This window comes from Camarhynchus parvulus, chromosome 1 (genome assembly GCF_901933205.1).
Source record: "Camarhynchus parvulus chromosome 1, STF_HiC, whole genome shotgun sequence".
NCBI lineage: Eukaryota > Metazoa > Chordata > Aves > Passeriformes > Thraupidae > Camarhynchus > Camarhynchus parvulus.
The window spans coordinates 108,514,106-109,667,538 of NC_044571.1; the positions used below are offsets into that span (position 1 = coordinate 108,514,106).

Below are 1,153,433 nucleotides of genomic sequence, written 5' to 3' on the forward strand. Positions count from 1 at the left end.
AATTTTTGCTAAACAGGAAGGGAAGGCAAGACTTTAGGCTTCACCTGGTGGTAGACAGAACCTACCATCACAACTCAGGAGAGACATGCAATTTATAGTTGATACAGCAGTTTGGGAGCCTCAAGCTTGGTGAAATATGGACTGGTGCTGATGGCTTGGGCAGGAAGATAAACAGCCACCGAGCAGCAAGGGTTAACTATAAAAAGCTGATTTGCAAATAAGAGAGCAATGTCCCGTGAACTTTGGAGCCATAGAAAAACAAAAAGTAACAAAAAGGAACAAGAAGAGACTTCCAGTCAGAACAAACACTGCTTAGAGAAGGATTATTTGGGAAGAACCCAAATAAGACCTAACATTAATCACACAGCAATAGCAAATTATAGCATGATGCTGAAGCCATAAAGGTCTAAACTTCAATTTATAGGAGTATAAATGAGGAAGTATACAGCAGCACTATCTGAGTTTAGAGTCCAGCCTATGCCAAGGATATGCTCCCCAACACACTCTAGCTGGCATGGAATCATTGAGTATCTGAAGCTGGAAGGGACACAGGGATCACAAAGCCCAACTCCCTACTTCCTCTCAGGGCTAACCAGAAAACCATTTAGCTAAATGAGTTGTCCAAACACTTCCTGAGCTCAGGCAGGTTTGGTACCATAATCACTTTCCAAGGGTGCCTGTTGCAATGACCAACCACCCTTGAGGAACCTTTTCCTGATGTCCCATCTGAACATCCCCTGAAGCAACTTCATTTCCTCGTGTCCTATCACTGGTTGAGGAGGATAATGTATTCTCCCTTCAGCTTCCCCTTTTGTTCCCTCTCTCTGTCTGGGATGCCAGATTTATTTTACAGGCTATTAATAGCATTTGGAATTAGTTGCTCTCCAGACCTCTCCAGGGTGGCTTGCAATTTAAAGCAAAACCAACAGTGAATGAGTGTGGTATTTTCCGAGTCCCCTGTCATAGGGAGGAATGATGAATCTGACTCCATGTTCTTAGAAGGCTAATTTATTATTTTATTATATTGTATTATGTTAAAGAATACTATACTAAAACTATACTAGAGAAGAGAGAGAAGGATACAGACAGAAGGCTGAAATGAAAACTCGTGACTCTCTACAGAGCCCTGACACAGCTGGACAGTGATTGGTCATTAAGTAAAAATTCACGTGAAACCAATGAAACAATCACCTGTTGGTAAACAAACCACATTCCAAAGCAGCAAAACACCGGAGAACCAAATGAGATCATATTGTTTTCCTTTTTCTCTGAGGCTTCTCAGCTTCCCAGGAGAAGAATTCTGGGCAAGGGGATTTTTCCAGAAAATACGTCAGTGACAAACGAAGCCACAGCAGAACTCACACCCCGCTCACCTTCTCCTTTCCCCACACTCTGATGTGCCCCCATATCACATCCAGACACAGATTCTCAGAGCACATCACCAGTGCCAACCAGGTGTCAACCGATATTTTTGTGCCCCATTAAAGATGAGCCCAATCTCCCCTCAAATTCAAGAGAGTAATTAATCATAGAAAAATATCCTACAGAAAACAAAGTTATTTTCTCCCCCATCTCCATGAACGCTGAGAGAAATACAAGTTATGTTTCAGCAATTAATGTTATTTCATGCAAAAATAACATTTAAATATAAAAGAGAAATACAGACACAGGAGCCAAGACGGCCCCACAGCTGCAGGACCTTGACAACATCTCCAGATGCACCTTCTGCTGCCTGCCAGCAGTGAAGCTGGAAAAGGAGCCAGCAGAGGTGACACCAAGGAGTTAGCAGCAGCCCCGCCTGATGCTGTGAGAACAAGCATTGCAGAGTTTGGCATCTGGTCCCTACTTTTGCCAAGTATGCCCTGTTTGTTTCCACAGCTGTTAAATGTGTTTGCTAAAAAAAAAATAAAAAAAAAAAAGGGGGAAAAGCAAAAAGAGCGAGCGACTGGAGATAAGCAAGTGACTGTGGGAGGAAGGATGAAGCCAACATGCAATTTATTCCCAGATAACAATTTGCTTTAGAAAATGTATTTCTAGTTATTAGGACAAGTCTGAGATATTCTTAGATGAAATTCATGCATAAATTCATATGGCATATTTGTGTTTACATCTTCAAAACACTGTAGGCAATTATCAGAGGGTTAACAAATGCATTTGCTGTAAACAACTTTTTCCCACTTTCTATATATATTTTAAATTACCTTGTAATAATCTGCTCCATCCAGCAGAGAAAATTATTTTAGGCAGACTGAAATCTGCACTCATTGTTCCACCCCACCTGAAGGTAAAAGGATACAAAGTTAAACATTATTGTTAAGTGAGGTAACTTGTTACAAGCATAAATGTATTTTATAAAACAAAGCAGCCATTAAGAACAGTAAAAGCACAATTCTCATGAATAAACTAAAAAGAACCTTATTTTGAAGTAGCACCTCCCTTGTAACTTTAGCTCAAAACAAAGTAAAATTTCAGAAAATAAGGAATTGCATTTAAGTGAATGAAGAGACACTAAATATTTAGACTTCAAGAAGAACAAGTAAGGTCAGTGCATCACTTCAGGATGCAAAAAACATCATATTCAATTTCTGGCTAAATCTTATCAATTTCTTTGCTTCTGGCAGTGTTTTGGTCTTCACAGGGGAATAATTTCTGGGTTTATTAGCATAACTGACCCTGTTTTACACCTGTGAAAGCAAACCTTGTTAATATGGCTAAACAGAATGCATATTCAGTTAAAACATTGCCTCTAGATACATGGGAAATACTTATTTACTGAAATTCAGTTACCCTCTCCTAGGCAAATATAGAGACATCTTGAAAATATAGTTATAAGCTAAAACCATGTGTCTCATGCTATGATACTAATTTAGAACTTAAACAAAATCAGTTTCAAAGAGGTTTTTTTAATAAAAGAGTCTGTGGTAACCTGAAACCTAATAAATCTAAGTTTAAAAATCACATTGAGTATTTAATCTCTGCTGGAATGCACTATACAGTTTTATCCATTCTATATTTTCCATAACTAATTTTATTTAATTTTTTCTTTCTTTCTTGCAACAGTAAAGAAATTTTTGCAAATTTAATTTCACTGAGTTTTGCTAGCTGGAATAAAATAATTACTCTTGTTATCTCACATTATTTTCCAATTTTAAACACGGGAACAACGTGCTATAATATTCAATTTTTCTCTCTTTGTAAACCAGTGGTGTGGCACACCTAGTGATAACGGTTTCACTGAGAAAGATCTGGCAAGGTGTCTGTACACTACCTTATCTGTGGGCCTCCCTAGATCTCAGTATGGCTAGGGAAAGCAGATTGTGTGGTGCAGCTCAGCTTCTATGCAAGAAAAAATGATGATCAGTTTCCAGTGCTGAAGGAGAATTCCTTCAAGACACTGGTTAAGATTGCCCATCATCCCCCTCAGTTTTAAGCTAGAAGGGATCTTCCCATCAAGCACAGGCCTACTATGATGGCAGCATAAATTAAAGTCGATGCCATTATAATTTGTAATTAGTTTGTTCTACAGACGTGTTCTGACACAAACTCTAACCCGTGTTCACACTCATTACTGGCAAGGAGGTAAGGCCAGCTTCCCATGGTCAGGAATAGGCACTGATGTGCAAGACTCACACTGCTCAGATGAATATTTTGTGACCAGTACATTATAAGGATGCTTTGCAATATTGCAGAGCATTCTAGGTTAAATGGATGATTAAAATACTGAAGACAGCAGAAATTCTGCCATGGATGTATCCATGGGTCTTTGTTCTTTCCATGTAACTGTGATTTGAAATAATTACCATGATAGTTCTTGCCGTTCGATGGGGGATAAGAGAGTCTCAGGAGAGATTGTGTGTGTCTGAAATCACTTCAATAAAATGGTTATTCAGAATTAGCTTGAAGTTGTCTTACCTCAAATGCACGCTGGAAAACTAGTTAATACAAGAATTTATAGTCAGGGAAGGAATCCTCCTTCAGTATTGGAAACTGATCATTTTTTTTTTCTTGCTTGTTTGTTTTTTTACAAATTGAAGACCATGTTTTGAGTGCTGTTGATCCAGCAGAAAGCAAGGGGGTATAGTGTTCATTCTGTTCTAAAGAATAAGTCCTAGAAATGTCAAAGTCCTCTCTAAAGCCTGGTATTTCTTAAGTCTCTAAATAAATATGTTTTATTGCTACTTTGACACCTGTTTGCCCCCTTTACACAACTCTGTCCATGAGTAGCAGTACTTGATTTATAGACATTCCACAGAGGGTCAGTGTCTATGGCTCAGAGCCAGATTGGAGGCACTTTTTGCATTTCCATAAAGTTTTTCACATAATCTGTGCACAGCAATATCTCAGTGCTTAAGTGATGGCAATGAGTTCTTCTTTCCTGAACATGTGCAGCTCATCAGCTATGTAACCTGGCTCTTACATCTGTGGAGGAGTTGATATTACAGACCCTCAGCTTTCCTGGAACCCAGGCTGCTGGAAGAAGAGTGCTAGCAGGGTTTGCCACAGGAGATGATATGGTGTTGTCATGTTATTGCAAAAGTCCCATACCTTCTCAGTGATTTCTCATGGGCAACTCCTCACAGCACTGACTCCTTCTTCAGAGCACAGCCAACAAACTCCAACTCTCTCCTCACCCAGCTAAGCCACTCTTTTGTAGCACTCTTCTTCTTATTGGACACATCTGTCATCTATTAAGAGCAGGCCTGTTCCTAATCTTTGGTCATTAGTACAGCTGCAACTCCTCAGGTGTGAGACTGCCTTCTGCACTATCTTTATTTCCTTACATTCTATTCCTCCACAATATGGTGCCTATTTTCAGTATGAAGGTTCAAGAAGTTTCTCAGAAGTGGGAGAAAAACAAATTTTTCTTGTTGTTTTTGATGAGGAGTTGCAGACTTGGGCCATCTGAAGCCCAGTAAGGAGTCTGCAACTGAAGAATACTGAATTGAATTGATGGAACTAAGGCAGGGTGGTTGGATGGGGAATGGTGAGAGAGGAAGAAGCTTTGATTTCTCTGTCTCCAGACAAAAAAGAAATGTGGCATTCAGACCATGATGCTGTTGCTGCTAAAGTTCATGCCACACCCAGCTAAACACTGCCTTGGCTGCATTTCTGGAGTCTGACACAGTAAAAAACCCACATGAATGGAACTGTGACTGACTTGCCTAATCAGCTGCTTGGCTCCTCTGACCAGTACTGGGCAAAAACTGTAAAGATTGAGGAAGATTAGGCACCCCTCCTTTAAGTCCAGTAACCCAGGTTTGATACTGTTTAAAGTTAGGCAGTGTAGACAATCTGATTTATCTTTAAATCTTCCAAAACTAAATTCAGACTGAGTTTGTTTGAAAAAAGAGCAAAGAAGGAGTTAGTGAACTCTTACTGTCATGTCCCCAGCTATTGCCTCTCATTTTTCTGCCTGTTGAAATAAGTTTAAAGTACATCTTGCATTTGTCTTCCCTTTAGCTGATGTTAAAAGAGACATCAAGTGTCATCAGATGTTCTGTATTGGACAGGTTTTTGGTCAATGGGGAATGAAGCATCAACAACATCAGTAAAAGTACATTCAGGGAAATAAGACACACTCTGATGGGAAATCTTCCAAGGGAGAGCCCTGCCACCATTTGATATGCAGTTGGGGCTACTTAGATTATAAATCTGGGCATCTAATTTTAAGGAAAGGGTAGAACTGTCTCTTTTGAAACATTCTTATCTGCCACAGATAACATTAATTGAGGTTATTATTTCCATTCCAACACAGATTATAGGACAAGAGAACTTAAATGGAAATAGAAAAATAAATTCGGCATATATATATCAGGAAGCACCTTTTAATGCAGAGAATAATAAATACTTAGAATAGCCTGCAGGCAAAATTGTGCAGGCAAAAAGCACCAGTGTCATTCAAGAAACAATTAAATACGATCCTTGGGGAAACAGTCTACTACAAAGAATATGTCTTGATGGACAAAATTACCTTTTTTCATTCTCCCAAATTCTCTCATGGGGTTATAATTCTACTGAAGAACATTTCACCATTTTGGCCTCAAGCAATGTCAATTCTTCCTTGAATTATCCTGTTCATCAGTTCACTGATGAGGGGGATCCTTTTTTATACCAGAACAAATACTAAACTATCACCAGCCCTGTGTCATGACATTATTTGAATACATAGTCAAAACTCATTTTCAATCCTATGGCTCTACCTAGTCTGGTACCCAGACTAACTAACAGAAAGTTTTACAGGCATCTGAAAAATAAAAACAAAAACCTTCTCAGGATTTTAAAATTAACTGGAAGAAATATGGTCATTCTCCACTCCTGGCACACAGCATGCACTTTTTAAATAAAACACATACAAGAAAACAAGGTAAATCCCCCTGAGAAACCTAAGCAGATTCATGAAGGTCCTTGTGACTCTCCAGTTGTCACTAAAGTCAATCTTCTAGTATTTTAAGTTATTGCTTTTATTTTTTTTCAGATGTTTGCTTTGTTTTAATTTAATATAGGTAAAAATTAAGATAAAATTAAGCATTCAAAAAGATTTTTTTATAAGGTGTAATCCACTTGAGATATTTTAAGCAAACACTGGCAAAATAGTGAGTACTGCTACAAATAAGGAAAAGCATAGTTTATCTGTACCAACATAGCAAGGTAAGTAGAAACACTACACTTGGATAAAAGGAACCTTGGTAATTTAGGCAATTGGGGAAAACCTGGTTTTACCTGTAAAGCGGTGCATTTTTCTTTTTTTTACTTTTAGAACACTTGAGTCATACTCACAAGTCACAGGAACTCTGGATTAATCTGTTGTTTTCTCCATCCGTTGTTTCAGGAGGTACTTCTGAGCCTGCTTGCACTCTGCATTGCACTGTCAATTCCCGATGAAATTAAGAAGCACACGGCATTTCACAGGACTGGTTACACATACCTAGAGAAATAACAAAAGAAAAGCTGCATCTGGAGATCCATCCCTGAAGATTATCTCTGTAGTTCTCTCCAAATGTCACAAATTGAAGCTCAAGGGGAACTGCATGGCAGGAGTGCAACCTTAAAAAGCTGCAAACCTGTTAGAGAAGTGAGTGTTCACTAAACCATATAAATTCAAGCTAGAGTATATTGCAAAAATATTTTAGACTATCTACAAAAAAAACAGTTTTGAGATTTTAGAGTTTTGTTAAATGGTATGGACTATCAAGCATAAACATTCATTTAGTCTAGGTTAAGAAATCTATTCATATTGCTATGTTATAAAAGATAATTTCTGAAAACCAAAAATATTAATAAAAATTATGAGCAATTTAAAATGTAAGAAAATTAATTACTTTAAATTTTCCACATTCTGTTAAATTTGATTAAAAGGTCTAATACACTCATGCTGTTCATCAATAAGGTATTTTTTTAAGTGTTCAAGCTTTAAATATGTGGAGAACTTTAGTATTTTATAACTGATGAACTAAATTGAAGTTTAATAACATGGAAACATCAAATCATTACTTTCATTGTGACACTGCTTCATATTACTAGAACATTGAAAAATTCAGATTCTGTCACACAGACTATTTATTTTCAAAATATAGCATGTAAGTAATATCAGAAAAGCAGCATAGATTTTCAGTGAAATCCTTTCTAAGACAATTTTTCTGCATACAGAAATGTAACATTAATATTAGTTGCTAGGAGTGTGGGTGTTCTGAAAACAAAAAAATATCCCTTGGCATATTATGGTTTCCACCTGCTAAATCTTCATGTGTCTACTACTGTAGCTTCATTTCTCTTGCTATTAGAATCTGCATCACAGACTTTTCTGGAATAAAATGATCCTACTACTTTGAGATTCACACTGGATCCTATCACAAGTTATTTGTGCTGCACTGCTTGTTCTCTAGATTTTATTCATGTTGCCATCATTTTTCAAGAACTTTCCACAGATGGACATTTATCCATGTTGTTAAATTACTCAAGCAATCTATTAATTTACAGAATCCCTGAAATGGACGAGTATTGGCACAATTTATTACTTTAGAGTCCCTCCATAGCAGAACATTTACCTAATGGTGTAGTTTTTTGTGTCACTAGTCACCACTTACACAAGGTCAGCCCCACAAACCAAGATTTGCAGTCAGATTCCTGAAAAACACAGTTGTCAATTTTAGCACTTGAATAATTAATCTGTAGTTATTTGCATAATATTGAGATACTTACTCATGCCATTACACAATCAACTGCTCTCTTCAGAGCTTTTTGTTTTGTCCCCCTAAACCTTACCTTCTGGAGATCATTTCTACTATTCTTTGTTATTTGTATCTTGAGTTTGCATAACCCTGCCCTTTCTAAAAGGCTAAATGGAAAGGCTGAAGAAAGCTTTCTGAAAAGGCAACCATTTTAATTTTTTTTCCCTATACTTGAGGCATCTGAAAAATACCATTCTTTTATATTCCTAAAAAAAAAAAAATTATATGTTACAGCTAGTCAAAAATGCTGAAGATACATTTCAAAGGACACATTTCAAAGGATATTTCAACCTTAACTGAATTTCTGCTACACCTTTACATCTACAAAAACTGGCTTTAAATGTTATATAAAGTAATAGAAGGTTTTCTCAATGTAATGTTGTAGCTGTCACTACTGTACACTCAGAGGGGCATGGCCTAAGGTATTTTCTCAAGAGAAAGATAATAGTTAAGAGGTTTTATAAATTAACCCTGTTTCTGCTTCTATGAATCTTGTTGACTTAACTAAACAAGAAGCCACTGGCCATTTCCATAGTGAAATTTCTAGGTACACAGTGAATATTTCCAACACTAATTTAAAAGTCAAAAACCCACTTACTTCAGTGGATTTTCACCAAAATTAGCACGTGCTTATAAAAGGTAATCTCTAGTGAGAAACAAAGGGGATGAAATCAATACTACTATTCTATGGGCAAGCCCCTTTGCTCACAAAGTATTTCTAATTCATTAAGAATTTTCATTGGTTGGTTGGGTTTTGTGAGTTACCAATTTTGTGAAAAGAGAGAATTTTGTTTTGCAAGGGCTGATATCTTCAAAACAAGAATGAGACAGTGTTGTAAATTGGAGTGGTCTTCCTTTTCAATTATATTGAATAGCACATAAAAAAGCCTTTTTCTGCGCAGACTCATGAACACGGAAGCAAAAAAGACATTTTGTACCTGTATTGTGATACATGGCAAGATTTTCAGAGTGCCAAGGATATAACAGCTGTCCACAAAGAGGAGATTGACCTCAGTGAACCTCTGGAACTTGAAAACCAACTGAATCTTGGGTTCAGGCTGAAATTTGGAAGACCTTGCAGTTAGTCTAAGTAAAGAAGGAGAATGTCTAAATAAACAGTTATAATTCATATCTGAAATTTTTCCCCTATCTTACATAAACAAATATATTTTTATGTATAAATCCATATTATCTCTTTGTATTCTGTCAAAGGTTCTACCCAGCTGAGAACAGATGAGGATTCTCCCTTGAAAGATTGACAAAGCCTTGGAAGTACAGCCATCCTGTGGGCTGGGTGGCCATAGGAAATGTCCCTTCAGGCATTGAGGTCCTCTGCTGGACTTTCTTAACTGTTTTCTCAAATGTATTCCAAAGCAACATATTTTAATTCCGTATCCTCATTACTACACCACAGAATTGCACCTGCTTGCTGCACTCGGGCATCAGACAGCCCTGAAATGGGAGTATGGCCTACAAAAAAGGCCTTCACCCAAAAGTTTCTATACCCCATCATGTTACTCTACAAGTTAGCCCCCAAAATATCAATGGATCATTTATTTCACAGAATTTTTATAACAATTCAGGAAAGCCAAACCGCTGATGTGCTTTACAGGCACTTTAATATATTCTATGTTAATCAACATTACAAGGATGAGCATCATGAACTTGGAGCTGCAAGGAGGATTTTGCACGATCATTGCAACAAATCCAAAACCATAACTCACATAAAAAAAAGGAAAAAACTTACTACATTTCTTTACTCTTGAGCAACTATGAATTATAGCCTTCATTAAAAAATGGGTGGTACTAATTTTTTTTCAAACATTAAATAATTTCTAACTCTATCCTCTGCTTTAGGTATGAAATTTTCTGATAATCTTGAAAGAAAAAAATTATTACATTTTGTTTTCTGTCAATGCCAAGAAGTCACAGGCTAATATTTTCATTTGGAAAAGCTGATTAACAGAGTTAAATTGTATTCGCACAGCTGCCTATTTGAAAAAGGCTTAAGAAATGCAACACTGGAGCAAGGGTTTTAGATAAAATTTTTACAATCAATGAAATTTATAATTTTCCACTGGTAAATCTTCCTTACATATTAACAGCATCACTTTCACTGCACTCTGTATAATAGCTAAAAAAAATCACTTTTTTTCTTTAATTTTTTCAGAGTTTCAGATGCAATGTCTCATTTCTCCTAAATTGCTTTTATAATCCTAACCATGAATGCACATGCTCATCTTGCAGCCCAAATTTGGCAAGTCCCATTGTTCTTTCAAAATAAGAAGACTCTTTTGATGTTCATATATGCTGCCCAGCATCTGAGGAATAAAATGCAATACAAATGCACCATACTTGAGTAATAGCAAAAGAAGAACATTAATAAAGTGCAAGTGTAGATTCTCTAACATCACTGCTCACCAACAATATTTTTTCATATAAATATATTTTCAATAGGAAAAAAAATAATAGAATGGTGAAACCAATATGGAAGTTTGGATTATCATAATAAATTAAACAACGTAAAGAAATAAGTCCATTTTTTTCCACATAACATCTATATGCATTTTTCAAGGAAATAATATGAAAACAAATGAGTCAAAACAGTAAAATTCATACGTGTTAAGGTTTTTCCAGACACATAAATAGATGCCAAACAACTTGAAATTTGACTGATGTAAACGAGCATTTAGTCAGAATTTTGATAATGCAGAGGGCCTTCAAAAGCTGAGTAACTTACATCTTATATTTTGATAAAGTCAAATGAGAAGATGGAAATAGGGCGGTAACATTCAAGTAAGCAAAATAAAATTATTTTGTAAAATGTATTTAAATGATGGATGACTCCCAAGTGTTTGCAGAAACCTTTGTCATTGGTTCACAATTACAAATTCATTAGGTCTTGCCAGGCCTGGATAGCATTTTGTAAATAAGAAGCAGCATGTGAAAAATTCAAGTGAGTGCAAGGGCTTAATAGAATAATCACAGCTTGAAGAAGTGCCCCACAACATAACAATACATAAATATGTATGTGTCAAGGACTAAATCATGCTCACTGTACTTACACTAGCAGCTCCATTAACTTGGGTTATTCTGAAATCAACCAATCTACTCAGAGCAATAAAACAAACAGCACCCTAATAGCTTTGATGGCCATTCCATCACCTCTATTTCCACTGGTAATGTGTTACATAAGCATAACCCATAAAATGCATGAGACCACATGAATAATTTCAACTGAAGGAATCTTTTTCCTCAATAGTAGGTTTTTTCTATTCTTACATTAATTTCCATTCAGCTCAGTGATGGAAGGCTTAAGTCAATGTTAGTTTAATGTCTAGTTAAGATAAGGAAATATTTTTATAAAAACTGTTTCCATTTAAGATTCAGACTTCTGTCATTTATGTCAATGGATCCAGAATTATACTCTATGGGTTACATAGAAATCCATCATTTGCGCTTAGTCTTTTGTCAACTCCTGCTAATTTATTAATGATAATTTATTATTTATTCTCATATTCAAAGAAAAAAATCAAGACAAAAGCATGCATAGCCCCAGATATAATGAAGAATAGGCTTTTAACACAACCAAGCATCAAAACATATTTTTGCCTGAACTGAGAAATCATCAGCATCTTACCATCACTGGCACAACACAACTCTCTACAAGTAACCAAGTAGCAAATGAATTTATTCCTTAAAAAAATGGAAAATGCAATCAGCACACCCACCAGTGTTTTCAAACACTGATCTGAAATACCTTGGAATGGCCTCCAATTACTTGAATAATTTTGGAAATCCCTGCTTGACTTGGAGCACAAAAAGCAAACATTTATGCAGCTGATACTGCTGCATTTAAGGAAAAGGCAGCACTTGCTCTTTTAATCCACCCACATTGTATTTGCTTTTGCCATCCAGCAGCATCTATGGTGGGCACCAAGAGCCTTGGGACAGCTGGCTTAACCCAGATGTTGGTTATTAAGCGTGAACTATAAAGAAGTTCAGCAATGAACTTACATTCAGTGTAGATGTATCTGCCAGATGTTGCTGTTGTATTTGACCCATCCAACTGTGCTGACTCCTCAGGTTCTCATCATCTCCTCCTTCCTCAAAAAATTAAGTAAATATTTTTTTGACTTTTTACCCTACTAATAACACGTATTTAAATAGTCAGGAACATTTTGTTTCAACGTTATTCCTATTTCTTTAGGATCAAAGCCTTGACTTTCTCCCTCCCCTCTTAATTCATCACCTATACACAAATACCTAATTGTACCACACCATTATGTTACCATATATTTTAAAGTTTTCCTTACAAGACAGATGAAAAAGAAGTGACTACGCATTGTTCAAGTCCTTTAGTCCTTCCATCAACTCAATGAGACCTGTAAATTTCAAATCTCTATGCAGTTCAAGCTGGACAATCCCTCTGGGGATTCCCCTCTGGGGAAGCAGGACATGACCTTCTCATTTGAATTATGCAGACTTGCTATTCTGATCTCAACCCACCTGCCAAAAATATTAAAGGGCAAATAAAACGTCCAGAAAACACGGTGAGTGAGAGAGATACATTGTCAGAGAAAGCTATTATTATCTTGTAATACCATGGCAAATGTCTTATTACAGGAACAGTTGGCAAAAAAAATTTCAATATTTCATACTAGAAAAAGAAATACAACTAGATAAAAATAAATGTGAATGGAATTTTGAAAACCTAAATTATGTTGTTACAATTGATACAGATGCTACCATACCTTAATGTTTTTTCAGAAGCAACTCACATGCTCATTTTCATCTATCTTCACATCTTTTCAGCCCTTTTAATTTACTGCCTCTTGCATAAATGCCCTTTTTATTCCTCTATATGCTGCTTTGAACTCGACTTTTTCATTAAACAAGGCTTAGCTTTATACAAGTTTTCCTATATCCAAGCAGCAGCTAGACACCTCAGAATGCCTGAAAATGTAATTGACCCTAATCATTACATGACAATAATCACTTTAATGAGACCTAGTCTTGTCAAACTGCTGGCAGAGTGTCAACTCTTTAGTTCCCAAACAAGCAATTCTGAATCAGGACTTGGGTTGTACAGGTTTTTTGATCACCATGTTTTTTTCAGGAGGTGATCAGTTAGATCTCCACTCTGTGCTGGCAGTTCGTGTGGAAGGCAGTGCCAGCCACTGCTCTGAGCTCAGCTGACACTAATTCCTGCAGAAGGCAAGAATCCCAGTCTTTCAGACCTAACAGGAGACAGGCAGATAGTCTGCAGTCAAAGGCCACAGAAACACAGCACTGACGCTTTTGCAGCTGAGCATTGCACAGCTCTCATGCCAGTGATCGGCACTGCCACATATTTTCCTCCCAGCCTCAGCAAAGTCACCTGTTCTCCTCGTGAATCTGTGCCACAATGGCCCAGAGGGGAGGGCAGCGCACTCCCTTGCCTGTCATTTGTCTCACTTTTAAAATTAGCTCCAGCCTTTCAGGAGGAGCCCACGGAGGTGGCTTTGTCAAACAAGCAGAGCCCCGCTGGGGCCTGAGACCTTCCCCACCGGCGGCGAGGCCGCGGCTGCGCGATCAACACCCACCCGCTTGTGCTCTCCAAGTGATGCAGCCGTGTACGTGTCAAACATAAAGGGAATCCTGAGCCTGGGAATGAAAACGTGTCCTCAATAAACCAGAGAAAAAGGTTCATTAAATCTATTAATTTATGCTGGAATTTGAAAGACTTTGCTGCCTGTCTCGGTATTATTGCTACTTCGAAGCAAACTCATGATTAAACAATGGTTAACATTTAACTTAAAACCTTGCTGTTTTGAAATATTTGAGTTCTGACTTGAGATTTCTAATTCAGACTCAAACCAGGAAATTAAATATTTTAGCAATTAATAAAGTCTTTCCAAACTTCAGGTAGAATATTTTATCCCTTAATTTATTCTCAGTATTTGAAGTGTGGGACAGGGAAGCCAAAACACCACCTGTGGTTCTATTTTATTCCTAACACATCCTTCACTTATCATTTTAAATACTGCATCAAAAGGAGCCTGTTAAGGTGATCATGTTCATTGTCAATTCAGAAAAAAAATATAGTATTATCTCCTGATGATGTGATTCACATTTATAATAAAACTAAACCCTACTTTCTATTTAATTCTTTCCTCACAAAATCCTAATAATAATGCCTGGAAGATAACTATAGAAGGGAAATCGTATCTGATCTCTACACCCTCAGTTTTATCCTTAATATGCTGTTTTAATTTAAAATAGCATTGTTTATAGTTGAAGGAACATTAGGAAGAAGTTGAGTGTTTAATATTCCAAATATGAAAGGAAAGAAATAATCAACATTGTCTGAAGTCCTGGAACATACATGCATGTTATGTGATGTTACAGGCATTAATCAGATGATCACTTTATTCTCTGAATATGAAAAAGCTTGAGAGTTAAAAGATAAACCTTCATGTTCTTCATGTGGCAAAGAGTTTAACTTATGCATAAGATAAATACAAAGAACCTACTGTGGCTTCATACCTTTTAGTTTTTTAACATGTAGACAGTTACATTTTTTAAAAAATGAAGAACCCTAGGTAAATTTTTAAATACTGTTTTTTTTTTAATGAATGCATTAGTCACAACAGATAACAACTGAGAATTTTATCTACCCTTACCTTTCAAGACCTGTCCTGACAGGTTTGATGAGCAGAACAGCCTAACACCAAGTCACTGTAGTACCTCTTCTGTAATCAATTAAATCCTTAGGACAGACTGAGGAATGTCTCAATGGCCATGCCTCAGCCTTACTAGAGAATGACAAGGATTTGTTAGGAAGGTAGCTAGACTATCCTTAACTCTGATTCAAGAGAATATCTTTTATTCCACAGTTAGAAAGTTATAAAACAGTTTTTCCACCTTCTGAAGAGTTTTTTGAGGTTCTCACATGTCTGGGTTTTTACATTCTTCCTCACAATGTGACAGCAGATGATACTGTGCTTCTAACACAAAACAACTCTGTTACACATTTCAAGTTTCCTGACACATCAGGGTCTGATCATACAAGATGCTGAGTGTAGTTGGTCCAACACTGTGTTACACTGGAAGCTATTTGAAAAGTGTGAGAAAGGAAATTTTTTTAAGTTCATAGTTTCAATGTTATAAACAACGACAATGTGTACATAACAGAGGAGTCCAATGCACCCTTTTGAATTTTTTCTTTCATTCTTTTCATCAACAGAATAGTAAATGTCCTGATGAAGGAAAATATAAGTGTAAAGTCTCGTGACCCTAAGTATTAAATTAAGATACAGCCTTTCCTCTTTGTGTTTATGTACCTCTAGGACTATTTGGAGGAGCCACAGTTGGTTCAGCTGTGAGGGGAGTGAAACTTCTTTTCTGATATGGCCATTACATCTACACCTGAGTCTGCTTTAAAATTGACAATCTTCCCATAAACATTCAGTTCCACTCTTCAGGCTGGCTCTGTATCATTTCTTGTGACTGAACACAGGAAGACAGTAAAGGAAAAAAAAGGAAAAAGCACACTTGACCCAGGTGCTTGCTTTCCATGCTGCCTTTGTGTGACATAAATCAACAATTTGGTATGTCGGTGGCATTTGGCTGCTGTAGCTGAGCAATTACCTTCAGATATTGGTGTCTCCACCTCAGCTGTACTCTGGGGTAAGGGCATGAATTCCACCTGAAATATCCCCATAACCCATTCGGTTCCGCTGTAAAAGCAGTCAGTAAAGGGGCACCTCAGACAGTTGCCATTCTGTAACACTGGACACATCTGGAACTTCACTGGCACAAAAGCCAGGTCAAGTTATTCTAACAACTCCCTGGCCATCTCAGAATCCTTTGTTTCTTGGCTCTGACTGACTGTGAAGCAGAAGCCAATTGCATCCTCTAAGCTGCATGCGTTAATGAAACTCTTAAAGAAGAGCCTCAATAGTGGATTGTTACCATATTGAACCTAATAGTAGAACCTAAAGTGCTTTTTTCCATAAGACTCTATGGAACTAGTGCAATAATCCAACAATTAAGGTTAAATTATGAATTTTAAAAATATATATATTCTATAAATATCAAGTTGTTTATTATGTTTTAATCCACTATTCTTCCATTTTACCACTGATTTTATTATGCTAAAGGAGGGGGATAGGGAAATCACAGCTTTACAGCGCAGAAAGAAAAGATGAAACTTTAAAATAAATAAAAACCGCATCTCAGAAGATTTTTGATACTCTTTAGGAGAGTTCCAGTTGCAGGATTTATATTTGAACTACTTCTTTCTATATATATTGGTTTTGGCTACAATAATAAAGCGAGAGAAAACAGGAGATATCTGGGTTTAAGTAACTTAAGCATTGTGGTAAACAGACACAAAAATTGAATGGAGAAGAAAGAACTAAAATTTTTTTTCTGGCTGGCAAGTTGAGAATATCTTTCATTCATTTGGTGGCTTTACTATTTTGGGGTTTTTTTTTTTTTACTGTTTGGATGAAAAGAAATATCTTCAGTAATCCTAACATATGCTCTTTGTGCCCTGAGACAGAGACCATCTGATAAAATACACTTGAAAGGCCTCAGCATTTGCAATGACATGGTTACACTCAGCAGCTTTCTTTACAGTGCTGATAATGTTATACACAGAAAAGAGGATCTGTGCACAATGCAGTGACTTGCCTACTCTTACAGAGCCTCAGCTTTGCTTTTGCTGTCCCACACTGTCTGTTGAATAGCAATGAGGCTGATAATGAACACTGCAAAATGACAGCTTCTGGAAGTTTAGAGTTCCCTTCAAGAGCAGCAGCACTTCAAGACAGGATTTCTTTTCATCTGACAAAGAAATTTGTTTTCAAATATGTCTCACTTAGGCATCCGGGGAATCCAGTGGACAACATGACAGACTGCTTCAATTTCTGAATTCTTACCCACAAAGCCCCACTCCTCCCTTTCTAGTGGTGAAAGAAAAGAGGCTGCACTGTTCTGCTGCCGATGTGCTCAGAGCACAGGCACCAGGAGCGAGGAGGAGTCCCTTCACATCTCATTTACAAACTCAGTCTCAAAATGTTTCAGAACCATATATTGCACATTCTCTTTCAGTATTGAGTGAATTAAAAGACAGCACTTACTGTAGAAAGGGTTAGACAATAGAAAGAGAATGATTGGTTTATCTTCTAAAGGATTCATACATGATAAAAGGATCATTCAGAATTCACCAGGGGATGGGAGCCTTGTGACACAGAATTCTCCACTCAAGGCAAGCAAGAGTGTAGTTTGCAAAATCTCTGGTATTTTCAAGCTAATGGGAAAGCAGAGAGGGTGAGAATTTTTTTATGTTTGTGTCTACAGAATATAAATAGAGAAAAATCAATCTTTCTCTTCCTATTTATCTAGCTGTTTACAGAGTCCTCAGAAACAGTTTGAGAGCTACAAAATCATGAATGGATTTTATCCTTGAGGTCTTCAATCAGCACAGGTAGTATTCCCCTTTCACTGAGTCATAAACAGAATAGTTTTTCAAGTCAGGAATTAACCTATATTTGAGAGTCCTTATCCAGTAAGACTTTTTCATCCTTGTCTAGTTCACAGACTATTAATCTGTACTGGTGTAGTAAAGTAGCACAGATTTATCCCAATACATCATCCACCTATGGCCATTTTACAAAAGCAGTGGGTTGCTTTTAGGGCAGTATCATTTTATGTAGAGATGTTTTAAGTTAATTTAATGCTCTCTGAATCATGTTACCTACTATGCAGAGCACAGAAAGAGCATGAAACATGTAAGTAGCAGTCACAGAGCATTTTGAATACTGCTCAAAAGGCAGGTATTTGAGAGAATGAGAAGCACAGAAAAACACAAATAGGTAAAAAACATATTTCTTAGACATGTTACTTTCTCCAAGAGACAAAGATTTCATTAGAATGTGAAAGAGAACAGCTTTTCATGCTTGAAATTGTGATGCTTGTTAGGAACTTTTGTTGTTTCTTCAAGGTTTTTAATAGCTAAGTTTATTAATGTCCAGTCTGGTAATCTGAGATTGCTTCTCCTGCAATTTTCATATTGATTTTCCCTATCAAAATGAAATTATATTTTTAATGGCTTCTAACTCCTTGCACTATCTGGCAAAAATAATGACACATTAATTAAATCTTTATGTTAATGGCCTTAGAAGTAGTTCCCACCTCAATAAATCAGAACCTTCCAAATCTGCACAGTTTATTCCACTTGCAATCAATGTTAATTTCCTTTTGCTTCAGCAACTTCATTTACTTTTCTACTGAAAGTCCAATTATTTCTGATTACAATTTCAACATATTAAAATTAATGTGATATACTATCTATACTGTAATTCGTTGTAATTTAAGTTTTCTTACATTATGGTGTTTTGAATTTATTTTGAAGCTAATCTCATAGGATAAATACTAATGTTAATACAACAAATTTTACATTCTGATTTTCACATAATTCCTCTGCAATTTAGCCATGATTTCTATCTGGGCCGCTAGCACCATGAAGTTTATGTTTGATCATATGACATGTGACAAAAGAAAATTAGAAATGCAAAGCGATGGCTCCTTCTGCACTTAGAGAAGCATGTCTGTCAGAGCCTGTGGACTCATGCAAAATTAACATAGTCACATGATCCCCATTACATGAATTGTATCTCTGATTTGTCAGATTCCTTACAAAACACAGGCTGTTCAAATGTTTCATCACTTTTCTCTCTTTCTTTATATTCCTGCTCTAATAACAGTTCCTCTGGTAGTCTTTCATGATGTCTTGTCCTTTGTTTTAACATCACTCTGAAGCAATGAGTAAGGAATTCCTAGTATTTCCTCTTAAAACAGATTATATAATGAGGACAATTTTTTGAAGATTGTTTAACAAATGAACCTATTAGAACTGCTGTGGAAAGGAACTAGTATGAAGATTTTTTGAAGCCTATTAGGATTTTCCTCTGGCTTTGTATGCGTTTACCATGATTCTGCATTAATTTTAATCTTTTACTGTAAATTATCTAACTGCAGATTTCCAGTCTTGCAACTGATTGCTTTATTTACGCCTTATTTCCTCCTTTGCATATTGTCTTTGTTACCTTTGTGACTTCTTTTATGGGTAGAATCCATTTTTGGCCTTGTCTGTCAAAGCACTGCAATCTTCCTCCTCTAATTAGCAAATTAGACATTAGTATATGCATCAGGATAAGTGGCTGAAAAAATGATGAGTGATTTGAAGCACTCCTATAGTTAAATGATTAAGAGCTTTATACAATACCATAAATCATTGGAGTCTTCTTTGACTAAATCTGACCATTCCTTTAAATCATTGGAGGGACTATTTGAGGCATATTGACACTTCATTAGGCAGAGTTGAGTTCCTGGTTGTGTTGTGTAGCACTTCCTTAGATCAATCACTTGGGCTAATTCACCTACATTATGTTAATATGGCCATGAAAGTGAAAGGCAGAGCTTGTTTTGGCTACTTTCTAAATGCAAAAAGAAAAAATATTGTGTTTAGAGTCTTCTTGCCCTAGCTCTGACAGTGTTGAAGGAAAGCCTGCTACACTTTGATTCTTTCCTCTACACTTTTAAGAAACAGACAGTTCTCTAAAGAATCCTGGTTCTAATGAGATTAATATTTCTGCTCTGATTTCAGTAGCTCCAAAATTTCTGAAATTTACATTTCTGGATAAAATCCACCAATCACTTAAGCAAAAGTTACTTTAAGCACAAGTTGATTTTTGCAAAATAGATCAATTCACCATCCAGAAACAGATGCTGGAGGTATTAAATGTGGTTGCTACATAACAGTTCTAAGAGCTGGTCTACAGCACAGGCTGACCGAGGACTAAATGTTCACTGTTTCTCCAGTGAGAAGAGTCAGAAGAGGAAGAGCTAAAAGTCAAAAAAAAGCTAGTGAAAGCCACATTAAAACCCAAAGATCAGCAAGCAAATATTGGATTAGGATGTTGCTGGGTTTTTTCCACTGTTTGAAATGTTCCAGAGCTGCAAAACCCTTTTTCCTCCCCCAATGGATATTGGACACTTGGCTACTCAAGTTTGTAGGGGTTCAAGGAATGATGAACATGTTGGAAGAAAAAGCCACCAAGATTTGTTAAATACACAGAAGTAAATATGGCTTTGACTGTCTAGTTTGTACATATTTTTTCAGCTAAAACATGACTTTCTTAGTAGCAGTACCATACTCAATATAACAAGCAGCAGATTTAAAACAAAATGACAAAAAGAAAGCAATATTATAGATATATGGATGTTTACTTGGTGGTCTTAGAATGGGTCATAGGAATAACCAAGTCATTCAGACAAATTTTATATAAGTTGCACTCTCCAGTGAGGCACTTGAGGGCTAAGGCTTAGAATAATGGCTCTCTAAATGATAGTTTGCTGTTCATAATCATCTTAAATCATGCCTCTCTCCTTCTCCCTTGCTTCAAGTCCAGGGTATAGAGGTATTTATCTTTATGAAAAATGCAGAACAAAGCTGGTACACAAACTCTGTAAATTATACTTGTGCTCCTATGGACATTAAACCCAGCATCCCTCTGCCCTAAAGGAAGAAAAAGCATAAGGCAGGTAGCTATTCTCCTCTTTTTATGTGTATCTTCTCTCACATCTAAAATAAAGGGAATTTGTTATCACTTCATTAGAACTCAGAGATTTTGCTTATTTCTTATTTAAAAATAGCAATCCAATGGATGAAAAATATTTTGTTCAGGTGTTGGGTTTTTCCTCACAGAATTCAGTCTCACAATGGATAGACAGCTATTGAGGACAAGTTACAGTCAATCGTTCTTCCTGGAGCTTGAAGTATAATGCAGAATAGAACATGGAAAAATAAACCCCAAAAATATAAAACAAAACCTGCAAAAAACAAACAAACAAAACCACCAACAAAATCTACCTGAATTGTGAGGTTCCAATGATTCCAATTGCACACAAAGACTGCTGTGCACAGCCTCAGGACATCCAGTAGCCTGGATTTCAGCAGTACGTATTCAGTTAAAAAAAAAAGGAAAAACAAGGCAAACAAAATTATTCAAGCGAATTTGCTGGTTATTTGAGTAGAGGCTTAGCAAAGGCTGGCATTGTTAGCTTGATGGTTAAAATTATGCAGCTGAGGCAAATATGTCAAAATCTGGCTTCAGCAAAATCAACTGTTTCTGGCAAAACCTCCATTACAGTCAATGCAGTTAATAGCCATGTAAAAATGGGATTTTTCAAAAGGAAATCCTACATAGTTATCTACAGAAGTTAGGTTAACAATTGTTACTTAGCACAAGTACTGATATTTTCCAAACAGAGAAATAAAACACTCACTTTCTTCTGAGTACACTTACATAATGAACTTTCAATAGCTAATTTTAACTCTTGCCTGTGAGCAAAATATATAGTGCCAGAATATATTCCAAACCACATGCAAATTAGGAGTTTTAGAGACCTGCATTCAGCTCTGGGGCATCCAATATAGGGCTGTGGACCTTCTGGAGAGAGTCCAGAGGAGAGCCACAGACAAAATCAGGGTTTTGGAGCATCTCTCCCACAGACACAGGCTGGGGCTGCTCAGCCTCGAGAAGGCACCAGGCCAATCTTCCAGTACCTAAAGGGGGCTGAAAGACAAATCATTTCCAGCCCAGCCTCCCCTTCCCAAAACTTTCAGCAGGCAGGTGGAGAACATAAAGACAGACCTGCTTCTCTCTTCCTTCTCCGAGGTCATTTACAGAGCAACAATGTGGACAAATCTCTGCATCCAACCTGCAGTGGGCTGCAACAGCGCCTTTTCTCTGTAAGCTGAGTTGTAGCATGGTCTGATAGAGAAGGCAATTAAAAATTATTTCAATTCATCCCTAATCTGGTCTGACTGGATGTCCAGGGCATCCAAGTGACAATAGGAGCAACCATCCTCAACCTGATTTTAACATCCTCCTTGAGCCTTATTCATTGGAATATTTAAATGCTATCCTATGGATACATCATTCTTGAGGGAAGTAACAACAGCAATATATTTTCTTCTTTTTACAGAGCATTCTCAGCACCTCACAGGCAGCATTAAATCCATTAAAGATTAGCCATACTGCAGATTAAGCCTGACACGATAAAAATCACATAAATAATAAATGCTGAAGTAGCATGCTATGCCAAAGCCTATTTCATCAAACACGACAATGAAAACCTCTTACTATTTTTGTTTTGATATTCCTGATATTGTAAGGGGACAATAAACTGCATCTTCCACACTTTGAAGCCTCAGGGGCAAAGTATTACAGATAAAATACCTTTGTCACTTGTCAGTATCTTGCTTTTCAGGAAAGCAGACCCACTGCCACACTGGTCTGGAAAAGCTTTGCTGGATTTCATCATTAGTAAATTTTCCTGTGAGTTTTAAGGGGATTTTTAATTAGGTTCTTATATGTTGATACAGACTATATTTCATTCTTTTTTCTCATAACTGTTAATTTATTACATTACTTAAAATATTTTTATGCTTCTTTTAGTTATTTCAGGATTATTGTATCTCCATTTCCACAGCAATTAAACGTGGGAAGTGATAAATGAGAATTTCCTTAATTTTTCAGCATGTTTCTCTTGGGGAGGGGAAGTCCTCACAGTGTCATATTAATTTTTCTTATTTTTAAGTTAGTCCCTATTGTTTCATTAAGTGCATTACCTATATCTCTGCTGCCTATTTGTGCAAAAAATGTTTGATGTATATATTGTATGTTAAAAAAAAATCAGACTGTTAGTTTATTGTATTTTTCTATCAGAGATACTCCCAAGTTAACTATTTATACTTCTCTCACAACCTTTTTTTTTCTTCACATATCTAGTTGAATGATAAAGTTTACAACAATTTTTTTTTCCTTCTGAACAGTGATAACTCATAAGGAGTTAAGACAGGGATTTCAGATAGAAATGACAGAGAAATGATTTGCGATTGAAGACACAGGGAGTTGGAAGGCTCAAGGCTGGGAGGAGTGGCTGATACCCCAGAGGGCTGTGCAGCCCCTCAGAAGGGCTGTGACAGGTTGGAGTCACAGGCAGAGAGGAACTTTCTGAAACTCAAAGGAAAATGCAGGGTGCTGGTGGACACCAAGCTGAGGACAAAGAAGGACCAAAGGTATCCTGGGATGAATCACGAAGAGCATTGCCAACAGGACAAGGGAGATGGTCCTGCCCCTCTGCTCAGCCCTGGCGTGGTGTGGCCACATCTGGAGTGCTGTGTCCAGTTTTGGGTTTCTCAGTCAAAGAGAGACATGGAGCTCCTGGAGCAGATCCAGCGGAGGGCAACAAAGTTGATTGAGGGGCTGGAGGACCACTCATGGGATGAGAGGCTGAGGAGCTGGGCTGTTCAGCCTGAAGAAGAGACACCTGAGAGGGAACCTCATCGATGTCTTCCAATGTCTGACTGGAGGTTGTCAAGAGGATGCAGCCAGGCTCTGCTTAGCGGTACCCAGCAACAGGGCAAGAGGAGAAAGCCCAGAAATTTCACAATGAGCATGAGGCAGAACTTCTTTCCTGTTCATTGACTAAATGCTGGACAGGTTGGTCAGACAAGGTAAGCAGCCTCCCTCGCAGAGATTTTCCAGAACCACCTGGACACAATCCTGTGCCCTGTGCTCTGGGATGGCCCTGCCTGAGCAGGGAGGTTGGGTCAGATGATCCACTAAAGTCCCTTCCAACCTGACCCATTCTGTGATTCTCTGGCTTGACTTTAGTTCTGGCTTTACATTTTAAATGTTCATTTACTGTTAGGTTACCTTAGATCCCTTTTCTTCTTTTCTTTCCCACTTTCTTCATGTCTTCTCTACTTATAATGTATTTTCTGCTTTTGGTATTTAGAGAATATATATCCCAAAGCAAAGACCCCTATATCAGTAATAAATACTAGCACTACTAACAAACATTAATTGGATTCTGCAAAAATACTCTAATGTAGGAACTCTCAGTCAATTTCTTCTCCTCCCTTCCCTTCATCTCTCATCAATTTCTCTGCACAAAGATTTTAAAACACTTTTTTCTTGGTGTTCAAGAAAGGAGTTTTAACTGAAAACTATCCTCTTGTGTGTGAATTATGGGACCATAAAATGGAATCAGGAGAGGGGAGCAGACAAGTGGATCAATAAAACCACACTGACTGCACCTCCCAGTAACACTTCCTGAAAATCAGTCACTCAGTCCATAGATACTTTTCTTATCTTTCAGTGTAAGACTGAAACAAGACTCAAAGTCCTATATAGGTCTCTCCAAGTCATTAAAAGTCCAGTTGTATCTTGTGCAATATAACAGAGGTGCAGCCCAGCTTTGTATGTATCAATGAATATCTAGTGATGCTCTGTATGTTCTGTTCATCTTAGCAATAATTTAAAGTTGACGCTTAATAGAGGTGGCAACTTTATAGAAACAATCCACTGTGACACTATTTACATTTATAAGCAGTTAGTGGGCAGGGATGTTTTAATTACTTTTCCTCAAACAGTTCCCCTGCCAGATGACAGAAATTGTAAGCTGTATGGTCACAGTTACATTATTAGCAAATATTTGCCAGGACAAAGTAAGTAGATTTTCTTCCAAAAGCAAAGACTGTGAAGCCCAAGAGAAGACCATCTTGGAACTTATTGCACCTTGGTCCAAGATACTTGCAAGTAAATCAGAGAAACATGAAGTACAGAGATTAAAATAAAAAAAAATATAATAAGGAATATCTAGGATTAACAAATATATTACCTATTCCTTAGAAAGTCAGTGATTAGGATACTTTCTCCGTGACTGACAAAAATTTAAAAAAACATACTAAGTATAATATACATTTAAATATATTAAAGAATTTTCAAAAACATAATTAATATAATTGTGACAGGGTTGCGGTATACTTACTAAGATTTCATATTTCCTGAATGCCAGTACATTAAAATATCCTTCTTGCATCTATGCTTCTACAGGAAAGTGAGTGTTCTCCAGTAAAATTAGTGTTTAGTTGTACATGCAATTTGATGGATCACAAGATGTTTCCACTGTCTCCATCTTCTTTTCTTTTTTGTGGAAAAAAATCCAGCCATATGCAGATTTGATGTTTTCTTTTTAAAATACCATATATGTGTTTAAAGCATTGTGGCACACTAAATATTCTGAATGCAGGACCTGTGAGGAAGTCAACTGTTATTCTTTACAAAGCTTGCATGCAGATCTCACCCTGTAGAGGCTTAGTGTACTTAAGACTCAAAGAAATACAAATACTAATTTCAAACCAGAAATTTATCAGGATTTTCAAAGCCAATGATAAATTTCCTGCAGGCTGTGTTTAAAGGAATGTTAATCCCCTTGCAAGAAAGAGAGAAATATGTAAAGGTACAAAAAAAAAATTGTCATAGTCCTCACATGCTAGAAACAGTCACCACCAAGTTCTAGAACCCACTGTGCTGTTTTTAAGGCTAAAGAAATAACATTTTTCTTCAAACATTCTAATTGTCTTTAGCAATTGATGATTCCACTATAAAATCTCAGCAAGGTATATTATAAAAGACTATCTGACAGACATAGTTAAGTTACACTTTACAAGGTATTTGTAAGGAGCACAACTAGATAACACTGGCCATAGGAAATAAAGTTCATGATCCTCTTATCATCATTAGAAGCCCTGAACAAATTGCCACAGAAACTCAGAAATATTTCAGCACAGAAGTACCAGTGGAAGAGCACACATGGGGAAGAAGCAAAAGGAGAAATGTAGAGGGGGGAACAATAGGTTCATTTTAAAAAGCTCCCAAAAAATGTTAGAAGGGGCAGGAGTCACTGGGAAAAAGGTTATAAAAATTCATTCAGCTTTGAGGCTTGCTGTTTAACTTAGCCTTCTTAATTTAAATCATCTACCAAAATCTACTATGCCATGCTGCTACCAACAATAAATTTCATTTTAATTATGTTGGAGATTCATTTATATGTAAATGTTCACCATCAGATGCATAAACCAAATGAAAGAGACTCATTGAACATCTGCCTCAGAAATTTAACAGAGTCAGGTCTGTTTAACGAGTAGCATTGTCCAACTACCTGTTCTTACCATCAGATATCATTTAATTTTATTTTTTTCCCCAATAAAAGTAAAAACATAAGGGGGAACTATACCACCTTCTCCTTTTTACAATTACTACATACAACTTGTAAAGACAATAATAAAACATAAAAGATTCCCCAGCTGAAAAAAAGAGCTGAGGGCAAAACATGGTAAATAAATTGTTGTATTATTGATTTGGAACTAGAAACACAACACTGAGTCTTATATCAAGGGAGTGATTCATGCACTAAACACAAGCATCAGGTGCTGTTTTAAATGCCCAAGTGGATACAAGACAGTACAACACAGAGCCTGATTTCCTGCTCTTCTGCAGCAGCAGGTGGAGGTGTGGGATATCCTTGGGCATCTAAACAGTCACTAGATTTGCAATTTTAAGCACCATTGTAATTTCTGAAGCGACTTGCCTGTAAAAAAGCTGCTGCATCACATTAGTGGCAGCAGGTTCATTTTCAATGACATTATCTCCATTCAGAGCTGCATGGAAGAGACTGCTTTGGTCTTGATTTGCTTTAATTTTAGCTTTTTAACTTCAGGGCAGTATAGTTTTATTCCCATTTTCACACCCTGCATGCACCAATACAATATGGCTGTAGAAATACCATACTGAAATTAGGGAGATAGAACACTCAAACATAACAGCTTCAATTACCACCACTAACAAATGCTGAAAATCCCAACCTTTCTATGAGTGCCAAAAAATATACCCCCCACTGTATGAAAAATATTAACTTGGTCATTTATTTGAATTGCCTTTTTGTATTTGGGGGTTTAGTGTGATTTTTTTCCCCCCCAAAAATCTACAACACCTGCTGCAGCAGGGATAGCATCACTCAAAAGGAATGGTATTGTCCAACTGCTATGAAACCATTCCCTTCAGCAACACTACATGACAGGAACACACCTGCAACAGGTCAGAGAACACCAGGGGATGCAAGGGGGCAAAACTCTCATGGGAGAGGGGAACACATTCCTTGGCACCTGGCACATGCAGCTCTGGATGGCAGCTGTGCCTGGCACGTGGAAATGAGGAGAGAGACAAAAGCTGTTGCACATAAAGTTGTCGTTTCTCCTCCCAGGCTACTTCTGCCACATGTTGGTTTTCACAGCATTTCTATTGCCTCCCAACAACTGCACACCCAGCATCTATTCTACTGTGTATAAAACCAGATCACTATCTTTAGTTTATGCTACAAAGTTTGAATTTTCAGGAAGATCCCCCTGGAGCCAATGCTGATCTGTGTAGTTTCTTACTGATTATGCGAGTGAGCAAGTGGAAGTGCCTTCCCAGAGAAGTCGTCTTTCTCCTCCATTTTTATAGCATGGAAAAAAAAGTTACTGCAATTGCATTGCTTTCCTCCTCCTTTCCTGTATATCAGCAGAGGTGTGGTTTTTTTTGTTTAATTCTTGAACCACACAACTCCTGAAAAAGATTATAGTATGTTAAAAGGTAAGATGCAGCTAATAAAGTGTAGAAAAAGCAAGAGAGATCGTTGCAAGAACACTCAAAATTAATTCAGTTAATAGAGCTTGGTAAGGATGGATGGAATTCAGTTGTGGAATGAAAGAAACAAAAATTTTGGCCAGGAAACTAAACACACACCTTTAATGATAAAGTGGTGCTTATCACAATCCAGGGACAGCATTACATGCCAAAACAGATTTACACAGCTTCCATATACTTTTATTTTTTTCATTTGCCTATAAAGCTCGGTAGTTTAAGGGCCAACCTAAAGCTGTTTTTGAAAGTTCTTTGCACAGCAACGTTTGAGAATCAAACTTGTGTTGACAGCCAAACTGTGGTTGCAAGATTATTCAGCTTTACCTTACAGCTGATTTTGTTCTTAAAATACATGTCCCACATAACTTGTTGAAGCTTAGCTTACTCTAAAAAAAAAAAAAAAAAAAAAAAAAATAAATTAAACACATGCTGGTATATTTTTTTACAAATTATTTGTTTACTTTTTATTTATAAATACATTCTTTTTTTCTATTAAATAAAAAAATCCTCTTATTTTAAGACTGCCTATGAGAAGAAGAAAAATAAAATCGTGTCTGTGAAATTCATAATGTGCTAAAATATGGTGCCAGAGTTTCTTGCAGTTGCAGTTTCAGACTCCCAAGCATCTTGAAATTCAAAGTTCAAAGCATTTCAAATGAAAACCAGATTATTAGAGTCTTATGGCTGCGCCCCACTTACAGTTCAACTTTGAACGTGGAAGTAGAGAAGAGAGAAATGTGAGCTATCTGTACAACAGTGAATTTTAGTTATTGTTGATGTTGACCTCACAAACTCCTATGCACCTACATGCATAAAATACACCATAGCAGGCAGTGATTGCTCCTGAGATGTCCTTACCTCTGTCTGTCCCCTTGTCCTAAGCACCTGGGCCATGTCTGCCTTCCCTCCAGCCTCCTGAGAAAGTATCTCAGATACCAGTGGTGCGTGCATAACAAGATTAGATGAGATAGTGAGGGTTCAGTCATACCTCCCTCTCTCAAAGAACTACCATTCTTTTCAGAATTGAATCATACCTGAGCTTTGGACTTGGGTAGAGAGATAAAATGCGATCAGGGCTCAGACACAGAGGTTTTGATATTAAAGAGCTCAGATACAGGCTTTGGAGAAAGCTTCCATTTAAAGGGGAAAAAAGGAGGAGAGATGTGTAGTTGATATGTGGTTATTAACAAATTATTAATAAATACCTGCATGCTGGTAAAAAAACATTATCAATTTATACACAGATTTCTGCAGTGTGGCTTACAGCAAGTGGGCACCAAATCTTCATACTACACAGCCTCTCCCAGGCATTCAAAATCCAAGAAATTGTAGCACAAACATATATATACACACACACACATATACACACTTTATAGATGAGCAGGTGTATAGAAGTCCTGTCTACCTGGTAAAGTAAGGAGATTGAATAAAAGAAAATACTTCTACTGTTTCCCCAAAGAAGTATACCTATCATTTCTGTTCACCTAGATTGGTTTTATTTTGACCTCAGAAAATGCACAACTTCCTAGAATGAGTGGATTTGAGTGTCTTGTGCAGGTTGCTACAGATATCACATATGTCCAGGCAGATAAAATAGGCCCTTTAATGAAAGGCTGTGGCACTCCTTGCAAGCCATCAGTGTTAAAGTGGCTGGGACTGTGTGCTTTTTTCTTGTAGTTAGAAATTCTTTTTAACTTCCACGTCTATTTATTCTGAATGTGCTTCATATTTGCAAATCACTCCCTGACTCTTGAAGGGGAAAGAACAGTTTATAATCTTACCTCTAAAAAGTCCCAGTAATCCTTTTAAAGCAATTCATACAATGCTGCTACTCCATAAAATAGAGCATATTTAAGAAATATAATTGTCTTACTGAAATCCTTCTCTTGAGGCCATAAAGTGCATGCCAGTATCAAAACCTTGTCAAGGTAAGGGAGGGCAGAACCTGTCCGGTGTTGAGGGGAACAGTTTGAGAATCAGCCCTTGAGCTTTGACATCTTATTTTCCATCCCTATGTCCTTGAGGAAGGGGACTGACAACAGCCAAGTGTGTGTCTGGCAGCTGGGCATAGCCAACTTGCTTCAGTGGCTTTTTAAAATGAGCAGGCAATGGAAAAAAAACCTTTTAGAGCTAAATACAAAGGGACAGTCATATCCTGGAGTGAACTGAGGACCCCAAACTGAGCATGTGTCCCATTAAGGGACTGCCAGCTGCTTGGCATGAAGATGGCAAGAAGAAAAAGGATGGGGAAACGATACCTTAAGTTTTAGCTTTCCTATTTTTCAGATTCTGTGCTGCATTAGTGTGTAGTTCAGAGATTCATATTAAGTGTTGGTAAGCTCTCCTCACAGAGCAGCTAGACAAAACAATTCCTTCTCTAGCTGGGGACCAAGGACAATCACCCAAATTTCAGGCCCAGGAGCATAAATAAGGTGGACTAAAGAGAGAAAAACCAAGGATGGAATTTCATAATCTGATGCTGTAACTGGAGTATTAACTCCTATGCTAATAGACCAGAACTTATAAAAGTGAGAGACCTCGTGACCTGTTGTCCATTTTGTGACCATTTTGAGTTTAACTTGGATGTAGCCCGGGCTGGGCTCTTGTGCTGCCCAAGGTGTATCCACTGAGGCCTTCTAATAAATACGTACTTGATTCTTTATCTCTGTCCAGCTCCTGTTCTAGGTCAGCCTTCACAAGGCATCAGAGAAGTCAGTACCTTCTAGCAAGTAAATGGGGTTAGATTTTAGTTGTACACAGAAGTCAGTGAGGAAGACAAAGTTGGAAAAAATTATTATATTTAACATTTAGAGATTCTGCTCCCAGTGAAACATGCTTCCTCTGACAAACTGTGTTACAAACAAGATTGATTTTGTGGTCTGGGTGTAGATTTTTTGGCTTGTGATGGCTGGCTCCTCAAACATGAAGAAAGTGAATGAATGCAACCCTAGGAGAATACTCTAGAGTCTTTTCCAACTATAAAGAAAGTTCTGAAAAAAATCTTAATTAAATTCTTCTTAAGCTTGGGGGCATGTTCATATAGTTATTTATTTAGGCTTGATACCAGATAGCTATTTGCAAATGCTTAATGCCATAATTCTAAAGACAGTCCACCTCATGGAGAAGTGCTACAAGGGGAGCTGTAATATTTTAGTTGCAACATTAGTTGTAATGATATTTACAGTTATTAGAACCTAAAATGTTCTACACCAGCTTCAAAGGGAAATATCCAACGCCTAACAAAAGGAGTGGTTTCTATACAGCAGTGCTCATTGTATCTGCTTTCTGCTTGCTCCTTTTCCCTTCCATTCTCCAGCTCCACACCTCTCAAAAGTTACCCTTAATTTTTCTCCTTTATTTACTGGTCTGCTTTGTCACATTAATTTCTCTAGATGTTACTCTAACCCATCTATCTAGGTGCACACACAATCCACACACCCTCCCCTTTCTGTTTCTGTCCATTCTGCAAAACCTCTTGGGATGTTCCTTCTAGAAGTCCAAAGATGAGGCATTAAGGAATTCAACTCAGTATCCATGATCACAAAAAAAAAGTAAAAAAATTGGAACAGCTTGCAGATATTTTAGTGAATGTGTGTAAAAGCCAGGAATAACATCAAGAAATCTTCACTGAAAATGGTTTAAGAGAACTCCTGCCAAATTTCATCTGCTGAAAATAAATTCCTAACTGCAAAATTTTTACATCGTCTATTTCTGACTGCATATAGTCTCATGCTTTATTTACCAAATTAATGTTTATAGCACAAGGCAAGAGTATTCTCAACTTACATGACTGTAATTTGGCTATCTTCAATGAAATTAGAAGTGTTCACATGAGAGTATAAAAAATGCCTGAATTTTAAAACTATGTGAGTATACAATTCCTTTCATTTTTTAATTGCTTACCCACATAGAATTATGAGTGGAAGAAAATAAGGCAAGTGGTTTTTTTCTTCCTATCATCTCAAGTTCTTTCAAATCTTTCTGCTGATGGTAGATTTTGACAGACAACATCAAGCTGCCTGAGTCATGTCACATTATTACTAAGGGGTAATTTTCTCATTTCAAAAATGTTAAATTTTAAGGGTCATTTGTACCACAAAACCCTGTTGAGGTTATTTGCTAGAGAAAAAGCCAACATCCTAAAAATGTTATTTCTTTCATTTCATACAAATTCCACAGAGGTGAGACAACATCCATTTTCCTACAGTAAATAGCCTGAGATATAAATAATATTTATGTGCATAAAGAGGGGTCTATAAAGCTCATATTTACCAAAGAACAGTTTGAGGTATAGACAAAAATAGGAACTGGTTTTTTTTGTAATTAGCATATATGAAAAGGGAATAAAATGACAGATATGTAGCCCGATTAAGAGCTTTGTTAGGTTTAAAGCTTCAACACCAAGCCTTTTGTTTATGAAATTGTACAACTGAGACTGCCTACAATATACAGTTTATATTTTTACTGAAAAACTGAAGCACAAGAACAAATCAAATCAAGGCAATGACAGCTCCATGTGCCTCTTCCAGGCAGTACATGCATTCTACAGGCATAAGAATGTCCTTTGCAAATATGTGATGCAGACACCTTTCATCCCAAAGTGTTTCAGTAGCTATGATTTATGAGTGTAAAGGAAATATTTCTGGAGTGGATGATAGAAGAAAAAGGGGACTAAAAGTAAAGTGGTACACAACAGCAAGTGGAGGAGAAAATTGAATCAGAAAGCAGGACATTTTCTTATCAAGCTAAACATGCTGGTGAGCAGCTGGGAGAATAGGATTAACACAGCATAGGATGTAAACAAAATGTAGAAATTAGAAAGGGGAATAAAATTTATCTTTGTGCTCTTCTTTTTGTAGAAATTGCCTGTCTGGTAAGATTTTCCAGTTCCGAAGTTCCCAAAACATAAAATAGTTCAGGAGAGCAACAGTGTCTCAATGGTGCAAAAATTGGATTTACTTTAACAAAAGTACATGAGTTACTACTACTATTATATGAGGATTCTCCAGTCTACAGCTCATACAAACCTTGCAAATGCCTTGTGAGCGTTTCAAGACTGCTTCCTTCCCTGGGCTGGGTTATTTGGCAACTACCTAGACTGTCCTTTGGTCACGTTCAGCAGTGATACACATTGCTGTATTTAGGAAGAGGAAAGCAGAGGTGATTGGGACACATACCCCTGGCAGTACTGGGATCCTTCTGAGCACTTCAGGTTGGGTGGTACACATCCTCTAACTCTTGGCAGGGTGGGATCTCATTCTAGAGCTCACAGAATAAAGTCCTACACAGCAGAGCCTGTCCTGACAACTCCTCCATAAGAAATACCCTTCCTACAGGTAAGTGTACCAGGTTTATTGCAGAAAATCAGCCATACACAGTGTTAGCTCCTGGGATTTTCCCATGGGACTGGCACTCTCAAACTCAACTCACATGTAGAAAACTAAATTTGCAGGTATTTGGAGCTTCTTAGCTCCAAATATAAATATGCAGCTTCTTAGCAAGCTACTCTGGCTAGCTTCTACTAAGCCAGTTTGCTTGCTAAGAAATAGACAGATTACTTGTTTTCTGCTTCTGCTTTGACTTTGTCATCATGTCCTCATTATCATATTCAATTAATTAGCATATAAAGGCAATATTCCAGCATGCACGCCTCCCTCAGAAAGACTTCTGAGTTCCACTAAATAAGGTAGACTTGCAATAGATTAAGGGGATTAAAAAAGGAAGATTTAGGGGCTTGTATGCATACAAAAAGACACATCTCTTAGGAGAGGGGTATTGTAGTAAAATTATACTAGTTTTCTATAAGGAAAAAGAAAGGAGGAAAAGAAGACAAAAACATTGAGATAAAACTGGGGAAAGCTGCATACCTGCTGAAAAGTGGAGCCATTTTTGCTTCACTTTGACCTCATTATAAATAAAAAGATTAGGGGAATAGAAAATGAGCATGTATTAAAGCTGTATATTCCTTTTCCCTATCTCAAGGAAACAAACAAATGTTTTTGTCACAATTTTGGGGGATAGTAGGGGATTAACTGCTGTATTACTTTGAATCAAAAGTGTCAAATCTATTCATGAAGGGGAAAAGAGACAGTAAAAACAAGAAACACTGCATTAGTTCTAAAAATAAGCCAAATTAGATGGGTTGTACCTATAACTTCTCTAGTTTGGCTAGAAGGGTCCTTTTGAGAAAAACAGCCTGATCATCTCCATTTTCTGTGTTTTGGTTTTCTCTCTGAAATTGTTTCAAAGCACATGATTTGGGAACCTTCCATATTAAAAATAAAGGTGGAAGATGCACTCTGGAGGCATCTCTAGCACACTTAATTCAGTCCATGAAGTCTTAATAGGGCTAATAAATAATAAAAACACACAAAAAACCCCAATAAAATTAAAACCAAACAAGCAAGCAAATATGTGAATGTAAGAGTGGCTGGTGTGGATGTTGAGTCCCCAGCATAACTGAGAAAACTGTTTCTAAAGATCATGTCCTTTTTATGTACAGTACTTGACAGTGTATTTAGAATGGAACAGAATATTTTTAGTTGGAAGATACCCCTAATCATCTAGTCCAAGTGCCTGACAACTTCAGGGTGACCAGAAGTTAAAGTATGCTTTTAAGGGCATTGTACAAATGCCTTAAGCACTGTCAGACAAAGAAACAAAATTCTGCTCATGATGCACAACATGAAGGGAAGTGCAAAGGCATAAATCTTCTTTTAGACAGGGATATAAACCCAACAGACTTTACAGGGTGGTTGTTTAGTACTTCCTCTTGCCAGCCTCCGAGTTCAAAAGTCTCCAGTTTCTGTGGTTTAAGTTTTGCCATGATAACTTTCAGTGGTGTTTTGCACAGTAGGTGTCTAAATTGCTTTTCTCTTGGTTGGTGTCCTCATTCTGGTAGTAAAGGGGATGGTTTTGGTTTTCATCAGTAAATAGTTTCACCCCTTTTCCTTACATATTTTTCAAATTAAGTGAAATATATATGATGCCACACTTTCACATTAAGCACTTCCAAATCTCATTAGCTGCAGCATAATAAATGTAATCCTGCTACTGGTACTATTTGCTTTCAGGGAGGTAAAAAATTATATGTTTCTAATGCAGACAAATTGCTTTCGGATACAACATATGACCCAGCATACTCAGGGACACAGAATAATCACTAAAAAGCTATTTGCTCTGCTTTTCCCTACAATCTTTTACCAGAATATCAATGTTGTACTGGAAGTAATATAAATACAGCACAACACATTGATCTCATTGGGGTTGCTGCTGCAAAGAGGTTATACACATATTTCCTAAGGCCTCTTCTAAAATGCTTTTTCTCACTCTTCCCCTGTCAGAAGACCTTGTTTCAACATTGTTACCAGAATTATCTCTGCATTAAGCTTGGTCTGCTATTACAAATACATTTCCAATTCCTCACTTGGGAAAGTACTCAAAACTTCAGTGGCTCACATAAAAAAGGAGTTCAAGTGTTCAGAAAGAGGAAAAATATTGTATGTACTAATATAAGGCATTAGGACAACTACAGATATTTCTCTTAACAGCACATTCTCTGAACTGAAGCACTAAATTCCACTTGTACATAAACCCATTTATTATGTGCTCCACTCAGTTGCAGGTGCATTTATTGCATGAATATTAATGGCAATATTGATTTTACTCTTGGACAGATCCATCACTAAGGAAAGTTCTTGTCACTAATATCCAATAACTCTGAGGAGCTCTGGTCCTATCTGAGCTACCAGATGCCAAAGTAATGCACACACCCAAACACAGAGTTGTCACGTACCTCTATGATAGCTCAAAGGTATCTTCCAAAAATGACCAGTTGGTAATTGAGTTTGGAAAACAGCAACTGTCAACAGAAAACAGTCACCAAGAGACACTAATTTTTCAGTTAAAATCTGTGGGTTTATCTGATTTGATGATGAACTTTGCCGTTCTTTTTACCACAGATATGTATGTAGTTGATTTTCATAAAAAATGTTGAGTGTGGAATCAGAATTTATAGATTTTATAGATCTGTTTATAGATTTTAAATTGGAAACTGATCACCTTCACTGGGATGAATAAACAAATTAATCACGACCCTGCATTGTGCACTTCTAGCTAGGCCACCTGTGCATGCTGTATTTGCCTGATTCAAGCCATGCCAAACACCAGGTGAGCTGATCACATGAGATCTGTCAGCCACTTTCATTGTTATTATTTGGAGCTAACATGAAGAGATGTTTATCTCAGAGGTGTCTCCTCCTTTGCAACTTATTTCTTGCAATCCCGTTCTGCTCATTTTAAGTATCATACTTCCTACACCATCTTCTTACTAACTCTGCCATTTATTTTCACCAGAAGATGACAGTTTTGTTAGGACTGACTTTCAAGAACTGACATTTCTAGAAGAGCAAGGATATTTGATGCATTGCTTAAACAGGAAAAAAAAATCAAAATCCATGTTAGGCATTTGTTTATCTACCCCTTGTTTGAATAGACAATGCTGCATTTCCAACATTTACCACAATAAGGCCCTTTTTTCTTCTGGGAAGAAAAATAAAATTATGGTCTTCTAAATTAACTCATATTCTTGAAAATAATTCAGTTGTCATCCTTGAAGGTTTGCAGAAAACAATTCTTCCTTATATACTTAAATTGGCTTATCAGCAGTAACACGAGCTGTACACTGCTAAATGCTTACTGCTGGTAAGTAGTAAATCAAGTTTACATTTTACAACTGACACAAATGTTCAGTTTTTCTGAAATAAAACTTACAGCTATACTTTCATTGACAAGCATACAAGGTTTTCACTTCATCTTCACCACGTCAAACTTGAAGTTATTCTACATAACTTCATATGTCAAGGTAGCACAAGGGGGGGACCAAAATGGATTTTTCCACAGGCACTAATTGTCTTACTAATGCAAAGCAATATAGTGCTTCACTGTAGTGAATTGTTGCCCTGAAACCCACTTTTATGCATTAGGTTCAAAGTTTCTTTTAACTTTAGAGATCAGAGACCAAAAAAAAAAAAACTAACTTGCTATTGTCACTTTTTAAATCAAAACTGAGAATTTTTAATATGTTGTGATGTTAACAATCAATGTAGTATTATTGCATTTGTAGTAGCAGAAAGTATGGTTCAGTATATGAGAGGATCTAGAAGACAATTTATGAACATTGTAAGGCAGAAATCCTGCTCTTAGATTTGTGCTGCAATCTGTCAAGAACTTTCCATACCTCAAAAGTAAGTAAATAAATATCTTCCAAACAGCTTTAGACACACTAGTTTAATAAACTCAACAAAGGAGAACACAGTCATTGAAATGAGTGGAATGCAACAAAATAAATTCAAAATAGTTTGTAGACTAATTTCCATGCCTCTAAGTACTTGGATATTGTTCCTACCCAAAATAAAATGTTCTGATTAAAAACTCTAAATATTCAAAGGAAATATGAAAAGGCATTATGAAAACAAACTGGAAATATATAGATATATAAACAATTTTTTTTTCCAGAGATAAAATTCAAAAGACCAAATCAATTTGGCCCTCACTCCAATAAAACAACTGTTCATGAACACTGAATAAAACAGATTATACAGCTCTACTACCTGTCAAGGCACAACAAGTGTTAATGAGAATTGTGAAACCAAAATGTAAAGTAACTGAAATACAGAATTAAGTCCTAACAGGTTTTCACTTCTCTGTAGTTCAGTTCAAAGCAACTCTGAACTGGCATTAGACATGAAAATAAAGTTACTCTGAACCCTATAAAAAACCTGATCAAATATCAGTAACACACACATTAAAAAAGTAAAACAAGAACCTTTCAAATATCTGTTTTGGCAAACTATTAAAAATTAATTCAGCTGAAGAATAACCTGTTGAATGTTAGTGCCTGAACATGGCAAATAAAATAGATGCCTTAGTCAAAGGTTATATGTTTCATAGCAACAATGTACTACTTTCTGTTATGAGAAATTTAAATCTTTGGAGGTGAATCTTTCTCTAGTAAACTTAAGAAACCCCCAACACATTAATAAAAAAACCAACACCCCACCTTACCTACTCTCCACCACTGTAGCCTCAGTTCTCATTTTGAATTCACATTATTTTCACCTACAGAAGAACTTATTTGCCTTCCTGAAATGCATTAAGAACCACAAACAAAGCCGTGAAATTGGATTCAAAGGGGTCACACTTTGCATGTACAAGAAAGTCGTCCTTTAACTAATTCTCAGCATAAGTTGATTTTTCTATACAGGGCATGTTGCTCCTCTAGACAAGCAAATTATCAAAAAATTATCAGCAGATATAAAAGGCCACTGAGTAATATATCACTGATTTTAGGAAAAAAAACCCAAAAACATCATCATAAACTGAAATGGTCATGCAAGCTCTATCCTCATTTCTCTATTTGTTAGCTACCCCAAACTTTGTAATTTAGTAAGCCAAGTCTTAACCTCTGATAAAACACAGTGCTTCTGTTGTGACAACTTAAGAAAGAAATTAATTTTTTAATAATCTAAGTAAAAATGTAGAAAATCACTTAAAGTGGTGAGAATTGACAAATCCAGAAGGGATTGTGCAAATCACTTTTAAGAAAGTGCAGTCGGGTTAAAAACAATGCTAGCTTTTTATTTTTAATAAACTATTAAGCTGTCCTTCACTGCCTTCTCAGATTTGAATGCACCTTTGCAAATAAAAGAATTCTTACCTAAAGAAAAATGTGAATTACATTTGGTCTTCATATTAATTGCACAGATTAAAGATCAGAAGTACAGCAAGTTGGCATTGTTATGTTTGTGATGGCTTGTAGAGCTTTTATTTTCTCAAGGAAATGGCTTTTCTGCTTTTAGTGTCGTTATCAATTAAAATTTTGTCTGAGGCAAAAACTAAATCAAATTCTGTCTCCAGCCTAACTAGCTAGAAAACAAAACTATTTGCACACTGCTGCCAAATCTCATGGTTTTATAAAAGCTGCAAGAGTAAATGGTGGTTTTCCTCCAAGATGAGGGTCAGAGAATAATGTGAGTTCCCACTTTCCCTAATGTGCCAAAGAAAAAACCATCAGAGCAAAACATGAGGGTTTGAAAAGCCAAATGATTTTCCAGTGCTTGATGGTCAGCAATGTTCATGTGAAGCTTTATGAAACAGGTAGCTCTGGAAATTATTCTTTTTAGGAAAATATAGTATTATGTAGCAGCTAAACAAATTCCCTGTGTAGATGAACCATTTACCAGTTTTTCCTCACCTTGTATTATTATAAACCACTGCTAAAACTGGATGATTTAATATAAGATTTATGCTAAACCCTCCAAAAGTATTCCTTGGCCTTAGATGTCAAGCATCATCACGCTCATTTTCCTTGTTTCTCTTTGCAAATATAAGTTTAAGTTGCATCTGTAATGCAAACTTAACCTAAGTAATCGGAACTGAGTTAATCTGCCTCATTGTCTGTCTAACACCTCCTCCTCCTCAGTCTGTGTTCCTGATTTTATGGCTCAGTTTTATCTCATTTATGCATGTCCTTGAATGGCACTTCCTCAGCCCAGAATCCTCGTGTGCAAACACAACAATGTTTACTGCACTTGACCTACCAGGCATTCTTTAACTGATAAAATGATCATTCAGATCTGTCTTGAGAAGAAGCAGTTTTTCTTAATCATATGACAAGAGATTTCAAAGGCCTGTGATTAAGAGAGAAAAAATCAATGGAATCTGTATTCTCAGCACACCTTGATTTCTTGGAAAAAAAAATCTCCTGGTGTTATCTCTACTTAAATAATTACTTCTATCTATACTTATTATAAATATTTGTGTTTATATTTATGAAGTAATCTAGAGTACAGGAATTCACTACTCCGTACTTCCTTCTCAAAGACATTTCATCCACTCCTGTAGCTAAAGTCCATGTTAGAGGTTTCTCATTTTCACATCTTTAAGTTGTTCCATAATGCCACCACGTATTTCAGATATTTGTGCTCATTTAAAGCAGTGAGAGAGGTGTTCATTGCTACTTCAAAGGAATCTTTATAAACTCAGTTCTATTGCAGTGAATCACAAAACTACAGTTTGAGCGGTTTGGAGGTTTGCTAAGAATATTTCTTCCTGTTCTAACTGGAAACAAGAGGAAGAAATCTTTTGGCTTTTTTTTTTTTGTCCAGTCCTCCCAAGGCCTGTACTCAAAGCAGTTGGCTATTTCTAGCTTTGCACTGACACTGAATGTACAGTACTGAATATGTAATATATAGGCTTAGACTATCCTTCCCCAGGAAGTCCCTGCTTGTATCTTGCACAGTGTGTCATATGCTTTGCTTAGGTTTCATTTCATCCCTCTTACATGTTAATTTTCATTTTTTTTTCTGTTTACTAAACTTGATGGAATTTGTTTTCCTGATTCCAGAGAGAGGTTTTGAGATGTCAGCTTTTTTAGCAGTGTCACAGTTGCTAGGTACTTCCAGCACATCAAAAATTGCACTTTAGAAGTTTAAGTATGTATATATACTTTTAATGTATCTGTAATGGTTCATATTAGGTGTCAGAAATTACCAGGTACTTTACTTTAACACCTTTGCAACTGAGTGCAAGAAATATCAAATCATAAAGGGGTGGGTCTACAGGAATTAAACTTTTTCCACCTCTCAGGTCCATCAGAAGAATATACCCAAATTATCAATCATTTTGTGGTGTAGTTTTGAAGAAAACTAAATAAGGCATCCTAATCATTGAGTTATATCATCTTGTTTCTATTCAGTTGCTTATTTGCTTTCAGTGGAATTCAACAGCATTTAGGGTATCAGTATTAGCTACTCAACCCAGCCTCACAAAAAACTACCAAACTGATAATCACATGGCAGTCAGCACCATGAAGAGGTTTGTGAAAGGCACAAATTTTTTTTTAAGTGCTACCATAATAAGAATAATTTAAACACAAAAATAAACACTGCTCATGCCACAGACCCTGTCTCAAAATGATAATATTCAAGTCAGAACTAAGTTAGAAACCTAAAGTTTCCTTAAGAAAAAATAATCACACTTCAGCAGTCTCTTCATTGACTCTCAGTATTCACATTTTAGACAAGAAATACCATTTCTTAACTTAGGTCATTCTCAAAACCAATGAACAAAATATGCATGAACAACAGTGAAAAATAAAAGAACAAAATATTCTATGCCACCCACATCTCTTCCCTTTCCACTTCACATGGAAATAATATATTTATTAGAGAACTTTAGGAAGCACCATAGTTTATAATTTGATTTTCAGATCCTTTAAAGACTTTTGAAATGTCTAGTTCTAAATCACGTGGATATTATTCTGTTAGCTGATATGAATGCAAGTGGAAAATGTAATATTTTTTGCTGGCTGGTTTCATCATATTCTGCTGTATAGAAACTGTGGGAGTGTGTCATTTCCAGACATGTTTACAGTGTCTTGAAGACATGAAGATAATCTTAAATATCATAGATAAATGTTTATTGAGTGAACCAGGAGAATTTTAATTCTTCAGTAGTAACTTAGTGGTAAGTTATTAATTATTTCTTAGGTTAGAGGTCTTGATGAAAGGATTTGGTTTTCTTGGATTGAAAGTATGACTGCATTCAGTCTATTTCTTTGAAATATCCAATTTTCACTGATCCCAGAAAAAAAGTATTTTTCTAGCCATTGCTCCTTCTCCAGATGCCTTCCAATTTCTCTTTCCTCTGTACTTGAGCAGCTTTTTTATTTGCACGAGTACCTGTGCACACATTAATTCCTGAACTCCCAATTTTACTCCTCTGTTCCTACCCTCTCATTTTATCTAGCCCATTTGACAGAGTGGAAAATTTCATTCTCCAACTTTTTATCTTCCTTGAACACCTTCCTGGGTGTTCTTTAACATGATTAAATTTCTTCTCCTTCCCTCTAAGTGTTCTCAACCTCTTTTTTTTCAACATATGATCTCATTCACTTTGAAAACTGTGTCAACATCAGAAGTCCTACCCACAAATGCTCTTTTCATTGGTAATCAGCCTTCTAATAATGCTTTTCTTTCTGTCCTCAGTTGCTAAACTTACTAACAGCAACAAGTCTAATACAATAAATCAACATGTTCTTTTCTTCTTACAAAGCTTTGATAAATCCAGATGAGTTACCTTCTTTCATACTTTTAAGTTACCAACTATATATCTTCACATATATTGTCCATATTTCAGTGCAAAATTCATGTGTTTGCTCTGCAGAGGTAGTTTTATCTCTAGTTTTGACATTTTTATACCCTTGTATTCTCCTGGTTTGCAGTGTCAAAAAGTTGCAAGTAATCAATAAACATTGCTGTTTCTTGTATCAGGCTTTGCTCAGAGCCAGGAGATTCACGCTTCAGCTTCTGCTCTTTGTCTAAATGTCTGTGGGTGGGAGTGGAAGAAGACAGAGAAAGCTATGTGTTTTCAGATATAATGTACTGTATAGCACCAGATAACCCTCATTTATGCCTAACAAGAGCCTAATCAACATACATCACTGAAATTAGTTCTTATTCTTTGCATGCTAAATATGCAACGCATTTAAGGGAAAACCAAAGTCATGTAACAAGTGCACGTGAAATTACACCAATTCAGCCTACAGTAGACGCTTTAAATTGAGTATATAGCAACAGCCACTGATTTGAGATCCAGTCAGGATGTTAGGAATGGCAGAAAGAGGCACTAAACAGGGAAGTTTCTGATTCCTTATTACTCTTTCCTGATGTCTTCCTTTGCTACTCTATCCCCTTTTCAGACCTACTGAATGCTGAACAAATATAAGCTGTATTTTTATATGTGCTCACTTTTATGATCAGCTTCAGCCATCATTTATGTAAGGGCTGAATTTGACTTGGAGGTTTTCAAGGGAATTTCAACCTATTCTATGAAGTAACTGGACAAAATTATCATTATTTGAATTATCAAAATTATCATTATTTGAACTCCAGGATTCAATGATGTTATTATTACTAGTCCAACTGGTTCCAACTACTTTTGCTACAAATTCCTAATTTTTACATATAGCCTACTTGAAGGCCTTTAATTTCTTTAAAAATATGGTGGCATTACAGAATTATGGTCAACTATTTATTCTGATATGCTTAGAGTACTCTCTGAGAAGACATTCTGGAACAGATATTTATCATTACAGTGATGACAGTTTCATTATGTATTTAATACTTTAGGTTATGTACAACCTTTTTTGGTAGAACTTCCATATAATTAGCCAACAATCACAAAGTTATTAGTGTTTCCATGGCTGTCCCATGGAATTCTAGAGGCACAACAGGCACATTTTCCAGTTCAAAGGAACATTACATGAGGATATTTTGTTGCTGAAACTCTTTAGTCAATTTGCATTCCTTTTTCTATATTAACTCTTGGGGTGGTTTGGAATCTTTGAACTCACATTTTTGCCAGTATTAGAAAGACAAGTGTATTTTCCACTGCCAAAAAACTGCACTGTAACTTATTTTTGTTCACTGTTTAAGACTTCCATAATTTTTTCTTCCTAACTAAATAGGAACAGCCACCCAAACCAAAGCCTCCTGAGTTAGAATTCAGAAGACTGTACCTGAATGTTTCACTCTGTCCTTTATCTATGACATCAACCAAAACTCCACCAAAAACTGTGAGCAACCTGCAGAATCACAGAAAATAATGTTTGCAGAGATGGGCTGCACAACACAGACAAGTCAGAATACATGTACTGGTTAACCTGACTGCTGTAGCACAGACACAGCCCACCAATTTTATTTGAAAACAAACAAAAAATTCAGGCTAATTTTTAAATTATAGATATTAGGAATTCTCTACGTGGGAATATCAGGCACTTCAGCTGAAGACAAGAGCATGACAATGAGAAAAATAAAAGAATCATAACCACAATATTTTGAAATATTTTCAGTGATATTTTCTAGCAAAACCAAAGTTGCCACAATGCTCAGAAGCCCTTGACTCTTGTCCTTCATTTCAGACACTCCCTGTCAAAGTGAGATTGCACTGCACTTTGGTGGAAGCCACTTGAGAAGGCAGAGTCAAACTAGAGCAAAAACATCTGAACAATGTGTGTCATATCCTTTTCATTTCAGATGTTTATCTAATGGAAGTCCTGACAGCTGGATTTATCCAATTTATAGAGAGTATTTTAATTTATATCAAGATAGCACACAAGAAAGGTATGAGGGGAGAAACAGATTTTTCTTCAAAGTAACCGAACAACTAGAAACTGAAATTTCATGGGAAATCAATGCAATTTCAAGTCTTTTGTGAACTTCCACAGGAAGGCTGAGAAACTTCCTTCTCAAATTGTGTCTGCTATGTTCAATCTATCTAGATTCCTGCAAAATAGGCCTAAAGTTTGGATCACTGTAGTGGGTATAAGTTTTGTATAAAATGCCTACAGAGAACATTACTGGTAAAAGAAATCATCATTTTACAGACAGCATAACACTTTAAAAAACCTCTTGAAATTATTCCTTCCCCATTCTCTAAATATGAGACATATGAATTCACCTATTTTTTCAAGCTTTTATCTGGAAGACATATTACCTCACACTGCATGATAAAATCACTTTATTCTATTATTTTAGAAATCTTATAAAGTTCTTTGAAGCGAGCAAGAAAGAAAAAAAAAGCCTTAGGGTCATGGAACATGTACTGCATGAGTGTAAGTGTGATAGATGTACAACATCTGCTATGTCTGCTTGTCTCACATCATCTGTGTGACCCAGTTCCTTCTCTCTCATCTCATTTTGAGACATGAACATTGGACCTTACATCTCATCAGTGCTGAACATGGCATCATCTAAACCAAGGAGAGAAATACATTTCCTCGATATGACAGAAAATATCACTTTGGATGTTCTTGTCTCAGTGTAATAAATCCCCCCCAACAAGATGAATAAAGCATAATTTCTTAACTTCTTTGATGAAGGCCAACAAAACTTCCACCTTGTTACTAGATTTTCAATAATACAAATAAAATAACGCTCCATCTCAACTTTTAAACTAATCACTCTAGCCTTCCTTCCCAAGTGGAGAAGAAGGGAGGAAATGGAAGAATGGTACCTAGAGTGAATGAGTTTTATAAAATAAAGGAATATTTCTGAGGCTACCAAGCTACTACAGTGTCATAAATTGCTTGAATTTTGTTCATAACTTTTACAAACTTAACTAAACACATCCACTCTACACTATCTACGGCCTTCATCACTAGAAATGTGTTGGTAGTACTGCCTACAAAACAAACCCCACTGTATGAGTCTGGACACAAAGCCCTGCTGAACAAAATGCCAGCCAACTGAACCTATCCCACCTCCAAGATGTTTTCTGTCATAAATTTAGCATTTGAAAATACCCTTCATAACAGCAATCCTGCTGCGGAAAGCAATTTGGTTGGTGTTTGGCGATTGTAAACTATAAAGAAATTCTGACAGTTTATATTCTGACTTTGACATACTCTGAAAAATCTTTCACTTTAAAAGCATTTTTTTCAATACGATGTCTAAGGAAACATTTAAAAAAATAAAGAAAAAGTTAAACATTTCATAGCCTCTAATTTTTTCCAAGAATTGGATTCAATTGAGCCTTAACAATTTTATAAGACACAATAGGGGAAAAATACTTTCTTGTGTTACTTTATGGGAAAGAAAAAACTTCAATACCTCTTTTTCTGCTATGGGGACAACTTTTATAATCCACTTGTTATTGGAGAACAGCAGAAGGCTTTTTAAAGAGCAGCCTTTTTTTGGTTTTTATTTTGTTCTGATAGCTAAAAAAAACAAATTAAAAAGTTATTCTTGCCTGGCTCTGTAGATTATATAACAGTTTTATATAAAGTAGCTTTTAATATTAGCAAGTCCCACGTATTAGCTTTTAGTGCTTTTAAATGAGAGATTAGATATTGGTCTTTTTTACTGTCATTCCAGCAGCATGGGTGATTCTTGTACATCTCTGAATTGTGTCAACAGAATTAAGAGAGAGAAGCTGCTATACAGAGTGTGCTCTACTATAAAAAAATATAATGATGTTGAAAAGCTTGCTGCTTTATAAAAATGCTGCAAGAATTTCTGCAGCATATTTTCCATCTTGTTGCTTTTCAATGAGATGCTTATATTTTATCAGACAAAATGTTAAAGCCTTTGTACATATTTGTGCATCCATTCAGTTTTGTCTGATGTATTTATATATAAATTTATTAATAAAAAAATTGGAAAATAGATGGATTTATTTTCAATTGCTCGAATCTATATTATTTGCCAAAGGTCTAACAGTTATTCTCAGGTATACTCATGATTGAATAGTTCAATAGAATTAGAACTGCATTCTTTTGAGTGCAGACCTGTGCGCAGAACAAATCACAATACAGAAAAAAAAAAGTCCATGGAAAAATCATATTCTCTTGTGACAAAAAGTGGATAAGCATAGTAGATATCACTCTTTGATATGTTTGTCTCAAGATCTTGCCTGTACATCAGATTTTATGGTATTGGGCCTTCAGACTGCTGGAATGTGGCAAAGTTATCTCTTAAGTACCTGAAGCTGTTGACAACTGTAGCTAAATCTTTCCTTCCTTTTATTTCACATACATGAAGTCCTCAGGCTTTATCAGTTTCTCTATGACTAATGAAATATTCAAAACTGTGACAGGCTACAGGAAGCTCCACAGAACCACTTACAAGCCTATGACAACAGAAACACTTGTGTTCTCATCTTCATTTCCTAGCCTCACTTAACACAGGGAAGATTTTAGCAGGGACATTTCTTGAGGAGGTCGCCTTCCCTAGAAAGGAGGAGAAGAAAGAAGAGAAGGAGATGAAACCCTACCTGGCACAACTAGAGGCAGGTAGGGTTTAATGGCTTTGAACAGACCAGCACTGAAGAGGATTCCTGAGACATGGCTTTGATTCTCCCTGATGAATCTCTGAGTCCCTTTGCAGGGCCCCCCTAAGGGGCAGCCAGCATGGTGGCACTCCCTGTTAAATCATCCTTGAGGACACAGTGACAGTGCAGCTCATTTTCCACAGAATCACAAGGTTGGAAGAGATCTTTAAGATCACTGAGTCCAACCCATGTCCCAACACCTCAACTAAGCCATGGCACCAAGTGCCACATCCAGTCTTTTTTAAACACATCCAGGGATGGTGACTCCACCACCTCCCTGGGCACACCATTCCAGTACTTCATCACTCTTTCCATAGAAAACTTCTCCCTAACATCTGATCTAAATTTCCCTTGGTGCAGCTTGAGACTGTGCCCTCTGGTTCTGTCAGTTGCTGCTTGGAGAAAGAGACCAACCTCACATGACTACAGCCACCTTTCAGGGAGTTGTAGAGAGTGATAAGGTCACCTCTGAGCCTTCTTTTCTCCAGGCTAAACAACCCCAGCTCTCTCAGCCTCACAGGGCTTGTGTTCCAAGCCTTTCCCCAGCCTTGTTGCTCTCTTTTTTCACCAAAAGACCCAGTGGTGAAACCCAGTCTCCACTACACCATGCATGCTCAACTCTCTCTTCCTACCAGTGCCCCAATTATTAACTTAGAGGGGTTTTGTTTGTTTGATTATTTGGGTTTTTTACCTTGTTTTTTACCTTGTTTTTAACAACAGTAATTAGAGAACAAGATCTCAATCCTCTCCCCTCCCAGGTGAGTATAGGAAAACCCCATATCTGTCATTCCCCTGCATCTGCCATGGTATTAGTTTCAAGTCATGCAGAGCTCTTTTATTAGACTCTACTTCACCAGCTATGAGCAATGCTGCCTGCATTGATCCTGTTTCCTACACAAAAGTCACAGAGCTAAGATCAAGGTCTGATCTGTGTCACAGAAATTCATATCAACATGCACTCACAAGGTGTTCAGAGACCCTGAACGACAAGAAGTCTGGAAAAGCACATGCCTCAACACTGTGCCATAAAGCTGAACTGATTAATTTCTCTCTTGCCCTACTGCCTGTGTTTCACAAAGCCTTTTTGATGATCCAGGGTTTGCAGTAAAGAGAAGACCTCAATGATAGTTCTCACATCCAATTTTCACCTTTGCTGCAAAAAGGCACTCTCTGGATGGAGCGAGCTGATCCTGAGTCATCCATGGATGGTTTCAGCTGCCAGACATGTTGTTCCAGGAGGGCATCCCATAATCCTCACCTCCTAGTAACAGCTATCCTAGTAGCAGCTTTCCTTTCAGATAGCCATGATGATTTAAAAATCAAGTGGTTTCCCTCTATTATAAGCTGTTTGTACTGGTTCCAGGAACAGGCTTTCTCACTTTCTGAGACTGTTCAAAAGCTGTACTACTTTTAGGAAGTTTATACAATAGTCACTGAATCATTCTGAGAGTAGCAGTCTTCCAGAATTCTTTATTAACTGTACTCTTCCTGGAGCTGGACATATGCCCATTCCTTTGTAAGGAAATCGAGTTGTTTCTGTCACAGCAGGCAGCTCTCAGCAAGCTTTAGATGCTCTTCCCCACCCTCACTATATGCTAGACGATTTAACACGTTTCTCTCACGGTGACTGTACACAAGGATAATAAATGACTAGCCATTCCAAATCCTGCCGTGCCTCTGGCATTTTCCCCTTGATGATCTCAAGAGCACTATTAGCACCAAATATACACCTGTGGCTAAAAGATAAAATAGCAAAGTACCTTCTTCTCTTGGAAGAATGCCTGGCAGCACAAGACTCATTAATCTCCCAACTATTTTGTTTGGGTGCTCCCAACCACACATTTAAGAACTACTCTACACTTCACCTGATGCACAAAGCAGCACTCAGTGTACACTGGTTCTCTGTAAAACTGCCCCCCTCCCTTTCTAAATCTTCTGAAGCTGGAAGAGCTGCATCATAAAACTTTCACTTAATCTTAATTGAGCTCCAACCAAGGTATGACAGAAGCACTATTTCCATGAGATCACCAAGACCAACTTTTTCCAAGTCCCATTAGAGACAAGTGCCAAGTTGTAAATTTCTTGGTATAGGCAGGCAGTCCCAAAGCATCCCCGACCCCCCTCAGTACTGACAAAGTACCAGGTATCAACTTTGCTATTTTCTTGTTACAGGGAATGCTTTTGCAGTTCCTGCATGCTGGGCAACATCTGCTGAAGCTGCTACTGACTCTCTCCTGTGCCACAATGATCTGCTTCCTATGGAAAAGTTAATGCCAAACAGGTAAAAGAGGGACAGATCAAAAAGGTGAAAATGGGCAAAATTTGTGCAATAGGTTCAAGTTGAAGAAAAGTTCAACAAAACACCAAAGAACAAGCAAGCAGATGAGCACCTCTGTTATCAGTCTCACCAATGCTGTTTATGTCTCTGCCAACTTGCTCAACTAATCCATTCTGCAGGTTGACACCAAACACAAACAGAAGCAGCTGCAAAACAGGCATAAAAATTCTGGAATTCAAGTCTCTAGATGATGATTCAGTACAATGGCACAGCCTTGATTCTTCCCCTTGTCTGTTTATCGTGGCAAGGCTAGCAAGAAAGCATTCCAAGCAGACAAACTTGGAGGGCAGAGTTAAATAAAATTTAATAAACTGAGCTAGTTAGAAAAATACAGAAGGGTAAAGGTGAAATACACCAATTTCTGTCAGCGATTAGAATCAATCAGAAAAAACTGCTATATTTGGAAAGCAGTTGAAAAAATCTAAGGTAATTCAGTTGGGTGAGGACTCTTCTGTTTCATCCTGCTGTTTAGGGCTGCAAATTCCCTCACAGAACTTGCCAGTGCTCTTCATAGTTTGCTTTCACAATTCCAATATGCTTTTATAGTTCCGGGCTAAAAAATAGTGCCAGAACTGCAACCATTCAACTAGTTTACCTCTCAGTGACCCAGGGGAAGGGTGAATGCTAGGATAAGGATATAAATACAAATATGGTAAAATAAGCTGTAGTTTATAGAACTGCATCTCCCACGCGGCATACTGCACACAACCTGCATGTATCCTTAACCCAAAAATCATATCTCCCAATTTATTAAATTTCAATCAAATGTAAATTTTCTTCTTTTTTGTCTATGTCAAGGAGATTAAACCTCTCTTTTGCCATATATTTATCCTTCAGCTGGCTGTAGTCTACTTGTTCTGCTCAGTTTAGATCAGCTCACAATGGCAACATTGCCATACACAACAATTCCACCAGCCTCAGTGCAGCTGCCAGCGCGGCACTGCCTCCCATGACTCTGCTCTGCCCCTGGTCATACACAGTTTCCTCCCCTTGATAAGCAGCTTCAGCACCACTGTTCATCTTTGAAAGAATCAAATTCCAGATCTTTATTCCCTGGCCCAGGAGTCTATCTTTACTCTTTCACTCCAACATTTCTCCTCATGAGACCAATTACACATAGGGTTTTGACTCTAGCCAGTTCAGTTACTTTATATTCTGATTAATATTTAGTCAATTTGAAGGCTAATCCTTTGGGTACCACTCTATAAAGAAGCCATGCTACAGACAGAGGTGGAATGATGAAAATGCAGACTTGTAGATTTGAACCAAGAGTGAAGTCACATGCAGTTAAAGAGCTTCTTTGGTTAAAAAACACCACCACACAAATAGGCTTTCTACTCTCAGTTCCTGTATCAAATAAAAATTAGGCACCATTTTCATCATTAGCATGCAAAACTTCACTTACTAGCAGAAGTAAAATGGACTATAACAACTAATTCACAGAGGTCTTTCAAACTACAGTAATTTTTCCCAATTTCATTCACTTTCATATGGCTAATAACTGCAAAATATGCTACTGTAAAGCGTGTGTTGAATTTGGGTCTCCCCATGTACATTTTCCTCAGCACACCTGATGACCTTGATGCTGATTATTGTTGCATTCCTCTGCCAAAGACAAGGATTTAAAAATACTGTATGTATTTGTGATTATTAATTCCATGTCTTCAACATTCTTCTCAAGTCTACTTAGTGATTTATTCCCCCTTGATTAACTTGAAAACTATTATTAGCTAGCTATACTAGCTACCTATCTTATTATGTGCTAGGAAGGTTTTGCACTGAAGAAAACAGGCACTCGGTTGTCCTTGATGAACTCCTGTTTATCATTCTCAGATTTGTAATAATTCCTGCCAGACCAGCCCTCCTTTGTTCCCTGTTTTAGGTTTTTATACAAAGCGCTCTCATCAGTTGTGTTTCATTTGGGGATAAATTATTCATCAAACTATCAAACCATTACTATTTCGTAACAATTTACATTATCCTCACACTTAAATTTAGCTAAAGTTTAAAGTTTTGGGAGTGGTTTTCTTTCTCTTTTTTTTTTTTTTTGTGTCCATCCCCCTTGACATACATATCTGTCTTTCCAACCCTTGTGTTTTCAGCTCTGTGAACACCCTGTGCCAAGCAGGTCAAACATTCCCATCAGAGCAAGCTCCTGAACAGCTAAACACAAAAGCTTCTTGATGATCCACTTCTTCTTTCATACTAAATATAACCTTACACCCTTGTTTTACAAACCAATTCCTTTTGGACATACATCTGACTTAGTCACTAACATTTTAGCTTAGAAAAAGTCCTGGTTCCACATGTACACTTTCATATTGAATTCTACTGAAGTGAAAAATATTTGTTACAGCTCCATAGTCCTTATGGGGGAAGCCCAAACAAAACACTCTTCTCTTTAAACTCAAATAACTACTTAAATTAAAAAAAGAAAAAGCCTGCACATAAATACAAACCCACATAAAAAAACAACATTTCTGTGGAGTCCTTTTCATCTCTCTGGAAGTGTCTAGCTACTAGCTAGGTAGCTGACTGTCTTACTCGTGGTACAAATTTAACAAGGAAGTAATCCCACTCTAAAACTCAGAGATCTCTCAGCTCTATCAGTGATGCTTCTTCACAATGGTACCTCAGAACCACCACACTAGCAGTCACAGAAATGCACTTCATGAGTTGTTCTTCACAGCTTCTAGTCATACATTTCTTGATTTATCTAACAGAGAATGTAAGAGTGGCCTCCTTTAAGGATCTAGTAAATTATGCTTAGCCTTTCTGTAGATAATTTGCTTAGATTCAAATGTCCTTTTAAAGAAATCAAACAGACCCCTCATTTATCCATGAATTGAAATTCAGCATGTACTTTTTGGCAGATAGGCACAGAAAAAAACAAACGGAGATTAAAAACAAAAAACAAAAAAAAAAAAAACAAAACAAAAAAAAAAAAAACAAAAAAAAAAACAAAAAAAAAAAAAAAAAAAAAAAAAAAAAAAAAAGAAGAAAACTTGATTTTGTATTTCTCCAGGAGCCAGTTCTGCCAGGTCTTTTGTGGATTTCCTCACAGTTGTTTTGCTGAGATACTATTGTCCACAACAATTGACAGTAGTCAAAATAATTCTCATCCATAATAGGCTTAATATCTGAGCCAAAACCTGACTCCTCCAAGTGGTAGTTAATATCACTGAGCATCAGAATAATTCAGGATGCAACTTGCTGGGGCTGTACTTCTGATGAGCACAGGTGATTATTTCTGTGTGTGCTCACACAGACCCATGCTCACAAACCCAGTGCTAGACACAGAAATCCTTCTTTCCCTTTCCAGCCCACAACACTTTTCTTGTTCTACTCTCTGCCTCAATTTTTAAAATTTTATTTTGTCCAAGATGAGAGACAGAGGGTCCATCTCAAATGGGCACAAAGCAACTTGCCCTTACTTGGCTCTCTCTATACATAATTTTCAAGCTGGCAATCATGTGACTTGTTAGCACACTGACACAGAGGCACTGCCATGAACAGCATCTGCTGTTAGATATTTGAAAATGGGCATTTCACTCTGCAACAGAGCTCACTGTGTTCTTGCAAGTACAATGAAAAAGGTGGCACTTTATCTTTCTTGAAAGAAGTGTGAATGTATGCACGGGAGAACAGCACACAAATATACATTGGATTTACAATTCTTTTTGGACGTACAGGACAAAAAAAATCCCAACAACAAAAAACCCATGTTTTAATTTTCCTTGAATCCTTACTGTGCTCCATTTGCTGTTCTTCCTTGCAACAGTGATGCATAAAAACCTCTATTCCTTTGCTATCAAGAGTTGCCAAATCATCACAAGAATACACTACAGTATGTAGCTGTCCTTACAGAACAAAACGAGTACCAAACACCTAAAATTCATACATCCAGAACAATTTTTAAAAGGTTTTCTTAGGTTCAAGGGATAGCTCAAAAGAATCCATAGGACCAGTAAAGTGAAATTCAAAAGGAAAAAGTAAGGGTTCTTTTTTAATTAACTTTTCATCCTTCTCACACACACAAAAAAAACCCCAAAATTAAAGTATTATTGCACTTAAAGTGAATTCAAATTGGCCACACCACTTAAACCAAAATATAAACTCATTCTATCCCAAAACATTTCTTTTTTAAGGTTTTTTGTCAGGGGACAGGGAGGGGAATGTTTATTTTTTTGGTTTTTTTTTTTGTTTTCTTTTTATTTTTTTAACAGTCTTTGGCTTTGCTCTCAGTGCAAAGCTTGGGCTGTTAAAGTAAAATAAAATCAATTCTCTGTATACATCAATAAATAGTTTCAAACACACATAGATGTCTTCCTTCTGCAAGTCAAGGAATGCACAATTTTCCTATCAATGCAATAAAAATACAGTTAGTGGTTAAAACCAGAAATATTTTACTTTTTTTAAACAGTGTCAACAATTTTCTCTTTTTTTTTTAACACTGTAGCTTTCAAGTGTAAGAAAAAATGATACAAACCCTCTCATGTATATCACATTTCAGTACAACTTCAAACCCGTCTCTCTTCTAATCCCCTATATAATATGTAAATTACTGAACAGTATAGTTTTGCCAGTGTTATTCTACTGTGAAATGCTAATTAATTCACAAGATTGAAAAAAATATTGGTTTTCTTTTAACAAGATAATTGATAACAATTCATTTACAGCTGTGGACTTACAATTGTCCTGAGGATGCTTAGGAGATGTTTAAAAAAATCAGAAAACATACTGCAAGAGAGAAACAAATACAAACAAGCTTGAAGAATAATAAAAAATAAAAAAAGAGAACAGAAGAAGGATGAGAAGATTATTGGCTTTGACTGAAAGAACTTTGTTTATCATCACCTATATTTTATCTACTAGTCCGTCCAGGGGTTTGATTCCCAGAGGTATGTCTGTCTCTCTCAGCATCATGCTACAAGGCAGTAGATAATACAAAGTGGAACTGTAGTTAAAATTCTTATTACGTGCTGGTTTCCCTACTGTTGCCTCTAAGGCAAAAAGAGACCAGTGAGCTCTTTTGTATTGAAGCTTTCAAATGCAATTTCAGCCTAATGCTTTGCATTAATATGTGGCATCTCTGAGTGCTCTGCTCTACTGCTGAAGGAAAGAATGACTCAGGTAACTGTGAGAGGCACATCTGTGATTAAATATGGCAGTGGTATTTACGCTGCAAAGCCACTGGCAAAACAGCTTAAAAATTAATGAGAAGAAAGTTCCGCCACAAAAATGGTGGAGCCAATTTATGTAGACAGATTGACGTGCCCCAAAGAGAGAGAAAAAGGAATTAGTCTACCATCCACACTTCTGCAGATATTGCTAAGTTGTCCTTAATAAATAGAGTTGTACATAGACATTCATCTCTACCATGAACATACAGCTTATTCAGCCGTGTTATGCTCCATAACTTTGAGATGATGAGATCTACCAAACAGATATTGAGCTGTTTTAGACCTGCATGTCTTCCAGCAACTGATTAGACTATTTGTGAGAACAAACTTATAAATTAGTCTCCAGAATAGAAAACGTTTTATTTTCTTTTTCTTCCCTATAAATTTAAAATTTTTAGTTTAGTCTTTAGGACTTCCTAAATTTAGTCTTACTGAATGTGATGGCTCTACAAAAGCTATCCCACTATATAAATGCAGACACAGAAATAGTTGTTGCTTCTACAAATGCTGTATATTAAGAGAGACAGTGCTAAGACAGCAATAAGAATGATATAAAGAAAATGGCATCTCTTTATCGTAAAAGCCAAGCTAATGCAGTTTAAAAGTTATAAAATGGGAATTGAAAGACACTCAGTTTAATACTTTTTTTGTCAAATTTTTTTTAAGTGTTACCAATCCTCTTCCAATAACAACACCTACACAAAACACCACAGCTGTTTCCAGAACAGTCTTTTCTTACTGTTACCAGCTTCCCTTTCGTGAATCACACTACAGAAATTTAGAAGACTTTTAGTACAAAACATCAGAAAAATATTTTTGAGTTATGCAACTTGAATTTTAAAAAGAACTGCACTCTAGAGTTTGAATTTTAGTATCAAAGAACCATGATGAAATAAAAGTAACCTGATGGCTAAGAAGGATTTCATATATAAAACTACTCAATCACTTTGGGCCTCATTTCTTCCCATCCTATGGAAGAAATCCAAATGAAAGGAGTATTAAATATTGATCCAAGTTAAGATAAAAGCCATATCCCCATTCAAAATTTTACCAGTGAGGTTTGGGTTTATCTTTATAATCCTGTATTCTATCTTACTCTTCAAAATCTGTTAAGGACAAACCTATTTTTTGCATGTATAAATTATCCAAGCTCAGACTGAATGACTCTAAACTTAGCAGTTACATTTTGGTTCACAGAGAGTAGATTTACCTCTGTCACTCTTTGTTGCAATCTCTGTGTCCCTCTGCAATGACCCTCCACACAGATCTCTTCTGTGCAAATTAAGTTACCACTTCTTCTCCTCCCCATCCCATCCCATCCCACCCCTACCATGTGGAAGAACACACAGATGTGGAGAAGCAGTGTGTGTTTGTCAGGAGGAAAAGGCAAGGACTCACATTAACTGGACAAGATGCCTGTTAGAATTGTCACAAACTCTCTATACTATTCAGAGAGCAGTAAAAATAGGCAAGTGGGCAATTAGCATAATATGCCGCCCTCCTGTACTGTAGGGCACAGGATTGTCACTTTACACCTCATTGTTTAGCCTGGTCAGCTAAAAGCCTTCCTAATTTTCCCATTTTTTTCTTGAACAAAACCAAAATAGGGTTATGAACCACTAATTATCTTGGTTTAAAAACTGCTGAAACTGGAATAACCCCTCTGCCTCTGAGCAACCCTGTTTGCTCCTGATCTTACCTGAGAAAAAGATGAAAAGAAGGGAGAGGTGTATTATTATTTATTTGGTTGTGTTTATTTTTTTTTTAATTATGGTCACCTTTGTTACAGATCTCAAGAAGAGGGTCTGTGAGCTCAGGGCCACATTGAGCAGATGTCAGCAGATAAGTAGGCTCAAGTGGTTAGGCAGACAGGGCACATCTGTGGGGAACAGGACACTTGCATTCCTGCCTCTGGTCTTGCAGAGACGCTTCAGGAAAGATAAAAGACCAGGGTAAATAAATATGGTTTTATACTGAATCAGTTCTATTCTCAAAGCACATACTAAAGTGCCGAATCAGCAGCAGCAAAGAAAATGCATAGTTTATTAGGAAATATGTGATATGCTAATAACTTGGAAAAGTAGCTGGGGAGATGGGAAACAGCCTCTTCAGGCTCCTCTAAGATGTGTATGTCAGGTCTATTCCACATAAATGGGCAGGGAACACAGAAATAGCTCTTTTTGGTTTGTTTTAATAAAATGACCTTTCTCAGCTCAATTTTTACCTCGTGAGATTAGTTTATAATCTTCAAGCAGAATTCCCATAAACTTGCACAAATATGAATTCAAAATCTGGTCCTCTTTGAGGCAACAGAGTCACCTTTCCTGTTAAAGCAAGCTGGATTGCTTTTTCACTCAAATGCCATCTAAGGATGCTATAATTTTAAAAGAAATATTCATTCAGTCTCTGACTGAATAAAAAAAATTAGAATAAAATAAAGTATTTCAGATGTAAGGGACCTACAATGAGCACCTGGTTTAAGTCAGGGGACCAGAAGTTAAAGCACATTTTTAAGGGCATTGTCCAAATTCTCCTTAACACTGACAGGGATGGGGCCACCATCCACCACCTCTCCAGGAAGTCTGTTCCGAAGTCTGTTCCAAAATCTGACCACCCTTCGTGGTGAAGTGTTTAAAAAAGCTAGGGAACACACTGAGCATATTAAAACAGAACGGCCAAATAATTAAACACGAAAAGTAAATAATTAAATCTTGATGCTACAGTGTAGACTTGTATCTTCATTTACTTGTTCTGTTTTTTTCCTGATCTATGCATACATGGTCGAAAATGCCTGCAGATCTGCTGGTAGATTGCTTTCCAATGAAAATTATTGAGCCTCTGTATCATATGAAATAAGATTTTTGGCACCTACTGAATTTTTAATTAATTTTTACTTCTAGCTTCAGGAAGGAGCTGTCTTGCACAGTAACTCATAGATAGAGAGGAAGACATTTAAACTCACTTCTCAAAAAACATCAATATTTCACTCATGCTTACAAGACTCTAGGAATTCTGCAAACTAAAGCATTATATTTGTTGGTTTAAAAACTGCTTTCAGCTGCTTCTAGTACAGCAATTCTTCTGGATTTGGTAGGTATGAGGTGTCACTAAGATGAAGCACTACACCTATTCATGTCAATGTGCACATCATATTATCCTCTATAACCATTCCAAGGATTCATGCCAAGAATGACATATAAAAATACGAAACTCACTATGAACTGCAGTTACAGACACCCTGATTGCCAACACACTGCTCAGAATTGGAATGATTCCCTATACTAGGGCATTGCTTTGTTATTATCATCATTATTTTTATTCCAGCAAATTCACAGCCCTTAATGATTTGAGCTTGCAGCACAAACTTGCCTCGAGTATTTTGTAGCCAGGATGGGGAAAACTGGACAAACATCACTGTATTCATTATTTTCAATGTATTTTAAGGCAAGGACATTAGAATCTCACTGAGGGGTGAGAAGGAACAAATAGGGCTGACTATGCAATCCAAGCCTTTTCCTGCAAGGGATTCTTTAATAGCAGTGGCCAGAGATGCATTTGAGATTATTTGTTACATGGCTCGCATTGCAGCTCACCTTAGCAGGAGAAAGAAAATGGCACAAACCCAGGGCAGAGGTGAAGGAGTGTGATTTAATTTCCTAAGTATTTTCTGATTAGAGTCATAAGACTAAATGGGAACTAGAAAAATCCTTCAACCCCTTCCCCTATAGTAAGGCAACTTGAGCTACCTTTGTCCTATCCAACCTGGTTTTATGTAAATCTCATTTAAAAACATCTCATAGCAAAGACACTGCAATTTGCCAGGAAACCTGTGCTGAGTTCCAGTCCCCTTTCCATGACTTATCTATTTTTTCCCATAGTATTCAATGCTGAATCTTTATTGTAATTTAAACCTAGACTTCTTAGGCTCTGTAACATAAGCATAGGAAAAAAAATAACCAAACCTATTAACAGCAAGAGTTATGAGAGTTATGAAGTAATCTTGCTATAATCAGTGAAGGTAAAGACTCAACCACAATATTCTGACCAGTTTTGGCTCCCACTGTGCGGTAAATTAGCATTGCTCAGAAGTTTTCCCTAAGAATTATCAGAGGTCCTATCACACCTACATAAGCTACCACCTTCCTTCTCAAGGCAAGGCTGCAGTTGCTGGAAATTATACAAAGTTTAATTTTATTGATGTAATTTTAGTTAATTTTGTTCACTTTTGCCCCAGGGGAAGGGAACTGAGGTTCCTATTCAGGGGAACTGCTCCACTAGGGGAGGCCTAATGAGATTAACATGCCAGCAGACTGGGAGTAGCACAGAAGATACACAAATGACCATAACAGCCATGAAGGAACACCAACCCCAAGCATCACACCCCTGGCATGGTCAGAGACACCTGGTCTGGGGAAAGAGAGATAAGAATAAAGACCTAATTATCATTGGAGGCCAAGTAATCCACAACCAGTAGGAACTCACATATTAAGAACTGTGCAACTTGGGACCAATGAACATTGAACCAATGAATTTCTATGGGTTTTGACTGTATAAAATATGTGAAAAAATGAGTAAAATTGATGTGGGATGAAATGATTTGCACTGCACAACCCAGTGTGGATGAAATAATTTCTGTTGCACATCCTGGCCAGAAGAAAATGATGCCTTGATTCTCAAACACTAAAATTGTTGTTGGAGAGATTTTTTCCCCCCACACTTTTGGTGACACAGCCAAGATCTTTAATCACTGTTAGAATTAATGTCAGCAAAGGGTCTCTCTAACAGAGTTGCCATAATGAGTTGCTGCAACCTTCAACTTTTGCAGAACCATCAGTCTGAAGTATTCCCGCTTTAGAGTAGCGAACCACCACACAAACTGAGGTTACGCTACGTTAAAGGTAATTATCAATCTCAAAATTTAGAAGGGGACTATCCCAGAAACTAACTAACTTACTGGCTTTTATGAGGAAATTATATTTTATTTAAAAATCAAAAACAAACTAACAAACAAAAATCCAACGACAAAACAAACAAACAAACAAAAAAACTTGACGAGCAGAGAAATTTGGTGTGAAATATAAAGGGAGTGTACAGAAAACTTGCTGCTCCTGGCTGCTTCCTAGCTTTGCATAACTGCATGAGATCTGGGTGCTCCATAAAAAGGAGCATCACACAGCCAACCACCCTAACTCTTCCCAGATCTAAAATATTAGGGTGGCTGTTCACCTTGTCACACAGCCAGACACCCTTGAAAGAGTGCCATATTCACCAAGGGGCTAAGACAACATGAAAAACTAGTCTAGGGCTCCTTAAATTTAATTTTAAAGTTACAATGACAGGGTGAGCTTATGAACTCAGAGCAGATTCAAACACCATCCCCCGGGGCTTTAAATAGTAAAAATGATACCCTTAATTGTATTCTGGAGCATTTGTGTGTTGCAGAAAGATGACTGATATTTGAGCTTATGAAAGATGGAAAAATACTTGACAATTCTTGCCCATTTTAAGGTGTTAGTCTCAGAGTCATTAGCCATGAGGCACTCTGCATTCAAATCACAAGGACAACAAAAAAGCCTTGATCTTAGGTAGAGAAAAGGAGGCTGTCTGCAGCTTGACCTGCTCTTTTCCACTTTTAATAGTGGGCCAAGCCTCATGCTGGCAGCCCATCAGACACTGACATCGGCTCATTGCTTTTCTTCAGCAAGAGGGAAAATAAAAAAACCCAAGAAGTTTGGAGCTTTTATTCCATACACACTAACAAGTGTTAGCAATTGCATAGGACAGGTTTTACCCTCTCTGATAGTCCTTGGAGCACAAGTGATGCTGCAGAAGCCAGGAGGGCTGCTTGGGGAGCAAGGCTGCGCTTCCATGTATCTTGTCATTCCAGATTATTTCACACCCCATGTCATACACGAGAGTCAGGAGCAAACTTAATGAACACGGGGCCCAACAACCAGGATTAGCAGCAGGAAGTTATAGAACATTAGATTAATGAGCTAAAGCTACCAGGCCCAGAACAGGAACAGTTGGTAAGACTCCAAGATTCACAGCCAGAGTCCTACAGAGCCAGTTGCCAGAAATAAATTCTTATTGTACCAACACAAAAGGAATAGAAAAGAAGTAGTTCATTTTCAAAGCACCCAACTGGAGGACTGGAAAAAAAAAAAAAACAACAACAAAAAATCCCAAACCAAAACAACAAAATAACAACCAAACCAAAGAGGAAAAAAGAAAAAGTAGGAATGACAACCTCCTGCTCAGAAGAGACAGTAAATAAGACACTAATGCACAAGTAAGAAGAATTTTACAGGCTTTTTTTTAAAAAAAAGAAAACACTGCAGATTCCAACTGAGGGAAACCCACAAAGGCAGAAAATAAAATTGATAGAGGTTCCCAATATTTTTCTTTTATTCTAACAAAACCCTTTCTCCTGCTTAAAGTTGCTGATGTAGATGCCTTGTGAAAGTGACACTCTGGCATTGCCTCAAACAGAGCCTGGGTAAGATCTGGATTCAAAGAAGTAAACAGCCATTTTAGTGCATTTGTCTCCTGTTGCTTGCAAAAATCTAAACAGCTCTCTTGACAGTTTCACTGTTAAACATTGATTCCAATAAGAGATTATCATTGAGGAAGGGGAGAATAGGTTTTTGCTTATCAGTTTGTTTCTGCAGGACAGTAGTTTTAAAGGGGGGCATATGGGTTAAAAAAAAAATCAAATTAAAAACCATGTCAGATTTTCTGTGGACATGGATAATTTTGTAATCCAAGGTTTATTAAAACAACAGAAAAATGTCTTGCACAAGGTAAAATCCACCCCAAGCCATGAGTCCCAGTTTCAATTTCTTCTCAATTCATCAAAAACTTAAAAAGCTCCAGGGCAACAGCACCAAACATATCCAGAAAAATGTAGCTTCAAAATTCCAGAATGGATACAAACAATATCAGCATAAGCAAGAAAAAGCAGCTGGATTATCATTCTTTGCAAAGAACTCTCAGATTTCCAGCTCTAATTTATGCATGATTTTTTGGGGTTCTTTGCACAAACTTACGAAGCAATGATCATTCTTGTTTATCTATAATAAGTCTTTCTGCATTGTCCTATGCACAACTGTAAGAGATGGCCACAGCACAAGACATTTCTCTGTGTCTATATATTTTTAACTGAAAATAAACAGAAGAGCCAGATTGTTAAAACTAAGGTCCTAGAAGCCAAACCTATAAAGATGATTAATTATCTGAATCATCTAATTCTATCTAATCTACCTAATTCTTCTATCTAAATCTATTGACATCTTCAGAAATATAAGGAAGTGCACACACATGGACCTATCCTCTCCTGTAGAACTTAATGCAACAGAGAATTCCTACAAGGAATCTACTCATAGATTAAAATGTGGAAGACAAGAGCATCTCATTACGCTCTTCTTATCATGGATACTCTTGACTGCTCTCCTTTTTCTGTGGGATGCCGGAGGGAACACTCTGTTTCTCAGTACCTTACTGGTGTATATCTCCTGCCCGCCGCACACACAAGTCATGAGAGAGGAAAGAGAAGCAAGTAAGATTAAAAAGAAAAAGTAGGAAAACATTTCTTTGCTGGGCAAAAGATTATCTTTAAAATTGCTCGCCTTCCAGATGCTCCCCAACCACAGCAATTGGCAGATGGCAATGACTGCAGATGGATGGGCACAGCTGAGACACAGATACAGCTGCAATAGCTGGCTCGGCAGTGTTTGCTTTTCCTTCTGCCAGCCACAGTCACAGCACTTCTAGAGAGTGGGCGGCAAAAGAAGGAGAGGATTTCCCAAATTCGTGGCAGAGGAAAAAGCCTTCTGTTAACATCACTGTCTTAATCTTTATTATCCTGAGTGCATGATATTAGAAGACGCTTTTCTTATTCATTAACGAGAAAAGATATACTTTGCCATCTATTAATTAATGCCTAAGATTAATTTAGAGAAGATTTATTAGATGTAGATCTGGTGTTAATTTACCCTCTTTCTTACAGTTTGCCACACAGTTCTTATGAAGCCACAAAATGTTACACATTTTATCCTATTTCTGCATAAACTCCTTTATTAAGAGCAAATAGCAAGATGTGAAACAAAGTCTACTAAGGTCAACTTTACCTTCATGGTAAGTTACACCATGGTAAACAATAACAAAGAGACCAAAACTGCAAACCATATCAATGGTTGTGCAAATCTCTTTGCCCAAGCCATAAAACACGCTGCAGCAATTTTTTTTTTTTCTTTCAGATTTCTAATTTCTAGTTGCTCTTGTGTCAGTTTTAACTTTATAATCAGTTTTACTGAATTCTCTGCATCAAGATATTTTGTCTAGGGAAGACCTCAGCTTGGCAGGGTAACAATTCTCCAGTAAGAGAGATGTTAATACCCATTTGTACCTGGAGTACTAATGCACTGAAAATAATTTTAAAGGCAAACAATAATTAAGATCCATACATTTTAATAGCACAAAAAACCAGCCCAGCACATTATCTCCTATTTTGAAAGAGCATTCTGAGTAACAACCATAGGAGAGTGCACTTAGAAACTGATCATTTAAGAGCAAGATTTCCTATTTCCATTCTTAGTTTGCACAGATAAACTTCAAGCCTTAAGTATGTGCTGATAGACATGTGACTCCTTCTCCACCTGCCTTCCTAATTATGGTGGCTGCAAGCATAAGTAATAAAAGTGTTAATGTGCATTCATTCTGTTACAGCCACCTCTCCTACAAAAAAGTGCAGCTGATAGAGCCTGTTAATGTCCAGACTACTTCTAGAGCTCAATTTTCTTCATCTTTTCCCTTCCCCCTTCAATAACATCCAACTGCTGGAGTCTCAGTCTGTCATAACTGAGAGCATTTTCCCCTCCCTCTTTAATAAAATCTCATTTAGACAGAAACATTCTGTTGGTGGACATGACTACTAATGCCACATTTAAAAGAGCAGGATACCTCCTTTCAGAAAAGGGATGGCAAGGGGTTTTTTTGTGCCAGCCTAAGTGCAGAGAGGCAATTCTCATTAAATTGGGGTGATTTATTGTAATGGGGAAAAGCTACATGATAGAGAGGACTGCATATGTCCATCTGTAAATCGCAATTCTAACCTGTTTGTTTTATATACCAGAAGCATAGGGAGCAATTTCACAGGAAGAACAAAACAACATTAATACAATCCTGAAAGAATAAGCTCTTCCTGCTTGAAAATAAAGACATGTTTCTAAGGCTGTGATAATCCCCAAGATGTTTTTAAGAATCATATCCAAAATATAATGCTCAGGGAAGATGCTATAGCGCACAATTACCATTTTTAGCACACTACATAAAGAGTGAGGGAATGGGAGGAGTGGAAACCGATGATATCCTTAGTTATAATTTAGCGGCGCACACACATAGTTAGTGGTGTTTTAAACATACAGAGAATGTCTCTAACAAGTTTGAATGAACAAGTCTATAAACTGTTAAATTGGTTTGGTTAATAAATGAAATTACTAAACAAGCTTGCCAGACAGATTTGTCAGTGATTGATGCACCTCTGAGAGCATATAAAAGATTTGTCTCTTGGGAGGTTCTTATATAAAAAGCTTTTATTGGTATCCTGTAAATCCATCCATGGTGCTATCTCCATCCCTTTGAGTGTGGAGTCAGATTTGCGACAAGATTTTGTTCAGGCAGTTCATAGGAGATTCTATTGATGCTCAGTTTTTGACTGCTTATTTGCATATTTTTATATAAGAGGGAAAAATTAGTCAGAACTTTAAAATCCAGACATAATTAAGCAGACAACAAAATCAATTCTAGTACAGATAAACCATTTCTATTAAGTCAACATATCCACTATCCTTGCATTATACATGGCCTTATCAAGTCAGATGAAATATTCTTGTGATTTTATTGAGTTTTCATAAAACTGGTTAACGACATATTTGAGGACCTACACCAATATATTTAACAAGTCAAAATTCATGCATAAATAAGAGCCATAAGCCTGCACAACAAAACACTTAAATTCCTCAGGCTGAATCTATCACTTCCCTGTCCCTCCAGTGGGCCTGTTGATTCCTTCCTTTTCAAGGTGATCCTTAAAAAAACAACACTGTTTTTATGACACTTTTAACTCCTTTCCCCACAAAAGTCTCAAGTCAGAATGAATCATAAATCAGCTCTTGGAAATTGCTTGTTCATGATGTCTCTGTTAAGCCTCTTAATTAGATGGGGACAAACTTAAACCAATGTGTGGGCCAAATTCAGACTAGGAGAAACAAGATCATTTCTGTCTGTTGGAAACATACATTTTGATATTGTCCTCTACAGAGAGTCAAGCAGCATACTATTGCCAGCCTCATCTCCAGGCTGTTTTCCTATCTTTGTGCAACTGGACACCCATTCTGACATTTAAGAGCCCTTTTCATGGAGACAATCCTTCTGACATCCAACCTAAACCTCCCCAGGCACAACCTAAGGCATTTCCTTTAATCCTATCTCTGGCTGCCTGGGAGGAGAGGCTGACACCCACCCAGCTAAAACCTCCTTTTGGGTCATTGTAGAGAGCAATAAGGTTTCTATTGACCTCCCCTTTTCTCCAGTCTCAACACCCCCAGCTGTTCCCTTGCTGGACTTGTGCTCTAGACCCTTCCCCAACTCTGTTGTCTTCCTCTGGCCTCCCATAATTTTAAAAAAGTATTTAAAGGGAGTTTTTTTATGTCAATATGTTAACCAAGAACGGGAGAGTTAAGAAAACCCAAACAAACAACCCTCAACAAACACAGTAGTAATTTCTGTCAAGCAAGAAAATGGTTTTTTTTAAATGCATATATTTGATACTCATGTTTCTATCCAAAACTCAAGTTTCTATTACGGCACAGGTGAGCAGTTGGAATTATACAGGTTTCATCTCCTATTTCCATACTTCTTTTTTCAAACTAAACAATCACACTGTCCTGGACTTGAACCTAATCTCTTTGTCTCTTCATATTCTTGAACCTTTGTGCAAACAATGGTCGTGTGTTTCTACAACTCAATTCTGCAGTGCTTTTGCAAGTGAGAAACTCAGCTTGTTGGAGAAATAGTAGTGAGTCCCTGAGCTCATGTGCACACAGACAGACTCTGTGGATGTTTACAAAGAGTTAGGTTCCCAAACAAATGCATTCTTTTTTTTTCCATTGAAAAGCAAGTTTCTTCACCTTTTCATATTTACATTCTCAGCACACATTTACCCCAAAAGCTTAGACACAAACTCTCAAACTTCAATGCCAAACATGTTGATGCCACTCTGGACAGAGGCCTTAGAGTATTCCATGGGTAAGGAATGCCTAATTTACATCTCTATTCAGGATCTGTAGCACAATCTCCAGTGAAACTATGAAGGTGGTACTTTTAACAAGCTCCATATGATCGGGGAACTGAAGTGACTACATAGATCCTTTTCACCAAGAAAAAGCTAAGGGATATTCCATACCATATGATGGCGAAGGCCATGTTTAAAATAATGCACCCATTAAAATCACGTACACTGCCCTGAGATTGTTCACAGATTTTTTGGTTTTTTTACTTTTAGAGGAGTTTGGCTGTAATGAAATTTCCTGCTTTACAAGATGTTTGGAAAATCTGCTTGTTATACCATCATGAAACATCAACAACAAAATTTTGTGGTAATTGTAAAGATAATTTACCTATTTTGAGAGTGTGTGTGAGTGTTTGTATACCCAAACTCTTGTTTGGAAAGGTTTATGCTTGAAGATTTAGAGCAGTAAAGCTATGGTTAAAATTATATATGATGGCAAAAACTACTCCTGCTCCTAGCTACTTTATTTTGTGCACCTACTGTAGGAAAAAAAATATCCTTTCTTCTCTATTTTCTTTTTTCTTCAGCATAGGATTATAAGACAAGCAGGCTTGCAGAAGCATCTCTCAATCCTCTTCCCTTACTCTGCCTACATTAACATCATCCCAGCCCCAAAACATGCCCTGTTTCAGATGTGACAGATAGTTATTAAAGCAAGGAAGGTGCTGCAACACAACACACTACAGAGGAGTCAGAGGATTTAAGCCAACAGCTATTGAAGAGAGATTTTATTTCTCCCCGTCTGTTTTTGGCAGGATTCTTTTAAGCCTTGCAACAAAAATCATGTGCTGCATGGCACCTGACGTCCTAGATCTTTTCAACAACTGATTTATTTCCTAAGTGTAAAACATCTTGCTCAGTTAGGATGACATAATGACTCCTAGGACCTCCTTAAGTTTTTAAGCTCCAGAGTTGAAAGCACATTGAAGGAGGAGTCAGGTATACCAGGGTTAAGTATGAAGCCTAAGGCTTATCAAATATCTGACAAACCTTAAAGGCAAAGCAGTAGCATCCAATCTTGGACAGCAATAGTACAGAAAAACTTTATAGAAGGAACAAAGGAGATGGCACCTAATGTTTTGCTTCAAGATTGGAAGACGAGCCTGTTTCAGTTTTGAGGCAGAAATACTCATTGCTCCCTTAGGCAAGAAAATATTCATCTGGAGTTCCTAAGTGAATTTTGCACTTGAGTTATATTTTCTATTACCTCAACAAAAAAAAAAAAAGGACTAAAAAATAGTGAGTGCCCAGCAGTCCAACAAAAATTATTTTCTAGAATGTCATCATTAATATAAAAATTACTATGTGTGTAAATAGTGATCTGAACCAACCTGGAATTTAACTGTTGATAGAAGCCATTGGTAGAAAGCTATTTTTTCAGGCTTAGGGTGTGAATTAAGGATTTATTTATTATTATTTTTAAATTCAGCTCTCTCAATCTGAGAATTAGCTGACATTGTAAGCACAAATCCAGAAAGATCAAATATGGCATAGAGAAACAGAACAGGGCCTTAAAATCAAACCTTGTCTCAAATACTAATTTTTTAAAAGCAGAGAGCAAATGTACCTTTCCAAAAAGTATTTCTGGCTGTACCACATTCACAGAAAAGTAGATTTTATGCTTCAAGAAAGAAAGCAGATAATTACAATCCTGTTGTTGCTTTCTAACACAGTTTCAAATGTAAAACATGCTAAGTTTGTGTAATTTAACAATCATAAATTTCAGAAGGAAATTTCATATTTTAAAGATTAATACAATTAAGACAAAAACCTGTTACAAGATCCTGGATGCTGTTAGAGAGGAATGCTTTTTCATAGACATCTCATTAAAAGAAAACAAACTTGAAATAATAGTATTCCATAAGTACACTGCTGATAATTTTGCAACCATCTTGTTAAGGATTAATCTTACCATCTAGGCATCTTTAAGAAAATAAGTTAATCTCCATTGCTAAATGATTTCCAGAATAAGAAAAAAAAATTTATAAAATAGGTAGGTTACAGCAGGTTGAGTAGTCCAGTTTCACTATTAACTAGTGCATCTTTACAGGTGAAAGCAACAGTTTTCTTACTAGTTGTAATATGTAAATACATTTATTTCCATGGCCTTTTCTCCACTTATCCCACTTGCAGGTTTCAAACTGAGCTAACATAAAAGAGGAGAGAACAATAGATAACTGAAATCATCTGGAGATGCCAGAGAAATTACTCATTTAGGTAAACAAAAAAATCTAACCAAAGTTTGTTCCGAATAGCACTTTGCCACCGACTTTAGGGTCGTGAGAAATAAGTAATTTATCTCTATTTTTCAGATGAGGAAAATTTAGTTGATGCAGCTGACAAATTACACGTATCTATAAACAGGAACAGAACCCAAAACACTTGGTTTCCACTCTCACACGCTAACCACCTGACCATGTTTCTACGGCCTTGAAAAAAATTACTGCCTCAGCAGCCATTGCCCAGCCAATTTTGTTTAAATCGCTGCTGCTCTGTCGGTGATCTAATCAGGACAGCAGTCAGGCCTGCTCTGCCCACAGCTCCCGCGGCGCTCGTCTCGCCGCCAGCTGCAGCATAATGCACCTCCACAATGCATGGCTGGATCAAAAATAAAGGTAAGCTATTTGTTTGAAATGTTCACCTTATCGATTTGGTGCTCATAGGCTTGCAGAGGAGGCCTCTTAAGGGCTGGTTGGAGATCCAAGGTAGGCAAGGCCTACAAACACTGCCACTGATTACCACGAGTGTGGGCCTCACATTTCCTTAGGACGAGAAAGCCAGAAAGAAAAACTAAAAAGGTTCTCTTTTCTGACCATCCACAAAGTGAAACGATGATGCTTAATCCAGGAGTCCTGATGTTATATAAAAATAATTTGACTGCATGACAGTGAGAAGAAAACCTGCATTCTTAAGCATCTGGAGTACAAAATTTCTCTGACAGTTCTACATCAAGTAACTACTTTCAAAATATGCACACAAAAATTAATACATGAAACCAACACCCACATACCATGATTAAAAGCTGCATCCTAAGAAATACAGTTTTTCACAAAAAAAACCCAAAAAAAAAAAACCCCAAAAAACAAATGAAGATTTACAGTGTGCCCATCTGTTGAGGCAATGGGGATAAGTCTAGCTGGCCTGCCTCAATGCTCTCTTCTCAAAGACCATTTCTACTGACAAGTGCCCCTATACTTCTCCTTAAAGATTACAAAACTCTTGACTGCAGTCAAAGATTTGGTGAGCACAAGTACTGCAACAATAAATAGAAACCACCTAAAAGTACTGTTTAATGAGCACAACATCCTTCAGTGTTTGTACACACAGGAACATGCACACACACACAGAGCTGACATAATATTTGTCCCTAGATGCTCGGGCAACTGCAGAGTTAATTACACATCACAAAATGCCCATTATGTTGATTAGATACATGAAAAGGACTTTTAGCCATTAAGTAAATAACCTTACTAAAGATTCCTGGAGCTAAACACAAAGTGGTGATTTCCTACAAATCTATATGCCTTTTTAATATCTATCAATAGACCTTCACTGAGTTAAAAGCTATAGATTATATCCACCAAGGTGTTTATGTTTTTGACCTCTTGGGGACTACAGGGTAGCAGCCTTTTACTTTCTGGTGACTTCTCTGGTGAATGTTTTAAGGGCTTGTGTGCCTGGGAAGGATATTGAAGGGTTTAAATTTACAGCATAGCATTAGGTAACAAAGCTATGACCAGTCAAAATCATACTAAATAACAAGAGTGTCCACATGGAAAATTAGCATGGAATTAGCAGTGTGTCATAAATTTACAGATATACTTATGTGTACTCTACACTGAAACCCTTGCCGCCTTATAAAAAAACTCTTCACCCTTTCTTGGTGAGAACAGTCCTAATTTTCTAGGGAAAGGAACAAGTGCACACAGAAAAAAGAAGCTTTAGGGAGGGAAATCAGAGGAAAGTATATGTACGAAATGGAGGAAGGGTTATAAACCAGCCTCCAGCCTGTTCAGATTAATTGGAGTTGGTTTAGGAGGCAGTGAAAACTGCCATCTCTTTTTCATGGTTAATTCTATCAAAAGCATAGAGAGATTTCCAATCCTTATCAAGCATTGAATTTCAGCATAATATGAAATCAATATTCTCAGAAACAAAAATATGTTTTTGATCAATAAAATGTTATTGACTTAACAACGGAAAACTTTTTTTAAATTCACATTTTTATGTTATTTTAATACATCAGAACAATGAAATTAAAATCTGAAAGTTACTTTGATAATATAAAAGTGTTTTTCAAAAGGAAAAAATCAATATAATGGGCCTTCCCCCCCCCCCCCCTACAATCTTTTAATTTCAATGAAAGCAATATCCATCAACACCCAGCTTGAGACTTACAGTGTAGTGGACTAAAAGCCTGACAGACACCTGACAGAAATTTGGCTGCATGAACACCATCACAAGAGAGTCTGCTGGATGGGCAGCATCACACAGGCTTCAAATCCCTCACTCCACCAGCCCAGCAGCAATAAAAGGGAAAATAGATCACTGGATCAACATCAGAGTAACACAAAGTTATTTACCTGAAACTGCAAGTGGGGAAGGGGACAGGGCATGATGTCCCCTTCCCCACTTGCAATTTCATGACCATAATAATTTGATTCATGGGTTTGTCTGCAAATCGTGCACCTCACTGTCTGTACCCACCCACCCTGGTGTGCTTGCATGGCAATTCTCAACACCTTATGCTTTGCCCAAAGAAAAAAAGGAGCAGTAGTAATAATAATGAATGCTGAGTCACAAGAGGAAAGGGTGCAGTGTATTTCTGTTAGGAGAAAAGGTACTTACTAAAGTGGGAAAATGGGTTTAATTTTGCATTTAAAAAAAAAGTAAATCAAAAAAAAGATAAAAAGTTCTGTGAAATTTCAAAAAGGCAGCAGAGCTCTGAAAGAGGCTCAAGTCAGAGTTTTAGCTTTGAAAATAGCTGATATTGCTAGCATTAATAACTGGCAGGAGAGTTATATTTGAAAGAATGATTTGTCCTTTCTGGGAAGAAAAAGAAAATCAGCAACTCAGTAGAAACATTGATGTTCTATTTTGAATTTGATGCAATATAGCAAATATTTCTATGATTACTTAGACATTAATAAATGTATCTCATTTTATAGGCTCAATTTATGAACCGTGCATTTAAGTATACACCATGTCCAGAAGAAAATGAGACATTATTACTCACACTGAGTATCCTTCTGGGGAAATACATGTTAGTAACTCTGTCAGAATTTACTGTAAGCTATCAAGACAAAAAGGCATTCAAATCAGTGGTAGTTTCAATCTGTGCACAGTGGACCTAAAACTAAGCTAATGCCTTGCACAATTAAGGGTAAGTGGCTTGAATTTAAAAGGCAGATACTTTTTCTAACTTTGTCTCAATTTTGTTTTGTAATAAAATTATAATTCTAATTATTTCATGAAATATATTTGCTGTAAACATAACTAGAAAATAAGTTGTTCTCGGGCAAATAAAATTTGCAATAAAACTTGTTTTGCACCATCTTTTTTTGCACCAACTTTTTCTGTACCTTATGAAAATGTAATCCTTACTGAAAACAACCCTACCTAAACAAAGTGAAAGACTTCCAGTGGCTTGTGTGTGATGTGACAGTGCAAAAACAAACTGGAGGGTCCTTACCATTAAATCACCTAAGTTTCTGAAGATTTTGGAATCACATCAACAAGTAAATTGCCAGGTCCTCTCCTGAGCCCAAGGCACATCAAATCCATGCAAGCAGATAGGTAAATCTTGGTGTATTAATGACATTAGATTTTTGGTTTAGTCCTTTCTCAAGGTAAGGAAAAAAACCTAATTTTCCAATCAGCTTGATGCTTGTCTTGGTGCTATTAAAAACCCATGCTCTCTCACATTTAGTCAGCTAAAGTTCTAATACCTAGCTAAATTTTGCTCAGTGTGAACTGTGATTAACTGATTTCTACATGAAGCGTTTTAGTTTCCTGATCATCACCAACTCAAGCAAAAAAAAAAAAGCTTCAAAATATACAGTTAAATTCTGGATGTTTTTTCCTGAAGTGCACACTATTATAATTAAGATATAATTTATCAACTAAAAATAGAACTGCATTTTAGATTTCTCCATCTCCCTTTTGTTTGCCCAAGATGCTTAAATGACAGCCACGTATGCTTGCACATAATCACAGAGAGAGGTTTCCAAGTCCTTTCAGGTGGGCATTTTAAATTCCTCCAGCTGTGATGCACAGCTCATCAGAGCTCTGGGGCAGGGAGGTAGGTGGAGGCTATGACACAGCTTAACCAGACCAAGCAAACCATATCTATAATCTAACAGAAATAAAGAAACAAACCAGCGGCACCAGTCTTATGGTGAGATACGTGGTGTTCTGCTAGCAAGCACAAGTGAAAGGCAGATTTTCAACTCTGTAAGAGTGACAGAAGTGCAACCCACGTGCAAAAAACCATAAATATTAGAGGTGAAAGTTCCTGCTTCTGCCAGCACCAAGTGCCATTTCCTCAATCTGAAGAGAGATGGCAGGAAAGACAAAAGCAGTAAGCTCAGGACAGCCTAGTGCCTCTGCTTCTTGGGGAGCTTTCCAGGCAGGGTTGGACAGACACACCACACTGCAGTGTCCAAGGGGTGCTTTTATCAGCCTCTGGGCAGCTTAGATGGGTAACTGCAAGGAGCTCTGAGTCATCCTTGAAAGCATAATTGTGGTGGAATTACAACATCATTATCTCTGAGAATTCAGAAGCCAGCCTGGTCCATTCACAGTGGCAATGGAGCAGAGAAAGGGCAGCTCAAACATCCACCAGAATGCTGCCATTAGCACGTGGGTGCAAAGTAAACACCAGGAAAAATGCACAGCGTGTTTTGCAAGAGAGGACATCCTCTAAAATTAGTTCTCTAGCATGAAGTGCTTATCGGGAGCTGATTTCATAGCCCGGCTTGAATTGCTTGTAACAAATGTTGTAACAGTGTTCTGAAATATTAAACATGTACTCACTTGAAGAACAAGATTATTCATGAACTTAAATGCCTGTTCCTACATTAACTTGAGTTATTCCGTGGATAATTGACTGAAATTATTTACAATAAAAATAACAGCCAAGGCACTAAACTGTGTCCTGGAATAAGCATTTATGAAATGGAAACACCAGCCATATTAGGTATAGGCTAACATTTAATTATCAGCTAGGTTAAATAAAATTTTTTAGAAGTCCCAACACAGAATTAACAAACAGAAGTATAAGAAGGCTATACTAAAATAAAATAAAAAATGATAAAAAATGTCTCATCATTATTTTGAAGATCTTATTTTTTAGCTCCTATTTAAACTAATTATTTGTACAGAGCCTAACTCTTTCTTCCAGGATTTTTGTCTGGGGAAAAAAAACCAAACCAACCAAATTAAAAAAAAAAAAAACAAAAAACAAACCAAAACAAACAAACAAAAAACCAAAAAAAAACCAAAAACCAGCATTGTGACAGGCATAGAGTCTATGAATTTGCAAATATTAAATTTGAATAGAATTATCTGCATCTACATTTTCCCCCCTAAAACTAAAATTTATTTTATAAACTATAATCAAAAAATAATTTAAAGAGAGGGTTCTCATTTTGTCTCTGTTTGGGTAAAATATTGATAAGAAATATTATTGGTCAAAATTTCCATTATTACTTTCAGGAAATTTTTTGTTCCGTTATCAAAAAAAACCAACATGTACTAAAAATGCAATTTTCACCTAATCTATGATCAAGTTACTAAAATTGATACCAAAAACAATCTAGCCAAAACAAATATCTCTTTTGCAACTTTCTTAAACTACAGATCTAACATTAATACCATTTTAGGGAAAAAAGAAAATAATAAAAGTATATATATATATATATATGTCACTGGTATCTCTGAAATAGTACACTGAAATCTAAGATTGTTTTATCGTTATTTTCTGAAAAAGAAAGAAACCATGCATGCATGAAGTTATTTTCCCTCCTGAGTCTCATTTTGATGGATATGTCCATCCACTGGCTTTGCCTCAACCTCACCTTGCTGACTTTTGAGCAGAACCTCTTTTTTTGGAGGTCGTTCAAATTGGAGCCACTTCAAGTTGGCTTAAGTGATAAGAAAGAGAAATTAGAACATGATTTCATTGATCAGGATGAAGTCTTGGAATTTGTTTGTTGTGATTTAAAATCATGCTTAGTATCATTATGTCACTTTTTAATAACCAAGAGCACTACCTGCTAAAAACACAGAACAAGGAAATCTGTACCTATTTAAGAGAGAACTGAAAAATTTCTCTTCACAACTACACTGTGCAAAGAAGTGACAAATAATGGACTAAGTCACCTTTAAGACGACATATAGAACTAAATTCTTCATAAAATATCTGCCTAACACTTAAAATATGCAAGTGAATTAGATTTTTGAGTCATCACAGTAGCCCATATGACATGTTTAGTTCTTATAATGTGCTTATTTTATGCTTTAATTGTTGCTCATAGCAGATATTTAAGATCTTGTTTAAGGTCTTTTTTTTTTTGGCAGGCAGCATTTCAATTTAATCTTGCTCTATGTTTACAAAATACAAGTTTTCTGAGTGAAGGCAATATATAAATGTAATGAAAATACATGGAAAACACATTATGAAAATATCAATGAAAACACTTAGTTAAAATAGTTTGTTAGCTAAATAGCTCTGAAGTGTTAGTCTGGAAACTAATATGATACTCAACTCAAGTTTGCACTTAATTTCAGTATCTATGTCCTGGCATATCGATTTCAGTTCCAACAGATAGCAAAAGGCTCTAAAATTGTTTAAGTAATGATTTTCTGTTAAAAGCTTATTCTCATTAAAGGACTTCTTCTGAGATAAAAATGCATCACTATCCAATATTCCAAGGACAAATCCTTCCCTAACTATCAAGTAAATATAAAAAGGGGGAGAGAGATGAATGAAATATCTGCCACATCTGTTGTAGAAAATCACAGGTTCTAATTGGTCAAAGCAGCACCTGTCTAGCTCAGTCTACTACACGAATGTCCTTAGAAAAGTCTGCAAAGAATTGCAATACAATGCCTAAATCACCACAAATATGTACATGTGCCGCTTCTGGACAGTGTTGCAAGCTATTCAAGAAAATAGGTATTGGAAGAGAAGTCAATAGATCAGCTCTGGTGCGTTAGGAATTAGGTCTGACCAGTGAATCAAATAATCTGAAAGCACAATATCCAACAAAGGCTCAGATATCCTTCCTTGGAAATAGATTCCTTATTGAATACACCTGGCTAACCACAAGTAAGTCTTCCATTATCTAGTAACTGATACCCAGGTGTTTAACTGCTAAATTCTCTTCTTAATAGTTCAAAGTATTCTATTCCTCAGGACTACTATGTTAAAAAGACAAAGTTTACTGCCCTTTTTTCCTATACATCTCTTCAAGAACAGCATACTTAGCTCAGCATCTTTGTTATCCCTGTCTGAATTGAGCCATTTGATAGGTTGAAGCTAGAAAGTGCTATTTCTTTGGAAAGATCCTTCTTTCAAAAAAAAAAAGCCAAAAAACCAACCAAACAAAAAACCCCAACAGTTCCCTCTCTCATCTATTTATTTTATTCTTTTCAGAAGAATTTTGTTTTTCAATAGAGCTTTACAGCCCCCCTGCCGGTCTGGCTGATTCAGCCAGACATTTGCATCACTAGGTGATCCCTTCAGATCCTGATAGTTGTTTATCTAAAACAAAGGCCACCCTCTGACCTCCTTGCTGTTGGGATACTCAACTTCTTAACCTTATTCCCTGAGTTTAGGGGGCACATTACCCTGTCCCCCTGTAACTATTAGTGAGTTACAATCCACACTTAGGGATTTAGATGGTCACAAGTACAAGGCAGCTCTTAAAATATCAGTGGTCACTCTGCCATCTGTGTCTTTTTTATTTATTTTTTCTTTTCCAAGAAAAGGCAGGAGACTTGACACAAAAAAAAAAAAATTGGGCAAAAAACAGGGTTTCCATGGGTGGCAGCAGCTGCTCCAGAGCAGAAAATCATTAATATGAGGACTTGATTGGATCTCACTACTAATCCATGATTCTGAGGACAGTGTACACAAGTCCTTAGCAGAGTTACTGAGGGAACTGAAATAAATGTACTGCTACCAGATGGGTTTAGAGAAAAAAAGGAAAAAAATGCCTGTTGGTCAATATTGCCACAAAGTTATTCCTAACTGAAGAAAGCCCAACAAAAGAGCCCTCCCTAAGACCCTGGTTCAAGCTGTACAAGTCACCATCTGATGTGAGGTGTTCATGAACTCCAGTTCTTCAGGATTTTTTGTCAGGGTTCTTATGCCAGGGTAAACCTCTGCTGCCAAATTAATTTGGTTTCTGAATTAATATTTTGCTACTGCTTGGATGTCTAAGGAGTCTCTGAGGAGGAAGGAGAGCCTTTTCACCAGTTCACAAGCACTTTGTGATTTTCCTGACAGTGCTAAACTTAGAGAAGCAGCAGCCAATAATCATTTTCCCAAGTAAACAAGCAAAGGAATAACAGGTTTTGATCTCTAAGAGGGAGAAAGGAAGAAATACAAACCCCTTGCAACACTAATCTTTGATTATCCTTAGCTGATAACTGGTGTAGACTTTTCACAAGCTTCTTTTATATAGGGAAGTCAGGATTTTTGGCTGGTTTTGTTTTGATGGGTTTTTTGTTTGTTTTTTTTTTTTTTTAATTAGACTTTCTTCTGAAGCAGAAATTAGCAGCAACTGTAATCTAATAAATCTTCCTCTCCTCCAGGTAGCAAGTCCTACCACATACATCCTTCTTAGTCACTCTCTTATGTATTCTGTACAATGAAAGATTTCCTGAAGCTATATTTAAAAGGCCTTCTAGAAGCAGGTGACCAGAAAGTCTCCTAAAACTACTATCTTTAGCAGCAAATCATGGGTAGAAGTTTGGCAGCTGTCAGAGGGAATTGATTGATTTCATGAGCATGTCATTTCACCAATAAGTTAGCAATAGAAATTAAAGCCACAGGGTTATTGGGCCGTTTTGGTTGGAGGGTTTTTGCTCATGTGTTCTTTGTCCCCTCCCCACCCCATTTCATTTTTAAATGATTTTAAAATTTTATTTAGCCCTTATTTTTGGGGATTAAGTTATTATGCCTTCCAAAAGTCATCATAACACTGAATTTTTAGATTTTTAAAATTCATTTTCTACTTGTAATAAGCTTGGAAGTGTTTTAGCATAATTTTCTTGAATATTAAGATTGGATCACTTTCTAAATTCAGCACAGCTGATGAAATGAAGACTGAAAAAAATTCCATTTTCACATGCTACGGAAATGACATTTACTGATCTTAGCAGAAAAAAAGCACAAGTCACTTTAAATCCTGTCAGATTTTCTATCTGTTCTATCCCAGATCTGTAGGATCTCAGCAGGACTACCTCTCAAATTAAAAGAGACTGATGCTGTCACTTCTGCAACACCTGCAATGGAACTTAACAAGAAAGCCAACTCTGTTATTCTTCACATGTGCTTTTCCCCTCATTGCACTGCAGTGAAAAAGGAATAATCACCATCACATCTTTTAGAAACAGTCCCCTCTACAGAAGGGAGATGTAGAGTGTGGGTCACAAGAGCACATTCCCAGAGCAAGTTGGAACGAAACCCAAATTCTTGAGTTTTATCATCTTCCTGTCACAAATATTTTGTCAGTAGGTTTCAGAGGTTTATCTTTCACCCCTATTACAGCAGCTAGTCCTCGCAAAGGACTGAGTACTACTATCATCAGTCAGTTGGAACATACTGTAGGTGACAGAAATAAATATGATTGGTTTCCACAGTTACAAAATTGCTGTTGACTTGTATCGGTAGCAATACGGTTCCACATAATAGAATTTCTAGGAGGGATTAGTTTGCTTTCCTAAGCAATGAAATAACACATATTTGAGTGTACAAAGAAAGTCTTGCACTTGGAGCTCAAAGCTATTTTTTCTCCTATATGTGCACTTGTCTGTCAAGATAGATATTTTTTGCCTTTTTTTAGCCACAGTTAAGAAACTGGGAAAAACTAAAGACAACTTATAGAAAGTTTCAATACTGTGCAAGATTAGTAACATATTTTTCTATACTCCTACCTGTTAAAAATTCTGCTACAATAGTTACTACTGGCCAACTCCATGTATTCAACAATATTAAGTCATGATGAAATTTTACAAATAAAAATTTATTTCTAGACTGCAGTCTTATTTGCCATACAGCTCAGCTTGCCAACAGGTTAACATGAAATGATAAAATATCACCAGATTCCTTAGCTGTCTCCCAAAATAAAGACGACAGACACTACCAAAGCACCATAAAGTAACCATCCATGCTACAGACAGATGTCAGCAACCAAGAGCTGATAATCAGCCCTGTGATTTCCATGTGCAAATGAAAATTAGGATTCACTCAGAGGAGCAACAGCTCCTCTTCTATTTCTTTCACATTTGGAAGCCAGAATGGTGAAATGAAGTACTTAAAATAAAACTACAAAGATGCAGAAGATCTGCCCAAGTCCAACAAATCAGTCTGACTTGCATAAATCAGAGAACTTCATAGGCACAATAAGCAGTGCAACCATGACAACACTGACAAATTTCCATATGCTCTACCATCATAAGGTATCCAATCATTTGGCCCTTTTCTCACAGAAACGTTTATATGGAAGTCAGTTAGACTAAATTCAACTTATTTAATCATTTATATTTAACAATACTTGAAGTTAAGTAGACAGAAATAGCTGTGTTGTACCTCTCACAAATGAAATGGTTAGACATTATGACCAGTTCTTGGGGGAAAAAAAAAAACAACCAACAAACCTCACCAAATACCTGATGCCATATGCCATACTTCTTCTGCCAGGAGGAAAAAAAAAATTCAGTTGGTCATCAAAACAACATACACAGCACTTAAGTAGTAGGATTTTTAACCCTCAACTTTTATGATCCAGTTCTATCCTTTTCTCTTTGTCTTTCCATTATATTTGACCAAGTTTTCAGTGTATTTTTTTTCTCTTTAGAGCAAGTGAACAAGCAAAGACAGCCAGAGAGCCTGCCCTTTGAAATGGACAATGCTGTATGCCTAATTTGGATTAGTCATGCATCCATTCCAAAATAAAAGCAATGGTTTTTTTTTTTTTTCGTTATGCTTTGGCTCTTCAGCAAGTTCCATATTCATTAGCACAAGCTGGCAGACAGGAATTTAGGCTGGTGTGGGATTTATTCAGGAAACAGACGCCGTATGAGCATGAGGGAACATTTCTTTCTTATAAGTGTTGTGCACACCTTCTCATGTGGATTTGTGAGACATTTTATTTCCATAAACAGCTGTCTTCTTGCCTCATTTCTGCAGCAACAAATAGTACCATGCAAGAATGCTGCCATAAGAGATCCTGTTCTTATTCTTCAAAGTACTCCCTCCACTTCTCTTTGCAGTTGGCTCTTCAAACTTAAAAGAAACCAGAAAAACAAAGGAAACAAACAAACCCCCAAAACCAAACCAAAACAACAAAGAAAACAAACAAACATACTCAAAAAAACCCCCCAAGCATTACGTTATTTTTCAGTTCTATTATAATTTGTATTGCAAGAATGAGGTATTGGGATGTAATTCCAGTAGACATTTTGAAGTCAAACATCATATTTTTAAGTTTTGGCCATGCCAAAGATCGCTAGAACTGTAATTGGGAAACTAGAAGAACTTTCTAACAATCATCAGGGAAAGAGTCTATCAGTTAAACAGGAGAATCCTGAAAGATCACAATACTACAGAACACTTAAAGAATTCAAAGAACTATAAAAATAGGAAGTAAAGTTTAGTATTCCATCTCTGTAAAGAATATTTAATAGGAAAGTAAAACAGATAAATGGTAGTATATATCAGAGAGTAGAACAAAACAGAAAATATTTTAGGCCAACAAAAGGAAACAATAGTGGATTTACTCTGTTTCACTAAAATATTTTGCTTAATTTACCTCCCCAAATTTAATTTGCCTCCCCCAAATTCACTTTCATCTCCAGAACTAAGGTAAATAATCTTCATGGGAAGTATTGATATAAAACTCACTTCTATAGAGCACAGATCAAATATTCCTGGGAAAAAATCCTCATTCTTGTAGTGAGTCTCTCAGTCTTTGATGGGAAACAGCCAATGGCATCTAACACTTCAGCTGACATGAACCACAGAATCCCAGAGTGGCTTCTGTTCAAAGGGACATTAAAAGTCATCTAGTTCCAATGTCCCTGGGCAGATTTTAAATATTTTTTGCACCATTCACTGCTGAGAACCCCTAAAAAAATAAAATAGTCTGTTTTAAATAAGCTGACTAAAAATTCATTAAGGACAGAAGAAAGAAGAGCTTATTAATGCATTGATGAACCAATCAGCAAAGCACATATAGTATCTCAGAATACTAAAGGTGCCTTAAATTGGGATCAAGTTGGAAGGAATTTTAAAAATATAGACTTATTTTCCCACTTATCAAGTAAATGTCAAATATTTTTCACATGTATGCAAAAAAAAAGTCTTTTATCTTTCCTTAATATTTTCTTATGATAGTTAATACTTTTTTCTATTTTGGATGCTAAAAAGATTGCAAGAGCACGTAAGTTACTAAGGTACATAAACTCCAATGAACTATTGAAGTGTTTAAACTGATTCTTTCCTTTTACAAACAAGAGAAACAATATTTAACAATCTCATCAGAATCTTCCCTGAATGCAGGATAATCACAAATAACTTCCTTAGGCAGAGGCAAAATCTCAGAAAATATATAAAAGCAGGTTTGGGCGCTAACATTCTGATGGAAAAAAAAACTTGCAAAACAGCCTCCAAAATAAGCATTTATGTCAAGTTTCTAAAGCAGATTTGTCAAAGTCCTCCACTTAAAAAAAAAAAAAGCCAAACAAAAAACTACCATAACTTTCTATGAATTGTCTTGTATTCCTGATTCTGTGTTCACTCTTACATTCTGTTGTCATTGGCTGGAACTAATAATGACATTTTAGGTATGATCTGTATTCAGGACAAGTTTCACAGGACAGTTGAAGGTGGCAAAGGAGCTATAGCAGAATTATTCCCTCTTGAGGCAAGGAGCTTGGACTTAGCCAGTTACCCTGGAGTTTCCAGACTGATACTACACAAAGCTGAGCTATTTGATTTGCTTTCAGCCAAAAAGTTCTACCCCACATCATTTGTTAATGTTATTTCTTTGCCCCCTAACCATCTCTTAAGACTTGTTCAATTTCAGAGGAACACCATTTGTGAATTATGCAACCTTAAAAGTTTCTCTGCCTCAATTCAAATTCACATTTCCTCTCTTGCTGCCAGTCCAACTTGCTGTGAACATCTCAAACAGCAGGTAGTTACTGCATTCATTTTAGCTGTGTTGGAAACCATCACATCATAGGCATGGCCAAGAAACCCAGGCAAGCCTGTCACAGCCTGAAAGTCTCTTTCAGAAGTGTTCTGGCATTAAAGACATGGCTGAGGGGAAGCCAGTTGAAAGTGCCATCCAAACAAGGTAATAAACAGATAATAACACACATTCTGTAGCAAAGGGGAGTTGCCAGGAAGCCTGCTGAAATCTCAGAGTTTCAGATCAGTCTTTCCTGACAGACCTCCTTGAGTCTTGCAAAAGTACGAAAAAAATCCACAGAAGGAATTATTTTCTCCAAGTATCAATAGTGTAACATTCATACAAGATCTTTGGAAGTAAGCCAGTACCTTTGATTCCATTAGATCATCTTTTTTATCCTCCCCTCTCTTCCGAAGATAAAGGAAGAAGCTCAAAGAAACAGGACTTACAGATGACAACCTTCATGCCTCACCAAGAAAATCTCTTATGCTTTATTTCACTGGCATTCAGATTTCTCTGCCACCTGCCATACACTCTAATGACATTTTCAACAGAGATGGATGAATGATCTTTCATATTCTGAACAAAATGGGCACAAATGCTCTAAAAGTTACTCCCTGTCAAACTTTCTCTGATCTTCATAGAATCAGGTGTTGGAATTGCACTGTCTACTGTTCCAATATTTCTTACTGGTACCAGCAATTTTTTCTCTATTTAGATTACTGTTGAAGAACAGAGATCTGATTATGACTAACTTCCAGAAGTAAAGACCTAATGTCACTTAATTATGACACTCTTTCCATCATCTCCTGCATTGTGAATCTTAACACTGATGTTAAATTATGACATGTGGTTTCAGCTTCCACAAGTTTTGCATTCTTCCCCCTTATTATTTCTTTCCTCTCTCATTCAACATTTGTACATTGCACTTGGGAGATAGATTTGATCTGGCTTCTCCTTTCACATTAGTATTTTTACTCATTACTGTATCTGAATTGTTTGATAAACATATCAGTGGCACAGAGGTAATTGTAAATCAAGTCACTTCTTTGATCCTCACATTTGCTACGGCTTTTCTAAGTGCAGTACCCTAATTCTAATTGAAACTGCTGATAAATGTGAGCCTCTTGTGCCAACAGCTATCCTCTTATTAGCTTTTCTTTCAACATTCTATATTTGCAATGCTCAGCAAAGCTGAACTGCAGCAATAAAGCCTCAGCTGTTTCCCTTTGTTCCCAAGAGCTATGAAATCCACTCCAGATTTCTTGTACCTTCATCTATATATGTAACTGCGTACATACAGGTCTGCATATAAAATATTTTGTCTATGATTATTAGAACTCAGTTTCATTTAAATCTTTTGGGCTTTTTTCCTACGCAGTGAGGGAGAAGGAATACATTTCAACCTTTCATTTCCTGAAGTTCCTCTGTATAACTTCAACACAAATGGACAGTTAAGAACCACTCCCAGTTTTCACAACATTCAAACAACATAAAAAGAACCTAAAGGGATATCTTGGTGTAGTTCCTTTGGGTGAATTACGTGCAATTTCAAGATTTGGAAGTAATTACTTTAGCACCGAGGCTATAAAGAAAGAATATTCTCATTTCCATATTAGAAAGGGTAGCCCAAACAATTTGAGGGATCTGTCTGTATGTATATAGGCACACACAGGAAAAAAAATATAAACATAGGATGGCAGCTCTGCTCTATCAATTTAGTGGACTATTTTTTTCCTGTTCTGAGTGACTCCATCTGGCAACGCATGAGAGAATTCCTTTATTCAAGGAGTTTCTCTTTTCTCAGTATTTTTTTTGTCCTTGGAGGGCTGCAGCACAGAGAGCAGCACCACACAATAAAGTTGTGAATTGTTCTAGTAAAAAGGAGCTTTCAGAGCTAAATGGCTATTTTGTTAACATTTTAGACCAACACATTGACCTTGCAATATAAAAAGACTAAAACAGACAAATATTTTAAAGCATTTTGTTTTATGCGTTTCAGCACAGAAATAACCACCCTTCATAAAGCCCACATCTGAATGAGAGAGTCAGTATTCCCACAGTGCTTTCAAATTTGCTAGAATGTTACATTTCATACTGCTTAGTTTTTAATGCCTCATTCTACTCCCAAGTCCAATGACAGAAGTCACTTGGAACTATGTAATGATTTTATTACAGGCACCTCTGTTCTTGCATTTCTCATCATTCCTCTTATTTGCTGGTTACAGTCCATTGTTACGCACTGTTTCAAATTAAATTGTAAGCAATTTGGGGAAGTAGCACAGTGGATATTCACAGAGTACATTAGCATAAGGAAACTAAACCCTCTATGTTTCCCCTGTTGTCAGTGAAAAGGTAAAAATGGTTTCAATTCCCTTCCCACTCTGGAAGTAACACCAAACTTCTCCAGAGCTGTGGCTTCTCCTTTCACTGGCAACAGGAGAAGCTGGTGGAAACTAATTCTCTCAGAGTGAGGTTACTAAAACACAAATATGAAAATAAATACAAGAATAGCTCTAAGGGTCAGTTCTTTTGCAGGCACTTGTCTTTTCAAACCAAAACAGTAGCAAACATGCATGACAAAAGAGTGTAAATAAAACATGCAAATATAAACCAGTAATTTTGGTATTACTGCAGCATTTTATCATGCTTAGTGATGGAAAAGAGCAGTACTGAAATGCTCCTGAAACTAGAAAAAAAGAAAAAAGTTCCAAACTGTTGGCAATATTTTCTGATGCAGATATAAGACAGAGGGAGTGGAATAAATACTCTAAGGAGTGATAGACAAAGGCGATCTGGAAAAATAAAGAAAAGTAGGTGTTCTAAAAAAACTATTACCTGTTTTTACTATGTAATTTATACAGTCATATGAAGAAGGTAGTTTTATACTCTTTATGAGTGAAACAAATGAGCACAAAGACTAATGCTCATGTAACACTAGAATAGCGCTCTTTATTTTCCAGTCCCCAGTGTACACACAGAGAAATCTTTCCCAACCCAAAGAAAATGTCTTTAAAGCCTGAAGGACATATAAAATGACATCATCACCATGTGACTGAACCTAACAATTTCCTAGGAAAACCCTCCAATTTATGCAATTTCTTCTGTATCTGTTTTTTTTTCTGATTATGAGAAATTAGAAAACGTCTGACAAGTTCTCTCAAGTGAACTTGAAGGCTCCTGAGCCTTCAAGCACTGTACATACACCCAGCATCAACATATCAGTGATACCACTATCATGGTTTAAATTACAGACTGCAAAAAGATATCTGCAAAGCAGAGCCTCAGTCCCTAAAAAGTTTCTTCCTTTATACAGGCTCAATTTCCTAACTGATAGAAAAGAAGAGACAATGGTTAAGGACAGTGAACAAAGTTCATTATGGTGTTTTTTTGGTTTTTTTTTCCAAACAGCAGCATCACAGAAGGATCAATGCTGTAGCAAGGTAACTGATGTGGAACCAAGAATAAAATAAAGAAAACCCCACCCACCCAACTAAAAAAAAAAAAAAAAAAAAAAGAGGCAAAGAAATAAAAAAGTCAGCTTAAAGGGAATTCACAGACCAGAAGAAACCTCATGACAAACTGCCTGAGGAGGAAGTGGAGATACTTAAAGAGATGCTGATGTTTTCAGAGACAGAAGCAGGAAGAAGAAAAGATTGAAAGCTGTGAATCTGAATCCCTGAAGGGAACATTAAGTTAAAGAAGTCCATTCAAGCACATTAAGGCAGAGCTTATTTGTACATTCTGCAGCTGAAGCAAATATTCAGAACCAAGGAAGATTACTACTATTTAAAATGTTATAAAGACAATCTCATATAGACTTGTCAAGTAAGACAAGAAAAGACAAGACCAAGAAAATGAGGATTTTACTGTTCAAGATTTCAAGCTAATGCGCTAATCACACCAACTCCCCCTTCAATTCCTTCCTCTTCAGTAGAGCAACTGGCTAAGTGATAGAATGAGGTAAGTTTCCCAAACGGTCACACTTTTACCTGAAGGAACATTTCATTTACTGTATGCTTTATGTTAAGTACAAGTAGTTTTATGTTAAAAAGATCCTCTAGGGCTTCTGTGATGAAAGACTCTGAGATTACCTGCTGCTTCTCTCCCTCGCCCCCAAGCACTTATCTAAGAATTCTCTGAGACATACAGGTACACGAACTCCTGCCATACAGTGCACAGGAGAAGCAAAAAGGCAGAGAAAAAAAGAAAGAAAAACTCCACCACATCCAAGTAGCATTATCAAGCCTGCTCCATAGAAGTGCACTATGAAATTGTAAATTCATTCCCATCTCTATTGTTTACCCTAGAATCAAGTAAGTAGATAAGGCCCGTGTGCACCATACTAAAAAGTAGGACACGCTGTTGGCAAGGGTCAAAGATGGGGGCCCAGGTGGTACATTTCTCAATCCTGTTGTTGAGCAAAAGCAGTCATTCAGTGCTCCAGGTAAATAGCAGACTGATAATCAAGAATGAGGGGCAGATGAAACCTTCCTGAGGCAGCTGGGAAAAGTCTCATTGTCACAGGAGCTGTGTCTCATGAGCCTCTGGTACCTGCTGGTCAATACAGTGGGTCAGAGAAAATCCAGATGCTCAAGATACCAAAAGGAATGAGGAGAATCAACAGTATTGCAGTCCTGGAATGCAAAGAAAATATTTCTGCCTCTGCAATGACCTGCTTGGAAGGATCCCATGGGAAAATGCCTGCCAGGGCAAAGGGACCCAGCTGGCTAAAGCTCAAGGGCAGCCTTATCAGAGCATGAGAAAGTTCATCCCACTTTGCAGAAATCCAGCAAGGCCAGCACAGATAAAAAGGAGAGCTCCTGGCTGAGTTCAGGCACAAAACAAAAGGACATAGAATCCAAAAGCAGGGATGGCTGCTTGGGAGAAATAGAGACACTGGCTGCATAGGTGGGAATAGGATCAGCAATGCACAGCTGGAGTACAAGCTAGCAAAGGGAAGATGGGCAGGAAGAAGGGTTTCTGCATGTACACTGCCAGCAAAGGGAAGCCTGAGGAGAGCGATGGCCCTGCTCAGCAAGGCAGTAATCCCAGTAACAAGCAGCAATAGCACAGAATTCAGTGCCTTTTCTACAGCAGTTTTGACAAGTCTCAACTACAAGACAAGTACTAATATATGAACCAATTCCTTCTGGAGTCCTTCATAGTGGAAATATTTTCATACATTAGCTGTCATTTACCACATGCCATCACATAGCATAGAGCCTGGTCACCCACACCTAAAAACTAACCTTTCCTCATTATATTTTAATATAAAATTTGTTTGCAAAATCATGGCCACTGACATAGCACATAGCTTCTGGTCACACCAAAGCATGCCCAGGGTTGTTTTCCATATTCAAAAACTTCCACATTTGTTAAAAGCCTTTTACAGTTCTAATTAGGTGGTCTGTATCTGCCAACCTATTGCTCAAGAGACACATGTAAATTTAGTAATATGAATAATTTTCTAAGCTGGTCTCCCACCACATAACCAGCAGAGGAGCCGTGCTTGGACTGGCAATTCACCAGTGCAGTGGCCTGACCAAGTCACCCAGAAAGATCAGACAAGACTGAAAACAAAGGCATCCAGGGATCAGTTTCATTCCCTCTTTTGATCACGTGGTGATAACAGCTGGAGGGCCACTGCCACCTTTGCTCAACAAGGGCAAGTCAGTCCCAAACCTGTCAGGAGCCATTTGAATAACTGAGTATTGAAATTTTGGAATTCTATTCAATGCTGTTCCTTTACCATTTCTATACTGATTATTTAGTATCACTGTAATAATATGTTAATATATATAACAAATATAATATATATTTATATACATATATTTGTTTTTTTAGAAAGCATGTTTAAACCCAAAAGGTCCAAATCCTTCTGATTTTAATACATACTTGCTTATTTTGTGTTCCAAATCTCAGTCTTAGCATCCAAAAAACACACAGGCAGCATTGGGTATGACAGGAAGCACTGACAATGACTAGCAAGATTTTCCAAGTTCATCCTGTGTTCAGTGTCCCAGCTCCCAACATTTGTTTTCAGAACTAATACAGCAGATAACTATACAGATAGCAGAGAGAAGTCATGCCAACAGAGCCAGATATACAAATCAAAATTTTGTACCAACACACTTTCTTCTGACCCAAAGGCTTTGTGGACATGGGGAGAAAGACAAAGGTTTTAACTTTTTGCTGATTCAGAAATTCAAACTAGCCAAATATATTCTCTCTCACTCATCTGTAGATATAAGTAGCTTTTTTGGATTTGGTTGGGGTTTTTTATTGGTGCATTGTGATACTAATTCAAGTCTAGAAGAATGCTATGGAAAAAAATAGTACCGTGAAAGTGTCTCACAATTGCTGCCCTTCTTTTATGAGAATAAAGCATTTTATCACAGAGAACACTTAAAATGACAGAAGTTGAACTTGAAATGGAGGAAAAATTACACATTGGCCTTTTGAACATGGATAGATTTCAACTCTACAATTTCCTTTAAGTGTTCTCATTCACACTTATGACTGATCCTTGGAGTATCAGTTCTCTTCTATAACTGGATGTCTCTGACCCATAGGAAGAGCACAAAGTCATACTTCCTGAAAATTACTGGCACTGATAATATTTTCACTGTGAATATAACCTTTAATGCGTGAGAAAGGTGGTGTGTGTTACCAAATGTAAAAAAATTGAAACAACCATTTCCCAAGGAAAGCAGAAGAAATATTCACCATCAAAATAATAGTAATCCCTAGAATATTAACAAAAGAAATTCATAGCCACAAGACCTAAAACATCCTGCAGCTCAGTTTTTTCCTTTTTCCTGTAGAGAGAGATCTCTATCACAGACTGAGGTCTCCACAACATCTGACAGGTGAATTAAACAAATGTTTATTATTTCCCTTTCAGAAATGTTTGTCACTAATAAGAATTAAGTTAATACTATGTACATTTAAAAGGTTTTTGAGTCCAAAAGTATCCTTGAATCAATTTTGCACAAATGTTATACCACTGATCATGGGTATACAGCACAGTCTTACATGTGCAAGAAGTCCAGCATCAGATGTAGTCTGACACATCTACTTGAAGTAACAGTGATTTTCTGATTTCAGCGAATTTAAAACCTAGGACCTTTTTATTGCTGAGTACCTGACTGCAGACTGCAGTATGACTCCCCATTTTTCATCTCACCAACCCACCAAGTGTTCTCTGTTTCATTGTTTCAGCATCTCCTCTTAAGAAAGGATTTTTTTTTAACTTCCCTCAGCTGACATCAGCAAGTAAACTATAAACAGGAGGGCTGTAATTATTAGGTACCTGCTTCTGGCACCTACTTTCTACTCATAGACAGCCCTCTGCTTAGCACAATCATGTCATTTACTAAGAAAAGCTTGGTGAAGAACAGGTTTTGGAATCAGCTCTTTATTTGGTTTCTATTTGACATGAAGTAGGTGACGTTTAAGATTCAGGCACTCAAGAGATGAAGTAATATCCAGCTAAGCTCTGTAAATCCCATACTTTTACATTGATAAACCCTAATATCTTCCTAGTCAAAGAAAAGAAAATTTAAATAACTAAATAAATGATAGTATGTCTCTTTTGTGGTTTTAAAATGGTAGGGGATAAAATGAGAGCAATAATATCCACTTAACTTTACAAATGAAATAACTATATAGCATTAAGTGTCATTATTTTAATTAACTAGCAGAGTGATTAATCTTCCTCTAGATACCAGGTCCTGTGAGACAGATATTCCCTCCTAAACAAATATGATGCTATCACTGTGGACATACAAAACACTAGGTCTGGCAAGAAACAATAATGGATTGTTTTGTAATTAATTAATATATACCCTTAGATTTGATGTGTAAGAGCCAGAACTACTCAGTTGTTCCTCAAGCATCTCTCACAGGACCATCCTTTTGTACCATCCAAGTATGTCTTGTGGTAAGCATTAATTTATATTGGCAGGAAATGCTGGAAGAGAGCCATGTGTCAGTTTTTCAAATGCAGGCTTGCACCTCTGATATTATAGCAGCAGGTAGAAAAAAAGAGCAACTTGGGTGTTGGAATCAAGGGATATTTCTGGAGTCTTTGTCTCCTCATTCTAACAGACACCCAATGGCAACAATCATGACTGCTTAGGGATCTCATCAACATTTAAACTAAATTCCCTTATAATTTAAGTTATAACTATTTCACATTAAGTTATATATTTCCTGATCATGGAATATAATTCCATGTTAATTTTTTTCTTATGAAAGAAGGAATAAATCCATACAGGAAATACTCAAGAGCTGCTATTAAATCCAGGGAGAAACATGAATTACCTTGTTTAGCAGAATTCTAAATTTTTATTCTACAGATTGGCCTAAAGGCAACAATAAGTGTTATGTCTTGTTATGGGAGTATATTCTTTTGTTAGTGTATGTGTGTTCAGAACTTAGGAGACAATTACTTTAGAAAAACCTGGCATTCCACTGTTAGGTATAGTTGCCAAATTCCTATTTAATCACCTTTGAATAGTAAGTTTTTTTCTCTTGGCTTTCTTATTTATGTCTTCTAAGGGTTTGCCTAGCTTAGAAAACACTACATTTTCACTCAACAACCAAAAAGCCCAGAGAGTCCCACATTAGGACCCTAGCAGTGCCACAAAAATGAAAGATTTACTTAAGCAACTAACAATCATTCCTTCTTTGGGACCCACAAATACAGAATTCATGAGAAGGAAACAAAATTAAAAACATGAATTAGATCAACTGAGATGGAAGCATCACAGGGGTAGATTTAAGGCAGCGATATGCAAGATATTATATTGATGAGGGACCTTGTTCAAGAGGTCCCTAAATACAGATCAACTCCAATTCAGTTTGCCAGTAATTCCCCTAATTTAATTAGGGACCAATAAGAATTTTAAGTTCATGAAGATTTAATTGAGTGAAGCTTTTGAATAATGCTGGGCTTTTCATTTATACATAATGAATGTGAAATATAATTAACCCATTTTAGCTGTTCATAATTTTCCCCATTCCTAGCCAATTTTTATTTAAGCTAAGAAATTGTGCTATGTGTTAATACACAGATATGTACTTTTATAAAATAGCTAGTAACATTGTCTTTTTGACAGTTGTGCTGCCAGCCTCTAGCAGGGATAAATATGTGTTTTGTGACTTGGGACTTACTACCCAGTCAGGCAATGGCACAGATTCAGATTCTCAGGCAGAATGAACCTTGCAGTCTGAAAGTTATTAGCTTATATATAAGGTATGGCCACTTCCACCACCTTACAGAAGGAAAAATAATACATAGCAGAAGGTGTGCAAAAGAAAATGCATTGCTGTCCCTTTCAGCAAGAAAGAAAAAGCATCAATAAATCCAAAGATAACAGATCAAGATTAGCATTTTAAAATTACTTGCAATTCCTGATTATAATAACACATTCCCCTCTTTTCCTTCTCTTCCTTGTCCACACCTATAGAAGCAAAAGCAGTGGAGGTCTTTGGAAATTTAGGCTAATAGTAATTCCAGCGTTAGCCTCAAGATTCAGAGCTGTAGGACTAGAATTAATAACTATCAATCTCAAATAGGAACAATTCTTTTTCAAAAGACTGCCATCTTCATACAGGGAATACTTACATTGTGTCCTAGATAATAGTTTAACATTTCAAAAATGGGACTTTGAAATGAAATAAGGTTTTAGAGCACACTGAGGATGATTTAGCAGTACTCTGAGGAACAAACATTATATGTGTGACCATTTAAGTGCGAGATAATGAAATTAGAAATGGAAAATTCAAACATGAATGATAAGATATCCATTAAAAATATCTACTTCTAGATCCTGACTCAATACAGGGAATGTGTTTCAACTTGAGACTTAAATTAGCTTATATCATTGTGGCAGAACCCCCCTACAGGCAGCTTATGTAATCAAGTATGGAAAAGTGGGAAAAAGGTGTTTAATAGTCCAATTCCCAAATTTGGAAAGGAAATTTCCAAATTCCCATACAGTATCATGGAAAATCTTCAGATCATACCCAGAGCAGTGAAGGATAAAACAAAGTTTTCTAGACTGATCATTATCCTGCCTTTATTAATTGCTTAATGCGAGCAAACTTTTTCAGAATGCTACAGCTACAAAGGGTGAGAAGAACTCAATCTAAAAAAGGTTGAAAAGGGGAAAATGAAAGAAAAAGCCAGATGTATGAATCCAAAACTACAGAAAACATCACCAAGTCAGCTCAGATAAAGCATCACATTAGTTCGTATGATACATTACCATTGAAAAATAAGTGAAGTTTCACAGTAGGGTAAGGGTGTGACCAGGCAGCTCTGCTTGGGATGACAGAGAAAAACTCCTTTCTGCCCTTTCCAAAGGCCACCACTGTGCTGTGAAAAGGAAGCCCAGGGTGCCTGTTCATTCTCCAAGGGAGCTGTCTTGTTCCAGTAATAATAAACATTAGGTTCAAACTAGAAGAAGTTGCTGGCCCAAATGCTAAAGAATTAATGGAAACTTGCAAGTGGAACCTCAGAAATGTGCTGCTACTTTATCTCAGGGCTACATTGTTCTAAACACATCAAACATATCAACATGACATTTTATCTCGTGACAAAATTGACCAGACTTCTCCAGTTCTGCGGGTACTTTTAAAAAGCTACTCCATCTCTGCAGTCATCTTTAAAGCTGAGGTGGAAAAAGTTTCCTTCCTCATTCTGTATTCATCCTTTCTTTGTGCAACACCACTGGCCGTGGTATTAGACATTGTTGGGAAGGATTAAAAAGCAGAACTCTGACCAAGAGGAGGAATCTAAATGGCTTTAGTGACCTTGCAGCTGGGAATAACCATGGATAAACCTGTGGGAACAGCAGGACAGTAACTTCTAGCATGGACTGAGTGCAAGAGTGCCTGTGTCTCTGCTGATGTGCCTCTGACCAGGTGCTGCCTCAGGGATGCCCCTGCTAGCAAGGTAATAGAAACAAATTGACTGTTTGTGTTCTTGCTGTGGGGTTGTGGGTGTTCTGGGTGCCTGTGTTGACTCAGAGACACTAGCAGAGAAACAGGCTAAAATCTTGTCCTGATCTGGGTAATGAGGTTAAAAAGCTCAACACTGCATGACTCAAAGACCGAAAGAAAAACCAAACCTGCAAACCAAACTGCCTGACTTAAACCAAAAGAAAACCAAACCCCAACACACAAAAACTATGGAAGCCCAGCTGGTTTGTCACAGTGTTCATTAATATTCAGTTTATCTAATGAAGTGTATCAGCTAAAACAGGTCTACAGAGAAAAGACTGGAGTATCCTAAGGCAGGGCAGGAATTTCTTATTCATGCTGTGATATGGGTCAGACCCATTAACCAGTTTGGTGACAACTTTAGCAATTTGCAAGTGACACACAGAAGGGCCTTGTATGCCAACCCACTTCTTATTAGTTTAGCTAAGAGTTGACCACTAACCATTCAACAATGTATCAAAATAAAATTTGCAAGCAACAGGCAATTTTTTTTCCCCATTTTACATATGAGTACACTTGTTTTTTTTTCCAGCTAGGGTACTCAGATTGAAGTCTAGTTTCTGGGGAGGGCATAATGTCTGCGGTATGTTTCTGAAGAGGCTTTTGAATTTTGTCTGCATTTCCTCCTATCAACACAGGTGTGCTGAACACCCTCTTTGAAATCCACTCCTCATATTGTCTTCTTCAGCAAACAGTTGGTAATAAGAGATGCCACATGTCCCTTTCATACTACATCTGAAAGTGTTACTAGGAGTACTGAACAAACAGAGAGGAACAAACATTGATGGAAGGCTTTTCTCTCTGTTTAACCAGACTTACAACATCTTGTCCCTTGCTTCATGAAAACAAATTCAGTCTACCCACCACAGAGTATTCTTTTCTTGAGAAAGGTGAACACTTTTTCCAGTGTGATAATAGTATGCAACACCAAAACAAATTGTTTCTTTCATCTTAAACTGTTCAATTACTTGATTAATTACATTAACAGCTTTGGTGGATGAATTTCCAGCCAATTACTATCTTACTACACTCAGAATATATCTGATCAAATTCCAATTCTGTTTCACAGTGTTCTGCAAAACAAAACTGAATTTATTAAGCTTTCATCATTCCAGAACTTTCCTGCAGGGGCAGGAACACGCTCAGCTTTGCTGAAGGGTTTTCCCACACCCAGATGCTGTCACCCCCAGCACAGAGACACTATGGATTTTGTACAGGGTGTCCTGGAGAACAGTGGGCCTGAAGCAGCCCAGGGGTACGTGATGTACTGCAGGCTGTCAAGGGAGCCCATTCACTGGGAGCAGAGCACCAGGCAGCTGCTACTTTTTTGTCTGCAGGCTTCAGAGCAAATACTGCAAAGCACACAGAAAAGCCAGGCTAGGGACACAGTGCTACTTCAGGACAGCCACTTGTTACACTACAGGGTCGTTCCCCTTTTTCCTTTTAAAAGAGAGGGTGAAGAAAAAAAAAAAGAAAAAAAATAATTAAGAAAGATATTTCCATGACTTCAGGTGCTCTGAAATGCAAGCATAGCAAATTTGTCATGGTCTAAAAACAGAAATGCCTTTTCAAAGTGATGAGGTGAGTCTACAGGGGATAAAGTCACATGAAACTCTGAAGAGCTTTAAAAGATATAGCTATTTACAAAATAGACTCTGCTTAATAACTGGAATAAAATGTGAGAATTCAAATGAATATCAGGAATGCAAACACAAATCTATGAAACTATAATCTGAATATGTTTACCAAAAATCAAGTAGGAGGCTAATCAATCATGAGGGTTTTTGAATTGTTTTTTTCTGGGGGCTTTTTTGTTGGTTCTTTTTGTTGTGTTGTGTTTTTTTTTTTTTTACTTTTTTAAACACTATTAACAGAATGAGTCAAATTTGAAGTTTCAAAGTTAGTAGAAAAAGTGGGCAGATTATTTAAGTCACATGATATAACCTCATGACAAAAATTAATTTAGTCCTGACATCTAGAGCAAACCACTGTTTCAAGAAATAAGGAAAAAATTCAAAGTAGAAACAAGAAATTGAGAACATTCAGCCATACTAGTGGCAAGAGGAGGAGCAGGAATAAAAATATTTTAAGTTTGGCAATAAATAGTACAGAAATGAGCATGAACCAAAAAGACATACATTGCACAGATCAAGCAAAAAAAGTCAAAGCAGGACAATAAGGTATCATGACATTAAAGCAAAATATGTCAGACAGCATGTTGTTTCTTAAATAACCACCTTTTGCTCATCATTGTTATTCTTTTAAATAAACATTAAAACCTGTTGTCATCTTATTTCAAAAGTCCCATACCTTCTTGGAGATCTCTCACAGGCAGCTCCTCACAGCACTGACTCCTTCACAGCACAGCCAACAAACTCCAACTCTCCTCACCCAGCTAAGCCACTCTCTTGTAGCACTCATCTTGTTATTGGACACAGCTGTGGCCTGTTAAGGGCAGGGCTTTTCCTCATCTTTGGTGATTAGTACAGCTGCAACTCCTCAGGTGTGAGATTACCCTCTGCACTATTCTCTTACATTCTATCCCCCCACAAAAACCCATCTCCTCTTCCTTCTTTCTAACTGTTGTTAGTGTTAAGTTACAATGGAATAATTTTTATTTTTTAGATAATGATATATTTTTTTCCCCACTTACACTTGTCTCAGATTTTAAAGGCCTTTAAAATATCTGTTTAGCCATCTAATCCTCTGGTCTGTTTAGCCACCTCCTGAGAAACAGCCTGCTAAGGCATCATATAGTATACCAATATTTAGGAACTTGCCATAACATCATATAGTCAGAAGTTTTTCTTGACTTGCAATTCTCTTGCTCTCTGTGCTGTGGTTATGTCACTGCCCACAGACATTCCCTTCTAACAGATGTATCTGATGGGAATGCAAAAGCAAAGGGAAAAAAAATCCCGTTTAAAATGTACTGTGCCTCTCTGATTATAATTAGATTTGCACATGTAGAAATCTAAATATGATGCATATGTCTCTGCATCTCTACTCCCACATTTGTGCCCATGATAGTAGGCAACCTTCACAGAATGTGTGTGATGAGAATGTGTAGCATCTGTCAGATGCTCCAGAGTTTCTCTAAATGAATATTCCTAAGAGCAGGCCCAAAAAGAAGCTCTGCAGTATTTTCAGGATGCTTGCCTGATGTACCTAGATCTTCTCAGCTAAACATGGTTTGGTTTTCAGTTTTCTGTTGACTGAACAGTAGGAAAACTGTTCAGGGAGGAGGGGCCATTCTTCAGAACAAAGCAGAGAGGAGTTTGAAGCTCTCAGTGACAGATCAGATAGAACAATGACAAGTTCATTACATCAATCCCTTCAATTTCTGTTAGAAAGGTGGAAAGAAGATCATAGTCAGGCATTTCTTTCACCATGCACCCGTTGTGCTGCTCTTTTATTTCTTCCTCGCATTTCAGATTACAAATCAGGCTGCAAGCACAGATTTTGAAGCCAAAGAAGCACAAGCACACTTACAAAAAAAAAAAAAGGATTAGTACAAGGACTTATCTAAGTATTCCTGTAACATTCCTCAACTTTATCCTCAAAGTAGGCTATTCTTGAAGTCAACAATTTTTCCATGTAAACATCCCCCGTTAACGAACACCTGAATGATGTTCTTACAGCCAGAATTAGCTTTACATGCACAGATGTGCTTCCTACATATTTATACCCAAATTGAAGACAGGATCAAATACTTGAGGAAGGTATTACTTCTTTTCTCTTTTTTTTTTTTTTAATCCTAAGGCTTAGTCACACCTTGCTATGGCAAGGAACTTGTATGGAAGAGTTCACCTGGGTTTACTTGTGTGAAAGGGGCCAGCAGCCCAACTGCAAGCTAAAAGAACACCTGACATTCCAGTCCTGAAAAGGCTCCACACTGGCATCCCAGTGTAACCATCGCATGAATTCCACTATGGACCTGAAAACAGTGCACAACCATTCCTTCAAATTGAACCAAACAGTAATATTCTGGAATTCACAGGCAGTAAGATTAAAAAAAAAACCAAAAAACAAACACTTCAGAGGTTTAAAGTGAAAATTATGTTGCACTAACAGTGGCATTTAAACTGTCAGGGGGAAAGAGACCAAAATAATATCTGTTTATATTAAATATGTTGGTGTTAAGCTTTCTCCTTGATGTTTTTTCCTTTTTTAATGTGCATTTCATAAACTAACTGTGCAAATTCACACAATGTAAAAAGAATTAGATTTTGTGGCTGCTGTTATTCAAGAGAGCAGCATCCTTGCAAATACAGGTAAGTCCTGACATTAATACTGTATTTTCCTGAGAGTAACACACCAAGTAGACAGTGGTTTGCATAAGAAAATCCTGTCACTTTTAGCTGAGGCACAGCAGAAGAGAAAATTTTTTGAAGGTTACATATTAGAATAATGGTCTGGAAATTTTGATAACATTTTTCACTTTAATAGGATAATAGAGGTCTTAAGGGAATGCAAAATTCAATTAACATACACACTGGAATACAATTCTGGTGGGAAGAGCTGCAGGCCCAAATAAATGTAGCCTCTCTATCCTCCACTTAATACTATATCAGTCACCATGGCTAAAATGCTTCCTTTTTCTCCTTTGAGCTGCATTAATTGACTGATCCAATATGAGTAATGACACAAGAAAACCTTCCCCCCGCTTCCTCACATCTCTGACAAAGTTCATTTATCACTTAATCGTTGTGACATTTGGACCTCTGCTGGTACAAAGTCTCTTTAGTGGGTTATAGACATAATTTTTGTTGTCATTTTGATTTCAACAGATCTAATAGTCTCTAGATGTCTTACTGATTTTACATACAAACAAGCACAAAAAAAGTATACTCTTTTGGCTCCTTCTAGCAGCTTTCTGAGTTTAAAGCTGACAAAACCACTGGAAAACTTCAAGGTCACACGATAAGTTACAACAGGATAGCATGAGCTAAACTTGATTAGGTGATAGGATAAGATAGGTTTGTGATGTTATTGCTTGTTGGAAACAATTCAGTCAAATATTATTTAATTCAGATACTGTATTGCTACATTGCAGAGAGGTTTTGTATGAATTGGTTTGTTGCTCCCCATTATATTTTTGGCTGTTGAAAAGAGGCTTATTTTTCTTCTTTGGTCTTCAGGCAACTGAACACTGCACTGAAAGTGCTGGCTCTTTTTTTTCTGATTAATGAACATTAACTACATTAACTACTTCCTGAATAGGGAAGTGGGAGAGAGAAGGGCAAGTCACAAGATAACGAGGATGCTGTAACCCAAAAACGAACATTGGATAAGGGAGTGCATTCTTCTAGCCAGAGTGGGAAAATTAGTAGTTTCCACCAGCATCAGAAATGCTTGAGGATGCTAAATAGCAGATTACTGAAGTACAAGCAGAACACAGGGACAAATACAAGTCCTTCTTTGGTAGATTAAGAGCTCCTTTGAGCATCTAATTGTACTTCAGGCAACAGGGATACGCTGTTTATAGAAAAGGGTGGGAGGGAAGGGACACAGACCAGTTCATTCAATCAGGCCAGAACACAGAACTCAAAAGGCTTCTTGCCTGACACATAGATTGTTTTAGCCATAGAAGCTGGCCCTGCCTTTTAAAAGGACTTGATTTCATTAAAACACACTTCAATTTTTGAGGAACTTCCCTCTGGTTTTTTACTACCTCAGTTACCAAAGAAGATGAGGGAAGAGTTGTATCTGAAACAATTCAAGGAAAATGGGGACAAATTTGAAGTCACATACAGAACCCATCCCATCTGACAAGCCAGACTTGACCAATACACAGGGGTTTTCCACATCACCACAGGACTATTTATAGTGCAGCAACCACTGAAAGCTTTACCTATGGACCAGGTCATCACTATTTAATACATTGGACAACATCCCACAAGGAATTCCTGCTGCAAAGTGCTTTCCATCTTTTTATAAAAGATGCAAAAGGCAAACACTAAGCTATGGAATTAAGTATACCTAAGTAAGGTATTAAAAACTATTTGTAATTGAAACAGATGATCCTCTCCTCAAACCACAAAACTCCCCACAGTGAGAAGCACATTTTAGCCTAATAGAGCCATCAATATATAACAAAGCATCCCACCTCCACTTCAGCATTCAGCACAAAATCCCCAAGAACCACATTCACCTCCACCTGCTGGCTTGAGGGCAGAGTTCTATTTCACCTGCTAGTGTTCAAAAAGGACCAAAATTAATAAACTGCTCAATGGAGAATGCTTTTTATGACCAAAAAGGAACAATTCAGTACAGGGGGGATGGGGAGGAATGGTGGTGCAAAATTGGTTTATGCAATACCTTTAGAACAATAGATCTCCTTGCTAGTTTGTACGTAAAAGATGATCCCACTCAAAAGAGTTATTAAAGACTTGCAGTTTGGTTGGCAAGAGGAGACAAAAAACCCACCTTTGCAAGTGCCTCCTTAAATTCAAAAATATGCTGTCAATACTGGCAAAGCATTTTCACTCTGTCTGTGTGTGGGTAGCAGCATGTGTGCACTATAACTTACTCAAAATTTCAGCGAAGAAACATTTTAGGGTTTCAGACCATGTCAGTTGTACTACCAGCAGCCCCAGCTCCATTAATTAAAGCATCAAAACCAAATGCCAGACTAAATTTTTTCTCTCTTTTAATAATAAAATAAAATAAATAAAATATATTTAAATTATTATGAATGCAAAAATGTTTAGATGATGAATCTATTTGGAGTCAGGTGAGTAGATTCAGTAAGACCTTAAATCAAGGGAACATACAAATTACTTCCTGCTACTCTTAATTTATCTGTTCAGTCTCTCACCTTTCCCTACTACACCCTCTACTCTCATAGGCCTTAAAAACAGATCCCACCAGTCACATAAAAGTTCTTCCACTTCAAACATTTCTCCCAATTCCTGGAAAGTAGTGGTGCAAAAATAAAAGAAAAAAATCTGTCTTGCTCCATTATGTTTCACTAATTCTCATAGTTAGTGTTATTGTTATGAAGGATGCTCATTTTGCATATTTACTTTGTGGTGCTGTACTGGGGCTATCATAAATCTTAGTTTGTATCTTCCTTCACCCAAGTGAATGTTTAAGTTCTCTTTAATGGTTTATTTGGTACCTGAGCTCATATAATATTTCATTAGAATGATGGATGAGAGGCATTTTGACAATCCTCTTCAAAATGTGGTAAAGTTGTAAGGGGACTGTCAGGTGAGGAAGGGGAAAAAAAAACCTCACCATCATCCTTGCAGTAGTCTCAGATGTTTCAGACTTCTACTTGGAAACACATAACACATTTTATAAACCACTACTGCTGCTTCTTACTGTAAGTTTTTAGGATCTGTACTAAACAATTACTTCACAAAAAACCCACCACTAATGTTTTCATGTTATGATAGCCTTTGAGCTTTCTACTATCAGACAAAGCCTTTTAGATTATTGTCTTGACTTTTTCAAGACAGGTATCTTGGTTCCTAAGGCCTGTTTTAAACCTGATTTATTTTTTTTACTCATAGTAAGTTTCCAGCAAGAGCTTTGTACTGACTTTGGAGCTCTGAAGAACATATCAAAAAGTTATTTTTTGGGTCAAAAATTTTCAGTAGAGAGCTTTACACCTAATCATAACAATTTCTTAGGTCTAGATCTTTTCTTCCTTTGAATTACCTCTATAACTATCCCATAAGCAAAATAATGCAGGCTGCTTAGTCACTGCTGCCATATCACACTTTTCTGATATTCCCATTTATCCCAGCATGGAGCTTGATTAACTTACTGCTCCCTGAGTTCCAAAAGAAAGTAAAGATGTAGAAAGTCAACCCAAAACAGCCATAAGCTTGCATAATTTATGCAAATAAAACAGACATGCACTCATCTAAAGGCAGAAGAGAGATGAAAAACTAAAAAGTATCTCACTGGTATCAATACTTCAGAAATGGAAGTTATTTACCTTTTACTGTAAATACATTACAAAAATATTCCCTACTTTAATACAGCCCCCAGTCTTTCAAAAATCAGGAGGTGAAGCAGATGTGACAAAAAATAATTGTTTAGTTTGGTCCATTATTAAACTGAAATTTACTTAAGGAGCAAGATTAAGTTTTCTAAAACACTCATTCCCTAATAGAAATGAAGTTTTAGGTAAGAGCACTTGGTACAGCTGAAATCATCACAGATATGCAGGCAACCAAGGTCTCTGTCTCAAACTGGTATAGAAATTGTGCAAAATTTTTGTCCTAAGTAATGCAACCCAAAGTTAATGTCTCATTTGACTACTCTTCTTTCGTAATGATACAACTGAAGAAATGTTATTTCTGTAGTCTGTTACTATTTATGGTTCCATGAAGAGGAACACAGTCACATTAAAACAGGGGAAGATAAACTGATAAACTTGAGATGAGTTTTCTTCTGGGGTATTTTATTGTGCAGCTTTGAAAACTGGACCACGATTTCTAGATAATATTTCAGGAAAAATGTCATTTCATAGTAAACAGCATTGGTAGATAGCATTTTAGGATTTCCATCCTTGCAATCAACTTTCTATAGTTTTGAAGCCATGTATTAGGACTTGAGAGTGGATTCTCCAGTCAGTTACAGGAGAGTTTAATTTCACATCACTACCTAAGCTGAAAGCAGCTCAGCATTGCCCAACGACAACCAAGTGCATTTCTGATCCTTCATTCCCAATTCTAAAAATATGTTGGATATTAAAAGTGTGTGTGTAGTGTTGAGTGCACCTAAAGGGAAGCAAGAAACAAATATAGAAGTAATAAACTAAACTTGCTTAATCTGCTGAGCACCAGCAGGTTCATATCATAAGCTTAAAGATATCAGAAATTTGCTTTTAAGCTTATGATATATAGTGGTATAATCCCCTCCCTTTTTTTTCCTTCCTTTATTAAAAGTTTTGACAATTTAGTTTTGATCCTCACAAAGAATTTTACACTAAAATTTGCGAAGAAGCAAGCCTGTTTCAAACACTTTAAAAAGGAAACACTTTCACTTAACTTTTCTATGTAGCTTAACATAAAAATCACAAAAGCAGACAAAAATATGACAGAACTCATGAAGATTTTATCTGCTCATGGAAATCAAGCTTCCTCCATCAGTACTGACAATTTTTCAGTTACAATAGATAATAGGTAGAAGTAGCCCGTCCATTTACAAAATGAAACAAGAACCTATTAATTGCAGTTTTTCAATTTAACATCCACTCTTCTGAATACTTCTGTAACTATAACACATCTTTGTTTCTTAAGTGACCTGAGGTAACAGTCAAACTGCAAGACAGAACATTTAATCTGCTGGCCAAGTTTCCAATTCTGTTGAATACATCAAGGAATCAAAGACAAAGTCCAAGAAGTCAAAATGTTTAACCATCAGCACGTATTGTGGTCAAAACTGTCTCAGCTTGGAAATTTTTATATTATTTAATTTGCCCATCCCATCTCCCTGAAGCCTCTCCATGCAGGATGCTTGGCACAAACACCCCAAGCAAAACATGGTCATGTCCCTTTACTTAAGGCTGAGGAGAGAGGGAGGGAAAAAAAATCTTTCGCTGTCTAAAAAAGAAAAGTAGTTCTAACTTTTGTGAGCTGAATGAAGCATTGGGAGAGAGTATGAGCAATAGCTTTTTGACTGCAGCCACAGTATAAATATTTTATAACTGAAAGGAAAAGTCTGCTTGGTATTTTGTTAGTTTATCCTACAGTTCCTAACAGTTGAAATATCTCAAGTCTTGCTAGTTCCAAACCTTGCTTATTTTCTTATTGTTATATCACACCCAGCAAATACAGTGTGTATGATAGTATTTCCTTTTGTAAATTGCTCTGTACTAGGAAGCCTGCAAGATATCTCTGCACACATTGAGACAATTTTTAGGAGCCATTATCCATAGCTATTTCACTGCAGACATACCAGTAGATAATCTCTTTTTCTGACATAGTTCAAACAGTTCTAGTGATTTCAGTATTTAAAGGAAAAGCTATATTTTTTTTGTGAGATAGTACAATATGTAAAAATATTCACATATTCCTATGGATTTATATCAGTTTGGTCAAAATTTATCTATGCAGGTAGACAGAAGTAAAAAGTTAAAATAAATATTAATGTTGCTTGTTCTTAAGAGAAATAGCATACAAGAAATAGGCTAATGTTATCACAGATAACATTATCAGGTGAAGGTATTAAATTTATCAATTTCAAGACACCAGTTCATCTGTTTGGGTAACTCCAAGCACTCAAAGAAGAGTCCAAATCCTATTTCTCAATAACAAGAAAAAAAAAAATCAGAGTAGCATACTCGGTATGGAGTTTGAAAAACAAGGTTTTTGATCTACGGTCATTAAGACCTCCAATACCATTTAGCACCCCATGACTTAAGTTAAATTGCAATCTGTAAAGAGAATTATTATCCCACTGTTCCTGCCATGGGTCCTTAATGGCCACTTCACAGACGTCAAGATTCATTCAAGATAAGAGAAAAACTTGATAAATACTACTCTCAGTTCAGCTGCAGTCTCATCTCTTCCATCTCCAGCTTTTATTTTCTAATGTGGCTGTAGACAATTTTGACCTCATCAATACCTTAAACCTTCACTTCCCAGGCTGGCCCCTCACAATCTGCAAAAGTCTGACTGAACAACAGAGACCAGTGAGGGCAATCGCAGCCCCATGTGAAAACACGCTGCCTTTAGAATGAGGAAAAGGTCAGATACAGCCCTAGGACCCCAAGAGTGACATTACAGCATAACAGAACAAATTTCTGCCTTGTCAAGAGTTGCTCTGGAGCTTTCACAGCAAAAGACACGGCAGATTTGAGGGCCTGTGGAGCCACCTGTGAATGTGACAGATGAAGCCCCGTCCTGGCACCACCTCCTGAACCTGCTGCAGCCGAGGAGCTGCAAGACAGCAAACAGAGTGTGCTGCCAGCAGAGAGGCAGAGCTGCTGGGAACAGGGATTTGGGAAAATAGATGAGCTGTACCAAGGCGTGGGAGAGCCCTATACCCAGCAGGGGCACTCTAGAAATCACAGGAGGATTTAAGTCCTTTGACTGCATGAGAGGGAAGATCAGGAATAAAATCAGGGTCAAGGCTTTCCCTTCAGCCCTGCTTCAGCCTCTGGATCTAGCTGAAACTCATAGGGCAGAACCAACAAGCCCAAAACGCCCCTGGGACACTGATGCCATGGGTAAGGCAGCAGGGGTTATTGTATGGGGCAAGTGAGGCAGGTAACCTAGAGCAGAAGAGACCTATATCTTTTATCTGCTCATAAAATGGCATTCAATCAATCCCATTCAGTGATTATTTTTTCTTCTCCAAGGCTACTATTGCCCCTGCATCCATGTGATTAGACAAGTCATTTATAGGCAATCTTATAGCCAAGGTGTACAATTTGCTTTCAGCTGTTAAACTACAATAAATATGACTAAGTATTTGAATTTGATGTTTCTTTGTGCTTTCTGAAATTAAGACACACTTCTTATTTGAAAATATATTTGCTTCCTTCCAATATTTGTTGATAGTTTTTACTTTTCATGGACTGCTCAGTCTACTTCTAGAGAAATATCACATTGGAGCAGGTGCTAGATTCGCCAGCTAATAATAGGATCCTCATTTTGTTTTCCAGCAAACTTCTGAGAGCAAAAGAGGAACAAGCCTGCTGGTCAGCAACACTATCTCATTTGGACACTATTCCTAGTGACAATTACAGATTTTGAGCACAGCTTCACCAGGTAGGAAAGAAACACCTTTTCCCCTTATGAAATAATCATGCCTATATGGTGGCCAAAGTAAAAAAGGAAGGCCTTTAGTAAAGTTAAGTTTTTAGACTTGGAACATCATAAAAGGAAGGTATGGAAAGCTTCAATTCAGAGGGTTATTAAAAGATCTAAGAAATCCTGCTGGCTCAACTTCTATAGCACTATTAATAAAGATGCTTTTGTAGGTAAAATAAAGAAAAAAAAGATTAAAAGGTGCAGTGGGTGAGGGGATGATTTTAGATTGTATGAAATCTAAGAGGTGAAACTTATTCTCTTAATTCTGTCATATTAAAGGACATTTTGCTAATATTAGTTGTGATGACATAAAATCTGATTTTCTCATTGGCAGAAAGTGACTTCCGGTACATATTTAATTTTGTTCTTAAAGATGGATTTGCCTTACACTGTCAAATGCACAGTTAAATATAAAATGTGAAAACTCTTTCCCCAGTTTCCCAATTTCTTTACCAGGTGTGTATAAATTTGGTTTGCTAATGTTTTAAGCATACACAAGATAAATCCTGAGCTGTAATTTTCAAATTAATCTAAATGTCAAGGCTCTCTGCTTGTTAGGCAGTGAATGGAGTATTTTTAGTGTTGTTATATGCCCAATCTAAACTCTTCAGATGAGTACCTACTTTTTTTTTTTTTTTTAAATATTAGATAGGTGAGTGATCAGAGCCCCATTTTAGTCTTATAGGATCTTTGTCATCTGCCTTTGCCTGAAAGGCATCAGATGTCCCATGTTCTTTGAGCAGACAATTCTGGCTTCTCTGTCCATTTTCTTGCTCTCCTACCACAGAGATTTATTGGGGTTTTTATTTTATTTTTTAAACATGAAGACTAAATCACCCTCAGCTTACAAAAACACACTTCAGTTATGAGTTTTATTGTGCACTACTGCAAAGGAACTAGAGAGAGAATGGAAAGCAATATGTTACATTTCTGCAGAGACTTTTCCCTGCCCCATTTTTTAGAACTTGCAAGAAATCTTCTGCAACAGAAAGGATAAGCGACATAAATAAGCCAGTGCTGAGTAACAGAGAAAACATGACTCAGGGACAAGTTTCCACAAAACAATAAAATCAGCAAAAAAAAGTAGCTACAGAGTGAAACACCAAAGCCAAAAGTTTTGCACATTTAACCACAAGCCTCAATTTACTGCAGTCATCTCACATTTTCCTGCAAGCAATCCAATTCACCTAAAATTGACCTTTTACTGCAAAAAATGATGGTTTCATTAACTCTGGCTGAGTTGATAAGTGCCTCACTTAGGGCCCATAGCTTGTTGTAGCTCCTGGCCCACTCTCTCTGCTCTCAGTGGCTCCATTGTGTGAATTTGAAGGACCAGGGCACACCAGCTCCTGCCTCAAGGACTCTACCAGCACATGCTAGAAGGCTGCCACCATCTTAGGGACAGAGAATAAAACCACCGAGCAAAGGAACACCCTCCAAACCATGCTAGTGCTGCCAAAGTTAAACTTGCAAATGGAAAAATAAAATTAATTATCAATAGGCCATTTACTGATATAATTAGGCCAAGGATATCAATGTGAAAATTAGGAAAGCACTGTGACACAAGTAATATCTATTTGTCTTGATTTTGGAAGCTGTTTTCAGCATCCAACATAACAAAAATCTGACTTGCTCTGTTATTGAGTTGACACCTGTTTTGCTGATTTGGGCTGAGGCTGAGTTAGTTTTCTTCAGGGTGTCTGCCGTGGGGCTGTGTTTTGGGTTTGTGCTGAACATAGGTTTGATAATATAGAGATGTTTGTGTTACTTCTGAGCAGGGCTTGCACAGAGCCAAGGCCTTTCCTGTTTTTCACACTGCCACCTTGGGAGGGGGCCTGGGGGTGCTTGGGAAGAGAACAGCCAGGACAGGTGTCCCCAACTGACCAAAGGGATATTCCAGACCACGTGACATCATGCTCAGTGTATAAAGTGGGGGGAACAGGGAGAGGTTTGAGAGATGGCATTTGCCTTCCAAAGTAACCATTACATGTGATAGGACCCTGCTCTCCTGGGGATGCCCATGGGAAACAAAGAATTCATTCCTTGCTTTGCTTGCGTGCATGACTTTTGCTTTCCCTATTAAACTACATCAAAACAACAGTTTTCCAGTTTTTAGCCTTTCAATTTTGTCCCTGTTCCCATTGGTGTGGGAGTGAGAGAGCAGCTGCCTGGGGTTAAACCACACCACCTGTCCAGGCTCTTGGTTTATCCCTAGATTTCCCCCTTTACTACCTGCAGTAAATCTGAGTAAGACATAAGGGAATGCAGGACAGACTGCCATCATCTTGTAGAGAATAATCTGTTTTATAGCAATAGAGTTAAAAAAACCCAAGCCCTGAAATAATCCTTTTTTTTTTCCTCTTGGAAATGAGGTAAAGTGTTGAGCTTCATCAGAGCAGATAAAAATAGGAAAGAATAAATAAGAATTATTTTTAATCAGATGGGTTGTTAATACTTATTTTAGAGCACTAAAATTAAGCTAAGAACTCTACAAAATAACTATAAGTGTATTGCAAAAAGAAAAAAATACTCTCTCATTCAGTTCTAGAGACTTTAGCTTAATAAAATTTTCATGTGTTCTGGTCTTCTTGGACTCACTGACTAAGTACTCACATAAATAAAATTCTAGAGGGTTAGATTTTAGAGGGAGAATCATTATTCCAGTCAAGAATCCGAGACTAGAATATCCTATGCTACAAAGCAAAGGATAATTTTTATAAATTTAAATAGCAGCAACTAGGAATTACAACTGTGTAATCATAAGAGGAGATGGGAGTGCTTTATCCAAATGATCTTTTTCTTGCAAAATCCCATTGAATCTATCATGCACCTTTGTACTGTCATATCTAACGTAAGTAGAAAGTGACTATCGAACTAGGCATGATTTTTATAAATTGCATGTACAAGAGAAGCTCTTACAAGCCTTTTTAAGTCAGTAGTGCAGCAGTTCTGGCCATGGAGGATCTTCTAAAGCAGAATTACCATCTTCATGGGTTAGTGAAGCAACAGAAGGATGATTTTTGCATGCTATTTTTACAGTGTATATGCAAAGGAAGTAAGTGGGAGGAAAACACAAATGGACTTAAGCATATTGGTTTGCCAAAGGAAAAAAAAACAGACCAAATATGAAACAAGATTCCATTTTTAGAGTAACTAAAATGAAAATGCAGGTTAGATGAAGATTTCTCTGACACTAAACCTGTGGAAAATAAAGAAGAACAAGCATTCTTTCTCTGGCATCTCCCATAATTTTTCTGCTGTTTCCCCTTCAAGCACCATGTCAGAGCTTTGGGCAAGTCTTCAGTCATTACAGAAAACTGTCGTATCCAAGGCCAGAACAAATGAAGTTTCCACATTAGCAATTCAGGGCAAGTACTTTGAAGAAGCAGCTGGTGGAGAATGGGGGAGCAGGGAGCAGTAGGGCAGGGAAATTTAGGCAGGACCTCTTTGGCCATTGAGGTGCACGAGTCTTGCAGGCCTACTCTCCAAATTATGAGATCCCTCTTGTTTTACCTGTTAACTGCAGAGAAATAACACAGCCACATTCACACATCCAGGTCAGGAATCAAAGAATCATTCATGTTGGAGAAGACCTGTAAGGTCATTGAGAACAACCATTAACCTAACAGCGCCATGCCCACCACTGAACTGTGTCTCTGAGCACAACATTTACAACTCTCTGAAGTTCTTGTATGACTATCACCAAGGAGATCCAACTCTGGCAGCTGCTAGTGCTCCAGGATTCAGCCTCACTCATGCAGTTCTCAGCCTGGCAAGGAGTTGTCCTCCACTACCTGCTACTGCCAAATTAAAGGCCATGGAAGGCAGATTCCATCAACTCCCAGTGTCCTGGCCAGTTCTGATATTCTTTAGCAGACTTGGTTAGGAAATTTTTCTTTCCATTAAATAATATGTATTAATTTTGAATGTCAATTCCTTTTTTTTTTTTCCAATAAATAATACAGCCATACAGATTCACACCAAACAGAAATAGTATGGCCCTCCTTTATGTTTCAAGATCTGTGGAAGCCCCACTTCAAATTAGTCATTCCCAAACCCAGCAATCTGAAGTGGCTTCCACATTTGTCCTCTGCTGTATATTTAATGGTTTATTCCTCTGTTATTCGGCAGAATTATTCTGAAAGAACTAAGATTAATCAGCATGTTATGAATATTGATTTTCAAAGAATACTACCTCATGATTCTACAATAAGCCTAAAAGATTTATTCCTAGCTTTTTCATGAGCAACCATCCTTAACTTAGCTCTAAACAGAAGTTTCATACACTTGAAATATTGTTAGAACTTTGATGTTCTCACCTGCCAGCTGCTTAATAGCCTGAGCCCCTCTGAAACCACAGCTCCGTCATTAAGTGCTAAATAAGTGTTTGATGTGTTTGGTTTGGTGTTTCCCTCCACTCCCTCTGCCCATGCTCTGACATTTGTCCTTTTCTTAATCCACAGAGTAAAAGCAAGTCTATTAAACTGCAACTAAGAACATATAGGGGGGAAAAATCTCACATACAGATTACAGAACAGGCCCTGAAAACAGGAATAAAGATGTTTTTCTTCTGACACCTGTGAATTTTTTGGATTATATAAAAGTCACTACTAAATATTTTTGGGGGAGATGTATTTTTGTGCATGCTTTTTATAAACATCTCCTTTTTAATTAACCTAATGTTTTAAAAGATGTCCTGCAGATATAGGTAGGCAAAGTGATACATCACTGTCATTTTATCAGCTAGATTCTTCAATCAAACTCCCATTCTGTTGCTTGTTGTAAAAGGGGCATGTGTGGCTGTGTTCTGGCTGGATTTTAATGACCAGAGTAAGAGCAAAAAGTAAATAAATATGCACAATATAAATGTAAGGAGAAACATCCATAAAAAAACCTAAGCTTACTTCCACTATGCTGAACTGCAAAATATGAGTCATCTGGTTAGTCTTGAATAGAAAATGCAGTGTAGGACTAAGACTAACTGCAAATGTCAGAACACCACAGATGAAAACATTTTGATAGACCAATAAACACATTTAGGACCTTATGCTGTAGTTAATTTTAGAAATTTTTCCTCAGTCAGAAACAGCACTTGGTTTACAAATATTTAGGAGGTCAACTATGAAGTGCCCTTTGGAAAATTCTGTGTAGAACATTTTAATAATAAACTAAACATTTGTCCTAATCTTATTCTGAATAAACACACAAAGACAACATAATCCTTCAGAATTAACCTTCAAATCAAATATAAATACTCAGTAAAAAAAGGAGTAGCTCTTTCTCAGTTCATTTTCCTTGCCTTAGGGTATTATTTAGCAGGTTTTTTAAAATTTAGTTTAGACTCAAAGGCACATCCTATTCCAAGCTCTTCTCCATAAAAAACATACCGGGAGTAGCCCCCATTCTTCAGCATAAAAACAGAAGAAGCAGAGATGCATGCCCTAAAAACCCTAGGTGCCAAAAGTTGTTCCTACTATACCACCACAGATGTCTCCATGCCTGACTTTAGTCATCACAATGAATATTTCTGAATGGAAATAATCATGTTTAGAGGGAACAAGTTTTGAAGCCACTTAATTGGGAGGAAAAAATTATTAAAGTGGCATGGATTAGGTAGAGTTTTTTTCAGAGTAGGTCAGGAACAAGGTTTCTTAAGAAAGCACAGAACAAAAGCCAAGCATCAAATTGTGGTACCACAAAGTTCTTCTAAAATAATTACGAATGTCACCTTTCTTTCCAAATATCGATAGAATAAATTCAGATAAGCCGGAAAATTTCTTCTTTTCTCAACTTCTCATTTCATTTTCTAATTTCCTTGTATTAATACAGCCATGGAGATCCACCTTTCCAAGAATCAAATAGGGGCTCAACCAAAATGCCATGTCTCCTCCCAGTGCTGCTGAAGCTGGGGGGTGTGTGCGCCTTATCTCATTACCTGGGCAGATGGAGAGGCTTATTGCAGTTCTTGGAAGCCTGATTACATAGGTGGCATGCAGGGAAAGCTAATCAGAGGATCCTTTCTGCTAACTGAATCCTGGCTCATGGTTGACAATAGAGTGAGATCAGCAGCACAGAGATGGGACTTCCAGGAGCTTGTTCTACTAATAATGACCATCTGTGGCTTGTGCAGAAGGACTGTACTAAAAATACTCAAGAGATTAACTGAAAGAGAGGAAATATTAGCTGTGAACTCCCTGGCTTTTCTCAATAAGTGTCAAAACCTCAAAGCTATTGAAACATTGTTTTTTGCATTTAATATTTACGATGCTGTGATAGTAGCAATGAGATAATTATAGCACTTCTGCTACCAAGGCCATGATTCACCAAAGCCAAGCATCAAGTCATTATTTCTGTCATCCCACTAGAAGGGGTGAGGAGGGCTAAAGGGAAAAGGAGAGTAATGTAGGCTTTTACTTTGAGATACTGTTTACAGAAGCAGAATATTTGTTTCCAGCACAAAGCATTTTGCATCTTGTGCAAGTGAATTACTGTGGAGTTTTTGTTCTCTCCATCCTATTAGGTTTTTTTTCTCCCTATATCTTGTTAATGACCGACTCAAAAGACAAATGCAACAAGAAAGAAGGCACATGAAGGGCTCAGTCAAGATGTCGATTTGTGAAGTGCCCCAATTTTTCAACCTGGAATACTGCAGGTTCTGTGAAATTATTTAGCTATTTCATGATGATAATCCACAGTATAGTTTATCATGTGGTGTCCCACATGACACTGCTTTGGGAATTTTTATAGGGCATCTGTGCTAGCTATGTAGTTATAGGGGAAGCCATTTTCCAAACATCCTCCATGCCTTTCAGAGATATAGCAATTTAGACTAACCTGAAAACCCCTTAAGGAAAAAAAATTCTAAGGTGGTCTGGGATCTCTTATAAAGTACTTTTGCTCAAGATTAATCAAGCAGCGTACCAGCAGCATCATAAATTAAACAGATCCATTCTGTCCATCACAAGTGTCTGAAAAATTAGTCTAAATTTAGCAACAATCTGGAAAAACCAGTTTTTCAGAAAGCATTGTCTCAAGTCAACTGGAAGTAAAATCTTCCCTTTAATATTGTCTGAATGCTGGCCCAGAAAACAGATAGGAAACTTTACTACTTGGTAGTCCAAGGTAATCAAGTCTCTCTCCTCTTTTCAATTGTTCTGCTGCAAAATATAATGTAGTTATAGGCTGTAAGATACATGAAGAAATTTTTTTAGTGGCATTACTTGCTGGTAAAGCTCCAAAGCAATCACCATTCTGGTTTTGGGCACTGTGATTCAAGGAAAATGCAAAACAGCTGGGATCGGAGGGGGAAAGGATTTTAAGAGGACTAACAAGCATGAGCAAGGTTGAAAACAAATTATATCATTTGGTCTAACAAAGTCTAAAGGAAGATGTGTGTAACAACTTTTTTATCTTCTACACTTTAAATTATTAATTAGTGGAGAATAAACATTTCTTCACATCTGATGAAGATAAGGAAAGCAGCAGTGGGTTTAATAAGAGCAAGAGACTTTCAGGTGAAGTGCATAGCACTACAGATGGCTAAGTACTGGAAGAGAGTGCCTAGGGAGGCAGCCGAATTTCCATTATTATATTTAGAACAAACTAGATAAATATGCATCAGGAATAACACAGGAAGACCCTATTCTACCTTGGGGCTGAAAGTGAAAAATGACCTCTTGAAAATTTCTTCCAAGTTTATTTTACAGGATTTCTGCTAGAGATTCTTTGCTATCTGGCCTTCTCAGACCGCAGGAAGCTCCCTGCTTGAATGCACGACAGGTTTTTGCCGTTATCCAGATGAGAAACTAGCAATTGACTCAGGTCCTGCCATGCTGAGATGCCAGAAGTTTGCGGGCAAGTCAGCACTATTAGTGGAAAAATCCTTTGAGAGCTCTGTGGTGGTACAAGATTTAAAAGCTTGAATTTATGGACAGCATTGTCCAACTGTAGATGTGGAATTGCTTTGTTTACAGCACTTGAACGTGCTTTTTGTGAAAGCACATAAGGCCCATTTCAGGTCACTAATCCTCATTTATACAGCAATTTAATTCAAATCAACTTTATATTAGTAATACATATTCCATGTACTCAGCTGGATGGGATTTTGTTAATATTGAGTTTGTTTGTAATCATATAGAGAGAAGTAATTGCATCACATAGGAAGGTAGCATTGTGCCACACTGGATCACAAACAGAACTTAATTAGGGCTTGCATAACATTCCTTACTACTTTTATTATCTTCTCCTAGGTATTCTGCACAGAAAATCTAGAATTATTTCAAAACAGTTTTCTCAGGAGCAAATTTGAAGAAGCAATATAAACCTTCCTTAAGCAATCAGAAGATCACAAATCCCATTGTTCAAGTACAAACTTCATCTCCTCACTTTATAATTAAGTACATAAATCAGTATTAATACATTTTAAAAAGTAATAACCTAAAATATTACTGAAGAGACACTTTTCATGTTTTCCAGCTGTGAAGAGAATGGCCAAATTACACAATTCCAAATACTTGTGCTCCTTAATGCATTGCTTGAAAAAGCAGTAATAGATAGTAGCTAATCAGGCTGGGAAACACAAACAATTTTTTAAAATCCTGGCCATGATTTTGAATTCTATTGGATGCATTATTGAAAAGACTCAAAGGGGATTAATCCATCCACATATACTCCAAATTCCTGAAAAAAAATCTTGAAGGAAATTGTACTAGTATTTTCATAAAAAAGGGCTAACACTGAAAAGGAGCCTCACCTCAAGGAAGCCAAACACATGAAAGCTTTGAGTGCTTTAACCTCTGGTTAAAGGAATGTCTGTCTGGAGCTTTAATCTCTAGCAGGAAAACAGGCTAAGAAGCAGCTCCCAGTATATTGAAAGTTGTTAATTAAGTCCAAGACAAAAGGTACCAAAATTAGAACAAGTTACAAGAAGGTCTACTCAAAGATGTGCAGAGTATCTACAGATACAGACCAACAAGGATATCTTAAGATATGAACTTTTGTGACTCATAAAGGTAGTTACATTAGCTAAAAGAAATTGTTACTCGGTGGGATAATTCAGCTTGGATAGAACATTACAGTGTTGTGGCAAACAGTGCTTCCAATACTCCAAAATATCTCACAGCAATCAAACCTGGGCATTTCTACATGGTACAATTTTATGCCAACGAAATGTGTCTTAAATGAACACGAGTCATGTAGCCTAGCAACAGGAAACAAGAGAGGATACTTCTCTTTAGCATGGAAGTTGTAGGAGGACTAATTACACAAAAAAAACCAGCCAACACGACCAACCTACAGAGGACAAAAGAATAGGACAGACAAAAGAAAAAAACTGGGAGCACATTGCCTGTGAAAAAGTCAGAAGTTTAACTGTACTTAGAAGACTGGAATGAGAATTGGAACAGCCTTTCAGTAAGAATGGAAGGGAGCAGACAAAAATATGACTACATGTCAGCTCACACCTTCACTTGGCTAGGCCAAGCAGTAATGGTTCCCCAAATTATATTATTATGCTTCTTTTTTCTTGACTATTCTTTGAATTCTTAGAGGCAGTTTTGAACTGCCCTCCACCTACTTCATACAAACCATACAAAACATAGGCTGAAAGCCCTGCAGGGTAATTGAAATTGGAGTGGCCACACTCCCTAAGTGCTCAGCCTGTGTAAAACTTCCATCATTTTAGTGTCAGAAAAATAAAGCAGATTGGCTTAAACAAATTACTTTTGATTCCAGTCTTACTCCTACCTCCCCTTCACTTTGAGAACCAATGATTTAACTCCTCCATCACAGAAAGATATGGTGATAAGGATGAGGAAAGAAAGTTTTGACAAATATCATCACTCCAGATAGAGAGAACACTGTCACCATGATATTTTCTGAGAAATCCCTTCGCCAGTATTTTTCTCCTGAGAAGCCTCAGAAAAGAAATGTAAACAAGAATTATCTGACTGCTGGAATGTGGTCTGGAGGTTGCTTACCAAGAGGTGCATCTTTGATTGGTTCCATGTGAATTGTTTTAATTTAAAGACCAATCACAGTCCATCTGTGTTGGATTCTCTGGTCAGTCATGGGTGTTTATTATCATTCTTGTCTAGCCTTCTGATGTCTCCTTTCTCTTTTTAGTATAGCTTTAGTATAGCACTTTTAATATAATATCATGAAATAATAAATCAGCCTTCTGAGAACTTGGAGTCAAATTCTCATCTCTCACCTCATCCTGAGACCCACAACACCACAAGAGAACACCACATTAAACTAAGAAGAAAAATAAGAGTCTGCCTTCAATTAACATCCTCAGCTTCTGAAACACTGGTTTACACTAAGCAATGTGAATAGATTCTAACTAAAAGGCCTGACGTTACCAATGGCTTATATCCATACTGTTTTCCCCAATTACTGGAAAATTTTTAGTTGAGTTCATAAGAAACACTACAAACCAGACACCTCTTAAAAATGGTTAGTTTGTCATCAACTTAGAACATGTTAACTTTTCTTTCAGTGAAGCTTATAACTTGTCATTTTAAGATTCAACCATGATATTTTTGTTATAAAAGTATGATTCCATAGATTTGTGTAACCAAAGCAAACAAAAACAACTACAAGAAAACACACAAAACAACAAGAAAAGCCACACAAAACAGTAAGTACTGAACTTTATAGTGGTAAAAAAAATTTGTCTGCCATAGTGGTGAGTGCATTTTCAGGGCTTTTACTAATTTTAATGGAAGTTCATGGTATTTCCTACACTGCAGAATACAACCAAACTGAATGTCACTGCTGAATTTTCTCATCTTTATTTTCACTATGTTAACTCATAAATGTTTATGACAATTTCTGCTTGAAAAGAGCCCACAAATAATTAAAGAAGAAATAACTTGCTATTAAAATGGGTTCCTTTCTCAGAGAGTTTTCCCTTCATCTCCTCCATGTTAAAGCTGGCACATCACAAAGTGACAGGTGAATTTCATGAGGATTGATTCATGCCAGTCTCTGAAGAGTAATTAAGTTCAATAAAAGCCTGTCAATATCATTTGGTATCAATTGTCACTTTATATCATGTATAAAAGGTACAGATGCACATAGAGATGGACAAAAACTGCAAGGACAGAAAGTGCAATTCAGCTAGGACAGGGAAGTGGTAAATATTAAACACTTACTAGGAATGAAGGCACTGCCTCACCTCAAAAACTGGTGTGACCACCCCAAAAGGCCAGTCCTCAGTCAGAAGTCAAAAGCACAAATACTCCCAAAATGAAAGGTTAAAACTCATTACTTTTCTCTCTTCAAAGGACATCCATTCCACGCTCACCCACCTGCAGATCCAGACCTCATAGAGCTTCTTAAGGAATTGGAAGAGGATAAAATAAAACACCTGAAAGGAATAATTGTCCTCTTTTCCCTCAAGTGAGTGTATGGTTTTATGCTTAACATAGGCACCTACACAATGAGAGCCATAAACTCAAATTCACACTCCAAGCTTTAAGCTAGTTATCTCATCTCCTGGTTGAAGTGTTTCACATAAGAAACGTGCACATAAAAAGAACCCACAGCAACAATCCTTTAAAAACTGTTTTGAAAGCAAGAGGAGCATCTTATTCTGCCAGCAAGCCAGAGATTCTATGCAGTTAGAAAGGACATAAACACTTACATCAAGATGAAGCAGTGCTGCAAGCCTCTGGTAGCAGAACTCCATGTGCTTTAATCCCAGCAAAAGCACCAAGTAAAAGGAGATAAAACCCAACCTCCAGCCTTTGCTCTATGGCACTTGCCCATTAACCAATCCCAGCGAGATGGAGTGAGAGACTCTTCTGGAGAAGGCTGCCTGTGAAAGGGCTCCACCCTTCTCCTGAGTTTTAATTCACTCTCTGATTAATACAGCTGTACCAGAAGCTGAGGACTACATGGCCTAGTGGGGAGCAGCTGCCCTTTCAAGGTTAAACGAGTTAAAATTAATTGAACATAAGAAAATCAAACTGCAAGCAGGAAGGTTCATGCAGGGATGTTAAGAAAAGAGGACATGCTAAGTTTAAAAAAAAACAAAAAGGCTTTACATGTAGAAATGTAGTAGGGCCTCTAGGATACACAGAACTGCACATTTAATAAAATAGTAGGTGCTCAAGGATGATATTAGTGGGGGGTTGTTACATTTGAAGTTTCAGAGCAGGAACAGTGGGTGCTGATAAAGAATAGCTGATAGCTAGGAGACTTTGGGATGCAGCAGGCAATCTAAGAGAAAAAATGAGAGTAGATTTCAGCTTTTGGAGAAAGGAATGATGTCTCTGTGAAATAAAGTGGAAGTTGGGTTTTTTCCTGGGCTGTTAGATGGCTCAGTCATACTAACTCTCATGACAGACAGAAGCTAAATGCTCTTAAAATCCTGATGTTAAGTGCCTAACTCCCTTATGTCCTTTTTTTTTCTTTCCTATCACAGAACAGATCTTCTGGCCAAATTGTGATTGGGCCCAGATGAACAATCTGAATTAGAATTACTTTATTATGTCTGATATTCATCTCATAATGAACCATTACTCACCATTTTATATTCCCATATTCCTATCAATGATCTAGAAAAGAAAGGTTTATCTACATCCTGTCCATTTCCTTTAGGATGTAGTTCTCAAGCTTTCATTAGCAGATCATTGGAGGCACAGAGTGTAGTTGTTTTCTTAAGGAAATCATTGTTCTGTACATAGTGAGGTTTTTTAGGAGTCATACTTCATAATGACTTTTAGAAGTTTTTAGGTGATTTCATGAGCAATTAATCTAAAATCCCTGTACAGTTTCTTTTTTCCTGTGCTTGGAATAGCAGCTCCACATCTGCTGCTGGTAACTTTAGAGTGATTATTCAGCTTTGACCACAACTTAGAAAACAGTTGAAGATAAAATAACAGAGGCCAAAGTGAAATGAAAAAGTGTGGTTTGGTCTGTGACACTTTCAGCCAATAGGAGAGACTTAATATTAGTAAATGTAAAATGTAGTGGACAGGAAAAATGGAAGAATATGTATAGGAAGAGGTGAGCATAATGATTAAAACATGGCAAGGAGACATTATCTTTTCTTTTTTTTTTTCTTTTTTTTTTCTTTTAATGGCAGGAAGGGTTTAAATCCAATACAGTTTTTTAAAACTTGTTGATTCTTTCAAAGATTCTTCTACCTGTTATAAAACCTGCAGGTAGGAATATCTACATGAAATCTTGATGTCTTCATTAAGGCATTATCTTTTCTAAGAACATTCTGAATTATCATGATCATCATTAGCATGTTTTATAGCATGTTCATTTTTTTCCCTCTTTTGAAATGTTAATCAAATATTAAATTTACTGTAAATCAATCAAAAACATTTTCTTAATTTTAACTTTAATCACAAAGTGTTGTAGTGTGTAATAAATGAAATACAAAAATATTGAGTCGTTGTCGGTCCTTTTAATAATAATAATGTGAAAAACCTTGACGTTTATAGCACTACTAATTTGAGCATAACCTGCAGTTACTTTAAAATTTTTTGCTCATATATTTTATAAAAAATATAACTTTTTTAAAATTTATTTCTACCTCACCAACTTAATAATATATCTGAAAACTTAAGAACTTGTATATTAGAAAGTTTTTCCTAACCACAAAAAATATATTAAAAGACTACTGAATTAAAATGAGCATGCTAGTTCATGAACAGTTTTCCTTAAGGAAGAAACAGATTTAAAATTCAACTTTAAACAAAATTAATTTTAGTTACTCTTCTGGCTGCATTGTTTGAAAAATTTGGTAAAATATTGTAATCTTTTTCGTAAACTTCAAAAAAAACTTCTACATAAATCAGGCATGAATTTCCTGATATCCAAGTAAACACTCCTCAAAATCCAATGTTGTCGTGCATATAAACATTTAGCTGGAGTATGCATAAAGATTCAAATCCAACTTCAATAATATTGTCACAGTTTTGGAAAGTGAAGGCGTGCTTTATATTAATTTCATGACAACAACATTTATGGCCTCAGAAGGAGAGAGCAGATTCTGAGTGACAGGAAATTTTAACTTTCTTTGAAAGTGTGGTGAGCTGATCTTGTCTGGCTGGCAGATGCCCACCCAGCCACTCTCTTACTCCCATTCCTCAACAGCACAGGAGGAGAAAATGTGGAAAAGCTCATAGGTGAAGATGTAAACAGGGAGATTGCTTATGAGTTATCACCATAAGCAAAAAAGACTTCATTGGGAGGAAATTAATTTAATGTATCACTTATGGGATTACAAGTGAAGTAGCAGAAAGAAACTCAAAACCACATCACCTTACTGTTCTCATTTCCTTCTTCCTTGGCTCAGCTTCATTCCTTTGTGGAATCTTCTGTCTCCTCCTCCTCTCCCTGAGTGGTGCAGGGAGATGGGACAAGGGGAGCTGTGGTTAGTTCATAACAATTTGACTCTACAGCTCCTTTTTCCTCATACAGTCCCCATGCTCCAGCATGGGCTCCCTCCCACTGGAACCAGACCTTCACAAACTGCTCCAAGGTGAGTCCTTGCCACAGGCTGCAGCTCTTCAAGAGCTGCTTCAGCATGGATCCTCTCCAAGGGGTAAATGGATCCTCTCCAAGGGGTGAAGTCCATCAGGCAGAGACACCTTCAGAATGCTTCCTCCACAGGCTGCACTTTCTGCCAGAAAACCAGCTCCTGTGGGGGCTCCTATTCTGCCAGGAGCTTGCTGGTCCTCCATGGGCTCCACTGGTTACAGGGAATAACTGCTCTGTCATCAGGTTCTCAAAGGCTGCGTGGACATCTGCAGCACCTCCTGGCCCTGCTCATTCTCTCATCACAGAGCTCAGAGAGCTGTTTGTCACACCTCCCTCTCAGTTCTCACTGATGGGCAGCACCTTGTCCCTCCTCACCATTTGCCCTTTCTGCTTCACTTTGCCCCACTGTTGTGGCTGCAGGACTCAGCTGTGCCCTGGGGTGGCTCAGGAGCCCTGTGTGTCTGGGGCACAGAGAGCATTTCACTCTGCAGTGCTTGAACACACAGCACTCTGAGCCTTAACTTTCAGGATTTTAATAGAGTAGTTGAATGTCATCAAATTAGACAGTTTCCTGGTCATATGAAAAATTATAAAACAATTTTGCCACTCTATTTTTATCATATTGGTTTCTGTCCATGCTCATTTCAGCATAAAAGTACTTCCTTTGTGCTACACTTTGGCTCCAAATTACCATCCAGCTTCAGCTAAGGAATTGGAAATCAATTCCTAAAATATTATATTGATGACAAATAAATGATAGACAATTCACAAGCAAGCTGAAAACTTTTGGAGAGAAAATCAACATAAATATTTGTGTACATAGCAATGGGAAATAAGCTACATTCTAGGCTTCCTGAATTATATGCAGATTCTTGTTTCAGACCACAGAATTATTTGTACAGAGAATATTTATTTTATTCCTACTATGTGGATCAAGTTGTATAAAAATGTGTGATAACCTTGATTCAGATACCTGATAAGTAGTTAGCACAAAGTATAGATCTAAGAAAATCCTATGTGAATGTTTGTTATCTCTTATGGCTTGGATCTGCTAATATGCTGAAATACAGAGTGTGTTGGAAGACAGTAAGCAAACAAAGAATTGTTTGTTGAACATGCTGATAGCATGATGAATAGATTAGTTATTAATACTAAAAAGCATCATGCATAGGATATGCACAAAGCTCCCAAAAGGTAGAGGCGGAAGGAAAATAATTTTCCTGTTGTGTCTGTATTAAATTTTTCTATTCTTTGGATATTATTTTTTTTCATAGCGTAAGAAAGACAATGGGAAATAACTCTATTGATGATCTGCTGAAAATACCAGAGTAAATGCTACCCCTAGGTTTTGCTTATTCCCAGATATCCAGGCTGCAGAGGACAAGTTAATGTACACAATAATATAATTGACTGGATCTTGAGAACTGAGAACTTTATCTAGAGACAGAATTGCAGCTCCCCAAAGTTTCTATTTGAGGGTCCAAACTATGAAAGTACTGAGTGCTTGGTAAATTAAAATCTGGGAAAGGAATTATGTATCAAAAATTATGTACCTGAAAAAATTCATACCTAGAATTAATTTTTTCTTACCTGAAAAATAGATTTTGAAATAACAGAATGAGAAAAAAAAACCAAACTGTTTCCTTTTGTAAAAACTAATCGAGGCAAAAAATCTTAGTCATAAATATGAAGTTTGACCTGCTCTGTACAAGCCCTTTTTTTTTCTCAGAAATGAAAAAACACTTAGAATGAAAGGTTTCCACAGCCAATTGGCTAATTCAAGTGATCTGAAGAGCTCCTATAATGCAGTTTGCATTTCTTCATACTTCAGTGTCTCATCATTTGTCAGCGAACACAATGAGGAGAGAGCAAAAGGCAGCCAAGGCAGCAGACGTGACAATGCGCTCTGGCAGAGGAACGGAGGGGTACAATTAGGTGGGATCCAGAGGCTGTTAGTAGAGGCAGCAAGGCAAATTAGTAGTGTGAAAAGGTGATCTATTATTCCTTAGTGAACAGTGCTGCAATTATTTTCTCTCTCTGTATGGCAGGTCTTCTCCCCCGCCCCTCCTGGCTTTTTAATTTTGCCATGGCATTAACTGAGTGAAAGCTCTGTCAGGGATGCACCTAATATGGCTGGTGAACTTCTGTCTTATATTTCACAGACAGAAATTATTTGTGGAGACTTGGAGGTGTTTAGAATCAGTGGGTCTTGTTAGCAGAGCAGTAGGAGGTGCTGCCCCACCAGGTCACTGCAGTCAGAAAGATTCTGTAGGTCACACAAAGTTTGCGTGTATTTCTCTTTTCCTATGCAGACAAAGCTTGTGGGCAGAAAAAACGTGAAAAATCTTTTTGGTCCATTAGCCCTACAATTTAGAAATAGGGTGGAAATGAAAGGAGTACTCATCAGTAGGTCATCCTTTTATTTTGCCATAAAGTGCAGTACTTTGTGACTTTTCCTGTGACAATGAAAATCACTTAGGAAATGCATGTTTCTAAAACATCTGCATGTTGCAATAAAAATAGCAATACACATTAGGGGGTAGTAGGGAAAAAAAGAAAGATGGGAAGTAAATTTTTAACTATCTTTAGATGGAAAATGCAAGTCACTGCAAGATGGCAAAATTAATGGGTTCCACTTAACTTGAGATAGCTGAGTGAACCTGCTACCTGACAGCCATTAGGGAGTCTGGGCTGGAAATTCTTAGCTGGAGAAAACCATCTGGTAAGCACCATAGAAACAAAACTGAATGCCTTGGAGCACGTAGGCAATAGCAAGCAAGAGGCAAAACTAGAGTTTGGGAAAGAGATAGCATTTCAAGCTGAGTTATTCAGACTGAGTGATTCATTTCCACACACACTTCAGCCCTGTAGAAACACCAGCACAGCCTTTCCTCAGGAATTTCTGGATAAAGAAAAAGTAAAGGAGGATGCATCCCGTGTTCTGTAATCATACTGAGAAATGCAGTTCCCTGTGAATAACCTAGGGAATAAGACACTCAGTGGGAATCAGAGCAGTGGACCTGAAACTGAATGCATTTCTTAAACCTATCAGAAGGAATATCAAAATATCAGATATGTTTATCAAACATTTCTAATCAGAAAAGTATCTTACTTTGAGAGAATTTCTATAATCTTCAGTGGGTTTCCCATGATATGATGATGAAAACAATAAAAATATGGTTTATTTGGATTTATTTTTTCACTGATATATTGAAGGGATGGGGTAAGATCCCATTATCAAGCTGCACACCCATATGTGTATTATCTGTGTTCAGTATCTGTATTTCTTAAGGGATTGTCACATGTAGAGCTTGAGGATTATAAGCATAAATCCCCAAAAACTGGAGAAAAGAAAAAAGAGAACAATTTCTTATGATTAGATTATTTGTTTTATTTGTTTTGGGGATTTTGGTTGGCTTATTTTTTTTTTCTGCGATAAGACTTTTCCAGGAAATTGAGGTAATACTCTCAAAATCATGATGGACTAAAACTGACAAAGTCTTTCTGAAAGGATTTAGACATAAAATAAATAGTTCTGTATCTGTTATTAGGTTTCTAAATTTAAAAATTTGCCCAACCAATAATCAGTTATATAATGCTTTAAACATTCTTTTGTGACATCATACAAATCAAATGTTGAGTAAAATATGTTTGTTTGTTTGGTTGGTTTTTTAATGCATGGATAAACTCTCTTTCATAACTGCCAAACACTGCAAAAAGAGTTTTACTCAAAATCTTTTTTGGACAAAAGATACCATATACATGGCAATCATGATTTACTGTTGTTCCAATTTACATTTTAACAGTCTAATGGTCCAAATAATTAACTAATATTTTTAAAAACCCTCTAAAACCCTCTTTGGTAATAAAATTGGCATGCAAAACTTCCTCATATTTACCCTTTTTTTTTTTTTTTTTTTTGTGCTAAACCTGTTTTTCTTTGGAAAAGCTTCAGTCTTGCTCAATGATGTTGGGAAAGGCAGGGCCACAGAACAGTCCGTCAGCAGCATCCAGAGCTCCTTGCCAGCAGGAATACCGTGTCCATACTGTCAGTTTCTCCAAAAGGGAAGGGAAATACATATCAGACCTACTTATTTCAAGACAGAAAGCATGGAATCACTTAGGCCTTTAAAAAAGAATAATTGAGTAAACCAATTTTCTAATACTTGTTCAGCCAAAATATATTTACGGGGTTATGTTTAGGATGTCACAGTAAAGTGAAGACACACTGGGGCAAGAGGCAGACTTCCCTTTTGATCCACCCCATGCTCATAAAAACTGGCTTTCCAGCACACCATGATTTGCAAATTTTTTTGAATGCTGTTTACTCCATCTTCCAGATCAGGCCAGAATGCATTGAATAAATTGAATTTTAATGCATATGGTTTGAGTATCCATTTACACTTCACCCCACATTAAAGTTCACTTTATTCATTGTCTTTCATTCAGATTTTCCTCCATGTAATAGCAATCACATCCAAGTGAATGTGGATTTTTTTTTGTGAGATTTTCAAAGGCATGATCATACTTTACTAAAATGCAAATAGATCTGCTTCATATCCTTCATCCACTAATTTTGTAAGTCTATCAAAAAAGCAATCAAATTTGAGTGGCATGACACGTTTTTTTTTCTTTTTGTTTATACTCCTACTGATTTTAAAAAATTAATGGTTTTCAATATAGTACAAAGATAATTCAACATAATGAAATGAGTACCCTATAATTGTGAAATACAGAATAAATACAAAATGTAAGAATTGGAACTTCATTTTAAAGTTGTGGTTGGCATTGAAATATTTCATTATAATCTATATATTTCAGGAAAGCAAATTAAATAATGCCATGTGTAAAGATATTACCAAATAACAAAGAAGCAATGAGCTGGTGGATGCATTTTATTCTCATGGTAGGTTTCATCTCCCTCTCTAAGCCTGTGGGTCTAAATTCTTTTGAACAAAAATTATTCTGGCACTGCCATATGACACATAGAGGCGTTCAAGGCCAGACTGGCTGGGGCTCTGAGAAACCTGGTTTAGTGCAAGGTGCAAAGGTGTCCCTGCCCGTGGCAGAAAGGTTGGAATTAGCTGATATATAAGAACTCAGATGCACGGAATATTCTGAGTTGGACTCATCTGACCCAAACCCTTCCATGATTCTATGACAAATGAAAGCATTGTCCAGGCAAAATGAAGATGATTTATCAATTTTTTAAGGTTTTTTAATATATATTTAGTTACCCTTGGCTGCTTGGCATCACAATGATTTTAAATTCAGGAGCGACCATAAAGCAGGCCACAGACTTTTTCAAAAGATCTTTCTGAGAATTAATGATTCTTCTCTCCATGTAGTCATGACACAAAGTTCAGTAACTTGCAGGTAAACTAAAGTGTGTCTTTTCAATGCATATGTGATTTTAATTGTAAACCAACGGATTAATTGCTCCCTTAGTAAGTTGCCTCAGTGGAATATAACCCTTATTTTATACAGCTGAATATTATCCCAAATTTGATTGTTTTCAAACTTCAGTTTTTCAACTATGTGTCTGTGGTTTTAGTCTGTTAGCTTATGTAGCTTCCACTGGTCAAGATCTTATTCCATGGTGGATATCTTCAATGCACAATCAAATCCTCCCTTAACCTTCTCTGCACAAAGCAGAAACTACTGAAGTCTTTCAGTATGAGGTAAATATTCCTTACCTACGGTTCTTTTGAGCATTTTCCTATAACTGGCAGTGTTTTTAACTTTATAATCTAATCACCTGCCATAGATATTCCTGACCAGGTACTGAAGTCTGGGGAGGAGGTGAAAACAATTCTAGGAATAGGTAATATCATTGTGTGAAGCTGTGACTGCATGAGCTGCTTCAGAGGGCTCCTAGTTGCTGTTACATACCCTGCAGCATCCAAAACATGAATGAGAATGCTCTCAGGGTATTTCTTGTCCTTGTGAGAACTCATGTGAGACCTCATAGGGGACCCCAAGCTGCAAAAAGATCTTTGGGTTTCTCTTTTGATTGACTGAAAAGACTAGTTGGAAGGCAGAACTGTGTAGGAGATGAAATGGAAAAAAAAAAAGTATTAGTAATTCGCAGTTGTCATCCGTAGCAATGAGATGAGCTGACAGTGCCAGGGCTGCAGCTGATCTCTCCTTTCATTGATGAGGAGTAACAGAGCTGCTTAAATGCCAGGCATAAGCAAAGCATCAGTGCTGCCTCAGTATCTTCTGCCTCAACTCTGCAGGCTCAGTTCAGTATCTCTCTATTGGTTACATTTCACGACTGTCAAAAAACAGGAAATGAGTGACATAACTGTTGCATATTCTGACCATTCTGTAGTAATTCAATGTGTGGAATAATAATTCTCTTCATAACTCTCATATAATAATAATTATCTAAATAACTTTTCATAATGGCGTTTAACTGCAATTTTCTACTTTGGATTGAATTTTGAGGTCTGTTGTGGTAAAGGTCCTTAGTGGATCAGGCTGTGAGGAAGGTGGAGACAGAGCTGTTATTGCTCCTAGCTTGCAAAGGACATCCTATGAAAGATTGAATACTGCAGTTTGATTTTTATTTATTTATTTTCTTTACAAGGAAAGCCACTTACCTGAATGTTGAATAGTACATGTAATATTTACTAAGAATGTACCAGAAGAAAGAAATCAGCCTGGAAAAAAACAGAGAAGCTTAGCTGCAAAATCCAATGTGAGTTAGTTAATGACCTCAGGAGTCTCAAGTAAATCCTTTTTATTTGAAAATATCTAAATAAGGCTTCTACATATACATCTTGGTTTAGATTTGGTTTTGTTTTTTAACAGATTGTAGAATAGGACAAGTTCTAAATTGAGATAAAGCACTCCTTTTCTGGATTTTGGTTAGAAAATCTGTTCCAGCATGCATGGAGGACAACTATTCAATTGCTGCAGCTAACCATAAAGTCAAGCATTAATCTAAGAATTCTTCTGAGTCAAAACAAGTAGCTGGATTCATGTAATGCTGGAAGTTGGACAATTACATGACCTTGGGACCCCATTCAACCTAAATTATTATTATTATTAAATAAGATATACTGCAGACATTAAATAAGACATTTAACACTAGCTAGTCTGGGAAAGTGTACTCATAGATGTAGACCCTGAATAATACACAGTTACTTGCTTTACATTTTGAAAAACTGAAAATTCAAATTACAATACAGAGAGTGATTTTAATTTCAAAATAAATTTTGTATTTGGGACCCCAAATTTAGAAATAGAAATGTATAGAAAACTGGATTTACTCAAATATTATATGTGAGGGATTATGTTTTCTTTTCCTATGCAAAATAAATTCAGAAAGCTCTGTAATCTCCTATCAGACCACCGTGACAAAGAAAAAAGCCTTCAAGAAAACAGTGATGACATTTACATTTACTTGCCCTATACATTCTTCATATGAGATTCAGTGTCTTCCTTCTTCCTTTAAACCAAATCAAAGTAAAATGAAAGCTGAAGTCTCAAAATCTCACTGATTTTTCACCAAATTAAAGAAGATGGTAGGGAGTAATCTCTTAATTGTTATAAGTCTCTTAATTGACCAATTGAGCAAGGGTGTTCCCTTGTTTAGAAGTATTCATCAGCCAAGAACCTTCAAGGAACAAAGACTTTGTGCAACATCAGCCTGGCTCTGCTCCGATAGATAGGATGTCCATGATTATCTAATCCAATGAGTCATCAAAATATGAAACTAAACTTCTAAACTAAACTTTCACCCTAAACTTCTTAAAGGATTTTGGATTTTGTTAATTGACAGCAGGTAACTGCAAAAGTTTAGATGAGTGGATCTTCCTTAGGATAACAGAACATTAATAAAGATGTAATGCAGTTCATTAGACAGCTAAGGTTGTTTCTTTGTGTTGACATGATAATTGAAAACACAACAGTGTTCACTGGGCTACCAAAAATTCTCTCTGTTCTGCTGCTGAGCCTCCTACCCTCTCTAACAGGGGGTTTTCTGTTCAGTTTGGACAGGAGAGTCTGCTCTAATGGTTTACAGTGTAGACCAATCCACAGGGTTCAGTGTCTGCACCAAAAGAAACCAACTTTCTTACAAAAGCAATATGAAATCCCTTTTCTTCAGAGCAGAAAGAGAGTGAAGAAAAACAAAAGGAAAACACACACTATTTTTCACAAGCTTGTCTCTCTCTTTATAGTATTTTTTGTGGTAAGATAGCATTTTAGTCCATTTATCCCAATGTTTTCAAATAGTCACCATCAAGGAATCCTAGCTGTACTGTATTTTAATTTTGAAAAAGAAATAATTTATAATTTTTAAGAACATGAAGTAACAGAGGATTAAATATAAATACCAAGTAGAAAACATAGAAAGGAATATTGAAATACTAACTCACTTTAAGTATTTTTCATCCCCGCTTTTAGCTGAAATCTTGAATTTAGCTTGAATTCTAAAGAATTTAGTCTTTAAGATTAATGATAAGTGGCCATTTGCAATCTATAAATAGAGTATTTCCTGAATACAAAAGTGACAGGAGCCAAAGAGAGAATCTGAATTTGTATGGAAACCCCAGTGGCAAGTGGAATTCAGTTCCCTACGTATACAGTTAGGTTAAAAAAAAAATAAATTAAATTACATCACATTATTCTATACTACAAAGCAATAATGAAGAACATGAAACTCAGATAGTCTTGTATATACCTGAAGAGTTATAAATATGTTCAAATTTAGCTCTCAGCTGGATATTAATTAGCAATTCTGGTTTTTTCTTTGTAGGGACAGCAGTGTTTCTATACACCCTACCTTCAAGCAAATACTTGTTCAAGCTGCACTGTATATTTCTCATCAAAGAAACAAGTTTATTTTCAAAGTATTGACACACTATATTTTGAGACCTTTGAAAATCCTTGCTATACTGAAGGTTGCTGAGCACAAACACAGAACCCTTGAAAATCCAGCTGTAATTTTGGGTACTGAACCTTTGAAAAATCAATCAATGTTCCTTTCTAAAAATATAGGTCTAAATAATCTATACACTTAATAAAAAACAACCAACCAAAAAAACAAAAACAGACACCAAAACCCACAGGAGAACAACCACCCTGCATATTAAATATGCATTCATTAGTTACTTCAAATGTGAAAAGCAGCAGTGACTCCTTTCTCATATTAAAACTGGGAAATTTTATACTGGGAGAAGGACAGGTGGTAAAATATAATGGAGTAAAATAAATGCTAAAGCTATTCTAGTCACTAATTAACCTTGTCTCACTTGATAACAAGCTCAAGAACATTTCCTGCTTTCCTGTACAAATACATATCAGAATTACACTGCAGAGAGTTTGAATGGGTTTGGGCTAATTTTTCAAATTCATTATGTTCCAGACTTAAAGGGCTTTTCTTGCAAAATAGAAAGAAATAATGTCAAATTAAGGGTTATATTTCCTTCCTAACAGGAATGCCATGTGCCTTGGCTAGTCCAAGATGTACCACATGAATGCCATGGTTTGAACATTTCCTTCAGTATATATTTCTGCCTAGCAAACATGCAAAATAAAAACCCCTTTTCCAAAGCTGCTATTAAACTGCTCTGCTTCAAACACATCACAAAGAGATGATGATAAGACATGTCTTAGTATTCCTGCCCATCTCCCCCTAAATTTAAATATATATGACAGTACAGAATTGACATGTGTTGAACTAAAAATTACCTTACTACAATTAAAATTTAGCTGTCATGTATACCCCAAAGAAGCTGCAGGATCTGAGGCATTGAACAAACTTATACAAAACCTTGCTTCAAATTCTATTCTTAAACTTCTCAGGAGCAAGTTATAATTTGCCAAAATTATTTTTAATTAAAGAAATTTACAAATTAATTCCTGTAATTATTACTCGCTCTGCAAATTGTTTAGAAGCTTTAATTATGAACATTTAATATTTAAAATTCAAGCTGAATTGTGATTAAAAGTAGTCCTATTTCTGCTTCTCTGCTGGATGAAAATAGCACTTGGAATGAATGATCTCAGAGTATTAAAAATACACGTTTAACAGTTAAAAACGGTGAAACTGCCTAATATTTACCTTAAGTTCTGTTTCTTCTTGTTTAACATCTTACAGCTAAGAAATACTGCTGACAGATGGCAAAAGCTTAGAAACTTGGAAAAAACTGAAAAGAGTTGCATAAGTAGTGCAGGTGAAGATGAGAGATTTAAAGACTGAAAATCAAATACGTGGAGGGGTGTGCGTGCGCAAGTTTGCCTGCTTTACATATTTGTGTTTCTTCAAATCTTTACATAAAACACATAACTGCAGAAGGAAATTTGGTCAGGTATTAGCTCTGTACTCTTAAAGCTATTTTTATTTTTACTGTTAAATAAGTGCTTTCATGCCCCAAGCACTTTCATATTTTCATAATTTTAATTTTGTTTGACACAGATGTGTCTCAGGTTAGTGGCACATGGATTAGCTGTTTCTCTCTAACCAGTTCCTGTGATGGAGTTTGTGCAGTGAGAAAGTACCTACTCAATAATACCTCTTGAAAATGTATATAAATATCTCCTGAAAAAGATAAATAAATAAATAAATATATATATATATATATATATATATGTAAATACTGCATTGAAAAGTTTATGATTTGTTGGCACACCTTCCTACTCAACAACTTTTCAACTTTTCTAAAGTTCACCAAGGGAGCACAATCAGGCTTTTCTCTCAAAAAAAACCCCAAAACAACAAAACCCAGACTACAGACTACTGAAGCCAGTAATATTCTATAGCAAAATTAAATTCATTTATTTCCCTCCGTGTGTATGAATCGAGACAGTGCAGTTCACTAAGGAATGTCCAATTACACAGGCACCTTTACCCTCTTTGAGTGCCTATTCTAGAAAAAGACTGGGAGACAGGCAGAAAAAGGAAAACTTAATACTGTCTCATTCATGATAGTCTTCTATACTTCATTTCCCAACTAATTAACCTTTTGCTGCAGAAAAGTTCTGTATTAAGAAGCACAGTATAACAATCAAACAACTCATCATTATTGAAAGACTGATTCTAATTTAAAATATTTCCACTCTTCAGAAAAAACACTAAATTCCATAAAAATCTTCTAATTCTCTCATCCCCTATAAAATCATACAGGTCTGCAGAATCTAAACTTAGATTTTTTTTTCATTTTTTCTGTTTCCAGTTGTTAACATCAAAAATGTTTGTCTCTCAGCAATACAGAGAAACAGCATTTTTCATATGACAAATTGCAAATAATATATGTAGGGTGTTTCTTATGTTCAGACTTGTCACATGTTTAACTATGCATGACCTGCACTTAAAAGAAATAGTACTCAAAATGTACAGAAAGCACATGTACACACATGGGGTCTCGCTTTCCATAGGCACCCACATACCTTGTTTATATATGAATGCACATATGGGTGTGTGTATATATATTTTTATATATATATATAATTTTTTTTACAAATATGCATCCCTTCTTCGTGCATGAGAGCAAACAATGCATGTGAAATGTGATGTGCAGTGTTTTTTATTGACTGAGCAAAGTGAAGGAGGTGAAGTTCCTCATCTCTCTCAGCCACAGACTGCCCAGAAGTCTTTGTTCATGGCCTTCATCTCTGCCTTAGTAGAACACCAGGACATTTGACTCCAAATATATTCTAATTTAAAGAGCACATAAGACAAGACACTCTCAGAATTTGCCCCTCCTCAACATACTTCAAAAGCAGCCACTCATAAAAGAGAAATATCTCCTCGGTGAGATGCTTTAGTGCTGCTTTAATTTACCTGGCAATCTATTTTGATGACTTCCTTAGTGACAGATATTCAAAAATTCCTCAATATGAATATACTTAATTTAAAATCAGTGAGCTAAAAACCTATAAAATGCATAATTTTAATAGTTTGAAAATCATAGTCACTATTATACAGGAAGTTGCTATAACCAGACATGATTATTAAATGGATAACACGTTATGGTTGAAAGATTCCAACAGCCCCATTATGCTGAAAACATTTCTGGAAATAGATCTTTTTTTTTTTTCCCCTACATTTCTTCATTTTTAGAAATGATATTTCTTTTCCACATTTCAAATGTTACCTCTAACAGACAAGTGTATTTATGTGCAAATTTCAAAATGATTGAAATTGCCACTTCACAGCCAGAGAACCCTATTAGTGGCAAGTACTTCTTGTTCCCAATATATTTTTTTTTTTTTTGCTATTCTCCCAAAGCCAAGCTCCTGGGTGCATCCCACTGCCCATTTTCCTGCTGTGAAGGGCACAACGTGTGCACCACCAGTTTGTATACATGGGAAGTCAAATTAGAGTAGCTGACACTGTTATTATGCAATACATTTATCATCATCTGTAGATACTTCCTCAACTCCTGCTAAAGTCACAACAAGGACTTTCCTGGCTCTGAGAGCTGCATCAGGTCTGCAGTTGCCTCCAGGCTGTAAAGACATGCACAGTTTTATAAGGAGGGACAGCTTTAAACACATTTTTCTCTAGAAAATCCCTTTCCTTATGCAAGGGCTTGGACCTGTGATGAGACATTATGAGGCAGAAAAGCTTGGAGATCAGAGCAGGCACACGAAAGATGCAGCAGAATCATGACTGTCAGACACAGAGTGAAGCTGGATTGACCATTCTATCCATGACAGATATGCCAGAAAATGAAAAAGGAAAAAAAAAAAAAAGGGAAAAAAGGCAGGAATTCTCTAGTCCTTGTGCTGTACCAGGGTACAGTGACATTGATACTGTTAAAATTCACCATGTTCCTCCTCTTAAGCCATCTAAGAGGTCACATATTTAGTAGAAACTCCTTGATAATTCATTTTGTTCCATGCCACTGCCAAGGAATCTGCTGTAAATTCTACTTTGTGGTGATCCTGTCTTTTTTTTTTTTTTTACTTTATGAGCTACATTCAGCATCCTGTTCAGCATCCTGGAAGGTATGAACCCTATAGTTTGAAGACAGGGTACATATATATTCCATCTTGCAAGTAGTGTAGCTCCCTGAATATCTAATGAAACCAGGAGGGACTTAAGCATCCTTCAGGATATAGCTCTGTCATTTCTTACCGAAAAAAATGAGATATAAAATGACTGTAAGGAAATAATTTATGCTATTCCTCTAGAAATCTCTGTAAGGGTACTGAGGGAATATACTGACCACAGAATCTGAGTTGGCTACACTGAAACTCCATAAATGAAAGATTTTGCACCAGTACAGTCAATTGCCAGGTATTATTATAAAGATTTTTTTTTAAATAACTGATGCTTGTTATTTTTTTAATAACTCATGCTTAATGAATATCAATGAGGAGAACATGTTTCTTCTTTTATTAGAGGCCTCTGAGATCTAGTTTGGAAAGACTTCAAAAGGGCAAGTTTTACTTTAAAAAATATTAAAAAAGGAGAGATTAGCTTCAAAATTATTGTGTTCTACCTTCCTTTAGTTGATTCTTTTCTTCAGACTTGTTTGAAGTTTGACATGAGAGCCCCAGTGGAAACACAGCCATGGATTAAGCACCAGTTTGACCTATGAGCTACTGCACAAAATCTTCTCTTATCTTGAAATACATATGTAAGGCCTAAAATTCTGATAATAAGGGGAAAAATAAATATAGTGGGTGTCATGAAAAAAGCAAATTCATTAATGAACAACTAAAATTATAATGTGAAGTGCATGAGTACATATAGACTAATGTTTCTCTTGGCAGGAAGGATTTGCCCAAATAAATTTGGTCAAATGTAGCTGACTTTCTTGTTGCCCTTAGGAAGAAACATCCTCAAGAATGTCAAAGGATTCCACATTAACTTTCAAAGTACAGTGGTCTTGCAAATATTATATTCAGCATTAATTTCAAACTGAACTTGTCTTTTGTTAGAATTTTTTGTATGCTTGTCAAGACAGTTTGGAAAGCATATCCAAAATGGTATTTCTGAAAATATTAAACTAAAACAGAAAAGTTGGCTTCTTTCAACCTACAATAAAATTGGTTTCATGTCTTACATAAGTTTGAAGCAGTGTTCACGCAGTACCTAGCTGTTCATTAATAAATTACTTAGAAATTTCTGAATAACTTTTTTGAGGGGATTTTTATACCAGTTCCCCTTGAACTAAAAAATAAAAGAATAATAATTAAAAAACCCAAAATGCAAAAAAAAAACCCCAAAAAAAAAAAAAAAAAAACAAAAAAAAAACCCCAAACAACAAAAAAACCCCCAAACCAAAGAAATGAAAGCAAAAGTCAACCAAAAAATGACACTCACATAATCAATTAATTCTATTCAAACTACATAAAATTATTAGTTTTGTTATGGGTTAGGTCCAAGTGTGACCTAAAATGTACATTTCTGGATAATGTATTTGTCTTCTGCCTTTCTTAAAGGATGGAGTGCATCTCTTCTAGCAGGTGAATTTTCTTATTATAAAATGCAATGTGAACTTGTGGTTCCTCAAGATTGCTCAGAGGAAACACAAGATCTGATTCAGCTTTCTGTCACATTTAGGTAAGCATTGAAAAGAATTCAAAAATCATAAACAGAAAAGCCATTTTCCTTCTTGTGTTCTTTTCTCCCTGAATTGATGTTTTACATCATCTGCTGGGAGACAAATGACTTAAGTGAACTGATAATGAGAGAAAGAACCAATTACTTCCATGAACTGGACTGAACCTTTAGCCATCACTAGAGAAATGCACTTTAGCTATTCCTTAACGATGTCCAAAAGAACACTGTCATAGCACTGCTAAAACAAGTACACCCAGGTAGTAAAATATCTTTCTAATTAAGGTAGAATTGAAGAAAAACAATAAAAACAGAAGAGATGTAGAAAAAGAAACTGTGGGAAGGTCAGGAGTGGGTGCTTCAAAGTCAGTTTTCCACAGAAGTGCTAAATAACATTAACACAGAAGAGAAGAGGCAGGCAAATGGAAAGGAGAAATCAAAAATAGATTCAATTTTTAAACAACATTTAGAAAATAGGTGTTTTTCTTCCCTACAGCTTCTGGGATTGTTTGCCTCTTCCAAATTCTATGGTAACTTAGAGCTCTGTATAAGTATTAATGTTTAGGAAGATTATAGCTCTCTCTCAGAGACTTGGTTATATAATTATATAAACTACAAATATGCAGTGCTCCTTGTACTGTGTATTTGTGGAATTAAAATATCAGCCTGTGTTCAGTTCAGGCTTTGGAGACAAAATTCACCCTGTGCTGTATCTGTATTGGAAGACACCTCATGGAACAAGTCAGATTTGGCAGTGCCTTACAAATGCCTGGATCTCTGTCCCCTGATGCATTTCCCCTTGGTGCATTTCCTTGGGAATCCCGTGCCAGAGACAGCAAGAGCAAGGAGTGTGGGGACACAGAGAAAAAGGTGCAAAGAACAGCCCCTGGAAAAGCCTGCAGGCCCAAAACTCAGCAACCTAACTAACTCCTCTATCATGCCCTTGGGCCTTTGATAGATGATTAATAGTAGTGGAAAATTCTAAATAAATCTGACTTTATAAGACTTCATGAAAGTTACATACTTTGAAAATGTTCACAATTTGCAGAAGGTCAGATCCTTCTAATTATATCTTGTCTCCAAATGTTCCTCAAATCTTCTGTCAAAATGCTTGCAATTTTTTTTTCCTTGCTTGTTTATCTGTTTAGAATAGGTAATCATCTAGAAAGCATTTTTCATGTTGTGAATTTCAGACAACATCCTCCCAAGAAATTGCTTTGAGTCATAGAAAGGTCATCTATGGGAGTACAGAAATATAAATTAGTACGGAAATTACCGGACTTTATATTTACTGTAATATTGACTTTTAACATATACTTTAAGCTTGAAAGAATTTTGTGCATAGAGACAAACTAAAATCAAATGTTCTGAGAGTTACTTTTAAACTTCAACATGCGTCTTACTGATCAGGACTCCAAATTAATTAATTGTAGATACAGTAATAGTTGTCCACAGGTCTAAGTGCAAATCCAACCCGTATTTTACTACCTCAGTTTTGAAGGTCAATATAGGTCTTATTTCATTGAAAAGATGAGTAAAAATGAATTAAATAATTGGAAATGTATTTAACTTTCAAGTCTAGCATCCAATTTGCAATGACTTCATCAAAAAATTTAGAAGCCAAAATAAAAATAAAAGGAACTTGATAGGATTATATTGCATTCAGATCTGACCCAATGTATGTGATTATCCTGTAGCTACCGCCTTTTCCAAACTGATGGGATATTTTGACACTTTCCTTTACAAATAGGTAGCTTGAATTATAAGGTCCTATGCCCAACAGTTCTGAATTAAATCTGGTTTTAAAATGGTTTAGTAAACTTCCACTCCAACAGAGCCATGGAGAGATTGAATTGTATACCTATATACTCAATTAGACTTTCCATCCATTAGGAATATGAAGAACATGTGTGTCAGATAACTGCAAATTCTCTAGCAAAGCCAGCAAATAATCTAGGACAAAGTCATGTCAGCTATTAATGAGAGAAACAGTCCTGTCAGGGCTCTTTTGCCTCCAGGGAAACAGAATGCTAACTTATTACCTATTCTTCTTCCGAATGGTTATCAAGTTTAAATTTCTCTTACCTCAATGAAATCACATTGAGTTCATTATAATCTAATTTCCTGATCCAGAACCACTTAACTTATTCTTAAATTAATGCTGGTACCATGCATATACTTAATCGTGTCTACATTTTTCTTTTATGGGAAAACCAAAGGATGATCTGGCATTGTAAGCTGCATATCAAATGCAAATCCTCCATGTGACATTGCTTTCTCTCTACTACATTTTTTTGAACAACAGGATTTTCATACCTACTTAAGTAGAATTTTGTTATTGCTGAAGCACAGGGGTTCGTGCTTTCCTCCACAGGCATTATGCTATGTATATCTCCCAACAGTTTTTTCACAGAGTTCTCCAGGCTGCACAAAATCTCAACACCTAAATCTTTGATGAATGCATCACTAAATAGATTGAAAAGGAAATGATATGCTGATGTGGATTGCAAAGTCATATGGAATTCCTCAGAGAGGATTTTTCCTACATGGCAAACCTTAGTAAAAATACTGCAAGATATTAAATTTTCAGGAATGATTTTTCAAATATGAGTGTTATGAAAACAGTTTCCTTTTTTGTAGCTTTTCCAGATATGCTTTTACCTCAGCAACCAACATCCCACCTTCAATCACTGCTGTGAAATTTTTGCCTCTATTTTTCTCTTGAATGTATAGCTGAAAAAAGGGTTGGATTCTGACCTGGTTTAAGATGGACATTTTTAGAGCAACCCCACTAAAATCAATGGAGCTTTTCATCATGTGTCTGGAAGTCAATCTGCTTCTTTCAAACCCTTCCTTAGGGGCTGATGGGAATGTCCTTATTTCTGGTGAGGTTTTATTTATTTTTTAAATGCATATCACTTTGCTATGCCTGGTGTAATGAAAGACATCTGAATCAGATTATATAATTTGATATAATTTTTAAAAATACTGTTTTCTATGGAGTAGCAAGGATGTGTCGCTGCCTTAAAAATCATGGTAAAGTGCTTCATGCAAAATTTCATTTTGCTGCTCTGTCCTACATTGTTTTCTTTAAGGGTGAGTGGGGTTTAAAGGTGACTCCTCATGGTATTCAGACACTGCTGTGTAGATACAACTTGTGACAGGTTCCCTGGTTTTGACTTTGTCACATACAGAGCTGCAGGAGCTGCCAAAATCTTCCCAAGATTCCCAGAGCTCTGTGTAGGATATCTCTCATATATACCATCCTGTGGGTGTTTACTGAGCATGACATAGCTTCAAACCATCAGTGCCTTTTATCCCCTACGCAGTCTGAAGGCGTTTGACAATGCCTTCCTCTTGCAAATGTGAGAAAAGAGAGACTTCTCTGTGCTCTCCAAGTCTTTAGCCACAGATTAATCACCCCAGTACAGAAACAGCTACAATATCCTCATAAGTATATTTCACTTTATCTAACAATAAAGCAAAAAAAAAAATCAGCTATTCATATTAATCCAAGGAGTTTCTACAAAAGGCAGTTGGTATCAAGATCTGAGTCCGGTCTCATACTCATTTTAACCCAAAGTAGTCAGAATGTTTGTTTTAAATGACTTTTCCAAAACTAAATCCAAGGCCAGCTAATAACTTTGCCTTTGCTATGTTATAAATTAATACTTGCCTATCAGGTTAAGCAAGATTAGAACTCCATAACTTTATGTTATCTCCCTCTCTTTATCTTTTGGGATAAGTGGCGAGTTGTGAACCACATCGTGGGGTGAGAACCTCCTTAGCACAATTTGCATACTCCTGCTCCCACACCAAGAGCTTTTATTCAGTCACAGACTTCCTGAAATCTTTTGCACCAGCTTAAAATTTATAATAATTTGCACACTTTTTATCTTTGAACAGATCTCTATACATATATGTGTGTGTGTGTGTATGCCTGGAAAGTGTTATATGATGTTCCAGCCCACAGAACATCTTTCTTACAAAAAAGTTACATCCTGCTTGAAAGCTTCCTTGGAAATGCTGAGATTCATTGTATTATAAAAATGCACAGTTTTGTTAGGATGCAAGGATTTCTGGCTGCATATTAATTTTGCTGTAAAAGTGCACTGAGATGATAAGCTTCCAGCAACTCAGTCCAACTCAATTATCTGCATCCTTCCAGGTGGAGACATCAGGACTTTGTGCCATTTTTGTCATTTCACTATTTTACAGCTCAAACTTCTACATGGAGCCAGAGCAATCTAAAATTTTAAATGTCTATTAAACTTCCCACCCCTCTGGCAACCAATATGGCAGCCGCTCTACTGCATCAAGAAAAAGATTGCCCTCTTGCAGATGAACTTTTAGAAAATGGACTAATCCTTTTATATCATGACTTACTTTAGACATGAGCCAGAATAACTTAAGTTTTGATCTCAGCACTTTTGGCCCAAGTCATGCAGCCCCATATCACTCCCACCTTTACTGAAAGACTTAACACAAATGAAGATGGAGCTTCTTCCTCTGAAAAACACCTTTCTGCTTTTGCTGTATTTCCCTCAAGGTGGCCTCCAGGAGGCAAAAATAACCTGAGGAGCAGACACTCCTGCTCAAAATCAAATAAGTGGGGAATGAGACAGCACATTTTGTGAAGACAACTGTCTTCAAGTCTTTCCTCTGATGTTGATGATACCAGAGCTCTGTGCCTTGGGATATGCTAACAGAAGCTGACATATGAAAGAGCAGAATCAATAAACCCTAATGGCCCAAATTTCAGTTGCACTCGCTACTAATTAAAAAAAAAAATTCTTCAGAATGGTAAGGTTTTAACCACTGCATTAAAACAGCCAGAAAAAGTTATCTTACCATATACATAATGACATATTTACAGGATTTTACAAAGACAAATGCTAACAAAGTTTGTGCATTGATTATGTTTTGTAATTTAAAATATCCTGATATTACCTTAAGAGACAGAGCTTAAACTTCAGAAGAGCAGTGACTCAGGTGATCCAGCTCACATTTTGTGCAGCTTGAGTACAAACTATGCCTTAGACATCTTGTGTTATGACAAATGCAATATACACTTTCTTCCTTGAGGCTGCCTTAAAAGAAAATTAGAGGGGGATATTTTTAGAAGTTTATTTCCCAGAAAGATCAGATTGTAATCTCTACTCCACTCTTCCTTTTCTTTACATATACTGTTCTCTAAAAGTAAGTGGTTCTTTAAGAACCACACATTTTTTTAGTGTCAAATATAACTATTAACAGATGTACTGAAAGAAAAATACACTGGTTGCATACGAATAGTTTAAAAAATTCTGAAAGATCCAGAAACTTTTACATTCAAGTCCCAAAATTGCCCCTACTTCCAAAGATATAAAACCTAAGATTTCTTTCCAAGTACACTCTCCAGTTTGTCAACTAAGTAATAATTTTTATTTCTGGTAAATGTAATTGGAGAATTAAGACTGACATTCAGAATCCACAATCAGTTGTCTGAGGCATTGACATAGGAAAGGTTTTCATCTGATTTTCACTTCTTTTTATTAATATTTTCTTGAATTTATTGTTGGTTTTAAATATTATAGAAGCCTCTAATGGGAGAAATGCACTAGTGCTATTTCTAGAAATTGGCTAAGGTCATGAGAAAAAAAAAATCAGTTCTCATCTATGATAAGTACCAGGTTTTATTTAAATATAATTGTAACTTATGGAGTAATATCTAAGCAAGGTAATTAATTGATCAAAGATGTTTTCCTGGAAAGGCAAAATAATCAATACACTTCAGCACCAACGTGTTGCATTTACTACAGTACATTACAAATTAATTCATCTGCATCCCATTTGTCCCAAACTTCAGCAATGCATAAACATGAGGCCAAGCTTACAATGTGTCTATAATAAACAAACCTAATTTAGGAGGATAAATTCAAACCTGACTTTCAGCTGTTCATCCTGTCAAAATTCCTAGCCTCAACTAGCATTTATGTCCTAATGCTCATTTTATTGCATTTATTCCTTTGACAAATAGTGAGGTTTCAGTGATAGCAGCAGCCCAGGAAGCCACTCCCTGCAGCTGTTCTTGTCACACAGGCTCACAGCATTTACACACTGGTGCCTTTAGGCAAGTGCCTGAGTGCACTTATCAGCATTTCCTAAGGCACTTATGATTTTAAGACAAAGTAGGAACTTGAAGAATCGCTGTAAAGGGTGCTTCAAAGAGGTACAGGAAGCTCGATTGTCACTTTAGGAAATTATGATATCTTTAGAATACACAGTAAGAAATTCTTCAAGGCTAGCAAAAGTCCTTAAAAACCTGGCTATACTGCATTAATACTAATCAATTAGTTCTTTACAAGCACAGTACAAAACCCAGCTCAGCTCTGGCAGGTGGCAAGGTGGTAGGAAAAGAGTTTTGCTGAAGGGCCCTTCTGACATACAGGGTCAGGCAGAAAAAACTTCTGGGAAAGGTAGCAGAGGAAACTTGGGCACCTTAGGCAAGATAGAAAGCAGATAAACTGTCAGAGATAAGTGTTGGAAAACTAGAATGTGCACAGGGGAACAGCAGGAGGGCAAAAAACTCTCAGTGGTGGAAAGTCTGAATAATGTAGTAGATTTGGCAGCTAACTTTCAGAAATTTAGAAGTAGTACTGACTCAAGGGAGAAGAACACAAATTGTGGTTTTAATTGTTAGAAAAGAAAATAATCATTATCTTGGAAAGATGTTTTGTGGGGTGGTCAGATACAGACCAAAAACTACAGCCAATGTCTCCCATGCAGGGTAGGACCAACAAGGTGACCCACTTAGTAGATGGCAGAAAGGCTGTGGATGTCACCTCTCAGGACTTTAGTAAAGCCTATGACACCATTTTCCACAGCATCCTCTGGAGAATTTGGCTTTTTGTGACTTGGATAAGTGCACTGCTCCCTGTCCAAAACACTGTCTGGATAGCCAGGGCACAGTTGTGGAAAATGAAGTTTCATCCAGCTGGCTGCTGGACATAAGTGTTGCTCCCAGGGCTCATTTTAGGGGTCAGTCTTGTTCCATATCTTTATCAATCAGTTTGTAGATAACACCAAGTAGGGTGGTAAGGCTCTTCAGAGGGATTTGGACAGTCTGGATTGATGGATCAAGGTCAACTACATGAGGTTCAACAAGGTGAAAGGGCAGGTCCTGCACCTGAGTGACAACATCTCTATGCAGTGCTCCAGACTGCCTGGAAAGCTGCCCAGTGGAAAAAGCCTGGGTATGCTGGTGGACAGCAGCTGAACAAGAGCCAGAGGGTGCCCAGGTGGCCAAGAATGACAGTGGCACCTGGCCTGCATCAGCAGGTTTATTTTTTTAATTGTTTGTCCTCACCAATATTAGGGACTAGTGTTTTGTTGCTTTTCCTCCTTTAAGCAAAGGGAGTTAGGTAAGAACTGTGGGGTTGATTTCATCAACAGGCCTGCAGAGATTATTTTATTATTTTGTTCTGTTTAAAGGTTTGAGGTAGTAAAGCATAATGACCACAAAAACACTCTGTGACCTTAATGTATGTCATCTGCCTAATGCCCCCAAGAAAAAGTAATCATATGCTATATATTTAAACCTGCTTCTCCAATGAGGTTGCTGTTTTGTCATTCTAAATTTTGAAAAATCACAGGAGGTATGTTCACAAAGCCCATTAACAAATAAGATTTGTGCTCACACTTCCTGCCCACTGTTTTGAAAATTGATCCCTGAGGGCCTAATTAGCCATTATGGGTTTTTCCTACTGGAAAAGGAGAAGGAACTTTTATGCTTAAAATAACTTAGCAACCAAAATCTTCCAGAAGATGTAATCTCTCTTAGTCAGTATCTCACCTCCAAATTAAGGGGATCCCACAGGGCTCCATCCCAGCATCCAGTGAAAGAACCACACAGAACTACTCCACTGGATATCAGCATTTGTCATCTGCATAAAAAAAGCAGGAAAATTGTCATGTCTTCATCCTGACAGATGCTAAGTTCTCTTAACTTACATAGAAATTAGAGATGTAAAAGAAGAAGCTGTATCCCTCAAAAGAATGAGCTGGAAGTGTAGATGATTGCGTGGAACACTGGGATACAAGAAGATGCCAAAGCAGAAAATGAGTGCAGAAAAGTGTGCTATGATTATAAGGACTCGGATGCTCCACTTTAAGACCTCCATGAACACAGCAATGGGAATCCTAATTATTTTCTTCTCTCAAGCATGCTACTAATTTGTCCACAGCATTTAGCAATCAAGTGGCATTTAGCAAACAAGTGCTCAGCTCTACACAAAACAAGCCATGTCCCTCACTGAAATGTTTATGTGTGGGGAGATTCTTGTTGGAAAATTACTCAATACGCTTGGGACAGTGTTTTTCCTGATCTTCAATATCCTTTTACTCCCACTGGCTTGCACTTTTTCTTTGCCCTATTGAACCATGACCTGGACAACCGCTTTCCACAAATGGCAAAATGCTTGCCCTTCACAGATACCATCAATTTTGCAGGCAGAATCCTCCAATTTGGAATTGCTCTATCTTCATAAAAGTAAATTTTACCACACCGTCTTGGAATCCAATTATCTGTTTGACAAATGTTGGACTTTGAGATGTTTACTACCCACTCAGATGAAAAATAAAATTAAAAGTATCTTATTTAAAAATTGAGAGAAAGATTAGTTCAGTGCTTCATTCTGATATTTACTTTTCAGAAAACAAATAAACAGTAGAATTTTATTGTGATACAGATTTCACAGATATTAGTAGAGCATTTTAAAAGTATTGCAGAATGAAAATAATTATAAACAAGTTGTTCTTCAAGGAAAAAAAATTCCATTTTGAAAAAGTTCAGATTTATTGTTTTGGCCTTCGGGATATTAAAAAAATATATAAATAAAAACTCTACCAAAATGTGTATATCTCTTAGAAATTTTTTACTTTCAACAAATCATCATTTTCCATAAGGACTGTTTTGGGGAACATTTTAATGAACAAAATTGGATTAAACACATCTAGTGTGATATTAAGAAATATGAACATCTACCTTTCTCTGAAGATGAGTATTCCTAGAGGATGGATTCAAGAAAAAACTTCATAAAGCAGTGTAGCCTTTTCTATTTTCAAGGCTAAACATTTATCTTGACCAAGAAGTCTACCAGCAGAATTTTAGAGAAAGAGACAAATGAAAATAATCTTTTTGAGTGGCCTAATTAGGAAGTCAACAGTAGCTGAAATGGTGGATGAATTACATGTTTTATAGAATGGTTCTAGTCAAACAGAAGACTTGCCAAATACAGATCCTTAGTGACATCTAAAGATACTAAATGATTAATTACTGTTAATAGCAATGGAAATTTTCAAAGAATATTTTTTTTTTAATTTCCATAATCACACAGAAACAATTCTAAGAGTAGCACTGAAGTAGCATAACTACAAAATGCAAATGAGCTATGTGTGATCACCCAAATATGACTATCTTGCTCTCTGCATTCCACCACAATTTACTTTTTTGATTAAATCACATTAAAATAAAGAACAGCCATTCTGAGTGCAAGTATTCTTGAGTAAGGTTAAAAGATTATGGCAAACAGAACCAAAGCACAATCCATTACCAATTTATTTCTATTGTTGACTCATCCATAATAGACATAAATCTGATACTTTGCAATAATGGTTGCAAAAGGCACCCTGTGTTAATTTGTTAAACATGTTGGAAAAAAATAACAGTGATAAAGACATTTTTCTCTTGGTTTCCTGATAATTAATGTTTCTTCTACATATCACCCAAGCTAAATTTATATCTTGGTATTTCCACCAATTTCAAGAGAGTTCAGGCATGTAGAACTTCAGTATTTTTCTTTTTTTTTTTTTAATAAGGAACTTGTTCTAATGCCAATGCTGTGTGATATTATTGCTATGAGAAAAAGCAAAGCAGAGGGAGAGATAACCCCACCACAGTGTGGAATCACATGTCTTATAAGCACTAGAGGAGGAAAGGGCAGTCTGGTTTTCCTAATAGAAATGCATATCACATAAAATACACAGAACAGCATTTTACTAGAGCTTACATAGTTTTCCATTTAATTTCAGATTAACTTCACATTTTATAGTTTATAACTAGCAAGGGTTTTAAATAACTCGCACTTATTTTGTGTTTTGCAATTATAATAAGGTTGGGTAATTATACAGAGAGCATTTTTGCCATCTATTTCTAATTTGAAACTTTCCCAAAAGCTTGGAATCCAAATAAAGTATTTGCAATTCTAAAAGAAGAGGAAATAGCTATTTATAAACAGGCAAAACGATCAAAATCTCTTATCAACCTGCTATCATTTTAAGAAAGGACCATGCTGGCATAAAACAGTAAAAAACTCAGTATATGTCAACAGTATTAAACAAAACAAAAAAAACCTGCAAAACCAAAAAGAGTATTCAATTATGTTAAATATATATAAAATTATGAGTGGCAGCAAAAGTAGTTAAAGGGTTGGCAACTTGAATCTCTTTTCTCTACTCCTTCCCTCATTCCTAAAGTAAATGGAATAATTATTTGACCAAAAATATTCAAAGAATGGAGAAGGGATATCAGTTATTCTAAAGACTTTATATGTGTGATGGTACAAACAATACATGGGCAGCTACCAAAGGACAGGCAGAGTTAGTTTACTTTGGCATAGAGTTCTTAGTTTGAAAATTGGAAAGTGCAAGTCAGATAAATTATATTCTTTTATTAAAGCCTCAGCTCTTACACTAAAATGCTTGAATAGCTAGGAGACCTAATTTGAAAAAGTGTTATAAAATTAATCACATATGACTGCTGGATTTTTGGATGTAGATTTTTTTTAATTTTAACCATTTATAGGAGGAGTTGTCTTTAAGACTTCAATAGTTTTTTTCTGATATGGCCAAACAGTATTTTCATAGATTTATAGTATTTAAAAATACTATATAATTACCTAAAGCTTTGGATAGTTGCCTCATCTTTTTGCTGTAGCAATCTGGATAATTGAGTAATGAACCTGCCCTGTAACGATTAAACAAAATGTGTTTAGGATGGAAAATTAATTATGAAGGTAATTTCTAAAATAAAAAAAAAAATTAAAATCCAGCTGTTTGCAATACATCGCAGTAGTGCCAAGCTTCTGGCTGTGAGACATCCAACAGGCTGTAACTTAGGTAAGAAAACTGCTGTCCATTCTGTTCTCTAATTTTTCCCACCATTTGACTTGCCTTTGGGAAATTCTTATGGCTAGAGCACAAAGCACAAATGTGCACAGCATGTTTTTTGGCTCATGGGATTTAGGAAATGGATATTCACCTTTCTGATGTAACTCAGACTCAGGAGAAAAATAAACCTCTAAAGAGAGCAGAAACAGTTTCTGGCTATGGCAAAACAGTATGAAAAATTTAACTGGAAAGACATCTGTTCTTGTGAGCTGTTGATCTAGGATAAGGCAGTGTTGTTTTTGTTTGGGGGTGGTGGGTTTTTTGGTACGTTTGTCTGAGCACATCACAAGTTTAGCCCAGATTGTGCAAAGAACTTGGGCACTGTGAAGAAAGGTTACTCAGTTATGAATGTACCCTTACTTAACATGTTATGGTTGTAAGGTTAATTGTTACAAATTATATGGAACCCAGAACCTGACATCTAGAGGGAATTTGTTTTATTTCTAGCAAATCTAGGAGCAATTCTTACCTGTATTCATATTATGTATTTTATGTATTTACAAGGGTGTACATCATCTCCAAGGACTCAGAAACCAACTCAGAAACTTGTTAAACAGTAAGAATAATTGGATAATTGTTTCCCTTATAATTTTGAAATAAACCACTTGACACAAAAAAAAAAAAAAAAAAAAAAAAAAAAAAAAGCTGTTAACACATTGACCTGCTCAGCATCCTCCCAAAAGTCAGGATGCTACAGGAAGATCACACTGTTCTCCTCTTACCCTTTTAGTGATGCAAGGAGTGTGCTGAGCGCTGCACTCCAGAGCTGCCATCCACAGTGAGACAAGGTCTTTAATATGTGACATCTGGCCTCCTGCCTCTTTTCCTATGCTCCCTGAATAGCAGATGGACCTCAGTGCCACAAGTGTGACCAAGTCACTAGATCAAGCAACACCCCCTTAGAAATTATGCAGTGGTTAGCACATGCCCTCCAAAACTGAAGCTGAAGAAGCCTCCCGCAGAGCAGAGGGGAATATTATTTGTAGTTCTAGACCTGAGCATTAATCACAACAAGGTCAGACACATGAACAAACCTTATACATTTAAATTATTCAAAGCTATTAATCTGAGCTTGTAACACTACATTTTCACCATGGCTATCCATGCTTTTCCTCTCATAGTTTGTCACACTTGTAGACTTGTTTTATCTTTGAATACCAGTCCTTGCTAGCAGTAATAGGTTTTCCCTACATGAATCTACAACATGTCCCATGAGGAATTTCTAATGCTGACTGGGCAGGTGGGTCACTACCTATAAATCTGGTTTGCATAGTACAAAAGGTTGAAGGAAATGAAAATAAAAGCAACAACCATTCTCAGTAAAGGTCATTTGAAAACTCATACAAGGAATTCAAAGTAAAAGTTAAAAAAAATAAAATCAGGTTTTGATAGAAAATTTTTCTCACAAAATATTTGCTCAACTCAGGTGAAAGCAGAAGATTTTTTTTCCACACCAAATTTCCATTAAAATAGCAATCACTGAACTTAAAACAAGCTCAGATGGAATTGTTTGAGTAGCTGCAGCCAACCTTCTTTGCATTTCACCATGTACAAACAAAGTACATACCTCATGCACTTCAGCATGGTACAGAAAGGGAGAATCAAACAATCTGGAAATATAGAATCTCACCAACATGACCATCTATCAATTTTGTACATATTATTTGAATATGATGAATAAAAAATGCATTAATATGTCACAAGAATTAGTTCTCAGTCTGTAGGAAAAAAGGTCATTTTTGATGCTGAAGGACTGAGTGATTGAGGGGATTAGCGAGCACTAAAAGCAACAAAAACCAGTTCATTTGACTATTCTGGACATTAGATAAGGTTAATAAATGGTCTTAGCATAGTTCTCAAAGTGCAAGAACCCACACCATAAAACTGTTAACATTGATACTTTTATGGGTAGTCTCAGCTGAAAGGTCACACAAGGGGAACACTTCCAGCTCTGAAGCATCACAGAGGCCTGAAGCTTATACACATTCTGCCTTTCCTGCATCCTGCCAGACCTAGAGGTTTTATTCTCAAGGACTGTTCATTTGGAACTTGCTGTGAGCACTAAAACTTAAAAATATTTGCTAGCCTCTTCTACCTATAAATCCAAAAATAGAAACTTGGAAGGAAAAAGTCATTAAAATTTACCACTGCCTTCTACTTTTAAGGGAAAGTATTACCAACAGAGAGTGGGAGGAGGATGAGTAATCTTGGCATCTATTCTATATTTCAGCTCTCTATATCCTTTATTGTTTGCCTAGCTGTTGCATAAATTCAGGAATTTACTATTTTCAAAAGTATATATCAACATGATATATATAGCACAGTACATACCAACTACTGAATTGTGTGAGCAACAAAAAACAAAAGGCCAGGTTCTTTTCTGGTGCCCTGAACACAACCTGGCGTGCTCTCACAACTCTGAATCCCACCTCACATCAGACCTCGAGTCACAGAATCATCAGTTATTCTAAATATTTCTCCTAAAATAGGGAGCCTAGGAGCAGTGCCTGTAGGAACTGAATACAGATTTCAGCATCCCCTCTCCCCTCCCATCCTTGTGGGAGGCTACAGCCTGCACACACACGTGTGTTCTCTCCATGTGGGCAGCAGTCCCACCCATGGAGCAGCCTCTCTTCACACACCCACCCTCCCTCTCACTTTATCCTCTCTCTTGACATCCTGGAGAAGAGGTGCAGGAGGAGAGGACAGGCGCAGTTCGGTCTGGCTGCTGTGCTGGGCCCTGGCAGGGAAAAGAACTGGCAGTATAAAGAATGTTCTTCTGTTTGGAGTGGAAGATGCAAGGCTGAGTGGGAGATGCTAGGCTGAGTGGAAGATGCTAGGCTGAGTGGGAGACAAGGCTACCACCGAGCTGAGCATGTCCTGCTTAGCCCAGCTCGGGCTTCCCACCAGCAGTGGCAGCAGCAGCAAACAAACCCCACCTGTGCCTGTGCAGCCACTCTTTATACACACATTTCACTCTGTTTCATGCATTCATGCTTCCCTCTGGGCCTAGTGAGCATTCTATCAACCTGTGCACTCACACAAGTCCTCTAGGAGGAGGACAGGATTTCATTTGGTCCTTCCTATCTGCCATGGGTTAACCCCAGCCATCAGCTAAGCCTCACATGGCCACTTGTTCAAACAACCCCCTCAGCTTGCCAGCAGGGAGGAGAACTGAAGGAAAAGAAGCAAACCTTTTGCATTGAGATAAGAACTGTTTGAAAACTGAAACGCAATAAGTTATGAAAAAAATAATAGTAATGAAAGGGAACGAGAAATAACACTTGAGAGAGAAGCAATGCTTAATAAAACCTCTTCACAACCCAATGACTGATGCTACTCCCATGGGCAGTAATGACCCCTTCCAGCCAACTCCATCCAGTTTGTATACTGGACATGATATTTTATGGAATATTCCTTTGGCCAGTTCAGGCCAGCTGTCCTGGCCATGCTCCCTCACATGTTCTTATGCCCCTCCTCACAGGCAGAGCATGAGACACTGAACAGTCCTTGACTGAAGGCAAACACTGTTCAGCACCAAAACATCCGTGGGTTTCCAACATTGTTCTGATATTAAATCCAAAACTCAGCACTGCACCAGCTACCCCGGAGAAAATTACCTCTATCCCACCAAAACCAGGATAGTACCACTGAAACAGATTGTTCTGCCATCTTCCCTAGACAAGGACAGTACCTGGTGATGGTACTTAAAGAAATGCTTATGAAAAAAAAACCAGATTAGACACCAGGAGTATTGAGGAAAAAGCTTCTGAGAGCAGAACACAAACAAGATACTAATTCTCAAACCCTGTTGTTAAGGTTCTCTTGCACAAAGTAGACATCAATCTGAAATGTGATAAACAGTAGTGTGACATGGATATTGAAAGATGCTTTCTTGCAAAAAGGGAGCAGGTGGTAATTCATAGTACATGAGGCTGTTTATTAGCTCTGAATTGTCATATGAATTGTTCATAAATGACCTTCAGATGCCACCATTCACAAATTCAGAGGGCTATGTTTGGAAAAGTGAGTAATCTTAGAAAGATAATTAACATGTTCTGTATGTTATCTACTGATTATTATTTTCAAAACTTCAGAGGTATTAAAATGCTAATTAATCTTAGGACAGTTTTAAATGTAAACAAGCATTTCTCAGTCCATTTCTGACCTCTTAAAAAAAAAAAGTAGAATTGATGAACTGAAATCAGTGTTTATGCCAAGCAAGCAATTCACTCTCCCTCTGTCCAATTTATTGACAACTTTCAGTTTACTATTTCTACTTTATATGATGCCAGTTTAGTTCCAGTGCATGACACCTCCATGAAATATTTCTTCTATAGCCTAGAAATAGAGACGGGACACGGATTGCTGTTTAAATGGCAGTGACACATTGACAGCACTCAACACTCCAGCCTTACCAAACACCAGCTTGATTAGAGATACCGAAATCCAGGTACCGTATTTTTGGTCATATCATTTGACATTATCTTCCTGCAACCCCTAAAATATATTCCTTTAAGAAACAGTGAGTAAGGATGCAGACAGAATAAGAGTTCTTCAATTCTAGAAGAAGCAATAAACAACAGAATGACAGAAATTTGCTAGAGCTTAAATACCCCCAGTTTCCTTGATCCATATAATGAAGACTTTTTTCCCTGTAGCCTTCAACAGAGTCATGGAGTAATCTATACAGTTTTCATAAACCTATCAAGTTTTAACCACTGAAAAATAAGGTTTTGACTTTAGGATTGGGTTGGATTTTTTTGGTTTTCCTTTGGTGCTGTTGGATTTTTTTTCCCTTTTTTGAAGTTGGGAAGTACATACAATGGTTTTGTAATAAAAGGCCTACAGTTTAATACATATCAGCATCAATTTTCACCAGGGACATGAATATATTTGCATGTGAAACTGTTTCCTATAGATTGATTACAGCTTCATACAGCTTTGTTTTCAGATAATAGTCATAACTGTTATAACTATAAGGACAGGAATTATTTTATTAAAATAAATTCACTCTTCTGTAAATGCCAGTGTCACACCAGCAAGGTCTGCATAAAATACAAAACTGCTGACAAGAATGGTTAAGCAACCAAAATATATCAATGCTCAGTCTCAACATAATTGTCTAAATGTCAGCTGAACCTTAGAGGACTACCTTTCCAAATCTTAAAACTAAATATGATTAATAGAAAAAAGCTAAATATCAATCTCTAGACACAGAATAATGTTTCAAAAGGCTGGGTTTAGAGATAATTAACTAAGGATCCATTTGAGAAAGGTTATAAGTCTCAAGTAGCACAGTCAACATTTTGAATGTTATTAATCCTAAGATTTTGAGCTATTTAAACATTTAGATCTCATTTAAATACCCTCTCTTATATGTGATTTGCCATATTAGCAAGGTCATTTGACAACAATTTTGCACAATTGATGTAAATTATATTACAGACGAAACTCTACTATCAACTATGTGATTAAAACCAAAAATGAATAGGAAGAAAGATCCAAATGCAGTAAAAGCCAAAGCTTGAAAATATCAAGATATCTCTGAAACATGTAACAGTGTCTTAGGGTCCAAAAAAGTAATAACTGATGAGTGAATATGATTTGTGGTTGCATCTGTCAATACATATGCATGGACACAAATGCATATGTACATACCCATAAAACAATGTCAAAAGTAATATCAGCTTATGCTGCAAATTATTTGAAGACCACACGTGAGCCATTGAAATTTAGTCCTCCTGCTTATGGTACTCTTTAGACATAAGATCACAAGCATGAAAAGTTAATGGATCCCCTAACTCCTCGTGCAATGCACAGCTTGGATGGAAATCATTTATGAAAAGCTTCTCCATTTTTTATTCCTCTTCATTTTTTATGTGTAGTTCCAGCTATTATTAGTGGCACACTCTTAAAACACTGTTCTAAAAACAGAAACTTAATTCACACGTTTCTACTACGTGACGGCTTCCCAAATACCAATTTATTTCCCCAACCTCTCACCCCTCTAAAATGATGGGGATGTATTCATTATTATATACATTTTAAAGAGGGTTTCTGCATCTCAGGGAGTTTAAGGTCAAAAGCATCAAGTGATTTTGCATGTGAAGTTTGAGAGGTGCTTAGAAACTGATTTTTCAGCATCCCTAATGCTAGATAGCACTTTTTATGTTTATGGATTTATTGACTACAGTTTTAGTTCTGATTTATAAACACTTGTCCCAGGCCAGGCAGGACCTGGAGGTTGTTCTATACCAGTTCATGCCATTGCCAGGGGTGTGAGGAAGGGAGTCTTTCCAGAGGAAGGTCTCTCTTGCTGTTGGAGAGGATGCAGTCGGGTCATGGGCTCCATGGTGAACACTTTGGCATGTGAATAATTTTGTACACCTTTGTTACTAGGGTTGCTGTTCATGGGGTTTTTTTTCTTATCTCACTGCTGTTCCCAGTAAACTGTTCTCATCTCAGTCCAGGAGGGGTGAATGGTTCATGGTTTTAGTGGGAATACTTAATTGGGAGAATACTGTTCCTGAAATATGACATTTTGCACAGAAGACACCAGGGAAATGAAGAATCTTGTTGACAAGTGAGAAAATTCAGGTCAAAGTTATTTGATAGCACAAAATAACATTCCATGTCATAGATAGGAATAAGCTCCAGTTTTTTCAAAAAGATCCAGCTGCTTTCATTGTCAGACCTTCCTTCACTTCACTGCAATCACTTGCCTCATTCAAAATTCCCCAGTAACAGCTCAACACAGGTCCCAGGATGTGCAATGGCCTTCTCACCCTGATTAACCCATAGAACAGCTCTGCCCTGAGCACTGGCTGGGATGGGATCCTGAGGAAAACAAGCTGGATGTGATCATTGACTTTTGTCATCACGCCTAGGTAAGAGAAATAAGTCAAGAATTTGCTTCTCCAAAACAACTCACCTGGCCTGCTGCCTTGCCCTTTCCACTTGACATACACAGACTTCCTGCTCTCCCAACAAACCCTGCAGTCCCTCCCCTCCTGCAACTTAAACCTGAAAAAACTGGCAACTACCAGGCCACTCAGATCACCCGAGAAGTTGTGTAAAATAAAGTAGTTTTAAAGGGATTACACATCTTATATGCTATGTCTGGCAATAATAAACAGCATTCAAAGAGAAGAAAAATGTGTGGGAGTGAAACAAATGTAGGGGAGCTTTACTTGTAGTTTGGGGAATATCAAGAGAAATGGTTGAGGCTATCACATAGTTATAGTAAGGGCACTAGAGAAAAAATTGGAGGGCAATGAAATTAAAATGAGGGAATTGAAAATGGAGACTAGTAGCCTATATCAGAGAATTTACTCTGAAAATTTTCTTACCCCTCACACTTTAAAATCAAACTAAAGTGCTGATAGACAACATAAAAAAGATCCCATACAGTTGCAGTTCCCCAAAAGACAGACAAACCTCATTAATGCATCATAGCAAATGTAACAGGAAATGTGTTGTTTGAATTGCAGCTCTTGCCATGGTGTGACCTGAGAGTAAATGGTGAGGAATGGTGGTCAAATAAAAAATAAATTAAATTGCAATACAATGTAGTGGGCATGTTCTTTAGAAGAAAAAAACCCACAACCCTTCTGTGATCTCCTCTCTTTGCAAATCACAGCAAAACCAGTGTGGAGTAATTGAACCATGAAACTTTCCCTTGATTAATCAACCAGAGAAAGCTTTCTCACTTAAACACACACTGTATTCCTACAACTGCTTAGTCAGAGCTTCTAATCAGACAATGAGCTTAATTCAAACAAACTGTAGAGTCCTCTTTTTTTTTTTTAATTGGATTGAAGTGAGCTAGTGGAAGTAATCCTCTAGGACAGAATCATAAGGTTCTTCTTTCTAAGTTCAGTCACTTTTCAGAGATATAGGTCAAGTCTCTCCAATTCTTTTTTTCCTTTGGTTGCATGCCACACAAGCATAAGGAACTATCAAGGTGAGATAGGAAGGTTGACATTCACCCAAATACAAAGCCAAGCTGCTTTTCAAGTAAATCATCAAAACATGATCTGTAATCCCCCTTCTGTCACCTGCAAAAGCGTGAACCCCAGGCATTCCAAGACATTAAATGCACTAAAATGCACCACTTCATCTGATAAAATATCACAGACAGAAATTCAGGCTTCTGTCTTAGTTCTACCTGTATATAATCCAGGAGGCAAGAAAACTAAGATATAAAAATTAGAGAAGTGTCAAAGGAAAGTGGGTAAGGAAGAAAAAAAGATGATTCATTCCAATACCAATGAATATTTTTAATGATCCTAGAAGCTAGATCTTATCAAAGCATGAGCCTTCATGGAATATGATCCAGTATTGCTCTCACTGTGCTTTCACTTGAGTCTATGAAGTTAAAACTATTGCTTCATTTATGGGCAGTGGTGGATGATTTCCTGCAGAGTGTAGTCTTGGAACAAGAGGTGAAAAGAATAAATCACTTTAGAAGACTTCAGCTCTTATCACTACAGCTGAGTGTCTGAAATCATTTAGGTGATATTAATAAGGATATTCTGGCTTTTGCCTACAAAACTGTGCAGATTTCATTGGGTTTGACCAGGCAATGTTAAATATAGATGGTATGATATATCACCAAGGAGTAACCATTACGAAACAAAGCTTTTGAACCTTCATGTAACTGGATCCTTTTGTTCTCTCTTTGTAGTACAATGTTTCCCAAAGTCACATCATGCTGATTTTTTCCTAAATACAAAAATTCCCAAGTATTCATTCCCTGACCAAGAGAATATCCAGGCTGGAACACTCCACTCGGTATCACTGAAGCAGAAATTTTCAGGTCAGTTATTCCTCATTCCTTAACTTAGCAAAGGAACTACAAAGGAAAAAGGTATCCTACCTGTAGCTACTTAGGGATCTCCACACATGTTCCAAATCTTAGCTCCCTCTCTGCTGATGGAGAGAAAGGTGCTTGAAGTGCCAGTGGACAGGTTGATATCGATTATATTTTTTTCCTTTCCAAAAATCTGAAGAACTCCTTTTCTTTAGGGACACACCCTTAATTTTGTTCAACATGTAGCAGAATAGATTAAGAGGGAGGGAACTATCTGGCTACCATTTAAAGCAAGATTTAAAAAAAAGACTGAGAAATTCTCACTCTCACCACTCTATCACAGGTTCAGTCTCTGGGCACCTTGCCAGTGTGCAGGACCACACTTAGATGTGACATAGCCTTGTGTTTCAAACAGATTAGTAGCCAGAATCAAAGCATCTGGTGTTGGCTGTGCAGAACCACTCTTCATAATTAGTTTAATATTTTATACCAGGACATATTTCATGTGTCTTAGCCTACTAATCCACTATTATACTCTGTGATGCTACTGATCTGTGTTCCTCATTCATCCATTCACTGTGACTGAAGGACATCAGTTTTATTGTTTAGTGTCCACAGCCTTTGCCTGATGGAGATGGAGGAATGTAGACTGACCATGTGACATAATAAATCCATAGGGATTAGGGATGATGTATATCACTTTCATGCTTGTGAGAGCACTGACACTGTGATATTACTCACTGATAATGATCCAGCATCTGCACCTCATTTCTGTGGAATATTTCTCTACATCAGCTTTTTCCACTAACTAGAACAACTGTTTGGGGGTTGTGTTTCCAGTATTCTCCTGTTATTTTCAAAGTTACACACAGTTTGGGGACTGCTTCAGCCAGCAGCCTCAGCATATTGACCAATATTTCTTTGGCTTCATGTTTGCTATATCACAGCTTTCATTTTACACTTGATGTGCCATGAATCTCCCTCTGCATATGTGACCATGTGGGCTTTGATGATAGCACTTTGCCAATTACTGCTCACAGCTGCAGATCTTTCCCAATGGCATTCCCTTGATGCACAGAATCTTAGGCTCTTTTTTCAGGGCATGCCTCACACCAGTTGTGTTGCAAACATGTTATAGGAAGAACTAACTGGCACATCCCAACTTTGGCTAATATTTCTATAAGATTTTGCATCACTCTTTTTTATTTAATACAATGGGCATACATGTCCTAAGGGTCAAGAAGAGGTATGAGAAGGGTATTACAGATAATTCCTATCTAAGTGATTTACTGGAATTGCCAATGCTGCCTTTACAGTAAAGCATCATTGATAGGGGCACAAGAGCTTTTAAGAATTATCCAGCCTGCTATTTTTATAGTCATCTGCCAGGCTTTTCCAAAGCCCTAAGATGAAGCATAGGGGGGAATGTGAGGAGCTGGTCTTCAGTGATTTCTGTCAAAGAATTCATACTATTTGAGAAGCCTGAGGCCAGATCTTCTGTGATTGTGAAGTGGTAGCACCCCTCAGCCTGTTCCCAGATTGACTCTTCTCCCAATCTTTACTGTAAAGACAGTTCCTTGTTTTAAGTCAGGAGATCTTGACTCCCTGATTCCAAGCAGATTTATATTAACTGTTTTCAGCCTTTGCTTTAGAGTGTAGCCAGAGATTTAACACATGGGACATGATAAAGCTTCCTGGCCTTTCAGCCAACCTGGGTACAAGGCAGGCAAAGCTATGGCATGGTTTTAGCTCCTTCCAATAGTCAGATATCCTCATATATTTACATCTGCAAATTTCAGGTGTTCTCCTGCCAGAGGAGCACTGATTGTCTCAGAGCAGGTTGTAGATCTATGTATGGAAGAGCTCTCTGAATAGGCATGGTGAAAGAGCACAGATGAAATGCATGTGAAAGGTCTGAATTTTAATGAGGGAGCACTAAGAGTGCAGGCTGTGATGCAATACATAAATTCACAAAGAAGAAAAGAACATATTGTTAGAGAAAATATCTATATGCAAAAATAAAATTGACAAGAAGTTTTATTCTGTCAGTTACAGAGCACCATAGGCAGGTTATGTTATGGGAGGAAATGGTTCACTAATGCAGTTAATGTAGTATTATCTCAGATGTACCTAAATTGCTTTCATTATTCTACACAACACAGTCTGAATGCTCCTATTTTGTCCTGTCCTTGTTTGCTGGGCTGTTTTTAACTTGCAGCTGGAGAGACCAAGAACTAGAAATGAAATTCTCAAACACTTGTAGATGTCATATAAGCAGGTGTAAGCATTTCCTCCTGCTAAAAATTGGTATTTTTACATTAGCTGGATTTGAAGAATTATTTAGACAGGTATTTGCAGTCCATTCAAGGTAGCTAGTGGTTGTCCTTGTTCAGCATCTGAGTATTTCTAAGACATATTTATTTTATAATATAAAGGAAAGCAATGAGTCTCTATGAACCCTTATTTAAGTACATTGTACAGGCTTAAACATTTTATGCCACCTGCAGTGGAATAAAAATCTTCTGTCCTGTTTTATTTCAACTCTGGTGCCTCGTTTTTTTTATTTTCAGAGTAATTTTGTTTCAGCTGAAGCTATTGTATTCCAAACAACAGCAGGAGGTGGTACAAAAGCTCTAACAGACATTAGACAGCTCAGAAACCAGGTAGGAGCATCAGTGCTTCAGCTTCTCAATACTGAATGGCCAAGGAATCTGTTCCAATGGCATAATGCAAATCCTATCTGCTTCTAAGCTATTTTAACCTCTAATAATAAATCTGCTCTGGGTCTGAAGCAATAGAGGGACACACTGAAAATACAATCATTTCAGAATTGAAATAGCTTATGATGTAGAACTGAGTCTTTACAAACGTTCATGGCCAATATTTTGCAAAAGCAAGCAACCCTTTATCACTCTTACCTTTGCAGAATCCAGCTCCTGAGACGCACAAAAGGGTTGTGTAAGCAAGCCCCCAGCTGAGAGGGGAGCTGGTGGTGGGAGAAGTGCTCCTCCCTTTCCCTGTCTGCCCAGCTGCTTCACAGGCAGCTCTGGGAGCAGAGAAGCAAGACTGAAAATGGCTCCAGGTGTGTGGTGGTGAAATTCTCTTCAAAGACATGAACAGGAAAAGAAGCAGCAGGAACCACAGAAACCCCCATGGCTGATTTTTCCTAGTAGTCTTTAAATTTCTTTTAGCATCTAACCCCAACAAAGCAACTCTGATTTGTTGCATCTGAGGTTGTCTCTTGCTACAGCATGACTTGCATTGTTTTGCACTGGTTTGGTCACTTACTTATCAGTGTAAATCTGTTTCCCCACTCATTAAGTAGGGTTCCTTCACCTGTTTTGCAGAGGAAATGGTGATTGAGTTGAAAAGGGGGAAAAAAAAACCAATGAAAACCAACAAACTCAGAGCCACTACTGTATATTTATTTAGAAACAGAAACAAATGTTGCCCAATTCCAGTACACTTGTAGTTTACCAAGAACGTTGTAGCCTCAGTTCAGTTGTTTGTGTTACTCATCTTTGTGCACTCATTAAAGTGAAATATGGTAAATGGCTGCCATGGCAGCCCAAAATGACAGCTGATGTGTGAGGAAGGGTAATAGACCCTTTTACCCTTTATGCCTCAATCCCTCATATGTGCATTTAGGGGGGATAGAGTGGTTAATTGTCTCCTAGATACTAAATAACCCATCATATGATTCCTTATCATCCCATCCAGAGGATGTTGTTAATTTTTAAATCTTTACACATGAAGAATCCTTAGTTCTCCCTTTGTCTTTGAGATAATAATATTTGCCCCTAAAGCCCCATGGTTTCATTTCTCACTTTGGTCTTCATCTCACAGGACCTTCTTTTCTTTTCTTTTCTTTTTTCTTTTCTTTTTTCTTTTCTTTTTTTTCTTTTCTTTTTCTTTTCTTTTCTTTTCTTTTCTTTTCTTTTCTTTTCTTTTCTTTTCTTTTCTTTTCTTTTCTTTTCTTTTCTTTTCTTTTCTTTCCTTTTCTTTCCTTTTCTTTCCTTTTCTTTCCTTTTCTTTCCTTTTCCTTTTCTTTTCCTTTTCTTTTCTTTCCTTTCCTTTTCCTTTTCCTTTCCTTTTCACTCTTTCATTTAGAAATAGTTATTGGCCCATAAATTATCAGAATCCTAAACCAATCTAAGGATTTGGAAGATGCCAATAAAGTAAATTAGTCATCATTTAAGTCCTATAAAAAAGATTTCTTTGCTCTTTTATAAAAAATTCTGCTCTGTGAAATTAATTTCTATTGTATACTTACATACAAGCAGTGTAGTAACAATGTACAATTACATTGTTATGTATAATTTTTGTAGTAACAGAGATTTGTACACTCTAGCACAACTCTGCCTGAAATGTTTTAACCTATATACAGGTCATAGTAAAGCCCTGTTTTTTAGTCACTATAACAATTTAAACTTGTAAATAATGTTACTTTCACAGTGGAGCCTACAAGAAGTATTCAAGAAAGGAATCAGTTTACTTTTGGATTCTTACGCCCATTTAATTGGAAAATCCCCAAGCCCCTATTACAGGAGAAAGTAAATTATTCACAGAATTGGAGGACAAAAATCTTGTAACTGAAAAAAGTTATTTGAACCTACCACCCCAAATGAAATTATTGCCATGTCCCAGTCCTGAGAGCTGGTAGTCATGTGCCTAATGACAGATTTGCATCAGTTTGCTGGTCTGGATTTGACCCACAGAGTAATTCAATAGTCCTCCACTTTTTGTTACAGAAAATTTATGAGTGTAGGATGAAGGGGTATTAGATATCGGCATTTATTCCTCTGGTGGTTTGGGATCTATTTTAAAAGACCCTGACTGCTGGCATTATTAGTGAATTAATTGCTTCTACTCAGTCTCTTCATAGACAATTATGTAGGATTGCCTCTCAGAAGTCTGTAATGAAAGCAGTGCCGAAACCCCAGCACTGCAAAAAACATTTTACTGGTTTTGAGCCAAATGATAGAGCATTTTACATGTGAAGGAGGAGCTTTGTGAAGCTTACTTTTAAATTTAGAAAATTGTATATTGCATCTATAAAGAAATATGTTGGAGCTAAACAACAAAGCAATTCAAAACTCAGATTTTGTTTATTTCAAGTGTTGCATGCACACACATGCATATATATTTTACAGATTTTGAGATACTATCTATATTTATGAATATTCTGTACATTTATTGGAAATAATACTATAGTTTTTCTCCAGTTACAAAAATAATATGAATAATTCTGAATTGAACCATCTTTGAATTACTAATCAAAACTCATAGAGATTATTTCTAGTAGGAAGATACCTACAATGAACATAGCCCAATAATATCTACTCTTCCTAATGTGGCAGTTCACTTCATTAATGTGCCAAAACTAGATGAATCATAGGTGTATAATTATGCTATTAAAGACAACTAGAAGTGGATAGATCATATATGCCTCAAAGACTCCATCTTTTAAAACAAGGAGGGGAAAAAAACCCAATACAGTAAGATCAGAGAATGTTAGATATAGAATAATCTGTATGTTATGAATATCTGAATGTTAGATACAGAATAATGTGCAAACATCCACAGCTGAAGGAAACTGAACAAAGGTAAGTACTTTTCATTATTCAATCATAGACACTGGAACCTTCATAATCCTAGGTATGGTGCTAATAAAATAATAAAAAACAGTTTTTTAAATGTGTCCAAAAATTTTTTTTTTTGAAGTTGGAAGTGGGAGTAAAAGAAAGCACAAAAGAAAGAAACACAGAGGAAAGAAAAGGCAACAAAATTTGATATCCACAGTCGCAGCTGGATAGAAGATTGAAATGATCAAAGGCAGCTTCTAAATGAGAAATTATAAAACTACAGACTTGATTCATAAATATAGTCTGTGAAATCAAAATAATTTAGCAGTATAGTTTAGTTTCAGTTTGAAATTTATTTATGAAAACTCCTGAATCAGGGTCTCACTAAGAATAATAAATAGGAATAGAAAGAAATCATGATTAGTCAAATAAGTATTCTTAAAAGGAAGCAAAGATGTACTGAAATAACACAGTAAGTAGATTGTGGAAGAAATAAAGGAGAATTTAAAAAACATGGTATGTACAAGTTCAGCAAAAAGGCCTTATGCTATACTTGGAATTATCCACCAGCAAAATGTTTGGCTATACTGCTCCCCTGATGCTGAAAAATTACATGGAAAAAAAATAGTTTAAAATAAGAGAAAAATCAATACCAGATAGTAGAGGAACAATAATAAATTGCAAATAGGACTGTCTCTTATGTTAAGAAACCTCTGTAGAGCTGTGAAGGAATAAAGAAGCTTTAGTTCTAATAAGGATAAAGCTTTTTAAGAAAAAGCTGATGACTGAGAAAATGCAGGGAAGATGCTTCTCTCCCCAGCTTCTCTGAAAACCCATTCAAACAGAATAAAACCTGATAAAGTGTTATATTTCATAAGGGATGTTTACACACCAGAAAAGGGGACATAGCTTACATCTCACATATGACAGATCCTGGAGAACTCGTACGTGCATTTCCTGTTTATCTTCGAGATGCGGCAGCTTGGATGGGAACAACAGCATCCGGAAACTTTGCTGCCTCCAGCAGAACTTGGCATAAATATGAACGGCTTCAAAGGCCTCAGATGACAAATAAATTCCTCAGGCAAGTGAACAATAGGCACCAGGATTATCCACTTAAAATTTTGGGGCACCTCTATGGTTGTCATGGTCTGACCCCAGCTGGCAGCTCAGCCCCACCTGGCCGCTCTCTCACTCTCCCCTGGTGGGATGCAGAGAGAATCAGGAGGGTGAAAGTGAGAGGTCTTGTGGGTGGATTTTAAGAGTAAAGCAAAAGTCAGGCATGTAAACAAAGTAAAAAGGGAAATTCATTCACCACTTCCATGGGCAGGCAGGTGTTCAGCCATCCCTAGTGAGCTGGGCTCTAATACATATCATAGTGACTTAGGAAAACGAATACCATCACTGCAAACATCCCATCCTTCCTCCTTCCTTGTGCGCTAAGCATGATGGCATATGGGACATCCCTTGGGACAGATCAGGTCAGCTGTCCTGGCTGGGTCTCTTCCCAGTTCCTTGCCTTCACTGCTGGAGTGGTGTGAGAAACAGAAAAGGCCTTGGCTCTGTGCAGCCCCTGCTGAGCAATAAGGAAATATTATCAATACAAATACAAAAGGAATCCTTATCAATACAAATCCAAATCACAGCCCCATGCTGGCTACCATGAAGAAACTAAGCTCTATCCCACCCCCAAACCAATACAATTGTACATTGCCAATGGAAGTATTGCTTCAAGTTAATTTCTTTATATTCTCTGTTGAAATCTTGACAAAAAAATTCTGACCCATTTGTAAATGGCAGTGTATAGATGACATAGGTAATTCAGGAGAATCTAAGTGGAATTTTAAATATCATATAAATTTATTGTTTAAAACAACTTATTTGGGCCACTCCTGGTAAGAACATTCATGACTAAGAAGAGATACACATAACTGAATATCTCATTTAGTTATTCTGGTAGAGAAGTGGCCATCTGAAAGTTTATTAACAGGGGTAACAAACACCTTTCAACTACTCAAAGAGCCACATGCATGGCTAATGATTAATAATCATATAGTATAAAATAGAGAAATACATAATAGAGCTAGATACTAGTCAGTTTTTCCACCACATTAATAAAAACAGTTCATATTTTGCACAGTATTCTTGGGTGAATTTTGGGTGTGAGTGAGGTTAAAAGAAATCAACAAACATTAGATGAGATAATGCAAATGGCTAGAGCAGAATAATTTAATAATATGTCTTTGCCAAATAGCTCAAATTATCTCATTCCCTTTCTCAGAAAGGCTTCTGGTAAGAATCTGCAGATTTTAAAAAGGAACAAAATAGGAACTCTGAAAATCCATACAATTTCAAAAGTGATAGAGAACTTTTCTGAAGTTTTCCTTTTTAATCATCCTGTTATATATTACAGAAGACACATTTTTCCTCTATTTTGTAGGATACAGATTAAAAATTTGCAGGGGAGAGCTTTGTGCAACGAGCACTCCTCTTGCTTCCATGCACCCTGCATTTAAGGTTGCCCTTTTGCCTGGCTGAAAAACCACTCCTGAAAACTGATCATCTCAACACCAGCTCCAGTCTTCAGCATAAAACCCTGGGCAGCTGCAGAGACCCCTACTAGTCTGGGGAGAGTGGGAAGAATCACAATTTTATTATTTAATAAATATTAGTGTTAATAATATTAATGTTAACATTATTATATATGGTATTTAAGAAATGTATAGCCACCTACCAAACAATTGGATGATTAAATATATACGTGAAGCCTGAAAGGAATATGTTTTTAAAAAGGGCAACAGGAAACAGGAGTGACCATGTAACACTGCCAGCAGCGTCAAGCCTATGTGATTAGAAGGTCAATATGTCTGTAGCAGCAAAGAAGTATATATTGTGAGAAATTACAGAAGGTATGTTGTCATGTCAATCCCCTTCATGCAGTGAAAGGTCAGTGATCCACTGTGGAAGAAAGATGACAATTTCTGTGTAAGACTGACTGACAGCACAGGTGCTGTAGGACATCGTGTCTGGTGTCAAAAGACCAGCGGACAATAAAGCAGTTTTAGCTTTATTTTAGATTTTAGAGCCAAGAGCAAAGTCAAGTCATGTCCGACTTTCATGAAAAATGGCGCCTGAAACATTTTGTTACATATTTATAACCCGTAATAACCCCTGTAATTAACCGTGTCAATAACCCTTTCAGAAGAAATGGACAGGGTTGCTTTCTGTAGACAGTTTAGTCCTGCAGCTTTCAGTCTAGCTTTTGACAGGCAAGAAGAAAATCTGTGGCTGTCAGAGTTTACATTGGCCAGCTGGGAGGAAAAGGAATAAATGTGAGCAACACATTTGTAGTATTGTAGTATTTGAACTATTGTTAATGGACCACCCCCTGTCCTGCTTTACCTCACTTTCTATGGGTTTGGGGTGGAGGGATTTGATTTCACCTGTAAATTTCTGAAGAGTTTGCTCTCCCAAAAACAAAGGTCCTTAGATATATAAATGTCTTTAGATATATAAATCACATGACAAATACCTCCACTGATGCAAAATTAAAGTTTAAGGAGAAGCAAACCCTTACTTTCCAGCCGTCCCCGGCGCTTGGATAAAATGTAGCTCAGAATTCTCTTTTTACCTGTGAGTCAGTCTCACAAACACAGTGCCTCGTTACTGCCCTTGAGGAATGTTTTAGAGCTCCATCAGGGTTATTCAAACAATGCATAAGAGTTCTTAAGCAGAACTCAATTACTGTTCAAGTGGAAGAATAGGTAATTGGACAACACTCATCAGTTTTGGAATAAATGATATTAGGTGCTGGATCTGAAAAGCAAACCTTTGGGTTATAATAGAAAAGGGAGATTAATTTAATGAAAGACAAAAATTTCCAGTTCTCCTAGGTTAGAAATAATGAAACAAAAACTTTTCACTGTATTTCAGATGGTAGTAAAAAAGAAGGTGCATGTACACTTGGCATTTTAAATTATCTAAACTACTTTCAAATGAGAAAAGGAACCATGGTTAGAAGTTTCTCAAATTATTCTTGTATCAAAAAGGTTTCATCCCTATATAAGCTTTATCAAACCATGGCTCAGAAGAAGTTTTATGAGTGCAGATGGGAAACTGAAATCTATTCACTAATTTTATTCTACTTTAAAATAATTTCTAAATAGAAGCATGGATACAAACATACATGAATGGCGGCGTGTATATATATTTTCTCAAATGTACTTTTAGTAGTAACTTTTTCTTAACTCTCATTACAATGTCTCAAAGAAATGTGGACAATTGATTTTTTAATGAAACAATAAAAAATAGAGATTCCTAAACTGTTTGAAAAAGGAAGAGACAAAGTTATAAGAGAAATTTAGTCTATATTTCCATATTTAATCTATGGTTAACACATAGTTATTAAAATAGAAGGGATATATTGCATGATTACTGCTTCTTTTAAATATACTAAAGCTGAAATGTTAATCAAACTCCCCAAAATATGGAATCTGAAGTAGCCTCAGTTCACATCTTGAAATACACTAATAAAATATTTCAAAGAAAGCTGAGATTAATGAAAAGTAGTGGTGATATGCATAATGTCACAGCTAATTTTTGGTGAAAATAAGATTCTGAATAAAGACAAAATTCAGTTTGCAGCTACATAATCAAGTATATTTGGCCCTGCACTTTTAGTTCTGAAAGAATGCAGCTTCTGAGGCAACTAATTTACTTTTTATGAATTCACAGTCCTAACAGAGCTGTGTTGCCAAGACTAGATACTGTGCACATATATATATAATATATAATCAGACTTTATAGATAAATGTTTGATATAGATGGGTGATACATTTTCAGATTTAAATAATGACACTGATAATTAAAAAACAATATAAAAGGTATGGGTAATTGACATACATTTCACAACAATCAACTTAGAAGCACAAAATGGATCTGGTCAAATGTTTTCGAAAATAAAAAACTGAAAAAAACCCCCAATAAATTTAAAGGATCTTAGATTCAAAATAGTGCAGGCTCCCTTTTGCTGTTGCAGATGTTGTTACATTTTAGATGGTATAGTAAAATATTCATTCCACTATACCATCCAAAATGAGGATGGTATAGCGCAACAAATATCTCACTGAGGGCTGGATGTGACCTTGGAGCCTAATGACTTGTGCAGTTACCCAGGACGAGGAAAAGTGGGGTTTCAGTTCCTGCACTAATGAATGTTCGTGTTCTATATTCAACAATAATTGTACAAAATGCATAAATATTCATAGGGTTGAGACTCTCTCTCCTTGCAGATGAGTGTTCTCATGCTCAGGTGAAAGCCATGCTCGATTTTCTTGTCAGTGTGTGATTTGACCTCATGGTTTCTCTGGTGATGAGGTGGGAGAGGTCAGTGCTTTGGCAACTCTTCAGTTCACTGCTCATTTAAATTGGACTTTGTCAAAAGAGAAAATGCACACAGATTTACATGTACCCTCTTCCTTAATATGTCTTTAGCTATTCCATCCTAACAGGATATTGTAGTTCCAATACCCTATTGATCCTACAGTACTTTGGGCATTTAAAGGTATGGATCAAACTTTAAGAGAGATCCAAATAAAGAAAAAGAAGGCACATCAGAGGAAATATATTCCTGTGAGTGAGATGAAGACCAAATCAGAGTGTTCACACACACCAAGTATATGTTGCGTTTCATCTATTTTCCACAGTACACAGTTCCTTTTGAAAATTGCAAGGAAAAAAATCTGGTTTTACTGGAAGCAAAACTGAAGTAAGAATTCCTAACTTTTTGTTAAGTTTATAAACCATTTTCCCCTATACAAGTACTGAGAAAGCAAGTTACAACTTTGCTTTTACTGTCTTCAGAATAGAAGTTTCTGAATAGCAAGTTAACTTTAGCAGCAGGGTCAGTAACATTGCCATATTGATCAATAATGGTGTCTCGCTTCTTTTTACTCTCTTTTTTATTACCATTCAGCAGTGTCACTCCCCATCCATTACATTTTTCACAAGAATTGTTTGCTGACTCTAGCAAGACACACATTTGTTCACAATTCATCAGTACAATCCCTTGGAGATGTTGCAAAGGCTGTGAGAAACAGGATACACCCCCTTCGTGCTATCTCCATTTGAGCCTATTTTCTAACTTCCCTTTCTAAGGATCCTCTACCAGAGTTGCTCTCTTAACTGATATCAACTTCCCCTGCTTCTTGTATTTGGTTTAATCTGTCCCCAGCCTCTGTTGCCAGCTATAAAGTGTTACGCGGTTATTTGAGAATAGCGAGTTTAAAAGAGGGATGGAGAAGGTTAATTACAACAGCATAATTAATATAGTTCCTACTGAAGTAAATGGCAGTTTTGTCATTTTATGTAACACAAGCAGGATTACACTAATTATAATTTCATAATCTCCCATTAGAGAAGCACAACAGCAACTCCATTAAAACATATTGCTTAACATTACATTCCCTGATGACAGGATCCATAAAATAGGACTTTAGATGCTCAAAACATGAGATATGTAACATGATGCTATGCCAGGCAATAGCCATGCTCTTTTGGAGCTATTTTAATTGTTCCCATTATGTAAAATTCATACTTTTTCCTATTTTAATCTCAAAAAAAAATCACGCCATATCTCAACTCTTTTCTCAAATATACTGAGTGGAATGTTCAGCTTAATTTTTTCTTTTCAGTGTAGGAATTTCAGCCTAATAAAAGAAGAAAGAGCTCAGCATTAATTTGGCACAGGAATATTTGCAACTGTGGGGAAAAACAGACTACTGAAAAGTACAGTCTTCTAACCCATTACCAATTGTTCTAATTTTTTTTTAAACCCCTATTCCACCCCCCTATTTTACATAAATAAAGAAAGAAATTAATGCATTATTATGGCATTTGGAAAACAATCCTACTTCCAGGACTAGATTTTGCATTATTCATGTACAAGGAGGCCTGTGATGCCCTTCCAAAGCACTGCACAGCTGGGATTTCTAGATCTTTTAGGAGCTACATTTTCACTGAAGTTAACAACGCTAACTCAGCACAAAACTTGATGACAGATTCCAAACACCTGTGGGAAGTAGGTCAGAATTAGAACTCACAAGGATTAAAAAAAACAAACACCAACCAGCAAACAAACCCTCCTCTCTCTGTAAACCTCATTTAATTATGTCAGCTACCAAAGTGGTGCCAGAAGTAGAACAGTCCTTGTAATGCTTTTTAAATCCAAAAGATATCGTGGAGAGATTTTCAGGAGATGGATCAGAAACAGTAGTTTCCCTTCAATGAAAATTTGCCAAGATCTACAGTTTTGGAAGGAAACACACCTTTTTGTGGTATATAACCATATAAAGATTTCTCCTATTCTGCTAGTTCTTCACATTAATTCATTAATATGGATATTTTTACACAGATTTTATTCCCTCTTTAGCTATGGCATCAATAATATTTTTTATATTTTCCCTGCTAACTTGGATTTAGCGCTTTTCTTTCTTTTCAGAATCATAAGGTTTTACAAACATAACAGGTAATTCAAAAATAAAAATTGTCAGGAGTTTTTGTAAGTAGCCACTGTTTAAATATTTATTTTATGCTTACATTCAACCCACTAGACTTCTGTGCCTGGTTTTTACCCTCAATTTTCTGTAAAGTTGAGGAGAGGTAGATATTCACAGAACAAAAAAGCCCATATAGAGCGAACCTATATTCACTATATGCTTATAATTACATTTTGCCTCACAAATCCAGAGGATTCAATGGCTTAAAGGTACATAGTCTAAGTGCATCTTCAAGCAAATGATGATGCAGCAATGTTGAGAGTTATTTTTGGGAATCTTATTTCAATGATGTGTCTTATAAAGTAAAATGCTAAACAGAACTGAGTTACAAAATAATTAAATGAAAACGTTAACATCATATTGATATTTACATTAGTTCATCACCTTACTATTGTAAAATATAGCTTTTTCCTTGATCAAGAGGCAATTTCAACTCTGTGTATGCAGTTTCTAAGGGGTTTTATTTTATTTTAATTTAGTGAAGAAAGCTGAAAAGTACTAACAGTGTTCATAATGGAACCATATGCTAAACTAAAAAAGAAATAAACTGTATGATTGCATCACTATGCCTTAGATTCACCAAATGTTTCAAATTCACTTTTTTAATGTGCAGGATGTTAAACTCATACCCTGTACATCAGTACTGAAATGTTTAAATACATTATTTTCATATTTACACCTTAGCACAAAGCAATAGGAGAAATTTTGCAGTGCATTACCCACATATGCAAGCAAACCACAGCATGGAATCAAAGTTGGGAGGTTTTCTGTGTTTGCTTTGCAAAATGAGTTCAGTTGGAGAATACAGGACTCTGATGAAACTTTAATGATGAAAGGGACACTTGGAAATTGAAAAGCTGTAATTTCTCTCTGTAATTGTGTGAATCCTACTATAAGTACTCCTGGAAAGTTGCAGCTCTTTAGGAACCCTATAACACTCCAGGAACATAAAACCATGGGACCTCTTCCTCTGCATCGCCAAAATATGCAATTCTCTGTAATTAAAAACCAGCAAATCTGTTTATTGTTAATGGCACAAAAGGAAGTAAAAAGCCTGCAAGAGCATGGGCAAGAACTAAAAAGCCTGCAAGAGCTTTCATGTTGGTGCCTGGCAGAAGGAGATTGCCAATGATAGAAGTTACCTGTCCTTCAGAATCACAAAGCGAGATAGGTTTCAGTGAAAGCTGAACATTTAGATAACGGGGAAAGCTGGCAAGGCAGCCCTGGGGGACTGCTGTTCTTCGAACCTATCCATCCATCCATCCATCCATCCATCCATCCATCCATCCTTTAAATTCCCTCCCTAAGCAAGTTACTTAGCAATAATCTCATAAATTCTGCCAGACTACAGTAAAAATAAATTCATGTCTTACTACAGCTCCCCAACAAGCAAAGGAAATACTTCTCTGAGACTGTGCCTTACAAGAAATTCCATGTTTAGAGTCTGGCATGCACAGAAAACTTATTAATGAAGATTCCTTTAATTAAATTATCTCAAAGTACCATGGGAGATTAAGAGAAAGAGTTTGAAAAGCAAATAACATCATAGCTTGATCACGTATTTAAGACCAAGACCAAGTTTCATTTCTTGTGTTGAGTTATGGAAAAAAGGTCTTGGACTTGGGTCCTTGACATCTCTGGTAACATTCATGTCATGGTGACCTTAGTCTTCCTCTTTTGCTGACTTACCACAATTAGCTTCCTAAAGTGAAATCTCAATTAGTTGGGTTTTTTTTTTTTTTTTTTAATTGCAAATATATGCTACCCAACCTTATCAGTTAGTTCAGTGGAATTTCAGAGAGGCTAAACTTAAACTGACAAATAGAGCTGTGGAAAACATAAAATCATAGTAATCTATCCCTAAAATGTTATCCATTACAGCTCTCCCCATGACAGTCCTGAGAGTATTGCCTTCAGGATGTTTTCTGCCTGGCCAAATATAATTCATTTGTGTGTTGTTATTGAAGATATATTATGAGCATCTGGTGGTATTTACATGTCTAATTTTCTAACATATTAATTTCATTTAAAAATAAAAAGTCTACCATAACCAGAAAAGTTCCTTTTAAATACTTCCTGTTCTCTCTCATCTTTCCCCATGACTCTCAGCATGCTTTTGTAGTGGGCTTTAGATCTAAAACATGTAAGTCTTGAAAGACAAATTTATGTGCATTCATAATACTAAGCAGTGCATAATTAGATTTAAAGGATGCAACTGATAAAACGTGTCTACTTTCTGTGTTGTTGTTGATATTTATAGCTGGCACATGGAATTTAATATGGATCATTACTTTCTCTGGATTTTATACATTAGCTATGGTTATGACATTACTCCAGTACTTGTTGATGTAAAATATTTTTGAGTTGTACATATTAGAAAAATTCTTTTAATCACATTTGTCTTACCTTAATGGAAGAAGACAAAGTTTTGCATTACCATAGCAATGCATTAACTTCTGTGCTGTACTTATCTGTCTTTCAATGTAATTCTAATATCAGGCACAACACATCATTTCTATTGAGCCAACCATGTCCAGTATGGAAACATCTGCAAACCATTCATGGATTTTAACCACCAGCCCATTTGTGTGTATTGCTTCATAAAATTTCATGCCACCATTTATTTAAAAACAAGCCCTCAAGGTGAATTAAAATATTATTTCATTTAAAAAAGAATTCAAACTCAACCTCCCCTACACTGACACTGTTTGCATTATTTGTAAGCACTTGAATTTTAAATAGTATTTAATCTAGCCAAGCTAAACCAATATGCTACATTTTTAAGATCTCATCTTTGATAAATATTATCATTTTTACTGTAATCCTTCAGAGATTTGTGCCCATCTCTTAAAATTTTAACTTTAAAATATATTGCCAAAGTAATTTGAAATAGTAACATTGATTAATAAAAGATAGCAAACATGATTTTAAGATAGACGTATTCACAAAGATGTAACAAGATTGCTATACTCATAAAAATATAACCTCTCCCAAAAAACTTATAACATCTTAGAATTTAATTATATCCTTCAAAGTTTTTCTGTAGTACACTCTCTAACCAATTGTTGGAGATGCAAATAAATGTTTTTAAACTTTGAGTAATCGAGGATTCTTCTTTCTCTAAGACTCACTTAGAAGAGGGACTGTATCTTTTCCATAATCCCACCAAATTTTATATTAGTCTTTCAATATGGTGAGAAATTTGATTTCTTCTTTGTTATAACTAGACATTTTTTATGGTATGAAAAGCTTTGAGAGAACAGGGTGCAGAAATCTTCCTACCTCACATAGTCCTCAAAGTTGCATATAAAATAAGAAAAGAAAAAAAAAAAAAAAAAGGGAGAGAGAGAATAAAAGCCCTCAACTCCTTCAGGCTTAATGATATATATGTGCTACACTAAAGACTTTTCTTTAGCATGTTTTCTTTTCAGTATGCAGCACTGAATAATACTTTCCACTATTTAAAAGACTAAGCAGTGTGAAAACTGTTGAAAGAAGAAAATATACAAAGCTAACTAAGCTGATAAGGCTGCGATGGCTGAAAGTATCAATAGAGAGGAAAAATTCCCATCTTAGCAGCATGTCTCATAAACACCATGCATTTTTTCCCAGATGGGTTCACTCCTTTTAACTAGAAAATAGTACATGCACTCATCTTCCTCCTAGTCAGGCTTGTTCATGACAGAAATACTCAAGTTGCTTGGCATGCACTTGTCCTGAAACTGATATAAATATAAATAATTTTTAAAAAGTTTAAAAATTTTATTTGCTGAAATAAAATCAGTGTAAACATCATTGATGACTCAAATAAATTGTTGTGAATAGTGTTCCTTAAATCAAAACAAAGAAGTTTGAGGGCTGTTAATATTAGATGTTAACAACTCTTCCAAGCTGTGAACGTATAGTAGTGACAGAAATTAAAAAGCAGATGTCCTCCCACGTTGAAATTCCCCCCAACTTACTTCAAGATTACATGGTTGATGAAAGTACAGCAAGTTCTAATTTCTAGGGGGAATAATGACTTGTAGTTGCAATTATTTAAGGAATAATGTACCCCAACTGCACTTAATAAGGCTATAATTCCATCAAAGCCCTCCAGGCATGTCATAAACCATGAGAGTGAAACTCAAGTGCTTTCCTCACGTCACCAGAAGGCTGAGATGGAAATACAGTTTGAATTTATATTCATTTTGAAGGAGACTTATTTAATATTGCACATTGATCATGATAAATGCCTTTGGAACTGCCAAAAACTATTAGGGGTGTTCATGGTCTTTTGAAGGCACCAGAAGTCAACTATGCCACTGCCTAGTGGTTCTCAGCAATTCCTTTCTTTTAAAGCTGTGGTTTGGCCAGCACAAATTGTTTAACCATGCTAAAATTAACATCAATTTTGTCATATATTTTTAATACTGTTCTTCTTCATATTGAATGAAAGTGGGAAATATTTCTTCTGTCTGTGTGCATAGCTCTTTATTTAGAGAATTTCATTGCAAATTAAGGGGCAAATTAATTGGAATCATTCGGCTAACTTAACCACAGAGCATCATGGAATGAATATACTTTTATTAAACAGATTTTTCACTTAAATGCCAATAATATGACTATATCCTATGTGAGCTAACTGAATAGGAAGGAACTTTAGTAACAGGAGAAATATTTTTTTGCTGCAAGACTGCAGGTAATCTGTTTTTAAATGAAGGATTGTATGGAACAGCTCAGAGAGCCCACAGATGAAAAGTTGTGGCATAGGGGAAAAAAAACAGAAGGGGAAATCTGGCTCAAAAAATGTGAGGCTCAAAGTTTCTAGAGGTAAAAAAATGTTCAGGGTAATCCTTCAAATTTCTATTACTCATTTTTGGACTTCACAATGCTGTTTGCCTCCACAGCCTCCTAGGACAGGAATCCCAATGTCATTGCTTAAAGGACAGCTACTCAAAAATGTGGTTTATTGTGATCTCCTGCTGAATATCTTTATTTGCTTAAGCCTAAGGACTTAGCGTCTTTGGGGTGCCCTTTGGTGTGGTCTCTGGACTCGAGATTTTCCTCTCCTAAAGTCTCCACAGCTCCAATGTGGATATTTGCCAGCCGCCTGTGGATTTCTTAGATATCACAGGGGAGATAATACAGCAGAAGATGCCTTTATTTAGATAATGGCATTAAGCCAAAACGTTTACATGTGTCAGAGAACCTGCCATAAAATGTATTTCCCCGGAGATGACAGTGTGTCAATTTCTGAAATTCCTAGTGCTGAGTAGCTGATTTGATTTACACTTCTGAACAGAAAACACGTCAGGGTAATCTCAGCTCCTCTTTACAACAATATATTCCAAGTAGAGGATTTATTTGTAATTTGTTAAGATCAGATACAGATAGAAATAATTCACATACAAATCCTATTGAAAGTCTTTTGGCCAATTTCTAAGATGATGGTAGAGCAAATTGATCTTTAAAGCCAAAACCATGACAGCATAGTAATCAGTTACATGGCACTTTTGAGCAAGATAAATATACATTCTACACCCCAAGCTAAAAAAGTATCATTAAAATGTAACAAAAAAAAATGCAGTGTTGTTTACTTCAAGTAGAGCAATCCCATTTGGCTTTTGGAAGGAGATTTTCTCAAACTCAAGGCCCAGTTCTAAAGGTTGCCTTTGGAAAACCACAGTATGAAGACCCTCTGATCCTTGCATGGATCACTAAAAGTCAAACTAGATGCCAAGTTTTCACAGGGTATGTGAAGAAATGTCCCTTGGCATTTGATGTTTTGAGTGCTGAGGACTCAACATAGGGTGTTAGAAAAAATAAAAAGAAGAAAAATCCAATCAGGATACTGGCTGAGAAATTCTCAGAGTCAAAAATATTTTGGAGGCTGAGAAAAAGTTCTTAAGTTTAATGCTATAGGGGTGTCTTGTTCTTACAGACTTCCCTTGGCATTTGGTCTTGGACAAAGTGATATGAGCTCTTTGTCTGCAATAACCCAAGAGAAGTGCTGCTACTGTCCCTTTCCCCACATCAAATGTTAAATCCTGGCTTTGATTCCTGGGATGGGTTGAAAGTTTTGCAGTTTCCACATGGAACATTTGTGAATAATGCCAAATTGCTCGTATCTTCCATCCTTCTGTGGAATCTAGCACAGCTCAGCATTCCCAGTGCTCCCTTGCAACTACTTCATCAGCAACCTTCTCTGCCTGGCTTCCTTGAAAAAATTCTTCAAATTCATGAAAAATTCAAAATCTTCAAAATCAGACAATAACAGTCAAAAATTACAGCCTTCTGAATATTTTCCTTCCTATTAACAGCAAAGTTCTTTCTTTCTTTGAGAGAAAAACCGCTTGAGCTTTCCCAGGTTGCCATGCTTAATTAGGAGTTCCAACGCTGGAGTAGTTTTTAATTGCTCCGATCCATTTCTCAGGATGAATAAATAAATAATAGTATCTTTGTACTCCTCATACTGTATGGTCTTAAGCTGTGCTCCAAGAAAAGTTGTCCTCAGGACTTATCCACTTCCTTCTGTACTGCAGTTTTATTGATGTGGAGTAACAAAAATACATTTTTATGGCCATCTCTAGATGTGCTTTCTCAAAAATTAGGACACGAGGCACAGAATTCTGGATAGACAGGTACCACCACAAACAACCAATTAAAAATTTATCTAGGGAAAAGAAGTGTTCTACTACAGAGTCAGCTTGCATGTTCATTGCTTTTGTGATCAGTCAGAGAAAAATAGAAATGTTTTCAGAAACATGGAAAAGCATATAAAATTTTAAAAATTTTTTATCCAACCAGATATAAGGAGAATATTTTTCTTCCTCCCTCTAAGGACAATTAAACGTCGGAGCAGCTGCCCTGAGATGCTGCAGGCAGCTTCTCTGGAGGTTTTCAAAATCTGTCTGAATCAAACTCTGAGCCTCATAAACTGACCAAAAGGCTGCTCAGGCATAAGCACAAAGTTGGACAAGAGACTTCCTGAGGTTCCTTTATCCTATGAAAGTATGTCTGTATGTCTTAGGTTGCTGTAAATTAATATGTAAATAAATAAATAAATGGAGCAAAAGCTTTTTCAAAAGTTTTTGAATTTTTTACCCAGTTGTCTTCAGATACAATCTTTTTTCTTTGTTAACAATGCAACAGGGGGTGGCTTTGGCAAATCATTACAACTCTGAACTTTATTTACCTAGAGCTTGCTTTGTCAGAAATTGTCTTCTATTAGCTTTTCTGCTGTATATCAAAATTGGAAATAAAGAAGTTGCCTAAGGGGAAATTGCAGGGTTTTTTTTAACAATTTTCAAAATGTTTTCCATTTTTGAAATTTTATTCCTGAAAAAAATATGAAATAAAAGATAAAGAAAAAATGATAAATTGTATCATCAGTATATTTTTAGTATTATCTTAGTCAGCTGTTAACTACAAATGTTTATTATGTTAGACTAAAAAGGTGCTAACTTACAACAAACAGCAAAATAATTGGATAATTTTGTACAGATCCACGGATTAATCTTCTAACATTTTCTAATTTTGGGTGTTGAATTATTTGTTTGCAAAGCTTGATATATTTTGAATAATTATTCTCAAATGGAAGCAATCAACTATAATAAGAGTTTTGTAAAATTTTAACCTTAATATTTCTCAAATCCTTTCATGCATTCCATAAGAACATTGACAAAGTTAAACACATGGAATGCAGAATATTTTCAGATAAATAAGAGGATTTCTGTAGGTGTAGCTGAGACTTATAGGTCAAAGTGAAGGTATTTTAATTTGGTGATGATTCTTTTTCCCTCCACGTGAATCCAGCTATAAAAAATGCACTGTGGGAGGTATTCTGAAGAGGTAATTTGTGTGTAAATATATAAATATAGACATGTAATAGACATACAGATCTGTGTACACCTATATAAATATAGCTGCACACAGTGGGCCAATAACAACAAAGGATGATGTGGTGACATTCTGTGTGATAAAAAAAATCATTAAATTCATGATGGAACTATGGACATGTTAAATCTTTGGTACAGAGGATTCACAAGAAAAGGAAACAGTTGTGTGAGAAGATATCTTTGTTATGCCTCTTTCTAATAAAAGTTTTCAAGATTTCTAGTTAATTGATCTCTGGAGAATACAGAGTAAATAGTTTCATACTTCCCATGTATTTCAACTTATTCTAACTGAGCACAAATTGAGAGAAAACACTTTTCCTCTCTCACACTGTTACTTGTCTCAAAGGGCCACCACCAGAGATAAAGGACCTTTGGATCCCTCCAGCAGCTCACACTTCTCAGGGCATCATCAGAACCTGTTTGTACAGATATAGACATGTCTCAATTAACTGATGAACTCAATCTGCAACAGACACTGCTGGCATCTCCTGTACTCTGTGTAGCTCACTAACACTACATAAAATTCCTATTAAAGGACACACATTTGGAGCTCACACTGGAGTTCCTGCCTGCCCAGGGCAGCAAGCACTGGCCATGTGCCCCCGTTGCTGTCACCAAAACATTCCCAGTCCCAGCAGGGTGGGATGATCAGCAGCACAGCACTGCAGCAAGCAGTGAAAGCAAAAATCCACCCCTAACGAGCACCAGACTCTCAGAGTCAGGCAAAGGAGCCCCATGGCAAGCACAGGAGCTGTCCTTTAATAGCTGAACAGCAAAAACAGCCATGGGTTCTATCCAGAACATTCCAATCAGATCTGTCATTGCCTTGAACCCTTTATCACACATTGTGTGCCCAAAAGGGCTCTGGTGGTTTAAGCCCAGCCAGCAGCTCAGCCTCACCCCACCAGCAGGGTGGGGAGAGAATCAGAAGGGAAAGAGCTGGAAAACTCCCAGGTTGGGATAAAGACAATTTAATAGGGAAAGCAAAAGTTCTGCACACAAGCAAAGCAAAGAATTCACTCCCCACTTCCCATGGGCAGGCAGGTGTTCAGTCATCCCAAGGAGAGCAGGGTTCCTTCATGTCCAGTGGTGACTTAGAGTCACAAATCACTCTGAAGACCTCATATCTGAGGTCTTCCTGCTCTTTCTTCTTTCCACCAGCTTTTACATGCTGAGCATGGTGCTGCAATATCCCCTGATATCCCCTGATGTCACTGTGTTCTCTCCCATCTCCTGGTGCCCCTCTTCAAGCCCACTTGCTGATGAGGTGGGAAGCAGGAAAAGGCCTTGGAAATGTGCAATTGCTGCTCAGCAGTAATGAAAACATCCCTGAATTACCAACATTTTTCCAGCACAGATCCAAAATACAGCCAGTTATCAGCTACTGTGAAGAAAATTAGCTCTACCCCACCCAAAACCAGCACAATATCTCATGTAAGTGTTTAATCCGTCTCTAAAAATATTAGTAGAAGAACTATAATCCCAAGTGAGTGAACAAAACTGTCATTAACATGCACAAGGATGGAGTTGATGAATGGCTTAAGGAGATCTACTGTTTAATTTAGAAATATAAATGCAACTACAGTTTAGTAAACTCTTCCTACATATTAGTAGATTTCCTTTTTGGAAGGGTTAGGTATTTGAGATGCCAATGATTCAAAAGGAGCTGGAAGACCTCAGATATATATTTCCTAGCAAAACATAGATAACTGAAATGCTGCTTTTTAAAAAAAAAAAAAACCCTGCCTTTACTCTTGGAACAGACCCGTTTTTCATTAAGTGCTTTTTAGAATATCCAGGAACTTCTTTTCCCTGGAATCTGAGTGTAATGAAGCCTGAGGTGTCCAAAGAGGTGTTGGTAAAAAACATAAACTACAATTAATTTTTCAGGTGTAGCTCTCTCAACTGTCATGTTCTGTTCACTTTATCTGTGTATGAATTACAATTTCCATTAGTTTTTCTCTTTTAAAACTCTTTTAATAAATTAAAAAAGCTTTTTTTTTTAACAGGAATGAATTTTCTGAGGTTTTTTTTATAGTTTGAAATAGTGTCACAGATTCAGGGATAAAAATATAAACTGCTTAACATAAGACAGTGCCTTATAACATAATAGGTACATACTTCAACTCTTGCAACTACCTCTTTTTTTTTTTCCCTTGCCATAGCTTTTTCCTCTCATTCCCCCATAGCAATTTCAATTCAGAGTATAACCCTCATATAACTTCCCTCTAGATCTGAATCCAATGGCTGGACAGATCCATTAGTACAGAAAGCAAATTTCCACACCTTTCAGATTAAGTTTTGAAAAGGCTTCTTATTGACAGCATCATTAGATATTAGGAAAAAAAATTATGTAAGGATTTCTTCAGTAACACTCCTTGAAAAAAATCTTACTAAAATTTATTTCCTTGCTTGCTCCATCTAATCAATATTTCTGATAATCAGAGTCTGATTCAGGATGTTGAGCCCATTTCTTTGTTGCCCTGTACATCCTCGGCTTTTGGGATACCAAAACAGCTGGTATGTCTGTGACACATACAAAAGTGAAAGAACAGAATATATCTTTTCCTCTACTCCATCCAGCCCTCCATTAATTATATATCACTCCAGTTATTTGGATTTTTGGGACTTTCCCCTACTATGTGGGAAACACAGTACTTACAAATGTGGGCCCATGCTAGGCAGGTGACAGATGATCCCTCTGCTTCTGTCCAAACTGAGAAAATGCACAATTCCTATTCACAGAAAAATAAAAATACAAAATAAAATAGCACAAAAAGTTGATGATTTTTCACAAACCCTCCCAACCTTCCAGTTTTCAGTAAAACTGATGTCCTTGTCAGATTCATTGTTAAGAGCACTGGATATTTGCTCAGCTGTAGAAATCTGGAGCAAAAGATTGTAGGTTCAATGAAATGGCATTTTCCAATTAAACTCTGTTTTGCTGGAAGTTCCCCAAGCTCTACCAAACACCATGGTTATACATCCTATGTAAACTACAGATTTGCATCATTTTTGCATGACAGATTTCTGAATACATAAGGCTTGGGGGAACAGAGCTTTGCAAGGTGAACATTGCAAAATGCCCAGTGATTTTTCCTTTCTCCCACAGGCTTTCCTGCAGGCATGCATAATAGGAACATTAGTTATTAAATTGGCACTGGGTCTTTCTCTATTTCTCTATCATTTTCAAACAGGTTAATTAAAGCTCATTTATATGCTAGTTAAATAGAAGGGAACTTGAGTCAGAGGAAACATCAGCACACATTTTATCATAAATCCTTCTGAACTTATAAATGACCTTCTATCACTTTCAATACCTGCCTCTTGAAAGGTACAAATACTTGCATCTTTGTTTTTTTCAAAACCAAAGCAAAAAAAAAAAGGAAATATTTTTATTTTTGTTTTATGTGGGACTTCCTTTTTCCAGAATTCTGTGTAGTAACTGTCCATAAACTCAAAGGAAGAAATTATTTTGCACAATTACCATTCATGAAGTATGAGGAAGAAAAATAAAACACTCTCCTGAGATTAAAAACAAAATAACTGCACCAGCACTGGGCCCTTCAATGTACTTTTAGCCTAGGTGAGATGCAGGTGAACAAAGCAAGGATTTCATCCTCAGCCTCTCAGTTCCTTTGGAGATAGATGCTGACACAATTGCAAGTGCAATTTCTGTGTACAGATCTATCAGAGATGGAAAGCCCCAGGTACTGCTGGTATGCAAAAAAAAAAAACTAATTAGCCACAAGTACACAAAACTTGGTTGTATTTGTTTGTGCTGCTCAAGGCTCAAAACCAGAATGTTGGGGCTCAGTTATATCAAGGAACATTTCTGTTTCCTTTGTGTGTGCTGTTTACCAACAGCAAAACAAGACAAAACCACGTGGCTCAATCTTCTCTCACAGTTTCAAGCTTTTAGGTATGTTTTAATGTGAGTATGTACATAACTATTTGGAAGCATCAGGAGCAAGGGGTATTAACTTTCCAGGTAGGGTGCTTGCAAACACTCCTACAGTCATAAAACTCTTTCATTCTACAGATTTGGTTTTATATATTTTCTTAGATTTCTCTTTTCCTTTTAATCTGCTAAGCTCCATGAAACTCTGTCACTGAAAAATCATAAAAATGGTGTGTCTGTGAAGCTAATAACCAGAATTGGCTTTTGCTATCATATCCCCAAAGACTGTCATAGAATATTCTAGAATAAAACAACTTGGATCATATGTAACCATTGATTTTTAGTCATAGCTCCTCACTGATTTCAGTGGGGAGTTCTTATTAGGCATCCTTGGCATGAAATGGCCACTTGGATTAGATTTTTTAGAAAAAAAATACACAGTTGGCAAAAATAATCAAAACAGACATCAAGAAATTTGCCCCATGTTGTGAGCAATCACAATAACAAAGTTATCTATCCTGCACCACAGAATAATTGCAGCATAAAAGAAAACTAAACTTTTTCTTTCATTTTCTCTTTCTTTTTTATTTATTTAATAAACATCAATCCTCAGGAGCTAAAAGCAGACAGATTAAACCATATGATTTGGGATTCGTTTCTGTAGAATTAATAAAAGAAATCTTCAGAGCCTGGAGTTTCTCACTGTGGGAGCCATCTTGTGGAGGGAAATTATTTTCCCTGTGATAGCTTAAAAGCAGATTTGCTTTCCTTTAATTGGAAAAATATAGATGGGATGTAAAAGGCACACAGTCCTAAGTATATCTTCCTTTCACAGTTTTAAAAGAAGAAAAAATAGACAGATGACTCAGGATAATGTTTTTGGTTCTTTTTATACCCATTATTGGATGTTCATTCCCTAAAGGTTTCTGCATGATCCCAGATATACTAGAGGGAAAATTTTAAATTCCAAGGTAAAAAAAAAAAAGCTTTTTTTTTTCAGAAAAACACATGATGTTCACTCTTTAGAATTTGGATATGAATATTTCTTATGCCATATAACAAAAAAAATCTCATGAAATGCAGTTAATGACTTTTGTAACTTTCCTATTTTCTGAAGAGTTTATTATACCTAAGGGACATTTTTACTCATGTGAAAAGCTATTAGCTGTCCCCATTTCCTGGATAGCAAGGAAGATTAAAACTGGGCAATATAAGAAATTTGTGGAAGAAGCTGGAGTCAACCTGGAGAAGTTTTCCTACTTCTCATGCCATGAGTTGAAACACTGAGCTGTGCTGTTTCCCATTAGCAATTACAATGTTTATTTACAATTCCTCAATCTGCTATTCCCTCAACAACATAACTCAACAATTTATGAGCAACACACCTGACCTGGCTGGCAGTTCTGGCTGCAGGACTTTACAAGCTCCTTTTCTCTCACAGCAGGGCTTGGAGGTGCTGCTTTTCCCAGCCAGTCAAGCATCACTGATGGGGAAATCACATCAGTCCTGGTTGCCTTTGCTCCAGTAACAGTGTGGATTTGATCTGAACATCTTTTCTCTTGATCCTTCCCTTTTTCTGGTGTTTTGTGTTTTCAGCTTTTCCAGCCGCAGTTTCCAAGGGTCATGTTGGGATCTGAGGGTGTCATTCAGTCTGGTGAGCCGGAATCCACTCCTGCAGAAAAGGCAGCCCCGTTGTTTCATTTCCATGCTGCCAGGTTCATTTCTTTAGTGATCTGACCATTGTTCTCCTTCATTTCTGCCTCTGCAAGCTGACCTGGAGCCTCACTGCTGCTGCCTGAGGAGAGGGAGAGGCCCCTGCTGATCTTGGAAGGAATTGGGTAAGGATGGCCACTCTGTTAGGAAAACAGGTTTCTCTTCCTGACAGATTATTATTTAGTCCTCCCTTTTATCCCAGGTGCATTTATCCCATCTTTCTCACCTTGCAGAGAAGGTTTTTCAGAGGAATTTTTGCAAAGAATCTTGAGGAATCGCTCTTCAGGCTATTCTGCCTGAAGAATTCTGTCCCTGAATTGTCTTTCTAGAACACTCAAAAAGTTTTATATTCCCTTTCATCCCAAGATTTTGTTCAGTGTTTTCCATAGACTTAAAAATTTTAAATGTAAAAATCAACTGATTTCCCATGGGGCCATACCTAATCCCATTAGGTAGCACAGAGGAATATTCCAGACCATCTCATTCTTGAAAATTAGCGGCAAAAAAGAAAAAATATTGGAAAGTTTTGTAAAAGTATAAAGTAATATAAAAGATGAGTTCAGTAATGTTCCAGAGAATTAAGTTTTGGATTTTTCCTAAGTTTTTCGCAAGTGTTTTGTGCTTGGTTCAACATTTATTTTCTTTTTTTATATTATATCATCAAAGCAAGTCAATTTCACAATATCTTCTTTACTCCTTTGGTCTGTCACTGACTTTGATATTCTCATTGTAGGGTCAGCTCTAAGAACTCAGAGCTTTCCCCAAAGACAAAGTTTTATCATTTCTTCTAGGTTTGCGGACCCAGAAAAATTCTAAACCTGCAAGTAATATGAACAAAGCAGACATTTAGTCCACAAAAAAATAAAAAAGTACAGATCCCAAGACAGAAATGCAGTCAAGGACAGAGGCATTGCTAAGGAACAAGGAGAAAGGAATTGCTGAGAAAAAAAAAAAAAGTCCAAAACAGTCAAGGCCTGCAGATAAAGCAGGAAGTGAAGTAAAAGAAGAGATATTTTTGGAAAGATTTCATCCTTGCACCTCCCACCCATGCTTTTCTTTAACGCTACAAAATAGAATGTGGTAACAAAATACACATGGATCTTTCATAAAAAATATCTGTGACCAAGCAGAAAAGTCTTTCAATAAGGTTTATGTTCTTGAGATATAGATAAAGTGTTAAAAACCTCTTCCCAAACCCTGTAATTTCTGCTTCAGTGATAAAAGTGTCACTGATGTTTTCAGTTTTCCTGTTAACATACTCACTTTGAGGCAGCTTTCTGTCCACTTGAGTTCTTTCCAAGTACCTTGGATTTTGTTTGAACAGGCAACAGAACTCAGGCATTTCTTACAGATTTAGTTACGTAGTATATGATATTCATCATGTTAAACAGGCTACTCACTCCACTTAAAGAATGTTGTTGATTTTTCAGTGTTTGTGCATCCATAGTAGATCTGACTTAAAACTCATTTAAATTAAGGACATCTATTGAATCCATGGGCTTCAGGGCATAAACCAGTCAGCCTTTCACTGACTCACTGAAATGCTGTAGTCAGATGTATGATTCATGTTTCATTCCAATGCCTTGGACTTGAATGTGGTGATTCAAGGAGCTGGTAATCACAAGGCCAGTATTTTATAAGCTATGAATGTTATAAGAATGCAGATATATCAGCTCAGTACTGTTCTTTCTGAAAAGGATGATTTTTTCTTTTTAAAAGCGCAATACAGATTCAAAAAGAAATGAAAGGAAAAATTTCAGAAGGACAGATAAAAGCTGTATTAGAAATGCTGCTCAAAACTGGAATTTGCAAGGGTTCGCTCCCACAACAATTGATATTAGGAAAACAAGAAAGGTAGATAAGGTGCTTGCCTGCAAAACCAGATAACTAAGGAAGTGTCAAAGGGATTTAAATAGAGAAGAAATCTATAGAGCACATTTTTTATTACATTGGTGTTTATTGACATTACCACTAGGATTTACTAGTTAGATTTGTATAAAGTGGCAGTAGATTTGATAAATGTGGATGTAGATTATTTTGAAAAAGGTATACTAGTGGGATATGTAGGGGGAAAAAACCCACAAACCACTAAGATAATAATCCCAATTGTATAAAATCTGTCATTAATTTCAATAAATAAATGGGTAGTTTACCTAGTTACGGCTATATAAGGACAAATATCAATGAAGGAACAAGCATCTACTTGCCTTTTACTGATTTGTCACACTCTCCCTCCAGTTTAGTAGAAAAAGTACATTGATATTTTTTCCTATTTATTGTTCTTAATATTCCTTATGTATTCATTAACTAAATTACTAAATTTAGCAACTAATGCAATCCCTAATTTAAAAAAAATAAATTCCTACTTTTAAATAAAGGTAATATATTTTAGAAAATGGTTACATGTTTTCTGCCTGAATCTGTGTTTATCAGTAGTTACTTAAACTGCATCCTTCAAGAATTTTATGTTGTTAAACCAAACCCTAGTGCTGAAAACATTAGTGGCGTTGCACAATACATGTGATAAGCATTTCCCTAAGAATTATTACAGGACACAAGAAGGTCCTTCCTCTTTTACCTGGCTTTCAGGAATTTTGCTAGGGCCCTGCTCACTTTGTAGAGGGAAAAGAGAGTGGAGTTACAGCAACAGATAAGGAGGCCTTCAAGTTTATAGAGCAGATTTCATTCCTTCCTTGCTAGACAACTAATGTGAGGAATGATTGCCATCTGTGAAACCTCTAATCTGCCCCACCAGATAAATAAAAAGGGGAGCAATCAAAATTTTAGGATACCCTTCACACCGTATCACCCATGACCAAATTACCTGTTTTCATGAGATTAAACCACACTTTAGGATATTTCTGAAAGGATGTGACAGAAACACACTGTACAGCCAGGGTATGAAGCACTGGTATTTTAGACTTATATAAAGTAAAGCTTTAAACAGACATTTTTTCCCTGTCAGGGGAAGGAAATGATGAACTACGAAATCTGTCTCTGCAATGTGTCAGAAGGTGATCCCAAGGGAGAGAAGCATTAGTAGAAAAAGGAGCTCTGCCTTAGTTTCTTAGATATAGACAAGTAGCATTGCTAGAGGACAATTTCATACTCCTGTGAAGAAACCTGAGTCAAAAACTCATGTCACAAATAGCAGCAGAGTTTCTGTGAATTGCTCAAGTTGCAGCAAAGGGAACAACATTTGGGTGCATCCTCTTTCCGCTGGAAATAAAAAGGACTCTTGGATTCTACCTTCCTTGGAAATCTTGCATACAAACTTTTAAATCCCAGCCTGAGCTTTCTGTGTGTGACAGAATCATTTCCAGATAGTCCATGTTTCAAGGCCACTAGGTGATCACTTGGCTTTTTCTGTCACTGTCATGCAGTCATTGACAATCATTCTTTCTCCTCATTTTTAAGCAGGTAATAGCACAGAAGGCCAAATCCACACCCAGTGATAGGTGTGTGCCACAGAAAGCCCCTTGCTCCTAATCAGCCAGACTGGCACTGCTGGAAATGTGCCCTCAAGTTCCAACTGTGCCCAAAATTCCTTCCAGAAAAGGAGCTGCTGATCAGGAGAGCAAAGGGCTGGAGCATTCCTAGATCTCACTTCAGGAAGGAGTCAGGATGTAGTTAAGGCATGAGGTTGGACCTGAAGGCTCAGAAACACAGAAGTGGACAGCTAAGATATAGTCTGACAGTCTGCAGGGTAGTGAACTGAGCATTGTAAATGCCTTAATCCCTAAAAATAGGATGTATTAATCCATGTATTAATAGACCGTAAATGCCCTTTCTGTCAATTCTCCATGCTCAGTCCAACTAAAAATTACAATTCTTTAAAAATATATTGGAGAGTCTGTGAAATCAATTATTGCTGTTAATGAAGTAGGAGCTAAAGATTTCAATTGTCTTATTTTGCTATGCACTGTCCTGCAAAAATATGTAGTTTGAATAAGATAAACTGAATATTTGTGTGTGTGTGTATATATATGCTCACACACAAAAATATGTATCAAAGGTAGCTATTTCTTCTTTTTTTTTTTTGATGAGGAAATGTAAGACAGAGTTGTCACCTAGCCAGAGCGTACATAAAAAAATCACAATATTAACCTTCTCAGTTCCAAGAATCCAATGTCACCCTGTTGATTCTCCCTAAAATATGCAGGAGCACATTACTGTCCCATATGAATCTCTGTTTGTTCCTCACAGGAGCTCACTGCCACACACTGTCCCTTCCGCACCCAGTCAGCACGCAGGTCATTCTGTGCTGGTTTGGTTTTTGAACTTTGAAGTAAGATGGAGATTTTCTATGCAGTAAAAGTAACTAAAGACTAAAATGGCTGAAATGGTTTTCTGCGTAGTTACCTGGCAGTTTTTTCTTTTAGCAGGCCAGGCAAAGAGTATGAAGGTTAAAGAAGAGGACAGAAAGAATATGAACAGGAAAACTAATAATTTTATGAGTTTTAGAGGACTTGGGCTGTAGTGATAGTGTTCACTGAGATATGCAGTACCTGCCAAAAGTCATAGTCAGTGGTTAGGAGTAGATAATATTTAACATTTCTATAGTGTTACACAGCTTCAAAGAACTATGCAAACATATACTAATTAATCCTCAGGATTTTAAGATCTCTATTTAGATAGGTAGATTCCTCTCAGAAAGTTCTGTGCAACACAGATGATTACATCTACTTACAAAATAGGACAAACAACAGCAATAATATCACTGGCTTTGTGATTCAGTTAAGCACTGTTATCCCTCTTTTTTCTGATGGAAAAGCTGAGGTTTAGCTATCAGGAAATTTCTGTGAGGCATGCCAATGAGAGAGCTGAAATTAAATTTTTGGAATGGCCTATTTTTTGACTCTTATATTCTGCCTGCTAAGTAAATGTAAGGGACAATATAGTTTAGTGATGTGAGGCAGATAAATAAATTTAAATTAAAAAGTTTAGAGTTATGATATTTCTTTTCTCATTAAATTTCCATCCCAATAGTGCACTTCAGTGATATTTTTTTTGAAACTTACATCAAAAGTAATGTTGGGGTATGGGAAAAGATATAGGCAAAATTTTCATCATAATATGATCAGATTCTGACCACTACCAAAGAATAGACCTTTTTAGAAGTTCCATATCAATCTGTTTGATGACTCTGAAAATTTATTTCTTTATTGTCCATTGTTTCAGATTTTCAAACACAGCTAACACATACCTGTTCAATAAAGTCTGATGTGATGCAGAAATGTCCACCAGAGTCTGCAGAGATCCTGTAATAACACTGATCCCACTTAGGAGCTAACTCAGAGGCCTGATGATAATTAAAAATGTCAACATCATTAAATATTTCGTTTCTCAAATATGAAAGAAGAGGTTGAGTCTCATATTTGCATAATTTACATAACAGCCATCTAATTTTGGTGATTGAATTGGTGACACCTGGGATTGCTAAGCCTTTGGGTTTTTTCTTTCTAACGGTCTACAAAGTGTCATACCCAGAGAACTTCTCAAATCCTATCAGTGTACTGAAGCTCCACTATGGATATTGAAATCCAAAAAAATCTGAGAAATAAAATTTATTGGGGGTTGTTCACATCATTTGCTTTAAGTGTGATGGCAGCTGATACGGATGGAGCACAGAGAGCTTTTCTCACTTTATTGTTCTCACTTGACTCCTGCTAGGAAGATAAATGGCAATGTTGTCAGTCAAAAATATTTTAATATTAAATTTTCTCTCTCAAGTGGGACCAAATGATATTACAGCTTTGCATCAATTATCTTATTACTAGCTTTTAGGAACAGTAAATCGTGTTTTCCAAAATGAACTCAGTTCCACAGAACCAACCATTAATATTGCAACCTGCTAACTTCCTGTCTTACTTTAATTCATCTCTAATTTACAGGAAAACATCCCATTGGTAAACCAAAAATAACCAAGGAGTACACCCAAGAACACCCTTCATGATATAGGTAACTAACTTAAATTCCATTTTGAACCTTTGCCACATAATTTAAAATGCTAAATCTTTCAAGGTTTACATTATAAATGTTTTTTTGGTGTTATCAGCTGGAGTTTTGGGGAGGGAGGCGGTTGCCTTTTATTTTTACATTAATATTATAATATATAGACTGAGAATTTTGATATTAAGTACTAAATTATTTTGTTACAGTTGCTGTAAAGAATTTAAAACCACTATGGCCTAGGATAATAACTCATGGGAAATTCAGCTGTCACGGGACAAGAGAGGAGGTCTTCTCATGAATTAATAAATAGCTTAAATAGTAGGATTAAGTGATCAGCTTCAACAAAAGTAGAGGTTTAACAGCAGAGTCCCTCAGGGAGCTCTGCTGGGATATCTACTGCTCAACATAAATGATCTAGGAAAAAAAAAGGGAATAATGAGGTGACTAAGTGTTCTGGTGATATATTTTTTTTTAATAATAGTAATGAAAACCGACTACTAGGAGTTGCAGTGGTTTTCAAGGTATCAATCAACTATGGGACAAGGAGCAAATGAACATCACTGTGGACAGGAGTAAGATAATGTACATGAAAGGGAGGAAATGTCTTTATAATAAATACAGAGCGATGGTCACTAGCCAAGTTGCTATCATTCTGAAGAGATATTTAATTGTCATTGCCCATAATTCTAGAAAAACATTAATAGCCTGGGAAAACATTAATAGCCTGACACTCAGTGACAGACAAAGGCTAAGAAGAATAAGAAAAAAAGCAGCTAAAGGAAAGAACAGAGAGTAAAAGAGACCACCATTATGGCATCATGTGCAGTCATATTGTGAATTACAGATTCATTTCAGTCTCCTCAGCTAAAAGCCAGGACAAAAAGGTAGGACTGAAAAATCTCCAAAAGTATGGATTGCTCTCAGTACTAAATAAACCCTGACATACTAGTTTGGCAAAGTTAACCTTTAGATATTTAAAGTCATGAACAAAGAATGATTATTTCCATTTTTTCATGTCAAAATTAAGAAGCCCAAAGTTAGTAGACAGAAGCATTAATACCAAAATACATGCTTTTTCAGTATAATTGTGGAGTTTGTTGCCATTTTTTGCAATGCTTTGGATCTGAAATGGTCTTAAAATGGAAAGGGAAATGGAAAAGGGGTCCTGGCAGGCTACTCTTACAATGCTAAATTACAGCCTCCAGCTCAAATGCAGGGTGAGGAAAGACATAAGAAATATTTGGAGAGGTCCCTCTCTGTTCTTTCTCGTGTATCAGAAGCAAAAAGGTTGGCTAGATGAAAGTCTCAGACAAAGTGATTATTTTGGGTGGTTTCTTTCTAATTACAGCATGTCTGTTTTTCATCTGTGAAATGGGGCTAAAAATACATACTACTCTTACTTTGGAAGCATATTGAGATTTGAGATTTTCTGTAATGTCCTTAAAGGTGTCTAAGGTACAGAAGTGGGGGGTTTTGTTTGATTGCAAAAATACTCTGACATTTGTGTGCGATTAAATGATTTTAAACGTCTTCTAAATAGCTTGGAGACAGCTTCATCTAGTTATAGTGACTTCTAAGGAGAACTGACTTTGAGTAGAAATTGTATTGGCATGCTCATTCTGCACTCCATCATTTGTGCTTATTGAGGTGAGGGCTGTTAATGTTCTCTTAGGGCCAGCCTCTGCCTGCATATGCAGAAATCTATAAAATCACAATTAGACTGCATTTTGGTATAAATAAATGGCAATTATTCTGCTATTCCCAGGACACTTTAACTCAAGCATTTTTCAGATTCCTGTTTCCCCTGTCCTTAGCACAGAGGTGGTGGATCCTAAAGACATTCTTGTCACAGTCATATTTTCTGAAAAATCCCCTTGCCCAGGATTCTTCTCCTGGAAAGCTGAGAAGCCTCAGAGAAAAAGGAAAACAATATTATCTCATTTGCTTCTCCTGTCTTTTGCTGCTTTGGAATGTGTTTGGACATTGTTTACCAACAGGTGGGTGTTTCATTAGTTTCATGTGAATTGTTTTGACTTTATGACCAATCATGGTCCAGCTGTGTTGAGGCTCTGGAAGGAGTTACGAGTTTTCATTATCATTCTTTGTAGCTTTCTGTCTGTATCCTTTCTCTATTCTTTAGTATAGTTTATTATAATATTCTTTAATATAATATCATAAAATAATAAATTAGCCATCTAAGAACGTAGAGTCAGATTCATCATTTCCTTCCTGCCACAGGGCCCCCTGAAAATACCACACACTCTCTCAGCTGCAGCATTTTCCATGATCTCTTTTTGCAGAAATTGCTCAAATATCTGCCTGGTGAGTTCTTTTCTAACTTGCCTGCTAATGAAGGAGGTGGAGAAAGAAGCCATCATGTCTGTTACTTGGCATGCAAGCATCATTTTCAAGGGAGTGGTGCCTTGACCTGTAAAAATAAAATGTCCATATTCCCTGTAAAAGGTGATTGCTGCAGCCTTGTTCAGAGGTATTCATCTCTGCTAAAAACTTCCGGAATTTCCTCTCTAGGCAGCTGGAAGGCTATAGAACGAAGAGGTTTTCTAATACATCATAATTACACAAACACCTGTGCTGAGCAACCTTCTACTGAGTTACCCAAATTTTTTTTCAGCTGTTCACCAATGCTCAACATGCCTCATCTACAATTTGGTGGTCTAATGGCTGACCATAGGATGCAGTGAAGTACAGATGGGAATTCCAGATCCAAGACATTTAGAGAAAAGTGCCCAGACATACCTGTTCACATTATTGATTTTGATATGGTTTTACAACACGCTTTGTAACATAAAGCTACTTAATTGCAATGTAAGGGCAAAACTAGAACTAGACATAATGTCATTTATAGGTGTTCTCTTCAGATTATGTAAAAAAACTTAAAAGATTATTTGTTTGACTCAATATATGAGTGCCACCCTGCACAGTACTGTGTGCAAAATGTCTTTTTAAAGATGTTATTTACTTTTCCAGATTGTTCAGGTGGCTTTTAGTCATATAAATTTTAGGTTTTCCAAATCTCAAAGCTATTCTTCACCAAAGGTATTCCTAGTATCACATTCTTTTGTGAAGTCATCTTTAAAAAGGTAGGTATTCAACACTGGATTTGAAACTTCATCAAAGTGATTTTTGAGAATGTATTTAATGATCTATTCTGTCTTCAGTCACCAGCTAGAATTCATTTTAGATGGCAATAACTCTTTCCCTATGTCTGAACTTCTCTCTAAAACTTGCTAAGAACATCTTAACAAATTAGTATATTCTTAGTTTTTCTCACATCAACATTATCTGGTATCATCAACATAGACTAATCAAACATTTTTAACATTATTAACACAGGACACTTCCGTCTCTTCACATCAACTTACAGCATATTTTTTTTACTGTGGTTCAAATTGTTTGAAAATCTTAGCCTACTAATGAGTTTAAACTTAGAGATTATTTAAAGAACAGGATCTTTCAATTCAGCATTAATGTAATTTTCTTTTAGGAGCAACACTAGTACTGGAAATCAGAATGTTCAAAATTCCTACAACATTGAAGCAACTAAAAATCTGTGTGTATTGACATAAAGTTTCTGACCTGAAGCTGGTGTAGAATTGGAGATTACTTTGAATCATGCAAGAATTCGTGTGAGAACGTAGATAAGAGAAATTGTAGGAATAAAAGAAAACAGACCATCCTGCCCAAATTTCTCTCTACAGCAGTGTATTCCTCCAGAATAAAAGGCCAAAACCAGAGCAATAATATTCCAGAGTACTCTTACAACCTCCTACACCCCAAAGGATTTCCAATGCTAAGGTGGTCCCTTTGTACTTAGCATGCTTCCTTTGATTTTTTTCACTCATATTTGTCCGAATTCTTTTTGAATCCATGAAAACATTTAGCATTACCTTTTAGAAAATGATGTGTAATCACAAACACTAGAGGTTTGGCTCAATTTTTTCTGTCTTGGTTTTTAATCTGTTTAGTAAATAATCTGCCTACTACGAATCATAGGGATAGAGAATATCATTACAAAAACCCAAGCTGTTAAACCATGAGGCTGACAAGGGATTAATTCCTAAAAATTGCCTAAGGCTTGCAGAGGATTTTACCAGTTTGGAATTAAAGACTGATGGAGTGGTTGCAGCTCAGCCATGATGTGTTTGGTCCCAGAATGTGACTTGTGCCAAACAAGCTGCAGTCAGAGAAGGGTGACACTAAGCTAAAGCAGAAGAGGTTTCCTTCTTGAAAATTTTTTCTAGAGCTTCAGATCTCACAGAATGTCAACCTTCCTATTCAAGTAAAAAAAAAAAGCAAAATGTTTCTATGTTGTACTCACTGTACTTAACAAAGACAGGTTTTTTCAGACATGTGGAAGAAACTGAAAACACTCTTCATCCTACTTGTTCTCACAATTCCATTTAGTTTTGGGATCCTGCATTCAGTTTTACTGTTCTCTGCATTTACTTTTCATTGAGGTACTCAGTGACTGTTTTAGATGACTATATAGACACAAATCTTCTAGAATAGCTTTCATAATTCTCAAAAACATGTTCTGAAAACACACATCCTATTCAGACATCAGTCTGGAATAAATAATATCAGCCACAGCACTATCCAACAATAAGACAAATAATACTCAAAATTGGACTTTGGGGGTTTGTTTTGTTGGGGTTTCTTTAAAATACAAGTCTGCAACCAAAAGTGTTATGATTTCAAATGCATAATTGCAAAGCACAAAATCACCATGTATGAGAAATATCATAGCACTGACCTAAGAGTTATGTTATTTAAATTTAAATATCTGTTACCAAATTTCTTTCTTTTTTTTTTATGTGGGTTTTTTACTTGATTCTCATATTATCTTCTTAGCATCACTGGAAAATACATTTTATTCCTGGTAGAATTCTAGTCCAGATACTTGATTTCCAGTTTGACATTACTCTGTAGTAAGATAGCTACACCTGTGAACTTCCACTTGAGTTATATATATTTTTCCTTTAAATTATAAACCTCTTTGAGCACAGTTCTCCTTTGAGATTTTCTCTTCCTCTCAGCTTGCTACTATTTGACTCTTAAATCTAGTAAGTTTGAAGAATCTGCATACGGTGCAAAAAGACTTAATGATTAATATTTAATTCAGAATCATTTGCAGCATTCAGAAACAGAAATATTCTTCAATTTTATCTCTCAAAGTGAGATATTTTCAATACCATTAATTCATTTTCTTACTTTAACCTACACATGAATTATCTTATGTCAGTACCAGCATTATATGTACACATAATATACTAAAGAAATTATATTTCCTTATGACAGTAAAACTTTTGAGTCCTGGGTGATGGAAGGGTATTATTTTTTTTAAATTTTAAACAGTGATATAACTAATAAACCAAAAAAGATCTGTTAAACTTTAACACTTCATTCCATCAGCTAGGTTTGACTGGAAGGCAGTTATTGAAATAGACATCTCCTTTCATTAAGAGCATCCAAAAGTTAATTCATGTGTAACCCGTAATTAGGCTATAAAATATGCTTGTGCTCACAGCAGAGTAAGACTTTCTGAGTAAGAATCCTTCATTTTGTCACTGATAGCTGTCTAGGTTTTAGGGACCAGCACTTTGTGCTGCTTACTGGTGGGAAAAAATAAAATTACTCGGAGAAATCCAGAATTAACTCATGTTTATGACGCTCTAAAATTTTCAAATGGAAGGAGCAGTGAAAAAATGAAGTTGTTATAGATATAAGAATACTGGTGGACATTGTTCCTTTTTAATTTTAAATAATAGGTCTTTCTAATCTGACTGAAGGGAAGTGATGATGCTTTTAGCAGCAGATGGGAAAAGACAGACAATAGTATTTCAGAGCAGCACAGCTTGTTCCACAGCACTGGGGGCAAATAGTTCTACATCTAAAAGCTCTTCAGCCCTTTAGGGGCAACCTGCCAGATCTCCAAGAAAAAGAGATTGCCTAGGAAGAAATATACTGGGGTGTGGGGGAAGCAGACACAGGTCAAATAATCCAAGATGAGGAGGAAATCTGGGTGACTTAACTCTTCTGTAGTGAGAATATCCCAAAGATATCCCGCCAGCTAACTACTCTCTGGTAATTTATAAATTTTATCAAAAAACCCATATCTGACCCCCTTGAAAAACAGCACAAATATTAAAAACAATACAAAAGTCACGACAGGGTTACAAAACTGAAGAAGCCAGTGAAAAAACTGTAGCATAAGTTTTCTGCCCATAAAAATATGCTTTGATCATAATTATCTTCTCAATCATCAACATGGGCTTATATTTAGCAACAATTTTATAAAATATAATCATGCTTTAAAATCTCAAATTTCATACCCAACAGACCTTGACTAGCAAAAATTAAAGTTCTGGAGGGAATGAATAGTATGCACCTAACTTGGAATCTATCACAACTTGACAGACATTTCTGTGAGACAGATATATTAAACACAAAGATTCATTTCTCAGGAGAACATAGACATGAAATTAAATAATTTGATCTCATTAAAAGGAATGTGCCACAATAAAAATATGTAGCCACATCACATTTGAAAAGGTAACAAAATCCTCCTTACAGGCTCTGCTCTAAAAGTACAAGAAATTTAGTAACTTCAGTTTTTTATAACTAGCCTTGCTGAATCATTGTTAAACCATTGCTTACTCTCATTAAAGGGTTGAAACATATTCTGACTACAACACACTTTCTCCACCATGTCATTTGAGGTGATAACACATTAATTCATGCTATTTCTGTAAGCAATACTTAGGCTAGGAGAATTAAAGCTAAGAGAAGTCATCCTCTCATAAGGAGACTGAGGAGATTGAAGAACAGGAACAGATCACATGCAAGGCTGTCTAGAAAACAACAGGAGAGCTGTTTCTTTTAAATAAAATTTAGCAAACAAACTTCATTTAATAATTTTGCCTAAGTCATATTTTCTACAGAGGATCCTTGTATTTAAAACAGTAGAATCAAACAGTACAATTAACAGCCTGTTACACATAAGCTGCCTTTTCAGTGGCCTTTGATTGACCAACACATTTGATGTATAGATTATCCTGAGTTGGAAGGCACCCATCAGGATCATCGATTCCAAGCCCTGCCCCTGCACAGGACACCCCAGGAATCACACCATGTTCCTGAGAGCATTGTCCAAACATTTCTTGAACTCTGTGAGTCTTGGTGCTGTGACCACTGCCCTGGGGAGCCTGTCCAGTGCCCAACCTCCCTCTGGGGGAAGAACCTTTTTCCCCAATATCCAACCTAAATCTGCCCTGACACAGCCTCATGCCACTGCTTATGTAACCAGGATGCAGAACAATTAATTTTAGAGGGGCTGTATAATTATGAAACAGCTACACATTTTTTCCTCTTTAACTGTTATACAAATGTATAAAGTATCTGAGAAAAGAATTTGGGAAAAATTCAATCTCCACAACAATGATATTAAGAGCTCCTGTATTTCTAAAGTGTAGGTTATAAACATTAGGTTTATAATTCCTTTATTAATCATTAATTGCTGTTAAATTAGTAGCCAATTAATAAACAACTCCTTTTTATAATTATTATTAATAAGTAAAGTATCAAATATTGATAATGCTGTGGGTTTGCTTCTTTCCCACACCTTGGCAAGACCATCACAGTAAAATAATTGCTTGCAAAGGACCAATTACAAGTTCTAATTCAGATGCAGTAATTTTGAGGAAACATCAAATAGCATATGTTTGCATTTCCTGAATTCAAATTTGTAAAACAGTTCAACATTTGGAGGTTTTTAAAAATTATTCTGAAATACCTAATTAATATGCCCTGGGTTTCACTCATGGAGTTCAAAAGATAATTGCCTTTCTAGAAGTGAGAAAAGTGTGGGATGGCATAGGAAGGATATACAAAACACCTCCCATAGCTTGGGAGGAGAAACAACCAAATATAACCCTTCTAGTTCAGAATTTTGTACTTCAGAGCACATTGCCTCTTCCAGTGGAGTACCATTTCCTATTCAAATGAAGATTTGTAGTATGGGATCTGCATCATATCTTACTGAACTGGGATTCTGGTTCAAATCAAAAGAGAAAATGTTGTACTGAAAGGAGCTAAAAACGCAAATTTCAGTTTTGAGGGTTTTTTTGCAGTTGCTGTTTGAGTGTTTAAAAGTCTAAAAATTCATTAGAAACAAATAAATGTTTTAATAACTCAGATGGTTCTGCCTTTAGTAACAGCAAAGGGAAAGCTTTGCAAACTAGAATTTATGATGAATAAGTTTGTAGCCAATGACATTTAAATCTCTTGTGAGTGAATGATATCTCTAGCAGTTAAAAAAGGGCAGATTTTGGAGAAAGACTGCTAGTAATAAGTAAAACTTAATGACAGAAGTTATGGATGTGGCTCCTATCCCTGTGTTTAGGAATCAGTCAAAATAAATTGAATTTAAAATTCTTTACTTAATGATCTGCAAAGCACAGTTTGGTACACTCTATTTCTATGAACAAGAAGGTGAAAATTAGAAACTGAATTTTTTGAAGCAACTGGACTTCTCTTTCCTCTAACTGTAAGCACAATAAACAGCCGTTATAGCCCTTCATTAACACATTAATATGATTTATTATTTCTATGTATCACTGCACAAAAATATAGCTTGTTTTATATTGTTTTGTTAGTGCAATGTTTATTCCCTGTATCTTGAGTTACAAAATATAAATGTATTTTAGTAGTACATTGTATTTTATCTATGCAGTAGAGGCATTTTATTGAAAATATATATAAAATTTATTTCTTTTGTTGTTTATGGCTTTAGAAATTGTTGATATAAAACTTGGAACCTGAATTTTAGGTGCACATGCTAGCCCTTCCATTACTTTCCTTTCTAGTTAAACATTTTCACTTGTTCATTGTACTACAGGAGACAGATGAAATGAGACATTGCCAAGGTAAAAAGAATGGAGGAAAATTAAAATTAATTAAGCAACAATTCATTGTCTGTTAAAGTAGCCACAGATGGGAATATTTTATTTCAAAGCAAAGCTTAAATTTATTTGCAAAGAGTTTCGGTCATTTAATAGCAGGAAATTAACAAAGAGGGAACCTTGGTGCACCTCTGAAGACTTCAGCTGTTCTTTCTGTGTTTGTAGTCTCATTTGAAAATTGTCTTGCTGAAGTTCATAAGGAGTCACAGGATGAAAAATGTAAACTCTCAAGTGTGTCAGACTAAGTAGTGCTGTAATGACAGATTGCATTTTCAAACTAAGTTTGTTTCCTTATCCTTACAAGTTAAACCTACTAGAGGCATCTAATTTCATAGAAGTACAAAAAAAAATTCAGTTGGACAATTAGATCCATACAGCATAGTATTTACTTCTACTGAAATATATGGACAGCCTGCATTTAGCTTCTCATATAATTTTGCTGATTCAGGAATTAGACATTGCACAATTTATCAGCCATGATTAAGATTTTCATAGCTGCTGAGGAGATTTAGCCACATTTGTTTCTCTTCCATTGAGATGTAAGTATGAAGTCCCTTAAACAGCATTAAAAGCATATTAAAAGATTTATCAATACATAATTTATACATATGCAATAGTCCAAACAAGAAAATACAAACAGATGAAAATATCACACTCATTTGCACTTTCATGCATAAGTGTATGTATTATTGTACAAACACAGTCTTCTTCTATATAACTGTATTTCTTTTATGGTATAAAAGTTACGTACTACCTACTATAACGTAATTAGAAATTCCTGAATAGCTGGGTTATTTTTCAATTAAATCTCCTAATGATATGCACAAAGCAAGCAGAAATGTTTATTGTGCTATTGAAGGGAGATTCAGGGAGCTGATTCTCCCCCTCTACTCAGGCCTAGTGAGGTCACACCTCAAATATTGTGTCCAGTTCTGGTCTCCACAGTTCTAGAAAGACAAGGAGCTACAGGAGCGGGTGCAGCAGATGCTACAAAATGATTAAAGGACTGGAGCACCTCCCTGACTAAGAGAGACTGTGGGAGCTGGGCCTATTCAGTGTGAAGAGAAGAGAAGCCTGAGAGGGGATCTCATCAAACCACATAAATATCTCAAAGGCAGGGGCTAAGATGATGGTACCAGATTTCAGTGATGCCCAGTGACAGGACAGGGGTCAAAAGCCATAAAACAGAACTCAAAAAGTTTCACATAACGTGAGGAAGAATTTCTTTCTATTGAGAGCTGCAGAGCACTGGAAATGCTGTCCAGGGAGGTCGTTGGGTCTGCCTCTCTGAGACATTCAAACCCACCTGGCCATGTTCCTGTGTCACCTGCTCAAGGTGACCCTGCCTGGGCAGCAGGGTTGGGTTGCATGACCTCTCCAGAGGTCCCTTCCAACCCCAACTATTCTGTGATTCAGCTCCTGAGTGTTGAAGAGAGACAAAGATGGACTCTATCGGGAAGGCACGAACCAGAATATGCAAAATGAGCAGAGCTTTACTGCCAGGTGTGAATGAAGCTGTGAGGCCTCAGGTAGCACTAGATCACAATTGAACTTTTGGAGTACTGACGTGTGAATTACTCTGAACAGACCATCATCAGAACAAAGTGGAACTTGACTCTCCTGTGGATAAGCAGCATTTGTAGCAAAATCAATAAGAGCACAGCAAGTTTCATTTTACATGAGGTGCTTTTGCAGTGCTATCAGCAGCTGTTCAAGCACCGTGGTTTCCAGAAGGGCCACTTACAGGAAGGACAGCCAGCTATGCTGCTGTGAACAGAGAGAGACTTTCCAACTTCCCAACTTAAAAGCAATTTGTCTAATGAATTATTCTGAATGGGAAACAATGAAATTACACCAAATGAAGAGAATAAACAGAAAATTAATGTGACTTGCAATCTGCTGCTGCAAAACAAAGAATATGACTGATAAAATATCATTTTGCATGTAAATGGCATGCAATCTAGCTAGATACAAAAAACATATTGTGTAATGTAATGTGTTTAAATGTATAATGTTCAAATTTGTTACAGATTGGTTTAATTATGTTTTACTTGTTCTTCATATATTTTCACAGTTTAAAAAACTAATCTTATTCCTTACCAGGATAAAGTCAAGACGTTTTCACAAAGAAGATTTGCAGAAAATCCCATCCTCAAATTTAGCATATCACCAAAACTTTATGTACTGAAACAATTATGTTCATTTTTCCTAACTTTAACAATCAATATAAAACGTACAGTTTAAACTACTTGGCCAGAATTCAGGTTTTCAGCAGAAAGACTGTTTGCACAATTCTCCCCACCCTTCAGAACTGAATACCTTTCTCCTCTGATTAAAAATGAAACTCAAATTAAGCCATTTTAGTTCTTACATAAGTTGTGCTTCTTAAGATGCCGTATTTATATTTTTCCTCATCACCAATTTCAGAGACATCCCTCAATTTTTAATTATTGTTAACCTGGCTTTATATGTCATTAAAAATAATATATATGAAAAAAAATGTTTCTGGACCTCTCAGATAAGCTAGGGAATCAATGATTCTCCCTGTAAGTATGGACTGTGCGAGTAGATCCTCATTTTTATACATATCTTCAATTGTCACTCTCCATGTTTCCATTAATGAGCCAAGACTCGTCATGTTAGCCAGAAAATTGAGTTTTCATGCACTGCTTTGAAATCTTTGAAAATACAATCATAGACTGATATTATGTACAGGTCTGGAGAATTAAATCTTCCCGTTTCTTGAGACCATCCCTGCATTCCAGTTTAGTTTTAGTTTCCAGGTATTACTGCTTATCTCATAATTATAACATTTTCTGGATGCATGAACCACTATAGAAATCCCTTTCCTTAGTATTGTTTCAAACATTTTTCTTCTTCCTAAATTAATTGACGATGAAATGACCATGGGTGTGCAAAGCCATGTTTCAAGAAAACAATAAAAGAGAAGCTACAATAATAATCCTACAACAAATTTCCAATCAATAAACCACTTTTCTTCCAAGTAAGCATTAGCACTAAACTGGCACAGCCTTTACAGTTTTTTATTGTAGCTATAACCCTTTTAACTAAGGCTTATTATTTGTTCTTAGTTGACCATTTCTTCCTCTATGTCAGTAGAAACAACTTTTTAGTGTGACCAGAAAATATCTCATATACAAGAAACACTGAATAAGAGAAGCTTTAGACACAGCACTGTTCCATTTAAAAATATTCAGCTTTTCAGCTTCACAGATTCACTGGTATAATTGTCATAATTGGAAAAAATAACCTCAAAAACTGACAGGTTTGAGGCATTGGCCACCTCTTTCTCTCCTGGGAGCCTTTTCCAGTGTTAGACCATTTTCTCTCTTAAGAAATGTTTCCTTTTGTCCAGTCTGAGCCTCCCTTAAACAACTTTGAGGCTCAGCACCTAAGGCTTCTAATGCAGAACACATCAGGAGACACTGAAATTGAAAGTTTTCTTTGCATGGTTGATTGACTATCAGTAGGGTTTGGGAAGGGGAGGTGGTGACAATTTTTGTGGGGGGAGGTTATTATTTGCTTTTAAAAAGGTGGCCATTGACAAAATTGTAGGGCAGATTTACTTGGCCTGGAATAAATGTGAAAGGAGAGCAGTTCTGTGAACAAGAATTTTAGCTAGCACATATTATTTGCCTTTGAACATGTGCTCAGTTAAATAAAAAGTAGAAGGTGGATGATAATGTGTCCTTGGAATTACTGAATAACCGTATTACTGGCCTGTACTACATTAAAATAAAAAAGGCAAACAAAAAACAAGGAACATGTCAGCCTTTTTCATAACAGTGATCTTTTTTTCCTCTGTGGGCCAATTTCTCTATCTTCTCTCTCTGTCCTTCCCCAAAAGGGATAATATGAAAGCAATCATGATACCATAATTTTATTCCAAGTATGCTTTTTTTTTTAGCACTTCTATGTGATTAGCCTAAGGGGTGTTTCCACACATGCCATGAAAGGCAAATCCTACAAGGACAGTAACAAAAACACTGCTAATTTTGAGGATTTCATTTCCTTCATCCTAAAAGACAAATCTCCACCCCAAATACCAGTCACGTATCCACACCCCATTCCGCAAAGCCCCACAAAACTAATTTGAAAAATCCACTAAAAATGTTATGCTAAAACAATGCAGTTCCATGCTATATCATTTACATCCCCCACTCAATTATAAGTAATAGAAATGAAATGAAAAGGCAATGGAGATCTTAAGCTAATGTTAGACCTGGATATTTTTCCACAAAAAATACAAATGGACACATATTTTACTATCCCATGCTAGGGCAGATGTGATTTCCCATAAGTAACACTGCTTGTCAGGTTTTCTTAATTGAAAAGATAAATTTATCTTTCCTCTACTGAGTTACTATTAAAAAAAAACCCAAAAAACAACCACCCAACAAACAGCTATTCATGTTAATCTGAGTCTATGTTATCATTTATTTACGAAAGAATTCATAATCTTATCATTCTCTAGCTGGATTTTATTACTTGTTTCCAAGATATCTTGTTGAGATAAGAAGAGGGAAATAGTTATGAGAAAACTAAGCAGCAATAGCAATGTCTTCCACAACTACCAATTTCTCAAAAAAAACCCCATGTAAATCTCAAAAGGTGTCCACAATTTACTGTCAAAATCATCAAAATACATTCTGATTTCAAGCAGATTTTGGTTTGGTTTTTAATTTTAGGCAAAACATTTCTCTTTGAAGATCTGAGCTCGTTTTCAAAGAAATCAAAGTTGGTGTACACAACAGGCTCTGATTCTCTGAATTCAGGATCATTCAAAAGAATGGGCACTGAATATAGAAATATTATTTTGCTGTACTTCAGCCCAAAAATTCTATAACAGCATGATCACATCTATTTTCTGTGACTGAAACTGCTTCCAATAAGATTCATACTTAAATACTCCTGCACTACTCCAGGGAAAGGAGATGGGGATGTTAAAGATGTGCCTGGAATTCAGGATGCTCACCTTCTTGGAAGTAAAGAATTTATCGTTTATTATTATTATTTATTTAATATTCCATTAAATGAAGGGAAGAAAGCCTGAGAGCATAGTTAATCACATATTATGCAGCAAGATAAATTTGATATAGAGATGAACAGCTTGCTAAGGCCACTTTCCTGTTCATTATCCAATGCATTATGGCTTTATGGTTTCATCATGAGTAAGGGAGTCACTTATTTCTAGTTCTGGAGCAACACACTGAGTGATATTCCCTGGCTAAAGCAGGGAATAAATGCCCAAGATACTTTGGGTATATAAAGCTATGAGAGCTTTCCAGGAGTAAATCATGGTTTAAATGATCTATGGCTCATTTTATCCTTTGTATTAAGGTTAGCAGAGGTAAGTTCAAAGATTAGAATTTCAACAAACAGAGAGCTGGAGTCCATCAGTCAACAACTAAACATAATATGGGTAAAAATTCCCTGTATATTCAAAATTCCCCACAGCTGAAAGTATAACTTTCATTATACAATTTAAAAAATTTTAATAGTGAGGCTCAAAAGATATAATCTTTCACCCCAGTATTTTTTTGCCGCAAAAAAATTTACCAAAATAAGAGAAACTTCATGATATTTAAAATTATTGAAAGAACTTCTTTATCAGTATTAAACATTGGAAAACTTTGAAATATTTATTTTTTGAATGCTTGCCATGGAGCAGAAAGTGGAACAAATATTTTAGAAGCAACAAGCCTGTAGGAATTTACATGAGCTCCTGGACTGTATAATCATATTGATAAATATACAAGTCATAACAAGTTCTAGCAAAGTGAAACCTGAGGCAATCTCCTTAGAGGGAAAAAAAAAACCAAAACAACAAAACAACCCAGAGACAGAATTAATTTAACACACAGCGAAAAAAAAACCATTTTATATAAATAACGGATATGGGTTTTTTAGTTAATATGAATGCAGAAGTGTTGGGTTTAGATGTACTATTCTTAAAAAACGTTTATAAGAACTTTCAGTCCCAACAAGGACATGATCCATTCACAGCAACTGCAACCCTATTCTTCTGTACTCACTTTAGCTGCTGTAAAGAACTGACTGCACAGCAACAGACTAAGCATAAACTCTCCATTAATTCCACACCTCAAAGCTGGAAGCAGTTTCATACCTCCTTCTCCCTCTTCTTTCCTCTGAGTGGAAAGGCAAACTACAGTAAGCACAATGATAAATTATTTTCTGTTGGGCTCTCTGCACTAAATCTTTTAAAATGCTAGAGTACTGAAGCTCTTTGCTGTCTCTTGTCATGCACACCAAATTAGCAAATTTCCTTTATTTAAAGCTGTTATCATAGCCATACTCTGACCTTGGAAATTAAATGAATAAAATACTCATTAAAAATGAGCTTCTTACGTGGGTCATTCATCTTTACTGTAATATTGCCACAATATTGGAGCTGAGAAAGTTGCCTGACTTCTTCTTACCAGTCCTGTTAGTGCTAAACCTCTTGTAAACAACTATAAAACTTAATATTATTAAATAAATAATATAATTAATGTAGATTTAACATCAATATTGCAGTTCCATTAGGAAGCACTCAAAAAATATCCCTTTCTAGAAAAACTAGCACACAAAAAGCCTAAAACATGAAAACCTCTTAAATCAGAAAGCTATCAAACTGGTGAAGGATAGCTCCTATAAAAAATTCCCATCTAAATCCACGCTGACATATTTAAAATTGAATGCCACAAATTCACCTAAAAAAGTTCATGCGTTATTCATTAGCCTAAGTATCAACAAGTGATAATTTTAGAAAAAAAATTAGGAGCCTCAGTAGAACTTCTGTCAGTATCTGAGCTTTCTGCCATCCTAGAGATAGAGGGGAAAAGAAATTGGAAGACATTCTGTCTAACCATGAAGCAGTTTGATCTAATATAGAAGTGCTTGGGTACAACTGAAGAACAATTCCATTCATCCTGCTAATAGAAACAGACTAGATTTTCATCTATATCTGTGGTAAGGACATGAAATAGATGAAAAAATCTTAGAGAAGGTCACAGTCATGAACACAGAGTAAAGCAAAACTGCTGTCTTCTGAGGGCTGAGGCTTTCTGTAATAATGAAGAACTGGCAGCTGGACTGGTGCTATGAGAGACAAAAGGTTTTTTGGGGATGCAAATAAAAGTGGGGAACAAAGGCATGAAAGCAAAAGTTGGCTGAATACTGATTCAAAAGAAACTGATCACTTTCATTGTTACCTCAAGACTCTCCACCTGCAACACATCCAGTATGTACTGAAGCAATAATGTTTACCACAGGAGCCATTAATTCACAAACTCTCTTAAAAAGAAAGAACCCAATATTCAGCTGTTCAGGTGCACTGGAAACTATTTATCCCTTCCTCATATGAAATAAGATGCATGTCTAGAGTTGTCTACATAATTATTTTAAGTGTTTTTAGAAAACTCCAACTGTAATTTTGTAGTGGCTGAGTCCTGTTGGAAAAATGTGCAGTATCCCACTGGTCAATAAAAAAAAATTAGTTACAGAACAGAATCTAAACTCACAGGAAAGATAGAGAGTGAGCTGTGAATGTTATCAATATAAATCAATATATATGCCAATAGATGCTACACTGAGAGGAGAAAAAAGTAAAGGAAGTTTATTTATTTATGGGCAAGGACAAAGGGAAATAATACAGACTTGGTTTATAGAAAAGACAAAAGTGAATTATTTTGTTGAAAGCAAGCTGAAGAGGTTTTATTCACAATAAGTAAGCAACAAGAAGGAAGAGGTGATAAAGAGGATATGGAAGTCCTTGATGAGAAAGAAAAAAAGAAGTGAAAAGAAAGAAACAGCATGGTCTCTTCTCTCATTTCTTGAGGACATTTTGTACTATCAGTTTACATCTTCTGCTGCCTATTTTTCCTTCCCATACAAAGCCCTGAATTAAAGAAGAATGATATTTCAACACTTAAATTATTCATAATCAAGGTGAAGAGAGGATAAGTACAATAGACATGGCTGATATTTTGTTTGAGAGAAGATAAAAAGAACTTAGAACAAACAGCCCTAATTCAGTGAATCTGGTAGGCACATATTTATTAAATTCTTTCAGAATCCAAGAATCCTCTTCCATATTTATTTTTAATTGCTGCATATTTTGTGTATGCTTGTACATACTTCAGGAAGTTCAGAATGAAGTTTGAATTCCTAAAGGATGTAGACACCTAAAAAATCCTCTGATGGGCTTGACACTACTAGATGTACAAGGATGTCTATAAAAATTATAGAAATGATAGAAATCTTAAAAGCACAGATATGAAGAAATAAAGGGAGGTACATTTGGCCTGTACCACATGGATAAAAATTCTAATTTTGTTTCTTTTTATAATGTATAACTAACCAATAATCAAATAATGATGTTATAATACCATCTCCAATCCATTACTTTACTTGAGCCTTTAGAACCTTTGACATCTGCTAGAGCAATGTTACACAATTTGATGTATATTCAACACCTGAAAATATATATTATTTGCAAGACCACAAAGCAAGGGAAGGGGAAAAAAAGTACAAGGAAAAGACAAAATAAGTCATTTAAAAAAAATGGCCACATTAAGTATTTGGACTATTATACTTTAGGAGAAAATCCATATCCACACACTGGATTCCAAAAATCAGTATTTGCAACCAGGTCTAAAATATTACATAACAAATGCTCTTAAAAATGACAACAAAATCCTACAAATGGCACAGAAGACTGATGACATGCCAAAATTGCCAATAGACTCCCCACTTTAAATAATGCATAGAATATGCTGCCTTGCACAAGCTGTATGATTACTGTTAGGGTATGACAACTTCATTACTTTTTAACAATATTTTATCCTTACTATTTTGTTTCACTTTGAAGAAATCTGATCTGCAGTAGCAAAGTATACTTCCCACAGAGGTTGAGCTGGTGACAATGGACTTTTCAACATCCAGGTAGAACAGGGAGAGCCTATAAACTGATGCAGCCCATCTACAAGGGGGGATGGCTACTCACATGCATGTCAAAAAGGAGTAATCAGGAGTACAAGCATCAGCTGCTGTCAGGAAACCATCAATCCTCAGCCAGACTTTATTAAACATGCCAGGTCTAAACTTTGACTAGTGGAAGAGTTCTGACCAGAAAAAAAGGACATTCACTATTAACTTGTTTTTCAATAAGTAAAGGACTTGTAGAGCTCAGTAACACATGAAGGTTTATTAAAATTAGGACTGGGACATGGCAGACAGATTGAATTTCATGTACAGAACACATGTCTTATTCTTACCATTGTATAACATCTCCAAAACTGGACACTAAGGGCATGAGTACCACGCATAAATAATGGTGATTTTTTTCCCCTTCCCATTTATAAATATGTAAACACTTCTGCCTCAAAAAACCCTGAATAGTCAGTAATAAGTAGACAAACAGAATCAAAAATTATTAAGGAGATGTCTATAGTACAAACCATATCTAAAATGCTCTATTAAATAATGAACTCAGAAATAAACCCAAAAATAATATTATTTGACAAATTATCAGTCCAAGACAACCTTGAGTGTGTTTGGCATAGACTTGGATAAAACTTTCCTTATTGCTTTGGGACAATATTTACACCTAGGAGTTCCTTGTCCAGAGTTGATTCAAACAAATCTCCAGGACATTTTAATAACTATCAATCAGCTATTCTGGGACATTTGTAATCAGGGGATTTTTCTGTATTTAAAAAAGTTGGGATAAATCCATCAAATGTGCTAAAATAAAATGCATAACTTTGGTGTGTTAAATCCCAGTGTGGAAGTGCTAACTAGAAAATAACTTAGTTCATGATGCATGCATTTGTTCACTTGTCTCAACTTTCACACATTTCAGATTCTGCTCCTTACTGAAGAGGTAAAATAAAAGTAATTTATATTACTATAAACAGATTTTTAAGGCAGAACAGTCTAAAACTTTCCCTTAATGAAGAAAAGAAATAATAGTATGTAGTTTTCAACTTATCACATACCTGTGATATGCATTCCAGGATTTCAATAAATACAGGAACTGTGAAAGAGAAATCACCATATTTATAAATTCATTTGATATTACCACCAGAATAAGTCTTGAAAATGTTACTTTATCTTTTTTTTAAAAAAATACATTTCTGAACCTTTTTTCCCTTTAAGACAACAAAATATAGTTTGGGAGAGAGGGGAGAATAAAGAAAACCCAAAAGGGTTTGGGGAAGGGGGACATGTAATTTAAGGAAAAATATTGAAAGCATAAGCCTTGACATTGTTTCACTCTCTGGAAACCAGTAGTTTTGCACTGAATCAGAAGATGTACATAATTAAATATCCCAGGTAAGGATAAATAGCTCTAGACAGGTTTTGCCAATACAGGCTTTTCTAAATTGATTGTGCTATACTTTAAAGTGAAATTTCTCCATATCTTTACAGAAGTTCACCCATTTCTGAACACTTTAGTAGATAAACTTAGATGAAAAAATAGAAAGATAAAAGCCTATCTTTCACACAAAAGAAAAAAATTAGAGGAGTTGGGGAGGGAATTCACCTTCATTCTTCACACTGCATGAATGATGCTGATACGTTATACAGTTGACAAAATAAAGGAAAGGGGGAAGAAAAGAGAGAGAAAAGAAGAAGCAGAATAAATTCTAAGGCAGCTCTAATGTTTAAAAGCCATAAATCAGTTAGAGATCCATTGATTCCGTGCAGAACCCATTGTGTGCCCCTCCACATCTGCTGCACTGATTTAAGAGTTAGATAACAACAGCTCGATGTTTCACCCCACCAGTGCAGAGGGTTAAGCTGTAAAAATTATTAGTTTCCTTGAAGTCATTTAGGTTTGTCATGTTTAAATCCTACTGGCAAAGCCATCTACTGTTCTTCCATGTAACACTTGTAACAGAAAACAGAGAAGGTGCCTAACTCCAATTGTAAAGGGAAATGAGTCACTAATTCCTTTGAGTTTGTCCGCAGTATTAACATGCTGAATAAACTTGTATTAAGTAATCAAACAAAACTCTTAAATTATGTGAGCATAGGCTACATCTTCTATTTCAAGCATTGGTACTTCCTCAGCTTGTCTTTAGCCAAAGCCAATGAAGACAAGAGCAACGAAGCAAAGTTTGATGAGTTGCAAGTCTTGCTATATGCAGGGGTTTCTTTATTTTTAAGTATTTTTAAAGATCTAATTCTAAAAATCACTCTACTCAAAAGGTCTCACCTCTTCCATGGTTTGCTGTGGGCCCCAGGTACATGAGAGTGAGACAAACACCGCTGGGCCTCAGGTAAGACACCCCACCTCTTCAGAGGGAGCTTCACTAAAAGTCAACAAAAAATCATGAGGAGTCTGTGCCAAGCCCCACCTTTTCAAAATTACTATTTTTTCAAGTTCTTTATGGAATTATGAATGAAAAATACTTTATGGAATTATGAATGAAAAATCAAGACTGAAAATTAGAAATCCAAGTTTTGCTGAAATACATTAAGCAGGACAGTCAGACTTCCAAAAAAGACATACAGCTCTGTGCTATTGAGCCTCTGATTTGATAACATTGTACATGACTAACATACCCAACTGTGAGAAATTGCACAGTGTTCATTTGTAGCCAAAGGTCCTCACTTTTCTATTAATGTTGTGGGCATATGCAGGACCTGCAGTAACATTAACACAGAAGGATTTATTTCCTTCTTGCAAACAGGACTGACTTCAATAGATTTTCAAAACTCAAACTGTAGACAAGTATCTTCTATAATAAATAATATCTATTGTCTGAGATCTACAATTAACCAGATTTACAAGACTTGCTACAACATGTGAACTTTTACAAGCAAAAATATTTTGATAAACTGAATGCTTAAATGTAAATTATTTTGTTCAAAACACACAGTCTGTTCCCCTGCTTAGTTTCAGAGTTGCACTAAAGAAACAATAACCTTGGACACAAAATATGAGCATCAGAGATGGCCTTCATTTGTCTGTTATCCTTTCCTGACATTACAAATAAAAACAACACATTTACATTTCTTTGTCTTGCCACCCTTTTGAAGAGTAAGTGTACACTCAGGCAAAAATTAAACGCAGAAAAAATCCATTGGATTCACTGCTGAAAGAATTCAAACTGAAAAGATTAGACACTTTGCTTAGGGAGGGTTCTCCCTTTGCATCTTTAAACTGGCCTAACTTTAGGCTTTCTAGAGCACTGTTGATAGGGTTACCTGAAAAGGATACCTTGAAGAAAAAACTGCCATAACATGCATGTGAAGAATTTCTTTTTGAAAAATACTAAATACCATAGATATGGGCAGTTTGTGGTTCAGTTCTCATGCTTCAAGGTCCATTTTATTTATTGGAAGAAATATTTTGTGAATATTTGAGTTTTAGAAGAGGAAGGTGAAGAAAACATTCTTTTTCTGCAACAAGAGTTCTCCCGATTTCTCCCCAGGAGATATTTCGTGAAGCACATCCAGCGCTGTTACACAGGTGCCAAGTTTGATCAAGCATTTGACACAACTTAAGCAAATGGTGTTATGGGTTTACAGAGAGCTGAACTGGTTTGTCTCCTTTGAAGGAACAAGGGTGTGTCTCAGTTGATAGCAAGATATCTCTAGGCATTGCAAAAATAAACACATAAAAATATGCTGGTACTCACACTAGTGTTATTTACTATTCAACTACAGTGGAGAACTGAAATACCCACACAGAAGGTACTCCAAAAATGCAAATGAGTAAGTGCATCTGCATTTATATATTTATATAAATAATGAATAGATGGATATATTTCAAAGACAATACATTTAACTGTTTATCAAAACATTTTCACTTCCCACACACAAACACGTGTTCTACAAGGCTTTTGGTCCTTTTTTTGTAATTGTTGTTGGTCCTTTGGCCATCAAACAACAATTCCCCATTGCCTCCAAACACAAAGACAGATTAATTGTACTAATCAATGCTACAAAATGGGCATAGGCTAAACCAAAAAATACCTTTACTTTTAAGTTCTTTTTCCCACATAGATGTATCCTCTGGGTATTCCAGGGCAAGTGCTAAATGCTTCACAGGCTTGATAGCCAGCCAGTCCCTTTTCTATTGTACTGAAGTATAAAGAAATTCACACTGCTGGGAGGAAAATTCCTGTAGAGTCACTACATTTTTTCCCTTTTGAACCTTTTTTCCTAAGTGTTTTATGCATGTAGTATTCGTAAATGATGTTGGTCTGATAGAAGAGATCAATTTTATTTATGGAAACAACGTTTCAATCATGGCAACACTCTCTCTCCTCATCTGTTATTACACATCAGTCCAGGTGGCCTGAGGAATTAGTTTTATCTCCAAAATCTCTTCAGTTGTTTCACCTGATGTTGCCATCCCTGGTGCTGTACAGTGCCCCTTCTGCTGTTGAAAAACTTATGCACTGACACTGTCTAGAACTAAGCCTACTTTATCTTCAAGTATGAACAATAAATGTTGAAAAGGCATCTGACTATGGCACTTGGATACATGGGATACAAGATCTGAAAGGTCTTTTCCAACTTTAATGATTGTGTGATTCTAAAAAACTTTTTATTTCTAATAGTTGTTACTATTTTGTGGTCAATCATACCTGAAACCACCACAGTACTGACAACCTTATAGAGACTCTACATATGCTCATTAGTTAAAGACCACACAGTTCCAAAAAACAATCTTTCCATGGAATTTTGGCCAGCAGATAAACTAAAAAGTGTCTATAAGACTCTTGGCATTGCAGTATTTCACCAGTTCATCTGCCATTAATTTTACCAAACTCAACCATATCGATTGAAACTGATTTTGTCAGTGACAGCTTCAGACTGTGGTTTTTTAGAAAACATAACTCAAACCAGTTTGGCAGTTCCACAAAAGAAAAAACCAAGTCCTGCTGCATGTGTTAAATAATTCACTGTCTGCTCATATTCCCCATAAACTCAGTGGGAAGTGTTTCCATGCTGGAGAAATAGACTTTACAGTTTAGAGCACTAGAACGGAAGACTGTGGTTTGCACTTCATCCATCCACTTAAATATTTTACCAGAACATGAGAGTTTCTGAAGCATCTTTCCCTATCACCCACGTACTGTGCCTCGTGTCACTCTGTGGAGAGGCCTGGGAGTAAACAAACTGGATTCCTTACAGACAAAAATAAATTTGAAGATGTGTTCCAGGAATTCATCAGACATGCTCCAAATGCTAATAGTCCCTCAGTCTACAATCCTGACTATAGCTGGTTTGAAGTTCAACTCCTGAAATATATATGGAATTGTCATTAAGTGCAGCTCCCCAAAAAATCTGCCATCCTGCTCTGTGTGACTCAAAATCAAGTATTTGCTTTTAGCACTCAGAGAGTTTTTTCTAAGTCATGAGTTGATTTTTTTCAACATGGGCTGGCTAAGAACACAATCTGAAGGTACCAGGAGATAGTAGGAGACTTGCAGAGAGGAAAATAAATATCATAATGGGTCTTCTTCACCTTAGAGCTTCAGCAAGCTAAAATACATAACTTCCCAGAGAAAGGAGGGAGGTACCCTTTTTCCTGTTCCCCATGATGTGACAATGATGCTCAAAATGTAAGAAAGAAACATTCTAACTTTAGTCAGGCCCCATCACAGAAAAAATAAAAAGGAGAAACCATTCTTTGCATTCTGCAAGAAGTTTGCTGTCTCTCCCAAAAGCTGCTCATTGCTGAAAACAGCAGAATGCAACCAGCCATGAGGCAAGGAAACAGTTACTACAGCCCCCAAATTGTAAAGCTTTGTTTGCATTTTTATTTGAACAGACTGTTTTATCCAAATTCCTATATACATAATGACAGCTGCATAGGCACCATGGACTAAAACAGAGAATAAACAAAAAATAAAATTTAGCCAAGATTGTCCAGCCAGCTCTGTAAGTGAACTGAGAATTTTGCAGAGGGAAGGGGATCCTGAAAGAAGATTTGCACTGAAAAACTGTATCCAAAATTCATATGAACCAGAGAAAAACAAATTTTAATTATGTAGGCAATCTCAGTTTTGGCTTACATTATTTCACAAGAATTTCAAATGGGCACTTCCTTTAATGGATCTGTCCTGACTAAGGAAAACCCCTTGATCACTTCGCTCTGCATGGTCATTTTTCCTTTACTTGATGAACCAATAAAGAATAACTTTCTTTGACTGAGATTTTGTTACACCTTCTTTGAAGTGTGTTTAAAATATTGCTAGATATTTCATAATAATGCTTTTTAACTTGCTCGGGTACAGATCTTTACGATATTTAACATTTCTGAGCACAGAGCCTCTACTGAGATCAGCCGAACCTGTTATCCCCCACTTAACTTCAGTGAAGTCTTTTTCTCTAATTTTGCACCACACTAAAAACCACTGATTTCCATAAATGCTCAGCGTAGATTTGCAATGTCAGCAAGCAGTCTGCTTTCTTCATTTTTTTCCTTTTAACACTTGAGTGAAGGATAGTGTGTATTTACACATTTCTAATTTGTGGTAGATTTCCTACTCCTGTCTCTCATATCATCTTGCTCCTTGAGAAAGGGTGAATAAACAAGTAAATTAAAACCCTTCAGTAGGGTAAAATACAACCATGCCAGGAATCATTTGCATTTTCACATCTGTCAGAAAAGTTGACAGGACTTTTAACACATTTGTTCATTATGAATAGAAAAAACTATTTTATCACCCAAAAATAAGAAAAGAAGGGGGAAAAAACCCCATATAAGCTGTTTTTTTGACAGGTTTTGACAACTATGAAGAGATAAAAACCTAAAAAGTGAAAAGAGTATTTAGCAACAAAACTAATCATATCATTTTGAGAAAACTTCACATGAAATTTTCAATTTAGAAAAAAGTGAAAGGTTATTACTTAAACAGGAAAGCAAAAGGTAACAAGAAAAGCCGAATGTAATTTGCAACCCTTTCCACAAAAAATTACAGAAATCATCATCAAAACAAACCTACTGAAGTACTACAGATAAAAACAGATCTACCTCTGATTGGAAGGAAAATATCTTCTGTTTTATCAAGTTCATGTTCTGAGGCATTATCATCTAAATTAATTATAACAGTTCTGAACACCAACCGGTTTAAAGTCATGAAGCATTCAAGTTCTTCACATTTCCAAGGTCTCTGCTTTTTCATGTCACTGCCTACCCAAAAGAACAGGTACCACTTGTCACCTCTGAGCTTCTCCTAAATTGAAACATTTCATTCACTGAAACAATCACACATAGGTGTGAAAAATTAACATCAGGACAAAGGGAACCTCACACTCCACAGACAAAAATACCATGTGACAGCTTCCTTCCTATCCCACTGCTTTTTTTATTCCTCTTGTTACGTCTCTGAAATACTGTCATAGACTTGTTTTTACATGATACATCTGAGACCAAAGTTATTTATATGAAGTTAAAGCACACATTTATATGCACTTATATATTTTATATGCATTATATAGGAATATAAAATTCAGATGATGTATATTATGCATAAATATATCAAGTATATAATAAAGAGAAACCTGTTGCTTTGTGAAAAAAACAGGCGCACAGGCCTTTGCAACATCTTAAACATTCAAGAGATTTTCTCATAGCAGAGTTTTTGTAGCTCTTTTCTTCTAATTTTATCCATGAGGGAAGATTTATATGGTCACATTGTGTTTCTTAAAAGATCAATTAATATATTTACTAAAAAGAATGCTCAAAGCGTGTAGTTGCACATTTTACTCTTTTCCCAGTTTAAAATAAAAAGAAGAATTTTAAAATATGAAGAAATTTCAAGCAGTTATTCTAAACTCACCTTTGTTATGTTACTCAAACTATTTTTATCACATTGTGGAAAAGAGAAAATTAGCAACCTTAGCATCCCTAAACTGTTATTCAGAGCTGGAACTGTAAAATATATCATTGCTTTGATTACTCTTTATTATATGCTTTGGTTTGGAGTTTGTTTGGTTTTTTCGGACCTGAAACAGATCTATAGTTATGCACACTGCAAGAAAACCGAAAACAAAGTTCGTGTAAAAAGTTACTCCTTCCTTTCTTCTGCTCCTACTTTCCCCTTTTAAGAATGTTCCTAGGAAAGATGTTGATTTTCCTTTTACCTTTGGTATCTGGGTTGCTTGGGCTGTACTTGTAGAACTAGTGCTATGACCTCAACATGTCTTACAATTGAAAGACTTCCATAATAACCTCAAACACCTGTTTTAAACCACCTCTGAAGAAAATATCAATATAATTGATTCTTTGATCAATGATACCAATTAAATCCCAAACACAAAAGGCATAAGGGAAATAATTTCTTCACAGGGAGATGTTAAGTTCCTGAAGGTGTTATTCCTGCTGCTGAGGCTATTGGGGCGCAGAGGCAAGGAAATGAGAAATAGCTGCTCCTGTAGGCAATGCAGCATGAGTAACTGCTTCTTTATTGCTGCTTCACTTGCAGGATATATCCCAAAACATCATTCTCTGAACAGCTGTTTTCACCCTGGGTTTTGATCTATTTAACAATAAAGTATTGTCTAAGATATTAGACGTTGTCATTTTGACTATGTTCCTGTTGCACCTAGTTCCAGTTGGCCTAATTCTATTTACATTTGGTAATCAGGCAGGCTTATTCTTCCCTCTGTAATCTTTTCTTTGAGAAACTTAATGAATTGCAGCTCTTTCAAATCTTTTCAAGAGACTTTGACATTTCTTTTGCAACATTTGACCCTAAAGTAGTGAATACTTTTCGTCTCTTCTGACAAAAACAGACTTCTGCATGTTGAAAGATGGGTATAACAAACTGATGTTTGGTTGTTTGATTTAATCCCATTTTTCTAATAAGCAACAAAAAAGGGGAAGACGGCCTTTTCACTCAGCCTAAATAGTCAAAAAGCAACAATATGTCAAAGCTACAGTGGAAAAGAATTGAGAAGGTAGGTGACACCTAATTAAAGCCAAATCCAACCACAACACAGGTCTGTAACAAAACCTTTCATCAGTAAAATGAAGCTGAGTGAACACATTTAAATGGTGCTCACAGCGGTGGCCGCAAACACATGGGGAGCTTTTCATAGCTAGAAAGGAAAAGGAGACTACTGGGGAGGTTATCAGACAGTGTCCCAGATGGGGGAGCATGAGAAATGCTAGGAAAGTGTCTGTCCAGAGGCTCAGCAGGGAAGAGATGGCAAATAGTATCACTTACCAGCTAGGCACCAAAAGTCATTTCTCAGAACTGGAAAACAAGTTTTATAGAAGGAGAACAAAGAGTCTTAAGGAGTCTTGAAAGTAGAATCAAAACACAGTATCTGACAGGTTAAAAAGGGAGACGTAGTGGAAGAGATGTAAGAGTTCTCACAACTAATCCAATCAAAATGACAAAGTAGGAAAGGGATCTTGCTGTGGAAGTCAGGATGAATATGACTGAGGCAAAAGCACCCTTTAGGAAGTCAAAAAGAACACAATTGCTAAGGTCATTTACATTCCTTTAGTGGATGCTTCTGTTACTGTGCAAACAGTAGTTGTTAGATGCATTGAAAATTCATTTCTGTGAGTGAAGCTAAGCTGAGGGTTTGAAGCCAATGGTGGAAAAATAAAAATCCTGATTTTCAGCGCTTGGCTGTGCTCCTCTTTCAGAACAGCCCCAGCTGATGCCTGTCACTGCACACGCCTCCACACGCTCGTGCTTTCATACCAGCACACCCAACTCTCAGAGCTGATGCTCTGCAAAGTTCTCTTTTGTTACTCAGATCTCTTCCCACTCCCCAGCTTTCTGCCTCTTTGGGTGGCACGGACAAACGCGTCGCTCTCTCAGCAATTGGGATCACGCAGCTGTCGCTTCCATTGGCTGCTATTTTTCACTTCTGCTCTAAAAAAGGTATTAGGCTTTTTTTTTTTCCTGCTGGGTAGTTTGGTTAATGTTTATGCATGAGTTTGTACATAGTCACATATGCTGAGCTAAAAAAGTTAACTCAGCGCTTGTCACTCCCTAATTGAAGCTTAGCAAGTATTACTAGAATTGGAATATCTGAAAACAGAACACATCTGAAATAAACATGCATGTATAAAAAAGGACAATAAATGGATGCAGGAGGGCAATTGCTCTGCTGTTCCTTTAACGTACTTAATTTTTTTTTTTTCCCCTGTGACACAAATGATGAAAACTTCTAACACTTTTTCTTAAATCTTGAGGTGATGGAGTGATGTACTTCCCACTCTTCAATAACCAAGAACTAAAAAACATTTACTGGCCAGGTGGAAAATATTTCTTCAGTCCATTTCCTGACTCACTGTGAACAACATCAATGGTTAACCTTCCTAAAAATGCTAGCACCAAATTTACCAAAAAAACCAAAATGTCGCCTTAAAGATACCAACCCAAAATGGTGGATTAGAAGAAAGTTTTCACAACCACATTACACAACTTATGAAAACTACCTGATGTGTATGAAGTTGAGATTCAGTTCCACTTTTGAATTAGAATGAAGAAATTGTCTCTTTTTTGCCAAATCTAGTACCAGTGCATACTAATTACTCTTTGGAATTAGTTCAGATCAATGCTATTTACTTACTAAGGTGTACAGGCCACAGAAAAATAATTCAAGTAGCTTTGCTCTAGAAACCTCTTAGCCTGGGCAGTGCAATGTCCACCTGAACTTTCAAAGACTGAGTCATTATCCCAAACTTGCTTGGTTCTGCAATACTTCTGGCTCTGCTTCTCTATCGTTATGAGCAGAAATTCCACCTTGAATGTGAGAAACTGCCACTACTCCCATTTCATCTGTATGAATATTTTCCCCCCAAAAGCAGCTTTACATTCATTAAACATTTCCCATAAAAATAAAAAAAAATGTTGTGAAGAAAAAAAAATCATAGAACACAGTAGAACACTTACAGAAGAGCTGAGAATATACAAAGTATGGTTGATCTATCTTTTGAAACAAAGGTTATATTTGTTCGATTAGCTTTGCATAAAATCCACAAAGCTTTTGATGCATGGAACCAAATTATGTGTTTCATATGCTAGAGGAATCAGTAGACCTCTTTGGAGCAGCTAATTTGCAGCTGCTATCTCTGTTACCAAGGTCACTAACTCCTGCCTGTACCCAAAGAGACATCATGATCAATGCTCCATAGGGCTTCAATTTTATATTTGCCCAAGAAGTAAACAAAAAAAAAAACTAAACAAAACAAAACAGACAAAAAATACAACAACAAAAACACACACACACAAAAAAAAAAGAGTGCCTTTGGCTCTGTTGTGCTCTAGAGCTCCAGCAGGATGTGCTTTCCTGCTGTCCTCACCCACAATGGGTGAGCCAACAGTTCTCAGAGCCTGCCCTAAAAATCACTCCCTGCTCCAAGAATAACACTTGATCTTGCCATCCCAGTGCTCCTTACCCAGTTCTTTCTCTCCTCTCCTCAGTCATTTATATCTGAATCTTTAAATCATTTTTTGGAAATGAAGACATTTCAAGGAAAGGCTCTGAAACTGTTGTCCCATAGGCAAGACTTCTCTTAACCTGGCCATTAACACAAGCTATAATAAGAGATTTAACTGAGCAAACATTCAAGAAAGAGTGGAAAAACATCCAGAGATCCCACTGGTATTAAGGATGAAAGGAAAAGGTTGGGAAAAAAGTATCACATACTGTTCTGGCCATGTTTTACAGCAAACATGACAGCTGCCATGCTGCTTCGTGAGAGCTGTGCCCTTGTCGTGGTATGTTCTACATGCTCTGGCTGCACCTCCAGGATTCCATCCCTCAGGGGAAGCTCATGCAGGAAATGCAATATTGCTGAGCCTCGTGATGTTTGAGTGTGAGACAGCAGTCTGTCTCAGCTGAGCATTTGATTCCCCAGGCTCAGATATTTCTGAGATGCTGCCTTTACATGACATGCAGAGAGATGAGAGCATGGGCTTGTTCTGCCGGGCAGATTAAAGCCCAAAACACTCAACTTCCACTTCAGATACATCAAACCAGGTGGGGGCTTTGATAAGTTAACTGCAGCAACAACGATCATGCATTTAATGCAAGTAAGACCTGTGCCACAGGGAGTAAATGACAGATTGCCTGGGAGGCAAAGAGAGACCTGGAGCAGTGTAGGGTATGTTTGATTAAAGAACTGCACTGTGCTGATTCCTTCAGGGCAATATGGAAGAGGTTGAGGACAGCAAAAACAAGTCAGGGGACTGGAGTCTCCAGGATTACACCCTCTGGGACAACAAGGGGGAATGGGGAAAGGTATAAGAGAAACTTACATTTTTCTTGTTTCCATTTCTTCTCTTTTGCTTTCTGTTGCATGGAAGTGTAGCTGTGCAGTGCCACCTTTGTATCGTGGCTGTCATCATACACCAATATTTCATGAAGGAGAAATGTGCTTTTTGAAATTCCAGGGAGTTCAGTAGTCTGTGTTTCAATGATAAAACACACAGCAAACTATTTTCAGTCTTTTCACCCAACATATACCTGTCCTGCAAAAAGAAACCCCAGACTGCTTGTGGATTTCGTGAATTTGAAACAAAATTTGAGCTCTTCCTCACTACTTTTTTTTTCAACTTATTTTTCAAAATATAAATCTTCCAGCAAAAATCAACTTTTATATCAGATACTCAGAGTTCAACAATCCACATGAAAAGTCAGGAACTGAGATTTGACTATCAGACTAAAAAACTGTGTGACTGAACGAGAGAACATCTCATAGGCAAAACTTTGTTTTTGATCTCGAGGGCTAGCTATAGCATGAATTTATAATTAGGACACACTAGGAAACTTTAGAAATCTTTTTCTGTGGTCAAGTATTAAAAAAAAAAAAAATTAAGAATCTATCCCCTTGACAGCAGCCAACTCATCACAGTTATGTTGGTGGTAGCATTTCTCCTGCATTGGTCATTGTCACAGACATGCACACAACTGCTTCTCTTCTTTGAAATGAGAAATGGAAATCATTCCCCACCTGTTCCATCTCCAGCTCCCTTGGCCAGCTGCAGAGGCACACTGATGGTTTAGCAGCTCCCACACCAGGAATCTGTCCCACATTTTTTACTGCTGGATGGGTGTTCTGAGGAACAGGCATTAGAAACATGCAATATCATCACAGTCTGAGGTGTTTGGGTGAACGTACATTTTTGGTGTAACATTTGAGTAGGAACAGTTACAGCCTAGGAAATAAAACTCTAGGAAATAACCCTCTCTATGCACTAAGCACAAAAATTATTTCACACAAGAATGCCTGCTGCAGAAACTGCTAAAGCTGGCCTGAGCGATGGTACTTAAAATACTTGGGTTTTTCTTAAGCTGAAGCCACACAGGCCAAGAAAGTATGAAATAACAATTCATCCTCCTTTTCTATGTCTCCCATTGCTAACATATCAGTTCAACAACTTTCTTCACTATGCATAAGTGAAATGTCTCTCCACACATTTTGGCATCATCATATTCTATTTCATTGCAGGGCAGATTTGTGCTGTGCCACAATAAAATCAATAAATGCAACAATAAAATAATGCATCACCACCTGTGTGTTCAAAACCATTTTATAGTAGATTTACTGCCTAGAACCTGGGTTGAGGAATTTTGCTGAAATATCCAAACATAATTTAGGTGTATTATTATTACACATGACAATTACAGGCATATATTATACATCAATTACATACATATATATTACACATGAATTATAAATTATATAGGTAGATATATACACTTCAGTCTTTACTATTTACATAAAATAGAAAGGTTTTTTTCATATTTTCAAGATTCAAGAAATTACTCTATTGAGGATGCAAGTTTTGTCTGTATGCTCAACAAACAGACCTTATCCATGAGGAAAAACTTATATACATGACCAAGCAGGCAAAACATTTTAAATTAATTTTAATCTCAATAGACTTTTGATCAATATATTAGCTAAAATTACCTATATATTTTTTCTTAGATATACCCTCTGAAGAATACCAGAAATTACTTTACTATTAGAACCCTAATATAACTTTAACATAAAGTTATTACCAATTTGTTTGTGATTTTGCCAGGTGTTAAGTGACTGCAGTCAATTTTCTATCTGAGATGGCTACTCAGGATGAAATAATCTTATCTTTTGAGGGGGCTATTTGGTTAACAGGAGTCATTGAGCTAATTACAGTAATTTTGGGGCATTCTTTCTTTCATCTTGGATGATTTTCTTATTTTAAAGAAAAATAAACTCCTTTTGGGCATTAAACTGTATTTGCTCTGATATAAATGCATTTATAAAGGAAATAAAAGACATTTTATAGTCTGTATGGTGCTATAACAATATTTTGTGTGTTGTGTTTTGAAATATGCATAAAAGTGAAGATCACACTAATTTTTATGAATATTTTACATGGAATCTTTAAATGAATATAGTAAATGGTATGAATAATAACATGCAATCCTAAAAGCCTTTTATGAAAGGACAAAGAGATGCACCACTTAGATTATCTTTTGCAAAACTAATAATGTTTTTTCTCATCATATTTATTCAGTGGTTCTATTTTAAGTAAAATAAGTTGTTCAAATTCAAGCAGATTTTACCACGGATAATTCAGAAATTTAAAATTCGGGGAATATGCTAACAAAAGCTATAAACATAACTGTAAAAGCAGAGTGCTTTCACCCTACATTTCAACTAAAAAAATCTTAAAACAATTATATGAATCATTATATTTCAGAGAATGCCTTACATTAAGGCATTGAAAGCATTCAATTATTTAACAGTAAATGATTATTTTATCTTTGGAAGATATTTAGGTTACTGCAAACACATGTTCTTTCTTAATGGTGAAAAAATGCAAATACTTAAATATTCAAAGCATAAACTTCTCAAGTGCTACACTTAGAAACATTTTGTATGTAAATTCAGATAACTGGTAATAACATCTTAATATTGGTGCTATGCAAGCAATAAAATATTTTATATTCCAGTATGTAGGACAGTGGCTGCATTACAACTGGTTATGAGTTTAAAAGCCATTTGAGTATAAAGCATTTATCTTAATTTTGAAGTTAATTAGGTATTTAGAAATGTGTAAGTAGCTTAGTGGAAAAGCAAAAAGAACAGAAGACAATGATCTAAAAATTATTAAGGAAAAGAAGGGCTTCCTGAATGACTCTATGCCGTTTGTAACTTGTTTTATAAGTTCAAAAAGTCTATTTTAGAACAGGTAAACTTTTCAAATTAATAAAATTTTCTTGAGTTCTGACAAATACTGGAGGGTTTCCTTATTCAATGTGCCTACCAAGGATATGAAACAAACTTTAAATATTAGAGGTGTTCCTGCAGTTTCAGCCCCCAAAAGAAAAATAATACTGATGGTTTGCCTATTCATGAGCTGATCCTTCTAATACCACACCCCATAATGTCATTTTATTGCATTTTCCATTTCCTTTTTTTCTAATAGCTTTCTCCTTCCAAACCACATCTGAAGCAATTTCTTATTGACCCTTGAAATTATGCATTAAATACATTATTCTGCTTTTATTTATTTCATGTTGGTTGGTCTTAAATGGTCATTTTTGTTGAGTTTGGTGAGGGGAGGGGAGCATTACTGGGTTTTCTAGACTAAAGCACTGGCATTTTACACAAAAATCAATATTCTTCCCACCTAATAACCCTAACACTGTACACAATAAGAGAGTCTCAAGGGCTCTAATGGCAATAAGCCCCAAATCTGATCCAAAACTTTATTAAGAATAATACCAAAGTTATGCAACTGCAAATTACAAATACAGCTGAAAAGCACCACTTGCATAAGTTGTCACATGAGGTCAATATTTGCAAAATTAAAATGCCTCTAATGATTCAGCAATAGCTATGAAGAAATAAGTTTCAGATTTCCCTTCTCACCAGTAACAAAATTACCTGGACTAGAGCACCCACCAGTGAAAAAAAATTACTAAAACGTAGCTAAAGAAAAGGAATGTCTTTTGTTCTTATAATACAATGAATTCAATAGAAAATCTAAATTCTGTTGTGATTAGAAATTTAGGACGATAATTGTGTCTTACATAACAGTGTCAAATGACAAATCTTCGAGTTAGGTTATGCTTTCAAGGAGGCATTAATTTCGGTAAACAGAGAGAAACATTTGAACTTAATTGCATTTCAAGGCTATTTTCTACTCTGTAATTGTTTGTTGCAAGAATACACCTTTAATGACTTCTTTTAATTAACTGGTCTAAATTCTTTATTTGGTTACATGGACTTGATAAGACAGCTCACTAGTCCACTATACATTTTCTAGGCTATTCTTTATAAATTAAAGAGAATTCTCCAACCATTAAACAAAGCTCTTTACCCCGTGAAGAACTTGCACTAAATTGTCTGAGGCATAAGAAGACAGGATACATTGATTTCAGAGAAAAATTTTCTTTAAATTTAATTTACTTACAAAGGAGATACTCGACTCAATGTATTCTTGCCTCTAAAGATGATATATCCATGTTGATAAAGAAACACGCAGTCAGGTGAAGAAAACAGCATTTACTCCTTGTGATCCCTGCTGCTCTCCTTTTTTCTGCTTTTATTGGGAGTCATTACTGCTATTTTGCTTGCCTTCAATTAGATTGTTCTGTAAGACAGCAAACATTAATCTAATGTGAATAAAATACTGAGACCCATCCTCTGTGTGACTCAAGGACACTATTGTTGAGCTTTGCCCTGTGTATTTCCTGACATTTTAGGACCATGCATATTAGTAGTGTCAGAGCAAATCCTTGGGCAAAAAGTTTGCCTGTAATGGATTTGACCATGCATCCATAGCCTCTTTGCAACTTACTGTTCAGTGCTCTTATTTTTTTTTTCCTGCTGCAGCACCAAACATAAATAGGCCAATATTTTGTTCAGTTCTCAAAGAGGAGTCTTTCAAACAGGTTCAGGGAATTTAATATTGCTTGCAGGAGGCAGAATAAGTGTTGGAAAAGAGCAACTCTAGACATCATTCAAGGAAGAGTTCAACAAACTCTTTCTAAATTGAAGCAGAGTCAGATCTGCACCCTTAGAAATGGGGTTATTTTGTGCTCTTCTGCCATAGTTCACCCAGGAGGGTCTCACAGGAGGCATTTTTTCACAGGGATGTTATTTTTTGGTAGCAAAATCTTTTCACCATACCTTCACTAACTTTTTCCTGATGGGAATATGCAAAAATCTCTTGTTCTCAACAAAGTGGGTGTTTTGGTGGTGAAATAGGTTAATATTTTTGAGTACAGTTTACTTTCAATACCACAGTCAAGTGTATAGCTGGGATTTTATTTCACTTATTATATCATGTCTCAGTATAGCTACTGCTGAACAAGGCTCAAGGACTTGGTCTTTTGAAAAGAATAAGGTCTTCAGCTGCTTCATTAGTGTAAAAGAACAAGGTTTGCTGACTCTAAAGTGGTAGAATTAACTTTCTAAAGGTCATTTGCACTGGGTCTGGGTCACCCCCTTCCTGTGGCTCTTAATATTTCTCCTATCTGTTTCAATACCCAACTTTTCTTCACCTTAAATTTCTAGAGGTCAGACTGTACTCATTGTACTGCGAAGTATATATTATAAAAAGAAAAATCCCCAAAAACTACAGAAGAAACATCCCAAAACCCTTACCCAACCAAACAAAAAAACACCCCACATATGTACAACTCAGCTTCCAATGCTTGCATGCCACTCTGCAGAAAAATATCAGGAATTACTGATAAGGATACTAAAAATTTATTGAAAAATAAGTTTAATTTCCTGTCTTTCAAAGGTCACTACATTTAGTGCTTATTCCATGCAAAATCTCCTGTGCAAAACCAAATTAACTCCAAAATTCAAAACGCCTGCTATTAATTGATGCTTGTGTTTGCCACATGTAATTGTAACTCTTCTCTAGGATTCATATGCTAGAGAAAAAAAATGAAAATGAGAACTTTTTCAAATCAAGAATTTTCCTCATAGTTTTTTCCTTAGTACTTACATGTATTTGGTGTGAGGAGCTAGCCCTTAAAAAGTAACAGAATTCATTTTTCACATTTTTAATGTCATCTCCATGCTTGAAATGCCATTTGCCAAAATGTTAGCCTGAAGTAGGAAAAAAAGCAAAAGAGAGAACACAGACATTTATTATAACTACTGTGGGACAAGATAAAATTATGTGACAACCAGTAGTGATGACCATACCTTAAAACTCTGTCCTACTGCATTGTAACTCAGCACCAACATGAGAAATGTACTAAATATAAAAACCAGAATGGCTTTCAAAACATATTTCATTCTTTGAATATTAAAATTAAGTTTACTTCATTTTAATACTCTAGGTCATTTTAGTACTGCATATTACTTTAAAGCTCTGACAGGTATTAAAAAGAAGCAAGTAAAAATTGCAAGCAAGAGATGGCAAAACATTTTTACAAAGCACTGTTTAAAAATTCGAAAGTTCAAAAGCAAAACAAAATTGGTACTGAAAACGGCTAAGAGTAAACGCACTTAAGGTAAATTAAAAAATAAGACCTAAGATAAATAAATAGAATCAGATTAGTTTTGTAATAAAGACCCAAAAACAAAACAAGCAGTAAATAGATTATGTTGGAAAAAGGTAAAGAGGGAAATAAATAATCTCTAGGAAACATTTTTGAGGAAAAAAAAGCTGTTAGAAAATATAACAAACAATGGGGGAAAAAAATCAGCATTACTTTTCAAGTAACATATGTTGAGCTGCCTTTTTTAATAGAAAGCACATTGAATTAATAACACAATTTAGAGAAAAAAAAAACATCTTTTTACAGTCATTCATGCTTTTATGCCCATGTTCTTATCTTAATCATCCCTGTGAAGAAATCTTTCACCCTCTGCTTGCAAAGAAGTGTTCCCAGATTTCTAATAATCTATCCCAAAGCCATCTTTACTTTTGAAGTAGAGCAAATGGAAACTACACAACATCATGTCTACACGCAAAGAGTGCATGATAGAATTATAACACAGTTATTTTCTATGCTATTTTTAAAAATAGTCTGATGTTTTCATATATTTGTTTTATGTGGTAGCATCACCATACACCAAGGAGACATTTTACTGAAGTAAACGCAATTATTTGCTTATCTGTTTACTGTTTGAGGTTTTTCCCACTCAGTGTCCCTAAGCTATTTTTCTAATATCAAAAACTCGTATGAATAGATTAAATTGCTCCTTTGCTCGGGTATTTTCATGCTTGTATCAAAATCCAATTGACAATTATTTTTATTAAACATTTCAGTTATGTTTGTGATTCTTCTAACAGTACACAAAATTTCTTCTAATTTTTCTTACCTAAAAATTTTATCACATTTTCTAGTCCTTATATTGTAACTCTTGTAAAATATATTAAATGACATCAAATTTTAAGTATTGGGCAATTTTCTGTCATTGTGCCATATTAAAAAAAAACAACCCTCCACCCCAAAGAAACAATCCACTTGTTTTGTTACTCCAATTTTTTGCAATACTTTGTATATTCAGTTTCTTTGGTCTTAAAATATCAGCTAGCTCTTATTTTAAAAATATGGGCCCAATTTCACACCTGCACAATTTATCACCTATTAATGCCACAGTGATATATTCACACTAAAGAACATTAAAAAGAGCCTTTGAAGGATAAAAGTTCAGTTTCCATGATGGATTTTTGTGGAGGATTTTTCCAGAGTCTTTCATTCATGAGGATTACTATTAATACCTTGGAATATACCAATTAACTTTTTTGTTGATATAATCACAATATTTGGTATGTTGAGGGTACCTCTTCACTTTTAGATAGAAACATTGATTCATTCCTGTAAAATTGCCCTGGATCAAATTAAACCAACTTTCCTTTTCCTACTAAGTAATTCTATACTTTGATTAGGGCTAAAGAGCCTGAAGTTACCCAAGCACCAAGCATGGCAATTAATTAGAAATATTGATTATATAGCAAATTGCTTTAGATCCCAGGGAAGACTTTTATTCTGATACAAAAATTTGAGAAGTCTTTTGAAGAAGTTGGTTGGAACATCATGCCTTGCCTAGCCACAACTTAGCTGTGTGAGCTTTGTGCCGTGTGTAACATACACACACTTTGGGAGAACCAGGAGTTCCCATGATATGGAATAAGAGCTTTACAGTCTCCATTGCTGTTTACATGAGGCAAGTATTATCCTCTTAAGGTTTGGTCTAACTGTTCCAAAAACACTTTACTCCCTTGGATCCAGTCAGAGGGGTAATTCCTGGCCCAGACCAAGGACACTTGGCTTGCCAATTTCACAAACAGCTCCCAGTTCAAGAATGTGTCATCCAAAAATCTACAGAAAGATATTCTGGAAAATAAAAAAAATTTAAAAATCAAACATACAAAATATTTCCTCTTGGTTTGCTGTCTTGACAGCAGGCTCTGTTCTCACAGCACTGGAAGGGGCACAATCGGCCAGGGGTGAGGAGTGAGGAGCAGAATCCCTCCTTCCAGCAGCTGTTAGCCACCATTTCAGCTGGTGAAATCAAACAGCACCATAAATTAATTCCAATAAGGAATCATTTTGCCTTTCAGATTGATTTTCTATGGCTTCCATCTGGAAAATCTTTTCTTTTATGCAAAACAGGTGTTAAATGCTACCAAATGTAATTGTACTTGTACTGTTGCACTCACTATGAAATGGAATAAGCACCTATACAGGGTGCAAGGAAGTGGAGATGTAAATTCATTTAAATTAAATGCATGTGAACAGAATGTATCCTGCATTCATGTCTGCAGCCCATCTTTCCAAAACAACACCAAAATCTTTCAAGAGTGCCAAAGTTTGGTGGTTTTTTTTTTAATTCACACAAAACACTTTTAAAATAAAGCTCTCCTTTAGATTTGTGAGCAGTTCTTAAATATTTACTGCAATATACTCTCATATTTAGGAGCCCAGGCTTTTTCTGGGCTCAGTCAGATTATCTGACTCTTGATAGTCACTGCAGTACTGCCTTGCTACACTTATTGTGGATGACAACCATGCAAGGATTGTTTAGACTGAAGCCACTGCACTGGACAAGTCCATTGCTTGGATTTGCTGCCTTGGAAGAAAAAGGGACATAGGCTGCTTTCTTGCTGAAATTAAAAACTATTGCACTAACTTTTTCATTAGCATTGTGACCTCATTCGTTGCAGAATTTGTTTTGCCTCATATTTCCTCTAAGAGTTCATATTCCATATCAGAGAAATGAAATAAATATGAACCAAAAAAAAAAAAAAAGGAATTGAAGAATTAAATGTTAGCAAGGAATAGCTCAATGTTTGTGTTAAAAATACTTAGGCTTAAAAGATATTGTTAAGTTCTCTGTTGATATTTTCTGGTAGAATGGTTGTTTTCCTCTAAAACTGAATTTTTCTCCATTCACTGAACTGACAACTGACTGCTGCAGCTTATATAAGTGGGCAAGTCCAACATTTATAGCCAAAGAACTTCAGGTTCTTACTTTGACACCAGAATTTAGTTAGGACACACTATTGAGCCTCTAATTCTCTAATACACTTTCCAAGTCATTTCTTTGAATAGGCTATGTTCCTGTTTGGTTTATTTTCTTTACTTGATTTAGGTGTATTTGTAAACTCACATAGCACAAATATGTCCTGCAATACAACATGAAAAGGAAATAGTGAAATACATACTAACAAATTTTCTATTCTAACTTATACCACAAACTCTGTATCTAAGTGTTATCTTCCATTCCAAACAATTAATGTACAGACACTGTGGCTTACTGATATTGCTAAAATAAAAATATTTTAAGAGAAAATAAGCAAAAAAAATCAAAAAACCAACCCTTAGCAAAACAAACAAGACCTTACAGACATTGTTTAGCGCAAGATTGCGATTAGCAAATATAGCTGAAGAACACAATTTTGATTATCTGTAATTTAAAAATTACAATATTATGTGGAGGTTGTGAAATTCAAATTTTTATACATTGTTATCTCAGCTCTGATTGTAATTTAACATCCAAAATAGATAAAAATTGGATTGGTCTGTAATAAAAAGTGATAATTCCATACTATGTTCACTTCAGAGCCTGTTCTGCAATGTAAATCTTGTTTGATGCAGTTACCATCATAAAGATGATGGATAGAATGATGAAGGGAGACTGGTGGACTTAAAAACAGAAAGCATGGAAATTCCAGGAATTATACATATGAATTGAATGTAAGTAATGAGAGGAAACTGCTTCATACAAGCACAAAGTTTGAGCTACTAGAGAAGTTTGATTCTTCTCTGTGGAAGTATTAAATTCTCTTCCAGACCTTCTCTGCCACCACTTTAAGAGGGAGAAGCTGTTCTTGCTGTGGTGTTCCCCTGTGCACAGCCACAACCACCAATTCCATGCAGATTGTTAGATCTACCAGGCAGAGATGTAGCATACAAAGAATTTCCTCCAAGGACACATTTAAGCCCTTGTTTTCAGAAGCTCCCCAAGCAACACAGCATTATTTTCAGTATATTGTCAAACACTGATAGCAAGTTTGACTTTCACGTTCCATGTAGCACAAAGGATGCTTCTCCAAAGAGACTTTCCTCCCTGGTAGTGGAGCTGTTATCTGTCACAACAAGGCTGAAATACAAGTCTGGATACGACACTTTTCTTCTCCAGCATTGCACAAAACGCACTCAAGGTTCATACATACCCATCTGTGGCTGATTCCAGACCAGATGCCCTGATTCTTCTTGGATAGAGAGCTATGGTTTTCCCCACTTGTAATTGCATGGAAGTTCATTACACAGAGAAAGTGGAAACAGCAGCAGGGATTAGACCTAATCTTAGTACAACCACTGAAATGTAAAATGCATTTCTACTTCTGTAACATTGTCTAAAGACACAGACACATCTGAGATTAGATCTAAACTACAAAAAAAGAACAGGCAAAGAGATGGAGCTAATCCTCAGTTATCTTTTTATAATAACTGCTAGGAGAAATGATTTTCTGGAACATCCATACGAGCTATGTGTGAAAGAACATTATACATTTCTAAAATCTCATGGACTATACCATTTTATGGCAGATACATTGTACCTAACAGCACTTATTATGGACTGTGAATTAGTTTGTATGGTGAAGCTAGTCAAGAAAGTGTACGAATTTTAATACATGAAAGAAATACAGTTTACAGTCTAGGAAGCTATAGTTTGCAAAGCAAGAAACAAAACTTTAAAATTCAAAAAATTTGCAGCAGAAAAGCGGTTGGCAAAAATTATAATCTAATACTGTCTTTAAATGCATAAACAGTTGAATGATGAGCTGGCTTAATCCAGCAATTTTATCTTCCTTAATAGCGGTGGTGAAGGTGACAATGGAAGATGACATCCAGTTGCACCTGCATAGATTTTTAAATGGACATTTAAAACATTGAGTGTGTATATCACTAATGAATAGTGAAAAAATTGCCTTGCATACACTACAAAACTTTATGCTTTTTGTGAAATAATACATTGATGACAATTTTGAAAAACTTGTGAGAGTTAATAAATATTTACTGAGGAAAAATGATGCCTAACCATAAGATTTTTAAGAAGATGTGGTTATTAGGGTTAGGCACATATAACAGATGTTGAAATAGTTATCCATCAGAACAAGCTGCTCTGCAGTATTATGGATTTCCCCTGTTGTGATGAATTCCCATCAAGTTTAGAAGTGATTCTAGAAAACCTGGGTTTGCTGTGTACAAATTATTGAACCTAATAATGTGTTAATTACATGAAAGCAGATGTCTTTTTCCTACAGTCACACTAATCCTGCAGTAAATCTATATATCCCTCATTTTTTATGAGTTCAAAACAAAGAACAAAATTATCAAAGAACACTGTATGAGGGAATATTTTCATTGACATGAGACAGCAGTGCCATCTGGTTAATTAATATTATTAAAGTTATTTCTTTGGCTAATTGCTTTCCCTATAAAGTATACAATAAGACACAGTAAGTGGAACCGCTAAGTTACATTTACAGTTTAAATATATCTTCATTTGATTTGGACAAACTATTGCAAATAAAAGATATTAAAACTCCAGAGCTACTATCTCTCTAGCTCTGAAATCATATTTTACAGCAGCTTGCTCAACCAGGTCTAATTCAGCTCCATGTAGCTGTTTCAGGCAGACTACATGTACTTCTCAGAGGCCAAAAGAATCCCTGATGTTGTTAAAATTGCCATTTTCTAAATCAATATTTATCATTCTCCATTCTTCCACTTTAATAAAGAATTAGAGATTGCAACTATTGCTTCTTTTAATAAAGGGGATATGACAAGTAACTAAAAAAGAATATTTCAGTCCTCTATTAAAAGCATGATTGCTTCAATCTCCTCTTACATCATGCATCATAATTCTGCTAAAACCCCACATGATTTACATGGCGTTCCTATCATTAAACTTGCTGTTGACTTCATTCCTAATTCTGTATCTTCTGCCAGTCACCACAACTTAAATTCATCAGCTGGATGATGGCTTGGGTTTTTTTGGTTTGTTTTTCTTTTTTTTTTTTTTTTTTTTTTAAATGGGAGCAGGATAGGAAGATTTAATGACACATGGAGTTTTATTCTCTCAGGTGCTGGGCCAGGTACCAAGCCTGGATTCTGAAAGCTCATAAGCCCATGCTTGAATACACTCCTATGCAGAACATTAAGCAAATGTTTTAAGAGTTACTGCAGCTGGGAATGTTTTCATGTGTCAGTGCCCAAGATATTTATTTTACAGGGAAGGGTCTTATCTACAAGGAAAAAAATCTTAGACGTGTCATATTAAGTCAAAAATACAGTATGTCTGGAAAGAAACCTCCCAGTGCTCTGCAAGCAACAACTTAAAGGTGAAGAACTCCTAAAAAGTAAAGAGTATCAAATCAGATGTTTTTACTGATGCTATCAGAAAGGTCCTGTGTTACCAAATAATTTATTTTGCACATGTATAAGTAGGTTTTATTTAATTTGAATTATATAGCTAGAGTTCAAACTGAACTCTTCTAATTAAATGACTAGCAAAACACATTACTACAGCCCCTCTCTCTTAGGCTGGTTCTTCTGCCCAAAGTCAAAGTATATTTCAAGAAGGTTAATTAAGGCTAAATTCAGGCACTCCCCTGATTCTTGGGGCATAAGTTGCTAATCAACTTATTTTGTTTTCAAATAAAAAATACTACTTTTCAGTGCTCACAGTTCCTGGGAGCAGGCTTTTAAGGATACCCCACACTAGGGTGAAGCAAAGGAGTTGGTTTTCAGATGTGGAAATTTTACCAAGTAAAGCCCAAAATTACTACAGTTATGTAAGTGTAGACTCAGTACTTTATTCTGCAATCAGCAGAATAAACACCTATCACTTTTTTCCGATAAATATTAAATGAGTACTAAAACAGGCTGAATTTCAATTTTACTGTGTTATTCTTTTAGGCACTGGACTTTAAAAGTACAGTTGATAGAGCAAGAAAAAATATAATTTTAGAATTATGTCTGTCCAAAGATTTTTAAAACTCAATAATACCTCTTAGGTAGGCTAAACAATTTATTATGTGTTTACAATCCAATAAAGCTACTTGAAAACTGTATTCTTTAATATTTATCAAGATTAGCATAATTGGAACTCTGAGCCTTTCCTGAGTTTTTGGGAAAGATATACAAGCTTTAAGGGTTTTTTAAAAAGTTATATAAAAGTCTAGAGTTCATCTACATTGCATATATTCATCTCTAATCCATATGATTGTGTTAATATTAGCTAGAGACACTTGTTTTTTAATTTCTTAATTAATTAATATCTCCTAACATCTTTATCTTAGTTATCATACAACGCTTGTTTTCCATTTTAGATGCCAAGTTTGGTCTTCTCTAATCTCCAGAAGCAGTAATTCAAAATTATTCAGGTTTTTAGTAGCACCTCTGCTCTTTTGATTGGTCTCATGGGAGGATTTATGCTTTGCTCTTCCTTCAACCTGCAGTTCTACTGAGGAAAAAAAAAATCTCTTGTATGACTGGATAAACACTCAATTCAGAAGAAATTGGACATGCATGCTCTAATTCCCCTGTCCAGGACTGTGTTCTTTTACAAACTGTCTGATTTCAGTGCTTTCTGACTTGATAAATGCACAAGTGCCCTCATGGTCAAAGATATTTGCCTGATCTGGCATAATATGGGGCTGATATAGTGTCCATATCCAAAGTTCATGATGGATTATCTGTCATCATTTATTTCCCAAGGCCCAGAGTTAGAATCAGGCTTTTTATGTGGTGCTAAGTCTTAAAAAAAATCCTGTTACCTTACTTGAGAAAATGAATAATAATTTTGATAACATATAAGAACTGAAAGGCCCATTCCAGTTTTCAGTGTGTGAACTCATTGGATGCATGGGTGTAAATTTGTGCAGCAGTTATATTAGAAATGTCTGCGTAGGAACCCTGTTATTATTTAACACCCACATCACTTGTAAACTAATAACAGGATTTGTGTTGTCTTCTGTACACTGTTCAGAAAATTTACCCTACATCCTCCACTTTACCCTTTAAAATTTAATCAAGCATCTGTCATTTCATAGCCTTCTCCAAACCCTCTGTGTTGCTGCAAAGAGTCCAGATTATTCCATGATTATTAGGAGGAGCAGGTTGCATCTCAGTTTAGTTTGCCTCAATATGAATAATCCCTCTTGTAATATCTGAAAATGCAATAAATGCACCATGTGTGTATATGTTTAAGGGAGCAGGTGAAAAAGAAAGAGATTAAAAAAAACCTAAAAACCTTTTTGCTATAATTCCTTCTGCTTTTTTTTTTTCCTGTGTATACTAAGAGCATCATCAGAACCTGGATTAATTTTTTCTCCCTAGTGGCCAAGTCTGGATATGCTTGATCATATGACTAAATATTTCCCAGCAGAGTGATCTGAAGCTATTTTCCTGCATAATCTAGAGGATTTTCATACTTCCCTTCCAAAATGCTCTCCACTTTTTCACACGTCAAGCGTGCCTGAGTTGGCATGGCTGCACAGCCTCCCATTCCTACTATACTGGATATAGCCATAAGTCCTCTCCATGCCTATTTCCAGTGTTCTCAAAACCAAAGTCATGGAAGAAAGGGCTTCCACTTCTCCACACACTGTGGAGAGGATGTGGGAAAATTATCTGCTGAAAGCCATGATGATAATTTAGAAGTCAATGAGACTTAAGTAGAAGCAGCTGTACTACTGGGGTGGGTGACAGGATCCAGAGAGATGAGCAGACACCTGCTACCCACCTCGCAAGATATTGTTAGACTTAATTAGTCAGCGTTGAAAAGCACTTTAAAATCTACTGAAAAAAGGGCAAGTATTATTAATTTTTATTGTAATTACCATAATTATCTCTATTATTGTTATGCAAAATGCGCTGTGTGAGAAGGCACAAGATTACAACAAGTGCTTTTCATAGAAGATACAAAATATTGGTTTCAAAATTCTCTAAATTATAACTATGTCTACACTGTCAATTTGGCTAATGTCTCATTTTAGTCTTTGGTCCCACTTCTCTGACACTCTCATCCATGAGAGTTTGCTCCTGGGCTGGTGTTTGAAGCAAATCTTGTTGCCAGCCACATCAACTCAAAGCTCAGAAGTCCCTAAAGATGAGATCATTAATGACAACTGCCAGCCAGAGGTCTGGAGCAGCCTGGCATGCACAACCAGAGCAGGACCTTGGGGACCATCACAAAAACGGTTTTGTGGCAAATTCTCAGCTGTCCTTATGTCTGACTGAGGCCAGAGAGCAAGGAGGGAAGGGGCAGGGGGCATTGACTGAGTTTGGGGGTCAGAGTATGACAGGGAGGAGGGTGAAACAAGCAGGGCACAGGTGACACAAGGACACAGTTTCTATACGTCCTATCACCTGACTCTGCCTCCAGACAGCAGGTCTGCATGACAGAAAGCTGCATCACAGCTCTGGCCAGGAACAGAGAGTGAGACTGATAAACCACAGCCATGCACATGTATGAACACCAAGAACAGACAGAAGTCTACAAACAGTGCAGAAACACAAGCAGCCAGGCATCCCCTCTGCACAGGTCAGAGAACAAGCGCAACTTCCACAGTGACACTCAGCTACTCAGATAAAAAAAAACAAATAAAAGGTATACACTGAGTTTTGAAGAGAAGGACTACACTGCCTGAGACTGTGCTCAGTGTTTTACAGAGCACCATCCTGCTAGAGAAACATTCACAACCCTAAGATCTGCCTCACACGACCTTCCCTCTCTCCTTATTTTCCCCTGGTGATACATCCTCCACTCCAGGCTAAGATATCACATTCTGACATCTCTGTCTCCCTGCCTCATAAACAACCCATTGAGGTGCAGGTACACCTCTGTGGCTACCCCACTCTGTGGGTTTTTCCTCTCAGAGCTTAGAATGGTTGGTACAAAGTCACAGAAGATCTCTGATTTGCCCAAATGCAGGGGAAATTGTATCTTGAGGCACCCAAGCATCAAATACCAGGGCAGCCAGTTATTCCACTCGTGACCTTCCATGGCAGCCTCTGACTTCCTGTTTCATATAAAGGGAGGGTGAGGTATTTGAGCTCTTCATAGGGATGCCACATGGGAATGTAAATCCAATAGATATACACAGTTCTCCAAAGCCCTGAAAGGCACCTGGAAAAAATGCTGATGGATTCTACTCATGGATCAGGCAGTCTGGTGGAGCTTTCCAGACCTCTACTCTGATCATACGTGGTCATCAGCCAGTAGAAGATGTGGTTGACAAGCACCAGAGGTTCAGCAGTGAGCTTTTGACCAGCTGTCATTAAGGACTAAGAGAAGGATGCACTCCACCTTGATTGTGATGCTGATCCTGACACAGAGTCTTAAATGCGATCCTCTGCACATAAAAGATGCACACACAACTTAATTCTCCCTAGGGCTATGTCCCAGTGTCTGTAAGCAGGATTCCCTCCCATTTTGGAAGGGAAGGAAGCAGCACACCGAGTGATGTGCTCAAGATGATGCCCTGACCACTTGAGCAACAACAGCAGCAAATAAAACAGTAGAGAGGCAGCACAGAGTGACATTCAGGACTCTGAATGAAACGGGTTTGGGAAGGGTACTGATTTCTCTTCTAGACCCTGACAAGGCAGAGTGGGAGGAGGAAGAGCATTTCCAGCACTGTGTGCCTGTTATCCCACACAGGGGAGCCCCTGGTGAGCTGCAAAGGGCTGGGGAGCAGCTGCTGAGCCAGCCAGGATTAGGGAGAGGAGGCAGTGCCTGCCTGTCAGAGGATTTGTCCTGAGCAGTCTGAACACAAGCTGCTTCATATCTATCACTACAGCAAGGGAAATCTCTCTTGTATAAATTCCATCCCTATGGCCTAAATCCCCCTTAAATATCACTGTTTTTCTCCTTATCCAATGCCTCTGTTCGCTCAGATTTTAATGTTATTTGATAAAGTTATCAAATAATCAAACATTTCCAACTGGCTAGCATATCATAACTTCATGACTTATGCATCAAATTTTCTAGCAATTACAAATTAGAGAGTTTCAGAAAAAAATTCTATCATTTTTCTAAAAATGAACCAAAAATACCTTTCTGCAGAGGTCTGTATTTTTTACTGGGCTAGTTAATGAACAGCAACAGTGTATATGCAGAATATATATATATTTATTGTGGGAGGATCTACCACAGATCAATCAATGAAAATGTTAAGTATCCACTAAATAGAATGATTGTTAAAACCTACCTGTCATTTTCTCCCCAAGCTGAATGAGAACAGATGAATCGATGAAGCTCTCCAAATCATCTTTTTAAATGTACCTATTGGCTTTCATTACATGAAAAATTCCCAAATCTCACCTTATACACCCCATTACAGTTTAACTACTATTCAAAATTAAGTTAAACCAAATATCAATCAATTTTCTTTAGGTTATTCTTCCAAACAAGTAGCCAGTCAGGTTTACCAGCAGGGTAGTCCTTGCCAGCTAAGGCTAATCGTTACTAGCAGGCTTCCCACACTTCACTCCCTTAGGAACTGTGATCATCAAAATGTCAGTGTCCAGGATCCCACAGTGGGATTGCCTCCTGCCTGATCAAGTCTTGGTTTTTTGCTCCTGTCTAAAGACTGAGCTAGAATTATGAAAATTTACTTATAAGTCAAAGAGTGACCAAATATTCTGGCCTGAAATACACAGATTCAAAATTCACTGTTGGAATAAGCAGAGAGAGAACATCATAGAAACACACCACCATCATCATCCTACAAAGTCATGCAGGGTTTTAGGTCTGCCTGTGACAGCACACTGCAAAGCACACTGGGCTCCAGGTATGAGCTTTCACTTGGACAGGTTGGGGCATGAAAAGCAGCACAAACCAGTCTAACTGCTACTTTCTAATTAAAAATTGAAAAAGTCCTTTAGCATCTGTACAGCTGAAACAAGGAAATACACCTTCTTTAACAGAACAGCCAGGGAATCTGATCTGCCTGGTCCTTATGTGATGCTAAAGGAATCTTTTCCATATTCCACACCTAAACAGAGTTACCAAGCAAAGACATCTGTGGCTGAACTTGGTCAGATTAAATGTCCACTTAGTCTATGATATTCTCTCTGAAAATGACTAGCAGTGATGATTTAACCAGAGAAGATTATTTAAACAGAGAATAAAACCAAGATAGAGTGATAGTTCTGATATTGGCAGCCTTGCACCCCAACTACCTGAGGCAAGGATTTTTCTGAGCTAGAAGAATATCTTTACCATGCGTTTGAATTTTCAAAAAGTATTTTATTCCGTTAGTTAATTTCATCATTTTTAAAGTGCACTTTGACATATATTATATTCTGGGGCAAATGTTCTGGGATTAATTCTTACATTAGGCAAAAAGACATTATCTCAATTCTGTTTTAATAAAATTATAGAAACTGCAAATTGTCTTTGCTCAACAGTAGGATTCAGGTATGAATGTCAAAGCAGAGAGTGTAACATACACTGGAATAGTTAAAAATTAACTATCAGAACGTGTCAGGACCTTTCAGTCACAAACACATACCAAAAAACTACTTCTAGTGTCTCTTTAGGTTATGATTCTCATAGAGCAGTCTACACTTCTGTAAATCCCTTCCTGTGATAAATAATTTGGAAACACAGAACTAAGGGGTTTTGGCCTTAAAACAATAAAGCATATTTAAGATTTCCTTTTATTTTGACGTACTTATCCAAACAATCGATCTGATTTTGCAAACAGCTATTTTGACTCTGAGGCTACAATAATCACATATTAATTTAGTACATTCTATATAATAATATTAGTGGGATGTGTCATATAATATATATTATAACCAAACTGAACTTTGATAATACATTAAAATAACCTTATCAGGTTGCCAGTTAAGAGGTTTTGAAAAAAAATCCAAATCCATCACATGTGCAACTGTCCTCCTTATTTGAAGTACTTTCTGACAAGACAAAGTTAGTATAGATGTACTTTCTGTAGAACTTTGCCATAATTTAAAAAAAAGTACAAGACTGTCATAAATTGATTATAGAAATTTTTCCTATTCCCCCCAGACCAGTTCTGCAAAGTGAAACTGCAAGGCTCTTCATCATGAAATGAGGTTTTAAGGGGATGGGATGTCACACGTGTTGGTGAATGAAGGCAGGAAAAGTCAGTGATGCTCTGAACTCTTCCTCCTACATTTCCCATATCAGAGTCCTGCCAGCCAGGGCAAGGGACAACCCTCACCCAAAATCTTTTCTTGTTGAGTTATGCAGCTGCTTTTCCTCCTGGGTGCAAATCTGTGGAAACCAAAACCCCCTGACTGTTGCTGCTGCAGATACTCCTGCTTTGCCAGTCCTGTTTTCAGCAGAAGGAAAAGAGAAGAGTGAAGCAGCATCTCTGAGGAATTGCTCCACCACACATCTGGAGAGAACAATAAAGAGAAGCAAGACACTTTCATCTGTACTTTAGCTATTTATATCAATGCCTGACATGTATCTTAGAGCTTGATAATACCCATGTAATATTTAAGGGATTTATTAATACTTTTCCTTATTGCAAACTTCAGTCTATCCTAGAGTACTTTATTAGAGTTTGATTTTTACCCGACTTCCTTTGTGCGCTCTCACAGATGCAACAAAGACTGCTTATAACAAAATTCTGGAAATACAGATAGGAAAACTTGATGTTACTAAGACCTTTCTACTTAAACATATGCTTTTAAACCCATGTTTTACTATTGCACAACTGTGTAGTTTAATTTTTGACTTGGACTTGGTAGAAATATTTATTTTGCCTTTTTAGGTACTGATCTCATAATCTAAAACTTAAAAAAAAAGAAAAAATATATTATGCATTTTTTCTTATGGAATCCTGAGAGAAAAGGGAACTTTCTAATTGAAATTAAACTGCCAGCGCTTCAAATTAATCATTCCAGCTGCCTATACTAAGTTAGAAATGGTAGTCTGCAATCCTTCAAGGCAACAAAGGCAATCCCCATTCCAAACACTGAACAGATTACTAAAAATCAAACCAAATCAAAGCTGGCTACTCATCAGAGCTGATGCTCATGAAGCATTAGCTGTTCCTGCTCTTGTAAAGTTCACAGACACGTTGTCATGTCTATGAACATCCTTCAGATCCAAGGCTTTGGGTTTCATCTCACCATACTTTGAAGAAATTCAGATTTTTCAAAGCTTGCCACTTTTATGGTTATATGACCTAGTTATGTTCAAGTGACTAAAAACATGCTGCTCATGAAGAATTTAGAAGCCTCTGTTGAAAGAATTGCGGGAACTCTTGGCTTTGCCCCTAATTTTATTTGCTACAGGGGACCACAAATCCCAACTACAGCTATATTTGCATACACAGCTCTCTGCCTTGGAAGGGTGCTAAAAACTGTGACTATAACAACAGCTGACATCCTTGGAGGTTGATTTAGATTTTGGGTTCTGTTGGTGAGTTAAATCAGGCCATCTGAAAAGAAATTTTCTAGCGCTTATATCAGCTTTTGACATACTTCACATTAACACTTGTACACCAATCTCAAAAAAAAAAATTAAAAAAACCAAATTTTGGTCACTTCCAAGAATAGGCCATAGAGACACTGTTTTAGGAGAGCTTTTTTTGCCACAACTTTTTGACAGTTTCAAAATGAGCACCAATATGAGCATAGGCATGGCACTGTTTTATTATTGCTATTATGGTTTTTTTTACTCTAAACACATTCCAAAACATAGTTCCCTTTCTAGGACTCCACTTCTTGCACTGCTGATTCAAGTCACAGAGTTATTGTTAGGTTTTTTGTGTTTGGGTGTAGGGTTTTGTGGGTTTGGGGTTTTTTCCAAGAATTCAAAACTGTCCCTTTTCATTTGGTGTCTAATCCACTTCTCCCTCCAGAAATAGAAGGTAATATTTGTTGCAATACGGGCCTTGTTGATAGAAAAAGAAAAGCAAAGTAAATCATGCAAAGAAATCAACTTCGCTCTTTCTTAAACTGATTTTGCAGTTGAATGGCTTCAAATGTAGTGTAAACAAAGCTCCATGACAAATCTATCATGTGCTGTAATGCTTTATACAAGCCAATGTACAGCAAACCTAAGTTATGTGGGAAAAGTAGTAACTATGTTTTTCTGGAGAAATGACAGGTACAGATGTTAAAATTAAAAAATTTATAAGAGAGGACTCTTTTCCTATTGCTTTGTGTTCACTGATAAACACTAAAAAGGAAAAATATCTGATATTGGTACTTAAACAGAACATGACCAAGTCCTTGTGCAGAAGACTCCAAACTTTTAGCCTGTCCTTCATGAATCTGCATAATAACAAAAGATGTACATTTTGTGATGCTGTTTCAATAAAAAAGTCTTAATATTCCAACTACAAGTCAAGAAAATACTATTTGAAAGAGCAAAATTGAAATAAATTTTAAAAAATAAATAAATGAGATAGCATAGTATGAAAAAGATAAAATTAACTTAATAGGTATTTCCCTATTAAAATTTACAGTTAGACCCCAAGATCCTTCAAACCTTATTTAATTTGCATTTCATTCATTGCCCATCTGCTGTATTTCCAATTTCTTCTTTGCCATCTGGTTTTCTAATGCTGTATCTACCACATAAATTTTTCTGCATGTGAGGCCTCTAAATTGCAGCTGATTGATTAAAACATATTACAAAATAAATATGTTTAGGCTTCCTCTAAGAGCTAGCTCACTACTTAAAATTAATTACACACCCTAAATCACCCTTGGTAGCTGATAAGGTGAATAATGACTATAGAGTTGACTCCTATAAAGAATGGAAGAAAAGAAGAAGCTACAGCAAAAGACATAAGCAGAGAAATCAAAGGAGAGGTCCCGGAAAGGTTATGAAAAGAAAAGATAAATCCCAAAGCAGTCCAGCAGAATGGAGATATTGATGAGAATACATGACTGGGAGGAAATTTGACAGTCCCAGAATGTGTCCTGCAGTGTGATAAGAGAAGCAGTAGCAGCTGGTGCATGTTAAACAGCACTTTACTCTGCAACTGGTCCCACTAATTTTAATAGGATAGATTTCTATTCACTGATGTCTCATAATCTGTCCTTTGTGATGAATCCAATAATTTTGCCTCTTCATACACCCCAGGACTCTTAGACTGTTCTAGCTGTCTCAGCTGCTGTGATTTTTGTCTAACTGTTGCATCCTTTCCCCAACAGACTCTCCAACTCGTTCAATCCAGCAGCTGCTACAAACACTTCTATTCTTGGCACAGCAACCCAACAGTTTCAAGAGGTTTACTCAAAGAGTAGGTGGGTCAGAATCTGTATTTCTGTAAAATGTGATACACATCTGATCTTACACAATGGTTGGGGTGGGACACAAAAGACTCCTCTGTTTCGTAAGGGTCCTGAAAACATTCTAATTTTGGCTGTTATATTTTCATTTCCATGAAGGTACTCATCCAAAGATGGGTAAGTCATTGCAAAGTGGCATAAATACATTATTTGCCTGACTGGGCATGTAAATAAGCAATGGGATCGTGAACAGACTGTCAGCTTGCTTTCTAGGAGTGTTAAATGAAAATACAGCCCTGAACTGAGAGAAACACAGTACCACACCAGCAGTTACCATTGTACAGGTGCTTAGGAAGGAAATAAAGGAGCATTATAAACGTTAAAGAGCCTAGAGATTACATAAAAAAAAACTTTTAAGAGAGACATTTAGAAAAAGCGCTTAATGTAAACATCAGCAAAGGGGTTTTTTTTCCAGAATTAGGCCAGTTGCCCTAGAAGGACATATTCAGATCTCTGATTTCTACCCCTATCACTTGAAAAGTACTAAAACAAAACCCCAAACCGCCTCCTGTTCCTCATTGCAACACTTCACTAACAAATTCCATTTAGCTGTTTCAAAAATGAAGTTAAAACTGCTCATTTCAAACAATTTGCACTCCTAAAGAACATCTTCCTGACAAGAAATGCTAATTACAAAGTGACTCCATTCAGCTACCTTTTCTCATGTTACTTAGCACTTTGTCAACAATGCCTGCTGGAAGTTTTTTCATGGAGAGTATCAAGACTGTTTTTTAGAGCTTTTATTTCCACCTGATTTCTTCCATGATAAAAATACATATAGCATACAGCAATGCAGCAGTCTGCACAAAATATTAAACAAGATTTTCTTTCACTAAATCTCAAAATAATTTCTATTTTCTTACTTGCAGATCCTAAGCAAGAAAAGGAGATAACACCCTAAATTGCTCCAGAAAAACAGCAATCATCATATGACACCTACTGTACTCATCATAAAGTATTTTTTTCTACAGCAATCACCTCATGCAAGGATGCTGACATCACAGGGGATGCTCATTTACACTGGAACAGCACTCTAAGGCAGATACACTAAAAGCACAGTAATTCTGATTTGGAATGGGAAAATTAGCCAAAAAAGGGAGGAAATGTTTCTGCTCAGTGACAGCATAAATTTGCATCATGATGCAACAGAGCTCAGTGTTTCAAACTATCCAGCTGAGACATGCACTGGAGATCTTCCCATTTTAGAGGATGGAAAAGAAAGGGGCAAATTGAAATACCTCAGTGATGTCAGGCTGCATCCTTCAGATGGAGTTACATCTGATATTAGGAGACCTTTCCAAAAACTTTAATCATGCTGAGGTGTGTTTTCATTAACATACACACAACAGCTGAAAGTTCCTTTTAATTGTCTCTTGAAATTCAAGTATTCAGTCACAAAGTAATTTATTATGCAGATTAAATTAAAATACTTTCAGCAAAATAACATGTAAAAGTTACCCGACTACTCCATAGTCCGTGGGTTACAAACCAGCCGCATTTTATTATTTTTATTTGCAAAGAAACACCTTGCTTGCACAGCTACTATTTATACACTCTTACTAAGTGCCTCTTTCAAGCTAAAAGCATATTTATGAGCCAAATTTTAAAACAAAATTGCAATGTTAGGTACACAACACTTGGGCTGAGGAGAGACTGATTCTTTTTGATGTCAATAGATTTCAGTTTAATGACTTGGCATTTGCCAAACATTCAAATATATTCAGGAGTGGTAGAAAGCAAGAAACCTTAAAATTCAGAGAAAAACCAAGTTGCAAAAAAGATGTATAATTCTATAGGAATTTCATGCCTCGGACACTTGATGTAATAAATATACTTCTGGATTGCACTCTTGATTAAATAAATTAAGTATCCCAAACTTTCTTGTACATATATGAAAATGATAGGCTTTCCCCTGATGCATTTGTTTCCTTACTCAGAATCATTTGCCCAGAACAGAAGACCTCTCAGTACATGTCCATCCTCATCTAAAAATCACACACAAATTAACTTTCACATTCATGTTCCAGGTTAGTTTGTCCTGATCAATTGTCAGAAACAAATAGAAAGAGGTGCAAGTACAAAAACTAGAATATAATATATGTTTCTACAGACTTCTACTGCCACTCCCAGAACGACATTCTTCAAAAACGTCACTCTCTTGTCCAATTTCTATAACAAAATAGGCTGATACAGTCTGTAAAACTGAACTTCACACTGGCTCACAGCTTATGATAAACAGCTCCCAGGACTGTAATTAATTCTCAGATCAATCTGATCAGTGCACCTGCTGGACTGCAGACCCTTGTCTTGTACAAGCTGCAACTGGAAGAAGAAAATACTGGATGGGGGAATAAAATGCCTCCCATTCAAAGATATGGACGTGTCATCCAGAACAATTTGCTACTAACCCATCTCTACTGATATCTTGACACAGATCTGCTACAATTTCTACAGGCCAATGATATGTGAGCTGATTTTTAAATAATAAACCATATTAAAATACATTCAGGTAATAAATCACATGTTTACATAGAAAACATTTGATGAAAAACACTAAATACTAGCACCAAAATTTTATTTTCCCATTTTTTGGAAATATCTGGATCAAAGAAAATTCACGCTAGGACTAAACTCTTGATTTTGAAAGCCAAAATGGATTTGACAGTAAGGGCAAATGACACCTGGCACTTGTTTACTCTTGAAATCTCTTTAACAAGATGCAATCTCTGCTGGCTTTAACTTCTTCACTATTAGAAACTCCTGCCCTGCCACAGGGACTGCAACGTGTCCACGGTTTGTGGGGACCTAAGATCTCCAAGCTGTTTCCCTTCTCGTTATATTCATGGCTTTTTCGCCCCATATTTTCAATGTCTGTCCCCTCATTATAAAAAAATGTCTTCTGTCGTAAAATCTGGGTGATCTTCAGAATGGCCAGATTACTTCAGGGGGATAGAAATTTCACTCCTAGCTATCACCAAAATTCAGAAAACCATTTTCTGAATCCCTTGCACTGCCTATAACTTCACTGTTATTGATTATCTGGAATCCTCATAGCAAAGGTAATTTAACAAGGACACAGAGAGCAGAACTGCATCTTCATTGCCTAGACTAGAAAATAACTGAATTTTCCTGGTTATCACAATTGGATAACGCTGACAGAGGCTGCCTTAAACTGGCTTTGTTATCAAAACATAAAGAAACAGGGAGAATGATAGCATGAAAACAGAGGAGAAAAATCAAAACATGCTAAACTCAATGTAAACAGACAGCGCAGCTCAGACCAACTCCCTGGCTAGAGGTGCTGAGGGACAGATGTCTGAATTTGGCTGATCAGAATGAAGGAAATTGGCACAAAGAGCAAAATGTCTGCAAAGTATAACAGCTCTAGAAGCAGAATTCTGTGCATTAAAGGCATCCATTGGAGGGTATCAAGGCAGTCTCTCCTTCTGTTATTGCTCCACCTTATAATCCCAGCTGATGTAACACAAAGTGCTACTATTAAAAATTAACTAATTTATTCTGAACATATTCCTTCCTTCATCTTTGTTTTTAACTTTGCTATTAAAAGCTTTAACATACTTTTTTCACTTGACATTAAGCTTCCCTTTCTCCCCTCCAGGGCTATGGCAGCTCCCCGTGTGATGCACAGATATGTTCAAGTCAGTGCACGTTTTGAAACTGCAAATCACAGAATGCAATGCTCTTAGCACATGCTTTCCTTGACACTTTGCTCTTGCACATGAACCAGAAAGTTCCCAGGGGCTATTTTTGCTATTGAATACCAAAAAGGTTACTGCTATGAGGGAAAAAAAACCCCCACAGCACAAAAACCCCCAAATTATTAAGTTGCAGACTACATAAAACACAACACAGTGTCACATGTCACAGAATGATGATCACAACTTGTGTGGGAAAACTGTCAAAGCAATTTACTGAAAATTTCAGTACAGTTGACACTAAATTTCAAACTTCAAGCAATTTATTTAGCTATTTAAAAGATACATTAAAATGGAAATCATTCAGTAGCAACAAAGACAAAACTCTAGTTTTCTCTCAATAATGACTTTCCTTGGGTGGTTTTATCTAACTTATAGATTTTTATCTTTTTAAAAAATATAGAGAAATAAAAATTAAAACCCCCTCAAATACCTCCAAAATCTAGCATCTAAAAATCATATATACCTGTGCTCTTCCACATAAAAAGATGTTCAAATTCACTTGTTACTATAATTGAGTTACACCATGCTTCATAAAATTTTGCAATCACTTCAATAACTTTTTCATTTTATTTTAGAAGCATTGAAACAGAATCTCTATTGTACAAAAATTTGGGTTTCACATTTATGCAGGGGATCCAATACAAAGACAGAAATTAGAAAATTAGCATATTAGCAAATTAGCTACTTTGCAGAGTGATTGCGTAAAGCACTAGAGGATCAAGTTCCATTCAACAATTCATTTTCAATCTGGTGACAAATCATGATATACAATTCCTTTAATATCACATTTTGATTTCAATCTACCTACATACACAGAGAAATGCTCTTGCTAGAAATATGTAGGATCAAGGTTGAGATGTGCATATTGGTATAAGAATAATTTGATACATATGTTTATTAGAGGCAAAAATGCATACGTTCGCAGTAGTGATGGCAAACAATGTTCTTTTGTGAAAATTCTTGCCATCTGGAAGGGTGCTAAATGAACTCTCTGTTAGGTTATTGTTCTGTTGATAGCCAGAGCACTTATTTTCTACCTTTGGCATTTATTGTTCTTTGCAAATTGCTTTCCTCAGCCACTATAACAATGCAATTTAACACTACTTAATATATACTCTGAATTGTGAATGGAAAACACTGACAAAAAAGTTAATAAATTAATCATCACAAATTCCCCAAAGTCATTAGGATGGAATTTAGTCTCCTATATCAAGGGTTCAGTCGTCTGCTAGAAATACAGGAAGTAAAATTTAGCACAAACAACTTGAAATGTTTATATTTTGCTTAATAATCATCTTCAGGACAGATGACACACTGTTAATATGGTAAGTGGGCCATTGTATTGATTACAAAATAAAGCACAGAAAATTATATACTCTTACATAGATTTCGTACAGATAACCTGTATTTACATTCACTGTGAAATGTTTTCCATGGAAAAGAAGCAACTATTAGGGAAAAAGAATCCTATTAAGGTAAAATTAAGTTAGATTTAAAAAAAGTTATGATAGACGGCACAGACACTCAAGGTTTTCACATGGCCACACTTCAGACCTGAATGTGAGCTTTGACCCAGCACAGCTTGGTAGAACACTAGACCAAATTTGGAATCTCAAACCAAAGAAAAACCAGATATAAAGTCTTAATATATAAATATATTTAATATATGAAGTTTTATTCTTTATCTTCTGTACAGAGTGGACAAACTATGCTGCTTTACCATTTTCCCTCATGGGTAAGCATGATTATTTAGCTGTTTGTGGAATGATAGAACTTCAACAGCAGCACCTTACCCAAGTGCTTAATTTTAAGCACACCATTGATCTAATTGGAACCAAATGAACATCAGCACATTTCAGCTTAAATGTTTTAATAAATCCTTTGTAACTGAGCAGAGAGTTTCTGCAAGTGGACTACCAGGAAAGAAACAATATGAATTCACATCCATTCATCTTTGCAAGAGCTGGATTTAGTTTTCTACCCTTCCTGTTAACATTTTCCATTCAATTATGCAATGATTTGTGATGCCTCAAATCTTAGGGTAATAAATCAGATTTTCAGTTTGATTACACTAAGTAGCTTCAAATATAATAAATTATTTCACAATTAACACAGTTAATGAAACTTGGGGTGTATTTCACCTAAATTTATCTGTCCACGCTTAGGCATTCTCATCTCAGGGATTCACAATAACATCATACTCATGATATAACCAGTTCACACACAATTCTTTGTTTTATCAGGTCATATTAAAAACACATATACCATTTACAGTTACAGCTTCTGCACATTTATCATTTAGAATAGATTATGTTCTCCTTCAATAACAAGTAGTCATTTTCTAATCCTGTTTCCTACTATGAAGTTAAAAAGCTGTAAAATACAACTGGACCAATAAAACCAACAATACAGTACTACTGTATGGCAAAGAGTAGCACATACAATATCAGCAGTAAAAATATCTATCATTCTACTATGTCATACTATTATATCAATATATAAATACATGATGTCCTACTTATCCCGTTAAAAAAGACAAAAATTGTTGATGTTCTAAAAAATATTTCTAGACTGCTAAAATTTATAAAGTTGTACAATTAAAAATGGGGTTTTATAGAATTATTTTATGTCGTTTTTAATTATATTCTGAAATGGTACAGCACTTTGAGAGGAAGGATAATCTGCTATGCAGCTACAGTAATTTTATATCTGTCACTAGATATAAGACAAACTATTCAAATCTGTCCGGAAAAAAATGCCTTTTGGCAAAATTCTAACTCTGCTCTATTCCTATTCATGCTGTGAAGTACATGAGGAAATAAGGCAGGAAATGAAAAAACAAACGACACAACTTTGTATTTTGGAGTTCTTGGTCACTGCCATATCTGTACAATTTGCATCTTGAATTTATCAGAAATCTACACTCAAAATACTTTTAATAAAGATGAAGCCAAAAAACCAATCATCTACTTCCCTGAAATAAATTCTGAAATATTTTGGGGGGGATTATTAAAATTGTTCTTAAAACTGTCTTGATTTAAACTACTCATTAGCATGAGCTTGAAGAGCTAAAAAATGGGTCTATAATTTTTTGAGCCTGTAATTTTTTAACAAAAAATGTCTTTGGGGCTACAGAGCTTTCCTCTAAAAAATCAACATGCCCAAATCTTATTACTATTAGAAATATATTGCTCATATAAGCAAATATTAACTCTACTGTATATTTTCTGCCCCAAGGTAATAAACTGAGTAACCAATACTACTTGGGGTACTCAATTTTTCTCCCTTCTTTAAAGCATGTAAACCAGTTTACAGTCTTCTGTGTTTCCAAGTTGAGTATTGAACATTCAGCCTGGCCATGCAAAAATGGAGCATATTGTAGCCCATGAGCAAATCAATCTGGCTGTTCCAACATGAAAGGAAATCAGCAAGGACCAAGAAACAAGGCTAAGAAATACGCACAGCCTGCATATTCAGAAGAATGGAGGATGTGGTTCCAAGTCACTGTCATAAATTACCTGTTCAGAAATTGTAATTATTTCGGTCATCCCAAGATGAACAGACATTGTTATCATCCTACTGTTAGTTACCTGATTTTCTATAAACTTTGTCTATTTTGGACCAGGAATTCCAACCTGAAGCGAAACACTAATTTTTATTTTCTTATTGAATTTCTTAAGTGTTTTGATGTTTTGAATTTGCATGTGAGAATTTGCAAGTGAGAATGAATATTTTCTGTTAAAGCTGTAGCATAAATCTATTGCAGGACAACTTCACTAACTCAAAACTGAAACCAAATTTTAAGTTAATTTAGCTTGGACACCAGCTATGATCTGAGCAACTGGAAACCAAATTCTGCCTAGATTCCCAGTAGATCAGCACCAATGCAAGTCTCAACTTCTCTATGTTAATTCAAGGTAGTTGAACATCTATTCAAACATGAGTTAGCAGAAATGACCATTGCATTAGGCACATGGGATTTACACATTTGAGTTGCAAAAAAAAATCTTTGTATTTTAAAGCAAAGACTGTCAAAGTCCTGTTAAAAATGAACTTTTTGGCCATAAAAATCAGTGACAAAAGTTTTATTTAAATTAGGTAACTAAAAAATTGGGAGTTACTTCCCTGTCTCTGACTGTGGCTGATACCACGGGCTCCAGATAGCTGATAAGACAATTTGTTCGTGCAGTTGTTTTCATTCAATTGTTTAAACTTCAGTGCCAATGGGATTTATTTCCCCAGTGGTTATAATCACTTTTTCATGCCAGAGGTATGAAAAAATCCAGTCACTCCTTCCAGTTAGGATTTTCTTACATCTGTTAGGAGTGAATTGCATTACCTGTCCAACCGCCTATTCATCTAACCTGGTTATTACTTCAGAATGTTTTCAGGCTTCATTATACTTGACTACTCTCAACAATTTAGTGTCAACTCTAAATTTTTTTCTTATCTGAAGTCCTTTCTTCAATTTTCACATGTCATATAATTATCTAGAAAAAATTTGACACAGGAAATATCCTAACAACTCTTAGCCTTTAGATGAACTAAAGATGTGATTTACACTCACATTTTCTGGTATCTGCTGTCCATTTCTCATTTTTAGTCATCACCATTAACTAACTTTCACTATTTGACAGCCTCCCCCAAATTAACCCTTGAAAAGATTTAGCTCTGAAACAATTAAATTATTTGATTTTTTAAAGACAAATGGATGGTCATTCTGAAAGAGTTGTAAAGAGTATACCTGTATCTAAATACAAATACAAGCCATATTTGTTATGTTTTAAAAATGATAGCTTTACCTCTCCTTCCTTGGAGAGCTATCTCCTGCTCACCATTCACGTATATGAACAAGTATACACATGTACACACATACAAAAAAAATCAGCTTTGCATACTTCAGATCAAGCTCACACAGTATCTTTGCGCTTGTGAGATGAACCAAGCAAGTCCCATCCCATCCCAAATTTTTAAGATGAACCAAAATCATACTATCCAACTGGAACTCCTGACCATCTCCAATTTTATGTAATATTTTTCTTATCCATTTTGATACGGACTCAAACATGCCTGTCCAACAACAAACAAGGCAGATTTAATTGCTATAGTCATATAGTGGACTGAAAGATGAATTATTGATCAGGGAACGCTTTGGTGGGTACTGAACTTCTGAAGACAGTTATTTAATCACCTTGTGAGACAGATTGGTGGTTTTTTTTACTTTTTTCTATTCAGTCTCAATTTTCTTGACTTTCACTTCATCCAGTGTACCATAAGCATGCCAAAATTTTGTTATATCTGAATATTTCCTACTTAAGTTCCCCTGTAATGGAACTACAATTCCTGCCCAACCCTTTGATAGACATTATTTGTAATATTTGTATTCTGAAGGAATTTATCTTTTGAAACTTGTCATTTAACCATGTTATATATTTATTCTTTCTCAAGTTTTATTCAAATATGTATACTTTTGCTGATGATAGACTTAACCTTCCCAAATCTAAGGATTTCTAGCTTTATATGTAGCTTTGAAACTTGTTTATTAAGGGTTAGACTTAACCTGTTATTTACTATTTTTTCCTCTTCTTGAACACCCATTGTTGTATTTCTAGGTTGTTTTTTTACATATACATTTATAAACTTAATTCTATTGTGGCCATCTCAGCTGCTACAAGTGTTGTTTGAACTTTCACGAGCATTTCTTGATAACGTTATAAAAATTAAGGAGTTGTTTTCTTCTATAACTTGGTAAGAAAACAATGAACAATTTCCTTTTACTCTGAGCTGAGTTTTCTATGAATGATAAGTAAGTGACATTTGAAGCCTTTTTAATTTTTTTCAAGTCCCCTATTGATATTATCCTGTATTTTCTTGAGCAAAATTCAAATTTTTCTTCTGTGCTCTGGAAGCTACTTGACAGGCAGTACACAGATGGAAATAATCAAAAATTTGACATGCAAGGATTTAAGTCATGCAAGCTTCAGATTGCAGTGGAAAAAGCAAAAATTGGAACACCTAATTTGGTTTATACTGCTGGCACAATGGCCAAAGCAATGAAATTATTTCTTTGTTCACAATTACCTTAAGTCCAGAAAAATGATAAAAAATGGGTGTTTTTATAAATGTTATAATATGGTTAAATACGATTTGTTATCAGTATGTGAAGAGCCTTGTAGGCCCTCCTACACTCAGAACTTGAGAAGAATAAGCAGTTTCACACATACTAAGCTCTGAGAGATGTCTGAGCTCACCCAATGTAATACACACACAAACACCCCCACATTTCCACTGCAGGATATGTCACACAAGTATCTATAGGTGCCACAGAAGTCTGTTCTCATTACAAAAAGTTCTTTGGATTACTTTACTACAGCTGCACTAAGGGAGCACTTCAGAGAAAATTTGAAAATAGCAGAGGTCACAGTACATTAACAAAGATAAGCCCCATGAGGTTATTATCTTTTTTTTTTAACTGCAGCCTAACAGGACATACACGAAGCTTAGATCCCATTTCATAATGAAATAACAAGGTTGTGTTATAGCTGCTCAGAGGGAACACTTGAAATGTGACCAAACTGCTAATTCTGCTATAACTGTCCAAAGTGCCTAAAGGGCCATTTATTAAAAATAAAAAATAAATTGCTTCTGCCACTGAATAAATCCCCAAACATACAAGGTCTGAGGGCAGCATTTTGAAGGAGAAATATTTAAGTGTTAGAAGCAAATTTTACCTAATAAAAGACATTAGCTTTTCATTTGTTTATAACAGAGCTACATGTGCCCATCTCAAATTATGATATTATGCAGTTGAAGTCAAAAATGAGTATCAGAGAAGATAAAGTCCACAGTACATCAAAACACAGTACATAGACACACTCCATAGACACACTCCATTTGGAAATCACTTCATCTATTACAGCTAGTGATAATCCCAATTGCCAAAGGAGAAAAGATGCTTTCTATTGAAAAATTTCATTCTCCGAGTTCCACATTGTAGCTAAAGCGTGAGATAATAAGAATGATTACTTGGAAATTTAAACAATCAATTCAAGTTGGTTCATGTTTTAAAATTGTTGGAAAACTACAAAACCTTCTAGTGATCATTCCACTGCTGCTATCTGATATGGTTTCTTACATTGTAAAAATAAGAAGTCCTAGTTCATGCAGGACAAGTGTAGGCCAGACTATGGTTTGACTCCAAGTTAATGCAAATTTAAAGTACTTTCATGTAACCAATTAAACATGCACAATATTTGTGCTAAAAATTACAGAAGTTTATAAATGAATCCCTGTCTTTCTCTGTAGCTGCACTGACATTTATCAAAATAAGTATTAAAGACAACCTGGTGATAAACATCTTACAAGTGTCTATAAAGAAAGCAGTAAATAAAAAGAACATTTTAAACATGGAACAGTATCATCACTATTCTCATGAAATATACACAGATGTGTTCAGCCCTTCCTCTTATTTTCAGTGTCATAAATACTATGCAGTGGTATTTTATTATGTTATAGTAGCACTTCTGCTTTTGACAAAAGAGATTAGGTGTTGTGAATACACATGGAAAGACAGCATCCATTCCAAAATAACCTCATATATTAAAACCCAAGGTTGGAAAACTTATTATCCACTGATTCTCAAGTCCCAGTTCAGTCCTCCAGCAAAAATGTTTGCCTTTTTCCTCTTAGACTGACTCTTAATTATAAAGTTGTTACAGATAAACTCACAAAAAAATAGTCACAATTATGCTCCCTTCAAAACAAAAGGAAATGTGATTAATATGAGTACCACAGAGAAGAGGACAACACAGGCTAAAGCCTGTTTTGCTGTAGCAGTCCTAGGGTCTGTACTCTGCATGCTGAAAAGTTCTTAAACTCAAAGAAAGGAAGAAATACCATTCTATTTCTCAAAGATTTCTATAAGCCACATTTTGCCCTCTCTAAGTTCCTTCCCTTTTACTGCTTCTTCCTACAGAAAAACATCATGCTGGATTTGTGACACAATTTTCATGACTGCAATGCCACACACAGGATTATGACTTAACCAAAGGATCAGGCAGAAAATAAGCTGTGAGGGGAGGCTGTGAGCTTTTCTGCTGGATTAAAGCACAAATCTCCAGCAGTAGTGCAAAGAACATCGACACTGCTAACTAAGAATGTTGCTTTTACTATGAACATTCTCACCCAGACTTCCTCCACTATGACAGCTCACTTGATTACCATCCACCCAGGCAAAATTAAAAATGCCACAGACAGCCTGACTATACCTATGGGGTTCTTTTCCCTTGCTACATTTTTTTTGACCCATCTGACAAAGGATAGTTCCTGCTCTACATGACAGAGAGACTCCTTCACCTCCCAGTTCTCACTTTACCTTGGTATCAATGTACAGCTGGGACCTTCAAGCGCCTCCCATCCTTGTACTTCACTACAGATTAATATCTGGACTTCAGCATTTGATAACTAGTAAAGAAACTGCAGCAAATTACCTGGCTGCCTATGTAATTTGTCAAAAAGTAACAGTCACAGAGATTTAAATATTTACTTCTGTCTTTAAGGCAAAAAAAAAAAATCTTAAGTCTTCATTTGGAAGTGAAAGCAAGCTGTGCTCACAGATAAGAATGTTCTATGTTATGAATACCTGTGCAAGTGGTTAGAGAGACTTTACACACCTATTAGTCTCCTTCACAGGATTTAGAACAGAGGAGCTGTGGGTCCAGAGAGACTTTCCCAGGCTGTTACAAGAATAGATGCTGACATTGAAAACTGGTGCTGTACAAACCACAGCATTTAGGTTTAGCATGAGTCCCCAGAACCTGCTTTGTCAGTGTCTCAAGCAGAAAGGACTGCACAGTTCCACTTCTGCTGGTATAATCTTCATGTGCAAATGGCTGCTTATCACACTATGAAATAGTCTGCATACTGAGAATTTAAAAGGAGGTGTCCCATAACAAGCTGAGGTTTTTTTGCCATATAGGATTACAAGTGCATTGGGATAGAGGAGGCTGAGCTGGGTCATAAAAAGGAGAAAAGAACCTACACAGAAAAACATGGATAAAATGCAATGCTAGATTTCATAATATATGTATTATGTATCCTGAAGGCTCCACGGTGATCCAATCCCAAAACACTTCTGCAGTGTCAAATCAACAGCTGGAGGGCATTTTTTGGGGGTACTTTCATTAGATTTAAGAGGGAAAACCCAAGGTAGATGCTTTGTAAACTTTTAAGACTTTCAAACCACTCAAAGAAGATAATATCAATATGGAACCAAACTGTCTGCTTTTCACTAAACTACTATGGGAAACTTATTTAAGAAAGTCACCATCACTAGGCAGAGCAACAGTACTATAAATTAACAACCCTATTGTTAAATTCACATATAGAAGAAATTGCAATCCTGAGATAGTAGAGTCAGTTGGAAGTCATCAAACACTGTGAAATGCTGCAAAGGAAAAGAGGTTTTTTTTTCTACCCCTTACCTAGTACCAAGGAAAGTAAGGTCTCCTCAAAGAGATATTCATAGATTAACGCTGTGAAACGAGTCTTATTTGCAAGGAGGTAAACTACTGTTAAAGCTCCCAGCATCATTCTAAAAACCTCAGACAAAAAAAAAAAAAAACAAAAAACAAAAAAAAACCCCTCACAGTCAATTCTAAAGGAACACAAGCAGAAATACCAAACTCATTTTAAGTATCATGCAGTGCATGGGTGAGTAGGAAGGAAAAATGGAGAAAGATTAAATTATTACCCCTTAAAAATTATAGTGAGAAAGATGCACAAATTGACCTCCTCTAAAAAGATGCATTGCTTCTAAAAGGGGACAGATATTAAAACAACAATCCTGAGCTTACGCACCTCAGAATTCCAATATTTTAAGAATCTACTAAACTGCAATAACAACAACAAGACATAAGGATTGAAAATAGTCCTGTGAATAGGAATTCATGCTTTATAAGAGTTTTTAGTTTTGGTTTCAAGGATTTTACTTACTCCCAAATGAAGAGTCCACAGCAGCTTTCATCCAGAAAGAATCTGCAGGTTATCCTTGTAAACACTTAGCCACAAGGGGTTCTAAAAGTCCAGCTACAGTAGCTCAAAACAGCAGCTAATTTGCTCCAAGCATGACCTTTTCCATCTTTTTGTACACAGATATAACAAAAATGCACAGCCTAAAGGCTTTCACTGCATCTTGCCCTTCCCAAAGGTTCTGGCTGCCCCAGCACAGAACAAAATGGGGAACAAAAAGGCAGGAGAGAAAGCAAACGATCATTAACAAAGACCACACCCCCTCCCTGAGGCCTGCTTTTAAACTGAGGCTCTCAAGATTGGCTTCAGCTGTACATAATACACTACACCTGTGTTGCAGACTTACCACACCCCAGCATTTCCCCGTCCGTCCATCCATCATCTGACTCTGCCCCTGCCCCAAAGAGTGGCTTGTCATTGGATCTGTTTTATCATTCTAACCTTGCCCACACCCTGGAAAATTTAAAACACCATAAAAATATAAAATAAGAATCTGGCAAAGATTTTAGATTCATCCCTTACAATGTCCCAAAAATCAATCCCTGCGGATACGTATCTGCTTCAGTCAGCAGCTGGACTGACAGGAAACCATTTTTCCACTTTCTTTGGCACAAAAAGAGTGCCACTGTCATAAAACTGATAAACCAGGATTTCTTTTGTTTTATTTTATAGTGAACCAAAATTGCAGACCTAATAAAAGACACAGGGATGTGCTTGGCAGGGTGATAGTGAGTCAGTGCACCATTCTCCTACCTCCAGAAACATGAGGGAATGGCACAAGCTTAAGCTGCAAGTTAAATGAGGACAGTGAATTCATCCTTGTCTACTCTAACTCACATGATGCATTTCTCCTTGTACAGCTATTTAAACTCCTGTACCTCCATTGACTTCAGTAGATTTCCTCCAGAATCACAGTAGAGAAAGGCATATCTGGGCTGTAGGATTGAATGGAAATGTCAACAAAGGCAGTCACTGTAGCCAGTATATAATGAAAGAGTTCCCAAGGACAGTGTTCAAAAATGGGCTGCAATGGTTCATTTCATTGTGGTGTAAACTAGAGGGCATTCAGCTTGCATTAGGGTTGAATTTGTCTGTCAGATTTAGAAAATTATTCAAAGAAAGATGACGTGCAATTGCTGAAAGACATTGCTTGTAACCCCTGAGAACCTGAGTGATGCTGATCACACAACAATTTATCTGAAAGAAGAATTTGATCTGTAACTTCACAGATAATAAGAAAAGCATCACCAGTAGCTATTATATATTGCATTTGTTCCCATTAATTTGATGAAACAATTCATTATAGCACATCAAATAAAAAACATATCCAAAAGCCCATATTTTAAAGCTTAACTACTTTTAAATAGACTTCCAATTTAATTCATGAGAAGAAATTGTAGGCAGATTTGACGTGCTAGTAAAAGGTAATTCCATACAGACAGCCTTTTGGTGCTAATATGCCGTTTAGAACACATGCTCTATAAGCTTCAGTGAGACTGGGTTTTGAAACAGAGCACAGGCATTTTGTTTTTCTTCCAATTAACCTTTTATGTAGGTATTTGGTTGCAAAGCTCAGTATGTTAGAAGAATTTTGTGTCTAGAACAGGATAAAATAAAACGGCAGCAATGTATATTTATATATTTAGAAATCAGTTTGGGTGAATCCTACATCATATCAGTTGAGAAAAAGATTGTATTGCTTTTGGGGCTAATAAGATCAATTCCAGGCAATCATTTTTCACTGTAGAATGAGTTGTTTTTCCATGCTGAGTCCTTGGACAAAGTAGGTGAAATACTGACATAATCAATAGTCTATTCCCTACAAAAAATAGTTCAAAGGCTAGTTTATGTGAATAAAATTATCCTATTTTCTCAAAATCCTTCCTCGCATCAAGTAGTATGGCTGCAGAAAGGGATTCCAGCTGATTTTTAACATAAAAAAAAAATAATTTATGAGGGCTCAGCAGACCAATCAGAAGCAGAGAAACTCCTGAAACTAAATTGATTAAAGTCAATAATCTCAGATAATTTAGGGTAACTAAGCCCTAACTTCTTAGCAATAATTCTTGAAGAGGTCTTCACTCCTAAAAGACCAAGTAACATCTGTCATCGCCGATACAATGTGAAGGAAGGAAACCTGTTTATTTTTGTTGGTTTTATTGTGGGTTTATGGGGTATTTTTTGTTTGTTGTTTGTTTTCTGATGGCAAAGTAAATCATAAAAAAAATCATAAAAAATAAATCTCTGGTCAATTTTTTTTAGAATATATGCGCTCAACTTTTTTGTCAGTACTTATATTTTTTTTTATTTTGCTGTAGGTTTTTTAAATCACTTTTTTTGCTATAATTTTTAATTAGACATGTTGTAGAGAAACTTTTGATTCTGAAGTAAATAGGTGCTTGCTTTTATTCCCCTGTGTGTATCTGGACTTAACTGCTTTGTGAATGTACATGGGCTGATATTCCAAGCTAAACAGGTCAATATTTAGTCTAAGTTTAAATCTATATGCTCCTTTTAATGAAAATGTTCGCCATATTAATTACTAAAGCATAACATGATTTGTCCAATGACATTTTTTATTGATTTCCTTAAAAAAAGGTGATAAAGAATCATCCAAAGAATGTTTCAAAGCTATTTAAAATATAATACAGTTATTTAAGAAGAAAAGGAAAGAGGGAAATTTCTACCTATGGAAGATTTTGTTTTGATTTTTTTTTATTTCCCTCCAAAATAAATTTGTCACGTTTTCAGTTCAACAGAAACATAACATTAGACACATAAGTTCGTTTTTAGACATAGAAATTATACAAATTTTCACTGCACATAGTGATGATTGTCAGTAACAAATGGCAATTATGTCTACAGCTGAAATTATTTTCATGATCATGGGATGGATACTGTATTTGGGAGTTTAATTTTGTGCACAGGTATGGTTACTCCTTCTGTATTCTTATATTTTTCTAAATAAATAGCAAGACAACCCAGACAGAGCTGCTCAGGGGGAGAATATTTCAGAGACCAAATGGTTGAGCAGGCTCACATCAAGATGCTTGTGCTAACAGGGCCTTGAATGGGACATGAAGAGCTTCCTAGGAATGAAAGGGAATTGGGAACTCTTTGTTGGATCTTGAAAATCATGGATTTCCTGAAAGCAAGGATTCATTGGGCAGGGGAAAATTGTACATAACCCATTATTACTCTACTTTTCCCTAATAGACAAACATTCTCTATTCAAAAAGGCTAAATAGTCAACTTAATTTTCTAGTAAAAATTCTTGAAGTATTTCACAAGCCTTTGATCACTGGTAATTCATTTTCCAAGGGACTGGAGACACAACTAGCCATACATTTCTCAAAGCTTTGACCAACTCAGGCATTACAGGAGTTGCAAAATCACATTAGAGAAAGAAAATCATTAACATTTTAGTAGCTCTTTCCAAACTAATTTCAAGGCCCCAGACAAATTCCAAGGTCCCAGGATAGTTTCAAACCTAAAATAGGTTTTCTTAGTGTGTGATGTTAGGGTGTAGCCTGCAAGTAATCCCCAGCCAGCTGCTCCTCCATTCCTCCCTGGTGGGATGGGGGAGAATCAGAAGAGTTAAAATGAGAAAACTTGTGTGTTGTGATAAAGACAGACCAACTGGGAGAGCAAAATCCAGGCATGCAAGTAAAGGAAAGCAAGGAATTCATTCACCACGTCCCGCGGGCGGGCAGGTGTTCAGCCATCCCCATCACTGGGAAGACAAATGCCATCAACTCTGAGCCTCTCCCCTGCTTTCCTCTTGTTTCCCCAGCTGTATACCCTGAACACAATTCCATTATGGCCTGGGACATCCCTTGGGTCAGTTGGGGTCACCTGTCCCTTCTGTGTCCCCTCCCACCTCCCTGTGCCCCCTCAGCCCGCTCGCTGGTGTGGCAGAGTGAGAGGCAGAAAGGGCCTTGGCACTGTGTAAGTGCTCCTCAGCAGAAACAAAAACATCCCTGAATTATCCATGCTGTTTCCATTAAAAATCCAAAGCAAAACCCCACACTAGCCACTGTGAAGAAAATGAACTCTATCCCAGCAAAACCAGGGCAGATGATAAGTACTAGAACTAACATGCAGTTAAAAAAAAATAATCCACCAAAACTCAAACAAACAAAAAAAGACCAAACAGAGTTAACACTACTTTTCATATCCAAGCTACAAAAGCTGTGTCACTTCACTTTCAAAAACAAAATTACACAAGACAGCTTGAGCCAATCTAACACCTTGTCACTGCTCCGTACTGCATGCTGTCTCTGTTTACCTTGCTTTAGCTGCAACATATATCAGGCCTCTCCATGAGGCAATTTCAGATGGTTTTCTGCTGGGGTAGTGCAATCAGTCTTTTGAGCAATGATCTTGGGTAGAGCCTAAAAAGGAGCAGAATGACACCGTGTGAGGGAGGGAGGAAGAGCTGCTGCTGCAGCCACAGAAGAGGAAACCTCCCCATCTGGCAGTGGTCAGTTGTGGGACCAACTTGGGATCTCACAGGAGTCCAGCTGGAGAGGAATCAGGTTATTTGGGAACTTTAGTGCTCAGTTCTGGGAGCTTTAGTGCTTAGGATTTACAAGCTTGAGAGAGACCTAAATAGGTATCATGATGCTGATATAAATAGTGATGTCATGATACAGATATAATGGACGTATTGTTCATTCTGATGACTAAATTATGTAGGATTTATCATTTTACTGGTTGATCCTAGCATACAGAAAGACCATCAAATGCCAGGTTTCACTGCCAAAATTTCTAGACTGCTGTTGGTTAGGAGTAATACGGCACTGCTGATCTCAGAAGTGTAAAAAGTTTTTTGTTATGAGAGCATAGTAGAATTTGTGCTGCCTCTTCCATTGGCAGCTTTCAGAGGGCAAGGGCCTCCTCTGTTTTGTAACCATCAGACTGTCTCAGGTGTACAAACAGTAGGTTGAACTTGCAATGCCACAATGTACAACCTCTGCTATCTTCCCACAGTCCTATACAACCACCCAGCAGTGGAGAAATCATGGGAAGAATTAAATTAAAAATGTGCTAGTAGAAAGAAAAAAATATTGAAGAAAGGAGTATCTATCTGTATATATTTATGTCTAGATATGTCCTTAATTGCTGAATTACCAACATTATTTTTTAAGATTATCTAGATTTTTTGTAAGTGAAAACAAAAATAATTTAAAAGATATTATGTAAATGCTGTATTTATTGTTAGCAAAATCACAGTTTTATTAAAGTTCTATTGGTACAGGGAAGGTGAAGTCACTAAATTCATATGACATTATTTAAAAGCTCTTAAAAGATACATGATGAATTTCAGAGGAGGTTAGCTTCAGAATTTTAAAATGTTCTTATAGCATAGAAAAGCTGCAACAAGCAAAGATCGAAGATTATACTGAAATGGATTTCACTGAAGAGGTTAAATCACAGGTTCCCATATTAATTTATTTACCTCATATCAGCACAGCTGAGGGTATACCTCTTTAGATTATGTCAGATCATGCATATCTCAAGAGCAAAGCCTCTCTCATAGACCAGAGGACTGATCTTTTCAAAAATGCAAAATAAAGTAATGCAAGTATGTCTGGGCATAGAGTGGGATAAAGAAGGCAGTAACTGATGATGGAAAAAGTAATTGTAACTATGCATTTTTTTCACTTTCTCGATGGCTCCCTATTAAGATATTTGCATACTGAAAAGAAAGTAATGGAAATAAAGACACTGAAATACAGTCAGATTCTTTAATGCGTCCTTGTTTTCTGAATCTCATTTTTACTGGGATACATACCCAACATTCTAGAAAGAAAAAAACAGCAGCCCAAATACTTGATTTATAGGAAAAAAAAATCTAATTTTCTCTGTGCATAATGGTCTTGGTCCCATATAAATCCAAATAATGTCCCCTGGAGTATAGTGCAGAAATATTTCAGAAGGAAGGTCACCTTTCATATGCGACTTTTGGAGATATACATAAAAAAAGACATGAAGAAATCTCGACATCCACCGCTTAATCAACCATTTTGCTTCACAGGAACAGTCATACCTGAAAATCACCATGGCTATTTCAGTCACCAGGTGGATGTGGCAGTTACCAAAGGCAGAGTCAGCCCTTTTTCCCTCCGTGGGACTCCACAACATGCAGCACAGTTTCCTGGCATAAAACTCCAGAACATTGTGACACAGACGTATTTGTAAAAATGAAGTAAACCCCACTTCCCAGCTGGGAAAAACAATTTCAACATTTTCAGAATTCTACAAAGGCTTTTTTTCTCATTTAAAGCTGTAAATAACTAAGTACACATCCATCTTGGCAAGTGGAGGCTTTTGCATTTTTTTAACAACACCCGCAAAATGAAAGAGAAGAATGACAAACTAAAGTATGTGTGGGCTGATCACATGTTAGTGGAATGGTTTTACATCCACTATATGATTTTTTTAAAATGAATTCATTTTGATTTAAAGTGATAAACATTTCTTTCAAAGAAAACTCTGACAGAAAATATCATTTAGATTTCCATGTTCTAAAGTTATTTTACTCTGAACTACTTCTCTGCAAAGTTACTGCAAACAGCATTTTACAGTAACCTAAACTAAAATATTTATTATATGCAACTGATAGTTTGTGACCTATTTCTATATAGGTCTTCACTTTGTTCACCTATCACCTTAAGGTATATCAAGAATTTTTTCCTTTTATCTTTTACTGAACATGCCCTAAACCAAAAGGCACTTATATAAATCAGAATGATCAAGAAATGTGTTTGAAGTTCAACATTTTTAGCATCTCTGACATAGTTTGTCCATATTAATATTAAAATGAAACAATCTTCATGAACTACAATTCAATTCATGGAATAATTTAACTCCATAAATATTTTAGCAAACACATTATGAGGTCCCATATATAGCTTATGTACTTATGTGATCAAAATAATTCTAATGCTCTGGGAAGATCTGTGTCCTCCTGAATTGAATGATTGATCCTACTTAATTATATATTTTATGTTATGGAATTATAATCACCTTATTCCATCCCTTAAAACAAGGTAAGAATTCACTGCCAATATGCAATTCCTTTGCTGTGTCAGTAACCTAAATCTGAAACATAAATTGTTCCAGATGTTTAGCCCACAAAGTTGCTCTAAATCTAGAGCATGGAGTATTAAATATTCAGATGGAAAATTTCTGATGCACTAGACTGGGAGTTGAGAGATTCAGGTTCTGCCTGTTTCTATGTCACTTCAGATGCTTTCCTGAATATTTTTTTTTATGTTGCTTGCCTGACATGAACTCTAAACATGTATGATGAGTCATGCTAGCTTATCAGGAAGGAACACCTAATGTGATTTATTATTGTTTATTCCAAAATGGGCTCCATATTCGGGTGTTACAAGCATCTCAGATATGAAAAAAAAAAAAAATACCCAAACATTCCAAAAAAAGATCCTGCAAATCTAAATCAAAATGCAATATCAAAATCAGATATCACATTTTATATTCCATTGTCATATTTGCCTTTCTTCCATAAGTCAGCATGTAATCAATAATTAAAGAGATACATAAAACAATATTTTCTTGTAAGTGAGGCATTAGCCCATTACCCTCTTCTTAACTTAATTTTATTTACCAACACTTGGCAGAGCTCATTCTTTCTTTCACTAACTTCAGTCTCCTGAAAGTGTTTCCTTCATTTAATGATCTATGAACAAACAGAAACTGTGATAATTGCCAGGATGTTCCAAGGAAAGAGCATGAATTCCACAACAAAATATCAGGGTAAGAGCTCCTAAGTGTCTGTCCTGCTTAATGTCCTTGGAAATAAAAAGGAAACATTACAAACCAGAAAGTGTTGATATGGGATTTGTTGGGTTTTGCACAATGCTTTTGGTTTTATTTGCATTCCACATCCTTTCCTAAAGCTATCCTCAACTGTATAACACTTACAAGTGCCACAATCTAGTTCCAGCCAGCCTGCAGAGTCACAGGAACATAGAATGGTTTGGGTTGGAAAGAACCTTAGAGATCATCCACTCCCAACCCCTCTGCCGTGGGCAGGGACAACTCTCACTACCCCAGGTTGCTCAGAGCCCCATCCAACCTGTCCTTGAACACTTCCAGGGATGGAGCAGCCACAGCTTCTCTGGACAACCTGTTCCAGTGCCTCACTGCCCTCGCTACAAATACATTTTTCCTAATATTTAATCTAAACTTTCTGTTTAAAACCATTCACTCCTTCCCCTACCACTGCAGGATCCAATAAAAAGTCCCTCTCCAGCTCCCTTTTAAGCCCACTTCAGATACTGGAATGCTGCCATAAGGTCTCCTCTGAGCCTTCTCTTCCCCAGGACGAGCAGCCCTAAATGTCCCAGCCTTTCCTCACAGCAGGGATTCTCGAGCCCTCTGATCATCTCTGTGGCTTCCTCTGGCCTCACTCCAACAGGCCCACATCCTTCCTGTGCCAGGGATCTCAGAGTTGGATGCAGTATTGCAGACAGGCTAGTCAAGAGAGCAGAGTAGAGAGACAAAGAACTGCTGGTCGCACTTCTTTCAGTGCCAGAAAAAAAAGTCTCTTCAGAACTGGAAAACTTTCAGAAGTGACAGCCATCAGAAATGGATCATCTTCAGATGAAGCCTCAAGGACAGAAGGGAGGGACTGTTGCAGTTCTACCATTCCTTCAATCACCGTGGAAGATTCTCCTCGCCTAATTTATAGTCATTCCAAACCGCCCTTGACTTATTACCTTTGTGGGGCTTTTCTCAGGGGCTGCCTGAGAAAGGTCAGTTCCTGCATCTGACAACCAGCTGTTCAGCAGCAGAGAGCAAATGAGATGGGCTTAGCTGGCTCTTGAATGAGTTATCCTGGAAGTAAACTAGAAGGGAAGAAAAATGGCTGTAATTGGTGTGCATAAACCACTTCTGCCCATCCATCCTGAGTGGTGGAAAAGGAGGGAGGAAAACTGTCCCTCCTGCAAGGTTCAATTGTTCTCCGACCTCCTTTGCCCAGCTGAGGAGCATCTCAGTGCCGCACTGCAGATGGCAAGGGGAATGTTAAGCTGCCCACTTCTCCTCCCCATGCTGGATAGTTCACTTGAGCCTAGACCACCTCAGTGTACCTCAGCAAGGCTGTGTCTTACACCCATTGCTGTAGCCTCCCTCAGAATGGATTTAACAAAAAATGCTGCAGACACTGCTGCACTCTCACCTTGGAAGTATTCATCCTGGATCTGTGGTATTGAGAGGCTTTCCATAAGTTCTAACAGTTGTTTTCTTTATGTGCAGCAGCTGATGGCTCACCTAATCAACTCCCTGTCAAACACAGCTCTGTGAATGGGATCTTCCTTCAAAAGTCACCAGGAACAATCTCTCTTACTTGGCTTTAAAGTTTCTCTGACAGTGAAAGCTTTTCTCTGCATAGTGTCTGCAGTGCTTGTTACGCAAACAGAAAGTCACTGATTGATAAGACTTGACTTATTAATTGTGCAAAGGGACCAATTATAATAGATTATTAGGATGAACCTTCGTCCCTGAAGATGTTGAGACTAGAATCACAGGAAGTCAAATATTATGACAACTATTCTTTTGGGTTTGGGTAGGAGCTTGAAAGTTATTGAAATAAAATATCAATGGCTAGACATGCATATAATGTAATTAAATGTATTAAAATAATGCAGAAGTTCCCAAAATATGACTCATACTTCCGAGCTACCAACAAAAGAAAAGAACTGCTGCTGCTGGAAGGAGCAGTTGGCAAAAAGAGTCGGTATACAAAAGCAACCCAAATAAATAGATAATCTTCTCAAACAAGAAAGCATGCAGCTGGATTCTTCTATTACTTTATGACTAAGTAGCATAATAGGGATGAGGAATGTGATACAGAATTCTTTGCCTTATACTTCAAAATCTTAGGAAGGATTTCAAATACTGAAGAGATGTTGCTGAGATGAAAGAAGCCCGTGTTCTGCATTGTCATAATGTATCAAATAAAAAAGTTATAGGTTATTACATGTCATAATTAAAGTCAAACCAATCGAACAGCTCATCTGACACCTTGTAATTGGATAAAATATCACTAATATAAACTGATTTCTCTACATGAAAATTTTAAGTGCATAGATCACAAACCAGTGTGGTTCCAGAAGGCATGTTCAGCCTGTAACACCATGACCACCTAATGTCAAACAAAATACAAAATATTACTCACAGTACAGTGCTGTTTTGATGCAGAGTGTGCATCCATGCTTTTTTTTAATTAATGAAATAATTTTATTACATAGGCCTTGCCAATGCTTCTGTTTCAATGGCTCAATATGCATTTTTCTTCTTTTGTGACTACATTGCTTCTATTTAGGTGACACTTCATGGATACACAAGTCCAAAAAGAAAAAATTTTTATGCAGAGAACTCTGTGATGAACAACTAAAAGTATATTATCTCTATGGTAAAATAGAAAATGCAAGCTAGAAAGATGGAAATATAGTCAGAATGTGGCATAAATTTATTGGACCTTGCCATGTAATTCCTGTCAACAACTTGAACATACATTCCAATGGTATAAATGGTCCAGTAGCAGCATCTGGTTTTAACTGTTTACTCAATAAACACATAAATGAATTTCTGAATAGGAAATTATGAATTTTTTCCTCTTGTCTTTTCTCATATGCAAATAGTTCTGAGAAACAGGCTGCATTCTGAAAATAAAATTTATTTAGTACCTTGTAAAAATTCTCTATAAAATGCAAAGGAAGAGTCTGATTAATCTTAAGAGGATTTATGAATATGTTCTTAAGTATTTTGCTTTCTCATTGCTAACTGTAAGCTTTAGTGACCATAAACCATTCATCTAAAAGAAAAGCCTTAAGGTTGCATATCCCCAATTTTACTCTGACTGACAATTTTATCAAAATTGAATTTGAAGATTTCTGAAGGTACTGCATGGACAAATATAGCATAAACTTTTATTCGAAAATTATAATGGACATAGTATAATCTTATCTCATTCATCTTGATGTTCTTGTACATTTTTTCTGTTCCCATGTATGTGACAATTACCTTTTGCTATTGCTGTTGCTGTGAGTAAGACAACAGAGGTCACTGCTGCTGGTGTAAGTTGGGAGTTGGCCTTCTTGAGGAGACACTATCATCTGTCCTTTTCAGAAAAAAGGAAATGCTGACATTTTGTAAACAAAATCAACTGGCTGAGCTGACAGCCCCTACAGTGCTCTGTATTCAAAGATGCTTAAAAGCCATTATCTGATGAACATTTGTGAAAAAATGAATATTACGATATGTAGCGTTGTTTTACCGTTTTACTGAGGATATTTGCATATGGCAGAGACGGGGAGGTTTGTACACAATGTGAAGCTGACATGTTGGCATCACTGAAAAGATAGGGACTAGTCACTTTTGAAAGGTCATTCTTCAAAGGAAATTATTTTTCTCTGCTATCTCGCACAAAATTGTTTAGTTTTCAAACTTTCCAAAGGCATTCAGATTTCAGTATAATCACAATAGTGCATTCCATTAACTATGAAAAAGATTAAGAATGACCTTTCATCGGGCAAAAGACACAGCAAAACTGGCAGCTTTATGTATTTATTTTCAATTAGATATAAAAATGCAGCAATGTTCCAATTTTCAGCTACATTCTTGCACAAAGGCAGGCATTTCAGACTACGCAGGTACTAAGAAAGTGTGAACATGGAACGAAAAATAAATGTATATGAAAAAGTGAGAAATTTTTAAAGAAAGAAATGAAAATTTGTTGTGCCAGCAGTGAGAAGATATGGTGTATTTAAACAAACAAAGCAAAGAAAGTAAACATCTATTTATGATCATTGCCTACAGAACTTGCCCTTTTTCATCAAGGTGTTTCCTTGTTTATGCCTTTTTTAGGTACGTATAGTATTCAAGTAAGAAAAGCCAAGCCTGACCCACAAATACCCTTTATTCATGCTCCATCAGAACACAGGCTTGATTAGCCCTGGTATCTTCACAAAGTTTATCAGCTTGTCATAAAATACAGATTTGGTGAGGTGTGGGCTGAGAGTTCCCATCTTGGCACCTTGATCTGGATGACCTCTTCTTCCCCCCAGGGTTTCTTTGCTGTTGATGCTTGTCTGGGAGAGGATAAAAACAGAGTGGGGAAATGGAGGAAATGGTGCACACCCAACTCTTGTCACACAGGTCACAGCTTCCAATTTCAGGGTGTATCTGCAGGGCAATAGCTCCTTGCAGTCTGCTCCAAAACTTCTCAGACAGCACTGGATACTCAGACAATTAGCTGTTGTGGCATGACATTCCTCTTTGGTAATATTGAAAACTTCATTGATCCTTGCTCTATAATCAGCTATAACTGCAGCAAGGACGTACTAAAGGGTTTGATTATGAAATCCTTCTGGATCCCACCAGATTCATCTCATCCATTATGCAGATTTCTCTTCCTTATTAAAGAGTTCAGCTATAGGCAGGGTAGGGAGATTCCTTGAGTAAAATATTTGGGGTTAGTTTGCAGCTCCAAGCTTTTCTGGAAAAGACTCTACAGCCATTCAAAGAAGAGAGTATTGTTGTTAAATAAATCTCAGTAAAACAGTGGTCAAATTGAATCTGGAGGCACAAAAGGGTCACGTACCATGACCTGCATGGCAGGAATGACCCTAAATCTACTGAACTTGTTTGATGAACACCCCCCTGAAGACCATCAATGTCCTCTGCAAGGGGCTCTGCTCATTGTTTTTGGGTTCATGCAAAGAGTGATGAGCACATTGTGTGACAGGGGAGCCAATGCCAGACAGGTAGGACTTGTTCACCGCTTTCTGGGTTAATCTTGCAACAGGCTGAGATTTTCCTTGTTGTAGAATCATCCATCTGAAGTCGTCAGTCTTTATGAAATTCTAAAAAATCAACTGTGATATATTGTGACTATTTTGCATTATTACTATCATAATACCAGTTTGGGCAGAAATATAGGATTACAGCTGATTCAAAAAGCAGGAAAAATTCATCTCTGCTGGAGGGATTTGTTTTATAAGAACTTCCTTTCTTTTCTGACAGATATCCAACAGAGAAGAAATCAAGTACTTTTTAAGGATCTCTGTCAAAATTAAACTGATAAAAGCAACACTGAATTAGAACATTTCCTGGGTGACCTTTATTTTTTCTTTTGTCAAATCTGCCTATTTGTAGAGCACTGAAAAGCTGCTCTGACACTGTGCTGGTGTTAGTATTGTTAGACACATGCAAAATACGTGATTTTCTTTGTAAGAACATCCTAACTCCAAGGACTGGAATTCAAGCTGTTTAAACAACACAAAATTCTGAAAGATGGTCAATGGAGTGTTATACCCAATGTCAATATCCTCATTAAGTTAACATCTAGCACTAACACAAATGAATTGTGATTTATCAGAAAAAACCACATATATCCAACTCCTATATCAGACTTTGGAAAGTTTGGTTTTCGCATGTAACCGTAGTAGACAATTTCAGAACTCATATTCTAAGAGTTTCTACATCAGCAAATGTAGTCAGGAGGAAAGAATAGCTCAAAAAGAACACAAACATAAAAATAAAAAATTCCCAGTGTCACTATCCCAGCAGTAGCCAGACACCTCCCATATAAAAGGAACAGCTAAAACTGACGCTGGCTTTCAGTCTGGCTTTTCACAATTTAAACGTAAGAGCTTTACTTCAAGGAAGCTTTTGTTAGGGACATTTTTTTTTAATTTAGTTAATTTATTTGGTGCAGAAAGGGGGGAAATTGCTTGAAATTTTCAGGTTGAAGTGAGTGACAGTGCTAGCAGTAGCAAGGCCTCATAGAAGGTTTTGTGTTTGCTCTGAAAACAAGTCAGAGTGGATTCATGTAGGGTCCTGGCAAAACGTGTTCCCTGGCAACTTCTCTTTGACTACAAAATAAATAAAGAAAAGAAAGTGTGCTGAAAGCCTTTATACGTTTAACTTTCAAATCAGTTTTGAGCTAAATTTATTTTGTTATATTAGTCTGCTTTCTACTTCTGCATATGTCAGCATTAGGAGTACTACTTAGGAAAAACAAAACAGTGTATTTAGCCATTTTAGAAGCTCTGTAGAAAACTTTTTTTTTTGTTAAAAGTACAGGTAATAATGAATGGACTCTGATTTCCCCTAGAGACAAATTCCTTGCCTCGTGCCAGACCTTTTGCTGTAGCAGTTTGATATTTCCTCCAGTGGCACAAAGCTGGCAGGGCTGGATGGCTCCCTGCCCTGGACTGTGCACTTTGGGGCACAGTAACCAGGACAGCACAAAGCTCTGCTCTGCCAAGGCAGCCTTGGTGGGGTGGGAAACATATCCACTGGGGGTCTCCGTGGGCTGGGAGTGTCAATAATAGCATTAATAATAACAACAATAATAATAATAATAATAATAACAATAATAATAATAATAATAATAGCTGTATTCTGTATTCTATATGAAAATGCAGTGGAAACTAAGGTAGGACACCCAGCTTCTTGCACGCCCACCAGCTCTTCCCAAACAAGAAATTCTCTCATGGTACAGTTCACAGAGTTCAAACATTTTTATGCTTATTTGTAAAAGTGTAGCATAAAATGCTCTTGCAGCACTGTCTAATCTTTTGTGTATGTGTTAAGGTACAAAAACTTCTGCCCAGACATTAATCAGTTCTCCCTTCTTTCTGTCTTCCTCTCTTTCTATGTCATTCTTTGAACTGGGATTTGATGATTCTTTAGGAATCCAAGTCCCTGATCAGGATTTATGGAAATGTGGCCTATTCCTATCATAACACCAAAATTTTTATTTTTGTGGACTTGAAATACACTTTTTCAGTATTACTAATAGTAGAACTGCTAGTTAATTCCATATTATGCTCCATCAGAATTATTCTGATAATATTACACTTTCTACCTACGTAAATTTTTTCATTTATATTTATGCAATATTACCATTTCTACTTATATACAATTTCCAAACATTCTGAAATCTTTTCCTCTTCTAATCATGGCTTCTTTTCTATTAAAACAGGATTGAAGTGCCAAATTTCCCTCAAAATGCCTATTCTATTGGTCTTTTATTCAGAGATCAAATAGTTATGTTCTACACATGCACACACACACACACACAAGGGATTTAATTACTCACTGCCTTGCACCTACTTTACATTTTTGTGCAAAATAAGTGATACATATGAATGAGTAGAATTGGCATATACTGATTTTCATACAAATAAATGCACACACACACACACACACACACACACACATAAACAAAAAAGGAGAATCAAAAAGACAATACTTACAAAAAATGCAGGAAAATATTACCAAGGACACAGCCACCTTATCTAGACTGATATGAAAGGACTCCTCAGAATTAGCCAACAAACACATTTATAACAGTAATCCTAGTCTAGACAAGGTCTTATAATTTAAAAGAAGATTTTCAGAAACATCTAAGAGCTATTAGTCCTCTTAAGTCTCAAGATGGGATCCCAGGGCAGCAGTTTCAGGTAAGAGCAAAACATGACAAAACAGTTTAAAGAGGTCAGTTTAGAACAGACAAAGTGAATATTTGTAGCTTCATGAGCTAACCTCAGAACCACAAAAAACCCCCACCCATACCCAAGCCAATACCTGAAAGATTTAAATATCATTAGGAAATTGGCTTTTTAGAAAGCCCTTGATATGTGTAAAACTTGTACCTGTATTGAAGACATTTGAAAACAAAACCCCCCAAAATTCTTATAGGAGATTTAGTTTCCTAAAATAGATTAAAGCAAAAAATGCACCTGTACAAATCAAGTTAAGACTAAAGAAATTATGGAAGACATTTTTTTTTTCCTATAAGTAAGTTGCCAGTGCCTGACAGCTTTCCTATTGATTTTTATTTGGAAACTGCTTAGTTCCCCTCTAGCAGTCACAGGTAGAGAGATTTTATTCTCAGGATGTTTCCTAGATGTTTTTTGCTTCTACACTATTTTTTAAAAAGGAAAATATATCAAGGAAAGCAATTCCTATAGGCTGACGTCCACAGTTAAAAGAAAATCTACATTCTTGCTAAAGTAAATGACACCATCAGAGACTTCTGTTTCTGGCAAGACCAGGAGAGATAAAAATTACTTTATTTAAAAAGAGACTACTCACATTAGATGGACATAGAAGATGATTCAATCTCCCCTCTACAAATGCATCCCCAGACACGCTTGATTTAAATCTTAGAGAGCATGAAAGAGTTACTGGAAGCTTTATTAACCACGAGGTTTTCTTCAACACCTGAGCTAAAATGCTTCAGTGAAAAGAACTGATGAGTTTCTGAAAATCTGGTAATTTTAATACTGACTGAGACTAACAAGTGCTGTGGTTAAGGATGGGTACAAACAATGTGCAGAAGGAAGGAACCAAGACAGAGTGTGGTCAGGGTTTGCATCTCATCTTTTTGCTGCTCTCATGAAAAATGAGCATACTAGAGCATTTTTTTCTGTCAGAAGTTTCTTGCTGCCACCTTGCTTTATAAAAGTACATTTATTTAGTCAGGCAGCTGACCTCAGGAGAAGGAGAAAAGACTTGTATAAATCCAAGTGTGAGGCAAATATTCTTTCTCTTATATTCCATAAAATATTCTCAACAAAATATTAAGCGGATGAACTTCCTCTCAAATTATATTTTGGATAACACACTAATTTCATTGTGGTGCCCTTCACATTCCATCAGTTTATGCTATGTTGAATAGTAAAACATTAGGCACAGGTCATTTATTTCAACAATAATCATCTGTGTAACAGCTGAAGAGAATGTTACTTCTCTAACAATAGGGACAGGATAACGCATGCCACTTCCCTTTCATTTGGCTACTGAATTGTTGCTCTGCACTAAAAGGATTAAGCATTTCATAATAATTGCAATATCAAGATAAATGTGGCTCAGGCAAAGCACATTAGGGCCGTTTCAAGGTACACTTTCTCCTTTAATCCTTATACAGAGGCTCAGATGCTCAGCTCTTGTAACACATACAAAACTGGGAAAGTTTTTGGTACACTTAACAGAAAATATAAATGTAAAATTTGCATTCCTTCATGTTAATTCTGGACATGCAAGCAGCCTAAAAATAATTTTTGAAAAAAAGTTTTTGCTATAATAATTTTTGATAAAAATAAATAATAATTTTTGATAAAAATATTTTATCCATTTGTGTAATTTTGATATAGTACCTGATTTTATAGAACTGTAGTATTTATTGCAAATTTTTGATCAGTCCTCAGTTCCTAGAGATAAGCACTATCAAAGTCAGAGGCTTATATATTCCAAAACTTTTGGATCTTGGGTAGCCTGTTTCACAAAACTCTTTCCAGTGGCTATTTTTTCACAAAACAACAGGCCTTTGAATTTTAATTAAGTTTTTATTTGAGCTAAAATTACTCCTGCATCTGAGATTTTCAGTAGGTCAAGATAATGATTATATCATTGATAGGTTATTGCATTTCCTTTCCAACACATTTTTACCTTAAAAAATCCAAACTTTCTCATGTTGGCCCAAGAGCTACATGTTGCACTTTTGAAAAAACTTACTTTGGTGGTTTTGTGACAGAAAACCCCACTTTTTTCTTGCAATCACATCATGCACATAGAAAACCAAAAGTGAGGAACCTGTTGAATCAGAATTTTTACATTTGGATTGCAGAGGTTTGATTCAAATTTTCTTTAATCCAGTATATGCTTTGAATGAAAGTATAAACCCCAAAGGTAGTTAAAATTGTCAAATTTTACATTAATGAGAGAATGCTAGCAAGATGACAACCTTGTAAAAATCACAATTGTTGTAATTCTGAACTATTTTTTAAAATTATTTATTCAAAATTCTAGATTAAAACTTTAAAAATCTACGACATAGGAAATACAACATATGGGAGTGCTGGTCTTTTTTTTACCTGTTAACTATTTCATTCTGTGCACTCCTTAATATTGGTTTTTGTTGTTTTGTGGAGGTTTTTTGTTGGTTTTTTTTTTTTTTTTTTGTGAAGAGGGAGAATTCTTCAGGACCTGCAGAATTTCATTGATACAAAATTACAAATTTGGTATGACTTTGGAACTATGACATGGAACTATCCAATAGAGACCAACACTTTTGTTAGCTGGAGAATCTGAATGTTCAATATTTTTGCCAGGTCTTTGAAAAATATAGTTCTCTAAGACCAAAAATCCCTCTTCCAGTAAATTTTTAAGGCAACAGGACCGAATATTTTCACTTAAAAGATTTGCCAGTTGCTTCAAACACAGCCATGAGCTTTTTGTTTTCAATACCTCTGCAATACCAAAACCTTCCACAGTCAGTGCTGCATAACTTATTTCCATGCATGTGAGTTCTAAATAAAAGAAATGTTGATAGCAAACATGCTGAGTCACCAATAGGAATTTTAGGGGGTTTTGAGGAGGTTGTGGTGTGGAGAACTCAAGAGTCAGAGGACAAAGACAGCACCTGATGACAAGACCATGGTGACGAGCCCAACACCAGCAGTGGACCCAGGAAGGACTTGCCTTCAAGAGAACCCATGGACACTGGAGAGTTTGCTACAGTGCAGAAAACAGCAATGAAGGACTAAAATGAAGTCCAGGACTCACAAGAAGACACAGTGGGTAGAAGGAGAGGAGTGTATGAGCCTATTTTACTCTGATCTGGTCAATTTTACATTTGAAATCTTACTAATTTTTATAGGAACAGCTGACTTTAAAAAGCTCCTGATTTTAAAAACTCTTTTGTCTTCCTTGGGGATCCAGGACATCTAGTTCTGTTCATCTCAAAAGAGGGACAAGTTTCTCATCTCACCAGACTGCATGTTTGACAATTTTTGGAGTTTTATTTCTATAATATTTTAGCCTTACTTTCCACTTTGTCAAGGAGACTCTCTCCTTCATAATATAAACCCAGGAAGCAAAATACCATTAAGCTGTTTGCCAAAACTTTCAGAAAACTGTTTTAATGGTGCAAGATGGCACAGAGATATTCTTCTGTTAATTATAAACTGTAAATTCTTTGGGGAGGTGGGAAAGAAAGATACTAATATTAAACTATATCCATCTATGAAACTTATATATATATATGCTGAATTTGGGCTAGACCTTTATTTGGTGTGGTCAGCATAATTCTCCTGACTTCCCCCCAATCCATCCAGCATGTACAAGTTGATTAGCTTGTTCATTAGTTTTCTTTTCCATGATTACCTCTGCCAAAGACAGACTCCAACCACAGCCTCCAAGCACTCCGTGCTGGGTTATTCCCTGTTCTCCAAGACTGGCTCTATGAACCCCTAAGCTCATATATCCATCAGTTTTGATGAGAAGTCACACAGGCATAGGGGTCCTTGTGCCCAAATGTCTTTCAGGAGCTGGAAGAGACTGTATGTTTATTCTTTTCAAAGTCGATACTTACCAAACTCTACAGATTGAGACTATTTTGTTTTTCAGAGCAGCCCTTGTCACATTCATCAGAGTAACTGACTACTTCTTCACTCTTTCATTCATCTTTTTCTGTTTTCCAGACTTTTCATTCCATTGTAGCAGTTGCAGTGGATCAGAGCCATATGGCTCTGACTTTTAACTGCTGCAGCAAGCTGCTCTACCACCTGGCAAAGGAGTGATACAAACTCTGCTCCTTATTTCCAGAAATTCCGTGTCTCCTTTCACAGTGACTAGGCTTTTCACAAAGCAGCAAAAGGAAAGAATTAATGTGAACCCACTTAACAGAAAACATACAAATTTTTATATTGGTATTTATTGAAAATATGTGTCTTTGAAGACTGCATGCAGTACAGGAATTAATTTCTTTTTAACGTCTTAACAGTGCAAAAGTCAAGGATAAATATAATGATGACCAGAATGTGCTTTGTAGATATTTCAAGCAATCTTGCATCCAAAAGCAGATGTGGCATTTGATCTTCAAATACCACATATTTCAGAAGATCAATGGCAATGTCTTAAAAATAAAAAAGAAAGCCATCTTCATTTTTTTATTTTTATTTCTAAGACAGTGCAATAGAACCAATGTTTATTCCTTCACCTTAGCCACGTTTCCATATAACATGCAAAGGTTAGACCATGTGGTCTATCTCAAAATATTCAGTAATGTTTACACATTTTTCTTTTTAATACTTCTAAGTGAAATCCGTGTGTCATTAACATTTGTACTGTAACTGAGGAGCAGCTTGAAGATCCACATGAAAGAAGAAGTCCACCAAAAAACACCACAAGAGCACTTAAAAAAAAAAAGGAATTAAATATAGGCTCAGTGTCTTTACTTGAGGGTGCACTTTGCTGCACATGGAGCAATGGAAAGCTTCACAAACAGCTTAAAATATATAAAGTTTCTCTGCGTGTGTTATGATGCCAAAGCTTCACATCCATCAACACCAGCATTTTGTAGAATTGCATTTTCACCCTTGGAAAATCTGGCTGATCCTTGTTTATATATTATGCAGATTCCTTGGGGCCTATTTTGTTTGCAATTCATTGGTCATAACCTAAAGTAACTGAGTAACAATCTTACTGATTGAAATGCATGCCACATGAAGAGGAACTATTTGTTTGTTCTCAAAGATTCAGCAAAACTGTCACTTCTTGTGAGTAAGAGATTACTTGGTGAGGACATCTTCAAGGAGTCGAAGGTGAGGGTGGAAGAGTTCAGTTAAGATAATTCCTCACATTAGACCATAAATCACTGACTGCATATGTTTTATAACAAGCCATTTGGGGAAAGAAAAAAAAATAAAAGAAGATGAAACATGGAAAGACAGAAAAAGCACTATGGAACAGAAGGAGTGTGAGGATAAATAAGGAAGGCAGGAAGGAAAGACTACAGTTTCAAGAAATGGAGAGTCCTGGCTTGCCTGTCAGAAAGGGAACTGTTTATGTTCTAGAGTCTTGGTGAAGGAACAGAATATGGACTCTGCTACAAACAGTTTCATATAACACAAAAATGACATTACAGTGACTTCTAACCATTGCAGTGACTTCTAACCTCTCCAAGAAACTGGAGGTCCCCAAAAACAAAACCTCTTAAGACTGGAGGAGGGCAAGTTAAACTTCTAAGAAAAATATGAGCCCCAATGATTGTGATTAACAACCCATCTTTCATTACTGCTTTGTCATGCGCTACTAAAGGCTCTTTTAAATTTCAGCTCACTGATTGCTGCCAAGTTATAGCATGTTTTACAGGGAATTTTGACTTGAGTGAAGCCCAACAAACTGAGAAATGTAGAACCCTCTCTAAGGTACAGGGGAGTTGCATTACATGCTGCTGCACAGTGAATTTCACCAGCTCCTCATGATGTGTTGTTAAAGGACACAAAAAGAACTCAGGGGCCTTTTATCCTCTGGAACCCAAGCTGAAATCCAGTATCTTTGTGACACCAAATAGAAATAATTCAGCAGCACTTAGGAAGCGGATACTTTTATCTACTGTTCTGACACCTTCTGGTCGTAAGTAGCCTTGACTTTCAGTCCTTGTTGATTTGAAGGGGTTAGATACTGTCCATTTCTACTGTGACAGAGGATGAGCTTTTTAGAACTTGGTTTTAGTCTTCAGCACTGCAAAATGCCCATTTTAATGATGTCCCAATGGAATGGACTAGGCAATTAAAAGGTTTTTTCTTCTGAAAATCCCGCTATTAAATGATTAACATGTGGCATTCACATGGAACAGTGTTATAGATTACCCTGTCCAGTACCTGTCATTGACTTCACATGCACAACAAGTTGTTGTAGTGTATCATTCTTGACTCTGATGCTTTTATTGTTAAGGAAGATGACTCACAAGACAAAGATTTCCCTCTTTTGCACCACTTCCAAATTTTTCCTTCATCCCATCCTACTCCCCTTTACAGAAGCATCAGATTGATCCAGCGTCCAAATGCAACACAAAAAAGATGAAGAGATCTCAGGAGCTAAGACTGAATACCTGACTCATTTACACTTGCTCATTAGCTATTTAATTGGCAATTTAATAACTGTTTAGCTAATTTCAGTATTTGTGATTTCTGTTGTGAACCAAATCATTGTCATGGTTACCATGCAGTTGATACACTACACACAAACCTCAAATTTTACAGATTTTTACCACATCTGGGAAAGAATATCAACAATAATGGCTTGGTGTTTCAATCCAAAATGCAGAAAATCCCCCAGTACAGAAATGTATCTGAGGTGAATTATCTTCTAGAATCTGGAAACTACCCCACTTGCCATATTCAGTAAGCAAATTACACATAGCACATTCTTTTTCAAAGCATGAAATAGGTTCCTCCAAATGTGTAGGCCACAGAGATATTTGAAAATAATGGGGAAAAAATGCAGTATGCCTAAATGACAGAAGAGGCTATTTGCAAATTAAAAGGCAAGAATAAAATACTTTTGGGAAGCAAATGAAAGTTCTGCCGTAACTGGGCAAAAAGTGGGCAATGATAAACTAAGTTTTTCTTGTAAAGGCTTGACACTATTATCAAAAGGAGGAAAAAGATGCAGTAATATAATTTAAGGATGCATGATGATGACTGAACTCTAATTATGGTGTGCTGCTTTTTTTTCCTTCTTTTTTTCCCTATTTTAGGCAAAGAGAAATGCACATTGCAAAGTGCAAAGAATATACATTTAGAGAATAGAAGTTAGAAAATGCATGTCTGAACTTGCTGAGGCAGCCAAAATATTAGGTGCTCATGCACCTCTCTGTTAGCCTAAGAGTTTGGTTTGGATTTTATGAACAGATTAGTGTAAGTATTTTAAAGGAGACATACATTATTTACTTCATTCAACTACAGCTTTAAATTGTAGAAGATGAAAGCCAAATGATTTTTTAACATCTCAATGTCACCATAGCACTGATTTATGGTAGCAAACTGACAGATGAAAAATATACACACTTGCCTGAGTCAGTGAAATAAGGATACGATAAATATTAAAAACTATAGCAACTTCACATAGGCATGGGTTTATGGGTCCTTGATCAGAAGGGAGGAGAAGAAGTAAAATCACCCATTTGATTATTAATATGATGTTTCTATAACAATACACATTTTGAAATATAAAAGGAATAAAACCTTCACCTTCAGAGATGGCTTCAAAGTGAACGTTATTCTTGTGTGTCCAACAAAAAGCAGATGCAATATAATTTAAAACATAAGCTCGTGGTCTTGCATTATTATCATAATCAGCTGCCTTAAGAGACTGTGAGGGGTTTTAATCATCCAACATGAAACAAATTGGCTCCTTTCTTTTCTTGCTGATCAGTGCTTTTCCTTCCACTGTCAGTACCTCAGGTGTTTTAATTTCTACTTCCTGTTGATTAGATTACTGCACAAGCCAAAAAAACCCCAAAAAACTATCCCTTTCTGAGAGGCTTTCTGCTGGTTTATGAGTTCCATGTTCATACTTCGATGTAAGGAAAAGCTTGACTGTCAGTTTCTGACAGAGGTATCCCACTCTTTTTTTCTGATATCATTGTTGAGCTGCAAATGCAGTTAAAGTTTTTTTTTTACCCTCCTTTTTCAGACAGCAAAAATTTACTTCAGTACAGCCAGTGACTTGTTCTTTTTTCTGAATTTTTCGGCATTTCTTCATACTATATTGTTTCTATGCTATGGTTCAGTTTTGTGGCCTGTGTTCTCATAGCAGTGGAGCTCTGAACTGGAACTCTGGGAAGGTTCCCAGATGGAAGATATGCCTGTCTTCTCAGATAACTTCTACGTCCTTCATTCATGTCCACAAAGATCCCAACACTATTTCATTGGATGGTCATATCCTCAATCTTCTTTTTTTTCCCCTTAAATTTTCTCATTGTTTTCAACTCTGTTCTTTCCAGGGTCCTTGCTAAGTTACCTCTGAAAAATCCTGAAGTAGACTTTTACAAAAGAATCCATTGGGCAGCTTTGTCAATAATGCACTTCTTTCTCCAGACAGTCTTTCTTTGAATCTACTGATTACTCAGGAATTAAAAGTTCCAAAACATCTTATCTTCCTTTTTGAGAAAACAACTACTGGCTTGTCACACTCAACCTGAGACACACCTTTGAAATAACATCCAGCTTATCTCACGTGGCTCTGCTTTTGAAAAGAGTAGAAGACAGACCTGAGGACCACATGGAGACTGATCTCATCTTTATTTTAGGGTGCATAAAGAAAACTTAGTCTGTTGTATGGTCTGGAATATATTTTTCTGAATACCATGGAATTCTGCACTAAAATTTCTACATGGAGATGCAAGAAATTCTATCAACAATTATTTAAAAAATATTTTAAAACCAAGACCATGTTAAAATTCTCATAGAAAATTTTTATATTGAATATATGTCATCTATCAATAAAAGTACCTTCTGAATGTAGGATGAGGCAAAGTTTTTTGGTGAAAATGGTTTTGTGTGTGCATATTTAGTATTTCAGCACAACTGCATTCTCTCTTACCACAGGTTAGTGGTATGACAGCTTGAAGAATGTCAAACACACGTAGAGAAGAGGCAATTTGCCAACTTTACAAAAGTGAAAGCTTGTTTTGGCAAAGGTCCACACAAATGGGCATGAATTTACCAGTTTTGTTAAAAAAAAGTCACCTAATGAATCAGGTCTGAGCAGATTAATGGTTCTTCTTCCCTTTTTGATAAAAGTCCAAGCTGCCACCAGTGCCAGGCTGGCTCTCACCTAAGCAATCTGCCACCTAGGGCTAGGAAGGAGATGTTCAGTGAGAGGGTAAGGAAGATCCTGCTTTGGAGTCATAAAATTATGTTTTCCTCACAACCAAAAGACTTATCAAAAAGTGAAATACACAGTAGAATGACTGCAATGTGCATTGAAAGAGAGCTGACGGACAGCATACAACAATTCCTGCAGTAACCTATCGCAGATTATATGTGAATGTAACCAGCTCTTCCTCAGATTGCTCATCCTTCATTAAAACAGCTGCTCAATAATTTGATATGTATTACAATTTGAATATTACCCCATCAAGCTTACTTATCTAACTGCTCTGATCTGCACAACGCAAAAGCTGAACTATTGTTTGAACAAGAACAGATCTGGTTTTGAAAAAAATCCTACATTGGCACCTTTCCTTGTTTTTTAACTTCTCTTCATTGCAAGAGGACTTACATAAATCATGGAGTCATGTGATCAACTAATGGACCATATCAAGGATACATTTTAAATACAATCAGCTAAAATACAATCATGTAATAATACAATCTTGCTCTGTCCTGTCTGTCAAGGCTTTTCCTTTCAGAATGCAAACACTCATATATGTTGGAACTCCTGCTTATCTTTCATAATTTAATTTGATTGGAAATTTTCCTAATCATTTTTATTATCCACAGAAAAGTAATGTTTCTTCTCCACCCACTTCTCACCCTAAGTATGAACAGTATGACAGATAGATAGACCAGGATTTAGTCTACATCTAGAATAAAATACAGCAGACACAAGTTATTGCTGCTAAAAGTGTGTTGACTACACTAAACCTCCTCAATGCTTAAAGTAATGAGTAGACATCTCTTCCAGTCTAGAGGGATATCTTTGCAAGCTGATCCGTCTGCAAAACCTCATGGACCATGCTCAGCTTCCAAAACAGATACCTAAGACACTGACAACACACACACAAATCCTAATCCAAATTTGCCTCTTAACAATAATCATGTTAAGGAGCACTTTCTGTAAATAACCCAGTTAGACGCACAGCTACTCCAGTCAATACTACCTGACAGAACAGTCCTTTTAAGACACATGGGGAAGTAATCATTTGAGCCAAACAAATTAAAGGGAATTAGACATCTTAGAAATCGGTGGGAATTAGTGTTCGTACCATTACAGTTTCAGGGGTTTTTTTCCTTCAAGTGTTCTACACTCAGTGGAAAAAGGGGATTTATTTGTCAGCCTATAGCATCAAGGTTCCTCAGTCTGTGAATATCTAACAGGAGATTGATTGCAGCTGGATGTACAGCCTCATTACAGAGGGATGTTTAAAGAGAGACGTGATGAAAAAAGTCACTAAGAACAAACAGTAAAGCCGAGGAAAGAAGGATGTTAACAAGATAACCCACAGAATGTAATTATATGGGCACAAAAATTAAAGGATCACAAATACAGAAATTAGTTTCATGTGTTGACACTCTTTTAAACACCAGTCAAATTAATCCCTAATTTCCAACTAATTGTGGAGCTTGTTGACACCAGGTGACTCTGTGTAAGCATAGGTGCTTTTGCCTGGCCAAACAGAAGTTAATACCCTGAGGCTGAGACTCTTGCATGCACAGGAAGGCTTTTAAAATCATATTAAAGAAATTATGCAGAAAACCTGAGTAAAAAAAAAAGGTAGAAATAAAAAGCAACCAGCATTTTCAATACATTAAGCACACTAAATCTCAGTGGATGATGACCAGAAAAGCTAAAGAAGAGGACTTTAAAACATCACTCAGAATTTGAATGCCTTGCGTGTTCTGCATCTTTACCACCGTTTAAAGACTGAAAAGTACCAAGGACACCATACAGGTATTTTCCCTGCTTATCAGTGTTAATTATTTAGGTCTGATACCCTTTATCTTAACATTATATTCTTGAAGTAACACTTTGAATTCATAAGAGCTCTCTGGCACAAGGTCTCTCTCAATAGGAGAATGTCAAAAACCAGCCCCTACTTAATCAACATTGAATTACTAAAGCTTTATTCTGTATTGAAAAACTACCATTTCTGCAATCAGGAGAATTAAGAAGGAAGGAAGGAAGGGACACTAGATGTCTTAGAAAAAACTAGTATTTGTCATGACCAATTTTTCAAAACAGATAATAAATGCAAGTTTTGGCAAAACTGGATGTCATTAAGCTTGCATAAACCAAGGATTTATGAACTAGATGGGCCAGTGTAAAAGTTTGTAGTTATGCAGATAAAATGTGGATCACAGCTAAACAAATCTTACAGTGTAGGAGTATTTGTTAATTTGTGATGTTTGGTCTTTCTTGTGAATACAGGAATTTCTTAGTGTTTTTTTAAGTAAGGTGTTTGAAATAATTTGCATGTCATGGCTGCCTGCATTATCCAGGAACCTGAACTTGAAAATACAAAAGATTCCCTTCTGCCATAAACTCCTCAGTAAAATATTGTAGCATCCATGCCTTTACTGTGTCTATTATGATTGCTTGTTTTAAACAAGATCAATATAGCCGTAACCATTTGGAGCACTGCAGGAGACCAAGTTTTACTGAGTGTCCTTTATTTACACATTCTGAGAAGCTAATGATAGTCAAACTTCATATTAAAAACACCTCACAATCCCCACTGAAAGGTAGAAGGGTTCAGAACACACATATGGGCGTGTCAACAACTATAAACATATGGAAAACAGTTTCTTCTCAAAGATGAATCAAATAATAGCTCTTAGAAAAATGCATGTTTTCACTCTCTAGATATTAAACAATTCTGAGCTATTGTCTCATACAGCAATGCCTTTCATGTGGTCAGCTGTGTGCTGTAAAGAATTGTTGGGAGTTCACACTGAGGCAATTACCCAGGATTACCCACAAATCCATCAGTGAACTATTGGAGCTCCCAAAACAGACTCTCCCATCCTCTTAGATTAACTGCACCAGGTGCGTTTGGCTAAATTATGGATGTTTCCTAATATTTGGTCTTCTATCCAAGTGACTCAGATTTTCCTGGCTTTACACTAAGTCTTATCCCACAGTTCTTTATTATCTCTGACCATGATCAGCAGGACTGTGCCACATCACCTGGATCACTGATTAAAATATCACACAGCAAACAAGCTCTGATGTCTGTGAACTCCAGTTGATAGGATTCTGTACATCCTCCTCAACAGCTCCATCATGATATCTGTCAAGTATTTAATCCATCTAATCAATTCCCTATGTATATATATATGTAAACTTATCGACTTTCATGTCATGTCAAGTAGTATCAAATTGAATGTCGGAAAAATCAAATACTGGTTTAACACATTTTCTTTTATGAATCAGATCTCATCTTAGTGGAAAACTTCAAACCATTCTGTCTAACATTGGTTATAATTTGGCCACTCTTTGTTTTGTTTATAGACCTCAAAATTATGTTTTCATGATTTTACTTTGCCAGGACAATCTTTCTTGGCTGTCTACATTCTCTGTAAGTACTATTACAAGAGAAAATAATTTTCCAATTTCTGAAAATTAGTTTGAGATACAATTGATTCAGATTATTTCACAGGTGATTCTTTAAGTGAAATTTATGTAAGCCAATTTATTTGGGACTTTTAATTTTTTATCTTGAAATTTAAGCAGTTATTAGGAAAACTTTTTAGTTGACTCCAGAAACAAACAAAAGAGAAAATAACAATGAAGTTTTATGCTACCATCTCTGCTCCCCATCAACCACATATGAACTACAAGTATCTAATTTCAAGATGAAAAGAGAAGCTGGTCTCCAATTTAGGTCCATAATTCAATTGCTGCAATATAAGTTTATTAGAAATTTGTATAAAAATTGTGCATTTATTCCTTTTCCCAGGTGCATTTATTCCTTTTCCCAGGAGGAAGTAGTAGCATTCCCAGCTCCTTTCATAGTGGCAATATTTAGAATACATTCAAGATATGGAAGACACTGTGAGATAACAGATAACACCCCTCAGCACCATAAAAGAGCTTTATAAATTTTTATTCCATGTCTTTTGAGCTAATAAATCTTTCCTATTCTTCTGCTAACCAAAATAACATAGCAGGCGAGAATAGAAATTGTCCTCTTCCTCTCTCCCATACAGACATGAAACAAAATATAAACTGGCGATTAGATCACTGCCTAGAAAGAAAAAAATTGGAATTTGGACACTACATCTTCTAGAGAAACTAAGTTTTTACACACTTGTGATGCCTATTCTGACTAGGTGAGACGTCTTGCAGGATTCAAAGGGACAAACATCTATATCAGGAGCAGATTTAACTACTATCTAGCTCAGCACTAAAAAGACTGAATCAGTTCTAGGTCTGAAATGAAACTCTGCCTAATCCCATTGTATGTAAAAAAGTAGATTAGGTATCTGTCTATCTTATCTCCACATTTTTAATCTGTACCTTCACATTAGGCTTTAGCTTTACTTGCTTTGAAATCAGTACTAAAATCCTTAGACTGTACTATTAACCTGCTAAAATTCAACTAGGCCAATAGAAGACATAGCAATTTACACCTACTTTACTAAAAATGTTCTTTTGTATAAGTATGAAGAGGTTTTAGATGCATACTTTGCCTTGAAATCTGAAATCAGAAGAAATGCATTGGTTATGAAGCCTCAAGAATAAGGATCACATTTATCTCAGATATAAATTCACATTTATATTTGGCTTTATATGTTCTGTCTCAACAGTTTTTTAAAGAACCTCTTCACTGTCTTCCATGTTCCCAAAGAAAAGCATCATTTTGTGAGCAGGGGGTAGATTGCTTCCACACGGAAGAACTAGTGAAGCCTCTCGAAATCGCTGATTCACAAATTGTAGTGATTGAAAGTTAATCTCAATTATAGTACTGAGGTGTATTGTTGCACAGTGTGATAATGGTATTTGCTGCCTTAAGTGGATTTTGATTCAAACACCAGCTCCAAATAAAGAAAAGAGAAAAAAAAGAAAAAATAAAAAAAAAAAGAACCAGACATTTACTATATGCTCATTGTAAACCTAGTAGACAGGGGTTTTTTTTATATTTACAGAAGGTACAAGGACACCTGAACAGAGAGCAGAAATTTGTTTAATTTTTCAAGGTATTTTCTTAAACAGCAACTTCAAATATTTTTAAGAAGGATGTGTTGCCATACTAACTTGAAACTAGTTCGTAGTAATATAAAAGCTATGTCTTATTTAATTATTGGAAGAAACAGAAAATAATCTACTGATAGCTTGACAGTTGTTTACACGAGTCAAATAGAGGAAATAAAAATAAAAGCAAGACTATGCCCTAAGCTAAATGTAGTTTCTAACTCCAACAGGAAAAGTTTAAAAAAGGAGAAACCCCAGGAGCAGTTCAGTAGTGCTTCCTTAATAATAAGTATTAAAATAAACAAATAAGTGTTGAAAAGGCACAAGCTGGAAATAATGCAGTACTATAAAGTTTACTACAATAGGAAATGTAGGAAATATTGCTGCACTCCAGATACAGTACCTAATTCACAAATCCCCCAGAGTAAATGGTCAAATAACCTACTATAAAGAACAAGCATTCACCTATTTTTGGTTCTTTTTCTCAGAGATATTCTTTCACAGTCACTGTCAGAGAAATAACATAGTTCTTGACAGATCTTTGGTTAAAATAATTATTTTACTGGAATATTTTAAGCTGAGCATGAATCAAGTGTAACTTTGCTTTTTGACATTCATTAGAGCACATTGTATTATTCATCTTAAGCACTGCCAGCAGAGTCTCCTCCTGTCTTCCAAAGCATCCCTGCCTTTCCACCTTCTGAGTGAATTTTTCCTCCTCATAAACAGATATTTGGTACTTTTGAACTTGGTCTCAGACAGTGACAAGATAACTTGCTTAGACCCACAGTATCTCTCTGCAACACTACTGCCACCATCAATGCTCTCATACTTTAGCAGGCTTTAAAAGAGGAACACATTGTAAGTGAATTAGTGGAAATTGCGAAAGATGGATTTGTCTTCAGGTGAGCAGCCAGTGTACTAAGCACACTCTGAATTTCTCTGCAAATATGACTTAAGCAAGAGAATGGAAAAAGAATTTTCAACCAGATTAATTCTGCTGGATACTGAAGTAGCTCCCAGCAATCCATCAAATGAGGCTTCGTTTCACCACATGAGGATCCATCCCCACGAATACAAATTTAAGGCACTTTAAATGTTACAACAAGGAGAATAAATTTGCAGAGGAAAGAAGGGCAAATCATGGTCCGGAGAGAGAAGTGAGCCAGGTGTTTGAATTCCTGCAAAGGAGGCCTAATTATCCAGAGCAAGGAGCTTGTCTTAAATGTCAGCGTTCATAAACCTGGAAAGTCTGTGACTGAGGAACTCTTTAGAAGCTCTGCAGCTGAAATGCATCCAGAAAAAATGTGTCTGGAGAACTAGATGTCATTTTAAACAGAATTATATAGCTGGGTGGGGGGGAGAGAAATGCTGTTTGTAGGAAGTTAAATGCTAGAAAATCTAATGTGTTTTTTGGTCTGTTTTGATTTGTTCATTTTAATACCATTATTCTATTTTTAAGGAATAGCAAACAAAATAATAAGTCACTGAACTCCATTGTTCTTAACAGAGAAGGATATAAAATTGGTATTCCTCCCTGAACTGTAGCTGATTATCACTGCCAGGCTGAAATCTGCATTATTGTTATAAGTAGATATATGCTACCTTACCACCTTCACAGAAATTGCAGGTAAAGAAATCCTATTTTACAAATTATTTAAATAAAGAAACATAAGGTCTAATACAGATTGTGTAACAAATATCAGAATTAAGTACACTGATGCAGCCTTCACTTGCCCTGCTTTGCAAAGCCAAGACATTGCTGGGAAGTGAGTCACATTCGCAGTTAGAGTCAATGCAGGCAAGGTCAAAGATCCAAAATTTTTATGCAGAAAGGCAGTGGGATTGCTTGCAGAAGTCCTGACATATCAGAATCCTGCTCCTTTTCCTGCCTTTGCCATGGATAACTTCATCACATTTTGACTTTATCAGTAAAATAGGGCAGCATTAGGCTGGATCTTCCCAATTCCTTAATTGTAGTTATAAAATTAGCACAGGGCCATTTCTTAACCAAGATGATTTTGGACAACAGCTAGAAGGAAAAAATGCACTTTTTTAGCTGTGCACAGACTACATAGGAAATCTAGTGCAGTTTGGCAGCATTTTCTCTGAATCTGGCCTGTACCAAAGCCTTTGCTACTGCAGCAGCTTTAGTGAGGATATAATACTCAAAAAGGTCTTATCAGGCCCCAATGATGCTCTACTGAGCACAGGTTAATTCTGATTTTCAGAGGTTTATACCCCAGCCAAATCAAAAGGAATCTTCTCAGAGATAAAAGAAGTATCTTCCACCCAATGACTATTCTGCCAAATTTTGAGTACCTACTGCAAAGCCAAAGAACCACACTTCAAAGAAATTATTTACAAAAATCTTAAGCTAGTGGGCAAAGTAGAATTGTAAACTATAATGACACAAGGTGGGAATAAATTTTTGCATCAGTTAAAGATTCACTGAAAATGGAAAATTTCAAGGTGCAAAACCGTCTGCAATTTTATGCTCATCTTCTCCAAAAAAAAAAAAAAGGGTGGGGGAAAAATTAAACTCCAGTAATATTTTAGTGTTTCATTTTCTATTTTGATTCATAGCTTTCCATTTTCATTTTTGGAATATTTAAAGTATGGTCTATGTTTAACATCAAACTTTACAAGGAGGTGGAAGAACATTAAATAATACCAACATGAAATTAAGTAGTTGATTCTTAGATGTATTTAAAATCAGTTCTTAAAAAAACCCACAAAATTTTAATTTCTAAAAAGAAAAAATTCTTCAATTCATCCTCTACTGTTTCTTTCCTTATTTATTCAGGATATCAAGGAAGCTCACAATCTACGTTCTTGACACCTGTATGAGTGCCTTGGTACATAATTTGCAAAATATCTTCTCTCAAAACTGCCAAGAAGTTGAGATCTTTTCCCTGTTCTTAAACACTTTGTTTACCTTATGCTGGCTCTGGTCCTTGCCAGACTGCTGCACTACTCCTTTCACTTCATTAAAATGGCATAATACAAACAATTGGGGGTGAAGAAGGGTGGTGAAAAAAAAGTGATTTCCTACTCATTTAGTATGTAAAAGAAACCATCACAACTGCTGAGCATGTAAGCTTAGGATTTTTTACATTTGTTCTGAACGAAATAAATTATAAGTTAAATTATATACAGTCACTTGTAGACAAGTAAATTTCTAGAACAAAAAATGAAATTCCAGGTAAAAACAGCATTGTTTTCAAAAAAATATTTCCCAGAAAAACATGATGCAAGTAGTTATTTTTACACTTTTCCAGGAAATGCTTTCATACTTACTCAAAACATGCAAATTACACATTGTGCTAAATGACAGCTCCTAAGAACTTTTTATATTTCTCACATTCCTGCTACAAATCTTCCCAAACTGAAGCGTGGCAAGTCTTTTTTACTTCACTAGGTCTTAATTTCAGACACTTTGTTTGCAGTGATGAGTCTGAAGGATTTGAATCTGACATGAGTATCTGGCAATGGGGGCAAACAATCATATGTTCATCAGCCTGAACCAACAGTAGCAGGCACTCTGTTGTGAATTTACCACTTTCTGCAGTCTCAAAAGAAAGATCTCTGTGCTGAAGCTGAGATTATGCACTGTAAGAACCACTAGGGATGATGAATGCCCAAGTGAGCACTTGCTGCTGGCCTTGGACTGTGAAGCTGCAAGAAACACTGATATGAACAAAGCTAATGCAATTTCTGCTACTTTAGGAGCATTCAGCTGTCTGCTGATGTGAGCAGGGAGTTGATGGACACAACAATCTCTGGCTACTTGCTCCCAAGAGGCAAATAAACTTTACTTGCAGTTCTTTATTGTCCTAAATTTTTAATCTGAGAATAGTGGTATAGTCCAAGAATCCCCTGGAGGATAATGATTGAAAGTGAAAAAAGTACAGCAAGTTTATTAATTGCTCAGCCGAGCTGGGATGGTTTTTGTTCTAACTGTTTTCTTACATACAGAGTTTCCAACGAGTAGAAACGTGACAGATGTTTACAGGAGCTGAACAACACCTCTTGCAATAGTTTAAAATTAAAGAATTCATCATGAAGTTGTTCCCACCTGAAGTACAGCAGCATTCTCTGTGTCTTTACTTATGGCTCATCATCCTGGCAGCTGGAGGTTCAAGGTTCAGAGGATTAGCCCCCTGTCAAAGTCTTAGGGGAGTGTGCTCCTTTCAGCAGCAGCAGAGACTCTGAGAAAGGCCAAAGCCTAATTGCATTTAGGACCTCAGCATCGTTATCCTCTTTCTGAGGAAAGAATATCTGTGTCAGGCTCCCACAGGTGAGTCCCACAGACAATGCGGTCACACAAGCAATAGTCCCGCAGACAGCAGCCACCAGGCTGCAGCACAAAACCCATGCTGCAAAAGGAGCACAAACCATTCAGGCTGTCCCTCCCTGAAGGCAGCCTTGAAGAGCCAAGTTTTCACAGTTCTAGCACCAGCAGAGCCTGGCTTATCCCTTTTACAGTCTCCCAGCAGTCTTCATTTGTTATAGGAATGGATCATGAAAGCAATTTGAATGCAGAAATATATTAACCTCCATGTGATTGAAAACTGTACATACATCATTAGAAACATTTTTGAAAATGTCAGTTCTTTCTCGGTTACTGTTTTGTATGTACATGGGTGTGCTGCTGGTGTCTATCAGATGTGAGTGAGAAACTGATAAATGAATTATTTTGGTTTTACTGTTTTCCCCTATAGATAGTCTGTCTTGGACTGTGTTAAGTTCTAGCTATTGAACAGACTTGTGGAGGTTATTTTTTCACATGGTTTAAATATTGTTCACAAATTATAGGTATGAGCCATGGACCAATATAGCCAAAAGATGACGATGCCTTTTTGATGAAAGAGGAGATTAATTAGTGCTTGATGACTGCTCATGTAGCTATATCAAAGTCCAGTTATTTTTAGGATTTCAGAAGAGGATTTTTTGTCCTTTAGTTTGGAGATTTTTATTCAACCAAACTATGAACACTGAGCTCTTGTGTTCCTCTTGCTACTTTTACCATTTTTCATTTGTTTGTTTATTTTCCCCTTATTTCTTTATTTCTTAATTATATGGGTGATGCTGAAGCTGGAAGGACAGACAACAAACATAATGACACATTAAATTGTGAAGTGACCAAAACAGAGAGGAGAAAGACCATCTGCAAGCAAGGAAAAATTTGGCCTTAATAAATGTAAAACATACTGAGAGAAAATAAATAGCAGAGATACTGAATGAAATAATATGAACAAGCTGCAGGAACAAGTGGATTTTTGTTTAATTCTGTTTTAGTAATGCTTTTTCATGTCACCAAACACTGCAAATCACAGGTAAAAGTAATTGGTGTTCATATAAAGTTTTGTTCTTTACTTTCTGTGGGAACAAAACACAGAAATATCAGAAGAGTTCAAAGATTTTAGTACTGGTGAGATCTGGAAATTCATTCTTAATCCTGCAATATTATTTGTAGAAAACCAAAGTGCACAGTTAGGCCACTTTTATCAACGTGTTATTTTTTTAGATATAAATAGCTTTCAGAAATATACTGCATTTGTACAAGAATTCAGAAGTTACACATAAAAGGAGGTTAGGCATTTCCAGCATTCTTCCATCTGTACATCCCAGGTCAGCAGGAAGAGCGTTCAGCCACCAAGTTCATCAATTTTGTGCCTATTATACATCCTTGACAAATTTTCTGCTATTTCTGTGGTGTTGTGATAAAATGAATTCCGCTATGCAATATATTTATCTCAAATTTATTTACAGCATAGAGGCTGGCAAACAGCTTTCTGATGATAGCAACATTTTATTCAATATAGCCTTGTGAAAAAGGTTAACAGCTTCCAGGAAACTCACTGACATTACTCTAGCAGATCTTGCTTCCCAGGGGTTTATGAGTGAGTTTAGTAGATTTAAACTAGTACTTTTTCCTGGCCTTTCCAATATGTACCTTATCACACAGATGCCTTTCTTAGATGTCCTCACTTACATGCCCTGAGTCATTTAGGCTCTGCATTGTAGTCCCTGGAAGTAAAAACCCTAAGTAGCCTGATGGGTGGTTTCTCCTAATGCCACTTTACACCCTTCTAATAACAACAGAGCCATAAAAATGATGTAAATATAAATTACTGCTGTTTTAATGCCTCTCTGTATTACCAGAGTGATGTGAAGTGCCCTTCTTACAAATGAGAATGAGGCCTTGGGAGCCTGAATTGATGCAACTCTCATGCTGATGGGTGAGATGGGAACAAAGCAAGCAGGTTTAAATCTCTGTTTTGCTCAGGGCTGGTTTAATGGGCACCTTCTTGTACTTTCCTTTGGCTCCTTGGGCAGTACCTCAGATGCCCTCATGCTCAGGCAGCTCCCAAAGAGGATGGATGAGGAGCATGATTCTCGGGGCCTTTCTGGGTCGCTGCGGCCCCTAGATTGTTATAAGTCTCTTTTCCCAGCCTGGGCACTTGAAGAATGAGTCAGTGCTCTTCATTTCTCGGTCTCAAGGTTGTTTATTTCATCTTATCTATAAAAAATTTTCTCCTGCCCTGCCAAAGTCCGTCCGGCAGGGCAGTTCCAGGCACTCTGCCTGCCCCCGGGGCAGTGTTATGTCTTTATACTAAAAACTACATATACAATGTTTACAATTACTTTCCAATACCCATCACCTATGTTAGACAGTGAGCTTCTACTCTAGACCATCACAGCAGAAGATGGAGGCCAAGAAGAAGGAGAAAGGCAGGATACACCCAGTTGCCTCCATCTTGCCTCCTGAACCCCCATACCAAAAACCCAAAAATCTACTTTTCCATCCCATGATAACTCCACTATTATTCTACCTAAACTGTTGTGGCTTGCTGATCTTCATATAAGGTTGGTAATTTGCCCCATGGGTCATAATCAAACCCACAGGTGTTCTGGGCTCTGTGCCAGGGCTTCTGAGCCTCCTTGCAGGGGTCCTGGCCGTCCTGGACAGCAGAGGGATGTGCTGGGTTCCCACATATGATGAGAGCTTCACCTCTTGAACACAGCTGTGATCCCAGCCTAGGCACCTCCTCCCCTGCCACAGGTCCCAAGAGTAAAGCTGGCGATGAGGAAGTGCAAATATTTTGGTGCAGTACCCAGTGTTTGCCTCTCCAGAGGCTATGGGATGAGGAGGAAGTGCAGGACCCCGAGGGATAAATCACTGTTCCCTTCCTCAGAACCTATTCTGTTATTATTTCCATTGAGAGAAATTGATTTTTTGCACTGCTAAGAGCAACACTTTGAGTATGTGTGTTACAATGCTCGTTTTGCCAACATTCATCCTTTGTGTTTGCTTCCTGTTCAAACATTTCAAAGACAGACAATATCTTTGGTCAAAAGTGCTCTTTAACAATATCAAAGGATGGCTGAGTGACTATCGAGCTGTAAATAGAAAAATGCAGCTATTTTAACTAATTACAGATTTTATTTCATGCAAACTTCCCATTCCAAATACAAGTTGCTATTAAATGCTTATTAAAGCCAACCACAGACTCACAGGTGAACAGCAAATGTTGACATTTCTTCAGTAGTGAAACTTTTTTTTTTCCAAACCTCACAAATTTCAATAATGCTTGTAAGCATTGGTGAAATATCAACATGTATTTTGATTATCAAATCCACTTGTGCAGTGTAAAAATACATAATTTATTATATATTAGTATTAGCCATCATTATAATCCCTTAAGAGATAAAAGCTCTGGTAAATTAAGTCTGGCAAAGTAACGAACAGATAACATCACTTTCTCTGTTCAAACAGAATAAAGAATGCTATCACATCAGTCTAATGCTAGAGAAATGTTGTTTCCTCTGAAATTGCCTGTCATAATCATTCTTTGAAACTCTTTTTTTTTTTTTTTTTATCATAGCAATGCCCTGTGGTGTCACCACAATCTGCCTGGCATGCAGAGAGCAGCTCAGGAATCAGGGAACTTCTGTGCTTTTACCACATTCCACAGCTTTTACACAGCAACTTCAATATTGCAAATTAAACATGGACTGTTTAACCACTGTAGCTGAAAAATTTGGTTTCATACCATCTAATGTTATCTTACCACTCTTCTTTTAAGCAGTCACAAATCAGGAGACAACTATTCCAGCACATTATTTGGGTAAAGAAGAGCTCCTATCTAAAAACTCTTGGTCTCAGTTCAATAATTTTAAAACATTGTTTCCACAAATCAAATTTTATCTTTTATTTTAAAAAAAATGTAGTACTTTTAGTGGACAGTACTGAAAGTCAATTCATTTTTTTTAAAGCATTTTCCAGGGGGCTGCAACTGCAATTCTGTCACTGTATCATGCAAAATATGCTGGAGTTAAATGGAGTCACTGTTCCTAAGGTTAGGTGAGTGTTTAATTAAATCTAGACATGAGGTACAATGTTGCAGTTTGCAATGCTGAGCCCCATAGACATGCTAGGAATGCAGTGCTCATCTCACTTGGCTATTTAGGCAAAATTCTAATGTAGCTACATTTACCCATATTAACAGTGGTATCCTAAGAAAATCAGATTCATGGTAGGGGAGCAGCAGGTATTTTCTGTTCTCAATAAAAAATTAGAGCAGACTTGGGTCAGTTTCATTTTTCCATATTGTATTCAATGTCTGAAAAACTTGTAAAATATGCTTGTCTTTGTATCTTTGCAAAGACCAGAAAAGAAAGGCCACATTTCTCTTTTGTGACTGTTGGCTCCTCACTCTGATCTATAGAATAATGTGATGAACCTTTGGACTGCTATAAGAGGTATTTTTATACTAAAAAGTAAAATTCTATATAAATCAAACGTATTCTGAGATTCTAAATTGCCTGTATCTCTAAAATGCCTTGAGCATGAAATGTTTCACCTTCAATTTTGGAGATAGTATGTAAAATATTTAGGATGTAAAATGAAGACTAATTCTGGTTGCTAACTGCGGCACTTAAACAATTTACTACCTGATGTCAGTTTTTAATTGGTCTCTAGATATGTCAGCCTGTATAATGATATGGTAAAAACAGGAAAGTGTCAAACATGGGCAGCTCATCTGGAGATGTTTCAGGTCTAAGGCCTGGACAACGCAAACTTGTGCATTAGTAATTTATGAATCTTTGAAACTGCTTTGGAGTCAAGGCCAACTGGAAGGGAGCAGCCACTGCAGCACATTTTGAAGACTCTGAGCCTCCACAGCAGCCTGGACGCCTCCAAAGCATAATTTGAGAACATCTCCTGGTCCAGGCTGATGCCTGGGCTGTGCCTGGGGATCACTCAGGAGGGTGCTACATGGACAAAACCTTGTAAGGGACAGGTTACAAATAGCATTGGCAGCTGAGATTCCCATGGTCAAGAAGGTTAAGAAAGTTCTCTGGCATTTTTTTAATTGCTCATCTAATAACATAAAATTTTGCCAACAGCTTTACTCAAAGCCTTTAAGAGAACAAAGGAGGTACCTTTTATATGACCATGTCTGAATCAATTGTTTAATAAAATTGCTATTTAACTTCTCTTTCATAAAATATGTAAATTATATTCCTTGGTTCTTTCATTTTAAGATACATTTTCCAGTTCTATAATCACTGTCTTAGCTTCTTTATGAAATTTTCTCAGGCTACAGACTTTTTTTTTTAACTGGAATCAATGAGAAGTAAAAAAATTATTCTTGACTAATTACTTCAGTGCCAAAGACAAACAAACAAACAAACAAAACCCCAAACAAACAAACAAGCAAACAGAAAAAAGCAAAGGAAGCCAAGATGGCATTCATACAACTTGATATCTCTTTCAGACTTTTTCTAAGCAATGACATTTCAATTGGAGCTTGAGTTGAGTTCAACTCATTATTTATCAAAAATGCAAGTTTTTTGCAGTTTCCAGCCTCCAGATATGGTTACATTTTTTTACTCTTAAAGATACAGTTTTATATTTTGACATACAAAAAAATGTATTTCTCCTTTGCAGCCATTTTACTAACAATGACACATTTGTCATTTTTACTGCATGCTAGTCCTCTGACCCTTGTCCCATCCAGAGATGATATCAAGAATGATATTTTATTCTAATTAGTTGTTCAAACTTTAAATTGTATAAAGAAATGAACACATCCTTTTGGGTCTTCAGCAGAAATAAGATTGGAAAAATTCAAAAAAATATAAAAACCCAGGGATATAACTTAACTTTTCTGGGTATGACATGACCTTGGATACAGCTGTTTATTTCTTCAACAGAAACTATTTGTTGAAGATAGAAAAGTTATATGTATTGAAATATATGTAGAAAAATGTTTACATACAAAAACTATATGTAAAGCCTCTCCATTTTCAATTTCTACAACTTGAAGCAATAGCATTGACATCAGCTGGAAAGCTCACCAAAAAAGTGTGTGTTATATTTTACACAGTTAGTAAAGGAAAAAGTTCAATCTTGTATTCAACCTGATTTCCATATGCAGAATAAATTGAGGACATTCTTCAGATTAGTTTCAAACAGGAAAAAAACCATAAAATCTTTACTGAAATCTGATATTTATTTTAATAGTGTGTTGCTACGAAAATTACCTGCTGGCATTATTTTTATGAGATAATATGGAAAATAAATTCTAGTCAGGTTGGGGTTTTTTTTTTTGTGCAAATTGCAAAGCTAAACCAAGAAAACCACAGATTTTGAACGTGTAAATAAGGGCTATAATTTCACCACACCAACTGCTCCATAGGGGGAAGGGCAGCCAGGGGACAATCGGGACAGGAGTGGGAGCACCCACAACCAGCCTAGAGCTCAGTGTGGGTCAGACAATGAGGATGAGGAAGAGGAGAGGGCAAGGCAGTTGAGTGGGACAGGGGCAGAGTTGGGCACAAGGGGAGGGGGGCACATCTCTCACACAACACAGAGCCAAGGCTGAGGAGACACGTGCCAGCACTGACCTTGAGCAGGCAGCAGAGGAGCAGACGTGACTTTGACTCGGGCAGCAGAGCCTTCGGGGTGTGTTCTGGATCTCCATAGGCAGCACAGACAAGACAACCCTATTTTAAGAGGGAAAAAGGCTGTGGGGATGCAAGCTGTGTCATGTCCCTCGCCCTCTGGTGCAGCAATTGGTCATGTGGTGCTTACTGGCACAGACAGAGCCTCCAGTAGTTGTTTGCTGAAAAACACAGCAGAACAAGTTTTTGTACAAAATGCACAACCTGCCAATTAAAATAAGGTCTGCCCAGGTCCTTGCTACAATTTCAGTATGCAGAGCACCCATCTGATCCATTGAGCAGATTTAATTCTAGCACACAGTCAGGAGAAAAGCCTGCAAAAAGATGAGGTAATCATTCCATGGATTTCTTGCAGCTTGTTATTTGTGGGATTTTTTTTTAAAGAAATGCCTCCCAAATTGCCTTGCTATCCAGATGGACACGACTGCACTGCTCGTTTCACATACACTTGGCAGCTTACCTAAGGTGAAAATAGATATCTCAAAATATCTCACACACCTCAAGAGATGGATGTGTTGACAAAGAGAAGATGCTGAAAGGTACAATACCTTTTCATAACTCCACAATCTGTGATTTGTCTGTTTTTGTCTCTGGTTTTGATCTTCATTGTCACGTACCATCCATATTGAGCAAGAAGATCAGCAAAGAGCAAGTGGTGCGTGGCTTTCATCAGCACATATCTGCAATTTGTGAGTGTTAGCATTTCAGGACTCATCTCTCCTCCAGGTTAATCTGATTAGACTGTGTGTCAAAGCTTCCTGTAAGTCAGCTTGCTGCTAATAGAGTCCAGCCAAGGAAGAGATCATTCTGCTCCTCTTTCAGCTGGAGTTCCAGTGCGTCATCACTGACATCATATCAGTTTTCTTCTCCTCTGGATAAAATTCAATAATGTGCGTAAATAATCACATAAAACTTGCCAGTTTCTGAAGCAGAGTTTCAGTTTTAGACAAAACTTGGAATAGTTTTGAGCACACAATTTTTGAACATTTTCATGTTTTATGTTTTTTCTGCTATACAGCTGCTCTGATTGGTTTTGGGTAGATCAAGTGACCTGTGCAGCAGTCAGCTGAATCACCGCAGAGATTTAAAAGTCTCTCCCATGGGTGATGAGCAGGCACAACACAGACCTTCCTAATCCCTCTTTGTCCTGGCTGGCTGCTGGAACATGGTGCTGGGTCACAGCTCATATGAGAGATGAGGAGGCAGATAACTCTGCCATCAGCACAATCTGCTCCTTATCTGCTCAGAAGGCAGAAGGCCCTGTTCCCCATATGCCCACTGAAGCCTACCAGAATGAGAAACCCCTCAGATATGAAGACATCCAGCTCTTGTTATACAGACTTTCTCTTTTCCCTTCCAAGACTCACATACTGCATGAATTGCATTCAAATTTAAGAGGCACCCCACAAAAAACTAAGATCATATGCATTCAATGATGATTTATATGGTGAAGTTTTGCTTCCAGTAATTAATTTCATTCCATTTCAGAAAGCCAGACACAGGAAGATTATGTTCTTTAGAAGTGATTACCTCCACAACAATTGCATGTCTATTCAACAAGTTAATTTTCCATCGGCACAGTAATGTTTATTGCTCTAGAAGCTTGCTGTTTGCCAGGGAGGTACAGAGATTCAGCTGGCTTTGGACTAACCAATACTACTTAGGCATTCTAAGTCATGCCAGTTACTTCCTTTGTTCACCTTTTCAGCACCTTATATTTGGTTTAATCACATCTTTATGTACATAGTGCACTATTCTCTTACTCCAAGTATGGTACTATATCTTCTTTATTTTAATTAAACTTACAATTGCTTTTAACTCTTAACATTATACATTAAATCCTTAAAGTACCTAGAAGAGCAGTAACATTTTGTAAAATTATTTCATTTCATGAAAAAAAAAGAATGACACTGTGTGATAGATATGGAAAAATGATGAAATCACTTTGAAATGTAGGATAGAACAGAATTCTAGAAACTATTGTTAATTTTTGGTGATTAATTACTAAATTTATACCAAATTATAAAGCAAGAAGTAATTACTTTTCTACATTAACTATTCTATATATGTGTGTGTCATTTTTCCCAGTGTGGTGCTGATCTCATTCTCATCCAGATCAATAGTAATTTTTCAACTTAGTTCAATGGGTGCTAGATAGGCTTTTCTGGGAAAAGTGCTTTCCACAAATGTCTTTGAAAACAAAGACAATTTCCATGTAAAAAGATATCTACATGATTATCCATTAAAGTAACAATGCAATTCTTATATTACAGGTCACAGTTCTAAGGGCTTACACCCAAAGTAACTGCATTCTCTTGAGACATATCCTCTGCTTTTTGCAGTGCCATTTTCTAACATTTCCCTGGCCTAAATGTACAAAAAATTTAGCACCAGGAGTCGCAGTCCTAGAAGTGTAGTGAACACATTTCAGGGTTTTAATGGTGAAGTACCATTTTGCTTCTCAGTGGAGAAGCCACTTCAGTACAATCCATTATTAATTTAAAAATTAATTCAGATCAAGACATCTTCTCTGAAGGACTCTTAGTTGCTAAGCCATAAATTGGGGGCTTGTTACATCTGTTAAAAATATCACTTCACTTTCATAGTTTCATCTTTCATTAAGAATATTTTTAGACTTTAAGAAAGGGAACCTATCTCTTAGTATCAGTCATCTCTTAGCATGTCTAGCGTCGGAGCCCGGCACGCCGCAGAGGTTGCGCACCACAGCCGGCCGGGCCAGCCGCGGGGCCGCTCGGCCCTCGCCCCAGGCACGGAGCGGTCGGGGCGATCGGCTGGCCAGGGAAACCTCTCCCACGGCGGGGTGAGGGAAGGCAGCTCCCCGGGAGGCGGGCTACGGCAGCGAGCTGAGCGAGAGCGGCAAGGACGAGACGAGATAAGCAGCAGTTCTTCGCAGCAGGAAGGATTTATCGGGACAGGCCAAAACAACAACAGCTTGCGGCTGCGAGGAGCCGCCGAAGCGGGTGTGGACTACACTGGATTTTAAGGGAGTCCAGAGGGGAGGAGAAACCCACCCCCTGGCCAGTAACAAAACAGAACTTAGTGACAGACACAACTGAACAACAAATGGGGAGTGAGTTGGGGAGGGACAGCAACCCCTGCTCCAATCACCCTCAGTCTAGAGTGGAAGATTCCAGGGACTGGGAGTGGCAGAGGGTGATGGACAGCGAGGTTGCCGTGGGAACATAGGCGGGGTTAACCAAGAAACTGTAGCAACTGAGGAGGGGACTAAGGATTGACACAATAACGGATACAAAAGGGCGGGAGTTTCCAGGGCAACTGGGGGATTGGCAGCTAACTGCTGAGGGGGAAGGTGGGGAGGGAGCCTAAGACAGAACCACTCTTAACATAACATGGGGGAAACTGGAACCTAGCAACTGAATACAGAAGCCACATTAAAATATAACTTAAGCCTTAATTCTTACAAACGCAAGCGCAAAGCGTCTGCGCCGCAACAGTCTAGTACATGGATTTGTAAAGCAGCATTTATCATAGATTTGAGTTAGAAGGGACCTTAAAATCACCCAGTTCCAAACTCCCTGCCCTGTCAGGGACATCTTCCGCCAGACCAGGTTATTCAGAGCCCCATTCAAGCTGGCCTTCAAAATTTCCAGAGATGGAGCACCCAGAACTTCTCTGGGCAACCCCAGCTCTTTAAGCCTGTCAAGTTCTTCCATCTATCTTTATGCCATGCTAATATCCAATCATAGACCCACATGCTGACTTGATAGTGGCCTTGAATACAAGACTTTGGTAAAGTCACTGCCTTAAAATAAAGGTGTAAGATTCAAGAGACTGACAGATCCTTCACAATGTTCATATAAAAATATTTGTAGTTGGATTTAACTATAATATAATCCCAGCCTCTGATGCTTAAACCTCAGGAAGTTTTTCATCCATTACCAAGTGGGTGATCTGGTTTTGTTTCTTATGAGTTAAAATTTAAAACACTCCAGTATCTCTCTCAGATGAAAAGGGAGGGTGATAAAATGACTTTGGCAGGTACCTGGTGTACAGGTAAGGTCAACCCACCTCATTCCTTTAAAACTGGAAGGTTATTTGGGACAGTCTGTCCAAACTCCTCTTGATCCCAAACACATCCCTGAGCCCACCCTACTGTGAACCGCAAGTCTGAGCAAAGTTATTCTTGGATCACTGTGCCACTTTTTATCCAAAAAGAGGGAGAAATAGTTTCCATTAGGTGTCTGAAATGATATTTTCAACTCAATTCAGTAACACTGAAGCTTCAATTCAATTTTCTCATTAGCACCCTGACTCAGAGGGGTAGGTTCAGTTGTTAGATCAGGGAACTGTGAAACCAAGGATTATAGCTTTGTTTATGGATTAAGTACTCCTGTACTTAGTGTGACATGAAAAAGGCCTTTGTGGAGTTAATGATTCATCCAGTGATTTCTGAATCACAGAATACCACTGATAAGCACCTAAGAAACGACAGTTTCAGAGGATGAGGGAGTATTCATAGTGTAATAAAAAGCAGAGTAAAGTGCAGTTTTGGGGTTGTATGGTGATATTTCTGTTGATACTGCCTCTTCAGTGCCGAAACCCAGCTCCATAATCTATAGCTCCTTGAAGAAGCATTTTTTTATTTGGCATTTCAGTTTTGCATTCAATTAACAGGCCGTTTTACCCTGGAAGCCAGACAAAGCCAAGGCATTGTCTCTGGAACCTGCAGGTTTTGATGTGATATATTTGATCCGACCTCCATTCCCCAAGCAGCATTATCCTTCTGAAAACAAAAGAATCCAAAAATCACGTACATGACAGAGAGACATTTTCCTCTTATAATAAAGTGCACATCTTAAAGCTTGCTGAGATGCTATTTGGCATTGTGAAAAAAAACCCCAACACTGCAGCACAGTAGGCATCTCAAAGAGAAAAGGGACATTGAAGGGAAGAGAAAACTGTCTACAAAATCAATGAGACAAAAAGATAAACACTCCAGCGAAGCACTGAATGTTCAGTGTGTCTTATACAATTCTTTTAATATAAAAACAGAAACTGACATTTGATTTAACTGAGGAATTAGATAATTCTGACTTCAAAGGAGGAGAAGAAGATTGAACTGACAGATGAAATCAGCTACAAAAGGGTGTTCTTTACCCATCATCAGTGGAAAAGGAACTGGGGATTGAAATCCCTTCCCAGAAATCACTGCTGGCCAGAAAAACCCAGTTTATTAGGAACATTCTGATTTTGAAAGTGCCCTAGTGTAATGCTTAATCTCATTAAAAATATTATTTTATTCTTTTTTTTTTTTTTTCCTAAATTAGGACTGACACCCCCAGAGCTGTATGTTCTTGTCTAGTTCTAATGCAATCTCCCTGTTCATTTCTCTAATTTTCCAAAAAGCATTCAGCACCTAGCAGGTGTCTACCAAAAGCTTTCTTTACCTGTCTCTGAAAAATGAGGAGTCTTGAAATTCATGAAAGTAACTCAGTGAGCTGTTACATTGTCAGAATAATTATAAGAAAGTCGGCATAAGAATCAAATTTCTTCTACGCATGGCAGAAGGAAGGAAAACTTAAATTCCCTGAGACATTTGATTTGCTGCAGCTGTAATGATTCTTAGCTAGGCAAAAAAAAAAGTACAGGATTTTTCTCTTTGGCATCTACTTAGAAAACAATAATGCTACTTCAATTTATTTTTTTAATATTATTGAATTTCCAAGTCCTATATGAGCAGAAACAGGCAGGGGGAGAGACAGATAAAAACTTTTTATTTATTCTCACTTGTGGGTTTATTGATTTTACTTTTATCTAAACACATGTACTTTCTTTTGATGAAAAAAAGAATAACTTCCACATAATCTTGGGAACTGATGCAGTGATTCAAAAAGAGCTTTTTTTAACACATGCAAGAAATAATTATACCTTAATTTTTCAGGAATGATGGCTGGTTGGCTTCTATTTTCTATTTTCATAGCAAGCACAGAATATGTTTTTCTCCACATTTTTGCTGACATCTCCTTTGTATGCATCACATCCATGCATCTTTTTGATTTGTCATCTTTCTCCTCCTTGTCAGAGGTGAATAAAGGACCTGACCATTAACTTAACCTTAATATTAAATATTTGTGCCAAGAATATCTGCTCTGATTTCTGAGCACTGGAGTGACTAGTCCAAATCCAGGTCTTTTGAAAAGCAGTGCTGATCCTTCCCAGGCTGCAGAGTGTCAGGGCTGTTTTCCTGCCTGACATTAAACAGCAGTTATGTTTTCTTCTACTTCTATTAAAAATTAATGAGATCAGAAGGACATAAAAAGCTTTGTTGTTCTAAATTGCTTCTAAAATATTTCCAGAACAGGGCTATGTGAGAAAGCCTTTTAGCAGCAGAAATATTGCCATTTGAGAATCTAGAACCCACTTTCCAGAGGTGGTAATGACATTTCCCAGAAGAGAGAAAATGTTTGAGGAAATTTTCCTAATTAGATGACAGATAATATGCCCAAATTGTTGGGAGATAATTTGTGTGGGAAAGGGAATGAGAGAGGACTGAACAATCCAGAGTAGGTTCAGAGTAACACAGACAGATAAAGCATTTTCTCCAAAGGCTCTCAGAAGTTAGAATTTGAGATCTTGTATAATCTATGGGATGCAAGAAGCTGCCCACAGCTCTTTCTTGATGGAAAACAGTTGGGGAGGATTTAATATCTCTATCCTATCTTATAAAGAAAGGATTACTTATTGGGCTGAATTTTGGGCACTAGAGAAGAATGGAGTGCTTAATTTTACATATTAGAAACAGATTTATTGGTTATACTTATAATTATTTTAAGCTGCTTTTATGAAAAATATATAGCAAAGAGGATAGATGTTAGACTGGAGATGCATATGTCTGTAATAAAAATCCTACATATGACAATAATTCAGGTTTCTTTAACCCTTAATTTCACACTAAATAGATGAGAGCATTTCTTTGTCTTGCACTGAGTAGTTTTACCAACAGCAGCAATACAAACGGTGCAGAATTTTCTTTGTGTTAACCTACTGTCAAACCGAAACAACTCTGGTCCATCACCAGCTCTAATTCATGCAGTGAAATTAATATACAATATTTACTCACAGCAGTTCTGAATTTTCCTTATTAATTTTAAATAGAAAATCAAAAGTGAAGACAGATTCTTCATGATGTAAAGTAAACTGACCACAGTAATTAAGAAAACTGACATCTTATGCCTCATGTACAAGTCACAGAGGATCACAGAGAGAAATCCTCCTTAAAATAAAACTGACAGAAGATGCTGTAAGAGAATGTAATAAAAGTCTAGGAAACAATGAAAGTGCACTGTGCATCCTTCCCAACAGGAAGAAGCTGGTTCCTGCAGATCTTCAATTATATCTCAAAACATAGTTCTTCAAGAAGAAGCACACTTTGAAAGATCCACAGAGGATGTTTCTGGGAGAAAGGATATCTAAGATCAAAGTTTTGTCTTCATAAGTGAGTCTAAGGACACAGATAAGAATCTACAGGCAGAAAACACAATTAGAAACAAACCTGAAGGTAAAGCAAGCCGCTACATTTTGTTACAGGTGGTAATTCAGCCATTCATGACAAAGGAACTAGGATGCCTTTCAAACACTTAGAGATGAAAACCAAATATCATGTTTTGCTGCACTGTTTCTAGTCATCCTGAAAGTCTGATGGGGTTGGAAAAATCTAAACCATCTGGATCCATGTTGAAGGAAAAAACCTCCTAGTTAAAAAAAAAACAAAACAAACAGACAGACAGACATAAAGATGGATAGATAGATAGATAGATAGATAGATAGATGAATAGCTCTTTGAATTACCAATAATTGGATGTTTATTTTGATGATAATGAAAGACCAGGTTACATACAAAGGATATTACTCCCGTATTTACTTTCAACATTTTACTACCAGAACAGGCAGCATTAACTAATACAGAAGCAGTGTTTGGCTCCAGCAACACTGACCACTACTGAGATTTCCAGACAATAAATAAGAACATGGTTTCTGCTCAGAAGATAAAAAGTGCAACTCTTTTTTTGCCTGGCTGATGATTTCTATTTTGCCTTCACACAAACATGAGCATTTTCATGATGTGTAGTTTTATTTTTTCTCTGTATGGCATGAGCTTAGAATTCAGAAGTAAAGAAATAATAATTTTAAAGGGAATACAATCACAGAATAGTTCGGGTTGGAAGGGTCCTGTAGAGATCATCCAGCCCAACTCCCCTGCCAAGGAAGGGTCACCTCAATCAGGTGACACAGGAACGTGTCCGTGTGCATTTGGAATATTTCCAGAGAGGGAGAATCCAGGACCTCCCTGGGCAGCTGTTCCAGTGCTCTGCCACCATCATGGAAAATTCTTCCTCTTGCTGAGATGCTGCTTCTTGTGTTTTATTTTGTGGTCGTTGCTGCTCCTTCTGTCACTGAGCACCACCAAGAAGAGTCTGGCACCAACCTCTTGGCACCCACCTTGGAGATATTTATGTGCATTGATGAGATCCTCCTCAGGCTTCTCCAGAGGAAACAAGCCCAGCTTCCACAGTCTCTCCTCATTAAATGTCATCCAGACACGGAAAAGTTTATTAATTTCTGTTAATTAATTGCAAAATATTATATTAGGGAAACAGCTGTAATTTTTTTCAAATTTGAATTCTCACAGAAGAGCCTATTTTTATCAAAACTCAACCTTTTTCATGGGAGAAAGCAACCTCTTTTTTTTCCTGTGTTCCAAAATGACAGTTCAAAATTGTTTCCATATTGATACATCAAAATGAAATTAAAAAAAATCATCATATTTCAAAGTGTATGATTTTGTTTCTTGTGGGGGGAAAAATATCTTGAAATTTTAAATTTGCATCCTGAAGGGAACAATGAAAAGGCAGCTACATGGAAGGAAATCATTGGACCAAGATTTCCAGGGGAATTTGAAGGAGCTATGCAAGTGGCTCCAAATGAAGTTAGGATTCAGGAGCCCTGGGGCTGGCAACTTCCAAAGAGATTGGGTCTATAAGAGATTCAGGAAACTTGAAGTTCCTTTCTTAAACAGCATTAATTCAAATACAGGAATACTTCAAGTATTGAAATACTTCAATATTCAAATACTTCAAGTTAATTTCATAGAGCTCTATCAAGGAAAGCTATTTTCAGACAGATTAATTTGGGCACATAATAGCACCAGAAACACTGTTGGTAAATCAATGATAATAGTAATTATGCTGCCTTGACTCTTGTCACAGTTCACTACCTTTTGTACAACTGCAATATGTCGGTCTCCTCACTAAAACAACTTTCACTGTTCTGTGCCTTGCTGACCAGAATTGTACTGAATATAGGATGAAAACAGTGTCCATGTGGAAGTAAAGAAGTGGCTGTGGAAAAACTCCAAATTGTGTCATTACTAAACAAATGGCATTATCACAGGGAGTAAAAATACAACAATAGCTTTTGTTTCTCAGGATTAAGCTATGTGCAAGTTTGTTACTATGCTGATATTGTGTATCTACAGGATTTAAAACAAATGCAGCCTTGCAGGATTGCCAGTGAAAATCACTTGTTCCATGCTCTCACTGCAGGATGCAAAACATTATCTACTCAGCTACATAAATATATCTTACACACCCAACCAGATCCCAACGTGGGTACAAAATGATCTTCCCTGTTTTGCTTCTAAGTTTCTTTGTTTCATTTTCAGTATTAAGAGTCCAATTTGAAGTATACATACTGTTCTTAACAACAGCAAATGTCTGCAGCAGCAGGCACAATTATAGAAATGTATTAAGAGAAGGGTGTTTCAGAGCCAAATTCACTGCTTCTTAAAAATGTCTGGTTGCTGGATCAAGGTTTTATTTAATGTATCTCTCCTTGGTATTGAATTTGGGGACAGAGTAACCTATGAAAATAATGATAAAATATACTTTACCCATTAATGATGTAAAAATTAACTAACCAGAAAGGAATTTCCTTCCTCCGAGACACTTTGATTTTCTATGAGCTTTCAGAGGAAATGTCTGGAAACAAAAAGGATAACTTCAGTTACAGTGGGCTACTGAATGCTGGTATTGGTATTCCATGCACATGGACACGTCCCTGTGTCACCTACTTGAGGAATACCATTGGTACTGGAATTTCCTTTCTGGTTGCTAATTTATTCTGAAATAAGAGCTGGCACTTCCAGGACAGCTGAAGCCATGGGATGTTCTGTGCTATTCCACAGACCTGATGTAAATAACCATAACAGCACACGTCAGATGCACCATGGTTGCACAAGGACTGGTGCAACCTTCTGCATCACACTCAGCTGCCCACATTCTCCCAAAACTAGGAACATTTGGTCTCAAGCATCTGAAAAATGGCATATGTCTACACAACAGGTTATGGCAGAGTGAAAAGTACCCAAAGATACAAATGGGCTGTTCCAAAGCCATCAGCAGCCAGGCTGCAGCGTTCAGTAGCTCACTGTAACTGAAGTTATCCTTTTTGTTTCCAGACATTTCCTCTGAAAGCTCATAGAAAATCAAAGTGTCTCAGAGACATTTGCTTCAAAACAAACTATCTCCTCACACAAAGATCAATATAGCATAAAGGAAGGAGTGAAATCTTGTTTATAGGTACCAAGGATTGCATACGTATTTCTGTCTTTGCTGTATTTAAGGCACTCTTGCCAAGTTCTGAAAATCAGTTTCCTTCATTACTGGTTTGGGACTGAGGACTAATCATTGCAGGTTTTGTGCTCTAGCTGGCAGAATCCTCTCTAGGCATCATGGGTCTGGTGATTTTATTGTTCTACTTCATACCTATTTCACCAAAATGTGAAAGTTTTTGAAAATAATTCAAAAAATATTCTGTGTGATAGTTGGAGTATTGTTTTATTTGTATTTACTTTTGTTGCAGTTTGAAAGGCCAAATAACATTTGAGGTTTTCCATATTCACAAATGCAACATATTTGGCCTGGATAACAAGGAGCACAAAAGAAGGAAACACTGATTATGGCATAGCAGATGAAAATGCCTTGACCTGCCTTCAGCTAGAATAGTAAATGGTTGAATAGCCCAAGGCTCTGTTAAACAAATGACCAGCAAAACTTGTCAGCACAAGTAGGTGACTTTTCTTTTCAAATAATTAAGTATAGCAAAATAACAATCAGTGGACAGGTATGCAACATTGTTTTCTTGATATCTTCAAAAGACCCAGTGAAAAAAGATTGAAGAGAAGGAAGAAGAAACAATGTATACTCTTCAGAAACATTCAATAGCAAAACAAAAATTTTGGGAAAAGAATGAGAGTGAAAAGTGATTTTTTGTCCAAATGTCAGTCATGTGTTAAGAAAAAATATAATAACTGTGCAAACTTCAGTCTATTTTTAACTTCAAGTCTGTGAAGGGGGGGAGAAGATCACACTGTGAGATAGAACTGTTTGCTAGGAAAAAAGTTAACAATCAATCTGCAATAATAGTTTTCATGGGCTACAACTGAGAAACTGCTACGCCATTTGCAGCATGTTTTCAAAAAAAAAATCTCATTATGTCCTTCAGACAGAAAGAAGTATTGAACTTAAAACCCAAGAGCGAACTCTTGGAGCATATAAAAAAAGTGCAGAAAGGGGAGTAGCATAAAAAGTGTTGGTTGGATGAACAGATACACATCTTTCCTTTTGGTCCTTCATGTGTATCCTTCTATGTCAAGTACATACTTTCAGACCAAATGGGATTTCAGTCTTCAGTCTTTCTATCCAGTACATAGTTCACCAGCTGCTGGTTTTTGTTTTTAGGGAGAGAAAACAAATGAGCAGACACAGAGCAGAATTACGATTTTTTATTCACTGAGGGTAGGGGTCAGCTTAAGATAAGTAATTTTGCATGAGTAAGATCTTGTATTGCTCTGTGCATCTTAATCCTCCAAAACTGTGAAACACAGGAAGGAATATGCAATCTTGTTTCTTTCATGTTGAATTACCTGTCTGGGTGGGGAAAAGCCACTTATTACAGTTCTTTGTGTGGAACCCATGAAATGTTTTTAAAAGAACCAATTAATACTTACTGAGGGCAACATATAATTTGTATCATAATACTAATAATAGAGAAAGAAAAGAAAGAAACTAGAAATTAAAAATAAAATAATTATTTTAAGTGGACATTATTCCATTCAAAGTCTATGATGGTATTTCTACACTCTGTTCACATGTTATTAAAGAAAGTGTTTAAAACACCTAGTAAAAAAAAAAGTTAAACTTCTTTTATTACCCCACCAGCTTTTATAGTGACTTTTTTTCTTGCCACCTATTTTTCACTGTTTATGACCCTCAAGAGTGATACCTCAAGGTCAAAGTAGTGCAAACTCATGCTCACTTCACCCACCAGTTTTGCTCTTCCAAGCAGTTCAAAGTAAGCTCCAATTCTATTTCCAATTTGTCTCTTTGTGGGAAGGATGTTGAGTGTCATTTTTTTCCTCAGTACTGTGATGTGAAATAGATATGTGCTGTCATGCTTCTGAGAGATTTGAGGAAAGGAAGAAACTGATTTTTAAACCAGACTTGTGCATTTATTACCCATCAACATGAAAGTCACAGGGAAAAAAATGGGAAATTACAAGCTATTGCTGTCCTTCAAAAATACTGAAAATTCAGCACACTCATCACAAGAATTTTGTGGTTTCCACCCAGTTATTTGGCATTTTATGAATTTTTGACTTTTTTTATAATAGCTAATACCTATTTGGGGCAGATACTGTTTTGCTTATTTTTGTGAAAAGGCAGTTGTTTGGTTTGAGCTTTTTAAGAACTTTTCTCAGGGCACTGTTCATTCATTGGGTGTTAAAATGTTGGAACTATCAGTAGCCATATGCATAAGGGTGATGGGTACTTTCCCTTTTGCTTTTAACTCCCCTTCTTTATCCAGTACGTGTTCTTTTTAGGCATTTTTGCTCTTAAATGACCTCTGCCTGTCTTTCTCCAGGAGACAGCACAAACAGGATTTCCCAATAAATGGAAAATCATGTGACTATGGCCCAACAATTCATTCAGCCCAACAGGTAGGAAAATCATCATTCCCCAGGGTAATAAAAAGTTGTCTTTTGTCTTCTGTGTCACATAATGAAATGACTTCAAAAAAATCAGTGTCAGGAAGGAATCTCATGGGATGCTCATGAATACTGATCTTGATGTTCATTTTTTTTTTACTGATTCCTTTTAACAGCACAGCCTTATGCTCCTTTAAATGTTTTGGACAGAATTTACTCTAAATCATGGCACCTAAAAAGCTAGAAAAGGGACTTTAGGGTATTGGTAGGCAGCAAGCTCAGCATGAGCCAGCAGCATGCCCTGGCAGCCAAAAAGGCCTCCAGCACCCTAAGCAGCATTAACAGGAGCACAGCCAGCAGAGCACTGCCTGAAAAAAACCCCAAGCATTTATTACTATATCAGGGAAAGAGGAGGGTTGGCAATAGCACGAGTACGTTCCACCAGCAATTTGCTTTCTCAAAAAGCCTCCTGGTTGTAAATGCTGTCATGTAAAACTCACCCCATGGATCATGTCCTTCCTGGTGCTCTGCTTTGCAGTTTCACCTGGTGCAACCTCTGCAGCTGTTGATGACATTTTAGTTCAAGAGTTAAATAACAAGTCACATCTGCATGGCCTTTCTCACTCATGTTCTTTACCAACTGAGCAACAAAAGGCATTATGATACAAAAGGCAGTCATTTCTTCTGTTAGCATACACAGGCAACAAGGAAGTTGAGAGTATTGGATCTTACTGATTTTTTTATTTAGCTAGATCAGCTTGGATACAATGGGAAGAGAAGTTTGAATAGGTAGAAGGAATTGCAATTCGTATGTCTGTTTTTCAAAAATACTGTAACGTATTTCTCATAAATAGAGTATTACATAAAAATAGTACGAACTGATAAAAGACAGAAAAGCTTCATCCTAAGATAAGAGATTCAGACAGAACTGTCATCTTCCTCTGGTTTCCAGCCCTGGCTTTTCCAGATAGGATGCATGACTGAGACACAAAAGGGGCCCAGAAGTATCCACACAGGTCAATGGCAAGCTCAAAAGCCATAGCCTAATGTCTTAAAGAGATGCTAAGACACACCAGTAAGAGTTTCTACCTAAAAAATATTTTATAGTTCATATTTATATAGCTTTTAGCTTAAATTCAAGCAAAAACTCCAAGGACTGAACTGGGACAAGTCTTCAACCCTTAATGGGAGCCATTTCTGGTCATCTGGCTAATTATGATGATAGTACAAAAAGCCCCTGCCTTTTTAATCAAGTGTAAAACTCACAGCACTTTGCAGACATAATTTTCTGGAAAGAAATAGAAGCACAGTCAGCAGTGATTGCCATTCAAATTAAAGGTGAAATATGGCAGGAAATATTCAGGCCATTAGGAAACATCCTGATAGCAAAGATATCTGAAAATTGTTGCAAATCTAGGCATGGCATTAAACATATATTTGTGATAAACACAGTGAAACAATTCCAGTTTTCAAGTTTAGAAGCTCCAGTATAATTTCTTTTTATCTTTTCTGCATTGTCAGATTACAAAGCTCATCTTCTCAAACTATTACTTTGCAGTCTGGTTTTGGAGTTAAATCACAATCTAGTCACAGTGACAATCTCACCACAAAATTTTTTTAAAGACCATTTTAGCAAAGGATCTTAAGTAAATGTTTAGCATGAAAAAACATTAGAAACCATCATTCTTTCCAAGAAGCTGTATATTGTAAAATGGTTTTAAGGAATATATTCTTGCAGACTGACTTCTGCCTCCCAAAGACATGCACATATGGAATGATGTCTTATATAAATACCAGATTTGTGTGCACAGATGCAGCCATGTGAGTGTCTGCAAGCTCAGATCAGTCTCCAGTTTTCAAAAAGTCAGCATTGGAATTTGAGCACCTGATTGAACCTTTCCTATTTCTGCCATGCAGGGTTTCACTTCAGAAGTGTTTTTTTCTAGGCCATTGTTCCCTGAACACGTGAAGTGGTGACATAAGGGCCTCTCTGCTCGGGTACATTTCTTTCTTGGGAATAATTTCATGGATGCAATGTCTACTTTTGCCCACTTGAATCACTGGTACTGAGAAAGCGTGGGATGAAATATTGTTCCTGAAACAGGTGTCAGCACCCCAGAGCACCTTGAAAGACTCTGAAAAGACAACCCACAAGCTATAGTTTTATCCCAGTACACAAGGACAACTTCCAGTTCACACCATCATGTATCCTAGTGCTTCTTGACCTCTTCCTTGTCACCTCAGCTCTTCAGATTGATATGATTCTATGGATAGAGAGCTGGCTTGTCTATTCCCTTATAGGTGGAAGAATGATTCCATGACTTACATCTGCCTGACAGGGCTGGTGATGAGGTAGTGCCTGCACAGTCAAGTAAAGAAGTTTGTTATTCTCTTATCTCCTACATCCCTTTGTGCAGATGATCAAGATAAATCCATTTTATTTAGCTTTCTAGAAAATAAGTTAGGCCAGAAATACCATACTTTTGTCTATTATTTTCCACATTTTCCCCATTTTCCTTCACCCTTGCAGTTCTGCTACTTCTCAGTTTCCTAAATCCTAAACACCACACCATAAAACAAACGGAGCTACAAATGCTCATTCACAGATGATCAACTTTTGTATTTCTAAGCTAAAAACAAGTGCCACCACTAAATTAGAAAAGAAAGTTGTACTATAACAGTTTCAGGCAAGTATATTAAGAAATTAAAGAAAATTCTGTGGACAAGGATTGAACCTTGCAGCTGGATGAGCAGGATAAATGATAACAAGGTTTAGTGAAAGCAAGACTAAACAACAGCCTTCACCAAGGAAAAAAATATTCTGAATGTTGTGTATCAGCAATGCACAAAGTCACAGAACAGATTATCCAGGAGTTTAACGACAATGAAATTAGCTTTAGAATCTCCAGAGCTTTACAAACAACATTATAATAAAAACAAACAAACAAAAAAACAGATAAGGTATTTCTGCCTGCATATAAACAAGCAATGTTATACTACTCCTTTCTTAATGTAGAAGTTATGATTTACTTGTAAAATAAAGATAGAATCCATATTCATGGAAGTGGAAACACTTCTGTGCATATTATGAGAGAGAATTTGTTTATTTAAATGGTGTAAAAGAACCCAATCAAAGCTTATGCATGTAAAACATAAATGTACATTGATAACTACTCCATATACCACATGCACCCAAAACATCTGAGCCAAACAGAATAGTCTTTGCTGCTCAACCCATCCATCTTTGTGGGAAGATATTTTTTAGTACTAGATCCTGTTGATTCTCACTTTAATGGCATTTCAGGTAAGCTAACTCAAAATGAAACAACAACATCATCAACCAGGACAGTCTTTTAATGCCTGTTTCGTGGCCCATGTTAAATCTTTGTTGGTCTAAAAATATATATAAGAGACAAAACTTGTGACCAACTTCCATTTCCATTGAGGAAGCCAAAGACTGTCGGGCAGTTCATCTTTGCTCAGACAGTACTTTGCCTTCAAAAGCAAAGTACAGACTGATTAAAACTTATACAAAACCCCCCTTAATTCTTGAGATATAGGTAATTACTCCAGAGCAGAGCTGAGACTCACCAGTAGAACAGTGTACAAAAAAAAACCCCAAAATGTCATTGCTTGAGTTCAGTGAACTAATTAAATAGAGAATTATGCTTTCCACAACTATTAGTCCAGTGCCTTTCAATAGAACATTCAGCTCAGGTCTGGTAGAGAGAAATAGCTACCTTCATCAAATATGGTACTTAATTTCAGAAAAAAAGTGATTCAAATATGTAGAAAAAATTAACTGTCTATTTGTATGATTATTACCACAGGCCTTCAATGACAATAAACCAAGATTATTGGCAGAAGCTTAACTCTAGCTTTGAATTATTTTTTTAATAGTAATCAGACAATTTCCAATTTTTTCATCCTTTAATTTGAAATCTGATTTCTTAGCTGTGAGGTGGCATTTAAAATTTTGCCTTTCACCTAGCTCACGAGTGTTCATAGGTTTAAAGCGTTTCAAAATAAAAGAATGATTGTCACTGGAAAATGAGTTTTTTTTGCATAGTCATTGTCCTTTTTATTTGCTAGACAATCTCATTGTGATATGATCGCATCTTCTCTTCAAACTTTCCAGGGACACGAGATCATGTTTGTAAATGCTTTCCATTTCAGTGTCGTAAAGCCAAGTCAAAGATGCAGGGATAAAGAATATGTGGAAGCATAATAACACTCTCAAGGCACTAAACAACAGCAGGATAAGAGATCTTAGAATATTAACTGTTTTTCTTCAACCCAGCAGGAATATTTTTTAAAGGAGCCATGTTCTAAAAACATAGATCTTGAGAGCTTTTCTGGCTGAATTTCTAGCCTTTTGTTTTTTCACACCAACGACTCTCACAAAAAGAATATTTTTGAGGACACAGAAGAGAATTGAGGACTAAAAACTGAGCAATTTGTTTGACCCTGCAGAAATCTTGCTTTACTTTTACAGAAAACCTGCTTTGTAGGAGATTTTTACTTACCTTATTACATACAGGTAAAGAGGCATCCTTGTTCTGTTTCATTTATATCTGAAAATATCATTCCTAAGTTTCTAGCAAAATACCCTCTCTGCATCAATGTCGTAGTTGACATTACTTGTGGTTCCCCAGTTATTTGCCAAAAATAAAAATTTGGAAATTATTACAAGAAGGTTGTAGCTGAAGATGTGTCCACAGAAGTCTGAAAAAACTGAAAAAGCAGAAAGCGAAGCAAATCAAAATTAAGTAGAGTAAGCAGGTTGCAGTCACAGTGAGTCCTTCAGTTCTAGACTGAAAAATATGTATTAATATTAACATGGATATTGATGGAGACTTAGAGGCAATTTCATTTTGTTTGCATAAAAATGGAGATTAGAACAAATCAAATAAAGGGAAGGGAAGATAGTCACAAAGGTAGGTTTACAGTTACTGGTGATTTCCTCCCATAGGTTAAAGAAATCATTAGATGTGAAAATATTGTGGATAAAAGGACAGAGTTCAAGTGTAATGGAAAAGAAAATTCATCTCCCAAGAACTTTAGAACACAAGTTCTGAAAAGTAGTGCTGCTTAAATGTTTCACCACTAGTTTTCATTCCCAGTACTACAAAATTATATCTAGAAATGTCCTTTATAAGTTTAAGTCACATAATGCTATTAATAAACTCACTGTACTTTCTTTTATATACTTTAAAAAGCAATGGAAAGAAACAGCTTGCTAATGGAGAAAATAAATTCATTATATTTTTATGATTTTTTCACACACACGCACACAAATAAAAACCCCTGTTATTCCTTTAAAAGTACTTGGTTTTAGAAAGAAAAAAGTCATGAATTTAAATCTGACAGGCAAGAAATCATACAGAGCTTTCAGAATCTAAAATGTTACCCAGTCTGGGGGTGTATAGAGATCACCACCTCCCCCTTTGAGGTGGTCCATGTCACAAAGCCTGGATAGAGTCCAAACTCTCACAGAAAGCCCCCGAGGAGCATTCATCCTGTTTAAGAAAAGTTATGTGCAGAATGGGATGTTCTCCAAAAAAGAGGCTCCATTTGGGATAAAAACGAAGTGGTTTTTTTTTATAACACAAGAGGGTGTAGGTCGCACCACTTTGAGCAGTCAATAGATGCTGCAAATTTTGATTTTTCACCTGTAAGAGCCAACACATGATTATGTTTTCCATTATTTCACAGCAATTTAATTTTTCCAGACTACTTGCCACTTGCTCAGATGATAAATTATTGTTGCAGTTCCTTGTTTATGCACCTCTTGTTGGTATCTCTGGGTGCCTCTGGCTTCTAGATTCCCGCGGTTGTCACTCACAGAGTTTCCAGATGTACTTCTCAAGGAAGTTTCTGATTCACAGAGCTAACTCCAGGCCCCAACTTCCAAGATGAGAGGCCTCGCTCTCTCACTGTTTTTCAGGAGATCTTTTCCCCCATAATTTTACCTATTTAACCAGGCTACTTTACTCCTGCTCACATCAACATGTTCTAGAGGGCTTAAGGGTCATCTTTGGAGAATTTTCTGCTGTCATCATTATTTCTGTAGCCCTAGCAAGGTCTGATCACCTAAGACAATCCAGAAAGTCTAAGAGGACAGGAGGGAAAACTGAAAATATTTTCAATTCAAGGTGCACAGATTATGTAAAAGAAAGTCCTTCCCATATTGATCAAGCCATGATTAGAGACTTATAAGTTTTTCTTTTCTTTTCAGTAAAGACTTCAACCCTCAGCATTTAATACTGAATTTTCATAAATTTGGAAATCCCACTGAACCAGAGCCTGGCCTATCAGAAAATAATCTGTGTCAGCAAGTTGAAGAATGAAACTTTTTTCTTTCTATAATCATCTCAGCCTTAACAGACGCATGTTTGACAATTTGCAGACAGAATAAAAGACTGAGGAAACAGAGAAGCAATTGGTCTAACCATGCAGTCATTTACCCAAGCAAGCTATTTCCATTTAAATCAAAAAGCTTTGCTTACCTGAGCAAGTATTTCCCACCTACATAACAACTTGCAAAAATGGAACCCAAGTCATCCCAGTAAAGTATTATTTCTGAGCAAAGGGAAAACAGATGAATAATCTTTCAATGAGATAAGCAAAATTTTAACCAAATTTTATATTTGACAGTATATTAAATGTATCACAGAGCAATCCTCATGAGGAATCAACATTTGAAATAATCTCTAGGCAACAGAGCACTTTCTCCCTGCTGTAGTTATTGTAATGTCTGGTTTTTGAGTTGCAGTTTGTTTGTTTAGACAATTTAATTAGAGAGCTGAGTTTGAAACAAACTTTTCTCCATTGTGAATTCTGTCTAGGATATGATTCTATCCAGTTTTCTTGCCTGGAAAAATCTACTTAGGAACATAGCTGGAATAAACATGTATATATACCTTTTCAAGTTTTTCTGAACATATGGATGTTCACCTACTCAAGAGTCACTAATGCTACATGAAAATCATTTGTGTTCAAACAGTGAAGCAAGGTGGAATGTTATTGTGAATCTTGGCAAAAATGGTGCTTCTTTTTTAGTAGCATTCCCACAATAAAAGCTAATTAAGAGCTAGCTTGAGACAAAAGGCACTAATATTGAAAACAGGGAACCTTAGGAGTTTCAGGCATAGGAACATTATTATATACTAGCATCAAGGCATGAAAGTATCTTCTTTTCACTGTCTTATTTTCAGGAGCTTCAGGAAACCTGAGGGCTGCTTCTGGCAACTCACCTGGATGCCCTTTTTCCCTTTTATCAGTTTCATTGTGTTTTACAGAATGTACAACAGCCTGTGGTGGCATAAGATCGCCCACAGAGCCTAAATCTGAGTCTAGCAGTGCACAGAATACACATATGCAAGGCAGCAATCTCAGGAGGGACAGAAAATAACTTCTTCAGAATTAGAAGCAGAAAGGCAGATTGTGACATTGGCCTGCACTGGAGGGGGTATGAAATGGTATTTTCTTGTGGGAAAACACTCAGAGTCTCCTGATTTCCATAGGAGTTCCCAGTTCTTTTTAGATGGTGTGCTTATACCATCATGCCCTGGTATTTTAGTCAGCTCTTCCGTATATATCAAACCAACCATAACATCAAAGGCAAACAAGAACAAAGAACAGCCTGAAGTGGTGTCACACACACAGGTGGCAACAAATCCCTTTTTGCCTTCTTCATTCCTGTGGGTATTCATCAGGGCCAGGAACAATCTGTTGTTTCTCAGGTTCAGCTACACAGGTTTTTTTATAAAAAAACCCAAACCTCACCTATTTAGAAATAAACCACAGCAAACTAAGTCACCATGAACTTTTTACATCTGTTCAATACACAATAATGAAGTGCAGGCTCATGGAATTCCCTTATTTTGCCAAGTCATTAGTTACATTGGCAAAGATGGTTTCAGGGAAGGACAGTGGTTTTGGACTGAAAATGATGTTTACTGTCTCGTTCTGTTACAGTGTTTTATTATTGCCAATGTAAGATCCTAAGCCTCAGATTTCTGGTGTCAGAAATATACATGGACAAGTGGGATGGAGGAGTGCCTGTTGTTCCTTGGGAAAAGTAGGAACTTGCTTCTACTTCAGAATGAAATTGTTGAGAGGAAAATTAGGTAGATATATAACAGCATGGAACTTCATGTTAGCAAATTCAGGACGTTTAAAAGTAAAGCTGGCAAAAGGTTGGTACCTTAAACAGCTGTGCCTTGCTGGTGAAAGTTCTTGACTTCACTAATGGTGCTTCCCACTCAATCAATTCAGTCATTTTGAGGTAAAAAAGTCATGCATTTTCACTCAGAACACCAAAAAGACACACACACACACAAATTTTGATAAACAACAAACAGGTGAGAAAGTATGTACAAAACAAAGCACAGAATAAGGAAACCATGTAGTTATTGGTAGCTGCTACCATCTTATTTAGAAAAATAGAGGGGGAATCCATAGAAAGACAGCTCTGAAAGGCAGAGGAGCCAAAAATTTGGCAGGTCTTTAAAGACAACCTCCTCCGAGTACAGGAATAGTCCACTCAAACTAGTAACATAAACAGTAGGCTTTATGAGTCGTCATTTGATCCGTAAATTAGTTCTAACAGAATGGATCATAATTACCTTTGTATTATTTAAATAAACAATCTAATCAAGGGAATGACAGAAATATAGAAAATAAAATCTCTAAAGCTAAAGAAAGTACAACTACTCCCATTCTACAAGGGAAGAAATGTGGACTTTGGATAATGTTACACCCTGCTTCTTTTCTCCAGAAGATTCCACAAAGAAACAGAGTTAAACTCCTCTAGCAGTAACTCTCCAGCTTTTTTCCCCAAAGTTGGCTGTCACTACTGTGTTGTCCACCACTCCCATGCCCACACCAGAGCCTCTCCACTCTTCCTGTGCTGTTCCTGTGACCATGGGTGCTCTCCCAGCTGATTGTCCTGGCCCAGTATCCCAGATCTTTGACCATCACCTCACAGTGTTACACAACATGCTTGCAAGTGAAATCTGTCTCCTCATCCCAGAACTCCTCCTGCACCCACCACTGTCTTTGTAAGAATTTGCATCAAACAAGTTAATTGCACCTTCAAACTAACTAAAATTGACTGTGTGCTCTTTCCAATCTAAATATGATGAAATATCTCTGATTCCCTATACAATCTCCTACACATGTTGCCTTTTTTAAAAAATACCTTCCAAAATATTTGGGGTTTTTGGGTTTTGATTAATTAACTTTTTGGGTATCTGGTTTAACACTGACAGCTGAGACAAATTTATTTTAGCACTGGACCCAAGAAAGTCCACGAGTTGTAAAAGACCTGCTGATAATATATCCTTTAATGGATTTTGTCACTTACATTATTTTGCTACAGGATCCTACAAAAGCAGACTTGAATGGGCACAAGATAAAAACTTCTTAGATGATGGCTATTACAGTATCATTAATAAAACAACATATTCTTATTTTTGAGTACCAGGAAGAGCACTTTGCTCCCCCAATATCTTCTATATGTAATACATGTTTAGATTAAATATGTTTTATATTTCTGTAGTTTCAGAATTAAAACATGTCCTCCATCTAAGGAGATTCACTCTAAAGGAATTTATCAATCAAAACAAAAAGCCACACAAGTCAGCCACAGCAGAACTGATACACTGTTTGGATCTGTTGTCTTTAGATAACAGTAACTTACATGGATTAACATTCAGAGTTTGATTTTAATAAAAACGAATCTTGGAAGAAATGTTTGAGCTATTTAAACTATTGAACTATTTTTTGAATTATTTAAAACAAATCCCTATCACAGAACTCAAGAGAAACTGAAGCACAGAAATTTTGTAAGATGGTTTACACTGGGGGGAGGAAAGAAGGGGATAAGAAGTTAAAGACAGAAGAATAAGGTCTCGTAACTCACAGACCTCTTCCTCCAAAACTCATATGTTTGATTCATTCAGTTCCCTCTCATCCAGGGAGAAGATAATGTTCCATACCATGCAAGCCCTATGATCCCAATACTAACATCCATTGTCCTAACCAAGCTATCGGGGCAGGTGATGACAGCAGGAGCAGGAAGGGAATAGCACTGTACATAAATCACACAAGACTAGCAGAGAAAAACAAATTATTGAGGGATTTGTTGCAAATCCTGTGCACTGACTTCTCTCCCAGTAAGCAAAGGATGAAAGCTGGGATCTTGGAACTGGTTCTGATATTAAGGGAAAGGGCAAGAGTTGAGTTACAAGGCAAGAAACAAGGGGCTGCAGAAGTTCTATCAATGGAGGAACAAGCCCCAAGGAGTAGCAAAAAACAAACAAAAAATAGCTACACAAAGAAATTGAACTGTTCTATGTATAGCATGATAGCTAGAGAGTTTAACAAAGTGTTGGAAGAATAAATGTTTTTCCCTAAAGCAGAAATGTCAGTGTATCCTCACTAGACCTAGCTGTGTGCCAAGAGCTTCAGCAGTTCCAAGAAAGTGCACGACAGTATACAGTCTATCATGTTAAATATAAGAAGGGATTTTCAATCACTAAGGTCCAATATTATAATCTGAAGGTCAAAAGACTATAAAAAAAAGGAACATGCACTATTGCAGGTAAGAGGTCTGGAAAGGAAACTCAGGGAGTGCAGAGAAAGGAACAGCACTGCATTGATTGTCATGAATTTTCAGTATGAAAATACCAGTGAACACCAGCAAATTTATCTTGAGAAGTTCTCTGTGACAAAAGTACTCTGCAAGGCAGCAAATAGATGGAAGGTGTGTTTGTTGTGAAAAAAAATTTACAGCCTAAATGGTAACACTGTATTGTGTCAAAAGCAAGCATTGTGCAAGTTGTATGAGTCAACAGGAAAGACCACAGATAATTAATTTACTCTGGATATTAATAAAAGACTAAATATTCATGTATGCAAATTATTAATATTTAAAAACATGTTATTACCTGCTTAATTATCATAGATTAATCAATGATAATTAACAAGTGATTAATCAATGGATCTCTATAGAATTGAAAGAAAACAAGTTCCTACCTGAAAACAAGAAGGTAGCTAAGCAAACTTCCCAGAAACAACTGCATGTACAGAGATGGTGTTTGGCAAGAAATATAATTAAGCCCCAATCCACAGATAAGTGTGATGACTGACATCCTTCCAGAGATCTGTGGAGTGGAGCGGGCATGGCAGAGGCACTGCCAGAGCACCAGGCAGGGCTGAGATTGCACAGAATTTTATCAATAATTCTGAGAGCAGCGCAGTGGAGACCCTTATGCCAACCAAAGCTCAGTGCATTTAAACGTGAAACTCAAACTACGTGACCCAAATGGATGTCAAGTGTGCTCAGCGGTACAGTACAGTGGTGACTGCAATTCATTTCTCAAAGAAAGCACAAAGTGTTCAATTTCCTGACAAATTCCTATTAAAAAAAGGTATTCAGGTTATGCCATAATATCTGCTGAAGCAGTAAAATGGCTTCAGATGTTCAAAATAGGTGCAGGTGCACAATTGAACAGCCTTCCTTTGAGGTGATACAGATGGTGCTTGGCAAAAACTCTGGCATGGTAGCCAGGGGTCAGGCAAGGCCAGCTGAGAGCACACAGCAGCCCCAGGATGCAGGGGACACGTGCATAATGCAAACACCAGCAGGCAGGGAAAGCACTGGGTGTTGGAAAGGGGCAGCAGCTGACCAAAATTGCAACAGCTCTTGGGGAAGCACACAGTCCTTAGAGAGCTACACCAGAGAAACTTGCAGCTGTGATGAAGGCACAGAGGACCTTGGAGCCAGTGCCAAATCGACAGCAGCCAGCTTTCACTGCACCCCCTCCTTCTGACCAACAGGAACAAAAAATATTCCCTATGTAAAATACAATTCAGGAGAAGAAACCTGAGTGGGTCAAAATCAATCTTCTCAGTGATGGCCACAGCAAACAAAATGCAGAAATCGTATTTTTACACATCCAAGTGTCTTAATAATAATAAACTATTGTATGAATACAGCAGCCACCACTAAGGGCTGCTATGATAAGACATTCAAATTTCTATTCACTGTATAAGGTGAGCAGGTGATGCACTGGCAAATGAAGCTGGATTAGAGATGCAGCTAACCTGCAGCACATCATTTGGCAGCTGCTGGTTCTTCTAAATGCCCTTTGCATCTCATCTGCAGAAAAGGGTGATTTTCTTCTTGCTTTTCCAGAAGGAAGCACATGAGATGCTTAAAGGACTGCACAGAGTGAAAAGTCATAACTGACAAAATTCCCAAGTATAAATTCACAAGTCAGCAATACAACAAAAAAAATTCACAGTACTGCCTCAAAGTATTGTATTTGCTGCATACAGCTGAGTCTGCACTCATGAAAAAGCAAGAGGGAATCACACACGCTTCAAAAACGTTTTAGGAAAGAGAGATCAGACACGAAGCAAGATGAAGGGGAAAATAATCAGCAGATTTCCCAACACATCTGTAATTTTTCAAATATTTTGGGAGAGACTAAAAATGCCCAGTGACAAGAATTTGTCATGTAAAACTTGACATTGGCCATAGCATCAATACACAATTAATGGAAATGCCTAGAACTTGAGTTTTTGTGTATCCTGTGGTCCATCGAACATCATTCTCTGTCCAGGTGTGTGCTCCTTACTTTTTGTTACTGCTTTCTATATGCTGTATAAGAAGCAAGGGCTGAAGGCAGAAATAACACTTTCACCTGTGCACTGCTGTAACAGTGGCTTCAAAATACCTGGTATACTTTGGGGTAAAAGGAAATCCCAGAACAAATTAGCTTTGTTAGGCTCCTCCTGCAGAAAAGGCTATTGCAACTCTGTTTTTCAAATGTATAGAAGCTTAAAGCATTTCAAAAGTCGGGAAATCTACAGAAATTTGGATTCTGCTGTTGCATGATTACTTTTCAGAATCTTTATTTCTACTATACTTTAAATTTAACCCCTATGCGTCCTAGATTAAAGAAAATAGATTAATATGTCAGCCCTAAAGAAGATTTTCAAGCTTGTAAAATCCCATTAAACTAAACAATCTTTTCCAATGTATATCACAGTATTAGTAACTACAAAAAGAAACATTAGTTGCTGTGCCATAGATTTAAAATAATTTCAGAGGCTATAGAGATTAGCATAATCTTTCTGAGCAAATCCATCACTGAAGGTAGCCTTAAAAACATATGGTTGTGAATAAAAACTGGGAAAATAGTGGTTTTTCAGTCAAAACAAAGATTTTGAGGAGGATTTGGTTTCTTCCAAAGGAAAGGCATGGATTCATAATCAGCATTTTCTGGGAAGATGGAAAGTTAACAAGGAATAATTTTTATTTACAGCAAAGACATGCATAGGACATCAGGAGAAATATTTTCTAACAAGAAATGTTGAAACACAAAAACAAGTCCATAGCTTGGAAAAAAAACCCCACAGAGATGGGTTAGATAATTTTTTGTCATTAAATAGACTAAGATAATCTCTTGAAGCAATTTTGAATCCTATGTTACTGTAATTCCCAGAAGAAATTCTGGGTTTGCTATGTTTCCTTTCATTTAATAATTAATCTTTTAATAAGACATTTCTTTTAATATATTTGGGGATTTTTTTTTACTGCTACTGATTAATGTTTCCCCTTTTTTGCTATATATTTTTGCTATATATTAATTTTCATTAAGATGAAGATTAAATTAGAGTTAAAAATACATATTTTTTGACTTTTCATGGTTTTTTTACCATCAAATTACTAATAAGTAATTCTACCTCTTGGTTTGTCACATTTCTTTCTGAAAAGGCCTCATATTTCTGAAAAAAGTTAGGTAGTTGATCCACTCCTTATGACCTTTTACATCCAAGGGCATTATTTATTACTACCTAAATATCTTACCCATAAATCCATAATTATTCTCATTAGCACACACCTCTGCTTTTAGTTTCAATTTTTGATGGTTTAAATTATCATTTGTTTACTGGGGAAGAGAGAAAAAAATGATTTAATTGTCAGCCAAATCTTAATGTACTGCTGCACCTTTGTTAACTTTGTAATAATCTGTGTACAGATTATATCTACTCATGTTTGAGTGCCTCTCAATTTCAGTATTGCAGTCACTCACTCTGAGTGTAAATTCATTTTAATGTATTTATTTTAGTGATATAAATGTATAACTAGTCATAGAGCCTTACCACTGCTGATTTTTGTTGTTGATATGTAGAGAGTACTTTGCAGAGAGCTGGCATAGAAGAGAAACTTACCAAGGCAATTTTGTCTTCTTTATTTTCTTTTTATATGTAAAACTGGTAGAGACAGAGCAATCTCACTTGCAGTAAAATTCTGGATAGGAAGACATAGCCACAAAATAAAAACTTTTTTGGAGTACTATAAGTAAGACCTTGCCTCCAGAGGAAAACAGAGAGCAAACACATCCTTGTGCAGAGAAGGATGACACCAAAACAACCAATTCAGCAAGAACAGCTGTTATCCAGAGTGAACAGCAGAGTCAACACTCAGTCTGAATCCAAAGGAAGCAAAACGTTAAAAGAAACAAAAGTGCTTGCAGAGCCAAGGATATTTTTCAAGACTGTGAAAGAAAAGAAATGGATTAATAGTAGGTTTACTACAAATCATACTTAATACTTTATTCTTCCCTATATAGAACATTTTCTGGAATATGATGATGAAGCAATTGAGTGAAGGATTATGTTATCTGTATAATATGTAGGAAGTCAAATTTAATGTTCTATGAACATGTAAGATTATTACCAATAGAATACATAACACGCTTAGGGCAGGTACAACCAGTACTGGGGCATGAACAGCTTCTGTGCTTGTCACAGGGGCTGGAGTAGCCACAAGTAATTGCCAAACCCTAAACAACATCTGAACCACATTCAAAAACATGCTGGTTCAACGGTCCAATGATATTCAAATTTTACAAATTCTCAAGCACTATTGCAATTAGCCTGGAGAAGAAGGGGGACATAAAAGGAAACATTTCATGTAATACTTAAAATTATGATAACTCCAAACAATGTGTTACAGAAAGGCAAATCCTTCAAGATTTAAGCCTAATGAAATCAAAGGTACATAGGTTTAAAACCACTATTCACATTCAGTCAGCCATACTATTAACTTAGTTGGATGTTTCTCATGTTGAATAGATTCTGCTCATAAATGTCACCACGGGGATATTTGTTCACCAGAACGCGTGTGAGCAATTTCAAACCTTTGAGCAAAGGTCTCCTATTGTGCCACTTCTGCTGCATTCAGGATGTCAGTGGGTTTTGGGATTGCAGCTAAAACCCTGGGTGGAGGTGAAGATTCATTTACCACTTTTTAATAACTCCGAAAGAAAGGAAGAAAAGACTGACAGAAAGAACGAGCAACTAGCTTTCTGCATCCAGCAGAAAGTTATTCCTTAAAGCAGTGGACACATCTCAGCAAAATATACCAAAGTCCCTCACCTCTAGCACTTTTCATTTTGAAGGCAAATGACCCAGATATCCCACCATAAATAGGAATTGCCATTCAATTAATAATAGGCATAAAGCGGCATAAGACTGTATAACAGTTACCACAATGCTTGATTTGTCTGATTTATTCTTGCTGTTTTCTAGTCAGTGTGGAATGATGAATGCTTTCTTTTCATTATTGTCTGCTTGAAGTTATGCTTCTAATTTTCTCTCTTGACAAAAGGTGAGAATTCATGTTTAGCACAATTGAATTATCAAAAAAAAAATCAAACACGATTTTTAACTATAGATCAATGTACTATTCTTCTTTATTCCTACCTTCTTTCCCCCTGTGAATCCCTGCCAGCCCTTCTCCCACAATGACAGCACCTTCTTTGCATGAGCAAAACACAATAGAACGAGTTACAGTCTTTTTTTTATTTAGGGGCATTTCTAGTTACAGAAATACTTAAAACAGCTGTGTTAGACTTAGGGGTTAATCTGCTGTGAAGTTTACATATTAAAAAATCTAACATGAAAGAAAAGGGTGATGTTTAGTCTTTTGGTCTGTCTTTTCTGGTTATTTCACTGGATTATAAATTCTCTCAGAAAGATGATATTTTTTATTCAAGTGACTTGGTAATTTGAAAATTTTCTAGTCTTACAAATAATTTTGCTTCCTGCCTATGTGTGACTTCACAGGGCAGGCTTCATGCAAATTTGGTCAGTGCAAAATTAGTTTCTAAATTCTTCAAGTCAGCCTAACTAATGATTTTAGTCTCGATCTTTTGCTGAGCTTCACGCAATGAATTCTCGGCATATACCAAGCCCCAGCAGTATTAGCACTGGCTTTGGGGCTGTACTTGTTCTTCAAATCATGGTGCACTGTTGCCAATTAAATTCACTGGACTGAAATCAAGATGGCACTTTGGGAAGTTGGTATGGTTTTCTGTGCTTCAGAAACCAAGTGAGACATTCTGAGGAGGCAAAACAAATGAATAGGATGCAGTGTGAGCAGCAGCAGTATTCATGATCTCCTCCTTCAGTTTTTCTCTCAGTGTTTCTATAGCGTGTCCAAACTCCCACATAATCCTTCTTTGACTTCAACTTTTCTGCCAATGCTCCCAGACCATGACATCTTTTATTTTATCAGTTCAGTCTCCAATTTTTGAAACAAAATATAATACTGGAAACACAGCTTTGGTTTTAAAGGAAACAAAGGGAAACGATCCCTGCCTTCCTAAGACAACCTCAGTTACCCCTTGAAAAGAAAGCAGAGTTGGGATTTGTCTGCATAATGCCAGGGAGGCTTTGGTTCTGCTGAAAGCTGCTTACAGGACAGGTAACATTCTGTGACTGTGCCTCTCTGTGTGGCTGCCAGCTTTGTGGGAGAGGTTGCCAGGGCTGGCTTGCAACAAAGTTGGAGGAAAGAATCACATAGATGTGAAAAGTTTAGGAGACATTCCCACTACAATTTCTTGAAAGGGAATCCTTTAGGCTTTTCCTTGATATTCTGCTACAGTTTAGAAGTTTTGAGCCCTTCTCTTAAAACCCGCACAGAAAGGCTGGAAGTCCCCCCATACATTTCCTGAGGTGCCCCTATGCAAATACACTCATAACTCCATGTAACCAATTATACTGTCTGCCTCAAACATATACACTTAATTAAAAAGTAGGCAATGTGTATTTATTACTAACTAAAAAATGCGTAGCAAGAATTCATTGCATCTTTTTAATCTCCATATCCATCCCAGCTGTTTTCCAATTACTCATGTCCACCATAATCTTTCTTAAGGCGCATTTGCTCTGTGCTACGCACAGTATTACAGCATGAGTTACTCTTCCTTTCTGCTTGCAGGACAGAGAGATAGCTACTGCCTTTTAAACTTTTACCCACTGTTTCTAGTTCCCTTTTTGAAACTGTAACAGAAGCTAAAGGTTCCACCTTTGGGATGATTTAAACATCTGTAACTATTGTCACTGCAATAACACATGTGACTGCCCCTGCTATTCCCTAATTGTTGTCCAGGACTATCATCTCTCCACCAGAGAGTGACCCCAAAACACATGCTGCTGACAAGAGGCCCTAATTTAAGCACTGATGTATTCAATTACATGCCTTGGAGGAGGGACAAATACAAACAGCATTATGATCTCTAGAAAGATGGATCTTAAAAAATTTATTCCTATTCTTTCAGTGAAAGAAGTCTGTCTCAGGATATAATGGCCAGGTGCATGGTTAAGAAAACAGAAGCAGTTATACAAATGGATTACAGCCACCTTGTGAGCATCTGTGATGTCCCAGCCTTAAGGGGAATGGAACACACAAGATTCATAGATGCTCAGGGTTGAAAGGGAAAGCAGAAGCCAGAGGGTACCTAATAACTCACAAAGTTTTGTTAGCAAATTACACACTTGGAAATTGCTAGGTTAGTCCCTGACATGCTACATAAGGGATTTGGATAAAGGGGTAGAGCACAAGGAAGAGAGTAAGTAAGAAAGGAGTTCAGGGGGTTTTGGTGGTCTTGTTACCCCCCTACAGTGCGTGCCTACTCCTTGATCTGATGCCTGAGGTTTTAGCTTTTATATTTTTCAGATTCTGTACTGCTTCACTGTGTAGTTCTGAACTTCTTATTAAGGGATGGTAAGCTCTCTTCATAGAGTAGCTAGAGAAAAAAATTCCTTCTCTATCAGGGGACCAAGGACAACCAATCCAGGTCTCAGGCCCAAGCATGTAAACAACATGGACTGAAGAGAGATAAACAAGAAAGGACTTCATAACCTAAAGCTGTAATTGGACAATTATATCCAATATACAAATGAACCAAAACTTATAAAAGTGTGAGACCCCGTGACCAGTCATCCATTTCTGTGATCATTTTGGGTGCAGCCCTGGCTGGGCTCTTGTGCTGCCCAAGGTGGATCCATTGTGGCCTTTTAATAAATCCCTACTTTAACTCTGTCCAGCCTCTGTTCTAGGTCAGCCTTTACAAAGCATCAGATCTCATTCCTGTGCCTGTACTGTGTTGTGCTTATCTGTAGGAACAAGAACAGGGTGTTTGTGCCACAAAAGTACTGCCCTTCCTCCCAGTGGCTCCTTTCTCCAGCCACATCCTGCTCTTTCTCACAGTGTGCTATTACCAACAATCCTTGGCTGTTGGTGCCAACAATTCCCATTTGGCTTCACAGCCATCCAGCTATTGCTGCTTGAGACACGCACAAAAGTCTTCTGGGCTTCTACAACATCTTAACAAGACACATTGGTATTGAACACCAAAGAGAGTGACAATGCTACCACAAGAATTGTCAGTCTTGATTTTTCATATGATGTATCTTGCAGGCAGGTAATGTGTTTATATACACACTCCCACACAGTGAGCACACCAGGCGTGTAATGCAATCCTGGAATTTAACAGAGGTTATATGCCAGCTTTTTAGCAATGCACAGTATCACTATGAAAGCCATCTGTTAAAACTGTGCTAAGATTATAGGCAGTTCAACTGCTAAATGTTATGCGTCCGTCTTTTTTAGTCCCCTTCTGCTCACCAAGACTCACTGGAGCATGGGCAGGTGCTGCAACTCCCTGGAATAGAAGGTACTGCAATCAGACTAGTCTCCTATCAGGGGAACACTATCACTCTATCAGTTCTGCTAAGAACTTCCCTCAAGTCTCTGAAAAATTGAGAAAGGTGCTACCTGCAGATTTCTTGTCCCTCCAGCAATGGCCAGCTCAGAGTTTGAGAACTTACATAGCATTACTCATTCCAAATATACGCTTGCTCTTGAGGTATGAAGAAAGGGCTTAGCCAGCAAAGAAGTACTGGTTAAAGACTGTTGTTGTTATATTGCAACAGTTCTATTGTCCTTACACTGCAAAGGTTCCATATTGCTAGGGTTTCATACCTTCTTGATGTTTCTTGTAGGCAGCTCCTCTAGGCACTGACTCTTCCTTCTCCTCGCAGCAGCCAACTGACGCCAGTTCCCCTCAACCAACCAATCCACTCTTTATAACACTCTTCTTATTGGCTACAGCTGTGGTGTGTTAAAATCAGGCCTGTTCCCAATCTCTAATAATTGGCTCAGCTGCAACTCCTTAATGGGATAAGATTGCTTGCTATACTACCTTTATTAACCTATATTCTATTCCCCTACAAAAGACAAATCTGAACTGTTGGATATCAATTCTGCTCATCTCATCAACATTTTATTCATATGGGAGCTCTCTAGAAAGACTGATGCAATCTCCTTCAAGGAACTGGGTGACCATCTGCTAATTAATCAAGGTAGCTCAACAGAACCAAATCAAGTTGAAAAGAAAGCAGCACTTCAAGAGGAAGGCAGTGCAACTCAAAACCAGCACATTGTGAGTTTTCTTCTGTGTATTTCAAAGGCAAACTCTAAAAACTAGAGAATAAAAGTTATGCAGAACAGTGAGCTTTAAGACTAAACTGCGATATCTCTAAAAACCAAAGGCACCTATGGAAATTGTTGCACCCTTCTTATCTAAGAAGCTTTAAGAGTTTTTACTTGTTCCCCAAATAAATTACACTCGCAAGAAGTCATCACCCTTAAATGTTCAATCCATCCAATTCTTAATCTTAAATCCATGCTTCTGTTTGAATTCCTCTATAAGGCATGTGAAACATTCTTAAAAAACTGAAACCTTGTCCTCTTTCAAGATATCAGCCAACCAAACTATAAGGCCTGACACAGAATCCATAGTTTGTAGGTAAGATATCAAATGTTTCATCACCAGGGCAGTTATAAAATATAAAGCCCCACTTTTTGAGTGTCATAATTAAAGTAAGCACTTTTAACACTACTTGCAAGTTGTTTTTTTCCAAAATCTCAGCATTCATGACATCCAGAGCTGAAGACTAATGCAAGTCTGCACAAAAGGCATTGAAAGCTTAGTTTTTAATACAGATTTTAAAAAAATTGCTTGAATCCATCTTCCTTTTCACTACAGAAAGAAAACAAGAATAATGTGAAATAAAAACATGGCTTCTTGAGCTAATTTCAGGTTGCTCTAGCTACCTCTTCAGGCACTGCAAACACCAGCTTTGCTTCAAATATAGTCTGCAGACTACTTTTTTCAACTAGATCTCCAAACTGTTTGAAGACACTTCCACTAGAAACAGACCAAAAAAGGGAGGTTATATCTACATTCTATTTGAGTCCTGCAGTAAAGAGACACGGACAAATGTGAGTCACTAAAACAAAAGAGCATTTTCCATCAAGGTCACAGGATTTTCACACAGACCTTGCCAGTTGCAACAAATCTAATCCCTCAAATTTTAACACATAGTCTCAATTTCACTGTTGTACATTCCATTGAAGTGAGTAATGCTTTTAAAGTGGGAAGTAGATGCATAAATATTTACAGGATTGTTGACTAACTCTGCAGAGGAATACTTGTTAGATAAGGAGAGAAGGAAACAAGCACCCTTGCAGTCACATCTAGGCACACAAAGTGGTGACATTTTCTAGTAAACTCCTGAGAAACATATAGTGACACATCCAAGTTTTATAGAATCCCTAAAAAGCCACCAGACCTGTTTTCTGACAACACAAATAATAGGCTTAATATTTGCCTGAAAAGGACAGGTATGGAATCTGAAAATAAGCACTAGAATTGAACAAATTGCATATGTAGAGGGATTGGCAGGGTCAGTCTGTCCACTAAACTCTGTGGAAGATACAGCAGAGGACACAGATTTCCTGACTTTGTGCAAAGACATTTCTTTAAGATGAGCCAGATGAATTCCAACTGTTTCAATGAGAAATTAAACTCTTACATATCCTATAATTTTTAGGATAAGAAAGTAGCTCAGGAATCCTGAACAACTTTAAAGATTAATGTTTGTGATGTCTATACATGTACCTCTCAAGGGCACATTTTTTGCATGGTTCATTATTAATGGAAATTGCATGCCTTACTCCCTGTACACCATGCAGAAAATGTACTTCTTTACAACTATCCTGATACAAAAAGTAGGAAAATATTTATTTTCCTGTTTTAAAATTATATTCAAAGTACCTCTGATAAGAAGCTAATAAATAGCAAAACAGCTGGAGAGAAAAATAAGCAAGAGCGGAAAGAGGTTCTAGCAACAATTTATTCTTAACACAATAAGATGATTTCCAATATCTTAATGTAAATAAAAGCATTCTTTAAGGTTGTGTCTTCCTATACCTGCACAAGACAGTATATTTTCTTTGTTTCTCCCTTAGTAGTTATAGAAGGTTATATAATGCATATCATGTTCTTAAAATTACCCTTACAGAAGGAAAAAAAAAATGCAATCTTTTTTAAATGTTACTGAAACATGAGAGCCTTTATAGACAAAGAAAGGTGTAGAACCTCAGTAGTTTATTAAGTCTCAGTGTGAAGGAGTCCCCTATATTTAAAAATATTGACTCTTGGATTGGACAGGTTCCCCTTCAAAATACTGGTAAGTGATTTAAATGTTCAGTTTCTCAATAGCACTGCTGAAGTCCAAACCAAACCTTCTCACTGCCTTACATATGAAAAAAAAAGTGAAAAAAAATTCCATAGGGTCATGAAATATCTCAAGTTAGAAGAGACCTGTAAGGATCATGACTTCCAACTCTTTGTTCCTTACAGGACCCCCTAAAAGTAAATCATAAACTCATAAATCATAAAAAGAGTGTCATCCAGATGGTTTTTGAACTCTGACAGCTTAGTACTGTGATGGCTTCCCTGTGGGGCCTGTAGTAAAATAAATGTGAGGTAGGTGCCACGAGGTAAAAGAATGTGTCATTTAACTGACAGAAACTGCAATATCACAGAACATCTATCACAACATTAAGCAGAACATCAAACATATGGCCTGGGAAAAGAGGTGGTTTTTTGAAATTAATAAAATATTGTTTACAATAAGAAATACACACAAATATACCATGAAAAAAAAAAAAACAGATAAATGACAGTAAAAGAAAGAAAAAAAAAATCCCCAAAAAATAATACTGCAGCAGAAACAAAGACTAAGAAAGTGGGATACTCCAGGACTAACTGGAAGCAAACCATGGTCATGATTTGCTTATGGAGGATGGGGTGGGGGGAATGATGTGGCAAATTCCTTGTTGTTTCAAAGCAGTCAGAAGAGGCAAAGCTAGAACAGATTCCTAACAATTACTGCAAACCTGCTGCCAGACATTGAGCATCACTGCCCAGAGGGTGATTCTTAAAGCTGCTAAGGATGATTCTGTTAGATGCTAATTAAGGAACCTCAGTGTCATCTTAACACTCTCCTATGAAGTTTCCAGCTCTGATAAGACCAGGCTAAAACCAAATGTTTTAGCAAAATCAGGGAGGAAAAGGGAAAAGGAAAATAACTTAAAGCTCTCATTAGGGCTTTGTCTAACAAAATCAAGTAGAATGCAGTAAAATATATGGAAGTCATTGATCTGTTCTAAAACAGAACAAATCAGTAACCATGCCTTATAATAAGCCAAGATTCTGGATGGCCTCTGGATGTTAGGTTGTGTTACATAAACTACTCAATCTTGAAAAATCCAAACAAATCCTAGGCTGGCTTTGTTTTCTTCCTCTCTGGACATCCAAACACTGGAATTATTTGCTTTCCCTGTTTAAGTGACCTCTGGTTATGCAATGCAAATGAGAAAGTTTGGTCATAAATTCCTCTAATTTGGAACTCAGCACTACAAACCATCTTTATTTCCACAGAAGACAAAAATTGATTCAAATTGCCTATTTTGACTAAACCCATATAGTCACTTTTCATCAGCTTTTTTTTTTTAACAGAATTAAAATTCTGTTTGTGACAACTTCTAAGAAAGTACTAAGCAGGATGAAATTAAACAGCAGCTGTAATACACATGCAAAATTCAATCTGCAAAAAGTTGAAGAATCTGATCTTTCCATTTCAATTTCTATCCCACAAAAGTAAGCACAGTGGTTGAATGATGAAGTAATCTAGTTTGATATGGAAAAGGTAAACATTTCTCCCTGTTTCTCTTGAGTGTTCCATAGTTGGGAAAGTAGGAAAAAAATGCTGAGAGTTTATTATTTTATCTAATTTTTCTCTCTTCTACCGTTTGTCAGAACCCTGATTGAAATATGGTCTCTTGGTTACATGAATTTATTTTTTGGAACTAGAAGTTTTGGTTGACTGAGAGACACTGCAAATAGTTATGCCAGATTCTCTGCATAACCAGTCCCAGTGGTTATCTAGGGCCTCCATTCAAACTAACACAGGCTACATACTGGATTTCTGGCTGTAAAGAAGTTTAACACATCAATATTTAAACAGTCCACAGCCAGCCCAGACCTGTAGCATTTTGCTTCTCTGACTGAATTTCCCATGTACATCCCCACCAACATTAGGACTTAAACGTATTTTAAATCCACACCCCAGTCCTGACCTTGGCCTTTAACTGGAGCAAAGGAAAACTCCTCAGAGGTGCAAGATGGAAAAGTAGCAGCAGCTGCAGCACCCTCCTTTTCCTGGCTCCAGTTTCCCACTCCCCCACTAAGTTCCAGTACCAGCCTGGTTGGTACAAAGGGCTTGAACTCCACCTAAGTGGGATGAAGATGAAGACTCCAAACATGCACCCACAGCACAGAAATCAGCATTCCTTCTTTGTCCTGACACTTAAGTCCTGGAAGCTCTGCTCTTCTGCAAAATCTTTGTCTCAGCATCAGCCCTGGCCTCATCCTGAGTTCAGGGACACCTCTCAGTGCAGGTCCCAGCACTAACCCATGTCCCCAAGTGCCACATCCACACAGTTGTTAAACCCCTTTCTGATCACTATTCTGTGAGTGAAAAAAATGTCCTGAATTATGTACTACATCCATGGATGCATCACAGATAACGCAGAAGAAATTTCTCTGCAGTAGCATAATTTCAAAACTGTACTTGAATATTTTGTATAGCCCTTGTCCTTTTCACTAGAACTGAGAAATTGTGAAGGAAACCACTGGGGTGCAGAGAATCAAAACTATTTTTCACTCAAATAGGTAAGAATATTTTCATCTTACTTAGGAAAAAACCTAAAAATCAAGAAAATATAGTATCAGCTAGTGTAGTAGCAAACCAGATGAATTTTCTTTTAATAATCCTCTTTCTGACATGTACCACTGCATGACAGTGGCTCTAATTTTTAGGCAATGCTTCCTAATGAGGATCCCCTTTGTACTTCTGGGGCTCCTAAGTAAGAAACACTGCATACCTGGTTTAGAAATGTATAATTTGCCCCAGCTTATTATTCTTAGCTTTGGAAATTAATATCAGTACCAAAAGCAACAGGAACGTTTATCACTGAACACTAACAAGATAAGTTTCCTGACACGGAATTTTTAGACTATTGTGCATCATTTGTAGGGCTGGAATTTCAACACAACACATTCCTTCCACATGCTGAGATCCTCAGATGGAGAGCAGGGAAATTCTCAAGAAACATAAAAGAGCAACTTTGTAGCACAAAAGTAATTAAATACTCAGAACCAGATGGAAGAGAAGCTGGTAAATCGAAATGACAGCTTGATCATGGACAAATGTACACCAAAAGAAGAGAGCTTAGCAATTTCAGAGAAATTTCTGATTGTTTAAGCGTGAACCTCAATGAAATCGTGTGGAAGGTGGATGATACATCTGTGCATCGCTGACTATGTACTGCTAAGCCTTTTTCAAGTGGGACAGATAGCAAATGTCAGCTGTATTATACAACAGCCACATTCAGGACATGCTTTAACAACACTCTTCCATAACAAAAGGTCACAAAGACATCACTTCAAAAGGGAGGCCCTTCTTAAAGCATTGTAAAGAAAAATCTACTCTGTCAGTACAATAGACAAACAATTGAGTTGCACAGTCCAGTGTGAAATAATGATGCCTTATGCACCTAAGAATGCAAATGTTAAGCATTTAAATCCAGAAGTACATTACCATAGCAATTATTTCCTTCACAAAAAAAAAATTATATATATATATATTCCAGAACCAACTTATAGAGACTGGGAGTATTACCAGGGAAGTACATAACAACTCAATTGCTCAGTTGTGGACTGTATATTGTATCCTATCCAGTAAATATTTCTCACTCTTATTTGTTACTGAATTCAAATATCTCAAACATAATTTTATTATTTTAATGTAAGGAAAGTTCATCAGTTTTTAACTTCTCAGTATAAATCACATACTACACTGAGGTCAATATATTTCAAGAGAATGAGTTTACTTCATATTACTGTATGAGCACTTTCATGTCAAAATTCATGCTTTCAGAAATCTGAAAAGTTGAAAGAAAAAGAGTTATATGTACATTGCAAGGCTAGATTTTCTTCAAGACAAATCTGTATTTTCCACAACAAAAGGAAAAAGCATTCCACATCTTGACTTATTAAAATTATTCTAAAAATTGCAATCCAAGATGTTTTTCTATTGCTGGTTTAATGAGGTTTGTTTGGATTTGATAGAAAATATTTATGGACATGTCAGCTGGTCCACTAAGTGGACACAAGTGTGTGGAGATACCTTGAATATCTGAGAAAGAGAAATTAATTCAGAAGCAGAGAGAGAATGTGTGCACTAACAAGTATTTTGTAAATTCCTCAGTGGAGTGGCAGTCAAACCCTGCTGTGAGGACTGTCACAATTGCTGCAGCAATGAGAGAAAGAGAGATGAGAGACACAGACGGAGAGACAATTGCCACCTGAGCTACAGATCCTGTTGGATACTGTTTTCAGGAAATAAATGAGATTCCAATCCAGACGATCACAAAATTCCCAGTGTAACTGAAAGGGGGCTTTTCTCCATTCCTTGGTAAACTGAAGAAAAAGTATTTTGCTCAAACTGCTCAGTGCCACAATATCAAAACTTCTACCCCACAACAATCAGCCAGGGTCATCCCATTCCCTGTGGGAAGAAGCCAAGGTGAAAACCAGCATCAAGTAATGTGTGTTTTTCTTATAAATATTCAGTACTTTCACTTCAGCCTTAAATTCTTCCTCTAGTGAGCTATTATGGCCACACTTCTATTATTTGTTTGCTCTAAGTGATATTTGTTAAAATTCTGTATATTAGTCTTAATACTCCTTGCCAGCTTGCAGGATTTTAATCAGATTTCCTAAACATTCTGCTTCTGGTCAAGTGAGTGATAGATTTCTCCAAAGAGGGTCCCAAGCAGATCTTAGTCACAACTTGGTCATGCAAAAAAAAAAAAAAAAACAAAACCAACTTTCCAGTTCATTATGACCCAAGCAGCACAGTGAGAAGAGGGAAAAAGCTTAGGCTAATTTCGTGAGGTGAACTAACAAACTGTTTTCCTACTGAGTCTGACACGAATTTGAGCTGCTACACGGAAAAATCCAGGATCGGATAGTTCTTGATTTTCCTATGGTGAAAATAAGGAGGCTTTTAGCTCATCTGCAAATTACCATGGTCTGTGAAAAATAAGAAACCAAGGAAAAACATGTTTTGAAAAGAAATTAATTTAATACAAGTAACCTTCTGAAGGAAAAGTTCAACTCACAATGAAGAAAGAAAATTTCCTACTAGGTCCCACAAAAATCTTTGCAAATCTAATGCTTTTTTTGTTCCCCCCTGAATTTCAAAAAAGCACCAAAACCCCATTATGCTTTCAATAATGAAATTTATACAATTCAATTCATTTGAAGAAATCCCTGTAAGTAAGGATAGGGTTATGCCACCAAGCAAGAAAACACAATAAGAATGGCTCTGCAGAACAAAACCATTCATTTTGAAAATAAGCACAGGGGTTCAGGGGGGTTCCTTAGACTAACTGTAGTCTGGTTTTGTGTATTAAAAAACCCATGAGGTGGTGAAGTGTGTAGACTGTGTTCTCAAGCTTGCATTGTGATTTAGTTTCATAAAGAAGAAATCCAGCTTTTATAATTCCAAGACCACTCTCTGAAGCTGCACAGAGCACAGTAACTGTGGATGATCTGGAGGTTCACACAGGATCAAAAATAAAACAAACCAAGGTAAGCACACCCTAATGTTTCTAGATGGTCAGAATTTAGGAAAAGGTCTGCATAGTTTTAAGTACGTGAATGGTCTCAATAGTCTTAGAAGAGTTTGGCTAAGTTTATATCTATATGCTTTGTTAAAATACAGATTCAATTGCTTAAATTGGTTTTTACTTTGCAAGCCCATGTAGAATTTTAACCAAAATTATATCTTTTGAAATTCAGAAACATCCTGCCCTTTCTTAATATTTATGTAGAACATTCGTTTACCCAGCTATTTTATTTCCCTTACAGTTCAAAAGTACTTTCAGGACAGAGGTTTTAATAAAAACAAGCATAGCAACATCCTCCTAATCTTCTCCCAAAATTGTTAATGGCACAAAACCTCAAAATATTTCAACTTCAAGACACTCAGGGAATAAGGGAGATAAGTTTATTTTACTTCTCATTTTTTCATCATCTATAGTCTCATGTGGTCTAGGACAGTCATCAGGGAGTATAGCCACATAATTCATCGTGTACAATTAGTTTCAAAATGGTAACATTCTGCTGGTGAATGTCTGTAAGTGCAGCATTCAAGTCTCCAGCTTTGCTACACCAAAAATAAAAGTGTTACTTTATACTACTGATCCATATAGCCAGACAAAGAGACCGTGGCAACACTACAAAATGAAAATAAAGACTGAGAGTGAGCCATTTCATGGTCACATTTGGAAGTGCAAATTATGGTCTTTGAAGACAAACAAAACACTTTTTTTGGCACAATTCAAAGTGTCAGACACTTGATTTCCATATGCTATGACACAATAAAAATTGTAATTCTTCAGCCTTACTCATGACTGTAACCAACAGTGAGTGACTAACGATAACACATTAACATCACAGCTTCAACTAAACTGACTTTATATGATAATTTATGTAGTTCAGATAAATGTGTTGGCTAAATGTAAATAAATTGTTTCATGGAATTAGTCAAAGACCTAATGCTCACTGGAAGTTGTGAAGTTTCATCTGGGTCTCTTTTCAGAATACCGTCAAAAGGATTGTCAGAAGACCTTACATATTTTTATCAAATTAGACTGTCTAACTTCTCAAAGAGGTGGTGGAGTCCAACAGTCACAGGCTAGAGAGGTTAAAGAGATTCCTTAAACAGTGTGAACTGCAAAACCTCATGCAGAAAACATATCCCTATAATCCCTGGAGAAAATCAGGCCAAAATATACTAGTGAGCATAGCTCATATGGTCAAACCCCTGGAAACTCCTTTGCCTTTCTAATTTTGTTACTGTTCCCAATATAAAAGAATAGTGAATGATGTACTTAAACTATCCAAAACTGCTGGATGTGATAACCTACATAAAAACTTAGATGAAAAGTTTGCTTTTGTAAATATTTGGCTGGGAAGGCCAGGAAACTCATGAACATGCTTAAGCTAGGAGAGAAAGCTAGACCTAGCAGCTACAGGAAAATATAGACAATTTAGCAGCTGTCCCAGATTGTCCTGGTGCTTTCACTTACAGAATCCTTAGAGTCATCTTGAAACAGCAGAGATTTTGGTCTTGTTCTGTTCCTGTATTTTGTTAACATCCTCAGAGTATGCTTGCAAACAGGAGTCACAAGAGGAATGTCTCACATCAGCCCAGATTCTGATGAGTCATTTAGTAAATTTCAGTCCCATTCACAATCCATCATCACTTGTGGAAATGTATGTGAAACCAGAATGAAAAACAAAGAGAATCCCTACTCCATCAGTTTAATCTTCGTGAAATATCTAAAATTAAAAAAAAAAAAATTTAAAAAAATTTAAGAGTGTGTTTCATAATGTTATAGTGATAATTAGTTTTGATGGGATGAAGCATTTTCATATATCAAGCTATACTTGGAGTACAAATACTGGAAAAGTATCCAGTCTTACCTTCTATTTTCCACATATAAAAGATGACTTAACAGAACATAAGAACTGAACATAAAGTTTCTTATTTTTCTTCTTCAACTTACCTTTTATATAGTAAACAGTTATTGTATACTGTTAAAGTGAAATATTGAAATTATTTAATTAACCTTTTTTTGACCTCTGTAAAATGCAAAAGCTATAAATATGGAGCAAATCAAATTGAGTTCTGCTGTAGGCAAGAAATCAGCCTCCAGTGGATTGCCTGCTGCTCAGATAGCATTTGCTAATTTCAGAAAAACTGAGGGTACACACGCAGTACAGTTGTGTTTAGTGATTTTCTATAGTTTGGTGTCATAAAAATTATTCTGATCTTAAAAAAGGAGACATAGCTTAATCCAATTAATTCAGGCAGAGTTAAATCTCTGTTGTAAGTGAAAAGTTTCAGACAACTAAAATCCAGAAGAAGAATTTTTTAAATGACATTTTGTATGTGTGCCTACTTACCACTATTTCCATACACAGCCTCTAGCAAGGGATAATTTTCAGCTCATTCTAATCTTATCATCTGTCACTGGAAAAATCACTGACAATAGGCTACAACACAGTTCTGATATTAATAAAAAAACCTCAGGACCCATAATTTAGAGCCATAAGAACGAAAAATCTTATTTTACATGTCATCATTTTAAAGTAAGTACCATTTTCTAACACCTGAATTATTAATGGCAACTGAATGCACTTGCCAAAAACCAATTTTGTGATTATTAGAGAATTTAAATTTGCTTTAACAAGTACAAGCACCTTGAACACCTTTTTATGGTTTCTTCTGCTCCTCTGTCATAAATATGTTCCCTTATAACTCTTGTATCTCACTGCTTTAGAATCTTGAATTTTGGATGTTAATCCATTAAACCTTCTGTATTATAGTTTTTTATGGCTGCAATACACTTTTTAAAAATTCTTAATTCTGTTTTCCACCTAGGAGCAAACTCCGATTCCATTGTCCTGTATCACAATGGCAAGTGATATAATAAATCACTTTACTGCATTGTTATGTTTTCAAAGCATTAAAAACTATGCTGTGTTCACTTCTTAATATGCCATGTTCATTAAACAACATATCAGCAGGCCTAGAATCACATTTCATAAAAAACAATCTAGAAAACTTATAAATGTTTGTATTCCATATATTTCTGTGATTCACATGCATTTCAATGTGATCTTGAATAACAACAGTCTGTTAAAAAAATAAAAATACAAAATAAAGGTTTATTTACATGCAAAATAATGTAGCAATTACAGCAACAAACACCTCTCACCTGCTCTGAGACAACAGTTCAACAGACTGACAAGTTGTTGTATTTTGCATAATTCCTTCTGGTTTACTTCTTTCCCAATATATTTCCACTATTTTTCTTCCAAAGATGGGTGAAGTCAGTTCCATAGTTTGAGCCAGTAACAAGCTGCAATGTAAGTCATTATTTATCTTAGTAGTCATAATGTCTGTGTCCATTTGTGATTTATTGGATTAATACAAGAGATTCACACTCTTCTGGGTAAAAAAAATCCTGGAACTTTCACTGACTTCATTCACGATGATTATTCTTCTGAGATATAACAGATTTAAAGTGCTAGGCAAATATTTCAGAAGAGCAACTACATCAAAGCCAGTAAGCTAATAAAAAAAAAGTAAATAACTGAATCCTAATAAATGACCAATAGGTATACAAAGCCATATTAACATCGCTAAAATTGAAAAATCAAAGGCTTAAGAAATGCCAGGATTCAGAATTGCCTACGCAACTTTAATTTGTCCTTGTTCTGCAGATACATTATAATGAAGTATTTAATTAAGATTAATGTCAAAGGTAACCACTAATTCCAAGTGGCCAATTTTCATTACACAGCTCTGCATGTTCTTAGTCCAGTTCACACCGGCTTTAGGATGTCTGCAGTACTTCACATTTCTGCAGATAAGGCTCTTTGGTATGGAGTTAGGAGCTGAGAAAATGAGCATTAATATGAATTTATTAACACTGTAAAAACATTTGGTCTGAGTGACTTACCTAACATCAGAGGGGAACTCTGAGGCATAGTGAAACATAATCCAATTCTCAGAGGCCTCATTTAGTTACTCAGAGACTGTCTTTTCCTCTTTTCTCAGACCTCTGCCATATTGAATACATATTTTCTGGTTTGTCTTCAGTTAATGAATTAGAGATTCTATCTATCAGTGTCTTCCCCCTCCCCAAACCCATGAATCACCCCCAGAGCCTCTTCTTGGGCTGACTGAGCCCAAGGCTTTGTGTTATATGGAGGAGGGGTAGAACAGGACCACAGATGGACAAGGCATGGAAGAAAACAGAAGGAAGAGCTGCCAGGCAGTTTTAGTTCATCATATAAAAATGCAAAAGCAACATAAAGTTTGTATAACTAACAAGTTCATTTCTTTCATTATGACCATCTCCTAACTGTAAAATCCTTACAGTAAATGTATGTATTTCCCTAAAATTTATGGAAGTGAATGAAGGAGAAAAAATGTTCTCACATTGATATCCATACAGATCACCAGAGGGCATAGAGCCTTTAAATCCACCTGACACCTTTTCATTTCAACTCATCAGTTAGGGAGTGGTACAGAAAATTATTGTTTTGTAGAGGAGACAGTAACTTCATAAATACTTGATCATGAATCTCAGATATTTACTAAGAGCTGATGCATTGTGAAAGTTAGATACAATGAGTTTTGGGCCCTGCAAAACAATCAGGATACCAACATTTCTGCCTTTTATTTAAAGCCTGAAATTTTGTTATTCTCTTTGTTTGTCCCATCTATCGGTAGCTACTTTTATTATTCCCCTTTCCATTCCTCTGGCTTCTCATCTCATGCTTTCTAAGTTGTACTATTTAAATCTTGATTTTATTTTCTTTCTGTGCTTTGCGTCTTCTTTTTTCTGCTCTCACCTTTTTTACTGTTGCACTTTATTTTCTGGTTTTTCATCACCACATAGTTGCCTTTGTTACTTGTTTTCTGGTCTTGACTCATGCTCCCCATCCCACAGCTCCTCAGTCAATTTTCTGGACTCAGGGATTCTAAGTTCCTCTTTGAAGCTTTATTCTGCCTTCAGATTTATCTTATCCTTCTTATTTCCTAGATAATCTGGTCTTAAATTCCTCACCTGGATGGCACAAACTCCTTCCATTCTGGGGTCTCAACATGTTCTCATCACCTTGGATGTCCTTACTAACAATTTATCTTCCCTCAGATTTCAACCTCAGCCTTATGCCAGCCTTTTTCATACATTCAACCTATAATTTAAAGTCCTAATTTTACCCTGACCTTCCATCACACTTGTACTTTTCTAGAGCTAGTCTCCCAAAATAATTTGTCTGAATATACTTTACCTTCCTCCCTTGTGGATTTTTCCTCTGTTCTTTTTTTTTTTTTTTTTTGGTACCACATGACATCCTTTTGATTCTGCCCAGCGTCGGCAGATCAAAAGATGACACAAATCTCTGAAACCAAAGACCTGAATTTATTTCCAACTCCTTAGGAACTGTGGTGTCTCAGACTACATCTGCTGGGAATTAACAAGAGCAGGGCTGCTTCTTAAGGAAAGGTGAGCCAGGAACACAGGGATGCTCAGCCCACGAGGACAGAGGCCTCAGCACCCAGTCTCACAGTGCTGGAGCAAAGATAGACCCAGAGGTTTCAGCAGAGCCCAGCCAGGCTGTGAGGCAACATCAGAGTACAGGAGCAGGTCAGAGATCACACTGAGAAGACCAAGGTTAGGATCAGTGCTCACAGCACCAAGCAATTGATTGAAATCTGGCTCAAAGCCTTCCATAACCAAATAGGAGTAGGACAAAGCTAGAGACATGCACTGTCCTAACACAGCTCAGCTCAAACAGAGCTCCTGAGCCCATGGGTGTGGGTGCAGACCCCAGGTGAACAGGATCATTAGGGGTTATTAAAGCCCTCAGAATCCTGACTGAACATCAGAGCAAAAACTGGAGCACACAGTTTCTCATATTCCCTGGTTTCTTTGGCGTGCAAGCCAGTAAAGCAGGTCTTCAATAAGGGTGATTGTGGCATCAGAGCTGGTTAGACACGGGTCAAACAGAGTCTGCTCTTTCTGCTCCTAACTTGTGGTACCTAACACCATCCATCTGACAGAATTACAGTCTCATTCCCATTGCTGGAAAGAGCACTGGTAATCCAGTCTAGCTGTATTTCATTGCTAGATCATCTAATTCTTAGGAGACTGTTGAGCAGAGACAGAATACATAGAAATAATAAAGGCTATAATCTTTAAAGTCAGTTGTGTGCATTTTTTTATTTCCCTGAGGCTTATGCCGTGGGCCAATTTTCATAGAGACAGCAAAAGAAATGCTCTTTTCAGAAAGGTCCTCTGAATTCTTAGAGCCTTGTTTTAAAAAACATAGATGTGCTTGAACAAATATTTTAGGAGTCTTTAGTATGGGCAAACTGATGTATTTGTTCAGTTCTATGAGTCTTACTCTGGATCGGTTAAAATACTTTGACTTGTATTTGAAAACATTTTCAATTTAGGATGCACTAGTATGAAAATCTTCGTCTCAAAAAACCCAAATGTTGGATCTAAATATCTAGAGCCTCCTTTATACTATCAGAACATGTAAGAAAATCATGGTACTGGTGTCACTAATTGGAGCTGTTCTTCAGAAAATAAAAGGGATGACATGATGTTCTACAGAAGGAACAACTCCCTTCTTACTGAGTTTTTGAATACTTTTTTGTCACTTCAGCTGAGTGCAAGAGAGGTTTTCTGCAACACATCACATAATCTGCATAAGTAATAAAAGGCAAAGCAATTAAAAATTACAAAATATTAGAAATAAAAAAATAATTAGATAATTGGATAAATACATATTCCAAAGATGTTAACTGGGATGTATTCTAAACTGTATGCAAATCTGTTCAAGCACATTTAAAACACAATTAGTGTCTACTTAATTCCATGTATTAAAATGTTTTTGTGGCCAACTGTAACATGCATTACACAGAATCATTAGATATTCTGCATTGGAAGGGCCCTACAAGGATCATAGAATCAGAAAATCAGAGATTATCCTGAGTTGGAAGGATGCCTTCAGGGTCATTGAGTCCAGCTCCTGACCCTGCACAGGACACCCCAAGAGTCACACCATGTGCCTCAGAGACTTGCCCAAATGTTTCTTGAGCTCTGGCAGGCTTGATGCTGTAACCACTGCCCTGGGGTTCCAGTGCCCAACCACCCTCTGCATTCCCCAATATGGCTGGAATATTTTTAAAATCATAAGGAAATAACGTTACAAAAGCTGTAAAAGTTGTATAACTTCCCAGTCCTGTCATTTTGGGTAGGGAAGTAACATTTCTTCAAGTAGTTGCTTCTTGGCTGAGGGTGAGAAGGCATAGGAAAGCACACACTTCTGCTAATTATCAAACACTCTAGGAAGAGGGAGACCTAACTAGAATATATGGAGAATCATGTTAACAGCACCATTTTTTCTGTGTCTTCATTCCACAAATTATATGGATGAGAGGTCAGGTAATGAATAAGATAATTCTGCTTCCACTCATCATTGGTAATTCTCTTCTGCAATTATATTCACCAACTCGAAATGTAGATTAGGTATTTTTCAATGAGAATGATACCAGTGAGGTTTGACCTTGGTTTACTTTGCATTGGCATTGCATTGACGGGGTTGTTTTATAGACTTTTTTCTACTCCAAAAGTCTGTGAAATATCTCACATTTATAATTGCTTTATAAATGGGACTTCATCCCACACATATTTTATATGTAGTATTCACAGCATGCAATTCCTTTTACTTGCTTCATCTTACTAACTAACACAGAACAAAATTTCACTGAATTCATAATATTGCTCTGGAACTGATACATTCTGTATATTTACACACCAATATGTTTTATGGAAATGAACACATTTCTTCTCTGGAGCATATTTTCAAACTTCAATTGCTCTTTACTGAAGCCAATTTTTTTTTCCAAACAAAAAAAAAATGTGCAATGCGTTTCATGTCTATATATTTTTATTCACGCCAATATATTTTCACAGTTGGATAGATTTAAGTAAATTAGTAGTTACAGTATTTGTTCAAACCATTGCATTTTTGCTGGCATCTGGTAAGTAAATGTTATCTGGGCTTTTTTTTTTATTTTAGTAATCAGCTTCCACCAAACCCAAACCATTAAAAACAACAGTGACTTACCTCAACCACTCAAAATTTCTCACCCCAAAGAGCAACAAAAACAAACAAAACCTCAACTCTTCTGCTATAGCTGCTGAAACACAAGGTAAAAGGCAGTGCAAAAGGGAAATGCACAGACTCCAGGGATGAACACTGGTGCTCTGATTTCCACATAGGCCAGGAATGGTGCACTGGGCAGGGAAATGCACGTCCCGTGATCCCTCCTGGATCTAGGGACCCTCCACATGAGGGAAGCTCATGGTGGGCCAAATAGAAGCATTGAGCACTTGTTAAGACAAATGCAGGAGGCTGCTATACAGCCAGAAATTTCTTCAAGGCTAGGGGGCAGCTGCAGTGGGGTTTTCTCACAAGATTTTTTTCTACTGACACGTGTAAATAAATCTCACTTTCCAAACTGCTGTTTTAAATGTGAACATAAGTGATTAGCAGTTTTGCAACTCAGGATAGAATCTGTCTCTAACTTCTGTCACTAGCAGCTTGACTTCTCCTTATTTCCTGTGGAGTTTTTTTAGTTGGTTTTGGTACTCTGCAACCATATTGTGACTACTTCTTTGCTACCCTCTAGATTATACAAAAATTAATTTAAAATTTCTATTATAGGACATAGCACAGAACAATTGTTTCTAGAGCGATGTTTCCCAGCTTGTAACACTGGAAGTTTCTCTCTCCATAAATTATCTATACATCTTCCATCATTTGATGAATTCAATAAAACCATAATATTTTGTCTAATATATGTTTTCCTTGGGTTTCCCCTCCCTAATCACTGATGCTATCAAGGATCATCATTAAAAAATATGATTATCCCTTCCGATTTTGTTTGTCCTTCAGGGCAAACTCTAGAGGTACTCTAGAAGAGGTGGAGTTCAGCTGTTGTCTTGGGGTGAATTTATGATAAGTTGTGGAACTTGCTATTTACCACTTAGTGAGAGGAAATACCTGAGGACTCCTTCTGAATCATGTTTGGGGATTAAGCTATTTTGCTTTGTTTAGCATCAGGAATATTTGTACATGCCAACTTGGTGAATAACAGGATAATGCAGAAGAACATTTTTCTGTTTGTGATAGAATGTTTGCCTTCTGCATATGATCTTCAGGGTTATCTCTTACTGGTATTATAGGGTATTACACTTTACATTGTCCTGAAGTGTCTTTCCTGAAGAGTGTGTCTTGCCCTTTTGGTCTGGAAGCAGTGGAGCTTCTGGCCATGCTGCTCCACAGGCCAATTGCAAAGTTGGTTTAGATATCAGCTGCCACTGGATGTCACAAGATGTGCTTCTATGCCTTCAGAAACCATCAAATTAACACATCTGAGTTAATCAGGAGAAGCATGGCATCATATCTGGCAGCTATAATGATGTTAATCACACTTTTTTTCAGATATATAGTCAGTAAAAAAAACCCAGGGACTTTTGTTGGGATTTTTTTTTCTCTATCAACACATTGCTAGCTCATTTCAGACCCACCTGAGCCAGAAAAGAACAGCAAGAACCAGTATTTCTGGTTGTGCTCCTGACATGGGGGTGACATGATGTCCCTGTCACTGAATCCTGGTAAGAAAAGGTCAGCTGGTGTTTCTAAACACTCAGATCAGCTTTTCCAAGTGTACTAATATGGCAAAGACTTGTAAACCCCACAATGTGCAGACAGGCACTTCATTCCTAACCTGCCAGAGGACCCCTTTCTACAGCTTTTAATCACTAAGCTGGGAAGATCCTTGTATCTTTCCTATAATGTTTCCTGGAACAAGACTACAACCAAAAGTATGTCTTGTAAAAAGTGCAGAGCTATCAGCTGTCATAATTAATGCAAAAGCACTTCAGGATGGATTACAGTCCTGCCTTAATGAAGGATTTGTGGGAATTGTTTTTTTAATTTCCTCCATCGCCAATCAACAAAAACCAAAACACACCAACATTTGCTGACATTTATAGAGCTGCCTTAAAAATGATGACTTGATCCTTTCTATAAATCTTCTAAAATATTTTGATAATCATTCCCCATTCATTACTGCTGCACCTGCACTGAACCCTAAGAGAACTGTTGTAAAACCTTTGCCTGTTGTGTCTTTTTTCACTAAGAATAAAAAAAAAAAAAAAAAAAAATAAAGCAAATATCTACTCATGCATTAGAAGCAGACTACAAATGCTTCCCTGTCCTAGGAGACATTCTAGGGCTGCATCCTCTATAGTGTTAACATAACCCTCCAAAGGCATGGAGATGGATGTGATGGTCCTTTGCTACCAAACCCTACGAATGCTAGAACTTTAAAAGGTGATTCTTTAATTTGATTCTGTATTTTATGTGAGCATCTTTTTGGAGATTGGGGGAACTCGGTATAAATCCTGATGCAGTCTCAACTGCTGCCAGGCATAATCATCACTTGCTAATGAACCAAGTGGAGGATATGACTGCAGAATGCATAACTTCCCTGATCCCACTCCTGTGCGAGCCCTTCAAGGTGAAGTTGACAACTGACTGCACTTCCTTGACGATCTGAGACCGTGCCCCCTTCAGAGAAATGAGCTTTTAAAGAGCTTCCCTCTCCTGTAGGGAAGCCTATTTCACCACTTATCTCCGCAAAGCTCTTTGCTGTCAAAGCCTGGGACATCAAGGTGGGAATTCAGAGAGTTACTGTGGGAAACATGCTGCATGGTGTTGGAGAGAAAACCTCACCAGGAAAAGGATGGAACCAGACCTGGAGAAATGCCTGCTCATTATTTGGGGGCAGGGGAATCCTGCTTTCTGTGGGATAAGGCAACACAATTCCTCCACGGGGTGTTTACAGACAGATCCAGCAACTTCAAACGCAGGCATTCTGATTTCACTTGTGCAAAACGCTGTGCTAAACACCAGCTACACAAAGGTGAGGTGGCTGCCTGCCTTCTTGCATTTCTCATGGCGTTCAGTGCTTTATCTTTTGGAACATCAGCAATTCCGGAACACCAGCTGAATGCCACCAACCCTCCCCAGAAACCCTCCACAGAAAAAACTTTCCGCACGCCACACAGAGTCCACCCAAAGTCCAGAGAGCTTTATTGCCATTGCTCGGGGTTGGATCTCATCGCCGCCGCGGTGAGGGCACCTGCACGGGATTCGTCGCCACGAGCCGGCGCTTCTTCCATCCGCTGTTTTCGGGGAGGAAGAGCCGAGGGAGGAGAAGGGGTTTTAGGCAGGGGCCGGCGGAAGGGGCCGCGTCCCTCACAGAGCCCCGGCCCGGGTCCGCGTCCCGCCCGGCGCGGCCGCCGCTTCAGCACCGGCCATGGACAGCGCCCACTCCCGCCCCGCCCCCGCCGCTCTCACCTCCCATTGGCTGCGGGGCCGCCGCGCGGCCGCCGCTCCCCGCGATTGGTCCGGGTCGGCTGTCACTCAGCGGAGCGCGAGGCGGGCCCGGCCCCGGGGCCCGCCCCTTTGCTTTGTAACGCGGCTTCTCATTGGCTGCCCGGCCTGTCCCGGGCTGCGGCCATTGGGCAGCGCCGCGCCTCAGTCACGCGCCCGCGCGAGGGGCCGGGCCGGGGATGAGAGGAGGGGCCCGGCCGGCGGGGGCGGAGCTGAAGGGACCGCGGGGGCGTGGCCGCGGCGCAGGGAGGGCCGGGGTGTGGCGGGAGGGCGGGGCCGAGGGCGGGGCCAGGCGCAGAAAGGGGCGGGGCGAGCGGAGGTTGCCCTTGTGTCTCGCGCCGGGAAGCGGCTGGAGCGGAGCGGGAGCGGAGCCGGAGCCCCTGCGCATCCCCCCCGCCTCCGCCGCCCCGCGGCGGCACGGCACGGGACAGCCTGCCACAGGCCAGCGGAGAGGCGGACGGACGGACGGACACGCCGGCAGGGGCAAGGGGAGCCAGCGGGGGCACCTGGCACCGCTCCGCGGTGGGAACCTGAACCTGCCCAGCAGCGCCGGAGCCAGCGGAGAGAGCCGCTCTTTCCTCCTCCTCCTCCTCCTCCTCCCTCCCTCCCCAATCCACCCCCGCGACCCTGGTCCTCCTCCTCCTCCTCCTCCTCCTCACCCCACTGGATACAGCGAGGGAGACACTGCGGCGGAGGCGGCGGCGGCGGCGGCTCCTGCGGGGGGAAGGAAGCGCCCGGAGAGCGGAGCGGCGGGAGGCTGCGGATCTGCGTGCCTGGCGCCCACCCAGCCCGAGGGGAGCCCCCAGGATGCGGCTGAAGCCCGGCGCGCTCCTGCGCTTCTACAGCCTCTGCGGGATCCTCGTACAAGGTACCGCCTCCTCCCCACCCCTGCCCCACGCGTGGGGAGGGAGGGACGCCGGGGGGGCCCCGCTGCGGCCCGGGGCATCCCAGATTTCCCCCCCGCCCCACTCCTGACCCGCTCCCTCCCTCGCCCCTCTCCCGGCTTCCCCCTCGCCGAGCGCCCCCAGCCTCCCGCTCGGGTAGCGCTATCCAGCGCTGAAGCGCCGCACGGCTGTTAACCCTTCCTGCCCTTCCCTCAGCAGCCTCTTCCCGCCCTCCTTCGCCCTCCGCGCTTCTTCCTCCACCTACCCCGACCCCCGCAGCCGCCCCCCGACTGGCCGTCACCTCTTCGCTCGCCCGCCGCGAACGTGCCCCCGAAAGTGCGAGTGCAGCCGCAGCAGCGGCGTGTGCGCTGCCACAGCATCCCGGGGAAACGTGCGGGCTCCAGCCGTGCCCCCCCGGCGGGGGGCGGCGGGATGGGGGGGTGCCCGACCCTCGCTGCGCCGCCGCCGGGAGTGCGTGTCTGTGTGCGAGGCATCGAATGTGCGCGCAGGGTAATCGGATGAGCGCGGATCCCTTCGCCATCCTGCTCCCCGGCGGCTCATCCTGCAGCTAGTTCGCAGACTGGATGTATTCCCCTCTCCCTGCTGCCCGCCGCCGCTCCCCCTCGTTCCCGTTATCCGGCCAAGTGCCATGGAGCGGCCGCCGCGCAGGGAAGCCCCGCGACGCGCTGCGAGGTGACCGCCCGCCGCGGCTGCCTGCGGGGGAGCCTCCCCCAGCCCCCCCATCCCTCTCCCGCTCCAGCGGGAGCCGAGCCCGCTGCGCTGCGCTGCCGCCGGGAGTTTGCCCCCTCGCTCCCGGGATGGCGGGCGGGGAGCGGCCCCGCGGCCCGGCGGGTGCGGAGGGGGCCGGGGAGCCACCCCGCTGCAACTCGCTGGCGGAGCCCGCTCCTCCGGGAGGATGCGGGGCATCTCCCAGCCCTTCCCTCCGTGTTTCGGTGTGGCAAGGAGAAGCCAAGAGTCGATTAAACTAAGTGGCCTTGTAGGGTTTTTTTCCCCCCTTCTATTCTTTTTTTATTTCTCTCCCCGCTCGCCTCCGTCATGCCATTTCACGTCAAGTTTAATATATTTCGCGTTTCACATGGCTGCGTCATGTGTCGGGCGATCTCTCCGGAGGGAGCCGCGGCTGGCAGCCCGGAGCGGGGGCACCGGCAGCCGCCCGGGCTCCCGAATCGCGGGAGCCTCCCCCGCTGCCATCCCCATCGTCCCGACCCCCCCGAGTGCCCCCGCTCCACCTCGCGGGGAAGTTCCCGGCCGAGGAGGCGAGAAGGAATGGGAGGGGAAGGGAGTGATCTGGGCAGCCGCGGAGGACGGGTCCGTCGGGCGGATTATTTGTATTCTTTCCCGATGTTTATGGGTTGCCCGGTACGTCACCGCACAAGGAGCTGCTGTGTTGGTGCTATACAGGATTATTTATGGGGGCATGTGCGGCGCGCTGCACCTGGGGGCTGGCTCCTCTCTGCCTTTTACATTTCCCTGTGAATTGTCAATTCATTGCCCTGCAACGGAGCTGGGGGTGGGAAGCCTCTGGACTGACTTTCTGTCACCAATAAAATCGGGGTTGCTGCTGGAGGAGGAGGATTTGATCTCTCCTAAGATGCAATCAGCCGCATTCAGCGCGGCGCAGCTTTAAGAGTAAACCAGTGATTAAAAACAGTGATGTCTTTCACTGCAGTTTAGAGAGCGTGCCAGGCAGAATGTAACTCTGTGAACTGCATCAGGTAAAAAACGTGTTGCAAAGAAATGGGGTGTAGTGCAAAATCTGACTGTGACTGTGTGAAAATAACCAGATTGGGCCTGTCTTTGCAGATGGGGAAAAGTGATGCCTAACACATTACCCAGCTTGCCCTCTGTGTGTGTAAAACATCTCCCCTCTCTTCGGTTTCTCACACAATTATTTTTTCAGCTCCTGATTAAAACTTCAGTCAGAAATACTTAGGCTCTCTGTGTACCACTCTTCAGCAGAGTGTTCTTTCAAGGGGATATAAAGAACCTGTAACACTCAGGCAGAAGTGAGAGGAAGTAGTTTCTCCAACCCTTGTTTCCTGAGGTAAAGGAGAATGGAGGAGATGAATAAATATATTCCATAAGGCTGTCCTCAGTGGCAGCTGTATCCAACAGAATATCAAATTCCTGCAGTTCACCTTAAAGTGCAACTCTGTAAATGTTGTTTTGTTAGTTTCTGCCATTTATTTTGACAGAAGTAGCAGACGCAGTTACCATTAAGACACATTTCTTGTTGATAGCTTAATAGCTGCATTTAAAAGTAGTTTTTCTTTTGGCTTGACTTACTTGCCCAAACTGTATTGTGAAGTGGCTCAATGGATATATTAGATTCCTCCAATATTCTGTTTGTGGACCATGGGACATGCAGGTTATTCTGTCAGCTCTGATGGGACTAACATCATTTTCCTGAGGATCTGAAACGCTTCTGAACTGTAATTATTGGTTTCTGGTGGCGAAACTGAAGTTAATTAAAACAAGGTGACAATGAGTCAAGCTGACATGTGTCCTGTATGGAAGTTTTCCTTTCTGGCAAGATCTGTGGAGAGACTTGCTCAAGGCATCTGTCCTGAGTATTGATGAAGCATCAGCTGAGGGAAGAGGACATAGAATGATGCTTCTCAGCTTGTGCATGGAATAGCATTAGCAGCAAGCAGTCCTTTCAAAGAGGAGGCAAACAAGAAGTAAAAGAGCCCAGTGTCAGCTGCTTGCTGTGAAAGGCGAGCCACAGAGGTGGGAGAGGGAGTAAGAACATGTGGAGCTGGGAAGCGGTTTGTCAGCTGAGTCCGGGGATGGTGTTTGTCTGCTCTGCCCGCTCCAGCGTTTGCTGTGAAAAGAGTGGGGATCTCTGGCTGCTGCTGTTCTTCACTTGAGCGCTGTAATGAGCCTGGAGTGCTTAAATGATGTCCCAGGAGGTTAACCTGTTATTTATGTTTACAGACAGCCTTACTTTTTTCTTTTTTTTTCTTTCTGTTCTGATTGTCTTTTGACTTCGAGAATGTAGTCTTAACAAAATTGAACAGTTGTAGGAGGGGCATGTTTTTAGAATAACTCAAATGCTTCATCTGAGCTGTTTTTATGCAACCTGACGGGTGAGCTCGTTATTGTCAAGAGTGGCCACGTGAGAAACTGCTACAATAAAAATAGTTCTGCTGGATTCATAGGATACAGACACAGGTTAGGATTATCCTGGAATTGTAGCTGCTGTAGCCCCCTGCTGTGTGATAATGCAAATGGCATCTAATGCCTTAATGTGCTCGGCTCTGGGTAGTGCCATGTGTGGGAGCAAATGATCCACGTCCAAGATTTTGCCAGCACTGGGCAAATCTTCTCAGTGCGGTTGCTTCAGACACTTCAAAGGCTTGCAACCTGTCTACTAATGAAAATAATGTAGGGACTCTTTAATTTGTCAGAAACTGTGGCCACTGATGCAACAAATCAGCCAAGACAGGTAATTGCTTGCGGGTGAGACTCTTTTCATTAGCCCGGATCTGTTACAAGTAGAATAAAAAAAAAGTGCAAACAAACCTGGACAAACATGGATATGACTGCTTAGGAGATCGTCTAAGCTGATTTAAGATGAAGTTGTTACACATTGCTCAATATCTTGTGTGTTTAGACTTTGTTTTGAATTTTCAGTTGGATTTCTGTTAGCAGAACCTTGGCAACCCAAGGCTGCCTGCACAGGGGTTGTCTTGACAGCTAAGCGTTCATATGCTAATACAGTGTACAGCAAGTCAAATGCATGGAGTTTTAATTCTGTTGGTACTGTGAGGGCATACAAAATTGCATAATAAAATGCTGTAGTTTTAGTACAGTCTCTATGTGGAATATTTTAGACTCTACTTGAAATTTTTCACTCTACTTGATGGTGTCTGTCTTTATATGACTTCCATCAATCTAACCAGGGCTTGGTAGGCTTATTAGCTGCTTAGTTCTCAGGTTGGTTCATATTTTATGAATTATTTTGCTTGATTTCTTCATGGCTTTTTATTGTTAGTCATTTTATAGCAGTTCAGGTTTAAAACATGAAGTAACTAAACAATCCAGATTGCCATTGATGATGGCCCACAACTTCCCTGCGGAGTACATTAATAGGGATTACTCACTGAAATATTTATCACTCTTGCACTCAAAGTATTTATCAAGTTTCTACCATGAAATCAACAGTAAACAGTTTTGAAGTTTGTCACCAAAGAAGTAACTCCATGGAAGTGCTCATCAACAGAAGCACCTCTGTTGAAGCAAATACATTTTTCTCCTCCACTTTCCTGTTAGTTTTTTTCTTCTTTTTTAAAAATCTTATTTCAGAAATGTAGAACCGTGAATCTGCCTCTGCTTTTAAATTTACTTGTCAGTTGCAATTCCATGACAATGTGCTGCAAATGTCTCTAAGTTATAGTTTATTATTACAGAAGCCTTAGTTCTCATAATTAGCTTTCTCATCCCTCTGGCCTGATCCTACTATTGACAAAATGTGTTGAATGAGATTACCCTTATTCTTTCCACCAAAGAATTATTCTCTTAATAGGAGTTATTCTTTTAATATTGCTATATAAATTTAAGCTTGCATTTTGATGTGGTTTTGGTTTTTTTTTCCCCCTTTTTTTCTCCTGTGCATTAAAAATGTTGATTAAGTAACTGGTAACAGCAGCTATGTATGGTATGGATGTGGACATCAGGTGCTTGCCAAAAAGAACAGCAGTATAACCAACCAGAATGTGGTTGACTGAACTAGAACAGTGACTCCCTCTCCATCTAACACTTAAAAGTGTAGAAATAGGAGATGTTGTTGTTGTCCTCTTAATGCCTTCTCCAAGAGAAAGAGTTGCTTCAATTTTGTTTTAATTGAGTTGAGCAGCAGGCAGAAACTCCCAAAAGTTAGGGCCTCTCAAAATAATGCAGGGTCTTCTGTAAAGAGATTGCCACTGACATGCTTTTTAAAATACACATCCTAAAACAAATGCAGAATGGTAAAACTATTAGACACAGTTTAGTGTGTGCATCCTCTGGGATTGCATCGATATTAAGTATGATCTTAATGAGCATATCCCTTCTTCCCAAGGAGTTTTTGAGGTGTGTTTGACAGGAAGAAAGGCAAATATCAAATTCCAGTGGCAAGGAATAAATTGTAAAATAATGATTTCTCTCAGGAATTTGCCCTTGAGCAATTATCCTTCTACGCAATGAAAACATTTTGGAAAGAACTGAGTATTTTCAAAAATGAATGTGGGTGTCTTTGCAAGGGTCCTTAATTTTGTGTTTTTTGTTGTTTTTTTTTTTTCTTTCTGAACTTATTTCAGGATCTTTTTCCTTCATTTTATAAATGAAAATTAAAGACAAAGCCCAAATGTTTGCGGTTTCTCTTATGTTAATGCATACTAAGCTCAGGATGGGTGCTTTAAATATCAATGCATAAGCCACTATCATAATAGCATTCTAAGGGGGTTGAAAGAAGGAGAGAACATTCATTTCTAAAACACTGGGGGCTCTGTAGCTGTTCTTCTGGTGCTCTCCTTCAATGCTGGAGTTTGGTGCGTAGGACTTGTTAGCATGTGGAACTCAGAACAGCTACAGAGGGGTTAGTGAACAGTGTAGGTGGTTTGTCTACCTGTTTTCCGATCTCCTTTCCCTTTAATCTGTAAATGTGAGGAAAAAAATCATACTTGCATTCTTTGCTGTCTTTTTATTTGCAAAACGGAGACCTTGGGCTCTTTGTTAAGTCTGATTTAGGAATGCTTTTGCTGTCTTGACAAGTTGAGGATTTTTGAGGGAAAGACAATTTCCTCCCAACAGTGAGTTGTGTTTACTGGTTTCTAGTTTAATCAAATGGCTCTTGGACAGTGTGAGTTCTTTTATAACTTTAGCATTCAAAGTAGCAGGAAATCAATTTTAATATAGTTTTACATTACTATAAATTCATGCATTCATCTTTTTTTTCCTGTTTTTTAATACTCAATTTAGATTTATCCTTTTTTCCTTAAATAGCTGATAGAGATTATTAACTGTCCATAGGCAGCTGCTCTACAGTCTCAGAAAAATAACTATAGGGTATGTTTTTCAACTCAAACCCCTAAAGTTCTTTCAGAGCTGAACATTTTGCTGTATAAATTTTGTTCATGTGGAAATACATTCCTGAACTACTCTACAGTTTTTCCTTTGCTTTTTTTGAATGGTTTTGTCAAGGTTTAGGTTTTTTGTAAAGCAGTGTGTGTCATCACATATCCAGCATGGAGGTTGTTTAAATAGCTTTGATATTCCCTCTATCATCATCTTTGTGTAAACAGTTTGTTGGGAAGGATAGTGCAGGAGAGATTGTTTGATTAATACTGCGGTATATAAGAACTTTAAAATATCACCAGGATATTTTTATCTCTAATATAAAAAACAATGGTTCTAATCATGGTAATTCAATTACTAACCCTTAGGTGAAGGAACCAGAGTCTGCTGTTACATGCAAAAAAATATCTGTGACCACTTGTGAAGATACAGTTACACCTTTATCATCAAAATATGATGCACTGCATTGTTGCTGCTGCTTCTGGCAGAAGCTGAACAGGCAGTGCAGCTGTACAGACCCATTGGAGTCTTAAAACTCTTATTTTTTCCCCAAGTTCAGCACTGGAGATTCAAGAACTGCCACTGACTGACAGCTCTGAAGAGAGTAAGACCAAATTACTTCACAGCAGCAGTTGTAGTAGGCACGGGCACTGTGTTTTTTTCTGTCTGCTCAGATATTTATCCCAAACTGACCTACATCTGCTGGATTAACAGTGTAACTTGACCTGCTTTTATTCCTGCTATGCTGTAAGGCAGGAAGGCTGTTCTGGTTAGTCCCTAACCAGGGGAAAAGCTGTACTAGTTGAAGCAGAAGCAATCAAATTTATTTTAATTAAAAGATTGTAAAAAGTATGTCCTAGCATCAAGTTCATTTCATATTTATCCTTTCTAAAGTTTTTTTTTTCTTCCCTGAGTATTACTATTTTTTTTATGTGAAGTTAAATCTTGACATGCTAGTTGGTGCTTTATTGTGGTACACTGGAGAACAGTGAAGAATTCTCCATTGATTTGCACAATTTATACAGAGAAAGTAAGACTTAATGTGATAAATGAAAACACTTATTTTCACTCTTGAATTTCTTTCAACTGAATGAGATTTTTTATGTCTTCAAGTACACAAAAACATTGAACTGCAGCCATTTGCAAATTGGAGAATAAATGCAGTGACTAGAAATATTACTCACTAAACTGATTACTAATCAAGGATTAACAAAGTATCCCAAAACTGTGACAAGTCATCAAATGGTATAATATGTTGAAATATTCCATTTATATGAATTCTTTTGTTAGCAACTGAGATAATAGTAGTGAGAATGAAAGAACTTCTTGTCTTTGGAGGAAACCTTAAACTAACATGCCACTTCTTAAATGACATGTGAAGCATCTTCTTGGCATTGCAGTTTTCTCTTAACTTTACCGTTTTTAAACTTGTCCATTGCAGGTTTCTAATAATGTTACTGATGTCTTCAGGCTTGTATCATGTAGCTTTGTAACACTATGAAAAATAGGTGAGATTTGGACTGATAAGGAGGAAGATAGAAGTGCCATCTTGTTCAGTGATGATTGTGGTTAATGACAAATTACATTTGTGCAGTCAAAAGGGAATCCCTTCCATTTTAATTTAAAACCAATTGTAGCAAAAGTGGCAACACCTAACACTGAGAAGCTTTTCAGAACTTAAATATCAAGTCAGATGATTGACAGGACATTGTATATTAAAAGAGTGCCTCTCATCTTTTGGTATAAAACCAAATTAGCAGTGAATTAGCTTTAAAGACTGTGTTTTCTCTAAAGGCTGGAGTCCTCAGCCTGACATGTCTTAGGGCAAATCTTGACTGCTGCTTATATAAACACAGTCAAGATGGTGTGGTTTCAAACACAGGCAGGATATAAGTAATTTAAGTGTGGGTTAAAATGACTATTTGCCCATCTTCTGCAGAACTATTTGCCATTCTTCTTATTATTTGGATTTTTTGCCAAGTATGTGGCATATCTTTCCTCAGTAAATGTAAGGTTTTTGGTCTACCAACTTCTGGTTAATGCTTCTTTTTGGTGTGTAAATTGCAAAATTGGTTCTTAGAGTGAATAAATCTCATTAACTCCTTAAATAATAGTCAAAAGCTCACATAATTTCAGTACTTTCCCCATAAAATAAGCCTGAGTTTTAGAATTGGACCAGAATAAAATTAAAATGTTTTCAGCTTCCTAAACCATCTTTGTTTTGCAAATTATAAATCATTACTGCTTTGCTGCATTCTGAATGGTGAATTTGGGAGCCACTGGGAAAGCGTATAATCAATAGAAATATATGGGCCATTTGTTTTTATTTATGAAAGATAAAAAAACTCACTGGCTTGTAGACTTATTTATGGGACTTTCACATGCTTAGCACATAAGATTAATGTAATTTCAAATAGCTTGGAATATAACATTGCTTTAAGTGACTAGACTTTTATATATTTTGTGGAAGCAATATCTGGGCACAGGAGGAGGAGAGGAGTCCTTGAAAACAATGGGATTGTTGAATTTCCCAAGCTGTCTTTGGATTTTGAGAAAAAGAGATACAGCAGATTTTGTACAAATCTGCTTTTGTCTGTTAGAAGTGATACTTCTGTTCTACAAAAGAACAATTTCTTCCTGATATGATGCAAAATGGAATAACAGGAAATCTGGATAAAGAAGGCAGTTGAACATGTGCTATGAAGGATATTCTTCATTTACTGTGATATCTGTTCCACAGGATTTGGAAGTGCAGATGCACTTAATGTTCATTAGACTATGTCTGTTGCAAACTTAAATATATCAGAAACCCCAACAGGAAAACAGAATCTAGCAGTCTATCATTTCAAGTAAACAAATTAAAAGTTTTTGTTTAGAATTAATATCATAGGCTCTTTTTTTTTTCCTTTTAATTGGTTGAACTTTTTATAGAAAGTAAATACCTTCAGAAATAAATTTCAAAATATGTGAGTAGCTGGTCACAGATAAATGCAGATTAATCTCCCTCTAGGCCTTGTCTGTGCAGGATGACTGCCAATAAAAAAAAAAAACCAAACCTTTATTTTCCTTCTGCTTGCTGCTTCAAGGCTTATGGTGGGGAAACAGCAGTAGCCCTGCTCTGTATGCATGAGGGATTTGCTTTCTTAAGATTGTGAGGATAAAGGCCTCAAATTTGGATCCTGTCTAATCTGTTTACATTGATGTGTCAATTCTGCAAGGAGTGAGCTGTGCCAGGACAGCGCCTGCGTGTTCTTCATGGATGATACGTGGATGGATGGATGGATGGATGGATGGAGGACAGGACATGTGGACAGCTCATTTCTCTAGGAATAAAATATCCCTTTCTGGAGTTAACACAGACACCTTTGTTGTGGAGGACCAAGATATCTGTGAAGATCAGGCTGGAATAAACCCTGTATGATTGCAGGTTTGCAGGATGCATGGGACTTTTCACCTGTCTCCTGCTGTGACTTTCCACCTCTTCCCCTCTGCAAGAAATGGAATGAAACAAGTCAAGATTTTAGGGGAAGTGCATTCTGCAGAAGCTGTGAGAGGACAACCTTCTTCCTACTTTTAGGAGAAAATACCTGAGATGGATGTGACAGCAGGATTAGAATTATTTTCCCTTTTTTTTTTTTTGGGGGGGAGGGGAGTTTGGTTTGGTTTTGTTTTATTTTTAATTATTGGTGTTTTCTACCCACTACTTCTCTGCCTTTCTCAAATGTGTGCTGACAGAGGTGAGGAGGAGAGCCAGTTGGAGTCAGTCCCTGGCAGTGGAGCCTGCCTCCTGCCAGGGACACTGGTTTCAAATGCTTTTTATAGGGATGGTCATAAAGCTCCAGTCTCTTTTGTCCATTCACCTGATTTTTTTTTTTGTGTCAGCAAAACGTGGAGGACTTCCTACAGGCATAAGTAGGACAGGGTAAATATGAGAGCTGAAAATACTTCATAAGTCACCACAGGAAAACCAGGAATTGAGATGAATTTCTGCAGATTGGTACAAATGTACTGCATGAGAGCATTTCAGTGTAGCCCCATTTAATTTTCCTCATTCTGAGTTAAGAGAAATCAATTGCTTGATTTGAGCATCTCATTCAAATGCAGCTAAAGCACTTGGTAGGTGCAGTTAACTCCCATTTTCTCTCTAATGTTACAAGACAAGCCATTTCACTGTAGAATGCAGTAGGACCCAGAATACTCAAAGTATCAATGTCACTTGTGCTCTGTTTGAATTAAGAGGCTTACAGAAAAGATTCAGTGAAATGTATATTACCATGAGAAATTGGAGTTGACTTATGATTATCAATGTCAATACAGAAGATGTCTTCAGAAATACACTTCCACTGCTGTTATGTCCTTCTGATCTGAGTGAGAACTTAGGAAATCAAGCATGTCTAGAAAAATGGAATTACTGCTCTGCATGTGTAGCAATGTGCTTATCAAATTTAAACATTGGCAGCCACGCTACTACAACTTGGGTAAGATGTTTGAATAGTAGGAGTAGGCAGTTTCTTAGGTGCTGCTCTTGCCTCCTGGTAAACTTCTGGATTGTCCCAATACACACTACTCCTTCTCTACAAGGGAGTTTTTCATATGAAAACTTTCAGTTCAGCTAACACCTGAAATATCTACCCCATTTCTGAAAGGCTTCTGTTGCTTGCAGAATAGAAAAGTAACTATGAAACAACTGGCAAAAAGTTTTTTAAGCACAGTACTGAGGCTCTGGGGCTTGTCTGTATTGTGAATATATTTTTTGTATGTGGAACACTATCAAGTGTCAGGCTATTGTACAGGGGAATCAATACAAATACAGTGTTTTGGCTAAATTAGGGAATAGTCCCAAGAGTAGAATTAAGAAAAGATGAGCAATCCATCCAGTGTTTCTGGTGCTTCAGAACAAGATTTGTATTATTGCAAATCTCTGCCATCCTTGCATGTGCAAGTTGGTTTTGATTTTATTTTTTTTTCACAGTATACCCTTGTAAAGCATCTACATCAGATGCTTTAATAACTCCTGACAAACTTGTTAGTATTGTTTCCTGTGGCAGTGTGACAGATTTTATTGCAGAATACACACGCATATGTGAATTTAGATTACAAAAATAAATCAATGGATGATGATATTTGAAAACTTTTAAACAGAGAACTAGGTGGTGCTGTTCTTTCATCTTTGTTGCTTAGCTGAATTCTTAAGTATGGACTGAGAACACCAGGCTACTACTATTCATGAATTTAGCTGTCTTAAATGTTAGAAGAAGTTATTTTTTCAGATTTCATTGAGAATGCTACTTTAACAGCTAATATTTTCTCAGTGTAACACTATTTACTTTATGGAAAAGAACTTTTGCATTGAACAAATGGTGTAGTTTTATTCAGCATGATGATATACTTCCTTTTATTTTCACTTTGAATGACTTTGGAGTTAATTCAAATAACTTTTTAGACTCTATGCTTGGTGTTATATTTAGGGTTATTTGTTCTAATCAGTTTAACTTGTTTAGTTGTGTGAACCTTTTTAATCCTTTTCCACTGTTGGTTTCTTAAACACTTTGGGACTAATTTGCTAACAGCACAATGAGATCATCAATAATTGCTGGAAAAAATTTGTTGTAATTCTGTAGTAGCAGTATATAAACCGCAATTAATTAAACAAGAAAACCAATTTATTAAGTTTTATTCCATTTACAAAAAATATAAATTTTTAATCACTGTCTTGTCTCAATGCCATTAATGCTGCAATAGGAAATAGTGAAGCTAGATTATAATGAACTGCCTAGGAGCGAGATAGATTTGTTTTATTAGTGTTCAGTGTTGCAGCAGAATAATAAATGTCTAATTAGACTCCAACTCCAGTATGTAGCACTTCTGTAGAGAGTGCCTCTCATTGACCACTGCTTAAGCTAAAACGTTGAAAGAACAGATGGAAGATAAAGAAATAAGGGGAAAATGTACTTCTGCACTGAAAAAGAAATGAAAATGTGCTCTGCCTAGGTCAGAGTTATAAATGTGTTTGCTCTAAGTGTGTAATTACTTACTCAAAAAATAAGCTGCAGCTGTTAATGGAGGAGTGTGAAAACACTTTTTCATGGAATTTGTTTCCCCTATTCCTTCTGAAGTGCTGCAATACAGAGTGGAATCTGAAACAGAAAGTTGGGTTTGTACTGTATGCTTAATAATGAACAATCAAAAAATGCTTTTACTTGACACAAATCAGGGATTTAGTCAAATATCTAAATAGTACCCATACAATTGAAAATTCCTATCTACCAATGTTAAAAGCAGCAATTCATTTTATGTTGATTTTTGTGAGATTTTAGTGTCACCAAAATAGTTATTCCAATGTTTGAAAAGCAATGGAAGATATTTTGATTTATTTCTAAAAACAGGAAAGAAACCCAAAACAACTCCAATTCACAGAGAATTTTAAAAATTCCGTTTTTATTCCTGACAAGCAAATATTCTTAGCTCTGAAGCTTGAGTCACATTTTATTGTGCTCTGTGTGGTAATGGACTCTGTACAGTGTTTTTTGTTTTAGTTTTTACCATTAAAAGCTGCTAATAAAAACTCACTGCCAGAGTTACTTCAGTGCTTAGCACTTTTGTATTGCAGAATTGCATCTCAGAGATAGTGGTTCAATTTGCATGGGTTAGCAGACTAGTTACTTTTAAAAGGGGTGTGTTAATAGATTTAGTGTTCCTAACTGTAATTGGGTACAAGTGTGCAGAAGATTTCTGAATGTGTATTATAAATTTGAAATTATCAAACCAGCTACCTTCAGAAGTTTCCACTTTCTCCCACAGCCCATAGTGTGGCCTGCAGATTAGCCCATACTCACAATTATTGCAAGTACTTAATTTTTACATAATTTTCCTCTTTTTCTCAGGAAGTGTTGGACCCCTGAATCAAGTCCTTTTATGTGCAAGTGTTCTCTTTAAGAAATATTTGACTGGAAAGAGAGAGAACTTATTATAAGTGGTTAATTATTTTCAAGTGTTGTGATTCAAAACCACTAAAATTTATCATTTATGTACTGTGTTGGAGGTGGGTTGTCAATAAATAAATGGAGGACCACTTATTTATCTTTCTGTACCAGCCCACTCCTTTGAAAGCAGTTAAGCATGAGCCTGTGGAGGAGTGAGGTGGTAGAACCCGAGCTGCTGTTGTTTCACTGATTTTTCTAAGTTACAGATGCTATTTAATAATCTGATTTAAGTCAGGTGCTCTGAAAAAGTCCTGTGATTTCTACAACATTCTGCAACACTCCAAAATAACTTTTAGAAAACGGATGCTGCTTGATCCTTAGATGTGAGAAAGAGAGAGGGGGATATTATTATTTCAAAATATGATAAAAATGATCTTTATTTCTTTTGTTCTGCTTAGTTCCTGGGAAGCAGTGATTCCAAAAGCATGAAAGGTGTCCTTGCCCGTGGCAGGGAGGTTGGAAATAGGTGATCTCTCAAGTCCCTTCCAACCCAGGCCATTCTCTGTTTCTCTGGTGCTGTGATCACTAAAGCTCAGATTTGCTTTCTTAGTACATTAAAATAATACCAAGTTCTTTTTTTGTTTTCCCCCCCTAGTGAGTGTTACCAGTATGGGGAGAGATCTGAACAAGGTACTGAGTTTTAGGCTACCTCTGTTTGAAATAATTTAGATTGGCCCAGTAGGTTTTTTTCCCTTGGCTTAGATTGCAATGAATAATTTATACATGAGGTGCAAGATGACACTGTGTATAAGGTTACTTTTCTAATCCAGGAAAATGCCACAATGTAAGGGAGCCATAAAATACTTTGCATTCCTATTTGTGAGAAAATTATATTTTTTTCCCAACGTTCTTTGATTTAGTTTTTGTATTCCACTTTCAGGTTTTCTTCTCTTTTAATCTGTGACTTTATCTATTCTTTCTCCATTGTCTGAGCTTTTACTTTTTTGTTCTGCTTTGTTCTTATGTCAGTTGCCATAAGTCCTGATATTTTGAATTTATTAAATCAGCTGGAGAATAATTCTGAATAAACATGCAATTGATGTCTGTTTTGGGCCAAAAGCATGAGGAACCCATTGTCAGCTGTCACCAGAGTGGGGTTTTTTTAATTTAGTTGGTCCTTTTTAACTTTTGTTTGGATTTGAGTAAGGATAATGTGGTAACACTAAACATAAATGTCTGATTTAGTCAAAAAGACAGCTACACCCAACTTAACTTGCATGGTGTCTATGGAAAGGTTGTAAGAAGGGGGCAATAGAGAACTACCTCGTTTTTCATAACAATATCTCAGATTTTGCTGCTTCTGCACCACTTTTGAGTTCTTAGATACTTTCTTTTGATATTTACAAGTACTTCCTCTTTGTTTTCATCGTGTTTCAGTTGCCACAGAGTAACTGTTTTATTTCAAATGTAGTCAAAGCAAGATGCTCTAGTGTGACTTCAGTGTAGGGTGTGACTCTGGTTTGTTTCTTCAGCACACCTCAAGACAGCTCGCACTTCAGAGCTCAGATGAAAACTAAACAGATGTGTAAATAGAGAGAATTTAACCTGAAGTCTTTCTTCCAAGTATGGAATTTAAAGGAAATAATTAATATTTACAGTAAACAGTGCTTACTCCTCTTCTGCCTTGATAGGGGGATCTCAGAACCTTTGAATTTAACTTCAAGTTAACTCAAAATGAATTGAGCTCTAAGGCTGCTCATGCTCATGATAGTGATTACAATTTTTTTTGAGAGTTGTTTCATAGTATTTGTCATGATTAATTCATCTTGAAAACCTCTATCTGTGCATAACATTGCAAACATAGCAGAATTACATGGAAATTATGAGATAGGCAAAGAATTGTTTATGTACATGAGTTTATATCCATACTGAAAATAATTGATAATGAAGATAGGGCAATTATTGCATGATATTTGATGAACCTAATTCAGTTATGTATTTGACTCTATGCAAATATTCCAAGTACCCAGAAAAGGTTTTTTTAGGGTTTTTCTTTTTTTGCCAGCCACCCTTCTGTCTCCTTACTTCCCTGAGGAATTTGAAGTGTGCATGAAACTTTACCAGCAACACTTAAAAATACAAATAAAATTCTGAAGTCCAGCTCTTCTCCATGAAACAAGTTGTTTCAGCTGAAGCAAAGATGACTGTGTTTTTCATCTCTGTGGGACTGTATTATTTGGGATTCTGTTCATTTTCATTGTGAAACACATAAGTAATAGGTATCAGTTCTCAGATAATATCAAGGTGATTTTCTTACTGTAATTTGTGTGTTTTCTATGATTTTTTGCAGTTGGAGTTGTAGATATGCCCGTGTGTCTGCTCTCTGAAAATTCAAAGGTGCAGTTGCAGCATATGAAAAGTCATTCAGTCCCACAAGTGTGTTGGCATTTTTCTCAACTTGCTGAGTGCATAAGCTGTAAATTTTAAGTAATTGCCACGTAGAAACCTCATGCATATAACAGGACCATTTTATCTATGCCTATTTGTCAGCAGCTGCATCCCAGAATGGATTTGTTAAATAAGTACCACTGTTCTGCAGTCTGCACTTCTATGTGCTTTTATGTTGTCTGATGATCTCAGCAAAGCAAAAACTCTTCCCTCACCCTACCAAATAGTCTTCTGAGATGGTGGAAGTACTAAAATTTGCTCAGAAAAGTGATATAATGTTTTTAGCCACCTAAAGTGTTGGCCCAATTTTTGGCTATTGGTTCATTAAATCTTTTGTCTTGTTGCTGGCTCTGCTGGCAAGTGTCTTTCAACATCTTCATTTTTGGGCTTTCTCATCACAAAATACCATGACAAAGTATCAAGTAGAGTTGAGCTCATCCTTCTGCACTAACCCTTTGAGTTGAGCCTGTCTTACTCCATAAGAAGTGCGTCTTCTGAGCAGTTGCAGTTTCACCAGCTTATAGCAAGGGTAAGGGGCTGAAAGAGGAGTTCTCCAAAGAAGTCCTTGAGCTGGAAACATCATGGGGCTGTAGCTGGGCTAATTAGCCTTGTGTAATTCATCTTCAACTGGCGTTCCTTACTTTTCTCTTTGCAAACACAACCATTTAGCTTTTTTTAAATGCACGTCCCATTCTTCTCAGTGAGAATTTTCAGTATCATCTCGTCCTAGCACTGTACTAAACCAGATCTACTCATTAGTGTTGGTGTAGACCGCTAAAAATGCATCTTGAAATCCAGACTTTTGTGTGAGATATAGTCCACTTAAAAATGCAACACCCACTGTGGTCAGTGGAAATTGATGGGCAGAAGTTTGGAAAAAAGTCAGGTTGCATTTTCTATTATTTAAGAAAAAATACATGGTATAGAGTTTGCATTTATTTAATATGTTTTAACTATAGTTTTAACTATATTTTTATGTAAACATTTAAACTAAATTTAACTCTGTATAAACATATATATATATATATTTCATCACTTGATTTGCACTGCATTCAAAGCTAATAAATTAAATGTCCATGCCTGAGTTGGCTTCTGGCAAGAAAGTTGCCCAAAACTAAAGACAAATTAAGTGCAATAACTGAAATGTTCTGGAAGTGAAATGTGAAAACATCCCCCCAAAATGTGTGGTTTTGCTCTCTGTAAATAGAAGCCACATCAAAAATGTGTACTATTTTTTTTTTTTTTAAGTGTTGATGTCAGTGCAGCTGAGTTATGGAAGACCTGGTACTGGCTTGTTCAGCAGAGTCAGAATTATGCTGTTCCAGGTCATTGTGGGTCATCTGGTTAATGCTGGATGTGAAAGGCTCTGCTACATTCCAGCCTTTGTCCTACTTTCCTGAAACAGATGCTCTTCGCTGAGGAGACACAATTAATTTCTATGAAATGGGTGGGTATCTGTTTGCCATTCCTTAACTGCAACCATTTCTGTTAGTTTTGGTTAAATCCTTTGCTGTTTGTAGTTGCAGGAGTTCATATTTTGAGGTTGTCAATTTCTTAGACTCCAAGAGGAGCTGAACAAATGGAAATACAAACACCTAATATAAATACTTTCAGTGCTTTTAAGCTTTTTGCTTATTTTGCAAGCAGTTGAGCTTATTAACGCTGAAAAAAGTAATCTGAAACGGTAACAAGTATAAGTGTTAATGCAACCTCCTCTTTCACAAAAAGAACCTGAAATTTGCAACACCAGGCCACTTGAAAGACCTCTAGTTTCGCACTGAATGTGGTTTAATGAACATTTTCTTTCTTTCTTTGAGTGTTTTTTGTTCAGCAGTAATTCTCCTGTAGAAGATTAAGCTACTTACTAGCAAGAATAAAAGGTGATACATCTAAAAAACATGATAGCATGAATTTCATTGTGCATGTGAAGTGCATCCACTAAATTTTCAGTGGCAGATGTGCTGCTTTTATTGTTGGCTTCCATGGGCTGCAGTGAGGGGAGCTGCCAAACCTGATCTTCTGTGGGCAGCACCTTGCTGATCCTGGAGTTTCAAGGCTAATCTCAATCACCTACAGGGCTGAGTGCGCACATTTAGGTGGGGGCAGCATCCAGGCAGGGTTTGCTAGGCTGGGAGACGCCAGTGTTGTCATGTGGAAGAGGCTTCAGAGGGAATCCAGGCTTGGATTGGTTTTTTCTCTCCTGGGCAGCACAAAGCTGGATTGACACGGCAGCTTTTGGTGGGATGTTATGGTGAGCAAGGAAATGGGGAAATGCAGAGAGTTCTGAAATGCTGGAGGGAAAGGACAGGGTTGGGACTGATGTACAATAATAATATGGTAGAATGGAGAGGAACAGGACATGTGATTTGAGGCATGAAGGGTGGACTGCCTGCTGTAAAAAATAGGGAAATAGCATCATTTCAGATGTGTACAAAGATCCCTGCCATGTGTAACAGGTTCAGCCTCACTGCACAGTTTAGTCCTAATCAAATTGCAACTTAAAATATGTTCTAAGTTCTTAATTAGAGTTAAGAAATTGCATGTCTTGAACATCCTTTAGCTTCACATATTTTCTGTAATAAAAGAATTAAATACTTTTCAGGGTGAAACATTAAATATCAGTGTAATGGCATTAAATACCAATGATTATAAATAGATTTTTCTTTTAAAACTATGGTGCAAATTTATATTATCTCTTTTATCCACCTATTTTTTTTTCTCTGTGGAATCTCTTTAATAATGATATTTTTGTTCCTGTGGTTGGCTCTTCCTGTACCTGATTTCAGAAGAACAGCTTGAGTGACTTCCTCAATTCAGTTTTTATATAGTGACAAGTATCTCATGCTTCTAATCCAAATGCTGTGTGCTTGACTAGCCTCAATCCAGAGGGTGAATATCCTGCTATGAACAGAGACTATTCTAATAGTTTTCAGAATATATATCAGCACTATTCTGCTATTCTAAGCTTCCACATGCTATAGTCCCTTTTATGAACCAAGAATTCATTTATAAATAAGATTAGGAATTTATTGTTACTAATCCTTCCTTAGTTTTAATGTCCACTGCTGCTGGATTACTCTGCTTGTCATTTACAGGAACTATAATATTTGGAACACGCATTTTTCACTATTTGTTTGTTTGTTTACTTTTTTGGGTTTTTTTTCTTTGCTCCCAAGTCTTTAACCAGAAACTTAAAACAGGGAACTCTCTATATCATGCAGAAGGAATGACTAGCTACCATTTCTCATTTCAGGCTGCTGTATCGGCCCAATATTTTAAATTATGAATTTTTTTTTTTAGATGTTAAATTGTGCTTTTTTCTCTACACTGATAGTTCTACCAAGTATATCATCAGTCAATTCAATTAGCACAGTCCTACCTATTTGGTAATTATTGCTTATAGGAATGTTAAATGAATTTTATCCAAAGATCAAGCTTAGGTTCTCCAGAAGTAAGTAGAAGCTGGAAGAGTTTGATTTCCATTTAATATATGAAATATTTGTTGTCTTAGGAAGATCTGGGAATATTTGATTCCTACCTTCTATTTGTGTTAAAAAATGATAGGTTTTTTTTTTTCTTTATGTGTCCAACATTGTTATTATCACACTAAAAATATTTGTCTTCTGATACACAACTTGAAATTTACTTTACTTTTAAATCAACATTTCTTTGATGTTGCATTAAGAAAATATACGGATGGAAATATTTTTCCTTCTTCAATCTTCCTTACATATTTGTTGCAAGACCTTACTTGTTAACTGTTCTTTTCATCCTCCTTGTAAGCATTAATTCATGCCTTGCTTCATTTTTATGATTACATTTTTTGTAATGTATTCAACAGGTTTAGGTGAAAATTGATCAAAGACATCTCTTGATGTAGCTGTCTATTCATTAAAGTCAGAAACTTCTCAATAGGTTTTTGGGTTTCTGCCCATGGATTATGATTGTCTTTCCAGACAAGCCCTTGTGAAAGTGCTGACTCTGAGTATTAGCTGCATTTAATTGTATATGCTTCAAGTATGCATTTTGTCTTTCTGAAATGAAAAGTTTGGGTATTTTTTTTGTTCTAGTTCATCAGAAATGTTTTTCTAGTTGTGCAGTCCAAGGTTATGTATTCTGGCCTCTGATTTAGCTACTTGACAAAGCAATGTGTGAGATAAAATGAAGTCTAGTTGATGCTTTGTGGTAAAAAAAACCAACCAAAAAACCAACAAACAAATCCCATCTCAATCAGATTTCTGTATTCCCAATAATAGTACTCAATGTTTTTGAAGGTGTATTTGGAGAATTGAAAAGGTATTAATTTCTATTAATAGACAGACCAAACCCACCAAGCAGTCAAAAGAGATTGAATTTGAAAAGGAAGCTTTTCTAGAGGATTTGCAAAGTTCTTCTGTGGGTTGAAGTCACAAAAGAGAGAAAACAGTTTGCATTTTACTTTTACTCTTCAATTAACTATAAGCATGTAAAAACACACATAAACATGTACAAACTTCTGCCTTTGAATAACATTTTTAAATGTGGCTTTTGCAGACCTGCAAAATCATGGCTTTGGAATATCATGTAGAGTTATTTCACAGTAGAATAAAGAAATCACTGCTTAATATAATTTTATTCTTTTTACAAAACCACAGCTCTTAACCTGAAACATTATTTTGGCATTTCATTCATTCAGCAAGCCTTCAGTGATTCTTAGTACATATAGTTTTGAAATTGATTTTTGACCATCTGTAGTTGTTTTGTGTTAAAAAAGTTGAGTTGTAAATTTATAAAAGCTTCTTATGACAGAAATTGCATGAATCTGGTACATACATGTGTGTGTGTGGTTAGGAATATGTGGTATGTTGAATTACACTTTTTTCATTTTCACTCTTCTTGAAAAGGAAAATATGTCTTTGAATCTCTTTACTCATGGCAGTTTCATGTAATGTGACTGAGGCTGAAGTTTTTTGGTTTACACTTCTTCCCCTAAAAGTTATTGACAGTTCATTAAGAGTAACTTTTAGAAAGCAGGTAATGGACTCAAATAATTTAAATAACTCTGAAGTGCTTGTGTATCTTCTGTAGCATACAGCTATGAAGTGTGCATGCATATGTAAACTCTCAGAATATTTTGCAGGCATGTTATTGAACATTTAGTTTAATAGGTATTCAGGAGCAGTCTTCTGTTTTTGCTTTGCTTAGTCATACTCCTAAAGTGCTTCCTCTGCAGAGCCTATTACAGCAAATCTTTTGAAGTGTTTCATCAGAAGCTGCAGGTGCCTAAACACAAGTGAGACACCCGAATAGCTGCCTTATGAGATCTGCTCATCATGTGGTATTCACACAGATTCATGTTTGTTTACAAGTCAATTTAAAATTCAGTTCTTGCAGTAAGCACCAAGACAATGGTTAAAGATTTATTTCCATCATAGTTACTGAAGAAAGAAAAACCAATAGGATCAGCTAACTGATCTATTTCCACTACACTCGTTTCAAAGATTCACTTTACTGTTGCAGCAGATGAGGAAGCCATAGCTAAAAAAGGCTCAAAGTTGTCATTATTTGCTGTGTTTACCACAAAGGGCACATGCTAAAACCTTTCTAAATCCAGGTGCACATTTAAGAAGTCATTTAACTTATTTAAATTATTAAACTGAGGATGACAGATTAAAAGACTGATTCGTTGTTTATTTTCACAGCGTCAGTTGCCAGAAAAATTGCCATCCTCCTACATTGTTTCTAAACAATTTTTCCTTGGGAGAGTGACCAAATTTTTCATCATTTCTGACTTTGCCAGGATGCATTTGTTCTGTGACTTAAAGCTGTTAGATATGCTCTAAATACTCTGAAAATTTCAGATCGCTTGGATGGCACTGTTAGTCAGCATCTTCAGCTGCCCTGGCTCCCAGAAGCTGCTTCAGGGTGGAGCACACAACCATGCTCAGCTCTTGGCTTTGGCCCTGTGCCTCGGTGGGGCTTTTCCTGCTGGCATCCTTTGTGTGCCTGGCAGCTCTGAGAAACAGAGTTATCCAGAGGGAGCAGGTTGCTCCATCTCTGTCCCTTGGATCCCCCATCTCTGTCCCTTGGATCCTCCACTTGCCCATGTGCAGCTGGAGCAGGGGGAAAGAGGGGTGGCACAGTTGCTTTTGAGGGGTTGGGAAGGGTGGGAGAGGAGATGTAGGGAGGAGGAAACACGATGGTGCCTGCAGCAGAGGAAAATGAAAGAGGATATGGCAGTGGGATGGGATGAGAGCAAGAGGAAGAGAAGCAGGGTGTGGTGAGGAGACAAGGCTGTGTGGAATTTAAGGAGGAGGAAGCAATGGCCATGGGCCTCTTTAGAGAAAAGCAGAACAAATCTCTCAGGCACTGTGCTTAGAGCTGTGTTAGAACCCTGCTCCATTTGTGTGTTCTTACACTGTTGTTGTCATCAGCATTAAAGTCGTTCAAGCAAGAACACACACAAAGATGATGATGTTTCCTTTGTCTCTTCTGATGATGTAGCAACATCACCAGATAAACCCATCCTTGCTGGAAGTTTAATCCCTGCCTTTGGAGTTCAGGACACAGCCAGCTGCTATTGTCCTGTGAGTGTGTGTCTTTGCACTTGGAGAGGGTTCTGTGACACTGATGCCTTTGCTCCACATTTAGGACATCTTAAATGGTCTATTTTCCTGGGTAGAACAGTTTTACAGCTGCCAACATTTTCAAGCTTGACAGCATCATAGAGTTTGTTTCACTTGTGAATTAACTTCTAAAGTGTATCCTAAGTAGAAATGCTAAAACTTTGTATGCTTCTATGCCCATCCTTTTTTTTTTAATTGTATTGCATGGACTGTTCCACACATTGCAAAAAAATCAATGCAAATGAGAAGTACAGTTGAATTGAGACTTTGGCAGTGTGCCAAATATGATTGAGTTAAAGTATTAAACATGTTTCAAATTTGGATATTGTATTGATTTGAAAGAATATAATACATGAAATAAACCAAAGTTATTGTTTCATTAATGTATGTATAGAGATAGATTAATTGTATAAATATGTATTTATATAAGATTCTGAGACCTTATGCCATTTTAAACTGTGCAGTAAACACAGTCATCCTGCAAAAATCACGAAGAATTTCTGTCTAGCTCTTTTTTCATCTTCACGTCTGGCTTTTGCATGAGCTAAGAATACTCTTTAGTTATCCATCCTTGGAGCCTGTCTGAAATTGTCAATTTTAAAAGTTAAAAAACGCCAAAACATCCGAAGCCCAAAGCTAACACTTCCCTCTCCTTCTTTTTTTGCATGTCTTAGATCAGTGAGGTGAAAGTGAAAAATACCACAGCAGAAGACAGAGCAACCTCCCAGCTCTGATTTTTCCCTCATTTATCAGTGTGATATTTGGGAGGGGACAGAGGGAAGCTTAATGTATCCTTCTGTGAATGCAGCTTCCCCCCGGCTTATGAGAACTATTTTGCCAATTTTATTTCTTCTTTTAGCTGCCTCCAAGTTTATGGCCCATCTGTTGGACATAAACAAGCCAACAAGTTGTCTTGGGTTGCAAGAACTGCCTGATTCAATGGCAATTTGAAACAGAGCCCACTGTTGGACAGGGAGGATGTTGTGTGCAAGGATTGGATGTGTGCAGCATTGCAGAGGCTTTTGTAATACAACAGGTATTGGGGAGTAGCAAATTTGAGTGACTTGTGGCTGGAAAAAAGGAGGAGTGACAGATTCTGTTCTTTCTTGCCATGGTCTGTTGTCAGAATCTCTAAATCAGCCATATGCAGGCATCCATCTTGAAGGTCCTGCATAGAAATAATTGAAATATTTTATTCAGTTGCAGGGCGTCAGGATTCAGCAGCTTCATAAGTTTTATGAAGTCAAAAGTTTTTTGCCATCACTCCCTGATGTAAGGAATTGTATGGATTATGTGGAATTTAGCTGCAGCTCCAAGGCCCTGTCCTTCCCCATGGTGGCCTTGCAGACAGGAGTTTTGATGCTGAAAGTGTTGATGCTCCTTCTGCTGCATCTGTTGTCAGCTCCATGTGCCAGCACGTTATTGGGCTGTAATGCAAGGCCTGGAGAGCTTTATTTATGAAATTTGCCCAATTTTAATATCAGTGCTTACTTGGTTTGAAAACTCTCAAATTGTCTTTTGAGAATGGTGGTTTTTTTGCACAGTAAAACTGCTATGGCAGAGTAGTTTTATGTAAGAATATACTCCACATTTGTAAGGATAAATGTATTCAGTAAATTGACAATGAACACTCTTAGCTTTGATAATAAAGCTGAGTTGTTTGTTGCTGGGCCCCAGTGGTTGTCGACGATCTTTTTGGACATTAAGATTTTGTGTTTTGGGGTTTTCTTAAGCTTTCAAGGTTTTCTGAGTCACCTTAAAAGGTGCTTCAACCTGCTATCAGTTGGTCAAATAAAATACAAAATCCAGATAAGTAAATTTAAGGTAGTGCACATCTGGAACTTGCATGCCTGGGACTGAGAGGTGAGTATTTACATAACCTAAGAAATCAGAGGTGCCTAAAGAAACATGTCAAAGACTTACTCTTGCATGATAGAATATCCACTGATTCCTCATCATTGTGGCTGAATTTGTAAATCTTGATTTGATGAAAAGTGGGCAAGAACTATTTGCTTATTCATGTAAAGGCAAGCTGATGACAGTACAGTCCAGAAAAATCATTGCTTTAGGCTGATGTGCTCATTTTATCTACAAGTTTGAGGCAAATTCTGTATTTCAAAAGTTCCCTTGCTTTCATTGGGTTTTATTTGTTTGTTTTAGTTGTTTATTTTCACTCTTCTGAGGAATTTCTTCCCATCAGGTGTAGTATTTAAGCAGATAAAAACTAACTAACAGGGACGTGTTGTGGAGTCTTGAGTTTTCTGTGCAAACCAGTTTCTTTGACCCATTTGCCAAGTAGTTAGGTCTCTTCTTTTAGAGTTTTCAGAGTTTTGTTTATTTGTTTGGGTGTTTTTGTTTGCTTTTGTGGTTTGTTGGTTTTTTGTGGTTTTAACACTTGGCTTTTCCTATTCTGTTCTATCACAGTAGCACTGAGAAAATTTTTAAACTACAACTTGCTAAAACAGAAGATCGTGTTGATGGTGTAAATGCAGAAGGGCTCTCTGATCTATACTTGCTACTGTCAAATTGGTGTCTGTAATTGTGTATCCATTCACCTTTCCAGCTTTTGTTATGGAGTTGACTGTGTAGCATTTTGAGCTGCTTTCTTCCATTTACTTCTGTTTTCAATATTCCATTTAATTACTTGTTTTAGACTAATACATGGTTTTGTTCTTACATCCAGAAAGTATAGTTTTACTTTAATTGTTATATCTGATTTCACATTAGTGTGCTGTATCCTAGCAACTTAATTCTGTGGTAGTTTTTCTTACTTTGTTGTTATTATTTCTGCAGTTTGACCACCTTTTCTTTTCATTCTGTTGCAGTGAGAATCTAAATATAGTTTTGTCTAATCTGCCATTCATTTCTTCCATAAAATGGAGAATATCCAGCTATGAGAAATGGAGTCTAGATTAGTCAAGTCTACTGAAAACTGATGCAATGTGGATCTTCTTGCTGTGTTAATGGATTTCTATTCTTTATTGTTTATTCAGATGAGGTAAATGTAGCTTTTTTGCCCTGAAATCTCTTGACCCCGAAAAACTGTTTTTTTTAATCTTTGGTGCATACACAGTTACGTTCTGCAGAATTGGCATTCACACTGGGGAGGTTCTCCTGACAAGTGTGTGTTTATATCTCCAAGGCTGTTAGTTTGGGAGACTAATGGAAAGAACTCTCATTTCTGCATATGCCTGGTGTGGTAGCAAATAAGGTTCTGCTTATTGGGTATCTATACAGGTTTCTGTGTTAGACTATATTTTGGGTTTGTTTTTGGTTTTTTTTTCTCTTTTAGATTTTGCATGTTTGTAGTGATTGGGCATGTCTATTGTTGAAGCGACATATATGTTATAATTTATTTGGCATCACTTTTCTTCTGGGTAGTCCCTTTATCAGAGTACATTTTGGGAAGAAATTTGTTTACATTTTGCAGTAGAAAGCAAACATCATCGTGGATGTAAGATTAACAGCAAGCTTGGAGAAAATAGGATTGGAGTGCTGTGCAGCTGGAATTATTTGAAAGTGTATTGGGCTGAGGAATTAAAGGACAGATGTTCTTCCATGTAAACTAATATGGATGTATTAAATATGAGAGTAGTGTGGACATGTTTATAGAAATAAAAAGTACACTATATATGTATTTTTTATACTGAGAAGAATTTTGAACCTTTTCTGACATTACAAAGTTAAACATCAAAATAAATAAAAATTTGTTAAAAATAAATAAATTTGTTAAACCTATGCAAAATATTTTGTTACCACTCACTGATGTGGGGCTCATCTTCACAACTGTACCTTGATTTATGGAATTTCACTCTTTGGCTGTAAGGAATTTGTAAGTGACAAAGGGGACAAAGCTATTTCTGGGAGAATGCATATGCTGCTTGATAATTTTCGATAAATAAAATTCAAAATGTCTTTGGGGAAAAGAGTGCCTTTTTAGAAAAAGCACTGCTGTAAATACCTGTTACCTCAGTGTACTTGTCCTAGAGGCTGTAAAGTCAGAGACCCAAGAAGACTGGAGTTGTTGGGAATCCTTATGGTCAGAAGTAGGTGTAAAGAAAATCCCAGCTGCACCTTCTGATTGCTGTGGGCATTGGGAATCCTTGGGGAAAGCAGTAAAGCATTGTAAATTTTATGTCACAAATCTGCTGTGGAAGGGATAAGGCACTGCTTCAGCTTGAACTCTGCAATTCTGCTCCACAAACACAGACATGACTATAGTTTGCCTTCCCTATATCCCCACTTTCCTGAGATTCTGAATTTTTATCTTTGTGTATAATATTTACTCAGTAATTCATCTTTTCAGTTTTTGGATTTAATGCTTGTTCCAGTTAATGAGCAAAGTAAATTTTTTTTAGTCTCCCCAGTGGAAGACTCCTCCCCAGTCCCTTCTCCTTATGCTTTCAGTACTAAGAGTATTAAGAAAATGTGTAGTTATTATTAGAATTCCCAGGAAGAGAAAGAAAAGTTGATCTGCATGTTAGATTAAGGATAGAAAACAGTCAAATAAAAAAATAATAGTAATCAGGATATTTAACACTTCCTAAATTGTGGCTTTTACTAATGAAATTTAATGTGATGTATCAACATATTTTTCCAGGCACAAATGAAGAAAAATAGCGATCCAGTTTGTTTTAATCAATTTTTATTAATTCAGCCCTGAAGCTCTCCATGATTTCAGCATGGAACACAAACATGCAGAGCAGCGGACAGAGGGGAAATCTGTCTCATTAATCTCTTTTGGACAGAGCATGGTGGAGAGTCATTTAGGATGCAGACAGGTTTTATGGATAACATGCTGTCTGTGTTTCCACCCAGGCCAGAAAGGCTTCTGTGTCCTGGTCCAAAAAGGTGCCAAGCTGTGAGTACAGAGAGTGCAGTCAGGGAAGGGGTGAACAAAGTTTCCCGTCTTCATCTTGGGAGGTGGGGGGAAAAGGCCAAGGTCTCAGCATTTTTCTTCTATGAAAGGAGTTATTGACATTAAACTATGTAACTGTGTCTTATCAGAGGCCTTCAGTGCTAGTTACAGGCATCTTTATTTCTAATTCATGAGAAATATTGGTAAAACTGTAAATAGCTGATTTTAAAAGGTTTTTTTTGTTTAAGTTTTGTGTTTTCCAAATTGAGATTGAATATTTTCTCATGTTTGCTTTTAGGATTAAAAAATCCAGCAAAATTTGAAGAGAAAAATTCTGGGAAATACCTTTAAAAAGACAGAAAATCAAAGCCCACACAGCCCCCCAAAGCTGGAGGAGATAGCAGTCGGTGTTTTAATGAATAGCAGATTTTAATGTGCAGCAGATGGGAAGAACTTGATGTGCTGAGTAGTTTGAGGCTTTTTAAGGCAGTTTCCTCAGAGTTATGTACAAACTAAAATTCTCCTAGTTCTTCAGCCAGGAGCTGGAAACCTTCATATACCAGGCTCCAGCTCTGAGCTTTCATGTGCTCTTGAGCAGAGGCACTCTCAGATTTCTGTGCTCCCAAGTGCATTTAGGCTCCCTGTTCCAGGGAAAAAGGGACACAGCAACTTGGGCACACAAAGGCTCTTCCCTGCCAGTTCTCACGAGCTGATAAATAATTGCTGATGTGATGCCACCCTGCCCAGGAACTGCCAGCAGGGGAAGGCAACCTCCCCAGCTCGTGTGCCCTGAAGTTTCTGATTTCATAAAAGGTTAATCAGCTTTGAGACATTTTGATAGTATTTAGCATTTTCCAGAAATCCATTAGAAAATAAGCAGCTCTGTTTAGAATTGGTATTGAAATGCAGCATATTACAGCTGTGCAAAATGAGGTACTAGCCTGTCTCTCCAATGTGGAATACAATTTATATATTACATTTTATAAGTTGTTTTCTGAAAGAAACTAATATATCATTTAGCTACAGAAAGCCTGTGTTCTGTAGCAGACCATAAAACTCTTCCTGTTCTTACAGGGAAACACAAATTGAAGCTTTGTGTATTACTGCCCATACACTCTGTATTCCTAATCTCTACCCCCAAAAAATAGCTTTGCTTCATTGAAAATTAATTTTTTAGCAACTTCAGTGGCCATTCAGTTTTTCTACTGATCCATAGTTTAGAATCTGAAAGAGATAATCTTTCCAAGAGAACAGGTTAGGAGGGGGAAAATCCCAGCTGACAGCTCCCTTTTAGTTTGGTTTTATAGATAATAAACTGGTTCTTAAGTATCTGCTTGTTTGTTTCCCTCCTCTGATATAACTGAGTTAATTTTTGTTTTAATGAGGGAGAAAAGAACCATGAGTACAATAACAGTTCCTAGTTTGATAGAGGGCAACTGAGTTATAAGAGTAAACCACTGAGGATTTATATGGAAATTTGCAAGGAATTTGCTTTTTTTTTTGCTATGTCTTCTGTGTTACTACTTGCATTTTGGCTTTGAAGACTGAGAGTTTGCTGTCATAATCAGCCTTTTTTTTGTAATGTGTCTGAGTGCTAAGTCACCATTTTAAACCCTATTTACTGCTACTCTTCTAAAAAGTTAATGTAAAGGAGGATTACAGCCATCATCTTTTGATGTTTCACTACATAATATTATAGAAATTGGCTGTCTGGGTTCCCTAAGTGTCTTTCCTGCCAGATGAAAGTCATCAGGAAATTTTAAATATACTTTTTGGTTTAGTCTGCTGCCACCTCTTTCTGGGCAGGAAACTCAAGCCCGGACTGGCAGAACAACACTGGTGTAGGAAGGAAATATCTGAGGGATGACCTGTAGTTACTTGTCCAGGAGTCTAGATAGGGAGGAAAATCAGAGTCTAGATATGGAGGAAAATCAGAGTGCACTAAATGAGCTTCTGAGCCATCTCCTGTTGTACAAGAGAAGGGACCACCACTTTCATATCTCATCATCTCTTTGATGGCAAATCAGAGAGCAGACTCCCCCCTCAGTCATCTGGGGCTCCTGGCAGGTGTCACCTGCCTCAGATAAGTGCTTTAAGCAGAGGGCTTGGAGAATGCTGCTCCACGAGTTCCCTCTCTAGAGCAGCAGGTTATAAAGTGTTAGCTACTCAATGTTACAATTCTGATAAGAGTGTGAAGTGAAATAACTTACTTCACTTGCTAAAAGAGCTTAATATTCCCTTGGTGAGACAGGATGGATTCAAACTCTTCTGTCTGAGTAGTGACTCTCTTCTTTACCATTTTTTGATTATTTCAACCACTGCACTTCTGGGATTCCATACTTCCCACTTAAATGGTAGTGGATCAGCAATACCCTGTTCCCTTTGGCTTTTTGTGATGGTTATTTGAAATACAAAAATGTTCCTCAGTTTTTCAATTCCATTTCTAGTGATGGCAAATTCTAGACCTGCAGTGTTAGATTCTCAAGATAGATGCTTAAACCTCTGAGACCTGTGGAATGAAATGAAGTGTTTACTGTCATCCAGGTTGTATATTTTCCTCTAAATTGCATCCTCTGCTCTTAAATTGCTCTTTTTTTCTGAATGTTCTATGCAAATTGGACCCTTCCTGTTGACTTGGATCCCACACTTGAATAATTGCAGTGTAAATGCTGAGTAACATTTCTCTGAAGTACCATACTTACCTGACTCTATTAAAGACTTAAAGATGGCTTTTGCAAGATTGAAGTTTTTAACTATTTTCTTTTGTTTGAAATTGAGAAGTTCTTCATAATGTCGTCATAGTCTTCTCAAAATCATGCATTTTTCAGATTTTTTTTTTCCTGAAAAAGCTAATACCTGCCTAATGAAGTGGTGTGATTACTCATCACTGCTAGGGAAAAGAATTATCTCAGTTCAATGCAAACCCCAGGTAATATTTGTACAAAGAAAGAAGCAACAAGAGAAATGGGGAGTTATGATAATGGCAGTTCTGAAAGGCATTTGAAAATTCAGTCTACAGCTGTGATGTATTGGGAAAAACAAATTAATTTTCCATAGAGATTGCTGTAAGGGTATAGGTCTTTTCTTCTGACCACCAAAGTGAATGTGCCAGGCTTATGTTGCAGCATGATTAACTCACTGTAATATAAATTTGCTTTTAGAGGAATTTTTAAATAGGTGCTGGCAGCCTAAAAATTACAAACCAGTTTTAAGTGAGATTTCTGTGAACTTTTTCGTGGTTCAATACCTTCATTCTCTACAGGTAAGATATCCACCATGGTTTGTGCACAATGGAAGGACATTGAGCTGAAATTGCCTAAATGAGAGAGAAAGAAGAGCTCCTATGATTTTTCTTTGAGAGGAAGAAATTCCTATCCTTTGGAATTATTCTTCCTTTCCTTATGAGGCTCCTGATTACCATAAACCCTTTCTCTAGCCAAGGCGTTTAAAGGAAGCACTCAGCGGACTTCTGAACCAAACTCAGAGGGCTTATTTCAAGGATATTTTCATTATTGTTCTCCTTCTTATGTTTTCAGCAATGAATATTTGTCAGGATGTTTCAGTTGAAATAATTTACCTGACTGTTAACTCGAGTCTTTTTTAGGTGTCCGTGTTGGTGTCTTGCACTAACTTACTGATGTGGCTTCAGAATTATATGTATTTTGTAGTTCCATTTGATCTAGATGTATTCAGAACCCTCATAAACAATATCTTGGTATCCCAGTTGGCTGATTAAAAATAAATATGAATGAAAATTCTGTCACTCTTCTCATATCCTTAATTCATACAACATTCTAAAACCATTCACTTGCTAAATATTTTTTTAATTAGTTGGAACTTGCAAATTGTGTGTTAAGTTTATGCAATAAAGTCTTTTATATTAGAAATGCTCTATAATTACGTTTTTTCAGTCGTGAAAAATGAATTAGTGCTGCATTTTATGTGATGACAAATTTTCCTGTTTGTTCTAATTTTACTGAATAGCATGCTGTAACTTCTTGGCACAGCCTAGAATAACTCTATTTAGCCGTGAAAGTAGGAACTGTGCTTAGTACCAGAAAAGGCCAATATTGTGTGTAAACAATTAACTTACATGAAAGCAAAGCAGAAAGGGATGGCACGGGGAATTGACTATCAGACACCAGTACACCAGTTTGTCCAGGCAACTGGGATCAATGAAAGTGCCTGAAATGGAGCTTCAGCAGGACTGAGGGGCAAGTGGTGCAGATATTTTCTCTTCTGGGAATATCACTTTATCCCTGTCTAACTTTGTTTTGATCGTGGAGAAGTAGGAGATGGAAGACATCAGGGCTTTTTTTCTTCATTGCTGAAAAATCTGATTAGAGACATAGCCAAGCTTATGTTTTATTTTGTCCTATGGGAAAGTGTTGTTTTTGTTTTGTCCGTTCCAAATGAAAACGAAAAATACCCGGGAGACAAATTCTCAGAAGAAAACACATTTTGGTTCTGTCAAAACACTTTGTTTTGATAAGTGTGCTCTCCTGTTGTATTGTTTTTAACCTTTATTAAAGATTGGTAATCAGGTTGCCTGCTATTTGATGTAGTCTCTGTAGCCATTGTTCTTCCTGACGCTTCCTTGGTTCTTGTGAAGTGTCAGATGGAGCCAACCAACCATGTTCTTGTTGAACCCCAGAGAACTGGGAAACGTGTCAAACAAATAAACAAACCCACCAGTCTGGGTCCACCCAATCGCCTCCATTTCATGCAGCTTTCTGAACTAGATCCAGCTAACGAGTGAAAAGAAGGATTTTAGACAGGAGAGAGAGAGATAATGATGACTATTAATCTGATTCCTGAATTAGATTGCTCTTCTGGTGCTGCCTTCTAATGCTCAGGTTAATATCTAGTTATTTGCTTTTCTTTCTGCCATGTGTGTGCTTTTTGCCATTGAGACACCCTGCTTATTTGTAATACATATATAAAGTTCAGAATGCTTTTTTAATGTTATAACTAATATAATAAATGCATTGTTCAAATAGGACAGAATATTCCATGCCTGTGTATATTATTTGTGATGCCAGATGAATCTCTTGAGTCACTTAACTCAGAGTTTTTACTTGTCAACTGGAAGGCTTCCTCAGCTTTTAAATCTGAATGCTGTGTCAGACGTTCAAAAGCTTTCCAAAAGTCAATGTACATTGCATTCACTGTGCTTCCCTTATCTGCATAGACAGTCACTTTGTCACAGGGGGAAATTAGGTTGGTCGAGCATGATTTGCTTTTTGGAAATCCATGTTGACTGCTCCTGATTGACCTTTTTAAACATGTTTTGAAATGAATTGTGAGGATTTACAATCTGTGGCTTATGCCTTTCTTGTTATCTCAGGTGGTTGCCTGATTTCCTTTTAAAACACAACAAACCCAAACCCCATAATGAATGATTTTGGCTTTGTTTAAAAGCCTTTGAAAATCTTTATAAATTCCTTAGATGGAACATCATTAACCTTGTGCTGTTGTTCCTCACAGAACTGCATTATTTTTCCAGGCTTTTCTTCCAAATCCCACGTTGACTCTTCCAATATAAATCACATTTATCCACACATTTTACTAACTCTGCTCTCTTTGTGTTCCGTGCTGTTTTGCCAAATGTAGCGATCAGGAGCATGGACCTACAGTTCCCTTAATAAACCATGGAATAATTTAAAGATTTTTATTTAATAATCATTTTTTTAACAACTGTCATTTCCGCTTTATAGATAGGAAGGTAATTTTAAATGTGATTTTATTGTGCAAGCTGCGATGTATGCACAGCAAGCAATACACTGTGCTAGATGGGTGGTTCCCTACCAACTTCAGCATTTGTGGGAGTATTTTTGCTGGGTTTTGAAAAATTTTTAACTGAAAAATATAGTTTGGACTGCCTTGAGGATCCATTATCACTTCCTGGTGCTGATCAAGACATTCATTTGATCCTGGCTAAATATGATTCTTAAAAAGTCGTTTCCATCCTAATTTAGGAGCTTCAGGCTGTTCCAGCAAGCTTAAGGTAAAATATGTGATGTAGTTATCTAATATTAGTGACCAGTGGAGGACAAAACATTCTTTGGACAGGAAAGTTTATGATGTATTTACTTTTCACAGACCAGAAGAGATTGTCAGCACATCAGACAGCTCAAGCACTACAGAAGCAGAAATCTTCACAGCACAAAATTTGTCACAACATAATACAGCAGAAGCAGTTTTGTAAATAAACTAACTAAAACAGCTGTCTCCATTATTCTAATGTGACCTCTCTACTAATATATACAATTTAAACTGAGTCTAAATGAATTGGGTAAGTAGCCAAATGATGCAAGCAATTTGAAATTCTCTAAGTGTTGCAAAAGCAGTCTCACTGCAATTAGGTGCCTGCCTTGCCCAAAGTAAGACACTTTTTTCCTCTTTAAATACTTTTTTTTTCCTTAAAACAGGATGCATATTCTAACTGAGTTTATTGGGTAGTCACTTGGCAATTTGTGCTCCTCCAGCCGATGTGCATTCCTAACCAGAATCTGTTGGTGGCTTTTCCATATGGAATGTAAGACAGGTTGTGCCCAAAAGAAAGCAAAAGAAAGGTGAACATCTTTGGTGAAACTTCTCTGGAATATTATCCTAATCTCCAATAAATTATGATTAAGATAGTACCTGTGTTGCAGGTGATATTTCCTCTTTAATTAGGTGTTTGGTTCATGTTCAGTCATCTTATCTTCAATAGCTGACTTTTATCAGCAAGCTTGATTGCTTTCCTATTCATCTCTTCTATGAGACAATTTAATAATGGACCATCCAGTTACTATCTTAGAGCACTTAATTGAATATCTCCAATTTCAGTAGCAATCCTTGCAGAGCTCCACCAGTAACTTCTCCTTGCTGTGCACTGTGACCATGGGCTACTGCACTGTTCCCTAGCCAGGTATTTCCTCCTGCTGGATTTTACACCTGGTGGCAGCTTTGTTCCTTTAAGCACCTGGGCAAGGGGCATTTTTGATAGCCTTTTTGTATAAATACACCCCTGTCCACAGCTTTTTAACACCTTGGCAAGACCCCAATAGTTTTCTGAAGTATCAGTCCCCTTTACAAAACTGCCTTTAAATTAAATTATATCTTCTACCTCAATTTTAATAACAGTTTCTATTAATCTACTCAAAAAATAGATATAAGGGTTTGTCTGCCTCTATACTATCTGCAGAAATGTGCTCTTTTGAGCTTCCTTTCAGCTGCTTTATTTTATTTTTTTTTAATCAAGTGCTCTTGCTCCTTGACAATTAGCCCAACAGGAATATTGTTGATAAAAGATTAAGAAAAATATGTAAAACACTCTTTTGGTGCTAATCCTCATAGTTCATCTGCTTAATGCTTGTTGTGGTGTTTAAATGGCATTTTGTTTCACTATTAATTAAACCCTGCTGGACAGAAAGGTCCCTGTTTAAATAAATTTTGTCAAACCCACTTTAGTTAGTGGTGAGTAGAATAAGCTAAAAAAAATTAAAAGTCTGTCGGGCCCCAAGGGCACTGGCAGCCCTTGATTTCCCTGGGCAGCATCACCTGGCACTGGAGCCTCACCCTGTGCCCCTGAGCCATGGAGCTCCATTTAAGCTCAGCCCAGGCAGCTGATCCTGCTCTGAGTCCGATTCCAGCCTTGCTCCTGAGCACCAGTGGGATTTCTCTGCTTGGTTTTGGCTCATTCCTTCCCCTGCTGCTCCCTGGGGTGTGTTGGTGGCACCTGTGACCAACACTTTGTGTCCCTGTGTGCTGTGTTCAGGCACTTCAGGGCTTTTCTCTTCCCCTTTTGTGCTGGGGTCATCCACAGCTCCTTGCTTGGTGAGTAGCCCAGCTCTTGCTGCTTTCTGCCAGTGACTTCGGTGAGTTTTATAGAATCAAAGTTACTTAAGTGCCATTAATTTTTTTAAAATTATTATCAAGGAGGATTAACTTAAAAAACAATGATATAGTGCATGTTGCAAAAAAGCAGCTGTGGCAGAGTGTTCTGTGTCCTGTGACTTGATTAGTTTCTTTTCCCCAGCTTCCCACCCACAAGCTCTGGGTACTGAAGCTTAGCATACTTTTAATTTTTCTTCTGCAAGTCTTTTATGTCCATTTTGGGTTTGCTTTGGCATTGTTACAATTTATTTTTTTCAGAAATTTAACTGAAAGTGTATCATAAGTGCATCATTTTCAAGGATCTCTATCAAGAGCTTCTAGTTTTGGGCTCTTATTTTTCTTCCTTTTGTTGTCTGTATTTGCAGCTTCTTTAGATAAATGAAAATGTTCTTGTGATATTCTCACACATACAGGCAGTTATGTTCTAAGTTGTTCAGATAACAAGCTATTGGACAACAGGAAACAACCTCAAATTGCACTAAGAGGGGGTTTAGATTGAATATAACGAAAGTTTTCCACTGAAAACATGGTCAGACACGGGAACAGACTGCCCGAGGAAATGAAGGGCTCCTTGTCCCTGGAATTGTGCAGAAAATTGTTGATTCTATGCTTAGGGACATGGTTCATGGATGTGCTTGGCAGTGTTAGGTCAATGGCCAGGCTGGATGATCCTGGAGCTCTTTTCCAACCTCAGTATTTATATGATTATGTTTTCTTTTAATTTTTGGTGTAATTATTATTTTTTTTAATATCTTTTCATCGCACCTCTGAAGGGTTAGTGGTTACACAGAAGGCTCTAGGCATCACCTGATGCGGGAAAAGCAGGAATGTTCTATCCATGGAGTCCTGTTAGCTGAGAAGTGAGAGCAAGAGCTTCAACCCCGTCCCTAACTGAGAACAGGTGAGCAGGGTGCTGATCCAGTCTGCAGGATACCTCCAGGCCTCTTCTGATACTGCAGTGCAAGGACTGTTTTCCTCTTCATAAACACACCTTAGAAAGGCTTTCAGTTACTTAAAACTTAGCACTGGTGTTTTTGACTAGTATCTCTTAACATATTTTTTTTCTTAGGCAACACTGCATAAACTGAGTTCCTGTGTTCTGTACGTGATACTGAGTTGTGTAGTTAATTACCTGCTGTATATTGTGGGCAGAGATGAAATGGACTTTCCCTGCTCTGAAAACCAGCTGTAAGCAGTGGATTTTGAAACTGATGTATCCTGTGTTTCAGCGTGAATTACTGCTTTTGGTCTGACATTGTCCATCTGCTCAGTGGGCAGAGCTAATGCTGTCAGAGGGAATAAGCTCATATCTGCCTACAAAAATCCATTCTAGGCTGGACTGTTTGAATTGTGTTGTAAAAGTTGACAATGCATAGTGAGTCAATATTTTATAGTAGTTAAAAAAAAAGCTTGGGTTCTGTCATGATTGGTGCATGCTCAGAAGATGCTGGAAAGAGTGTACAACTCCAAAAATAAAAAAGTTGCTGCTGATTAAAACATGCAGGTGAGCAGCTTGGATGCACAGACATCTCTGTAATGGATAAATGCAGAATTAGAAGCAGTAGAAGGTAATTGAAAGATGATGTTCATTTTTACCTTTTCCCTCTAGTTCTTAGTTTTTAGCTTGGCAAAAGTTTTGCCTGAGTTCTCTGAGACTTAACTAAGTCTGCTTCAATTCGGGAGCAATCTGCTGCTTCATCTTGGTACCAAGCTTCTCCCCTGGCTGCCTGTGCTGCTGCTCTCTGTGCTGAGTGAGAGCTGTGCCTGTGCTAGCAGGATTCCACAGCTGCTCCAGCTGGGTGTGAGCGCTGCCTGTTGGGTTCTGCTTGCAGCAGCTCCCTGCAGGGGGAGGTTTCACAGGCAGCAGCAAAAGTTTCACTCTCTGAGAAATTTTTGCTGTGAATAATGCAGAATAGTCCTAGCTGAATGTGCAAGCTGAAGTTGGTGCAGTTGCAGGCTAAAAATAGATTTAATCTTGTATTGTGAACTGAACGGTCTCCTTATGTTGCTCTCAAAAGTAATGAATCAGTCCAGGTTACTATAACCCTATAGTGGTGCTAGTTTTGAGGTAAGTTTTGTGTTTTAGGCTTGTTGTTGATATTTTTCAAAAGAACAAATTTTGTAGGTGTGTCACACAACTACCTCAAGAATGGACTGCAAAAAAGTTCACTGTTTAAAAAAATTCAGTTTGCCTGAAATCATGGAGTAAATCAATCTGAGAATAAATATAAAGTTAAAATGAGTGTATTAAAGCAAGTATACAATTAAAGAAATACAATAATAAAACCCTTTAACTTTAAGTGAGGTCTGTTTCTACTTGTAGGAACTCCTGTCACAGGAGCAGTTCCGCTTTTGAGCGCTTAGACACCTATTGCAATTCACATTGCTTTCTAACTGTGGCCCTGTCAAACTTGAAGAGGGATTACTTGAAATGGATTACTTAGAATAGCAGGGTACTTTTCATTTGTTTTCCTTCCACATGTAGTTCCCAGAGCTTCTCTTTGCATTGCAACCTCTGCTGCTCAGAATTAATCTGTGCCAATTATTAAGGATTCAGTTGCCAGCAGGAACTGAAGTTAAACTGGTGTTGCTCCCAGTCATTCACCAGACTAGGCTTTGACATTCTGATAAAAGGCAACTGGAAGATTTAGGGAAATTCAGTTGAAAATGTGACTTCCTGCACTAAGATGTGAAGAACTCTTTTAATTTATTTTGGCACCACCTCCTTTTTACTATCACCTACATTCTTCTCCATCTCCTTACAGCTGTAGAGAAATCCCTTCTCAAGCAAGCTCACTTTTTTTTATTCAGTAGGGCTAGGGATTTTGAAAATATTGTATTATATTGCAAAATACTTTCTCTCTACAAGCTCTTTAGATTTTAGTGCTTATTTGAGCTAATGAGTGAAGTATTTTCAGTCAGTACTCAGTGATGCTATATTTGTTTACATAATTTTTTATGCATGAACTATTTAATATGACATTTTTTTTGTTTCTCTGAGTTTATTAAACTTCCCTCTTGAATGGGTGGGCATTTCAGTAGATGTGCAGTAGAACCTTGTACAACTCATGCTTTGTTTCAGTAGTGAGAGCCACAGCTCCTACTTATCTCAGACTGTCCAATGTGCTAATACTGTACCTATAGAACTGTGGAGGGACAGAATGTAAGAAAATAAAGATAGTGCAGAAGGCAGTCTCACCCCTGAGGAGTTGCAGCTGTTCTAATCACCAAAAATGAGGAGCAGGCCAGCCCTTAACAGGCCACAGCTGTGTCCAATAACAAGATGAGTGCTACAAAAGAGTGGCTTAGCTGGGTGAGGAGAGAGTTGGAGTTTGTTGGCTGTGCTGTGAAGAAGGAGTCAGTGCTGTGAGGAGCTGCCCATGAAAAATCACCAAGAAGGTATGGAACTCTTGCAATAAGATGACATGTAATTTTGGCATGCATGTTTCTTGGAGGCTCGTTTAGATGCATGTTTGGATTTGGTGCATGGCTCAGGGCTTTAAATATAAAAGGTTAGAATCTGGCAGCCTTTGCTTCAAAAACAAATTGTGAAGTGATTTCATGTTTATTAGCTGTTGTTTCTTGGCTGTCACTGTTGTGGTATGAAATACTGTCTTTGAAGATGATTTGTTTTATTTGAATGGTGTGACAGTGTTCACAGGGGTCCAAGGATGGGGGAAGAGATGAGGATTTGACTCCATGTTTCAGAAGACTTGATTTATTATTTTATGATATATATTATATTAAAACTCTATTAAAAGCATAGAACAAAGGATTTCATCAGAAGGCTGGCTAAGAACAGAAAAAGAAGGAATGATAATAAAAGCTTTTGTCTCGGACAGAGTCTGAGCCAGCTGACTGTGATTGGCCATTAATTAGAAACATCCAATCAAAGATCTACCTGTTGCATTCCACACCAGCAGATAATCAATGTTTACATTTTGTTCCTGAGGCCTCTCAGCTTCTCAGGAGGAAAAAATCCTAGGGAAAGGATTTTTCATAGAAGATGTCTGTGACAGGATGGTTCTTCCCTTTCTCTTGAATAGTTGTTTGGAGGTCTTTAAACCTATCATAGATGGTTGTTTCAGTGGTTTCTTTGATTTAAAGATGCTTGGTTTAGATCTGTGTGTACAAGCAGGATGACCAAATTTTCTGAGCATCAAATTCTGGGTAAGAAAATTTCTTACTTTCTATATATGCTTCAAGTTTTAAATGTGGAAAAAAATGTTTCTTGTTGTCTTGCATTAATTAGAAGAGCAAATGCCATCTGGATAAATGCAGAGTTAAAATAGAACACGAAAACTTGCAAAAATGTTATCTATAAAGCTGCCTTTTTTTCATTACAATCACAGACACAAGCTTTTTACCAAGTACAGTGTTTTTTTTTTTTTTTTTAAGAAGCATTTTTGGTTGGTGGTCCAACAGCAAGGCCAGAAAGTGTTTCTGTGATGGCACAGGTTCTGAGAACTTGCAGATTAAAGCTAATCATTCTGCTAGGTTATTTTGTGTCTGGATCTCTTCCACAGTCCAGAAGCCAGCAGTCAGAATGTAGGTGGCACAGCAGCAGGAATGAACAAAATGGAATTACAGGGAGAGATGGAATTCCTTCTTTCAGTTCCTTACGGTGTCTAAGTTGATGTGGAGTTACAAAGTAAAGGAGACAGAAGAGCTCATCTGACCTGCCAAGTCAACACTTTTGAAATATGGGAATGCCTTACATTTCACCTTATAAATTTAATTCTTTCTGCCTTTGAAGATTTATGAAGAAATACTTAAATTTTCCTTTGGTAAGGGCGGCTGGCAGCTTTGAATTTCAAATATCAGCTGAAGGTGTATTTCAACACCTAATACTTGCAGTTAAATTAGGTTTTCATTTGCTCAGGCATAAGTACAGACTTGGACATGTTCTCCTCTGATTACTGGTTGGCATTTTTTATTAGTTTGTTTTATTATTTCTACTTCTTTATTTAAACAATGCATCTGCATTTGAATTGTAAATACTCTGGAAGACATCCAGTTGAAGCAGATGTTTCTACTGTAATCTGTTTAGTTACAAAAAAAACTAGTTTAATTGATTTTTAAATTTGGGAATTCTGAAGTTTAAATTGGCCTGGTCATAGTTATTTGCAAATACTTTGATTCAAAGAAAAAAAAACCAACCAAAAAAACAACCCACTTAAAATTGGGAAATATAAAAAGAGACAATTTGTTAACTCTTGTTCATTTTCACTACTTTAATGAGAGGATGTCACTCCCTTCAGTTAGTCAGCAATTTCAGTTTATTTAATACTTGTAAATAAGAAATTACTCTATTTAGTCACACTAAAAATGTCCTGCTCCTCGGGTATTGCAAGTTGATGGATAGATGACATTCAATTGAGAAAATATTTTATACATACAATTTCTAATATGCTAGCGCAGGACAGGATTTTGCACTTGGGAGGTTCCTTTGGAGATTTCTAACTCATCCCCCTGCTTTCAAAGCAGCATCAGCTGTAAGGTCTTACCAGGTTACTCAGCTCTTGCTCCAGTAGGAGCTTGAAAGCCTCCAAGGACTGAGATGGCACAGCCTTTCTGAGCTGCCTGCCTGCCATCATCAGGAGGGAGATTATCACTGTAGCCAGTTTGGACCTCCTTTATTTCACCTTATTCCCATGGTCTCTTTCGTTCTAGCAGGCAGCATTGCTTGCTTTGGGCTCTGGTGTGGGATCCTCCCTGGGCTGCAGGGGCACAGCTGCTTCACCTTGGTCACACCAGGGGCTTCAGGGAAATCTCAGCTCTGCCACCTAGGAGCACCTCCTGCCCCTCCTTCCCTTGGTGTCTGCAGAGTTGTTCCTCATTGTCACTCCTCTCTCCCACTGCTGGTGTGTGCAGTGGAGTTTTTCCTCCTCCTCCTAATGTGCAGATTTTCCCTCTCCTTCTCAAATCTTTTGCCTCAGAGTTGCTGCCATTCCTGACTGGCTCAGCCTGGACCCCAGTGCATCCACCTTGGACTCACTAGAGCCTGGCATTGACTCTGTCGCACATGGGGGAAGAAGTTCTGGCAGCTCCTCACACCTGTAGCACCCCTGGCTACCAAAACCTTGCCATGCAAACCCAACACAGGCAGGTGTTTGCTTAGCTCTGGCCAGCTGTTTCCCTAAAGGGGGTAGCTTGATAAAACTGCTGAAGTCATTTGTGTGGGTAGCATTGCTGGGTCTCAATGTACATCAGGAAAGGTGGTGTGTTGTTTTTTTTCTAAGGATATTTGGTCGTTTCTGGGAGTCTCTACCAGAGTTCTGTGAGGATAAAAATAAGAAAAAAAAGAAACTTCTGTGACTGTAATAATGGAATAAAATCTTGAAATACAAAATAGGATGGGGGCTGGAAATTACACAAAAAAAGCCATCAAAAACCAGTTTTGTGCAAAAGATTATCACAGCCTCTGGACAGGAGCTGTGTCTCCTGTGAGAGTATCTGGTGCACACTGCTTATTAGAACACAGTTGTTGTCTTGGGGCTCCAGACAGGAATACTTGAAGCTGCACCATCCTCATAGAGGATGATCACAAGCAGGCTTACTGCTTCCACAGCTGCTGCTTGGAAGATCAAGTGGTGTTATGGAGGAGGATTAATGAGGATGTAGTTTTGCTCTGGTTCTCCATTCCTTTTGCCTGGTAAGACAGCTTCATAATAGGGCATCTGACTGTGTAGAAGCACTGTGACCTCATGTTTACATCATGGCCATGGCTCTCTGTGTTTGTCAGCATTTTGGAAAATATTTACTATTTATAAAATATTATGAAAAGTGATTTATATAAGCTTTTCCAAGAATTTATACTGCCCATTCAAAAAAAAAAAAAAGAAGAACTCATGACAAATGATTGTCTGGATTTCACACAGAATTGTTGAGATTTATTTATCTTGTATATTACCTCTTCTGAAAAGCAAAACTCTGACCTAAAATACAAGCAGTCAAATAGATGATGATTCTATTTCACACTGCTTCATTTTCAAACTCAATATAAAAATTTATACCAGGTTCTCTTTATAAGAAGTTTAGCGTGTGTGGATTTTTTTTTCTTCATAGTATTCTACCACTTTACACTTTTTTTACAATCACTTTTTTTCCCACTCTTCCATATATGCAAAATTGCGTTGCTTAATTAACCTGAAATCAGTAAGGGAAAACAAGTGTGTTCATTGAAGTTTAAGGTATTTTTTTAGTTTCCCTGCCTTTTCAGTGGAATTGGATGTATTATTGGATAATTATCTTTCAGTATTATTGGATGGCGTGGGAACAAAGTATATTTCAGTCCCAGAGATGGGTTTTGCCTAAGTTGTTTGATATGGGACAACAGAAGAGAGGTAATTTGCTTTCTTTGACATAAATCCAAGAAAACCTCTTTGTCACTTTTCTCAGCGACTTCCCCCTGGACAGTCTTTCAACCTTTTTGTACTGGATGCATGGTTCTGGGGTTTGATTTTCATTTTTTAAATTTGCTTCTGGCAGTTTTTAAAGTGTTGTTTTATTTTTCAACATGCTAAAATTGCTGAGAAATAGCTTTTTAAGGAATAACAGGAAGTAAGAAGGGCAAAAGACAACTGGGGAAGGAGAGTCATTTGCAGCACTTGTCCAGATCTGGAAGTGGCTGTGTTTCCCTAAAAGCCCTACCTCTGCTTTTGCTGCCAGCATCTGTGGATTTATGGCACTTGGATCTGTCAGCCTTCTTTATCAGGGCTTCAGATCCCTGCCAGCAGAAAGGAAAAGGCTGTGTGGAGTTAAACCCTCTGCTAGTGCGGTATTTAGTTCAGATGAGCCTGTGCGTGTCAGAGCTGCCCTGGAATCCTTTTGCCTGCTTGTGACCCTGCGTGCTTTGGGGAGCTGCCACTGCCAGGCTGGGTGCCCAGTCCCAACCTCTCCACAGGGCTGGGGACAGCCTGGCCTGTCTGCCACTTGGGAATAGCACAGCAGTTTGCACCTCAGACTTACTGGTGACATTGACACTGAAAATTTGTTCCTATCCGTGGAACAAGCTGCCAACAGTGAACTTGTGTGGAAGCCTGGGGAGAAATGAAAAGCAGGAAAAGAGAAACAATCAGCACAGCACTTTCAATATCACTTCATTCTAATTGGGATGAGTTTTACATTTTATAGAAATGCTGAAAAAGTCAAGATGGAGCTGGTGACATCAGATGTAGGGGGCTGAGCCACAGTGCAAGGACACCTGCTGTGTGGCCAGGGTTGCCCTGTGCTGGCCACAGCTGGTCCCAGCTGACCCCCCCCCCAACTAGAGCACAGCTGAGCTGTATATGTATTAATAAAATAAATATATTTTATTAATGTAAATCCTCAGACATAGTGGTCATGCCTCAGGGACAGCTGGATTAAGGGAGGGCAGCACTGCCTGGTGGTGAAGGGGAAAAAAGTGAGGAACAGCTTTGAGAGCCACAAACACAGGGACAGGGAGAGCAAGAGATTCAGGAATTCCTCTGTAACTCCCAGTGAAAGTGTTGGTGGGGGCAAACATTCCCTGGCAGCTTTGGATGGGACCAGAGCAGAGCAAATCCCCCCCACTGCATCCATGGAGGGTCCCTACAGGAATATTTTTATGCCTGCAGCTGTTGAAGGTTGCATGCAAGATATTTTCCATTACCATCTGTATGGCTGATTACCTTGTCAAGTGAGCAGTTTGCCTTATCTCTCTCTTTGAGTGACCACATTCACACCTCCCTCGGGAGGGGACCTCCGCTGATAACAGACTATTGAATATCAGTGCATGACTGATAAGAACTACAACATCCCATTGGGAGATGCTCCGCCCAGAGGGAGGAGCCAAGCACTGCTACCCAGATATACTCTCAGATTCTGAAACTCCAGTGGCTTTTCTCCACGGGATTCCCCAGAGGAACGGCAGCTGCCTCTTCCTCCACTGGATCTCCAGAGGAAAGAATACATCCTTCTCTACAGATCCTCCTTGCTTCAACAGAACAACACCTGATAATTCAGAGGACTGCAGCCACATTTTCAATCGGACTACCACCAACACCGTGACCAACCCAGGGTGTCAGGTTGGGTTCTGACTCTGTCAGTGTTGTTCTAGTGGACTGCATTGTTTGTTTTATTCTTTTTATTCTTTTTTTTTTCTCCCTATTAAAGAACTGTTATTTCCTGCTCCCATATCTTTGCCTGAGAGCCCCTTAATTTCCTTAATTTAAAATTATAGCAATTCGGAGGGGTGGGGAGGGTTTACATTCTCCATTTCAGGGGAGGCTCCTGCCTTCCTTAGCAGACTCCTGTCTTTCCAAACCAAGACAGCAGACATTGGGAGGATCCCATGCTGGATCAAGGGGAAAGTGTGAAGAGGAAGAAGCAGCAAAGAGGAGCTGGGGACAGACCTTAAAATGCTGTCCGAGGAGATAGAGGAGTGAGGAATGAGGGGGCAGAAGTGAGCAATGAGGAGGGGAAGGTGTTTAGTTTTGGCCTTTTTTTCTCACTGTGTAGCTGTAGTTTATTTGGTAATAAATTAATTTCCCTAGGAACAGTCTATTTTTTGTGATACTAATTTGTAAACGATCTCTCTGTCTTTATCTCAACCCATGGGCTTTTCCATTTTATCTTCTTCACTGCTGAGAAGGGGGAATGAGAGCAGCTGGGTGGGTGCCTGGCAGCTGGCCAAGGTCACCTCATCAGGAAGTTAAAATCCATATGTGCTCTTGAGGGTATTTAGCACAAGGGTTTAATTTCAATTGCTTTCCTATTAAAGCATTTTCATAATTGGTGTGTTCTAATGTAGCATATCTGTGAGATCAGTGAAATGTAAGTGGTGTTTTATTTAAAATTTTGAAGAAGCTCTTGAACAATACCTCCTTTTCCAGCTAAGGCATGGAAAAGGCCATTCAATTCTAGGGCGGCATGCCAGTAAAAAGTTTGTTCAATAGAAGCAACTCATGGGTTTTCATAGCTGATTCCAACCAGATAAATTAATATTTGGCAAATGGAGAGAACTTGATGTGGTAAATAGCTTCTGGAGAGGTTTGAAATAAATATTGTAATAAAAAATATGTTGAGGATTGTCCTAGAGTGTCTCCATTTACAGAGAACAGATGGCCTGGAGATTATTAATGGCATACAAAGCTTTTTACCTCTTGGTCCTGGGTTTGAACTGCCATGAGGCTGGACACGATTGAAAGTTGTGGCCATCTGTCTAATGGCCTACATGAAATGAGTTCCTTGTCCAAATTCAGTTGCTAAAGAGCATCACCTTCATCATCACACAGATATCACAAAAAATATCCATTTTTGTCTTTGATCAGTTTTCCTTTTGAAAAGGAAATAGCTTTCAAAAATAGCTGAATCTCCTATGGTTTGCAAATTTATTTTTGCCATAATTGAAATTTGCTCTGTTTTTTCACAGAGATGTGACTGAACACATTAATTAAAAATATCCTAGTTTTAAGGAAATATATCAATGTGCTGGTTTATTATGTTGAAAGAGGCATTTTATTTCTGTTGGCAGCTGCCAAGAGTCTTAATCTGACTCTGATCCCACAGTTATGCCACTGCAGTACCTTTGCTGTGCTCTGTCTCCACACAGATGTAATGTTCCAAAGATTTCAAGGCCAATTTTATTAATTTTCAACTTAACTTTCTGGCTCTCTAAAACTCAGAATGATATTAGCAAACTCTGCACTTGGTTCACCTTGCAAAGCAAATGTTGCTGTTTTTCTTTTGAACACTTGATTGATGTCAAATAAATAAAAGCTTTTTTTCTAAGCAGATGTTTGTAAGAAAGCCTGATATAAAAATCTGAGCCTTTTGATTCTTTAGCTTTTAGATCACAGGCTTAATTTGCAGACAGGAAAAATTCATAAATGGGGAAAAAAATTCTGCCTTGAGAAGAAAAGAAGCAAAAAAAAACCTTTGCACCCCTAACTGTTGTCTTTGATGTGCTTACTGTATGCACTGTTGAGAAGAATTTTTATACAGAGCTGGAAAATTTACTAAGATATTTGACATTTGTATTTCATTACAAATAGCTTTTGGAAAGGCTTGAAATGCTGACTGCTTTCTTTTAGAGGATTATAAGAACAAAACAGGTCATGCTGAGGATTCCTATGTTCTGTCTGGAATGCTAATGTTCATGTGAAAGAAATCTATGGACTTCACTACTCATTTTCATCAGTGCTTATATGTTTTTCCTGTTTTTAGTGACCTGCTTCTTGGTAGGTTACCACATAGTGAAGGAAAGAGAAGTTATAAGGGGATAGGGAGATGAGTATAAATCCACCTTATCATAGCCAGATGCTTTTATTTCACTGCAAATAATTGTGAGCACTTGTTTCACTTGTTAAATTAATGAGCGAAAAACACAACTGAACTCAATAGATGTAATCCCAAGTTATTTGTTCTTTTACAGGTTGGTCCGAACTAACTTGTGCTTTTTCATTCCCATTAAGACTATTTTGTGAAAATATGTGTAGCATATTGATTTTGGCTCAATAAGTTGATGCATGCACTGGCTATGCATAGATGGAAGGAATTCCGTGCCTTAAAGCGTGACTGTCCTAAAAGCATGTCTTGGTTTGGAAAGAGAGGAGTCTGCTAAGGGAGGCAGGAGCCTCCCCTGAAATGGAGAATGTAAACCCTCCCCACCCCTCCGAATTGCAATAATTTTAAATTAAAGGGGCTCTCAGGCAGTTCTTTAATAGGGAGAAAAAAGAAGATAATAAAATAAACAAAGAATAAAAATAAAACAAACAATGCAGTCCACTAGAACAACACTGACAGAGTCAGAACCCAACCTGACACCCTGGGTTGGTCAGGGTGTTGGTGGCAGTCCGATTGAAAATGTGGCAGCAGTCCTCTGAAGTATCAGGTGTGGTTCTGTTGGAGCGAGGAGGATCTGTAGAGAAGGATGTATTCTTTCCTCTGGAGATCCAGTGGAGGAAGAGGCAGCTGCTGTTCCTCTGGGGAATCCCGTGGAGAAAAGCCACTGGAGTTTCAGAATCTGAGAGTATATCAGGGTAGCAGTGCTTGGCTCCTCCCTCTGGGCGGAGCATCTCACAATGGGATGTTATAGTTCTTATCAGTCATGCACCGATATTCAATAGTCTGTTATCAGCGGAGGTCCCCTCCCGAGGAAGGTGTGAATGTGGTCACTCAAAGAGAGAGATAAGGCAAACTGCTCACTTGACAAGGTAATCAGCCATACAGATGGTAATGGAAAACATCTTGCATGCAACCTTCAACCAAGCGATCATAAGCGCGATTGTCGTAAAACTACCGTAAAGCGCGACTGTCGTAAAACTGTCGTAAAGGTGCTGCAAAGCGCGACTATCCTAAACTGCCGTAAAAGGTGCCATAAAGCGGCGACAATAAATGTGCGAAAGCTGGCGCATAAAAGCGGTCGTAAAGCGGCCATAAAATACTGCCGTAAATGGTGCCGAAAAGCGCGACTGTCGCAAAAACTGTCGTAAAGGGGGCCGGGGAGCGCGACTGTAAAAGGTACCGTAAAAGCGCGACTGTTGTAAAAGGTGCCGTAAAGCGCGACTGTCACGAAACTGTCGTAAAAGGTGCCGTGAAGCGCGACTGTCGTAAAAGTCATCGTGAAGCACCGCTGTGGTAAAACTGTCGTAAAGCGCGACTGCCATAAAACGGAAAAATCAAATATCTCTTTTAAGCCCATACAGTAGTATTTTCTTTGTTTGCTCCTCCTGACTAGAGCGGTGAAGGCAGAGTTTCCCTGTGATCATGTGCAGGATTTCTTTAACCTGGCACTGACAACGCTGTGTGTCAGTGAGAACCAGCTGTTTGAGTTTGCGGGAAGAAAATATGTGTCATTATCTGGGAATGTTTTATGAGGCTTCTGAAGCAACATTCAGCAGTGCCAGGCAGCGTGCTCCGTGCTGTCTGCAGCGTTGGTGCTGTTCTGCAGCTGCTGAAAGTGTCACCCCTCAAACACACTGCAGCTTCATCTGCTGCTGGGGTTGAAATACCACAGTTTCCTTTCTGCAGGTAGAATATTGGCCATTAATATGCAAGCAGATACCCAGTTATTATTTGTCCTACTGTGTTTGGTTCGGGCTGACTGTCAGTGCTGGGATTGGGAACAAGCTCCATGGTGTGAAAGGTCTCTCTGATTTGTGAACAGCTCTGACATGCACACTGACTTCGTAAGCCTTCTTCGGTCATTAGGCTGTGTTAAATCTATTGCTTTTTTGGTAATTTTGAGGGTGTTTAAAAATGAATTTTACTACAGCATTTGAAATAATAGAGCTAATATCTTTGAAGGTACTTGATGTGTTGCTCTTTTTTTGCTGTGACTTGTAAAAGTATGCTGATAAAATTAATATAAACTAGGAACAATAAAAGCTTCTCAGGTAGTTGAAAAATACAATTGGGTTTTGCCCGAGTCTAAAAGCTACTGAATTAGAAGTAATGCAAGTTAATATTTTACAATTCCATGTGAGCTGTGTGTACAGAATTATCAGCTTCTGTAAAAATGACTAACTAGGTGATGCAGAAAATACAGGTTAGCTTATTAGAAACTACTAGTGGGGAAAAAAGAATCTGATGCAAAGCAAAAATACTTAGTCTTGGTCTTAAAAGCACATGTAAAAGGTTTCTATGTATTCTGCCTCATTTCCAGTCTTTAGCTGCACTAGATGCATGTGGGCTTTTTTTCTGGTTTTTTACATTGTTCTGTGGTTTCACTGATGTTAAAACTTGTTTCCTTCATGCTAGCAACAGATTTACTGGATAACAGAACAACCATTGTAATTCTGTAAGCATAGCACTAACTTTGTCCCTGTTAGAGGACTTCAGGCAAAGATAATTTTTCGTTTTAAGTTTTTCAAATAAGTTAAAAAAATATTACTGTATTGGCTTAAAACAGATATTTGATTTTTTTTTTCTTGATCAAGGATAAGAGCTGTAGCTACTCAGGATGTTTATTGCTCCTCTGTCAGCTCTTGTCTTGGACAGAAATACCTACCTGGGAGGGTTTTCAGGGATATTGAGAGGGTTTGGAATATTTTTCGCTTAAATGTGCAGCAAGATTTGGCTTTTGCTTCCTGAAGAAAAGGTTGTTAATATATTTTACTTGGGAAAGAAGCTGGTATGGCACTGGTAGTCATTACAACTCAACCTACTCTTCTACACAGGAATCCTAGTAACATTCCCCTGTCTGATTAATTTTGTCCTGAAAGAGTTGTTTTGTAGCAGAAGTTTGTCATGGTTTATTACCACACTTTCACAGATGTTTGGGAGGGCATTTTGTATATTTTGGGTTGATCCTGGATAATCACTGTGGCATCTGTCTCGGTGATTAAGCTTGCCAGACCATCCTGCTAAAGTGTATTTGTACTATCTTGCTTTGCTGAGGAGATGTACTTGTTGGGATATTCCAAGGTCTTTGAAATTTGAGATCAAATAGATTGATAAATAATTTTGGAGCTGAGGCTCTGCTGGGTATTCTGCAGCCCTTACTGAATTAATGGGAACTTTTTAAATTTTGAATTCCATGGAAGCAGGTAGGCTGCTATTTGAGAAGGAAGTGTGCTCTTTGGGAAGCACTCCCAAATGTGTCTGATATTTTATTTTGAGTAGTGTGGAGCATCATCTGCTGTAAGAATGCATTCAGGCTATGGGCTTTCACAATTCATGATGCTGTTTATGGTCCCCAGGTAGATCCTTCAAGATTTTTTTTTTAAGCAAAATTAAATAACATCATTTCATTTTCTTTTCATGACGTTGATTCCTGTTAGAGTGAAATGTAACCCTCCGTTAAGAGATGTTTGATGTTAATCTGCACTCTTGATCACAGTGTTTACAGCATTCCCAAACTATTTATAGTGAGCAGATCTGTTTATCACATTCTAAAGTGATTTTCTTTCCCTTGTCAGAGAGGTTCTTGACGTTTTATTGGAATGATCAGTAAGTGAAGCAGTGAGATAGTGAGGAACATTAAGTTCTCTCCTACCAAATATGTGTTAAGGCGTTACCTCATGTATATAAAAGGTTGTTAAAAAATTTGGCTTACCATGGTGAGGTTGGCCCCATTTATATTCTTACAGTTTTTGAATCATCTTTTGGCTTCAGATGAAGCAGAATGTTAAATTTAACTGTGAATATCTTCTGAAATGTGGTAAAATTCAAGTGATAAAAGGCACTATTTTGTGCCTTTTTTGTGGTTACATCCTTTTTAAGCAGAATGTTGTCTAATTTTGGGATATTTTTAAGCAAAAGTCTAAGAGATACCACCACACAAGAGCATGAATGATGAGATGATTTCTTACTTCATTGACCTGAGGTGGTGTTTTTTCTTTTTAATTTTTGTACTTTGTGACACTGCTTTCTTCTGAATTAGCTCAGAAACTTGGTTATGTTCATAGAATGCAGGTCTGACTCAGCTGCTGAATGTTGTCTGGTAATCTGATTTGATGTCTTTAGTTGCTCTCATAGTACTTAGTTAAATGAATATTTTTTCTAATATTTTTTTGAATCCCAAAATAGATTTACAACTCAAGGAGAAAAAAAGAACTTATATCATTGCAGCTTTCTAGTTTAGAGAATTCATGAGTGGGGATCTTATATAGTTCATAGACCTGTAAAAATAAAATTTAAAAATATAAATAATATAATAGACTACATTATTACATATTAATATTTAAATATATTTATATTTTAATATAATCCATTTAAAATAATATTTCTATATAATCTATATGTTATGGCTATTCATATATTTATATATACTATATTTATATTGTATATAAATATATTATTTAATATTTATATATTCTATAACATTGTACTATTATATTACATTTTTATATGATATATAATATAGATATACATATAGACATTTAATATAAATTTATATATTTATATAATTATATGTTTATACATAATGTGTATCTATAGTATAATCTGTTATTTATATAATAATATAATCTTGTCCTGTTTGTCTAAATTTCATGTCATGAGATGGCATTGTGACAGAAGGTGCACCTGTCTCTCTAGGCTGGCTCTACATAACTACAGCATTTCTAACTCCAGTCCTCTATGGTGAAAACCTTTCCATGTTTGTCTATCCTGTTTCAAGCCTTGCAATGGGCAGCAGACATCCTTAACTATCACCTTTGTGTGGCTGACATGTTTACCTACAGTGTTTTCCCCTGGAAGATCAATTCCAAATGAATTTCAAAAGGAGCTAAATCGTGTTGAAATTGGAAAGGATTTATTTGCCCTATTTCTATTGTGCTGTCTCTTGTTGTGGACAAAAAGAAATTCATCATGTGTAGATAGAGCCAAGAATTTACTGTTAGTCCTGATAATGTTTTTAACAGTCTAATAATCCAAACTACCTAATTAATACAGGAAAATCTCAAAAAAAAATGCTATCTTCATCTGTGTCCATGTAACCAGTAGCCTACACATATCAGAAAAGCAGCAGTAGATTTGGTTTTGGTGTGGTAAATGAATCTTCCTCTTGCAGCTCTTTTAATGAGGTTTATTTTGCAATTTGTATGCTGCACTCATGGGCTGGGGCAGAGAGGATTGCATCATTCTGGGTTCTGTTGAAAATTTACGAACATAAGAAATGATGGTTTGTGCAGCTGCATGTAGCAGCAGCCTGAGAGCTGCAGCTCAGTGTAGCAGACATCTATATTGGAGGGAAGAGGAGAGAATGATGGAAATAAGACATTCAGGCACAAAGTGGGTAGCTGCTCAGGTTCAGTCAGTCTGCACCCACAAAACATATTTGAATGAATTTCAGTGTGTGACTAAATAAACAGGTGTTATTTCATGGGACCACACCTTGTTTGGATGCTGTTAGGTCAGTTTAAAGTAGACTGTTTCAGTTCATATTTAGGTAAAAAGTAAAAATTGTGTATCTTTTTTTTTTTTTTTATAAAACTCTTAAACTTAACCAGGTTAAGTATGATGAAGAAATCCTATTCTCTCAATGGTAGAGACATCAATATAAAAAAGGACAAAGTGTTTCTACTTTTTCTTTAAACAAAAGAATTATATCCAAAATATAATTGAAACCTGTACCAATGTATATTTCTGTTTCTTCCTTGAAAGGGTGTTGGCACAATAGGTTTAAATTATTTGGGGTGTTGTGCCCTAAGCTTGTAGTTATGTGAAATTAATCAAACTTTGTCTAATGAATCCCTTGACAGCTGTGGAAGGTACTTTTTTCAAGAAAGAATTAATAGAAGAGTGGGATCTGAATCCTGTACTTCCATTATTTAGGAGAATGATTTACTAAACTTGTGGCAGGCCTTTCAAAAGCTTCATGCCTCCTGTCTGTTGTGACCCAGGTGGATCTGAATTTCTCTGCAGCTCAGTATAAAGGAACTTTTGATAAGTAATAGATCTTGCTAGTTCTTGACTATGTTTTTGCACTAATATAAAAAAGTAAGAGGAATATTTGTTTGATTTTGATTTGGGCCTTTTTTTTATTCTTTCAAGTATTTGGCGTTTTTTCTTCCTATGGTGTTTTTTTGACTTTCTAAATCTGCATTTTATAGTATGACCATTCCCCAAAACCACTAATACTCACATGTATTTATGTACCATAGTTGTGTTTTCACTTAATGGTTAAAAAAAAGAAGAAGTTCCATTCTAACACTGCACAAAGAAGTATTAGTAAGGAAAGAAAAACAGGAAATAGGCAGATTCATTTATGTAGTTTTTAGAAATCATTTTCAAAGGGAATAAAATGGTCTGAAACAGAGGGATCAAATGGCAGGAGCAGTGGTGTGAGTTAGGGAAGAAAATTAAGAGTTAAAATGTGTTGAATTATGTGTGTTTCAGATGTTCAGGTGCACAGGTTGCAGCTTCAATTTCTGAAGTAAAGATAAATTATGCAAACTGAAGTTATAGGGATCAGCAGAGGAAATGCTAGGATTTTTGAGCTATAAAGAGTTCTCAAAATAAGGATTGTCTATGAACTTTGCTGTAAGGGAAACACTGTTAAGGGTGGTATTATGCTGATTTGGACTTTATTTTTATGAAGAAGTGAGAAATACTTGCTGAGATCTAGACTTGTGAAAGAATGTGTAATGTCCAATATCTACCCAGACAGTGGCATCTCACTCTGAACCTTAAAACTTCACAGGATCAGTGAGTGTGGATACTGAGCTTGTAAAGGAGAGCTGGCGGCAAAGAGTATTTAATATATAATTATTAGCTTCTTGAAGCTCAGGGACACTGGTTTTGTTGGCTGTTAGCCTGCAGCCATAGTTAAGGTGACAAGAAGCACCCAGGATAGTTGAGAAGTGCAGAGAAACTTTGTTTACTCATCAGGTAATGCTCTGTAATCTGCACAACTGTGCTGCACTGAACATCAGAGCAGTGCTGCTGGCACCAGTCTGTCAGGCAAGCACAGGGAACACTGACAGGGCTGGTACTTGGAGGCAGCTGGTGACTTGCTGCTTCATCTGAAATTGAAGTGAGTCACACCAAGGAAAGTGTTGAGCATGTAGTTCTGTGAAACAGCCTCTGATGAGGGGCTGCAGCATGCTGGAGAGCAGCTTCAGCATTGTGTTACTGAACTAAAAATGACAAAACCCACGAATCAGTCCAATTGTGTAGTGTTGGATTTCAAAGGAAAGGTTGGTTTCTTAAAATCCACGTAGAAGATTTTAGACCATTTACTATTTAAATAATGGTTACAGACTTAGTTGGCAAGGATGCTCACTTGAGAACAGAAGACTCTCAGTTTCTCTCTGTTCTGTCTGATCAGACTTGTTACTAATAATTGTAGATGGCAAATTTCAGTCTGGATAGTTCAGTGAATAATGCTTCAGATGCCTCCCTGATGGGTTATTTGTTTTATTGACTAAAAAAATGAATGTTGACTGAGTCTGGTTAGCAAAAAATTTGAAGATCCTTTACATATAACAAACAATGTGATTGTTGCACAGCAAAAGTGATGGTGTGCTTAAGGCTTAAAGCCGAAGTTGGAGTAATGAACTTGTTTGTCTCAGTTGGAAAAAGTCTGAAAGAAGTCATACTCTTCCTTTTTTGTGTTCATGATTTGATCATAACAAAAATATCATGGCTGAGATACTGGGTGGGGGCTCTTCATAAATTAACCACACTGCTTGATATTAGATCTTGAATTACATCAAGAAATTCTAAGCAGAAAGAAAGGAATGCTCATTTGATGTAATTAGTGACTGCTAGGGAATGCTCATTGAAAAAAGTTACTGTAGCACTGCACCTACAGAAAATGTCTGGAACAATTGCCAAGATTGCAGATGTTTTGCTGTGAAAGAAATAAGCCTAATGAGAGACTGTCTCAGCTGACTGAAACAAAGGAAACTTCCCAGCAGGTAGCAATTGAGGCAAATAACAGGGTTAACATGTGAGAGAAAATGTAGAGAGGTTTGCTGGGTGAAATGAGGCAGTGCAGTCTATTTCTGATTTCTCAGTTTTCAAATACTAAGGTGTGATATAAAAATATTGGGTTTTGCTTATCCACTAGGAGAAGTACTACTTGTATGGATACAGTGAAGCATTAAGTACTGGAAGTAGTTTCTAAATTTAAAGAATATGGAATTCTTAGGTATCCCTTTTTTTCTGAATTGATATGGTCACAATACCATCTAAATTAGGAATATGTTACAGAGTTGTCAAAAAATGCTATTTTTCATTTCTCCCACTTTTTTGGGGTGTCCATAAGCTTTTTCTTCTCTTATATTGAGCTAATAGTAAGAAACTTTAACAGAGGGTGTCTTTAGTTCCAACTGTGTTGCCAGGTTACACAAAAATACGGGAAAAAAAGGAAGCAGCAATGCAAGGATTCAATTCAACCTGCAATTTTCCTTCAGCAACTCATCCCAGAGTTTTATCAAGAACTTTATCAAGCCAGCACAGTCCTTCCACATCTACCTAGAGAAGAAAAATTCAGATGACCTAATTTTATTTGGAAGATGGGAAAGTAGGACTTGTTAAATATGATTTTGACCGAAAGAGATATTACATTGTCATAGGAATGTTCTACATTCTGTTTTTTCCAGAGAACTTATAGAACAGGACAGAAGTAGTCAGGATGACATAAGTCTTCAAGGCAAACTTAAATGTTCAAGGAAGAAATGTTGCTGGGCTTTCCTTTCAATCAACAATGTGTTTTGGAATAATTCTATACTCACTTCAAAAAAAGAGCCTCTAAAACAGAAGGCAAGCAAACTGACAAACTCTGTTTTCATATGGTTCAAGAAGAGTTATAGGGTTTTTCAGATAGATCAGAAAAAGCTTTTTGGTCAGAAGATTGTGTGGGGTGTTTTTTGGATTAGGACAAATTGTTCTGTTTGTTGACGAGGGCTAAGAAAGCACAAGGTGCACAAGGCTGCTTTTGCTTGGTGATTTGTAAATACTAGCAAACTACAGAAGCTGAAAATTGTTTATGTTTTTGATTTTTTACCTCGTGTAGGGCAGTTTGTGGTTGAAGTGGCGCATCAGTCTGCATTTCACTTGAGACAGGAGCTGATGCTGATTTACAGCTTAAATTTTTCATCCTGCTTTGTGCTCCTAACCACCAAAGTACAGAAAACTTTAACTCAGATACAGAAGAACATGTCTGGATGGAATCAGGTTTAAAGACCATATATCATTCTCCTGTTTCCAGCAGTGAACACAGTAGCCCAAGTATTTATGACACTGCCCGTAGTATTCCTATCTTAATTTTATAAATTTCTAGAGCTAGATGTGGGGGTTTACATAATTGGCTACCCTCATGTGATTGCTATTCCATGAACTTCCATGCCTAGCCCCTAGTGTAATATTGAGCTTTCACTTATCTTTTTTGCAGGGACTACAGTGGGTTTATCTGCCATTGCAAGCAAACTGCTTCCTTTTGTTTTAAATTACAAATTCATTTTGATAAGTACTGGCTAACATATTACAGTGTACAGTGATACTTAACTGCTCCCTGTGCCACGGGTGGCTATGGAGAGTTGTAGTGATGGCTTTTAAATGAATTAGCTGCTGCTGCCTGATTTTGTCTTTGCTGTTGCTCATGGAGTTTTTTCCCAATATTTTTCCCCCCTGTATCCTTGTAGATGAGGTGATCAGAACTTAACACAGTAGCTAAGATGCTGACAAATTTGGTTTAGACTATAATCCAATGATAACCTCTGTTTTCTTTGTTTTTTCTAATAATTGCTAGCATTTAATTTCTTGGGAGGAAAAGAAAACAAAACAAAAATATTGGCTTGATTTTTTTTTTAATGGCATTATCTAGCATAACACAAGAGCCTCGTTCCTGAATGGAAATAATCAATTTAAACTCCAAATGTGCAAACATGAAGTTTAGGATTTTTGCCATGTTTTTAATGACTGGTACTGAAATTCATGTACTGTTTCACTGGAAGTCACAAGGTCTCATAAAGAGAATTTGCAAATCTTCGTTTGCCGGTTGTACTTACTGTTCAAAGTAATAGCAGCAATTTTTCCCCCCTTTTGTAGATCATTTGTGTCTATTTTAGTTTACTACTGTCTATCAACTTTACTTTTGGTTGAAGTGAAAATAACCCCTAGGATTAGAATTGCCAATATGATAATTTCCAAACTATTTATCACATGGGTGTCTGCCTGTGTTGTCAGATAAAACATATTCCCTTTTGTTTGTTAAAGTCCCTGAGGTTGTTTTTTCTGGTTGTTCCTGCTCAATTTCAAGGTTTCTCTTTGTCCTTTATAGTAAGCCAGCTCCATTTCCTGGTTGTTTGCACTTATAAACTTTTTCCCTCACTGTTCTTCAGGTGTGTGAGCAGCTCTCCATCAACATAAGCCAGCTGCTTCACAGCACTACTCTCAGTTGCAGATAAGTAAAATCCTTTTCTAGTGACTCCAGGAAAAAACAGCCTTTGACTAGTTTCAAGTCATTACATCTTTATTCAGCTTCTGTGAAATTGCACTGAAACCTCTGCCTGATATTCTGTTTGCTTCTCCTCAGGCACAGTCTCTTTTTTGGTTTTTTTAGTTGGTTTTTTATTTTTTTATTTTATTTTTTCTTGGAGATGTGTTAAATCAGTAGACATCATAGTAGGAGCCTGGTCTGTGTTTTATGAACTCTACTGCCACAGGTAAATGAAGTTATAAAGAAAGCAGCAGTTGCCACTGAATGTAGGGGAAGACCTGTAATCATGTGCATTAATACAGATGCTTAGTGTAGTTATGGGAACTGAGATTCTAATTTTATCTCTGTTGTGCCATTAGGCTTTCAGGTAAAGTTTAAAAAAAAAAAACAGCTAAGTATTTATCTTTTCTTTTTCTAATTTGTTTCCTAAGAGATGGTCATGTGAATTATGAGCAGTAAGCATGGAAGGAGCTGAGTTTTTATTTTCCTGCATTCTCTTGGTTTTGGGGGTTGACTTTTTACTTGATCTGAATGCCTAAATGTTCTTAAGATCCCTGAAAGATGCTACATTTATTTGTAAAGAAATTCAGCCATCTATGAGCTGTATGTTGAAGAGAGGAAGCTGTGGGACTGCACTGAGGCTGCATTGATGTTTGAAGTTAGGGTTAGGTGATGGGGTGCTCTGATTTGGGTGAGGAAATGGGCCTGTTGTGCTCAGCTGAAATGGGAAGTAGGGAACACAATACAGAAGGAAGTAAGCCACTAGGAATTGAACCAACATTATTATTTGGGAGTGATAATCTTCATTAGGAGAGGCAGATGCAAAAGGTCTTGAACTGCTTGAAGAATCTGGATGCAAATCCAGAATTCCTGAGTGTCAGACTTGGCCAGGTGTTGGCAAGTAGCCATGAAATCCACTAACAGCAAGCACGTGCTCCATTTCTCTCTTGCTGGTTCACACAGCTGCTGCAGGTTATCATCTTTTGTCAGTCAGGACTGTCAGCATTCATGTGACTCCTTCAGTTTTAATTTGCCCCCCATTCTCCCTGTGAGTATGTATTATAATTGTCTTTAATTACATGTTCACACACTGGCTTTCATTGGATTCTTACTCAGTTTAATGGGTGGTATTTGGAGAAGGAGAGCTGTACAGTTAATGAAGCTGTTGTCTCTAGGGTTTCTGCTGTACCTTGGTGTGGAAATAAAGTCATGTAGTGAATGAAACAGATGAGTCAGGGAGAAGAAAAATAATGGTCTTCCAATGTAAATCTTTCCAGATCACTTTTCTCATGGCTTCCTATTCTGAAGCTTATTTAGCTTCCTATTCTGTTTAAAACAGTTTTTCATATGTCTCCAAAGCTTTGCTCATAAAAGTGACTTTAATATCTTGTCACTTCCATGGAAGGTGTCTTGGAGTGGCTTTCCTGACACACCAGCACAGGAAGAAGGACTTCAGTTACTTCACTGGATATCTGAAGGAAGAAAATTCTTTGAACTCACAGCTACAGATGGTGCTGTGTTGTGGCAGGGATCACAATCTTAAACTTGTGGGATGCTGATGAAGCCATATCCTACTTCAAGAGGGAAGGGGGCTTCAGAGATTTATAAATCAGAACTGTGACTACTGTTTTTCTTTTTTCCTCCTATTAGTTTTGAAGGAAACTTGAGAGTGTACCCCATCCTGTTCTAGGCTGGGTTGTCCTTGAGCTGTTTTTTCATACAAATCCAGTGGAAGGAAATGAGAAAACACCTGTTCACTACCCAGTTTATTCAATAGTAGAGGGTATTTGATGCTTTTGTACTCCTTGTGAAATAAGGATGTCTACAAGAGAGTGACATGAAAGCTAAATGGTGGATAGAATGGCTCTTCTTGTCAGTAAGAGCAGATGTAGGTATGAGTTGCATTTGCATGATAAAAACAGTAGTATTTATGTACTAAAACCAGATTTCTTGATAGCCCTTTGGCATTTTGTACCAGTTGTGCTTTTGTGCCAAAATTTTAGGTTTAGAAGTGCTCAGGGCTGCCCAGCACAATTCCTTGGCTCTAATTCTAGAACCCAAACACTGGCAGTCTGGAGCCTGGGTTCTCCAGCATGGATCCCATCACTCAGGGGCTTTCTGGCTGGAGGACACTTGTTACCCTGGCATGAAGTCATGCCATGGTAAATGGAAACAGAATACCCTTCCTCACCATCCATGTCTGATCCTGGCTGAATTGAATCGAGCTGTGACTGGGCTGACATCCCAGCATGAGAAGGAAGGCAAAATAAGAGTGGACTGTAAATGTTGCATATTGTGAAATTGCATTTAAACTAGTCAGAGTGGGATTTTTTTCTCACTTTTTGTAAATTATATTTTAAACAGTGTGTGGAAAAGTACCTGGTAACTAACCAAGCAGTTGTTAAATTTCCCTGAAATGACCTTTACAAAGGCCTTTTATCTGGAAAATTTTTAGAAATGCAGGCACATTTGTACCAATGCATGTTGAGTGTTCATAATTTAAAAAAAAAGTTAATTCCAGGAAGAGGTTTGCTATGAACACAGAAAATAGGTTCTCTGCAGTGTTTGTATGTGGGGGATTGTTGGTGGTTGTGAGGTTACAGAAATTTTAATGGGCCACTGTAAACATCTTCTCCAATATTAACTGTGATGTTTTATTTTCCCAATCTTTGAAGAAAATTATATCAACATAAACCTTTACTTAATGGGAAATTTTGGTAAAAATAATAAATAAATGAAATGTTTTTAGAGTGCTGAGATATATTGAAGATGAATAAACACAAGTGCTTAATTCAGAGAGACACAGTTATTTTTCAATAAATGATTTATAGGAATGCATTTAAGGATGAGGAGAATTCTAAGGTTCATCCACTTTATGGTCTGAATTTTCAAGGTTTTCTTATGCAATAGTCTTCTATTTTTAACAATTAATGTGTTATATATAACACACGTAGGTGTAAGCCTTTTAAGGACTTTTTCTCTAAATTTGAGCTTAAAAAGTAAAATTTTGATGATGGTAGTTGGGCTTAATGATATGCCATTATCGTAAAGGCAACATTAACAGAATGTATACTTTTCAATGGTACCATATCATTCTTTTTGATATCATTTAGAGAAGAAGTAAATAACCCTCTGCTTGAAGGTGAAAAACTGTGTAAGTTTTGCTTGCAAATTTTCTTTTACATTATTTCCTTTATATAAAATTATCAACTATTTTTAACAAAGTTGGAACAATAGCACAATAGAAAGATAGACAATAGCACATGGAGAAAAAAAGCAATAAAACAGAATGCACATTTAAAAATATTTACACTGACTCCAACTGCTCAATTATTAGGGGGCTTAGAGTTCTTGAGGATGACCTTTAGTTAAGTTGTTAACCAGTTCTGTGCACTTTTCTTCTAATTAAATGAAGAGCATTTACAACTTGATATTTCAAAGTGTGAAAAAATCAAAGCTAACCTTTCACCTTGTTTTAGGCTTATTTTTTATCGTTAATGATTTTTGCTTTTCTCAAATTGTCTTCTGAATCACTGGCCTTGTTTCCAAGTGATAATACCATTGTGTATTGACAAACTGGTTCCAACAGAGTTGGTGTTAATCTGCTCTTTGTTAAAAGTTTGAGGAAAATGAACGGAATAAAGGAAGGGGCTGTGGTATTTTGTGAAATGGAGCTTATTTTAAGGAAGGAGCTTTACTTTTGCCAGGATTTCCCTCTTTTCCCCCCACAAACAGGAGTATGTTTGCACATCCTGTCAAATACATGCACAGCAATCATGGCTGTGCTCAGGCTTTGTGCTTTTGCTGAAAATTTGTCTGTATAAGAGAATTCTCAAGGATAGCTTGTAGTTTAGCTCTTTTTAGCACAGTTAGTCCATTTCAGTTCAAGTAACTGGATGCTCTGGCCATGATAACCATGCTGTGTACCTGCAGGTCCCCTGTGAAGTTGGTGGCATGGGGCATCAGCTCCTGTGCCTGCACGAGCACTTCCATCTGGAGTTTTCAAACACCTTCATCCTCATTAGCACAACACTCTCTGATGCAGTTCCTGGGGAGATGGAGAGGTATATGTGTAATTTTCCTCAGTATTTCAGGAGTATTTTCCATGTATACTAGGCTCAGTATTTTAATTTTTCTGCAAGGCTCTCCCAGAGAAAAAGTGCTTTGCATTTTGTAGCTGTCAATGGATGCCTCGTCTGAAGGTGTGCTGATTTTCCAAACCCTAGATATTTATGGGGACAAAGCAAGTTAATTCTTTAACTCAGAATCCTGTGGTGGCCTTTTTGGGTCTGCCATGTCTTTTTCAGTCTGAAGGGTCATAGTTACTTATTCTACAGAGGTAATTTGGTACCTTTTTAATCTGAAGTATATTTCCAGCTCAGCTGCTGGAAGAACAAACTCTCAGTTAAGAGGCATCTTTGGCTGGTTCAGATTTTGAGTACAAGTAGGGGAAAATGAGATTTAAGGCTTACCAATGCCTTTTAGCTCCAGCTGAAATCAACAGTCATAAAAATGTATTTGTCATTTATTTTTCTTTCACCCATCCTATTCAGGATATCACTGTGGATTCTGATCTAAGCCTTATCCACTGTGAACCAGATCCTAATGTGGCCAGACTTTAGAGTCTGATTTGATCACAGTAACAAATTGGAAACAAGACTCTTATTTTTTTATCTGGAACTTAGTTTAACCTTGTTTCTTTACCACCTGTGAAAGACTGAATTTGCCACTCAGAACATTTGATTTCCTTGGCTAAAGGTTTCTGATATCAACAGAGGTCATTTAAAACCCCTCACAGGAACGAATGAAGGGTTTTAAATAATAACCCATTTAATAACCAGTGAAGTCTATAACAATCACTATTTTTCCTGAAAAAATTACTACTGTGCTTAAATGCATTATAGCATTTTGATTTGTGATGTTTTAGGAAAAATAAGAGCACAAAATATGAGACTGAAGTGCTTTGTGATTCTGAAAAGAAGGTAAACATAGACACTATACTGCTTCTCCTTTTTGAGTAGCAAGTAAACAGAAAGGGAGGTCAAGGTGGTGGAGACATACAACATTTTGCACTTTAAATATCAGATTAGCTGCAAACTAAGATTGGTTTTTCCTTTTCCTATAGTTGTAAGATGAAATTTAAGAAAAGATTTCTGGAATTATTCTTAATCTCTGCTCCACCATTGTTGTCATGCTTTCCATTTCATAGTTTGAATTAGGACCAACAATTCATACAAGTAAACTATTTCCAATTTCGACTTTTGCAAGGCCTCTGAGCTGTTATAAAATCAGACAAATGTTGAAATTTAACAGAAAAAAAAGAGGTTTTAAGTTCCCATGCAAACTTCAGCTTTCTGGCTCTCCTGTATTGTGTTAACGTTTTACTATACAGGTACTTGAGAGAGGTAAAAGTGCTCAGCCTCATATCTGTGTAGCATGTGTTGAACTATGAGGTTGTATCTCTTCTCAGCCACCTCTTCTTCTAAACATCAGTGTAAAGATTGATTCTGGGAAGATTCATGTGCAAAACAAAATTTATATAATATTAGGAATCAACTTTGAGGCAGGCTGGTAATTTTCAGTAATCAATCTGCTTTTAAAAATGAAACCGTAACATTTCTTCTATTAAAATTCTTTGGATTTGTTACATTTTTGTCATGACTGTTATGCTCTGAAATAATTTCAGTGTTCAAAATTATTTTAGTGAATCTGCAATTGAGCAAGTCAAATTTATCTCGTGTCCTGCAAACCAATTATAGTAAATTACAGTCATTCAGAACCTAAAAACTGTAATAACTCTGACAGAATTATGAGCAAACTAATGGGTCATTTATTATCAGATAAGTTTGCTTTCATTGAAAATGAATATATACTTGGCTATTTTTCCTTCTAACTCAAGAATGGCTGTTAAACCAAAAAAAAAAACTTGAAAGAAAGCCTGCTATATTGCTGTAGTTCTGCCTCATACTGTGCTAACAAAGATCTATTAGATTGGAATGATATTTCACCACTAACAGAACTGACCAAATTAATTTTTATTTCAATGGAGCACTTGTTAACACTTTATAGTTTTCTGTCAGCCTGGATAATAATACCCAGGGGGAAAAAAATAGGATCCAGTTTTACTGTTGCTGAAAAGAGTATTTGTATTAAAGAGTCTTCCTGCCATTTAAAGTTGTCTTGCTCACCAGAGAGGAGAGGATGTTTTTGTTTAGTAACTTTGGAGGGTATACCTGTGGAGTGAACTATCAACATCAAAGCAGTCCTCATGGAGATACCAGGGGCTTATGCCCCTAAAATGTGGCAAAATAAACTATCATTGTGTTTGTGGATAAATTTGAAAATGCATGTATTAATATCAGGTATGAATGACGCATTATTTTTTATGCAGCAACACATAGTAACACACGCAAATCTGGATATGCATTCTCTAACATTGGTTTGGTTTCTGTACAAAAAGATAAAAGACAAATAATTTAGGTTCTGAGCAATGTCAGTGTTTTTATCCATGTTGCTTTTTGGGTTCTGGACTTTCCTAGGTGCATTCTGGTCAGTTACTTGTGCTAAAATTCAAATGTCTTTCTTAAATTTGTCACGCCTTGAGATAAATTTCAGAGAAACCTGATGCTTCTTTGATCAATATATCTGATCTAATTTGAAATTTAAGTTTGAGCTTTGTGTTTAATTGTGTGCCTGGCAGGGCAAGAACATCAATTGTCTGTAGCTAGAGGCAGTTTTGAGAAATGGTTTAATAGGGTAATGGATTGATGTGATCAACCAGCCTCATCTATAAAAGCTCAGGGAGATGGAAGAGGCTTTTTTTAGTAAAGGATAGGTAACAGAAGGGTTCAAAAAGATCAGCCATCATGATTAATATCAGTAAGTGCCAGGAGAATGTAAGCCTCAGACTGCCAAGGAAATGGTTTGCTGAAGGCTGTTCCTTCTGCTGAACTTAATCCAAGGGGACTTCAGGCAGGATGACAGAATTTGAAGTTGTTAATAATTTTTTTAATTCAATTCATGAGACAGCAGGAAAGTAAACAAAGGGTAGAGGGAGACATGGGGATGTAAGTAATCAAAATACCTTTTTTTTTCTTCCAAATTATTGGAAGGAAAAAAAATACTTGGAAGCACCAAAATACTGGGTATGGAATAATACCCAAACAGTGCTTGAAACTAAGGTGTCTCACTATCACCTCATTTCTGTCAAAGGGCAGATACAGAGGAAATGCAAAGCCTGGTTATTATTAATTGTGGCACTGAGACATCCAGCTTGGGAATGTGGTGTGGTGCTGGACGTGGCAGTGCCTTTTCCAATGTAATAATTCTGTGTATTGTTGATAAAAACGCTGAGACGCTGTCAGTTTGCCAAGATGAGGGAAAGAAAAACACCTCCTAGGAAAAGTAAATTTTGAGAGATGTGAGGTCTGTGGGGAAGAGTTCTATGGTGAAATGGTTTTATTTATCAGCTGGGCTCTCTTTGGGTAACTGAGGTTTCATCTGACCTCAGTTGACTTAGGCAGAGTGATTCCTCTGGTACACGTGTATTTGCAGTTTAGTTTTGCTTGAAGTGCTCTTTCTACTTCGTGGGGTTTTTTTTTTTTTTTCTGTTCTTTGTTTATGTTTTGGGTTTGGGTTTTGTGTTGTTGTTTTGGGTTTTTTTTCTTTCTTGTTTTAGGCTTTTTTTTTCTTTTTCTATTCTGTTGCTCTTCAATAATAGGGCTCTCAAACAGCTATAATGTGTGTAAATGAATATATATTTGATGTGCTCTGATTTGCAATTAATAAATTTTTTCTTCCTCTTACTTTTTATGTGGCAAAGTAACCTATATCAGTGTCACATTGTGGTAAAGCTTTTTATACAAGTCTGCACTTTTTTTTTTTATCACATTGGTGTTTTTGTTAACATCATTAGCTGTTAATGATGTTTGTGGGGGAAAAAAACAGGGAAATTAGAGTTTAGCTGGTACTAATATTTAATTATTTTTCATAAAGTCATGATAAAAAAAAGTTACAGACCACTTTCATAAGCAATTTTATTTTTCAAAGACAAAATGAAATGGACAAAGTTTCAAAATTGATAAATTCAATCTCCAAATAATTATGAAACACAAAACTTATCTGTGGTTAAATTCTTTCTTGCTGATAATTGGGTATTTGCAGTGGTTTGCTGATTACACTTGAAATTAATTTGACTGTAACATTTAGACAACTCTATTTTCTGCAATGATGATGAAGCACTACCTTAGTCATCATGTAGTCATTCCAGTAATTATTGTTATGTAATATTCTGTATCTTATACACAAAACTAATAATTTAGCTGATAATGAAGGAACAAGGGGTTTTTCTTTTTCTTTTTACTCTTTGGAGTTTTGAAACATTCTTCAAGTGTTTACTTAATTCAATGATTAAAATACCTTAAAGCAGCATTTCTGCTTAAAGCATTCATAGTATCAATGTTATACATGTGTTTTTGTGCTTTAGGTAATTTCATTGCTAAATTCATTCAGAGTCCTTTATTTAATGTTTTCGGGACACTGGGTGAAGCATCCTACAAAATGTAATTATTTTCCCACTCTTTTATTATTATTTATTTATTTGCTTCTGTCTATATACATAAATAGCTAGATCACCATTAAGTTGACCTTCTTCCCTCTGATGAAAAAAGCTGAGATAATATTCCAAACCAGATATAAGAATGTGGCTGTCTAAATCTGAAGTCCATGGACCAAACACTGGTGGTCAATGCCATCCCTGTCTGTGTTTGAGGCATTTGGAAAATGCCCTAAATAATGTGTTTTAATGTTTGGTCACCCTAAACTGGTCAGGCCGTTGGATTGGGAGGTCCAGCTGAAAAACTTTTTCATTCCAATTAACACTGTTATTATCCAACACCTAGGCTGAGAACAACATTGTTATGAGCCATGAGTTACCTTTAAAAACAGAAGGGGATGCACAAACATGCTGACATGCCTCAAAACGCCTCAGGCTTGCTTAGTTTTCTTTCTTACCTTATTCACAGTATATTTATCAGCAGTAATGTCATTGTATTTGACTTAAAATGACAAAAAATGCCCTTATTGAACTGGTTTGCTTTTTTTTTAATCAGAACTGCTTGCAGAGTGTTAATATAGCTTATGGTCACTTTCTCCTCAAGCTGTCTTTTTGGAATCGAAACATCCTTAATTGCAGGTTTTCTGCCTGACAAAAGGCTTACTTAAAAATGGAAGAGAAAATGGAAGACTCTCACTGAGAGCAGATAGCAAATACAGATTTTGTTTTCTGTGCTTTTAGTTTAAAATAGAAAGTGGACAAGTCTAAGATGCCTACAGACAAAACTTATTTTAGGGCAGAAGTGCAGAATTTAAGCCCACACTAGATCAATACATACCATCAGAATCTCTATTAAGTCCCACTACAATCTACAAGTGGATTTTTTTTTCTTTTATTAGGCTTTTCTGTTTGACTGTAAGCTGTTTTACTTTTTTATACATGGCTGTTATTCAGCAAATCCTCTCTGATACCATGGACCCAATTACATTTTCCTAGTTCTCTTGTTTCTTTTTCAGAAGAATTTTTCCTTCATATTTTAGAAGTAAAGTAGCATTAAATTTCAGTTACTATTTTGATTATAAAATCGGTTTATTTAGTCAAAGAATTTCTATTTTAAATTTTACCTTGCTGGTTTTGCTGTTACTGAGAACTGTATGCAGCCTATCAGTAATTAATTATTTCTTGTCTCACATTGAAATAAGTATTACTCTTTTTATGTGATTCAATAATGAGTTAAGCATTTTGCAGTCAAAGACAAAAAGGAAAAGCTTTTCAGCAATGGTTCTGTTGAGTCATTTTTTGGTAGTAATTTGCTGAAGTTTGGCATGATTTCTGTATTTCAAGTTCCTGGCATCATTCTTACCCTTCTAGGTGTGTGCCATTGACTGGATAATTTTTTCCAATAAACTTTGGTGTGTGGATAAATCTTTCTCTTTATGTAAAATATTTTCAGTTTATTATATGGTGTTAAGAGCTTCAAACTACCTTTCTTTGGTCAGATCTGCTATGAAGCAGAAACACTGATGTACCTCAAATGGATACTTCAATGGAAGTTTAAGGCAATTATGCAAGACATTAAGCTCTAGATTACACCAAAATGCTGATCATAACATTGTAGTAAGACTATATTCTGATTGCCACAATAAAAACAGCTTCTGTTAGTCAACCACAAAATATTTTTAGAGAAAAGAAAGATGCACATTTAAGCAAAGCCAGAGTCCCAGGAGAGATTATGTGCATATAGAAAGAAGATCTAATCTGTTTCCTTGAGAACAGTAGATATGGTGTTTTGCAATAAACAGAAACACTAACATTTTAGTGCTTTTCATAGTTGATATACACTAGTTAAAAAAAAAACGGTAGAAAAGGAACATGATGGCTGTGCTTTTACTTTTTGTATGTTAATCTTGTTTAATTTTAAGAATGGAGGTATCATTCTGTAAACATGGAAAATACTGTATTCACTGTTTGGGTTCTTTTCTCCTCATCTAAACAGTTTTTGTTTGGTTTTGGGTTTTTTTTTGGGTTTTTTTTTTTTTAAGCAAGTCACCTACCCAAGTAGCTTTTGAGTTCTCTAGAAGATGGCAAAAGATTCAAGGACTCATGGCAAAGCACACAAGTGGTGAGAAAGAGTGGCTGCTGCTAACTGGCTCTATGAAACAGCTTTACTGGAAGATATTTCTATGAAAAAGCTGATGCCTCCTCCTGTGAACATTTGGTTACCTGGATAAATGCCTGTTCTTTGCACTTAAGGCTGCAAAACCTGCAAATATATTTAATTACCCATTGACAGCCTCTAATGGCTATGCTAATATGATTCGTGAGAATTTGAAATTTTTAGTGGGTTTTTAATGTATTTTTGGCAGGGTTTTTGGGCTGGTGACTCACATGCTGTGACTGCATTACTTTTCTTTGGTTTGGATTCCTTGAGAGGTCTCTGGCATACACAAATTCAGTGCTGTTTGATTTTTCAGGTCCCCTTTCCACGTGTGTTTTTCACAGCTAACAGTGTGATGTGACCTTTGGATTCCTGCACGTGCTGTTGCTGACACTGTTTGGGTTTCTCCTAGGCTGATCTTGAATCGCAAGGATTCTGCATAGGTAGCAATTCTCTCTGGAGTATGAAGTGTGTATTATTAGCCAACAAAGCATGTTTGTCTGCAAAGTCCTGACACTTTTGCACAGTCAGCTGTTTTATTTTTTCCTTTGACCTGTCTCTCCACTGTGCCTTAAAAGAGGAGGTTAGAACACAAAACTGCTGGGTAGCACTGCCTTTGTGAAACTTGCTTTGTAAGTTTTTTTTTGCACTGTTTAGTTGCATTTTGTATTGGCTTGCTTTTAGATCAGCTTGGAGGGATCTAGACCATTGTTTGTAGCCCGCAAACCATTCCCATGGAGCACAAGTCCTGTGTGTCAGCATGATATTGGTCTGTATTTACTGCCCCATGGAGGCAGGTGGTTACCTGGGGCATTGCCTTTGTCATGGCATTTTCAGGTCAGAATTGCCTTGTGTGAGCCTGGGTGTGATTATGTGATAACCAGATGCAGAACGAGTCCAGTCAAGGGGCCCATTTGAAAGAAAGTTCTGATTCCAAAGCAACTGAGACATTTTGCTAATTTAGTGAGGGCTGCTCGTGTATTTTTATCTGGTATATGTGTTACAGGAGATTCTGAGCTCAGGCCTCTTGTTTCCTTTAATGCAAATATTTACTCTAACTTCTGTCCTCTGTCCTGAATTTCTGGTTGGCTTTCCATGGGAATTAAAGTCTTACAGGGAAAACAGGCTGAAAATAAGGGTGTGTTAGTTTGGCACAGTCTTCCTCCTCCTAAATTACTGGTTTTTACTCCAAATCACCTCTTAGCATGTTATCTTACATACACTCATGTCTCTTCTTCAGAGATCTATTTCTTATGTCCATATTTCCATTGACCTGTCTTTAAGAGCAGTTGTGAGGCTTGTTGTAACAAAGGCAGAGCAAGTACAGACCCTGTAGGCTGTGTTTTGGTGAGGTTGTCAGCTGCTGTTGTGCTTCAGAACAGATGTTGCTTCAGCAGGAAGCTCTTCTGAAAGAAATGCCTTTAAAAATGGAAGTAAAATGAAGTGCTCGGAGTAAAAAAAAAAAACCAAAAAACACTAAGCTCAATGCAGTTATGATGAGATTGCCTGAGAGCGCTGGGAGGAAGCCAGGCATAAAAATTAAATGCCTATCTGCTTTTTGTCTTGGAGAAATATCTTAAAAGCTGGTGTGCTAGAAATGACCAGAAAAATGGTCCAGAATGCACCATTGCTACAAAAAATGGTCCTTGCTACCTTCTTCCTAGGAAAGAGCTGCTTTTCTGAAGCTCTGTTAAATTTTATCTTCTGTCATGCCTCAGCTGAAGTTCTAAATTGTCAAGTACGTGACTTCCTTGGTTCTCAGCCTCCCACAAATGTTCCCTGCCTTGTGCAGAACAGTGACTTCTTCAGGGAAACAGGATTTTCTAGGTTACTCCTTGTACAGACCTCAAGCTGATATTATTTAGTTACATATAAATATAACCAGACAAAGAACTTACAGTACTTCAGGAGCATCTCTCAAGCTGGTTTTTATAAGCATTGCTTTAGTTTTGTGGATTCAAAAAAAAATAAATTGTTACCCTTGTGTACAAAAAAATCTTGTTGAATGGCTTTACACTCTATGTTCAGGTGAACAGATTTTAAATTTCTTCTTGGTCTACAGCAAATGTAAAGAATTTTCAGATTCTTGCTACTATAACTATCTGTTTCATAAAGAATGAATCTGAATTCTTATGTAGTCCTGTGCTTCTGTATGTGGTAACTTTTGCAATGAATTCTGCAGACAATATACAGCAAAATGGACATTGTAGTCAAGGAATTTCTACATCCAAACTGAAAATAACTCAGTTTTTCTGCCCAGCACATATGCTGGGTATGGGTACTACCAGAGAATTTCAGGTTCCTGATTCTTAGTTGGGCTTTCATTGACCATGATGTGAGAGTTGGAATTGCCAGTGAGAGAAGTGTGGGGAATGTACCCAGATTACTTTAAAAAACTTGTACAAAAAATGTTCCACACATTAGACTGAAATCCAAGGTAATTGTTATCACAAAGGCTTTGCTTCAACAGAAACTACAAAAAAAAAGTAAATAAACAAAAAACCCAAAAAAAAACAAACCTGAGTGAACTAGTAGGTGGGTTTTTTTTTGAGTTTTTATTTTGTCTTGGTTTGGGAGTGTCATTTTGTTAGTATTTTTTTAAATGTGAAGGGTTTTTATTTTGTGGGTTTTTTTTTATTTTTTCTTTTTTTTTCCTTTGTAAAGACACACTTCAAGTTCAGTTCTTGCTTCTCTAATGAGCTGTAGTTCATGAGAAGGAAATTAGTGCAAGGGTAACACCCCAGTCTTGAAGAGGTGGGAGAGTGACCCAGTCTAAATAAAAAAACCCTTTTTATTGTTGAATATACTCTAAAAATTTGTTATAACACCCTGCTTAAACATACTTGTATTAACCTGAGAAGCATCAGATGTGGTCTGCTGTGAGATGTAGGGAGTATTTAAAGGTTATTATCTTTAAAAAAGGGAGGAGAGGGAAGGAAGTAGCAGAGAATCTGGGGGGTGTTTTCATGGGCTCAGTGTATGTGGTACTACACCAGCACAATGTGATTTGTGATGATCTAATTAAGTCTGAAGATCACTCCTAGGTAGATGAGGAGGAAAGTGCACAAGGCTCTAGTGAAGACCAGCTCTAAACAGAGATTAGGGCTGGTAAATGGAAATTCTGTCTCCAGTTCAGAAGCTTTTGTGCATATTGGGTTTTATAATCCCATGAGAATTTGTAATAAAAATTAGCTGGGAGAAGACATCATCAGTTGCTTCTGTTGGTAATGGTTGGCCATAATAACTACCTGAGTAAATGTATGCAAATTGCTTCATTCAGGGACTACATAGTATTGGAAATGCCCACAAATGTGAACATGTGCAAGGATATTCCTCCCTCACTTTGGTGACTGATGAAGAATTTTTTTTATTACTGTGTGAAACGTGTGAAAGTGGCTGCTAAGATATATCCAGTGCTCAGCATGAATCCTGAATTTCTCAATTACACTGCAAAGTTTTCTGTGCTAAACATATTTTGAGGTTCTTACTCCATAAATTAGGGTACTAGAACACTGAAAACAGTCTAATTTCATTTTCTATTCCCTGAAAATACGCAGAAGTCCAATGTATTTAATAAGTTTTTAATTGTTTTTGTTTTAATTTTTAACAAGATATGCAAGGTAAATGATCTTTCTATAGTGGACTCAAACAACACTTTAGGTATTGAAGGGATTCCTATGTGTTGTGTAGACAACTTTGATTCAAGAAGTAGAAAAGCAGCTTAAAAATTTTTGAGTAAGAAAATCTGAAGCTCATTCTAAAGAAAGCAAGTGTAAGGAAATCTCAATTTAGTATATTTTTGTAGTTTGCTTGGTTTTTGATGATAGTGTGTTGTGGGTGTTTTGCTGTTGTTGGCTTTTTTGGGGGGGGAAGGCGTTGAGATTTTCACTTGATGTTTTCTGTTGGTTTCTTATTTGAGTTTTTTTTAATTTTTGTTTGAATTTTAATACATTTTTTTTCCAATTCTGTGTGGTCTGTAAGCCCTAGATTGTCTCTTCTGGCCAAACTAGACATTACAATGAGCATGGAGAAATAAAGAAATAGAGACACCGTCCTGTCTCTTTATCCTGCTGAAAAGTGAGCCTAGCAGTTTTAAGGCATTTCCCAGCAGAGTTAGACTGTCCTTGCTCCTATCCCTTCCCAGCCTTTATTTTTGTTTTTTCAGCTTTCAAAATTTAGTACATTCTGATGCTTTATATTTCTGTTTCAATAATGAAGTAATCGAGTGAATTCTTTAAGATGAGTATTGTAGATGTGGACTAAAATAAGCAGTTTTTGAGAAGTATTACACTGTTAAAATTACAAATACTAGTATAATGCTTGTAATTTTTAAGTATTATCAGTCACACGTTTTTACTTGAAAATACTTAGTCTTTCAGTATTTAAGTTTTTAGAAGCTTCGAAAGACCCCAGAAGCACTGTAGTAAATGTGTGAATAAACATGTGAAGGGGTTTGAAATCATGCTTAATTAAATTCTGTGACTTTTATATTCATGGAGAGGATTTGTCAACGTTAATTAGTTCACTTGCAAGACAGTCATATTGGCAAATTATTTCTTTCTTTTTATAGGATCAGATGTTTAAGAATAGATGGGGAGACCTAAGACTGCAGCAGTAGTTCAGCAGACCTGGTGTCAAGTCCTGGTTCTGTGCCTTTGCTGTGGGACCATAGCCCTGTGTATTTTCCATGCTGTGCATTGTTTTGATAATGAACTAATGATTGGAAAACTTTCATTTATTTTTTACAAGTAAGAAGAAAACAGAGGTTAGTTCTGATATGCTGAAAAACATGAGCAGCACAGTTTCCTCATTCAGCACACACTTTATGGAACATTTGTACCAAATTCGTGGCATCAGATTGAGAATCCATGGGTATAAGTTTAGAATAAAATAGCAGTAAACTGTTTCTTATCTTGTAGTTGTAAATCATTCATAGGCTGCTGGAGGGAAAAGAACGTGCCTCCTAATTTTTTTTTTTTTCCCCATCCCATGATGTTTTAAAAGTGGAGAAGAGTTCTAGGGGAAAGAAGCAACAGGTTGCTTCTTCCTTCATTTAAGGCTTAGCTCATTTTTCCTTCAGATTAATTTGATACCCATTAACATGTGTGTGTTAGTACAGATGGTGATTTAATTTGCCTTCCTGCCTTTCACTGAGCCAGCCTGAGGTGTTCAGGTCAGAAGAAGCAGACCTAGGCTTGCCTTGAGCTGCTCTGAGTGCATGGCTCCAGTCTGACAACCTAAACCAACATTTTCCAAGTCAGCTCTTGTTCATTGCTGCTTTGCAGGAATTTGCAGTGATAGCTCTTGGATTTGGGGCAACAAACTGAGGGTTTGTTGTGGTTTTTTTTTTAAACTGAGGATAGGTCAATCCCCTTCCTTTCTCGTCATCTTTATTACTTTTTGTCTGGAAAGCAATGCTCTCAAATTGATCTCTTCCCTCCCCCCCATAAACTCAATATTAAATAAACAGCACAAGCACATGTAAAAGGAATGTTGTGTTGCAGCTGTTTCTTCTTACTCATTGATGTAGTTATTTCAGACCAGAGAAAATCAGATTAGTTAAGCAATACTATGCTTTCATTATCAGATCTGTTTTAATTTTGAATATGATGGTCATTTATCAACATCCCTTTTTTCAATAATAAAACCACGTTTCATGTTTTTCAGGCTTGCTTAGAGTCTTAAACTGTTTATAAACAATTATCAAAATAGTCACAAATTTTGAGACAAGGGGGAGGTTAAGTGACTTGACCAAAGTGTCAGGCTAAGGAGCAGCAAACTCCTCTCTTGGACACTATATGCCCTTTCTTAATTTAATGCATATAAATTCAAATTTATTACTAGAGATGAGCTCAAAATACCAGGAAAGAAAGCCCCCCATACATTAAATGGAAGATGTGTACATTTTTGTGCTGTCAGTCCTTTAAAAGGGGGGATGAAAAGAGGCAATGCATGCTGAGATCAGACAGAGATGGTGTTTTTAAGCACAGGTGAAAAGGTGCAAAGTTTTTTCTCTAAGTGTGAGGGGTAGGCTTGCTTTTCAGAGCTCAAACCTGCAAGGCACAGTGACTTGTGGAGCCAGGGCTGTTGAGTGCCACCACTCAGAGCTGTTCAGGCTTGGGAAGGCCTTTTCTTGCCTGGCACCCCAGGGTAGATCTAGCTGTTAACTAGTTAAATATGAAGTATCAGGTTTTCTGTCCAGGCAGAAAAAGAAAGTGGCTGGTAGCAGGTTACATAGCATCAGCAAAAGCCAGTTAAAAGGAATTTTGACTTTTAGATAGGTTAAAAGTAGGGTGGGAAAAGAGAAGGAACCAGAATGAGCAAGAGAAAAATGGATGGGCTGCCATGTGGCCACTGGGCTCTCAGACTGAGAGGTGCATGATGGAGCCTTGCTCTGCTCTGTGATTGGGCTGTCATAAAGGTATAATTGGCCAAGTACTTTTTTTTTTGTTGTTGTTCCTTCCATCATTTTGGCCTGCATTGACATTCTCTATGTGAAACCATTCCCTTTCACCTGCAGGAGTCCGGAGTGGACAGATCTGGTGGTCCTTTCTTGACTTCAAATTATAAAAATACCTTATATCAAATGGAAATGTACATAAAACAAATTAAGGGCCCTCAGTGAGACTGAAGAGTGCACTGCTGATTAAAGTATTAAATGTGGATGTTTTGGCTAGGAAGCCACCTGAAATGAGGTCTGTTGTGGCTTTAGTGCTGCCATCTTCATGATTCTGAACTCAGAAGGGTTGCACAAACATTCTCAAAATAATCATAGCACCTCAAAATAATTGTCAGTCAAAAAGACCTAAAAACATTGTGCTGTTAGTGTGTTTGGGGAGGCTCAACCCCTTTCCTTGTTTCCTTCCAGCATGTGACAGAGCTGCTGCTCCCGTGCAAAGGGATTTTTTGCTCCTTGAGCCCACGTCCACTCCTTCACTTACCTTGAGCAGAGCTGTTGTGTTGTGTAGCTGTGATAACTGAACCATGGTTGCTTCCCAAGAACAGAGGGAAACCTGGAATATATGTTATTTAGGCTTTAGTTGTTGTGTGTATGTTTGTTTGGCACCCTTTAATGTAAATCGGTGTTTTTCCTGCTCTCCAAAGGAAGAGCAGGAGAAGTGCTTGTTGCTGCCTGGAATTCTACCTGTAAATGATGTATTTACACATGGAATTATACCTGTAAAATTATGTGTTTACACATGGAAGTGTCAACTTTCATGCTATGGCTTTAATATACTCTGGTTTATGTTGTAGTGTTTTATTTGTTAGTACTTTTGGGCTGTGTTTTGTTTGTTCTGTTTAGGTTGTTTCTTTCAGGGGTTGCTTGTTTCAGTTGTTGTTTTCCCTTTGTTTTTGTTTTTTTTTTAGGTCAAGTACAGGTGATGTTTCATTCTCTTGGGTCCTTTACCATGAAGTCTTTCAGCTATAGCCAAAATGATTTTACGTAACTTTCATAAGATGGCAAAATCGTTGTCTTGCACACTTAACTAAGGATGGGGAAACAAAAGGTTATGATGGGGCACTTCAGCTGCAGGGATCTCAGAAGAGTGTTGCCACAGATACAAAAGCAGTTTGTAAAATGTGGATGCTCTTGAGAGGCTCAGAGAATCTAGAGAACACAGTCAAAAATGGCATTTAGATGATAGGAATGAATGACTGGGAGCAGATTTAAGAAGGCAGAGAAGGAACTCACTATTTTCTCCTCGGTTGTTTCTGGCAAAATAACTTGGAAAATAATATCTGTTCCATAGGAAATCCTGGTTTTTTAGTTGTCACTCAAATTCAGAGCAAAAATTTTGTTTACCATGGAAATAACACACCAATAATTTAGTTTTGGGTGTATTGAAGTCTTTTGGACTAACTGATGTTGAATCCTTCCTATTTAATTTTGAAAAAATCAAATCATTATAGACTGAAATACATGAAAATTCAAACAGAAAACCAGAACAGTAAAGTTTTAGCAAAACTAAGAAATACTAGTCAAGTGTTTTGAAACTTAGATAGAAAATGTTTTCAAGCTGTACTCGAACGAAACCAATTTTGATAAAAATACTTTTTTGATGAAAAAGTGTATAACTTTTTCTTACTGTTTTTAAGTCCTGTAGGCTGTATCACACAGAGATGAAAATGAGGTAGTTGAAACTGTTATCAGACACTTGTAGCTAGAAAGGTGGGAAGCTGAGATGGCATCCTGCTTCTGCCACATTTCCGTGTTGCTGCTGAGCATCATTTAAAAAGGAACAACAATTCTTATATGGCTCACAAGAGACATCAGCTCCATCTTTTAAAGGACCTGACTTGCAATGTTGAACTGAAATTTTCTTGTCACAGCAAGAGTTTCAATGGATGACAGTCAGGCTGCTTGCAGAGAATTCCACAGAGTTAGAGTTTGTGTTTATGTTTGTCTAAAACAACTCGAGGTGAGCGAGTGCTTTTTTTGCTTAAGCAGCTTTTAAGGGAATTATTTAAGGAGATCTCCTGCAAAGCTGACTGGAGAATTGACACAGAAACAATCAGTTCTATGTTTGTGTACTTTTGCATGGAGTTGTACTGTCAACAAAAGCAGTAAAACAGACTTTCCAAATTTGTATAATCCCTGAGGAATGTGCAGAAATTGTGCAGTGATGGTGACGCACGTAATGATATAGGTGTATATGCAAATAGGAGGAGCAAGTTTTGTATCCTTGCTGTAGAAATAGCAAAAAAAAGACAAAAAAAAAATCCAGGTAAGACCAAGGATTCCTACCTCTTGTTTCAAAACAAGGTTGTTCGTAGTAGAACATATCTTTAGGCAACAGTGAAGAAAAATGCTTAGAACTTTTCATACCAGGTCAAACTTCAATTTGTAGAGTGGAGCTTCAGAATATACCTTGGGGTTTTGTCTATGTGTTTCTTTTTTTACGACACAATTTTGAGTAACTGTCATTATATCTTGTAGCATAAAGATAAGACAACTACTCATATATATTCTTTGTATGTCACTTCAGCCTATGTAACAGCAATCAGCTACAAATGCAAAGAAATGAAAGTGCCCACAAGTACTGACTTCCTTGTAACTTTGCTGTAGGTATTGTATAAGCAAACATATAACTTCAGATAATGTTGATAAACTAGTGCTGATTGTCTTTTAGTCTTACTTAAGGGAAAAAATAGGCTGGTTGAGCCTTGTTTCCCTAAAATGTCAATTGTTTTGAGTAATTACCAAGCCTTTATGAAGTACTAAACCCTATCAAAGAAAGCCTCAAATCCCAAAAGTTGAAATATATTTCAAACGTTGGAATGTACCATGAATTAACACAGAGTCTTTAATGTGATTCAATTCTATATCAGCTTTTTGATATGTTGGTTTCTGGGGGGTGGGGGGTTCATGGTAATTTGGTGTTTTCTGTGTTTGGGTTTCTAGAGTTTATACTATGGGTGAGGACAGTAGTATTAAGGTGATGAATGATATTTATATTCTTCTCTAATTTCTCCTAACTTTAATAAATGAAAATGTTTACCTAGAAAAAGGCAAGCTGCCAATCCTTACCACAACACAGTGATGCTGTATTTGTAGCTTTTTATCAATCTCAAAAGATAGGTAAAGGTCAAAAATATTGTTTTGCCCTGGGAGATATCTTTATTTGTTATGTCATAAGCAACATTACAGTCCTGTTCTTTCAATAAACTGTCTTTGATTTCAGTAGAGATTATACTCATTTCAGGAAGAAAATGCATCATTGAAAATAAATTTATGTAAGTACATATAAAAGAAGTGATGCTCTACTGTGTTTTCTCAATAATTTACCAATTTTCCCACTCTGAAGCAGAATTTTACAAAATCCTTCCTGGAGCATTACTTTAAAACATTTACACTCAGTGTTTTTTTCATTTATAGAGTCTTGTTCATTCATGGACAATCTCTTAAGATATAATTGCTATCAAATACTAAAAAAATGTTTTTGATCAGTTGATGAGTAGGGATTACATTTATTTCTGAGTTTAGTTAGATTGAATCAGGCAACTTAGGAAGCTTTTAATAGACAGCAATTATTTTAAAGTTAGGGTCTGTGGTTGTAGGTTCCCTGAAGAAGAGAGTGCATTAATCTCAGTCTCTTCGATTGCTTTATTTTTCTGTTCAGAAAGTCAATTTTTGAGAGCATGCTTTTCTGAAACATTCAGCTAATTCTGCAGAGATGTTTTACTGATAATCCAAGTCCTTTTCCTAGCTGACTTTTTTTTTTCTTTTTCTATGTGAAAACCTTGATTCTGAGCTGAGGTTTAACCTTCCAGCATGGGAGATGTTAAGTGATTCAGCCACAGTCTGACTTTTATTTTCTCAAGAGAAGTAAAACCCTTAGGTAAATAACAGGAATAGTAATAATATATTGGAAAGCCTACTAATACTTTTGGATTTTTCTGAACCTTAATATTTTGAATAGCCTGGCCTTCAAATGGTTTTCATACTCTGTCCAGTCATTATCAAATTCAAGAGTGTTTATTCTGTGTATATAATTTTGTATAGAAATACATACAATTTTTCAGTGTGATTGTCAGACTTCTTAAGTAAATTGGACCTTTAATTGAAATTCTTATTCACTGCCAATGCTGATCTTCCTAAGAGATGTGTAGGTAGAGGAGAAAAAGTTTGTACTGGATCTTTTGCTACCCTAGGATAAGCTGTATCAAAAGGACAGTTTTAGATGTATTTTGCAAGTAAATCCTTTTAATTTATTAGCTTTTACTTATTTTGCATGTTCCACAGCTACACTTACATTACCACAACTATGTGTAGAAAGCACTAATATACTGTGTGGTTTGGTTTTCATCCTTTAAATTGTTTGTTTACTGAGTCCCAGTGCAAAATTGAGCAGGGGCATTGAATTGTAGCCAGGGTGTGACACATTTGTGGCCTTGTTGGTGATGCTGCTGAGGACATTGCACTGCCTGAGATGGCAGACATTTGTTGTGATTCTGTTCAGGTGACCCATCAGGGATGGAGGTGGTTGGGCTGTGAGAAAACAGGAGTAAACATACTGTTTCTGCTTTACCTAAGTTGCAGTATTATATATATTTATTATTATTATTACTACATTATTATGTCTGAAAGTGGCAAATATATCATAGCTAGATCCTCATCATTGGGGAAAGCACACTCTCATCCTGGAAAATGTGGTTTTTGCAGAATCTTTGGAAGGAAGATGGTGCTTTTACAGTGATTTCTTTTTTCCTTTTGCTACATTAGCAACTGGGCTTTCTGTTAACTACAGAAGCCTATAGATATTTTTCTCCTGCTTTACTAGAATGTACTTGTCTGCTGGGAGGTGGAGGTTAACTTGATTTCTGACTTGAATTGAAAATCAATTCAACTACCCCTTAGTCATAATGCTATAAACTACATTTGAGAAGCTGATCTAGTGTTGAATTATATCTGAGTTTGTGCTGGGAATTGAGTCCTAGCTTCCTGAAATGGAGGTTTTCATACAATGACAGGCTTTTTTCCCCCCTTTTTTTTTTTAAAAGCATCTGCCTTTATGCGAAGTAACTTTAAATTATATTTTGCCAGAAGATGGAGGGGGTAGAATTTCCTGACTGTGCTTACTTGCAGTTTTTGGGGTTTTAGTTGATTTTTGGTTTTCGTTTTGTGGATTGTGCTTGCATGGATACAGATTATTGTAATTATTTTTTTTTAATCCATATGTGTGTGAGACTTTTCTGAGGGTCTTATCATTAAATGCTTGTGGTCAGATTGCAGCTCATAAAGACAAATTCAGTAAACAAGCAGAAATACTAAATGGAAGAATAATACTGGATGTCCATAATACAGACATTTTTAATTTTCTGGGGGAGTTCTTGTTTTGATCAGGCTTTGTTAAGATGAATTTGTCAGAGACTAGTTTTCCTGATGAGATTTCTGTTACTTGTAAAACAAATCTAAAAAGATCCATTAGTTCTGTTGGTTTTTGTTCTTTCTTTACTCTTATCTGCCCGTGACTCTGGAAGTTAAGTTTATGCAACTCAGCCATTTGAGTCCTTTCCTTTTCATGCCTTGCTTGGTTTCTTTGGTCACCTTGTCAACTGGCATAAATTTGAGAGAAAATAAATACTCCTCTTAGTTTTAGTAGACATCATAGTTGTTGGCTGTATTTGTTGCTGGCTAATGACATCCCTGATTCTCCATGATTCAGCACATCTGTATTTTTGAGTTAACTGTGGCAGGCATGTGCTGCAGTTCAGGATGTGAATAGGAGTGGTGGAACAGACGAGGATGGTGTGGAAGCTGGTGGGAATGAAGAAGAAGTTGTTGGTTTTTTGAGTGGACGTACATGGTTCAAATCCAGAGGAGGCTGAATTGCTTCAGTTTGATTGCTCAGCTTGATGTTTTGTGCTTTACACTTGGGTGGAAGGGCGGAGTACCTCTGGAGAAGTTACAAAGTCTTTGTGACAGTGGGCATCTTATGGTTGGGGTGCTCTTCAGAGTGTCTCATTTTTAATAAATATGTGGCAGTGAGAGGCACAGAGCACAAGCATGAATAGCATGGGGAGCTTTAAAGAGAACAGTGTATTCAGTTTGCTCTCTAATTACATCATGTTTGTATTAATATAAATCAGTCAAATTTATAGAAGTGGCAGTCTTTATTGACGTCATGGCAGCCTTCAAGGATATGTTCTCAATTTTATGCTTAAGTGTATTCATAGTCAGCTGTGATATAGAATATGAATTTCACTTGATTTTTTTTTTTTTTACCTGGGGAGAAGAGAACAAAAATCTCAAGCATTGATGAAGTTTGCAGCCAAGTGTCTGACCTGTTTTTTTTTTTTCCTGATTTCTTCAAACTGTGATCTGGAAGCTTCAAAGTTACCTCATAGATCATGGTGAGCTCATGCTATTAAAAAAACACCACACAGCAGTATTGTCATTACATTGTTGTGCTGTTGAATGAATCTGTTTTGCTCTAATATTGTAGCTGTGACAGGCAGGAATTTATTTTTGTTAGGTCTCATTACCACAAACTCAAGTGGGTACACATTCTGTGTCTGAAGGCACCAGAAGTTATGCATGCATAAACTACTGGTATAGCATTTCTTTCCCAAAAGTCCCTCAAAAATCTACTGAACTGACCAAAGTGAAAGACCAAGAGATTTTTTTTTTTTTTTTAACTTTCTAATGGCTTTTATGTCTATATTAAGTTTTTACTGAATCTCTTTTGTGGTCGATTCTCTTCTATTTGTTGTGAATTTAATAGCAAGAGGTAAAAAAAAAAAATAGCTAGCCCAGATATGTTAAGATGATTTGCTTTGATCTAGTAAAGTCACTCTGATTTAATATGTTGTAAATGAGGACAATTGGCCTCTATGACTAGGAAAAAGCCAAGTGATCTCTTTTGGTTTCCCATCTGTTAAGGGGTGATTGCTGCCTTTTATCACCTGCAGGACAGGAATACTTAAAATATGTCCTAAAACACATGCTTGTCAAGTATTCTATGGACTTTTGTGATTCAAGCACCATAAAAATGAAACTTAGTTATAGTAGTTATAAGAATGAGAAGTAAATAGATTTTTAATGTCTGTAGCATATGATTAATTTAGAGCAGTGAGTAGTTTCAGTTTTTTAAATGGATTACAATACTCACTTGGCATAAACTGTGTATTATTCACCACTTCCGTAGACAAAATTTTGTGCAGCTACATGAAATACCACTATTAAAGGCAATTATTTCATCTTGGCATTTCATGAGTTTGTTCTTATTAGTGAAAATCATAGCCACATCTCACTATGTTTCTCAGGGTAAGAAAAACCTTGATGAAGTAGTTTCAGGTTTTTTTTTTTTTTTTGGTAGGTTAGTCAGGACTTTTTGGTCACTGTTTATGTTGTCTTTGAGTTGCTTCAATGCAACTGGGAAGTTCTTTGGGCCTAAACAATTTTTGTGTACACAGTTTTTACAGTTTTGATTGGGAAACCCTTTCCTTTCATGAAATAAGAATAAAAAAAAGACAGCTGATATGTTACTGTATATTCTTGCCTGATAAAAAGCAATTGTATTGGCAGACAGCCAGTGCAATGACTTTCTTCTTTATTACCTGTTTTGGCTCAGTAATGTTGATTCTATCCCCATGGAATTTACTTGATTGTCTTTTTAGGACATACAATAAACACAGAAAGCCATTTGCTATAGAGCTTTACAAGGGAACACTTGTGGTAGTGGTATATAATACAACTTCAAATACTGTTTACTGCATAAAGCACAAGATTTATTCTTTTAAATCTCATAGTAAGTCGAAAATGGAAGTGATTACAAAACTGCATCTTTATCATACATCAGAAAGTGACAAGTTCTAAAAAAGACCAAATTTTAGGATTTTATTGTGCAGGATGTGTTCTGAAATTTTAATAATTTGTATGCAATGTCTTGGTTTGAGCCTTCTTGGTAGAACTGAAATAACTGGCAGTATTAGGATTTTCTCAAGTTTACATGCTTTTAGAGGAGTTATATTAAATATTTCTTTTACTTTTGGTAATGAAAAAATTCATCTTATCTTTTTTTTTTTTTAAGAATGGTAGTTTCCTTTCTCCCAAACTGTAGAGCCTACTAGGAATTAGAAGGAAGAAAGCAGTCTAGCCAAAGTAACCTTCTCTTCTTTCATATGGTTCATATGAATTCTGATTCTTTTGTCCCAATTATCAGTGACAATCAATGACAACAGGAGTCAAGTTAGATTACTCTTTGGAAAGTGGTGGGGGGTTTTGTTGATTTTCATTGGATTTTTTTCTTATAAGAAAATGTAGGGCATATTTTTTTTAGGAATATTTAAAAAAAATCATGCAAAATCCTCTTGAGCACAATGCAAAGTTGTGTCCTCTTAATTTCAAGAAAGAGATGGTGAAATTAGAGAAAATGGGGAGAAGCTGGTAATATTATCGAGGGTGTGGGGTAGCTGTCAGTGAAGAGAGGAGCCTCAACATTTTAGTCTGAAGTGAGTGAGGTATAGGACTGAAGTTTTAGTGGTTTTTTTTTTTTAAATCGTTTAAGTGGTAAGGCAAATGCAGAACTGATTGGGAAATAATGTCAGTACTGGGGACATGTGATGAAATGAGCGGAGATGTGTAAAACAGATAGGAAAAAAAAGGTATTTGTATTTATACTGTTTTTTTTTTTTCCCTTCTGGAAATTGCTGCCACAGGATGTTTGTGTGAAATGGTGCCAGTGTGTTCAAGAAATCATCAGATGGATTTGTGGGCAATTGGCACAGAGGGATACCAAGAGGCCCAGGCAGGGGGATATACCTGTAGTACACCACAGAATCATCAGGTTTGGAAAAGACCTCAGAGATCTAGTCCAGCTTGTGACAGCACCATGCACATTAAGCCATGTTGTGAAGTGCTGTGGTTACTTGGTTTTTGAACACTTCCAGGTGAGGAGTTGAGTATAAAAGACAGGAACCCTGGGTAGAGGTTAAGTTGGTGTGCTTTTGCTGCTGACAGAACTGGGTTAGCTAAGCTATTGGCTTGATCCAAGAGAGGATTTCATAGGTAACAATGAATTCATAGCAGAACTTCGAGAATGAACTCCAATTCTTTTGTCTTTAATGATTTACAGAAAGCTTTTCAGCATCAGGCTCCATGTTCTGTCATTTTGAATACTAAGACATCTCAGGCCTTACAGGAAAATTTGGGACAGAAGTCTCTGAAACAAACCAAACCTGCTATTGATTCAGTAGGAGGCTTTCTAAACTTCTTTCTTAACAATCCTACTTGATAAGATTGAGGGGCACCAATCTGGGATTTTACGGTAGGCACGGTTGAAGTTCAAGTGTTGGGAAGTGAAATTACTTCTCCCTCTTTCCTTCTCCTATTTTGAGACTTTTATTTGTGAAAATCTTGGAAAAACCTTGGAACCCTGCGAGCTTTTACTTACAGGTGCAGTAAACTAACCAGTGGGGGAAGACTGCTTTTCATAACCCCAAACTGCAGTATTCTTGCAGTTAATGACACTTCCTCCTTTTGGGTGGCTTGTTTTCATAGAGGTGTTGTGGTTTCACCCCAGGCAGCCACTTGCTCACTCCCCCACCAGTGGGGTCAGGGAGGGAATCTGAAGGGTAAAAGCTGGAAAACTCATGGGTTGAGGTAAAGGCAGTTTAATGGGGAGAGACACAGCTCCACACACCAGCAGAACAAAACAAAGAATTGATTCCCCACTTCCCATGGTTGTGCAGGCATCCAGCCACCTCCAGGGGAGCAGGGCTCTATCTCCCACATAAAGGAGACTTGGGCAGACAAATGGCATCCCTCCAAATGTCCCCCACTTCCTCCTCCTTTCCCCAGCTTATGCACTGAGCATGATGTCACAAGGTCTGGAATATCCCTTTGGGTCACCTGTCCTGGCTCTGTCTCCTCCCAGGCATTCCCAGCCTCTCTGCCAGTGTGGCAGTTCGAAAATCAGAAAAGGTCTTGGCCCTGTGCAAGCCCTGCACAGCAACAGCAAAACCCATCTCTGTATTATCTACCCTGTTCAGCCCAAAAGCAAAACACAGCCCCATACCAGCCCCTGGGAAGAAGTCTAACTCTACCCCAGCCAAAATCAGTGCGTGAGAGCACACCTTTTTATGGGTATTATGAGGGCAACAGCCCCTTTTTGTGTTCCCTTCCCTGTCAGATTAATTTTGGATCTATTAAAGCAGACCTGTTAGCTCCTCCATCAAAGTGGAGCCCAGGAGCTGCAGAACAGGATAGAAAGAGTTCTTGCTGGGATGGATTAGCAGTAGGCTGTTTATTGATTGATGCTTCCATGTGGTACCTTATTTAAGTTAAACTGCATCCTTACTATTGTCTGCCAGTGTGGTGTTCAAGGCAATGACTAAATCGAACCACTTGCGGATATGTGGTTTGAATTTATTAGCAGTATTTTACCTGAATATAAGAGGATTCCTGACTCAAATAGCCTTTGTTTGAGAAGCTGTGTAACTGTTCTGTTTGTAGAGCAGTACATCCTATTTGACTTTATTTCCTTTCTGTGTCTTTTGAAAACCTTTTCAGGTGTTCAGTAGGAGCACAGCCAAATCCACACCAGACAGGAACAGTAGTTGAGTGCACTTATACTTGTTGTTGTGTGCAGAACATCAAATATAATGGGAGTATAACAATATACTGTTGTATACAGTGATTTCTTTTTTTTTTTTAAACCAGCCTCTTTAATAATAACTTTTAATGTTGTGGTTTTCATAACTTATAGTTTGCTGCACTATTCTTTTTGAAAGTCTAATACTTGGTTCCCTATAATTTCAAGAATTTGGAATTGCATGCTGTGTGGTAGGCTTTTTGGTTTGGTTTTGTTTTTTTTTTTTTTTAACAAAGCCCTCTCATGTGAACAAGTCATTAAAATTATGGATGTAGGTGTGATGTATTAGTGTTGTCCCTATTTGATTTAGTGGCTTTTTCATATTCCATGTGCCCTAATGATAAAGAAAAAAAAGATTATTTTTGGAAGAGGGTTTAATAATGCCAGATGTAGCCTCCATTCTTCTGTTAGAGCCATGAGCCACTGGGGAGCAGAATTGACATCAGAACTGTGGCAGGTGGCTGCTTGCATGGAGGTTACTGCAGAAGTGGAGCCATAATGTTTATTCAGTCTTCACTTTTTCTTGTATTACATGGGTTTATTATTTGAGTCAAAAGTGTTTTTTCAATGCTCTGTGTCAGGCACTGTCAAAATCTGTTGTACATTTGTGTAACACTTTGCTCACTTAAAAGCAGCTTGCTTTGGGGATTAGATTTTTTTAATCATTCTAGAGCACTACCACTGCACACTAGTGTAAACATTGAATTTCCATCTCTCTTTGTTTAATTTTTTTGATTGATTTTGAATGACTTTTCCTTGCTACTTTTTAATTAATGCGTTCTTTATGTTTCAGATTATATTTCTCCTCATTTTGAGATTCTTAATTTTCTAGGAGTTGGCCTCATATCAGAGGCATTCAAAACTGTTTCTAATTCTCTTTCTTGAGATTTACCAGAGGAACCCTTAGTTCTGAAGGGAACTCACAAATATGAAGCTGTTTATTTCAGCCTGGATTTTAAGGCTTGGTTTCATGCAAAATAGAAAAGTAAGATTGCTTATATCTATTCCTCCTTTAAATATCCTCCAATATTTAACTCAAATAAAAGACCAAGATGTGTTTGTGTCACTGAGCAGGGGGTAATTTAGGCAGTTTGGGTGGGAGGTAACCTGTATGTGCCAGAGATACCAAAATGGGACTCTGCCTGTGGCCTTGGAAAGGGGTTTTTCTGTCTCTTCCAGAGGCAAAAACTTTCAAACTGTGTGTGAATTGTTAACTTCAAGGGAGTGGTCAATTACAGGCAGAACTGCTTTGATATTTTAACTGGAGGTTTTTTCTCTGAATGCCACAGCTCTGGAGATGAAGGGGAAAAATGTTTCATTGTGTGATAAACTAAATTCTATTAGTGTTGAGACCTTGGGTATGTAGTAAAGCCTTAAGGCAGAATCGTGAAAAGAATGGACATGACTCAGAACTCAAAAGAAAAATGGCTTGGTTTGGCAATTTATCATTTTTAATCTAATAATGAAGTTAAACTACTGGGAAAACGGCAAAACTATCACACTGTGGCAATCTTAAAATATTATATTACAAATGTAGAAACAACTCACACTTGCTCAATGGGATTTTTTTTGAGTCATGCAACCTTTAAGCCTGATTTTAGAGGTGTCTCCAAGATGGACCCACTGCTGGCCAAGGTTCAGTCCATCAGCAAGGGTGGCAGCATCTCTAGGATAACATATTTAAGAAAGGAGAGGTATAAAAATCATGTTAAAGGAAGCTTGATAATAAGATACTATAGTAATCAAGGTCTCTAAATTAGCTACTGTTATTTCTTGAGGAAAACAAAAGCACTCTTATGGAGACATTATAAATAGTTGTCCAAAATCATCAATGTTAGCTCCTCTTACTGAATTTCAGAAGGGAAATGGAATCAAGAACAAGGTAGGAAAGATCAGTATGTCATTGGAAATTCATGAGCAACACTATCTTGGAAAGTCATAAATTAAAAATAGGGAAGTTGTGCACAGCAGGATAACGAAGATGTTAATTTTGGAAAGGTTTCCATTTCAGGTGAGATTAAACATGCTGGTGTGCACTATGACCTGGAAGAGAGGCACCTGAGAAGGGTGTAACAGTAGCGTGCAACTATGAAGTACATGGAAAAGAGAAACAAAGAAATTTAAATCACAAAATAATAGCTATGATAGAAATAAAATCTCAGGCAACTGGCTTAAATTTACAAGTGGCTATTCACAAATTCAGCAATTATTGTGAACTTCACAGATTCAGAATACTACTGTTGCCCAAACACAAACTCAGAAAGCTGTTATAGAAATTAACACAGACATTGCTTAATGAGTATTCATACCAATTACATGTGTGTAACTGAACAGCAAGTTGTTTTATGTGGGGATAATGCAGAGCCCTCTGTCACAAAAGAACACTCCGTTTTAGCTTATTTCTTCTTTGGGCACCTGTCAAGGCATGATTGAGAATGTGGAGATTGGTTTTCAGTCTGTTCCTTGTAGAAGAAATTATGCTGCTTAAGAAGAATAAGTGTTGCTCTGAATTCCCACTTCACCCATACTTTGACCACTTAGTATAGATTGGTAGCTATTCAAAAGCAAAGTCTGCCCATTATTATACATTCACAGCTTTTGTAGGACTGTGGTGCTTGAATTTTCTGTGCAGGAAAGCCAAGAAAGCTCAAGAAAAGTTATTAAACTCCCAAGGCAAAATAGTATATGAACAGCATCACTCAGTTGTAACCTGGTGAGCAGGACTGTCAGTCTTCAAAGTATTGCTTAATGAGCCTTAAAGTCAGTTGTTTTTCTTGTACTAGATAAATCTTCAGTCGGTTTTAAAGTTCTAAAACATGCTGCAGAAAAAAGAAAAATTGACAATTTCATTTAGTAAGCAGAGAAAACAATCATTTGCACTAAGTTTGCCTCAAAAAATTGTGTGCTGGGTGAAGAAAGGTGTTTGGTTTCTGCACTTGTTTAGTTGACTGATGTACAGTTGGAGGTTTATATAACATAGCATAAGATTAACTGCTCTATCAATCATAGTTTTCGTATTTGTTTCTGCATCTTTCTCTTCATGCATTCAGCTCTACAAAATATTTTCTCAATTGAAAGGTCGTCATGTTATCTGTGAACCAGCTTTACTTCCGCAAGTGCTAATAAAAAAAAAAAAAAACAGAGAGCCCTTCAGTGTAAACACAGCTATCAGCAGCATCAAACTCCCTTCCTGAGTGGGAATTTCAAGTATTGGAAGAGCATGGGAGTCTGTAATCACTAATTTTTTCAATTTTATTTATTTTAAAAATTATTTATTTATTTTTATATAGCTTTTACATTTCCTGAGAAGCCTCTTCCTCAATATAGAAGAATATCTTTGCTTTGTTCCTTTTGTTTTTAATTTTGGTGATATGAGCATGTTTATAAAACCTAAAATATGAAAATCTGAATAATATTTGCCCTTCTAAGTGATCAGAAACAGCCTAATAGAATACAGGAGCATTTTAAGGCTGGGAGTAAGGTGTTAAGAATAAGTAGGTGGGCTGGTGGGCTGCTTTTTGAAATGTTTTAGCATCTGCTTTGTTAGCTCGGGTTACTATGATGATGGTAAGAAAATAGAAGTATGACTTTTTGAATTCCTGCAGTTCTGAGAGAAACTCTTCACGTAAAGAAAAGACCAAAACTTGTTTTCATTGCAAGTACTTTAAAAATGTATTTACTTTGTTGTAGAAGGGCACTTATGCAACTCAGTAGGATTCACAAGAGTAAAATAAAACTTGTAGCCATGTTCTTAAAATGGAAGGAGGAATAAATTAAAGGATTAGAATATTTAACTGATTTTAAAGCTCTTCAAAGTGGTAAATTATCTTCTCACTTTCAGTGGGCTTAAGATTTCACCTTCAGCCCTTATTATAGTGGCTATGTTCTAACAAATCAAACCTGTATGGGTGTTGATGAAGTTTATTTGGCATTTTCAACATAATGAAAATCGTAGTGATTGCATACCTACTACTGGTAGCAGATGTGATGTGCTATGCTATAGACAAATTTGTTGTTGTTGTTCTTTTTGGTCTCTAAAGTTGAAAACTGGAAAAAGGGAGAAAATTTAATAGGCTTATCAGAATGAAGGAATTATGTGACTGCATTTTGGTACACATACAAATTCTCACTTATTGCTAATTAGACTTTGTAGGTGTTTTTAATATCCCTGCATTTCTGGAGACAGTTTTGTAGTTGATAATTGGAATGTATAATGTGTTCCCATTTGAAAAAAAATACAAAATTAATTCAGTTGAATTATATAAACTAGCAGCTGGAATATATGTTTTCAAATTTCTTAGATAAATTTTTAATGCGTTGTAATTTGCAAAAGGTGTTCTGTAAAGGTTTTTTCCAGATGATACAAACAAAAATTATTCTTCCAAATTTAAATATTTAGCTTTGCAGAAGTTGCATTGTGGATAGAGGCAGAGGATTAAAACATTAGAGGCTAAGATCTGTCAGATTTGGTTAATCAACAGACTCATTTATTGAACCATGAAAACAGGTTTATTTTCCATGACAGAATCGCTCATTAAAATTAACTTTGTAAATAAATAGCTGTGTCACACAGAAAACTGTAAAATGTTTGTTCACTATGTAGTGTTTTGTTCATAATTGTAGCATTCAGTCAAATATCATGTTACAATATAATTCCAAAAGAAGCACGGCTCCAAAATGTCTTGTATCCAATGAACATTCTCACTTGTTTGCAAAAAGGCTGTAAAATGAGTTACCTTCCATTATATATGCATTCACACTTACTTACATATGATTTTCAAGAAAATACAATGCAAAGTGTTTGGCAATATAGTAAATTCATACAAAATTTTCAATCACTATATTTCGAAATAATATCAATAATATATTTTTATAATTTTAATAATTTTAATAATGATTTATATTTTTATTTATAAATTTTTATAATTTTATAATAGCATATATTTTTATGCCCAAGATTAATAGGTATATGGAAATACCATTGGAAGAGAATATATTTAATTTGGCAGGAAACAAGCTTATAATTAAAAATCATGTCCCCTAGTTGGCCAAGGGTAATTAAGACAATCCAGATAATACCAACTTCTTAAAAAATAAACAAAAACAAACAAAACAAACCACCCAAACAAGCAAACCAAAGCAAAGAAAAAATAAAAAAGGGGAAGGGCAACAAAACCCAAAGCCTTGCAAAAACCAGAAACCAACCTCCAGAAAATACCTTATTCTGTGCTGCTCAGTATCTCTTTGAGTGTTAATCAAGTGGGCCTCAACAAAATGCTTTGGTAAAACCTGTTTAATTTTATAAAACGGAACTTGTTTAATTTTGTAAAAAGGAATGAAAAATAAGTTATTCTGATTTTTTTGTTGTTGTTGGCCGAGGTTGGGTTTTTTTGTTGTGTGGTTTTTTGTTTTTTTTTTTAATTGTCTTCTCAGACTTTGCCATCACTGATCATTCCAGGGCATTCTGGAAACACTTGTTCATAACTCATTTTCATTAAGAAGATTGTTTTGTAACTTTGGGAGAGAAATGGAAGAAATGGAGAAATGGGGCTACCAGGAGCTGCTTTTGTTACCCAAGCACTTCACCCCTTGTCTCATGGGTGTTTCTGGTATCATCTCTGGAGTTCAGCTGTCATTGTGCAGTGTCCCAGGTCACTTTGGGAAGCTGATTCAAAATGCATTTTACTTTGTTCAGTTGGACAAACTGAAGAGGTGAAGAGCCCTGAGATCTGGGAGTTCTGGGTGCTTCTTTTTTTGATTTGCAGAGAGTTGTGTGGAAGTTGGAGAGATGCATGGGAGAGGGTTAGAAGAGTGAGGAGGGGAGGGGAGGGAGGTGAGGAAGGCACTTTGAGTGATAGGTGCCTGGGTGGGAGGTTATTCTTCAGGGCTTGCCTTTCTTGTGTGCTCACCAGACTTGTGTGTGTCTTCTGTGTACATCCACCAGGACCATGTTTCCAATATTTGTGGAGCCAGGGGGGCTTAAATTATTCTCATTTACTTTTATTCGTTGCTTCACTGTGTTGGAATTTCAGCTGCCAAACTGTGATCTTGAATCAAATCAAGACTTCTCCAGGAGTTATGAGGAAAAAAGTTTTTCATAATGTAAAACTATATTTGTATTGTTTTGTTTTTTTTTTTCTCATAGAAGGTGGCAAAGTACCCCATTTCTCGAAAGTAAGCACTGTGGAAATTGTGACATTCATTCATCATTATTAATGTCAACATTATAGACAGGAACCATGAAGCCGATATTAAAATAACTTCAATAATTCTTTTTGTGAAAAACTGCTGGGTTTTTCCCAATCTCAGAAATTAAATAGCTTTTAACTTGTAAAAAGTATAAGAAAACTAGCTCTTAAAGATAAATACTAGATAATAGATTATATTTATACAGTCTATATGGATTTGCTTTACCACTATTGATAACGTTCTGTTAATTGAACATTGAAGTGAGATGGAGAGTGTCCGTTGTAATTCCATGTTGCTCAACTGTCAGGCACCACAGTAAAGATCTGATCACCTCCTGTTTGATTCCTTGGAGTTGGGTGTTTTAATTTTAGAACATTACATGCATGTAATAAAGATTATATTAAAAAGAAATTTGAAGGAATGGAAGGTGTCACTAATTGTCTGAGAAGATAAGAGGTTACCAAGTCCCACGACAAAAGAAATTTGGGGTGAATTTTCCTTTACATAAAAGTTCTGGTGAAACAAGGGTCATCCAAATCAACAACTTGGTACCTCTTTAGTAGTTCAAGTAAAACTACAAAAACAAAATGAGTTATTTGTTAAAATATTGATCAGTAAAAATATTTCACTATCGCAATGTGCCCAGTTTTGGTGGCAATGAATAATCAATTGTGTTAGCAACATATATGTGAGAAATTGGTACATGTTCTGTGCTTTTATAATGGTAAAACTATGGATGACATTGTGTACCCAACTGCAAAATACTGTTCTGCCCAACCTGTTAATGGATTTTTCTTCTCTAAGATTTTGAATCCTAGCAACTAAACCAGTAGCTTGTTATAGAAGGAAGTGTGATTCTTTTTCAGTACCACAAATATGGAAGCAGTAGCAAGAAGAAGGTTAAACGAGATGATTTTAAATATCTAGAAAACCCCATAACCCATCAACAACAAAAAGTAACCAATCAAAAAAAAAAAGCCTACCCAAACAAACAAAACCCAAGCAAACCACAAAACAAAACAAAAATAATCCCATACAAGTAAAACTGACTATTTAAAAGTATTTCAGGTCAGTTACAAATAGAAATTTTACATGATTAATTAGTAGTCCAAACACAAAAGATTATATTTTTAATCTTTTCAGACTTATTAAAGAATTATTAATGTCTTTCTTTTAAGATAACAGTATTTGTGTAATTTAGCAGAAAAACAACAAAAAATTTATAAAACTCCAATTCAGCTTTTTTTTCCTCAACTGTCCTACAAAATCAGTAGCATTTTGTGATTTCAAGTGATATGTATTGTTTGACTTAGTTTAGAATATTTCAGACAGTATTTTGCCTGTTAAAATTTCTAATTGTAGATTGTTTTACTTCTGTGCTCTTGGAAGCATTGCTGTGTACTTATGGCTTGCAGTTCCCCTGTAGGAACTGAAGGTTTACCATTTTGGTAGCACTTTTTCCCCTCCCTGTGTAAAACATAAATACGTAGTACTTGGAATAATTCATCATGGAATAGTTTTGGGTTTTTTTTCCTTAAGTCTCAAGACTCCAAAATAATATTAATTTAGTTTTAGGCATGATGAGCCTTTGAATTATCTCTGTCATATCAGTATGTTAATGCAGTTAAACTTCTAATTTGAAGGCAAACAAATGTGTTTACTGAAGCTTATTCTCACCTGTTGTAGTTCTAACCAGAAATACATGACATGCTTGCATGCTAAATGACATAAAGACTCTGTGATAATGATATTCATGCAGTTTAACTCCTGAGCATGATGAGTGCTTTGCCTGAAAGGCACAGGTGCAAAGAAGGTGTGTAACATCAGCTTTGCTCTGTTGCAGTTGCTGTGCACTGTCTTTAACACAGTAAAAACAAAAAAAAAAGTAATCTGTGAAGCTGTTGACAGGGCTAGAAATCTATATCTAGAGTACTTTGAAGGAAGAAAAAAGCTCAGCTTACCTTTTCGGGTTGAGAAAAATTACTTTCAAACTTGGAACTGTAGAGGGAATTTTTTAGGGACTTGGTATTTCTACAGTTCCTGTCAAGAATTAAGAAGAGCGTCGAAGTTCAGATATGTAAAAGTGTAACTCTTGACACAAAAAAGCCTATGAAGGAGTAGAACATTTTCCACTCAAATTCAGACTTAAAGGAATGCAGTTAAGAAAACGGCAGCAGAAATACGTGTAAAAATATTTCTGCATATTTTGATTCCATGCTTTTAATTTTCTTCAAATACCATTGAATTAAGAAAAAGTGTATATGCTTTAATTTCTACACTTATTTTGTACATAAAATGTTGACTTCTTTTGGCAGAGATTTCATTATTCATAAAATTAAGATATAATATTACCTTTGAGTCATAGAGTATCTTAATAACTTAAAAAAGCAAAATTGAGACTAAAATATATTTTTAAAACCATGGGGTTTTTTTAGTTAACTTGAAGTGGTTTGACAATTAAAGAGCAATGGATTTCTGTTGGTCCACTTGAATTAATTTGTTGGTGTTCAGTGATTCCGACCCATTGAGTCTTAAACTTCCCCTATGGCCTTTCGTTCTAAGACTTCTCCATTCAAATAGTGGAAGGAAAAAAGAATTGGAAAGGCAGTGATTAATTTATTGCTTTACTTCATAGTTGAACTGTTGGGGATTATAGAAAGCTGGCATCAATGCTTGTTTGCCTGGAACTGTGCATGTTTACTAATTCAGTTGATTCTTTACATTTTTTGTGTGCATCTATCTATTGTCAGGGAATTTTCAATTCAGATTTTCAAATTTGTCAGAATTTTCCAGGAATTTGGCACAGAGCTAACAGTGTTTAGATGATTGTCCTGTAACTGCCACAGGAACAAAATGCATTTTATTACTGGCTCTCAGGTCTCTTGAGGGTCTTAAATGATGAGATCTTCCCTGCCTAATTGTGGGGTCATGTAATTGTTTCATGCCTAGATGGGACCCTGAACCAATTTCTGAAATGGTGGTTCTGATGTCCTGGTTTAACTGCTCATGCTGAAGTTTTTCTTCTGTCTTTATCAAGGTGTTGTTTGATTGATCAGTGATGTAAAAGTATAGTGATATAGATGAAGGAAACCTGTAAGGCACTATTTACCAGAACTAATAAGGATACTGGAGCTCTTTCCTTAGAATTCTCAGTTACAGGAGCTGTGAATGCCAAGGTTTTCCCAATATTGACTTGCTTCTTGGAGCACCACAGAGATAATTTGCTGGCCAGCTGTGGGCAGTTGGTTCCTTTTTTGTTCCTTTTCCAGAGTGCGTTCTTTGACTCCAGGTTTGTCCTTTGCTTGGTCCTTAGTGTGATCTCTCAGGTGTGGGCTTAGATATCCTTGTCTATAGCCCTTACTTAGTCAGTAGGTGGAAAAAATGAAACCTACTTTTATCAGTCAATATTTTTCTCCTTGTTGCCTAGCTCTACATAAAGGGCATGTATAAGTCCAGAAATTTTAGAAGCTTTCTATTGATACTGATTGAGAGCATAAGATCTGTTCCAATGTATTTAAAATTCCCATTGTTTTAGAAACTCACCCCAAAAACCTAGATTCACTTTTCCCCTTTTGTGGTTTTTTTTTTTTTTTAATGGTTTTTGCGTGTAGGAAAATATTTGATAAAATGTGAAGTCATGGTCATGTTTTAGATCAGACTAAGTTTCCAGCATGAATTGACCCTATAGCTTTTTGTCCTGTTGTGTTTCACCCAAAATAATAATTAAAAAAAAAAAACACCAAAAAAAAAAACTAAAACAAAAAGAAACCCTCAAGAAAGTCCCCAAGACTCAGACCCACTTGAATGTTTTTTCGCTGACAGCTTGGAACTCTTGAAATATCATTAAAAAAATTATTAAACAGGATGAAATTCTGAAGGCGATCTATCAGCTCATTCAGTAACAATAAGTAGAAGGAAAAGCTAATGAACATTTTCACTAGTAGTTCACTAGGCTCTGTGTTGAATAATAGACATATCATTTAAACATCTGCATGCTCAACAGTAGCTTCAGAATGAGATCAGCTGTGCTGTTCTTACACGTGCAGGGTGGCGTAACTTGCCTGCTGTGAGTTCAGCCACTTGATTATACTTCAAGCCTGAGAAATATGTCCAGAGTAATTGTTTTAAATTCATCTTACATTTTTTTGACTGTATTTTGCCATTTAGTGAGGCAACCATCCTGCCAAGCAGCCTTTCCACATGGATGTTTTAGTGGCTCCTTTCAGCACTTTGATGTGAAAATGCCCAGATCTTAAGCTTAGAAAATGTGCTTACTCTTTTGTTACTTTTTTGATATCTTTCACAATGAGTTTTTTTCTGTTGCAAAACGAAGCCTGCAGAACTGACTTCAGCCCTTTTTTCTTGGTTTGGCATGGCAGAAACTTGAAGGTTATGTCAAGTTGCATTTTATCTGTGATAAATAAGCTCTTAGAAGTTTTCTGTTTGGATTTAGTACAGGGGACTTTCCAACTGGACACGTGGCTCATGCCGTGTGGTTTTTGGACAGCATTTGTTGGACTTGTCATGAAGACAAAGCTTTGAGTTCTTCCCCTGTGTGTGTGCTACTGGAAAAAAAGAAAAAAATTGATCTGAAAGCCTAAAGGCTGCCATCCCCAACCCTACAAAAATTTCTTCTGCCCAAAGGAAGTTCGAGAGGAATAAACAAACCATGAGTAAAGGCCAGAAGCAGTGTAGCAGGTTCATAGATTTAATCTAAGGTCTCCAAGTCTCTTGTGTGGCTCTTGAAACTTATCTATTATTATTATGAAACTACTTTTTCCGACAATGACTTTTAAGAGTTTATTTAAAAATCTGGAGACTGTATGTTACACACACACACTATGTGTTACATGGATCCAGATCAAGTGAGTTGTTCCATTTTTGAAGGCCATGTGCTGTGGCAGAAATGAAATAAACCAATCAGCTGGGCTGCTTTTTTGTCAGAGGCAGATGTGGGACCGGGAATAAACCAGATGTTTGGTCCAAATAGTCACTGCAATTGCAGTGGAAAAAAAAGGTAGAGTTTTTATAGTAATTATATGATAGTGCAGTAAGTATGCTGGTAGTGTCAAACAAGGTTAAAATAATTATAACTGTGGAAGAAAATACTAAATTTTAGATTTCTATTACATTTAGATGGAAGTGAAGTAAAGGAAAAAAGATGTGCCGCTTGTAAATGGTGAGTTTGAGCTGTGACAGGCAGTGGGGGGACAGAACCTCCTTCTTGAGTAGAAGATTTTGCAATTCTCTTTCTTTAGTAACTTTGGTTTATTTTTCCGGGAATTCACTTGTTTGGGCTTTTTGGATGGAGATTTTTATTTCCACCTGTGCTCTTCTTGTGGAATGTCAATTCCTTGAGATTGAACATAGAGACTTGTAAACATACCAAGAAGAGCCAATTAATTGCCAATTAAATCTGTTAGGACAACTCATATATTGCAACAAATTTGTTTTGGAAAATTCATAGGATATGCAAGAGTTATTCCCAAGTCACCATGTACAATCTGTGGTGGTTCTCCTTTTGTGGAAGATTGATTTTTATTTATCTTTACATTTCACCCATTAAGATCTTGGCTCAAAAGATATTAGGAGTAACCTGGCCAGAGATTGGAACCCAGTTTGGCAATAAGGAGAGTGGAGGAGTAGGGAGAAGGAGGGGTTGTTAGACATATTTCAAGAATTTGGACAATAGAAAGGTGCAGAAATGTTTTAATTTGGAGAATAAGGAGCAAAAGGTTAAGTTATAGGCATAGCTGTCTCTTTCACCTACAGGAAACTACCTTTTTTACTAACTGGCTCACCAAAATGTACACAAAGTAGAAAATTAATTCCGTTTTCTGAATTAAGTTTTTTGTTTGTTTGTTTGTTTTGTGTTTTTGTTTTTTTTATTTCATCTTGTTTTAAAGTTAGGTTGGACCCATTTAGTCATGTCTTTTCAAGAATTTATACATAACTGAAATGTTCCTGTGTGAAACCATTTGAAAGAAGGGAGCTCAAAATTTAAGTTTTTCCCACAATTGGGAAAAAAAAAATCAAAATATTTATCTGTCAAAGCTATTTCTCTGAATAAAACATGTATATAATTTGGGGTTTTTTAATAGCTGTTGTGGTCTTGCATGGAAATGTTTGAAAGGGTGTGAACTTTATAAAAAGGGAACCAAACACAAACAGAAGAGCAGCCAGCATATTTGGGCCTGCTGTGCTGTGGGAATGGTCAACAAGGAAATTGGGGCTGATCTATGTAAAAAGGCATCAAACCAACAGCAGTGAAACTCAGGGCTGGCAGCAGGATGACATGAGCAAACAGGAGCAGTGTGATGTCTGTGAAGATTTCACTGGATTAATAATAAATAGCTATACATAAATAATTAGTTTTTGACAGTTTCAATGACAAGTCATCCAAGGGAAAAAAAAATCTGCATATTTGAGTTGAAAAATGACAAGTTGGAGATGACAGAGGGAAAGAGATGGTTGGGAACAGATAGGCAGCTTGTCTAAATATGTGTAATGCTAAATACAGGTGATTATTTTATTTGAAATTAAAAATAACCTTTTGATTCAGTTATTTTTAAATTGTTAGGCCTTCTCAGCTGCAAATTTTGCCAGGTGCTAGAAGTTCTGACACCAAGCACATAACTTATTACTTAAAAGTGATATTCCTAGGCATCAGTGAATATCTTTCTACTAATGAAATGCTGTTAAATGTGGTGAAAAATAAATTTCCCTTTTCCCCCCATGTAATTAAGAGAATTTGTGGAACTCTGTGATTCAGAAGCAACAGCAAGGTTTTTAAAATATTGCCTTTTTCAAATTAATACATCCATCAATTGGGTAACTTGTATGTGCTATGGATTTTTTTTTTTGTGGATCTCTAGAGCTGAATGAAGAAATACCCTTTTTTAGCTTGCCAACAACGCTTAAAAATATCTCAGCATCACAGAATATCCAGAGTTGGAAGGGACACCCAAGGATCATCGAGTCCAATTCCTGGCCCTGCACAGCACCATCCCCAAATTCAAGGGATTCTGGAACTCTGTCAGGCTTGGTGCTGTGCCCACTTTCCTGGGGAGCCTAGGAATCTCACGTAAATTTGTAAATATGACTTTGTTTCCCATTGTTTTATCCATTGTTTTATCTCAGCAATCTCACTTATCTTACTGAAGCTTAAAGCACTGTGAAAAACAATAGGCAAAAATAGGAATCTATACTTAGAGTTGACACATCACTCCTAAAAAAATATCTAAGTACGTAGAGAACACTCTAAATATGTAAAACCCCCTTTGTTATTCCCTCTTTGGCCTGTTACCAGTGGCATGAATGGATCATTGTTGGAAAGTTAAGTCAAAAGCCTCAGGAATCTGACAAGAGATGCACTTGTGCAGGTCCGGTGTCTGTGCTGTCATGGAGCCAGAAAAAGGCAGATGTTGGAGCAGTGGTGGTGGCTGCAGGTGAATCTTCTCCTCATTGTATTACTTTATAATGCCCATCTTTGAGCCCAATGTGAGTCTGAGAAAAAATGAGGAAGGCTTTATTGCTGTCTGGAAGATTATCATACCACCTCTTGTTGCAGGAGGTGATGGTAAGAATCCTCTTCCAAATTTATTTTTAAACTCAATTTCTTCTTTTTTTTTTTATGTTGGTATTGAAAAGATTAGAGGCTTGTAATGTCTATAATGAAATAAAGAATACTTTATAAATGCTTAATTACTTACAAATTTGTAAAAAAAGTACCTTTTAGGTAATGATGGGTGAATATGTTATCACAGCATGATGCAATATTCCAGCATCTCATCTTAACATACTGCCCTCAGTTTTGATTGGCAGCAAGTAAAAAAGGTCTAATATATTATCTGCAAGCTATTTTTCTGTTGTAATTTTTTATTAATGACTAGACACAGCTCAGCTCAGGTAAGCTTGTTTAGTTATCATATGTGTCAGGCCTCCAGTTAGCTGGGGATTACTTCAGGAGGTTTGTTGTTTTACTTAGAAACGTGTCAAAAAATAAACCTGTGAAAATGATACATCAAGAGCCACCTCCCATAAACTTCAATGTGTTTTATTTTTGTGTCTTGATTTGAAATGTTGTATGGTAAATGCTAAACTTAGGAAGGAAACCTGGGCTCCCTTTTAATCTTTGACTTTAAATGCTGTCAACTTTCAGAGAGCAAAACCTATTGAATCTCTGTGTGTGTTTTGGTGTGATGCTGATCTCACAGTGGTTGTCACTAGACTAAAGGTTTTATTCAGTGATACAGAGATCTTTCAAGTATCAGATGTGGTGTGTTTTAAAGAATTCCTCTGTAGCTGATGTGTGTGTTCATCTGGCTGTGTCTGAATATACATGAGCTCTTTTGTATTTTTATATTGTAGAGTGTGTTTCCAAATAGATTTTTACAAAAATGTGAGAGCTTTGATCAATACTTTAATTTCATCATATATTTGATCTTTTGATAATTGCAATTGCTTTCTAGTATACTCATATCCATATTGTGTAATAGATGAAAGAAGGACATTGTGTTTGGAAAAGACAGCACAAAAATAGCCTTGTATCTCTGAAGATTACTATGCAAAATATAAGGAGCTAATTATTCACAAAATTGTATTTCTAAATAGTTCTGATTTGCTTTTAAGCAATTCTTGGAAGGAGTTTTAATGCTTAGAAAGTGAGTTAATGTAGCTCAGATGCAAAACTTCCAACTTGGAATGGGTTTTAACTAGAGTGAAGTTAGAGCTTTTTATTTTAGATGTGTGTTGATTTGTCCTACCATCTTGTAAAACCTAGATGAGCTTTCCACAGAATGAATTAGCTAAGTAATGAATTTACATTTTTTGGTTCTGTCATTAACCACCGGCTTCTTGTACTATAAGCAGATCACCAAAATGCAGCTCACTTGTCATGGCCCACAGCGTGCCAGGCTTTCAGTTCCTGTCGTGCACCTCAGCCCTCCTTGAGGGGGTTTCCTGCTGCTCAGGGCAGTGGTCTGTCATTCCTACTGGTGCTGTATTCCATGGGTTCTGAGTATCCCATAAAACATGCCAGCAGTTCTGCTGCGGATCTTTACCAGGTTTCTTGCACGAGTAAAAGAAGCTACATCTGTCATGGCAAATATCTGTTGTTTACTCCAAATTCTGTGTTTAGTGTTTGATAGAAAACAGTTAATGAAAAAATCCCATCCTTGCTACTTGTTGCCATAAAAATTAGTATTACAAGCAGATGAAATCAATAGTTAAATTATGCCTGACCCAAGATGACATGCCAAGAGATATTATCCATTTTGGAAGAGCATTGGTGTGTGGAAGTTGTGTGAAGAATGTCACTGCTCAGCCTTTTGTGAAGGATATATGTTATCTAGGACAACTAAAATGATGTTCATTTGTCTTTAAATCATTAAAGTTTTCATTAAGCTTAATTGCACTGGAAGTTTGAAGAGTCTGTACAAAGATAATTAGAAAAGAAATGTACCTCTTAACAATTTTTCGCAGTCTTATAAAGAACTTACTTCAATTAGTTAAATGATTTCTTAAATATCTAATTGACTAGAAAGTTTTTGGGAATTAACCTCTGTCATTAATATGCAACTGTCACATCATTTTTCATATATAGACAGCTGAATTCTGGCTTTAGGTGTGCACCTCAACCTAAATTCTAGATTTTTCTACAATTGAAGGCCACATAACATACATAAGTATTTTCTATTTAGATTTCCACAGAGGTTGCATCATCTGTTGAGTAGGTAACTTTTCTGTCTTTTACGCTGAGGAGATATTTACAGAAGGTACCCAAGTGCTTTAATGACTTCTTTAACTGCCTCTATACTTTATGTAAACTTTAAGTTTACAGATTGGTACCTGTAAAAAAAAAAAAAAAAAAAACTGAAAAAAACCCAACAAAACTGTCTGGTTTTGACCTAAATTACAGCAGAGAGGGAATGCTGTCTGCCTTGCTCTGACATGCTCTGGTTTTGCTCATAATGTGAATCCATGTCTTATATGACCTGGATTTTGAGCAAGACAGTGTAGCTAGAACATGTATAGGAGAAAAAAAATACCTAAAATCCTATACTTTAAGATTGTGGTTTTTTTGGTTTTTTTTCAAGATCAAAACTTGAAGTGTTGCTCTTAAATACTGCATACATTTACTTTTAGATAAAAGTAGTCATGTAAAACTTAAAGGAACTATGTCATTAGAATTAAATATACGTTTCTTTGCTGTTTCTTTTAAATGCTCAACGGTTACTAATAGTGAGTGACCTTTAAAAAATAATTTCCTTTTAAGGAAATAGATGTATTTAGCTTAAGTATCCTTTCATTTGAAAGCTAATTTTAGTTCTCTGGGAGTGGAATTTATCATTATGGAATTAAGATTAACTGTATATGTGTCTCTTCCTTCAGTGAAATTAGACAAGTAGTATTTACTTGCATACAGGAGCACATAGAGAACTGCTAAATAGTTCAAAAAAACCCCAAAACTTTTCAGAGCAGTAATGTAATGCACTTCTCCTCTCTGAAAAGTAGCACAGCCACAATTTTGTGCTATCAAATTTTTTTAATCATTTGCCTGTTTTCCTACTTGCCGAAGAAGAAAAGAAATAAAATTAGTGGTTTGTGTCATATTGTGTCCCCTTTCCTCCCCCATCACACTAAGCCACACAATGAATTGCAATTTTGATTAAGACTGAAGTTGAGCCAGCTCTCTGGAATTTTTTCTTTATGATAAGTGCTTTTGGAATTACAAGGCTTTTCTATAGTATTCCAACTAAAAATTGTGTGGACAGTTAAAATTTTAATGTATGATTATCCCATACTGCAGCAATGCAATTGCTGTGCATGCACACCAGTGGCATGGTAAATTTTCTTGATGATCTTTAAATTTTCTAAATATTTCTCTCTGGCTACACTTAAGTTCAGATTTCGTATATAGCCCCACATACATTGGAAAGTTAAAAGTGAGTACAGAATTTAAAAAAAAAAATAAATTCGAGGTGTAGTTCAATTTTTAAATTGAAGTATGATTTGATTTAGTCAGGAGCAATCATGAAACAGCAATTGTTTTGGCTATCAATATTGTACAAGACAGTCTCAAGGTCACTTTAAGCATGTAAACCATTTTATTCACTATTTTTGACTAATGACTACAATTTGCTGTCACATTAACAGTCTGACACTGGGAAATCACGAAAGCATAACGTTGGAAAATGCAGTTGCTTAGAAAATTTTTCACTGCAGCACTGATGTAATTTGAAGGACTTTATGAAAGAAGTTAGAGGGGTTTTCATCTCTAAATTAAATTACTGTATAGCAGTTGATTTCAAGAGTGATTTTTATTTAAAACAATAAGATAGTATCTCCTCTTAATAATATTGTATCAACAAAAGAAATGTAGCATATATTAGAACCTCACAAACCCTTTCTTTGCTCATGAGTGACTTTTCCTTTGCCCTTATGGAAACTGGATGTAGAGCACATTTCATGGTTTGGTTTCATAATAGAAATTTGATGTATAATATTGAACCGTGTGGTAATGGTGAATAAATATTTTAAATGCTATTTTCATTATTTTTCAATTGCTTGTTTAGGAAAAAGCTTTGTCTGACTAATGCTTTTACAACTGCCATGAGTTTTTCATGCTCTGAAGTTAGATAAGCATTATCCTTGCAAACTTAGATAACAAACATTGCTACTTTGGAATATAAACTGGGGGAATCCACAATTATGCAGGAGCTGACAGCATTTGAAGGACTTTTTACACATAGTATTAAACAAGTTTTAAGGAGTAAATAGATGGTTTATTGTAGGGAGAATTGCAAGGGGGCACAGTATGTAATCTTATCCCCCAATGAGTTGCAGCTGGGGCCAATTAAGAACAAGTGGCATACACACCTGCAACCAATTAAGAACAAGTGGCATAAAAGGGTGGAGTCAGAGTAAGAATCAGAAGACTGCAGGAACCAGAAGAAGATTGCAGGAGAAGGCTGCTGCGAGGACCAGGAGAGTCCCAGGAGAGTCCCAGGAGAAGATGGTGAGTTCCTCTGGAGGGGATGAATAATCCCAGAAGAGGGTGGACCCCAGGAGAGGGTTGGAGAATCCCTGAAGAGGATGGACTCTGAAGACCCCAGGAGAGGGTTGGAGAATCCTAAGAGGATGGACTCTGAAGCCTGTAGACATGCCAGGGCTCTTTAGCAATTTAGCAGCAATATCCTTCATTGGATCACTGCTGGTTTGGCTGCAGATGATTCTGGCTGTGTGCTTCAGAAAAAGCCTCTGGAGGTGTTGGACACTGTAATATATAAGTATGGTTGTGATGTTTACTGTGGAGTAGAAGTATTGCTGTAAAATGTATAGGGCAACTGTGACCTACTGGGATGGAGTGGGGGAAGTGGTGTTGGTGTAGCTGAGAGTGGCAGGTGGAAGCCACAAGGAGGTCTGGACCTGATCTTCTCCAATCAAAACACCTGGAAGTAGGTGAGCCACCAGCTAGTAATAATGGGACATTTGAAGTCTTTGTTTATGGGACGTTTGAGGTCTCTGTTTTGTGTTATGACCGCCTCGACAAGAAGAGATAGATGCTGTAGTAATGTAACTGTTATAATGTATAAGTTGTAATGTATTGCTGTAATATAGAAGTATTGTTGCATTGTGTATACTGTTATAATGTATTACTGTAATGTGTAAGTATTGTTGTAAATGTGTTTAATACAACGGTTTATGGCTGCCAGTTTGGTTACCTGCTACATTCAGAAGTTCCACAGCCGTCGTCGGCAGCAATTAATCCTCTCTGTGTGAGCAGGGACAAGTTTTGTGCTCAACTGGATTGTTACCTGTTAAAATGAGATACTCAGGACTTTATTCCCTGCATTTTAAAAATTTGCTTAATAATTGCTTGAAGTTGTGCCAGGCGAGTTTTAGGTTGGATATTTGGCAAAATTCCTTCACTGCAACAGTGGTGAAGCGTTGGAGTAGGCTGCTGAGGGAGGTGGTGGAGTCACCATCCTGTGAAGTGTTCCAAAAATGAGTGGATGCGGCAATTCATGCTATGGTTTAGTGGCCATGGTGGTATTCAGTTGAAGGCTGGACTTGATGATTTTGGAGCTTTTTTTGCAACCATAATGTTTCCATGATTCTCTCTTGGACTTTTAGCCATGCATTTTTTCTGCAGTCTTTTATTGAACAGTGGAATGGTGTGGACCTGGTCTCACTCTAGACCTAACTTATGTACTTAGGTCTTAGATCTTGAGATGCATCATTATGAACCTCATTAAAGATTATCTATTGCCCTGCAGGAGTACTTAATATTTCTGTCATGAAACAAGCTATGTAATTTTTTCATCTGTTTACTACACTATTCCACTCAGAAATTATGCTCTAGAAAAACATAAAATAGAAAGAAAACTGCTTTTCCTAAACCTTGGGTGTGTAAGAGCCTACAGTGGCATCTGAGAGCTGCTGTGATATAAGATTTTGTTAGGTTATGCACAGTAAGACAGTCTAACCTTCTATTCATAATATTGGCAAGTTTTTTTGCTGAAGAATTTCTGCAAGAGAACTGTGTGTGTACAAGGAAGGATGGCAGGGATAGAACAGGACCAGTTTTAAGAGTCCTCTCCACACCACTGGAAATTCTTATGGATTATGCAAAGCACCAAGTAATCCTACTTGGTCTGGATGGCTTTGCATCTCACTTTGCCTTCAGCAGTCTGGGTGCTAAAGTGAGGTTTGTGAGATGCACTGAAATGTGGAAGTGTGTCACTAGTGTCCCCTGAGTGGGAAGCTGGGATGCTTTGGGGCTTTGTGAGTGATGTTTCTGAAGAGCGACGTTTTAGGTTTTCTATGGTTATGACTACACATTCTACTAATGTGATGTAGTTATGTTTTTCAGATATGCTCAGTTTCTAGCAACTTCCAATTTATTGCATCCTTTGAAGTTTAATTCATTGGCAAATCTCCCAAATTTGAAGGCACAGCCTTTCCTGAAGCTAATGTAATTTTGTGTAACGTACTATAGGAAGATATTAATGTTCTTGGTAAAGGTTTTGCTGTTTATTTTTTTCTATCTATTGTAAACATGTGAGATCCTAGACCTTTTTTAGCACATGTAGCTTATGTGTATGCACTGATGAAGAAAACTTTTATTCTGATATTCATAATTGCTTTCCATTCATGCTACTCATTAATAAATGCTGAATTCATTAAGTCCCTGGAAGAACATTTCATAGTTAAAACTCATTTGGCATTACCTAGAGCACAGTGTGTTCTGCTAAAGAGAGAATACACTAAAATATGTAAATGTGCCAGTTCAGAAAAGTTGTCTTAATTTTATCAGGCAAAACTTCAGATCTTCCACCAGCTTCACTGAAAACCTTGAAAGCGAATATTGTAGTCACGAAAATTAATTACCTTTGTAACTGTGTTCTGTTAAAATGTTGCTTTAGGCAGTGTGTTCTGAACTCAAAATCTTTATCCATTTTGTTTTTCAAAGTTTTTGGCACTCCTCTTGTTGTATCAGAACAGAACCATGCCAGTGCTCCAGCTGAATGAGCTGATTGGATTTTACACAAATGTGAATTCTACCAAATTGTTGTTTTGTGATCCACTTTGCTGTGAAACATTTCCATCGCCATCCTGTAAGCTTGAATTCAAAGAGATTTTAATTCAAAAATCTCATGAACATGGAACTGATGTACTTTCCAGATTAAGTCTGTCAATGTTCTTCCTTCCACCAAGTGTGCTTATCCTTTTCTCTTCTTTTTCCTAGGTGAGTAACTGAAGGTTAACACAATTCCTGCTTGCCAACAATGCTCATTGCTTTTTTGTAGTATGTGGTGGGTAAGTAAGAAAGATACCATTTATTATTTTGTTGGTTCTTGTTTTTAATAAGCACACAAGCAAAAATGAATAATTTATAATAACTCCTGCAATGGCATTTTAATCCTTGTTGGTGTGTGCCACAACTGGCTGCTACATTAACATTCCATAAAAATGTGCAGAAGATTTGAAAATATATTTTATGTGGGGAAGCTTGGCTTGGATACTCAGTTTCATGGAGTTGTCTGACTATGGTGTCCTGTTGTTTAAAATATGTGAGTAGGGCAGGCTTGCAAACTTCTAGAATTGTAGGAGTAAAAATGGTTTGTGTAGGAACAAGTGTTCCATGAAAGATTCACAGTCATAGAAACTAATTCAGAAAATTATTTCACAGATTTAGATAACTATTTTGGGCTTGTGGCTGCAAAACTTATGAATAAATGTGTTGTATTTTGAATTTAATTAATGTTTAGCATTATGCTTTGGAGTTATATGTCCTCTGCAAAAGTTATTAGGAAAAAAAAAATTTTTTGTAGGTTTATACTCAGCTTATATATTTCTTCATTGGGATTTGCATAATTTATATTTGTTATAATTGGTTTGTTTTTTTTTTCTGGAAGACTTTTAACCAAAGTGGCTTGCCTATGCTAGATTTACTTCTTATCAACAACTGAGTGTATGATGGGAAAAACTGGCAGTGAAGACTTTTGCTGTAATCCCAGCCCTACTGGATTGCATTGTACAACATTACCAGCAGCTCCAGGGCCAGCAGTTTTCATTGGAAATGTCTGTTATACCAGTCAGAAATTACAATTAATAGAAACATAGCTGTAGAAAAAATACACTTAAACATTGCAAATTGATTAAAAAAAAGTTCTGAATTCACATTGGTGAAAATACTTCTGACTTCAAATCATGTTTATTTAGATGCTTTGTTTGTGAGACTTGAATTTTTTCATGCTCATTTAGTGGTTCTATTTTGTCTGAAAGTGTTATCAATGTGGATGCTTAAATTGTCCAATGCCCAGTTGGTTTAAATGATGGAAGAAGGAAGGAAGTGTTTAAAATAAGCCTCAGACAAGGTTCCAGATTCTCTAGGAAGCCTGACATGTGTTCCAAACTGAGTAGAGTTTATTCAGTCATACCTGTGCAATGATATTCAGAAAACATAAAAAGAGCATGCTTCTAGGAAATGAGACTTTTGAGGGGGGGTTAAACCTGGGAAACTTCAAGTTTATTTAAAGAATGCTGAGTAGCCCCATGTGATGCATGTAACGTGTATAGAGGAATGCATGAGTAGAGCAAAGAGCACAGAAATGCTCAACAATGGGATAAAATCAGGATCCCAGATAGCCATTTGGTTATGGCTTTCTTATTTGGGCTCTATCATTTTTTGTCACAGCCATGACTTACTCAACTGTTAAACTTTTTCTTTAAATGTTTAAAAACAACTTTTACAAAAGGTGGAAGAAAAGTTATAGAGATATTTTGTCTGGTTTTATATTCTTAGGTAGCAGGTTAGCTTTTCAAGAACTATTAAAACTACCTCAAAGTTCAGAGGAATTGCAGAACCAATAAGTGGTGTTTTCCTCTAATTTGAAGACTTTGTTTTTGTAAAACTTATGCTATCAAATCTTAAACTGATTGATTGCTTCAATTGAAATACAGAGAAGCCAGTGACAAGCTCAAGGAACCGAATGTAAATCTTGATTTTGAGGGTCAGTAATGTCAGTAATTCGTCCCATAGGAAAGTATTCAGTAGTTTTCATTATTATTTTATTTTTTTTCTTTCAGTGATTCTTTAACTAATATTGCAATGTATGGAATATTGATGGAACCAAAATTGACAGTATTGATAGAATATGGATTGAACCAAAGATGACAGTAATTTATAGACTTTAAAGGTGTTTTTGCATAATTTCCATCTGCCTGGGTATCTCAAGCTACCAAAGGAAGTAACTGAAGTGTGATTTATTGTCTGCTCTGTTATCAGTTCTATTGTTGGGAGCTAGTCACAGTTGCATGGATCTCATGAACAGACTTAAGGGAAGTTCATGAAAGGAAATATGAAGGCCATTGATTTATGTTCTAGGTTGGATTCTATTTAGATGCATAGCTTTGAATATAGTAGTCCTGGAATAAGAAAATTAATAAGGAACAAAAATCTTCCTTATTCTATGTGTAATTGCTAACATAAAAGCAGGACTTTAAAAAGCCAGGAATTTTTATGTCAGCGTTAATTAGCTACTGGAGAAGCCTCTGATAGTATAAGAATAGATCCAAATATTGGTGACTTGCACTTCTTGCATGTAGAGTAGATTGTATTGATCTTATATGCTGTATCAAAATAATGTGAATTGCATTTAATGAAGTTGAAAAGCTAACCGAAATACAGTGAAACTTTAACATAGATATGGTAATAAACAGTATTAAGAACAAATCAGTTGCAAAATACCAGTGCCATTTTCATTTTAAGTAACTGCTAAATGTGAATGGATACTGGGTGTAATCCAAATGCAGAATTTTATAAATAAGCTGAGTTGCATTTTAAAATAATAGCTACCTTTAAAAGTTTCTCTAGGAATATCTTCTGACACCTTGATTAATTACATCAGCTTTGCTTACATACTAAAATTGGTCTTTTTATGTTTCTATGAGTGTTCTGTTACTAATTACAGCAGTAATGGCTTTTGTAAGTATTGGAGACGCTTTATTGTACTATTTAAAAAAGAAAATACAGTTTTAACACCCATTTTTGTAGTCAGGTTGCTATTTCTCTCTACATAAAGCTTGATGTGAACCCTTCATTGGCTTGTAGTTGACACTGCTTAGATCTTTGGTTCTATAAATCAGAGCATATCCATCCTTCCACCCTACTGTTCCTATTCTCCCTCCTCCCCTAGACATTGAGGTTTGGCTTGTGGTATTAATTGAACCATAACATTTCTGAAAATGAGAATAACTGATGACAACAGGAGCATCTTGCTAAATCTTTTGGCGAGCAGATTTAAAATTCAGCTGATGGAGAAGCAGCCATAGCACTTGCTATCAAAACCCAGAGGCATTGTGTTCCTGCTGACTCCCCTGCAGCTACAAAATCAAGGTGCAGCCAGACTGCGCAATTCCTCAAGTACCTCAACCATTTGAGCTGTCAGGACTGTGTCTAACAAATAAGGTGTGTTTCAAATATACCTTGATAAAGGATTTTCCCATCTGCAGGTAACTTTAATACTTCATTATTTGCCCCAGTTTGAGATGAAATTTAAATTTAATAGGCTTTTGAATACTATGACTGCGCCTTGTTTTATTCTGATTGAAGGGAAATGTAACTGCAGAAATAATGTTTTGATAACCTGTTACTTGTTCTTTTCCACTTGGAGCTAGTTTTTTGTTGATTTTTTGTTTGTTTGTGGATGGTTTTTTGTGTCTTGGTTGGTTGGAGTTGTTTTTCTCCCCACCCTTCCAAACAAATGTGCATTGTGCATTTAAAACAAAGACTCCCCCTCCACCCCCCCCCCTTTTGTTCCTAGGGCAAACAACTTCTTTATAATGCCTGCATTGTACTTCAAAGTGAAATTATAGAATAGGAAGTCTAACACTTCAGATTTGATAGGGTTTTTTAATGTATGCAAGTGCTACTTGTGGAGCAATTCTGAGATCTCAGCAATTACAAACCAAATTATTTATTCAATAGTATCTGCAAGTCCTTTGAAACAAAAATCAGTTTGAAGCTTTTCTCTTTTATATACTCTGTAAAAGACAGTTTTGACATAAGTTTTGTTTGGGTAACCCTAAATAAAGGTTGTTCTTTGGTTGCGTTCTTTAAGTGTTTTTTGCTAGTACATACATATACAGAAGAGGGGTTTTGTAGAGTGCTTAAAATTAGATTTGGTTCCTTTAAATTGCTGCTTTGTGCATTTAACGTAGTTTTCTTTGATTTTTTTTTGTTTGTTTATTCTCTCGATGAGTTTTGTGTATACACCAGATAGAACATGGTAGCACTTGTGACTCACTGTGTGGACTAACACACCTCAGCTTGCAGGTGGTTTTGTGGCTTTCTGTTGAAAGGTGACAAATCAGCCTTTAACAGTGGCAAGTTTTAGCTGCATGGAGATGTGCTGTTTGTGTAGTATTTCTTATTTTTGTGAAGCTGACTCTGTTTGGGGTTTCATGTGCATGATGTAAATGACTGAAGGCTGTCACACTAGCCTGGGAAACATGGAATAGAGCAGCTACATGCAGCTCTAAATATTTTTCCCATATCAGGGCTGCCATGAAACAACAACATGAATTAAGCAGGGTAATTACTAATAGAAACTTCACCAGGATTTGTCATGACTGCAGCATTTTTCTGTGCCCTGAATGGGAGGTGTTGCTGTGGGGCATGATGTACTTTGTCTATGATCTGCAGCTTAATTGAACATCTTGTTATGTTTTTGTTTGATTACTTACAGTGCAGAAAACATGCTCTGTGACTTCTAATATAAATAAAATATATTGTCCTTCCTTCAGCTTGCAAAATGCAGCGTAGGGCAGGAGATAAAAGAAGCTAGGGATGGGAGTATAAGTGAGGTGGTATTCATTGGGGGCTGGAAGTGTGTATTGGTAGAAGAACTCTTGATTTGATGTTAAAGAAATGAATAAGTGAACATCATTGAGGTTTTTTTGGTTTCAGAAGTTACACATCTTCCAAAAGACAGATGTTAATCTGGTCCCTGTGTTAGCTCAAGAAAGGCATCAGAGCAATTAAGCTGCCACAGAATATCTTGAAGTTGCTGCTTGTTCTTGCAGATGACTAGTCCAGTTTGTGCTATTTATCAGGATAGAATGAAAGCTACTGATGAACAAAATTGCCAGAGGGTCTCTCTGGCTACCTGCATGCTCTTTTCCTTGGTGCTCATACTTTTTTTTTTTTTTTTTTTCTAGTGGAGACAGATGCAAAGCCAAACTGTCTGATTGACAGGACTGTGATTGTTAGGTGTCTGTTCAGTGATGGTGAGTGAGCTTTTTGCTCACATTCCTCACTCCAGGCCCTTTCTATTCTGTTTTAGCTTTCATCTAGTAAAACCCATCTTATGCCTTCTCAGTTGCCTCCCATCCCTTAGTTTCTATGCGTTATTTACTCAGCTTTGATTGTTTGCTTGTTTTTGAGGGATTTTTTTTTTAAAGGAAGAAAGCATAAATTAATCTCTTCTGCAAGGAATGAGAAAAGACTTAGTTTATTTCTGCCCAGAAATTTCAGTCTCCTCTCTTTTTGTATAGCTACAATCATGTGAGACCACATAGGAAGATGGGTCAGATAAACAGTTTAGCAGTTTCCTTATTTGCATTGTGTGTGGAAACTTCGAGACAAATATAATTTTTTAGAAAGTGCCAGGTGCTTCAACAGGAATGAAAGAGGTTTTTCAGAGAATAGCCAGCAGTTCCAGGCAACCTGGAATCCAGGCAATATGTGGATATCTGAGATTTTAATGCCCTCCAATGTCCATCAGAATAGGAGCCAAAACATGATTTTTCCAAAATTCAAGATCATGAGCAACATGGTGTTAATGCTGGTGTGAAGTAGCTTTGTCTGTGCTTTTGGACAGAAACTGACCAAATCTAGTTTTAATTAGAGAAATATTTTTCAAACTGCTACATTTTCCAAATAATAACAGCATTAAAAATTATTAGACTTCAATAAATAGTAATTTTTAATGAAAAATTCATGGTTGATTCAATTCTCATATTCCAACAACAGTAGTGAAATTCTGCATGGAGTTTAGCTTCCTATCCTACTATGCTATAGATACAGTATCTGGAGTATTCTATATCTCTTGGCTTTTTAACATTAGAACACTTGTTAAATATTTTTAATCTAAAAATATTTTAGACTTTTCCATACCATTTTCAGCTGCTTACATTTTGCAGGCTTGCAACCATGAGTTAAGAGTCAAAAACTATAAGCAACTTAATTTTGTGTCATCCAGGTCCCTGATTTCTTACACATGATTTTTTTCTAAAAGGCAGCTTGATATTGTCTTGTTCTAAATACTTAAATATATCTAGTAAGCATGACTGTTGAACCATAGTCAGTGAGATGAGCTTTAATTTATTGGCCAATTAATGGCATATTTATCTAAGTTACTGTTTAGGTTTACAGAACTTCCAGGGAAAGAGAATAATGATAATCACTATCCAGTATTCAAAAGCAAGAGAACTATGCTTTTTACTCATGTGTAAGAGACTTGTTTAAGGTCAATTTCTTTTTTTTTTTTCCTTTCTCAGCTACAGGCATGCATGGGTTTGTTGGTGCTTTTTGGCTTTTTTTTTTTTTTTTGTACTGCTGTGTTTCATGTCAGGTGGTTTTATTGACTCTTTTTGTCCCTGCTAAATTACCTGTATGAATGGCATCGTTTCACTTACTGCTATTTTAGGGAAGTAATAACAGGTTTCTGATATGATTGTGGTCTCTTGAATATAGTCCATTAAACAGAATGAAAACCAGGGCCCTTTTTGATAATATTATGTATGGTTTATTAATAAAATGTCACCCCCTCATTGTGAATATACTCAGGAAAATTGTCTTGAGCTCAGTCTGGTTGAATAAAAACATTGACATAGCTTCAGATGCATTTACTGAACTGGATTCAGCCTAATGAACTCCTGAAGGTTTGTGGGACAGAGGCAAAAACCCCAAGTGTCTCCATGTAGATCCAGTTTGTAATTAATTTCTATTATTATACTTCATATACTTATTGTTCTTACTGGTTGGAGGAGGTTCTTTTTGCAGTCAATTATTATTACTCGTCCTCATAAGGTAAATTATTCTAGATATTTCCTGGCTCTTCATTTAGACATTGACTATTTCATTTTTTTCTTTGAAATGATTGCACTTGATGCAGTGTTATAAATTGATATATTGCAATTATATTTTCTTGTGACATGTAGCTTCTTAATCCAGTGTCTATATTCTATTTTCTCTGTACAAATTCTGACACATACTTCCTTGGCTTTCTGAGTTCCTTCTTTTATGCTTTGTAACAATGCTCTTTCTGCTATTTTTTCATCATTGCTCCCTAGCAAATTTTCATTTTCCTTTCTCCTCTTCCATACATGGTGGCTTTATTTTTCTAGACTGCTTTGTAGTTTCAGCAGACAGTGAGAAAAAGTAATTGAGACTTTGATCCTGCATTAAGCAATTCTCTCATTATTTGAGGGGAAAAGTGACTCAGTACAGAATAAAGGTGCATAATATTACATTTATTTCATGGATTAAGTAGTACTGAAATGTTAACTATGTTAACAGTAAAGATCACTTTTAAATTCTTAATTATTAACTTGCTTAGTCCAATGTCAACTCCTATGATACCTCTATTTTTAAAAATTATTTCAGCTGCCACAATAATATTGGGACAGTTGGCAAATCAAGTGTATCTTGAAATGTTTCTCATCACATTTTTGAGGCAGAGGTGATAATTTTCTGGGTTTGATTGTTCTATGATGTAAGACAAGTCTTGCTTCTGAAGGTTTTCTGGGTGGAAAAAGTTAGTCACTATGAGCTTAAAACTTTTTTTCTGATCAATGATTGTTTCCTTGAAAGTAGAATAAGGCAAATTTGTAAAAATTATGACAAGAAGATTATGTTTTTGTTTATGCAGTCATCTATTGGCAGATTTGCTTAGGTGGCCAAAGCTTGGTTTTTACTACTCACTAGAAGGCAAGGCACACAGTTGCCAAGCTCAACCCATTTTAGGGTTCAGACTAATTATTTCTCTAGAAGTTAAATGTATTTCTTTAAAATGTCTGCCACCTTACTGGTGATTAGCACCTTTGCAGCTGAATTAACAGGATGTCTGAATTTTTGTTCCTCAAATCACAGTACAGCTCCCAGCAAGTCCAAATAACTTTGTGCTGAAGCGGCCAGACTCTGTAATGAGCATCTGGTGCAGCAAGTTTTCAATCATCCCAGCTCACTGTGCCAAAATTCATCTTTCTATGCCCTTAGTCATCGATTTTGCTGGGCTTTTTGCTCACTGACTCATGGCAGTGTTGCAATAGAAAGTCCTGACTGGCTAAATCAAAACCCTTTTCACAAAGGTAGTCATGGAATGAAAAGATGAAGAAAAAAAAAAAAAAAAGGAGAAAAGATAAATGAAGGGGAATCTGAGAGAGGGCAGAAATGCTGGTGTTAAACTCTGGATCAGTTTCAGAAAGGAGCAGAAATCAATAGGAGCTTCAAGTACTTTGAAAACCTCTGCATCCCCCTCTGGTTTGTTTGATCTGGACTAGCACACAAGTGCCAAAGACAGAACAGCTCTTCCTCAAATCCCAAAAGATGACTGAGTGGCAAGAAGGGTCCTCTTTCTTCCTCATTTTAGCTATATTTTCATCAGTGCCAGCCTGGAGTAATTTTTCTTCTGTTTACATCTGGGACAAAATGCCAGATTCAGAGTATGCAAAACCCATCCTACTCTTTCTTCTCTTGACTCACTACTTAGGTCACATTTTTTTTCACACTTGGATGATGGATTGTTGCTAGTATTTTTGCTAGTATGCTGTTTTTGTTGCAACCACTTTTCTGTTAATTCAAACTGAATGGTTTTTCAATAGGAAAAATTCAATCTATCATTATTTTATTCTGACTGCTAATTGAGACTTTTGAGAAGTGCAAAAATCAATAGCACAGATTAAAATCAGCCATGCCAGTTCCCTGTAAAGTGACTTTCTCTACCATCTTTGACATGATCGTGCATTCACCTCACATGGCATCCCAGAGATAAATTATACCTTCCTCTTGCCTTCCTTTTCTTTTAAATGAAGATTTACTCCACAAATAAAGTCAAAGAAGGATGATGCTTTCCATTGCCATAGTGAACTCTTTAAGCAGATTATTCTCTTATGCTCTGAGAATCTGTTTTGGATTAGGTATTCAGTTAAATAGTCTCTAATGCATCATACAATCAGTAATATCAGGTGGCTTTCTGTTTTTAGCTGGGTGGGGTTTTTTTGTTAGTTTTGTTTGGTTTTTAATTGTTTTTTTTCTAATAATAATTCAGTGTTTGAAATACCATGACCATGCTTTATATAATCAAGACCTGACTAAATCTTAAATTTTGTATAAATGCCTACTATAAATTTGCATGTTCCTATGCTCCTGTGTTCTGTTCTGATTGCACTGTCTCCTCTCACTTGAAAAATCTCAATTTTCTGGGACATTCTTACTTAGGAATTCCACTGGACTTGGAAATGTGAGAGAAACTAATATTCTTAAATCGGGCAATTACCAAATTTAGCCTATTGCTGATAGAAAAATCTTAAGGTGTGGATTTTTTGCTTTTGTTTTTACTTATGAAACCATGTCTGTGGTGCACATGTATGCATAATGAATTATAGAAAGTTTGGGTTTTTTTTACAGGGGGCTCTTTAGTCTCTTCTTTTTCTTTCCTAATTTGGTGTACTAAACTTAGACTAAAACACTACTAATGTTCTTTGAGTTTGGTTTTGTTTGATTTTTAGTAAATGAAAGAGGAGGAAGTTGAATGGTTTTGCCAATGCTGTGTTGAAAAGATTTTTAAAAAAATCATCTTTTTGTGGCTGCAATATTGGAAAAAAAAAGCACAGTTGCAATTCCACTCTATTGCTTGAAAGAATTGCTGTCTACTGCATGGATGGACTTCTCAGTTACTTAAAAAGCTGAGAAAACAATTACCAAGTGGCTTCGTCCTTTAAGCACTTCTATGCACTACATCCAGGGAGATTGTTCAGCACACAGTGAGCGCTGCAGTTCCTTGCAGGTGTCTTCATTTAACATCCAGCACAAAAAACAAACAAAAAAACCCCAAAACAAACAAACAAAAAACCCCCAAACCAACCAACCAAACAAAAACAAACCCCAAAAAACATCAAGCAGTTTGGCACATCCATTCAGAATCAAACTTTTTCAATACAAATATATGTCTGAGACCTCTTAGTGACTTCAGGATACATTCAGTTTTAGATGAGTTGGTGCTGTTATGGTCTAAAGGTTGCATTCTTTGCTGTGTCTGTGAGAGGACTCGTGTGTTGATGGCTACACACTGAACCAGTTTTTCAATCATCTGAAAGAAACTTGCTTCAAAGGCAGGTGATTTATAGATTCTAAATATCAGGGGAGTCCTTAAGTATCATGGTCAATACACCTCAGTGGCCTATGGTTCAGTTTGTGAAAATAAAGGGGATGTTAGGACAGCCTGAGGTCTGCTGACTCTGTCTCCTGAATAGGCTTTGTTGTAGTATTTGGGAGATAAAAATTGTGTGGAAAAGTGCCTCAAAAAATGTCTGAGATGGAGTGAATTTTTGGACTCATCCAAGAATTGATCTGGCCCCAAGAGTTGCTTGTCCTCCCGAGGTGGGAAAACAGCCAAATTATGTTTTTCTTGCTTAGTCACTTATTAAAGAACAGCAGAGCTTGGATATGTGGGGAAAATGATTTTTAACTGAGAAATTGCTCAAGAAGTATTTACCTCTTATGGCTACTGAATGTAGTTTTAAGCTCCTATGATGTGCTATATTATAAATAATTGTTCATAAGGAAGAGAGTATAAGAGTATGACTTTTTCAGTGCTCAAGTGGCTGAGAGCCCTCTTCTTAAAGAATAACAATGTTTTATTGAGCAATGAAAATTATTTCTGTATGCAGAGAGTAGGCAGGACTTGATCTGCTCTTTTTATCCTTCTTGGAGACCCAGCTGTTCATGGTGGTCTTTTTGTTAGCAGTCCTCATTTCCATTAAGGAAAGAAAAGGAAAACTTCCCATCTCCCTGTGCCCATACTTGAGAATGCTTTTATAAGGAATAGAAAATGTGGCTGGGGGGTATTTACCTGTGGGATTTAAGGGTTGTTCCAGAGTGGATTGACAGGGAGCAATAACTGGAGCTGTAGAGGGAGGTAGATTGAAGGCTCTTGCTCAGCTAAGGTGTTTCTGCAGCTATTCCAGGTGCAGGAGTTTTGTTCAGAAAAGTCCCCGGAATACTTGCAATTCCTGAGTCATCGAACACTGGCCTCACTCTGGTAATCCGTCGGGAAATCTAATTGCTAGCAGCTTCTTAGAGGTCAATATTATAGATTGCTTTTTACAGAAAGATCAAGGAAAAGATCAAGCTGTACTTCTTGTTTGAAGATGGGAGGGAGGAAGGACAGGTAGGAAAGGGCAGGGAGCTCAATAGGAAAATGTGATCTGTGCGCTGGGGCACTGAAGCAGCTTTTCATTGTAACCTTGTATTTGATTATGGTGCTTCAGAAGCAAAGCCCAAGGGTGAAAACAGGAGGGAATGATTAAGCACCTGCTCTGTTAAACAAATAATTTCCCATGGAGAAAGAGTTTAATGGTGAAACTTTTTTGTTTTATTATTCAAACAATTTTAGTTTTCTGCATCCAAACTGTATTTTCAAGCTCAGTTACTATAATTTTTAATTAAAAACAATTTAGATCTCATTAGTTTTTGAGGAAGGGACTCTACCATCTAAGTTCTGTTTGATGTGGCAAATATAGGACGTACATAGATTTATTGAACACTTTGAAAATTATAATAGCAAAAATGAATTTAATTTGCTTCTTGTTATAAAATTATGAGGAATACCTTGTTCCATAATTCGGATGTGGATTTGTGTCTTATTTTCCTGTGTTTTTTTTCCTCTTCTGAGTTTTTTCAGTTCATTTATTGTGGGAGTGCTTTAAGTAACCATATGGGTTGTGCACACAGTATTGAGCAGTAGTGGCAAGCAAATAAAGTGAGTATGCAGCATAGATAAATAAGGCCACAGGAGGGTGTTTTTTAAAGTTACACTGTTAATGACTGCCTTCTCCTTGTCTGAGGCTGTATTAAAGGTAAACCAAGTAGCAAGCTGAAGCTATGAAAGTGGCTGCTTTGTAGAATCTGTTGGCTGATTAAGTATTTCAAGAATAAAATGTTAGTAGGTAAATACTTCAATTTATATAACCAAAATGCCAAAATCATCTTCTGCTCAATGGAACAAAAGAGCAGTTGTGATACCAAGAGCACAGACTCTTTTTGAGTTCTGCAGTATGATCAGGTTGGATTTTAGTAGGATATGTCTGAAGAATGCTAGAAAAACTGAGTTTTAAATTCTGTTTTCTGTCTGAAAAAGAGTACTTGTAGAATGGCTTGATAAAACCTAGAGGAAGAGGTTCATGCTTCATTTGGGTTTGTGTTTTTAGCTTTTATGGTGAGATAACAGAACTTGATATAGGTTTAGTTCACATTTAAAGGGACAATTTAATATAAAGAGGCCTGTTTTATTGTCCATATAAGAAAGCACTGGGAAACACAGCAATAGCTCTGTAGTATCAGAATTCTGAAAGTATCCTTTGTTGTCATTAATAATTTTGATTGTCACTGTGGTTTTGAGATAACTGCAGTACTAATCCTGGGTTTAAATTGCCCCTCTTTGGCAATATTTGGCCTTTTATGCCTGATTCCTTTTCTTTTTGCCTATAATCCAGCCTGGAGTAATTTCTGCAGCAGCTACTCCTTTGCAGTGAGGGGCTGGAGACAGACCCACTGCTCTGGCATCGCTGCCTGCCTGGTTTTTCCCCAGAGCTGTGTCCCTCTACAGCTATGGTGTGTTTGGGACTGAACTCCTGAAGTGGGAAGGAAACAAGAAAGGGTTAGGAGGGTGGGATGTGATGAATAAGGGGATGTGGTGTGGGAGAGGTCAGCAGTATGAAACATTTTCAGTTTTGCTATTCAGTACAATGTTTGGTCAAGACCTCACCTTCGTCTTTTTTATGCAGCTCAGTGAAATTACAGTCATACCATGCTCCTCCTGAAATTCTTCAGAATTTTTCTTAATATTGAGGTGTGCCATTCAAGTTTGTGAGTTACAGTGAATTAAAGAATGTAAAGAAGTATAATTTTTCAGTGTGTACCTACTTTGATTTGGGAAACTTAAGTCCTCAAGGATCTCATAACGAGCAAACAAGTAAAAGGTGATAGGTTTAAAAGGGTTCACAGGACATGTCACCAGACAATACCACAGTTCATCAATGCTCTACAATCAACTTTATTAAAGCCTGAAAATCAGAAATGTAATGGGACAGTAAGGAGAAAAAGTACAAAAGACCATAATTGGTATCTTGGGTCCCTGCAGAACCAGGACCCCATTAGCTACATTAGAGCTCATTTTAGCAGGGACCAAACAAATTTGCAGAGGTGTCTGTTCTGCCGGATCCACAAGGGGATGAAAGCAGGAGATCCCAGTTTATGTACAGTTGTAATTTCAAGGGCTTCCCTGGACGTTTGCTATGCTTTGCTTTCACAGTTAGCAGTGTGCTGTCTTGCCATCCCAGGCTTGATAAAATCTTTCCTTGAGTGAACGTTTTTCTATTTGCCATTTTGTTCCAATTATCTTTGAACAGTGCATCTTAAATACTGCTTCTCTGTAAGACAAATATTTTTCAGGTACAGTGATCTGTCAAAAAACGTTAGGCTATCATAGTGTAAATTTTATCACAGGTGTCTTACATCCTGGCTTAACTAGTTTAGCATTTATTGTGCTGTAATGATTTCCATTTTCTGCTTGTTCAAATAAGCTTTTTTATTTCATGCACCTAAGTTTTGACTGACACTGGATATTTACTCTGATATGGATTTTGATAAAGTATAGCGCAATTAGAAGGAAGATGACGCTTATGAGAGAAGACAAGTAGTTTTCACTAGACAATATCATTTATCATGCTTTTATTAGAAAAAGATAGAAAAGCTGTGTACAGTTCTGGACTGAGGGCAGTGGAGTGTAGAACCATGTGCCCCTGTCAAATTGATAGAGTAAAGATGTTGAGGGAGATAATGGAAACTTTCTATTCAGTGAGGAGTGGAATAAAGAAGCCATTTCTAGTCATACTGCAGCAATGATTGCCTTCGTGCTTTAGGCTTAGATCAGAACTTGTACATAATAAAGAGAAAGTTGAACAAATATGGAGATCCAGTTTGGAAGATGTAGTTAGGTGAAGCTGATCCTTTGGTGTAGAGACATCAGGAAAATGTTTAACGTGGAACTTTAATGCAGGTGGTAACTACAGTGGTGATAACATAAAGGAATAAGCTGCAGGTAGTAGCACTGATAAAATGGAAACCACTTAGTGTTTAGTGTGTAGTGGAATAAATGGTCTAGTGCAAAACATATGGCTTCATATTTCTGCTTTGACCTTATTGCAAGGCAACAAAGCCACAAAAGAAGCCTACACTTCAGCTGTAGCAGTTCATAGTGGTTCTGTATTTGGGTATGTCAGGATTCACTTCAGTTTTCTTCACACCTGGCTGTACCAGTCAGGCCTTTGCATATTCTACAGCTGCTTGTACCTTGCCTCTGCAATCACTGTGGCAGCGATTGGTATATTAAATTAATCACTTAGCAATTTTATTATGCAACCTTCTGAAGCTTTAGTGTACTATAATCTTCAAGCAGTGTCATTATGGTTACCTGCTGGGGCATTTTATGTTCAGTTTTTATGACGCCTTGGTATTCATTATTTGTAGTTTAGGGTTGTCCAGGAGCCTGGATTTTGCAAGGCTTTGTACAAGAACATAGGAGCACTAAGACTTGGAGTCAGAACATCTGAAAGCAAATGACAGAGAAAAAAGCAGTCAGAACATCTGTTACTGTAACATGTTCAAGAATTTGCTGTTCCTGCATCACACTTACATTATTTGCAAAATATTAAGTTGCTGTTAATTGGCACTGGTTTTATTAGCCTGGGGTCAGAAATGTTCATTACAATAGAAGTGGTGATTGCTGTAGCTGAGAATAACTTCGAATTTCTGTGAGTCACACAGTGCAGATTTCATCAGTTTGGGATGCATTCTTCTACAGAAAAAAAATCCATGTGTGAGTTGGTGTGTAAATGGAACAGAAAACCACCTTAGTATTATGAAAAATATTTCCTTTTTTCACTAAAGGGTGAATCTTTGAAACAAGATTAGAAGACACAATTGCAGGTAGTGGTAAGAGAGTTTTTCACCAAAACCTGTTTCTGAATGGAGGAGGCTGTAAACTATAAAAGACAAAAATAAAACACGAAATTCTCATCAGCAAGTGTTAATAATCTAAGGGTGAAATACAATTTGAATTATTCAAGTTTTGTAATTCTTCTGAACTATTGGGTTTTTTAGTGGAAACAGATCAGCTGTTTTTTATCACCTTTTTTTTCCTTTTCTGTCATTGCCCTCCTCTTACACATGAAAATATTTTTAAAAAACTGTAGGAGATAGCAAAATCATCCATAATCCAATTTGTTGCTATGTTCACCAATGGATCTTTTTTTATGTTGTTTATTTCAATCTGACATTGGAGAAAGTAAGGGAGAGAGGTGGATTGTCAGAGGAGTTTCATCAATGTCTTCTTTAGCCTGCCATTAATTGAGAAAACACGTCCTTTGGGTAAATCATATTTTGACAGCACACTTTACACGGTTGTTACCCATCAAAAGTTGCAATTTCAAGTGTCTATTTCCCTATTTTTAGGACCAGCTATTTTTATTCCTTCCTTCAAGTCAGAATCGGGCCCTGTCTCACTTGTGTGCTGGGTTGTTTCTGCATTATTCTCAATATTTGCTCTTCAACTTTGCAACAGTTTTCATGCTTTCGTGTTTCAGCTTGTAGGGTTTGTTCCCTAAATTTTAACTGAAAAATATAATGTTTCTAATAAGATTCAGGCTACTGCAAACAAGCAGTATTTACAATGTAGCTTGAACATGAAAATATCAGAAGGAAGAAATTTTTTATTAAAATCTCTCATTTTAACAGAGCTGGCTGTATTATGGTAAAAAACCTGTTTCCTAACATGGTTTTCACTGTCTTATGTATTCCCATTAATTAATATTGTGTCATATGGTAGAGTATCTATGTATGTTCATGGAATGAAAGAAATTAGTAGCCTAAATCTAATTAGTTCCTGTATCTAAAATCTTCTTGAGAAGAAATTATTTTAAGTGTTAAATAAGCACTGAGAATCAGTAGCTTTTTAAGCATTTTTATGAATCATGGCAATGGGACAAAATATTTGTTGAAGACGTGACAGAAATACTAAACAAGTGGAAATATAGTAATGGGATCCAGTATATTAGCCAGGAATGTCCACTATTTTTGCTTTATAAAATTATTTTTTCTTCAATACCTTCGTGTATTTCAGCCCTGTTGTGTCTTGTTTACCTGTTGCTTTAGTAGCGTGTCCCTTCTACACTAAAGGTTACTCTGCAGGAGATTCATGTTAACCTTTATATAAGCCTAATTAGTGAAAAAAAGTATTAATCTCCCACTAAAACAAGCAAAATATATTAAGGAAGAATAGTTAATATTTCAGCTGTTTTCATTGAATAGCTTCCTTGGAGTGTTTCATAATGTTTTTATCAGTGATGACAGTTGGTATTGTTGGAGTACTAACATATGTTGAAGAGTAAAGTGTAATAGAAAAAACGATGTTTTATGAGTTACTTGACCTGATTTTGATGTCCTTGAGATACAAAAAATCAACTTCCTGAAATTTTTCAGTGTGCAACAAGGGAGGACTTTCAATGTGCAACTGGGGGGACTTGTTATTTTTATTAGCCATTCAATAACTAATTCACTTGCTAACAGTAAGAAAAAGAGCCAGAAACAGGAAAACTGAGAGAGAAATGGGGGTGGAAGAAGTAACACAGTTTTGTTCTTGTAGTGATATTAGCTTCTTCATCAATTTAATGACTTCTATTGGCAGTCATAATGTGTTGTGATAGTCTGAGTATAGTGTGTCTGTTACTTGTAATGACCATTACACCTGTCACAACCTTAAAGCTGAATTGGTAAATGAAATAAAATATCCTTTACATAGGTGTGAAGGAAAAGTATATAGGTACGTGGAAAATGGGAAAAGGAAGACAGACTTAGTGAATTCTGTTTTGTTTAGTTTTGCCCAGAGGAGGGGAGTACTGAGTTGTTAACAATAGATTCTGTAAGAGTTTTAACAACTTAATACTAACAGTGTTTCTCACTGCTAAAACATCTCCCTTTGATTTGAGGGAAGGCCACTGTGACAATCATTTCGTTCTCTGAGATCTCTGAACTTTATCTGTTTTGACGAAATTGGGTGAAAAATGCGTCTGCTGACCTCCACTAACTAAGGTGTCATTTGGCTTTTTCTTTTTGATTGTTTGTCTTATTTTGATGGGTTTTATAAACTACCAATTGTATTTTATTGGACTCTCATCTTCCATTTACCCTGTCTTCTTTTATTATTGGACTTTTACCAGTCTGCCATGATCATTATCGGATTAAATTATTTTTAGCCTGAATGTTTCACTCTTGCTAAGGAAGCTGGGGAGATGGCATGGGGAAGAACATTTTTAGCAGGATGAAGAGATGTGTCTGTGTCCTGATGTGTTGGGCTCTCCTGGGGCAGTAGATGAAAAGGAAGCTGTTTATGTGAGCTTAGTAATTTCCTGGCAAATAATGAGAAGTTAGCTCTCTGATGTTCAGCAGAGCACATTGTCAAGTCCTGAGCTTCTTGTGACTTGTCACAAATGCTCCTTGCCACCAATCTTGGTGTGAGTTGAACTTCCCTTTCTGGGGGAACATGTCAGCATATTCCACCTTATTGTTGTTTGGAAGTTAGGCTAGCAGAATACTTCATAAGACTTGAACTGTTCCTTTATTAGCTTGCATAAAGACTGATTACCTAAAATTTGCTGTTGCTATTCTGTATTTTTGGGCCTTGTATTGGCAAACGTGACTGAGATAGAGCCCTTTTTAAATAACTGGGAAAATGCTGGTAGCAGTGTGCAATTGTGAGAGACACCTGACTTGAGGTTTTACTGTCTCAATTCCACCAGCATCTGAATTTGTTAACCTGCCAGAACACAAGTTCATTCTCTCCCTTCCCTCCTCCCTGTTTTCTCCTACCCAGTACATGTAAATGCTCTTTTCATGTGTTGTTGAGGAACAAGTGGCTTGAGAATATTCTTTGTTGCAGGCAAATTGCTTTGTGTTTCTTCTTGTTTAATGTAGTACAGACATGTATTTAATGGCAGTTTTTTTTAATGGATTTGGGGAGCAACACAAACTTCTGAAGAAGGGAAAGGGCTGACTCCTTTCAATGTGAGGAATTGATAGTCTGGATTTGAGGAGCGGGGGGGAGGGTGGCTTTCCATATCTGTGCTGTCAATCTGATCAGGTTTTCAGTAGGTAATGAGTAACAGTTGTTAGCAGCTGATGGCTGTGTGGTGACCTGGGTGAAAGCAATTGCAGTTGTGTTTGATTTCAGAGTCTACAGGTGCCTACACTGCAGAATAAACCAACAGAACTGACAGTAATTGGCGTTGGTTTCAGCAGGCTCTGCAAGAGGTCAAGGACAATCCAGCGTTCCAGGACATTGCTGGGGCAGTGTGGAGCTGTTGTCTGAGAGAATTTCTGTGATTTTCCCAAGCTCTAGCTCCGCTGAGGATCAAGAGAGTTTTGGTGTCCAGGAATGACGGGTGTCAGTTCCACAGTCTTCAGAAGGACTGTATTTCCTTTTAAAAACACAAACAGTGGAAGGGAGGAGGGCAAAATAATAACCTCATTATGAAAGTATCGATGCCTTCATATAAATACCCTATTGGAAGTGTATCTTTCACTATCCAATAAATGAAATTGGAAATTAGCTTCTAATAGTGGTTTTGATTTCCATCTTAATTAAGAACAATGAGATGTAATAGCTGGGTTTGTGAAAATGTGTGTATGTAAGTGTGCAAACACACGTGGGTTTTATGCACAGCAATTAAACTCAGCCTATTGTGTGTAATTGGTGATTTACTACAGAAAGTGGCACAATTAATAACAATTAAATGCCAATAAATGCTTAATTGCACCTTATGCTCTGTATAATTGCTCAGTAGTTTCCTTTTGTATTTACTGAAGATTCAGCTATCAAGAAAACTTCTCAAGTCCCTCATGGACCTGTGTGTTTCGTGGGTGTAAAGTGATTTTGGGGATTTTCTTTTTTTTGGGTTGGAGGACTCTGAGTATTAGTTCTGAAAGATGATTTCTTGGTTATTTTGGTTAGAGAATGGATTAGGGGTTTTAGCCTCGCACTTGTTGTCTTGTTCAGTGATAGTTGTAGAAGTGGTAGCAGAATTTGCCATTTTCATATTTAAATGTAGCTATGTTGGACTTGTGGCAAGGACAGCTGGAAGAAACTTATCTGGTGTCTAATGGATCATTCTGCCTTCAAATATTTTTTATTCTTTGGAGAGAAAGCTGGACAGTGGACAGAGAAGTGAGGAATTTGCTCCTCTGCAGTGTAAACCAAAGAGTTTGAAAGAATGGTTGTATCAGGGTGCTGCTGACCCAACCCCTTGCAAGATGATAAAGCTTGGGATCTTTTCAGCTGAGAAAATCTTCCTCTTTTCCAGGTGTTTGGATTAGGGTTGATCCTAATGGTTACAGCCCTCCCCCTCTGTGCAAGACAGTTATGGGTGCATTCCTTGCTCCAAGAATTTTACCTGATAAAATTCATGTGACATTTTAGTAGAATTAGCAAAACAGATATATTAATTCATTCATTATGCATTTATATTTTTATTTTTAGTGCTGAGTACCACAAATATTTAATCAGCTAGCTGTAAGTACTCTTTAAATCAAAACTTGTGCCAACTCTTAGAAATCAAAACATACTTTCAGAAAGGAAATAAAAGAACACCATTGGAAATAGAAGTTATATCTGTCACAATGATTATCTTTTTTGGCTTACCTTTCCTCCACAATTTTAGAATCCCAGAGGTTACTGCTAAATTGGCAGGGCTTTTTTAAAATCCTTTTATGTTTAAGAATAAAATCCATCTGTCTTTCTACTGTCATGAGTTATCTTTGGTGCATTTTTTCATCATGTAAATTGAAGATTTTAGCTTGAACATTTAGCATATAATTATGTGTTTATAAATAATAGTATTAATGCATAATGCCAAAAGATTAAGCTTTTACTGATCCAGGATTTAACTCTGAGGAGAATTTGGTGTTTGAGTCCTTCAGGTGCCTTACATAAATATTAATGTAGCCATGTATTAATTTGAAAGCAGTAACTTCAATTTTCTTCCTTCTCCCGGATATTTTCTGTCTTTGTCCTTCCTTCTTTTCCCTTTGCACTTTTTAACTAGAACACAGAAACATTGGTAGGCTTTTGTAATGAAATGGTGTCATTAGAAGGGATTTTATTAATTTCTAGTCCCATGGCATAGGAAACAGATATTTGTGCTAGGTTGCAATTGAAGCAATAATGCAATTTTGGCACACTCTGGATGCTTACTCGACTTCCCAGACCTGGCATGAATTTTATTTGTTGTTAGTTTAGACAACTTAGGATGAAAACACAGTGCATCCTGGTACTTCTCACTGTTAAAGTATTCACTGAAGAAGTACAAATAGCTGTAGGCTGTCAATGTTATTAAACTATTGATGCATCTAATTCAAGTGATTCACATCAATTTTATCGCTCCCTTTGTGTTTCAGTGCTGAGCAACATCTTATTTTTGTTACTATGCAGTTACATAGAACCAATAAGTGCCTTCTAGAAGTATATTAATGCTGTGGTTTTGGAAGATATTTTAAGAATTTGCTCTATCCTATTATAAACAAAACAAAGAAAGTGCATGAAAAAGTATTTTGGTGTTATATAATACCTGTAAGAGATCTATTTTAAGATATTTAAGCTTGACCCTGGGGGATGAGTAGGAAAGGAGAAATATATTAATGAATGAGGACAGAGATATTTCTAGAAATATAAAGCAGTGCTTTCAAGGCAGAATAAGTAAGGAAAAATGAAATATTTGGGAAATGCATTAAAAAAATAATTGAAAGAAAACTACTTTGGATACATGTCCATTCTGGTTTGTGTGCAGAATCAAGGTGATAAAGAATCTCCATTTCAGGGCTCAAGAGGAGGTTTGGGGAGCTCGGATGGACTGCAGGGTTTGGATGGTGGAATAGAATTCCATTGAATGGCAATTCATTCCAAAAATAGCGTTTTAAGAAGGGAGTAAGTAAGACTTGCTTAAATTGTTTTACTTAAAATGATGCATTCAGAAGTCTGTTCTAAGCCTGAATAGCTCACCCAACAAGAGAAGCTAAGGCATGCTAATCTTTTATAGGCGCTATTGGAGAGGGAAGTGCTATGCTCATCCTTTGATTTCTACAGTTAAATAAGCAGGCTCTCATTCATGTGTGGATTAAAAAGGAATAGTTTTTCATGTAGGTTCAGAGCAAGGCTGCTGCATGAGTGACTTTGTGGTGAGATGCATTTAACTGCATATTACTGATATAAAAAGTGAGTTTAAAGGTAGCACCAACTTATTGCAGCCCTTTTCTGATTGAACTGTGTTTGCAGAAATTTCAGTCACAAGAGAAACAAACTGTTCTGATTATGAAGTGGCATATTATAAACATATCATGGATCAGTAACAAGTAAGGCACAATATAATTTGTAAATATGTGCTCTGTCATCACATGTAAGTGTTAAAAGAGAGCATCTCTTTGCCTAATATTTGCCTTCTTTATTTTTATCTTGAAAGTTTAAAAAAATGTTTTCATGTTGAGTAACCTCTTTGTTCTGATAACAGGTGTTTTACTTTTTTTAGTTTTCTATGTTTCTTTGTTAGCTCACTTCTGAGTCTTTGCAGATTTTTTTCTTTGCTGATTTATTTTCTGTTTCTGACCAGCTGATTTGATACATAGCTTGTATTTCTGCATATTTCACTTGGGTTGGAGGAAACCCAGGTGAAACTCATTTAACTGCTTGCATGCAAAGGCATTTTGATTCCTGTTATATTCCTTGAATCAGTTGTATGTTTTTCTCTGTTTGAATTTGATGCTACGTTTTACTATAATATTTACAGATGGCCTGAGAAATCTTTGATCAGTATCAATTTTGTTCCCTTGTGGACTGGATTCTACCTTCTCTGAATGTACCACAAAATCAATCATTAAATTAAGAAGTCTTTTTAGTTTTCAGTTTATGATGAGGGAAAGCTGTCTTTGTCACAATCGAGACAGACCTGATGACATTGAAAACTTGATTATGGGGGATGTTTTTCCCCTTCTGTTCATAAGGAAACCTGTTGTTGTGGAAAAAGTAGAATCTAATTTTAAGACTAGCACCTTTTTAAGTTAAACATATTTTTAAATGGGTCTCTCCTAGAAATTAAACATTCAGAGTTACATCTGTAGATGAAGAGATTTTGATTCAGTTGAAGTAGTCCAGCCTTTGTTGTTGAGTCATCCTCTCTTTTGTGGTTTCTGGAGGGAGGTAAGCCTTGTTCAGCTGGTGCTAAAGCAGCCTAGTAGATTTTTGAAGCCATTTAGGGTTTTAGTAGCTGGATATTTTTCCTGTGCTATGCTTTAGAAATTGGCTGCTAGATATTTTTGTTTTACACAAGTGGCTTGATTTACATGGGTCTAAGTGGAATGGGGCTAGAGAGAAGAGTCAATACTGCCTTTTCTCTGTTAGGCAGCATCCTTAGAGGAAAAGCCAGACTTCTGGATTCCATTGACTTTGTGTCTGAGGTTTTCCTTTTAATTTTATTAACCTATATGCTTGATTTTTACTTTGGATGAAATATCACGTGAGAAACTTATATGATTATTTCTCGTCTTTTTTTCACGGTGTGTGAAATTTCAAAATTTACAGCAAGAAAATAAATCTAAACTACAGGGGTTTTTAGGTTTCTTCATGCAGTATTTGAAGGAAAACTTAACATCTTGTGCTGTTTGTGCATCTGAGCGTACACATGTGCAAATATATATATATAAATATACATTTTGTGTCCTACTGCCTAAATAGCTGTAAGGCTATGTAAGTATTTTTGGTAACCTAAAGTAAAACATGTCTTTAGAACATATAAAGGTGATTCCTTATATATTTTATTTATGCTCTTGACTGTAATAGTTTATGTGTAAGACCCTCGATCATCTTCAATGGTATAAGATATATTAAAGGTTTAGGACTTAACTCTCCTCAAGCAGTGCCAGTTAAACATGAAATGTACTGTAGATATTGCTAATTAGTCATTATTATTCTCAGATGTTACTGTCTTTTAAGTATAGCAATGCTTTGAAAAATTGTGGTTTCCCCGCTACAGTCATCCATCACTTTTTATGTATCATCTTCTTTCATTGCAGTTTATTGCAACATGTTTACTGGGGTGTCTTAGTTTTGATTGCTATCATGCCCTACTTGTGAGATGATAGATTTTATTGCACTGAAGATTTTTAGATTGGATGTTATAAAATATTAGCTTCAATTGAAATATTTCTTCTTTTAATTTCCATTTTAATGTGAGTGCTTGATGCTCTGAAGGCTAGAAACAGCTGTTAGTAGGAAAGGACATTGCGCTTGGGTTTATTTCAAGACACAGCCCTCTAACTTCCTGACATGACTGCAGTCACTCCTGCTGTGTGTGGCTTTGCACCAGATAACTTCTGAATGTCCCTTTCAGTTTACTCTATCATTTTTCCCATGGTCAGGGAGTTGCCAAAATCCTTAGGGAATTTAAGCTTGTAGACAGTCCTGTCAATATGAGTAAGAGGAAAAGCTGGCACAGGAATTCTTCATCTAGTCCAGGTCAGTGCTCAAGTGCTCTCAGTTCTAGATGTTTTCCAAATTCTATGGAATAATAATGTTTAATGCAGGAAATGTTTACACATGAGAAGTTCAGCCTTTTTATTTCTTTCATTCTTCTATATATTTGTCATGCTGATCCAAATTTTGGGGGGATTGTTGTTTCACTCCTGTGATTTCTGTTTCATTGTCATTTCATTGCTGTGGTTGTGGATGGGATTCTGAGGAAAAGTTTAAAAACATGAGGTAATGCTTTTTAGCATGCAACAGTTTTCCTCCCTGCTAATAATTTTTGAAGTTTGAAACACACGTTTCCTGCTCAAAATTTTAATTTATGGCACTTAATCTCTTATAGGTTTTTTTTTTTTAACTTGTTATCTGTATTTTATTTACAGAGTTGTTTGTACACCTGCTGTAATATGCTAGGCTAACTGATTGAGGTTATTTGAAATCTAATATTTCCTTAATGGCTTATTTTAAATAAAAACTGTTGAAAGACATGATGGGCACTGCAATTTATGTTTTTTGACAAATAATAATTATTATGATAATCTTGGAGGTCATTGTGTGTGAGGTACAATGCTATATAAATGTCTACTATTTTTTTTTATTACTGAGTAATTTACAATTCCCTTGTCAGTCAGTGACCCATGTATGAACATCTTTGTAGACCAGTCAAAGCAGATCTTTTCTTTCACAGGGAAAAAAAAATCCAGTTCTCATTGCTTTACAATATTCTCTGACAAAAGGCATTATCATGAAATAGTTGATTGTGCTGGAGAATTACAAATGTTGCAGCACCATCAAGGTCATCTAACCTTCAGCAATGTGGGTTACCCAACGATAAGAGTGCTTTGTTCAGAAATATTGCTCTTGCAAAATGGTTTAATAGCAGCACAAAGAGGATGTTCAGAATTTGAAAAAGCTGTGTTTTGAGAGAAATGCTGCCCAGAAGCAAAACCCGTCCTGACAGTGGTAATGGTTTAGTGGGACACTGTGGGTGACCAAAATGCTAATGACTACAAGTTAAGTATCCTATGGCAAGTCCATGCAGCTTGCAGTCTGATCTTTGCCTTTTGAAACAACTTGGATTTATGAAGAATCAAGCTGTATACCAAGGTGTTCCAGGGGCAGAACACATGCCTAAGCTTTCTAAATCTCAAATCCAGTGTGCCAATGATTCTAACAATAGTCTGATGACATTCAAGAGGTCAGAATAACTTTGTTTAATTGGCAGGATTTCTGTCATTCCTGAGTAGATAATTTACTCTAAGTACATTGTAATAGCAATTCAAGCTGTGGTAGATTCATCTCTCTGTCTGTGGCAACAGAGAGAGAACAATGATTGATTTTAGTTGTGTCATTAGAATGTACTGATAAAAAGAAAATGTTATAACCAGGACAAACTTGGTGTGCAAAAGCATGTGTCGCAGGAAACCAGAGGAGAGGTGATCCAATTCATTTGTTTCTCTGTTCAAGAGACAATTTTTCTGCATTCCATATACTTACAGTGGCAAATTAATTCAGATTGGAAAGATAATTTTTCTGTGTAACTAATACTGCTACTGCAATGAGCATCTCTAGCGGGGTCCTGATTAATGTAAAAATACATTAACATCCAGAAACTTATGCTGATAGATGGTGCTTTCATTCCATACTTTCTGCAGCAGGTGCTTCAGCAGTTTTGAGATCAAGTATTTATACATAATATTTTTAGTGTCTTTATTTATGCCCTTAGGACTCCTGTGCATTGATCTTGTATCCAGCAATTAATCATTTTCATTGAGCAACTTCCAAAGCTGAGTTCTGAATTTTTTTCAAAATATGTGTTTTCACCTTTAAGGATCTGAAACCAGCTTATTATCAGCGCATAATCTGAAGAATCGTTCTGAACAGAAATTATATCACTCTTCAATCCTCATATAAGACAATATGTCAGTTTTCTGATGTTCCTTCGCTCATTCAGGTTGGGATGTGGTGGGTTGTCTCTTGGCCAGTGCTGTAGAGGCCTTGCTGATTTAGTTGCTGTCTTGGTAGGTGTGGAGAAGATGACACAAGGGCTGAGTAGAACTTCTTTAACTTGATGTGCCAAATGCTCCATTCATTGTTGTGCTCACATGAAAACTTGAGGTAGCAGGTCTCTTTGGGAATGGGATATTTTTTTGTTGTTGTTGTTTTGGTTATTTATAGCATTGGGAAGCTTTGTCTTATTTTGCAGAAAAAAAAAAGAATAAACAGATCAAACCAAGATGCCAAGAAAAATGACTAGACTGTGAAGCTAAAGTGTAAACCCCACATGTTTTAGCTCTTTCTCAGGTATAAGTTTCTTAGTTTTGTTTATAAAGGCAATTTAAGGAGTTGTCTCTTTTTGTAAGCAGTGCTGGAACCATCTTTAAAAAAAAAATTATTACCAGTATGCAGGTTGAATTTCTGTTACGAGAGATTTGATAAAATAGTGGGTTTATATGGCAAAAAGTAGTCTCAAGCTTGAGGCCTCTGAGATGATTTCTGATGGAAATAATGTTTGTGATACACAGCCAGGTAGCAATGTTGAGTGGGTGGTCACACACAGCCTCAGGATTACAGCAGTTATTGTTAGCAGGGTCTGAAACCACTAATTTCTCTGTTTGTGGTACTATCCATTCCCATTGTATAAGCCTTCATTCCTCCTGATCTTCTACCCTGTAGGCTGTGGTTTGAAATTATAAATTCTATAAGTAAAATATTTTAATTAGCAAAATCTTGAAAACCGTGATCAGCAGTAAAGGTTATGAGTATTTGGTTCATTGAATTTCTAGTAATATTTTGAAAAAGTGCTGCTTATTGAAATAGTGTGGCACATCTACTCATATCAAACCATTCCTAGAGGTTTGACAGATGCTTATTTGAACAATTCAAATTTTGTGCTGGAAGGGGATTACACAACCAATACTGAAAACTGAAGAACAGAAGGGTCAAAAGACTCTGGTGTGGTTAAGGACAGACCAAAGAATCACAGAATGGTTGGGCTTGGAAGGGACCTTAAAGGTCATCTTGTTTTGAGTCACCTGCCATGACCAAGGACATCTTCCACTGGACCAGATTGCTCCAAGCCCCATCCAACCTGGCCTTGAACATTCCCAAATCATAACTTCTCTGGGCAACTTCTCCAGAGCACAGTTAAGAATTCCCTCCTAATATCTAATGCAAACCTACTCTCTTTCAGTTTAAAGCCCTTTCTCCTTGTCTTGTCAATACATGTATTGTAAAAATTCCCTCCCTAAACTCTCTTGTAGGTCCTTTGAGATAATGGAAGTTTCTTGGAGGCATCCCTGGAACAACTTTTCTCCAGGCTGAGCAGCCCCAACTCCCTCATCTTGTCTTCAGAGGAGAGCAGCTCCAGCTCTCTGATTAATTTAGGCCGTGTTTGAATACTGGGCTGGTTTTATGCCTAAGAGAAGTGGTGTTTTTTATTCTTCACAAGAACTGTTCACTAGTTGATGATATTTTGAGGTAACCACTAATACTGTGCTGCCATCTTTACTATGGCATTTTAAATGTCAGTCATTTCAATAAGTTTTAGCTTCTAACTGCTCTGAACAAGTTTTCATTCTATCTATTTGGCACTGCCAAGGGTAGATGCACAGAAATAAAAGTTATGTTATCATAGGAGTTTTGTTTTTTTTTTTAATAAGTATAACAGGAGTGAATACCAATTCAGAGACTAATCTCCATCAGTGTGGGAATGTCCAAGGGTCACTGCCATGTGCTGATAGCTGCAACCAGTGGTACATTGGTTACATATAATCAGATGTCAGATGATAACTTGAGCTTGCAATGAATTGCTGGAGTTTAGAAGTCCTTTCACTGACTGGAGCTGTGTAGTATTTGAAGGGTAAATTGGCATCTTTTTGTTTCTTGCCATCTTTAATTTACTTTTTAAATACTGTTTTCCTTCATAGATTGTTCTTGCGTAGTTAGAGAACTACTTAATTGAATTCACTTATTTCTCAAATTTTAATTGCAATAGAAAACAGAATTTTTTGGTAATTATTTATAAAAAAACAGTCTTGATATTACTTGAGGTTTATTTATTTTCACTTGCTACATTCAATTTTGCTCTTCTGCCTGTTCATCCTCCTCTAAATAATCTTTAGTGAAGCTTTACCAAAATGATTAACTTCATCTAGCTTCTTGAATATATGTTCATCTTTACTTTCACTTTGTTGAATTTTGGTCTTTTTCAGTTTGAGTTGAGAGCTCAGGTTTGAAGTTAAGGGTAGGTGTGGTCTGTTCTGTTGTCTCAGGACTGATATAGGGATTTCTTTTAAACCTAATTGTGGGGAGTCTCCCTCTCATTGCCATTTACCCAGGTAGGGTGAGATGCATTTCTGTCAGGTCTCTGTTTAGTAAACAGGTGAATGACTTTTGGTTAGATGACCAAAGCCAGTCCTGCATCCTTCCCCTTTGAAAGGAGACTGTAGGAGATTGTGGCCTTCAGTTTCCCTGTCAGAACTGCCTGCAAAGCTGATCCTTGTGTATTGCTCTGCTCGCCAGGCCACACTTGTCATTGAATGCTAGAATTTCTGGTCTGTTTTCCAATATTAGGTCACTTTTTGGTGTTGGAACTGTCTGTCACAGGATCCTTCTAGAAAAAATGTCCATTCCCCAGCTGGATAGCAGCTGGCTCATGGGTAGGGCACAAAGAGTTACAGTGGCTGGGGTGACATCAGACTGGTGATCTGCCACCAGTGGGGTTCCACAGGACTCCATCCTCAGCCCTGTGCTCTTCAAAATCTTCGTAAACAACTTGAACACAGGACTTAAAGGTGTTGTAAGAAGCTTTGCTGACAATACTAAACGGGGAGGAGCTGCTGACTCCCTGGAGGACAGGATTGCCCTGCAGAGAGACAGATCACATGGATGGGCAGTCACCAGCCTGATGAAGTTTAACAAGGGCAGGTGCTGGTTTCTGCACCTGAGATGGGACAACCCTGGATGTGTGAATACCCTGGGGAATGAGAGGCTGGAAAGCAGTGCAAAGGACCTGGGGGTCCTGGGGAGTCAGCAGTGCCCTGGCAGCCAGGAGGGACAACCCTGTCTCAGGACCAGTATTATTTCCTACTTTGATTTTTCTACAAAACCTTTATTTACTCTTGGAAAGTCTTACTCTGAATTGCTGTTCCGTCATTTTTCTTTACAGTCATTATGGATATGTTTCTTTAAACATCTTGACCCTATAAGTTGAATCTTCATATTTGTTTTAACTTTGATCTTTATTCTTATTTGATTATCCCAAATATCATGAATCCTTTTAAAGACATTTCCTACTTTTTTTTTCTGATGAGCTAAAATTGCTAGAAGATGAATCTCTGGAGACTGTTCTCTTTCTTTGACTGATTATATATTATTTTCTTTATTGTTATTCTTGGCAGTGCTTGACACCAGTTACTGCAAACACTGAGGGAGCTAAGCTTGTCTTTTAAGAGGTGACCCAATATAACATATGTCTTCATATGTAGTGATCCACTGCAGTGGAATTTCATCCTCTAATAGTCTATGATTACACAGCACTTCCCAGAGTGTTTTGCACTTTTTATCTGGAGAGTTCAGTGAGAATACAGCCATGCTCATTGCCCTCTTGCTAGAAAGGCTTTCAAGTGAAGATGGCTTTTCACAACAACCAACAGAATGCAATGCAATGTTCCTTTTGCCCTCAGTATCACTGAACCTTTGGCAAAGAATCAATACTTGTGAGAAGAGCTGCTAAACACGCTTTATCTTCTGCCAGAAGAGGAAGGGAAAGGGTAGGAAGTTGTCCAGATTGATTGAAGCTCCTTAGGAATGATGCCCACATCCATAAGACTGGGGAGTCTCCCACCAGCCAGAAGGTGGTCAAAGTCTGTGCCAAGCCATCCAGATGACCACATGGGTCCACCTTTACCAATGCCAAGTCAGTGTGAGTTTTGTGGAGCTAATCCTGTGTTTATTCTGCAGTTCTTAAGGGATAGCAGCCTTTGCTGAGTCAGACTCAAGCCTTTGTGAGCTCTGTCAGTCAGTTTCATATCAACACCTGTGGCCTCTGCCTTCCTGTATTCTGACTCCTCAATCTACCACCCCAGACTAAAGCTGTCCTTTATGGGGAAAAACACCTCTGAATACACTTACTTAAACCGTGTTTCTTTTCTCCAAACACTTTGGGACTAGAAATAAATGCCTTTTCAGTAGCTGAAATCTGTTGCTATTGTACAACAAAGCTTAAAACCTCTATTGTGACTTTGCTTTTCCCCTTGTCTTTCTCTGTAAGTTGGAGTAAACCAGGCGAGTTTGCTGTGCTACATTTACTGATAGGCCACCATCCTTCCTTGTGGAGGACTAAAAGCTCCCACTGCAAATCTGTCACTTGGCCATTCTCTTGTTGTGTTTTACTAAGCTTGTGGAAAAAGTTACTAAAATACAAAACACAATGTAGCTCCTAGCCTTGAGATTAATTCTTTTCCTAAAAGGTGTTTTAGAGCAAGAAAATCCTTTTGAAATAAACTACTGGCAGTTTGCTTTTCTTATTGGAGCTTATTCTTCCCTTTTGCAGAGACAGGGAAATGTTTAAAAATGTTTGTAGACTGCCACCAGAAGCAGTGTTAAAAATGTTTCTCAGAAGTTCAAAAGAACCTTAAAGTACTGTCATTCAATAATATAAAGCAAGGAGTCACTTTTAGTACAGACAGCTTTTCCAGAAGTGGTAGTGTATCTGTTGTTCATGTTCTCTGTTTTGTTAATGTGAGAACTATCAGCTTGTCTTAAATTCTTCCTTTTCTTTAATGTGAGTGAGAGAAGAGTGACCAAAGGTGACTCATACATTCATATTCATGTGTACCTTACCTAGACTGCAGTAATTCATCCCAGAAAGAGATTTTTTTTTAGAATGTTTTCTCAGTAATTGATAGTATTTTTAGAAACTGAAAACCACAAAAATACTAAATTTAGAAATATAGAATGCAGTTTCAAATTAAATTTTAATGTTAATCAAAGTAACTTTCATGTTGGCAATATACTTAATTTCTGTGAATGTGGAAAAACGTGCAAGATCCATTCAAGTTTTTTTTTTTTACATTACAAACACTAAAATGGTAATCTCTCTAAGCCAAGACTAGTGTCTCAAATAAAATTAATGTTATATGGATCTAATAACTTTCATCCAAAGCAAATTATCACTTGTCTAGAGAGGGGGACAAGAAAATGGGACAAAAGAAAACCTGAGATGCAGGCGAAAATAGCATTTAGACCCATTTTAGCTGATTAAGAGACTATGAGAACCTGTTTCCTGAGTTAAATTTGCTATCAGTGAAATCAAACCCCCCTGCACATGAACTAGAGGTGCACCTCCAAAACTGTCAGATCACATATGACAGGTGCTTCCAGATACTTGGTTCTCAGGGACTCGGGGCAAGTATTAATTCCAACTTTGCAGGACAGAAGTCAGCGTAGATAATCGTTAATATAAAAGGCAATAAGTAATGAAAACTTATTCAGAAATTCTTAAGACTAGGACAGAAAAGAAGCCTTTTTCTTTCTCCTGTGCAAGTTTCACTCCAGACAGGTTTTGTTCCTGTGGTCTAGAAAAATGAATGTCTCTCATGTCTTCTTTCTCTCTTCTGTCTCATAGTTTTGCTCACTTAACAAAAAACAAATCTGAATTTGCCAGTCTTTTTGCCGTGTTTTTGTTGCTTCAGCTTTGGATTCACTAAGTATTTTGCTCATCCCCAAAATGTCTGTAGTTTGCATGAGGGTCAAGTTTCTCCTTTTTAGTGCCTTGATAAATGAAGCCTAAGAGAGGAGTGATTCACTATAAGAAAGGGCCTTTGGATTCTGGCAGAAATTTCATCTTGAATTGCATTTGGATTTTGCTGCTGCTCCCAAGTAGTAATGTGGGAGCACCTAGAAAATGTTTGTATAGTCTAGTCCAGTTAATAACCTTGCTTCTTCAGCCAGTTTGGGTCCATTTGTTCTAGAAAAGGTTTCAGCCTGAAAACAGAAGGTTGGGAGATGCCCATCCAGATAAATCCTTGTTTGTGGTAAGCAAAATTCTCACAAATTATTCCTACACCGAGCATCTCTCATTGCTACTAGAAACAAAGTTGTGTTTTGCAGGTGTTGGAAGTAATTTTGTGTGGAGCAAGGCTAACTGCAGTGAAGTTCATCCATAATTTAAAATTTCCTGTATTACTTCAGTCATAAAATCAGAATCAAAAAAGAAGCAGCCTTTGGGTTAGGATTAGTGAGCATGAAAAGGAATAGAAATGAATCAGCAAATAATATTGGGATAACAGTAAAGCTTTCTTTTTTTACTGAAGTTGTAAATAATGCTGTAACTTTTTACATTAATTTGAAATATAGCTGGATTCTGTATTATTTAGATGCAGAATTTTAATTCGCCTATCTCTAAAGCAGCAATATGTAAAAGCTTAGTTATCTGTATTATAATTTAATATCATGGACAGTTTTTAAGGAATAAAATATAATTGAGACAGGTTCTCTTATGCAGCATGTATCAATTGATTAGAATATGTTTTGTGTATGGAAGCTTTTTGTGCACCACAAAAAGACTAGTTTATCTCTTTTTTTTTTCCTCATCCTGTAAGTGACTTATACTGAAAAAAATATTGTTGAGTGTTTCAGGGTTGTTTTTTCTTAATTTTTTTTAAGAAAATGGTTAAAATTTTCCCATACTGTATGAAACATTAAAACTAGAAGAAAATACCTGTCTAAGGAAAAAAGTGTGTTTTTTTCCCATCATATTTTAATTATTGAATTTTGTAGTCAATATACTGTAACATGATGAAGTCCTTAGAATATAAAGGCATAACAGCAAAGTGGTGGAACGTGCATTATGTTGATGTTCATATGCCTTCATGTAATAGACACATAATTTTCATTCTATTTCTCCATGCATCTCAATTCAGAGTTCCACATATTTTATATCAGGATAAATTGCTCAAAGTAGTGATTTACAGCCTTTACTAGCTATGATTTATTTCCCACAAATTTCATTTCGGTGGAACGATGTACTGTAATGTGGCATTTAGCATCATCTAAAATATCTACTTTCTTTGGGTAAGAGAAATAACATTTTCTGTATATGAACTTCCATTTTTTTTTCAGTAGCCTAAGTGTTAAAGCTTGAAAGGATTTAGAAAGCTGCAGTGAATGTGTTAAGACTGTTAATGAAGCCTCTGAATCTAAGGACAAAATTAGCTCTCACACCCACACTGCACAAAGTACAGCGACTGTCTGATGGAATTGCATCATGACTTTCACCTGGGGACATGGGCATTATGTTCACTTGAAATGATGAAATTGGGAAGACAGATGTCCCCAGCGGACACTTTAAGGAGTTTGTACCTACATTAAATTGCTCGACAAAAATCCCTGAAATTTGAACATGAAACCTATGCAAAAATGCTTATTAAGTGTGAGCAGTGGGTAATGCATTCCCTCGTGCAATATCTGCTTTTAAGTGTGTACAGGAATATACTTTTGATGAAGAATAACCTGAGAAAGAGAGAACAAAAGGAACTTTTGACAGCAAGGACTTTGAACTGCTTTATTTTGTTGGAGGGAAAGATAAATGTGCATATGAGACTCTCGTTCTCTAGAGCTTGATTCTGAGGAATCTAAAAGGAGCAGGTTTTCATTTCTTTCATTTCAATGAGTGGGAAAGATGTCTGTGGCTGTAGTCATGGAGAAGGAGCATCTCCAAGATCTAGAATATCCTGTTCTTCTCACCTCTCAGCCCACGCAAGTTCCTTCTTTCAGGTGTGGCACAGCCATCAGGCCCAGGAGATCAGTGAAAAACAAGACCAGGAGAACAGCCATTCCCTTGAGAGCACATTGTTGGTCCTATGCTGCTGATTTAATCTATTTCTTCTTGATTTTATATAAGTTGTTTGTGCAAGATTGTGACTGAGTAGCAGTTGGCATGATCCTGCACTGTAGGCTTGGAATAGGATGTGAGAAAGCACTGCAGGAGGAAGTAGGGAGAGCAGGGAGGAAGGAATAGGATCAGATTCCTACAGAGAGCATTGAAATCAAAATATTCTGGATAGAGGTCAGTGATGGAAATAAATACTGCCAGCTACATGCACTGCCTGTGGATGTAGCTGGCAGTATGAAAGCACAAAGTGAAATTGCTAATTCCAAGAGGAAAAAAATTACAATTGCAATATGTTTGTACCTGACATTTATTGCAGTAGGTGAAATGGTCTCTCTTCATCCACTTTACCCAGAAATATAGGAAGTAATCTGCAGGTCAGATGTTTGCCAGCAGCACAGTGGTGCTTGTTGTCCAGAAGAAGCTCACAGATAAGCAGAAATTATAAACTCATTTTTTCCCTTCTTTTAACAGAAAACTTTGTTGAATGGGAGTCTTAAGTAGGCAGTAATTAAAAACCTTAGTATAGATTAAAAAAAAAGGGATATTTATAGGCACTTAATAAAATTAAACAAGTAAGCTTGAAATCTTCAGCCTTCAAGATTGCATAATTTCTTCATAACAGGGTAGTGAGTGTGCTGATGACAAGAAGGAAGCACTTCATAAAGAAAGGTTTATGTATTTCTTCATGAAGTGTGTTGACTCCAATAGCACAGAACTCAAAATTTCTATATCATGCCTTCTCATGTATCTCTAACTTCCATAGCACTGAAAAACCCACTGGCTGCTTCCTTCTTGAAAAGGAAAACATGTTGCTTTTAATGAGAGTAGTTGCATTTCATGCCCATAATTTTTTTATGTGTATCAAGATAATATAACACCTCTGCTTTATTAAAGTGAATATTATTAAAACTACATAGCCCATCATGGTAAGACTGGAGTTTAATTTCTGATTCTTGTGGTTCTTCTTAGAATCTTGAGTAGAATTAAAGTGTGTTAGGAGCTACTGAATGATATTTGCAGTCATCAAAATTCAGAGTGATTTTGTATAATGTAGTAATACGAGGACATCAAAGTTTAGAAATTTGTTTTGGAAAAATTTTAGAAATAAGGAGTTTAGGATGTGAGAATAGTAAAACTCAGATGTTTTAGAAGAAGTTGATAAATTATGACTGTTATCATTGCTTTTTAGATGTAGTATTTTATAAACATGACAATAGGGTGAAGTCAACTAAAAATCTTCAGAGATTCATTTTACAAATTTGGGTTAAGGCATGTGCACACAAAATCCTAGACAAGTTATCAAGTATAGGAAATCACTCACCTGGGATACTGAAATCAGTTTTGTGTAGGACTCTTTGACAAGTCAAATTGAGGAAAAGCATTTATGATTGGAAAATTAGTAAGTTAGAATCCCGTAAAATAATTCATAATTTACAGGTAAAAAAGCAAGAAATTGAATAAATTAAAAATGCCTGTTAACTGCATGTACAGTCACACAGGAAGGTGCATGTGTTCCTGCTCTTGACATGTATTATGACTTTTGATATTTACCTTTACAATTTCTGTTGTGAAGGCTGTATCTCATTTATGTTGAAAATGGATTAGTTTGGTCTTAACTCCATTTCTATAGAGCTACAGTATCCTACAACTTATTCTGAAATCCTGTCAATGGTCATACAGATGAATTTCCTGGCTAAACCTACTTTTGCTTTCTCTGTGGAGCCTGAGGCAATAGTCGTTAGCACTTTTTAGTCATCAGATCAGTACTTGGCAAGGCAGTGTCTACTACAGCACTGCCTATCACTTCTGAAATATGAGAAGCTATAAAGGAAATGTAACATACCAAGAAAAAAAAGCAGATGTAGTACTAAAAATTGTGTACAGATTCCAAAGGATATGATAGAACAAATACATAGCAGATAGATGCCAATTAAGTTGGTGAATAAAGCTTACTCTTTTAGTTGATTCAAAAACCTACAACACTTGGGGGAGGCGAATGCAGAAGAAATCAGTGCAGTAATTTTGGATTTTTACAAAAGCTTGGCTGTTGCTTTGCTAAGCCTGACTTGCAAAATTAATTCAAATTGGCTTGGATAAGAACACTGTCATGTGGATTAAAAGCTGGCTGAAACACTACAAACAAAGGGTGTCTTGAGGGTACCACAGGGATCACTGCTAGAACCAGTCATTTTTAATGTCTTTATTAATGATCTGGGAGAGAGTGTTTAACAACATGCTAATAGAATTAACGTGTAATACTAAACTACGAGGAGAGGGAAATACTTGAAAGTTTAGAAAAAAGAAAAATATGCCAGGTCCACAGAGAGGTTAGGAGCACTGCACAAGTACCACAGTGAGCTTCAGCTTCAAGGAAATGCAGTCCAATTAGATCTCAGGAGGAGAATTTGGAAGATGGATAACACACTTAAAGAAACTTGGAAGCAGTTAGGTAGGGGGAAAAACAAAAGGCTGAAAGGAAGAGTGATAATCAACAGCAAAATGAACCATGTAAGAGGGTGGCAAAGGAGGGTGATGGCAGCTGGAGCAGCCCAGGAGACCCTGGGGCTGTGGGTTGGGCTCTCAGCAGCTACTTTGGAATTTCTAAATTTATTAGAGCAGGCAACTGGTAAATGCTGCAGTGGGGAATAGCCATAAAATGACAGATTAGTTGGTTATGTCTTTTCTTCTTACTTTCTTTGGATCTGCTATGATGCTCTGAAGTGCACATTGCTTAAATATTACACTGTGAAATATGAGCATTTGAGCTAGTCCTGAATAGTGATGGAGCTAAATTATTACTCCTAAAGTACCAATGGTAGGTATTTGGCAGAATCTTTAAGTAATAAATCAAATCACAAATAAATAATGGAAAATACAAGAGTATTGAATACTCCTGGGAGTGAAAGCAATTTTGTGCACATAAAGCAATAACTGAACAGTCTTCAGATCTCAAGAATTTGATATTTCTGTAAGTGAAATATAAACACATCTTATATCAGAATAAATAATGACTGAGTCATGGTTACATGACATACTTAGTACTGAATTCTTGAAGAAATAGATTGATTTTCTATATATGTTATTCAGATCATCTCAGCAACTAATGAACTGCTTTTGGAAATCTTCACTTGCAGTTTACCAATTTACAAGTCTTTAAAATTGTATTGTGAAAATATCTCCCCCCATTTCAACTGTGTTAGTGTGGACAGACAGCTTTTGTTCTATTTTACTAGATATTTCTAAGATTGGTATTTAGAATTGGGAAAAATAACTTAGTGTTTGTGAGGCTTAACTATCATATAAAAGCATATAAATTATTATATCTGCATTGATCATTTAACTAATAATGTCTTCATTTGGGACTTTTTTTTAAATTTAAATGAAATTCTACTTTGTTTCCAGCTGGAATTGTTTGCATACACACTGACAATGTGCTTTGCTTGATGGGAGCAGGTGCTTCTTGCTGGTTGTTTTCTTAGTTATGTTTAAGGAATGCTTTCCAGACTGCTTGTTTCCTCTCACAGAACTCCACAAAAGTTTGAGCATTCTGGATTCTCCTGATTTGTAACCTTTTTTAATCAGAGAGCTAACCCATCTATGTTAGGAATCAATTGCATAAATGTTTTAGAAATACTTGTGTTCTTATTTCTGTTTGAAAGAATCTAAGTTGTTTAGTTGCAGTAACAAGAATAATCTGTATAATTCTAGCAGTGTTCAGTGTGGTTTTCCAGCTTCCAACAGCTGATGGGGAGGCAAGATTTGTTGTGGAAACGTGTGAGACACAGACAGCAGATCTTCTTTGCCAGCTGTTTCTTCTTACATATTTGCTTCCAGTTGGCCCACAGTTTTTGTTCTGGACATTGCCAAACAGTCCATGTTGTTGGAAAAGTGTTTGCATTGATTTTGAAGCTGTTCATTCAGGAAGAATGTTTGAAGCAGCAGTGATAGGCTGGGCAACCTTTACTGCCTTAATTGTTAGTGGAACTAAAGGTGAAATATATTGGAAAATTGATCTGTCTGAACAGTAACCGTTTTTTTTTTAATTTTAAAGCAGTTTAGTAGCATGGTTGTGCATGAGATATGGCCTCAAAGAGAGATTATCTCCTGTAGCTCTGTTACTTAATGGAGGAGAAGCTGGAAGAGTCTTTGTCACCTCTGATGGGATCTCTATATGTAGGCTCCATTGAGGCTTTTTGGGGTGCAGCGATGTAATTCTAAGGATTTTTAACACATGCATTACTGTGAAGTAGCGAACAGAACCTAGAGAGGAAAATGCTAGGAAAAAAACCATTAGTGCCAACTAATTTATCAGCTCTTTGTATAATAGCAGAAGTTTCCATCTTGCATAAAACCCTGAGAATGAAGTCGGCGCCGCTCGGAGTGGCGTTGGTTGTGGTTCCAGTAATCTGTTTAGTATTCTGCTGAACCCCGGGGCTGTCTGAGTGCCCTCTATCAATAACAAAGGCTCAGTTGTTTTATTTGCTTAGCAGTTTGCGCCAGCTTTAGTCAGCACATTGAAATCTACATTTTGAGTGCTTTTCTGAAACATTTGTGAAATAGATTTTTGCCTTCTGTTGATGATTAAGGTAACATGGTACAGTTCCAGACTGCAAGAAAATGCAATGAGTTTTATTTGTGATTAAATAGATGCAAATCTGCATATATACTTTTTCATCATATTTTTTTAACTTCAAACTGTGAGGCTACTTGGTCTATGGGCATATTTATTCCACCGTAGTACCAGTATAAGCAAATAAAAAGCTGGGCATGAAATTAGATTTTGATCAGAAAATGGAGTTCTGGTTATGTATTTTTTATGTGTGCAGTAGTATTATAGATTTACAATATTTGAGGGGACAAATATAATATGCATGCTAATTTCCAAAGACTGAAGTATATCTTTGTCACACCTGTAAGAATAAACAAATTGAGTTCATGAAGTGAAGTTTGTAAACAACTCAAACTTGCAAGGTCACTTTGCAAGTCTTTTAGAAGTTTTTAATCTTTTAAAGGTTTTAAAATATTAGCTATCTAATCCTTTCAAAAGCTCAGTGAGGAAAGCAATGAGTACAGTCACGCCCTTGAGCTCCAGACAGAGTGAGGTTCCACCACAGCACCCAGGAACTTGCCTAACTGGATTTAAGCACTGAGTTGGTCTAGGCTTACTTTGGCATGGTGTGATTTTGAGATTGCCTGGTTTTGCAGCTTGCCTGACTCTGGATTTAAGCCTGTGCCCTGATTCTGAGTTGGTCTAGGCCCACTTTGGTTTTGAGGAGAGCCAGCACTCCTCACAGATAGCAAAGACCATGGAGCATCCTCCAGAGCCCCACAAGCCCGTCCTGCCCTGAAGCCTCATCCTGGCTTAAAGTTACCCAGGGCAGATCAGAGACAGCCAGTGAAATGAAGTGTCATTATTCCTGTTCCAGTGGAGGGGTTTTTTATCCGAGTGTTTAAGCAAGGACGCAATCATTAGAACGTTCTGCTTGTTAACAGCAGTGATTGCTCTTTCTTGAAGACTGTGTATTGCTTATACTTATTGACACAATCTAGAAGTACGACCTGGTATTAACGAAAAGGCACTTGGCACAATCAATTAACACAGATGTTTGTTTGATTTATTATTTGTTGCTCTTTGTTGTTCCATCAGTTCTTTGCTGAACGTGGTTGATTAGCCTGTTCTCCTTTGTTTCCATTTACAGTAGTAAAATCTTCTGAAGAGTTTGTTTAAACCTTTTACTTTGACACATAAAGCTAATAAAACTCAGATGATGCACTGTGCAAGATCTCTTCAGAAAACTCTGTTGTACTTCAGAGTTGAAGAAGGCAGGTTCCACCATCTGATTTTGCATTTAATTCACAAAGGAGTGTGCCAGACATTGGTAGTTGTCTGGAGAACTGGTGATAAAAACAGGATGATATTGCAACTGATGTGCCAGATAAAATAAAACATAGGAAGACCAAGACTGGCGTCTCTAGAAGGGAATACAGATTACTTAGTTTATCACTGGAAAAGACACCATGTGTTTTCTCTTTCCCCTGCAAAGAGGTAGGAACATTGTATTTGTGGGTTGGATATTTATAGTTTTACATATGTAAAATGCTTCCCTCCCCCTTTTATTTTTTTAACATGAGGTAACATCAAGCCTCAAAAAGGGAAGAGAAAAAAATTGACAATTGCTTTGGCTGAAATTGGTAATAGAGCGCTGCTTTGGTCATTTCTGTAATGTGAAGAATTGTACTGTGGGCACACAGGTGCTGGAATGGTTTTGGATTTAGGGAATTTTTATGACTTATCTATTGTGTGCTAGGCGTGTTGTTGCTTTTAACAAATTTTCATAGGTTTTGCTGTTTGATAGCATTTGCTAGTAATTTCCTGCGGTTGAAAGAACTGTGTAGCATAAAAACCACTTCATATTGTATCCTTTAATTGACTATAATCAACAATTTACCATACATTGTTTGAAAGGGACTATGCAATCTCCGCTAGGAATATTGCTTATAGGATGAAGCTCCTGCACAAATTGCTTTCTCAAAATTGTAATCAGTTTTAAATATCTACAACAAATTTTATGAAATTATGTGATGTGCTCACTGTGTTATAAGAGCACCTTATTTAAATGAGTGGCATATTTGAATGTTGATAGCACCTCGTGGGGAATTTTATTACAGAGTAGTTGAGAACTTGGAGGTTAAGTGGTATTTCAAAATAACAATTAAGACACTGTCAAAAAACGATGGCTACATTTGAAAAACGGTCTGAGTTACCCACATGGATAACTTGTGGACAGCCCTGTTTTCCATAGGCTGCTCAGGCTATGGTTTATATGGGAAGGTTTGGAAATATTTTTTTTAGTCTCTAGCCTGTGTTTGCCACCTCCTGGATGCTGCTGGACCAAGGGACACCAGGCCTGTGCCCTTGTCTGTCCAGGTTCCCTCTGGAGGTGAGAGCTGTGCTGTGCCAGAGGTGGCTGCTCCCAGGGGTGAGCAAATAGCAGAACAAAACATCTTAAATACTCCTAGGCTTGAAATAATGAAATGCAACAGGATTTAAGTTGGTGGAGAACCAGGGCAAGTCCAGCATTTTGTGCTTCATTCACTTTACAGGAGTGTTGTATTCTTTTCATGAGGGTGGGTAGTTATAAAACAAAAGGTAAGATTTTCAAACTTAAAGAGGGTGGGTTTATGTTAGATATTAAGTAGAAATTCTTCACTGTGAAGATGGCGAGGCACTGGAATAGGTTGCCCAGAGAAGTTGTGCATGCCCCATCCCTGAAGGTGTCCAGACCAGGTTGGATGGGGCTCTGAGCATCCTGGTCTAATGGAAGGTGTCCCTGCTCATGACAGGGGAGTTTGGAACAAGATGATCTTGATCTTCCAGCCCAAACCGTTCTATGATTCTGTGATTTGTGTCCTTTTTGGATGATGGCTGCTTTCTAGCCCTTGGTGGTCAGTACCAACATAATTTTATAACCAGTGCACTGTAAGTAAGAAGAGGAAGTAATTTCTTTTCCTTCAAATCTTTGTTTCATTGGTTCCATTGGTCCTATCATGCCACAGCAGGCAGTTCCATAAATTTGTCTGTTCCTCTCATGTGTGTTTTGGAATAAGATAAATAGTACTCTAAACCCTAGATGAGAAATTACTCATTGCTCCTTGCCACCTCCAGCAGCCTTTGGTAGAAGTATCATGTTGCCTTCTCCATCCACTGTACAGCTCCTTGCTGCTGCATTCAATAACAAGGGATTCACCGGTGACTTTTTCCTTCTGTCGTGTTCAGCAGCAGAACAATTAATGCTGACTTTTAAATCGTTACCGTTTTGCATTTTCATTAGCACCTGCTCTGACGAACAGGATCAGTTCACACCTCGGAGTGGCTGTGTCAGCCTGTCTGCAGCCCTCGGCAGGTACCACTGCAAACCCAACCTTGTGATTGTTGCTGTCTCTGGCATACAGACTGGACAATTTGGGGTTGGTGCAGTGGGGTTGGGAAGGAAGCTAAACTAGAAAGGATAATTAAGAAGGGCTTTTCTGCAGCTGCGTAATTGCTTTGTACAGCAGGTCGTGGCTGTGCTGCAGTAATAAATAGTAATGTTGTCCGTGCCTTTTAAAATTTTATCTTTGCTTTTGCATGCAAGGAAATAACAAATAAGATGTACTCCAATTTGCAGGTAATCCAGCTCATTTAATTATAATTTGCATGCATCACATTTTAGTTGAATTTATCGCCGTTACCAAAATCACCTCCTAGAAGGCAAAATCTGACTAATTCTGACTAATCTTGGCCATGGCACAAACAATGCTTTTATTGACAATTGGTTTTGTTGCCATGTCTTACTTCTTAATTTTTTAAAAAAATATTTATTCAAGATTTTTTGTATTTATTTCTGCAGCTTATAGAAACAATCACTGTTTCACAATAAACCTTGTTTTCTTAGAACCATTGTTTTTATGATATTTGGGACTAGTTCACTAACAGAATGTCAAAAGCAAAAACCCATACAGTTCCATGCCACCCATGGCAGCATTCCTTTAGCTATAAAAAATTCACTATAATTTGAATTATTTAAAAACACATTTTAGGGTAGTCTTGCTATCACGTGTATCACTTCTGTGATATTTTTCTTTTCTAAAAGTGAAATTGTTCCTTTTATTTTAATAGAGTTTTAACTATTTAACAAATGCTTTTTCTTATTACCGAGCATTTGATTCAAAGCTTTTGCTTTTGTCTCAAAGTTAATAAAGTTCCGAAATGACTGAATTTAAATGTGAAATGAAATTTCTTAATACATGACTATTCAGTTTTCACTGAAGAACTATACACTGGAAAAGTAAAATATGCTAAATTATCATCTGTAATTTAAAGCCAAATCTATCTCTAAGTGTTGTCTTGTGGCATTTAATCATTGGAGCTAATGTCTGTGCATTTCCCTTGGCAAACTGTATCAGAAGAACCAACAGGGACTTCTGTCCAAGCATGCAGGAAGTGTTTCTGCTGAGAGGGGCAAAAATAGGGCTGTGTTGGGGGTTTTGTGGTTTCTTGTTTTGTTTTGTTTTTTGTGTTGTTGTTTTTTTTTTCCTATGTACATGTCATCACTCTTTTATGTCCCATTATTAATTTCAAGTACCTGCTTAAAATCTTTCTGTTGTTGGGTTAGCATGAGCTTTCCCCATAGCAAGGGAGCCTCAAACCTTTTTTGGAGTGAAGCAGAGACTATGTATATGTGTTAGGTCAAAAATAAAAAAAAATAAAAACCCTCAAAATTGAAATGCAAGCCTTTCCAAATGGATAAATGACTGCCTTGGGGAAAATGCAATTTTGTTTGCCTAAGTACTCAGCATTGTGTAGTAACAAATAATGATAATTTCTGCAGTTTGATAGCATGGGTAGGCTTATCACTGTCTTGTCTTTCTCTTATACCTGTGCTAAGTCTTATCTCTCAAATTAAATTAGACAATAACCCAAGTTACTTTTTTGAACTATACGGAAGTTCTCACCTTTTTTCTTGTCTCCTTAGCATTCAATGTTCAAATGTGTTAAGCTTGCATGTTTTCACTAGGCAAGTGAAAAGCAAATTTAATATGAAAACATGAGATTTTGTGTCTATTCTTTAAGTACTTAATGGATTTAGCAGCTCTGCTTCAAACTGAGTGCCCATTTTCCAGTAACTTCTGTATCAACTTTCTTTCCCCTTCAAAGGGCAGACACGAACTTTCCTTCCTCCCTTGGCAGAGACTGAAGTGTAGGTGCTGAGGTTCCGCTGTTTTATTTGTTGTTGCTTTTTGAGGTTTCTTTCCAGCAGTTTTAATGAAACTATAATCTGTTTGAGGTGTCCTGCCCTGCTGTGGTCTCCACGTTTTCCCAAAAGTTGGCAGATGTCCCTCTTGCCAAAGAAATGCTCATTTATGAGCTTGATGGTTAACTTGTTTGCTTTCTAAAATAATTGCAAACAATTATTTTGGAAAAAGCCTCATCTTTTATTAAGAACTGCCTTTTCTGTGAATGAGGGTCAAATCAAATTGCTACTCTGCAGGTAAAATCATCAGTTCATCTACGGCTTAAACTTTGCCCAGCTGTAATGCCAGGAACACAGAACTGTGAAATGAAACAACATTATTTTTGTCCTTCTGTTCGTAAAACTTTCTGTTCCTATATCTACTCACTACACAATTTCAGATGCTGAATATAAGGGACTATCTTCTTTCACAATAAGAAATAAACAATTAATTTTCTTGCAGTTTGTATAGTGACTCTGTCACTGAGTAATTGAATCTGAATTATTCATTTACCAACTAGTGGCATGAAGTATGTTAGAAGTTTTCCAAGTATATATAAAATATATTTTTCCAAGCTGCATTGTATTAATTTGTGGTGAAGGTAACAAATTCAATTTGCCTCACTGAGAAAACAAACCAGAAAGTTAATTCCATTTTCAGTTAGCACGTGAAATCAGCGGAATAATAAAACATAGGAAGGAGAAGCAAATCTAAAAAACTTGATTCACAACTAGAGAAAATACCTGAGGGAGCACAACTTGGGGGTCATGCAGCTAGAGAAAGTAAATATCCAATAAAATGTGTGGTATTATGGGGGGAAATGAAAAAATGAGGGGATTTTGGAGAAGGCATGTGATGCCTGTGGTGCTGGGGCTGCAGTTTTGGGGCACGGGGAGCAGTGACAGCAGCCCAGCCCACCCATGTGGCTGCTGGGCCACTTGTGGTGGCCAAGGGGTGCTGAAGCAACACTTGAGAGGGTTGTGATTAACCCAAGTCAAGGACTGAAGCGTGAGAAAGAAATTGTCTTGTCTAGAGGAAATGCCGGAAATGCTGATTTGGAGACAAAGGTGTAGATAAATGGTATTTAAAAAATCAGGTATGGACTCCATTGTTGTTGGCCAGAAACCCTCTTTTTCTCCTTAATAAGACTTTATAGAGGTTTTTAATGACTCATCTCTTTCATAGAGGGGAAAAAACCAGCTTTGTTCATCCTAGGAATTTTGTTGTGTTACTTAGTTTCTTGGACAAAGTGAAAGAAAGGGATAGTTAATGATGTGCCAGAGTGAAATGGGCTTGCTGAACTAACAGAATTCATACTGTAACATACACTGAACATGGGAAAAAGGGAATCTCAGTCAAAACCCCTGAAAACCTGACAAAGAATCAATGCATGTGCAAAGTACTTTGAGGACTAAATGGATCTGGATAGAGGGATCCATTCTTTCGACTAAAGAACGGGACAGATTGCTCCAGCTCCTGCTGTTGGGGATCTGCAGACAAATTTTGGAAGGTCTGTAAGGCCAGCTCCAAGAACAAATGATAATTTATATCCAAATTGTTTCTCCTTCAGATTCCTCTCTTTAAAAATGCTGGGAAAATAGGTTAATTTAAGCTCTGCTAGGATCTTTTTTGCGATGATTAAAGAAGAAAAATTCCCAGAGTAAAGAACCTGTGGTCAAAATTTATAGCTTTACTTAAAGTTTTAGACTTATATCTAAGGAAATGTTTATTTTTGATAAGTGGACAGCAGTCTACCCATTTAATGAGCGGAAAGTTGGAAACATTCTAAAATGGAGAAAATAACTGCTTTTATCATCAATGAAATCTAAAATGTAAATCGTTGCAAGAATTTCTTTATTTCTCTACCTCTTTTTTGTGTGTGAACCTGAAACTTTACAAATGTTGCCATTTTCCTTTCCTTGTAGCCAGGCAGATATTTAACAGAAGTAAGAAATTAAGCAAACCAAACTCATTCAATACCAGATTGAATGCTTTTGTGCCTGTCTCCTCTGCAGCAGCTGAAGTAAAACAAACGAAGTGTTTCTGGTCGCACTCAGTTTGTCAAGCATAACAAACTTGTATTTCAAGTAAAATAAAGCTGGCACCAGAACAGTGTAAGCCAGGATGGTGCTTGTCTTGAGCTCCATGACATTAATTCTAGTCCAGAAGCATTGTCAGTTCACAGGTCCTTAAAAATAACCTCTTTGCCTGTGTCTTCGACTAGATAAAACTGCACCTGCTTATTCGTTTCAGCACAGAAAAGTGAACAAAAGCTCAGCCAGAATTTGTTTTGGTGGCTAGCTGCAAAGCACTTCAACTGTGTTCTGCCTTCCCTCCACCATGAGCACTGCTAGGAGATGAGGCATCTTGATTGCAAAACTCCTGAGAGGGTATCAGAGATCAGGTAGATCATCACCTCAAATTCAAGGGAATTAGAATTTAAGAGGTTATAATTTTTTTTTAACTGCACAGACCGTTTATTTGTTTTGTCAGTGGCTGTATGAAGTGTACCAGGTATCTAAACCATCCTAGAAATTGAATGTGATTGACTTGGCTTTAATCTACCCCAGTGGTTAAAGTAGAAGTTCAGTTCTGTGCCTTGCCAGGTGGTGACTGATGGGACGTGCAGGCTTGTCTAAGTACAAGCAATCTGCCCAAAATACCCAAGGCAAAGTAATTGGCATTTCCCTCTGTCTGCTCAGTCTTGTGGCTGCTGGGCCCAAAGATCCATCAGCAGGAAGGCAATTATGTGAATGCCTGGAATCCTTTCTGCCCAAAGTGGTTTTAATCAGCATGCAAATAATGTAAATAAATGCAAACATGAACCACTCAAGAAAAGAAGCCTCACCTCACTTTTTTTTTCTCTTTATTTATTGTTATGCCTGTATTTATGCCATTATGTATCCATATCATATCATTCCTTTATTCTTTTTGATTTTGAAGGCTTTAAATTTGGCAAGACAAGTTTGTGCACAAATTGCAAAACCAGTATGACCTGAACTAATTTTCAATGAGCTGGGCTTGCTTTCTTACTCAGCTGTAAGAAATCTACTCAAAATTTTTTTTTTAGTGTGTTGTGCTAAATGTAAACCTTTGATCAGGCAGTACATGAATAAGGAATGTTGTTTTTCTGCATTAAGTGGAAATGAGGCCTACAGCAGCATGCTGTTAGGATCATAAGTACTAAATAAAATATGAACTAGTTAAACTTTGCAACCTTCCAAGGACAGGCATAATTTCATATATTGAAATAAATCTTATATAATAAGTCAAGAGATTTTCTTTAGATCATGTCATGTTACAGCTTCAAATACAAGATTTGAATTGAAGTTTAAAAGTGCTACAGTCTTAGAATACAGATTTTTTTTTTTAAATCTACTTCCTCTCTACTAACTTTTTTTTTTAAATCACAATATTTTTTAAACTTTGTTTTTTTGCTCTTTAAAAAAAATGCTTTGCAGTTCTGCTTGTATTTCCTTCTTGGTGACCTAAAGGCCTAAAAAAAAAGAAAAAGAGTTGATTCTTTATTCAGTATTATTTGTCTTTTACATTATTTTTTCTTTTATTTCCTATGGCTTGCTGCTCCAGCAACTTGGAGCAGCGATGTGCCTTGAAGATGTGATGACCAAAAAGTAAATGATCAATCTAGCAATATTTTTTCATATTCTTGAAATAATTCTTGAAACTATTATGATTTTCAGCCTGCCTTGCGTATTGGGGAACCGTTCAGAACCTTCTCTTTGAATTTATCACCTTTGCATTTTTTATATTTTCTTAATAGTCCTCTGCTGTTGGTTTTCTTCCTCCTGTTTGATGGTCTTTATGTTTCAGTTTTACTATTTCACAATATATCAGCTATATTGCGTGCATCTGAATTTTGGTCACAAATGCTGAGATTTTTAAACAGTGACAAGAATAGAGCAACTATTCTGTACAGCACCCCACTCTCCCTTCACATATGACCACAGGCAGCAGCTGTTTTGCTTTAATTTTATTTTATTTTTGATTTTATTTTTATTTATTATTATTTTTTTATTTTTCATTTTTTCATTTTATTTTTATATTTTATTATTTTAAATTTTTGTTAAAATTTCATTTTATTTTTAATTTTTTATTTTTTATTTTGTATCTTTTATTTTATTTTAATTTTCCTTGGTATGGTTAGCTGGATACATTCCTTCTGTGTCTATATAGGCTTACATAAAATGAGGTGTCACAGAAATCCCTCAAGACAAATCCTCCTCTGTTTCTTTGGCTTCCTAGGTAGCTGGAAATATTCTGGTCCACTTTTGCTGCCTTGTTTCTCTGATGTGGTCTTATTGTATCTTGTTTCGTTGGTTTTTCACCTAAAGCATTTTAGGTGTAGTTTGTAGTTTTTTACGAGCATTCTAAGTATGTTCATTCATTAAATGCTTTATTAGAAATACTTCATTCTTAGTACAAAACTTTCAAACTAACAAGTAGGAACTGCTGCAGGTGTTCTGGCTCAAAACTGGGGATAATTATCTGTAACTTTGTGTCCTATTTTTATTCTGTGCACCATTTAGATAAATTATTGCCCATTATGCGTGTGCTATTTTAAAAGATCAGTAAATATGTGTAATATTTTCTTGTGCTGCATTATCAATGGCAGTTCATAGAAACCATTTCTCATTTCATATTGGAGATTTTAAAGTTTCAGCCTGCCATGAAGACACAGCCCATAATACTGTAACTCATATTAAGTTTAGTGTTTATCTAATGACAGAGATGTTAAAAGGTTTCCATTTGCAAAGAAGCTTTGCTTGCTTAATCTAATAATCCCACCTTAATAAAATACAAACCCACTTGAGACGGGGCTTCATCACTTAAAGGAAAATAAGATAGCTTAGCTATTGATTAATTTTCCTGTGCAGTTGTCAATAATGCCAAAACATGAGTACAAATTAGCTTGTCATCTTTAGGTGTAACTGCCATTTATTATGTTCTCTGAAACTGCTATCACAGCCATTTTATTTTATTTCAACATTATTACAGTCATTATACTCTGGGAGCTTTTCTGTGTGTGGAGAAAAACCACATGTGGTTGCAAAGATGGTGACAGTGACAGGGCTGCCTGACCATTCTGCCCAGGACCTCTCCTGCTGCTGCTCCTCTGTGGAGTTTGATACTGTGGTGGCAGAACAGCATGGGACAGGTGATGAGGAGACTGAAACCTCTACAGATGGTCATTAAAACCTAAAATACTGCCTTTATTCATAATTTTGATCTTTTTCAAACTAGCACAAACCAAATTAAACTAGTTTAAACTGATTTGAATGGTTGGGTCTGGTCAAAACTGGATTGAGTCATTCAGAACTGGTTGGATATAGATCTGGTCCAAACCTGTAGAACTGGTTGGATCAGATCAAAACCATTTTGAACGAGTTAGAACTGTTTTGTACCAGTTGAAACTTGTCTGAAGTAGTCAGAAATGGTCAGAACTGATTTCAACCAGATTTCAGAGCCAGTTTGTTCTGGGCTGAACTGGTTTGATCCTGTTTAAAAACAGTCTGAACCTTTTTGAACTTGTTGACTGGTCAGAACTGGTTGGATCTGGTTCAAACTGTTCAGTTTTTTCATTACTGATTCCATCAGGGAAGAGATGTAGTTCTTGGTCGCTGTTTCTCTTAAGGAAGGTGCTCTGGAGAGCAGCCATCAGCTTTTTCTTCTAATTCATTAATTTGTAGGGTCAAAAATATAAAGATGCAAATTAGGCTTCTGGGCAAGTTTATCTCATCTCAAGCCGTAACTTTGCATCTTAACTATAATCTTTAAGGGCAGGGTACATGTCAAGCACCCTGTGTTAGTGTGGCCTAAAGAAACACACTGTAAATGCAAAACCACCACTTGCTCTTAATCTCATTAAAGTCTTAAGTCTACTCTTGGTATAATATTAATTCTTATAAACCAAATTATGCAGCTGTTGGAAGTCATTCCCAATAATGGGACAATCAGAACTGATAGAAACAGACCTTCTATATGTTGTCCTTTCTCTAGCCTTAACCTTACCTTTCATAAAAAGTCTTGGCGTTAAGATTGATGGTGATAATTTAGTAGAAAAGCAGTATGGCGTTATGGGGAGTGGTCAGCACCTCACTTTCTACACCAGAAATCACTGATATTGATCATTCTCTTGTTTGGGAAGAGTGGGATGTTTACTTAGAGTGTTTCTTTCTCCATGGTTGGAAGCTGCTTTGGTTCATTTATATTGTTTGGCAAACAGTTTATTAATTTGATCTTTATTAACTTGTAAAACCATTCTTTTTTTTGCTTCAGCTCACAAACCCATGCTCCCTTAGTGACTATAATTGACCATTTCTGATTTGTGTTTGGAGCCCTGGCAGCTTTGCCATCATCCTGTGCTCTCTCTCTTTCATGGCCTTTGCTGTCACCTGGTGTTTGTACTTTTGGGAATCTGTTCTTAAATCTCCTGGTTTTCTTTGAGGTGTGGTTTTCTGATAGCCTGAATAAGGTGTCATTTTTACAGACTGATCACATGTACATCTTTTTTTCTAACACCATGAGAGAGACCAATGTATTTATGCTTCAACATATGTTACACATGAGGTAAAAGTCAATGCCCATGAAGAGCTGGGATTCTTGTGGTAACGCTGTCCCTGTCTTCTTTCGTCCCCTCTCTACCCTTTTTCTCCTTTTTCTATCCCCTTTTAATAGGAACACTTACCCCCCCTTTATTTTTTTTTCTAAATTGTTCTCAGATGTAATAAGTTTGCACTTTAGTTTCATCTGAAAAATCTTGTCAAAAAGAATCCTCCCCAACTCCTGCTTTTATAGCAGAATAGGACACACCAGTAACAACCCACTTGACAATGATGATCTGTTAGAAGACACTCATCCACAAAATAACGTAAAGCTTCGAAAATATTTTTGCCAGCATTGCTCAAGCCATGCCGTTGTTTAAGGGAATGCACTTGATCCACACCTTTAATCTCTCAAATGTCTTCACTGGTGTTTAGCATGGCAGAGAAAGTGCAAGGACAGAGAGCACAGACTATGGGAAAGGCTCCTGACAGTCACAGGGAACTGTCATCAAGAGGAAAGCAGGGGTGGAAGATTTTGTGCTAAGTTTGAAGCTCTGAGATGACTTTGAGATGTATTGATTTATAGGAAAACTATGAACAGTGAGAAGTGAACTAGAACAGTAAGAAAGCCATGTGAAAATTTTATTTTTTTTTAGTTGCAAGGTGATAATTTTGTGCATCTATATGTGTTTTGTTGTTTTTCTAGGTTCATATATTCCTTTATGCTACTAGGTAAAGCTGTACTGGGTTTTATAGGTATTGTGTTGTCTTTCACACTAATCTAAAATCAATGTGGAACAGAAATTCTTGGGTATTATTGGAAATAAGGTCAGCGCTGGTCTTGGAGGCCTCAAACAGTTTTACTTTTGGACTGCTTTCCTGTCAAATATTAATAGGCAGATGTCACAGCCAGGAAATATGCCAAGAGGCTCAGGATTGAACAGGGGGACAGCTTAATATAGTAATCTTGTACACTGTGAGATAGCTTTGGAGTTGGAGGCGTTGTAGCTTCAGACCTTTTATCCTCAGACAAAATTATGGGTGTACAACCTGAACTAAGCAGCCTTGCTGGCAGCAGGGCTTGCTGGCTCCTCAGAGCATTGGGAGATGGCATCAGCTCTGGCCTGACCATTCCTGCAGAACTTGTGTGGGCGTTGAACTTGAATTGGCACGAAGACACCCACTCAGTGCCTGCAATCCACAGGAGCTTCAGCAGCTCTGTGCATAAGACATTGCACAGGAACAGCTCATCCGTCTGCTCTTTGTGTTAGAAGTTATGAGGAGAAAAGGGAGCAAACCAAGGTCTTGTGTGGTTCTGCTCAGTACTTCCAGCTTGTTCAGGTTCAGGCAAGCATGGCTGCAGCAGTGCAGTTGAGCTGTGTCTTCAACCAGCTCTACATAAGCTCTATTTGTGATCAAGGAGCCTTTAAACACGTTTGGGGTATTTGGTTTTGCTGGGGAATATGTTTGGTGCTGGTAACTTGATTTGTAAACTGCAGATTGAGGTGCAGCTCGAGCTCTGGGTGTGGGAGCCCAAGACAAAAGGCCTTGATGACAGAGGGCATGAAGATGGGTGTCCCAGCCAGGTGGATGGACACTGGGAGATGTAGAGCAGGAGAGGGAAACTTGGGAAGAAGAGTGAGACCATGAAAAGCTTGGACTGTGAGGGGATAAAAGCCTGGGGGTTCCTTTGGAATCTCTCCTCAGAGGAACCAGCTCAGGCTGTTTCTGTATTACTGCAGCTTTATGGAATGAGATATCTGATACTCTGCTTTGGGAAACCTGGGATCAAGCTGGTGAGGAAACCTGTCCTGACTGTGTGAGTGGGGAGACCAGTGGGAACCCACCAGGTCACTGGGGCCGCCACTGTGAAGGAGCTTTGGTCCCAGCAGCAAAAATCTGTGACATCGGGAGTGTGGCTGTCAGGGAGTCCTGTGAACGGTAATAATGGCCATACTGGTTACACTGGTTAACAGTTTTGTTGTTTGGGTTTTTTGTTTGGTTTATTTGTTTTGTTTTCTTTTTTTTTCAAAAGCAGAAGGATTTTTAGCATTTCTGAATGTCTATGTAGCCTGAAAGTTTTTTTTTTGTGAAATCTGCTCCTACATCAAAATTTGGACTTATGTGTGTGAAGTGACTCACTTTGTGACTGTCCCTGTGCGACGGAATCTCTTCTCCCCACTCGCTGCTTTGAACCACAGTAACACCAGTAATTATGGGTCACAATGTGAAGACCTGACATTATAACTATCTTTGCATATAGAGTGATTATAACTGAGTCACAAGTAATATTGAGAGTGTACTTGAATATTTTTCTGAGAACATGACAAAAAATGTCTGAAGGATATGTAAGGAACCTTTTGTTTTTATACTTTGGTAAATTCTTCCATATTTGTTTTAATTTTTTTTCTTTTTTTTCTTTTTCAGAAATTTTGATTAGCTGATATTAAATGGGACTCAGTATTATTTTTTTTGCTCACTCAGTATCTTTCAGGCAAAGGTTTTAAAGGGCATCACGCATTTGTGGCAGAACCCATGACTGAAACTCAAATTTCCTGGCACATTTAGCATCTAATTAGTGGCCTTGGTTTCAAATGGATGCATGTGGATAGGATAATACACATGTATTAAACTCTGTAGAGCAAAACAGATCGGAGCTGGGTATTTACATTTGTACTTGCAGGAACAGGTTCTAAATTAGCTTTTATTTTCTCAAATATTGTACAACAGCCACTGAGAACAGGAGAAGCAATTGAATATGATTAACCTGTCATTGTGTTAATTATATACGGTGCAAGGTTGGGATGGCAGCAACAACTCATCAGTTTTGTTTCCAACACAAGTCCTTCTGGCAAGTGAAGATTTAGTAAGTTTTAATTCCATCACACATGCTGAGGTTAAGCTCAGTTGGAAGAACTTTATCCCTGAAATTTTTCGTCAAAGCTTAATCACTCGATTAACTTCCTGAAACTAGAGGATTGACCTTAAATCGTCATCCTTAATAAGAACTTTGCAGTAGATAAGATTCAGTAGAAAACACTTCTCTATCTCCAGAAAGGCTTTTCTTTACATTTTTAATGAAACTGGAATGATGCAGTTACCCTTCCATTATCAAATCAACCTTCACTGAAATTCAAACTTCATGACTGGTACCACTGAAATTGAAGTCCACTTATTATTTGACTTTTCAGACTTCTTACTGCTTCTCAGTGTGAAAATACAATTACTTGTTTACCAGTTGATGCTGCCTACCTCAGTTCAGTTAAAGGGGTACAGCATCCATGCTAGTCTTAGTCACCAGTTTCTTGTTGAGACTGAAACATTGCTGTGAAGGTTTTTGTGGTGCCCTACAATATTCATCATGACGAAGCATTGGGATGCTTTTTGTGGAAAACAAATAATCAAAGCTATCACCCACCTTCAAAAAAATGTGTCAGAATAGATATTTGCATGTATTTTGTATTGTTATTTCCTCAACTGACTGATTCTCTGGGGTCAGATGAGGCTTTATTCAACTGGTGCTTTTTCAGATTTGATGGCATGCTTGGGGCTGCTCCTTCAGATTGAGATTTGCAGAGTAGAACGTCGGAGTTCATTTGACAGTTGGGTAAATGATTACTTTGTTTACAAAAACAGCAGAAGGGTAGCTTGGCTTGAGTTACCAGTCAGGCAGTTTTGTGGTATTATCTAGATTTCCCCTCTCCATTATCCTTGTTGGTTTTGGTTTGGTTTTTGTTCAGAATATTCTTGCTATTTTACCTGAAGTTAAAACTTATTGTTAAAAGTACTTTGCAGTTGGTTTCAAGTTCATTTATGTTCTCTTCTTTCCCCTCTCTGTAAAACATTTACTGCATCTTTGAGGTTTGATGATCTGTTGCTTCTAAAATGCAGAAAGGGAGAGCAAGAGCTCTCTCCTTCATTTACTTATCCTTCTTTGGAGTTACTCTGGCAGTTTTTTCATGTCATCATTTACAATGTGGTGTAACATTTGGAGTGATCAGAATTCCCTCACTGTTAGGTACTTGGATTCCACTTAATTACAGTGAGATTTGTGTTCCTAAATCACATAGTACAGATTGCCATATTCCCAGGCGTTAACCCAAAGCAGTCAGCATACCTGAAGAAGCATCTACTGGGCAAGAAATTGGACTTTTTCCAGCCAATTACCAAATGCTAATTAGAAGATGAAGTAGGTCAAATGAGAATGAGTAACTTCTTGTGCTCCTCTTTGCTCAAGTTCTTTGAGTGGATTCGCAGGCAAGGCTTGAGAGGTATCACAGCTTCCACAGGCAGATGTTTTATGTGCCCTGGCTCATTTCACTACAGCTCTTCTCACCATGTGCTTCCTGTCACCAGGGCTCATCTAATTTTTTGTGGGACTGATAATTCCTCCCAGGGTCCCTTGATTCTCACGTCTTTCTTGTGTGGTACTGGTAATTCCATAGGTCATTCCTAAGTGCCTCCCAAAAGTCGAGCCAGACTGGAACTGATATGGGAAACCAAATTCAGAGCTGGTAGAAAATAACACCTAAACTTACATGGTAGTAGATGAGACAAGGAATGCGCTTGTATGGTTTGTGGGCTGTGTACAGTTTTAGGAAAATCTTCTTGATCCATCCAGTGAATTATATTCAACAGTGCAATTTGATGTGTATAATACTGAGGTTGCTATAGAATTTATGGTATTAAAAAGTTTTGATGTTTACAGGTGGTCTAGTTGTACAAAAAACTTTGAATATCACTCATCTGTTTTTATGGAGTGAAGGAGTGCAGAAGGTGTTGGAGCTCTGTAAACAACTGAAGCTTTCAAGATGTTGTCTAAAAAGTAACATAAAAAAATAGAGTATGTTTTTAAGCTTTAGTTTAGATTTCAGTTTCTGAGTTTTATTTTCAATAGTACCAAGGTTGTTTTCTGCTAATTGCTACCTATGCAATGCCAATTTAACAAATGACACAATTTCTACAGAGTTCTCCCACTTTTATTTATGATAGCTCTTTATACTCCTCAGGAAGGCCAAGACTTATTCCTCCCAGAAGGAACACAAAAATGTAGTTTGTGGTTTTTTTCCCTTCTGCTGTTCTTAAGTCTTGATCTTGTGAATTCTTTTGGGGGGTTGTGGTTTTATTTGGGTTTTGTTTTTTTTTTTACATTTTAAGTCTAGCAGCTCTAACTAATAGAATTTAAACTTGATCAACTTTATAACAATATTCAAAAGGAAAGGTCTTGAAGGGAAAATGAAACAGACATGAACACGTTAAATTTCAAAAATGAGATAATTTGACTTTAATGTTTTTTGGAGAGAAAGAATGACATCTGCTAGGTGCCTGGAGTTGGGAAGAAATCTCCCCTTGAGACTTTCTTATATCTTCTGAAACACCTTATTATGTCAATGTCACAGATGGAGCATCTTATTAGGCTTCTTATACTGTATTTTTTATATTTTATCTGTGAAGTGCAACTCTAAAGGAATCATGGCAGGAGAAAAAAAAGCTCATCTTGAAATACAATGAGCTCATCACTGAGTAAGCCTTTAATAAGATTAGAAATATGCATAAATATCTTCCTGAATAAAGTCCGTGGTATGTAGAATAATGTAAAAATCCTATTGAAATCCTTCCTGCATGAATGAGAGATCACTTTTTTATTCAGTACTTGGCATTTTTTTTCTTGGCTTGGCGCTGTTGAAATATCTCTATTTTTTAATTTGAACACTTTTTAAATGGTAGTATTTTGGAACATTTTGTTGTGTTAAAGTAGGCGGGGAAATTAGTCTTCCTACGAGTTCTGTCACAACAAAATTATGGGTTTTTGTAATCTGGAAGTCTAAAAGCAAGGACTGAAGCTTTCTGCTTTTATGATGAAAGGCAAATGAGTTGTTATTCTAATTATAAATTTAAAATATCAATAGAAGTACTCACTAAGTAGCAATAAACATCTCTCTTTAAATTTCCTGTTCTATCGATTGTATCTCATATGATAACCCATTAACTGATTGCTGTTGATCAGCAAAATGAAGTGAGATTATATTTATTGCTTTTCAGTGGTGACTCTCATAATAGATTATTATGGTAAACGTGAAAGGCAGAAAAGAGTAATTGCTACTTCATTTATGTTAATTATTCATTATTTTTAATATCAAACTCTTAAAATGTATATATGGAATAAACTAAATCACCAGTTCATTGTTGTGCAATTAAAACACAACAATTGTTTGCTTGTTTTAGGCTTTGAAAACAAGTGAATTTTTTTTTTTTTTGTAATTTTGCCTCCTACAGTTCTGCAGCTCTCACATTACAGGATAGTTCAACTTATTCCTATGTCAGGAAACAAATGCTAAGAATGATAATGCAGCTTCTGTGCATATGTGTAGTGGTTGACCTTGGTGACACTTTAGTTTTGCATTGACAATCCCGGCTTAGAAGGTCAGCCTGCTAATTTCCAGCACAGACAGAGCATAAACTTACTCTGAGTTTTCTGAGCTACTTTATTAGCAGGCTGATTTGTGGAAGAGGCTCTGTTGCCTTGATGGATCTATTTTTCTGTTTTGCTCAGTCTATTTTATGTGCTATCACTGTCGTTGCAGTCTGCAGAGATCCTTTATATTACCCTCACCTCTGTCACCTGAATGTCACCAGTCCCATTGCCAGAGTAGCCTGTTCTCCAGGCACTGAACTAATGCAAATGCAAAATAATAAAATATTTGCTTGGCTCTTTGTGCTTGGGTCAAGTTCAAATGTCCTGCGACTGACAACAGGAAAATACATGACTAGGCCATAGTGAATTTAACTTGTGATTTCAGTGTTGTGCACTTATTCATGTCTGATGTATCAAAAATCATTTTGTGTACTGCAAATTACCATATTAATAAGATCTTTTAGAACAGAAACCAGGGGCTAGGTCTTCATTGTCATCTGAACTGGTTCTGAAGCTTTTCACAGTGAGCACTAAAACTGTTATTTATGTCTTTATCTTCCATTGGAACTAGATGATCTTTAATGTTCCCTTGAGTTGTGTGTAAAATTGAAGCATAATTCCTATATTTCACAGTGTAACTGGTGTGCCTGTACCTTTCTGACAAACAGAACAAACAAATAAAACCATCACTTATGTTGAATTAGCACTTACCCCAGTGGCAGCCAAAGGTAAGTGTAGTTTTATGTCAGCTCTAGGAAATCCCTCTCTGTGTGAACAGCAGTACACCATGGGCTGTAATGGGAATTTTACAAATCCCTCCCTGCAGGGGTTTACATTGTCAGTAGTCTCCTGCATATAATATTGAAAGTAATTGAAAGTCAGGGTTTTTTCCTCCAAATTATACAATAATATTGTTTTACGTGTCTTGTGAAAGTATGTGTTTTCATGGTTTGTGTATATCTACTTTCAGCAAATCAGAAAGTGGTGGTAATTTTTTTTTTTTGATGCTAAGTATGGTTTGTTACTTCTTAAACACTGTTTTCCATAGCCTACATGGCATTCTAGCTTAGTCAGAAACAGGTGTAGCACTGAAACCAAAGCTGGCTGGACTGAAAATTGAAAAGAACGGACTATCACACAGTTAATTTTCAGTGATGTGTCAGTCAGGGTCTTTTACCATGTATTTATTTCTGGCAGATATAGATATTTCAAGGCTACTGATGGAATAATTGTATTTCTTAAATAGCCTGAATTACATATACTCACAGATGATAAAAGTGTCTTGAAAACTTGGTAAACCAAAATTAGAATTAAAATGGTAAGAAATTATTGTAGAGGTTGGAAACCTTGACATATTTGTGGTGATCACAAAGATTGAGGTCTTGGGTTGGTCTATCAAGGCAAAATCATCTTGCAAATTGAATAGCATGTTCTGGAAATCAAATCACTGATGGACCACATGGCCCTTGTGGTTTGTCATCAGTGATTTCTGTAACAGGTTTTTTGTGCTGCTGAAACCTCAGGATGTTGTGAAATTTGCTCAGCCTCCAAGGAGGAAGTGCATCTCCCTGGAACAATCTATCCACATGCCTCTGAGGACAAAAGATTGAGAGCCAAGCACTGGGAAGTCATCCCCAGCAAGCTGTGGTGGTCTGCAAGCATGCAGGTTTGAGGGAAACATTTTAGAGCCATCCTGAAGGAACACGAGCTGGGAAGATGCTCCACAGCTCTGGGCAAACCCTCTGGTGCCAGATTTGGCTTTGAAATTTGCTTTCCCAACAGCAGAGTTAGGAGAGGTGATGTTGACATGGTGCCTTTTTAGTGTGAACCACCTCAAGGGCACCTGAAAGGGGTTTGGGAGAAAAGAGTTGCAAAAGACCCAAGCAAAAATTTAAAGTTTTGATCTTGGCATTTTACTATAAGAATTGCTAAAAAAAAAAAAAAAAAGGCCAGATCTTGGATTTCCTCCTGGCTTGTTAATAAAGGGTAGAGATGACAATAAAAGAAGCAAACTTCTCAGATGTTTGAGTAGTTTACCCCATCCTTTCTGGGTTACTCAGCTCCTTGGAATTCCATCAGGAATCTCATCCAGTGAGACAGATTGTTACTGTTCTGCTGGATAACCCACTGTGAGCCTCTCACAAGCTTTAATTGTATGATATACAAGCTGAAGGCTGGTAGATGGAAATAAGGAAGGTAAGGTTGATTTTGCAGTTGACTGCTAAAGCAGTCACTGTCATAATATACCCATTTTTCAGTATCTCCTCTTAAAAGTCTTAAGAAATTGGAAAGGTGACAGAACAGAATTACAGGAGGTTTTAGGAATGGAATTCATTCAAGTGCAGTCCAAGAAAACTCCATACTCACAGTTTGTCAAGGGAGGGGACAAAACATCCCTTTTATAACAATTGTTCTGTGTATTCTGTGGTGCTGTATGTGTAGACTGCAGTTGTCTCCCTTGGCTTTAAGGTTTTCTGAATTTTATTTAACTCAAAAAGACCTTGTGGCAGAAAGGAGAGTTTGTATAAAACTCTATGGGAGTCTTTCTTGACTTTTAAGGTGGGCTTCTCCTTGCGTGTAGAAATTGCCTGTTGAAGCCTGAGGAGAGGTGCTTAAAAGTAGTAATGAAATAACTTTGGAATAAGAAACATGCTAACAGAGGGCTGGAAGCTGCAAGGTTTGCTCTGTCATTCCTCATCTGCTTTCCTGGTCTTCTGCAGAACTGTATTGTTTACCCTTAATAGCGACATTTCAATTTTTGCACATAAATGGTCATATTTTCTTTGGCAGTTTATGAGTTGATATTACTTTTTTTAATTTGCTGACTTTGCATATAGGATTCTTTTTAATTTAACACTCAAGGCAAAGAAAATATAACTGTTTTTTTTAACCCTTAAGAGTTCAGTTTTATTGGATTTTAGATTCAAGTTTGTGATTTGTGTAAGGGAGGCCTTTTGAAAAGTCTTCAGTCAAAATGGACATTTTATATGCTACACATTTCTATAATACTTCTCCAGAAGGACTTGTTTTTAGATTGCATTAGTCTCCTTTAAAAATAGGAAATCTCAGAACCATGGAGTCATGTGGGGTGACAAAGACCTTTAAGATTGAGTCCAACCACTAACCCATCATTGCCATGTCCACCAATAAACCACATCCAGAAGGGCCACGTTTGTACATCTTTTAAATACCTTCAGGATTTGTATTTAGGATCTCAGGACTCACCCCCCCTCTCTTGGCAGCCTGTTCCAATTCTTGACAACCTTTCTGGTGAAGAAATCTTTCCTAATGCCTGATCTAAGTTTCCTCTGGTACAGCTTGAGACCATTTAGTCTTGTTTGTTACCAAAGCCCCACCCCATGATGGAAATAGGTGTGTTGAGCAATGAAGCAGTACAATAATTTCATACTGGGGAAAAAAGTAGAAATTTGAACTCAGCTGCATATGACTTACCAAAGAAATATATCTGTTTTAAAATGTATCATAAGAATAATTGAATTTCTGGGCATTAATTAGTTAAATTCACCATAGAACAAAAAAAAAAAGTTTTTAGCTCAGATAGAGGCTTATAAGATTTAAAAGATGAGTTAGCATGTCTTGTGCACTTAACCTCAAGATTGGTACTCTAGTAAAGGAAACACACTATTTTTCCTCCAAAGTAAAAATAAAGAAGAAGTTGTGGCAGGTTTTTAACAGCATTTTATAATCTTAGAAATAAGAGGATTGTGGTACATTTTCTACAAAATCTGTATTTCCTCACAAGAAAGTTTTTAATTCACCAGAGCATATTTTATATAAACTCCTTTAACATAGGGATTACTTTAAGCTCAACATAAAATGAAAATGCCATTCATATTTTTCAAATACTGGCATATTACACATTTTATTTTTAAAATGGTATTAAATGCATGCTATAGGCAGAAGCAAGTTCTAAAATGCTGAAATACGCAATCACAGGAAAAAAAAACACACAAGTTCTTTTATTGTCCAAATCTTTCTTCCTCAATGCCAGGAGCAGCCAAATTATATTGGTAGGAGACCTTTCCATATTTTTCCCTCACAGTTGGCTGTTTTAGGGCCAGACTAATGTGGTGGCATGCCAGGCAGTCAGCAAGAAAACAGCGGATAGCATAAAAAACCCTTGAAAATACCCACGCTGTTGGGATGTGCAGCACAGCCCAGCATGAAAGCTGTCATATGGGCCCAGCTTATTAGTGCTGGCTCCGTTCCATGCCAGCAGGACCCAGGCTGGCTCCTGCTGGCTCATCCCCCTCTTCCCTCTGTGTTTTGGATCCACAAAGAGCTTATTAGCTCAGGTGCGTCGCCTTGCAGGGCCAGGTTTTGCCTGGGATTAAGTGGAAGCTAATAGGAACCCGGAGCTCCCCGGAGTCAGCTGAAGCCTTGCCAGGAGCAGCTGTGCTGCTGACCTGGCCCGGGCATCTGCTCAGGGCTCTGCTAAAGCCTCCTCCTGCTCCAGGGCTGCCTCTGTGTGCTGCCAGCTCTGGTAGCTCAGCATCTGCGGTGCGCTCTGTCCGCGGTCCAGAGGAGCTGTCCGTGGTCCAGAGGAGCCGTGCGCGGGGATTTCTGGGCTGAGGGTGTTTTAAAACACCTTCAAACACCACTAAACCATCTCTGACTCTTTGGTGCTTTCTTCTTTCTCCTGCTGGCAGTTTGTAGCTTGGCTGGGAGGGCAGTGAAGGCTGGGCTGGGATCAAGGAGGCTCTGGTCAGTGCCCAATTACCAGCTAGTTCATAATTACTCCAATCCTGTCTCTAGCTGGGAGTGCTTGATGTTGCTTAGTCATGTTTGAGGCATTTTGGTGGCTAAAATTCATGTCTGATCTGGGTATTGCCATGAGCTGTCTGCTCCAAACCATTTTGAAATCAATAAAGTAAAGGTGTTTTCACCTGCAGTCTACTAAACCACGCACAGTGCGAGGATTAATGTGCCCACGTACCCTTCTGATATTGTAATAGTTTATTACCTCAGTAAATGTGTGATTCAGAAATTAAGCTTATCTCAGTTAAATGAATCATCTGTCACGCCACTTTGGGAAACTGATCACCTCTTAACTTTGGATGTTAATAGAGAGAAGAGCAAATAATGGTGATACATTGATATTGTTGAGTTAGGGACGGAATGAAAGGCTTTAGTTTTTATAAGGTGGATTAGAAGGCTGAAGGTTATTTTAATGAAAGTGGTTGGTTTTTTATAATGTGACTTGTTAAGGGGAGACTTGATTGGTCACAAAAACTTTTTGCACTATTGGTGAACTAAGAATAGTACAGTCTGGAAAACTATATCTATAAATAACAGTTACAGAAAGAGATAATAATTGTTTCATTATTTTATCTAAGTTTCTAACAGCTTACCAGGAAAATCCTGGGACCGTTATGTCTCTGTTTAGAGGATATGTGATTACCACGTTACATTACTTCAGTAATGCAAAGATGACGAAGGTGGGTGTCTTCTGCCTCTTCAGTGATTAAAAACCTTCCTGTCATGAAATTATATATTATTGTTAGCATAAAAGAATAATATATTATTATAGACCCCTAATAATAATTATTAAAATCAAGATAAGTTAGAGGAGAATAAAAAAGCTTATGATTATTTTAAAAATTAATTTTGTTTTTCTTTTAAAGCACTATTAAAAATAGCTGGAACTTACTAGTTAGGAAGTATGAATAATCATTTTTACTCTCCCCAGCTTCTCTTCCAGATACCATTTTCCTCTTGCCTTTAGGGAACATTAGCTTTAAGAGTGATTTGCTCCTTTTTCTCTGCTTTCTGTGCTTTTGAGAGTACCATGAGACATTAAACACAGGGCTGATCACAGCAGTTAATGTTTATATTGGTGGTTTCTGTTGTCCTGCCAAGTCTTGCTGAATCCACAGGTGGCCTGAAAGTCTGGACAGTTTTCATTTTTTTCCAAATTCAGTATTTTATACTAATGAATTCATAAAATTATGTAATTAGATATATTTTGTGCATTGTTTTCAGCATCCTGCTAATTATTTGTTTCCTCAAATGATAATTAAATTTTCAAAATCATGTCTAAAAATAAACATGCCAAAAACTTATATTGAGGGGAACCAAGTCATTATTTTCCTTTGATATAGAGATTTGCTGTATACAAAGTGTTTTCTGTTTCTGATCATAACCATGGGATTCTTACAAGGGGAATCATCTATTTCAGATAAGATGGTAAAAAACTCTCTCTTGTTTTTAAAATTGAATTTTATTATTCTAGACACCAGTACAACTCTCATTAGCAGATTTTCAAATTTGCCCATTTTTGTTTTGTGGACTCCTGCATGTTCTAGTTGTCATTATCAGTAATTTTGGAAAAAAAAATTCTTTGAAAAGGAGGGAGGAAGAAGCAATTTTAAAGTGTGACTCCTAATAACATTTCTGTGGGTTTTTTCCTTCTTTTTTGAATATCTTCTGATGTTATACACTTAATATAATCTAAATGCCCATTGCTGCTTCATTCTTTTCTCTTCCTTCCACCTTTCATTATCTAGTTTACTTTTGTGAACATAAATTTCCCTCTCTGCAAAAGCAGTCATGTCAAAACGCTTCCTACTAGCCACTGATCTATGGTGGGATTCTATTACAATCCAAGGGATTGCTCTTTTAAGAATCTCATTAAAGTCTGAACAAACAATATGAAATGAAAAATCCTTCCCCAAGGCACAGAGGCTGTAGACAGTACTGCATTGCAAAGCGAGATAGGTGAGGTGATATTAGACAGGCGATAATGAAAATATCACAAAGATTTCATGGCTAAAAATGTGTAACAATTATGGTCAAGGAAGTGCCCCACTTTCTGATTTTAAAACTTAAATGTAATTCAGAGATGAGAGAGCAGAAACACACAAAATCTTTCCTGATAAGGCATTGGTCAGAGAGAATGTTTCTCATGGATTTTTTGTACCTCTACTCAAACTTTTAAAGTGATCTTTACTTTAAATATCCCCACCAAAAAGATACCGAAAGTTGGGTTTATTTTTTTTTAAAGAAAAATAGTTCAAACAAAAAATGTTATTATACTAGCATTTTTAAGTTCACATTCTATAAATATTAATAACTAATACACTAGTACTAATTCTTCTGAGACATGGACATAGTATGGAAGATCTTGCTATTCATTAATCTGTGAGTAACTTCTGCTAGCTTTTAAAAATTTGTATTTAAACACATAAAGACTGGTCTATAACTGAGACTTTAATAAAATTTTATCTGCACTCAGGGTTTAACTCAATTTGTCTTTCTGAATAGCTTTTCTTATGATAGCTGAGCAGTTTGTTACAGTAGTTGTCTCCTGAGAAGGAAAGAAGAGCTTGAAAGCTCTTATTCCTGAAAGGGTGATGGGAATAGAGGGATGCTCCAGAGACAGGAGATGGAAAAAAAAGTGTTTTCTACATTAGACTCTTTGAAAAATCATTGTGTTCTCTTGGTACTGAGAGTTTTAGCTGTGGGGCTCATGGCAATTCCTGGACTCTCCTGGGTGGCCGGAGTCCGGCACTGTTCACAGCAGACCTGTGAGTTGTGTGTTTTCCTTCTGTTTGCAGTTTTGGGTGGAAGGCTGAGTGGTTGTTTTCTTTTTTTTTCTTTTTTTTTTTGTTTTGTTTTTTTGTTTGTTTGGGGTTTTTTTGGTTTTTTTTTTTTGGATACAGACCTCATTACAAGTGTTCATTGCCTCTATCATCTCTATGTACAATCTGCTCTTGTTTCTGTAGCTGTATATTTGCCATGAAGACCCCAAGGGAAGATAATCTAATGCAATGGTCCCTAAATTAAAGCTTGAAAAAAGGGGTAATTAATGTTAAAATCCTTAGCTTTTGAAGAGAGATACATACAACTTGCTCTTGTGTGCTTTGGACGGTTAGGGCTTTTATTTTGGGGTAGGGTGCTGTTTGTCTCCATATCCCACTAGTGTATAATTTCTGGATTTACTCTTAAGGCATTAACAAAGTGTTTCTCAACAGAATAGTGTTTATCAACATTTTCCTCTTTCATTCATTGAAAGAGGAAAATTCAGCTGTTTGAGATTTCGACGCTGTCAATTACGATGAATAGTTATTGGCTGGTGGGAAGCTTGTGAGCAAATAATTACAAGAGATGCTCCCTGTTGAACCACCACATAAAATCCATCAGATTTCACGTGATGTGGATTAGGCTGATAGGTGCAAATGATGCAACTCAATTTTTCTCCACTAAGGGCTCTTGTACTTTTAAAATTTTGTTTGCTTTTGCAGGTGGGGAAGAATTTAATTTTTTTAAAAAGTCATTTAAGTCATTATGAACTGAGCTGAGAAAATTATATGGATTCAAAGTTCCTACATAACACCTGGTTGGAGGCTGGACTGCCCATGTGTAGCTGGGAAATGCAATTTGATCCCACCTCCTGTAAACTAGAGCAAGGGCTGCAGAATAATCAAGATGTGGTAATTGCCTCTTTGCAATTAATTACTTAGCCCATAGCACAAGGCAGGCAATCCAGGGAAGGCAATTCCAAGCCAGGGGCCATAGGTGAGCCAAACCAGGCAGTGACTTGCTCAGAATCCCAAAGTGATTTATTTTTATCTGCTGTTCACAAAGAAAAGGTGCAAGTAGAGTTTTGAATCTGCCCTGTGAAGATACAAGTTTTCATACCAGACATCAGTTTAAAGATTCTATGTTTCCACAACCAAATATATTAAAATGATTTTATATCTTTAAAAGAAAAAAAAATAGAAATATTGACAATATTAAAGACATGCTGGTCAGAAAAGTCATTGAAAGTGCAAAATTGTAAATTTTTTCTATGCCCTGAAACATTTTTTTCTATTTAGATAAAAATTACTGGCCATATGCAATTTGGACATAAGCATGTCAACAATCATTATCAATCCCATAGAAACGAGAGGATATGGTGGCATTAAAAGCTTTTGAACAAAGATTATTTCTTAGTGTTCATTGTTGTAGCTATAAATGGAAGTAAAAACGAACTTATGTGCATTCATGTTGTGGAATAAATGAAGTAAATATTAAAAACTAGATTTTTAAAAAGCAGAGGATTAAAAATCAAGTGACAGTGAATGGTTACATCCGGCACTAATGCGTTAAATGTAATTTATTTTTTTGTTTGCAGTTGCAAGTGAAAACCCAGACACTACCAGTCACTCTTCTATGTGACTGCTCCCATACACATCTCACACCACGTTTGAACACAACATACAGGAAAAGGACATGTATAATTATATGGTCAGGATAAGGAGAAGTCTTAGGCCAGACTGGAGCATCTGTACTTTTAGTTCTTTTTTTTTAATCAGTGTTTAGAGCTTTGGGGACAATAAGGGGAACAGAAACACAGGCAGAGACTTGTAGCACACGTCTTGGCTTCTAAGGGCTGCTGTATTTTCCACAGATATCTTGGATTTTGCTTTAGTGAAGACAAAGTCAGCTGTGTAATCCATGCATGAAGCTGAGCTTTAATTTCCATGTGGTTCATTCTCTGCTTGCACTGGCAGGAGTGGTGTGAATAGTAAGGATGGCCTTGATTCAGGGTATATTCACCCAAATTGTGGGACTGTTAATTCTTAATGGCCTAATAATAAAGTTTGAATAGTTTCTGACTAATAGAAACAGTTCTGTATTTTCTAGTTGTTACTGACTAGTTACTCTGAGGTTTTTGGTGGGGTTTTTTTGTTTTGTTTTGTTTTAAGGGTGTTTGTTCATACCTGACCTGTTACAATGCCAGGTCAAACTGTGGTGTCTTTAGATGAAGATTTTTTTTCGTATGTCTGATTAGGAATACATGAATAAAGGCAAATACAGAATTCCCCTTGTTCTATTTTGTAATAAATCTGTTTCAGGAACATTGTTCTGAACTCTATGGGCCGTATAATACTGGATTATTTGCATGGTATACAAAATATCTGGATTTTTCTTAACAAGACAGAAATCCTGTAGGCTGGATCAACATGTCGCCTTTGATTTAAAGGGGTGATTTTCTAAAAAAGAGAACTTACAAAATGATCCATCTGTGTAGGCATATTTTGTGTCTAATAATGCAGTACAGTATCGATATATCTGACTTTTAGTGAGCATGAGCTGTGCTTTGTGTTTAGGCCAATCTATAAATGCACTTTTTTTTCTGTCTAAGCTGCCCTGTTTCCTGTGGGAAGTTGAGTTGTATAAATGCAATGCAGTGGATCCACCAGCAAGCCATACTGAAGCAGTTTGTGGCTTCTGGTTTGGAGCATTTTTTTTAATCTTTGTTATTTTATTGGATAAACTGATGCAATTTGGCTGAGCTGTAGAGACACCTGGAACTAAAACATACCAAACACTGGATAACGGAGAAATTAAGTTGTTCATAAATTTGAGTGAGATTTGTTATGTTTCATTATGTTTCCAGGGATTTTTCTGTGATTTTGGGAGCCTCAGCTGATTTTAGTTTTAGACAAGCTGAAACTGGAGCCTTGTTATAGAGGAATCTGCCACACTGATTAAATTTAATTTCACTGATGGCACTCTGACACTGTCCTAGGATGTTGAACCACCCAGCACTTTTTCCTCCCTGTGTTGAGTACATTAAAAGGTAACCAAACACATTTTCTCAACGTGTGATAGCAGTAACATGTCTCCATTTACTGTAGGTATTACATTTTAAAAGTATTTTTTATGGATCAGACTATTTTCTTCCCCCACCTACCCCAAGTTCTATTGTGAAGTGAATTTGGATATAACATGAGTACATCATTTGTGTGCTGTTTTTTTTTTTTAATTAAAACTTTAGTCAGTTAGATCTCATTAGGCATCTTACATGTCACTAATTTATAAAGAAAATACCACATGTATTACAATGTAATTCTGGTTAATGCATAGCAGCTAAAATTATTAATGATTTTTTTTTCTGATAGTAATTTCTTTTCAAACCTCTTTCTCTGTGGAAATTTACAGCAGCTGAAATAGCAGCGCACTGTGTGAAGTACAATATTTATCAGAAATTACTTGAGGATGTGCCACAGCAATGACAAACATCTGTGATAAAGCTCCACCATCTCTGTTTCTGCTTCAGCAAAGCAGGCAAACATCTGTACACTGATTTTGGTGCATTTATTTAGATGTGTATGAGTGCTTTGCACATGGCTAAATAGGAATGCATTTAGGAAAAACAGATGAAACTTGGACTGCAGTTTGGTGGAAAATAGGTTGATGGAGAAGTATGCAGATGAGGAAGAAAATTACTCTATTCCAGAGTGTTACTATCATAGTTCACTCTGTGAGGTGCAAATTCAGTTCAGATTGAAGCTAACAGATACATAGATATAAAAAGAAATAGAGATAAACCTAGCTCTTGCAGGCTGCCTTACATTGCTAACAAGTAAAATACAGAATATCCTGTCCTTTTTACATAACCCCTTCATTATTTCAAAAGTTATTTCAAAATTTTTCACTGTTGCTTTGACCAGGCTCTGTTCTGTACATCCTGGTGGAGGTGTTGGTAACATCATCACTGAATCCAGCAGTCCAAGTGACATCTCCTGCCTCCTGTTTGGAGATAAAATATTGTTCCAGCCGCTCACTTGGAACCAGGAGATTGCTTCTGCAAAAACAGGCTATCAGCATTTATTAGCATGGCATTCTTCACAAGCCTAAGACAAATGAAACATTTAAAAGGAGTGGAATGTGTCGGGTTGTTGGTTCCCGTTTCTCCTGAGAGGGAGAAGATGCTTTTCTCTTTAACTCATACATAAATATATATGTGCTTCCATGTATGTGCAGACCAGGTAAAACTTAATGTTTAAAAATCAAGGTTTCCCTGTTGGTGGGTTTTGCTAACTCAGAATTGTTAGATTGTTACATTTGGACACTTTGAGCTTGACCGTGGTTTTGAAATTAACGGTGCATAACTTTTGGAAAGGAAGCCAAGGGAGTTTATTGCCTTAATTGCAGTGTAATGTTCATATTAAATATATTTATATTTTAAAATTCCAATTTTAAGGAGATTTTAATAGCAGCTGAAGCTGATGAGGCAAAGCAATGCAAAAAGGCTGTTCCAGATGGCATTCATCCAGAGGGACACATTTGTGTATTGACAATGGTGGAAATATATGAAAAGAGAAATAAACAGTGAGTGTGAGACTAGTGAAGAGAATCCAAGTGAGAATAGTCCAGGACTCAATCTGTTGTTGCAGGGAAAGGAGTAACAGTATTCTTTACATGCTGCAATCAGATCCCAGGGAAAGATACTGAAAATAGTATTTCAGTCAAGCAGTAGGGGAGTGGAGCAGTGAGTCAGCAGGACAGTCTGAAATTCCAGAGCGGAAGAATAAAGTTTTGCAAAACCGGGAGAAAAGAGAGAGGATGAACTTAGAGTGACGCTCAGTCCTGAGTGATGATAGATATATAAAGATCATTTTTATGGATTAAAATCCAAAAAGACTACATTGTGTGGGGCTTTAGTTACTCTCATGGGTAATTTGGTGAACCAGGGATCTACTCTGACATGATGGTGATTCTTCTTTCTGTCGGAGGCTGTTTTTCTTCAAGGGAACCTCTCTGTGAAGCAAAATGTTTACATTTGACTAACTGCTGCAGTTCAAAAATTAATTGAAAGGAATATAAAAAAATATATTTAGTGCTTAAAGTCTTTCCCATTCCTTTTTGATGTTGTTTAAAGTGACACCACCAGCTCTAGGAAATACTTTATAACTAACTCAGGCAAAGGTTAGAGCTAAATATTGTGTCAAGGAAAGCAGGCTTTTTAGTTAAAAGCAAATGCCAGCTGCTGCCTTTGATTTTAGAGGAGAGCTTTTCTTGCTAAATGCCTCATTATAGCGTTGTGTATCTGCTCCCCTTCCATGCAACGTTTGTTCAGGCTCCCTATTCTGAAGTTCCTTTAGAATTTATTATTCAGTTTTTAGTCCAGTGCCATTTGGATGCTTTGCTTTAGGTTTTAATTTCTTCCTCATGTGCTTATTTTCCTCTGTGCTGTAGAGAGCCCTCAGTGTCATGCCACAGGCACAGTGCACCAAGGGAGGCCTTTTTTAACCTCCCCAGTGACTAGCCAAGCAAAGGCTCCCTGGGAAGACTCCTGGGAGCATGGGGAGTTTCATAAATTGCAGATTAATTAAGAATTACCGTGTTTGGGAAAATAGATGTGCTGCTTTGTACTTCTATAGCTTCCATCTGCTGTCTCCTATGCACCAGGGCAGCATCTTCACACTGACTCTGCTGCCCAGAATATTGCCCTCTGCTTGGCTGACCAATTCTCCTTTGCAATTCAGGTAACAGGAGAACCTGGGGTTTTTGTAGTCACCTTCTGCAAGTAGTAGAGGTTTTCATTCTGCAGTGGAAAGTAGGTTGACTTTGTTAAGTTGAAAATTTAAAAGAATAAATGCAGTGAATTAAAGTCTGCTGTTTGTAACTTGGAACTTAAAAAATACTGGAGCTTCTTTTTTACTCTTCCCTAAAGAGTTATGTCCATTATGAAGTTAAAGCAAGTCTGTTTTATAATGAAAATAGTTATGAGATGGTAGAGACATGGTTCAGTGGCTGTATCGTTCCATCTTATCAACTTTCTTCAAGTGCTATCCATCCATCAGCTGCTGATTCATTTCTCCCTTATTAAAATGACACATAATGCAAGAAAGACACGGATACATTAAAAAAAAAAGAAAATGAAAAATTTGCTGTGAGAGTGGGTTTTTTTTCAACCAGAAAATGTGGGCTTTGTGTTATCCTAGTTTATTGTGTATAATGGTGTATATTATATAGTATTCCTGAATTTTTTAGCATGTTTCCTTAGTGAGAGAAATATGAAATGCAGCAAGATTTAGTTGCCAGAGTTTTTGCAGAGAATGGGCTGTTTGAGAAACCATTCTGAGCTTAATCCATGGAGCTTTTGAAGGGGAAATTCTTCAAGTGCACAAAGGGAAGGGAAGGAGCTCAACTGTCCTGCCACCAAAGGGTTGAATGGAGGGAGGGTTGCAGGTACTGCCCCAAGTCCCACATGGGCAGGGGAATTGTTTCAGTTCCCCTTGGGAATCCCAGGGCTACTGGTGGAGCAGACATGGGAAGGAAAAAGGAGAGTAAGAAACAGTATCCATTATTAGTGGAGAAAAAAACCCAAAGAAAAAAAAATTGTTGATATTTGCTTAAACATAGCTGTTTCTTAGAGGAGGATGTCTTCGGTGTCATGGCACGTTGGATATGGTTTTCAGTTTACACTGATGTAAGCTGCAGGGTCTAAATTATCATTGCTTCACTGTACAACAAAGGTGGAGCTGCCCTCTGAAAAGAACCTACTAATGCAAGCTTGTAATTTCAATTTTTCACACATTTTTCATTCTGTGTTTCACTAAAAATCTAATCTACCCAATCATTGCTTTAGGCTAATAGCCTGTAATACATTATAGTTCAAAAATGTCAAACTTAATAAAAAAAAGAAAAGAGAGGGATCATAAATGTTCACTGAAACCACTTCTTTGAGTACTTTTTTCCAGAAGATCTAGGTTTTGTAGAATATGTACTAATCAAATCTGAAATAAAAAGGCAAAGCTGTGCAGCCATGAGACTCTCCCATGGCTAAGGTGTGTATTAAAGCTATAAATCTATAAAATCTATTTTTGAGAAATCATTGACAGAAAACCTAGTAGAAGGTTTTATGCTGTGCACGTCAGATATATTTTGCTGTATCCTTGTTGAGACTTCTACTTGACCTTTTTCAAATGAAAACCTGAATTTTTTCGCCATCTGTTTGGGCAAGGTGGTTGAATTCTTTGCTTTTAAAACACTTCTAAATTTCCAACAGAAATTTTGAAGGAGATGAGTAGATTCTACAGTATTCATGCTATTTAATTGCAACAAATAGTTTAATTACCTGACTCAGCCGAGTATGACAAACGCCTGGAATCTCTGAGGTGCTATGATGGTCCATGTGAGATGAAACACCTGCATGTCAATAGTTGGGTCCATTTGCATAACTCCCTTAAACAGGGAGGCCATGGAAAATCAGCAGCAGCGATTTAACAAGTCTTTGTGTTCATTGCTGTCCTTCCATCTCTCCCATTAATATTTGTTTTGTTTTTCTCCTTCATGCTACAGCAGTAATGCTGATGATGCAACCCCAGACAGTCATTTCTGTGTAATAGCTTTGGGCATGAAATGCTTGATTTGCACTCCTGAGCAGCTACCACAGGCTCTGCTCCCCAGGTCTGGATGGATGAGGCATCAAGGAAATGAGGAATTTTCATGAACTTAAGGGTGGGGGATGTAATGAACAGAGTGAAAAAGGAATAGAGTGAAGGAGTAATGCCACCACAGTGCAACTGAAAACAGGAGTAAGAAAATTTTTTCTTAAGCTAAAAGATTTATTTGATTCAACTCTTGGAGAAAAATAAGCCAAACAACAAAAAAATAATATTCTTAGTCTACCATATCTAAACTCTTAAAAAAACAAAACAAATCACAGACTGTACAAATAAATAATTTTTTATCTTCTGGGCAAGGACTGTCTGGACTCATGGCAGCTTTCTCCTTAGTTATTTAGGTAGTAAACGCAGAACAGATTATAATACGTCAATATATTAAATATTCTACTTTTGAAAACTCTCAGAAAGGTCAAGAATTATAGCATTGACAGTTCTGTTTTTTCTTTGATTTAGAATTTCACAACTTCCTCCCCTTGCCCCCTTCTGCATATGTGTTCAAAAGATTTTAAAACTTTCCTTTAAATCCTCTGTAATGGTCTTAGCTAATACAATAAATGTCAAGTATCTTTGGAAAAGTTCTGAAGAACTTGTGTCAAAAAATGAATTTGAGGCTGAGCAATTTGCATCTTTTTTTTTTCTGTCAATGTAATTGAAACTTCAACGGAAAAAAAGATCCATAAATAAAAATTAAATTTGCTGTTGCAATACATAAAATCATTTGACCTTGGTGAAGATTAGTCCATGTGCAGAGGGAGGAGCACCTGTCATTTTGCTGGTGGGTCAGAAATGAGGCATGATAACTAAGAGTGTGCTAGTAAAATATATTATTGCTTTTATGCCATGCAAAATGTGCAGAATCCCTAAAATGCCCAAATCAGCATTCAGCAGAATTTAGTTAGATTTGTCCAGGTTTTTTTTTTTGTTGGTTTTTGGTTTTTGTTTTTTTTTTTTTTTTTTTGTTTTTGGTTTTTTTTTTTGGTGTGGTTTTTTTGTTTGTTTTTTGGTTTTTTTGGGGTTTTTTTGCCGCAAAGTTAAGAATGGTATTTTGAAGAATAGTTATAAGTGAAAATGGTCAGTATATAAATTCAAGCATTGGGAGTAACACAGTGTACAGCCATCAATAGTGCCAGTATTCTCCACTGATGGCACTTCCAAATACACTTTGTTTTTATTTAACAAGGCCTGAAAATTACTCTATTTTCACTTTACTTGGAAGAAATATCCAGACATTGGTCTTGAGCTTGGTTTTATGAGCTGCTCTCCAACCCCCATCCCCATCATTAGTTTATCACTAATTGGGAGAGTTGTGAAAAACTCAGTGATGAGGTTATTCTTAACCATCTGCCCAAAATGTCTCTTCCTTGGAAGTTCACACGTGCATGCACCAAGATAAACACCACAGGGTCACTATCCTTCTTTAACAAGCTACTTAGGCACAACTGAATGAACAGGATTTATTCGTGCTTGAAGTTAGATGCAAACTCAGCTGGTATCTTTATGAATTTAATTCAGTACTACTGGATTTCCACAGTGAGAAGTTTTTGTTTGCTTTAAAATAGAGCTGGCTGCATTTTCTATAATTTTAAAAATGTTTTTATTTGATTAAAAGGCACACTTTTGAGTAGGAGTTTTTTTGGGGGGACTGTTATTCCAAGGGTGTTGCTTCATCATGTGAAGGTATCCCACCTTCTTAACTAACAGGCATTCGTCTGTCAAATAACTAAGTTTATAGACAGTAACCTACCAAATAAATGGCCTGATTTTGGGTTTTAATTTCCCAAAAAATTTCCCTTAAGCCTTTGCTAAAAAGGAAGGAGGTTGGTTGAATAATTGCTGCATCTTTCAATATATTAAACTGCTAGCAGCATTACTCAGATACTGCTTTAGAGCATTACTTAGGGTAGTATCAAAATGTTATGTTCATTAAGAAGTGCCTAATAAATTCCTTAGACTTCAGGGAAAGCCACGGTGACTCAGCATGTGTGGCAGACTGGCTTTAAAACATGCCTATGGTTGTGTATTTATGTGGAGGACATGAGAAGCCTAAACCATGCCAAATCCATGAATCATCAGATGATGGTATTTTAACCTATTTTCTACTAGTTAGGCCATGAGCATTTCTAGATGAAATGCATCTTTTAAGTGAAATCAATATGCCAGAGTCTATTATAGAATGCCATAGGAAAAAAAAAGGGATTTGTTACTGGTTAAGTTATTTATTTTTGTTTGAGAAATTATAGTCTAAAATGAAGAGCCTCTTTCCAATACAGTTCTTTGTAGCAGGAATGAGAAAAAAAAAATGAAAGAATTAGGAGGCTCATGTTTTGACTGAAGCAAAACCTTCGCATTTTTCTTAAAAAAAAAAACCAAAAAACTTGTGCAAATAAAAAGGAATTTGATCCTAAATCAAAATTCAAATAATATACTTTGAATCCTTATCTTTTAGAACATAAATTTGGGAAAATTTCAAAAAGAGGTTTTATTTTAATGAGATATTTGTCTTTTTTCTCATGTTGATATGGAAGGTTAAAAGCAAAGAGTAACTTTTTGTTCATTAAGGATAATGTAATTCTCATCAGAGCTATCTTAGTCTCAGGAGGCAAATATAGTTATCACTGAATTCTTGAAGAGTGTTGATGCTCTTTAATTTGTTCATAGTCCTTTCTAGTTCTTCATGGAATTTCTTTCAGGTATAATCAATGTATATATGATGACACCATACACAAATCTGTTGCAATGTAGAAAAAAACTGAAAATATAAATAACTAATTTTTTAAATTTTCCGTAGCTGTGAACAGTTGTAGCAGAACAATTAAACTATGATAACAGTAGTGTATCAAAATAATCAATCAAACGTTGATCAGCACAAATATGTTTGTATGTATATTGTCAGTGTTTCAATTGAAATATGAAAATTCATGTGTATTTATATGTATATATCTCCTTACACTAGGAGAGCATTTTTGTGCTACAATAATTTTGTTCTGGGGAAAAACATCTGAAATTAAGTTGGCAGGTGTGGAAGTATTCAAAACCTGAGCTAAGTAAATAATTTTCCTTCTCAACTAAAAAAAAAGTAAACAAAAACCAACCATACCAAAAAAAAAAACCAAGAAAAGAAAAGTCAAAACAGTTGGTGTAATGATTGTGTAATGTACAAATTAATTGCCTTTTAAATATGGACTCAAATGCAGCTTGAGAATGTCGTCAGTCATTTTTCTGAAATCAGAAAGGCATAGATGCCTTTGCAAAGGCATAGATGTTTCCTACTTCTGCTGAAAAATATTTTTGAGTGCATTTCTTACAGAACGGTGAGATTTTTTCTTAGATCTGAATTAAATTTTGGGATGAAGAGGAAGGAAGTTGATTTACTGTCTAAAGTACAAGATGCAGAATGTAAGCTCAATTTTTTTTTTTAAATTTTAGCTTACATTATATGGTTGGACTTCATGGTGGTGCCAACAAGATGCCTTTTTTATAGCTATTTGGAAGTCACTTTACAATACTAAAATCTTGGTACACAACCACATAATTTCAAGAACAAAGGCTCATAAGTGCCATGGCATGTTCTTTTCACTATGTGGGATGCATAAAATGTCAAATTATAAAATTATATGTATTATAAAGTATATGTTACTAAGTAAAAATTATAAATATACCCTTTTGATGTATAAGTACCATGATGTGGGTGTGTTCTGGAGGATAGGAGTGATGAATTTTGTATTTGGTGCAGTGGTGATCACTGAGTGGGAGACTTGAGGTGAGGATAAGATGCTGCAATGCCTTGGTGTGTTTTGGGGTGCTGGAGATTTTGGTTGAGGTGTCCTCACCGTTGGATCAATTGAGTTATTCTCCTGCAAAAGTGCTGGCAGAATATGAGTTTAAAGACAGGCTGAGATGTGTTACATGAAATTGCAAGAAATTTTACCACTAATTAAATAAATTAAATCAATCCAGTGGTTTTGAAATTCTGTTCTTCTATTGATTTCAGGGACGTTGGTGAGATACTATGTTAAAAAAAAACCTGGGAATAAAACCCCAATATATTCAGGTGCTTTTCTCTTATAAGGATAAAATATTTTGTAGTTGCTTTTCTCTTATAAGGATAAAATATTTTGTAACTTGAGAGATTAAGACAAAAATTTCTTTATTTCTCTCAGGTCTTCACTTTTATCATCTAAAAGAGAAATCATTATTAATTTATTATGACTGTGAAGAGACATTAAATTAACCAAGAATTTCTCTCTTCCATTACAATAATTTTATTTCTTTCAACTGTGTTTAAACCTGAAATTTAATTTTTGAATAATAAATAAACACAGTTTTTTAAAGATTTGTATTTTTTTGTTTGATGCAATGTATTTCAAGCCATTTTGAAAGGCTTGGGGTTTTTTAATTTTTATTTTTCAGACAGTGCTTTCAAAAATTCATGTTACATGCCCAAATGCACGTAAGAAATGGATGAGAAATATTTTTACTTTTTAATGAGAATGGGCTGTGAAATATTTATAGTTAAAGTTTTTATATTAGACACAATGTGGGGTTTTTGGGGTTTTTTTGTTTTTTTTTTTTTTACTCTTATCAAGTATGTAATGCGCTAAATTTTTGGTGTCAGGAATTATAAAAGAGCAGACGTCATTAGATTGACAAAAATGGCAAACTACAGGCTTTGGGAAATCTTCAGTTCTGGGGAGTAGGATCTTTTTTACAAAGAAGTGGAACTTGTTCTGGGAAGAATGATCCGATTGTTTCTCCTCTCCTGGACTTTCCCTGTTTGATAGTTTGGGTTACCTTAAGAAATTAGAGTCTGTATTACAACATTAGAATTAGGGAAATAAATGATAGTATAACAACATTAGAAAGCCAGTTGATTGGGGGGTGTTTGGGGTGGGGGAATTTAGATTAAGTGAAGAAACTCAGGATTTTTGCCACATTCTCAATTTTCTTCAGTCAGCGTCCCAAGTCTGTGTGTCATTGCCTCTCAGGTGTTACTGTTTATTTATATATTGTTTTATAAATGTAAGGGCTGCTTAAAAGTTGCCTGAGAAAAAAAAGAGATGAGGCTTAAGCTGACACACAGAAAGCATAAGTAGACTATAGGATAAATAAACATTTTATGTGCTCTAACATTATATATGTATAAATGAAGTCTGTGTTTCTGTAACATATCTATGAACCTGAATAGTTAGAACAGTGTTGAATCATTTAGAAACTGAATTTTTTGCTTCTTATCAGCACATACATAACAATATGAATTCTCATTCTCTCTGAGACATGGTCTGCATTGGTCATTCTTTTTTGAGATTTAGCTGAGATAGAAAGAGTATTGCTAAGATAGGCAAAAATGAAAGGTGATAGAAAAATATGTGGAATTTCAGGGTTATAGAACAGTGTCTCTAAACTCCAGGAAGAGTAAAGTTGAAGAAGAAATATAAATCCTAATCAGGTTTCATCTCAACATTTCCTGTCTATGGTAGAAGTACTGTGAAGCATTTCAAAATAATGTTTTAGTCTTGTGGCTGCCCTCCAGTCTCCTAAAAATGAATCATGAACATTTGTGGCTCTTGCTAAAATTAAAGTATTGGTGCTGTTTTGTTCAACAAAGAAATAGTTTGGGCATTTTCTTCTGGTTGTAGATAGTTTAGAAATAGCATGTTCAGGCTCCATTCTTCCTGTACCTCAAGTTTGCTTATAAAAAAGAGTACAGAGCAATTTTAAACTATGAACTTGTAAAATCTGTTGGATGTTTTTTTTTTCACTCTGTCTTCTCTACGTCCTGTTTTCTTTCTCGCGTGTTTGTTCTTTTCTTCCCGCACATCCTACAGGTCAAGTTACATTAGAGTGTCTGCTAGGAAACATCAGAAGCAAACCCTGAATGCTTGTTGAGTCAGATTAAAGACTGTTTCTGTGGGGCTGCAGTAGCCTCAGGTCAGCTCCTCCTGATGAGATTTATAGGATGGTTCTCCTGAGCTCGCTGCGTGCTCTCATTAAACCCGCTGTGCTTGACACGGTGTCATGGACAGAATCAAAATGTGGGTGTGAGAGAGCCACCACAGCTGTTTTTTTGTCTGAGACTCACCATTCAGCTGACCCTGGGCTTCACTCCTGCACTCATGAGGTGTCTGGGCAGCACTGACACAGCACTGGACAGGCTGTGGCCATTGGGTGGATTTGGCAAGGAGTTGCTTGCTCTGGCTCCTTGATAGAGCAGCTTTATCTTGTTTTAGCTGACAACTTTCTCTGTGCTTGCATAATCAGAATAATTAGCTGGGTGCCTGCTTCAGAGTTTCAAGACTTGGAGTTTAGCTATTCTAAGTTTTGAGAGCTGGCAGAGGGACAAAATACCATCAGAAAGTGGTGTGGCCACTGCTGTGAGCGCCACATCAGTCGTCATCATCGTCTTTATTGGGTAGCGTGTGGTTTCCAGGTTTTTTGAAAACCCTTTCATGTGAGGTACTAAAGTCAGCGCCCTATGAATTGCATTAAGAGAGAATTCTAACAGAAGGGTATGTGATTGTATATCCAATACAATAACTAGTGTTATCTGTAAGAGAACTCATGAGAAATCTTGTCTTCTATGTACATTTTTTTAATGTAAAGGTTCTTTCTAAAATGAGTTCTCATAGTTTTATAAATCAGAGATAGCCACTTTGTAGAATTAGCAGGGTATACAGAGAGAATTTTTACATCAAGAGGGAAGAAAAGTCTTCTTTTAGTAACTATCTATCTATTAAAAAATTCAGTACTTGAACCATTCTAGTTTCAAACTACACCCCCTCAATTTATGCCCCATACCCCAATAAATAATTTTCTGTAGGGGTTTGCTGGTTATGGTTTTTCTTTTTTTGAGTTGGGGGTGTGTTTGTGTTTTCTGTGGGGGAAGATTTTTAAACTTAAAAAATGTCTTAGGTAAGTTTTGCATAGGAAGGAAATTTTAATTGTATGAAATCTGGGGTACACAGTAACCTGCAAGTCTTGACAGAATTGAATCAGCTGTCTGGCTGACATTTGTGGTGAGGATTAACATTTCTGTTTGCCATGAAATAATTGTGTTACTTGCAGGAAAGGAATTTTACTGTCTGCATCTCAAAATGCAACACAGCACGTATTGTAGCGCTAAGCTATGCGTATTTTTCACTCTGAAATTTAACATGGAAAGCATTTGTAATAGTTAAGCATCAAAACATTTATGGACGCTGCACATTCAGCTCTTGTCTTTTCTCAGTAGGCCAGCACCAATGGACAATCCCATAGGTATCTGTCAGAATGAAACTTTCAGGGACATGAGTCATTATCAGACAAGAATATTTATCGCCTTTGGATAGTTTGCAGTTGTTTGGATCTGCAGTCTTAGTTCTTTATTCAATATCATACATATATTATTTAGCATATACCAAACAATCAGCTTTCTGCATTAATTCTTTGCTCTCCCCAGCTTCTCATTTTCTCTGAAAACAAAGCATTGCAGGAAAATCTTTGAGATAAAACAAAATAACTATCTGGGAGAAGTGATGCCAAGTAAGGCCAAAAGTGTCTTCAGGCTAACTGTATTGATTAGCATTTTTAGAGTTTGATAGATAATAGTTTAACTTTTTTTTTTTTAGCACAAATCCTCTGATTTAACATGACAGCCACATTATTAATTAACAGAAATTGGAATGAGCAACTTCAACTAACTGCAAGATGCATAATTTATTAATTTATCTACAGTATAAATAGGTCTGGGCGTATGCCAAAGGAATTAATAATCATAGGAATAATATCACAGAACATTCATATCAAGGAGACATGGTAATACTTTATTACAAAGTTTGAATTAATGTGAAAAATTAACATCCTTATTGTATGGTATGTTTATTATAATTTAGAGAGAAACTGATAGTGTTACAGACCTGGAGTCAGGAGACTGCAGCTCTGGAAAATGCACACAAATTTAAAAGTTGCCTTTCACTTTGCAATTGTGGAATATGTGTAGTGGAAGGAAGCCTACCATGTTCTTTGGTTGGATGCCTGATGATTAAAAAAGGAAAAAAACCTCCAAACCAAACCAAACCCAAACCTGCTATGAATTGCCTGTATGCCTGTATTTATAACTTATTGAGCTCTTACAGATCTCACAATTTTGTGAGTATTAGGGAGGAAAGTTAATATTTTGCCACACATGCTTAGCTGATAATTATGCTAATAATTTTTGTTATTTAATGGGGAGGGGAGCTTAGCATATTTTGTTGTGTTTTTCCTTCTCTGATGTTTGAATCTGTGACACTTGAATATTCTAATGAGTTCTGGTTATTAATTTCTACTGTCCAGATTTAAATAACTCATTTTTGAAGTACTTTGCCCATTTAATTATTACTTCTCCAAGCAGACTATATGTACAAACAGTACATATTGAAGGCAGACATCACCTGGGCTTTTACTCTGTGTTTTGTTACATTAAATCATTAGTTTGCTCTCCTTTGATGGCATGCAACACCTTTTCACATTCTGATTTTGACTGCTCTTTTCTGTCTAGGCTCTCTCATATGGCCACATCAGAAGCCAGACAATAGATTTGAGACCATATATTAAATTCATGTTTTGTCAGCATCAAAAGTAATGGCAAATAATGGCTGCCAAAAATAATGGCAAATAATGGCTGCCATAACACTCCTAGGAGTGCTATGAACTATCTGTGGTCAGAACCAAGTCAGTATATGATGATATATTGAAAATCTACTTCTCAAAATCTTGTGCATTTTACGTTCCTAGCTGTTATCTAATGGATGGGTGAGGTTTCTTTGTAAGACTGCACTTCAAAGTTTTTATATTGAGATTCTAAGAAATTCTCATTGCAAGGCATCTATGCAATCTTATTCTTTGTGAAAGACTGGAGAAATCCACCCTTATTAGATAGATTTTCAAATGCCTTTTCTTCTCCAGAGCATGACTTTTACCTCTTCTCCTGTTATGCTGTGATTTTATTGTGCTTTTTTATAAATTTTAGTTTGTCTTCATAGATGAATTATTTTTGCTTCAGACATGTTTAGTGCTGTATTTTAACTGCACTGTTTCTTTAGTATTAATTAAATCCTTGCATGGAGTGTAATTGCAGCAATTTTGTGTGAAGTTTGTGGATTTCAAAGAGTAGGAAAGAAAATAGCTTTTCTTACTTGGCTATCTCTTAAATTCCCTCAGACTGACAATATTAGAATTCATGTAGAGCACCAAAGTCCTACAATTTTAAAGAAAAAAATTAAAAAATATTTTAATTCTTAATAAAGAATCAGGTGTGGTTCTTTGGTTCAAAGGTCTGGTGCTGAAGCTGATAGAAATAGAGAGGTAGAGGCATTTAGAAGGCAGCTGAGTCAGGACAGCACACAGGGTGATGCTCATCTGCATGACTCACTCACACCTAATTATTAAATCATCAACAGCTTTGCAATTAAAAAGACTTCTAATAGACCGTTTGCTTAGTTAATCCTCGTTCTAGTAAAGAGCAATGCTAAAGACTGTGCAGTCCTTCTAACCTTCCTCTTCTGGTCGATTTGTTTGGCTTATTCCTTCTGATCATCTCAGAATCATATAACACCAGTTTGGAAGGGGCTTGGAGCATCATCTTCACAGAATTCACAGAATTGCTGGGTTGGAAGAGACCTCCAAGACTGAGTCCAACCCATGCCCCAACACCTCAACTAAGGCATGGCACGGATTGCCACATCCAGTCTTTTTTTAAACGCATCCAGGGATGGTGACTCCACCACCTCCCTCACCTGCTGCAGTGTTTTTTGGCAAAAGCACAGCCTAGACACTTTGGGCCAGCCTCTGTGCAGGTGGATTTCAAGGCTTTGGCGTTGGGGAATCCAGCATTTGCCTGGGGAGATTTTTGCAGTAGCTGATTGGGCTGGTTTTGGATAATTGGCCTCTTGTGCCCAGCAAGAATCTCTCCAGAAGTAATTAGCACCCATTATCCTTCATCTTCTCCATGGGACTCCCTGTAGAATGGAATTTCCTTCTTGTTTTTAGGCACTATTTGAGCATGGTGCCAAGGCCTCCTCTAAGCCTTCTTGTCTCAAGGCTGCTCAAACCCAGTTCTCTCACTCCCTCACATGCCAGGCTTCCCAGTCCTTTGCTCATCTTTGAGATTATGCTTTTATCTTTGTGGTAATGTTATTTTATTGTGATCAGGAAGAGGATTTTATTTTTGCTATAGAACAATGGTTTTGACTGAACCTTCAGCAAAATGGTATAAGTGTTTTGCATGGGTTTATGTTGTGTTGCAGTTACTCATTTTGTTCTGATGAGTATTTTGAAGCTTTGAATATCAGGTTTATAAGTGAACCTTGAAATTGTTTATAATTTCCAAGGGAAAATGGAAATGTTTAGGGTACTACTTCACTCTTCTTTTAAGATCAAAATATTTGGTCCCATACTTAAGAAGATATGCTTTTGAGGTGGAATTTCAAACTAAATGCCAAAGGTCAATATAAGTGCCAATTGGGATAGGGAGCAAAACATTCTCAAAGCGCTTATAAAATACAGTATATTGTATATAAGGGAATGCACTTTCAAGGAAAAACAAACCACCAAGAAACATACTGAGTGATTGTCTTCATCACTTTTTAACGGAGATATTCAATCATGAAATGTGTTTTTGAAATTTCTATACTATGTAAGATAGAATTTTCTATTAACACTTGTAGAAATAAATATTATTTTGGGATTTCCCTCTGGTTGGTTTTTTGGTTTTTTCAGTTGTAAAGAACTTGAAATTGCAACCTGAAGTTTACCTCTCCTTCAGCATGTTCTGTGCTACTTTTAGACAGGTAATCACAGAAACAATTAGGATGTTGTCCTGAGGCTCCTGTAGTGCAGGTGCAACTGTGTGATTGCTGCTTTGTAATTACTGTATAATTTTAACCACGCATATGCATCAGGTAAATTGTACAGTGTGCTTCAAATAAGTGAAAGCCCCTTTTCAAGCTCAAGTAAGTACTTAATAATTTAGGTTGTTCTGTTATTAAGTCTCAGATCTACTCCTTGGTATTTTTTTTTCGTTTGTGAAACTCAGAGCTGATGGAGAATTTGTCATGCAATTGGTTAAATTGTTGCAGAAAGCTGTTGAATAACAGTGCTGATTAAAACACTGAAATTAAAATTCCTTGAAATATGCAAAAAAGGTTTAAATTATTACAGAGGCAATGCCAACTTTAGTATTTTTGTTTTTGAAGTCTTTGAAGTCTGACTTTGCAGAACAGATTGTGAATCCCTGGCCCATTACACACCTGCAGAGATTTTGGTGTTTTATTTCTCTTGGGTGAAACAGCAGAAGCCCAAACCATGTTAATCACTGTCAGAACCAGTTGTATAAAATGCCAAAATGCAACGAACCAGGAACCTCATAATAAATATGACAATGCAGTTTAAAGTGTTGTTTTGTTAGGCTTGCAATTTGTTGTAATTTATCACCTATGATAGTACTTGAAGGGGAAAATATCTGGGACTTTCAAGTGATCCTTTCACTTGGAAGAAATGTTTCTGTATCTGTATGCTGTTTTAAAGGTGAAGGAAGGAAAAAGGAAGTGCAGCTATGAGATACGTAACACATGGATTTTAAATACATAAACCTAAAATTCACTACAATTACCTCTCTATTTGATAAGATAGATAAGTTGCATCTTGTTTACAGAAAGATCTAGATATCCTGTTATCCTTTTAAACAATCAGCAGCTTTGCCATATGAGAATATTGGATTTTATATGACAAAAATGACACTACTCAAAGCTGAAGAGAGGAAAGGTGCTCAGCTACACAAACAGAATCTATTCTCTTTTGTAGTTTCAGTATCTGTACTCCTCTGTTAAGTGAATTAGTTTATCAAAAGTTACTTCTCAATGTAATTTCTGAGTAACTTCATGAAATAATGTTCAGAAGATTTTCTGGAAAAGAAATTGCTCCATTTCCGCTGCCTTGATAGGAAGTGACAGTGTTCTAGAACAGAACAGGATTGTTTTCTTATTCCACTACCATACATAAAAGTACACTTGTTATCCTGTGGCCTGGTGAATTCCTGGGTTACCCAGGGTTTTACCCAGGGTTTACTCAGGGGTGTTATCCAGTGGTGACAGATTGCTCTAAAACAGATTTAATTGAGAATATAGATGCATTATGGCTGATTCTAACAATTTAGATTCAGATTCTGATCTCTTACATGCGCCAGTTTATGCAGATGTTTAACTTAAAGTACAAAAATAAGCAGGTTTACTTCACTTGAACTATATCTAAATAGGTAAAACTTTGCCAGATTAAATTTCTAACATACTTTTTCCCCATGCCTTTGCCATTGTCTGTTGGCTACACATTCCAAAGGTACCTTGTAGGCAGCTGTTGAAGGTTCTTGCTTCGTTCCTGCAGGAGTTTTTCACTGCTTCTGGCACAGTCCTAGTGGAACTGCTGACCACAGAAGTATTGCCTCTGTCTGTGCCTCTGTTTGTTGTTCCTGCTGCTGTGACAGCTTCTTCCATCATGTAGCTGTGTTTTGCTCCTTCTGAATCCCTCTGATGCCTCTTGGCATCATTGTAGCCCCTGAATCAGGTCATTGGCAGTTTAAGCACTAGGGTATGGCATAATTTCAGAGGTACTTGTAGCTCCTGCTCTCAAATAAGTGATCAATTGCATGTTTTTTAAAGTAATTTTCAGTAGGGAATCCTGACACAATAAGAATAGGCTAAACATGTCTAGGGGAAGAGTACGCATGATTGCCCTGGGAGGGAATCATAAGAAGAAAAATTACCCAAAACATACCCCTGAAATATATTATCAAGTTGGATAATTTTTCTGTGCTTTTTGTTTTGGTTTGGTTTTGCTTGAGAGAGTTTTCCCAATAAATGATAGATCAACTGACCTGTTTCTCTGCAAGGCAAACAAAAAGATTTTTTTAATTGTTTGAATTAATTGTTACTTGTTGTAATGCTGATTTCCATAGACTATATCCCAAAGAGAGCTTTGAAATGGATATAAATGATTTATTGCATCCTGAGTTGACTAGGAAGGATATGTCCCTTGGAAGAGTGGTGAAATAAGTTCCCATATCTATCATGCCTCCCAGTGGATCTGTGTTAGTCATGCAGTAGAATCCATCACTCTTCAAAACCTCAGGCAAGTCCTTCACATGGAGCCATAATATTATTTATGATACTTAACTGAGTTTCTTGCTGGAACTCACCTGAAATCACTGATACTTGATGACAATATGGATAAGAATTTGCACCGTGAGCATCCTTGCCAAGTCCAAATTCAGAATTTTAGGTCAAAAAATAATGTAGATTGGAAGTTGGCCTCACTTAACTACATTTGAGATCTTCAACTTCTTCAAATATATCTTTATATTACAATAATCCATTTGGGTTGCTATCCAAGAGCTCTGGCTTTTAATGCAAGAGATTGACAAGATATTTGCCACACTCCATTCTTAAAAAAAAAATTCCCCTCATGCGAGCCTAATGTTCCTGGGCTTGTTTCCCAAACGTTTCTTCAGTTTTGAGTGTTGTTAACTTCAAAATTTGCTTCTCCCACAAGACTAATTGGAACAGTGCTGAATTTCCCTAGGTCAGTCCCTAGAAGAAGCAGTCTCTCTTCACTAAGGAATGGCCCAAGAAATTCCCCTGAGGAAGCCACTGCTGTGATCTGACTCTGTCTGAGGCACATGGCTTTATCCAGTTGTCCCTTTTAGTGTCACCCATCATTATGACTTTTAATAGTTTCCTTCTTTGAGAAATAAGTGCTTTCTAAGCCAATAACTTTTTACCAGAATTATCTGAATATGCTCTGAACATGCAAAGTTATGATTTTAGGGAGCTTTCATATTCACAAAAATTTCTTCTCAGTTTTCCTACTAGGGTGAGACCTATCCTTCTTAATTCGTGATCAGACTAGTGAAAGTAAATTGTGTTTCTGTTGTTTTGCTGAAAATCTTCTCTCCTAACAGAATAATGGGGTAGAGCATTCACTTATTACCTGAACATCTGTTCTGGAATGGCAGGTTCTTTGTGATTTCTCCTGAAAGCCAGAGAAGATTTTGCTGTGAAGTAGATCTCTGCTGAATGGATCTGAGTTGTAACAAGGTCTCAAGACAGTGACTTTAATCTGGTTCCCTGTTTGCCTCGTGTTATCTACTTTTATCTCCCATTTTGTCAGAGGTGTGATTTTTTTCCCTTTTTTCTGTTACATCTGCTGCACCTGTGTGATAAGGTCTCTTATGTTTGTTTATCTTTTGATGAATGAGTTCTAAAAGTCTTTTGCTTGAAAGTCAAACAACAGTCTTGTTTGAAAGTGTCTTGTCTGAAATACCATTTTGGGATCCTGCTGTTCTCTTTGAATTTGGCTTTAAATGAACTCAGGGAAGGGTTGAGTATCTATGCCAATGGCTGACTGGCTTTTTACTTGCTTTTTCTGAACCTTTCACTGTTAAAATCCCTCCCTTCAGGGGGGTGAAAAAAGAGCTCTGCGTGATATGCTTATGAAGTATGCGTGCTGTCTAGGATTTACATGTTTAGAAAATATACCTGTATGACAGAAAGCATGAGCCTGTTAGGCTCTATAACCAGGAAAATCAAAAGGGAAATGGCCATAGGATAATGGACTTATCTAACTTGGGCTCCTCCTCAGGAATCTCCCTCTTTCCAGAGGGTTCCCTTCTCAGCATGGGCTATAAAAGTGAAGCTGAATTGCAACTCTACAGCAGAAATGTACTTTTAAACCAGCACGCCACTGGTGTGAGGAGCTCCTTGGTGCAGGAATTTGTAGATGCTGAAAAGTTTGTGTAAGTGAAAAATGCAGCCATTGAGTTAGAGATGAGAAAAGACTCTCAGAGCCATTAGATTGAAAGATACAGACACCAGTACAGCATATCCTTGAGTGACACCTTTCTGCAGGATACCTGAAAATTCTGGGAAAGCTTTAAAATTTAAGTTCTTATTCAAACAAAAGGCATTGCTTTCATTCGCAGGTGTGCCTCCCTGTGTACCTCTAGAAATCTGCAATGATGGTGGGAGTCCTCATGCTGAATTTTCAATGATAAGTTTTAAACATGGGACCAATTCATACCACTATAAAGTCTGGCTTGTGTTCCCTACTTTCCAATAATAAATCAGTAATAAATAATTCAAAAATGTAATTATTTACAGTACAGTATGTAAAAATGGATTTAATTTAATTTATTCCGAGTGAATTAATATATATGAAAGAATCATCCAACTGCAGATCAATTTGAATGTATCCCTAAATGTATTTGCATCCTAATTCTGACTTTCTAATACGATATTAAAGTGATTACTAAAATATAATTTTTCATTTTAACCTCATGTACTGAATACTGTTAATGTTCAGGTTTCTCACCTGCACTCCAGTCAGGGTTTATAAATCTGCTGTTGAGCTGTGACAGGACTATTGTGCCCTTCACAGGCCACTAGCTCCTGATAATCTCATTTTATCTCCAGTGCTTGTGTACAAGAAGGATCACATAACTGAGGTGCTATTGAGTGATGCCATGGTTGCTGAGCAGGAGGTGTTTGGGGCCAGGCTGGTGCTCCACCAAAAGGCTTCACATCCATGGTCTTTCTGGTGAACTTCACAGCCTCTTTGGAGTCACCCTGTGCACCTTTCCTACAGTAGTAGTGGTGGAGTCTGACATCAGTCTGACATTATTTTTCTCCTTTCTTAAATGAAATTTTAATGTCAGTTAGTAGCAGTAATAGATTGATTGTTGTTGATGCTCAGTGCAACTAACAGTGAGCAGCAGAGAAGCCTGGACTAAAATAATTTAATGTCAATTAGTATTTCAGTATGCTGTATTTGTTTATGACTTGAGAACATCTTAAATCCTAAACCTTGGTACAGAGAGGGCTGCTGAGTGAAGGGAAGGTGAGAACAGCTTGTCAAAGTATAAGCAAGGGCTTAAGGCAACTAAAGGTGAAAAATACAGTTTACTTGGGTGGAAAACTGAATTTAGATTAGTTATATCATTATTCAAGAGAGTGGAGTTTTGATGGACTCAGTTCTTTTTGTTCCTGCTAATCCTTTGTCAAGAATTTGTGTGACAAAAGTATTGTTGGTATAGATGAGGTGTAAGACCTGAGCACTTGTCCACACAGACACTGAAACACTGGTGGCAGGTCAAGTCTATCTAATGCTGTGGTTTTAAAGGAGTATTTGACAGTTTAGGGGAGGGATAATTTGATCTAGTTCTTGAGAGGGAAAAAAAAAAAATGAAGGCCGTTACTATGGCTCTGGAATCAGAAAGAAACAAGAGATGTATCCTGATATGCCCTCAATCTAGAGGGAAAAAAAACCAACCAAAAAAAAAAAAAAACCACAGAAACAAAACAACAACTAAGGGGAGGAAAACAAAAGAAAAATAAAAAGTAGTAGGGGTAAATGCAGACCAAAACCAAATTTTACCCATCAATTTCTGGGTAAAACAAAAAGCTGAATGACATATGTAGGTTATAAAATCGATGATGTAAATATCTGTCAACCTCTAATTAAAAACAGACCAAACAAAAATCCCTATTCTCTAAATATTAGATGTTGAGTATATAATATATTAAACCTCTCAATCAGGGAATTTTTTTTAATGCATTTTCTCCCTTATGCTCCCTCGACACTATAATAATGAACAAGTTATTTAGTTAATGAAGAAAGCATCTTGTATTTAAAGATCTACATATTAATGTGACCTTCCTTTGTTCATGGCTGTTAATATTTATTGCCTTTTCTCATTGAGATTTTATTTGGTGTTCTGTGACAAACAAGAGTATGATTAGTGAAGCTGTAAAGTTCTCATGGTGGCTGCCTGTGTTCCCAAGATAGCAGCATTAGTGTCTGCAGAAGCAGTTAATGCTGTTTATCATTAGTGACAGAGGCTGGGAAGGACCTTCTGTAGCTTTTATCTTTCACCTTGCCAACAGAAGTTGATGAGCTCTGTGATTTAAATGCATAGGTGATATTGTAATATTTATATTCATTTCACACAGACAGGAGCACAGGTAAACTGATCTTGTTGATGGAGATTAATTAAAACCATGTTACTGTACAACTGGACAGGCTATGAATTGATGTACTTGGGGAAAAAATAGCCATCAGCACTTCATTTACTTTTCTTTTTGATTAGGCTAATGTTTTCAGTGTTTGTAGAAAAGACAGGTTAGGATTTTTTACCTATTCTTCCACTGGTTTTGGGTTTAGAATCTTGACCTCTACATCTCACGTCCACAATTTAGAATAAAATAATTTTAGCAACTTATTGCAATGGACTCTATGTTGGAAAATAGATAAAATGTCACATAAAATTATGTGCCTTATGGACCTTCATATTCAGAGCTCCTTTTGTATGTACATGTCTGGGTACCTTGCATTTCTTCTGTTTCCAACTCCATGCAGGGTGTTTCAGTGTTCAGCTTGCCCAATATTTAACTGTGCATTTCTGGGAAATAGATGATAAACACTGCTGTTGTGCCTAAGTCTTGTCATACAATTCTTACTCAGAAAAAGTTGACATTTTCTGAGCCTTATATTTTACTCCTGAAATTCCATTTCAAAGTAAAGTAAGTTGTCTCTCTACATTTTGTAGGATCTCCTTTTCAAAGGAGAACTTGTAATTAAAAAAAAAATAAACCAAAAAAACCCAAAACCACCTTGGATAACAAAAATAGTTGCATTATTTTTATACATGTTAATGTAGACTTTAAAACAGTCCTCTAGCTGTTTCAGAAATGCTTATCTGGAGAGGAAAATTCAGGAGGTAGTCTTTCAGGACTGCTGCCCAAAGGAGGTACAGACTGATTATTTTGCTGTGATCCTTACTTGTATGTTGGGAAGAATAGGATATTTTATTGGTTCCATAGGAATGCAAGAAGATAAAAGGTGATATGTAGGTGGTGAAAGGTGACACTATCCACAGGAAATGTTCTGAGCTGAGCTCCTTACCAAAAGCTAAGCATAAACCTGTATGAAATACGTGGGCCTTTCCTGTCAGCTTAGAGAATAAAGTACCAGGGTATGAGACCCCTTTTGTACAAAGAACCTGTTTTTGGTGATAGTTATCCTTCTTTTTCTGGGTGCAACTGCTTCAAGCATTGATGATTTACAGGTATTTATAGTTTGGTGATTATAATAATACAGAGTATGTCTTGTGCTCTTTTTCCTAATTATTTTAAACAGATTACAGATGAATTATTTAGCCACATAAATAATGTATAGTTGCCTATAAAATTTTTGTGTCTAGCTGGCTGTAGCTGCTTTGATAGTCAAGGTGAAAAGGAATTAAAGTGATGCATGGGGTGGAGGATTTAGTGATATATCAAGCAGCAGCTACTTAAAAATGAAAATTAATAGTAATGTTTCTTGCCAGTTTACATTATTACAATCTTTCTGAATTCGTGTGAAGGACAAACTTTAAGGTCCAAATACTAGATATTTTTGTAGCAGCTTAGTTTCACAAGGCAAAGTGTAACAAAACAGTATTGAAAAAGAGAGGTATGGGGTGAAGTACACACCAAAATATAATTGCTTATGTACTCTATTATTACAGGTACTTTACATTCATTTCTTCTTGCTTCAAAGTGCTTCTTCTTGCTTCAATATTTTAAGAGTTAATGTTTTATTTGCCTGTTCTGTGATGGCTTTCACAGGGTAGAAATCAGGCTGAGTGATCTCCTAGTGCATCCAATGCCAACTGCAGAAGCAAGGCAGACTTTCCAGCTTGACATCCATAAATTAGAGTCTGATCTTTACTTAGACAATGTAATTCTTATGTTTGGGGGGGTGGGAATTTTTTTACTTTCCTCCTTTTGCTGTTAAACATCCTTGATTCTACACAGTCTTCCAACTTTTACATTTGTAAGGGTAGCTTAGGCAAAAAGCAAAAGTATGTTTACAGAAGCTCATTTCCACCAAGAATGCCAATTCCTGCACTCCTGTTGCAGTCAGTGGTGAAGTGGAAGCTTCTCTATTGAATTACTTACAATATTTGAGTTATGCCATCACCTGGATATTGTCTGTTTTGGTTTTTTTTTTCCCTTTGGGGAAGACAGCTCAGTTAACCTGTCACTGTATTCAAAACTCATAGCCAAGGAGAGAATGATGCTTACATGTCCTAAATATGTTGATAAAACATTTTAAGGCTGATAAAATATATGTAAAACAAAGAGTGCATTTACATGAATAGTAATCTATCCCTAGAAAGGCAATCAGAAATATTAAAAACTTTTTATTCTAAGCTTGGAAATTTACCTGTAGGATTACTGCCAGATGACCCTTCTGTTAAGGGAAAAAGTGATACCAGCCTTACCTAAATGGACAGATTATATTGCAAAGAAGGTCTTAAAGTATTTGCAGATGGAAATCTTTGCTTTAATCTATCTTTAATGCAGCAGGAGGAGAATATCAAGGGAAAGCCTATTTTAATGATCATGTCACTAATATGAAATTGTCTAAATTTTATATACAAGGAAACCCAATGTTACTAAGAGAAGCTTTTACAATGAGCACCTTTGCTCAGTCAGCTTTCCTGTAGAAAATTCCAGTTTGATTTTCGTTTTGGTTCTTTTGATTTCTGAGATTTTTTTCAATGTTCCTTTTTTTTTTTTTTGCTAAGCCATCAGTATTCCGTTTAATCTCTTTCCAGTGTTATTTCATGCTGTCTAATAAGCCAAGGATGAAAGATTGAGGTTAAGAAAGTTCTGTGCTGCTCTGCAGTTTGGTTTTTCACGCTGAATCTTCTTCTAGACAGAAGGTGAGGGGAAAAATCTCAGTCACAGTTACCTTTTTTTTGAGTGTCCCCACTTGTGGACTCATAGGGTCATGAATCCAGTACCTACAGCAAAAGTAATTTCTTTCCAAGTGCTAGAAGACCTTTGATCACCTCAGCCACTTCCTTCAGCTTGCATGAAAAGGCCGGTTTTGATATAGGATGTTCTGTTCTTTGTTTGATATAAGGAGGACTGAGGATTCCTAATGGCTAGGAATTAAAAGACCATTATGATAATTTGTTGAGCTTTGACTGGAAAGTGAATTATTGGCATTTGCAAGTTTAGAAAATGGTTGAGTTGACTGAGGATAAATAAATGTAATAAATTTGCTTTATAACTCATATAACTAATAATAGCTGTAATATAACATACCCATCTGGAAAAAAATATAGCACAGTCTTATTGCATTTTCTCACAAATATTTTTCATTAAGCTCAAGATAAAAGTGTGCACCCATATGCCACAATAAATTTAGCTGCCAAAGATTTCAGGTATTTTACCATCCAGAGCAGAGGCAAATGAAAAAGGGCATTATTCTCTGGTCTCAATTTCTTTTCCCTATTCTAACATGGAAACATTTGATTCTATCTCTGCCAATGAACTGGATTAATAAGGATAATTATTTTATAAAACATTTTTTAATTTGTGTCTTTCACCTCCCTATTCCACACAAATAAATCTTTGTCCTTTCCTTGTTCCAACATAGGCAATCACCTAAGTTGCTAAACTTTGCTCAGTCATATGACTGAAGGGTTTATGGAAAAAAGTTACTAATTTGGTTTTCATGTAGAACTCTTTAATCGCTTTATATTCTATTGTTGTGACATGGATTTAAGGTCTTTAATTATATAAGCTTTTTTTTTAATAAATTACCTCTGCTCTAATCTAATTTAGAAGACTTTATGTGGTTGGTGGGGGATTTGTAGATAACAATTAGTCTAGGTAATGCCAAATTTAATGGTAAGAGAAATGGAATTCTTTAAGGTCAGTGCTAATGCTATATTAGTTATGCCTGAAATTGATACATAAGGGGAAAACACTGAATTAAATGAAATTTTAATGTCAGTTACCACCAGTAATAGATTGATTGTTGTTGATGCTCAGTGCAAGTAACAGTGAGCGGCTGAAATAATTGAACATCAATTAGTATTTCAGCGTGCTGTATTTGTTTATGACTTGGGAACATCTTAAACCCTAAACCAAATATAAGCAAATTTTAATTCAGCAAGGACAAGGGAGCGAGTTGATGCTTAAGCTTCTCAGCTTCTACATTTTTTAAACTATTTTTAATACAATCAAGATTATAAATAATTGTTCAAAAACAAATTTCTGCATCATATGAGAAAAGTCAGTGCTCTGAAGGTGATACTTAGGTTTTTATTTAAGTACCAGCCTACTCCTTCTCCACAGTGAAACCAAGTTGTAGCTTATGCTGCTTTGTTTGAAATTATCTAATTTCTTCATCTGGCAATCACTTTGGCAGTCCATTGTAGGAAGAATTTAATCTTATTTACTTCTGTTTGTTTTGTGAACACCTCTGTCACTTTTCCTTTTTCCAACAAGCTCCAAAGCCCTGCTGGAATCCATACTGTCTTTTTTTTTTTTTTTTAATATAGATATATGGTGCTTTTAGTGTACTTTCTACATCTCTACTTTGTATGAGGTGTTATGTATAACAGCCTGCTGCTCCTTAGCTGGTTTAAAGAAGGTTCTGTGGAAGCTTCCACCCTCTAACCTGGAAGGGCTTGTGCTCACTTCCCTGGTGTGTTTGCTCAGGTCACTGCCCTCCTGTGGATGAGATGGCAAAGCTCTTCTGTCCCAAGAAGCTGCTATTGATGTAAATGATTTCCTAGCTAAAATACAAAAAAAATGCTGGTAAATAGAGGAGCATTTGTGGGCTGGAATCTAAGGAAGTTTCTTGTTAGTCAAGTCAGTTTTATCAGGATTTTTTTTTTTTACTCATGTTTTCATAGGAGCTGACTATAGTACTTATTTAAGGAATTGGAGAGGAAGGAGGAAAAGAATTTTCGAGTATCAGATAGTAATAGTTTTTTTAAAATTTTTTTTTTACTTAAATGGGAGGAAGATGATGTCTCAGTGAAAAAAATGTACTGTACATGTGAATTTCAAAAATTGCCAAATTGTTGCTGTTTATTGTAGGATATGTTCTCTTTAAGAAGAAGCTTTTTTCCATGTTGAACCAGTGTCTTAGATTTTTTTCTGCTAAATCTCCCCAGGATACTCTTGGAACAACGATGAACTTTATTTTTCCGTTAAGTACTTTAAACAATTTCCTTTGTGCGCAGGATTAGCAGAATGCCAATTAGAAAGAGTTCTTCAGAGGAAATCTTTGCTTTTTCCCTCTGCATGTTTTTGAACCTGTCATTGCCCAAACGCAGCTGCTTTTTGATGTAAGTACCTTTTGTTTAAAATGATTGTATAAAACTGCCAGTCAGCAACATTATGATCAAAGAATCAACCTGAGCTCTGGGTTTTATTGCTGTCATCTCTTTGAATGGCAGATATGAGTAGCTTCAACCAGTTGTGGATGCTGATTTTTCGTTTGAGAAATGTTTGAGAAATAGAGGAGGCTTTGTATTAGCACACATTAAATTAAGTAATTCAAGGTATAGTTATATTTGATTTGGTTATATCATGTGTTTGACTTTGTCATGTTAAGAAGCAAACATTTTTCGGAGCCATATGAACCTCTTGAGGAAAAGAGACTGCAGAATTGGATGTAAGATGAAGACTTATAAATGACTGTAATCCTCTGGTTTGCATGGAGTATAACTCCTTTTAGGCATATGAGATTATTTTGGGAATACCTATAATTGATTTATAACCAAAGCTGACTCATTGGTTTGTATTTTGGAAGTGAAATAAATTTGTAGTAACACATGATTCTTCAGAAACTGATACCAAGACATTATTTGATGTTTTATCTAACTAATGATTTTAATGCAGGATTATAGAACAATATCAGTTGGATGAGGGAGACCTCAGGAAGTTTCCAGTTAAATATCTGGCTCAAGCAGGGTTGATTATGGGGTCAGACCAGGCTGCTCAGGGGTTCCTTCAGTCTGGACTTGAAAATCTCAGGCTGTACAACCTCTTTGGGTAGCCTGCTTCACTGTCTGACTGTCCTCATAAGTGATTTTTTTTTCTCACTGCTAGATGGAATTCCTCAATTAAATTGATGCCTGGGGGGAGGAAAGACCCAAAAAACCTAAATTCAGATATCACTTAATCTCATATTGAAAGTCTTTCTATTTAATGTAGAAGTGAAGAATGCAGGAATCGGTTCTAAGGATAAGTGGAGTTTGTTTGGGACTTTTATTTTTTCTGCTTGTGGTGTTTTTAATTGATTTGTTTGTTTGTGGCTTGGGGTTTTTTTTTGTGGGTTTTTTTTTATTTGTTTGTTTGTTTTTTTGTTTTGCTGGTTGTGTTTATATGGAAAGGCAATATTGTACTGTGCTCTTCTAATGTTTGGTGAGACTGTATAGAGTACAAACCCATGGATGTAGATTTCTGTTTGCTCAAAGGAATGACATTTTGTTTCCTCCAGTTTCTTGATGACCAAAAAAACCCTCTAAAACCATTTAAGAACATCTTTCAGTATATTTCATTTTGTATTGGTACAGCTAAGGGTTGTACTGGTTCATTGGAGTTCATGGGCTGGTCCTTCCATGTTAGAAAGCTTTGGTGTATGTGGCAGAAATGATTATTTTAAAGACAGTAAACATTTCAGAGGTCTCAGTACATTTCAGGATTCCTAGTGGAAATTAAATGGTAGATAGAGTTAAATGAGATTAAGCTGTCAAAAAAAAAATTACAAACTCATGAATGAAACTGCTCTTTATTTGCTAAATGATGGGGGAAGATTTTATCATGATCATATTATACACAGTTTATTTGATTTTTTCAATTCTTTGTGGCAATTTTATTGGTTTTCCTATATTTTATTGTTTGTGAACACTTTAATTGTTATTTAATATTCAAAGCAGAAGGCATCTCATATAATTAGAATTTGGGTTTTTGCTCTAGGGTGTGAGGAGGTTGAAACAAAGCCAAACTTCCTTTTTTTTCTCTCCTAATAATAGGGTCATGATATATCTTGGGTGAAGCCAACAGCTATAATTCTCTGACATTAGTTCATTCATTTGAAGCCTAAACACTGTCCTAGTTTTTCATGATGATCTATTAGCTGTCTATACTGAATTTGAGTTCAGTGTGTATTTTTTCGCAATTAGATTCAGATCATTTGATCTTGAATAATATTTATGGATCTATGGTACCTATTGCTGTCTGTTTTCTGGAATGCATGTCTAAAGACTAACCAAAGCGATTAAAAACACAAGAAAAATAAGTACTGGCAGCCCCTCTGAATTGGAATATAATACACAATAATATAAATTATATATATATAATAATTTATATACAATATAATATATACATATATATAATAATACATATTATGTAATAATATTATGTTATACACAATGATATAATATATGATATATTATAATATATACTATAATAATATATATTATGTATATAATATAGTGATATTATCATGCAATAATAATATATTATTTATAATAATAATTATATATATATAATATACAATAATATACATTGTTGAAGGGAGCCTCATATTTAAAAATGTTCTCTTCAGGAGAGAAAGATGTCACAACTTCGAAGTAAACGCAGGTTCATATATTGCCAATCAAAAATGCTACTCAACATTCCCCCTCACCTCCCAAATGTGGAGAATCCTACATACACCTGTTATGGTAAAATCCCTTGCCAAATGTAGAGGATGCTTAGGAAATACCAGAGGAAAACAGTCAAACTGACATCTTTTGCAAGCTCAGATTCCTGGGATGCTGCAGTTTAGGATCCTCCTGAAGTAGAGAACATTTTCCTGCACCTTAGTCTTGGAGAGATTTTTATGCCATGACCTGAAGTCAATTCTCTCATGGAATCTGTGGCTGTTGTTTGTCATCCAGAGCTGTGTGAGTGACAATGACTTGCAGAGTTTGGCTCCACATTGTGTAGAAAAAGGACTCACTCCCACCCTCCATTACTTGTTGATTTCTTATAATGGTTTCCAGTTTTGCATTGTGAGCAATAGTGAGTTGCTTATTTACTCATTCAGTAATAAAGATGATATACTCTGCCATATTCAGCATTAAAAATGTTAAAAAAAAATAAAAGAAGCTATGTTAAACATACCAGGCTTTGAAGTGAAAAGACCTTCATCTTATGAAGGCTAAGTGTAAAGGAAGTATGCTTGATTATTTTTGAAAAAGCAATTTATCTGGTTCATTATTGTTATGCATTGTTTTTAGATAGTGGTGATCTCAGCAAAAAGTGTGATTAACTCAAAGCTGACAGCCATTATTTATATGAAAATCTACTTGTATTCAAGAGTGGCATCATCTCTCATTGTTCCTGGGATAAGTGCTGCTTCAGCAACACTCAGCAAATGACAATTTCCACAATTTTGCAAAGTACCAAACGCCCATTGCAGTGGTTGGGCTTTTGTTTCTGCTTGCTCTAACTGTTGAATTAAATGAGATTACATTTGGAACAGGATGAGATCTTGTACCCCATCAGTTGCAGAGCTCCAGGTGACAGGTGGTAATTTCTGAAGCAATAGGAAGTTGTGTGCCTTTGATCTCACAACCTTTGCTTTGTTGACTGCTGCAGTCCTTGTTGGAGTCCTCCCAATTTCAGATGTCTATAAATCACCCATTTCTCACAGTAAAATCACAGTCTGCCTTTCCCTGGCCAGCTTTCCCTGGACTGTAAGTCCTTATGTAGTATGCAAAAAATATTCAGAAAGTCCAATTTTGGGTCAGGACTGATTCTTTCTGAAGGATTGCATTAACTCAAAATCTCTTTCAAAGTCTAAACCATGTATTAGTAAGACAAATTATTTTGGAGAAAATGTATCTTGAAAAAGCGAGGAAAACCAAGGAATCCTAAATCAGTCTGTACAGACACCAACACCTAAACAGTGACCTCTTTTGCATAAAGAAACTGGAGAAATTGAAATACAAGGCTATAGGGGTAGCTGGATATCTAACATAACTAGAACTTAGAGACGCTTCTCAAGATGTCTTAACTTTTTACGACCTTCTCTTCAATGTTTTCCCAGGTCAGCTCTTCTTTCTCAAAATTGACAAAAATGCCCTTGAAATGTAATTCTCCTTCCTCACAAGGATTTGTGTACTTGAAGGTTTCTCCATCCTTACGCTTTCAATCTAGCACAACTTATTGGTTTAATATATAGCTAAGGAAAATGATGATGTCTTTCAAATCTGTGCCTGTCAGTTGTTTTCTTGAAAGAGGTGGCAGTGTCTTCCTGAGCAGATTGCATTCATTTTAAGAACTATAGGCATATGGTGAGCATCCCAACTGTTTTAGCATAACATATTTAAACCAAAAGTGTTGGTGCCTCATCATAGTCACATAGTTAGCTCACAGACTACATTCATAAAATTGTTATATTTCAGTATTCATAATGCTGCTACAATTTCCGTATCCATTATCTTCCTATATAATACAGTTTACAAGAATCCTGTTTTTAATATCGGTGGAGAGGCTTTTAACATTTCTGATAAAAGTATAAAGGTAAAACGGAAGTCTAGAGATTTATCTTCATGGAACTATGCAAAACAGTCAAAAGAACTCAACAAAACTAAGAGGAATACAGATTATTTTTCTTTTCAATGAGAAGGAAATTTTTAGACATTTAAAAATGCCATTTTGGAGAGGAAGACAGTAAAAACATCAAGCTATACTTGTTTTTATAAACTGTTTTTGCTTATATTTCTTAGGGGGGTGTTTCTGATTTGAACTGAGACTGCTGAAGCTTTCATTGCAGTATCACCTGGCCTGTGGCTGCTTCTCTGGAAGGGTTGGAAGGGTGAGAGCTCCCTACAGTCCTTTTATCATGGGCAACAGAGGGCAAATCCCAGGCTGGAGTGGGCAAGGCAAAGGGTGCTTGATGCCTGCAGCTCAGGCTCTAGTACTGCTTCAGGCTGTTTGTCAGCAATTCATCTCAAGAACATTACCTGTAAAGTCTTTTTTTAAATTATTTTTCATGTTGATGGTTACAACACAGAACAGTCCCTCCCATCCTAACTCACTGCAGGTAAACAGAGAATATTTCAGCAAGTTACTCAGTTGCAACAAATGTACACAGCAGATGTCGTGTGAATTTTCACAGAACAAAAAGAGGTTGTCATGTTTATACAATCATAGTATCTTGTAAATGACCTGTAGATGGATGGGTTCAATTTTAGAAGTGTGTATAAATTTTAAATATCCCATTTCTTCTTTATAGAATAATGCAATGATTCTGTTCTACACTAATTACCAGTGTATTTATCCAGTGGTTTCTATGTTAAACTACAGTGTATCAACCATTAGGATTAAAAAAAAAAAGGAAAGGCTTTAGGCTTTTGTAATTTTTTTTGTGGTGAAGAGTACACAGACTTTGGTATAGTCAAAATTCTGGGCTATAATATTTGAGGCTCCTTTAGGACAGGGGTCACCTCTGACTGATTGGGTGATTTAAAGGAGTCAGGAGCAGGGATTCAACACATAAAACAAATTGCAGTATTCTAGTGCTGGGGCAGAGAAGAAAACTTTGAGAATCTCAAGATTTGCTGTGGAAATCTAAAGAACCAAGAGGAAGATTTGTTTCACAACAGCTGCTTAGCACAGAAGATGATTTCTTAAGGCATGTCTCATCATGTAAAGCACGACCATTGAGTACATTTTTGGGCCCTTTAAAAATAAGAACAGTTATTGCTAGGTGTGCATCCAGAATTGGATCACAACAATGTTGAACCTGAAAAGCAGGCAGATTATTTCATGATTTCGTGTTTCTGTGCCTCTTTGAAAAGCAAAGCAGCGCACAAATCTAAAGTGAATTGAATCTGACGTTGCTATCCATCCTTCTTTTTCTCCTTAAGTCTAGTTCATGGCAACTATTGATGTTCAGAAAGACCCTGCAGATTTATGAGTTCAGACATTTGTGAAACCACTGCAGAGTGCTTTCTCTTTAACTCACCTGGAACCTTCCTACAGTAATGCAAAGGTTATTTGAAACTTAGAACATGAGGATTGAATCAAAGTTCTGAGTCAGGCTGTGGTTGCTTTCCTTCCTGCTTCATCACTGGGCCATCACCACTTCATTGGTGGCTGTGAGCAGAAGTTACCAGCATCCTTCTGGAGTTAGAGCAGTGCTGTTGAGCAAGGTCCTCTGAAATGCACGGTCTCCACTGGTCTCTCAGGAGGTTTTGTTTGCAGTACTGACTGCATTCAGATTCTATTCCTTTAACTTTTTCCAAAGGCATGAGACCAAATCACTGAACTTTACTTCATTAGTGAGGGGGGCCATTGAGCTGAATGGAAGATGTGAGGCAAAAATTGTTCCCAAAGGATTTCTAAAGGGGAGAGGATTTAGAAAAATAGCATTAAAGTATAAGTTCACACCCCAGTGCTCTCAACTGACTGCAATGCTGTGAATTAACAACATTCAATTAAGATTATCATAGACATTTGGTTACATTATTTCAAAGTTCTCTTCCTTAGATCCCCATCAGTGGCATTTTATAACACAGAGAAGCTTAAATGAAGTTTAGGATCAAAGTTTCTGTAAGTATATAAAGCTAGATCCTACAGGATTCCTTGAAGGCATACAGCTCTTCCTATCTGCAGTCCTGCTGCTCCCTCTGTGGCTCCATGTGACTGTAGCATGTCCCGCATTCAGAACACAAGATAATGTCTTCTATATACCAAAGGAGATATGATAATTAGCATGATTTATGTCACAATTTAATTTGACCCCCTCAGCTGGTGGGTGTGAACCCTTATTCCAGTACAAGAGGGAATTTTTAAAGTGAGACAGGATTATTAACCCCCTTATTATTGCTGTGCTAAGTGAGCCACCATCCCCTGTCACCACAGCTCCTTTTCCCATTTCTCCTTTTCCTTTTCTCCAGTCCCAAGGAACTCATCACCTTCAGCTTCCTCCTCTTTTGTGCGGGAAAATAAAAAATCCTAAATCAAGCAATCTACAACCAAAACAAAATCAACCCAAAACAATCCATGTGGACTCTGAGTCGGAAAGGGGGAATAGAAAGGACAGTAAAGAATAAGGATTAAAAAGGATTCTGCTATTGAGTAAACAGGGGAACAAAGTTGAACAAAGTTCAGAGCAGACCCCTGGGCTAAAATGAGGCCCCACTTGGCTCATTTATGAGTTTTTAACAGTTTATGTCTGAAGTCCCAACAGCACTTAAACCTTACCAAGAGTGGGGGGGATCAGCCAAGGATCCATTGACGTCAAAGGAAGGTAATGCCTCATTTATGGAATTTGATTATTTCTGCAAAGCATTTCCCATGCTGCTGTTCACAACTTCCATTTAGCTGATGAAAATTCCTTCTGACATGCCAGCTTTAAGAAAAATAGCTTTAAAATTCTGTTCAGGAGTGGTAATCTCGTCTGGTCTTTCTGGGAAGTCTGGTCCTAGCAGCTCATTTGAAGAGACCCTGAGACGCAGATGGTGCTTTGAAACTGAGAGCAGGAGAACTTTCAGATGCGCTGTTTAGTGTGGTAGGAATTCATTTCATTATGTCAGAAAAATAAAACTTTGAAAATACATTGCAGAAGGCATACTTACGGATTCACAAATTGATGAATTATTGATTATGCCTATCAATGCAGAAAACAAATTAAAGATAAGGGGGAAATATTTGGAAAGCGTGTTCATTCCAAATGCATTATAATCATGGTGTAAATACTTAGAGAGAAGCTCAAATATTTTTAAAAGGCAAGACAGTCACACTGCTTCAGATCCATCTTTCTGGCAGTTGTTAAGACAGCTGCTATACATGAAAATGCATTTTGAAACGGTGCGTGGATATTTGACAGGAGAAAAGGCTTAATGTTAAAACACAGAATACAAGACTATGGGAGTATAAAATTAATTAAAAGTGAGAAGGAGGTGGTTCTTTCTAAACAGGCATGCATGAGAACAAAATGTGTTTGCAGCTTTCGGTCCCCAAAGAGTTTGGTTATGGCAAGAGGCAGGCTGTGAACATTTGAGAAGTGCGCTCTGAAAGGGATTCCAGTATTCACTGCACTGTGATGAGGCCCACTCGGGAATAAAATCATTACAGAGGGAAACTTACACCAGTCCAAAGAAAAATGTTAGCCTATTCTCATCTATTATTTGAAATAAACTCCTGAAGTTCCATCATGAGCACTTTTTTTTTAAAACAAAATATTTTAAGTGAAATATCTTTAATATAACTGACAGAGCTTCATTTTAGTGCTGTATGTTAAATAGAAATGTCATTTAAAATAATATATTTGGAACAAATCCTCCTTTTTGCAGACAAAATGTGCTTTTAAACATGTCCATTTGTCTTACAAAGTCTTTCTAAGCAATGTCAACTAAACTGATTTGAAATATTGTCAAAAAAGAAAATACCTTATTTTAGTCTGTATTTAATTCTATTTACACGGAAGCTGCTAGAGCATATGATGGTTTCAAGAGTGCAAATTTTATAACACATCTGCAAATTATTATGCATAAAATCCATCTCTTAAGTAATTAGCAGTCTCAACATGTCTCCTGAAGTATAAATGAATTATTAAATCTTGGCTCTGATGAGGAATGATTGAAAAGAGATCATTATTTCTTTAGCCATTATGAATGAGGATCAGGAAAAGGAGAAGCTAATTCTACATCAATAAATAAATAAAAGGAAAAGTGTAGATCAGTTTGGTTTTGTTGATTTCCAGCTGTGCTCCCGAAAAGAACCATCCTATATCTGTCCCTTTGACAAGTCTGCCCAAGGAAAGGAAGAGTTCCACACAGAAATAAAATTACAAAATTCTGAGTTAATAGCCTAGCACTCATTTTTACATATTTTCTCTTATACAATTAACTTTTTATAAAGTTCACGTGATCTTTTCAGTACAAAGAGCAATAATTTGACTGCTGCTACTTTTTTTTTGGCCATTTCAGAGGGCAAAATATGTCAAACCTCATAGCTTTGAATTTTGTCTTTATGGTTGCACTGTGCAAGGCTGTTCTGCACATGTCCTACTTGTTTGGTCAGGGCAGTGTATTTTTCTCAATGAAATGCTGAGCTCTGGCATAAAATGATAATTTTATTAAATACATGAAATGAAGGGCTGGACTGTGGCAGGGAAACAAAGTCAGAGCAAATTGTGACTTTACACTTTGGGCTGGTGTCTGACCAGAGGTGGTTGTTGGGGCCCAGCTCACCTCAAAATGCACACTGGCTTTGAAGTAACATCACTTGATGTCCTTGCCTGTACCATAGCTCTGATCTAAAATCTCTTTGTCACTATGTATTTGGTGAAACAATCAATCTGAATCCCTTGAGGGATGATCTGTGAGAAGAAACAGTGTTCCACCACCAGTAAAGGGAGTTGTAAATGGGTTTCAAATGGATGTTGTTCTAGGGCAAAGAGAAGAATTCACCCTGTAAAAAGTATTCATGCTGAAAAATGCATTGCAGGAGAGAAAGCTCTGTTAGGAGGCATAGTTTCAGCATTGTTATTATTTCAGAGAAAGACTATATATTTTAAGGTAATGACTGTTGGTATAAGAGGCACTGCATATTTTAGTACATTATCCTTGTTCTTACTAAACTTGATACTTCATCTTGATTTGGTCATTTATTGTTGCCCTCTTTACTCTGCATCCTTATGTTGTTTATCAGCATTGCGTTTAGGTATGATTGGCTTTAAGGGGAAGCACTGGAGAAAAACTCAGTTCATCTAAAGTAATTCTCTAATTCATTATCAATCTTACAAAATTCAAAGCCTTGCATTTTTAACTTCTTTGTTACATGTAAACTATATGTGGACTGTTTTCATTTTGCATTGATTGTGGATCAGCTGAGGATGATAGGAAATCATCTCGCTTGAACTAGAGACTTGTAGAGAATTTCTCTCTATTTAATTTGGAGAAACGTAAAGTTTAGAGGGGTGTTGTTATAAATCATGAAGTTTCATTTTCTTCTTGATTTGATAAAAGGAGGTACTTCACATTTTAACAACTTTTTAAAGGTGCAAGAGGTCTCTAAAGAATAATGTAGTAAATGTAAGTAACTCTTATTTTTGATCACTTCTGTCATATTCTATGTGAATCAGGAATAATCATCTAATGCTACTTAAGCATCTCAGCTTAGTTAAGAACATTATCTGAAGTAGGAAGACAGTGCAGCTGTCAAAAAAATCTTGCTGCTGCTCTTAGCTTTGAAAAATAGAACTTTTTGGATGGTTTAATATTTTTGGTCATTTTCCTTTCTAGTAAATCTAGACATTGGATGCAAAATATTTTATTTGTTCTCTTATACTAGTTAAAGACTTTCAATGCAGTTTTTCAGTTTATAGGTTCTAGCCAACATTTACCTTCCTTTTATATAATTGTGAGTGAAGATTATTAAATATGTTGGTGGGCCATGGTAGAAATTTATTTAAAACATCAAGCCCTCTTCTAAGTTTCAGGGTACTTTCTTGTTTGTTTCATGTTGTTTTTTTCTTTTAATAATTATATTTGGGTTTTGCATTTTATCCTACTAACAAAGGTTTTATTACTTGGTTGGTATTATATCCATCCAGCAGAAGATTGCAATTTTCTCTTTGTTTTCCCATTTCCATCTGGAAATCCCTCTGTATTTTGGGTTAGCAGTTTAAATAAACCAGTCTGCCCTGGTTCTGAGTGTGAGGTGTTCAGCTGCCTGCCAGGTTAAATCACCTCAGTCCTTCCAGCAGAGTTTTCTATCCCAAAGTGAATAAGTGGGCACTCTGAGGAGATCCAGGGGATGCTGCCATCCCAGCAGCCTGGTTTGTCAGGATAGGGTAGGCACAGCCATGGAATTTTTTTTTCCAGAACACAACAGCACAGTTGTTTCTATAGAGGAGTCATTTTGTGAGTCCTGGGCACATTTATCAAAATTATTAAATCCAGCAGCATCACATTGCTATTGATACAATGGTGTGCCCAGGGTCGTGCTGTCCACAGTGGAACAAAATAGAAGAGTATCCACTTTGGCCTATGGAAATCCTTAATGTGCAAGCTCTAAAATATGTGCAAAAGGTACCAAAGATAACAAAGTGGTTCTGCCTCTAGTTCTGTTATTCACATGAGCTACTCATGCAAAGAAAGTAATCAAAATGGGAAAAAAAAAAAAACCAAAGAAACAAATAAACCAAAAAAACCCCAAACAAACAAAACAAACAAACAAAAAAACCCCAAAAAGGCATGGGTGTAGTCCCATTATCATAGACAGGGCATGTTTTCACATTGTTCTTCAAAGGCATTGCATTGAATGCTTTATCTTGGTGACCTGAGGTGGAGTGTTTGTAGGGCTGTGGGAACAATGTGTGTTCAAGGAGAAGAGAGGTGCAGAGCATTTTGTTTGTTTTGTCCATTCAAGAAATAATTTGGCTTTTGACCAACTTGTGTGGGCTGAGTTTTTTTGACATTTCAACATAAATCCTCAGCCTTAAGAAATTTTTTGTTTGGCTTTTAGAAACAGAAGGTAAGCTGATGACAAAGAAATCATATCTTGCTCTCCCACAGGCTGACAAAAGTTGTCAGACTTGGGAACCTAAGGAAAAAATGTAATTTTCTTGTAGCTTTTAAAGTATTGCTATTTCTCAGTAAGCAGCATATACCAAAAAGCAAAATATCTTTTTGAATTCTTTTCATTTCTAATGACCAAGGGACTATAAAATATAAATACACCTTCTATTTAAATTGTGGAGTTTGAATCAGGAAATGCAATAATCTCTTAACAGGAGTAGATAATAGTTATTTTTTCATTGAGAATTTTTTGTTTGGTTACTTTGTTTTTAATTATGTATTATTAAGGTGCATTCTGTAAAATGTGAGGTAAAATCTTATTTCTTTATACATTTTGATTTCAGGCAGTTGAATGCTTTATATCTAGGAGAATTGATTATATTTTAATATATTTATTAGCTTGTGCATGACCAGCAGTTGGCAACTCTGTTCCCATTCTTTCTCTTCCTGAGCTCAATAGGTTATCTTTGGCAGCCCATGTCTCTGTCTACAGCCACTGCTGGATTGGTGAGGCTGGTCTCAATTTAGGACATGCAGGTGAACGTGTGCTTCCCTGAGAATTTATTAATTACAGCAGGAAAAAGAAAGCTACAGTAAAAGAAAATAATTAAGAAAACTAATTCTATTTGAAAAAAAGCAAAAACAAATAACAAAAAAATTGTATATGTTTTCAGAATTTCTTCTATGATAACTTTAAGCAACAGCCACACTAAAATTAGAGTAATTTTGTGGCTCGTGGATCTTCCTCATTGTAAATGATGTAGTGAATCAGGATAGGTTTATGTGCTTTATCAGCACACTCCTGTCTTCAGTGGGAATTTATGATACAGCTGTTAAGCCTCAGACTCCTTGCAAATTTCCCCGAATAAAGGATTAGTTTTTGTGGTGGAAGTTATTCCATCCCAATACAAGCAAACCTTTATTCAGTGCTTTTGTTTGTGTAGCATTGCATAAAAGATTTTAAAAAGTTTACTGTGAAATCTTTTGGGAGGATTTGCTTTTTTTTTTTGTCTTTTTAAAAAGCCACAAAGTTCCTGACTGGAGAGGAAGCACCCCCAAAGCAAATTTTTTTTTCTGATTAATTGGTTTGTGAACTGTTTAAGGAATGGGGGAGGAATCAGCCTGCTGCAAGGGAGAGGTTGTTCTTTTGAACCAGTGCTTAATGTAACACTATATCACACCATCTGTTTTATGAGCAGGAGCTCCAGTGGAGCAGATTGTAAAGGTACCGAGGGCTGGGCTGTTCAGGGATGGAAAAAAAAAAAACCCAAACCTGTAAAGTTTTGATCTCTTGGGGGCTAATCTTCAGATGCTGTGAAATCTGTTTATTCTTTTGACTTTAGTGGAGCTCTAAGGATGTCTATCAGTTCAGGATCTTGTTCTCTTCCCTGTCTATATTTCGACCAAGTCAAGTGAGAAATAAATCTTTGCTGGAGAGGCAAGCAATTCCCTTTTACTCCTCTCTTGATTTGGATAAGATCTGGCACTTTGAAGAATTCATTAGATTTATAATGTCCTTTGCTTCTCTTTTTATGTATGGCAAAAAAGGCATCATTTCACCTCTGTTCCCATAGGGTTTTTTTGTTATAAACAATTTGTGCAGTTATTACCAGGTTAAATTTAACCTGAGATGAAAATTTTTCTGCCAGTGTGTTCTGTTGTTTGGCCAGTGTTTGAAAACACAAAAATCCTCATCTAACCTCTAATTTAGGAAAGAGGAAATAGTGTATAAAGAAGATTGCATCAAGCACAAAGCCTGCTTTAACAACAAATTATTCCTAATTGCAAGAGTCCTATAAAAAGATTTTCCACACTGCAAAATGTATCACAATTAAAAGGATGTGGTTGGTCAAAGTCAAAAACTAACCTTTAAATTCAGGAGGGAAAATTATAAATAAAATGCTTAAATACCAAATAATCTGCTTTTTAAGGGGATTATATGGTAAATACATATATATATTCTCTCAAACAAAAAAAGAAAAAAGTTATTGTTGAATTTTCTTTTGGCAGGATTCTTTTAAACATTTTTTTGCTTAAAATATTATATCCAATGCCACTTGAGATGTTTTAATGTAGCCAAGAGATGTGCCTGGGGTAGATAAACATGGCACAACATTTTTGTGAAGCTTGAGACTCTCTGGTCAAGATACCCCTGGCTCTGTTTTATGGCACAGGATCCTTGTGTTTGAGCAGCAGAACCACTCCCAGAATAACTCAACCACTGGATAACCCTTCGTGTAATCTCTGCATTTTAATTTCCAGAATGTTAAATAGTAATTTGTGTGGTTTTAAATTAATTCAGCTTTTAACATGTATTCTAAGGTTCACTTTCTTGTAGTCTCAGAGTTAACTTTAAAAAGCTTTATAAGTCTTTGGATTTCCCACAAACCAGGGCTACAGAGGAAGCTCTTTTGAGAGAAGAAAGCACACAGTTGAAAGTAAAGCTATCAAGACAGAAAGGTACAACAAGCATTGTATCAAACCTGAATGAGCTGATTATAGTGCTCCCTGTAATGGGGATAACTAATTTACAAAAAAAAAGAAAAGGGGATGAGCCCCTAAGATGTTCTGCTATCAGACAGCAGTTCCTCGATATCTCTGTGAAGGTAGTTTGCCAAAAAATCCTAGTCCACTTTATGAATTTTGAGTTTTGCAGGCAATTTTCATTCTGCTTAAATGGTGTTGTTAATTCATTAGTTGACAGAGTGAAAACCAAACTATTGCACTTTCAAATGAGAGATATTTTCCTATCACTAATACTTTTGATGTCCTAGAAAGCACCATAAAGTTTCCTGGCAGTTTAGACATGTGAGAAATGTCTCTTTACATGGGAAGTGATATATCATCTGCATTAGATGTAGTGGGGCAAGAGGGAAAAAAAATAAAATGAAAAAAATTTTCATGTCAGACAGATGACTGTCAGAGCAGTCTCTCACCACATAAAAATCAGGGAGGCCCATGAATTATAGCTGCCTGATCATATGTAATTGGGTCTGGACGAACATTTTGGAAGAAATCATATTTTAACTATTAAGTGTTATCTCTCTCCTAGAAGAGAGGTCCTACTACAATCCAGCTCAGAGCTTGATAATGTGTTAGCCCCCCTCTACAGGAAATATATTCTAAATCTGTTTTGCAGTTCCATAAAGCATAATTCTTAGGAAACCTGGCACTTTTTTCCCCCAACACATTTTCTTCTAAAGGTATTGTTCTATGTCTAATAACTGTCATTTGTTTCTCATGTAAAATTAAAATATTCCTTTCCCTTTATATTATATTGAAATATTGATGGAATAGTGTTCACTGGAAGGCTGACATTTCTTCTTACAAAAGTTTTAAGTTTCCATGTTTAGTCAGAACTTACTGTGTCCTCCCCTAATATTTTATTATTTTCAGAAGAAAGAAGTAAGACTTAAGTCTGATTTAAAGCAATACTTTTCTTTAAATGAATTATAAGTTTTCTAATCTATTTTAAGATAAACCAGGTAATAGTTTTCCTTTTTTGGTCACTAAGACATGCATGTATTTGTGTCTAGATGTGAATGTGAGAGCCAGCATGCATGTGCATGAGCAACAGGAATTGTGCCCACTCTGTATCCTGGTATTCTCTATTTTGCTCATTCTTCATTCATTATCTGCAGTCAAATAACAAGGGAAGTTAATTAACTAACTATCTGTAGAGAGTAATTATAACAGTGAACAGGAAAAAGGAATAGAAAGGTGAATTTATTCTTTAACTACTGCTTTGCACTGCTTACCATTCCTCTACTAAACATTTTCATTTTCTGTTTTATCTTCAAGTGTAATGTTTCTGCAGAAAATGTTTTTGGTTTGCCTTATGTGTAGTGGTTATTATCCACCTGTCTCTTTCCTGCCTGAGCAGGGAGATTCCAGAAACATGTTTGACTCTGAAGTTTTTCCTACAAAACCCTTCACTATTATTTGTAACCAGGCCCAGGAGCTTTAATTTTGAAGTGTCTCTTGGAGACACCTTTTTTTTACTTTGGGTTGGCTTGGTCTTACTTTATTTCCTATGCTGGAATATTTTATAGATTGCATCAGACTACATCACAGACTCAATTAGACTGGAATAAGGTTCCTGAGATTATCACAGAGTCCCACCCATGGCTAAACACCCCATGGTACTGAAACAAAGGCACTGAGTGCCACATCCAGCCTTTCCTTAAACATACCCTGGGACAGTAAATCCAGCACCCCCCTGGGCAGCCCATTCCCATATCTGATCACCTTCTCTGTGAAAAAGTCTAAGTTTCCCCTGCCATAGCTCAGCACGATATCCGTCATCCTAATTTTCTGTCAAATTATCAATTCTGCTTTTGGAAAGTATTTGAGTAACAGGCACAATAGATTTCTCATGCAGAATGAAAAAATGAGGAAAATAAACTGAATTTCTGACACCTTCAGATATGGTTTTGAAGAAGCAAGCCTGGAGAAGTGCACAGGGAGCAGTAGATTGTTTGAGCATCAATCTCAGGAAGCTGCTGAGACAGACAACTAGCAAAGAGAATAAACCCAAGGGAGTGCCAGGGACTGTTCATCCCTTGATGATTTATATTTCAGAAATGAATGTTCTATCTCTGCTTGGCATCTTTAGTCAATTCAGTGCAAATAGCCCATGAACATGAGTATGAAAGACTGTATATATCTACATAAAGCCTTACGAAAATGTGCCCTGCTCCTTTTTTTTTTTAATAATACAGTTTATGCCTTTAACAGAATAGAGAAAAAGGTTCTTTATGTATCTTTAATGTGCCTTCCATTTTAATGTTGTTGCACTAACAAATGTTAGCAATCCTTCTTTCTGGAAAAATGATAGACAAACCTATGCAAACCTTTCTTCTCTGTCTCAGACTTTGGATCTTTCTGGCATTTGGGTTAACAAACAGGGCCATTTCTTAGCCTTGTACTTTATTTTCATAAACTGTTACTTTTGTATTGATTATGAAGTTATTTTAACCTTATGTACCCTCATAATCAACAGCAAGTATCAATAATTCCTCTGTCACTTTCTTACCAGTGCCAGGATCTGTACTCACCACCTGAGTGATTTCTCCCAGCTTCAGCAGCTCAGGTCCCCAGAATGTGTTGTCTCAACTGTGCCCTGAAAAATTATTTGGAGCACCCCATAGCAATGATTTCATGGGAATTATGCTTGAAAGAGGTCTTCCTTGTTTACAAAGATTGTGTTCAGAACTGAGGGAATCATCACCAGAAGAAATATAATTTAGGCGTGAGGGGCAAAGCCTTCTCTCCTGTCTGTTTCACTGATCTGGGGAAGGGTGGAGAGATGTTTCTCATGAAGTTTCCATTGTTTGTTTTGTTTTTCTTTTTCCCTTTGGACCAAGGTGATTGTTAGCCTGATAACAGTTCCATGATCTAATTTTTAGAGTTTGTCTCCCCTTCACACCACTAGCCTTTTCAGAGTTTATCCTTACGCATGTGCACACCCCACAACCCCTGGGGCTGACAGCAGAAAATCCCTTTGTTGCTGAAGTTCAATTTCCTAAAAAAGAGCATCTCAGACTGCAAGGCCAGTGAAGTACCCATCTCCCTCTTTCCTCAGGCTGTAGAAAGGCCATGAAAGTGATAGGAAGGAAATATTGTCCCACAGCTCTGTCAGCTGTGACAAGGGAGGGCTTGCTGATGATTTGACAGGTCTTGCAGGAGCTGATAGATTTGATGCAGGTCAGTTCCCAGCTCAGGCTTCAAAGTTCTCCAGACACCAACACTGCTTGATGGAGGAGCCTGAAAGAATTCAGCTCAAAAAGAAATCAACCAGAACAACTTTTCAACCTAAAGGGGACCAAAAAAAAAAAAAAAAAAAAAGAAAGAGGTAAATATTGAGAGCACTCTCTAGAATGCACTTGATTATTTCAGAAATATGAAGGAATGATAACACTAATTTAGCTTCTGCTTTTCAAAGGCAATGCAAAATTATGCTGCAATTTGGAGGGTAGATTTATTGGGTAAATTGAAAAGTAAAGAAAGTTTACCATGTGTTAAACAGGAGGAAGTCTTTATCAACTCCTTCAAAACTGAGGACAAATCTGTAAGTTTTGCCTGGGTAATTAATAATCATTCTTTTTAGCCATTATGGAAAATTGAGTTTAAGGCAGTGAATACAGCGAATTTAAAATTGGTTGTCGAACAAAGCAGATGAATCAGTCTTTGTAGTCTAACCCTAGAATTCACATTGTTACAATGCTGCACAGAGGGTCCAGCTGCAGGAAGCTTTTGTTGGATACATTTTCTTTAAATTGTAATCCTGTATGAACTCCCAGTAAACTGTAACGAGAGTAGAATCAATCATCAATTATTTGAGAAAAAAAATACACCCTTTATTGGTTGTCTGCGGGTCATTATTTTGTCAAAATGAGCAGACATGAAGGAAAGGGGGTAATTTTGATGCCAGCATTCCGGTAGTGCTGCAGCCTGTCTTGCTGTGCATGGCTGTGAGCTGAAGAGGTTAACATGAGAAACAAATTACTGTGCTTTTCTGTACTCTTCATTAATGATGTACTTCACCAGAAAAAGAAAGCGACAACAAGTGGGAATGGTACCAGCTTTGCAGGCTGAATTGGTATTCTGCTGTGCACGGTGCTTTTTACTCACTGGCAGCAAGAGGACTTGTTTTTTCCAATTTTTGGTGGTAAAGGGTCAGGAAACAGCATTAACTAAGGCAAGTGATTAGAAAGAATTAAATTGAAAACTTTTCTCTGCCCAGCAGAAATCAGCACAAAAACTTTCTTCTTTTGCTCAAGAGTGATTTATCATTTCTTCCTCTCCCCCAACCCCACGATGATAAAACCCAAGTGCCACATGCACAAAAGGATCTAATTTGATCCTCAAAGTTGTTGCTTTTTATTCAGGTAGGAAAATGTTTCTTAAAGCATATTTTGAGGTGTTTCAAGCGTTCATTTTCTTATGTGCAATAAGCCTTGCTCTAGCTCTTATAATTTTTAAGGAATGATGTGATATATTTCATCATTCCTTGTATATGTAAAAAAATTATATTTTTTTCTGGCCTCTGTATTGTCCAACAACTCAGCTTTCTAAAGACTATTTGGGCAATTTGGCAGCAGATACAGAAGAGTAGCAGCATTGGCTTTCTTAATGCTATACTGTTTCTTTTCTCTCCTCAGCTTGCCAAGACTGGCACAAAATTTTGTGCTTTCTGTCCTCCTGACAGTTCTTGATATCAGACATTTCCAAGTTTCCATTGTCCCAGATCCTCTTTAGTAAAATTCTTTTTAGAGAAAAACTCCAGGAGGTTTCATCTTTTATCTTTTTCTGTCAATGTCAGTATTTTGTTCTTCTGTTTAAGGTGTAAAATGCAAAGGTGGTTTACACTGGCTCTCCCAGACTTTACTGTTCTTGTGTAATGAATGGCAAGGTTATTAAGAAATATTGAATTAATGCCAGTGATGCCAGTGAAACTTTTTGAAGTCTTTATATGACAGGTTTTATTAGGGTGCAAATTTCACCTTTATGAATTATAGTATTTTTATTTCTCCGTGTTCTATGAAAATACTGTTAATGGAATTACCTTTCTCAGTTAATTTCCATGTTTACATTCTTTAGGTCTTGGAGAAAGGAAGGTTATTCTTTGTCTTTTCCTTTTATTAGGATTTAGGTTCAGTGTATGCTGAGGTGGACAAGTAATAACCAGATCAGCTCTTCTAAAATCCAGTATTGAAACAACTAATCTGTTTGGGTTTTTTTAACTGACTACTCTCTCTACCTTTTAAAATTATTTTATTGGCACCCACCACCCACACATGTGCCCCAAATGCACATTTTACAAAATTAAAGCATACAATGAAGGAAGAAGTAGTTAATCCTGTCAGTCTTAAGACTTTCAAGAACATAAAATTATAAAGAACATTTTTCCTATCAAATAGAGTCTTTTTCAGTAACCATGGGAACTAGAACTGTGCAGTATTCCCCTTAATGCATTTGGGGATGTCCACTCTGAGCAAAGAAGAGATAAATAATATTTCTTGTTCTTTTAGGAAAACAAAAACAGCACTTTTTGTTTTGTTTTGTTTGTTTGTTGTTCAGAAGAGTCCTCAGAACATTTTCTTCCCTGGTGGTTTTACAAATTAAAATTTTCATTTGTGAAAAGTAAGATCAAATTTTAACAGGATTTTAGGGAGGAATTTTTATACTGTGACTGGGGGAAAATCACAAACTTTTCAATTCATGATGAATACTTGTTTAGAAAAAGGCCTGTCCACTTTCTTTGAATGATAGGGGTGCTTTTTACAGAAGCACATTGCTGTAAAAACATCTGTGCACTTTCAGAATTTACATCTATAGATTACTGAAGATGCTGTTTCCTCATCAGTTTTTCTGTATAAGTTACCAGAACTTGAAACTTGAAGAGATTGTTTTATCAAAACCTGGTCAAAGAAACACTTTTACAGACTGTGTGCTGCATATGACTGTGTAAAACAAAACCATGGGTGCATTCTTTAGAAAATAAGATTTTCCCAGGTTGTCTTTTAATGCTTTTTGTCACAGATTGGTTTTAAAAATGCAAAACTGTTTTGCTGGTTTCTCTATTTATAAATACATCGCTCTTAAAAATTCAAAGCTGAGGAACTTCATCTCCTCCTAACTTCTGTTTAATCAGCAAATAGAACCTACAATGGATTCTGTAAAGAGAAAGCTTTCCAAGCAGCCCCTTGGATGCCCAAGCTCACAGCAGACCTGGTTGCTGCCAGTGGAAATGGGACTTTTCACTTGCTGTTTATGCTTTGCTTTCACATTGTGTTGCTTACCAAGGGGTTCCTGGACACCTCACAGGCACAAATATATAAAAGTAAATAGAGAGGGGAGTTAGTTAATGCTGAGTTCCATTTAAATTGTTTCCACCTCTTAAAATTAGAACCAAGTGGCAAAATAAATTCAGCAGGGTCCTTCTGGAGTATTACATCTTGCAATTAAACTGTGGGTTTTGTTAAGACTTGCAAATAGAATTGATTTTCTTTTACTAGCACATATTAAGGACTTTCCTATTAAATTGCATTTATTAATAAGCCAGTTGACACATTTCTAATAGGAATTTGCATCTTTTAGCCATAAGTTATCCTCACTGTGCCTAAACAAGCTACATCTAAATGGGAAAAGCACTACAAGTTTCAGAAGAGAATGCTGAACCCAAATTTGCTCCATTTCCCCCTCTGTCTCTTGAGACCCTTAATGACTGCTCTCAGGCACTTAATCCATTTTTCTTTCACTGTTTTGCCCTATTTAAAGAAATAAATCACCTTGCACAGCCTATACAGACATGCCATTTAAACTTGGGGTTCTTTTCTTTTTCTTATCTAACGTTTTAGAATTTAATAGAATTATCTACTGGGTGCTTTCCCGAGAAAATGAAATTCTGGGAAGGCTTCCAGTTCTCATCACCTCTTACTTGTGGTGGCTACCACTACTGAGAAGAAGGATAACATTACTAATTTTGTGCCAGTCTTGGCAAGCTTCCATTAATTCTAATGTAGTCATGAGATTGTTGTGGATTCATAAGCTGTTTTTTACTTCCCTTTGTAGTCTTTTTGGTCTTTGAGTTTATTTCCTTCCTCCCTTCCTTCTTTCCTTCCCTCTCCTCCCCCCTCCCCCCCGTTTTACATCAGGTAAATTCAAATTGTAGCTGTTATGATATTCAAGCTGTGCTTTTCTGGTGACCATGTCTATTCTACAGTTTCATTCAAAACTGCCACATACAAATCCCTTCATAGCAAAAATTGACACATTTCCCCATTATGGAAAAAAAATTTTTCCAATTACTTTAAGGATGTGAGGATACTGAGAGAGTTGACATGTTTTGTCTGGCAATCTAACTGTGTGATGCAAATTTTCATTCATGAGGTGCAGGTGTAAACAAAATTAGTCAAATATTTTTTTCTCCAGGTAGTCGGTACAAACACTTTCTTCTTCAGGCATTCTTGTTTTCCAGAAGTTGTTATACTTGTGAGTTTAGTTTGATTCATAATGCCTGTATCCTCAACCCATATTGGTTGTTAATGAAAGAAACAACACACTAGTGCCTTATATGTACTGGTTTTGTTATGTAAATTGTAAATATTATCAGATGGTGTGGAAGATACAGAGAACTGTGTTTTATAATGAGCTTGCCCAATTTCTGCAGCAAACCTAAATTTTGAATTAATATTTTTAATTTTAAAATATTGTTACTGGAATATACAGAACTAATTTTGGAAGCAAAGTTTTAGCCTGCCTCGTTTCCAGTGTGTTCCACATCTTCTGCATAAGAGTGAGGGACATGAAAAAAGCTCTTAGCCAATAAGGTATCATTTTTTCTGTGACTTGAGAACTCACAGTGACAGATGTCATGCATGATTTCAAATATATACAGAGTTTTAGAAAAACTTAGCTAAAAAATACAAATATTTATTTTGAAGAAAAAACTAATAGATTTTGGAAAAAGCTTTTCCATGATATCTACTGCAGCAAGCTAATGCATCATGTTATTTTAGACAATTTGGGAAATTTTGTGATTCAAAAATATCACATTTTGAGACACTGCTTTGTTGATCCATTTTAATCTCTTTTTAAAATCAGTTCAATGATTTGGATATGAACACTCTATGCTGCTATTATTCAGAAACTGCAGCATCAGGAAAGTTATCAGAGAGGTGAAGTCTGTGGTTAGAGATGGAGATTTTCTTCTAAAACCAGATCTGGATCACTAAGGTGATAAAGAAGCTGAAACACAAAGTATTAAAGTTACCCTAAAATTAAAGTCCCCTGTACTTTTATCTGGTGTGCTGAGAAATAAAGGAAGAGATTCAAGGCTTCTGGATAAATGTGATTGCACTTTATCACCTGCTGGTCCTAAAGACAGAGTTCAACAAGTAATTAACACTTAGCAGTAACCCAAAATGAGCTTTTGGAACTGTGTTAGGGGGGTAGGAGCTGAGTCACCATAGAAGTGACAAATGAGTGGATTGCAGTTAGTTTGAAACTCTGACAATAAATTTATGTCTCTCTACATTTTCTCTAGTATGCTTGAGCATGTGGTTCACCCACCTAGTAATAATATGTGTATAAGAAGAATAAGGTAAATTAAACTTTTCTTTTTTCCCCAACTACTCATCCAAGCGGCTTTATTTTGATGCTACGGTGGCTATAAACTTGCATAGAGTAAAATAAGATCTGTCTCCTTAGAGGTGTCAGCTCTTCCCCTCATCCTAGCAGAGAGCTTCTGTTTCCCTCATCAGATTTGTCATCATGTCAAGGACTCTCTTAATATTTAGAGATGTCTTCACTTCATACATCACCAAAATTTTTGCCCCAAATGTATCACAGGTCTGTAATGCTATGCAAAATAGACAAAAAAACCCCAAACAAACAAAAAAGAAAAAAGCCCACCAAAAAATCTAAACAACAAAAATAGTGTAGATAAACAGTGTGTTTGTGCATTTTTATGTTACTCTTTTTATTGTCAGGTGCAGTACGGATCTCCAAAAATGAAATATAAATTATTTCCTAAACCTACAGTGTACAAAGAACATCCTGGAGATAATCTCATGAATAAAGGTGATTCATGTACATTTTTGTTACACCCTTAGGAAAATGCATTGCGCAGGCATCCTTCTAGAAGGAAAAGTGCAGCACTGCTTAATGAGACTTTTGAATATACAGACACAGCATTAAAATAAAATAGAAAGACTGTTAGCATTCCCTGCTTTACTTCAGAGACAGAATAATGGTACACTTTAAGCCATCATCAAATGCACATTTTCTGCTTGGCAGCTGGAGATATCAGGCTGTGTCGAGCTGGTGAGGTGCATTTGGGAGTGATTTGTCTGGCTGTAATAGCCAGCTTCACAGCCAAGGGAGTTGGTGGCTGGAGAAAAGAGGGAACTGGGGACAGGACCAAGAGCCTGGTGAGAAGACAGGCAGGGGGAGATGCAAGGGTTTCTTAGCAAATTAGCAAAAAGAAGATGCAAATGCAATGATAAAATTCATACCCCATCAAGAGGTGGTGCAAAAAGAGTGGGTGAAAAGTTGGTTGCTATCCCTGGAAGTTAAAAAAGAAAACCCCACATGATGCAATTTCTTTAGATATTTCTAGTAGCAAATGGAAACGTTAGCATTCCAGAATCAAATTGCTGTGCTTGTTTGTGGAATTGAATTATGCTATATAATTGTGTTTTGGTTTGCATATGTTTTTGAACAAGAGTTAAGTGCATAGAAAAAAATCTATTGTCCTGGCTGCAGAGTAGATGATATCCTTATCTTGAAAAATCCTTGTGAAACCTAACTTACTTTCTCCTTAAGAGTCCTCTGGGTTTTTCAGTAACTCTCATATTTGTAAATTTTCTGCCCTTTAGGGGATATATAAAACCTTTTTCAGAGGACAGTTATGGGAGAATGTTTCCTGCTCTCTGTTCTCAGTCACAGCTGGGCACAGTTATGTGGAATAATGTTCAGCCTCTGGACAACTCCAGATGTTTGTCTGCAATGGCAAATTACCCATCATTATAGATGCCTCTCTCTTAAAATTGCTGTGGGAATACTTTTATTTGTGGCATTACAAAAGTATTGGTTATAATGTGCAAGTTCAAGTGTGATATTGGCACAGATTAAAGTTTGTCACTGACATTGTGCCAGAGTTGCTTTTGTTCTGTTTTTCCATACAGTATAGCCACACTACATTAAGCAGTTCCTCACTTTGCTAATGGTACAAGGTAAGGATAAAGCATATCTGTTCCAGTTTCTACAAAACTTGAATATTTACAGCCAGTGAAAACTGTTGATAGCTTCAGCAAACAGAATTTAATACATTATTAATTTGCTGTAATTAACTGGCTACTAGCCAGTGATGAAAGCAAGAGATCAGACAGCATGTCAAAATTTTGCTTTATTTCAGTTAATAACTTTGGTAAACAAGCATTTTATACTTTATATCACTTTAGGACTCAAAATATTTTTCCTTACTTTTTGGTGCTTTACAGCCTAACAGGGGATTTGTGAAGTTGCTTCCTTTCTCTAAAAAATATCAGCTCTTTTTGGCCCTGCTCTCTATGTTCTTCCAAAGTCTGACATGTAACTTTTGATGTAATTGTATTCCTTTACTCCCTGAATGTGTAATGCCTTTCAAGACTCTGATGGGAAATACTGGAGCTGGATTAGTTAAATGGTTGAGTGTATCATCACATATTCTTAGTATTCCAATCTCTTGATTGGCACCAAAAATTGGTACTGGAAAACAAAGTTCTAGAGGTAAAGGATGAAATCAAACAGTATGGAATTGTCATTATCTGCTCGTGACCCTGAATGTGTGTTCTTGTCTCTGAAGCTGGAGATCACTGCATTTATGTTATGATTTGTATTGGGGTGTTTTCTGGAAGCTGCAGGGATGAAATTGAAGTGCTTTGAGGGGTTGATAGTGGCAGAAATTTTTTTACTGTGGGACAGAGTAGAGACCTGTCCTTACCAGCTGAGGAAGAGGAATATTCCCAAACTTCACCCACAGTGGGTGACATGGGATTAGGACACGTGTGCCTTGCGACTCAGTGTCATCTCCTGTGCCAGGTGCCTCTGTCCCTTTGCTTCAGTAGATCTTCAGCAGCAGAGCTCTCTGAGCTCCCTGCTAGTCCTTGTAGCCCTTTCTACAGCTGCAGTAAGAATGAGAGGTTTTGAATTGTCCTTTTTTTCTTCCTCTTGACATACCCTCTCTATTGAATGTCTGGGGTAATGCCTGCCTGCCTTCCTTGGCTGCTAAAGAATCCCTCCTGTGGGAAATCTTGTTTTGATTATGCAGTAACTTCTTGAAGCAAGCAGCATGCAAACTAACCCCCTCCCCACTTTCCCTAAAACCTGAAAGTTGTTAACAAGGCATTGCTCAGCAAGTCATCTCATCCATATGTGTTACTGGAGGACAAAATATTCTCTGGAGTCTCCTTCCCATCAGTTTGTATTTCCACAAAATTTCCTAAAAAGAAAATGAGACTTCAGTTGCAGAAGAAAAAGCAACCCAACTTTGATGCAATGTCTGGTGGGTTTTTTTTTGTTTGTTTTGTTTTGTTTTAATTATGTGTTGTCATGGAAAAATGAACAGTCCTAATGATATTCAGGAATCCAAAATACAAAATCAGCCCCACATTTCATCTCAATTATGCCAATTCTGTTTTCAGTACCCTTGTCTGAGCCCTGTAATAGAGGTTTTGGAAATCCCAGGTCAGGCAGGCTGCAGAAAGCACAATTATGTCTGATGAACCCTTTGCAGAGTGCCTGTAAGGAAGTCCCACCCTGGCTACCAGGTGTGGAGATGTGATAGTGAGAGCACAAACCAAGGTTATACATGGTTCCAGTATACACACAATTCCAGTATTAGCAGATTGATTTCCCAACAAGATAATTTTCTTCCAAACTTCTGCCTATTTTGTCTGAATTAAAATCCATTTAATATTGAAATATTAGAATATGAGAATTCTCTGGAGGTCTGAGCTTTTGTTTTAGCTTCAGATCACTAAAGGAGTGACTTTGAAAAGAAATAAATCTGCCTGATCTGTTCTCCTCAGTGTTCCATAAATATGTGAAGGAATAAAATGGCTGTCAGAGATATGAGATTCTACCAGCAGTATTAAATGCACATAGAAAGCCAGGAAGGAGGTTTTCAGCTTTGTTTTTGCTGCTTCCTTTCCTTTTTGAGGAAATGAATGGGCTGGTTTTAACTTTGATCTGTTCTGCAGGATGGTTCAGAGTTGGATCTTAGTGATGTTTAAATTCCTTTTGTTTGATAGTCTTGCACAATGCCTACCTAAATTGTTTCTTTTAATGGCTAATAAAAAGAGTAGTATTTGTAAGATTTAAGTATTGTTTTTACTCTGATGTAGATTTTTAATGATTAATGCTACTTTAACTGGATCTCTGCGTAATGGTGTGAATACAGAATGAGCGAGGAGGTGAATTTAAAGTTCAACATCTATGCTGCATTTACAAGGTAGATTAACCCAAACTAGACAAGGTGCTTCTGGGTCAGAGTAAGAGCTCTGTTGATTCCAGAGTAAGAGCCATGAGCTCTGTTGATTCCTGCTGAGCAGATGAGGAGGATCTGGCTGGTGTCCTTCCTGTCCCGCAGCTGGCAGGTTCTTTCCCAGGAGTGGGGTTGAGGGAACAGTGACAATTCTGCTCCAGAGCTATGGTAGTATTTAGGTAAACCAAGGGACATTTCAGATTTTATGTGAGACAGTGAGCCATGGCACCTGAGAGGCTGACTTACAGTTCCTGCAGGGTTTAGCTGCAACAAGGTAAGAAATGAAGTTCTGCATCCTCTTCATTTGTTTGTACTCTCTGATAGGGATGGGACAGTAACCTCTTCAGCTGCTGCAACTTAATCAGGCACGAAGTCATGAATCAGAGCCACAGAGCTGCTCACCTGGCAATTAGGCAAGTGGGGCTCATTTACATTCTGGTTTATTGACCCAGCCTTCCTGTTTGACACCCTTGGATGGACTTGCCCCAGATCCACAAGCTGCTGGCTCAGGGAGCAGTAGCTCCCTCATGAAGAAAAGCATGCTAGCCTGTCATCCGTGCCAGAGTCCAGTCCTGCAGGAGAGAGGGATGCAGCTTGTACCAGGAGCAGGCACACAGTGGGAAGGGGCAGTCTCTGTATCCCGTGGTTTTGTATGCTCTGGGTTCTCCTGGAGTGGTTTTGTGGGTGATCAGTCATCCAACCATTTACAGTGAAAAAGACCTCTGAAATCATTGAGTCCAACCAGAGCCCAGCACTGCCATGTTCACCTCTCAGTCCCATCCCCAGGCACCACATCTACACATCTGTTAAATGCCCCCAGGGATGGCGATTCCACCACTGCTCAGAGCAGCCTGTTTCAATGCCTGATCACCCTCCAGTGAAGACATTTTTCCCAATACCTAATCTGAACATCCCCTAGTGCGACTTGAGGCCATTTCCTCAGTGACCAGGCCACTTTCAACTCTGACTAGGTTATTGACTGCCTGCCAGGGTTGAGTGAGACCCGTTTCAGAGGAGCAGGTCAATGGAGAATCCTTAAAGAATGATCTTCTATCTGTTGTAGAATGACTTAAGCGGACAAAGTGGTTTTTTTTATTCTGAACATGCATGCTGAGTGTGTCTGAAAGAAAGATTTGTTTAGAAATTCAATGTTTTGGGGTTTTTGCTCAATTATTTTATTTGTATTGTTCAAAGACAATATAAAGATTCAGGTACTGTAAATTTCACATCACATGGTTCTGAGATTGAATTTCTCTTCTGTATCATACAGACTTTTTTTTTTTTTGAGTGTGAGTAGATGGGTTCTTGACATGGCATTAAGGAAATGTCAGAGTAGACATCTATTCCTAGTCTATAAGTCATTATTTAACAACTTCAAAGGTTTGACAACTACAAAGAAATGAAGCACAAACACCTTGGTATTGATTTTGTCTTTTGCTTTGTATCTACTCCATTAAATTCTATTGGCATTGACAACTGCTGAACTCTTCTTCAAAATTCTGTGAGCTTTCAGTCTTTAAGGACAGCTTTATTTCATTTTCCACACCTTTTTCCTTCTAGAATCTCTCTGTCATTAAACTATTACTGCAATCTCAAGAAGAACTCTTTGAAATGGAAACTCTTGGAGATTTTCCTTCCCTTATGTCTGTGCTGAAAGATAATGGTATGGTAACATGTCATTGTTGAGTTTAAGGGTGCTTGCTATCAATGGATTTTTGATATTAGATTAGGTTACCCAACGTAAGGACTAATCATTTGTAACAAATGTCTGGTTGCATGTAAAATAGATGCTGTAAAGAGTAGTTCCTTAAAAAAGATGTTTTCAACTGTATTCCAAAGTGCATATAAATAATACTAGTTGAGAGGGAAAATGAAGTTATACTTAACTATGAATGATTATAGTAGTTTATAGATTGCTAGCTGGGATTATATTTAATTTTAAAATGAAGAATAAGTAAATATGAGTAAGCACTTTCAGAAATATCACCTCACAGTGCAGGGCAAGATGACCATCAAAAACCAGCAAAGGTCTTTTGGTGCACACTGCAGGTCACTTTGCTCTGAGTCTCCTCCACAATTTACAGTGTCTGAATCCATAGACAGAACTGGTTTTTTACTGCTTAAAGTCCCACTGCATGAAATAGCAGGGCTCTTTTGCACTGACCGACTTTTTATTTTGTGATATGAATATCAAAGTACATGATGCTCTGTGCTGTGGCTGGAGTCAGAGGACACAAAATGTGCCAAGTTGGTTTTGAGAGGTTCTCTTGGGTGATGGGAGGCAATTGCCTCTGATGTTGCCTGTTCTGTGTCCTGAGAGCAGAGCTGGGAATAAATTGTGTGGAAAAAAGAAATGGACAGAGGTTTTGCTTTGTGAATAGCTGGGTTGTTCCTTCCAGAAGAGAGTCTGGGATAAAAGTAACATGCAGTGTGAGCGACCAGGGGTGATTCAGTGCTCAGTGTCACTTCTGGACATGTTTTATGTTCAGTGCAGATGTCCCTTCAGGGAAGCCTACAAACAATTTTAATGTGGAGGAACTCAGAGAGTGCTGCAAACTATTGATAAAACAAACATAAACTAGGGGCCGTCTAGAATCTCTGGTTGTATTTTATTTCTTCTTGTTTTAGGGGAAACTATAGATGGTTTTGCACTAAGCATCTATCTCATAATATACATGTTACTTCACAAACCTTGACCTCTATAAACAGGAAACCCTACAACATTCTCACTGAGTTGTCCACTTTTGGAATAAGGAATATGGTGTATATCAAGTAGGAAAATCAAAGATTTCTCATTCTGAGCGGAAAGAGAGATGAGATGTATGTTAAGGTGAGCAAAAGTAATATTTCTTCTTGGGTGGCGAGAAGAAAAGAAATAGCAGGAGGTGGTATTTGCAGATTATATTTTAACTGCCAAGTTCAAGAACTGTGTCTGATTTTAATTTTCCCAACCCTGGAGATACTTCAAATCATCTTGCTCTAGTTTTGTGAATCCAGAACTGCCTTTGCTTCCATTTTTCAAATTTAATTTCATATCAACTGGAACATATTAGGAAGGTATAAGCCTTTACTTTGGAAAGGTTAGGATGAGAAGAAAGAAATTAGAACTTTTAAACCTAAGGTTGATCTGATCAAAAATTATAATTGAAGTTTTTGAGTTGTTTGCCGATGAAACAGTATTAAACAGAGACCTGCTTACAGCTATAGTTTCAAAATGCCCTCCAAGTTTCTTTTGAGTCCAGATTTAAGTGTTCCTTATGAATTTTATCTGTCTATTTTATGGAGCAAAGTTGGAGTCACCAAGAAAATACTGTAGAATGCTACAGTAAGCTGTGTTTTGAATTACAGAATAATTGTTAAAGGGGTTGTTTTTCTGACAGTAATATTTATGTACAGTAGGAAACACTTGAATTTCAGCCAAGCACCAACTGTATTTCAACAGTTTCCAGCTGTAAGGAATGTAAACATTTTCATTTCTGTTTTAGGTGAAGTTTCAGTGACTGTGGATAAAAAAAGCAATTTTTTCTTAAACTGTGTTTTACCTGCATTCCAGCCAGAATGAAACAAAAGTAGTGGAATGGACACTATCTTGTCTCTTTTCTATACCTACCTACATAATTAAAACACTGTGAATGAAAAAAAAAAAAGATCTTATTTATTCATTTGTATGGAAATGACCATAATTCTCTAGTTCCTTGATCTTTTCAAGATAATGATGTGTAAGAGCTCAATGGATTTCTTAGCAGACCTTTCTGAGTAAACTTGTATTGGATATTGAGGTGTCAAAGTCTTGGAAATGTTTCTAATAGTTTAGGACATAAACATTTCTGTGTGCATTTTATTACCTCAAATTGAGTAAGACAAATAGTTTTAAATCTAACTGAAGCCATTGGCTTATCTCAGATTTTTTTTAAATTTATTTCTGAAAAGAGCAGCTAGCTAACACTTCATTCTAGCAGCTAGAATGAAGTTGCTAGTATTGGCAGCTATATGGAGAGTCTAAATTATTTCCATTTTTTTTTATTTTAGAGGAGAATCTGATAACCTTTCCTTATTTTGCCTATTATTTTAATTATTCTTCAATTTAATAATTGATAAGGTGACAAAATCTAATTTGGATATTGTCATGAAGTACGAAGCAGTTGAATCATTCTGCCTAATTCTTGTGTCCTTTAGGAAGGTGCCATTGTTTGGATTTCCAGAAAGGAGGGAACTATAAGCTGAGAAACAGAAGTTTTTTCAGCTGTCAAATTGAAACCTATGCCTAAAATCTCTTAGGCCAGATTCAGAATCATTTAAGTTGAAAAAGACCTCTAAGATCACCAAGTCCAAGGAAATCTAACACTGTCAAGTCCTCTGCTAAACCTCATCCCTAAAACATCACTTGAGAAACATCAGTTTGGAGGTGCAAAGGCAGATCATCTTAAAAAATGTAGCAGAGTTTAGAATTAAAAATATAAGACCTAAAAGTAACCTAAATTTGATTTTGTGTTTTCAGGTAGTTCATTTGAAACTAACCTGTAGGAATCAAATGCTTTCTCCTGGCCAGATGAGAGTTATTGTCAAACTGGTTGGCAGATTAAGGGCTGCTTGTTTTGGGAGGCAGGAAGGAAGAAACTAACACTAAGTTTTTAGGGAGGCTGAATTAGCTTTGTTCCCAGCAGCTTGGCTAGAAAGGCACTTTTGTGTTCACCTGGCTTGAGTTACTGCTTTCTACTTAGACCTAAAACTCCTGCCTGCATCTCATTCTGCTGGAAAGATGCAGAATTTACTTGCAAGCGATGAGCAACGTGAGATTGGCTCTTAAAGCAATTTTGTTCTGGCATTTACTTTTTAGGGACCTGGGGGACAGATACTAATACATGTCACAGCATCTAGAAAGTAGTTTGCTAGTTCACACACCACTTGATAGACTGCCTCATCAACAGGAACTTCTGCTGCTGTTTCTCTAATGAGAAACATCATCTCTTCTTAGACCCAAATTCCAAACTTACAGCAGGATTTGTTTCAGTTCCTTTAAAATATGTAGCTTTGCACTTGTTTCTCTATTATACAATGTTCATAATCAAAGAAATGTATTTTTCAAACTAAACAATTTTATTCTAATTGTATATTAATATTTTCTGCCTATGGAGTCTGAAAGAATAGCATTTAATGTTACTGTACTTTATTTTGGTATCACAGTTTTTGTTTTTTGGTTTTTTTTTTTTAATAGACTCAGCTGCCTGTAAGAATTACAAAGGAACAGTCTTATTTAAGCTGCTCAAAATATCAGCCCCAATTTTAACATTCAAAAGCTTCCTTCAGTTTTCTAGTATAGAAGGCAACCTAATATCATTACAGAAGAGTCAATAAATCCAGGCTGGGGAGCTAAAGGGACATTCAATTTCTGAGTCAAGGGGTTTTAACAGTGAATGCCCTTCTAGGAGGTCCCACTTCATTAAATTGACAGAACTCTAGCACAAATTTCTCTGCAGACAATCACACAACAGAGAAAATGTCCCTCAAGTACCCTTTTTCTAGTCATTTAAAGGTCAGAACTAACTCCTTAGGTTTCATTTGAAAGCCCACAGGTGTGGTAAGCAGCTTAGGTTACAAAGCTAATGACTGATAACGTTGACGCTGCATGACAGAAGGAATAGAGAGATTTCTCAAACAAGCTTTAGTTTGTTATCTCTATTGCTAGCCCTGCTATTTTGACCTCCAGTAATTATGTGACAGCCGTCCAGATTTGCTAACAGATGTGTGGAAGTAAAGCAACTTCATGCACTTAAGGCTTGGCTATTGAAACGAGGCAGGGGTGTGGGGAGGATTAGGGAAAGAGATAGCACTTTCTTTCTAGCTATAAATACGTGTCATACGAAGTTGGGCGGTGCAGAAAGTTTTCCTCTCCTCCATCTGGGCTTCTCTGTTTTCTGTCATGGTTGGTTTGCCACACGGCCACTCACCATGGTTTTTGTTTCTCAAGTTTTATCTTAAAGAAAAAAAAAAAAAAAGGAAAAGCAACCAGTAATTCTTAGAGTAGGGAAAGCATGAAGAAGAGGAAACTTTTCTGTAAAAATGAAGTGATTCCTGGTCCTGACTCCCCTGGTGAGGCTGCTGGGACACCTGGGGACCTCAGCTCTGTGCAGCCGTACGAGGGTCAGAGCTTGGGAGCTGACCACTTCCACCCTGGCTGTCAGCAGAGCTGGGGGATCTTTAGAAGACTGGGAAGTGAAATTCCTCAGGGGCTGCATAGACACACTGTCAAAGGGCCAGAGAGGATAACTGTCAGGAATGGCCCAGCACTGTGTTTCATTTTGACAGCTGAGTACCTTGGCTCAGTTGTGACGGACCTGCGGGGTCTGGTGGGGGAAAGTGTCTGGTGGAAAGTCCATCACCAGTTCCAGCAGAGGGATAAATAGGTGGGGAGGGTCCCCACTTGTGGAAGTGGTAAATCTGCAAAGCCTCTCCCCTCTCTCTGGGTACAGTTGTGCTGTAGAGCCAGTCAGGAAGGTTAAAATCTCACTAAAATTTACTGGTTACTGGTAGGCAGGAAGGGTACAATGAAATTTCACCAGGCAGGCAAGTTCACTTTTTAATCAGGGATTGTGATTGAAGAAATCTGTTAAAAGTAGTCTAAGGTAAAGGCAAAAAGAGGCAGAAGTTGCTTGGTGAATGGATGGAAACAGAGGAGGAGAAAAGAACTGGAAGAGGAAGGGCTCAGTGAGCATAAAGGAGAGCCAAGCTGCAGTTAAGGATGCAATCTGAGTCCTACCCTCTTGTGTCTTTGTATTTGCCTAAAAAATCCTTCTGTGTTCTTTAAAAGTTGTTAGCCTTGTTTTTTCCAAAGTACTACAGCCACTAAAATGGGGTGTCATACACTGAATACAGAAACTAATCTTTGTAGTAATTTTCCATTTTGTTAAAGCTTTAAGTGATTAACAGACTACTTTGTTTTCCCAATACAGCATTTTAAGTTGAACTTATTTTTATTTGAACATGGCTGATTTTTTTTAATTATTATTAAATCCTTTTGTTGTTGGTGCTGATTGGACATTTGAGATTAAGCAACTGCAATAACAGTGTCCCTTTTTTCCTAGTTAGTGTCATTGGTTTTTTATTGCAATGCAATTTCATTGAGGGTACTTGCTTAGAATTGGGACCATCTCAGATGATCAATAGCCACAAGTGGTGACTGACCAAATTAGCATACAGAAAATCACAACATTGTAAATACATTGAAGTATTCTTATCATGGGAAGTCTTTAAACATAATCAAATGACTCAGAAGGCAACAGCCAAAAGCACCATAGTAAATTAAAATGTAGCATTAACAAGAAAGTGTACCCCAGAACTGTCTGTATGGAAAATCAAGGCTCACCAGAGCAACACTAACCACTTTAATTACTCCTCATGTATTTCAAGCATTCAGATATGACAACCAAATTTTCTTTCACCACATTGTTTCTGAGTGTATAGATGCTTTATCCTTGACTGAGAAGCACGAAGTTGAGAGGGAATGAACATCTTTACAGCTGTCTTTGCCAGGTGTGAAGGCTTGAGATCCATTATACTGGGCTTTAATACATATTTATGTGTATTTCCTACTTTTTATATGCATTTTTTGTTGTTGTTGGTTGTTTTTTTTCTTAATATTCTGATAATTCTTCTTTGATTCTGAAAGAGAAGTGTGAGAAACACCACAGAATAATTTGTTTCTTTATATTTAATTTATTTAATTCAAAGGCCTATAAGTCTATTGGAGATGTTCTGATGATGGAAACATCAGAAATGCTTTAAGTGATGGCTGCAAGTCCCATATGAAACAGAACACACACAGAGTGGCCTAGCATTCTTATGTTTGCACATAAATTAGATTTTTGTCAGAGATTGCAGTGTAAGTAGAATGATGTGAAGGATAAGAATGAATGTCAGCTGAAGGCAAGAAAATTAATAACTCTTGGTCAAGATCATGGAATAACACAATTTTTCATATGCTACTCGAAAGCATATATGTGAGTATGTGTGCATGAAAAGTTTGTGTGCACTGTTTTATTAATGTGCATCAGAAATAGATTAAATGCCAGCACTTAGAAAAGCAAGAGTGTTGTTTTTATAGTGACACTAAAAGTCAGTATAATGACTTTTAGGGATCAGTCAGCCTTTATAAAGATTTGTGTCTCCAGGCTGAGCTGCAGTATTCTTTCTGTTCTATTCCTGAATTAAGGCAGGGGGAAGGTTTCAGCTTTTTTAATTTCCTCTGCTCCTTCCCTTAACATTGTTTGCACTGATGTACAGCATCTCTCTTTAGGAAAACCCTATCTGGTCTGTATGGCCATGACACTTGTTCCAAGATGATTCATTGGTGCCTTTTCTTGAAGAATATCTCCACATCTCTTTTTTAGCAGTGCTGGCCATCCCGCATTGTCTTTCCTAACAAATTCCGACTTCTGAGGTAAAACCAGCCATTTGTTGACCCCCCCCATCCTCAATTCCAAGGACTGGGCTGCTGTCTAGAGCCATGGTGATTACCTGAGGCAGACAAGGTTGGACAGGAATATATATTTTCAAGGGAACGTGGGTTTGCTGGATAGCAAAGTGTGGGAATTACAACGAGCTCTGGAGGCTCTGAAGAAGCCAGAAGCAGAGCTCATCATCATGCTGCTCACCAGGGGGAGCAGGGGTGGCCCTCCAGCTCTTGGCTTACACCAGGACTGCCAACAAAGGCAGTAATTGTGATGAGCCCCTTGACGGGATGAGCTGTCCACCAACACCAGTGACCAAGCAGCTGCCACACAGGAAGGCTTTTAGGTGGCTAATACCTGTGGCACCATTTGAAATTACAATTAGCTGCATTGTTGGGAGGTGCTTCCCGATTCCAAAGGGTATCTACTTCCTTTTTTTTTTCTACAATTGCTGACATGTGGTTATATCGTGGAATTTTTCTGAAATTTGTTTTTGTTTATCAATGCATGCTAATCATTTACTAGGTCTGCTTTTGAGGGATTAAGAAATTTTTTTCTCTGGATGTTGAATTTTGGCTTGATTTTTCAGTGGCATGGCATGAATTGAGATGTATTTTTTGTTGTTAGCATGTTTGAATCCTTTCTTAGGCCATGAGGCATTAGCACTTGTGACAGAATTGTTTCATTTCAGAGAATTAACACATTTAAAATGTAATAAGTGCATACAATGCACTATATAAGCAGGCTATAGGCTTTCTGTTTTTCTCACTGCAATATCTACAAAAGGAAGAGAGGAGGGAAAGAAAAGCAGTATTTTATTCCCTGCAATGTGTACCCTTTTAATAAGGGCCAAAAATGAATGTATCGTAGCTCAAATGTCCACAGTTCTGGCACTGAAGGGGAAACAGGTGGGCTTGAGAAGCTGTAATGAGGGAGTTTCACAATTAGACCAATTGACTTACAATATGTTTGTTTGGTTTTTAATTGTTGGTGGCATTTTTCCATTTGACATTTAGTGATTTGTTAACATCCAAAGAATTTTCTAGCAAGCAAGCATCTCTCCAGGTGGTGAGATTGTCTTTTAGTGCAGAGATAACTTGGAGGTCCTGTAAAGCAGCTGCATGACCTGCTTGATTTGGTACCTGAAAGCAACAGCTCATCTGAGATGAAGTCTGATCTCACATTTCTTCATCAGCTTCTTAAATTAACTCAGAGCTATCTCAGAGTTCCTGTGCAATTTTCTTGTGCATTTTTGAGTGAGGTGTGACAGGCTCTGTACCTGGGCTGAGCTCAGTGGGAGCTGCAAGGAGCCATTGAATCCAAATGGAGGAAAACTCCTCACTCTGAAACTTATTGAGCTTCCAAAATTATTGGTTTTTTTTCTTACTGGGACAAATGAGGCCTTTTCAAAATCATGTGTGTGAGTTCATGGGCGGAGAAGTAATTTCTATTTTTGTTTTATTTTGATTTGAAGCAAGACAATGAAGGAAATTCCCTGCTGGAACTGTGAATTCATACAGCAGAAATGTTAACAAATGTTCACCCAAGTGCCTGTCTTAAAAACTGCTTGCTTGCTGACTAGATGTGGGTATCTCCTTCTAAATTTGAACTTGTTAATCATTTGGAGATATAACAGAATAGTCTTTAGAAAATCAGAGGTATTAAATAAAGTAAAATAATTGTTTCTATAGTAGAAGTCCTACTTTTAAAAATGTGGTATTAATCCAAACATAATAATAGTGTGGAGCATGAAAAGTTCTTTAAAATGAAACTTTTTGTGTTTTAAAGCAAATACAAAGCGGTTTTGATGTTGTTTTTATCTCTGTGCTCTGTCTTTGGGGAAAGAAAGTGGAAAACAAACATGACAGTACCTTAATTCATTGTTTCAGTAAAAGATCAGATACATTCAAAATGCACATTTGTTTTCCTTCTTTGACTTTATTCAGTGCAATAGGGGAAAAGACCAGCTTTCTGGTAGTAGATGAATGTTGCAAGTACATAATAAACCCAGATCTCTAAACACATCAGTCATGTGTCATCTGAAATATGCATTGTGTCTCACATTGCAATTGCTTCCCCAATATTCATGAAATATTCATGCTGGATATATGCGGTACGCGCCACATGGATGGATGTGACACGAAGCAGCAACAATAATCAAGGCTTGGGTAGAAGGAGGCCAAAGCAGAAGCAGAACAGCTTCTATTTCACCTTTGCATAAGGAAGAAAATGGGTTAGAAATGAAGTGTGAAAGGCTTTCCCTTCTTACCCCTGTGTGTGCACACAGGAACACACAAATACAGGGGCACAGAGGGGCTCTCTCTTCTGTCAGTCGAGTCCGTGAAGAGTTCAGTGCCTAGTAAGCTTTTTTTTCTCCCTTACTAAAAGGGGATGATGTGGCTCTCTAATCATGGAGCAGTCTTGGTTATTAATGGTGAGTTTAGCTTCTTAAGCTCATGGAGCAATTGGATGTAAAAGAACATCCACACCTTAAGCCCACTATTTGAATTACAGCTCTCTTTTTCCTGTTCACTTAGTCTGTCCTGTTTATTTTGCTTGGAAGCTGAAAAGAGAAATGAGCCTATGCTGTGTTTTGTCATCACCCATAAATCCTCAGGAGGATGAAGTAATAAATTTCATTTCATAGGTAGATGGTGGAGTTTGTTTTTATTTAAATTATTTTTATATAGCTTCATGCCTAGATGCCAGGCACATTTGGATGACCTGAAAGAATTTCCAGATGTCAAGGTCTGGTCAGATTCTGTAGACAAAGCCCAGGGGAGCTCGACACAGCCCAGAGGGGTTGCAATCTTTGCAGGTGTTTTCGGTTGTAAATTTCTTGTTTTGTTTTAGAAAACCAGAAAATAAATCCTAACACTGAAAAAGGGCTCTGAGTCATAGCATTTTATTATCCATAGTGCTGTTGCCTTCCTTGAGTGTTCAAATATTTTCTCTGGTTTTATCAAGTGATCTAGGAGCTAGAACTCTGAGCTGCTTGTGAAGTACTTGAAATGATTACATCCCGTTTTAATCCTTTTTGCAGCTAAAATAGTGAAGTGGGATAGGATTGGAAATGTCTCTAATAGTGACAGCTGATGGGCACCAAACATGACTGTCTTAAAAGAGACTTTGAAACCATCAAGGGTGACCTTCCAGAAGAGGAATGCAACACTTCCTAAACCAAACTTTTGTTGATGGCACATGGCCTTTTGAATACCAGGTGACATGGAGGGGACCCAAGGTTTTAGCTGTCTGCATTGTGCGGTCCTTATCCTCACAGCACATGTAATGCTAAGCGTAGGTTTTTAACACAGCCTATAATCTAATCCCCAAATCCACATTTAATAAGAATTATTATAGATTTTACCTTGCAGCCATGAATAACAAAATAACAAATAATAAAATACTTCCGAAGCATTACTTACTTCAACAAGAGAATATTTTTTTTTTTCCAAGAGAAAAATGTTAGTATGAATTTTTCAGATTTATTTGATTAACCCAGCCACTGATTTTTTACTCCCACAGTGGACAAAGCAAAAGAGAGGTTTGCTCATTTATATACCGCTGAATTCATAGTAAGGGGCTTCCTTCTATGTGGAGAAAAGTTTTCTAAATGGTGAGTGCTTGTCATTCTTTAACTGACTTAGAGAAGGCATTATTTTGGAAATTACCATGTCAATTTAACTGTGACAGTAACAGAGGCAGGTACCAGCAGTTTTCTTCTGATTATGTTAAAATCTCATCTATTATTTAGTTTGAAACTGACAGCATATATTAAGGCTTAATGAAGGCTTTCAGTAATTTAAAAGATGAGATTTGTCTTTGCAGATTTTGGGACGTTTCTGTCATTTATGAGCTCTAGGATTCTAACGAAAGCTGATTTTAGGAGGAGTTTCAGCCAAATTATTTTTACTTTGAAATAAGGAACTTTGAATTTACTAAAAGAAAAAAGTTTTTTGAAAATTACTACCTCTAGTCTGGTTTAAAGAGCAACCAAAATGGTGGCATTTTTTATCTTTTCTCCCTTTTTCTTTCTTTATTTTATTTTTTTAGGAATATATTAAAATAACATTAAAAAGTAATAGAACATCATGGGCAAAAGTTGGAAATTCAGACTGGTTTATGAAAATGAATCTTCTGCATAGACTTCATAGTGCTCATTAAAATTGACTGAATTTAAATGAATATTTCTCCTGGAGTAAGGAGAATTTTTGAATTTCATACTTCTGAAGCACAGCTCAGAGGCAAGACAGTTTCCATTTTGTTTGTTAAGGTAACACTGGTTTTGTTGGCTTGGTTGGTTTGGGGTTTTCTTAGTAGGATTTGGTTTTTAAAGGAAAGAGTTGTACAACTTTTCAGTGTTTGTGACTTTGCTTAGCTCTGTCTTCCTCTGAAAATATCCAAAGCTTTTGGCTGATTTCAGTCAAATTTGACAGAAGGCTGCAGGTCCCCAAGGTAATTACGTTTATTTCGATTTCATAAAGACAGTCAGAAAAAAGAATGAGCTTTGAACTATAATAAATTTGCCTCAAGAACTTTTTTTCTTGTTTTGGGAGAGCAATTTTAAGGAAGTAGGAAGTAATTATATTGGGAAAAGGAGTGAAATGTATAAGCATATGCAAAATTGATGAAAAATCTTTACACGATAAAGTGAAAATGAAAACCAAACAAAAGCCATCAAGTGTTAGGAAAGCAGGGCTTTTTTTCCTCATTCTACTTCACTGCCTTATTTTAGCAGAGGAGAGGCAAAAGTTAGTGCAGCTGCCATAGAACATCATTAACTCATCTTATGAGAGAGATAAGAACTGAGATATAGAGAGGATGACTTTTTTATGAACTGCATTTCTAAACTAAGGCAGTACTTGACAGAAAAATAAATTCCGCTTTTGAAGAGTGTTATCTTTTTTCAAACACTCAGAATTCCATATTTTTTCTAATTGCATACTTTGTATGATGGCAGACATATGTATTAATCTTTAAAATTGAGCAAGAATTATGTTTCGTATTTAATTTTTGCTGTCAGCTGCGGAGAAAAGGAGCCACAAGTGGTTATGAATCTTTAAGTACTTTTTATAAATAAGCAATTTCGAGCTTAATATCTGGGAAGAAGTGAAACCTGCATTTATGTTGTACTTCTGCATATATTCCTGGCATTAGCACTTCCTCTTTTGCACAGCAACACGCAGCTGAATTTCAGCCTTATAGACACTGATAAATCATCAGAATTGACCTTGCATGATGGGTTAAGAGTGTTGTAATTAATGTGTTGCCAGCATACTCCTTTTTTTTTTCTTTCCTTTCCTTTTTTTTTTTTTTTTTCTGTAAGCAAAGCTGAAATTCCTTGGGAGTTTGTGTAGTGTCAAACCTTGGAAACAGTCAAAAGCCATCTGAACATGGTGCTGAGCAATTAGTCCTAAGTGATGCTTTTTGATCAAGGTGCTGGTCCAGATGACCTCCAAAGGTCAAAGAAATTCTGTGATTCTGTAGAACTTATGTGTTTTTTCCTTCTCTTGTCACAGTTTCATTTTAGCTATTAGTCAATGAAAGAACCAACCATTAAGTGCTTGGAATATCTAGATTTAAAAGGGAAACAGTAGCAGCCAAGAGGAGCTGGGGCTTGTGATGTGGATCATGTAAGGTCATTTGCTAATTCTGCTGGTAGCAGGTATCTGGGATGGCAAGTAAATATGGGTTAAATATACTGAAATATCTGTAGAATGAGTGCAGAAACAATGAGTTTCACTCATGTGGTAAGAAAGTATGCAGGGCAGATATTGCATTGATCTATTTTATCTTATTTACTGTACGTAATAAAACTCCAAAGTTCTATGTTTCATTTATTTTGTGAAATCAAAGAGCTCATTAATAATTGAGTTATTCTCTGAAACTTCTTAATGAGAGGGCAACCTCCTCCCCGAGCAGCCCCTCTCCCAGAAGTGGGAATATCAGCCACCGCTGCTCACAGGTAACCTTCACACCATGCCAAGCCTCAGTGAGATGGCAGCTCTCTTTCCCAAAGGCTCCCTGTGTCTTCTGAGGGATTAGGAGAAATAAAAAGGATATCATCGTCTGGTAGGGACCAGTTAGTCCCTGCCAAAGCTGCCCGTGGACAAGCTATTGCCTTCCTTGATCATAGAAAGGAATGGAATAACTACAATTTCAAGAAAGTCAAAATTCTGACTATAATAAGGAAAAAAAGTATTTTAATTGTATTTTTACTAAGTTAGTTATTTCTAATTATGCAGAACACTGGAAAACTAGCAATTTGTTAGTGAAAGAAATAATACAGAAGTGAGCAGGCGCAGAAGCACAATTCTTATGAGACCCCGTGTTTAATTATGTTTAATTCATAAGCTAAGTGACAGATTTAGTTAAAATCCTGAGAAAATTCAATCTTTAATTACAGTGTGTCCTTCGAGCGGCAAAGGTGTTATAATATATCCTTCAAATAAAACAAAGAGGATAATTCCTTTTTTTTTTTTGAATACAAATATCTGAAGTCAATCTTTATACAGGGCTTGTTTATATAATATGACATTAAAAGGAATGAAAATTAACATATGCCAAGGCTACTTCAAGGTGGCAAGGCAAGCTCTGGCAGCCTAGGAAACACTGATGAGGATTGCCTATGCAACCCTGATTTGTCCCCTGCAGGCAGGGACACTAATTTAGGCTTTAATTACCTGCTCACAGACTGGTGTCACCTCACAGCGTTTAACTTCTGCTGAGGACTGCACGAGCTGCTATTCAGAATTTCCTTCCAGCTTCCCCATTGCCTTCCTGCATGTAATATTTACAGCACTCAGCCCAGCCTTCGCCCTGAACACAGACGGAATTATTGATTTCCTCATGCGCTTTTTTTCCAAGTATTTCAGCTTTTGTATCTTACAACTAGATCCTCAAAGGGACAGAGGTATTTTGCCTAATTTGTAGGTGTCTGGCTCTCTGCTTAGCTTGTACAACCCCGACTTAAATTCCCTTTTCAGCGCACGGACACCTCGGGGTGTTGCTGCTACAGGCTTTTCCACAGAGCAGGGAATCCTTGCCTGGGCTGAGGTGACAGGAATACTTGCACTGGTGCAGGCTCATCAGCACACACCCAGCTTCCTCTGCTACCCTTAGATTTAGCTCCTGGTGCCCAGTGAGGGGTTGGGAGGCAATCCATTGCTGCAAAGGTTCACCATTGGTATATGGAATGTTTGTATGTGTCTGGTCTGAACTCAGGTGTCTTTAGCTATTCCTGGCTCATTGAGAGATAACACAACCAGGTCTGATTGCCCAAAGTCTTTATTTGTATAACAGATTTCCCAGGGAGGTTGTGGATGCCCCAGCCTTGACAGTGTTCAAGGCCAAATTGTTTAAGGCCTTGAGCAAACTGGTCTGGTGAAAAGTGTCTCCAGCCATGGCAATGAAGGTTGAGACTATATGATCTTTAGGTCATCCTTAACATTCCATTTCTGCAGGAAAGGAGGGTGATTCTGGCTCTTTTCCTGTGGGGATGTTAAAACCTCTGTCCTTTTGCTCACCCCTTACATGTTGGCTCCTGGTTAGATGCCCAAACTGCAGGACGCCAAGGTTTACTTCTCACCATTTTTGGATGAGCTTTCCTATCTACAAGTACAGCCTTTTGGGAATAATCTTGTTAGTAATAACCACATGATGCTGGAGTGGGAACCCTGCCAACACCTCCTGCCAGGTGCCACCAGAGACCACTGCTAAACCTGAATGGGGCTGGGCATGACTTGCAGCCTGGGGTGGGGTAGGTGTGGTAGTTGAGGGACAGCAACAGAGCTGGATGTGGGCTGGGGATTAGGGTCTGGGGGGTGTTTGGGGTCAAGCCTGGTGGCTCTGGGGTTGAGGGACAGCCCTGGGTCACAGCCCCAGGACTGGGAGCAGCACAGCAGGCAGGGCAGTGCTCTCAGCAGCAGTAGCCTTGTCCCACAGCAGCCATCTGGGCAAGGCAGGCAGGCCTGGGGATGGTAAGAACACCCAGCCAAGGGTCCTGATCATGTGCTGTGGCTGTAGGAACCAGGAGGGCCAAGTCTGGGGCAGGCTAGGGTCCAGCTCAGCAGGAATCGTGGCCAGGAACTGTCAGGGTTGTGGTAGCACAGATCAGACAGGGATCTAGGATGAGAGGCTCAGCATAAAAGCAGCTCTCAAGGGAATGGGGAGCAGTCCCAGCTGAGGTTTCTTCTCTCTTTCTTCACAGTGTCTGTCTCCAAGGTCACCAGCTGTGCTTTGTGTTGGCTTTGAGTCTAGCTAGACAAAGCCCCAGGAGGTGAAATGCACTTGGGGTCCTGACAGCTTTGTTCCCCCTGAAAAGCTTCAAAGTGTCAGAAAGGAGAGGAGAGATCATGAGCACCTCATTGCTTGTAAGGAAGCAAACTTGAGCTTTTCTGTGGCAAGAGAATTTTATTGTAAAATACATGTGCATATGACAAATCCAGTTTTAAAGTGCCTCTGATTTGAAGCCATATTAATATTTTTGTTAAATTATGCAAAGCAAACACAGGCATGGACAATGTATGTCCAACAATTTAAAAGCATCAGCTGGGTCTTCATTTGGACACTCCCAGCATATGTGTAGAGGTTTATGGGCTGATAGCAGCATTCTCTTTGTTTGTGGTGTAGTTGTGAATGTTTGTGTCTGCAGATTATGTCCCAGGTGTCCCAAATTAATTGCCTCCAAATACAGAATGGACAATTAGCAGCCATGAGGAAGACTTTGATTTAATATTTTTTGATTACAGTGTAGAGGTAGAATAGACTGCTGCTTTCAGCCATAAGATTATTCTTCTGTGGTTATTGCTTCTTTCCTCCTCACTGGACAGCTGTGAGCTCCCTTATGGATGTCATGTGGATGGTGGAGGTTCAGTCTTGCCCAGGTGGTAGTTCTGCTGTAAATGGGCAGAATTCCATGCAGGGAATGGATGGCTTGAACAAAGGCAGTCCAGCTCTCAAAGGAGTTGAACCATGATTATACAAAGGAGCATAGTGCTGGTGTTTAGGTCAATAACCACACATTGTTTAAAAATAGTTGTTTTACATAACAGTAGGTAATGTCTTCTGTGTATAACAGCAATCTGTTCTTGTTTCATTATTGATATCCTTTTGGGGGTAGATTGTATAAAGAGACATATACTTCAACATATATGGAGAGAGACACACACAGACATAAAGGAAAAGGAAGTTTTAAAGGTGCAAATAGAAGATTCACTCATCACAAAGACTTACACACCCCCACCTGCATTTTACAGGCCAAAAACATAACTTCTGAGACCTACAGCTCTGTCAAGCACCGTCTAGAAAAGTCTGAGATGATGTAAAAACAAGGATTTTCAGAGGGGTTAAAATGTTAATTGCATTACAATAAGAAGGGAGAGTGAGAGAATTGGAAATGCCCTAGGTATGTATAACGAGTAAGTAATGGGAAAGACTGAAATGCATTAATATTAAACCTTCACTATATAACTCATCCTTATTGGACACAGCTGTCGATAAAATATGCCCTTACTCTTGACAAGTAGCTCCTGTGTTTTGCTTGTAGATTAGCTTGCAGCCCTGCTCTGTATTCTTTATCTTCATCACTGCACCAGTCCTTTAATTAGGCAGTGAAATCTTCTGCATAGTGATTAGGAAATCACAGTTAAGAAGGTGTTACAAAGAGAGGCTCTGGAAGCTGCTCAAAATAGCTTTCAGCTTTGGAAATTCCTCCATCTACTGTGGGAATGAAATGCATGTAGGATCCAGAAAGGTGTGAAAACTAACCTTTGCTCAGTTGCTGCAGAGAATTGTTGGCCTTTAGTATAAGGATATCATGCTTAATAAAAATTGTCTTCATGTGAGGACCTAGCAGTTGCTCGCTCAGAAATTAATAATCTTGGAAATTTTACTGAGATTGCATATAGGAATTAAAGATGTGTTTAACAGCTTCATGCTGATGAAGATTTTTTGATTTCAAGAGAAATTATCTGGCATTCTATCCAAATTTATTCAGAGCTTCAGCTGTTGGCACTTAAGTAAAATCTAGATTTGTTCTTCATAGCGCTGCTTGTGGTAATGCAACCCACTGTTATTGCTTGGGTTTATTTTTTTTTCTTTTGGGAACATTCATACTTCAGCTCCTGGCAATTGGCTTGTGTTAGCTTCCTAATTCCCCAACTTAAATCATTGCCTGCTGCATATGAAAATTTACACATATATGGAGAAGCAGAGGAGTTGGATAGAAAGAAAGTGCTGTCAAAAAAAAAAGTCTTTCCTGTTGAGCTTCATGCTCATGTTTTTAGAAAAAAAAGCTTTCTAACATACCTGTGTGGAGGCAGAATCGTTTGTTGAGGGAGAAATTGATGTTCTTGCTATAAGTATATGTGGAGAAAAAGAGGAAGTCACCATTTTACAAGGTATGTCCTGCCTTGCTTTGCTTCATGTTCTTATATCTACATGTTCCCTGTGATTAGAAGCATATAAATGTCTGCCTTTACCCTTACTCCTATTCTGTGCCAGTATATCTCAAATCAGAAAATCGAATGCTAAAATGCACATTTAACAGTAGAGAATTCTGGAATTCTCTGCATTAATCATATCTGGGGTGAAACATATATTTTGCCACATAAAGATGTTGTAAATTCTGTCACATTAGATGGGGAATTTGGACAATAGAGAATCTAATTCAAGGAAGCAACGTGCTGAGCAATAAAGTATAGCTCAGTCAGTGCATAAGACCTATATTTCTGTGTTGAAGAGGAAAATATGAAAAAGAGTTGAGTGGAATAGGAAAAAAAGAAAATGGAGAAGGTTCTGATATTTTTTATTCATTCCTGGCCTAAGTGCCAATTTGAAGACTTCCTTTTCCTCTTTTCCTTCTTTCCCATTCCCTGCATTTTTAGAGCTACAGTAGATAAGTTGCATTTCATAGGAAATGCTCATTTCTATCGTTTTCCAGAGAACATGCTATTTTTTTTTTGAAAATACTACTAGTAAAATACATAACAATATAGATACCAAGAGTTATGAACAAAGACTTTATATTTAGGCTTCTGAATAATAGTGATTTTACAATAACAAACTTCATCCTACAGAAAATGTTGATTTCCGGTATTATTTGCATTTACTTAACACAGTGTGTGTTGCAAAATGAAAAAAAAAACCTCTTAACAAAAGGAAAAAAGAGAATCTGATTTTTGAGGCCAGAGCTCATAGAACTCTTTTGACTTTTTCTCTAAAGTTACACAATAACTTGTGGCAATTCTACCTTTTGTTTTTGTTAACCTCTTCACCAGGACTGTTAAACACCTGAAATATCTTAGTGTGGGCAGAGGGGCATAAATAATATTGTGCTGTTTTACAGCTTGAAAATATAAGATGTTGAGATGTGATGGCTTGGCCAAGAACTGATTTTTCACACTTACATTTAGGATGGTTTCTTTTTGAAAAGAGGACAGTCAGTGCCAGACTGCCTGAAAGCTTGATTGCCTGTATGGAATCTGCTGGAGGAAGTTTAGGGCAAATAGGGCAGGGTAATTCTGCATGCACTTTGTGACAATGCTCATAAGTTTTTCCTTTGGAATAATACATTAGTTGGATAACCTGGGAGTATCTTTTTGTATTGCTGCTTTACTTTAGAAAAACATTAGAAAACAAACGAAGGAATAGTTCATGGCAATGTATGTTTCTGTGTTGAATTAATTTCACTTTCTTTCTGAGACTGAAAAGAAATAGATAGTGGTAGTGTAGCCTTGTAACAGTTAGACATATATATTAACAAAAAAGAAACTGTGTGGAGTCCAGTACTCCTGAAAAAACCTTCCCTCTACTGTCTGTCATTGAATTAATGCACAAACACATTTTGTTAAATGTAATGTTCGCACTCACGTATTCACAAATATGTTCTGAGGCTGTGGTTTTTTCCACCTTTCCCATCAATATTGTTCCTTTTGAAGCTTGTCCCACCTGCTGTTTTCTTTAGTAGGTACTTGTGTGGGGTGAGGGTGAAAGAGCCTGATCTTCTCATCTTCTTTTTAGGACACACACTAGACCTCGATGACATTAGTCCAAATTTCATCACATTTCTAAGCCAGCCTAATAAAAACATTTTTTCCTCCTCATTCAGCTTGATAAAATTCAATCCTTCAAATATAATAAAACCACGTTGTCTACAATAGATCTTCCATGCAAAAGATTCAGTTATGTTGTCACACTCATCTGCAGCAGTATTTTATTTTAAAATTTACGCATCTTTTTGAACACGCTGTATGAAACATAATAAATGTCTCTTAGTTAGGCTTTGCAAAGTTGAAATTTTCCCAGTGAAAGAAAAAGTAACTTCATTTGTGCTCTAAAAAAAAGTACTAAATTTAAGCAGTCAGCTGCTCTGCTGAGTCATAAAAAATGACGTGAAAATGCTCTTTGGCCTCTAGCAGGCATCGGAGGAAAATGGGTTTGTCAATCAATGAACTGAGACCTTTTGCCTCAAGGCACAAGTATTAGGTGTGCATTTTGCCTGCCTTTAAGGTTAGGTGCCCTGTCATTTAATCCCCTGGTTCTTTCTTTACTAATGGCTGTAGTGTACAACTTCAAGTTTACTTTTTAAACTTTTGTTTCCAATAGTTGTTGATTATCCAGCTTTATTTGCCTGGTTTTATTCTTCTAGTTATTTAAGTAATATCATTTTAAGTCTTTCATCTCTACGTGTCTTGACATAGTAAATGTAGCAGAAAAAAGGACATTTTTCTTTAAAAACTCAGTTAAACTAATTAAAAATAAGCCATATATTTTATTTTTTTTATTGCAATGTGCCAGTCACTGCTGTTTCTCATTGCTATATAGCTCTTCTAGATAAAAGATCCACATGGAGTAGTCATTGGGCCAGAGTACATGGAGTTTCTAGCACTGCAGGATGCACTGAATGGCTTAATAGCTTCTGGAGAATGCTTAGGGCACTTTCAGTAGTGCCATTAAAATAATTTTATGTTTAAAGCGAATTGCACTCCACACATCAGATTTTAACCCTGAGTTGCTTCCACACTTTGAATGTAAGCCTGTTTTGAAAGCCTGAAACTGGACAGGGGAGTTTTTTTCTTGGATCAAGTGAAAAGCATTGGAGATGAAGCCAAGTCATTGTTGAGGAATTATTTTCAATAGATCATGAGAAAGATGTGAAAATTCTGGTAAAAAGAAAGGGTGGTGAAGGAGAATGGATGATGCCACAACTATTCTTAGTCCTAGTTCATAGCCCTAGTGCATAGTGGACAAAATTGGCAGAACAAGTCACTAAAATGGCTTTCTGGTGGATTTAACTCCTTGTCCTAAATCTGGAGGTGAAGATGTTGCATAAATGAGGATGATAGATAATTTATTTGCATATTTTTAGCAAAGTGGTTTTGACAATTAAGACTGGAACTAAGTGCAGCTCAAATTAAATATTCATGTGCATTTAATGGCTTGATCATTATTGTTACAGAAATTATTTAACCCTTGGGACGTCCGGTATTTCTGGCATTTCCATTACCAGCCAACAGCAGGACAGTCAGTGCCACTGCAAAATATTTGTGTGCCAGAGATAGGATTTATTTGGTGTAGACATAAATACCTGGAAGTCACTTCCTTGGCTTTTTTAGGTAGGTGGAGACTTCTCTAACCACTGAGATATAAAAATGCAAGCCTAAGTTCTTTTACTTCCTCCCTTCCCCCTCCCCAGAGGTCCTAGTTCCCTATTAAGCATTGCAGAATGAATTCAGATATTTTGAATAATGCTCATTTTTAACAATAAACAGAGAACCTTGGCTGTGCAGAGATACCTAATAAGCATTTGCTCCTTCAGAAAGCTTAGCTCCAATGGTTAATGGCAAAGCATCTCATGAGGCACCCTAAAAACTTTCTTTTTATTCTGGGTGTGGTTGATATATGTGTCCAAGTCACAGGCAAATTAGAAGTAGATTATCTTGAAAGCATATTAGGGGTCATTTAATGTGGTGTGCCTGTTAGTGTCTACTCCATGTTACTGCATCACCCCAGAAACCATTTGGAGTTTTCTGGGGGAAAAAGCACTGCACTGTTAGGTGGTAGATGTGTCTATGCCATGCTGGAGGTTTTGTGCTGCCAGTTATTATTTTTCAAACCCAGCAACTTTTGTTATAAGCTCAACTGCTGCTTCCACGAGCAGTTTCTGTCGACATGAGGGCTAGAATGGTGAGATAAACTACAATAGAAACAAGTATTTGCTCCCAAAAGCCACCACATTTCTTAACTATTTTCCTCTTCAAGCACATAAATCCAAATCTAAGTACTTGTGAAGATGTACTTACAAAAGGGGTACTTAAAGAAACTAACATGTGTCCTGAGAAAAAACCAACTTTTAACAGTGGAGAGAGAAGAAAAAGAAAGAAAAATAAATTCACTGCACTGTTTTTGTGTCCTGAATATAATTATAATTCATTAAAGTGCTCTCATTGTGTATCATGGTGGCATTGCATCTCAATGCCAAATATCAATAAGTCCAAACTATAAAACCCACAGTCTATGTTCACAAAGACACAATTCCACAATCTGGAGGAGGGAAAGGGGAGAGAAGAGACAAGGTCCATCATCATGGTGAGATTCTTGGTGTGCCCTGCACAGGCCAGGGCTTGGACTTGTTGGTCCTGATGGATCCCTTCCAACTCACTGTATTCTATGATTCTATGTTTTTAAAAGTCTGGGCCAGTGAAAAGAAATAAAATCAGTTGCTTAACTAGGACGAAAAATGATTTTTTTCCTAAAAGCAGTATATCCAAAGCTAGCAATGGTAGAAAATCTATAGAGAAAATGAGAACATAGTCTTTAACCAGCAGCCAGCAAGGACAGTCCAGAAGGAGTTTAAACATATTAGGAGCAAAAGGAATCCTAATGATTTTTATTATAGATAGTAACCTGTTAAGAAGGATGTGGAAGAGATACAAGGAGTAGAAAATGCATTTGCATTTGGGGGAGGAAGAGAAGCAGACAGCTAATGCAGTCACATTACACGCTGCTGAAATACTTTGCATTCTAGGAGGTAAGGGATGCTAATGGCTGTGCAAGTAAAACCCTACTGGGTATTGCTCCAAAGTGCCTTAGGAGGAGATGTGGTTGGTCACACAGTCGTGGAGCCAGCATTTCTCCTTTTCCTTCATTACTGTGCTGCTTTGCTCTGAGTTCAGCCTAAGAAGAGCTCCTGGTCTGTGGAAAGAGGCAGGCAGAAATCTCACTCTCTTTTTCTGCCCTGCACACTCGTTTTGTCCACCTCTGTGTGAGTTCAGCTTCTCCAGCCCCAGCCTGGATCTGAAGGAGCTGCCTCTAATTGGTGATTAGCTTGCATCTATCAATCTTGTTGTTAGGAGGATTGACAGTTGAGACAGATGTCCAAGCTTAGTCAATTAAAGCTCCAGTTGCATCCATTGCCAACCTTATGTCAGGTCAGTCCCTTCAAATGCAATTTGCAAGGCTTCAAGCAGCAGCTTTGTACATACATTTCCAAACCTCTTCTCTAAAAATATTTTTTACAATTTTCCTTTAATTTTTCTGAGTGAGGCTGGAATCTAATTTTAATTTTGTCTTCATTTTGTTCTGTGCTGGTCTAAAGCATAGACTCATTATATTTTTGCAGCATGAACTCACTTAAGTGTGCCAGGTTAATGCTTCATGATTCTGTAGTCAATATCCATAGATGGCATTTCCAAAGGTATTATTACCTACTGCAGGTAAACAATTCCTTTTATTTATTTTTAAATTCAAATCCTTTATATGAATCCCACAAAAGAGATTAGTTTCTCATTGAAATAAATGAATCTCTAGCAAGATAAAATCTACTTGCAGTGTGGCTATTAAGCTGGTGAGTAAATGCCTTTTGTACATAAGAAGGATTTCATTAACAAGTCAGAAAGAGCATTTTGACTTGTTTCCAACTTGGTGCAGGTCTTTTTCATTCTCACTGATCAACACAAAGACAAGCAAGAGATTTTTCTTCATAAGGTTTCAGAAAGCCACAACAAAAAAGTGTGTGTGTGTGTATTTTTATTTCTTTTTATTACATCTGAAGGGGAGTGGAGGATGGATCTTAGCTCAGTTTTTTCTCCTGAAAAATTTTGAATTATTTCAAAAGCACTGGAATTCTTTTGCAAATGTTTTGTTACAAGTGCCCTCATGAGCAGTCTATTGATGTCATTAGCCCTCTTTGTGAGCTGGAAGGAAGCTGTACCTCTAAAGAAGCTGAAAAGGATTAAAAATGCTAAAAGAAAAATAAGTGGAGATTAGAACATCAATGATTCTTCTCCCTTTGTAGAATGCTGGAGTGCTACAATTGATGAAAGTAAAAGATGCAGCATAACATTTCATAACTCTGAGGGAAGTGATCTAACAGGTAGCTGAATTGAGAATAATAATTCCATCCAGAGGCATTCAGATCACCATTTTAATTTTTCTTTCTTGTGTTCACTGTAGCACCATCACATTGTTATATTTTCAGAAACAACAAAAAGCCACATTTTAATTCAGTCTGTTTGCCTTCTTTTCTGTCTTTTCTTCACTCAAAGGGACTGCATGGAAGCAGACAGCCTGTATATGTAAATTATTTTAAGGGTTTCAGTGTCTAAATGAAGGGAAAGGAGTTGAGAGAGAGATTTAATTTCATCTTTATGCTGGTACCAAGCAGTTCAGCTGTATCTGTAAAGCAGTCACTGGCATGCCTATGTTGGATAATTGAAATGCTCAGCGTAAAATTCCCTGCACAATGTATTTGCAGGTATTTCATTTTCCTTTATCACATTTCCTTGAAAATCCGGTTTCATTTCGTGTTGGTGTTCTAGTTTGGGTTTATGGGAATATCTGCTTTTTCTTTTATGTGATACAAGTGTTCTATTTTTGGAGACTCATTTTTCCTTAGACTGAACTGGAGCTCTAATTGGTTCCATAGCTCATATCAAGCAACATCTTTCAAAACTACCACAGAAGTTATGACTATATCCTACAATGCTGCCTGCTGGACTTTAATCAAACTGAATTTTAAATATATTAAAAATACAATATATATCATACCTTAGCCTATTTAAGTTTTTAAGTAGTATCAGTAATAATGTCTGGATGAGTTAAAAAAAATCCCTTCCTTATTAATATGATTGATATGAGGTTTTCTTTTCTCATGAGTAGAAGTTTTTGTGGGTTTTTTGTTTTTTCTTCTTCACTTTCAAAATAACCTTGAAAATTTATAGGCTGAAGAAGCAGGGCATACTTACTGATAGTGCTCAGGGTCAGAAATTGAAAACTCGTTGTTTTATAGCATCCCAGGAGTTTATGTAGAAGTTTTATGTCTTCCTTTATTCCAGGGTACACAAAGCCTTCTGAGTTTTCTGTTACAGAATAACAGCATCACATTTTTGTCCTTTTTTTATCCTTGTGTACAACCAAAACCTCAAAAGCAAAGGAAATTTTTTGGATTAGTTTTATGAAACACCATGAATTGGTTTACCTGGTTATTTTGTGTTGCCTCTAACCTTTTCCTGTGATGTTCACTATTTGCATGGGCGTTATTTATGACAGGCAGTACCTGGCTAGGGACAGTGAAGAGGTTAAAAAAAGCTCTTTGGCATTTGAATAGGTTCACTTGGGCACTATAGTGGATATGGGGAAGAAGCTGGCCAAGCAAAGCAGCAGCTTTGCCAAGTGGGCCAGCAACCAGCTGAGAGTTCATCTAGCGTGCTTGACAAGAGGCATTCTAACCAAACTGACTGCCAGGTTATTTGACATGGACTGGACACCCACAGTTTGGGGAGGGGAGAATGCTGAACACAAGCAGAGGTGCTAAGAGATCCTCCTGTCTTAGAAGAGAAGCCAGGATCTGCACCAAAATGAGGAGAGTGAGCACATTTACTGATTCTGACCACATACTGCTCTGCAGCTGAGGGTAATGAGTGACACCAAGGAAGCACTTGTAGATGTGCTATGGTTTGACCACATCTGAGCAGTAGGGCTGTGTTAAGTACAACTGAAATGAGAACATCTGAAAATTACTCTCGTTAGGTTCAGTAGAGGCTTAGAAAATTTAGCAACAAACCCAGAGCTCTGATTTGTGGTGCTTAGTTTGCTGGGGTTTGTAAGTAAATACACGAGAGTCCAGAAAAGCTATTCATGTTCTTTTTTTTTTTTTTTTTTTTGATACTGGGAGAAACTGAAAACTCTGTGGGTTTTGGTTTTTTGGGGTTTTTTTTGTTTGTTATTTTGTTTTGGTTTGTTTTGGTGCATTCTTTTCCGTGAGAATTTCTTCTTAAAAACTTCTCTGGAAATCCCAAAGTCAGAGACTGCATCTGATCTCTTTTCACACTGAGGAAGCGTAGCAGTAACTGGATCCTGTCTGGGACACAGGCATAGCAGCACAGCCAGATTCAATCACAGGAAAGCTTTACTAGAACTAATGTCAGGCAGAGGAGGAATTAAGCTGCTTGTTTCAGCTCTGGAACAGAACATTCCGAAACGCACGGTTTAAGGCTTGTCGATTCCCGACCCCAGTTGAGTCACTTTGTTTTATCCAGTTACACTCAGGGCATTCTAACTTCAAAAGCTTTATTGGCACAGCAGAGCAGCATGCTAATGTGGCTAGGCTGCTTCCAGAACAGGACAGATCATTTCCAGCAGTGCTGTGTGGACTTGCTATTCTGGGACCTCTCTCCTGGTCTTCCTTCCGTGCTCTAATTACGTGGCCACTAATTCATCTGCATCCTTCATTCCGAGAAGGGCTCTGTCATGCCACTAATTTAATCATATACACTGCCTCCCTATAATGTTTAAGATACTTCAGTTAGTACTTCAAAATTTAAGTAACTGAAATTAGTTGCTGCAAGTAGAAACCTGATTGTTTTTAATGGTTTGGGGTTTGTTCAGGTTGGGGCTGGGAAGGGCAACGTCAGGTGCTGCTCAGGTTGCATTTCAGCAAATTAGAACTGCAGGTGGTCAGTCTGTTGATACACAGATGACAATATAAGGATTGAGGAATTTAGCTTTAGGTCCTGTATTTTATGTTTCTCTGCATCACGTTTTTTGGTCAATTATAAATGAGAACACAATGATGTAATTCACTGGAGTGCCAATGCCAAATTCAGAGATGCTTTTCGGTGACAGCGACAAGCAGCAAGGACAGTGAAGTGTTTAAGTAAATAGATATAACTTGTGAGCATTGTCTGCTCTTGTAGAACAAGAGGGCACTCCCATTACATGAACTTGTGTTTTAGCTGACACTGTGTACAACTCAAGTTCAAGAGGGTTCCAGTCACCACTGACTGAGTGCTTAATGGCCACATGGTAAAGATAACATTAATTTGTCTCAAAGAAATCATCAGCTTAGGCTTTAAGTATGTTTTCAGTTCAAGTGAGGGAGAGTACATTTATCTGAAATAAAGTCTAATTTCTTTTGTAAGCAATTTGAATTTGTAAATTGAGTTTTCTCCCTTTTTCTTCAGAGTGCTTTAGAGTTCATGTAATATCTTGCCACCAATGAAAGCTCTCATTAAAAAAACACATGGATGGAAGAGTGGAATTTGAGAGGATCATTTTGTCTCCTGTTATTTATACTTTTTTGCACTGCACATATGATAGAGTTCACAAGTAAAAAGTGAAGCATTTCACCTGTGGTAAAAATCTGATAAGATTGAACTGTGGGCTTCTGGATTTCTGTGACTCAGCTGGGCAAGAGCCAAAGAAAGCTTGTTTTGCATTTATTCCTTCCTGCTGTTCATAATGCCAGCTTCACAGATCCTGTGAAGAGAACTCTGTAAATGGTAAAATGTTAATGGTAGGGTGGTAAAACAGGCTCTTGTATCTGTAAATTGCTCACACTTTTTATAGTGGAGATTGCCAGATGTATAAGACTACACAAGGCTGAAACAAAGATTTATGATTGCGCTGTTTTTAAAAGGACAGTATTTTGAGAGGGAAATGTATTTTTCTCTACTAAAGCCAGTACCGCTTGCTGAGTGGAAGTTCTTATTTACTTTTGGTCCATGATTTATAAACAGACTGGTATAGGAAAAAAAAAAATTTGAGAGCTTACTCTAAAGGTGATTGTGGATAGGTCCTTGAATCTCATTATGGTAATTTTCTAGTTAACAGACAATTTTCAGCAAGCTTGTGTTGTGAGGGATGTTTGTTAGAAGTGCTGAATGTCTGTGGTCACTTCTGCTTCAGTCCTGAAGAAGGTACAGTCTATGCCAGCCTTACTGGATAGCAGAGGAGGTTTGACTCCTTCAGAGTTTTTGGCTCTTTTTCAAACCATTGCACACCCACTTGTTCACTGTATTCCTGCCCCATGGAAAGTGGTTCTGCCTCACTCTCTCTATCCCTCCCTAAGGACTTGCCTTGAGTTGGAGGGAGTGTTTATGAGGCAAGGCTGTGAGCAGAGTGCAAGGTTGCTTTGCAGCTGAATTAGTTCTTCACTGAATACCACTGAAGCCACCCAAGTGCTGGTTTTGATACAAAGTGGTGTTATGGGGGCCAGAAGAAACAGGAACAGCAACTCCTTTTGAAGGGTTAATCGGGGAAAGAGCAGTTTCAACCATCAGACGACAAGGCTTGTTAGTATATTAAATAGTCTATTGTTAGCTTTTCCTTTTTCTTCTATCTTCTTAAAAGGGTGGTGAAACTGTTCTTGTTTTGTGGTCTGGCAATCAGGTACTGGGGGTTATCCACGAATCCTCATTGCCTGCTGCCCAAACCATCTCCACGTATTTCTGAGGTGTTTGGCTTCCGCCTAATTACTCACCAGCACTAGTGATCCTCCTCCAGTGCCTCCAGAAATCCAGCTTCTTACCATAAGCTCCTGCTTTACCTAACTATGCCCAGACCGTCTCAAGAAACAAAAAAATTATCTTTGCTTCTGCTTCTTTTTCTCATTTGCCTGTAGAATTTCAGCCTTTCCTGAAACCTGCTCTTCCTTATGCAAGTTCAGCCTGCTCGTTGCCACAGCCTCTCACCTCAGCTAACAAGCTGGCATCCATTTACTCCTTAGACACCTGCAGCTTCCATTTGCTCCATCCAGCACAGCTTGAAGCAGTTTGTTTTGCTATAAATTGGAGTTTATGGTAACATACAATGCATTTGCAAATGTCACAATATTTAAATAACAAACTTACATAGCCGTAAATAACTAAAAGAACTATAAGCAGTGGTAACAATAGGACTCTGTTTCTGCAGTCTTAATGATTTACATAGGTCTTTGTAACTGAAATCTCTTTAGGAAACCATAAACTTTTGACTTATATCTTAGGTCTCAGATCAGGCCATATGGTTTTAGACAGGCTTCCAGACCACCCACCCGCATCCATCTTCATCTCCTATTTGTTTGTATTGTGACAGCTTCAAATTACATTTTTCCTATTTTATTCTCAGAATCTACTTTGCTTCTACAACAATCTCTTTAGATAAAGTATTTAGAAAGAAACAGATGGTGGTCTTATTTTCTGTGCTGTGAAAGGACATCAGTTCTCGGTTTAGTGAGCAGAGTGAGATTCTTGTGCATTTAGAAGTTTCATTTAGAAGGATGAGTCAAGCATCAGAACAGAGATAGTCCCTTTTCCATTAATCACTATAGCACCAGCTATGTGTTATTTCTGTACAATGGCAGAGTTGCATCTTGCCAGTTGATATGAATCAAGAGTCAGTAAAGCCACACTGTTCCCACTGACCACTAACCCATTTTCAGAAGAAAAAAAAAAAACCAAAAAACAAATAAAAAACCCCAATATTTTTATTCAGGAACCACCACTAAAACTATTCCATTTAAACTGAAAGAGGGCAGATTGGCTATCAGGGACTTTATTTTTTACTTTGAGGGTGGTGAGGCTCTAGAACAAGTTTTCCAGAGAAGCTGTGGCTGCCCCATCCCTGGCAGTGTTCAAGGCCAGGCTGGGTGGGGCTCTGAGCAACCTGGGGTAGTGGAAGGTGTCCCTGCCCATGGAAGGGGGTTGGAACTTGATGATCTTTAGTGTCTTTTCCAACCCAGTCAATTCCATGATGATTTATGACTCTTCCATTTCCTATGCTGGGAGCACAAAGGATAAAATAGCAGTTTACCATTGGGTAAAGCACCTTGTGGTGTACAGTATCTTTACAGATGGATGGGTTATTTCTGATATTTTCTTTATCTTAAATTGCAACTAGGAGAATAAAGATCCCTCTGATCATGAAATATAGCTCGATAAGGATGCTATTTCTGAAAGTCTGTTCTATAAGAGGAAAGTCTAGAGAATGGAGATACTTGATCCTTTTTTTTCCAATCAAATCACTTAGATGTTTATTCATAATTAAATATCTATGTTACAAGGTTTCTTTCTGCTTTTATTAACTGCTATTCCATATCTTGAGGTGATATACTTTCTAATAACTAGGATATGGTCTTTTTTTTTTCTTTTTTTTCTGAAGGGTGCCCCTCTTAATGATAACTCTCAAAAATGAAAAGGCATAATGCTCTTCATGTTTTTACACATATATAATGATATATGAAAGCCTAACATGTATACTAAATTTGGTTTTGGTTTGGGTTTTTTTTTTGGGTGGGGGGGTGCAGATTGCATGTTTTAGAAGTCACACCAAGGGCAGCTCATTAAGTAAAATGCAGTTCTCAAGTGTCTGAGACTTCAAAAGAAAAATTAGGAAAAGGTCTTTGTTTTTAAAAAGAAATATTTTAAACCAGCTTAAACACGAGCTTCTGTGATGGTGAATGTGAAGTTCAGTAACTGCAGATGATGAAAATAATAACTGCTTTGCATAGTTCTATGTGATGAGAGACATTGTAATAAATATCCCAGCACATTCAATAACAACAGTACTTGTTGTTCTTGGAATAGCTACTCCTTCTTTAGTCAAGGTGAGATTTAAGAACAGTGTAAATGTGAGTTAGAGCAACAAAGAACTGTGCTTGCTAACCCAGAAGATGTGTTTGTGTCAGTGTAAAGTCAGTAGGATTTTTTATTCAGGTTCAGTAAAGATCTTGAAAGGGAAATTTTGCAAAATCATGGCTTATGACTTTAGCAGTTCTGACTGGTGTAACATATTTGATAAGCACTGCAGCAATTGCTAAACATGATATAAAATTGAAATATATTCACAATGGTTTATTTCTTTTCTTTTTGCAGATCATTTATTTTTTATATATGTCTCTTTTTTGTTTATAATTCAAGACTGCTGCAAGGCAACAGATGCATTTTAGAATAGACATCTGATTTTTTTTTCTTATGTGCCCAAACCTCATTACTGAGTTTGGTTCTTCTGCTGAATGTAGCTGACAAAATTATGTTGTTTTTTTTTTTTTCATAGTCAGAACTATTTATACAGACCCAAACCTTTTGTGCATGTCCAGTTTTATAGTGAAATTACTCTACAGCGCTCTGCTGCCCCTCTACCTGAGAATTTGCAGAGTAACTCCTCCAAATTTATTTTTTCTTAAGTTAACTTATTTATGTAGTTATGGACTCCACGGATTTCTATAAACTGCTTCTGGTAATGACAGGATAATTACTTCTAAACATTTAGTTCAAATGCCCATTGACAACATAAGGGAAGAAGAAAAAAATATATAGAAGAGCTTAGAATTTTATTTCATGTTTGTCTGCAAGGTATTAATTACTCATCTAAAATTGTTGACAAGTTATCTTTTCTGTCTGACAGCAGAAATAAAACTTATCTCAGAATTGTGTATGCTGCAGTCACAATTTGCACGTGAAGTCACCACTGTTCTGCTGCCTGTGTTTAACTGCTTGTTATTTTAAATCATTTCATGGTAGCATATGTCAAGTAACACTTAATGCAAAGTCCAGCAGTGACAAAGTGGCAACATAATCACCTCGTTATAATATATGGTGTAGCTCTTGGCCCCAGGAGAAATGCAACCAGTTAATTTGCTTAATGTATTTTTCTGACAAAAAGATCTGCAGGAGTTCTGCTAAAGAAACTTAGGAATGGTTAAAGGGGCTAAAAGATCACAGAAAATGAACTCTGCGCTCTTGGGATCCTGAAGCTTTTCTCAGCTAGATATATGATGATATTTACTGTAGCATTTTATTTCTTGACCATCTTTTACGTTTCTGGGACTGAACTTGATTTGCCAGTCAGCAGAACTGCACAAAATGTTACCTCGAGATATGTGTTTATGCACCTTAGAAAATAAGTATTGTATGAATATTACCAAGAGAAGGTAGACAATTTACTTCATAAAGTAGAAAATTGAGTACGTATTTGCTTATTTTATGCTACTTTATATTTATATAGATGTGTGCATATATCCACAGCATTGCTTAGTAAATGCATTATGTGTAGAAATAGGGAGAAAATGGACTATTTTAATGTACCAGTGTTTTTTATAAAATGTATTGATATATTAGTAGTTCATAAAACAGTATTTCTAAGAGAAAAGTGTTTTAAATTATTTTTTGCAGTCTTCTGCCTTTACCCACTGAGTTGTAGTTCTGAATATAATAATAAATTATCTTGTACTTATTTTGTTGAGTATGAAAATATAATTTATAATCTTTTGCCAATTAGCTTTTCTCCTTAGTTGTATTTCGAAGGCATTCATTGCTGTTCTAAAATTCTATTAAGATAAGACAATACAGACCGTTGGACTTCTTTGCTTAATTTTCCTTGAGACTATCACACAGTGCTTCTCTCAGTAAGCCAGGAGGAGACAGAATGTAATTTGTACTTTCCAATGCTTTTGATTTGAGCTGATTGGTATATTCTTTGCAAAAAAAGGCTGAGTAAGTTTTATTACAGTACAAACATGACCTTCAGGGAAAAGTTAAAGATAACTTTCCCAAACTTCTTTCCCAAGCACTCCTAAAGAAACAGTGGAGAAATGGCTGTGCTCAGCTCCTCAGGTGTGCAGCCCTCGTTGGTTGGCTGGTACTGGCATGATAATTCTTATCAGACAATTGCTGATATTGAATCTGGAGCAAGAACACACAATCAACAAATGAAACTGAAATGCCAGAATTAAGATGTTGATAGTAAACTTTTATAGCTAATGAAGAGATTTTTCTCTTCAGTGATCATACTGGTAGTTGCAAGTGGTTTAATGGGATCCTTTCTGGGGTTTTATAGTTACAAGATCATGTGGGTAATTTATTTCAAGCATGTTAATGTGATCTTCATTCTTTTCACCTTTCACACGAGGAGACTCATTACTTTTCTCCAGGGATCCAGTGTGATAGACAAAATGTCAGAAATAATTAAAACTGATGATCGCCACAGACAGAGAGATGTCGAGTAGGAATTCAGTCTATCTGGCATCAAGAATTCCCCCTGGAAACTTGAAATGAAATTCTTCCCAGTTGAATTTGGAGGCATTCTCATCAGCCTCATGGTTTCATCAGTTTGATAGCGTGGTACTTCTTTGGCACCCTGATTTATTGGCTCGTGGGAAAGAGGTCAAACACTTTATGGCCTTGCATTGTTTAGGCTGTTTTTATAACTCCCTGGACAGAATGATTGTCTTTGCCTTCAGTTTAAAATCCAGCGTCCTGAAATTTGTTGTCATGGTCCCCAGCTCCCTTTGGCAATAAGAACTATGCTTCTCTGTCCTGTAACTTTGAAATGGCTTTTTATATAAAAAATTAATGTTATTTTAAAACATAAATTGGGAGTATTTGCAAATTTGACGCATTGTAGGTACTCCAGCAGTTTTACCTTCATTAGAATCTGGGAAGATTTTCATGAAAGCCATATAAGCAGTAAGGTTTTCTATAATACTAAATAGTTGCTTCATAGCACTCCACATATTCAAAATCTTGGCTCCAGATTTTCTATTCATAATAAGGGGGAATTATAATAAGATATTGTCTTCAAGTGGAATATGAACACTAGGCTCTTAGACTTTCGAAATCTTTCCCTGAAATTGCTGATTCTGTTTCTTAGCTCTGCTTGTAGCTCAGGCAAGCTGTTGTTGGTAAGGGCAACCAGATTAATGAAACCAACCAAAAAACCCCTATGAATTGAGAATGACAGGCTCTGCCATTTTTGGGTGGATATGCTGGGCAAAGGCCAGCATACATGGTCAAGGGCTGCTTTCATTTGCACTTCTTAACTTTTTCCTCACCTATGAGGGACATATGCCACTTTATTTGGTCATGGGATAGGGAACAGCTGCAATTCACAGCCAAGATTTTCAGGACATCTGCTTGTCTGGCACATCTGTTTGCTTCAAGCCTGGAATCACAGTGTGGGCAAGGAGTGATCCAGCTGTGGAATTAGGGATGGAGAACAAAAATATCAATTTCTGTTGATGCTTTGAGGTGAATTGTGTCCCTCAAATTGTAAGTGTTGGATGCTCGAGTTAGATTGATTTGGAATTAATATTAGCAATATAAGCTGTATCTTTCAAAGCATAATTGTTTCAGGATCTCCACTGGAAATCTTGTTTCTGTGATTTTTTAGCTAATGTGAAAAGTCTAGGAAAAAGAACCAAGCATTATACTACTTAAATATTGGTTTTGAAAATAATGTTTACTTTAGCCTCTGAGTCTCCCTTCTCAGGGACCAAAATTGAGAAACTCTAAATCCAAGTGAAATGGTTATAAATGTTCTTAATTCCAAATGCATAAGAATCTCTGAGTGCATAAGTCTATTTCTGTCTTTTTAAAATTCATTTCACCTGTTTCATATGAGACACATACAAACAAAGCTTGGAAGGTGGAGTATTTTGAAGACTGAAATATTGCCAACTTGGTTCCTTGCATACTTAGACTTCTTATTTGTAATATCTGTCATTTTTATTGAAGACTTATTAATACAAGTGAAGTGAGCATTAAGAATGCTCCTTGCTTCGCCCAGAGCAATCAGGGCTCCTTCCCTTTTTCAGTGTTAGGAGTAGTGCTCATTTATCTTGTGATGCTGAATCCCCATCTTTCACACTTGATGAAGCCCTGCTTCAGGATAAATCTTGTGTCATGCTGCTTCTTCTTTCATAAATGAAATGCTGTTAATAAACCAAGTGCACACAGGTTGCATGGCAATGCTAGCAATCTACCCTATGTATCTACCTGTGGGTTTAACTGATGTAACTTTTAATTTTGCTTATCAGCTCTAACCTCTCTCCCTATCTTTCTGATGGCTCTGACTGCAGTGGAAATTGATTCTAGCTTTTAAGATCACTTTGTCATTAGGTTTGTGTTGCTATATTGAAAACCCACAGATAAAAGGGGCTGATGGATGAGGTGCAAGGATTAAAACTATGCCCTGTTTGTGTTTTCGTGTGAGGCAATAGATCTGCAAGATTGAGTTTATTTTCTCCTTGCTATTGTTAATGCTGTTCTGGAAGATGAAAAGAGAACCTGCTTCTTCTTCAATGCATTTCCATTTGTGAGATTGTTCACCAATGCTAAAACTTCACGCCTTTTTTATTTTTTGTGAACAAAAAGCAGATTTTTTTTAAAAAGAGGAGAATATTTATATCTACAGAGTACTACCAGAGAAATGTAAGAGAAAATGCAGTAAGAGTTCATGAAGTTTTACACTCAAGATGGAGGTGAAACACCAAGCTTGGAAAAAATGAAAAAAAAAAATTAAGCTTTGACTAGAGAATATTCAAAAAACATTAAGCATTACTGACAGCCTAAATAGCAACTCCCACTTTGACCCACGCACAACTATGAGCTAGCATTGGTTTATTCTTCTTCCATTTGGAAGCCTAAAATCTTAGCTCTCCTTGCCTTCAAGTAAAGCTTTTGCCACTGCAGTGCTGAAGAATAGATTGTGGGATGTGGTTGAGTTCAGACCTTGAAAAGAAAACAAAATTGCCCAATTAGACCCTCCAGAACAGGTTCATTTGTTGGAGTGAATTATATTGGTCACTGGCTACCAGTAGGAAAGGAAAAGGGAAGGAACAAGGGATCAGACGTTCAGAACAGGTCAGATTAAACCAGACAGAAAGGTTCATGGTGTCATAAACATTGCAGAGAGTGAAAAAGGACTTTGATAGCTGATAACTTAATTATCTGCCACTATCAGTTTGGAAGGGCTTTTAAACATGTCCAAAGTGTCTACCAAAATTTCCAGCCAGGAGTGACAGCAGATTTTTAAGTAAGGATAAAAATGCAGCAGTCTTCCTGGAATAAGAGTCTGGCAGACTATGATGAATTACCTTATTATAGTTGTTCGCATGACAAATGTACTTGATCAGTGTTTCTTCTTGGGAATAGTTGAGCTTATCCAGAGGCAAAAGTTGAAAGGAAATGGAAGCTAACTAGTAATCCTAAGTGTAATACATCAGAATTTCTAGCAACAGAAGCTGAGAAACCTAATCAATTATTGTGTATGTCAATAAGAAAATAATCTTCATGTCCCCCATAGTGTTAGTTCTTTCATATGTTTAGTGTTATTGATAGAAATTTCACATACACATACTTTTATAATTGACTCTGAGGTCTACTTAAAGCAAAATGCTGGATAAATAGAAAGATTTAGCTTTTTCCTCAGCTGCAGGAGCAGCCACAGCACTAGCTCAGAGTACCTATCTTGTGTACAGAGACTGACAGAGGAATTGAGATTTGTCATCTGCCTGATGACAAATTACAGCTGACTGTGCTGCCCAGCTTCCCCAGAGAATTTGCCGAGAATCCTGGTTATGAAGCCACTTTGGGGACCTGCAGGGGTGCAGGTGCCCAGGCTCTGGCAGCCAGAGCTGCCCTCGCTGTACCCAGCAGGATCCAGCTGACCCAGAGCAGGGCACAGCTGAACCCACGGCCAGGACTGTGAGGAAAAATGTGACAAAGAGTCCTGAGAGCCCCAAGGGGAGAGCAGGAGGAGGTGATCCATGTTCCCCTGCAGACCCCATGGAAAACCCAATGCTGGAGGCAGGGAAAAGCATGAGGATCAAGGAGTGGCAGAAAGGAATTGCTGTGGAGTGATCACAGCTCCCCAGCCTTGCTCCAGTGGACGAGGCATTTGGGATTGAGAAAGTGAGTGTTTTGTGCTTTTTGTCTTTGTTTCTTACCATCCAACTCTGCTCTAACTACCAATAAATTAAGTTAATTTTCCCTGAGTTTTTGTTTGTGGTGAAAAAAAAAAAAAAAGAGCATTTTCATCATATTCCTTCCTCCCTGTCCTGTTTTGGACATCATCAGCTGGGTGGGCATCTGGCAGCCTCATCACAGCTTCTCTGTGCTTTCACATGTCTTGCTATTACATCTCAATCCAGGCCTATATCTAACACACACGTATTTATTTCCTCTTATTATTTCCCAAGTGTTTCTACATTAACATAAGCCATAGTATGTATTTTGGAGTCATATTCAGACTTTGTAGCTACCATTTCTTAAAGTAACTAAAGTTTGTATATCAGTATAAATGAGACACAATAGTTGTTACTGTTTTAATTTCTGCATCATTTCAGAAGAAACTCATGGCATAGGAGCTAATATGTGATTATTAGAGCTATCCTAACCTGTCGTTTCACAATTTGCCTACCTCACAATTTAAAGTAGTGGAGATCCTACTCCAGAATTTAGAGTTTGCAAATAAGCCTTTAAACATTGATTTCTCTAAAGGTTTAAATTAGGCTGTTACCCCAAATTACAGTTGAGAGCCTACATCTGGCCCATCTGGCTTTGAGAAACAAGGCTACAATCCAGTCTGTCAGGACACAGAATCCACATAATACAAGTGTGAAGTTCAGATGGAGACAAATCCCAGTATTTTTGATCAATTAGGTATTTGGGGTTCACTCTACTTTTATCTTTTTTTTTTTTTTAACTTGGCATGTGCATTTAAAACACTCCCAACTTTTTTGTTTGGTTAATCCTTAAGCAAAGAATATCTGATTCTGGTATCTTCTAACAGTTCTGACAAGATTGTGCCATAGTAAGTTGATTAATATACTGAAGGTATACTTTTTGTGATGCTTATATCTTTGATATTTGTTTTTTGGCAATGTTTTTCTAGCCAGCAGTGTGAATTGGGGGCATTTGCCTATGTTTCTAGTTATATATAATTATTAGTTTGTTCCAAGGCATGATTTGAAAATCAACCATGCATGCATGCAAAGAAAAGAGCTTGCACTGTAGTTTATCTTAGCTTTAGAGGACAGATAAGTACATCTGCATCCAAGCTTTCAAAACTCTTCAGAAAATCATTTAATAAAGAAGAATTACTTCTGTTAATGCTTACTTGGCAATTGTGGAAAATAGGAGTTTGTTATTGCATGTGCTTTGCAATACTGAGTACATAAAGTGCTCAGCAAACTTTATGTCCTTGATTACATTAAAATAATAGAGTTAATGGGAGATGTAGTCAGCAATTTTGAGAGCAACATTGATGATATAACACATTTTTTTTCTCCTTCTTTGATTTGTTGTAGTGTTTCTGTGATTTAGAGGGCAGGATTGGGACAGTATTTGGATCAAAAGACATATGTATTTATCCCCATTATTACCTTTCCAGACTTTGTATGAATATGATGCCTCTGAGAAAATTGGCACCTGTCCCCTTTTCCAGGAAGTGATAAGCTGTAGGTTTTACTAAGTTAGCTTGATTACTGGAAGAATGTCTCCACAGCAATAAGGGATTGTGTGGGAACATAAGCAGAAAGTGTTTACTAAAGCACATTGTTGGTTTTTTTCTTTATGGGGAGGAAAAAGAAAAAGGAAAGAGCAAAGTATCTTTTTCTCCACAGGACTCTAGACTGATCATCACCCTTTTATATGAGCATACTCCTAAAGGCTTACTGATCATCTTCTTTAGACTCACCCATGTTTTGTCTAACCTCTTTTCCTCTTACTATAGCTAGCTTTGTGAAGTGAGAAGTGAGTCGTTGCATTCTTTGGTTAAAAAAGTGCTGTTGCTGTAGCTATCATCTCTACTGAGAACTGAGTACATATCTAGAGTAATTTAAAAATCTGTCTGAAAATCAAATTGTTTTGTAGCTTCCATACCAACATTTGATTGGTGTTCCTTTTTGATCCATCTGTATCTCAAGCAACATTTAAGGTGGAAAATGGGATTGAAAGATAGAGAAGGCAAGTGGGGGTTCCTTCATGTAGCTGAGGACAAAACTGCAGCACTTTACTCTGTTTAGGACTGATTTCATATCACAATTGGGCTCACATGTTATTTGGGTTGAATTCTATCATAATGCAACAACAACAACAAAAAAAAGAATTGTCAGTTTCCTGCAAGGTCTCCTATGCCTTTTTCCCAGGAAGACTTTTGTAATTTATACATTTGCTCTTTAGTTCTTGAATATTCTTCTGTCTCTTTATGAGGGTTTTTGTTTTTCATATATTTATAAAATAACAACATTTCAAATTGCCAGTAAAGAGCAAATGCGTACATTTAAAAGCAAACCAGAAAAAAATTGAATGAGTGAGTTTGTTTTTACTAGGTCTTGTTGTGCAGAATTATTTATTTTGTCCTTTATTTCAGATATTTATCTTACTGATGTGTGTAGCATAAATTCAGTCATATGGTACTTCTGTTGAAATTTTGACAAAGCAGTTAAACAGAAGAGTGGGTAAAACTGCAAATTAATTGAATGGATATACTTGGGTCTAATGCTTCTTTAGCTGTCATTTGCTTGTTTTGTTCTGCTTAATTTAGCTGCTTTTCAGCTCATAAACTTCAAAGTCAACTCAAAGTTGAGCTCAAGGAGAATTCATATGATGCAAGCAGGCCTGATCAGCCTGAGAGCTGTGAGCAAGGCTTGGATCTGTGCAGTCTGCATAACTGTAGTGAAGATGTAAATATTTATGGTTTTGTACTCTATATTTGATCTCAAAGGATTAATTTATAGTAAGAAATGAAGGAGGCTGTTAAGACAGGATATATAAAATCACTATTTTAAAATTTTAAATGTCATCTGTTTTAAGGGAAGGTAATGTAGTAGTTTGACTCATTAGTAGTGATCACAATCATGAGTTTTTTCCAGTACTGTGGATTATTTTGTAATGGATTTTCCCAGCTGGGCTTTTAGGACAATGAATCTGTTTATTCAAGGCTACTCTTGTACTCTGCTATTGGTGTAGGACAGCTGTTGGTTTCTGACTGGTCAGATATTTGTTGAACTCAGCTTGTTCCTGGTTCATTGATCATAAAACATATAACTTTCAATTTACATCTCAGTTGTAAAGCTCTGATCTCTCTAAATCATATGGAAATGAACTCTAAACCTTTATAAAAGTGTCCACTGATGCTTTATCCTTATGCCATTCCCTGTTCCTTCAGTGTCCATGACACAGAATTCTTATTTGGTCTACTTTTCTCTGTTCCTTTGTGTCAAACCAGAGCATGTCTGTGTCATTTTGCTATCCCACACTAAAGCTACTTTCTTTAGTAATTATTGAAATTCTTTACTATTACATTGAAATCACTTGTTGCTCGTGAACATCTGCTGCTCAGTTTCACAGCTGAAAATACAGGGTATAATATTATAGTCTATTTTTTTTTCTTTTCTGTTACATATGTCCCAGCTACTAAAGCCTGCAGATGTTTTGGTATTTCAGATGACAGCAATAAATCCCTGTGTTCACCCTTAGAATCTGTTTCTCTTTTCCAAAGACCATTTTAAGTTTTCTTTCACACGACCTGAAAGAGACTGTGCTGGTGGCTGCAGCTGTGAAAGAGAATAGAAGCAGAATAATACACATAAATCCTAAGTTAAACACATTTTGGAGTTTGCAGATTGATAAGAGTAGAAAGAAACAAGAAGAGGGATGCAAGAGAAAGAGTCTAACTCTGGAGCTCCTATTTTTCTGTCTTAGACAAATGGTATGGTCACTGAATAGGGAGGATTTTTAGAGGTGTGATTACATTGGCAGGAGCAGAACTTCCATGTGGCAAAGTCTTCCTTTCTCAGAACCTGCTTGGCTTGTCCTGATGGAAGCCCACTTGTTTTTTAAAATCTTGAAATATTTTCAGATGACAGCACTTTTGCATCCTTCTTCAAAGTGTTTCACAATCTCTAAATAAAATACATTAACATTTGAAGATCTAAATACATTATTTTTTAACAAAACCTAAAAGTTGATATTCTTGACAGAGTATTCTATAATTCTTCAACTGTAATAAAACCTTCACTGGAAATTGTGAGGATGAAGTCAAGCAGCGTTTCTCTGGAATAAAATCTGGCAGGCAATAGAAACCATTTACCCTCTTCCTCTCTACCCCAATACCATCACTCAGCCCAATTATCAAAGAAAATCTACAAAAACAGCTAATTTAGTTATTAAAAAGATAATGAGCTCAACAGAGGGAACAGAAAAAGAATTGGTTTTAAAGAAAACTCTGTTCGACAGATTTCAACAGCAGGAGAGAAAAAAAAATGTTAGTTTTGCTGTCCCATAGCTGTTCACTGAGAAATCACTTAGGTTGCCTAATGGATAAACAGAATTAGGTTAAAGGAAAGGTTGGGATCATCTGCCAGCAAGGCTTTCTCCACTGAGAGTTGTCACACTCTCTGTTGTGCCATTTCAAGCATTGCTATTACCAGAAACTAACCCAGACCTGTCTAAATGATCTAGTTTAAAAAGTAAACAGAAAACTCTTTTTCAAGTTTAAATGGTTTGAAGTTTAGTGTGGAGAATGTCACTGAGAAGTTTTGGGTCAGTGCATGGCTGCACAAACAGAGCATGGAGAAACTGAAGCATCTGGGGGCAGAAAGGAAGAAGCAGATCCACAGTTCTTGGTGCTGGATAAAAAAATGTACCCAGTGCTTGCTGGATGTGTCAGTGATACTGGGCCAGGACCAGTGAGAAATATTGTACTGGTGGATTTTAAATCATCTGAAAACCTTTGTGTGTTGAAGACATAATAAGTTGAGTGGGTTTTTGTTCATTTTTGCTGTGTTGCTCATAAGAAGTTAAACTAAATGTCAAACCTAAAATTTAAAATCATAACTATGATAGCTGATGGTTCATGGCTGCAGCTCTAAACAAAGAGAGATTTTGTTTCCTTTTTGTCATAAGGAAAACTTTGGTGAAAGTTCTGTAGTCTGGGGTGAGACTCCAAAAATCCACACAAGTGTTAATAAATAACTTGTAGGAAGAAACTTTCAGTTGTTCCAGAAATCCATATATTCCATAGTTCAAGCAGTTGAAAGAACTTGTAATTTCTTTGTCGTTGGCATCATTAAGGTGATGTTAGTTTGCTTAAAAGAATGGATACCATCTAAAGGTTAAAGTGATTGAAAACATATGTATTTACTAGTTTATAAACACTTTATAAACAGAAAGTGCCACTACTACTTCAGACATTCTTTTAGCTTCAAGGTACTGCTGACAAAAACTTATAGGATGTTTCTCATGGTTGAAAAAGAAAGTGGAAGATAAAATTAAACCAAAGTGTTTTTTATAGTATCATTACACCCAACAAATAAAAACCCAAACAAACAAAAAAACCCCCTCAAAACCAAACCACTGTAGAGTGAGGTTTATAGAAGTCTTTGAATTTCTACTTTCAAAAAAAGTGTATATGCATGCACATTTGTACAAGTGGCGCACAATGGACAAAGTTTGAAAGTTAAAAACCTGAAAATAATACCAAGATAAATGCAAACATGGAACTTGGATTTTTACATGGTTTTTAACCTTCCTTGATGGAAAAGACTGAGATTTTAATAATCTAAGGTGAAAAAATGGCAAAGCTGTGAAAGGAGTTGATGCCAAATATCTTGGATCTATTTAATGCTAACGACCATTTACCACTAAATAGTCAAAACCGAATTTTTTGGTTGTATATGGTTCATTTTTCTTTAATTTGTAAAATGTATGATTTGAACGATGCTGTGAAGTAATCTAAAACAATTTCTCTTTTGTGTTCTAGGTAAGAGAATATCAGGTTTCTCACACTGTAATCAGACTGCAGCAAGGTAACACATTTCAGGTATCTGAAGTCTATGATGGCAATATAATTGTGTGTGTGTGTTGTGAACATTCCTTTCTATATGACAAGTGTCTGAATCAGTAAAATATTTGATTTCCAAATGAGAAGTAGTCAACCTTAGCAGATATTTAACAAATCTTGAAAATATATTTTGAGCTACTGTGTCATATGTGTAGCTACTGTTATAAATATATATATATTCTGAGGTACTGTTCTGCTTTTCTTCTGTGAAAACTATTTAATTCATATTGCTACCATATTAGATGTATTTTATATGTCTATATATTTACAAAGCAAGGATAAGACAACAATATTGTCACTTTGTGAAGTGATTTTGAAAATTAAAAGAAAAAAGGAAGAAAAAAATTGTTTGACACAAATAGTAACAAAATTTGGAGTTGCACATGTAGTTCACAATATCAAGATTAATGTCAGAAGATCTTGAAATACCATCGTGCCATAAGGATGCTTCATACTCATTTCTGCTTGTAGACAGGATTTATAGGCTGACATTTTGCTAAGAGGTGGGATTGGCACAGCTTGGCTGTGCTGCATAGACTGATGTGCTCAAGCATCCAAAATACTTTTTATTTCAATTTTAGTTAATATTGGATATGGACAACTCTAAAAACAAACCAAACAAGCCTGGTTTCCTTTTACGTCCTAGGTGTTATTCAAGATTTATGGGTATTACTTCTGTAAGAGTCTTGTATTTTAAACAGACAACTGAACCTCATTTATTTATTAACCTGTGATTATTGACACAATATACAGTGGATTACAGTCGCTTCAGCCAAGATCAAGTTCTAGAATGTCTGTCATCTACAGCTTTCTAAGAGTCTCCTGGAAAATATAATTAAAATTGTTTCATGTTTTTTTCCCCTCACCAACAACCTGTGCTTTTGTGGTCCTTGATGTGGCTGTTTTCCAGCGAGAATATTGTGTAGCCTCTTGAAAACAACTGGAACATTTCAGAGGTCTTTGTTTCCTTGATTGCATCCTACCTTTAAAAATGCAACTTTAAAATGAATGATAGTGCCGGGGTATCCTTAATAATGTTGTATTCACATTTGAGCACTGATTTTTTTTTTTTTGTTGCTGCCAGTATCTGCACTGTTGGATACTGGGATACATAAAATCCTGCAGCTACACAAAGACAAGTAAACAACATAAATCCTTTACTGCTAGACAGAATGGTGTGATGAATCTAAATGGCTTTTTAAAGGTAACGTTTGCTGGGATGTCCAGAGGTTTCAAGATTATTTTGCTAAATCACCCGGAGTTCCATGAATTACTTTGGGATGGGAAGCTCTTTCCTTGTCCAGCTGCATTTTGAATGCCTTGTCAGTGCCACTGGATCAGCACAAGATTGATAATTATTTGGTGTAGTAACATCTGTTGTTCTGCGATGTACTTCCAGCAGATGCTCTTGCTTTAAATGTAATATGCAATTTGCTTTAATCTTGGAGCATGTTACCTGTAGCAGATGAATGGTACTAAAGCTGAGGTGCAGGTTTGAAACCATGGATTGTGTATCTCTGATCAGATTGATGCCTGTAACTTGTGCAGAGCATCATTAAGTTTGATAAGGATGACAGTTGGAGCAGTTTCTGATTTATTCCTTTAATTGGCATACAGAATCCTTCTGACTGTAGGGCAGTTGGTGCTTTCATATTTTCTTTTTATTTCCTCCTCTCCCTTCCATCTCTCCCTGCCCCATCCTTTTTTTGTTCCTGGTGAATCCATGAAACTGCATATGCACAAATTTGTCACTGTTTTTGCCTCTCACACCATATGAAGAGCTGTAAAGAGAGAAATGTTAAGTGCTCAAATCTGTGACCTAATTGACTTTGCATACACATTATGCTGGCAAGTGGTCTAGACTAAGATCATTTTAAGATAATCAGTGTTTCCTTCTTTATGTAAATGCATGATAATGCATATTTATTTAAGATCAAATGGGGATGATACCAGGCATTTCTGCAGTAAAAGGAAAGTTTTTGGTAAAAAAAAAATGACCCTTTTCCAGCGGGAACACTTCAACTAGAGTATTTTACAATGCAATGCTCTTAAATAAGTTTGCACAGCAGGCATCCCATATTTCTTGGTGTTAACAAGTCCACTTGGAAGTACCATTTCCTTTTTCCAAGGAGTGTCTTGCTATTACTTGTATGCAAATCCTGTTTTCTGTTGCAGAGTTACAGCAATCAAGATAGTCTCACATAATGATGGCATCTGCTGAATGTTGTTAAAATTCTTCATTCAAGCACAGAAAAAAAAAAAGGGTTGCTGTAGATGTTTCCTTGCATGTTGCTGGATATTTCACCATTTGCAACCTGAAGTTACTTTTCTGTTTAAATTTTTTTAGTGACTGAATTTTTTTTAGCCATAATAATTCTTCAGGATTGTGTTTAACCCAAAGAGAGTGTAAGAAGCTGTATAAGGCAATTTATCAGTTCCTTTTCCTGTGTCTTCCTCCACCCTGAAGTCTTTGCTCAATACATTTGCAATACCTGTTTTGAAAATTTGATCTCTTTTAGGGCTCTGTGGGGAAGCAGAAAATTCTAGAATTTCTTTGACTGTAGATAGCTCAGTCCAGGCTTTATATGGATTTTTTTGTTTGTTTGTTTTGTTTTTAGTTGTTGGGGTTTTTTTGTTTGTATTTTTGGGGGGTTTTTGTGTTTTTTTTTCTTTGACAAATATTTACTCTGCTTCTCTGTCAAGTAGATATTTATGTTATAGGATCTATCTTCTTGGGCTAAATAGTTATCTACCATGTTGTGGTCTAACCCCAGCCAGCACCTAAGCACCAAGCTGTCATTCATTCACTCCTTCCCTCCCTCCCAGCAGGATGGAGGGAGAGAATCAAAAAGGGTTAAAAGTGAGAAAACTCGTGGGAGTTGAGATAAAAATAGTTTAATAATTGAAATTATGTAATAATAATCATCAGATAATTTGTAAATAAAAGGGAAATAACAGAGAGAGAGAAATAAAGCCCAAAGAAGGCAAGTGATGCAAACAAGAGTAGATGCTCACCACCACCTGACTGATGTATCCTCTCCCAACTTCTTGTGCACCCCACCCAGCCCACTTCTTTGGGGTGGGAAGCAGAAAAGGCCTTGGCTCTGTGCAAGCTCTGCCCAGCAGGAAGGAAAATATCATTTTCCTTCCTGCATTATCAGCACTGCTTCCAGCACAAATCCAAAACACAGCCCCATGCTGGATACTGTGGAGAAAATGAACTCTATTCCAGCCATGAGCAGCACGCCTATACCAAAAGAGATGTTATTGAAGTTCTTAGGAGATCTCTTGCTTTGGGTCCATTAAGATTAATAGAGGTTTTGAGCAGTTTGATGAAATAGCATATTAATGCAGTATAATGTTGCATAAAGCTACATGATGCTTAACCAAAACTACTCAGGATAATTTGTGACAAAGACTATTATAATCCATTAGCCATTATTTCCAAGGCAATTCTCAGTCACTTTTAAGTTGTGACAACAGTTTGTGCTGTAAATTGTTATATGAATTGCAGAGATTCTTGGGTTTCTATATCATTTTCACATACAACTATGCTATAAGCACTGTTTTTATAGGTGAGGTTACGTTAGGGCAACTTGGATTTTTGTGTCTCTACCTTTTGTAAATGGAGGTATGGTCTCTTTGTGATAAAAATGGGTAGGGATAATGGATAATCCCTCCTTTTAAGCTGCATCTGTAGTTTAGGAAAAAGTCATTAAATATAAGACTTGAATTCACAAGTAAAATAAATTACCTTCAGTCTATAAGATTTCTTGCCAGTGCAGGGCTTAAATGAAATTTAGGACTATAAGTAGATTTATGAGGTTAAAAGCACATGGAATTTCCCCTTCCTGTAAACTGCCTTTGCCATGAATGGAGAGGGAGCTGTGCAGAAACACTAATATAAGATTAAATTGTTAAAGCACACACCTGTATTAAATGTGCATGTGGTATCACGGGAAAGTTTATGTGGAAATTGTGGGGCTTCTCTTGGCAAACCTTCTTTTTGTACTTTATTTTTCAAAAGTTAACATTCTGCATGATGGTTTCTGTGCGCGTTTCTTAAATCGATCGCCAAATTAAGGTTTTCTTACGGAGGGCAAATAATTAAGAAGGAGAATAACAAAGTTCTGAATTGCTTATGATATCATTTATAGTGAGAAAAATAATTATATCCTTCAGAAGCGTATTTCACAGAATCACAGGATAGTTGGGGTTGGAAGGGACCGCTGGAGATCACCCAAACCTCCTGCCAAGGCAGGGTCACCTCAAGCAGGTGACACAGGAACATGTCCAGGTGAGGTTTCAATGTCTCCAGAGAAGGAGAATCCACACCCTCTCCGGGCAGCTGTCCCAGTGCTCTGCAGCTCTCAATGTAAAAAAGTTCTTCCTCATGTTGAATGGAGCTTCTGCTGTTTTATTTTATGGCCATTGTTCCTCACCCTGTTGCTGGGCACCACCAAAAACATTTTGGCGTTGTCCTCCTTTTTGGGCAGTGATCTGGAAGGGTTTGTCTGCTCCTTGGATTGCTGGCAGGGTAACCCTAAATCCTTGGCCAGAATTCCTCCAAAATCTATGCCCCATTGCATTGTCCTTGACAAGGGAGACATTGTTGTGTCACATTTTAGCTTTTAGTGAAAGGCCATAAAATCCTAATGCATGTACACACAAATCAAAAGCAAGCTGAAGCAAAGCTCATTTCTACAGTGATCAAATTATTCAGTAGAAAAGCTGGCAAAATTACTGTACTGTTGTGATAATAAAGAGAAGCACATTACTTTTCAAACTGTACAATTTTAGTAGAAATTAAGCTAGAAAGCTAAATCAAAACTGTTTTCATATCAATCAAACACCAGTTAATTTTTAATGAGATTATTTAAGAAGAAACCTTCACAATTAAGCTGCTATTAATGTATTAAAAAGTAAATGCAAATATGTTGCTTTCCAGATCATAGAGTTTCAAATCAAAAAGCAAATTCGAGTGGAATGCAGTCAACTATTTTTCCTCATCTGAGTAATTCAACTTTTCATCAGTCTCTTTTTGTTCCCCTTGATTTGACTATTCAAAAATTCCGTCGCTGTCACCCAGTCATAATTTTTGTGCTCTTTTTCCTCTTTTGTAAAATTATGTTTGAAGAAGTTCAGTGTAGTAAAGAGCGACACCATGGTGTGTTTTCTCATGCCTTCTGGATGTTCCCACACAGGTGACACTAGGATTGAAGGCACAGATCTCTGATGAAACTGCTCAAGCCAAACATGTAATGTTGGTGGTGTTTTTTGGGTTTGGATCAATACAAAATTATTTGTGAACACATGCAGAAAATATTTTAGCAGTCTTGTCTAAGGATGTTTTCCTCTACAATTATTGATACATATGTGGAAGATGAGTTGGACGATAAAATGATTTACAAATAGGTGAATAAAATGCTCTAAGAGACCCAACCCATAACTTTTTTTATGTTGTATTTCATTATCTAAATCTGCATACCCAGAGGTTTTTTTTTCCAGAATATTCTTGCTATTCTTGTTGAAAAATTGGCCGAGTATTTCAAATATTGACCAGAAGTATATCAGGCTCCAAGGAAACCTACCAATACTTCTTGTGTTGTCGGAAGAAAATCTGATGAGTTTATCAGTATTACCACTTGAAGAAGTAAAAGGGATTTTTAAAAATTTTCTTTATTTTCTCTTTTTTTTTCTTTTATGTTCTGCTCTAAAAATACCAGCAAGACTGTCTGCTGAAAACTCTTCTGCAAAATGTTGTTCGTTCCTTCATTTCTCTTTGGAAGGAGTTCATCTAAAAAGAGTTGAGTTCTGGCATAATACGAAATCAGGAATTGAAGGAATTGAAAGGAATTGAAACCTGAAAGGTGGCTTCTACTGCTTAGGATTAAAAATATGCATTGAGAACTAATAGCAAATGTTTGACATTATGTTGCAAAACTCCCAAATAGTTCCACTCTCCAGTCACCTTTCTTCATTAAGTATTCTTTGTTGGTATTTTCAGAGCAGAGTGATCCTGGCCCTGTGCAGCTTCAGCACTGACAAAGGAGCCAATGACAGCTCCTCAATGATTTTCAGTTAATCAATCTAATTACCTTTCACTCCCTGGCAGTGGCAACATCTAGCTTGTGAGGGAAAACTCTTTGAGAAATATCCAGGTTTCTCCTGTTGTGTTTTCTTCAGGCGGGCTCTGTTGCAGCAATTCATTTTAGCATTTACTTCATCCACTCCTCAAGGTCACAGGAGGTACCAGCCTGTTTTGATGTCCTCTGAGGGATGGAGCTGGGTGCTGAAGAGCTTCCCTGAGCTGCAGTCTAGTAGTGAGGATGGAATTAAACCTTTGCTTTACAAGTCATGAGCTTCAGTGGACCAGGATTAGAGTATCATTGAATATTTTGGGTTGGAAGGAACTCATAAGGATTATTCAGTGCAAGTCCCTGCTTCTCACTGGTGTCATCTTGTCTTCATGTCCCCTTATCCTCACAGAGGATGAGCCTTTGCACAGTGAGGCAGTCTGGCACTGACCTGGCACATTTTAAATTCAACCAGCAGTAATTTAAGCCCACATTTTTGCATTAGATTTGCCCAGAGGTGATGAGGGAGGGTTTTCAGAGTCTGTGCTGTCTGTTCCAGATTTGGCCACATTTCATTTTTTTGTGAATGCTCACATGGCAGCCATTGGTTAATATGTCTGTTAGATGTATTATCTGTGTTTTATCTTTCTTCATATAATCTTACAGCTTAATTAGTATCTCCTGGTTCAGTGATAGCTCATAAAATTTTATTTTGTCTTTTTTTACTTCTGTGGCCCTCACTGTTCTTTCACAATTCTGGCAGATGTTTGTGTATTGCTCCCTTAAATCTGTCATCTTCTGTCATTTTAGTTTTGCTGTAGCTCAATTTAGTGATAACAGGTAGAAGGGAAGTAATTTTTTTGTTAGCAGTGCAAACCTTCAGAGGATGAAAGCTGGTCACAGTAAACACAATTGCAAAATTTGTGGTATTCAGACAAAAGTTAGAAGATTAGTAAATAAGCCTGAAATCAGAGATCCTTCTCTTTATCATTACCTGGTCTGATCTGGATAGTTAGTTATTTTTAGCATTTATTTTTGAAAATTGATTTTCTAGATGACTAAAAAAGCCTATTCCAGGAACCAAATGATTTGTGTTCTCCTGAGTGATGTATTAGATCCACATTTGTCCCCATTTGTGAAACCTTTGCTTTGACCCACTTATTTTGATTCTCTTCTCAGCATGTTTTCACAGGCACATAAACAATTCAAATAACAATAATATGTGTAAAGAAAGTACACCAAGATACCTCAGGTGCTCTATTTAGATAGAATATGCATCTAAATTGATTCAGAAGTAATATACACTTTGGCAAAGTGCCACAACTTTCAGACTTATCTGTAGGAAGAATCGGCAATGAAAAATAATCAAGAGAAAGAGAAGACGAAGAAATCTAGATTCTTTTTGTGCATGCTGAATTTAAAAAAAATGCATTAAAAATTGTGTTAAAAATTTGTATAATTTTATTGGAAATGCAGAATGATGCAAACCAGCATATTCTGTTAGCCATCAGCAATATTAATTCAGGCTCTTCGTTTGATGCCTTCTGTCCTCTGTATTTGAGTCAGTGGTGGTCAGTTTGTACATGTAGATGCAGTGAAGTCTATTTGGGACTATCCCACCCAGCCTACTGGTTGTGCATCACACTGGACCTTGCATTTCTGCCCTCAGCAATCCCATAATTTCCAATTAGAAACTGGGGATGGTGCCAGTCCCACGGTGACCATGGGAGAACAGCTCTGCAGCAGCATTGCCCCTGTGCCTGTGACCATATTCTCCCAAGGGTGTTCAACAACCCATGGCATGGACAACTCTCTGCCTGTCCTCAGATTCCCATTCCTTCTGCTTTTTACCTCCTTGGGGTAAAAGATAAACCTCTGCCAAAACCTGGAGGATTTACCAAATCTGCCGCTATCTTAAAAGAGGGAATGAGTCTTTGGGAGCAGTAGGAAACCTGAGAATAAAAATCTGTCAAAAGAATAATGTTCTTTTTAAAGAGCTCTGTGCGCATGACAATGCGATAACTTGCTCTGTCATGCACATTTGTGTATATTGTCTGTCATATTTGTTAGACACCTTAAATCACACAGAATGTTCTTGTCTCTCAAGGTGCTCTTTAAAATGCTAACAATATTTTTAATTAAGAAGTGTTTGAGATAAACCCTCATAGTTTAAGTACAATATTCAATGATGATTTTATTAGATTTGCAAGGCCTCTTAATTCAATATAAAATCATAAACACTACTTTTTTTTCCCAGTTTTTACATTTGTGTAATTCCACAAAAAATCCTGGTAGGTTTTTTGAATGCTGTTGCATCTGCCAAACATATGTATCATAAACAGTGCAGAAGGACAAAATCTCAGTTTTTATTGATTGGCACAGCCTAAGTAAAGCTAGAGAACGAGTGGCAGCATGGGGTGTGGCCCAACCATTTTAACAAAGCAACTTGCTGTATAAAAATCGATTAAACACTTCTCTTACTGCACAGTCAGTATTGCTGTTGCTTAAAGTTGGGTACAATGTACTTCAGTCACTGATCAGTAGACAAAAGTAAAGCTCCTTAATTTTTTGCCTTCAAAATTAAGCATGCAAAGGATTTTTCTGAGGCTCCTTTCCTTTTTTTTTTACTTCACTGTTACTGTATTTTACTCAGTGAACAGTGAGAGAAATGGTTGCAGGCTATAAAACCACAGTATTCACTGGGAGGATATCTGTATCTTGAAGTGTTTCTCGGTTGAGATTGTTACCTCTAATTTGCAATTTTTGCAGTAGTTCTCAACTACAAGACAGTCATATATTAACATGAAAAATAGGCTATAATTTCTAAGAAATTGTAAAGTATTTAGGTCACTGTTCTTTGCAGATATGTCATTCTGAAGAAGTGAACTTATCCTACTTACTTTTTTTTTTTTGTCATCAAGTACCTTGTGTCTTTAGTGCCTTTTCTCCTCCCCTAAAGATAAAGCCTGATAAAAAACAGAGTAGAGTACATTAAATTTCTGTAATGAATTGTTTCTCTTGAAAACAAGAGAAAATTGATGTGCCCTGAATACAAATTAGATCCTACATTTATAGAAACAAGTTTAGGTTCAGTCAGAGGTTTCACTCCAGTAATTTTTTTCATTATTCAAGTTAGTGAAGACTTCAAGGGCTGTGTTTTTTAGTAATTTCTTTTAATAAATACCTTTGTTTGACTTTAACAGAGGCCATCTGTCTTGTCATTCTTGTTTCCAGACTTGTTTGTTGTTGATGCTTCTTTCCATGTGTGACCTAAGAGACATCCTTCCATGTCTGGAAATACTGAAGAAATCATTTCTTCACATGCAGAGCATTTAATGCATTGCAAGTCCCAGCTTTGGGAGAAGAACTTTTGTTATTTACAAAGAAAATTAGTTTTATATTTTGCTACTTTTACTGCCATTTTTTTGGTTATAAAGTGCCCATGAGCACATGCAGGACACACATATTCCCTATTTTGTGTTTTATTGCCCAGACTCTGCTTCTTTGACCCTTTTAACCCTGAAAAAGTGGCACTGGGTGTGAAGCTGGATACTCTGTTATGCTCTGAAATGTGCATGTACATTCAAGAACTCATTTTTATCACAACTGAATAATTTGCCTTTTTTATAGCATTCAGCTCTCATTCATTAGGTCATTTGTTTCTGTGTTAAGGCTGGCACCAGGTTTTAGTGATAAAAGCAAACTGAACGTGAGCAATCAAAGAAACACAGGTGCGTGTAGCAAAAGCAGCAACTTTGTTCTCTGAAAAAGTGATGTGACTTTGTAATAGCAGATTTAGCATGTCTGTTCAGTAAAACAAAGTGACTCCTGCAGTGATAAGTCCTCTAATGGTAATGAATGGTGTTTGCTCTTGAGGGCTCTTTGGTTTTCACTCTGCTTTTTGAAGTACCCGGGATGGCTGAGCACCTTGTGAGTGCATGCCTGCTCCAGAGGAAGGAGAGGGAGAAGGAAACGGGAGTCTGCTTAATGGGAATGTTTACTTCATTTCCTCAGTCAGACTTTTCTGTGGAAGAAAGTGTTGGAGGTTGAGCTATTCAGACCTTGACAGGTTATATATCCCCTCAGCTCCCATTTAATTAACGGAAGAGAACTCCGAACAATATTTTGGTTTGAGAACCTTCACAAGAAGAGGTGTCAGAAGCCGAGCCTATTATCCACCTTATCTCCTCTCTAATCTTCTGTCTCCTCTGCCCATCAAGCACAGATTCAGTGCCTCATCTTTCCCTTTGGTGCATCCTTGTGACCCACGGGGTCTGCTTCCATCGTGATGTGGGTCAATCAGTCATGGATGGATTGCTGACTGCGCTGCAGGAGGTTAAAATGCTTCCCAAGCTTCGGTGGTGGGATGAGAGAGAGGAGGCAGGGGAAGTCTCAGGTAACATACATTAGTGCAGAATTTCACTCAGAGGGGTGTTTTAATTTAAATACTTCTATTAAGAGTTTAATAGAGTTGTAGCTTCTATCCCCACTGTGCTGACACGTAACTATTTTTCTCCCCCTGTCTCTTCACAGAGACACTATTTACACTATTTTCTTCTCAAAAAATGTCTTTTTCCTTGGATTAATAGAGATATACTGGAATTGCTGTGTATCTATTGTAAGAATTCGAATTTTAATAGGAAATATTTTTGCTTTCAGAAAGAAGCACGTGGAAGAGTGCTGCTTAAAAATGAAAGAGGATTTTGTAGGCTTCAAGGACAACTCTGTGAGGGCAAGAGGATGCAAAATTGTGTTTACTAAAATGAATAGAATGAAAATAGTAGAGACAAAGGTAAAGAGTAAACATGCCTCATCTTCCTTAAAGACAGAGTCAGTTATATCTCATTGAAAAGAAGTCTGAAATTAAATTGAGATTTGCTGTAAAGTAGATAGCTGAAATGATGGGTAGGTACTGCAGAAAACGTGACTTGGAGGTAACAGTGAGATAGTATGGAAATGTAGGGGAAAATACTGGCAGAGAAATATAAATTTTAGGAAATAAGTAGAAAGAACCTACAAAAGAAGCCTGTCAAAGTGTCACAGAAACACTTGTACCATTACTGTAAGTGGGTTAAAACAATTCTGCAGATTAGTATTTCCTGGTATGTTCATGTTTTCTCAAGACCAAATCTGAGTTTCCTGTTGTGTTCAGAAAAAAGAGTTTTTCATAGGCTCCCTGTACATATCAATGACTTCTGTATCAAATAAATAGGGATTGGATATTCAGCTTCTCCTCCAAGCTTTAACTGTCTGGAAGATCCCAAACCTTCACTGACAGTCTGGCTTAGGTCTATCAGCAAATTCCTGAACACTTGTACGTTCAATTACTGTTTGCAAAGTTTATTTTAGCTGCTGGATAATCTCATCCACAAACATTATGCTTATACATACACCCCTAAAGTACTCTTAAAAATAAATTGTGTGTGAGAGACTAAATTTGGTCTTGTTCCTGTAACCATTCTGAAGGAAGTGTGGAATTCAACTTCCAAGTGCCTTCCCTAGTGTATCTAGCCAAATTCTGAACAATTATAAGGCATAACAAGCCAACATGGGGCATTTAAAGTCATTTGCTTTGGGTCTCTGTAATTGTGATCTCTAAAATGTGATCAGGTACATTATAGAATGGAGTTTGTCAGTCTTCTGCCTTGTTTGACACAGGTTGTCAAATATATATCGTTATGGAGAATATGTTTATTATATAAACTTGGTGAGTATTCATTCTACTAAACCAGTCGCGTCCCTGATATGCTGAGAATTACAGGACAAAATCCTCTTCTGCCACCAGGAGGGAAATGAGGGTTGCTCATTTTGAAGCACAGGAATAGTGGGGCAAATTGTTATATGGACTTGGGTCTTAATTTTAAGCAGACTGTTGACATAGAGTCTCTGCAGAAGGAGCTGTGCATGCAGTTGTGAAGAAAATATGGAATTTTTCAGAAGTTCTACAAGTGATGTTGAAACACCAGGGTCTCCTGCAGGTGGCCTGTGCTTGTAGGCACTGCCTGCTATTCTTCAACCTCAAACTTGCTTTTGTTTTTCTTTTTTCTTTTTGTACCTCCCTGTAGTATTTTTTACCCTTCACTCATTTTTCTTCTTTCTGACAATAGTATTTTGACTTGTAAAGAAGTCCTGTGTGTATCATGGGAATGTGCACATGAGCAAAAGCACCAATAACTCTTGAACCCCTTGTGCAAAGCCAAGCCAAGTTGAGCTGCAGTTAGCACTACAGCTCAGCTCCAGCTGGCTAAAATGTCTGTATTTATGTGAATTCATGCTGCATATTAGAGTTCCTATTTCCCAGCTTTATGTTGCATCTTTAATTAGTCCTAGCTCTCCTCAATTCATAAATTAAAGGCTGCCCTTTCTTCTGTTGACAGCAGCACCAGTTACAAATTTCAGTAGCTGAATCCCGTTGCACTGTAAATCCACCTTAGGCAAATAGATTTTCAATTATTGACTGACCAAATCAGCTTATTTTGCTTCACTGTATTGTTTCACACACTGGCAGCATCATTAAATTGGAATTAGCTGGTAGCCTTGAAACTCCTACTGCTTAATTTGTAAATGTGACATTGCTGTAGTATATTTCAACACAACCTGGACAGTTATTTTTGTTTTATTCTTTATTCTTGGTAGATGTGTTAATTTTCTGTCTTTCCTATATGGAGCCCCATGCCATGTTTGCCTTACCTTTCATTAGGACTGTAGTTCTGCAAAGTGGCCAAAGAGTAAGATCCTGTCCCCTCCACCAGGTTTTCAGTGATCTCCATGGAATTCCGTGTATGGTAAGGATATGTCTCGCTCCTTTTACATAATCAGACCTGGAGTTCACCCTTGGAAAATACTTTGGGCATTGCAAGAGCATTTCCCTCTTCTGGAGGGCAGATCAGAGGCTGCCTTTGCAGCTGATAAATAAGGAGCTCTGTAGGTCCCCTATAGAATGCTGCAGTCTGGTATCCTGTGTGCTGTGATCCATGGAGGGGGACATCACTATCTCTTGCTCAATCTAAACTACTGCATTAAACAGCAAGAAATTCAGGGGTCTAAAATCTTTCTCTGCCGTGTGTGTGTGTGTGTGTATATATATATATATATATATACATATATATATATATATATATATACATATATATACACACCTACACATATACATATATACCCAGAGAAATATAAGAAATGGAGTTCATTATGTCCTCAAGCATGTGAAGTTCATTTTATATTTACAGACTCTTACATTTTATATGCAAATGACTCATTATACTTTAGAAAATGAATATATTAATTTGATTAATTTCTTACCTTATTTAAATCTTTGGAAATGTCACCTGCCATTCAATCTACACGCCAGTTATGACAAAACAACAAATATGACAAAGAGGTGAAGCATTAAATTTCTCCTAATCACAAGACAGACATGACAGGTCTCAGTTTATGCACACAGACATTGCTGAGTGTGCTGAAAATATGGAGATATTTAGCTCCCTTTACAAAACTCATTAGAATAAAACCTTTGGTTTTAAATCTATAACTGAAAGTGGGTTTTTTCTGTCTTGTGGAAAACAAACACGGGATTCTATAAATTTTCTGGTGAGACTGTGGACTAGATTTGAGGGTTTTTTAGATAAAGCAAAATATACATGAACTACTGAATATCTGGAAAGTTGGGGAGGGGATTGTTTAGTTTGGAGTTTTTTTAATTGATGCTTTGTTGTGGCTTTTTAGAAATTTCGTGTCTGAAGTTTGATACGTACTAAGAAGAAATAAATTCCTCTGTGCCTTTATTACCTAGTAAAATACTCTATCCTTGTTTCTTTCCTGGGGTATCCAGTGGGTAGCCTGTCAGCTCCATTATTGCAAGAAGGCTTAGCTCAGCAGTCATTAGCTATCCCTCATGCTTTGCTGTAGAAATCTGTTCAAAACCACTTGAATTCATCATCTTCTCTATAAGAAAACAATATTTTTAAGTGTTAGTCCAGTATTTAGAGCTTTAACATCTAGATTCATTTTTCCATACTGGTTTGAGACAGGGCAGAGTAACTACTCTAAAGCTTTATTACTATGGCTTAAATTATTACAGCCTTTCTAGGAATTTTGTGAAACATAATGACTTTTAATACTTTCAAATTAGTTTGCTTTCTTCTAATGCAAGTGATGCACAATTCTAGTGTGATAGTAGTATTATTGTGATGGCTTCTTTACTCCACTGGAGGCTTTTGGTGCTAAACCTCAGTGCAATCTTCTGTTCAAGACATTTGCATCACCAAATGTTTCCTGAGACTGGCAAAACCCAACATAAGCTTTCATTTAAGCTTCATACATGCATGTAGAGATTTCTAACTACATATATAAACACTCTCAGTGCTGACTGAAACAATCTCAGAGCTTTTGAGAAAGTGATTCTAGTATTGAGTGTTTTATGTATTATTTTCTTTCTTGAACAACTTACTTATATCACTGAAAATATAACAAGTTAAAATGACCTTGAGTAGAAAATATGCAATGTTTCCTTAGTTAAATATGCATTTGAAAAAGTTTTTACTTCAAAAACGACTCCATGTGAAAGTAATGTCTACCTACATTAATAGTTTTATTATTAATGGCTTTGGACTATATTATATCATTTAATTGGTGTTTATAAATAGCTTCCTTCCCTGTGGTTATGAAATATAACATTTACCAAACTTCTTCTTTGATGGAATTTACATATGGCACATCATGATGATTAAAAGCCAGCCGTCTTTTCACAGCATGGCAAGAAATAGGATTTGATTTATCTGCGTTGCTCGCCTACCACTTGCTGTGACTGTACTTTTGAAATTTTAATATTCTCATTTCTCAAAAGGAGCTTGTTATGTAAAGTATTATGTAAATATCTTTTATGCTTTGTTTTTGCCTTTCTGTGTAAAAAAAAATTGAAATTTTAATGTGATGAGCAAACAAAGCATGAAGGTGGGAATGAAAAGTCTCAGCCAAAGAGATTTTGTGTCAAAAGAGGCAGATTTATTTATACTTTGAAATCTGAAATAATTTAACTACAGCGTAATGTGAGCAGTGTTTTGTATCCCTTTCATATGAACTACTGGTCAGTAATAATTTGAAATGTGTCACTTCCAGATTCCCAGTCCTTTTATAGATTAGTACAGGTACAGTGTCTTTTTCCAAGACAAACGAGGTAGTACAAACCAATTGGGTGTGGGCAGACAGATCCTTTTTCCTGCCCTCCTTCCTCTCACAAACGACTCCCCAGCAGTAAATATGTGAGTCCAGAGCTCAGGCTGCTCAGGCAGTGATGGGATGACCTTTATGGGATGGAGATGCAGCAGCTCCATCTGCATCTGCTGCAGCCAAGCACATTTGAAAGAGCAGGGATTGTGTATTCCTGTTACATCTGCTCAGATTTTAACACTCCCTCTTTTAATGTTGGCCTTTCCAACACAAGAGATTTGATCAAGGTGTTCTTCAAAATTCAGTGCCACACTGGGAAAGTCTAGTATAAACCTGTTGTCTGTCACCTCCTAATTCTTTTTAAGCAATTAAGCACCTGCTGATTCTCTGAGGTTACACCGGGATTTTTACTTTGATTTTTCTCCATATTTTAGCTCAGTTCTTCTGTTGATCAGTTCAGCAAGGGAGCTAAAACGACTTTGACTCTCCTCCTTTCCCCTTCTTGTGAGGCAGCCTGTGCCTACTAAACATCTGCTCCTTAGAAAAATTAAAATCAGGATGAATTAAATGTACTCAGTGCTACGGTTTAGAAAACTGAATACAGAACTATGTATCCAATTTAAATAGAATATTGTCTAAAACTGCACACAAGAGAGAGAAGTAACCAATGCCTGTACCAAAGCTTTGAAACAGGAGGTGCACAGTGGGTGGTTCATATCAAATGCAACCTGCAAATAGATTGGGATTTTTTAAATTTCTTTTTTTTTCTTTTTCACTGTGTGAGGATTTTTTCTGGGTTGTGAGGTTTTTGTTATTGGGATTTCTTTGGGTTTTTTTTTTGCGTTGGGTTTTTTTTTGTGTTTGGTTTTTATTTTTCCTTCCTTTTTTTTGTTTTAGAGAACCCCCTGAAAACTTTCAAGGTATTTAATGTGCCAAGGAAGAAGGAATAAGTACACCAGGACAAATTATATACCTATATATACACATATATATATACGTGTGTGTGTGTGTGTATATATATATACATGTATGTATATATACATATATATACACAAAATATATCTATATATACATATATGTACACAAAATATATGCATATACACAAATATATACACAAATATATGTATATATACATATACATTCACATATATATGTATATATACATATATATACACAAAATATATCTATATACATATATATACACTAAATATATCTATATATACATATATACACACAAAATATATGTATATACATATATATACACAAAATATATCTATATATACATATGTATATACACAAAATATATGTACATATACATTCACATATATGTATAAAATATATAGTTCTGCCAGTTTGAACTGGTAAAGGTGAAGAAATACTGTCCCCTGTAGAATACAGTCCTACTCTGATACACCATTAGAAAATGAGAGGAAGCAATCATATCTCTCTCCTAATTTTTAGTAGAATATTTCATATACTTGTCAGTTTTCTTTGCCAATTTTTAGAAATTAGCACGGCAGAATGAGTAATTATCAGTTCTAAAAATAACAGATAAAATCATCCCAGAAGTGGAGGCCTGCTGGGGCTGTAAAGCTGGTTAAAATTGGGTTTGTCTTGGAATGCTCTCAGGTCCTGCCCCATGAGATGTTGTACATCCTTAAATCCTGTTGGATCTGAATGGTAAAAGGGATTAAATGTTCTGCAAGGCAGAGTAAATGACTTCCTATGTCAGGAAGAATAAACATATAAAACTAGTGAAAAAAGTATTTTCCTTGCTCTGTGCATTGTTATAAATGCTATTTGTTGTGATAAACAATATATACAAATAGATTGTAACCACATTACCTTGACTGAAACTTGTTTGCTAACTATAGAAGAAAAAAAAATGAGGATTAGGTAGGACTCCTTAGGATTTAGTTTACAAACTGTAAACTGTAGCAAATCTCCATTTTAATAATTCTTGAAGAAAGCATGACACTCAAGAATTTCAAATTCAGAAGTTTCTCACTTGCTAGCTGGGTTAGCAGTAGTAAACTCATGCTGTTTCCAAAGAAATATAAATATTAAGCAACAGGCTGCACTGTCTTGAATACCAAAGGCTTCCAATCTCCAACACGGTAATTTCAGACACTTCAGATATTTCTTTGCTGTATCTTTTCAATTAAACAGTGGTATAGAGGACTGTAATTAAGCAAGAACCTATGAGCTGAACTATTTACTAATTAAGCTAGTGAATAAATTGTCATTTATTGTCTTCAGTACACACTTTCAAATCATGGTGAAGACTTTCAAGGTGTTGGTTGTGTAATGGTAAATTATAAGACACTTAAATAATTTTCTGTGTCCAAAGGATATGCTATCATGGAAATAAAACAGTAAAAATTACCTATGGCTGATCTTTTGTAGCCTTTAAAGAATATTGTAACAAATTAGAAAAGCCTTTCTTTTGTCTCCATTGTAGTTTTATAAGATGACTGTTAGGATGCTGAACTGGAAAACATTCAATTTCTGTGCAGGCATTTCAATAAATTGTTACATAATCCTAACATTAAGCTGGGAGAAATATCTTTTTATTCCAATCATACATTCATTTTTTGTGTTGAAACATAAAAAATGAGCTTATCTTCTTCTTGCAGAACAGAATAATTTGTATTTACCATTACTGAGGAGGGCTGTAATTACACTTGTGCAGTTCAAGACACTGATGAAAAATGAAGGGCCTTTCATTGCACACGCCAGGTAGGGCACAGACTGCACAGGCATGCTCACGGTTTTCCACTGCTGATCTCAGCCATGCCCTGCTCCAACAGAGGATTTCTTCTTCCCACAGAAGAAAAAATAGGTGCTGCAGTGTTTCTGATAATTCTGTACTTTGTACATGGGAAACAATGAAGTGCACGTGGTCTCACAGCAGCAGGAATAGTAACAAACAGATGGCTTTAGTTTACCCCTGCAGTGGCTGCCCCGTGAGCACAAGTGAGTTATATTTTGCCTTGTTCTTATAAATCTGTTTCACTGCATTTATTCAAGATGTGAGTGGGCACAGAACAGCCGTAACAAGAAGTGTATAAACAAAGCAACGAAACAAAAAACCAAAAAACAACCAAAGGACAACCCCCAGGCCTATTATTTCTAATTGTGGATTGTTAAATGAGTGTAGTGCTTCTCAGGACATCTGTACAATGCTGCTAAAATAAGAGTATTGCCTGGCTTGGTCATGGTCTGGATTCATGGTAGCCATCAGCTATCCTGACACTTGGATGTATCCCTCGGGTTTAATTGTCACTGTCATATTTTCTGAAAAATCCCTTTGTCGGGATTTCTTCTCCTGGGAAGCTGAGAAGCCTCAGAGAAAAATGAAAACAATAATTATCTGATTTTCTTCTCCTGTGTTTTTCTGCTTTGGAATGTGGTTTGGAGATCATGGTGTTATTGGTTTCATGTGAATTGTTTTAAGTTAATGACCAGTCACTGTCCAGCTGTGTCGAGGCTCTGCCAAGTCACGAGTTTTTAATTAGTATCTTGTTAAGCCTTCTGTATCTTCTTTCTATTCTTTAGTATAGTTTTAGTATAGCATTCTTTAATATAATATCATAAAATAATAAATTAGCCTTCTAAGAACATGGAGTCAGATTCATCCTCTGCTTCCTCCATGGGGGAGACCCCAAAATACCACATGTAATGAAGTGTTTTTACATTTCATTGCTTTGCTTTGGGATTGAAGCATTGTGTGTTCTGACCTTACAGACACTTGGTTCAGTCTTAGATGTTTAGCTAAAATTAAAATAGTTCATCCTATGGCTCAACTTACAGGCAAAAGCATGCCAAAGGGAGCTTAGAATTGTTTGAAAGGTAGAGAAAGGAAAGAGGAAAAATACTTCCCCTGCTCTTGGAAGCATGGGAGACACAGGTAGTGTCTAGCAGTTTCTAAATCAGGATTATCTCTGGCGATTTGCTGTAAGAGTTTTGCATTGCAGTCTCAATAGTCAGATGTGTTAAGTGGTGACACTTCCTACACCTTCTGCTGTGCTCTGATGGGACATTTGCCATCCCCTTTCCCTCTGGGGCCGTGACAGGTTCAGGCAGGAATGGAGGGAAGAGTGGGTTGCAGTGAGTCACCAGCATTCTGTGCCCTTTACTAGGACAAGTATATTATAAATGCTTTGTTTCCCCCTCTTGCTGGAGTTCATTTGAGGCTGATAGAACTTCTTGCTGCAACACCTTATCCCTTTTTCCACTGCTTTACATCCTTGCTGATATGTTTTACAAATTTTGTATTTCTGTTCATTTTTTTCTTATGATCTGGATCTCAAGTTTTCATCTGTTAGTGACCAGTAATTTGTTATCAAGTATTTTTTTCTACATTCCTGAGTGTTCTGGCTGTACTTTGAGAGCCTTTGCTCTCATTTCATGACTTTACTCCTCTATCTGCATTTTTGTGCTAGATTCATAAATAGCTTGCTAGATAAGCACTAACAACTAGATATTGTTTTGCATTATTGCTGAAAATACTTCAGGGTGTCATTAACAGTGGGGTTTACACCCCACCACTGTACAAAGCCAAACCAAATGAAATCAAGTGGGAGTTACCTGATAATGACAGGGTTGCTGTCACTGTTTATTGTGCTAAAATAATGCCCTAGGTGAGCATAAAACAAAAGCTTTTTGTCCTTGCCAAGTCACCCAGCGGTGGTGACGACTTTACTGGGTTAGAGACCTGCACAGCAGCTTCATGACTTGAAGCCAATGTTGCCATTCAGTACTGCTATTCACATTGTTTCATCATGAAATCACATAATTTTGTCAGTCTTTCCTCCTCCCTCTTTCCAATTTTTGGTGTTGCTTTTCTATATTTGGGCTTTCAGATTGTATTAGGCTAGTTCCCATCCCATTCAGAAAACATTAGATAGCAAGTCAACCTAGGAATATGTCTGCTGTGCCTTAATTTTTTGGGGTTTTTTTGGTTTGTTTTGCTTCAAATTGGTATATTGCAAGCTAAATCAAGGCAGTAATACCTTGAAAAGCTAGTCCCTCCATGGAACCTCAAAGAAATAATAATTGGAGGTTGCCTTCTCAGGTTTTTCTCAGTTGCCTCAAGCTGACTGTCGATTGAGCTGCAGCCCTTCTCCTTTCCACCCCAAACAGGCCAAAAACTCCTCCTCCTGTGGAAATTTTCTTAACATGTTTGTCCAAAAAAAAACCCAAACAAACAAACAAACAAAAAAAAAAAAAAAAAAAACAAAAAAAAACCAAACCCCAACTTTAATCCTATGCCTCTTGAAGTTAACAGGGAGCACCTGTGAGCAATTCAGCCCCTCATTCCAAGTGGGAGTTGCAGCAGCTTCGCAAATCAGGATGTGATAGGAAACACATGAGAGGATGGGGCTTTGTCTGCTCACTGCAAAAAGGTGTGTGGCCCTATAAGAGATTTATTAGCTCCTTTTCAGAGCTGCTTTGTGTGTGTTGGGCCAGGGGCTGAGGCTGTTGTTGTCTTAAGAGCTTTCTAGCAATTAATCTGCGCGTTCTGGAGGCCTAATGCTTGGTAAGTGAAATTATAGATTTATATGGATTATGTGCTTATGGGCAAGGAAGATGTAGAATGGGAAAAATACTTGGAAAATATCTTTTCTGTGGAGTGGGCTGGAAATGAGAGATGAGTGAGGGAGGAGCTGTAACAGAGAGGAATATTAAAATAGAGTCTTTAAGAAAAAGTAGTGATGTTCAAGTTACACTTTATGGTTTTCTTTGGGTGTTGAATGATGATTTCTTGGTTGTTTGGGAAATAGGTAATTGTGAAAAAAACAAACGAGTACTTTTTTCTAAAACTATTACAACTTGTTGCTATAGAGTATTGTGGATGGTCAAAATCTGGCTGTATTGGAAAAAGCTATAAACCCCATAGATAATGGAAAGGAAGCACAAACTCACCAGGGGTTTCTTAACAGAAAAAACTGTTCTTTTTTCTGGGGACTCCTTAGACCTCAGACTGTGTGAAAACTACTAAAAACTGTGCTATTCTTACAGTCCTGCCCTGGTTGTTACTTGTGGGTGTTAAACACTCACAGCTCCTCATTCATATGGGGAAAGAAGCTGAGATGCAGCTAGCTATTCTGGAAGGGACCTGGGTGTCTGTCCACCAAGGAGAGGGAAACATAGACCTTAACAATCCCCACTCTTTATTTTTTAAGCTTTGTTTATCCTCTCTTCCAAGATTTATTCTTTATTCCTTGGCCCCTAGTCCCTCTCCATAGAAGCCATGTTCACCTATAGTCCTATCTCTCATTTCAGCTTTCTGAGTGCCCTTCCTTTTTTGTCTGCCTATGTCCAAATCCTAATTCATAACTGGATAAATGAGAGCTATATTGTTGCAAATAACTTAATGAAAATTAGCTATGATTTCTTTGAAAGAAACTGTGTGAACCCCTTATTTTAAGGGGGAAAAGAAATCTGTAAAACATTTGTGCAGTAAGGCCAGCATTTTCCCTCAAAACCAAGAAGTCTTTCATCAAGGCTTGCAGAGTATTTTCACAGGGGCTGAAATCTGTACAAGCAGGTTTTCAATCTTTGGCACCTGTTGCAAGATTTATGAAGTAGGTTCCCATTTCATTTTAGAAATGACTGCCAAAGGTAAGGCTTGGGTAGAAACATTTTTTTTTCCCTGAAGTAAGCTGGGACACATCAATGTGTGTGGGTGAAGCAATTTATACTATTAAACTTTTATGTAACAGCATTGAAAGTGGAAGAATTTTGAGCCACGCTTTATTTTTTTTATTCTGCCATAGGCCTCCTTTTGGTAATGAGCAGAATCTATCAGCTGCAATCAATGAACTTGTTAAAGAATAATTATCCCCATCTGTGTTAATGTTCTTTGAGTTACTTGTGTGCTTGTTATAGGTGCCACAGTATTGATGTCTCTACTATATTAAACAGAGGAAAACTAAAATAATAGACAGTGTTTTAACTGTATTGAATTGGAATTTTGCTGACATCAGGAGAGCAGAAAAATCCTCCAATACAGGGATAAAGTAACAAGGCATCATTACCGTGTATTTGAGTGCTGACAGTTATTGTTTAGACAATTATTATTAGAGGAATGCATTATATATGTAGGAGTTAACTTGTCAATTGCACATACAAGCATATTAGTTGTGCTTATTACTTATACCAAAAATAAGGGCAGAAGGAGCAGTAAATGTCAAGTTAGGATTTTTTCCAACTATAAATTGGTTTCTATTTGGAGATACATGCAGAGATTTTGCATGCTCAGCTTAGGCACAAAGCTAGTCTGCTTAACCCACTTCTACAGGTGATGTATGTGGACTATCAAATGATTGGCTCTAAGTGAAAATACTAATCCATCAAATAAAAGGCCTAGCTTTCTAAACAATAAACTTTTTTTATCTCCCCTTGCTGGCTGTCATTCACAGAATTCACGGATAGGCATGACTGCTTGCTGGGGCTGTGTGGAAAAAATCAGAGGAAGGGCTTTACTGCCTGTATGGGTTTGCAAAGTGATTCTTCAGTGTTTGGACTTCATGCAAAACTCGTAACAATCCAAGATTTATAAATGTTGAAATGTTGAAGCTGTTAAAAAGTTGGTATCTAGCTTGGCAAGTAATTTTGAGTCTTTTGTTTGTGGATTCAGGTGTTAATTGAAAGTGCTGCTTTAAGGTATATGCAAGTAGAGGAAAGCACCTTTTCCAAATAAAGAATAGGAACTAATCTTGTAATATATACTTGATTACCACTCTTACAAGTTTGAACCTGGAGTTGGAGCTGAGTAGAAATTGCTTGTGTTACCCTGTGATATTTCTGACATCATGGGGCTTGTGGAGTCTGTTCTCTCATGCTAAGAGAGGCTGTCAGACCATTAAAAGCAATTTCTTTGTGTAACTTTTATTATTATTATTGATTTCTTTTTTATTTTGGGCTCCCTTTTTGCAAAGATAGAGCTCTAAGAGCTCCTCATGATCTACTGGGCAAAGTCACTGGGGGTGCTAAGTGTGTCTTTGTTGGCCATGGTAGTTGAGCAGAATCTTTAATGATGGGGTTAATATGTTGTTCTGCCTTTTTCTTGTAGCTCACACTTAGATTTAAGTGATTTTTTTAATAAGTCATGTCATTTGACAAAGATAGCGTTGAGTAATGGCCATGATATACTTTATGTGGGGGGCATGTACGTTATTTGGAATCCAGGTATCTGCTGCCTGCTGGCTTATGCTATGCCCAGAAATCTTTATGGAGATCCAGTAGGAGGCCTAAGAATGTCAGGTCTTGGGGAGCAGCATTGTTTACCAATACAACTCAAATTTGACTGAAATAGAGGTTTCCTCCCGACCTAACAAAACAGGAAATTGTTGGGCTTGATGCTTGAGCTGCTGCTTCTATTTGGATATGTTTGGTTTCTCAGAGCTCTCTTGTTGCTTCTCTGTTCAGCAGCTGAGTTTCTGACTGGGTCAGTTTTGCCTCATTTCTGCAGCCTCTGCCTCCAGTTTTTTTCTGCCCTGATTGCCAACTTACTCATCTTGGTCTAATTTCACATGTGAGCACACCATCTCAACCTCTGTACATCCCTCCTTTTCTCTTCATTCTCCCATCTACTTATGCCTGCAGCAGTTTTGAACAAAAGATGATAAATTCCATGAAAGGGATGTTTTATGTGTATTAATTTCCGCTATCTTCCAATCATAGTAGACTATCAGAAAAATTCCTTTTTGTGTCCTCATCTGTGCAAATATGGGGTTACTGCTTGTCCTTCCTGTGCTTGCTCCCTTAGTTCTGAATTCCCTGGGTTTATTTATGACCATGTGCTCTGTGCTGCTGTTACAACCCATCCCAGGCCCTGCAAGGGATCAGCCTGTGTTTGTACATCTGTTGGCACGATCAGGATATTGACCTGATCAGAACTGTGTGCACTGGCAGAATCTAATCTGGTAGGCAGGTTTGGTTTTTTTCAGGGCATTTTTCTCAGCAAGATATTGAGTGAATAAGTAAGTAAATTATTTGTGTTTCCCTCAAAGTGTTTTTCAGCTTTTCAAGTCTTTAACTTGAAATATAACTTGGATGAAGGAAAAATGGAGGGGATAAAGCCGTGCTGATATTGGATGTGTCTTGCATTCTGAGATTTTGATTGTACTGTACACAGAAGAGTATTTTAATAAATCCAATCTCAGCTGGATTTCATGGTGGGTGATGAAAAAAAAAAAGAACAAACACCAGAAAACAGAAAAAATCACCACAAACATTTAACCTGCTTGTTATGTTGAAGAATTTCAAGGCATATTAAAACAGAACTTAGCATTTACTTTTATTAGGTAGCAACTAAAACTGTATAGTGCTAAATAATTAAAAATTTTAAGTTTTAAGTAATTTTTTGTTTTTTTTTTAATAAAAACCCAAGACCTAGTCTCATTGAGATGTTACTAATGGCTTGACCAATTGCTCTTATTGGTTCAATAAATATTTTTTACTCTCTGAGTATCTCAAGTTATTTGCTACACTTCGGTGCCCAGCATCAGAATAGTGCAGCTCCAGACAGGAGCTGAAAATTGGTTTCAATGAGTTTCATCAACTTAAGGACACTGGTGTTTTGTCTGACAACACAGGAACATAAATTGACAGCTATAATTTCAGCTATAGCCCGTTCAGCTGCTGAACAATGAAATCCTGCAGAAAGTTGGTTACTTTATTTTTTTTCCCCAACTGGCTTTGCTTACCGCTTTGAGTATTGTGAAAGTGGAATATATTTCTCAAACTCTAATTCAGCAGAAGCACAGCATAAAACAAGTCTCTGTTAGATTGACAAGTTAAGTTACCAGCTGGAATCATTATGTGGAAAGGCAGCAGACCTATGCAGCTCTAGCAAGGCTCATACTTAAATGGTTTGGGTGTTTGTTGGTTTTTTTTGATTGGTTGGTTGAGTTTGTGCTTGGGGTTTTTGCTGGGGGTTTTTGGTTAGGGGTTTTTTTGTTGTTGTTGTTTTGTTTGTTTATTTGGTTGGGGTTTTTTGTTGTTTTTTTAATTATATTTTTTTCATTTTCTATAACTTTTTCCACCTGGGATATCAGTACAGAGACAGATCACCTGAATCTTATTTTTCTTGTGTATTGTGTGCTAAGGCTTTGTCTGTAATGAATAGGTAGATCTACCCAGCTTAACAGAATACACTAGCTACTGAACATAAAAATGAGTATTGTGTTGTAGATATGTCCAGAATGCAAATGACACTTAATGCAATGAACACAGATCATGCTGATATAGTACCTCATATTTTATTCACATCTTAGACAAATGGACTTGATGAGTACTACTTTTAAAATTATCAAAGTGTGCACTATTAAAACCAGGAAGTTCTGCTAGAGAGAACTCAATACTAAATTGGCTTTCATCAAAATTGTGCAAAAAAAGAAAATCAATTATAGCAATCATATTACCTTACAAGTATGTCCAATAAAGTCAGTTAATGGATATAATTTATTCTTTATGGAATTACTCTTTAAATGTACTGGAAGGCACTTATACACAGGAAACACTAAGGCAATTAAGATTTCACTTTGTATGAAATTCTCAGTTTATGAATGCATAAACAGCCTAAACTGGATTTAAGAGTTCTACCAAAGTATGGGGTTTTTTTCAAACAAAACAAAAAAAAAAATCCACACAATCCATAGCTACCACTTCCTTTGCTTGATTAAATATCCTTAATTATTATGTATAGCCTGAGGTAATAGGTTTTGACAATTTTTCCCACTTGCACTCTTCTCGGTCTTTCTAACTTTTTCCTGAAATAATGCAGTAGAAGTGTATTTATCAAAGTACGTCAGCCAGTAAATTACTTAAATCTTTTGCAGGTTTTTTTTTTTCCTTTCTCTACCTCACATCTCCTTTCCCAGGTGAATTGGGAGTAAAGTGAAATTAGGCACCCTCTCGTACCAATCATGTTTGTATTGAAAGCTAGGAAGTAGATGAGAACTGTAACTACTGTCTGCTTTTTGTGGTGGGTTGTGTTTTTTTTCCTTTTTTGGGGATTTTTTTTTGGGGGGGGGAAGGAGTTCAAACTGATTCTTTGCTTACCCCACTTGAAATATTTTCTGGTTAGAAAAACAGTCGTGTTAGGAAGCGTGCAAAATTAAGATGTCACGTGGAGTGACTGCTCTTGCAATGTGAGATTCTGTTGTGTGAACAATAAGGTCAGATAGTTGAAATGGAAAAATATTGCAAACAGACTAGGGGATATTGAGAAATAGAAGGGGAACAAGGTGGGAAATGAGATGAGATCATCAGGCTGTAAGTAGAAGTACAATGATGCCATGTCCACTTTAACTTCCTGGTTTTATGTTCATACTTAAAAACATACACATTCATAAATATAAACAAGTAATAATAAATTTTCTCAAGCAGTGAAGTCCAAACTTAATGAAAAGATTACTTATAATTTTATACTCTGTTGACAATGTATGCCTCACATGGTCCCTTCTGGAAAAGGTAAAATGGCAAACACACATAGCAGAAATGCATTGGTTTAATTTTTTCATTCTTCTGCTGGAATGTATCACTGCTTCTGCTCAATTCCTGGGAGCTCTGCAGTTCACAGAAAGGCCTTGACACCTGTTCATGCACAGAAGTTTGCCTGGAGATTTACAAATCAAGATAGGCACTGACATTTCCAGCCTTAGAAAATTGCTGCTCCATGTCCATGTGAATAAATTTTGACCTACTTTCCAAGAACAAGCTTAGTCCAATGAAGGAAGGGTTTTATTCATGGATACACTTCATCACTGCTCCTGAAGTATGCCTAATATAGGAAACATGCCTATTGAAATATGGACTATTTGGTTGATATTTCAGCTTTTTTATCCTCATGTAGTTCTGTAATGTGCTGCTGACTGCACAAATCATGTAAACCTCAAGGGACAGGGGAAAAAAAATCTGGTAAATAAGTGCAAGTTGTTTGGTTTTGGTTTTTTTTTACTTATATCAAAGTGGTTTTCTTAAATTTTCTCTATCCATGTTCTGCAATATAGATTACTTGTTAAACACATTTATGCTACCTTTCCGGACTGTAAAGCACCAAGAGTGTATAGCAACAAAAAAATCATAGAAGAGAAGTTGATAATCTGCCCCATACTTTGGTTTTACTTCACAGTAGAGTATTACTAACACATTGTCCTAGCATTAAAGATAATTAAAAGAGTTTAAAAATGAAGGATATATAGTCCCAATAGCTTTTGAGTGGTTTTGTTTTCTGTTGTGGTTTTTTTGTTTGGTTGGGTTTTTTTAACTTTTAGGGGACCATGGTTTGTATGAGCATTTCTGGAGAAAGTAAAGCAAAACATGTAAAATCTATGACTGGATAAAGAAGATTTTTTTTTCTTCTGTTTCAGTAGGCTTAGTATTCTGTAGAAGGTCTTCATTTTTAGTGTTTGCAGTAAAATATACAATTAAACTGAAAGATGTTTACAGTCCCTCATGTAGTGTACAGATGGCATCTTTACCCCAATCTGTATCCTTGTCCTTTCAAGGATATCCCTCTAGGTACGTTGCCTTCATAGAAACCAATTCATTTTTGGAAAGAGGCGGTCTTTAAAATTTAATTTTAATCAAAATAAACTGGATCTCTTGAGTCCAAAATGTTTGCCAGAAATAAATTTTATTCATTTTTCCTTCTTTTTTTTTTATTTTTTTTTTTTTTTTTTTTTTGTAGCCAGGCATGTTTGTAAAGGCCAAGTAAACAATTGCTAACTGTGCATGATAAATAAGAATTGGATAGAATTACCATTTCTGCCTTGGCTGTGGAGTGTTTTGGCCCTAATCTTCCCATGAATTCCAAATAGATGGACAGCTATTTCCCCACAGTAGAAAATGAGCCTGGTGGAAAGTGAGGTCGAGTTACTTACAGTTCATTTCTGTGTCATGGTTTGTTTTTAGGGTTTTCTTTTTTTCGTGTGTGGCTTGGCAAAGTTGGGTTTGCTTTCTTTCTCTTTTATTATCCTGTGATGATTTGGTAATAGATTTTAATGGTTTGAGACTGATATGCTAAGGTTGCTCTCAACTGTTTTTAGCAGCATGCAGGTCTGTAAATTTGACTTCAGTTAAGTGGGGAAATAGGATACAACAGGAGAAGCAGGTACCCTCTCTATTCAACAGACAAATATTTAGTAGCTGAAGCTCTTTCATCCATAGAAGAAATAAGTTTTGAGCTGTATTCTGGTCTGCCACTGATTGAAGTGACAGAGGAGACCAAAAGTTGATGACTTTGTAAAAGGAATTAAATCTCATCTGTAATATTTTGAGTTCATGTCTGCACAAGGTGCAAAGACACAATGGCAAAAAAGCTGTGAGTATCATAGACTTCTGGGGCTGTGAGAATTTGTTTCAACCAGGGATAAAATGCCGAACAAGAGAAATGTTAGTCAATGAAGGATCAGCAGACCTACAATGCTGAGATTTGGGGGGAAAATCTTATACCTACCAAATGTATCACATGCCTCCTTGCCCCAGTGAAAGACCAAGAACTATTTGTGGAAGGAGATACTAAGGATCAATTTATCCAAGCCATCAACATAAGGAAGCAGGGTCAAATAAGTGGAGAAGTTATTATTATTTTTATAAGCATATTTTTTTTTTCATTTTCTGCCGCTACCTCTTCTTAGCAATTCAGTTTTATTCACTGAACTGTGTTTCCATTTCTGAAAATGTCACTGCTGAAGAAAGTGAAGTTGCTCTCAGATACTTTTTCTTGATACTGAATACATCTGTAATAATCAGTGTTCTCTTAGAAAAGGGTTTAGCATGTAACTTCTGTTTTCTGGAACAGTATTCTCTGACCTTGTTGGAGATGCAGTTGCTGCTGATGTAGGAATGGACCCTGTACACTTTATATTCTTTTGCGCTTCTGAATAATTTAATTTTTCATTAAGTAGAGTTTGTTAAATCAACTCAGCTTTTTACGTGAACGACAATAAAGTCCTATTTGAAGAAAATTAGCCTCTTTATGCTGAAAGAAATTAGGGTACCAGGAGATGAAATAATAAATCCACAAACTCTACATGAATGCTTATGTTTGTGCACAACCATAGCACTGCAAAACTATTGAAACTATTGAAAAATTGCTTTGTGGAGAACAGATTTTTCCCACTATGATTTTATGTATGTTATAGGAATATAGTTATTAAAATGTAAAGGAACAAACCCCTCAGCCCAACTAGACAAACAGTACTAATAAATCTATTCAGCTTTTCTTCTTTTGGGACTGTTCTGCTCTCAGTTCTTAAAGGGAATGGGCTTCAGATTGAAAGGAAACTGGGCATCAAAAGCTGTGGGCTGGTCTGGTACTCTTGGGGTTGATGTCCTTCATGGCTGGGATAAGTGGAAGACTTAATGTGAGCTTGGTCATTTTCTTTCTCTAGAGAATTAATGTACTAAAAATAAATTGTCCATACCAGGAAATACAGAAAGTCTGGGATGGGCTTTAGTAAAACCCTTGGGTCTGCATTTATTTCTTTGCTCAATGCTGCTCTGAACTATCCCACAACCTTGGCATGGATGTTTGCCTTTGTAACTGTTCTGTGTTTCACATACTGAGATCATATTATAGGGTTGTGGTGCTTTTTTGTTGTTAATGCTTGTTTGGTTTGGTTTTATGTTTGTTGGGGTGTTTTGTTTTTTTTTTTTTAACTGCATTATCAAATTATAGGATATGGCTTAGGTTTTTTTTCTTCTTAGTCAAAATTTGCACCGGGAAGCCTTTCACAATATAAAGCTTTACACTTTTAGTGTTTGTACCATATATGTAGTGTGTGGGTGGTTTTGCATTGACATATTATATTGAAAAATTATTTTGGAGGAAAAAAATCACACAGAAAGACATGTCAATAAAGGGCTTGAGTTTCAGGCCCTTGTGGCTGCAGAACATGTCAATACAGTAGGCATTTGTACATTTATAATGTTTAGGTTTTCAGCATTGGTTATTTTAGTTGATTATGTTTTAGCACACGGATGCCAAAATATTATTTTGGCACTCAGGATGTTAGGCAGCAGAAGTGAGTTTTATGCACATGGCAGCAAAGGCCAGTGGTGCCTCTCTTCCCTTGCTATCCCCCTGCAGTGTTCCTGTTCAGCAGTTCTGGGATCAGTACCTGGCACTCCCTAATGCAAAAAGGAATTAGGACCTGCTGCTGCTTCTCTTTCTTGACAGCCTTGGAGTAACAATTAGTTTATACAAAAAAAGTCCCTTCTGAGACCTGTAAACTGCACTGATTTTACACTCAAACTAGCTCTGATTTGATTAGTAAAGGAAGAAGGAGCACTGCTGGATGGAAGGAGGGTGGAGGGAAAGATGAAATGTGATTTATCTGCAACTTTCCTGTTTTAACTGACAAAATGCAGAGCAATGCAACTAGAAATCAAGTGCCCATTCCCTGGTAGGATCCTATTCACTGGTATAAAGAATTATTTTTGGTCTCTGATAAAATACAAATACTCCCATCAGAGTCCTGTTTCTTATTATGTTTTCCTGAACTTTCTACCAAAAGAAATTAGCAAATTCAGGATCTACTTCTGCAGGAAAAAAACAGATTTCATGTTGTCTGTGCTATCCATCAGGTGTGTCTCTTCCTTATTGGTCCATAGGATATTCTAAGTTGAATCCTCTTTCATCATTCCTGTTCATCTTCTGCTTTTTTCCATCTTCAATTGGCTTACAGTGTTCTCTGCAAACACAGACTGAGTTCTTATCAATTTGGGATCAGCAGAGGAAAAATTCTGATATTTTTCCAAGATTTCAAAAAATTACACGAGTGTAGATGCTTTAATATCTTGGGTATGACATCTGTGCAGGTGACCTGAGAGAATGCTGTGGTGTTCTGGGTGTGTTTTGAGCTGTAACAATTAATATAGTTTTCCTTATTGCAAAAAAAAAAAAAAAAAAAATTTTTTTTGTCCTTGACAATCAAATATCAGCCATAAAATAAAAGTAACCACTTCTTGGGAAGGCCTTCTATCTGTCACAACTTTATCTACAACACAGAAATTGAAATAATAGGGCCATAGTTTGGGAGAGACTGAAAATATGAAGAGTAATGCTGTATATATATGGAACAAGTTGGGGTTTTGTGGTTCTGTCTTCCCTTGCTTTTGCAGTGCCAGTATGTTTCAGTGTCTTACAGAATTTTCCTTTGAGAGTCTGAAAACAGAAGCACCAAGTACCTTCTGGGTGACTTGTTAAAGCCCAGTGATTCTTACAGTGTCTTCCTGTTAGAAATGAGAAATGTGTTCAAAGGAGTTGAGTAAAGATGCAACCACAGAGCTCTTCAAACAAAAAAAAACAAACAAAAAAAAAACAAAAAAAACCAAAAAAACCCATCAAGAAACAGAAGAAAAAACACTGTAATGGTCTGCTGAAACCAAGTCCTAACTTTTTACTTCTGCAATATAGATGTATTCAAATCCTTCCAGAGTGTGTGGACAGAAGTTACTGGAAAAAAAGAACAAGCAGCTGCTTGCTTACCTTCTGTTATCGCTGAAACTTTAGTTTGACTCTCACAAAATACCTTGGAACACAGCTGGTTGAAGGAGGCATCTTTGTCTTGGCAAGCTGTCACCTATCAGTTGGTTGTCAGTGAAACCCCTGCATTCTGCTGTAGGTAAACATGTTTCAGTAAATAACTCCTGCAGATGGGGGGAGTCTGAGGCAAGGAACACAATTCTGTGAATCTCCATGCCTGTTCCTCTCCCAGGATGAATGTGATGACAGTCTAATGGGAATATGAACCACAAGGCAGTGAAATATTGCTCAGAAAGAGGGTCTTTACTGCAGACTGTACATAAACAAATTTTTGACACCTTGTGGAGTTGTTTCCATTTTGATCAGTCTGTTTTGTCATTATATGAAAAGTTCTTTGGAGTGGAGTTGTCTAGAGATTTTGGTTTGGGTTTTTTTTGTTTGTTTTTCAGTCATGCTTTACTAGGCAATCTGGAGGAGGAGCACTCTTTTTCCCCTGACAGTTGAGAATCAGCAAATATGACCTTACAGCAGGAAAAAGTACTCTTACTGCTAGAATCTCCTGTGAATTTGTTCAATTGTTTGCTACTTTTACTCTCAAATACAGCGGCCAAATGATGTATACAGCATAAGGCTATTAGCTTGATTCATCCTTCTGACTGGTTGTTAGAGGCTTTTGGAGAGAGTAGTATTTAAGCCCTTGGTAAATTGAAGCAGTCAATAGATAATGTTTCTAGATGTGAGGGGTTAGTGGTTTGTATCAGGAAGGCAAATCTAAGGAAAATCAACAATGCAGAGAGAAGTTGTTATCCTTTTGTATATGGAAAAATCATAGACTCTCTGAGACAAATATTTAAACCAGCCCAGCCTCTAGATTTTCTTTCTTTCTTTCCTTTGTAAATGTGAAAATGCAGATAATGAATTCTTTATTTAGCCATCTTTTCCAAAGAGGCCAGATGAGCTCACTCACTAGGAGGCAGTGCTTGTGATTTCTGTCAAGATGTTGCCTGAAACCTGTGGAATTTTAAATGATGCTTGGCTGGCTGAAATGCTTCCTTCTTTTGCTTGACATGACAGCAACAAAGGTCAAATGATGAGCTGGCAGTAACCATCTCTTTGTGTATCCTATGAAAAAGCAAAATGCATGTTTGTTTTTAATGAAGGCATGGTTGTCAACTCTGCCATGTCTCTTCTGTGTTTGTCCATCTAATTGCAAATTTGTTTTTACTTCAGACTGTGGTAAAACACATTTTTTGGTCTGAGGTTTATACATGGTAAGAAAACAGAGAAGATAATGCCCTCTAGAGAACCTGCCCATAGGGAATTTTTTAACTAAGTTTTTTTTGATTCCTCTTCTATCTTATGAAAAACAAATTATAAAAGAATGTCAGTGGGATGATTATAAAAAATACAAATGAAAGTATCCATATGATCAATGAAAAATCAGTTAGCATTGCTCATGCAAATATGCATGAGAATGTAACAAATAGCAGCAGCAGAGCACGGGGGGAAGAATGATTCAGATTTGCTTTCTTATTCTCTTAAATACAACTGGTACATTCAGTCTTATAAAATAGAAGTAGGATTTTTCTTCTTTTTGGTGTTTTTCCTTGACGATTGCTCTCTCTTTCTCTCGTAGAGAGTTGGAAAAATTAATATTTGATCACTGGCACAACTACCTAGGTCAGGTAGCTTGACCTTCCTAGTAACTTAATAGTGGAAAGTATGTTAGCAGTACACCAATTTTGATGTAGTTATTTCGGTGTCATGATGGACATGGTTTGATTCAAGTACAAAAAAATCAGTCATGAACTGCAGACAATTAAAGTTTTTAGGGGTTGTTTGTTTGGGTTTTGTTGTTCTTGTTTTTAAGAAAAATCATTTCAGGAGCTTGTCTCTGGGCAGCAGCTGTAATGGACCTTCCTGGAGGAAAAGGGAGGAATTTTCTTAGGAGGCTGTGAGAATTTAAGATATTTGACAGTTTCCTAAACTTCCATATGTACTTAAATAATTTGTTTGAATTCATGTGTTTTGATTCATATTATTTGGAATTCCTTTTCATAGTTTGTCCTATGCTGTACTTAGCAATTAAATTGTACTGAATACATCATGAGAACAACACCTGGACAGAAATAAAAAAAAACCAAAACCTCTTAATATAAGCAAAGGTGACTTAGTTGTATTAACAAGTTCATGTTGGCCAATGTTCTAGTTTAATTTGGGGAAATGGCTCTTCCTTTGGTGATCACCAAGCCTTGGTTTCCATTTATCCAGTGCTATGTACTTGAGGAACTCCAATGGACAGGGCGTAAGTGAGAAGGTGGAAATTGGAAAGATTTTCTCTAGCACTGTGTAGGAAAGGCCAAACTGAAAATATGTGTGTGAAAATATGTGCACATTATTGCTGTGAACTCCAAGGCCATCTCTGCCTTATCAAGTGGCATTAGAGAAAGGGGGCTGTTGATTGAAAGGGTTGGTACTGAGGACTTGCTTTGTGCCTTTTTGAAAGCTTTTGTTGTATGGACTGGAGCATGTGTCAGAGCTTGGAGAGCACTACAGGTGTTCATGGAGAATTTCCAGTTCAGTTTCATCCTCAGGAAATGTATTTGTGCCTCTCAGGAATGCTGATAGATGTGAACCAAAGCACTGTAAATGTGAATGATCAGATTTGTCCTGAGAAAGTGCTGCTCATATAATCTAACACAGTTGCATAGGACTCACCCAGAGATAGACATGTATGAGATTTGATTCCAATCCAACTCTGTATTCAAATTACGAGCAACTTCTTGCAAACAGGTGAATGTGAGTTTGAATTTCTGCCTGAAGGAAGCAGGTTTCTAGCCAGAACTTTTTCTCAGCCCATCTAGATAAAGACCACTTCTAGGAGAATTGTACTAATCTATTGAGTGTTTCAGTGAGCAGTTAGCAGAGGAAGCTCAGAACAAAGGATGTAAGCCTGACTTTGCCCAAGTCAGCTGTGAACTATTGTTGACTTGAGAGGTTTGTTCTGAGAGATGAGTTCTGCCCTTTCCCCATCTGCTGTGGTTTCAAATGCCAGGAAACTGTCCTGGTGGCTGACTGGCCCTATTTCAGATGTTCTGGGGGCTTTACTTTCACAGTCCTGATGGAATTAGGGAATCATTCTTCCTGTCTGCTAAAATCTAAGATTTATCCTTCCCCTTGCATTTCTACACTTTAAATAATTTGAATTTACATGCTTTTGTTTCTACAATTTTTCATTTTCAGTCTTGGCTTTCTTTTTCCTCTCCTCTCTTCTTCTCATTCTCTGTTTATTATTAATGAATTTTTTTGCTAAGAGGAATATGCTGTGGTCTTGGGCTTGTTTCTTTTTTTTTTTTTCTGATTTATTCTGCGGGATTTTTTTTACCCCTGGAATAAGTATCAAATCTCAAAGGCAGTGTAACAAGATAAAGCCAAAGTGCTGCCCCTGTGTTCTGTGTCAGTTTACATAGTGCAGAAATAGATGATTAGAGGGAAGAAGAGTCTTTTTGGCTTCTTTACCACTTCCCATATTTTGCATCCAATTTTGGCTACATCAAGACTTGTGGAAGCATCGAATCATGATATAATGGAGAAGAATCTACTCCCAGTTTCCCTGTCCCAGGGGCAAAAACTGAGCTCAGTCAGGATTGTTCCAAGCAATGTTTGACCCAGGGATCAGATAATCTAAGGGATATTTCTCAGGGCCTCAGTTTGATAGGAAATTGTTTCCTCTGATTATAGAACTCAGTCACTGATGTGTGACATGACAGTATCATTGGATCAGGCTTCTTTTTGAGAGGAGATAATATTGGAAAGTTTAAAATCAATCTTCTTTAGTGCATTACCCAAAGTATTCAGGAAGAATGGGTCTCCTTCCAATTCCATCTCCAAATACGAGAATTTTGTGTGAGGAGAGTGTAAAAATTGTATCTGAATACAGAATGCAGGCAGTTGTCAGCCTGAGCATGCTTCAGGGAGGCCTAATATTCTCTTTTTGGTTCTACAGATTGGAGGAGCTGCAGAAAGTCAGTCTCACTGGCTGGTAATATTAAACAGTGGAGCCTACAAGCACGCTGATCTCCAGAGACCACTTGAAATCCACAGGGAATACACCCATGTTAGCTGCATGACAGTGCCAGCTGAATCTCTGTCATGAGAAAACTGAAACTTGCCAGGTGTTTGTATCTGAAACACACCCCTGAGACATCAGAGTGATTATTGTGTCAGAGCAAAGGCCTTTGCAGGACATGAAATATGCTTTTACCATAGAGGTGGAGGTATTTCAAGAAAGAGTAACTAATTCAAGAGGGGTAAAGTTGCATTTTCTCATTTTGTGGGGAGGGTGGCAGTGGAAATGGATGGCCTCTAGAATCAGGCTCACCAGCTGAAAGCTGACCTCCCATGTATTGTGAGGTGGGTGCTGCTGATGTGGTTTAGGACACATTGCTGGTAATGTGGAGACTTCAATGGAGATTGGTGCCAACACTTTGGATTGTATGTGCTGACTTTTCCAAGTTAAAGGGTTTCCATGCCTTGCAGGAGGAAAGGTGATCTGGCAGAGAAGTTGAGTGTGTCAGTATAAGGATTTTACCCAGAACATGCTCAGCCTGGTTTCAGGCTTGGATTTCAACCCATGCCCATTTGCTTGTTCTCTTTCAGAGTCCCCTTTGTTCTTTCTGTGTACCCTGGGAATCTTAGACATCCCCAAGTTTAACTGAAGCTGTTCCCTCTGTGTGTCTCCAGGAACACTTTCCAGAGTACCCACTCAGTTCTTCTCCTGGGGAACCTCTTCCCGTCCATCTGTTGTCCCTGTGCTGGCTGCTGTCACTCACCTGTGAGTGCTGTGGTACCATGACAGTCCTTTTTTGGTGTTGATGCCATGACTAAAGACTGGCTTTAGCAATGCTGGCTTTAGCTGGGATGATGAGATGCCCTGGCAGCAGCTGGCTCTTTTTGGGGGTTCCTGTTGCAGGGGATTGAGGTGACTGGTTCAGTTTGGGGATCAGATTCACATCCCCTTGTGGTTCACTTGTGCTCCTCCAGCCTTTCTGTTTGTGAGCAAGAACACTTTCAGGCACACAAATGGAATTACTCAGGATCTGTGTAAAACCTGAGTGCACTGTAGGGAACAGGTAAGCTAATGGAAGATGAGAGTGCCTCTCAGTGAGTTCATTGTGCCTTGAAAAGGAATGCTGTTCAGTTTATTTCTTTTAATGTGTTTTAAACATCTGTGAAGGCATAATGCTACTAGCAGGTATAAAAGTGCTATCAATAGCCAAAATTCAGTTATGTAATCCCCTTTATGGAATTTGCAGTAATTTAGTTTAGAACTGTCGACCGGTTTCCAGCAGTGACTGACTTGTTACAATGTACCCATAAGTGTGCATTTTTTTGTTGCTATATCAGCAAAATAGAAACTCTTTAATAAAGCAGTTTCACATATTAGTCCCTTTTAGAATTATTAGTTTTTATTAGTTGAAAAATAGTAGCAAAATAGACAAACTGAAGTATGGGCAGAAGGTGGTTCTGTTGGTTCTGTCAGTATAGCAACAGCTGCATTGCAAATGCAAGTGATTGAAGCAAAGTTAAGTGTGAAAGTAATAACAATTACAATGGTGTGGTGTGTGTTTATGCTTCTTTTATCTTTGGTTCAAAGGGTCATACACTATCTCTGTAACTGTGTCTTGAAGAGTTTTGAAATATATTTCAAAACCCTTGGTAAGGGAGTCCTCTGAATTGATATGAAAGTTGTTATTTATTGTGACTGATACAGTGTTTTGTTGGTTTTTGGGTTTTTTTTTCACTATCCAGAGTATAACTTCAAGAGATATCTGCTGTAAAACTAATTTTTGAGTGTTCTGTGTTTTGAAATTATTTTGTTTTCTGCTATTTGATTTAAAACAGGATGAAATCATCCATGACACTGCAATTAAATAATGAGACAGAGAAAGAATAAAAGGCAAAATGAGGTAATCAACATGTATAAACAGGAAATCATGCAGGTGTCTGATAGGCACTGACATGGAGGATTTCTACTTTGGGTGGCTGTGGCTCATAAAGAAGGTTTGCAGTGTTGAATAGGTCTAGAATTGAGAATGTTGGGTTCAGGTGAGTTTTCCTCTGTCGTGTTTTAATCACAGCCAGCAACCAAATACCTCAAAGCCCCTTACTCCTCCCTCCCAGACAGCTGAGCTGCCCTGGTCTTGCTCCCTTCCAGCTCCTTGTGCCATTTCTCACTGGCAGAGCATGGAAACTGGAAAGTCCTTGACTTAGATGAAGCACTACTTACTAACAACTAAAACATCAGCGCATTATCAACATTATTCTTACTTTAAATTCAAAATGCAGCTCAGCTGCAAGGATGAAAATCAACTCTATCCCAGATGAAACCAGGACACCCTACAGATGTTCCATGTGGCTGCCAGAAACTGGGACTTAGAGCACAGCCGTAACACAGATTCAAGAGTAATGCTTGATTTCATAAAAAAGAGTTTTTGAAAATAAATTTGTGAGGTTTGCAAAGTTCTTAAATACATCAGCAGAACATGGTAGGAATGTTCACAAAGAAAATATTTTTTTTTTATGTAACACATAATAGATACAGGTTTGTGATTTTAAGCACAGGACCGCTCAGTGAGCAGAAGGATGAAAGTAAGTTTGTAGGGAACTCTTTCACTGCAATATGCAGGAGTCCTGGTGACAAAAGGCAATCTTTTACTCTTCAATTAAAAATGAAATCATAGTAGACAAGATATTTTTTTTTTTTGCTTTTTCAGGCTACCTTGAGTCTGGCATTTCCTCCTTTTGAATATTTTGCTTAGCAACCATTTCTTTATATGATTTTGTGGAGGCAATTTAATATTTATGTAATGATGGTGCCCATGGGCTTGATCAGGATCAAAGACTTGCTGTACTAACATGCATATAGACACAGTTTCTTTGCTCTTAACTGTTTCTCAACTGGAGCTTCTAATTCAGTGTCATCATGTTAAAGCTCCAGGGAAAATATGTCACCTTACAGCTGGTTTTTAAGTTAACAAAACTGCATTATGGCTTTTTAGAGAGTAATATTTACATTCTGTGGAAGAGGCTTGGGATACGCGAACTTCCCTGAAGGTGAAATTAAGGAGTGCTGAAAAAAAAGGTTCCCCATAAGAACAAAATTACTTTTTTTGGCAGGGTTGCATAGGGACAATTATGGATGAATATCTGCTTTAAAAATTTTCTATCCCATAAGGTGGTTAACTGGGAGAAAATGGGCTGCAGATTTTCAACAAAAGGGCAGTGGTTTTTTTTTTCTCTTTGCCCACTTGGTACAGCATGAGGTCGTATAAAAAACTTACTACTGCAAGTAGAGAGAAAAAAAAGGTGTTTGAGCTTTATGCACATTCAAAAGATAGAATCCTCAGCTTTTTTGGATTCAATATCTAGATCAAATCCCAGGCTGAAGTTTTCAGTACTGATCCTTAGATAATTTCTCTTCAGTGGTCAAAGAGAAGAAATGAAAAAATCATACCAGGCTTCAAAGATTGAATTTATGAAGAAAGATTAAGAGGCTGAATGAAAACGAATGTATTTTATGGGTATTTTAGTGAAATTTATGTATTTGAGGAGAGGATGGCTAATGTTAAATGAACTCTTTATTCATGCAGAAAGCAGAAGGGGGGAAATCAAAAGATATTAAGAAAGGGTAAGAAAAAGCTTGAGTGAAACTTTTTTACGCATAGAACAATAAATGTATAGGAAAAGAATACTGGAAAGTTTATTGAAGTGGAAGCATTGATGGATTCTAAAGGTGTCTAGTTTCTGAGGATAAGAATATATGGAAGTGAAATATTGAATAGAAGTGAGGAAAGTGTAAACAAGATGCCAAGTTATGTTGTGTTGTTTGGGGGTTTTTCCCTCTTTTCTTGAAATTTAAGTATTTGAGGTAAGGAAAATGTATTTTAAAGGAAATGATTCTGTTTTTCTCTCTTTCAAACCCTCCTCCTTTAAAAATTATAGCAAGATTTGAACCCTTATGTTTACTGTTCTTTGAATCTTACCTCTAAATCTTATTAACTTAACAAAATATTATGACAATATATGACACAAAATATAATGCAATACATTTAAAGAAGATTTTAAATTAGCTAACTGTGCTATGTGAATGGAGTCCAGTCAAAGTTTTCTGTATTGTAATAACATATGTAAGTCCATTACACCAAGAACCTCAAAATACAAAGAAAAAAATAGACTGCAATCAAAACTGTTTTTAACGAATATACTGAAGCAGTGGTATTTATATATGAAATATTGGCACTTGACAGTAGTTATGTTGAAGCAAGATGTTTCAGTGCAATATTTAAATCATTGGGGGTTGTCTTGCTTCTCTTTTTGGGTGTAGTAACGCAGATTTTACAAACTTGATACTTTTTTCTGCTTGGTAGACCAACAGAGCAATGTAGTTCTCAGTTGGTAGTGTGATGTTTTGTTGTTCAGGATGTGCTGTTTGCATGAAGTGACTGGAATGGGGTGTGTCTGGACAGCAGAGTGTGTTTGAGGTCAGACCTTGTGAAGAAATTAATTAAATTTGCTGCCTGATTTGTGTCTCCCAGGGGCTCATGTAATAATGGTCTTTTATTCCGATGGAGAAATCCCAGATTACAATCTCATGGTTTTAGACTTTTGAAATATCCTCAAAACGTTTTTTTCAGCTATTCAGATGTGCTGGAAATCAGCACTCAGACCAGCATCTTCCAGCCATGGTGTTAATTTTGGACCTTTCCTTTACCTTTCCTGCACATCGAGCTAAGGTAATCCATCATCACACTAAAGCCAGGGAAATTCAATCCATCACTGCTGGATTCTGATACAGGGCTGTAAGGGGGATGCAAGTCATCTTCCCAGTAGTAATCAAACAGCTGTGATACATGCCACTTTAAGCTTGTATCATCCCATAATAGATGGGTTTCTTCTACATGGGAGCCTGCTGCAAAATCTTCTGACAGATGGACTGTCTTGCAGAGGTTTCTTTTTGCAGAATTTAAGGCTGTGAACTAGTTATTGACAAATACTACATCATCAGTTCCAGCTGAAGACACAGACTAATAAGTAGAACATTGGCACTAATCCTTATTTAATCAGCCTTAAAATGGTAATTTCAAATTGATGAGGGCATAGGGAATAGATTTTATACTTTTAAAGTGCTTCTAAAAATACCAGGAATGCGTGTGTACAACCCAAGGATGAAATTAAAGTGCATTCTGCATGTATGGTGAGTGAAGCATGCTACAGAAAGCTGAGGTTGGAGTCATACTGGCACCAAAGAATTTCTTGTTTTAAAAACAATGTGTTCCCACTCCGGGTTTCAGAGTGTCTGAGGGAGCTCTGTTGGTTTATTTTTGTTCTATGGATTTTTGTTATTTACTCAAGCCCTTTCAGAAGCTGTTAAAGCATTTAAAATCATTAACAGACTTTAATATAAAAAGCCCCAAAACTGTGGCAAGCTAAAGCACCAGAACTCATTAATCTGAATTCAGTTATCTGTCTAATATAGCCTCAGTACTGACAATATTGACAATAATTTCCCAGTTGTCTTTACTGTATATTTAGAGAACCTGAGACTGATAGCTAAACCTTGGGTTTAGCACACTGATTTCTATAATGCTTTTATTTGTTTAATAGTGCTGCTGGCTATTATTATTCAACATGACCAATAAGTATTCATATGAAAGCAGAAATTATTTGTAGCCACTTTGAGAGTTTCAGCACAAAGAAACAGTGCAGCAGGAGATGATTTGCTGTTCAGGTGGAGTAATACAAATATTTAATAAGCCTTACTGAGTGCATTAGTGTGCAAACATCAATCTCAATCTGTTTTGAATCTAAGGAAGGTAAGCCATGTTAGATGCATCAACCATGCAAGTGCTTTGGTTGGTTTTTGGGGATTGTGAACTTGATTTAGATGTGAGATTTATCTACATACAATTAATTAATCGCCTAATGATGGAAAGTAGCTTTGTGGAAACTGAGACCAGGAATGTTAACAGGCACCAAATTAAAGGTGCCCACAAGATGTTTAAAGTATGGGAGTTGTCATTGAATAGGCCTGAGCTATTGGAGTGCAAGTATTCACTTCACTTGAGCAGAAAAAGACTCACTCTGGGCTGCCTTGCTCTGGCAAGTGCTGGGGTCAATTCATCCAGTGCTGAAGTCTGTGCCCCTTGAAGAAGTCTGCTCTTAGCTGACTTAAATTTATTTTTAATTTCTTTTAATTTTTAATTTCTTTAATCTAGGTTAGGATAGCTTGCTACACTGCAGCACAGAGTCATTCTGGGACAAGGATGGAGAATGCAGTGTCTAGAAATTAGCTCAGTGTTTTTATGTAGAGATAGTTATATGGATAACAGATCATATTACTGTGGACAATATTTTGCCAGCTCTGTGAGAAAATCAGACTAAATCAATGGTAACTTTTGCAATCTTTTCATTTAGCAGCAGTTCAAAACACAGAATTAAGCCAAATAATTTGAAAAAGCAGCAAAAAATGGGGTTGTGTTAATGAACTGAACCCTCTCTTTCCCTCTTAGTTCTCGTTCCAAACCAGCAAGCAGAGTTCGAGTGTTTTTATAAAGCTTCTGATAGTTGGTACAGAAAATCTGCTGGAGATCATTCTGCACTCTTAAAATATATTTAAACTGTATCTTTTTTTCTTCAGTGGAATAGCCAGTAGATTTACTTGCATAGATTTTTATCTATTTGATAATCTCTCCTTCCAGCAGTTCTGGAGTTACCTTACAGACACAATTACCAAAAGAAGAAAAGGAAATGCACCTGAACCTTATTTTCAGAAGATTGTACCAGGACTGCTGGGAGATATAGAAAGCCTAAAGCAATTGATGTGACACCTGGACTACTGAAGATAACCAAAGGAGATAGGGAGGAATGGGTTATGCCCTTTGGTAAGCAGCAGAATTTTGCAGGCCTGTTATAAGCTTATGATGTGCTTTTCTCCCTCTCTCTTTTGAAAACATTTCAAACCTAACAAACATCCAGTATGCAGGTAAAAAAAAAATCCACAAACTGGGCACTTTTATTTTGAAAAACTCTTGGAATGTACTGGATATGACCACCTTCTTTGGCAGTATCTTGCTGTGAGTAAAAACAGGTGAATGCTGCCCACAAACAAATATAAAACCCCTTTGTTGTTGTGGGTATATATTTTGAAAGTATTCTAGAAGTGCAGCCCTGGTGTAGCCATTTAGACCATCACCATCCCCAGCAATTTCCCTCTTTCTTCTGCCTCTGATGTCACCTCATGAGAGGAAACCTGAAACACTGTGTAATATTATCCTGCTTAGGGTGTTCTCCTTGTTTTGTAGAAAACAGGAGTTTCTGCTTTGTAATTGCTTTCTAATCTTTGAGGTGAGAATTGGTTGTGTGTCCTTCCAACCACTAAATGTAGATCAAATAGCTTATGGAAGCAGAGGGAAAGGGTAAAGAAGGAAAAAATGTGATATACCAACTCTGTGTTTTACAGGATGTTACAACTGTAGCAGTGGTTCTGGTAGAACATGAGAGAACCAGTGGCAAACAATTCTGAAAAGTTGTTTTAATACTTAGCGCATAACAAAAAACTGGGAATAAACAGAAGATGATTTGTAAGAGCAGATTCAGACTTCAAGTGAGAGCAATTTAGGCAGAGTATGCATGTTGAGTAAGCCTCTAGAACTAACAAATATAAACTATAAAATGTTTTTAGCAATAGTACAATTAAGTAGGAGACACGCAGTATTTCATATTCATGGGTTGGAGTTCAGGAAAACATACTTTTCCATGCTGTAAAAAAATTCAACAAGTGAGTGAAAAATTTCTTCTGGGTCTTTTCTGAACTATGTTGGTTGATGAAAGCTAAGGCTTTAAAATATATTATGCAATATTAGCGATTTTTATTTTTTAGGTACAGTTGTCATTAATATTTTCAATCAGTTGTCATTGTATTTTTTCCTAACATAGGAATTGTAAAATAATAACTAAAATTATTGTATTCTAACCAAAATAGAACAGTTCTAGTGCTTTTTTCTAGTTTAAGCCAGAGAATCAGAATTTTAGTGAATTGGTTAGATACAGGGAAGTGTGATAATTTGCTTTATTTTGACGTGTTCTATCATGAGTTCATATGAGCACTATAGAGGTTGGTATTCATCCATCTCCTGTCCAAAAAACTTGAAGCCACATGATGTTGAATACTAAACAAAGAGGCCTTTTTCCTCATACCACACTTCAAAGACGTTATGCAGATTGATTTGTTCATAACAGTCTCCAGTTTCAAGTATTTGTGTATTAAAAGGTTGTTTTGAGCTTAGAAAAGGGCAAATTAGCTTTTATCAAAGGAAATGTGCCAGAAGCTGTAACAATTTGCTCACAGAAATTAATACCTAGGCTTGGCCCTGATCCTGCTTTATTGGGTTTTTTGATTTGGATAATACCATCCAAGTAAAACCTTTTTCTAAAGGTAGGTTGATGTGGTCCTCAAAGGACACTTTTGAATTCAGTGACAATTTTAAGATCTTGCGGTTTATTTTTTGAGAACATCTTTGAGGTAGTAACTCAAGTAGAGTAGCAAAAAATATTTGGGGTTTTGTGTTTAAAATAAAAGCATACATTTGAGGTTTTTGTCCTTTGCTGCAACGCCTTTTTGTAACCATTCCGGGTTGTGAAGTCAGTTGATGACTTTTTTTTGTGTGTGTTTCCAGGCACTAAAAAGGCTCTGTCTCTCTAATAAAAAAGACAGGAAAGCTTCTTCCAGAGTCTCCTGAGTTACTCTGACATGTCATTTATAAACATTAAGCCTTATTTAGTAGGCCCAAAAGTTCAAGCTTTTGAGAAAGCTTCCAGATTGCTTCCATGCCTAACTCATGAAAGGCTTCTTATAATCTAGAACAAATAAGACAGCTGCAAGGAGGGTAGCACAGTGCCTGCTAGCAAGGGGAAGGCTTTTATTCCAGATAATGTGCTTTGTGGGAACTGCCAGAGATCTGGCTCTCCCTCCATCAGGAAATATCTCAATCGAGATAAGATCATGATAGTCAGTCTCTGAGCCTGCCAGGGGAAGGCTACTGGCTCTCATTGTTCATATTTAGAAGAAATAACTTCCAAGAACTGCAAATATTTCAGAGTAGCTACCAGGGAGCAATAGTGTGCTCTTTTTAGTCTGGCTGTTTGCTGCAATTTCCCTGTTACCACTGTGAAAGTCAGCAGTCAAATTAATTTAAAATTTCCATGTCTGCCTAACGTCTTAAGAAGGAGCAAAGAAGCTGGAGAGGTTCTTTACCAACTTTGGTGGGGGTGTGTGTGCCATCTTAAAAGTAAATTCAGAGAAGCTACTCACATCTTTGGTAGGAATACTTTAATATTAATAAAGCTTGTTCTATCTTCCTCTAATCTCTAATTGTTTGGTTCCGCTGCGTTTTGAGAACTCTCCTATGACAAATCTAGAGAAGGAAGTTTGAAAAATACTAATGAGTCCTGCTTATCCATACTGAAGATAGTTCCAATTTAGATGAAAATATCAGCACCAAGTTTGAGCGTCAAATAAATTCTCTTCTCCTGAGCACAGTTGCTTCCATCTCCTGTCTGATGAAGTAAAGTTGGGATAACAGATGAAATGTAAGTGCAGAGATGGCTTGTTAGAAGCAGCATTCATTTCAGGTGTCAGTGTAACTAATACTTAAAGCCTTCACTTTCATGTAAGGCATGCATGTCTTCAGCTGGTAATTCTCTCTAATGGCATAAAGAACTCTCAGTAATTAGAGGGAGAGAAACTTGAGCATTCTGAAAAATGAATGTGGTTTATGTAGAAACTTTTGTCTCCTTCTGACAGTTATTTTCTGTGCTGATTCATATAAGTGCGTGTTCCCGTTGAAAAAGGTAAAGATAATAATTGTTGATGGGAAAAAGATTGGTTAATTTGTTTCACTGATGCTTGAAAGTTTGCATCATCTTTCTCAGGAGCACCAGCATAGTATCTATATAACCAGATGTCTTGCAAGAGCCTGTCAGTGCTGTATTATTGAACAGATAATTTAAATATTAACTGGATTTTTAAAAATATTTTTTTATTCAAGTTGCTCAGTATACTGGAAACTATCTAGGTGGGATCTCAAATAGGCAATATGGTTTTGCAGAATTTCCATTTAGAGGTTCTAATTTTCTTTGCCAAGTCCTGCCCCAAATCTCTTCAAGCCCTCTGACACCTGGGCTGTTTATACCACTGCAACTGTATTGAGATTGTGGAGGAAGTGCCAATGGTTGCACTGTAATTAAACCTGCATATAAAGTAAGAAAAGGTTGGAGAGGGGAGAGAGAAATTTTGGATGAGAACTCAAATGGAAAAAAAAGGTTATTTTTAATATATTTTACTTCAGTTATTTATACCTTCTGTGAAATAAAGGAGGCAGAGGGACCCAACTTCCAGAGTGTGCTGTTTGATGAGCTGGCATTTCAGTGCTGGATTCCCTTTCTGACCCTTTCCCCTGGTCACACAGTAAATCTCTGACTGCTACATGTTCCTTCAGACCTGCATGCCAAATTGGTGATGGCATTTCATCTGAATGATGGAAGTCAGGGTGAAAAAAAATCATAGAGAAAACTGATGATTGTGTCTGTCACACATTCACTGACTTTTCTTTCTCAGAGTTACTGTGTTGGGTTTTCTTTACGCTTCTGAATTTGAGCAGCTTTATGAGCTGCAAGGCTGAGGACTGGGATGAGCTGCCAGGTATTTGACAGCTCTTGAGGGAGAAAATGAGAACTGCAAAGGAGGAGGAGGAGGAGGAAGATCCAACTTTGCACAATCTCTAAGTCCTCTGGAAATATAAGTCTATAAAATTTGGTATTTTTGCTCCATACTGACTAATATCTAGTTTAGATTTCAGAAAATTAATATCCTCATTATAAGATAATTTAGCAACATATGGAGAAACTTCAGGCATTGGAAATCTTGTGAGCAACAACCTATTGGTAGCTCAGTGCTTATTTACTTCTCACTGGCTGTTACTCTTGCTTGTACAGGATGTGGAGAATGTGCCTGGTGGAAATTGCATTCCAAGGAGGAATAGCCATTTATAAAGTGCCTGTTTTAAATAGTTTTCCTTTGCTTAAATGCATAAACTTTTCTTCATTTAAACAAAAGAAAAAAATAGTTATATAATGTAGGTATAATAGTCTTTGGCATTCTTTAGTCACTGCTTTGAAGGTCTAAGGAGGTATCACATCCTTTTTCTTCATTAGCAATTTTTTGGTCTTTGTCAGTCTTAGCAATGTTTAGCATATATATATAAATAAATATTGTGTGTATATATTAATTGTGTATGCATACAAGTTTTACAAAATCCAGGTTGTAGGGCTTAACTGGAAAAAAAAGTAAACAAGAAAAATCTAGTACCAACAAAATGCAAAAGCGCCAACATTACCTCTGTCTCTGCTGGGAGATGGATCTTAGTTTATTAATTTGTGGGGGTCTGTAAACTCTTTTTTTTTTTTTTACTTCTTTGAGAGCCAAGTTTGAGGGGGGACGCTGTGTTCATCCATGTGGGACTACAGTCTTTCATGAAATCAGAAGTGTGAAGGATGATCCTCATAGCAGAACAGCAAAAAGACAAGAAAATGCTACGTAGTTAGCCGAAGGGACAGTAGTAAAAGGCTTGTTCTGAATGCTCCAGCTAACAATATATCTTAACCCCAAAGGGTTCCTTTCCCCTTCTCCTCCCCTGGAACTGCTTTTTCTTGTTATCTCTGCCTCAAAGCTCTTATCTCTGCTTCTTAAGCTTCAGCATGGAAATCATAAAAAGGCAGAAAACTGTGGCTGTAGAAGCTTGAAAAATGTGAGAGAATGACACTAATGCAGTCATAGGGACAGAAAGAAATTATTTCTTGGAGGAGTGAACTCTGCCCCCATGTTTATTCTTAAATTTTAGGGGATGCAATAACTTACTGGTGAACTTGATAACAATTTTATTACCTAAGACTTAAAACTGACTATTTATGACTTCCAATAATGTTATGTTAGAGATGGTGGTTGTTTTAATGAGGAATGCATTTCCTTTTCCCCAGATAAAAAAGATGTGACATCTGAGTGTGCTCTTTTCATTAAGAACTTGTTGACAGTTACAAGTCAGAAAGCCTAAATCCAGAGGTTTTTTTATTTTTATTTTGGTTCTCTATGGGGGGAATTACTTTGCTTAGTTTTTTATGTACGGATCATCACTGCAGAACTTAGTTATCCTCCTGCAATGCAGCAGAAGCAAACAGGACCCTGTGTAGTTCATGGTGTTAGAACATTCATTTGCATCTGTTGAGAAGAGCACAAAGATTACCAAAAATTGAGTAGTATCAGCTGAATTAGAAAGTAAAAAATGGTTTCCATTTTAGTTTGAGAGTTATGCTTGATGCTGTTTTTAATGCAACTTTAACATGATCATTGCTTTTAGATAATTCAAGTTCTAAATTTGTAAATGTATAGCGATTATTAACAGTTATCCTGATGTTTATCTAACAGCAGTAGTTCAAAAGAAATAATCTCTTAAAAGTCCTCTTTAATATAACCAGTTTGTAGTTGTTTGTTGACCCACCTCTTCCATATAATGATAATGGGAAAAGCCTTAATCTTTATCCCATCTACCTAGTTCCAGGAAAGGAGAGATTTTGCTAAATTCAAGTCTTCTTTACTCCAAAAAACACCCATATATTGTATGTTTTACATGCATTTATAATATGTAAAGTTCTGCATACAAACACAGCAACAGCATAAAGAAGGTTACATAACAATAATATAAAGAGGGTTTCAATAACTCTCCCTAAAAAAAAATAAAAATTAAAAATTAGAGAGGAAAGAAAAATTTCAAGCAGTTAGAACTGGAAATGAAAATTTACTAGCCTCACTGCATTTGAAATTTCTTAATAATGAATGGTAAATTGTGCTTTTCCATTAATTGTAAAATAAACATGATTTAAGCAGCTCTTCCAGGAGGGGAATTTGCAATTTGTGATGCATGATTTCATTGCTCAAAAAGAAACTATCACTTAGAATCTTCTTTCTTGGATCAGCTTCACCAGGCAATCCCAGCTTGAAATGACTTGTTTATTTTGTTGGCAGAGTATTTTGAGAGGGCAGTGAAATGAGAAGGAGCAAATATCAACACAGAGATAAAATGTTTGCTTCAATCTGCGGTCTGTAATAGCCACAAACCAAATTTTGTATTGTTGAAATTAAAATTAAGATTTTCTTTTGTTGATAGATCTCTATTAAAGGAAGAACAACAGGATATATTTCAACAACAAAAGTATCTCAAAGAATTTTTAATCAGATCCTATTAAAAGATCCTGGTAGTTCTCCAGTCTTTAAAGAAAACTGAAAAGCATAAAAGTAGCATCAAAACTATCTTTGGTACCAAAAAGCAATCTGGCAAGAGAAATATGGCCCTGTATACAAATTTTGAGCTTGCTCAACAAATGAACTATTATATAATTTTTTCAACAAGATCAAGGAAATTAAGTGTGACATTATTAGAGTAGCACATATTGTGAGTATAAAACAGCTACAATAACCAATATTAATACGGTGACTTACATCAAAACAAAAATGTGGCAAATTTAAAAGTTTTTAATTTTGACACATCAAAGCCTTTTCATTCCCAGCAAGTGTTGTTTCCTGTTTTGCACTAATCATCACTACAACAGCATTTTACAAGTTATTATTCTTTCTTTTGAAAAAAGCTTAAAATAATAGTAGCCAGCAGATATTCATATAATTGCAAGTGTCAGTCACCTCATCATGTGTATCAAATGCATTTTGAATCCAGAACATTGTTTTGAAGTTGTAGATTTAATCCTCCTGTGTTTTTTATTCTTGCTGCCATTATGCTGAAGCCAGCTACCATACACAGGGTTCAGAATTTTTGTGTTGTTGGATCCTCAATGTGCTTAAAAATCAACAAAACTGTTGCAAGTAAAAACTATTATTAAGCAAGTAATAACTTTTGGCAAATTAATAGTCTATCAAAAATGTAGCAGATATCAATTACTAACCTTGCCTACTGCTCAAGTTCAGCCCCCAAAAATGGAAGAGTATCTTGTAAATAGGGAAAAAATTTAAAATCTGCATTTTCATTTAAAGCTTATGATTACATGGGGGGAAAAAGGAAAGTAAATGGTTGTTCTAGTCCATCTAATCTAGTTTCTTTCATCTTTGTTTAGGAAATTTTTTTATTTGTGCAGATTGCAAGGGATGGCAGTGGTACTGGGACTAGGAAACAAGCCTAGACAAACTTGTGGGCAGAGGCAAATACAGATTAATAAGAATAAATATATCAAAAAAATGTAATTTTAGAATCATCATACATACCTCTAATACTGTGTCAGGAAAATGGAGATTTGGTAAAAATTTATGCTTGTTTTTTTTTTTTTTTTTCAAATATGGTGCTCAGACTTTGTCCTTTTTTTCCCATATTTTGTTGTTCTTTTAGGGGTTTTATTAAATGAAATAATAACAGACAGTGGTTGTTTCTGAAATGGCAATTTTCATCATGTGAAAATTAAATATATTCATTTAACCTGATGATAAAGTGTCTGTACAGCACACTGCCCACAGGGAGACCAGCTGCCACATGAATTATCTGTCTCCCTTTGCCTCTTCTGGAGAAAGCAAAGCAAAGCTGTTCTGTGACTGGTGGAGGAGTCTGAAAGTATTTTATCTCCAGTTCAATGAACACTTCTCAGTCTTGAAATGGCAATCTCAGATATAAGGGAACATCTTGAAAAGTTTGGGGGGGTATACGTTAATTTTTTCCTGAAAATTATTTTCTTCAAATTGGGAATCCAGAGAAATGTGCCAGTAATACAGGGAGCAATAGAAATGCAAGACCAACATTAAAAGCAAACAAGATATTTTGTATTTTTCTCAGAAAGTGTCCCTTTTTCCTGAGGGAGATGAGCTCCAAAGAAAAAGGGTTTTATGCACTTCCAAAATGCTGAAGAAATAATCTGTTGTCCAGCCAGTGACTATTATGTAACAGTGCCACATATAGATGGAAAATGGAAAAATATACCCATATAGGACTTATTTTAGTAAACTTTAATATATATATAAATATAAGGCATGTATGTATGAAACAGCATGGCATGCTAGAGGAAGAACACAGAATTTCCCCCATGGCTCTCTATTTAGATCTACAGTAAGCTGATTCACTTGTGTTTGCTCAATCCTGTGGTAATCCTAGAGACTTTCACTTCCAACATAATGGAAAAGTTATTTTCTTCAACTTAGTAATGGGATGTGGTTTGAATGGGTGCTTGTTTTCAAAACAATCTGAGAATGCATGAGTCAGAAGATTCATAATTGTTTGACAAAAAGGTTAGAGGTCTTCAAAATGCTGCTCAGAATACCATGAAAGGCACAAAAATTGTAGTATCTGTCTATGGCTGAAGTGAAAAGAATCATGTTTTTGTATTATGAAAAAGAATCGTTATTTGTATCATTATTTGTTGGAAAGCATCTGCCTCACTGGTCAGTGTAAATATCCCAGGTAGAAAATCAGCTCCTGTCTAATCAGGGCGTGTGTTGGACCTCTATTCCAGTGGGTGTTCCATGGATATAGAAATTTCTATGTCAGAGGAAGGAGATTTAGTAAGAAAAAACAATTCTGTAAGAGTACAGTTACTTTTTCTCTCCAAAGAAAACTTGTTTAAATCCTTCGTGAACTGGAATCCTCTGGAAAATTCTATTTGGATGGTTTTTTGGAGAAGGTTAGAGTTATAATTTAAATATAATTTAAATTGGAAGGAACTCCCAATGGCCATGAAGTCCAAGTGCCTGTTCCCAGTATCTCATTAGGTCAGGTTGCTCAAGGTCAGCTTGATGGTCCCACACTGATGGTCATTCCAGTATCTTTCTCATACTGGGACACTTAAAGATTATTTTTGTGTGGCGTCACATAGGGAAGTGGGCTCACTAAGCTGCATTTAGAGTTCTCTAGAATTTTAAAAAATGGCCCACTGTAAAATATAGCCCATGCTGTTCTTACACAGGAAATAATAAAAAATGGAAGTCACTTTTTTTTTTTTAATTTGGTGAAGGGGAGCTTGGACAGTTTTTCTATTTCTTCTTTTTAATTTTGCACATTTGACTTGTTTTAATTAAATTTCTGATAAATTTCATTCTAGCCATTTGTTGGTGGAACATATTTTGTATTCTAGAACGATCACCTGCAGGCATGTGGGAGATTTTTTTTTTTTTTAATATTCTTCCACCGCAGTGTGGATGTAAACTATGACAGAGCATTACAGTGTGTTCTGTTTTAGATCACAGGAGCAGTAAATTACTTTTAAGCTCATGCTGGACACTAGTTTGTTTTTTAACCTTACAAAATGCTTACTTTATGCACTTAAGAAAATACTTCCAGCGAAATCATGTTCTGTATCTGATGATATTTTTTTTTCTGCTTTTCTCATTATTTTTACCTATTCATTAAAATCACCAGCTGGGTAGCTTCTTTAATTTACTTCTGAATCTCTTCGGAAAGCTCTTCTAACAGTAATACTTCACCTCATGCATATATAAAAGCAGCTGCTGACCAGAGAGCAGCTTATGGCTGACAGAGTGTCAGCCTTATGTGCAACACCTGCCTCAGCTTTTTATGTGCTGTAAACAACAAGGTGAGAAATAAGCACACTACGGAGCAATTGAAACGCAAAAGGAATTCTAATGCAATGCGGATAACTCGGACTGGGGGAAAAAACAACCCACAAAGGTGCAAAATAAGTCAGTAAAAATGAAAGGAATGTTTTGTGCATTCTCCACCTTCATTTTCCACTGTAAGGGTAAAGTTAGTTTACTGCATCTTTTAATCCTGATGTGTAGCTAGAAGACTGAATTCATTTTTCTAACAACAAACGTTACTGGTATTTGGTGTAAGTCTGCTGGTCTTATTTTTTTCCAAACCTGAATGTTCTTCCTGAATCAAAAAAGTAAGAGTTGGGTGTGGCTTAAGTGTTTACTTATCTTAACCCCCTACATAAACATGGAACCTTTATATTGGTTGTCAAGAACATTCAGTAAGAGAGATTGTGCGGTGGGTTGAGATCATCTCTTTGATTGTTTTAGTTCTTTTATAAATGGATTTTCCTTCTCATGTCTTCCAGACAGTCAAAAGGGAATATTTTACAGCAAACCCGGTCCATCTCTCTGTGCCCTCCAACAGAGAAAGAGCAACGAATTGAACAACTGTTCTCACGACTATTTGTGTATCGGGAACCTTTGAGTCCAAAAAGCAAACATTTGGAGATGCGCACACACACACACACACACACACACACAAAAAAAGTTTCCTTTACCTTTTCTTGAAAATCATAAATTTTGATGCAAGTGTAATTTGAAAGCTTTTTCCTATTTATATTTGCATTTGAGTTTAGGTGTGTTCTTCAAGGAATACCATGTAGAATAAATATCTGCCGTGTTGGTCAGAAGATGACAAATTTAAAGGGTTTTGTATGTATTTTGCTGCACATGTTAGTGGACAGTTAGCAAGCCATGAATAAAGAATATTTAAGGCTGACTCCTACCTTGAGAATCCAGACCAGATTCAATGATTTTGTCGTGACTGGTGCAAGTGCTGGCCTATTGAATTTGAAATGTCTTGGTTGAAGAAATGCTAGTTGCTGTTTCAGTATGCTCAAATCCGAACTTTAACTGTCTGATTAAAAGTGCATTTTGTATGTAGCATGGATATTTATCCACAAATATCTTGCCTGTTTTTTCTTTCACCAATTTCAATTACTGCAGTTATTTTGCTTTTCTTCTGTCTATAAAGCATTTTGTCTGAACATATTTTTTTGGAGGCAGTGCTGGGGGCTCTTCTTTTTCTATATGTAGATGCCACTTCTGTGTAGAACTAATTATAGTAAAGTTCCTAATTCTAGGAGCCTCTTTAAATATAATTTCTTATAAACTTTTTCCTCATATGTATGTGTACCTGATGTGCCACTGAGCCAGATTTCTCTTTTGAATTCATTTCCATGTCAAAATCTTCATTCAGGCTTTCAGTATAATGGGGACAACACCAAAATCAGTGATTTATTGCTAGTCAGAAGGCAGTGTGACCTATCCAGCTGTTGCATATCTAAGCAGTTAAAATTAGTTCCTGTCTGGCCATTTTGGCAGGTGTATGGAAGTAACAAAACAAGTTCAGGCTCTTTCTGGGTCTCTGGTAGAACTTCCTATCTTGTGACAGTATTGCAGACACTGATGCTTACATTTCTGTTTGTATTAATGAAGAGCCAGTAAACAGCACAGATTATTAATTTAAGAAATGTATCTATATGCAATCTAATTAGCCATTATTTCTTACTGAAACCTCAAATGAACATGATTAGAGAGGCATTTAAGAAAGGTTGTAAGATTTCTCAGTGCCTCTGCTCAAGTCTAAAAATTCTGTTCAGTGTGAAAGTCATTTTACTTCTGACAAAAATCAGGTATTTCACGTTTTATTGTTACTATGGTGTTTTTCCCTAAAACATTTTGTGTCAGTACCAGGTTAAATGTTTTCAGGACAAAAAAACCCATGAAGAACTTGAGAAGCATAGGGCTTTCAGAGCTTTCATGGACTCTATTTTTTCATGTCATTTGTTTTATCTCCAGATATTTGCTAATGAAAGTCTCAAATAGTTTGTGAGGGCCTGAAAAGAATTTTTTTTGTGTGGTTATCGTTATTTCAAGGGTAAGAAATATACAATGGCAAAAAAATTTTTACAAAATATGCTCAATAATGCCTTTTCCTTCCACTGTTAGGGTAATTAGAACATTTTGCATGCAGCTTCATATTTTTCAAAGCATGTCTTTATATTTCTCCTATAAAATGTAAAGTTCTAAATCAGTCTCTCTACTTTTAGCTCCAAATCTAACAGGTTTTGGTATACATTTCTCTAATGAGTTGCCAAAATCTGGCACCTGTTTTTCTTCTTTTACACCACATGCTTTTTATAAACTTCAGGTAAACCTCTCCATTGAAGATTTTCTTAGACTTGAAGTAACCAAGAAATTCTTTGGTTACTTCAGGATCCCTGTTGATCTTCAGGCTGTGTTTTCCCTTGCCTTGTAGGGATTTGCTGTTTTGTTAGGGTGACACAGCAATGAGATAACATTTTCACTTTTAACTGTATAGTGTGTGTTCTTACAGGATGAACATGCACACATCCTGTGCAAAATGAATTACTGGTGAAGTTTTGCTGTGTTTAGAAGCAGCAATACTTAAAAAAAAACAAAAAGAAAAAAAAGAGCAGACTAACATTGTCAGCATTGCATCTCTGCTTTTGGTCAATGTAAATGAAAACTTCACGGAGATTTTGTATTTTTGTTTAATTTTATTTATTCATCAGTTTTATTGAAAGTAATATAAAGTGACAATTAATTCCATCATATTTGGTTAATATGTAACTCAGCTGTCATGCACCCAGAGAGATTCTTTAGGGTGTTCAGCTGTCATGTGTAATTTATAATACAGTTTAGTTGCAGGAGAGAGGCAAATTTAAAGCTGAATATTTTTGGTTTTGTTTCTCTGAATGGAGAGGAAGGATCTGATAACAGTCTTTTCAAAACTGGGTTTTCATATATTTGCTTTGATAATACTGACCCTGGACTTCTGTAACGATAAAAAAAGATTCAACAAAAAAGGATTCTTGCAAAAACATTCTCTGAGATGCCAGTTACATGCCTGCTGTTGGGAAGAAGAGGTCAGAAACAGTAGAAGAGATCAGATTATATCAAAGTAGCAACTCACCCAATGAAATAATGATAAACAAAGTCATTCATGTCATTCACTGAGAGTTGTATCTCTTTGCCAGCTCTCTTAGTAGGTTTTCCCATGTGTCCCCTCCTATACTTAGTACTCAAAATATTGATTTAAACAGTATAATTTATGATCAAAGGAAATTAATCTCAGTGGAATAAATCAAATATGTCACCCATGAAGGGTAATCATCTTTCATTTTCTCAGCTCTTGTTCCATCCTGGATTTCTTTCTTCTCATACTTGTGAAGTAACAGATGCTACTTCTATATACAGTAAAATAAACATTTCAGTGTTTGAAACATGTTAAAATTATGTTGAATAAGGAGACTTGATAGCAGAACTTTTAAAATTACTTGATTTTTACAATGACCAACCCATGTTATTTATAAAATTTTCTTTTTTGTTTTAGTTTCTAGACAACTTTTCAGCACAAATAAACCAGACTCTCATAATAATGTATTTTAAGGGTTTTTTGGTACCTCATTCCTCTGTTGTGATTTTAACAATTTATCCAACCTCAAGAACAATGTCTGTAGAAGTAGGATGGGTAGCAAACCCTTTATTTGGATGTGGTGATTTATCAGCTGTCTTGCTGGGGTTTTTTGTCTGAAGTGCTGTGCAAAGGACAATGAGGTCATATTCAAAAAAATGTCTTAAAAAAAAGTCTTGCATCTTTTAACTCCAAGTTTTCTAAAATATATGAACACCAGTGTCATATGTGAAACTATATCAGCATAAAGAAACATTTTCTCCTGAGGCATGTATTGTTTTGAAACATTTGGAGGAAGAAAAATAGCTTTGACTTTTGGCTGATATAGTCTTTGTTCTTAATGTACTATTGTACCACCAGGGCTGTTTTACATTGCATAATTTGTGCCAACTAGAGAGAGACAAATTAGTGAAAAATATAAATAATTGAATGATGAACTAAGAAATTAGATTTCACCTGTCTTTCAAATCATTCTTGATAAGCAAGGCTAGTTTTACTGAGATCACACAACATGCTGATTCCTGGAATGACAGATTTAGCATCTGAGTGATGGCAGCCCTGACCCTCCATACACTGCTCCAAAATATCTTTGCTACTTAATCAAGAAAACAACCAAAAACCCCAAACCCACCCAAAACAAAACAAAACAAAGACAAAACTGGGAAGAAATAATGGTAATACCCCAGTTTTAGAGAAATAAAATATAGGATATGTTTAGCAATATTTGCATTTATTTTTTTTTAAATTTCCATGACAATTTTTGTATCACATTGGCCAGATTTTTAAATTTTGTATTTGCATTATTAGTCAGGAAGAAAACACTGAAATCATAAATCAATAATTGAATGTGGCAGGGGTGTTTTTTTCTGTTGCTTATTCCAAATGTAAAGGGAAAAAACCCAGGGTATTTTTGACAGCATTGTAATATTGAGTTGATATTCATGTTGCATTTCATGAAGGCAATTAAATACCTTCCCACTGAAAGTATAGATATCAGTGGGATTTCCAGGATAGATTTTGATGGAATTTTTTTACTGATATTCAATGTTAAAATGAGATTTCAGTTTGCATCTTTTTTATGTAGTTATTTTTTACTTTTTTGTCCATTTAGTACCTATTTGTAATTCATAATCTGTGTTCTCTCAGAAATGTCTCTTGTCTACTGTGTTTTCAAGTATGTTTAGCCTGGGTGAGCTTCACTTAAAGCTTCTACATTCTTGCAGATAAAAATCAGCTAAGCAGAAATTGTTACAGCTTCTGATTTTGTAGCACTAACTACAGAATGAGGAAACCTTTCCATTCTCTTAATTTATGTCTCAAAAATTGATTTCATATTTCATATACAGAGGAATAATTACAGCAGGTTTCAACTCAGAATATCTTCACGCATGTTAATTAGGACAATTATTTTCCTGTAGTATGATTGCTCAGACCTTCATGTTCTGTTAAATGAAAAGCAAAGATGTGATATTTTCATGAAGTTAAAATATTTGTGGTGATTTCCAATAATATTTTTGATCAGGACTTAATTACACGATCAGATTGTTTTGACATGAGGCATCTTGCTAGATACTTGAGAGATTAACATGGATGTGAGCAAGCAATTTATACAGCTGCTAAGAACTGGGTGACTTACTCTGTTAACAAGTGTGTTAAAAAATTAATTTGGAAAGGAGGAGAAGATCTGTTTGAGGAGGAGATCCTTAGCTTGCTTTCAATATCGCAGCATCATGTTCTGCCACACTGTAGAACAGGTAAACAAGAACAGAACGAGATCTTATTGGAAAATAACTGATTCACTAGAAGTAAAAGCATTTAGAATTTTCTCCCTAATTTCCTGCTACATTGAACCTGTGATTTCTGAGTAGAATTGCCACATGTGGAACAAAAACCCACCACCCAGTAAGAGGTGTCAAGATTGTTAATTTACCTCTGTTCAAATCTTGCTCATAACTTCATCATTACCAATTTGATTGCTATTGGGAAAAGTAATTTTTTGTGTCTTCCTAATATTTTTCAATGTCATGCTCTGGTTTTTCCTCCAAGTTCCTGAAGGGAAATGTTAGAGATTAAGTTTAGAGGCTTTGTATGAATTTTTGCGTGCCTCTGACTGTATATAAACAATATATTTCTTAAACTAGAAAGCTTCCATTTGATTGGTTTAGATTGTTAACAGGAAATTCGTTTTTAACTAACTTAGGATTTGAATAAGATTCATTGGGAAACAAGGATTTCAATTTGAAAAATTGAAAAAGTCACTTTGCCTCAAAGGATGTGCAAGTGTTTAATGGAGAGTAATGTGAGAAAGTACCTGAGGCACTGAAGAATCTGATTTTTTTAAAATCCAGGTGAATTCTCAGAACCACCAGAAATATTCATCCCACAAATGTATCAACAAATGTGCAGTAACATTAAAAACAGTTCCACCATGATTTTCATGATCACAGATGCATAAAAACTAATTTTTACCAAACTTCTAGTCACTACAGTTTGGTTGCTAAGTAAATAAATAATAATAATAAGTAATAAGTAAAGTATTCATTTGAAGGTAAGGGAATGATATCAAGCTTCATTACTTCTAAATTTCCTATGAAATCTGATGTATTATTCATGATAAAGGGTCTGAAGTTCATATCTTGCCTTAGCATTATTTCTTTGCTCTTCACAAGTAAGCTTGTCAACTTCCTGATTCCTCACTTCATTTAAGTTATGATTTTTGTATTAAATTATAGACACAAATCATTCCAGTGATTTGTTATGTGAACTGGCAGAGGCAATTATTGGAGCAATGGCTAGAACGAAGACTTGAGAGAACTGTTTTTCTCAACAAATAAATTGAATTGGCTGGGAAAATATGTTTCCCCAAGAAATACAACCTGTGCTTTTCTATTGTATTCTGGCTTTCTACAAGAAAAAAAGCATAAACCCCATCTTTTGCTGCTTTTCTCTTTTGATACCAGGTTTTCTTGTTTAGTCTTTTTTTAAGTTTCTTCGTAGGATACGTCCTTGTTTTTCAGAACACATTCATTTTTTGTAATGAAGGACTAAAGTTGCAAAGACCAAATAGAGGGATTGAGTTAAACCACTGGTGTTTGGCACTTGATCACTTAATATTTAAACTGAATTGTAGAGTTGTTTTCCTCTTTGATGGACAAGAGTGCTTGTGTTCTAATTTCAGACAGATACAATCTTTAGTTTTATTTCCTTGATGTTTGAAAAGTAGCTGGTTTAATAGATATCATCTCAACTCTATGTTTCAAGTGCTTTGAGAACTGTGTCTCCCTCTGGAAAATTTATTTCTTCCTCAAGTTTTACTTCAGTAAGAATTAAGTTTTTAAGTTATACTTTCAGTGTACATCTAATTTATACTATAACTTAAATTTGAAAAGACACATTTTTTCATTAGTTGGCTTAGACCTGGGAGTTAAGGTGAATGCAGAATGTCTCATCAATGGAATCACAGCAAAGGAGTTTATGGGAACAATATTTCTTGAAAAGCACTGCTGGCAAAACTAAGTGGTGCTTTCTCATGTGGATTCCATTGAAATGCCTTAATAATTTTCTGACTGTGCTTTTGAAATAACTGCCAAAATCACAAATAGCCAAGTTTAGACTGCCTGTGATAACAGCAAAATTCAAGATTAGATATTGGTTCCAAAGTCCTTTAATCTTGTGTTTTTAAGGATGTTTTGGAAAGCTTCTGGTATTTGTGTTCTGAACTTTAGATAGGAAACATGCACTTGATTAAAAATAAGTGTCATATTCAATACTCTGTAATGAACAACACCTCTAATATTCTATCAGAGGGAAAATGTTTAATCCATTTCTCTTGCGCTTGAAACTAGCTTGTGTTTTTGTTGTAGAATATAATATAGGGTATGTCAAATGTCACAAAGACTGCATTTCCATGTTTTGTAAGGTTTCAGAGTTACCTTTTTTAGTTTCTTGTCCCAAATTCAACTTCAGGAAAATTAGGAATACATTTTATGCATAACTATTTTACAGAGGAAAATTAAAGAACAGGCAGGCAGAATGTGCTTGTCATGACTTCATGGCAGCTTATAATGAGAAGAGAGATTTCCTCACCTTTTAGATTTTGATTTTTATTAAGATATAACAAATGCTGTACTGCTGAAGCTGCAATTACTTTTTTTCTGTAATTATTATACTGATGGTGAATTTGTAAAGCTTTTGACAGTAATAATGGTTATGAGTAATCAGTCATTTTTGTAATGAGGGACTCCAGAGCAAGGGTGCTACTCAAAATTGGAAATCTGTGACACCAAAGATTTGGTGGCACTGTTGGTGTCTTTAGTATTTACCTTCCTCTGTCAAAACCCTTCCACTTTTAACATTCCAGCATTCAACTGAAAATCAGAATGGATAGATGAGAGGAAACAAAACCAAAGAATTAATGGCAATTCAATTAAATCAGCAACTTTTAGGAAATTTTATAGAGACAAAGATTTTTGACAGAAGAGACTTTTTACAGCTATTTTTGTTTGCTAGTTGCAGCTGGCTAGATAATTTATTTCAGGGGGGTTCTGAAAAAAAATCATTCAATTTTGTAACCGAGTCTCACAATTAAAATTTCTTCATCAAATGATTTATAAATGAAGTATTTAAAATTTCTTTGCAAAGAATCATAGTAATTTTTTGGGCTTAGTGACATATTTCAAAAGTCTGTAATACAAAACCAAGATGTTTAAAAATGAGAAGTAATGGTAAAAGAAAAAAGCTAAGTGTTTTGTAGGAAAAGCTCCAAGTAAAATATTTTTGACAGGCTCTGAGTATGTTTTTTTTTCTTTGAAATGTGTTTTCTCTAAAATCAACCCATTTATTTTCCTAATTTAAGCTGCACTTTATTTAAGACTGCACCTCAGTTGTTTCTGACTCCTTTTTTCTCTCCCAGTATCTTATGGGTGTTTAGACCACAGCAGGGTATTTAGACCACACTTTTTTTAGTAAATCAGATATAAAATCTGTTGGTGTACCTCTTTCCCTGTCCAAGGGAGCTGCAGCAGTGCCACCTCGTACCTCTTTGCCCTTTCCCACTGCTGTGGTTCTGCTCTGCCGTGGTGCAGACCTGCAGGTCTGGAAGGGTAGAGCTGGAAAGAAAGAGGCAAGCTGTGCTTCAGGATTTCACTTCACTGGGCACATTCTGTTCCCTTCTCTGCAATGCCTCCCAAATGATTTTAAGCTGCTGTTTACTCCCTGCTGCTGCTCCCCTGCTCGTGCTCTCCCCATGTGTTGTGTTGGAATTGGAGGGACTCTGCATTGCACACAGAGCTCCATATAATGCATGGCTGAGGGAGATGGGGATCTGGAGTGATAATCCTTGAAGACAAAGGATGGCTTGAAAAATGTCAGTCTGGTGGCTACATCAAATGGAAGCCAGAGGAAACATAAACAAGGACACAAGGACTATATTACGGCCTTAAGCTGCAGCAGGGGGAGTTTACATTAGACATCAGGAAAGAATTCTTCACTGTGGAAGAGTGATTGGGTACTGGAATCATCTGCCCAGGGAACCGTCCCTGGATGTGTTTAAAAACAGACTGGATGCGGCACTCAGTGCCATGGTTTAGTTGATGAGGAGATGTTAGGTCATGGGTTGGACTTGATGATCTCAAAGGTCTTTTCCAACCCAGCTGATTCTATGATTCTTTTGTAGGGAAGGGATTTTGCAGGGATATGCCTAATCTGAGTTTTGTCTATCAAAGCATGCTTGGACTTTACTCTGGTCAGAAACTGTTGGTGTGGTAGCTGTAATGATATATTTTTCAGGAATTAGCTTTCCATCTGTCTCAGTGAAAATCATGTAGGAAGGATCTGCAGAAGTCAGGCAGTGAGGAGCAGCAGAGAGTTAGTGGGTCTAGAAGGCTGCCCTTGAATCAGATGAAGAAAAATACAGGTCAATACTGCATACTAAGAACTTCACAGAAATAAAATAGAGAATAACTTCATTCTCTTTCCTGTTTCTCTGTTTCTTCAGGAAAAAAGTGAAACTACATAGTCTGAATTTCTTGATTCCAGTTGAACTTGTTTATCCTACATAATGTAATTTCTATTTTTTTTTTTCCTCATGGGTGAAGCCCTACTTCTACAAGTTTACCCTGAAAATTCTGGTTGTTAAAATTCTGTGTTGCTTTGTTCATCCTTTTTCTTTTTTTTTATTTTTTTAATGAGAAGTTATACTTTTTAATTGCATTGTATTTGTTTAATGTAACATTACATACTCCTTGATCTTTAATGTTAGTAGTACCAGAACTTCTATCAATGTTTCATTCCCTCTCAGGCCACATACAGTTCTATGGAGTTTTTATTCAGAATGCTGCCACAATAATGAAAATTAGGATTGTTGTTAAAAGCATTGAAATATGAAAGAAATAATTATGGGGATGTAATGCACAATATCAGTTTCTTTACACTAAAGTCCCGATTTGCAAATGTGAGTGAAAGATTGACTTTACGTTTCCAGAGATGATTAGCTGCCAGCTCTAATCAAATTGAGAAGTAATTAGCAAATCAAAACTTGATTAGCTCTTTGCTTGATTTACTAAAATTACAGTTTATGCAGTTTAAATGATGGGGGAGGGGAAATGCCTCTCCTCTGCATGCGTCCCACTGCTCTGTACCAGGGGAGCAGGAGAGGGGGATCATTGCTTGTGCTGCTCAGCTCTCAGTTCCCCAGCACCAGTACTTGAGTGAAAGTGATGCTGGGGAAGCAAAGACTTCATCCCTTTGCATCTGTGGAGTAAATGTGTTGTGAGCAGCTGTGGAAAGTTGCTTGGGATGCAGGTGACCCAGATAACCTGAATTTGCATTGCCGGTGCTCTTCTTCCTTCATGAAGTGCTTCAGTGTTCTTACACAGTTATTAAAATGTGAAACCTGTGCGTGTGATTCTGCAGTGGAATAAGTTATCTAATTGATGCCTGTGCTGTAACAATATAGGCAAGGTTGAAAGTGACAACAACTCATCTTGACAGTGTGAAAATTCAGTTTTCATCTCTGTCACCTACTGGCTGTGGGATATTTGCCTTTGCTTAATTTCTGGTTTTCCTCTCTCTGGGGCAGGTACCATACATTTTCTTCTTTTACCTTGTTGAACTTTGAGTTTCTGCTGGAAAAATAAATAATCAAAATGTAATCAAAAATGCTCTAATAGGCACCCCTCTAGCTACATAAATCAAATACAAAATATTATATTTTTATCTTTATGGGACCAAAACTATGTCTGTTTTTCCAAGTATGCAGTTATTAGGATCTTCCTTGTCTGTTTTCTCCTTCAGATTACTTGGCTGTAATGCTCTCTGCATTTACATTGGGATCAAGGCACGTCTTAATGCATCTTTTATACTTGAGTCTTATTTGTTACTGAAGTAACTGCAGTGGAGAGCTTCTCAGAATTAATTTAATGGCAGAATTAGCAGGCAAGCTGTAATCCCATTGAAGCACCTAAAATCTGCACTTTTTGGAGGTAGCTTTATTGAAAAGCAAGAGATTTTAAAAAATTCAGAATAGAGTGTAAGATGCTATATTTTTTTTCCCCTGGAACTGCTGTGCCAATATCTTAAAAATAAAAAGTACAATTTAATTAAACAGAAAACTAGAGAGATAAGTCTGGTGATATTATAGTACAGAGTATTGCAGAACTGCTGATAGAGAGCCCAATTCTGCTCTTAAATGCTAGGTATGAAGCACTGATTAAAGCAAATGGAATCTTTGTTGTGTTTGTATATCCGAGAGCCAAATGGTTTTCTCATATAGTCTACATTTCAGAGTACATTCCAGCAAAGTTGAAGAAAAAAAAATGGATGCTTTTTTCAATGAACTTTTTTTTTCTTTTAGTTTTTAGGGCACCTTATTTTCAGACATGGGTTGTTTATATAGCAATTTAATATATTGAGTATTTTTGCCTCAGGCTGCAAGGTTGTGCCATGGCAGTTGATCTATTTCTCTTTTGGATTAAGTATTTAATCCATAAAATTTTCCTTACTCTAGGGGACTTCAGTAGCTTTAAACATTACTCTTGGGCTTTCCAACTTGTATAGACTATTAAATGAACTGCTGTGTATTTTTTATCAAAAGCTTTTATTTACTTTTTCTCGAGCTCTCAGGAGCTGCACTGCACTTACTTTCCCTGACTCCTTTCCTCCTGTAGACTCACCCTGCTGTTAGGTACATTTTGTCTTTTGCTGCATGTGCTGATAAGGAATCCTTTTTCCCCTTGGGCTGGGGAGTGGCCCCACCATCATCTCGCAGGGATTGTCACAGGGTGTCACCTCCAGTGCAGCCCTGGCACACAGTGAAGCACAATTTCTTTACCTCCAGCTGGAATGTGCTGTTGGAGGAGGCAGGTCTCAAGAGGAGCAGGAGTGGCAGGAATCCTTGACAAGCAAAGCTGATGGTTGATAGCTCTGTGAATGGGATTTATATGATGTGTGCTGAGATAGGGGAGGGATTAGGCTGATCTCTCTGATGTCCCATCCAGTGCTCAATTCAGGGCCCTGATAGCTGGAACTTCAAGCTGAGAGAATTTGTACGCTTAGAAGGAGGACATTTCACTTAATAATTTTCAGATTAAGTTCTTAAAGGAATAAGAAGGAAAAAAAAAACCCAAAAACAAAACCAAACCACACTTTTTTCTTTTTTTCTTTTTTTTTTTTTTTTTTTTTTTAAAAGGCATTGGATCTGTTGCAACTGTGCTGCTGTCAAGGCTGATTTTAGTTACAGAAAACTGAGTTTTCATTTTAAGGCATGTGGAGTTTGTTTTATTGCTTGGAAGTGTTGTGATGGGAGACAGCAACATTGAATAAAAATATGTATTTGTCAAAGAATAGAAGATATTGTTTTGACAATGAGAATGAGGAATATGTAACTGAAACTAATTTTCAAAACTGTTTGCTATTGTTTTCTCTCAGAGTTTTATTTGCTTACATTTCCAACTGCTTTACAGCTTTTTGCTCTGAATTACATTGTTTGCAGTCATTGTTTTACTGATAGAAATTTCTTTTCTTAATATAAAGAACAGTTTAACTAATTTCACTTTTTAAAATAAAAGGATTGTCAGAAAAGCTTTGGAATTAATCTCAACTTTTCTTTCAGGCTTTGGAGGTCTGAAAGGCATTAGGACATCTAAGGCATATTTTTGTCTCATGGGTGGCTTGGTTCAGGATGTTTGTATCACAGAAAGTTGCAATCTTTCAGGCTGATTTTTGGCATCGTTTTCATATATAGGTGGCTTTTTTGAGTGGAATGACTGTGTTTTCCGTTAAATTTGTAACGGGACAAATAGCTTTTTTCAGAGCAGCTCATATGGTGCTGTGATTTGAGTTTGTGGCTAAACCAGTGTTGGTAAAACAGTGATTTTTGGTGTTGTTTAGTGCAAAACCTTGGTTTTATCCAGCCCCACAGGGATTGGAAGGCTGGGGATGGGCAAGAGATTGGGAGGAGACACAGGACAGCAGGGCCTGGCTCACCAAGGGGATATCCCATCCTTTCATCCCGTCCTGTGGTGTGCTCAGACGTAAAAGGTCAGGACAGGAGGAAGAAGGGACATTCAGAGTTAAGGTGTTTGTTTTCCTAACAGCCATTAATGTGCTCTGAGTCCCTGCTTGCCTGGGAGGTGGTGAACATCTGCCTCTGATGGGAAGCAGGGGATTTTGCTGTATTTGCACACAGAGCTTTTGCTTTTCCCTATTAACCTGCCATTGTCTCATTCCACAAGTCTTCTTGCTTTCCCTCTGTTTTCTCCCTACCCCACAAAAGAGTGGAGTGAGCAAGAGGCAGGGTGGGTATTTGGCTGCTGGTCAGGGTCAGGATCCTGCTGAAATGATGGAGGTGAAAGAAGCTGCTCTCCTTGGCTGGCTTAAAGGAAGTACTCACAGCCCTCAAGGGAAAATCCCTGGGAAGCTCCAGGTCCTTTCCTCAGTCTCCAACTTTTTTTTTTTTTTACTTTCCCCTAGTATGTTATCAATATGTACTTCAGAGTGTAAACTTGAGTCCTCCATCAGGAAATCACCCATAGTCAGCACCAGCTGTAGCTCAGCCATGGAATTTTAGTGGCAGAAAAGGTCTGATCTGTCGTGATCTGTTCTTGCTGGCCCTCAGGCAGCCACTGCTGCAGCAGTGCTGTGGCAATTCTCTGGTACCTTCTCCCTGGCTCTTCTGAGGTTTCAGTGGGAATTCTCTGTGAAATAAAACGATTCTTTGGTAAACAATCCAGGGTTAGGGAAGTGCCAAACTCCCATTTATAAGCATTGCATTAAAAGACTGATTGTAATGGCATCCCAAGTTTCAAATATGAGCAGCAGATAAAAGTCTGAGAGGTTTCAGCCTTACAAACATTGTGTCTCAACAGATGTGACGCTGCTTCATGTTGTGTGTTGCCGTAATTAAGAAGCATTCAGAGGCTGTTTCTCTTTCAGAGATTTCAGACATGTTCTTGTGATTCAAATTTTAGTGAGGATCATAACCTGTACTCCAATAGCACAATTAAGGTAATTGACAAAGGCAAAACTAGTTTGCAAAGTTAATTAGATTTTTCCATCTCCTCACTTTCAATTAAGCTTGTTGGTCTGATGCATTTCTTCCTGTTTAATTGCCTTTTTTTTTTTTTTTACACAGTATACAGGTTGTAGTAGTCAGGTAAATAGTGGTTGTTGAAATAATCATGAAGCTGAACTATTTTTTCCCAAGTTGTGATTGTCCTCCTCTGTTTGAGCCAGCAGTTTCATAATTAATATTTACTGGATTTATGTAGCAGTTTTTCTTTGTGCTTTGAAGTACATTAGTTTTTTTGTTGTGTGAGGATTTAGTTTTTTTTTCCAGAGAACAAGAGCCCTACTGTATTGCAGAAACAGATATAGCACATGAAAACAACTATAATTACAGCAGATGAAATATTAAGAGACTACAAATCCTTTAAACTGTTCATGGTTTAGATTAGAAATTATAGCAGAGCTGAATGTTAAACCTGACAGTGTCAGAAAAATATTTATGGCTTGGGTAACACAGCAGTATTAAAAGTTGGATTGGTGCCCTGCAGATCATACAGTTCTGTCAAACACTTTTCATGGGCAACTATGTTAGGATTCAGCTGAATAATTCACTCCTTTCAGAATATGTAGTGGTTTACAGCACCGTTGATAAATTTATTCTTTTGATTGTCATGTAGGTGAAAGGAGGACAAATACAGCTAAAGATTAGATGCAGATCACAGTTAGTGTTCATAAAGCATGTATAAATACATATTTTAAAACCAAAATGTTTGTTCAGCCTGTGTATACAAGCATCTGTCCAGTCCTTGTAATCATGAGATACCAGAATCCCTTGGTTCAGTTAAGTACCTTGCAGAGAGGGAAAAGTAAAATTTTTTTTATTCTCTTGAATATGATGCCCATTTGTGCATTTTAGTGAAAACCTTTGGTTTGACAAGTTTGAGAAGAGAAACAACAACTCATCTGGCAATATTCTCCGCTGTGCTCTTTCCTCCTGCATCTTACACCTCTCAAGCCTGCACTGAGCTTCCCTGCATGCTCTCATCCCTTCATCTGCTCCACCTGGGAGGGATATTTACCCTCCTGTAGCTGACTCCACATCTACATCTCACTCCCAGGGGTCGCCCAGCAGTGGTGCTGTGGCTGGAGCTGTCCTGGCTGTGCCACAGGCCAGCTCTGAGGCTGCTGCTGTAAAATGCAGTCCTGTCATGTCAGCTTTATCCCAGATGAGTCTGTGGCTTGTGAGCCTTGTCGTCCCGTGGGGCATGAGGTGGCTCTCTGCTGATAGTCTGGAGTGCTCACAAGGGGTGTGAACTGCAGCTGGGCAAATTAATTCTTGTCATACCACTGAGTGGCTTAAGATCCTCATGGAAAGCACAGCTGTATGTTCATGGTTTATCACTATTTTATTTTTTTTTTTAATGAACACGGCTTTCTGTTGTTTCATTTGTAAAGCCTCCCTGTCCAGCTCTGAAGAAACTTACAGATTACTGTTGTACACATTGGTCCAGGAGTCAGCACAGGTGGAATTTAAGAATCTTGTGGGTTAAAGTCCCTTGATTTTTGAGTAATATGCCCATTCCATTGTCTGAATCTGAATAGCTTCTGAGTCTAATCTTACCTAAGACAAAATTATTTGTTTCTTTGAGACTGTTCCTCCACTCAGGGTGATGTAAGAACATGTAAGGGCAGATGATTTTGATCTTTATAGGCATTTGCAGTGATACATACGTCTTTAAAATAGCTGAGAGTTGACTAGGCAGCTAGATTTGTATTTCAGCTGTTGTTCAGTAAAATCTAAGGGTCTGGATTGCTTCTTTAGTCAGTAGAAGGGACTGCATAAGACCATAAGAAGGCCAATGTTTTTTATATCTATGTTTCCCTAGATAAGATGGATGAAAACAGAAAACTTGATCTTTTCCATTTCTCTGATGTATGCAGAGATCTCTCTCAGTCACAGTGTTAACATTCATGGTGATCCATTAGGCAATTGCCTTGCCTAATTATATGTTTCAAATATGTGTTGACGTGTCAAAAATATTTAGTTTTCATCTTATATTTATTCAGCTTTCTGAAGGACAGTGATCTTCCCATCAGGAGGATGTGCTGGTCAAATTAAAAGGGCCAAGGACAGTGGTTTTGAAAAACAATTGGGAAGTGTACAGTCTGCAAGGCTTTTTGGTTTATAGGGTTTTTTGTTTCAAACAAACATGTTTGACTTTCCATGCTAGATACCTAAGAGAGAGTCCTCAGGGAATTAAATGTACAAGAAGGAGGAGCTGGGAAACCTTTGAATTTTTTTCAGACTTTCGAATTCCTCTTGGGCAGTGATGACAGCTCAGAAGTGAATTGATCTGTGGCATGCAGGAGGGAAGGTGTTTCTTAAATTGGACATTTTGTGGAGTAAGAACCTAATCTGTTTTATTTTGGGATGTGTGAAGGTGAGAGGGCACATCTCCATAACACAAGTCAGTGAGCATTCTTTTCTACAAATGTTGTCAGCTGTATCTGTGCCAGCTTTTTTTTCAAGCTGAGTTCATCATGCCGTATATCTGTGCTGTTCAGATGGCTGGTTTTGTTTTCTTTATAGCATTGATTAGATGAGAAGTTGAAACTCCATAAAGATCAGCAAGATGAAAACCATATTTCTCAAGCAATCCCTCCAAACATGGACATTCAGGGATGATTCTGAATGCTTAAACTGTAATGCAGGTAATGCACTGGTAGAACAGGCTCTTTCTTTTGAGGGCACAATAAATGGACTGTGCTTCTTCTCCTGCAGAAGAGACCATTCAAAAGATTCCAAACAGAATATTTTCTTCCTGTTATCAAGATATCAGTCTGTTTACCTCACTTAAAAAGGCTTTATCAGTGTGTGATCCATTGACTGCTTTTCCTCAGAGTTTACCTGGCAGACACTGCTGCTATTTTATGGGTTGAGGGAAGGAACACCAGCTTCTAGACATTCCTCTGGTGCTTTAGTTTATTAGGGAAATGATGCATTTAACACCCCTACAAACAAATAAGCTGTGTCATGGGATATTAACTTTCTCTTGCCTGAATTAATGAAATCTGTTTGAGGATTTTTTTTTTTTTTACCCAACCTCAAGTGCCTTAAACAGAAGGTTATTTTCTGGCAGAAGAAAATGCAGCTCACAGATGCAATAAACTACAAGGTCTAGTGACTGAACCACAAAATATTAAAGCTAAAATGATGTTGAATGTTAATTCAGAATTCTCCTCTACGGAGTAATTCCATGGCAATCTGGCAGCCATGTCAACATTTTGTTTCTCTGTGCAGCAGTTTTAGAAGAACCTGACTTCAAAAAAGAAAGCCTGGAGGGAAGGGGAAATAAGGCAGAAGGGAATAAATCTGTCAATTTTTAGGCAGACAAATGCAAATATCCAGAAAACAAAGTGTAAATTTTGGGTTTAACATTACCTTCTGCACTAGCCACTGGCCAGGGAACCAGTGTAGGAGAGAGTTGGTTTCTTGTACTTCTCATTGATATTCCTGAGTGATACTCATGCTTGTAGGTCAAGTAAAAGGTCACTCAGCCAAAGCAGAAGAGAAGATGCCTGCCAGCCTCAGGTTAGTGCTGCCTCTGGAGGTTTATATGTCAGCCACTTGGATTTCACTGTATACCTTTGTTAAATACTAGAGCTGCTATGCAGTCGTTCAGGAATTAATGAAAATTGTGTAAACCCTTGTAAATACTCCAGATATATCATCGTTTTGATGTATGTGACTGAGAAGGTGTCTGAAGTTTGAACTGCAGGAATTCTGTATCTCTTTGTCTCTTTCCCAAGAGCTAAACCAGAGATACTTATTTAAATACCAGTCTGAAACTTGTTAATCAAATTTCTCTGGAAAAAAAAACCAAAAAACCAGATTTCCAAACTGAGTATAAAGTATGAGATATCAGCAAAGCCACAACTCTTGAGTTTTTGTTTTGTCGCTGCCATATTGTGTTCTTAACAAAGCTGGGAAATAGATGGAGCAGTCAGCTGCCAGCAGAATTCTCCAAAGGATCACTCATGTCTGCTTCCTCAGCTGCTGCCAGTGTGGTGCTTTCCACTGGCAGTTTGTCTCTATAGGAAAAGGTTCAGAAAAGGTGTGAGAAGAAGAGCTGGTGTTAACAGTGACCTGCTTGGGTTCTATTCTGTTGAAAATCAAGCCTCCAGCATTTATATTTAAAAGCTTCTGCATTAAAACCAGAGAAAACATACAAATACATGGCAAAAAACCACCAGGCTTTTAATAAGTATTTGAGAGATTTAAGAATAGCCCCAACTATTGTAAAAATGCAATGAATTTTTGACTAATCTTTTCATGAGCACCATTATTCATAAGTATTTTTTACAAACTTGGAAATAAATTTGAAAATCTCTGTTAATGTCATGTTTATGAGTAAAGTCAAACTGATTTTTCTTTAGTAAGTTTAGGGGCTCTAAGTACTGAGTGAATGGAGAAAAAAAAAAGCATTAAAGGGAACAACAAAATAATGGAAATAGAAGTAAGCTGAAGGCTGTCTGTGTTCTAATGTACCATTGCAAAGTTTAGGTTTTGGTGCTTCCACTACAGAATGAAAACATTAGTATCAGTGGAGAGATTTCCCTCAAGTATTCCTGTAATGATATTTGCTGTCCTTGGGAGGCACAGACTTATATGGGAAATAGGAAAAAGAATTATAGCTGTGATGATAGAACTGCTTAAGGTGATGAGAAGGACTATCTTTGCCTTTGCTTCTTTTCTAGTGCTTTAAGTCCTTTATGGCATTTCAATCTCTGTGTTAGTTTGTGATCAGGATTTTTTTCCCCTCCTTCTGGGTTCAAAACAGAAAAAAAAATATAGAAAATCCAATTTTTTTTTTTACAATCATTGATGCCATATTAAAAAGAGGAGGAGGAAGCTTCATAAAGTAGTACACAATTTTGGATCACCTACAGAGGCTCCACCTCTCAGCTTTCAAAAATCCACCTTCAATTTCATTTGTGAAAGAAGGTTTTAAATATCTGCTTCCTTGATTAAAAAATCTTTAAGCCTGCCTTTTCAGATATACAGAATTCAAGAATCAATTAAATTATTGTCCCTGTTAATGAATTTCAGGATAACATTTCACTATAGCTGTACATTATATGTTCTATAAACATTTCTTGTATTGGCTCAGATTATACTAATTGCAGTTAAAAATAGGTTCAGTTAAAAAATTTATGGTTCAGTAAGAAAGAAGATATAGATTGTACAGAAGATGGATTTCCCTCAGTTTTTCACTTACAGTGGATTCATTTCAGTTTTCTTTTATTCTTTTAATAGCAATGCTTATTTTCTGTAGTTTGTTAGTTCAGTTCTAGTTTTGCTACCATATTCATTAAACAACATTTATTTTGAATTTTTTTTCATCCTGACTCTAATTCCCATCAATACCAAGTGCCTAATACTGTATTTTGACCTCTTATTAGTATTCTTACCATACTAAACAGAAGAGTATTTCCTCAATAATTGATAAGATAAAAAAATGTAATGTTCTGCAACTACCTCATTTTTCCTCATTTGGCTCCCTTATAAAGATGCTGTGCAGCCATCTTCTTAGCAGAGAGCACATTCCTTGCCTAAGGCCAAAACAATTATCTGCCATCATAAAGAAGTTAAACCAGTGTGGACGAGGGGGAGAAAAGGCTTGAAGTGCTACTTATAAATTCTAGCAGCAAATCTGCAGAAAGTGAAAGGAATCCATAAGGGTACCTCTTGAAAGCAAAGCCATGTCCCATTTGGCATGAAAAGCTCTGGGCTGCTGAGTTAGGACAAGCTGAAAGGGTAAGCCTGCTGCAAGGTCTTTGCATGTTTGCTGTTTTAAATGACTTGAGAAATAGTTTGGCTGAAGATAGACGTGGTTTTAGATCTCTCTGTCTAGTTAGACATATAAAAGGGTAGCACTGCCAGTGAGAAACTCTGTCTTCATGTATTATGAGGCAGTATTTTGGCTTATGAATCAATTTGTCCTTTACTGGTTTAAATTGGTGCGTTATTTTTGTTTCTTTTTCAGTTACAGCATTTGAAATAATGCCTTTGTCACTGCTATTAGGCATAGGCTTGTATCTTTAATGAGCAGTACTTTGTGAAACAGCAGAGTTACCAAAAATACAGTGTTGTTTTCATCCATATGATTGCAGAAACTGAGGTCTTAAGAGACATTTATGTTCTTGCAAAATTTGTCTGCTTTCCTTTAAGCCATGTATAAGCATGCTAATAAACTTTGTTTCTTCTTTTTTTTTGTGAAGGAGATTTCTCAGAAGTCCATTAATTTTGGTGTCACACAGCTATCTCATGGATAATCTGCTTGTTTATGGATGCTGAATGTCTAAATATTCAAGAGACCAGAATATAAAATACATGATGAAGAACTTTTTCTTTTTCTTCCTTGGGATAGAAAGTTCTTGTATGAGCATAAATATTAACTGTTGACTATACTATCAGCTAGACATGGCTTTTAAGAGAAAATATTTAAGAATCATTTTGCTACAGAAGAACACTGATTTTATAAAATTCTTCCCTTTTCCCCCTTCCTGCCCTCCCTTGCCTCTTTCTGATATAAATGTGCCTAATATTTTTATATAGCTTTTATTTTTAAAAAAGAGGTTGTAAAAGATAAGTCATGCTCTAGCTGTTTCTCAGACTGGCTGTATTTTTATTGAGATTAAGAAAGGTCTTGTCACAGTTTTTTAGTTAATTTACATTACTATTTTCCATTCATTCACTGTGTAAGTGATAAGACTGTGCTGTACTACTTGATCTATAAACACAAAAAGGTAATTGATGGTCTGTGTCTTGAAAGAATAGAAAAGCTAGCTAAAAAGAAAAAAAAAAAAAGATCAAACAGAGAAATAGACTCAGTAAGATGGTGTTACAGTCCTGTTTGGCACAGTGGGCTGTAGGTTGAGTGGTGTAAGAGCCTTTGTTGTGATCCTGGCAGCATGAGGAAGGTGGATTTAAGGGGCTGTTTCAAGAAGACCAATGCTTTAGGTCTGTAGAACTGCCCTTTCTATTAAAGTGGATTTTGGAAGCCTTCCAGCTTTGGTTGAGAAGTAGAAATTGAGGTGGAGATGGGAATAGGACAAGAAGGTTGAGGAGGAGAAGGGGACAGGATAACAAAGCTTAGAAAATGAAGAAAGCTTGAATTTAAGCAATAAAGAAAATTATGGAAGTGTCTTTTCCAATGCATTGATGCAGATGTGAGGATCCTTGGGGCTCTACTCTAGTTGTAGTGGGGTTTAGAATGCAGGAATGTGCTGCTTCCCTGAGGTCATCCAGAGGATTCACACTGGAGCAGCCACTGCTAATGGGATACTGCTGTATTCATCTGCACTGATAAATCTTTTCTGTGGTGGTAGCCACATCTGTAACAGATTTGAACCAAGCAAAACTGCACTGGTTTAGGCCAAAACAAGGAATGTAGCCATAGAGAAGATGGGATGAGCTTGCTTTCTTTTTTTTTTTCTCTCTTTTTTTTTTTTCCTTTTTCTCTCTCCAAAAAAATTAGAATGACTATATTTCAGAGATGCTATGCAAGAAGCATCTGTGGACCAAAATGACAAAGGATTTATCAGAGGGTATAGTAAGTAATTGAAGTCAAGTTTAGCAGGCTGAGATGCAGGTGGTTATTTCTATAGAAAGTAATAATGAAAGAGATTTTAAAAGGGGGGAGAGTGGAAGAAAGGGATGGTGCAGAATTAAAAGCTTTAGGTGAGGTGTAATATATCTGAAATACATGCCAGACATCCATAACAGAAGGCCAGAGGAGGAGGCTAATGAAATTTTAATTTGGATGTGGTGGAACAGAGAGGGAATAAGGAGGTAGATTGGTGAGACAGGTAGTTAAAGCTGTTACATTCACTCCTGTTATATGAGTCTCTGGGTGGGATTATGCACAGGAGACCTCTGTTAAGTACAGTGGGCTTGGAGAATCTTGCTGAGAGCTCAGGGGAAATAAGGAGGCTTTGATGAAGGTCACAAAAAAAAAATAGAACACAGAAATGAAGCAGTGAATAAACAAGGCATGACAAAAGTTTTTTTTTTTTTTTTTTCTTGAAATTTAGATTATCTAGACTTCAAAAACTTGGAGAAAAGTGGTGCAGCTGGAATTAAAACAAAATGGGAAGAGGTAGTAGTTGAGTAGTTACCGTTTTTCTTTTTTTTTTTTTTTTTATTTGTAAAGGCCACAGATAGGAAATACCTTTTTTCAGAGGCAAGAATTGGAGCTCTTGATTGGCCTTCTAAATTCAAGATAAATGTGTAAGGAATGAAGGCCCTGCCAAGGAGGGATTTTCTGTAGGATTGGGAGTGACTTTCATGTTTTTCAAGTAATGAATACTTGGGGTTTGTTTGATTTAGGAAGCAAAATGATTATTCTGAATTTAATATTTATATGCCTATAATAAATTTCCATAATTATTTTTATTAGCATCTTATTTTGTACACAGCCCCTCTAACTGCTGGAGAGAATCTTGCTTATATAATGAAAGGGTTTCTCTACGTAACTTGGCTATGACTAATAAGAAATTTGGTTGTTTTCCTGTTACACTTGTTTAAATAACCTCTTAAAATTCAGTTACACAAGGCTTTGCCAATTTATGTGTGAGCCCATATGACATCTAATAGGTTATAAATATAAAGCAAACATTAAAAAAGCTTTCTCTTGTTTTTTTTTTCTATTCACTTTTTAATGGGCTTCATAAAACCCATCAATAATAATGGAGTCCAGAATTTGTTTTACAAAGTATTTCTTAAAGTTCAGCTATGAATTAATGACTTAATATTTTGAAAGCTCTTAAAATTTTCTAACTGCAAGTCTTTACATTGGAGCAACAAACATTTATGTATAAAGTTTTTACATTGGAGCAACAAATATTTATATATACATTTATGTATATATATGCATATATGTAGAATGTATAAAAAGTCAGTCACATTCAAAAGACAAAGACTGCAGAGAAAAACATCAGATTTTCATGCTAATACTTTCCTCCCAAATGTGAGTGTCTCAGCATTGTCACCTGCAATACAACAGATATTAAAAAGTGAGAATTTTAGAAGACAAAGATGAAATAGTGAATAAACGTAAGATGTCTGTTGTTCTCATCTGTCAGAAAAAAGTAATTTGAAGCATGACAGTGATTGGATTTTTAATATGCACTTAATTCAATAAATTGTGTTAATGTGTCCAAAATGCATGTCAGACAAGGCAGCAAGTATGATTATGTCAAATTTGGTTACAATAAATATTTTCCACCACCCTAATACACCTGGCATTACATAAGCCTGGTTCTTCTGAAACTCCTGCTTTTAGAACTGAAAATGTCTTTTCACATAAGATAACTGCACCTGGGGTTGTTTACATGAGATTTTGACAGCAATTTTACATCAGTGTTACTGGGGCAGATTTGCTGGTTTTAAAGTCATTGTTTGGCTTAATATGTTAATAGTAAATGTTTGTGTGTTTTACCTTATTTCTATAAAGTGGTCAAAATCTTTGTCTAAAGCAGTATCCCAACTTCTGCCTTTCTCAAAGCTGGTGTTTTGATTTCCCGCTATTTCAGCAGTTTAGGGTCATCACTACCATATTATCAGGTCACCAAGATTTCTGGTTTTATAGTTGTTTTTTTCTTTTTTTTTTCCCCCTAATTTATTCTTCCCTTTGCAAATTAAATTTAATGTGTGGGCATGAAAATTACTACATCATGTAATGCTGTCTTGAGGCAAGTCATCATTTGCTGCTGCTGTCCAGTTGCTCAGTACTGGAGCTGGAAATGTCAGTTTTTCCTTCCATCAGCACAACCCCTTTTTTTTATTAATAAGCATGGTATGATTAAGACACGACATTAAATTAAATGCCTTTTCCAATCTCACTCACCAGTGCTGAATGCCAGTGCTGTTCCTTTGGTGGGGAATGGAGACCTGATTTTTCTCTCTCTCTCTGCACTTGTAGAGGGAGGCTGAGCGTTTGCCCAGTTCCTTTGCCCCTTGTTAAGTTTTCCTCTGTCAGTGGAAAAAATGCTCCAAGAAAATTATTTTCCCCAACTTAGAGGAGGGAAACAAAGAGCTATGATTCATTCCTCCAGGGGTTCGTTAAAATGCATTTTATATGACTGTGGTGGTTAAATATTCCGGTTTCAGTTAGTGAAAGTTCATACTGGCTTTGGAAACTTTCAGGTAATAAAAATTTTTTACTCTGAAAAATCCTTCTTTAGTTCTGAGTACGAAGTTCAAAGTCTTTTATTACAAGCATAGTGCTCCTGGAGGGAATTTGTTAGAGCACAGAACCAGGCCACTGAAGAATGCAAAAAATCCTTTTGTTTGGTGGGCAAAAAACAGGTTGGGGTCATTTGTGACCCCTCAGCCCAAGCCTGGCCAGAACTTCATATCCTGGCTGCCATAGAGCAAGTAGGAAAAAAAAAAACTCCTACTTGTTATTTTAAGCTTGTTATGAGGAGTTAGTTTGCAGGAGAAAACATAAAATTAATACCCAAACTAGGTTTTATAGCTTCCCTCTAGCTTCTGAAGTGTTTGCATGCAGATGAGAGTGGGATATACGTTTTCAGCAGTTGGCTTCCTGTCACTCATAAATATTTCTTTTCCTCAGGGTATCCTCAATCAGTGTATCTTTTATTGAAAAGTTTGCTTTGGATGTCTGAGCAGGAATGTCAGGCTTAGTCAGAAAAATCTGATGCCTGTTGATTTTGATGTCAGAAGGAAAAAGCAAACTTATCTGTAGGTGCTTTTAACAAGTCCATCTGATAGTTTTGGATTGAGAGTTCCTGAGGTGATGCAGTGTGAAAAGAGAGAGCCATCAAATTGGGTCTTTGGTGGAGATGGATTTTATTTTGTGAAATGTAATTGGGTTTCTTCACGTCAGCCATAGACGATAGTGCCATTGCAAATTAGTGTTTCAGTTTCCTTGACTACAATGGTGAGAATGTCAGTGGTTAACTCTGTTTTGTTTTTTTTCTCACAAATATTTTTTGAAATATTTAACTGAAATATTTCTTTAAAAAAAAGTTAATTGCAAACTGATTTAGGTTATGATGGTAATAGGATTCTCAGGAATATCTTACAGAATGAACAATCAAGTGGCTAGACCACTTATATCTGTAGTCAATTTACTGAGGAAAAGAGATAATTCACAGTATGCCATAATATTGCAATCTTTGTTAAATTCTGTGGTTATTCTGTGCAAAAAGTTGTTGCAGATTTTGTATTATTAAAATCTGCTTTGAATCTAAGTGTCTTTTAGGAAATAAAAGGATCAGTTTTATGCTCTATATAAGACTCCTTTGCCAGAAGCCATTTAATATCACCTTTTGACTAACTCTGAGCTTTGTATGTATTTTATACTCAGTGAAATTTTGCTGGCTTTCTACTGGTGGATGTTCCAGAAGTACAAGTGGAGAAAAATCTCTCTTTTTTTTGTCAGATCTGCAAGAACCAGAGTCAGTAACAGCAAAAAAATTTGGTGACCAGGTGCTGGTTGCTGAAAAAGATAAAATGTAGCTTATTACTAGGTCCTGTAAAGATTTGGTTTAATGGAATAATCAAAGATCTGTGTACAAGGTAGTGCCAAGGGGCAGGAGTACAGTGCAGGCACAAATGGATAGCCCTGAAGAAGACTGGAATCTCTTAGGCAGGAGATACTGGGAAGAGTTGAGTAAGGAGCTGAAATCAGAAGCGTAATTCTGTGACGTCTTGAATAACGAAATAGGCAGCCTAACTATGAGATTAAGTTGAGAATTGATTATGATTATAATAGATTTCATACACCTGGAAGGAAGCTTTGACCTCAAGGGAGAGACAAGTTTCTGTATTAAACTGTGGTGCAAGCAGAGTGTAGCTATTGCCATTAGAATAAGGTCATTATTTCTGGCTTCCTCATGTCAGTGACAGGCAAAGCAAAGAGCAGAATCAATATTCTGGGCCCAGCTGTCTTTATGGAGCAGATTGGGTCACATCTCTTTCCACTGATCACATGGTTTTTCACTTTCCACAGTGCATCAGTGTTGAAAAATTAAAAAGTGATTTTGGACTCTTATTGTCAGTCTCTGGCTTCACGTGAGACGTACTCAGACTTGAAATGTGAAGAGAAATATTAGGTAATTATGGCATCACCATTTCATATTAGTTAGGATTTATACACTAGTGACTAACTTGTGAAGTGTTAAACTACTACTACCTTATATTTCTATTATATTCTCATATCCCTCCTCTTTGCATTGTATGAACAAGAGCAAAGCCAATAAGTAATTTGATTTATTACCTTCAAGTTTTGCATCAGTATCTTTTGCCTCATTTCCACTAATGAATATTTCTGTGTCTTGTCCTAACTGTACCATACTACACATTCCAAAAAAACACACACCGTGGCTTCCCCATTCAGAATTTTTGAGGCGGAACTGTGACAGATTACTTATTATTTGTTCTGCAAAAGAGAAATCCTCCTACCATAGCCTGTTCTCTTGATAAATTTTACCCAATGAAATCTCTTTCCAAGCTATTAATTTGCTTGCTGTCCTTTTATTATTAGGGAAGTTTCACTGGGGCCTAGCTGTTAAGGCTCTGATATTTTACCAGTTTTAGTAATTCTTAGTTCCATTTGTCTTTTTTCTTCACAGAAGATTTATAGTTTGGCTTTAGATAGACCCTTGCACCGGCTCTGCCTGGCGTGGAGTTAATTTTCTTCATAGCAGCCTTTGTGGTGCTGTGCCTTGGATTTGTGGCTGAAACAGTTTGTTGATTCCTACTGAGCAGTGCCTCGTTTGCAGCTTTTCCCTATTTCTCCAATTCATTTGGAGTTTGGTTTGTTCGTTTGTTTTTCTTACCTAAAATTTGTTTATTTCAATGCACTTTTTTTTTGTTTGTGTTTGGTTTTTTGGGGTTTTTTTCTTGCTTTTGTCTGTCCTTTTTTTCCCCCCATCCTGCTGGGGAAGAGTGAGCTGGATGGAGGCTTAGATGCCGTTTGGGGTAAACTCATCTCACCATTCTTCAGACACCAGGTATAAAAGATGGTTATGGTGCCAGAATCTGAAAAACCCATCCATTTGTCTTTTCCTTGGAGAACAGTTTATCCTGCAATCATATTTAAGAACAAAGCATATCTTTGGTTATTTGGTGGTGTCCTTCATCTTACTTGTTAAGGTGGCTAATACATTTGCCTTGTATTGTGGTCATTTGTTTGAATAAATGTCATCATTATACTGATTAATGTCCTGCCTTTCATAAAACCCATAAAATTTCCTGTCTAAAATCTCAGTGTCCTATCTTCAGTGATGCAGAGCTACTATTTTTCATATTTAACACGCTGAAAATCAGCTTGGGAAAAAGGACTAAAGGAAAGGAACAAACTTTTTAAAAATTGTTTTATTCTTTCTTATGAGATACTGAAATAATGCCAAAAGGTCATGCAAGGATCTAGGCAGCTGCTAAAATCTGAGCAACAGAGGTTTTCCCCTTATTGCGTGGTGGAATCATGATGGAACACCCACAAACTCCCTGGAGGTGGAAGTGCCCGGTGTAGCTGAGCACAGATTTCAGCAGACCTGAGCTGGGCTGCAGATTTGGGCACAGAGTGGTTGATGTGAAATTAGCATGCAGTTGTCCATGCCCCATTTTGCTGTCTGTGATATTATTCTCCACAGAGCATATCTGACAAGAAATATAAAGTCTAATGTGTCATTTCAGTCCAGCTCTCTGGCCCTTCTGCGCTAAAGGCAGCTCTGGAGTTCAGTGTCAGTAGGACCAAGAATACCATAATCAAGCAGGAGAAGAGTTTAAAGACTCCAAACCTGTCTTTGAAAGGCTTATAACAAAGGAGATAAGCTGTTTACATCTCTTTGTACAAACATGTATTGTCACATCATCTGGATGACATGATAGGTTATGACAGTTTCAGCAAACAAAATTTTCCCTGATCAATTTGTTGTTTTCTGCAGAGGATTAGATTTTAATGTTTTCTGTTTCTTCTCAAGGACTTCTGCTAAGGACTGAGCCCTGAGTCCTTTGTATCTCATGCCCTACTTTCTAGTGTCCAAATATATAAATGAAGAGAGAGAGTTTTAGATGACATCTGAACTGTTTTAACTTTGGTGGATCCTTACTGGTCTAAAGTTCTTTGATGATTCTTTGTTCTTAACCAGTCCTTTGAGCTTTTATTTGGTTTTGTAGCACAGTGGGACAACTGGGTCTCATGGCTTACAGATGGCAGCAGCAAATGCTTTTCCTGCTTCAGGGAATGGCTGCTGACCATTTCTCCTGGGTCAGCTGATAAATCAGATAGCTTGGACACAGGCTTCTCTCAGCAGCTTCTCCTCTTTGGGCTGAGCTCCAGTGGTGCTGAACTCCTCCTGTCACTGCTTTGTCAGCACAGGCTCGAAATTGCTCTGCAGAGGTGTCAGTCAGATTTTGCACAGCGGCTCTTGCTGCTCTTCTCTCTCTCTTCTCTCCTGGCTCAGTGCATGGGCTCAGGTGCTGTCAGCACTGTTTAAAGCACTGCTGGTTGAGCTTCTCCTTAAAGCTATGTGAGCTCCTCTGTCTGTCAGGAGGGCAGGGACACCCATTCACACATTTCCATGCTGGTATTTTGAAAGCTGCTGCTCAGCCCCTTCCACCTCTAATGCTAATTAACCCTTTCTCGGTGCATTATTCATGTTCCCACTACTGTTTTATTTCTGATGGTTGTTGCACTACCGTGTGTTTTATTTCTTCCCTCATTGCTTCTCCATAATGTGCCTCTCTTATAATGCCTGCCTACATTTTTCTGATGAAATTGGAACTCTGCTCTTTCAGATGGGGATATATAAAAAAATTATGGAATTGGGTGCTTATTGTGATTGTAGCTGCTAAATTAATTATTTTGCTTTTTTTCCTTCATGAAATGCCTTCCAATCCAGAATATTGCTGATGGTAGTTATTCTGAGGATAATAATTTTTCTACCTATTTACTGAAACAGAAAGATATCCTTACTTGCTCCCTTAAGAATGGTGAAGATGTATTTTAGATCATATGGTTTTAAAGAAGAGAGAATAACTTGAAATTTCAGAACTTCAGAGTCTGAAAATTGATAGTGCTGTAATAGATTTCTTTTCCTGAGTAGATAACCTGTTAATGTCTTTGTAAGTGGCCCTTAATTTGTGCCACTTACTTATATCTTTAAATTGTTTTGTAAATGTCTGTCAGTGAGAGTGTGTATGAATGTGCACTGTTTTCCTCAGATTCAACAGTTTTGAATATTCTGGTTTTGTTAGCTAATATCTTTGTTATTGTAGTTTACAATCATTTAAGTGTAGTTGACAAATTCAGGATGCCATTTTTTTGCATATTGCATTGAGCTTTGTCTCATAAAAAGTAGTTGGCTGAGTGTAGATATTAAATAATTCCTCAAAATATCATAAATAATTACTGCTGCATATGGGGATCATTTAGGGATGTTCATACATGAAATAGTGATTTTCATAAAAGTATATCATAAATAAATAATTGCACTAATAGCAATTCCACATGAAGAAATATCAATCATGGTCAGTGTTATTACAGCGTGTTGTGTTCATGCAAGTGGCAGAAGTGCATTATAAATGCTGATTAAGCTGGGAAGTAAACTAAGAGGAAAGCACAAAGCTAAATGTCACTGCAAGCATATTCATGAGAGCTTTTGATTGAATCTTGCCCAGTAAGTGCTGCAGGTGAAATGAGAGGAGCTTCCACCTGTAGAGTTATAGTGATATTTAATGAATACTTTGGTGTTTTAGTCACTGGAGGTCCAATGAATTTCAGTGTGTTAATCTTTATAAAGCAGAGCTGCCAGGCGTCTCCATGTTGCAGGCCTTGCCAAGCAGTCATTGAAAAGCTCTTTAAAGAAATGCAGAAAAAATTCAATGATGGTTTTAAATACATTTTTATGTTCATAGGCCTTTTTTTCCATACATAAATATTTTTTTCCTTCTTGTGAATAGTTAAAATATCGGATTTGGCAGATTATATTTTTCTAAGTGCAACAGCTTATTTTAGCCACTTTAGAGTTAGAAAGATCCATCATACAACATATGTTGCTCTATGCTACAAATAATATTTGTAAATAGAAAGCATTCTTCAACCTGCTGCCACTGAAAGTGGTATAGCTGGCTTCAGCCTCCAGTGAATCTGATTTTTGTCAGGCAGGAGTAAAGGAATAGCCCTTTGTCTCCTGTTCTAAACATTTTATTCCCTGTGCATATCTGATGGACATATGCAGACAGGCTGACAACAGATTTCTTATCTACAGGCCAGCAGAAAAATTAAATAATACAAGTAGGAGTCTAAAGAGGAGTGAGTGTACAATAAAAACTGACAAGCCCTTAAAAAAGAGCTGAAAGAAAAGGGAAGCTCTTTGATAATCCTGGCCTTTGTTGGCCTACATTTTCTTTTTTTTTTTTTTGATAGAACAAATATTTAAATTAAAACTCCATCTAAAATGTTTTGTATTTCTAGAACAAGCATACTTTCTTTTTTTCTCCCTCTTACGTGCTATTTAGAAAAAAAAAAAGTTTTATTAATGCATTTAAGTATTTTCAACCTCTGGGCTTGCTGTGCAGTAAAGGAAATATGAGCATCAAAATAGGGATGTGTTTATATTCAGTTGTTATTAATCCTGGGACAAGTCACCTTTAATTGGTCTAAGGGTCCATCTGTGTAGGTCTTTGCAAGGAGGTGCTTCCTCTGCCTCCTAACTTGACAGAAGGATAATCTGTCCTTAGAGTGTTTTACTTGTGGTGATTATTGCGCTATTTTATAATATTATTTCTTAGCGAATAGAATACTTTATTCCAAATAACAGCTGGTTAAAGCAGTCTTAGAGGAAACAAGTTGCTATATAAGATAGAACATCTACAGATGTAAAACATACACTTGTTTCCTGAGTTTTTTCCCAGTTTCTGCTCAACGTTCCTTTGCCAGTCATAGGAAATAAAACAAAAAAGAAAAAGAGATAGTTCATGAAGAGATGCCAAAGGATTTCGATAAAGAAATGGCAGATGAGTATCAAAGATGAACTTGTGTCTATCATTTTGGATAATTTTGTAGTAGCAACCTAATTAAGCAAAGTCATGCTGGCTTGTCACATGGGTCGGGTGAAAACTGACTTAGAAAATATGGACTCACCATCACTTACACTTGTATTTATTATTTTTGCACAATTTCTCAGAAGTTTAAAGAATGCCATGACCCCTCTTCAATAAGTTAATTTGTACAACATGTCCAAATCATTGCAATAACGCACAGAAATGGTCATATTTGAACATATGATTGGTGTTTTCATGCTTTGATACTGCCCTGGCTTCCTCTGATAGGAGTTGAAGACATTGTCAGGAAGCTAAGCAAAAATTCTGTAGGAAATTACTTCATGTTGCTCAGACCTCTGTTTTCTACTGTGTTCACCCTTGTTCCTCCCAAGAAGAATAAAGAGAAAACATTGAGAGTGACTCAAGAGGCTTTGACTTCTCAGGAACATAGTTAGGGGATGAGCTTCTGGAGCCTGACATTATTATTCCAGTCATTATTCCAGACATTATTCAATCTAATCCAAGTCCAGGATTTCATTAAGGGTTTTTATTAACTTTCATTTGTTTGGTCACTATTGAATCTGAATGCTATTGAGTCTTTTTTTTTCCTAGTCCATTTACTGGAATATCCTCAGCCATATTTATCCTGCTAATTTTCTTGTGCTCTTGTCTGCTGTGCTTTCTAGCAATCCTCTGCTGTTTTCTGCACCTCTTTTACTCAGAAACACCCTTCTCTTGCCCCAGTCATACATTCTGCTGCTTTTTTGTAAAGAAACATGTGCTAAGGGGCTACAGAACTTTCTTGATGACTTGTCTCTCTTGGGCAGTGTTAAGAGTTCTTAACAGGGATTAACAGTTCTATGGACAGGGATTTTCTGCCCTGATGTTTGTATAGTGCTCAGTATAGTAAGATTTGGAACCACAGTGAGATCCTCACCCTCTGCTGTTTTGCACATGGGAGTGAGCATCCAAATTCCAGTTTACAGTCCAGCCATTTGTTGCTGGAATGTTTTAAAGACAATTAACAAGCTGCAGCCTATTTTAACCAACCACTTCAGACCATGTGACAGGTATTTTTGCAAGTTCTTTCCTCTTTCCTAAAAATTGATATTGAATGGTGGTGTCCTCAGAGTCTAAAAACAATTTATATAACCATTTAATGCCATAAGCACATTTGAGGAAAATCCATGTCACTTCTCCATGAGAAGGAGGAATTTTGAGAGATGCTTGAATAGACTGAGACAGATTCTTCTGAAGGGCAAGTTGGAGGGGAAGCCTAAACTAAGACTCTGTTTTTCCACTGAGTAAGACACTTCTGGTTTTTGGGGATTTTGTTTGTTTTTGTGTTTTGTTAATGTTTTGAAAGTCAGATATCTCAGTGAAGTGGCTGAGTTTGAGTGGCACAAACACACAATGCTCCCCTTTCCACATCTTTCCATCCTGCTCACCCAAAAAGTTCCAAGCCTGGCCCCTCATTCCAGAGCAGCCAGAATTAACCTGGATGAGGGTGAGTAAGAAGCAGTACAAGGATGAAGCACAACCCTAAAGACACATGGGGGTGTGCTCAGTGCTGGAATCTTGCCTTTGCACCCAACAGGGCAATTCCCCAATCTGCAAAGAAAATGAGCAGATTCATCTTGCATCGATTTCTGCAGTCAGGAGACTTTTCTGTCAGGTTCCAATATATTCCAGGTGCTTAATCAATATCAGTGTTAAACTGCCACCCGTAACCATTTCCAGGGATATTTTTCTTTGCTTTTCTTTCTCACATAACGCCATATGTGTCTTAGTGGATTAAAAATTGGAAGAATACATGTGTAGATGTTTTTGATGAATAGGATCTTTAGTAGAAATTTAATAACCTCAAATGTAAAATATTGATCTTGTTCTTGCTCTTATAAATTCCTTTAAAACTAAGTTTTTGGGGTTTTTTTGGTTGGGTTTTTTTGGGGGTTTATTTTTTAGTTGCAAATACATAGGAAGACAAACACAGTCTTGCTACCTGTAATCTAGCATGTGGCTTGATGCAATACATATTTTTCAGCCCTGAAGGTCAGGAACTTGAATGTTATTTATTAGGGAGAGAAAATGTGTCAGGAGGTTGTATTTTTAGAGAGAAATGGAACAACAGGGAGAGAATTCATGACATTTTCTATACCACAGACCTTGTTCAGTGGCTATGAAAATTAAGTACATTGATGAATTTTAGTAAAAGCATTGACAGAAACAATAAGAAATACTTGAGTAGTCTATGTCACGTATACTATGGAGGCGTCTGATGATGAGCATAAGCTCCTATAAAATTGCTAATAAAATGCAATGTTAAGCAATGCTGTGTTCTGGACTGCTCCTGGTCCTGATAAGCCATGAGAAAGGGTCTCTGGTTTATCTGAGGTGCTCTGGTGGATCAAGTCAGCCTTTGAAGCAGTGGAGACCATTCTGTTGTGACAGGATAAAAATTACAGCAGGGCAGTAGGTAAACTTTGCTGACTTTGTTTTTAGGGGGTTTTTTTGTTATTTACTACACCATGGAATGGAGCTGTTTCAGGTGTCTGTAGCTGTAGAGCTCTCCTGGCTAAGTCTTACCATCTTTCTAGCAGAATTCTCCATTACCAATGCCCAAAATGCCTTGTTAACACCCTTTTATACTCTGAGGAACAGTTTGATGCTATAGGCACTGCAAGACTGTTGAGTCTCTTGGGTCAGACTGCCAAACTTTTGGGTATGAGATGCCTCAGTGTTTGCTTAGTACAGTGAATGGCTCTTAACATAAACTAGTTTGCAGTTTTGTTTAAAATGAATAAACGATTTAAAAGTTCTAATCATGGAGAACATAATTACAATTTAACAAAGTAAATACTGTTCTTATCTCTTTCTAATCTACTGAAACTCTGTATCATCTGTCTAATAACCTGTTTGTAATGCAAGAGAAAAGGCTGCTTCTTATGAAAGTTCTTAATTTGCCACCAGAGGGGAGAAAATTCCTTTTATATGCAACCCCACTTGAGGTTCTGTGCCTATTCAAATCTTAATTCCATCAAGAATAATATCCCTAAATCCTAATATAGTTCAGGAGTGGCTTTTTTTTAATCTCAGTGTTCACAAATCATGACAATTAGTAAATATTAGAACTGTAATTGTATAGGGAGATAAAGTATTCTTCTTCTACTGTGATCAAAAGTCATATTAGTGTTTCAATGTACCTGATATGTAATTTATTAATAAATTACCCAAGGTGAAGAGTTGAAGATGAGTTCATTGCATGTAAAATGGAGTGACTCCAAGAAATTGAGGTTCTTGAGTCCCTTTTGCATCCTGTTTCAATGTTCAACTACCCTCATGAAGAAAGTTTTCATTTGCTGCTAGAACAGGCCATGATAATGACATTTCCTGAGGTGAGGATTGCCGGGAGTACCCAGGTTCTCTCTCACCCAAGGATCCCATGATGGCACATGTGTAGAATTTATTAAAGAAAAAACAGTCAGCGCCGATGGTTCCAATGGTCTCAGCCAGTGAGCAGCTTCCCTGCCCTGGGTGTCACTGTGCCAGGATGGAAGCTGGCACGTCTGCAGTGACACAGTGCTAAGAGAGAAATAATGCTAAGAGTTTAAAAAGAGTTATAAAACTCAGGTGAAGATTAAAGGATGACGGTGCTTTCTTATGAACCACATCACAACCTGGATATTCTACCACACTCTGCTGACTGCACACTGATTTTATTTTTAACGCCCTCACAGCCTTAGGAACAGCAAGAGTGAAAACTCTGAACCAGCCCCTCTTTACTGATCCACTTTTATTTCCTGGTCCTTTTTTTCATTAATGGTAAATGCATGTTACATTTCTCCATTTCTGCAAACTGATTTTAAAGAAGACTTTTCCTCTACCTACAAATTAGAGGAAGTTCCTATTGCATTGTAACAGAAACTTCATCAGAGTCACACAACAGTTTAAACTGGGATAGACTGCAGGAGTCATCTGGTCTAATTCCTGGTCAAAACATTTTCAGTTATGCAGCTGTTGTCAGAGATATACGAAATTAAACACTAAAAATAACTGTATGTATGTTTTCTTCTATGTTTGACATAAAAATAATTTATAATACATATAATAAAATTTAATAATCAGCTGCTATAACAGAAAATGTTTTGACCAAGCTCCTGAATTTCAGTCTGATGAATAGAGTGAACAAAGCTCTGAATCTATCTGCTGAAAACTGTCTTTTATATAGATCTGTTAATAATTCTGAAGGTCACTCTTAAGCCCAAATAGGTAGGATTACTATTAATCTGTTAGAACTAAACCTATCATTATTGCTTTCAACAATAAGAGGGAGGTGGGATTTTAGGTTTTTTGTTGTCACTGTAGATAACTGCTTTTAACTCTGAAGTAAAAGAATAGAAGGAACTGTTTCAGAAAACCTCTTGGCTTAGTTTTTAATTTTGTTTACTTTCTATAGTTGAGTTGAAAATTCCTCAGGAAGAAAGTGAATTCCTGTGGTTTCACTTTTGTTTTGGTTTTATTTGGTGGGTGGTTTGTTTTTTGTTTGTTTGTAGGGTTTGTTTTTTTTTACTATATGAACTCTGAATATAGATATAACTTACAGAGTACAGAAACTGCAGACAGAGTAACTCAGGCACATTGTGCTGATGTGGCTACAGATGGCAACTTCTGAAAGCCTTGGGGACATGGGAGAATATTGAATCTAACCTGAAATGCATTTACTCAGGCCCTTGTTATAGGGGTTCTGCAAACTGTTTGTAGTTGCTGGTGCTGCTGTCACTTATTTGTGAGAGCAGACAGTGCCAGAGGTTGAGGAAGCACATGGCCTTGCTCTCGGAGTGAGCAGCTCTCTCCTGGCTGCTCTGTGCAGTAATTGGAAAGAAAGCAGCAATGTGCCCGTTCTGAGCAGCCTCACTGACACAGTCCAGTGGCATCTCAGGAGTCGGGGATTTTCAGCTTTGACTCCCTAATGATGAATGTCTTACTGGTGGTGATGAGGGAAGAATCAATAATGCAGCCACCTGGATTTCAGGTGTGGGTCAGCTGCCAGTGGGTTGCAGTTCTTTGCAGGCTGTCCTTGGAATTATTGCATTGCAAAGTATGAAAAATTCTCATCACGAAGTATGGCATGGACTTTACCTACTTTATTGGCTTTGTGCTGCTTCACTCACCATTTCCTTCAGGAGTGGTATTTGCCATTTTTGGGAATGTATACTTCTAGAGTTTAGTGTTTTCAAGCAATATTGTTCAACTGCTTTTGCTATTTTAATTTTAGCGTGTATATTCATGAAAATATGCGTAAAAGGGATCACGATTTGGCATCATATTTTTTTGGATGAAATTCTGAAGTTCTCCAATTGTTTATAACTAAGTACAAGATGCTATTAACTTTCTGGCTTTGTCTTTTTTTTTGTCTTTTCCTGTCTTGGCACTTACTGTGAAGTCTTATGAGATGTGTTGTCTGGACTCAGTATTTTTTCTGCTAAACACATGGACAATGAAAGGACAGTCAAATTTTGAACAATTTTATAAAAGTTTTAGTTTATTGAAGTTTTTTTAGCAGAGAGGAAGATGTAGAAATATTACAGCAGGAAATAATGCATGCATGTTACACTGCCAGTGCCCAAATATATTTTTAAAAATGGAAACACAGCCACTTCCATACTGAGTTCACCCATGGATTTCTCTTGACACTGGCTAACAGGTTAAAAACACAGCTGACCTGAGAGTTAACATTTATGAGTTGAAGAAAATGCTATTAGTAATAGTTCATGCTGGACTTGGAGCAAAGGGATTCTGTTTTGTACCCTGAAGCATGAGATTTAATTACACTTACAATCATTGTCTTTGCTTACAAAGCTGCCACTGTTGTTTATCATCAGAAAATTATCCAACCCTCTTAAAAAACAGCTTTAGTATTTGTCTCAATGAACTTTCACAGCAGTAACTCCATAAATTAATTAAACACTGCCTTGGAAATTGGCTCCTTTTTGCAGTGGAAAGTTTAACATGATTTCATAGTAACAGATTTTTCACACTCAGGGAATAAAGTTCAAAAGAAATTGGGTAGTTTAACTATGCCCTTCATTATTTTTTTTATACTTTTTTCACAGTTGATAAATTAATTGACCAATTACTTGCATTAAGTGGGCTTCATCCTCCCATACCTCCCTCCTCTGAGCCTCACACATTCTTTATGGTCCAGTTCAGTCCAAATATGCAAAAAGTCTATAAATTACAGTCATCTTGTGATCTGTCTTAAGTTGCTGTATTACTGATACCATATTTATGATCTGTCAAAAGTATGTTCTTCTAAAGCTAAAACTTGAAAGTTAACCTTCAATCAAATTCAGCAAATTCACTGAGTTAATTAACATCATCTTAAGCATCTCCTGTTTGCGGATGCTGAAAGTTTCAAGTTGTGTGCTATTTTTGTTTGTTTTTCTCATGTTAGCGTCAATTTCTATTTATGAGACAAAGTGTAGATTATATCTGAGAGCTATTCAGTGTCCCTGATATTAACTGTAATGCATTTTATAAAATATTTTCAGATTAAAGATGTGAGGAGAGGTTAGTATGTGCTTTTGTGAGAGTGAAGTGCATCACAGTTATAGTTAAGTACAATGAAAGAATTCAGGTGCTGATTAAATTCAAAAAGAGAACTGAAGCCACAACAGAAATGCAAAGAAATGGGTTTCAGCTACGTTAGCTTCTTCATTAAATTCTCCATGTAGTTTGAAATGTACTGGCATAAAGAGGGAGGGGGAGTCACAAGTGCTTGGGGGTTGGACAGAGGAAAGGAACATTCATTCAGATTTATGGTCACTTAATTCAAAATTGTCCCAATGTAAAAAGGGCTTAATGTTAAAAAAATGTATGATGTCAAGATGATTATCTTCTGGTATTTAATGCTCCTTATTACTATTATACTTCTATGTCTCTAATGTCTTCTTCAGTGCTTTGAACTTCATGTTTTTAAATTACCTGGGATTATTGTTAATAGAGATTTTCATGGAATTTTGATGACTGTGCACTCAGCGTGGCACTAAGCTTGAAGAGGACCTTCATCTGTCTTTCTTACCTATAATTAAATGTATACAAAAGACCCTGTGTTCATCTAAAGCAGCTGCTTTAACCCTTCCCAAAATCTAGCACAGCAAAGAGTTTTCTATGCTTGAATGAACTACACAGCTTTTAGAAACTTAATTCCCTGAAGAAACTGCATGCCACTTCTTAGTAGATGCATTCCTGGGTTTTAGGGTGAAAGTATGAAATGGCGTGTGGCAGTTTGGGGAGTAAAACCATGGCATTGACAGCCAGTGATCCCCTTCCTGGAGGTTCCCTTTTAGCTAAACTGGTTTCCAGAATAACTGATGTGAGCAACAGCTCAGCCACATGTGATACTTGTCAAGAGACAGACAACGTCATGGCTGCTTGCTCTGTTTCTTAGAAATTCCATTTTATTATGTTTTTCTCCCACTAACTTTGTGAGATGGCTATTTGCTGTGACAGTATTGGTTGTCTGTTGATTCCTGGATCTTATTGTGTGAGTCATCACTTTGTCTGGGCAGCAAGTCTTCGAAGAAATTTGGTTCATTTGTTGTGAATATTCTCTCTGATAACATTTCTCGGTTAATTTATTTTATCAGGAGTCTATAATGTACAATAATCATCCATCTTGGCTGCTAAGTATATAATAATATGTGCATGTGACTACTGATAATTGCAGCATTACAGGATGCTGAAAAATGCAATTTCACCTAGCCAAGGTTGATATCAGATTATATGGGTTATTCTAGGGCTATTTCCTTTTTTCCATTTATTTTTTCTAAATCACTGTTATTTTTCTTTCAATAATCTAATGTATAATTGTTGCTTGATTCATAGCTTACTAAAGTCAATAGAAATATCCCTGTCATATTCAGTGGGTAATAGACTTTTTTAGCTTGAATTTTTTTCTTACATGAATGCTTTTTTGTTAAAATACTTTTTTATTCATTAGTGTTGCACAAGCCATTTTTTTTTCCTTCTTACCCTTTCTCTCTGAATGGCAGATTACAGTTCTGCTTGAAAACCATATAAAATCCATTGAAAGACTGGTTGTTTTCTTTTGCTTGGAAGACAAAACAAAAACAAATAAGAAACTGATATCATTAAAGAAAACGAAATGTTAGAATTGTAGAAGGAAAACCTGTGTTAACTAAAAAAGTTAGTTTTCAACAAATAAATATATATATTCATGTGAGTCATGGTAGATGGATTTTTCCATGGCTTCCAATAAATTTTCTGATCAACTGTCATTGATATGTACTTTATCCGTATGTTACATATTTCAGCTTATGCAGAGGAACACTTGGTAGCAAAAATATCTCTGGAATTGTTTGCCATGTGATGAAATATGGAAGGTCATGCAGTGTTGTCTCTGTGCAAATGATATTTCTGTTCCTTACGGTATTAGAAATGCAGAACAAAAATAAAAACCTGATTCTGATATGGATTTAGTACTTGTATGTTTGCCATAAGTTGTTTTAGAGCCCAAATATTTATACTTGTGTTACTTTGGGGTTGACAGCTTCTCACAGAACTGATACCAGCATTTTACCTTGAGTGACACTTTTTTGTCAGCATTCTTTTTGTTTCTTTGTAGGGAATCTAATTTGAAATTGCAGCTTGAAACAATATTCAGCTTAGAGTACTTGGTTCTCAGTGTAGCTTGGTAGAGAATGTGCTGACTGTAGAAGCTCTTTTGTTTTTCTTTTTGAAAGTATTGTTATGAATAGAAACTTGTCAAAATATTGTTTAAGCAAGGAAAATGCCATGGTAATCTCTCTTTTCTGTATGTGTACTTCAGTTGTGGGTTAAAGCAGAGAGAAGGAAGGTGGAATAAAATAGTCTTCAGATGACATTTGTGTAAGTTTCAGAAATTGTGCTTTGAAGCATCATCTTTTCCATGTTATTCTTTTAATCCTAGAGCTACTTTTTTCCTTACTGGGAATCAGTACTCGAATACATGAGAATGTATTTTATTGTTAATGTGCCACCTGACAGTTTAACCAAGTGTTTATGTGGTTTTCATAGTGCTATAAGGAGAGAAACTAGAAATATTTATCTTTCATGTGATAACCAGCAGGGTGTTAAGTTGCTGTGTCTGTCCTAATCCATTCCCTGACTTCAGAACAATATCACCAAACTTGGTTTAGGTATTTAGTTTTTGTCAGTCTGTTCTTAGGCAGAGCTGATGCACATATGTAGAACACCAGTGTTTGCTCTTCACCTTATTATTATTTGCCTGTTTTCAGGCATTCATTTACCTGTTGTAAATGAATTCAACATCATTTACCATTTGTGCTAAGGTGATGACCAAAAACTAAACTGGATGGACGAAAGAATATTTCTAAAAGTATATTTTTAGCTGTAAAGATTCCTGGTTAGCTAGAAAGATGGAAGGCAGGGGTTTGCCTGAACAACACAGTCTTAGTCTTCTCCTTTAAAAAGCAAACAAAACAAGTTAGAAAAAAAACAAAACAACTTGTTACTGTTAATTTCTGGTGTATGCAGGACAAGTTATGGCACTACAGTATTTGCTTTGCCTGTCCTATATGTAAAATTTGATCATGTGTTTCACAAATTTCAGTTTATAACACTTAATAAACTATTCAGTCATTCTGACTAAACTTGCAGTCATCCACTATTTTTGCTTTGCCAGTGGTATTGGCTAGAATCATTTGATAATCTGATTGTGCTCTTTCCATGCTTTCCCAATTATAATAATTTGCCTCAATTATAAAATAGTAAAAACAATAAGAGAATTTGCTGAAGGAAATCTAAATTAATATCAGAACGTAGCACCTTTTCTGGTGCTAAAGCATTTTTTTCATTCAAGTGATATATTGGTCTTGTGACAAGACAGCCTTTGTTTTATTTTTGAAGTGATGAAGCAATGGGAAAGTTAGCTTTTGGTATGGTAAAAGCACAGCAAAACACAACTGGACAAAATAATGCTGTAAAAGTTAATTTCTTGACATTCTTGGAGTTCATCAATCCAAAGTATTGTTTTCCTTTATTTAAATAGCTCTAACTTACAGATTCTTTGCCACTGTGTAGTTGTGAATCTAATAATGTGATTGAAATTGCTCGATAATCTCCTGTCTTGAGCTTTCCTTCATTGTGTCTATTATTAAACCCAGCTGTTGATGCTTTTGAACAAACTGATTTCTGAATTAACTCTGCATTGTGTTCTATAATAACGCCACTTCTGAATTATCATGGGCTGCTCCCAATTTACTTTTCGATAATTAAAGGCTGTCTTTATTTCTATCCAAGTTGCCTGTTTTATTTCCCAGAACACAAGGATGTGATTTCATTCATGCTGCTCTAGGGGGTCTGAAGTTGATAATCATTTTTCTACATCTGTCCCCATCAGTGTCATCTTCCAATATCTGATGCTCCAGCATTTTTCCTTGGCTTTACTCATTAGCATTCACGGAATTGGTGCTGTGTTGTGCTAGTCTGCCACAAGCCATTCCCTGTTGTTTTCCTGAGAAGTCTGTAGAGGACCTGTGGAATAGTCTCATTCCTGGAGTACATTCCTCTTCTTCCTATTTCCTTTTGCTCACATAAATTCTTCCTTTCAAAATTAGTGTTACCTTAAGTATTTAAAATTTTTAATTAAGATTGTGTATTAATTAATATGAGCATCATTGGGCTCTTTGTAGCGTGTCTCGTGTATGGTACCTATACTACTTACTACATTAAATGTAAGGACTTTCAAGTTAAGACCTCAATATAATATATTAGGACCTCAATATAATATATAATATGCAGTTTGGATAACTGATTCATGTGCTTCTCATATCTGCAAATAAAAATGATATATTTTTTCCTTATAAAACAAAATTAGAAAAGCCAACCAAACAGAAAAAAACTCCAAACAAGATGGACTTCAAATAAAAATACTGACCTGTGACATGTTTCAATTTGAGATCATACATAATATTTTGCTTCTTTGTTTCCTCAAAACATATCATTTTAAAATACAATAGGAAGAGTCTCTCACAAAAATTTAGGGAAAAAAAAGAGGAAAAGTGTAAAGGATTTACAGTAAAACCCCATGACAATTTAAAAGAATTATCTTGTTGATCCCCACTAAGGTTCATTTCAGGACATTCTAGGCTCTTAATAGTCTTTTTAAAATGAGTATTGACCTCAATTTATGCAAGTTGTATATATTTCCCCTTGGCAAGAGCAAGAATTTTAATCTAATCCTACAGCTTTTTCCCTTGCTGACGTCAAATTCTTCTCCATTTGCTAATTGAGACCTTTGTGGACTGATTTTGGGTTTTTTTTTTCCTTTTGTATAATTCTTTTGAGGGATTCTTGTGGTAGTTTTCAGTGTAGTAGCAAACCTGAGCAATGGACCTGGCAAACAGTGATCCTCACTTTATTAATCAGTAGGATTAATAAAACAGGGTGGAAATTTGGTGTCCGAGGTGTACCTATTTACTTAAAAATGTAGTGGCAAGATCTTTCATGTTGGTGTTGCCTTCACAGAGCAACTGCTTTTACCTACTTGATTTCCAAGGTTGGGCTCAATGATCTCAGAGGTCTTTTCCAATCTAAATGGATTTGTGATTTCACATAGCTGTGTATGAGCAGGTTAAACCTTTGCACTACTTGCCAGTGGGTTTTCTGTTTACTTCCTTCCTCTTTAGATAGGATTTTCCTCTATTATCCCTCAAGAGGCAGCGCTGTTAGGATGCTGTGTAAAATTTTCAGACAAGTGCTAAGGCCCTCCTAACAAAAACATGCGTCTTATTTATGATGTGTCAAATCACTGTTCCGAGAGTAGACCTTTTAGGTTGCATTCAGCCTTTAATTTGACTGAATTTAAATAGCATAAAACGCCTTTTAGTTGGAACTTGGCTTGCATATTACATCTCTCATTTCAATGGAAAACATTCAGATGCAAATACGGTTTGTTTGGACTGAGTACAAATGCCACTATCATGACTGATGAAGGCTTTTGATCACACATCTACAAACTGAAACCTTAAAAAGGAAGAGGCTATTTGGACTGGCATCTGCAGTGCCATGAATTATTTAGTTCCTATTATTCATAAATCTCTTTGAAGAGAAGGCGTATGAGGTTTTTAAGGAGGAATAGTCATAATTGTGTTGCCAGTTTCTATTTATGCTGCGATTGACTGCGTGTGCAAACTCCTTCTGAACTGCAAGGATTGTGATGAATGGGAAAGAGTTGTGTGGCTGAAGTGATCAGAAATGGTCCTGAAAGGCTTCTTTAGTTTCCTGGGATAACAGTGAGGATGTTCTGTTGTTCCTGTCTGCTTTGGTGGGCTCCAAGAGGGGTGTGCAAGGCAAGAACATGCCTGTAATATTTGCTGAGCTATGCACTTAGTTGTTAAGGATCTGGTTGACTCTTGCAGGGCACTTGTTAACAGCCAGAGCCAGTTCTGTACTCATTCACAGGACTACAAATGTCTTTGGGCTGTGCCCTGACAGCCAGGCAAAAATAGCAACACCTCTCTCCTTTCTGCGTTCCTTCGCTCGATATCTTTTATTGTGCAGTGTTTGTGCTACAAACGGGTGCCATTCCAAAATATTTCCTCCCTTTCCACTGCTGATCAAAGCTAAACACTGGGTGTAAACACTTTTTCTGCTCTAAAGGGAGTCTGTGTGCTTGTTTAGCTCAGTGTAATTGTGTAATAATGTTGTCTGGAAGATGTATGTTGGCAGAGATGTCAAGGAACGAGTTAGAAATACCCAATAGTGTCTTGTTTATTTGCCTTGCAGACTAGTTTGGTGTCTGGGGGAATGAGGGATAGGGAGGGTGTGTGTGCATATCCATTTGTGGGATTTGTTTGTTTGTTTTTCCAGTAGGATTTCAGACTGCATTTCTGAGGAATACCTTGAGAAATTATTTGCCTGGCATATGTCCTTTCAGCAGGTTATAAAATTCACATTGAGGGTCAAAGTACAGTGAAGACTCAAATACAGCTGCTGTACAGTTCAGAAATGTACAGAGTTCACAATTCATTTCTTTACCACAACACATTTGTCGTTGTAGGAGTAGTAAGAATAGTTTAGTTCCTAAGTCTTAGTTAAGAGGATTACCTGAAGAATCACTCTGACTAGACTTAGAATTCAATTTCCTAATTATATTTTTGTGATAGTTTTCAAAAGTTTATTGAAAGGATTTCATCTTTTCACCATTCCACATTATCATTTTCCATTTTCAATTGACTGTACACATTTCTTTTTACCTCCCTGTATTTTAATTTTTCTTGTTGGCTTTGAAGAACTGTTTTTATTTTTTTGGTCATCTATAATTTTCAACTTAGTGTATTAACTCACCACCTGTCCTAGACTCAGTTTTTAAAGATCCTGTGCTACGTACAAGCTAAAATCCTCAGTCTTTTCTTTTTCATTCCACCAAAGCAGCAGAACTTGCAGAGTATTGTTTTTCTCCATTTATTTCTAGCAGTCACTCAGAAGTTCTTGTTTGGTGCTGCATCTAGTGGTCCATGGACCATTGTTGATGTGTCTGTTTGCCAGCTGCTTATGCTGACTACATTTTCACTATGAATACACACCCTGCTAAAGATCTTCTCTAATAAATCCTTATTTTGATGACTCTCTGGCAAAACTGAGCTGTTTATTAGATGTATCTGCTCTGGTTTTGAGCAGTGGCCAATGTGTACATCTTCTGTAAACATATATCAGTTCATAAATGACTTTTACCTACAAATAATTTCAGTACAGTGACAGCATAATGCAAGCAGGAATAGAAATGTGTTTAATGCTCAGAGCAAATCAAAATGGGCCTCTTGTCAATATTAAAAGTGTAATATGTGGAACAATTATAGCATTTTTTTTAACTTTAATTTCTAAGATTTCTGAACAATGTTTGGAATTATGAATTGGTACTGGTTTTTTGGGTTTTTTCTCTCTGAAAAACATAATGGCTGTTTTATGAGTTTTCATATTCTGAATGTTAAGGTGTATGCTTGTAGATTCTGGTATTCATTCATCCATCTCATTGTAATTATTGGCTTGTGTTTCTTTATATAAAAAGTGGGCATGGAATCTGAAGTCTTGAATTGTGAATTTCTTTGATTTGTGAATTTTCAGTTGTATTTTTCATAACTGTGAGAAAATTCTAGCTGAGTAACTGAGCTGAGTAACTGTAGCTGAGTAATTCTATTACTTTGTATATTCAGCACACGTATACATATATATTTAAAACTTTAGGACAAAATTAGAACTGTATACAGGAAACAGTGTTGGTTTTGGTGTTTGGTTTTTATCATGAGTAATTGATTACTAAGTCAGGTGAAATTTCAGATATGTAATGTAAAATGGTGTCAGGTCATAAAGATGAATAGTAAGGATGAAATTTATCTCTGGACTGTGAATTTCTGTAAAAATAATTCCTCGTTTATGTGTCTACAAAAGTTCTGCTCAGTAAGTCTTGCCAAGGAGGCATCAAATTTGATATTGGCTGACAAAATGGTTTGGTGTTATGACTCTTCTGTTTCCAGTATTGAAGTCCTTTGTTGGAAAGCTACATAAAAGGAAAAAGATAGTAGTTATCCGTATTTTTGCATGATTATGGGTAGCAGATGATAAATTGCAGTAAAGTATTTGAACTTTTGGGATGGCATGCAGTCTTAATGTTTTTGGGCTTTTTTCACTTTATTTGTGTTTCTTGAACTGTTAGGAAAAAATAGACAAAAAACAACAGGAAATCACATTGAAAAACGCAAGAGTTTTGATTTTTTTTCTTTTTTTTTAAATTTTATTTTAATGTTACTTCCCTAATAGCATTATGATAGAGTTGAGAGATTCACCTTATGTTCCTCATTATCTAAACTGGATATAAACTATAAATAAATCATATAGAATGCAATGGTTTTTTCTACCATGTTTATGAGGTTAAATGACAACGTGTGTGTTTGAAACAGAGTGATTTGACTGTGGTTAGTACTATTTTGGGGTAAGGGGTTATATTTTTTTGTATTTAGAGGTCTGAAAAAATACAATATTTGATTTGTTGATGGATCTGAAATTCCAGTTCTTCAGTTATAGAAGTACTTAGATTTAGGTCATAGATGTCCATTTGAACCCAAGAAAATCTAATTGCCTGAGCTCTGCACTGTGTTTATTATGGTATTTTTTTCAACAGTCTTGTCAGTTATCTAAGTTTGTCTCTTAATATCTGGAAAAGCCTAAATGGATAATATTTGGGGAATACAAAAAATATTATTTTTCTGTTTAAGGTTTTAATTGTCTGCCCTTTAAGATATGTGCTTGTTTCCACATGCTTCAAGCATTGCCCCAGTGGTCCTTAGTACATAGATTAACCTTATTAAAAAAGCATTTCATACAGGTTATCTGTACGGTTGTGTTGTAACACTTCTTATGCAGAGATACCAAAGGCTATATTTTAAAATAAATAAATAAATGGGGACAGTCACCATACAAAAACCATTGGCTTCCTTTTGATAAGCATCTCAGAGCTTCCAGTAGATGATTCAGTTGTAAGCAGAGGTAATATAAGGAGAACCCCAGCTGTTTGTCTGCCTCCATTGCTCCTTGCTCTGAATGGTACAGGGGTTTTTTGGTTTTTTTTTTTTGTTTGGTTTGGGTTTTTTGGGTTTCTTGTTGTTGTTGTTGTTGCTGTTTTATTTTTTGGGGTTTTTTGTTTGCTTGGGTTTGGATTTTTTTGTTGGTTTTGTTTCATTGGTTTTGTTTGTTTGTTTCATGCAGGTTGCACAGGAGCTTATTTTCAAATATAAGAACCTTAAACTTTTGTGGGTTATCAGATCTGCGGACTGTGACCAGAAAGGAATGTATATGAGCATAGTAGACCCAGGAAATTTCTATTTTTGATAATGTAGGATGGCATATACTTCATCAAAAAACGAACCTACGTGAGACATGAATGTCACAGGTTGCTCTTGGATTGGGTAAAATGGACAAGGCCTTATTAGAGATGTTTTGTATGTATTGATCTGCAGATGTGAAAAGAGACAAAAGCTCACTGCTTTCAGCTGCTTGTGCCCAGTCAGAGTTACCTGATGACAAACAAATACTTTCCTAAGTGTTTCCAAGAAAGATCTTTTCCTTTTTCTTTGCTCTGGAGACCTGACAAAAACACAGAAACTGGGCATGTTTGTGTGTATGGACATTCTGTATGACTAACAATTTTCATAGCTTTTTTGAGGGGATGGATGAATGAGTATTAAAGCTTTTTGAATATTTGGTTTAAGTTTTCAAATAACTGTGAGAGTGATCTGAGAGCAGAACTGGGGACTTGTACCTCTGCCTGACACAACCCTGCTTACAGCCTATTGCAGTGCTTAATTCTACTACTCCAGAGTTTTCTTTATACATACTTCTTAAAACATTCTGTTAACCTTGGTAAAATGAAATATAAAAATTGTATTTACTCTTCTTCATGAGTTAAATTATTCATTTGCAAGTGAAATTTCTCTGATGTTTTTGTAAACTCAGCTTATGATAAAATTACTTAGTAGCAACTTGGATTGCTTGTAGAAGTTACATGTCCAGCTGCATTAAAACATGCAAAAAGCTGGCATTTTGGGATGGGCAAATAGTCTTATCTCAATATTTTTAAGAGGACCCTTTAGGTCATGATTATATTCATCTTCTATTTTTACTATCCTGTAATATACTGTGTTATGTGTTTCCAGCTGCTAATGTGAATCAGCTACAGCTGGAATCCTGAACTCTAGTGATGTTTAGATTATAAGATGCTTCTGCTGATCTCCATCATACCAGTCATAATGAGTATTGAGAACAAAATTACTATATTTATACTCTGCTTTTCAGAAAGAAAATGGAGCTGCATGTTTTTCAATATTTTGTGATTAGTACTGCATAATAAATGTTGCTGCATGTCATAATCTAGTCACATTTTTAAAACTGAGGAAGGCAGTGAAGTGCAACTAGGAAAACTTATCTTGAAAAAGTTTAGATTATTTTTAATCATACAAAAGGAATAATAAATCTTCAGGTTTGCAAAGAGTTACATTTAAGAATTATGCATTCTGTAATTTGAACTCCTGGAAGGTATGAGAAGAGTGAAGGAATTGTACCAGTCTCCTAACATATAATGGTTTAATTATATAACTGCAAAACAATTTACTGTTGAGAGGGACAACTGTGCACTGAAAAGGGGTGATCTGGAGAGCTCTTGATGTCCCCATCACCAAAGGTTTTAACACTATATTAGTCAGGCTGTTAGGAGGGGTCCAAAGATGACTCATGATGCTTCACACCCACAGGATGTAGTGGCTGACATCTTCAGAATCCTTCCCATTTGCATTTTTGTCCCCTTTTCAATTATATCTTCAAGATTATTTTATGTTTCTGGGGGAAATTACCTGATGTCATTTTGGGAACTTGTGTTGTAGATACAATTATGCAGAGATAGAACACAGAATAAATAGAATAAAAGAAGGTCATGTGTTTGAATACCATTTAGTTACATATGCATGACTGTACAGTTTTTTAATGGTTATATGCACAAAGAGAGGAAGGCTTATCTAGGAATATATGGATTCTGGTTATATCTGCAAATGCCACCATCTGATATTTTTAGGAATCTCCATGAGAAGATTGTGCAGAACTTATGTATAAAAATTATATTCACTATAAAATGCAAAGGCATAGCAATAAAGGCAATCAAAGGAAAGATCAGAAAATCAGAAACAAACAAATTTAGATCCTGTGTTTTTGTGTCATCTGTTGGCCACTGTTTGACTCTAAGCAGCAATGTCTTCCTGAGTTCAGGAGACTCAAATTCCCATCATGAATTTCAGGTGATGGTGGTGGTTTGTTTCTCCTTCAGTGGCTTTTGGGAAATGCTGGTTTTGAAAAGGAGGATGGGAAGAATTCTGCTTTGCAGCACATGTGGGTATCTTTGTTTGAATGGGTCTCTAGTCTGTGAGAGTCTAATAAGTTGCATTATTTTCTGGAGGAAATGATCCTGCTAAGGCCTTCTGTCACACAGAGGAGCTTTTCCAGTCAGAAATTCAGAGCTGGCATTTAGGTGACCTAAATGATCAGTGATAATCCGTCTGTTTATCCAAAGGGAAAAAATGCAGTTGTTGTCATCATCATCATCATGTTAAAATTAAAAAGAAAATTCTAAATGTCGGCAGTGTGAAAATAAGTAGGTTTTTTGTTGGTTTTTTTTTTAAGTAATCTGAACTATATGTCGGATGTGTTGGGGAACTGGGTTGTGTGGTTGTTGTTGTTTGTTTCCTCCTACTTTGTGGAGTGGGGATGTTTATTTATACTGCTTCTCTTATCATTTTTCATCATCCTTTAAGATTTTAAGGCTGGAGTAAAAATACAGATGGATAAATGCATCCATGTGACTGGTGGTGTATTAATTTTTTATTGAAGATAAGAGGACCTCCAGAATTGCTGGAACTGTGGGTTATTGAATTTGGGAATCAAGACAATGTACTTCATGAATGTGACTTTCATCTTGTTTTTTCTTGACTAGAGTATTTACTCATTATAAAATTTAAATATTTTCCTGTGTGTTCCTCTGTCTGTGATCTTAATGTATCCAATAGGTGAAATGAGAACAAGACTGACCTCAAACCTTTCACTTTTCTTTTTCTTTCCCCTTATTTTTTGAAATAAAAAGGTTAGCTGGATATCTGGGGGAAATGCTTTTTCCCTTTTTTTATTTTATTGAGCTATTGAAGTAATTGGACGGATGTGGTTTTCTCCAAAGACAAAAGACAAAACTCCAAATCGAATAATAAATCACATATAAGAGAAAAATAAAATAAAAGCTATATCAAATCTGTCTAAAAGTGTCTACAAAATTGAACAGTGTAGAGCGGCTGAGTGTGGAGAAAATATTGAACAACTTGTAGCCACCATTTATCAAAGAATGTAATTTAACAATTGCTGGCGTACAAAAAGCAAGAAGTCAGAAAGATGTATCACAGAAAATAAAGCACAATATATTATTGATATTTGAGAGCAAGGGTATATTAGGGTTTTTGAAATTTGAATCTAAGTTTTTACATTCAGGCAATGATTTTTTAAAAGATTGTTTTGACAGCACAGCTACAGCAGGATTACTTTTCTGATTTAAAAATGCCCTAAAAACATTTGTTCTGTGAAATTTAGCTGTACCTGGCAGTTTTCCTCTCCTTTCCAGATCTCTCATAGTGGGACTCCCCTGAGATCACTGACCTTGGGTTCTTGCTGTTCTGTGATGCCCTCATTCACAGACCTTTCCCTGGTGGCCAACCCTTTTGTTTTACATATGCTGCGACCAAAAGAGCCTTGAAAAAATGCAATACTGTTTAACCTTGCTAGAGAAAATAGAGATTTATTTCTCGGCCTTACCTAGAAATCTAGTAACTCTGTCATGCCTTCCAACCTGACTTCTGAAAATATGGTCTTTCTTCCTACTATAGTGGTTTTGGTTCACTAATTTGAGATTTCCCGGCCAATGCACCAATTAATGTGGTGGGCTCAGTGCTGGCTAAGCACCAGTGCACCCACTAGAATTTATTTACTCATTTCCTGGTGTGAGATAGGACTGGGAGGAAGGTAAAGCAGGCTGAAAACTTTAAAAGGGGATAAACGGAAGTTTATTAACAGTACCTAAAAGAAAGAATAATAAGAATCAGAATAAAACCTTTAGAACACTTCTCTTCCCCTCTACAACCTTTTCTTTCCCACTAACAGTGTACAGAAACAATTCAGTCAGTTTATCACTTCTAGAATAGTCTGTTTTCAGTTCACATAAGGAGAGGCGTTCTTCTTGTCAGTTTATGGAGATTTCTCCGCAAGAAAACAGTTCTCTCATGGTTTCAATTTCCACAAATAACAGCTGCCCAGGTATCTGCAATTGTGAAGTCCCTCCCATCTTTCACAGTTTTCTCACAGTTGTGTTTATGGGCCATGTCAAGTTATGGGGTACTATTTTAAAGATGAGCTGTTGAGGAGCAAAGGTTTTCTTTATCTCTGAGATCATCTTCATCTCGAGAACAGAGATCATCTTCTCTCCCTGGGGGAAAAAGGGTCTTCATCACTCTTCTCTCTCTCTCTGTGTTCAAACTTCTCATGAGATCACAGCTACTTCAAGTGTGCTTACTTTAGCATGGAGGCCTTTGCTCATATCTACAATTGGAACACTTCATCTCGCCATACATTCAATGTGTTACAGGGAAAAGGAATCTGATGCATCGATTCTTCTCCATCGCTTTCCTAGAGGATTTCAACCCCAAAAATCAAGGCATCTCCTCATCCCTCCTGTCTGGGACTTGACTCTTTCTTCAGTGACCTTGGTGTCTTCATGCTGTTCCTCTACATGTTCTCACTCTGTCCTTTTCTCTCAACAGTGGGAGGATTGAAGGTCTGCAAATCTTATCTGTGCACTGAAAGAGTTAATGTCTTGCCTGGGGCCTGCAGATTGCTATGTCTGAGATGGGAGCAGGGCCAGCCTTGTAAACTGCTCTCAGGCAGGAAGGAAAGGAGAGCTTCCTAGGATTTTTTTCATCTTTAACATGTGTATTAATAGAGGTCTGTCCAGCTTTCTCAGTGGTTTAACAGATTGTCAATTCTCAAAGCAAATTACTGATTGGTTTTTGTCAGACACAGAGGAAACTGAGAGCAGCTTCTCTTAGAAAGTCGCTTCCATTAATGGCTCCAATGCATAAACAGCACACACGCTTTGTCTTTCTATCTTCTCTGGTCTCAAAAAATTTTCCTTAAGTTAATAATTTTCCCAAGAAAGACGAGACAGGATCACTAAAGAAAAGTGCCCTTATAAATGTTCTTTTTTACAATATATCTCTGAACATAGGGAAATATCAGAAGTCATTCCTTTTTATCCATTTCTTGATTGGCTTCTTAATTTAGACAAAGTATGTCAGATGTATACAGCAGATTTTAGGTTATGTTGTGCCCAAAAATAATTACTGGCCAGTCCTAAACCATTTGATTTGTATTACAGAGGCCTCAAATCAGTGTCCTGAGATAGTAACGTATATATATACTACTTTAAGGTGGGGTAGACTCACTGCCTTGAAGAGTTTTTTCTTTTGTCAGGAAGCAAGGAAGTCTAGGTGGGAAAAAAAGGGAATGTATTTTGTGAAATGTGGATAAATCAACTGACTTGCTGAAGATTTAAAGTAAAAGTGGATTCTTTTACTGTAATGTTGTTTTTTGAAACCTACAGTCTTTTGTCACTGACATGGGGCATAAAAAGCTGGATTTTCCCATATCTGATGCTCCAGCCAAAATCTCAGCTTCCCTCTGCTAAATTTCAGTCTTGATGATGCTCGTTCAAAACATTTGTCTATGCTTGTCTTCTATGGCTTTTCATGTAATATTAAGGGGTGGGTAAAATTTTTCAAACATAATGTATATAGGTTGAAAATTGTCTTCTTTTTACAGAGTGACAAGGTGAGTAAAAAGGGAAGAGAGAAAAATTCTTTCAACTTTGAAAAAAAGAAAAACTTATTTCAAAGATAGCAATGAAAGGGAATTTTCCTTCATGCTAAGTATCAGAAAGATGGAAACAGCTGTAGCTAGTTGCCTTCTGTAAGCAGAATTATATTTTGTAAGACCATTTTCAGCTAATTTGGCTGTTGTGCAGTTTGAACTTTATGAATTGACTTGTAATTGGATCATGCTGTCAATGGGAAAATTTACAAGTATTGTGCATGACATTTTTGAGAAGGTTACTGTCATCTAATCCTCTGTTAGTGGGTTTGCAGAGAGTTATAATTGGCCTAACAAGCCTAGTAACCTGTCCTACTTCCAATTATAATGTACAATCTCATTTAATACTTTTCTTTATTTACTGATAGGTAATAATTCTCTGTCTAGTGCTTCAAAATAAAGTTGTCTCATCATGGAATGTGTGCATTCTTTTAATATACATGCATATGTGTGTCCATACTCATAAATTATATCACTTACATATGCATATAACTGTGTGTATATATATTCTGAAGAGTTTAAGTACATATATTTTTAAATATATGTATTTATGTATACAAAAACATTTTTTATTCTGTTTAATTAAGTACAAAGTCTCCTGTTGCTTTTAAATTTCTGCTGGGGACAGGGTGATAGTGTTTTCTCCAGACCTTTGTTAAGTTTATGTGATTATTCTGGCTAGAAGTGATAATACATTCATGTAGATGTAATTCTTGCGACCGAACAAAAAAGGGAGAAGTGTAATAAAATGAACAGGTTGATGAACTCAGTGCATTCATTATCAACTTAAATTTGCATGAAGGAGAAACTGTTCACTTCTTATAAAATTAGAATGGCATCATTAATTTTGTTTACTACACAAGCAATTTTTAGCATGTGTAAGATTTACGGACAGTTTGCAGGTGAATACGTCTTGTTAAACAGCCCTATGGAAAGAGCTCTGCAGAAGTATCTGCACTCATTGTACTTCCCCAAAGCAGAATTTTTTGTGTTATTTTCACTGCAAGGAAAATGTTGCCAAGTCACAATGGTGAACTTGGAAGTAAAAGAGGGACCAGTGAAAAAATTTAAAAAAAAGAAGCAGCTAGGGAACTGATATTTTGATGCGTTCATAAAGTTAAAAGTTTCAGGTTTTCAACAATTTCTTCATATATGGCAACTTGGTCTTCACTGCTATGCACTCCATGCTCATTTTAATAAAGACTGAGTGGTGTGACACCAAATCAAAAAAGAGAAGAAACAAATCAAGCAAACAAACCTTTTAGATATGAACAAGAGAAGCAAAGCCACCAAAGAAAATGGTTTGGTCTTTCTCCTTTTCTTTCATGTCTCCTGGTCTCAAATATAGCTGCCTTTAAATTGTCAATGTAGTTCTGCCCTACAAGAAGGGCCAACATAAGAAGAATTGCATATTTTGGGGTTTTTTCCATGGAGATGCTTTTGAATGAATGCCTTCTCAGAGTGTGCTTGAGAATTTGGAGAGGTTTGGATGGCATCTTTTTGAGTAATTTAATTAACTCCATTAACACAGTGATTCTGTTCTAACTTTGGATTCTGAGTAATATTACATTTTAACAACATTCTTCTTGAGCCCCAGAAAACCATGGTTCTGTTTATTTTGGTGATAGTGTGGTTGTTAGTGAAGCATTTTAAACTACAGTGTTTGTTTTTGTTACCCTGCTGGACATGAAAATCTACCAGCATGAAACTCTGTGGATTCAGGATACTCAGGGAAGGCTGTAGTGTCTGTCCCTGTTTCTGTGAGTTTGAACATTGGTCACTGTTGATTAAAATATCTTCTGTTCCTTTTGGTTTGCATGTTCCATTAGGATGCAAGAAAAATCTGAAGTTATAGGTTTCAATGAGGAAAAATAGTGATTGTATAGGAGATTATAAATCATTGGAGTATCTCCAGATTAACTGATGCTTCTTTGCATCAGCTTCACAAAAAAAAAGATGTATCAAGAAATAGGAGCAAGGGGATGACATAAGATTTAGGTTCTTCAGAATGTACTTTTGGCAAGCCAAATTGTGCTTTAAGTTTTAGAATTCACTAATTTGTGTGCATGTGTTCTCACCTACTTGTGACTAACGATCCGTGATTTTTCTGCAATCCCCACTGTGCTTTTTTGAGTGTGTATTCTGATGTATTTTCTAGCTTCTCAATGCAGGGTTTCTGACAGAATCATAGATCTGAACTCACTCACAGTGCAGCAGTGTCTCTAATAAATAGGTCAAATAATCTTAGAAACGGTGTTTGTTAGCCTTGAATCGATAGTGATGAAGTTTCTCTGTGTTCTTGCTTGCTCAAACTTCTGTCTAATCTATCTTTGTTCTCTTCTTCTTGTGCAATCTTTTCCTTGCTTCCAGTGGCTGCTACAAAGAACAAAGCTAGAGGTGAGTTTCTGCCTGCACCCTTCAATTTGCATTGCATGGTTCTGCAGCCCACGCATTTTCTCCCAAGGTTGTTTCTGCTTCTCCAAACAAAGAAAAATATCTTTAGGTCCTATGGTGTGCCAGATTAGTTCTTTACAATTTTGAATTTACACCTAAATGCATTGTTTATCAATCAGCACTCCTCATGCTGTATTTTGTTAATTGCTTTAATTTGGGAAGTTTTCAGGAAAAAGATAAAACTAAGTGCATTGTAGTTAGATTTCTGACTTTCATTATAGTAATGTAGGGATATTGATGGCATTTTAATCGAAATGAAGATATTGCATAAAAATGCTCATAAATATGTAAATGTAATTCATATTTTTTATCTCTAGTCGTAGTTATAAATATCTGAACAGAGAACAATGAGCTCCTAAGTGTCTCCTAAGCATTTCCTGTCTTTTCACACTAGTATAAATGATCATCACTGTTCCTGATAGCATACCAATATATAGAAAGGCATACTATGATATCTGCAGAGATTTATGGCTTCAGAGCAGCAAGGTGATTGCCACAAATCAGTGTGACAAAGAAGGAAACCTGTCAGAACTAATCATGTAAGGTCAGCAGTGCTGTAAACCATTTCCTGAATTTCAACAAAGCAGTGATGTGGCAAATGTAACCTGAGGGGTGTATTTTGACTTACAGATGCACATAAATCAATGCATACGTGTTTATATATATAGATGCATGTGCATTTATATGTACGAACATATATTTGCATAGAAAATCATGAGAATATGTATTTTACTATCGTTTTTATATTATTTCTGGTAAATAAATTTGAGTTGTCTGATAATTAAACATCAGATTTTAAGGCAAAAATCTCTGCTAGTTTAGATGTATTTTGGAAGTCAAGATTCACAAGGTTTGCAAAGTTCAGTTCCATACATTGCTTAGCTTGAGGTCAATAGAACAATAATAATAATAATCAAATAAAATACAGCCAGTTGAGAGTGTTTATGCATTAGAATAATTAAATCAATAATTAAAATACAGCTCAGGTTTGTATATTTTTTTAAACCCTTGCATGGCTTTTTGTAAGACCTTTTTCTCAGAAACTTTGCATGCATTGGGTGACATGAATGAGGGGAGTGAACAAGATCAAATTCATCTATTTGCCTATGCATGCTTTAAAATTTGCTTTACTCCTTTCTGTACTGTTATGTATTCAGCTGTGGTGCTGTGTAACAGCGGGTCAAGACTTCAAGACCTTCATAATTAACGAAAAAAGTCCAAACCAAGGCAACATCCACAGAAGGGACTTTTCAGCACAAATGAACACAATCTCATCAGTATTCAGTGATTAGCTGATACTCCCATATATTGCCATTAAAACAGAAATTGCCCTGGAGGCACAGGAATTGTAGGATGAGTCAGAATTACTCACGGGTACCACTCATCTGTGAGCATTAACACACCCGTATTTCAGAAGTGCACATGCATATTGAATGCACAGCTGAAGCTCTGTATCCTGAAAGAGGTTTGACACTGTGATCTGGCTATCTTTGGAGATCTCTTGCTCAGCTGCACAGTGCCTTCAAGAAATCCTCAGCTTTTCCTTTGGAGCTGAACAGCCCTGTGATGAAAGCACCCAATACCCACAAGGAATTCAGTCCTGCGATAGCTCTGTCTTTTACCAAAAGCTTAGGACCTACTTTATGATCTCCTGTGGTGGAAGACATGAAGTAGATGATGCCTTACTGCTTTTCTCATTACTCTGTATAAGCAGTAAAGAAAGGTCTGTTCCTTCTTTTCAAGTCTAACACTTAACTGGAAAACAGTTCTCTAATATGGCACTGGAAACATCAATTCACAACTGAGAGAATTCTCAGGAGGAGTTTCTCTTTTGGCACTTATAATATGAAATCCAGCAGTCCTTTATGTCTTTGCTCTTATGTACGGGTCTTCATCTTTCCTTTCTGAAAGTCTGGAATTTGTGCTGCCATTTTCAGCAAGGCACAGTTGACCTCATGCCTACCCTAAGATCTGAGAGTTCCAGAGCACATTATTAAATGATATTCTGTGGGATCACCTGTCTTTTGTTTGTGCATTGTTAGCGTGGGAAAACTCCTGCTGGTCTCCACTTCCCTCCCCCTCCTTGTGGCATTGTCTGTAAGCTGAACAACAGAGCCTTTGCTCTCAAACTTTGAATTCAATGCTATTTCCTGAAGTATTTTCTCAGTCTTTGTCAAATACTGCTTGTATTAAGTGCTGGAAAGCAGCTGTTGAACTCTACTTTAGCCTGGCTTTGAGGCACTTAGAATCAATCTAGGTTGAAAGGTCATCTGGTCTGCAGGTCATTTGGGCTGAGCTACCCTGTAAGTAAAACCCACTTAAATCTGTTTGCTCACAGCCTTCCAGTCAAATTGAAGTATCTCAAGGATTTCACAGCTCCAGAATAGATTTGCACTATGATTGCTTGATTTTACCATGGTTTTCTTTCTTAGACTTTTGATGACCTCAAAAAAGATGCATGAAGTTTTTTTGTGGTAAATTCGTGGATTTTGCACAGGTCAGATCTTCTTAAAGTACTGGAATGGTCTGCCTGGGGAGGTGATGGAGTCACCATCCCTGAATGTGTTTAAAAAAAGACAGGATGTGGCGCTCGGTGCCATGGCTTAGTTGAAGTGTCAGGGAACAGGTTGGACTCGATGACCTTGAAGGTCTCTCCCAACCTTGTGATTCTGTGATTGCTTTGAACTTGTGAGCAGATGCTGCCACAGGATGCTTATGGGCAGAAACCTTAGGACATTTCCAAGAAGTCTAGTTCAGAAGGGTTTGAGAGGGTAAGGAGGGGGCAAAATGAAACGTGAAAAAGGATTTATGGCACTTAATTTGGTGAAGCAGAAACTGAAAATGCCACCTGAAAATCTCAGGCTATCAGAGGTTTTTTCAGTGCGTGAATATTTTAAGGACCATTTCTTAATGCACCAGATGAGATTTGTTTAACTTGATCTCTATAAATGAATATTTCCTCTAGCAGAGCACCTGTTTGAAGACTGCCTTGACCTCTTAGGGAGCACTATTGTGATAATTTTGGAACAATATTCTTGCAGATCTCTTCTGGCAGCTGTTAACAATGGTTTCCATCCTGGATGGTCTCACCAGATCTGCTAATGATGTGTCAAGTTTCAGCCAGAAAGTGGAAGAGAGGGCCAAGTGTCTTCATTCAAATGTAATTAGTTGAGAAATAGAATTCTGTGCTCCTCACTTTCACTTCTTTGATACACTCAGTTGCTGGCCCATGAGCATGACCCAGGATGAGGACAAGGATTTAGATCTGTTTTACAAACTAACTCTCTATGTCCAATTCTGTCAATTTAACCCAGGCCTCATAAAGCCTGTACTGCCAAATGGTGCACCCCTTGTCTCCAAAACAGAGAAAAGTATAGCAAATCCCATTCCCTGTCCCTAACCCTAAATGGAATTTTTGAGTGTTTTCCTCGAGATGAATGTTTGCTTGTGCATAATCTGTGGCATATCTCGTATTCTGTTGTTCTCCACAAGGTTCAGATGGTTGATCCTTCTGTACAATGATCCTTCTGCCCTCATGTCGATCTGCTCTCCACACCACTAGTCCGGCATCTTGTTGCTGGTCATGATGATGATCTTGCTTGTGAATTCTACAAAGGCAGGAATTCCATTCACAGGGACTTTATGTGGATAGCGGTCGGTCAGCCGGAGCAGCTCACAGAAAAGGAGCCAGCTGTAGAAGTCATCCATGACTGCTCTGTCTTTGTTTTCCCCTTCACAGCCATCCCGCCATTGTCCCACCATTCACCGCGGGCCCTGTGGGAGTATGACCCCTCATGGGAGGCGGCCCAACGGCTCTTGCCTCACTCTGGTGGGCCAATCAGCACGCAGACTTCAGTTTTTAAATTGCGTGGTTGCTGGCCAATCAGGAGTCTCAGATCTCTGAGGTCACGCCCCACCTTGACGTGGGCTTCGGGAACTCTCGCACAAGTTCGGCCATTTTAGTTCCGGCCTTCATGGCGGCAGCAGCTCCCGTGAGGCCGCTCAGGTGCCCTTGGCCCACAGGGATCCCCACCCGGCAAAACCGGTCACTGTCTTTGCTGTAGTACTGCTCGTTGTCTTTATGGGACCCACGGGCAACTTCCAGGTGGGCTCAGCAACACTTTTTTCAGTGCTGTCAGTCTTTCTTTCTTTCTTCTTCAGTTGCACATAGCCTTGAGGCTGTGACGCCTCACGGCCTCATTTCCGGCTATGGGGAAATGCGCTCTGAGGGCTTCAAGACTCTTCACGGCTTCGTAGTCTGCTTTGGTTGGGTTATTTACAGTAAAAACCCACTTAGATGAGGGGTGGGGGGGTGGCATGAGACGCCTTTGGCATCAGGGCACCAGTGGCTTTGCAGTCAGTGGACACGTGGCCTTTGGATTTCGGCATTAGGCCTCTGTCCCAAAGTGTGCCGTGTCCCGAAGTGGACAACAAGCAGTACTGCAGCAATGAAGGTGACGCGTTGTTTTGCCAGTGTTTAATAACAGTGGCATCTATTACCAAAAAGTTATTGTCAGATCTATCCCAAACCTCCTGTAGTTAGGCAATTGGCTTTTAACTCTTCCAAGTATATATCAGAGTTTCTGATAATTTTGATTGTGGGATTTGTTGGTTGGGTTTTTTTTTTCTTTGATGGCGCTTTTCATTGTTGTAGTTACTTTATTTTTTTTTTTTGGTTGGAAATACTGAGGATGATTGTGACAACTTTTTATAAAGAAAAAAAGAATATAAAGGCCAACTTCTATTGCAGGAGGGGAAAGCAAGCCCTCCAGAAGGATCCATCATCTGCTTGTTTAGAAGTTCAACATTTCTTTCCCTTCCTAAGTCTCCTCTGGCCAACAGATTAGAAATGGTGACATTTCCAAGAAGATTCCTAAGTCCCCAAGAAGAGACTTCTTGCAGAGGGGAAGTTGTGACCGCTTTAAATTTGCAGGATTCATGCTGTCCAATCTTTATAAAAACCTGTTGGATTGGTAGCTATTTCTGACATGCTTCTTTCTCCCATTTTAGCTGTGTATGAAGCTCTGTGTTTAATTTTTTTTCTCGGGGGAAATCCCATTCATATCATAGTGCCACTGCTTCTCATAGCAAAGTTCTGCTGTAGTACCCACACAATGCTATATTCTCTCTCAAAAACTGGCATGAAATCTGTACTTCTGATGGTTCTAGGGGATGTCCTTTTAATGAGAGATACCATCAAGCTTTTTTTTCTATTTTAGTATTACAATTTTAAGTACTGTAAGTGCCTTGAACTCTATCTCACTTGCCTCATAAGTTGGGTATAACAGGACTATTTTCTGTAGCCTGGTTGACATCCAGGGGATTTTTGAGTTGTGTCTTTTTCTTGAGTTTCATTGCATCTGTATCCCAAAGAAACTCTCTTTATTTTTGAGAACCATGGAAAAGCATTTTTGTTCTTTCAGTCATTTCTTCTACAGGTTTAGAAGTATATTGTTTCTGCCTTACTTTTAAAAGAGGAGACTGATTCTCCTTCAGAAACATAAGATTAAATTTAGCTTTAACAATGCTACTTAAGGCTTACATCTCAGTCCGTAATATAAATCATCATAACAGTTGATGCACTGTCTAAAAGCATCGTATCCAGGAGGCAAAGATCACTCTGGACTTTATTCACTTGATTTACTTTGTTTGTTCTCATTATGTCAATGAAATTGGTATCAGCTTATCTGAAGCTTAAGTCAGGAGGGATCATGTGAAGAGTGTTGAACCAATATACTCTGTTATTGCCTGCATAGTTGTGCAATTACTCACGTTGTCTTTTAGTTAAGAATCAAATTTTTTCACTGGGCTTCACCAGATCTTCATCATTGGTCATGTTCTACCCAGCCATTTTTGATTTGTCTCACATCATATGGTAAAGTTTACTGTGTGTATTCTATATATTTGTAAATACATAGGTAAATAATAGGTTTCATTCATACTAGAGTTTTGACTGAAAACCATGCAAACCAGGAGAAATTGTGTTGGCCAGAACTTGTCAACACAGTTGCAAGGCCTACAGGGTCTAAACCTACCAGTTTAAGTCCTCTCTTTAGTACATGTAATTAGCCAAGCATATTTCTCATTCAAAAATTATCACAGAATTAAGTCAGTAACACAGCAGCTGTCCATGTAAGGAGCAGGATGAAATAAATGTACACAAAGAGACACAAAACTATTTTTCTTGTTCGCATTATCTTCACAAAGTTCTCAGCTATTCAGTCACTGACATTAGTCAGGAATTAGCTTTGCTGGTGCTTTTTTTTTTCTTTTTGTTTTTCTTTCTTTTTTTTTTTTTTTTTAGTTGAGGAATAGCTAACTCAGGGTATCATCTGCAAAACTGACACTCTGCAACATATGATGGCAAAAGTTGCGAACAAGTGGAAGTGTATAGATGTTGAAAGTGTGAATCCAATATAGAGCCTGGGGAAACTCCATAAATCAGTAGTTTGGAAGAGCATTTATTTATGGTTATAAGCTTTCACCCCTGAGACATGTAGAAATAAAAACCTGTCATATTCCACCTTTACTACAAGGTCATTACAAAAAGCTTGCCAAGACTGTTGTAGTAGCATAGCGGGATTTGAAACCTGATTGAAATTTTTCAGATATTCTAGTGCTATTGAAGTAGGGGAGCTCTGCTTTGTAAAATCTTATGATGTTTTTATTCAAAGTACAGTTTCCACTTCTAAAGGTAGAATTTTCATATGTCACTTAAAGGTATTAAAAGCACCTTTAGTATTTGTAAGTGATTGTACTTTCAGAGAGAATAACAAAGCAAATGTAGCCTTTATAATCATTCCTTTACTGTCTCTTTGGTATTTCCTCCCCTGTAGTTTAGTCACTGCTTCCAGCTTATAAAGCCTGTGCTTTCCTCCAAGGATTAAATTCTGTCCACTGGTTAAACTTGTGAGGCTGAAACATAGGGATTTCAGTTTTCCTCCGTGATTTCTTATGGGTGTTAAGGGTCAGAGTTTTCTTATATTCAGCATTTCTGATGAGGAAGAAAGTGGTGATGTAGAACCAAATTTCATGCTTGTCTTTGAAGACAGTCCACAGAGAAACAAAAAGCCAGAAAAGTTTGGAAGTGAAAAAGTTTTGAAAATGGCCATGTTAAGAGTGCAGAAGGACTATGAAGGTTTAAATTTAAAAATGTGTTAGGTCTTGTTGAATTTTGTGTTTAATATCCTCTTAAATGCAAAATTCACATTAGATCAAGACACTAGATTATTTCATGGTTTAATTTTCCATTAGATAATGTAAGACATTATAATTTTGTCTCAAAAAATTATGCAAATTTGCTTAAGTATGTCATATATATGCCATTTGTCCTAGAAGATTTGGGAGAGAAAGCAGTTGCCTGAGTTCTGGAGAGCTTTTTTAGAAAACTCGCAAAATACGTTCCTGTCCTTTTTTCTTCCTTACAAACTCCAGCAGTGATCCTCAGGGGGAAAAGCTGGAATCCTAATGATGATAATAGTTCTTAAAAAAGTTGCTGGCTGTTCTTTATTCTTTGTAATTATACTTGGGAAATACTTGGCCCTGACATCTGTAAGATCTTTCCAATATTGAGAAAGCTGACATTTCCAAATGATGTCATATGTATGCAGTCAAAACGCTCATCATTGTAGTCCCTGTCAGAATTATTTTGCCATTCAACTTCCCAAGTCCTGCTACATAATAAGGAGACCAAAAAAAATGTGAATCAGCTTTTCATTTTTTGCATGGAGCAGCTCTGGAAGCAGCAGTTTGACAAGCCTATGTGTCCTCTTAAGGCTTTTAATGCATTTTATTCTGTTTTCCAGAACAGATGCAAAAACCCCAGTATTAACAGTTGTGATCGTATATCACTCACCAAAGTTGCAGATTATTATGGAATAGAGCTCCTCTAACAGCACAGAAATAGCAAAGGAAGGTACAAAGCTCCCCTGAAATGATTTGTAGGGGCAGGCTATTGCTGTCAACGTGTCTTTTTTATTTGAGAGGCATCTACACTGAGCCAATGTGTCAGTCATTTATTGACTAAATTTTTTTTTTAGGCAGTGCAGAAGAATTTGGGATGGAATAAGGACAATGTCTGTTTTCATGCTTGTGAAGTGCAACACAGCTGTGGGAGAGGGACTCTAGGGAGGATGCTCCATTCTGAGGTGGACCTGGTTATCATTGACTGAAGCATTTTGTTAGTTCTTATTCCCCAAGTTTCAGATAAGCCACTCTTCCCCCAACAATGGTTAATACAAATTCTGATTCCCTTTTTTTTTTTTTTTTTTCAATTTTTCTGTGCTCATTTGGGTGTTAAGCATGTGAGACTCTCAAAAGCAGTGTATTAGGAGAGCTTGCCATACTTGAATAGAGCTCTGCTGGAAATGTGGTTGCTTTATTTGCTATTTGAATGGATGTGCTGCTGTAAATCTGGTCATGGTTTTGAGCATTGAGCCCTTATGACTCTCTGCAAAGAATTTCCAAAGGCAGCACATTGCATTTCAGACACATATTGCTGTGTGCTGGCTCAGTTAAGTAATTTGTCAGATTCCAGTCAGACAAAACACTTTGCTTCGGAGTCTAGACTGTTGATTTAGGCACAATCAAAAGGATATAGTGAGTTCCCAAGATGCTTTCATCATATTTTCTACATTCTGTGGAATTGCTGGGCATGAGTGCCTAATATCTGGCAGTTGGTCGGAGCTGCTGCTCTGAGGCAGGTTGTCAACTTCTTTGTCCTAAGTATCTAAATTTCTCAACTTCTATTGAAGTTTGGGGTTTTTTTTCAAAATTTCATATAGAGAAAAGGGATAATAATAATTATATCAGATAATAATACTGAAATACAGGAGAAAAGATAACAGTTGGTGTACAGGTTAAACCCATGGTCACTGGGGTTTATTTTCTGAAGATATAGACACTTTTAAAAATACAGGCTTTTCTTTCAAGCTTGGTTTTGTTCAGTGTGCTTTTATAACAAAAGGAAGTGAAAAAGTGTTTTAAGTATAAGGAATTTTTTTTCTTAAAATTTGTCTTTTGAAAACCAGAGGGCTTATAATGATTCTCCACATTTGGTCAGATATCAAGATTTGTTTCTTAAATCTCTGTATGGGATCAGATCTTCAGAGAATTTGTTTTACTTTAGTGGTCAGTGAAACACACGGTGTTTAAATGGCTGAGGATTCACCATCACTGCTACCATTTGTGGTTTTATGTTAATTCTGTCTTGGTTTATTAGATGAAGCATAAAGGCGTAAATCAGCTAAGACTTTCATGTGTGCTGTTATAGTTTCATAGGGATCTCTAGTTCTTTGTAAGTAAGCATTATGCTCAGCATTCCTCTGGGATTCTTTCAAGGGCTAATAACTTCAAGGTCTTCCTCACATTTTAATTATGGGCTGCATATAAAGGAAAGGTAGTGGAAAACACTCGAGCAGTGTACTTTGGAGGGATTTTTTTTTTCGTGTGCTCTTCATACACTACTATTTAAAAAAATCTGTCATTAGAGATGGTCATGGGATGATTTATGTTGATCTGTTGACCACAAAGTCTGAAGGATCATTAGAGATAAAGGAGAGAAAAATACTCAGTGTTTATTTACCATGCACATTAAATTGTTGATTCTGAATTAACATCCTCAATCACTACTCATCCTGTTACAGAGCACCCAACAGCTTCTCTGTTAAGCTGATAAAGTGAAGTTCATCTCTTATAAAAACTAGCTGGCAACATCACATTGTCTTTATGCATCTTCTCAGCTCATGTAAAAGAACCAGAGCTCTGTTTGGAGTATCACAAATAATTGCAAATTTCAGAAGAAACCTCTGCCATTTATGTTCTGGAAGCTGTTGCTGGCTCCCAGGAAGCCAAACAGATGTATGTGTCTGTTCTTCACAGATTGCTGCAACTCAAAGTATGCCAGTACCAGCACTCCAGAAAAGAAAAAAAACCTCAGGTTTTCCTTTTTATGATCCTAATTCTATGAATCTATGATTCTATGAAACAGATCTGAAGGCTAAATAGATTAGCTAACAGATTAATAGCATGTAGTAATTAAAAAAAAAAACACCCAAAACACTAAATATTGGATCTTTTCATTTGTTGTTTCAGCATTCTGTTCATGGGCTCCCTAGGGGCCTACTAGCTAAAAGTCATGATTCCAACTTAGTCTTCTAAGTTTAAAGAATATGATACAAATCTTTAAAACACTGTAACTTGACAAAAAATTATTCAAAGGGAAATAAGCAAGAGAAATAGGGAGTTTGAAATAAAATTGAGTATAGCTGTCAGGAGGGAGGGAAACACTGAAAAGGCGGCCATGGAAAGGAATAGTGCAGTTGGCCTTTGCAGCAGCCAGCAGTGGAGGTTCTTCCTAGGCTTTTCAGGTCCCCATGTGTCTTACTGAAATCTTTGCAAAAATCTGATTTAAAGGATGCAAACAAAGGTAAGGCTATAAACTTCTAATTTATGTCAGTACCTGTGCACATAGAATGCATCCAACTGTTTCCCACAGACCCACTGTTCTTTTGTTAATTGGTACTGGGAATATGCAGTCCTTTTTCTTTTGTGAAGGGTGACTCTCCTTTTTTTTTGTTTTTTCTAATAGTTATTCTTATTTCTGTATGCATACATTATATGTGCTGTGCATGGTGTATCAGGAGAAAAATGATTGATTTTAGTTGATGAAGAAACAAATTACATAACTAAGTTTTTCAAGGTAGAAAAACTTTTTGTGCTTTTTGTGTAGTTTCCCTTTTCATTCAAAAAGCCTGTCACTGGAAATCCCTTTGTTTCATTACTTAATTTCTTTCAGAAGTAGCTGTTTTCATTTGTTTTGGGGAGCAGTATTTATTTTGTTTATTCATCATTGATTTCTGGAAATGTAAAGTGTGTCAGCTAATGCTTTCCAAATAGAAGCTCAGAAATGAAGGGAGAATATCAATCCCTGCATTAATGTCCATTTGCATTTTAAAAGTGTGTAACACTAATGAGCTAATAATTCAGTGTTCTTTTCAGATAATGTTATGTACAGAAACGAATCAAATGAATGGGATTCCCTACCATGGTTGGGCTTCTCCTACAGAATTCAAATATTGTAATGATTATTGTAATGGACTACCCATCCCACTCCAACAATAAATATTCCCCAAAAGGCAGACTAGTAAAAATGCTTTTCCAGAGCAGACATAGTGGAATTCCCCTGATCTTTGGCTTTTCCACTCTTCAAAAGCCCAGGAGGAAAAGTGGGCTTTGGAGCTCTGTTGAGAGAAGTTTCTGGGGTTTGGGACACCAACAGTGATCAAGGTCCAGTATTTCTCCCTAATATCTGTTCTAAACCTACTCTCTTTAATTTGAAGCCATTTCCCCTTGTCATGTCTCTACATGCTCTTGTAAATAGTCTTCCTTTATTCACCTGCCATCTTGATCTGATCTAAATATATTCCAAAATATATCCAGTCATTTGGGTAGGTTAGTGACAAATATTTTAATAACTTTACATTTTTAAAAATAAATTCTGCTTTCTTTAGTGCTTCTGTGAAGAGCAAAGTGTTATTTCCTGTCACAATTACTCTAAAGAAGATGTCATATCGTTGATTTTGGCTGTAAAACTGTCAGTTTTACCTGAAAAATGTTCACATGTTTCCCAAAAGATGTGGGTTTGGTTGAGTTCTTGAAGTACAGTATTCAAGCCCTTTGGCTATTTCTAAAATGCAGGTTGAACATGAACAGCTATGGAGGTATTCTTGATCATCAAGACCAATCTCTATAGGTATCACATATTTCCTCCTCTGTTTTCATTCTTCTGAAAAGCAGAGGATTTGCTGGTTTTTCTTAGGTGTTGGTTGGTTGGTTGGTTTGATTTCAGTTTGTCCCCCCTCCTCAGCTGGTAATTTCATTAGTGAAACTGAACCCTTCCCTTACAATGACAGGTGTATTCTTCTAATTTCCAGAAGCAGCATATTCACATAACTTTTTTTTTGTCAAGATTATCTTTAATTATAAGCATCTTGTCACATGTAATTTTTTTATTGCTGTGAATAATACACATCTATCATTTTTTCTCCTAGTCATCATTTTGGTAGACAGACAGATATTTTTCAGTTTCTTCTGTTTCTAGGATGATATTTTTCCAGTGTGTCATGATGTAAATTGGCTGCTGTTGACTGAAGTGAGCAGAAAATTCTCCAGTGTTTTACCTGGGATTCGCTGCATCTTTTCTATCCAGCCTTCCTACATCTACCAGAAATACTTCAACTGTCTTATAACTGCTTCCCTTGAAGCTGCTCCATATTGGTCATTCATACTCATCCAGTGATAAATTAGAAAATGTGTCTTCTTCTTGCTCGGTTGTTCTCAGCTAATGAGATTCTAGGGTATAGCTGAAGTTTCAATTTTTAATCCCCAAGTGCAAGGGGATTTTTTCTCATTTCTATTACTGCAGTCCTAAAGGTTGTCCAGCACTTTCTGTGAGATGTATCACCCCTCTTCTGTATGAATGATAGTTTTAGATTTCACCTATTCCTGGTCATTTGCAGGGAACAAATTCACTTATCCTTCCCAATCTATACAAGGTGACTTGGTGGTGGATTTGTTAGCTGGGGTTTTTTGGTCAAGACATGGATATTTAGGAAGTGTAATGCTGCTTGGTGGTGGTAAAAAGGCAAGCAGTGAGATACAAAAAAACCAAAACAATAACAACAACAAAACATTTTCTGATCTCACCTAAATTATGCCTATACTACATAGATAATAATTTCCTGATAGGTGGGTTTTTTGTATTTTTTTAACCATAATTTTTTTCTGGTCATTTTTTCGTTAACTTTCTAGTCATGTCTTTGCTTAATTTGTGTCCTAAGTACATACAATAATGGTGCTCTGTGCCAGGAGAATTGCATTTGGACTAACTTTGTATCCTTTAAAGACTTTATTGGACATTTCCTGGTTTTTGCACCATTTTGTGTTTAATTCCTGAAGTGTCTTATGTCTGTTTTCCAGAGCATTCCAATCTGGTACAGATATTGTAAATCCTATTCCATGGTTCCTGTTTACTTGTTGGTCACATTCTCTAGATTATCAGAACCTCATTGATGGACTTCAAAATTATATTTTCTTTCTTTTTTTTTTGCCCCCATTTTTTCCCCTCAGACACTCATGGCATTATTTTGCATTATAAAAACTTTCCCTTGGGAATTCTTGGTATTCAGGCATGCTCCTTGTTTTTGCAGTGATCCATGACAGCCAGGCAATGTTTTTTTTTTTGAATATGTGCAGCATCACTCAGTACCACACCTGCTGCTCCTGTAGAGGCACAACTTGTTACTCTGTCAGCAGCTTGGGGAGCTCAACACCTGTTCCAGTGACCAGCAGAGATTAACATTTTCTATGTCAGGTCATTTACTTGGCTTGTCAGAGTGCAAGATTATGGCTGAAAGGGTGTCTGGACCTGAAAACATAAGTTCATGAATTTATGGAACAAAGTTGCAAAAGTATGAGGCATAATATAGTTTTGAGTTGCAATATAAATGTAACAGAGTCTATCTTGCCTTCCTCATTGGCAATAAAGGAGTCTGTTGTGATCTTGACATAGTGTTTCTTCTGATTGGACTGGCTTTAAGATGATTTTTCCATGCTTGGAGCAGAAAAGAGGTCTTTTAATGTCTTAGAATTTCACTAGTTGGATGTTTCTTTTCTGAAATCTCAAGTTACTTCCTAGGAAAACAATTTCTGTATCTTCCTGTTCTTTTTCATGAGACAGGGTTGTCCAAGCCCTTTCCCTGGATTCTGGTCAAAGCCTGTTACAGAAAAGAGGGCAAAACTAGAATTTGATGTACATGAGGCCAGGGTGAAGGGTGATGGCAGGAAGGAACTACTGAAAGGAGGAAGATGGCACTGAATTAAGTAGGAAAGGATTTTTAATCAAATGCTTACAGAAATGTTACATATCAATTAAACTAAACCATATTTCTACTGGTCAAATTGCATAGTGATTTGAATTTCAGAATTTTTTCTGGTAAACCATCCCATGGTGTCTCACTGCCAAGGATTTTTTGTGGTTTTTTTTTTCTATTTTCAGTGTTCTGTCACTTGTGTCACTCAAGTATTAAAGCCTTGTGGCTAAAGAGGTCTCTGTAATGGAACTTGCTGGGTTGCTCATGGCAAATTATTTTACAAACACATTGTTTCCCTGTTTCTCTCTGTTTTGTTTCCTTGAGTGTGGGATGTGAGCTTCTATTAGACACAAATCGTGTATCCTGGGAGATCATAATAGAAAACCACAAATCACCAGTCAGTCTGAAACATTTTGCAGCCATGGTTAAGATGTGTGTGGGACAAGCGGGGAGTGTTAGCAGAGGAACTGCTGTGCTGGAGGAGAAATCTGGGCTGGTGACAGGAGGATGCCAAGACAAGGCTTCTCAACTTGTGGCTTGTGATTGAAATTAGCCATTTAGAGTAAAAACCTGTTGAGCTTTGTGTTTCAGCCATGGCTGTTCCCTTATCTACAGTATGGCAGTGATTAGGCTGTTGGATGCATTACAGTGTGAAGTCAGATTGTAGCCTGAAATTTCACTAAAATAAGTTTGATTTTTTTTCTAAATCACTGTGAAACTAAGCAGATTTTTTTTGGATCTTGAACTCTGTGAGCCTCCAAAATGCACAGACGCTGCCTTAGATACCTTTAGATTCATTCTTGAACAGGAGAGACTGGCAGCTGAGACATACTTAGGCAGCCCAGGAAGCCTAGAAAATTGATATGAAACAGAAGCTGAAGAGAAGCAGAACCTCCAACTTATTTTATTTTCCATTGGTTTAAATTTTCTATCAAAAAGTAATGATCACAGTGTTTTCTAGTGGGGATTGACATCTATTTTTCTAAGAATAAAGGGCAAAAATGACATTTGGATTCCAGAAGAAATGTCATTTAGCTGTGTCAAAGAAAGTATCTGGGACTCTAATGACCTACTTTCCTGTTAAGTCTCTAGGCCATTGCTGAAGTTAGGAGCATAGGGAGAATACATTTCATCTTCAAAGACTTCAAGATGAGGTTTATAACTTTCTTAAAGAAAAAAAAATGAATCCTCTCTCCTGAATTGAGACAGATAAAGTTTCAGCCCAAGATGGATATTTGTCCCTGAAGATTTGAAAATTCAACCACCTGCTTTAAATGAGAAGTTAAAAAAAATGCACTGTGTTAAACCAGTATATTCACTTTGAAAAGAAGGTGAAAATTATATACTTTTACTTCTCTATAGGTCTAAATAAATAGAAAAGGCTTTGGATAACACAAGTAGCACAAGGACTGAAAAATACTCTCATATATCCATGGGTCCTAAGGGTAGTGACAGATGAAGTGGCTAAGTCATTATATTTCAGAAGTTGTGGCAAGGTAGTGAAGTTCCCACTGGCTGCAGAAAAGGGAAATATAACCCTCATTTTTAGAAAAAAAGGAAAGATCTATGAGACTTTAATCTGGAAGAGGGTAGTTTTAGATTAAATGTTAGGAGGAAATTCTTTACTGTCAGAGAGAAGCTGAACATGTTCCATCCCTGGAAGTGTTCAAGCTCAGGCTGGATGGGGCTTTGAGCAACCTGGTCTGATGGAAGGTGTCCTGTCTGTGGCAGGGTTGTTAGAACCAGAAGATCCTTAAGGTTCCTTCCAACCCAAAACATTCTGTGGTATGATTCTATTATATTTGAATTGGAATCAGAACAGCTTTTGAGTATTTGGGGGAAAATTACACTTCGTATTTTCCTGACGTATCTTATTAAGGCAGGTTGAATATCAAGTGTATTTCACCATATTTTTAGCTGAATCTGATGACTTCCCTACAGACTTTCATCCCTTTGTCTTAGGAAACAATGAAGTGCTCACAACCATGAGTCCACACATGTATCAGGTAACCAAGCAGGCTCACAATGACTCTGCATGTGGGGGTTTCAGATTGCTTTCCCATCTTCTGGGACAAGCCAGATGACAGACTGCTGTGTCCTTATGTGCTTCCAATTTGGATGGGAGAACCTGCACTTGGTTTTGATTGTGCCTGCTAAAAATCCCTGCTCTCACTCCAGCTTGTGGAATTCAGTGAGGCAACCAGAGAGAGATGCTAACTTAGGTGTTGAATCAGAAATAGTACAGTTAGGGCATAGCAGTGCATCAAAGCAGTCTAGGCACATGGATAGAAGAGGAGCAGATGGCTTCTGGATCTCATTGCCTGAGAGCTGGGAAGAGCTGTTGCGTTGTGCCTCATTGGGCCACATAGATATTCCCCACACTACTGTTTCAGATTCTTTAGAACCTTTACTATAAATGAATCTTTTCTAAAGGTTCATTTTGAAAGAAGCAAAAGGGGTTTTTTTTGAAAATTACCTGTCCATGATGGAGGAAATATCAAATTGACGTACCATGCTGGATCTTGAATTCTCAAATGCCTTTTTTTGTTCATGAAATTTAGTGCATCACTGCAATCAGTACTTCAAGGCTTTATATAGCTGCATCACTTGAGGAAGGGCTGTGTGGTGAGGGGTAGATAGATTAGATGAAAAAATAAAATGGAAGGAGGTGGAGAAGACAATATTTTTATATTACTTTTTCAATAAAATGTTGGACCTGAGTAAAAGGAAAAAGGAGAAAAGGTAATATTTCTGTCTCCCACTTATTCAATGGCTCTCAAGCCTTCCTGTACATGAACTCCAGCACCTTAGCACAGTTGTGTTGGAGCTTCCTGCATAATTCATCATAAAAGAACATGAGGCATTCAGCAGTCAGTGCTCATTCAGAGATGTTCTGCATTACTAGCAGCACTGGTAAATATGCCTGCTCCATACATAATTTATGGTTCTCAGCAGAGATAGTTTTATGCTTCATAATAGGCTAGCTTTGATTCCTTAAAATTTGTTTGTTCAACTTAGGGGTTGGGTGCAAAACAAAGACTTGAAAATCTCTTTCTTGCATTGCTTGTTTCAACAGTCGTCATTTCCCCATCCCATTAACAAGGTTGAAATTGTTTCTGACCCACTTTTGGGGAAATGAGCCTTCCTGTAATGGATTTTGTGTGTAAGACTTTTTATTAGCCAATTCCCTCCACACACAACTTGAAGTAGAATGAAAATTGGTTTAGAAACCTTAGTATAGTCTATTCTGTGCTTCTGCTTAAAGAATTTATTGTTATTTCTTGTGACCTGTAGGAGGAAAATGTAGATAGACCTTGTGTTCTGTGAATCCCTCTTTTAATGGTGTGATACAGCTAGAAACAATATATAAATGTGTAAATTAATGTGTTGGAACTCATTGAGACAATTCCATTCTTCAAATTCAGTAAGTTCTTAAGGTAAAAAAACAAAACAAAAAAAAAAGAGGCGGTTTAAAATGTTTCCATTTCCAGCAATATTTCAAAACAAAATAGCAACCAGCTGTGCATTTCTAAATGAAAATTCTCATTGCTCCTCTCTGCATTTTAACGACTGTAAAGTCTGGGGATTTTTTTAAACAGAGTATCATTAGAATTTATGAATTTCTGTGGCATGTATCAATTTGTCATTTAAGCATTTTCTGATGGAGTTGTTCTTTCATCTTTCTCCTGCTTGATGCAATTTTCCCTGTCCCGTTCGCTGTTTTGTTTGGTTGAGTTTTTTCCCAGCGATTGCTATACTATAACCTATTATCATTCTTTGTTTTTAAGTCTTGTTCCTACCCAAGCTATTTCAGCTATAAAATTTCAGAATTGCTAAGTGGTTTTCATTTCTTCAGCCAATAGTAAGACCTGCCCTTTGGAAATTTGGTCCCTTTTATACATGTCAAGTTAGGCATGTTAAAGACTGATTTAAAGTTGCTTGTCACTGTTCAGACTTCTTGTCATAAGCTTTTTTTCCCCTCCAGTTTCTGATGTTTTAGTCCTTTGCAGGTAGTCTGCCCAAAGGAGTGATTTAAATATTCTCTCTCTCTGCAGTACATTTTTTTTTATTTTCTCCCTACTAGTCCAGTATTATGACCCTTGCTGCATCAGATTCAAGTTGTGTAGTAACATCTTCAAGGCATAACAAAATTTTAGTCCCTCCCTACTTTCTGCTGTTATACTTTAGTGTTTGAAATATTGGTGGGTGTTGGTTGGTTGGTTGGTTTGTTTGTTTGGGGGTTTTTTGCTTGTGTTTTTGTTTTGTTTTTTTTTTTTTTTTTTTTTTTTGGTTTTTTTTTTTTTTACCTAGTGTGGATTCTTGGCTATTTTTAATGATATTAAATGAAGCCTACATATCCACCATAAATTCAGATAGAAAATGGGGTAGAGTAAGCTTTTTTACCATCCTTTTGACTTTTTTTTTCTGTAGTCATGAATTTGTGTGTCATCACAGACCAAAAAAAAAGTTTTTAGGACTTTTTAGTAATGTGATTGCTTGGAGAATGGGCACAGCTTTTCTACCTCATCTTTAATAGCACAGTGACACTAGGAAAGCTACCTTCTACTTTTTACCTCCATTTGCTATTTTAATACTTTTGACTGACTCAACTGTAACTAAAAGGGAGAACAAATAAGAAATTTACTTACTTGTCTAACTTTCTTATCTGGCAGAGCTAGAAAAAGTTGTTTCTAGCAACGAGGGGGAGTCAGCTTCTCATTGTATAACTGTGTTGGAACAGATGTTGTGAGATGTCATGATCTATTTCATTAAATGGCTACAGTTTCTGTAATTGTGGAGCAAAAATTTGATTTAATCTCTCTCTTGCAGTAATCCCTTTGTTTACATTTATTCGTGCAGAGCGTGCTGCACGGGCTCCAAGGGCTTTCTGCAATCACTGGGTTTGCCATATATTTTGTTCCAATCTATTGGAACAGAACTTCCCATGTCCAAACAAATGTGATATTGCTTTGGGGAGTGAGAGGGGTTGCTGGTTTTGTTGATTTTTTGTTTGTTTGTTTGTTTTTCTTTTCCTTCTTTCCCATGATGCTGACCTTCTGTATATGAAGCCTGAAGCAAGAGTATTTGTAACATCAGTAGTTAGAGCAGTCAAAAACAAGTGAGTTTTCTGCCTCATTGTACTGGTTCTCAAATACAGACTGGGATAGAACTTTTGGACTTTTCCTTGCCCTTGTGCCAGCATCTTAGTTCATTTGAGGTGGCTTTTGGAACAGAAGAATCAGATTGCAGCAGCATTACAACATACAGTCGTTTCTTTCACATTTTCATGTGTATCTGAAAAAGAAAGTTATTATCTCTTGCTGCTCTGTGACAAGATTTATGTTGTTTGGTGTTACTTTTGTTTTTTTAATTAAAGCTCCAGGTCTCAGAATTCCTGGATTATATTTTTTTTCCAAATGGCACTGCATAAAAAATTGGAAAAATTTTGCAAATCAAAAATCATAATTTTAGTTGTTGGTTTTACCACCTTATTTTCATCCATTCTTGGAGCAGATTTGTTTGCTTAAAATATTTTTTTTCTTGATAATATTTTTGGATGGAGCTGTTGAAGCTATTTTAAAGTAAAGTTAGTAAAAAGAAAATGCTCTTTATGGTCTAGTGCAGGTCTACAAGAACTGTATATAAATGGTTCTTACTGAACATCTAAGGAGAGTCTACTTTAGTTTTTTTTTTTATTATTTTTATTCCACTCTTATCCCAACTCAATGCCATTAAAAGCTATTTTTACAGAAGGCATCTTCTTAGAACCTGTATATACTCCTAGAAAAGGAGGTTTCTATGCATGGGGAATGAGATGCTCTAGCTACAGAGAAGTTATTATTTTGAAATAATTTCCCAGAAGCAGTGGAAATAATGTTAGTGTCTTTCAGTGAAACAGACGCTGCAATGTTGGCGTGTTTGGAGATCATAACTGTTACCTTGTTTTGTTTAGTTTTTTTCCTGTGGAAACACAGAGCAGAATTATGTTTAACTGAAAGCTAACCAATTATTCTTGGCCTTTTAAATATGTAAACTCCCTTTTTGAAATATTATTGTGAGTTGTTTCTGTAAGTGAACTTAGTGTAATATTTAGGAGAACTCTGGCCAAGTTTTGACTCATCTTCTATAGTCCTGCTGCATTGTTATTCAGCTCCATGCATTTGTTTGCGTATAAGTAGTTCCTGCACACAAGAAATCACAGATATGTGGTTCAGTAATAATTTTCTTTCTTACAAGCTGATATCAGAGAAGTTCTTCCCGGTCCCCATGACCTGGGTTGCACTGATTCAGCTGTCTGCCATCCAGCCTGGGACAGCTGAAACTCACTCATTTCACAGATTCAGTTCAGGGTCTGGCCAGCCTGACAGCTGAAGTGGTACAGCAGCACACAGGGCAATGGAAGCAGCCTTTGGCAAGGGAAATAAGCATCTGGAGGGAAGCAGCAGAGATATTCTAGACTCTGCTGCCAGTGACAGAGGAAGGCAGATTTACCAATCCAAATCTCTCATACAGGAGGAGCATGCTTGACAAAAGGCTTCAAGGCAATTGCTTTCCATGACTGAAAGTAAAAATTCTTAGTGGGAGGATGTCTAAATTAGACATGATTTAATTACACATCAAATTAATTGAGAACATCAACTTTTCTTTTTTGCCTCTGAATTTTTCAGACATGGATTATTTTACAGCAAGCAACACTTCCAACTTTTGACTCATATTGGCATTACTGTGCTGATAAATCCATGTTCATCATTCTGGGAGAGCTGAAGAATGGGAAGCCCAAAACATGCTGTAAGAAAGATTTATAAGTGCATGTAATAGCCTGTAATTCCATGGTGCTCAGGAGAACTGGCTCAGGCTTTTTATACAGTGCATGATAGTAAAAGATGTCTTCACTGCTATCATTCTTTCTGTTCCTTTGATTCTCAGAGTCGAGCAGAAGGAGCAGCATCTAAAAGTGAGTAAAACAGCACTTGAAAGCTAGGCTTTTACTAAGGGTTTGGAAAGAATTTGTTATGGATTTTCTGTACCTTCTCCAAGTGGGGGATACATAACTATTGAAATTAAGATTAAAAAAGCAATATAATGATGTTGCAGAGGACAGTGAACTCTATTCCACAGCTGCCTGGCCCAAAGGAGACATATGGAAGATATACACTGGTGATAGAATTTAACTTACCTCAGTCATTTATGTTGATATGTTGTTTTGGGGGTTTTTTTTCCCTCATGATTCTGTGAAAGAAACTCAGGAAGATCAGTAAAAGTGATGGTTACACTGTGAATTGGGGTATAGTGTGGAGATAGCTGTGCTTGCTCTAGGTCAGAAATGGAGAAACAGGAAAATGAACCCTTGTAGGACTTGTCCTGTGGCCACTTTCCACTGCCTGTTTTGAAGAGAAAGCACTAAGCACTGCACTACAGTGCTGAAAAGAAAAAAAGAGTCCAAGTGTGACAGATGCCTCGAGCCTGAGTATTGACTGAGAAGAGATTTGAATCATGGGCAAAGTCACCCTTTCTGCTGTTTTGTGTGCTCTGTGCTCAGAGGTGTAGAACTTTGTGCACTCTTTTTAAGCTGTATGGCTTCATCACAGAAAATCCCCACTACATCAGCTCCCCTTTCCAAACAAAACATTTTTCAAGTCTTTATAATCTTAGCTAACTATTCCACAAGAAAACCAGTTATTCTGCAATGGCTGCAAAGGAGTCTGCATCTACAAACATGTAGATGTGTGTGGGTATAAAATTTGCAGTAGCAGTGTTAATAAAGCACATTGTGCTCTAAGCACTTGCTCATTTGCTTTGTCAGTGTTCATAAACAAGTGCATGGTCTTGAGAATACAGAAATCTTGATACTCAAAACAAAGGCACTTGGTGAACAGGATCAGTTCTCTTGCCTTCCTCTCATATATGGTGTTTCAAGCAGGGATTCTGATAGCTCTGTGGAAGAATGCCAAGAATGAGATGCTTTGTGCAAACTGAGAGGAAAAAATTAGTTGAATGTAAGCAGGCAACAAGACGTGGAAATATGCATGTTACATTTTCTTCTCTGTAGGTCTAATAAACTAATAAAGACCAGCTAGGGGAAAAAAAATAAAAATCATTATTTTACTCAAATATAGGACAGGCTGTGCTTGAAAGTTACTAAAATTTTTATGCTCATTCTGAAGAGCTGTTGTATGTTATGTGTTTTCAAAACTTAACCTTAAAATTCCTAAGTTGAGAAACTCCCATTTAACTTACATTACTCGGCTTTGAAACACATTAATTCACTGTAATGCTCTTTTATTTCTTCACCTGAGAAATGCACTCTGCTGTCTGGAAGTCTTGTTATCTCAATCTGTTCAGCAGATGTTAGTCACTGTGTCTCCTCCTCCCCTCTCCTGCCCTCCCCTGATATGCAAATATGGTCTTTGACATTTCTATTTCCCTGATGGGGAAATATATTTCCCTGCTTAGGGTAGGTGTTGTAACTGTTTAACAAAAATCTCTATATTAAAGCTAGTATATCAGTTTTGTGAATTTTATCATGCATCTGCCTCTACCATGTCATTTTTCCTGTAAAACACAGGAGGTGAGGTAATGTTAGTGTGACCAGGAACAGAATTTTTGTCTATCCTGCAAATTTTACCAGAGTAGACATTTTATCAAGCATGAAGAGAGCTAAATGTTTTGATTTCTTTTTCCCTTTTCTAGAAGACAACATTATATTAGGCATCAAATAACCTTTATAATAATTCAGTAAATTATAAAATAAAAGGCTTCAACTACAATATTCTTACAGCCAAGTAAGAAATCTAGTCAACCATTACTGGCATTGATTCACCGACCTAGAAAATTACTTTAATGTACATATCAATTTACTTGCCGATTTCTTACATTTGAATGGATTTAGAAAAAAATATTACTTTGCAAAACTGTTATTGTTGAGAGCCCTTGTGGATCACGTATTTTAAAATTCACTATTTTTTTATATTAAATCAATTATAGAGTTATTGTAGCCTCTTAGGTTAACCTTTTTAATTTTTTTTTTTAAGTTGAACTTAGCTGTACAGATATGAGGGTATTTATATGGAGCTGATTAATTTGATTCTTTGCTTTTTGAATACAGTTAATTTAAGTGTGATTCTCCTTCCAGATCTGTAAGGGATTCTTTGTGCAAGAGGACATACCTAAATATGATTTTAAGGAAGACAAAAAAAATTCCTAAGAAAGATACAGTTTTCTAATTGAAAGTAATTGATGAATAGAGTTATTTTGTCAGCCTGTTGGATAGAAATTAGGCTTTTTTGTTAAAAAAAGACAAAGTTTTCAGCCCAGATGACACTGAAGCTAATGCTAATACCACTTGTGGAAATTCAGAAGTCACTTCTGAGTTCCTGGTTCTGCCACCAACTTCACATAGGTGCCCCTATCCTGTCCCTTTTTGTACTTTCTGAGGAGTCATAATTTAATTGTCTCATGAGAGAGGAATAATGAATGCCTAATATCTAAAAATATTTTTCATAAATGCTTAAAGTAAAGAAATTGGGATTTTTTTTTTTTTGGCTGATCCCAATTGTTAAACTAAATTATTACCTTTAAGAGCAGTAAGGGCAAGCATTTCAAGCAAATATGATATTTGGGTTGAAGCTTTTTATTCATAGACAACTGGAAATGACAGACTTCATGTTGAATTCTCACAAATAAAAGGGATCCAAAGGTCAAAATAAAAAAAGAGACATGTTCTAGAATAAGAACTTAGAGATTTTGAATAGGAGACTGTTCCTACCACCCACTGCTAAAGTGAGGTCAAGTGATGAAAAAATAAGCTTTCAAAAAGCAGTTTTTGAGGACAGCTAGAGAATTCAGGAATATAATTTTCTTTAAATTACCATATAATCATAGAAACAGAGAATGGTTTGGGTTCTAAGGGACCTTTAAGTTCATCCAGTTCCAACCCCCTGCCCTGGGCAGGGACACCTTTCAATATCCCAGGTTGCTCAAAGCCCCGCCCAGCCTGGCCTGGGACACTTCCAGGGATGGGGCATCCACAGCTTCTCTGGGCAACCTGTTCCATATTTTAAATTAAATTTAAAAAAATTTCAATTGTTCGTATCCTAAATCCTCTTAACAGTTTCCGTTGTCACAGTCTGTACAATCTGTTAGGGGCACAATGCTGAATGCAACTTGCATTTAGGCATTTCGGAATTTATGTTGGCAGGGGAATAGAAGACCAACATATGAACATATCTTTCTAAATTATATCTGTGTATTAACCTAAGGTTCCATAGCACAACAGGGGAAGTTGAGGGGATGTTTTAAAGAACCAAGTTTTGTGTTTAGCTACACGTGAGGAACATGGCATTTGTAAATAACGCTCTTAGAGAGGACTGGGAAAAAAAATGCAATCATTATACAGCACCACGCTCAGTGAAGCCACAGCAGCTTTTTCCTGTCTCTGCTGCTACATGGCACACATCCAGATATCTGCTGTACTAACATTTGCTCCTGGGAGGAGATGAAGAAAAAAGGGTCCATAAGGTTTCCATTGGCCTAGACAACTGAAACATCTGCTAGATTCATGAGCAGCTTGCTGGCCTAAGTCAGCAGGGAGAACTGCTGCAGATCAGCACTGCCATATCAATGGATATTTCATAGACCACAGGGAGGAAAAAAGAAAATCAAGATAGTAAGTGATTTTATTTCAAAGTACATTGAAGTCTAATGCAGTTTTGCATGGAATGATATCTAAATTGCACAAAATTAGAGCCACATCTACAACTGATCTGCATGCAAGACTCATTAGGGAAACAGGTACATGAAAGAATAGCAGGATTCAATCCTAATCTTCTGATATCTGCTAACAGAAACAATTCACCTGGTTCCCAGATGAAATTTACCAGAAAGCAATCACCTAAAAAACCTTCTGTTCACTCAGAAGGTTGCACAGGAAGAAGCCTTCTCTGTCATTCTGAAATACAAACAGTGTTGTCGGAAGGGAAAGGGCCATTCTTTGTTGGGACACAGAGCAGAGGCAAAGAGCAAGTGTTGAGGCAACAAGGGAAGAGGGCAGAGTGGAAAATCCATCCTTGTTTGGTGTAAACTGCCTTTCATTTTTGTAGGTCAAGCCTGGCTTCTGATGCCTAAAAGTGTAGTCTGGCCTAAGTAATTTTGTTGTTTATAGTTCGGTGCCACTTAGGCTCAAAAAGGCTGCTAGAATTGTATAAAGCAGTTATTCTCCAGACCAATTCCTGGCCTTATTTTATTGTGTAAGCCAAGACAGGGGAAAGCAACCCATCAAGTACAAAGTCAGTTTAAAAACCGGTGTTTTGTACTTGAACTTTCATGAGCTTAAACAGAGCTGTGATGTCCTTTGCACAAGAAAAAAAGTCAAACATCAAAGAAGGTAGATATCGACAGGATGGTGAAATCATCAGGAGTGAAAACTTTGTGAATATACAGATGATCACAAGTGGAAAACACTTTATTAATCATTCTGACTTTTCCTTTGTGAGAATCAGAACTGCTTTCTTCAGGGAACATTCCCAGCTGGCCAGGATGTGTTTAGGTATTGATCAACACAAGGTCATTAAGGGAAGTGCCTGTTCAGATCAAACTGCATGCACCGTATTTCCCACCTTTAAGACAGGGTTTCTTTTGTGGGTTAAACCACAACTCTTCAGAATAGTTTTTATATTTATGAAAGGGATTTTTTCAAAAGTATCAAAGTAAGCTTGTCCATATTTTGTTCCATTGACAGAATTCAAAGATCTGACCCCTGTATATTGATCCCTATTTACTGCTAGGATAGTTTTATCAGTACTACTTACAACTACAGAGTATTTCACTGAAAACCACCAGTGATGTAGTAATCAGAACAGATAAGTCTCTGATCAAAATCTGTTTTCTCCACCTTTGCTCTTTTCTTCATTTATCTTTTAGGATGACATGTCACCTGAAGCAAACTGAGCAGTGAAATGTTGGAAGTCCAGGTGCAAAGATTTATGTAGTGTACTGGTGCAATGACAAGTGATTCTTATTCAGATTGTTTCCAAATCAGGGGTGGTAAGATCATGTTTAAATGTGCTGTTCTAGTCTAATCAAAATATACTGAAGTAAAAAGAAGTTAAATCCACAGAAACAAGCTGGGGTTTATTAGCAATTTTATCACTGTTCTTCACTCCCCTCTCCTATGTGGACATATATGTGTAAATATGTACAAGACATGTTTAGTTCTATTTTTTTAACAAGAATAAAGCTACTGTGTGGGCAAATACTAAGGCAAACCTAGAACAGTTTTATTTTTCACTTTTGCTCAGCTGTTCAATACAGTGAAAAGTTCAAGCTTCCATTTAAACACAGGAGGTTCCATTTGGTGAGCGAGTTCTTGCTATGTGTGTTTATAACTAAGAATAAGTAGTGCAGTTATGGTGCATTCTGGGGGATTTCTGAATGCTTTTCGAGATCACAAACATTCAAACAACAGCACTACTTGGAGCTGATTTGTGTAGCTGCCTCTTCTCTGTCTTTTAACTTCTCTTTGAATGACATTTCAGAAGTTGGTGAAACAAAGTTAAAAGTGGAAGGATTTTAAACTTTGGTTGTGTTCTGCTCAGATAGAAAAAAAAGGTCAAACAGAGAACAAAGATAAATAGGTATACAATAAGAAAGTCCTTGCCAGGTGGCTTTACCTATGTGTTGGACTTCAAATACCATAATTTGTCTTTAAGGATGAAGGAAGGAGGAAAAGTGTATTCCTAGAGAGATGAAAATATCTTTTCTTTTATAGAACTCATAGCTCAAAAGCCTAAGAGAACATTTTCTTCCAATAGATTTACAATTTTTCACAAATGAGAGAAAGGAAGTAATGAAAAGAATTGTAGCAAATTGAGGAGGGAAAAGATGAATCAAATCTACTGATACAATTTTTCTTCTTTGTGTAATTATCTTTCAGTGAAATGTTTGATTTGAAAATTTGAAAACCAAAATATTTTGGTTTTTGCTGAAGAAAAATTGTTTTCTTTTAATACTGTGTGAAAAGTTAATATTTCTAATTATATCGCTCCATCTTTTCTTGTAGCCAAAATTTTCTTAATTACTTTGGAATTTCTAGTAACTTCCATATTTTTTACACATTACCTATTTGCAATAAAAGTATTATTTTTCAAAATATTTGCCCCTAGCATTAATGTTAAATTATATTTATATTTACTCTGAAATTACTCTGGGCAATTTGCCCAAAGTATTTCAAACCAGGATTAAAATAGAGGAGAATTGCGGGAAAGGCTGTGGTTGGTTTTTTGAATAATTGGGAGATTAGCAAAGGTGTCTTTGGTATATATTACAGATTAGGAATAGAAATATGGTGACAATGAGACCCAGATCCTGAAAGAAATTAAAGTATACAATACCTTACTCTTCATGTCAGGACTTGACGCTGTCCTGCTTTTAGGGAAAAAGGACTTTACAATTTGTTAAAGCGCAAAGAATTGAGCATAATGCTTTAAAGTGACAAGTGGCATAAAGCTCTGAGCCATATTTACAATTATTAGAACCAGAAAATTCATCAGTTTGTTACAACTTTTGTGGGAATATGAGGTTCACTTCAATTATGTTTGGATTTATAACTTCTTCAGGAATTCAGAGTGCTGGAAGAGAATGCCTTTTAATAAATAAGAAAATTACAGGATACTCCTCTCCATTCAGAAGCAAGTAATACCATGGTGATAGCCTGAAAAGAGTAAAAAATAGGCACTTAGGCAAGGTTCCTAGGAAACAGCACTGTTTGTGCCTACTTTTTTTTTTTTTTTTGCTGTTGTCTCTCTCATACTTTTTTCCTGTTTATTATTGTGGAATAATTTGACTTCAATATGGGTTGGTTTTTTTTCCCCAATTTATATCTGCAATCTCTTTCACTGTCATAGAGTCCAAATTAATTATATTTTGAGTTAGCTGCTGGTTTGGAAACATACACCTGAAACACATGGAGTGAAGGATGGAAGAAGTGGCTTCTTCCTTTTGTATTTTTGCTATCAGACATAAATTTCATAGTCTGAAATCAGAGACTGCACTCTCGTCCTTTGCCTTTGCATTGTTTCAGTATTGCTGAAACATTTAAAAAGGCTCAGTGACCTTCAATGCACAATCTGGGGTTAACCGTTATTCTCTGCATTATTTCTTCTCTCTCTCCTAAACCTGTCATTCTGTAATAAGTTTCTGCAGTGTTCTCATTAATTCCAGTGTTCTCTGCAAGATGTTTTGTTACTGGAGTATGTAACAGTTATTGGAGGACAAAATTTTTGTTTGTTTTGTTTGGTTTGCTTCATTTTTTTAAAGGATGTTTCTTCAGTGAGCAAACAACTTAAACTCAACAGCATAACTGTATAAACTCAAAAAGTATTTACCATCCAGATATAGAACTAAATTACTGTTATTTAAAACAGCAAGTTCAGAAAGGTGAATTCATCCAGTCAAGGACTATGTGTATCAAATAATGCTCAGGCAATTTTATGTTCTTTAAAAATGCTGTATGAATGCAGTTTAACATGCAGGCACATGGCTGTATTTTCTTTTAGAATAAAGCAAAGCAGGTAGTTCTGCATCAGGAGTTCATCTGCCTTTTTCAATCTGTCATCAATATTTTTACCACACTCCTAAAGACTGTTCTAAAAAAAATTTTAAAATAGTAAAGGCAACAACTTGCATAGTTTCTTCCTTCAGAATTTCCAGGACATGAACCTTCAATCCGGTCTCCATGCTGACAAAATAGAGAAGGAGAGTCATTCCCATTGCAAAGTCAGAAAAAGCCCACAGTTGCACAGTAATGCAGATCTCTGCTTATTCCTGCTGAAATGCAATTCACAATATCATTGCTCTTTAAATTAGGTAAAGACAAGCTAATAACACTTTGTCTCCTTGGAGAGATGTTTGCATTATTTCATATATAAATTAAGTGAGAAAGCCAGAAAGGTGATTTAGTATATTAGATATTTCATCATAATGGGTTCCCCCCACCCCATAATGTTTTCATTTCTTTACTAAGAAAGAAGGCCAAAATTAATCTAGTCTCCCTACAGATGCTATTTGAAATAGTAAGGTGCTTTCCCTCCCACCCAAATATTTATTTTTGGGGTCTGGTCCTGTTAACATCAGTATTAAAAATCAGACTGTTTTGAAAATTAATTTGCTCAAGTTTGGGCTTTTTTTTTTTTTTTAATTTCCTCTGCTAATCCTTTGCGTTTTATGGGCTCTGGTTTTGGCTGACACCATGCTATAGAGGTATCAAATCAAAAGCCCATGGCTTTGTGTTTCCACGCAAGACTGAAAAGTATAAATGTCTGCTATAAAACTTTAGACTCTACTTTTTCCCTCTTACATGCTGATAAACTTAATTTACCTCACGGGGACGCTGGTCTGCCAGGCTCTCAAAAGTAGGACCAATGTGGTAAAACATTGATAATTCACTGCTGTCTCTCTCACCTCTTTTCCAGGCCTTGCTCTTGAACTAAAACCATTTCTTTTTCTGCCTTTTTGATATAGAGTGGCAAAGCTTGCTGCCCTGATAATGTGAAATGCTCTTAATTTGTGACATAACTGTTTACAAAAAGAGACCTTTGTACAAACAAAACTAAAGAGAGAATTATGTTTTCTCAGTGCTTACAGCCACCTAGTCACATTTATAATTAGCTTGGTAAATTGATTAGAATGTATCACCTAAGCATCAAGTGGGAGTGTTAAACTCATTAAAGAGCTTTCATTGTAATTGCAAAAAGTAAAAAAAAAAAACCCAAGAGCAACAACAACAAAAACAAAACAACAGCAAAAACCAAAAGCAAAGCCACAAAACCAAGCACAAAACCTAACCCAAGCATAAACAAAAAAAAATGAGGCGAACGCACATGATTAATGTTTACAAACTGGACCAAATAATGATAATTACTCTACATAGACTTGACACATACTGAAATAAAAATCAGTGCTAAATATAAAAACAGTTTAGCCATGATTTCTGGGTGAGAAAAAGAAAAAAAATGCCTTTCTTGACAGGGAACAGCTTGTGGCTAATGAGATATGAGAGCTGGTCCTCCACAAAGCATTGCAGAAACAACCTGTGGTAGAATATATTCAAACATAGCTCCATCTAGTCCAAAAAGTTGAAATAATATTGCTAACAAAGCTTCTAAAATGAGCAGAGGGGCTGGGATACAACATGATGACAATGATGTCTTGATGCAGCTTCTTTTCTGCAGTAATATCACCGCTTGTTGTAATTTACCTTTGCATAACTTGTAGTTTTTTTCCTTTTCAGATGCAAGGGAATTATTCATGTGGGCCATCAGTATTTTTTAAAAATCTTTATTAGTGTATTGCATACAGGCAGTGAAATTATTTGTCCTTCCTGTAGATTTGATTATGGAAGAGAATGTAATTTTACATACTGTAGTGGATATATCTATTTACGTGTTTGACTGAGTTGACCTGCATTTGTTGGGAGGATGGCAAGTAAACTGAATGGGTAGCCCTGTCTTTAGAATGGTCAGCATCCCTGTCATATTCACTACCTCAATTATACCTGTCAGTCATCTCAGTTAATAGTTAAGTAGGAAGTAAGTTCTACTGAACTTACCTAAAAAGCTGTTTTCAGTGCAGGGAAGAGAACTGGAAGGATGTGTGAGGAAAAATGCCAGCCCCATGGTAAACCTTCAGCCACACCTGGGTCTGACCATGGGGCCAAGGGACTCTTTTAAGTGCGCAAACAAGAATACCAAAAACTTGCAGAGAAGTTGGTATCACCTTTGGATTTCTGCCTGCTGTGACTGCAGCAGGGGGGCTTCCAGGTCTGGGCTGCACACTTCAGAAAGAAGAGGACACATGGAAGAGGGCACACAGAGGCACAGACTAATTAAAGGATTAGAAAAATGAGATTTCTGCAGAAAGACTTAAGAGCTCAATTTATTTAGATTATCAAAAAGAAGGTTAATAGGTGATACGATCACAGTCTCTAGGTACCTACAAGAGAAATTTGATAAGAGAGGGCTCTTCAGAGCAGGAGAAAGATATGAGAGCCAGTGGAAGCTGAGTTCTACAGCAAGACAAATTCAGAGCAGAAGTAGATTTTGTGGTTTTGTTTGAGCAATCGTGACTGTTACTCTCTGAAATAAGTTACTGAAGGGGCCACTAAATTTTCCACTACTGGACTTGTTAAGTCAAGATGGAATGCTTTTGTTAGGGAACATTAACAGAAACCAGGCCTCTCCCACAAAATATTGTCAGATGCTCGAGAACCAGAATTAGTCTCTAGTAGCATAATCCACTTCTTTCACACTTTAACTGCAGTAAAAGGGCAGGATGGTGATGCTTGCTTTAGTGTTCACCTGTTTCATATAGGGCTTTACAATCTTCTCCTGTCCTTCCAGCTCTACTTCAGTATCCCAAGTCAGATACAAACAGTAAAGTAAATCTCATAAGTTTTTCTTTGTCTTATTTTTCCCATCACTTGCTAATAATTTTTGTCTTCCTTAAGAGGAGTGCAGTATCCATTCATTTGGACTTGGTTTATATAGTTTTCTCTGTCCTGCAAAGGCTCCCTTCTTTCTACTCAGGCTACTTTCCATATTAAATTTTCTCTCATTTTCTCTGTACCTCTTTCTCCAGTACAAACTTCCCATGAAGCTCTGTGCATCTTCTCCAGAGCCATACAGATTCTCTGTTGGCAAGAGATACAATGAACGTTTTTTTCTTATTTTTATATTCTAAATTAATTCTTGTTTCCAAACCATCAGCAATCACTAGGTTGGTCAGAGAAAAGAAAATTCTTCTGACCTATTCAGGTTATGGCATCTACAGTTTCCATTTATATGGTTGGTCAGAATAGTTTACTTCTTGACCAGAGATGAGTCTGTGACTTGGCAGTCATTAACAAATGATGGAGTGCACATACACTGACACCTTCATGATAAGAGCTGTAATATCAGACAGAGAACACAGGGTAATTATGGGGAGATCTCCTGATCTGTGTTAATAGGGTCCTGAGTCATTACAGCAGGTTCTTTATTAAACTACCTCCCATTCCAGTTCTTTCATGTAAGTGACAGATTTCACTGTGCTAATCTCTGGCACTGGGTTCTGTTTAATGCTTCTTGTAGGCAAAAAGTGTTTTAGCTCACATAGCCTCCTCTTCACAGCTCATACTTTAGAAGGTTATTCCTTTGGTAAGTTGCCTGTAATTTAGTGGAAGTAATAACAGGCTGTGTGCATTTTTCTGGATTTAAAAAATTCCAATTTAAATGATAAGAAATTTATGCAATATCTTGAAGTTCCTTGACACATTGGAATTGAAAGAGGAGAAATGGAAGGAAATTACAAATCTTTTCTGTTTTCTTTTTTTTCCCATGCTTGTCTATGATTTTTCTCTCATCATATATTTCTCAATGTGTGGTTTTGAAGAAGCAGGGTTTGATTAATGAAGTGTCAGATACAGAGGATATCATGAGAATTTTGGCATTTATTATTTGCGGCATTTATTATTTGCAGCATTTAAATTAGCTATGGTATTTTTAGTATTCCTATTTTTTTTTTTTTTTACTATATCTGTTATCCTGTTGATAGTAAATACTCTCTTGAAGTAAATATCAGTACATGGTAAATCTTGATCATTAGACAGCTGTAGTTTATATTTATACAAAAATTATACCAGTTATTCAGAGCTGCATTTTAATGAAAATATGTTATTTATTTCACTGATGTGGGTGATTTTGTTCCATGTCTAAGGTCATCAGGATAATTTTATGTAGGGAAATCAAAATCTGGCTAGAATTCTGGTTTGTGCAATATCAGTAGGTAAAATAGAAATTCAGTTGTTAATCTTTTATTTAGTACTTCCTTCCTCTGGTCATCTGCAAACCTGTATCCTAGGTAATAGATTTTCATATTTTCATGCTTTTGTACAGAAGACATGCCTCAGTTTAACTTACTTGGGAACAAGTCTGATGAGAGACACTAAAATAGAATGCTTCTCTGAAGGTATTATGATTTTGTATTGTATCATTAATGGATATTGTATATATTATTTCCTTGATGCGCTTGTGACATATCTATGAGCTTTTTCTCTCCTGTAGGACTTGTAGAGAGGTTTTTAATTTCTGACACATCCCACTTGAGTGTCAATCTTGGCATTACACTTCTTATGCAAGCATCTCTACCTACTCTTCAGTGCTTCTTTTAATAGAACCTCTGTAAAAGCAGGAGAAGAAAAAAGCATATATTTCATTTGGAGTATTAGGTTGTCTTTCTTTTGCATTGTACCCTCAAATAAATAATATATCTCCTAGTTAATAATCATATGTTCAATGAAGTGTCTTGCTTTGATGATTATTGAAGATTTTTTTCTTTCCCCACCCGTGTTAAAAACCACTTCCAAGTTTTTTCTGTGCACCCTTCTTGCAGTCCTTTTTTGTTAGAATGTGCTGTGCTGTTTCACAAGGGGTGTGCTCTAACACTACATAAACACTTTAGCCTAACTATGCCATTGGAAATGTTTGTGATTCAAGAGCCTGACTGCTACTGCTCCTCCATTGTGTAGAGGCATTTGGAAACCTTCCCAGTGACTTTTCAGCAAGCACTTAATGTGATTGATAATGGTCTGGGATAGAATCACAGGTGTGAAAGAGACCTACTACATCACCTCTTCCATTTTTATATGAGATCAGGTTATATTCCCCCAACAGAGCTTGCATCAAGTGTTAGATTGACACTGCATTTGTTCTCCAACAACTTTCAAAACCTGACACAGAAAGCATCATCCTGAGAGGCCTTTAAAATGTACAAAAAAGAAACAGAGAGTCAAGGTTGCCCCATCCCTCTCTGTTAAAAACTCTGTAGATTTTTATGTTATGTTTTCAGCAATGATTTAACTGTATTGTCTGCACTGAGTTGTCTTTGGTATGTCTGAGGAGACAAAAATGCTGAGTATTTCTTTGGAATTAAATAGTATGACTCACAGAGGAGGACAAAGAACGGGGAAACCCTTATTTCTTAATTCATGCAGCTGTTTCTTGGTTATAGGGAATATATCGTAAATGCAGTTTTAAAAAATTTATTGTACTGCCTTTCTTTGGTCAGACTAGATCACATTGAATTCCGGGTCTATCATCTGTGGGAAGCTGCTGCAATAAATTCAATCCTGCAACTTAAATATTTTCTTTTTTTTCTCTTGTTCTCTTCCTTTCTGCATCCCTTCCCTCCCTCCTCAGGCAGCCAAGGGCAGTTCCCACTCACACAGAACGTCACAGTTGTTGAAGGTGGAACAGCAAATTTGACCTGCAGGGTCGATCAAAATGATAACACCTCCCTCCAGTGGTCAAATCCAGCTCAACAGACACTTTACTTCGATGACAAGAAAGGTAAATTGTTTCCTGAACTCATGCTTCTGCACTGTTTTTTTTATAAGAAAGAAATGTTTAAAACCATTTCTCTTTAATACTCTGATGTGAATGTATTTCCCATATATTCTAGGAATTTATATCTTCCATTATAATTATTATGTGATTTTTTATTTTTTTAACTGGGGTTCATTGAAATACTCTCTTGCACATTATATTTACATTCTTAAAGAAAAAGAATAGGATTTGAAAGGCTTATTTTAAGATAATTTGCATTGAAAGACTTATTTGAAGATAATTTTTTCATTGTTGAAAAATATATTGGAAGAGCATTTATGAGTGGCAAGAGAAGTAGTAGCCCATAAAACTTGTGACTCGTTTTTATTAGTATGTACTTATATAGTCTCTTTTTACATTTATATATATAATCCCACAGTTTGCCACTAGTGTACAGCAGTCTGGTTGCTGGTGCAATGCACAGTTGCTGTGGCAGCTGTTCTTAACAGCTAATAAAAAATGCTTGCATTTTGTGTCCAGATATTTCCAATGTTTCCATGGACAGATTTTTTTTTTTACATTTGAGTTAATGAAGAACAAAAGACCAGAAAACATCCATTCCTTACAAAAATAAGGACATTATTTTGAAGTACTACATATTTGTTGACATGGAATTGAACTGAAAAACCATTGCATTTTACATAATAGAATGTTAATGTCAAGACTGCAGTACATTCTATAAAGAAATTAATGTTAGGAGTAATAAATTCATCACTTAGCTTTAAAAAATGTAACATCTTTGGTGTTGATTTCAGTAATACAAAAGTTCAACAGTTAATTCTGGTGCTTGAATTTATTTTGAAAGGTGCTACATACTCTAGAACATATTTTAACAAGAGCAGTTATTACTCTGCTCAAAATTAAAGAACGGCTGTCCAAATGCTTTGCTGAATGATTACAAGAGTTTAAAATACCTTGTAGGACTAAAAATGCTTTGTGGATCTGTGCACTTCAATAAAAGAGAATCTAAAACCTGTCATTTTATACCTGCAGAAGCTGCAATCAAAATATGTTTTTTTACTATTAATATAATAGCTGAATAGAATCTCTTGATGGTGTTGAAGTGGTTCCTTTCTCTTTTATCTAATTTCCTGTAGCGTGTAATCATTTGATTTGCAATTTCTTTGAAATCATAAGTACCTTTTGAATGCAGGATTGAAGAGGAGAGGTTTTATAAGGTGCAAACTTTCCAGCTGTAAGTCCTGTGCTGTCACCTTTGCCCACATGCACCCCTTCATTTTAGCTGTAATCATTAGTGATTTGGGGTGGGTAAGAAATGTCTGCAAAACTAAAAGAAGAGGCACCTTGTCTGTTGATAGGGCACATCAATACTCAGAAAATCTATATCTTTTATTAAATAAGTGACATTTTAAAGGATGCTGAGAAATACGTGCAAGGACTGCAAATACATTAATTTGAGCATTGTAGCCATTTTGGTGTGAATTGAATTTTCTGTGTACTTTAACAAAATCTCTACTTTTACAACAAATAATTGAAGTTTGTATTAGTTTTGAATTTAATGAATTAAAGCAACTGAATTTGAATGGCATGCAGAGTAGTAAGTACTAGAAGCAATTTGTATTCCCCACAGGAGATGTGCAGAACTCAAGTGTGCGAATTTAAGGGACCACAGTTTTTATTGAACTTTTAGCTCATCCCAAGACTTGAAGGAATATTTGGTGATTAATTTTATGGAGGAATTACTCTGCATCTATTACACATGGAAATGTCTTCATGTGGTGAAGAAAAACTTCAGATCCTTTAGTTGGAGATATTAAGTCTTATGTCAGCAGCGGTTTGCACTCTGTGTGATATTTCCAGTCTCAAGTATTCTGAGGGGAGTGAGCAGTACATCCAATTCCTGCATGGAAAACATTCTGCCACTTCTGAGAGGGAAGCTACAGCTTCCACTGGCAATTTTTCCTGTTTGTATATGTATGGGTTCCTATAAGTAAGAAATATATTTCCTTCACGTGTTTTTGATGGCTGCATTATTGAGCCAAAATGGAGAGAGATATTTATTAGTGGTTTTGGCAGGAAATGATGGCAAATGAAACTGTGTAGGCTTCCCCTTATTTTCTTTCCTTGTTTCCCACTTCTCCCAGCCAGGCATGCAATTTGACCATAAAAAAGCAGCTTTCTACTACAACCAGTCATTGCATTTAATTTATTGACAGCAGTGCCTCTGCCAGAGTCTATTCAAACCTGTCTCTTATTGTTAGCCAAGACCAACCTCCAGGTCTTACTTGTCCTTTCAACACCATGAACATTGCTTTTTAATAGCTGTGTTTCTCAAACCCTGAAAATTAATGGAAGCTTGAATAGCTATAGAGTTATGTTCTGTTGGAAAACAGAAGCTTAGACAAGCAGCATCACCAGCAGCCTTTCATCGCCATCAGAGCTGAGTAACTCTTGAGTGTTGCCATGTTCAGAAATAAATCAAATTTGCTTACTTTGAACTTTACTTCCCCTCAATAAGTTATTTTCTATTTATATGACTGGTGCACATAGGAGTGAGAGTGTATTTCTTTCGTGTCTGGAAGCATAAAACAAATTCAAGAAACCTTTTTTTTTTTGATAGCTATGTATTTTAATAATTATGAGAGAGTCAAAATGAAGGAATGAATGTAAGTGTTGAAAGAGGGTGGAGAGTCCAGCAGAATATGAGGGAGGTGAGAGCTGCCAGTATATATAATAATTAAGGTTAGAAAAGGCCTTTAAGGTCTCATCAAGTCCAACCATAGACCTTAGAACCACCACCATATGGCAGAACAGGTGCCAGAAATAGAGGAAATTGTTCATGCAGTGAAAAACTCTCCCTTGCTGGATTGTCCTTGGTGACACCCCTTCCATGCTCATGCTCCTTTCTCAAGCAGTTTAATTCCCCTGTCTTGCAAAGACATTTTCTGACAAAAATAGAACTTCTGGTGAAAAAGGAAAAAAGAGTCAGTCACCTGGAAGAAATATGACCTTCAAATTCCTGTGCCTTTCCACGAGTTGTTAATTATTAGTCTCCAGTTTATTAAAAATAGATGATACATATATTATAAAAATCATACTCATGTAATTTTGCATTCTTCTGAACAGTGATGCAATCATTGACATTGAAGTTAGGAGTCATTCTTCCTTTTCTGTTCTAGATATTCTAAAGTACAGAAGTGCAATGAGCCAGACACACTAATACCAAAACCACATTATTAAAACTACTCTTCTGCTTCCCCTCACATACTGCTTTGGCCACCTCTTTCTAAGAGGTTTTTTTCTCAGTTAGGAGGATTGTGTGGCTGGTAAAGAACAATTCCACCCACAACCTTCACTTCAGATTAATATCTATTTATTATTTATGAAGGAGACAAGAGCTATTTTTAACCTGGGACACTTCTGGCACTTGGCCTATACAGCCCTAAAATGATATAGACAAAAAAGTCAGGAGAGCCTTGTTTCAGAAAAGGCAACACTGAATTTAGTAAATGTGAAATCACAGTTCAGACCTTGTTTCCTGGTCTTCATCACTTGCAGTATATCTACCTTGTTTTCATTGTAAATTTAGGCTTAAAATGTGTTTGACTCATTGTGATAATGGGAATAAGGAGGAGAAAGAAATCCTATTTTCCAACAGGAAATTAAGTTATAGCTTTTTTTATTATCTAACCAAGGTGGAACTGCTGCTTCCCTCCAACTCTTTCTTTGACACCCTAAAATATATTAAGATCCAAAATACCTTTGTCCTCGTTATTATTCTAACACAGAGTAGCTAAAATATATGAAAATAGAAACGTTTGATCTGGTGGGCTTGGTCTCATTGATGACCTTTCTTCTTGCTGTCCTTTTTGGTACTTCTGTCCTTTTCTGGTTCCTCTACCTCAGAGATTCAAGGGCATTGTGTATCAATTGTATTTTAAATTCTTTCTCTTTCATTTAAAAGATCAAATCTTTACAAGACAGTAAAAAATACTGTACTGAATAAGTATTTATATAACACTTATTCATATGTATAATAAGGATGCATGCTCCTAAATGTTAATAAGCTTAACAACCTTACCCTGGTCTCCCACCTCCTGCTCCCCCAAGAGAATTTTAAAGATTGTGTCTTCTTGAAAATAGGAATTCACAACTCTAAGGAAGTCCAGCTTCTCTGGAAACAAATGCAAATTGTGTGCTGCACTTGAAATGAGTCTTTCCCTACACAATTTTCAATTAAAATGAATAATTGCCATAGAAACCTCTGTATCACTTTATGCACCCAAGTACCTATAATTGCATAGCTGCCTTTGGAAGAAGTACAATGTGCAACAGTGTAGAACTGGCAGATATTATTTTAAATTAATATAGGTTATTTTATTATCTTCACTGGTGTTGCTTCTTAAGGATTTTGAGAGGGCAATAAATGCAGAGAGACATACATATGAATACAGAGCTATAAGAAAAAGGCCATAGGATGGAAACACAGAGATATTTGATAAAGAGAAGACTGAAAAGAACCTTTATGCAACTTACTATAGCAGCCATCTTCTCACATTCCCATTCAGTAGGGAATATAGATAAATACGTAGCAGGATATTGAGTTATAAAGGAGGAATGTACAACTGAACAATGGCTGTTGATATCAAAGGTGTTTAATCTCCTCAGTATAAAAATGTGTAATCAGACTATCAAAAGGAAGAGAATCTGTACCGGGTGTGTACAGACCTAACAGTTTTGCTCAGTCAGGCAAGTGCAAGCGTAAAATACCTGCTCTCCACCTTAACAGGGAAGTTTTCAGGTCTCTTGATAGTAAAACAAGGGTGTGTTGACATTGACCAGGATAAGTTTGCAACAAACTGACACAGATTTTGATGAGACATGTGCCTGATGCTAATCATAGGTGGGTACATGTCCCCTGTGCTTTCATCAAGTAGTAGCACTTTCATGTCTTACTGAAAAATTAGAAAGTATATTCCAGCCTCAGAATTATTCATCTCTCAGCAGCAGAATATGTTTCTTTAGATGACCTTTGATTTTTCACGTGTAAGAGCGCTTGGCATTCATGTAGCTTTCTATCATCTCACTACTTTTCAGAGATAGTGGGGTACTAGACAAGGGTTGTGAGAGGCCACTGTTACTGTAAAGCCCTTGAGAACTTCCCTGATAGGCACAGTGCCTCAGGTGATCTTGGGAACATGTTTGGGTACTGCAGCAGGCCGTGAGGTTCAGCATTTGCTCCCTCTCAGGGGTGGCAATATTGTGTTGGAACCTGCTATGTGTGTTTAGAGAGTTTAGGCCGTGTCTCTAATCAAAGTATCGTGACTGTTGGGATGTGCTATCAGCTCCATACAAACAACTCCTGACCTTTTTCTTTCTCAATAGAAAGATATTTAGAGGGAGATGGAAATTCACTGTTTACAAGGCATGGGATTTTAATTCCAGTATCATGTATGTCTGTTTAGAAGGATTCATTAGTGCAGAGTATTTTTTGACTCGAACACTAAAATGGTGATTGAATTGCCACCCAAAAGGCTGGTCCTTTCAGGTATGAAAATCCTGTCTTTTTGATGGTATAGATACTGAACTCTGATGCTGGTTGGTGGCTATTTGCATCCTAGAAAGCTTTATTTATTCTTTGGCTTGTTTTGTGGCAGCCAGGCTCCGGCTATTGAATTTAAGTATAAACCAAATCTACGCCATTCTCTGGTGATTCAGCCTCAGATTCTAATCTGCATAAACAAGCAGAGGTACTTGTGAATTACAAAAATAATTTGAGGATATTTCTGACTGGGGAGAAATGGTGAACTTACCTCTTGTAGACATTTAATGATTCTAGTAAGCAGTTGAATTTAAGATGTAGGTGAGCGTGTAGACAAAAGGAATAGGCTTGTACAAAACATGAATCAGAGAAGCGAAGAAAATAACGTTTCTTTTTGCAATAGAAAGGAAAGCAGAACATACATGATTTAAATTAGTTATGCAAGACAGGGAGGCAGACAAGCTGTATTGTTGGGAGGATGGAGAGCATTAGCATTTAGGTAATGTGAAATCGAGTAGTGATGATGAATGAACTTACATCTCCACCTTCACATGCTCTGCTTCCTGTTACATAATTGAGTGGAGATGGTATCAGACAGGAGATGATGACCAAGCTTAACCCCATCTAGGGTACACATATAAATTAGATTCACTGTTACTTAGAGTTTAATAGACCCTTTCAAGGAGAGAAAACCTTGTAGTCAACCTATGAAGTAGCATGAAAAGCAATGGGAAAAATGCAAGAAAACTATACAGATAACTATTGAAGTTAGTGCAGAGGGATAGGATTTTATCTTCTTTTTTTCTCCCTGACCTGAATAGCAATAGTCTGCTAATGCTTTATAATATTTAGGAAGTTTCTAGCACTTAACAAAAAAAAAAATGCATGACGTAGGAATACAGTTTTCACAATGAGCTTTCCATAAAAATCTTTTAGAGTAGTATTCCAAGGTATGTAGTTGAGATCATCTTTTTCTGTTGGTCAGATCTGTTGATTTCACATCTCTGCCAGACAAATATCAGTAGCTGTCTGGCCAGGTCTTACCTTTCCTTGAGACCCCCAGTATGACATATAGGGACAGATAACCTGGGTTAAGTTGTTCAGCTGTAATTTTCTTTCTTACTAATGAGTTCTTGCTCTCCCTCCCTTGCAGGGGGGTAGGGGAGAGAATCAGAAGGACAAAACCAAGAAAAACTTATAGATCAAGGTTAAGAGAGTTTAATAAGAAAAGGAAATAGGAATAAAAACTTCCAAGCGGTCATTCACTCTGTCCCACCAGCAGTGTGGTGCGCCAACCAGTCCCTACCTGAGGAAAGCAACTCCCAAGTTTTTTATTGCTGTGTTTATGGACTATTCCATGGTCAGATTGGGTCAGCAGTCCTGGCTGTGTACCTTCCCAACTTCTTGGCCACCCCCCAGCCTTCTCACGGGTGCACTGAGAAACAGAGAAGGCCTTGACAATGCTCAGTGATATTCAGTGCACTGATCTGTTTTCCACACTGTTTTGGTCATGAAACCAAAACACAGCACCATACACGTTACTATGAAGAAAATTAATTCCATCCCTACCAAACCCAGTACAGCTTCCCTCTGGGTCATGGATAGTAAACAAGCTTAAATCATTTTGGTTGGTAGCTCTGTAGTGCTCTGGGGAAGGAAAGAAGCTGTCTTAGAACTTTTGATATCAAGTGTCTCACTTTATCCTTAAACCCCATGGTTTCAAAACCGGTTGCCACTTTTGAAACCTGGAATGTTTGTGTTCACGTGTCTTAAAAAAGATAAAGTGATAAAAGGGACCAGGAGTCTGTTAAAATATCTTGACAGCTATTGTCTGCATGAATATGAAAATTACATTTTAAAAATGTATTACAATGCATTAGAATATTATTTCATTGCAATAAATTAGTAGAACTACTCCCACTTACAGCATTTATTTTTCCATTTCTTAGCAGAATTAAGGGAGTAAATGGCTGTATTGTAGAGATGGTTAGAAAGTGTAGGAGTTTGCATTATATTGTGCTGAAGTGTGGGTATGTGCAGAAATTGAGTTTACCAGCACTCAAGCTAAATGGAGAATGAAGCTGATACATTGGTATATGATGAATTGAAGCAGTAGTTGTGATGACACTGCTCAGATTACTCTGTAATGAAGTTTCATGATACTCAGGCTGCTGGCTATTTTTGTTTTAAATGGCAAAGAATATTTTGTGAGTGAGAATTTTTTTTTTTTTTTTTTTTTGAGGAGGGGGCGAAGTTGAAAAGAGGTGTGAAGAGAAATTTCTTATATCTACACTAATTGTTTATGTGGATGAGCCAAACTTCCTGGAATTTCTGAAGAAAATGGACCTGTTACATTAAATTCTGAACCCGTTGGGGTTTTTTGAGACAACTCTTAGAGCAAATGAAAGTGAGGAACAATTGGAGTGCAGGGAAGGGCAAGTGGAACAATACACTTGCGATGATAAGCGGTAGATCCCGGAGCAGTGGAGCTCAGCATTGTACATCAGGAGAAACCTGAAGGTAGGCAGAAAAAAGACATTTTGTTTTTAATCAGGAGCACAGCAAGGAGTGTTTCTTAGGGAAGGTGAAGGTTATTTTTTTGGAGAAACTATGTGACAGGCAAGAATGCTGATTGTTATATCACAAGGTATTCAGTACAGCGGAGTCATAGGAATAAGAGGGTTACCAGACAGATCAGAACCTGAATGTTGTGTCATATAAATGATTGTTAAATCCAAGAAAATTGAACTATGGAGAACAGAAAGAATTGACTTTGAAAACTGAGTTCTCACCTGATATTTTTAGGTCTGGTGAAAATTATGCTTCTCGGAGGAAAATGGCAGCATTGGGAAATGTTGAAGTGCAAATATTTAGAAATGACATATCAGTATATAAATGAATAGCTTTAGGATAAAAGCATAAGAATATTTATGATTAAAAGGGAAAGACAATCATGGAGCATTCAGATATTCCCCAGACAGAAATGTGTGATGTTGGATACAGAAATAAGAAAAAATTCACACCACAAGTATAGTCATGACTTTGCATCTGGAGGACAAAAATCTTCCAAGGGCAAAGCAGAAACTCCTGAGAACATGACAGTATCTGTGTGGCACAGTGCCATGAAGAGACATCTGAGCTAGATAAGATATTGCAGACAGGTCTGTCCAGATTCCACAGGGTTTCTCCAAGCAAATTAGATCAGATGAAAATAACATTTTTAGGATGGCCCATAGACACAGATGTAACTTAACACATTTAAAATTTAAGATTCTGCACCACTCTGGGTAGTGGTACTGGAAGCAGTCTATCAAAAGCTGACTTTGAAACAGGAACTGAAATGAAATGCAATATAATCTCAGCAGTCCTACACTAACAGCAGGTGGTACAGTCACTGCCATTCCAGCTGCTTTTAGAGGGGTTAACGTGGAGATTAGCAGTCAGTAAATGTTGCAGGAATAAAAAAACACAGCAGGTCAAGGAGAAATGTAGTTCAGGAGAGTGATTCAACAGCACATTTTTAGAGAATTACCCAAGTGGATGGGAAAGAACTCCAAAGGATATGACTGAAGGACAGTGACTGCCAGGTAGGAAAATACTAATGGAATAGGAAAAGCCTCTTCTATTAGCGTGATTCAGAATTTGCACTTTGCCTTACCTAGGCCTGAGACAACTAGATTGATTCCAAACCCACCCCAGAACCTGGTTTGATAACAGACTTCTACCTGTGGGCTTCAGCCCTGTGCCCTCTGAAATTACAGACACTTTGGGGAGGTGGAGGCTTGCCAGGTTGTGGAGACATTTCCATCTTGCTCAGGCAAATAGGGTGGAGACATCCCAGAGATGTTCTGTCCCCACAGTGTTGAATTAGCAGGGTTTAGGAGCCTATTGACTCAGGGAGATAAATCCTCTCCGAGTTAGAGCTGGCTGCAATACAGTGAGTATGAAAATCTCTGTAGCAGGCTTGTCTCCACACACTTAGCAAGGGTGAGGACAGCTTGTGTCTCTTTTCACTGGGTAAATTGAATATATGTATAATATACCCACTAAAACAAATTTGTAAAAGATGTGTACTAAATCTAAGTGAAATTTTTAAATGCCTCCTGTGCATTAGATTCACACCTTATCACGTGGATAGAAATTCTGCTCTATTAGCAAAAATAGAATACCATATTTAAATGTCTGTCACCAGTGGGGAATAAATTAAAGGTAATTTTTACCAAATCTAACATCAGATGTTGTGGAGCCAATCCAAAAGCCAGATGAATAGCTTACAGGAGGATCATGGTATTAAGGTCAGGCAAACTGAGGATTTTAATATATCCGAAGATTTAAATAAAGGCAGTAAATGGATGCTTTCAGAGTGCCTGGATGTGCCTAAAAATAATACTGTTTTCAATTTCTGAGGTGGAAGCATGGGATCTCCCATTATTAGAAGTGCTCATCTTTCCTCTCCCTTTCTGGTAGAAACTTATTTGAGGAACATGATTGTTTCAGCACAGAAATTGTAACAAAATCATCGTGTCCTGGATCTTTAAGGATCTGTGTGCAGAAAAGTAATTGCTGATGAGCTGCTGATATGGGGTGAAAATCCTCAATACCTCAGTGAGAGACTCTGCAATGTTCTGCTGTAAGCCAAAGAAAATAACTTTAAATTTAACTGAAACAAGAACTGAATCAACCTGAATGAGATTACTTTCAGAGGCTTGTTCTCTGGGTAAAAGGAGCTTGAGGAAACACAAAAACCAAAAGAAAATTGTGTAAATGGAGAAGAGGAAAAAACAAACTGACAAACCACTAGCAGAGAGAGTTTAACCTCATATTAACAGATATAAAAAATAATTAAAATGCCTGTAATGGTTAATCTATAGTAATGAAAAGGTAATTATTGATATTTGTATATTCCCTGTCAAATAGCAATAGGTTTTCAGTATGCTGTTTAAATAATATAAAATAATTACAAAACTGGGTAGAAAAAATAAGCTTTGGAAATCTAAAATAAAACTAAGATTTAATATAAATGCACAGACAGTAACAGCAATATTTTTTTGAAAGAAAAAATGCAGATGAGAATTTCCATCATGGAATCTGAGACAGTAAAACATTTATTGTATGTGACAGCTATATTAGGTCTGGAGCAGCATCCCAGGTGCCTTCTAATTCACTGAGATACATCCAAAGTGTTGGAACAACCATTATGTTTTCCTTCCTTGAACCTCAGCTTAGCTTTGGAAGCACAGGACCATTGATCAGTCTGATCAAACATTTTAAGTGTAACCTGTTACAAGCTGATACTATTTTATTTCTATCTGTAGCTCTGCTGTCCAGCAGCAGCCTAAGAATAATAACACCACACAATTACACTCATGGCTCATGTGTATGTTAGATGGAAGCCAAGCAACTTAAATAGAATTTCTCATTATCTAAAATAACATTTAGAAGCAAAAAATACAAGATGGGTCTTCCCATCTTACTAGATGGATCTTCCCATAAGGGTTTACTTAGTTTATTCCAGTAAACAAAAGCTTAGTTTATAAAATGTATGATGCAATGTACAGTCTTAGCACATGTGTATTTATTTTTCTTCATGCAGGATGTGTTTCCTCTCCTGACTTTCTTCAGATTTTTCCAGTCTTTTTTTTTTTGCCTAAAAATGAAGCAGGTGTCATTTGTATCTTCCCATTCCTGAATGAAATTATCATTAGCCTCGGTGGAAGTCTCATTCTTTCTATTTTAATACCATGGTTGTGCTGCTTATTAGCACAGAGGAGAAAACTTGTCTGCATTGAACTGTGTTCAGAAAATGAGTCAAAGTTGAGCAGACTTACATGATATGGGTGCAGAGAATTAGTACTTATAGTAATTGTAAATAATAAAATAAGTGCAGACAAGGCTTAAAATCTGCCTCATTAAAAAGAAGAAGAAATTCCAATGACTTGCAAATCAATTCATAGCATGTGATTCTGAGAATAGAACCCTGAAATCCTTTTTACCTCAGTTACAGAGACAGTAAGTTGTGTCAGCCACTACAACAGCAGAAAGGAAACAGTGGCACTGTTTATACTGGAATCAAACAGTTGTGGGTCTGCGTGCTGTTTGAGCAATTGAGTGGTGAGCAAGCTTTAAAAATGTTATTATATTATTAAAAATACATATGAATAATTCAATCTCTTAATTTTCAAAAGTTGCTAAGGAGAATCAGCGCAGTCACATTCCATTTCTTTTAACAGCGTGATAGAAAGTTTTTGTACACAATTAATGCAATGCTTATCTGAAAATGAGAGATATGGTCTGAGAAGTAAAGAATTGCCTCTGTTGAGTTGAACCATGGGGAATTTCTGGAAGATTTACAATTGTATTGGCTCATTGCTTAATCGGATGGCAGAAAGATGTTCTCAGTATGTATTCCTTTCTTTAATGAAAGAGGTGATTAACCCATGCCAAATGCTATCTTTAAAGACTCTTTTTCTCTAACTACCTAGCAAAATTATATTTAATCTGTCTACAGATGCACAGTATGTTCTGCTGATGTAGTTGATAAAAGACATTTTTGATCATGTTTAATTTTTGAACGGTAAATGTTTATCACAGTCACATCTTGTGAGAAAAGCAGAAGAGACATGAAGGACTCTGTACAGCTGAGCTTTTGGCAGGTCTAGTAGCAGCACTTTAAAATGCTCCTGTCTCCAGTTGTCTGCCCTGCCCTACTGCCAGATGTTATTTAATGGCATTGTGAAAGCAGCAGCAGAAGGGAATTTGCTCTTTGCCAGCTCGTTTCTATCTGATTTTGTTCCTTTGTTCTGATTCTGTTATGGGAGTGGTAATTGCTAGTGCTGGGAATAGAATCCGAGGCTGCTCCTTAAACCACCATTACTAATTCCATCAAAGCACTTACGCCACAACTCAGACTGCTACAGAATAGCTCTGCTCTGCAATCCTCTGCTCTGCCTGGGGAACTCTCCTGACAGTTCTGATCCACTGGAAAAGTAGAAATGTCAACTTAAAAAGTCAGACTTGTATCTGCATTAGTCAGAGCTTTCTTAGCAACTGACTCACACGCACGGAATTTTCTCTCTGTGCAGATAAGCCAGGATTCTGAATGGGTATTTTTTTCTGACCTGTTGAAGGCTTCAGTTTCCCCTTATTAGCATAAAAACATTTTCTTATCATTTTCTTCCTCAGCGCCTTGATGCTGCCTGGTCGATGTTTTGAATTTTAAATGGCTGTTTCTCGTGCATGAGCATCTGTCAGGGTGGGCAGGGTGGTGGGGCACTGAAAGGGGAGGGCTTGTTCCTTTTTTTCTTTGTTGCAATGTACAGTTTCATACTGGAATTATTCTTGCACTCAGCTGGGAGGGTCACCTTAGAGCTGAGACGAGTAGGAGCCTTGAAACCATGCAAGATGCTGTTCCTCTCAGTCAGGAGGCTGAGCACCACCTGAGGTGTTCTTGTTAAAATGCCTGTGTCAGCCTCTGTTCACTAGTTCTTGGGGAAGTGTTTGACAGACCTCATGGGTGTCAGGTCCTTCTGTCTGACAAGGATCCCTCCTGTGTGTTTTCCAGGTAAATTGGTTGCTCACCAGTCACAGTAAGAAATTTTTATAAATAAAGTATTAAGGCTTCACGGGAATGACACCTGCCTGATCTTTCACCCTGAATTAACTTCTGGTAAAGACTATGAAAAGACAACATTTTTGACAGTGAAGGACAGAAAATATTTGGAAAAAAGTATTAGACCACTGTACCCACACTTTCTGTAACAAGCATTCTTAGTCATCAGAATGTTTGTCTTTCAGGCATGGCTGTGGATTCATGCATAGGAAGCTTCTTTACTAAAGCTTTTGAGTGTTAATGAAAACTTCATGTCTCTTTTAAAGCTGTTCTCCTTCAGAACTGAACTGCAGTGAGATCTGGATTTGCTGTTTTTCAGGAAATGTCACCATTTTAATATTCTTCTTTTCAAAATGTAGCATTAAGTATCAAACTTGATCTGGGGGAGGGGAAAGAAATTGCCTAATGTAAACGTATTATCTTTTAAAAATAATTTTAAAGTGTTTATTTCAGTTCAGCTTTATAGGTATGGAATGGAAAGTTGTTCTAAATGAAAATCTCAATCTATGTTCAGCACAAAAAATAAAATACAGCCTTATTTCAGCCACTATGGAGAAGCTAAATTCCACTCCAGCCAAAACCAGCGCACCATTCGAGCAGCACGATTATTTTTTATAAAAAATAGAAGGAATTTTAAAAGAAAGTTTTAAAATAGAAAGTAGGAAATGAGGTATTACTACATCAATTAATTAGTGATTTTCTCATTAAGATGGTTTTTTCAATGTGGCTTTTTGCCAGTTTTGTGTGAAACACATCAGCCTATCTGCACAGATCACTGATAAAGCATCTCTCCTTTCATTGGCTCTATTCAAGAGCGTCTGATTGAAAACTGAATGTAATTTAGGGTTTGGTTTTATCGCCTTGCATGCCCATAACAAGGGAGGTACACTGGAACTATGGTAAGGTCTATTTCAAGAATCAGGTTCATATGTGTAAGAGTTGACCTAAAAACTGAATTTCAGTCTCTTGGGAAATAGGAGTAAGGGATAAACCCTGGCACTACATTGCGCCGCACCACCAGCACAAACTTCTTCTTAGAATGACTCTTCCCCTCAAGTATTACAGTCAGAACAGCCTGCCATTCTGACAGAGGGCAGATCAGAGCCCTGGGCCAGAGCTGTGAGCTCATTCCCCGCTCCATCACAGATCCACTCAGTGCTGCAGCACCTGTGAGGGTCTGGCTGCAGAAAGTGAAGGGGCAGCATTGCAAGGTACTGTGATGCTAAATAGCATTACTTTGTGTTGTGGAAAACTCTACTGGTAGGATAACTGCATATTTTGGTTTCTTTTTGCACCAGTTTCTGGTGGGATTTGTTCCTAGGAGAAGCAGAAGCAGAAAAGATGTCTCCTGCTTTCTCTCTGGGGCATCTTGAGTATTTTATGCTTATTTTCAGAAAGTGAGCAGCCTCAGTGGGCACAAAATAAAGGTACAGTTTACAAGTCCTTTAAACGCTTTTTTCCTTGCTTATGAAAAACTGTGCACACCTGTCTTCTAAAATAGGAGGATAAAAAAGCAAGATGTATCTTTGTTTTGATGCTCTGCTCTTTTGTTGAACTCTTGTACTTCAACTCCCGAGGAAATGAAAACTGTGATATGAAACATGTGGCTTTGTGTAAAATAATCCACTTCTGTAGTGAGTTAGACTTTTAAAATCCAGTTTGGTTTGAGTGTTGAAGTTACCAAGGGCATGCATACTTTTACCCATTTACAGATGAGAGTGTGCTAAGCAGAAAGATGTATTTTACCCATTCTTGTCAGCTACATCCTTGCTTTATTACTCTCATTATTCTCTGCCTGACTCTAGTGCAGTTAAGGTGATGTAAGAAAAGTTTATTCCAACCATATTTCTCTCTGTTCTGCCTTTGCTCCTCAAGCCAGAGTTCATCATCCCAGGATGATGCAGGGCCACATCAGCACACAATGCAGAGGCTCCTGAGGACAGTGTAAACTCTCTCCTATCATGTTATGTTTGAACCACTCCTTTTGAGAGGCTATAGGGGAATTCAGGAAAGTTAATGCAACTCGGGTCAGCTTGTGCTATTTCCAAGGTTTTTAAGCCTGGATGAGCTCGGACTCATCCTCCAGATCAATGTGTCCTAAAGTGTATATCATTGCTTTTTCAAAAATGAGAGGATTTACTGTCCAAAAACTGTCAGCCTTGCTGCTGAAGGCTTTAAGAGGTGCAGTTCATCCGTGTTTAACAAAATCTGCTGGCAATGATGATGTCAATTTGCAAGGGGGTAAGTTAAGGGGTCCGTGTACAAGCTATCGGTGCACTGCAGCTTCCTCAGTGGATGGTTTTCACACTGGTCAGTAATAAACTCACTTTGCCAAAAACAAAAAAAAATGCTAACCCCACACCCTTATTAATATAGATTTTCTCTTTCTGTTTGTGACAGAATCTTCCTTTTTCTCTTAAGACAGTCAAGCAGCCTATATCTGTGTTTATGTTTTCAAACATGGGAGAGAGTAGCAAAGGAAAAGATCAAATGACAGTGATATGAAAATATCCTTATTCATTTTTATGTGCTTTGTAACAATTTTGAAGAAAGATATTCCAGCAGTCATATTTCCTTTGCTTCTTTTATCTACAACAATAAATGGGTATTTTTTTACATCAAGCTGATCAAGGCACAGTGGATCAGAGTTGTCCTTCAAGTTGTTATGGAGGCGATAAGGATTAATTTCTTATTTTAAAATGTGCAAATTACTCTCCTTGTCTGAGAGCAGTATGTCACCCAGCCATCCCCCCATTACCACGGTTTAACTTAGATAAAAAGGACCTTGCATCTCACTGTACAGGCATGACATGAAGGAGACCTATTAGTAAAGATTTAATAGGCCTGGAATAGAGGGTAATAGAAATTGAATTGATGTAATTTATGTGGCACTGAAAACAATATGATCTGAGGATCTTCAAAGGTTTTCCTTTCCTCAGTGACTAGAAATGATCAGGTATTTTCAAGTCATGTTCCTGCAAGGGGTGTACTGTCAGTGTGGTTTTCTAAGACTTGTTCAGGAATTTTGTGTGTGCATTTAATCTGAAGTGCTGGAAGAAAAAACGTTTTTAGCTGGTGTTCCTAGTGAATTGTACCATATGATTGCACTATCATTTAACTCACAATTTCTTCTTCCAAATGCTCCCTTATTATGTTGTCCAGTTCCAATCTGTTTTAAAGAAAGTATGAGTATCAAATATCTATAAATTCATGGGTATTAGGAACATGAAAAAAGTGATCTAAATATATTCTGCCACTGCAAGAAAGGCAGGTAGATTTTTTTTTCTTCTCTACTTGAAGAGGCAGAGACTGACCAGGCAGCTGAGAGAAGAGAGTGAGGCAGCTCTAGACCAGGAGGGTAAGTCCCAGTTCTTTCTTACCCAGCAGGAAAAGATGGAGAAAATAGCTGAGAATTTTTATAAAAGGGGCAAATTACTATAAACAGGACAGGTGTGAATTCTTGGGATTTCATGTTTCAGAAGATCTTTGCTGAATAATTGACTAAAAAACCTGACAGAGCTAGTTCTTTAAAAAACTTTGTGTGTTCAAGAAATTAAAATATAATTTATCACTCCCAACAGATTCTGTCTGTGACAGACCAAATCTTGACACAGAGTAGCAGATACAGCTCTGCCCTCTGCAGTGGCATTAACTTGCTTATGCATGGAGCTAACATGGTGCTGCAATTTTAAGTGTGAAGAAGTTCTGCACCAGGCTGCAAAGGTCTGTAATACACAAACATGAAAATGTTCTTTTTGCTGGAGCTCTGCTGGAACCTTATTCATCGGTTGTTGAAGTGAATACAAACAAGTGCTCCCTGCAAGACAGTGTTTATTTCCAAGATAAAGAAGAGTTTAACATCTTGACTTTCCTTCTGAAATTTTAAGCAATTTCACAACAGACTAGGAAAAAAGGATCCCTTAAATATACATGTTAATGATATAAACTGTCTCTGAAAGTAAAATGGCTATTTTGACAATGTAAGGCTGAGCATTCTTATTAAAAAAAAAAGCACAGTTGAAAGACTGTGCAAGTAATGAGGATTTCACCCACTACTAAAAAGTCCTTGGGGGTAAAGTAGAAAATCAGAACCACTGAACAGGCTAACTCGCTATTTTATGCTAAAAAATAATCAAAACCTACCTTAGCCATGTCACTAATACCAGATTGCAGCTTTTTGGAATTGAATACCAGGCTTCAGGCATTGCTTTTTGATATGCCCTACACCAGAAACAGGTAGTTTTCCTTGTTGTTATTGTTATTATTATTTTTATTATTATTATAATCTTAGCATAAGAAGTGGGAACCTAAAAGCATTAAATGAATTATAGGAAACTTAACTTCTCAGCTGAGGATATTATCTTTTTGAGTTAAAGGTAACAAACCAAATTTGATTGTTTGCTTTGGATCTGTGCTACACTTGGCTGTGATATCATGTTTTACAAGACAGACTTTTATTTGATCATTGCATGAATGGAAGCTTTGTGATAGTTTTTGGGAGGAGGATGATGATGATAATGTTGGAGATTTACTAGCAAGAATTTTGAAATCCTATAGGGCTCACCAATTTAAAGCCCAATTTGGTTTTAAATTATTATTTCAGAATACAGGTGTTGGAAGTTGAGTATTTTGGATGAGATTGACGTTACTGGGACCCTGACTGTGACCTTTCCTATAGCATTGACAAGGTGCAATTTTAGTTAAACAGAAAGCTTTTAACATACTTTAGAATCAGTGAACACCTATTTTTGTCTGAATTTTTTTTAATATAAATCTGAGATGGTGATACAAAGGATGTACAACTACATTGGGAAAATTGATGTGCCTGGCTCTCACTGCAGACAGATCCACTTCACTATTCCCCACCAGGACCTTCTTTAGGAAAAGAACTTCTGGCAGTTAGCCATACTTTAAATGGTGCTTGACATCAGGAATTGAGTTTTGCATCCTAATCCTAAAACAAATGGACTCCTAGATGATAATTACTTGCCCCAGGCGCTGAGGCAATGAGTTTCGAAGACAGGATGAAAAACCAGGAATCCCTGCTTTCTAAGTACCCTGTTACACAAGGTATTCTCCCAAATATTTTTCAAATAATAGTTTATAGAAGTAATAGATATAACAGCAGCAATGCATTGGTTTTGATTGATGAATCATATTTGCTTATATGCAAGACCTAGAAATTACTTACAAAGTTTCTGTATTAAGGCCCTTTTTTTCACAGGCAGTTTAACACAGCATGTCAGTCCTTTTGTCTTTTGAGGTAATGACTTGAATCTTATTCTGTGTGTCATCCAGAGAATAATTATCTTTGTGTAACTATTCAAAAACAGAGTTTGGTTGATTTCTTTTAGCTTGACAGCCATGTTTCTTTGGTTCAATAAATGTTATCAGGCATTCTTTGGCTGCTCCTATTGCATCAACTTTAATTAGTTTTTGATTGCTGTTAATTTCACAGCTTTTTCTCCTTAATAAATTGCATCAAAAATGCTTGAGTTTTTGTTGCATCAAGTTTAATTAGTTTTGTGCTTTGCTTACTTTATTTTGCTTGCTCTTTTTAAAGAAACTCCTCCGCAGCTTCTCCCTCTGAATACATCTGAGTCACTGATTCTGATGTTGATGATTAAAGGAGATTTTAGAACCTCTGATCATTGAACCTGTCTCTCTCCAGAATGATGAGAACTCTCCTGTCTTACCAGGTTGTTCTGGTGAATGTGGTGTGTTGCAGGAATGTCACCAAAGGGCTTTGCACACTGGTGCCATTTGCAGTGACATTCTCACAGCACACCAGCAAGCAGAATTCTTGGGCTCCTGATCTCAACAAATTCATGCTGTAAACTTCAAGTTGTTTATTCTAAACAACTCAGAAGGAAAGCAATGCCATCAAATTGAAAAGTGCAAGGGAACTACATATTCAGTTACTTGTGGCAGTGATAGACTCATGCTATAATCCTTTAAATATACTCAGGTGCTTTTGGAAGGCCATGTTTGGTGGGAATGATAGGATATTTCATGAGAACTGTCAACTCACACCCTAATGTTATAGTCCTAAGGAATTTAAGTTCAAATGCATAGACTTGGAATTAGATTCTTGTCATTCTCTAGTTTTTCTAACTCATCACTTTATGGATAAAGTTTAGTTCTCACCAAGATCTTTTTAACCCATTTTAAAGATTGTCTTTCTAATCTCACATCATCTGGAAGGCTCTGTACTCTTTGTTGCTCTCTTCATTTTTGCAAAGTTTCACTGAAGATTTCTGCAGGACTCAAGATTTTCAGTAGTGAGTGTCCAAATGGTCCTTAAAGAACATCAGGAGGTGAAACTTCGGTACTCTGCTTCTTTAAGCTCCTTCTTTATGTAGAAGAAGGTGGGGATTTCAAAGAGAAAAGGGAGTCAGAAGCCATATCTGGGAAGAAAAATGGGGAATGAAGAGGGAACATAGATGGCTTCAAAGATCAGAAGACTATCTAAACGAACACTGCCAGAAAGAAAAAAAACCTCATCTTAAATCACTTTGTGGTACTTTAGGTATCAGTAGCAGAATGATTTCTCAGTAAGACACTGTGAGGGCAGAAACTGGCTGAGGGGAAACTGATAATTACAGAAAAATTATTTTTATACCTAAAGTACTGGGTTAGGAATCATGAAATGTTGCGTTGATTTCTCTTTCAATCAAGGTTTTCTTATGTAGCCTTTGGTAAATAAGATAGACTATCATCCATCTTAGGATGGATGGAAGTATTCCTGGGATTTTTTTTGTTTGTTTTGTTGGTTTTGGTTTTTTATTATTGAAGGCAATAGTAATGTTTAGCCATATTTCTGCAGCATTTCTCTGGTTCAAACATGAAAAAGCATTAAAACAAATCTTACTTTGATGATTTAATATTCAATGCCATCTTCCATCTGAAAGTCTCTGAATTTACATTTCTAATTACACAGAAAATATCCTTGACCATCAGATAAAAGATTTTGAGGGCTTTGATCGCTTCTGTATAAAAAAATATTGTCTGTTTTCAGTAACAAGTGCTCTTTGCATCTGTCCCTTATAAAATTGTGGTCTAGAGCAAATGAATGTTCAGGATTTTTCATAAGGGTTTTTTTGGGGAGGGTAATTTGACAGAGAGTGAGGAACCCTTGCCTCCCTGGAAGTCTAGGGAGGTGGTCAGGTGAGAGTTTTGTTTTGTCAAACAAGCACTTCTGCAAATATGGCCATCAATCTCTTTCAGCTTCTGTCTGATGCCTGTGCTTTGGAGGATTGAAATGACTGTTCCTTCTTTCTCTGCTTTGCTTCATATATATATTATTATATTCTACCTTCGAGGGCAGGGTATCTTCCTCTTTGTTAGTGCATAGTGACTCTAAATTAAAGGTGTGGGTTTAGGTATAGTGCAACAAGCAGATCAAGCAGTAGTTGTTGTTTTCCTAGCAGCTGCCTTTGAGACTGTTTTGTGTTATTCGAGTGGAAAGTGTGTAAATATATTGGATAATCCACAGCAAATATGATAATATGGGTTATCTTCCACATGAAGGTTCTTTCAGAGCTTCTGTAGTTTTCAGAGTGGGCAGATCCTTTATTTCACATATGAGGCTTTACAAGTAAGCTTTTCTCCATGTGAATTTATGAGTTTCCATCTCAGTCTTTCCCTGAGCAACATCACATATAAAATTATCACCAAAGTTCAAATTGCTCACTTATTCTGAACAATGGCAACAAGACCCAATATTTAAGGTATAGAACTGGAATTTTGGAAGTCATACTATTACCAAAAACTTAGTTGGCCTTTCTAGCATCCAGAGTCCAAGAGCATTTTGTTACAGGCTTCTGCTAGGAATGAATGGGCTGTTCACAGGAGCTTTCAGTATGTGTCTTGCAACACTCCTATGAATCAAGTCAGGGAGTAATCAGATGTATGGGACTGATCTCACAGTGCCTGAAAGCAGTGTAGGTTCTTCCTGAGTTAGCTGACCAGTAGATGTAGGACAAAATTCACAATAGATCTGTAAATAACAGAATTAAAAAAAAAAACAAAAAAAAAGGAAAGTACTCTGTGTTTAAAGTTCTTTCTCAGAATTCTAATTCCAGGCTTCTGGCTCCTAATGTCTCTTGATGCCACAGAGGAATTGCTTAATGATGGTTTCTCTATCACAACCCTTTTGAAATGAGATCACTTCCCATTTCCCATCAGTGAGGTTTCCAGGCTCAGCCATGGCACTTTTCATTTGCTTTCCACTGTTTTCCCCTCCTGTGTTAAATGAGCTCAATTGCCCTGTGACCAGACTCAGCATGCTGTCTTTTCCTCACAAGTATTTTGGCTGTGTCACAGAAATTCTCTTTTGTTAATGAAACTGAGTAAATAATTTGTAGCAATTTTAATGCAGCAGTTTGCAAAAGTTGTTAATTGAAATGCTTCCTGTGATTTTGCAGCAGATGTTAAAGGTCACAGCTGCTTCCATACCAGAGATTTTTCTTCTTTATATATATAGGATCACTGTTTCCTTTTCCAAAGGCACTGTAGATCTGGCTATAAGCAAATATTTTCTCAAGGTAAAAAAAAATTTTCGGGTCACAGGCAAGTAAGGTGGTTATAGGCTAAGCTGCTGTTTGATGGAAACAAATCAAGCAGTAGCTGAATATTGAAGGTGTATATTTTTATATTTTGGGATTATTATTTGTGGTGTTTAGCAAAAAAAAAAACACAAGCAGGGTAAAAAGTGGAAAGGCAGTTGTGGTCTAGAGAAGTTTCTTATTTGTCTTACTTGTTAGTTGTACACATTTGCATGATGTGGTTAGAAAAACAAAATAGAATTCTTCACAATTTCTTAATATTGCCATCCCTGAGATACCAAACCATAGCTTAAAATCCTAGTTCTTTGAGACTTTTTAATTCTAAAATTAAAAATCTAGAATTTTTATATTGTCAGATCATCACCAGGTTTAAAAGCTTTCACATGAAATTAGCACGGAGAGCTCAATTCCGACAATGCATCATTAAGTAATGATAAAAGGCGGGGGAGAGAAGTAATGTTTAGTATATAATTTCAAATGTACTTTTGAAAGAGCTCTTTAGTAGTTGGTTTCCTAGGCAGGTTTGGTTTGGTTTTTTTTTTTCTCTCATGCTTTTGAGAGGGGTAATAACTTGAGATGAGAAATGCCCAAAGAAACTGTAAATACTGTAGCAAAAGTATTAACACAAACAAAGATGTGCTTATTTTCCTGAAGGCTGTTTCTGGGGTTATCATGACATCCTTTCTTCCTTTGACCAGCCATAATGTGGGGAGTCTATTTTTCCCCCTCCACTTCTAAGCTTTGGCATTATATACAATTTCTTGTACAAACAGGATCAGAAAGATTTTCCTGGGTTTTATTTGTAATGGAAAGTTTATCCTTTTTTATTACTTTGACTATTGACTCTTGGTGTGTTCTTGCCTCTACAAATGCTGCTGAAATAGCTGTTGTCATCCATTCTGTGATTGGTTTTGGCTGGACAGGGGCTTTAGGGTCAAATGATAGCTCATTCAGTCAAAACTGTGGTAGCAACAGTTGCCAGCCTCAGGCCAGTTCCTGAAGTTTACATTTGCAGGGTTGCAATCCATGATTGCTTGTAGTTCTGAAACTTCCACCAAAGTTTTAGTTTTCGTTAATTTTTTTTAATATATGTATATATATATAGGTAAAATTATAATATAATAATATATAATTATATATATAGCTCTCTAAAGAGTTCTGGTAATAAACTTCCATCCATTCTCTAAACCAGAGGATGACTATGATAAGACATAAAGTAGCTGTCAGGAAATGATTAAACGTCAGTGACTGCCAGGATCTCAGGATTCAAACAAACACCTGGAATGTTCAACTGCTGTTTGCGGGATTAATTAGTGAATTAATTAATTCATTCTAGAAAGTTAATCCATAGGAGGTGACAATTCCACAAACTCAAGCACTTGTTGTGTATTTCCTTCTTATGTTGACGAATTCCCTTCTTCATCAGAATATACTATTTTAGAACTTATTTTATAGTGTATTCATTTTAATATTTTAAATAATTACTTTTTAAAATATATTTTCTAAAAGTCAAAGCTGATTTTTTTTTAGAAAATCAGGAGGCCCAAATGACCCTGTAGGTACTTCAAAAATTTTTAGTTAAATTCTAATATTAAATAATTCTTTGGATAGTTCATCAGGTTGTTGGGAAATTGTATCCAGCAAAATCAATAGGATTACACAATAATACCCTAACCCTGAGAACTTAGTTGATAAAATCCTGGCCTATTTTTGATTGCAGTTCTTGAATTCTGAATTTCCCTAAATCGTCAGCTCAAATAAGACAGAATATAGTCAAGTGTATGCAATTTTTGCCTCTGAACTTCTTTTTTTAGAAGTGTTAAAAGAAGCCTCATCTTATCCTCTTATCCATTTCCCCTTACAAAACACTCATTCAAATTTTGTACCAACAGTTTACAGATGATGGAGCTTTGCTTGTCTACTGAATGAGTCACTGTTCTATTTTTCCACTAAGTCATATAAACAGGATAATATTTTTATATTCATTAATATTTTAATGAAAGCTTCGTAATTGTATGGACCATTTTCTTTCCTTACAATATGCATTTCCTTAACAGATTTTACTGACACTTACTCAAGTAGATAAAAGAAAGTAATACAACTCACAAAGATGTGCTCTTTTGAGAAGAGCACAATATTTGAGAAGTTTACAACTCAAATTTGAATTTGATGTCATAATATCTTTACTGAATGTTGTTTATAGTTTGCTCCACCTTTATTGAGTTATTTTTTCATAAATGTGGTTACTGTTGTCACTTTCAACATTAACATACTAAAAGTAGTGACAATGACATAAGAATTGCCATGGGCTCAGAAGGATTTTGTGACTCAGTTATCATCCTGGGGTAGGGCTTTTTCTAGAACTTTAACATTTCAAGTTTATGTGCCCATTTTAATGTTCTTACAGTGATAATAAGATATCACCCATATGAGTGTTTGCATGATGTGCTTAGAAAAACTGGCACAGCTGTCTTGGACCTTATCCTCTGCCATTAAATAGCTTTTAAAACATCTGCTTCCCAGCTGACTGAAATTAAAAGGGAAGACTTTTCCACAGGCTTTTCCAAAGCTGCATTCTTTGCATTCTCTAAATGGTCCTACTGTACTTCAGTTAAAAATACGGATCCCTGAAGCACTCAGGACTTTAATTTTTGTGATGAATTTAAAAAATTTTATGTTGAGCATTAATAAAACCTGTGTGACTCATTATGACTTTAAAATATAGCAGCCATCGTCATAATGAATTTTTTTGCTTCTAAATACAGATAAAATAGTAATATTTTATATTGTTCCCTCCATTATTGTAGTACTCTGCACCCTCATTTATCCTTTTTACAGAAATTAAGCATGCTTTTAACATCTGGGTATCAAAAACTTGGATAGACTTACAGTTTTACAGAAAAAAAAAATCCAGATGGATCATACATGAATCTAGAAATTCTACTTTCTTAGTAAGCACTGAAGCAGCCTAGTATTAATTGCTAATGCAAAAAGAGCTCCCCTCCCTGTTTTTCAGAAATAGGTCTGTCAATATTGACAGACCTTTTTATCTACTTCTCAAAGTCCCAGAATCACAGAATGGATCAGGTTGGAAGGGACCACAGTGGCTCATCTGGTCCAATGTCCCTGCTCAAGCAGGGCCATCCCAGAGCACATTGCATAGGATAATGTCCAGAGAATCCTTGAATATCTCCAGTGAGGGAGACTGACTAACAGGAGAGTGAAAAAAATAATAAATTATTCTACATCAGCAAGATACTGGTGCCTCTTTAAACTACTTCTAAAATGTATGTCTCAAATCTTTGAGTCATAATTTTATAATAGTTGGCATCTATAACAAACTCTGTGCTGGCTCAAGGCCAAGTTAAAAGCACTACTTTTTATTGGTTTTTCCACAATCGGACTGTAATTAAAAAAAAAAAAAGTCTGCTAGCCTCCCTCCATTCCATGAACAGGCACTTGTGGCATTATCCAAATGCTCTTTGAAGGGTCCTGCAGTCACCTGAGGCCTGCCTGCCTGGAGTTAGGAATACAGGATTGATACCTTTATGCCCTCTTGGGAAGAACAGGTGAGGCACTTCATAGCAGGTGTTAAACCAAGCCAGATATTAAAGGTTTACTTTTACTCAGCTTTTGTAAGGATAGATAGATAGATAGATAGATAGATAGATAGATAGATAGATAGATAGATAGATAGATAGATAGATAGATAGATAGATAGATAGATAGATAGATAGATAGATAGATATGTTGAAAGAGAGCAGGGCTCTGCATGACAGAGCACCTGAGATAGAAAGTATTTGTGTAAAATTGCCTTCTCGTTGCCTCAGAGAAATAAAGCATTAAATGGCAGCCAGCTGCAATGGTAATTGATAAACAGCATAGCTGGTGGGCTCTCCTCATCTATGTGAAAAGAAGCAGTATGAAAGAACACATGCATTTCATTATTTTGGAAGCAAATCTGCAGTAGCTATCTTAATTTTTGTAAAGGCTAAGGAGAAAATGATAGGTCCAAATACTCACATTTTTTTCCTTGTAACAATTTTTAATAGCAAAAATAGGACCAGGGCTGCTATAAATACATAGAAGTCACATGCCCATACTTTCCAATACTCAGTGCAGTAAAACTGTGCTGTTATACAGATTATGGGACAGTAGCAAATCTTCCATAGGTTTTGCATCAGTGGAGTGTTATGAATTCCTGAGTCTTGGATAATACCTATGAAAAGGTTTTAAGTTGAGGACCAAGCATTCAAATGACTTGTTGAAGGGAAGCTATGAAAGTTACTGTGAGCTTCTGCATTGCAATCCTCATTATAGTCCTAAGCAAATCAACTGTTCATTTAGAGTACTTGTATGAAAGGAGATTTCTCACATAGGAATTAAATTTAGGGAAAATGAAAAGAATTCATTCTTTCTCTCCCTGCCTTTTGGAGCACTTCAAACAAAAGAATGAGGAGATGCTAACATATGCATCAAATGTCACCTCTGTTTCAATTCTCCAGTCTGCTTAATGCATAGTACTTATCATTAGGTAAACCATTAGGGAAAGGGTTGAATGTATGGAGATGGACCTTTTCATCTTCTTTTATTTGGCAGCATGAAGCATGAATGCTCGATGCCCAAGTGTGTCATTCATCTGACAGGTTCTGCTGACATGGAATGAATCAAGGCTGGCTCATCACAAAACAATTTTAGAGGACAGCAGTTCATTCAGTGTTCTGTGATCCCAGTGTTTTTTTTAATCACATCTGAGCATCTGAGTATGCCCCTCTTTGCTGCTTTTTTTTTTTTTTTTGATAGATGCTTGTAATAGCCCACTGCAGATTGCTGTGACCATATCCTGTGTGACCTGAGGCAGCTGCACATTTCTTCTGAGAGCATGACAGTCTTATTCTCAGCTCCACCTTATTTCCATGGATTATACTGTTGGTTTGGTGATGTCTTACTTTAAGAGGTTTAGGCACAAGGAAATGTGTCAAGTATTGAGTAGGTTTTTTTGGATAATCTTAGGCCAAATGTGATGTTAGCTGAGGCTGAACAAAGGCAAAACCATCTTCATAGAATCGTTTAGGTTGGAAAAGACCTCCAGGATCATCAAGTCCAACTTTGACCAGTCACCACCTTGCCAACCAGACCACAGCACTGAATGCCAGGTCCAGTAATTCCTTGAACACTTCCAGGCATGGTGACTCAGCCTTGATGAGCCTGAAGACCTTGCCCACAAAAATATGACATCTGGGTATTCATAAAATATAATTAATCTTTTTCTTCATTGAATTTTTTTTTTTGGAAATAGTTTCCTTGTGTTTTATTCAGTTTAATATTGGATTTTACCCACACAACATCATCTCTGGTGTATTTCTACAGAAATATTCTCTTGCCAAACTCATTTCTTTTATTTAGGAAACCTTCTATTCTTACTTAGGCTAAAGATGCAGTTCATCCCAGAAAATAGCACTCATTTTAGCTATGGTTAGGTAAAACAAGGAACAGACTTATAGCTGGAGTGAAAGAAATGTTATCAGCTTGTCATTTCTTACAATCCCTAGTGTCATCAGCTAGAAATGCATCCATTATCACACGTTGTGTCTTATATGTTGGATATTTAGGAGAGCAGACCAAAGGATAAGCTGAGCATCACTGAACTCCTTAATCCTTATACAGTTGTGGATATAGAAATATGATAAGAGAATGAATAAGAATCAAGTGTGCATTTTTATTCCAATAGAGGGCATTTAATTTATTTCTGATTAAATTGTGCCTGATTGAGTCAATCAGAAAAATCAAATGTGTTTGGCAGGGAACATCTCAGAGATTGTGAGTTGTGATGTAAGGTTTTATTTTCATACACTCAATATCTTCCAGTGAATTGAAGATCTCATTAATTAGTAATAGTTTTATAAATATTAAAAAAAAAAGGAAAAAAAAGCTGGCACTTTTTCTGTGGCTTTGTTACAGAGAATGCTTTTTCTCTTACTTTTAATGTACTAAAATTTTATGAAGAAACAAAAAGAACAATTTGACAGAACATGCTGTTTTCATGGCATAATATAATTGCATAACAGTCACAGAACAGGAAGGAGTAATTAGACTACTAGTATAAGTATCATCAGAAATAGGAAACTTGTCAATTTTCATAACATTTTGAGAGTAACTGAAAAGACTGAAGAAAATTAATAAATGTAAGAGAGAACTGGGACTTTGCCTCCCATGGTTATTTTGCACTCTAATGGAACTATAGATTCATAGCATTAGCAAAATAATTATCATTAGAAAAGGAGGTAAGAGTCGAGAACCTTCAGTCAAAAAATTAAAAAAAAGGAAATGGTTCAATATACTGAATAGTAAACTAATTTTTTTTCACTGTTTGGTATATTAAATATGGATTGTAGAATTGTACCTCTGAGACAGTGTTATCAAAAAAAAAATCAGAACAAAGCCCTGCTACTTTATTTATAAGTATGAAATCAGAGCCAGACAGAAGTGAATTATTTGCCACTCAGTATTCTACTCATGGGGTCAGATTCGTGAACACAAGTTTTTTATGTGTAAAAACAGACAGTTTAGAATAGAAATATGTTGCAGGGGGAAGGAGGGACTGGGGGAAAAAAAAACCAAACAGATGGGAGGAAAACAGGAGTGAATAAAGATTCCTTAAAATACCTGCCTTGAAATTATTTGCTCCTGTTCTTGTTGCTAATTAGAAAATTGTTGTCTTTTGCAAATTCTGAAAATGAAGTGGGTTTGGGAAACTAATTTTTTAAGGTATCTAAAGGTCTAAAGAGGAAATTCAGCATTAACACAGGCCTACCAGACACATATTCTTATATAAAGGAGGAGACTGGGAATCTTCCCTTGCTGTGCAGTCGCTATGTCTGTGTCTCATGCAGGCAGGATTGCTCTGAATTCATTGTTTCATCTCCTTCTTGTGTCATACCACAAGAAATTTGATTGACATCTGAAATATTCCACTTTAAATTACCAATAGTTAGTTGTTAGAGTGTTTCAGTTGTTAAAAGATATTTCCATGGATTTGTATTTTCAACATAGTTATTGAAATAAAGCAAAAAAAGAATGTGAAAATATTAGGAGAAAGTGACAGGGAATCTCAGCCATGGCAGGTTATTTGCTTTTCCCATGTCTTTAATGCAAGTGCCCCAGAAAACATGCAGTTGTTTACTATTTTGTTTCCTTTGTGTTATCTTTTCTCTTAATGTGCTTGTCACTCTAGTGTGATCAAGTAGCAGTGTGAAATGTATTTAAAATGTGTGAAAGCCATGGCCATCATTGTCTTGGCCACCACCATTTTACAAACCTTGCAATGACTATTAAATGGAAAGGCTAATGTAATAATTGTGTAATTAAACGAAAAGCACAATTGAGTAATTACCTTGTTACTACAGAAAAAAAAATAGAAAAAAGAAAAAAGTCCAGATTAGGGCTGAGTCCTTCCTCTTCTAAATTCAGACACCCTCCTTAGAATGCATCGTGGCTTTGCTCCTACTTCAGCGCACTGTAACAGTGCAGAGACATGAAAGTAGATAAAGGGAAAACAAAAGGAATAAAAGAAGCAGAAGACAATAATAAAGAGGAACAATAAAAACCAGACTAGCAAAACCATGTAAAACAAAGCACATTTGTGAAGTACAGTGACATAAGAAAGGAAAAGAGAATGAAAACATAAGGCAGGAAAATAGCATGTGGAAAGGAGGCTTGAAACAACTGGAATAATCATAAAATTTTTAAGGCTTGATTTATCAAATCTAAAATGGCGTGCCAGCCAGAGAGAGCAAAAAAGAAGAGGCATTATTATTCAAGGAGAAAGTACCTAAAAAGCTTTTGAGCAGCATAAATTGCATTGGAATAGAACAGGACTACTCTAAGATTATTGATGAAGGATTTTATGTCACTAACTTCCTATTCAATGAAAGTAATATAGTCTAGTATACCCTTGAGATGTGTTTTGAAGACTATTTCTTGCAAAATCAGTGCTACCAATATTTAACGTGAACTAGGAAAGTCATGATTTTAACTTCAAGGAAAAAAAAAAGTTGTTTTGAGCACACCTACAAGTACTTGAGAGTTTTTTATGTATTTATATATCCATCTTAGAGATTGCACGTCTACTGTGCCTTGGAGTTTGAAAGATAATGTCATGTTTATGATGTTTTTTCTTCCTCGGTGGCCCAGAACATTTGCATCATGCAGGTCTCCATCTTAGATAAAAACTAGGTAGATCTTGCAAATTCTCTTGATTCACCAGTTAATCTAATGATAATTCATTAAAACTATGCCCTTATCCCAACCTCAGTAGAAATACTGCAGTCCTCTCAGCGTGCTTTTCCTTTCCATTTGGCTCAAAAAAAGCAGAAAACAATCTCAGCAGTTAAATTAAGAGCTATATAGGCTCCCATAAATATAATTTCTAAGTAAACATGTCCAGTCTCTGCTTCTCTGTGAGTTAGGCTACCTTAGGATCCAAAAATCCTGCACAATGCTTCCTGCCATGGGGCTAATATGCCCGAGGATCTGCTACTTGAGCTGTAAGTCCTTGAGGATATGTGTTGTGCTGAAATTCTCCCGCTGGGAGCAGGAGGTGAGTCAAGGTGTCCCTCCCAGTAACACTGTGACATACTTGGACCAAAGGCTGCCACAGGCAGGAATTGCCTGGTAATTGATTGCAGCAGGGCTTCCTGCTGATTAAGATGCTTCTTGATGTGAATAATAGTGACAGATTGTCTTTGATTGAAAGAGTGTTTCGTTGGAAATGTTTAGTGTCAGTTTTAGAGGGCTCTCAGTGATCTTAGTCTTCCATCAGGTCATAGAATAATATAAAATGTTGAGTTGGAAGGGACCCGTTAGGGTCATCGAGTCCAACTCCTGGCCTTGCAGAGTACACCCCAAAAGTCACACCCCAGAAGTCACACGCTCTCAGGAGTGTTGTCCAAGTGCTCTCTGAAGTCAAAAAGGCTGATTCTGTCACCATATCCCTGGTTCAAATGCCTTTTCCTGATATCCAACCTAAACATCCCTGACTCAGCTTCATGCTGTTTCCTGTCAGTGGTCACAGAGTGAAGAGAGCGGTGCCTGTCCCTCTGCTTCCCCTCATGAGGGTGTTGAAGACCACAATGAAGTCTCCCCTCAGTCTCCTCCAGGCTGAACAGACCAAGCGACCTCAGCCATTTGTCAAAAGGCTTCCCCTCTGGTCCCTTCACCATCCCTTTGGCCTCCTTTGGACACTCTCCAATGGCTTCATGTCTTTTTTATATTGTGGCACCCAAAGCTGCCCCCAGGGCTGGAGATGAGGCTGCCCCAGAGCAGAGCAGGACAATCCCTGCCCTTGCCCAGCTGGTGATGCTGGGCCTGGTGCCCCCAGGACAGGGATGTCCCTCCTGGCTGCCAGGGCGCTGCTGGCTCAGATTTAGCATCAACCAGGACCCCCAGGGCCCTTTCCATGGCACTGCTCTCCAGCCCCTCATTCCCCAGGCTATACACACAATGAGGGCTGTCCTGTCCCAGGTGCACAGTCTGGCACTTGTCCTTGTTAAACTTCATACAGTTGGTGATCACTCATCTCTAATTACTCAAGGTCCCTCTGCCCTCAAGAGAGTTGACAGCTCCTTCCAATGTAGAATTGTTGGCAAACTTAATATTCCTGTGTGTCCTGCATCCAGGACATTGATGAAGATGTTGAAGAGAACTTGGCCTGAGCCCTCTAGAACCCCCCTAAAGCCCAGATCCAGTGTGGAGGAAAAAGTGAAAAGAACACTGGTTCTAGCACTGCTACAGTGGGTAGCTTTCCTGTGCCTGGCAGAAGTCCTGTAAAATCCAACCTTGTCTGAGCTGCAGAGTAGTAGCAATCAGCTCTGCTCATGTGAGGTCAATATGAGACCTGTCTGCTATTTCACAGAGCAGTTTTCTTTCCCCTTTGCAAAGTAATTAAGCTTATCTGTGATGTATATTCTCTGTGTCAAACGATCTTTTATGGTGCATTGGCTCAGGTGGTCTGATTAGCAAAAACATCACCTTGCAATGAAAAATGGAAAATAATTTCTGCTTTATCTTTCTGGTTATAGACATAAGAGTCACATTTTATTCTATGCTGTAAAAACTTATTTGAATGACTATTCCCAATACGATTTGCTGATACAACGAGCATAAGAAAACTACTTAAATCTAAAATAAATATTGCAATAGATGAATGATGGAGACTGATCAAATATTTAGGCAATTAATGGTCCTGTAAATCGTTACTGTGAATTCTGATGCACTCTTGCTAGTCCTGCTGGACAATTATAATCCACTTTGTAATGGCATACTACAGTATCTGAAGAATAAAAGGTTTCCTTAACATGAAGGTTACACATAATTAGGTACAAGAATAAAACAGTTCTCTGTCTTGTGGGGTTTTATCCAGTAATCAATGTGCCAGTAAAATCAGATTCAACCCAGTAAATAGGAAAAAACTTGGAAATTTCCCACAGTGAATTACAACATTGCTGTGTTAGTGAAAAGAAAGCCTTGCAAAGAGCCTTGAAAAATACCTGTATTTCTATATCAGTCAGGAGGCAGAGATACCAGCTGAGATATGCAGCCAAGGGCAGGACTGTGCAGAAATACCAGCGCAGGTACCTGGTGTGGTATAACCACATCAGTGTGCTTACATTGCTGTTGCTGAATTCAGCTGGTGCAGCTGGACTGATGTCAGATCCCACTGCACCCTGTCATTAGTGGCATGCTGGCTCTGATATTCCTCGTGTGGTACTGCATTTTTCACTGCAGAACCAGCTTTGGTGCTGTTCCTTCCTATATCTGATGCATTCTTTGTTGCATCTTCCTTTGAGGCTCTTCCAAAGGTCATTAACTCAAGCCACAACCACCAAGAAGTACATTTGTGTGCAGAAACAATTTTTATTGTTTATTACATCCTGTGTCCCCTTCACTTCTGTGTACAACTTAGCCTGGCTAAGTCTTTCAGGGGACTCTTTTAGTCCAGCCCCATGCAGTGGCATTCTGCAGTGTCCAGTGACATTCCACACTGACAGTGTGTGGAGTTCCTGTGCATCCACAGGGGACCCTGAGGTGGTACCTGCTTTAGCCAGCTAACAAAGACAGTAATAAACCGCTTTACAAGTGTTTCCCTCTCATCATATTGAGCATTTCGGGTTCCAGGTATGCCCAAACAAAGAAGGAAACTCTTCTCTGGGACTGTGCATATAAAAGATGTTGCTTGTGTGGCCGAGGAGCAGAGAATGAATGGCTGGTCCAGAGAGTTGTTCTGGTTCAACAGCACCATGCCCATCTGTGGCAATTGCAGTTTGTACTTATATGTAGGTATGGCCCATGAAAAAATGGAATATAATTGTCCAGATCTTCCCCAAGGAGCTCCAGGCTGTGGAAATGGCTCCCAATTTTTATTAGAAATTTATTTAATTTTTATTAGAAAAAATACAGTTCTACCAGTCCTTAAAATATCCTAAATGATGATGGGTTTTGTTTGTTTGATGATTTTTTTAATTGTTGTGGGTTTTACCTTGTGAGATAATAAGTTGTAGAGCGCTGAGATAGTTGTGATGCTATGATTTTTTTCCTCTACTTTGAGTTTGATGTTGCTAATTTTCTTGATTTTAAATGCATTCTGCGATGATTTGATTGGCAGTAAAATTAATTTCCCCAAGTCAAGCCTGTTTTGCCCATGATAGTAATTGCTGAGTCATTTCTCCCTGCCCTTATCCTGACCCATGAGCCTTATGTTATATATTCTCTCCCAGGAATATAATGTCACTTATTTTTTTGATTATAACAAGAAATCATGTTTTCTTTATCTCTTTCCTCTTTTTTATATTAATGGACTCAGTATCTTGTGGGCTGCTAGTAAACATCATCTGCTTTTCTGAAATAGAAGGTAAAACCCAGGTTTATCAAAGTGTTTAGAAACTGGCATAAATTTTGAGATAAGTGTATTCAATTCCTGCCTCCTAGGCATTTTGTTCATGCCTCATTTTTCTCAAAGCCTTTTAGACCAGTTTAGAGCTATTTTCTTCCCAGTACCAGTGTTTGTTTACATGTTGCATGTGGATGTGAGTGTAATTTCCATTTGATATTGTAAAAGTTGTTAATGTTACTTTACCAAAGTACTTAAAATTTTGAGCTAGAAACTTAACTGATACCATGTCAGCTGAGAATCTGTTTATGATGAGCAATGTGTTAGAGCAGGAATTACATCTGAGTCGTTCTGAGTGATTCCATTCATTGTTATTTTGGTCAAGATCACATTCTTTCATAGTCAGAATAAAGTAGCTTTGACAGGAGGCTGACATCAGAGTGTAAAGGACATCCTGCTTTCAGGCTCTCCTGCAATATTTTAAGGGTGCCCTTGAGACCACAGGTTTGTTTAAATGCATTAATTTAATTGCTGCTAAGTTTCACTGTGGAGTGTGGCACAGACAGAAAAGTAGAAAATAAGTAACCAGTTTTGTGGCTGTATCATGTTTCTATTTGAAATACAGGAGACTGAAATGTGTTATCAGAAAGTTTCTTTGTTATACTATTAAAAATAACAAGTACTTATTTTCTGGGAAAAAATGCAGAGAAAATAAGGACAAATCTTTATATTAAAAGGCAGAAGTCTCTCCATTAAATTTCTGGGGATGTGCTTGTAAGAGCTGCTGATCTCTTAAGAAGGTTAATGACTATGCTACAGTAGAAAGAAGCAGTTCAGCTAATACACACTTCAGTAAATTAAAAACCCCTTTGTTGCACTCAGGTATTTTATTCACATATTTTCCTCTTGCCTTGTCCCAAGGAAGACAAGATGACTGAAAGTTTGGCAGCTTCCTGCACCTAAAATAACAAAAAAAATCCTCTGTTGTCACCAGAAACATGTAAGCAGGAAAAAGATGTGGAGGAGGAGTTACCTGCTGCCCAGTTTAGTGGCTAGACAGGTTTCCTGCATTACTGAAGTGATAAGACATGAAGGGGTGTGCATTTCTGAGCTTTGGGGGTTTTCAGGTGCTGTGTCGTGATGCCAGAGAGAAATAACTTCAACAGCTGCAATAATGTGCCTGTAGCACCATGGTGCACACTGACACGTCTCATTAAAATATATATAACTGCATTGTGATGCAGGTGCAGTGCAGGAAAGAGAGGGGAGTTTTGTGCTTGTCCTTCACTTTATGAATTGTTCTGCTTACATTGGCCAGTGTTAAGTATAGTGCTAAAGCACAACCTTAAAGCAAAATGATTTGTTGGAGGTTGTAAAATAAGATTATCAGTCAAAATCACTGAAATAAGGGAGAGTAAGATGCACTGGTTTGTAGTCAGTGAGGAGAATTGAATTGAATCAATCTGAAATACCACAGTAGCAAGCACATGGACATAAAGCAGTGGGACTTAAAAGGGTTTTCAAATGCCTATTCAGTTCAGCTGTTCCAGACAAACACTTTGTTCCTGTTCTTGTTGCTGCTGCCCCAGCACTCAGCAACCAGGAGATGAACAGAGCTGCTAACACTCAGCCAATTTGTGTTTCTGTGTCAATAAAGGAATGTTTTCCAGTTCACTCTGGAATGAGAGCTGAATCTCCCTCCACCTTTCTTGGTTACTTTGACTTCTCCCTAATAACATTTTACAGCAAATGTGTAGATAGAAGGAAAAGTCACTGTGACATCATGGGCTCAGTGAGGTAAAAATTACTCCAGACAAGGTCAAACCACAAACCAGAAACCAAAGTAGAAGCAGTTCAGTGCTTCTCAGGAGCACATTTGGTGCTTTGGAAAGGAGCATGCCAGCCTCAGTGGGAAATAGATTGCTCACTCCTCAGGACAGTGCCTCTCAGTGTTAGTTTCTATATGAGAAGTGGATGAATCAGGAATTAAAGGTCCTGTGTATTTGCTTTTAGAAGAGAAAGTATCTCTTGCAAGTCTTAAAGGTGTACCTTGCTAGTATAGGTCTGTGCAGCCCCGCCAGTGAAAGGAATTAATTGAAAGGCATTGTGGCCTTATAGGGTCCCTCCTTCAATTGTATGATGTTCTTGAGTAATAAAGAAGAGTGATTTGGATTTCACTGGCATTGTATTCTTGTGTGGGAAAATTTTGCAAATGCTGTCTCCAGTGTTTTTAATAACAGAGAGTTACTTCCCCCTTGAGTTATTCTTCAGAACTCTGAAAAATACTTGGTGCATCTCAGAGTATTTTCTACAAGTTGTTTCTTACTAAGTAAATGGGGCAACAACTGGAAAAGTCACTTTTTTTCACCAACGCTCCTCTGTGTAGATTGTTCCTTGTTCCTCTCTTTGTAGTTTTACCTGTCTTACAAGATTTATGTGCTAAAATTAAATGGTGCTGCTTCAGTGTTGTGCTCTACAGAGACCTGTGTCACTTACCATTTTTAGTAGTTGGGAGCTGATGTGGCAGGATGCATTTAGGCTTTGTTTTCTGAGACAGCTAAAAATAGAATTGTTTGATAATATTCCATTATTCACCATGATGCTACCTAAGGGGCTATGCAAAACTTAGTTTTGTTTTCAGCTAAGTGGGACAATTGTCCAGAAGCTGATACCTAATTACTATGGCATTGCAATTTCAGCAAATATAACTACTGAATTTGAAAAAGCAATGATAGCTTAAAAAGAAAGTTATATCAAAAGTTTGTGGGAGATCACAAAGGGAATGCAGAAAAAGGCAATAACAAATAAGCCACCCCTAAATTCATCAGTACATTTTTCAGAGTGCAAACTGAATACCTAGGACTGTCCCTGTGTCTGTTCTGTCAGTCTCCAACCTCCTTTTTATTAGTCATAGATAGAAGATAAACAACAAGACTGACAGCTTTGTGTCCTTTGGCATTTTTGTGTCACCATCACCAAGTAAGAGGGTATTATGTCATCACTCAAGCCTGTCAGGTTTAGTTTAGTCTGCTGTTTGTCTTAACGATTGTTTTCCTCATTTTTTTCCTCTCAGCTGATACACATACCCTGTATAGATTGTATATTGTTGATGCTACCAGAATCCATTTTTCAGAGGAGAGGTGTTTTTAACTTCAGCCATAGAAATGTCACCCTTTTTGTTCCTGTACAGCAAAATAGAAATTAGAAAAAGAAGCATCTTCTGCACTCCATCAGTTCTGGTCTGTGCAAAACTTTTTCAAAACTCACATATTCAAACATTATTTAGACTAATTTTACAAGCAACCAGGACTCTTAGATTTTTATTTTATTAAGGCTTTGTTTAGGAAAGTTCATTATGTATAACTGCTGTGGAATCTCTGTAGGTTTCAGCTCTGTACATTGATGACTGGTGCCCAGTACCTACCTTTAATTGTATCATTTATGGATGAAATAAAAGAGAATCTTAGCTGAGGTTTGTCTTTTGAAAACAGTCAAATAGGTGTGATGGGACATTGAAGAGTCAACACTTGGCTTTTGATAATGACTTTGTAGCATATGGAAAGTACTGGTTTTCCTCACAAGGAAAGCCATAGCCTGCTTCCACAAAAAAACAGAGGTACCTACAGGAAGTATCTGCCTCAGATTATACATTCAAGCTCTCTGAGTAATGTCTGAAAAAAACCAAGAAAAATTAGGAGCAGACTACTCTAAAGATAGCAACTTGAAGACATCTAAACTAAACATTATGAAGTCCTAATGAAGGGGAATAAAACCTGGACAACCAACTTTAACCTAAAGGATTCTGTTCGCTGCTTCTTGGGACTCTCCACTTTTCCCTAAAAGTAACATGTAAGCCAGGTCAGATCTAGCTCACGCTCAAACAGACACAGAGAAGAGGCTGTTGAGTCTAGCTGGTAGCCAGATAGCTGAATCAGTCAGTGTTAAGGGAAGGAAGGGACAAACTTTTAGTTGTCACAGTCCCTCATGCAAGCCAGTAATAAGACCTTTTGTCCACCAATCTTCTCAGAGAACATTGTAACCATATGGACCTTGTCCTTTCTTAATGGATTTTGCTCACACCTTTACCTGCTGAAGCTATGACACTGCAAATATTCACAGTAGGAAGCAGAAAAAAAATGAGCTAGCAGGTAGGAAACACAAGAAAACACCTAAATTTTTCCTTCAGTTAGTATGTATTTATATTTATATGTGTAATGTCTGTATTCACATAAAGTGGGAGAGTTTCAAAGGAGACTTTAATGACAGATGCCCCAAAGTCCAGCGGTGACGGCATGCAAATAGATGGTCAAGTGAGATGGAAATTCTGGAATCTGTCTCTTCTGAGCAGGGCTGTCTAACCCCTTGTGGGTAACAGTGCGTGTCTGGGACAGCCACAGGCAGGTTTGGGACAATCACAGTTCGCCAGAGGAGATCCAGCAAGTAATTCTGGGGATGTCTGGTGGGTGAGCTCCTGGGTAAAATCAGTGCAACAGCACTCTCTTTGGAAGTTGCCCTGATGCAGAAACAGGATCCATCCTGCACTCCCAATCCTGTTAAATGACCCAGGAGAATTCAGGCAGTTGCCTGGAGGCATTTGCATCTTCTGAGAGACTTGAACTCCCCAACTCAGCTAGATACTTGTCATTGAATAATTGAAGAATTTCAGCAGAGCCCAGAGGTTTTCCTTAGGCACAAAGATTCATGTTCCTGATGTTTGCTGAAGGTTTTTTGGTTTTTGTTTTTTTTTGGTGTTAAGTTCATCCCCAGCTACAGCTAGGTGCCATTCTTTAATAAATTGCCAGAAATATCAGAGACCAAATAATGGTTCAGAGGGCCATTGAGCCTCCTAGGTATTGCTGTAGTGGCTTTTTGACACATCTGTCACTGCTGTCAAATTTATTCCAGTAGAGATCACCTTACAAGATGATACTTGATTTACATTACCTGATTTGTTCTGTAATGGGAGAGAACAGAGTCGAGTCTTTGATTTCATTTTCACAGGGAACAATATATCTTTAATTTTAAAATGGATTATCATTCAGAGAAGTTGGCTACTGCAATCCCCATTGCAGAGCAGTGTAATCATCATTCCCATCCTACTTTGTCTGTTGCAGTCAGAAATGTTTCATCTTGCCTCATTTGTAGCTGTCTGTCTTGGATCTAGATAGACACACCTGGGCCAGATCCTCAAGTAGTCCCACAGTCTTTCCCCCTCCCTTCCCCTTCCTCTGAATTTAAGCAGTCTCCAAGGAACTTTATGCTCTAAAGTGCTATTGGGGGAGACAAAGGCGTTTTTGCCCCTTTTTTGGGCTTTAATCCACTTGTTGTTTTATGTCTGCTGGAAGAATTAGGAAGATGGATTTGCACTTGAGGATAAAATTTTGTCTTCTTCCCCTGGAGATAAACCTGGTTGCAGACTCTCCAATTATTGGTGTAAAACTCATGATGGAGATTTTACAGTAGCAAGCTCCCCATGGTCTCCTATAAAACTTTAGAGTGCCTTTGAGTTAGTGTTAATCCATATGGCTCTGATTACCCTTCACTTGTGTGTGAAGTTAAATCTGCGGCTATTCTTAAATTTATAGGATTGAAGTTTTCTGTGCAAGAACAGTTTGATAATTTTTATTTTATTTTATTTGTGGCAGTGGTAGTGGATTGTTTTATTTTAATCTATCTCTGTTTGGTGATATTTTCTAGGATTCGACTAGACAAAATTAATCTGCGAAGGAAGTTTAAAGTGTAGGAGACGCTAGAGAAATCAGCTCTGAGCATTTTTCTGTAAAATTATTTTTATTATATTCTGTAAAATTTTTTTATTATTTTCTGTAAAATTATTATTGTTATCTTCTATCTTTGTTTTTTAGTTCAGCTTTTTAAGCAAGGGTTTATTCACTTCTGTATGACGTAATTTTTCTTTTCCTGATCTAAGAATAGACTTCTTGGACATAAACGTAATTCATTATGATTTTTGTCTATTCAAGCATAGAGGGTTCAAAAATGTATTCAGTAAGTCAGCATTTGAAGATCTAAGTTGCCAGAGCTTCCAGAACTCAATGGTGGTTGTTATTTCTGCCCATGATGCTGTAATTCCAGTGTTCTTGGGAAGCTCAAGCTTGTGCTATCCTCCAAGTGCCAAAAGCAGCTCAGACCAGATGACAACTCCATAGAATAGAATACTGGAGCATGTGAGAGCTCACCTGTGTGTACTCAGACTAACATCAGGGTCCTTTTTCTTCACCTTCTCACTTCCTATTGTTCTATCTGGAAAGATTTTCACTGATTCAGTCAAATGTTTTTAAAATTCTTTTTTATTCTGGAAAAAGACATGTCTGTGGGAAGGCCTATCCAGCACAGCACTCAATTCCACAGTTGATCACATTAATCTGTCAACATTTTCCCTGTAGCAGGTAAGACTTATTTCTATGGATGGATAGTCCTCAGTTTTCTTTATTACAGTTCAGCAGAGCACTCTGCAGGGTACCAATTTTTAATTATACAAAAGCAATTTCAAAGCCAAAAAGGTGGAGAGTAATGCCTGAGAAATTTTTGTTTGTTTTATTTTTCTGTAGCATTATGATACAGGTAAAAGCTGTATGAATCAGAGAATCCTCGAAGGAACCTCTGGAGATCATGCAGTCCAACTGCCCTGCTCAGGCTGGATCAACCAGGGCAGATTGCCCCAGACCACGTCCAGTCAGATTTTGAGTATATAAAGCTGGAGACTTTACACCTTTTTGGGATCCTGTGCAGTAAAATACTGTGCCATAATTCTTTCTGTGATTAAGTTTTAAGTTTGTGGAGGACTTTCTCCAATGCTGGAGCAGAAGTGTGTGAGGAGCCCTCCCACTGAGGAGGAAGCAGCAGCACAAACACTGAGTGATGAGCTCCACAACATTAACAAGAGGGACTTCTCTCCCTAAATGAACTGAAGAAAGACTATTTTAGAGGTAGTAAACTGACTGAAATTTTAGATTTTGTTTCTTTTTATTGTCAGTGGGAAAGAAAAGGTTGTAGGGGGAGAAGGGTCCTGAAGATTTTGTTCTGATTCTTATTACTCTTTCTTTTAGTTACTGTTAATAAATTTTTCTTTATACCCTTTTAAAGCTTTGAACCTGCTTTGCCTTTCTCCTAATCCTATATCACAGCAGGAAATAAGAAAGTACATTCTAGTGAGTGCACTGGTGATGAGCCAGCACAGAACCCACCACATGAACTGACCACAGCCCCCATTCTGTCCCTATGTGCTGCTGTGAAAAAGGAGTTAAGAGAATATTGGGAGAAAAACTAAGCCTGGAAAGAAGGGGGGATGGAAGATAAGTGTTTTAATATTTGGTTTTATTTCCCATTATGCTACTCTGATTTGATTGGTAATAAATTAATTTTGCCAAGTCAAGTCTGTTTTGCCCATGACAGTAACTGTTGGGCAATCTCTCCCTGTCCTTATCCTGACCCACGAGCTTTTCATTATATTTTCTCTCCTCTGTCCAGTTGAGGAGGGGAGTGATAGAGAAGCTTGGATGGCACTCAGGTCCCACCAAAATGATTGATGTTGCCTTTATGGCCCTACTCCAGTATGACCTGACTCTGATCCACTGGGTGAGCCCAGAATTGGCACAACGCTTGAGATGTGATCTCTCCGGTGCTGAAGAGACTGCAGGGTTCCTCTTCTTGGACCTGCTGGCAATGCTCTTCCTAATACAGCTCAGGATGCTGATAAGTGTAAAGTAATTTAAATTTACAATTGCTACATTTTTGAACTTCTGCAACAGATAAAATGTACTTGGCAGTTTATATTTGGAAATATAAAGTAATAAGTTAATTTGATGTACTCTTCCCTTTTAAAGTGTTGCTGATCAGTATTCCTGATGTATATTGCATATGTAATTGGTTTAGACCATTCTTCTTTATTTTTTTTTCCAGTGGCCTCATTCTTACAGAGAACCTGTCTAGCACACAGAGGAAATAAAATTATTTACTACATATAATAGGAAAAATGTTACTAATAGAGATGACAACAGAGTTTTTATCAATTAAAGATTGATGAGGAGAAGAGGAAGAGACTAGATGGATTAAAATCTGGAGTAAAGGACAGTTTATTCCAAAGATTGGCAAGATCCACTTATGAGTGTGATCAGGAAGGATTTCAAATGATGAAGAGTAAGAGGAATGAAAAAATGAGGAAAGGATGGGATCAGTGAGGCAGGAAAAATATTTCCTGTTTGAAAATAAATGTATATTGAATATATTAAAGGCTGTGACAAGGGAAAATAATTAAATACAAAATCTTATTTAGTTTTTGTTAGCAAATTAAAAATATTTAAAAATATAAATAATATCCACAAAAATTGATCACTATTGGCATAACTCCTTGCATTTTTTCAATTATAAATTGCTTCCTTTCATATGACAATCATGATGTGCAAATCTATTTGTCATAGGTAGTAAACTGAAGACAGATTAGTTTTGGTGGTTTCTTAGCGAGTCTTCAAACTGTATCAGTTAAGCAAAGTGCAGTGTGAGAACCAGTAACAACAATTAATTCTTGTAAATGGGAAGAGTTAGTAGCATTCTCTAGCTGTAAATGGGTGTTAGTGTCCATATTTCTTTTTTCAAATTAATGTCTTCTGTCCCTTACCTCTTGCTACAATTTGAACTGCAAAAGGGACGGGCAAGAAACAAGAAAGAGCCAACAACCATTTTTTCCCAATTTATAAGAAAAGGAAATTCTTCCAATGAATGCTTAATTAAAAATTTCAAGATACATTCAATTGCTTTTTGTCTAGACATATGTATTAAGCATGGACAAGTTTCTTCTGGCATACTCAAATACATCTGGTGTATGTGAATGGCCCAAAAGAAGTCAGATCTTGGAGATAAATAATACCAATGGTAGCAGGACTCCACACATCTATTATTTTCAGTATCTACTGTTAGGTAAATATATCCATTTATTCACAGTAGAGTTGTTTGTTTGGGTTTTTTTTATATTTTTTTTATTCTGTGCATCTATCAGTACTTGGTATGCCATCATATGTCAGGTGTTTGTTTTTACTTACTTTCTAAATAATATTCTCTAGTTCTTGGTGAATATGTCTGGCCACCACTGTGGAGTCCAAACATTTTATTGCTGTCACCACATTCTTGGAATATAGCTGCAAAAGAAACACATTTACACAAACTGAATTTAGTCTAGAAATTTTTTTTTTTTTTTGTCTTCTTCTCTCTCTTTTGTTGTTGGGTTTTTTGGGGTTTTTTTCCCCCATTGACTATAGAGGAGAGAAACTGGCAGCCTCTTCTTCATAGGAACTTAAATCCACATCCTTCATGAGGGAGAAGAATGCTTAGGAAAAGCTAAAGAAGATTAATCTTTGTGAATATCTAGCAAAGGGTTATTTAGTTGGCACTTCAGGATTGGTCACACTTATGCATTTTGTGATATGCAGGTTCTTTACCCCAAAAACATCCAGAATGACAAGATTCCAGAATGTTTCACATTGGAAAGGGCTTCTGGAGGTCATCTAGTCCAGCTTGGTTCTCTGACTATGCTAGAGCAGCTTCCTATGAAAATTAGAGTTCTAGATCTGCTGCTGTTTTGGTTTTTTTCCTTTTTTTTTTTAATTTGAATTAACTCCAGGATTCTCTGATCTTCTTGTTAAACAATCCTAAGTCTCTTAGCCTCAACTTTTATGAGAGAGGCTCCAATCTTTTAATTAACTGTTTCTGATACCATTTATCACTAACAGGCTCCTTCACAGCACATCTGCAAGTGGAAAACTAAGACAAATCCCACAAAAGAGGGAGCATCTGTGTTCTTGTGGTGGAGAGACAGATTTTCTGCTGCTCAGCTGTGTGAGAGACATCATAAAACTTTAAGGGCTCCATCATAAAAGATGTTGCAGCCATCAAAGAGCTTTCTGGAATCCTCCCTGGAATTGCACTAGACTCATCTCACATCTCTCCTGATACTTTGTTCCGTACTTCAATTCCCTCCTAGTGAGACATGTGAGTCATCCCTAACAGCACTAATATCTTCAGTATTGATGTATACATAAGGCTTTGACTCTTCATTGGTACTGGAATCTATTGCTAGGTTGATTGCAGATGCATTCATCAATCATTGATGATTTCTTGGCTGTTTTGTCCAGGTTCTGTAATATTTCTAAGGCAGTGACTTGTTCTTAACTGGCCACTGGAGGAAGATGACTTGCTCCACTGGCTGTAGCAGGAGTTTAGGGAGCCTGAGTGCTTAATGTAGTTAGGAAGAACGTGTTGGCATCTGTAGCCAAAATAGCCATCTGCTACAGGAGGGATGTTCATTTCTGTATCTACCTGATCAAGAAGTGCAGGAAGAACAGGGCCATCTTGTAGCTGTTCTCAGGTAGAGAAAAATCTCTTTTAGAACATCAAAAAGTGAGAAAGTCTCTATCTTCTGCTAAAATAATATGTTTGAACAGGACTGCACTCTTTAGAAATTGGAAGACTCTGACTTTCCAAGGAGTATGAAACAGAACCATAAACATGACTCTACCACGAGTAACACTTGTTCATGCCACTAAAAACACTTCCAGTGCCATGGGATCATTAAGCTTAGCTAGTAAATGGGCAGAACTATAATGTCACCACCTGCAAGGTCAGGGAAATTCACCTTTCTTGAGGCATGGTCAGCTGAAGACACACACAAAAAATGCATTGTATTTGGGCAGGCCTGAGTAGAACCTGGTTGTGCAGCAGTGCTAAAAGTGTAAAGTCTGAGTTATTCTGTGCCCCCTGTCCTTTAGGAGCCCTTTCATTCAAAGCTGACTAAAGCCAGTGCATGAAGGTCACCAGCAGTGACTGTGAAGAGCAGTCTCTTGGCAAGGAAAAAGAGTATTATAGAACTGATGTTCTTTAAAATACATAGATGGCCTTGGTAGAGCTCTGTGCTGTTTGGCCAGACAGTTTTTAATACCTACATAAGCTTAACTCTGCCTTGGTCAGGAGTCTTTAAGTACTGCTAACACACTGATTAGTATCAACATGTATCATCATCAGTAGCATCAGGAAAAATTACCTGGTCTGACCTTTGCAGAAGGACAGACTTGGAAATCTGTGAAGCTTGGTTTTGGCTTGCAAGAGGATTAGTATTTATTTCTAACTTCTACTTCAATAAAGTCATTATCTAACATTTCTTACAGTGAAGTCCCATTTAACCTGAAGCATATAGAAAAAAAATTTCTAATTTCTGTTAGTCTTTCCTTAGGTACATGTGGACTTATTACAGCTCTCCATTGTATTATTTGCATTTTCTTAGTATTATTTTTGCAGCAGTAGTCCATCAGTAGACCTTCAGAAATTCTCTTCCCAACTGAGAGACTGTTTCTGTCTGTAATTTACAATATATGGCACAGTGTGATGTATGCTATTTTGGAATTTTGTAGCATTTTCTTTTACCATAATTGCAAGGATCAGTGCAACCCAGAATAAGATTCATCTTTTTAGAGTGGTGCTGCATTTGAACATATAGTTAAATAATATCCTCTATAATCCTCAGGGCTCCTTTATTGCATTACTGTTTTCAAAACATTCATCTCTAACTTGGTACATAAGACTACCAATTACTTTTATCTATTGAATCTTATTTATTTTAATTCTGCCCATCTCTAGCCTTGCCAGATCATTTTGCAGTTTTAAGTTTTGCAGCTGTATATTTGAGAAGTATGGTTTTTAAATATTTTCTAGGCTACTGTGCTGTGGTACATGTCCAGTTGCATTAGGATAATAGGAAATCTTGTGATTCCCTGTTGAACAAGGAACCAGATGAACAGACCTTGTAAGACAATGTTTCATCCTGACTGATATGATTTTTGTTTTATTGTTTGGAGGTACGGTTAAATATTATTCTAACACAGTGAAACAGTAAAGCATCTTCATAGTTCAAAGCCTGTGTGCTTTGCAAAGATTTGAAATTTAAATTTCTTATGGGAAAGTGAGTCAGGCCTCAGACCTTCTCAGACAATAAATATCATCCTTATGATTCTCAAAAGACAAGAAGAAAATAAGCTCACTGCTTCTTTAATACAAGAAACAGGCATTACAAACACCCTAGATGGCAAGTTTTTCCTCTCTTTTTGCATGTTGCAAAATTTCTTTTTTCTTCAGAGCACACATTTCTTGAGTGCTCTGAAAAAGAAGCCAATACAGAACATGATTGTGAGAGAAAAGGTAGCTCAGTGCAGAAAATCTGCCATGCAGGAAGGTTTTCTTTATTCCATCCATGAAGGGCATGTAGTCATCCTGGCCTCTGTTTGTCACTTGGCAACAGTTGGTGAAACCTCAGCTCAGCAGCTGTGTTCAAGATCATAAGTCCTTGTAAGTCACCTTAAACTCTTTTTCATTTTATCCAGATTGCAGGAAATGGAGAATTGTTGTTGTTTCACTGAAGAAATTACCTTTCTGTTTGAGTTTTCTTCATAAGCATCTAAGGCTGTGCACCCTGATAAATAATAGATAAGGCCGTACAGGCAGGTTCTGAGTCCACAGTGCTTTGGCCTTTTCAAGGCAAGCAAAGAGTAGATGCTTCTCTTAGTGAGGCTGTCAGCACCTCTCCTGATGAAGGGAGTTTAATGCATGTCTTTGGCAGATGCATTATGCAACATGCAAAAGTGCTGAAAAATTTAAATAGGAGGAAACAGCTTGCTGTTGAACATTGTTCTTTAAATAAAGTAGTCAAATATTTCAGGAGTGTATCTCTGATGAAAACAATCTAGTCTTTTCTTATTAGACTGCAAGCCACAGCATAAAGCAGAAGATAGCCAGGTGGAAGAAATATATTTCTATTGATCCCATTATTTCTTCCTTTTGATCACCAAATACTTTGAAAGTAAAACCTATCTCCAAGGATTCTTACATAGTTCTTCAATTTCTAAACTTTTACTTAGTACCTTATATGAAGCTCAGTGATGCCCCAAATTTATTGAGTACATGAATGGGTTTAAAAATTCAGTTATATTGAAGTATTCTCAGCATCCAAGTGGCTGAAAACTGTGAAAGACACTGTTTGGAATGTCTGTTTGAACTCATCTGTGTTATCAATTATTTTCCTAATGGGGGAAAAGCCATCATGCATCGGCAAATTGATCAGACTGTTCCACAGCCAATTAGCCAAAGATCCCTCCACTGTATTGCAACCTTCAGTTTATGTGATTTCCACTGATTTTACCTATAAATGATGCCACCTTTAAAGGACACCAATGGCACATATGTCAGCCAATTTGACAGGTTGCACAGAAAATCCTAATTCTTTTTCCTCTACATTAGCATTACTTGTGAAAGTAGATTCAGTTTGAGGACTTCTGTTCTAGGGGAAAAAGGTGATAGCTTCACTAATGCAGTGCTGTGGACAGGTAAGAATTGCCTCCACTGAGAGGTAAAAACAGCCTCAGCACATGCCAAGGTAGAAATAGAAAACATGGGATTACTAAAATTTCATGCTGCCACCCTTGTGTACTTGCATGAAGGTAATCAACTTGCATGACTGGAAATGAAAGAGGAAGGAAATGGATTTTCTTTCCACATGAAAAACAACTGAGAAGTTTTAAAGTCTTAGGAATTCAGATACCATGCAAGTATGGACTTGATAGGTTAGGCATGAATAGAATAATTGTGTATCAGCCCTTTTTAAGGAAATGTGAATGTTTTGAAAAGAAATATGAATGTTTAGAAGACACAGAATAACAATACTAGATTGGTTTGTTCCACTTATTCTCACTTTGTCTCTTTTTTCTTCCTCTTCTGTCCTTGCTTATAGTTGATGCACAACTATAAGCAATTTCTGTAGATCATCCTATGGGGACCTTGGTATATTGAATTCATTAGGAGCAAAGAAACACAACATAAATCCCTTTAAATCTGCATTTAGAAAGTTGGAATCTGAAAATCAAAGGGATTGTTGCAGTTTCATAAATAATAGAGTTCTGGGAGTTTAGCGTGACCTGTAGAGTATCAGAAATCCTTCTGGCTCCAACTAATGGTTATGTTATTCCCATAAGAGAGGGAAGAGCTCCAACATAAGGAAGAAAATTTTGTTGAGTGAATCCCAGGATGGCAGCATATGTCAAATTAGAATTCTCAAAATATCAGCAAATTATTGTAGAGAATTTGGGGATTTTGTTGTTTGTTTTTTTCCCCCATTCCTCATATATATGACTCAAAACACTACAAAGATGTGGTCATTTTAGATGAAATGCCATTAGAGATGCTGCTGTGTGGCTACCATGTCTAACAGGTCCAACTGCCTTTTCCTCATGGTATGAAATGTGGATTTTTTTTCTTCCATTTTGTCAAATTTCTAAGATTCCTTTGTCTCTCTGTTATAATTCCTGTTGCAGGATTTCTCTTTAGTAACATATGATCATTACATTATTATTTTTTTTCCTAAAAATAAAGTACAGCTTTGTTTGATTGTGAACAAGGAGACTAGTTTATTGTGATGGTCATCAGTCTCAATAATTGCTAATTAATGCAGCTGAAATACATGACTGTATCTCTTACTCATAATTACCTAAACTATACAAATTATCAAGGTTGCTTGTTTCTGTGTCAGAGAACATTCTGAAAAGAAATCTTTTCCATAGGAAAAGAGAATGACAGGTAAAATAAATGAAGTGTGTCTGCTTAGGAACAAGTGTTTTATGCATAATTATTTCATGCCTTGCAAATTAACTACATCATATGTGCCTGGGAATTACAGAAAGCTGAAGTAATGTACCTAGGGCATATTGGAATTTACTATGTAATTATATTTCTTGTTGCATTTTGTATTTTTCAAACAGCTTGCAACATGAGAATCCAGCAAAGTGATGCCAGTGCTGGTATTCTCTGTTAGTGCTTTTGGCATATGTGTATTTCCCAGAAGTCAAATAAATATTCTGTTTATTTATCCTTTTTATAGTATCTCTGTAGGTATGCAAACTATGGATAGGATAATGATTAAGCAATGTAGGTTAAAATCCCCAGGAAGAGGCCAGAAGGGTCTGTTTGGCTTCTAAAAAAGTGAAATGTTAAAGGAGTTTCTAAGAAGGTTCCAAAAGAGCAGTGTTCTACTTTTTTTGTGTTAAAGTGCTAATTAAATGTGATAGAACATTTTGTATTTTACTTTATGGAGCTTTATTTGAACTACTGTGGTGGAGCTGCTTGCCACTTGGTACCTTTCAGTAGCTGCCTTCTGTCCAGGCTCCGTGGGCTGCTTTGCTTCATCAGCCAGCCTTGGCAAGGTCTTCTGTGATGAGCAAGACCCTGCTTCACTCACTCACAATGCCTGGATATCATGAGTTGCTCGAATTGCCCCTGGTTTCTCCACTGTTGCTGTTGTTTCCATCACCCTTTTAAGCAAAATGTACCTAAAACAGAAAATGCAAACAAACCAGTTCTGCCATCCATCACAGCTATCAATTTCATGAAGAGAAACTGGGTATATTTCTAACCAGATGAGGATATAGAAACAGTTACAGGAATACAATTTGAAAATAAGATTCTACATTGCCTCTGCGTAAGTGCTCACCTTGTTAAAGCTGTAGCAGTAAAATTTGGTTTGCTTTTCATCTGCATAGACAGGAAGCTTACAAATATTCAGATTGGAAAATGATGGAAGAGATAATTGTTTTTAGACCCAACACTTAGAAAAATGCTTCTGACAAGCAGCTTTCCTGCAAAGGAGTGTTATGTTGGTGCCCTTTGCAGCATTTATTGCAAAGGCTGGGTTGATATTTCCGTTACAAAACTTTCTTGCAGTTCTTTCGATAAAAATCCACTCTGTAATGAAACATGGAACATCTGATCTCATCTCTTGACCAGTGGTTGTTTTTACCAGCTTTCCACAAAATTGACTGAGCTGAGGTTTTTCTATTTTACAAAGGTTAAAAAAGGTGTGGAGGGGGAGAGGTGAGGAAGGGGAACAGTAAGAATGTAGTTGATGGAAACAGTTTGTATTTCAATTGTAGGATCAAAATTATGTGCTGTTGGCATCTCTAGGCCACTTGTGCTGTAGTGGAATTCATTGCTGTTCTTTTCAGGGCATGAAATTCTACTTGTTGTCCCATCTGTAGGAAAATATTTCAACAGATACATAAAATCTTTATCACAAGGCAGTAACAACTGAAAATTATAACAAAGTAAAATACTATGTAAGGTGTTATAGTGCATTATTTTTTAAATAATTTCAGATTACAGGGAGAAAAAAAAATTACCACTTCCAAATTATGGGGCGCTGAGATGCCTTTTAGTTTTGGTCTTTTTGTTTGTTTGTTTTGTTTTTCTATTTTTTTCTGCTGATGCCAAATTATATAAACAGGTGTGGTGGTGATCAAACCATTTGGAAAAACTTAAATAATTTTTTAATTTTTTTTTGGGAAGGTCAGTAATATGAAATAAACTACAATTCTTATGTCTGCTCATTTGCATCTGACTAGAATTGACAAGCTGAGAAAGGAATTCTGAGTCCCCATCTACTTGGTCAAAGATAGCAACAGCTTCACTGTTGTGAGGAGTTTTGGCTGCTGAAGCCACAATGATCAGCTTTGCTGCTGTTTGGGTTGGTAGATGCTTTCTTTTTGTGCTTTTCTGTTTTCCTGAGCTGGTTTTTCTCAGCTGTTCTGTCAGCTTTGCATTTTGTGGCTTCTGGCTTGCTTGCTTTTTTCCTTTAAGGTTGCTCCTCTTTTCATCATTATATAGACTTGATATTATAAACTAAATAATTGTGGGGATTTTTTCTTGTTGTGGCTGGCCATATGACATCTCAGTTCTGTTTGGAATGTGTCCATTTCACACAGCCTCAGTTTCTTTGATGTTCCTTGAAGTTCATGGCATACCTTTATGTTAGGCATGATTAAGCTGCCACCTTTCAGTCCTCAGACCCTGCAGAAGAAGCCAAGCTTTAGCTGGCCTACTCTGAAATAATCAGCAAATTCAGCTAAAATTTTCTGGCGAGAACAAACCAAAATGGGAGCCTTAGAAGAAGACAAATTAAAGTGACATTTTTGCTGAATCTTTGCTGTATCTTATTTTGGTGTAAATCTACCTGGATCGACTTGGACAGCAATTGGGCAGAAACATCTAGGTTTGGTAGCAAAAGAACCACAGTAAAACTCTTTTTTTTTTTTTTTTTTTTCATTAGAAGATATATACTAGACAAATCTAAGTCTTTGGAGACTTTAGAAAGAGGTGAGAGAGAACAGCATTAGGGACTTGAACACCTTTGTTGTTCTCACAGATGCAGGTGTAACTGTCTCAATAAATATCATAGTCGCATTTTACTTTTGATTTTCAGAGGTTTACTGTAAAAATAGACTCACTGAATTTTCACACACTATCAGACCAGACATTTCAATCTAGAGGTATATAGCTAAACTTCCTGAGTTACAGAGGCTTTTTTATTGTTTGCTTAGGAAAATTACAGTGTTTGCTCACTTATGATATTAGTATTTCTATGCTGTGGGAAGGCTTGGATAATATATGCAGATTCCTGTAGCAATTTTGCTGCAGGAAAAAAAAATGTTTGGGAATTTTTTGTCAGTTTTTCAGTAGAAAATGGAGGTTAATCTGAATATAGGCTATAAAATACTTTCAATTTTAAATCATTAACTAAAGTGACCTTTTGAATTTAAGTGAACCTACATTCTCCTTCTCCCTCATTGTTTCCATTCAAACAGAAGAGATTGAATTTTTATTCATAATCAAAAATGGAAAGCCACTATATTCAATTACCTCAACTTGTTAAATGTACTGCGTATGCATGTATAAGTGGAACTTTCAGTCTATTGGTAAAAATAAATAATTATTTACAGAATTTTAGAAATCTGATAGTCCAGTTCAATATCAGTAGTAATGAACATGAGAAAAATCTGTAGACAAACTAGGCAGGGCTAGATACAGGATTCTCAACATCTGTAAATACATGAAAAACAGGTTGGTTTTGGAAAGAATTTATTTTAGACACTGAACAAAGCTGTGAGGGGGCAGAAATCAAAGTAATTGTTGAGATTTTTAGAGGAAGGCCAGAGTTAACTCATGTCCTGTAGTTTCTATGTTTATAAATGTTAAAAATTACTCAATAGACCTCTCAAAATCTTGCTCAGCTCTTGCACTTTATTCCACAGAGAAAACAAACTGCTCTGCATGGACAACTATGTCCACACCTCTATGTTCCAGGGCCTGGTTTCCCTAGGAATCATCATGGAGCCTCTTGTACAAGACCCCACACTTTCTTCACGTGCTGGATCCAACAGTAATGTCAATTTTTTTTGTTGCTGTTTTTCAGCTCTGAGGGACAACAGAATCGAGCTGGTGCGAGCATCGTGGCACGAGCTGAGTATCAGTGTCAGCGACGTGTCCCTGTCGGACGAAGGGCAGTACACCTGCTCCTTGTTCACCATGCCTGTCAAAACTTCCAAGGCTTTCCTCACCGTCCTCGGTAAGCACACACTGAGCCGAGCAGAAAGAAGCAAGTGTTAAACTCCTCAGGCTCTGGCAAATTATGATAAGAGTGAACTTTTCTAAGGCTTGGCAGAAGATAAATGTAAACGTCTGATCTGGTTTCCCCTGATGTTTATTGTTTCATATTGCTGGGCTGAAAAATAACATGCCTCTTACTGTTTGCAGCGTGGCAGGATAATGAGTTAGGGAGCACACAAACACCGCGGAACGAGTGCTCCATAAAATGGACATAACCTCTACATCCCGAGCACCACCAGTGCACAGAAGGTGCATGTGTTCATCTCCTGACAATCTATTGGATAGGGCAAAGGAGAGAAAAGCAGAAAGCATGAAATCAAAACGAGCTTTAGAGCTTTATCATTTTTCCTTAGCTGTGCATTTTTTTGGTTCATTCTCCTTTCTCTTTTTTTTTTTTTTTTTTTGGTCTATAAAGTGCAAATTTTCACTGGGTTTGCCGCTTCTTTTATGCTTTATCCTCTAAGTGCTCTGCTGTTTTCCCCAAAGGTTATAGATACACATAGAAAAGCAATAGATTTCAAGAGATGCCCAGGAAATAAAGTTTCTGCTCGAAGCTTTATATGATTCTATGAATGTCAGTAGCCCAATCAGCCAAAATTGCTATAGTTCACTAAAACACACCTGCAAACCTAAGAGGCTATATGATTTTAGAGATTGATTTTTATTCTTTTTTCCTTTTTTCTGTCCCTGAACATGACTCTTTCTCTCTTTTTGTTTTATTTTTATATGTGGATGGGCAGACAGTTGAATTTAATAGAACTAATGTAAGATATTCTCTGTGGCAGTAATATTCACATTAATCCAGCCAGGGAATTGGTTTTGTGCTTAGGATATGAAATACATCTCCCTTTCAGTCCCTGTGAGACTATTTTACAAAAATCTTCACTACTTTACCATTAAGGACAAAAAGTACCCACTCAAAGCAAAATATTCTGGAATAGCAACTGCCTATGCTTTATCTTCCTTCTGCAGAGAGGCATTTCATGATCTAAACAATTGAGGAGTACACCAGTTTGACCTTTTAAATGGCAGAAAGACATAGAGAAAGGTGTTACAAAGACAAGAAAACCCCCAAAATATCTAGGCAATATTTATTAATAAAAGTAGCTTGATCCTTAACAGTCCTTTAAGCTTGACCTTCATATTAGGGGAGGGTTTCATGAAATTTTCCCAACACCATTTACTTACTTTCCAAGAGAGAAAGCTGCACAGTTTAGGATTCCTGCCTTTTTTCATTTTGTATTTGTAATTTCCTATTTCAAAGGAACATTTTAAACTCCTAAAACATTTTCTGCCAGAGAAGGGGAGCTTTGCCACTGAAGTGTATTGCATCTTTTAATCAGATAAACTATCCTTTTATGTACTAATAGTCTCTTTATTGACTGCTCTGCTTTCAATTAGAAAATTTAAGTGTCAAGGTATTGTAGTAGACAAAATTTTCTGTCCTGAAAGAGAGGATTAGGCTTATTAAAGAGATGTACTATGCAATAGGTGATGCTGCTTTGCTTTTATGTACATAATCTGTCATTTTGAAAAAGAGATGCAGAAAAATGGAATTATTAAATACAGGGCCCAGGATCAATTACTGTGACCGAGCCCTTTATCTTGCCACAAATGTGGATGCACCAAAGCAGTGTAGCTACAAGACATAACTGTCTTTTTTTTTTGAGATTTTTAAATTACTGTCATCAGTGATACTTTAAAATAAGTTATTCTTGTGTCTTCATAAGTTCAATGGATTTATGCATGCAGTGATCAAAACTTTCCCAATTTTCTTTGTGTTTTCTTTTTTGTTCTTGCTTTTTTGGTGTTTTTTTGGCTTTTTTTTTGGGGGTGTTAATCTTCCATGGTTCATTGAAAAACAGCCATTTCCAAATTGAATATTATGTGTATGGTATGTCCAAATCATATTATCTGCTCTGAAGAACTTGTATACAGCAGAGGACCCTCCACAGTCGGTGAAGTTGTGATTATACCTCTTGGTGTTTTGGTTTTGTTTCTCTGAAGATAAAGTGACTCCAGTATTTATTTTCACCCTCCCTTTTCCCTTTTTTTTCTTTATTAAAGTCTTCATTATTTAGGTGTAAATATCTGTCCTCAACCTAGGTCAGTTCAGTTTTTTGTTGCCAGTTTAACGTTTAATTTTCACAGCTGTGAAAATTAAATGTGTTTGTCATCCTGCTTGCTGTGCTGAGCAGTTTAAATATTGTAACAAGTCAGACTAGACCTGCATGCAGAATATACAGAGATAAGGTATTTATTAAAATGCAATCTGTTTCTCTAGAAAATTAGGTAATTCCTGCTTTCTCTATTTATTTAGAATCAACTACCGTTCAGATTGATGGATATTTACAATAGGAAAAAGGTTTAACTGACAAGGCACGAGGAATTAATTATCCTGTTTACAGAATTTAGAGCATGTGAAGAAGTGAACTTTAAGTTGGTTGTGCATTCATGGCAGCAGCTGACACTATCAGAGACATTTTGCTTGTTTGCTTGTTAGGTGTTCCTGAGAAGCCACAAATTACTGGATTTACCTCACCAGTTATGGAGGGAGAGAGGATGCAGCTCACTTGCAAGACATCTGGTAGTAAGCCAGCAGCTGATATCAGATGGTTCAAGAACGACAAAGAAGTTAAAGGTATTTAAAAGGATTTTAGTGTCATTTGATCCAATTGTCAAAACTATCTAATCCATAGAATTATGGGGTTTTTTTTAATCTGTGTTTGAAAAGTTGCTCCTATTGGGTCATGAAATGAGTAGGGGATGGCACACAGATGAAGAATTGATTGTAATTTACTGTAGTGGTCATGTAACCATCTTTTTATTGTTTTTTCAAATAGTAAAAACTGATGTTTTGGATTGCTCAGAACTCTATGCAGCATAATAAACTCAACTGTGAGGCTTCATAGAGAAATATTTTCTGGATTATTATCACAGTCAGACCACTTGTCCCTGATATTTTCCCTTTTCATTTCTCTTGTGCCATTCCAGCATGGGGTATGTCTGATTTAGTTAATTCCCAGATTTATACAATCCCCTAAAAAATGTGACCAGGTGAGGCAGAACCATCTGGAACAGACAGGAGAATGCACTTCCCATAGGAGACCTATGGAGCCTGCTCTGCTGAGGAAGAGCCAGGATGTAGCAAATGAGGGAATCTCAGCTGGGAAACTCAGAATCTCCAGCCGAGGCAAGGATGCTGACAGTCTGCAGTGAGGAGGAGGAGAAGATGGACTTTAAAGGGGATCAGGAAAACATCACAGGGACTGGGGGGAATTGGACAAAGTCTGTTGTTACAGAAAAGCCAGTGAGTGACTAAAAACAAAGTTGACAGCAAGGCTTTGCCTTCAAGGATGCAGCGAGCTAGGAAAGAGCTGCATATAAAAAGCTGTTTATTTCCTTTACATCTTTTCTTTCACTTGGTATGTTCTTTGCTTAGACCTTAGTTTTCTACTCCATATTCTTAAAAATGATGGAATTGTTTTAAATCCTCATTGGTGAATGAGTGAGTGACGAGAGATTCCTAATGCAGAAGGCTGTCATACCTCCAAGCCAGTTGAGGTGCCCATTATAAAGTAGATGGATAAAAAGGATAAGGTATTGGTATTTATTCATGTCACCTCTATTCATTCTGCTATAAGACCAGATAAATAAATGATTCAAAATCCACCTTTTCTGTGCAGCTTTAAAGAACAAAAACAAACAAAAAACCACCCTTCATTTATCTAATTTGTCTAATATTTTGGATTTCATTAGCTCAATAAACTGCCTCAAGCAAAGTTACAGAGTTAATTACAGAGCCATTTATCTTCCTTTCCTATTCTCTTCCAAGTGCAATGTGCAAAAGCGGAGCTCTGGTATAAAATTGGTGAATAAAGGAGATTGTAGATGATTGCCTAAAGAATCCTGTTCATTCTAGAGGTGTTCTTATATTTCTAATGAAAATGAGAATAGTATTGAAAGGAACAAGCATTTTAGACTGGAATAATTTGAAATGTGTAACAAGGATAGAAAATGAGTAAACAGAGAATAATTCATTTCAGTACTGGGAAATTTGAGGAAATTGATGACAGAAATGCAGCATCTAATCAAATGCAAGTAAAAAGAATTAAACAGCACAGCTAAGACACATGGCACAGCAGAGACTGTGTCCTTCAAAAAAGATGGCATGATGAATATACATATTGAAGGCATGTTAAGATTGGAAATAACTCCAAGCCATGTCAATACTATAAGATAAACACTGACACAGTTGGCCTAACAGCAAGGCCATACTGAAGATATGTTATTTGAAATTTGAAAATAAGTTATTTTAAAAATTACATTAAAAATCTGGTGTAATACCTTTGCCTTTCCTTCAGCTGACAAGTAATTGAAGGCAGCAAGCAATTTGTTGATTTAACTCTTTAACTATTTGACTCTTTAATTTATTTTTCTCAAGAGTTCCTAAAGGGATTAAAAAAAAAACCACACAAAACCAAAACAAGATGGGGAAGAAAGGAGTATAAAAGGAGTATGAAAAAGAACAGTAAAGAGGAAAAAACCCCTGACAACCAGGAATAGGAGGAAAGTACTGAGCACATTCATTTCAGTTCAGTTTTCTAGGTCTTCTGAAGAGCACATTGCCATTTCTCAAAGGTTAGAAATAAAATAACCTAACCAGTCTGCAGTGGCATCAGCAGAAGTTACATTAGCTTTGTGCAGTGTAAAAGGTGAAATGATAAATCTGAGAAAAGAGATATGAAATGATATGCTAATGCAGCTGACATTAAAGGTCAGGAGTTCGTCTGTCTAGCACCAGTAAATCCAATTGTGTTCCACTGTATTATACATGCTGCAAACGAATATAAATGATGCACTGAGATCAGAGTTGCACCAAAGGGGAAAAAGCCACTCTAAAATTGTAGCTCCATTGCTATGACTCAAAAAAGGAATCATCATCTGATAAAGGAATAGTGTTTGATAAAGTAAGTGTTAGTAATGAGAGAGACTGAATGTGAAGCACTGGGTGCCACACCTTTTAGTTTACTGTTCTGTCACTCATATGTGCACCAATTTAACAAAGGGATCTGCAGTTTAGCATTCTGGTGACATTTCTGGAAGGTTATTAAGAACAAAAATACTGGAGCAGCTAAATGCAAATTTTTCATTTTGAAATTACCTATCTTTTTCAACAAAATTTGTTACATGCTCTTTGAACAAAATTATATAAAGAATTTTTTATAGGCTTCAGGAATATTTTGAATAGATTTTATTTTTCTTTTTTTTTTTCTTTTGCTAGGTAGACTTGATTTTAAAACTAAATAAGTTCATTTTGTTGCAACAGGTTAAGATACTTTGAGTAAGTTTCTTTAATTTTAGTATACACAAAGATTTCAGAGAGGCACTGATTATTGTCTTGAGAACCCTCTACAGCAAAGATGTTTTTTGTATTTTTTTGATAATAAGGTCATTTCATGCCAGAAATTGAGTTTAAATGCAAACAATAATTATATCTGCCATGTAAAACCAGAAAAACTCCCTTTTTAAAAGATGAGTATTTCTGTGTGTTACAGGTGTGTGCTTTTATAAATAGCTTGCAATGAGCAATAGATGATGAACATTCCATCATTTCCATTTATTATTTTCCCTATCAAACATCTACACTTATGAGAAATAACCCTGTATTAGTTGATACAGCCATATCTATATGTGCACCTGTCTGAAAGTCATGGAAGTGGGCCTGAAGCTGATCCCCGGGTTCATTTGGCCCAACATCTATTCCAAGGTTAAATCAAGTAGCTAAAGGTCTTCTCCAATTCAGGTTTGAAAAGTCTCCCAGGTCAGAGATTCCATAGAAACATTTCTGTCTAGGGTAGATTTTTCAGCATTCTAAAGTCCTCTTGTTTATGTTTTCATTATTTGTAGATATTTCATGATACATAATCCAGATTTGTCTAGGTGTAACTTGTGTTTGTTGCCCATCAGCTTTTGTTGTACACCTCTGAGGGGATTCTGGCTCTTTTTCTCTATGGCCATAATTTATGTACTTTAAAGCAGCAGTTTGATCTGGTTTTAGTCTTCTCTTCTTTGGGTTAGATAATATCAACTTTCTTAAGATGTCTTTGTAGAGCTCCACTGACCAGAGTGTTTTTCAACAGGTTTATTGTACATTTTTTCTTCAGAAAGCCCAAAACTGGGCCTGGTCCTCTCAATGTAGCCACGCACGTGCCAAAGAGAGAAGGATCGCTTCCCCTGACTTTCTGACTGTGCTTTTACTAATGCAAGGCAGTGGGTTTAGCTTTCAGGCCTGCAAGGGCACTCTGTTCACTAACGTTCAACACGTCCTACCACCCCTAGGTCCTCCTCTGTAAAGCTGTATCCCTTCAGGCTGTTCCATTACAGTGCTTCCCACACAAAATGCTTGTGTCATGGATTTCTTTCCAACCTTTTCTTCAAGGGAATATTTAGGAGAGAGAGGAACAGCAAGAAAACAAATTAAACAGTAGGCTACAATTGACATATTTAAAAATTCTGTAAAATATCTTGAGTGATGGTGTGTTCTCAGTAGCTGATCTCCACCATTCTCACATCCAGTTGGGTTTGCACTCAATTAGAACATATTACAATCCCACCTTCATTTGCCATGAAGAAACATCTAAGAAAATACAGCTGGTAAGAAGAACAAGCTAAAAATTTCTGTTGGTGAGGATGCTAACAGTTTGTAGAATCTTATCACTACCCTTTTTGCAGAGGAAGTTAATTCTGAGAGTCTAACTCTTTCACACAATAAATAACTAGAGAGGGACTTCTCAGCATCAATTTAGGAAATTACCTGCTTTTGTTTTTCTAAAGGATTAAAAATCTACAACATCTCAATAAAATTAAAGTTATTGATGTTTTCAGGAGCCTTCTGTCCCCCACCTGAAGTCAGTAAGCAAAGGGATATGCACATTACTTATAAGCAGAATGTTACCTATACAGGTGCTTATTATTAAATATGGAAACCTAACTTTGGGAACAATATCGCATGTGTTTGCTTTAAATATTAGTGAAGACATTTGTTGTTTGATTATAATAACTTTGCTTTAGCTCTGGCCAATATGTCTCTTACCTACTAATCCCTAAATATTAATAGTGACCATGGCAGAAATGGAAATCTTTTAAGGCTTAGCAGCAAACAGTCAGAAAAATTCTCGTATGCAAGAAATAATTATTTTTTAGGGAGGAATGGAAACTGTATAACTACACAGTGTCCTTGTCTGTCTGGAGACAATGATAAAGACCACCTCTCTGAAGTCAGAGGTATTTTTAATCTAAAACTATGTAGCTTAAGCCATTGAAGATTTGCTTTCTAAAATTGATATTTCATGGAAATTTTATTTAGGTCATTCTGTTCTCTAATGGGATTTAGTATAATTTGTAAAACTGAAACCTCTCACTTTTCATAGGGCACAGAGGACATATGAAATCTCAGTGTAATTTAATATATATGTTTAAGTATTTATAGATATCTTTTCAAGCTTTCACTGCAATAAATCAATATAACAAGCTTACCATTTTTTTTCTGAAATAAACTAAAATCAATAAGTATCACAAGTAGTTGGGAACCAAGTGAAACAATTCTAAAGTATGTGTAAGAAGATCTCATGTTCCTGTTAATACATTCAGATATTTTAAGTTAAATGCTCAGTCTTTTGGATCTTCGTTTCTGATCTAGCATGTATTTCTTACAACAAAATGTTCTGAATGTGAATCTTAACCTTGAGCTGAGATAATGCTTCCTAAGCATAGCTGAAAACTCCCTCCACTGCAGTGTCTGTGCTAAAAACTCAGATTTTTAACTGGATCTGCAAGTATCATGTATCAAGTCAATTTAGAATCGTGTAAAGCAGTGAGTGGAAGTTCTCTGCAGTAATCTTATTTCTGGTCTTCTTGGGACTCATTTCAATATTCCAGTAAATACTATGGCATGCTCTATTTACAGTTGTTTATTACCATTGATGACTATACCTGGTTTTATCAGTAAATTAGCATAATTCTAACCAAACAACAGAATAAGCAATGAATTAAGTAAGCACAGGATGAATCTGACTGTGTGCACGTGGCTTCAGTAATATCCATGCATTGCATTACTGTGAGAGGCTATAAGAATGAACTTGGGAAATTAAATGTTCAGTGGCACTGTGAATATGTAAGGTGATGAGGGTGGGACAAGATCACAATCTTTTTCTGATGACCTACAGAGAGCATTTATATCTAACATGGACCTAAACATTTAAGAGGTAACAATGAATGAAATTCAGTTTGAATGCAGTATCATGGAAGCAGTTTTAAAATTTTCTCTTTCAATATCTATCTCCTATTCTGACAATGAGAGCAAATTGAGGAATAACTGCAGTCTAATTACTTTTATATTAAAGACACCAACAATGAAAGATGGGGTTTTTTTCCAACAACTGTGATAGAAAATTTAGCTGTCTAATGTCGGACTATGTTTTCCCAAAAAATATTGGAAAGATAACTAATTGTTTTTTCTTTCTTTCAGATGTTAAATATGTAAAAGAAGAAGATGCAACTCGTAAAACATTCACAGTCAGCAGCACGCTGGATTTCCTAGCAGATCGCAGTGATGATGGTGCAGTTGTAAGTTGCAGAGTAGATCATGAGTCCCTAAACTCTACACCTCAGATAGCAATGCAGGTTCTAGAAATACACTGTAAGTAATACACATTATACATGCTTGCTTTTATAGTTTTGTTTTGTTTCGTTTCAGAGTGTCTGTTGGAGCAAAGTTCTCTGGTATTGTGCAGATAGATAACGCCTTTCTTTTAGCCAAATTCTGTGGTTTGTATTTGGTTGGTGGGGTGTGTTTTCTATTTTATTTTTACAGGAGTGACTCAAAAAAGTTTAATGAAAGCTTAACATTGAGAGCGCTGTGGGACCGAGTTCTTGGTTTTATTTGAGAAGCAGTGGAAAGAAAATGTACTTGTCTTTTTTGGTTATCATTGAAGTAATTTAAATGGGTTATTTAACATCAAGAGCATCCTAATTCACAGTTTTCCTTGAAAGTTTCTAGAAACTTGAAACAAGGGTATAAAGAAACAAAGTTTGTAGCAGATTGCCTCAATGACGCTGAATCCTGCTAATGAAACTCACTAGTGTTGTTAATAGCACAGACTCAGGAAGAAAAGCTCTTTAAGATTTATTTTTAGGCCTGGCCCACACAAGTTGTTAATCTAGGTAATCCACAATTCAGTTGTATTGCATCTTTATATATTGGCTATTTTTTTTCTTTCAAACAGCATTTCTGGACATGATGTTTTCCACAGTGCATTGTTCCAAAGTTGAATTAATCTGGTTTTCTCTGTGCCCTACTCTGAAGTCAGATTGTCCTTTGAGTCACTGGGTTTTTTTCTCTTATAAACTGTGAGAGACCCCATCAGCTGACATCTTCATATTCACTTGTATTAGATCCACCATTTTTTGGGGTCCAGCTGTTTTTGGTTTGTTGGTTGTTTTTTTTTTTTCTGGAGAACATGTGTACATCTGCAAAATGCAGACCAAGGGAAGGCAAAAGACCTTTCATGAATCTCTTTCTAGACCAGGTGCAATCAACCTGTTGTAAAGCAGACAAGCTTGTCCCTGAAGCAGGCAAGTGTTCAGTGACTGCAACCAGTTCCTGAGGAGCCATGTCAAGGACTGCTGCCATATGTAACTTGTTTCTAAACAGGGATATTTCTATAAACAGGGACATTTCTATAAGCATCTAAGACTTGCAGCACATGTAAAATGCAGGAATGGCAAAAGCACTCTGTACACAGAAGCTGACAACTTTGCTAAAAATGCCATCTGCAAAAAAAGTCTGAAAATGAAGAGAATGTGGATTAGCATATGTGCTAAAAATGTTTTCTGAAACATTCTAGCCATCATTTTACTGAGGGAGATCAGGGCCTTTCTTCACCAAATGGCTGTTAAGCACCTCTCCTAATATATTCAAATGCATCTGTGCTGGAGACATGAATCCCTAACAACTTCTTTTCCTTGAATTCTAAATTGCACAGCCATCAGCCACTGATCTTGCCCATGTCTTCACTTCCTAATTCTTTGCTCTTTCTTCAGCGCCTTGCTCAAGATGTTGGCACCGCAGGAGATGAATCAAATTTAATGGAACACTAGATGCAGAAATTGGACAGCTTTAAAGAGTTTAAAATGGCTGCAATGTAGTGTAATGTGCCTGAAAGTAAAGGCAGGGCCCTGGTTTGCATGAGCCTCATAAGGCAAAAAAGCCTTTTTGTGGCCTCTTGTATATAAAACTTCCTGAATATTTGTTTTCCCTTCCAGTTTGCACCCTTGTAGTGAGGCGCTTCCTTGCTAAATAGCAGTGAGGTGCATCTTCCTCTATGCTTGTTTCTCCAAATTTTGAACAAGACCCTTCTCCCTCTTCTCTGGCCTCACTGGAGTTCTCTGACAAGGTCAGACTGCACTGGGCATTTCCATTACTGGTGTACTTTATGTTAGTTCCCCCTCTAAGACTGCCAGCTTATCAAAAGCCATAATGCACAAGTAATTGTTCTCTATCATTCCTGCTTGCTCCATTAATTTTCCACCAATCAATTTAATACTCTCTAGCACTGGTATGGAGTTGTTATACATAGAAAGAGAAGTGATAAAAGTGCCAAAAGAAGCTGAAGTTGAGGGCAGAGAGTGGAAGAACCATTTAAAGCTATGGAGAAATAAGTATTCTGTTATTGGTGACAAGAAGACTAAGATCAGTCTTTTGTTGTCCTTGTCCTTGCCACTCACATTTCCGTGGTCAGCATACTCAGAAATCTTAATGCTGGTCAAATTTTGAAAGGAAATTTTACAAAAAGAGAAGAAGATTCAAGGAACTGATGATATGGTTCATCAGAGAGCCTTAAAGGAAAAAGAGATGTGAAATTATTCACTGGAGCAATCCCAAATACTCCAAATGGAGTACATTACACTGGAATTGGGCTCTTTGATTTTATTCTCCTTATGTTGCTCACCGTTGTCATGGATATTACTGCAGCCAGTGGAAGCTGGGTTTTTTTCTGTCAGTCCATAAGATTTCAAACAGAAAAAAAAAATCCTGTTTGTATCAACAAGAATCATGCTCACAGGACCCTGTGGAAGCTGATCCAACATAAATCCTCAATGCCACCTTGCCGCAGGGCAAAAATAGTGCTGGCAAAGTTGATGAATTATGGGACCTCAAAGTCAGGAGAATTTGTTAATCTGACAACCTGTATGCTCCAAAATCATAACCAAGTTAGTGTGGCATTGCCACATACTCTTAATATCCCAGAGATCTATAAAATTAGCAGACAACTGTGAGAGTATGATAAGCAAGTCTCTTAAAAAGGTCAAACAGAACAGCACAGGTGAGCATCAGTTTGGCAGAGAATGAATGTACAAAGATGAAACATCACTCATTAGAACTGCTCTTGAGTTTTAAACTCCTTCCTAAAATCTGAAAAGTTAAAACATGGATGCTCCTCACGAATTATCAGTGTATCATCACCAGTTAGAAGGAAAGGGCAGTAAGAACTTGTCTAGGCATTTCTGCCCTGTATAATTATGCTTGAATGTTGAAAAGCCTGCTTTGTTTCAAGCAACTCGCCCTTGACAATGGACAAAATTTGTGGCTCCATCAAAACAAACAAACAAACAAACCAAAAAGCAGAGGAAAATAAAAGAGAACAGTAGGAAGTGCAGGGTTGTGTTTGCATCCAGTGGATGATGGGTAGAGGAAAAAAAAAGCAAAATAATGGAACGAAATGACAGGTTTTGATATATGCCTAGTGAAAGATAGAATAAAATTAAATCTGCCTTAGATGCTGGGACTGTATGAAACAGATATTTGTAATTAGTCCATGGAGAGATGTAGATAGAAGTGCTTATGAGTCCACACAGCTGTTTTTATCATCAACTTTAGTAGGAAGTCAACTTAACAAAATGAAAGCCATTAGATATAGAATATGTTTATTCCCTCATCTTCCCCTTACAGAAATCTTATGTTTTATTATTGTGATAGAGAAATCAAATAAGGTTTCCCAGTAGTGCTACAGTGTATAAAATGAAGCTGAGGACTAAACTTTTACACTCAAAGTTTTTTTTATTTTATTTTCTATTATTCATATTTATGTGTATGTGATAGAAATAGTCTCTAAGTCCTTCTGCTGCTCTTTGCTTTCCTTTCTTTCTTATAGTTCAGTCTGAAAGTGGAGATTATATTATTATTTTGAAGGAGAGAGTGGTCAATTCTTGTTTTTACAGGGCTTCACAGATTAATTTTGCAAACTCAAAATATTAAAATAATAGGGGAAAGCATAGCATACCCCCACTCCATACTACAGGATAATTAGCTCCTCCAATCTTTTGATTTATTTGTCTGTAATTTATGTTACATCTCACTTGTGCTTAATCTTGTTCATCTGTATGTTGTGCTCTGTGCACTGCAGGGCAGCCCAATTGCCCAAGTCCTTCTGCTGTGCTGAAAGGTTGGGCTGTAATTTAGTTTCTGCTTGGCCAGCAGAGGTTTGTGGTAGCATGACACTGCTTGCTGAGTTTATTTTTTCTGTGACCCTTACTGTCAATAGCAAACCTAAAATAGACTTGTATCCCCTCTGGCTTTGCTGTGAAGTTTGCTTGTCAGCCCAGCTGCCACTGATTATTAGGAAGTGCTTCTTGTAAGTGATAAATACAAATCTCAAAGGGATACTTAATTTCATTGTTTACTTCTGTGCTCAGACTAAACAAAGAATGTATTCTTTGTTCCTGTATTAAAGAATTATGGGTACGGTGCTTCAATTTTGAAAGCTTCTCAGTACAATTTTTAAGAGATTGTCTAAGTCCTTATGCATGCTCCTGAAAAGACATTTTGAGGGCATGTACAACTTCTGGTCCACATCTGAGAAGTCAGTGAATTCTTCTCATCCCTCCTCAGTGTTGCAGACATGTTGTGATTCCCAAAAGCAGCATCTTCTCTTCCTTCCAGGTCTTATCTGAGCAGAAAACAGCCAACATGTTGCTTCGTACTGAACAGAGTGCCATAAAATTACCCAGTGGTAATTACTGTACCTTAGTGAAGGTTCTCTGACTACAGTAAATTACCCAGCAGACCTCAGTAAAAATTAATTGTGTAAATCTACCCCAGAGGCTGCTTTTGAAGCCTTAAAGTGAAATCAAATCATTTGAACTTCAAACCTAATCATGGTGCTTCTAAAATGGCAGCTGTGATGTGATCCGTGCTAATGGACTCAGTGAGATTTTGCTCAAAAGCTGACCACACTCCCAAATGACAGCACTAATAAGCTAAATATGTGTTATGTAAAGAAGCGTCTAGAGAGGCAATTTTGAATAAATTCCATATTGGCAGACACAGATGTGCAGTGAATTGTCGGCCTGATAAATCTATAGCCATCAGCTAACTTGCTTCCACAGGCTATTCCAACATGTTTGTGTGATAGGCACACTTCTTTTGTGAGCTGTTATTAGATTCTTTTGCAATGAACATCTGGACTTGACTTTAAAATTAGGCAGCCATTCCATGAGAATGTTGGAATCATTGTCCTGGAAATAAAGGTATTGATTTTGCATTAAGTAAAGAAACCCCGGGAGTGCAGCAGGCTGCGGATTGGATCAGCCACGCGCTGGTGTGGCCGTGTAGAACACGGGGTGTCTGTGTGTGCACAAGTGTCTGACAGCACCCTGCCCCTCTCACTCCTGATGTAACAACAAATGGAAGCTTCCCTGATGGCAAGATGGGCCCAGAATTTCTGCTTGTGCAAGCAGAGTCATTTCATCAAAGAGTTCCCTGATGCTCACTTAGGAGGGTTTAGCACACTGTTTCTGCTTGGCTGCTTTCAAGTTTTTGTTGGAACAGAGTTTCTAAAATAGACATTCTGAACAAAAATGAGTAAAAAATGTGTGTGAATATGTAAAAATATATTAATTGTAGTATATCATGTACTGCACCTTCATATAGCACTACATGAAATAAGGCATTCTAAAAACAGGCAAGAAAAGGGTCATGAATAGTTGGGTGCTGGACTCTGTGTCTGTGATGAATGCCTGAAAGACTCAGAGCTGCCCATCAGAACAGTACATAGAGACAAAATCCCTGTGTTCCTTAAGTCTTAATGTTCAGTTCTAATGAATGTCACATGTTAAATATGTTAGTGGCTCTTCAAGGTGCCTGTGTCTATCCAGACTTGCTGACTTTTTGTAGCTCAGGAAGAGCAGATGTGTGCCCATGCAAAAGCACACAAAATGGGATACTTCTTAGCTATGATAAAATAGGAGAGGAAAGGAAAACTTTCCTCTGCACTCTACATATGGTCCCTCTGTACTGTAAATGAGTAAAATATGTGTCACACATTCATTTTCTTTAAGCTGTGTGGCCATTTGTCTTTTTGAAGCTGATTCTAATTTTCTCTTCATGTGCTCCTTTCTCTTTACTTACTTTAGTTGTTTTTCCCCAATTTTGTGCTTAAAAAAAACATATTTGCTTTTGCACTCTGGCATAACTCCTTCTCTCATTTGCTTTGAAGTTCTTTTTTTTTTTTTTTTTTTGACTTGTGGTATGCTGCCCAGAACTCTCCCAGAGTTAAGTGACACCTATGCTTTAGGAATAAGGGCACATCTCCTTTTTTTTGTAAGTAGCTTTTACTCCCTAGGCAGAGAATAGGTTTTTCTGAAGTGAAGAAAATATGAGACTTAAAAGAAATTTCCTTCACTGATGCTCATCTCAGTGGTTTCAGATCATTCAACAGAATTGGTCATTCTCATTTGCTTGTGACCATGTCTTCCTTACACTGTGTGACACCTTGACAGACATACTGGCTAAAAGCAAAATCTGGTAACATTTGGTGAGATTACACACTGCCACAATCTTTGTATGGACAATCTGGCAAGAGATGCATCCCCAGATTCAGAAAATGACATGTTAACTAGGATAATAAGGTGTCATAGCATAGCCTTCCATTATTTAAAATATTTTTTTTAACATCACCCCAAAATACTAGGTGAACTCAAACAAAAAGCCTGTGTGTTGAGTCAGGAGTGAAAATAGTTGCAATTTCTGAGAGAATTGAAACTTCTTTTGATGTTGCCAAGAGAGAAAATGTCTGTATAATGATGACTTCAACCAATAAGTTTAACCACACAATTCTTCTAGAACTTCTCATACAGTGAAAAGACCTGGATTTTCCAGGCACATAATTCCCTAGAGTCACAAAAAAACAAAACAAAACCAAAACAAAAACAAACAAAAAAACTCACCTGAGATTTGCACATCCAGGGCTTTGCAGTTCTCTATTTCAAGCTAGCACTATTTTCTCTCTTCCTACAACCATTTCATCATGGAATAATTTGAGTGGTTTAGAGCTATGATACCTCAGAGACCTCTGGAACTTGTGGAAGGAGGCCAATACTTGAAGCTTGGTCTTATTGATTAAAGCCACCTTTTGTTCCAGCTTAAGAAGCAAGAGGGGGATGTATTTTCTGTCTGATGTGCAGACAGGACCTTGATTTCTCACAAAACCTCTGATCACAGATGATCTCTGTAAGCCTAAGCAAGCAGGGATGTCCTTCACTTTCAGTGAAAACCTGTGAGCTGTTCAGGTTCCTGGACAGAAGCTCATGAGGAAAAGCTGGATGTTTTCATAAATGGCTCCCTGAATCTGAAAGGAGATCAAACTTCTGGGCACTGTTCCTACTTTCTCTTTCACTGAAGATTCTGCTGGATTGCTGTGACCTTGAGAAGGAGACAGTTCCAGTGTCTTCCAGTTGACTCCCTCTTATATAAGTTCATCCTTTTTACACATTCAGGTTCCCACCCAAGACCCACCCATGTTGTGATACTCAACCAACCCAAACAGGTTTGGGTTCTGTTTTGGTTCATTTTTTGTTCCTGAATTCACCCAGTGAATGTTAATATGGAAAATAAATATATCTTTGAGGACCAGCTGTTGGTCTATCTCCCTTAAAGGAGGGATGTTACTATACTTAACAGGATAAGATACAGATAAAACCAGTAATAATGAGAATGCAATTTAAAAGCTATAGTTTCAGTACTCTACATCTTTTCATATTGAATGAAAATTAAGTAAAATGTTAATTATATAGCTCAATAATTATGTAAGCACTTTGTTAATTAGTACAGTTACATTTATTAAACTTTTCATACTGGTGAATGCTTGAAACAAATGAAACTTAAAGGATAGTTACTGTACACAGTAAAGGATGATATCTGTGAACAGAAAAGTTCACTGCTACAATTTGCATGTTTAAATGAGATCAATTAGGTTAATGACGGATGAAAATAAGAAATCCATTATTTAAATGCAAAATAATTCATAAACTTGTAAGTCCATTTACTGCAAAACTTTCATCTTTCAAAGGGGATATTCAGTTCAAAGGGTTAATGTACAATCCTGACCTTTACCATCTGGAGGTTTATGTTCAAATATGGTTTACAAGTGAAATATAATCTAATTTATTTCTCTGTAAAATCTTATGTAGAAAATCCACAGGGTAGCTTGTCTACTCTGCATAAAAACTTTGAAATCTGGTGTGGGCAGGATATTCTATGTGCCTGTTGTGTGACTGGGAAGGTTTTAAAAGAAGTTTGGGAGGGAGAGTTTAATATTATGAAAAGTAGGAAAGACTAGCAAGCAGGTGAGACAGTCTGGAGGAAAAGATAAAAAACAAATTTAGAGATCATTACCAGAACCTCCCAAGGAAAAGAAGTTTGCCATTCACGAGGGTGGGATGAATATTTTCAAGAAGCAAATCAAATTTTCATTTTCTGATGCTACTGCTTAGTTATTTTTATATAGACTAAAATTTATAGTGTTCAATATCTGATATGAATGTTAGAGAAAGGACTGAAGACATATTTGGAAATGCTGAGTATCTAGAGCTCTCATTTCACTTCTCTAACAGTTATGGATGTGCTATAGTTCTTAAGCCATATTCAAGATAATTTAAGTCAGACACAACAGAACAATGAAGGCTTTAAACAAAAAAATCTGAGAAAGCAGAAGATAAAGTTACACTGAAAGGTCATGCGCTCTCTCAAAGTTCAGCATTTCTTTATAATGTGGTTTAGGCAGAAGACTTTTCTTTGTCTTTTCTTTTTTTCTCCTTCTCTTAAGAGCAAAAGGAGATAAAAAATAAGTTGGAGAGTGGAGTGTAAGGCAATGGAGATGCTAAATGAAACAAATTTTACTGTTTACTCTGAAAAAGTGGCATGACAAAAATAATTAAACAAGATGAAAGTTGTAAAACCAAGCTTCATCACTTGCATTCACTGGAGAAAACAGAACTGATTTGCAAAGAAAATATTGTTTCTACCACATCATTCATGTGTGGATGGGACTTAATGCATAATTGAGAAACACCAGTGACCCATTCTGCAAAGGCATGTAAAGGGGAGTGGCTGTTGTCTGGTGCTATCTCCATGGGGTGGCACACACTCAGAACTGGGGTGACAGTGCCACTCTGTCCTCCACTTATTTCAGCAGGGGCTACTGATGTGCTCACATTTATCTCTGCCTGTGTTGAGGCCAAGCACAAAGTAGGTAAGAATGATCAAAGAACACATTACGTGACAAAGGCAGGGTAAAGCTGTAAACATTTGAAATGGAGCAGGGGGAAACTGTGGAACTTTGGTGTTGTACTTCCAGCTTCTGTTTCCCCCTCCCAAAACCCCAAGCCACATGTCATGTGCTACCACATTTCACATCCTTTATTGTGTTTTAGTAATTGTGGGAAAGAGGCTGGCATGACCAGCAGGTGAGCTGCTGAAACAAGTCCAATGGATATCTTTAGCAAAGTACCACATAATCAATGCCCACAGAATTAGTAACCTAAATGGTTTCCTGCCAGGTTGGTGCTCAAATTGAGGCATTCATGTAATATGAGTGTCAGGAGGGAATATTTGACTGATCAATCTTTCTTTTCCTCCACATTGGCATCCACTTTCTTGTTTTGCATCCAGGAGAGTGTATTTACACTCTTCTGTTACAAGCTGTTATTACTCTTTCCTACAACAAACATAATTTTAAAATAAACCAGATGAGATTAAGGATGACACAACAGAATTCATCAAAGAATCTTAGGTAACAAAGGGACCATATGCTGCTTCTGGTCCTGCTTAACTGTAAAGCAGTTTTAAAGGAGTACAAAAAGAAGACATTGGAATATCCATTTGGATATGGTACCAAGTATTCACTTCTGTCAAACCTAAGTATTGAAGTACTATCATAAGGCTTAATTTCACAGTGTTGTTGAATAGTTTTATTGAAATTAAATGCCATTGCCATGGCACAATTGCTTGAATGAGATTAACTCACCCACAAATATTACTAGTTGAATAATTTTCAGATACATAATATTGATTTTTTTCTCTCATCCATTTAAGCAATGAGTTAGTCATTCTTTTCTGAAGCAGAGGATCAAACTTCCTGCATCTGCCAGGCTACTTTGGTGAAGTTACCAAGGCAGACTTGCACCTAAGCGCTTATTCAAGGCAGCAGTGTACAGACAGAAGCCATGCTGCTTGCCATTTACAAAATAAGCCAAATCTGGGGAAATGCTGATTCACAGCTGTAGGATGCACAGCTGGTAAGTGTAAAAGCTATTAAAATGGTGAGCACTTGCACAGAACTGATTAAAGCGCTTCTCTCTCCTCTTTCTCATCTTACTTAGGATATCCAATCTGATGCTTATTTTTGTGCATGCTGCAGTGATTTGTCTTTGGAATTTACTTTTAAAGTGTCTTCTTTCCTAAGCTTATTTCCTTACATTTTTTAGAAATAGGAATGAAATTATATAGGACTAGAGAATTTTCAATGAGCTTTGTAATTGCTATCCATGTATGAAAATTATAATCTCATGATTTGTGAAGGAAAAAAAAATCCTGAAACTTGCCTGTGCTCACTCCAGCTCTAATTAATTTAGAAAGTAGATATATCATCATTTTCAGAGGTATCTGCTTATTTTATCTTTGCATCTGGAAATGATGGAAAGGTTCCAAAGATATAAGAGAGAGAAAAAGCGCAATGAAAAATGTAGAAGGCCGTGACATAAATAGATTTCACAAACATGCATTTTGAAGAAAAACAGACAAAAATGGGTAGACAATAAATGAATTAGTCTCTCAGGAAAAACTTTTAAAATCTTATCATCTGGCAGCCATTTATTACCAGGCAGCAATAATCTTTTATTATCAGACTGTTAGATTTTTATAACATTTTTTAAAATGATAGCACCAGAACTGTTGTTGTGCACTGCCACACTAAAATATCTGAGAAATTTATGAAAGCTTTTCAGCATTCAGAAGGTTTGCAGTCATAAAATAAAACCATGAAGTAAAGACATGCTGTTGGTAGCTCATAATTTAGCTAAACCTGTAAGAAGAAAAATGTGTTGTAATGAACCAGTTATAGTAACTTGCAGTCTGGTACAAAGAGAAAAAATGGTGGTTTGTGTTCAAATCAAAAGACAACAACAAGGTAAATATATTCATTAAAAATGGCATAGTAAATCTGAGTATTATAGATCCAGGCAGGAGGTGCTGCTGCACAAGGTTAAGTGATTAATTCAGAACTTGGAGTATTCTGGAAATAGTCAGTGGGTAATGGGAGGAAGGTGGGGGTTATCCTTTTCCTTGCCAGATGACCTGGCAGCCATGACATGGATGTTACACCACAGAAAAGGTCTGTGTGTTTTATCTGGGCTGCCTGGAGCTCAGCTGAGTGTATTCTGAACTGGCAAGTAATTAATAAGACATGTTCCCTGTGTTGCTTAGGGTCCAGGAAGGTAAAAACTGGCATCCATGGGAAGCTCAGTGATCACAGTGGAAAGAACTGCTCTGTCACACAAGCGCAGCTTTCTTTCTGAATGGATCCTTCATCATATTCCACACTGTTGGATCCAGTGCTCAGCTAGGTTGTTAAACAAAGCCTTTTCCTACTTGCAGTACTTTTAAGGCTTTTTAAATCATTGAGTATAGGAGAAAATTTCTAGCGACAAAAGGTAATTAAAACTGTCTACTCGTCATCCTAAAAGATGAAATAAGGAGGTGGTATCAGTGCTTTTAGCAGGAGGACTGTAAGTAACACTTGTAGCACATCCTGATGCACTGTGAGCCGTGTAGTTGCCACCTGGGATGAAACCTAAACCATGACACAAGAGCTGAGGTAATTTCCTCTTTCTTTAGGAACTGGGAATTCACTGTTATAAAAATGACTGATGGGGTTTCCCCCCTTTTTTCCTGTTCCTGTCTATATGGACCTCATTTAGAGTCCCAGCAAGCTTTTCTGGTGGAATAGCTCCACATTGCTCCCACATCCCCACACCGCTTTCTTTTGGCAACCTCATTGTTCATTTGCCACAGCTGAAACCAAGCCGTGGTAGGACTGGTGTGCCAAATTCATTTTTCCTCAGAATGGCATTTTATAATCCAGAGACCCTTTGCTGCAGATTTCCCAGGGGGAGGGAGCGCTGACAACACCGACGATCGCTGAGCGTGCCGCCCGCCCGCCCCCGCCCTCTCGGCGCCGACAGCCGTCCCCCGGCCCCAGCCACCCCCGCGCACCTTGTGGCCCCTCCCACCGCTCCCCGCCATCCCCGCCTTTGCCATGCCGTTGGTGCCGGCTGTCCCGGCTACCGCGGTTCCCGCCCCTGCTTTCGTCATCCTCGAGGCCCCGCCCCTCAATTCCGCCACGAGGAGCCCGCCCAGCAGCGTCACCGCAGCCCCGCCGCTTCCCCCCACCGCTACCCGCGAGTGCGGCCGCTCGCCCCGCCCCTCAAATTCCCCTCTCCCCCGCCGACACGGCGGCGGTGGTGGCCGAAGTTCCGTCCGCGTCCACCGCGTTGCCGCCGCCGGCGGCGGCGCACGCGACCGCACGCACCGCACGTCCGGCACGCGACCGAGCGTGCCGACACGCGACCGGCACGTGCGGGATCGGCACGTCCGCACGCGACCGCCACGGCACGCGACGCGACCGCCACGTGCGGCACGCGACCGCACGTGACCGCATCGCACCGCCCGTGCCGCGACGCACCGCGACACGCGCGGCACCGCACGTGACCGGCACGCGACCGCCACGTGCCGGGACGCGACCGGCATGACCGCCACGCGCCACGTGCCGGGCACGTGACCGGCACGCGACCGCCACGCGCCGGGCACGCACGTGACCGACGCCGTGCGGGCACGCGACCGGCACGTGCCGGCACGCGACCGGCACGTGCCGCGACGCCGGCACGTGCCGGGCACGTGACCGGCACGCGACCGCCACGTGCCGGGCACGCGACCGCACGTGACCGCCACGTGCCGGGCACGCGACCGGCACGTGACCGTCGCGACCGCGCGCGCCGACGCCGCGACGCCACGCGCACGCGACCGGCATGTACGCCGCGTGCCGGCACGCGACCGCCGAGTGCCAGTACGTGCGCGACACGACCGGCACGTGCCGGCACGCGACCGGCACGCGACCGCCGCGTGCCGGGCACGCGACCGCACGACCGCCACGTGCCGGGCACGCGACCGCACGTGACGGCATCGCGACCGCCACGCGCGGGCACGCGTGCCGGCACGCTGACCGCACGCGACCGCCGCGCGCCACGTGCCGGCACGCGACCGCACGTGACCGCGTGACCGCCACGTGCGGGCTGCGGCACGCACGCGACCGCACGCGACCGGCCACGTGCCGGGCACGCGACCGCACGTGCCGGGCACGCGACGGGCACGTGCCGGGCACGCGACCGGCACGCACGCCATGCGGCTGCCCTCCCTCCGGTCTCTCCACGCCCCCAGTGACGTCAGTCACGCATGCGCAATTGCTACACCCCTCCCCGGCCTCCCTCCGGTCTCTCCACGCCCCCTAGTGATGTCAGCCACGCATGCGCAATTGCTACACCCCGCCCCCGGCCTCCCTCCGGTCTCTCCACGCGGCCCTAGTGACGTTAGCACGCATGCGCACAATTGCTACAACCGCCCGCAGCCGCTGCGGCCGCACCGCTCCGCGCCTCTCCATCGCAGGCCGGCGCCGCTGCCGGGATCAGCCGCGCGGAGCCGTTATCGCTCCACCGCCCCGCCCGCACCCTCCACTGCTTTCGGCGCAGCGTCGGTGCAGCCTCCCGGTCCCGAGCCGCTGCGTGCCGCTGTCCAGCCAGAGCCGGCATCCCTGTGCCCTGTCACGCCGCTTCCGCCGCCTAAAAATAAAGAATAGAAATAGTAATACTGAGAGTAACGCGCTCAAAATAGAATATCTAGTTTTTGAAAAAGAATCATTAATAAAAAGCAAAAATTTTCCATTGTTATCTTCCCTAAAAATTATATATTGAATTAAACCCTGTGTTTCCTGCTTTAGAGAAACAAGTAGTTACTGTTGAAGTCAATTAGCAGGGAAAACCACTGGGGAATGTATTTCCTACACCACTTTGTTGTGCCTTAGAGGGTGAAACATAAATATAATTGTGTTAGTAAGCTCCGTTTAGAAGTGTGTGGAGAACAGAGAGCTGCCTGGTGGATTAAAGTAGGAATGGGAACTTCAAGTCGGGGCAAGCAGCGCTGCATTGATGCATGCAGATGAAAGCTTAAGTGTCTGGCGTCCTCTCTTCAATTTTATTTGGGTCATTTACAGTGTTACATAAAATGCTGATAATTTTTAAAAATATTTAAGCCAGGAATAATAGCTAGATGGCCCTTTAATTTCTTCCTTCACCTGTGGCTGTCAGGATTACTTCCATCAAAGTTTTGCTCTTTTTCATACTTCTCTGGAAACCTCTTGATCTCATTGCATTAGTTGTCTCCCTCCCTCAGTTAAATTCTTCATGTATTCCTATCTGATACTAATTTGCTCCTCTGGTTCAATGTATAGTCAAGAGAGTAATTTATTCATCTTCAACAGCACCACTGAAATCACAGAAGTACTTGATGCCCTGATTTATTAAGGCACTTGAGGTCAGTGCCTTAAGCACGTGCTAAAAATGAAGCAAATGCCAGCCTGGCCTCCAAAGGATTAGTCACCTGCGTAATGGTTTGCAGAGTCCTTAAAAATATGAACTTGTGGAACAGATTTGCTACTGGTGTAAGGTTAGAGCAGCTGTTCTGGAAAGCTGAATGATGCTGAAAATACTTTCAGTGGAATTGCAGAGAGTCTGCACTAAGCCTTTCCCTCTTCTTGTCTTGTGCTGTTACTCTGTGGTGTGCAAAAATAAAAAAATCAAAAGTCAGATTTTTTTTCATCACTTTAATTGTTCAGATGCCATTTAGGGTTCTGCAGGACTATTGGCATCTCAATAAGAAACTCTATTGTTACAGCATATCTTTTTAATTTTTTTTTTTTGGGGTGATTTTGTGGGGTCATATTGGCATGCTCTTTCACATTTACTTAATAACAGCATGTCAGTGGTGTCACTGCTAAGGATAACAGCCACTGCAAATTTAGTGAGACAAAACTTAGGTATCCTAGATTTGCAGGATAAAGTGGTTTGTATTAGGAAGCTATAGACAAAGAAACCATGAGGAAAAATATCTATTTTTCAATTCAATCTGATTTTTTTTCCACTGTGACAATGAAATTTGGTTTTCCTCTTCCTAGGGAAAAATGTGTTACAGTCCTTTATTTATCATCTTTTTTTTGTTCTTTATAAAGGTGGCCCTCTAAGTCATATGTTGACTATGAAAATATATTCTTGCAAACCAGGTAGCAAATATTTTAAAAGTTAAAGATCTACTTCAAATGCTTTATTTGGCATGAATTCACAGTAGCTTTATTGTGTATCTTTTTGCAATTAAAACTATAAAACTAATCCAATCACATTGGACAGATTGCAGATTCTTCTGTAGTGCTTTTTGCAGATATTTGAAACATTCTTTTGCAAATTCTGTTTAAGATTGTTATGGTTTAGGGGCAGCTTTATTGCATTTCAGAAATAATATCCTGTAAAATGTCTGTAACAAGGTATTTTATCTGAAAACCCATTGTAGCTTTCTTATTATGACTTTCAAGCTTCTGCAACAACAAAAGGGTTCTTATTCAAATGTACACTATTGCATTCATTCCTCTAATAGCAGCATTCCATCATATCAGCCTAAAAATAGGCAAACAATTGCATGGAGTACTTGTCATTCATCCTAGATGGGTTTTTTTCCTTTATTTTGTTGTTGGATATCAGACTTTTGGATAGTCATATGGAGTATTTGCATCGAATACAGAAATAAAAAATAGTTTTCTCTTAGTATACACATGTTTTCTATCTGTGTCTCCTAGAGGTATAAAAAGTTACTGGTTTAGTTACATTGGTCATTTTTATTGCCTTCCTGAAGACAATGGAAATTGCACAAGGCTCCATATGAAACTGTCTCCAAGTGTAAATTAAATCTGTGGTTTAGTCTGTTGTAAATAGAGAAGAATGTACTCTTAGATAATAAATCTTTTTTGTGTATATCAACAAGTTGTCTATTTTTTTCTTCCTAGATACACCTTTAGTTAAAATCATTTCTTCCAATTCATGGCCTGAAGAAGGACAATCTATAATTTTGACTTGTGAATCCAAAGGAAAACCAGTGTAAGTGATTTAACAAGTAATATGTTTTTTGTTATTTTACTTATTCTGCTGTGACTGCAATCCTCAGCTGCAGAAATCCACTGGCTTTGTCTCCTCCTGGGGTGTAAAGTACTCTCTGGTATAGAAAACCCCTTGAAGCCTGTCTTCATTAAGTGTCTATAGAAGATTGCTCTTTTACTTTGTCACCTATTTGAGTTATCAGGAAGAATTCCAGCTGTGAGATTTTTTTTTCCCCTGTCAGGTATATCAACCTGAAAGGTGTGCAGGTTTAATCTATCTCTGTTTACATCATTAAATTGATGATAGAGGAGAAAACATCTCATGAAAATCTTCCTACATCAACCAGCCTCAGAAAAAAAATATTTTGAACTTTGGCTGCCATTTACAGGTGAATTTGAAATTTAATTATATGTGCAAGTTGGCTGCCTGTTTCTACCAGGATTTGGAAAGGTGTAGCCTGCTTTAGGAATGTAAATTGTTTTCCTTGGGAATTAACATCTTCTCCATTAATACCTTTAGAGAAAAATCTGCAGAGGTTAACCCTTGCACAGAATCTACTATTTAAATAGACTTGACTCTTGGAAACAGTTAACTGCTCAGAGGGGCTGTTATATATTTACTCATATATATATATATAAAAAAATAATCCAATTGCTTAATATTAAGTCATTATGAATCAAGTTTCTTAAATATTGACCTTCTGCTCAGAAGATGAATATATAGTGTTGTGATGATACACAGATTTAGAATGGTCTTGAAAATGGTAATGGAATAATATTTTGAACCTAGAAGAGGTGTGAATTGCATGACAAAAATCATGTCACTTATGGCTGAATTTCTCCCTGGTATAACTTTAGTGACTTCATGGAATTGCTTTATGCAGGAGCTTGAAGTCAGATTTAGGTCAAGTAAGGCATCTAAGTCCAAAATTTCTATTTTCAAAAACTCTTCTGGCATAATTTAAGCTCCATAGGTAATTATTTTTTTTTTAATATTATGCACCTGCATCATTTTAAAGCAGCTCCTCCATCCAGATCTTGACTGGGTGAGCACCTAGATCATGCTTCTTCCCTGCTTGAGACCAAAACACTGGGAGTTCATCTGATTAGTCTGACCTGATGCTCCATGTAATTGGTCTTTTCTGTACCTGTGTGCTTCTGATATGTGTGTGTTTCTGAGAAAAATACTTCTGTCAGTAACACAAAAATCCATTGTGAGCCCTCTCTTGCTTTTATAATGTACCTGAAGGAGAAGGATTTATCCTTTTATCTCATATCCCTTGAACATTCCCCTGGGCATGAAGAGGTAGAGTCTGTTTCCCCCTTATTTTCAAAATCTGCTGAAGATGTGCAAGTGCTTAATTTTAGCAAAGAGGTCAGCACTGATTGCCCTGAGTGCACCATTGGCTGGGTGATATTTAGCATTTTCCTTATCTCAGTATTTTCCTCATGACTTAACAGATGAAGTGCTCCTTTTAGCTAATAGACTTGAGGCATTCTAGCCCCACTCAGTTCCTCACTCACAGCAGGATCAGGGAAAGAATCAGAGGAGTAAAAGTGAGATACCTTGGCATACACAATATTTTATATTTGGTACGCATAATACTCTGGACATACTTTAAACATTAGGAGGCACTAGTTACAACTTAGTAATTAAAAGAGAGCTTCAATTAAGGTGTTACTGATTTGTTTATTTATTTTAAGTAAAGCTGTGTTCTCTCCTTAAAGGATTCAAATGCAAAATTTGCATGTGGTTTTGAAAGGGAAAGAAACAAAAATCTTCACGTGACAGAATTATCAAGACAGGGACCTGCACGTGGTAGCCTTTGGGGCACAAATATTTTGCCAATAAATGCACCTCTAATTGTCCAGGCCACAGGCATTGCCAACTTCAGCTGCTCTGAATTGCTTCATTAGGTCAGTCTCTCATGGCACAGGGCCAGTAATAAATAGGCATCCTCCTGGGAGCAGTTTGCAGAGGCTTAGCTTGAGAAACAGGAGTGTCATGCTCCCAACCTGCATTGTGAGTGCCTCTGGCTGGGAGAGAGAGAGGAATTGGAGAGGTCTACTGAGCCCAGATATGTCAGTGTCATAAGGTAAGTGATGAATTGTGGGCTTCATGGAGAGCTCAGGCCAGCTGTGGTTCTTCACAGCTGTTTGCACACCGTGGGTTAATTTCTGGATACTTTATGGCACAGTCTCTCCTGCTTCCTGCAGGCAGCAGTAAATGAACACTTACTTAGAGGTGCATTTCTCTTGCGTCCCAGAGCAATTTTCACAAGCTTCCAAGTGGCATTTGAGATGAAAACTGAGAAAGGGTGAAGCCAGGTGGTGGCTGTGGTGACATTGGTGTTACTGGTAGCTGCTGCTGAGGAATTCTTTTCCAACAGGGAAAAGCAGGATGAGGCTAAAGCTGGAATGTACTTACAGCATCATACAGCTCATACACCATCATAAGTATGATACTTACAGCGTCATACACCATCTTACAGCTCATCACCCTGAAAGGTGAATCACCTTCCTGGAAGGGGATTCTGTCCCTCAAACCATGTGCATCATCGTTACCCTGATGCTGTGTTTCCAATCTACAACAGTCCTGAGGGAAAGCCCTTCCTAACCTACAGCCCTGTAGCAGGAAATGGGAGGGAAGACTTGCTGAAACCAGCACCTCTCAAAAATCCTCTGCACTCTGCATCTCTTGCTGAAACAGCATCCTCCAGGGATACAGCAGAGGGACAGAGAACAGCTACAGAGAACAACTGTACTAAGGGCTAGATCTAGGGACCTGCTGAGGTTTCACAATTTGAGGTGTAAGATTTCTCTTGGCCAGTCATTAGCCATGACTTTGGACAGGAGAAAAAATGTCCTCAGACCCTTGGATGTGAGCATCATCAGCTGTCACAGCATGTGAGGTGGGCTGGGATTATCCCAGCCTCTGGGGTTCCCACTTGCTGTGGATGGTCTTGGTAAAGGGACCCCAATGTTGGAACAGGGATGCTGAGGGTGGGCTAAGGGGGAGAAGCTGGGGGCATGGGAGAGGGTGGAGAGAAAGGTGGAAATGTGATTCAGTGAGGCAACATAAGAGGGTGTAAGACAGACTGCACTAATTCAGTAACTGTGCTGTTTTACCTCTCTGCTCATCACTGGGAGGATGAGGACAGCTCTGGCTCCAGTCAGGCCCTGTGCTAATTTCTGTTACTTTGCGGCAGGAGCTGAAAATGACCTTCTTTTGGGTAACCACTGTGTTGCTGCTGTGGAAGTGGGACAAAACCACCAAAAGGAGCAGGCCAGGCTTCCTGCCTGTTCTGTGATAGTTTTGCAGAGGCAGGCCACGTGGATTTGGTGGTGTTCTAACCCAGCTGTGTAGCACTTCAGGCACCAGCTCTGAGAAACAGCAGCAGAAGGCTGGTGTCTGGAATATTGTATGGATAAATCTATGACATTTTCAATTAAATTTTTCTGTTGATGCAAATGAAAAAAGGAAATATATTCATCAGTTTACTACAGATAAACATGGCTCACTCTAGGAGTATACCCTATTATGTGTAATATTGTAAGGGATCTTGAAATATAGCATTTGCGAGGATTTTGTCCAATTAATAAATGCACAGTTGGCATAAAAAATTAAGAGTTTTCTTTTGGAAAACTTTGAATATGAGTATTTATGTTAGCTTAGTCTTTCCTTTTGCAATACTCAGTCGCTGGTTTCTTCACGCTGTTGACAGTTTTGATAATACTGATGTCCAGGGTTGTTGTGTTTTGGGCTTTTTTTGTTTTCTCCAAATTACAGGTAAAAAATGTATTTAACCATTTCTCTGCATAATTGAGGTCAAGACACTCTGTGCTTGATATGACTATTCAGCAGCATCCCTTTTTTGGAGGTACTTTTGTGTAGTTTCAAACCAAATTGAATCTCTTCCCTTTTCAATTCTTAGCACTGCTTTCTCCAGTGTTTGTGGCTGGATCCTTGGACAGCTGTCAGTCTGTAATATTTTTATCAATGAGCTTGCCTCATATATATGTAAGGTGTTGCATCTTAATTTATTTCTTCTTTTAGCATAATATAGTTTTACTGAGACTTTATTTATTTTCCAAATAAGGAAATGTAATTAAACTTCAGAAATCCTAGACATCCTTTTTATGTAATGTCTAGACTTTTCTGAAATCATTTTGCCTGACAGTATTTTGAGTATTCTAAAATAAACATGAGGTAGCTGTAAAAAATATAGAAAGTAAAGAACAAAATGATCATTTACAGTCATCCATGCTTACAAAATTTTTTAAAAGCCAATGTTTTCTTATTGCAAGCTGTAACTTCTATACACTGTTGTGTCTTAACAATATAGTCTAGTGACTCAAAACTGCCCTAAAAGTAAATTCAAAAACTGACCCATAATGAAAGAAAGGTTCAATATTTAATATTCTTAGTCAGTACTCTCATCAAAGCATGCATGAAATATGTGAGTTTTTTAAGTCAGGAGAAAGGACGTCAAAATATAATGGAATAATTAGGGCACAGGAAACAAAGAAAAAGTTAGCTGTCTCCTGTGTGCTTTAGAGAAATGTCTTTCCATTCCATGCATCTCAGGGGAATCATAGTACAGTTGGTTGACTAATGTAAAGTGAATATTTGGCCTTGTTTGAGATAAATAGGGAAGATTTTTATTTCAGGTATCCTTCATTAGAATAACATTATTTGTGAGCTCATGAAAATTATAAAGAAAAGCACAACCAAAACCAAACATGAATATGTACAGAGTAGTATAAAGTATGGACAAAGAAACATATTAATGTAAGAAGAGGTGTTCACTTTGAATAATGAGTGCACACCAAAGAGCCAGGCTTGGGCTATAAAGTCTTTGTAAATGATGTGTGCAGTATCTCCACACAGTGTCCTGTCTTTTCTAGCATCTGTTTAAAGAAGACTCCCTTGAGTGAGACAAACATTTTGTAAAGGTTGGTGCAAACAATTACTAATGACAACAGGAAACACACACCACCCAGGCAACCCAGAGAGAGAGTGGCTGATTCATTTGAGAAGGACCTGGCAGAGCTCTAGGTGAGACTGAGGAAAGCCAGTGAAGGGAATCAACTCATATCCAGTCACCTGAAAGCAGCAGAGCCTGGACTCAGGCTGGCTCTAGTTAAATCTACTGTTAGCCACAACTTCCAGGTTTTTCTCAGCTTACATGTAGGATATTATATCCTTGCTGAGTTCCCTGCCTCCCAGGAGGCACCTGTTGGCCCATTCCTCCAGGCCACAGGAGCCCCTCTGAACAGTGGCCTCCCCTCAGATGTATCAGTGCAGCCAGCTTAATGAACACATTCCACCAGGTCTTTGGTATTCAAGAGTTAAACAGGACCAGGATAGATTCCTGAAGAAATGTGCTTTTAACCATCCCCTGGGTAGAGTGTTCCATCAGCTCCATCAATGGTCCAGCCAGTTTTTAACCCATTGAGTGGCACAAACATCCTGGTGACAGTGGCATCCCAGCCTGGGTACAATGAATGTCGTTGGGGACAGTCACCAAAGACTTGCCAGAGTCAGAGTAGACAACATACACTGTCTTCTTCATCTACAGATCCTGCCATTTCTGCAGAGTTTTCACATTTGGTAGTTGAAAAAAATAAAGAAAAATTTATCTCATGAATCATTTTGTCACAGGCTTAAGGATGAAAGGCATTGTAAAGAAAAGAGGATAAAGTCTCTTCCTTTCTCTGAATACTTGCCTTAGTTCAAACTAATTCGAAGTGGAAAGACATCTGAACCTGAGGAAGGGATTTTGAGAAATACTAGGAGGGACACATTGAATTTCCTGATTTTCTTTGTATTATTTCAGAAAACTCACATAGGTATCCTTCATTAGAATAACATTATTTGTGAGCTCATGAAAGTTATAGAGAAAAGCACAACTAAAATCAAACATGATAATGATTTTCTTCCTGAAAACTGTGGTAAGATCCTCTTCCTTTGAAGAGGATTCTTGACTCCTTCAGTGAAACAGTATTTATGAATGGTAGCTATGAATGACCTGTATGTCTTATTTAATGTATATACTCTCAGAAGAGAGAATTAGAGTTCCTTCCTTGGTTTTGGTTTTTTTTTAATTTTCCATAGTGTCTAAGAACTTAGCAAATATTTAAATGTTTATTTTTTACCACACCTTTGCATGATTAGATTATTCACTTGCCTCAAATTTACAGCTGGGAACTGAAGCAGCAAAAAGTCCTAAGTTCAAAATTGACAAATAGATGGTGCATATTTCATGTGTAACATTGATCACAGTCCCTATTTTCCCAAGACTGTTTTGGAGTGACACAGCATCCCACTCAGAAGATAGCTTATCCTTGGTTTGAGTTGTAACAGTGAGTTCTTATCACGCCTACAAACCTGTGCTTGAGAGTGAAATCAGAATCTGGGGCAGAAAATTGTGGAATCCCACTTGACATCCAGCCATTAATGTTTTGGTATGAGCAGTTTGCCAATATTGCTTTGAAACTGCATCCTAATGGCAGGTTTAGCCTCTGAGTCATTAGTCCAATGACCAGCCTTTTGTCCATGGACAGTTTTTTCTGTCCTGCTTTGATATGATGCACTTCCTGGCCTCTCTGGAAGGTGAGATGGAGGTTCTGTAAGAAATAATCTCATTTTCTGCATAGAGTTTATTCACTGCTCTCTGGGTTTGTGCCATGAGTACCTAGCAGCCTAGAAAGGAATGCTGGTATCAATTCTGCCTATATGAATTATCATAATGAATCTGGAAAATCATCCATGTTTCTGTGTTTATAAATCTCTGTGCAGAATGAATCCACAGCTCAAACTGGAAGTTCAGGCAGTATCAATAAATATTAATGATTTGGAAAACTGGCTAGATTTGTCCATACCCACGATGAAATATTACTCTTGTAAAACATAAATGTGGTATCAAAGTATTTCTCCCTTAACCTTCACACACATTTGTACATAAGAAATCCTGAATTGTAAGAGTTTCTGGTTTCTCTGGAAGGACCATCTACAAGTGAAATCAAGTAAGTGGAAAAAAGAAAAGGAGGGGGGAATTTAGGTATTAGGTACTGGAGTTTCACTGTTTTATGTTTAGCCCTTTGTCTTAGCAGAAATGTGGATGGTTTTGAGCAAAGCTGCTATGCATTTAACTAACCAGGAACCTCCCTGATGTTCTCTGCCTTGATCTCAGAACTAGCATTAGCTGAAATATCTTTATCTGATTTATGCCTTCTGAATGCTCTGAGTTTCCAGTGAAGTTTCCAGGGACACATTTCACACACAGCTTTGGGCAAGGTTCTGTAAATACATGCTTGAATGAATGCCTGCATGTAAAGGACAGGGTATTTTATCTGTGGAAATAGACTTGGAGAAGGGTAAGAAACCCTCCTCACAGTTCTCAGCCCTGTGTTCCTTGTCACTGGCAACAGCTCTCAGGATAGCTCAGGCTCTCCTAGTCCTGTCTTTTGTCTTGCTCTCTGTCCATTCCAAGTTGTCTTCCTTTGAATTTGGCTTGTTCAGCAGTTAGAGCCTGTCTTCTGCAAATACCACTGGTATCTCTGTCTTGCCTGTCTCTTTGCTCTTGTTATAGTTTCTTGAAATGTTCTTACTTTGTCTTATTTTTTTTTTAACATAGCTTTTTCATCTCTGTATCTTTATCCCATTTAGGCTGTCTGTATGCTTTTTCTGTTTGGAGAAGTGTGAGCTTCTATTTCTCCAAAAGGGACTTTTGTTTGAGTTTGTTAACTCAAACGCAGCCTCCTGTTAATTTGATCTGATGTGATACATCCCATGTCAGCTGAGGTTAATCACTCTGTTTCCTGTGGTTATTGTTAACCACAGAGAAATGTTGACCAATTTTTGAATTATTGTCCTTTTGAAGGAGTTCATGCTAATATCTCCTGCCTTGATTTAGTGCACATCTATTATACATTATATTTAATGAGTGCTCATTTTCAGTAAAATGTCCTAAAATCTTGTGAAGAATATAATATGAATTGTAGGAAAAAAATCTGCTTGGTGAAACTTTCCACATAGGTAGTTTGTCTTTGAAGGTAAAGGCAGTTATTTTAAAGGATTGTGTGAATATTCTGCTTGAGGCTTTCTACACCAATATTTCATTGATATTGCACCTCCACTGTAGAATTATGCTGTGATGTAGTAGATAACATATTATGAAGCAGGTAACATTTTTGCTGAGATACAGTATGTATATTCAATAGATTAAATTTCATTTTGTATTAAACATCCTGTCCTTCTGGGAGCTTGTACCTTCTTCTCACAGCTGGGACATTCTACACTTTTTTTGTAATTTTTCTTTTCCCCAGTATTTTGCAGAGAGCAGGGAAATTGGTGTTATAAAAAGTGTGACACAAAGAGGAGCAGGTGGGAGCATTAGTGGCTGTCTGAAAATTACACTTTACAATAAAGCCTCCTGCAGTGCTTAAGAACTACCCCTTTAGTGTTCTGTAAAATGATCACATTGCTTAATAGGCTCAATTCAATAATTGCTTTTCCTCTTTTTTAAGCATCCCTTTTTTGCAGTGTTTACCCATAAAAGTGCAGAAAGTACAGTATGAAAAACAACTGCACGCAGCATTTTTAGTGCTCGTTAAATCCATTCTGCATGTGTATGGCTTTTGAAATAATTCTTTTCCTTGCTCTCAGGTGGAAACACATGCTAAAATAAAAAAGGCCTGCGGGATAGAATAATAGATAAAATTGAAATACAGAGCAGGTAATTCTAAGTACTAGACTGCAAGTTGAAACATGAGAAAGAAGTTTTGGGAAAGGACATCACATTTGGCCTTTTAGATACTTAGATTCTGTAGACAAGTGTTTAGCTACAGTAACACATAAAATTATAGAGTTTTTGAATCAACCACTAGCAGTAGAAGACAGACACATTAGTATAACTTTGTCAGTGTAAGTCATGCTGGTTATACTGATTATGTTTCACAATTCAGGAATTTGTGTAGCAGATGTTATGTGGAACCACCCAATGTCACAGGGAGCACCTGCTCATTGAATATCTACATTTTTACCCCACATTTACAACAGCAGAATACCTTGAGAACATGTATGTGGTGTAAGCCAGCAGGATAAAGCACCATCCTTCTAGAGGAGCTTAACACTGCTCTTTGATGAGCAGAGCCTCAGAAAAAATGGAGATGACAAGATAAAAGTGTTTGTGGTTCTGACTGGCATGACAGTAAACAGGTAAGAGAAGTAATAGATTGGCTTAATTTATTATTAATGTAACAAACTATTCATTGTTTGGCTGAGCTAGTCTTTGCATTGCAAGGAAGATCTTGGAGATTTCTCAGACCTGAGTTTGGCTGGTTAAAAATTTCCACATCCATACTGTTCTACGCACCATGGTAAACTGTTTCCAAAACTTATTTAATTATTATTATTTAAGGGCTGAGGAAAGACTGAGTCAGAAATTTGTAGTCTTGCACAGGAAAATGCTGCTCCAGAGTATTTTCCTCCAGGGGCTGCAGGACAATCCCTGGTCCTGCACCTGGATCACCTCTTCCCATTGCTTTATTTATTCCTGCTTAGGAACACTGGTTTGGTCACTTTTAAGATGGAATTGCAAAGGTTTACCAAGGGTTGGGAAGTGCTGGTGGGAGAGACTGTGATACCCTGCAGTAGGAGGGAAGTAAGTGGGAGACAGATCAGTGTTTCTACTTAATATTGCTTTTTGATGATGATCTTTTGTTGGATTTGGTTGGTTGGTTGTTTGGATTTTACTTTCTATTGCTCTCAAATATCCCTAACCTACCTTTCTACCTCGTACGCACAATTTCTAGAATTTTCCAAAGGGTGACACAGACTGAGGGAGCTCTCACCATCATCTTCATTCAGCTAGTGCTTTAAAATATTTATTTGCTGTTTGCATCTAGAGGCAAAAAAAATCCGGGCAATTATATAGTAATCAACATCAAAAAAGGGAACTACATAATAATGAAGAATCTTGTTAAAAAGGAGTTATAAGGGGCAACTAAGAGAAATAAATCTTTCTAGGCAGCCTTAGGACTATGTTAGAAAAATAAAAAAAGAGTTTCGAACCACAGGGTCAATACATATCACCTAGCAGAATCCCTTGAGAAAAAGAAGTTGGTGAGGCTAAACAGAAGAGAAATCAAAGTAATAATAAGGGCAAAAACTGTAATTTGAAAAGCTGAAATTGTTTTCCAAAGGGAAGAGAAGATTCTTAGATCTTTGCAGATTAAATATAAAAATTCAGTAAGCCAAACCACCAAAAAAGCAGGAATATTAAAGGAATAGCTAGAAAAGAAACTTGAAAATAAAGGGTTTTCTTTTTTTTTTATTAAATAATGGAAAGTCTGTCAGTACATTTTTAACTGAGAATCAAGGTTTACAGAGAAGCCAGATGGATTTGCTACATCCATGTTTTCTGTGGCAGAGAAAACTGGGTACATTAAAGACTGATTCCCTCTTTTCTCAGGTGCTCACCAGCAAGATTTAAATGGGCTGTGGAGGTGGTTGTGGAACAAACAGGCAAAATGAGCAGTAGGAAGTCAGCAGGACCAGAAGGTTTTACCCCAGCATTCAAAGGGAATTCAAGGATGAGATTGATGAATTATGAACTCTGACTGGAAACTTAATGCTTAACACCACCTGGCTAGGTCAGGACAACAGGGCTTCAGGAGAGATCCCAGAATCTGTAGAACTGACATCTTCTCAAATACTAAAATTTATAAAAGGACTAGAATTAGCAGACTGAATTTAAAAAAAAAAAACAAACAAAAAAACCAACAAAAATGTTTCATGGGGTTTTAATTCCTTTTGCAGAGAGAAAAGTCTATTTCATAAACATTTTTAAACGACCCTTGAAGAACAAATAAATACACCTTGTGGGGGCCTGTTTTATATAGAAAGGAAACATTGCAGATGTTTTCAAAATTGTAAATGGTACAGAGGTAGTTGTTAAGGACTGCTAGTTCATTCTCTCTACAAATAGCAATGTTTAAGAGTGAGTCAAACTAATAAGAAACAGCTTTGTTGCCAAGCAAGGACATAATTTTTCATAAAATGACTGGTAAACTTTGGGAATTTGTTGTCGATGGATATGACAGATGGTGAAAATTTTCAGTAATTCAAGGGAAAACTGCCTAAGTTCATGAAAAGGCAAGTCCTTAAGGTTTACAGAGTATTTTTAAACTGTGCTTGGTATCAGAAATGCCTGAGATCTGTGCTTGGCCTGTTCCCTAGACATCTGCTTATCCCTGGTGTTGGAGATAAGGGACTGGGCTAGCTGAACTTTTTGTCTGACTCAGTACAGCTGCTCCTTCTCTGCTAAGCACTGAACATAGGCTGCTGTGGCTTGCTGGGACTAGATGCTAATGGAGCTAGAGCCCATGGAGAGCTTGAGGATATCTCCTTTACAGTGCTAAAATTATTACCATGAAGGTACTAATGAATAATTTTCTGTGTGAGAGAAGTTTGTGTGAACTAAAGCACTCCCCTCTGTCTGGAGATAATAACACATTTGGGAAAAGAAAACAAACTTCTCTAATAATGTTTGTCTCTTTTCCTCTTTATTGTATTACAATTTCAGAAGTTATTTTTAAATGCACAAGAAATTGACACAAACCACGGTATAGAACTTAGCTCTGAAATACAAATACTAGTGAGTTCACAGTATATTATTGTTAGGATATTGTTATATGATCTTGAAAGCATAAAACATTTTATTATTCGTTACGGTTCAATACAATGTGCTTCAACATCAGCTTTTTTTGACAATGGTGAAAAAATAACTGAGGTACAAAAATTTGATGGTGTATTTTCATTCCTATGGTGCTCCTATAAACTGTTGTATATAGCAACAAATATTTACTTGCTGAGAGGACATAACTCGATAGAAGATCTTAGAAATGTCATTGCTGTGGCTAGTTACTAATGGTTTCTTATCTGGTGAAAAGAAGATATTTTGCTTCATCTCCCAAACTTCACAATGTTCTTACATTCATTGAAAGTCAAGAAGTGCATACCTTGGTTAATGAGGATTGGTTCTGAAGTCCTTGCTTGTCATCCAAGACGCAGCACTGGTGCTTTTATCAGCTCTCTGGGTGTTGTCACTGCACCTCAAGTGCAGGAAGGAATTTTAGTTTAATGAGGCTTCCCTTTGACTGTCTCTTACATCAACAGCAAATTATTTCAAACAAGTAGTATTTGGACAAGCAAATAACTGTGAATGAGATTTTTCAACTGTTTACTTAATGGAAAAAGCGGAAATGAATCAGCCACTCTTCATTTTCCTCTTTGATTCTCGTGCCAGCAAGCATTTGACCTTAACTCAGAAAACGCAGCTGGCGTTTCTTAGATGGGATTTCTCAGCTTATTGTAATAACAGAGACAAAGTTTCTTGTGAATGTTGGGACATGGTGAAGGCAAATTCAAAACAGTGCAAATTAGGCCTGTGAACATCCATCAGTGTGGCAGCCTGCAATATCTAAGCAGTTGAAAATCAGGATTTGTCAAAGGGGGAAAAAAACCCCTCATAATAATATTTGCTCGTTAATTCCATTCTATACCCTTCATACCTCAGCTGGCATTGAGGATATGACAACAGACATAATGAAAAAGGACCTGAAAATGTGGTGTGACAGCAGTTACTGCCTGATCCTTGTTTTTTGCAGTCCCAACCATTATCTCTATGTGGCACTTCAGCATAACCTATGTAAACCAGGCTATCTTAAAAAATGTACCTTAATCCTGTAACATGAAAATTTTTAGGCATTTAAAATCAGTGGCGCTGAAGCTCTTTCTTCTATTTTTTTCTCTTTTATTTCTGATAAATCACTGTTTTCCTCAGTGCTTGCTCCCCTGGCTGGGGATGCAGCATGCTTGTAAACTGCTGTGAGGAGACATGGTGTTAGAAACAGGTCTGAAGATGTGCCAGATGAGAAGATGTTATTTTCCTCTGTTCTATGACATGCATAGTAACTAAGGTGTGCACATCCTATCATTATGCTTTGCTGCAGCATTCCTATCCCCAGCAGTACTTCATTAACATTAAGAACATAGTTCCTGGTTAATCCCAGTAATTTTCAGCAGCCATTCTGATGCATCCACTTGAGCACCATATTATCTTAGTACTGCTGACATTTGCATGTCTTTGAAATACATTTTTTTCCAGATACTGTTCATTTAATCCATGGCAGTTTCCATCATCCTTTGTTCCTATAGTCATGCTTTACTTGCAACTGATGAAAAAGAATAATCTACTAATTCTTCAATAGCTCTAAAAGGTTAAGAAGGAATCAACAAGGTGTAAACAGCAGCATAGGAATTCCAAAGATTTAGCTGTTTGAATACTGACTACATAATTAGAAACATATAGAACTAGAATTATAGTGAAACCAGGCTATTGAGATTTCAATATTTAATCAGCAATTTTTCATGTGAATAAAATTGTTACATGCCATTTATCATTTTGGCTGTACTCTGACAGGAAAGAAAAAGCCTTTAGGAACAGCGGTAAAATATTTAAGGAAGGTTTGACAATTATTCTTCAATATTCACTTATCTGTATATAGTTTCTCCTCTCTTCCCTTCCGTGCTCTTATCTGACAGAGTGTAGGTCTTAGCTTATGAGACTGAAAGGGATTTGTCTTTGTAATTTGCACATCAATATATGGCACCAATCCCAGGCAGAACAGGGGAAGGGCGTGTATTATCGATGTGCTCCAGTGCTGATCCAAACTACTTTCAGCTCCAGAATTTTAAAGAAGCTTTCAAGGCATCATTGTTTTCCTGTGAGTGGACCTTGCTTCTTTTCCGGTCTGAGATTGCCTGGCCATCAGTTTGGAACTTGGCTCTGCTGGATTTCCATTCTCTGGATGAGGGAGCAGCTTCACAGTTCTGCTGCTGCTGCCTTCCCCTACTGCAGCAATAAAGGAGAGGCACCTTCTAGAGGTCTCTATCCCCAGTGCTTTATTGCTCAGTCTCCTGAAAACAAGGCTGTCACTTTTCTTTAATTACTGATATGTCATTAGGTGTCTTATGGTCTTATCCATTGTCTGTGAGAGCTGCTGAAGGACTGCATGGCAGATAATGCATTGTGCATCCCTCTGAACAGGTGCAGCATTGTGCAGTACACCCCTATCAGCCTTCAGTACAAGAATTCTGATACAAAAACAGCATCCTTGCTGCTTTATAGGAATTGGAAAACACCTTATCTAATCTGTGGCCGAGTGCAGGCCAACCTACAGATGTTTCCTGTGAAGTGTTGCCTGCTGCTTTGTCCTTGAGCTATTGCCAGTTAGCTCACAGTAGCCATCACTTCTGAAAGGCCTCTGCTCCCCAGCAAGTGAGACAGGATTTATGACATAAGATTGTTTAATGTGGTTTGGGGTTTTTTTTTGCTTGGTTTTTGCTTTTGTTTTTGGGTTTTTTAAAAATTTTTTTATTTTTTATCTTTCCTGCTGCTGCACTGGCTTGCACCTTTCCTTCTGCCTTTTTAGCCTCAGGAATCTTTTTGAAAGACATGTTATACTTCTGTGGAGGACTTTTCTTTTTTCCCGGTTAAAATTTAAAAGGAATATAAATTATTTATAAACTGGTGACATAAAATGAACAGTACAGCCATACATACCATTGTTTTTTAAAGACAAGGTTTTAAAGCAGACATCTTATTAAAGCTGTTCACAAACTGTAGAGGTTATAGTGTTTCCTCTGAACTTAAGATGTTTTGAGCCTCAAACTTTAAAATACATATTAGAAAAAGTGTGGTTATTAGCTGCCTACTGAAAATGTTCCAAAATACTTGGCATTTTGATTTGAACTACTAAAAATGCATTGAAATGCCCACGGTTATTTCAGATTTATTGTGGGGAAAAAAAAAAGAAAAAAAAAAAAAAAAAAAAAAAAAAAAAGTCAGTGCCTATTCCCTGACCTGATGGTGCATTTAAAAGAGGATTACCCATCTTCTTTATGGTATACATAAGTCTAACAGTATTCTTCAGTTTTGTTTCCTCCTAAGTGGTGGCCTGGCCTTGAAATCTGGAAATATGGCAACCTCTTCCTCCTCCAATTTTTGCTTCTAGATTCTTAAGTGATGGGAGGCATAAATTAATTAGTTTAGCAAATGTTCCCTTTCATGGATACAACTGCTTGCCTGGTGCAGAAATGTCTAGAGAAGTAATAAAAGAGCAGAAATGCCCAATTTGCTGTTTGGGAAGTTGATCAGATCAGAGAAATAAAAAAAATAAATAAAATGGAGGGGGGATGAAATGAGACGAGAAGTTTGACAGCAGGTGCAGTGCATGGCAAATGTGGGAGAGATTTGTCTGAAATGCCAGAAGGACAGGTTACAGGATGGCAACTCCTTCCTATGGCATCTCCTTCACAAACTTTTGTTTGGTTTGCTTTTGTTGCTGTTTTTTTTTTTCTTTTTAGACAATCTTTGTCCATTTCTAGCCTCCCTGCTGCTTACAATAGTAGAATTCAAAGGATATTTCTGGGGCAATTCACCGATAAGTTGTCTTCTGATTTCACATAAGTTTTCTTGTTGATCTGTCTCATGACTATGAGAAAGCCATTCCCCAAAATGTTATTCACAGCAGGGTTTTTATACTTCTCTGAGAAGATTGTGAATAATACTGGAATTAGGTAAGAAGCTACACATATATATGTGGATTAGGCACTTTTCAGAATATTGATCTGATATTGCCTTGCCTTCTTGAAAATGACTAACAAAGGACATGGAGGTTTTTTTGGGGAGGGGGTACATGATGTGCACAAAGGGAAAAACTGGAGTTAGGTAGCTTCAAAAAGTTACAATTATAATGGCTTGATGATCAGTTGGGAAAATCTCTCCAGACAGAGAGCAGCAGCATTGCACAGTTGTGTTAGAGGTGGAAAGCCTTAGGTCAAAGGGTGCCCTAGACTCTAAGGGTACTAAAGAATAAAAGGAAATGGATTATCAGCCTGATGAGAGGAAACACAAAAAAGAAGGAGAATTAATGCAGAAACAGAGCAGTCAACTTCCCACAGGCAAAGGTTTTAGACCTAAAAGGAACCTTAATACCAATAGCAAGGAAATATTTGAGTGTAGATAGGAGGAAATATGAATATGAAAAATTACTCTTTTACCCTCTGACATGATATACTTTGTATCTTTGGGTAGAAGAATAAATATCTTTGCTTTGAAAAGATTCGTGATGCACTTTAATCAGTTGCTGTCACAGTCTGCTGAGGGATAAGGAGTTTCAGCTGCAAATTTAGTCTGTCATATCAGCATGGTTAGCACCTGTAATCCAGCAAGGGTGAGAGGACTGCCTGATTTATCCAAAGCAAGATCCAGGCAGGGAGGTCTGTCACCTAAGTAAAGTTGTGATGAACAAAGCAAAGGCTTTATCTGTCTTGGACAAAAGGTAAGGAATGAAAAGTATTTGGGCTTTAGCTGGTTTAGTTTCTTTGTTTGACTGCTTACTTTCCTCTTCTGCTATATTTTTCTTTTTTTTCTATTTTTTAGTGTTCTCTCTCTTTCCCTATAAATAATGAATATTAGCCCCATTTGAGATTTGTTTACCTCTTTATGTTTATTATTAAGCACCTTTTTCACATAATACATTGCAGCTGACTTCAATGCTGCTTGTTGTTCCTGTTGTCTTTATAGATGTAAATTTCTGTCAATTTTCTATGATATAAAAAGTTGAAATCTATATTTAGTTGACACCTCATTTTTTAACACATTTTGGTAATTAAATTCTTGACCATTTAGAAAGCATTACTATAGGACATTATAAATATTTTTAGGCTACATTATGTCTGCTGAGAATGCTTAAAAGAGAAAAGTAGAGGCAAATATAATAATAGTCAATTCAGATGTTCAAAGCTTCTTTCTGAAAAAAAATAAGGGAACTTTATGCAAGGTACTTTGGATATTCTTTACTAATTCTACTGCTGAGAAAAACACTTTGTGAAGGTTACTCAGGTCTTGCAGAACTAGAAAATCACAGAGAGTTCATACCTCATAAAATAAAATCCATCTATCCAAGCCTTTTATGAAAGGCTAGAGACTGTGGATATTGATGTTTTTGATAGATGTAATGCTCCCAAACCAGCTCATCCCAATATGACTTCTCAGACTGAGACTTTATATAAACAAGAGGTTCCCCCAGGGTTTAGACTTTCAAGTGGGTGATTAACTGACAAAGCTAAAAAATCCAATTTCTTAATACAAAAGAACTATAAGTTTCAAATTAATGAAGCAATCATTGCCTTAGAGGACTTTTAACATTGCACCAGGTTTTCAACCAAGAAACACTCTGATAAATCTTGTGATACCTTCTCCACTACTCATTTGAGCATAGGCACTAGATTTTGGGTTTTTTTATAGACTTCAGTAAATACAAGTGTACCCCTGTTTGAAGAACTAAAAGGTATTGTTGGAAAGGGTCCTACTCAAAATTATGAATGTATTTTTATCTTGTTAGCGTTCCTCAAATTCTTCTTCTTCTATCTTTATTTTTACCCACATTGGCTACAAAATTTTGACAAGATGCCTAGATACCCAGTTGAATGATAATATCCCCAGTGAGACTGGACATGTAAAAAGGTGGCTTTAGGGTTTTTTTTGTTCTTTTGGTTGGTCAGGGTTTTTTTGTGTGTGAGTGTGATCTTATGGAAATGAAAAGGTTATTCTGTGCTATTATAATGGGTCAGTAAGTTGTCCAAGTGTTGTTTATTAAGTAGTCAGTGAAGAACACTTTGTACATGACCTTTCTGTGCACAAAAATTAAAAAAGGGCAACAAAAATGCATAGAGACAAGAAGATTCAAGTAAAAATGGATTGCATTGCCTAAATTCACTTTGTTCAAAAAGGAAACATATAGATGATATGTATAGATAGAAAACATATAAATATATGTATAATTTTAAAATGGATGGTAAGTTCACTGTTATAGTTATATATAAAGATACCACTAGAGAGGAGGATTAGAAGAAAGCACTCAAACATCACTGGCCTTGGGTTAAGGGTGGAGAGAGGGACAGAAAATTGCCAATCTTTTCTTAAAATACTCCTCTGTAATTTCAAACACCTCCGCTAAAAAAAAAAAATTAATGAAGACAAATATAATTGTTGACTTTCATATTATGTAAACACTTCTTTAAAAGATAAAGCAGTGCCTAGGTGTTCTTTTCAAATCAAGAGTGTGATTTTTAATTTATTTTTTTTCCAACACATTTCAGTTTGTCCCTACCTTTCCCTCTGACTTGTTTTGAAAGAAAAGATTTCCTACTCTCAAGGCCAGAAAATAGTTTTGCTGTATTTACCATTTCTTTGTTCAGTTACTTGTAAGGAAAGTACCACAATATAAAACATGGATCATTGTGCAACTTCACACCAGTGTTTTACATCTTCATTTCAATCCCATTTCATTCTGATTGGAAAAGAATACCCAATATTGTTGGTTCTGTGTCAGGTTTTGAGGCCAACATGAAGACAGTTAACAAATCCAGATTTCTGTACTAAAAACCAGTTCCTTTTTTCTAAGGCTTTCACTGAATGCACAAATGGAAGGTACTGTTTGTACGAACATTCCTGTTTGTTCCAGTTCAAATAGGAATTGACAGTGTTGTGACGACTCATTAGTATTTAAAAAAAGCTTAAATTCTGCAATGTTAGGGGACGTATGCAATAGAGAAAAATGTGCAATATTAGAAGTGTACATGTTTGCCAGGTGTTTTAGCATGTCAAACTTAAGCACCCCTTTCAAAATGTTGGGTAAGAGAAGAAACTCTGTCTGGGTCTGCAGATGTGGGCAGGTTTCAGTAGGATAAACTGTGGGGAATTCACACTTTTCTGTGCCTTGGGACAGTGAAGGAAAGCTGTTTCAGGGTTTCAGCTTTGGACAATGAAGGTACTAAGGCAATTATGAAAGAATACCCAATATGCTCTAAAGTTAAGATTCCTTTCCCTTTTTTTTTTTTTTTTGGTGTAGTTTTTTTCCCAGCTGATAATCTCAGAAGGTATCAAATTCTAACATAGAAAATAGGGGAGAGACAAGCTTGCTGTTTGTAGGCTGTCTTAGCTTACAACAAGGTTATAATAGGAAGGGAGTGCTGCTTACCATGTCCTGCAATATTCATTGCCACTTCTAGGAGATCAGTGAAGGACAGATAACAGTAAATATCATTTTGCATAGCAGGTAGGAAACTTCCAGAATTAGTTGCTACAAGAGGTATAGTTGATGGACATCATAAGCAGATTCCACAAGATACTAGAGGCATTCATAGGCACAGGTCTAAATAACAAGTGGATACAAAAGAGAGCAAAAGATGTGGCCTGCAGCACCCCTGGCAGGATGATTGCTGTTGCTGGCAGAGTGCAGGAGGAATGGACAGCAGAAAATGGATGTACTCCCATGCTTCCCTGAAACAGCCATCCTGCTGCTGCTGACCACGGCAGCGTGGTGGCCTGGCTGCACAGGCACGTCTCATGTTCTTAGCTCACTTCTGCCTAACCAGTGAATTGTGTAGACCAAGTGTCTCAAAGCTTCCCAGCAGTGCAGGCAGAATTTAATTCTGTGGTGTGGTGTGACAGAATTGCTGCTTTAGGCAGTGGTGAGGTGGAGGGAGCGCTGTGCCCGGCCACCAGGATGTGTTGGCTCTGGGCCTGCTGCCCAGGATTTGCTCTGCTGCTGCCACAAATACAGCACAGGATGGCTGAATATTCACTCTGGATTAGCAGCTTCCCCAACACCCAGAGAATGCAGATCTGCCTCTCTCTAAGTCCTGGCTTTTCTGCCACACATCATTTTGCAACCACAGCTAAGTGCTCAGTATAAGACTAGAGTTGGTGTATTATTATGTGACAGATCTCCTTGAATAATTTATATCTATGCCTCCATTTCATACTTATTTGTTATCCTATAGGTTTTCCCCTAGGATATGCCATCTAGTTTCAATTTAAAACCTAAGTTCCATAAATTACAGCTGCACAGAAGTTGCTTTAACACGCCATTTATGCAGGTAATAGTGCACATTGTAGCAGAAGTGTTTCAGAGTCCCCACTCCTGGGATTGCAGAGCCACAGTAAGCTGGTAAATGGGAAACAATGCGGAGTTGGCCGGAAAATTGAACAAATCCACCTTAAAATATCACAGCAAATCACACCTTAATGCTGGGAACTCTGCAGGGCAATGTTTCTACACCAGCACAGACATGTGGATTCCCTGCTTGCATTAAACAGGAAGAAAGTGCGTACATTGTGTACCACGTGTGTGTGGATACCAGTTCATAAAAATGAGCTTTGGAAGAGGATTAAGACATATTTATGGTAAGGCGTAAATAAGGCCCATCACACTATCAGCTCTTAATCCATGCTTTCATTCTCTGAGCATATGATTTTCTGGAAAAAAATGAAAAATTGGGAGTGTAGCCAGTCTAAGTACTAAGTTCAACAACACTTTAACAGGGTGTCATCCAAAATATTACTAAAATCTGTGTAAATTTATTATATTTCAGAATAAATATTTTTCTTTAAAGACTACTTTGAATTTTATAGAAGTGCATTTCAGAAAAAATTCCATTTACATGAGTTGCCTAACTCAAAATCATGTCATTACAGCCATTAGAACTATTTTTCTTTTTATGAGGCCACACTTTGGCTAAACGTTTCTCCTTAAGTATTTAGGCTTCATTCTTCTTCTTAGCACTTATTATATGTAATAGGCCTTAAACACCTGCTTCAAATTAGTGAAATTAAGTGTTTCTGGAGTGCTACTAGGTACTAACCTGGCAACTGCTAATTTTGTAAACACAGTGTATTATATTTTGCTTTATTACTGAGTCACACAACTGACATGTTTGGATAGAGATTTATATGTGGCTTATGCTGCACCAAGCTACAAGCAAGGTAGCATTGAACACCCAGGCTGTGAATATCCTGCTAAAGTGACTGGTGTAAAAGGGCCTGAGATGCTCTGTCTGCTCCTTACATAGACAAGATTCAGTAAACCAACCTTTCATTCCCAGTTACAGTCCTGTCTTCTTGGTGATTTCCCTCATGTAAATTTGGAAATATACCTTGTTGCATGCAAGTAGAGGCTGTGTGCCTGTAATAAATACATCCTGCTGGCTGCTAAGCAGATCTCATGGGCTGTGGAGCTTCTTGAGAGTCTCTAGGAAGGAGTTAGGTGTGCCTTGCCTGAGGGAAGGTGTATGTGAACTTTCAGGACTGCCAGTTCCTTTCTTTGTGGTGCCCTTACCTTGCCTGGGGGGTTACCACCACCAGGGCATTGCCTTTGGTCTGTTTGATGTCAGTGCATCAGGCAAAAGAGGAAGAGGAGAAAATCCAGGATGTCAAGTTAAATCTTACATTGCTTGTGACGTGAAACAAGGAATTATTTAAGGGAAGGATGTAGAAAAGGTGGGAAAAGGGGATGGACTGTGACACAATGCAGCAAGAGAAACAAGTTTAGGTTGTGTGTAACGTGCTGCTTTGGGATGGATACACCTGGTTCAGGAAAACCACTCAGTGCATTCAAGTTCACTCGTGATATGAATGGCCTAAGTAATTTAAGAATCCATTTTCAAACCACTTACACCCACATCATCCTATTTGCACTTACCTTGCCAAGCACCTGTGGGCCCTGAAACCTCATAAGAACTATTTTTTTATTTAGGACAGATCTTAGCCTGTTGCAGTACCATTCTGCTTCCTTTTTTATTGATCTTCTTTCTTATTTCTCTGCTTGTTCTTTCACTTTCTTTAGCAGTTCACATCCAGGATGGTAAGGTTGTAACAATGACAGTTCATTAGATCCAGTAATTCAAATATTCTTGGGGTGGTAGGTGACTATTTATGAGTTGCTGATGGTGTTATTTCTGATGTACATGTTGCATGTATGTGTTTCATGTGTCTAAATAAATGCCACACTTTGATCCAACAGGCCAGAACCAGTACTGTGGACAAAGGATGGTGGAGAACTACCAGATCCAGAGAGAATGGTTGTCAATGGCAGAGTTCTAAGCATCAGCTTCCTAAACAAAACAGACAATGGCACATATCGATGTGAAGCAAAAAATCCCATTGGCCGGAACAGCACAGAATATGTCCTGATAGTACATGGTGAGTGTGCTCTCCTTGGTGCATTCCATGCATATTTAACATTTCCAGCTGATACAATCAGGTTCTTATGGTCATGATGGAAAGAATAGCAAGAAAAATTGGATGTGTAATTGCACTTTTATTGATGCTATGGTCTAGCTGTGGAGAATGTGTTGTCTTTCTTTTATTGGCGTGCCTCTCTTCTTACAGTTTAAACAAATGTATTCACTTCTGCTGTGAACTTTTTGCTAAGTAAGCACCTGTAAAAATGTTTTGCAGTGTGTGGGTACTGTTTCATAAATACTTGCCTCAGGCCCAGCTCAGATAAAGCTGGTTACAAAAGGTTATATGAAGAGAAATAAGAGACAGATGTATGCTTGAGGTTTTCTGCTTAGCTTCTTATAGACCACCAAAGACAGGACATCGGATACTTCACACAAGTTAGATCCTACTACTGAGAAAATTCGGCTCATACAACTTAGCTGATGTCACCAGGCCCATCATTACAGTCAGACCTCAAAAGTGTGTAATGTCCTAAATGCATTATACTACTTCCAATAAAATGGAAGAATAGCAAAGTTCACATTAAATTACAATTGATTTGGGTTTTTTTCCCTTAATAAACAGTATGTGTCATGTGAAAAAACTGCCTTCCTTGAAAGGATTCCATGATCATGAAATAGATTGATATAACTCAGCTGTAGGGGAAACTATAATATAAAATTAGCTTTTGCCTTTAATACAGTCTGGCAATTCAGATCTAGGAGCCTCAAAACACAATGTTCTCTTATCACAGGTAATTCCTGGAAGGTTGCCATTTCCATATTTTGAATTTTAATATTAGAGAATATAGAGGCAGAACCTCCACTTTAGTTCATGATGGTACTTTTTTCCTTCTTTTTTTTAATGCAATTTCTTATAGCTATGACAAAATGAAAAAATCAAATGCAAATTTTAGTCTTTAAATAGACAAGAGAATTATGTAGATTTTATTTGCTCATGATGAACTCAGTTACAACAAGAATACATTTTCTTGGTGGTTTTAAGGTATCAGAAACATTTTTCACTACAGATTTACCCTCCTCTAGGTATTTGGCATAAAACTTCTAGTAAGTGCTGCTTTCAGTAATGAGATATTTATTGGCACTGTTGATGAAACATCATTTATCAAAAGAAACACTTAGGTTACTTTTCATTTTTCTTAAAGTTCACCATTAGTTTATGTAGGATTAGTGACACAAAAAAGGAGGAGATCTTTGGGTGAGGAACACAGAGCCTGTACTGCTGCGTGAGTATTTCTGTGTTAAAGACAAACAGAAAAACTAAACCCTCTAACCTCTATTTACATTGTCTGCTACAAGAAGAGGAAAAGAAAAAATGTCTTTTGCATCCCAGAGGCAGTGGTATGGTGGTTGTTGGCTGCAGGCACAAAGTACTCTGCCTTTGATGAGGTAACGGCTTCTGCACTTACCATGTGTTGAAACTTCTGTCGTTTGTGTTTTCTGCCCAATTTATTTATGTCATTATTTCTGAAAATATGGCTTTTTATAATGGGGGATCTTTTTCCATCAGCAGTGACTCTCCAATAGAACTCTATCAAAGAATATTTCATCGTTCCCAGTCTTGCACTGTGGTGTGTCCCCTGGCGATCTGATTATCTTGCATCAACTTCTTGGCAGTCTGTAAAATCATTCATTATCAGGGAGGCATTTTGTTATGTTTGGCAGCACATTAGGCATGTTATCAGGTTTAACTTGCTCATTGCTGACCTTTTCTGTTATGAGTACCTGAGTTTTCCTAATTGCATTTCTGCAATTCCAGCACTGGAACTAGAGAAGGTAAATGTCAGGTGCGTCCCAGCTTTCTGAAACAATCAGAGTTCTGTGACAGAGCATGAGATGATGTTTAGTACTTAACAACTTACTGGGGTTCAGAGTTGTGAGGTTAATTTTAAGCAAAAAGGAGACTGACACAATTATTTTATCAAGAGTAGCACAGTCCGTTGTATAGATAAATTTAAGCAGCCTTACCCCTTCTTTAGCTCATTACATTCATGAATGTCTCTAGTGAGCCATAATCCTCCTAAAATTATACAATATTTTTCCTCTCTCTCTCTGGGGGCTAGAAAACCTACTTTTTATCATTTTCTGAGATGCATCCTTCTATTTAATAGAGGATGTATTTTTTATCTTCCTAAATATATCTGGAAGCATCCTTTGATTTCTCATCCCTTCCCCTGTGCTTAACGTGTTGACGTAATTTTTTTGTCCTGCTCCTTTGTTAGAGCTCATTAATCATATGACTTCTTACCTTAAAATATCAGGTTTCTAACACAAGGTACATGCCAGATTTCCCACGGGAGCTTGTGTGAGGAAGCAGGGGACATCAGTGGAAGGTATCCTCTGCAGAGGCAGGGAAGGGCAACATGATTCACAGCTTTCCTTTTCTTATATGTACTGTGATTTCCATACATTTTATTCCTTTTTTTCCACTTAAACAGATATTTATCTCTTTCTGTGTGTTAATGGTGCAAGAGCTTCATCTGGCTTCTCTCTTTTATTTTTGTCTCCCCCTAAGAAATCCTCCTTTCAGTGATAATCTACTAATTCTCTTGATTCTTTAAGTTATCTTTCTAACTCAGAGAAGGTTTAGGCAGCTTTAGAGTAGAGAGAACATTGACCAAAAATGGAAAATATAGTTTATCTTAATTAGATATTAAGTGTAAGCAAAGTATTTATACATATTAATATACATACCAAGCAAAGAGTGTCTCATGCCTTTAACTGGACTGATCTAAACACAAAATTATACAGAAGAGTAGTATTTTTTCCACTGTGAGTGGTGATGATGAGGTAATACTGTTTTGATGTTAACTGATGGAAGAGAAAATAAATATTGCTGTGAGCAGATGAATGGAAATCTGTCCAATAAAATTAGTATCTGACAACATAAAAATTATTTTTAGAATTTTTTTTTGTATAATTAAAGAAACCAGACTTCAGAGAAATTGAATCTATTTGAATAAGGTTAAAGGCTTGGGCTATTAAATATGCTCATGCTGCTTTGCCGAATCAATGTGACTGCTAATTTCCTTTTTCTTAACATTTATTGTTAATAATAAATGTCAAAAAGTACTCTGTGAAGCAGAAAGGTGGGTACAAAGTCAGAGTTTATAGGCAGAAGCACAAAGGCAAGACATGTCGTTTGCTCAAGCATTTGTTTCATGCAGTAACAAAGGCAGAAGCTTTAATGCCTGTAGCTGTTGTCATTTCTGTATTCTAATTGGCAAGCTTAGTGCTTTAGAAGTGCACATTCTGGCTGGATATATTACACCCCTTCTTTGGTAATGGGCCCCAGGCAATTTTCACTCTCTTCCAATTTATTAAGAATTTTTGTTTACCTTTGTCCAAATACTAGTCATTAATCACCAGCAAACAGAGCAAACTGTCAAACTCGTGTTGCTCAACTCAAAAACATAGACTCTGCTTGCAGAGCTCCAGTAATAACTGCAGTGATTTAGCTGGAGTGGAGGAAGGAGGTGCTCCATCATAATCAACCTGAGAACACAGCTGCTGTGTTTGGAGGAATAGTTCAGCACCTCTGGGTGCCACTGCCAAAGACTCAGTTCAGCACTGCCTTAGAGTGAGTGACAGAAGTCCACATCATGGAGAAACCTCCTTATGCAAACAGCAGCAGTTGGTCATTTGCAGCCCTATTTGAAACAGAGCACCTTGGTGAAATATCCTGATATGCCAATCTACAGCCAGACATTAAAGTAATTGAAATATTCAGAGCTATAATGTGTTGTGCAGCAATTATATGGAAGAGCAGTGTGGAAATGAACACGAATCAGCAGCTGTGGATGGTCAAGGGAGTTATTGCCCAAATTTTAACTAGGAAAGCATTTGAGCCAGCAGCTTAGGATCTCTGAGGAATAAAAAGTGGCATGACATATTCCTTTGTCTTCAGCCTCTCAGTTTTATATTTTTTTCTTGGGCAAGCAATATTTTGCAAATAAAAGCAACTGAAGTTGCAACCTCATTAGATCTCCTACAATGTGTAAGACCAGGAGTCCCACTGCACCTTTCCTAACTACAGCATTATTTATAGTCCACCTGCTTGTCCAGTCCCATTTCAAAACATTGTCATCTTAGCTTCCACAGCAACCTGTGGCAACAAGATTCTGAATTTAGTTATGTGCTTTGAGGGAAAAGTATCCTCTTTTGTTTGTTTAAGCCTGGTGCTTGATCTCTTCTCTTTCCAACCTTACAAATTATTTGGCCTCTATTGCTGTTTGTGCTGGAAGTTTGGATTTAAAATTATATTTGCTACTTCCCTTTAATAGATTCTCAAGTATTTCCACATTGATCTCTACTTCTCATTAATTGTGATCTTAAACTGCAATTCATGCAATTCTCTCCCATGTATCCATTCTCCTTCTTTCATGGTCTTTTTTTTTCCTCCCCTTTTTCTTCATATTTGGTCTAGTTCTAAATCTCTGTGACTGACTGTTCTCCATATCTGGAACATCACTATGCCAAATCTGCACCAGACACCTTAGTTTATTAAATCCTACCTCTAAATATATTTATAGGTATTCACCTTCTGTGCCCAACAATAATTCCAGCACCATGCGCTTGTACATCTGTATAAGTTTGGATTGTTTTTAATTTTTTTGTTTTTAATTGGTGCAAACTCTGTGGAATCCAATACACATGAAATTAAACAAACTCTTCTACCTCTATCTGTTATAGATTATTTTGTCTTTTTCAGTTCATTTTCCAGCAATCAGGTTTATTATTCTATTTCATTTCTGTTTTGATGTCCTCACAGGGGGCCTTCTCTTTCCTTTATTTCTTGAACTCACTTGTGCATGTCTCTCTGTAAAGGTAGAAACTGAATAGAGCAGAAAATTGAAAAAACCTGAGGAGGTGAGGATATATCCTGCTTTCTTTCAAAATTAAGCTTAATGAATAGGCAATAGATCTTTCAGTTTGCAAATATTTTCACTACAGACCTCTGGTAAATCTTGCACAGTGTTTTTGGACACTTTATAAACCTTTATAAACGTGTAACAAAAGCCACATAAAATTTTTGGGAAGGAAAAGAAGCAGCATCCTTGTGAAGCAGCACACTCATTAGTAATCTTGGCTGCTCTGTGTTTTGGTGTAAAGGTCCTACAAGTTGAGGTGACTTGACTTTTTTTAAAGTTTCCTCCTTTAAAGTTTTCTGGCTTGAAGTGCCTCATTTACACGCACACACCTCAGGCTTTCTTTGCCTATGGGAACATTTTGCCTTTATGTGAACAAAGCTTGGGCTTCACAAAAAGAGAATTGAGCAGAGCCATGGTGTGATGTAACAATAATAACACTTATAGCTGAAATTATGGGGGGATTTGGTGAATAACCCCAACATTGCCCTTACAGCAATCAGGCATATCAAGAATATGAGACTCAGAAGACTTCTTAGGACTTAATTAGAAATTCACTGTATGTGACTATGTGTGCCTTTTAGTTTTGAGATTCTTCTTTTTTGGTATCTTTGTTTGTATTAAAAGAAAGAAGTCTCAGTACTGAGTCCTTAACACAAAGGTGAAAAGTTTTTACTATTCCCATTTTATATGAACTAAAAATAAATTTAAAAGTGCAGAAGATAACTTGCAGAAAAAAGGAGCCTGGGCTTTCAGTTGGAAAATAAATAAATAAAAGCATGCTCCTGAGTGCTTGTTCAGTCTCAAAACCCTCCCTTTCCCCAAACTGTCTTCTTCAAAGCTTAGCCCTTCAAATTGTGGTGAAATACTCTAATTTTACATTAATGTTGTAAATGACATTAAGGCATTAAATCATTACCACAACATTAAAGCTGACTTCTCCAGCTGACTTTTGATTGGGCTAGAAGAGGTGGTCCAGACTTTAAAGCACAATGCAGATGAATTTCCTGCAGTCAGGTGAATTAAGAAATTGTGCAATTGAGCTTTTGTTATTGGGCTGAAGAAGAATAGTGTATAGTTGACATTTTCAGGTATGAGAAGTCTGTGGAGAAACTTGTGGTGGAGTTGTTGGCTTAATTTTATGGATGAATTGTCCAGCTATTATCCCTGAACACTCTCAAGGCAGCTACTTTGAAATTGCTTTTTGTTGATAAATACTTGAATAGTGGGGTGTATGGTTGAGCTGTATGAACTGATCTTTCTTCATTTATGGTGACTTTAGAAAAATAAGATACAAATTTCTTTTCCAGATAAGCTTAAAAGTATTTTGGAAAGGTCAAGAAAATAACATTCCAAACCACACTAATAGTTTTGAGGAATATGTTTGGCACTTCTAGATTTTTACATTAAAATACTGTTTCTCATTAAAGAAAACTTTTAAAATGAAGTGATTTTTTATAACACATATGAGATTTTTTTTTAATTTCATATTGGATTAATCATTGAAATTGAATGCAGAGTACTTCAGCAGCAGGAAAACTCTCCCCAAGCCCTTTCACAATGGAATAATAACAATGTATACAATGTAGCAATATAACCTTTAACAATATATTCTAATATGTAAAGGTCCTTCCTATTTGAATACATATTGTATGTGATCTAAATGGTTTTGGATAATACTTTAATAAGACATAACTCTTGAAAATGTTTGATTTTCTCTGTGCACATGAAATGTGATATGATAGTTCTAATGGAATTTCTGGAAAGGAAAAGATTGTGCGGATATACCAAATATGTCACTCTTGCTCTTTTGACTGTTTTAACTGACATTCAGTACTGTTGAGTTTATTATCACTGATTTGCTGTAGTGGCAAAGATTGCTCTCTAATTTTTCACCCTTTGCTATTGCTTATACCTCCAACTTTACTGAACTTTACTTCAATTTACCCTTTTTTTTCTTTGAGATGCCAGCTTGTAAAATTATGATGTCTATGAACATCATATGCAATATTAATGAAGAAAATATTAACTCAATGATATCGCTTGAGACTGATGATAAAGTTATAATCTAACAGTTGCTAATTATCTTTTTTCATCTAGACCATTTATTATTCAGGAAACTCAAACCATAAAGACAATATCGAAGTGACTTAGTGATTTTTTCTAAATTGAAGCCTTTCCTGCACCATGAGGTGGTGGAATGCAGATGAGGGTGTCCTGTCCTTGTCTTTCTCACATGGTGCTTCCATTACTTACCTTTCCTTTGAGAATAGGTTCCTCAGTGTTCACTCCATCCAGGAAAGAAAATAGAACATGATCTAAGTGATATTGCTTACACTGGTCATACCAGGTGATACATCAGAACTGTGCTTTTCTCCAACTGAGATTGTGAATCCTCTTGGAGATAGATGGAAATGCCTTGGAGGCTGAGGGGGTAGGGAAAAGCTTCTGCAAATATGCATTTCTCTTAGTGAGTTTTGGGAACTTTCATATCTGAGCCTTCTTGATCACATATGAAGATGAGCATGGAGGCTTAGATAGAAGAAGTTAGCTTATCTCAAACCATTCATATTTCTAACACCCATAACTTTATATTAATAATTATTAGTACTTACTATTTTATTTTTTATACTTAATTTTTATTTATTAATTGTTTGGTGAATTTTTCTGGAGTTTATCTTAGCCTGCATTTCTATGCTATATTAAAAAAAATAAATAAAATGTTTCTTACATCAATTAACATTTTTCTTAGAGCAAGCAAGGTATTTCTCCACTTGGTTTCAGTATTTAATTCTTTCAGTATTGAAACTGATGAGAATTTGAAATATCCCTAAACCCTCAAACTCAAAAATCTTCCTCACATCACTCTTCACAGCATAGGTTCAATCTAAATATGTGCTGGGACCTAAGGTGTCTTTAGCCCCTCCTCTATGCTGCAATCACAATTTTTTTTTCTAGCTCTCACTGCTTGAATTCTTGATGCAATATAATAAAATTCTCTTAGCTTTGTAATTAAACTCACTTTTTTTATTGCTGAATCCTATCACAGACTTTCTGCATTGGATCTAACTCTGACTAGTTATGCCTTAACATGAATCACTTTGCTTTGTCTCAGAGATTCCAGAGTGTTTTGGCAGCTTTCACAAAAGCTTGTGGCATCAATCTTTCTCTATGATTCCCACAGAAAGGGGAGCAGACAGCAAAAATAACCAGGAGGACAGTAAGGGTGTATCTCAAAACCATCCTCATGTTCAAGGAGACAAAAAAAAGGCAAAAAAACTATTACTACCAAAGCTGATGAAACTTGGAATCTACCATATGAGGATGTCCCAAAATGTCCTGACTTCTTTCACCAGGCTGTGGTTCCCTCACGAGCGCTGAGAAAGTTCTAACCCCATGTGAAGGAACTTTCCCAACAGGTGCTTGGGAAGAGGTGTCCAGATGTGTGGTGTAAGCTGATATGTCATTTGTGACAGACACCCCAAGAGTTTTCAGTCAGGACCCTTTGTTTTCCCTCCTCTGGTATCCACACTGCTTGTTTATTCCCTTGAAGAAAAAAAAAATGTTTTCCTTGGTAAACTCATGCCTGAGGCAGCTTTATCTTCCAGCTGAAACTGCCCTTATTAATCCTCATGGCAAGTGTAGAAACAAACAAATCAAAGGAGAGGAGGAAGGACAGAAGAAAGTTTGGCAGGGAAAAACTCACGGAGTGGGCAAAGTGTTTATTCTTCAGATATCACTGTGGGTCATTGCACCAGTGGATTTATTTTTCCCCCTGGTTTTGTAGTTTATATTTTCTGCAGGTTTCCCAACCTTTGATTGGTGGGAAGCAGGGAGGATTGAGGGATGCTGACGTGTTGAAGTGCCTGATGGAGGAGAGCTCTGGGTGGCTTTCACCATTTTGGAGCAGGAATTGAAATCTCTTTGCACTGCTTTGTGTATCACTTTGTTTAAACATAAATTAGCAGATATGATCAAGTATTCTTTATTAAAAAAACCTGTTATTTCCACTGGTGAGCTATCCTGCTTGATGGCATGATTGTTAAGGTACTAAATGTCTGCCACCCTGAAGGGAAGCTGGGTAATTTGAACAAAATTGAGTCTTGACAATATTTCATGGATCCCACCATTCACAGTTATGTGTTGCATAAAACCAAAGAATCACAGTAGGAATTCAACTACATGTACAGAACTCCTTTGAGGACAAAAAACCCCAAACCCCCAAAAAACAGAGCAAAAAGATGGACAGCTGGAAAGATAGAGCCTTATTTTCTCAGGTAGTGTACTTTGGTGATAGGAATGTGAGAATTAAGTGTATTAGTCAGAGACAGTGCAATGAAGTGCAAAAATCTATGTTTTAGTTTGCACAGTGCCAGTCACTTTCCCAAGGTGATTTTCAATAAGATACAGCAATCCCACTGTGATAAAGTGTTTCAGATTAGTGTTGGACCCTTTGATTTTATTTTGAAATAAACTTATTTAAAATAAATTATAGTCCCTGTTATCTCCCTTTACTAACCTTAGAATTATTGCCATGAGTTTGGAGTTGTTAAAGCAACTTCAGTGATCTGCCCTGAATTTCTCAGAGAAACGAAAGTAGCAACTGTAATAAAATAGAGATCAGCAATCTGTTTATCTCCATATAGTTTCAACACGCCCTATAAGGACATCTTGGAAAATTCTCTGTACTTTCTTTCTTCTCAGTGCAATTCTGTCTGTCTTTTGAAATTATTTTTTGTGTGTGTGTGTGTGTGTGTGTGCAGAAAGAGTCAAGTGTCATTCTGAGAAAGCTGTCATCTTTGTTCAAGGCTGCTGGGTGTCTGAATTTGTATTGTGCATTAGCTTTTCCTTATAGGTTTTCAAGGGCCAGCTGCTGGTACTTTATTTCATTTAATTTTGAAAACTCCTATTTTATGGCTTGGGAAAACAAGGAAATATGGCTTGTCTGCTTACTTAAAAAGAATAAAAATGAGCATCACAGCCTTAATGTGATTTTTAAGCAGTGGCAATGGGCTTAGAACACCATATTAATAGTGATAGAATGGTGTGTTTCTGGGGAAAATTGTGCTGGCTTTATTCATACAAGATGTTTTGTGGCTTTTGTGGTAACATTTTGTCCTGAATGCAGTGAAATTTGCACTGCAGGTATAAGGACAACTGCTTTTTTAAATGCAATTTTGTTTTCTTTTGAGGTTTTGATTTTCTGGGCTTTTTTTAGTAGAGTATTAAAATGAGCCTCAGGAGATCTGTTCTGAACTCCCCTGTCAGGCTCAGAAGTCTGTAAAATATAAGACATTCCACTTAATTCTCCTGTGTTCATCTCCCCAGCTGTGAAATGGGAATACTACTGTTTTTCCTAAATTTGATCTGTACTGCCCACAAGATGATCTTACAGGTCTTCGAGGCAGTTTCTGTATTTGTTAATGTAGAGCTGTGAACAAAATTGAGACATATATATTTATATATACATGTATTTTTATAAGTAAGGTATCTTTATTTGAGGCTGTGGTCTCAAAAAATGCTCTAAAACTTTTCTTATTTATTTATTTAAAGTGTTGAATTACCAAATTCAGGCAAGTTGCATAAGGTTCAGTGCAGTATTTGTAGCTACTTTAATGAGAATGGTGTTCTTTTATACAATACAGATTGACTCCTTTAAAACAGCAGGCTTTGTTATTATTACTACTATTGAACTGGAAAGGACTTTTTTTAACTGCTGACAAAACTTGTGCTAAGTCAGGGGGAAAAAATTAGGTTTTACAGTGCTCCAGGAGTAAACTTGTATGTATTATATTCATGTAACTCCAGAACATCGAAGCTCAATGTTTGTGTTGAATACTTGGTTTAATTTGTCCTTAGAGGTAAATCTTGCACTAATAACCATTAATAAAGTAAAACTTAGAGGGCTTGAAAACAGATTCTTCAGTAATAAATAATTTTTCTACTTGAGAATTTCAATTTTTCCTGCAGTAAAATAATTTTCAAGGCGTAATTATTGAAATAATTAACTATTATTTTGTTAAATTTATCATTATTTAGAAGACTCTGTGCGTCACCTGGTTTTAGCACAACTAGAAATTAAGAAATGAGGCATTACAGCTTATTAGCTTCCTACAGTCCAAATGCTGCAGATAACTTATTCCCCACCAAAACTGAGCAGCAATAGGTAAATATATTGTGAGACAGTACATTATGTCACATTTTATTCTTCTGCTTCACTGGGAGAAGGGACAGGGAGCTTTTTAAATGGCTGGGCTGGTGACAAACAATGAGTGTGATGGGTAGTGAAATGGGAGCGTGTTCCAGCATCTCCAGGCCTTCATTGCAAACTTCTCTCTCTGTTCCAAGGGAGCTGCAGCCAGAGTGCTTTTGCTGATAGCAAATTCAGTGGAGTGCTGTGGGGAGCAAAACGATCCCTAAAGTAATCACTGAGGGCTTCAAAGGCCAGACCCGACATTTGGAGAGCTATGAGCCACCAGTGCAGCTCTCAGATGTTCAGGTTAGATGCTTTCCTGTGAAATGCTCAGTTCAGGTTTCCTGGGTCCCTCTGTGCAGCTCCACCAGCTGTGAGTGCAGCAGAGTGCTCCAGTCTCCAGGTGACAGAGCCAAATTTGTGGCAACATCTGGTGCTGTGCAGAAAGGTCATGTCTTAATATCCATTAAAAAAAAAAAAAAAACCCAACAAAAGACCTTTCTTTCAGTGTTTATTGTTACTCTTAGAATTTTTAGCAAGCACCCACAAGCATAATAAAGCACATAGTCCCAGTGTCTACTAAATCCTGGATTCTGATTGTGCAAGAGAAGTGTGGGCACTGCCTCTACTCAGCATATTCTGCTTGTTAGGGTGATGCCTTGTGAAGGCTGACCTAGAATAGAGACTAGATGGGGTTAAAGAATAAAGTAGGTATTTATTAAAAGGCCTCCATGGATACATCTTGGGCAATAGAGGAGCCTGGCCAGGGCTACACCAAAGATGAACCCAAAATGCACAACCAGTCATGAGGTCTCTCCCTTTTTTAAGTTTTGGTCCATTTGCATGTTGGAGTTAATTGTTCAGTTACAGCTTAGCTTATGAAGTCCTATCCTTTTTGTTTTTCTGCTTCAGTCCACTGTTGTTTATGCTCTTGGGCCTGAAGTTTGGATCATTTGTCCTTGGTCCCCAGCTAGAGGAGGAATTGTTTTGTCTCCCTGCTCTGTGAAGAGAGCTCACCATCCCCTCATATGAAGTGTAAAACTACACTCTAAAGCAGTACAGAATCTGAAAAATATAAAAGCTAAAACCTAAGGCATTAAGGGTGCCCACAGAAGGTGGCAGAGGTGGGTTTTACCTAAATATCCTAAATACCCCTCCTGCCTTCCTGGCCCAGGGCCCCACAGCTCTGCTGAGAGCTGACCTGGATCTGGGCAGATGCACCTTGAGGGAGGAGAGAAGTCAATGCCAGTCACTGCTCTCAGCCCTACAAGCTTGTCCTCCCTTGCCATGCCTTCCTACCACACTGAGGTACTTCCATCCCCCTGCTTCTTCCTTCTCACCTGCCTGAGATCCACAGCTGTTTTCTTTCTGGCAGCTCTCACATCTGTCCTGAGCCTGACCTGGCTTTACTTGTGGAAAATCAACCTTTCACACACCTGTGGTCTTTGTGAGTGCTGCTGTTGCTCTGGTGCACAAAATAAATGAGATATTCGCTACAGGAGTTCTTTCTAGACAATTTAGGGCCGCTAACTTCTTCATATTTCAGTGTCAAATGAGATGGCATAATCAGAAATAACTTGCTACTACACCTTGTTTTTTCATATTCATCACATTTTTTTATTTTTTCATAAGCAATTGTGGTCAGAGCGTGTGTTGTAAAAGGTGCCACAGTGTGATATCAGGCCTTCATTATAAGTGATTTGGGAGACACCATACTGCCAGTACTAAATACTAATATTAAAATGTGCTTTGTTCATCTGAGTTGTATTCTTAACTTTCTAAGGGCAGAATTTGGGCCAGGGTTGGGCAGATTTGAAGTTTTTGCTTGGCTCTTTGAGAAGAGAAGGACACAGGCTTTTTTTGCTCTATTTTTTAATACTTCATCCTCCTTCATTTGCTACTGAAACCTATTGCTTTTGAAATAGGGGAAAAAAACCTAAGAAACAAACCACAAATGAACTAGCAAGCTACAAAACTTTCTATAAGATTAGAAAATTATTGTTCTTTCTAGTTAGTCCAACTGTGTGTCTTGCAATATGAACTCATCCACTCGAAGATTTTATTGGTATAACTAAAGATATAGATCTACATGGAGCTTTTGTTAAAAGGGTTTGGATATTGTTAATGACATCTGATTTGCGAGCAAAAATGTCAAGCACATAATTGCCATTTCAGAGTTTCATAAATCTGAATCAATTAGTAAAAAGAACCCCTTGACCTCGTGTCCATGAGCATTCATGATCATCCAGTCTAAGTGCTAAGGAGCTATTGGCACATGATGTTCAAGCTGAGTGATCCTTTTGTTCAATCCCATTTTCTTGAAGCAAGGTAAATGCAGCTCCCTTTGAATTTAAAACCTTGCTAAATTATTTAGTGCTACATATCACAGACTGATTAAATTTTTCACAGAGTAGTGAGATTGTTTCCCAGGTAGGTCATCACTCAGTTCAGTTTACCACTTAAAATTTCTTTCATTCTCAGTCAAAATACAGCAAGGACCATCCATCATTATCACTCTGTCCTTTAATTTTTCTGTCAGCTTTTGTCAGGCTTGAAACAAAAGCCTTTACATTTTTATCAGCTGCAGCTATTGTTGTCTGATTTGTGCTCAGTCATGTCAAAATATCGGTTGTGTTTTTACCAAAAAAGTCAAATATTTTCAATAGGTCAGATCTATCTTTCACATAAGCCCGCTAAACCAAACAGAACCATTTCTCATTTCTTTGGAAATGGAGAGTAAAAATGCTCAGGGCCAAATTGGCAGGGAGAGTAAATTATCCAGACTCTCTGCACTTAAATGGATGGATGTCTTCTGCCTTAGCAAGGAGAACACGGCATCAATTCAAGCAAGAAGGAGAAGCAAACAGGAAATTTTGAGCAGATGGGGCTCAACACTGCTTTGAGCTGATCTGGTCCAACACTGCCCTGCCACTCCTAAGCAATTTGCATCTGTGCCTCTGCTAAAGAGCAGCTTGAACACCAAGCCCAGTTTGCCTGTTCCTCCTTTTTCCACCATCCTTTTTCCAAGCCTTCAGGGTACCTGCTGGCTGCTTTCCCCTGGCTCCTGCCTGTGGTGTGTCAGCAGCAGCAGTGCCACAAGGAACACCTTTGCAGAACTTTGCTCTCTGCAGCAGCTCTGACATGATGCCAGGTCTTCACTGAAATGAGGGTTCTTGGCTGAGTGTTTGCAGCTGAGCTCAAACCTCCCTGTGCCACCAGAGAGACGTCAGGAGCCCATCTCTCCTACTGAGTGTCCAGTTCAAGCCTCACCTGTATAACCTGTGGAACAGAAGTGGTGAAGAGTCCATGGGAGTCCCTTGGCATGAAGGTCAGCCCCTTTTCTATTTCCAACAGCTTTTATGGAAACAATTAGTTCTCCATGAGTTGTTTGCATTTCAGAGCTAGCAAGATGATGAAGTTAATACCAACTTAATTACATTATTGGATTTTTTGACTGAATATCTGTCTGTCAACAAACATCCAGTTTAGAAGTGAGGTTTCAAAATTAATGGAGACAATTATTGCTTGACTTCTAGATCTCCTGAGCATGGCTTTTCTATCTTCTTTGGTTCCCCATCTGCAAAATATAGCTATTTTCTGCTTCACAGGAGGCTAAGGATTAATACCTTAGTATTATTGAAATAGCAATCTGGCACAGTGATTTGGGTATGGCTACTTGAATTAAAAAGTTCCGCTCTGCAAGGTCTCTTGGTCATAATGATCCTTGGTATTTAGTGGCATGAGAGGCATAAAAAAATAATTCATTTTCAGCTGAACATTGTGTACAACTAGATTCAGAAATTGCAAGACAAGGAAGTGGAAATTAGTTTCACTCCAGCACAGATTTCTTGGGCAGAAATCTGCAAATCCATTCTGTTAAGATCCTCCCTGATGGAAAGTTTAAGAGGACAAATCTACATTGTCCCTATGATGGCATGTTCTGAGCAGCTGCCATTAGGGAGCTCTGGGTGACAACGTGTGTCTTGCTAGTGAAAGAAGTTAGGTTTGCCTTGCATTAAAAAAAAAAAAAAACCAAAGTCCTGCAGGACTAGAAATAGGTCAAATTGTAATTCTCTTTTCTGGCGTGACATGGAGCAGCACAAGCTCTGTGAAGCACAGTGACCCTTATGGCTTAAACAGAAGCATATGCTGTTAAGTATAATTTTTTTTATCTGCAGTCCTTGTATTTTTGGGAACTTCCAAACCCATTTACCTCCCACACCTGCAATGCATGATGAGAGACTGAGGAACCCTGGACGTTGCTTCCAGTTTATTTTTTGAATTGCATATTCTGTATTCTCTTGTGCAAAAGCCTTTTCAAGGCAAAGTTTTCACAAGAATCCATATATCCTGGAAGAACTGATAGGAGTCATTCTGTCAGACTCAGCAGGTGCCTTACACACAGGTCTTTTCAACATGGGGATCATTTCAGAATGCTTGGATCTGGGCTGTCCAAAGAAGGATTTAAGGATGAGATGATCCAGGCATTCCAAAAAGTGTTGTCTGGAGAGCTCTGAGTTATTTGGTTACTTTGCACATTCCTGTTGCAGGCTCTCATGTTGTTAATGGAGCATTCCACTGGGCAGAGCCTTGAACATAAACTGGTACAAACCAAACCTTTCTGGAGTCCAGAACAGACATCAGTTTCATTGCCTGGGCAATGTGATGCTCCTCAGACTGCTGATTCCTGGTTTCTCCTCATGCTAGGGTCTTTAGGAGCAAGTCCTGGTATTGCTGTGAGCAAAGTAGACAGACTGCAGTAGTTTGCACAGTGAAATTCACCTCACTCTGCAAAGAAAGAAAGCAAATGCTATCCCTTGTTTTTGCATCCCGTTTGAGAAAACATATTTTCTTTGAGGCTTCTGCCAGGCTTCCATTTTGATGTTTGGCATCAGAGTTTATGACTTTCATCAGAAAACTAATATCTGCACAAGTTTTCATTATTCTTAATCTGATGAGATCCCATGTGTATTAAAACACTGAAATATCCTAGTTCATGGTAGCTAGAATGCTTCCTAGGTAGCCTTTCATTTAAAATAAGAAATCTTGTTTGAAATTCTTTAATCTCAAGAGAAACCAGAAAGTTCTAAGTTAACAAGTGATTCATGTAAGCTATTATTTGGTAAAATAGGTAAACAGCATGCTTGCAGATTGGATAGCTCTGTCATAAAACCATAACTTGTCATTGCAGTCTTAAGTAATTGGTATTTAAGAAAGATAATGAATGGAACCATGAGTCACACTAATTAGTTTTACGTACAAGAATGATGTATACAGCTTTCCTAATAAGCAAGGTTTTGCTCTCCTTATGAAGTAGGTGGGGTTTTTTTCTCTTTGATTTAATTTTTAACAGATGCCTATCAGGGAAGGAGTTTCCCTTTATGAGAAGAAATTGCATAGATCAGTACATGTGACATGTATCTTTTTAACATGTTAATTTATTTCTAATGCTTGTTATACTCAGTTCTATTTCATTATTGTGGTACTCACACTCCAGGTAAAATTATCATTATTCCTGGTGATTAATATGGCAACAACTGTGAGGGTTTTGAAAAGCCTGTTCTAATTTTTCTGTCTGGAGAATATTTTATACTGGCAATTAGATTAAATATCAGTGTACATTAGATTAAAAATCAGTGTAGAGATGAAAGATGTGTCTTTGTTTTCTGATAGCTTCAGAAGTAGAACGTCATACAGGTATAGATTCCAGAGAGCACAGTGGTATTTTTTATCAAAACTAGAGGAATACAGAAAATAGTAGGTGACTTACAGAGTAACTAACAAGGAGACTCCTAAATTTGGACAATAATCTGTCATCCAGCATGGAAATAAGGTAAGCATGTTACTTTGAAGCCTTAAGAAAGTATGCAATGCTGAACTCGAGGTTTCTGCATCTGAAGTGTGTTCTGTAGGGCCCAATACTGAAAAGCTCTGAGCTACTTCAGCTTCCATTGATTTCAGTCTGAATTGATGGTACTCAGGGACCAATTGCATTTCTTTCCAAAGCAAGGGAAGACAGATTGTGGGTCAGACTTTTGCTCTTTTATTGCAGTGAATAGCACCCTTCAGAAATATTTTCAGTGAAATCAGTATGGAATGGGTTACTCACCATCAACTGCTGAGAAAAGAGTCCTTCCCTTTCAAACCTGCCATATAAATAATCTGAAAAATGTCAGATGCTTAGGTCTTCTCAGAAGTGCTTTTCTCTACTTCTCTTCAGAGCTTTTGTTTTTTGTTCTTTAAAACCTGCAATCACCTTATAGGCAAAGTGCTATTGATCTTTATTGCTTTTGTCAGTGTAATCAAAATATTTTCTATGTGTACATCTGGTTATGATCTGATCTGTACTGGAGCATTCTGCATCAGGTGTTGTTGGTTCCTCTGCAGAGAAGCAGTCATGCTCCTAATCCTGGCATTCCTGCACTTGCTTGAGCAAAACCTGAAGGGTTTTATAGGATGCTGTAACCATTTTTTGTATTAATTTTTTCTGACTTGCATGTATGCTTTTTTATCAGTAATATTATTATCATTTCTGATTTTTAGTTTGAAGGTGTTTTAGAAAAATACTGATGTGTACTAACAACAAATTGTAAGCATTAAGAATGACTGAAAGATGACTGTGCCTGCAAATTAGGGTAAAGATTTTGAAATATACTCTGCTCTGGATCTTAGCAGACAACTGTGTCTTAAGCAAATGTGTGGGAAGAAGAAAAGCAATCTGGAAAAAGCAGCTCTTATAGTTAGTAGAATTTTCTCCCCTTTTTCCCTTCATTGAGTCTGTCTGAAAGTGGGTGTTTTAACATACAGCCATTTCTCGTTAACATGTGTGTGTTTATTTTAGCATGATGGTGTTGTTTTTTTCCATCTCCCACTCTGACACAGCATGTTTCATCTGTATATGGTTTCTACTACGTGAGACATTTAAAATGGCTCAGCAAAGAAATGGATTCTTGTCACTTAAACTGTCACTCTCTTGTTCTGTGGAAATGTGGTCATTTTAACAGAGTTTTAAATTCTGTGTACTCAAAGATTGACTATAAAAATTGAGAGTGATAAATGTCAAGAATTTAAAGGTACCCTGTTGTACCTGTAATAATTTATGTTAATCATGTTTTAATTTAGTCATTTTCAACATACTTGTATTTACAAATTAAACCACTGTTATGGTTCTCCTTTGTTTGCATGATATGATTTTATTTTATATTTTTTTTTCCACTCACCAGATGTTTTCAACACTTTGCTTCCCACTACTGTCATCCCCTCCCTTACCACTGCAACAGTCACAACCAATGTAGCCTTAACAGCCAGCACAACCACATCGGCAACAGCCACCAGCATCAGAGGTACAGTATCCTTCTTTGTTATGGCCTGGGAAGAACATGATAAAGAGGAAATTGGAGCTTTGATTTTGATTTTTTGTTTTTTAACAAGGATAGAAATTGCTGAAGAGAGGGTGCAAGTGTTCAGCTCAGTATATATTTAACAGAATAATCCAAAGGGTGATAGGTGGGTTAAGAAAGATTTCATATGACCTTGAATGTTGCCATTGCTCTAGCAGTATGTATGTGAACTTTGACAGGATGCTTACATTATTTGTATACATTTGCATTTAATATTTTAAGGTTAGCAAATTAACTTTAATGTAAAATGCAAGCAAGCTATTTTTAAATAAACGTGACCTTTTTAAGGCTGGTTATTTTGGGTGCTACCATTTAAAACAAGTTAGGTGTCTCAGCACTGGAATTTCTGTTGATGAAATCTTGCTTGATAACAAAGAGGCACTGTGATGTATCACCCTTGTTAGCCCTTTACAGTTCAAGGCATTCCTTATTTAGGGGTGTTGTTATCTCACTAGAGCTAGAGTAAATGAGCTAAAAGTTCTCTCTCCCCTCCCTGACCCCCATCTGTTGGGGTTTATTCTGTTACAGCTTTTCATATGTTTCTAGTAATGCTTCATTTCTTTATGAGCAAAATATAAAGGTTATTTTACTCTTTTATTCAGTGACTGATCAGATAACTGTTAAATAGGGAAGATGTGTGCAGAAGGTTTTGCAGATTATCATCTTTTGGGTAGCTACAAATCTCTCGTGGTAAATGGCAGAAGGTTCCTATGTGGTCTCTTGAAAGCTTTCGTTGCCCAAGAAGAGAGGAAATTTTATTATTTTGCCACACTGCAAGTATTGACATGATGAGGTGCAGTTAGGTCAGGAAACTTAAGACAGCTATGATATCTTTTCTTTTTGGATGTGTTGTTATTAGTCAGTTGTAGTGGCATGCCTAACTAGCAAGAATAAAAATTGTCATAGTATCAGATCACCTAAATTATTCCTCCACAGGGCACAGATATTTTAATAATGTGGCCTTCATGTGGTAAACTGACATCAGACCTAAAATTACATTTTCCAATCTTTAATATTACTTTTAATGTGAAATTGCTGTTATTTTAGTGTTGTAGTAGTCCTTTTCCTTCAGAAAGAGAAAGATAGACCATGGAAAACAGCCCAGTGTTCATGGGTCTAAGAGGTTGCAGGAGGAACATTTCCTGAAAAGGATTAGAATGACAGGAATTGTCTTTATAAAAGTGGTTTGTGTAAAGCACAGAAGCTTCCAACTTTCTGAGGGCTCACATCCTGGAAGGACGATGCTCTTGGTGTGCTGTGCTGAAGTTTGCTGCCCTTCATGAATTGTTTTCTTCTGCTTGTTATGTGGTCATAACTATGTCATTGTTATGATTGTACTGATGTTTTTAATGCATTGTCTCATCTCCTAAGTGTGGTTTAGGGCCTCATTTTCTTTCCTGTGGAGTGTTGATTTTCACTATTTGTGTGTCCAGTATCAATAGAACAGTCTGAAACAGGGGAACTCTTCATGTGTTTCAGCTCTAACACATGGGAGAATGCATGCAATTTGATGCTACACTCACAGAGATGCTGCTTTAATAGAAAGTAAAGAAAGGAAATTGGGTGATCAATTGCTGAAACATGAGCACTCACTTTTCCCTGAAAGAAAGAAGTGAATGCAGCAAAATGGCTTAAAAAAGTGAGACCACTTCAATCTCAAGGAGGTGGTAGATAGGGTCTGTTGGGGAGATAATCAAGGGAACAAATGAGAATGGGACGTACGTTTCCTCAAAATCTTGTATTGAAAGGAAAATAATTGTTTATCCCAATGCAGAGAGAAAATGTTTTATATATTATTTTATACTACCATGCATGTAGTATAATTTTATATTATATAGTTTTATTTCATATATTATTTTATACTACTATACATGTAGTATAAAATAATATATAAAATATAACAAAGTAAAAAATAAACGAATGAAATTAGGTTTTTTAACAGTTTAAGATATCAAACCTCACTAAAACACAAAAACAAGGTTACTATGAACATAAATCATGGAAGATATCGATGTGGAAGAAATGTGAAAATGAGTATGAAACTGGGTGCAAAATGAAATGAGCAAGTTGTGAGAAATTTAATAAAACAAAAGTACTTAGAAATACACTAGATGAATAACAAAAATACAGAAATTAATAGTGAATAATGAGGACAAGGCCAAAGTAATTGGTGCTTTAGCTAACAGTGGAAGACAACTGGAGTGCTGTTTCTAATGGGGGGTAGCAGGGGATGTCACAGTGAAAAATGAGCACAAAGGGAGACAGATCAAAGAACAAGGACAGCAAACTTATGGATATGCTCTGCAAAGAAGCTGAAGGCACCAGCTTGTTTGGTTTTGCTTTCAAAGCAGAAGTCAATATGACTCTGATGAAGAGTAATTTTCCAAGTTCATGGGGAAAATGATTCCCTGTATTAGTGGCGAAGACATTTAGCAGAGACACTGTATATGCATGGGAGACAGTGACTTCAGATATTCAGCTATTCAAGTTCTATGACTTTCTTCATCCTGACTTTCTTTCAAAGTGCTTTATTCCCATGGCAGAGGGAATTGGACAGGGTGCACCTACTTGTGTCTCCTGATCCCCTATCTATCTTGAACCTGTAAACAAATAATGTTCACAGACTTTCAGTGCCTGCTGTGGGGTTCTGCCATCCTGAAATACAAGACTGAACCTCATCTCCAATGTCCACCCCACCCCACAGAGGTACAAATGACATAAGAGCCATTGCAGAGAAGATCAGGTTTTTCAGTACTATGGGTTGCTAGCTGAGCACAAAGTGGCGCATAAACATAATTTCCTTTGATAACTCTGCTTCATATTACAACAAGATTTTTGGCATGAAAGAATATATAAGGACATTAAGTTGAGAAACTATCCATATATTCTCAAACAGCAAAACTTTTTTGTTTTGTTTTGTGTTTGTCTTGCTTTGTTGCCTCATGTCTTAAGGAAACACGTTTTCCAGAGACCGTAGTAGTGTATGCTATTTGATAATATCTTTGAAGTGGGTTTCCCATAACTGGCAGAATAAAGTTTCTAGACAGATTTGACTAATTTTGTTCTGAAATTAGTGCTTAATACTTAAGAATCTCCTCAGGTAAGCTTTACAAGACATTCCTCTGTTCTGCATGACTTTTGCATAGTCCACTTTGAGTATTCATCTCTTCACATCCCATCACAGGAAATGTTTTTGCAGGCATAAGATACAGGGTGTAAAAAGCCAATGGAATCTGTGAATCCAAGGCATTTTGCATTCTGATTATTGTACCTCCTCTTTACCAAAAGCCTTAATTCACGGGAAAGAAAATTCTCCAAAAGTTATGAGGTAATTCTGAAACCATATGATTCATTGCTGCCCTGATTTGCCTGGCATTTGGTAAACAACAAGAAAAAGGCTACTGATCCAGTTGGATGACAGTATGATAATTCATAAACTTTCTGTTAAGTCAAACTTTTCACTTTCTCAGAAAAGATATGCTTGTTTTTGTGCACAATCCTTCAGGAATTAATTATTCTTTTACTGGTACATTACCTACTAACTCAAAAAATCCTAAACATAATTTGATGCCAGTGAGGAATATTGCCCTTTATATATTTGTCAAGGGTATCTTAAAGCCTAATAACCATGATGAGGAATGTACAACAAAATGAGAATAAAATGTATGAGGAGAAGAAACAAATCTGGAGGACTACTGAAAGAGTAATTATATACTGTATGAGTATGTACATCAGTCTTTCTATCAAATTTATGTAATGTTATTTGTGAAAGCTGTGCATGGATCCATGCAATTTTTCTCTTTTATGATTGGGAAGAGGCACAAGAGGATTGTGGATTTGCCCCAACAGTGAAACAAGGGATGCTTGCATTGGAGAAATGCTTTGTTAGTGTAAAGTTAATTTTGATGGTACTGTGCCAATCTTTCCAAGTCCTGTAGGGGGAGAGGGGCTGTGATTAACAGTCTAGGAGAGGCCACCTGAAGCCGGAACAGCTCTGTTTCTGTATTCACAGAAGGAAAAAGCCTGTGCACACAAATGTACATAAAACCTTCCCTTGGGCTCTCATTATGTCAATCACCCCCCCACACACACAAGCAGAGCATTTTTTTGTTTTGTTTTCTTTCAATCCTATTTCTATCAAGGAACGAAAAAAGTCAGAGGTTATAAAACTTGCTTATTTTTACTTATTGCTGAAGACTGAAACCTCACCTCCACCACCACCACCACCCAAACAGGTGGAAATTTAAGAATGTCAAACCCAATCTCAAAAGACAGATCCTTTCCGTTTGATGGCACGTATCAGAGTGACTCAGGCTCAGCTGACTCACTTGGATGGTGGCTGTACCAGAATGTTCAAAGCTTTATATAGCAGCGCCTGAAAACATCTCCAGAAGTTGTTGTGTGCAGCACAGACGTGATGCTGCTCCCAGGCAGCTGCACTGGGGAGATCAAGAGTTTATTTGTCAGGGTGACCACAAAGCCAAAAAATGCACACATTTATATATCAGTGAAATCTCTGCATTAGTATAATCCACTTTGCTTTTATTTGGTTTAGCTTTGGTATAAAATAAAGATTTCTTAAAGGAAATCTGTGGAGCTAAACTTGGGAGTTTACAGTGGCATAAGGAGGGGTTTGAGGATGTGTTCATTTTGAAAACTATTGTGACTTTAAGTGTGAATATTTCTATTTAATAGTGTAAATGACAACCATCCTAGCTAAAAAATTATGTTACTTTCTTTTTTTCCCCTAGTTTTACCTTAAAGTCTCTATTAAAAAAAAAAAAAACTAAACCCAACCCTAATAGAATAACTGTGTCATTATAGGCAGCTTAAATGCAGAAACTACTTGAACAGTAGTTGTAGTCCTCATACTTTTTCCTATCAAAAAAATACTAAACATTACCAATTCTTTCCTTGTGATTTTATTTTTCTTTCTCATAATCTGATTAATATAACTTGGCAGGCTGAGATATTAACAAAGAGAAACAACAAAGTGAGGAAAAGCTATAGAATATGTGAGGGGCAAAGGAGATAAGGGTAGACTTACACTTTAAATATAGTTGTGTGTGCTTACTTGCATTCACCTCTGATAATAAAAATGATCCTTGCCTAACGTTAAAAGCAGTTTCCTACGACAGCCAGCTAAAAGCCAGTTCATTTCTATACTACTTTATAGCTGTAGCAGTAACATAAAACATAATTTGTGGCTGGGTTTATTCAAACACTGTAGGAAAAGTAGAACTTTATAGGTTTTATTTCTTCTTTCTCCCTACTTTTGCACTAGTCTCCTAGTGGCTTACCCAAGGTCTAGATTTGTCAGGATGAACAATTTGACATTCAAACAACAGTGCCTTACATTTTTTTTTCCATTAGACATTCAAGTCTTCATCATCCATCTTTCAAGAACTGCCATCTCCTGATTTTATACTGATTTCTTTCATTACTATTACTTTTACAATTTACTTGTTCCTCAGCTGTATAGATGGTGTGTTAAAAAAATCATGATAAAGCTATGTTAGACCATGATGAGATCTCAAACTTATTTTCCAGCCCTCTTTTCAAAATCTCTGAACAGGGCTGTTTTGGTCAGAGCTGTTACCCAGGAGAAACATCCACAAGCTACTGCTGAGTAATGGCTGGAAAATCTTCCCTGGCATCTGCAACCAGCTGGTAGACCAAACTGTTGGATATTTTTATATCAAAATATACCTGTTGTGAACAGGACTTGGAGTTTCTTAAGTTCTCCACAGTCATCCACAGTGCCCATTTTAGGGGTTGCACAGTATTTGTTCCTTTTCTGAAGCACCATTTAATTAGGGTTTCATTCCACTAGTCAGGCTTAGTGGTGCAATTAGTGCTGTGAATTCTCAAAGCTCACAGATTTAAGATCAACAGAGGAGCTTGTAGCATCTGTTCTAACTCAAAGAGCTCTTTGGTTTTCAGGTCTGATAGATACAGAGCCAGGAAAACCTTCTTATAACATAATCTGGAAAAAAAAAGAGAAACATTAAACCCCTCCCTTTCCCCTCCTCCCCTAAAAAACAATACAAAACAAAAAACGAGATTAAAAAAAAAACCAAAACAAATATTCTCAAGCAGTTTCATACTTTATTGGCTGCATTCCTACAGATTTCTATGTCCCCATAGAATTAGAATAATGGCAAACATTATGTGTTTGCATGCATGGTGATCACAGACCAAAACCATGCCAGCTCCAAGCAAGAGGTTCTACAAACATAATATAAAAATAGCCTTTTTTTTTTTTTTTTTTTATTTAAGGCTAGGAATTTGAGGTATTGGTGCATCCACTTGAGATATCTTCCTGTGTCTCAGAGGCAACAGGGCAGTAAGTAGCAGCAGAGTGTGGTTATGGAAGGAGGGAATTTTTCATGCAGTGTGAAACTAAATATAAAACTGCATTATCATTATATGCTGAAAAATGGAAACAGAAATACCCTGATGTCTGTTGTGAGCAGACCCAAATCAAACCCAAATACTTCTGTGTGGAATTTCCAGTTCTCAGATACTTTTAAAAGATGTTTTATAGTTGTAATATCAATCCAAGAGTGATCCTCAAGGCAACATGTACATTACTCATGCAGTCTAACCACCAAAAAAAAAAATTCTGGCAACATGACCCACATGAGGCTAGTTACCTCCATTGCCATGAAAAGTACTTGTGCTTTGCAATTTTTACCTTTACAAACTAAAGCAGAGACCTGTGCTATTTATAACATGGCAGTTTTCTCTGCTTAACAGCCATTATGATGTAAGATGAAGACCGTCATCATTATTACACATTATTTGGTCATATTATTCATGAAATGAGGCTGTTGCTTTCTGGAACAAATAAAGATAGATTTCATGATCTGAATAGTTTGCCAAGTAAATGAATATCATAAATGAAACATAGATTAAGCTACAGGCATGCTGAATACATGAAAGAAAATATCATAATATCATCTATTAGGAACCTGCTCTTTGTGTCTGGGACAAATATTTCTAGTGCTTACAAATCCATCCAGCTGTCAGCTTGCAGTAATGAAGTAGGCAACTTAAAAAGTACACAATGATTTCCAGCCTTGATGGATTATCACTTAACCCAAAATGCAAGGCTGTGCAGATAAGTATCACAATTGGTTGATGGTCTGATAAAGATTCCATTATATAGCTGAGCTCCGGAGAGGCTTCAGCAATGCGTCAGGAATTCAAACATTCCCAGCCTAAGCTCTGATCGCACTGGGGGTTTTTTTGGCTTTTTTTCCGCTTTTTTTCTGTTTTTTGGTATGAATTATGCAGTCTGACAGTCTCTATTGTAAACTGGCAGTGCCAGAGGTTCTCCAAATTAAAAGTCCCTTCTGCTGGAAGCGTTTTTACTGCCTGCCAAGAGCATCCTTTGCTCTGAGTTCAGCCTCAGACCTCGCCTAAGGTGCCACAGGCTGTAAGGTGTTGGCTCTCCTTCTGCTCAGCCCCCACGTGCAGCTAGCAGGGAAGCACAGGCATTTCCAAAAAAGGGCCCTGGGAAGAAGGACTGAAGTCATGAGTGTCACCAGCTCTGTGTAAAGTGCTACACCAGAGTCACTGGTGTACTGATGTCACACTGACCATTTTCATCTGACCTCTAGTTGGGTGCTGACCTCAAGTTAGTGGTTTTCAACATTCATGTGTAAACAAGATATTAAAACTATATTATTCGTACTAACTTCCTGCTCTCTTCAGGCTTAAAATGTGATTTTCAAAATAATAACTTTTTTAAAAGTAGGTTTTTGTACCTCTTGTTTGAAAGCCAGAATTCTACTGATTTCAAGAGATTTTGGTGACCTAGTATTTACATCTCGATGAGCAGTTTGGTTAAAGGAGTTTATCCAATCTCACTTGCAGTTAGCTCTGAAGTGGATGTATCTGGATTTTCCAGTCCAAAGAGAGACAGGCAATTTTTAGTGTATTGTTATTTAGTACTGCCCCATAACCTTGACAATGGCTTGCAGACATCCAAAGAATTTCCTTCACAGAAAAACAGGCTGTATTTTCCTTTCTTCCAAGTAAAACTTTACATCTAGATAAGCTCATTAATTTTCAGTGGGACTGTATGTAGTTTTGGTGTGTTATTCACAGATATAATCTGTGATCTGCTCACTCCAGAGGGACCTGCTGGGTCAGTTAGCCTAAATTCTTGTATAGTTGACTGTCTCATAGATTTATGAGACACAGAAACCTTTATTTTATTAAAGAGCATGCACCAGAACATATGTAGACTTAATTTAGGACCTAAGGAAACAGATTCCCTTTGGTGTTTCTCTTCAGCACGTAGTTATCCTCACTGTTGCAAACTTGAGCCTTGCTTCTTCAGTCTCTTTGAGGTTAACAATCATAGATTGATTCTTGAAGGTTTCACATTCCATATGCATTTTCTTCTCAAAAGCAAATATTTATTGTAAAGAAGACTCTGCAAATATGCTTTGAAATTGTTTCTTGAATTTCATTTGAAAGAACTGAATCTATGATCTTAAGGATCTTATTAAGATTTTGATTTGGTTTGTTTTAAGGGTGTTGTCAAGCACACCTTTAATGTTGAGTTTTAAGGGCAATATATTGGATTTCTTACAGCAGGGAGAAAGATTAAGCAAATGGTTGCTGTTGAATGTCCTTCTCTGTTGCTGTATTTATATGGGATCACAAAGATTAGTTTTACTTTATTTAGAGAGCTGTTTATGGTATTTTAAAGGCACTACCTGCAAAAGCTGATATCTTTTCTTTTTTTTATATTTATTACTGGGCAAGGCAGATTTTGGCAAGTTCTGTGCTGTCAGGGTATTGATGAAGTGCTTCACTGTTATGAGCAAAAGTACACAACTAAATATTGTTATAGCTAACAACAAGGACATCTAAAGCCACTGTTCCAGTGCCATGTAGGGTATTAAAAAAAGACTGAAGTGGTGCCAAGTTCTAGAAATGAGGAAAGGAAAGAAAAAAGAGAGAAAAATGCTTATAGTTTCAAATGTATTGCTAACACCTTTAATAAAAAATGCACGTCTTTCTCAGTAACCAGTGAACTAAAGTCATCAACTGTGCCTTTGAAGCTGAAAAGATTACTCTCTCTGCCCTTCGTTTCTCTGACACTCCACTTGAAACACAGTTAATAACTTCCAGTGTGAGCCTCACAAAATGCAGAATTGATACTAATTATATTAAGTTTTTTGGATGAAAGATGACCTTGGTGAAACTTGAAGCTATAGCATTCCCAGAACAAAAAAAAAAATAAAATAAAAGCAAAATCTACAGAGAGTGACTTTGGAGATTATTTAACCTGACCTATTAATTTTTGCATGTGAAGTTATTCAGACTGTGAATACAAAAAAGGGTATTCTTAGGTAATTTTTTTTTTTTTTACCATTTTTCAGAGCATTGAAATAAGTTGCTGAATCACATGCCTGGGTTTGTGGTGTTTTTTTTTCTGTGTTAATCATTTGAGATGTCTTTTCTGTGTCAGATTCAGCGAGTGCACTGTGGAGGAAAGGGGGTGCCACAGTGCTTGGAGGGGCTGGCACATGTGTGTGTGTGTCAGCAGTCAACAAAGGCAAACAGGTGAACAAAAATCAAATGCCAGTGTTTTAAAAGATTAGCTTCAAACACACCTTTAAAGGAAAGGAGTGGAAGAGAAGTCTGGTTTGAAGTCCACGGTCTCGTAATCACAGTTGAGTTCATTTTTTGTAGCTGCAAAATTGAGAAAAAGAGAGAATTACAAACTCATCTACTCTGAGAAATACAGGGTGGAAAACCTTATTCAGTAACACTTGACTCACTGTTTGTCTGACTATAAAAGACCGAACAGGGAAGCAGAACTGGAACTGACTGAAAAAATGAAATTCAGAACCAACACAAGGAAGCACTTTTCACTCAAAAAGAAATACAATTTTTCAATAGCCTACTGAGCCAAGTTTGGAATTGGAGGTACTGGGGTCATTAAAGAAGAAGGGAGATACTATTCTGGAAGAACTGTGTTAACCAGGATGACTTGCAATGGGCTGAATGGCCTTTTCCTTTTCCCCAAATTTATGTTCTTTTTGAAAAACTTTGATTACAAGTCATCCTGCTGTGATTTAGATAGCATGAATTTGAAAAGAATGTATCAAATCTTTTCAATCAAGATGCTCGGGTTTCTTTCCAGTCTGAATTCTTGCAAGCCTGTAATAGAAAACCATCAGTCAAGGGAAAGAAGTATCAGGAGTAGCAATTTACCTTAATGTACAATTTTCTTTTCTGGCATAAAGGGTAAGAGACAAGGATCCCAGACAACAAAGGCCAGAATATAAATCTTTTTGGGAATATATCAAAAAAAGGGGGAAAATGGAAAAGATAGAAAAATCCCCCAGATTGACAATTTGAGGAAGACATTTTATTTCTTTTGTATGCTTCTTTTCTTGTGGCTAACAAGTCTCTACTGTATACACATCAGGTCATGAAGTGCATTCAGCACCCAACTAAGAAGAGACAAGTTTCATTTTAATGAATTCAAAGTGCTGTAATGGACTTTTAGCGTTGACTTTGGACCAGGTCCCTGGACATACTTGACAGAAGCTGGCTTTTAAACTATATTAATTTGTTATAAAATGGGAATATCACAGAAAATGAATACGTAAAGCTTTTTTTTTTTTTGTGCAGTTTTCTGTGCAGAGGAACATTTCTGATATTGAGCTTTGAGTTTCAGTCAATTACTGCATCCAGTGCAGGAATCCACTCTGTTACTGGGTTGAATTGCAAATATTGGGTGCACTTTGAGATTCTTTGGCGCAATTACTGCCACCAATCCTGAACTCATTTATCACCTACGATGCAGTTTTGTTAGTGTGAATGCTGAGTTGTTATTGTGTGTGTGGACATCCATATGTCAGACTGTTGTTGTGGGGTTTTGGGGTAAACTGTGTGGTTTTTAAGACAATAGCAGCCCTGGGTCATTTAAGTTTTTAAGGGTTGCCTAATTCCAGAGCCCTACCCCCTCCAGTTCATCTCAGAAGCATATGTTCCCAATATTTCTGGAGTTAGTAGCACTAAGAAGAAATTAGACTTATATTGCATTCAGGTTGGCTCTCCTCCACCACAGGACCTTGTGCCAAGTAATCTGTGAGTGGTTTTATGTATTCCCAGTCCCTATGGGATTTTTTGTTGTTTTTAGTGCAAGTCCCTGTATTATAGCATGACTGTGGGGAAGTGTGTTAATTGTTTTTGTCTGATGAAAATTTTCACTTTTTTACATTCTGGGGCTTTTGAGTAGTATTCACTAATTTTTACCAAATCATTTCTGTGAAAAATTGACTTCAAATTACTACTATGGCGTTCAGAGATTTCAGTCTTGTTTTCCCATGCAGAATGTGCTTCTTTATATTCATTAAGAAATGTGAGTGGACTATAGGATTTCTGCATAATTCTACTCAACCAAATAAGCATTCAGAGGAATAATTCATACACAATAGAAATTCACAGTAGTGTGGGCTTGCCTTCAACCCTACAATAAAATAGATGGCTTGTATGAAGTCTGAAACATCTTGCTCCTGTTATATTTGCAGTGTTATGGAGAAATTAAGAACATCAGGAAAGTTCAAGGGCAGGAGATTTTTTCTTCTGGTTTTTTTGTTTGTTTGTTTGTTTCATTTTTTATACAGGCAATGCCTGCATGCACTTGTGTATAATAACAGAAAAACAATGCTCATAATATAAGCAACACATGGGTCAGTCTAAAACACATTTTCAAATGTGTGTTTTTTATTAAAAAAGTGATGAACTGTTAAGCTACATTCAGAAGACAGAACATAAGGAGCAGATTCAAGGGCTTTGGAAGTTAATGCTGCTCAAATACATTCAGAGGGGTTTTTTAAAATTGTTTTTTACTGTTGACAATGTGTTGCCTTTTCTTGTGGGCTTCTAAACCTATTAGTAACTGTCCTGGTTTCTAGACAAAACAGCTTTCAAAATCCTACCATATTAAACCATTTTGTAAAGAATTCTTTTAATCTATGGTTGGTTGATACATGGCAGTATTTGAGTTTAGTTCAGTATTCAAACACAATCCTATTACACTTTTGTCTCTAAATGTAAATGAAATTAAACATACTCAACACCTAGCATTTAAACAGAGATCATATAAAACAGTCTTCATTCCTTTTCGGGTCTTCTGATTTAGTTTTTGTAGGATTGGACACGTCTTAAACCTTTCTCTGTCTTGTTGGCTATAGAATGATGCTGCTAATTCTTCATGCTTTCACAAACTTTATAGAGAATCCAGGGTAAACTCTTAATTAGTATATAAAGTCACAAGTGTCTAGAATTCAATGGGTCTGTCATTGGCCAAGATGGTTGAGGAAGGCAATAGGAAAAAACAAAGCTGGATGAAAGAAAATTAGTGGCTTCTTCTGTGCATTGTGACATCAAATTCCCTGTTGTTGCCCATTTCAACCTCATAATTCTCTCTCACACTTTTTATCATTCACTTTTTATTTATCTTACTTTTACTATTGATTAACTCATTTTAAAAAGGAATGTACTCTGGGTAATATTGTGGATATGCCATATTTCAATTTCTGTCTTCATTTCAGAGTCAGAATTGGCATTAATCCATTTACTTGAACTCTGAGCTTGTCTAGTCTGGAGACAAAGAGGCTGATCCTGAGGAGGGAAAGTGGAAAGGGAAGTGCTGATCTCTTCCTTGGCATCCAGTGCCAGGAATGGTTCAGAACTGCACCAGGAGAGATTCTGAGTGGGCATTAGGAAACATTTCTTTACCAAGAGAGTTGTCAAGCACTGAAACAGCCTTCCTGGAGAGAGAGGTGGTCGATGTCCCATCCCTGTCAGTGTTTAGGAGGCTTTGGACAATGCCATCAATCAAGATTTTTGAGAGTCAGGCCTGAAGCAATCAGGCAGTTGGGCTGGATGATCACTGTGGGTCCCTTTCACCATGGCTTTTCTGTTCTGTTCTATTTTGTTCCATTGTATTCTATTCATCCCTAGCATTTATATCATGGCAGCCACAGCAGACGCCTAAGGTTACACTGGAACTTGCAAACCTCCAGTTGAGAGGGGTTCCTGGAAAGATCTAAGCTTTACATTTAATATCACACGTGAAAATTTAGGTCATCTTCCCTTCCAAATAAATTATAATCAAAGGGTTCAAGGTATGGAATAATGTAATTTTTTAAAAGGCACACAAACGTTTAGAAGGGTTACAGTCATACGTTTCCCCATCTGTTGCTGGATCCCTTCAATAAATGGCTTTTTAATGCTTGAAAAAGCTATTTTAATTCTCTTTATAAGGGTTAGAAGAGGTTCTTTTGTACTGTGTTCAAAAGACCAGTGTTGGAAAAGGGCAGTTATTTTAGCCATATTGCAATATTAAAAGTATGTTAAAAGGATGGCTGCTGGAAAAAGGGAAAAAGGAAAATGGCAGTCAAATAATCTCAGTCTTGGTCAGTTGAGAGTTCCAAGAATTGGCTTCATTAGCCCTGAACATCAACTAAAGCTTAACTTCAGACATCAGATCTAGGTCAAAAATTACTGTGGATTAGTTATTTATTCGCAAATGTAGTAAATGGAATTTTCCAAATGGAACGAACACTTTTTCTGCCAAAAAAGCACCTATTCTTTATTTTTTTTTGTAATTGATTGGCCCATATCAATAAATTTATTCTTTCCATCAATATGTTCTATCCTAAGATCTCAGTTTTATCTGCTGATATTTCATTAGCATTAATTATTATTTTTGCATTGCCTGTATTGTAGTGGAAGAAAAATACAGATAAAAACTTAAAAATTAAAGTATATAAGACTGAAAACAGTGGGTTTTTGAGATTGTAAGGTGGCAAGTCCCAGAAAAACACGTGATGCCCACTCACTGTTGTGGGAATGTGAGCTAATCCTGACTGCATTCCACAGCTTTTATTTCAGCAATCAAAAGGAAAATTATGTATCAGCAGCAGAGCTGTGCTGCATTGGCAGCACCCCTTACATACATAGCAGGGCAAGAGCATGGCAAAGAATGGCACCTGCAGTCCAGCAGAGTGTTACTCAGCCTGAACTTTACATTTTGTCAGGCTTGTACTAAAATTTAAGAACTTTTTGTTAGTTTTACATGACATTCAACATACATTAGGATTACATATTAATTGAATTGGTTTGTGACTTCATAAAAATTCAAAATATTCTTAACATTAACGCTTTTCTAGGTGCCTTCCCATGACCTGATTTCTTGTCTTCTGGACAAGGGGCAGTAGTCAGGCTGCAGATGCTGCCCTGATCCTGCAAACCCACCCACACTGTGGTGTATCAGCAATCCTGTGGAAATCAGGGAAGCTACATCTGGTTTTTAATTCAAATCCATGTGTGTCTGTGGGACATTAGGACCCTGTTTGACATTAGGGATAAATCCCATTCTTTGAACTTTACTTAAGAAAGTTTATTTGGAAGGTTGTCTAGAAGACATTGTGGTGTAATCATGCCCAAATATTCCATTAATTTGCTTTTTTTTTCCCCACTTAGTGATTGCATAGTAAGAAAAGGCGAACAAAAATGAGGGGTTTTGGTTTGTTCTTTTTTCTTGGCACCCAGTCTGTGTTATTATAGATAAATAATTTTCATGATAAGCTTAAAGCATTTATATTATGTACTTATCAAGCATTTACTCTATTTGCTCATTTTATGTAGCACTTCACAACTTTGATAAGGTGTGAATATTAAGATAAGACCCAATTTCTGTCTGAAGTGTCCACAGAACCTGCTTCAAAGAAAGAAAAAGTAATTTGACTTCAAATTTTTACTCATTTTCCAAATATATATCTGAACATCTGCAGTACCATAGTAGATAATGCTAAATATTACTGCTGCTAGAAAGCAGTTGTACAACTGTATTTTTAAGACAGAAATTTAAAACAAAACTATTTACTCATATGCTGAACATTCCCATTTTCTATTCCACTGATTTTTTTTAATGTAGTGAGAGTATTTAGCAAAAAGGCATGGTCATCTTGCAGCTCATGTAAAATTTATTATTAAATTCAGAAAGGTTCATAATTTTCAGTGTCAAAGTATGTATAAAAATCTATGAGAGATTATGCATATTTTTCCCTCTCATAATAAAAGGGGGTAATGCCCCCTAATCCCTCCTGCCCAGTAAGGCTATTTTCACAAGCCACTTATAAAATAGCTGGAGGTATTTCAGGACTGTGAAGAGCATAAAAATCTTTCATTTGGCACCTGAAGTGGTATTAATTATTTCACTACCAGGAAACAAGTGATAGACTTCTACAGTGTCATTGTCTCTGTCACGTGACCCTGCAGCATTCTTGCCTTTTGCTGGAGAGAAAGGATGATTTTCAAGCAAGGAGAGGGGGCAGAAACCCAAACAGAAATCATTGCTTTGTCACTTCATAAATGTGGGGTGGACCTTAAGAAATGCCCCTTAGGGTGTGCCTTCCATGCTTTGGAAATACTGCACCTCTGCTTTGGAAATGCAGCGTGGAGTTCTGCTCATCCAGCAGCAAAAAAAAAAAAAATGTGATCAAAATGAAGGGGGAAAAAAGAGTGAGAAGGATGGCTGATCTTTGAAAATGGTGTCTGTGCTAAGAGAGATTAAACACACCAGCACTCTTCACCTTGGAGAAGAGCCGGAGAGAGAGGTGGCAGCAGTTAAATTAAATTAGAAATGACATGAAAAAAGTGAATGATGTGAATACAGTCACCAATGCAGAAAGTTTCTAGACTCTGGAGTCTAAAAATGGGTGAAGTGAGCAAGGGAAACTTTAAGTATTCCATTTTTCATTTGGTTGTAAATTAAATTGGACTAGATGATGGTGTTTTCCCATCTAGTACAGCCATTCCTATTTTCTCAGATTTGTCTGCACAGGAAGAAAAAATTAAAATGTCCTATTTACCATCATTTAAATGATGAAAAACATAACAAGCTGAAATCATAGCTTTAATTACTGCTCGAAACAATAAAATTGTTAAATCAAAATGTGCCTTTCCAAAAGTTGACTAAAATAACTGGACTATAAGGCTATTTTTGTTGCAATGTTTTTTTAAAATAAATTTAAATCTACTAATTTTCTAACCACAGATAAAACTACCTAAAAGTGCAAGATGACTTAATTCCAACCATGATATACCTCTTCATTCATCCAGTCTAGTTAAAATAAATCTTGTAAGAGTATAAGTTATTATTAAAGCATCTTTGGTGTACAGGCAATGTAAATATGCTGCTGTCCATAGCAGAGTTCACAAACCACAGCAAACACAGGTCAAAACCATTTGATACATGTCTTAAAAAAGTCAGACCAAGGCAGTGATCATTACACAAATCATCAGAATTTTAAAGGCAACTGTGTACTCCCTTTTTTTTTTCATGAACTTGCCCTCTAGAAATTTCTGTTGGCTTAGAATATTTTTTAAAAGGTTTCCACCATTTTTTGGCAAAATGAGGTTTAGCAGGGAGAGACAAAGAAAGTGAGAAAGAGATGCTAGAGAAACATCTTCATGCAACAGGTGAACATTTTTGTCATCCTGCCCGCTCTGTCTCTAGCACTACCTGGAAAATGTCCTCTCAGTACATTGTTTGGAACTCTAAACTAAAAAAATTTCTCTCCTAAATGTCTGGTAAAAAGAAAAAAAAAAGTTGCATTCTCAGTTGGAGGCTGTCTTGTTATAAACCAGTAAAGCTAGGTTGTTTAAGCAGTTATTTTAAAAGATTATTTTTACAAAGTTACATTTATTTGCTTGTGTAAAATTTAAAGACTAAGACATGGCTAAGATTGAAAAATAACAAATGCTGGAACTTTTTGTCACAGAGAATAATTCCTCAAAGGTACCATGGTGTATTTTAATTGGGCCTCAACCCTGAAAACATAAAAGTACACAGGCAACTGATTATGCATGTAGTCATAAAAGTCTTTTCTACTTTCCTAAAGGATGTTTTTGAATAAAGTATATTTTCTTTTACTGTTACAGAATTTGCAAGTTTTTCCCCTAAATTTAAGATTGTATTTGTAAGCTAAATAAAAGTCTAATGGTTGTGAAGGAGACAGAGATGCTTGAGAGTGCAGCTTAATCCCCCCATTATTGCCATAAATAATAGTGATGTAGCACATCTTAACAAAATGAATTACTAATTTGGACTCTTTATTGCCAAGTCACTCAGCTTCAAAGACATTGTAAAATCATAAAACCAAGTTATGAATTTTCCTCCTTCCAAATAATGCAAATAAAGATTACAGATGAAAAAGGCATTTACTCATCTTACAATATAATTCACTTTATCAGGGAAAATAAAGATACCATCTGATGAGAATGCTCATCAAATGTGAGTCTTATTGCTATAAAGGAAAAAATAATTTCTCTCTATGGCCAGCTACTGTGTGAGTTGAGTGGTAAAATGATTATCAAACTATTTGGCAATTGCAGTGGTGGTGTGTGCAAAGAAATACTGTCTGGGTGGCTCAAGGTTGTAATAGCAGTAATGGCTCCACAATTAACAGAAGTGATAGGGGAAACCCAAAGAGCATCTGTTACAATAATGGTAGGAATAAGGAACATAAAGCAGAGAGAGGGGTAATACAAATTCAGATTTTATAACCACAGATAAAAATACGGAATATTGCGAGATGATTAAATCACAACTGCTACAACCCTCTACCTTAATCCAACATAGTTAACCTAAATCTTCTAGCAGTATAATTTACTGCTAAAATCCTCCTGATGTACAAACCATGTAAACATGCTGCTGTGTAAGTCACTGTTCATTTAACACAGCAAACACAGGTAAAAATTGGGTACAGTTTTTACAGAATCACATTAAGTTGGTGACTATTAGACAAATCTAAATTTAAGCCTAGTACCAATGAAGGAAGATTTATATGATCTCAATGGAGGAAGATTTATAAGGTCATGAAGTACGTTATGAATAATTTATACATATGCATTGTTTTGCCTGCCAAAAACCCCTGCACTTTTCAATTTTCAGAAGTTACAAAATACATGAATGGAACCTGAAAAATAAGAACTTTATATAGTGGGTTAAAGGAAACGATACTGTGAGTTTTCTTTGGGTTTTGATTTTGGTTTTGGTTTTTCTTTGGGAAAATATGCTGTGTCATTAGAGACCTTTTTTTGGTCTTTTTCCTCTGGTGATACACATAAAATTCAATCTGCTTTTTGTGTTCAGGAGGGTCATGGAGCACATATGAAGATGTGCTTAGGTTCTTTGGACAGAGAAAGGAGAGCCATGCTGCTCTGCAGATACCTCTGCTGGAGACCATCTGTGATGTTGTCATTTCTGACCCTGCATTTCCTGAAATGCCTGGTGTGGAACTCCAGCAGCCAGGAGGATCCACATCTTACTCAGTCACACCTCTCCCTCTGCTACAGAGGCAGCAGAAGGCACAGCCAGTCATCAGTCAGGACCACTGAATCTTAGCCCTGACAGCGTAAAAGTGTGTGGATTTTACTCTTGTTTTTTGTCAATGCTCACCCATTTATGAGTGAGAGAAAAATGACAGGAAACAGCTAGAGAGGTGTCAATGGGTAGAAGTTCATGATCTGTGGAGACATTTTCATCCAAGTTATTTGGTTTTACATACCCTGAACAGGCTCTTAGCTTCTACACATCACTGAAGGCTGTTAAAGAGCGGTGGCTTAGAGGGCTCAAGCCCTGTGAGTCTAACACAGTAAATCCATGTATAAAATATTCCACATGTAAAATGGTGCACGTTACACTGAATATATGAAGGGAATATTCAGGATTGGATAGTTTAGAGGAGTTAGGGTGGTTGGATGAAGAAGGTATTGAGTTGATTCTGGGCCCATCCATTAAATGTGTCCCAATTGTATCTCCTGGTGCGAAGGAAAAGTCAAAAGTGAAATCTCAGCTTAATGCAGTTCTACAGCTGTGCTAATACACAGGGTGCTTGAGGTATGTTGCAGGATATATAGCAGACATTTATCAGCACTTCTCCTCCACTGGGTGATGCAGAGAAGGCTCTGCCCCTATGTGTGTGTTCAGGCAATTGAACTGAGCACACACTCTCAAAGGCACGCTTTGGTCTGCAATAGGGACGTTAACGTTTCATTTCAGCACAGTCTCTTGCCTGCTTCAGGCAAAAATTGCAATCCTGGCTTGGTCCCAGCAACTTGAAAAGAGTCTGATGCCTATACAAATAAACATAATGGCAGTCTTAATCATTAGGAATTACGTTATTTTTCTGTTTCTCCAGTAGTGTTTCATAATGAATCAAAATGAGCTAGATGGTTCGCTATCAGTTTGAATGCTAATTAAATGGAGACCTTCAGCAGTTTGTGACCACTTCTAATGCTTCTAATTTCTGTTTGTTTATATTTCTCTTTATCACTGGGGCTTGTGTTTTAGAAAGCCCCAGAATAACAGAAGAATCTTAATTTCTTGCTTTTTCTTTCCTTTTTTTCAGAAGCAAAGCTTCCAAATCTACAGTAAACTCTTCCTACTCAGACATCAGTGCAGCTCAGACTATACCAACAGGGTTTTTTATCTCCCTGAAGTAGGGATTCAGAATATTAAGCAGTTTGGAATAGGATTTACAAGGATTTTACCTGCCTAGTTGCCCCATCATTTTCTCACTTCTTTTCTTCAGTTTTGCTTCAGTGGACAGAAAGTTAAATTCTGTGAAAACAAAAGGAATTTAGCAATAGCAAAGCAACCAGCTAATTGGGAAAAAAAAGAGAAGAAAAAAGGGAAGGCATCCTAAAATATGTATTGTTTACCCACCTGTTTTTTGCTAATCATGCTAGAGCATTGACTGGTATTCTGCCTTGAAATCTGTTTTTGCTGGTTGAAGTTTCTTGCTGGCCTAATTGGGGCTGAGTTTGACCATTGGAGCTATTCTCATCCTCACTCTTCTCAGAGAGGTTGTCGTCCATGTTTCAGCACCCTCTCACTGATAATACTAAATACTTGGGCACACACAGTAAATCCAAAGCAGAGCCTCTGTTCTTCCTTGTATTTTATTTCTTTGTTGGTATTCTTCTGTCTTTAAATGCATTAAGGATAGAAAGGGGCAGTAGTGAAAACCAAGGAAAGATATATATATTATTTCCTATCACTATTGAAAGAACCCTTCATAGTTTATTTTAAATGGTGGGCAAAGGGGCAACATTTGGAGGAATCAAGCAGAAGGCCAGTTTATAATACTAATTCTATTTTTCCCAAATGGTAAATAGAGCTATATACATTAAATAAAGCTGGTACTTCTGCTGCTTATACTAACAGCAGTAACTAAGAGAAGGGCATGCTGATTTTAATCCATTATTCTAAGGAACCTCTGAAAATCTGCCTTTCCTTTCCCCACTTCTGCCAAACAGAGAACAAATATACCCAGTACTTTTTCTTGGTCCTGGTTGGTGTCACCCAAAAAGGTACAGTGAGTCTTTCTGCTGAATTTTAGCACATTCTGTCATGTAGGAAGCACCAAAAGTCATGGTTACATCATTGTGACTCAACAATGTTTATGAACTAAAGTGAAGAAAAATGGACAGAAAGAGGTTTGCATTCTTAGGGCAGATTCTTTTTTCCCCCCTTTTATAGTCTTTCCAGTCTCTTCTGTTTCTTTAAAATCTCCTAAAATATTTTATGTTCTTGTGTTAAAAAAAAAGTTAATAAGCACGAAATACTGGGAAGGAAACATTACTTTGCTTTTTCCAAAATTTCCACAACCAGTGTAACATTTCTTTTGTCATAATTGATTTTCAAGTTTGTTTAAAATGTTTCACAAGGTGTAACATATTGAAATGAGACATCCAGTTTTCATGGTGTGCTTGGAATAAAAGGTTCCTGTGCAATATAGGTGTAAAAACACTATTAAAATGTTAGCAGTAGAATAACTCTCCCTAAACATGTTGAAAATGGTTTGACGGGTTTTTTTTTTGGTTTTTTTTTCTTTGAAAGAACAGTTCAACTCACCATCAATAACACTCAGAGCTCATTATGTTTGTGCTGTTATAATTATCAGTCCTTTTATGTCTTGGGCCTTTCTTGTAGCTCCTTGGAAGAATATTTTGGTTTTGATGCACAGCTGCTTGTTTCACACAGGTCCTGCCTCAAAAAGCCAGATCTGATATCAAATGCTGTTGTCAGTTACAAAAAAGCAATCCCAGCCACCATTTTTTGTCTTTTCTCAGAAGGCACATATGAGACATTTCAAAGTGTTGTATTGGAGTGCTTCACAACATTTTTTTTCTCTTTAGCAACCCACTGAACGTGTACTTTTGTAGTGCCATGGATCCCCTACACACTGTTGCTCCTTTAAAGGACCATACTCTGGAGTTCTTTTAGTCCTCCAGTAACCCTATCATCCTGTTGGCACATGAAGAGATGGAATACTTTGAAGTCAGATTCTGGGAACTGATAATTAAGAGGAGAGATTTTATCTGTCGCTTTCTTCAGTATTTGCTTCTCTGAGTTAGTCTATGGACTAAAAATTATTATTTCTTTTAAATTTTCTTTTATGTGTCAGCATTTTCAGCAAGGATTTCTGCAATAGATGATTACAAAGCCTGTCTATAAAAGAAAATTTAAAAATCATCCACAATAAGGAGTTATACCAAAATATATGTGATTTGAAATTATCAATATCATCTTTCCTGAAGTTTTACTGCTTAGACCTGGGGGTTTACCAGCTCAAGGTGACTCTTTGCCACCAGGCTGGAGACAATTCAGGAGTTTGTTCTTTAACAAGACAGACTTCCACTAAAGATTACAAATCTAGTTTAAGAAGCCTTCTCAGTGACACTGTGTTTATAGACATGCCAGGCCACCACATCAATATGTGCATGAGAAAAATACTTGTTCAGTGCTTTGCAGAATGGGGATTGTTTTCTCCATACAAAGAAACACATCTCTGAGCACTACACACTAAGAAGGTCCCAGAAGTAGTTTGGATTTGGAAACCATCTCTGTCAGCCAACAGCTCTTAGTGGTATTTTTAAGATGCTTTAAATATTTAAAAGGTTGAAATGTATATTGTGTCAGATGGGACAAAGCTGCATCCTTAGATACTGAAAGTAAAGCAAGCATGAAGCAAACACAATGTTAAACTGTTCAGTGCTAAGCCTCTGATGAGGGACTCAGTCATGACAGTATTTGTTTAAAGGGTTGGCTGGTGTAGTTCCTTTTGGATGTGAAGGAAAACTAAACTATTTGTTTTGTTTGGGCAAGGTTTTTTGGGATTTTTTTCTCCGGCATATTTTAGAAAAAGGGAAGTCAACATCTTTTCGTTGCATCTGTTCTGTCAAATGACAGACATCTCTTCAGGCAAAAAAATCTTCCTGTAATTTGTCTGACTCTCAGCAGACAGGTAAATACAGCTTGAAAAGCAGATGTTTCAAAGAACAAATTTAAGCAACACTAAACAATGTGATTTACATTTAACTGTGCATCTTGGCTTCTACAGATTGCCTATTAATAACTGGAAGATAAATTCTGTGAAAAAGCAGTGCTTAGAAGAAAACCTTCCAAGGTTTCACATACACTGCTTTCTTCTGTGTTCTCATAAAAGTGTTAAGATGTTAATAGTATAGAAAATTAGTCAATTAACTATAAATTCCTGTCATAAGATGCTAAAAGGGAATTGTTTAAACTAAATAGTGGTGAATGCAAATGAGTGATATACCCTATCAACTAAATGTGCATATGCTTCAAACAACATGTTTTAAATCAACAGCTGTGACAGAAATGCACACCCCTGAAGAGATGCAGGATGGAGAGAGAGGGAGGATTTTAACTGAATGTGTTCTCCTGGATGCACAGTGAGGCATCAAACTAATCATTACAGAAAGGAGAGGAACATATTGATGATGCCATGTGCTTCATGTGGGCTATCTTCAAATACAGAGTTCCATGTTCCACTTCATTCACATATGAGCTGTTGTCAAGGAACCACACTGCTGGCTGTAGTTTATTTCTGCTGTAGTTTATTTCTTGTTAAAAGTTCTGGAACATTTTGATCATGAGCAGGACTAAATCACACCACTGCTGGTCAGTGTGCACTTGCTCATGCACCAAAGGGAGATGAGATAGGGGATGTGTCACTGCATCCATCTTCTGAGTCATTTTCCCAGGAGGAATTTGCCTCTCTAGGTGCAACCAGTCAAACAAGGACAAAGCCAAGGAGACATTCAGTGCCTGATGCTAGGCAGCCAGCTAGAGAAGGGGAGGTCAGTGCTGAATGAGGCATTTCAAAGAGGCCTTTGGGTACAGTGATGCCTTAAATTTTAGCTTTCATACTTTTCAGATTCTGTACTGCAGAATCTGAAAAATATGAAAGCGTGTGACTCTGAACTACATATAAAGTGTTAGCAAATTCTCTTCACAGTTTAGTTAGACAAAACAATCCTTTTCCAGCCTGAGAACCAAGGACACCATTGCAGGTGTCAAAAAGGCCCAAAAAAGTGTAAACAACAGTGAATTGAGGAGAGCAAACTGGGAGGATGGGACTTCATAACCTGAAGCTGTAATTGGACAATTAACCCAAAACTTATAAAAGTGTGAAAATTCATGACCCATCATCCACCTTTGGTGTAGCCTTGGCCAGGATCTTGTAATGCCCGAGGTGTGTCCTTTGAAGGCCTTTTAATAAATACCTGCTTTATTCCTTTAACTCTGTCTAGCCTCTGTTCTAGGTAGCCTCTCTAGCACCTATAACAGTAACTCCTGTGTTTATCCAGTGCTCCAAGACAGTTCCACTCAAAAGGGGTGTTTTGTTTTTTTTTTAATTAAAGTCACAAAGCACTACTTTTCCCAAAACATCACTGTCCGTTTCTGGGGTCTTCACTTCATTTCTGTCTCTTAGTACAAAGCTGATCATGTAATGTCAGTGTTATTGGAATGTAATTTTGTTGTGGTGGTTCCCTTAGTATTTCAGGGGTGAAACCCTCTTTTATGCATGGAGAAATTGCATTTATTTTAATATTTTTGTTAACTTTTACATCCCTAGTGAAACATAATGATTCTGTTCCCCTTCATGTTGCATCTGGAATAAAATAACTGTGGTTAGGACATTTTGGTTTGAATTCAGTGTTTTCAAGTGTGTATTTAACACTCTTGAGGTAAAACAAATTGCTTGGGCCCTCAGGCAACTTAGGGCTAGAGATACCTACTTTGTGAATTTAAAACAACTTTTTTTGGGGCAGGCAGGTCCACAGGTGTAAAAAAAGGCATGCTGCCTCTAGGCATGTGCAGTACAGCATATCAGTTATCCAAGGATGTATTTTCGGGGATGCATTTGTCTTGCCGTCCTTTAAATGGCTTAAGCCACTCTTCTGTGAACACTCATCATGACTTTGCTGCTCAAATTTGCCTGAAGATATACTAAAGATACTTAAATGTCCATTTGGTTCTCATCTTGAGTACACATTCACATTGAATAGAAAAAAAAATGGCAGGGGTCTCATTGAACCTACTTTTGTGGGACTAGGAGAGGTTCTTCACTTCCAAAACAATAGCAGAAAGTAACAGAAACAAAATAATAAGACAATAACAGGATTTGTGGAGATGCTTGGGACACTGCTGAAGTAATTTTAAATGACAACATTGCTGAAACTGTACAAGCATCTTTCATGGAAAAGTAGCAGAGGAAAATGTTGGTGAGAGAGAGCTGTGGAAGGCAGGAGACACAGAAAACCGTGTGTAAGCGCACTCCTAGACAGAGTTGGTATACAATATCATTAACAGATGTTCTGTGGAATTTTCCTCTCCTTGGAGTGAAGTTATGTCACCAGAGAGGAAGGGATATGAGGAAGTGGAAGGAAAGGAGAGATGGCTGATGCTCTCCAGCATGTGTTCCCACAGGAAACTCAGGGGAGAGAGAAATTTCAGGCCAGAATTTTTGCAGCAGGATTTTTATCTCCTCAGGCTTGGGGAGAAGATTTGGACCATGTATTTAGTTGTCAGATTGTTAGATGAGGGCTTCCATGTGGTAGTTCCATTGGAGCCCCTGATGCGTTTGGGGTCTGCAGTGTACTTTGAAAAACATGTGCTCACTGTTATTACATGGAGATAAGATTCAGTATATTTTTATCTACAAAATGTTTTGTGCATTGAATATCAACTCTGACAGGCAGAGAAGCAATTTCTGTGGTTGTTGGTTCTTACTCCCTGCTATTAAAAAGAGACACCACCATCCAGAGTTTTACTTGCATGACAATTTCTCTACTGAGTAAAGCAATAGAAGATATTTCAAATGAGTTGACCTCGCTATAAATACACCTAGATATACCAGAGGAAAACAGAATTACACTAGTTTTGTCAAGCTGGCCATAAAACTGAAATCCTGACTGAAAATACTGCAATTACCACAGAATGCTGAAATGTCAGCTCATTTCTTTGCAAATCTAACCTCTCAGTAATTGTAAACATAATTTGATGGAAAGTCCATTGGAACAATTTGCTGATCTCTGACATTCTCATTATGTATAATGCTGTGTAAAACATTCTCTGAAATAATCTGGTGTAGAATTTACAGTTTGGTTTGGTTTGGTTTTTGGTTTTTTTTCCTAGAATTCTGAGACCCTGTTTGTGAGATTAAAACCAGATTATTTTGCGAAAAAAAAAATGTGACAGGAAGACAAGGCCCTTTATATCACATACAGTTTTCCTCTACTAACAAACACGTGTTTTCTGTAGTATAATTTCTAAGGTTTTATGTGAACTCCCGCTCCCTGATTCATGTGTGTCCATCACTAGAATATAGGAAAAAATAATTCTGGAGCCTTTTGAATTTTTGCAGTATGGATATAACAGTGATGGCAGCAATGTAAGACAACACAGAAAGAACAGCATGACATAAAGCAGTAGCAGGATCTTGGCATCCTCCTGGATGCTGGTTTGTTATTAACTGCTCATTTTAAGAGGCAGAAAACTGCAAAAGTTTTTTTTTTTCCCCATGTATTCTTCATTTTGATGCTTATGGCCCATTTCCTAGAAGTGAGAATGATAGAAGTTTTAACAGACCTCCGGAGATCAGCTGGTCCAAGCCCAGCTTAGAGCAGGGTCGTGATACATCAGATTGCTCAGGGCCTCGTTCAGGTGAATTTCTTCGTATGGTCATGCATGGAAAGCCCACAGAATTTCTGGGTAACTTGTTGCCGTGTTTGACCATCCTTGTGGTGAATAATAATTTCGCTTTTTATGTCCCAGCTTGTGTCCACTGCCTCTCTTTTTTGCACACCTCTAACAAAAGCCTGGCTCCACCACCTCTTCTCCTTCCCCTGTAGTAGAAGACAGCAAGAGTGTTTCCTCCTTCAACTCTACTTCAGCATGTAATTCTCTCAGCATCTCCTCGTTCATTGTGTGAAATATATTGTATTATGGCTTATACCTGTAGAGTTGTGGTAGGTTTTGGAACAATAGAGGTTTATGAAGATTATCTATGAAGATTTAACCATTGTGGCAGCAATGAAAGGCACAATGGTCTCTATAAATACATAACTTGTTCATGCCAAAATGGTTACTTATTAAGAGAAGTCACTCTACCTGTACACACATTATTCTGAAAAATTAACATTTTAGGGCTCTTTTTTTGTGACTGCTGTGGTTGCTTTTGTTGCTCAGTGGTGACAAAAATGGCAAGGATACCTTATTGTTCCACTTGTCCAAACCTGGACCACTAGATGGAGGTTTGATTGCTTCATATAATTTTAAAGTTCCATACTGTGTCGTTGCATTTGATTAGCATACAAATAAAGCATTTAATATTTGATTGCTCCCCTGAGATTTTAGGTAACTTTGTGTAACTAAGTAGAAAGATGTTTTAATCATAATTTTCTAAGTTTATTGTAATGCATAAATTATTAGCACTTGTGGGAAAGTAGACATTACTGGGATGAAAAACAAAACTGAAGCAAGGAGAGTGTAGCTGTTCATTGTTTTAAATATTAATTCTATGGTACCTTCTTGTATGAGCTGACATACATCTTCAATGATTCTATTAATAAAATGGAACATCCTTTCCTATTAAGTTCAAGGTGGTTTACGAACCCAAGGGTTCATGTTGACCTGTTCAACAATGTTTAACAGCATCTCTAATACTTCTCTGTTTGTTTCCATAATGTGAAAGTAGAGTCATCCTATTTCTGGCTTATTCCCATATTTCTGTTTATTTTTATCTTTATCAGATATCTGGTGTGAATTACTTCCAGTGGCGTAGCTGCTGGAAGTAGCTTGTTCAGTCTCACCTCTCTGAAATAAAAGCATTTAGCTTTTAATTTCTTCATTATGCAAAATCATAATAATAGATACTCAGTTTCCTTTTATACAAGAAAGAAAAAAAATATATATATGCATATATCTCCAACAAAAAGCTTAGTAAAAATTAAGTCTACAGAAGTTTATTTCAAATATTTTAAAATACTATTATATAGAATATTGTGTGTAAAGGCAGGTGATGTGCCCACCTTACCAGTACTACTGTGAGATCTAAAATCATTCTTTTATAGTTCCTTCTGTGAGTCAAGGCAATACATTGTTCCTGAGCCTCACTTTGTTTCTGAGGAACTGAAGCTCAGATAAAGAGAACACTTTGCCAAAGCACGTGTTGAATGGCTAGGATTTCAATCTGATTTTCCGTGCTTATTCCCTGAAAAACCTTGCTCTCAAGGGGTCCCACCAGCATGATGTCCTGGAGGAGCACCTGCCCACCCTCTGGGCCTTGGGTGCTGCTGTGAGCAGCCCAAGCACAGCTAGCACAAGGTTTCATGATTTTGCACAGCTGTGAGGTGCAAAAAACCCCTTTCCACCTTAAGTATCAAAATAGATATTGAAGGAACAGGCCCCGTGCTGCCTCCTTGGCCCAGGTGACAGGAGCAGGGCTTTGATGAGAGGCTGCTCCCAGCGAGGGGGACTCTGTGATTTTGCTTTGCCCAACACCACAGGCTCACTGCTGCTGCTGGCACCGGACCCAGACGTGCTGGTGTCAGAGAGAAGCTGTCACAATGAGCTCTGAATTCATGAATCTCAACTCCACAGGAGGAGGAGCAGCCTTCTAAAGGTTTCCAGAAGGCAAGGAAGGCTAAAAACACTGCTTTTCGCAGCTTACGAATTCTTAGCTTTTTCTTTAACTTGCCTGTGTCTCCTCTAGCCAGTGTCTTGTAAACTGGAGCTGAGGTCTAACAACTCAGTTCCAAATCAACAAAAGCACTAAATCATGTCTTAAGTCTCAAAACATGCTTACATGTTTTACTGAACTAAGGGCTGTAACACCCTTGAAATACCCTCACTTGGCTTCACAACTCTCAGAAACAATTTCTGGTTTTCAGCTGAATGTAGTGTCTGCTACTTGCATGTCGGGAATGGTGTCGTTAGAGATGTTGGTTAGATAGTCATATCCAAAATTTCACTGACTAACAAAAGCTTCTGCATCAAAGAGGGTGTCATCATGTTTTTGAAGGGCATCTTTATTTTTAATCACTGTCAGCATTCAGAATACTTCAGAGAGAAATATCATGTCCCTTACATGGTTATAATGTAAAGGCACCAGACTAATTAGGAAGGAAGGGAAGGAAAGAAAAGTTTCTCAGCAGTGGCATTTGAAAAAGTTGTGTTAATTCCAGATTTGTTTAGCACATTATTTTCTACTTTCACAATTTGTCTTCTTGACTTCCTAAAGGGAGGACTAAGTTTTTAGAGGTCTTTTAAAAGGAAATGTCATTTAATGAACCACTTCAGTTAAGTAAGAGTGGATGCTAAGTGATGCAGGCTAATGAGACAATTTAAGGTGAAGGGTTTATATAGCAAATCTCATGCAGTTAGAATAAGAACTGAGTAGGGAAAGAAAGGAAAAGTTGTTGGAATGATCAAATAGGAGATGAGAAGAATATTTCTAGATTTTTCTTCAGCTCATAATGATTCCTAGAACTTTTTTCCAGACATATGTCTAGGTGGAAACAAATTTTAAACACTGCAATACAAAGATCCTGTTCTTTTATTTAAGAGCTATACAACAGTAAGGGGTTTTTGCTCAGCTTTAGAGCAAGAATTTACAAGGCCAATACTCTCCTTGATTTATACAGTGTCCTGCTACACTTTCTGGGCAGAATGAATGTGCAATAAGAACCATGACAATGTAATAGGGTGGACCAGAAATATCCATCCTTTGACTAGGAGATGATATTTGGCTTTTTTTTTTTTTTTAATAAGCTTTTTATTCTCAATTCTGAATTATTTTTCTTGTTGATATGTGAGCTATAAAGCTCAAGAAGCTGTAAATCATAAGAAAAGCCCTTCAAACCACAATTAGTTGCTCTGTAAATATCCTCCAGACATTTTTTTCCCCAACCTTTCTTTCTTACCATAAGTTTTTAAAAGACCTTCAGTAATGTACTAAATTTTGACTGCCTACATGTTGCAGCCACCATTGCAAGGAGAGCTGTAAAGTAAATCGTGAAATAGCAGCTTCATTGTCTATTTTTTTCCATGAAATTTGTGTTATTTTATTTTTGAAGTTTCTGGTTGGGATTTCTCTTAGATGGAAGGCCCTAAACTACTGAATTTTTATTTTCTTTTCTGCAGATAGTATATGATTTGAAACTATTGACATATTTTGCAGGATTTTTCTGATATTTAAAGTTTTCCTCTAGAACACTAGTGATACTTAATTCCCCAGTGTTAGACTTTCTGCAGCTTTCCAGCATCTGGAACAAGCTCAGGCTGCTATTAAATTGGGTCTGCCATCTTCAAACAGTGTGAGCACAATCAGCATTTAGTAAAATAAACATGGCCCCATTATTTCTTAATGCCTTGCTTAACAGCTTTAAGATTAGACCACGTCCCCCATGCTCCCAGTAGGCAGCACTTTAACAGTGAGTAATATTTCTGTCTGCCGTAGTCAAGTAATCCCAAATGTAAGTAATTTACAGACTGGCATTAGGGACTGTTACAAGAGACATATTGTAATATGTCACTGAAAATCAGCCTGCCTCTGCACATTTGATCAACAGCCAGATGGAGGCTTTTATCACATTTATTTAATCTGAAATATACATAGTAATTACAGTGGACCTCTGGATTCTCGGTCCTCGTCGCTGTCTCAGGAGAAGGTAGGAAATGAATCTGTCAGCTGCAGGCTGGTGGGGATGTGACCCCCTTGGTAGAATCTGTGTGTGTTACAGCTAGTGCTGCTGACAGTGGAGATCATGCTGCTGGAAATTAATGCGTGTTGCCAAGTTAAAAAGAAAAAAAAAAGCCCATAAACCAAAGACTGTGTAACTTTATTTTTTTATTAATACAGAAAGCCTTTAGGAAAGCAAAGACCAATGTTACTCTTAGCAAACCCATTACCAATCGATGGCTTTAAGAGCAAACAATCTCTTACTAATAGCTGGATGGTATTTAACTTAAAGGCATCAGAAAACAACAGGCTTAATGTTCCCAGAGGAGAATTTGGTTAAGATATTGAATTCCATCAAGCATGTCATTATTAAAAGGGGAAAATATTGTTGTTTCCATTAGTACAGGGTTGGCATATAAAGAACGGATAGCATTCAATTAAACCACAAGGAAAAAATTCAAACAAATTGAAGATAGATTTATCTCTTGGGCAGGAACTTCACAAATGGATGTTGCTATTGTCACAACGAATTTTATAAGATTTTGTGCCCTAATTAGAGGAGCTATAGAAGATGCCTCACATATTAATGGTGGCGCTGACCTTATAAATAATTTACCCCTCATTCCTGTTACTCTGTGCATTACAGCAGGCTATCTCTGCTAATGTCTCTCACATCTCTCTTTCTGAGATGAGCTGGATCAGTCAACAACCACTTTTGGATCAGTTACTACCCCTAACCACAAGTATGCATGGCTAATCTGGAGATACATTGACAGATAAAATATACTATTAACTGTCAAAGAGGCTCTTCTATTATAGTTACTCTCACTGAGTAGTCCCATGACAGATTAAATTGCTGTTCAGCCTGAATAAGGTGTCAGATTCTGGCTGTAAGTGGCTGGTTTACTGGGGTGTTTTGATGTCATTATAGGCTTATAATTAGTCTAATCTGATTTGGTAAGGAAAAAATTAGTATGACAAGCATAAAGAATTCATTTGAACAATAGGTTTTCTTCCACTACAGAACTAAGTTTTAATTAGAGCTGTTCTTCAATTAAATTAAATCTGCCCTTCTTGGTTTTAAAACTCTCATGAACATATTCAGTACAATGTACCTTGTACAACTGTGAATCTGTTGCTGCCTCTCTGATCTTTACCCATCCTTACTTGTTCTCAACTAACTTTACATGTGTGGCTCTGCCTTACTGATGACAAAACTTCTCCTCCCCAGCTTCTGCCATCAGGATCAGCTTTGTCTCTCACTACTGATCCTCCCCATCCATTTGTTTCATGCCATTTCTTGACTGAAAGTGTGTCATTCTCCCACTGCTTACTTGTGGTGGTATTTATTATTTGAGCTCTGCAGTGATGCTGATTAGTTCTGAGAAGCAATCAGTGAGGGGGTTTGTGTAACAGCATGGAAAACAAGGTGGCAGAAAAGCCACAGTGGAAATATTTATGCCACTTTCCAGTGGGCTTTAGCTCTTGGGGCTTCCTTCAGTTATAGGAGGAAGCTTTGAGTGATCCCTTCGGCGCTTTGAATGATCACTCTCCCAGCAATCTCCCCCTAATTCCTAATGTGTATTATGGTGATAATGAGTTGCTTTCTCCTGAAATGTGAATGCTAAGACTGCCAGAGACCATGTGAGTCTGGCCCCAGCCCCTGTGATGGCAGCCAGCAGCAGATGCCCACGCTCAGCCCGCTCTACGGAGCACAGGTGCCACGCTCCCTTCCCACACGTCCTGGTCATGTTTTCTCCAGCAGATCAAAGTCTGTGGGAAGTGACCAAAAGCCACAGATTAAAGATACTCCAAGAAAGGGAGAAGAAACTGGCATCTCCAGTTTCTGTATTAATGAGAGAATGGTTTATTATTTATATAAATAATTAACTTCTGGCAATAGGAAAAGGAGCTGTGTGCACACTAACTCCATCTGGTCTCTGGTCTTTTTTGACAAAGAAAACCAAAAGCAGGGATCTTCCTATATTAATTGATGGAAAGTCATCAAAAGAAAGATGATACTTCTGAAATGTGTTTTTTTCTCTCAAAGTAGGAAGTCATGATTCTCATTTTTCTAGATAGAGGTAGGTTCTTCTTTGTTCTTTTTTTTTTTTTTTTTTTTTTTTTTGTTTTGTTTTGTTTTGTTTTAAGAATCTAATAGGTGGTTGTTTCCAAAGTTCAATCTTTTTTTACTGCAATGAAGGCATTCTGGAGCTTCACAAGAAAATGGAAATTAAAATGCTGGAACAATTGACTCATTCAACTTAACAGGGAAATTTTCATGTCATCTGTGCCAGTTGTCTCTTTTCCTACAGCCTACAGAAGTTATAGCTGGATGGACAAGTATTTCTTCAAACCCAGAATTGACTTAATTATCCTCTACAGAAAATAAGAGGAAGGCAAAACATTGCAGATTTCAGTTCTTTTTTTCCTAATACAAAGTCTGAAGCAATTAATGAGTTTATTGACAGCCAAAAATATAATGTTGTCAATAAGAAAAGTCTTTTATGTGCTCTAATTAGAGGAACTGTTCCCTTCAAGAAACTGGAGCTTTTACAGCAGCATTAAGGAAAAAAAAGAGAAAGGAAAAAAGAATTTTTAAAAAAAAGTGTCAATGACACAGGCACAAAATATGGAACAAGGCTCTAAGGACCCTGAAAAATATTGCTAAACTTTTCATCTTAATGTTGTAGGTATACAGCTCTCTTCTAAGCATTAAAATAAAATACATTTGCAAAATAAATAGGTATGGGTAGTGCTTTTATTCACTTTGACAAGGGCTACCTGCTCACAAATATATATCAGGACACATTTGCATTTTTCTGTCTACTGAAAGAAGTCTTGCCTTCATGAGAACAACAGGAGCTCTTCGAAAGGAGCTGTGGTTTCAGCTGCTGAAATATTGTGTGGGGCTTTTATCTTTCTGGGACATAGGCTCTTCTTAATAGCAATGTATATAAAATTCAGTACTGTGGAAAAAAAAAAAACAGAGGCAAAATGGGCCAAATGTACAGTAGCATGAGAAGAAAAGGCTATCAATTCCTTTGAAGGTTTACAAGTATTTTTTTCTGCCTGTCTTTGCTATGGTTGATGATGTTCTAGTATTAAAATAGCAGTTTATATGTGCTGTATATTAGTACAATGTTTTGTTCTTCTTTGCTTCAGGCACTGAAGGATAAAGAAGCTTGTCACATATTTTAAGTTTGGAATTGGTTAATAACAGAATGCATTTTCAACAAATTTCACAACCAGCCCCTTTGGGCAGCTACTCTTTGCAATTTAAATGAAGGTGCAGAAAGTTTCTTTCTTTTCCCTCTTAACAATAGTTTCACAAGTTTGGCGTACATGTACTTTAGTGGTTAGTAGTATATTACAAAAAGAGATTAAAAACACCAGTTTCAGCCTTCCAGGCCATGCAAGAGAAATTGAACTCTGAGGTGCCCAAATTAAGATACTAAAATGGGTAAATTCTAACTTACCAGCATTTATCACAGACAGCACTTCTGCCACTTTTCCTAAGGCAAATACCTTGTCAGCTATCACTTCAGTCTAACCTTCTATCCATAATGTGGTGCAATTCCCACTTTAGTCTTTTTTCCTGCTGATGTAAAACCAGATCTTTGAGGTTCTGTTTTGAGGTTTTTGTTTCAAGGTTTTTGGTTTGGGGGTTTTTTACCTTGTTTATTTTGATTTTTCTTAAGTTTCACCTTTTCTTCCCCCTCAAACTTGCTTTGGTGGGACAATTAAAAATTTTATGAACCCTATGGCTAAATCTTGGCAATGACATTAGTCTGAATATATTTCAGAACCCAAGTTTGTGCCATAAGCTGCAGAAAGAAATTTTCTCTGGTTTCCATGAGATTGTGCCTTGTGGCTTTTTAACTGAATTATGGAAATACTGCAGTGTGAGCTGAGACAAGAAGGAAGAGAGGCACGAAGGTTGGGCTTTGGGGAAAGGAGAAAAAGGTGAGGAACAAGGCTCAGAGGTTATAAATGCCACCTAGCCATGTGAAAACTTCAAACAGGATCTGTGCCACTGGACACCAAAGTATTTGCAATGGAGAGAAACTCTAATGAAAAATTGATTCTTGGCCAGAGATTTTCAGGGAAGCTTTTGTCTCTATTAGAGCTTTTATAAAGGCATCCTTCCTACACATTGTCTGATATCTAATAAGCTCTGAGCCCCTGCTGCAGCCTGTCCTCTCAGGTTAGTTATAAGAAAACAAGACTCTTAAGTTCTTTACTGTCTCTTAAAACTTGTTGTAATGGAACCACGTTTCATAAGTAATTTGAACAGAGTGAAAGAGAATATTCACACAAGCTTGGGAAATTAAGCTGATACGAAGAAAAAATTCACTGGGGAATATTTTTTAATGTAATTTACATTCACTGATGGACTTCAGAAATCCTCTAACAACTCTCCCCCCATAGTTGTTGCAGTTTGGTCTCTGCTGGTTAGGACACTCCAAAGCAGGTTTAAATATCTCATGATTTGAGGCTCCTTGCTAGATTTTCTCCAAAAATCTTCACAGTCTCCCACCACTCATTGTCACGCTCACCTGCACTGTTTCAACAGCCTTTCAAATAAGACAGAGCTATTTATTTAATATTTGTACTTTTTGGGGTTTCCCACCCTAAAATGCACCTTGCTTTACTGATCTGACTTGAGCAATGCCCTTAAATCAATAGTTTTTTGTAAAAATATGAAATATTTGTGAGTTGTACTGAGGGTTATAACAAGTCCCTGAATATGGAGAAATAATCAGCAGTCATTTTAAGGGATTTTTCTGCCATATAAATTGTAACACAAAGCCATGCCACAGGAGCCCTTATTGGAGCAATTCTACTTTGCAGCAGCATTTGATTATTCATTAAATCAGTAAAAGTGACTGTAGGCTGGTGGTTTCAGTACTTCTGTGAGAAATGGGACAGCCCTTTCTTTTCCCAGCCTTAAGGAACAGTAATTTATGAATTATACATGTACTTAATAACTCTTCGCTTTGTGAATGCTATTAAAGCTCCACAGCAAATTAGGATATTTCCAATTTTTCGTATGGTAGAAATGGTCAAAACAAATTATTATTTTGGATGCCTCAAAACCTAGGTCATCTCATGCTCAGAGTGATTTTTTTAAAACTTCACCATATGAGCCAAAAATACCTATTGATAAAGTCCTGCAAAAGAGAGCGCTACTTGAGCACATATTTCCCAAAATATGCCATTTCAGCATTCACAAATGTGCTTGTTTTGCCTTTGCTCAGGAAAGGGTTATCTGACCCTTTCCTGCAGCCTGCTCAGTCAAGTCAACTCTGCATAAATAAGAAAGAAACTTATGCATGAAGAAACTGAAATTAGGTGAATAATTAACATACACTTTATGCAAAAGCATGAAAAACTATTCCAAAAATTCTCTGCATAACTAAAGTGTGAATTCATATTAAAATATTCTACATTGAAACTTTGTCAGCCGGTCATAAAAAGCACATATCGAGTTATTTATTGGGTCTAAGGTTTATCTGATGTGTTTCATCTCTTAAAAAATGAGGCTTTTTTTCCCCCTCTTAGTCATTTTAAGAGTGATATTTAATTTAAATGTGTGTTTTTTAATTTAAGTGTATTCACAGTTTGTGGACAGTAACAGGGAAACCCCAAAAGCTGAAAATGAGTAAATTTTCACATCATTGGCAATCAGTATTTTGAAGAAGCTTTCTGAATTTAGGCGGGGGAGGCGGGGGGTGGAAAGAGCAAATAAGAGAGTGCAGTGAGGTTTTGTGTCATTATGTTTTTATAATATTTTCTTCATTTTATCAAAGGATAACTGATCTCTGATGATCTAGTCTGATTGCAAACTTGTAATTCCACTGTTTCAGGCCATGGGTACTGTAGCTGCCTGTCCTCATGCAGTAAAAACCAGGTTGTATTAAAACAGTAACAATATAATCTTTTTTTCCTCTTCTTTTCTATAGAAACAGCTGAATTATAAGTATTTATTGCAGAGTTGCATAGCTAATATTTCATTTGCTGGAGTTGTGTGTATGGCAGGGTAGGATTTACTTGGTAAAGTCCATGAAGCTTAACATGTGAATCTTAAAATAATCTGAATAGTATTCTGCTTTTTGGAAAGCAGACTGTGGAGTGGTCAGTGATTTCAGAAACTTTATTGGCAGCTGCTAAGACTTGTGCCCAGAACACTTGAATGATTATGCACATTCACTGTATAAATACCTAAAATACAAAAAAATCTAACTTCTAAATCCCTGTATTTCTGTCTTTCAGATGCTGCTTGGGCACATTTTGAAATAGTAATTATTTATATCATGATAGAGAGCCTCACATCTATAATTCACTCAGGGGGCTTAGGTCATTTCATGAAAGGCAAAAGTATAGTGCATTACTCTGTATGCATAATGTAGAGCATGTTTATATTTAATGCTAGCATTATTTTTCTATGAGGAGAGACTATTCATGAGGTATGCTTCCTATTCAGAATATTGTTTATGTTATGCAGATTTGCATTTTGAGATGGAAAAAAGGTTTGTTTCCCAAGAAAATGTTGGCCATTTTAAAGAATCTTTCTTTATTTCCTTTGTTTCCACCTTTTCCTTTCTCTCCTTCATTTCCTTTTTCCTTTTCAACAAAGGAATTGTTCACTGGTAATATAGTAGTAATAGGTTATGTATAAGTTTTTGGGGTTTTCTCTGGACAAACTTCTCTAGCAATACCAACCAATCTAATCTGGCTTTGATAGCAAGGTTGAAATTAGAGTGAAAAATATGCTGCTACTTTTGCAGTCCAATGAATATCTACATTAATTTTAATGTTTAAAAAAAAATCAACCTATAGCAGTATTAGAATCTCATTAATCCACAGAAATAGGTGGAAACCTTGTGTTGAGGCTGGTTTTGGGTCACTTCCTGTAGTCACAGCAGGTGTGTCAGAGGAGGAGTGAGTCACTCTGAGGAGGATAAAAACACAGAGATCTATTTATCTCAGTGTATTGTGAGGATTTTTATCTGTAATGTTTATTACAGCTCACAGAGGACATGCGTTTTAAGTCTGGGTATTGAGCTAAGGCTGTGCGCTTCAATCAGCTTTGCAAAAATGCCTGTAGATAAAGTTCTGTGCTAACCCTTCTCTGCATTATGCCCTGCATCAGGAAGTATATTATCCCTTAAAAGATCTCCTTTTATTCTTCACTGTTACTGGCAGCACACCAGCAGGAGCCAGTTTTTAGTGGGAAAACACATTCATGCTGCTCCTGTCCCAGTGCTGCCAAAGAGCATCTCCTGCAGGTCACACACAAGGCTTGGGGACCTGGGTGGTCCTCAGAGTCCAAATGGGTCCTGCCCTTTTGCTGCAGGGAGGAGCTTTACTCAATGTTGCCACAGGCAGCACAAAAGGAGGAATCTTCTAGATGGCTCAAGCAGGCTGACGTTCCTGCAGCAAGCTGTCACCCTCCATCTTCTCAAGCAAGCAGCCACGTCCTCCTTGCTCTGCTCAAAAAACAGAGCCCCTGCAAGGCAAGGGAGAGGAAGGCTGAATGCTCCAAGCTCATACTTTTGGAAGCCAATGCTTCAGCACTCTTGCTTTCCCACTGTGAGTCTGCTGGTGCACAGGATTTGGGATCAGGTTTAATGACCAAAATGGAACCTATGTCCTGCTGGGCTGGTGATGTGTACTCAGCGTGGTGCCACCACCAGCAGCACCATGCCAGGAGGATGTGGAGGTGGAAGAGGATGCAGGAGAGCTGATAAGGTGTTTCTAGCTTTTTTTGAGGATAAATGCCTATTATTTATGATCATATCCACAGAAGTGCTATGACCAGCTTCCCCAAAGTCCTTGTGGCAGCCAGAAGAGAAAGGTGTGGGAGCTTGGAAAGCCAGCAATAAGTGACAAAGTCCTGCCTGATGAGTCCAGTGACTGTTAGGAGCAGAACCAAATCTGTACCGGTGGCAACAACACTCTGCTCCAGCAAGCATGAAAATGTAGTTGCAGAATGCGTCACATCTTGCAAAAGGAAGGGAAAACAGGATTATTTTATTTCATCTATGGAACATTATACACATGTGCATTTGTAGATCTTGAAGTTATAGAATGGCTTGAGTAGGAAGGGACCTTAAAGATCATCTAGTTCCATGGGCAGGGACACCTTCCACTAGACCAGGTTGCTCAGAGCCCCATCCAGCCTGGTCTTGAACACTTCCAGGGATGGGGCAGTCACAGCTTCTCTGGGCAACCTGTGCCAGCACCTCACAGCCCCCATAGTGAAAAATTTCTTCCTAAAATCTACTCTAAACCTACTCTTAGTTTGAAGCTATTTCCCCTTGTCCTATCATTACAAACCCTTGTAAATAGTGTCTCTCCATATTTCTTGCAGGCTCCCTTCAGGTATTTGAAGGCCACAATTAGGTCACACAAAAGCCATGTCTTCTCCAGGCTGAACCACCCCAGTGCTCTCAGCCTTTCCTCATAGGAGAGGTGCCCCATCCCTCACATAACTTAGTGGCCTCCTCTGGATTCACTCCAGAGGTCCATGTCCTTCCTGTGCTGGAAACCCCAGAACTGGATGCAGTTCTCCAGATGGGGTCTCAGAAGAGTGGCTCAGAGGGCCAGAATCCCCTCCCTTGGCTTCTGCCCACTGTGTTTTGGGTGCAGCCCAGGACCCATTTGGCTTTCTGGGCTGCAAGAGCACAAGGCCAGCTCACCCACCAGCACCCCCAAGTCCTTCTCAGCCAGACTGCTTTGGATCTGTTCGTCCCCCAGCCTGGAATGAGAACAGGATTTGCCCTGACCTGGGTGCAGCACCAGCATTTAGCCTTGTTACAGTTCATGAGACTCCCATACCAGACATATCCATACATCTTATTGCCATATAGCAATCCTAGTCAGCAGAATGTAATTGTGGTATTATGGAAACACACCTGCTCAGTGTTATCAGAGGCCTTTCTATCATCTTCACAGATTTGCCCTCTTTTATGTGTAAATGTTGTTCCTGCCTTTCCCTTTTGAAAAACAAAGAAGTTGTTTGCAAACTATTTGAAGAACATAAACAGCTCCTACAAGGGAAATGCCCTTGAAGCAGTGAGAGTGGAATGATTGCAGCATACAGTACATGCTAATAACATCTTCAGAGAATTACTATTACTTCATAGCAGAGGCATTTTCATTATAATAGGAACCATGTCATGATCCTCAGATTAAAACTTTGCCTTCTGCATTTATCTGTTGAGTCAACAATCAGGTTTGTTGTTAAAAGCTCTGAAGAATTACTCACCCAAAATTGTGCCATTTCTCGTGATTGTCTCATTGCAACTTTTGTGATGCATTGGGCAATGAAACAGGCAAATGACCAACACAGAAACCTTGAATCTGACAGTATTCCCAGTGCTCTGAGCTGGAGAATGGAACCTGCTGATTCACTCTGCCATTAGCAAATGTGCAGATGACACCAAGTTGTGGGGGAGTGTTGATCTGTTGGAGGGTGGGAGGGCTCTGCAGAGGGACCTGGACAGGCTGGGTGGATGGGCTGAGTAGAACAGCATGAGGTCTCCCAACACCAAAGTGCAAGCTGTGCCAGAGGAGGTTTAAGTTGGACATTGGGAAGAAGTTCTTCAGAGAAAGAGTGATTGGGCATTGGGATGGGCTGGTTAGGGAGGTGGTGGAGTCACCATCACTGGAGGTGTTAAGTGACTGGATGTGGCACTCAGTACCGTGGACTGCTTGACAAGGAGGTGTCACTTCATTGGTCGGGCTTGACAATCTCAAAGGTCTTTTCCATCCCAGCTGACTCTGTGATTCTGTTATATCTATTACAGCTTGTTGTAATAGATATCACACACTGAGTGTTAATTGAGCATTTGTAGTAAATTCACAAGCTGTTGCTTGAGTCTGAATGCTGAGTTTCAGGTTGCCTGATACCTTTATCTAACCAAATCCATGCAGACTCAGCCATGTGCAGAGGAACTTGGCACGGCTGCACTTTATCTGCCTTTTTATTTCTGGTGCAAGAGGGTAGGAATGAGAGGAAGACAACATATAAGGGTTCCCCACTGAGAATCAATTCTATAAATTATGTATTATGCAGACACTATTCTGCTGATGCTATCCGATCCCCAATTCTCACTTCCTTGTTTTTCCTTCTATAAATAGCTGTGGCCAGGTTTTCAGTTGTAAAGTGACTAGGACAAAGCTAGGAACCTTTTTCATTTAATAACCTCTGCCAAAGAAGAATAGGGTAATATTTTTCATAACTGTGATGTCCTCAGGGTTTTAACAATCTGGGAATACAAGCAGCACTGAGCTGTTGATAAGATACTGGGAGTAAAAGTGGGAATAATGGTGCTGAATATTAAAGAGTGAAATGCCCTATTTTCAGGATGATCACTATAAAACTTGGTATTGTGAATTTTTCTGTCTTTTTTTTTTCTCACCATAGAGCCACTTTTGCTTTTTTGTCTTTCCCTCTAGATCCAAATGCTTTGGCTGGACAGACTGGACCTGATCACGCTCTTATAGGAGGAATAGTGGCTGTAGTTGTCTTTGTAACACTATGTTCTATAATTCTCCTTGGTCGGTACCTGGCAAGACATAAAGGTAGGACGCATTTAGTGGAAGTTCAGTCACTCTTGGAAGTAAGGCACGATTTCACCTGGGAGTGCCATTCCCTTTCACCTTCCCCCCCTCTGCTAAATGATTAGAACAAAAAATCGTTCTCAGTCTAGTCACAAGTGAAGTCCCTGTGAATTTTCACCAGTTTTCCTGTGGGCTGGCAAAGGCAAAGGATGTGGAGATAGTGCATGCCCAAGGTCATCTTATATGTCAGTGATTTAGGGAGGCTGAGGGGTAAGATTTCCCCTTGGTTTCGGATCTTAACTCCTGATACTTGATTACATGTTCTCATCATGTTCTCATAGTTTTAACTACCATATCAGTTCAGCAGAATATATATGCATTGAGTGAACAAAATTTACATTTTGATGGATTTTGCTAATATTTCAAGTATATGTTTAAAAGATAAAATCAGAATCCAGTAGTGAGTTTTAAATCAGTTTATCCATGATCCTGCTGGAATAAGGGGTTGATTCCTGGGGCTAGCTTTACTTTATTCTGTGTTTTTCCCTTAATAATTCTGGTCCCTTCCTTTTCAGTCCCCTCTGCCACTAAAGATAGCAGGAATGGAGTGGCACTGACTTTTGACTTCTCTGTGGTTTGATTTTGACCTAGTTAGTTCCAAAATCATGCCGTGAGATTTAAGCTTTGTACAGCTTGTAGGCCTATTGCTAAAACTCAGCTGATTCCCTTTCCATAGCCCTAAAAAAAAAAGAAAATAAGAGAGGATGAGTGTTGGTATTAATTCATTAACTCTCATTTTAGATAGGATAATCATATTCCTAGCAAACATAAATTGATAAAAAACATCTTTATTTAATTATACTACCTGGGACAAAATAAGAATTTTTTTAATGAGCCAGTGAAAGTGTGATTCTTTTGTTTTACTTTCCTGAATGAACAGTTGTACATCTCATGCCAGCATAAATAATGATTTTCACAAAGGGAAATTTGACTATTGTACACATTTCTTCTTTTCATTCATTCATTTCCAGAGTATAAAAAGAGTTGTGATAGTATGATATGATTTGGTTCAGTTAATAAAACTGCCTCAATTTTGTAATTCTTGGAACCTACTATGATACAATTCTGTAAAATTAAAGCATAGATACAATCAATATAAAACAGAAATACAAATGATCAGTGGCCATAAAAAAAAGCACTTTTACAAATCTCTCGTTCTTCAAAATTGCTTTGTTTTTGATAGATAGCTATTTCATGAAATAACCAAGATTTTATCACTTATTCTATAATTGAAAAATATATTGCATATTACTGCAGTTAGAGTAATATGGAGTGGAGTAATAAAGTGGAGTTTTATTAAAATATTTCCTTAATTTCTTGTGGATATACTATAGTTTGTATATATGCCTTTACTAGTGTAAGTATCAGTGTAAATATTTCTTAAGCAAATTAGAAAGTTGAGCACATCTTTATGATGCGTACTAAAAACTGTGTAAAAATATTTTTCATTAATTGAAAAATTGGAGTACATCGTTTGAAATGTACTTCCTATAATGCAGTGTAAAAAAAAACCCTAATCATTCTCTTTTTCTTTTCTTTTCTCTCGTACTGATTCCTACAGGAACATATTTAACAAATGAAGCAAAAGGAGCTGAAGATGCACCTGATGCCGACACAGCCATTATCAATGCAGAAGGCAGCCAAGTCAATGCAGAGGAGAAAAAAGAGTATTTCATTTAGATGCAGAGCTAGAATCTTGGAGTTTTACTTATCAGGCTGACTGCTGGAGAAAACTGGCTATCATTTCTCAGAATTCATTTCTGCCATCTTCTGCTATCTTTATTAACTCACATACCTGCTATAAGTAGCCAGTTTATGCCAACAATCAGCTGTTGACAACATCATTCTATAGTTACAGTATCATGCATAAAACAGGACATTTCTTACTGCCTAAAAATCATATCCACTGCTCTCTTAACATACAGTGCTTGAATATACAGCCTTAACAATGTTAATCATCATCTTAATCCAAGTTTTCTACATATTTAAGTGTTATGCAGCTTTCTTTTCCAGTTTTCTTTTATCATGTCCCTATTAGTATGTCATAGAACAAAATTCATAACAAGTACTATTAGGTAAGGTCCTAATTTACTTACAGAAAATGTTAAGTCTAAGATTAGAGGTTTACAAAGAATATTTTATACCTGTCTCTCTATAATTCAAAAAGCAACTTGTTTTTAAACATATGCCCTTGGAAACACAAATTGATATCTGTTTAGTATAGTTTCTCATATGTTTGGATTTGGTGGGAAAAAAGATCAGTCCAGTGAATTTTTTTGGGGTGTTTTGCTTTGTTTTGTTATGATTTAAATGGTACCTTCACAACAGTGCCATGGTTCAGTGGTAAAAACATGTGAGTAGCTATACAGATTCTGCAAAATTAGGTAATAGAGCTTCTTTTGAAACAATTTGTCCTGCCCTTTTACTGGCTTTTGGGATCACGAAGATTAGAGAACTTTCTGAGTAATTTATGTTTTTATAATTTATTTGCTAAACATGAACTCACCTGCCTACTCAAATTTGATGTGTTCATGGGGCACAATTGCAAGGCATTTTAGTATCTGTATATAGTGCATATAATAAATTCAATTAAACATTATTTGATACATATTCAACTTTTTTGGCGGTAGCTAAGTCAGTCACAAGTAAGCATTTTCTAATGTCCATTATATCCCTTTAGATATGACTCAAAATCAATATTCTGAGTAGATAACATGTGTTAGTATTTTTTTGTCTGTATGTCCTAGCACTGTTCAGCAGCAAACTTTTCTAGTTCTTGTTAATTTTTCTTTGTTATACAATGGAAGCACAATGTTATATGGAAAGGTAGTTTTAAGCTAACAACCAGTGCACAGCCTCAGGTTTTAAATTACAACCACATTTGATTACTATCCTTAAAAAGTACTATTGAGTTGCTAAAATTCTCAATTTTAATTTGGCAGTTCCAGAGCTGCTTCTCTATGTTGGTTTGCCAAAAAAAAAACAAAACAAAAAAAACCTTAAAAAAACAAAAAAAAAAAGGAAAAAAAAAAGAAAAAATAGAAGTGTTAAAACAAAAGATATATGTTTTGTGTATACAGTAAATGGACTAATTCTTTATATTAAATTCCTGTCTATGCATTTTGTGAGGTACAAACTTATGTCACCGTGAATGATAGAGAATTCCTGCCATGCTTTTAGCTCCACAGTGAAGGTCTCTGTTTGGATTATTTCTGATTTTTTTTTTTTTTGTGTGTAATTGACAGCTGAAAAATCACATGCTCTTAAATATGACAACAAAACACTGTAAGCCCATCGGCTTATTTCCTCTTCCAATGAAAAGAAAAGGTTGCCATAACAGGTCTTGGAAATGATTCTACACTGGAAAACGCAAGTTAAGTCTAGTTGGAGCTCTCTTTGCTCCTGTGTTTTGCACCTTTGACAAAAGAAGTATTTCTCTCTGGTTGATGTGTTTGTGAAGCATAAAAGCATGATGGTCTGCTATAAAGGACTTTCTCCTGGGATTTTATTTTTGTGTGGGGAAGGGAGAATTTGGAATAAGACATCATGTGGTATGGTAAAATGGAAGATAAAGGTGCTGTGACAGATTATTTATCAGAAGAATATAAACCTTTTAAGGACAATATTAGAGTATTTTAATTGTTTTTGTTGAAGCATCTATCTTGTTACTTTCTAAGAAAAAAGGGTGACGTCAATCAAAGCAGCACTTTTTTTCAAAATATACAGACATAAATAATATGATGTGGTTGAGTGTTAACATAATAAATCATATACAGTATGACATTTTAAAGAAATAAGTCTGCATTGATGTGATTGCATGCTTGTTTTTACAGTTTCACTCCATACCCATCTGTGGAAAAATGCAATAATATGTTAATATAATATGGTAGTTTGAGAGAACCAGGTAGGTGCTACTAGACACATTGAAAACTAGTATAGGTTTACAAGATATTCATGTCTTTCAAAACATAAACATGTAAAAGGCTGGCAAAGGAAGTCATTCAGTTTAATACCAAAAATATGGGTTCTTGTCACAGCAGCAAGTTACATTAGCTGTAGTAAAGTATCAAAGTTTTATTTCAGGACCTGGGGCCCAGTTCAACAAAGCTTTTAAGCTCATAGTCAGCTTCAGGCATCAGAGGAGTTCCCTTGGAGTATAAGGCACTGTTCATATGCTTAAAAACCAAGTGCTTCCCTGGATGAGGGCCTTATTTGCTCCAGTGGAATTCCCCACCAGCGTGGTGTTTACGCCTTTCTTCATCCTTCCTAACTCCAGCTCGCTTGAATAGTAGGGTTGTTACTTGAACCATTACCCAGCCAAAGTCAGGCAGGGCCTTCAAAAGCAGGATTGGACTTGTGGTAACCATTTCAAACCATATTCTCCAGTGGCATACAGACAGCATTTCAACTTGGCAAAAAACCAGATATAAACTGTACTGTTAAGACAGGTTGGTTTGTTTGGTTTTTTTTTTCATTGGCTTTCAATTAAAACTGCTCACACATGCTCATTTTTAACCCATTTGATCTTCCATTGTCTTGCACCTGGTGATGTCACTTGCAGCTGTGCACAGCAGGTGTGAAAAGCCCCACACAGAGCGTTCTACCTGGATAGCACTTTGCAGGCCTGTCTGCTCTTCACGGGTTCAAATTACTACACTGGGTGTAAAGAGGCATCCCTCTTTTCTGTCAGCAGAGTCATGGCTCAACACTAATGACATCAAGTAGGCTAAAAGTCAGTTGTCCATTCCTTTTGCCCAAGTTCCCATTCTGAAAAGAAAGAAGAAAAGTTCTGATGATGGTGTGAGACACCAGCGAGTGTGTAAAAAGGAGGCTCTGAATGGGAACCACCTTCACTAAAATGTATGTGACATCCTCTCCCTCACTCACTTGCAGAGTAGTTTTCTCCAGACCAGGTAGCTAGTTTCTGCCAGTGTACTGTTTACAGTGTCGATTGCTGATTATTTTTAAACTTTTTGATGTAGACTTTAATTTTTTTGTTGGTTTTTTTTAATGCTTCAAGAACATTCTCATGATTTGAACAAGAAATCGGTGCATCAGAAGACAAGGGGTGCATCATCCCACACTTTTAGTGTCATCTGACAAACCAAGAGACAGTTTAAGGAACTTGATGTTTAACTTGAGGCTCAGAGTTTAAGCTAGAACATCTCAAAAGAGTTTCCACATTACTTAAGAATGGTTCGTCTTGCACTGAGACTCCTTCTCTAAAGGAACACATGAAGAAAACCAACTTTTCTGAGTGAGACATGAAAGTTAACATCTTGTGTGTTTTCATTGCAGTATAATATATATATAAATATATATATATAGCTATTTCAATGAAAAGAAAGGACAGAATCATCTGTAATTATGTAATTCATGATTGTAACAGCACTGAAGTTACCATGTACGCACATGTACAGTAGCTCTTTCAACAGTTACAGTGTAGTTACATGTAATTCCCTGTAACATAGCAGTTCTAGTGTAATTTAGTGCCACTTATTGTAAAGTGTTACCAAAAGGAAAACGGACTTCTTACCTTTAGAATTCCGTTCCAATTAAAGGTAAGTTTATTAAATTAGCATCATTAAATCTGATATTGCGTTTCTTAATTAAGGAGGTGATTTAAAACTCTCATGTTCACACTGCAGCTTCCCCCCATGGCTTACCCAGACTCCTCCAAATGACTAATCTCTACACTCCTAGGGACTGGTAATCTATGATGAGCATACCAAAAATCCCAGCTACTCCAACTTTAATTGAACAAGCTGTCTAATAAAGAAAAACAGCAACAACAAAAACGATGAGTAATGCTTTTTATTAAGTGGCACAAAGTACACACTAAAAACTATGCAAAAATATAGGTAAAAACAGTGTACTTACATGTAAGTATCTTGTACTTGCTGTGTATGGATATTGGAAAACCATGTAATTATAATATGCATTTTGATTATTTCAAGCAAAAGGTGACCCCCCAACAGTCACAAGGGAAAAATGGAAGGTACATCTACAAGCAGTGGATATCCTAATGCAATATGTGTAATTCCTCTACTTGCAATGATGACTAATTTATAAATAATACTGCTCCTCAATCTCACCAGCTTTGCTTTCCATTTCTTGGAGCACCATTAAATACCACTGAAACACCTTTAGGCAAAGTAAGACACTGACTCCTCTAATGGCTTTGCTGCCAGCACTCTGAGTGTCTGGCAACACTCTTCTGTAATCTTATTGCTGGCTCAACAGCACAAGTTTCATCTTTTTTTCTGTCCTTAAGGGAGCCTAGTATGTTGAGATGCTGAAATATGCTGCCATATGCCCTGGTATTTTTAGCATGAACAACAGAGAAAGAGAGAGAGAGAGAGAAAGAGAAAGAGAGCTGCATTCTTCTGACCCCTATTTTGCTGAATCACCTCACCTGGAATTTCCACTGCTTGCTCAGTAACACCAGGTAATCATAAATTGTAAGTACAAAATGCTTCCATTACAGTACAGAGGATGCCCTAAATGATAAAGCTAATGTTTTTGTAAACATGAAGTTTTGTATTGTAGATCTTTTTCCTTCTTGACAATTTTCTGTCATGCCCTTCCAGAAGAAATGCACCAAAAGATAGAAAACATAGAACAGCAAAAGAAGACAAGAATTTTTTGTAGGCCTTCTTGTGGTTGCCATTGCTATCACCCTCCTTTGTGTCCTGTGTAACAGGCAAATAAATGTATTTAGCAACTGCCATTAGCATCATTTCACTCTATACTATTCCTACAATATGACATCTACCTCTTAGTCTAAGTACTAGCTATGAGATATTTGTATACATTTTAAATACTATTGAATCTTTGCTTTAGTCTTGAAATTAAATCACTGTATTATTATTTTTTTCTGTTAAAAATAGGTTAAAATATTTTCTGGGTTCATAATTCTTGCCCTGTTCTTATTAATTTTGGTATAGTTTTAGCTTTTTAACAGGGCATAATGACACAGCCTCAGCTGGTATAAATCAGCTTCACTCTGTTGCCTTAAATGTGGGCCAATTTACGCTGTCTGGGGATTCATCCCAAGCAGCTTAAAAATAAACTGCTCTAACACATCAATATTTAGTCAGCTCTAGATAATGATTTGCAATCCAACTGCAACACAATTCTTCCAAGACATGCACGTATGAAGAGAAACTTTAAAAAGCACATGCAAGCTTGGGAATTAAATATGCAATATCAACACTGTTGAGATATCCTGACTTGTCTCTCACTTATTTAAACATAAAATTGACAGGGCATGTTTACATTAAAAACACTCAATGCATGGGGAGCAGAGAAGGATTATTGCAAACAGCAGGAGAAAATTAAATTAATAGAGAAGCCTTTGATGTCAACGGAACAGAGTAGAAACTCTTTTGAGTTTAGGACTTCCTACAGAGTTTTTCAGGGTGGACCTAAGGCATCTAAAACCCGCGAAAGTTGTTCATTTGGCATTAAGAGAAGCTAGCACAGTTCCTTCTTGCTGTCGAGGAATCCTACCCAGCACTCTGCACTTCTTTTAACTCAGGAGAAAATAAGGGTACAAACATGGTTGAACAGCACACTTCTGTATCACTCCACATCCTCAGGATGCTCCAAGCCTCGTGCGCTTCCAGCAGCCCTTAAGAGAATTCTTCCAGCATCTAGGAATCATCCTGTTGCCAAGCTGTATTCATTTTCTTCAGCAATGTTTAATGTACTCAGAACCAGACAGAAGGTGTGAAGCCAATTTAAGTGAGTCTGCAATTCTAGGGGCTCCCAGAGCCTTGCAGTAGATGGGGAAAAAAATTGAAAAAAAAAAATTCTTCATGGCTTCTGTATTTACTGTAGGTCTGCCCTCCACATTCTGTGTCTTAAGTCATTTATTCTCTGCTGGGCTAAAAGCAGCGGTCTAATTGGAAAGGAGGAAGGAAAAGTATCTCCTCTGAAAGGAGCAGTCTGTGGTACTATTAAAGAAAAGTTCAAGGGTTTTTGTTTCTTCCCTTTTTTAAGATTTCAGGTGCAAAGCCAAGCCTGTTGGGGTCAGCACTTTAGCACTTTCCCTGTGTTCAGGGTCAAGCCAGCAGTGTTTCATGTGTGAGCTCTGATCTCATGTTTCAGCACAAACTACAGACAGCCTTAGCCTGCCCTTATGCATAGTGCTGAAAATCACCAATGCTATTTTCTTCTAAACATAGTAATTTTCTCAGTCTTGTTCTAAAATGGAATATTGAAGGGTTTTTATAATAGGTGTAAAGGGTGGGAGTTTAAAGTAATAGCTTGTAAATAAGATTGTAAGGATGATCATCAACTCTTTATGTTGATTATAAAGAGGAGGATAGTCTTTAATTGCTGGGCTGGTTTCTTTATCATTTCCTCTTTCTCTCCTTTCTATGCATATTGATTAATGTTAGTAAATATGCAGTTGCACATGTTGTCCTTTTTCAGTGAATGCAGATTTGCTTATACCCCTATATAGCTTTCATAGAAATATGCAAATATAACCTACAGTCATCTGCTTCTGCCAAAACAGTGAGCCAAGAGAGGGAAATCATGGATTACTGGATTCATATATGTCCTGCTTCCATCAAAATTGAGTACAGTACGCCTATTGATCTCAAAAGAACAAGGCTCGAGTCCTTAATGCACATGTTTGAGTTGCTATTTAGCTCTTTTTCAAAAGAATTATAAAGCAATCCTTGTGCATCCTTTACTTTTAGCCTAGATATTTTATAACTACAAAACCCCTTCAGTTCACCAGGAAGTTTCCTAGAATAAATAATAAGGCATAATTTGTGAAAGCCTATAACAAATTCATCTATTCATGGTCAGTGTAAGTGTATTCTCCTAGTAACTCTGGTGTATTTTGCTCTTACACTGGCAATTTATGGCCCTGAGAAGGATATATTTTAATGGTTCAGAAATACAACCATTAACCTGTAAAAAACAAATAAAATCCATGGGAATTAAACATATTGCACTGATGATGAGACACATGAACTTCATTTTATTTCCTCATTAATAACTTTAAACAGACAAAATGCATATTGTAATGTTGGGTACATGACACTTGCATGTTGCTATGCCTATATACTTACAAAGTATTCAATGTGTACTTGGTGGCGCTTAAAAATGTCATGTACAATTCTTCTAAACATTCTTACAGGGTTCCCATTTGCACTTCATCTTTCAGAAAAGTCTTGTCAGAAAATTGTCTGATGAATATTATTGAAAAAAAAATAAAATTTCAATTTTAGTTATCTGTTGGACATTTCTGAATTGTCTATTCATTTGATATATTACCTGGTGCTTGCCAGTTTGGCAGTGGAGTTGATTTAGACCAGTGGCTGTACATACAGACTGTTCACTGAGAAGATTTTGCTGTTTCCAGTGCAATTGTTGCAATCAATCATATTCTTCTTGAAATATTAATTCTGAGATTTTAAACAGTGATCCAAGGAAATAATCTGTGAGACAGAGTTACAAATTCTATTATTTGATTCGATGTTTATATAATATTTATTGTGTGTTGCTTTATAGTTTAGTCTGACTGACAAAGTAGCAACTGTCGGATGCCATCCTCACTGTAGGGGAAACTCATCCTTGTGAAGAGGTCAAGTGATGAAAAGCATTTAAACCTGTGGGACTTAAATGGTGGATTAGCCCTCTTGAAGGAGCTATGGAATTCATGCAAGGTTTTCTGCACCACTTACCATGTTTGAGTTGATGTTGTAAAGGGCAAGAAGGCTGCCAGTCTCAAAGGGAGAGGGACAAATGTCAGAGGGAAGAGGAAATTCTGAGTGTGTCTGTGTTTCTGAAAAAGAAACCAGTCCCAGATTGGTACCCCTGTGCAGAGGATTTACAGTGCTCTTGTACATCTCAGTTTTCCTGTGACCTGAACTAAGCACACATTTGACAAAAGTAGAGTCCTGTTGGATTCAGTGGATTTGTTCTTATCTTTATTGCTGCTTTTCAGTAAACCAAAATATGTGCTCTTCACTGATTTTTAAAGTACAATAAGAAGCTTTTTAAAAATAGCAGCAATACAGATTTTCACTTTTTCCTCAGTCATATGCCCATGATTTTTAAAGCAAAGCATGCTGGAAGTCTACAGTGTACCCAAGTAAAATGACACAATCCAAAAAATTACACAGTCCAGCAAACGATGCATTCCACCCCCTGGATTAATAATTTTCTGCATTCAAGCTGTAATTTTAGTACTGTCCTCATTTCTGTCACCAGCCAAAAATTTACCCAGAGGTAACTGCACTTTGCTCTCTGCCTTTCCCTCGTTGAGAGAAGATTCTTACAGTTATCACTTCAACCTGGTATGTCCCTTACATGGTTCCCTTAAAAAAAGAGTCCTAAATCTGTAAATGCTGTTAAGAGATTTTTATTTCATCAACAGCAAAAAAGCCAGCCCTCTTTTCCACTTTCTGTTGTAATAAACGAGAGTCCCTCTTTCTACGGGTTTTTGGTTTGATTTGGTTTGTGTTTGGTTTGGTTGGTTCTTAGTTTAGAGTTTTGTGGGGTTTTGCTTGTTTGTCTCTTTTCAAAAGGGAGAACAAACAGGCTTTCTTTTAAACTATAAAGGCTGCCTGAAATTACACTGAATACTGAGAATAATTTCATTGAATGCAGAGTCTCTGTACCAGCCTGTCATGGCATCATACACATTAAACACTGATGTGTAGGAGGGGCTCCTTGCCCCTTTTAACAGTCATCAGGCACCTGCATGAGGATACACAGAGATTTTCAAAAGTAATGTTACAGAGGAACACTTGGCCCAGCCCCTTTGGTAAGTGTAAGGTAAAGGTAAGTGCAATTAGTGAAATTCAGAGATAATTAAGTGGGGATAATGATGATGATTCCTTGCTTGACAAAGAGTCATAGTGTGCTGCCTTCTGGTCCTGCTCCAAGCACTTGGCAACATCCTGAGCCACGGGAGGGCACTTTTGATTATCTCTGGGCTCCTTGCTTGCCCTAGCTCTTCCTCCTGCTGAGTTTGCAGCAATAGCTTCTCTGCTGCTCAGGGCTAAGAGCTGGGGCCTTATTGATTCTGCAAGCTGCACACAGGAAGAAAAGAAGACAAGAGAGTGTTTTTAAGCAAGCCGGAAAGATTTTTTTGAAAGAGGTCTGTCCTTTATTCTGTGGCAACTTACAGGAAATTAGCACTGATGTCAGCTGGTGAGGATAGCAAGCATCCCTGCTTGGAGTGTTGAGGGGGAGAACATCCCCTGGGCCCTGCCAGCTGGGTGGAAGGGAGAGGGAGCAGAGAGAGGAGGAAAACTGCACATGCCAGGAACATGGGAGGCAATTTTGTCTCTCTCTGGTAGTAGGACCAAAGGGGGAGCCTGTGGCTTTTCTTTTCAGGCTGTATTCATGGCTAGAGGTGCAAAAAGAAACTGATCCAACCAGGAGATTTGCAAAGCCACTGAACAGCAAGAAACATTTCAAATGCTGATGCCATCGCCTGGCAAGCAAGCAGTGCTTCCCACTTCAAGGACTTTGAGTTGATTGAACTTAGAGACTTAGGTGGGAATTTACAAAAGACAAAGAAAAGAAAAGAAAATAAAAGAAGAAGAGAGGAGAAAATCAGAATTGGAACCTTGACAGATAAGGTTGGACAGAAAATGCAAGCAACAGAAAATAATACCATTTGCCAGGGCTTTTAGTCCTGTATCAAGGCATTAGCCAGCCCTGTCTCAGGACAAATAAAATATTTTATATAATTCTGTAATTTTTCCAGTGCATTTTCTTTTTTTCTGGAGCATCTAATGGTAACCTCAGAGACAAAAGCACACACTCCATGATGTGATCCAGTTAAAGTACATCATTATATTGCACTCGCTCATGGGATGAGATTGCCCTCCAGAACAGCAGTAAGGAACATGACTAAGAGCTGTCAAATCTATTTCCTCATCCCCACCCCATGAAGGAATATGTGTGCAATGAAGCATTGTGGTTTAGTTTTTTTATTTATTTATATATTTTCATATTTCCCCAATGTTTATGTAAGAACTTTGTATTTTTAAAATCACTTTGTACTTGAAGATGAAACCAATCCAGTTTGTGATTGTTCCTTCTTCCTGAGATTCAATGCTCCAGTTTTAGCAAATTCTCCCTATAAAGTCTTCAGTAGGGTAGAGGAATAATTTTCTTGATGATGGTCAAAATTTTTGATCTCTAGCAAGACTTTTAACTCTACTCAAATCCAGCCTTTAAAGTAAAGTCCAGGACCTTGGAATGAATTCTGAAAAGCTGATGTAGGCTGTGGGAAGCAGGCTGAGCTTTTTTATTAAGGAGAAGATGCATCCAAGATTTCCAAGCCTTTGAGGGCGCATGAGGACATTCCTCATGGCCAGACATTCTGCACGGCTCTCACCCACCTGAGAGTTGACACAGATGAATTGCTGCCACCAGCTCCACATTAACCTATTGCCTGAAGGTGGTAACAAGTCACAGCTGCTGGAGAGGAGGGAAGCAATCCTCCTATTGGGAGTGTAGCAAATGTCTGTGTCTGTGTGGGGCTGGTTTTGGCATCCCCAGGGAGCAGACTCATTCCTAAATTTTATTTATCTGGACACAGGTGAGGCTGGTGCCCTCTTCGTGCAGGTAGCATGGGATTGCAGTGCCTGGGACCAAGCCTTGTCTGCACATGGAAGCTGAAGGTGATGTATGAAAGGGTTAATCCCATAGGACTGAACAGCTTGAATTACTAAAATATTAATATAAGGTCTTCTTCTGGTTCTGAACGAAATTATTGGTGGGTTCTAATTTAGGGGGTTTATATTTCAAGTTGAGCTCATGAACAGCAGGCACAGCTGCACAGAAATGTCTACACCCACAAGCACAACACTTCCTATATTTTTCTGTGCCTTTTTCTTGCCCTATAGACAAGTTCTACATTCTGTGCTCCTCCAAGTTCATGATTTTGTAACTACCATAATCTCTTAGGACACAGCTTCCTCTTTTCCTTATTTTTTTATACCTGCACAGCTGCTAGTGATGCTTTGTGTGGCACAGGCAAACTAACTCTAAGTTTACTCATTGATCAACAGGTTTGGCTGTAAGTTTTTCAGCAGGACACATTAATCAACAGGTTTGGCTGTAAGTTTTTCAGCAGGATGGTTACTGAGCCTTTCTAAGGCAAGCCATAATATATAAAAAGGGGTTGGTGGTGATGCCATTTGGTTTTTACCTTTTTTTCTTTTATGTGCTCTCTGAATTCTTCATACATATATTTGTTACTCTGTCGCCTATGAGTAGCTAGTCATTTTCCATGGCCTTTCCCTAGGCAGAAAGACAAAACAAATTCCAGAGCCTCAAGTCCCTGGAGGTGCAAGTCTCCAGTGCTGTCTTGATTCTTCCTGGGAGTCAAGGCTGAGAACAACTCTTTGGGATCCATTCTCATGGACAAAGCACAGCCAGTGCTGAAGGGCGGGCTCCAAAGGGGCTTGATCTGAGGGGGGAATCGCATCACTACTTGTCCTCCTAACTGGTGCTTTTTATCAATTATGCTAATTTCCTAAAACCTATAAAAACATCTTCACTAAAATTATCTTGTGTTTCATTTCCAGGTTGGGAAAAAGGCAACAGTGGAAAATAGTATGGATTTTCACACTATACTCAGTACAGCTAGGCAGTATCCACTGAAGTGGGAGGGAGATTCAGCATCAGTTCCTGAAGGTGAACCAGGGATGGGAAGGAAGCTGGTGTGGGGCTGGTTTTGGCTGTGCTGAAGTTTGGCAGTGTGTGTGTCAGCAGAAGCACCAGATCAGGGCATTATATGACCACCAAATCACACATTTTTCTCTGCCAACACCACTCTCTATTTCCTTCAAAGTAGGAGGGAAGTAGCAAAGTTTTTTTCAGTGCCCCTGTGGCATTGAATCTACATTTTCATTTAGGAAATGAATCATGATCATTGTGCCCTTTTGTAGGGCAAAACTAGACAAAATGGCATTTCCCTTTAATGCTCAAAGCTAACAATACAGAACTTGTAAGGACCTAGGCACAGGGGGGAAAAGAATTATATAGTCTGTGTGGGGTGGAAAGGAATGAGAAATGCAACAAAAGTGAGAAAAAGGAAGGTGTTGGCAGGAGGAATTGCTGCAATACCTCTCCCAGCACTGAAAGTCTCACAGTTAAATTGTGAATGTGAGGTTCACAGTAAAAGGAGGGGAGCATAGCTAAAGATTCAGATACAGCAGCAAAAACTGTTAAGAGTTCAGGGAGGGAATGAAAGAAATTTCAAAGCAAAGCCCGAGAGAGAAAAAGGCCTCTGGAAGAGGACGATGGCAGACAGAGGGAATGTCACTTTGACACTGCTGAGATGCCCTAAAGTCCCCAGAGCTGGGACTGAGGAGGCATCACATCAGATTCCCAACAGAAAGGACTTCCACTGTCACTTACAGGCAGCCTTGGAGCTGATCAAAAGGTACTGCTAAAAACCCACACTGAACTCAGGAGCCCAAGAGAGAGCAGATTGCCTACAGGCAACACCTTGAGCATAAAATCTGTAGGAGACATAAGGCAAAAGGGAATAGCTTGAGGTTCCTGTAGCCACCAGAAGCCCTCTCCCCATAACTAATGGGAAATGATGATGTGGTCCCTGCTCTTTTAGGCTAAAAGTATACCAGCAGCTTCATCTGGAACAGGAATATTTGATATAAATATTTGCATCTTCATAACTCCTCTCTCAAAGCTCTACTGGAGACACTAGAAAGTCAGCAGCGACTGCTTCAGGCCAAAGCTCTGCTCCAGCTATCACAGGAAAATGGCAAGTGCAGTCACAGCCTTTGTCACCAGCTGCCACCCACTTACTCGGGTGCTTGCAAAAAAGAATGACAGACAGTTACTCCCTGACAATGGCAGTGGCATTCTCACTCCTTCACAGCTAAAAGGAGCTCTAAAACCCCTCTGTTAAATTCATACTGAAAGAGGTTAAACCTTGATGCACTATTAATAAGCTCAAGAGACAAAACTTGGAAATCTCTCACCTCCTTATATACCTCAGGCAGGAATTTCCTTCCCAGAAATAATCTCCTTTATGACCGGCCAATGAAATTTGTTACAATTAACCAAAAGAAAGGAGTGAGGACCATTGTCAGGGTTTCCTGAGCTGCAGAGTTCATTGTACAAGCCATGAAATTCTCTTGCAAATGGAAATTAAGTACTCTGTAGAAGCAAGGATCATTATATAAGAATATAAAGGAAAGCCCTTGCTGCCCTATATCCCTAACGAGCCAGCTAATTTATGGGTTTAGTTTTTCTAATGACCAACTGTGATTTGGCAGATATCACCTATGCATGAAACAAGGTGAAACTGAGAACCATAGAAATAAGGCTGAGTTATACCAAAGCTAGTTCAGTTTAAAATCAGCCTAACTCCTCCACACCTCTGTGAAATTACTCCTGATTCCTTTGGATGTACTGAAGCATAGAACCCAATTATTGTTTTTGCAAAGTGTTGAATGTGGTGTCATGCTGGGGCAAGGAATGAAGAAAGGCTTGTTTCAGCCTTTTTTATTTTTTTCCTCATTGTTTTTTTTTTCTTTTTTTCCCCTTTGAATGACTTCTTATGCCAAAGTTCTCATTAAGCAGCACCAGAGATGTCAAAAAAACTGCATGAGGTGTTACAGTACTGACTCAAACCTCGTCTAGCCTCTGTAAAAATGCATGTTAATGCACTGACCTCTCCCAAGAAGCAGGGACAGCTCTACAGCCTGTTTCTGAGCTAATGCATAGAAATTGGAGTGGGAGGATATTGAGAAGGATCAGTGTCTGGCATAGCCATATACTGGTAGTGATTTGCCCATATATCAAGTTAGAAAATGTGCAATTACAGTTGTACAGAAAAAAAAATCTGAAAATAATGCAGGGACTCAGTATTTACTTTTTGTTTGTTTTCTCTGAAGGCCTATATATTTACTAGAAGTCATGAGAATGCAGGGTAGGGTTGTTTGGGGTTTTGGGTGTTTTTTTTTGCAAAAGGCTACAGGAGGATTTGTCAAATATGATAAGGGAAAACCATGAGCAGATATTCCTAAGAAGTTGTTATGTGAGTGAAATGTGGGCCTGCAGGGAAAGGCCTGGGAATTCAATGTTCTCATAAAATTCACTGGGCACAGCTGCTTTCAGTAGCTGTGCTAAGCTGCAAGAAATGCAAATGACTCATTTCTAAAGGAGCAGAGCCCCTGGTAGAGTGTGACTAACCCACATCCCCTTGCTCCTTGCTGGCCGAACACTCACTCTGGTGCTCAGCTTGCTGTGAAAAACCAACCCCTTTGCTGGTACAGAGCTGGCACCAAGAACCTGCTAAAAATTTGTCTTGTTCTGCTTTGGTTTTTTTTTTTCTGGGACTGATCCAGCAGTTTCATCTGGCTGGTACAGGACTACAGCAGCATTTCCTCAGTGGGCTTTCAACCAAAAGCAGAAGTGTCTCTGTAAGACTGCTGTGTGAAAAGTCCCTTTGCAAACCCTTTCTCACCAGAAGACTTGCCTTTTCCCATGACTTGATAAAAACATACTAATAATAATTTTCAAAACATTATTGAGATGATCCCTTAGTTTCTTGAACTTGCCTATTCCATGCTAAACTTATTTTACTAGGTAACATTCTTTAGCAAAGATCTGATAATCAAAAGGTGAAACAAAAAAGAAACCAAGAAAAATGGGTAAGAAAGAAGGGTTTAAACAGTATTCAAAATTGTGCTTTATTTGTATTGTAGGGGAATAGAATATAAGAAAGTAAAGGTAGTACAGAAAGTAATCTTACCCCCCTAAACAGTTGCAGCTGGGTTAATGATCAAAGATTAGGAGCAGGCCCAATTTTAACAGGCCACAGCTGTAGCCAATCAGAAGAGTGTTACAAAAGAGTAGATGGGCTGGTTGAGGGGATCTGGAGTCAGTTGGCTACTGCAAGGACGAGACGGTGCCTAGAGGAGCTGCCTACAAGAAACATCAAGGAGGTACAAAACTCTAGCAATATGGAACCTTTGCAATATAATGACAACAGTAAGAAAGGGTTTAAACAATATTCAGAATTCTGCTTTATTTTTTTGGTTTTTAAACACTGTCTGGAAGTACCTGGGTTTCTTATGGCTTCCTACTGTAATTAATTAGCAAGTTGAAACACATCTTGGAAACCAGCATTTCAAATGGTACTTGATCTGTGATGAGTGAGGTCAAGGATTGCCTCTCTTACAGTGTGCCTGGGCCTCCTGTTAACCAAAAGTCCCATAACAATGTGGCTAAAGAATGCAGGTCTGCATCTGATCTCCAAATATATTTGAGGTATATATATACTGATATCTCTATATTTATTCATATCCCTAGGCACCTTTTGTCCCTGACTCTCTCTCTGTCAGTATGAATCTATTATGTTGTCAATGTGTTTGGATCAGGAGGAGTTACTTTAGGGGGTTTTCTTTTCCCCAAATCCCTTTAGCTGATAGGAGCAAAATCAATATCAGGTTACCCAGGTTGTGCTGCCTTTTGAGCTAGTCTTGTATCCATTCCATGTTTTCCATGTGTGAAATGGAGTTAATATTTAAGGCACATTTTTAAAACCCTTCAAAGATTGTGATGTCAAAAATTACCCTTTGCCTCTTACTAATATGTTAGTTTAACATGTATTAGAAATCCCATTAGGTTTGCACTTGGGTGGTCTCAGGGGAGCAAATGTCTGTGACAGCCACCGATGTAGAAAGAAGCTGAATTCAGCAGCATCCACTGAAATTGCTGATAAACCCAGCTCAGATGCCTGTCAGAGCTGGAATGGCAGCACCCAGTCTGGAAATGAGCAGGCATCTCTGCATGCTGCCACTGGAGAAGAGAGTTCTCCACAGGACAGCGCGGCTCCCGCTGCAGTGCCTTCCGCGCCGTCGGCAGTGCGGAGCAAAACAACTTTGGAAACAGATGGGCTGTGTGACAGGCAGATGTGTCAGCAGCTCCACTCAAGAGAATAGGAGGTTGTAATTAAGGTTCTGCTTTAGAGCAGGAGTTTTAATAGCATAGATGTTTTCCCTGATATTTGTTTCAAACAGAAATCAGTAATTTACAGGGAATTGACAGTAGTGACAGGAATTGAAGAGACAAAACCTGCTGGAGACTTCCCTCTGACTTTTGCTGCTTCTATAAAATGTTTGCATAGCCTGGTTTTAGGGTAATGCAACCCTCTTTGTCCATTCAAGAAAGAGAAATTACTGTGTTAATAATATTACATATTATCTGATACTAAGGTACAACCTAATTGCATAAAGTTCCTGTACGGACAAATTGCTCTGGTTTTTGACTTTAGCTCTAGGGCATTGTTCTGTGCTTTATTTAAAAATCACAAAATTATTGTTTTCTACTCTGTCTTTACTGTACTTTCAGTACTCTCACTGATACGGACTAAACAATTTATAAAAAACATGGGATTATAAGAATGCATCCTTATTTGAGCTATTGCCAAGTTAGAAATCCTGCATCAACACTTCTATCATACTCTTAAAACTTGAAAAGTAGTGCTTTAGCCTGTGTGGTTAGTTCAAAAGATTGCAAATGCAAAGTTTACAGAAGTGTGTGACAATGATATATTTGCCAGCAGCAAATTAGTCCAAGTGAGTTGTAAAGCTTGCTCTGACGTATATAATTCTTAGCAGGTTTCAAACTGTCTCCTCCAGGCTGTGATTAATTTCATTAGATATTCTTAAAGTTAAGGAAAAAAGGAAGAGTAATAAGGTAGTCTGTCAATCACAAGTTCTAAAACAAGAAAATATATCTCAGATTAAGTAATCTTTCCATTCTGCAGAATTGATTCTCATCTCACTGACATGTAAATGGTTCTGCTGCACTCATAACCCACACATTTAAGCAGATGAAGATTTAATTTTAGCACCAAGCCCTGATGCCTGATGTGTTTATCCCAAAAGATCTCCTCCAAAATGGAGATTATGCAACAAAGTGTTTCAAATTTACCTCTCCCCAAATAATGTGAAATGTCATATAAATGATAAAATTATGTGCCCATAGAAAAATGCCATTACATAATCAATATGGAAAATTATTTATATTGTGCATAAAGAGTATTTATGTCATAAGTGAAAGATGTCAACACCAATTTAAAGCTAGAATTATGTTTTATTACGGTCAAGTTATGAAACAAATTTTTGCATTCATTGCAAAGATATCACAATGACAGAAGTTATGTGGGAAGGCTATTTGCAGCCTGAGCACCTAACAATAGGAATCATCATTAAGGTGGCTCGTGGCTAATGACAACATGGCTTTTGTTAATCCTTGATGATTAAATATTACTTTATTTTCCTCTGGTGATTCTATCACTGATTTGAATTCCCAAAAGAAGCTTGATCTAATGACAACAGTATTATATTTTAAAGAAGAGGGACACCATTTCTCTCTCTGGTAAGGCCCAGCTCTCTGCCTCCTGCACACAGGTTTTGCTCATCACTTTCTGACAGGGCTGATTTACCTCTCTGCTCAGGACACACAGTTTTGGGTTTGCCCTGGTGATGTCTTGCACCTGGCTATCATTGGCCTCAGCTATGGCCATTTAGTGCATGTGGGAGGAGAGAGAAAATCAGATTGCCTATTTCTTACCTCTGCCCACAGCCCACTCTTGCTCAGATGCTGTTCTCTACAGTTTCCAGCTCTCCCTTCTAAAGGCAGACAACAGCAGCATGGCAGTGAGTACCAATAACCTTTATTCAGTACAGCATCCAAATTTTCTAGGAGATTACTGCTTTTATTCTCCCAAGACACCTGTGATGAAGGGTGGGTAGTGATTTCATGTCACAGAGAGGAATCTGAGAACAAAGAGGTGGCTTGGCAAAGGGGCTTAAGGATTAAAATTGTGGGGTTTTTTTTATCTAACCTTTAGTGTCTCTCTGCCACAGCAGAGTCCAGAGCTCTGTTTCAAATCTGTGTGGATGCCTAGGGCATGGATCTGGGTGTCTAGGGTGTAGCTGCTTAGCCCACTGAAAAGGGGTGCATTTAAAATAGTTGTGGAGAGTTGGATGGCATGAGATGCTCACAAAAGGGATATTTCTGACTTTTCACCTTTTTTCTGAGGCTTTGCCAAGTTGGATGAGTGTATCATAAATCAGATATTCTTTTGGGCTCAGTACTGGAACCTGTTACCTGAACTTCTTCCAGAAACCAGGTCAAACAGCAGACTTACCAGGAAGAGTAATGGGGTTGTGTGGTCCCTGGTGTCAGTGTTTTCAGCTCTGGCATGAGTGCTCTTCTGTGAAGTGATAGGGCTGCAGAGATGCCCATGTTTGCTTCAGGGTTTGTTTGTCACCACTGCTAAATCTCAGAAGAATAAAATCACAGCTTTACTTGGTCAGTGATGATGAGAATAACTCTTAAGGTTAACAGCTAGGGACCTAACCCATTGTTTTGCAAAGTCACATCACCTAAGAAAGAAGGGGAAGAACACATTCCTCCTCTTTGCCAGCACAGCTTTGTTTCAGCTCTGTGGTAGTGGTGCAGGAGCTTGAAGATGCAGGCTGGAATTACCCCAGGCAGAGTGGCCTTCTCCTAGATCTTTCCTGAAGCAAAATGAGTCTTTTCTGTCTGATTTCTGAGACCTAATGAGACCTGACCATTGTTCTCCACCACACTAACATGTACAAAGGACAAGGCCATCATTCTCTTGCCATCTGTCTCAGCTGTGCATAGTTTAAGGATGACCAGTGTTTCTCACATGGGAAACACACCAGCCAGCTCAGAAGGGAGTTTCAGACACCCAGCTGAGGCAAGATGCAATTTTCCACTTGGGACTTGCCACTAGCGCCAGCATCAGCTTGGGGACTGGCTCAGGAAAGGGGCTCTGCTTTGTACATCCATTTGCACCCCCATTCAGGCCCTTCTCATCGCAGCAGAGGCTTTTCAGTCCCCCATGGATGCTGTCACATGGCTAACAGCACAAACTCATTCTTTTGGTTTCTGTGTAGGCCTATAGCACGGTGGAAAAACAAGAGCTAATAGAAATGCTTGAGCAGACAAATGGGAGCTGGGCTTTTTGCCACTTTCTCACTCTAGTTCCTCCCATGCCTCTCGCTCCTGCTTTGCAATAACCCCTGCTACTCCCATCACGTGTATCTTGATCAGAGTCTGTCAGTCATGATTTCAGGGTGCCAGATGTGATGCTCTGTTATGCCAAATGTAGCCTGAACTGAGTGCTAGTGTGACTCACTATCAAACCATTTTCTCCTGCAAGACAAGCAAGATTTAATAGATATGTAAAAAAAAAAACCCAGACAAACAAAAAGAACCTCAAGGAAAATACAAAGGGGGAGGGGAATGGTGATTTTAGACATGACTGGTGTGTTGGTTGGGTCTCTTGGCTTAGCTCATATACGAGTTACAAAGAAGTATATTTACTAGCCTTTGTTTTTACACAAGTTAACAGTGAGAAGCCTGAAATAATATGGGAGGAATATAGCCTGAAATGAGGATTTTTTTTTTTATTGTAAAAGAACATGGATTTTTGGGGTTGTCTGGAGCAATTTCACAGAAACAAGAGCAGATTAAAGGAGGTAATGACATGTTTGTAATTTCATTCCTAAGGCTCATGGTGTCCTTCCCTCTGTCTAGTTTTCAGCCTGGAGATAAATCAAGGGCTTCAATTTCCAAATCTGTCATAGAAGCTTCACAAATAAAAACGCTGACAAAAAATATCTGCTTTTAAATGGCTACTTGCAAGCACTGACAACTAGCAGTCTATAGATCTTTCATCTTGCAGGGAAGAGAAGCAGTGTGTATTGCCAGGAAAAATGAAGAGCAGAAATGCACTGCTCCTAAAGTTAAAGTAATCTAAAAGTATGACAATAATAAACCATTTACAGTCATGTTTTGAATGCTAGATGAAAATAGATTTCAGGTGCTATATTAATGAAGTCTCTCAGCTGCCTGGTGTGGAAAAAGAATGGATGTGGCATTGGAATAAGTAGAGAGGCCATGTGCACAAGTAAAATTCCTTCCCAGCTGCTATGGCTGTTCTACATGTGCTCCTCTGTGCCCAAAGAGTGCTTGTGAAGGGACTGGGGAGGAGTGGGACAGAGGCAGCACGAAAACCAGTGCAGATTACGCTGCTTAATGCTGAATAATTTGCTGTGTCTGCTAGCTGCAGGCTCTAGCTTTTGCAGGGTATGAATTCCAATTATAAGTGAGAGCTGGAGCCGTTGATAGCAAGAGGCAAAAGAGGCCAGTTATTTTGCTGAAACTCGGGGTGATGGAGCTGAGGAGTGCTTCTCCTGGAGCACTGCAGAGTCCCTGACCACACAAAAATTCCCCACACAGGGATTGGTGTTTGCTGCTCACACCTCTAATCTCCTTGGTCTGTGGGATTCAACTCTGTCAACAAAACTGCACAGCCACACTGTGGTTTTGAATAACCCCAAACTCCTGCTGATTTTAGAGGCAGAATAGGATGAGTCAGCCCTCCCCATGGTGTGGCTTCCTGACATACTGGACCTGCTTCAGCCTAAACCCAGAGAATAACCTGGCATGCAGACGTGGGGACTGTGTATGTGGGGTGTGATGGTGTTCGCAGGGGTCTTAGGATGAGGGAAGAGACGAGGATCTGACTCCATGTTTCAGAAGGCTTGAGTTATTATTTTATGATATATATTGTATTAAAACTATACTAAAAGAATAGAAGAAAGGATTTCCTCAGAAGGCTAGCTAAGAATAGAATAAGAAGGAGTGATAACAAAGACTGCTGTCTTGGACTCTCTGTCTGAGCCAGCTGGGCTGTGGTTGGCCATTAATTGGAAACAACCAACATGGGCCAATCAAAGATCCACCTGTTGCATTCTACAGCAGCAGATAATCATTGTTTACATTTTGTTCTTGAGAACTCTCAGCTTCTCAGGAGGAAAAATCCTAAGGAAAGCATTTTCCATAAAAGATGTCTGTGACAGTGGGGCTCTGGTCTGGGTGCAAGATCTGAGCTCCTGTGGCAGAATAATTGCAGCCACCCACCCAGGAGAGTGCTCATCCTTCACCCTCTGCCAACATGCACCTGTGTGTATCTGCTGCCTTTCAGTCAACTCATCTCTTTAAGGCTTCAGCCTGGTAAATTCTGAAAGGAGATGTCCAGCAGTTCCCATATCCAGGGGGTGGAATGAATGAAATATGCTTTAGGCAGTTGAAGTGCCTCATGTAAATTTATTTCATGCATAAGCATGTCATCCTTGTGCTGTGTGGCCCCAGGACCTGCTGTGGGCAGGCTCTGTGGTAGCTGCAGCCCCTGCCCCAGCAGGAGCAGTGCTCGTGTCCTGCCTAACAGGCAAATGGCCCCAGCTGGCCTGAAGGTGATTTGTAAGGCAGAAAGAGAACATGCCAAGGGAAACTTGTGTCTAGCAGAGCCCTACAAGTGAGAAAGGATGAGACGTGAGAGATAGAGGATCATGTTGTCTAGCTAAAATATGGATTTTTTTGAAATGCATGAGAACTGCCTGTGGGACATAGTAGCTTTCTAGGGCAGGGAATTTTACACTTGCCTCTGCTGTCCATCTGCTCAAGACAGTGATTATCTTCATCACTGCAGCCTTTGTCAGCTGGCTGGGTTCAGAATGAGTCTGGAGAAAGTGGATGCTCTCATTTTGCTCTTCACAATTTATGCTTTGAGGTCAACTGAGTACTGTGAAACTCACTGCTCTAATTTTGCTTCTGGTTTTATCCCAGTTGTAACACGAAGGCTTAGAAAAAGTTTTTACTTCAAGTTGAGGACTTGCCGCCTCAGAGCCACTGAGAGACAAGGCTCAGTAAGTAGCTACCACAGAGGTTTTTATTTCAGGGAAAGTTTTGGAAAAGGGATGCTTTAATCTGATGGTCTGGAAAGTCATCTGTGAATAAGGGCAAAAAGGGTTAGTATTTTTAGGACATATTATATGTTCAAAGAGCTGGGCACAGTGCTAATGCACAGCCATTAACAAATTGATCTTCAGCCCCTGTGCACAGTTAAGTAGGAATATTTTACAGCTGGAGAGACTGAGACAAAGCATCTTGCTTCAGGCTGCCCAGCAACAGAACTGGCTTTAGAAGTCAGCATCTCCTGTCTCCCTGTGTCATTCCCCCAGACAGCACTGCCAAGCAGCAAAAAGCTGAATCAGAGGCACCTTTCTGTGAGGCTTAAAGAGCATGACCATGAAATAAATATTTAACAGTTAAAGCAAAAGGCAACCCAAACTTTGCTGCTGCATTTTGAGCGCTGGGATCTGCAGAGCAAAGCCATTGATAGTTTGGTAAATCTAACACCAAAGACATTGTTTTGTTATCAATATCAGATCATTACCCATCTTGGTAATCACTGGACTATGTGTTTGATAAAAGAATGTTTGAGAACAGCTAGGGTGTTATTATATATAATTGCTCTTTACAATGACTGGATATCTCTGGTGAAAATGAATCGGTGATCTCCACTGTAGCAGAATCTATTAAATAATTGGAGAGCATGACTGGTATCTTTGATGTTGAAAGGAAGAAATTCAATAAGCAGTCTCATCAGGCTTCCTAACACAGCAGAAAAAAAGGGCTGCAGGCAGGAACATACTGACACTACAGGTCAGTGAAGGTTTATGGATTTGTGTGCCTTAGAAAGGAGGCAGAACCTACTGTACAGGACTGTTGAACCATTAGATACCTCAGGGTGTCAGAGTATTTTTGTATAGCCTTCTAAAAATATAAATGGTAGGGCCAGACATCAAAAGTCTCTCCCCTGCCCACGTTTTATGAGAATATCATGTGTCCTGAGGAGATGTCAGAACGGTGCTTCAGCTGTTTTGCTATTTGACAGTGGAACCATTATCCTTAGAGGATTCATTTTCACATTTATTAACCCATCTCTGCCTCACAGACTCACATCTCTCCATCAAAGAAGTGCCTGTTTGTCTTTGAATTAATAGCTTACGTGTATGTTGTGGCCTTCATTGCAAAAAAAAAAAAAAAAAAGGCATTCAAAAGCATTCAGCTCCCTCTGCCAAATGTAAAACAGCTGGCAGGTACTTAGTACATCACCCTGGGAGGAGAGCTGGCTGAAGAAAGCACAAAAAAAGTCCTTATTCTCTTCTAACAAGAGGTACCCAGGGACGTTTAATGTGACCATGGGACCAGCTTTTACTGCCTCCTCTGACAAAACTGCACAAAATGCACCTCATGATGCACTCTTTATCTGCAAAGCTGAAGGAGGGAAAAGGGATCAAGGGGCTTTGAGGATCAAATTATACCTCTCTAATGTTCATAGCAGCAGTTGTGCTGGCATTAGGCCAGAGAAGGGATATTTGGTGAAATAGTTGACAAGATGGGGTTGGTTGGTCATTTCCTCTGTGAAGATGTGCAGTAAAAGGGAGCTGAGCACCCCAGGTGCAGGTAGATAATGCTTCTGCAATGCACTGGGGGTAGCTGGTGCAGGATGTTGGGACCGTGTCAGTGGCCTGCCCCACTGGGGGTGGCCCATTCCTCACCCATCTCATTGCTCCCAGCTGAGGAGCTGACCAGGAGAAAGCACAAACACACTCTGTGGTGCCTTCCCAGTCTCTAGGGCAGAAGGCCAACCTCCCTGGTGATGCTGATCTGTGCTCAGTGGTGGCACAGTGAGGAACGTGGTGCTGCCAGGGTGTGTGAGAGATGGGAGAGCTGGACAAACTGGAGGGATCTTATCACTTTTAAATCCCTTCATCAATCCCAAAGCTGTGTGGCACAGGCAATAAAATGGGCTCACCCCAGTGGCTTCCTAGGCAGACATGCAAATCCTCTGACCTGCAGGCTCTTTGTGGAGCTGCTGTCTCAATGTGGCATTGAAAATCCTCTGGACAGCATTATGCACTATCCAGACCTATTATACAGCATTTTTCAGTATCTCTCAAGGAGTCCACGTCATTTGTGTTCAATATCTCACATCCATTTCCTGCTTGTTTCAAAAATCATTAATACATAGCAAATGTTGAGTGTAAATTTTTCAGTAATAAAGTCTAAATTTGTTCTCTTATTCAAAAGGTTTCCACCTTTAGTGAGACACATCTCCTGTACAATGTGATGATTTAAATATATTTTTTTTTACTTTATGTTGAACTATGGGAAAGGTCTAGAATATGGGTTTATAATATATGTTAATGCATTTTTAGAAGTCTCAAAGGAAGTTGGTTTGCTGTGAAGCCATTTTTTCTCATTAAAAAATTCTTCTCTTCCTTGTCCACCTTTTTCAAGCTTAAGCAAATTAAATGAAGAATTCATACACAGATCAAAGAGAATGTTAAAGAGTAACTTTCCTGGCTTACTTTCTCTTTTAGGAGAAACTAGTAACTTTTAGGGGAAAGCAGTAACTTTTCATCTCAGATGTAGTGTCTTGATTAGCTTTTTTTCTTGCCTCTATGCTGTGCCACAGTATTCCTATTAAAATGTTTTTGCAGCTTCATAACTCTCCAGTACAGCAAGGAGCTGAAGGCTCTGTGCTGCAGAAGCAAAGCTTTGCTCGGAGTATGTGATTAAAAAGAGCAGATGAGTAAAAAGCAAGATGAGATAGCAAAAAGCTCTATCAAGCTGCAGACAGTCCATGCCTTGGACACTTTATAAGGCATCCTTTGCAGCCTTTGGATTCTGTAGGATAAGGGTAACAGGTTTGTATTTTTGGGCCAGCTTCCAAGATATCCCCCAGCATGCTCACCCTTGAGGTTTTCCGGTGCACGCTCAGCCACAACAGGGCTGATAATCTGTGTTAGATAAATTTGGGATTCAGAGCTTGCACTTCTTGAGGGTCAGGGCTTGGAATCTCCTGTGAGTCTGAGCTGAGCACAGAGCCAGAGAGTGGCCTGTGCATGCTCAGCTTGTCCTGCAGTGGGCTCCTGGGGCTCTGTAGTGCCCAGTTGCTTGGAGGCATCCGTGCTCGCTGCATTGCTCAGCATTCCAGCTATTCTCTCTTCCTCAAACAGCATGCCCCCCTTATATTTCTATTTTTTATCACCTCTGCTGTGTCTTTCAACTGAAAGAAATGATGGCCTGCATTTTTTAATTTGTACTTGGACATGTATCTTTCCTTTGATGCCAAACAATGGATTTTTCCCTGTCAGCTCCAATTTATGAAAACTAAAAACCAGAATTTGATTCCTGTTTGGCCTGTGCTACCTCAGTGTCCTGCAAGCCTCACCTCTCTGGCCTGGGTTGGACACCAACCCCCAGCAGCACTGAGGAGGGGGCTTTGGTCTCCCTTCCCTTTGGGAGGCACTGGGTTAGGAACAGGACAAAAGAAAAAGAGCTCCACCCATGCACCACAGGCCTCTGCCATTCCCCCAGCAGGATATTTTGGGAGCCACATTGCTTTTGCCACTTGCAATGAGCCTGGGTGTCTGACATTGTAATGATGATAAAACTGCAGTGTTCAAAAGCTGCTCTTGCTCCTGTGCCCCAGCTCCAAAAGCAGAGCAAGGCCCTTGTGATACCTTGGCTGATGGAGGAAATAAGCCTGGGTAAAATGGCTTTTCTCTCCCTGGCTTACAAAAACACTAAGCAAAAATTGTTTTAATAATTTCTTAGGGGTACCTTTTCTAAAAGCCTGTGCTTTCTGTAATTCAGATGTGCTTTTTATCTCATCAGCGCTTCAGTACAAAGACCATCAATGTTTTAAATGGGCTCATTTTATGTTTATGAAGGCTTTCTATATTTTAAAAAAAGTCAATTAGAAAGCTCGCTGGTATATACTGCTACTTCAAAAGGACTGGAGAAAGATGTATGTTTTAGATGGTCAGGACTCCTGGGGTGAGTTTGGTTTAATATTTTGACAAGAAGAATTTCCATTAAATCCATATAATTATCATGAAAAAAGGTTTTTTTTTCCTTTATTAAAAAGATTAACATTCTAACACCTTTAACAAGAAGGTGGATTTTTTTTTCTGATGACATCCACATTTTATTTAGACTATTGGATGTGTAGTCCTTGCTATACTCTGCTGCTGTAATATTAGTGTGCACCCTCAGTTTATCAGAGAATATCTTATTTTCCACAATCTCAGCCCACTTGCCTCAAATAGATGATTTGGGATTGGGATTTCATGATTATCATATATACTTTTCACTTCATTGTATCATTTTAAGGACGTCATAATGTGAAAAATCATAATTAAAAGCACCCGATTTATTTTTTTTTTAATTTTATCTTATGAAAACTGAAATTAATTAAAATAGAGGCGCAGCTCTGTCAAGACATTGCTGAAGATGAGCAGCACCAGCTGACCTCAATGTACATTCCAAATGCCACGTAGCCTGTTTTTATGTCAGTGACACAGCCCACTGATGTGGAAAACATGGAGCTGCAATAATATGTGCTCAGCTGGCTCCTAGTTCATGGGCACAGTAATGTTGGCTCTACTTCTGGCTGCCACAAAGCTCCTGCAAATTAACCAGTCAGGGTGGGAAGAGCTTGGCCCTTTGGAATGATTTGAGATAAAGAAAAGTAGAAAGGCGACTTTAAGCCCCAAGCAATTTAGAATCTGATTTCAGAAGAATATGATACACAGGATAAGAGTAAAATTGTAAGATAGGGTGTGATACTGACAGCATTTAGAGCACTACTGTCAATCTCAGTGAAATGTAGGTTATATGGAGGGATTTGAAGGAAGAAAATGAGTGCTTTGCTGGCAAGGCAGAAGGGTGTTTTTTTAAGTAAAAGAACTTTGCTTTGAAGAGGACAGCAAGTTTACAAGAGGAATAGACAGAAAAAAGGCAGATGTATGAATGGTGGTATTATGATGATGCTAATATCTGTAATGTTTAAGAAATAATGAGCTTAATGGCATATTTGAAAATTCTTTTGGAAAGTATTGCAGGGAAACTTACAAATATATTTTTAATGGTTAGCACTTGCTAAATCCTACCCTCTGCCTCAGAGTTTCCTTTAATGGGTTACAGAATCAGCTATTGCCCTGACTGTATCAGGAGTTTAAATAATATTTGTTCATTATTTTCCCAGTTGAAGAAAGGAATAACAAAGGAAAAAGTCAAGGCATTTTGGAAATTATTTTAGATTTGTGTTTTCAAAGTAGTTAAACACAGGACTGCATAAAAGTGTCATGTACTTACTCATCTACTTCATCAAATCACTGCATTTGCTTGTTTTCTGATTAAATTTAAATTCTCTCAGGGTGGACCCCTAAACTGAGTAATGAGAGAGAAAAATACATTTGTATTATGTTTCTGTATCAGAACACTGAGCAGTTCTTTGCTTCTTTACTTAAAAAGACCCTTCCTCAGCTGCACTCATTAGCCACAATGATGCAGAAAAGAGAAATAGGGTGAGCTAGAAGTATTTTTAACCTGGTTAAGTTGGACAGGGAACTCTGTAGAGTGAGACAAGGGTGGGGTTCTGGAGAGTCAGCCTTAGAAGCCGCAGTCAATCCTAGGCAGCTGTGCAGACACTTTGTCTCATTGTGCCTTTGTTGTATGTGATGCCTGGCCCTGTCTCCATTTGTTCAGAGAGGAACTTCTGTTCTCTGATGCTTTGTCTCCTCCAGCTCAAGTTTTATACATTTGGGTATGAATTCACGCCATAAAACCCTAATGAAATGTTTTCAGCTGGGAGGCACCTAGGAAAGCCAAGAGTGAGTTATGAGGGAACAGCACACACATGGGACCTTGTGGGAGTTTAGGATTCAAAATCACATTGAGGATTTGTGATTGTGCACCAGAGTTGTCCCTGCAAACCTGCTTGGCTCTTTCTGGTACACTGGTGTAATGAAAAGAGCAGCAAAACTTTGGCTTCGCCAGTTGGATGTATTCTGTGCTGGTGAGACAGGCATTATGTCCTAATGGCATAAACCAGCCAGGACAATTGTCACTTGTTCAGCTGCTCCTGGTCAGGGTTAGAGGGCTGCAGAGTGAGCCCAGGCAGTGGGAAACCTCTTAGGAATACAAATAACTTAATCAAGACCGCTTCCTGCCTCACAAGTGGAGTGGCCAGTGTGGAACAAATGGCTGGCACAAAACCCCCCAGTTCCACCCAGGATGTTGCTCCTTTAGGGGGAAAAAGGGATGCAAACATGGGGCAATGAGAGGATCCTGTTAATTCTGTAGGGATACAAAAGTTCTCTCTCAGAATACTGTCAGGCCAAAAAGCTGGAGCTCAGCTGGTTTTGAAGACCCCCTTTTCACAGAGGTGAAAGCAGAAAACACATTGCAGCTTCCTTGCAGTGATTTCTGTGAATGTGTCTCACTGATTACTCTGATTTAATAGCAGCCTGGTGCTCAGTGCTTCAAATGCTGAGCTTTTACTCAGTCTTCAGCTGCTGTTTATTTCTTATTAATTTCTCCTCTTGATTTGACACTGAAAAGATCAACCTGCTTCATTCATTTCTGCATTTCAGAAGATGTCTATTTCTGAGCAGAGTTGTTTCAGATGGGGTGAAGTTTTGTGCAAGAATAAGCTTGAAGAGCAGTCAAAAGGTTTAAAGCAGGAGTATTCTCTTGCCTCCTGGATTGAATGTAACAACACAACAGAGGAAAAAAAATTGTGTGTAGAACTTCCCCCTTTTTTACATTTTAAAAGAGAACAGAACAATTAATCTAGATCAACAGTTTTGTGGCATGCATTTGGGTGGCAATTGAACTACTTGAACAAACACTTTGAAAACTTTTAATAGAAACACACAGAATTCTTTTAATAGTTAATATTTTGTGGCTTTTGGTTGACATTTTTTTAAGTGGGTTGATGTTCTTTCCTAGTCCTAGGCTTTAAATGTGTCATCCTAGTTTTGCCTCTGAATGCGAGGGAAAAATCTACTCTGATCTTGAAACTAGCGAAAGAATTGCCTTTAAAATTTCTTTTTATTTCTATGTATCAGTCATTTATTTGTATAAATATGCATATAATGCCTTCCTGTATGTTGCCTCTCTAATCTGTTCATCTTCCCCTTTTCTTTTTCTTCTTTTGATACAAATTAATCTTAGCCTTTGGAATTGTCCTCTTGGAGAATGCTGAGTTTGCAATTCCCTCCTAATGAATTTGCCCTGCTACCTAAGTACTCTTCACTTTCTCTACAATGGATGCTGTGTCCCAGCAATGACTCTAATTTCTAATATTCCTTTTTACTCACAAAGAAAATGAGGGCCAAGCCAAACAGATAACTGATGTACCTTGAGAATTCAACATATTCTCTCCTCAGCTCTGAGTTTATTATCTAGAACTCCATGATGGGTGCACAGGCAGGGTTGCCTTCTTTCAAGGAGGTGTGAAAAGAGCAAGGTGTGCATTTTATAGCCACTTAAAACAGTCCTGCTGGACATCCAGCTGCCTTTTGCTAGCAAATGGAAACCTCAGAGGATGTGATCAGCCCTCCTATGACACATGGAGCAGAAGTGATGATTTGAATGCAAACCACCAAGTCCCATTTCCTAAGACCTTTAGTTTACAGCTCTGGACTGAGGCTGCTCTCTAGCAGGCATTTACTGGAGGAGGTGGAGGGTATCACTTCCTATTATCTAGTAATTTAGGGTGCACTATCATCCTCTGCCTGAGGGAATGAGAATGGATGCTTACCTTTTACCTGAATGCTGCTTTAGTAACTGCTCTCCTTTTCTAATTCGTTTTCACACACCTCCAAAATCCCTTGGGACAGGGAAAGAAAAAGAAAACAACTATCTCACTCTGTGTGAAAATGTTTCCTGGAAGTGGAAGAACTGAGGCTTGTGGCCAGCAGCTGTTTGCTCTTTGAGGTGTATTATATGGTAATAACTCTTGTGAGAAATTATTGAAAGAGGCAAATCATTCATCACCTTCCCCTCCCTCTGCTAAGGAGCACAGATGGGCTTCCCCTTGCTCACACGTGTGAGTTCATCCCTGAACTTGCACAAGGCTGGTTATTTGTAGCTCCTTCCCCTTGACTCCATGTTTTGGGGTTTTTTTGGGTTGTGTTTTCTCCAAAAAGGTGTGGAACCCTTTAAATGTTTCAGCCACTGGCTTAATGCCCCTCTCCCTCTTTCTCCCCCAACTTCTTTTTTTACTAAACAAAATGAGGACTAATGCTTTAGATGATTTCTCAAGGCTGAATTTCATGCCTACAGTTTGAGGTGGTTTTTTTTTATGTTCAGTTGGCTCATTGGGGCTTTCTCTTTCCCAGTAATTAGTTTATGTACATGTTTATTTCATGCTTTGAAAGATATATCTAACCTCAAACTGGTTTGGTTTTCTGCCTTATAAAGATTGTTCCTCTGTGAAATGCAACTTTTTTTTAATTCTTGAACCTTCATATATTCATGATGTTTTGGGGATTGCATTTTAAGTGCAGAAAAGGCCTACAGTAAGCCTGATGTGAAGTCTTAATAAAAAATATTCCTTCCAAACTTCTTTCTGAAGTTTAGCTAGTTTTATTTTATAGGAATGAAAGAAAGAGCAGGGATTTATTGAGTAAATGTGCTGTTAAGCTCTACAGCTCAAGAGTACATCTGATGTTTACTGTTTTGACCAATTTGTTCTGGTAGCTCTAATTCTCTGGTCATGAGGAGTTTTGTCTTTACCCTTTGGAGGAAAAGTTAGGGCATGCAGGCTTACAACTTGTGTATGGTCAGTAAATATCAATTAAAATTATTCTTGAAGATTTTTGACATTTGTTTTACCCCCTTGACAATCAGATTGACATGAAAGACTATAATAGCTCCTGAGCAGCTGTTAAATTCCATTGCACTGATGATCTGTGAACTAAACAGAAGTTGACTGATAGGCTGTGGCTCGATTTGAAGGAGACCATGGGCCATTGGGTCAAAAATGGTCTGTTAAGAAGGAGCCTAAGTATAAATTCATAACTCCTTGAAAGGAGAATTAGGCTGCCTCAGGCCTATTTGGATTGTGTTTCAAAACTTTAAATGCTTTTCAGTGAAAAGCCTTAGAAATGGTATCTGTAAAGCACCAAGCGCATCTGCAGTGAACAATTATCATCCACCCTGGTGGTGTGTGAGCATCTACAGCTCTAGGAGGGATTGGTCCCTCACCCTAGGGCTGTGTGTATCCCCTAGTTCATGTCCAAATCTGTACAAGGTGGCCCTTGGACCTGGGATTCCTCTGGGTCCCCAGCACTGCTTTGCTACAAAATAGTTTGTGTGGCTTTCTCAGTCTGAAATATTTCCTATCACATCCAATTGTAGCTGTCTGGAAAATCGGTTTTCTTTGTCATGAACCCTCTCACTGGTAAATAACTGTAGAGAAAAGAGTCCAAGTCCTGTGGAATGCTGTCTTTGTCACCTCTGGAGTGAGCTCCATCCCTGGATGTACTTGGGCAGCGTGATGCATGTGGATAATTGAAATACCAAACCAGATAGAAAAGAGCCAGCCTGGATGATCAGGGTCCTGTGCCCAAACTTGTTTCCTGGTCCTTTTTTCAGGAATTACACCACAGCTGTGTGTCTCTTTGTGCCACCCCCCTGCCTGTACAGTAACAGCAATAAAGTTCTATTCAGAAGGCTGCATTATTGTAGGATTTTAATTTGTTTCTCTGCATTACTGAGTAAAGCACTTGGTGAGTGTCTGCTGACATACACTCTCCACACCTGGCCTATTGCATTTGGAGCCAGCTAATGAAATTCCCATTCAGGGCTGTCTTGGGAAGGTGTAGAAAGGAAACAGCTGGCTGTGACAGACAGTGCTTTGTGTGCTTCTGAAAGGTGCTAAGCATTACAGAAGAGCAAGGATTGTATGGGGGGGAAAAAATCACAAATCGGATGTTTTGCTAAATGAAGATGGCAAAAGGAGTTTTGCCTTTGGCTGTTGCAATATTCCTTTAGATGCATAAACCAAGCCAGTGCTGAGCCTCTTGGAAAACTGGCAGCAGGGCCCTGTGGCAGTCACTGCCATAACACCAGGAACTCTGTGCCTGCGCAGCTGTTGCAGACCCAAAGGATAGAAAGATGGAATAGTGGGCTTATGTGTCAGGTTATTCCCTACCCCAACCAAATTTGGGAATTCCTCTTTTTGCACCGTTACCTGTCGTTTTTGTCTAGCCTGGGATCAGAGAAGTGTGCATGTGAGGGCAGTGAGGAGGTTCTGCTGACCTGTGGCAGGTGCAGTTTAAATGACCTCAGCTGTCTTTGATGCAAATTCTCAAACCGGGCTTTGTTCCCCTCTGCTATGTGTGGTTTGCTGTGGTTGTAGAGAATGCACTTTCCATGCTTAACTGTCCTTCTGAAAAGGAATAACTTGTTTGAGGCTGGAAGAATTGTCCAAAAGAACAGAGTTATTTATTCCTAAGTAAATTGCTGTGAATTCAAAGGAAAAAGTCAGTAAGATTAATAGTCTAAATTACCCATTCTAATTAATAACCACAGGGAAGTTTTCCCTAGCTGCTTGCAAAAAAATTGTTTCAAAGTACAGAAGATCTCCCCATAATGCTAATTGGTTGTGAGTTTATGCATCTAGAGTTGCTCATCTTTGGACCTATAATGAGGTTGCATCTGTGTGTTGAAAAGTGGAGCAAGCACTTCCTTTTTTTAGTAGAACCACATCAAGCTGATGAATGGTGAGTGATTTGCTTATGGAAAATATCCTGAAGTATGACAACTGACAAACAAAACTTTCTCTTCTCAAGTCCTGTGGAGAAATCTGAGAAGCAATGAATGCTTGCTTTTGTTCATGACAATGTATTAAAAAAGGAAGCTGCTGAATATCAAGAACAATTTTCTCCTGAAGACATACAGAGAAAGCTGACAAATGCCAAATGGATTCTTCTGTTATAATGAGATGAGGAGAAAGCTCACAGCTACAGCATAGATGGTTTGCCCTATGCTTATTAAAATTTATAGAGGAGAAACTAATTGTTCACTTGCAGGGACTCAGTCAATGAGCCAAAAATATTTGCATAATTATGAATATTCTTGAGCACGTGGTGTTAGTATACACTCCTTGGTTAGGCTAAGGATCTTTCCTGGCTGCTTGTTTGCCAAAAGAAGGGATGAAACTCTTTTTGCTCTTGGCTATGCAGAGATGTTCCAGGAGCACCTCACAAATAAAGCCTTTTTACTAACTTGCTGCTTGGCTGAGTCAGAGCAGCATGAAAGCACAATAATGTTAAAGAGTTACAAGCCTGAATTAGAGCACACCAGCTGGTTTAGACTGGGTTTATGCAGCTTTGTTTAACCAATACTGCTAAGGTAGTTTGACAGGCGTGGAGGGGGATGGAAAAATGTTTTCCAGAAATGGTTAGAATTGTTCATTGCTGTGGGTTTGACAATGAAAAATCCTCCATGAATCTCTGGTATTAAAGTCACTGCAGTCTATAGCACAGATGTGTCAGATGAGAAACAAGGATTGCTGAAGATGAAAGGGCAGGATAGGAAGTTGAGTCCTGCCTGTAGTGCCCCTTCATCCCTTGGAGCAGACAAGATTTGACTTCTCTGGTCCACAGTAGATCTGTGACTTCAGGGAAGGCATTAAGTGATTTAAGAGTTCAGGCTTATCTCTTTCTGAGTAGCATTTACTTCTTTTCTCTGGGGTTTCTGCTAGAAGTCTTTTATTTTTCTGGATGCTCGTCACTTATTTGGGACTCTGACGGAGGATATGGTTTTTATTTGCTCACTGTTTATTTTGTGCTCTGGGAAGGGGCTCGTTGTCACCTGTGTGCATTTTGGAGGGAGGGTGGGAGGCTGGTTTCACTGCAGTGAGCAGCAGACAGACCATGGAGGGGGCAGAGCAAGAGGTGGCCAGAGGCAGAAAGCAGAATAAAGACAAGGGTATTAGTTAGGGGAGCAGAAACACAGTTGTGCCAGCAGCCTAGCCCAGGAGGATGTAGAGTGCAGGAAAAGTCAGAAATGAATTTTTTTGCTAACCAGTCTCTCACTGGCAGATCTGAGCTGTTAGAGGTAGTGCTTGCTCTGATAAGACATTCTGTTAGCACTTGCTGTTAAGGAGAATCTTTCATACCTCAAAATTGCTAACTGAGGATAGCAGCACTGCAGCATTTAAGCTCTTTCAGGCAGAGAAAAGACAAATTTTTTTTTCCTTAATTTATCTCTTGACACATTTATGATATTTTATTAATTTTTGTTTGAGTTAAAGCAAATAGAGAACACTTGGAGCACTCCATAGCCCAGCTACATTTTTTCAGGTCATTTCCAAATTATTCAAGACATGCATAAGACTTAAGGAGTGAAAAGGAGAGTGGGAAATGCCATAGAATTTTCTTCCAAAAGCAAGGGTCAATTTTGTCTGTTGGTCCCCATTCTTGGCTTGTTAACTCAGAATGATAATATTCCAAAATAAAGGATCTCCACCATCACCTTTGATCCAAGGCTTGTATCCTCCTTGTTTCAGGTAGCCACTCCTGCTGTGCAGCCAGGAAAGGGATGTGTCAGCTGTCTGATGATACAGCAGCGTCTACTATTCAGATGTAAAATCTGCAAGGAAATAGTTCTAACAGTGTTTGATCACAATTTGGTCATAAAATATGGATTGCATAACTGAAACAAGTAGATCACAGCTCTCTGCTGTTCAGACTGAGACTCAGCTACTCTTAAATGCACAGTGACTTGACATAAGTATCTGCATTTCTTTTTCTTTCTTGCTCGAAATGAGATCACTTTTATAAGGCACAGCCCACCCCTTCCTCTACCATCTTAATGCCAACTTTTAAGTTCCCTTAGTAAGGATTCTGGGGAGGTCCTGAACTGTCATTGTGTCTTCTCCAGTCACCAGTCTGCCCTCCTAATGGCATCTTTTGGCTGTGCCATAGGGAAACTGGTGAGGGGGCTCTTTACTGGCACCAGCTCCCTCTGATGCTCTGAGTTAGGGAGGAGAGGGGTCTGTGTCCTTCACTGTGAGAGGAAGAGGGTCTGGTGTCCCTGCACTGCCCTGGCCTGTTTAGGGCAGCTTTTGGAGGCTCCAAGATCATGTCTGCCATGTGGAAGAGCCATATTCACACAGACATTTCTCCTAGCATGTTCTGGACTGTTCTTTCACCCTCTTCTGTCCTGCAGAAGGACAGCCCTGAGTCAGAAGCCTAAGAATGTACACTGGGGTGACTTCTTGTAAGAAGGAAATCAGCAGGCAGCCTCCCATCCTGCAAAATCATGTGCCTCCCTAGCAGTCCCCAGGGGCATCATCTTTTCCGAAAAACATCTCTTTGACTTCTTGTTTCACTTTCATAGATACTGAAAAGGGTATTTCTGTGCAGAGTTCTTATGCATAATTCAATTTCCAGTGTTGGTTTAGAAGCTGCCTTTAAATCTGAAGGCAAATGGGTTACTTTTTCTTTGCCCCACCTGCAAGGAGAATTTAAATTTCCTCTAGAAAAAACTGCATCCACTGGATTGGGGTCACTCCTGCTTTATTATTCTCCCATCCATGTCTCTGCAAAAGCATGTGAGGAGAGCTGCATTAGGAGAAGCCTGTAATCCAAGTCCCATCACAGAAATCTTCAGCCAGTCTGTCTCATTCTAGGCAGCTCCTGGTATTTGGCCATTTATTTCCTTTATTCTTCCTCCTGAAATAACACATAATGGATGCACCTGTCCAGTCATGCAGAGAAAATGAGGCTACTGCTTGTAAGTTAAGTAATGATTCTCTCACCCTAAATGCATCCCCCAGTGCTTTGGTCCCCCCCATGTAGTGGTACTTTTTTTTTTGTCTCTCTCTTTTAAAGCAAGACTCAATTTAATTCCCTCTGAAGTGTCAACTGCTGTGATTGCTTTATTACACAATCCTATGCCACTCATAGCTTATCAGATTTTAAATTACCATATAAATCTACATAGTTTGACAATACAAGAAACATCCAATCTCATTTTCAAAGTTAGATAAGAAACAATCAATGCTTTAGAATGAAAGTGATACCCCTAAGCTAGAAAACAGCAACCTAACAAAATTATCTACACTAATCATCATTAACTATAATAATACTTGCAAAACAAAAAGCAGTGGTATAATTAATTGCCACACCTAGAGGGCAAAAAGGACTAGACAAAACCCAAAATCCTTGGATTACATGTTGTTTGCTGATTCTACAACATGGTAATATGAGGGTTTCCTAATTATATATGCTAATGGTGCTGAAGTTTTAGCAGAATATTTGTAGTGCACTGCATGTATTATAATGTAGTAGGCACAGCACAACCTCTGTGAATTTGAACTCCCTAAGTGGAGGAAAAAAACTAAGCCAGCAACAGGGCTTGGCTGGAAATCTGTCTACAATTACCTCGTGGTCAGCGAAAAGCAAGCCTGCTGCAAGACCTGGGAGTAATGCTTAATTAATATGTGGGAGGAAGATGCTTTGGAAGAAACTTTTGCCTGCCTTGGGAGAGGAGCTTTGGCAGGAGCTGAACAGGGAATAGTGTACCAAAGAAACAAATCAGGAAGCCTTGTTTTGAATTTTATTAGTTGTTTGAAAGCAAGCTCTCCAAAGCCCCATTACTGAGGAAGGAATCTGAATGCCTGGGTGAGGAAAGGATCGGAGATAAACAGGCCTGAGGCAAGAGCAGCCAGGATGCCATGGAGTAAACATGACTTGGGTTGTGTAAACCTGAGCCTTAGAGCCGGGTCTCTGAGGACTGAGAGGTGCACTGACCACAGAAGTGGCTGCCTGGTGAAACTTGATCTCCTGTGGTCCCAGCAGAGGTGCAGCATCAGCTCTGTGCTGCCCTGAGCGCTCGCTTATGGCCGTGGTGCTTGGGGAGCACTTCTGGCTGCTGTTCTATTAAATCCTGTTCTGAACACACAGCAAGGGGATTGTTGTGCTTCCCCCACTGCCTGCAGGGGTTTGCCCAGCTTGGTTCTGATTCCTAAACATTCAGCCTGTGTCTGGGCCTGCAAAGCTCCCTTTTGTTGAAAGGACCGTTCAGCTGTGCGAATGAGAATTGACACGGGTGATGGAAGCTTGAAGTAATGTGGCTTGGGCCAACATATGTGAAATGAAATAGAAGTAAGCTGGAAGTGATGGCACTTCTGAGGAGTCTGCCCATCAACTGGATGGATGCCTTTGTGCTACAAAAGCCCATCTTATAATTTCTGTTATAACCTGCATAGAACTTCTGTTTTTAGGAGCCATACAAAAGGTTTCTGAGACCTACATCTGCTTTAGTGTGATAAATGGGTGTGGCTGCATTTAAAAGTTTCAGATGGTCTATATTTTGCCAAAAAAAAAGGAAAAAACCACGTTGTTTTTCTCTACCTAAGTTAAAGATGAGAGTCTGACTGAGAAGCTGCAAAGCCCTATGATAAAAGGAATAAACCTGCTGGGTTTACTCAGGGGAAATCTCTGAATTCTGTGGCTGATGCTCCAGACAAGAGGAGCTTATGGTCAGGTGTCTGTCTCTTAAGCCTTGGGAGCTGAACCTGCAGCAGGTTGCACTGGGGGCTGATTGCTCCCAGTTAACTGCATGGGAGGGGAGCTGGAAATGGGAACGCCAGGTTCAGGCTTGGCTGATTAGAGCGACCGTGCCGCACAAAATCAACTTGTTCTTTCCCTCCTTTCCCACCTCTGCCTCCTGGAGCTGCACGTGGGGCGTGAAAGGCCAGACAGCCGCTGCCCACAGAAGGGAGAGGGAGGGAAGGAAGGGAATGGCCAGTCATGCCTGACAGGAGCTGTCAGCTCTCTCCTCTCTGCTCTCCCCCACTGGCACCTGCAGAGCCTGTGGGCAAGCAGTGCTGCCTGCCCTGCTGGCTGCTGTCAGGGAAAGCTGGGAGAGATCCCTCTGCCATCCCCACTGGCCAAAGCCTCTGCGGGGCTGGGGGTTTGCCAGGCCCCGGTGCAGCCTCTACCTGAGCAAAAAAGCTCCCCAAAAAATTCTGGAAAGATATTCATAAGGGTGGTATGGTCAAGCCCCCAAAGGCAATTGGGGTAAAAAACACCTTTTTTCCTGGTTGTCACAACATGAGGCAAAGTCCCCAGTGGCTCTAAACTCATTTGGCTCTACTACTTTATTGGAGCTGTGCTGGTTCATCCAGGCAGATGAACTCATTCAGATGTAGTCAGTGTCCAAGTTTCAAATTACTGGGCTTGTAAACAATTGGAAAGCACAGGTACTTACAGTGGGGAACACTTAAAAATTGGTTTTAATTGCAAGAACCTCTGCTCTGCATTTTAGCTATTTGTTTTGCCTGTAGTTTCCCAGCACTTCCAAATCTGTTTCCTTTTGATAGAATGTATTTCATAAAGATAACCACATCTCATAAAGATGAATTTTCTAAAGTCTTCTGCTGCACTTTTTCTTTTAATATATTTTTCAAAAATAAGGAGGCCCTCTCCTTTCCCCCTCCCCCTTACTGTTCCCTTTTTTCCCCTCTCTCCTTATAGTGGAAATTCTGTGTATAAATTGCTGTTTTACAAAAGTAATTCTGGCTGACTCCATCCATTTTTTCTCTTATGATTATGCACTGTGTTTGAAAATGCAAACCTACTACAAAGTGAACAGGAAGCTGGGCACTTTTTTACTTTGATGTTAGTTCTGCTTTTTGGAAAACTTGCAGAACATGAGCTCAATCTGTCTAGCATGCAAAATTCAGTGTGATATGTGTATAAATTTGTGTAATGTTTCTACTGAAACCTAGTAGAACTTATGAACTGCAAAGTGGTCAGCCCCATCTTATCTCTAAATAGCCGTGTTGTTTAAATATTCTGAGATGAGAAGTAAAAGGCAAGTATGGAGGGATGTCTAATAGAAATAATAAGTTATTAGAGTGATGGTTTCAACCGAATAAGGTGGGATAAGGTCCTGTTACTGAAGTAAGTATGTGGCATGTCTGCTACTTGGCATCTGATGAATGTTTCATTCGCATCTTGTTCACCATCTCTCTGGTCATCATGAATCAATAGATTTTTCTTTTGTTGTTTTTGTTCTTGGGTTGTTGCTTTTTGTCCCCCTTTCTGACTACTCAGATGACCAGGCTTGGAATTCAAGAGACACAAAAAAATCAAGGATATGTATTGCTCTAGTCACTTCTATTCTGTATTGTGACAGATTTTCCTTCTGATATTCATTTTCTTTCTGACACCTTATGAGATTACTGCAACTTATTTTTAGCCTGGGAAATGGAATGAAAAGTTGAGGCCACTGTGGGAAGTAGCCCTGCTTTTTAACTGATAGTAGGGGGAAGAGGCACTTGCTATGATGTAAATAATGTAAGTTGCCTCTACTGCTCTGCCACTTTTCAGCTTGTCGGTCCCCAGGCTTTGCTGCTGCCTGGAGTTATTTTCTTCCAGGTGCAGAAGTTTCCTTATGTCCTTGTTAAACTCCCTGAGTTTTCTTGTTGGCCAGTCCCCCTGTTATCCAGCTCATGGGTGAGAATATTTAACACTGTCCCCTCAGAAGTCAGCCAAGATCAAAGGATGGCAGAAGGGTCCTTGCCACTGGCTATGAAAGCAAACCTGTGGAGAATCTTCCTGGAAAAAAAAACAAAACAGCTGCTCAGTCTGGTAATACCTGAGCAAAGGAACTGTCCCATTACTTGAGTCTGTTTAACTGCTTAGGCAGGGAAACTTTATCTTTCTTGTACTTAAAACCCCAAAGCAATCAAGCCCCAATTTCAACAAGCTTTTTCTCCTCAAGTCCCTTCCTGGACTTTATGGGTCTGAATGAGTAATTCCTTAATTTTCTTTCCCCACTCTCCCTTCTGTACTTCCCTCCTCGTTTGCTTCTTTTTTGTTTTTGTTGTTGCTTTTTGGTTTTGTTTGAGATCAATGCATGGAGTAAGTTTTTTTGTGCTGCTCAGGTGAAGTGGGGCCAATGTGGTTTTATATCAGCGTTCCTCTGCCTCCCCAGCAGGGAAGATGACTGGGTTACTCTTTTAACGTATTCTTGCTGTTCTCAGTTATCAAAGAATCTGTTTGGGGTCAAGGACATTTTGGGAACAAACAAGGACTTGCTCCCAACAGCCCTCAACAAGGAAGGAGGAGCAAATGAAAGTAACATCTCAGGTTAGACTGATAAAGAGGTGCTCATCACTCTCTTGGTGGTTTTTCTCCCCTTAGTAGTTCCTTCTGTTTTAGAAAGATCTCTTAAATACCTAAAATGAATGCAGCAGTGATGTAATTTGTACTCAGGCAATAACATAAAAAAATACTTAGGTAATGACAAATAAAAAAGTGTGACTTTTGCTGTCGTTTGTTTCTCTGAGGATTATTTTCTTTAGATTTTTTTGCTGGATTTTCTGGTTTGCATTTTTTTCCCTCCTCCCCTCCGAGTTCTAGGACTTGATTTCATCTCTTTTAAACCTAAAAATTTAACTTTTGGAATCGTAACAATACACTTAATTGCAGATTCTTTTCCACAAACTGAGGTTACCAACCTGAATCGTAATTACAAGAGTAGTGAACCTCCAGAATGTTGATGTAATCAAAAATAAATTTCAAACTACAGATTACTTTTTTCCATCTCGCCAAAGAAATTTTTATTTGGAGTTGGGTTTTGGTTTTTTTTGCATCATAGTGTATAACATAATATATAGGATGGAAAAATATATTTTGGCAGGTTTATTTTTTTTGTGGAATTATGGGTTAGGGATCTCCTGTTTCTAGGCTTTTCATCTAACTGCAATTAGTACCAGGTACAATGCTTTTTTTTTCCTGCAATGTATATTGCTTTAACTATAATTCATTTGCAGATTGACTTTTATTCTACAGTTTTTTTTCTAATTGTGCAGAGATGTTTTAGATTAGTGCGTGCATGCTCACAGTCAGACCTTGGCTCAATATCTCCAATATGGTCAAAGCAGGTGGGATCTTGCTTGTGGAATTTTTTGCCTGATTTCATTAAAAGTTTCATAGAAAACAATGTAAATAACCCTGCTACTGTTGCTGCAGAAGTTTCTTTTTTTCCTTTTTGTTTTCATAGGATATTCTGATTATTGATGTTTATACTGTTAAAAGAGATACAATCTCATTTCAATGTTTGAAAAAATTTGTTCTCTGTTTTCTTTGTAGTCAGTTTATCTTTTTTTTTTCTTTATAATCTGTTAGTAATGTGGTTGGTCTGTCAGCACATCTCTTTTCTCTCTGACTTCATGGAATCACAGAAGGGCTTGGCTTGGAAGGGACCTCCAAGCAAAGTGCCAGTGATGGAGGTCTCACATTGACTCCAGCCCACTGTGACTTATTGATTGTTTTTAAAGATTATACGCCATGGCTGTGCAAAAACCAAGAATGTTTTTATGCTTCTACCCTAACCTCTGTTTCCAGAGGTTGAGGGACAAACCCTTGCTGTCATTAGCCTGGCTGCATGATTGGGTTTAGCTTGTTGTTTTGCGGGCAGAATGGAAATGGCAAAGGGGTCTTACTCCTCCACAAAAGAAAACACCTGATGAATATTTTGCAGCTTGAAGGTCTTTCAGGTGAGACACTGCCAGGCTTTTCTGCCAGTGTTAATGCAACTGGAGCATTCTTTCCCAGCACAGAAATTCAAGCATATATTTCTACTGATTAGGAGGGGGAGAATTCTGCATGCTGAATGTACCAATTTTTCTCTTTTTTCCTGGTGAGATGACATCTGCCATGTTTGCTCTTGGTGCTGATTTTGAATAATAAGACTTCTGCCTTTTTTTTTTTACCTGAAGGTTAAATGTTAATGTGCTCTGTATGGGACTGTACCTTGAAGTCATTTGTAAGCTGGATACAAGCCCCAGACCTGTTGCTTATTATGAATAGCTCTGCCCACATCTAAAGACTTACCAAGAATTATGTCAGCTATTTTGATGTTAAGGTTTAAGCTAAGCCTCTAAGATTTGACTTAATGCAATGTTAGGCCTCCCTTTGTATTAAAAGTAACAGAAAAGAGGAAGATCTCAGAGGACCTGTGACATGACAAACAATATCAGTTTTTCCAAAGCCATTATCATTTCTCATGTCACTGCAAACAAATAAGGAACCTTTAATCCAAGGGCAAACATCATGTAACACTTTTATCTGTCATCTCAATATACATTTTGATATTTAAAAGTATCACTCAGCATTAGCAAGCTATTGTACTGCATACTAAAAATATTGTCAAAAAGTCATCAGGGTGTACGTTAACTGGCTGGGAAGACTCATTGCTTTAAGTTTGGTTTATATTTCTAATTGTAGGTGATTGTTGATTTCTCTTGTTTTGTCAATTTAAAGGACATCTACCTGTAGAGGTGACTTATAACAGTGTATGTTATGTAATACAACAGGTCAAAAACTTATTCAAGAGAAAATAACATGAATTTGAGACAGAAATATTATTTACAGATTGAACAAATGGGTAAAAAAGTGATTTTTTTTTTTTGGCAGGGATAAAACTTGCTACTGCATTTGACATTTCCCTTTATTGTGCAAATAATCATAAGAAAATTGTTTACTTTTTTAAAAATAAGGCAAAGATACATGTTCAATAATCTCTCAAACTCCTTTTGGCATCTCAGTAATGACCTCAGATTCACAGCTTGAGGGATATAGTGTTTCCTTATACAAAATAACAGCCTGGGTCAAGAAATCAAAGAACGTATCTGTCCATCTCCGCTCGAGAGAGCAGCAATGGAGTTGATCTTGATGTTGAGCAAAAAATAGCAGCATTTTAGGGGTAGCTTGAAATAGTGCATGACTAAGAAGGTACAGAAGTCACTGTGATCTAGATAGTTCTCTGAATCACTGCTCATCCTGCTTGTTTGAAGGGGGTAAGGATTTACTTTTAACCTAGTGAAGTAAATTGCAAACTTTTCCACCAACTCTTGTTTGCTCAGCTGCTTTCATCAGTGAGTTGGAGGAGGGATGCAAAGGGGAGAGTCAGCAAGTGCTCTTTTCTCTTCTAAAACATGCTGATAAGCCAGGTAGCTTGAGGTTGATTTCCCTTGTGTGACTGTACAACCTGAGACAGAATTGAGTCTGACTAAAGCTGTTCTCAAGAACAGAAATTATTTACTCTGCTTTTTCCAAAAACAAGCAGAGCTGAAAATTCACAGTGGATTATCTTTTTCCTACTGATTTTGCTTGTTGGGTTCTGGGGTTTTTTTTCCTCAGTTAAAGAGAAGATTCCCTTCTGCGTCTCTACAGTGCTGCTTAGCCTCTAGGAAATGGAGTATAAAGATATCCATCACAGTACTTTCCAACATTTTCAAGTCACTGCTTCAACCATGCAAATGCCTCTCCATTGCATGGTTGCAGCTGGGAGCTGGCGTTTGTGTTCTTGGACCTTAGCGTGCAGATGCTAATCTGCTGTCACACAAACCACTTCATAGCAGTGTGGCATTTTGAGCCTAAATGCTTATAGTTAGTGAAAGGGAAGGTAAATAGAGTCCTGGACCACAGGTGCACTCCACCAGTTTCTTTTTCACTATCTGCTTTTAAAAAAAAGGTGTATTTTGTTCCTTTTTTTTTTTTTTCCTAGTATCTTGTGGTGTTTAGTTTGCTCCCACTTAGTCTCCCAAATGTTGGTTTTTTCCTCCTGTAATAATTTTGTTGCAACCAGAAAAAATGGGTGTGGTATTTGCTGGGTCCCCAGGACAAAGGAGGAATTGATGCATCTGACTCTATATTCTTAGAAGGCTAATTTATTATTTTATGTACTTATATTATATTAAAGAATGCTATACTAAAACTATACTAAAGAAAGGATACAGACAGAAGGCTTAACAAGATACTAATGAAAGACTTGTGACCTCTTCCAGAGTCCGACACAGCTGGACAGTGATTGGTCATGAAGTAAAAACAATTCACATGTTGGATAAACAATCTCCAACCACATTCCAAAGCAGCAAAACACAGGGGAAGCAATCAGATAATTACTGTTTTCATTTTTCTCTGAGGCTTCTCAGCTTCCCAGGAGAAAAAAATCCTGGCAAAGGGATTTTTCAGAAAATATGATGGTGACAAACAGGTGGAATTAGGAGCAGTCCTTGACACTCTGAAACATTTTCATGATCTTTTGGCATTCTTCAGTTTCTTCTTCCAAGTCGCTCCTTTTTTCTTCAAAAGCCTTATTCCCACCCATGTTTTCCCCTTATTCTCACTCAGTTTATCTTTTGCTCCTTATCTCACAAGTCTTGATGTTCTCTAGCTGTCCTTCCCCTGCCATCAATCCCTTTTTCACCTTTCCTTTCCCTTGGTATTTTCCTCTTGCTCATTGCACGTTTGCTCCCCCTGTTCCCATGTGGATGATGTCCTGAGGTGTGGATCTGAGGCACCAGCCCCACAAGGAGTTGTGAGAGCTCAGGGGTGAAGGGAGAGGGGGAGCAGGGACCTGCAGGGCTCTCTGTGGCTCCCTGGCATCTCTTGAGTGTAGCATCGCTTCAGTAGCACAAGTGGGAAGAGAGAGTTGCTTGGTTCATCCCACAGCTTCTATTTCCTTCCCATACCCCTTCTTCTCTCTTCCCAGCCAGCAGGAGTAGTCATTCATGCCCCCAAAAGTAGAAAAGTGTGTGTGGGCAGAGGAAATAATTTTTTTTCCTCCACTTGACTCTCTGTTGTAATATTTAAGTTCTTAATATATTTTGCTGTAATAATCAGTGTGCAGTTCCTGGGGAGAGGGTGAAGAATGGTGAAAACATTATTTTTTACTTCCCTGAGGTTGGGTTTGTCCTCTATTGGTCTTATACAGTAACATGAATACATGATGCAACATGGGGAATAACACTTCAGACAAACACTAAAATGATTTTCCTTTGTTAGGTTCTTGGCTGAGAACTGGCTGGCTGAGGGGAATGAGCCACTCTTTCACTTACAAGTGGGTGCCTCCAGCTGCACAGGAAAGGAACCTGTGCTATATTAATTCTGTGCAAAGATAAAGGGCCTCGCTATTCTAGAGCCTTTATGATTCTTTTAAAGAGGTTTGGCATTCTGAAAAAAAAAATAGAAGAATAAAAGGCAACAAAAACCAAGCCCAACCCCCAAAGCAGCAAAAGATTAAATACATTTGAGGGGAATGATGGAATGTAAAATGAAGGAAAATAGGAGTTGTCTTGCTTGTTGCCAAACTGTGCAGTATGTAGACAGTGTATCTGTAACATGGAGTTTTGTGTTCCCTGCTCTCCCTATCCCTGGAGAACTAGAGTGCTACTCTCTACTAAAAAAGTTAAACTAAGTGCCAATTCTAGTTAACCACTGAGAGTTTTGCTGTTGGCTTCCATGCTAGCAGAATGTCACTCCATGTGCTTCCTCACAGGAGCAGACCTTCCAGAGCTGTGGAGAGAAATAGAGGGAAGAGAGAAAAGACCCCCCAGTTTCTAGTCAAGGTCAGGAGCCATTCTTAGAGGGCTTTCCCAGCACAGAGTGACCCCCAGATATTCCCAGCTGCATCACTTTGGGAAATTCCCTGCGGGCAATTGGACCAGGAGGATTTAGTCTCTTTTTTCAGCATCCTCACAGATGTCAGAGAAACATCCCTATGCTGGGCAAGGCAGACTCAGAGTTCTGACAGAAACCAAGTTTTCCCTGGGAGTGTTTTGCCAAGGGAGGCATTTTGCAGAAACAGTGATGAGTTGGGTCATGTTGGTGGAGGATGAGGAACCTCACCTGGGACCAAGATCCTGGGTGTGAGACAGCAAGAGGTGATGGATCTCACCTGTTCCTGCTGAATTCTGAGTGGGGTGGTTCTAAACTGAAAACCCCTTAAAAAGAAGTATAATTTGCCACAGCTGTATGCACTGCTTCAAGTACTGCACAGTGAAAGAGAGACAACAGCAGAGGCAAGAACCATATCTGCTAAAACACAGCCTGCTGCAGAAATCTGTGCCCTGTGCTTGACTCAGGCTGCACTCCAATGAATCAAATCTGGCACTCTTTTGTAAGAGTTGAATTTTGCTTTGGGAAGGGTGAGTTTTTTACCTCTTTTAAAACATTCTGTAGTGTGTGATTCTTTGAGGGAAGGAGGAGGGAGAGTAAGGCCATCATGCAAACCTCAGTCCTGAGGCTGAGAGTAATGACATTGAATTAATCCTGGACTCCTTAAAACCATAAATGGATATGAGAAGTCTTGGTCTGAAATTACATGTCTAAATGTATGATTCCCACCTCTGTGAAAATGGAGGTAGCTAGCTGAATGAAATGTTCTGTCTCATACCATTTATTTTTCCTGCCTCACAAATATACTGAAATAGAAGAACTGAGCAGGTGGTGTCCGTTTCTTTTATTTCTGTAACAAAACACCTGATGAAATACAGAAAGAACAAGATGAAGCAAAGATGAGCATGGTTTTTGTGTTCCACAGATTGCATTTCTCCTGTACCTCTTCTGTTCAATAACTGGACCTAGAACCATCTGACTTCTGTATTTGAGCAGTTTTAGTATTTTTAGTCACACTGAGTAACAAAACTGTAAAATAAAGAAACCTACTGAAGGCTGAGTAAGCCAAACCCTGTTCTCACCATCTTGAAGCATTCACCAAGGTTTTTCTTGATTTATATAGAGCAAGCTTCATGTACAATCTTGCCAATTTTCTGTTTCCACAGTTTCCATGTTGAAGTTCTCAAAACTGTTGTAAGAAAGGTTTGCCCTTGTATGAATTTAGCATAGAACACTTCTGAACTCTGGAAAGAAATGCTGTCAGAAAGCATCCTCTGCCTTTCATTTTTAGTTTTTCCTTTGTGTTTGGTGGGCATGGGGTGCAGCACTCCTTGAATGAAAAAGGGCTGCAATTTGAATTGTTCCCAGTAGCACCTGTGAAAGCTGCTGGCATCAGAAGCAAGAGCACAAAGCTCTGAATGAAGACTTCTCACTGCTAGCTCCTGACCTGTCAGTAACCAGTGAAGTGAGAGAGAAAATAACATTTACATTTTCTCTCTAATTTAATGAGAAATGAAAAGACAAGATGAAGGGAGAGCTTGGTTAATTTTCCATTCAGCATTGACTTCAGTGCTTCTACAAGGACAAGCTAAGAAAGGCAGGAAGCTGTGGAGGGTAATAAATCTAGAGCTGCTTGGGTAGCTGGGAGAGGATTCTGTGGTGCTCAGTTCTGGGGTATAATCCTGTAATTCAGTGGCTCCAGCCCAGTGAGTGCCACATTGCTTTCCAAGAAGCTCATTTATGATCCCAAACAGCTCTTTGCTGTCAGTTCCTATTTGCATCTTCTCCTCACCTCTTTTTTTCCTTTCTCCGCTATCTCCTCTGTCGCATTTCATCTTAATTCTGATTTCTCATCATCTTTTTTTTGAGCTGTTTCAACTTTTTTTTTCCCTGCTATCACCCACCATTTCCATCACAGAGGGGCTAACAGAGCAAACCACCCTTAGCACCAGCACAGGTTCTTTGTGTACTTGCTATTTCTCATGTGCCTAATTTTTGCAATTAAACCTGGAACTCTGCTTCCTTCTCCCATCAAGTTTCCAACAGGAAATTCTCAGTGATGGAATTGTTATAAGAGTCAGTGGAGCCCCACAGCCAGTACATGTTCTGGGACTGGCACAACTGGTAGTGGTTTGTGCTGAAGAGGAATATAAGCTCTTTCAGTCTGATATTTTTTGATCTCTATTTTCTGTTTAATACTTCTACATTCTTGAAGCAGTCAGATTAATCTTCTCTTTGTCGTCTACAGTTTCTTGAGACCAGACACTCATTGCAAATTGATTTTCATCTGAGTGTCTCTGGGTTATTATTTGGCTTCATCTTCTAAATAAACAAGTAGCAAATTGTTAGTTGGTGTTTTTCTGAGCCTGCAACTTGAACAGGTGTGTGCCATCGCTGTTTTCCATAATTTCCTGCTTGTTTTACACTGCTCCTCTTGAGCAAATTCCATTCCCATCCCCACATTAGTCATGTGTAATCTTATCGCCATGAAACTTTCTCTTGGCTTGGTCAGTGACCCAGCCATCTAATTCTCCTTGGCAATCCTGTCACTCACTGTTTCAACCAGCACACTCTTTCAGATAATCTATTCTTCTGTCAGAATTTTCCAGTGTTTTTCCACCACATCTCACTCAGTGGTTTCACACATTTTCACATTATCTCATCCCAGTCCAGCTGTCAGCACCTTTTTGCAGTCCTGCTCATATTCTTGTCTTTGCATTCTGTGCCATAAGATACAATGAGGCACAGCAATAGCAGAAGAATGGAGTTGGGTTTTTAGATTTTTTTTTTGATGAAGACATCCCCAGTGCAGTACTGCTGTGGGAGTTGATGGGCAGGAGGCACAGTCTCTGAATCCTGATGGTCCTTTTGCTCTGGTAGGCATGACCAGCTGAAAAATTAGTTACAAGGACTGGAGATTGTTAGGAGCGCATCATTTTCAGGATTTCTCCCCCAAAAATCTGTATTTCAGTAGTGGGAGGGTAAGAAATTCCCCAGTAGTTAGCACCACCATGGAGTCATCTTGTATATCTGCAATAACTGGCAGGATCATCAGAATACATTTCATTTCCATTGGACAAAATATTTTCTCACAGTTAAATGGGATTTTTTTTGTTTTGTTCAAGTACTTCTGAAAGTTTTTGGAATGATATTTTTTCAAGTAAATTTTGTGCACAGATGAGTACAAAATGTTTTTTGCAATGTTATGTATTTGTAGGTAAACTGGGAGGGTTGTCTTTCTATAACATTTAGGGGAGGAGGTACTTGGGAAGATTTTCATGGTGATGTTACTGATTGTATGCTTAAATGTAAGAAATTATTCCTGAACCTTTAAATTCAGGAATTCTTTAAAAGCATGAACGTGGTATCTGCTCTTGTATGGAAGTTACTCCTCATTGTGTAGAAAGCCAACTCTTTAGGTTATTTTTGTTCAGGTAAAAATTATTTTGAGATGTTTACAAAGTGTGAAATGAGACAACCTCCAGGGGAGGGTGGAGGAAATTTAGAATATTTAGAAGCTATGAATGAAGCATTTCAAACAAGGAAACATGGTGGGTAATTTAGTAGACTGTTTGTCATGGTATATCTTATTTTTTTCCACTCCTTGTAAATTTCATTTAGTTTTGTTTTCCAGATCTCTTGATAGCCAGTAGTGGTATGCTCTGGGTGGCCCTGTATTAGAATTCTGTGTATAAGTAGCTTTAGAAAACCAAGCAAACAAAATCAAAATCATACACTTTGGTATTGCTTTAACCCAAGTGACAGGAAAGAGACAATGCTCCCATTTAGGCAGTATCTCTGACTGCATGAAATATTCAGGACTGTGTTGTGATTACCTCAAGGTAGAATACAGGAGATTTTAATCACATAAATATTAAGAAAAATAAGAAATTTCATTGATTATAAATTATTTCCTGCAACAGATAACTTTGCCTTTTGCAAAACAGAAATCATTCAGAGGCCAATATTGTCAATGTTTGAAAAATACTCCTCTTTCTAACTTATTTTTTAATTAGTATTATTTTTATGAAGTTTTTTTTTCTCAGCTAGTAAATGCCACAGTAGAAGTGGAAAGCCTCGTCATAAACAGAGCATGACCCAAATCACTCCAGCAAATCCTGTCTTACTCATATCTGACAATCATACTAATTGGAGCAGTTACCAAAAAATACAGCCTTTTAAAAATATTTCCATCACATTTTTTTCAGGGTAGCAAAAGGAAATATTGTGACTTAGTAAATTCTTAGAATGGGCAGAGAACTGACTTCAAATAATAGATTATAGGTTTTAAAGGGATTTCAGAATGCCCTGAGGGAAGACAGTGCAGAAAATTACAAGACAAAGTTTGTCTGCATTTCCTGAAAAATGCTTCTCTTGCCTGTTCTTAAAAAAATCTGGTGATGGAAACTGGATTTCCATGGCTGCAGTTTCAACCTGTTTCTGGGTTTTTCCTTGATGGACATGGAGGATAAATTTCTCCTCCTCTCTCTGCAAAAGCCTGTGATTTACTTGAAGACTTTTTCAGTTATCAATCCCGATTGGTTTGTCCTTTCCTTGTAGGTTATGTGTCTTAGACCTCTGATCCTCAGGAATCCCTGCAGGCAACCCACTCTTTCATGGTTGGGTGATACCCAAAGCTGAACCCACTGCTCCAGCAGAGCTGTGAAAGCTGGGGAAGGCAGGAGCAGTGCAGTTTATGCTGTTGTCTCTAATCCTGCTTCTATGTCCACCTTTTTGTGCTAGTGAAGGACATTGTTGATTCATGTTCCTCCTGTGATCCACGGTAATACCAAGTATTTGTCTGGCTTTTAGCAGGTTGCTCTCCAGGCTGAGCTTGTGCAATCTTTTTATTTTACTGTTTTTGAACTGTAGCTGTCTATGTAAAAAGCCGTTCTCAAGGGGGACAAACAAGGTGCTCATATATATATATGTGTGTGTGTATATATATATATGCAAAATATCTTCTTGGTGTTTTCTGTGACTTCCCCATAAGCAGCACAGAGTCAGTGTGTGACTTACCAGTCTCCCTGTCACAGAAAACCTAAGGTCAGAGGTCTGTTATATCACCAGATAAAGATGCCGGATAGATTTCATAAGAATTGTTCTTCCCAATTTCTCTTGTCCTTGTTTCCCTGCTAGGTCTTAAAAGTTGTTTGATTGTACTGATAGGTTTTCAGGTAGTAGGTTAAGGTGAGTGATGTATAATTTCTACCATTTTTCTTTTCCATCTCAGAAATACATTTTATATTTGATGTCTTCTGGTTTTCTAGAGTTGTGCCATTTCCCAGAGCTCCTGAAAGAACAGCCATTAATGGGAAAGTTCTTCCAACTTTCAGATGTTTTAAATTCCTCAAAATGAAGTTTATCAGGCTTATGGAATCTGAAAACAAATCATAAGTCTCTCTGAGCTGTTTATTCCCTTTTCTAGCTTTTTGCTGCCTACTTCAATTGTGCATCATTTTTCTAGTGAAGACTGACAGCCAAGAAGGAATGCAGTGCTTCAGCTCTGTGGGCATTCTCTCACTATGAAAAGGCCAATATTCTTATTGTTTTTAACCCTACATTAGTATATTCTAGGATGATTTCTTGTTACCATTTACATTCTTTGAGTATGAAGCTCTGCCTCACATTCTCCCTACGTATTAAATCTCTTCTTTTACTACCATCTTTGGTAATTTTGTGTAGCTTCCTTTAAAATGAAGTCAATGAAGAATTTTGATTTACACAACAGGGGTCTAATTAAGTTTTCTATCTCTCCTTTATACTGGGTTAGTTTCATTTTTTGCTTTTGTTATTTCTTTTAGGAATTTTTAGCTCTCCAGAATTTCTTGAGGCTTATCTCATCCCTGTGAGTGCATTATCTACTAGTTCTCTGAGTATTTTACCCTTCTTTATCAAATTTACTATGCTAATTTTTTTTTGTCCTTTTCAAAACCTATGTTTCTAAGAAAAGTTAATTTTTCAATTTTCAGTCCCAAATTACTCTCTATTTATCTGTTGTTTTTTTTCTTGCTGGATAGAGTTGCATTTAAATCACTCAACTTTTCTCCATGTTCTGTAAGGAAAATCAAGAATTCTCAAAAGTAACTTTAAGGAGTGTACTGATCTCCCTTAATACTCAGCAGCTCACAGGATTCAGTCTCAAGCTGCTTACACAGTTTCTGCAGGCTTTGATAAATTCCTTGTGTCTGGAAGAATACCAAAGACCTGAAGCAAAATATGGTCTGTGGCCTTAAGGGTTTGACATCATGTTGCCAAGCAGAGATCCTACAAGATACTTTAAACAATTATATGTTTTTTCTTTTTTTTTTTTTTTAGCACAGCCATCTAATATGCTGTTCTTGTTTCTCCTCGGTGTATTTTTTTCATATCATGGAATCCCAGAATGGTTTGGGTTTGAAGGGACTCTAAAGGTTATTTTCTCCCAACTCTCCTGCTGTGGGCAGAGACAGCTCCCACTGGAGCAGTTTTCAAAGCTCCATCCAGCCTGGCCTAGGAACATTTCCAGGGATGGGGCATCCACAGCTCCTCTGGGCAATCTGTCCCAGTGCCTCACCACCCTTATGGGAAAGAATTTTTTCCTATTATGTGATCTAAATCTGCTCTCTTTTAGCTTAAGGCCATCCCTCCCTTGTCCGATCCCTGCCTGCCCTTGGGAAAAGCTCCACTCCAGCTTTGCTGTAAATCCTCTTTAGGCACTGGAAGGCTGCAGTGAGGTCTCCATGGAGCCTTCTCCTCTCCAGGCTGAGCAGCCCAACTCTCTCAGCCTGTGTTCAGAGCAGAGGTGCTCCAGCCCTCTGACCACTTCTGTGTCCACCACAGCAGCTCCACTTCTCTGTGGTGAGGATCCCAGAGCTGGATGCAGCTCTGCAGCTGGGGACTCATGGAAGAGCAGAAGGGCAGAATCCCTTCCTCAAGTGCTCTACATGTTGCTTTGGATGCAGCCCAGGCTGTTTTTGGCTTTCTGAGCTGTGAGCACACTCTGCCAGCTCATGCGAGGTCCTCACCAACCAACACCCCCAGACAGGGCTGCCCTCAATCCATTCCCCTCCAGCCTGTTTGGAAAAACTTTGTGTTACTGATTGATTTAAAAAAGAGTAAGTAACACAGTAACATATCTAAATCTATGCAGTCCCAAAGACAATTTCCAGGTGCATCTCCCACATATATTTTTCTAAGACAACATCTTTTAACTTTCTTGATTTTCTCATGTACACATATGTACCATTATAAGCAGTCTTCAGTAGAATCGGGTCAGTGATGAGGACAGAAGTGATAAATTCTTTATCTCTGGATTTTGTGGAAGCAACACCTTTTAAAATACATCTTGTCTCTTGACTTCTTTCATGCTATGTTGCTGAACTGATTTAGGCAATGGAGCACTGTGGTCAATTGAATTTCCCAAAATCTAATATTAAAAGATGGAAGGGAAGGACCTTTGTGTCAGCAGAATAAACTGAGGAGTGTTCAGGAAGCACCAGTAATCCTCTCTGAGAAAAGCAGAAAAATTCATTTGTGGTTTATTATTTTCTTCCACTGCTTGTTACTGACTTTGATCCGTTAATGCTACAGATTTTTTTCTTTTTTTTTTTTTTCTAATGAAGATGGTGTCTGTTCTAGATACTTTTGATTTGAATGGTAGAAATGTATAGCAGAGCCATTTTTCTATATTGATAAAGATCTCCTATTAAAGAATACTTTTTTGCCTTGTACAAAGACAAAGAGAACCTAACATTTCTCAAGTGAGAATAAATTTGAGACAACAATGAAAATAAGAAGCAATTCTGTGGCAACTAGAGAAAGCTAATTTTTACTTTATTCAGTTTCAACCTATTACTGAAATTTTCCCACAATGCCTCCCTTCTAAATGCACTGATACTGTAATGCAGTTATAGGGGTCTGGTGTACTCCTCACATTTTGTTGGCAGATTTTTTGTAGTTACACTTTTCAGATGAATCTGTTATAGCCAGCAGAGACATTAGAACATATTTTAAGAAATTCTGAGTTGGGTGGGACCCATCAGGATCATCAAGTCCAACCCCTGGCCCTGCACAGGACACCCCAAGGGTCACACCATGTTCCTGAGAGCAGTGTCCAAACACTTCTTGAACTCTGTGAGTCTTGGTGCTGTGACCACTGCCCTGGGGAGCCTCTTCCAGTGCCCAACCACCCTCTGGGTGCCAGTCTTGTTTGATACTCATTTTGGCAGTGAGCAATCTTCTTATTTTAATATTGAATTACAAAAGGTGCTTCTATGCAGACAAAACAAATCCAGAAAACTCAGCACACAAAAGCCTCCAATTTCTTTGATTCACCTTTCACCAGAAGCAGTATTTCATCCCATTTATCCATTTCAGGCTGAAAAATTTTCATATTCATTTCCTCATGTGCCATTGTGCGTAGATAAGTGACTACATTTGTTTTTACTGTAAAGATATTAGCACAACAGCTTGGTGCACTTTTCCATTTTTCATAGAACTTACAGGGCTACTTTTTTTTTAATTTTATTATTGTTGTTGGCCTTATTTTCAGGGTTAGTTGTATCAGCACATAAATTGGTATTGTGGAATGAATGGCTTGATTTGTCCCTTACTTTCTTGCAAAGCAGAGTCCAGGTTTGGTTCCTATTTAGTGTTGATGCTTAAAATGTGATACTATTTTAAAATAATAGCAATGACTGCTGCGAGTGTTTCTTCTTTGATGAAAAGAGAGGTGTAATAGGCTGGGACATGTATTTCCTGAAGGCACTGAAGCACATATTTTGTGACACATCAGGGCTGCAGCTTTAGAGAAGCTTCATGCTAACAAAAAGCTTCCAGCAGATAATTTCTGCCTGTGACCCTGGTGCAGAGTGCAGGTACATTCTGTGTCACTTTTTCAAATCCATGTACACCAGCTGGGAATAAGGGAGCATTTGATGACTTTCCTGGAGACCCCATCCTGATGGAGTTCATCTTCCAGTTTATAAGCTTGATATATTGGATGAGTTTTCAGATAGGCCTTCTAAGTCCTTTAAAAGAGAGAGCTGTACTGGAAGGATGACATCTACATCCCTCCAATCCCAAAACCAAGAAAACATCTCATTTGGTGTACGAGTAGTCTTGGTCCCTGCAGTCAGTAACTGCATGAATGAGAAGTATCCTTTTCCAAACAAATATGAACAGAAGATTTGTTTTAATTCTTAATGCACACTTTGCTAATGCCAGTTATTATTTTTGGTGCAAAGACATCCTATTTAAACACATCTGTGCAGCAGAACAAGGAATGCCTGGCAGTGGGATCCCTTGGAAAGGTTGTGACTAATTCATACCAAACCTCCCTGAGACCTCCCTTGGCAGGGTGAGGCTCCACAGTGTCCCACAAACAATTAATTCTGGGCTGTTAAACAAAGGTTCCTCTTCTGTACATTCCTCAGCAGAGCCCTACTTCCTTTTTGGATAGTTGGCCTTGCTCTGGGAAGGGAGAGGTGGCAGCTTCAAGGGCTTTGCTGTGTTTCTGTGAGTGCAGAGCCTGCCCTGGTGACTCTTTTGCATGAAGGGAATGCAGCAGGGGCTGGTGCCTGTCCCTGCTCCTCTGCCTCCCTTCACCTGGGCTCCAGGACACTCCCTGGAGGGCCACTCATGCTCTGGCCCCAGGATTTGCTTCCAGCACTGTTCTCTGAGCACAGAGGTGCTGTGTTTGTGCATGCCAAGGAATTACGGTTATGCATTGCAGCAGATGCTTTATGGTAGTTCTGTAATTAGCACTCTGCACTATTCTGCCAGAGGCACAGATTTGATCTCTTGCTCTCTGAGCTGGCAGGGGATGGGAGCAGTGCTTAGGCAGTGTGCAAAACCCCAGATGGGCAGGGAAAAGGAATATTTTTTCCATTGCTCTGCAGTGGCCCTTACAGCTAATGATGATGGTATTTTGTGCTCTTATGCCTTTCATTTAAGGATCTCCGAGTGCTCTGCAGGCATTAAGCAAACATTCTGCTCCCCAGTGGAACAGGCAGCGTGGGGAACAGGGGGATCTCTCCATCAATTACCTCTGGGCCACAGCACAGCAGCTGTCCAGCAAGGCACAGCAGAATCAGTCAATATTTTAGGATGGACAGTAAGCAATACAGCTTTCAATTAAAACCAACAGGGAAAATCGTGGTAGGAAGAGCTCAGTGGAACTCGTACTTAGCTGGAGCATGTGGGCCAATGTATCTATTTTGAGGGGAGATTGCTGAGTTTCTTAATCCAAACGCACATCTTCCATCAGCAGCAGCCCCTCCCAGCCCCTGACAGGATGATGGGTCTTTGGCTTAGTGATTCAGTGAGAAAAATGCCGTTCCCTGCCTGACCAGAGGCTCACAGACTGGCAGTGGGAATTTCAAAAGAGCCAGACAAACAATCTGACTCTCCACCACTCAGAATTCCAGACTTGCATCAGCAAATATGGATTAAGGCCCCTGTGCTACAGCCATCTCATCAACCTTCCAGCTCCATTTAGCAGCTCCTCACTTTGCATTTTGTTGAATTTTTATTGGCTTCCTCCACTATTTCCTTCAAACTCTTTAGGCCTGTATTATACTTCTTATGCTCAGCTTAGGCGTTTTTCCAACTCAGATGTTCAGCAGCACTTCTTTGGTAAATTTAGAAAACTCCAAGATGTTCATTAAATTTGCTGAGCTAAAAGATCTGTGTGAGGGTTTTTGGTTTACTCTTTCTTTCACTTATCACCCTCTTCTCTCATCTATTATGTGCCTGTCTTCATTTCTCTCCTTGGTTCTACTTATTTTTTCTTGCATAGATTATTTTATTGTTATTAGTTATACTCTTATGCTTTAGCCATTAGTAAAAAAAATAATTGTCCAATTCTTTGTTTTTGTCTGGGATCAATGCAGAGACATACATTTTATACCTGTCATGGGTTTTTTTTTTCATATAACAGATTTTGTGGCTGTGTTGATGTAGTCATTCATGTTGCACTATTTTGTGATTCAGGATTTTTAGGCTTTTTTTTATTTCTGCTGGACTTTTTTTTTTTTAATATAACACTTGAATGTACATCTTCACTTTTGTGTTGTTTCTGTGTGGTTACAAGTGCCAGTGTTGATTCTCGGTTGATCTCTGCTGTTCAACAAGGGCAGCAGCTGCAAGCAGGTTGGTATTTCCATCTCAAATGCTTGAAATCCAATACAAACTGTAGATTGAAAAGCCACTGTATTATCATTTATTTAGCTAAGTTGTTGACTACTTCTCCAGAAACAATCAGCAATCAGAGGGCATTGCAGAATTTGAGTCTGGGAACTCTGAATGCTAAATGACAAATGTAGCCATTGAGCACAGCACATCAGAATCATATTACCACTGGCTACCACCAAATTTTCCTCCTGCGTGTCTAAAGCCTGGTGAGGTGATCCAAATTGCCCATGCTTGATTTGTTTTGATTATAATATGAACTAATATCAGGCTTGCTGTCTTCTGAAATGGCCTTGTTGTCTTCAATGCAGAGTGATGATGCTGTAGCGTTTCCTTCCTCGGGCGTCTCGCTTGCTCGCACTGTGGTCTGGTGGTGGAAACAGAACACAGATGCTTTCTTTGCACATGGATGATTTGGGAATAACTCCATTGGAACCTCATGTCAGTTGTAGATCAGCAATTGTACCAACAGCAAAAGGTGCCTCTGCCAGGTTCCTCTGCAGGGGAAAAAAACAAAAGCCACTGTGACATTTTAACCTTTGCTTTCTGTAGTTTTCCAGTCATCTGGTGAAATCAGAGCTATTACTGTGTCTTTTTCCATCTCTTCTGCATGTTGTCATGAATGCATTTCTCAGTTGGGGAACATGACATTGTAAAATCACAGTACCAACGTATTCTCTGTAGCTCTGTTCTGAGCAATGTTGGTACAATTGCCTGGCAAAGTTTTCCTGCTATACATTCAAGAAAATGTCTACACACCCCTCTGAAGGCAGCCAGCTTTCATTCTCTTGTCTACCTTTGCATGTTCTTTTTCCTGCAAAGCCACAAAAGAGCAGCAAGATCTGAAAGTGCTGCTTGAGATACTGTGGTACAAAGTATGCACAAGACTGTGGCTATCCCATTAATTCTTTCTGCTATTTCCAGTTGAAATGCAACAATCTAATTAATACAAAATCTACTATATGTTTATCCGTCACACGTGTTCATGTTGCTCCCTGTGCAGTGGGAAGGAAGTGACTGCATTTAGAGCGCCTTATCCCTTCCCTCATCACCACACATCTTGGTGAGCAGGCTGCACAGATCTGTATTTAAGTGCTGTGCCTAATTGCTAATGTTGTTGTGCACCACTCAAATACCTCTGCACAGAAAACACCAAGTTCAAATCTTGTTTCCATGGATGGTGGATCACTTCCAAGAGAACGCTGCTCCTGCTGCAGAAGCTTTATCAATCCAGGAAAACTGCCGGCATTTTCTTTGGTGCCTGTTGTGGTTCTGTGGAAAGGGATGAGAACTGTAACTTTTGGGAGGAAGATGTCCCCTGTTGTGCTGTGCTGTGAGGTTCTGATCCAGCTTTGCAGGGTCCTGGCACTGAGGCACAGCATTTGATGGGCTGGGCTTGGTGAGCAGCAGCTCATGGGCCACCAACAGAGACCTGACCTGCGGGTGGGCTGGCACCTTGCTCTGTTCTTGTTCTAGAGATCAAGGAGACATTTTGGGTTTCTGGATCCTATTTATAGATATCAAAGGCTCCCATGGTCCCCTTGTCAATACTTTGATAATTTCAATATATTGATTTACATATTGATCAGGGCTGTGGTGGGTTCCTCTGTGTGAAAGTGGGCCATGCTCCACAGGGAGAAACTGAGCTGTTTTGCTGCAGAGTGTGATTGCTATATAAATATATATGAGTTTAATATTCCATTGGTGCTACCTTTGACATGCTGCAAAGGATACTACTGTAGATATTGCTGGCTTGTAATGAAACAACTTCTTTCCCTAAGGCAGCATCACGAGCTAGATAAGTAAGGGTTAAACAGCATAAATACAGTTTTATTCCCTCTTTCAAGTTACCCATGTATTTGATTTCTTTCGTGTTATTCTTTCATTTCCTTCCATGATTATTTATATCTGGCTTCCAAGCCAGAGCTTCAGTGTTCTGGGCATTGCACAAATACAGAACAAAGGCAGAGCCCCTGTGACAGAGGCTTTGCTTTTATTTCATCTGTTTGTTGTAGCCTCTCATGGAAAGGCTGCCTTTTGACAGCTAAAGACAAAGTGTGTGTGCACCTGGAAATTAAATGGAAACTTGTGTTCCTCCCACCCCCTATCTCAGCCCTCACCAAAGTAATTTGTTTTAACTTTGGCTGTAAAGAGAACAAACTTTCTTGGCATTTTTCAAATTCAATTACACAAGATATGAAATTCTCCTGTTTGCTTTTAGAAGGAAATAATTAGGAGACATTTCTGTTTTCCACAAGGATCTTAGTATTCTGAAAAGAAGATGACATTATACCTGGGTAAACAGCAAAGTGATTATCAAAACAAAGTCAAATAAAACAAAGGAGAATTTCCCTTGCTTTCAGAAACTTCTAGTACTCTGCAGCAGCATTTCATGTGTAACTGAATCTTTTCTTCTCAGATTAATTTCTGTTGTTGACATGTGGCTAAATATAGAATAATTGAAGCAGTTTTAAGTGTAGTAATTTATTTACAATAACTTTATTTTCCTTGATTCCCTTGTGATTGCATTGGGTTGAATTTGTGCTACAGCAGCCTGCATGCAGAAAAATAGCTTTAATGAGTTTTTGCTATGGAGCTTTATTTTACATCGTGCTTTGTTCTTTGGAATTTGGCAACGACCGTTCCTCCTCTTCCTAAGGTCAGAGTGATTTGAGCTTCAACTAGTTATTTAGAGAGATCTGATAAAGAAATTTCATCTCTGTGGGTGCTGGCCAGTGATGAACAGAACCCTGGGTTTCAATAGAGACTAATCTCAACTCTGGAGGGAAAATTCAGGAGGGGAAAAGCAATCTGCTCTTCGGTGACAGATCGCTGACAATTTGCTTCCACTAGCCACCTCTCTCTTCCTGCCTAAACTGTCAGAGTGCCATGGAAGAAAAAGCCCTTTGTGCCTGTCTGCAGAAAGTGACTGTCATCACCATTATGAATGGTATTTTACATAGGGCTTGTAAAGATCAGCAATTACTTCATCCTTCCTGCCTCTTCTTTGTGCCGGTTTCTCTTCGTGCTGCACCCAGCTGAGGTTTGGCCCCAAGCACATCTGCTTCCCTGCTGAGTGAGTCCCCCCGACTCTGCCTTGTACTCCAGCTCCTTCTTTCTGCTCATCTTCCCAAATCTGCAGGGAGGGACAGCTTTCCCTTTTCTCCCAGCGGGCTGGGACCAAGATTTGTACCTCTGTTTTTGACTTAGAGCCCTAACTCAGGCTGAGGTGCCATTGTCCTTGCTTCCTTTGGCTGCTTCAAGCCCCAAGAACTCCTGCTGGGATGGGAGAGATGATGGTGGGAGAACTGGCAATGGATGCGTTTGAGGAGGACCAAAGGATGGAAAAGAATGGATGTGTCAAGGATGGGTGACATTGTGCATGGGCATAGGGGCATAAAAGTTGGATGGCACCCAAAGTGATGTGAAGGAGCTTGAAAACCGTGATTTCGAAATGTTGGTTTTTTCCTAGATTAAGAGGAAAATAAAATTATTTTTATAGTGGAAAACCCAAAACAAAATTGAACTTCCAAAAGTTTTTAAGCTGGATGTTACGCTGTGCCTGCGTGAGCGGGGTCAGCACCCTATGAAAACTAAAACTCACCTCCTTGTCTACTTTGGCTCAGATTTGGGCTCAAACTACATCTTCTCTCAGGCACTAAAGTCTTATGAGTCAGGCAGTGTGTTTAAGAGTTTAATTGGAGGCGTTGCTGTGGTGTGTAAATGTAGCTGGAGCTCAATAAAGCTATGTACTGGGAAAAGGTGAGCTCTAGAATGAGCAAATTTCTCTGGTGAGGTGTCCTGGTAGCTCTGGGAAATCAAATATTGGTGAATCCAGTCCAAAATGAAGGGGTATGGTTTGGTTTAAAAACACAGCAGTGTTTTGTTTCAGATCAAATTGTCTCTAAAGTCCTCCTTTCTTCCTTCCATCCTGAAATAGAAAACATAAAACATTGGCATAATAAAGATTTTCCCATGTAAAGCAACTGGGTTAGGCAGGACACTTTGATTTCCATGGAATAGGCTTGTCACCCTAGAATTCCCTGTCCCTGCTAGTCAGGGAGTCAGACAAGTGAGGAGAATAGGGGTGAGTTAGGGGTTTTATGACGCAGCAGTGAGTGAAGATTGATGTGATGAAGGTACCCCTGGTGTGGGTGAAATGGGTGTTGAGATGACTTGGTGTAGACAAAGCTTGTTCTGAGAGGGATGTCTCTCCAAGAGACACCAGGAGCCTGTTTTTTACAAAATGGACAGTCCACGTGAGCAGCCAGGAAAGATTTTGGCTGCTCACGTTTTTCAGTAGCTCTTTCCCACACTTACTTTAAACCTCGTGAATTTTAAGATAATGGCTTTTCTTTTTTTCAAGAAATCGTTTAATTTGTGGGTGTTTTTTTTAAATTTTAAACAAAAGGTAGCCAGTATATTTACAGATAGTCACTGGAGACCCTCTCACTTACATAAAAAAATTGTTTCCCAGGTTCTGTGTATTACAAAGAGAAAGTATTAAAAGCTCGAATTATCATATGAATTTAATAAAAATCTTACAAATTAGGAAGCAGCACATTACAAACCCAGAGGATAGGAAATCCTTTGAATTGCACCTTTGGGTGCAATTCTTACAGTTAAGAAAAGCAGGATCTTATCAGTCAGGCTGTTTACCTATGAGAATTAGGGTTTCACTGCTGCTTTGTGTTTTTCTGCTATTATAGTAAATAGGTTGTGCATTATTTTACCCTTATTTAAATTTCATCTCTTTAGTCTTTCTGCATTGTATTCATTCTGTGGTATTTATCTCATTTCCTTTTTACGTATTTGAACAATTGTCCTTCTAAATATTCCTGTTGTTGTTGTTTTAATTTCTTTGGAATCCTTTAATGTTGGTCCATGCTCTTTACTTGTTGTTTCCAAGGAGATAATTAGTTTCAGTCTCCCGCAAATTTTCTGTATTTTTCTTACTAATTTGTAATACAAACATAATTATTTTAAAAGTGTTTCGTGAGACTGCTTACTTTTTTTTTAATTTGCAAAATAAATTACTGTTCACATTTATAAAGTGCCTTGACAGCTTCTCTGAAGTAAGGGTGAATATATTGTGGAACCTGGAGGAGAAAAGAGGTCATCTTAAACACTCTCAGAACTGCTAAATTTGTTTGCTAGAGCGCAGCATCAAAACAAATTTCACTGTGTAGTGTTTTAAATAGAGAGAAGGACTTCAGAGCAGCAAAAAATATGACTTGCATGTGCTTAGCATGTGAGGAAATTGTGGTGACGCTCTTCAGTCTACAGTAAGTTTTTGTTTTCTGTTCAGGGGTGCAAAAGCTCTGTTTGTAGTACAGGTGCTGCTGAGTTAAATGTCAGTGCCCTCTGAGGACGCACCTGCACTGCCACAAGTGGCTTCTGCACAAGTGAACTCCAGAGTTCCAGGAGATGGGGAGTACTGTGTGTGCTGCCCAGAGCAGAGCAGCTTTGTCCCCTGGGCAATAATCGATGGCCACTGAGCCCGAGCTGACGTGTCCAGCCTGGCTTGTGCCACCTGGGGCTACTGCCACCAGCAGGTGACACCTCCAAGGTCTTCACACCACACCTTGCTGAGGGGTACTCTCAGGAGAAGGGTGTGAAGGTGCTTTAGAAAGTTCTTTGATTCCACTAGGTTTTATTTTTAATTTTTTTTTTTTTATTTGACTCCATGATTTTGGTCAAAGCAGTGAGCTCACTATCCTGAGGTTTTAGCCCTGCAAAACTTAGAGGACTAATAACAGGCTGCCTAAAGCTTGGGGGATTCTTCTTTTTGAGGAAAGTATGACTATTTTATGTTGTATCATACTGTCTTGTAAGTTCTTCGTGTTTACTGCAGTAGCACCAGGTCTCATGATATTTCAAATTCCTTTTTCTCTTAACATCCCAGACACATGGCTGTATAAAAATTTCAGCTTTAGCTGAAATAAGTTTCTAGCTCTTCTGATTGTCAGGAAACAGAAACCTCGATAAAGTCTGCCCCTGAAGACTAAAAGAAAAACTAGACAGAAATGAAGAGGACCCAAACTCTGTTCCTTCTTGGAATCAGTAACGCATTGGGAGTCTAAGCTGTGTGTGTGTGTCTGTGTGTCAGGTCTGGCAGCATTACCAACATGAACAGCAAGGTGGGACTGTAAATGTTAAGCATGTGCAGCCAGGCTGATAATGAGAGAGATCTCAGCAATTTGTCTTCAATTCAGAGGAAACATTTCTTGATCAGAGAGTGTAACTGAACAAAGATCCAGGAAAGGGAAGCAACAGAAGGGATGCTTTTTCCCCTCCTCTTCCTCTGCCTCTCTATCCCCTTGGCATATTGTATCAGAGGTGTTAAATGTAATGTTTTCTCTCCTTTTTTTATACAACTTTTCATTCTTACTAGCAACTAGAAATTCATAGGCTTATTTTGCCTTCAGTATTTAAATTTTTTGATACGCTGAGCGCTATTTTAAAACTGCATCTATGTGACCTGGGTAACCTTGCAAATGGCTAAAAAAATAGTGTATCTTTACTGTGGGTGCCGAAGAAGTAGCTGTAGTAATGTTGGTTTCATAGCATTGCTTTTTGTTTTTCTTTTTTTCCCCCAAACCTCTGTCTGGACTAGATGTCACATGTTTTAGATGATAACTCAGAAAAATACCTCTATCCTTGTATGTCCACTAGAATTTTCATGGTCATGCTGTCAACATAATTGGAAAAATGGAGCAAATAACATTCTGATATTTAACAAAATAATGTTAAAAAAATAATAACCTCTTGCATACATCATTAAAAAGAAAAGGAGTATAAGTGACTTTCAACATTGCCTTTAAAACATATTAAGTTAAAGGCACAAATCCCTGTGTGGAATATATTGAACATGTACCATTGAAATCAATGGAGCTACACAGATTTAAAGCAATTTGGTACCTGGCACTCTATTGGAAATGCTAGATTAGGTTGGAAAGACACGTACTTGAAAAAGCACACCTTTTCACTTGGGAATCTATAATGATCCAAAAAAAAGCTGAAATACTCCCCAAAATGTGATTTGCACACACTCCAACCAACTCTGCTTTATATCTTTGCACTGCTTTTACCTGGAAAGATATACTTCAAGTAGTTCTCAAAATGACTGAAGCAAATCTGACAATTTATCATAATTGAAAGTGTCTTAGGAAAATGTCTTGGAGGCTCAATTTCCTGCTGAGAAGGGGAATGTCACTGTTGTCACTGACCTGTGGCTGTAAGAGGCACATGATCAAGACTTATTAATTACAACATTAAATGCCAAATATATGAGACACCGCAGACATTTTATTGGATGTGGGAACTAATCAACTTGCTACTGAAGTAATTCAATTCCATGCAGGTTTATTATTCAAGCACTTTAAAGCTCAAGGAATGACAGCTGATATATATGGAGGAAAACTAAGAGAGACAGCAATAGTTCCTTTTAATTGTATTTATTGTATTGGATAAAAGTGATATACAGCTTTCCTTTCTGGTCTTGAAGTGATTTGTCTCATGGTTAATTATCACTTAACTATCAATGACCAGGATGGAGAAAGAACAGCCATGCTGAAAACCACAGAGCTCAGAGCGAGTGGGTTGCACAGGTACCCTGCTGGTTTTAGGTTACCCTGCTCCACTTCCTACCATTTTCCAGGGCTCAGCAGAGCAAGGAAGGAGGTCAGCTGAGGTGTGCCATCCCCATGCTGGGCTCTCCAGGCAGGAGCTGAGCACTAAATGTTTAATTTGGCTCCTGGCCCTCTGGAAAAAGCGAGCGCGTGCTTTTGCCTCCTCGCACGCGGAGAAATTTCTGCAGCCAAACTCACATTTGGTTACCCAGGGATCAGTGCTGTGTGCTGATGGGACCAGCCTGGTGAGCTGGAGCCCTCTTGTCAGCTGAAACAGTGTTTTCCACAGGCTCTGTTTGCTTGTGAAGCATGTGGGATTTGGGTAGGTACACAAAAGGAAAACCTGCTGAATTATGTACCTCTGCAAGCACAAGGATCTCTGGTTTGTGGAGCACAGGTGACCATCTCAGCAGGACAGGATTCTTGGTGGTAGATCTCTATTTTTTTCTTCCCCCATGGAAATGTATTACATGGCATATGTGAGAAACTGTGCAACTCAGTGAAAATGGAAAGATGCTCATGTTCTGGAAGGATGAACTAGATGGAATCCTTGCAGATGATGCATCCCCTTCAAATGGCAATAATATGACTGTATAATAGACTAAACCAGACAAAACTGATTCTTCCCCAGTCCTCAGGGAGTGGATGGTTATGATTTGAATTCATTAAAAACATTTCTTATTTGTACTTTAAGTTTGAAAGCAAGATGTGTCCTTGGCTCAGGAATGAAACTTAGCAGGAGAACATGCATTTGCTTAGCCTCTGAGGCTGAAATTTTATGCAAAATTTGTTTTGCGCTTTAGTTTTGATTTTGAAATGCAGACTTCATTTCTGTTTACCCTAAGTTCAGTCACTCATGGTCATATTGACACAAGTACTAAAGCTATGGAAACAGAGAGAGTTTGGGGTCTTTTTTAATGTAACTTAAAAATAGCCTGTTGTTTTTCTATCTAGCATTGTAGTAGAAGGACTGGAATTTTGTTAAAGGCTTTTTTTTCGGTTTGGAGTTTTTGCTTTTTGTTTTTGTGAGGCTTTTGTTTGCTGGTTTTTTTTTTTTTTTTGGGTTTTTTTTTTTTTTGTTGGTTGGTTAGCTGGAAATATTTGTTTGTTGGGTGGTTTTTTTTTTTCTTTTTTGTTTTCGTTTATTTTTTTTTCTTTTTAATGCACTAGCAAGTCCAGAGAGACCAGTCAAACAAAAATTCATGTGGTTTTATTTTTCATTATATTGCGGCAGTCCATCCCTATAAATATAGGATGTCCATTTCTTTGCTGTCCGAAGGTTTTTCTAAAACAAAATAATTATGGTATTTGTAGATTTATTTTCATTGTTTTCATACTGGTTTGAATATAACACCTCTTTGAAAAATTGGTAATCCTCTTTGTGTTTAAAATGGGTTACCAAATTCTTCCTTGTGTTAGTACCTGAAGCATTACCTGTAGATCAGGTAGGAGTTGGGAAAGAAGAGAAATATTCACAGCAGTGTTTGGGGCTGCACAAAGTCCTTGTGGCAGTTAAGTCATATGCTTGCACAGATTACCAGTGTTAAAAATAAACTAGAAAATGATAAGCAAATTATTTTTTAACTTCTTTTTACAGGTGATTAAACCACGGGAAATAAGGGGAAATTGCTAGCATAATTAGATAAGCGTTTCACTTGTAGTTAACAGTGATAATACAGTGATACCAGCTAAATTTTGAGTTGGAATTTTAGGCAGCATGCTAGGAAGGGGAAGTGTGCCCACAGGGATATTTCTGTTACTCATTCCTAATGGAGCTTGGCTAAGGAAGGCAGTGGGTGTCATCTTCATGCAGTGCCCCCTGGCCAGAACCAGCAATAAAAACACATAATAGATTGAATGCAGCTTGGCTGTCCTGTGACCAGCAAGTGGCCACTGGCAGGAGCAAAAAGGACACTGAAATTCTTCAGCCTCGGTCTTCAGGCTTTCTCAGCATTGTCTTATGCAGTGGACATAAACTGGGCTGAAAGTGACCCACTGAACGTATAAAAATGCAGATTAGGATAATGGCGAAAGCATGAACGTGACAAGAAATGTAAGCAATCTCGCTTACTGAAAAAGAATTTAAAAATACATCTGTTAATTTAATGCGTTGTTCTTAAGGATATGATTATCTACTTCCCGAGTGTTTTCTATTTGACAGTGTCACAATTTGGTGTTTTTGAAGAGTTGGAAGGCACAAAGTTCTGGCCCAACTCTGAGGTGTTTAACCAAGGCAGAGATCTTGATGATATTAGCATTGAGCAGGGTTGCTGTAGCCATGAATGGGTGAAGCTGATTATAGGAAAATTTAATAGCCTAGAAGAAATCTAGGAATAAATTCTTTAGATTCCAACCGTCAGCATCTAATGGGTAAATTACAAATGAATTTGAATGAAAAAGGCAGACCTTAGTCACCCACTGAAGGAGTACAATCCAAAATCCCTCTCTAATACCAAAATCAGAGCAACCATGCAGACTTCTCTTTCATACAGTGTTAGTTTCTTTTTGAATGGAAATGAGATTATTTCTGATTTATGCTGATGATGCCTTGAGCAGGTTTGTGCCCATTTGCTTACCTGGTTTACAAGAGGTGTACTTTTCCTCTGGGCCAAATGTTGTACTCCCTGTAAAACAAAGGTTATGGCACTAACACAAGCTATTTCCTTGAGGCCAGATTCTACCCACAGCTTCTTGAATGCAAATCACTGGCATTACACATGGGTAACTGAAATCTGAATTTACCCTTGAGTGCTCAGTTCAGTCAAAATTATTTTGCAGCCTCCCTGCTGATGGCTGAGAAATCATCCAACACCAGTAGTGTAGCTACCTTTTATTCAGAATTCCCTTCACAAATATAGCATAAGAGTTGCTTATAAATATACATGCTTTTGTTGAAAATTGCTGTTGAAATTCACTGCTCTGCATACTACAGGTGTAGTGAAAGAAATCTCTGAAAGCTCATAATTAAACATTCCTTTTGTTCAGGCAATGCAAAGTGAGTGGAGTTCTCAGACATTATATGCAAGGTGCCATATCCAAACTGTTTTCAGATATTCTTCACATCATTTTGATTGGTTTAGGGCAGAGCTGTGCTAGTTAGCATTCCTGGTCATCCTCATCCTGCCAATGCATTGTCATGAGCTTCAGATCAAATCCTGCCTTGCTCTGAGCACAGATAATTCAACTCCCCACTGTAAATCTTTTCTAATTAGGTTATTTTTGTCTTTTAATCTCTTACTCTGAGAGCCATTAATGATTTTGAACTGAGACGTGTATAATCTGTAACAATTTAGCTTATCTGGCTTTTTAAGACCATTTATTTTGCTTTTAATCTTTAACAACCCTGTTTGGATTTAAGACTCTGTGTGCTAAATGACAAGGGTAGAAACAGTTTTGACATCGTTATGCAGCTCTTAACCTGGTGTTGAGGCCTGCAGCTGCAAAGTTTGTGATGCCATCCATGAATTAAAAAAAAAAATCAGCTCCAAGCTAAGAAAAAAGATTGAAATCTTAGATGATAAAGGTAGTAGTGTGTCATATGTTCATTACTTGTTCTGCTGCTGTATCAAATATCAAACTTGGTGGTTTTCTCTTGCCTATTTGAGCTGGTAGCTTTAGCCTAATTTTCCTTGATGAAATGATGTGGACTATTAGAATTTTTTTTAATTTAACCTTTCAGAGATCTTATGGACTTCAGGCTAAACCAAATAAATTGCTAATAGTGTACCTTGTTTGATTAGCAATGCGGAAATTTGTTTTAGTGGAAAAAAATAGTGAATTACCTCAGTCATATATGAGGATATGATCACTACACTGGACAGTAATTGGAAATCAGAGTAGAAAGACCAAGGATTTAATTAATTTTCATGATCCTACCACATTACGTTGCTAGATGCTCCTCTACAATATGAAATATGGATATGGCAGTCAAATAGAGTTAAAAAGCCCTGGACATATATTATATGTTTTAAAGGGATGGGCAGAATTATTTTGCAGTGTGTTATATGTTACCCTCTAGTGCGTGTCTGGGATGTTACTGTGCTACAAAGAGTTTTGATTAATCAAGCACTGCTGTTAAGATGGGATGTTTAGCAAAGCTGGATAAATACCTCAACTATGGAGGGCCCTTTACTAAAGTGAGCTGTACAAGTATTTTCACAGTTGTATCAGAATCAGCCAACCAGTGATTTTTTTTTTTATGAAAAGGTTGGTTGCATCTAAGTGGGGGCATTTTTTTGTTGCAGTGAAATGCAGCAAGGGAAAGGAAGTTTCAGATGTGTTTGGTTTATTTAACCTTCCCACCACTTCTGCTCTGCACAGTCAGACAAATGCATGCTCATGAAACTTTAAGAGCCATGAAGGGTGCCAGTTCATGTGAAACAGCACTTAGACATGGGCTCAATCCCACTGGGTTTCAAGTCAAGCCTGGGAAGGATGAGCAGTTTTCTGTTGCAGTTGCCCCCTGACTCCCTGGAAAGGATAATTTTACCCACCAGTCAAATGGAGTGTATGAATGTAGAGCAACTTGAGAAAAAGCAAGATATGACATAATGAGTTACTCATGCCCATCTGTGGGGAATTCTATTGATTTCTGACTGATCTGGTTATATTTGTAAATCCCAAATTGGTAGGAAAAAAACCCCAATGTTTTGTAAGTAAACATCTACCAGTTTCGATACTTACATTGTATGCAAAACCAGATTTAACAGTAAAAGGAAAGAGCTTTCCATTAAAAAAGGTAATAAAGGTTTTTTTTTTTGGTTTTTTTTTTTTTTTTGGTATGACAAGTCTGTTAAGTGCTAACATGGACTAAATTCCTGTTGGTAATTTCACCATGGCCTTGAGTAGTGCAGGGAGCGTGACAATGCCAGGGTGTGATGTGCTCCTGCCCTCACCAGTCCTGCCCTACAGCTCCTGGTAAGGCAAGCTGAATTTCTACAGACCAGGGAGTGGAAAATCATGTTAAAATGGCTTTCTGGGCTGGGGAAGACTTGGAGAAAATAGATTTGTGGGAGGATAGATGGATCTGTCCATTACCCTGCTGCTTTGTTCTCAATGATTACCACGGAACACAAATGGCCTCTCATCCCCAATCCGTGTTATTGCAGGCTTTCACTGGATCAATTCCTTCAAATGCCAAAGCTTGCTGGAGTTGTAAGGTCAGAGAAATAGAAATTAAAAAACAAAAGGCAGAAAGTTTTTTGGGTTTAGGGTTTTGTTAGATTTTATTTGTTTGTTTGTTTGTTGCATTATCAACAGGGAATCCTGATGATAATTCTGGTTCATTGGGGTGCAGAGTCAGAGCACACGTGGACATGACCCCACCTGGGTACACCAGCACTGTCTTGAACTTGGAGGAAAACAAGGATAAGTTCTTCATGCTTGACAGTTCAGAGAAAATGAGCTGTGCTGGCGACAACAAGTCATTTTCAGCACCTCTACAGGCTCCAGCAGGGCATGGTGCTTCCACTGGCACCACACAGGCCATGCTTTCTCTTTGCCTCTCCATCCAATTTTATTTGCCTGGGTGGCAGAGACTTTTCTGGGGACTGAAGTTCTCTTATAAACGACAGCTTTTCCCCTGCTTGAAGCCTAAGAAGGAGCTTAACTGCTGCCTTCTGTGCCCAGTCTCTTAACAAAGAAAACAAGCCTTATGCTGAAAATCTCCTTTTTTGCTGGAAGGTCCACACATGTTAAAATCCTCTGATTTAATAATATCTTTGGTCAGAGCTTAGTGTCTAAATTTGCTGGAAATAAGCAGAAAGACCCTTCTTTAAAATGGGAAGAAAGTTGGCTTAAGAAGTAGACCTTAATATTCTAGAGTCCTTTTTTATTAACTTCACATTTGAGGAAAAAAAAATCTTATGACTTATGTCAGGATCTTTTGTTCACTTAATGAATTTTTCAAGGTATTAAAAATAATTTGTGCAATGTGATGACTATTAAGCTAGTAGGTGAAGATGGGAGTAGAATATAATTTCAATTAATATCCCATCTGAAATAAAAAGAACATTCTTAAAGATTTAAGGAAAAAAAAAAGGAAATCTTATTCAGAACAGAGCCTCATCTTTGTTGGAAACTAAGCCACAGGACATGGCAATAACAGCTCCACAGGAAGAGTGGGAAGCATGTTCAAGATCAGTCTTTACATTTAACACTTCAGAAATAATGAACCTCAGTGAAGACACCATGCTTTTCATGCACTCTTATATGTGTGAGGATATATATATATATATTTATTTATATACACATACCTCCTCATCTGGCTGATTTCTGTGGGTGTTATAATTACAGACCAGGAAGAGATTAAACCCCAGAGCAGAGCCACACGGTGGCTCTAAGCAAGTTTACTTTGGAAGTGTTAAATGGGTGAAGTGATCTCCAATATATGCAAATGAAAAGCTTCTGGGAGTACTGTGCATGCAATGAAAAGGAAATATAGCCTTCTGCAGATGGAAAAAGCTATCTTATTAGGAATTAATAACTGTCTCAGTCCTAGGGAAATAAGAGAAAATGGTGCATCTATTTCTCACTACAGCAAAATGTAATTAACATGAAGGTCAGAGGGCAAGGACATAGCATGCAATTAAGTCTTCCTCAATCTTCACTACACAGGTAAACACAATATAAGTTTAATAATGAACAAATCCTCTGGTATCTAGCACACATTTTTAGAGCTCTCATTTACATGAACTCTGTGGGGAATCTTGTTTCTTGCTATAGCATATTTTGCAGTTCTATATAGAAAATTTAGGAGGACTCTAAGGACATTTCCTTCACATCTTTCTTGAGGTTTCCTCTGATCCCCCTACCACTGAAGCATTGCTGTAGCTCATTTTTCTGCATGTTACTTGAGATTTTGTGCTACTGCAGATAAGGCAAAGCTGTAAGAAGGCTGCTGCTAACATGTGAAAGCTGTGCTTTGAAGTGATAGTGTAATGAACACCTATGTTAGCTACTGCTGCATGCATCCTTTACCTTGCAGATGTCCAGCTACTTTAGGATGTGATTTTTTTTTTTTTCTCTTGGACCAGGACACTTGCTTGAGGATATGGTATTCATTACATGCCTGTTCACAAATGAAGGGTGGGCATGGATTCAGCTCTGACTGTGCTTTTGGAGCAGATGACCTCCCAAGGTCACTTCCAACCTGAATTAATCTATAAGCCTAAGATTTGCATGCAGGTCTCTCTTAGTTTTTTACAGTTCTTTTAGGAAAGAAAAATATTTCTGCTAAATATTGGATTTCACCTGCAGTATATTCACGTTCTCAGAAGAGGTCTGTTTTTATTCAAGCCCCTCTGCCCCCACTTCACTTTCTCCCATCTCATTTTCCGCCAAGAGCTTCCACACTTGCCCTTGATTTCTGCCTCATAGCAAATCTGACTAAGACTCACTTCCCTGCTGGTTTCTAAACTCTCTTTTCTCCATGGCTCTGAGCCCAGGGAGTCATGTATGAAATTCTGCAAACCACAGAGATCCAGCCCCTCGCAGGCACAGAAATGGGATGCAGCCTTATGGAATAGCACCAGCAGAAGGAACTGCTGTACTGTGGGCTTACCTTTCTGGGCAGCATCAGATAAGATTTATGCCAAGGGGCTCTCTGGACTTGGAGACATCAATAAACAAATCAAAAGGGCAAATAGATACACTAAATCATCCCCTAACCCCTCACATCAGACCTCCCAACCTTACGCTGTGTATAACTCTGAATGGCAAGGTAGGAGCTAATCTGAAAACTCTGTAGTCAGATTAAGGAGAAGTGCAAAACTGACCTGATTCATCTTTTCTGTCATCAGTGGAGAAGGCCCTTGCCATAAATGCTACAGGATTTTTTCTTTTTCCCCATGGACAGGATTCCCTGGGAGAAGATAGAGGAGAGTACCATAGGGTCAATGCCCTTCTCACAGACAATCTGTGAGAATCACTACCTGAAAAAGAAAGGGGGGGATAAAAAATGAAACAGGGACAAGTACATGGATTGATTGGAAAATTAGTGCAGATAGTATGATTTTTCTCAAAATAGCTCTGGTTTTTGAGCTCTCAACTTGTAACCTTGGAGTAACAGTAGGTGATCATTTTGAAAATTGGGGGAATTCCTGTTCAGTCTAAATCCTCCTGAGATGAGAATAAAAGCCTCTGCAGAAAACAATTTTGCTCTCAATTAAGATGGAAACACAGGGAGAAGAAGAAGAAAGACATTTTTGTCTCTTTTGAAAAAAACAAGCCTGAAATTCAGGTAGTAGGTCCTGTTCTGCCAGGGGTGTGCGATGTGCAGAAGAGTAAGTGCCAGTGTGTGATACGAGCTTACCCTTTCTGCACTCCCTTTTCCAAATGATCAGATGTGAGCTGAATTTCGTGCACTCAGCTGCTAAAAAAGGTGGGGTTTTCTCTCCCAGACAGTCATGCCTTTTGCTGCTTCAAAGCGAGAGGAAATGAAGAGCCAGCAGAGCAGCCAGCAAGGAGCAGCGCAGAGGGTGAACTGGGGTTACCTTTTGAGAAAAGGCCACAACAACCCTGTGCAGCACATCCACCTCCACCCTGGCCCCATCCTTGCTTCCTTGCACCTGCCTGTGCTGCCTTGAATATTGGGGGGGATTGTCTTCTTGTCTTCTGCTTTGTTGGCTGCCAAAGGGGCCAGTGCTGGAGGGCACCTCCCCTCCTGTGCAGGGTGTGCCCTGGCTGGCTCCTTCCACTGGCAAGGCTGCAGGAGCTGCCAGAGGGGCACAGGAGCTTGAAGAATACAGCCCCTAAGTGAGCTCCCTTTCCACTTTAACTTTCAAGCTCATTTGCTCTTTCCATACGTGTCAAAACATGTCAGATATTTTGAGCGTGATCTCTTGAGAACATGCTAATTCATGACTCCCTTAATATTCCAGCTCTTTTTATTGAATGATTGTGGTGTATTTTACCCTCATCTTTTGCTCACTTGTGTTCTCTGGTATAAGCTGAGGTTATGTTTGTTTTCAGGGGTATGACTATATTTTGTCTGACAGAAAATGGGTGGTTAGTCTGAAATATCTGTAATTCTGAACATCCCCCTTTTCTCCCTGAGAAAAATAGGGAGGTGGAAGATGATTGTACTGCAGTGCTTGCATTAGCAGGGGCAAGAGTACAGGTACTCTTTGTTTACTGAATACTGCATACAGGAAGGATTAAAAACCCCCAAATGAATCATAAGTAATTTACAAACAGAATCAGAGTAAAATTATAATGAGCTTGAGCAATCCTAGAGAAGGGTAGCACAGATGGATTCAGTATTTTAAAATTAATGTGAGAAAATGTTTTCTTGAACTTGTGAATTTTGTGGGGAGACTGAGATGCTTTAATATTAATAATCCCTACATAGCTCCATAAAACAAATGGTGATAGGGGAAATAACCTTACCAATACTTGCTTATGTATATAATGAGACTTGATATTTACAGTTTTTTACAGAGGAAATCTTGTCCTTTTTGTTTCCTTTTGTGTTGGTATTTGCAATTTATTACAATCACTAAGAGCAAAATTAGACTCCTGCACATATGTTTTTCTTGTGAATCTCCTAGCTGAAGAATGATGGAGATAACCTGACCAAGTTTTTAATTTTTGCATGCAATCAAAGCTCAGTTTCAGTCATTTTACTTATAACATGGATGCTGATATTAGGGAATGTTATTCTCTTAATTATGGTTCAGACATCATTCTGACATAGCTGTACAGAAGTGTACTGCACTTCTTATCTGAATGTGGTGACTCAGAAAAGACATTAATAATAACTGAGAAGTTTTCTTCTTATACTGACTGAGGGACTTGTGCCTGCTTGTTCTATCAGAAAGAAAAAAAAAAAAATAAAAAGCACCTGCAACTGACTGGTAGGAATTTTGCCTGAGCAAAAACTACAGGTTGCAGTCCAAATGAGACTATTTCTTTCAGTGCACATTGGTTTCATTTTCTGAAGTTTCTATATTTTTGATAGCACCTATGGGAGTGGTTTTAATTTGAGGCTTAAAATTACTGTTTTAGGAGACCAAGCTGCTGCAGCGATTGTTGAGCTCTTAAGCTTTCATTAAGGCTCTGTCTTGTTACCTACCTGAAACCTTGGAAGTTGCTAGTGTTTATCTGAAGTCCTGGTGAATAGCTGGGAGGATTTTATGCAGTGGAGAGGAGGAAAAAAATAACAGCTGCATCCACAGAAACTTTTACTTCGTGTAAGGACAGCCACCCTCCACCCTGGCGCTGGACAAAGGTCTTGCTAATGATGCTCCTATCCAGGGTGCTGAAGGCTTTGGGTGCGCTGCACAACTGCAGGTTGGCAAGGACATGACACTATTAACCAAAGCTGCCTCTCACATCCCAGCTGACCTCAATACCAGAGTGGAACTTGCAGCGAGTCCTTGCTCCCTCCCGGCGCTGATCAGCTCTCTCTGGGTGTGTGGGAATGCAGGGCTTCTTGTGGCACAATTCACAAAATGCATCACCCAATACAGAGAAATTTAGGAAAACTGCACAGAATGCTAGGTTTAAGACAAAGAAGTGCTTCGTTGCTGAAGTATTTTCTTTTAATCTATATGTTTTTAAGTCTGTGCATGTAAGTAATATATCTTTCTATAGATATTTCTGGCAGATATATATATATATATGTACAACTAGTTCATGCAAATCTCGGCAAAAAATATAAAAAATGGCTGTTTATAAATATAAATAGCTGAAGCAGATATTTGCTTTACCATTACTCCACCTACTGGTATTGTGCTACATTGCCTGAGGTCTCAGAGCTTAATCAAATGAAAGAAATACATGTATCCCCATGGCACTGAGTGATTAATTAAACAGCAGTTTTGGAGAATGATGGTTTTAAGGAACAAATCATGATTTATTTTGGATGAGTTTTGGTTGCACTACACGTTTCTATCCATAAATATATATTAGTAGTTCCTTTGCCATTAAAAATAAATTTGAGAAGAGTCAATATTATAACATGTATCTGACAATATATTTATAACAGAAATGTGTGCATGTATATTATTTGAATAATGGTGTAGAATTACCTTAGAACAGTGAAATATCAATTAAAATTAAATCTCCCAAAAGCCACAGCAATGTGAGTAAATAGAGTATGACGGTGTCTGAAAAATTACAGCAGGGAAAACAAACACTGTCACAAATGGACTATGAGCAGCTACTTGGGGCTGAAGTTTACAGGAGATGATTTCTTATCACAGGGTAATTGCTGGAGGATCCTGAGCCCCAGGATGTGTTTCAGACAGCCCATGGAAGCTGTCAGTTCTGTGTGTCACATGGCCTCTCTTCGAGGGCAGTGGCTCCTTGTGACATTCACATGAAGTCAGGTGAATCAGACACAACTGGAGATCCACCCTGGGCTCTGCAGCAGAACAGAAAATGCAGCAGTGTTTTGCTTTCAGAGAGTCTGTATCTCTGAGGTAGCCTTGTGTTTTCCTGGTTTTTCATTCTTTCCACCTTCCCTGCACTGAAGTAATGAATCCTTTCGCTGGAGCGATCATAAAGATCCCACCAAGCAATGCAAGCTCTGGGAACCTCCTTCATCAGCAGATTTCCTGGACAAGCTTCTCTGGTTTTTCATGTTTTAAGAAAAAAATTAATCCATTGTTGTTTGGCAATTCTGCCTGTGTTATATGTGCCCATCACAAAATGTACATCATAGATAGGCTCATGGCCGCTGGCCCCATTTGCTTTGTGTCAATTACCATTTTGATAGTCACATTTTCCTTATAGCTGCTAAGAAATGTGTTTATTTCAGCAAAATTTTTAGTGGTGTAAATACGCAAAACAAGTTCTTTATTTCCGTGGCATGATTTCCTGCAAAGGCCTGGTAATGAAACTTTTCCTCTGTTTTTGTAGCTGAAAGGATGATGAGGCCACAGTCACTTTTTATTCTGCTGGACCTCCTGACAGCAACTCTAAAAGAATCATTTTAGAGCTGGTTTAAGGACTACTTATTTTTCTTTTCTGCAGAGGGCTGCATGCATGCAAGAGCAAAGCAAACCCTGATCCCTTCTCCAAAGGGACTGGGAATCCATAATGGATTTCCACTGTGAGGTGTAGCCAGGGAGTTCCTTAAACCCAGACTTCTCAGCTCAGCCTACATCAAGGGCGAGGGGGCGAGGACATTCACCTTGCTGTGGCTCTGTGCGCAGTGGTCTTCTGAACACTGATTAACAGTACAGAAATGTGGGTATCTGGAGCAAACGGCAGGCATGCTGTGCTCTGCTCAGGTTCTCACCCATATGATAAATCCCCAGTACACTGGAACAGGCTGTGGTTCTGGATTCTCCTCTTCTTCCCAGCTTCTCACTTATTTCCTTTAGTTAACTTGTCTGGAGCCTTGGGGCAGGAACTGGCCCTCAATTATCCTGGAAATCTTCCCAGGGAGGTCAGGAGAGAGAGACCCTAGGAAAGGAGTGTGCAATGACTCCTTTGGAGTGGGAAAATGTCCCTCCTTTACCCCTGGGAGGAAAACTGCAGGCTGAGCCTCAAGGAGGGAGCAGTGCTTTGGGAGGTGTCCCTGCAGGAGGAAGCATGAGGGGCTGATTGGGTGAGTTTGCTCCTGCTCCATGCTGCACAAAATGCAGTGATTGTCAGCACTGCACAGGTCTGAGTGGTCATCCAAGGGATATACAATCAACCAGAGCCACAGAGCTCACACCTGTAGATTCCTGATGGAAAACCCACTTGGCTGAGCGTGGTCTAAAGTGAGATTTTTTCCTGCAGAGCACAGATGATGCCTCAGGTTTTAGCTTTTATATTTTTTTCAGATTATGTACTGCTTTAGCGCATGCTTATGAGATTTATATCAGGGGATGGTAAGCTCTCTTCATAGAGTAGGTAGATAAAACAGTTCTTTCTCTAGTTAAGGTTTAAGGATAAATGATGTATTTCAGGCTTAAGAGCATAAACAATGGTGGACTGAAGAGAAAAACAAAGATGGGATTTCATAAGTTACAGCCATAATTGAACAATCAACTCCAATATGCAAATGGACCAGAAGTTATAAAAGTATGAGACCCTGTGACTGGTCATCATGGATCACTCACCCATTTTGTGGCCATTTGGGGCTCATCTTGGGCGTAGCCCTGGCTGGGCTCTTGTGCTGTGCATGGTGTATCCACTGAGGCCTTCTGATAAATACCTGCTTTGTTCTTTAGCTCTGTCCAGCCTCTGCTGTGGGTCAGCCTTCACAAGGCATCACAGAAATGCAGTGCAAATACCAGAGGATCAATGCAGCTGGTTGCTAGCATCTTGGTTAGAGATGGGTGAGCTAGTTTGGGCAAAACAGCAACTGGTCCGCACACAGACCTCCAGCTGAGCCTGAATTTGGAAGGGTCAAAGCAATACAAAGTTTATATCATTATTTTCATTCTTACACGTTGCTGTTTGTCTGTAGTTCCTGGCTGCAGCAAAGCAGCTGAAAGACACTGGAAGGATGGCACATTTCTTGGCTGTCTGGAAAGAAAGGGGTCACTTGGTCTCTCTGTCCCCAGACGTGTTTCTAGATAAGAGATGTTTTTCCTCTGAACCCAAGCACCCATTAAAAAATGTGAAAATTTGCCCATTTCTATTGTATTCAACTTGTTTAGAAAAAAGTGCCTACCCCTGATCGGTTTTCTTTTGAAGTGTCAGTGAATTTTCTGCAGAGGAGGTTGGTCAGGGCTGGAGCGCTGAAATTTTCCATGTGTTCCCTTGCCAGTGGGTTCCCCACATGCTCAGGATGCACGAGGCACTTGGCATGTCACTGCCCAGGGGAGGGGGAGCCTCTTGCTCAGTCCTGTAAATGGCATCTTGGTGACACTCAGCGCTGTGGCTTTGTGGGAGCACCGTGGAAGTGTCTGGATTCTGATTTAAATTCAGCAACCGCCTGGCAGTTGTGCTGGAACATGTGTTTTATGAAAATGCACCTCAGTATTTTGCACAATAAAATACTGGTTTTGTCCAAAAGATCCTTTAAAATGTAATAATAGATAAAGTTTTGTATTCTTACTGAATATATATATGTAGGCCTTTTTTCACAGTCTTTTTTAATTTCATTAAAAGAGAATGTAGGAAATCCTGTTCTGTAGTCCTTCATTTAAACCATGGTTAATCTTTGGAGAGCTATATTTTACAGTGAAAGCTGCTATTTAACATACATAATAAGATTTTTTTTTCCCCTTTAATTGCACAGAAGGGATTGTTTCCAGTAAATTAAAATTTCTTTGACACCAATTATTTGGCAATATGAAGATGTAGTATTTTGCTTTCATTTAATTTCCTCTAAATTAATCTAATGATGATTAGATTTAAATAATAAAAATAATGAGTTGTTTCCCTCCCTAAATTACTTCTTTGACATGTGTGTTTCCCTTTTTATTGAACTTGGTGACTTATTTGCTTTTAGTAGTTCTGAAATATTCTGACACTAATTGCATTTTGAAATATAACCTTCCAACTATGTTGCTTCTGTTTTTCACTCAGTTTGGTTTAGAAGCACTGACTTGCTATATTATTGCTGAATATTGAAGCTGAGAGCCACATTCCATATATCAGCGTGCTTTCTTTTCCATCTTTAGCTTTGTTAATTAAATTCTGTATTCTCTGTATTGCTCATGATTTGTAATGTTTGTTGCCAATTCCCAGGCACTACAATGTGAAATCTATTCAATGTAAATATTTTATTTGTCCAAATGTTTTTTAAGACTAGTACAGCCATAATCTCTAGCATTTTCTTTCCTTGCAGTGTACTAAACAACCATTACACTATCTAAAATTCAAAAGGAAACATTCTGACTACTCCATGCAAAAATAAAAGATTAACCATATTTTTCTCCTGCTGCTAGTAAACATGGAGACAGTTGTGTTATTAAGGTTTCTGGGACAGAAATGTGACAGAAATATAGCAGATTATACAGCATAAAGCAGATGAGATCAGTGCTCCTTCTGGCTGAGCACTGGGTATGGGACAAACCCCAATACTGAGTGATAGAGAGTTACAAATAACTTTTCATTCTTTGCTTGTGATATATTAAATACACAGGGGAAAATATTAATATGTTTCAGGTTCCATGCCTTGTAGCCTAAAGCCATAAGCACATAAAGACAATCACAGTGGGTCAGACCAAAAGTTCTGTGGTCTGACCCTGTAGGAACCTATAAGTGAATGTTTAGGGAGGAGTAAAAGCAGAGTAAAGGTGGGGAATGTTTTCATTTACTATTTCTGGTTCAATTGTTTTCAGTGAGAAAACTCTGTATGCCAAGTCTATCTCCTTCTGCTGAGTAGCTGTCAGTGGATTTCTCTTCTAGGGTTTGTCTCCTCTTGAACCCAGATTTTACATGCCACAGTATGTGTGAAGAATCTCCTGCTACCTTAATTTCAGGCCCCTAGTTCTGAGAAAAAATTCAGCAGTTTATTCCTGGCCACTCTTTTCTTACCAGCAATGATAGTATAAATTTTTCTCCTATCCTCCCTCAGTCAATTTCCATGGCAGAGATTCTTAGTTTCATTGTGCCCTATACAAAAGCTGACCTACACCTTTGATTTTCTGCTGATTTTTTTTTTCTCCATGTATTTCATATTACTGTATTTGTTCTGAGGTTAAGGAATAGCCAACATTCAAGATATGGGGATAGCATGGGTTTATACAATGAAGTAATGGAGTTCTCCATTTCATTCTCTCTCCATTTTGAAATAGTCTGTAACTATGTTTTGTCTTTTTCAACTACTATTGAGCACCGAGCAGGCATTTTCAGGGCATTGTCTATCACAATTGAAAGATCACACTGAAGCTGCAATGCTCAGCTCAGCAGCCATCACTTTAAATGTGGAGTTGAGATTGTTTTTCTCCTGTCTGACTAACTGTACTTTTACCTATATTGAACAGCATCTGACATATTATTGCTCAGCCTCTTCTCAGCTCAGTCTCATAATATCCTCCTGCAATTTTTCATGAGTCTTGTCCTTCTTACTTTAATAACTCAGTATTGTCAGCAAACTTTGTCAGCTCACCACTGGCCCCCTTTGGGAGACTATATTTATGGCCATATAGAACAGCAGGGGTCCCAGGGAAATTTCACTGATGATTTTCTTTCACTGCTTGAGATCCAGCCCTATTGCATCTCCTTCATCCCATCATTAAACCTATTATCGAGCCAGGAATTCTTCCCTTGCATGTGCCCATCTAGTTCTCCAAAAAATTGTTTTCAAAGACTTTGTTGAAAAAATTTTTGCAAGGCTAAATAGGTCATATATGATCTTTATCTACATTTCTGCTGAAATCCAACAAAGAGAACCTAAAAAGGTCTTTAAGGCACTGCCTCTTTGAAAAGACACATTGCCTTTTTCCAAGTAGATCATACTTGTTCAAGTTTCTATTAATCCTGTCTTTTATTAAGGCTTTTACTAATTGGCCATGTGCAGGCATGAAACTTCCATCTTATTTTCTTTGCCTTAATTTCATTTTATTTTCTAATGGCACCCTATTTTTATCTTCACACATTAGCACAGTTTTATAACAATTTATAACCCATTGTTTGTCTGCTTCATCCTCAGGTTCCCTTGAAACTCCTGGGTGGACACCATCTGCTCCAGGTGAGCCCCTACTGCTCATGTTGTCCATTTGTGTCTTGACTTTTTCTGCAATGATTTCAATTTCATATGGACCCTCTGACAAGTCTCACAGTCAAAAAGGACTTGGCCATGGTGGTCTGGGGTGTTTTCCAGATTAAAAATTAATTTGGTTTCTCTGCTATGTTGGCAACTTCATTGAATGTACTTTTTGTTGCCTTATCATTAATTGGTCATGCAGTCATTTTATTCATTTCATGTCCCTGCTGGAGGAAGGATTTATTATTAATTTTTGTTGCATGTTTATATTGAGTCTGTCACTTTGATTTGTGGGAGTATGTGCGTTTTCATTAGCAGGGCTCAGCCTGTTTGAAGGAAGTCTTATCTCAAACCCTACTGCCTTCTTCCTGCTCTTTTAGACATGTTTTTTAAGAGGGTTTATATGTGTTCCAGAAAACTTTAAGTATTTGCTGGGATGTTCAGTTTGTTTGAAATGCAGCTGCCATGACTGTTGAGTAATCTGTGACAAAATCTGCACAAGCAGTTAATTCTTTCATCAGTTATATAGAACAGCCTCTATATAAGTGGTGTTTATGTATTTTTTTCAAATTAATCCAGTTGTAGTAGAGCTAGTGAGAAGTATCTAGAATTCTAATCAGGTGATTTCTTGTTAATTTGAATCAGTATATAAACAAGCTTTAAATGAAAAGGGATATGGAAATTATTCAGCGAGGGAGACCCACAGAGACTTCTATGATTGCTGTAAACATGAGGGATTCCGGATGGGGTCCCCCACAGGAGATAACGTATGGAAACCTGAACATTGTGCAGGTTCTGTAAGAATTCAGTAGAGTCAAGATGCTATTTTTTTTTTCCCTCTGTTGCTTACCCATCTCATTGCAACTTAGATGAAAAGAGGAATAAACATTGTCAAAGTTAAATTCCTGTCTTGTCGCAACTGAAAAATTATCGAACACCTCAGGCAGATCCACAGAATGTTGGTTTTTGTATGGTGTGTGATGTGTAAAGAGGTCATAGCATGGGCAGCCTTTCCCTCTGTTTTGGAAGGCTATTTCCAATTGTAATTTCACATTACATTGTCAGTTAGAGAAATCATTTGTGATTTCTCAGGAATGCAAATAGGATTGTTTTTTTGATTTTGATTCCAGGAGAGAGAATAGGGAAGAGAGATGGGAAGCAGCCCTAGAGTCCAAGGCTGTGGGAACAAAGGCCCTTGTGTAGGGGATGGGCTAAGCGAAAATTGAAATGGAAAGGAAGACTTTCCTATCGCCTCTGGGGAAAGAGAGACACAGAACTGGGCCAAGAGTCCTGAAAGCAGCACTGCTAATGAGGAAAGGGATGAGAGTGGATGTGGTAACAGCACCCACCCCATGTCATCTGCAGCCATCTCTCAGAAAAGCACTTCAAAGAGAAGCTGGTTGTTCAGACTGCTTAGCCCTCGAATCAAATTAATGACTCTTGCCTAATCTGAATGGATAAATCTGAAATCCAGAGGGTCTCTTTCAATCCAGATACAAATGCTTCCACAACCACAACCTGAGATTTGCTTAGTTTGTTCATGTACTTGACTTCTTCTCTTAAGCAGAATAAAGGTACTTCAGAAACCTGTAGACAGGGACATTACTCAGTCAGAAGTGAATGCCTAAACTTCTACAGAGTGAACAATGGCATCAATCACTCATTTTTGGATTAGGTTGATTACTGAGCCCCCAAGTATGAAAAAATCTTGACTGTGGCATGAGGATGAGCAGGTCTGCCCTGTTCATAAAATGTCACCTTTAAAAATAGACATAACTGTCTTATTTTTAGGCATGCAGTGAGTTAGATTCCCATGTTGAATATTGTCAATGGTTGCTGCGTTCCCTCTGCAACGTGGGAAAAGGCTAAAGGACATTAATGCAGCTCCCAGCTGAGGAATACTTAAGTGCCATGATGCTTCAATTTTATCTCTGGTTTGATTTTGTGGGGGTATTTTGTGTGTAATAAGTATTATGAGTTTTGTAAATGGAGCTATAGAGGCTTTAATTAGTCCTAGCTACATCAAAATTAACTCCTATCAGGACATTTTTTTCCTTCTCTCTGAAGAAAAGCTAAGCAATGTTAGTATCAAACTTGGAAATTAGCATGAAAAAAGACCTAAAAAGCATAGATATTTGTCAGTTATGGTCACAGAGTTATTAATTTCTCTCTCCCAAGTATCTGTAGGAAAGATCATTCCTGGGTTTCTCCATTTGCAATATTATCATTTAGAAGCCTAAATAATAGAAGTGCGAAGTAGTAGCAAAGTTTTCTAATTAAAAAACCCCACAAAAACACAAGTGGGAAAACCGGGAATATACCTTGGGTAACAACACCCCCATGCATTGCTGAACATTCTGAAGTGTTTAGTCTGGAAAAAGGGAGGTTCAGGGAGGATCTTTTCACTCTCTACAACTCCCTGAAAGGTGGATGTGGTGTGGTGGGGGTTGATCTCTCCTCCCAGGTAACAGGGATGAGAGGAAATGGCCTCAAGTTGCACTGGGGAAGGTTTGGATTGGACTTGGGGAAAAAGAAAATTCTTCACTGAAAGGGTGGTCAGGCATTGGAACAGGCTGCCCAGGGAAGTGGTTGAGCCACCAACCTGAAAGTGTTTAAGAAACAACTGGACATGGCACCTGGGGACATGGTTTTAGTGGCAACTTGGCAGTGCAAGCTGAATAATTGGACTTGATGGTCTTAAAGGTTTTTTACAAGTGTAAGGATTCTATGATTTCTGAAAATTTAAATGAGGTAAAATGAGGAAAGCAAGAAAAACAGAGACAAGCAAAACCATTCTCAAGGCAGCCAGTGAAGTGAACACTAGTTAAGTGCTAACATGGAACAAGATACAGCATTTCATTGACTTTATTTTATTTTATTGGTAAAAGGAAGCCTTGTGTATCTGTGTATACTACATTTCTGTGGGTTAATCTTGGGGACATATATTTTTCAGACATATGGGAGCATGTATGAACTGTAAAATCAGAAGAAATATAGATATTTCATAGAGAATAATTCTCCCTCCTCTGCTATTCAAGAGATAAGAGCTGAAATTCAGCTTGGAGAGAGACCCAGGGGAGTAACGTGCCTTGGAACTTTATGTACAGGAGCAAGCACAAGTCCCATTTCAATGGAAAGTCCTCTCACAAGGTTATGTTAAAGAACGAGGTCATTCCACATTTATTCAAGCTAACAGAGCACTCCAAAAGCTCCTGAAGAATATGAAGCATAAGATTAATTAATATACAAGGGAGAGGTGCTTCTGTCTGGAAGACGAATAGCGCAACTTATGCAGGGGCAGCAGCAGGCATGCTGTCAGTTTTCTACTTGGAAAAGGAATTTTCTCTGAATTTTCCAACTTTTTTTAAACAAATAACTGCAAAAGAGGAATAAAAGTGCAATAGCACCAACAGATGCCTGCCTACAATGCTGTGTTTGCATACATTGAGGGCACCTACTTACCCTGTTGCTGGTGTTGATTTGTGGTGTAAGCTGGCATTAGGCACCCACTGGGTTTCATGTGTAGATAATGAGGAGCTCAGAGAATTGGCAGCTCGCAGAGATAACACCAGAGCTCCTCTGCAAAGGGCTCTCTGCTGGCACTGCAGCTTGGCAAGCAGCCCTGCTTTGGTGGAGAAGGGCTGCAGAGCTGGAGCATGGCCCTGGGGCTCTTGCTCCCACGCCTGGCAGGATGCACACGCTTTTGGGATGGCCTGCAGCAATGACAATGAGGTTCTGAGGCTTCACTGGCAATGCTGGGCCTGTGCCCAAAAGTGGCCTCCTGCCCAGCCTCTTGAGGGGCTTCAGAGGAAGCTGCTTGCTGACTCCTCCAGCAAAAAAAAAAAAAGGGCAAATTTAATGTTCATGCTAATCTAAATTTTTGGAGATGTGGCAGAGGAAAAAGGGTGGGAGAAAATTCTCATGTCACCTTCACACACTGTCGATAAGGAAAGACTGATAGACTAATCATAGCCAAGAAGCCTCGCTGGTCTCTTCTGGAGGATGAGTTGATTAAAACCTTGGGTAATTATATTTCACCTTAAATTCTCGCTCTACCTCTAATTTTTTTTTACATCTTCAGTGTCAAATTACAGCTAGAAATTGCTCCTTTTCATACAGGATCAAAAGAGTGGCTTGTCTTGTTTTGAACTTTCTTGCATTAAATCTTACTAGGATTAGTGTACCTGCTATATGGGTCCTGTGAATACTGCCCCTCATAACATACTGGAATCTTATTTTAAGAAAACTAAAGGGATTCACTTGCTTCCAAATGTTGGATTGCCATTGAATAGAGGATCGAAAAGTTGCTTTTTAGGCTCTTTGACTTTCCCTTTCCGTTGTTTTTCTCTGCTTCTTTAAGAGCACTTTAATTTGCCCTCAGTCTATCATATTTTTTACTTGCCCTCCTCTTTCCCCTTCTAAAAGGATCATTGGACATGGTTGGATTAGCCCCAAAATATTGCCATTCCTTTTCATGTGGAGATTGCACACACAATCATTGAGTAATAATCTTCTAAGCTTCCTCTAAGTGAGGTGTGGATGGGAATCACTGTGGTGATTGGAATATGATTAGAGGACACTGTGCTCCTTATCAGTGGCAAAGAGAAGGGTAAGAGATTGGAGTGTCTAGGCTTGAACTGAGGAAAAGACACTGCATTTGTGCATGTCTAGAAAATCATCTTCATCCTAAAGGGGTCTTATCAAATGGAAGGAGAAGGACCTTTTATACAGACAGATAGTGGTGGTAATGGTTTTAAACTGACAGGAGGGCAGGTTTAGATTAGATGTTGGGAAGAAATTCTTTACTCAGAGGTGGTGAGGCCTTGGCACAGGTTGCAGAGAGAGGTTGTTGGCTGCTCCATCCCTGGAATTGTTCAGGGCCAGGTTGGATGGGGCCCTGAGAAACCTTATCTAGTGGAAGGTGATCCTGCCCATGGCAGGGGGATTGGAACTGGATGATCTTTGCTGTTCCTTCCAACCAAACTGTTCTGTGATTCTACAAGCGTAGATCCAAAAAAATAGATTGGGGTATTGCAGTGCTTTGGCTCAGCACTGATTTCAGCTCATATCTCACACATTTGGCTGGAAAATGAATCCAAGAGATTTGTTTTGCTAATCTTAAAAACAGTATTTCAGACCACTGCTGTCATCTCTGAAAACAGGACATACATATTTATGACAGAAATAAGCACTGTCTGATTAATGGCATGCCTAATGCTAAAGGGGACTTGTCCATGACTTTGTATGGGCTCCTCCCTCCTAAAAAGCTCCTTCTCTTCATGAACAAATAAATAAGTCCCCATCTGTGTAAACTGTATTATAAGGCAATTAGTGGTGTTGTACCACTGAGGTCATTCATCAGCCTATGAGCTTCTCAGAAATTTAACATATTGATCCTTCTTTGTTCCATTTTCCTCCACATCCAATATCTTCTGCACAGTTACTAATTATTTATTTTGGTAAAAACACAAATGCTCCAGTGATCATTGCCAACAGTTCAGCACTAATGAGCAGCTCTCTTGTAACGAACAAACACTGTGTGCATCCAATATGAGAAGCCAAATTGGTAAGGAAAAAGCTTTAAGCGATGTTGTGTTGTTGTAGATAATAGAGAGGAGTAAAATCTTATCTTTGCAATTATTAAAAAGTATCTATCATCCTGAGAACTGAAACTTAATGGGCTATAAATATTATCACTACTGGTACTATTATTGTTATTGGGGCAGCAATCTTTTGTTCATGGTGAAATAACAAAGGCAGTGGAGAAGCACTAACACTGCAGCAGGTACTTTCTGGCTGAAGAGAGAATAAGGAAGGCTTTTATTTTATCTTAAAATGCAGTTCAAGATAGCCTATAGCTCCAAAACACTTTAATCTGTCAGATACATCAGTTGTGTCAGAACTCTGTAGCAAATCTTTTGAGGTGTGAGTAGAAATTTGTAAATTTCCAGAAAGTTAATTAATTTAGCAGAGGAGAGATTCGGATAGCAAATGGTTTATTCAGCTTCACTGGAACTTTCTTCTTCAGGGTCTGCACTAGAAGTCAAGACCCTTTTTTATCACCTACTCTGACCACCCACATATGCTTTGACTTCAATGTTTTAACAGCTTATATATCAAGGGGGTCCTGAGATATGAATTCTTTTAAGATGCTGTGGCTTGAACCCAGACTTCAGCCTTTCAGCAGGAACATCAGAAGGATTGCATTCCTTGCTTCCTTGTTTTCACAGAAATTTCAACAATTAATCTTTTTGAAGCACATTAGCCAATTAATTTGAAAGGTTGTCACACAAGCCACACATCTTCATTTTGAGCTCTCTAGCATTCCTGTATCTGCCATGAAGAATGTGCTGGGGCTGGGTGCAGGAATTCCAACAGCTGTCTCATCGATGCTGGGACCACTCATCTTCTCCTGTCTCCAAGGACTTCATTAGGGCTTTTAACAGTAATATTGTGTTCACAGTTGATGAACAGGCAATCTCTGACCTCATCTTCAACTGAATCATTATTTTCAAGGCTGTGATCCCCAAATGTTTAAAGCTCATCCTGCAATGCACATATCTGGGTATTACTCTGAATTTTTGGCTGACTTAAATATACGCTAATGGATGACTATTGTTTAACCAAGAGCTACATTTCACTCTTTAATACTCTGCTGCATCTCTTTGTTACCCATTAATCCTTCTGTGCTCTGCAGATTCTAGTGTTTGTGCTCTTGTCCAATAATTAGCATGGATGCTTATGCTTTAAAAGTGTAGCTATTTCATTTTTTATTGTAATGTAGGAATCCTGTATCCCTGAACACCATATTATTTCTTTAAAATGTTCACAGTTGGGTGTAACAGATAGCTTCAAAACATAGATCTGAAGGCTAGGTGAGGTCTCTTTCCAAAAGAATTTCTATTTATTACTAGTTCAAATAGTCCCTATGTTTGTGTTTCACAAGAATGTTGCTACTGAGATGCTCCCTCAGCTCAGTTCACTGATGAAGATGACATATGAGTAACTTCTCAAATCTTAGTGAAAACAGAGATTGAGATATATATATTTTTTTCTTTTGGCAACTACATCCACTATTAAGATTCCTTTTGGGTGAATTTTTAGTGTATTATACATTTCAAAAGTATTTGTCTAATTGGGTTTTCAATTATCAATTTTGCATCATTTTTGTTTCAAAATAAGTGCTAATTGCAGTTAGACTAGACTGAATATTTCATGGCTAGGCATTTCATTAGTACATAAGCCTTACAACATCCCAGCTTTGTTCAGATTATCTTTATTTCCTTCAAATGAATGGGGAATGGCAACTCTGAATTTAGTCCCGCTTTTTATGAATGTCATAGTGTAAAAATCTTTTCCAGTTATGATCTTTTTTTCAGCCTGGGTGCTAGTGGGTGTGTCTTGTAGTGGTGAACGATGCTGTGGCTGCTCTGCAGAGAGTTTCCTTCTTGCCTGCTGCCTCACCAGTGCCAGCAGCCACCTGTAGCCACTGGAAAGGTGGCACTGTACTCAGATAAGCTGCATTTCATCCCCTTTGTGGGCTGTAGCTGCTGTATTCAGAGCTCCCCTGCTTTCACTTATTAGCTGTGGTGTAATGGATGTGTTCTCAGGGGCGACCCTCACCTCTCCTGCACACAAACCCACAGGAGTAGCAACTGCCTGTTCAGTGTGTCAATGCATTGCTGAAGGTGTTAGTGGAAAAATCAGAAAGATTTAAACCTGAAAAAAGTGCAATGATTGTAGGAAAAACTTTGTAGATTTGTGCTGATGATGCACAGCTTCTTTGTTGCAAGCAATATTTCCAGAAATGATGCAGACAGGCCTTTCAAATGGACTGATTTCCCTCCCCAGCCCACACCAGCAAAGATCCATTCCCTAATCTCTGTGAAAGCAGTGGGTTTACAGAGTTTGGGATAAAGGATACTTGTTTATTCTGCTGATTTACTGTGTGGCAGAAGTGACTCAGCATGCTCCAGCCCCTTTCCTGAATATCATCACAGCTGCAGTACGTGCTTTACCCACAGAATCTCTCTAGGTCTTGGGCATCGTTGTGGTTCAGCTGGCACTCCAGACATGCTCACACAGAGAATGAAGGCAGAGAAATCAGAATTTTCCTTGTGAACAATGAATTATAATGGTTTGGGGTGAGTGCTGACCTTGTGATTTCTGTCTGCTGTCGTGGATGTCAAGGTGAGGAAATATATTTGCACAATAGTGAATGGAAACGAAACTTAAGAATTATTTGGGAGAGGTGGTGCTTACCCCATTTGCGTCCATTACTTTAGAGAGGTCACTGTGGAATCCCTAACATAAAGAAGAACACAGATTTGGGTTTTCTTTGCAACTTCTACAATGTCAGATAACATAAACAACCTGTTTAAGCGTAACAAAACATTTTTATGCTGCAAGCAGCCTTTTGTCCACATTCTCTTTGAACAACTTCTGAGTTTTCTAAGAATATTTAATAGACTCTGTTAGGTTTTCTTGAATTGGTGTTTTAATAATTTAAATTGATTAGAGCTTAGCATCAGCTTGTTGAAGTTGTTGCTGTGGAGCAATTGATATGAAGAGGATTTCTTGTTCACCTTAGGCAAGGAGAAGGAATATAGGTTTTGGACCCAGCCCAAACCCATCAACTATTAATAGCTCAGATACAGACACTGGTATCTAAAACATATATTGAAGGAAAAAAAGCAGGCTTAAAAGTTTTTAGATGAAGCAAAGAGACAAAAAAAAAAAATCTTTCTCAGGTCCTTTGTCATGCTTTTAGTCCATTGAGGCTTTTTAACCAAAACAGCTTCTATATTCTGTTAAGCTTCAGATTAAAATAACCCTGAAGCGAAAGCATTGTAAGGAGAAGATGTGCCTTTGTTAAAGACAGTTCCTGCTGAGGAGCAGTCTGGCTCTCTTGCTGCAGTAGCTTCTGTGGGCACACAGAAATGGAAGCGTTCCCTGGAGTTTGAATGGGGTGGAAGAAAGCACAGCGGGAGGACGGCAGCGTTCACCTCCCCACCCTGGCCAGCCCCCTGCTCTCCACATCCGTACCCACCCCCACGGATGGAAGCTCTCTCAGGGCTCGTTTAACTGAGCAGATAAGAGGGTTGATTCTCACTGAGGAAGGCCAAAACCTGGCTTTTGTAGGGTTTTCATTCTCAGCCTCCTACCTTTACTGTAATATTTTCTTTTCAGAGTTGTAGGCGTTATCGAGAAGCTTCTTTTTGTCTGTGCTGGGTCGGGGGCTGTGGGAGCACCTGCCTGGATGCAGAAACTTCCCTTGTGCCTGAAATATCCCTGTTGCATAGGCACATTGTCCAGCCTTTCCTCTGTGTTATGGAGAAAAGGCTGCCCCCAAAAGCAGCTGTATCTATGTGGCACTTCTCTTATTTTCTGGTTGCCTGCAGCATCACCTCACTCTGTGGCTTCCCCTATGATAGCTCACCATCACAGAATTGTGGAACACCCTGAGCTGGAAGGGACCCATGGGGATCTTGGAAGTCCAGCCCCTGGGATCCCTCTCAGCAGGATTCAATTAAGTTGAGCTGCAAGAGGTGGTGTGGGCTTGGGGCCACAGTGTGGGGTGTAATAGGAGGGAGAGGGGATATCCTGACAGGAAGTGTAAAGAAGTGAGGTAGGAAAAAGAGAATGAGGCAACAAAGGCCTCCTGTTTGCCTTTTTGCACATTTACACAGAGCTGGGGGTGAGCACTGCCAGTGATGGTGTAACATGCTGCAGCCAGGGATACCCAAGCAAAGAAAGCTGGGAAACCTCTTTCCGAGCTTTTTCATCTTTGTAGAAGAATTTCAATTCTGTTTCAGCCTGAACAAACTCAATTCTGTATTTCCCATCTCCTTAGGAGAGTCAATTACAGGCTGTTCTGGGAGGGAAAAAAAATCACACTACACACTTCATGGTGAGGCTGTTCCAATTTTCAGAAAACACTGTAAGCTTTCTTAGGCCACACAAGAGAATGACATGTACAGCCTATTTGTTAGGCATCCCATGATAGAAAAGAGATAAAAGTTTTGGTCCCTGCTTCACATAGAGTCACTGCATTTCCAAGTACCCTAAAATAGATTAAAACACAAATCTTCAGGATGAGTCAGTTATTTCTAGTCAAGATAATTGATCGTGAAATTCTGAACCTAATAGTTTACAGGGTTAATTGTTGACATGTCAAGAGCTGCTGAGATATCTTTTCATGCTGATATCTTGTGCTTGTGTTTAAGTCAGTAACACTTTCAGAGATATGGGGCTAGGGCAAAGACACAAGAATTCTTTGAAAAATGTTTTCTGAGGAACTTCCTAAGGCTCAGAACTAACAGTGCTCTGTTAGTTTTGCAGTATTTTTTCTTTTTGTAATACTTCTTGCTGTAATACATTTTTGTTTTCCTTCCAGAAAGATTATTTTCACTTTTTTTTTTTTTTTTTTGCTTTGGCTTGGATTATTTCCTCCCATAGAAATATTTAGCTGTGCTTGGCAGTGTATGAGCCTAACTTAGAAACTCTGTTAAGATGCATGACTTTTTCTACTGCCTTACGTAGGAAGCTTGGGAGGATTAGGGTTTCACCTCATCAAATTGCAGATTTCTACAGTATCTAGATCTGTGCTAGTTTTCTAGACCCCACTTATCACCAGGGGAGAGAAATGTCAGTATAAGAAGTTATTTGACTCATTCTAAGTGACAGAAACTGGATCAGAGGAGCCACTGCCTGGAAGGAAATGCTTTGTACTGAGTGTGAATATTCCATGTCCATGTAGACCTGTATCAGGGTGTACTCCATTGCCAAATATCTGTGCTTGCAGTCAGGGGGAAGGGGAGAGGGCATAATTACCAGTTTAACAAGAACCTCAGGAGCACATGCCAGCTTCTATCAGGAAAGGCATCAGCTCCCCAGGTACAGGAGCTCATCAGGAGCCAGGAGCCAGGAGGGGCTGCCTCTTGCAGAGTAAAATGCTGTTAATCACCAGCTCTCTGGGCAGCATCTTTGCTGTGCCCAGAGGAGCCCAGGAGGCCCCTAACTCTTACCTGCCTGCGTCTGTGTGAGACAGCAACTCTCTCTGAGTTTCTGCGCATCTTCCTCTCCTCCTCAAAATGCAGCGCTCACGGAAAAGTTTAATACTTTTTGCTTGTTTTCTTTCTAAGCATGTATCCAGTGCCTCTCTACCTGGTGTGTGTTGAACAAAGTGGAGGTCTGCAAGAGCTGAAGCTGCAGGTGCTTTAGGTCCTGATTTCACTCCAAGTCCTGCTGTGCTCTCAAGTGCAGACTGAGGTTTGGTTGCAAAAGGTTGAGTTCCTCCCGTGTCTAGGCTGAGGGCGTACAGTGTGTGCGTTTGAGGTTCTTTGGACATCCCAACAGCCTTGCTCTGCACATCCTGAGCAAGATTTAAAAAGCTGTCATGTTGGCTGGTGCCCTGCAAAGGTATTAATTAGTATCCCAAAACCCAAGGGGCTGTAACAGGCTAATAAACTTCTCCAGTTCCAGTAGGATTTGTCATTCTGTTTCCAGCTGCAGCAGCCAGTGCCAGCACAGCTGTGAGTGTGACCTTCCCACAGAAGTAGCAAAAGGGAACAAGGCACAATAACTTCCAGGAGCATTCAGTTATTGCTTCCAGAGCTTCAGAAAGCACAGAATGTTGTGTAACCAGCCATGCAGTGTTTCCAGCTTGGTTGTGGCCAAAGTGCTGATTGTGAAAATGATCTTAGAAAATTCCAAACAGGAAAGAAAAAATGTACCATAGCCTAAACTCATCTTGACTTGAGAATAGGGTGAATGGTAGAGTAGCCTAAAATCTGCACACACACAGGGAAAGAGGGAAATGGAATCTTACTGAGTGGCAAATTTAAATGTATATCAAGAGGAGTTAAAAAAAAAAAAATGGACTAAAGCCTCCCTAGAGACACATGCTATAAATCAGAGTCCTTTTGATAGCATCAGTTCAATAACTACAACAACAAAGAAGATTATTTTTTAATAACTTGGCCTCCAACTAGGCCAGTACCTTGTAAAATCAAGAGAACGACTGACAGACACAACTATCTAGAGCCAGTTTTTAATAATGCAAGTTTAAATTATAAATCATTTCATGGTCTTTGCCCAGAGAAATCCCATGTCACAGGCCTCACTGAGAGTAGCCTGTGGCTCAGCACCTATGCTGACAACACAGCTGCTCAGACACAAGGTTTCCCTTTCTTTGTGTGTGCAATTTCCCCATCATTTATTCCTCTGTCAGTTTAATTGTTTGGAGACCTGATTCCAGATCAGATAGCCCTCATGGGACAATACAGAGAAGTGGAGCTATTACTGCATGGAAGGAAATCATGGGAGCTTCTTAGCAGGAATTACTCTTCTTCTTTAGGATCCCTTTAAAAATTTGTTAGAACGCCTTTGGGCAACGTCCTTTGAGGGAAATAAATGTGTGAAAGTAATGTTAACCTGATGCATTGTCCAAGTCAGGGCAGTCACAACCTCTGAGCTTGACAATTCTGAGCTTGATAATTCCTCCATCCACCCTGTGTCTCATTGCCAAAGGACAGTGGGATTGTTCATGCCCTTCGTGCATTCTGGATAAGCAGGGCTTTCTCTGAGCCCACTGTGGATATTCTGCACTTATTTACTGTCCATGCCAACACTATCCAGAGAGGAACCTCCTGCACCCTCTCATCTTTCAGAAGACCAGCTTCTGAGGAGATCACATTTACCCTTCGTCCTTTCAATTCCTCCTTAAAATGCTGTCTGAGGTGCTCAGTATGGAGAAGGAAGACGTGCAGAGGCAGCCCCTCCTGCAATCCTGCTGCAGGATTCCTGATTTGAGGAAAGGATTCCTAATTTGAGGAAAGCAAGGATGGGAGAGCATTTCCTTGTGCACCATTGCTGGGAAGACAGCAGCATCTGTCAGCTGTGGTATGCTTGAGCAAGGACACATGAGTGTTCCTTGGCACATGACTACTTCACAGTAAAAACAGCTGACAATAGGACAAGGCAGATAATAAATGAGCAATTTTACACATCCCAAGCATTAACAAATCTGGAGGATATCATGAAGCATGAGTGATACCTTAAAAATAATACTTTGAGGTTTGAGGGTTTCTTGTTTTGTTTTCTCTTTGCTCTTCATTTCTGTGTAGTTAGTTTGCATGGTAATTGAGTTTTATTCTTGTTCTCAGAAATGTGTTGGCTGGAAATTTGTCTTAGAGAGAAGAAGATGGCTGACATATTCACACATTCAGATAATGCTGGCACTGAGGACCACTTGGAGGGATAAAAACAAAACCAACCAAAAGGAACAGAACTATCAGGTCTCCATGAGACTACCAAGTCTCCAAGATTGTCAGTCTTGCCTGAGTTCCCTCAGTTTACATTTCTGGAAACTTTTGCTGTCATAGTGAAAGTGTTGCCCAGTAGTAACGGAAGAATGAGATTTTTTTGGTTAGCAAGTGTTTGAAGTGGCATGTCACTAACAAAATCTTTCTTACCACTCTCAGCCAGTCCCTTTTTCCTCGCTCTACTTAATGAGCTTGAGACTTACATAAGTATGTAGTCAGTTCCCTTTCATAAGATGGGGATGCCATGATGAGCAGAAGCACATTTTCCACAATGACAAACTTTGATCCAGATTTCACTGCACTTCTGAGATTAAATTGTCTATTTTCTGTCCTTAGTTGAGGACTGCAGTAGTTTGATTTCCTAAATGTTGGTTTATCCAGCAGTATTTAAACCCTCTTTGTGTGCGTGTCTGTGTGAAAATGAGAATATTGTGTTATGCAACTAAAGGATTTAAAGAAATTTAAAAAGAAACATATTGAATATACAAAATGCATGGTTTTTTTCTCCTGAGGGTGTCTTGAGCATTTCTGTTTCTGTGAAATATAATCCCCCCAGAAAACCCAAAAAAAAATGAAACGCCACTTCGGAAATTTAGAGCTGTTGCCTGACTTGTATAGGGGAAAAAAAAAAAAGATATAGTGAGGTGCTGTATTCCCTCAGCCAGCACATGTTTCTGAGATGTTTCTAGTGGGTAATAGTTTGTTAGTGGGATGATGTATGTTCCCTTGTGGAGGCAACAGTGTACTGTCATTTCTGCCGTTTGTCCAGAGAATTTTGCCAACCATACTATTTTTCTGAGCAGAGCATAACTGCCCCTTCCAGTCTGACAGGGCAGGATGTGCTGATACAAATCACAGTGTGCTTCCTGAGCTCCAAAAACCTCATAAAAGGAGAGCACAGTCTGCTGTAATTAAATTGTGGAGCAGTCCCCATAGAAAAACATACTTCCCTTAAGGTATAATATGCTTTTAATAAAAAGGATAGATCTCAATGCATCCCATTCTCTCCCAGCTGCCTGGCAGTGTTTAGGCATTCAGGATGTTAAATCAAACCCTTGCAATAGCAAAATTAGATGGCTGAGATGCTGTATTTCTCTTTGATGAGGAACTAATTGTACCATATCACTGACATGCTGGAAAAATGTTGCTGAAAGATCGAATTCCATCATCAGTAAGCACTTTTTGAAGTCACACATTTTCAGCTAGGAGAAGAGGACCTGTTTGTGATCAGCCTGTTATGTTAGGTGATTTTCAAAATTACAGCCAGAAATCTATTGTGATAACCATTGGAAATATGTTGGTCTTTTCAGGTCTGATTGCTTTACTTATTAATTTTTAATTTTAATATGCAATCTACAGAATCATTGAAGGTGACTGATATAAAATAGTTCCTATAAGGCAAGTTGGCTAATTAAAAGCTGTAAAAAATCCTACAAACAGCCCAGCCAATATCTATCACCATCAGAGGCCTTAATTTCATGAAAAAGAAGCCCTCCAGTGAAATTCCAGTGGTGACTGGCTAAGTGGACTCTTTAATTTACTTGTCTCCTTTGAGAGTTTTAATAATGAATGCCACTCCAGCAGCTGGAAATGTTCATTTGTGCACATGTGGCTGCACACACACACACACTGGAGAAATCTCCACACAAGGAAAGACCTGGCCTTTGCCACCTGGAAACAGCACATGGAATTATGCACTTGAACATGGCCCTTCTTTCTTGTATAAAGGACAAAACTAAAGGCATGTGCACAGCTGGAAAGGAATTTTCCATTTTGACTCCTTGGTAGGTTGTTTTTTTGGTTTTACTCTTTCCCAGCAGGGCAGAGTAAAAGGCTGAATCACTCTTATCTAAGTTGTCTGAATTATAAACTGCATCAGGATGCTTCACTCTGGCTTCCTACGAGGTCATGCTTAAGGAACAGCACTGACTCATCTTCAGCTGGCTGCCCAAAGTGCCAATTCATTATGAAATCACAAACCTGAGGGCAGGATGGGGGCTGCCTGTTTCCAGTTTTGTAGCCACTTTCTCTGCCCTTCTCATGGATTGTACGTTCTGAGCATTGCCAGTTGGAATAGGGAGGTGGACAATCAAGAAAGAAGAAGAACCCTGTAGATCTCTGTATGTCATTGCTATAGTGTCTGAACAATTCCTATTCTCTATCATATTTAACTTCACAAAACTTTAGTGTGGAACATCCTTTTTGCCTGCATTTTACTGGCTGGAGCTGAGAACCAAGCAGTGTCTCTGTGCAGATGGACAGATTTCTTTAAGGGCTGCCTATTATGCAGAAATGCTTTGTTTAGAGTATTTATATGGCAAATTCAGCCTGAAGAGGCTGATTTTTCACCAATCCAGCTCTCCTGGGAGTGCCACAAAGGCAGCACTTGGGTAGCTGGGCTGATACAGGAGCATGGACTTTGTTCTCCTGTGTCCGGGGACACAGGATGCACCACAGAGTGAAAGATTCAGGATTCTGGGGAAAGATATTGAGAAAACAGTGACCTGACATCACAACCTGGTGAGGACTGGTCTCAGAAGTCTGTTTGAGGGTGGGCTCTGTGCCCAGGGAGCTGCACCAGAATTTCTCAAGTTGAGCATCGCTGAGTGAAATGCATGAACTGGTCCAATTGCAGTGCTGAGAAGCAGGGGTGGTTCTGCTTGAACCTATTTTAAATAATGTCAAAAATAGGCTGACCAAAATCACAACTGAATTGGGGGTGTGTTATGATGGACTGCCTTCTCTTGGTTTCCCATCAGGGTTCCTTGAGGCAAGGGTTGAAGTGGGTGCTTTTACCTCATCACTGCTGTTGGTTTGTTTTTTTGTGGTTTTAAAATCCACATAGCCTCAAAGACAGAGCTGTAGTGCCAATCAGTGAAGGTCAAAAATACCTCAAACAGCAAAAGGAAAAACCAAATTAGATACTGAGCCAAATCCAGTGCAATTCATTCTGAGCAATGATTTGTGAATGTTCTTCCTGACTTTGCCCTTTCTGTCTCTGATTTTCCAGCTGACATTAAGGACTGTGCTCCAGCACCTCAGGGACAGAAGGCCACTGAGCAATGCACTGTTTATGCACTGTTATGCAAGGGACACTGTTCCATCAGGACTTGGGATCTAAAGAACCAATTTCATTTTTTAAATTTTTTTTTTAAATTCTTAATTTTTTATTTTAATTTTTATATTTATTTTTAAATTTTATTTTTAATTTTTCATTTTATTTTCTATTTTTAATTTTATTTTTTAAATTTTTTTAATTTTTAATTTTTTATTTTAATTTTATTATTTTTTGTAGGGAAAAAAGGTTGAGACACCAGCTGCTGATGATTGATAGGCATAATTGTTTTGGGCAGTTATTATTTACTTTACATCATGACCAGAACCACAGAATGTGTCTGTTACTAAGATGCTGTCTCTCAGCAGAGAGAAAAAGCTGTATTTCAATAAAGAAATATTGAGCTCAGTCTCATCCTGCTGCTCAAAATACACTCATAGGCTAGCCACAATATTCTGTATATTTGATTAGTTGTTTTCAATCTGCTTAATTTATGATGGATTTTATTTTCTTTAATTGTGTGGGGACCTGACTTTGCAGACATGCTGATATGAATTCATAAACCTTGAGGATTAAATCCCTACTGATGCTGAGTCTCTGAAGTTGCAGCAGCTTTATTCTTTTCCTGTATTGTTGTGCAGTGATCCCCTGTGCTGCTAAACCTCTTCCAAAGCTCATTGCAGCCATGTCTGTGTTTTAATTGTAGGTGAAATGATGCCTGCAGTTTGTTAAACACTTTGACATCCTTTTGATTTGAAGGTGTTACAAAAATGTAAGATTGTTATGTGGCTTTAGATTCCCAAACATCTCCTATAAGTATTTGAATATTGATAAACTCGTGGCTTGAAAATGCTGCGATTGCAACTTCAGAAATTTCTTCTGTTCCAGTTTGTTTAAGCAAAGCTTGTTTAACATTAAATATTTAGCAAATTTCTTTCTTCAGATCAGCATACTCATTAATAACTTAAAATATAAACTATCATACATTAAAGATGCAAATCAGACTTTTTATTCAAACTGGATCCTCAGTCTCCTACACATAGTTATGATAAATAGCACCTTCTGCAGTGAGTCACAGCTTCTGTCAGAAATTACCCCCTGAGCAAGAGGCAAGGCAGAATAAGGCAGCAGGCTGGCTTTACCCATGGCCAGTGCTGACTGCCTGTCACAACACACCTTTAAACTTTTGGCCTCTGTTTCCCAGTTTCCAAGCTCTGGGAATGTCCTATATTTAACTCATTTCAGAATGTCTTTACACATGGACATTAATATATATATATATATTTTTTTTTATCATGGGGTTTTTTTGGCAGCTTGATCTGTGACATGTTCACCAAATTATTGCTGCAAAAAGCAATGATATTTGAATGTTATTGATGAGTATGCTGCCCATTCTGGGAATAGTGGAAGCTGAGGACCAGCCAGGCTGTTTCAAGCTATAGTTTTGTGAGAGAAAGAGGCAGTGGGATATGTGGATGTCTGGGAGAAGAGGATTTCGTGGTGCTGGCAGAGTGCCTATGTGTACATATAAGATAAACTGACTATCTTAATCACTGGCACTATAAGAGACCCTTGGGCATTCAGGGAAGATACCAACCTCACATGGAAATTGGAAGGGTCATAGTGAAATAAAAACAAGCTACACAGAGTTTTTCCTCTGAGTGAAGCATTTGTAATAGGTTTTTGAAAAGGGTTCCCAAAGGGTTGTGAAGGATTGGTAAAGACTACAGGAGCTATTCAACCCTTGGGGGACTTAGATACTGATGAAAATAGGGATAGACACCGGATGGTGTTGACTTTGAAATAAGCTACTATTTTGTATAAACAAATTAGATCCTGGAAATAGTAAGTAATTCTATCCAAGCTTATTAAATAAAAATTGATTGATCTTTTTAGGGAAAAAGGCATTTCAAAGAGGCATTTGATACAACCTGCCAATTCAACTTGTTTTGGCAAGGAGGAGAACTGAGGCCAAGCTTTATTCCAGCTCTAAAATGAGCAAGCTCCTGGCTGAGAGCATTTGTTGTTTGTCTTACTAAGCCCTATCAAAATGCTGAGTTTTCTAATCACATCTCTTCAGGATTTAACAAACATTCTGCTCTTCTGCCTTCAGCACAGCCTCTCTGCTTCGGTGCACGGCCAAGAGGCCAATGGTGAGCACTCAACAGGTTCTTACATTACGTGACTTAAAAAAGGTAAAAAGTAGTTTCACACTGACACCTTTTTTTTAGCATGAAACAATTTTTCTCAAGGATTTTTAGCAGGAATTGTCTTAAAAGACTAGAATTACTTGAATATGTGGTTATTTCATTCTGAAAATGATGTGGTTTTAATATTTGTTTTGGTTGAGGCTCTGCTCTTTTGCAGAATCCTTTTTTGCAGAAAATGTCGTCAGCTTTAGGCAATGCTGCATCATATTCTTATATTATACATTAATATACACATTAAATTATGCATTGTGTTTAAGTTTGTATGGACCAGGCTGTAAGGATAGAAGACAGAGGAAGACTCATACAAGGAAGGAAAATATTAGAAGGACATGAGTTGTATTAGATTTTTACATAGGATTTTAATTCAGATGTACTATCTGGTAATTGGTAGTCTTAGTTTGACTCTGGCATGCTACTGGAAAATGGCACCCTCTAAATTCTGAAAACTCTGCAAGTCTACAGTGTGGGGACTTGATTTGTATCTGAGCTCTTTGTTTTAAGCTATATGGGTCTCATCTGGTTATCTTCTTTGTCCTAGGTTTCATACCAGTGTTATTTATTAAAACAGAAAGGATTTGAGCATTGCCCTTCAGCTTTCAGAGCATTTGGCTAAATGGCTATCACACTACAGGTTGCCTTTTCTTTCAAGCTATTTGTATTGCATCTGAGTATAGAAATTGTTTAGTGCACCACAGCCGAGTGAAAACTGTTGTTTTCCTTAATTCTTTATTTTCCTTTCATCCTAACTGATTACCACCTCTGTCAGAATTTATCAGCACTGCTCTGTGCACTGGACTGTGTGACCTAAATTTTATGACCTTGCGTCCAAATCTAATTCTGTGGTACAAACTCATATTTCTTTGTTGATCTTTTAAAGACATTTTCCTCATTAGCATGGCAGGAAAGCATGTGGAAGCCAAGTGAAACAATATGCAATTTTGCATTGCACTCAAATTCCTTGCTGCAGTGCACACAACTAACCTTCTATTAAAATTGCGTTTTCCCCCCATATCCTTGCTTTCTTTTTTGCCAACAAATAATCTGTCAGTGCTAAGGAGTTATTTATTTGGTTCATCTTTGATTATTCGTGTTGCCTACCAGCCTTCAATTTGTCCATTTTTCTAGGGCCACTCAAGTAATCACAGTGCCATCAAAGCCTTTCCAGGATTTGAAAAATCCCAGCGACCGTGTTTCTGCAGCAAGGGTATCTTTATTTAAATTTAAAATATTAGCAAGAAATTAGGTACAATAACAAAATAAATCTCACTCTCAGTTGTGCAGAAATCTGATAAGTGATTGTAAGTGGCAGCTTTATTTTTTGTGTTCCACAATAATTCCTCAATAAATAATTTAGATTATTTAATAAATATGAAACTAAGGACCTCTCCCAGGCATTTATATATCCCTTCTTAGGCCAAAAAAATGTGTTTGTATGCAGCTGTCAATGCAATTTCATTTGGCCATGTCATGTCCTGATAGACACACAAATGCTTATGGGTCACTTGCAAGGCTGTGTAACAAATATCCCTCCAGAAATAGCCAGGAACATCAGATGAACAACTTCAGATAAAATGCACATGTTCTTTAACAATAAAATATCTCCTAAACCACATCCAGTCATGAAAAATAGGGTTTGTACTTCAATTTATGTAGAAAAATCACCCTGGTAAAATTTGGAGATAAACCAAAAAAAGAGTGAAGGGCATCTAAAGGATTTTACTGTGATGCATGGTGTAAACTCAGGCTGATAGGATCTCATTTTTACTTCTTGGAGAATTAACTGTTGGTATTCAAATCTGATGTCAGTGTCACACCACCTTCCAAACCACCGAATTGGGAAAAAAATGTTGTTTCCCAGCCTTGTGTTCATCTCTAAGGTATTGTCTGGCTCTGGAAAATAGCATGTAAGTGTTATGATCCAAGTTTTTTTCCTGCTCAATGCAGCACAATTTACAGGAACAAAACACAGGTGAGGTCTATGCTGTCATTTATGTATGGAGACCACTTTACTTGTTCTGTGGTACATACAGTATATATTGAGTAACTGGAAAAATTCTTAGTATTAGAGCTATTTGGGGGAGATGAACACACACTGATGGTGAAAATAATTGATGTTTAGACCTTTCCATGATTTTGTTACAAAGAATTGGCAGATCTGAGGCTCTCTGCAAGGTAATGTGGTAATTCTCTAGACAGTACAAGTTAGAAAGTTGGTGAAGCCTAAAGCACAGCCCCCTTTTTCCGCTTTGTGCAGCTTTACGAGCTCCAGATAAACTTTTCACTGTTCGCAGTTTATTCAGCAGATGGTAATGCCCTTGATTATATGTAACCTCCTGTTAAATTCACTGACTCTTGCAGAGTTAGGGAGGGTTGACTTGTGTGAATGTTGAACTGGGTACCTTTGTTTCGTATTTTAGTAATTTTTACTAAGCAAGTTCTGTATCTCAAGGTTTCCTGCTGTCGCTCAGAAGTGACAAAAGCTCCTTCCTTGTTCTTTGTCAAAAGTGGCCTGTGAGGCCCCAGGTCCCATCGTCTCTCCTATCCAAAAATGACCCTCCTGTAGCTTGCCAACAACAGCATCCCAGGCAAGCTGCATAACCCTGCAGTGGTCAAATGCAAGTACTGATTTAGCTGACACACTCTGGGTTATGAATTCCAAGATCCACAGCCTTGTTTCAGTCTCAAGAATGCAAATACCTCTGTTTTGAAATAATTGCCTGCAGAATCCTTCAAAGCATAAATAATAACGAGACAATGCACAGTGTTTGCTATGGCAACATGAGTTCAAAAGCCAGCAGTGCAGTAATGATGCCTCTGAAAAGAAAAATGTGGAATTGCTCTGGAAGGCAAGTGTCTCAGCACTGCTTAGAAGTTGATCCAGACCTCCCCTGGGTCCCACAGCTGCACCTTAAACAAGGTTATTTGTATGTGAGTGGCTTTTTGCCTAATTCAGAATGTCTGAAATATTGTTAAAGACTATAAATGAAGTTTGTTTGGCTTTTTCCTAGCATGAGAGCCAGAAGTCTGCACTGCATGCTTCGGAACACAGCAGGAAGGGCAGACTTTGGGGTGCAGTGGATACTGTGATATAGTATTGGAGGACTGCAAATAGTGAGGAGAACCAAAGCAGCACAGTCTTATCCACAATAATAAAATAATAGAATGTAGGTGACTGTCCCTGGAGTAAAATATTTGAAACAACTTTGTTTTGTTTTGGTAGAAACTGGTTGGTTGACTTCGAGAACCTAGAATTGAATAGATTTGTGTTCAGTTTGGACAAGCAAGGTACCAGAACTTAGGGCTGAACTGTGAAGTTGATCACAAAGACAAACCCTTGGTTATGTTTTTTTCTCTGTTCAGCTGTGGAAAGAAAGCATTTACATGCTTCTATATAAAATTCAATCCCAGTGTTGCATTCCCAAGAGGAACCATTTGCAAATGTTTTATAAGCCTGGATAGAAATCAAAGGCCAAAAGCACATCAGAAGCTTCTGATGTATCTTTCATAACTTCTAGGGCCACGGTGTCTTGAGTGACAATAAAAATTATTTCAAACACAGCTAACATCAGACCAGGACCTTGTGCTGCAAAAGAGAGAGTTGAACAAGTCAGATTGTTCTGATAGCTGAATGATCACAACCTCACTCGTGTTGACTAGCGTGGCATTTCAGCAAGATTTGAAAAATTATTGTCAGAACCCATCTGCTTCCACAGACAGTGTGGTTCACGTGTTGGCTGCAATTAAAGAAGCAGAGCTGTCCTCTCCTATTAGATGCTTTACACACTCTCAGCTCAGTCACTGAAAAGGGCCTGAACATGCAGCAGGTGAGCAGTGTTTGCATCATTTCTCCGAAGCATCCACACAGCAAGAACTGCTGGAAAATAAACAAAGCAGCTCCTGCTGGCTCTTTAGCAATGTAAATTAATAACAGATGTTCTAACAGAGTTATGACATGTTATGTGGATAGTTAGAGCAACCATCAGCCATTAGTGCTGTCAAAACAGATCTGCAGAAATGGATAAAAACCCCATGGCTTCTTTGAAGGTGATTTGACAGGAGTTGAAAGTGTCACCTAGATCCTAGAGCCCACCGTCACAGTTCTTTGGGACAAAGGAATGCCCAAACTTCTGGGGACGTTATGGAATGATATTAATGTCACTGAAAGTCACCTGGACTGGCAGCTCATTGATAACAGCAGTGAACACTTGAGAGTGGCTAAACACCTAGATATTGTGAGCTTTAATTGTTTTGTTTCTCTGGGGACACACACACACAGAGGATGGTGGTGGGGGGGAAAGATGTTCATTTCTTGCAGGGAGCTGTGTGTTCAATTTCAGATGCAAGGTCTGTTCCCATGAGGAAGCCCAGAAAATGAAGATTTATGGTGGATTCTGCATTTCTGGGTCTATAATATGGCAGGGACAGAGAGGCACACAGGTAGGGGGTAACAGCACTTCTGATAAACCTTTAGAAGGCAAATCCTTGCAATTTACCCCCTACCTGTGAAGTCCTCAAGCACAAGGATTTGAAAATGTGTGCTTGAGAAGATATTAGTGGGTGTTCTGTTATAAATCAGAAGGGTATTAAATATGCTGGTGTATGAGATTACCAGCTGAAAATTGAAGACAGTAAAATGTGATTCCCCCATGTGGTTGAAGCTGTGCAAAACTAGGTATTCATTACTGTCAGCACTAGCAGAGGAATACCTTACAATACCCAGCAATTTCAAATGGTTAGTGAAAGAATCTGCTCAGCTGCTTGTGATATTATCAGTGTTCAGAAGTCTGCCCCTCTGGGGAGGATGTCAATCAACTCATTATCAGTAAAAAAAAGAAGTAGAGGGAAAAGTTTGAAACGTGGATTCTGCCACTCTGAATTTACCATGTTTTTGACATTGGCTGTGTTCATTAAAAACAATTAATCTGTTTTTGCTGGAGCAGATTTAATTTTGAAACTGTTGCAAATATCTTGTTTTCTATAGAGGCACGTAGTTTATTGCAATATGTGTAATATTTTCGGGGATGCTTTTTGTCTATTCCTATTGGCTAATTACCTTAAATAAACTCAAAAATTCACAATAGTGTAAGGAGATAGTGGCTGTTTTCTAAATGGGTTATCTGAAGCACAGTTAAGAGGTGTGGCCTTTGCTCAAAAATATCATGGAGAGGAGTAGGCTCATGATTACCAAAAGGAAGAAATCAGAATATGTGGCATACCCAAGAATGTACGTATGTTTTGTGAAAGCTTTGTTTGATAAACTTTCAAGAGGATCTATAAAACTCCAACATTAGGATACTTCTGAATGTGATTGCTGAGATCAAAGGGAAAATCATAATGTTATGTATACCAAAGCACTTCTATCTCTGAAATACATTACTCAGTCATGGTAAGCAACCCACTTTAGATTCCATGATACTTGAAAAACACTTTGTGGCTTACACGGAGCAGACATAGCACTTGAGATATCCTGTCATTTATGTATTGTAGGAAACAAGCTTGGAATTGCATAAAAATCTTGCACATATTACATAGGAAATCAGCTAGGAGGCTTAACAGTAGAGATTGCATTAAGATGCCAAAGGCAGCCCTGTTCAAGGATCTTGTAAAGGTTTTATTTTAAACTTCGCAAAATAGAGTTCTGAGACACAGAAGACAATGTGTGTTCTGCTGGGTTAATGACCTTGGTCAGGGACAGGAGGCACTACAAAGTCTTTAATTTACATCCTCACAGCACATGTTACAACAGCAGATAAAAAGTACAGAGAGAGTTCCCATTTGTATCTTTCTCCATATGAAGAAATACTTGGAGAATTAAAAGTAATAAGAATGACTGGGAAAAAAACCCTCTTTTTTCCCATTTGCAATTGTAATAGTGAGTGTTTAGTGATTTCAACATGCTAAATAGACATTTTGTAGGACATGGTGATGTTACTTTTGAAGACCATGTCTACATAATTACCTGTCTAAGTGGAGAGAGTGGGAGAAAAAAACACCTCATTTTGTATAGTCAATGTTTAGTCAACCAGTCATCTATTCTTAACCTTTATAAAGTTCTTTACAAGCTTAAATCACTAAATACTGAACAATCTGTATTGATAAAAGTGATTTTAACTCCCCATGGGCCTTCTGGATAGTGTTAATACAGGTTATTGTTGTTGTGTTTTATTTGTTTGATGGTTTGGTGGGTTTTTTTTCCCTTGCAATATTGCAATCTCATAACCTTGTATGATTGTCTTGATCCATTTTAGCAGAAGTATTTTTTTTCACTCATGTCTGATTAGTCATTTATAAAAATATGTTGACTGGTTCTTGTGAATGGAAAGTTCAGTTTGTCACTCTTTTCTTCTTTTCTGTCTTCTGGGTTCTACCAACAAACTTCTCTTATGGTTTCACACTTCGGTGGTAACTTGTGATGGATTTGGAGCTGCTTGGTAAGAAGGATGGGGTAGATTTGAAGCAAGATCTGGAGCTGTTCAGAAATAATGTATTACTTCAGTGAGGAGAGTAGTACATTTTCTTCTGGATAAGAAATTGTAAGCTCAGCTTCTCTTCATAGGAGGCACTGTAATGGTCCATGACTCTGAAAATCTTTCCTGTATGGAACTGGCACATCCATTTTCAGTCTGGTCATTTCTTCTCCTGTCCTCAGCACTGAGAGGCTTTCTCAGCGGAGCACAGAAATCAGTCTGCTTTTTACTGCATACCCTATCTCTTACTACTTTCTTATTTATAAAATTATGAGCATTCACTAGTATTTTTAAGACCAAAATCTGCATGAATAATTTCTTGTTTGCATTATGTGTCAATTTTAAACCCAGAGTGGCAAAATGTAAGCTGCTCCTCCCTTCATTTCTCTTCCTGGCAGATGTACTGAGGTACCCATAATCATGCTGCATGTGGCAATTCTTTATTTCTTTTAATTATTTCCTTAACCTTATTGTCGTCTCTTTCACCATTTGCTGGATCTAGTTTTCTTTCTCCTTGTCTTTTTTTTTTCCCTGCCCTTTTCCAACTTCTCCTAAAAAATTGTATATGGAAATTCCTTTTCTCCTCTGTTTGCTCTCCTTCATCACTACCTGGCTAGCACTATTTCACATTCCTGTCCAGAAATGTGCCTTCTATATCTCAGTTCAGAGGCAAGCAGTGAATCATGCCAGAATCTCTGCCTATAAATCTTTGGTGTATTTGAGTATCAGTGACATGTCCAGACTTGGCAAATTCTGTCCCATGAAGTCCATTAAGGAAAAGTTCACAGAGGAGCAGGGGGTTTCTGGTTGTGTATGCTCTTGTGCTCCAGAGGATTGTGTTTCTGGGCTGAATCACAGACTTAAGAGCAGTGAACTCTTTTTCAGACGTGGTCAGAGGGTCAAGAAATCTAAGGCAAGTCTATGTAATGTTTTTTTCTTCACATATACTTCAACTGAATTAGCAGGACTGTACAGCAGCTAGTATAACTCCTGAGACTCTGCATCTCTAAGCAGTGCATCTGTGGATGGCTATGACTTGTTTTCTCCAGTGGGGATGCTTTTATATTGTTTAAATGTCTTTTTGGCATTTCCAAAAGGTGGCCCTTTTTCCCCCCCATTTTTAAATCCCTTGGAAACTGCAAAGTAAACTCCGTGACACAAACCAGCCCATTCTAGTGAAAAAGTTTTATTTTTAGATTTAAAACAACCTTGTGTTTTTGTGGCCAGGGGGGAAAAATCCTGGAGAAGGAGTTCTCCCCATTATGGAGTGGGTTTTGGGGCTTTATATCTCTTTTCTCATATTGCCATCTGAAGCCAACTATCAACTGGCCAGCAAGCCAGCTGGGGAATGGCATGATCCTTCAGTTTTGAACTATTTCCCCTGTTTGCAGTGCTGAGGTTGCATAGGCTGCTGAGATTTCAAAAGGTTTTGTATTTACATGGCTAACCAGAGACAAAAAAGGATTCTTTGGCAGGTATCTCAATAAAAACACGAGTGTTGCTGCAAACTGCACCAGCACTGAAACCCCAGCCCTGTGGATAGTGGGAGTTGATGCAATCAGTGTGTTGCAGGTTTGAAAGCTGCTGGGCTTTGCATGTTACACAGGAAACTTGTCGAAGTCACTGAGCACTGAACTAGCTCAGCTCCCCCAGCTGCTGAGAGCTCTTTTCCATTTCACTTGAGGCAGTGCTCAGTCAATACAGTGCCTTTGAAACATCATCCATTCCAAATTTACCACCTATTTCACAGCTCCAGAAAATCTTCTTTTCCCTTTTTTTTTTTTTTTTTGTACATTGTGGTGTCTTTATCTTTGTTGCCTTATTTAATAAAGATGTTCAGAGTTAGCAGCTCATCTCTGATGATGTCTGAAGTTGGTTTCTCCACACCTGAGGAGTTTCTGGCCTGATTTTTTTAAACTTCACTATCTGCTTTGCATTTTCTGGTTTAGAGGTTCCTTTTTTAGTTGTTTTCTTTGGTTTTCTGTGGTGAACATTCAGTATTAATATATCATTGCTACTCTGCTTTATGTTTGTCTCTGACTTGCTGGGTTTTATTGAACAGTTATCTCTAAAGACATAAACTCTTTTAAGGTTTATGCAGATACTTCAAGTGTCTCAGAATTTAAAATTCAACAAATTATTTCCATATTTCTTTTTTTTGCACACACAAAGATACAAAACCTTTTGTGGCAGATTGAGGATAATGAGATCTCATATAAGTGTCTGCATGTAATATGGCAGCAAATTACTTTGATTTATTGCAGTCTAATTGTATAGAAAGCCAATGAATTGATATGTCATACACTCAAAGTAATACAATTTAACTACAACAATTATGCAGCTAAGTAGAATCAGAACTTGATTGCTAGTCTATAATAACCTCTCATAACAGAAAAATCCCTTATTTATCCTTTTTTAAGCAACAATGAAAGTAAAGATGGTTTCTTCAAATTTCAGGGAGGGAAAGCAGAAGAGGAAAAAATGAAGGGAAGATGGAGATTTGAACTCAAGAAATCTATTTTTATCCAGTGCTGTTTACTTTCTCTGTTTGCATGGACAGATAAGACCAAAACAAACAAAGCCACAAAACCACCCACCCCCACCAAAACCAACCATAAACCCTCAAAAAAGCCAAACAAAATCCAAACAAAAAACAAACAAACAAACAAACAAAAAATCCCTCCTAACAAAAATGAAAAATTGTTTGTTTTTTTTCCCCAATATTCTACTTGAAGCCCAAGATGCAACCAAATCCAAAAACCTTAGCTGTCACCTGAGTGGATAATTCACTTTATGTGCCATTTTTAATGCAAGGCTGTACTTAATAGATGCTGGCAGCTCCCCTAACTCAGGCTGAAGAATCAAGTGTGTGCTGGTGTGAAAAATGTGTTGTGCAAAACGTGTTACCCTTGTGCTTAAAACTACAGGTTATTGTTGTACTTTGCACCAGAGGAAGGGAAAGGCTGGGAAATACCAGGGACAGATTTTCCAAGGTATATGGTCAAGTTTCAGCAGCAGTCAAGCTTGCTCTTTATTGGCAACTCTGTGTTTTATGTATTGCCTTTTAAAGGAAGTGAACGTCAGGAAAAGCACCAGGGCTAAAGCAGGGGACTGATGGACATGAGCACCTTTACCTCCCTGTAACATCAAATTCTGTGTGACTTCTGTGCCTACACCTCTGAAGCTAATTTCTGATTTGTGGTGTGCCGCTGTGTTGAGGCAAAACAGGTTGCAATTATTCACAGCTACTCCATGAAGTACTCATTTAACAGTTTTTGAAAGGTGTAGGGTCCCTGCTGATGTGTGGCACATACATCCTACAGCATCAATTTTTAGGCTGGCTCTGTGATTTATTCAGTCCCTCTGTGGGCCTTGATGGTGCAGGATCGAGGGGAGAAGGGGCTGGGTGTGATGCAGTGGAGTGCAGTGTCCTTGGTTCCACATCTCCTGCAGTGCAAAGCACTGTGTTTCACCCTCTGCCTCTGGCAGGGTGACAGGGAGGAAGGTTTTTTCTTGAGGCAGAGGAACAGAGAGGCACCCAGGTTGTTGCATGCCACAACCCACAAATGTGAGGGTCCAGCACCTTCCTCAGTATCAGAAAAATGAACACAATAGGCGCCTCTTGCCAACAGATTCCCACTGAGGCAGTGGAGTAGGAAGGAAGCAATTAGCTGACATGTACTGCCAGTAATAGCTGCTCTAGGCAGCACATTAAGCAGTGCATTAATTGATGTATTAATTGATTTATAAACACCAGCTTCCTGATTAGCTTGATTATTGCTATTGTACTGGGATGAGGAGGATGGTGGGGGTCTGAGTAAGCCTTAGTGGCAGTGTAATTAAACATTTCTTTTGTTTCACTCTCTGTGACATTCACTAGAACAGAACAGCAATGATGTGCTTTTCTCTGCTCGAGTAATGCACTGGATTCATTTCAGCAAACTTTACAATGCTCAGAATTGCATAAGGGTTTTCTGAACTGTGACTTATCTAAAAAAAAGAAGGTATTTTAGTGACATGAACAATGAAACGATGCAGAGGTCTGAAAGGTAGAGAAGGGCTAAGAACCAGATATTTAACTGTAATAAAATGTGTAAGAAAAGTTGTTCTGCTCACTGTCACACCTTAGAATGTCCTGATGAGGGGCTTTCCAGATCCCTTTTCTGAGATGAACATCAACCTTCAGCTGGTCACAAGGAACTGAGTTATGGCTTTGTGCAGATGTATTCTGCTTTTGCTTACAGGGCAGGTGCTGCCCTTCCACGCTCTGGGTATTTCCACTGGCAGCAGGCAAAGGGAAAAGCAAGAGAAACTGAAATCCCTGATCAATCCCTTCTCTGATGCTGGGCTCAGGGACAGCTGCAAGAGTGTAAATTGCACCCTTCAAAGGCCTCAGGAGAGAGTATGTGTGAGACAACACTGTTTATTTCTTCTCAGCAGAGGTTGGACCTCAAAGTTTGGGCTAAATTTCTGCTCTTTCTCTGCTGCATCCTTTGCTCACCTTCCCTCTGCAGCCTCTTCCTCACTGTCTGTGTGTGCAGCCTGCTCCTCCCTTCCCAGTGGATCAGCAGGAGCTGTGAGTCATTCCACATCTCATCCTAAACTCAGAACAATATTTAATCCCTTGACATCCCCCTCAAGTTGTTAATGGACTCTGTTCCTTCTCCTTTTGCCCTCTCATCACGGCAGGGGCAGAGAAGCATCTCTGGGGTCTGTCAACACTTTGCTCAGGCAGCTGATTGGGCATTGCCTCGGTGTCGGCAGCAGGCATTAGCACAGAATCCTGAGTGTGGGGAGCATTCCATCCCAGCCTTGAAGGGATGCAGCGTTGCAGCTTAAAGCACAGATGCTGCCCAGTGTGCAGATGGGGTGTCATGGAATCTCTGGTAAGTGGGTGACCAGGGAAATCAGAAAAAAAGTTGTATATGTGCATCCCTCTGCCCCCCATACCACTTCAATCCCATTGATTGTTTCTGAGGTGAAAGGGTTTGTCGTTGCCTGAAACACAGCAACGAGAAGAAGCTGTAGTGGGAACAGAATAATAATACTCACGTAAAAAAAGTCTTTATTCCAAGATTTTTCTTTGCTTGTCTTTTCAATTAGGTGTCCTACACTAATTTTCAGCAGTTCAAGATATGGGTGAGCTTCACGGAAATGAGGTTCCAGGGATCATGCTCTGTGTTCTCATGAGCCAGGTGTATTTGCCTGTACCAAGGAGGTTTCACTCTCACAGGCATTGACATATCTCTCCCCCATGGACAAATGCTTGAGGGCAGCTTAGTGTGCAGGGCATGAAACTGCTGCAGCTGAACTTAATCTTCCCAAGTTTCTAGATTGTATTAACATTTGGGCAGTGTAGGAAGCTACCAAATCTAATTGCACATTGGGAAATGCTGCAGACATTTGTAATAGAGGTAGAGAAACTGTGAAAATAATATCTTGGGCTTAATGAGGAGAGTGGAAAGCAACAAGGAGGAAAAGTCACATTCATTTCAGTGGAATTTGTGTTGCTGAAATCTCTTAGAAATTCTTGAAAATCCATCTCTAGCTTAACTAAAAATATTGAAAGACTAAACATTAGATATGTTTCTATGCAAAATAACTGTGCAGAGTCTACCTTTTCACGTTTATTGCAAGTGACAATGAGTAGTCTTCTGCTGCTTGGGTCATTGGCACTGTCTGAATAATTTGGGGCAGGAAGCAGAATGACTTCAGTAATGTTTATTTTTCATTTACTTTCATAGGATCTGTCCCCATAGGACTGTAAATGATGTAAGAGTCTGTTTCTTCTGTTACAGCAGCACCATTAGGAGTCCACTGGTGGAAGAGGGGTCCTGGCTACAGAGGGAATGTGGTTGGAAAGCAGGGTTCACAGGCTAATGTCAGGGTTCAGCTTGAAATGGAAACACAGGGATGACTCTCTGCTCTGTTTGCCATTTTGCTCACCTTCAGACCTGGGCTATTTTTCCTGCATGCTTCATATTTCTGTTTACACATTAGTAAGAAAGCAATAGCCTGAGCAATACAAGCATCTGGGCCCTCAGTAAATGCACCATGACCCCTGATATTACAAATGAATAAGGCACAGAACAAAGTGTGTGTAGCTCAATACCTTACACGAGGCGTCTTGTCTCCAGACAGCTGATTTCCAGCTCTGTTATTGTTGAGACAGTTCTTCTGGCTCATTCTCTCTTTACAAGAGCCCTTCCCTGTAATAAATGGTAACTGTCCTCCAATTGCTCACAATCATTGTGGTAGAAAACAAGTTTACTCTTCAAAAATGCCCAGAAGATAATATTAAGTTTAATCCTCTCATATTGTACCATTTGAGTTTTGTTTTTGCTTTTTGGTTTTGTCCTAAATGCTCCAGAGGTACTAAATTCTGGCTTTTCAATACTACTAGAATGGTTTTTATACTGTAGTAATAGTAATCATCTGTTAATACATTGTTTGACTGACAGTGTCACTTAAGAGTGGCAGCTTTCCTGACTGTGGACATACATGGAAAACTTAATCTGAACAGGGGGCAGGTTTGTGGATTATTTTATGCAAGTTATTGTATGGATATCACATAAGTATTGCTGATCAATGTTCATTTATGTCTCTTAAACGGAATGATTAATGTATCCAGCCTGTATTCCTGAATTCTGTAACTAACATGCCTGAGGTGGTGCCCTTGAATAAGTTGGTTGTTTATGTGTTGCTGCTGCTCTGCACTTGCCATACAGGGAGCCAGGCCTGTTCAATCCAGAGAACTGCTGGAATAACTCAGGGTCTTTTGAATTTGATGCTACAGTAATCACAACACCAGTTCTAACTTGCTTAGCAAGTGATCCCATCTGAGGCAACATGTGGATTCCTTCCCTTCAGCGGAGCGAGAATGAGCAGATTAAAGGCTGTCAGGGATTTAGGGATGATGGAAACGGGGTGTCTCAGATGGTTCTGGAAAAGTGTAATACATTTTTTTCTGTGCTACTGGGAATTGGCATTAGTGGCATTCATTGGCATCCAGTCTGCAAGCCCACTTGAGCCACAGAGATTCAATTCATATTGAAGTATGGCACAGCCACAGACTGTGATCCTGACAGGCCACAGGTGGGGACAGGGTGTGTTATTGGGCTCCAGTTTCCACCAAGATCTCTCTCCTGGTAGTGCTTCTTATAGGTTTTCTGGAACTCTGGACATCCTGGAATTCTTTCCTGGTGTGTGATAGAACAGTTGCCTGCCTGAGCTGTCCTTAATAAACAGCAGCACTGTTGGTATTTCAGGGGAATAAAATATAACAGTGATTCTTCAGCCCACCAGACACATTAATATGTTTTCTGATTATTAATTCAGTTTGCTGTAATACCAGCAGTCTCCTCTTGTGACAGCAGTCAGAGGCAAAGGCTCTGACTGTAATTACAATTGAAATTGTAAATGAGCTCCTCTAGACTAAATGGGCATTAGATCAGGTACTCTTTGAGACGTAAACAGCAAAGACTGAAGGGCCTGATTGATGTCTTATCTGGTTTTGTCTCATTTTGCTGTCTCTAAATCATTGCCATTGTTATGCTCAGATTTTCCCAGTCATGGAAAGATTTGAAAGCAGGAACATTCTTGAGGGTTCATTGGTATGATGAAAAGTGCAGAAGCATATGCTGGTGAGTTAAGTTTTCATTCTCTTGGCTAGTGATGCAGTATTGGAGATTGTAAAAATGTCAGTTTAAGACATATAGCTCCAAATAATTACTCTTCTGTAAGACTGGATAAAGCAGTATAATGAAATTACTGCTAATACAGTGAATTATGGTTTAGATTAGTGTTCACAGGGAATGTCTGTTGGGATTTTTTTCTTTTTTTTTTTTCCTTGTTTGTTTTTTTCTTGTTTACCCTGTAAGCAAGGCATTGTGATTTCAGGCTTAATAATCTCTAATAGCTTCCTTTTTAAGGTCTGCTAAACTAACAGTGTGAGGTAACTACCATTGATCTTAGCTTGATTTATGGTCTATAGATGACCAAGCAAAGACTTGAAAAACTACTTTGCACTAAAGAATAGCTATAAACCCCACTTTTCCATCAGAATGAATTTTGTTAGTCTGAAGATTCTGGTAGAAAAAACCTTGATATCGTGCTCACAGATAATAAATTATCTGCAACCTTTCCCAGCCTGCAATCGATATGTTATTCGCTATTTATTTCCCAATTTTAATCAAATCCAGAGACAGAAAACTCAGAAAAGTCAACCCAGGACAAAACTGATGATAACAATGACATTTATTGACATTTCTGAGGCACAAGGAGATTTAAATGAAGTTAAAAAACCTCTCAGCAAATGACAAGGAGTCTAATGAAAACCCAGTGAACACAATAAAATATGCACCGTCAGCTGCATGCAGGTCAAAGATGGAATTTACATAAAAGTAAGATAACTTTGCTTTTGTGGCAGTTTATCCTGCTGCTAGACAGCTCCTTGGTTGATGCAAACCCCTGCAATAACATTTTGCTGCCCAGGCCACACAGCCTTACTTCTGCTTATGTAAAAGAGAAGGACACTGAAAGGCAGGGTTGAGGGGCAGAGACGATCCAGCAGCTGAAACTCAAAGATTTTTAGGTACTCTTTTATTTGTTTGTGACATATATTTAACTGCATTTCTGTTTGCTAACAGATCCCTTTATTTACTTCTCTGATTCTGGTGGACATGTGCATTTTAACATCCTACAGGTTTGGCCTTTACATTCGTGGTGCATTTTATAATGTTCCACCAGGTCTTCTGCATGTACAGCTGTCACCAAGCCCACTTTCAATGCAGAAGTATTTTATTACCCCAATCTCACCAGAAACATTGCTTCCTGCTCAGTATAAAACCCTCAAAATATCTGAAAAGTTCATTCCCTTGTTCCTGTGTCTATTTTGGAGACAGAGTCTTGGAAGCAAGGCTTGCAAACATCTGTAATCTAAAGCACTTGGTGGATTGTTGTTTCAATTAATTTATTAGACAAATTTCATTCTGCTATTAAAAAAAAAATCCTGTGGCTGAAGACAGAATCAGGCACTATGAGGTGAAAATGGTGAATATTTTTTACTTGTGTATGTGAAAACAGACAAGGTAACAGTCGACTCATGGGGTTTCTGGGCTGGTGAGGTGGAAGAGAATACGTGGGAAAGTAAGTTTGCAGCACTTTCAGAAGTTTGAGAGACCATTTTCAGAGAGCAAGCTCGTGAACAAGAAATGCATTGGACATTTGCACAACTTAGGTTTCAGTTTAGAGACTCCTCAGAGAAGGTGTTTGTTCTCCTGGTGCCTGAAGGTCTGAACTCTGGAACACCAGCAGTAATTTAGCAGGGTGGAGGAGTGGAGAGCTCTTCTTGATTGCATCTTCTGTAAGGGCCTTCCACACAACCCTGAGACATGCTTGAGGGAGGCAGCAGGAGAGTCTGAAACTCCAACCAGCATTTAAATGGAGCCAGGTAGGGCTGAATTTGCAACTAGATTCAAATACCTCCAGATTGTACATCATAAGGCTCTGTCAAAAATTGCATTGCTATTGAAGTATGGCACAATAACAACTTTTCTCTTACAATCCCTCCAAACTGCTCTGAAACTATACTGTAAGTCCAATAAGAAGTTTTTTTTAAAAAAAATATGGAAGTAGCTTCAATTTTCACAGCTCTATCATGGATGATCAGAGAGATTCAGGCTTTATTTAGAAGTGCAGTGGTGTTTAGAAACAAGCTACTACAATTGCAGACCTGGATTTCATGCTGCTACACACTAAATAACAGCAACTAAAATAAAAACAGGTCCTTGTCTCATCTCTAAATTCAGAATGACACAAAGAAATAGAAACAATACTATGATATTATATTGGTAGCTGATGCAAAAAGATGTTCAGCAGACTTTTTGAGCATTGGATACATACAGCCACTCTATCTTGTTTGTCAGTCTTTGTAGCTGCTGAGTCTTATTCTGTTAGTATCCATTTTGTATGAATATGTAAAATGAAATATGTATAATTACTCCTTTGTAAACAGAGCAGAAAAAATATGCAATCAAGCAAAATTGTCATTTTCCCTTTTTTTTCCTAGGCTGGCATAAAATGCATAATTTTGTCATTTCAGAGGTATGGTTTTGATATTCTTCCATACAAATGAAACGAGCTGATGTAACGCAAATGACAGCTTCTGGAGGGATACCTCAATTTACTTAATTCTGCCTTTTTTTTTTAACTCTTTCCTATTGTATAGCTGATTACTTGCTTTTAAACCTGCTAATTTGTACGAGTTGTGTAAATACTTTTAGTGTTCCGTGCATCTGCAGAAATATTTTTACAGTTAGGCAGCTGAGAGCATTAGCTTTTATTATAGGTTGGGCTTTTGCATTTGTCTCTGCTACTTTGTGCTCTCCTTCGATCTCTTTCTGTCCTGATAAGGAGGAAATCACAATCAAATAAAATTTAGAATGATTTTATATTTATACTTCTCATGATACATCATACAGCTTGTCAAGAGGGGAGCTGTAGTAAAGCTGCTGCTGTACCTACTAAAGGCATTACACCATGGATCCCTTGTGCTGTTTTATGAGCCCATAATCTGCTTCCATATGAGGCAACCAGATTAGTGCCCCATAAAAATGGCAGAAGCATCACTATTACTGTTCCACAAGTTTTTATGCTTTGCTGAATTTTACCATTATTATTGTTATTTTACTGTCAGTGTGGCCTAGTGAAGCTGTGGTTGCAAGAGAGAATTCTTTGTCTAAAAAATACTCCAACCCAGTAGCTTGAAAGAAGTGTGACCCCCTTGGACAGAAGCAGGAGTTTTATCTGTAGGTTTGGGTTATGATACCTGCCCTACCTGGAAGTCATGTCTATGATGCTGTTCATTGGGACAGGTGGTTTGTGAGGCCAAATAAATTTGCAAGTCTGGGTTTTGAAGTGGGGTGAAATAGTTGACATCAAAATTGTTGAAATTATAAAAGGGAGATAATCTATCTCCTCGTTTAGTTATTCAAATATCTAGAGCAGCATTTGAATACTAAACTTCTATAGCTCTTATAAAGCCCCTTTCTTGTTCCTTTTGACAAACAAATTTATTGGCATATACCCGTGGTTTTAAAACTGCAGCTTGGTTTTTGGCATCTCTATTTCCAGGTAATATTCATGACAACAGAAGACTGAACTTGTAAAAAGGAAGACATTTTGCTTGTAGTTGGGGGCAAGCAAGTAGAATTATGTCTATTTGGGCTGTGGAAATTCTCTAAGAAACTCTAAATTATCTTCATCTCTGAGAGTTTTATCTGTTTATTTGCATATGCATTGTATTGCTCTGAGAAAGTCACGAACAGTCTTTGTTTTTCCCTAAGCGTGCCCTCAATTTTAGAAAAACAGGATAATCACAAGGACAGTGCTCCAGAAGTTTTAATGAGAATTCCTGCAGATGCAGAATGATAGAAATTATGTTCTGTGTGCCAGGGGAGGAAGAGAAATCCTTGGAATGAGAAGAAAGGCAATTTATCAGTCCCTGCAGCTTTTGAGGCAGCAAGGACATCTCTTACACGGTCAGAGAACTGTTGGTTCTGGTGGGCAGCCAGACAGGGGGAACAGAAGAACCTGGGGGCAGGGGGTGATGCCCATGTCCCTGTTCCATGTCCCTGGTGCCATGTCCCTTGCTCTGGGAACTTGGCCTTTGCCAGGACACCAAGCTGGGGCTGATCCCTGCACAGGGTTTTAGAGGCAAGGACCTGGGATAGCCCCAGTAAATCCCTATTGCCAACCAGCTGAGTCAAAATCAAAAAAATATCTTTCTTTGGAGCTGTTTTCTAGCGGATGGGAACCTTTTAGTTATCCTCTGGTGCTGCTGTTTCTGAATACCTCGTGTTATAAAGGTCATTTTTCTTCTGTTCTATCTGGTGCTATATATTGAGTATAAATTATAATTGCAAACACAAATAAGGATATTTATCTTGACATCGCTTTAAGTGTATTTTAGCAGAGTGACTCCAGAGTGCCCATTCAGCAAAATGCATCCTTTCAGGTGGGATCATTTGCTTTTTCTGAGCCTGTCAGACAGAAGACTATTTCAGCTTTTGTCTCAATAACTCAGGGCTCTCTTAATTTAAATTTATTAGAAGCCAGGGAAGGTGCCCTGCTGCAGTATAACCTTGGATGTCTTACAGGTTTTTCAGCTGCAGGATAAGGGCAATGCCCTGAGTAGATACAAATTTAACTAGACATGAGAAATTGCAAAATCCTTTTTTTTTATCACCAGTTTTCAAGTCCCTTGATTCAACCATCAGAATAAATTTTCTATGATCTCATAACTTCAAAAGCTCTCCTCGCTCCCTTCTTCCCCCATCTGTTTAACCAATAACCTATTCTCACAAACACTGAAAATCACATTATGAGCAAAGTTGTCTTGATGGGTCTGGAATGTACTGTGAGTCCATGCTGAATTAAGTTATATGTGTGCTGAGACTAGGCAGGATGGAGTAAAAGTGGCACTCTTTTTTTTTTCTTTTCTTAAAGGTAGACTTTTTAAAAAAACTCTTTCTTTCAACAAAGATAATAATAATGGATTTGGGACCAACTAAAAAAAAAATGAGATGATTTGTACAGCCGTTGTACAGCTGAAATTGAGGGTTTTTTTATTAAAAATATTATTAATCAAGGAATATGGAAACAAGATTTTTCCCACAATTTCTTAGTACTACTGACAGGTCAGAATTGTAATTTTGGAGACTTGTATATATTGTTTCCCTAAATTATTTGAGGTGATGTTGCAGGTAATCTCTCTCTTAGTGAATACACAGAGAGTATCCAAGATCTGAATCCACTTGTAGGAATGAGATCAGTGTAGTGTTGTCAGAGATGATGGTTATCATGAAGGACACCAAGATCCCTATTTTGTGAACTGAAGGAGCCAATGAAAAAAAAAATTATTGAAAGATGCTAGACCAAAGTTGCATTTAAAGAATGGATTTTCTTGGGGGAAACAATAGTTTCAACCAACCTACTTTGTTTCTACATCATGCCAGGGAAGAAGCACTGAATCCCTTGTGTCTTGACTTTGGGAAGTTTTCTGACCCTGTCTCTCCTGATAGCCTCAAAAGTGAAGAAAGCACAGTCTGCAGATATCTGTGACAGCATGTCTGTGTGTGTAAAATTGTTTGAAACTTCTACACAGAAGGCAATTATCAGCTTTCCTATCAAAAGAGTGGTGTTGGAGCTGCCCTGTGCTTCTGGTTGCTCATTAATGATCCCCACCCTCAAGGTGTGGGCAAGCTGGGAGGGAGGAAGCTGAGTGCGCTGGGCAGCCAGAGCAGAATTCAAAATTATTTTTGCAACCTGGGGAATGTGGGCTGAAACGGAAGAGGGGGAAGTGCACGATCCTTCACGTAGGCAAGCTGAGTCAACTGCATAAATAAAGTATGAGGAGCAGCTGGCTGGGAAGCTGTTATACAGAAAAGGGTCAGGGGTTATGCTGAACCACCAGCAAATACGTCTGAGTCATGAGTTAAAAATGTCACACTGCTGTGGTGAATCCAAACACCACACTGGGAGGCAGCAGGGCACTTGGGGGACTGTTTCCAGTCTGCTCCACTTTGATGAAGATCCCTGGGCCTCAAGGCTAAAGGGTTATACTGAATTCAGGGCATGCACTTAAAGAAAGATCTGGATTAGATGGAGACATTTTAACAGAATGTTCCAATAATTATTAGATTCCTAGAAACTGTTGTCTGAGTTCGGAGACCAGATTGAAATTGCATAGCCAAAATAAAAAAAAAAAGGAAGATTTTTTTAAAATGTTTTTTAATGTTTCTGGAATGAGGGGAAAAATTGATCTCTCTGCTTATGGGCTAAAACTCCCGGTCTGTAGTGGGCTACAGCCATAGCAGAGTAAGCACAATTTATTGGAAGATGCAGAAATATAAGGAGGACTCTGAGAAGGGGAAGTGTTCAGGAGTTTATTGACTGTGTAAATGAGGATTAGGAATTGTTTGGCTTATCAGGCAAAAGGTAGCATAATGCCACTGGCAATCAAGTAAGAAGGTGAGATGGTTAATCTCCATCTTCCCCGGGTGTATAAAAGTTCCAGATAAGTTCTGCTGATGTGTAGAATATGGGTATTGGCAATTTGGAATGTGACAGAAAGGAAAATGTGACAAGGAACAACCTGTTGGGTTAAATTAACCTGTAAAACTAGAAAAATAAAGGGCAGATTATTTATAGAGGAAGAAGAAACTCAGCTGATGAAGGAATATTGCTATATTGCAAACATGAAAGGTTTATGTGGAGACTGGCTTTGAACATCTCCCCATTTTAAAATACAAGGAATTAATGTGCTGCTTTTGAAGTCTTAGGAGCTTGAAGACACTCAGGAGGGACTAGACCAGTCTCTGGCAACTTTTACATCCTATTGAAAGAAGTAGTCACTGCACAAGGGTACGTATGTTGACACTTACTCCAATTGCACCTTTGTTCTGCTTTGGGGACATCCCCTGAGAGAAAGGCCAGCCCCAGTGGGCAGAAATAGAGGACCAGGCAAATGTCATCTCTCGTTTATATCCCACTCAAAAATCATGATCTGTGTTTTGGCTTGGATTAGAGCAAATACCAAAGTCAGGAGGTGAAAACAAAACCTCAGGTTACACTGTCAGAGCAAAACAGAAAAATACAAGGGATAAACAAAACACAAAAAACTCAAAAAGCAAAACCATATCTGACTGATGCAACAAAACATTTCTGACTCTTTGGTTGACTGGAGAAAGAGAGGTTAAAGATAAAGGTTGGGAGGAGAGATGGAAGAGGGAACAGGGGAAACAAGGGGAAACACTTTCTATGTCCATCATGGACTTTGGCTGGGATGGTGAGTAAGAGAATATGGACTGTGGCTGCAGCAAGGAGCTCTCTTTCTCTTGTGAGATTTCTTCATTACCATCTTTCTTTTGTAAGGGTTAGGCACTCTTTTTTACTATTCAGCTATTGATCATCCAACTATCAGTTTGGCAATGTGCCACTGATCTGTGTCCCATGCTGCTGTTTCCATGGCTCAGAGAAAAGAAAATCACTGTCAAGCCAGGTAAGGATGGGTAAAAAACATAATAATAAAAGACACGGAGCCATTAGCTAGTGCTTTTTATGGAGACCAGGTCTGACCCAACCAGAAACCTCAGTCCTGAATAAGTTTTAATTCAGCCCTCTAGCCATGCAGGTTTTGGGATGGGTTGTTCTTTCTTAGATTTTTAAAGACTGTTATTTTAAAGTGCCTGGACACTGCACATCTCCATAAAGATTGTGTTCTTGCTGAGATCAAGAAAGCTCTACAGTCTCCTAAAATAATGGCTGAATTCTAAGCAAGTAAGACAGAGAAAGGAAAAAGGGAAATAGAAAAGAGAACTTGTCACTTTCTTGAGATGAAGATGCCATTTTTCACAAAACTATAAAATCCTAGAGTGGTTTGGGTGGAAGGGACCACAAACAACATTTCCACACCCTCCTGCCATGGGCAGGGGCACCTTCCACTAGACCAGGTTGCTCAGAGCCCCATCCAACCTGGCCTTTAGCACTTCCAGGGATGGGGCATCCACAGCTTTTTTTGGGCAACTTCCAGTGCTTCACCCCCCTCACAGTAAAGAATTTCTTTCAAACAGCTAATCTAAACCTGCATGCTGGTGGAAAAAGTCCCTCCACATATTTCTTGTAGGATTCCATAAGGCACTGGAAGGCCACGATGAGTTCTTCTCTCCAGAGATGTCGAGCTGTTGACCACAATTTTGGGTGCAACCATCCCGCCAATTCCTCCTACTCTGGGTGGTCCATTCATCAAATCCAAGCTTCCACAGTTTATAGACAAACATGTCATGTAGGACACTGTCAAATGCTTTGCACAACTCCAGGTAAATGACATCTCTTATTCCTCATTTATCCACCAATGATGTTTTAGGCCACTAAATTTGGCAGGTATGATTTAGGCCCTTCGTGGAACCATGCTGGCAGTTACCAATCCCTTCCTCATTTTCCATGTGCCTTAGCATAGCTTCCAGAGTGATATCAGTCTACCATTAATCTTCTCACACTGAGGAAAGGCTGTGTGAAAAGTGGTCGCTCTTCAGCTCTTTCATTATCTTTTTAGCCATGTGTCTTCAGAGAAACTCCAGTGTTTTTCTGACCCAAACATAGCGGTGAGATAACCTCACATCTTATTAGCACTGACAGAGCTACCTTGTCTCCACAGACCCCACAGTTGCCTCTTCTTTTAGCATTGTACATCACAGAGTCCTTGCATGAGCATCTCAAGGATATGCAGCAGCCAGCTTTCAGCTGTGTCCTTTAAGGCTTTTCAATCTTTCATATCGCTCCCCCAACCTTTGGAGGTGATGTATTATCCAATTCCTCACATTAAGAATTTACCATTCCTTGGGATGCCATGCTGGCATCCATCCCCTGTGATGCTTAAAAGGACAGCAGTATTTCCTAGCTTTAGTCACTGTGAGAGTAACCTACTTTCACACAATTTTAAATTGGAGTGAGCTTTAAAACTTATTTGAACTCACCCCCTGACCTGAATATTCACATTCTTGTCACATTAATCCATTTCGATATAATGATGTCGTAACAGATTTGGGGAAGACTCAGGCAAGTGTCTTTTCAACTTAAGTCTGGAGAATTCTTTCTTCATAAGACCTAAAGCACATTAAGTCACTCAGTGCAGGAGTTGGGCCATGCAGCTCTGTGTGCTTAAAACAAAAGATTTAGCATTGAAAAAGCACTGGACACAGTGGAAAAGATGAGCTTTGGAAACACTCTGTGCCACCCACTGACGACAAGAAAAGGGTATTCAAGTCTCTATTATTGAGATAATAGTGTCTCTAGTGATAAAATCGAGATTATTTATCTACACTTTCAACCAAAAATCCTAAGAAATAAAGTGTGTCAGGGAGGTGCAGCAAAATAATGGAGTGCAAATAAAGGATAAATATAGTAATGTAATATTGGGGGTTTTTATTTGTGGGGTTTTTTTAACCAATATCCTGCCATTTAATTACGCAGTGTCAGTGTTCCTCACTGCCATACCAGTAATTTTGTTTTCTTTTGGGGTATTGTACTTTTTTTGTGGCTTATTGTAGACTGCATTCTGCCATCCATGTCACTGCTGTATAACTCACATTCTGCCCTCCCAGTTACAGCAGGAATATAAAGGGAGTGAGAGACTAATCAGAGTGAGCACAAAAGCAGACAGAATGTGTCCCTGAACGCTTAAACTCATCAAGAGAAGGCCTGCTGCCTTTTCTATTTTGAATGCACAGTTGGTGCCCGATATCAAATACTTTTCCTTTGGTAGTGAGGTCTGTGGTTGCCTGCACAGAAAGCATTATGATCCAAGCACTAATTCCTATTCCCTATTCTATTCTCCCAAAAGTTGTCAGTGCTTGCATGCACCCATTGAAGTGGTTTAATCCTGCTGCCTTTCTGACACCTGAATGAAACCAGACTCCCTGCATGGCTTGAGGGGCTGAGCAGAGGTTTCCACAAGGCAGAAATGAAAACAGGAATATTCAGGTCAGTGGCATTGCAGAGACACTAGTCAAGGGCCATGAGGGACATGAGGTGTAGCAGCAAGTTAAAGTGAAAGGTCTCTGGCAGCCCTACCAAATATATATATAAAAATATAAATAAAGATGTGAAAAAGAGATTTTCCACATGTGACATATAACTCTACATTTATTTGCACATGCAAAAGGAGGAGCACACTTTCTTTTGGACATAGCTATAAAAGCACCAATGTACCACAAAAAGGTAACTTCACCAGAGACCAGGAGAAAGGATATATGCAATGGATGTCTTAGGCACATGCAGTGCTCTGAAATTTAGCAGGATCAGTCGCAGGAAAGCCAGAAAAAGGCCAATAAAGGAAGAAGTTAAGGTAGAGATAAAACATTTGCGTATTTTTCCGAGCAAAAAAAGATTGGAAACACTTTTCAAAAGATGGTATTCACTTCATGAACAATGGTATTGGGGTAGATTTTGAAAATAACGTTTTCATTTAAAGGCCTAGCAATAAAGGAGGAGAATATTAGAGCCATTAGTTATGCACCACATCTTAATATCAGTGATAGAATTTCGGCTGTCATAAAGCCACAACATCAGAAAGTGAAGGTCATGGCAACAAAGACAAATCTACAGATCTAGGTAATTAAAATAAAACAGACTGTACCAAGACATGCTTCACAAACAGCAGCGCCCATTCAGTCTGAGGTCCCAGCTTTTAAGAATAATTCTCATAAACCAGTCAAACACAGAAAATGTAGAAGTGCAGAAAGGTGTAGTCCCATGTAGAAATGCAATTTTGCCAGTTCCAAATGTCTCCCACTTGCACTGCACTTTTGCAGGGGTAAAGGAGCAGTTGCAATATCGGTGTATATGATATGTGTCTTCTGGTGTTATGTGCCAAGGACAACTCATCTTTCTTTGGGAGATAGCTGTGTTCCTGTGTACAGAGATGTCACTTTCATGCTTCATATTAAAAATCCTCATTTTCCAGGAACAGCCGAAAAGCCCTTCCTGAGGTTTCTGGGAAGAAAGGTTTTCTTTTCTTCATCCTGATCAGGTATCTTCCTGCATCCTTCCTTTGGCTCCTGTAGGCCCTCACACAAACAACTGAGTCAAAGTGAGGCCCTCATGCCTTCCTCAGCCCTTGTCAGCCCCAGCCAGCATATCTGGAGTGATTGCCATGTCTGGAGTGATTTCCATGTCTGGATCCTCTCTTCTGTCCCCTCCATAACCTGAGCCCCCTTGAGAAGTTTTCTTTTTCTCCTCACGCTTGGCCTTCCTGTGGCATTGCTCTGACGTGGCAGACTCCTGGGGTACATTCCAAAAAATGCTGTCTCCTCAAATAATTTCTCAGAAAATACTTTAGGACCTGCTTCCTTTCCATGGAAATGTAAAAATTTGTGTTTTCTCTACCCTCTTGGGCTGGCAGGGAATAACTCCCCTATTTTCTGGCAGGCTCACCAAGAGCCAGATGCTGCTTAGGAAAAAGGCTTTTGCTGGCCTGAGAGGGAAGATTGGTAAGGGACAAAAACAATGTTGTATTCTTAAGTGCTGGATAGAAGTTCTGCAGATTATTGTGGGCTAAAATCAGCTTAAGCCATTATCTCACCACTTTTTTGGGGGTGGACAACCATGTCCATCATCCTTCTCTATTTCATGTACTACATACAAGTCCATCATCCTTCTCTATTTGAAATGGATGGCGGTGAAAAATCAGGAAAGCTGTGACATTGCCTGTATCCCTAAATCATGCTGTGCAAGCACTGTGCTGTCCTCAGTGAGGTCATGAATGACTACCTGCAGAATATATTGGGTTTTTTCCTGTTTGTTGTGGAGTGCTTGCACCACTTCCTCCTCTAATGCTTGGCTTCAATGAGAAACCTAGATTTATTAAGAAACATATTAGCAGAATTGTAGGTGCTCCAACAGCAGACAAACTCTTGATATCATTTGTTTATGTAGCAATTAATGGCAATATTCTGGCCATCACATTGTAAAAAGTAGGCAATTCAGTACCAGATATACTGTTAAAATCTTGTAGGCCCTTTCTGATTTGAGCAGACTCTTGGTAAATTTTCATGAATGCCCTTGTTATCTGGATGTTGAAAATTAACAAGGAAATTTTCTAGTTTTAATGAACTTTTAACCTCTGCTGCTAAGAGTCACCTCAGCTTACAGAGATGATTCACTGCACTGTGCACAGCAATCAGAAACATCAACTTTGCTAATATCAGTCTGACTCAAGAGACATGAAAATATCCTTCCAGAAAGCTAAAAATATGTTAAATTTGATCTGTGCATGTTCCTAAATCTTTGAATCTTTGTGGTATTACTCAGATATCTCTTTTGTGGGCCCAAAATGAGAGAAGCAAAGACTAAAATTGTCCTCGATATTGCAATTCTGGAAATGTGGAGAGCTTGGAAAAAAGAAAAAAAAGGAAAAAAAAGATCCTCACTTGCATCTTCTGAAAATGACTTCTGTTTCTAAGGATGTAAAGGTGGTGTTATACACCACTTTTGACCAGCCAGCACACAGATTCAGTGAAATGTTCCCACTTGAGACAGGTGCTTACATAACTGAATAAAATTAACAGCTCTCCTGTTTATGTAGTCATAGGGAAAAAAAACCCTCATTAGGACATGGATCCTGTCTCAGACTGCATTACACTTCAGGAAGCTGTTTCCTTCTGGCTTTGTACAGAAAAATGGGAGTACTGGCCTTGCTTAGAGTGCATGCAGAGCACCCCAAGGTGACACACTGAGGGTCTTTGCTGCCTCGTGATCAAAGAAATGAAAGGACAAATTCACACACAAATGCTGTAATAATGGTGTCATGAGACAGTGGTGGTTTGCTTCTGAAGGGAAAGGAAACAAATGAAAACAGTTCTTAACTGGTGAATGTGAACTTAGCTGAACTTTTTAAAAGTAGAAAAAACATAAATGATGTTTCAGGCTTTTTTTCTTTTTTTTTTTCCCTTTTTTCTTAAATTCTTTTGAAAGGAAACCATGTACCAGTTATAATCCTTCAAGATAGCAAAATTCTTTAAAATAAATTGTCAGGAGAGATCAAAGAATGAGTCAGGGATGTAGGAAAGGCTATGTCATATCCAATAAATAATGAGTGTTTCTTTAGCATGTTGCCAAAGGCAGCCAGGATCTGGTCTTTTACAAAAAGCACTGGAAGCCTTGGTGTGCATGTTAGGCAAACAGGCTTGAAGAAATGAGGAGGGAAAAGTAAAACCAAGGTAGTTTTTAGCATTTTCTTTTAGTTATAGATTATTTTTCATAATCTGTTGTTTGATCAGCTGCTGGGACTGCTCAGACATAGTAATATTGCATTATAAGAGCAATATTACATTGTTGGTATTGCATTATAATAGTAGATATTACCATGGATGGAAGAAATGCCACAGATGGGGAAGGAAGGAGGTGAGAGCAGTGGCAGCACAAAGATGACTCATCTATAAACAAGACAGGTAGTGGGGAAAACTGCTTGGCTGCACAGCTCAAATTAAACACATAAAAATATCAGGAGCAATCTCACCAGACCTCTTTTTTTTTTTTTTTTTTTTTCTTGAAGCTCAGGATTTTCTGGAGTTTTAGAGCTGCTTTTCTTCATTCTGTTACCTTCAGGTAAGGCCTGCCTTTAGCAGGCCAGCTGTTTTCCTGTATGTTCCATCTGACAGTGCAGAGCTCTCGTAGTTGTCTTGTATAACAGTGACCAACCTGGTCTCTGCCTCTTCCAAAGCAGAGACATGGCTTGAGACACAAAATTTTCACACACCACCCCCACCCCATCCTCTCCCTTGCAAAAGAACCCACCAAGTGGCAGCTCTGGAAGAATCTGTGGGATGAAAGCAAACAGAATCACAGAACTAAGTTGGAAAAGACCTTTGAGACCACCAAGTCCATTGCATCCTTGCAAATTTTTCTCTCTTTTCCCCATCACACATCAGCTTCTGTCTGCTGTCTTTGCCAGGCACCCTGAGGAGACTTTGGAGGTTGCTGGTGGGCTTACAGCATCACCACAGTGCTTTGTGCACAGCCAAGGGTTGGTAGAAATCCCTGTTAGTGCTGTCCCAGAAAAACAAAGCTTAATGTCACCACTGGATGCCCTTCTGGCTGCCAAGAGAAAACTGCTGATGTTAAGCCCAGCTTAAGCAGGGTAATATGAGTGGTGTATACCACAAGTCACTCGGTGCAGGAAGATAAACATGATTTAAATGATTGAATGCCCTTCTAAATACAGCTGTGCACCAGAACCAAGACAAATCTAAAGCCTGGCCTTTAATATTTCTGTGTGCTCACCTGTCACAGGATTAGAGTAGGTTTGGGATGGGTAGCAGCAGAGTTTCTGTGGTTGCTGTGTTTCAGGGGTGCAGTGGGTCACTGCAGAGCAGAACAAGTCAGAAATTGTGATCTGTGTGTTTGTGGCAGGCTGCAGGGCTGGCAGTCTGCTGGGTGGGTGGGTGGGTGAAGAGCCTGGCAAATATAAATCGTGAGGTGGGAGTGAATGTTCCCATCTGATGATAGACACATCTAAATGGGGATTTTAATTAGCTAAAAATATTAGTTCTTTTAGCACAATGAAAAAAAAAAAAAAAAAAGGGAGGATTAATGGAACACATTCCTATGAGTCAGTGGCAATATCCAGCTAGGTATAGAGGATTGGTTTTGGTTTGGTTATTTTTTCTTTGATGAGATATCAGAAAGCCTTTCCTCATCTGATTTTCTTGGAAAAAGCAGACCTCCCCAGGGTGGGAAAACAGATTTTTTATATATATTGTTATAGTTCGAAAAAATAGAAAAATGAATGAAGACATCAATACAGTTTTCTTTGGCAAAATAGTTCAATTTCAGAATGTTTATTTTGCTTAGAGTCACATAATTTAGTGCTGATTTTTCAGGCAAGCAAGAGTGTATGATCCTGCTCTGTCTCAGTGTTGCTTCCACGTATTTCTGAAACTGCTACCCAGTTCAGCCAAGACTTAGATGGATTAGAGGATCTCAAAGATGAGAGTCCTATTTTGTGAAAACTCATTCAGGAGAAAAACTGGAGTTGTTGCTTCTGTGGAGGAAAATTCACAGCACCAGGTCAATAGTTGATTGGCCTGGTGGCCTCTTCTCAAAGTAAATCCAGGGCTTAGGAGAAGAGCTAAGGCTGACTTTGCAGGGAAGGAAAATAATAAGGCCCTGTTGACACAGGGAATAGGGGTTCAGGTCATATGCAGAATTAGAAGGATGCTGGTAACAGAGGGATATTGAAACCTGTCTCCAGAAGGATCTGCTCATCATGGAGTTAGCTGTGTCTTCTCTTTCTTTTCAGCCCAGATGGTAAAGCCAGTTCCCACATGGAGATAAAATTATATTTCTGATTCTTTTTATAATTGTTTTTTTTTTTTTTAAATGGTGATAGTCCTACTTTACCATGGATTCTCTAGTGGTGAATTGAGGTCTGCACTCCAGAATAATTCCTTCAATTCCCTGTGGAGTTATTTCCATCTCCAGTGTTTGTGCACCACACTGTGGTAGTGTCATACAAACAATTCAACATTAAGCCTGTGAAGGAGTCTCAGTAGGAGATGATTAATTTATAAGCATGAAGATTTTATTAAATTTATTTCCTATCCACCAAAGACAAGTTCCCTTTTAATATCCCCTCTTAATTCTCTATGTCAATTTTCTGATATTGCACTGGACTTTTCTTAAGTGGCAGAGGAATTTTTTGGTGCATCTCATTCATGTCTGGAGTGCCTGGAAGCAGAGAAAGTGAAAATCCTGAAGGCAGGTGAGTGCAGGGGGCTGGCAGGTTCTGTTTTCTCTCACCTGCTCTGCTCCATGAGCTGCTCTCACATCTCTGTAGCTGCTGCTGAGCCCTGGCCCTGGGTAGGACCTGCTCTGCCAGAGCCTTGCAGGGACAGCTTGATGAGATGCCCCTGCAGAGAGAAGCAGGGAGAGGAGCTTTAAAAAGCAAACAAACCAAGCAAAGCCAGGGCTGGCTGCACCTGTGTACAAAAGAGGATGGCAGGAATTTCCCTGCTCTCTTGGACCACTGGTCCATTGCCTCCTGTGTCCAGCCTCAGATCCCAGCCAACAGCAGATGCTCCAAAGTGTGGAACAAGGCACAGTGCAGCAGGCAGCCATGCTGGCAGGAGGTGTCACTATTAATACTCACCTGTTTAATCTTTCTTTCTGCTTCTTCTCTTTTTCTACTCCTTCTCTCTTACTCAATAATTTAATTTCGGCACATTCTTTTCTCCTAACTTAGCCTCAAAAAAAAGGGTTTGATTCTCCTACTGTAATGCCAGTTTGCCAGTCATCTTTGCTAAGCAGCTGAAGGATTCACTGTGTTCTCTTAATAGCTGTTTAATTCTGTAGGTATTGATAGCTGGGGGAATTTATCTGCACTTGGATCTGCTCTTTGGCTGTGTGTAGTAACTTCTCAGGCAGGTCATGTACTCCATTCCACTGCTATCTCCTGTTCCTCTGTATATTTTTCTGCATTTTTCATTATCATTTGTTAAATACATTCCAACCTGCAATTTATCTTAGTCAGCAGTTTTAGGACCTTTGTGTGTCTCTGCACGCACAGGGAATTTAGAAATAAATCACTTCTCTTACTGGTTGTTTTTAATGCAAAAAATGTTTTAGAGAAAGTCAAGAGAGGCTTGGTCAGTATTGTCTGGACTCTCGTGTGCAATAAACCATTTTACATATGTTTTCCTGAGTGATAGGAGAATCCTGATTCAATTCAATTTTCTGTACTTGCTGTTTTTAATTTTTAATATGTATGTTTTTCATTGAATTCAAGCTCTGCTGGTTAAATTTCATGTGTTGGAGGTAATGCAGGCACTAGTCAAAATTACTTTTCTACTACTTATGCATTGATTTTTGTTGGCAGGTTTTACATAAAAAGAATCTTTCTGAAATATTTGGTAGGTTAGATAATGCAGAATAAGCTAAGAAAACAAGAAACTGCATACAGCACAGCTTTGTTAGGCAAGGTTTCTTAGATATTTAAAGACAGAACCTGTTTTTAATAAGACATTTCCTAAACTACATTGCTTTGCTGAGGTGGAAACTGCATTAATGTAAGAAAAACATGTCTCTTCTTTAAAATCTGTCAGAAAGCAGGATTCTTTGAAATGAGGAGAAGGATTTGCATAAAGATCTAGGTCTCCCTCCTGCACCACTGAAACAAGTCAAAGTCTTTGTGCATCCGAGTCTGACTTTATGATGGTGTGGGGTGGAGATCCTGCTCCCAGGGCAGTGAATTACCCTTGCTAAGCTGGCCTGCCTTCTCTAATTATTAGTGGGAGGTGTAAAGGCGCTCCTTTGGTGCCCAGTGTGAGCGTCCCTGCCTCTGTGCTCCTCTGGATCAGCACCAGGGCTGTGCCACACCCATGGCCCTGGTGTCCCTTGGCTGCTGGGTGGGGTGGTGGAGCACCTCTCTCCTCATCACACACACTCCAGAGCCTTAACTGAGAATATTTTGAGGCAGAGGCTGTTTGCCCATCAATTTGTCTGCTGCTCTCAGCAGGGTGAGTCCTCTGCAGCGCTGGGAGTCACCAAGCGCTCAGGTAATAACGCGTAATAAATGATCACGGAGTAAAAACTTGTTGTGAGGGTTGTGTAAAATTGATTCAAATGGGAGGCAATTGTCACAACTCCTTTCAAAAACAAAAGCAGGGCTTTTAACAGACCTGTGGCTATAATGCTTCATTATTGCAATCAAGTTTCTGTCAAGAACTAAGAAAGGCTGGGAGCTCATGGGGACTCCTCTTGATAAAGAAGTAACATTCACTTTTTGTCTGTGATATTAGTCTACAGGTTTAACAAATTATAAATAATTGCTGAAATTAAAAATGACTGAATAATGCATTCAAGGGACAGTCTTCCTATTAGCAAACAGGTCTGTTGTACATTCAGAGGAATTTTCTGCCGTGTTATTTAGCAGCAGGGATCAGAAATATTCATTTCCTCACAGTAAGATGCATCTAACAGTTTCCTTAATTTGGAGACAATAAAGACTGGAAAGTGGAAGGACTATTGCAGTGAAGTGACTCATGCTACACTTATTAGGGAACAATAAGATTACTTTACCTTCTCAAGCAAAACTAAATCTCCAAACTACTTATTTTTAAATAACTGAAGACTATATATGAGTAGGGATAATCGGATTCGAGAGATTTTTCTGTTACTGAACCAACAAAAAGCTGACACATCTATTTGCCGTGCCTGAACAAAAATGAAGAAAAAACCCAACAGTGTAGAGAAAATGACTTAAGTTTATAAGTACAACTGATCTTTGCATGTTTGTGTTAATACTTTTGGGGTGCTTTTTGAAGTTCTCCAAGCGTTGGTAAGATGAAGTTATTTCCGCTGAAGCAGTGGGCAGAACTTTGCAGCTTGTGCTTCCTTATCACTTCATCAAAAATACAGTCCTGATATGTACAGGCAAATTCTGAAAGAAGGCAGCTGTTATCTTGCCAATATGCCTACCCTTACTTATTTTTTACGTGGCAAGGCTGCTGTAAAAATGAATTTATAGTACACTGCTACCTCTGCCTCCAGCTGGATGGACATCCTCTCCTCAAACATGTTCCCTATTCAGACAGACACAAGATTTTCAAATAGTCATCTTTCTGCCTGATCAATCTAAAAGTCATCATCATATTTTGCCAGAAAGTTCATTTGCTCAGGAATCTGTCAAGAGATGCTTTTTAGGTTTTATGAGTTTATAGGCATAAACCAAATTTCAAATACAATTGTTCACATGGGCTTCCAAGATAAAAATTTTACTAATAAAAAACTTCTCATGACACAAACAGATTTTAGACAGAATTAGGGAGTCATTGAAATAGGAGATGCCAGCAAAAATAGGTTTGAAAATCAGTGTGGGACTATCCCGTGCAGCCTTTGTGGCTTTCTTTGTCCTTCACTGAACTTCAAGTGTAGTAAGAGACTAGGAGGAAAGAAGAGGTGAAGTCTGGACAGAGGAAGAGCTTATGAAGTGTACAGGTGAGAGGGAGAGCAGGGGAAAAGGGCTTTGTGACCTTGCTGTAGCCACAGCAAGGAAGGAAGATGAACTTGTCCTGGAGAGAAGAGGAGCAGGGAAAGTGGGATGAAGATGAATTGTAGCCATTGCATAATGAAGAGCAGGTTTAGCAGTAGGAATAGCGTTGAATAACCAGCTGCACAACCCAGAGCCACAGAGAGCTGCTGGGCAGAGGAGGCTGCACAGGGATAGCTACAGGGGAAGGAAGATGGAGAGATAATGACAGAGAAGTAAATCACAAAGCAGTATGTCTGTGTAAAGAATTTAAGTAGGAATTCAGTAAAAATAAGATTTTAAAAAATACATTTCCAGATATATTTCAGAACAATATACTGTGGATATTTGCTTTATTTTAAGGATGAATGAAGAAGTTCCTTGCACCATCCTTCTGAGGGAGGAGTGTTGTGACTTTTGCTAGGAAGTACAAGGATTTTTAGAAGATACTTTGCCTGTTTACAGTCAAGGTCTCAAGAGAATCTGAAAGTTTTTGTGGCATGCAATGCAGTGGCCAGTAGCATGCTGTTTGAATTCTCTCAAATTCATCGTTTTTTGCAGATGTAATGGTTGGATACTGAACAGGTTTGGAAAGTGTGTCCTACAGTAGTCACACCATCTAAAAATCAGCTCCTTGCCAAAAAAATCTCCTCCTTTTCTCCTGAGATTTTTTGTCTTTTTTTTCTTCAAATTTATTAAAATAGATGAACTTAAGGAAATAGTATCCATTTTACCCAGTGACTTGAGGGGATAACACTACCACTAGAGATTATTGGTACATGCCCAAAAACACATCCTACCAGAAATGGGATGGATACCTGATTAAAAGTAAATTCAGCATGATCTCACAAAAATTATCTGAACTGATAGGCTCTGACCACCACAAGTGGATTTATTGGAATTGGGGATGCTTTGAAATCACAGGAGAGTTGTTCACTGCTTTTAAAAAGCATATCAGCAAAAGAGATTTATAGAACAACAATGAAAAGCTATGAGTTGCAGGAGCTTTGCAATAACTTCACTTAAGATTCCTTTTTACTTATCTAGCTGTGCTGATCACTGTGATCCTAAATGTAGAAGATTTTAGGAAAAGCAATTTTCTTATCCAATTTCTCAGGGGGGAAAAAAAAGCACAAGAAAAATACTAACATCCAAAATCTAAGAATGTGGGGAGCTCATGACTCTGTTTGCCTCCAGCTGTGAGCCGTTACTCACATGAGTAGTCTGACTGATTGCAGAGGGTCTGTTTGTGGATGCTGGAGCTTACACCTGGGAGCAGAGGCAGCAAAGGCACAGGAACCAGGCACCAGTTTGGGGAGGAAGGCTGGAGCAGGAAAAGGCTGTTCTGACTGTACTGGAGGATGTAGATGTGCTCCTACAGCCTCAGGCTCTGGTGGCACCAACTTCCACAATGTTTAGGGCAGATTGTGCTTTACTACCCTGGAGCCTCTGCTCTGCACCTCCTCACTGGCCCAGAGGCAACACGAGCAGTAGGCAAGGAATTGTGAGAGGGTTATTTGGGTTTTGAGTAAGAACAACCTAACAGAAGTTGAAGGTGATATTCCCAAGGTGGTCTTTCTTCTCCCCTCAATTTTCTGGTTCTTCTACTAACAACCCTCTGTCCCTTTCTTACTCTTCTCCACACAGAACCAACTCTCCCACCTTTCCATGCCTCTCCTTTATCCAGCTCTCTCTCACTCACCTGCAGTCCTTCCTGCCACGTGGAGAGGCTCAAATTTTATTGCACTCCTGTTACCACACAGATATCACTTTTAGCTCCTTTTGCCCTTGCTGGCCCTCCAAGCACTGCCCTTCACCACCACACACAGCCCTGTCAGCAGGTGACTCCTTCAAATCCAGCCTGACCCTCCTGCTGCTGAATTGAATTTGCTTGAAGGATCTTTGGAAGGACAAAGCTGAATTTGTAGCTGAGAAGCCTTGAGCTTTCCCATCTGTAAAAGAGGCTGAGGGAAGAATCAGATTCGAAATCCAGCTTTTAGTGATTCATATGTGAAATAAGTTTTTAAGTGAGGTATGGAATAAAACTCAGAGATCTCAGCTAATAGCTCAAAGCCAAAAGAATAAGGCATGATGTGTTAAATCCCCTTGCTAAAATCTACTCACTTATTCTAATTACAGAAATGTCTCATCAGGACACTGACATGCAGTAGAGAACCTACTCCTCAATTCTTTATTTTTATCGTGGGAGAAATTTATTGTGAGTTTACTGGAGAAAAAAATGTGACAGATGAAAGGGAATAAAAATGCCCTTTACCCTTGTTATATTTCTTCCCTTTAATTTAGGGCTTTTGGTGGGTCTGCTTTTGCTAAATATGCAGAGTATAGTGGGCAGCTACTATAAATGCCTGCTGTCATTTTCCAATGACTGTGGAAAACTGGAAGGATAACTGGCCTAAGGTTATTATCTTTGACTTTCTTTTTTTTTCCACATTGCTACCCCTAATATTTCTTAAAACAGCATCTTTTGCCCTATTTAAAATACAACTGAAAAGATCAAAAAACTGTGTACAACCAAATACAGTTGGAAGTTTTGGCTGGCTTCAAAGTGTCCCTGGGAAACCAATATTCTCTTCTAGGAAAATATCTTCATTCAATACAATAATTACAAAAATACTTAATTCTATGATAAAATAAATACTTTTGTGGATCAGAGATTAAGATCATCATAAGCAGCTAATTCCCATTGTTTTGGTTTTTTTTCTTTAAATGCTCAAAGTGTACCTGCAGGTCATATGGACGTTTTAACGTAGATGTCACTTTATGTAAACTGTGTGATTTTAAAAAATATTTTTTCCATATCATCTGAATTGTTCTTGTTTGTTCCTGGAGTTTATTTCTCCATCTATGAAGGTAGAGATGATCCAGATGATTCAGTTCTCTTGTTTAATGTCATTTTTGGCATTCAAGTCACTTGAGCTCAGTGCTCTGTCCCAGCTGTAGAAATTTTCTGTTCTTTCAGGTGTGTGAATAGAGTCACCAGGATTTGTGCATCTCTGTAGTCATATTTGTTTTTTTTAAGAGCAAGGTGTGTGGAGAACCCTTCAGAAAGCATTGAATAGCTCATTGAAGGTCTAGGTTATTAAAAGTTTGCCTCACAGAACCTAATCCTGATGAGGATTTAGCTCTGATCAGCTGTGTTGCGATCAACAAAGAAATGTTTCTTCACTCTCTTGCCTTAGTGGCCAAATCCACTGTGTGTCAAAGCAAATCTGCATGAAGCCTTTTTACACAAAAGATGGCAGATCATGGCAGACAAACTATTCATTTTTATTTTCCCTTACTATCAGGCTAAAATGTAACATCCTCTCAGGCTTCCTCTGTCCCTCCCTCTTTCAGACCCAGTTACCAGTTATTTATTCAATACAAACTGAACTATTTCTAGCACTGAAAGTGAGTTCCTCTGATCACTCCTGAATACCTGTCACTCACTGCTAGAACACCTTCCTTGAAGCTAGAGAATACAGGTTCTAACAATCTTAAATGGCATTCCCCCTATTTCTGTTTATAAACTTGAAAATGTCTGCAGACCCAACCAGGCTGTGCATCTGCTGAGCCCAGCAATCCCAGAATGCGTCAGATTTAATCTGTGCGGTATCCAGCATGTCTAAGGCATGCTGAACTCAGAGCACATTTGCTCTGAGTTGATCCTGAATCTACAGTGGCATTTGTCTGGCACTTTGGGCCATCCAGACTTATTGCTCAGATGTTCAAAATCCTCAGGTTCTGCTGGATGGAAAATAATTTCTCTGAAAAAAAAAAATTGCATAGTTTGACTCAAAAGCAAAATTATTCTCAGCATACCAAAAACCTCACTTTGCATATGCAAGGAGTTAAATATGTTTAAGACTCTGACAGATGATCTGGTGGACTTTGGCAGAGAAATGCAATCATTAAATTCAGAGCAGCCATTACCACAGCCTCAACCTTGTGACAAGCAGCAGATCTGGACACCTGTAATTCCAAGATGAGGGAAAGAGTCTTAATCCCAGAGAGATACCTCTCTGAAGCTCATTATAATGCACTGCATGTCTTGGAAAAGCATAAATGTGTGTTTTGGGAGGCTTTGGGAGGAGGCTTTTCCTTCAGCAAACTGAGGTTGGTGAAACCCATATATTTACACCAATTTCTTACAACGTCCTGCATGTACTCCTCACCCTGGGCAAGGGATTGCAGTACACAGCAAAGAATCTAAAGTTTGGGAAATTCAGCCTAAGGCTGGAATTTATGGTCTTACAGGTGGCTGAGTTGATCTTGTGCCTTCCATCCAAAAGGAAATGAGCTCACTTTTTCCTCCTTCATACAGAACTTGGATACCTCTCAGATGCTCTTGGAAGTAGTGTTCGACCTTTCATCTTTTGGTAGAAGAGGACTTAGAGAGCGGCTCACAAAATGTCTTGTACAGCTCTACTCTGAGCTTCACAGTCTATGAATAGCAAGCAAAAATGACTTTTCTTAATGGATGTCCACACTAAAATGAGGAGCTCAGTTATTCCAGTAATGGAGACAAGTATTGCAGACAAAACTGGTTGGATTATTATCTGAGATAGATAAAATATTTCAGATAATGTTTTAGGATTCTGGAAGGCAACATCTTTAAATTTTATATTTTGTGTTGATCACAGCTGATGGCAAATGTATGTATTGGCTGAACTGGATACCCTCAGAAAAGCTGAATATTTTCACACAGTTATTGCATGTAGTTTTGTACATCATGCAAATGTGAGGAATCCTATATGCCTCACAGACCAGATGGGGCTTTTCACATCTAAAAAGGGTTGTGTTCAAGTCAGATGTAAATAAGGCTGTCTATTGTTTTAGATTCCCTAGTCTTACTAAGAATAATGAATATGGTATTGGATATCCTGCATTAAAATTTGTTATTTAAAATATGATACATGATACACCCAGTGAAACTTATCCTGATGAGGGAAAATAATTACCAAGAGATGATAAAAACTGTAAGTCACACATGGATAACCTGGAGAATGAAACTTCCTTCTATTGTATATAACTTTTATAAAGAGAGTGGTCCCACTGAAGATTTCATATTGCTAGCTCTAAAATACAACTGCTCGCACGAGCTTATAATAATGTAAAAGTGTTGGAAGGGGAGTTAATTCACTCCTTTATAATGGTGAAGTTATTGAGCTATGATAATAATTTCTGTGGCTTATATATTTATTGGGGGAAAACATGTGCTCTGGATGGTTGCTTATTGGGCTGAGAGGGATCTGGGTTTATTCATTCTGGCTGTTCTCCCAGAAATAGATGGTTGACCTAGAAGACATTCAAATCCAAGGTTTTTTGGATAGAAGCCCATTTCAAGCTGCAGACCTTGCTGGTGTCCTAGAGCTTGGTGAGAGGGAAGCCTTGACCACTTGCCCAAAGTCTGCCACTCCTTGCCGTGGGTGTAGGCTGTGCCCTGACAGCACATGGGGGGCAGAGGAGTTCAGCCTGCCCAAGTCTGCTCTGCAGAACAGATCTGCTCTTGGACTCACAGCAACTACTTCTCCAATTCTTTGTCACTTTTCTTCCGTTTTGATCATTCATTCCACTTCATTGGTATTTATGTGACAGAGAGCACAAGAGCACTCGTAAAGTGCCTACAGCAGATTCGATCTCATCAGAGTCTTCAAGGCACCACTCTTACACAGGTAAGTTAATAATGACATTAATAACCTCAGAGAACTCGTGACAAGGCCCTGAAAATTTGTAACCAAAATACCTAACCCAAGGTACCTTCCTGATTGTGGTTTAGTTTACCACAGCAGTGTGAAAGTGCTGTGTTTCTCAAATGCCCTTCAGCTGGAGGGCTCTCCTCATGTAAAATATAGTCAAAGCCATCACCATTCTGTGTAGCTCAAAAGCTCCTTTTCCTCTCAATTTTCTTGCTGAAATTACCTCTGAGACAACACTTTACCTCTCAGTCCTATTAAATGATTATACAGCAAGAGCTATTTCTTAAGTGGGATGAAGTTTGTGGATTTGCAGCGCTATTTTTCTCAGATTTTTTTTTTAGTAAATATTTGGAGTCCCTCAATTTGGTTCTTTGTTAGACCTTATGCTACACATGTGGGCTCTGGCAAGTTGAGGGCTGTGGGAGCAATTCTGATCTGAAACAGCCTCTGGTAAACACAAAAATGAGTGTATACCAATTTCAGAACCTCTCTATCTGGAATTACCAAAACAAACAGCTTTGAAATTGGAAATGTGTTTACCCTGGCCCTTCAGTCTGGCAGAGCAACCTTGGCCCCATGGAATGGAAATGATGTATTTGAAACATCCCAAGCACTATAAAGGTTTGGAGACCAAATATGGAGGGGGCTGTGAGCATTCTGGATTGAAACACATTAGGAAGGGAGGAAAGAGCTGGCTATATCCACAAGATAATGTGAGACCCTTCTGTTGTACAGGGTTAGCCCTAGAGCTCTTCATTTTTCAATGCAAGCAATCACTGTTACTTCAACAGTCTGGAATTCCTTGAATTCTATAGTAACATTAATTATTTTTTTAGAGGCATTGCAAATGTAATGGGAACTATAGTATGATTTTGTCTGTACTCTCTCTTTGTATTTTTTGCAGTGAAGTAAGTGACAGGATTTGTTTTTAACTCTACTGTTATCAATTTTGGAACGTTTTGGCAAAACCTAATCTGCCATGCTTTATAATTAAAATTATTAAAATGTGAGTTAGAAATGCCAAGTTTGCAAATTAAGTGTACACACAGGAAAAAATCATAACCACTGACTTTAATGACTAAATAGTTTTTATTAGATCATCTGAAAAGATTATGGAAAATACTAATAGTCTGAAAAAGGTTAAATCCAGAATTTTTGTGCATGGTTAAAATACATGCACTTGGCATAAATTTTAAATGTTGTGTGGTTGTCAGGGCTGACAACTATTTTACACCCATAATGGGCCAGAGCTGACTGAAAATAGTTTATCTTGATATTATCTATGGTCTAAGGGCTTAAACATATTGTAGCTAAATTCAGTGTGTTTATGGGGATCCTAAGAAGCAGGTAATTAGTGCATTGCAATTTTATTTCCAACATCGACAAGCAATATGTGTCTGTGAGCCAACTTCACCGATGGCATAGTCAACTTTAACTCCATTGATTTCATTGTGATGTCCTTATTTAATCCCCTGATTATTTCAGAATCAAACAATATTTCGGAATCAAGTCTATCATTTCATCTTTTTCCTTGATGATCCTGAACCATTTTAGCCAGTGCTGTCCCACTGATTTGTAGTCATAGTCTGGATTGCATTCAAGTTGCAGCTGGGAGCTGGTCCTATTTCTCTGCAGGTACATCTAGGCACAGCAGAAAATTACAGTCCTCCCCAAAGTTGTGTGTATTTTATCAGGATAAGTTACACAATGGAGAAGCTCAGTGTGGAAAAGCAGATGTAGCTGAAGACTCAGCATTCTTGTGTTTTCCTTTGCTCTAGCTCCAGACTGATCCTATGGACTGAACACCATGGCTGAAGCATGTAAGGAGAGCTCACAATCCTGTGGTTAATTTGATCCAGGATGCAGAAATGTGCACACTGAGTCTGCTTTGGTATGCAGACCAAGGTGCGGTGAATAACAAGCGCCAAAATTTAATTGCTGGCCTGAAACAAAAAAGGCCATTGTAAGACATTCTGTAAAACATATTCAAAATCACTCTGAGCCTGGACAGCAGTTTGGACAATTTCACCTTTCAGCAGTCTGGTTTTGAGTTAGAATCTACAGCCTAACTTCTATGTATGAGAGGTAACCCATGACACAGTTCTGGAACTCCTTCCAAAATGCTCCAATTATCTTCCTTCTTTTTTACAATGTCCAGCCATGCCTCCCTTTAGAGAAGAAAAGATGTACTGATTTGAGGTTTTTCTTTTCTTTAATACTGACAAAAAAAAGACTAAGGTGTGAAAATAATTTACTCCAAAAAATACAGTGAAGGAAAGAAAGGCAATGAATCTTCCAAAGACATAATAATGCTATGGAAGAAAAATTAGATAGAAGAAAAAGTAAGAACTATTCAGGGCTTCTTCACCTAAGATTTTACAGTATAGACAAATCAATGGAGTACAGGATTTTTGTGTTTGTGGTGATACCCAAGCAGCAATAACTGTGGAAGTCTGCTGAGATGAGTTTTGTAAGAAAGGCTTAGGCAGTCCTTGTCTTTGAATTAATTGCAGTGTTAATGAACAAGTCTTCACAAATCTCATACAAACACTTTAGCCTCATACAGTTGAAATCTCTGAAAAGCTTTTACTTTGTTGCAGCCAATGAGCATTTTAATAAAACATTGCCTCATACTTCTTCATTGAAGCAGTTATGAGAGCTTTGATGACTTAAGGAGCACCAACCTGGTTGAGGCAGTGAAGAGCTGAATTTTTATCATGGAGAAATGGTGTCAAGTCCTTGACTTGGGGCTTTTAGGTGGATAATATCTGAAAATCTTTCTCTGGCAGCTCCAATATTCATCCTTGCATGTTCTAATAGTCATCCTTGCATGTTCTAGCATGACAGCACAACAGTGAAGGTAGGTGCCCCATTTGAACATACACTGCCAAATCATGCCTACCATTTCCAATAGCTGTCAGACCTCTGGGATATTTTTTCAACACTTTCGAAAAACTCAGGGCAGTTCTGGTAGAAGAAAGTGAGCAAAGCCAGTTCTTCAGTTGAAGTAAATTTTCCATGCATGCAGCAAGCAAAACCACTCAGCTCTATGGTAAAATACATTTACAAATCTCATAACTTGTAAGGGAAAATTATTTATATACAGTTGCTTGCAAAGTAATTTGAGATGATATATCGTTTGGCACCTCATGAAATTCTTTTCACCATTAGATGAAAGTACAGTCCCATCAATTGTTATCTGCTTTTTCTTGGTCGCTGCAATGTACATCATTCATGTCATCTTCATCATATATTGCATTTTATTTTCTTATACGTGATACGTACAGGTATGTCTTTGTGCGTATGTATCCCATGCATTATATTTCCACATACATGTGTGTGTGTAAAAGTATCTATACAGAGAGAATCTGCGTGTGTGTCTGTGTGTAGAGAAGGAGTGAACCTCAAATTAATGTTTCGTGGTGTGGTTGTTCTTTCTGGCACAAGAGATGATCACATAACACATTTGCCAAGATGCTGTGGAATAATTTCTTTGTGGGTTCTATGAAATGTTTCCCTGTATTTAATCTCTTTGTGAGTGTGTTCTTACAAACCAAACAGGCTGAAAAACCCTGCAAATAGGACATGGCTTTCACATACTGTATTAATTTCACTCCTTGCTGTGACATGATCCTTTTCTTTTTTTATTTTTTTTAATTTTGGTGATGTTTTGGTCTTTCTCTTCATGATTACAGTATAGCCACTTCCAACAAAATTTGAAGTAACTTTTGGACTTATTTCATATACTTAGGAAGGTGAGACCCTGCCTGCATTCTCCAAGGGCTTTTTGCCTTTTGATAATTTTCTGCAGCATCATCAGTCACAGATGAGGTGAACCTTGCACCCTGCAGTGCCAGGCCTGCAGGCAGCTTTTAAGGGTTTCTGCTGCTGTGACTACATGCAGAACTTTTCATCACTGGGTGTCTTCCAGACTGCAAACTGGTAATTTTTAGTTTCATTTCTCTACTTGAATTCTATTCTTCTACAGATTTGTTTTCTGGGGGTGCCACATTGGTTTCTAATTCTCTCTTTGAGACATGAGCTCTGTCACAGCTGAGCACGTATAGCATCCCTTGTGGTGTGTGAGACATAGAATGGTCACTCCTGCTTTAAACTTAGAGAGCTCAAATAAATCCTCTGTCTCTTTGTGCCTCTCTCTAGTTTCTCTGCAGAGAAACAGCATTGAGAGGAAGGAAAACTGCAGACCATGACTGCAAACTGCCATAAAACCTGTAATAAAGCAAACAAACTTAAATACTTCAGGCTTACATTTTACCAAGCTGAAGGAGTCCTCATCAATTATCTTTATAATTCTACCTGCTAATGAGTTCTGTGACTTGGTTCTGGACCAAAATGCAGCTTATCAACATTAATGAACCTTTATCGCTTTTCCCTTAAAAAGTTTGTGATCTGAGCCTTTGGGCTGCGGGAGTGTTGCTGAGACAGATGCTGTACAAAGAGCTGTTAGTCTTGTGCAGCCAAAGGTTTGACAACCTAAGGGGTTACTGAGACCATTTCCCAGTGTCATTTCACATTCCTTAGGCATCTCCTTCAGGGAAAAGGAAAGATATGATACCCAGCCTAGTTTTCTCACTAACCTGAGAGACATTATGGAAAAAATATTTATTTTATTACGGGTCAAAAGAGGACATTTCATCTAAGTGTTTTCTAGAATTTATTTTTACACTATTGCATCTCAAGTCCTGCAAATATATCAGTATACAAACATGAATAGTACTTGACATAAAATGCCTGCATTTGTGTTTCTTAGACAAGCTACCTAATCAGTTTAAGGAGTTATTTATTCAAACACTTATTCAGAAGCTGAAAAAATTTCAGGCTTGGAGATGCATTATTTTATGGATTGAATTTAAAACTGCAGCTGACTTCACACTGAGGTATAGGTCCTGGTTTAAAGAATGAGAGGCAGACTATACTTTTTCCTGACATTTTTGATTGGATTAACGTTGGGTGCAAATACAGCTATTCTGTATCTCTGAACACAGGCATTTTTCAGAAGGACAAAAACTCATGCTGTTTAAATATTAGGTATCCATGTCAAATGTTCCTTTTGTACATATTCTCCCAGTATATTGGCATTATCCAGGTTTAACTTACTGCATTTCTGCTCGAGGAATCCAAAAACCATTATTTGCCGGCTTCGGTTTTTTAACATTGGTAGTTTTGTCACGTCATTCATTACACCCTTCTGCTTCTCCTTGGAAAGCATTACTCCACTGGAAAGGAGCAATAGCATTTCATGACAGCAGCATGTTAGCCAAGACAATCGATTACAGTTGTAATTTCTCACAGATGTTTTAACCCGGTGGGTTTAAATTGATATCCAAGTAAGTTTTAAGAGACTTCACGGAATGGAGGTGCATCTCCACTCTACATAGGCTTGTCTTCCTGACAGCACAACTTATTATCTGTAAGGAAGCACCATATGGCTTCAACTCAGATGAGACAGCACCACTGCGTACTAGATGAATTTCTCTGAAGCTGAGCAGCAAAACTATAATGCACCATGCTAAAGTGCATATGTGAGGAAACCAAGAGTGTTATAAACACAGGTGACAGCCTGGCAGGCTTTTCTGGAAGTATCACCTGTCCTCTCAAGATGATGCATGATGAATAGATATTGGCTGTGCACGTTCTGCATCCTTACTTAGTGCTTGGTGGTCTTTATGCTGCTTTGCGCTTGGGTTCTTTGGTAATACAATTAGTAATGTCAGTTTTGACCTCTGAAGACCTCTGCAGTAAATTATATTCCTTTATCTTAGCTGATTGACTCTAAATTTGTGGGAAATGCATGTATTATAGAGAAGGTTTCTTAAAAGTTGTGTTTCCCACTGGGCTGTCACAACAGTTGACATATGGCCTCATGTTATGTGTGAAAGTTAGCACTGCACAAAACCCCACTCCAACTCACATGAAATCTATTAACAACTGGCTTAAATAAGAAATCTCACAAAGAAATTCAAGTACAGGCATTTTTCCTGAGGTCATGGAGGGATTTGAGTTTTGCTAATGTTATTCAGTAAGTTGCTCGTGCCTTGGCTTTTGTAAACTGATGCCTTGCCACTTTTCACCAAAATATCCTGATATTTGATATTTTGCTGAAATATCTATGGAAAATTTTGTCAAAGTGGGTTATGGTGTAATGCTTTCACTGGGGAAGTAAAGTTTAAGAGAAGGAAGAAAATGGGTTTCTTATATGAGACAACTTTTCTTTTTAAAATGCAAGGTCAGCAAAGGCAAGCTAAACACTTACTTCTTTTGAGCCTAGCTGGTGACACTTTTGCAATGGGATGAGTTTCCAGGTGAGACATCCCTGCCTTTGCAAAAATAAGATTTTCTTGAGGTACTATTGAAAATATGCTATTTCTTTAACCCACCTGTTGGCTGCTGGTTGATTGATTTTGACTACTGATGTCTTTCTTTCCCCCTCATTTTTATTGTACACTAGAAGTGTTTGCTTTGTTGTTGTTGTTGTTTTTATTCCTATATCAACTGTGATTTCTCAAGTGCTAGGGCAACATTTTCCAGTAGACTGAACTTAGAATTTTACAACTGGAGGTGAAAGCTGATCCAGCACTCAGGCTGTCATGTACCCAGTCCCAACACAACACTCTGTCAAACAACTCTAATTTATGCAACCTTTGTGAGGTATGATGGAAAAATAGCACCCTGACACATCTGTTGCCATCATTCTCTTTCATCACTGGCATCACCTGTGAAAACATAGTCCAGGACTTCAGTGCTCCCACCTGCTGCACAGAACTGATGCTAATTCCATTTGCGGAACAGGGAGACATGGGGAAAAAGTCCTAAAAGCAGTGAGTGTTTTCCCATTCTTTGCTGGAGTATTTCTTGAGAAAATGGTGTCATTATCTAGTATGTTAAAGCAGAAGTATAACTTAAAGTTGTTAACAATCAGACACTGGAAATTAGGGTACTGGTGACCTGACCTTGACAGGTGTGAAAGAATTGTCCTACAGGTCTGGCCTAGTCCATCTGCTCTCTGCTGAACATCCTAATATGGTCCAGAATCTTTTAAGCTTTCTTGTTCCCCTGCAGCCACTGGAGCAAAAGATCTCAGTGCTCTTCTGGACAGCTCAATCATAAGAAGGCTTAGGCAGTATGGAAAGGAAAAGAGATCTGGTAACACAGAAAAAAGTGGTTTATGCCCTTAGTGGATGCTGGCTAGTCACCTCAAATGCTGTGTAGTTTTCACGCTACCTGTTAAAAAGCAGCTGTAGAAAATCCTAAACTCATTGGGAAATAAACAAAAGTCACACAAAGTAGAATTACAAGATAAAATTTGATAACAATTTATACAAGTTCAGGGGGGTTTTTTTGTATCATAGTGATAAACTGACCTTGGTTTTCCTTGCCACAGGATGAATAAACAGAGAGATATTGATGTAGAAGCAAGTATAAAAAGATACAGGCAGTTCTCCATTTAGATGGCATATTGTTGTTTTCTGCTTATAGTAGCATAAATTTCTATGAAGACTCTCTGACTTCATGCTTCAAGAGAGGAAATAAATTTTACGCCTTTATTTAAAATACTTGATATACAGAAAACAAAAACAGGTCATTGAGTTGGTCCATGACATGATTATGTTTTACTCCAGGCATTATTGTATTAATAATTCTAAAATCTTTGAATTGCCTCATTCAGGTTAGATGGGTTTTGTTTTAATTGCACAGAATAATCTTAATAAGAAGGTCCTGATCATATTTTAATGTCAAAAATGAAGTACAAATAATAATTACTTCATGTATAGCAATGAAGCTTTGTGATATCAGGATGTATATTTTCCTTTTCTTCTACTTTGTTAGGTGGAGGTAAGCACAAACAGACACTAAATTTGAAATTGTGTTCTAAGTCCTGAAAAAAAATTCAACTTTTTTTTTCCATAAAAAATAAGAGCACTAATTCAATAGCTCTGACTGCCTCAGTAGGTACCAGAAAAGAGCAGAACTATCTGTCACAATAATTCCCACACAAACAGTGAGGAGCCAGAACTTTTCCTGTAGGTATGTATTTTTATGACCATCCTTTGTGAAATGTTTCATGCTCAAAGATAATATATCAAGCAAGCACAGTGACTAATAGCTGCACTTTTTGGATATTTTTTGGATTTATTTTGACTCATTTTGAAAGGTGTTATAAAGGTGCTCAATTTTAATGTTTTGGGTTGGAATTTGCTCATTTGGATGCTTGGAGTTTGCTCGTTTGGCTTCTCTTTTTCTAAGAATTTTCTTTTTCTTATGCAGCTTCTTTCAGTTGATTTACAAAAAGATAAACATTTATATTGGGTATCTAAAGTGATGATAACATGTCTTCAGTATTAATGCATTGATTGCCACGACAATTGCAGAAATTGATCATGAGGTCTATAAATTGAGAGATTGTATTAGTGGTACTCATTTCCTTTGGCTTTTAGACTCAAGAAGATGAATAAATTTCTTCACTGAGTTCCAAATAACAATGCTCTTGAGAAGTAACAGTCTCAACAAGCAACAGTGGTCATGTAGGCAGAGTTCCCCTGGTCTTCCAAGCTGACAGAATTTTTTTTGCCTGATATTTTTTTATCCGTACACTCATGGCTGAATGAAGTATCTTTTAAATTATGCAGTTTTCCTGAGTATTGAAAGCACATAGAGGTTGTCTCATGCATTTACAACTAACATGTCTGGTGGTTATTACAAAAAACTCAGTAATCAGCCCTATTAGGCCAAATATTGCCTAGGTATTTTGGTTAATTTGCAGAAATCATTGTGAGTAAAGTGGAATAATTTAAAGAGATTTTAGATGGGCTGACCAAATAAGCTATAAAGTATAAAATAAATAATTGCACAGATTTCTTTAATCTGTTTCCCCTTCCTGCTGCCCCTCTTCTTCCAGTTCCTTGAGGTTCATTCCTTCATTTCTTTTTTTCCTTACATTTATTTATGGTTTTCTCTGCCAGTCTCTCTTCTCCTTTGCATCTCTCAGGTTTCCTCCAAGGACAGCCTTCCTATGTTTAACCATCACTTTTTCAGGGCTCTCAACATATACAACAAGAAACAGAAAAGCATAATTTACTGTCACTGTCTCTGCAGGCTATATGAGTTCCATTTCACATTGCCATTTATGTTCTAAAACCCCTCAGATTCATCTCCACTCAGGTCTGCTTCCTTTTGGGATCCCTGGTACAGAAGAAGAATGTGATTATTCAAGGAACTGCAATCCAGGTTAAAAGTGGAGATAAACACAAAACATTTCTGTTGAGGGCCAAGAAAGTACAGAGTAGAGAAACTCAAAGCAGGGAGTCAGGCTGAGGAGGCAAACACCAAGAACCAACCAAATCCCATAAATGGTCTGATTGAGAGGTTTGAGAGTTCCCTGCATGCCTGTGGCTGCATTTCCAGATAGTTCACTAACACAAACATTCCATCTGGAATGGGAGCTTGGTCTCACCAGCGTCTTTAACTTTTTTCACACCAACATTTCATTAATGCTTTCTGTGTGTCCTCATCCATGATGCAGTAAAAAGCAGCTGGTAAATAGAGCATGACACATAGTCCAAAATAATTTCCAATGGAACATTTTTAAACTACAAAGGGTTAAAATATCTCATTTCTACACCACTGTCCCAAACAGTACCACTATCTGTCTTTCTCTTTTATATATTCCTTATTTTTGTTCCTCTGTCTTATTTAGGTTTCCAGTCCTATTCAAGGTGGAAAACACTCCTAACTGGGAAGCTAATGTGAACAGACATTTCACATGACTATATAGGAGGAAAGAGCTGTAGCAGGTAGGAAAAACAAAGTGTAATATAATGCTGAAAAATATCTTTTGTTCAGGATGTCCGCACAGTTTAAAACACAATGAAATCAGTTTCATATGGCTATTTTATAGAAAAACCACCTATTACTACCATTATGTTTTACAGTGGTTTTCAGAGTTTTTTTTTTTTACTCTTGTGAGGGGGGATTGCAATCTTCTTCTGATCATAGAAAAGTATTTCCATTCTACTCTTGTTCACTTTAACTACATTTCACTGTTCGGGCCTTTACCTAGCTCAGTAAAACGTTTCAGATCTGAACTCTATCACTCCACCGACTGAACTTTGCAATTTAAAACTAATGCGCTGTTGCACTGTCTACAGGCACTCCTAATGGACAACTTTAACATTGTTTAGATGCCAGGTAATTTGTTACAACCTGAATTTCCTCTTCTACTTAATGGCTGAAAGTTAAATGTTTGCCATCAAAACCAGTGGTGTGTTGAACATTGATCCATGTGAGAACAGTGAACCTGTGTCTCTGCAAATTTGTGAGTCATCTAAGAGGCAAAGCAAAGCTGACCTCGTAATGTCAAATCCCATTTAGAGCTGGTGAATAGGCTGGAAAGAAGGTACTTGATATCTTTTGAGCAGTATTAAAAATACAGTACTGTGCAGAAGGATGAAAGCCTCAGTAAATTAATGTAAGGAGTCTGGCCTTTCCAAATAATTTATAGTTGAATTTTGTCTTTAAGGAGGAATTGGATGCAGTTAATAAGTGTTGTGACTTCAGTAAACAGTTTCTGAGCACACAGGTTTCCAGATAAGTGTTAGAAGCTGTAGCTTTGCCCTTCTGTATGCACCATTTTATTTTAAATTGTTTTTCCTTAAACCTCATTATTAATTGCTTTCTAACTTCACTCAAAAGTGGTAACTCACATCACTTAGCTAAAGCATCCATTTGGAGTTGAAATAGATATCTAACTGCATTTTACTAAAATATGAAATTTCCGTTTAGTTATATTTTATTTAAATTCTTCTTATTGACTGGTCACAGGCCACAGGAGCGCCTAGGCGTAGACTCATGGGGCTGGGGCTGATGCCTCACTCTAGACTAATGTTTCCATTTCCCTGCCAGGCATCTGTGCTGTCCTCACTCATTAAATACACTCTCCTGGATGTCAGATATGAAGCTTTTGGGGCTTCCAGACTTGCACCTTTAAGATCTGGCTCACAATTTGCTTGCAATTTGCTGCATAATTTACTGAATAGCTATCCACTTTATTTGGCTAAACCAGCAGGCACTGTTGCTGTTTAACATTAGTTTTTTGCATAATGGGAATTAAATTTTTAAAGACTTTTTTAAAACAGAAAAGCTTAATAACTGAAAACAAAAATGTTTAGGTAGTAAAGCTTTTGCTTACAGGGCTTGCAAAGGCTCTGAGCAAATGCAAGAAAGATCTGCATCCACTCTTTTTCCAGAGTGTCACTGCACTCTTTTAAACACATATATGCTGGCAACACCCAGGGCAGGATTTGAAATGGAAATCAAAAGTTCTTTTGAAGGGCAGCAGCAATTTATCAGAATTGTCAGAGACCAGTGAAGAGGATGGTTGCTGGATATAAAAACAAGATGTGACTCTGATGGTTGTGTGTGCTAATATATTTATGAATTTGGGCAGAAAGATGATCGGACACTTCATCTGTGCCTAATGCAATTTCATGCAGATTCTCACCAGTTGTGACCTCTTTGCATTGCTCCAGAATGTTATGCCTGAAATAGCTTGCCCTCTTCATCCCAGTATTTTTTTATTAGGCTTCTGCTGTGGCCAAAACCTACAAAATCTAACTATGCAGCCTGTGGAGTGCAATGCTTTCTGAGGAATTTAAGTGGAGCCAAAAAGCAGGCTCCAATTAGACAGCTTGCTACATTCTCACCATGGAGAGGAGACAGCATGTAAACTACCCATATGCATTAATTATAATCTCCTCCCCTGCTTTCCATTTTCCAGCTTGCCAACTCTCTCTCCCCAGAATGAATTCTCCTGCCCTTCCTTTGTGGCTAAGATTAGGAGGTTTTGCCCCCAGAAATTAAATGGAGATGGGCACAGCCAAAAAAGGCTGGTCTGTGGGGACCCAATCAGGCTGGTGTGTGTGGGTTTTTTTTGTTGGGGTTTTTTGTTTTGTTTTGTTTTCATTTTCTACTGAGTCATCAGTGGTTAAGAGTGACAGTGGGGAACAATTAGTGTTTTCATAAAACTTAGACCTAGGGCTGAGGAGAGTGCAGGAAGCAGTATATCTGTGGTGAGTAAGCCTCAAGAGCCATAATTTCCCTGTTTGTTTCAGTTCAGATGAGTGCCACCCTGTTGTTTGTTTTATAAACTGTTTAATAAATTGTAATGTTTATTAACAGTAATCCATTAAGATCATCTCCTTTGAGATCTTTCCTGTACAGTCAGTGCTCTGCACTTCAAAGAGGAACCCAGTTTTATTTTCCTCTTGTTTCTTGTTTTGCACCAAATCAGAAACTTTAATGATTTTATCTGAACTTTTATACCATGCTGCATAGAGAAAGAGATCTTAAAGCTGTTTAGGCAACCTCTTCCAGCTCCAGAAGTGTCAAACAGAAAAATAATGAAGTCTAAAATATGTGTATGTGAGCCCCATCGTCTGAAATTGTAACAGCTCAATTTCCTTGCTAGGATGTGGGAAAATTAGCTGTGCTATGTCATGTGGTGGATCAAGGTGGGAGGTAGCACAGGTGGTCATAACAACTGCAAAGGTTTTATTACAGAAGGCTCTGCTCATTTTTAATAAAATTGTCCTTGAAACCCAGCTAGCCAGAAATTAATAGGAAGCTTGCAATGATTTTTTTTTTCCCCAGGAAAGCAACTCTGAAATTTCACATAGTGAAAATCACTTATCAGTGCATCTAAACCGAGTTTTATTTTAAAATACAGTTTTTAATTAAAGTTTGCAATTCTGAGCCCGCTGCTAGCACCTGATATCTTGCTAAAAGGTCACAGCACTGGTGGCATTAATGGCATGAGAGCCTGATATAGGAGATTATGAATGTTCAAATTGCCTTTCAGTGCAGGTTTATCATTCGGAGGGGCTGCAGGCATTCCTGGCTGAGGGCAGGTTTAGTGATGGAAGGGAGCTGCTCGTTCTTTGGCACGGCTGTTGTCACAGGAACCAGGCTTTTTCTGGGGTGGGTGTGAGCAGGGAAAGGGCAAATGCTGGTCCATGGTCTCAGCTCCCTCCTTTGAGGAGGGTGCTGCTCCAGCAGCCCCAGCAGAGGCTGGGGATGGTGACTGGGGGCAATCACACCCTAACCCCTGAAGATAACAGGGGCACAAACACCCCCTCCCTGCCCAAGTCTTAGGAGTTGTCCTTGCCAAAAACAGGAGCCACCTCTTTTGCCTCACGTCACTCACTCTTCAGGTGACAAAAGTGACTTTGACTGTACTCTTGGACAACTTTGAACTGGATTGGTTCCAGTTGTATCTTGAGATGTAAACAGAAGATCCTTGAGCAGCTTTACTGCAGCTGACAGCGATTTCAGGGGGACTGTGGAGCTTTGGGCACTTGCCAGAGGAGAGAGGAGATGCAGCTATTCTCAGAGTGGCATTGCAGAGAGCTAAGGAGAAGCAAATTCGATTTAGAATCTGTGAAAGGACCTCACCAAGTGAGCCAGTAGAAGATGTTTTTTTTGCCGGTGAAGGCTGGCATTGCTGTATTCTGGGCTCCTGAGGCAGCCCAGTGTCACACCTCCTGCCTCTGGAGCTTATCTGAAGAAAAGCAGAGCGATGAACAATGCACAGCAACGTGAGTAACTTCAGTGCTGCCTGAGCCAGCAACCTGAAGCTGCTGCTGTGCAGGGCAGGCAAAGAACAAGACTTGAAAATCCTCCAGTTTGGCTTGAGGGAAGATGCTAAGGAGGCCTTAGAGCCAGTGTTCTCCAGCAGTAAGCACCAGACTAAGCCATCTGCAAACAACCCCAAGGATAGATTGGGCACAGCCTTATTACTTCGGTCATAACTCTGAATTACTATTACTTTAAAAATATATTGGTCTAGTGAAAGCTGAAATTAAGTGGAACATATTGCCACTGCCCTCAGGGATCTGGCATGGAACCACCACTGAAAGCAGAAATGATCATTTGCAAACAGAACAGAAACCAGAGCTCTGAGAGTCAGAGGCACTTGCTTCAGAACATCTGCCAGATGAGCCATGGCATAAGCTGCAGCATCAGATTATATGTGTTGGGCTGTTGGGTTTTGTTGCTGTTTTCTTTTAAAATTGCTGTTTGGACTCATATAAAGCCATGAATCTTTGCCAAAGACAGTGCTGAGGGTGAAGATCCAGATGAAGTAATTATGTCTAGCACAGGGTCTATGAGAGAATATATTTCCAAACTTGTGTTATCAATGTGAAAGTGAGTTAGCAATAGCAGATTTTTCTAAGTACAAAGGTGGTCAGAGTGCTTCAGAAAATAAACAAATAAATAAAAGGGCACCTTTAAAAGGTTTTTGTTAAAGAGTGCAAAATCTGAGCCATGGCTTCAGCCACATTGAGGAAACCACCGTGCTAAAAACTACTACCTGCAATTGCTAAAAGTAGCTATAGAGTGAGATTTTTAAAATAGTCTCTCAGTTTACTTTTCTTGCATAGAGAAGAAACTGCTTGTTATAAACAATTATTTTGTTTATGAAGTATCCTTTCTGTAAGAAGATAAACCAAGTAAACTTTCTGGTTTGGAGCCTTAGGAACCACAGCACGTTCCAAAGAAGTTGTCTGTGGAAATTGGTGGTGACAAACAGAGGCCTTAGGTAGGTTACAGTGATATCAAAAAGGGACTTCTGTCACTGCAGAGAAATTCTTGCTCAGGCAGAAGAGGTTATGTCAGTGTAAGGCAAAATGGGAGGGAAGCAAAGGTCTTTGTGCCCAAGACAGTTTTATGTGGGCAATAACCTCCCCTTGATGAGCTGGCTGAGCCTGGGGATGTGATTTATCTGGTGCTAATGAGCTTTCTGCTGCCTCCAAACACCTGAGACAACACAGGGTGTCTCAGAGATTAGCTGACTACAGTTAGGAACTTGCTTTCTTGTGCTGGAGACTTTTTATTATGCTGACTGCCATTAGGGCTGTGCTTGGTTGAGGAAGGTGGAGGAAGTGGAAAACTGTTATTCTGAGAAGATCTTTGTGCAGAGGTCTGTGCTAGAGGTTCAAGGCCAAGCAATAGATCTCAGAAACTGAATGAGTTTCTCAACACAGCTTTTGTGTTGCTCAGCAGCCAGGAAAACAACCTAAGGATAATGGCTTTTGAGAAAGGTAAAGACTAAATAACTTCCGGTTTTCTCATTAAAATCTTCTCATTATTTAGAAAGATATTCGCCTAAGACAGCAAAATACTGTTTTGTACTTCAGACTTCCTCTGAACTTGGGCCTCTGAAAAGTTTATGCTGCAAAGCAGACGGCAAGAACAAAAAAAGTGGAAGGAACTGCTTGCTCCAGCTAACAAAGCAGGAATTAAATCCAGGCTGGATTATTCCCCCACCCTACATGCAGCCTGAGGATGCTGATTTGGCCAGTGCCAGCTGCTCTGTATTGGTGAGTGACACATAGTCTTTATACTTAGGAAAAAAAGTACAGTCACTGATAAGCCTCTCGATATGCCTTGTCCTTTCAACAACAAAGTTAACCACTGGAGGAGGCTTTGCATGTAAATGAGCTTCTCTTCAGGTTTCAAATCTAATCAAAGTGGAATTCAACTTTCTTCTAAAGGATATGCAAAACTAGTTGGTCAAACATCCTTCAGCCTCTAAGTTTATCACCAGCCTGACGTCAGTATGGAAATCCCAACTTTCTTAAGAGATGATAAATGTTATCTGCCAATCTCTTCCACTGAATAAACTCTGTTTGATCTGCATTAATCACACTTGGCAGAAGCTGTTCAAGCCTGCTAGCAGCAATCCTGGGGAACAGCTTGGCATCATTGCTTAATAATGAAGTGGAACAGTATGAAAAAAAAAACATGAAGGAGCCTCCTTTTCATTGCCACCCCAAAGTTAATGAAATACACATTAAAATGTATGGTTTGAAATATTCAATAGATCTGAAACTGTCTTCTTGTAATCATATTATTGCTCTCAAGGGCAAAACATATCCCTTTCTTTTTCCCTTTTCTGCTACAATGCTATGTGTCAGAAGTGCACGGAAAGAGAAGCACCAGATACTTCTGTAATTTCTGATACTTTTTTTATCATTTTAATAAATGAATGTTCAATGTCCTGAATTAATCTTCACAAATTTTGCCCAAGAATATTTGAGTCACTATTGCTTTCATTCCAATATGATGAAGCAGAGTTCAGAGCTCAACAATTCCTGCCACTTTCCTTAGTAAGGAGAGAGGGCCTGGGACAGACAGGTCTGTGCATCACTTCAGCCCAGCAAACCCTATTTTAGGGTGGGCTCTCTGGATATTTAAGCAGTGAGTGGATCACAGTCGCTTTCCACAAAATTTCCACAAAATTTCCAAAGAATTTCCACTAAAATGCTCAGTCTGCTTGCAGGTTCTCATCCAGCAAATGCTTCAAAACCTCTTTCCAGTGACTTTTCTTGAGTGTGTGGCTGCCCTAAACTCAGTGGGACTGTTGACATGGGGAAAGCCTAGCACAGAAATAAGGAATTGATAGAAACATCTATTAGAAATAGATGAATAGAGAAATGTGCTCCTGGGGGGTTTCACAGCACCTGCCTTGGTTTGCAATAAATGGGAAGAGGGAGTAATAAAGAAAGTGAGTAGAGAGGGAAGTACAGAAAGTGGAGTCGCAGCACTGAAAAATGAGATGTAAGAATGGAAGAGAAAAGGACAGAGGAGGCAAAGTGAAAATAGTGAAAGTGTTTAGTTTGCTTGTGGCTAGATGGGGAAAATAATGTTTTTTAAGAAGGGAAAGGTCTTCTCCAAAACCTTCTATACAGTTTCTGGGTGTGCAGGGCCCACTCGGCAATTACAATGTTCTACTGAGAAATCTCTCTTATAAAAAAGAACATTGGCAAAGCTAGTGTGATTGACAAAGGAAAAAACACCAATCAACTTTTCCTCCCTAAAGGAGATCATAGACTTCTCCAGAGACATTAAAAATATTTCCATGTTATAGGAGTGTGCAGGGATGTAAGGATAACATGCCTGATCTTCTTTAGAAATGTTCATTCATCTCAGCTTAAACCATGAATTTTTGAGATTAAAAGACAACTTAAACACAGTTTTTTTTCAAAGCATCATCATCATTTTGTGACCCTCTGGGCCTTTTCCTAAACTTTTATTTCTGAAGGTCAGAGTTGCTTTAAAACATATTAAAAGTTTAAAAAGCATATTCCATCCTAGTATTCCAACAGATTTAGTGAATACATCCTGGTAAAATATAAGCTTCTTCCTCTAACCTGTGATATCTACTACTATTGGGATTTTTCTCATTAAAAACTGTGTAATTTGAACCCTGAGAGAGACATGCCCTCTGAAATAATGTAATATTTTAGTCAAAGTAACAATGAACCTTCTTGTGTTTCTCAGGAATTTATTGCATGGCACAAAAGTTTATTACAGAAGGGAAAGGCTTACAATGAGTAAAAAAATTAAGGAATAAGGACATAAACATACATTAGGTAAGACATTACCATGATGTATGACATTTTTTCTGAAGTTTGTATATTCAGACAAAGAAATCAAGAAGGAATTAATTAAGTTATCACATTTTGGAAGATGTGTCTAAATACTTCCGTTTAGTGCTGGCCACAGAAGCTATTTTCATTCTTCAAACAAGCAAATTAATTACTGAAATTTCACTTTGGTGCTTGAACTTTCACATGAGACACTTGGAAGTCAATGAAAATATTTAATTAATTACTGGCGGGCCAAAATATTTCCTATTACTGGTAACATGTGTCTTTTCTTACTTGCAGACACCTACACCAATGTCTCATGAATTTACAGGCATTTGCTATGTATTCATCTCCCTGGAAATACAGTTTTGGCTATGCCCACAAATAACTTACATTTTTAATTCTATTTCATTAAAGAATTGCAGTATCCATATGGCAATATGTATGTACTGCATGCCATATTAATTCAAATTACTCTCCCCTCTCTAAGAAACTGTCAGTTTAATGAGACATCACAAATAAAGTGCAATCTGAAAAAAAAATCTCTCACCTATAATTGCTCAAAGCGTGCATTCTCTCTCCAAGCTTCATTTTCACTGCATGTGTAATGTTATTAAAGTGGTGTTGAATGTAATGCCTTTTACTCTGAACACTCTTCACTTCCTGGCTCAAGTTTCCTTCTTGATATAAGAGGGAAAAGTTGAAATTGCTTCTAGACATGTAGGGAGAGCACTGGAATACAAATTAAATTCTTTACAAGGTTTTGATAAGTCAGGAGTGCACTATCTCAGAAGCAGTTAGGCTAATCAATAATGAGGCGATGTTAATTAATTCATGTGCTTGTACTGGAGCATCCTTTTACAAACATATGTATAAATATATGTTTATATATATGTGTATATGTGTATATAAATATATGAGGTGGCTAAGGCCATATATTTATTTTTATATATACTTACATGTATATATATATATATATATTGTTTATTTATATTTATTTTATATATATATACATATTCTTATATTTGTATTCTTTTGTCTCTGTTATTCAAAGGAGCATTTTCTAAAGCCTCTACTGAAAACTGAATCTGACCACACAAAACAGGAAGAATATAATAAAAGGAAAGAATGTATGAAATGTATGAAAGAAGAATTATCAAAAAAGCATGGACCCAGAATAAGGGCCAGTATGGAAACAAAAAATTATAGAAAAAATCTTCAAAATAGTTTTATTCCGAGGTTCCAAAATGGTAGACTACACTGAATTGAATTTTACATCCATCTGCTGGAATATCTTCTCTCAGACACATTTTAAACCCAGGAGTCTAAAAGCAACTACTGCCCAAATGCATTTTTGTCAGGAACTTTTGTATCAAAATGTAGATGGTGAGACAAAGAGTAATTTCTAATGGCATGATTTATACATATTGGTAACCACAGTGTCTCAAATTCTTTTTTTAAATGTTTTTTTGGGTTTGTGTAAATGGCAAGGTTCCTGCAATTTCAGTTCCCTTAAAACTACTGTGTGGTTGGAAAAGGATAATTTATGAGGAGCGGTGCTGTTTTGGAAGCATGCAGCTTTTAGCATCAATCTGAATTTTTCAGATAAAGGATAAAAATTGGATTGAGTAATATAGAAAACAGAAGACCTTTTCAAAGGTTAATGTAAATAGCAGAAAACCATTTAGACTATTCTTTTTTATTATTATTTTGTTTATTAAGATTAAAGGACTTATTGCTGTTCTGAGGTGAAACTTCAGTACCCTGAGGAAGGAAAAAAACATTGCTTAGGAATTCAGGTACTGCTTACAGACACATGCTCTATGGTGCAAAATATCTGAGGATGGCTAAAAACTTGCAAGATGATTGGCAAGTTGGAAATCTTTCCTTGCTTCAACATAGGCTTTATTAGCCATGTATTTATACCTTAGACAGAATGGTTATTGTTTATGAATAAATTCACTTAGCAAATCCAAATTAAAATGGTAAGTACTCTGCTGTATTTCTTTCAGAACATCTCATCATTGCAGGATAGACAGAACTGTGAAGGACCTGGAGATTAGGAGGTGATCTCAGGATAATGAACAATGAATGCATGTGCATGCTGGCTAGATGGACTTGATCAAGATGTTATGAACATTGTCAAGGAGGTGCAAAAGTGGTGCAAACACACTTCTGAAGACGGCTCGTCAGGATTTCTGGTAAGCACATTTCTAGATTCATTTTCTGCTGTAATCTTTGGTGTGGACAACCAAATCATTCCCTAGATTTTAACTTCATGACTACAGGCAGCTGGAATGCTGAGGTAAATGTATTTATCTTCCCAAGGGAAGAAACCAAACATTGCCAATGAGAGCTCAAGGGCTACCAGTCTGAATTTTTCTCCTGTATGGATTTGAGACTCTGGGTAACCTACCAGGTCTCTCTCTTCACCTTTTTTTTTGTTTTTCTCTCAAGTCTCAGGTTTGCTGTTGGTGTTCTCTTGTGCTTGTCAAAGCCCTGTCACTCCTGGTGAGCATGGTTGGGATTTTACTGTAAACTTATCTGGAACTTCTGATGGAACTTGAAGTGTAAACAATTAAACAAATAAGTCTGGTCAGAGTGATGGCAGATTTACTTGTCTTTCAGGTAGCTGACAGTGACTCACTTCTTTCCAAATAAGTGCCAGCTTTCTTTGAGCAAAACCACATTGGAGTAGATAAAATGACATGAGAACCTTTAAAAAACCCAAGCACAGCATAAAAATGCATTGTCACTTAAAAATCCCAATTAAAAACGAAAAAGAGACAGACATAGTACACTTGAAGCATTGGATCACACACGCTGCAGATAAAACTAACAAAGCATCACCTGCCTTGTGGAACAGAAAAGAAACCGTGTTTGAACATAAACAAATGAATCTGAGAGGATTATTTCTGGCCTGTTTTTAGAGAAGCAGAAATGCAGACAGCTGACTACAACAAATTAATTCAGAAGCAATGCTTAGAATCATTACTCTTGATAATTAGAAACAATTGCAATTTTTTTTCAATATTGAGATAAAATGACAAGCACCCAGGAGTGATATTTCCTTTTCTTTGACGCATGAGAAATTTTAAACTTTTATTTTAACAATGAGAGCTATACTGTGGAATCTAGAATTTGGAAGAACATGGATTTGAACATGTACAAGTGCAGTTTTAATATTTCTTTTAGTATAAGTAGCCAAGATTCTTTTACATCTTGGTTTAACCCTCACGTAAGGTCATGGGTCTTCCTTGCAATTATTTTGTAACTTTATTACTTAGGGAAAAAAAAATAAAAATGTGAATGTGTCAGAGTTCTGATGGTGAATACAGGGACCTGTCTTGGCAGTGTTATATATTTGTAAAAATGCTTGCCAAAAAGATGTAATACTGCCACATCGCATTTCTCAGTCAACACAGATTCCCTTTAAGAACCTTGGCTACTATTTCTTCAGGGAGTTGATTTGATTGTTCATAGGCCTAGGAGCTCACACAGCAGATCTTCCTCTGTTTTTGCTCATGGGATTTTCAAACACTCCCCAGTTTTCTGGAGATAAACTATATATGTAAGCTAATTTGATTATTTGTTATGACAAGGTTAATTTGATTATTATGACTTGGAGGTTTTGAGATCCAGCTCTGTCATCATTTATCTTGACAGGTGATGATCTTTTTCCTAAGAATTTCAAAAGTAGAACCAGGCCAGGGTTAACTGTATGTTTGACTCCCCACAGTGCTTATTCCAAGGTATCTCACCCAGGCACCTGACCACCAGCAATCTCCTTTATCCCTGTGGCCTTCATCCCTTGCAGTGAAGATGAGTTTAGGCATTAAACCCCTTGCCATAATCAGCTTAACAACTCTGAATTTAAGTTCCTGTTTGCAGTTGCTGTTGTCTCTCGGGGCTGACAGAGTTAATGGCAGCCCTCATAAAGCACACCAGTGTTTTTCCTGTAAGGAAATAATAACTGCAAGGGAAAAAAAACAGTGAAGCTAAGAACAAGATGATTAAACAAGCATCTTTAAACAAGGCATGATACATAGCAGGTGAATAGCTGTGAAACAATTGAGACCTTGTTTCCTGCTTTGTCTTCAGATACATGGCCTGCTGTGAGCTCGTGGCTGATTGTTTAAAATATTTCCCTCTAGCCTCTTCCTTTATTTTTTTAATTTTTTTTTTTTATTCCTTCTATATTCATGACCAGTAGCCGCTACTGCTGCACTCTGGTACAAGCAGTCAAGTCTGAACAAGTAGCAGGCTGATCCATTCCTTGTAGTCCTTATCCTTAAAGTTCTTATAGCAAGGGACACAGAGAAGATTCATCTTTAACTGAATATGTGGAAAACCAAATTTTCCATGATGTAATTGCACCTGAGCTTTTTAATAGAGACAATGAAAGGAGCATGCATTTGTTATTGACTGGGGGAGGAAAGCTAAATGCTCTGCCATCTGGGGATTTTATCGAGCAGCACTTTGAAATATTCTAAAATGAAAGTGAGCAGCCTGATCCATGTGTTGGCAAAGGAGAGAATGATTTGAATTAAATTTGCTACATTGGGTTCTGAGACAGTATTGGTCATCATAACCTTGGAGGTAAAAGAGGTGTAATTGCTTCCCTGCAATTATAGGTGGAGTTCATACAGAAATAGTTCCTAAAAAAGACAAAGGAAGTCAACCAAAAGCCAACTATTGCAAGCCAAATTATCTGCCCACAGAAACAGATACAACCCCATTGACACTAGAGGAGTTTTATCCACTTACAATAGCAAAGGTCTGCCTTCTTACTGAGGTTTGTTGTTGTACACAGTCTGCCCCAGGGTCATTCTGTAATTACTACAGAAAATAGTGTACTCACTTGATAACTTCTTTGAGCAGAAAAGCAATTAGCCTGCCAAGTGACTTGATGTTCCTAAGAAGGTGCTGGAGTTTTGGAGGCTGCAGGTTTTTAGCAGAAATAAGTGGAAGAGGGAAAAAGTCTGGCTGGCAGAGTACAAAGGAGAGGTCTGGCTAGGGAGATAGAGATGGCCACTTTAGGAATTACAGCTCCCAACAAAAACTCAAAGCTTTGATGCAACACCAAACTCAGAAAAATACTTTTCTGCCAGCTAATGGTACAGGGTCCTTGCAACAGTGGGAAAAACAACTGGAGATTCTGCCTGAACAATTTCCCCAAGCTGTTCTAGGCTGGTGAGCAGCAGCCACATTCTACAAGATCAGTTGTCACCGATCTTTCTGATCTAAAATATTATTGGTGGGAGAAGGAAAGAGATCCTTCTGTTATTAGCATTATTATCTTATGAATATCATTTCTAATGTGTAAAATGCTGCTTGACCTGTGCTTCAGCCAAATCCAGGCTTACTGGATTAGGATGGTGCTGGTGAAATCTCAGTTTATTGGGCACAAAGGCAGGGATGGAGATGTTAGTGGATATCTCAGATTGTTGCAGTATTGTTATCACAATAGCACAAAGTATTATTTTGTTATGGAAATCAAGACAATTTCTCTCAAACAGAAAATAGATGCAACACATGATGGACTGTGCAACGTCTGAAAAAACTGCTTAGGCAGTTGGGAATTGAAGAATAAATTAAAGTGCAGCAACCCTAAAGAATAATAACCATTTTTTGACTCTATTAGAGGGGAAAATGATTTTGCAAAGTGTGATTTACCTGGTTCCATAGACCAGGCTGTATTGCAAACCTCTGTTGCATTTTCTTTTCTCGTTATAACTCTCAAAAAACATTCTGAATCAATATGATGTGGAATATTGGAATGTCAGTATCTATTGAAAATGAACTGGTTTATGCTGATCTGACCTAATTAAAATCAATGCAGATATCTTTAGAAAAATATTTTCTTTTGGGGATGAAGCCATATAGGGTTATTTGGTAAATAAATTACTCCCAGTTGTCTGCTTTTTTGGCTAAAATGTTTACGTGATTGAATCTCTGTTTATCAATAGCTAATGGTTTTTTTTTGTTCCATGCAAACTAGATTAAAAATGAAAACACTCATAATTCACATTAAAATTTATTTTAAGAGATGGGAATGTACATATATAAATGTGTAAAATAGTTTTTTTCAGAGCAGCACATTGCTGACATTAGTTGGAACAAATAGAATGTTAAGTCCATATATATCTAAAAGCTTTATGTTTCTAGATGCAGGAGAAATAGTAAGATTGTGTTTCCCCATCTGCTTTCAAAAAATGAAAACAAAACACCAGCCACTTAATAATACAAACCCTTTTTAAAATCCCAGTCAAGTTCCTAGAAGGCTTCTACCACCCTGATTTGAGTTTTGTAAAAGTCACTGTAAATTCAAAGGAAAGCAAATCTGTGCAATGCAGTGCCTCTGAGGAGACAAGGAATGTGGGCTAGATCTGAGGAAAAGGAGGGTTAATGTTTTCTTCAGACTAGAATGCACTTTATCTAAGTTCATAAATTCTTCTTGAAATCTTCACTTTTTAAGGTAGAAGGAAAGAGAGAGGTGGGAAACAGTCTCAAGTTAATATTTTTAAGGGAAGCTTTTGAAATTAGTTTTCACTTTCATTTTAAAAGGAGAAATATACTTTCTGTGTTCAAGAAAGTAGAATTCTGGTTAAATGTAAGTGGCCATCAAGCAGTTTCAAGACAGAATTCGCTTTATGTATCAACTCATTTCAGAGGACGTATGACATCAGGAGCTCTCACTACTCCTCAGAGACTGCAGCTGGTGGGAGGCTTCCTGAGAGAGCAAGAGAAACAGGAGCTCAGGAAATGTAGAATGTCCTATAAGCACCAATGATTTTATCCTTTCCTATTTTCTAACCTTTGTTGGGACAAAATCCTGCAGACTCGTGAGCAGGGATCCTACAGATCTCTCCTAAAAGAGTAAAATCTCCAAGGTAAGGAGAACACTTACAGGTAGAGTTTTATAACAGATGCATATTTACGAGCATGTATCACTTTTCAGGGATATAAGATGTAAGAACAGATGTAGTGAACTAGTTAAGTCCAAGTGTAAGCCTGTCATTGCTGCAAGCTGGGAGTTAAGAGCTGCAGCCAGCAGAGTTCAGTCTGCAAGTATTTGACATCCATATGCAATGTCAAATAATTTTCTAGGGCCAGATAGTCATGAATAAAAGTTCATAGATTAATTCCACAGTTTTCTCCGCTACAATTTTTAATGAGTTCTCTCACTTAGAGATTTACATAAGGCAGCCTGTTAAAAATTAAATTGAGATGCTTCCACCATAAATCTGAACATGCTGTAACATCAAACTCTACTTGGGTAAAGTAAACTTTTAGAGGTTTTTTTTAACAACATTTAGTTGTTTGCATTGGTTTTGAAATGCAATTTAATGAAAGTTTTTGATCTTGCAAAGGTTCTTTAGATACCTTGAAGAAAACTTTGCTTTCAGTCTACAGTCTGCTGTAATGACATTGTATTTGTCCCTCAGCCCCTTTACTCAGGTATAAAACATTTAGTGGTGAGGCTGGTACAAGGTAGGCTATGTATATTCACAGGTAAAAACAGTCTTAATGCAATTAAGTGAGCTAATTGTGAGAGCACAACTTGGAGTAGTGCTTGTCCTGTCACTGTAGAAAACTGTACCCAAGGGGAGAGTGTCATGGGATTACCAGAGGTGACTCCTGGTACAAGGAGTCCTGCCCACTTTCTTTATTTCCACCTATGGAAGTTTCACCAACTCTCTCTCCTGTAAATCACTGTGCTGGCTTTGATGCATCTCCTGCTTTGGATTGCATTTACAGCAGCTTTTCTTCTCTCATTCCACATGCCCTCCCAAATTACCCATCCTGACAGCTGTTTGCAGAGAGCCAGCATCACAGTTTTAATGAGCTGGTTTGTGAAATTCACTTTTTTATTTCTCTGAAGACATATCAGGCATTGCAGACCTCTAATTAGTGGTACTTAAAGTTCAATAGTCAAGTCTTTTGAGGCATTAAGAGATTATATTCTTTAATAGCTCTGAAATTAATGAAAAACATCCTTTCTGCTTCTAATTTCTCAGCTTTATTGATATCAGGATAGAATTTTGTGTCATGAAATGTGTGCATTATGTCTTCAAGAGGCTGTGCTGGTGCATTGGCATGTCACCAGAACAGGGAAAAAGCTCTTGTCTATCAAGGAACAATGAAACCCAAAAAATTGAGTGAATCAAAATTAATGCGTGTGTGTGTTTGTTTCTGTCAGGGAGAACTTCTACTTTTTTATCCTTGGCTATGATCTTGCAATAGATCAAGTTGTCCCTTCTCTTTCATTTGACTGACAGCAGAGCCAACACTTGCTGAAACTTTTTTTTCATTCCTCACGTTTCCTTTCACCTTTTTTTTTTAACTTCATTTTTCTCTCTTCCTCTCCAGAGATCCATCACAGCAGCATGCAGCTCCCAAGTGTAATCTTTGATTTGTTTGGCAGTGTATGTCTAAATCAAAGAGAAGGGGCAGAAAAGTATCCTGACTGATGTGCAACCTTATAATGATTTTCTTCCATAATCCCTCACAGAGTGTCATTCAAGGAAAAGCTAAATAATTACTTTAAAACAAGACCTCAGAGTTCTGCATGTCAAAAGCTCATTCCGTATCTCAGTTGCAAGAAATAGTCTATCTTGTCAAACAGTCAGTCCATTAAAGAAAAAACAAACAACCAAACAACAATTCAAAATCCATAACAATAAGGAGCCAAAAACTTGAAATATTCCTTAACAAATCAGTGATCCCAGCTAGTCGGAGGAGTCAGAAAAATTGATCCCAGACACCCCAAATATTCCTTTCTGTGATTAATGTGTTAGAGCAAAAGTCAATGAAGATTGCCTTGAGTTACTTTCCCACCAAATTAAGGGCATTGAGTTGTCAATACACCTCAGGCTTTACAGATCTTATCAGATGTAGCTAAAATCTGCAGTGTAAGAGCATTTTTTTTCCTACTGTAGTGTTCAATTGAAGAGCAATTTCAAGTGTTTGTTGTCAACATCAAAAACATTCAGCAAATTTTAGGCTCTTTTTCTTCAATGGAGTTGCTTATGTTTTGTAATTATGGAGTATATTATTTATCTGTACAGTCTGCAATTCTTCTTCCAACATGTCTCTTTACTTGATATATCACTTTGCTTACCCTGTTGCAGCATATTTTGTCGTATTTAAAGAAGAACCCCTCAGCCCTTGAGTGCAGCTCTCCCAGGTTTTAAGCCAGTGTAAAGCAAACATCCCAGTGCATCTGCATGACCTACACTGCTGTGATAAACTTGTGGCAGAAGAAAAGGTGTCAACATGTGCATTTCTTCAAAGGTGAATTCATTTTTTCCTCTCTCTCGAGTTCTTCACAATTTTTTGATGTACTTTTCGCTTTGGCCGTGCACCCTGCTGGCCAGCCTCTAGTGCCATATGAGAACATTTATTAGCTGAGCCATAAATCCCCAAATGTCCATTTCAGTCTGGAGACCCCCTTGGCACCCAAACTTTTATCTTCTAAACTGTTTGAGTTCTGTGAATACCCAGCAGCACAGCCATCACACCTGAGCTAATGGCAAAAATTTCATGCCCTAGGACCATTTTCTATGCTTTGAGAAGTTTGTTCTGCTGGGCAAATGCAGAGTATTGCCTTTGCAATCCAACAGTGACTTCAAAAGTGTAACCAGAGGAAATTATATCAGTCTCTAATTTTTGAACAACTTAGCACATCTTCCATCAAGGAAATTAATTACTTCCTTTCTTAAAGATCACCTTATATTGTTTTCCTACCAGATAATCATCCTCATTAATAATTAGAATCACAATTGTCTTCAATTCCCCTTTATTGTCTTTTTGGCCCTCGGAATCTTGGAGATTTTTGTAGTATGGTGGCAATGAAGTGTTTCTTTGCCTCAGATTAGTGAACATCTCTCTGCATAGAGCATCACACAGGAAGGGCAAAGCTGTGAACTTAAACTACTTGTGACCAAGGAAGATCAAGAATTGTACTTCTACTCTCAGGTAATTTTAATCTTGGCATAATTGTAGGGCAGCAATAACAAGTTGTATTGTTATCCTATTGTCCTAAAACCCAGTCATCCTCCTCTAAAATTCACTTTGTGTGAATTCCACATGCAGGAATGCCTTTCCTATATAGATTGTACAGACTATAGCCCTGGGATCAACATTTCAAATGCACATTTCTTTTGGGAGCACTTGTGCTGTTTGGGGTGTTGTGAATCTCCCTGTTAGTTGGAAGTCTCATTGTCTTTGCTCACTTAGGAGAGAATTTTGGCCCTAAGCTGAATTTGTGACCACAGAATCTGGCACTAGATAGCTCTGGTCTTTTATTTGCACACATTCACTGTAAATGCAATCAGAAACCCAGATTGCTGAACTATGGATTTGGCCATCATCTCTGCCAGACTTGATTGGGCTGTATTGAATAATTATGCAAGCATGAAAAAAATAGCCATAGAGACAATGGTGAAAGACCTCAAAGTACCAAAGGAATGAAAGTTAATTTCATTCTCTTTTCTATTAGAATATTCAGTAATATTCTGGAGTACTTTATGGAATCATTAAATACATGCTTATTTTATGTCCCTATACTCTTTAAAATGATACAATAACATAATAATCAGTTTGGTTTTTTTTCATGGTGTGTATATGTGAGCTAGACTTTGCTGTTATTAGTAATTCAGCTGGTGTGCAAAATTATACAAGACTGAATAAAAATGGAATCCAGCTTGTTGTAATGCATTTTGTATTCAAATCATCCCAAAGTAGTATATAGAATATGTTGTTGTTAGGTATCATTAAAGATCTTCCATTAACTAGAAAAAGCTGTTTGATGGCTTCAAAGATAATTGAGAAGAAGTTTCTTAACATAAGACTAAAAAGAAAAAGCACACTTAAACAAATTTATCCTACAGAGAAAAAGCTGGGAGAGAGCTGACTTTTGTCCTTTCTTGGTCAATAGATGCTATTAAATCTCTAAAATCATATTAAACAATATTTTAGGGAACTGACTTAAATCCACAAGGGGAATAAAAAAGAATGAAGGCAGATATTTATTCTGAAATTTCATACTGTTGCAACTGCATTTCAGAGGCTGATGATACACCATGAGCATGTTATTATTCACTTTGGTCAGACAGCAAGGGTTAAGATAGGAATATCATCCCAGGCATTAGCCATTAATCTGGGTATCTCATTGCTTTACTAAGGTTTAGGTTATACAGATAATAACTCCAGGCCATATTCTGACACCTTTATTCATGCTGAATGGCATCTGAGGCAGCATCAGGTCCCACAAAAATCAGAGGGTTATTTACAGGGAAATGCATTAGTCAATGTGGCAGAATATTGTCCTTTGGCAACATCTGCAGATGGAATTGTGCTGTAAAACATTACTGCACCAGCTAGAGCAGGGTGTCATAATGGCTTTGTATACAAATTTGAAACAGATTCTGAGATTGTGGCTCCTGATAATGTCATTTTTCTCTCTTTTTCAATGTGTGATTCCTTGCCACAGAGGTGTAATGACAGTACAACAGTAATATTTTATCAAAGAATGACAGTCAAACCATGGATAGGAGTTATCAAAGTTATAACACTGAGACATGTTTGGGACTCAAAGTCAGGAAGAAATTCACTGTGTTGATCTTAAAAACTGTTTTAGTTTAATGTAGACTGCTTTGTGATTCTGTGTCTTCTTTTCATGGTTTTATTGCTTTATTCTGCAAACAAAATCACAGACAATTGTTTTAAAATGTACTTTAAACTTCTTTTGGAAGTAAATTAGACTGTTTTGAAGCCATTTCAGTCTACTTGAGTCTGTGTGATAGCCATAATATTGAAAAATATTATTGTAAGACTTCTAACAGTAATATTTGCAAATGGTAAGTCCCACTTTAATAACCCCAAAGAACTACACTTGCAAGAAACTGTCTTTTGGGGAAAATTAAAATAGCAGAGAAAAGAAATGGCAAAAATTAGCAATGGAAAACCTGCATTTCAAGAGACAACAGAAAGAAGATTTTATTTGATTGAGTCAGATATCTGGTTTCAGCACGATGATAGTAGTTTGTGTAATCAAAATCCCTCACATCAACAGCTAATAGAAAATAAGCAAATGTTATTGTGTACTTCCTGATAGCGCAAAAACGAGTGCACACCAAGTACTCTTGCCAGCAGATGATCAATTTCAACTTCAAGAGCTCCAGGAGAACCTTGGGCCTGACTTCAGGCATCTCTGCCATTTGGATCTCATGGTGCTACATCTGTGTCTTCAGCAAGATTTCTGAGAGAGAGACAGGTACCTGTCCATGTGAGAGCATCCTAGGATGTCTTGTAAGGTACTGAGGGAAATGAAGCAGAAAAAGCCCTGCACTGCTGCCTGTGTCTTTCAGAGGTTTCCAGTACTGCAAACACCATGGGGAGGAGCTGATCAGATGCTGGTGGGAGCTGCTGTGTTCTCCCAGGCAAGAGTTGGTCCTGTAGTGCTGTACAGCACATTATCAAGCTGCCAAGGTCAGTGGTTATTCCCTACATTGTCACTTTTGTTAGTGGTTAGTCCCTACATTGTCACTTTTGTTAACAGGGGACATAGAGCTTGTAGAAGCCAGGAAAACCTTTCTGGAGCCTTTCCAGTGTTTTTGACCCAAGAGGTCAGACCTCTTTCCTGAGAGTGTTGAGCCGTGTGGGCTGTTAAGATGTGTGGGCTCCTGATGGAGCTCCCTGGACAGAAGTTCACAGCCCAGAAAGTGAGGTATTTGAACAGTCCTCTGTATTTGAACAGTCCCTCTGTCTGGAGGAAAAACGGGTTCTTGCTTTGAGGAGAAGTATAGTGGGCATGGGGATTTATCAAGTGTGCTGAGGAGACTCATCAGGCACTGAAACACTCCAGAGGACATCTCCCTCCCACTCAGACCAGAAAACTTGGGTTTTGATAAGGTGTTTCAGGAGCATTGCTTTTTCCCATGCTGAGAACTTCTGCCCTACTTAGTGCATCAGTCATGGACAAAAGAGATGTGGCCATAAAACGTGATCTCATCCACACCTTCCCCCATCAGACAGGTCACCCGGCAGAACCTCTCATGGTTCACCTCCCTGACTTTCTCATTCTTTTAAGGGAAACTGTTAGATGATCCTCAGAATGTGTATGTGCTCCTTTGCTGTGCTGACATCATGCTGTCAGCCTCTGTCGCTGTCTTCTGCTGTTACCCAACAACTGCTGTCTCCTCTGAAGGTCTTTTGTGCTTTCTGTCTCGATTGCTGCCTTCTTTTCCTTGTCTCCCCTCAAAGATTTCTCATCTAGAATATGAAAATGAGATTTTTCAGAAGTTAAAACTTGTCTGGTTGTGAATCTTTGTCATGGAATAGCATTGAAGTGTCCATTACGTGAAGGTGACTGTCTCTCCTGTGCCACTCTGGACCACCTGCTACTGCTGTCACTTTGCCAAACTTCTGCAGAGCAAATATAAGTTAGAGCTTTTCAACCCAACAGTGGGAAAGCCTTATCCAGCCCCTCAAAGCAGCTGAAACAATTTGTCTGAAAATCCCCTCTCCCTTATCCCAAAGATGCAAATCCACATCAAAAATTAGTCCAAAGGAGACAAAAGCAGTTTGGAAAGTTTCATATTAAGTGACAGGATGATGACAACATCCAAAAATGAGAAGTGTTGTGCAGCTTTAAGATTGGCTGAAGCCAAGGCAGAACTTTTAATTAGAATCCAGACAGTGAAAACAGCACAGCTACTGATACCAGGGCTAGAATCTGCTCTTGGATAACTATTTTGTAAGGAGTTCCTATCAACTTTCAGCAGAAACATTTGCACAGATCCAGCTATGAATTTCAGCCTGGATTTGCAGGATGTTTGATTTTGATGCTGGCATCATTATCAGGTAAAGCTGAAATAATTTCTGTCATTATATATTCTGTGCTATGAGGAGAATAGATAGCAGCAGTGTGTTAGGGTGGTAAAAAGATGAAAAGTTTTAAGTATAATTACTTTAAAATATAATCAGATTACACTATTGGGCATTATAATACTTCATGACATGCACAGTGCCACAGATGGAAATTTTAATTTTTACTATTGATAAATTATCACTTTATTACTTCCTTGAAATTTTTGATTCTCCTTATGGGAGAGTTCCATGGAAACAAATGCGAAGTGAACAGAGTTGAAATGCGCAGTGTGGGTGGGAAATGGCCAAGTTGATCACTTTGTTCTTGGTTTAGTGGCTGTAGACAATTGTCTTTGATTTATTAAAAGTAAAGAATGCACATTAAAATAATTGAGACCCCAGTAAGTACAAGGAACAAAAGACAGGACTTCCTTTGGTAGACACAGAGGTACAAATACAATATTAATGCTTAGTATAGGTAAAGTAATAAATGGTCTGCTAAATAAATCTGACTGCATTGGAAATCTGAGCTTTTCCAGGAATTGATACTAATGCCTAATCAATTTGTGTTCTATACATAATATGAGTAATAGGAGAGAAAAGCAAATTGAACACTTCTATTGTGGCTTAGTAATTAAATTCTGTGTGCTAGGACATTGTCCCACCGCAAAAGTATTTTCAAATAAATGAGTGGCCTATAAGTGCAACTTTAATAACATTTACTTAGCTACATTCCAACCTACCACTATATACCTGTGCTTTTAAAATTTAAGGCAATGTTTCTAGTTAATCCTCTTTAACACAATTGGAATTTCTAGAACATTTGCTCTGAGATTCTGCATTAAAGTTTAGTCGTTGAACTTTTGTCTGGCAATCAGAGAACCACTGCATCATATTGATTGCTGCTGCCAAGTACCTCTCAGTCCTTAGGACTGAGCAATTTTCTTGGGGAATTGGAGCTAACTAGGGCTAGTACCAGCTCACCTCTGTCTCAGTCTCTGGCTGTTTGTGAAAGAAACTTCTCCAGTGACTTGAAGTCTTTGATCTGCAGACTGCTCCTCACAGCAAGCAATAATTTAAGGGTTAATCTGCCTTGTCTTCTGCCTCTCTTTAAGATGATCTCCAAATTCAGCTCACAGATTTAAGCCTGACTTCTCTGACTGCAAGGCTATTCCACAATCTTAACCCTATTTTACCCCCTTTATTCTTCTGACAGATCTGCAGTGATTTGATTACAGGACTTTTTAATAGGACCCTCTCCATCCTGAGTGTAGTCCTATATGCTGTGATTTTGTAAATACCTGTGATCTTTATCTAAGGAGATGAGAAGTACCTGATCTCATCAGCGCAGAAGAGCTTATGCACTTCAAAAATCTGATCACTTTTTTGCTACAACACTTTCCCCAATAAAACCCATCCCTTTTCTCATAAGATCCTGCCAAGTTATTCTGGGTAAAATAAGTTTCTACAGTAGGACTTGCTCCTCTGATCATCAGTGTCAGAGAGCAGAGTGGCTAGCAAGGAGAAATTGTATTCTCTACAACACAGAGGCCAATTTAATCTTATGAGGTACAGGCATCAATCTTAAGATGCCATGCTGAAAGCAATAGTAGCAATTCAGTCAACAGAAGAAACAAACATATTTATGAAGTCCTGGCCCCATTGAAGTCAATGGCAAAACTTCTATTAACGTCAGAGTATTCTCTTTTCAAATACTGTGAAGTACAGAAAAATGGGCCCTGAGAAAAAGCTGCAGCACCCAGACACAAAAGGCCAGCTGCTCCATTCCCCTTTAAGGGCAGTTTCTTTCATCCATCAGCTCCTGCCATCAACCTTCCCATTTGGAAGCTGTGCCTAAGATCACAGGTAACATTACAAATGATGTGATGTTTTCCTTCTGTTAAAACTGTCTGCTTTTGAACTGCCTGTTTGGACAGCCTGAACCAACCTAGGGCAGAATAAAGGAAATGGTCCCAAATGTACCCCCCAGTCTGCGGTGTTGATGTGAAGTAGGGATTTATTTCTTCCATGCACATCACCATCACTGCACATTGTCTCTTGCTGTCCTTTGAGGCCAAGCCTCATAGCTCATGGGGTAAAGGTGTTTGCAAGCAGCACAGGATCAGCCCAGCTGAATCCCTGCTCTTTAGCAGTGCTGTAAATAGCACTTCTGCTGGAGTTTTGTTTGTATGTTTTACTTTTCTTTGTGGCTTGTTATTTTTAAATATCCTATATGTGCTTGATCTCTTCTCCTTTTAAATAAATAGCAGTGGCACTTGGGAAGTCAAGAGGGAGAACAAACAAAGTTTGTTAGCACTAAAGCCTTTATTTTTGTCATCCTGTCAGCTCTACTACATGGCAGGGGATAAGGTTTGGGTGAAACAGCAGGACTGATCCTACATCAAAATAAGGAATGAGCCCTTCTGCTTAAAACTGTGCTCATATGAATGCAGCCATTGAATGGTAAGTGGATCTTTGAAGCTGAAAGCTTAAAAATAAGATTTCAGGCATTTAAAAATACACACACACACATGAATCTTTCTGAGAATTTGACACTTTATTCCTACTGCATTGTTGGTGACAACTGGATGGCCAACCAAGCGCTCCAAGCGCAAACATCCAAAACAGCAAATCCATAAATAACTGTGTCAAGCAGTGCAGAGAGGACTTGGGAGTTCTCTTCTCTGAAAGCATCTCTAGTAGTTTAAAAACAAACAAACAAAAACCCAAAAATACTTCCCCTACCTGCTACTAAGAATCAAAAAGAAGGATACATAAATCAGTGAAAACTGATTGCAAGTATCTGAGTGAAATTTTGTAAGAGCTTTTTGGCCATGGGTGCTGATTATTCAGTGACTTTCCTTAGAAGCTTCTTGTTGCATTTGGATTGTTTATATGTTTAGTCAAAGATGTTTTCATACAAACCTTCCTTTTTATGGTTGGCTGAGTCCTTTTTTCAAAGAGTATAGCATGGCAGCAAAGCAATAGATGTGGTGTTTATAAGAAGCTCTACAATGAGGCAAATCTAAGTGTTTTGATCAAAGGCATGGCTGAAGTGATAAGAAGCCAGTGTTCCCATAATATCCAGTATAGGGTTTAATATCTTTGTATCAGTTCTTAATCTCTGAACACAAAAACAAAGAGGAACTAGGTGATCAGCTCTGGTTTTTGTGTCACAGAAAAGAGGCTGGGTTTATCCGTAGGAGCTCTGCAAGGTTCGTTGCTGTTATCCCAAAGGCCAACACTTGTGCCACTATTGCCATACCTGCTCTGTTAATATTCAGTCACACTCAGCCATTGCCACAGTGCTGCATGAAAGAGGGAAAGAATTTGGAGTTGTGCAGACAGGATGCAGGCAGTGGATGGAGAAGACAACAGAGGGGTAGAAAAGCCACGTCACCTTTCAGCCAAAAATGCTTGGAATGACATAAAGCCACTCATACAAACACAGAAAAACCCACCCCCCAAAAAAGAGAGACACTAGAAGGAGCAGAGTCGGGTGAAAACTCGATGAACTGAAAGGATACAAAAAATTAGAAGATATTGTGCCATTGTTAAAGTTTCCATTCTCATCTTTGTTTTTTTCTTCCCTGTTGCACTAGACTGGTTACTGACTGACAATGTGATTAGGCTTTTGGTCTTTTGATTTCACAGCAGAGAATGCAAAGTTATTTCAGTGCTTCTCATTTCCCACCTCACTCACTTCATATCTTTACAAGTTTAGGATTGTTTTGCTTCCTTCCCTTCTTTATCATACCTTTTTCCATTTACAATACTTTGCATACTGCAGTTCTGTGCCCCACTGATGTGCAATCTGCAATAATATACAATTAGGTGACCTTTTACTCCCTTTTTTGGGTTGTAAGATATCTGGCTTATGATGATTTTTTTTCTACTGCCATTGCAAGCATCCATGTTTAAAAGCTGTATCTTTTGTAACAATAAGAAGAAATAACTGAAATCAGATTCAAAATGGTGACACGTTAGATACAACTGGGTCTCTTACATTCCTTACAAGTTTTATCCGTCTTTACCATGGTTCAAGAGATTTTGCTTCACTATGATTCTTCATTATGATTCTGTAAATCAAAATTATTTCAACTTCAAGTTGGAAAAATAAATAAGGAAGGAAGAAATTACCTAAAATGAGAATCCATCTCTTTTTCCAAAAGATTGTTTTATGTACAGCTCCCAGCAATTTGTCACTGTGCCACATTGCACTTTCATGTCTTTATAGCATTATTACTTAACTTTTTTTATTGAAATTTTTGATACAGCATAAAGACAAAACAAGTAAAGCCCAAGGGACAAAGCATTTGATTTATGTATGCTTCTCTTATGTGTGACAATAAACAAACAAACAAAAAAGCAAATCTATTTCTCCATCAGCTGTATGAAAGTAAACACAGATGAAGAAGTTTCAAAGGAGAACAGCATTAATGGCAAGTTAAACATAACCAAGCCATCAAAGGAATCTCTGGTGCAGTATTTCTTTAACAAGAATAGTGAAGAACCTGCTACAAGGAAAAAACCACCCAAGTTCTTGTCACAGTGAAATGATGACAGAGCCTGCAGAGCATGCTAAAAGGAGCAAACTAAACATGGTAATTAGACTTTTTGCTTGTCAGTGCAGCCTCTGAAGACTTAAGCAGGCTGAGCTAAAATATCAAACCAGAGGAGAAATTGCCTGCAACAGCTATAATGGCAGAATGTCATTGCAACATGTTCAGGATTTAAGTTTTTGAGGGTTTTTTTTCCTATTTTTTACCACAGTCCAAAGAGTTTACCTCTGTCCTCCACTGCCAGTATTTTGGGACTTTCTGGCTCTGTGAAATGTGGTCCTGTGGTTTGCTCTCCTAGAGTGGCACACACAAGCACAGCTCCCCATGCTGGGGACTGCCATGTGGAAATGTCATCACTGCTGCTTCCAACTGGTGACCAGAGCAAACAGCTCATTGCACACCTCTAAACAAGAGGACTGTGTTTCACTACCATAAGGAATTCTGCTCAACTTTGTATTCCACTGGAATAATTCCCGTGGCATGGTCAGAGAGGTGACACCAAGTTTCTCACTTACGTTTCCAGTTTAATGATCAAATCAAGGAGCCATTGTAGCTTGCACCAACATACCCAAACTGGATCTTGAAAGTTCATTTGTTCTGAGAGTCACTTCCCTCTTTCTGGTCATGGTGATCATGTCACAGAGGCAGCTGCCCTCTGACTGGAGAGTGAATCCCAAAGTGTTCAGTGGCAGCATTGATGTTCCCCCTGGGCCACACACAGGTGCCCTGTGTACAGAGGAGCCCTTCAGCTGCTTGGAATGAACTCTGGTAGAAGTAATTTGTGCCATGAATTGCAAGAATGCTGAAAATATCTCTTCAATTCACAGGTTCCTTGCTGCCAAGAGGATTTATTATGTCAATGACTCATTCTGCCCTCTGGCACATCCCTGTGAGTAGCTGATGTTTCTGCAGCAGCCTCAGAGCTGCGACAGAGTGACTCCCACAGTGCTGAAACCTTGCGTCCAGAGGGGTACTGGTGCTCCTGCTCTGTATTTGCTGAGGATTTAGGTGATCAAGTGCATTTTAAAATATATTTCTCATCCTCTGCTGTCCCTGATATTCTTTCTCACTCAGATCTATTAATAATGGAGGTTTTGTCCAGTTAGAGAGGGCTTTGCCCAGTTTTCTCTCAGTATTTCTCTGGGATCTTCCATGATATCAGCAGCTTTTCAGCATTTCACCATTAGCAGCCATTTCAGCTTCATTCCTTGGAAGCCCTGGGAATGCTGCCCTGTAGCCTCCTCTCATCCCTCCTGCCAAGCTTGCTCAGGTCTCTCAGCCATCCTTCTTTGGATAGCAAAAATCGAGTGGAATCAAAGCTCTACAGGAACAAATTGGCCCTGCTTTATATTTCATGAGGTCCTTTTATTCCTTCATACACACGTCTCTCTTCTGACTCCTCACCTAACCACTTCTCTTTATTTTTTCCTATTCCCTTCTGTAATGGTAGCACCCCACAGTGCTCTTCTTCCTCAACGTGAATTTTTACACACGTTTGCATCACTTCATCCGACTCTCTCAGGTCATGCTGACCTATGAAAACAGCTCCTGTTCCCTTTCCAGGAGCTTTTGCCAGAGAGATCTGAAGAACTTCCCCCCTTGACTTTAAATTGGTTTTGCATGTCTTGTTTTCAGTGAAGAACTTGGAGAAGCAGATGAAAATAAGAAGCATTGACATTAAGAGATTTTACTGCTGTGGTGCTGGTCATAGAAATCCTGAGATTAGTCCTCAGACTACTGACTGCAAGTCACTACTTTACTCTTTAGAAAATTAAAGTAAAGTATGAATAAATGCAGCAATCCATCAAAGCATAGTCAAGTATAAACTAAAGGCCACAATTATAGCAGAGTGAATTGTTTTTTTCTGTCTCATCACATCTGTCACACTCAAGAAGTTCATGAATTCTGAAGAAGTCTTCTCATTTAAAATAGAGGGAATATCTCCTATATACTGAGATATTACTTTTAAGGACAGCTTATATGGGAACTGCTGTACACCTATAATGAAATATATATATATATCACATATTTCAAAATAATGACTTTTGGAATTAACCAAATCTGAAAAATTAAATAAAAGGTGTTTATACAAGATCAAGGCATGTGGTCATGTCCCCAGCTGCGTTTCTTGGGGATTACAGTAATGCACCAGTCAGGTCTGTTTCTACAAATTTGCAACTGCTGCTTCTGATTGTTCTGCCTTGATATAATCAATTTGAATTCATGGTCTCACCCTGTGCTGCCACAGAGATGACTTGTGGAAACAGAACAAAATGCAACAGATCCTGCCCCAGTGCCAATGGCTGTGACATGGTGTCTCCACTACAAGGTCAGTCAGTTAAGAGCTGAGTGCCTCTAACCTTCCTCTTGCTTGTAAATTTAATTGCTTTGGTTGTTAGCTAATGTCCTGAAGAAAAAATAATGGAAAGGATGCAACCAGCTGATTTATATTTATTTATTCTGTATTTGAATGTTTCACCGATTAAGAAAGTCATAGCCTGAAATGGTGAGTGCTGCTCGAACACGAATGTTTGCAGTGCTGACACACCAGATCAGCTGAGTGCAATATTGCATTTTCAGTGGGTTGTCTGTGCATGTCCTAATTCAAGAATGCACCAAACATTGCTGTCCTGACTGCCCATATATTTGGATGCTATTTATGTTTACATTTAAGCATGCTGTCCAGTGATGGGATGAGTTCCTAAAAACCTCCCTTATAAACAAAGCAGAGACTGAGAGGCTTTAAAATTCAAATTATGGGATTCACATGGATTCAGTTGCACTGGTGTGAAACTGTGTGGTTATGCATGCTTTTTCTGCCTCGTATGCAGGTGGGCAGGAGGGCAAGGGAAGCACTGAGACTGTGATTTTTAAGCAGTTAGATTTAATCTTTGGGGTTTATCTGATTTCCTTTAAATTACAAAAAAAAAAAAAAGGTATGTGTGCTTCTGCCTTTATTTAGTCACTTGCAGTGAAACCAAGCCTAAGATAGGTCTGGCCTGAAAATTGAACAATGAGATGATTTAAACGCAACAGGAGATGGTCCAGAACTGCGTATTGGCTTTGTTTGCAAAATTTTTTTCTGTTGTGACGTTCACTTTGTTGAATAGTCTTGTACCTAGGCAGGAATGTTACTGCCTTGACAATCACTGAGGCCAAGTTCCCAGAAACATCTTCCAGCCACTTTTTGCAAGCTTGACTAAATGAAAATGTCGGTCACTTTAGTGACACTGTCAGGAAATAAAAAAAAGTCACCCCAGAGACACCCCAGTAGAGAGGAACATTGTTAATTAGCAGTGGGAAATGGGAGTAAGAACAATTTTCTTTTCACAGGGAAGACATTAGGTTTTTGTTTTTTACTTGGATATTAGTGCCATAAAGCCTTGATATGTTAATTTGTTGGATGTGAATGTGCTTAGGCTCCGTGATGAAGCTGTTTTGACACTGGATGATGGGGATGTTTTGATAGTGCATTTCTGAGGTTGTGCTGTTTTGACACAAAAGGCTTTGACAAGATATTTGTAAGGTCACTGTGACCTACCACCGCTGTTATGTGGAAGTGATGGAAATGTAAATGCTCTCATGTCTAATCAATGGAATGAAGCACTGTGGGATATATGTAAATTGAGATGTAAATCAGGTCGTTTGGGTTGTCAATGAGCATGTTAGAAAAATGCTTCATGGGAGCTTTCTTGGCCATCTTGGTTTTCCAGTCCTGTGGGTAGAAGAGTATTTCATTTTAAAAACCTTATGAGGCCTTGTGGTGGCCTCGCACTACTTTACAGGGGCTTACAGGAAAGATGGGGAAGGATGGTTTATCAGGAAATCTGCTGATAGGAAAAGAGGTAGCAGGTTTAAATAGAAATAGGTAGATTTAGATAAGATATTATAAAGAATTTTTTTTTTTTACTGTGAGGATGATGAAATTATGACATTTTTTTACTGTGAGGCACTGGAACAGATTGACCAAAGAAGTTGTGGCTGTTCCATCCCTGGAAGTGTCCAAGGCCAGGCTGGATGGAGCTCTGAGCAACCTGGTCTAGTGGAAGGTGCCCCTGCCCATGGCAGGGAGGTAAGAACTGAATACTCTCTAAGGCCCCCTCTAACCCAAAACTTTCTTTGATTCTATGATAGTAAGAAAGAAATGTTTGGCTTTTCATAGCTGCCTCTTTCCACTGATTAAGACAGGAAAAAAAAAAGTACATTTTAATTTCCATTTAAGAAAACTTGTGGCTGTAATAACCTAATAACAAATTTGAATTTAAAAAAGCAACCAACTTTAACTGGGCCATAATCTCAGCCTTATTTCTGGTCAGTCCCCAGTGGAAAAGCTGGTTTAGTGATGTAGAATCCACATCACAAAATTAATTTTCCCTCTCGCAGACAAGAGGCTGCTGCCACTTCTGCTCCTGGGGTGACCCCTGGATGAAGCAGGCAGAGCCAGCAATGCAAACTGCTGGGCTGGCAGAGCAGAGGCAGGCACTGAGGCAGCCCCTGGTGAAAGGAGCCTGCCCTGGGCTGTGGGATGCTTGTGGCTGTCTTTTCTTTTACTATTTTGTGCCAGGCCAGGCAATGGTTGGAGAATTAACAAGGGGCTGCCTCACAAACAGAGCAGCCTGTTGTATTGTTTATTATGGGATTTAATGCCCTAACAGGAGATGGATCAATATCATAGCAGGAGAGGTAAGGAATCCAAGAATAGTCACAGAAGGTGAAAAAGGAGAAGAGGCTAGAAGATGAATGAAGAAAGGTTCCTCCTTTCCTTCAGAAATAATATTTTTTCCTTTTTTTTATTTTTTGTCGCTTCGATTTGGCCCGTGTGCCTGTATATATTTGGGATTTGCTGGAGGGCTTTTGCCAGTGTTCTTTTTTTGTTTGTTTGGGGTTTTTTTGTTTTGTTTTGGTTTGGTTTTTTTTTTTATTTTTGTAATCGTGTGTCTGCTTTATTGCTCTAAAACCTGCCAGAATTTGATGTCAGAGCATTGCTGCCCGAAGAGCTTGTACTGGCCTCTATTTCCAATCCTGTACAATCTCAGTTTAATCACTATGGCAGTCAGCTCAGAAGTGCCTGTAGGTGGAAAACATCGCTGTAACATGATGCAGTTGATTTTACTTCAGCATGGCCTTGAGACAAGCCACACTGGCCCATGGAATGTGTGTAGTAACTCCTCTTTCTCTGCACCAATTCACACACATTTGGAGATATAAAATTGCCCTTTCTGAAAACAGATTCAGAAAATGTACAGTAAGCCACCATTTTTAGAAAATAAGAGCAAATATTAAACAGATTGCAAACAAGGCAGTCAGAGAAACTTAAGACGGATATCCCATTAAGCAAACATCATCATTCCTTGCTCCTTTCTGTGCTCTTTCACCAATCTTATCACTTCCATCAATCTTCAATCACTCTAATCATCCCTTTCCAGCCTCTGCAACCCGCAAAGAGTTTAAAAAGCCCTGCACTGGCTTTGTGGTTTCATTTCTCTTCTCTTTGCTCCCAGCAGCACAAATAAGTGATTTCCCAACCATTGGGAAGGGAGAGCAGAGGGAAAAAAGATTTGACCTACCTCATCTAATCAGAAGCTCCTAACAGATGGAGGGAAACTGCTCCCTGAGCCCAACAAGGAACTGAGCCAGGGCTCTTCCCTCATCACCAACTGCTGCCAGCTAAACATCTGAATTTCCTCTCTCCTGGAAGCTTATAACAGCTCTAATCCAAGAAATGGCACCTCATTCTCTGCTCTTCCCTCCCTCATGCCATCTCCTTCTCCCACAGCACATGGTGTTACACCCTTCCAGACAGATGAGTTTCAACATTGTGACAGTGTCTCAGTCACCATTTTCCACCCACTGTGAAATGGGTGGAAAAAACAGCCAAAAAAAAAAAATCAAAACAAAATAAATTCCACAGGAAAAAAAAAGAAAAAAGAAAACTAGCAATACCTATTAACACCTCCTGTTTCTACATGTCCTCTCAAGGTTTCTTTTGTCCAAAAGGTTCAGAGCACCACTGAGGACCATAGTCTCTGAAATATCATGGAGAACCACATTTTACATCAGGAGGGTAAAATTCAAGTGTCTCTCTGGCAAAAGGTAGCATCCATTAGCCAGCCTCTTGCATTTTTGTGGGCTTGCCTCTCCTTTTTGGAACACAAATTTCATCCTGCACCTGACTGACCTCCAAAGTGAAGGTGGTACCTTGGTCCCTGCCAGAGCACCAACTTTGCCTGCCAAAATTAAATTGCCCATTACACCAATTATTCATTTCCAGCTAAGTGCTGTGTCTGGGCTGAGGGGAAGGTGGACATGTTAGCATATTTCAAATCCAGCTCCTGCCTGGTCATCCAGATGGGAAGCCCAGCCAGTATTCCTTGGCTCCTTTCCTACAAAGGATCACTGTGTGTAGAGGATGGGGATGTTGGATTGCCCAAATGAGGAGCTTGGAGCAGTCAGCCCCAAGGGCTGGGAAGGCTGCAGCGCTCCCCAGGTTGGGTACAGCTTTACAAGTTGTGGTAAGGAAAGGTTTGTAGACAATGGAAGCAAACATCAACAGTATTGAGTCCCAGGGAGGTCAGTGAGTTGTTAACTCATGCACCTTAAACATAAAAAACAACTTAACCTTCTGACCAAGCAGGGTCTCTGGGCCTCTAATGCAAAAGATCTGCCCAATGCAATCCACCTGCTGAAGTTAAACAGAATGACCCTTGATAAAAATTCAAGTACAATTTGCTTCATTAGACACGTGATCAGTATTTTGTATTTCATCTTCATTAAAGGAAGGAGAACCCCTTTGAATACAAGTTAAAGGAAAAATACCCAATAAATGGTCAGCTAGGCCCTAAGGACTTTGTGAGGAAGGGTGTAAAAGCATGGAAGTTCACCAGGTTTTAGTTTTGCAATTATTTGAGTGTGATAATTTTTTGGTAGTTGACAATGTTCCTGGGTTCTCCCATGTTCAATTTTGAGACTTGAACACAAAATTCTTCTAAGTTTCACCTATGTTTTTTCCAGAGACCTAATGTGAATACAGCTATATACACATGCATCTGCACCTCTCACTGAAAAGGAATCTAAGAGTAGGAACCAAACAAGTAAATTCTCTTAAAGTTTTAGAAGAAGGCACAAGAACAATACTATAATTTCTCTCTTAGTATTCACTATGATATAAATTATTCTATGGCTTTTATTCCAACCTTCAGTGGCAAATAATTCCTTTTTTTCTGTGTATAGCCAGTGTATTTGTCATATTCATTAAAGTTAATAAGACACTATTTTTGTTTCATAAGGATCATGATATGTCCAGTAGTATAAATATATCTAAGTTGATGTGACAAGTGCACTTTGTCACCTTCTGAGGAAAAACAGGTGCACTCTTTGTAGCTGTTTTATTCTTCCTGCAGAATATACCTTGGCAAGAAATCTGTTTTGTGAGTGTAATGAGATGTGACTTTCAAAAGTAGTAAATGGGCACAAATTGAAATATAAAAAATTCTTTTTAGACAAAAGAAGAAGAAAATCACTTCTAGGGTGTTTTTTCCCTCTGTGAGAGTGCTTGAACACTGTCACAGGCTGCCCAGAGAGGCTGTTCAGTCTCTGTCATTGGCGATATTCAAACCCCAACTGGGCATGACCCCAAGCAATGCCTCTGTAGGTGACACTGCTTTGAGCACAGGGTTGGACTTGACAGTTTCCAGAGATGCCCTCCAGCCTCAGCTACTCTGTGAATCTAAATAGTTGTGTTTTCTGCACAGCCACAAAGGGGTAGTTTGTTTTTAGACTGTTGCATAAATTCCTCCCGTTGTCAGAATCAATAGCATCAGTCATCTCTCTGTTGTTGTGATAGCTGAGCTTATCAGAAATAAGAGGGACAATTCAGAGGTGATTTCTACCTTTCCAGGGGAGAGGGCTGAAATAAAGATTAGCTGGGAAGCTGTTACAAATTATGGATGCTGAATTAGAGACAACAGAGTACACGTTTAAGTGAGAATTATTTACAATCTTTTATGTTTATAGTTCTTCTTCTTAATGTTTAAAGAATCTCCATCCTTTGAATGCAAAAATCTTCCTGGTAAATTAGAAATAAGGAGAGTTAATGCACTAAATGATTGAGACAAAACAGCCAAAATGAAGAATTGTGTTCCTCAAGCTGCATCCTAATCTGACATTCCTCAAAGGGATGAAACTGAAAAGAGAGGATGAAATGTGTTTGGATCAAAAGTATAACTCCTGTGTCAAATGTGTTCAATAAGCCATTGAAAGAGAATATGATATACTGTTAATTACTAATGAAAAAAATAAGCACAAAAAAGGAGGGGAAAACAGAAAGGGAAACTCAGGAGTTTGTAATGATTGAATGCAGCTTGCTTAGGGGACTATTGCCACACATCTGCTTTGTGACAAGTACAGTAAAACTAGTTATGGATCATCAGAGTGATTCCTAACACTTAACAAAATGAGACCAAAAGTGCCTTTTTTCCCCAGGTTCAGACATCTGGGAAAACATTAATCAAACATTCAGATTCAGTGGGAGGAAAAATTTGGAAAACAGCGATGTTGAAAAAGACTGAGTGGATAACATTGGCAGAAATTAGATGTGAATCTGCAATGCAGCATCACAGCAAAACAGCCATTTTTGCATTTTATTTGACTTTTATTTTTTCTGTCTGCCTGTGAAAAACCATCATGCACCTACTCAGGAAGGAACAATAATTCTGTTCCGTTCAAGAATGGTGAAATGGAAAATCTTGGTTGATTCTGCAAGATGTTTAATGTTTCCTACTAAATGCCCTTGGGTCCCTCTGATGCAGAAGGGAGCTGGCCCTTAGAACACAGAGTATGGGGCTGGACAACCCCTCACCTTGATGTTGCAGAGCAGTTGGAAAGGAAATAAAAAAAATGCAGTGCTGGTGATTGCTGAGGGGACTGGCTCGCAAGAAAAGATTAAAACTTGTCTGATTACATCTGTGCCTGGTGGGATGCAGCGAGGATCTTCCTTAGAACTAGACAGATAAAATGAAAGTTCTGTGGTATTGGCCACTGCATAAGAGCTGGTTCCTCATTTGGGGAAGAGAGTTGGCTCTTGTTTCTCTGGTGTGTAGAGGCAATCTCTTGGGCAGAGATTTCATCCTGGTTTTCATCTAATTTGCTTTATCTTGAACACTTCCTCTTAACCTAATTTAAATTTGCAAATTTTAGATTCTGTATTTTTTTTTAATTGATGCATTCAATTTATTATTATTTCTAGTGAGTAGCAGATGATATCAAAGAATAAACAGTTGCAAGTACAAAATAAGGGAGAAGAGTCACTGTGCAAATGGGTACAAGGAAGAGCAAGGGAATAATGCTCAAAAAGGGACAGTTGGCTTTGAATATCAGCAGAAATAGCTTCTCTCAGGCCTGCCTACATGACCTGCTTGGTTTGCACAAGAGTGTGACCTCTTTAGCAGTTGCATGTTCAGTTCTTCACTATATCTGTCTCAGTGCACTTGCTTCCACCTCCCCACCCACTCTGAGCTATTTTTTTGTGTGTAGGCGATAAGCATTGTGATATTTTTTGTTCTTTCTGTGGTGTGCTGTGAATCCTCCTGTCTGCAACTGCAATTCTGGGACCAAATTCACACATATCCATTCCTAGATCTGCCCATTTGATGATTTGGTGGCTTTGCAAGTTATTTTGAATAAAAAAGCTGTCCAGTGAACAGCTAAAAAAAACAGTGAAAAGAAGAGAAACTCCTTCCTCAAAATCACATTTTCCCTGGACACTTAATCACTTAATCAGAGAAGACTCTTGTGGTCTATATGGAGGATGACAAAAAATTCAGAGCTATATCATTTCCCCTCCTTTTCATTTTTTTTTTTTGTGTAGCATTTTCTTGTGCATTTGATCAAACTTTAGTACATTATTTCTTAAGAAGTACACAGGCTGTTTTTAAAGGGTCTTAAAAGACCTTTTAAAGTGGGGAAATACTGTTTTCATTGTGTGTTATGTGGCTGTGTTCCCACTGTTATCCCATTTTGTTTTAATATTAGCCTATTGGACCATGAAAAAATTCAAAGTATGAGAAATGTACTTTTTCTTTTATGTAGCCACTATTATGAGCCTCATAAAAAACATATCTCAGATGACTAAACAAAATATTTATTTTTGCAAAACACAATTAGGAAGACATAACAATTTAGAAGATATAACTGCTTCAAGAAACTGTGCAAAATTACACCGGTTGCAACCACCGTGTTGCTCCATATTCCTGGGCAGAAATGAGCCTGGGTTTCCCAAAGATCTCTGCGCACAAAGGCTGTGGGCTGAGCCACCCTGTCCCTTCAGCATGCTTCAGTCTTCCACCAGCTCTGCATTTTCCCAAAGTTTCTGCATTTTTGAAACCTCATGTTCTTTGTCAGATTTGGCTGCAATGCTGCTGTCAGTTCGGGGACTGTGGAAAGGGAAGGAGGGAGGAGAGACATGAAGGTGGAAAGAAAATTTCCTTGTATGACCAACCCTCCTTTCCAAAGGAAACCGCTGAAGGTAAGAAAGGATCACAGGGGGCCATAACAGTGCTACATTTCAAAATTATCAATTCACAAAGAAAAGAGGGAAAAGGTGCAGCCTTTGCACCTCCTGTTGCCATGAACTCTTCTCCTTCTCACCTTGGATTTGCTGTCCAGCCCAGTTCATGTCACACCTCTCAGGGACAGGCACAAAGGACACAGAGGAAGCAACTGTGCTTTGGAATAGCTGTCAGAACACCAGGGGTTAATCATGCCCTGAGCCTCCTGCCTCGATGCTCCCTCAGTCTGTGCATTTCTTATGCAGAGCTGATTTGCAGCTGCACTGCTAAGTTTTATCCTGGGAAAAAGCCTCAAAAAATGTGTTTCTGCTACAGCAATTCTGCCCTTTGTAATTGGGGAGGAAAATGCCTATGAAATATGGCATAGAGCTCCATGGTGCTGCATTCTGAAATGTGCTTCATTGCATCCCATGAAAGCTGGAACTTCAAAACCCATTGATTAAAATGAGAGCATTACTGTACTCTGCTAATTAGGATATAGTACTTAACACTATTCTTAGTTTGAACTGTGCACAGTAAGTACACTTCTTTAATAGTTTTTGGGGGGTAGGGAGACCGTGTTTATCTTTTTTTTTTTTTTTAATTGCATGAAAAAGCAGGAGCCAGCAGTCACATTTTAAAACTGCTCTGGTAAGAGAAGATTTCCTGCTGGGAGAAGCCAAACGAGTGGAAGGAGAAAATATACGTCAGATGGCAGAAGGGGGGAACAGACCAGTTGAGGGATGGATAGCTGAGATGCAGTGAACTACTACATTCTCACAATCTTTTTTTAACCATTATTTCTGGGTTTGAACAGGGAAAATACTTACCCTTTTGAAAATTTAGGGGAAAGGGTTATCATCATGCATGAAATAAAATAGGGCTTGTGAAAATTCATACAAACACCCATTTGATAGTCAGAGTGGGAGCAGGAAATTTTAAATGCACTCAACCAGCAGCAAGTCTAAGTAGTGTTTTCTCTGCCACAGTCACAGAGGAAAGGTTAAAACTTCAAACAGCTACAAGTCTCCAGCAGATATATGGAAAAACAGGTCCTGGAGGTGTGTCAAAATATCTAATATTTGCTACAACTAATAGAAGCATAAGGAAAGTTGAAAGTAAGAAAAGTAAAGGGAAAAAATAGCCACAAGCCCAGCTCAGTTTCTTGGTACTAACAAGCTGCCTATGCAAAGTGATGACAGGTTTTATACCAGTGGTGTAAAAAAGATTCATGCTGGGCTCTCACTTGAGTGCAGAAGAGCAGAAAAACCCTGCACTGACCCCTCAGCAAATCAGCCACCTGGAGAGAGAGCCTCGAGCCACATTTCCTCACCCAGCAGCCTGAACCTTCACCTTTTCTCCTCTGGGGTGGCTGTCCCACTGCAGGCAGGCAATGCCTTGTGCCAAAGGAGTCCATACGAACAGGGGGTGCCACCAAGGTGACCCCTGGGTTCTGCTGCCCCAGCCAAGGGCTCCTTCCAGCATTCCAGAGGGAGCAGCTCCTGGTGGGGGGACACAGGCGGGAGCTGCACCCAAGGAATATTAGCATGCTTTCACTTAATGCACCCTGAATCTACCACAGCTCCAAAAGAAGCACAGAATATATTTCCTCCCAGCAGTTAATGCATGCTGAGATTTGTGCTGTGAGAATGCAGGTCATCCAGACGTGCAGAAACCAAAATGGAAAAGAATGGCAAGGGAGCCCCTGCTCCCCTGTGTAAACAAGTTCTTAATCTTTCTAGGCTCCACCTGAGAAAGGATTTAGGATGCTGATCCTCAATTTTTTCAGTCTCCTCTCCATCATCTGTGGGTGTTTACCAAAGCACCAGGTTGGTTACATAATGTTTCACATTATTCTTGCAGGCTGTCCAATGTATGAAGTCTGTCTTTAATTGAAGTTTCTATTTGCATGCTTCACAACCCTTAAAATATTCTGCTTGGAACGTCAGATGAGGTTAATTGAGGACCCTCTTGATGATGGTATTATTGTAATTTGAACTTGGAGAATCCAATATTAATTCTAGGAGGATTCTGTAAGATTTATTTTTCCTCTTTAGGTTTTATCTTTGTGTTGAGAATTAGCTTGTGGATTAAATTCAAAACGATTTTCAATATAGTGAAATTCATCATGTTCTAATGAACTCTAGAAATTATTCTATTCCTAGAAATAGGATAATAACATTGCATTTAAATATTACTATTTGGATTCTACCCCATAGGAGACTGAATTATACCCTTTTTTGGCTGGTATGATTTGAGGAATTTTTATTTCCTCTTGGCTGTGTGCAAGAAACCATTTCTCAAATTTGGCTGAGATCAGCTGTAATTACTACTCTAGGCTGTTGCCTCCCTGTGCCTGGAGTTGTGTATTACTTTTGGAAAACTGACTGTAAAAGCTTTTCACCTAACAATAGTGTTGTTTAGGAATAGCCTGGCTTTGATTTTCCTTGCCATTTGTTTTAGCAGACAGGACATTCCACGAGGAAGGGTGTTTGCCCCGTTTCAAATACTGAGTAACATGGTAACAACCTCAGTGAAAGGCGCCTTTGTCAGAGAACTGAGGCGTCCATTCAGATCTGTAAATCCAAATTTTATCACTTAAAAGTTATGGAAACTTTTTTTCCCCCTAAACTTATCTTGGCATCCATTTTTCTGTCATTATAGTAAGCCCATGTCCTGTTGAAGCATTTTTACCTTCCGTTGGCAATATTTCCCATGTTCACACCGCTATACCAATTCTGTAACACAGGGAAGCAATGGCACACCATATACATCTAAATTCCTTACCCTATTTAAAACTTAAACCTACAATGATTTCAAAGAATATGTGTAACAGCTTTTAGTCCAGAGTTTTGTGAAATCATTTAAAGCCTGATACAAAGGAGAGCTTAATGAATGCTTTAAAGATGTCACCACTAACTTAATATCAACGTATTCACTTCAGAGTTTCAAAATCCTGCGATGTAATTTAATCAATTGATTAATTTTAGAAGGGAAACTTGAATATTTATTTCCTATCACATCATATCCTGCTTCCATAACTGAAATGGAATTTGGATAAAGCTGTGATATTCTTTCACTGAGTCATCAGGCAGTGTTTAAAAACCGGTATTTCAGGCAATACTCTTACACAGATTTCTTATTTCAATCTCTGTGTCTGATGCCTCGGAAAGAAAAAGAGGCAGACTTTTACCTCCATATGGAGTCAATGGCTGCATTCTAAGGGTCATCTGCAGGGGATTGTTTCAAAACACCAATTTCATGCTCACGTTCATATCAGTTCTTGAACCGATGTTCACGTTCCTATCAATTTTATACAGTATGGCTTTTCTTTGCTCTGCTGGACTGTTCAACAAACTATCTTTCTTTGTTCTTTAACTTAATATTCTGGCCTTTCAGTTTTACTCCTCTGCGCACCTGGATTTGAGTCATGAGCTGAGAAGAAATGAGACAATATTTTATTGTAGCAGCATCCAGAAAGAGTTCTCCTGCTGCCCAGCCATTCCTGTTGTTTCTGTGCAGAGGGTACTAATTATCCAGTATGTGAAATTACAATGGCAGAAAATAGTGAGCATCTCAAACAGAGAAGTAATTGCAATGTAAGACAAATTATATGGTTCCATTTGTTTTTTAAAAAATGTTGTGAAAAGTTTTCTTTTTTTTTTTTTTATTTCTTTCCTTTTTTCTTTTCTCCTAAAAGCTCTGTGCTCACCTCTGTTTCACCACACTGGGAACAGCAAGCTTGGAATACTCAGACCCCCGTTGGCCACCATCCTGTTGGTATTAAGTGCAGATCACTCTGGAACATGTCTAGCCAGGAGCAAGAGGAGCTGTGGTGAGGGGCAGGTGCCCATATGGATCTCTCTGCTCTTTATGCATATGCAGGGCATTTCCCCTCAGATTTTCCAGCTGCTTCTTATCCTTTTCCCTTTAGATGGGATCTTACATTTGCCTTCCTCTGCTGGCCCTCTCCCTGAGGTGTTACAGCAGAGGGAGGTGATTTGTCCACAGGTTATTAGAGCAGACACCACATACACTAGGAATTCCCAGTGCATAAATAATGTCCTTGCTAATTAATTTATTTTTGTTTGAGCCTCTCGTCCTGTCCTGTTACTGGCACCTGTGATTATTCGAACAGAAAGCCCAAGTCCTTTCCCAGGTCCTTTGTCAGATGGCTGCCTCTTGTGTTAACTAGTGGGCTGCTCTGTACACCATCCTTGGAATGAAAATTAGCTGCTCTGCAGAAAGGCAACAGCAGGGGAAGAATAGAAATTATGGAGTCTGAAATTCCACAAAAAATTAAAAAAATATTGCTGTCATGGTAAGCCTGGAGATAAACAAGGAAATCATACAAAACCCCAAACAAAAGTGTCCCCTTGTCCTTGGCCAGCCCCTTCCCAGCCAAGCCTGAGCAGTGAGGAGATGAGAGCTTCCCTCTGAGATGGGATATATAAACAGGACGCTAAGGAATGGCAGTGTTTGTCTGACCACTGATAACCACTGCCAGCCACTGCCACTACATGGATTTCCAGTAGCTACAAGAAATGCAACCAGGTCTGCTCTGGCAGCTCTTCCAAGCACTGTAGCAGAGTCTTGTCCAGGTGAAAAAGACAAAAATAAATGTTTATCAAAGGGTTCTGATTGCTAGAGAATGGTCCCCCTGGCTCCTAATGGAAAGTTACATTTTGCAGAACAATCTATAGATGCTATCTCACAGCTGTCACAGTGAAATTACCTTCAGAGAAGTGAGCCAGAGTCTGCTAGGAGTCACAGAATGTGCAAATGTCGTGAATCTGAGTGCCTAGGAGGTGCAGTTATATCTCATCTTCATTAAAGAAAAAGTGCAGAGAGGAAAGATTTCACATCATTCTTTAAGATAACATGAAAACTACATCAATCCTGGACTGTAATATTCTTATTCTACCCAAAGGTAATTTGTTTTCTGTGCATAAGTAGAGCTGCTGTTTCTTTTTGTGCATCCTCAGAAGTGTGTTTTGTTTCCTGTTCAACAGAAACTCTGGGTGAAAGCAAATATATGAACTACCCCTACCTCTGTAAAGTAACTATGCAGGGTGCCTGACCCACAGTTCAGAAGAAAAAATGTTCTTTGTTTTATATTTGGGGTTTGGGTTGGGTTTTATTTGTTTGGTTTTTTCTGAACAGTGTCTATGCTGAGAGCTATGGAAGTGATCAACAAACCAAAGAGACAAGCAACAATAGCCACCACAGGGAAGTTCAGAAAAATCTAACTGATGAAGATGTTCAGCAAACAGCCTGGAGAAAATACATGGGAAATGGTAAGTGGTTTTTCCCTTCTTTATTTTCTGTGAGTGATAAGCAGAATGATGCAAAAATATGTGACTTGGGAGTTTTGATTTCCCAGGGGCTGGACATGTGCAAGAAGCAAAAATGGCCTAAAATAAAGGTGAAAATGGAGACTGTTTAGTGGACAGTTCTACAGGAAAGCATTTTTTAACTAAAAACTGTTAGGGAAGTAAGAAAACCCTAGCTATTGAATGTAAAAATGCACACAAACTAAAATTCCATAAAAAGCCCTGAAGAATTCAAAAGCCACAAGTCTTGGCTTTAGATTTTAAATCTAAACCCAAAAGTTTATTTTCCATTTATCCAGCAATACATGGGTTAAACTGGCATTCACTGTATCACACATTCTAAAATACTTGCCCAGATGGGAAAGAGATGGATGGATGGATGGATGGATGGATGGATAGATAGATAGATCGATCTAGATAAAAGATATATATGTATATAATATATGTTCCTGAAAAGTCCAAATCTGGAGAAGGATACTTTTATTTCCTGGACAGATGTGAAAAAACAATTCCTCTCCTTGGTTTAAGACCAAAACTGCAACATTTGAAGTTGTTTTATTTAGCTGTGGAGACAGAGAGAAGACTGTGGACTAAGGCAGTGGCTGAAGTTGCTGTACCTTAATGAAGAGCTGTCACTACCATGTTATTACTCAATTTTTTTGCTGCTTTGGGCAGAATATTCAAAAGATAGACAAGTTCTGACAGGCAGTAATCCTGTTCTTATACCCCAAGTATTTAGATGCTTCAGGACATTTATCACAGCTGCCAAAACTGGATTCACTATCAGTGGGTTTCAAAAAGAGACTGAGACTTTGCCTGTTCTTGCTTTGGGAAAAGGGGCAAATATTTTCATTTCTTCTTCCCTCTCTTTGCCTACATCTTTTTCACCTACTTCTGGCTGGACTCAGCTCAGTGATAAACCATGCACATGAGCAGCCAGGGCTCCTTGTGGCTCTTTCCTGGTGAGGCAGCTGTGCTGAAGCCACACCTCCTGTAAAATGCCCACAGCAACTGAGCTTTCCTATCAGGCATCTCAGCCATTCCGGGCTGGGAAATGACAGACAGGGCAGCAGAGTGACTGGGAGAGGAGGGGAGAGGAGAGGAGACAGTGCTTTGCTTAATTATCCCACTTCAGCCTGATTGCTGCAGTGTTATCTTGAAAGTGAAAAGATTTGGGAGCTAGATTCCTGGTAATTAGCGTTCAGAATATTGTGATGCCAGCACCCAGCAGCTTTCACTGAGGATTTACTCACTCTGGGAGGAAACAGCCAGGCTCTCACATCTCTGATCTCCTCAGAGGAGCAGCTCTCATGTGTGCTGGCAGACAGGATCTCTGGGCTGAGGATGAGTAGCAAAGAGGGGATTCTGTGTGCAGCCCCATCTCCTGCTTCAGGAGGATCCCACACTGCCTGTGCTGCACCAGAAGGTTTGCAGGCACTGCTGTCACCACATCCTGATGGAACTCTGCTGTCATTTACTGCCTCAGCTGAGGCTGGAGTCCAGCACACACAATGGGAAGGAGCTTTAAGCAAGCAGACAAGAATGAAGGGAGAGTGAGTGTGTCAGGTATTGATGACACAGGGTGCCCAGTCTGCAGCTGCACTACAGGGGGAAACCAAAAGAATGCATCACAAAAGCAATAGGCATCACAGATTGCCTTTCACAGTGGGAGGTGAGCTGCACTCTTACCTGGACAAAAGATATATTTAGGTAATAATGCACAAAGAACTAGACTGTATGAACTCTCTTGAGGGACCGTGCATGTAACACAGCCAACGGTAAAATATCAGCAAAAGCTGTGCAACTCCATCAGGCAGCTCATGCTGTCTGAGACAGAGCAGAACAGACCACCTGGATCCCCAAAATGACTGCTCACATGAGACCACAACCTTCTGACCACTCCCTAGGTTTGTACCCATTTCAGAGGATATTCTGGACTATATGTTGGATGCACAAGCAAGCCTATGCATCAAAACCAAGGAGTTTGCCAAAGAGAAAGAGAGGAATCTTGCTACCCACCAGCTGTGATGCTGGCCAGGAGCTTGGGCAGTAGCACAGGAACACCTGTTTTCATTTGCTGAGTGGTGCTGTGACACTGGGGTGAGCAGTGACATGAGGCTTTTCATATGGCCCTGATCTGCTTTCAAAGCCCTGCAAACAGCTCTCAGCTGAAAAGATCATGTAGCATTTTCTTCCCTTTTGTTGCATGCAGTTCATCCTCAGAGGAAGGAGAGCCCCTGTGCTCATCTGTGCTTGGGAACAGCAGCTCCCTTGAACACAGCAGGCGTTCAACCTGAGGCTGAGCAGGTTCAGGCACTGAGCCACGAAGCTTTGAGTGTGCAGGCTCGCCTTGCATAAAGAGGGAATTATGAGTTGTGAGCAGGGGGAGATAGCTGCTCGTTGGAAATAAGAGAAAATGCATTAATAGAAATTCAATTTAAGTTAAAAAAAAAAGAGAGACCAACCTAGTTAATTTCATAAGGATGCATGAGTCAAAATGTAAGACCTTTAGTTAAGAAATAATTGCACACTTATGACCTCAGGCAACAGTCAGAACTTGCTGAAAAAAAACTGGCACATGTCATCAAATTTAATAATTTGTAATTATAGAATCATAAATATTTGAGATTGGAAAGGCCCAGCAAGTCACTTAAGTCCCCCCTCCTTACCAATGCAAGGTTGTTCCCTCTTGAATATATGCTGGTATGTTTTCTGCAGACTATTAGAACTCATTGTCAGGGGGATTTGCCTTAGATTTCTCAATTCTCTATTTCTTAATTTCATCCCATTGCTCCCTGTTATACCTGCTTGTTTCCTGCTAAGTAATTCCTTTCCTTCCCTAGTGTCTGTGTCAGTCAAATATTTGTAGATGGTTGGAATGCCTCTCCTTAGCTATCACTTAGCCAAACTAGACATATTTATTGAGTTCTTTTAATCTTCCTCAAAGGTAAATCCCTCTAGTCCCTTAATTATTTTGTTGCTCTTTTCTGAACTCCCTCTTCCCAAACCTTTCTTGTAGTCATATTAAATGCAGTATCCTGGTTCATGTCATCCAGAGCCATGAAAAAATCAGGGGTGCTGTTGCAACTGTTGCATCTCTGATGCAATGTGATGTGTGTTTGTGTCTGATATATATATAGATATGTAATATTTTTTTATATATTTTTATATATAATATTTCTTTTCCCCTGATCTATCATGCTGAGCACCGTGCAAGGCTGGAGAGAGGTCAAGACAACCTCTGTTTTTAAAATTCTGCCCTGCAGCTATTCCTCACGGTGCTGTCAGCAGGGAAGACATTTTGTCTTCTAAAACCTTACTTCTGATAGTTTTTCCATCTGAAGATGTTGTAACTTGAACCTTCTTCTGCATTGGGCAATAACTTCACTTACACTTCTCTCTCTCTGTGCTTCTTTACTGTCCTCTGCCCCATGTGTTTAAGAGATCAGTAAGAATGGCAGAACAGACAGAGCAAGAACAAAAAAAACCCCAAAATGTAGCTTACTGCACAAAAAGCTTGGTCTCCTGGGTTTATCATCCCACAGATGATAAGGAAAGGGCTCTAGGGAGACACTGTGATGAAAATTCAAGAATGACGGCTGAAGTAAGGAGACAGAGTAGTACAGAAATAACTTAGAGGGCCAAGCTGTCAGGGGAGATGAAAACAGGAAAGACAGTGCATGTATTATCTCCCTGACCAGCGCCCAGCAGCAGATTCTGTTCTCGAGTAATTGGTGCTACGTTGATTGCTTCAGAGGGCTCTGTTTCAACTTCTCCTTGTCGGTTTTGATATTTCCATTTACACTGAAACACTTCCCTCTTCCTCAGACCTTGGTTCCACAGAGTTGAGAGGTGGGCCTTGCATGCAGACTCTGACTTTGCTTTCCTGGCAGGTCCTCTGCCCTTGCCACAAGGTCCCCAAATAGTGACATCCATCTCTTTAGGGTGCACTCAACAGGGAGAGGTTTCTAACAGCACACTGCAGAAAATTTAGGGGCTTTAGGATAACCTGGTTGATGCCCAGGGTTAGAAAGAGAATAGTCAGCATCCATTCTCTTGAGGCCTTACCTGGTTAAACGAAACCAAATATTAAATATTAAATAAAAAATATTAAACAGTAAGTAAATACTGCCCAAGAAGCACTAGATTAAAATAATAATCAGTTGTATCGGTGTTCAAGCCAAGGGATTTTGTAGTGTTTGCTTTAACCTTATCTTTTACACTTTTCATTTCATCTTGTAAAATCATGGCCATTGGCAGAGCTGTGCAGGAATGCAAAAAGTAAATGTGAAAATCTGCAAATGTGAAGGTATATATGTAAATATTCCAACAAAGGAATGAGTGTCTGCATAAAAGACAACATGTTTCTTCTCTTTTTTCTGGAAATTCTCATCTGGTTTGTTTTGTTGTGGCTTTTGTTTCCTTGAAAATAATGAAATTGTTGTGTCTCATACTTTTGAAACAACTACTCATATGACAGTTGCCATGATATTTGTTACAATTAATAGAAAATACCTTTTTTTAAGTTATTTTTCATGTAGCTGCCAGTGATCTCTGTTGCATACATACATCTGATAAATCATTATCAGAGTAACTCTCTGAAAGCATTCTATGGGAGGAAACTGACCCTTGAGAGAAATTGATTTCAAACAATAGATGAAAAACATAAACAAGGAGTATTTTCATCTTTAATAGAATAGTTTTCTACCCAGCCATCAATTTTTTATGCATCCAGCCCTACACAAAAGAGTGCCTGTGTGCATGTTCAGATGAATAACGAGCGCCTGAGGATGACAGGATCCATGGAAGCCATCACCTGCCACCTGCCTGTGGAAATCATGGTGCTTAAACAGGGGCTCCTGGAGAGCTCTCCTGATCAAAACATTTTGCAGTTGCACAGGTACAAGCAGTAGCCACCCTGCCACAGAGGCAAAGAGAGCAGGGTATTGTGAGACCACGCTTTTCCAGAGTGGGCTTGGCTCTTGTTGTCCACAATCGCAGGAGGATTCCCCTCCTGTTCTCTCTGGGTGCTACAGGAACCGAAATAAAGTTGCAAACCGAATTCCTGAGGCAAATTCAGATGATGGATCCTGAAAGCTTTTGCCTTTCTCTGACTTATCAAATATGTCAGGCAGCAGCATGACACAGAAAGAAAGGTGTTTATGTAGCATTTTCCCCAACTTACATAATTTTCTCAGCCTGTATCTAAAACACTCTGACACTTTAAGTTGTTTCTTCCCCCCTTAAAAAGGTTTTGAGACATTTTTGAGAAAAAAAGAAGTATGCAGAACATGCAGAGATTAAACTCCAGTCTCCAAATCTCCTTATTTTAGATCTTGGCTTTGGTGGCTCAGAAGATGAAGGCTATGGGCTCTTGGATTATGTAAACAGACATGGTACATTTAATTTCATTTTCTTCAGAGTGTGTGCATCAACTTATCCAGAAACTATTGATTGCAGGGGGCTGAAGCTGTCTGCAAGTGCTGGCTGATTTTAGGAGAGATTTTATTTGCAATCCTGCCTCAAAAGAAAGGTGTTGCTGTTACTTATAATAGAAAGTGTTGAAGACATGCAGGTGTCTGTGGGAGAGGGGCTTGCACTCCAACGCCCAAGTTTGTGTCTTTGTGCACAGTATCTGTGAAAACATGAGGAAGGCATCACACTTGAGTCATCCTTCTGGGGCAAATTGCCTTCAAAGCTTTGTTTTCCCTGCTACATCTGCTATCCTGCTTGCTCTCTCTGTTTTCCACACATCTATATCTGCAAGGGATTTCCCAAGCAGAAGCATGCAGCTCCGTGCCAAACCCTTGTTCTGTGCACAAACAGCAAAGAAAATGTTCCAGGGATGGATCACACACTGAGCTCACCCTCAGCAGATCCAGCAAACACGGCCTGGAAGCCTCAGCCTGGGCGAGCACAACCACAGAAACCCTGAGCACCTCTGTGCCCACCTGGCCCACAGGCCTGGCACCTCTGAGAGGACCAGAGCTGGGCAGAGCTCAAAATCTCAGAGTGCTGGGAAAATCTTCAAAGTCTTGCATAGAAGCTGCACGAAACTTCCTCAGACCAAAGGCTGTTTCTGAGAGATCCACGGCCACCACATGGATTTTGATGCAAGAGTCACTGCAAGGATTGGTCCCATCCTATCATTTCCTTGAGGAGAGGGCCAACATGCTGCCTCAGCCCTTGGTTTAGGGTCACAGCTGGTAACACACAGGTACACATTTTTATTTTTTATCTGCTCCAGTGCCCTTGAGCACCAGGTGGCCTGACAGCCGTGCCAGGCATGAGCTGGCAGAGCTGCTCCCCGTCCCCACATCCCATTTGAGATGTTTGCTCGCTCAGCTGGCCCTTGTGGCCTCCTCAGCCCCAGCAGAGAGAGGCAGGAGGACAAGGCACCTCCATGGGGGTTTCTGCACCCAGGGCTGATGCTGGGGCTGCAGCCAGGGGCGCGTACCGGGATGGGCGCTGCTGCATCGCCGGAGGATGCTCGCAGATCTCAAACAGGCTTTGAAATTATTCCCTACCTGCATTCAGGACAGGTCAGACTTTTCTCTAGCGAGATAAACACGCTCTTGCCTGACTTCCAAAAAGGCGCTCAGCTTTTGCGAAGTTTCCTAGCGCTCCCGGAGATGGTGTTAGAGGGAAATGGCCGTGGCTGCGGGATGGATTTCCCCGGGTTCGGCGGCGCTTTCGCTGCCTTGTGGCTCCTCGGAGCGGCGGGCGCCGGCAGTGCCGCCCGGCCGGGCGGGAGCGCTCGGCTGACCCACATTTCCGAGAGGATTTTGGCACATTTCCTGCCAAAAAAGGGACAGCGCCCATTAGTCCTGATGGCTGGGTTGGCAAACTGCTTATCTAGACAGGCATCTGTGGGTTTTGCTGTGTTCTGTGCTCTATGTCTCGCACTTTCTCTATGCAGAGCATACTATTTAATTTTGTTTTGTTTTATTTTATTTTATTATTTTATTTTTATTTTATTATTTTTATTTTCATTTTATTTTTATTTTCATTTTATTTTCATTTTTTTATTTTTATTTTTTATTTTAATTTATTTTTATTTTATTATTTTATTTTTTAAATTTTATTATTTTTATTTTCATTTTATTTTCATTTTTTATTTTAATTTTTTATTTTAATTTTTTTATTTTATTTTATTATTTTATTTTTATTTTATTATTTTTATTTTCATTTTATTTTTATTTTCATTTTATTTTCATTTTTTTTTTTATTTTTTATTTTAATTTATTTTATTTTATTTATTTTATTTTATTTCATTTCATTTTAATTTATTTTATTTTTTATTTTATTTTTTGTTAATTTTATTTATATTTATATTTATTTTTTTATTTTTATTTTATATTTCATTTTTTAAATTTTGTTTTATTTAATTTTTTCTTTATTTTATTTTGCTTTACTTTTATATTTTATATTTTTTATTTTATATTTTATTTTATTTTATTTTACACGTCTTAATTTGTCGCACCTCTGTCTCACTTTTTTAAAAAAAAAAGATTTCTCCAAACCAGAGCGGTCTAGGTGATTAATGAATCTCACATATTCTTTCATAAGCACTCATTTCAGAATTTAATAATGCCACGCTGCAGCAGCTTCTTGTGCTCCTATTTTAGGGAGTCAGCGTTCACACCACGAAAGGCAGCACCAGTCACTTTCTCAGGTTTTGTAGCCCATCTGCCCTACACAGGAGATCCCTGGAGGTGTCATTACTGAAGTGATGAGACATTCTGGTTTAAGTGCTCGTGGTCTCTGCGGAGCACAGGGTTGGGAATTAAGCATGCATCTTAGGAACACTAGTGCAGAACAGCATCAATAAATGACTATTCTCCTCCTTAATGTTTACTTTTAGATTCAGGGGGACTACAAGCAACCCCTGATCTTTAATTCCTCCTCAGGTCTGGATTGGTACTGCTGAATTCTCTCTGGGAAATGGACACAATACTTGCACTTATCATGGAGCTGTTGTGCTGACCAGGTACTGCCCAGGAAGTTTTTTAGTGTAGAAGTGCTAAATGGGAAGAAAGGTTTGTGGTTGTAATTGAAGAGGGATTCAGTAATGATTCTTGGCTATGGTGAGACCACCAGCCCCGTCCAGTGAAATCCTGGGTAGTTTGCCAGTTGTTTCAGATGGATAATTATTCTATTTTTCATCTTATTTCTTCCACTGCAAATACCTCTGTTTTCTCCACCAGTATATGGCACGTAAACATGTCTGTGTGTGCTCTGCAGCAGGTTCTATGATTTTTGGTTTTTTTGGTTTGGATGACACATTAAAGCACAGAGGAGTAATCTGATGGCAAGGTAAGCTTTGTGTTGAGTCTAGCACTAATATATAGCAAGAACTCCTTGTGCTTAAAACACAGCTATGGTAGCTGAATTATTGTCCCTGTGCAGTTTTCACAGTTATTACTTGGTAGGTTGCCTCTTCAGTGTCAAATTAGAAGTCATTCGGCCAGAACCATTGCAGTGGTGCCTCTTGAGGTTTGCAGGTCCACACACTCGAAGTATATTACATATTTTTCTGAACAGTTGTGCTTTCACAGGGGTCTGTATTAGAACAGCATGAAATCTGCTGCTGTTTACACGGGTTTCATCCAAGCCTCACTGGTGGGTTCACTTTGTGCAGTGTCAGCAGCACTGAGAGTCAAACTCTGTTTCAGACAAAGTTGAAACTTAAAAGAAAACTTTGACTCAGCTGATTGAATCTCTTCCAGTATCTTTCGCCTTTCCATTCTTTTCTTCAAGGGCAAATTTGCTTTTAGCTTTCTGATACTGTGTGAACACCAAGCAGTTTCTTTTCCTGCTTTTCAAGAGCCATTTCATTTTGCAGTTTTGTTTGCATGCACTCATCCACATCATACACTTGCTGGGGTGTACTGAAAGCAGGATGGGAGGCAAGTATAGATTTAATTCACCCTTTTCTTAACATATTTCTGGCCATGGAGGATGAATTTTCTGTGCTCAAGTGTTTGTTAAAATGCTGGCTGTGGATACCATAAAAAAAAAGGGAAAGAATAGAAGGGTTGAGGAAAACATTCAAGGAATCTTATTCACCTTATTCAGCTGAAGAAGAATTTCAGGGCAGAAATGCTTACACATTATACTGGACATAAAGTTAGAAAGCCTTTTTCTGACCTTTAGTAATTAATAATTGGACTGGTTGGTGAAGCAGTGGAATGTTGTGGTTCTCATTTCACTGTTAAGGGATCTACAGCTGCAAATAATGAAGGCAGATATGAGAGAGATATCGAACCAGTTTAAATTTCTGTAGAAGCATGATAAAAGGGTTAAATGTGGAATTAAGCAAAATGGTGATGAATTTTCTTTTCTTCAGGTGCTTCTGCTTTTTTAATTGTATTTGGTCTCATCTGTTTATTTTAAAAATATTTTTAATAAATAATACAAGCAGTGTCTTATCCTTTAAAGTTGTCTGAAAACCAGCCTTATTTTCCATGTAATGCTTTTGCCTGAACATTGTCACTGCAGTGTCTTCTGGCAAATGAGAGAGAGATTTGGGTATGGCGAAAGACAAATCTGTGTATGGGTTAAAACAGAGATTTCCAGTCTCCCCATAGGATACTTAATCTTAGAAAGTAAAACCCAGATGACATTAAAAGGAATTATAGAGCAAATAGAGCTAGTGCTTTTATCTAATACAAAAGGGAGGGAAAATTTTAGACACAGACAATTAGTTTTAGTTAAAATTATTAAAACTAAGCATTTTATATATACGTGTGTATGTTTCATATTCTACAATGTGTGTTAAAATGGAGTCTCTGGGGAACTTCCTGAAGTTCAAGACTCAAAGTAAAAAACTGACTGAAATTTCAGTCTTGATCATAGTTTTTAAAATAGATATCATGAACCTGAAATGGTCCTTGTACAGTTTAATTCCTTTGTCTTTGTGTAAGAAGATGAACTGTCACAAACTTTGGTTTAATGCTCCTTTATCTTTTCTGAAGAAAAAATGATAACATTTCCCTGTAATGCAGCTTGTGTTTGCAAAGCATTATGGACAAGTTGAGTTCAAAGTGAGCAAGATCCACTAAAATACTTCCATTTATGTTAGGTGTCATTTTTAATGTGAAATCATAACAGATTGTAACAATCTGAAGAGAATCCTTATAACCCCTTTTCCATGAAAAGGAGAGGCATGAATGTGGCTCTTTGTTTGTCAGACACAAGAGTTTATAAAAGCAGCATCTCCTCTAATTTCTTTCTCTATATAACCACAGCCATACACATGCAGGAACGCACATCACATTTCTCTTCAAAAGGACTTTCTTCAGTCCTGCCCAACATTTTCCTTGTGTATTTTTCAATGAATTTGTTTAATTTTGCTGCTGGAAATTAATATTACTTTTGAATTATAAAGAGATATATCCAGAGCAGGGATGGAGCTGTATTGTCTAAGAGGGAGTTGTGATGGATAAGACTGATTAATATTGAATGAGACTCTTGGGACAATCCTTTCTTTGGGTACACCCATGCACCAGTGCAACAGAAAGAAGAGGGTCCATGGAGCATCATTCTGCTGTTGGAGCTGGAAGTGCTGGGCAGGGAAAGTCTGGAGTTTCCTCAAGCCCCAGTGCAGATCCAGCAGGGATTATAGGAGACTGGGCACTCTCTCCAAAAGGCTTTAGCACACCCTCAGTGGGAGCTTGTGGCTGCAGCTACACCTCTGAAACCTGCCCAGAGACATTTTCATCCATAGCATATGATGTGCTGGCCCGAATCTTGGAAGTTTTACCAAACATCTGCTCAGCCTTCCCAGCAGGGAAGTCATGCTTACACGGGAAGGTGCTGGGCAGAGTCTGCTGTGAGATTAATGAGGGTAAGCGGAGGTTTAACAGAAACGACAAAAAGAAGTATCAAATGAAATCTTCTCCAGGCCTCTCCTGTCTGCAGAGTGTGGCTCAAATCCCTCAGCCACGTAAGAAACAAAAATAAATTCTTTCTAGGTCATTTTATTGTTGAAGATTAACTTGAGATCAGAGACTCGCGTCACGCTGTGCCGATGCCTCTGTATTTTGCAATATAGTTATCGGTACAGATTTTTGAGGACTAAATTGTCAAAATAGCTCAGTAGTTGTGTGAAATCTAATAATTTTGTACAGATTACAGTACCTCTGTGTTTGAAATGGATTTTTAAATTCCAGTTGCTGAGACTGCATCTTTAGCTGTTCCCTGATTGTTTGTAGATATTGTGAATGCCTTTGGATCATGCCAGAGAGATAATGACTTTGAGCACAGAAATGGACTTGCAGCTGGATTCCCAGGAGAGCTTTCCACACAGGGTAATAGCTCACATATTGAAATGTGCTCACCAAAGAGGTGTTAGGGAAGCAGCAAAGAGAACCCAGATTTGCCTGCAAAACGGGGATGACACAAAAACAAGAGCAGGTTAAATGAATCTATTTTCTCATAGAAGTTCTAGTAAAAACTCCAACTCCATTATTTTCATCACTAATTATAGGCCAAGATCTGAAACCATTGCTGAAGGTACCCATTACCTTGTTCCCAGTGCAATTCCATATACTACAGTATGTGTTAAAGAAACATGGACAATTGTACTTCCCAGGCTAAGCTGCTGCTTAACACAAGTGTCAGAAGGGTTGAGCCTTTATTGATTAAGATTCTAAGTTCTTTAGATGATTAACCAGCCTAAGCAGAAATAGCCAGTGTCAGTAGATTTTATTTGCAAGAAGAACAGCATGAAAGGATCTGTGCTGCAGTGATGTCTTCTTTACTGTTGCTGTGGAGTTGAAAGCCCATCCACCTGTCCTTCTTATTATGTTAAATTCATTCTGGAGTCACTTAACTGAAGTATCCTTAACCCAGTGCTTCTGCAAACTAGTACATTCACACAGAAAATAGTTATTAAAATAAACATCTCATTATGAGCAGCCTAATGCAGTACCATTGTGAGTAATCAATGAGGTCTCTGGCAATCATGGGAAATTATACAATATAATTGAGTTATTTGTAATAAAATTGCTGAAGAGTTGCTGACTTTCTCAGTTAAACATTTCTTTCTTTCTTTCATACAGCTTGCTGATCTTGCTCTGAGTTTTCAACACATTATATTTTCTTTTTGTCCTGTCATAACTTTAGAATAGAAATCTATTAAGCTAAGCACAGGTTTATAAAAGATCATGAAGTCACATAACAGCATCACATTGTGTTCCTTAAGCTTTAAAAACATCCCTTCAGGTAAGAATTTTATGCCATCTTTCAAAATGAAATAGAAGCTGAAAAGATACAGTACAAATTTTTTTTATTATGTGTTACTTCCACCTCATGCTGACAGTTTATATTTTGCCCCTTTTGCTTTAGTCCCTTAGTCAGCCATGCAGTAAAATGGGTTTGAATCCCCTGCACACTCATTACAGAGAGCATGTAAGAGTCAGGGCAGTGCTGAAGCCTCAGCTGTGAGTAAATAAATACAGGAATAAGAAGCCTTCAGCAGATACCATAAAGGCATAAAATGCCTTTGCTTTGCAAGCCTGTGCTCCCCTCCCCATTTTCCCCTTCTCTTCCACTGGTCATTACCCACAGACAGAAGTGCTGGTACAAAGTGGCTGCTCCTCCTCTAGATATTTCTACCTTAGCTTAAACTGATGAGAGTGATGTAAAATAACCTTGTCGATTTTTTTTTTCCCAAAAATGAAGGAAGGAACGTTCATGCTCTTCAGTTTCAGGAGTGATCTCTACCAGGTGGGTGTTGGTAATCATCTGGGAGTAGTAAAGTTATTAACCACATCCAACACTGCGTGTTTGCCCACTCCTGCCTGGAAAGGGAAGGGACACAGAGGCAGCTGTGATCTTGCCCTCTAGCCTGACAATGTAGAGCACAAATGCACTGGATAGCTCCACATTTATCACAAATATTTTCTTCTCTCCATCGGATGCTCTGGCAAATATTTGGACCCTCAGAATATGATCATTGAAATTCATAGTTCAGCTTTTCATCAGCACAACTCAGTTGTGAGACCATTGATATCAGGGTTTTTTTTAGGAGAAAATAGGCTTGTCCCCTTTCCTGTGGGCACAACGCTGTGCTCTGGTTCAAGATTGAGAGGTTAGAAGACACACAAGCAAATTGTGAAAATAAAAAGAATCAAATTCAGAGATCCAGTTCTGTGCCACGAAAAAACATCCAGAGAGCAGCAGCTGAAGCTTGTGTGTTTATCAAGGAGATGAATTTGTAGGTGAGCTGACTCCAAGCAGCACAGAATCTGGGGAGCTGTTCTGTTGGCTGACAGCTGCGTGCTGGGACACCTCAGAAGTCAGGTGGGGAAAAGCTGCTCTCTGCAAGTACAGTAGTGCTCCCAAAGAGAGGACACCATGTGTCTGTGGGAGGAGGATGGGAGAGTTAAAACATGGTCATGACTGCTATGAAACACGAGTTAGCCCTGGATTCCCCCAGGTCTCCACCCAGCCTGAGACAGACAAGGAAAAATCACACGGAGGGTTGCAGGACATGCTGCCTTGCGCCTTTTTAATACACAGGAGTGACGATGGAGGAAGGCTCTTGCCAGCTTTTTTCCCCCTCATTTGAGGGGAAAGCTGTGCTGCTGTGTTTCATTTTACTTAAGGCAAAAGTGGCAGAAGGAGGGAGGCAGAAGAAAAGCATCTATATCAGACACAACAGAAGGAAATACGGGAGGAGGGTGGGGAGGTGGGTTGGTGGTGTCTGGTTTATGGCCCTTCTGTGCCATCTGAATGGTACAAAAGGCTTAAAAACAGCCTGAGCATCTGTGTTACTCTCTGCACCACTATGATAATGAAAATCCACAAATGCTTAGAAGAACAAACAACATTTCAAGTTTCCTGAGGTTATATAAAAGAAATATTTATTCTATCTGAAAAAGACTATGCAGAAAAGTATTGGAGTTAAAAAAAAAAAAAAGAAAAGTCATAACGTGTTCACAATGTGAGAGAGAAGAGCAGCACAGCAAGCAACCTTAACTAGGCTGTTTCCAAACTTTTGACTGCCTAACCATGCAGCTTTAATGCTCTGTTACCATATTTGTCATGCACATAGTATTATATAGATATATATAATACCAACTGTCTGGCTAGATATAGATATCTTATTTTTATTGGAATTTTATCCTCAGTCTCCTCTCTGCTTCTCTTTTCACAGTTTTTCTTAAGCAGAATGTGAAACTAATACTTTCAAATTTCAGCTGCACTTTTGAACTCGTGATGTTTGAAAGCAATTTTTTTCTCATCACAACCTGAAACTGATATGTTGTTACACAGGAAATGTTGCACATCTCAAAACTCTCCTCTCACAGAAGAGGCTGAATGTATCCTTTTGAAGGTGTGGGATGCACGTGAAAAAAGTATTGAGATTACTCTGCTGCTTAGAAATTATCATTGCAACTCTTTTCCTTGCCTTTCTTTTTCTTTACACAAGTGCCAAAATTGTCTCGTAAAAATGCTTAGAATTCATCTTCTGTCTCATGTAGATGCTGGAGTTTATTTTGGAATGCAAGCTTGTCTGAGAAAGCTGTATTATGCATGTGTTTATGCTACATAGAAATATTAACGTGAACTAAATCCAAACTCAGGTCCATAATTAGATCTAAGAGAGGAATTAGCAAAGCACTTCAGCGATGCCCAAGGTTGAATCCCACCTGCCCAATGAAAGCCAGTGTCGCTGGAGCCCTCCAAGGTCTGTGATGATCAAATGATCTTAGCACCCAAGTATTCTCAAAGATGTAGGTACCTAAATCTGCCATCTATAGATGGACATTTTTTTCCTATTTTGTTACAAAGGAATATGATTTTGATAACAAAGAGAAGGGGCAGAAAATGGAGCACAGCCCTTCAGCCCAGCAAGGTCCATGTCTTGAATTTGTGGCAGTAAAATGAAACTACAAAACAGCCTTCAAAGCAAGGAGAATCCTCATCCAGGAGGGAATATCAGGAGGGAGATTGCTTTTTGTCACTCCTGAGCAGGATCAGATGCAAGATAGGAACACCAGGGAACTTTCTGGTGAACATCCAAGTATCTTTATCCTTTTGGATGCCAGCAAGGTTAAGAAAGGGGTTTGTGAATTGTGTTTTTGAATTCAATGTCTAAATCTCACATAAAACCTACCCAGGAAATCTAACTGCCTCTGCTGAATTGATTTTGTTTCCTACTGCTTTTTCCTGATTACTTATATATATATATTTTATATTCCTTACACGTGTGCATTTTAACCCCATAACTGCTGCTGTATTACGTGGCAAATCAAATTTTGATAAAGGTGAGACCAAACTCCTAATTTCTCTTCACTCCTAGAGTTCAGTAACTCTGGATAGGAAGCCTTTGTCATCCATAAAAGTGTTGATTCCATCTCCAGTAATCACCCACCCATCTAATCCATCATACTTCACCTGATTAAATGTAAATCTGATTAGTTCACATAAGAACTAAGAACTTCTTCTTATTCCCTTTGGTAAACACATCAGTCCAATGACCTGGACATCAACAGAAACAAGCTTTACACTTTACAGGGGAGAATCAATAATCCTAAGGATATTCTGGTTCTAAGAGCTCACAGCCACCAGGAAGGCTGTGGGCAGTTTATGAGAGAAATCCTTCATCTCTTAAACTGGTCAGAGCCACAGATTTGCTTGGTTAGCTGATCATGCTTCCTTCAGAAGGCCTATCTGCTTAATGCAACAGCTCAATAAGGCAGCATTAATTTTAATTAACAAATTGCTTGTACACCTACAGCTCTATCATATTGTCACCGTAGCCAGGGTTAGGAAATTGTCCGAAGAAAATAAATTTGAAGCAACTCAGGCACAGGTAAATAGCCTGTTATTATCCACCAACCATTGTCATTATGGTCATTTCTGAAAAATCCTGTGTATCCCATGGTTCATTAAATCTGTTTTACTGCCTGGATAAATGAGCTACTTTGAGGTGTCAGCAACAACCCCAAGCAGGAGGCTTTATTCTGCTAAGAAAGATGGCAATCAGCAGCAAGAAAGGCAATCCAGAAAACATCTTATACAAAATTCATGGGTTTATTAATTCATAATGTTAAATGGTTTTGGCAGCTAACTAGTCACAGAATTTAATCAAGATGTGCACTTATAAACAAAGGGAAAGCAATAGCTTTTCTTTAGCAACATTGCTCTGATACTTCTAGTCCTTCAGGAAAAAAAAACAAAGCAAAAGTAACATTCTCAATATGGAAATTTTCTATTTCAGCAAGCCTGTCTACCAGATTGTCAGAAAATGTCTTCAAAATGGCCAGCATGAGGCTTCCACCAAGATTTATCAACAAATGAGTCAGGAAAAACCCCACATTATGGAGCCAGGAAAAGGTAAGACAGGAGAAGGGGCGGAGACAATGTGTCCATTTCACCCAGGCATTTGTGCTGCCCTTGCCACAGAAACAGATTTTAGAGCAGGCCAGGCTGGTTAATGTGGCTTTAGTTCCTCAGCAGGCACTTACACGATGGCACATGGAATTTATTTCATGTGATACCACTACAGGAATGCTGTGAAGAGGGAGAGGAGAGACAAAGAATGGTGCTGGTGCCTGTGCTGTGTTTTGGAGAGAAACGCCCCAGAAATAAGAAAGGAAGGGGAGCTACGCCTTCCATTAGAGCATCCCAACATGCCAGACTCCCAATTCCTCTGGAGGGAAGGGCAGGACAAGTGATGGGAGAAGAGGAAAGCAGGGAAAAGTCTGAAGGAGTGGGTACTGGAGAATTTCTGAAGGGAGCAAGAGGCTACTGCAGAGGAGGGCAGATGTACAGGAAGCCTCAGAAATGGCAGAAATTGGCCTTGGGGACTCCAAAGAGAAGTCAGGGAAGGGGACACTTTTATCTCAAACACAGAAACCCTAAAAGTTGCTAAAACTTTGAAAGAAAGCCTGGAGAAAAGGACCCATGCTTCTCAAGAGGAATATTTGTTTTCCAGCTTTTCATAGGTTTCATTCCTGACATTTTAGGTTCTGAATTTTTCCTGCTTAGCCTGCTATCTTGCTTTACTCTGTGTGAGGTGTTCAGAATTTTCCCCCATAATTAATCCTAATTTAAAAGGTTACAGGACTATTAACTTCAGATTAATAGGAAAGGTTTGCTTTTTATTTCAAGGCCCTACTGGTGCAGGTCCTGTGAGCAGGCAAGCCTACACCACCAGCTGTAGCTGTCAGTACTGACAAACCCCACAAAAGCAGAGGATGGGTAAAGAATAATGTTGAATTACTTTAGGAAGGCTGGACAGGGACAAGGAGAGGAAACTCTTCCCCCCTTCCTCTCTCTAAAATCTGCAAGCAGATATGTGCTCATATGCAGATGTGTAGCTAAGTGACACTGCCTAGCCTCTTGCATCTTTCAAAGACAAAAATCTAGCTGGCCTTGGACGTGTGCATGCAGCAGAAAACTGACAATGAGGAGACAAGGAATCAGTTGCTAGAAATCAATGAATGACAGCCCTAAAAGCTGTCTGTGGCTTACCTGAAGGTGTACAGTGAAAAGATTCCTGTTGATGTGCATCCATATTACATGGTGGCCTTTTGTAGCCTCCCCAGCGAAGCAGAAACCTGCCTGTGACCCAACACTGCCTGTGGGGCAGCCTGTCCTCCAAACCAGCCAGACTCAGGATATTGAACACGCAGTTTTGTTCCCCCTGAGTGCAACAGGGTACATGAGGAATATTATATTGGTTTCCAGCCACCTGCCAGAGTTTGATGGCAGGAAATTTGCACGGCTCTTGTTGTAGCCAAGTGACAGATAATAAGTGAGAGGTGCCATTGTTGGAACTATCACTATCAGATTTTCTAATGCAGCCCTGGTGTAATGAGATCATACACATTGCTCAAGCTTCAATCAGAACTTCCACTGAAGGAACAAGCCTGAATAATAATAAAAGCAGAAAGCATTTTAAGTAAATAGAATTTCCCAGATACTGCATAATGGTGTTTGTTATTGCTATCTTTTATGAGCCTCAAGAAATATTTTGTATAAGAATGATTTCCTTCAGTATAAGCTGTTATCATGAAGGTCTCCTATGTCAATTCTTATTTAAAATATATTTCCTTACAGTCCCAACGTTATGAAAGCACAAATTAATGCGACCTCTTTGCTTCCATTCCATGTTCTTATAAAACCTCGCCGCAGCTCTCCAAAGAACAGTTACGTGCCGCGCTGTACAAATGTAGCCCAAACCACTCCACATAATAAGAGCCATTTCGGCAGTAAAAATTTATTCTGTGTGTACATCTTTCCAAGCCCCTGAAAAGCCAAGGTCTTTCAGTGAGGACTGCAAGGATCTTTTTTTTTATTATTATTATTTTTTTTTATCCTGAGCTTGAGTGTTCAGAAGCGTGGAGCTGATATCCTGCTCTGCTCTCCTGATGGAAAACCTCCACGAGCCTGAGCAAGCCACAGTTCTTCTGAAGAGCTTGTGGGAGCACAAACAGGGATCCTGGCAGCCAGTGCAGCAGCAACACCCCAGCAACTGTACAAGGGAGGGCAGGCTATGCTCATGAACTACAATATTATTTCCTTCTTGCCTAAAGCTTGCCATTGGCAAAAGCACAAAGCCAAAACTGTGCACAATCCTCTTTAACATAATGATGTTAAGACCATTTTCCTGTTTTGCATAGTTTGCTTTTTGGTTTAGTATGTATTTATTATTGCTGGTAGCAGATAAAAATTATTTCATTATTTCATTATATGAAGTTCTGACCACTGAATCTCCATATGTTGCTTTCTGCTAGTGTAAAAGAGCTGCATGATTTCAAAATTTCTCCCCTGTGTAGTTAAAATCTTGTTTACAGGCAAAGAGGAAACATACCTTATACATAAAGTCAAAATTTATCATGAGTACAATTGAAATCCTAAGAGTTTAGTCCAAGAATTGTTATTATTCCACATATAATTGTTCTGGAAAAAGAATAAGTCTGTGCAGAAAATATTCACTAATGAAAATAATACTGCAGGTAAATTTTTGCACATGCACTTAATTTCTCCCTCTTTTCATTATGTTCTGCTCACCCTTCTGGTGTGCCCTCTTACCCCTGGGGCTGGGGGTTTCTTTCTCATGGTGGCTGTGTTCCCAGTGAGTTGTCAGCACCCTAAGTCCTTTGCCAGGAAGAATACAAAGTTCACTTTGAAGTTTTCCTCTTTCAGTGTGTTGGATTCTTTTGGGGTCGCTTTTAACATGCTTTTACAGCCAGGCTTTATTTCACTGATCTGCAGCTCTGAGTTTCAGCCATTTTTAAAGGTGGATTTACATGTGCTAGATAATATTTCTTTCTTTGCTTGCTTACTCTAAAAAGCAGAGCAGCCCAGTTCCAGGCCTGCATTTCTTTAGCTGTGGAGCTTTTAGTGTCAAGTCTGTGTTCCATATTCCATCATCCCAAATCTCTGCCCCTCCACACTGAACTCTGTGTCTCCCCTTATCCTGCCTGGCCACGTTTACCAGAACTGGTGAAACCATGGTGGCACCACAGAAAGATAAACAAAAGTAAAGCAAATTGGTCAGAAAGTCCTAAAGAGCTGGAGAAATTCCTGTCACAACCAAACCAACTGAGAAAAGGCTGCAGGCAGGCCAAGAAAAGTTCAGACAGAGCAAGTCCTGACACTTTGCAGACTCAGTGCAAAGTTTATGGCCACAGCAATGCAATATTACAGATCAATGATAATGACAGCATGTTTTTACATAATATCTTTTTACTTTTCTTAGAGACATGAAGCAGGTTTATGTTCTTTATGCTTTTAATAGTAAAACATGAATTTCACCCCCCAAGTAATTCTACAATTCTCATAAATCCTTTACTTTGTTTTGTGATCTTAAGTAAAACGACAGTGATAACAAAATAGTTATGTAATGTAACATGCATAGCTTGCTGAAATGCATCATAAGGGACAAGGTGCTAAATTTCCTGGTTGTCACCTTTCTAGACAGTGTTTCTTGCTATTTTAGATTCTAGCATTTTAATTCTGTGAACCAGTATGGCTCAAAACAAACCTAGAAATGGTAACTATAAAGAAATGAAAAAAGCTGATAGGGGCTGAGCCTTGTATAAGCAAAGCAACAACTGTTGAGACTATTCTGTGCACTTCACTTTAAAAAGCAGCAAATGCCCAGAGCCCATCACTGGATTATCCACCACATGTCCACCACAATTAGATTTAATGAAAATTCATACTCTTATTTCCTAAAGAAGGGCATTTGAAATCATGGTGTCTCTATGAATACATTGTTTTGATCTGTTTCCTCTTCCTTCCAGTAAGTTTTTGTACTATTTCCCATACTTTGTCTATTTCAAAACAGGGCAACTCATTCCAGAAATTACTGATTTCTTACTGAGGAAATACGGGTTTAATCCTTATAAAACACAAGAATACCCCACCAAATACAAGAAAAAAACAGGCATAAATCTGCATCTCTCTGGTCTTTGCTGGGCTGCTTCTCAGGGAACATCTTCGTGGAATGCTGGGCAGAGTGTTCAGTGCTAACCATTGCAACAACCCTTATCCAGGTGGGAAAAAAAGTACTAGGAAAGACATTGCAAAGCCATGAAGTAGCTGGTGGAACTTTCAGTCATAAGTATCCCTTCTGTTTCCTTGGGGTTTTTGTTCCACCTAATTTCCACTAATTTTCTAATTATGAGATTTCATATTGGAAAACATTTCTCTGTGGCAGATGCACAGATATCTTACCATCAAATACTGTATTGGTGATCTGTTCTGAGTGAAGAAAACCAGTTCCTTATTCTGTTGTTACTTCTCTAATTCAGCAAGTTCTAGATATCCCAGGCAGAGGGAGAGGACAATACTGCAAGATGCTGCCAACATATACAGTGAGCAGCAGCTTCTGTTCTGATGAATCTATGATTATCCACTCCATTTATCTCAATGAGAAGTGAACTTTTAAATTTGCATGGTCCATTAGGGCCTCAAGTGAGCAAGGCATTTAAGCATGTGCTTAAATCCATCTGTATTCAGGAAACCAATTAAGTACATGCTTAATTTTAATGATGGATCCTGTACTGAGGGCTATAAAGCTAAACTGCCTTTAAACTTGGACAAAGTCCCCTTTCTCTTCATTTCAAAAGAAAACAAGGAAGTTCAATGCAAGAGAGGGGTTAGTGCAAAAAAGTCTTTTCAATTCCAGCTTTGAGGAATTGAAACAGTGAGAAGGAGCTGTAATAACTTAAACCCAGAACAAGTAGGGTTAATTCACAAAACTCTGCCTAATGAGACAGGGCAGTTCTGAATGGCAACATGAGGCTTCTCTGCCTCTTCTCTGCCTACAGAGGTAGCCCAGGGAGACCAGCACAACCAGAGTGCAGCTGGCAGTCATTCTGGATTTGTGCAGCCAGGCCTAGAATTCCACATTCTCCCACAGGAGACACCATAAAAGTACAAAGCAAATTAGCTAACAGAACATTTCTTCTCCTGTGCATTTTCATCTGCAGTTTTAATCATTACATTAACAGTGTCATAGATGCCTCTATTTTGTTTTCTAAGCACTGCTATCATCAGGACCCACCGAAGTCATAAAGTTGTTATTTAACACTGAGATATGTATGATGCCTATTGATGTCAAAATTAAAGGTTTCTGAAGAGGAAACAGTGCTGCAAAATTATTATTCATTCCCTTAATTGCTCATCTGGTTTGAATTGGATGTGACATTTCATAATATATTCTATTTCACCCTCTTCACCACACTATGCAGGGCAGCTAAGTACTTTGAAAGCTTTGAGGAGGCATTTCTATTCATCAGGGCAAAGGCAATATGTAGGCATTCCTTAACAAAGTAGGTCTGAATCAGCATTAAAAAAAAAAAAAGTTAGAAACAGCTTATTTAAAAGGAGCTTTATTGACAGATGATTTTAGCAAAGCCACCAGTATTTGAAATTACTGGGAAGTACCCAGCAACACCACAAAATTACATGAGGAGACAAACACCACAGCCTATCTCTGCAGGTGAGAGAAGTAACAAGCCAAGGCTGGCCTGTCCCTGAAGGACTAATTGTGACCTGTATTAACTGCTTAATCCAGGGAGTTCAGTTTAACACCGTTAGAATAAGCAGAGCACAAGTTTAACAAGTGAACAGACAAAAAAAAAAACCTCAAAGCTCCAGCTCAGCTTGTACTACTCAATAGAGCTGTTAGAGCAACACTGGCCTGGGGCACATGACAAGTGGTAGAACAAGAAGATAAAGAGGTCAGCAATACATTTACAGATACTAACATTATACTTCTGGAAAGTATTTTGTGTTCCCTTCTCAAACGTACACATTGGCAAAAAGGTAAAGATTAATTTCTGAGCAGCACATAGATGGGCTTATTTTTTTTCCAGGAGACAACAATAATAAGAAGGACATTTTTAGCACCATTTGTGCCCAAAATTCTGCAGCATGTGGTTGTGCAATGGCAGGAAAATTCTTCCTTACTTTGCCCCTCCCCTGACTCTTTGTTAACTTTTCCATTCTGTACCCAAATTCCCTCTCCTTTTCCCAACCACCAGGTAAATTTATCCAGAGCTACAGGCATGCAGTGTTTCATGTCCTTGGCAGCAAGAACCTGTGATGGCAGCCAGCATGAGCCCACGTGAGCACTGGGGTCTTCAATTATCCCCCAGGAACCAGCAGAGCTCTCACAATTCCCTTTTTCTTCCTTGCAGTCTTCAAAATTTTGCTGGGTTTGCAATGTGGCAATTATTCCCAGAGAATTGGAAGACACCTCATGTTTCCCTCGGTGGGAAATAGTTAAATATTTGCTGGGTTACAGACACAAAGCAAACGTGCTGCATTTCTCTTAAATTAACCCAAGGTTCAGAATGAACCAGAAAAGAAAGAGAAGGTCCCTCATTTCCAAGGATGTTTATCCAATGTTGGCTTATTCCAAAGCACTGCTAGAGTCATGGGAGCAGCTCCCATTTTCTTGTCTGTTGGGTGACACAACGAGGCTGCTGTGTGAAAAGCGGGCCCAGCTCCTCCTTGGGCCATCTTTTAAAAGAAAACCACCTGTTGCCTCTGTATCCTCTACATGCTCTCCAAAAACCCACGGATCAGTCCTCATTTGGAGGGAGGTTTTGTTTCCAGGCCCCAGCTGACACAAGCTCTGCTTTGAGCCTTTGAGAAGTGCAGCATTTCTTTATATACCTACAGAGAGGTGAGAAAGTTGCCAGTCGTGTTTGGGCTGGGCCAGAATTGGGCTGCTAATCAGTGGGTTTGCTCCAGGGGGCTTGGATGTGGGTTTGGATCATGTCCCTGAGCTTGTACGTGGGCAGGAGTTGTGTGGCAGAGCTCTCGTCAGCATTTCTCACTTGCAGGGACCTTCAGCCTTTGCCACAGAATCCGAGCTTTTTTCTTTTTGCCTTTTATATGTTTCTGAAAGCGTTCTAAAAACATATGCTTTTAATCTCCTTTGAGTCATCAAAGAGTTTAAAACAACACTCCTGAGAGCCCGGGGACAGGAGGGATGCTGTGCCACCATGAAATCTGACATTTTGCTAAGGTACCACATGAGTCAGTGTTTTACTGCTGATTTAATTATTTTGCTGCAATCAGAGGTCTGAACACATTAACTTTTCAGAGCCCATTCTTGAGTGAGAGTGGATATGGCTGCATCTTGCAGAATGCAGATATTCTCTGCAAAAGAGGAATACATTGACAGTGGAGGGGATAGGCAAACCAAAGCTGTGTCACTGAGTCTAGGAAAAGAAAGAAAGAGAGAGCACAGAAAGCAGAAATATCTTTCTACTAACCCTATTTGGGGTCTGGTGAGAGAGATGATAGCCTGACAAGCAGAGGAGAAAATACTCCATAGCATCTGTTGTGACTGTAGGATAGTGAGAACAAAGGAAAACCCTGTGTATCCTTTCCCATTGCCCTGTGTGCCCACAGCCATCCAGCACTTGGATTCTGTTGCAGCTCTGTCTTCACTGTGTGAAGGCTTTGTTTCTTTGATCTTGGTGGACTTCTGTTCTTTGAACAATTTTTTCCTTGGGTAATAAAAAGCCCACGTGTTTCTACGAGTAAGATTTTATGCATGCCGCTTCAGAACAGGTGCTAAATAAGAATTACAACGTGAAAATGAATGTTTGATCCTGACAAAGTCATCCAGTGGACAAATGACCTCAGAGATGTGCCCAGGAATGTGTTGGATCTGCAGCCAGCTGAAAATTGTGTGGGTGCCATGGGCTGCTATTAAGCTGTGCTGCTGTGCTAAACTGCCCTGGCGTTCACCACCTGTGGTGCTGCTCCAAGGTCAGGAAGGAAGAATCAGGGCAATAATTAGACATCCTGTTTTTTCAATTAGAAACCACACAGTAATGAAAAGCTTTCCAGAAGATCACTTACTGTATTATTGGGTTGGGGTTTTTTAATTGGCTCTTAAAATGAGTTCTGCTTAAGCGACTAACTGGGCAGTCACTATTCAGCTTGGGGAGTGCAAACAGGCTGGGGTAACCAAAGCAAAAAGGACTGAATTGATTTTCATATTAATAGGAGAGTTCATTCCAGAGAGAAAAGGTTAATTTGCTTTTCAGTGAGTTTATGGAGAAAGTGCTTGTGGTCAGGGTGATAATTTGTAGCTAAATTACACATTTAAAGGCAAAAGTGATTGCAGAAAAGCTAGGGACAGCATTTTCAGTATTATGCAATGGAACTGTCAACAGTGTTTTCTGTGCTTTCTTCTTCCCCAAGCACAAGGATTTGAGAAAGAAGCCAGCACAATAGCACTGTCATCTGTGGCCTTATTTTTTTCCCTTATATTTTTTTCCTCTGCACATCAGATATCTTAAAAAATGCAGAAGCAGAGACAATGCTGTCTCACCCAGCTTTAATGCTGGTCATGCTTATGGTCTGAGAACTCTCCTCAAATACACATGGCTTTTGTTGGGCTTGGCTTCCCCACAGAGGTGCTGTCTGTAGGTATTAAATTTTTAATTTATTTTTGTTAGCATTATAATTCTTGAGAGTGGTGAATTTTTAGAGAAGCAACTGAAACAATTTATGCTTAACATGATGAGTTGACATAGATAAAATTATTGAGAATATGGGTTGGGGTTTCTTTCTTTCATTTTAGCCAAGAAGAATCTGTGATATTTAAGCAACTGAGTATGAGATGGGCTAACTTGTTTCTTTGATATGTCTAGGTTTAGGAGTTGAAATTTTGGATAATCACCTCTAAGGCTAAGAATGAATAACAGTGGTAAGTGTGCTGCTGATTTAAAAAGGGATGTAACAAATGTGACTTGAGGAACAGTGACAGCAGCTTGCCCATCCCACTTTTGGTGCTTTATTGAAGGCTGTAGCAAACATGCAAGCCTAGACAAGCTCAGCAAACAAATGGCCAGTAATGCCTGCCCTTTGGAATTTTTTAAATAAAGTGCTAACACAGCACCTTTAGAACTGTGGGGTTTGCTACACTTGATGTAGCTTGCATGGGGGTGGAATGAAAAGCCCAAGTCAGAGAAACATCCAAAAGGCCACACTTTAAACTTCTGTCCCTTCTTGTGTGAGAAGGGACAGAAATTTAAATTTCCAGAGTTCAAACTACTTGGAAGTAAACTTCTTATTGTAGCTGTTCTGTGTTATCCTGGTCCATGACTGAGGCTCGTGGGCTTCTTCTTTCTGGTCTCTGCTCCTGTGGTGGGGAGGTCAGAGCTTTGTTCCACTGGTCCGTCTCCTTGGATTAACCTTTCTCCCCCATCTCTCAGCTCTGCCACTGGGCTGCACAGATCACTCACCTGGTCACATCTCACACAGCTTTCATCTCTCCTGCTGCCCAGTGCCACTGCCAGGTTCTGGCATTGCCTGCAGTCTGAGACTTTGGCATCTGCGTATTTTCCTGAGGGCTCCATCTGTGAGGTTATTTGAGCCTGGTTACATGGGGATACTTCACACTAGAACCACTTTAAACTCATTTTGTAGTACAGAAACATCCCTGAAGAAATGAGAAAAAAAAAAAAGAAAGCGGACCTGCACTTTATAAGGACTCTTGGATGACATGTACAAAAGTGCATGCAGGTATTTTTACAGACTATAAAAGAGTTCAAACTGACCAAGAAATAGATAAAACCAGTAATCTTCAGGATGCTATCTGCAGTAAAGATTATATATTTCAGATTAAAATCTATGCTAAAAAGGGTATCTTCTTTGCTATGCCAAAAGAATGGTTGAACCTTTCACATTTCCAAGCTCACATGTGGGCATGATAAAATCTTAACAACATGCCATTAAATATGCCTTTACAGCATCTATTCTGCCTCAGCTAGAGATATCTGTGAATCCTCCCTTTGCACTGGAGATTAAATAAACTCCCTGGACAGCTGAGAAGAATTAAAGTATGACCTGATAGTTTCTCTGCTTGACAATAATATTGTCTGTCAGTTTGTGCTGTATCCAAGATACTGTTCTCTGGCCATGCTCAGAAAGCAGATATTGATGGGTTTAGCTGATTAACATCTCTACATCATTTGTCCCTTCAGTCTCAAAATATATTTTACAAAATGTTGCAGCAGGTGCTTTCTAGACTTTGCACAGTGCTGCTCAATGCAAATATTTCCATGTATCCCCTAGCTAAAACCTTGAATGTTTTTTTCTGTCTTAGACAAACAGCAGTGCTGCCACATTTGGCCGCTGGAGCCCAACACTTTGACTGAGACAGGGTTTGTATCCTGTAAGGAGATATGGGAATGTTGTCTGACTATTCCAAGCCCCTCTTACAGGACAGAACATCAGCTCCTAGCTGGTCTAAATGCAAATATGCTGATACCCCAGCAATTTTGGGTTGGGCATCTGGACAGGTGATAACACAGGGAAGGAACTCTCTGCTACATGCTTTGAAGCATATTGATGCCTCTTGAAAATAACCATGGTCTTACCTGTCACAAAAGTGGAATACACAAATTTTAGTGTTCATCAAGTGATGATGTGAGAAGGGAGAAGGTGAGTGGGAGAGGCTGAGAGTGTTTCTTTGGAAAAGGATAGAGGAAAGCTGGAGACAGGGCAGCTCATGGGCAACTCCCTGCCATGAGATGCCTGTAAGAAAATGTTTGTCCATGCATTGTTTATTTAATAAAACCTTCAGACCTTTCATTTAGTTAAGCTTTACGTCAAAATCACCCAGACTTCCTTTAAACACCAGTATTTAGTCCATAAGTGAAAGGAGCAGTGACTGTGATGTGTCCCACAGGAACCATCACTCACCTCCAAGGCTGATGAGGAGAGAGGGGGGGATGCAGATTTGGGGAAACCAAGAGATCACAGATGGGTTTATCGTCCATTACATTTCTTATCCTAAACAGATGGCCCAATCCCAAAAATAAGGGAGTGCATCTGCTTTCCAAATTTGGATCTGTGTGCCAAAAGTGAAATTCACACTTCCTATGAAAAGGAAAACAGTGACAGCATCCTCAGAGAGTTTCCCTCCTCAACCTCAAGTCTATGGAAAATGGATGGAAATTCTAGGAAATAGGAAGTGTAGGCAGCAGGAACAGTTCAACTCCCTCCAGGCTCCTGGATCCAGCGGAGCTGCAAACCTGAGCATCCCCTACTGATAACAGCCCAGGCTGGCTCTGCAGGAGCTGGGGAGGAGAGGCACAGCCATGAACTGCCCGGGTCCTGCACTAAACACAGCCCAGCTGGGGAGTGATCTGGGCACTGCTGAGACCCCTCCCAACACCAGCATTGGCCCCAGACCTTCAGAGAGGCAGAGGGTGAGGGAGGAGGCAGCTGTGCTGCTCTGGCTCCTGCCTGTTCTCACTTTATGGCCAAGATGTGCTGTTCCAGCTTCCTGGAGCCCATCTGTGCAGATGGAACCTGCATGGAAAGCAGTGGAAAGGGGATAAAGTAGCCACAAAGTGTGTGGTGGCATAACACAGGTGATGAAATACAATCATGGTTGCATAATAATGGTATATGTTCTAGTAGGCATAACAATGAATTAAGGCTGCATAATAATGCATAAATTCTCCTCTTTTTAATTTTATTTTTCAAATTTTGTTTCCATTAACTTCTGCTGGCTTGGGAGCCATTCCTGTGCACACTTCCAAACGCCATAAAGTCATTTATGCACCACTGGAAATTATTTTAGATATTCAAGCCCGTGTTACTACAAACTGCCAGTTGATGACCAAACTATAGCTTTGGAATCCAATTTAAATTGGCCATTTTAGCACAAAGCTACACACTTTTGTTATTGCAAATGGGTAGAGGAGTTATTCTCCATTATAAAGCAAATTGTATTTTGTTTATCTAGCGTTTAAATGTCCAGTGTTAGAAGAATTAAAAAAAAAAAAAACAAAAAACCACAAACCTGAGATAGCAAATTAAGGAACATCATAGATTGGCATTTTCCTCTATCATGATGATTTTAAAGCACTTTTTTTTCTTCATTTTCAGACACATTCTAACCTTTCATAGCAAACTTCTCATATTTGAATTCATCCATCTTAGCTATGGCTGATTAAAACTGGAGGCAGCATTGCAGATGAGGTCTAAGCAGTACCCTGTAAAATGGCATGAACTCTCCCTCATCCTTACTGAAAGGAACCTGTCAGAGGCATTTTTGGACTGTCATTGCCTTTTCACAGCACTGGTGGCTCTCAGTTGTCCCATGGCCAATACCCCCAGATCCTTCTCAGCATCAGCCATCCCTAGCTAATGATCTCCCACTACAGAGCAAAAAAGTGATAATGGTCCCCAAGCCCAAGCCCATTTACCCTCTGCACTATAAAATTTAATTCCGCTTCTATTACTTTTCCCCCTGAGGCTGTGCAGTTCTGCCTCCCGTGACAGCCTGATGCTCTTTGTGCTGGTGCCTCCTCATGGTGCCATCAGCCAGTTTCATTTGTGCCCTTTGTGGCCATGAAATAAATATTAAAATAAATATTAAAAATATATATATTAAGTAAAACCAGACCTAAATATTAAAAATATGTATATTAAATAAAACCAGACCTGCTCTCTCACTGCTTTATTAACATGAAATTATTAACATGAAACTAAAACAGGTCCATTCCTTAAACAAGGATGTTGAACAGGAAAAGAGCTTAGCCAAGTAAAGACATCCCAGACATCCCTACAAGGGCCACCACAGATCCACCTGGGATCCAACCCTTACAGATCCAACAACATCACCATTTCTAGGGGGGCCCAGCAGCATCAATCCCCCCTGGCTCCCACAAGCAGGTGGGAGCAGCCCAGGGCCCATGGGAGCAGCCAGAGAAGGAAGCAGAGGTCCTTCAAGGGGTGAACACAACAAATGTCTCAGCTTTTCATTCTGATGGTCTTCAACTCATCTTGCCACTGGCTTGAAGTGCCCACGTGCAGGAGAAACATCTTCACCCTCCTCCAGCTTTCTCCCTGGTCATGCAACACACACAGTTTAATCTGAAGGAAGCCCAAGTAAGTGAAACCCTTATGGCCTTGGCTTTTATTCTGAGCACCCCATGCAGGTTTTCTGAAAAAGGACTGTTATAAAGATTTTTCAGAGAAATTGGGGTCACCTGCTGCAGTGAACTGAACATAATTGGGAAGTACTGTAGATATCCTCTGTTTGGAAATGCATTGCGTGTGGATGCGGCTAGCTCAGTTTTATATGTGTTTCTGGCTTCACATGCTATTTTTAAGAGCTGTAAATGGAGCAGGTCTTGCCCCCCTCCTTTCACCCTCTCCTCCTACTCACTGATTTCTCATCTTAAATTAAATTGGGTACAAACACTGTAACAAATAATTTTCTCTCTACATTATAAGAAGATAGGCATAGACAGAAGTTCAGAAACATACAGCATGTAGCATCTTTACAAGATAAGATCAGCACTGTGGCTTTCTGTCACAGGGTTTGCCTTTAAAAATTGTAATCATCAGCTTAGAATGTTTATCATCCCTTGAGAGGGATACTCTTACCACTGCCTATGAAGAGGGATGTCTGGGATAAAAGATTGTCTTTATGTTTATCAGAACCTTTTAATTGCCCACAGCAGGCAATCCTTGAGGATCTAAACAAGTGTGGCTTTACAAGAATTTACACCAAGAAAGAAAGATGTCACTATCATTTGAGAAGATGTACATGTTGAAAAGGATGCATCTCCTCCAGCCTAAATTTAAAAGTGGAACTGAGAGGTTGCTGGCTTCCCCAGCTTCCTTTGTCCTCACAGGAGAGAGGAGCTAGAAACCAAATATCCCTGCCCTGCTGGCTTTTGCTGTTTTCTGCTTTTTGCACTACTGAGGCAAGTCCAGCAGTGCTGGTTTGTTGGATCAGGAGACTGATAACAGCAGAGCTGACACCCCTCTTGTCTCCCCCAGCCTTTCATGAGTGTCAGCCCCAAAACAATTTGCAGAAGCTGACAGTTCCACCTTGCTGGTTTAGCTCAAACTTAGTTCTTTCTAATTTGTGCCAGACATTGCCTGCTTTGATGAGCCAGATGCCAGCTGGAAATGGGATGTCCCAAACTCCTTGTGCCATTTCATGCAGAAAAAGCACTGCACAGAAGAGTCTCCTTTGAGGTGCAGAGAGTGCTCCAGGTGTCTTTAGAGCACAGGTTGAGGTGATTGGGTGTTATTGCTGTAAAAAAACCTCCAAGCAGATTCAGTTTCTTTACAGCTCTCCCCTGAATTCTTGACACTTTTTCCATTTATCACAGGTCTCAGGACCATTTCCATGCTCGATCCAAGTGGTCAAGCAAAAGATTCAGGATCTTAACAGTCTGTTTCATCCAGGAGAAGAAATTGATGAGGGCATCAGATAACTTGGAGATAATTGTGCACCTTCTCAAGGAAAGGCAAAGTCTCCTTTCCTACCACTTTAGGGGAATTAAAAAACATGCACTCAAATCTCCTTTTCCAAAGGGCCTCCCAGGGCCTTTCCTTGGGCCAGACTCGCTCTGCACACCTGGGCAGTGCTGGCACAGCAATCACTGACTGCCTGTGACGTCTGTGTGTCACCTAAACACTCCTGTTCCTTACAGAATTGAAATGTAAACCCACTGCTCTGGCCAGTGGGGTTCCAGTGGCTCGCATCTCTGGTTTGAACAGGGATGAGGCTCCTTCCTGGCCTTTGGAGATTATCATTAACTCAGCTGCCTGCTCCAGAACTTCTTGCAGCCAAGGACAATGATCTTGCCCACCATTCTGACCCAATCTGCAGCAACATCCATGGTGCATGTCCCCAAAGCCACATGGCAAGGGAGTGGCAATCCCTGGCTCTGTAACTTGCAGCCAGCTTGCAAGACACAATTTAGCAGCTGGGCTTTCTACTTTGAAAAAAATGTAGGCTGATTCTAGGTAACATGGAGATCATCCTGCATCTAAACCATTTCTTTGCTCTTTTCCTGAGGAATGGCTGAACAATTTGAATTCAGTACTAAGGTCCTTGCTGAAATTCCATTTCAAAAGCTGCAAGAGTGCTCTAATTCCCTTGCAGCTCCTCTCACACACTGGGCATGTACTCACCATCTACTTGCCCTTCAGTGCCTGGCAGATTTTGCTGCATTCAGCCCAGCAAGGCACAGGTGCAACCATAGCAGATGGTGGCAAGTTTCATCTAACAGAGGCAACTTTAAGGGCACCTTCTTCAGGAAAAGCAGATTTTTGCTCAAGAAATAGAATATGAAAGGGTCCAGATACCAAGGGTTATGAATCTAGCAATAACATAGCTCTGCTGATAATGACAATGTTTTGAATAATTTTTGTTTGAATAGATCTGCCTGCATTACCAATATCTACAGTGTTGCTTGGTAACTATTTCCTGATACCCAGAGACTGAAAAATATTTTTTTCAAAACTAAATTACAATTCTGATATTAAATTTCACATTTTAGTGGTTTCAGTCTTCTCTGCATGGCTGTTTAGCCACAGCAATATTCCTGGTAATATTTTTTTATATTATCCACTTTTTTTTTTCACTTTTTTTCCTTTCCCAAAGGTGCCAAGTGAGGTTACAAGTAAATATTTCATACTCCTTCCTAGGAAATATGTTGATATTTTAAGAAGAGTCAGTAAAACTGTCAAGTGAGAATACAGGTGATCTCAGACTCAAGTTGCATAATTCAAGATGAGTTTCAAAATTCAAGTAGAAAGCAATTCTAAATTATCAGTGGGTGGAAATAAAATTACCACATAAAGCAGTAAAGCAAATGGTATTAAAGTGTTGCATGGAAAATAGGTGAATATGTTTTAATATTAGTCACAATTCTCTGTATTTGTTTTGCTGTTGGTGCAGTGCCAGCAGCACACTTATTTTCCAGAAGCTGCGTTGTGTGGTCATGAAGATAAAGGAAAACAAATTATTATTATTATTATTATTAATAATAATAATAATAATAGTAATAATAATAATAATAAATGCAGTACTGTTGGTGGGACCACAATTCAGTAATGAATAAAATATCACAATGCTCTACTAAATTACTTGTCAAAATTTACCTCAAAATAAAAGGCTGATTAAAAAGAGGAAGGAACAAACCCCACCATGCTGCCGTTTCAGAAGCGTATCCGCTGATTTCCTCATGCTGCAAATTTTAGTTACAAAGTCATGCCTTCCCCATTTTTTGAGGATTAACAAATTCGCTTCTGCCTTCTCTGCTAACGAGGACAGCACTACAGAAGGTGGTAGGCTGCTTGTAAATGCCAGGGTTCTGTTGATTTGTGGATACTTCTGTGACTAAAGGAATGTAGCAGTTGTGTGAGACGACCCCTAATATCTCTTTTGCTCCCTGACAATGCCAGATTGCGCAGGGAGCTGTGCTTGAAAATGAGATTCCCACCTCCCCAAATATATGCACAGTGACTTTCTGGAACATGATTTTCACAACAAGTACCCACACTTTGTTCACTTGCTTTCTCAGTGGCCTCTTTTGACTGAAGGCTTGAAACTGGCAGCTCAGAGCAGTGGAAGGTCAGAAGAAAGCAAATACCATTTGTTTAACAGCAATTGGTAGCGGAAGAAGTTTAGCTGATATGTGGGCAAGTGATTGCATCAATTCTACTCCATAGCTCCTACAAAGGAAAATAGATCTTGAGATCACTTTGGAACACTTTTCTTTGGCTTTGAGGAAACAGCAAAATCTGCATGGTAGATGGTTGAGGAGTTCTGATTCCTATAAAAGTCCTGAGTCACTGAATATGCTTCCTAAGAAATCCTCAATTACAGCTAACTAGACAATTTGGAGAGGACTAGGTATTTCTAGACATTGTAAAATGTAGAAATGGAGAACACCTGTAGAAAAAGCTGAAATCTAAACCTTCCCTCAGTTCATTGCCAGGTGAAACTGACTTCTGACATTTTAAAAATAGAAGTGGAAGGTTTGTTTGTCCCCAGGGCCCTGCTGTGCCCTGAGTGCCACATTCCTATGGATGCCATGGAGCCTTCAGCGCTGGAAATCTCTAAAAAACAGATCAGACAGAGCTGTCTGGAGTGACATCTGCAGGCAAGCTTGCTGTAAGGCAAAGGAACCCAAAAATCCTGGTCTCACTCCTGTCATTAGATTTCTAATATTATTAATAGCATTTAGTAATAATTGCACTAAAAGATTTGTCCTTTTTACTGCAACTATGGGAAGCATTTAAGCCAAGGCCAGCTATGTTCCAGAAGAATATTATATTTCACATATTCTGGGCTCCTGAGGAGATTTTTGGTCTGTGCTACAGAACAGGCCAAGCCCCATGGCTGCAATGATTCCCAATAATTCCAGATTCACAGAATACATCACAGCAGTTATTTATTCATTGTTTAACTACAGACATACTTAATATTGCCCAAAACCAGACACCATGGGTGTGGCACATCTTCAGTCCATTCCCTCTCACCCAGATTAAGGCATCTGTGATTCCTCAAATGGCTGTGGCGTGGTTTGTTCAATCACACAGGAAATAACTGGGACAATAAGATGTCTCAGGTGTGGTCTCCAGGGTACTACCATCCCAAAATACTAGAAAAAATTATGAACTCCATGCCAAGAAACAGCAGTTGAGAAATTGTGAGTTTTCTTTTTTTGCTTGGGGTGGTGGGGTTAAACTCCTAGGGTCACATCAACATTTTTTATAAAAACCATGAAGTTCTCCTGAGTTTGCATAACTCAGTCTGGTGGAGCTTTTCAAACAGCATTTTCCTAGAGTGAGCCATGCTACTGAGAAATTAAAAAAAATATTCCTTTTTTGCTGATGGGAAAAAGAGCACATTGTTGGGTGGCTTGGTTCTTCATAGGTGTGATAAGCTGAGAATTCAATACTCCTCCAGGTTCTGGAAATCTAACATCTCAAGGCCTCAATCCTTGCAGAACCAGAAATTACTGTTGTTACTTTGGTGATCTTTTACAATTAGACATTTTCTTCATGTGTTTTTATGCTTTTTATTGCTAATATTGCACTATTTATTTCTCTGCTTTTATTATTGTCAAGGCTAAAATAATATATGGGAGAGAGATGCACTCAGAAAAGACAGACTTTAGTTTTATGCCTCTGCTCACACTGCAAAATACAGCACACAACAAATCTGCAAGCAAATCTGGATTTGTGACTTATGTGGGCCATTAATATTTAATGCATGCAGCATCTACTCTTTTGCAGGTTTGTCCATATTCTATTCTAATGTCCTGTAAACAGTCTCCAGGTAATTTCTGACATCTCTGGAGCAAGAAACTGCTATGTATACAAAATTCAAACTGTGCTGGAGATGAGAAATGATGGCAGAAATAAGTGTTAGAGCCCTTTGATCCCCCTTCCTCTCTGCAGCAATAAATATATTCAGAAAGGCAGCGCTGTAGATTTATAAATGTTAGCACTCTGAGCGAAGTCAAACTAGTTTACTCTATGAACTTCTCTGACATTATGAAAACTTTACAAAGAGATCATTGCATGTGAAGTATTAAAATACTATAATTTTAACTTAAAAACCCCACTCACCAGACCTTCAAGTTCCCTTCTGTATATCTGCTGTGTTTTGAAGTGTTTTAAGAATAAGTGGGAACACCATAAAGATGGCAAAATAAATTACACCTCTTGAAGTTTAGGAATAACACCAACATAAAATAAAATTGTGTGAATCCATTTTTATGGATTGGGACTCTGGCAGTGAGGGAGAGGAAGAGTAAAGGGGATTGTTCTGAAGGAAGGGATGATGATGAAGAAGAGACAAGGGGCACTGGAAATGTCCAACACAGTGACAGAGGGGTTGAGCTTTGTTTCAAGCTCGTGCAGCATTTGTCCTGGGGGAAAATTAATTGATTGGGTAAATTGAGGAATTAAGTAGCTGCAGATTTGAGAGTGGTGAGTACAAACCTCTCCCCACCAGCACTGGGCCACTTTTGAGGTTTTTGGCTTGAAGATATGAGAGGTAGCACTTGGGGAAGGAGAGCACTCAGCAGCACTGCCCACAGAGCCACAGCAGCCCAGGCAGGAGCACCAGCTGCAGTTTCAGACCTTTCCCTCTGCTGATAGATGGAACAAATGGAAAATCTCAAAAGGAGACAAAGCCCAGAGGCTGGATCTGAGCAGGTGCCCATGTCAGTCAGGAAGGAGGATAAATAATGGCTAGGGGAGTACTGTCCCTCCTGGAGTGAGGCTTTCTGCTGGCAACAACTGTAAGCACAGCTTTCCTAGCTTCTATAACAAATCATTGATGCCTTAATTAGTTCAGAACAGTGCTCTGTATCTTTTGGCCTGCTACAGATCTGTAGGAGCTTTGCTCCCCTCCCTGTGGTGATGCCCCATCGATTTTAAAATCCTGTCCTACTCTTGGTTCTCATCTGAGAAGGTCTCAGCAGCCACCTGAGACTGAGCTAAAGGTCACACAAGACATCTCCATTTTCTGGTGTTTGCCTGGAGGACCTGACCTCTTCCATGTGCTGATCAGAGGATGGCTCCCACCACTTTGCAATCCTAAAGGGAATACAGTGCAATCCTAACCAGTGATGTATCCCTGCTTTGTTCAGCTAACAGAGGTGGCTATCCAAATTTCAGCACCCAGGTTGGGCTGCTGAGATTTAGCTTGGATCCTTTTCTTCACAGCACCATCTAGTGCTGCTCATGCAACCCACAATTTTCTTTGTCCTTGCCTTCTCTCCCATAAATACACAAAAACACATACATTTTAAAATAAACACAGAATGGACTCCAGACCTTTCAAAAAAAAAAAATGGAATAAATACTTCTCCATGCTGAGGAGTTCTTTTCCCCTGAGGAAATAATGAGAGAAAAAAAAATCACACCAATAGGTATACAGGGACTTTCAGTCTAGAAACAAAACTGGTGAAGTTGTTACAAGAACCTCAACAAAGCAGGAGGCTAAACTAAACTAAAGTATAAAATGAAATAAAATGCTGCTTCTTTAACTGTGTCTTTTGTCTGGACTAAGAAACTGTGTGTGGTTAAGTGTGGGTTTGCTTAGATGGTCTCCCTTGCCTTTTATATGCCTTGCCCACTTTTTCTAACCTCAGAAACTTTTTCTAACCTCTAACCTTTTGCTTAACATTGTTAGAATACATTTAACTTCACTAAGTAATGAATGCCAAAGATAAAGATTGTCTCTGCCAATACCTCAACAACCTTCATCAATTGCAGTGTGAGTCCTTGCAGGAAACTTTCCCTCCTTGATGATCATTGCTACAAGAGACAAAGATCCCACAGCCTCTCCCCCAAAATTTGATTTGTCCTTTGCTATGGGAAAAGTAAATGAAGAAAAAGGGAAAAGAGTCAACATTAAAAAAAAAAAAAAAAAGGAAAAGATAAAAGGACAAAAGGGAAAGAGGAAAAGGGAAAAATAGGGAAAATGCAGGGAAAGAGGAGGGAAAGGGGGAAAAGATAAAAAGGGGAAAAGAAAGAGGACAAGGAAAGGGAAAGTGAGAAAAAGTAAATACAGCCAAGCAAGAAAACTGTTTACTTTTTTTTTTAATCCTGATTGTAACAATTTAACTTTTTCAACCTTTCTGAACATTGCCAAAATACGGAGGGAGAAAGCAGCCAAACATTGCCAAACATGGGGTTTTTCCCATGATCACCTTGTACTGCTACAATAAATTCCTATGGAATCTCCTGGAGCTCACAGTGGGAACCAGGTGGAGAAAGCTGCAGTGAATGCCAGAGCAGTGGATATTGATGGGAGTTGGATGTGCAAGTGTTCTCCCTCCACTAAACAGTGTCTAGTCGAGTCCCATATTCATTTATTGCAACTTTGCAGTTTGACCTTGACAGCTTGTAAATTTTCAGGACACTATTCTTAAAAGCAATTCAGTCGTGTTAGGCTTTCAAATCACTGGTTTCATGGCTGGACTTTATGGGCAAAGGTGCATGTTTTAAATAGCTTTTGTGTAAAATCCCTGCAGGCTATGCCAAAGGCAAACTAATGGCCACTGGTGGAGCTGCAAATGGAATTGGATAATATATTGATACCAGCAGTAAACAGTATTCGATTTTAACAGCAACTAGCATAGAATAACATGTCTAATTTAATTTATGAACCTAATTTAAACATTGGAGAGACTTGACACAGAAAAACTAGTTGCTAGTGTTGTTCCTGCACTTTTATTTTCTACCCATCAGAAAAGGGGAAGGATGCTACAGCAGGTGATGTTAATTTGTTCATCTGCCTATGCTGTTGGTATTTCTTGCCTGCTCATGGCACTTTTGCAAGTAACTTTAGCTGCTCTTAATCCCGATTCAAAGAAACAATTGATTTTCTTGTGATGATTTATTATCATTGATCAGGGTGGAAATAACACATTTTTGCTTTTGGCACTTTGTACAGCCATAGCTGAAGTTACCAACCTTTTCCTGTTTCTCTCTGTGGGGAAGAACTATGGCTCCAGAAGTGCAAATGCTCTTTCTTTGTGAGCAGCCTTGCCCACACAAGCAAACCACGTGAGTAAATTCACATCCACAAGACCTTGACACCTGAGAGCAGGATGGTTGTGTACAGCTCAACCCAAAAGTTTCTAATTCTCCTTTTTTTATGGCACACATTTTTAAAGATGTTCAAACTATTTATATTAATCATTGAGAAAGCTGATGGTCTAAGCCTGCCTGAACTGCAGCTGTAGTATAATTTTGAAAGAGAGCAAGGGGTCTTTACTATGAACAAACAAAAATATATCCAGCTTTCTTTTATTTGGGTATTTGAATGATGACCTTTTGAAATATATTGAAATGAAAGAAAAAAGCATTCTCCAAAGATTTTGTAGAGAATAAAACAAGCATTACTAACTTCTGTCTCATTTTCAGGTCTTATAGGCCTGTCTTGCTTTACGTGTACCTTTGCTAAATAGAAATGGCCACTATGTTCTTGTAAAACATAGTTAAATGGGAAGATTTCACTCTAGCAACCACCAAAAGACCATAAAACCATACCATAAAACCATAAAGTACCATAAAACATTAATATATTCACTAGAAGATACCTTTTACTGACTAATAAGGAAAATATTTCTGACTTTCACAGGGAGAATAATATTAATGCTTTTTTAAATTATCCTTTGTGCTGGTTAAGTGTGGCTTTTTCTTGGCTTTAGGTATCCAACTTCTCCAAGAATTCTCCATCCTGTACAGAACTAAAATCCCCCAGGTCACTGAGAGTGAAAGGGAGGAGGTTTTTGACCTCCTGTGCCCCCAAACAAGGGGTCAGTCAGGCTTTTAAGAGCAACCCCTACCTCCAGATATTTTTTTGGAATTGTGGGTGGGGGTCAAGATGATATTGATAAAGAAAGCAGCACTGCAGAACAATCAAACCCTGCACCAGCTGTCCCCATGGCATTTTTGGTGGGCAATGTTTTTCTCTGTGAGGTTCTATTGTGGGTGCTTGGATACCTCCAAAGCTCAGCTCAGCAATGCCAGGAGGGTTCCTGAGATTTAGCAAAGTGGCTTTTAACAAAGCATTTGCAGCTAAAGGTAGGTTTACTAAAATCAGAAAAGGGTGACCAACATCTTGATGACCATCTGGATTTAATGATAGCAGGAACTGGCACAGCAGTGGGAATTCTCCTGCAATGCTTCATTTATAGGATCAGAGTTTTCTGATCAAAAATAAAGAAAAAACTTAGATTAGGGAAATTATTTTATAGGTCTTCTGCTTCCCAAACTGTGCCTAATGAAAAGAAAGATGACAATTATTCCCATTGTGAAAACTGGAATTTGTAACATTAAGAGTCTTTTTCCCTTCACAAATCCACACTGGGATATTGAGAATTGGGCTACTGATTCATGTGCACTATTTGAGACAACACTTAAAACCACAGGTATTTCAGGCTCAGAAAGAAGTAAAAAAAAAGAATTACTCTGAATCATCAATAGCTGAAAGTAGAAATTCTTTCCTTGCATGCAGAGAAAAAATAGATTTGGAGTGGAAACCTTTTTGACAAGTATGAGTCTAACAGTGTTTGAAGTAGATGAGATATTGATTCCCCCCCCCAAAAAAAATAAATTCAAATGCCCAACCATTTTAAACTTCAAAACTATCTGCAAAGTTAACCATGTCACACTTAGAAAACTGATAACAAAAGGAGTCCTTTCTATACAATTGCCATGTAAAAAGGTTTCTGTCACTTTTCCTTGCTGAGGACAGCAGCATGCATGATAAACAAAGATGTTAAAAAATCTGCAGTCAGTGTCCAGACTGGCTACTAAAATAGCAATAATAGCAAAAAAAAAAAAAAAAATCCCAACTCTCCAGCAAATCTCACTCAGGCTGGAGTTTCAACCCTTTCTCTGAACTGCTCCTGGGAACTGAATGCTGTTAATTTGGTTAACTGCACACACTTGATGAGAGCAATGAGGAGATGTTTTCAGACTGACAGCAGGTCTGAGCAGTGCTGCACACTCCCTGTTCTCCAGCTGTGAATCAGCTCCAGCCCACAACCCACAAACGTGTGCTCAAGCCCCAAGCTGGTGTCCTTTACCTTCCAGCTGCATTTTGTGCCCTACACCAAGCTCCATGTTCTCAGCTCAAGAGGAGCTGCTGGCACCCAGCTGCCCTGGCTCGTGGCAGCAGCATTTTTATTTGCATTTTTATTATTCCTCTGCAGGATCCCACTGCTCACGCAGAGTCTGTGTGCAATAACTCAGCTTGCAGCCAGGCAGTGGTTTGGAATCAGCAGCAGCTCTGATTGGAAGCCCAGGAGCCAGCAGCCCTGTGGGTCACAGCTCTGCAAGGCTCAGGGCTGCTTCATTCCTGCCCCCAAGGGCTCAGCAAACTCCAGGTGAGCAGAAATGTCTCCATATACGTGGAGCTTGTCAAAACCTTACAAAAAATTAGGTGCAAGTATAGATATAAATGAAGGCTTTGAATTAGGGTCTTGGAACAGATGAGACTTTTTAGAATAAATAAAAGTAACTACTACCAAATTTGACTTACATCCTTTGAATAGATCAAATCTTTACAGCATTAAAATTGCTGTAGTGTAAAATAGCAGCACTTAAAGCAAGCAAGAAAAGTGCCTTAAACAAGCAAAAATAAATACATTGAGTAGTGGGAGATTTTCATTTTGCTGATATGCATTTGTGTACAAAACTTGTAACATTGTTTTGCTAAATAAAGAAATATGTACTATAGTAGAGCTATGTAACACAAAGTAGTTAATAAACAATAAAGAGAATTTCTTGGTAGTTGTACCAAGAAGGGGAGTTGTTGGCATAGTAAAGGAAAGAAGACTTTCAGAAAGCTGTGAAAGCAGGCCTGACAAACAGAAAGAGCAGGGAAGTTAGAGCTGCAAGGAGGAAAGTTACAATAGTACAGCAAGCAAGGCCATGAAACAATAGCTTGAGTTTTAGGCTTGGCTAAGGCAGACCTTAAAACTGCAGAAAAATATGCGTAGCAAGATAGTAGAAGGTTTTAAGCTTAATAATGGAGCATTGTGCATTGTTAATAGAAGGCATACAAGCAAGCGTTGTGTGAAGCAGGTGTATTTGTACTTTTAGTGATTAGCTAGAACAATTGTCTGTAAGCTTAACAATAAGTTATTGGCTAGAAAGTTTTTAAAATGCTCTGTAACAAAGGAATCTTTGGCAGGAGGTGAGCTGTTGCCATCTTCCAATTGTCTCAATCCTGTCATGAGGCTGATGCTGCAGTAAAGCTCAAGGAACTTATCCCAGCAGTCCTGTCCCATTTGTGCAAAACTCCAACACAAATATCTGTTAAATATATATATATAACAGATATATCTGTTATGATTATTTATCAGATTTATATCTGATAAGTCTGTCAGTTTTCAGACCAGAGCTCAAGGTTGGGATGGAAAGAAAGGGGAAGGAGAAAGAATGAAATTGTGAATAAAGCTCAGCAATCTGAGAGGGACACTGTGTAGCTGAGCTGAAAGGCTCAACTGGCTCTCCCAGGTTTATTTCATTAAAAGACTGCAGAAGCATTTCAGCTGCAGCACCAAGAGGAACCAGAAGGCTTTGCAGGGGCAGGTTGTGGTAGCAGGGAGGGCTGCAGGGGTGGCTTCTGTGAGGAGCTGCCAAAATCTTTCTCCATGTCCAGCAGATCCAGTCCGTGGTGGCTCCAAAGATGGGCATGCTGCTGGCCAAGGCTGAGCCCAGCAGGAATGGTGGGAATGCCTCTGTGATAAGAGATTTAAGAAGAAGAAATAAGTTGTTGCACAGGTGTAATTGTGGCCAGAGAAGAGCAGGATGAGAACGTGTGAGAGGAACAGCTCTGCAGACAGCCAGGTCAGTGCAGAGGGAGGGGCAGGAGGTGCTGTGGTCCAGCTGATTACTGGTCAAAAATGAGACTCAATGATCTTAGATGGTCTTGGATGACTGTATGGAAATGTCAACTGTGTGGACATTCCTCAAAAATTCTCACCCAAGTGATGAATATTGAACTAGATGGATCCTTAAACGTGCCTTCCAACCCCAGCCATTTTATGATTCTAAGTGTGGATGATGATGATTACTTCTGAGGAATAAAAGCCAATTGAGTCTAGCCAGACTTAATCTGTGAATGTTAATTCCCTTGTTTCCCTGTAAATCACTACAGCTAAATCCTAGCATTCTAGAAACATCTTTTGGACATGAGTAAAAAGCATGGTAAAAATTTTCAGGTTTTGTTCATTTAACAAAGTGTTGAACAACTGAAACTGTATTTTTAGTAAATGTGAAATAAAGCCCCACTGATATCCTGATACAATATCTACCCCATCTTAATGTTTAAGGTAGAAGTAAGAAAATAGAATCAGTCTGGTACAAAATTTATTATACCAAATGTTAGTGGTCAATTTGCATCAATATTCAATGTCATGCCTGTAGAGCTTGAACAGCAACATCAGCTGTTCCATAACGATGACAGAAACTTTCTCACAAAAAGTGATGCTACTAACATTTCTTTGTCTTGGATTTTTCCAACTTAAATTAGTCTTTAGTAATAAACTTAGTTATTTAGTGAACTGAACATAATATATAATGAAAGAGAAAGCAGTTTTGAATCTTAAAAATGTCATTTCTTCTAAATTAAAAGCATAGCCCTGGCTGACACAAAAGCATAAGATGTCACAAAAAGACAAGGAGGTGAAAAGATATATCTGTATGCAAATATAGTGCAGGTTATGTGGAAAGACAAAATTAAATCAAATAAAATCCATTTTAAAAAAATAAAGTGCCACTTCAGTTCTTCTGGGGAGGGGGTGGATGAGAAGCAGGAGGAAGAGAATTAAAAAGCTTTGGGCCAGACTTTTGGATTTAGCTTATCAACAGACTATCATTGGGGGTTTTTTGTACCCAGGGACTTGTTTAAATTGTGTCTGATAAAAATTAAAAAAAAAAGAAATTACATTTATTAATTTGGAAAACAAAGTTAATAAGTGGGAGCTTAATAGTTCCTACAGAGCCCTGTGAAGGTTCTGTGGTCACAGTGAAAAATCCAGAGTTCACAATTACACACTTAAAGATCAATAAAATTAAGTGTACTGTAAGACACCTGATGAATCATGCCCTTGGAATATAAAAGCTTTCTGTTGACATTTTTTCCCTTCAGCTCCAAAAATTGAAGTCTGTGTATCTCAGTTTCTGAAATGTGGTCTTCTCACAAATACATTTTCCCAAAAAAGAGAGTTAAGGCAGGCAAGCATTTCAGGTATTCTTCTTCAATAATGTCTCATGAAAAACTACAATTTTTCTGTCATTGACTCGCTATAAAGCAACTCTGGATTTATTGTGGCCAGTAAGCCTCAAGGATAAGTAGATGTTCAATTGTGAAATATGAAACAGAAATGAAAAAGGAAAAATATCCATCCAAAACATATCAGGAGGCACTGACCATCATTCCAGGGCTACTGTGTGACAGATTGTGGTTTTAAGGGAGTGTGCTGGTAAATGGTCTCTGTATAGAGATTTTATAAAATACAACTGGAAGCAGGACAATGGGCAGGCAGTAGGATGAGGATTTTTAATTTATTTTTTTTTTACATCAGAATTGGAGGAATGTAAAAAAAAGAAATCTGATACTTTTTTGGTTTGTTAAGTTTCTGTCTCCTTGAAGAGCTGGAATCTGTCTCTCTGGCTTGTTAGCTACACCTTGCCACAATGCACAACGTTTTAATTATGTGGTCCCTTTGCGAGCGCTTCAACTCTGATGTATTTCCGAAGGTTTTGTGCTTTTGAAAAGCTGCTGTTCAACATCTCCACATCCACTAGATGTCACTCAATAGTCATCATTTCCAGCACTGACACAAAAAAAAAATAGTCATCATTTCCACACACACACACACACACACACACACACACACACACACAAAGGCAACTAATATTTTTTTTTATTCAGACTCAAAACAATGTTCTTTCAAAAAATTTTATTCACTGTTTAAAGTTAATATGTGGTGTCTGAAAGGTTTTCAGCATCACTTCAAAAATTAAAACTTTTAGATTATTCCACTAGAAGCCCTGGTTGCTACCTGCAGTTTACATATTCCTTTAGCATAGTTCTTTCAAAGAAAGAAAATATTAAAAAGGTAATTTGGAGGTGGTGGATTTGTTGTTAATGCGTAATTGTGCCTCTGGACCATGACCACACTGTTCAACATTTTGATCTGCATGATGCCTAATGAATTTTATCTTCAGTGATATTTTCTAGCTTTTATGTCCATGCCCTTTTGTCTTTAGGAGCTGCTTTGAATCCAGAACCCCTAAAACAGCCAGGATGGATGGAATTTCTCTTGCTCTGCTGGCAGTCGTGGGTTTCTACCTGGGCATTCTCTAGCTCCCAATTCCTGGCATTTGTTCTTGTATGCTGTCAATACTGTAACCACATCACAATGCTTTTCCTCACAAACTAAACAAAGACAAATTTTTCTAGCTCTCAAATGATTTCCTTGTCTTTTTCCAGACTCCCTCAGGCTTCCTGGAGACAGATGAGAGGAGGACCAGGGGTGTCCCTGAAGAATCCACTGGACATGGATGCCAGAGGGGGCACTAAGGTAAAGCCAGGAAGGATCTCAGCAAATCTCACTGGTGAGTGCAACCTTGGGGAGTAAAACGTGGCAGGATGCTCAGGGAGGGCCACAAAGGAAAATTGAAAAGGGGTCTTGGCTATGGAGATGATGATCCCAAAATACCTCTGACGGGTCCTCTGGGAGAATGCTGAGATGGTTTGCACATTCTCCCAGAGGTAGCTGAGGATGTGGATGTCCAGAGGGGACAATATGATGCTGGTTTGGGAAAGGATTGCTCAAAGGGGCATGTGGAGAAATATTGTTAAGGTAAATAGCAGCAGGAGGCTGTGATAAGGAAAGAACAGTGAGGACTGGGAAATTCCCTGCCTTATCTTCAAACTCTGCAGTCTAACGCAGAGCCACTGCAAGTCTTCCGTATTCCTGGCTTCCAGGAGAGGGAAAATAACCAAGGAGGTACTGACCCTACACCCTCAGCCCTCCCTGGGCCATTGTGGAGGCAGGGTGGAGGATTTGGGCTTGCTATTCGGGACTTTAGGGGGTTTCTCTATAGAGACCAGGAGTGAGAGCTCACAGGCAGTGAGCTGGAGAGGAGGCAGAGTGGAATCTCTCCCAGGAATTGGTTAGGAAGGCATATAAAATAAGGAATCAGGAAGATGATAGATAGATAGATAGATAGATAGATAGATAGATAGATAGATAGATGATAGATAGATAGATAGATAGATAGATAGATAGATAGATAGATAGATAGATGATAGATAGCTAGATAATATATAAATATAAATATAAAATTTATGTAAAATATAAATAAATATGGATTATATAACATATAATATGTAGTATATTATATATATAATATAGTATATCATATATAGTATATTATATATAATATATACTGTATATAGTATATTATGTAGTATATATAACATATACTATATACTCTATACTATATACTATATTATATTACATATATTATATATTGTATATTATATATTGTATATTATATATTATATATTATATATTATATATTATATATTATATATTATATATTATATATTATATATTATATATTATATATGTTATATATTATATATTAATATTGCATATAATATATAAAATATTATTTATATTATATTATATATTATATAATATATATTATATATTAATATAAAATAAGGCTCAGGAATATAAAAATATATGAAAGAAGGGATGAGGGAAAGGCAAAGGTTCAGTCAAGGATAATGGCACAGTTGGCACAGTTTTCACAACCGCCAACAGGAAAAAGTGCAGGGAGCCCAAGGCCAAAGGGAAGGGGATGAGCACCAGGACAGTGACTGGGAAGGAATCAATGTCCCATTTGTAAAAAAGAACATTAAAAATGGATTGTTCAGGGTGTCAGAATTGTACCAGGGGCTCACCACGCTGCAGCCCTTGCTGGAACAAATATTTCCTGGTAGGCACAGGAGCTTTTCTGTCTGATTTGAATTTTATGCCACAGGAGGAACAATTTTTCAGATGTTCTTTTGAGAAGAGGGAAAGATGAGCAGGTGCATTTGCTTCAAGCACTGTTGGTGAATGTGTGTGTGGATAGGGATTACCTCGGTGTGTTTTATATCCACAGCTCCCATTCCCTTCCAATATGTTGTACAGGGTTGGGAGAGGCCAGGAGGAGTGAGACACAAACAGTAATTTGGCTTGTGAACATTGAGTTGTTTTTCTCTAATATTCATCACTTTTTGCTTTTTTTTTTTAACCGTGGCTGTGTGCAGCTGAAGTGAAGGGCCACCATGATCCAGGTGAAATCCTGAAGAAGAAGATGGATGGAGGGACCAGGCTGGGAAGGAAGCTGTGGGAGAGTCTGCCTCACATCCTTTTTTTCCTCTCTGTCTCTAGCTCCCCTCATTCTTTTCCCATTTTTCTTCCTCTTGTCCTCTCTTTTATAGCCCTCCTTAGCAGGGTAACTCCTTTGCATTTTGGGGTTTTTTGGCAATAAATAAACAGTTCTCAGATCCAATGCTTGTCTCAACTGGCTTTATTTCAGTTCCTGACCATCCATCGCTGGAAGAACTCCTCACAGTTTCCCACAGTGGAATGTGACACCTGAGGTCACTGCAGTCCCTGGGAGGGCTTTCTTGAGATCATTAGAGTCTTTTTTAGTTAATCCAGGGGTTATTTGAGGTCATTTGAGGCCCTGACTAAGGTTATTTGAGGTCGTCTGGGGGTTACTTCAGGTCATTTCAGGCCCTGATGGGGTTACTTTAGGTCACAGGGGTTACTTAAGGTCATTGGAGCTTTTTTCGGTTGATCCAGGGGTTACTTGAGGTCATTTGAAGCCCTGACTGGGGTTACTTGAGGTCATTTCAGGCCCCGATGGGGTCATTTGAGGTCATTCAGGGGTTACTTGAGGTCATTTCATGCCCTGATGGGGTTACTTTAGGTCACAGGGGTTACTTGAGGTCATTGGAGGTTTTTTGGTTGATCCAGGGGTTACTTGAGGTCATTTCAAACCCTGATGGGGGTCATTTGAGGTCATTTGAGGGTTACTTGAGGTCATTTCAGGCCCTGATGGGGGTTACTTTAGGTCACAGGGGTCATTTGAGGTCATCTGAGACCCTCATTGGGGTTACTTTAGGTCACTGAGGTTACTTGAGGTCATTTGAGTATTTTTTTATTTAAATAAATTGCAGGACACCTCTGTCTCCTTTTTGGACACAAGCCTCTAATAATATTTATTTATTTATTACTCTGTGCAAATTGCACATTAAACTCACAATGTGATGAAAGGCAAACACATGGGAGGCAGAGAATTAAACAACTTTATTCGGCCTCTGGTTTTTTTCCCCATTCTGTTTTGTCACCAGAGTTTTAACACACAAAGGATGCTGTTTGGCAAATCTAGCAGAGGGTGCTAACAAGGGAAGTAACTAATGGGCCTTTTGATGGCAAAGAAAAACAGATGCTGAAGCGAGCTGGGTGCTTTGTTGCCACTGCTGTTTCTGGTGCAGCTTGATCATCTTTCCTCAAAGACAAAACAGGCTCAAAAAAAAAGGCAGAAAATAAAAAGAAATGTGGAGATTTAAAAAATGCAGCTGCAGTTTCTGAGGCTGTGTCTCACTATCAGAGAGTGGCAAGTTCCCAGCACCAGGTCCTACCTTTTGTGATCAGATCTGACAAACCCCCACAAATCAGAGTATTTAAAACTCTGCTCAAGC

The 1,153,433-nt window shown here is 37.7% G+C and overlaps 1 protein-coding gene across 3 annotated transcripts; it reads left to right on the plus strand.

Annotated features, from left to right (window-relative positions):
• The first annotated feature begins 344,944 nt into the window (after positions 1 to 344,944).
• CADM2 (cell adhesion molecule 2) lies at positions 344,945 to 923,401 on the plus strand. 3 transcript variants are annotated; one of them, XM_030960443.1, is made up of 11 exons: positions 344,945 to 345,506; positions 721,781 to 721,807; positions 755,964 to 756,113; positions 808,008 to 808,160; positions 810,705 to 810,842; positions 816,732 to 816,902; positions 832,702 to 832,792; positions 854,731 to 854,909; positions 873,235 to 873,354; positions 913,986 to 914,111; positions 915,712 to 923,401. In XM_030960443.1, exons 1-11 carry the CDS (start codon positions 345,446 to 345,448, stop codon positions 915,828 to 915,830), a joined length of 1,335 nt encoding a protein of 444 aa, XP_030816303.1. In that variant the 5' UTR covers positions 344,945 to 345,445; the 3' UTR covers positions 915,831 to 923,401. The 3 variants fall into 3 exon arrangements, with proteins under 3 accessions (XP_030816303.1, XP_030816323.1, XP_030816311.1); XM_030960463.1 differs by lacking the exon at positions 873,235 to 873,354; XM_030960451.1 differs by lacking the exon at positions 721,781 to 721,807.
• The last annotated feature ends 230,032 nt before the right edge of the window (positions 923,402 to 1,153,433 follow it).

Bases quoted from the DNA above. Each gene is read 5' to 3' on its own strand.
- CADM2 (XM_030960443.1), top strand. From the start codon at position 345,446: ATGCGGCTGAAGCCCGGCGCGCTCCTGCGCTTCTACAGCCTCTGCGGG. The intron at 810,843-816,731 runs GTATTTAAAAGG...TCTTTCTTTCAG, and splicing joins GAACGACAAAGAAGTTAAAG to ATGTTAAATATGTAAAAGAA. The intron at 816,903-832,701 runs GTAAGTAATACA...TTTTCTTCCTAG, and splicing joins GCAGGTTCTAGAAATACACT to ATACACCTTTAGTTAAAATC.